Source organism: Ambystoma mexicanum, chromosome 4p (genome assembly GCF_040938575.1).
Source record: "Ambystoma mexicanum isolate Mex_15411 chromosome 4p, UKY_AmexF1_1, whole genome shotgun sequence".
Taxonomy (NCBI): domain Eukaryota; kingdom Metazoa; phylum Chordata; class Amphibia; order Caudata; family Ambystomatidae; genus Ambystoma; species Ambystoma mexicanum.
In genome coordinates, this window is record NC_090927.1 from 158,390,338 (window position 1) to 159,543,770 (window position 1,153,433).

The 1,153,433-nt window shown below is 46.3% G+C and overlaps 2 protein-coding genes across 9 annotated transcripts in view; one reads left to right on the top strand and one right to left on the bottom strand.

Annotated features, from left to right (window-relative positions):
- The first annotated feature begins 224,385 nt into the window (after positions 1–224,385).
- Positions 224,386–966,745, top strand: DRC1 (dynein regulatory complex subunit 1). The gene is made up of 17 exons (XM_069605601.1): positions 224,386–224,562; positions 261,998–262,085; positions 290,040–290,152; positions 370,787–370,970; positions 374,589–374,726; positions 494,744–494,830; positions 533,902–534,024; positions 534,258–534,397; positions 578,072–578,206; positions 596,280–596,512; positions 745,831–745,946; positions 807,260–807,349; positions 853,828–853,914; positions 854,466–854,602; positions 887,140–887,286; positions 939,692–939,794; positions 966,559–966,745. The coding sequence occupies exons 1-17, from the start codon at positions 224,441–224,443 to the stop codon at positions 966,619–966,621; spliced, it is 2,106 nt and encodes a 701-aa protein (XP_069461702.1). The 5' UTR covers positions 224,386–224,440; the 3' UTR covers positions 966,622–966,745.
- Positions 966,746–1,064,657: 97,912 nt separating this feature from the next.
- OTOF (otoferlin) overlaps positions 1,064,658–1,153,433 on the bottom strand; it is a 1,702,209-nt gene continuing 1,613,433 nt past the window's right edge. For 5 of the 8 annotated variants that reach the window (XM_069605602.1, XM_069605603.1, XM_069605609.1 and 2 more), the window contains 4 exons: positions 1,134,907–1,135,085; positions 1,132,481–1,132,581; positions 1,087,866–1,088,066; positions 1,070,599–1,070,733 (listed from right to left, as the gene is read on the bottom strand). In XM_069605602.1, the coding sequence (XP_069461703.1) occupies positions 1,087,886–1,088,066; positions 1,132,481–1,132,581; positions 1,134,907–1,135,085 (461 nt within the window). In that variant the 3' untranslated portion in view covers positions 1,070,599–1,070,733; positions 1,087,866–1,087,885. The other 3 variants (XM_069605607.1, XM_069605606.1, XM_069605604.1) reach the window with 3 other exon arrangements.

The window sequence follows — 1,153,433 nt, forward strand, 5'->3', positions numbered from 1 at the left end:
GGATTCCTATGATTTTCTTTTCACCTGGTAAGAGTGTGAGCCTTTTTCCCACTCTTACATGTGTTTTGCTGTGTGTATTTTCACTTTTTGTGTGATCTTGAGCACTGGAGCCTCACCTACTCCATGGCCTCCTATTTTTCATGCGTGTTACAGAGCACCTTCAGTGTAGTGACACAGGGTTGTCTTTTAGACTTCCCACTGACTCCATTTTTCTGGGGCTGACTACTGTTCCCCAGAAAAGGTAAAGTTCACATTAACTTTACTTTAGTCACTTTAAACTGCAGACCCAGTACACCCCATCTTACATGGAGTACTGGGAAGGATTAATTATTACCCTTTCTTTCTGTGTCTCTTGGAGCATTGTTTTGCTCCCTTTACATTAAGACTTGGCTTGTGGCAGTGGTAACTACCCTAACTTTTCTACCACGATTATTTTATATAAACTGACATTGTTTTATGCTATTATATAGGCCTCGAACATAAACCCGCTTAACCAAATACATTTTATTTTGGGTTCCGGCTGGGTTTGTTTGCCATTTCTTTTTGTTAAAGTCTTTCTTGTGTTTTTCTCTGCGCGCCAAACCGGGGAGGATTCCTTTGTTCGCCATCTTTTCACAGGCTTCTGCACAGAAGCCCTCCTTAAGGTGCCTGAAAGTCTAGGTAGGCAGGATGTGAGGGAGGGGTCTTTGGACCCCTGTCATGGGTTCCCTTGGTAACCCAAGTCGCACTCCTGTTTGATTGACTAAGGGGACTGTCCTCGCCAGGACAGTGAATGGGGGAAAACTGCATAAAAAGCAGGTCTCTGGGGCTGGAAAGGCAGAGTCGCCACTGGAACAAAAGACCCAACGAGGAACTGGAAGAAGAGGACCCCTACAACGACTGAACCACCCGGTGAAGTCCTGCTGCAGGTCCGAATCTTCAAAATCCGATGACAGAAGATCCTCCAGGAAACGTCTTCCCTTGAGCTTGTGGGACCAACCAGTTCGCCCAAACTGCAAGCCAGGGCCCCTCCTCTGGTCGAATTCGCTGTACAGAGCTACAGTGGGCCGGATCGCCAGGAAGGTCAGACCCTGCTGGGTTTTAAGGAGCAATCCTTTTATTCGTTGTTCTGCTCGGCTGCTGGTTTCTTCCCTGGGTGGCGCAGGACCCTCCAGCTTCCTACTTTGTGTCAGTCCGACAGTCGCTTCAGGAACCGCGAGCCTGCAGGAACTGCCAGGAACATCTGCCTCTGCTACAGCTCCCTCTCCGTTTGAAGGTACTGTGCAAATCCGGTGGCCCGCTTTGTTCAACCGCAGTAAAAGTGTTTTAAATCTTTTGCCAATCCGAGGGCTTGTCCTTCTCTTCACTTTGAACTAACTTTTCTACCAACCAACCTCGTCCGGAATCTGTGCCACAAACTTTACTGCAAACTACCCTGAACTGTGTGATCTTGAGCAAAAGACTTTTCACCCATTGACTTTGGCCCTAAGCCTTTTCTAGCTGATCTCCTCACTGAAGTTCCTCTTGTTCAATTGCCCCGAGTACTCACCTGTTGATTTGCCTAAATTTCTAATGACTTTGTCTTTACCTCCCTTTTAAATTGCTGGAGTGCCATTTTGCTCCAACTTCATTTTGTGAGCTTACCTTGTCTGGAATTTAAGGGAAGTGGTGTGGTGTATTTATGATTATGACTTATCTTGCTTATAATGGTGACATGCTGTCCTTTGTGTAACGTTTTGATACTGCTCACTTACTCTTGAGATAAGTCTGGCTGCTTTGCTACTGCTACCACTATAACTGTGTAGTACAGGCTTGTACCAAAGGTGAACTTGTACTGTCATGTGTAGTCTTAATTGTTTGTAGTGTTCCGAAAGGGTACTGCATATAATTCTGCCTAACACTGGTGCACAGCGGTGAGGATAAAAGTATAGTAATTACACTTAAAGTGCTGCTATTACCTTGGATCAACTAACCACAAAGCTAACATCACTAAAAAGCATCATTAATCATGTCTGATATGGAAAGCCACAGTCAGGAGACCCTCCTGAGTTACACTGCTGATTATTTAAGAAACATGTGTAAAGAAAGGAAAATCTCTGCCAAAGCCAAAAAAGATTGAATTAGTTGAAAAGTTGTTAAAGAATCAAAGTCTGGGGAGTGGGTCTGAAATACCTGACTCTCTAGCAAATGGGGAAAGTATTGAGGATGATGCTATGTCTGTTAATGATGTGTTGGAAGAGGTAGATGTCTCTTAATGTAGGCCTCCCTGGCCCCTTGCCTGCTCAGCAACCTCAGCCCTTGTCCACTGGGACCTCCACAGGTCCTACACTCAGCCCTGAATTCACTGCTCTAAACGTTTAAATGCTCAAACTGAACAAAAACACCAAGAACTTAAGCTCAGAGAAATGGAGTTGAATCATGAACTTGAAATGAAGAAATTCTCTCTTGAGAATGCTTCTCTCAGAGTCTTCTAGGTCTTCCAGTCCTAATAGAGCCTGTATGCCTAAAGAAATTGTGGGTATGTATGAGGTTAAGCTTGATATTTTGGATTGGTTGGCAATGTTTGAATATAACCATAGTATTCAAAACCTTACAGGGAATCAATTGCTTCCCTGGCTCTTCTCTAGTCTACCCACTGTTGCATCTGATGTGATGGAGTTGGGGGAGGAGGATAGGATGGATTATGAGTGTGTGAAGCTAGCTTTAATTGCTAGATTTGGGAAATACCCCTTCCCAGTACCTTAAGAAGTTTAGGACCCTCGAAAAGCATGATGGTACCCCTTGGGCTACCTGGGTATGTGAGTGTTTGAAACTGAGATGGAATGAGAAATCTTATGTTGTAGTCTATTTTTGATGTCTGATCTCCTGACAGCAGACAGCACTTGGCTGATTCTAAGGAGATTGATCCAAAGTTGCTAAGGCTGCTGACTTGTGGGATGCCAACAGGGCTACTCACAAGGATTCTGGGACTACTCAGAAAAAGGATGAGGGGAAACAGCCAAAGACAGACAGAGAGAATTCTAATACCTCCAATCCAAAAGAGGGCCACAAACAGCAACATAAGGATAAGCCACAAAGGGAACCAAATCAGGCTAGTGTACCATCTGGACCCAAACCAGATGGAGGTCAGAACAAACCCCCATTCATCAAAACATTTGGGAAATGTTATGTTTGTGGGTCAACTGACCATGTGAAAGGGGATCCCAGATGCAAGGGTAAACCGTCAGGGGTCCATACTGTCTTTTTAGCCTTCTCCCCAGAGGAAGAAGTACCTATGGCAAGTGGAAACTTTCACCTACTGGCCGAGGAACCCATGAGAGTCTCAGCTAGTGTTTCTTTAGTGTCATTGGGCTTGTGGGAACAACAGAATTTAGAGGTCTTCGAGTCCATCCCAGATAATACTGAAGAGTATTATAAAGATAGTGTTCTTGTGAATGGTCAGGAAGCCCCTGCCACCAGAGACACTTGTGCCAGCATAACTGTGGGGATGGATCATTTTTCAAGGTGGAGGATGTTGTTAAGGCACCCAAACGTCTCACCAAGTTAGCTGGAGGCCCTGTGCAAATGCTTCCCCAGTTACCAGCTCTCATCCAGTGTAATGATATGACTGTCAAGATACCCGTTAATGTGCAGAGTGAAGTGCCTGGGAGAGTCCTAGTTGTGTCAAGCACCCCCAGGCCTCTCAGTAAAAGGAAACATGAACTCACGAGGTCTGCAAGGGAGAGAACCCTGAGAGGCTCTCCAGAGGAGATGATAGAGGAAACTATCACTGCCACTCCACAGGAGTTTGCTCACTGCTATTTCTAGGAAGACAGCGGCAAAGGGAAAACCCAAGACCTCCAGGAAAAAGTCAGACAGCACCCCTGTGCTACCAACAAGGACATCACCAAGATTGTCCAAAGTCACACCTGTGACTTCTCCTCCTGCTGAGGAGAGTGTGAGGTGCAACCTTGTGTGGTTGAGCCAGCATATGAAAAGTCAGACCTCGAAGAACACACTATCTTAGTTGGAGATCTTGACCCTCTTGACCATCCTGAGCTGCAGTCTTTACTGGCAGAAGGTGGACCCAACAGGGCAGACGTGAGCAAGGGACAGAGAGAGTGCCCTACTCTTGAAGGTCTTCGACAACAGGCTGCTAACCAACTTGATGGTCAAGAAGTTGGGAAGCACAGGTTGAGCTGGGAAGATGACCTCTTCTACAGTGAACCAACTGAGTCTATCCCTGGAGACTGCAAAAGAAGGGAATAGTTTCTTACCTGTAACTCCATTTCTCCAGCATTGGTATCTTTCATGGATTCACATGCTTAGAATATTCCCTGTCGTCAGGCTGGGAACCCTCGGTACCTTTATAAAGACGTTTTCCATAGGACAAATTTCAACACTTCTGTGTCCTATCTGTCGTTTTGGGCCGCTTACGCATGCCCCAATAGGACGTAGCGGTATAAATGCCCTGCCCCCGCGGCTCCTTTCAGATTTTAACCCCCCAAAGTAGGATAGGGTATATATTGTTTGCATGTAGGGGAGGCCGGTGGGCGCATGTGAATCCATGAAAGATACCAATGCTGGAGAAATGGAGTTACAGGTAAGAAGCTATTCCCTTCTCCAGCATTGGATCTTTCGTGGATTCACATGCTTAGAATAGATCGTATAACAGTACTCCTGATTTTGGCGGTGTGAATGCAAACCAATAACATCCCAACCACATATTTTAATTTTTTTTTTTAAACTTCAGCGGTTACATGCTAGCTTCAAAAGAATAACAACCATAATATATTACGATATATATATATATATATATATATATATATATATATATATATATATATATATATATACATATACATACAGAGATTAAAGGACATTCCCCTGAACAGGGCTTACCTCACTGAAACAGATGACGTAGGACTGCTCGTCCCATCTGTACATCGTCTGCATGCTGCCGTTCGAGGCAATAATGGCGGGTAAATGTATGTAGCACCGACCAGCATTCCGCCTGACAGTTGTCTCCCATCGGAATCCTGGCCCACAACGCCACCGAAGATGCTTCCCCACTTTCGAGTGACAAAAGGCAATCGAGCTAGTCCTTGTTTTGAGATCGCCTTTACTTTTGTCGATGGTCCATAAGCCACAGCTGAGTACGATGAAGGTAAACTTTAGAGCTCTTTTTACGTCCAATATATGGAGAGCTTTCTCCGCGACCAATGAAGCAGTCGCGAAAGATTTAGGTAGTACAGTCGACGAATGTTTATGAAAGACAGTAGAAATTTTCGGTATGAAATGAGGGTTGGTTGCTAGCACCACCTTGTCCTTAAAGAATCTCAAGTATGGAGGATCTATGACTAATGTTTGTATCTCCGAGAGTCGTCGTGCTGAAGTGATAGCCACCAAAAAAGCCAACTTCCACGATATGAATTTCATAGATGAGGAAGCCATAGGTTCAAAGGGAGCTTTCATTAGTTCCGTCAACACTAGGTTAAGACTCCAGTTCGGAGAAAACTTTAATTGGTGGAAATGTGTGAAAAAAAACCTTTCATGAAGTGCTTTATCAGCCTATCACTAAACAATGGTAACAAATGCCTTCTCCGCGTGCATCTTTAAATGGCTGCCAGGTGAACCTTTAATCGATTAAAAAGATAACCCACTCTCCGCTAAATGCAGCAAATATGGCAGAAGCTGTTCCGGAGTTAAATTCAGGGGTTCTAACCCTGGCTGATCTTCACACCACATGCAGAATCTCCTCCACTTGCATGCATATGAAGTGTTCGTGGTCGGAGCTCGCGCGGCTTGCAAAATAACGGCAATCCGATGAAATAGTTAGGGTACCGAACTCCGAGAAGTCAGGAGCCATGCTGTCAGGTTGAGACTGTCCGGATCGTGATGCCACTGTTCCCTTGTCCTGTTGTAACGGTCTTCAAATGTTTGTCCGGGATGGCTCCCAAATACCTCTCGGATAAAATACAGAAAGCACTCATTAGGAGATGCTTGCGATCCAATAGTAACATTGCTTTGTTACAACCTCGCCAAATCCTCAAAAGAGCTGGAAGTACTGGAGGCATTCGAGTGATTTTGCACAATACACAAACCAATATAGATAGATAAATAGAATGGAATGGACACTCCAGTCATTTGGTGTCACCGTAAAACAGGTACATTTACTTTTAGCTGAATATCAAGAAAAATATAGTCACACATGGAGGAGGTAATACCTCGGCGCCACTTGTGCCAAGCCATTGTCTGGTTATTAGGTTCTTAGAACCCACCAATGCCAATAACCCGATCTTACCTAATTGCACATACCAGTTGTTATTCCCCCTTCATTCATATCCACATCACAGATTTCCCATGGTGGTTTTTCAAAATCACATTCAGCATTTAAATCACCAGCTACAATGATCCTTCCCCTCTCATTCTTCAGCATCCATTCGCTTATTAGACCAGAAACCTTCATTACAAAAACTTCAGGTGCAGATATGCATATTTGCCAGTAGATAATGATCAGTAACCTTATAACTCCCTCCCTTGAGCTAAGTTCTAGCCCCAAAGCTCCAAAATGGAGGCCCTCTAAATCAGTACCATCCAAACTCATGTTGTTCGTAGTAATTAGGCCCCCTGATGGCCTTCCCCCGGTTTTAGATTTAGCGAGCTGATCATATGTCCTATACCCATCTAATATAGGGGAGGATGACAGCCACGTCTCCTGTAAGCAAATAATGCTTGCTTCTCTTAGGTTCGCAAGGCAAACAGGGTTACTGAAAAGATGCTGATGGCCTCTGGTGTTCATTGATTTTAAAGATAACTTAATGTCTTTATTATCCCTGAAAGGGGTACCAACTCATTATGGGACCAATTTCTGCCACAGGGTGGAGATCACAGCGGCCCAGTCAATATCTTTGGCCGGATCCCCTCCAGAGTTAGTAATACCTACACACCTCCCCTTATCCTTCCAGTTAGTTGGAAACATTCCCACATTAGTCCGCTCTTTTTGGAGGGAGGGAAAATCATCATCCCTCGATGACCTTTGCTCAATTTCAAAACCATGTTCCACAGTATCTCTTTTTGTGCCAGGATACGCTCTCTAACCAGTGGGGAATCAAAGGCTATATAGCTTACATCGGAGCAGTGTCTGTCCTGAAAAGACACTCTAGAGATATCCTTAGAACTCACTAAGGCCAACGCTGGGATTTCAGCAAATATTGACAGAATATTTGGCCTATTTAGGCAGATCTTTTCTTCAGGGCCCAATAGGCTTCTTATTCTTATCCCCGGTCACTTTCTTAGTGGTCTTTGTCATATTCATTGTTTTCAATCTATTACCTCCAGGTTGTTCAACCTTCCCCTTTGGACCTATACTTGTGGCATACCCCCAATCAACATCAAAGGTCGAATCAGTGTCGTTTGCACTTCCTATGCAGACCTGGGGCCTTCCCTAATGATCAGACCAAGGTAGCCTTTGTATTGTCATTTCTCAGCAGCTGCGCTGCCGATTGGTCAGTTCCACTGGTTACTCAAGATGACCCGATTCTCCGTGATTTTCAAAGGTTTCAAGCAAGCATGGAAAGGCTATTTGCTCGACACTCTCAGGGACAGGCTCTGGATGACGAACTTCTATCCCTGCGAAAGGGCAACCAGGACCTCCTATCCTATATTGCAACCTTTAATAGACTAATTGTGGAAACGGGATGGCCAGAGGATAAAAGTCACGTTGTTTTATCGAGGCCTACGCGGAGAATTAAAGATGTCTTGGCTCAAGTTGTAAATCCGCCCCAAGAATGCACAGAGTATATAGACTTAGTGGTCCAATTGGATCACAGACTTCAAAACAGAAAAGCAGATCGGTCCAGGTTTGAGACCCGGGTGTTGGTCAAGACCCATGCTAATCCCAAGGGAGTTGATGTCTCTGAGCCTATGCAAATTGGAGGGGTTAAAGGACCCATAACTCAAAAGGAACGTGAAAGGAGGCAGCAGTTAAAATTATGTCTTTATTGTGGGAATTCTGGACACCTTCTACGAGATTGCCCGGCAAAACCGCCCCGAAAGGCGGTAGGAGCCGCTGATAAAAACCATGAAGACTCTGTTTCGGGAAACGACTCCGCCCGACAAGTGTAGGGGTCCGCTTGCCGAGCTTGAAAACTAACTCTCAGACCTCGCATTTCATTGTGCCAATGGTTCTCGTAGATCCAGAACAGCCTAAGCGGTTGCATGCAATAAAGGCATACATCGATAGTGGGGCTATTGGAAACTATGTGGATCGTGAATTGGTCTCTAGGATTAACCTCCCTCTCCGTCCTAAAACCAGCAAAGATGTCATCACCACAGTCGATGGAACTGAAATTGCCTCTGGACCGGTAACACATTCCACTACTGAGGTGACTCTTATTGGTCCCGATGGCCATCGGGAGGGTGTTGTGTTTGATGTGATCAAGGCTCCACAGTTTCAGGTTATTCTTGGAATCCCTTGGTTAGAGACACATAATCCTCGAATTGATTGGCAAGCTAAGAGAATAACCTTCCCGGATTGTACACAAACCTGCTACCCAGAAAACCTGAAGATTAATCTAGCATCTGTAACCTCTGCCTCCATGCAACTACCTCCGGAATACCAAGACTTTCAGGACGTCTTCCAAAAGGAACAGGCCAACACGTTACCTCCTCACAGATCGTACGATTGCCAAATCGATCTGGTACCCGGTGCACAACCCCCTTGTAGCAGGATTTATGCCCTTACCGAACCTGAGAACCTGCATTTGAGACAATATTTGGCTCAATACCTAGCTAATGGTTTTATTCGCCCGTCAAAGTCCCCGGCATCCTCGGCTTTGTTCTTCGTGCCCAAAAAAGAAGGCGACCTTAGAACTTGTATCGATTACCGCGCATTGAACCAGATAACGGTTAAAAACCGTTATCCTCTGCCTCTGATCCCTGAACTCCTTGACCAGGTGAAGGACGCTTGCATATACACCAAGTTAGATCTCCGGGGGGCTTATCATCTGGTACGAGTTAAAGAAGGCGACGAATGGAAAACTGCCTTCCGTACTAAATACGGATTATTCGAGTACCAGGTGATGCCTTTCGGATTGTGTAACGCGCCGGCTGCCTTCCAATACTTCATGAATGATGTCCTTCGGGAACTCATCGATGTTTGTGTTGTCGTATATATCGATGACATTCTGGTGTACTCCTCTTCGGAATCTGATCACAGAAAACACGTCAGGGCAGTACTTGAAAAACTGCGCCAACACAAACTATTTGCTAAATTGGAGAAATGTGTTTTCCATACCACAGAAGTCGAGTTTCTAGGTTTCATCCTGACACCCAAAGGAGTCCGAATGGACTCAAGAAAAGTGGATGCCATCCTCAAATGGCCATCACCTAGCTCTGTAAAAGGGGTTCAAAGCATGCTCGGCTTTGCCAATTTCTATTGCAGGTTTATCCCGGAATTATCACGCGTGGTACAACCCATTACTCCACTCTTGAGGAAAAATAAACATTTTGAATGGTCTGAAGAAGCCGAGGAGGCCATTCAGGATTTAAAAGCTAAGTTTAGCTCCGCACCTATATTGAAACACCCGCGTCCAGATCTCCCTTATGTCGTCGAGACTGACACATCCAGCCTAGCCATGGGAGCTGTCCTGTCCCAAAGAGATCCCGAAAGCAACCAACTGCATCCCGTAGCATTTTGGTCCAGAAAATTCTCGGCACCCGAGATTAATTATGCAATCACGGACAAAGAACTGTTAGCCATTAAGTCCGCTTTTAAAGCCTGGCGGCATTATCTGCTTGGCGCTCGACATACCATCACAGTGATCACTGATCACCGGAATTTACAGTATTTGAAAACCGCCAAGGCTCAGTCATCACGGCAGCTCCAATGGGCTTTGTTTTTCGCTGAATTTGATTTCGTGATTACCTATCGATCTGGCTGCAAGAATGGCAAAGCAGACGCCTTATCCCGAATTGGAATGGGAGAATCTGATACAAACTCAGAACCAGTACCAATAATTCCCGAACAGAGGATTCTAGGCATGACTTCGTTACAGACGCTTGAAGACATTCAAGCCAGAGTGAAACAACTCCTGGACCCTACAACCTTACAGGATTGGATTCAAAAGGGATCAGACTTTACCATAGATAATGGTTTACCTTATTTCCAAGGACGCTTATTCCTGCCACATAAGGAATTACACGAACTAGTTATTTCCGGTTATCATGATACATTAACAGAGGGACACCCCGGTATTGCCAAGACAGAGGAAAAGGTGAAACGACAATTTTGGTGGCCCTCTTGGCGAAAAGATGTTAAATCTTTTGTGATGTCCTGTGGTGTTTGCGCCCAAAAGAAAAGACCAGCCGGTCTCCTTCAACCTTTAGACATACCGCCAGCACCCTGGCACACCCTATCAATGGATTTTATTACGGACCTGCCTCCTTGTTCGGGGTACAATACTATTCTGGTAATTGTGGATTTGTTTTCCAAAATGGCCCACTTTATTCCTTTGAAAGGTTTACCTTTAGCTTCTGTCCTAGCCAAAGAATTCCTCGAAAATATTGTTCGGCTACATGGATTCCCATCTATACTAATCTCTGACCGGGGTAGCCAATTCATTTCCCACTTCTGGCGCAAATGTTGTCAAATGGCGCAGATCGACGTAAGATTATCGACCAGTCACCACCCTCAGACCGATGGTCAGACCGAGAGGACAAATCAGACCATTTAGCAGTACTTACGGTGTATGTTACAGCAATCTGAAAGCAACTGGAAAGACATTCTTTGGATAGCCGAATACGCATATAATAATTCGGTACACTCTGGAACTGGCCACAGTCCTTTTTATACTTTGTTTGGGCATCACCCTCGAACCTCAAACCTTGACTCACCTCAGAACCTCGGAATGCCTGCAGTAGAACATCTGCATTCTACAATTACCCAAGCCTTCAAAGAGGCAACTACGCATTTACAACAAGCCAAGAGAAAATACAAGGAGAATGCTGATCTACATCGGAGTGAAACACCTCCGTATCAGATTGGGGATCAAGTGTGGTTAGCTACCAGACATTTACCACTCAAAGGGCCTCGAACTTTTAACCCAAAATATCTGGGACCTTATTCTATTACAGCAATAATTAACCCAGTGGCTGTTAAACTTGATTTACCAGCTAGTATGCAAATTCACCCTGTTTTTCATGTGTCACTTCTGAAACCAGTGGTACCCGGAACCCGACTACTCAAACCTCCAGAACCTATTCTAATAGATGGGGAGCCCGAATTCGAAGTGAAGAACATTTTAGACTCAAAAATATTTAGGTCAAAACTGTTCTACCTAATTGATTGGAAGGGGTACGGGCCTCAGGAGAGGTCGTGGGAACCCAGCGACCATGTGCATACACCTCGATTAGTCAGGAAATTCCACCGACTCTTCCCAGACAAACCAAAACCTCCGGAGGGAACAACCTTGGGAGGGGCCTTGGGGGGGAGTGCTGTCATGATGCCCGCTCCCGGGGAGCCGGTTCAAGCCCTGCGTCCCCGAAAGCGGACATCCAGTCCCCAAGGAAGGACCCAGCAACCCCATATAGGGGCCCTTTGGACAGTGTCCTGGCGCCTATGGCGCCAGGCTCATAAAAGACATCAGTCCTGGCGCCATAGGCGCCAGGCTCATTATGGGAGTGCTTGGGTGCACTTACCTGATGCAGACCATGCTGCAGGATCCCGGCCTCCTTGAGGCCTGAAAGGAACTACTTTACCTGTGGGACTAATTTACCATCCGGGCGTGGTCGGGGAAGGATACATACCTGATTGGAGGAAGGATACATACCTGGAACTTCTTCCAAGGCTATTTAAACCCCACCCGAACAGTCACACGTGCTTCGCGTTGTTCTGCATCTAGCAGCTGGACGCTCACCGTGTCTGCTCCTGCATCCTGACTTCTGCCACGCCTGCCAGCATCCTGGGTCACCTGCAAAGGAAGAGAAGAAGAGAACAGAAGAAGGAAAAGTCCTTACCTGCTAAATCTGCATCCCGGAGACATCTCGCCGACAATCCTGAAAAGGAAGACTTTTATTTAAAAGCTCATCGCGTCGATCGCTGCAGCGCCGCATTCCACTCACCTTTACAGGGCGCCTCCATGTTCAGCAGCGATCATCCGGATTCGCAGTCACACCCCAGTGCCTAGGGAGAAAAAGACCAGAACAAAAGGCGAGAGAGAGATCGCCATGTTAAGACTTACCTGTTGATTCATTCCCTCTTCATTTCGGGTCCGCGCCGCATCCTGGCATTTCCAGACCCCGGCCCCTAAGGGGAAAAAGAGACATCAGCATTAATGAGCGAATGAAAAGACATTACCAAAAAACGCTCATTAAAGACTTACCTGATTTCTACAAGGATTTCACCTCTCATCTCGGGTCGGTGCCTGTTCCCCGGCATTCCGTACCCCGGCCCCTATGGGGAAAAGACACTAGCATTAGTACATTAATGCATGGACACAAGGGGAACCTCTTATCAAAAAACTTACCTGGAAGCCAAGCAAGTTTGGTTCTCACCAATCTGAAAATCCAGTGAAGTAACTGGATACCAATGCACCCCTGCATCAGAAGCAGGATGGAGAGCTCGTCCTTCCAGACCCTAAGGTGAGACGCTACGAGGAATCACAGAAGGGTTTCGAGGAGGGTGAGAGGGGAAGTGGGAGGCCGATTGCATTACCCCGCAGACAGTGAATCCCCCATTTTCGCCTACAGAAGGATACTTCTGCGAGCCAGACAAGCCAGATTTGGGGCCCCGGTCCAGTCCGTCTTCCGAACCCTGCACATCACCTTAGAAGAGGTCACAGCAGCGCAAACCAGGCCAGCGCCTCCGTGGGAGTCAGGTGAGCGTAACATTGTACTCACGAGCACAATTATTTGACCAGGTAACATCAGAATTCTGATATGCCTGGGAAATTGTCTGCCTGCTTCAGGGCATTATTCCGCAGCGACAGACAATCTTTGGAAGGTAGCCGTCCTGCACCACAGGAGGGGTCGCCGGCATGTACTATGTACTGTAAGAAAGGCTTTGATAGTATAGCATTTAATGATATTTGGCACAGACAGACCAGACATAACTCTAATCTTTGGTGGCCAATCAATGGTAGCTTTGAAATCCCTCGTATAGAATATCTAGAGTCTGTATTGGTAAAGAAAAAGGCTAGACCTGCAGCATTTGACGCATTGCACAGTTGAAAAACAGAAGCCTTGCAGCAACAAAAGAGAGAAACATATGCATCGACATATGACGAATGCCGAAAAGGCACTGTTATATGATCAAAATAAACAATTGGAATCAGTTAGGAACACGGACAGAGTGTTTCAATTAGGTATTCAGAAAATGTACCCTTCAAACGATTTTCATACGTCCGATGAATTGATTAACAAACTTTAACAAACAAAGGCCCGATGCCTCTGCGCCACCCCCGTACGTTCCTCCTCTTGGCGCTTTGCCCCTTCCTGTCGTTATTCCTCCTCCTATAGTTCCTCCGGTCCTCCCTGTTGTTCTTCCTGTTGTTCCTCCAGCCGTCGCTCCTTTGCCTGCCCCCTTGCCTCCACCTGTTGATATTCAGAATGTGCCTACTCTTCCTCTTCCAAGTGATTCCGCATCGCTTGTAGTAGACCAGGGAGCGGAATCAAGGGTTGTGACTCGTAATACTGTGTCCCCAGATAAAAAGAATGAATTGATTGCTTGGGCTAAACATTGTATGGAGAAGGGCGAACAAGCTGATGTTTTTTCCACACTCGAAAATTTAAAAAGTATTCCTGAGAAAAATGTTTTTATTGAAGGGTTAGGGATTCATTTGAGTATAATGTGGAATAGATTAAACAATGTAGATCTCCCACAAGGGTTACGGGATTTGAACACCTTAGCGTTGTCTAGAGATGCGGAGAAAGTATATGAGCATGTCAAGAGGATTTTTGTGTATAGAAAGGAATTAGAAGAGTTACAGAAGGAAGAAGCAGATGTTGATAGTTTAGGTACTATGTTCTTACAGAAACGTTTTTCTCCTCGCCGTGAATTGATAGGTGAGGAAGCGCGAATTTGTACAAAGGATGCGATAAGATGGATTTCGGATATGTCGATAACTCCAGATGAAGTATATGACACGTATGGTCAATATACGTTAGAAATGCAAAAGAAAGTGATACAGGTTATGGTAGAATACCTGCAGAATGAGTGTGTAAAAAGAAAGATTTGTTGTCCCGCAGAATTGTTGAGTGTTTATAAGAGAGCCTTTTCGATTGATACTTCTTCGACTGCCTTAGCGCTTGATTTGGCTCTGTTGCTTAGTAAGCGTTCGGAGCTACCTACTTCTCAGTTGCCTATGAGAGAAGTCCCTCCGACATTTGTCCCAAAAGTTGAGATTGCAGCCGATGCTGCACGAGGAATAGTCGCTGTGGACATTCCTGCACATTACGTATCACAGTTTGTTCACGTCCCGTTCTCGAGACAGGAAGTGAACACCATAAAGCAATCTATCCCTGATATAAGAAAGAATCCGATGGGGTTCTATAAAGAAATAGAGTCGGTCTTGCAATCATCGGTATTCACCTTAAGTGATATTGATTTATTATTTCCCGTACTCCTGCCAGTTGATTTGTGGAAACAGATTAGGACTGTAGATGATGTACCTGGATTAGGAGATACATGGGATAACATGGTTAGGCTCGACAGAGAAAGACCAGCTGGCGAGCGACCGCCTGAAGTGATATTAACTTTGCCTGATAGGATTATTGTCAAATTAAAAACTATAGTTCCTGAAAAAAGAATCATTTGGGACAAGCTTACGACCTGTGTCCAAGGAAAGTCTGAGGGTGCTACCGAGTTCTTCAATCGGTTTGAACAGGTATTTTCAGATTTCAGTGGACAAGACTTAGGCACAGAGTCAGGGAAAAGGCTGTTTGTCAACAAATTTGTATGTGGATTGCTGCCTGACATCCAGTTACAGATTATCAGGCCGATTCATGGAATTAATGTGCGCCGCAAATTCCGGCACAGAGGTGCCAAAACGTGCGATTTGCAGTAAAAGTGCGAAAATCGCAGTGCAACTGCGAAAATCGCAGGGAAACCAGCGCACATCGATTCATGGAAGTCCGTGCGCGAGAAAAATATTGGATGGGCGCTGAAAAAGTGCGCGGCGCACGCCGGCACACGTCATCTAACAGCGTGCGCCACGGCCGCTGCGAAATCGGACATAGCGCGGCGCACATTACAAAAGTAGGCGGAACACGGGGCGTAACACTCGGAATGGGGAACAACGCGTGAAAATATGGGCGTCATGGGGGAAGTACAGGAGGCAAGTGCGCGGAACGGCCACACGCTCGCCTACAACTCGTATTCATGGAATCAAATAGGGCAAACCAGCGCAGTTTGAACCAATACACCCGTTGTGAGAAAAAATATTCAATGCCTGGACATTGTTCATTTCGTGTATATCCATTTAATGCATGACGGTGTTCAGTGCCCAACTCCCAACATTCCATGTGTGCATGTCCACATGGACCCAGTGTGTCACTGACACATGTCTATTGTGAATCAGTGATTCGGGTACTGCATGGCCATCCTGTGCATCACGTACTGGCAGGGGTGCTGCTCCACCTTCGTCTCCATCCTCATCATCCTCACCCGGTGCATGCATGTCAATGTCAGGTGGCAGTGGTACATTTCTCCGGACGCACATGTTGTGCAGCATGACACAGGCCATGGGGATCTTTGCCATCTTCTGAGGCCTATAAAGGAGTGCTCCACCAGACCTGCGTAGGCAGCGGAACCGCAACTTCAACAGGCCAAAGGTCTGCTCAATCACAACACGGGTACGGGTGAAACCGATTTTACTCCTCTTCATGGCTGTTCTGCGGGTCCCGCACAGGGGTAAGTAGCCATGGCCTCAAGGGATATCCTCCATCACCTGCAAGCAAATACGAATAGGTTTGTGTCACTCTGAGCTGCCACATTCAGGAAGCGCAGTCATGCCCGCAGCTATTTGGTGTGGACATGCACATATCCCTGTACGTATGCACGAATGTCATCAAGATGCATACTATAATGCTATGAGGTGTGGTAGTCTGGATGGCGTTCAATAGATGAGGCAGGGTGAGATGATGCTTGCTGAGGCGAATGTACTGTGGTTCTATGACAAGACTCTCCTGCTCACAGCTTTCATGCAAACTAGCAATGCTACTTTGTCTTACAGCTTGTCGAAGGGTGATAGACAGGAAGATCATCTATCCCGAAGGAGTAGCTTTTACCATAGTGCAAAGAACTAAAACAAATACCATAGTGATCTCTTACCCATACTTTCCAAGCGTCAAAAAACTGCGTGGCGCAGTGCATCAAAACCTACGAGGCAGCCACAGCGCATCTTAGGCCGCCAGGCGTTAACAAGCTACTAATTGCGCATAGAAAGACCTATCATGCGATAGCTACAGCGACTATAGCCAAATGGGTAAGGGAAGTAATGCAGTGGGCTGACATCGATCTAACCTTGTTTGGAGTGGACTCAGTGCTCGGCGCGATGGCCTCCAGAGCGTTTGCAGCTGGCGTATCTCTACAAGATATAATGAAAGCAGCCGATTGGTCATCGGAGTACACGTTTAAAACGTTCTATTTTAAGCCTTTGTCAGACATGGCTAATAGGGTGGTGGCAAGCTTTGAAGAAGCATAATGCTCGCCTCCGTCTTGTCATAGAATAAAGATTGCCCATGCTACCTGCACTGGTCAATCTTGATTCTATTAAAGACAAGGAGGCGAGCATTATATCCCACCCAGCTGACTGCGAAAGATATGGATCATTGTATGTACCAAACATGTAAAAGTACTTTATTCTTGTGACAAGGTTTCGCATTCCCACCCTCACATCTGTATTGTATCTCTCCTAGGGGATGACCAGAAACCAGCATGAGCAAGCCTGCGACAGCACATCACAGAGTACCAGTTGTCCCGTTGGACCATAAGATGTTCAGAACCGGAGTTGGGGCGTTACCCTCCGAGGGAAGTTTAGAGTTGATTCAAAGAAACGGACACTACACTATTGCAGTCAAGAAAGAGGAAGGGACCCCAAAGGGGAGGTCTCTTATGAGGGATGCTGTCACTAGATTGGTGGAGAGAGCATAGTGTCGGGAGTACTAGGAAAGGGAGGCTCATGGGACTTGCAGTTCACAGTCACTAGCCTCAAAGACGGGAATTTAACCCTAAGCATTTTCCTTATCTGTGCAAACAGAAAACATGTTGGTTAAATGTTTAAGTTTTGAAGTGCTGTATGGTGGCAAATTACAAGAAAGAAAGCATAATGCTCGCCTCCTTGTCTTTAATAGAATCAAGACTGACCAGTGCAGGTAGCATGGGCAATCTTCATTGTACGACAATGTTTAGCCTCCCAATTATGCTGCGTATTCTACACTGTGCACGGTCACACTAGCCACATTGGCACAGTAGCGATCCTGTTTATTGATGCATTGCTTGACATACACATGGTGGTCAGGTCGTGCGTCTCACATGTGGTCATTGATATGCGTTGGTCCGATGTGTGCCAATGATGTGTCATGTTGGGGTTGGGAGGTGCAGGTCAGGTGTCATTAGCTCTGCGTGCATTCTCCAATCACCGTCAATTCCCACCCAGGTGGGGTATGCATCCCCCCCATTCCCACCCAGGTCGGGTATGCATCGCAACACATCCCTACCACAATGCACTGCCATGGCCCACTCAGACAACTCATCAAGCAGCCACATACCATCTGCACATTGATGGAGTGGTATTGCTTGCGATTGCGGTACACCGCCTCTACGGCACGGGGGACTATCAATTCTACATGGGTGCAGCCCAGGGCAGCGACACAATTGGGCATGCCTGCCAGTGCATGGAAGCCTACTTTGGTGTCGGCTATCTACTGGGCAGTCTGTGGTAGGGATATGTGGGTGCTAGCGTGCTTCAGGAGGGAATCCAGCACTTGGTTCAGCATGCGTGAAAATAGTGGTTGCGAAATGCCATGCAGCTGGCCCACTGTGTGCTGGTAGGTGCCTGTGGCCAGGAAGTGGAGCACAGACAGCACCTTTAGTAGCGGGGGGAATGGCAGTGCGTATTTCTATCAGGCTGTCAATGTCATTCTGTATCATGTCCACTATGGTGGTGATGGTGTCCCGGTCCAACCGGTACAGGGTGTGGATCTGGTCAGGGGTTAGATTGAATGGACTGGGTCTGATGCGAGGGATTGGCGGCTGCCTACGAGGAAATACTGGCTGCACTGGTGGTAATTGCTGGCCCAGTCTCACCCTCCTTCTCCTCCTGCGTCTCCTCTGTGCTGCTGTAGTTGTAGCAGTATAGGCATGTCCTCCAGCCGCATGAATGCAACAGCTAGTGGTAGCATTTTGGTGTAGGAAGGGGTGTGGTGTGTGGGTGTACTCCTTTTATAGTGGGCCAGGCTCCATTGAGTCCACCTGTGGTGATGTGCGCACCTGTGGCAGTTGGCTTGATTGCTGTTTACGGGTGGTCCTCGATGCCTGTATGGCCGTCATTGTGCAGCCCCTAATTACTGCCTTCGGGATGCCGGTATTTGCATGCCCGCGTGGGTTGTGATGTCCTCCAATTACCGGCATGCCGGTATATGCTCCCCGAAGGGGCGCATGTACGCGCCCATGCCTGTATGAGGGGGCACAGTAATGGCGGTGCCGGCGGGTTGTCGGGTCGGAATGCCCCGGACCTGTTAACGATGCCGCTATTACCATTCCGGCTTCCTTTTTTCATTACAGCCAATCTCGTAATGAGGCCCTGAAAGTGTCATGAAAGTGGTACTTGGACACCAACTGTATGGCAGCGGTGTCTTGCGTACTTCGTAACATCCTGCCTTGTTTATTGTTTTACTGCAAGTAATGTTATGTGTGGTGTAAATAACCTTCTTTGGCAAATTCGCCCGTATTTATAGAAGTCCAACCTGACTATAATAGCCGGTGCGATTGTTAATTCCAACCTTGATTACTGCAACAGCATGATGATGGGTACATCTAAGTCTAACATAAGCAAGCTACAGACTATCCGAAATGGAGCTGTTAGAGCAGTAAATGGTTTAAGAAAATACTCTAAGGTATCAGCAGAGAGGAGGAGTCTGCATTGGCTCCCAGTCAGAAAACAAATTAAATTTAAAAGTGCTGCAACTGTCTTCAAATGTTTGTCCGGGATGGCTCCCAAATACCTCTCGGATAAAATACAGATAGCACCCATTAGGAGATGCTAGCGATCCAATAATAACATTGATTTGTTTCAACCTCGCCAAATCCTCAAAAGAGCTGGCGGTACTTATTTCAGCTTTTGGGCTCCCAAGACCTGGAACTCGCTGCCGCTGCCGATAAAAAATTTGTGGATCCATCAGTATATTCAAAAAACAACTCAAGACATGGTTGTTCGATGGTGGTACTGAGTAACCCATGCTTCAAGCGTTTGGTCTTTGCTTACTGCATGCTTTATGTTCTCTGTGGCGTTCGTCCATGTGAGCGCTCTGAGGCCTTTGGGTGATTTTGCGCAATACAAAAACCAATATAGATAGATAGATAGAATGGACACTCCAGTCATTTGGTGTCACCGTAAAACAGGTACATTTGAATATCACGAAAAATATAGTCAAAGCATGGAGGAGGTAATACCTCTGTGCCACGTGTACCAGGCCGCTGTCTGGCTAAAAAGGTTCTTAGAACCCCCCAATGTCAATAACCCGATTTTACCTAATTCCACATACCATATTTTACCAATTTTCCTCTTAGTTGTTATTCCCCTTTCATTCATATCCACATCACACATTTCCCATGGTGGTTTTTCTAAATCACATTCAGCATTTAAATCACCAGCTACAATGATCCTTCCCCTCTCATTCTTCAGCATCCATTTGCTTATTAGACAAGAAACCTTCATTACAAAAACCTCAGGAGCAGATATGCCTATATGCCAGTAGATAATGATCAGTAACCTTATAACCTTGCGTTAAGTTCTAGCCACAAAGCTCCAAATGCGAGGCCCTCTAAAACAGTACCATCCAAACCCAAGTTGTTAGCAGTAATTAGGCCCCCTGATGGTCTTCCCCCGGTTTTAGATTTAGCGAGCTGATCATATATGTCCTATACCCATCTAATATAGGGGAGGAAGACCGCCACGTCGCCTATAAGCAAATAATGCTTGCCTCTCTTAGGTTCACAAGGCAAATAGGGTTACTGAAAAGATGCAAATGGCCTCTGGTGTTCATTGATTTTAAAGATAACTTAATGTCTTTATTACCCCCTGAAAGTGGGACCAATTTCTGCCACAGGGTGGAGATCAAAGCGGCCCTTTCAATATCTTTGGCCGGATCCCCTCCAGAGTTAATACCTACACACCCCCCTTATCCTTCCAGTTAGTTGGAGACATTCCCACATTAGTCTGTTCTTTTTGGAGGGAGGGAAAATAATCATCCCTCGATGACCTTTGCTCAATTTCAAAACCCATGTTCCACAGTATCTCTTTTTGTGTCAGGATAAGCTCTCTAACCAGTGGGGAATCAACGGTTATATAGCTTACATCAGAGCAGTTTATGTCCTGAAAAGACACTCTAGAGATATCCTTAGAACTCACTAAGGCCAACGCTGGGATTTCAGCAAATATTGACAGAATATTTGGCCTATTTAGGCAGATCTTTTCTTCAGGGCCCAATAGGCTTCTTATTATTATCAAGTTAGCTGAGTCCCCAGTCAGTTTCTTAGTGGTCCTTGTCAAATTCATTGTTTTCAATCTATTACCTCCAGGTTGTTCAACCTTCACCTTTTGTCCTATACTCGTGGCATTACCCCCAATCAACATCGAAGGTCTTTGAAGCCTATTTAACAGATCTTTTATACCCGAGGCAATGCTAGTGTCGAAACTGATATAATATTGTTTTGTCTCCATTGTAAATGTTGGCCTATGCCCAGTCGCTTTGCGAGGAAATCCGTATTGCAAGGTCGTGACCTTAAGTTAATCAAGCCTCCATTTTAGGTTAAAGCCACCAATTTAGTTTATCGTGCAATATCACCCTGTGGCCTAAAATGGCCGACCTGTGTTCTCTTGTTCTTACTTTAACCTCTTCAACCTCTGTAGGCGAGTTAATGTCCAACCTGCCTGCAGGCTACATGTTAGGGTCATGTAGACCTTGTCCTTTGTTGACCTTGGGATCAGGGGATTACTTGAATCAGCGATGTTAACCTACAAGTATACAAGAACGATAACGCTATTTAAACATGACATGCGAAACATCTGTTTGACCTGCATTGAAGCAAATGTGTAAAGAGTGTAAAGTTAAACCCAGAGAATAATAGTGTTTGTTAGTAAATGTATTAAGAAGTAAACCGCATGCACGAGATATGTAAATTAGGAATGAACCTGGCGCGAACCCTAGCCAAGTACATGATTAACCTGTAGGAGGCTGGACATCGTTCTGAAGAAACTGTATAAATACGCTGATGTCCAGCTAGAAATTCCTGTTCACTGCTCACATTGAACCTGCTGGTTGTCTCTGTGATGTACTGACGGCCAAATAGCTATTTGTGTACTTTGTTTTATAAACTGTTCAGTATTGCAATAAAGATTCTGGGAATCTTTACAAGCCTGTGTTGGTGTATTTCTCTCTGCATGGTGTAAAAGCCTTAATATTGTATTTTCTGATTCCACAGATGGCGCCCGAATAGAGACCCTCAACATCGACTTCGTCTCTTTGAAGGTTGGCTCGGCTATCGGACCGGGATCGGACGGTGCCAACAAAAAGGCCCCTCTGGACGAGAAGTGAATTCTTCGACAGAACAGCACGATCCGATCCCTGAACGGTGAGCTGTAGCCCGAGACAACGTCTTGACGAGGGTCCATATATCGAGGTGGGTAAATTTGCCGAAATCACTAGACACGTGGGTCCTTAGAATTGTCCTTAGTAACCCGATCGGGCCTCCCAGTCCTTTGGTCAGGTGAGTCGTGACCCGATTCTTAATTTAACCCTGACAATTTGAATTTGGCGCATTGTACTCACGAGCACAATTATTTGACCAGGTAACATCAGAATTCTGATATGCCTGGGAAATTGTCTGCCTGCTTCAGGGCATTATTCCGCAGCGACAGACAATCTTTGGAAGATAGCCGTCCCGCACCACAGGAGGGGTCGCCGGCATGTACTATGTACTGTAAGAAAGGCTTTGATAGTATAGCATTTAATGATATTTGGCACAGACAGACCAGACATAACTCTAATCTTTGGTGGCCAATCAATGGTAGCTTTGAAATCCCTCATATAGAATATCTGTCTGTATTGGTAAAGAAAAAGGCTACACCTGCAACATTTGACGCATTGCACAGTTGGAAAACAGAAGACGCGCACAGGGCCAAACAAGTACGCCACAAGAAAGAAGGCGGTAGCGTCCCTGCGCCTGAAATAAATGTGCGCCAAAATGTGTGCTAACAAAAAGCACCCATATACAGCTATGATGAATGGTCCATACAGTGGCCCTCTAGGACAAATGAGGTGCAAAGGGGTACCGACAAACACGGACACCCACTGTGTGAAAAATAGCGTGTGCGTGTATTACGGGGTTCGCGGGAAGTTCCACACACGATTGGTCTGGGCACGTGCATTCCGGAGTGCGTGTGAAGTTTCCCACGCGAATTAGTATTTCGGTGTGCGCGTGAAGTTCCACACGCAATTTCAGCAGGGTACGTGTACTCCGGGTGCGCGGCAAATTCCACACGCAAATCCAGCAGCCTATGTGTATTTTGGGGGTGCCGGGGAGTCCCTCACGTGAATTGGCCGTGTGGGTCCTCCCAGCTGTTCCCTCTATACCCTCCACGGCCCCTGCAGGCGGCCCACACCACAGGGGACTACCCTGCACCTCTGCACATGTCCCGCAGGCAGCCCATCCACCATGGCCATGCCCACCAGCCAACCCACGTGTCACCTTGCACTACTGCCCACCAACGCATGTCTCCCAGCACCCCCACCTCCCAGCATCCAGGGGCACCCTCCACCATGCCCCCACTCATGTCTCCCAGCACCCCCACCCTCCAGCACTGTAGGGCACCCTCCACCAGGCCCCCACTCCTGTCTCCCAGCACCCCCACCCCCCAGCACTGTAGGGCACCCTCCACCAGGCCCCCACTCCTGTCTCCCTGCACCCCAGCCCCCAGCACTGTAGGGCACCCTCCACCAGGCCCCCACTCCTGTCTCCCTGCACCCCCACCCCCCTGCATCCAGGGGCACCCTCTACCAGGCCCCCACTCATGTCCCCCTGCACCCACAGCATCCAGGGGCACCCTCCACCAGGCCCCCACTCCTGTCTCCCAGCACCCCCACCCCCCAGCACTGTAGGGCACCCTCCACCAGGCCCCCACTCCTGTCCCCCTGTACCCCCATCCCCTGCATCCAGGGGCACCCTCTACCAGGCCCCCACTCATGTCCCCCTGCACCCCCACCCCCCTGCATCCAGGGGCACCCTCAACCAGGCCGCCACTCCTGTCTCCCAGCACCCCCACCCCCCAGCACTGTAGGGCACCCTCCACCAGGCCCCCACTCCTGTCCCCCTGCACCCCCACCCCCCTGCAACCAGGGGCACCCTCCACCAGGCCCCCACTCATGTCCCTCTGCACCCCCACCCACCTGCATCCAGGGGCACCCTCCACCAGGCCCCCACTCCTGTCCCCTAGCACCCCCACCCCCTGCATCTAGGGGCACCCTCCAACCAGGCCCCCACTCCTGTCTCCCTGCACCCCCACCCCCCAGCACTGTAGGGCACTCTCCACCAGGCCCCCACTCCTGTCTCCCTGCACCCCCACCCCCCCGCACTGTAGGGCACCCTCCACCAGGCCCCCACTCATGTCCCCCTGTACTCCCACCCCCCTGCATCCAGGGGCACCCTCCACCAGGCCCCCACTCCTGTCTCCCAGCACCCCCACCCCCCTGCATCCAGGGGCACCCTCCACCAGGCCCCCACTCCTGTCTCCCTGCACCCCCACCCCCCAGCACTGTAGGGCACCCTCCACCAGGCCCCCACTCCTGTCTCCCAGCACCCCCACCCCTCAGCCATGCGATTTGCCTGGGTACGTGTATTTCAGGGGTGCGCGGGTAGTCTCACACGCGATTCCATCAGGGTACGTGTATTATGGGTCCGCGTGAACTTCCACACGCGATACCAGCAGGGTATGTGTATTACGGGGTTCGCGGGAAGTTCCACACGCGATTGCCCTGGGTACGTGTATTTCGGGGTGCGCTGGAAGTTTCACACGTGAATTTGCAGGGTACGTGTATTTCGGTGTGCGCGTGAAGTTCCACATGCGACTGGGCCTGTGAGAGTGGGGTACGTGTATTCCAGGGGTGGGCGGGAATATTTACTCGCGACTGGGCCTGGGAGAGCGTGTTACGTATATTCCTGGGGTGGGAGGGAAGATTTACACGGTCGCCTACAACGCTCCAAAAAATAAAAGGTCCAATCCTGAAACACGTACGCCAGCATGAAGAAGGCGCACGTCCCGCGCAGCATAAAAGAGTGCGCAAACAACAAACAAGCTCAGACGCCAGGATGAATATACCGTTCCTAGCAGCAGTGGCCGTGGGATACCGCAGGAGGAGGAGAAGGATAGTCAGGGCCAGAATCTTCACACCCAGAACCAGCCTATTTGGTATGCCCGATTACCATGTGTATGGGAGGTACAGGTTTCCACCACACATAATATTCGACCTGGTCAGTGAGTGGGAGGATGACCTCACATCACCCACCCTGTGCTCCCAAGCACTCAGCCCCCTGGAGAAGGTCCTCAATGTACTGCACTTCATTTCAGCGGACAAGTGCCATAGTGGGGCGGGGTGTCATAGGCCACGCAGTCACGATGCCTACACCAGGTGTTGGCCATCATCACTGCACGCCCATCAGTCCGCAGGCACATATACCTGCCCAGAACACCTGCAGAAAGGCAGGCTGTCAGCCAGGATTTCTACAGGGTGGCACAATTCCCCAAAGTGCTAGGTGCCATTGATTGCACCCATGTGGCTCTACGTCCCCCCAGGGCATCTATAGAAACCGCAAGCACTGGCATTCCATCAACGTCCAGGTAGTATGTGATGCCAAGGGAATCATCACCTCAGTATATGCCAACTATCCAGGGTCCACCCACGACAGCTTCATTTACAGGATGTCAACCCTAAACCGGGACATGGAAGCTGGGCGGCATGGCGATGCATGGCTGCTTGGTGAGTAGAAATGCCACAGCACACACATGCATGACAGATACAGAGTAATGCCAATACCCCACTAATGATCCCCATCACCACCTCCCCAGGGGACAGTGCCTACCCTCTGAGCACACACATGATGATGCCAATTCGGAACCCCATCACGCCTCCCGAGGTAAGATACAACACAGCCCATATTGCAACACGGGGCATAGTGGAGCGCACATTCGGAGTGCTCAAGTCACGCTTTGGCTCCCTTGACCGTTCTGGTCGGCAGCTGTTATACGCTCCCCCAGTAGTGTGCAGGATCATAGTGGCAGCATGTGTCCTGCACAATTTTGCCACACGCCGGGGCCTGGCTGTGGACATGGTGGTGCCCCCACATCCCCAACCACATGCACGCCCGCTGCGCATGGGAGGGGAAAGGGCACGGGGTGAGGCAGCCCGTACGCAGCTGGTGGCTAATTACATCACATAGAAAGCACACCCCTGTGGAGTGCACACAGCCCTGGCACATACCATCTGACAATCAATGATGACTCAATCTGACAATTCTGATGAATTAAGGGACAGTCAACTGTCAGAACCATAGCAGCCTGAGAAGTGTCACAATGTGTGCATCCCTACCTACACAAACACCACCAATGCAGTGTCATCAAAAGACACACTTCCATGCAGCAAAAATGAATACCCACTTGCAAAATACAACATGTCACCCAACCCCTCCCTGGCACGGCCACATAACACCATGGCATGTCATGCAATGTGAGAGCAAACAAATTAATCCCCACAACATGACCCAAGTGTCACTAACTACAGTGTCCCTAATGGAAACTGGTCACACATGAAATGCTCACAGTAATGCAGGACCAACAACACACATTACCAAATACTTACCAATAATACCAATCACCTACACAACCTCCAACCTACCATAAACATGACAGTACGTGTTAGCGCCACGCAAAAGTGTAGGTGGACTGCTTACAACATGGACTCCAGTTCCAAAGTAGACCGCCTTGTGAAGACATGAGAAATGGACCTGCAAATTAGGAGGATGAGATGGATGCAGAGGCACATATCAATACACCATGCAGTGTACAATACAACAACAATATGCACTAGGAATGTATACACAGTATTGACTACAGACTGCCCACACATCAAATGGGAGTCCACCCAGGAGGTCCGAGGACAGGGTGCACACCAAAACCCACCTGTGTGGATCTTGCGTAAAAAAAATACCTCCATGGGCTCATGGGCTGCACGGCTATCCTATTGTGGGAGAATCGCTGCTGTCGCTCTCCTCACCCTCTGCAGCTGCATCAGGAGGTGGTGGCACTATGGGAGGCAGCCCACGCAAAGCCCTAGTCTGGTCCTCCATGGCAGCAAGCATGCGGGTGTGGAAGGTCTGGTTCTGGAGGATAACTGTGCGGAGGTCCCCATGCAACAACTCACGGGATGCCCAGACCTCCTCTCTAGTTGCCTGCATCTCAGCTGAGAGCGTACGTGTGAGCCGCTCCAGCTGCTGTTCTGTCCTCGTGTTAGCTGAAGCCTGAAACTCAACCAGAGTTGCCCTGAGCTGACGGAGTTCCACCCTCAGGGCTTCCCTGTGGCCCTGGGACTCAATAGAAATGGCTTCCCGCAGAGTCTCCAGTGCCGCCCGCCTGTCCTTGTTGGACGCCAACATGTCCTCCCTGTGTGACTGGCTGATGGAGTCTGTTGCCTGCTGTAGTTGTTCAATTAGCCTTTCTTGGGGGACAATGGAAGTGGCCACCCTATCCATGGCCTGAGCCATCTTCTCAGTTGATGCTGCCTATTGGTTTGCCATACCGTATATGGATTGCTCCCATGCAGTATTGCCAGGTGGCGTATGGCCACCACGTCGGCGGGCACCACACCTGTCTGGGGCAAGGCGAACTGCGCCTTGCTGTGCCGGCACTGCCTGAGGCTGCAGGACTGCATTCCCCCTCTGATCTGCTGGCCCAGGAACAGGATCAGATGTAGCGGAGTGTGACCCTGCATCCGTAACCACCAAAGGCGGACCTACCAACACTGACATCCCCATTGAGGGTTCTACCCCTGGTGCAGGTGGGTTGGACAGTACAGAATCCCTCCCAGAAACACTTACCTGCGACGGCACATAGGTCTCATCATCCGAATCGACACCTGAATAGAGCTCGGGGGAGGTGCACCCAGAGACACCCCTTGAGATGACGGTCTGCAGCAAGTGTGGGTTCTCACCCACCACCACACCACGTCCCTCACTGGTGCCCGGTCGGGCCTGAGACCCCTCCTGGGTCTGCACCATCTCCACAACCCCAGCAGTATCAAGTGTGTCATCCCTTGCAAAGACATGAAAGAAAAGAAATGGGAACAGGTATTAGCACCATGGAACACAATTAGGGCTGAGAAGCAACAGAAACAGTACTTCATTGACACATGTCCCACATGGTGCGCAGAATGTATTGGATGAAGCACATGGGTGACCGAAACCACTCAGGCACACACCCCCTCACCTGGCACTCAATCAGAAGCACTCACACACACACCATGCACATGGATGACACACACATGCATGTGCACTCACCGGACAATGCCTCGTAATCTGGCAGGTCTCCCACGCCTTGGATCTGTTCATCCGTGACGTAGGTCCCAGCAACATATTCATGTGGAGTGAGTTCTATGTCCTCTGCCGGAGACCCACCTCCAGTCACTAGAATTGCGGCATGACTTGAGGCCAGCTTTTTCTTTGCCCTGCGCTTAAGGTCATTCCAGCACTTGTAGCAATCATTAGCTGTGCGCCTCACGAATCCAAGGGCACTTATGAGTTCCACAATGGTCTGCCAGTGTGCCTGACGTTGTGCAGGTGTGGTCTTGCATCCTGCAGTAATCACCATTTCGCTGTCATGTGCGGACACATACTCCACAAGTGCATCAAGTTCGGCCTGATTGAAGCTGGGCTTCCTTGGTGGGCCGGACTGTGTAGCCGTGTCTGGGGCATCAGCCTGTACTGGACGAGCACTCTTCCTCTTCCGCTTGGAAGGTGGTGGTGACGCCACTCTGGACACTAGGGGCAGGAGCCCCGGTGGACTGTGGACTAGGAGTGTGGGAATGAACACTCACCATGGGACTTGGTGGAGGCATTAGCTGAAGTGTGATGTAGTCAGGGGGAACGTCAGCAGGATGGACTAGGACTGACACTGTCCTGGCTGGGAGACTCAGAGCTGGGGTGGATGGAGCCGCAGCTGCCCCTGCAGCCTTCCCACCCTGCCTACTCGGGGCAGCAGATGACATAGCTGCCGCTGATCCACGTGGGCTGGTGACACCAACGTGCACCGCCACACGTGGCCTAGACCTGCTGACCTGGAAGTCATCCATGGAGTCACCCTGTGCCAGGTCTGGTGCCACAATGGGCTGGTCCAACAAGGGCTGAGCAGGGATGGTGTCAGCCACGTTACCCTCAACCAGGGGGGGGGGCATGGGTGTCCCTGACTGGTCACCCACACATGGGGGGCTAGGGGCACCCTGCAAGTCCTGGCCACGTCCCCTACCGTATCCACCACGGCCACCTCTTGTGGCTCGCCCACCTTTGCCACCCTTACCGCGTGCTCGCCTCCCAACCATGGCATGTTGTTGTGCGTATGCAGTAAACTATTGTCCTGGGCAATTGGGGGTCAAAGGGGTAGGGTACTAGATGGAATTCGTACCCTAGTGCTCTAGCAAGGCTGTATGTGACCCCTGGGGGAAGATGACAGGTCACGCAACGCACAGGCACCCTGAAAAAGGGAGATAATGTGCACGCAACCCCTCCTAGACCACGTGCGTGGAAAAAAAACCCTGCACTACGCTGTGGCACCCAGAAACACAAAAATGAACGTATGCGTGTCACACGCAGCCTAGACTGACCTCTGAAGGGGTAGGCAACACACGGGGCAAGCACAGATGTCAAATACGTGCGCGACTCACCATCTGCCAGGAAATATCGCGTGAAAAATATGCACGTGTGCGCATTGGCAACACCCCCGCCAAAAGAAGAATTGTACGCTGTCTGAGGAGACAGGACAACAGGAGAAGTGAACGCTGTTTGAGGAAACAGGCCCAGGAGAAAGACAAGAAGAGAAAAAGCTGTCAGAGGTAACAGGGAGTACGAACTTGGAACGCCGTGAAGTAAATCGTGTGTGAACCGACCAGAAGTAGAGATTTCACCCACTCGCTCTCCACGAAAAGCACGTACAAGGAAATGGCATTCTACACGTACCTTTTAAAGATGCCCACATGTCCAGCGTCACTTCCGCGTGTACGCGCTAAGGCCCCATCCTCCAATTACACGAGCTGACACTCTGATGTGCAGTCATTGGACGTGTAACATGCACCCGTGTACAGGGAAACGCCCACGCACGCACGTCACAGACGCGCATACGCGCTGGTGGCCTTTGGGCCAATGAATTCGCGTACGTGTGCTGACGCGCCTACGCGCTAAGGCCCTTTCCTCGAATTACACGCAGACGTGCTGGATTTTCACGTGCCAAATCACTCCGTATCAAGCTGGCCACACGTAAGCACACGGAAGACCACGCTCCTGCCCAGAAGGCCGAATTACTGCCCCCCAGTGCCCCGAGCACGCTCCCACCTGCCATCTGCTGCTGCCTGATTTCCTGCTGCCCACGTGCCCTGCCATTTGCTGCCTGCACATCAGCCAGGGGTGCTGTTGCTGTGACCACCCCTGCTGGAACCGAAGACCCCCGACTGGGATTCCATCGCTCCACAGACCAGCCCCAAGACCCAGTTGCCCACCCACTCCTGCCTCTGGGGTTGTCATGTCGGGCACTGCAACATCTGGCACCACTGACAACCCCCGGCCAGAGAGGCAGAGGGGCACCAGCTTCACTGCCACCGAAGTTGGTGTCCTGGTGGAGCAAGTCCTGGGGCAGTATGATGCCCTCTTCGGAAGTTTGCGCGCCGACAAGGAAGGACGGACTCGGATCTGGACGGACATCGTGACTGCCATCAACGCGGAGGGGGTGGCAGTCTGACTATTCCATCATGTCAAGAAGCGCTGGGAGGACTTCAGGTCCAGGACCCTCAACAAGGCCCGGCGCCTCTTGAAGGCAGCGGATGCTAAGGGGCGCCGGGGCCACTTGTCGGACGATCAGATGAGGGTCCTGGAACGCACATCCCCAGCGCTCCACGTCCAGGTCCTTGAGAGGCAGACCCGTCTGGAGTCGAGCGGTAAGTGTACATGCATCATGATGTGGTGATGTGCGAGTAGTGTGCAGGTTGCACATGTGTTTTTATGGGGCCAAGTATGGGGGGGTGTACAGGGCCGTGAGGCTAACACATGCGAGGGCAGTCATGTGTGAGACATGGATGGTGCTTGTGTGTATAGGCTTGCATGCCAAATGCAGTTGTGTGGGCACACATGTTTGGATGAATATGTATGTAAGTAGGCATGTTCGTGATGTCACACATGTATGTTGTTTTCAGCTGCATGTATCAGCACTGTGTACATGTGCATGTATTTGACAAGGGTGCAACAGTGATGCAACATGGATGCATGTGACAGCGGGATGTGGAAGCCTGATTGGCAGATGTGACATGGATGCCAATCTGAACACTGCAACAGTTGGCAGAGGTGTACACATGCATGCAAGTGTGGCGGTGTGTGTGCATGTGTAGTGCACTCCCTGTGTTGCATGTTATTTCTGGCTCACCTTTGCCTGCTCATGCTGTTGTATGTGTATGGATGGTGCTGGCTGTTGCGATATGGCTGTGGTATGGCTCATGTGTGCGAGTTGAAATGACATGTGTGTTGGCGATTGTGATGCCATGTCTGAGGTTTGCCAATGCCACTCATGTACAACTGTCATGTGTGTATGTGTCCATTGTACAGTGCCCTGATGCCTGTGTTTTATTTCTCCCCGTCTGCAGCGTCAACTGATGAAGAGGGCGGAGAAGGTGCTGTGGAGCACAGCGGCGGGGATCGCACCGCCAGCCGGAGACGCAAGGCCCAGCTCCCCTCCCAGGTTGTGATCTCGTCGGGGAGTGAGGAGTCCGGTGCCGCCTCCCAGGCCGCAGCTGCCGGGGGGAGGTCCAAGAGGCGGAGGTCGGAGTTGGACTCCTCGGCAGCAGAAGGGGCAGCTGGGACCCCACAGAGCCCAACGGGGGAAAATGGCACGGAGTCATCCAGGTTGGTGGGGGGTTTGGTGGAGGAGGAGGCCGTGCAAGCGACAGAGACGGGGTCTGGAGGTGGGGATTCCACTGGTGCTAGTGGTGCAGTGCAGGACCAGGGACAGGAGGCAGCACAGGCCGCCGCGGAGGTGCCTGTGTGCAATCCTGTCTCTGAGCCTGTCACTGCATCATCTTGCACCAGCAGGGATGCCTACGTCCAGACCCGTTTTCAGGCAGGGGATGAGCTCACAACAACTGGCCTTCCTGCGGACGTGGCTATCCAGGTACGGGTTGAGCCTGTCCTGACTGGTGTGGCGTTGCATCAACGGGCCATGCGAGGTGACCTGCAGTCTTTTCATGAGGAGACTGCACCTCATCTCGAATGGCTCGTTGACCGCGTCGGCCTACTTGGACAGGTCACCCAGGCCGGATTCCTCCGTTTGCTGCAGCTTGCTCCGACCCCCTCCTCAACTGAACACGCTATGCGCCAGTCGTCCTCCGTGCCATCTTCCCACCCATTTGTCACCTGGGTGCCCTGTGGAGCTGCCTCTGACGGTGCGGCCAGGCTGGTGGAGGAGGCATCCCTGCCACAGTCGGGAGTCGGACGTCCAGCAGGGGTGGCCACATCAACGACTGCACCCCAGCCGGTGGAGGTTGTGCAGGCAGCAGGAGCCAGGGCATGGGCAGAGGCACAGCAGCAGCAACGAGGTGGGAGCCATGATGGCTTGGGGCCTTCGACATCGGAGGGGCAGGCATCGGCCGGAGGGCAGGAGGACCCAGGACGGGAAGTGTCTTCCGTGTGGCAGCGGTTGGGCCACGCCATAGATGCAGAGCGGCAGCGGGCGGAAGAGGCACGGCTCACGATGGTCAGGGCGGAGAACTCCATGCGGAGGGCCCTGAGGCAGGCCGAGTGCCTCGACGCAATCCGCAGGGAGTTGGAGGTGAACATGTCGTCGGCCCTGTGGACCCTCGGGGCCATGGAGGAGGACCGCCTCTGGGACATTGAGCAGGAGTTTGATGATGCCCTGGCCCGGAACATCCCGAAGTGAGCTGTCAGACTAGCCCGCTGCCCTTGTAAATAGTTCTGTAGTTAGTGTTAGGTTTCCTTTGCTTTTTTATATTTTTTGGACCTTTTGGACAATGGGCCATATTTTTGTATATAGTTATTTTTTATTAGGTAGTCTTATTAGATAGGTTTCATTTCTTCTGTTGGGATCATGGACCCTGGATTGTTTATCTGTATATAGTTGACTGTTGGGATTTTTTTTTTTTCATTTTGATTTTACCCATGGAGCAATGGTTTTTGGTTTTAATTTTCCATTGGATTTACTTTTGTGAACTGTGACTTTGGACACCTTTCCTTTGGATTATGATTTGGATGCAATACTTGGGTGGGTGTTTGGCATGTGGAGGCTGCCCATAAGGGCCAGGGATCTAGATTGTGATGACGTGTTGGCTGGGGGACATGTGAGGGGGCCTGCTGGCAGATGTCCCTGACTGCTGGGGGGTGGGGGTGCTGGGAGACATGAGTGGGGCCTGGTGGAGGGTGCCCCACAGTGCTGGGGGCTGGGGGGTGCAGGGGGACATGAGTTGGACCTGAGTGGGGGCCTGCTGGCAGGTGCCCCTGACTGCTGGGGGGTGCAGGGGGACATGAGTTGGACATGAGTGGGGGCCTGGTGGAGGGTGCCCCACAGTGCTGGGGGTGAGGGTGCAGGGGGACAGGAGTGGGGGCCTGCTGGCAGGTGCCCCTGACTGGTGGGGGGGTGGGGGTGCAGGGAGACAGGAGTGGGGGCCTGGTGGAGGGTGCCCTGCACTGCTGGGGGGTGGGGGTGCAGGGAGACAGGAGTGGGGGCCTGGTGGAGGGTGCCTCACAGTGCTGGGGGGGTAGGGGTGCAGGGGGACAGGAGTGGGGGCCTGCTGGCAGGTGCCCCTGACTGGTGGGGGGTGGGGGTGCAGGGAGACAGGAGTGGGGGCCTGGTGGAGGGTGCCCTGCACTGCTGGGGGGTGGGGGTGCAGGGAGACAGGAGTGGGGGCCTGGTGGAGGGTGCCTCACAGTGCTGGGGGGTAGGGGTGCAGGGGGACAGGAGTGGGGGCCTGCTGGCAGGTGCCCCTGACTGGTGGGGGGTGCAGGGAGTCAGGAGTGGGGGCCTGGTGGAGGGTGCCCTGCACTGCTGGGGGGTGGGGGTGCAGGGAGACAGGAGTGGGGGCCTGGTGGAGGGTGCCCCACAGTGCTGGGGGGTGGGGGTGCAGGGATACATGAGTTGGACATGAGTGGGGGCCTGGTGGAGGGTGCCCCACAGTGCTGGGGGGTGGGGGTGCAGGGAGACAGGAGTGGGGGCCTGCTGGCAGGTGCCCCTGACTGGTGGGGGTGCAGGGAGACAGGAGTGGGGGCCTGGTGGAGGGTGCCCTGCACTGCTGGGGGGTGGGGGTGCAGGGAGACAGGAGTGGGGGCCTGCTGGCAGGTGCCCCTGACTGGTGGGGGTGCAGGGAGACAGGAGGGGGGCCTGGTGGAGGGTGCCCTGCACTGCTGGGGGGTGGGGGTGCAGGGAGACAGGAGTGGGGGCCTGGTGGAGGGTGCCTCACAGTGCTGGGGGATAGGGGTGCAGGGGGACAGGAGTGGGGTCTGCTGGCAGGTGCCCCTGACTGGTGGGGGGTGCAGGGAGTCAGGAGTGGGGGCCTGGTGGAGGGTGCCCTGCACTGCTGGGGGGTGGGGGTGCAGGGAGACAGGAGTGGGGGCCTGGTGGAGGGTGCCCCACAGTGCTGGGGGGTGGGGGTGCAGGGAGACATGAGTTGGACATGAGTGGGGGCCTGGTGGAGGGTGCCCCACAGTGCTGTGGGGTGGGGGTGCAGGGAGACAGGAGTGGGGGCCTGCTGGCAGGTGCCCCTGACTGGTGGGGGGTGGGGGTGCAGGGAGACAGGAGTGGGGGCCTGGTGGAGGTTGCCCTGCACTGCTGGGGGGTGGGGGTGCAGGGAGACAGGAGTGGGGGACTGCTGGCAGGTGCCCCTGACTGGTGGGGGGTGGGGGTGCAGGGAGACAGGAGGGGGGCCTGGTGGAGGGTGCCCTGCACTGCTGGGGGGTGGGGGTGCAGGGAGACAGGAGTGGGGGCCTGGTGGAGGGTGCCCCACAGTGCTGGGGGTGGGAGTGCAGGGAGACATGAGTTGGACATGAGTGGGGGTCTGGTGGAGGGTGCCCCACAGTGCTGGGGGGTGGGGGTGCAGGGAGACAGGAGTGGGGGCCTGCTGGCAGGTGCCCCTGACTGGTGGGGGGTGGGGGTGCAGGGAGACAGGAGTGGGGGCCTGGTGGAGGGTGCCCTGCACTGATGGGGGGTGGGGGTGCAGGGAGACAGGAGTGGGGGCCTGCTGTCAGGTGCCCCTGACTGGTGGGGGTGCAGGGAGACAGGAGTGGGGGCCTGGTGGAGGGTACCCTGCACTGCTGGGGGGTGGGGGTGCAGGGAGACAGGAGTGGGGGCCTGGTAGAGGGTGCCCCTGGATGCAGGGGGTGTGGGGGTGCAGGGGGACAGGAGTGGGGGCCTGGTGGAGGGTACCCCACAGTGCTGGGGGGTGGGGGTGCAGGGGGACATGAGTTGGACATGAGTGGGGGCCTGGTGGAGGGTGCCCCACAGTGCTGGGGGGTGGGGGTGCAGGGAGACATGAGTTGGACCTGAGTGGGGGCCTGCTGGCAGGTGCCCTGCACTGGTGGGGGTGCAGGGAGACAGGAGTGGGGGCCTGGTGGAGGGTGCCCTGCACGGCTGGGGGGTGGGGGTGCAGGGAGACAGGAGTTGGACATGAGTGGGGGCCTGGTGGAGGGTGCCCCACAGTGCTGGGGTGGGGGTGCAGGGGGACATGAGTTGGACATGAGTGGGGCCTGGTGGAGGGAGCCCTGCACTGCTGGGGGGTGGGGGTGCAGGGAGACATGTGTTGGACCTGAGTGGGGGCCTGCTGGCAGGTGCCCCTGCCTGGTGGGGGGTGGGGGTGCAGGGAGACAGGAGTGGGGGCCTGCTGGAGGGTGCCCCACAGTGCTGGGGGATGGGGGTGCTGGGAGACTTGCGTTGGTGGGCAGTGGTGCAAGGTGACATGTGGGTTGGCTGGGGGGGCATGGCCATGGTGGATGGGCTGCCTGCGGGACATGTGCGGGGTAGTCCCCTGTGGTGTGGGCCGCCTGCAGGGGCCGTGGAGGGTGTAGAGTGAACAGCTGGGAGGACCCACACGGCCGATTCACGTGTAGGACTCCACGGCACCCCCAGAATACACGTAGGCTGCTGGATTCGCGTGTGGAATTTCCTGCGCACCTTGGAATACACGTACCCTGCTGAAATCTCGTGTGAAACTTCATACGCACCCCGAAATACACGTATACAGGGCAATCGCGTGTGGAACTTCCCGCGCACCCTGAAATACACGTAACCAAGGCAATCGCGTGTGGAACTTCCCGCGCACCCCGAAATACACGTAACCAGGGCAATCGCGTGTGGAACTTCTCGCGCACCCGGAATACACGTACCCAGGGCAATCGCGTGTGGAACTTCACGCGAACCCCGTAATACACATACCCTGCTGATATCGCATGTGGAAGTTCACGCAGAACCATTATACACGTACCCTGATGAATTTGCATGTCAGACTACACGCGCACCCCTGGAATACACGTACCCAGGCGGATCGCACTGCTGGGGGAGTGGTAGACAGGAGTGGGGGCCTGGTGGAGGGTGCCCCTGGATGCTGGGGGGTGGGGTTGCAGGGAGACAGGAGTGGGGGCCTGGTAGAGTTTGCCCTGGGATGCTGGGGGGGTGGGGATGCTGGGGGGGTGGGGGTGCAGGGGGACATGAGTTGGACATGAGTGGGGCCTGGTGGAGGGTGCCCTGCACTGCGGGGGGGGGGGGGGTTGCTGGGAGACATGAGTGGGGGCCTGGTGGAGGGGGTGCAGGGAGACAGGAGTGGGGGCCTGGTGGAGGGGGTGCCCCTGGATGCTGGGGGTGCAGGGAGACAGGAGTGGGGGCCTGGTGGAGGGTGCCCCTGGATGCAGGGGGGTGGGGGTGCTGGGAGACAGAAGTGGGGGCCTGCTGGCAGGTGCCCCAGACTGGTGGGGGGTGGAGGTGCAGGGAGACAGGAGTGGGGGCCTGCTGGCAGGTGCCCCTGACTGGTGGGGGGTGGGGGTGCAGGGAGACAGGAGTGGGGGCCTGGTGGAGGGTGCCCTGCACTGCTGGGGGGTGGGGGTGTAGGGAGACAGGAGTGGGGGCCTGCTGGCAGGTGCCCCTGACTGGTGGGGGGTGGGGGTGCAGGGAGACATGAGTGGGGGCCTGGTGGAGGGTGCCCTGCACTGCTGGGGGGTGGGGGTGCAGGGAGACAGGAGTGGGGGCCTAGTGGAGGGTGCCCCTGGATGCGTGGGGGTGCAGGGGGACAGGAGTGGGGGCCTGGTGGAGGGTGCCCCACAGTGCTGGGGGGGTGGTGGTGGTGCAGGGGGACATGAGTTGGACCTGAGTGGGGGCCTGCTGGCAGGTGCCCCTGACTGGTGGGGGTGCAGGGAGACAGGAGTGGGGGCCTGGTGGAGGGTGCCCTGCACGGCTGGTGGGTGGGGGTGCAGGGAGACAGGAGTTGGACCTGAGTGGGGGTCTGCTGGCAGGTGCCCCTGACTGGTGGGGGTGCTGGGAGACATGAGTGGGGGCCTGGTGGAGGGTGCCCCACAGTGTTGGGGGGTGGGGGTGCAGGGGGACATGAGTTGGACATGAGTGGGGCCTGGTGCAGGGTGCCCTGCACTGCTGGGGGGGTGGGGGTGCAGGGAGACAGGAGTGCGGGCCTGCTGGCAGGTGCCCCTGACTGGTGGGGGTGCAGGGAGACAGGAGTGGGGGCCTGGTGGGAGGGGGCGGGGGTGCAGGGGGACATGAGTTGGACCTGAGTGGGGGCCATCTGGCAGGTCCCCCTGACTGGTGGGGGTGCAGGGTGCCCCACAGTGGTGGGGGTGCTGGGAGACTTGCGTTGGTGGGCAGTGGTGCAAGGTGACATGTGGGTTGTCTGGGGGGCATGGCCATGGTGGATGGGCTGCCTGCAGGACATGTGCAGGTAGTCCCCTGTGGTGTGGGCCGCCTGCAGGGGCCGTGGAGGGTGTAGAGTGAACAGCTGGGAGGAACCACACGGCCGATTCACGTGTAGGACTCCACGGCACCCCTGGAATACACGTAGGCTGCTGGATTCGCGTGTGGAATTTCCCATGCACCTTGTAATACACGTACCCTGCTGAAATCGCGTGTGAAACTTCACGCGCAATCAGAAATACACACACCACGGACAATCGCGTGTGGGATTTCCCACGCACCTTGGAAAACACGTACCCTGCTGAACTCGCGTGTGGAACTTCCCACGCACCCCGAAATACACGTACACAGGGCAATCGCGTGTGGAACTTCCCGCGCACCCCGAAATACACGTACCCAGGGCAATCGCGTGTGGAACTTCCCGCGCACCCCGAAATACACGTAACCAGGGCAATCGCGTGTGGAACTTCCCGCGCACCCCGAAATACATGTAACCAGGGCAATCGCGTGTGGAACTTCCCACGCACCCCGGAATACACGTACCCAGGGCAATCACGTGTAGAACTTCACGTGAACCCCGGAATACACGTACCCTGCTGATATCGCATGTGGAAGTTCACGCGGAACCATAATACACGTACCCTGATGATTTTGCGTGTCAGACTACACGTGCACTCCTGAAATACACGTACCCAGGCGGATCGCACTGCTGGGGAGTGGGGGAGTGGTAGACAGGAGTGGGGGCCTGGTGGAGGGTGCCCCTGGATGCTGGGGTGGTGGGGGTGCAGGGGGACATGAGTTGGACATGAGTGGGGCCTGGTGGAGGGTGCCCTCCACTGCGGGGGGGGGGTGCTGGGAGACATGAGTGGGGGCCTGGTGGAGAGTGCCCCTGGATGCAGGGCGGTGGGGGTGCAGGGAGACAGGAGTGGGGGCCTGGTGGAGGGGGTGCCCCTGGATGCTGGGGGGTGGGGGTGCAGGGAGACAGGAGTGTGGGCCTGGTGGAGGGTGCCCTGAACTGCGGGGGGGTGCTGGGAGACATGAGTGGGGGCCTGGTGGAGGGTGCCCCTGGATGCAGGGGGACATGAGTTGGACATGAGTGGGGCCTGGTGGAGGGTGCCCTGCACTGCGGGGGGAGGAGGTGCAGGGAGACAGGAGTGGGGGCCTGTTGGAGGGTGCCCCACAGTGCTGAGGGGTGAGGGTGCTGGGAGACATGCGTTGTTGATCAGTGGTGCAGGGTGACTTGTGGGTTGGCTGGGGGGCATGCCCATGGTGGATGGGCTGCCTGCGGGACATGAGCAGGGGTGTAGGGTAGTCCCCTGTGGTGTGGGCTCCCTGCAAGGGCCGTGGAGGGTGTAGAGGGAACACCTGGGAGGACCCACATGGACAATTCACGTGTAGTACTCCCAGCGCACTCTTGAAATACACGTGCCCTGATGGAATCGCGTGTGATACTTCCCGCGCACCCTGGAAATACACGTACCCTGCTGAATTTGCGTGTGATACTTACCGCGCACCCCTGGAATACACGTGCCCTAATGGATTCACGTGAATTACTTCACGCGCACCCCTGATGTACACGTACCCAGGACATTCGCGTGTGAAACTTTCCGCGAACCACTGAAATACACATTCCCCGCTTGGCGTTTGCTGTTTGGCAGGCAGCCCTGTGGACTGGTCCAGGGTTAGCGCAGACATTTGCGATGAATTGGGAATTTTTATGGCTTTTCCTTGCACGAGGGCGTTCTTGGGGGCGTAACTGGCGCTGCTGCAGGGTCGCTGCGCCACTCTGCGCCACGGCTGGTTTTGGAGGCTAAAATCCATGAATACACTGTGCGATGAAATGGATTTTTTCGCACGCGGCTGGCGCAGTGTATCGCACGGGGACACTGTGCGCCAGCCGCGTGCGCCACTTTTGTGCGTAATTCTATGAATTACCCTGTATGTCTTCTGAAAGCGCTTGGCAGGCGACTGCACATGGCTCAGTATTATGAAAACCGTGTGAATAACGAAAAGGAAAAACTTGAGAAAAAAAAGGGTGACCTGAAAACAAAAGTACTATTACAACAGATGGTTAGAAACCCTAGAGGGGGTAATCAATTGAGAGGTCAATACCTTCCACAGGGAAGTATGCCTCTGGCTCTGGTAACCATTAACCAGTTTGCCTATTGTCGACAGGAAGGTCACTGGCGCGCACAATGTCTGACCTTGCAGCAAAGGTCATTTGGGAACATGGGTAGACGATCCAGAGGTCGCCCAGGTGTAGGGGGCCCTGGCAGAGGTCAGTTTGCGCCAGAATCAAAGCAACCTTCTTCACAGAAGTTTCGAATGTGGATAATAGAAACATTTTTGATCATCCTTCTGCCGCATACCTCTCCGAAGAGCTTCTTTTTGATGACATTCTGTTTCGTTAGGATTGCCCGAAGCAGGATTTGGAACCAACGCCTATTCCCGTTCATCAGAAAGGTCCCTGCGTTGAGATGGCGGTGGGAAATAGGAAGCATCTATTTTTAGTAGATACGGGAGAACAAAAGTGTTCCATTGACCATTCAAGGGTTCCAAACATTCCCCTGTCAGGGCAGTCCAACGTTTCCGTAGGATTTTCAGGCACACCTGTAGTTTGTCCGGTCTCTTTGCCGGTACCAACAACACTGGGTCCCTTCACGGAGCAGTGTCCATTTCTACTTACTACAAACTGTGGGTAGAATTTGCTGGGGTTAAATTTGTTGAAGGAATTGAATGCGGTAATACATTGCTCCCCGGACGGAGTTCGGTTAACAATTTCACCTCAGCAATCACTCGCCTCTCAGTTTTTCACTCGACCTTTACCGCCAGAATTCAGTAACATTCCGGAATGCTTATGGGCAATTGATGATAATGATGTGGGCATTCTTCAAATTGAACCTGTTAAAATCATTCTGAAACATGGAGTAAAATTGCCTCGCATTCCACAATATAAGATCTCAGTTGAAGGCAAACAGGCTTTGAAATGTATAGTTTCTGATTTTGTACATCGTGGAGTAATTGAGGAAATTACAGGTAGTTTGTGTAACAGTCCGATTTTGCCAGTATACAAAAAAGGTGATAATGCGATTCCTTTTCGGTTTATAATTGATTTGCGTGCTATTAACAAAATTGTGGCTCCTCAATTTCCCATTGTACCTGATGTTACAATGATACTAACTATGATTCCGGCTTTTGCCACTCACTTTAGCGTTGTTGACCTCAAAAACACGTTTTTCAGTATTCCTATACACAAGGATAGTAGGTATTTGTTCGCGTTTACCCTAGGTGGACGCTCGTTCACATTTACTCGTGCACCACAAGGGTACACTCAGAGTCAAAGTATTTATAGTAGAGCATTAAAAGAGCAACTCGATACTCTCGAGTTGCCTACTACTTGCACGTTACTACAGTATGTAGATGATCTCCTCTTGGCTGCTGATTCTGAGAGTGCTTGTAAAGAAGGCACCATGTTGTTGCTTTGTCATCTAGCAAAACATGGCCACAAAGCTTCACTCAAAAAATTCCAATATTGTTGTCAGGAGGTCGCCTATTTAGGCTATCTCCTGTCAAAGGAGGGAAGAAGGTTGACACCTGAACGAATAAAAACTATTTCTGGCATGTCTGTCCCAAATACGCAGAAGGAAGTTAGAGCCCTGATAGGTATGGCTTCTTACTGTAGATTGTGGATACCTAAATTTTCGTTAACGATTAAACCAATGCTGGCTTTGACAGAAAAGGACATTTCTTTGCCATTGCCATGGACTTTGGAACACCAGACAGCATTTGATTTGCTCAAAACCGCGCTGTGTTCAGCACTAGTTTTAGGAACTCCAAATTATGAAAAGGCCTTTGTGTTGTATGTGCACGAACGTGATGGATGTGCTTTGGCTGTGTTAACGCAGGAACATGGAAGGAAGAAGGGCGTGCGGCTATTTCTCATCCGTCATTGATCCTGTTGCATGCGCTTTGCCGAGATGTTTGAGAGCTGTCGCTGCTGCTGCTGCGTCTGTAAAACAGAGCGAGGGAATGGTCCTGGGTCATGCGTTAACCCTAATGGTACCTCACTCTGTAGATATTTTATTGAATAGAACTCAAACGCAACACCTTACTTTCACACGATTGACAAGATACGAATTGATCTTGTTTGCTCCCCACATTCAAATTCAGAGGTGTTGTGTATTAAATCCGGCTGAACTTTTACCTGTCCCGCAAGATACTGATGGTGACGAAACGTCACACGATTGCCTTTACACTACAGAACAAGAGACTGAAGGTAGAATCGATTTGAAAGACAAGCCTTTGAATAGCCCACAAGGAGAGCTATTTTGTGATGGCTCTTGTTTCAAACTTCCGAATGGTACATCCACGGCTGCTTATGCTGTCACTACCTTAAGCACGATTGTGGAAACCAAAAGAATTATGCATAATTCCGCGCAGGCCGCAGAAATTATAGCATTAACTCGAGCTTGTGAACTTTCTGAAGGGCTTACAGTAAATATATTTACCGACAGTCAGTATGCCTTTGGGGTAGTTCACAACTTCGGTAGACTTTGGAAAGAACAAGGTTTTCTTGACCTCATATGGCACAAAAATACAGCACGGCACTTTAATAGTGCAATTACTTTCAGCGCTCGCACTCCCTGTTCAGTTAGCCATCGTAAAATGTACAGCACATCAAAAGGTTATATAGGAAAAGGGAATCCTTTCGCTGATCAGATAGCTAAACAAACTGCCACTGATTTTAGTTCAGAAATGTATGCTGTAAGGGAAATTGTAAATGTTTGCACTTTTGGTGAAAGTATCGATTCTGTAAAAGACATTCAAGGAGATGCTAATGTAGAAGAGACCAAGAAATGGGTCGAGGTTGCAGGGAGATTGGATGGTGATGGGTGGACAATGTTGAAGGAAAATGGTTAGTCCCTGACGCCTATATTACAGTGATGGTCATTATTGCCATGGTCCGACCCATGTCTGTGCGCGTAAATTGACTAAAATGTTACACAGTATATGGGCCAATGATAAAATGTTCAATATTGCGGAGCGCTTTGTCCAAGGGTGCATGGTCTGCTTGCAGCATAATGTAGGAAAAGGTACCTCGACTCCTAGAGGAAGTTTCGCTCCACCCTCTGTTCCGTTTGAGGTCATCCACTTTGATTTTATTGAGATGGAACGTTGCAACAATCTTAAATACGTGTTGGTTGTCATTTGTGCATTTAGCAAGTGGGTTGAGGCCTTCCCTGTTAGAGATGCAATGGAAATAACCACGGCAAAAACTCTGTTGAAAGTGTTCTTTCCTAGGTTCGGGCTGCCGAGAGTCATCTGGTCGGATAATGGGCCACACTTTATCGCTGCTGTAATCCTACAAATATGTGAAGGATTAAAGATTGATAAACGGTTCCATTCGGCCAGACATGCCCAAAGTGCCGGATTAGTGGAAAGGCATAACGGCATTATAAAGAACAAGCTCGCCAAGACGTGTGCTGGCACTAAGTTAAAATGGCCGGACGCCTTACCGATCGTGTTGCTGTTGATGAGAACAACCCCTCAAACTAAGACTGGGCTCTCTCCCTTTGAGGTGGTAATGGAGAGGCCTGCCAATATTTGGGGGATGCCAAAGAGTAGTTCATTGCGGGATATAGAGAATGTGCTTCTTTCAGATTACTGTAACCAGTTGACTAAAATCTATTTTCAATTAATCACCAGGTGCGAGAGGCATTACCTGTACGGTACGAGGGTCCCCGGTCACAGTCTACGACCAGGGGACTGGATCCTCATGAAAGTTTTCTAAAGGTCGTCTTGCCTTGCACCTCGGTGGAGGGGTCCCTACCAGGTCCTGCTAATCACCCAGACTGCGGTGCGGATAGCAGGGCGGAAGAACTGGATACATGCAACACACACCAAACGGATCCCGAAGCCCGTACCATACGATACAGAAGACACAGAATCCCTTTCCAATGCTGTAACCAACGTGCCCGAAACAGCAACAACCGACAAGAGAGTATCGGAGACCGTTCCAGAGTTCGTAAGGCCAGACAAAACGGCCATCTTGTCTCCGTACTCTCCAACAGTGGTACTTCCGGATCATCCATTTTCTGATCCCATTTCCGTTCACTTGCCACCTCCAGTGGGAAGTGACGACATATTGTTTTCTGATCCTTCAGCACCGGAAATTGTGAAATATAATTTACGTCCTAGAAGATAGAATGGCTGTGCGATTGAGGAAATCATTTGAGGGCTTGCCTTTTGGCCCGACTGTACGAAAGGATTCTGTTGGCTAAGGGTTGTGGGAAAGACATTAAGAAGACGCGTGACTGGAGTCGCCAGCAAACAAACAATTGGTGTTTTTTCGATTGAAGACTACGATGCCTGCACCCGCTACCGCTCGTACCGAACTTTTAGATAAATATGTGACTAGCAGAGACAATGATCAAGCGTGTAAGGGGACCCCGAAAATGTATTGTTGGCTTTTTGTAATAATAACTGGGTTTTTAGTAACTATTGGTTTTGGGTTATGGTACCTGGAGGAAGCAGATCCGCTAGAGGACTTTTTACCTGTTGAAAATGTATCTGTTTTACCCACGCCTTCCGTGCAATTGCATACCTTGTCGCCTAGAGATTCGTCGCATAGACGGAACTATCAGAATAATACTATTTTGTTAATAATGAATGCCACTCATGCAATTTTTAATAAGACCAACTGCTGGATCTGCTCGCATTTACCGCAACATGGGGATAAGGGGCTAGGTTTGTACATTCATCATTTACCTTTGACAACTGCTTGTTATGCTTCTCTTAGAGCACTATTCTTTGGCCGATGGAATGACAGCATCTCAGGGAACTTTGATGGTACAAATTTGAATAGTTTTGAAAAATGTGTTTTGATGCCCCTGGGATGCTCGCTTTTTGCAAATAGGAGTAAGCCAAACGTTGCTTCTGTTAGGCCCTCTGATAGATTGTCTCATCCTTTTCAGTCTTTGATCTCTTTCAAAATGGCTCCTCTAGCCAATAAGAATGCCACGCCTCCATCTTATTCTGTTAACCATAGCCCCGATTCAGTTTCCTTCTGCATACAGAGGAATGGAACACGGTCAATGGGTGATTTTAGAAGATGCGCCAACGTTGCAAATTTGACTAGTGAGAACAGACCTCTGTACGTAGGTGAACCTGTCTATTTCGTTTGCGGTAATGTGGCATTTCCATGGTTGTCCAGGGATTGGCAAGGAACTTGCTATTTAGGGATTCTATTACCTGGGGTATTTATTGCCAGTACTGCAGACATTTTGAAGACTCGTCCACGAAGAGATGTGAAGGGGGATACTCCAGCGCAAACTCTAGGAGACATCATGAAATCCTTTGTGCCATTTTTTGGGCAAATTATGAATTCAGAAGATATCAGGGGGCTAGCGAGAGTACTGGAGAGAACCATCAACCGGAACCACTGACATACTCTATAATATGACGTTAGAAGAGAAAGCGATAAGATTAGTAGCTCTTCAGAACCGGATGGCATTAGATGTCATTCTGGCGGAGCGTGGAGGAGTATGTAAATTGGTGGGGTCCGCTTGCTACGTTTACGCACCAGACTCCTCTCCAACGATCTTTAGGGCGATCCAAAATCTTCATGTTCTTAGTTCGGAAGTGCATGTTCCTGAGGGAAACTGGGAACTTAGTGCATGGTTTTGGGACCTCCTACGGTCGTGGGGATGGAAGTTGTTTTCGGCCCTGTTGATTATCTTGGGTAGTTTTCTGTTCCTTTGTTGATGTATACAGTGTCTCCCTGGTATATATTCGGTATTAGGGGGGTGTTGCAAGCAAACAACAAGTGTGTTAGAGCATAAAATATACGCCCCAGATAAGGTTTCCAAGGAGTACGTGTTGAAAGAAACTCTAGTGTCTGATCTAATGGCAATAGATATGTCTGATAATGATTCAGGGTGTATAGACGTTGAAATGTGGAGTTAGTCGCAAAGTGATTGAAGGTAGTTTAGCGGTTGGCATAGGCCAAAAGGAGGGTTTGTCGAAACTGATATAATATTGTTTTGTCTCCATTGTAAATGTTGGCCTATGCCCAGTCTCTTTGCGAGGGAATCCGTATTGCAAGGCCGTGACCTTAAGTTAATCAAGCCTCCATTTTAGGTTAAAGCCGCCATTTTAGTTTATCGTGCAATGTCACCCTGTGGCCTAAAATGGCCGACCTGTGTTCTCTTGTTCTTACTTTAACCTCTTCAACCTCTGTAGGCGAGTTAATGTCCAACCTGCCTGCAGGCTACATGTTAGGGTCATGTAGACCTTGTCCTTTGTTGACCTCGGGATCAGGGGATTACTTGAATCGCCGATGTTAACCTACAAGTATACAAGAACGATAACGCTATTTAAACATGACATGCGAAACATCTGTTTGACCTGCATTGAAGCAAATGTGTAAAGAGTGTAAAGTTAAACCCACAGAATAATAGTGTTTGTTAGTAAATGTATTAAGAAGTAAACCTCATGCACGAGATATGTAAATTAGGAATGAACCTGGCGCGAACCCTAGCCCAGTACATGATTAACTTGTAGGAGGCTGGACATCGTTATGAAGAAACTGTACAAATACGCTGATGTCCAGCTAGCAATTCCTGTTCATTGCTCACATTGAACCTGCTGGTGGTCTCTGTGATGTACTGATGGCCAAATAGCTATTTGTGTACTTTGTTTTATAAACTGTTCAGTATTGCAATAAAGATTCTGGGAATCTTTACAAGCCTGTGTTGGTGAATTTCTCTTTGCATGGTGTAAAAGCCTTAATATTGTATTTTCTGAATCCACACTAGGACACACAGTTGCTGGAGGGATATCTTGTACCTGAAGCTTACCACTACCATGGCCCCTTTCAGTCAACTCTCTCTCCATCTCTACATAGGGTGGTTTAGTTAGTTACAAAGAGGCCCCCTGAATAGGACCCCAAACCGAAGCAGGAGCAACTGGAATCCCCGGGATCCAGATAGGTGGCTTAGAGGGGTATATGGTCTTTGCGTCGAATGACATTAATCGAAATACCGAACCATCTAAAAAAAAAGCATTGAATGCCAAACCATCGACACACCATGAAAAAAAAGGAAACACCCAATCCATCGAAACTAATACATCGACAATTGAAATGTCATTATAAACAAAAACAAACCCTTTTTACATGTATGCAATTTACACGTTATGAGGGGGGAGTCCCAGTGCACAGTGAATACAGATGGGTTTCAGCCTATTGATTTTTTCAACCTTTTTGTTGATGATGGGTTCATTGCAGATGTGGTTCAGCAAACCAATTTATACGCTGCACGGTTCTTGAGGTCAAGGGGTCCCACTCTGAAACCCCAGTCCAGAGCTCAAGCATGGGTTCGCACAACCGATGTTGAAATGAGAATATTTTGGGGTCTCATTCTCTTCATAGGAATTTCACACAAGCCGTCCGTCTCGATGTACTGGTCTACTGTAGCTCCACTTTATTGCCCGTTTTTTGCAGATTCACTGAGTAGAAATCGCTTTCAAGAACTGCGCCGTATGTAGCACTTCACTGACAACTCGCCAACATTACCCAGAACTGACCCAAACTTTGATAGGCTCTTCAAACTCCAGCCATTTCTGGACCACTTCACTCACCGATTTGCAGAGGTGTATGTTCCTAGCCAGAACATATCCATCGATGAATCATTGGTGTTGTATAAGGTCGGCTTCTGTTCAGGCAATACATTCCAAGCAAGAGAGCATGATATGGGATCAAAATGTACATGTTGTGTGAAAGTACCACTGGGTATGTTTGCAGCATGAGAATCTACACTGGTAAAGACTCTACCCTAAACCCTCCGGGCTGCCCAGCCCATTTAGGGACAAGTGAGAAGATAGTTTGGGATCTTCTCGCACCATGGCTCCACAAGGGTCACCATTTGTATGTGGACAATTTCTACACAGGAATTCCACTGTTCAAGGAATTGTCCAATGTGGGCACACTAGCATGGGGGTACAATCCGCAGTAACCGCAAAGGCTTCACCAGACTGTGTGTAAGAAGTTGGACAAGGGAGAATGTATGGCATTGCGGCAGGATGAACTGTTGGCAGTGAAATTCTGTGACAAGAGGGATGTGTACATGCGAAGTACTACTATTCATGATGAAAGTACTTCAGCAGTCACTCTTCGTGAGCAGACTAGGCAAGTGCGGAAGCCCAACTGCATTCTGGACTACAACAAGTACATGGGTGGAGTAGACCAAAACGACCAAGTGCTTGAGTCATACCGTGCTGAACGCAAGTCGCGTTTCTGGCACAAAAAATTAGCCACACACATTGTGCATAAGGCAACATACAATGCTTATGTGGTGTACCGTGCAGCTACTCCACTAAACAACCTCTCCTTTTTGCACTTTGAATTAGCAATTGTTCAATCTTTGGCTATGGTTCATGTACAAATTCCCTCCTTTCCCGAGGCAGAAGATGTATCCAGATTGCAAGAGCGACACTTTGCTGATTATGTTCCTTCCACTACCGAAAATGTAAGGCGTGTACAAAACAAGGAAAGAGGAAGGATATTCGGGTGTACTGTCCGCAATGCCCTTCCCAGCCAGCCCTCTGCTTTCAGCCTTGTTTTCTTTTGTATCATGAACCTATTGCGAGATCGACTGATTTCTGAAAATGCCCAGCATTCCATGAAAGGGGCCCTTAGCCTCTGAATTCGTGCATATCTTATAAAGGAATGGCACTCCTGCTCCCTGCACTGGAGGTGTACCTTCAATGAATATGCAACAGGATATCAACCCATTTCACTTGATTTAGCTTGCCTTCCCGAGCATTGCTAGTCCTGCTTCCTCCACATGAGGTCTGCCTTGGAAAGGCAAACCAAAGCCCTAGCTTTGCCTTGAGGCCTGCCTACGAAATAAACATCAGTCTAGATCCCTCAGCTCAGCTCAAGGCATGACTTGCAAAGGAACGCGAATCAGGCTCCTTCCATTGGAGGCGTCTCTGCAAAATAATAATCGTTACGGATAACTGCACTCGAGTCGTGCCATGCACAAGAAAGGAATTCCATTGCGGATCATTCCCCTTTGGTGGGCTTTGGAAAGCAATGCTAGTCATGCTCCCTCCACTTGAGGCCTCCCTGGGAAAGGGACATCACCCCGGTACCTTTCACTTCAGGCCTGCCTCGTAAGGAAAAGTCAGTCTAGCTCCCGCTGCGCGAGGTGTGACATGCAAAGTAACGCAATGCATGTTCCTTCCAAATCAGGTGCATCTTGGAAAGGAATGCCACTCCAGCTCCCTCCACTTGAGGCGTGCCATGGAGAAGAAGGGAACACCACTCTGGTTGAGTACCCTTTGGTGTGCTTTGGCAAGCAGTGCTAGTCTTGCTCCCTCCACTTAAGGCCTGCCATGGAAAGGGGCACCACCCCGGTATCTTTCACTTCAGGTCTGCCTCAGATGGAAACGTCAGTCTAGCTCCTTCTGCGCGAGGTGTGCCTTGCAAAGTAAAGCAATTTAGGCTCCTTCCACTTCAGGCGCACCTTGGAACGGAATGCCACTCCACCCCCTCAACTTGAGGTGGGCCATGGAGAAGAAGGGTAGAGCACTCTGGGTCACTCCCCTTTGGGGTGTCTTGGCAAAGCACGCTAGTGCAGCTTGCTCCTGTTCGGGATTGCCGTAGAAAAAAACATCAAACATCAGGGAAGCACCCTCCCCTTCGGGCGTACATTGGAAAGGAACCCGAATCCGGCTCCTTCCACCTAACGTTTGGAATACAAAGAAATGCCAGTCCCGCTCCCTCTACTCGAGGGGTGCGTTGGGGGAAGACCAGTCAGGTTCCCTCCACTCAAGGGGTGTCTTTTGAGAATAGTACACGCCACTTTGGCTCCCTTCCTTGAGGTCTAAGTGTCAGGAAAGTGGTAATTGGACACCAACTGTATGGCAGCGGTGACTTGCGTACCTCGTAACATCCTGCCTTGTTTATTGTTTTACTGCAAGTAATGTTATGTGTGGTTTAAGTAACTGTCAGGTCTGAATGTATGTGAGAAGATAGGTAGTATGTCTGGGTGAGGCAACAACATTGATTAATTGTGAGAAGGGAATTCATAATTGGTTGTTGTACTTAACCTCCCTTTTACAGAGTGAGAATTCCCAAAGTCATCATGGAGGAAGTGAAGCCGCTCACTGATTGGTGGAATGAAGGGCCTCAGGGCAGAACTAACATTCTAAACTGCCTTTCATTGTTCATTAACTAGCAGGAAGGTCCTGCTTTTGTTAAGTTCCTGGTTTTAGGCCCGATTTGAAGTTTTTATGAGAAGATTTGGCAGAGAGATCCTTGAAATCTGCTTTCCAGTTGATCAAGGACTACTTGGGACAGGCAATTCTGTTAATCTGGTGGGAGCGCAGCGTTTGTTTCAAGTGGAAAGAGCATTACCTTTCCATCAATGTTCTTATCTTCATTAGGTATCTAGTGAGTTAGGTATTTAGGTTGCTGCAGAGAGTTTACTTCTTAAAGACATTGTTAAGTGTTAGTTTGCTGGAAATCAACTCTACTTACTAAGAAAGACATTCTGTAAAATACATGTTGAATGAATACTAAACCTGACATGTGAGCTGCATGCAAATAATCCTTGCAAGTAGAAGTCATGCTGGTTTACAGCAGTGTGGAAATGTGTGATTAACAAACTGTGAATGAAAGACAGTGCAAGAGCAACAGGGTTAATTTCTGCTGCAATACTTTCAAAGGGAAGTGAAAGACGCTATGTCCAGGGTTGATTCCAGGTATTGATCTGTTTATTAATGAGTTGAGATCTGGGTTTTGCTGGCTGTGCTTTCATTTACACGCAAGTCAGGAACATGTTGGAGTTGGAATGTCATGTAGTCACCTTTTGAGAGGATAAGGTGTTTTTCTGCAATTTGGAACTTAACTTCCCTTCAAAAGAATCCAAGTCTAATTGCAGGATACCCTAAGAACCCATCAGAATAACCAAAGTTACTTACAAGTGCAAATAACATCGTCCAAGTTGTTAATGGAGGGTTAACAGGTACTGATCCTATGAAGTAGTTTCGGATAATAGACTTTGAAGGTTATGCTGTTTTCTGATTAAATTAAACTTTTTCCTTCCATTCTGCAGATTCGTAGCCATTCAGAAGTTGGAATCTGTTGTTTTTTTATTTTCTCCACATCCCCTTTCCCTTGGAAGTGTTAGTTCTTCAGCTGGTAATTTAGACAGTTGTTGATCAAACAGCCCAAAGGGATCTGTGGGGTTCAGCAGCTCCCGCGGACAATAAAAGTCAGGACCGGACAGATGAAAGGCCATTTTTAATCCGCCTGAGCTGTTGAACCTAGCAGATATTAAGATAGAACATTTAGAAGGGGTGATTCATGAGTTGAGGGAAGAACTTAGGACTGCCCATCACTCAAAATTAAGTAAGAGGGTGGAGGAGTTGGGGGAGAAGATGTCACATGTGCAGGAGGTTCTGGGGGCTCAACATTCAGCTGAGACTGGAGATATTGTAAGGGAGATGCAGCCCTCTGTTTTAGCAGGTTCTCTGGAATTATAGCAGTATTCGCTAGAGTCAGGAGATACTGGAAGTGAAGCTCAACCCCCAGTTTTGATTAGAGAAGAACCGGAGACTAGGAGGGGTCCTACTGGAGGGCAGGTTTTGAATCCGGTCCCTATTCCTTTGGCACCTCCCGAACGTTTTACTGGAGAATCTAAGACATTTCAAGTTTTTCTAACCCAATGCGAACTGCATTTTCTTTGCTGGCCTGAGAGTCTTCAATCAGAAGTAGCCAAAGTGACTTTTGTATTGTCTCACTTAACGGGGAAAGCAGCTGCCTGGTCAGTTTTGTTGGTATCCCAGGAGAAACCCATTTTAAGAAAATGTAATCTATTCAAAGAGGAATTCAGGAAAATGTTTGGAAGGAGACTGATATCCCAGGAGGTGGATGGTGATTTACTCGAACTCAAGCAAGGAAGTAAGGAGTTGGTGAGTTATGTTACACAGTTCAGAGCTTTGGTTCTAGAAACAGGATGGCCGGAGGAAAAGAGAGCTTCCTTGTTTTATCGAGGGCTAAAAGATGAACTGAAAGATGCCTTGTCTGCTGTGGTAGACCGACCCACTTCCTGTGATGCCTTAATAGATTTGGTTATGCAGATAGATTATCGGTTGGGGGAAAGAAGGAATGAGCGCAGGAAGGTAGGGGTTGAGGTTAAGAATTGTGAACGTTTTGATAAACCTTGCAAGGAGGGAGTGAGTAAGGAAGAGAGGTTCGGCCGGCAGTCCAGATAGGTAGAGGGCGAGGGCTGTTATCTAAAGAAGAAAAGGACAGGAGAAAAGCTAATAATCTATGTTTATATTGTGGCTGAAGTGGTCATTTCTTAGGGAATTGTCCTTACACGCCCAAAAGAGGTCAATCCGGCAACAATCATTTTTAACAGGTGGCTAACACTCTTCAGGCTGCAGTCCCGCATATTACGATTAATGTATCTTTACACTTGAATGGAGAATTAAAAGGATCAGGACCGGCTATGATTGATTCAGGAGCTACTGGGAATTTTATTGATTGGGGGTTAGCGAAGTCATTGGAAATTCTTTTGGTTGAGAAACAAGTTGTGGAACAGGTGAGGGCAGTTGATGATTCTCAGTTGACTTCCGGTCCCCTATCACTCACAAGACAGTCCCTCTATTTATGTCTTTGATAAGGAATCATGGAGAGGTTATTGTTTTCGAACTCATTGATGCTCCTCAATTAAGAATTATTTTAGGAATGTCTTGGTTAACTTATGATAATCCTACAATTGATTGGAGTAGAATAATTTTGGACTTTCAATCTGACTTATGTAAAGAACATTGTTTTGGTTTTGTTCAAGAAATCTTGATTGAAAGTGATGATGGGGAACTAGTGGTAGCCTTGGCCGAAGGGTGTTTGGAAAGACATTCCATAGGAGCAATTATGGGTGTATAACCTGAGTGTTTTGAGGAGTATGTCAAGGTCTTTGATGAAGTTGAAGCAGGAGAGTTGCCTCCTCATAGGTCTTTTGACTGTGAAATCTATTTGGAGGATGGCACAATTTTACCCAGTAGCAGAGTGTATGCCTTGACTGAGAAGGAAAATGAGTACTTGAAGGAGTATATTGACGAAAATCAGAAGAAAGGATATATCAGGCATTCTCAGTCTCCAGCAGCCTCGCCACTTTTTTTCATTCCGAAGAAGGGAGGGAAATTGAAGGCTTGCATAGACTATTGATCTTTGAACAAGATTAAAGTTAAGAATCGTTATCCCCTACCTCTGATTCCAGAAATGTTGTACCGCATCCAAGGGTCTTCCATTTCAACCAAATTAGATTTAAGGGGGGCTTACCATTTAGTCAGGGTTAGGGAGGGGGACGAATGGAAAACAGCTTTTAAAACCCACTTTGGATTATTCCAATATCAGGTAATGCCATTTGGTTTATGCAATGCCCCGGCCGATTTACAATTTTTTATCAATGATGTACTCCGGGAATTCTTGGACCTTTTTGTCATTGTATGTATAGACGATATTTTGATCTTTTCTAGTGACCCGGAGCAACATCGGCATCATGTTAGTCAAGTTTTAAAGAAGCTGTTAGACAACAATCTTTTAGCAAGTTTAAAGAAAAGTCAGTTGCATACCGAAGTGGTGGAATTCTTGGGGTTTGTGATTTCCCCTCAGGGATTAGAGATGGACAACAAGAAAGTTCAGGCAGTAAAGGATTGGCCAAGTCCCACTAGAGTTAAAGACATTCAGAGTTTTTTGGGTTTTGCCAATTTCTAGAGGAGATTCATTAAAGACTTTTCCTTGATAATTTCACCAATCACTAAGCTTTTAAAGAAAGGAGTGAAGTTTCTCTGGAGCGAGGAAGCTGAAGAAGCCTTTAATACTCTGAAAGAAAGATTTATCTCCGATCCGATCCTGTTGCATCCTAATCCTGCTCGACTGTTTTTTGTTGAAGCCGATGCCTCCAACTTGGGGATGGGAGCCACTTGGTCCCAAAGACATGGTTACACGGGTCAATTGCATCCAGTCGCATACTTCTCAAGAAAATGTTCAATTGCTGAGTGTAACTATACTATAATGGACAAAGAATTACTGGCAATTAAAGCAGCATTTGAAGAATGGCGGCATTATTTGATGGGTGCTCGCCATACTGTTACTGTGTTGACAGATCATCTGAATCTGCTTTTTCTTAAGTCAGCAAGAACTCTGTCCCCAGACAATTGCGATGGTCCCTATTCTTTGCAGACTTTGATTTTGTGGTGACCTGTAGACCAGGAAAGTTGAACGAGAAAGCTGATGTACTTTCAAGGCAATTTCCAGGAAGTGAGAAGGAGTCAGAAATAAGCCATGAACCAGCAATTCCAAAGAAGCATTTTATTTCAGCAAACTCCTTTGAGGATGAAGATGTCCTAAAGCAAATTAAAAAGAGTTTGTTTTTAAATCAGATGGAGAATTGGGCACGCTTGGATCCTAGTAGATCTGTTTCTAAGGGATTACCGTATTTTGGTTCAACATTGTTTCTTCCAGATAGTAAACTTCAAAAGAAGATTTTGAAGGAGTGTCATGATTCAGCTTTGGCAGGCCATCCTGGGTATAGGAAAATGTTGGAACTGATTCAATGACATTTTTTGTGGGCGAGTATGAAAGAAGATACTTTGGAGTACGTAAAGACTTGCGAGATCTGTGCCAAAACAAAGAGTACTGCTGGGTAGCCTGTTGGTCTTCTTGAACCTCTACCAATTCCTCCTCTGCCATGGCATACAATTTCACTAGATTTTATTGTTGATCTGTCAAAGGATCAAGCTGTTCAACAATTTTAGTTGTGGTAGACTGTTTTTCTTAAGAGAGTCATTTTATACCCATGAAGGGGAGGTGACAGCTTCTAATTTGGCTCAAAGTTTTATTCAAGAGATTGTACGATTACATGGGTTACCCAGTCAAATTATATCTAACAGAGGGTCACAATTTATTTCTAAGTTCTGGAGGGAATTTTGTAAGAGTCTAGGTATGGAAGTTAAATTGACTACAGCTTATCATCCGGAAGCTAATGGGCAGGTGGAAAGAATAAACCAGGAATTGGAAAAATATTTGCAATGTTTTGTGAATGAGGAATCGACCTCTATGTCTCCATTTCTTTGTGGTAGGGGTTTTCATCCACGGTTCATAAGGATGATGAAGGTACGAACCCTGCTGTGAGTGAAAGACTAGAATCTGTTAAAAGGGGGTGGGTCAAGGCTACAGAAATGCTACAGAAGAGTAAGGTAGCTTACAAGAAATTTGCTGACAGAAAAAGAAGAGTGAGCCCTAGTTATGTGGAAGGAGATTTGGTGTGGCTTTCTACTAGGAATCTCAGAGTGAAAGGAAGAAATACATTTTGTCCCAAATTTGTTGGGCCTTTCGAGATCGAGAGGGTGATTGGACCAGTTTCAGTTAGACTGAAATTGCCTGTAGGTTTGAAGGCACATCCTGTTTTTCACATTAGTCTTTTGAAACAAGTGGTCAAGGGAACAAGGTTGGGTGTTATTCCCCAGTCTATAATTTTGGAGAAGAATTCAGAAGATTTTGAAGTAAGGAGGATCTTGGATTTGAGAAAAGTTAGGGGGAAATTGCAGTATCTCATTGATTGGGAGGGCTGTGGACCAGAGGAGAGAACCTGGGAGTTTGAATCTGACATACATGCTAAAAGGCTGTTTGCAACATTTCACAGAACGTTTCCTAATAAACCAGGCCCTGAGGTCAGGGCTTCAAGAGTGGGTACTGTCAGGTCTGTATGTATGTGAGAAGTAAGATAGGTAGTATGTCTGGGTTAGGTAAAAACATTGATTACATGTGAGAAGGGAATTCATAATTGGTTGTTGTACTTAACCTCCCTTTTACAGAGTGAGAATTCCCCAAGTCATCATGGAGGAAGTGAAGCTGCTCACTGATTGGTGGAATGAAGGGCCTCAGGGCAGAACTAACATTCTAAACTGCCTTTCATTGTTCATTAACTAGCAGGAAGGTCCTGCTTTAGTTAAGTTCCTGGTTTTAGGCCCAATTTGAAGTTTTTATGAGAAGATTTGACAGAGAGATCCTTGAAATCTGCCAATTCTGTTAATCTGGTGGGAGCGCAGCGTTTGTTTCAAGTGGAAAGAGCATTACCTTTCCATCAATGTTCTTATCTTCATTAGGTATCTAGTGAGTTAGGTATTTAATTTGCTGCAGAGAGTTTACTTCTTAAAGACATTGTCAAGTGTTAGTTTGCTGGAAATCAACTCGACTTACTAAGAAAGACATTCTGTAAAATACATGTTGAATGAATACTGAACCTGACATGTGAGCTGCATGCAAATAATCCTTGCAAGTAGAAGTCATGCTGGCTTACAGCAGTGCGGAAATGTGTGGTTTAAAAACTGTGAATGAAAGAAGGCATTCTTACCTGAATGTTTTTTTTTAAAGAAAGACAGTGCAAAAGCAACAGGGTTAATTGATACTTTAAGAACTCTGCTGCAATACTTTCAAAGGAAAGTGAAAGACGTTATGCCCAGGGTTGATTTCACGTATTGATCTGTTTATTCATGAGTTGAGATCTGGGTTTTTCTGGCTGTGCTTTCATTTACACGCAAGACAGGAACATTCATGCTGGCTTACAGCAGAGCGGAAATGTGTGGTTAAAAAACTGTTAATGAAAGAAGGCATTCTTACCTGCATGTTTTTTTTTTAAAGAAAGACAGTGCAAGAGCAACAGGGTTAATTGATACTTTAAGAACTCTGCTGCAATACTTTCAAAGGAAAGTGAAAGACGCTATGCCCAGGGTTTATTCCACGTATTGATCTGTTTATTCATGAGTTGAGATCTGGGTTTTTCTGGCTGTGCTTTCATTTACACGCAAGACAGGAACATGATGGAGTTGGAATGTCATGTAGTCACCTTTTGAGAGGATAAGGTGTTTTTCTGCAATTTGGAACTTAACTTCCCTTCAAAAGAATCCAAGTCTAATTGCATGATGGCCTAATAACTCATCAGAATATCCAAAGTTACTTACAAGTGCAAATAACATCCTCCAAGTTGTTAATGGAAGGTTAACAGGTACTGATCCTATGAAGTAGTTTTGGATAATAGCCTATGAAGGTTATGCTGTTTTCTGATTAACCTTTTTTCTTCCATTCTGCAGATTCGTAGCCATTCAGAAGTTGGAGTCTGTTGTTTATTATTTTCTCCACATCCCCTTTCCAATGGGAGTGTTAGTTCTTCAGCTGGTAATTTACACAGTTGTTGATTAAACAGTCTTGAATGATCTGTGGGGTTCTGCAGCACCCGCGGACAAGAAAAGTCAGCACCCGCGGACAAGAAAAGTCAGGACTGGACAGTAACCTTCTTTGGCAAATTCGCCCATATTTATACAAGTACAATTTAGCTATAATAGCCGGTGCGATTGTTAATTCCAAACTTGATTACTGCAACAGCCTGATGATGGGTACATCTAAGTCTAACATAAGCAAGCTACAGACTATCCAAAATGGAGCTGTTAGAGCAGTAAATCTTTTAAGCAAATACGCTAAGGTATCAGCAGAGGAGGAGTCTGCATTGGCTCCCAGTCGGTCAACAAATCAAATTTAAAAGTGCTGTAACTGTCTTCAAATGTTTGTCCAGGATGGCTCCCAAATACCTCTCAGATAAAATACAGAAAGCACCCATTCGGAGATGCTTGCGATCCAATAGTAACATTGATTTGTTACAACCTCGCCAAATCCTCAAAAGAGCTGGCAGTACTAATTTCAGCTTTTGGGCTCCCAAGACCTGGAACTCACTGCCACTGCCGATAAAAAATTGTGGATCCATCAGTATATTTAAAAAACTCAAGACAATGGTGATACTGAGTAACCCATGCCTCAAGCGTTTGGTCTTTGCTTACTGCCTGCTTTATGTTCTCTGTGGCGTTCGTCCATGTGAGTGCTCTGAGGCCTTCGGGTGTTTTTGCGCAATACAAAAACCAATATAGATAGAATGGAATGGACACGCCAGTCATTTGGTGTCACCGTAAAACAGGTACACTTACTTTTAGCTGAATATCAAGAAAAATATAGTCGAGCACAGAGGAAGTAATACCTTGGTGCCACGTGTGGCAGGCCGCTGTCTGGCTAAAAATGTTCTCAGAACCCACCAATGGCAATAACCCGATCTTACCAAATTCCACATACCAGATTTTACCAATTTTCCTCTTAGTTGTTATTCCCCCTTCATTCATATCCACATCACAGATTTCCCATGGTGGTTTTTCAAAATCACATTCAGCATTTAAATCACCAGCTACAATGATCCTTCCTCTCTCATTCTTCAGCATCCATTCGCTTATTAGAAACCTTCATTACAAAATCCTCAGGAGCAGATATGCCTATATGCCAGTAGATTTTAATGATCAGTAACCTTATAACTCCCTCCCTTGATCTAAGTTCTAGCCCCAAAGCTCCAAATGCGAGGCCCTCTAAAACAGTACCATCCAAACCCAAGTTGTTAGCAGTAATTAGGCCCCCTGATGGTCTTCCCCCAGTTTTAGATTTAGAGAGCTGATCATATGTCCCATACCCATCTAATATAGGGGAGGAAGATAGCCAGGTCTCCTATAAGCAAATAATGCTTGCCTCTCTTAGGTTCGCAAAGCAAACAGGGGTACTGAAAACAGACTGATGGCCTCTGGTGTTCATTGATTTTAAAGATAACTTACTGTCTTTATTACCCCCTGAAAGAGGTACCAACTCATTATGGGACCAATTTCTGCCACATGGTGGAGATCACAGCGGCCCTGTTCTGTTCTTTTTGGAAGGAGGGAAAATCATCGTCCCTCGATGACCTTTGCTCAATTTCAAAACCCATGTTCCACAGTATCTCTTTTTGTGCCAGGATAAGCTCTCTAACCAGTGGGGAATCAACGGTTATATAGCCAGCAGTGTCTGTCCTGAAAAGGCACTCTAGAGATATCCTTAGAACTCAATAAGGCCAACGCTGGGATTTCAGCAAATATTGACAGAATATTTGGCCTATTTAGGCAGATCTTTTCTTGAGGGCCCAATAGGCTTCTTATTCTTATCAAGTTAGCTGAGTCCCCAGTCACTTTCTTAGTGGTCTTTGTCAAAATCATTGTTTTCATATTACCTTCAGGTTGTTCAACCTTCCCCTTTTGACCTATACTCGTGGCATTACCCCCAATCAACATCGAAGGTCTTTGAAGCCTATTTAACAGATCTTTTATACCCAAGGCAATGGTAGGATACACAGGAGGGATATCTTGTACCTGAAGCTTACCCCTACCATGGCCCTTTCAGTCAACTCTCTCTCCATCTCTACATAGGGTGGTTTAGTTAGTTACGAATAGGCCCTCTCAATAGGACCCCAAACCGAAGCGGAGCAACTGGCATCCAGATAGGTGGCTTAGAGGGGTTTATGGTCTTTGCGTCAAATTACATTCATCGAAATACCGAACCATCTAAAGTGTCAGGCGCACTTCAAGGGTGGGCTGGCGGAAGCGTAATATGTGGCGCAGGACATCACAGCGTCCACGTGGCTCACATAGACACCTCAGCCCGGGCCATATGCATCGCTACAGACATGAGGAGAACTTCCTGGCTACGGGCTACCAAATTCAACCCGGATATCCCGGAAGCGCATATTGGACCTTCTATTTGAGGGTGGCGACCTTTTTCATTCCACCACCGATGAGGCGCTTCATAAGAAGAAAAACAGTTCCCAAACTGCAAAATCCAATCTATCCTCACGAAGACCATGCCCATAACCTACAGCCAGGTGCCCCAACTTTCTGACAAGAGGTGGGCCTACGCTGGGTTCTGGGGCTTCCAGGAGCGCAGGTCAAGACAGCCAGACCGGTCCCCAAGTAAGCACGACTCTTCTTTCAGTCCCCCTCCTCAGAGGGAAAGAAGTCATGACACTCCTCCTCAGAGGGAAAGAAGTCATGACACTCTCCTCCGGGTCCATGGGTCTCCAATGGAGGGAAGACTTGCCCTTCACGCGCAATATTGGTGCGCAAGGTTCATGGACCCCCGGATCCTATCAGCAGTGTCCACGGGGTACCGCCTACCTATCTCTCCCTCCTGTCTCCTCGACTCTGTTCCGCTCCACTCCCTCAGATTGGGCCAACCACTCTGTTGGACGAAATTCAATTGCTTGTAGAGAATCAGGCAGTGGAAGAAATCCCAGTCTCCCAGCGGGATATGGGCTTCTAACAGATTTTCTCCATACACAAGAAGAACCAGGCTGGCCTGAGAGTTGTGTTGGACTTTTCCACCTTAAACCCTTTCAATTCCTCTTCAAAAGTTCAAGATGGTTACCCCAGCACTTATAGCGGAGACACTGTGCAAGGGAGACTGGATGTGCTCCCTGGATCTGAAGGCTGCATGCCTACACGTCCCTATTAAGCAGTCTCATCGGTTCAGGATCATGGGCTTTCACTTCCAATACAAGGTTTCACCCTTTGGCCTCAATTCAGCTCCCAGGGTCTTTACCAGGCTCATGAACACAGTGGCAGCCCTTCTCAGGGCCCATAGTCACCATGTCTACTCATACCTAGACGAATGGATCATCAGGGCGAGATGTCCAGAGGTAGTCCAGTACAACGCCTCCGCCCTCATGAATACGCTACACGAATTGGGATTTTCCATCAACCTCAGGAAGTCCCAGCTGGAGCCTATTCAGAATCTGACGTTACTAGTCCTCACCTGGGATACATGCTCCAAGAGAGTTTTCCCCTCAGAGGACAAGATCGCAGCCATCAAGAGGGCTACGGGGCATTTTCTCAGCAGAGCTGTGACCTTGACATGGTGGTTCCAACACTTCTTGGGTATCATGGCGTCATTTCAACTGGCAGTGCTTTACACAAGGCTCAAAATTAGACACTTGGAGCTGCACTTCGCAGCCTCCTGGAGTCAGGAGAGGGGTTCCCAAGTGGAACTTATCAGCATCCCTCCCCATCTCCACCAGGACCTACCATGGTGGAGCACGGACTACAACCTGTGGATAGGCAGGCCCCTCAGGCAACCAGCAATGCAGGTAACCATCACCACATACTCTTTCTTGAAGGGCTGGGTAGCCACTCTGGACAGCCACAGTGTACACAGAGTTTGGTCTCTTCAGGAACAAGAGGCCCACATCAATTGGTTCGAGTTGAAGGTCATGTGGCTTGCTCTCAAAGCCTTCCTTCGATGATCAGTGGCAAAACGATCCTCATTCAAACGGACAACTCCAACAGCATGTATTACATCAACAAACTGGGTGGCACCAGGCCTCCTCCTCTTTGCACTTGGCAGTCGGCATTTGGGAGTGGGCTCTGGAGAACAACATGCACCTGAGGGCAATCCACCTCCCAGGGAAGTTCAACTTGGAGGCGGACAGGCTCAGCAGCCTGGGTGCGGACAACTACGAATGGCAGTTGAACAAACAAGTCCTTCAGCAGATCTTCAACAGATGGATCTCTTTGCCACCCGGTTCAACAGGAGGTGCCCTCAGTCCACGTCCTGGCAGGGACAGGGCCGGGGCTCTCTGGGTGATGTTATGCAGATACAATGGGCCAACTTGACCACGTATGCCTTGCTTGCCACTGCCCTGGTGCACAGGGTAATCTGCAAGATCAGGGAAGCCCGGCCCCTCTGTGTCATCCGATAGCTCTGTGGTCGTCCGTGAGGCCATGGTTCTCAGAAATACTCAGCCTGTCGGAACAAGCCCCGGTGCACCTTCCGCTGGGTCCAGCTCACCTACTCCCACAGCATGGAGGCTTGGTCATCCACCCCACCCCCAGAAGTTAACCCTTGTAGTGTGGTTCCTGAACAGGTCCCACTAATATATCTACATCTGTCACAGGCTAACCTAGACATTATGCAGGGCTCTAGGAGCAATGCTACCAGGAGCCAGTACAAAAGCAAGTGGACTAGGTTTTGCCACTGGCCTGCATCAAAGGAGTTTGATCCATTGACCTGCACTATGGACGATGTCGTAGCCTTCTCTGCACACCTTGCACACTCATGGGTCTACGTGGACACATGACGCACCGGAACTCGGAGGAGGAGGAGGTATCTTCTTCCTCTAATCCGGTGGTTAAAAGACATCTGACGGGCCTCACCAGACTATACCTGCCTATCAAGAAATCACACCCTGTGTGGGACCTTAGTGTGGCCTTGGGCGTACTGGCGCATAAACCTTTCGCACCCATGGAGTCCACGGACATCAGGCTGATCACCACTAAGATAGCCCTTAAGGTGGGCATTAAAAATGCACCATACTACTACTCGTTTCACCTGAAGGAGGAGATAGTGTTACCCATTTCTTCGTGGGACCTAAGGACGTCGCTCAGAGGGTTCTGCACTGTCTAGACGTCAGGTGTGCTCTAAAATTCTACCTAGACAGAACCAAGAGCTTCCACAAATCTGAGGCTCTCTTTGTCACCTTCGGTGGGTCAAGGCTAGGCTATCAAGCTTCCAAAGCCTCCATAGCACGATGGATGGTAGCAGCCATTAAGTTAGCTTAAGAGGGGCAGCACAAACTACTCCAGGCAAATACATGCCCATTCTATCAGGGGCTCTGGCTTTTCAGAGGAATGTTCCGTGGCAGGTCATCAGCAAGGCGGCTAAATGGTCCACGCCTTCTGCTTTTTGCAAGCACTCATGCTTGGATGCCAGCTTCAGGTCAGATGCGGCATTTGGTCAGGCAGTATTAAGGAACTGGTTTTCTTTAGGAGGATCAACGCACCACCCTGGGGCATGCAGTATGGAGTCCCACTTTCCTCTGGTGTTATTAGGCAAAGGTCATATTGTCAACGCGTCAAAGGGGACTGAGGAGTGGAGCAGGTGGCCGGAGTCCCAGGGCCACGCCTCCGGGCCACGCCTCTGCACGCCTCTAAATTTTTCTCATGCTAAAGTTTATGTCTCCCGTCCCTAAAGACCAAACACAAAAAAGACAAATGTTTTTGGTAGTTTTTGTGTTGGCTATAAAACATTGCAATATTACATATTCCCCAGCCCCCCCCCCGATCTCCCGCAATTAATGGCAGCAGAGAGTGCATACGTGAAAGCAAAAGAACAAGATCTAAAAAGAAAGAAAACTAAAGCAAGAGTAGCAGAGAATGTTGCTGTTGCTGAACGTGTTCAACAGAAAACTTATTTGAAAGAGTTTTAAAGAAGAGCAGAAATAGGTCTGAGGACGTTGGGGACAAGGTGCTTTTATTGAATGTCAGGAAGAAAAGTCACCAAGGAGGTCCTCAGGAACCTAAGTACCTGGGACCTTACATAATTAGGTCTTTTGAGGGAAAGAAAGTGTACTTAAAAACACATGAAGGACAGGACATGAGGAAAATGATTAGTATTAATCATTTAGAGCTGTTTAGAGACAATGTGACTCAGAAGGATAACACGATGAGGAAATGCAAGTGGCATTCAATATAAACGACAGCAAGAGAGCTGAGGAATTGCCGAGAAGAAAGGATGAGACAGAATCCTTGAAAATGGAGATTAGAACAACGGTAGAACATATAGGGGGTGAGTTTACATTTTCTAGGCCATTGCGGGTGCCAATACTGCGACAAACTGTTGCTGTTATTCTTTGGCCACCCAAAGGCAAAGTTTCACATACTTGTACAGAACTCCATGATGTGCAGAAAATGTTACTCATGGGAAAACACTTTGCAGTGAATCTTTTTTTATATACACAACATTTTGAATCTGCTGATATTTTGAATGTTCCTTAGTAAGCTAATACAAAACATGTAAACCTTTTACATTTCTGTTGTACGTTTTCAGACAAGCCTTCCAGCGCAACATCATTTTCACCTCGACTGGAAGCAATGGTTGGGCCATACAAGATCTACGACTGATCATTATACTTATTAAAAAACAGTGAATGGATTTCTGATGAGGTAGGTTGTTTGATTAAGCTTATTGGGCCTATAATAAATAGTCAACACATAACATCTCAGTGGTAGTGTACCGGGTGAACCATTATGCAAACATTGCTGACTGCATCTATCCCATAACTCCCACTGATGACAGAATTTGTTGAAAACTGAATTGCAGTCTCATGTACCACCTGAGATATTTTTTACAAGACGAAAGAGTTTTAAGCTTTTTGTGCACATCTGTATTTATTTGTGTGCAATATTTTCAAAGTGCAAGAAGGTATGAAATTGTGTTAATCTTTGTATAGGTTATCGATGCCTATTTGCATTTATTGATACAGAAAATCCAACCTACAGTAGAGTACGTACATTGCAAAAGATTTTGCATTGTAGGTTTATTGTAAGAAGATAGGTACATTCCTAAAAGTACAGTACGTAACTACTATTTTAGGAGTTGTCAGGGAGAGTAAGCTTGAATAATATGCGCACAACCCATCTTCAAAAGAAAAAGAATTAAACTATTTGCTCCCCGGGGTGCGATAATCTATCACCCCCTCATCGAGGGTGCATACATGGCCGGTAACAGGCATTCCTGTGCTCGAGGTGGTGGACTGCAAACATCGCAACCAACCATGTACACCCCCCCCCTTCTTGTGAAAAATGCCAGAAAGGTGGTGAGATTAAATGTTGATCCTGTCCTGCACAGCATAAAGGTAAAATCATGTAAAAGTAAAAAAAAAAGAAATAAGGGAGGAGAAGGAACAAAATAAGAAGAGAACAGTGAAGGAGGTGAGAATAAAGAAAATAGAAACAAATAATTATAGATGAAAAGAAGGAAGGAAAAGGAGGGAAAAATACTAAAAAGGAAGGGTAAAAAAAGGAAGAACGGCACAGAGATTATAAGTGAAGGAAAGAAAGGAAAAAACATCATAATCATACATTTTATGTAATCATTATGGCCTCAAAGAAGAATCAGAATAAAGAGACCCCCTATCATCACCTACTACTCTCAAAAGGCAAACAAGTGAATCGTCTACACCTAAAGAAGATGTAATAGATCCTGTAATACAAACTATTTTATCGGAGATAAGAGCCCTTAAACCCTTCATGGAGGATACCAATGCTAAATTGCAACAATTGGACAATAAGTGGAACGTCTTCAATGCAAGAATAAATGAAGTGGAGAGAAGGGTTGGAAGCGCAGAAGATATATCGAACAAAGTGACCAATTTAGAAATCACAGTTGCATCTCTAAAACAAGCTGAAAACCTTGAAAACAGGAATAGAAAAAACAATCTACGTATTATTGGCCTTCCGGAAGGAATTGAAAAGGATAACCCTATTGCCTTTGTACATGAGTTCTTATCTCAAATCTTAAGCCTACCAACATCTGTGCAGCTAAATATACAAAGAGCACATCGAATAGGACCTATTAGGGCATCTCGAAGCTCACAAGATTCACCAAGAACCCTCATACTTGCTCTTTTAGACTTGAGTCATGTGACCCTCATCATGGCTTCGGGTTAAAGAAATCAAACTTACTTGGGAAGAGAAAAAAGTTTTCATTACTCAAGACATGTCCAAAGAAACCGCTGCAGGAAGGAAAGAGCTCCTGACCTTCAGACCAGCCTTTAAACAACTGAATGCCAGATATGGCATCATCCACCCAGCCACATTAAAAGTCACTTCAAATGGCCGTACCTCATCTTTCCAAAACATAGGAGACTTAAGACAATTTATTCAATCTCATAAAATAAATTATATGGGTACATTAACTCCTATCACATGAAAATGGATGGATAACTTAATCAAGCTAATTGCTTTATCTCTGAATTCTCCACCAAATTGGGATGTGGGTGAGCCCCCTCCTTTTGGTTTTTTTCGGCTCCCCTCCCCCTATCACTTTTTCTTTAGACATGGATTTGTGTGGCTGGTTCCTGTTCGCCACCGTTCTGTTGAAATTATTGGACTAACTCTTTTTTTTATCAATTTTGATGTCTTCATCGTTTGTCTTACCCATTCCCTTGTTTCATTCCTTTCTTGTTTCCTTCACATTGTTAGGTACAAGTATTTTTTCACTTTAAAGTCACCACTCTTTTCAAATTACTGGTTTTATTTATGTATAATGATCTTTTTTTACTGTGATTGATGGCTCTGAATATTATATCTTGGAATGTTAAAGGATTACATAATCCCATTAAAAGACAGAAAGTACTCTCACACCTCAATAGATTAAAGCCCTCTATAGCTTGCATACAGGAATCACATTTATCCGCTGATGAACAGCTAAACTTTGGTGGGTCAGGTTTTTTCCAGTGTAGTGTGGCTAAAGAGGAAAAAAATTGTGTTTGACACTTATTAATAAAAATCTCAAATGTAAGATCATATCTACAGAATCGGATGGGCTATCCTGAAGATATTAATTGAATCTACAACGTATGAATGTATATGAACCTACCTCTACAGATCCATCCTTTTGGAAACAACTCAAAAATCATACACTACTTAGTAACCCCTTAATTTGATGGTGTGTGGAGATTGCAACCAAGTTGTTGACCCAGTTGTTGACCCCTTTTTAGATAGGAAATCCGAAGTGAGATATGCTAATACTACGTCCCATGCACAATTTAATAACCTCATATCTGGAACAGGCCTCACAGATGCTTGGCGTATCTTACCTTCTATTCTACACCCCACTACTCTTTTTCACGGCTTGATTATATTTTTATCGCCAATTCCATGGTTAGCCTCTTACTTGATGCCCAGATAGAACCTATTACAATATCTGACCTTGCTCCTGTGCACATTCACATTGCTATCCCAATTACCTCTCATAGCTCGTGCAGATGGAGATTCAATACTAGCCTATTAAAGGATGAATCTTTTACACAATGTATTATTCAACAACATAATAACTTCTGTGATAATAAATATCAGTACACTTCTATCCCCAATAATTGGGACTGTTATGAAGCGGTCCTTAGAGGTCATATTATATCTTTTGTAGCTAACAAGAAGAAAAACCTTAAACCTGAATGTGAATCCATTCTTAAACCCCTAGAAATACAATTCGCTCACACTAATTCTGGAGTCATTAGGGACATTTTGAAACTCAGATTCCAATACAATAAAATAATTACACAATATTCAAGTTCTCATCTGCTTAAGTACAAAGCTAAAATATATATATTTTCTAATAAAACCATTAAACAATCCTTCTTACCTTAAACTTAAGAAAGAGAGAACAAAAATTGTTGTCATTAAAGATCACTTGGCAAATAGAAAATTCTCCGATAAAGAAATTATGCAGGTTTTTCAAAAATTCTATTCCAATCTATATACTTCCGAAGCCCCTCCTAATAATCCCGTAATTAATAACTTCTTAGACAATATACCTCATAATTCATATCCCCAAACTGACCTCTCCTCACTTAACGTTCCAATAACTCCCCATGAAATCCATTTAGCCATTAAAAACCCTAAAAAAGGTAAGGCCCCTGGATCAGATGGTTTTCCCATTGATTTTATTGCTCATTTTTCAAATCTTATTCCTAAACTTAATAATTCTCATTTTACTTCAGACAATTTTGCTCAAGGCTCTTTTTCAGAAGCAATGCTAATAGTATATCCAAAACCTAATAAAAATCCTGTACTTCTGCAAAACTATCGTCCAATTTTCCTTATTAAAACAGATTGTACATTTTATGCTAAAATTCTCGCCAATCGACTTATTCCCTTCCTATCTAATCTTCTTAAGCAATACCAATTGGGATATGTAAAAGGTATCCTCTTCCCTTATTAGACTTTTTCTAGCTATCATTAAATCAAATGATCCCCTTGTAGCGATAGCTCTTGATGCTGAAAAAGCTTTCGATAGAGTGGAATGGGACTTTATGTTCCAAGCGCTCAAATGGCATGGTTTTGGTCCCCCTTTTCTATCTATAATTAAAGTTCTATATTCCAACCCCAATGCTGAAAAAGCTTTCGATAGAGTGGAATGGGACTTTATGTTCCAAGCGCTCAAATGGCATGGTTTTGGGCCCCCTTTTCGATCTATAATTAAAGTTCTATATTTCAACCCCAAAACTGCAGTTTATGTAAATGGTCAACTATCCTCCTTTTTCCCCTTATCCCCTTATCTAGAGGAAAATGTCAAGGCTGCCCACTTTCCCCTATTCTCTTTATTCTAGAATTAGAACCCTTTCTCAAAACCATAAGACAAAATGATAATATTCTGGGTACTTCATTTGACAATTTGCATATCAAAACAGTGGCTTATGCCGATGATGTACTTTCATTTAAAAGAAATCCTCAACAGAGTGCCCAACATTTACTTGATATCATAGCAAATTTTTCAGCTGCATCAGGCTACAAACTAAATACTGACAAATCGTAAATCCTTCCACTTAATATTCACTGCACCCTGTTTCATACTTGGGTTTAAATACTTAAGTATCCACATCTCAGCTTCCTTCAATAACATTTGCAAACATAACTCAGATAGTACGTTAGCTAGAGTTAAAGAACTAGTTTCCTCTTGGTCACCCCTGTACCTCTCTTGGTGGGGCTGACTGGAATCAACCAAGATGATGATTTCCCCCATTATACTCTATCTTCTCTAAAAGCTGCCTATTCCTCTTTCTCCTTCCTTCTTTCAATCCATAGATTCCTGCTTCACCAATTTCTTTTGGGGAAAAAAGAAACATAGAATATTGCTTTGTAAACTCAAAAGACACCGCTCCCAAGGAGGAGTAGGCTTCCCGGATTAAATAAAATATCATATAGCTTTTACTGCTAAGCAAACACAGTGGTGGTTTCCTCAAGATGAATCATCTAGGGTGCCTAGGTGGGTGTGCCTAGAGAGAGCTGTCCCTGGCTGATCTGGACCTTATTAAAGGAAAAAACAAATGTATTAAATACTTTTGTTTTCGTCAATCCATCTCTTCCCTTAAAACATTTTTGCTCCCACTCATAAATATACAATCCTCATTCATATCCCCATTCATTTGGTATAATCCCAAAATCGAAGGCAAATCCATTTTCTGGAAGCCGTGGCTCTCTAAAGGTATCACATTTTGTAATCAACTATTTAAATGTGGTACTCCCATTACATTTGATGAATTTACTGACACATTTCATATGCCCGGTTCTTCCTTGTCACATTTTTTGTTTGGTTATTGATGCAATTGTAGAACATTTTGAGACACAGATGTATATTTCAATAATCCTGATGCGTTAAGATTACTCCAAATGCTGAACTCTAATTCGATTGCTTCTATCTACTATAATATTCTATTAAGTACTCTAGTCACCCCAAGGATTGATTATCTTCACAACGACTGGAGAAGAGATTGTTTACTGCTGGATCATCGGTTTTGCTGGCCCCTCCAATGGCAAAGTATTTCTAAAATCACCACCTCTGCGAGTCTTATTCAAACTTTGTTCTTTTATCTTCACAGAGCCTTTATCACCCTTATATCCCTTTTCAAATGTGGCTTATCACCTAATGATAACTGCTGGAGTTGCTTACAAGTTCAAGGTTCTTTCAAACACATGTTCATAGAATGTCAATACGTTAAACCTTTTTGGAACTCTGTGTGGAACACTATCAAAAGTATTTTTAACCTTTCTATGGATTTCTGTTTTGACTTTCTTATAGAAGGTAGCTCCATGTTAAATAACAATTCTGTCAACTTGTTTGATCTATGCTTAATGGTAGCTATCCAAAATATTACTAGCAACTGGAAAAACCTAAACCAAATTCATTACAAATTCTGGTGGAATTCCATATGTAATAGTCATAGATTAGAGGGATGTAATGCATCCACACCTGACTTACAAGAGAGGCATCAGTTGAAATGGCAATCCTTCAATAATTATTTATCTGTGTATTCTCATCAGTATACTACGAAGTATTATCCTGTAATAAGTCTTGTTACATCTGTACCTTACTATTCCCGCCCTCCCCCCTTTCTTCCTCTTGTGTATGGTTTGTCCAGTTGTGTTGTGTACTGTTATATGTAATACCCAAAACTCAAAATTATTATCACAATTTGAAACTATATGTTATAAGGTTGCTTGGCCTACTTTAGCATTAATCCACACTTTATGTTGTTTACCTAGTTTTACATGTAATGCTATTCTTATATATGATGTTTCCAATAAAATCGTTAAACACAAAAAAGGTAAAATCATGTAATAACGATGGATTCTTCAACACAGTACTTTTTAACAATATTAATAGTAGAAGTAATTTGTATAGCTCAATGATCCCTTTAATAATATGGCCTCAACACGCTTGTGATGGGAATGCTCTTGGGGGACTATAGTCCAGGCAGATGGGGAGCAGGTGCAAGTGGGTCTAGGTCACATGGGCTAAATCCGTCCCACCCACCCGGTGCCTTCCTGGTTGCCGCTCTTTTCCCCCACTTAGCAAGCCCCACCCACCTTGTGCCTTCCTGGATGCTGCTCTTTTTCTCTACTTAAGGAGCCCTCCAGCCCCTTTTCCTTTGCAGAGGGGGAGCAGGTGGAAGTGGGTCTAGGTCACCTGGCCTAAGCACCACCTTTCTCTTAGCCCTGCCTCTTCCTTTCTGCTTTTAACTCTTAGATCAAGGGCATCTGAAGTGAAGGGCAGATGAAGAAAAGGGCAATTCCTGTTCAGACCAGGAGGACCCAGGACCTGAACCCCTGCTCAGACAGCAGGTAAGCATGCACCAACATGTGTTTACTCCTTCTGTCCCCACATGCCATCCCCATCCCCTCTGGTCCCCCCCCGTGATGTTCCCTTGTGCCTACTCCCTTCCCGCACACAGGTGTTGCCTGTTTTGCTTGTTTCTTCTACCCTACTCCTCCCCCCTCCCAGTCTACTCCTGCAGGAGTCTGTCCGGGTACATTCTGGTTTCACCATCACCGTCTTGTGGCCAATGCTGGATTTGACTCTTATGGACTTCATTGATTCACGGTGCGTCACCCTTCCTCAACTCTCACGCTGGACTTCCTTTGCATCTTGTACTCATGGTGGCCCAGAATCATGTTGGTCCCATCTTCATCTTGTATCCTGGCTTGCAACATTATGTGTTACTACTGACTTCTGTAATTGTATTCGCTCTCCCCTCTTGCTTCTCCATTCTTTTTGACTGCTTACTCTCTGTTCTCTCCTCCTCTTACTTTCTTCTATGCACTAATTCTATCAGAACTAGTATGATAGCAACCTCGCCTGTCTCCTTCCCCCCACCCCTTTGTCCCCCCCTAATCCCTCCAGCACTATCTGAGGCCTAGTACGAGAGTCGCTTGTTTAGTTCCTGCGCTCCCTTTCTGCACCCCTCTCCCCCACCTTTTGTTTTTCTCCGGCTCTACCAGAAATGTCATCAGGCCTAGTACGGTAGTCGCCTGTCTGTTTCCATTTCCTTCCCACTCTCCCCTCCCTTCATTATCTATATTTTAGCTCTTGCACTATCTGAAATGTTGTCAGGACGAGTATGATACTTAATTTCACATCCTTACTGTTCATGGCCTGTAAGAATGTCATTATATTTTCCCTTGTTCCCTCCCTTGCCTTGAAGCGCTTTGAAACACATTGTGTATAGGTGCTATATAAATAAACTATCATATCAAGGTAGGGGAAGTAGTGTGAAGGCTGGAGTGTGTGCGCATTTGGGCAGGATAAGGAGTTAGGATATGTGCTGATTGGAGAGGGATATGTGTGACAGCCAGAAGTGTCCAGTTACACTTATTTTAGTTGTAGGCCGCTGCTGCATTCAGTTGGAAGATGTGTTGTGCATTGTTTAAGCCTGGAGGAGTGTTATGTGCCCAGATAGACCTACAGACAGCCTAACCACATGGGACTTCTAGGTCTGATTCAGGGCACAGTGCCATACATCGTGGAACCAAGTACCTATTTGATGCGATAGGCAGGCTTTCCTAATCACGTTTCATGTGTGATATAATGACCACCCTAAGACTGTTAGGGACTATATACAGGATGCAGGAATGTGCAAGCCTGAGAGTGGGGGGCTTACTTCATTTAATAGGCAACATTTGCATGAGTTATCTTAATACAATTCAGCAAAGGTCTCTCAATAATATCTCAACAGAAAGAAAGAATCCTACACTTGTTGTGTTACCTGATTGATGAAATCTGCTGATTGCATTCATGTTTTTACCAAATGTAGGTTTCCAAAACCTGAAAAGGTGGGACGACCTACGTCTCATCGTCCGGAACATCATGACTGCTAACCGCAGGGAGGGCCTGGCAACAGGCGGCGGGGCCACTCTCCCACAAAACTGACAAGGTGGGAGGAGGCTTGTAGCAGCACCATTAGCATGGAGTCGATCGAGGGTTTTGGAGACATGGAGTTGGGAGTGCCGTCATCGGCAGATGGAGGCGAGTGTCCCCACAAACCACAAATAACCAAAGCATGACATAGCACAACTAATGTGATAGTGAAGTAAGGCAATGCATAGCCCATCATACACGCATTAACATATCCATGTCCAGATGGTGCCCCAAACACTCTTATTGATATGCATGCCAATCCCATAGCCAATAGACACTCGACACACAGCAAACAGCACATGTCACACATCACGCAAAACGCAATACAACGGTAGGCCACACAGCACACACTAGTGCTAAAATGTGAGTACCCGACGTATGCCAATATGGCCCTCCCCCTATTGCAAGCACCCTGTCCGCCATACCTACAAGTATGCAATGCATCAAATGGGAACAACTGAACACCACAAATGTATGAAGCATGCACGTACCACCATCACTGATGCCCTGCCTCTCTTGGTCCCCCACAGGCACGGATGCGGACAGTGACCGCCAGGAAGCTGCCGCACAGGCCACGACACCCGCCAAGGGATCCAGGCCCAGCCAAGAAGGCCCAAGACCATCAAACTCTCGGGCAATATCAACGCCGTGACTGCCACACAGAGCAGTACCACAAAAACAGGGCAGGACACAGGAGAGGCAAACCTCATCTGAGACACCACTACACTGGAGGCAGAGGCAAATGGCACACAGTCTGCTGCCCCCAGCTCAATCGGGGAGGTAGCTGCCTCAGCCCCCCACAGCGATGCAGAGGGCCACGTTGAAGACCAACCAGACATGGACGTTAACCTCCATAGGGAAGGCGCACATATACCAAGCCCCCAGCACACCACACAGGGCACCCCAGTCAGCACCCATGAAGACCAGCCCGGAGTACTGGGGAGTCCACATCTTTGGTCCCCGCCAGAGGACACCCCTCCATTGGCCCGCCCCGCAAGTGGCCCCTCCACCTCCACAGCCAACTGTGACATGGAGGCCTGGATGGCCAGGATGGAGGCCTGCCAGGATCAGATGATACAGCTGGTCAGGCAGTACGTTGCAGAGGGTGTATTGACCCGCAAGGAAATCCGTGAGACAAATGCTGCAAACATCGTGGCCATAACCAAAAACACAATGGCGATCCAAGAGAGTCTAGCAGCAGTGACGCAGGTCCTGGGCAGGATTGTCATTCACCTGCAGCAGCAGCGTCCTGCACCGTCAGATGCACAGGCAGGCACCTCCACCTCATCCAGCACACTTGCAAGCTCTGCTGAAACCAGCCCTGTCCGATTCACCAGGCGCAGCGCACGCCACTCAGACATGTAGCCCCCAGAACATAAGAGAGGCCGCCACTAGCAGGGCCACCCTTCATGTGCTGACTGCATTTTGATGAAACATTCATAGCACATCACGTGTGGGATGTTAATGGGGGTATGGGATTTTGGGGGGAGGGAGTATGGGGTGTCGGGGGTTTTGGGGAGAGGGTATGTGGTGTTGGGGGCAGCGGGTATGGTGTGGTGGGAGGGGGAGGATGTGTGTGAGGTGGAGGGTTCAACCACAATGATGTTATATTTTCAATACACCCGTTGTGTGCAAAATCATATCATGACTGGACATTGTTCATTTCGTGTGCGTTTATTCAATACATGACAGTGCACAGTGCCCAACTCCCCACACACCCTGTGTCCATGTGCACATGATCCCAGTGCCCAGTGTAGTACTAACACAGAACCATCAGCATCCCAGTGTTTCAGAAGAAATCATCAATCACTGATTGGCACACAGCACGGCCATCTTGTGCATCGCGAACTGGCACAGACCATGTTGATCTTTCCCACCTTCTCAGGCCCGTAAATCAGTGCTCCACCAGACCTTCTGAGGCAGCGGAATAGGGCCTTCAACAGGCCAAAGGTCTGCTCGATCACAACACAGGTACGGGTATGAGCCCAATTGTAGTCCTCTTCATGCCTGTTCTGCGGGTTCCGAACAGGGGTAAGGAGCCACGGCTTCAAGGGATAGCCAGCATCACCTGCCTGGGAGCACAATGAGGTATGTGTGAGTCAATTTCTGACATGACACCTGTACTTATCACTCTCATGCCTGCAGCTATTTGGTGTTGTCATGCACAAGTCCCTGGATGTCTGCACACATGTTCATTTGTCACAATGTGTACTGTACTATGGTCTGCAGGTGTGGATTGCGTTATCCAGATGATGCAGGGTGTTCACTTGCATGCTGTTGCAAATGTACTGTGGATGCCTACCACTGTATTTGACCTCATATAGGTGATGTATAGTACTCTGTTTGTATGTATTCCCACTAGCAGCATTGGCACAAGTTTCATCATGATTTGTAATTCCTCAGTTGGTATTTCCATGCTGGCATGCAGCACAACTGTGGTGGAGGGCCAGTGACAATCAGTGTATTCCCTTGTTGGGATTAATTTGTGGGCACTCATGGGTGCATGTCCTGTGTTGTGCTTTGCTGCAGTCATGTTTGTTACGCATACTCACTGCATGTTGCTGGATAGTGTTGCAAAGGGTACGCTCAGATGATGTGCAGTCGATGCATTGAGGGATGTGGCCTGACTGAAAGTCTGGCATATTGGCATTGGTGTGCAGCATTGATCTTTTGTATGACATTGATGTGTCATGTTCAGGTTGGGATGTTTTGGGCCACAGTGTTTTGCTGTATTGCCATTGTTCTGTCACCACACCAATCTCACCCAGGTGGAGTATGCATCCCCCCCAATCTCACCCAGGTGGAGTATGCATCCCCCCAATCTCACCCAGGTGGAGTATGCATCCCCCCATTACACTGTCATGGGCCTGTCAGGCGACTTACCAAGCAGCCAGGCACAACGTCCAGCAATTCGCTCCATGTAGCGGGGTAACGAGGTGTTCCGTAGCACCATTGCATCATGAGTAGATCCAGGAAATCGGGCACAACAATGTCTGATCATCTTGCTGGAGTCACATATCATCTGCACATTGATGGAGTGGTATAGCTTACGATTGCGGTACACCACCTCCATGGCATGAGGGAATACCAATTCAACATGGGTGCAATTGAGGGCACCAATGCAATTGGGCATGCTTGCCAGTGCATGGAAGCCAACTTTAGTGTCAATGAGCTCCTGGGCAGTCCGTGGTAGGGATATGTAGTTGCTTGCGTGCTTCAGGAGGGCATCCAGCACTTGGTTCAGCATGCGTGAAAAGAAAGGTTGTGATATGCCATGCAGCTGCCCCACTGTGTGCTGGTAGGTACCTGTGGTCAGGAAGTGGAGCACAGACACTACCTTCAGTGGAGGGGGGATGGCAGTGCGGATATCAATCAGGCTCACAATGTCGTCGTGTATCATGTCCACAATGGTGGTGATGGTGTCCCGATCGAAGCGGTACAGGGTGTGGATCTGCACAGGGGTTAGGTTGTATGGACTGGCTCTGATGCAAGGGATTGGTGGCTGCCTATGTGGTACCACTGGCTGTACTGGTGGAACTGGCTGGGCCTGTCTCACCACCCTCCTCCTCCTGCGTCTACTCTGTGGTGCCAATTGTTGGTGCTGGTGTAGCAATGCAGGCATGTCCTCCATCCCCAAGATTGCAACTGCAAGTGGGATCATCTTGGGGTGGGAAGGGGTGTGGTGTGTGGGTGTGCTCCTTTTGTGCTGGGACAGACTCCATTGCCTCCACCTGTGTTGTGTGCACCTGTGGCAGTTGGGAACACAGCAGATAACTATATACGGGTGATCCGCGATGCCTGTAATACCGGCATCATGGAGTCCCCATTTACAGCCTTCGGGATGCCGGTAGGTGCATGTCGCGTGACTTGTGATGTCCTCTTCTTAGCGGCGTCCCAGTATTGACGCCACGAAGGGCGTGTGTACGCGTGCATGCCGGTACGGAGGGGCACAGTTCAGGTAGTGGCGGTAATGCTGGGTGGTCGACTCGTAATGGCCCAGACCGGTAGTCGATGCCGGTATTACCATTCCACCTTCATTTTTGGCTTACCGCAAATCTGGTAATGAGGCCCACTGTGTACCGTGGCTTGGTTTTTTGCTTGTGGTATTGCCAACATACAGAAATGTCCACCACCAGCAGATAGGTGGATAAATACATGGATATTATTAGGAAAGCGTTTGTTAGTTTTGGAGGATTCACCTGGGTAAGGTACGATGAGTAGTTCAGGACAAGAATGGGGTTGGTCCAGAAGGCAGTGCGAGGAGATATTGATATGGACCTCCTATTGCAGTGAATGGATAGTTATTGTGGATGTGTTTTGCAAATAACCATGGTAACATCTTTTTTTGGCTCTCCTGAAGGTTGTTAATAAGACGCAGGATAATTGGAAGCAGTTTCTGATACCGATCCATTTTTCACTGAGAAGCAAGAAGCACAGCGCAACCAATTTCACACCATTCCAACTCATGTGTGGTGCAAGGCAGTGTTCCCATGTGGATTGCATGCAACATATGCAGTAAGGTGGATCATGTTGTGTGTGAAATTGAGCACTGCTTCCTGTGGTTGGTTCTGTGTCATATTACTGCATTTTAAAGACCAACACAAAAAAGACAATTTTTTCAGTCGTTTTTTTGTCGGTTTAATAATGCTGTCCCAAATTTGACCTAATACCCCTGTGGTTATATTGGAAGAAGACATCAAAATTGACTTCACAAACTAAAATGAAGTGGGCGTCATTCCTAAGCGAGTGCACAGTCAAAAAATGTTAGTAGGGCATCAGGGTTAAAGCATTGGTGTTGCATTTGTTGACTGTCAACCCTCTCTTCTCGGGTGCTACGCATCACCTTTTTACTTTACAGTGAAAGTTCCTTATAAGTTCAGTAGGGCAAGATTAGGCGCACAGAGGTAGTGCTCATGGCGGCACCAGGAGCACATATATTGGACTCATTGTACTATTGCTGCAGTGAGACAAGTGCAGCACATTTGCATTGATTGGGCTTCAGCGAGACTGCTGATTTCACTGTACCCCTCCGAAGCAGTGAGCCTAATCTGGCCCGTTGCATTGATGAGCCTTGACCTTTTTATCACCATTCTTAGCATGTCTTTATTACACTTAATTAACTATTGACAGAAAGTACAAAATAAGTTAGGTCTTTTGAGGGAAATAAAGTGTACTTAAAAACACTTGAAGGACAAGACATGAGGAAAATTATTAATACCCCAACCCACAACCACAAAACACTCAAGAGAGCAGCAACCTGATTATGCTCAATCTTGGAGCCTTGGCAACACAGCAAAGCCTCTGTCACTCTACTTGTCGCCCCTGCCCACTTACAGTCAGAAACGACAAACTAGCATCCTGGACTAAGCCCATGTCAGGTTCCTGAGTAGATAGATTTATAATAAAAAGCATTATTAATATTACATTCTTATTTTATTTATTTAATTTCAAGGTTTTATGTTTAGTAATTGTCCTTTTCATGTTTAGATTGGTTTGGGCCTTAATATTTATTTTCAGAGTGCAGGAGGGACCGCAAGCCAAGATGGAGGGCAGAGGCAGGAGGGTTGATTGGGTGGCAGAAAGACAATGGTCAAATCCTAACATTCTAAACTGCCTTTCATTTGTTAAACCTTCAGAGCAGGCCATGTTTTTGTTTCTCTCCTGAGTTTTTTGGCCTAGAATCTCTCAAGAAAATAATATTCTAAGAAACACATTTAATCTAAATCAAGATACAGTTCTCAAGAAGATTTCAGAACAGAAAAGATATTCAACTTCTGTCTTCAAAGCTAAGTATAATATAACTTGTAAAATACATTGTGCTGTCCATGTTAAAAAGATACATTTTAGTTCCTTTGCCTGTTTAAGACTTTTCTCCAGAAGTTATGAGGTTAATGACTCAATTAGTTCTAAAATTCAGAAGTTAAGGCTTACTACGTTTAATGTAAAAAGACAGCACGTGTATTTTTTCTAACGTTCTATGCTTACCATGGGCCTCATTAGGACCCTGGCGGAGAGGGTTTTACGCCAGCGTAGTGCATGGCGTACCTCTCCGCCATACTACGAGTTCCCGTAGCGCCATGGCGGCCTTTTCCGCCTGGTTTTACCAGGCGGAGAAAACCATGGCGCTACGGGACCTCGTTGTTAATTACGCCACCGTATTTTACGGTGGCGTAATTAACTCCTTCCCCACTCCCATTATACCCTATGGGGCAAAAATGGGAATGGGGAAGGGCAGAATGGGGATTGGGGATTTACCGCCCCGCCAAGGTCGGAATGGGGCGGTAAATCCGCCAACCCCCATGGCGCTATCGGCGGCTTTCCGCCATGCTTCGCGGTGCATTTAGCACCGCGAAATCCGCCTGGGTCGTAATGAGGCCCCATGTCAGTTACGTCGTGTGCGGATCCAGTGCGAGGACGGCTGCAGCGTCGCTCTTCGTGAATCCTCTAAAGTAGAGATTTCTTCTGCGGTAACTGTTTGCTTCGCGATCGAAAATGTGAGAGGGTGAGATTCCTTTCGGGCGCTCTTCCGGAAACAAGATAAGTGTTATTATCTTCGGTTTTCCTGATTGCGCGGGGAACGGAAAAAAGACTAAGACTCAGCACAAGCACATATTTATATTTGGAACAAATACAAGTGGTTTTAAGAAGAGTTGTTATTTTTTGAACATTTGGTGCAAGAAGGTTCTTCATTAATCTATTTGAACTCAAAACTACAGTGCCTAAAGATGCTCAAATGGCTAAAATATAGAAACTCATTCAGTTGTGACAGCTGAACAAGGAATGACAATTTGATTGAAGTTTTCTATTGCAAGCTACTAAACTGCTGGTATTAAGATTTCACATCTTTTAAAAATATCTTCAAAGGTCATTCTTTCTTACTCTAGTTTCCTGCACAGTTTACAAGTGTTAGGTATTGGATTCTAGAACTGTCAGCTCCAGGGATGGCTGCCTGAAGGCTGAGCTCCTGCACCTGCCCTGAAAGCCCTGCTCAACCATGGCTGATTCAATTGTTAAAGATCCTAAACAACCAGCAAAAAGGCAGAAGGGAGATGGCGACGGGGGTGAGATCCCAGATGAGAGTGCATAAAATATTGGATCTACTTACTAAGCTAACTTTGGATGTCAATGAGATCAAGGAAAAAATGATCAGGGCAGAAGAAATGTATGCTGAACTTTCTACCAATATTAGAAGTGTGGAGATCCACTTGAATGAAATGGATGGTACAGTAGAGAGGATGGAAAACCAAATTAAGGATTTGCAACTGAAGAATGAGAGGTTGTCCTTGAAAGTCTCAGAGCAAGACATTTTTTCAAGAAGTAATGTGCGGGTAGCTGGAATTCCTGAAGACATGGAGAAGGGGAAACCCATGGAGTTTGTGGAAAAAATGCTTATCGCCTTGCTCAAGCTTGATCCAAAGACAAATCTGGAGTTGGAAAGGGCACATAGGAGTTTGGGACCAGAAGCTAACTTGGACCAGCGGCCCAGGCATTTTGTAGTCAAATTCTTGAGATTTCCTATCAGAAAGGCTTGTGAGCTGAAAAACTTGTCATGGAACGGCCATAAAGTGATGGGATCTCAGCCATGATGTCATTGAGAAAAGGAGGGAATTTAATGCGGCAAAGGACAAGGCAAGGGCAAAAAACCTCAAATACTATATGGTTTACCCAGCCATTTTTCGTGTTGTCAAGGATGGAAGATTATTTTCCTTTAATGACAGCAAGAGCGCTGAGGCTTATTTGAGTGACTTAGATAATGAAAGTGATTTGGTACAACCCATGGAAGCTGTTGCCTCTACTTCCCAGAGATTGTTACCATTTAAAAAAAAGAGATGAGCGTGTTTGCATTGCATCTCTTTTTTTTAATTTATTTTTTTTAGTTTGATATTCTATGGTTTTTCTTGTTCAACTTTTAAAGTTACTTTCGTAATGTTGACATAAGGCTCTATTTAGTGTCTGCAGTGGTCCGTTAAAAACAGTTGAGGCTTTGTTTACATTCGGAATCTGCAAAGTGGCCATTAGAAGAAAGGTCCTATTGACGTCCATCACGCCACATCCAGATATGGAGATAATGAGGGGATGCTGAGTACGGACGTGCTGACAATGTCATGCCGTACTGGTAATTGCCGGAGGAGAAGACTTGAAAGGGGATCTGCAAACGGACAAAGAGGGTGTCGAAGGCGGCACTCAAGGTGAGAGGACTATGGAATGCCTGGATGTGATATTTATTTGACGTCAGGGACGACTCACGGACAATGTGGGGCTTTGAAAATCATTGCTGGGAATGAGTCTGGTGTACCGCATGGCCGTCTGTTTATTTATATATTCTGATTGATTTGCACGCAGCTGCATCCATTCTCCTTGTGACATGCAGCGGCAGAATGGATGAACAGCTGCTTGCACTTTCATTTTCCAGCTATTGTCTACGAGCAATTACCCATCCACCTCTTTGCAGAATGCATCCGAATTTGGCGCAAGTGAGCAGGAAGTGTCAAAGTCGCACTGGCGTAGCAGTCAATAGGTTCTAATAGGCATCACCTGCACAGAATGCAAAGATAGACAGCACCAAACAATGACTGAGCCATAAACACATTGCTGTGTTTTTAGACACACATCTTTTCCCTCTGATTCATCCTGTCTCCTATAAATCCAAATAGCCCGTGAAATATGGCATTGTTTGAAAACAAAGGGAGAGTGGGAAATAATTGCTGGGAATGTGTCTGGTGTACCGCATGGACGTCTGTTTATATTGATACTGCATTGGCCGCTACCAGTGGATGAGAAGGGTTGCGTACATGCTGTGTCTGGCATAGTTCAGAGGCATGACACAATACAGTGCACAGATTTGACAGTTTTGTTTGTAATTGGTGAAGAAGATGGATTGCATGGATTCATTAGGGATTGTTTTCAGAAACAGCCGAGTCACAGCATGTGACAGCATCAAGATTGGAGTGGTCCGAACAGGTTTCACACGGAAATCTCCATTGAGGGCAAGTAGGCCCTTGCAATACATTTGGAAATGCAACCACATGCAGTGACTTGGATCCAGTGGTAATGAGGTATTGCTGTTCTGAGCTGATAGAGGGAAAATCTGATGCTGCCCCTGGCAATGCCTTGGTATGCGCTTTGGGTGTCTTGCATGTGCCACTAGCGGATTCAACATCTTTTGGCTCCTGCCCAGAAGTTGCTTCCTTTGCCACAACCGGACGCTCTTGCAGAAGTCTTGTGCACTTGGTATTCTGTCTTTTTACTCTCCTCTCTTCTGTGCCTGACCTGGTTTGCTCATCCATACCACAATGGGTTGATATGGATACCATTTTAAGTACTATTCCATTTAATGGCGGGTTCTGCTTTTGTCATGGGTAGGGCACTGCTACTGTGCTGATGTGTGATGGTTGTTTTGCATTTACTTGCACTTCTATGCTTCTGTCAGTGTTGCAAGGGGAACCACGTTTATTTGTTGGCTTACTGTGCCGTCTTCTGGAATCTCCTCTGAGGATTGTGCAGATTTTGGGAGGGGGGTAAGGCATGGAGTGGATAGTATCTGTCTTTGCCTTTCAAAAAATAAAATAAAAAAAGGGGACAATAAAAAAACAATGATTGCAATTTCAGGCATTTTTCTTTTTGTGATTGCTTAAACTGGGTGTTTCCCTGGTTATTAGTGATACAATGTTTTTTTTTTTTGATTGTCATGTGTTTGATTATGGCTTTCCTCATAGTCTTGCTTGGCAATGCAACTATCACTGTGCTCTGTTGGTGGTGGGGGGGTAAAGGGGGGAGTGGCACCTACAGTGATTTGTCAATAGGTGTCAGGACAAAGGATGGAGGGATGTGGATAGCTGTAGCGATGCATAGAAGATGGATTATTGGTAGGGTGATACGTTGGTCTCCTTGATGTTGTTGAGCAGATGAGGGGGATACCCTGGTGGTTTTACGATTAGGAATGACTGGTTGATAACTGTTTTATGGGGAACTGTTCAGTTGATCTAGGTTACTTTACTTTGAAATTTATCTCTTAAACTGGAAAAAGGGGTAGGATTGATTATTGGTGTGTTTTATGTATTGTAGCGGTGGGTGCAGGCTTTGGGGTTATTTCAGTTCGAGAAGTAAGAATGTTTGTAAATATTGAAACTCAGTATCACCATACGATGTTGTTAGGTGTAATGTTAGATCTAATCTGTGTGTTTGAAAGTTGTGTTTATTTGTTCATGTTTGTGTGTATGGTGTTCGTAATTGTTGTTATCTTGTGGTCACAGGTACAACCCTTACTATTTGGATACCCCTTGAGTTCCGTGCAGTGGGTATTATTTCCTGGAGAGGGTTCTTTTTTGTTTTTTTATTTTGTTCTGGGTATACACAAGGTCTCATCATCCTGTAGCGAGCGAGGGGGGTGCTACCCAGGTTGTTGTGGGTATAGGGGAGTTGTTGCTACCCTTGTCCAAGAGAATCTTTTCTTGGATGTATTGAGGCATGTTCTTCTATTTTACTGTAAAATGATAATGGCTTTCTTCGTAGTCTGTAAAATGATAGTTCATGGACTGTATGGTTGGATGTATATCGGGTGCGACTGACATTGGAAATGGATGATTTGCGGGTACATTTGTGGAATGTTAAGGGGCTTAATATTCCGAGAAAGAGGAGGGAAGTAATGCACAGACTAAAGAGGGAAAGGATAGACATTGCCCTTGTACAGGAAACTCATTTGCTGGAAGATTCAAAAAAGATAAAAAATCTTTTTAAGAATACATGGTATACTAAATCTTTTATGAACTGTTATACTACCAAATCAAGGGGAGTAGGTATACTTTTGCGCAAGGGTCTACCCTTACAGTTGGAAAAAGTTGTAATGGATGAGGAGGGGAGAATAGTTCTAATTGATGTTAAGTATGAGGAGAAGCTAATTACGATAGGTTCAATTTATGGACCTTGTGCTAGTGGTAACCCTTTCTTTAAGAAACTATCTTTTTTTTTTACGGGAAATGAATGAGGAACACATAGTTTTAGGGGGCGACTTTAATTGTGTACTTAATGGTAAAATGGACCGTTCAGCACAATGTAGATTTACTGGTGATAGCGCAAGTAGGGCATTCAATGAGTTTTTGGAAAATCTACATTTGGTGGATGCTTGGAGTTTTTTCAATCCAAGGGAGAGGGAGTTCTCCTTTTATTCACCAGTGCATGATTCGTACTAACGGGTTGACTACTTCCTGATTTGCGATAGGTTGGCTGACAAGGTTCGTGATGTGATTATCAAGGAAAGAGGAATATCTGCTCATTCAGTATTGACGATGCAGATGTGTTTGGGTCAGGATAGTTTGGGGTTTTCCAAGTGGAGATTGAAGTCCTATAGGGAGTGATTGCTCCACTTCTAACGTTATGGTGTGGGACAGTTATAAGGCAACTATAAGGGGGAACTAATGAATATTACTTCCCGAGTGAGGAAGAAAGGAATGACTGTCCTGAAGAAATTGGAGGAAGAGTTGGAAGCGGCTCAGAAAAAAATATGCATTATCAAACAGTAATAGGGATAAGATTGTAGTAGGAAGATTGAGAGAAAGACTTAAACAGGAAATGGATATTCAACATGAGAAGGGTGTGTTTTTTTATGAGGCAAAGGTTTTGGGAACAGGGGGATAAGAATGGTAAACTATTGGCAAACATATTGCGTGGCCTCACGGAGAGTTCCTTTGTCCAAAGGTTGGAAGGTGAAAATGGAGAGTATAAAACTAGAAAAAGCGAGATATGTGAGGGCGTTAGGGGGTTTTATCACTCTTTATATCAAGAATAGCAATCTCCATCATTGGATACCATGAATTCCTTTTTTGATAAGATCGTTCTTCCAAAGTTGAATGAGGATCAGTCAGTAATGATGGATAACCCCATTACAGAAGAGGAATTATTGGTGGCATTTAAACAACTCAAAGGTAAATCGCCAGCCCTGAATGGTCTCCCTGTTGAATTTTACCAGGCATTGAGCAGAGTGTTAGTGTCATTCTTGTGTGAGTTATATAATGGTTTTCTGAGAGACGGCATAGTTTGTCCCACAATGAGAGAAGCATGTATTGTAGCTCCGAAACCAGGAAAATATTGTAAGAAGTGTGAAAATTACTGACCGGTTTCACTCTTGAATGAAGACCTTAAACTATACACAAGAATATTGACTAAAAGATTGGATTCTTGTATTGGTACGCTAATTAGTAGCTCTCAGGTTGGTTTTATGGGAGGTAGATATGGATACGATCACATTAGAACACTGATAGATATAATGGGATTGCCAAAAGAGAAAACCCGGGATTCCTTGTTAATTTTTATGAATGCAGAAAAGGCCTTTGATCGGGTTAATTGGTCTTTCTCCAGCATTGGATCTTTCATGGATTCACATGCTTAGAATATTCCCCGTCGACAGACTGGGAACCCTCGGTAAGCCTATATAGCCTTTTCCTATAGGAAAACTTTCGACACTTTAGTGTCCTATTTACGTCGTTTTGGGCCACGCACGCACGCACACCCTACCAAGACGTAGCGGTATAAATGCCCCACCCCCGCGGCTCTTTCCAGATTTCTACCGTCTCCAAAGTGGGAACACCTCGTGTATTTTTCTACTTGGTTAGGTTGCGCTCTTCTCCTGATGTCAGGAAAAGCACTTTCCCACCCGTGCGCTATGTGCGGCCTAAAGAAGGTCTACGAGGGAGATGCGCATATGGACTGCATCTACTGTCTGCACCCTCACCACTCGGCTGACGACTGCGACATTTGTAAGGGCTTCTCCCATAAGACCCTTAAGGATCGGAGTCGCAGACTTGTCGCATGGTTGAACGATGGAGCGGGGGCATACCCGCCTTCAGAGGTGGGCTCAACACGCAGCGTGGCCTCGGCGTCGAAATCTTCAGGGGCCCCGCGCCGCTCAACATCATCGGAGCCCCCGGTGAAGAAACCTAGACCGGTGGGCAAGGAGTCGTCGGAAGGCCGCTCCAAGGACTCGGCGTCGAAAGGTGCCTCTTCGTCCTCATCTTCGACGAGAAAAGATAAAGAAAAATCAAAATCCTCCTCAGGCGATCGACCTCGAGTCGAGAAAAAGAAAAATGCAGGTCGAGTTCAGAAAAGGCGGGAACAACGCATAAACCTGCACAACCACCACCGTCATCGACGGTTGGGCGGTCGTCAACGACTTCTCTGCCATTGACGCAGTTAACATCTACCGCACCTGCATTGCAGACGTCGACGACGACGCCGACAGGACCAACTATGGCCATCTCTAGGTTCACAAGAAGGAGGAACTCTACGCCTTTGTTTAGTGACAGATTAGTTAAACATTTCATGAGAGGTTTGTTTCAGACGTTTCCCCCGTTAAGCGTTTTCCACCAATGTGGAGCCTTAACTTGGTACTTGCAGGTTTGATGAAATCACCTTTTGAGCCAATGGCCATGGCGTCCATGAAGTTTCTATCTTGGAAAGTGGCTTTTCTAATAGCCATAACGTCGGCTAGACGAATCTCAGAGTTACAAGCATTGGTCATAGACCCTCCATATATCAGATTCTTCAAGGACAAGGTGATCTTGTCGACGAGTCCTCGTTTCATCCCGAAAGTTCCTACGATTTTTCATAAACACTCTACCATGGCCCTACCCACCTTCTTTGCAACACCATCGTTGGCACCGGAGAAGGTTCTGCATACCCTCGATGTCAAGAGGGCTCTAAAATTCTACCTGCATCATACCCAGCAACTTCGATCGACACAGCAGCTCTTCGTTGCGTATGGCCCTTCAGCAGAGGGTCTCGTCGACGATTGCTTTCTGTCACTCGCAAGCGGGAAAGCAGCTACATGGGCGTCCGAGAGCCCATTCGACCAGAGCGACCTCGTCGTCGACGGCATTATGGGCGGGGATCCCACTGGCAGACATTTGCAGAGTAGCGGCATGGTCAGTGCCCCATACATTCACCCGCCACTACTGCTTAGAACGACAGCATGCGGACGAAGTTCAAATGGGCCGAGCAGTCTTGCAGCATCTCTTTCAATAAGGTAAGCCCTTTCTCTTTTCGAGAGGGTTCTATGCTGGTTGGATATGTGTTTATACATGCAGATATGTATATATATATATATATATATATGTATATATATATGTATATATATATGATACGTATATGCTTTTAATTATATGCACGAACATGCGTATGTGGTTCCAATGCATGCTTTATGTATCCTGTTTTAACTTATGTATATTGCGGTATACAGTACGGTGACAGGTGGTTAATTTTGAATCTTTGTAATCATGGTTAATTTTCTTTGGTGAAATGGGGTGATTGCTCGATTGCAGTTACACCTCCTTCATTGTTTCACGTTCACTGCTGTGCATTCTATTCTAAGCATGTGAATCCATGAAAGATCCAATGCTGGAGAAGGGAATAGTTTCTGACCTGTAACTCCATTTCACCAGCATTGGTATCTTTCATGGATTCACATGCGCCCTCTGGCCTCCCCGAAATGCAATCTCCGCATTTTTTTCTGGTTTCACCCCGTTCCACTTGGAGGGGTCGAAATCTGGAAGGAGCCGCGGGGGCGGGGCATTTATACCGCTACGTCTTGGTAGGGCGTGCATGCGCGGCCCAAAACAACGTAAATAGGACACTAGTAAATAGGACACTAAAGTGTCGAAAGTTTTCCTATAGGAAAAGGCTATATAAGCTTACCGAGGGTTCCCAGTCTGTCGACGGGGAATATTCTAAGCATGTGAATCCATGAAAGATACCAATGCTGGAGAAATGGAGTTACAGGTAAGAAACTATTCCCTTCTTATATCATACCCTTAGGAAGATGGCGTTTGGAGACACGTTCATAAACACTATTAAGTCATTGAACTCTGGCATCAATGTGAGGGTCTGGGTGAATGGAGTTTTGTCTTCTTCGTTTTTTCTGTTTCGGGGGACCAGACAGGGGTGCCCTCTGTCACCATATCTGTTCAATTTTGCATTGGAACCACTCATTAGATACTTAACACAAGAACAGAGCCTCCATGGCTTTCGTTTTGGCGATAATGAAGTAAAGGTTTTATGTTATGCTGATGACAGGACTATTGTTCTGTCTAATCCGGCGGAAGGTTGTGACAGACTTAAGTGTGTCAGTTATAGGGGCCACAAGATCAATTGGGGTAAAACAGTGTTTTTTCCACTGGATGTTAGCCTACCACGAGATGTTTTGGGTTCCTGGGACTGTCGCTGGGAAGTGGGTGCGATGAAATATTTGGGTGTTTACATGGTCCATGACTTGAGGAGAATGGCTGGGTTCAATATATTGAGAATACTGGAAGTTATTAGAAGGGACATACTGAAATGGGGCCAGCTGAAGTTGGGATTATGGGCTAAAGTTAACGCCGTTAAAATGGTACTTTTGCCAAAAATTCTCTATATTATACAGTCCATCCCTTTGAAATTTACAAAAAAGGTGCTCTTCTCCATTGATAAGTTTTTCCAGGGATTCCTTGGGGGGGGGGGTAATAGACCAAAAGTGCCCAAATACATTTTGATGCGTCCTGTGAAGGAGGGAGGGTTTGGATATCCGAACCTGAAAAATTACTGCACTGGATATGTCCCGAAAAAAATCAACTTCTTATTTCTCTGGGGTTAATAATTATGTTCCTAATTGGCATATTATTGAGCATGCTCAATTTTCCCCTTATGCACTGAGTGAGGTGTACTCCATGTCTAAAATGCCTAATTTGAAGGTGAAGTTGCCTACTATAAGCGCTACTAGGGAGGCATTACAAAGTTTTATGCAAAATAATGGGGACAATATCTGGATGCACTATGACGTGTCTTTGTGGCATAATATGGGGTTACAAAGGTTGAATAAATCTTTATGCTGGAAAAGTTGGATCAGTAAGGGCATACTTAGGATTCGAGATGTGTGGAGAATGGTCGTATGATTCCGTTTGACCAGTTGAGAGTGACCTTTGGGATTGGGGGTAGGGTGCGGGAACGTTATAGGATTTTGAAAGCCCTTTTGATTGAAAGAACAGGAATGTTGGATGACTCAATGGCAGAAAGACCATCAATGGGTGAGATTGTTCGCTCTACCCCGTATACTGTGTCTACGTATACCAATATGATGCCACTGGATAGGTCGGTGGTGGAAGCTTGGGACAAGCTTCGTCTGGCTTGGATGGAAGACATTGTTATTCCTATGAAGGAATGGGAATACCTGATTTACATGGGGGTATGAGCAAAAATGCATTTGGGGTTACGGTACATCAGACAAAGGGTCCTTTGTAGATTGTATTGGACACCGTCTAGGATGGCGAGATTGGGTCTTTTGGAGACTGATTCTTGTTGGGGGTGTGGATGTGGCGGAGGTACTTTGTTCCATATGCTGTGGGTATGCTCCAGAGTGTCTGAATTTTGGTCTAATGTTTTGGATAGATTGGACATTGTGGTGGCAGAGCAGCTTCCACATACTTTCTCTTCAACAATTTTATTATCAAACGGAGGAAGGGGGAGTAGGGCCAGAGAACGAAAAGACTGGATCAATAGAGTTTTGGTTGTGGCGACAAAACAAATATTACGACAAATATTACGAGTCTGGAAGTCGAAAAAAAAACCAAAAGTGGAGGATTGGTTATTGGATGTCCAGACCCTGTCGCACTATAAGAAAGTTATGTTTTTGAAAAAGGTTAGGGAGGGTTATTGTTCCCGGCTTTGGGGGTCTTTTGATGAATTGTATGGTTGAAGGTATGGAACTATGTGTTAATTAGTCTGTTATTTAGGGGGTTGGTTATTGGTTATTTGGAGTTGTCTGTTGTGCACGTTCATGTTGTCTTGTCTTGTTTGTGGTGAGTCAAATGTTGGTAAACTGGGTATAGAATGGTACTTAGTGATTGCTGTTGATTTCTATATTTTCATTAGTCCAAATATGGTACCGTATGCATTTTGCAAATGTTATGAATTTTACTACCAGAATGTATTGTTGATTTTTTAAGATATTGTTATTGCTTGTTCATTGCGTGTTATTTAAAACAACAAATAATGTGGATAAAAAAAAGAAAAATAAATATATCTTCAAAGGTCATTCTTTCTTACTCTGGTTTCCTGCACAGTTTACAAGTGTTAGGTATTGGGTTTTAAGAGTGCCAGGAGACCATCATTTAAGAGCACATTCAAGAACTAAAAGTTATTTTCCTCTAAGCTATTGCAGAGGACATTCAGGTAGGATTGTTAGATGTAGTTTAATTTATATTTAGTCAGTTATAATAATATAAATATTAAATGCTTCATAATTCTCATTTATGCAGAGACCGGATGAAGACAGAGGATCCAGTGTCTGAGTTTATTTTCTCCAGCATTGGATCTTTCATGGATTCACATGCTTAGAATATTCCCCGTCGTCAGACTGGGAACCCTCGGTACACATATATAGTCGTTTCCTATAGGAAAAAACTTCAGACACTTGTGTGTCCTATCCACATCTACGTCCTCCCCGGGGACGTCCACGCATGCCCCATTGGACGTAATGGTATATAAGCCCCGCCGCCGCGGGTCCCGTCAGATTTCAACCGTCTCCAAAGATAGTGGGATCTCCTCGCGTAGTCTCTACTTTCTAGGCTATCGTTGAAATTACTCGCTGGGTTGACCGAACGAGCCTCTGAGGTTTTTTTGGTCTTACCAGAATGTCGGGCAAACCTTTGTTTCGCCCGTGCGGATTGAAGAAGGTTTACGAGGGGGACGGCCATCTAGATTGTATTTATTGCCTCCACCCTCACCATTCGGCTGGTGTCGTGGTTAAATGACGGGGCGGGAGCATACCCTCAGTCGGAGGTGGGCTCCGAGCGCAGCGTCGCCTCGACGAAAACATCGGGAGCCCCGCGCCGTTCAACCTCGGCGGAACCACCGGCGAAGAAGACTCGACCGGCGGAAAGAGATGTTCCACGAAGTCACTCTTCCAAGGAGTCTTCAAAAGAATCTTCAAAAAAGATATCATCATCATCGTCGAAAAAGCAAGGAAAGGAAAGGCCAAAATCCTCCTCGGGCGATCCTCATAGATCTGCCACAGAGAATCGGATAAACGCAGGGAGAGCACCGTTAAGGCGGGACCGCCTAAGCCACCTGCAGGCCCACCGTCGACGACGACGAACCAGTCAGTGTCCTCACTGCCGCTGACACAGTTGGTTTCCCCCGTCATCAACCCAATGACGACGACGGCGACGATGTCCTCGTCGACCGAAGTTCTGGCCTGGAGACCAGAAATTTTTGATCTGGGGTTGCCTGACACATTGCTGCAGGAACAGGCAGTGTCGATTTCCTCGAAAGAAGACGACGGTTTCAGGATTGCGGGCCCAGAGGACCTTGGCCTGCGAGCCAAGTCGCCATCAGGAGCAACCTGCTCTCAGGTCTTTACCCAACTTCCAAGCTCTCAATCGGCCCTGTCCATGGAGGTCCTGTCCTCCTTACACTCGCTGCTGAAATCGCTGGATGAAAGGCTTCCACCTGTACCGTCGACCCCCTCCGTCGATGAGCCCGGCCCATCACACCGTCCAACCAGAACGATAGGAGTTCCGGTGACTCCAGTAGTCCAGGAGGAGGGTGAGCTTTCAGACTCTTTATCTGACCGTGGGTCAGCCTCGGATATCTCCGTCTCCATCTAGGGATCCATCCTGGGTTTCGGATGTGGAACTGGAAACACCAAAGAGCCCCACTCACCCGTCACCACCGGACGATATTGGCGCTTTTCATTCAATGATGGAAAAGGCGTGCAAGGAGTTTGGCCTGGTCCAGCAGGAGGAGAAAAAGGACTGCTTTCTTTTCGACCATATGGGTAAGAATAGACGTTCAATATTCTCGATACCCATTTTAGATCATGTCTGGAAAGAAGGTGTTCAAACCATGCGTCACCCGTTTTCTGAACCTGCCGTCAAAGGCCGCATTGAAAAGAAATTTAAGGTGCCAGACTCTACCCCGAAGTGTCTCTCGGCCCAACCTACACCTGATTCAGTGGTGTCGGCAGCGGCGACGAGGAAAGCGAAGGCACAACATAAATGCTCTACCCCTCCGGATAATGAGGCAAGACGCAAGGACGTGTTTGGTAAGAAGGTTCTTTCCGTGGGTGCTGCAACTGTGAAAGCAGCCAACTCTCTGGCTATTGTGGCCAGGTACGACAGGGAGATGTGGCACAGGCTAGCCCCTATTCTGGACCACCTCCCGGAGGAACATAGAAGAACGGCGATGTCTCTGGTACGAGAAGGCGAAGAGGCGTCGAACCATGCTATTAACATAGCGGTGGACCTGGCAGATTCGGGCTTTAAACAGATAAACAACGGAGTTGTTCTAAGACGCCAGGCTTGGCTTAAGTGCACCAACTTCAGGCCCGAGGTGCAGTATAAAGTATTGGACATGCCCTTCGAAGGTGATCTTCTTTTCGGAGAAAAGGTGGACGAGGCCTTGAAGGGGATGAAGGAGGACTCGGATACGGCACGTTTGTTGGGTTCTCTTCAGAGTGGTAAACACTTTCGTTCCTTTAGAGGAGCATCTGGCAACTCAAGATTTTCTGCAACCAGGGATAGATCCTTTGGCAGATCGGCATACCCTTCCCAAGGATATAGGCGCGCCTCTCAAAACTCAAGCCGGCGCAGAAACTTCCAGTCATCCAAGAGACGACCGACATATTCGTCGTCGACGAGCAAACAGAAAGACCAGCAATGACGGAAAGCGCACCGTTCTGGGAGGAAGAGTGTCAAGCTGCGTCAAAGAATGGGAAAACATCACGACAGATCAGTGGGTGTTGGACACAGTGAGGTACGGACATTCTCTACTATTCAAATGCAAACCTCCAAAGTGTCCAACTATACCCCTACCCCAACCACATCTGGACAATTTGCTGCAGGAAGTAGCACTTATGTTACAGAAAGGTGCCATAGAGTTAGTCCCTGCATCGCAGAAAGGCCAAGGGGTATACTCTCGGTGTTTCGTGGTAAAAAAGCCGAACGGAAAATGGCGTCCCATTCTCGACCTACGCGACCTCAACGAGACCTTACAGAGCCAGAAATTCAAAATGCTCACGCTGCAGGAAGTAATCAGGTCTGTTCAAGTGGGAGATTTTTTGGCATCTCTAGATCTGCAGGACGCGTACTTCCACATCCCTATGTGTCAAAAACACAGGAAGTTTTTGAGGTTCATGGTAGGTCAGACACACTACCAATTCGCAGTGCTCCCGTTTGGTCTCAAATCCTCCCCAAGAACGTTCACAAAATGTTTGGCGCCCGTGGCAGCCTGGCTGAGAAAGGGCATCATGTATACCCGTACCTCGACGACTGGCTTGTGAGGGGATCCTCCTCGGCGTCGACCAACGACAGCGTACAGGCTACCTTACAGCTTCTGCAACGACTGGGGTTCGCAGTGAACTTCGAAAAGTCCTCTTTAAGGCCATCAAAGAACTTAAAGTTCTTGGGAGCTCAATTCGTAACCCAATCGGGAATAGTGAAGCCTTCCCTAGACAGAATGTCAAAGATCAATCGGCTGACGAGTCAACTACGTCTACATGGCACACTCTCAGTGAGAAAGTATGTGGCGATCCTAGGTTCCATGGCTTCCTGCATCCATCTAGTTTCCAACTGTCGATTGTTCATGAGGCCGCTTCAGGAATTCCTAGCGGACAGATGGAAGCAGTCCACGGGTCGGTGGTCGGACAGGCTAACCGTCGACGACGACAAAATCATCCGAGCCCTCCAATGGTGGAAAAGCGTTCACAACCCTGACAGAGGAGTTCCTCTACAAGAGCCCGAATTTCAGAATACCATCATCACGGACGCATCCCTGACGGGCTGGGGAGCACACATGGACAACCACCAAACCCAGGGCAGATGGTCTGCCACCGAATCACGCCTGCATATCAATGTACTGGAACTGAGGGCAGTGAGATGGGCCTTGAAATCATTCCTACCACATATCAAGGGGTCGAGAGTGAGAGTGCTGACAGACAACACGACAGCCATGTTCTACTTGATAAAACAAGGCGGCACGAGATCCAGGACCCTTTCTGTGGAGGCTCAAAAGGTATGGCATTGGGCTTTGAAACACAACATATCTATAGTGGCTCACCATCTCCCAGGAGTGAAGAACGTACAAGCAGATTCCCTGAGCAGGAGCATGGCTCAGATAAACGAGTGGGAGATGGACACCATTCAGCTGCAAAGAATCTTCAAAAGGTGGGGTCATCCCTCAGTCGATCTCTTCGCAACGAAAGAAAACAAGAAATGCGAGCAGTTCGCGAGCAGATGGCCTCAGAAAGGATTCTCATTTCCGTGGACAGACAAGTTCCTGTACGCCTTCCCTCCGTTTCCCCTTATACGGAGGACAATACAGTGGATTCGCAGATACAAATGCCGGGTCATTCTGGTGGCACCGTATTGGCCGAGACAACCGTGGTTTTCCGACCTACTACACCTGTCGTTGGAACAACCGATAACTTTCCAGAAAGTTACGAATCTCCTATCCAGGGACAAGGGAACGGTGTGGCATCACAATCCGGACAGCCTCAACCTGACGGCATGGCTCCTGACTTTGCAGAATTTGGCAATTTGAAAGTCTCGTCGGATTGCTGGAAAATTCTACAAGCGGCTAGAGCTCCATCTACTAACAAGTCATACATATGCAAGTGGCGAAGGTTCTGTATGTGGTGGCAAACACAGCACGAAATACGGCCTGGGGAAGTAACTCCTGAACAAATGTTACTGTATCTTCTGCACCTAGCAGAGAGTGGGCTATCCTCGTCATCCATCAAGGTGCACCTGGCGGCCATCTCAAGGTTCACGAGAAGGAGACATTCTGCACTGTTATTCAGCGACAGACTTGTGAAACATTTCATTAGGGGTCTCTTTAGAACTTTCCCCCCTACGAAGCGGTTCCCACCGTCGTGGAGTCTAAATGTGGTGTTGGCGGCTTTAATGAAACCTCCTTTCGAACCAATGTCCTCTTCATCCATGCAGTTCCTAACGTGGAAGCTGGCTTTTTTAATTGCCATTACGTCAGCTAGAAGAGTGTCTGAATTACAGGCATTAGTCATAGACCCTCCATATATGAGATTCTTTAAAGATAAAGTGATACTTTCAACTAATCCTACTTTCATCCCGAAAGAACCGACGGTCTATCACAAGCACTCGACCATTGCTCTACCTACTTTCTTTGCGACCCCGTCGTCGACGGCGGAAAAGGCTCTTCATACGCTCGATGTGAAAAGAGCGTTAAAGTTTTATCTGCAAAGAACGCAATAACTCAGAACTACCAGACAGCTGTTCATTGCATATGGTCCGTCGACGAGAGGAAGGGCAATTTCCAAGCAAGGACTGGCCCGATGGGTCGCGTCGGCAATTTCATTTAATCACTCTAAGGCCGGGAGACCCCTACAAGGGCACCCTAGAGCCCACTCCACGAGATCGACAGCCTCCTCCTCTGCGCTATGGGCAGGAATTCCTCTGACATACATCTGCCAGGCGGCGGCGTGGTCAGTCCCACACACGTTCACACGCCATTACTGCCTGGAAAGGGAGCATGCGGATGAAGTACAGATGGGGAGGGCAGTGCTGCGCCATCTTTTTCAATGAGGTAAGCCAAATGGTGAAACTGTTGTCTTTTACCTTGCTGATGTTTGGTTTTTTCCTTGATGTATCTCCTTTATATAAATATATTACTGCTTACGTGGAGATATATATATATATATATATATATATATATATATATATATATATTTGGACTGGGAGTGGTTTATTTTTGTAATGTATGTTGCATTGCATTCTCACCTCCTTCTTCTAGGATACTGCTATACAATCTATTCTAAGCATGTGAATCCATGAAAGATCCAATGCTGGAGAAGGGAGTAGTTTCTTACCTGTAACTCCATTTCTCCAGCGTTGGTATCTTTCATGGATTCACATGCGCCCACCAGCCTCCCCGGAATGCAATGTGCAGGATATGTGCATAAACAGGTTTCCCCCTTTCTTCTTTGGAGGGGTCGAAACCTGACGGGACCCGCGGGGGCGGGGCTTATATACCATTACGTCCTATGGGGCATGCGTGGACGTCCCCGGGGAGGACGTAGATGTGGATAGGACACACAAGTGTCGGAAGTTTTTTCCTATAGGAAACGACTATATATGTGTACCGAGGGTTTCCAGTCTGACGACGGGGAATATTCTAAGCATGTGAATCCAAGAAAGATACCAACGCTGGAGAAATGGAGTTACAGGTAAGAAACTACTCCCTTATCCCTTTTCCCCCTGGGGTGTCTCAAACTCAGCTGTTTAATTCGGTTATAGAGAGCGACATCTTAGTGGAACAGAGGAACTCAGCAGCTCCTGCGTTGGCCTGAAGACTGGTCATGACAGAATGAAAGGCCCAAGTAATTTACTTCACCTGAGCTCCTGAGACCACGTCCCAAGATTATTGTGGAAGCCTTGGGGGACATGATTAAGGAGTTGAGGGAGGAATTGAGGATGTCAATTAATGAGAATAAATCTACTCCTCGATTAGATAGACCTAGGTTGGAGTTTGTAAACAGGGACTTCAGGTCAAGGAATTCTGAGGTTTCAGGAAGGGTTAGAGGTCCCCTTTCTAAAGAGGAAAGGGAGAGGCGAAGGGCTAATAACCTGTCTTTATTGCGGGAGGAGTGGACATTTCCTTGGAAACTGCCCATACATCCTAAAGAAGGTTCATTCTTCTGATGGCAAGAATCATCAAGTTGCTAATACTCTTTAGGCGGCAATCCCACATATAACTAATGTATCCTTGATTTTTGTGGGCAGTGGTCCGGTGGTTACAGATTCAGGGGCCACTGGGAATTTTATAGATTGGGAAGTAGCAAGTTTAGGTATTCCTTTGGTGAAGAAGATTTTGTCTGAGAAGGTTAGCTCAGTGGATGGATCAGAATTAACTTCAGGACCAATTATTACACATGAAACATCCCCCTTGTTAATGATCATGGCAGTAATCATGGAGAGGAGTGGATTTTTGATATTATAGATGCACCACAATTAAAGATTATTTTAGGTATGCCTTGGCTTACGCAGCATAATCCTTTGATTGGGGAAGAAAAGTAATTGTGTTCAATTCCAATGTTTGTAAAGAACATTGTTTTGAATTCGTCACTTAATGGTATGCAGATTCCAGATGAAAAAAAAAAGTGAGACGTTTAGGGGAGGTAGGAGCTCTTTTACATTCTCAAACTATTGGAGCAGTAACGGGAGTTACACGATTGTTACAAGGAATTCAGTGATGTCTTTGATGAGGTGGTGGATGGTGGGCTTCCTCCTCATAGGCCATTTGATTGTAAAATTGAGCTTGAACCAGGAGCCAACTTACCTTGTAGCAGGGTTTATGCCTTTACTGAAAAGGAGAACGATTACCTAAAGGAGTATTCGAGTGGATTGTGTCCTCCAACGTATTCCTCATCTTAGATGTATTCCATCCAGCTTTGCTGCTCTTCAGAAATTTTTTCGGCAGAGGGCGCCGTGCATCGATGTTGTCGAGTCGATGGTCCCTCGAAGGCCTCCGTCGAGGGTGACGTCATCAGGTGTATAAGTAGCACGCACGGCGCCCGTTGGCCTCAGTTCCGTTTTTCTGCAGTTATGTTGCTTCGGACATTCGGCGCACCTCGAGTTCTGTCAAGAAATATAATATAACGAGAAGTAATTATGTCCTCGTCATCGATGCCGACCACGACCCCGAGATCCGGTTTTAAGAAATGCAAGTCGTGCGGCTCAAAAATGTCGATCACGGACCCACACTGCGAGTGTTTGTGGTGTCTCGGGAAGGCCACGACATAGAGGCCTGTTCGAAGTGTCAGGCGATGACGGGGAAGGCCTTGCGAGAAAGGAGAGGAAATCTACAGGTAGGTCGGCAGGATCGAAAAGCTTCTAGCATCGAGTCGAGACCCAATGGGGAAAAATCTCCTCGACGCGAAAGGCATCGATCTAGATCCCGAAGCGATTCTCATCGCTCGTCTTCGTCGAAAATGTCGAAGAAACAACACCATAGGTCTCCCTCCACCTCGTCGTCAGACGAGTCTCCGAAAATGAAATGCCCCACAAAACATTAGTCTACCGAGAGTGGGAAGCATTCAGGGTCAAAATGGAGGTGTTTGAGAAGGATAGCCGTCCGGGAGCATCATCGCTCTGACACTCGCGCGCCCTCGAGCCCGGGTGATCGTAAAAGGAAGGATAGGGAACCTTCCAGGACGCAGAGCGATAAACGCTCGAGTTGACCGCTCAAGGTCACCAACGCCGTCCGAGACCTATCGCACCTCGAAGCGGTCGAAGGCCGCCTCGACGCCCTCGAAGCAGACCCTGTCGATGACCACTATGTCATCGACGCCGTCAACGCCTTTATCGACGAAGACATCAAAACCTTTGGCGCCAAAGGCTCCAACCAAGCCAGGGCAGCCAGAAAAAGAGAAGGAGAAAACTACAAAACATGTATCTTCTTCAAAACCTGGTACTACACCTCTTCCTCCTCCTCTCCCAGAGAAGGGTTTCAAGCCTCTCCCTAGGAAGGAGTTTTTCAAATCCTTGACATCAATTTTTGAGGAACAGGAGAGATCTGAGGAGGTAGATGTACCTTTTGGACTGTAATATGGCACCCAAAATGTCCCAGAATGCTTGATATCAGAGGAAAGCAGAATGAGGGATTTGGTGGAGTCATTACATAATGCAAGTGGCATTGACACCTCTCCTGAGAACGACTTTGGTAGACCAGATCCAGGAGAGCATGCCAGTCCATCTTACTGTCAGTTAATGACCAAGTTGGTAATTACTTGGGATGGGCTAGACCACCAGCCCAATTCGTCCAGAACGATTTAACAGACATATTGGACCATGGTCCCACTGAAGACCCAGTACTACCTTTTCATGCAGCCTTACAAAACAGGGTGGCCAAGCATTGGGAAACTCCGGATTCTATTCCTCCGGTAAATAAATCCCTCGCATCAAAATACCGCCCAGCCAGTAGCGACCCCAGCTATCTGTCAAAACATCCAACTCCCGAGAGTTTGGTCATACAGGCAGCCACAGCGTCCAACAAACTTGCGTACCCGTCTATCCCGGGACGATAAGCGGGTGGATGGCTGGGCACGGAAGGTATTTTCAGCCGGGAGCATGGCATTAAAATCTGCCAACTCCACATGTGCCTTGGCAACATTTTCGTGCACTCTGTGGGAGTGCATCGCAATGGCAGCGGAGCACATACCAGAAGGGGAAGAAAGGGAAGGTTTCCTAGCCATCGTTAGAGATGAAAGGAGGCCATGCAGGAATCCCTTCAATCTGGATTGGACACTGCGGCTAGTGTAAGCAGGTCCATGGGCACTAGCACGGTAATGCGCATGTTAGCGTGGTTCGGAAGTCGAGTTTTGCACCGGTCGTACAGAACCACCTCCTGAACATGCCTTTTGACGGGTCTCACCTTTTTGGCAACAAGGCTAACGAGAGCCTTGAGAGGTTGCAGACCTCAAAAGCAGCGGCCAAATCTTTAGGAGCTGCTATTAGGCAACCTAAGACTTTTTGTGCGCAAGTGCAATCATGGAGGGGACGATCCTATCGTTATTACACCTCATACGGGAAGACGAGAGGAATGGCCAGTCAAAGGGGCCACACTCGTGGTGGACGAGGAAAACGTGCTATGCCAGCTCCAGCTGCAGCCTCTTTGCCATCAGCAGCTGCAACATCCGCCACAAAACCACTTTGAGGACTTGCACCACAAAACACCTGTAGGAGGAAGGCTGTCGCAGCATCTGCAAGAATGGCGAGCCATTACTTCAGATGTTTGGGCTCTAGAAATAATAGCCCAAGGCTATTGCCTTCCTTTTCTAAAGCAACCTCAAAGCAATCCACCAGGGAGACACCCGTTGAAACTTTCAAACTCGCTCCTACAGCAGGAAGTTCTAACCCTGCTGGAGAAAGGTGCTATAGAACCAGTACCTGCAGCGGAGAGGAACAAGGGTTGGTACTCCCCGTATTTTTTGATCCCCAAAAAGGACGGAGGACGAAACTTGAACAAGTTCCTCAGGAAGGACAAGTTCAAGATGGTTACCCTTTCTCAGATCCTCCAGCCCCTTCAGCGACCTCCAGGATGCTTATTTTCATGTGCCGATTCATCTCAAACACAGAAAATACCTGAGGTTCGTAGTTGGCGACTCACACTATCAGTTTCGAGTCCTGCCATTTGGCTTGACCTCCGCCCCGAGGGTCTTCACCAAGTTAATGGTAGTGGTGGCAGTGCACCTCAGGAGAGGGGGGATTCATGTCTACCCCTACCTGGACGATTGGTTGATCAGAGCGCGCTCTGCCGAGCAAGCACTGGATCATCTGAAAGTCACCTGTCACTTCCTCCACAAACTGGGCTTCTCCCTCAATTTAAAGGACACCACCCCAACAGCTTCAGTACATAGGAGCTGTATTAGACACATCCTTGGGAAAGAGCTCGCCTCCCAAGATGAGGGCTCAAGACATTCTTCAGATGGTTTCCAAATTCCAAAATGCCCAAAATCTCCAGGCTTACGACTTTTAAAGGTTGCTCGGCCTCATGGCATCCTGCATCTTTCTGGGGCCAGAGGCACGCTTGAGGATGAGATCCCTTCAATGGGCTCTAAAGACTCAGTGCCATTTAGGGTTGTAATGCCCCGGACTGGTTAATGATTCCGGTATTGCCATTCCGCCTTCCTTTTTTCATTACCTCCATTCTCGTAATGAGGCCCTATGACTTTGCGGTGACGCTTAAACCTGGAAATTTGAATGGGAAACTGGTGTCAGTTTCTGGGAAGTGAGTCCAAAGCAAGCAGTGAACCTTTACCTTAGATTGCAGCAACACTGAAGGTGGATGGCGTTTTGGAGGAGGTTCATAAATCTATGTCCCTGTCGCAGATGGAAGATTGGGCTCGTCAGGATCGGGCACGTAGTATTAAGGATGGGTTACCCTTCTTGGATAACAAACTTTATTTGCCAACAGTGAATTTGCGAGAGAGAGTCCTGAAGGGTTGTCATGACTCCGTTTTGTGTGGACATCCGGTTTTCGAAAATCCTTGGAGTTGGTGAGATGGAATTTTTGGTGGGACAGGATTCTGCGGGACACCTTGAAATTTGTGAAGACTTGTGCGATAGGTTAAGCCGTCGGGTTTGTTGGAGTCATTGCCTGTTTCGCTGCATCCGTGGCATACAATTTCTTTGGATTTTTATCATGGATGTTCATCAATCAAGGTGGTGGTCGATCTTCTTTCAAAGGAGGTGCATTTCATTCCTATAGAGGGAGAGGTTACCGCAGAATGTCTGGCTCATAATTTCTTGCAAGGAGTCATCAGGTTGCATGGTCTGGTAATTTCTGACAGAGGCAGTTTAAGAGACCTTTCTGTGGAAAACTGGGAATGGAGGTCAGTTTAACCTAAGGTTATCATCCAGGGACTAATGGACATGTGAAAAGAGTTAATCAGGAGCTAGAGAAATATCTTTGATGTTATCTTCTCTGAAACTCGGCTTGTAGCTAAGTTTCAGAGAACGTATTCTTGCAGATCTGGCCCTGGGTCAGGGGGCGTTAGAGGGGGTGAGGGGTGTACTGTCAAGGTCTGCTTTTATAGTCTTATGGTATGTGTGCTTGAGTGTAAATAGTTTCTTTCTATGTGGTTGGTTTGGCCTTAACCTTTCTATACAGAGTGTGGAAAATCTCCCAAATCAAGATGGAGGTGCTCATCAAGCATTTTGATTAGATAGAATAGACCAAAAGCAGATAATGGGCATTCTAAACTTCCTTCATCGTCTACAGCCCAGCTGAGAGGACATGTATCTTGGACCTCTCGAACTGTAGGCCCAACAGGGCTTTTGGTGGCTAGGAAGAAGCTGTAGCTGTTTTCAGGAAGTGCAGGAGGTGTTCGGATGACAGGAGGTGTCTTAACAGCTATCAATGAAGATAAGGAGCTAAGTGACTGAAGTTTTGGTTTAGTCATGAGAAAAGAAGGAAATGTTATTTATAAATTGTAAATATATTAGGTAACCAAATGGTAAAATTGCCTCTTTGAAAAGGTTAATGTTAAGCTTTAAATAAGTCTTGTTCATAATCTGTGGGTTCAGAGTTTGATTCTTTGCTTTACAAACATTGAGCTAGCGAGAGACAGACTGCTCTGTGCAACAGCAACGTTCGCATTCTGAGCGAGCGGCTGTCTCTCTGACGGTATTCCGGCCGTATAATGGGAAATGTTTCCAGGCAGCTTAAGTGTCTTTGTTTGTACGTGCCGGTGAAAAACCGAGCGTGTTGGAATTTTATAGCAACAATATTCACTGAACTTTAGTATGCAGATTCAGCGCACAAGGAAAAACGTATTAAATACAAACTGAACCTGCAAGTCCAGCATGCGAGGCGACACTGCTTGAGCGATCGAGAGATATTGTGCATGAACGCATTGACAGTCTTGAACATAGAGACTTCCAACGCGAGATCGCAGAGACACTCGCCATTAGCCCTAAAGACTTTTCTGTGCGAATGCGCAGTGACTTGTTAATTGCTATATATAGTGGCAAGGAAAGTCTGGGCAAGCAAGGGTAATGTCAAAGGAGAAACGGAAGCAGAAACTAGGCGCTGCTAGTTTGTGAGGAGGAGCTACAAAATGTTGGTGGCTGAACTTCACTTTGGGTTAATGATTGCAGCAGAATGACAGAATTTGTGCTAGTAGATTTATCAGCATGTACGAGGCATCTCTAAAGAAGGTTACAAAAAGGCAACAGCAATACATACAGTATCCTCTGGGCAATCAGAAGAGGAGTGTCAGGTATGCAAAATAGCAGTTGTGACTGGATTAAGGGTGGAGGACAAGTTTCCCCCGGGAGAGTACCGTGCTCAGCTGTAGTAAATCGGTTGAGTGCGCCAGTCTCTATGGGGACTGTCGGGGTTCAGCAGCTTCCGTGGACATGCTCAACTGGTCTCAGCCTGACAGCAACTCCTACACAGTGTAATTCAAGCACAGTGAGAAGGCAGGCTGGTGTCCAGCATATATAAAGACCTGCTCACAAGCAACACACGCAAGCTGACAACTCCAAAAGAAAGGTGGGAAAGAACACTAGTGTACAATTGCAGATGACGACTAGGCATACATACTGGGGAAGACACAAAAGGTTTCCTTGAACTCGAGACACAAGCTTATTCACTTTAACATCATCCACTTCGTTCAACAAGTGTATCACACACCTGCCAGGCTTTACAGACACCACCCAGCCACCTCAGAAGCCTGTGCGAGACGTGGCAAGTCCCCAGCGGGATTTCTCCACTTAGCTTGGGAATGCCCGCCAATTCGACAATTCTGGTGAAGAGTGATGGACAAGACCTCAGCGATGATTGGAGAACAACTGGTACAAAGCCCCAAAGTGTCATTGCTAGGGTACACACCAAGGACCTACAGCCCCAGGTGAGGAGACTGGCTGGTCTACTACTGGTACTTGCACGTAGACGCATTGCTATAACCTGGGGAAGAGGCCACCTTCCGACATTACAATTATGGCTTCAAGAAGTAGCGTGCTGTCATGACATGGAGTCGACCTTAATTAAAACTCTACCCATACACACAACACCTCCAGGCATATGGGGACCCTATATTAATCACTTATCAACATCATCAGACTAAACCTGCGTGAGAAGTTTTCATTTCCCTCTGCCCAATTCCGTAACTTTCTTCGCCCGCTGAATGTTGGTTGTTAAGTAACTGCATGGTTGATGACCTATTGTTCAGGACTCGGGGGGGGGGGATCTGTTATTGTTACTGTTAAAAAAAAAGTTTTGAAAAAATAAATAAATGAGCAGGTGGAAAGGGCAAGGAGTATCAGGACAGAGCAGGAACCCCTAGAATTTTGCCACCGGCGATGAAGTGCTCGCAAAGAACAGACATTCTCAAGGAAAGCTACCCGACATACGAGCCTGGCTCCTTGGACATGGTGGCGGTGCACAGATTCATGATAACAGCATCAGATGGGACTGCCTCTGTCACTCGCAATGCCAGTTTCTTCAAGAAAGTTGGAGAGGCTAGATCAGAGGTTTTGCAGAGACGGTACGCTAATGATGTGTGACAGACGCGAATGATATGCCCGACCAGGGCGGTGGCCCAGCTCGGGGGAGTTCAAGTGAGGAGGGCCCGATCCAGGAGGCGAGCAGTAGGCATCCCCAGAGGGTCGGGAGGGTGACTACCCTGAACCGGTGGGACCAGCCCATGGACTAGAGTGACTCATGTGAGTGGGGTGGTTGTGATTAAAGGGGTCATGTATTTACATGTAGTGTGTTGTTATATTCATGTGTGTAGTTGACTTTCTTCATTGGTTATGAAAAAGAAGGAGTGTGGTGCTGCCCCTTTAAGGGCACATGCACACTCTGCCGCGTGCAGTATAAATAAAGGGGACGTTCCCGGCCGCTGCAAAGCGACCAGGGAGCCTGAACCAAGCACAAGCGTGCGTGTGAGCTTTGTTTATGGGAGGGGGCTCACGGCACTCCGGATGCAACCAGAGACACATCACATCCCCTACCAGTCACCCAAATCCTCCCTTATGTAACTATGTAAATACCGGATCTAAACTGTACATATTATGCCTTTTGTACATATGTAACCTGTGTAACAATTGTAACATTTTCTCTGTAAGAAAGCGCACAGATGCCTTTGGGCTTGGCGCGCTATATAAGCGACACAATAACTAAATATGAATAATTTAAAGCTGTTTAGAGATGATGTGAATGAAAAGGATAGCACAGGTGCACACCATCAAGAAATGCAAGTGGCATTCAATACAAACGACAGCAAGAGAGCTGAGGAAATGCAGAGAAGGATGAGACAGAATCATTGAGAACAGAGATTAGAAAAACGGAAGAATATACAAGGGGTGAGTTTGCATTTTCTAAGTCATTGTGGTTGCCAATGCTGCTGCAAACTGTTGCTGTTATTCTGAAAACCTTTAACTTTGCAGTGAAACTTTTTTATAGACACAAATATTTTGAATGTGCTAATATTTTGAATGTTCCTTGGTAAGGTAAAACAAAACATGTAAACCTTTTACTTTCTGTTGTGCGTTTTCAGACAAGCCTTCCAGGGCAACATCATTTTCACCTCGACTAGAAGCAATGATTGGGCCATACAAGATCTACGACACATCATTATACTTATTAAAAAACCAGGAATGGATTTTTGAAGAGGTAGGTTGTTTCATTAAGCTTTTCTGTATTACTTGATTTTGTTTTAATTCATAAAAGGTATTGCAGTCCGAGGGCAGCACTACTTTAAAACTATTGAATTACGAAAATAACGAGGTTGAAAAACAGCAAATCGATAGGAATAACAAAGTGCCCAAAAAAATGAATATATGCACATTGGAAATCTAATATAAAAACATGGCTATTTAAACACGAGGGGCAATGGGAGGCAGCAGGCTTTAGACTTTATTAGGCAAAATGTAGGTTTCCAAAACCTGGGAACTAGTTGGGATTGATCTGCTTGGCCCCACCTCACACGTACACTTGAAGGCTATCGGTTCATCTTGACTGCCACCGATTATTATTCTAAATGGGTGTATACATATCCTTTGAGATCAAAATCTGCAGTGGAGGTAGCAAAAAAATCTCACTACCATGATATATGACCAAGGTTAGCCAGAAAGGATTGTTACTGATTAAGGGTCAGAATTTGTAAATCAGGTAATTAGTTTAAAAAACGGTTTGGTAGTAATAGATAAAAATAGTGTATCTTTCACTTAATGTTCTTTCTAGCTATTTAATGTGTGTCCCTTTGGATCGGTTTCAACAATGGTAGTCTGTACAATCCTAAGTAAATAGTAACATGGGAAAACAACATATTTGTGAAATAGGAGTCCAGGGCGCATTTACAAACAATATACATTTCTCCATTTGTGTTTTTTGTATATGATTAATAGATTTTATATCACAAACATCTGCAATATTTATGTGTTGCTCAATTTTGCACAGCTAAACCAAACATAGCACTTATCAATAACTATTCCATGGTCCCCTTTTTCCATTGCAGTTAAATATGGACTTATGTAAATGTCTAGGCATACAACGCAGCGTTGCAGCAGCCTATCACCCCCAGACCAATGTTTTGAATGAAAAAAGCAACCACAACATCAAAAAGTAATCTCAGGTCTATTTGAAATATGTTGTATACTCTCCATTGCTGTTTTGCACCCATTTGCCCGCAAGGAAGGCTAAAGAACATATCGCCCAGCGGTGGTCATGGGGTGACCCGGCGGGGTCCCAGTCCGGGGTGAGCACCTGTAATGCCGCCCTGTCAAAGCTCCAGCACGGGTGGGGGGGTCATGTCCCCGGCCTTGGGCAGCTCTCTCCCATTTGGGTTGACCGTCCCCAGGGAGGCCCAGCAGCGGTCCCAGGGAGGCCCAGCAGCGGTCCCAGGGAGGCCCAGCAGCGGTCCCAGGGAGGCCCAGCAGCGGTCCCAGTGGTTTAGCCTTTTCCCTTTGCGCCCAGGTAGTAACACCAACACATGTGAGGTACTGTTTTTCTCGGGACACCGGGGGAAGGTAGGACCTGTGTTGTTTTCTCTTGGTTGCGATAACGTTTGTATACATTTCCTACTGCGGTTTGTTACACAACCCTATTATTTCCCAAACTTGCTCTACATTTAGTCACTGCTTTATGCAGTGTAAGCTTTTGTAACCTGCACAGGTCACCTATCCTTCAAAAGGTCAGCCTGTGTTCTTTCAAAAAATGTATGCTTGGCATTCTTTACAACATTGGTTTTCCTTATTTTTAAATGTATAGTATGCCAGTGTAGATGGTCAGCATAAAAGTACTGTGTACCATGGCTTGGTTTTTTTGCCCGTGGTATTTCCAACATACCGAAATGTCCAAAAAAGGGCTCCGCACTGGGAGGAAAAACCCCCAGCAGTTAAGTGGATGAATACATGAATGTTATTAGGAAAGCGTTTGTTAGTTTTGGAGGATTCTCCTGCGTAAGGTACGATGAGGAGTTCAGGGCAAGAATGGGGTTGGTCTAGAAGGCAGTGTGAGGGCATATTGATATGGACCTCTGATTGCAGTGAATGGCTAGTTAATGTGACAGTGTTTCACACATTTTCTTCCAGTAATGGCCTGTCTAAACAACACCTGGGTCCTGATTCATGGATTAATATTGCCTTTGCCGCCCTGCGGTGTATTGCGCATATCATTGGATTCTTCAACTTCAAAAGAGTTATCCTGCCATAATCTAAAGCAGTGTATTGCACATACCATTGTATTCTTCAACTTCAATAGTTATCCAGCCATAACCTAAGTATTAATATTGCCATTGCAGCCCTGCGGTATATTGCGCATACCGTTGGATTTTCCAACTGCAATAGAGTCTGACAACCTGTATAGATTTATGTACATAGTGCCCCTGCACCATTGACCAGAGAATCAACACGCGACAAACCGTGGATACAATATATGATACATGTTTCACCTTGATTTCAGCACGCGGTTACTGCTGAAACACAATTTTATTGTCATCATTTATTTTCAATACACACATGTCAACTCTTTTAGCAGAAATTTTTGGCCCTTATGGCTTCTTACCAATTCAGCTGCCTCGCCTCACTGTACACTTTAATGGTTACCTTGGCCACCAGAGACGCTGTGTATCCCGTCGGCACACTCACGACATCATGCCACGTTGCGCTTCAGTACGTGGTTTTGATGACTACACTTCTATATACACACCACACGACCCGCGGCCGCATTCCTTTTGAAACTCGCAGTGGCTTGCCAAGTACAGATCGTGAGCATCTTCTAATTACGGTAAGCATATCCCCTACACTACTGATCGGCAGCATTACTGCAATACACTGGACTGTATAATTATGCCTGCATTCTTGTAACAGGCTAATGCTCAACTACAGCCATGAGGGACACGCCCTGCATCTGACTGCACATGCAGCATTACATCGTTACTCCATGACAATTTGACACAGTTCATCTGTTTGCAGAACATAATTGGAAACGCAATACAGAGGTAATGGAAACGCAATACAGAGGTAAGGGGTATGTTATGTCTCCTCGGCAAATCTATTGGATAATCAAAATAACAATCATTTGCTCACACAATTCGACCATCACCAGATATTTGGACACATGCTAATAATATTAAAAGCAACTCAGACAAAAAGAAACAAGGTGTATATTGGACTTCGAGAGTAAACAGCCCAATGGGCATACCACTGATGAGGAACTTTACACCTTTCTGGGTTGCTAAAAAAGACTGCCCACTAAATCAGCCCAATAAATACCAAGGGGATACAAAAAAGGAAAAATGATCGAGTTCATTGGCATAAAACACAAGAAATATTAGTCAAAAGGATTCTGCGGAGTGTCTAAAATCAGTTTGAAACCATTCCTATTACAACTTTTATAAGGTGTTGTTTGTATAACGAAAAAGAAAAGGACTTAGAAGAAATTCCTGTTATGTTTGAGTAGTAGATATATTTGTGCAGTTGTTTCAGTGTTTTTAACAATTTTGGGTTGGTAATTGATGTTTTTGCTTCTATTACACTCGTGGTGATTGGTAATAATTTTAACCTAAGGGCCGTGAGAGGTCTAAGAGGTGAGGTGAACATATTCCGGAATGAAGATGTGTTCGCCCCCGGCATGATGGCTAGTGTTTAATATTGACCAGAGATAGGCCCAGCTAAATTGTATAACGTTTTTAGGTCCAGACATTGGCCCTCATTACGACCCTGGCGGAGATCGTGGTGCAAAATGCACCATGGAGCACGGCGGAAAGCTGCCGATACCGCCATGGGGGTTGGCGGATTTACCGCCCCATTCCGACCTTGGCGGGGCGGTAAATCCCCAATCCCCAATTTTACCCTTCCCCATTCCCATTTTTGCCCCATAGGGTATAATGGGAGTGGGGAAGGAGTTAATTACGCCAACGTAAACTACGGTGGCGTAATGAACGACGAGGTCCCGTAGCGCCATGGTTTTTTCCGCCCGGAAAAAACGGGCGGAAAACTCACCATGGCGCTACGGGATCTCGTAGTAGGGCGGACGGGTCCGCCGCGAATAACGCTGGCGTAGACCCACTCCGCCAGGGTCGTAATGAGGGCCATTGAGTGTGGAAATTCTAAGGTGACCTGATATAAGCAAATCTATAAAAGTTCCCCACTTATGCCTTTTACAAAAATCAGGCAGGGTTTTTTACAGAGAAATGCTGCTATTGCACGTGTCACTTTAAATTGCAGAAGTGAAGGCTGCTAATGCACTAAGCACTTTATTAGTTAAAAAATGTGGGAAATGTATTTACAAATCAGATTTTAATATCATCTGTATCCATGTTTGCATATTCTTATTTGGTAACCTTGAACACAAGTTATTGTTCCTATTGCACTTGGCACTTTAATCTGAAGAGGGAAGGCAGAAACTGAAATGCACTAAGCATTCAATTGAAATGCATTTAGCATTCAAAGTATGCAAACATGGAGCAATATACCATATATGATACTATTTCAAAAGGTATACATAGCTGCTTGCACATGTCACTTTGATTCTTAACTCCACACTTTGCACTTTAGCCTATGGATGGGTAAATGACAACTGACAAACGGACTTGACAAGTCTGTGTTTAAACTAGATGTAACAGTACACGACCCATAATATATGGGGGCCTTTCTGTTGAAACTAGAATAAATGTGGGAATATTATTTCGGAGGAGGAGGAGGATATTAAGAAATACGTTCATTAGAACGCATAGAAAAATCAATCATAAAATGCAGCAAATTGCAAAGGAATAGTGGCACCACAGAGTGTTTAATGGTAAACCCAACCATTCAAAGATGTCCGTGATGGGAATGAAATGTTTGCGTGGAAGGGCGAAATTAGTCCTTTCACGATTTCTGCATTCTGTGTACCTCCTCCACTCCCTCTCTCCCCCCCTCCCTCCCTCCCCCCGCCTGCCTGTCTCTCTCACGTTTTAAATGGCTTGGTAACAATGAGGCTAATTGTTGTGAGCAAGCGGCGAGTTGGCCGCGAAACGCGTGAAGCCTCGATATGAGGAGTGGTTGCACTTGGGAGGACCTGTTTATATTTTGGTCTTTTTTGCTTTCCATTGTGAAATGCTTTTCCATGGATTTTTAAATACGACGTGATTTTGTTTCCCTGTGAAACTAAAGAACAGTTTTTGATATTGAAACAAGCGGTTTGGATTCCGACTTCTTTGTAATGGTGAGGGGTCACCAAGATACTATGGACAGTGCAGCTTGAATCCTCTACCCAACAAGTAGAAAAAACAACATATATATATATATACAGTGAAAAAACTTTGTTAAAGGGACGTTATGGTTAAGGTGCGCTACTACAAACCTATGAAATTCAGTGAAAAAACTTTGTTTAAGGGACGTTATGGTTCCAAGTAAAACCGAAAAACAATTCGGCAGTTATGGTAAGCTAAGCAACCATAAATCGCGCCGCCACCGTGCACTGCTAAGACTAACACCCAGGATATCAAAGATGACATCACAAATGTCACTGATGGCATCACTGATGACATCACATGTCTGGCTCACTATTTTATCTTTTGCTGACATATCTAGGCCACATGGTTTTCTTCAGTAACAGTCAGAAACTAAGAATTTTATTTTATTTGTAGACATATCCTTCTAGTAGGTTCTTACAGTAATTCCCTTAGAGTACAGTCACATCATATGAAACATATACATATGGGAAAACACAAGCTTGAAAGACAGCAATCCTTTTTGTGCATAAAGATAATCACTAGACTTATGAGCACTTTCTGATAGTTCTGTTGTTTTTTTTATCGCTGTACTTTCCCTGTATATGGTCATATTTGTATACATTGTACTCACACTACTTTCCTTAGGGTCCAATCACATCAAGTGACACATATACATAGGGTAAATAGCAGCTTTGAAACAGAGCAATCATTTATTTGCATGAAACTAATCAGTTAAGTTATGAATTGTTTCTGCTACTACTTGTGCTTTTTTGCTAACTTCACTTTCCCTGTATATACCCATATTGGTATGTGTTCTTGTGTCTTTGTGTTTTGTCTATAGTAATGCAATTATGTAATACATGGGTTTTATTAGCTACTTATTACATATTTCACAGTACACAAAAATCTGTTAAGAAAACAATTATCATTTCATTATTCAACATATTAACATTACGAATATCATAACTTCATCTTGTACGCTGCACACAATGTTATGTTTCTGTATGAGTAGCTTCGTATACTAGATAGAACCTCATAATAGGATGCTATTTATATCAATGCATCGTTCAATGCACTTATTAGGGTATATTTCTTGCAATGATTCTTGACACTTTTTTCGCAACTTAATAAGAATCTCTTCTACACATATTTCATGAGAAGTACATACACATGTGATGTCATCAGTGATGTCATCAATGACATTTGTGATGTCATCTTTGATGTCCTGGGTGTTAGTCTTAGCAGTGCACTGTGGCGGCGCGAGTTATGGTTGCTTAGCTTACCATAACTGCCGAATTTCAAGGGTTTTTCGGTTTTACTTGGAACCTTAACGTCCCTTTAACAAAGTTTTTTTCACTGAATTTCATAGGTTTTTAGTAGCGCACCTTAACCATAACGTCCATTTAACAAAGGTTTTTCACTGAATTTCATAGTTTTTTAGTAGCACAACTTAACAATAATGACTTTGACTTTATATACATGTCATATGGAACTGACTAGATCTCTTCTTATGAACTTGATGTCCGCGAACTTATTTAATGTTCGCGGACATGTTCGGAGAACAGTACCACCACCTAAAAACTCTGGGGTGGTATGTGTAATAGTTATATCATAACATAGGAACATTTAACAAATTCACAAAGCAGCACACATACAAAGTATATGTAGTAATACTTAAAAAATGTTACCCATATATGTAACACACTAACCATTCATGTAAATACAATATGTTTTAAAATGGAATATACCAAAAGAAGATAAAGTGGCTTCCACCATAATTACCACAGACGCTCCACAACCAACAGCAAGACCAGACGTATACACTACTGATTACATATCTCACCAGACATAGTAAGTGCACTTCTTTTTACTCATATATTTATAAACTTTCTATATTAGAAAAAAAAAACATTACTTTTTTGTTTTCTCACAGAAATGTGTAGTACTCTCGACTGGCTAGAGGAGCATTTCCCACGAGAGGAAATGTTAGAAAATAGTCCACCTAATGATACACACTTTACTATATAAACCAATTAATAAATATTATTTTGTATACATTTAACATATACATTTTTTTTTATTACAGACCATACAAAAATTCCAAGCATCTCACAACAACAATCAGAGGATATCACTCTACAGCAGATTCATCAAAAAATGGACGACATTATGCAAAATTTTATGGATTTGAAAAACTTTGTGGAAAATTATGTGAAACCCCCAACAGCACACCATTGTCCAACCTGCACTTCTCCCCCCTCACCCTATCCCACGCAGTTAACCCCAAACCCTGTCTATGGACCAAAGCGTTTCGATGAGATTTCCTTCCCTTCTTCACCTGATCCCAGTTATCTAGAAATCCCTAATTCTCCTGTTTTTGTTTCCGTTTCTGCCCCACCTTCCCAGTCATAAATGTATATATATATATATATATATATATATATATATATATATATATATATATATATATGAAATAAAGTTACTTTTCTTATATTGTGTTGTAATTACTTTCAGTTCCTTGTGATAAAACCAATTTAGGTGTCCACGGACACCGCAGTTGTTCGGAAATGTTGGTAAAGAAACGAAAATGTAACTGTCCTGAGGACACTACATCTGTCCGTAATGTTCTCATGCAAGTTCAAAATGTTCTAAGAACACTCGTAGTGTCCTGAAATGTTTGTAAAGAAACAAAAATTAAAGTGTTCTAAAGAACACTATATCTGTCCGTAATGTTCGCTATCAACTTAAAACTGTCCTAAGAACACAATTGGTGTCCTGAAATGTTCGTAAATAAACGTAAATGATGTGTCCTGAACAACAGTACAACTGTTCGTAGTGTTCGCTACCCAATTGAAAGTGTTCTAAGAACACAATTGGTGTCCTGAAATGTTCGTACATAAACTAAATTACACGTGTCCTGAAGAGCACTATATCTGTCCTTATTGTTCGCTACCAAGTTTAAACTGTTCTAAGAACACACGCGGTGTCCTGAAATGTTTGTTTCACGTGTGACGCACTTTTAATTACTTCAGAACCTGAACAGTGTCCGTAGGACATCAATGCGCATGCGCTAACCAATCTCCGAGCACTTGGTGTCCTGCGGACAGGCGCTTCCTTTGCAGACTAGTTCGCAAACAGATCATATGACCGCGCCCATGCTCATCGTGTGTCCTGAAATGCGGACACTGTTCGTGTCCCCGAACAATTTAAAAGTACATTTTCAGTTAATCCATAATATTTTTCAATAAAATCTCACCATGCCACAAGTCCCACATAGCAATCTTGAGTTTCTATATACCTTTTGAAATTTTCCAATCCTTTTTTTGTGTTTGATCTGTCCGCGCACAGTGCGCATGTGCGCATGTCCGCGGACCGCGCACAAGCACCCCTATAAAAGACCACGCCCAAGAGCTTATTCCCATTGTGTTTCTGGCTATTCTTCAGAACACAGTGATTTCTTCTGCCACCTGCAGACTACACCATCATCGACATGGCATCCTTGGCTGCTGAACTGCCACTTGGTGCTGCACCTGCTTCAGCACCACCACCACCACCTCCCCAAGGACCTAAAGAGGGGAACAGGACTGAGGATGCGGAGGAGGAAGAAGAGGATGATGAGAATGAGGTAGAGGAAATCCCTACTACCCGCACTAGGCTGGAGTCTTGGGTGTGGCGGTTATTTACCATTCATGGGAATGGTCCTAAGGCTCGTGCGAACCATGTTACCTGCAATGAGTGCACTCAGTCGCGGGAAGCACGGTAACTACAGCTTTGGGACCACTACTATGAAGCGACACCTGAGGTCATTTCACTCTGGGGCTATTCGCTGGGTTGTACCTTGCGAAGAACGTAGCAGGTTGATTTCCTCTACTTCATCCTCTGTTTCTAATCCTGTCACCACAAGGACCACCTCTGTGGGACAGCGTCTTTCTCAAGCTGCCTCACAGGCCATACAGAATGCTGATGACCCTTACCTTTCGAGGGTCACAGTTGTATGTATGTACTGTGACACAGTACTCTGCAGGGGGGAGCGACTTCGGAGTGCTTTTGAGACTATCGTCTCAGAGCACGAGAAGACCTGCTCACTACCCAAATAAAACCCACTCTACATCTCCCTCTCTCAGCTCGCCCTTTCTTATCCCTGTGGTTGGTGCCCCCCTTCTTTGCCCTCCTTTACCCTCCTCTCCTAGTGTGTCGCGTCTGAAAAACCAAAAAAAAATACAAAATTACAAAAATAAAAAAAATAAGGCTCTTTTCAGAGCCGCCTTTCCCAGTTAAAAAATAGAAGTGAAAATAAATGAAGCAGGGCTCTTTGTATTTTTTTAGAAGTCCGCGGACAGTTCGCGAACATTAAACAAATTGGGTTACTACTCCATCACAAACATTGTAATTTTCTCTGCAAAGAAGTGGTGGCTCTGAAAAGAGCCTTTGGGTGTTGTTTGTAAGTCAAAACTTGTAAATGCTTAACATCTACTTCAAAATCGTTGTTGTAATTCCAAAAAAGGTCGCAATGCATTTTGTAAATTTCTCAGAAAAATCTGATTGCCAGCATAAGTAAGATGGACTCCATCTCTGCGAAAAATGTATGTACTACAAAACATAATATTTTCATTGTGAAAAGAAGACATGCCAAAATCTCTTAGAAAGCCACAAACAGCCTTATTAACATTGCGCCTTGCTTTTTCCATTTGTGGACCAAATGAAGAAGAACGAAGCCACATTTGTCTCTGCGCGCGCAATCCGTGAAAATATCACTTGAGAATTAGGAAACATGTCCATAACCTTCCTCAGTCCTTCTTTCATAGCAAATTGCAAAAAAATTCCAGTCACATGTCCTAAACTGTTCCCTCCACAATGAATTACAATTATGTCTGGATGTTGCTCTGTCTCTCAAAGTAGCACAGAGAGGTAGCAAGTCCAACCACTTCATTCCACGTACTCCATGCCAGTGTACTTCCACATGTGGGAATCCAAGATCTACAGCTACTCCACAGCTTTCTGCATGCACCTTCAACAAATGTATCCACGAATCTCCTAAAACCCAAACAATCTGTTTTCTGAAACACACAGCCATAGCTATCTTTTGTTCTCTCAGCAAAAAGAGTATCTGAGAAAATCTCTCCTGGCACAACACACCCACCAAACTTTCCTGACCAATCCCTTTCAGTGCTTATTCTCATTTGCATGACTTCTGAACCCAAAAATCCCCGGATGTAACTCCCGATGTCCGGGAACTACCGCCATGTCCGCGGACATATCGTAACATGAACAGCCCTTCTACCATTTCCACTACACTCTCTCTGCCATTCCCTCATTGGATGTACCTCAAAAATCACATGACCATGCACCAATCACATTCAAGACCTCTACATCTAACTGCATCATCATAGATCAGCACTGCAAATGTACTCTGAATCTCTCTGAGTACAAGTGTCATATCATTGGCAAGCAGCATCTACCAGAAATACTGTACAAGTCTTTAAGATTTCTACTTGCAGCTCCATGCATATCCATATGCATGAACACAAACTTCAGGTATGCATATTTTCTGTATAGTAGATGACATAGCTCTCAACCATTTTTGTTTTACAGGCGGGTGAATTGTTTTTGGCGGGTGAGACGCCCATTGGAATGAATGGGAGTGCAGGAGGCTCTGCCCTTTACAAGGCGTGTGACACCCGCCAAAAGCGTGTGAGTTGAGAGCTATGGTAGATGAACACATTTTCAAACAGACTTTTACCTTGTAAAATCTGTAAAATGAATTTACTGTACTTTTTTCAATGTCCTAAAATCAACTATCACTTATACACCTTTATACTTTTTACTTTCTTTATACACACACACTCAAATCATGTTAAACTAACATTTTTTTAAATGAAATATATGGACTACATATATTCAAACAAAAATTGCATGCAAACACAATCTATGTTTAAACCTTTATAAAAATACTTATACAATTTCATATTTTTGTTATTTATTTAATTACTTTAAATTAGACATGACATTGAGGCGCTATTACCTAGAACAGTTTACTTACAGAAATAGCGGTATTCACTAATATATTATAAATTTCACAAGACATAGTAAAGATATTTTATTTTTGCTACAGTTAGTCATTCAATACAATTTGTTCATTAAGAACATATCATATGTACTGAACTGATGCAACATATCTTATATAAATAAATTAGTTTAATGGTTTTACAGAAGGCACTGAGGATGTCAATTAAAAAAATCAATATCTAAATTAAAAACAGTGATATATACAAACAAAGTTACTAATTTGAAGCTTTTACGGTTGCATTGAAGACCAGTTTCCTGAAAAGAAGCAGCCGAATTCGAAGAAGAAAGAAAAACTAAGAGGTTACCTGTTAATTTAAAAAAAAGTAAGTAAAATATCACCATAATATTTATATTATTAATCAAATATACTATAACATTAATACGAGCTAGTTTGGTTTCTTAAAATAGAGATTTTGTACCATTTTGTCCAAAAATTTCCATGTCTTAAACAGCGATTTACAACCAGAATGGCCCACAAATTTCTATATTTGGACACACAAATTAGCCAACTGAACCACTACAATTTTCATATTATAGAACAAACAACTGTTTTAGGGGCCGTTTTCATGGAACAAACGTGCGCCGAAAATCTTCGCGCAAGCAGGCGCAAGCGGAAAAAAACAGGCACACGCGCACGCGTGCGATCCATGGAAGTCCCTGCGCGTGTACACCCCAGGATGTGCGCCAAACCCGTGCATGGCGCACAAGTCACTGCAACATCCCGAAAGGCATGCGCGACGCGCACAGTGAAAGCGCACAACCTCGGCGCATACACCAGAAAGTGGCCGGGACACGGAGCGTAACGCGCGGAATGGGGAACAACACGCGAAAATAAGGGCGTAACTGGGGATGTACTGCAGGGAAGCAGACGAAACGCCCACACGCACTCGCACCACACGTATTCATGGAATCGAATAGGGCAAAGCCACGCACAGCCAAAGACACGCACAAGCCGAAACACGTCCGCCACACGAAGGCAGGCGGTAGCGTCCCTGCGCATTACAAAAGTGGCAACATACAGCAATTGGGCCTGTGCGAGCGGGCTACGTGTATTTCAGGGGTTCGCGTGAAGTTTCTCACGCGATCGCCCCTGGGGGAGCGGGCTACGTGTATTCCAGGGGTGCGCGTGAAGTTTTTCACGCGATCGGCCCTGGGGGAGCGGGCTACGTGTATTTCAGGGGTTCGCGTGAACTTTTTCACGCGATCGGGCTAAGTGTATTTCAGGGGTTCGCGTGAACTTTTTCACGCGATCGGCCCTGGGGGAGCGGGCTACGTGTATTTCAGGGGTGCGCGTGAACTTTTTCGCGTGATCGGCCCTGGGGGAGCGGGCTACGTGTATTTCAGGGGTGCGCGTGAACTTTTTCGCGCGATCGGCCCTGGGGGAGCGGGCTACGTGTATTTCAGCGGTGCGCTTGAAGTTTTTCACGCGATCGGCCCTGGGGGAGCGGGCTACGTGTATTTCAGGGGTTCGCGTCAAGTTTCTCACGCGATCGGGCCTGGGGGAGCGGGCTACGTGTATTTCAGGGGTTCGTGTGAACTTTTTCACGCAATCGGCCCTGGGGGAGCGGGCTACGTGTATTTCAGGGGTGCGCGTGAAGGGCTACGTGTATTTCAGGGGTTCGCGTGAAGTTTTTCACGCGCGCTGAAATGCCCATGCACGTCGGTACGCGTCACGTCAAAGGGGCGCTTGCGCTTGAGGGGCCTTCTGTCCAATGAAAATGCGTATGCGTGCAGACGCGCTTAGGGCCTTTCCTCGAATTACATGCTGACGTGCAGATTTTTCACGTGCCAAATCACTCCGTATCAAGCTGGCCACGCGTAAGCACACGGAAGGCCACGCGTAAGCACACGGAAGACCACGCTCCTGCCCAGAAGGCCGAACTACTGCCCCCCAGAGCCCCGAGCACGCTCCCACCTGCCATCTGCTGCTGCCTGACTGCTGCTGCCCACGTGCACTGCCATTTGCTGCCTGCACATCAGCCAGGGGTGCTGTTGCTGTGACCACCCCTGCTGGAACCGAAGACTCCCGACTGGGATTCCATCGCTCCACAGCCCAGCCCCAGGACCCAGTTGCCCACACACTCCTGCCTCTGGGGTTGTCATGTCGGGGCAAACACCATCTGTGACCACTGACAACCCCCGGCCAGAGAGGCAGAGGGGCACCAGCTTCAGTGCCACCGAAGTTGGTGTCCTGGTGGAGCAAGTCCTGGGGCAGTATGATGCCCTCTTCGGAAGTTCCCGCGCCGAGAAGGAAGGACAGACTCGGATCTGGACTGACATTGTGACTGCCATCAACGCGGAGGGGGTGGCAGTCCGCGACTTACAACATGTCAGGAAGCGCTGGGAGGACTTCAGGTCCAGGACCCTGAACAAGGCCCGGCGCCTCTTGAAGGCAGCGGATGCCAAGGGGCGCCGGGGCCACTTGTCGGAAGAACACAACGCATATCCCCAGCGCTCCACGTCCAGGTCCTTGAGAAGCAGACCCGTCTGGAGTCGAGCGGTGAGTGTACATGCATCCTGAAATTGAGCAGTGCGTGTGGTGATTATTCAGTAGTGTGCAGGTTGCACATCTGTTTGTATGGGGTCGAGTATGGGTGGGGGTGTACAGGGCCGTGGGGCTGACACATGCGAGGGCTGTAATGTGTGAGACATGGATGGTGCTTGTGTGTGTAGGCTTGCATGCCAAATGCAGTTGTGTGGGCACACATGTTTGGATGAATGTGTATGTAAGTAGACATGTCCGTGATGTCACGCATGTATTTTGTTTTCGGCTGCATGTATCAGCACTGTGTACATGTGCATGTGTGTGTATTTGACAAGGATGCAACAGTGATGCAACATGGATGCATGTGACAGCGATATGTGGAAGCCTGATTGGCAGATGTGACATGGATGCCCGTCTGATCAGTGCGACACTTGGCAGAGGTGTACACATGCATGTAAGTGTGGTGGTGTGTGTACATGTGTGGTGCACTTCCTGTGTTGCATGTGATGTCTGGCTCACCTTTGGCTGCTCATGCTGTTGTATGTGTATGGATGGTGGTGGCAGTTGCGATATGGCTGTGGTATGGCTCATGTGTGCGAGTTGTAATGACATGTGTGTTGGGGATTGTGATGACATGTCTGAGGTTTGCCAATGCCACTCATGTACAATTGTCATGTGTGTATGTGTCCATTGTACAGTGCCCTGATGCCTGTGTTTTGTTTCTCCCTGTCTGCAGCGTCAACTGATGAAGAGGGCGGAGAAGGTGCTGGGGAGCACAGCGGCGGGGATCCGACTGCCAGCCGGAGACGCAAGGCCCGGCTCCCCTCCCAGGTTGTCATCTCGTCGGGGAGTGAGGAGTCCGCTGCCGCGTCCCAGGCCGCAGCTGCCGGGGGGAGGTCCAAGAGGCGGAGGTTGGAGTTGGACTCCTCGGCAGCAGAAGGGGCAGCTGGGACCCCACAGGGCCCAAAAGGGGAAGATGGCACAGAGTCATCCAGGTTGGTGGGGGGTTTGGTGGAGGAGGAGGTTGTGCAAGCACCAGAGACGGGGTCTGGAGGTGGGGATCCCACTGGTGCTAGTGGTGCAGTGCAGGACAGGAGGCAGCACAGGCCGCCGCGGAGGTGCGTGTGTGCAATCCTGTCCCCGATCCTGTCCCTGCATCATCTTGCACCAGCAGGGATGCCTACGTCCAGACCCGTTTTCAGGCAGGGGATGAGCTCACGTCAACTGGCCTTCCCTCTGCCTGCGGACGTGGCTATCCAGGTCCGGGTTGAGCCTGTCCTGGCTGGTGTGGCGTTGCGTCAACGGGCCATGCGAGGTGACCTGCAGTCTTTTCATGGAGAGACTGCACGTCATCTTGAATGGCTCGTTGACCACGTCAGCCTGCTGGGACAGGTCACCCAGGCCAGATTCCTCCATCTGATGGGGCTTGCTCCGACCCCCTCCTCAACTGGACCCCCTACGCGCCAGTCGTCCTCTGTGCCATCTTCCCACCCATCAGTCACCTGGGTGCCCTGTGGAGCTGCCTCTGACAGTGCGGCCAGGCTGGCGGAGGAGGCATCCCTGCCACAGTCGGGAGTCGGACATCCAGCAGGGGTGGCCACATCTACGACTGCACCCCAGCCGGCGGAGGATGTGCAGGCAGCAGGAGGCAGTGCATGGGCAGAGGCACAGCAGCAGCAGCAACGTGGTGGGAGCCATGAAGGCTCGGGGCCTTCGACATCAGAGGGGCAGGCATCGGCCGGAGGGCAGGAGGACCCAGGACAGAGAGTGTCTTCCGTGTGGCAGCGGTTGGGCCACGCCATAGATGCGGAGCGGCAGCGGGCGGAAGAGGCACGGCTCACAATGGTCAGGGCGGAGAACTCCATGCGGAGGGCCCTGAGGCGGGCCGAGTGCCTCGAGGCAATCCGCAGGGGTTTGGAGGTGGAGACGTCGACGGCCCTGCGGACCCTCGGGGCCATGTAGGAGTACCGCCTCCAGGACATTGAGGAGGAGTTCGATGATGCCCTGGCCCGGAACATCCACAAGTGAGCCGTGAAACTAGCACGCTGCCCTTTTACATAGTTTCTAGGTAGTGTTAGGTTTCATTTTTGTTTTAATTTTATTTGGACCTTTCGGACATTGGCCACATTTTTGTATATAGTTTATTTTATTAGTTAGTGTAGTTAGATAGGTTTCCTTTATTTTGTTGGGATAATGGACCCTGGATTGTTCCCATGTACATAGTTGACAGTTGGATTGTATTTTTTTTTCTATTTTTAACCATGGAGCAATGGCTTTCTTTTTTATTTCCCATTGGATTTTGTTTTGTGGACATTGACTTTGGACATTACTTTGGATTTTTATTTTTGGTTTTGCTTTTTATGACGGACATGCTTCTTTTCATTTTTGTACATTCACGTTTGTTTCTTCATTTTTTATTTTATTGATGTTTCCTTTAATACATATTATTTTTGGTGAACTTCAATGTGTGGTATCTCATTGGTTTCATGCATTTTATGATATGTGTTTTGAGATTCACTGACACCCATTGGGTGTATGTGAGGGAAATGTGTTTGTTTCGGAACTTGCAATTGGTGTTCTGTGATGTAATTGCAAATTATGAGTGGGTGGATGCAATACTCGGGTGGGTGTTTTGCATTTGGAGGCTGACCATAGGAACCAGGGATCTAGATTGTGATGACATGTTGGCTGGGGAACATGAGTTGCACATGGGTGGGGGCCTGCTGGCAGGTGCCCCACAGTGCTGGGGGGTGGGGGTGGTGTGAGACATGGGTGGGGGCCTGGTGGAGGCTGCCCCTGCACTACTGGGGGGTGGGGGTGGTGGGAGACATGGGTGGGGCCTGCTGGCAGGTGCCCCACAGTGCTGGGGGGTGGGGGTGGTGGGGAACATGGTTGGACATGGGTGGGGGCCTGCTGGCAGGTGCCCCACAGTGCTGGGGGGTGGGGGTGGTGGGAGACATGGGTGGGGGCCTGGTGGAGGCTGCCCCTGGTGACTGGAGGGGTGGGGGTGGTGTGAGACATGGGCGGGGGCCTGGTGGAGGCTGCCCCTGCACTGCTGGGGGATGGGGGTGGTGGGGAACATGAGTTGGACATGGGTGGGGGCCTGCTGGCAGGCGCCCCACAGTGCTGGGGGGTGGGGGTGGTGTGAGACATGGGTGGGGGCCTGGTGGAGGCTGCCCCTGCACTGCTGGGGGGTGGGGGTGGTGAGAGACATGGGTGGGGCCTGGTGGTGGGTGCCCCTGCACTGCTGGGGGGTGGGGGTGGTGGGAGACATGGGCGGGGGCCTGGTGGAGGCTGCCCCTGTTGACTGGGGGGGGTAGGGGGGCGGGAGACATGGGTGAGGGCCTGGTGGAGGCTGCCCCTGCACTGCTGGGGGGTGGGGGTGGTGTGAGACATGGGTGGGGGCCTGGTGGAGGCTGCCCCTGCACTGCTGGGGGGTGGGGGTGGTGTGAGACATGGGTGGGGCCTGGTGGAGGCTGCCCCTGGTGACTGTGGGTGCAGGGGGGGACATGCGTTGGTGGGCAGTAGTGCAAATTGACATGTGGGTTGGCTGGGGGTCATGGCCATGGTGGATGGTGTGCCTGCAGGACATGTGCAGGGTAGGCCCCTGTGGTGTGAGCCACCTGCAGGGACCGTGGAGGGTGTAGAGGGAACACCTGGGAGGACCCACACGTGCAATTCACGTGTTGTGCTCCCCGCGCACCCCTGTAATACACGTACCCTGATGGAATCGCGTGTGGAAATTCCCACGCACCCCGCTGTAATCGCGTGTGTAACTTCCCCTGCACCCTGAAATACACGTACGCGCACCCCGACATACACGTACCCTGATGGAATCGCGTGTGGAACTTCCCGCGCACCCTGCTTGCACAGGCCCATTCGCGTGTGGAAATTCCCGCGCACCCCTGAAATACACGTACCATGATGTAATTGCGTGTGGAACTTCCCGCGCACCCCTGAAATACGCATACCCTGCTCGCACGGGGCCAATCACGTGAGGTACTTCCCGCGCACCCCAGTGATACACGTAGCCCGCTTGCTGTGCTGGTACAGGGTTAGCGCAGCCCTTTGCGCTGGATTGGGTATATTGATGGCTTTTCCCTGCGCGAGCGAGAGGCGTTCTTGGGGGCGTAACTGGCACTGCTGCAGGGTCGCTGCGCCACTGTGCGCCACGGCTGGTTTTGGTGGCTGGAATCCATGAATACGCTGTGCGCGGAGATTGATTTTAGCGCACGCGGCTGGCGCAGGGATTCGCACACTGAGCGCCAGCCTCGTGCGCCACTTGTGCGCTGAATTCTATGAATTACCCCCTTAATTGTATACATTAGATTTACTATTTGTACTTTTCCACACCACTAGGTTACTTTTTTTTTGTCATCTGAACCCCAGTTTAGTAACACAAATTCAAGAATACCTATCCCTACTAGTTTTAGTTCCCAATGCACAATCACACACCATTACATACATCTTTATCATCTTACTCAAACACTCATGCACACAGCACACATACATTCCAGAACACCCCAACCCATATCTTCTTTATTTTTTTCAACAGACCCTAAAGAATGCCTACCAAAAGACAACTCTGTAGAAAGCAACGCAAAATTAGAGCAAATGAAAATAAAGGTGTCCAACATAAGCATCCATCTCTAGCAGAATTTGTAAAAAAAGTTGAAACAAAACAGCTAATACAATCATTTAGTGAAACACAAGAAGTTTCAAGTACAACAACTTCGCTTCCTCTATCAAAATGTAAAACAAATATAGTGCAAAGTAAGCATACCAAGAAAAGTATTTTAGCCAAAATATACCGTCACAAAGTCCTTCAAAATCTTATAAAACAGGAGAGAAATCAGGTTCAAAGCTTAAAACCTATCGTAGGAAATTAATCTTAGAAGCATTGATGGACAGTGCAATTCTTCTCAAAAGAAATGTATTTATTTTACTGTTAAACAAAATGAAACCACTAACAAAACTAATAACTAAATTACAAAAAAGACTTCTCAATAAGCGAAATGTCAACAGAAAGAACTTCTTAAGTATCTGCGGAGGTGAATGGAATCACACTACGAGCACAGAACCATATTTTAATGAAGAAGCGTACAAACAAAAGCAAACGAACACAATTGCCATAAATAGCAGTGGTCGAGGTTATGAAAAAGTGAATAATACCATAATGGAACAAGAAGTACTCCTTACAAAAATATGCCCTGAAAACTTAGAATTACCCCTCCATTCAACTGAATCAGAACGTCTAGTATACAAATGGCCATGCACGTCAATGTGTAACATTCCCAAACAATGCTTCAAATCTTTACACAAATTCCTCAATAAATATGTAAAAAGCAAAGACAAAATCAAAATTAAATTACTGCAAAATATAGATACCTGTCCAGTGCGCAAGTACACAGGACTACAAGGACATTCATTGGCCTGCATTACAGGACCTACTTGTAAAACCACTTTCCATGATAGCAAAAGGATATCAACACATCATTCAACTATAAGAAATCTAGTCTATAAACTGTACTGCTTTAGCACTAGCAAAGTTAAATAACATCCTTCTACATGGTACAGCAAAAGACCTACTTGAAGAAATTCACTATATCCAGAAAAAATATTTTGGAAGTGAAAGCCATTTACAGAATGAAATATCTTTAAACCAATTAAGCAACAATTGTACACATGGCAACCTTTTGCTAAACACATACAAAAAAGAAATACTAAAATTTAAAAGTACATCAGCTGAAGTACCAAACCATGTATGTGTATGTTGCCGTAGAATTCTTTTATAAAAGTAACACAAAAACTGTGGACCTATCATACAAAATAGAAGACAATGAAGATTCTAAATGGTTTGAATTAGCTCTCTACCTTCTAGCAGAAAACAAATATGAAATAACTGAGCCCTTAATACTTTGCAGTTATTGCACTACAAAACTTGACAACAACCAAACTCCTTCACGTTCTATCACAAATAATTTGGAATTATACCCAGTACCAAAACCTCTACAACAACTTAATTTATACGAGAGCATCATAATTCAAACAGTACAGCCATTTCACGCAATAATACACCTTCAACCAAAAACAGCAAAATTACCTCCCTCTGAATTGGTAAAAGGCATTCGTGGAAAAGTAGTTTATTTACCATTAAATCTAAAAGGAAATGTGCATACTCTAGGAGTGCAACGTCCAATGCAGCAATCTTTAATTATATTAGTAAATGGAGTACCTACAAAAGACAAAAAAATATGGCAACAGCTGGTAGATTTATATAAAGTTAGACAAGCCTTCCAATATCTTAAAGAGATGAATATTACAAAGAAATTAATATTGAAGAAAACTTGAAAGATACAACTGAAATAATTCAAGAAACACAAGAAGCTGGTCAATTTGAGCTACTAGATCCTGCTACAATATCAAATACTTTAGACCATTATACAATTCATCCTTTGCACTGTAATGACACCGTACAAGATGTACTAGAAACTTACCAAATGCGTCAAACAAAAGGATCGCCAATCAGTATATGGGAAAAAAGTATAGAAGCACGTGCTTTTCCTCTACTCTTTCCTACTGGCAAAGGAGGAAGGTATGATGATAGACCTATTCAAATATCAGCTTCAGAATACCACTCATTACGGATGTATTCTGAAGATCCCAGATTTAGACAAAATGTGGAATACATATTCCACCTACTCTTTGAAAGTGAACTAGCAACTTTATGTTACGGAGTTGCACACATATTAAAATCAGGATCACACTTTCAAAATATGACAGCTACACAATTATTAGAGAAAGTGCAACAAAAGGATGAGGTTTTACAATCAAATATTACAAATCTATTAGCAAATATGCGTGGTGCTAAAGAGTACTGGTTTCGACGTCATGGAGATGTACGTTGTATGATCAGAAACCTTGGCCCACCCACTTGGTTTGTTACATTAAATTGTGCAGAATATGCATGGGAAGATTTACATGATTTCCTACGCATATCAAATAAAAACAAAACAAACATAGATATTCTAACACCTGGAGAACTTTGTTCTTTGGATCCTGTTAATGTTTCAAGATATTTTCACCATCGCTTCATTGCTATGCTACATTTTATTTGTAATAAAACTGTTCCTCCCCTTGGAGAAGTGCAACACTTCTTTTGGAGAAAAGAATACCAAGCCAGAGGAGCACCACATATCCACATGCTTTTATGGATTAAAGATGCTCCTAAATTTGGTCAAGACAGTGATGCCACTGTTTTACAGTTTATTGAAAAATATGTCACTTGTGAAATTCCATCAGAAGCCACAAATAGTGATCTTCGTGCACAAATTTTACAATTTCAAAGACACAAATGTGGAAAATATTGTCGTCCCAAATACAAAAACAAAGGCAAATACTACACCAAATGCCGATTTGGTTTCCCTAGACCAGTTCAAATACAGGTCAAGTAAACAACCTCATGTCTTCAGTTAGACATAGTGTTAAAGGAAAGTCACCTAAAAATACATATTACATAAAAAGAAAAGAAGAAAAATATATTAATGATTATAATGCAATCATTGCCCACTTATGGAATGCAAACATAGATGTGAAGTACATTGCAGACATTTCTACTGCAGTTGCACGATATGTCACAGCATACTTAACTAAAGCAGAAAAGACAGAGCTCCAAGACCTCTGGAATGACCTGTCATCAGATAAAACAGTATCTCAGAAATGATACAGCTTGGGCATAAAAATGCTCACCCATAGAGAATGTGGATCTTATGAAGCAGCTGATCGTTTAACTGGTACTTCATTGTATGGTAAATCTGAAAATATAGTATGGCTAAATCTTGGTCCAGCTAAATCTAGAAAAAGAGTTCTAAAATCATATGAAGATATAGAAACAATAGCCAAACATGATCCCGACAGCCAAGACATTTTAAAAAACAATTTATTGGGCACATACTACCCAAACAGAAGTAATACTTTGGAAAACATGTGTCTATACCAAATAGCCCAAAACTACACATACAAAAATAATATGAAACCTGATGAAAAAAAAGGTAAATATAGAGTGAAGGCAGCTTAGTTAAACTCACTAAACCAAATTTAATTAATCATATCAAATTGTCATTGAAGACTCCTCAACATAAAGAAGTATATTACATGTCCCTGCTACAACTATTCAAACCATGGAGAAAAGAAGAACAATTACTAGATAACTATGACTCATATGAGGATGCTTTCAAAGCAAATGAAAGCACTAGAACTGATGTAAACTTTACACAGTATAACACAATGTTGCACAATGAACAGCAACACGAAGAAGACCTCCAAGCCCAACTAGATAAGGATACTCCTGACAGTAGTCAACCTTCTGTAACAGGAAGCCAAGAACCACTGGGAGAACCACTAATAACAAATGAGCCAGAATTAGCTATGATAGAAGTAGAAAACACCATGTGTCAGTATGAAGATAAGGAAGACTTAACTATACTACAATCAAAACTAAACAATGAGCAAAGCAGCATTTTTCAAGAAGTAACAAAACAAATTGCACATGGTGTAAAACATGAAAATAAAGAATGTTCCTGCCATAATTATAACCCTATACTACTGTACGTCAGTGGTGCAGCTGGTTCTGGCAAAACATTCCTAATCAAAATCATTAGTAAGTTCCTTCAACAATTGACAAACAACAAACTGTCAGCTGTTGTCACTGCCCCCACAGGTTTAGCTGCCTACAACATAGGTGGTGTTACATTACACCGATTACTACTATTACCAGTAGAACACCAGAACAAATTAGACTATTACAAACTTTCTGCAGAAGCTGCAATGGAATTACGCAGAGTATTGAAACAAATGAAAATGCTACTAATAGATGAAGTGAGCATGGTCTCCAACCTGATGTTAGCTTTGATTCACCTCAGATTACAAGAAGTACTCAAAACAGACTATGAAGAGCTCTTTGCAGGAAAACACATTATTGTTTTTGGAGATCTGCTTCAATTAACACCAGTAAAAGGTGAACCTATTTTTAAAACATTAGGGCACAAACTCTGCCGTAAAACTGTTGGCAGCATTGGAAATGTCAACCTTTGGCAACATTTCCAAAACAGAGAATTAACAGAAAACATGCGTCAATCTGCAGATCTAACTTATGCCAACATTTTAAAAAGTTTGAGAGTTGGTATACTTTCTAAAGAAGCAGAAGCAACATTGACAACCCGGCACATTAATGCACTTTATGGCGATAATCCATGTGCTACAGATGTTATGGAACAATTAGCCCACAAAAATGTCAATTGTATGGCCTTAATGCCAACTCTTGAAAGCTGTTTCAAATTCAATGAAATCATGCTAAGTAAAGAAATGCAACCAATAATGGAAATTAGCGCCACAGACAAACTAGATGTACATGGTATGACACTACCCATGTGTGACCAAGCCACAAGACTAAATAATTTAGAAAAATCAATCTCAAACACAGCAGGCTTAGAAAAGATGTTAAAATGATCCTTAAATTGCAGAGTAATGCTTAAACGTAACCTTGACGTGGACCAAGGACTAGTTAATGGAGCACTGGGTACAGTTGTTGGCTTTCAAACATACTCACGTGACAACAAAATTCAGTTTGTCAATATACTCTTTGACAAACTTTCAGAAGTAAAACGGATAGGACGCTCAACAGCTAGATCCCTTCTCTTCAAAGATATGTATGTACGCAGAGAACAATTTTCTCTAACTCTTGCATACGCAGTCACGATTCATAAATCACAAGGTCTTACCCTAGACAAAGCAATGATAGATATTGGTAACACAGTCTTTAAAGAAGGCATGAGCTACGTAGCACTATCAAGCTTACGTACACTTGACGGTCTATTTCTAATCAACTTTGATGCAAGTAAAGTAAACGCTGATATTCCTTGCATTTTAGAATATAATAGACTTCGCTCACTATACACTCCCCATCTAAACACATATTCTGTTCCACAAAAACTAAAACGTTGTAAAAGAAAACTAAATCAAACAGAAATGCAACAGGATGTCACTGCAAATCCTCCAAAGAGAGTAAAAGAAACTAATACTTCAAGTACCACAAACAAAAAAGAATCAATTAGAGAAAGTAAACAAGGTACTTCTTTAAAGAAGGAAGACAAACTCCAAAAAAAGCAGTTAGATACAGAACTACCTGGACCATTTAAATTCTCAAATATAGTTGGTGTAAATTGCTATGCAAATGTAGCAATGAATATTCTATTTCAATTACCATCAATTGTTGACAACATTTACTTACACAGTACAGACCCATTGTGTTTGCAAATGTTAGAACTTCACAGAAATGCAGCAAACAATCCTGACAACACGTATAGTGTTTTTGGAATAAGACAATTGGACTACTGTGCTGGAATGGTGAAATTCACTATAAACACACAGGAAGATCCACAAGAATTTCTAATGTACTTACTACAAGTACTGGAAAACAAAAACATACCTATAAATGAAATCTTTCAGATTTCATACATGTGGAAACATACACGCACTCTCTGCAACAATGTGACACGAAGAAATCCCCAATGAACGCTTCATATATATATCAATACCAAATTGTGAATCCATTCCATTTCAGCAACTTGTACAAAATGCAAACCAAGGTAGATTATGCTCTACCTGCAATTCAGATAATCGCTCCACGTTAGTAATACAAACACATAGTAAATACGTAATACTAATGCTTCTACGTTACAATGCAGATGGTACCAAAAACAACTGCAAGCTGACTGGATTCACACATGGTCAAATATCACTTGGTAAGAAAACCTTCACAACAATAGGTATAATCTACCACGCAGGAGCCACAACCAATTCAGGGGACTACACTGCATATATAAAAAAGAAATGTGGATGGTTTGAATGTAATGATAGTACCATTACTCTAAAGCAGAGATTACCAGCAAATCTTACAAACGCTTATTTGATGTTCTTAAAACCAAAATTTGATAAATAAACTGTATTTAAACCTTTAAGTAAATTTGTGTTACAAAAATATAAACTGTTAGAATACTCCAAAAGCTATCTAACTGCTCAAAGATTCTACAACAACTAATCAGATAAATGAATACCACTAAATTAGACCAAAAAATACAGTTAGAATACGCCAGTTGGTATCTAACTGTCCCAAAATTATAAATTTGTGTTAAAATAATATAAACTGTTAGAATACTCCAAACAGCTCAAAGATTCTACAACAACTAATCAGATAAATGAATACCACTAAATTAGGCCAGAAAATACACAGTTAGAATACGCCAATTGGTATCTAACTGTCCCAAAATTTAACAGTATCCAAATAGATAAATCAAAACCACTAAAATATATTAAAAAAATAGACAGTTAGAATATGCCAATTGGTATCTAACAGCTCCAAAATGTTATAATATCAAAACAAATGAAGAATCTGTTACTGCTCCAAAAAAAATACAACAAAGCAAAGTATAAAGCATTAGCCAGAAACAACAAGTGAACACTGAAAACAAACAAACAAATAAACTGTAGCATAACAGAAAAAGGGTTTTTTTTAATCCAACATGGATTTTTTTTTCTCCCACAGACCCAATGATTTTAGCAACAAATACAGAAACTGAGCAAATTGCACAGTACTCTGATTTGTACTCTACTAAATATGAGGGTCGAAAAAAAATAAAAGTATATTGCTTATACAATGTAATAAATCATTACAAAATAGTAATACTAACATGCTTTTTTCTTTTATCACAGAAATGAAGAAGAAAAACATGGACTCCCATTACTAGACCAAACAGTAAGTATACAATAATAAGGACAACCATAGCAGCATATCACATCCATAGTATCTAATACCTTTGTTCCTTATACATTTGTTTTTCACCCAAAGTTATCCATAGAGTCAAACATTTTAACTATGATCTATGGGAAACTTTTAATGTCCGCGAACAATGTGAGTGTTCTTAGAACACTTTGAACTTGCCAGCGAACAATAAGGACACCGTTTTCAGGACACCCCCTACGAACATTTCAGAACAACGCGATAGTTCTTACAACACTTTCAAATTAACAACGAACAATACGGACAGCGTCCTAAGGACACCCCCTACGAACATTCCAGGACACCGGGAGTGTTCTTAGAAGAGTCTTCAGAACACCACCATCTTGTTTATTTGCGAACATTTCAGGACACCGCAAGTGTTCTTAGGACACATTCAACTTGACAAAGAACAATACGGACAGCGTCCTCAGGACACCCCCTACGAACACTCCCCGGACACCGCGAGTGTTCTTAGAAGCGTCTTCAGAACACCCCCATTTTGTTTATTTGCGAACATTTCAGGACACCGCGAGTGTTCATAGAACACATTCAACTTGACAGAGAACAATACGGACAGCGTCCTCAGAACAACCCCTACAAACATTTCAGGACACCGGGAGTGTTCTCAAAAACGTCTTCAGAACACCCCCATTTTGTTTATTTGCGAACATTTCAGGACACCGCAAGTGTTCTTAGAACACATTCAACTTGACAGAGAACAATACGGACAGCCTCCTCAGGACACCACCTACGACACTCCCCGGACACCGCGAGTGTTCTTAGAACAGTTTCACTTTGCTTGTGAACAAAACGGACACATATTGACTCCTTAGAACACCCCCTAGTCAGTTTATTTAGAACATTTCAGAACACCCGTGATGGCCGCAAACAAATCGAACACAAAAAGAACGTCTAACACATAAAAAACACAACTTTCATCCTATCTCATATACTCCCACCCTCCCCAAACACTCCTACACACCAACACACTCTACAAAATACACATTTTGAACAAAGTTTCACCGCGCTGTCCGGGGACGTCCGCGAATCCAAGATGGCAAGCGCTACCGAAAAATCTGACGCGCTTCACGCTCCACGCCGTCCAATCAGCGAACACTTTGCATGTCCGCGAACATCACGCAAGACGATTGGCCAATCAGGACACTTTCCGCTGAGCGAACAGGGAAGTGCCCTTGGAATCGTGAGGCGCACAGCTACTGAATGCTACAAGCGCTGGAATGACCTGAAGCGCAGGGCAAAGAATAAGCTGGCCTCAAGTCATGCCGCTACTCTAGTGACTGGAGGTGGGTCTCCAGCAGAGGAGATAGAACTCACTCCACATGAGCATGTTGCTGGGACCTACGTCACGGAGGAACAGATCCAAGGCGCGGGAGAACTGCCAGATTACGAGGCATTGTCCGGTGAGTGCACATGCATGTGTTTGGCATCCATGTGCATGGTGTGTGTGCTTCTGTTTGGGTGCCAGGTGAGGGTGTGTGTGCCTGAGTGGTTTGGGTCACCCATGTGCTTCATCCAATACATTCTGCGCACCAGCATTTGCGTATAGCAGTATCCCTTCTGCCAACAGTAGACATCTAGCCCAACACCACGCCAGTTGCCCTTGAAGTGTCATCTTGCCACAACATTGTTGCTTATTTTTCTGTTAATTCAGGCAGATTGTTTGCATTCCACCACTTTTACTAGGCATTTATCAGTCCTCTGGTCACATGTCTGGCATGGCTATGGTAAAGTGGAGTGACTTTGTTACCTGGATATCATATGTTCACACATGTCCCTGTGCAATTGGACCATTTGGGACTGCCAGCTCCAGGTGAAAATCAGACCTGTTTGATTTAGAAAAGCTATTACATGCGGGAACTGGACTGAATGAACAAGTGGTGCCCTCCTCCCCCTTCTTCACTTTATGGCTATGGTACAGGCCAATGTGTGATGCCACTGCTAGGCAGCATGCAGCAAATGTGTTGATCTTCCATCTTGGTGTCATCAATGTGTGCCATTTGCCTCCCCTTCATACGCAGTGACGGTGCATGCATGGGAGGGTTTTAGTCATGTGGGACATGCGTCAATCAAGTACTGGTTCTGTAGCTTCTCAGACCTAATTGTGTGCCATAGTGCTAATGCCTGTTTCCATTTCTTTTCTTTCATGTCTTTGCAGGGGATGACGCACTTGATACTGCTGGGGTTGTGGAGATGGTGCAGACCCAGGAGGGGTCTCGGGGCCGACCGACCACCAGTGAGGGACGTGGTGTGGTGGTGGGTGAGAACCCACAACTGCTGCAGGTCATGCTCTCAAGGGGTGTCTCTGTGTGCACCTCCCCCGAGCTGTATTCAGGTGTCGATTCGGATGATGAGACCTATGTGCCGTCGCAGGTGAGTGTTCCTGGGAGGGATTCTGTTCTGTCCGACCCACCTGCACCAGGGGTAGAACCCTCAATGGGGATGTCACTGTTGGCAGGTCCGTCTTTGGTGGTTAAGGATGCAGGGTCACACTCCGCAACATCTGATAGCAGATCAGAGGGGGAATGCAGACCTGCAGCCTCAGGCAGTGCCGGCACAACAAGGCGCAGTTCGCCTTGCCCCAGACAGGTGTGGTACCCGCCGACGTGGTGGCCGTACGCCACCTGGCAATACCTCATGGCAGCAATCCATATACGGTGTGGCAACCCAACAGGCAGCATCATCAGAGATGATGGCTCAGGCCATGGATAGGGTGGCCAATTGTCCCCCCAGAAAGGCTGATGGAGCGACTACAGCAGGCAACAGACTCCATCTGCCAGTCACACAGGGAGGACATGTTGGCGTCTGACAGGGACAGGCGGGCGGCACTGGGGACAATGCAGGAAGCCATTTTCATAGAGTCCCAGGGCCACAGGGAAGCCGTGAGGGTGGAGCTCCGTCACCTCAGGACAACTCTTGTTGAGCTTGGGGCTTCAACAAACACAAGGACAGAACAGCAGCTGGAGCGTCTCACACGTACGCTCTCAGCTGAGATGCAGGCAACTCGTGAGGAGGTCCAGTCATCCCGTGAGTTATTGCATGGGGACCTTCGCACGATTATCCTCCAGAACCAGACCTTCCAGACCCGCATGCTTGCGGCCATGGAGGACCACACTAGGGCTTTGCGTGGGCTGCCTCCCATAGTGCCACCACCCCCTGAGGCAGCTGCAGAGTCTGGGGAAAGCGACAGCAGTGATTCTCTCACAATAGGGTAGCCGTGAAGGCCATGAGCCCATGGAGGTGTTTTTTCCCCATAATCCGCATCCTGTCCTCGGACCTCCTGGGGGACCTCCCCCACACCCCCTGGCCCATACATGGCCATTTTTGATTTTTCTTGTTTGATTTTTGATTTTTCTTACAGTGTGTTGCCTTGTGTGGCTCCCGTGGGCATCCGCTGTATTGTCCTGAATTTGGGTTAGATGCTTGGGTTTGTGAGACACACACCCCTCCTGCTTCTCGTTTCCATGGGCTTGCAAACATTGACTTACACAGTGACGTTGGACTCCCATGACATGTCTGGGTAGTCTGTAGTCAATACTGTGTATACATTCATAGTGCATATTGTTGTTGTATTGTACACTGCATGGTGTATTGATATGTAACTCTGCATCCATGTCTTCCCCCTAATTTGCAGGTCCATTCCTCATGTCTTCACAAGGCCCTCTACTTTGGAGATGGAGTCCATGTTGTCAGCAGTGCACCGACACTTTTGCGTGGCGCCAACACTGTACAGTTGGAAGTGGTCGAAGTGCAGGCATTTTCAGGTGGTGAGACTACCAATTTTTTACATTCGTACTGTCATGTTAATGGTAGGTTTGAGGGTCAGTAGCTGATTAGTTTTGTTGCTAAATACCTGCTCATGTGTGTTGTTGGTCCTGCATTACTGTGAGCATTTCATGTGTCGCCAGTTAGCATTAGGGACACTGTACTCTGTGACACTTGTGTCATGTTGTGTTGTGTGGCGGTGCTGGGGAGGGGTTGTGTGACATGGCACTGTCCTCATGTTGCATTTTGCAAGTGGGTATACATTTTAGCTGCCTAGAAGTGTGTCTTTTAATGAAACTGCATTGGTGGTGTCTGTGTAGGTAGGGATGCACACATTGTAACACTTCCATGTGAACAATCTCAGGCTCATATGGTTCTGACAGTTGATTCTCCCTTCATTCTCCACGATCATTGTCAGGTCGAGTCATCATTGCTTATCAGATGGTATGTGCCAGGGCTGTGTGCACTCCACAGGGGTGTGATTTCTATGTGAAGTAATTAGCCACCAGCTGCGTACGGGCTGCTTCACCCCGTGCCCTTTCCCCTCCCATGCGCAGCGGGCGTGCATGTGGTTGGGGATGTGGGGGCACCACCATGTCCACAGCCAGGCCCCGGCGTGTTGCAACATTGTGCAGGACACATGCTGCCACTATGATCCTGCACACTACTGGGGGCGCATATAACAGCTGCCCGTCAGAACGGTCAAGGGAGCGAAAGCGTGACTTGAGCACTCCGAATGTGCGCTCCACTATCTCGGGAGGCGTGATGGGGTTCCGAATTGGCGTCATCATGTGGGTGCTCAGAGGGTAGGTACTGTCCCCTGGTGAGGACGTGATGGGTATCATTAGTGGGGTAGTGACATAACTCTGCATCTATCATGCATGCATGAGCAGTGGCATTCATACTCACCAAGCAGCCATGTATCGCCATGCCGCCCAGCTTCTAGGTCCCGGCTTAGGGTAGACATTCGGTAAATGAAGCTGTCGTGGGTGGACCCTGGATAGTTGGCATATACTGAGGTGATGATTCCCTTGGCATTACATACTACCTGCACGTTGATGGAATGCCAGTGCTTGCGGTTCCTATAGATGTGCTCAGATGCCCTGGGGGGACGTAGTGCCACATGGGTGCAGTCAATGGCACCTAGCACTTTGGGGAATTGTGCCACACCGTAGAAATCCAGGACGGCAGCCTGCCTTTCTGCAGGTGTTCTGGGCAGGTATATATGCCTGCAGACTGATGGGCGTGCAGTGATGATGTTCAAGACCTGGTGTAGGCAGCCTGACTGCGTGGCCTGTGACACCCCACCCACTATGGCGATCCAGTGGCCAAGAAGTGCAGTACATTAAGGACCTTCTCCAGGGTGCTGAGTGCTTGGGAGCACAGGGTGGGTGATGTGAGGTCATCCACCCTCTCACTCACAAGGTCCAGGATTATGTGAGGTGGAAACCTGTACCTCCCATACACCTGGTCATCAGGCAGCCTAAAAAGGCTGGTTCTGGGTGTGAAAATTCGGGCCCTCACTATCCTCCTCCTCTTCCTTTGGTAACCCACGGCCACTGCTGCTAGGAACGGTATATTCATCCTGGCGTCTGAGCTTGTTTGCGTGCACTTTTATGCTGCGCGGGTCGACGTACGCCTGCTTCCTGCTGGCATACGTATTTCCGGATTAGCACATTTTTTTGTGCGCATGCCTTAGCCCCGTTCAATTCCATGGATACGTGTTGTTGGAGAGCGTGTAAAACTTCCCGCGCCCCCCTGTAATACACGTACCCAAGCAAATCACGTGTGAGAATTCCCGCGCACCCCTGCAATACACGTACCCAGGCCAAATGCGTGTACGTGCACTTTCCTCCAATTACACGCGATGATACTCTGACGTGCAGTGTTTCCACGTGTGCTCTGTCATCACGTGCTATGAGGGAAACACCCACACGCGTCACGTCACAGACGCGCTTACGTGCTAAGGCCCTTTCCTCGAATTTCACGTTGACGTGCGGGATTTTCACATGCCAATTCACGCCGTATCAAGCTGAAGACCACGCTCCTGCCCAGAAGGCCGAATTACTGCCCCCCAGAGCCCCGAGCAGCCTCCCACTGCTGCATGCCTGCTGCCACCATGCCCTGCCATTTTGTGCCTGCACATCTGCCATCTGCAGGGGTCCAGTTGCTGTGTCCACCCCTGCTGGAACAGAAGACTCCCGACTGGTATACCATCGCTCCACAGCCCAGCCCCAGGACCCAGTTGCCCACCCACTCCTTCCTCTGGGGTTGCCATGTCGGGCACTGCAACATCTGGCACCAGTGGCAACCCCCGGCCAGAGTGGCAGAGGGGCACCAGCTTCACTGCCACCGAAGTTGGTGTCCTGGTGGAGCAAGTCCTGGGGCAGTATGATGCCCTCTTCGGATCGTCATGCGCCAACAAGGAAGGACGGAACAGGATCTGGGACGACTTGGTGATTGCCATCAACGCGGAGGGGGTGGCAACCCGCAACATCCAGAAAGTCAAGAAGCGCTGGGAGGACTTGAGGTCCAGGACCCTCTGGAAGGCCCGGTGCCTCATGGAGGGGGGCCGGGGCCGCATAAGTACCATCCAGCTGAGGTAGACCCAGCGATCCACGCCCAGATCCTTGCGAGGCAGACCCATCTGGAGTTGAGCGGTAAGAGGGCAAGCATGAGACAGGGCATGTTGCAGTGTGCTGGTTGCCTGATGCTTGCCTGTATGTGTGACGTAGGCCATGTACGCATGTATGTGTGCAGGGACATCATGGTCATGCATGTGAGACCAGTAATCTGTGAACCACACGGTTGGTGCATGTGTTTAAATGCAACATGGGGCGCCCTATGCGGATTGGACACATGAGAGCATGCCAGTCTCTGTTCCTGGACATGGGTGAGGGTGAGGGATGGGTGCTGATGCCATGTACATGTATGGTATCCATGTCTGTGTGTCTGACTGCGTGTCTGTGACTTGTGAATGCCATGGATGCATGACACATGTCTGTGACAATGTACGGATTCACAGATGCAGCCTAGTTATCCTTGTATCCACTGTGTATGGGGTGTACAAGGCCAGATGGATGAAACTACGGTGATGTGTGTGCATGTGATAGGCATGACCCATGATGCATATGAGTTCCATAACAACATTGTATTTTTGGAGAGTCCCTTGGACATGTATGCAAATGTCCATAGCATGTGCCATGCCTGTACTGACCCATGTGTTGTGGAGGGACATGATGGAAGTGATCTTTGACAGTGCCACTCATCTGCTATTGCTTCCTGTCTAGGGGACCATTGTACCCTGATGCTTGTGTTTTATGTCCCCCTCTACACAGCGGCAAGTGAATAAGAGGGCAGAGACGGCGCTGTGGAGCAAAGCGGCGGGGATGCCCCCACAGCTGCAGCGGAAGGGGTGGGTGAGCCACCACAGGGGCTTGCAACGGCGGAAGGCGGTGTGGAGCCATCCAGGTTGGTGGTTTCCACAGAGGAGGCCGCTACTGAGGCGCACATGGGCCTGGTGGGGGCATCCCTGCTGGTGCAAGTGGTGCAGTCCAGGGGCAGGGGCAGGAGGCAGCACAGGTTGCCGTGGAGGGGCCTGTGCATGTCACTGTCCCTGATACTGTGACTGCACCACCATGCACCAGCAGGGATGCCCCATCCCAGGTAGGGGGGGGGATGTCCATGTCATCTGACTCCCCTCCACCTGCGGACGAGGGGACCCCTGGCCGTATGGAGAAGATCCTGATTGGTGTCGCGTTGCGCACGAGTGTCATTCGTGATGACGTGCGTGCTTCCTGGGTGCTTCCTGGGGGGAGCACGCACGTCATCACGAAGAGCACCGTGCCAACGTGGCCCAGTTGGGAGCGGCCATGGTCGGGGGTTTCGTACATGTGTCGGCCACTCTGGGGACCCTCTCCTCCTCTGTGGAGGCTATGCGCCAGTCGTTCTCCATGCCGTCTTCCGGCCCAGATGCCACCAGGACCCCTGTGGACCTGCCCCGACCAACGAAGCCAACTCAGTGGGGATCCCATCCCTGCCACAGTCGGGAGTCGGAGGTCCAGCAGGGGTGGACACACCAGCAACTGGACCCCAGCACATGGAGGATGTGACGGCATCATCGGGCAGGGCACGTGCACGACGGCGTCGGTGGATTCCATCAGCCTGGATGCCGTCGTGCTGGCAGAGGCAGTTGCGTCGGAGGCAGCGGCAGGCTCGACATGGGAGGCATCATGGCTCGGGGCCAGCAACATCAGGGGAACAGATATCAGCCGGAGGGCAGGAGAACCCTGGAATGGGAGTGTCTTCCGTGTGGGAGCGGTTGGGCCAGAAGAGGAACGGCTCACAATGGTCAGGGCGGAGAACTCCATGCGGAGGGCACTGGGCCAGAAGAGGAACGGCTCACAATGGTCAGGGCGGAGAACTCCATGCGGAGGGCGCTAGGGGGGCTGAGTGCCTCAAGGGTATTCGCAGGGAGTTGGAGCTGGACACCGCATTATCCCTGCCAGACCTCGGGGCCAGGGAACATACCCGCCTCCAAGCCATTGAACAGGAGTTTGATGATGCCCTGGCCCATGACATCAACCAGTGAGCCGTCGGACTAGCCCGCCACCTTTGTATATAGTTATTTAGGTTTAGGTTTCATTTCTTTATTATTATGATTTGGAGTCCACGGACTTTGCTCCACTCTTTGTATATAGTTGTATTTAAGATGGGGTTCTTGGTAGGTTTCATTTGCTTTTGGGATAATGGACCCTTCAGACTTTTGTTTTCAATTTTCAGGACATGTATATACTTTCTTTTAGTCATATTCACATGGAGTAATGTTTTTTTATGCTTTCTATCTTTGGATTTCGTTCTATGGACTTTGGGGATCCACCACTTATATTTTTTCATGTTTTGGATTTCTTTTCTTGCTTCAAAAATTATTTCTTCATTTGCATGTGTGCTTTTCATTTTGACATTTGTCATACTTTTTAATACATTTCTTTATTCAACATTATTGGTGTGGTGTACAGTGATGATTTTGGTGCATGTCTCCATGAGCATTGGCACAGTCATGTGTTGCAACTGTGTGGCTCTGTAGGACATTTGCTGATGGGCATGCTGGTTCTTTTTAGACTATCATGGAATGGGTGATTTACTAGGGAGTGGGTGCAGTGGTTCGTTGGGTGTTTGCACTGGGGGGTGGAGGGGTGGGATTTGGGTTGGCATTAGGGCCAAGGGTCTGTATAGTCATGGCGTGGTGTTTGGGGGACATGTGTGGGGACCTGTTGGCAGGTGCCCCTGACTGCTGGGGGTGGGGGCCTGGGGGTGCAGGGGGTCATGCGTTGGTGATCAGTAGTGCAAGCTGACATGTGGCTTGGCTGGGGGGCATGCCCATGGTGGATGGGCTGCCTGCGGGACATGACCAGGGGTGCGGGGTAGTCCCCTGTGGTGTGGGCTGCCTGCAGGGGCCGTGGAGGGTGTAGAGGGGACACCTGGGAGGACCCACACTGCCAATTCACGTGTAGGACTCCCCGGCTAAAATTGCGTGTGGAAGTTCCCGTGCACCCCGAAATACATGTACCCTGCTAAAATTGCGTGTGGAAGTTCCCACGCACCCCGAAATACATGTACCCTGCTGAAATCGCATGTGGAAGTTCCCGCGCAACCTCGAAATACACGGAACCAGGCCAATCGCGTGTAAGACTTCACACGCACCCCTGAAATGCACGTACCCAGGCCAATCGCGTGTAGGACTTCCAGCACACCACTGAAATACACGTACCCAGGCCAATCGCGCGTAGGACTTCCCGCGAACCCCAGTAATACATGCTCCCCGCTCGGCGTTTGCTGCAGACCTTTGCGCTGGATTGAGGATTTTGATGGCTTTTCCTTGCGCTAGGAGCGTTCTTGGGGGCGTAACTGGCGCTGCTGCAGGGTCGCTGCGCCACTCTGCGCCACGGCTGGTGATGGATGTTGAAATCCATGAATACGCTGAGCGCGGAAATGTATTTTTCGCACGCGCACACTGTGCGCCAGCCGCGTGCGCCACTTGTGCGCTGAATTCTATGAATTACCCCCTATTTCTGTCCGTAATGTTCTCATGCAAGTTGAAACTGTTCTAAGAACACTCGCAGTGTCCTGAAATGTTCGTAAATAAACGAAAATGGAGGTGTCCTTAAGAACACTATGCCTGTTCGTAGTGTTCGCTAGCAAGTTGAAACTGTTCTAAGAACACTCGTGGTGTCCTGAATTGCTTGTAAATAAACAAAAATGGAGGTGTGCTGGGGACGCTATGTCTGTCTGTATTGTTCACAAGTAAGTTAAACTGTGCTAAGAACAAACGGCTGTCCGTAACTGTTTGTTTTACGTGTGACGCACTTTTTATTAGTTCAGGACCCGAACACTGTCCGTAGAACATCAACACGCATGCGCAAAAGCAATGTCTGTGCAATGTCTGTACATTGGGTGTCCTGCGGACGGCCGCTTCCTTAGCGAACATGCTCACGAAGCAATCATGTGACCGCGCCCACTGTTCGTGTCCCCGAACAGTTTAAAAGTGCATTTCCAAGTAATCCACAATATTTCTCATTAAAAACTCACCATACCACAAATCCCACATACTAATCCTAAGTTTCCACATAGTTTTTGTGACTTTTTGAACCTTTTTTGGTGTTCGATCTGTCTTGCGGATGGCGCGCATGTCCGCGAACCGTGTACAAGCACCCCTATAAAAGACCACGCCCTAGAGCTCATTCTCATTTTGCTGCATACTTTGCAGATTTTGAGATTTCCATCTCCAAGCCGATGACATCCATGGCTCCACTATTGCCACCTGGTGCTACATCTGCCTCAGCACCACCCCCAACCCCTCCACCACCACCATCTCCCCAAGGGCCTGAAGAGGGGAACAGGAGTGAGGATACAGAGGAGGAAGAAGAGGATGGCGAGAATGAGGTAGAGGAAATCCCTACTACCCGCCCTCGCGCGTGATTCTTGGGTGTGGCGGTTGTTTACCGTTCATGGAAATGGTCCTAAGGCTCGTGCGAACCGTGTCACCTGCAATGAGTGGTACTCAGTGGCGGGAGGCATGGTTCGCACAGCTTTGGGACCAATACCATGAAGCGACACCTCAACTCATTCCACACTGGGCCACCGGGATAGTTGGCATATACTGAGGTGATGATTCCCTTGGCATTACATACTACCTGCACGTTGATGGAATGCCAGTGATTGCGGTTCCTATAGATGTGCTCTGATGCCCTGGGGGGACGTAGAGCCACATGGGTGCAGTCGATGGCACCTAGCACTTTGGGGAATCGTGCCACACCGTAAAAATCCAGGGCGGCAGCATGCCTTTCTGCAGGTGTTCTGGGCAGGTATATGTGCCTGCGGAATGATGTGCCTGCGGAATGATGGGCATGCAGTGATGATGTTCAAGACCTGGTGTAGGCAGCGTGACTGGGTACCCACAATGGCACTTGTCCGCTGAAATGATCCAGTGGCTAAGAAGTGCAGTACATTGAGGACCTTCTCCAGGGGGCTGAGTGCTTGGGAGCACAGGGTGGGTGATGTGAGGTCATCCTCCCATTCACTCACCAGGTCCAGTATAATGTGTGGTGGAAACCTGTACCTCCCATGCACCTGGTCATCAGGCATCCCGAAAAGGCTGGTTCTGGGTGTGAATATTCTGGCTCTGACTATCCTCCTCCTCCTCCTTTGGTAGCCCACGCCCACTGCTGCTAGGAACGGTATGTTCATCCTGGGTCTGAGCTTGTTATTTTGTTAGCGCGCAAATTTATGCGTTGCGCGTGTTGTAGGCGGGCGAGCGCGTGTTGTAGGCGGGCGAGCGTGTGACCCGCGCACCCCTGAAATCCAGTACCCAGTCCAATAGCGTGTGGAAATTCCCGCACACCCCGGGATACAGGTGCGCTGACGTACTTGTATGTGTAAGTGCCCGCGCACCCCTGATATACACGTACATAGGCCAATCGCGTGTACGCGCACTTTTGTCCAATTACACGCGATGACACTCTGACGTGCAGTCTTTCCACGTGTGCTCTGTCATCACGTGCTGTGTGGGAAACACCCGTGCGGGTCACGTCACAGACGCGCTTACGCGCTGAGGGCCTTTGGTCCAATAGAATCGCGTATGCGTGCCGATGCGCTTACGCGCTAAGGGCCTTTCTTCGAATTTCACGCTGACGTGCAGACTTTTCACATGCCAAATCACTCCGTATCAAGCTGGCCACGCGTATGCACACGGAAGACCACGCTCCTGCCCAGAAGGCCGAACTACTGCCCCCCAGATCCCCGAGCACGCTCCCACCTGCCATCTGCTGCTGTCTGACTGCCTGCTGCCCACGTGCACTGCCATTTGCTGCCTGCACATCAGCCAGGGGTGCTGTTGCTGTGACCACCCCTGCTGGAACCGAAGACTCCCGACTGGGATTCCATCGCTCCACAGCCCAGCCCCAGGACCCAGTTGCCCACACACTCCTGCCTCTGGGGTTGTCATGTCGGGGCAAACACCATCTGTGACCACTGACAACCCCCGGCCAGAGAGGCAGAGGGGCACCAGCTTCAGTGCCACCGAAGTTGGTGTCCTGGTGGAGCAAGTCCTGGGGCAGTACGATGCCCTCTTCGGAAGTTCCTGCGCCGACAAGGAAGGACAGACTCGGATCTGGACTGACATCGTGACTGCCATCAACGCGGAGGGGGTGGCAGTCCGCGACTTACAACATGTCAGGAAGCGCTGGGAGGACTTCAGGTCCAGGACCCTGAACAAGGCCCGGCGCCTCTTGAAGGCAGCGGATGCCAAGGGGCGCCGGGGCCACTTGTCCGAAGAACAGATGAGGGTCCTGGAACGCATATCCCCAGCGCTCCACGTCCAGGTCCTAGAGAAGCAGACCCGTCTGGAGTCGAGCGGTGAGTGTACATGCATCCTGATTGTGAGCAGTGCATGTGGTGATTATTCGGTAGTGTGCAGGTTGCACATCTGTTTGTATGGGGTCGAGTATGGGTGGGGGTTTACAGGGCCGTGGGGCTGACACATGCGAGGGCTGTAATGTGTGAGACATGGATGGTGCTTGTGTGTGTAGGCTTGCATGCCAAATGCAGTTGTGTGTGCACACATGTTTGGATGAATGTGTATGTAAGTAGACATGTCCGTGATGTCACGCATGTATGTTGTTTTCGGCTGCATGTATGTGTATTTGACAAGGGTGCAACAGTGATGCAACATGGATGCATGTGACAGCGATATGTGGAAGCCTGATTGGCAGATGTGACATGGATGCCCGTCTGAACAGTGCGACACTTGGCAGAGGTGCACACATGCATGCAAGTGTGGTGGTGTGTGTACATGTGTGGTGCACTTCCTGTGTTGCATGTGATGTCTGGCTCACCTTTGGCTGCTCATGCTGTTGTATGTGTAGGGATGGTGGTGGCAGTTGCCATATGGCTGTGGTATGGCTCATGTGTGCGAGTTGCAATGACATGTGTGTTGGGGATTGTAATGACATGTCTGAGGTTTGCCAATGCCACTCATGTGCAACTGTCATGTGTGTATGTGTCCATTGTACAGTGCCCTGATGCCTGTGTTTTGTTTCTCCCTGTCTGCAGCGTCAACTGATGAAGAGGGCGGAGAAGGTGCTGGGGAGCACAGCGGCGGGGATCCCACCGCCAGCCGGAGACGCAAGGCCCGGCTCCCCTCCCGTGTTGTCATCTCGTCGGGGAGTGAGGAGTCCGGTGCCGCGTCCCAGGCCGCAGCTGCCGGGGGGAGGTCCAAGAGGCGGAGGTTGGAGTTGGACTCCTCGGCAGCAGAAGGGGCAGCTGGGACCCCACAGGGCCCAACAGGGGAAGATGGCACGGAGTCATCCAGGTTGGTGGGGGGTTTGGTGGAGGAGGGAGGCCGTGCAAGCACCAGAGACGGGGTCTGGAGGTGGGGATTCCCACTGGTGCTAGTGGTGGAGTGCCGTGCCGGTGTGCAATCCTGTCCCCGATCCTGTCCCTGCATCATCTTGCACCAGCAGGGATGCCTACGTCCAGACCCGTTGTTGATGAGCTCACGTCAACTGGCCTTCCTCTGCCTGCGGACGTGGCTATCCAGGTCCGGGTTGAGCCTGTCCTGGCTGGTGTGGCGTTGCGTCAACGGGCCATGCGAGGTGACCTGCAGTCTTTTCATGGAGAGACTGCACGTCATCTCGAATGGCTCGTTGACCACGTCAGCCTGCTGGGACAGGTCACCCAGACCGGATTCCTCCGTCTGATGGGGCTTGCTCCGACCCCCTCCTCAACTGGACCCGCTACGCGCCAGTCGTCCTCTGTGCCATCTTCCCACCCATCAGTCACCTGGGTGCCCTGTGGAGCTGCCTCTGACAGTGCGGCCAGGCTGGTGGAGGAGGCATCCCTGCCACAGTCGGGAGTCGGACGTCCAGCAGGGGTGGCCACATCAACAACTGCACCCCAGCCGGTGGAGGATGTGCAGTCAGCAGGAGACAGTGCACGGGCAGAGGCAGAGCAGCAACATGGTGGGAGCCATGAAGGCTCGGGGCCTTCGACATCGGAGGGGCAGGCATCGGCCGGAGGGCAGGAGGACCCAGGACAGAGAGTGTCTTCCGTGTGGCAGCGGTTGGGCCACGCCATAGGTGCGGAGCGGCGGCGGGCGGAAGAGGCGCGGCTCACAATGGTCAGGCCATGCGGAGGGCCCTGAGGCGGGCCGAGTGCCTCGAGGCAATCCGCAGGGGGTTGGAGGAGGACACGGCGTCGTCCCTGCGGACCCTCGGGGCCATGGAACTGGACCGCCTCCGGGACATCGAACAGGAGTTCGATGATGCCCTGGCCCCGAACACCACGGAGTGAGCCGCTGGTAGGTTTCCTTTGTTTGTTCTTATGATTTGGAGTCGACGGACACTGCTCCACTTTTTGTATATAGTTGCATTTTAGTTAGGTTTTTTTGTAGGTTTCCTTTGTTCAGTTGGGCTCATGGACCCTTGGAAGTTTTTTACATAGTTCTTAATTGGATTGATTTTATTTTTCATTTGACTTTGGACAACATTTTTTTGGATTAGGATTTGGTGTTTTTATTTTATGCGGACATGCAGCTTATTTTTTTCATTCCCATTGTAGTTTGTTTCATTTCTTTAGCATTCTTTCTTTTTTTCAATACAATTTTGTTTTCATACTTCACTGTGTGGTATCATCTCATTGGTTTCATGCATGTCATGTTGGGTGTTTTCCCATTCAATTGCAACCATTGTGTGTGACGGACATGGGTTCATTAGCTTCATGAACATTGGGGGTGTAACATGTAATTTCCATTTCCATGTGGGTGAATGGGTTACTTGGTAGGGCTTTTTGGCTGTGGAGGCTGACCATAACGCACATGATTGGGGATTGTGAGGACCTGGTGGAGGCTGCCCATGGTGGCCTGGTGGAGGCTGCCCCTGCACTGCTGGGGGGTGGGGGTGCTGGGAGACATGGGTGGGGGCCTGGTGGAGGGTGCCCCTGCACTGCTGGGGGGTGGGGGTGGTGGGAGACATGAGTGGGGGCCTGGTGGAGGGGCCCCTGGTGGCTGGGGGGTGGGGGTCTGGTGGAGGGTGCCCCTGGTGGCTGGGGGGTGGGAGACATGAGTGGGGGCCTGGTGGAGGGTGCCCCTGGTGGCTGGGGGTGGTGGGAGACATGGGTGGGGGCCTGGTGGAGGGTGCCCCTGCACTGCTGGGGGGTGGGGGTGGTGGGAGACATGAGTGGGGGCCTGGTGGAGGGTGCGGTGGGAGACATGGGTGGGGGTGGTGGGAGACATGAGTGGGGGCCTGGTGGAGGCTGCGGTGGGAGACATGAGTCGGGGCCTGGTGGAGTCGGGGCCTGGTGGGGGCTGCCCATGGGGGGTGGTGGGGGGTGGGAGACGAGTGGGAGACGAGTGGGGGCCTGGTGGAGGCTGCCCCTGCACTGCTGGGGGGTGGGGGTGGTGGGAAACATGAGTGGGGGCCTGGTGGAGGCTGCCCCTGCACTGCTGGGGGGTGGGGGGAGACATGAGTGGGGGCCTGGTGGAGGGTGCCCCTGCACTGCTGGGGGGTGGGGGGGTGGGAGACATGAGTCGGGGCCTGGTGGGGGCGGTGGGAGACATGAGTCGGGGCCTGGTGGAGGGTGCCCCTGCACTGCTGGGGGGTGGGGGTGGTGGGAGACATGAGTGGGGGCCTGGTGGAGGGTGCCGCTGCACTGCTGGGGGGTGGGGGTGGTGGGAGACATGAGTGGGGGCCTGGTGGAGGCTGCCCCTGCACTGCTGGGGGGTGGGGGTGGTGGGAGACATGAGTGGGGGCCTGGTGGAGTGGGGGCCTGGTGGAGGGTGCCCCTGGTGGCTGGGGGGTGGGGGTGGTGGGAGACATGAGTGGGGGCCTGGTGGAGGCTGCCCCTGCACTGCTGGGGGGAGACATGAGTGGGGGCCTGGTGGAGGCGGGAGACATGAGTGGGGGCCTGGTGGAGGCTGCCCCTGCACTGCTGGGGGGTGGGGGTGATGGGAGACATGAGTGGGGGCCTGGTGGTGCTGCCCCTGCACGGGTGGGGGCCTGGTGGTGGTGGGAGACATGAGTGGTGGCCTGGTGGAGGGTGCCCCTGGTGGCGGTGGGAGACATGAGTGGGGGCCTGGTGGAGGGTGCCCCTGGTGGCTGGGGGGTGGGGGTGGTGGGAGACATGAGTGGGGGCCTGGTGGAGGGTGCCCCTGGTAGCTGGGGGGTGGGGGTGGTGGGAGACATGAGTGGGGGCCTGGTGGAGGGTGCCCCTGGTGGCTGGGGGTGGTGGGAGACATGAGTGGGGGCCTGGTGGAGGTGGGAGACATGAGTGGGGGCCTGGAGGAGGCTGCCCCTGGTGGCTGGGGGATGGGGGTGGTGGAGGGTGCTGGGAGACATGAGTGGGGGCCTGGTGGAGTGGGGGCCTGGTGTGCCCCTGGTGGCTGGGGGGTGGTGGGAGACATGAGTGGGGGCCTGGTGGAGGGTGCCCCTGGTGGCTGGGGGGTGGGGGTGGTGGTAGACATGAGTGGGGGCCTGGTGGAGGGTGCGGGTGGTGGTAGACATGAGTGGGGGCCTGGTGGATGGGGGTGGTGGGAGACATGAGTGGGGGCCTGGTGGAGGGAGACGGTGGTGGTGGGAGACATGAGTGGGGGCCTGGTGGAGGCTGCCCCTGCACTGCTGGGGAGTGGGGGCCTGGTGGAGGCTGCCCCTGGTGGTAGACATGAGTGGGGGCCTGGTGGAGGCTGCCCCTGCACTGCTGGGGGGTGGGGGTGGTGGGAGACATGAGTGGTGGCCTGGTGGAGGCTGCCCCTGCACTGCTGGGGGGTGGGGGTGATAGGGGACATGAGTGGGGGCCTGGTGGGGGCTGGCCATGGTGGCTGGGGGGTGGGGGCGGCTGCCCCTGCACTGCTGGGGGGTGGGGGTGATAGGGGACATGAGTGGGGGCCTGGTGGAGGCTGCCCCTGCACTGCTGGGGGGTGGGGGTGGTGGGAGACATGAGTGGGGGCCTGGGGGGGTGCGATAGGGGACCTGGTGAGTGGGGGCCTGGTGGGGGCTGGCCGTGGTGGGTGGGGGTGGGAGACATGGGTGGGGGCTGCCCCTGCACTGCTGGGGGGTGGTGGGGGTGGGAGACATGAGTGGGGGCCTGGTGGAGGGTGCCCCTGCACTGCTGGGGGGGAGGGTGCCCCTGCACTGCTGGGGGGGAGGGTGCCCCTGCACTGCTGGGGGGTGGGGGCCTGGTGGAGGGTGCCCCTGCACTGCTGGGGGGGAGGGTGCCCCTGCACTGCTGGGGGGTGGGGGCCTGGTGGAGGGTGCGAGACATGAGTGGGGGCCTGGTGGAGGGTGGGGGTGGTGGGAGACATGAGTGGGGGCCTGGTGGAGGGTGCCCCTGGATGGTGGAGGGTGGGGGTGGTGGGAGACATGAGTGGGGGCCTGGTGGAGGGTGCCCCTGGATGGTGGGGGGTGTGGGAGACATGAGTGGGGGCCTGGTGGAGGGTGCCCCTGCACTGCTGGGGGGTGGGGGTGGTGTAGACATGAGTGGGGGCCTGGTGGAGGGTGCCCCTGCACTGCTGGGGGGTGGTGGGGGTGGGAGACATGAGTGGGGGCCTGGTGGAGGGTGCCCCTGCACTGCTGGGGTGGAGGGTGCCCCTGCACTGCTGGGGGGTGGGGTGGCGGGGGGGTGGGAGACATGAGTGGGGGCCTGGTGGAGGGTGGGGGTTGTGGGAGACATGAGTGGGGGCCTGGTGGAGGGTGCCCCTGGATGGTGGAGGGTGGGGGTGGTGGGAGACATGAGTGGGGGCCTGGTGGAGGGTGCCCCTGGATGGTGGGGGGTGTGGGAGACATGAGTGGGGGCCTGGTGGAGGGTGCCCCTGCACTGCTGGGGGGTGGGGGTGGTGTAGACATGAGTGGGGGCCTGGTGGAGGGTGCCCCTGCACTGCTGGGGTGTGGGGGTGGTGGGAGACATGAGTGGGGGCCTGGTGGAGGGTGCCCCTGCACTGCTGGGGGGTGGGGGCGGTGGGAGACATGAGTGGGGGCCTGGTGGAGGGTGCCGGCTGGGGGTGATGGGGGACATGAGTGGGGGCCGAGTGGGGGCTGGCCATGGTGGGTGGGGGTGGTGGGATAGACATGCATTGTTGATCAGTAGTGCAAGGTGACATGTGGGTTGGCTGGGGGGCATGCCCATGGTGGATGGGCTGCCTGTGGGACATGAGCAGGGGTGGAGGGTAGTCCCCTGTGGGACATGAGCAGGGGTGGAGGGTAGTCCCCTGTGGGACATGAGCAGGGGTGCAGGGTAGTCCCCCGTGGTGTGGGCTGCCTGCAGGGGCCGTGGGGGTTGTGGAGCGTACACCTGGGAGGACCCACACGGCCAATTCACGTGTAGTACTCCCCAGAACCCCTGAAATACACATACCCTGCTGAAATCGCGTGTGGAACTTCCCGCGCACCCCTGAAATACACGTACCCTGCTGAAATCGCGTGTGGAACTTCCCGCGCACCCCTGAAATACACGCACCCTGCTGAAATCCACGTACCCTGCTGAAATCGCGTGTGGAACTTCCCGCGCACCCCTGAAATACACGTACCCTGCCGAAATCGCGTGTGGAACTTCCCGCGCACCCCTGAAATACACGCACCCTGCTGAAATCCACGTACCCTGCTGAAATCGCGTGTGGAACTTCCCGCGCACCCCTGAAATACACGTACCCTGCCGAAATCGCGTGTGAGACTTCCCGCGCACCCCGGTATACACGCACACGTATTTTTTGTCAGCGGGTGTCCGTGTTTGTGGGTACCACTTTGCACGTCATTTGTCCTGGAGGGCCACAGTATAGGACATTCATCATGGCTGTATATAGGTGCTATTTGTTGGCGCACCTTTTGGCGCACATTTCTTCCAGGCGCAGAGACGCTACCGTCTGCTTTCTTGTGGCGGTCGTGTTTGTGCCTGTGCGCTGGTTTGAGCGTGCGCTTTTTTGCCCTATTCTATTCCATGAATACGTGTTGTAGGCGAGCATGTGGGCGTTCCGCGCACTTGTACCCTGTACTTCCCCCGTGACGCCCACGTTTTGGCAAGTTGTTCCCCATTCCGAGTGTTGCCCCGTGTTCTGCCTACTTTTGTTGCGTGCGCCGCGCTATGTGCGATTTTCGCTGTGACCTGGCGCACGCAGTTAGATGGCCTGTGCGCCGCGCACTTTTTTTTCGCGCACGGCCTTCCATGAATCGATGTGCGCTGCTTTTCTTGCGATTTTCGCACTTGCACTGCGATTTTCGCACTTGCACTGCGATTCGCACGTTTTTGCCCACTTGCGCCGCGCTAATTATTCCATGAATCGGCCTGCATGTGTCAGTATGTGCAATCTACAGAAGACTTTGCTGTACTAAAATCACAACTAAATAATGAGCAGCGCACCATTTTCCAAGAAGTAACAAAACAAATTGAACATGGTGTGCAACATGAAAGTAAAAATTGTATCTGCCAAGACTATAAACCTATACTGCTATATGTGAGTGGTCAAGCTGGTTCAGGCAAAACGTTCTTAATCAAAATCCTCAGCAAGTTCCTCCCACAATTGTCAGCTGTTGTAACTGCCCACACAGGTTTAGCTGCCTACAACATAGGCGGTGTCACTTTACACTGATTACTACTCCTTCCAGTACAACACCAAAACAAATTAGACTTTCCCCAGAAGCTGCAATGGAACTTCACAGAGTTTTCAAACAAATCAAAATGCTGCTAATAGATGGCTAAGCATGGTTTCCAATTTAATGTTAGCCTTCATTCACCTCAGATTACAAGGGGTACTGAAAACAGACTATGAAGAACTCTTTGGAGGAAAACACATTATAGTTTTCGGAGATGATCTTCAATTAACACCAGTGAAAGGTGCAACTATTTTTAAAACCTTAGGCCACAAACTATGCCGTAAAACTCTTGGCAGCATAGGAAATGTCAACCTTTGGCAACATTTCCAATACAGAGAATTAATTGAAAATATTCATCAGACTGCAGACCTCACATACGCCAACGTTTTAAAAAGTTGGTGTACTATCTCAAGAAACACAATCTGTATTAAAAACCAGGCACATCCATGCACTCTATGGCCATAACTCATGTGCTACTGATGTCATGGAACAATTAGCACACACAAATGTCAATTGCATCTCCTTGATGTCAACTCTTGCAAGCTGTAAACAATGTTAAAAAAGAAATGCAACCAATAGTTCAAATTTGCTCTACAGACAAACTAGATGTGCATGGTATGACACTACCCATGTGTCAACAAGCCACAACAAGGCTAAACACCTTAGAACACTATCTCTAACAGCTGGTTTGGAGAGTAATGCTTAAACGTAACCTTGGCGTGGACCAAGGACTAGTTAATGGAGCACTTGGTACAGTTGTTGGCTTTCAAACATACCCACGTGACAACATTCAGTTTGTCAAACTATCAGAAGTTAAAAGGATAGGACGCTCAACAGCCCACTTCATTCTTTTTAAAGACATGTATGTATGCAGAGAACAATTTTCTCTAACTCTAGCATACTCAGTCACCAATCACAAATCACAAGGTCTTACACTAGATATTGGTAGCACAGTCTTTAAAGAAGGCATGAGCTATGTAGCATTATCACGCTTACATACACTTGACAGACTATTTCTAATCAACTTTGATTCAAGTAAAGTAGACGCTGATATTCCTTGCATTCTAAAATACAATAGACTGTGTTCACTCTACACCCCCCATCTAAAAACCTATCCTGTTCCGCAAAAAGCTAAACGTAAAAGAAAACGACTTCATACTCAAACTATGCAGGATCTCACAGCAATTCCTCCAGAGAAAGTAAAAGAAGCTAATACTTCAAGGACCACAACCAAAGAAAAATCTACTGCTCAAATTAACTCAACTACCTCTTCAAAGAAACAACGTAATCTCCGAGCAAATGACTTTGACTTGGACACAGAACTGTCAGGTCCATTCACATTTTCAAATACAACTGGTGTAAATTTCTATGCAAATGTAGCAATCAATATTATATTCCAGTTGCCACCAATTATTGACATTTACTTACACAATACAGACCAATTGTGTTTGCAAATGTTAGTCCTTCACAGAAATGCAACCAACAATCCTGACAACACTTAGTGTTTCTGGAAAAACGCAGGAATTGGACTACTCTGCTGGAATGGTCAAATTCACTATAAACACACAAGAAGATCCAAAAGAATTTCTAATGTACTTACTAAAAGTACTAGAAAATAAAAACATACCTATAAATGAAATCTTCCAATTTCATACATGCACTTTGCAGCCATGTCGCACAAGAAGTTGTTCCTAATGAACGTTTTGTGTATGTATCCATACCTAACTGTGAATCCATTCCATTTCAGCAACTTGTACAAAATGCAAACCATGGCAGATTATGTACTACCTGCAATTCCGATAATCATTCCACCGTACAAATACAGACACATAGTAAATACTTAATAGTAATGCTTTTACGTTACAACGCAGATGGTACCAAAAACAACTTCAAGCTAACTGGATTCACGCATGATCAAGTATCACTTGGTAAGAAAACCTTCACAACAATAGATATAATCTACCACGCAGGAGCCACAACCAATGCAGGTCACTACACTGCATATATAAAAAGAATTGTGGATGGGTCAAATGTAATGATACTACCATTACTCTAAAACAGAGATTACCAGCAAATCTTGTAAACGCTTACTTAAAGATTGGGCGAAACAAAGTGAAACACCCGGTTATAGTCGTGACTCCAGTGGGCACACCCTGTCTACTAGGGAATGACACCCTGCGCGGGTTGTCCCCCCTAATAGACTGTTGTGAACAAGGTCCTCTGGATTCAGACTAATAGGCCAATAAAATTAAAGTGTCAACCATGTTAGTTTAAATGGCACATGCCACATGGTTGAACAAAAACCTGATCGTATTGAGTTTGATTTCCAGAGCAAATACCTGACTTGACAGTAATTGCTTTAGGACAAGAAACTGGTGATGGGAACTCCTCTCCATTCCTGAAAACCAACCCTCCTTCCAGTTTTTAGTGGCATTCCACACTGGAAGGAAATACTTTGACATTTTATACTGATTCACAATCTTACAATTCCAATTATATAGTCAAACGTGATGAAAAACCAGCTCAAAGTTTAGCTGATATTCAGAAAATTAGAGAACAGTTGTTCATCCCTGTTCAGTTAAATGAGGGGAATGAGTCTGGTTTCGCCCGAGTGAGCGTGAACAACGGTAACAGCTTCATCAGCAAAGTCATGTTCCGAAAGCTCCCGAAACATCCAGCCACTCCCACATTTAAATTAATCGATAAGTGGGAAATGGGCCTGGAAACTCCCAATTCGAAACATCTCCTGCCTAGCAGGTGTATGCTCAAAATGTTTCCATGGATCTAGGAAATGAACTGATAGGACCAATCCCCAATGACTGCTTCGACAATGATAGTGACAATGACTTACCACCAGACAGGATCTTCACCCGGCAAGGGGGGAATTGAGGAAGAGATGACCTGTGACATCAGGCAGGATGAGGTGATATTCCAGGTCCACAATGACTGCCTCTCCTACCTGAAACCCTCTGTCCAGGTCCATACTCTAACCAGATACCTCTCCACTCAGCTGGAGGAGGCCGCTGAGATAGCAAAACCAGAAGTCTTTCCAGGCTTCAGGCAAATAGTTGAAGAGCGGGTCAACCTAGCTGATGCCCGTGAGACTCCGGAGCAAAAGTTGAAACAGGTATTCTTAGGTTTTCAAGATCTCTTTGCGGTGGACTCGTACGACTGTGGTCGCACCGCAAACCATACAACAATTCCCACGGACCCTGGAATGACTCCTTTGTTTGTGAAGCAATATCGCTTGCCTCTCGTATCCATGGAGTCCCTGACGGAAATCATCAAAATCATAGAGTCCCGTGGGATAATCCGTCCAGTCCACAGCACCTTTAATAATGAGTGTCTGTGCAGACTTTAGGGAGCTAAATAAACGGGTCCACATGTCCCAATGGCCTCTCCCCTATATTGACCAGGGGCTGGCCCAGATCCAGGGGTCAAAGGTATACACTGCCATTGACCTGACAAATGGGTACTGGACCGTGCCCATCAGTAGGGAGGACCAATACAAGCTGGCCTTTACCTTCGGGGGGCAGCAGTACACCTGGACCCGGACTCCCTTTGGATACATAAACTCTGGCAACAAATTTAACATCTTCCTACACAAGGCTATGCCCGACTTGGGTGAAAGGGGTAACGTGGCCTATGTGGATGATGTCCTGATAAAAAAGCTCAACTGTGGAGGAACATGGAAATCCGTTATGTTCTGACCCAGTTGAGGGTTGCCGAGCAAAACTAATCTTCCAAAAGGCACAGTGGTGCAGGACCCGTGTTAACTTCTTGGGGCATGAGAAAACTCCTGAGGGTTTCTGTCCTCAGGAGAAGAAAGTGGAAGCACTCCTAAAACTAAAAGACCCCACAACTCTGTGTGAGCTAAGAAGCCTCCTTGGACTGACAAATTACAGTAGGAAGAGGATTACGCAGAGATCACAAGACCCCTGATCCAAAGGGGGGTCAAGTGGGAGTGCCGTCCAGGACAAGCTGAGGCAGTAAAGCAACTCAAAGGAAGCCTCTCACAAGCGCCTTTTCTAGCTTACCCTGTCAAAAACAAGGAGTTCTTCTTGGAGACAGGGTTCTCGAATACATGCTAAGCATGACAAGGTCAATAAAGTCATCTCCTATGCAAGCAAGACTTTATCCTCTGTGGAGGAAAAATATAACAATTGTTAGAAGGCACACCTGGCAACAGTGTGGGCATTGAAAAATTACCGCCCGTTTATCCGGGATGAACACATCATAGTGGAGACTCCACACCAGCCTCTGCAATATCTCCAAAGTGACAAAATCTGGGCCGGAAATGTGTGTAATTCCAGAATTATTTCCTGGATTCCGTCAATGCAAGGCTTTCCTGTGGAGGTCAGATATGGCCAAAACAAGAAGAGTCCCCTCGGGCGAGCTCTGGCTGACTTGCCTGATTGTGCCACAGATAACTGTCTCGAGGACTAAAGTTTTAAAACCCAGGACAACATGGAGGCGTACTTGAATTCCCAGCAGAAAGTCTATGAAGAGGACAAGTGCGAGGGAATGGCCACAGTTTATGTGGATGGGTGCTCCTACCATGTTGACAACGGGGAAAAGGAACTGATGGCCGGAGTTGGGAATGCCTGGGTGAATGATGCCCCGCAACCATCCGCTGGGTACAAAATCAGTCCCTGTAGTAGTCAGGTGGCAGAGTTGAGGGTAGTTCATCAGGCCATCCTCACTGCCGTCCAACACCAACTCCAAAAACTGGTCATAATCACCGACTCAGATTATGTCCGGAACGGGTTCGTGGAGCACCTGGTTAATTGGAAATTAACATAGCATGGAGTCATGCTATGTGCTAATAACAAACCTCTCAAACATGACAAGCTAATCCAAAATATTGTTGATCTGGTCACCTCCAGTGGGATGACCATCTATTGGAAGAAGATCAAGGGTCATTCCAGAATAGAGGGGCCAGACAAAAATGGAAGCAACCTAGCTGATCAGTTGGCCAAAACCAGAGCCCATCTAGGGCCTTGAGATCAAGTCCCTGTTGGGGGAAATCCAGGTCACTGCTGCTATCACTAGATCCCTATCACTAGGTCACAGACAAATGCTCACAATGTACTCTCAACTGCCCATTGGAGTAAGGGGACCCCAGATGCTGATTTAATCACGGCACAAAAAGGGGATTTGATTATTGGAAAATTGTATCACACATTGAGGACCTGGAGAACATTCCACTGACGGATACCAATTACGTTGGGAAAGAGGACCTGTTGATGAAATGTCCAAAAATGTTCCGTATCCAAGACGGTTTGTTGGTAAGGAGATCCAGACCTGGCTGTGACCAGTGGGTGGTTCCTACCTCATTCCGAAGCCTGATGCTAAGTCAAGCCCATGACGCGTATTCAAGCAAAGTAAGTTGATCCCCTTTCCCATCTATAGATTTGTAATAGTGCTCCTCCTTTAGTGAGTTGGGGCACAAACGTATTCCTACCTTGTCCTTGCTTAGACCGTCACACAGTATTGGGCAAGGGGATTAACGAGGAACTAATCACATTTCTGTGCATTTGTTAAGTCCGAGTCTGCTTATTGAAACAACTTCAGCCCAACGTATGGTAATATATATTTTATATGTAGATCAATAAAGTAAAGCAAAAAGAAGATCAAAAGCAGTCAAAGTGTATAGTGCAATAATCAAAGTATGAGGTGCAATAACAATTATTGACCGTGGCACATATATTCGGGTGGACAAAAAAATCACATTCAGCTTCTTGTGCTTAATTCCGTAGTCAAAGAAAGAAAAAACATATGTACAACCTCAAATTTCTGCAGTAACATATTTACAATAAATCCAATCAGAAAAAATGTGTGGGGATTCCACATAGTTCTGTGGAGCAATCCCCTGAGTCATTTTGGGTCTTGGATTTACAAGATTTCTTAATATTAGCCAACGTGTTCAAAAAGGATAAAGTAACACACTAATAGAAGAAAGAGTGGGAAATAATATGTCCATATTCATCTCCTGTATTTTTACTAGTTTGTTCACGTTTCGGTGTATGTATGTATATATAGTACAAAACACCTTCAGGGCGTCCAGTTGGTAGACCCTGTTTCAAATTAAAGAGAGAGAGAAGAAGTGTGAGAGTTTCCTCAAGTTATCAAATGCTAGTAATTCAGCATGTTCTGTGAGTGTAGGTGCTCAAGTTACCGGCTATGCTTCAAGGGTAGTCGGTAACAAAATCCCAAGTCCCTTCGGGGGTCCGAGTAGGTTAGGACACAGGTGCAAGGCAGTTCGCAGTGATGTGATGGGTTCAAACTGAAGATAGAGGTATTGCTTCCTTATATCGTGTGCCCATCCGTCAGTTTGGGTAGTGCTGCAGTCTAACGTAACAGCAGGGCGGGGAGAGAAAGGGGGAAGAGTTATGGTAGTATGAAACACTGACACATGTGGAGATTCCTGAGCTATGTGAGCGTGTCCATAAACATAAGGGTCAACTTGGTGAGCTGTCTCTGTTTGTAGACAGATCCTTTTCCTGTAGCCGATTTTCCGTCTTGTTGTTTGTCAGGATAAAGGGGTGAAAACGGCCTCTTCTCTGTTGGGAACTTCATCGCCAGGGACGGTGAAGCCCTGTCCCTTTGATTGCTGCAACGAAGCTTCGCACTATGGACCATAGAAGCCGCCAGCGTTCGCTCGCACAGTGCAGAGCAGGCGGACCGGCTGCGACTCACAGCGTGCTACAAAAACTCTGAGGTGTCCCGAGGGGCCCTCGGAGATCAGATAAGTGCTGAAGCCATTGCAGGGTTGGGGCTCATTATGTACTTGCTTTCACTCGCATTGGATTTGTGCTTAGCAATCACGGAAGGTCTGAATTGGTTGGTAACAGTTGGGTTGGTAACAGTTGGTTTGTTAATATGATGCGAGGACTTCACGGAGTGCTTATGTGGGCATAATCTCGCCTGTTTAAACTTCAAGGACATGAAGTTACGTGTTTGTGTATTGCAGCAAGCTTGCCTTACGGGCCATGTGTTTTGTCCTACATTTATGGGGAAATTTCCCTTGTCCTGTGTTCATCACGCCTGCTACTACATGTGAATGTTTGCTTCTCTATGTTTTCCATTAAGTCAAGTGCATACGTATTAAGGTGTGTCTTGGGTTATGCTACAGTATGTTCAGGTATTAAGAAACAGGAAAAACAGATAGGAAGGTTTTTTTCCCAGTGGTTCCTGTAAGAGGATTCAATTCATCACTACAGCTAAGTCAACGCCTAGTCTAGAATACTGAATGAAAACCCTTATTGATATATCTTTATGTCCAGTTCATGCGTTCTGGATGACTACCCCTATATAACACCCCTCTCTTGGAATCCCCCTGACCCCACTGAGCCAAGAAGTAGTTCTGTTTTGCAAGTTTAAAAGGTTTATTTGATAATTTAAACAATCGATATATATATCACACTTTATAATAATTAATAATTGAATATCACACTTAATCTGAGCAGTAATCAATAATGGATAGTCTGGCACCAGCACACTTGTGAATAGGAACAGAAGAATAAGGTGGTAGAGAATACTTTATATAAGTTCAGATGGATGTAATGTTGAATGAAAATGCAATACAGAAAATACTCAATATGATTTCAACAAAACAATGTAATCACTTTTCTCTGGCAATCCCCTCCCCCCTTTATGCAATGCAAGGAAATGGAAGGAAAGCACACAGTTTTCAGAAATGCAATCAAATGTAATTCAGTTCACCCCAGCAAGCTTAGACTACAGAAGTTTGAAACACAGGCCCAAAATGCTTTTATATGTGATAGCAATATATTGGAAAATGTGCTAAAATGATTTTAATTCCCTCTGGAGGTTCAGGTTGAGGATTAGTTGGTTTAAATTAGTTCAGGCTTACTTTAGCAATGTTCTAGGAATGATTGGCAGGTTAAACGAATTTTTGGCAAATGAAAGCAAGGAAGCTGCTGTTTTCACACGTGGAGAAATTTGCAAATCGCAGCAAATTCGCGAGTGCGTTTTTCGCGATTGCGGCATAAGTATAGCGAGTAGGAATGCGGTTCTAGGTTTGTTGAAAAGCCAAGATTCCTAGCTTTCAGAGGAAAGTTACTGCAAGTCTCCAAGACAAACGGTCACGGAGATATGAGCGATATGGTAAAGCTCGTTTTTCAGATTTGAAATTTTAAAAGTTCAAAGTGACAAGTTACAGCTTGCAACTAGAAAATGACAGGTGACAGCTTTGCAAATGACAGGTGAGTTAGGAGACAGTTCTGGTTAGATTAAAATAGATTGAATTATATTATTTTAACTAAGAGATTGGTTCTGCACAGTTCTGCTAGGTACTCACAATATATTTTTGAAATAAATGGGCCTCGCCACGGATCTGGTCAACAGGTTTTCTTCACTCGCCACGGACGGTTTCTGCGCACAGCGTCTGGGTCAGCTCTCTAGTTCTGCGAACAGCGGTCTGGGTCAGCTCTGCTCTGCCTCTGGTTCTGGATACTGCTCTGCTTTCTCTGGGTACAGCACTGCTTCTGGATCTTTCTGCACAGCTTTCTCTGGACCCTCTGCACGGCTCCTGGATGCTGCTATCGCTGTTAGGTTTGCTGGATGCTGAGGCCCACTGAGAAGAGTTCTCAGTTTGTGGGTTTAGGCCCTTGCTTTGAGTTCTGAATCAAGTTCTTTGGAGCTTTAACGTCTAGGTGTGGAATCTAGTATCTTCTGGATGTTGTGTGGTCCGGCAGAGCGCGTTGCAGCAAATGGAATTGAATGTCCCTGACTGTCTGCTTTTATGTGTTTTGAAAGTGGGTGGAGAGGCTAGCTTTCTAGGCCCTACCCCTCTCCACTTGTCATTGGCCACTTCATCCTCTTCCCCTTGATTGGGGGAATGAAATGAAGTGTCATCACAATGAGGTCTGTTTATGATACAGAGAACCCACCCCTGTCAAATTACACACAATCTATATTTTGACCCAAAAGACATATTTGCACAGGTACACATTTGTTTAAAATTACATGCACCCATCACATATCACAGGAGGTATACCCTGTCTAAATCTGCTCTTCCTGGGAGCTTGCATTCAGAAATGGCAACATTTGCACTTTTTAACTGGTTTTGCAATATCGGACATTAACCCAAATTTACACACATGTGCGCAAGGAGTATGGACCTTAATTGATGAAGTGTCAGATTTTTAACATGCATACATTTTAAGTAATACCCTCTTAACTGCTAGCTTGCCCCAGATCATACCACCGGTTCTAAAAACCTCTTAAAATGTGGGCAGAAAAATCACAAGAATTATGGTATCATTTAAATAATTTTCACAAGTCCGCTCTATGAATGATCCATCTTTTTAGAGTTATGTTCTGGCCCCAAAGGGGTGTGGTTTCCCCCCAGCACAAGGTTGAATTTCTGTTTTTTCCAGTTCTGCCAAGCTCAGAGACCCTGCCCCTCCCAGCTTCTGCCAAGAGGAAGCTGTTTTACGGTCCCCCCAATAAAGCATCTGCCTGGGTCCTGGAAGGCCCATTGTTCAAGAGGAAGCCATTTATGGCCTCCCCCCAATAAACCCTCTGCCTGGGTCCTATGTTTAGTCTCTAGCAGTCCCTTGGTAATTCAATCAGAGAAGTGTCATATCCCTTTTGGTGGGAACAGCAAAAGGCAGCTAGGCCTGGGAACACAGCTGTTGTGCAAGTCTCAACTCCTGTCGGGGATAGCTGGTGGGCAGAATTCAGTTCCTTAAGCCAGGCCCCAGCTAATGTCACTTTTAGTTACCCAGTTTTCTGCATTCAAATAAAACAAACCATTTTTACATATGCAGCTAGAATGCTGATTCTAAGTTTAAAACTATGACATTTAAACAATTGCAACCTATGTGACACTCAAAAGTAGGTCACTCATTTCTTTTAAACATTTAGATTTTTAGTGTCTTTCAGTCCAAATTTACTTAAACTGCTGAAATCCACAGCTCAGCCAGTCTTGTTATAAACCTTCAAGTCACTTCAGAATATAACTTTACATTGTATCCACCCCTCAGTAAGTCTTTCTTTGGCCTGCTTTGGGTTCATTTATTCAGTTTTACACACAAAAAAAAGTCTGGTGTTGTTTTAAAACGCCGGCTTTCTGATAGTGGTGAGTACTGGTAATGCACCCATTTTTGGGATTTAAGAAAATGAATTCCCCACAATTCTAGGTTGCTTTTGGCAATCAGCATTGCCATTCCCAATGGTTTCAGGCTACTGTGTGGGTAGTCCAATGGTGTTTTTAGGCAGTGCCCTTCTGTGCCCATAACATCGGCAAAATGGGTGGCAGCCTATTCTTCATGCACTTCCCTGGGCATTTTCTGGGAAGCTCTGGCCATCATGTTTTCAATGCCAGTACTGCACAGTTTTTGAGGTAGGGCTCGGATGCATGGGTTGAAACATCCCACATTCCCCCTACCTATCCAACTTAGGTTGCTCTGACCCTTTCTCCAGTTTTCCTAACTTCCCACACCCCATCCACAACCTCTCCCTAACTCCTCTTCCCCCCACTGGTTGCCACGTGGTGTCCTGTGGACTACTTCAGGCACCTGTGCCTACCACGGTGAGAGGGTCGAATTCATTCGGCTTCTGTGGTTCGGGGAGTGTCGATTCCTCTCCTCCCTCATTGCAAGTGTGTATTGACAACTGTGAAATAGAAGACAATGAAGACTCCAAAAGGTTCCAATTAGCTCTCTACCTTATAGCAGAAAACAAATACGAAGTTACTGACCCCTTATTACTTTGCAATTAATGGACTGCAAAACTTGACAACAAACAAACGCCGTCACGTGCTCCTAGGAAGGGGCATCTGACCCCAGGGAGGGATGCATGAGGTGAGGCCCCCCCCTATCTGCGCCCAGGGAGGGTTGCATGAGGTGGGGCCCTCCATTTTGGGTGGGGGGGAGGGGGGTTGAGGGCCACCCCCGGTGGGGGGGGGGTTGAGGGCCACCGAGGGCCACCCCCGGTGGGGGGGGGGGTTGAGGGCCACCGAGGGCCACCCCCGGTGGGGGGGGTTGAGGGCCACCCCCGGTGGGGGGGGTTGAGGGCCACCCCCGGTGGGGGGGGTTGAGGGCCACCCCCGGTGGGGGGGGGGTTGAGGGCCACCCCCGGTGGGGGGGGTTGAGGGCCACCCCCCGTTGCGGTACATCATGCGCTGCCCATTTAGGGTGGCCCTCAGCCCCCCCTAAAAAGCAGCCTGTGAATTTGTATTTTTTTTGTTTACCCAACTTTGCTTGGTGCAGATGGCCACATTAGTGTGGCTATCTGCCCCCAGGGTGCCCAAACCCTACTGCCCCATCTATTGGGGGTCCTGCCCGCCCCACCTTTTGGGGTGGCCCTCTCCCCCCTCACCCCAAATGGAGGTGGGGTGTACGTTTGGAGGAGGCCCAGGGAGGCCTGCATGAGGTGTGTCCCCCAGCCATTGGGGGTGGGGTGGGGGGGCACCCCAAAAGGTGGGGCAGTAGGGTTTGGGCACTCCGGCGCCAGATTGGCACACCAATGTGCCCCTGTGCACAAAGGGGAGTTGGGTTACCAAAGGAAAACAGTGAAATTGTTGGAAGGTTTTTTAGGGGGGGCGGTGGAGCACCCCAAAGGGTTGGGAAAGCTTCTAAAGGAATGGGGCGTTAACCCCCCCTGCCCACAATGGAGTGGGTGCCATGTCATGCAGCCCTCCCTGGGACCAGATATCTGCTCCTAGGAACGGACGCCTGAGCCCAGGGAGGAGTGCAGGACAGCCTTCCCCCTTATCTGCCCCTTGGGAGGGCTACATGAGATGGGCCCTCACGTTAGAAAATTCCACAGCGGTGTAGGGGGCCCCTCCGCCCCCACAAAAGGGCAGCCTGCCATTTTGAATTGGTGGGTTCTTCGTTTACTATACCTGCCTTGGCGTAGAGGGGCACATTGGTGTGCCAGTCTGGCGCCGGGGTGCCCAAAACGTACAGGCCAATGCAATAGGGGGGGCCAATATGGGTGGTCTGGTATTTGGGTGGGCTGACACAGATAATATATGTTTTGTTCTTCCTTTACAGGTCTTGAGCAGTTCAAGCTTCTCCCTTGTTATGTACGTATGAAATTTTGCTTATTCCAACATTTTATAGTGGGTGGAGGGCACGTTGGGGGTGAACAGGGCCTGTAGTGTTCTGTTGTGAAGGAAGTGGGTGCTCTGGGGAGGGATTGGGGTGGCCAGGAACACACTTGCCCGGGTTGCGGACAAAACGCCCCCCAGTGCAGCTGAACAGTGCTGTTTCCCTGGGAGGGAAGTTTGCCACTTAGCCATCTGTGCAATGTTTTTTTTGTGTGCTGGGGGTTGCCATACACCCATTGGTCTTAGGCCAGTTTGCTATCACTGTGCAGTCCAGCCTTCTGTGGAGGTAGATGACTGAGAAGTTTCATGTATGCGGTGGAAGGAGCTGAAAAATGTACAGATATATGCCAGACAGTTTGGATGTGTTATTGGTAGGCAAAGCACTGAATGTAAATCTTTTATGTTTCTGTTGCAGTTGCGGCTACTGAAAAGCTTATGCTGACTTATGTAAGTACCACATATATTACTTGGTAATGTGCGGGTGGAGGGTTACTGTGGTGGGAGAAACTGTGGCTGCAGTGTCAGTGGTATGGGTGAGAAAGGGTAGTAGGGCGGTTCGGGGGCCAGTGATGGGAGTGCCTTGCATGGAGAAAGGTGGCTGCTTTGCAGAAGGAAAAATTGGCCGACATAAGTAGCAGCTCCTTTTCAAAAATGTTGCCGGTAGTAATGCAGATGGTCATTTTGTTCTGAGCATGGTACGTGTACTTGATACAGAGAACACTACTTTTACTGCAACGATCACCATTTCTGTGGTCCTTTTCCAGCAGTCGTCCCAGTGAGCCCCGCCAGGCTCCCCATCCTTTTGCAGGGGGAAAAGCTGTGACGCAGGGTAGCTAGAGGGGCTAGAGGGGCTAGAGGGGCAGGAGGGGTGGGGGATGAAGTCATTGCCCTTGGGCGTCCATCTCCCAGATGGATATTTTGTCCCTCAAAAGCAGCAGTGGGTGCAGGGTGCCCCGGCATGGTCCCCATCCCGTCCTAGAGGGGAAAGCTGCAGTGCTGGCCAGGCAGAGATGTAGTGTGGTGGTGGTTGATGTGTGTGACCTTGGCTGCCTCTCTGCCTTGGTAGTTGAATGGCCCCAAGTTCACCAGTACTTTAGGAGCTGCGCCCCAATTTCTCACAATCAAAGTGTCCAAATTTGCATGCATGTGTAATGAATGGCGCACATTCTGTCAGAGGAACTATATTCGGGGAGGTTACAAAACACCCTTGCTGCACAGGTCATATCCTCTGTCAGACTAGTCACCCTGCCAAAGTGTAATGGTGTAGCATGTGGAAGTCACCTTACCACCGTGCAGTGCAGGCGGTGGGCCACAGGAGCAGACAACCTTTACTGATTACAATTGCCCCAGCAGAACTGTGTTATTGGCACAAGGTGACATACTGTCTTCCTCACCTCTTTGCCACCTCCTTCCCCTAAAACACAAGTGCCAATTACGTAATGACCTACTGTAAATTCACATGAGAGGGAGGTGCATGTCCGAATGGGTGAAGTGTGTGTCTGGGATTGTTACAAGAGCCATGTGTTCACACAATCATTCAGCTAGTTGGTAAACTGTATGTATAGGCATATTCATGGGGGTTCACTTGTTTCCATATCATAGTGACGATGAGGGTTGTGTAGATAATTGCCTACTCTTTCACCCAAAGGGCTGCACGATTTTCCGAGGGCCAACCACATCTGGCTCTCAAAGGGATGCCCTCCTGGTGCATTGGTTTGGGGTTAGGGGGAAGTGCTTTCATCAGCTCAGAGGAGCCATCAGCGATGTCCATGCAAAAGGAGCTGCAACCCCAACACCCTACAGTGGTGCACCTGGGAGGAAAAGATTTAGCGTCTGTGGGAGGGGAAGGGATACATGAGCTGCTAATGGAGGAACTGGAATGGATAGCACAGATGTTTCCAAACAGTGATGGTTTGGTGCCAGATTTCCGGGATTTATTTATTTTTATGTTTTTTCTGCAGGATGCCATATGCCCACTTGTCTTATTTCCATTTCCAATCCGTGTGCAGTCTAGCCTTCCGTAGTGGTAGATGACTGAGAAGTGTCATGGAACTGGTGGAAGGAAGTGAAAAATGTACAGATAGTTGCCAGACAGTTTGGATGTGTAATTGGTAGGCAAAGCATTGATTTTAATTCTTTTATGTTTCCTTTGCAGTTGCGGCTACTGAAAAGCTATTGCTGACTTATGTAAGTACAGCATTTATTACTTGGTAATGTGGGGGTGGAGGGTTACTGTGGTGGAAGGAATTGTGGCTGCATTGTCAGTGATAAGGGTGGGAAAGGGTAGTGGGGAGGGTCGGGGGCCAGTGATGGGTGTGCCTTGCATTGAGTAAGGCAGCTGCTTTGCAGAAGGAAAGGTTTGGCCGACAAGTAGCAGCAAATTGTAAAAAAAAAATTCCAGTAGTTATATAGATGGTCATTTTTTCTGAGCATGCTATGCACACTTGTTACAGAGCTCATTCCTTTCACTGCAAAGTTCACCATTTCTGTGGTCCAATTTCAGCAGTGGTCCCAGTGTGCCCTGTCAGGGTCCCCATCCTTTTGCAGGGGGAAAAACTGTAACGCAGGGTAGCTAGAGAGGGGGGTGTCATTGGCCTCGGGCGTCCGTCCTCCAAATTCAGCAGTGGGTGCAGGGTGCCCTGGCAGGGTCCAATCCCTTCCAGGAGAGGAAAGCTGTAGTGCTGACCAGGAAGCTATGTAGGGTAGTGGTGGGTGATGGGTGTGACCTTGGCCACCTCCGTTCCTTGGTAGTGAAGTGCCCCCAAGGTCACTAGTGGTCCTGGAGCTATGGCCGAAACACTCACATTGAAAGTGTCTGAAGGTGCACCCATTTGTGGTAAATGTGGCACATTCTGTCAGGGTACCTATATTCAGAGAGCGTACAAAGCACACTTCCTGTGGACTTCATATCCTCTGTGAGACTATTCACCCTGCCAAATTGTAACGATGTAGCATGTGCACGGTGGGCCACATGAGCAGACAACTTTTACTGATTACAATTGCGCCAGCACAACTGTGTTATTGGCACAAGGTGACATACTATCTTCTTCACCTCCTTCCCCTGAAAATAATGTGGCAATTATGTGTCGACCTACTGTTATCTCAAATGAGAGGTGGTTTCCGAATGGGTGAAGTGTGTGTCTGGGATTGTTACAAGAGTCATGTATTGGTGCAATTGTTGTGTAATGTGGTAAAATGTATGTGTAGCCATAATCATGGGGGTTTTCCTGTTTCCATTTCCTAGTGAGGATGAGGGTTGTGTGGATTTTCGGCCACTATATCCAAAGGGCTGCACGACTTTTCCGAGGGCAACCTACATCTGGGTCTGGAAGGGATGGCCTTGCAGTGCATTGGTTTGGGGTGGGGGGGGGGTGCGCCTTCACCAGCTCCGAGGAGCCATCATCGCTGCCCAAGCAAAAGGAAAGGCCCCCCCCCTGACCTTATAGTGGTTCACCTGGGAGGAAATGATTTTGCGTCTGTGGGACGGAAGGGGGTACGGGAGCAGCTCATGGCAGACCTTGAATGGATTGCACAGAGGTTTCCAAACACTGTGGTGGCCTGGTCCCAGATGATTCCCAGGATGGATTGGAGAACTCAAGGGAATAGAAGGGCCATCAACCGCTTGGTGTGGAAAATGAATGGCGAGTTCACTAGACTGACAGAGGGCAACACCAGAATACGGCATTCACCATGGCAATATCAAAGGTGCTGTGATGTTTCACAGAGATGGGGTGCACCTTTCCAAAACAGGCATGGAGCTGTTCATTGGAAACATAATGGATTTTGCCCAGACGCTATTTTAGGGGGAGTTTGCCCAGTGACTGATGGACACACTGGAAGATGTGAAAAGTGAATAGAAATGGTAGTAAGTATGTTGGCAGTGAGACTTCCACTTTCTAGCAATTGTTTGCATTCATGGCATGTCAAAGCATTCAGTATGTTTCTGCTACTTATTTCTTAGGTACCCATCACTACTTGCTTCAGCCTACATCAATTTGCTTGGCCTTGCAATAATTTTGTCCTTGTGAGCTTTCCCCTTACAATAGACACCCCTATATGAATGAGCAGGTGTTTTTGTCAAAAGTGTGCCAGCAGTTGCCCGGAAGGGCCAGCCGTGTACTTTATTTATCTTCCCTTTCTGCTTCTTCATTGCCTATGGCTTTTCAACTCACCCAATCACTAATACGTTGCATGGTTCCTTCTCACCTCGATTTCCCATCCACAAGCATCCCATGGAGGAGGGCATGGTGCAAAGCATGTTGGCTGTTTCTGAATAGGTAGTGTGGCTGAAATCCTCGTCCCCACGCTTGTATTTCTGTACAGTTTAGCGGAATAGTACATTGTCCATAGATTTTTTGTTCTCTTTCTTTTAGGTGCAGGTGTGTTGTAGCTGTCTACCCACTTGTAGGAAAGCAGTCAGCTGGTCCTTAGCATTTCACGTGAGTGTTTGCAAAGTACTACTCCGTTTATTGTAGCGTGCAGGGAGTACGTCATATTGCAGAGGGCTGCTACAGTTTGTGAGCAAAGTCTGGACCTTTTGGTGTACTTGTGTGGAGTAGGTTTGTGGCACTGAATACCACTTACTGTGCTACGTTCCATACTTTCAGAAGCACACATACTTCTTGTTTCAGTCTTTATCTGGTCTTTGGGCAGTGAAGGGTTCCATAGCGAAGGTACTCATGGCTTCTCGGCGATCAATGTCTGGTGCGGAGGCATTAGCTGCAGTGATGGAGTCTGGCTCAGAGCAAGGCACAGATTTGTACATGCATTCTGAAACAGATAGTGCTTCTGAGGGGCACGAGGGAAGTGATTGGGGAAGTGAGATGGCCATTGACGAAAGTCCCTCCTCCCACTCATCATCGTCATCATCTGATGATGAAGAGGAAGGAAGAGTGCGTCCACCTTTTCGCACACTTCCCACACGCAGGGGACCTGTAAGGGGGAGGGGACGTGCAAGACGGCCACGCAATGTGGCAGTTCCTGACATGACTCAAGAGTCGCTCTGGGTGCCTCCAGCAATGGCTCAGCCTGTTGTGCCCCCTTTCACTGGTATATCAGGGTGCACAGTGAATACAGAAGGGTTTCAGCCTATTGATTTTTTCAACCTTTTTGTTGATGATGGGTTCATTGCAGATGTGGTTGAGCAAACCAATTTATACGCTGCACAGTTCATGAGGTCTAGGGGTCCCACTCTGATAACCCCACTCCAGGGCACAAGCATGGGTACCCACAAACGATGTTGAAATGAGACAGTTTTGGGGTCTCATTTTGCTCATGGGAATTGGACACAAGAAGTCTTTCGCAATATACTGGACTACTGTAGCACCACTTTATTGCCCGTTTTTTTCAGCTACAATGAGCAGAAATCGCTTTCAAGCACTGCACCGTATGTTGCACTTCAATGACAACTCGGCAGCATTACCCAAAACGGACCCAAACTTTGATAGGCTGTTCAAACTTAAGCCATTTCTGGACCACTTCACTCACCGATTTGCAGAGGTGTATGTTCCTAGCCAGAACATATCCATTGATGAATCGTTGGTGTTGTTCAAAGGTCGCCTTGTATTCAGGCAATACATTCCTAGCAAGAGATCACGATATGGGATTAAAATGTACATGTTGTGTGAAAGTACCACTGGGTATGTCAGCAGCATGAGAGTCTATACCGGTAAAGACTCTACCCTAAACCCTCCGGGCTGCCCAGCCCATTTAGGGACAAGTGAGAAGATTGTTTGGGATCTTCTCACACCATGGCTCCACAAGGGACATCATTTGTATGTAGACAATTTCTACACCGGAATTCCACTGTTCAAGGAATTGTTCAATGTGGGCACACTGTTATGCGGTACAATCCGCAGTAACCGCAAAGGCTTCCCCAGACAACTTGTGTGTAAGAAGTTGGCCAAGGGACAATGTATGGCATTGCGGCAGGATGAATTGTTAGCAGTGAAATTCTGCGACAAAAGGGATGTGTACATGCTAAGTACTATTCATGATGAAAGTACTTCAGCTGTCCCTCTGCGCAGGCAGACTCAGCAAGTGTTGAAGCCCAATTGCATTCTGGATTACAACAAGTACATGGGTGGAGTAGACAAAAATGACCAAGTGCTTGAGTCATACCACGCTGAACGCAAGTCACGTTTCTGGTACAAAAAGTTAGCCACACACATTGTGCATATGGCAACGTACAATGCTTATGTGGTGTACCGTGCAGCTACTCCACAAAACAAGCTCTCCTTTTTGGATTTTGAATTAGAAATTGTTCAATCTCTGGCTAATGTTCATGTACAAATTCCCTCCTTTCCAGAGGTCGAAGATGTGGCCAGATTGCAAGAGCGACACTTTGGTGATTATGTTCCTCCCACTGCCACGAAGGCACAACCGTACCGAAAATGTAAGGTGTGTACAAAACAAGGAAAGAGGAAGGATACTCGGGTGTACTGTCCCCAATGCCCTTCCCAGCCTGCCCTCTGCTTTCAGCCTTGTTTCCTTTTGTATCATACAAAGGAAAATTATTGGGAGATCGACTGATTTCTGAAAATGCCCATCATTCCTTGAAAGGGACCCTTAGCCACTGAAATCGTGCATGTCTTGTAAAGGAATGGCACTCTTGCACCCTGCCCTGGAGGAGTACCTTCAATGAAAATGCAACAGGATGTCAACTCACTTCACTTGATTTAGCGTGCATTCACGAGCATCGCTAGTCCTGCTTCCTCCACTTGAGGCCTGCCTTGGAAAGGCAACCACAGCCGTAGCTTTCCCTTGAGGCCTGCCAAGAAAATGTACATCAGTCTAGATCCCTCAGCTCAAAGCGTGACTTGCAAAGGAACGCTAATCAGGCTCCTTCCATTGGAGGCGTGCCTACGAAATAGTAATCATTATGAGTCCCTGTACTTGAGCTGTGCCATGCGGGTCTTTCCCCTTTGGCGTGCTTTGGCAAGCAATGCTAGTCCTGCCCCCTCAACTTGAGGCCTGCCTGGGAAAGAGACATCACCCCCGGTACCTTTCACTTCAGGTCTGCCTCATAAGGAAAAGGCAGTCTAGCTCCCTCTGCGCGTGGTGTGCCTTGCAAAGTGACGCAATGCTTGTTTCTTCCAAAGCAGGCACATCTTGGAAAGAAATGCCACTCTAGCTCCCTCCACTTGAGGTGTGCCTTGGAGTAGGTGGGGACAGCACTCTGCTTTACTCCCCTTTGGTGTGCTTTGGCAAGCAATGCTAGTCCTGCCCCCTCCATTTGAGGCCTGCCTGGGAAAGAGACATCACCCCCGGTACCTTTCACTTCAGGTCTGCCTCATAAGGAAAAGGCAGTCTAGCTCCCTCTGCGCGTGGTGTGCCTTGCAAAGTGACGCAATGCTTGTTTCTTCCAAAGCAGGCACATCTTGGAAAGAAATGCCACTCTAGCTCCCTCCACTTGAGGTGTGCCTTGGAGTAGGTGGGGACAGCACTCTGCTTTACTCCCCTTTGGCGTGCTTTGGCAAGCAATGCTAGTCCTGCCCCCTCCACTTGAGGCCTGCCTGGGAAAGAGACATCACCCCCGGTACCTTTCACTTCAGGTCTGCCTCATAAGGAAAAGGCAGTCTAGCTCCCTCTGCGCGTGGTGTGCCTTGCAAAGTGACGCAATGCTTGTTTCTTCCAAAGCAGGCACATCTTGGAAAGAAATGCCACTCTAGCTCCCTCCACTTGAGGTGTGCCTTGGAGTAGGTGGGGACAGCACTCTGCTTTACTCCCCTTTGGTGTGCTTTGGCAAGCAATGCTAGTCCTGCCCCCTCCACTTGAGGCCTGCCTGGGAAAGAGACATCACCCCCGGTACCTTTCACTTAAGGTCTGCCTCATAAGGAAAAGGCAGTCTAGCTCCCTCTGCGCGTGGTGTGCCTTGCAAAGTAACGCAATGCTTGTTTCTTCCAAAGAAGGCGCATCTTGGAAAGGAATGCCACTCCACCGCCTCTAGTTGAGGCGGGCCATGGAGAAGAAGGGTGGAGCACTCTGGGTCACTCCCCTATGGGAGTGCAGCTTGCTCCTGTTCGGGATTGCCTTACAAAAAAAAAAACGTCTGGAAAACCCCATCCGCTTCCGGCGTACTTTGGACAGGAACCCAAATCTGGCTCCTTCCACCTAAGGTTTGGCAAGCAAAGAAAGGCCAGTCCCGCTCCATCTACTCAAGCCGTGCGTTGTGGAAGACCAGAACACCATTCAGGTTCCCTCCACTCAAGGGGTGTCTTTTCAAAATAGTACACGCCACTTTGGCTCCCTCCCTTGAGGTCTAAGTATCATGAAAGTGGTACTTGGACACCAACTATATGGCAGCGGTGTCTTGCGTACCTCGTAAGATCCTGCCTTGTTTATTGTTTTACTGCGAGTAATGTTATGTGTGGTGTAAGTGACACGTCTTCTGTAGGAATGAATTGGATATGATTGGTGTGTGAATTAGGTAAAGATACAAAGAACATGCAGATGCGATTTCTGTGAATGGACTTTTCCAGCACTGCCGAAATGATTGTCATGTTGCAGGATGGCTGTTTTGTGTGGGTACGGTGGAACATAAGAATGTTTGCCCATAGTTACTATGGGCATACTGAAAGCTGGTGTGGAAGATAGCGCCTGTAGGGCAGGGTAGCGAAGTCAGCCAGTATGCACTTGCTATCACTGTCCTGTAAGAGGATTCAATTCAGCACTACAGCCAAGTTAACGCCTAGTCTAGAATACTGAATGAAAACCCTTATTGATATATCTTTAGGTCCAGTTCATGCGTTCTGGATGACTACCCCTATATAACACCCCTCTCTTGGAATCCCCCTGACCCCACTGAGCCAAGAAGTAGTTCTGTTTTGCAAGTTTAAAAGGTTTATTTGATAATTTAAAATAGAAATATCACACTTTATAATAAATTAATACTTGAATAGCACCCTTAATCTGATATGTTAAAGATCAACAACGGAGAATCTGGCACTAGCACACTTCTTTAATCACTAATGAGTTGACATGAAATGGATAAGGTAGCACACTGGTAAATAGGAACAAAAGTATAATGTGGTAGAGGATGCTTTATGTAAGCTCAGGTGGATGCAATGTTGAATGAAAATGCAATACAGAAATACTCAATATGATTTCAACAAAACAATGTAATCACTTTTCTCTGGCAATCCCCCCCCCCCCCCCTTTATGCAATGCAAGGGAATGGGAGGAAAGCACGCAGTTCTCAAAAATGCAATCAATGTAATCAGTTCACCCCAGCAAGCTTAGACAACAGAAGTTTAAAACACAGATAGGAGTTTTGAAAACACAGGCAAATGCTTTGATAGGTGCTAGCAATGAATGAGAAATATGCTGGAAACGCTCTTAATTCCCTTTTAGAGGTTCAGGATGAGTGGTATCTAGTTAATATTAGTCCAGGCTCACACTAGCAATGATGCAGGGATAGTTAGCAGGTTAAACGAATTTCTGGCAAATGAAATCAGGCAGCAGCAGTTTTTTTACATGTGAAGAAAAGGGAAAGCCTGGGATCTCAGCTTCCAAATGAAAGTTATTGCAAGTCTCTAGCCCAAACGGTTGCGGAGATATGAGTAATTTAGTAAAGGTCGTTTTTGGTTTTGTAAATTTTAAACGCACACTTTTTCAAAATGACAAATTTTACTAGAAATGACAGGTGACAGATAGGAGGCAGTTCTACTTAGGTTAAATAGATTGAATTAGATGAATTTAAACTAAGAGATGTGTTCTGAGTTTTGCTAAGTACTCACAAGAGATTTTGAACAGGAAAGCGACTTGGTCACGATCTTCAGTCTGGTCAGGTCTTTCCGGATTCTGCTCACAGCGCCTGGTCTGGTCTCGGCTAGGCACAGCACTGCTTTCTCTCTGGTCTGGTCTCTGCTAGGCACAGCACTGCTTTCTCTCTGGTCTGGTCTCTGCTAGGCACAGCACTGCTTTCTCTCTGGTCTGGTCTCTGCTCTGGATAGATTGAAGTCTCTAGTTTGGCTTTCTGGAGTTTGATGGAGGTAAGTATGGATTTTTCCGGCAGGGCTTCCAGCGGCAGATGAAATTGAAATGTCTCTATGTGTCCTGACTCTCTGCTTTTATCTGTTTCTTGAGAATGGGTGTGTGTGTTGCATCACTAGACTTGCCCCTCTCATTCGTCATTGGTCAGGCTTCCATTCCTCCGCTTGATTGGCAAACTGAACTGTGAGTCAGATTGATGTCATTTTATGATCTCTTGAAACACCCTCCCTTATCATCTGTGCACCCAAATATATATATGATCAAAATCCATACTTCAGAGTTACACAGTTGTTTGAAATTACATATACATGGTGTGGCTGAATTTAGCCATGTCTATGTCCAAATCTGCTTTTCCTAGGAGCTTGCATTCAAAGAGTGTACATAATTGACTTTTTAACTGCTTTTTCAATTTCCGACATGGACCCAACTTTACATACATGTGTGCAGGGGGTAGGGACATTAACTGATGAAGTTTCAGATTTTTAACATGCACACATTTAGAGTAATATCCACTTTTCCGCTAAAACCCCCCTGAACATACCACCGGTTCCTACCACGTCTTAAACTGTGGGCAGAAAAATCACAAGAATTATGGTATCATTTATAAAATTTTCACATGTCCGCACTATGAATTATCCCCCTTTTTATAAAACCATATCCTTGCTGCAGGGGTGTGTCTTTTCAGGTCACATGGTACAGAAACCAGTCTTTCCAGTTTCTGCCAAGCCAGCTTGCTTCTCACAGGCAGTGCCCCTCCCAGCTTCTCCAGGAGGAAGCCACTTTTTACGACGTCTGTAATAAAAACCTTTGCCTGAGTGGAGAGGGCTTTGTTCACTCTCTGGCAGAGCACAGGAAATTCAATTATCAGATAGATGGCATATCCTTAGTATGGGCAGCAAAAGGAACATTGGCCTGGGAACATAGTTGTGACTCAAGTTTCACTCCTGATGGGATCCGTTGCTAGGCAAAATCAAGTTCCTTAAGCCAGACCTTCAGCTAACTTTTTGTTGCTTTTAAAATAACTTGTAATTTTACACATGCAGCTAGAATGCTGATTCTAAGTGCAAAACTATGACATTTCAACAGTTACAAAGGCATGTGACACCAAACATAGGTCACTCATTTAATTTAACATTTTCGATTTTGGTGGTTTTAAATCCAGTTGCAGTTAGGCTTAAGCTGCTGACTCCATAGCATTTTTGTTATAAGCATTGTTTTTGGGCTCTTCATTTCCCAGATTTTGTAGGCACACAAAACTCCATTCTGCCAAATGTCTGCTGGTGTTCAGTGAATATTTTGCACATGTTGCAAGGTTTGAAATAGGCATTTTGCTTGCCTTCAGAAAAACACACAGTGGGTTTTAAAACGCCGGCTTTTGGATAGTGGTGAGTACTGGTACTGCACCCATTTTTGGGATTTTCTTGGATTAATGCATTCTAAACAGGAATGGTTCTTACATGGTAGTAAATCCTTGCTTAACATTGTTTTGATGGGGCTCCTTACAGTAAGATGGTTATGTGGAACCCCACAAAAAGGGTTGAATCTTTAAAGTGGTCCAATGAGTCACGATTTCAGCAACTTTTTGACATCAGTAAAAGTGGATTTTGTTAACAAAGACCTTTCTTTACCCTGGTGGGTGGCAAGTTAGGTAACCATTTTGGTGTGCACGCAACTGCGCAGCTTTCCTGGATTTCGGCGCACATGTGGGTTTTCCGCCATCTTGAATTTCCTAAGCCCACAGCACCAAATGTTGTAGCAGGGTAGCTTAAACGTGGGTCAGGACACCCTACAAGCCCCCCCACGTGACTGCACTTTGAGTTTGGGTCGATGGGGAGTCGCGTGCCCAAGGGTTTTGACCCACGCACCGGTCTGTCCGCATAATCTTCTTCCTCTTCTGTAGATGGCACAGTTCAGCATCTTCTTCTCCATCCGGTCAGATCGATCAGTTCTCCTCGCCGGTCCTGATGGGAAGATTGGGCGGTACCCCGGGCCCGTTGTGTCTTTGCTCCCGGTCTCCGGATCGTCCTTCTTGGTCATCCTTCATGGTTTCATCTCTCCTAGGATGATAAAGGAAGAGCGGCAATATCTACTCATAGACGATTTTTTTTTTCCACCACTGTTGAGATAGTGGGGCAGCATATGCATTTCATCGTAACGAAATATTACATTCTTATTTTGAAAAAAAAAAAAAAACAGCATCACTAGAGACAGTTTCATGTAAATCACAATATTTTAGAGACTAGATGTGGTAGGTTTTATGATTGGAACTGAATTAGTCTGATACAGTACCCGCTAGGATTCCAGAGGATTCCTCCAGTTGTTGCAGAGTGTGCCTGGGATGGCAACATTTCAACTGGTTTATGTGGACCCACTTGTCTTCCCCCTCTGCCGAACCACCTTTGGGGATGCGGATCTTGTAGGCCACAGGGGAGATCTTATCGACGATCTCAAAGGGTCCCTTCCATGTAGGCAAAAATTTGCGCTGCTTGGCCTGGTTCCTTTGGAAGTTGTATAGATAGACCCGGTCTCCCACCTGATATTCCTTCCTGGAAGTTTTCAGGTCATAATGGGTCTTCATGCTATCAGTCGATCTTTCTAGATTCCGCTGAGCATAAGCAAAAGCATGTTGGAGGTGTTTCCTTAAATTCTCTACATACTCATGAGTAGTGGAGGCATTTATCAGTGTCTGCTCTTGGGTCCTGTAGAGCAAATGCTGCGGAAGCACCATCTTGCGCCCAGTCATCAACTCAAATGGTGACATTTTGGTTGCAGATGAAGGGGTAGATCTGATGGCCATTAGGACCAGAGGTAATCGGATATCCCAACTTGGCCCAGAATCTGCCACAAACTTCTTTAATATGCTCACAATTGTCCGGTTATATCTCTCTACTGCCCCAGAAGAAGCTGGTCTATAAGCAATATGCAGCTTTCTCTTGACCCCCAGTATCTCCCACATCTTTGTCATTACTTCACTGGTGAAGTGGCTACCTCTGTCTGACTCAATCCTTTGAGGTAGACCAAAACGGGAAAAGATGTGGTTAATCATCAAGGCCGCTGCAGTTTCTGCCTTGCAATTTGGGGCTGGGAGACATTCCACCCACTTGGTAAACAAGCATGTCACAGTCAACATGTACTTATTCCCCCTAGCCGAGCGAATCACAGGGCCTACAAAGTCGATTTGTAAATCTGACCATGGCAGTGTCATTCCCCTCTTTTGTAAAGGCGCCCGGTGCATCAGGGATGATGGCTGAAATTGTGCACACACAAGACACCCCTTCAAGTATTGGTCGAGGTCCTGCCCCATGTGTGGCCAGTATGCAACCTCTCTTAAGATTTCCAATGTTGTGTGAAACCCCCTGTGACCGGCAGTGGCCGCATCATGGGCGTGACTTAACATCAGGCTTCGGAATGAGGTAGGAACCACCCACTGATCGTGGCCAGCTTTGGATTTCCTTACCAACAAACCGTCTTGGATCCGGAACATTTTTGGACATTTCATCAACACTCTTAGGTCCTCTTTCCCAATGTAATCGGTATCCGTCAGGGGAAAGTTCTCAGGGTCCTCAAGGTGCTGGTAAAATTTACCAATCATTGGATCCCCCTTCTGAGCAGTAATCAAATCAGCATCAGGGGTCTCCTTACTCCATTGTGCAATTGAGAGGTCGTTGTGAGCATTTGTCTGGGACCTAGTGATGGCAGTGACCTGGATTTCCCCCAACAGGGACTCAATCTCAATTAGATCCCCTTGGATGGCCCCGGTTTTGGCCAGCTGATCAGCTAAGTCATTTCCAGTTTTGTCTGGTCCCTCTACTTTGGAATGACCCTTGATCTTCTTCCAATAGATGGTCATCCCATTCGAGGTGACCAGATCATCAATGTTTTGGATCAACTTCCCATGTTTCAAGGGTTTGTTGTTAGCACATACCATGCCTCTGGTCTTCCAATTAACCAGGTGCTCCACGAACCCGTTCCGTACATAATCCGAATCTGTGATTATGACCAGTTCGTGGAGTTGATGCTGGACAGCAGTGAGGATGGCCTGATGCACAGCCATCAATTCTGCCACCTGACTACTTCGGGGACCAATTTTGTATCCAGCGGAGGGTTCTGGGGACTCATTCACCCATGCATTCCCTACGCCGGCCACCAGTTCTTTCTCCCCGTTGTTGTCGACATGGTAAGAGCATCCATCCACATACACAGTGGGCATTCCCTCACACTTGTCTTCTTCAAAGACTTTGTGGGGGGAATTAAGGTATGCCTCCATGTTGTCCTTTATTTTTAGACTTTCGTCCTCGAGACAGTTTTCTCTGGCACAATCATGCAAGTCAGCCAGACCTTGCGCGAGGGGACTCTTCTTGTTTTGGCCATATCTGACCTCCACAGGAAAGCCTTGCATTGACAGAATCCAGGAAGTAATTCGGGAATTACTCACATTTCCGGCCCGGATTCTGTCACTTTGGAGATATTGCAGAGGCTGGTGTGGAGTCTCCACTATGATGTGTTCCCCCTGGATAAACGGGCGGTAATTCTTCAATGCCCACACCGTTGCCAGGAGTGCCTTCTCACAATCGTTGAATTTTTCCTCCACAGAGGCTAAAGTTTTGCTCGCATAGGAGATTACTTTATTGACCTTGTCATGCTTTTGATATAATACTGCCGTCAAGCACGTATTAGAGAACCCCGTCTCCAGGAAGAACTCCTTGTTTCTGACAGGGTAAGCTAGGCAAGGCGCTTGTGAGAGGCTTCTTTTGAGTTGTTTTACTGCCTCAGCTTGTTCTGGACCCCATTCCCACTTGACCCCCCCTTCAGGAGATGAATCAGGGGTCTAGTGATCTCTGCGTAGCCCTCAATGAACTTTCTGCTGTAATTAGTCAGTCCAAGGAGGCTCCTTAGTTCCCGCAGAGTTGTGGGGTCTTTCAGTTTCTGAAGTGCTTCCACTTTCTTTTCCTGGGGACCGAGACCCTGAGGAGTAATCTCATGCCCCAAGAAATTAACACGGGTTCTACACCACTGTGCTTTCTGAAAGGAAAGTTTTGCTCCGGCGGCCCTCAACTGTGTCAGAACATAACGGATCTCTGCTATGTGTTCCTCCACAGATGAACTTTTGATGAGGACATCATCTACATAAGCCAGGTTACCCCTCGTACCCAGGTCGGGCATGGCCTTATGTAGGAAAATATTGAACTCATTACCGGAGTTAAGGTATCCGAAGGGAGTCCGGGTCCATGTGTACTGCTGGCCCCCAAAGGTAAAAGCCAGTTTGTATTGGTCCTCCCTACTGACAGGCACAGTCCAGTATCCATTGGTCAGGTCTATTGCAGTGAATACCTGTGACCCCTGAATCTGGGCCAGCCCTTGGTCAATGTAGGGAAGAGGCCATCGGGAAGTATGGACCCGTTTGTTGAGCTCCCTGAGGTCAGCGCAGAGTCTCCACTGGCCGTTTGGCTTCAATATTCCCAGCACCGGATTATTGAAGGTGCTGTGGACTGGACGGATTATTCCCCGGGACTCAAGGTTCTTAATTATTTCAGTAAGGGACTCCATTGATGCGAGAGGCAAGCGATATTGCTTCACAAACACAGGAGTCATGCCAGGGTCCGTGGGGATTGTTGTTGTATGGATGTCAGTGCGACCACAGTCATATGAGTCTACCGCAAAGAGATCTTGGAAATCCAAGAAAACTTGTTTCAACTTTTGCTTTTGTTCCAGAGTCACACAGGCATCAGCTAGGTTGACTCTCTCTTCCACCATCTGCCTGAAACCTGGAAAGACTTCTGGTTTGGCTATCTCCGCGGCCTCCTCCAGCTGGGTGGAGAAGTCCCTGGTCAGAGTGCTGATTTGGACTGGAGGCTTCAGGTGGGAAAGGCAGCCCTCATGGACCTGGAAAATCACCTCATCCCTCCTGAAGTCACAGGTCACATCTTCCTTACCATAGGGGCAGGAAGTGTACACCAGGAAGTTCCCCCCATGCCGGGTGAAAATCCTGTCTGGTGTTGTATTGTCCTCACTGTCACTGTCAACACAGTCCTTGGGGATTGGTCCTAACAGTTCATTTACAAGATCAATGGAGAAATGTCGGTCATCCACCGCCATTCCAATAATGGTGCCTGCGGCTAGAGTAATACTCTTTAAGTCGCTGTTATCCACCTCTATTAGAATGGTGTCATGTTCTAGGTTGACTAATGGAGTTGGGTTTACCCCCAACCCTTGCTGTTGGAGAGAAGCATTTAGATGTATGTAAGCATCAGGGTTTTTCAACTCTTGTCCCCTTTTAACTTTCACTTCCAGGGAGAATTGTCGGGTCCTTTCTGGGATGGTGACTTCCTCTTTAACCTGAATTTCAACTGCATAAGGTAGCAATTGAGCTGACCTAAATGCTTTTTCTGGATCATCAAAGCCCATGGGATTATCCGCTAATCGGGACCAAGCTTTGAAGTTTATTAGGTCCAAACTAATGGCAAAGCGATTGAGAATGTCACTGCCTAAGTAAAAGGCGGCAGGGACGTCTCGCACGACCCAACAATTGTGGACTATGCTCTTGTTGCCAATGGAGATTTTGAGCATACACCTGCTTGGCAGGAGATGTTTGGAATTAGGTGCTTCCAGGTCCATTTCCCATTTGTCTATCAGTTTGAAGGTGGGAATGGCTGGATCTTTTGGGAGTTGGCGGAACATGGCTTCGCTGATGAAGCTCTTACCGTTGTTTACACACACTCGAGCGAGAACAGAGTCCTTCCCATCATTTAACTGAACAGGGATGAACAACTGCTCTTCAATTTGCTGAATATCAGCCAGGCTTTGAGCTGATTTCACATCTTTCTGGACTATAGGAGTGGGAGTTTCAGATTGTGGATTGGTATAGAATTTTAGAGTGTTTCCTTCCAGCGTGGAATACCACCTTAAACTGGAAGGAAGGTTGATTTTCAGAAATAGAGAGGACCCCCCATCACCAGTCTGTCGTCCTACTGCTATTACTGTCACGTCTGGAATCTGGTTGTTCTGGAAGTGAAATTCTACTTGGTCAGATTTTTGTTCAACCAGGTGGCATGTGCCGTTTAAACTAACATGGTTGACACTCTGTTTTAATTTTATGGGTCGGCTAGTCTGAGTCCAGAGGACCTTGTTTACGCAATCTATTAGGGGTGACAACCTTCTCAGGAGGTCATTCCCTAGTAAACAAGGGGTGCCCTCTGGGGTCACAACTATGACCGGGTGTTTCAACTTATGTCGCCCGATCTTAATGTCCAAGTCTGCCGTCCCCTCGACGGGAATTTCCTTCCCGTCAAAGTTCTGCAGTTGTCCAGGAAGAGAGGTGAGAGGAATTTGGTAATTCTCTCCCCTTCCTGCATTCAGTTCATCAAAGGCCCTTCTGGACAGAAGGGTAGCTTGAGATCCAGTGTCCACCAGTGCCGAGATTGTACCCTGCCCCTGTACTTGTACCGGGGCATAATATCTTCCCTCCTTCTCCTCAAGGGGGCACAGATAATGTACATTTTTGGACAACTGGTGGGCTAATTTTCTGGTTTTGGACATCGCTAGCGAGGAGATTTGGGCAGAATTCTGTGGAGAGTCTTGGGAATCTGAAAGAAAAAATTTGCAACTGGAGATCAGAGCCATTGTGGGTTCCCCTGGCTCCAGTTCTGGGCCGCCCCCCCCTTTTTGGAGGCAGTCCCCAGTATGGGTTTGAACCAGGGGATTTTCTTGCTGTTGGTTCTGGGATGAGATGGTGGGCGGCGGTAGCTCAGTCTCCACATCTCCCCAGTCTGGATTTGCATCCCTAGGGACCCATTTTTCTTTGGGAGGAGTTCCCCCCTCTCTGAAGGAGAAGATCCTTTTCCCAGGATCCTCTGAGGATCCCTCTCCCTCAAATTGGAAGATCTGTACCTCCTCCTCAAACTGAGTCTGTTTGGGTCTTTTGTTTCTCCTACCCCCCCCTCTGCTCCTTAGGAGGCAGACTTTCAGGGGCAAGAGATTTTGTTTCCGGTTCCTGGGTTTCCAGGGGCTGTTTACAAGTGAGGAAGGAAGCTTCCTCCAAGGCTTTACACCCCCCTTCCCCTTGTGCCTCCTCCCTGGGAACCGGTGAGTTATCGGGGTGCTGCCCCCGTCATTGTTCTGGAGCACCAGGTCCAGAGTTGGGTGCGTTCTGCGCCGGAAAACAGGGAACCCCATGCATTTCCCAAAAGAGGACACCCGTGGGAAAGCACAGAGGTCTGATTTGCGCGAAGGGGGCCAGAATTTATTACCCAGACACCCCCACAAAGTCCGAAATGTGGGGAAAAAAACGCATTTTCCGCACATTTCGCTCGACGCACCCATCGAAACACGCCCCCAACAACACATGGCCTACCGTCCCGCTTTCCCACAGGTGTCCCGATGAAAACGGTACCTCACATGTGTGGGTGCACCTACCTGGCCGCCAAGGGGAAAGCCTAAAACACTGCTATTTTTACCCACATTTCGGACTTTGAGGGGGGGGTCTGGGTAATAAATACTGGGGCGATGTGCGCAAATCATACCTCTGCGGATTCCCACGGGTGTCCTCTTTTCGGAAATGCATGGGGCTCCCTGTTTTCCTCGGTGGCTTGGACACCCGAGGCCCATATCTGTATGTTGTGCCGGTCGGCAGAATGGCTGAGATTCCCCTCTGCAAACAGACTGGGGGTTGCTTGCATTTTCGGCTTGCCCCTTGCCAGCCAGGTAGGTAGGTGCACCCACGCATGTGAGGTACCGTTTTCATCGGGACACCTGTGGCGGGACGGTAGGCCATGTGTTGTTGGGGGCGTGTTTCGATGGGTGCGTCAAGCGAAATGTGCGGAATTTCGGACTTTGCAGGGGTGTCTGGGTAAAAAAATCTGGGGCGATGTGCGCAAATCACACCTCTGCGGATTCCCATGGGTGTCCTCTTTTCGGAAATGCATGGGGCTCCCTGTTTTCCTTGGTGGCTTGGACACCCGAGGCCCATATCTGTATGTTGTGCCGGTCGGCAGAATGGCTGAGATTCCCCTCTGCAAACAGACTGGGGGTTGCTTGCGTTTTCGGCTTGCCCCTTGCCGGCCAGGTAGGTGCACCCACGCATGTGAGGTACCGTTTTCATCGGGACACCTGTGGGAACGCGGGACGGTAGGCCATGTGTTGTTGGGGACGTGTTTCGAAGGGTGCGTCGAGCGAAATGTGACGAAAAAGCGTTTTATTCCCCACATTTCGGACTTTGCAGTGGTGTCTGGATAAAAAAACTGGGGCGATGTGCGCAAATCACACCTCTGCGGATTCCCATGGGTGTCCTCTTTTCGGAAATGCATGGGGCTCCCTGTTTTCCTTGGTGGCTTGGACACCCGAGGCCCATATCTGTATGTTGTGCCGGTCGGCAGAATGGCTGAGATTCCCCTCTGCAAACAGACTGGGGGTTGCTTGCGTTTTCGGCTTGCCCCTTGCCAGCCAGGTAGGTGCACCCACGCATGTGAGGTACCGTTTTCATCGGGACACCTGTGGGAACGCGGGACGGTAGGCCATGTGTTGTTGGGGGCGTGTTTCGATGGGTGCGTCGAGCGAAATGTGCGGAAAAAGTGTTTTTTTCCCCACATTTCGGACTTTGCAGGGGTGTCTGGGTAAAATAATCTGGGGCGATGTGCGCAAATCACACCTCTGCGGATTCCCACGGGTGTCCTCTTTTCGGAAATGCATGGGGTTCCCTGTTTTCCTCGGTGGCTTGGACACCCAAGGCCCATATCTGTACGTTGTGCCGGTTGGCAGAATGTCTGAGATTTCCCTCTGAAAACAGACTTGGGGTTACTTGTGTTTTAGGCTTTCCCCTTGGCGGCCAGGTAGGTGCACCCACACATGTGAGGTACCTTTTTCATCGGGACACCTGTGGGAACGCGGGACAGTAGGCCATGTGTTGTTGGGGGCGTGTTTCGATGGGTGAGTCGAGCGAAATGTGAGGAAAATGCGTATTTTTTCCCACATTTCGGACTTTGCGGGGGTGTCTGGGTAATAAATCCTGGGGCAATTTGGACATATCATACCTCTGCGGATTCCCACAGGTGTCCTCTTTTTGGAAATGCATGGGGTTCCCTGTTTTCCTTGGTGGCTTGGACACCCGAGGCCCATATCTGTATGATGTGAGAGTGTGACATTTCCGGTGTGAAAACAGACTTGGGGTTACTTGTGTTTTAGGCTTTCCCCTTGGCGGCCAGGTAGGTGCACCCACACATGTGAGGTACCGTTTTCATCGGGACACCTGTGGGAACGCGGGACAGTAGGCCATGTGTTGTTGGGGGCGTGGCGTGTTTCGATGGGTGAGTCGAGCGAAATGTGAGGAAAATGCGTATTTTTTCCCACATTTCGGACTTTGCAGGGGTGTCTGGGTAATAAATTCTGGGGCAATTTGGGCATATCATACCTCTGCGGATTCCCACGGGTGTCCTCTTTTCGGAAATGCATGGGGTTCCCTGTTTTCCTCGGTGGCTTGGACACCCGAGGCCCATATCTGTACGTTGTGCCGGTCGGCAGAATGTCTGAGATTTCCCTCTGAAAACAGACTTGGGGTTACTTGTGTTTTAGGCTTTCCCCTTGGCGGCCAGGTAGGTGCACCCACACATGTGAGGTACCGTTTACTTGTGTTTTAGGCTTTCCCCTTGGCGGCCAGGTAGGTGCACCCACACATGTGAGGTACCGTTTTCATCGGGACACCTGTGGGAACGCGTGACGGTAGGCCATGTGTTGTTGGGGGCGTGTTTCGATGGGTGAGCCGAGCGAAATTTGCGGAAATTGCGTATTTTTTCCCACATTTCGGACTTTGCAGGGGTGTCTGGGTAATAAATTCTGGGGCAATTTGGGCATATCATACCTCTCCGGATTCCCACGGGTGTCCTCTTTTTGGAAATGCATGGGGTTCCCTGTTTTCCTCGGTGGCTTGGACACCCGAGGCCCATATCTGTACGTTGTGCCGGTTGGCAGAATGTCTGAGATTTCCCTCTGAAAACAGACTTGGGGTTACTTGTGTTTTAGGCTTTCCCCTTGGCGGCCAGGTAGGTGCACCCACACATGTGAGGTACCGTTTTCATCGGGACACCTGTGGGAACGCGTGACGGTAGGCCATGTGTTGTTGGGGGCGTGTTTCGATGGGTGAGCCGAGTGAAATTGCGGAAATTGCGTATTTTTTCCCACATTTCGGACTTTGCAGGGGTGTCTGGGTAATAAATTCTGGGGCAATTTGGGCATATCATACCTCTGCGGATTCCCACGGGTGTCCTCTTTTTGGAAATGCATGAGGTTCCCTGTTTTCCTCGGTGGCTTGGACACCCGAGGCCCATATCTGTACGTTGTGCCGGTTGGCAGAATGTCTGAGATTTCCCTCTGAAAACAGACTTGGGGTTACTTGTGTTTTAGGCTTTCCCCTTGGCGGCCAGGTAGGTGCACCCACACATGTGAGGTACCGTTTTCATCGGGACACCTGTGGGAACGCGGGACGGTAGGCCATGTGTTGTTGGGGGCGTGTTTCGATGGGTGAGTCGAGCGAAATGTGAGAAAAATGTGTATTTTTTCCCACATTTCGGACTTTGCGGGGGGGTCTGGGTAATAAATTCTGGGGCGATTTGGGCATATCATACCTCTGCGGCTTCCCACGGGTGTCCTCTTTTTGGAAATGCATGGGGTTCCCTGTTTTCCTTGGTGGCTTGGACACCCGAGGCCCATATCTGTATGATGTGAGAGTGTGACATTTCCGGTGTGAAAACAGACTTGGGGTTACTTGTGTTTTAGGCTTTCCCCTTGGCGGCCAGGTAGGTGCACCCACACATGTGAGGTACCGTTTTCATCGGGACACCTGTGGGAACGCGTGACGGTAGGCCATGTTTTGTTGGGGGCGTGTTTCGATGGGTGAGCCGAGCGAAATGTGCGGAAATTGCGTATTTTTCCCCACATTTCGGACTTTGCAGGGGTGTCTGGGTAAAGAAATCTGGGGCGATGTGCGCAAATCATACCTCTGCGGATTCCCACGGATGTCCTCTTTTCGGAAATGCATGGGGTTCCCCGTTTTCTTCGGTGGCTTGGACACCCGAGGCCCATATCTGTACGTTGTGCCGGTCGGCAGAATGTCTGAGATTTCCCTCTGAAAACAGACTTGGGGTTACTTGTGTTTTAGGCTTTCCCCTTGCCGGCCAGGTAGGTGAGCCCACACATGTGGGGTACCGTTTTCATCGGGACACCTGTGGGAATGCGGGACGGTAGGCCATGTGTTGTGTTTGTGTGGTTTTCATAACGTTTTGACCCATTTGCTGGAGCCCTTTGTCTCACAACCCTTTCTTTTCCCAAATGTGACCTACATTTAGTCGCTGCTTTAGCCACCATACACTTTTGTAACCTGCACAAGTCACCTACCCTTGAAAAGGTCTGCCTGTGCTCTTTCAAAAAATGTATGGCTGCCGTTCCTCACCACATTGGTTTTCCCAATTTACACATGCTAAGTGCGTCTGGTCAGGCCGTGAGCGTAAAACTCCTGTGTACCATGGCTCAGTGTTTGGCTTGTGGTATTGCTTGTTTTGTACAAACACTACAAAAATGGTATGCTCTCCTAACTGCAAGAGTCGGGGGAATGTAGCGGAGCATTGCTTTTCTCAGAATTCATAGAAGCCATTGCCGTACCAAGCCAACCATGTCCAACACATACCTTTTTTTTCAGTCATTTTCCCGCTTTTCCCCCATTCGATGGCAGTTTCCCCTGCCTAGTTGTTGCCTGACCTATGCAAATCACCCCTTCCTAAACTTGGAATTTTGTCTACTTTTCAGAAATATATGCCTTTCTGTCCTCCAATTTGGCTTTCCTGCCCTTTTCTTCCATTCCGTCCATGCATGTCCAATTGGCAAAAATCGCCTACCTCTCACAAAACGGTTGATAACCCCATCAAACTAATGTTTTTCCATTTCCACTCAACCTGTTCCTGAAAGCCAACACATTGGGGAACTCAGCACAGCAAACCATTTGTTCCTAGCTCTTACAAGGAAAAAACCACAGGCTTCTTTGTACATCATTTTATTGGCATTTTTTGAAAAACCCCAAAATTTTCGCACATTTTCCTTATTTTCTCTCACCCCCCTACAGCAACCTGGGATTCCTGGGTGGCGTTACGACCGCCTACATGTGGGAAAAAAAGGAGCCAAATTTGGCCGAGATATCTCATGTAACGAAAAAGTTACAAGCCATTGAATGGCCACATACCAAAATCACCAAAAAAGGCTCTGGCACTGGGGAGAAATACCCATGGCACTTAAAGGGTTAAAGCGTGTTGTCAGCCGGCTCGCATTTGCCACCGTAATCATTACATCTATGAAAAGCGTCTGAGTGATGATCTATCATGAGACTTCTACCTTGTGTGGAATGCTTCAGCACAGAATACGTGTCTCGCTGAGTCACAATTCTGTGTCAAACAACTTTGCTAAGTAGACGTGCAGTCATGCTCAAAGTGAGGCTGCGGTTACCACGGTAATGCCTCATGCAAGATGGTGGCCTGTCCGTGTGTTTTCCACCATCTTGGTTGGGGCGAATGTAAGCATGGATATCAATGTTACTTGTTCACCAGCTAATGCAGTTGTGTGTAGTATGACTGTGCTAGGTACAAATTGATTGTGTATTGTGCATACTTTAGTCGTTCACTTATTTGACCGTGTATGATTCTAGAAACGGTCTTACCTAAAAATATACTTCAAGTAAAAACAAAGAGAGTTCACTGTGACAGTCAAAACAAGGACAATAACAATTGCATTACATAACTAAATGCAAAATCATAACAATCGTAAACAATAAATCTCAAATAAAAAATAAATAATAAAAAAATAATACACTACTTTGACTTGGTCATTTGAGCAATGCTATGCAATGTGGCAAAACCTGCATAGGCAATGCACTGTTCGAATAAGAATAAAGATAGTAATAGTGATCAAAAACTGGAATAACAACCGCAGGATATCTTTCATCACAGTCATAATGCGCAACATGCGCCGGTGAGGTCAAACAAACCCCTTTTTTTTAAATTGTGTATTGAACCAATAAACTCATAAAAAACAGTACATAGAGAACCGTTAGTTACTTCGATCAACTCATAGGGAACAGTTCATAGAAAGCAATTCAAATCGAACTCTTCGTTCATTCCCCTGGGTGATAAGCTGTCCAGCCGATCTATCCAGTACGCCTTTCTTTGTTGGCGCCTCTTTAATTTATGTATAAACACACATGGCATCTGCCTAGCTGGAGAACTATTAATATCAGACACCACAGCAATGACTGGCTAGCATCACAGTTGACATTTAAGGTGCATTTATTATGGAAGAACACACAGGAAGTTGGGCAGTGCTCAGACATAGCCTAATAACAAGAAACTTAATAATGTAATGCTTAATGGTAAATATCAGTGTGTTGACTCTCTTTTTCCTCTCCCCCCCCCCCTTATTTGTTATGTTTACGTCTCTGTGTATGTAGGACCCTGTTGATTTTCTATGCGCTATAACATGTGATGTTTCTTGTTTTTGATTTTTTCTTGATATTGGTTTTGAATTATCATCTCTCTTACTTGATTGTCTAATTGTTACTGATATTAAATCTTTGGCTTTAATTTGTTTGATTAGATAGGCCCCGATGAAGGACTGTAGAGTCCGAAATGCATTGGCCATTTAGGGCTGTGCTGCCCATCAGAAAAGCTATTGTTTACAGTTACTTTAAATAAATCACCAAGTTCAAATAACTAATGATTCGTTGATGTGAATCCACAAAACATTATACTTTCTTTGAAACCCAAATGGGCCATTTTTGCCTAGGTCTTTCTTCTTTCAGTTCACTCAAAACGTGCTGACGCATGGTAGCATGATTTAGTGAGCTGCACCCCAAAACACAGTAGTATATTTATATACCTGAATTTGAAATAAGCAGCAACAAAGCGGTGCCCGCTCCAGTTTCTTGTGTCTCTCTCCTATGAAGACGCTTTCAAAGCAAATGAAAGCACTATAACAGACATAAACTTTACACGGTGTATTGCTCGCCCAGAGTGCACGGACAGTCATTAATCACCAGTGCAATTACAGAGCCAATACTTTAAACGCAGGTAGACGCAATAACTTGCAACCACACACACTCCTAGAAAATAATGAGCACTTATACGGCTATTTATTCAAAGCTTGGAAGCAACAAGTGATAACATATAAATAAATCACAGAAGAAACAGAGTTCAAAAGAAAATACATCACCGCGGGCGTAACTGGATCCCTCATCGGCTGGAAGACCCCAATGACAGCCAGGCCGAGAGCACAACAGCCCACAGGTATGCCAGACGAAAGCGTCCTCCCTCCGGCTGAGGTCTCACCTGATCGCTAAGGGATTCTGCATATATGCACTCCTCAAAAAGGGATGGCAATTTCTCGAACCGTCTGGCAACGCACTTGCGCATTGATGAGCAGCTGTTGGTTGCCAGCTGGGTCAACCGACAGTAACCTCAATGAGCAAAGTGCTTCCCTCCTCTAAAAACAAGCACCACGGAAACCAGTCCCATAACTCATATCAAGACATAACAAAGCTAGCTTTCCCAGCAGAAATGTCCTGGACTGCATACCAGGTTTGGAAAGCATATTTTTTTCAGCATTTTGAATCTAGCTCTCAGCAAAATGAGTACAGCTTTTCACTGCGGCATGAAGTAAATATCCATCATGGCTCTGAGTGCTCCCAGAATACACTGCGCACCAGCACCATGTTTTAGCTCAAGCATAACACACAGTAACAAACAATGTTGCACAATGAACAGCAACACGAAGAAGAACTCCAGGCCCAACTAGAAGTGGATACTCCCGACAGTAGTTAACCTTCTGTAACAGGAAGCCAAGAACCACAGAGGCAGAATTATCCATGACAGAAGTAGAAAACACCATGTACAAGCAACAGAAGACTTTTCTGTACTGAAATGACAGCTGAACACAGCTGAACAATGAACAGCATAGCTTTTTCCAAGTAACAAAACATATTAAACATGGTGTACAACAGGACAATAAAAACTGTACCTGCCAAGACTACAAACCTATACTGCTATACGTGAGTGTCCAAGCTTGTTCAGGAAAAACATTCTTAATCAAAATCATCAGCAAGTTCCTCCAACAATTGACAAACAACAAACTGTCAGCTGTTGTAACTGCCCCCACAGGTTTAGCTGCCTACAACATAGGCGGTGTCACTTTACACCGATTACTACTCCTTCCAGTAGAACACCAAAAAAATTAGACTATTACAAACTTTCTACAGAAGCTGCAATGGAACTACACAGAGTTTTGAAACATGAAAATGCTACTAATAGATGAGGTGAGCATTGTGTTGGCATTGATTCACCTCAGATTACAAGAGGTACTCAAAACAGACTACAAAGAGCTCTTTGGAGGAAAACACATTTCCATAACAATTCCACGCTTGGATATTTATCTTCCATAGCCCAGTGGCAGAGGAGCCGGTCTCTGAAACCGACGAAATATTAAAACTAAGTTGGGAATGCATTGAATACAACAACAAGCTATTATGATAGCTAATATAATGCAAATACAAGCAAACGCGTAGCGCAGTGTACCCCCAACATCAGGTATCCATGAAAATAACCAATCCCACCAATTCCCAGTATGATCTTGGAACACTTGAGAAATGAGATCCCTCAAACCTCGAATATGACTTTTAATGGATCGTGAATGGTCACTTAGATTGAAACAACAAATACCTTCAACTGCGTTACAACCTAAATTATGCTTCAGCAATAGATAATCAACAGCAGCTCTGTTTTGCAAACGTTGCTTTTCTAATAACTTTGCAATCAAGGAGTAACTCTTCTAATGCTTGAGAAGTATGATTAAGTCCTTTGACTACAAAACATGCTAATTTGATCAGAGATTTGTAACCCCCAGCAGCTAAACCCCAAACTCCCACTAATGAAAGGGTTAATGCTAGAACCTCAGCTTCTGATAGCAAATGCACATGTGAATCACAATCGGGGGATAGACCCACAGACTCAAAAGTTGACCTTTTGCCTCAGGATATCGCTGGGTGTAAAGGGAACATCATTAGTCCTAATCGAGTTAAGGCACATGGACCTCCGGAAATGTTAGCTGGAATATAAGTGTATGTGATGTTGCCACATGAAAAGAGCCATCCTTTTGGAAGTTTCACATGATTCAGATGACTGGCAGCTATCACTGTATGATTACAAGACATAGGGTTATTCACGCTGGTACATGTGCGTGGAACTCGCGAACACAATTGTTGCTCGAACACTGTGTGATTTTGCTGTTTGGTTAAATTAAGCTGTTGGCATTTGCCAAATTCTTTTGCATTGCATGTCATGTCATAAGGTAGCACATTATATTATAGGTTATAATACGTGTCAAATTTCTCCATTTGCGATCTGTTTCCTGGCAAAACCTGCAGTACTCATAGACGGAAAAAGATTGCCCGATATCGGAATCATGAACCAAAGAATCATTGTGCGCGACGCCGAAAATAGAAAATATGCTTTAGAACCGGTACTAGCGTCAGCACTGCTACTAAGCACGTAGTCAGTAAGGCTTCAGCATTGGGCACGTCAGTAAGTCAAAAGTGCGTAATGTTGAGCACCTGTTGTGCCAGGTATACCCACATATTCTCCGTTTGGGTGATTATGGGAGAATGTTTTCGCCGTCCTGCAGATGCCTCTCGCATGACTGGCATAAATGTTGTTTCCACTTGCGCCTGACGTGTTTGCCGCATTTCACGAATCCATGTCTTCGGTCTGGCTGGCTTTTCGACATCGGTATAAGGCTGCTTTTGGACATCATTACTCATCATTATCAATTACTCATCATTATCAGTTTCCCCTTGATCGCTGGCACAGATGTGACATTTTTCGTTGGTAGCAGCATGCCGTTCAACTCTCCCAAACGGAGTACATTTAGTCCCACAATTACACCAGCCAGACACAGGATCTACAAGGCAAACCCAGAAAAGAGATATCAGTGTTGTACATCACTCTCTCAGGTAACATTTGTCTGCGGGCACATATTGCCATTTCTTTCTACCAGGCTCCATTACTAAAACTACTTGGTCTTTGCCTGATGCAATGACATCTGTGGGCACTGGTGGACCACTTGGCCTTTCCACCCACACCTTCGCACCCAGTACCATAATGCCTGAAGAGACAAAACCACGATCCCCACGGGTAGTTAACACTGTAGGAGGTTCCCCCTTCTTAATCATGGACAACTTAACAGGGATAATAATCAATTGGGCCACCCGATCACCCTTGTGGATCGGTAACAATTGGTCCCCACTATTCATCAGGATGACTTTGATCTCGCCTTGGTAACTCCCAACACGAACTCCCTTCAATGCTAGGCCAGATTTAGGGGCAATCCATCCCATATGCTTTGGGGGAATTTGTACTCCAATCCCTGTTTCAATTACAACAATCCCTCTTGGGTCTAATCTGATTTCCTCATGGGAATGCAAGTGGAGTCGCCCGATAGGGAGCTAAAGAACCCAGGGTAATTTCCCAGTACAATAGGGTTTCTCTGACTGAATTGGGTTGAATCTGTAACGCAGGAGTCATTAGCCGCATCGAAGGCATTTCATGCTCATTCACAGGCCTTTTGTTTAGCACTTGCACCGCATCAAACACACGATCACGCCAGCCTGCCAAATTGCCATCTCCAGATTTGCGCAGCTGTTCTTTCAACAACCCATTTATTCGTTCAATCAGCCCTGAAGCGGCAGGGTAATAAGGCACATGGTAGAGCCACTCAATGCTCTTTTCCTGACAATATTCCTGTATTAATTTGCCTTTGAAGTGTGACCCATTGTCACTTTGAATCTGCAAAGGCACTCCGTAATGTAATATGATCTGATCTAACAACCTAATGGTGTTCAGTTGTGTGGCACGCTTGCACAGCAAAACCATCATATATCCTGAGTATGTATCCACAATAGTGCATGCATACTGACAACCTTTACTGATTGGCAGGGGACCGAAATAATCAATCTGCCAAATTTGACTTGGTAGTTTTCCTCTTCGCAATGTACCCCGAACAATCTGAGGGATAGGCCTGGCACGCTGGACATTGCAAAATGATCGTTTTCACTACCTCTAAAGGAATACTGATTCCTCGAGCTTTGTGCCCACCTGATAGTAGCCTTTTCTCCAAGGTGCCCACATTTCTGGTGAGCCCACTTGGCCAAACCCTCCAAATCGTCTTCCTTAGCCTCCGCATCCACAGATGAAATCTTGGTGTGTTCATCTGCAACAGAATTAAACCAACGTTCTAATGAGTCTGTGGCATAATGCGCGTCCACATGATACACAGTGACTTCACTTTGTGATAACATTTCTGCAATATCTTGCCACAGTTCCTTTCACCAAAACTGTTTTAAATGAATCTTCCACCCATTCTTTTGCCAGGTTGGCAACCTCACCGCCAACCCATTCGCCACTGACCATGAATCAGTATACACATGACATCGTCCAGGGGACACATGACATCGTCCAGGGCGTAAAGCTCTGAAAACTGACTGCTCTTCCCTTTCCCCGACGTTGTCAAAATCTTTTTAGTCTTGGGATTGTACGACACTGCTTTCCAGTATCGCTCAGTTCCCACATATCGGGCTGAGCCATCCGTGAACAAGGCATGCTCTGTCTGCTCCACGGTCAAATCGCCGTAAGGTACTACCCATTTCACGGGAGACTTGCGTTTTTCAGGCACTTCCGGTCGTATGTAATCTGAGGGCGGTATGTTGGCTACTTGCTCATGTAATTTCGCAACTCCACCCTTCCCTGATTTGGCTCTGTCTTGAATGTATCATTTCCATTTAATTATGCTGGCTTCTTGAGCATGTCCTTTTCTATGTGTTTTAGGAGAGCTCAGTACCCATTGCATAATTGGTATTTCTGGCCTCATCAATACATCATGGCCCACCGTCATTTGCTCGGTATCAGCAAGCGCCCAATAACATGCTAGCAACTGCTTCTCAAACGGAGTGTATGAGTTACCAGCATCGGGTAACTTACGACTCCAGAACCCCAATGGCACACGTTTCCTGTCCTGTTTCTGCCACACACTCCAGTTAGCATAATTGTCTTGTACAGACACATTCAATTCCACTTCGCCTTCCTTCAATGGCCATAAATCAAGCACCTGCTTTCGCCAAATCAAATGCTTTCTGCTGCTCTTCCCCCCACTGAAACTCATATTTCTTTCATGTCACTTTGTAGAGGGGGGCCAATACCTGCCCTAAATGGGGAATGTGCTGTCTCCAGAACCCAAACAGCCCTGTACAAGCTACAGAAGACTTTGCTGTACTGAAATGACAACTGAACAATGAACAGCATAGCCTTTTCCAAGTAACAAAACATATTAAACATGGTGTACAACAGGACAATAAAAACTGTACCTGCCAAGACTACAAACCTATACTGCTATACGCGAGTGGTCACGCTTGTTCAGGAAAAACATTCTTAATCAAAATCATCAGCAAGTTCCTCCAACAATTGACAAACAACAAACTGTCAGCTGTTGTAACTGCCCCGACAGGTTTAGCTGCCTACAACATAGGCGATGTCACTTTACACCGATGACTACTCCTTCCAGTAGAACACCCAAAAAATGTGACTATTACAAACTTTCTACAGAAGCTGCAATAGAACTATGCAGAGTTTTGAAACATATGAAAATGCTACTAATAGATGAGGTGAGCATGGTGTTGGCGTTGATTCACCTCAGATTACAAGAGGTACTCAAAACAGACTACAAAGAGCTCTTTGGAGGAAAAGACATTATTGTTTTCGGAGATCATCTTCAATTGACACCATTGAAAGGTGAACCTATTTTTAAAACCTTAGGGCACAAACTGCAGTGTAAAACTCTTGGCAGCATAGGAAATGTCAACCTTTGGCAACATTTCCAATACAGAGAACAGAAAACATGTGCCAGACTGCAGACCTCACATGCGCCAACATTTTAAAAAGTATTAGAGTTGGTGTACTATCTCAAGAAGCACAATCAATATTAAAAACCAGGCACATCCATGCACTCTATGGCCATAACTCATGTGCTATTGATGTCATGGAACAATTAGCACAAACAAATGTCAATTGTATGTCCTTGATGCCAACTCTTGCAAGCTGTTCAAAATTCAATGAAACAATGTTGAAAAATGAAATGCAACCAATAATTGAAATTTGCTCCACAGATAAACTGGGCGTACATGGTATGACACTACCCATGTGTCAACAAGCCACAACAAGGCTAAACTCCTTAGAAATCTCCAACACAGCTGGGTTGGAGAAAATATTAAAATTATCTTTAAACTGTAGAGTAATGCTTAAACATAACCTTGACGTGGTGCAAGGACTCGTTAATGGAGCAGTTGGTACAGTTGTTGGCTTTCAAACATACCCACGTGACATCAACATTCAGTTTGTCAATATTCTCTAAAAGGATAAGACGCTCAACAGCCCGCTTAATTCTTTTCAAAGACATGTATGTACGCAGAGAACAATTTTCACTAACTCGAGCATACGCAGTTACCATTCACAAATCACCCTAGATAAAGCATTGATAGATATTGGTAGTACAGTCTTTAAAGAAGGCATGAGCTATGTAGCACTATCACACTTAAGTACACTTGATGGGCTATTTCTAATCAACTTTGATGCAAGTAAAGTAAATGCTGATATTCCTTGCATTCTAGAATACAATAGACTGCGCTCACTCTACACCCCCATCTAAAAACCTATCCTGTTCCACAAAAAGCAAAATGTTGTAAAAGAAAACTACTTCAAACTCAAATGATACAGGATCTCCCTGCAATTCCTCCAGAGAAAGTAAAAGAAGCTAATACTTCATCAAATACCACAACCAAAGAAGAATCTACTGCTCAAAGTAACTCAACTACTTCTTCAAAGAAGCAACACACACTCCGAACAAATGACTTCAACACAGAACTGTCAGGTCCATTCAAATTTTGAAATACAACTGGTGCAAATTGCTACGCAAATGTAGCAATAAATATTCTATTCCAATTGCCACCAATTATTGATAACATTTACTTACACAGTACAGACCAATTGTGTTTACAAATATTAGTCCTTCATAGAAATGCAACCAACAATCCTGAAACATGGAATAAGACAAGAATTGGACTACTGTGCTGGAATGGTCAAATTCACTATAAACTCACAATATGATCCACAAGAATCTCTAATGTACTACAAGTACTGGAAAAATAAAACATATCTATAAATGAAATCTTGCAGATTTCATACATGTGGAAACATACATGCACAACTTCAACTTCAAAACTATGCAGTTAGAATATGCCAAATTTATCCAACTGCCCCAAGATTCTTCAACATATAGAAGATTAGCAAGAAACAAGGAATAAACAGTAAAACAATTAAATATATTGTACCACAACATAGAACCTTTTTTAAATCCAGCATTTATTTTTTTTCCCACAGACCCAATTATTTAGAAAACAAACACAGAAACTGAGCAAATTGCACAGTATACTGGTTTGAACTATAGTACTTGTAAAGTACCATGAGGGTAAAAAAAATACAGAAATGTCTATTATGCAATGCAATAACTCATTATGTACTACCTACACTAACATATGATCTTTTCTTTTATCACAGAGATTGAAAAAGAATGTCTGGTCCAATTACCCATGTCATGAAAAAAGTCAACCAGTAAGTATACAATAAATGGACTCACAAACACAGCTGCATCACACACCCATTCAAGCAAACATCTAACCATACACCACAATCCAAAATGTTTACATCCATGGGTATCTTATGCCGCAGTCCTTGTTACAAACTCTACAAATTAAACAGTACACAAACTTTTCGGGTGTGGATATTAGATGGGTGTTTGATTCTATGGGTGTGTTATGCTGCGGTGGTTATGGCCAGGGCCTAGAGTCTTAGGTGCCTGGCGGATGCACCCAAGACTCTAGGCCCTGGCCACAACCACCGCAGCATAACACACCCATGCTACCAAACATTTTGACTGTGGTATGTGGGCTACTTATAGTGGAAATTAATTACAATCAATGCTCTACTAACAACCCAAAACCAACATCATACTTAAGTAAAATAGCTAGTAGTATACTTATCATGTCCGCGGATCCAAGATGGCGGGCGCATCAAAACAATGTGACGCACCTCACACCTCACTCCAGCCAATCAACTAACACGTTGCATGTCTGAAGCCATGACGCAAGCCGATTAACCAATCGGTGTCCTGTCCACGGAGCGAACAGGGAAATGTGTCCGCGGAGCGGACATAGATCTCACACTTTTTTTGCCTTACGTTTTGGTCATTTAAAAAAAACTACTGGACGGATTTACACCAAATTAACAAAAGCATGCACACTTTTGGGACCAAAACGTTGCTGCTACCGCAAATTTGGAGGAAATCCGTCCAGCGATTTGGGCTGTAGACGTCAACGTTTTTTCCCATTACGTGTACAGGAAAAAAAAAGAAATTTTGGGACCCCCCTATAACTAGCAGCAAAGTTTTTTTACCATTACGTCTATAGGAAAAAAAGAAATGTTGGGACCCCCCTATAACTTTGCCCCCCCCCTGGACGAAACCTCACCAAATTTTGCAAATGAAGTTGGCATTCTGAGTGGGCCATATACCTTTTTTGCAAAGTTTGGTGAGGATTCATCCAGGGGGAGCGAAGTAATAAGCCACCCAAAAAGTGCTCTTCCTATGAAATGAGCAACTTAACCATAACTACATGGCCATGTAATAACTATGTACAATAAAGTTACCTGGAATCCATCTAGGCTCTGCAGCTGGTCAATTGGCGACGAGGAAAACCGGATGAAAAAGGAGCATGGAAAAGTGGAAGATGACTACTGCAACTGCATAGGGGGGAGGGGAGAAACAGCCCAAAAATGAATGACACCCACCGTTCCCTCATGTCCAAATTAAAAAACCATCCTGCCTAGCAAAATGACTAAGTAAGAAAAGAATTCCCTGGGAGGAAGGTCCCCATCCTAAATAAGGTGCCAAGGAATCCAACATCCCATAGAAAAATGTCTTGTCCAGTTATGGGATTGAGGACATTGTAAGCTTGGACAAAAGAAAAAAAAAAGAAACTTGATATTTCTGTTATGGGACTATGAAAAATTCAAGTCCAACTAAAGTATAAATGAATGTGATGCCTAGCCCCATTAACGGCATGTAATGGTCTTCACATTCAGGAAGAGTTCAAATAAAGATGTATTGAACTTAATGGTGCAGATGGCGCCAGTGCTCCATGTGTGCATGAGGAAGAAATGCAACGAATTCGGAAAATGCCCAGTGCGCCGTTTAATGTCAGTCTTTTCGGCTATTATAGACTGATTGGGGGCATAATTACAGCATGGATATCATTTTCAGTATGGAACTTGTCGCAATGACAAATGCTGCGTCAAGTGACAGTTGGTACTGGAGAAAAAGCAAGCTTCTACCTCTTCAGTGTCAAGGATAAAGTGAAGACGTGATTCAGAACGTCGATGTTCTACCTCTTCAGTGTCAAAGATAAAGTGAAGACGTGATTCAGAACGTCGATGGTGTTGGCAAAGGTTAGAATGCGGGTGAAGTAACCCTCTTATGAGCGTTTGTCTTTCCCCTGCACTATGAAATGTGTACTACAAGAGGAAAGTACCTTAACTTACGTGCAACTTGATCAGGAAGCAGTTAAAACACGTCACGTCAGAACAACGTTTGTTCATCCTGTGAGTTGAAGATGAGTACAATGGAGCAAAAGCAGTATTACTTTTGATGTTTATGTAATTTTTTTGGTCCGCACATCGTAAAGGTCACGTATGGCGAATGAAGAAACTTCTTGCACTTCAATGAGGAACTGTGCTCCATAATAGTAAGAGATGTCCCGCATAAAGGTTACAATTTATTAATTGGTGTTTAAGCACGCGATGGAAGCAGACAATGAGATCCTGTGTGGAAATTAAAACAATGATTGTCTTCAATGGGGAACTTTTGGAATATTTATTCTCATGGTCCAAATGAGTTGCAGGAATGAAGCAGGATTATTATTATGCGGTTCTTTTGGCAGTATAAATGAGATGACGAGACTAAGACATGAACAATGGCAACCAAATGCAAACTGTATGAGCCACTGAGCACTGGTGGTTAATCAGAAACTATGTTTATTTTATGTGGGAGAGTTAATATATTTATATATAATAAGTGTCATTGCTGCCTGTATTAAGGAATTGGTGAGTGGCCCTAATCAAGCCACCACATTTTGGAATGAATACAAAATTTAGGTGAGAATGCACCAGTTGAGTATTTTAAAGGAATTTTTTTTTTTAGTGAACTTTTGATGTAGGGAATGTTGTTTAATGAGGCAAATGTTTGGTATGATGCAAATGTTTAGAAATTGCAACTTGAATAATTTGAATTGTAATGTCATGTGAATGCAGTGTTGTGGGCCGTTGTCCCGTCATGTAATGTTACGTGTTGTGGCCTATTAATGGTTTATATAGGGAGAGTTTTGATGTTTTGAATTGCAAATATATAGGATGGCATTATGCTATGCAGTACCTAGCGCTTCATTTTTTTTGTTATGTTAGGGAGGTTTTTAAAGAAAAGTGTGGGAATTTTTGACCAAGGTATTGTGGTTTTGTGGGAAATTTTTAATAGCACTCGTTATGAGGGGCCACTAGGGAGCATCGAATTGCACCTAGTTTCGGTTACTGTGGGTTTTGGTTGCCTCAAATGGTTGTGGTTTGGGGCCGACTTACATAGTACTTTAATTTGAATTAGAACTATGTGGTGAAAGTTAGAGGAGTATTACATCCATAAAGGGATGTTGTGTTAGGAAATGTCAATGATAAAAGTTGTGAGGATGTGTTCCATAGGGACTAATATCTTAGAAAAGGTATATTTCAAGAGATTTTATGGTTTTGCGCAATATGAAATTATTAGATCTGTGTAAGGTGCCTTTGTATAGTTATATATGTGTATAGGTTGGCCATTAGTGTATTTTGGTAAAGCTTTGAATGTTATAGTTATATGGTGTGCTATGCTAATAATTTGGTACTGCCAGGAGTGCCTATTTGTTTCATGTGTGTGAGTGTTGTTGTGGAAGGAACTGGTATGCCTGGTGTTGTGAAACTGTGTTGTAAAACTGTGTGGTGATTGATGTATGGTATACTGATGCATGTGTTCTTTCCAGCCGGTCATCGGGGGTTTCACACTACTTTAGAAATCTTGCGAGAAGTTGCATACTGGCCTCACATGGGGCAGGACCTCGACAAATACTTGAAGTGGTGTCTTGTGTGTGCACTATTTCAGCCAACTTCACTCACACCGAGCTCCCCTCCAGAAGAGGGGGATAACACTGCCTTGGTCAGATTTACAAGTAGATTTCTTCAGGCCTGTGATTCGCTCCTCTAGGGGGAACAAGTACATGTTAACCGTAACATGCTTGTTTACCAAATGGGTGGAATGTCTGCCGGCCTCAAATTGCAAGGCAGCAACTGTCACAATCACACTTGAATTGAAAGGAAGAGAGATCGACACTCTCCCCCAAACCACGGAAGCCGAATGAACTCGACCCTCCCACCGTGGTTGGCACAGACACATGATATATAAAACAGGTTGCCATGTGGCAGCCAATGGGGGGAAGAGGGGTTAGGGAGAGGTTGTGGAATTTAGGAACACCGGAAAGAGGGTAAGGAACTCCTACTTTGGATGGGACAGGGGAAGCACCAGGAAAGAACCCTACTCTGTCCAACATGTAAAACTGTCCAACTTGTAACAAAATGAAATACCACCTACTCACTTCCTAACTTGCACACCTTAATACGTGTACTGGCCCCTGCTAGTTCACAAGAAAACACACAAGCAAGCAACATGATGAAAACAAACATCAGGAAAACGTCCAATAATGATCAGACAAGACACATGGCCCTTCGGGTAGCAAAGCAACATATAACAAATGATTTCCCCCTCCACTAGTTTACTGCACCAGCGAAGATTGGCTAACTTGGTTAACTTAATTCCCATGTATCATATAGAGTCTTTTGTCGGTGACTATTTCATTGCATTACTGATGCAGATTAACTATTGCTTGATACACACTGGGCTTCCCCAGCACAGCATTAAATGAGCGAACACACTGGGTTCCCCAACACCGCAGTACATGAGCGCACACACAGTGCTTTCCCAGAACAACATTCAAAGAGCGTTCGACGCTACTTATCTTAAGTCTGGGAGCCCTTCGGGACTTCCCAGACGAAATGTGACCCGCTGCAAATCACTCCCGACAATGTAAGCAATCACCATGCTTTTCCCAGTACTTATCTTTGGTCTGGGGAGCCCCACAGGACTTCCCAGACAATGATCGTAAAGCCGTGATCCTTATCTGCTCTCTCCTGCTCCTTCCGAAATGCGGCCATATGCAGTTCATGAAGTCCTGATTTCCATCGCCTCTCTCCACACGCGGCTTGCCTGCCTTTACTGCTGAATCACAATAAGCCACACCTGCACGCTGCTAGTTAATATGCTGTCCTTAATCCCAGACACCTGGCCAAGCACCCAGAGGATACTGGGAATTGTAGTTTCCAGTCCTCCCCAGCTTAAGAGGCATTTTTAAACACTCCCCGTCTTTGCCAGCCCTGAGTCCTGACAGCAACAGCAGCTGCCCTGATGATCAACCACATCTTCTCGCGTTTCAGCCTACCCCAAAGGATTGAGTCAGACCGAGGTAGTCACTTCACCAGCGAAGTGATGACAAAGATGTGGGAGATACTTGGGGTAAAAAGGAAACTTCACTTTGCATACTGTCCTCTAGTGGGGGAATTGAGAGGTACAATAAAACCATTGTGAGCATTCTAAAAAGGTTTGTGGCAGATTCTGGGCCGAGTTGGGACATTGATTACCCCTTGTCCTGATGGTCATCAGATCTACACCTTCTTCGGCGACCAAGATGTCTCCATTTGAGCTGATGACTGGGCGAAGGATGGTGCTACCTCAGCATCTGCTCCATAGAACACAAGAGCAGACCCTGATAAACGCCTCCACAACTCATGAGAATGTTGAGAATCTAAGAAAACACATGTGACTTAAAAACAACTAAAAAGGAATACCAAGTAGGAGACAGGGTCTACTTGTACAATTTCCAAAGGAACCAGACCAAAGAGCGTACATTTTACCAAGCTGGCGGGGTCTTTTTTAAATTGTATATAACATTTCACCTGTCGCCTAAATCTGCATCCCCAAAGGAGAACTGACAGAAGAGAACTGGGTCCATATTAATCAGTTAAAAAATGGTCACCCTAGGCACTCTTTGCATCTTACTGAAGAGCCATGAGAAAACCGAATAGAGGAGGCATCTGAAGCATGAGAATAAGAAAAAAGAATCAGAAGGGGTCAGATAGGTTTAGAGGTATAATTATTTAATAGGGGGTATTGTTCATCATTTGTCTTCATTGTATAAAATACTGTCATTATTGAATGCCTGTGTGTCCCACTGCTGTCCACCTTCTTGGAGCGCAGTTAGTGGGAAAATGTAGTAACCGATTTGTGTTGATTTCATAGACTCATACTGGTTCCGCCCATTCACTGACAAGGACTCCCATTCATTGACAAGGAAGACCTCCCCAGGGACCGGGAAAGGAAAGAACAAAGGAAAAGCCGGGGTGTCGCTCCACACTACGGGAGGATCGTGGAAGTACTGTTCCTTGATGATGGAAAGACTCCACCTGATGAACCCTGCTTTGCCCCATTGATGAATCCCACTTTCCCTCGACAAGGAATCTCAGAAGAGTCGTGAGGGGGTGGATTTGTGGGATATATTTACCCACTCAGCAGTACTTCCCCACATCAGCAAGCAGTACTTCCCCACATCAGCAAGCTGCACTTCAGCAGATCCAGCATTGCCTCACAACAAAAAAACAGCGTTTGCAACAACAAAAAAATGGCTGCACCACCTTGCCAAGCACATATTGGGCAGGATGGAACAAGGGTGCCCAAAAGAAGGGGCGTGAAAAAGCAGCGCTTCTTTGCTGCAAAGCCCAAAGTTCACATTTGAAAAAGGGAATATTTCACATTGGAAAGGAGGCTGCTCTGACGCTATTTTCATCTGTGTTTCATCAAACTACTTTTATTAATAGGGCCTTGCCATGTCCATCCATATGCACATTGTGCTTCAGCAGAAGTAAGCATGATCCCTGAATGACAGGCTCTGTGCCAGCCAAATCTGAGAAAATTAGCAAACGCTTTACTTCAGCTGCACGGAAAAACGCTTAAACTTTTGCTACAAAATGTCAAAAATCACTGCTTGAAAAGAAATGTTTGCTTTCTGTGCACATGTCAATATCATGGAGACCTTTGCCTTGTACAGACTGTTGTGTAAAAGAAGCTGGCCACAGCTACAGAACAGTATTGGTAAGTCAGATGGAAAAACCGAATTTGAAAGGGAAATTCTAGCAGCTGTCACCACATGTGTCAAAAATGCGCTTTTGCAAACCAAAGAAGAAAATGCCTGTTTTAAAAGTATTATGTTGAACAAAAACTTATCCTTGCCTAGCAATGTGAAAGGAGATTGTGCTGTGAAATACATGTATGAGATGGTTTTATTCAGCAGGTTGTTCTAATTCAGAGCAAAAATAAATAAAATATATTAAACTGCATTGGCAACCTGGGAGAAATCAGCCCAAAACAGGTTTCTGCTTGGGGGGGGATGCTAGCAACAGAAGGCCATTCACAGTAGATCCTAACACACAAGTGATAATTGCTACCTCCAGTCTCTTACAATGGAACGTCTGGGACACCAACCTGTGAAGTCATAAACCTTTAATCAAACTGGGAAACCCCCCCTTTACAATGGGCTGAACTGACAGTTGAGGGGTAGCTGAAGAGAAATAAATGGTTCCAGTGAAGGACAAAGGATGCCCATTTGTCTCCAAAGACTATTTTATAAATAAACCTTTAAGACTTTTATCTTTGCAACAGGACTTTACAGTTTAAATATGATTTTGGGTGCTTTCAAATAAGATATCTTGGCTGTCAATAGCATGTATGGGACACGAATGCCAGAAGAATGTGAATCATGGGTGAATGATGGAATGTCAAAAGTTAACAGAAATAGGCCCCATGATAGTATATACACGCACCTAAAGTTATAGAATTTTAGGCCGAATGTTTCACATTAAAATGAACAAAGATTATTAGAAGGGTGAAACTGACTGCAGAGTTGGACCAGCATGTTCTGCATAAAATAAGTAACCTGCTTATGCAATTTGCCTCACGATGGCTGTGGGATGGCTTTTTACTGCATAAAATGTAACCTCATAAACTGGGACTCCTCCTCGAAGAGGCGATTTACTTAGGCTGACCTATCAGAGTCTTGGAGGTAGGCCTCGATTAACTTAGGCTGACCTATCCGAGTCTTGGAGGTAGGCCTCGATTAACTTATGCTGACCTATCCGAGTCTTGGAGGTAGGCCTCACTCAGTTCTGCCCACCAATAATTCTGTGATGTCACCATGCTCTATATAAAGAGTGGTTGACAGAACTCTGGACACTTTTTTCTGAATTTCCTGCACCTGCGTTCCTGATCTTCTACATTCATCTTGCCAGACTCCAGATCACACTGCAAAGCCAAAGCATAGCTCATCCTATCCCAGCTAGGCTTAAGCATTGCTGACCATCCCAGCAAGGCCTCAATCCTGAAACCCCACTAAAAATCCCAATACCCAAAGGGAGAAGCTGTGGTATTCTTTTAGGAAGCAATCCTGAAACCAAACCGGCTTGCTGCCCACTAACTGCATCCAGCGGTACCTGTGCCATCCAGTGACCAAAATTGCCCATCTGTTTGCTGTAAGGCGTGCCCGCTGTGTTGGGGACCAGACTCAGTTGGCTGTTCCAAAATTCCAAACACAAGCGTGGAACCAGAGAAACAGTCTCCTCATCTTGACCCTTTTGTCTTTATTCCTCTCTCTAGGCAATCCTATCCCTACCCTTGTAACTTGTTAAAACTGTTAGAAAGTCAAGGACAGGACCCACAGAGAATTCTAAGTGCTAGTGCCATCTCTCTATTAATTCTGTCTTGTGTAGATCATAAGCCCTTTGTCATATTTTGAGTAATCAAACTAATTTCCACTTAAAATCTGGGGTGACAAGGTTGACTTTGCGAATCAACCTTGGATTTTACTGTGTCCCTCTTTAACAATATAGTCTCAATAATCTAGTTTAAGTAAAATGTGCCTTTCATTTTAAAACCGATTTTCTCTTTTTAACTGCTCTATTTTCCTAAAAACAAACCTCATTCTACCTTCCAAATACACCACATCTGCCCCTCCTTTCACCTCTATATTGTCCCTGTGATATATATCTATCCGCCAGCCCAAAAACCGCATTTGAATTCAGTGTTTTTCACACGTTTTTTAAAAGAAACGTGTTTTCATTTAAAACTGCTTCTGTGTAAAAATGCAACTTTCCAACATGTGAGTCGAGGGAATATTAAAGGGGGAAATCTTAAATTGGGTGCTATCTGTCCTAATTCAAAAAGTGCTCTTATTCGTTTGTGCTTTGGATATGTTCTACTAGTAGGTTAAACAAGTACATTGCTCCAATTTCCATTGCCATTATCACACCCACTGGTGATTGCTGCCCAATATTAAAATGAGTGATTTTTGTGAATTGTAAAAATAAATAAATATTGTATTTTCATCAACCGGCCGGGGGGTATTTGAACAAGGGGGTGTGAGACAGGTCGGAAATCGGCTCAATTTGAATTAATTGAAATTAAAGAAAAAGCATTCCTATTGCGCGCCACATTACAGGCTAAGACCAAGTGTCCTGGGGTCCAGTGTGTGATACCCGATTAGTATCGTTAACAGTGGGAAAGGGGGTGGGAAAGGGGATGAAAAAAGGGGTTGTGGGAGTGTGTCAGGAAGATTAGCGCTCCCCATATGGGGCAGTGTGCAAATGATTAAAAAAAATGAACAATGCAGTGTCAAACCGGAGCATAGGAGGAACTGTTGTGCTATCCGGCACACTTGGTAAAATGGGCACCCATGCCCCAAGAGGGTGGTCCGACATTGCCTGTCCTATGCCTGCACTCTACAGGAAAGAAAATAATACTAAATTAAAGCTCAGCCTGTGCTTCACGAAGTTTAACACGAGGCATTGGTCGATTGGTATTTTATTATGTGCCTATGCACAAGTGGTTCAAGCACAACAAGGCAAGGGAAGGGAAGGGGAACAAAGGGAGGACAAGACAACGATCTTACTAGGCCTCGTGTCCCTGAGATTGTGCAAGTGCACGGGCGAGAGTACAGGGAGAGGTGCCCCTCTCTCAGAGCAGGTGCCCCTCTCTCAGAGCAGCAGGGCCCTGAGTTAAGTGCAGGGAAGGCTGGGAATACAAAGGGAAATCCCAGCCCAGTAGTGCAATGCAGCAGTGCAAGTATGGCTAGGAGGCAAGTGCAGGGGGACTGGTTAGGGGGGCCTGGTGTCCTTTAAGACTAGGACAACCGGGCAGCCAGTCAGCAGACTGACGGAGCAGGATCAAGGGAAGGTTTACAGGGGAGAGGGAGCGACAAAGAAGAGGAGAAAAGGTAGGTCTTGAGCTTCTGAATTTAAGGAGGTCCGGCTTAATGCCGAGAGAGGCAGGGAGGCCATTCCAGAGGGAGGCACCTCCAGAGGAGAGTCCTACCCCCATACCCCCCACAGTGTGACAGAAGTAGACGAGGGAAGGGCTCTAGGAGGAAGGTACTTAGGAAGAGAGAGTTGAAGGTAGTAATGGCCACTGCCACAAAAAACCTTGTGGACGAGGGTCTTAAACTTGATCCTTGCAGCCACCGGGAGCCAGTGGAGGATTTGCAGGGCCAGAGAGATGCAGTCCCTGGGCTTGAGGCCAAGGCTAAATCTTGCGGTCCTATTTTGTTTGAGGTAAGAGTAGAGATAGGCAGATGGAGAAGGAGGCTGTTGCAGTAGCCCAGCCTAGAGGAGACAGTAAGCTTCTGGGGGAAGAACTGAAATAGGAAAAGCAAACTGTTGGGGGGTTTGGGGAAGAGAAGCTTGGGTCTGTGATCCATGCCCAAGCCCTCAACTACCTCCGCCGGAGAACAGGGAGCTGTGTAGCACTACTGATCGCGCTCAATATCGAAAGAAAATAACTGCAGGTGCACTCCCGAAACAGTTTAAGTGTACAGGCCCACAATTTCTGCTGGCGATGCCGATGTAAATGGAGCCCCAGTCAGGGAACATCCCTTCATAAGGAGACTCATTAAAAGGTATTTCATTAGGACACAGTCTCCCAAATATTCAACGCAGTGTTGCGCCTTTTTCTCTCCTGAAATAATGAACAATTGTCCAAGAAATCCCTGTCAGTATGCTTCTAGGTATCATCTCATATAAGTCTCAGACTCAAGAGCATTGGAGAAAAGAAGCTAGAGTTTTTCTCCCAAAGGAGTTACATTCCACATTACTAGAAGGACCAAGACTAAAATTACAACTTCATCCTATCCAGCTTATCCAGATAAAGCTAAACTCTGTGCTGTTAGGTGCCTCAGAGTGTTTGAGATAGTAATATCAGAGCTTAGCCCGAACAGGAAATCTTAATTATTAATAGGGCTCACGAAGCCGCATAAGGTGGTGTCATGCACTTCTTTGGCGAGATAGCTCAAATGGAGCAGGCAAGTAAAAACATTCCAAGCTTTTGGAGCACATTCGGCCAGATAGGTCACAGCCAGTAAAGCTTTCTTAGTGGGTGCCATGCTTGAAGATCTTATGAAAGCCGGACCCTCCGTTTTTAAAACATTCTACTTCAAGCCAATCTAGCAAAATTTGCTTTGTTAGTAGTAACTAAGCTTTAAACAAGCATAATAGGAGCCTCCGTTCTGGCCATAGAATACTGTTCTTCATATTAAAGTTCAGGAAATTCATGATTCTATTAAAGACACAGAGGCAAAATATTATTCTTCCACCCTAGCAAAACAGATATTGATGAATAACATGATCAATGAGTAAAGGATTGATATCTGTACGGAAACATGAGTTATTGGGTATGAGACGTACAATATGTCTATTGGAGAGGTACTTGCAAAAGTTATTTCTATCTCTTAATGTGAGTGTTTATGACATTGAGTAACCCACCCAATTTTTATCATGAGCCTGTTCTGCTTTCAGAGCGGAGGCAAAGTCAGCTTAACAGAGTTTAACTGGATTGGCGTGGGAAAGTCCATGGTGTTAGGGGAGTTTAAGAAAGTACATGACATTGAAAATGTCTGCATCAAATAAGGCAACACGATTTGCAGTTGGGAGACGTTTGATGACCTGAGTGGACTACGATTGGTGGAGAACGTCACATCTTTTCTTTTGGTTAAACTACTTATTTCTCCTTGGTTTTATTGGTAAATGTAGTGAAGTTCAAGTGTTTTTTTTAAATGAGGCTGAACATATAAAGCTTAAATTGGAAGGGTGCAGGGAAATTCATCCCCCCAGCACAGTGCCACCAGGCATCCACCTTGTACGCTGGGCCTGCTCTTGGCCCAGTATCTGCAGCTCACATTGGAGACACGATGCATAAGGCGACTGCTGCTTATTATTGGGTGCCACAATAGATTTTATTGAGAGCTTTGAATTGGTCAATGGGAGTGGAGGGCAGCGGATTTAGAATGTATCTTTTATCTTGGGAAAATGTTAACAAGTGTTGTAGATGATAAGGTTTTTAAATGTTGGAATGATAAATGTCATTTACTGTCGTAAAGTGACTGTTAGTTGAGGCAAACTGCCCTTGTTCACTATTCATACAAGAAATATATGTATAATGTACATACGTAAACTAAGAAATAAAATGTTGGCACGTGCAGCCGATAGTTGCAGGAAAAATAGACAAGTCCATCCCTGGGTATTCTAACAGGTAATGTTATGTTTCTTCCCTGCACTAAAGGTTTAGAAATAAGGGTGCTCATAGTGGGTGTAGCCCTCTACAGTTTAAAGCGTTTGTTACAGGTTCATATTTTCCCTGATTTTTATAACTATAGGCGCAGTCTTGCATTAAGGTTTATTTTACGGGTTCCTTTTTTAGTCACTCACACACCATCAATATAGTGCCATGCAACCTCAATGGCATGTCATCCAACGCTACCACTATTAGAATGGAAGAAAGAAAGCTAAGTGAGCGGCTACACATGTTTAAAGGTTAGGCGATTATAAATTCAAAGTGATTTTAAAGCACATAAATATTGAAATAGAAACCATTTGCAGCAAGGCATATTTTGAAAAAAAGCATTCTACCTATTGCACCATTACATACATACATACATGTAATGCATCACACTGAACTTTGTAGTTATAATAAATAAGCCATAATACATAACCAAGCAAATATTTTACTATGGGGATACCCAATTGCCAGGTGGATAGCTCAAACACTAATGCCTCACCTCAGACATGGGACCAGTATGCACTTAGCAAGTTCGAACCCTGCAGCAGGGAAAAACTCTGCCCTTTATCTACCCATGGTCGATAAATTGAGCACCACTAAATTTGGTAACAAAAACATATGTCATTATAGCGCTTAGAAGATGGAATCCAGCATAATGCAATATAAAAACACAAATTATCATGAAATTATGCAGTCGCTAATAACTAAACTATCACTTGTCCTGGATTCTTATAAGGATTTCCCAATTTTTTGTATTTCAAACAGTCAAACTATCTAAAAGCGCACTATTACGAGTTTGCGGGCACGAGCTTTGCGCCATGCCGGTAAGGGACCTAGCGCCATGCCGCAAAAGGCCCCGAAAAAACCCCTACCGGCATGAATCGCACCGTAGACAACACTACCGCCATAGACCAAAGCGGCATTAGCGGTGACCGTAAATAACGGTCACCGGTAAATTGCGGAACCGCAAATAGCGTCATCACACAGGAGCGGGTAGGAGCGCGGCGGCCATCTTTAAAAACACAATCCATTGCCAACGTCACCACACAGGACCCCTGGAACACTGTTGAAGTACCAGAAAGTCTTTAGTACCACCCAGGAATGCCCAAAGCACCAAAGAAGGGAGCTGCCCGCCTCCGAAAGGAGCGGTTCAGTCCAGATGAGCTACAAATGCTCGTGGACACCCTACACGAGCATGCTGGGACAGTGTTTAGCTGCGACATGAGGAGGGAAGCGGTGGTGAAGAAAAAAAAAATCTGGGCACTAGTATGCCAGAAGGTGAGCGCAGTGGGCAACACCCCCCCCGCACCGTAAAAGATTGCTGCAAAAGGTGGGATGACCTGCGGCTGAGGGTGCAGAGCATCCTTTCTGCGAACAGAAATCAGGCCTTGGAGACCAGAGGAGGAGCAAGTTCACCAATCAAACTCATGCCGTGGGAGGAGAAATGTGCGGGCATGATAGGGGCCGAATCCATTGAAGGGGTCGGAGAATTGGAGTGTGGCGCCCCGTCATCCGCTGATGGAGGTGAGTGTCCAAAGTAAATACTGCTAAGTCAAATGTGATGAAAGACACTGCTAACGTCTACCCAAAGAGTCACGCCATGGTCGGCCACACACACCCCCCTGTAAATAATGCCGAAGCAAGTGAGACCCAAGGCAGTGCCAGGTGGAAGGCCGTAAGGTACATGGCACATACCACGCAAAATTGATAATTCCATGAGGCACACAGGGTAGTTCATGTGAACAGTGTGCATGTTAGACAGCAAAGTACCTGGCAAACATGAGTGACACCGACATATGCATGCATTTACCACCCATGTAGGAATGACGTCCCGTTCCTTACACAAATGCCTATTACCCACAATTGTCTGAATGTGCTATGAATGTTGGCTATCCGAACATCACTCATGTCGTCCCTCTCTTCCACCCCCACAGGCACTGAGCATGAGAGTGAGGAGCAGGACAGCAACCGTCCCAGCACATCCAGGGACCAATGCAGGGGCCGCCATGTCCCAGCGACAAAGAACACTGGGACGTACACCGCCAGTACCAGCAAGGCCCGTGGAGGGTGCACCACACCCCCCTGCCCAACGCCACGGTCCGAAGAGTCCAGTGTGGCTGGGGAGGTGGAAGTTGAGGACAGCTCCAATGAAATCTGGGGAACTACTGAGGGGTCCGAAGAGTCCAGTGTGGCTGGGGAGGTGGAAGTTGAGGACAGCTCCAATGAAATCTGGGGAACTACTGAGGACACTTAAGTTGTGCACACCCCTGAAGAATTCTCAAACCCCCACGTATCCTTCAGTGACTATGGTGAGAACGACACAAGTATGGCCAAGGAGAGACACAGGGACATGGCAGCCCCGTGTAAAGTCCCGTTGAGGAAGCGACGGCAGGACATGTCAGCCCAATCCCCAGCAGGGCAACTGCTTCATCCGCCAGTGCACAGCGGGCTGACCAGCTCTCTGCCCTGATTACGGAATTCATGCAGGACAATCGCCAGGCCAGGGAGGAGTGGCGTGCTGATTTGGGGGCACTGGGCCAGTCCACAATGGGGAACACTAACCGCCTCTGCGAGGTGCTCGGCCGCATTACCGATGCATTGGAGGCTGCTCATCCTGGCCAACAGCCTCAGCATGAGGACACACTGTCCACGAGCAACTCCACCCAAACCAGCCCGCTCCGTCGGTCGCTCGCTCTGTGCGCAGCGCCGACGGGACATGCCTCCCCCTGGCTCCGGGAGCGCAGAGTGACAACACTGCCAGCCGCATGTGGGCTACGTGGACACTATGGGACTGGTGTGGGCTTGTTGTGGTGGGGTCAGGGGGTGTGGAGGGTTTGTTTTTCATGTTGATATTTTCACTATTAATACACCAGTTGTGTTACAAAGAAATAACCAGAGTGGACATTCATCATTGCGCTCATTGCGCATGTGTCATTTAATCTTGCACAGTGCATAGTGTACATATATCCCCACACCCAGTGCCCTATGTCCTAACATCATGTCATCCTCTGCTGACTTGTGTGTCTGAAATATTGTGCAATCGATGACTGCCGCACGGCATGTCCCTCCTGTGCATCGGCACCGTGATGATCATCAGGTGGTGGCAGGGGCACGTTCCGACGAATACACATATTGTGCAGCATTGCACATGCCATGGGTAATCTTGGCCACCTTCTCATGGCTGTAGAGGAGTGCCCCACCTGACCGGCTGAGGCAGCAAAATCGTGCCTTCAACAGGCCAAAGGTCTGCTCTATCACCACACGTGTACGGGTATGGGTATGGGAACAATTGTAGTCCTCGTTCTGTGGGTTTCGGACAGGGGTCATGAGCCACGGCTTCAAGGGATAGCCACCATCACCTGCATGGAATGAAGTTAAGTGTCCGCACATTCATGCAGGACAACTGTACTAGTCTCACATGGAAGCAGGTAATGTGCACCCACACGCACATATCCCTGGATGCATTGACCCCATTTCTGGCCCCGCTATGTGTCCTGTGCAATGGACTAATGGTGTGGGTTGCATTTTCAAGATGGGTCATGGTGTGCACTGACACATTGTTGCACGTGCATCGTATGTGCATACAACAGTGTTGGTGTAAAATCAGTGTTCTGTGGAATTGGGTAGCAGGGAGCGTTGGCTGTAGTCAGTTCTATATTGAGCATTCTGCACTGATCAGTTCCATGGTGACATGCAGCACTCCTATGGGTGTTCCAAACCAGTGACACACTGGTATCCCCGGTTGACTCAGTTCAATGCACGGCCAGGAATGACTGTCCCGTGTGGTGATATGCTGGAGACAGCAACATAGTGCAGGATGACCTTGCGGTGTGTGAGGGCCGCTGATGAGTGGTGCATGTTGTGGGATGTGGGCTGGTTACAGTGGTGCATGTTGTGGGATGTGGGCTGGTTACCTGTTAGTCATGTAGTTATAGGTGTCGGCAACACTTCATCACTATGGGATTTGGTTGTCATGTACCATTTAAGTTGCTTTGAGGCACAGTGTTCAGTGATGTGCACATCGTGCACTGCCGTCAACATTCCCATCTAGGTGGAGTATGCTTTCCCCCCCACCATTCCCACCCAGGTGTAGTATGCATCCCCCCCATTCCCACGCAGGTGGAGTATGCAGCCAGCCACCTCACAACGATGCACTGCCATGGCCATTCAGGCAACTCACCAAGCAGCCAGGCACGTCGTCCAGCATGTCGCTCCATGTAGCAGGGTAGCGTGGAGTTCCGCATCACCAAAGAGTAATGAGGTGATCCTGGATATCGGGCACAGCAATGTGTGATGATCTTGCTGGCGTTGCATACCATCTGAACATTGGTATTGCTTGCGGTTGCGATACACCACCTCCATGGCATGCGGACGTGGGTGCAGTCGAGGGCACCTACACAATTTGGCATGCCTGCCAGTGCATGGAAGGCAACTTTTGTATCAAATATCTCCTAGGGAGTCCGTGGTAGGGATAAGCATCTCCTGGGGAGTCCGTGGTAGGGATATGTATCTCCTGGGGGAGTCCGTGGTAGGGATATGTAGTCCTGTGTGCTTGAGGAGGGCATCCAGCACTTGGTTCAGTATCCGGGAAAATTAGGGTTGTGATATGCCATGCATGTGCCCCACTGTGTGCTGGTAGGTGCCTGTGGCAAGGAGTGGAGCACAGACACTACCTTCAGTAGAGGGGGGATGGCGGTGCGTATTTCTATGAGGCTCACTATGTCATTGTGTATCAGGTCCACTATGGTGGTGATGGTGTCACGGTCAAGCGGGTACAGGGTGTGAATCTGCTCAGGTGTTAGGTTGAAAGGGGTGGCTCTGATGCGAGGCTGCCTGCGTGGTAACGGTGGCTGCACTGGTGGGCAAGCTGGGCCTGTCTCACCCTCCTTCTCCGCCTGCGTCTCCTCTGTGGTGGCGGCTGTTGTTGTTGAGGCATTGCAAGCAGGGTCTCCAGCTCCAGTAATGCTACTACTATTATCATCATCTTGGTGTGGTGTGTGGGTGTGCTCCTTTTGTACTGGCCCTGACTCCATTGCCTCCACCTGTGGCTCTTGGAAACACTGCTCAGGGTTCTTAACACCTTGTCGGCGATGCCGGTATTTACTCCATACCGATATGCTCTTTTTCGGCCTTCAGGAGGCCGTTATTTGCATGTCCGCATCACTTGGGATCTTCTCCGGTTTACTGTGTCATGCGCGCCCTGACCGCTATTTACGGCATTGTACTTTACGGTGCCGTAAATAGCGGTCTGGTTGGTCAGAATGGCCCGTAGCGGTAAGCGATGCCAGTAATCATTTACCGGCATCGTTTTTCCCTTACCTCCAAGCTCAGAATGACCCCCAATGTATTGTGGGCCCAAGACCGAGCTATAAACCCATTTACCGAATTCTACAGATATTGGGCAATGTAAACGGCAAGGGACACTAGTGACAGTCTCTTTCACAACAGATGTGTCACTAGAAAAAGAAATCTGGTAGTTTAGTGACCTGTTGCATGCTTTGTGAACTAAAACATCTATAAAACATAACAGCATGCTATTTTCTAGAATTATTTGTTTTAAGGAATAATCCAGTGCTTTTTATATTGTTCTGATGGCAATAACTGCATTTTAACCGAATAAATTGTACTCCAACCCGGGAAAGAGAGGGAGCCTCGGTTACCATCGATTTCATTTTTGTGTCACCAGCCATGTCATCAGCAATAACAACGTTTGAGGTGATGAAGAGTAAAAGCAGTGACCACAATTTACTGTCCCTAACATGGGCGACTGACGGCTCAGAAAATAAAGACTAACTTGGACCTTGAATCGAATACTCAAGGAAATCGAGTAAGGTTAACTGCACGGAACATCCAAGAATTAACAACGAATTAGAGAGACGCTGCTGAAAACTGTCAAACATCAGACTATCAACCATTGCGGAGTATATATAATGTCCCTAAAAAAAAACTCAGTAGCAAACAAAATCGGAAAAAACATAACTTTGACAACATTTTGGTGGGAAAAAGACGCGAGTTGCGCAAAATCAAAAGACTGGCATCAAAACATAAGACTGAAAAAAACTTGAAATTCCTTTATGAAGAAACTATCAAGTACAAGAACTGGTTAAAGAACTACCGGATAACATTATACCAACAAGACTAGCTATGTTCAAGATGGTGAGTGGTCGCAACCCACGTGAATGTTGGTCCCTGATAAGATCAGCAGAACCCTGTTTGGAGGATACCATTGCAAACTGCGTAGGAGAAGCTGTATGGGTGGAGTATTTTAAAACCTTATTTCACTCGTTACCGAACAACACTACTTGAAGGGAGACAGAAATAGCTCTCCTTGGGACGACTTACATGATACAGCTGCCATTGAAGACGTGATACGTGGGCTAAAAACATCTAGAGCACCTGGCCCTGATGGGCTCACGAATATTGACTTGAATAAAAACCCGGCGCAGTGGTCATCCTTAGAATGGTCTTCAAAAGATGTTCGGAAACTAAGACAATATCATCGGTCCTAGACATCAGCGACAGTGGTGCCCATCTACAAGAAGGGGAGCAGAAGAAGACCCGAGAAACTACCGCCCAATCGCATTACTCGATGTGATCGGGATGGTTTTCGGGTCTCTTTTGTTAACTTGTTTTTTTAAATCTTGGGAAAATAGTGCACTAGTACCTCGATTAATATTATGCTCCTGAACATAATAAAGAGTACGATCTTGGAAGGGAGCCCTAGGGTCTTCCTCGCTTTCATCGACCTGGCTCAAGCTTTTGACCAGGTCGATTGGGGAAAACTTTAGACCTGGAACTGCCTGCCAATGACTCTAGAACCAATCAAAAACCCCATGCAGAATGCACTTTGGATGGAAACAAGCAAACTTACGTCGCAAGCCAGAGCAGTAGATAAAAAATTCAGAAGATTCTCCCTCTTACCAGTAATTCCATTTTACAAAACTAAGGTCATTCCAACGCTTACATATGGAGTGGATGCGATGCCGAATATTCCAAAGATCATCTGGAAGAAGCTAGAAGCTTACTTTTAGAGAAGTGTCCTGAACTTTCCAAAATCTACCCCAATGGCGTCAATCAGACGTGAACTAAGTTCACTGTCATTAGGGGCAATAATCGAGTGCAAAAGCGTGATGCTATTCAGGAAATCAATTCTGTCAAATCTACAATTTGCTAAATGCTGAGGCTAGTGAAGCTCGCTGCAAAATGCTGAACGCATGGGTAAACGGAAATAAACAAAAGTTGGAATCAGTACAATGTACAGTAGAAGTCCCGACCCAGAACCTGCAAAGGGTAAAAAAGAAACTGGAGCACATGGACTGGATCTTAACGCTAGAAACAGCGGCAAAGAATAAACTGACAGCTCACTTGCCGCCGTTCCAGAAAAAGCTAAACGAGACACAGGAATTCCTGAAAAAATTCCCAAACTAAAATTTTAGAAACGTGTTCCTCATGGCTCGACAACATTTATCAGACATAAATAAAATACGAGCTATCGGAGACCTCTCAAATTCGAACAAATGCAGATTTTGTAAGGACACGACTCAGATTAAAACAATAAGACACCTTCTTCTTGGATGTTCGGAAACGCAGAAAATTTGAAGATCTTATCTAAAACATTTATGTTCTCAATTTCTTCAAGACTCTTGGTGGCGCCGTCTTATCAGTGGGAAAAAAACATCATGGACAATAGCAACAGAGAAAATCCTTGAACAAATATGCAGAAAACAGAACACAGAAACGAACAGGGAGAAAAATGTTGACTTCCAGGAAATTTGAGAGCCCAGCATGACACTTCTTGTGTGCGTTTTCATCAGTCTTTATTTGTTCTCATACGTTTTTACTATGACATTTTTGAAAAGAAGAAAGCATTTAATCTTGTATAAATCACTTTGTGATTCAAACAAGTATAATAAAAAAAATAAACTGCATTTAATCGTGATTTACTATGAATGGGTGAACTAGTCTAATTAACATGTTTATACTTTTAGCTAAGTAACCATATCAGTCTTGAAGCAAAACATTTTTGTCAGAAAAGGGCACCTTTTCAAATGAAACTTCTACCATAGGTGAGGATTGAAATAGCAAAACTTATGATTTATGTAAATGTTTGGTTTATTTATTAATGGACTTACAACCCATGTTTAGCCCAATTTTGAGCACTAACAATTTTTGGCAGCTATACTGTCTTCCGTACAGTTATGTTAAAAGTGCAGATGATCACCCATTGGGTGCAGTTCATTAGAATCGGAGTCTACTAGATCCACTATCAGCAGGTCAGGAATCGGACCACATCTCAGCTTTTGTCTAGAAAAATGGGCGGATATGTGCTTGAGCAAAGCAGGGGTTCATAAGGGCTTTGGTCACATAACTGCCCATATTACCTGACATCAGGAAATAAAGCTTAATGCAGCATCTAAATTACGAATCTTGGAATTAATAACCTCTTTAAATTGGTTCTCAGCAACCGCTGAGAAGTCCCTTCTCACTTCCCAGCAATGAGATGACAAATTGATGAGACAGAGAAGCCGAAGGAGAAGAGGAAAAGTGATTATAGCTTGTTCTGATCGTCCCACAGACATTTTAAATTTTAAGTGTGCTTTTGCTAGATCCACCGCAGCCGTTGATGACCGCAATGAGACCAGAGACCAGAGAAGAAAAAAAACAGGCATCTTGAAGAGGGTGCTATGCTTGTTCGATGGTTAAAATGGAAATGTGAGCAACAGAGGCATCCTACGAGATGTGAGAATCAGCCTGGTATTTGGGCACATATATTGCTATTGTATTTTCCCTGCAGAAATATCATCATCTCACAGAGGCACGTTGTTTATACGTGGGTATAAGGACACAGACAGGCTCTGCTGGTTGGGGGGTGCTTGGGTGCTTGGGTGCTTTTGAGTTCAATTTCTTTCTCTTTTGGTTATTGTTGTGTTTGTGCATACAGTAACAAAAACAGACCATCAGTTTTCATCTGAGTGCCACATTTTGTCACACGTTGAGAGAAATGGTGTGCATTTCGGCAAAAGAAGCTATTAAAAAAAGAAAATGTATTTAAAATGTACCAACACTGTAAACTGCCTCTGATTTATTTCTAATGAGCAATTCCAACATATATTGTAGGAATAATAATATTTCACCTGACTTACTGAACAAAGCTCTTTTTCAACATCTAGAACAATAAATGACTTTCTGGCAGGAGGTTGTTATTCCAATATTGACCGTCCTTTATGCTTCCATTGTACGCTTTAAAAATTCACCTTTGAGGAAAACAAACCGCACCAATGAGGGTTTTGGTTAGGTTGCATAATAGAAAACAGGTAGAATTACATTCATGGTTATGACATGAGCCCTAATTGTAGGTTTTGAAAAAGGATTTCTGCATTAACAAAATAGACATTGAAATGCTATGTGGAATGTGACCACCAAGTGGACAGCAGTAATCATTACATTAAATGCAATTAAAGCAAATTATTGATTAAAAACAGGCATCCTAGGTACGTTGGCCAATATGAGTGGTACTCTGCCTTAAAGGTACTATCCAATACTAGTGGGCAAATAGATTCTGTTAAGGCCTGACATCTATGATAAGAGTGTTGTATGCCTTTTCACCAAGTACATAATACAGACTGGGCTTGGGGCCCATTTCATTTTTCATAACGCTCACCCGAACATTAAAGTGTTTGGAACCATGAAACATATGTACTTGCAAATGTCTGCAACATCTGTCACTCCACAGCGGTCCTGCTTTTGATTCCCTGGATACAATAGTTTCTCTGCCATATGCTGGGAGAGGCTCTCTGAGTTTAAAGGCATTATAGAATATCAACCCACATTACATGCCCACTTTCCAATGCACAGACATCCCTAAGGAAATATAGTGGATTGCTCTTTTTTATCCAAATGGGCAATCCAGCTCCTTTACAGCAAACTGCACAGGCCGAAGGTACATGAACTAATTGTGTGTAATAGTGCAGTTTTGCTTCTAAACCGCTGATCTACTCGTACTTTTGCAGGAATCCAATTACTCGAACCTATAGGCGATTTCAGTTTTTTAAAAATAATTATTAATGTGCAATATATTAACACACAATTACTATAAATGACAAGGAATTAATCAAATAAATGCACGCAATCTTCACCACATATACGATTGTGCACATTATTTGACATATTATTTACAATCATACTTTTATTCATGTCTATTTGATTTAGTTTGTTCCCAACTTTAATCCATAGCTTAAATACTGCAATTTAATAACAGTTGATTACTGTGCCAAGCACCAGATCCAGAATTAATCAGTTAAAACAGTCGCCTATCTATGTACAAACTTAATATTATACATCTAACTGGAATTAACGTATCACAATTTAGGAGCAGATGTCTGATGGTTTCCATGTTTTTTTCCTTACATATTTGAAAAATTCTCTTCTCCCGGTCTAAGCCCCTACGTGCACCCAAGACAGTTGGTTTCTTATTATAGTAATATCTACATCACAATCCATCTGTATTTCTATCTTTTTCAGGAAATTATTGACTAGATCACATAGCTCATTTACCACTTTTACTCACCTGTTGCTTAGATTAAGACCTATATAGGAGTGTCAGGTGTTTTACATGGTTTAACCTACAACATACATTTGTTTATTAATGCCTGTGTGCCAAGTGCTAAAATGCCCAACACCAGCGTTTAAACTGTACAGGGATGGAGTTTGGGATACCCAACAAGTATCACCATGTTTTGTATTCCATTTGTCTTGCCAGCCAATATAGTAGGTATTAACTCTGCCTGTACACCCACAAAAAGGTCTTTAACACCATAGCCACGCTATTGACTAACATAATTCTTTATAGTGTCAACATTAGTCAAAGCATTGGCTGGTTGAGTGGCCCTAAATGCTTCCCCATGGGTTCGTTTATGAAAAGAGCTGCCAGATAATTATATTAATCCACTGCAATTGCAGATGTTCTAAATACCAATTAATGCCTGGAATCATCATATTCCTAAAGTACATATTCTTTGATTTTCCCACATTTCATTCCAGACCAGTTTTTCTGGAATAGGTTTCAATGTCGTCCAATGTTCTTCTAAGGATGGCTAGTGTATAATCTAGGAGTACCAGGTCATCGGCATAGCACACCCAGCGCGCTGGTCTTGGAAGCAAGACCACGCAGAGCAACAGTGGTTCTCATTCCAGATCAGAGCACAGAAACCAAACTCAGGTACGGTATTAGGCACATTAAAAAATGTAATTACAAATACATTAAATAAGCTATCAACAGATTCTAAGGGTGAAGCCACCAGAGTGTGTAATCTCTATATGGCTAATATGTGCAAGTTGTTATGATTTAGTTATGTCAACTACCTGTGAATGACCTTCTCATAGGTTTATCCTTTCCTGCTGTGTTAAGTTAAAATAGAATGCATTTTCTGCAACTATACCACCATGCACATACCCCCGTGCCGACTAATCCCATTTACCCCCTCCAATTTTACTTCTCCTGAGCACATTCTGAAGGCACCTAGATGTCAATCGGAACACTACACAAATTAAGCTAATTCACTGTAAATACATAAAAAGTGCTTTAGTGCCACACACACATCCCCCGCACCCTAAAAAATATGAAATATTCTAAAAGGTGCATTAGATTCTCACTGTAAAAATATCAATGTCCTCTAGGGTGTTGCACTTTAAAAATCATCCTGTTTTTGCGACCATGGGCTACCACAAAGCAAACATTATAAATCCTGCTAGGAAACAATGTTATCACACTGTCATACTTTAACAGAGGATTATCCGATAAAATAAGTGGGTTAAGTGCTTGCAGCTGATGCGTGACCTGCACTTCACAGATTTTAATCCTGGCAGGACGAAACACAGCCTTTCATCCTACCAAGGTCGATAAATTAGTACAAATCAAAGTTTGCTTGCATAATAATAGTTTGTCTATAAAATAAATTCTCTTTATAGAGCTTTTGCAAAAGCACCATACAACAATTATCATCAATTCACAACACTGATCAAGAACGAACGATGGGTAAGTGCATACAATTTGCTGGTGATTTTACACTTTCTAAATTGGAATGAAGGTACATAATCTGTTCTCTGCGTTAACTAAAAAATGTATGCCTGCTTGCTAGCACTGTTTTTGTGGTAGAAGTATACCATTTTGTGTAATATTAATCTTTGTTTTAATAGGGAATAGTAAAACAGGATTTACTAGTGACTTGCTTGTTTCTAGGCGCTCCCAGTTTAGACAGATTTTGCCAAGAGTATTCAATTTCCAAAGTGAAAGAGTAATATTCCCAGGATCACTTTGTACAGCATTTCTCATTTTTAAGGAGGTTTTGCATTAAGTACTGTTTTGAAGACTGAAGTTGAGATTTAAAGGAAAAAACCCATTTTTCATTTTCACAGTATTTTACTTTTTTTTTTTTTTAGCCCACTTGACAGATGGTCCCAATCCCTATGTTCAGCTATATATTGAAATGGAAAGTAGTATTTGTGACCTAAAAAGTCAGAAACTGTGAATTTCCGGTATGAACGCCATACGTTCATAGTACAGACAAATATTAAAAATCTACTCCTGTAATGTCAGACAGATCAGGCTACATAAAGTAAGAAGTGATGCACAATGGCTCTGAATTTACAATAAGATGTCTGAAAGCAGCAGAGATGATATTGAATACGCGGTACAAGTTCCTGCTTTTGCGATGGGCGTCAAAATTATTCATGCAATAAACACCAGGCTACGTTATTCAATGGTGTTTTTGTCAATCGTTCGCACTGTTGCCTATCGAGTACCATTTCCTCTTTGAGTAAAACACCAATATTCCTTGTAACCCAACTCCAGTCCCCTACAGATGGTCCGATTTTGTCAGGCTTGTGTTCGATATTGGTAGACTGAAGAAATTAAACCTTGCAGCCCTACGTACTGGAGAAATTGCTCACAACCCCTCTTAATCATCTCCGACTTCAAGTAAATGAAGCATTTGACAACAGAATATATTTGATATGATATGGCATTTATAACGCGCCTATACACAAGTGTTTTAAGGTGCGACAAGGCAAGGGAGGGGGAACAGATAGAAGACAGACAGCAATCCTACTAGGCCAGGTGTCATTCAGAGCAGGCAAGTGCATGGGAAGGGGGAAAGTGCGAGGTCGGTCGGGGGAGTGCAGTACATGGGATAAAAGAATAAATAAGTAAAGTACGGCTAGCTGGTGGTAAGTGCAGACATCCATTTGAAATGAAGTGTACAATCCATTCCATCCCACCCCGACCACCAAAAAATAGCCCCAATTCTAAATCATTTGCACACAAAAAAAAAAAAAGTATCCCTATTTAACCTAAAAACAGCCAGAATTTCTAGGACCGCAAAGACTAGCCTTCCAGCACGCTCTTGTTCTGTGCAATGGCGAACTGCCCTCCACCCGGAAGCTCTAGAGGGCACGTGTCCACGCCCATTGAGCAAACGTGAATCCAACGCCTGCTAGCTGGAGCAGCGCCTGCGCGACACAGGTCAGAATTTTGTTATTTAAAATAATTATGAATTAGATATTTTAAACTGTGCCCATTTAGCATGTACGGCCTCTGCACTCAGTAAGTGGCACTGCAGCAGACACTGCGATAAATGGGAAGTTTCATAAATCTAAATAAATAATTCTGACCTATTGCACAGGCTCAGTGGCGCGTACCACCACAACGGAAATGTCTCTTCTGCTATCTGCAGGAGCCCTGCTACATTTAGATAGCGGAAATATTTAGATTAAGATGCTGCCTGAACATCATAGCTGTGACCGAAGACAGTATAAGTTCATGTGCAGTGTAGACACTTTTTCCTTTTCTCGTGTGTGGCAGTCACACAGATGTCTGAATATATCAGCTGTCGGGCAGCCAAAGACATTTGCTACTTTCATGGGGAGGCGCGCCTTCTGTGAGCAGCTCACACAGTACTAATAACGTTAGAAATAAGTGAGACATGGGCCTAATAGGGCTGTGTGGGGAAGGGGATTCAAATGGGGTTGGGAAATGAAAAGAACCTAGTAACTCACACACTACGTCCCCACATACTCTGGGGGATGCCGCGTTTTTCCTGTAATGTCAATAGTCAAATTCCAGTTTTTATCACAGTTATACAATACAGAATTAGATTTATTCTAACCCTGTTCCCAAACATACATATTTTAATATGGCTGTACAGTTTTGCTGCTGTAGGCTCTTGTCCCACTGAGTTGAGTCAAGTGCTGGTTATTTCAGCATTCACCGAAGAACCGCTTGTTCATTAGCAGAAAGAAACAATTATGATAAACGATAAATATGCCAGTAAATGCACCTCACTCTATGTGTGCAGGGTGGGCGGTGTACAAAAGGAGCCATTGCTGCTGGTCTCAGAAAGAGTATGGTGCTTCAATATATTGACGGCAATCAATCATTCGCACAGATTTTAGCACAGCATTCGGTCAGAAGTTTGGATCTTGTGTGAGCACTGGGCGATGAGGACCACTTTAAAAGTTTACCGAGGTCGATGGGCCTATGCTGAAATGCACATCGCTAACCTTTGTGGATTGTGGCAAACGTTTCCCTTCAATACAGAATAATCTTCAAACTACACAGAAAAATGCTGCTCAAAGATGCATTTTTCCATTCTGAATTATCTGTTGGGATTAAGGGGAGAGTACGCTGGCATCCACCCCTTTCCCCCGTGCAGTCGCAGTGGGTGCATGTGGGTTTCGTTTCTGTAAACTCTAGCTTCAGATGCTCGCTGATCTCACTCGCCAACGCGAATAACACGCAGGATACAGGAAGGCTAGTGAACACGTCTATCTTATTCCACACCATTCCAGACTAACTCCAGTGTTGCCAGGTCAATAGGAAAAAATAAGCTGAATGACCCCCTAAAACAAGCTGCCTCCCAACCAAAATAGCTGAAAAAACAAGCGCACCTCTAAAACACTGGATAGGTCTCAAAAGAAACACAGTAACGCAAATGTAAATTAAGATAACAGACAGTATGGTGGTAAATGTTAAACGGTATTTGTACAGTGCACCGTCACCAACGAAATTGGTCCCCAGGCGCTCAGGTGGATCTGCCAACGATAAGCCGGGATGGGTTAGTCGGTTGAAGAGGGAATAGGAAAGTGAGAAAATGTGCTGTTGGCAGTTTCAGTTCGGCTTTCATTGTGCACTTAGCTTTGGTGTGAATATCGGATCGGCGCAAGACCTTGTGTGCTGATGGTGCGGTTATATGCGTTTGTTGTTGCGGTGAAGTGTGTGCAGTTCTCTGTGCGAGAAGATGGTTGTGTGGATTTTCATGCAAGTTAGGTATGCATGAGATTTGAGCATTGGGTTAGTGGGTTATATGTCCTTGCTATCTAGATGTGATATGTGCTTATTTCCAAGTTCTTTCTAGATGTGGAGCGTGACTATCCCCACATTTCTATCTAGATGTGGCACTGGATAATATTCAGTCCTGTCTAGATTTTACTTAAGCTAATAATCACAATTCTACCTAAATGTGGCAGTGGCACTATTCACAGTCCAATCTAGAGGTGACGCAAGCTAATATTCTGAGTTATATCTAAACATGGCACTGGCTAACATACACAATCCTCTCTAGAAGTGATGCAGGCTAACATTCACGATTATATCCAAGTGTAGCACATTCACAATCCTGTCTAAATGTGACGGAGGAAAATAGTCACAATTTTCTCCAAATGTGGTAGTGGCCCTATTCACAATACTGTCTAGATGTGACAGGTGAATATTCACAGTCCCGTCTAGATGTGATGCATGCTAATATTCAAAATCCTGTCTAACTGTGGCAACGGGTAATATCCACAATCCTGTCTAGATGTACGCAGGCTATTCAAATTCTGTCTAAATGTGGCAGTGGCAATATTCACAATTCTGTCGAGATGCAAGGCAGGATGATATTAAAATTCTGTCTAAATGCGGCAATGGCCAATATTCACAACCCTGTCCAAATGTAGCACTGGCTAAACATACACAATCCTGTCCAGATGCGACGCAGGCCAATATTCACAATTCTCTCTAAAATGTGGCCGTGGCTAGCATTTACAAGTTGTGACGCAGGATAATATTCACAATATTGTCTAAATGTGCTACTGGCTAACATACACAATACTATCGAGATGCGCGGCAGGCTAATATTCACAATCCTGTCTAAAAAACAAAAATAACTTAAAATTGCATTTTATTTTCATAAAAATTAGTGTCAATTTTCATTTCTCATCTGAAGATCACTTCTAAAAGCACATCTTTGGCTAATCTGTTTATGGACTTCTCTTGCCTGGAAGCCACAACTATACCCATTTTTTGGTACAGTCATAGCCGCGAGCTCCCGTTCCTAACACAAAGAAAAAAGTAAACGCATCGCGGGGGCACTTTCAGCCTGTTTATTTAGTAAATCTCGCAACTTGCCCTCTCGTTCTCATTACAAAAGCCCCACCAGGTGACCCTGCCCCAAAACGGATCCCAACTACATTAAGTCTAGGCCGAAAGCTTTTTTCTACGGTAATGAACCATGGAGTAGTAGGGGTCTTTCAAGCCATCAGTGACAAATGATGTAGTTAAGAGCGCGCTGGGGTTATTAGAAAGCAATTGCTGACAAAAGCAACCAGCCCGAGCTTCAATTAAAGCAGAGAAAGGAGAGGCGTCAGCGGCGATGATAAGCGGACAAAACCCCGAACAAGCAAGCGACCTCAAAATGCTACATGCGACTTCAGGGAAGAGAAAAAAAACTCCCTTTCCCTCCGTCATATCCGTTTCTCTCCCCTAGCCCCCTCCCTAACCCAACGTCACTTCCCTCAACTTCTGGTCCAAAAATGAGCCGTCCCACATAACGATGTGGGAGAGCTCTCCCACGTCTTGCATCGTGACAGTTTCTGGCAAATATTCGTGCACGCGAGGGTTTTTGTCTGTAAGTGTGGGTGAGAATGAGAGAGAGTATGTTGTTTAGATGCACATGTGAATGAGAGGGTGTTTGGGGGTGCATGTGAATCAGTGAGTGTATATGCATGTTGTGATAGAGTGTATGCTTTAGGAATGCATGCACTTGCATGGGACCGGCAAGCAGACCTCTGGTTTTGGGTGGGTGACGACTACATTTTTTGCAAGGGCAATCAATCTGGATTTATTTAATGTGACGTAGCGTTTTTTTTCTGAGCATCAAAGGATAAAGCAAACATGATGATTGTTCATACGTGGCCCTACTGTCTACGTCATTGCTGTAGGCATGACATGTGTTCTTACTATGGCATGACATTATTTACTGGCAAAGCCAACGGCTATATTTTCATACGCGAGGATACAGCCATATATTGGCAGAAAATGCACGGACTTTTTTTTTATAGCATCACTACTGGTGAATGCAAACATGACTTTGTTCTTCAATGAGTATAGTGACATATGTTGATGCAGCTTATGTGAACCTATATGGGCAGAACCACTATGAAAATGTTTTCTTTTTTTTATATTGGCATATATTTTGGACAAAGGCATCATGAAAATGCACTTGTGTGGTGCTGGTGACTTGCATCTATTGGTTTTTTGTAATGGTTATGTTACAAAACCAATTGCAAACTGATACTTTTTACCCAATGTTTCACAGAAAGTTTGCTGTCAAATGCACCATTTTATCTGATTATTTAGAGACTTTTTTTAGCAGGAGAATCCCCACCAAACCCACCTTGTTTGTTCAGGCCCCCTCGCTACCCTCAGTTGCTACTGCATACTTGGGGGAAACCTTTACACCCCACCAATAAAAAAAATCACTGCCGCCACTGATTTGTGCTCACCAAACAAAATAGGCAGCCAACTTAGAGAGGGGCTGCATTAATGAAAGATAATAGTCCTGCAAATATTTTTTCTTTTGAAATGTCAACATTGACATCATTACTTCCCACTCAGAATCCGAATTTCAGTACCATCAAATGCCTTCTGGTGTGCTCTGCCATTGGGCCGTTTCGTTAATGGTCAACTATGTGCACTTAGTATTATAGTTAAAATGAAGGCGCTTTACCAAAGACGCTAGTGCAAAAACAATCACTCATGGAGCACTAGCTGAATTTGTTAGGTAAGTTGGTCACAGCAGAATTCACGGTCCGTAATGTGACTCACAGACACGTTATAAGTACTATTTCAAAATTGGTTTGGTCTTGTAAAAAGTTATAGACTGAATCCTCACAGATCATGAGTCCCTCTTCAGTTTCTATGTGGAAGTCCTCAAGTTGCCTAGCAACTATACATGCACTATTCAAACAGCTGCTAGTGGCACATAACTGGTAGTACAGAGAAGAAGGTGCAGCCATGAGTGGCGAAGTGCCCGAGGAGGAAGTGCACACTGGCCCCTCCACGGAGTCCGAGGACCAGCAGGAGAGGCTAATAGCAAGGCGCCTGCGCATCGCTGAGAGGGAGGAGGCCAAGAGGAGGTGGGTGCTGCTGCTAGCTTATTGACAGAAAGATCTGCTGGATAATCACATTAGCTTTTATATGCAGCGAGTCACTTTCCCCCACAACATTTAGTTGCCTATCAAAATCATCAACCTCCGTAGTAAAAAAAGTAATCAACTTTTTGGATTACTTATGGTTTGCTTTCCAGATCTTCATTTTTTGGGGGGAATTCATTCGGGATTTTTCTCTCTTAAATTTGAGGATTTCTTTAGGATTTTTAACAGCTTTTTTCTCAGTTAAAATAATTCTGTCATGTTAATTGCCAGCCACACATTTTTAATGGATTTATTGTGGATTGAAATATTGGGGAAAAAATGTCAACCTAGTTCCAACAGCTTTGTAGGAGTTGTTTTAAATTTTACTGTTGGCGAAACAATTATCCATTCAAGGGGCACATTTTTGTTGGATTTCCGTTAGATTTTACTTGTGAAAAAATGGTCAGCTGTCTTCAATTTAACTGGCGATCATTTAAAATCGAAAAATATATACCCATCTCGGATGCAGGTCCTTACTGTTAAACGACATTTCATGTTTGGGGTTTGCTGTTGTGCTAATTAGGTCATGATATGATGCTGTTTGCTGCTTAGTATTGTTATTTTAGGCAGGCACCTTGTCAAGCACTTTGTGGGTGTACGCTATGCTATGTTGTACCATGCTACAATAAGCAATATTGTTTTGCAAGGCCATTTCTGGTTATGCTCTGACATGCTATGTCATGGTTTGTTTCTGTGGTAGGGACCACTAGCTGTGGTTTGTTACGGAATCAGAATTGTATAGCAGAGTGGAACGTATTATTGTTCTACCTATGCAGGATCCACATCTGCAGCCAGATTCACTGGGATGGTTGCAATATCAATTTAACTCACACACACCACTTGCGCCTGGCTGAAGTTTACTTTTTGTGACTTGTCCCACAAGCATTCATCATAAACAGAACACAAAAGAGCACACAGCCCATCCCAATCTTGCATATAGTAATTCTTCACAGCTATAATGTTAAAACAGTACATTCTTCTCTTCTAATGCAGTTGTCTCCATTATTCATTGTAAGGCTCGGTAATGTAATACAATGTTAGAATATGGTCCTCCGGAATCACAGACCTTCTGCTCGGTCCTCCGAGGACATGACATTGGCAGTTCTGCACTTTACAAATGCCACATAACCTCAAAATCACATCACAACCAGATCCACATCAAACCTTCATCCCATCTACATGCACATAGCAAACAAAATCAAAACGCAAAAGACTTATGTATCCCAGTTCTGGCACAACCACAATCACATCACAAGTATTGGGTAGTGACTTTGGGAGCTGGGGACAGTGGGGTGGGGTGCTGGGTTGTGTTTGGGGTTGGAAGTGTGTTGTGGCAATTGAGTGGTGGGCTTGGTCAGATTTGGTACTGTAGTGAGATTGGCTGGGAACTGGAGTGAGGTGCAGTTATGAGTTTGGGTGGAGGGTTGGATAGTTCTGCAATTGGATGGCAGTGGGTGGCACTGCTTGCGTGACGCTGATTGGGTAGCTTGTGTGCTTGTTGAGTTGAAATGGTAATGGGTGCTGTTTTATAGTACTGCAGTGAGATTGAATGGTTGGGTGCTAGGCTAAGGGATGGTGGTGCTGTGGTGAAGTGCTTGCAAAAACGACAATTCAGATCAGAGCCTGAGACTTCCTGGGAACCCCAATGGTTTGACCGTTCTTTGGTGGGAAGTTGATTAAGTCCAAATCGCATGTAAAGTAATCGATATTTACTGCAGGGAAAACGGATCAGATATAGGGAAAGGTGTTTTCTTTTTCTCATCAATCTTGCATACTCAATATAGGACGAATATGCTTTAATAGCGTCCGTTGTCTACTGCCAATCCTGTCTAAAGGATTTCAGTTTCACCCCTCCAGGGCGATTTAATAGTTCCTCCTCTGAGGAACTAATAGATGAAATTATAGCCTGCATCCTTTGAACATATATATTAATGGACTCTGAGGACTTGTTCTTGGCCTCTTCTCGCAAATCGCAGTAATGCAAATTATCCACTGGCCAATAATTACGAAATTGTCTCCACATATAGCGAGCCTGTATGGATGTGAGGACCAGCTCATGACGGATAACTGCATTAGGAATAGATGGGGCCAATCTGAGGACATCCTTCCAGAGAAGCCCCTGGAGGACATTCAAATAATTACCCAGATCCAGGAGAGAAAGATCAAGCCCATAGGGTAAAACCGGCTGTAACTTGTTTTTTTTTTTAACAATTCGTTTTTATTAACTTTTCAACATCGAAAACAGACCCTTGTCATACATCTGATGTCTTTAACCTTTGCCCCCCCTCTCTCCCTCCCTGCCCTCCATCAGTGAACAGGGCCTGCATGTAGGCCATTCTCAGTTGCAGCGATCCCTCACATCCGCTCCTTCCACCTGCGCTTCTCAACTCCCTCCTCCTGCTCCCCCCCCACCTCCCCTTGAGCTACAGCATTAGAGTCTATCCCCTTCTTCAAGGAGGGCGTAAATCCAGATTTGGGTTCACTTTATCCCACATCTCATGCCAAACCGCGTAGCAAGGCTCCATACCTTCCCTACTTCTCAGCCTCTCACTCACATACACTTCGGCTCTCACCCATTTGTGCCAGCTCCTATGCCAGCCTCCCATCCTGGGGCCCTCTTGTGATTTCCAGGCCATCGCTATTGCCCTTTTAGCCAACATTAGGCCCAGCGCCACAACCCTGGCCGTTCCCCTCCCGCATCTGCCCTTTCCCACAGGAATCGGCCCAAGCAAGCAGTGTCTGATTGAAACCTGCACACAAATCCTAACTAAGGTAGCCAACTCTGAGCAGACGTCCCTCCAAAAACCTGTCACCCGCTCGCACCCCTACTACATATGCATGAAGGTGGCAACCTCCTTCCTGCACCGCCAACAGGTTAGGTCCACTCCCGCCACATTTTAGTTATCCTTACCGGCGTAACATATGCCCTCTGTACTATTTTGTACTGTATCCATTGAAATTAGGTGTTCTGCAACACCCGCTTCGTATATTCAAGGACCCCCACCCACACACTATCTGAAATCCGGCTCTTCTTCATGTGATAGTACCGTAAGGCAGGACGAATGGAAAATTCACACACTCTGGACAAAAGGCATTTCATATGAGAGATAAGAGGACAGAGCTTACACTTCAAAGAATCCCTCCACATAGCCAGTGAAGAGGCATTTGTTAGATTTTACCCCAAGTATCTAATAGAGGCAACACGCTCTATCCTCTCACCGCTTAGAGCCCAATTCATCACCTGGGGTTTATTGCTGCTTGAGAAGATGACTATTTTCGATTTGGAGCCATTGGCGTGAAGGTTGTTTTGCTTGCATATTGATAAAAGATGTCTAATTTTCTCTGCAGGCCAATTGGCGTGCAATCGAAAAAAATTAAATCATCTGCAAAAGCGAGCCAGTGCAACTTCAACTTACCTATCTTGGCAGGGTATACATTTTCCACCCGCCACAACTCATCAATGTCAGTCAAGTAAAGATTGAAAAGTGTGGGGGCCGAGATACAGCCCAGCTTAAGGCTAACCTGGGAGAGGATTGGTCTAGAAAGGGCTCCCTCCCGGGATATAAATATCCATATTGATGAGTCCCTGTTTAATAGAGTGATTAGCTGCACCAATTTGGGGGAAGGGGCTCTACATCTTAGCAATTTGAGCCAAAGGTTTTCTCATACTACGCAGTCAAAGGCAGAGGACATGTCCAAGGATGCCATATAGGCAGGACCTATGCAGCCATGTCTAACAGTGTGGGGTAAGTGCGCTGGCACAGTCGCATTCAAGGGTGTGCCCATATTCTGTCGAAACCCCACTTGATATTTTGACAGAATGTAAAATTTGCAAATAGCCAAGTTTGGATCTCTCAAGATGAGAATAGAGAAAACCTTGCTCATGGAGTCAGTTTAGGCAGTAGGTCTATAGTTGACTGGCAAACTCAGATCTCCCTTTTTATAGACCGGAATAACGATGGATTGGGACCATGAGGATGGAATAGTATTGGACTAAAAAATCAGATCAAATTGAGCCTTCAGAATGGGAATCCAAAGTGTAGGGGCCTTCTTTAAGACGAAAGATGAAATACCATCTGGGCCGTGGACCCTCGATGGTTTTAGTTTAGTAATTGCCCTTCCACATCCTCCTCTGTCCATGGCAGGAGCCAGAAATGATTTTACCTTTCAGGGGATCATATAATCCAGAAAAGCCGTGGGGCAGCTGAAACGTATCTCTACAAAATTCGACCATGTGCCTTCCGGAAATTGGACAATTCATAGAAGAGGGTGAGACGCCTACGGTCTTATTAATACTGACCCAAAACTCTGCTGTTTGCCTGCATCAAATGATTTAACATATTTTGATGGTCCTCCATAAACAAATCCATCTGAAGTGATTTGACCAAATTCCTGTAGCGTTGGCAGATTGCCTTTTTCTCTATCAGGTATGCAGTGGGTTGTAAACCTTTATCACATAGCCCTTTTATGTCCTTACATTTACGCCTCTCAGAGGCAGACATTTTTAAATAAAAACAATGGGGAAATGTATTGTTTTTACCCAGACATGTTGAGTGGTCTAAGGTAATTCGTTTTAGACAGATAGTAATGATTTCATTACATTTAGCAACCATTCTGCCACTAGAAGCACCAGGAGTTCAACTCAATCCGGAATCCTCTACATTCTCAACAACTGAGGTTACACGTTTCTGACACAATCTCTCATTCCACCTAATTCTAGTACGTCTCCCCTCAAAAGAAAGACAAGCGAGGCTGGGCAGCTGGTTGTATGTATCATGGCAGAAACCGAATTTGGAATATAGGGCCATATGGTCCCCAACATTTGGATCAAATGGTTTTAGAGGGCCACAGTTGATTGTTAGAGGATTGGACATATATATGTAGTCAATCTGCGAACTCTGGGAACCTCTATGGCATGTATACATAGGAAGATCACCCTTAGATACAAGCTGTAGCTGTGTAAACCCCCAATCTAGCAGAAATTGGTCCCACAACACTCCTCTGTTAACACTCTTGAGGGGAGATTGGATTTCAATCCTCTGCATTTAGATTGGAACCCTCCACACAGTTGGAGTTGATATCCCCTCCCAGAATAATGGGGTAAGCATGAACTTCAACCAACCAGCACTCAAACAACGATGTCCATGACAGGTGTACCGCTTGTAAATTTTGCATATCAGTATTACAGTGCAGATTTATTTTCAGTACCTCAGAATTCTTACTGGGAGACACAATCCCCACCGCCAAAAGAAAGTCAAGGGTATAGATCAGTTCTGTTGATGAATTTAGGGAATTGTCTATTTTAATTGCCAGTCCGCCACCCGTCGACCCATGTCTGCTCGGGTAGCTGGACTGGTATATGTCTGATAGCCCTGTAGATCACAGTGTGTGGTAGTCATATTTTCCTATACCCTAAATATCTCCTGAAATCCAAGGTACAGAAAAGTTTGTTCAAATTGACTAGGCCACAGGCGTTCAATGAAAGAACCTTAATTTTTGTAATGCTAGGATTGAGACGACTACTGTCGTAAACCAGCCAGGGACTTAATTACAAGTTCCACCCAGGACCAGACAGGTAGTGCCATATTAGATTCATAGGCCTGGCATGCTGACTTGTTATTACTAGAGTATGTTAACCCTATATTCGCCCCTTGTTAAGGAGTAGATAGAAAGGACTTGGGGTCATCTTCTGTCTTAATATCAACCGGGTCGTAGCCCAAGGATTTTAAGTTTGAGTGCTGATGCCAAGCCATCTTTGACACAATATCTGAATGAAAATAACACACCATATGATTATTGTTATTACGAGCGAGAGATATTAAGTAAATATCGTCTGAGTGAAGAAATCGGAGAGGACGGCATCGGTTGAAAAATGTCCAAAACTTTGGTTATATTCAAACTAAGTGAACCGTTTGACTGGGGGTTATTTTTCCACCCCACAATTTTAAACAACCACCCATCAGGTTGAACATTAACTGGACCATTGCACAGAATATTTTTTGGGTGCTTGGTAGACTGATTCCTCCACTCCGACTTCTAATAGAGACGCAAACACATTGTTGACAGTGGGTAAATAGTAACCCCTGCTGTGTGCAATTTAGAGACCAGGGGCTGTGCATTTATTGATGTAGTAGAAATAGTAGCACCATGCAGATATGAGGTCATTTTGGTTTGCTGACCCCTTGTTTGTCTCCAAATAGCAATTATTATTATTATTATTATTATTATTAGAGTCCGGGACAGGGAGGGAAGAAAGAGTTAACCGATCCCCCTCAGCAAAGATAGGTTTTGGGAAACATGGGTCTGTTCCAACTTCCACAGTGTTTCGAGGCTGTGTGACAATCCGGGGCCAATGGAATCACAACCTCCCTCCCAGCTTCTGTCCCACTCATAATTTGAATTTCCGAGCACAAAGCTCTATCAACATTATCTTGCGCTGCCAAATCTATATTAGCATCTGTCGAGGACAGTTGGTGTAGATAGTTGAATGAAGTATCACGCAGACTATTTTTGCATGTTTTTTGTTTTCTTTTTTTTATTGGCTACTTTCCCTCGACGACTTCCATGAGTTGTGGGACCTCCTGCTAGATGGACTGAATTGTTAACCAACCCAAGTGGCACAGCAAAAGCTGTTTCAGGTGAATCAAAAAGGGCCGGTGAAACCCCCAAACCGCCTGTAAATTTTACCAGGGGAGATGCAGAATTGGGGGTCTGAGAAATGAAGATAGGGGAAGCAGCACCCAGGTTACATTGACCAGAGGGTCTGTCATCTAGATCATTATAAATAAGCTGCACAATTATCCCGTTCTTAACCAGGTCGTTTAAATGTATGATATTCCCCTCCAAAGATGTTAACTCAAGAGCATTAGAAGAAACAATAGTTTTGATATTGTAGTAAAGTCTCAACATCGATTTCATGACCAAGTGGAGAGCGGAAATAGAAGCTGGACCCAAGGAGTCAACTTTGGGAAGTATATTGGACTGTCTTCTATCGATGTTCCTAGTCGTTAAATATTTGTGTGTCAATATGACTCGTAAATTTGACTTCTTGTGGGTACCCCTGTGTTCACAAAGGTCAACCCATGACACATCAATGCCAGACACAGAAGACTCTTCTACGTTAACAAGATTAGAGACCTCCATTTCCCGACACAATTTCAGGAAAGAGGCATCCAAGATAAGAAACTGGTTAAAAATTGGTGGTAAACTTTGATCTAACTAAACTGTCTTTACAACATTAGGCCGTAGATTGTCTATAGTCACATTCCTATGTAGTAAATAATCCAGGGCCATCATACTGCCACCAGTGATTCAATCCTCTGGGGCAGAAACCTGTACATAGGTAACCCCCTCAGTAATAGTGCCAGAGATGAGATGGCCAGGTGGAGGTTGCCCATTATTAAGGCTAGTTCCCGCATTAATAGAACAAAAAGGCATTTGAGTAATACCTTTAAGCGGAGCAACCTTGTTTGCCGTAGTCCCCATAAAGTCATTATTGCCACTGAGAGAATCACTCATGGGGTCAGCAATGCAAGATTTGCTTCGAAGGGCTGTCCCCATACTCCTAGTTACCACTCATTGCCGGAGACACCCCACAAAACAAACATGATCTGTTAATAGAGACAGAACCCATGATCCCACATTCCTACTGGGGAAGATATCTTTAACAGGCAACCAGCAACAATCCCAGAGATTTCAAGGTTAGATTTAAGGGGCAAAGGTGCCCAAGACATAAACGTCATAATAAATCAAGGGAGTAGGTTTTAAGTCAATGTCAGGGTCCGGACTCACATTCCCAACTCTCACAAGGGGTATTGAATGCTCAGCAATTTGGTGCAAAAAGTAGCCAAATAATGCACATAACACTAGAGGATATGGGCTATGGGGCTATTTCATACCCCCACACTCCCAAAATCCCCCAGGAATCATTAGATGCAGATTTCAGGGAGGCAGTTAGTAGCTAGGTTAAAGGAGAATATTCACCCAAGTAGGGTCGAGGCAACACCAGCTTTGCTTTCGAGCACACCAGCTACTCGTAACCTTGAACATCTGCTTGCTCACCACGCTTACTGGTGAAAATATGGCGGGTGTTGCTGTTGAGATAGGAGATGGGAGACCAGAAACAGTTCCTCACTATGCAAACGGGAACGGGCGCCGGGCACAAAACACAGTTCAGCATGAAGCACTCCTCATATGGCGGCTCAGAGTCTGCTACAGCCACCCTCACCGTGTTGGGAGATGAAACTATAGGAAAGAACCTCAATACATCTCAAACTACGTCCAAGCAACACTAAATGTCAAGCTGGACCCGTTCCTGTTTCTATTGGCCGCTTCCGATCATCTTTTCTCCTTCCCTTCCCCACTGATTTCTGGAGTTCTGGTTTAATTCCTAGTACGGAAAAGGGTGCATAGCTCCTAACCTCTTTATTCTTTCCATGTGTTTAGGGCAATGTTCTCTATATATTTTCTTTCAGAGGATTAAATCCCTGTCAACGTCAACTAATCTCCTTTAAAGAACAGAAGCTTACATTACTCCTTTGTTATAATGATCTATGAGTCCATCACGTATAAATTATAGGTAATCTTTACCTTCTTATTTCTTCTCCCAACAAATCTCAATGTATGTAGAGCATTGGAGTAGTTGTCCTACTTCTCTTAGTCTTCTTATCTCCTTGCCCAAAAAATGATACTGTCAAAAGACATAATTGTGCCAAATATTCATAATTATATTTTTTTGTTTTATATTATTCCCACATCAAAGCTTCAAAAGGTGTTAACATTGACTAAACCACTAGATATCTGGGCCCGTTTTAGGGCATATATGTTGTCTAGGACAGAGGAACCCTCGATCTCTGCAGGTACACTGGGTGTAACCCAGAGTGAGAGAATGTAAGGGAAGTATGTATTTTCAGGGCCAGCGGCCCCACCGGTCTTTGTCCTCTCGATACAATGGACTCTGGGACCTCTTATGGGCCCTCGGGGTAATGTATGCGATGTTATGCTGTGTAGATAATTGCTTTAACGATGACATTGTTCCCACAGGTCCACTCTCAAGTCACCTTCGTAATGTGGACTGTCTGCTGATAGGACTTATGTTTGTTTGTATAGAACTCTGCATCTGGCTTCAAACTGTACTCACAGGGCGGTGGAAGAGGTCACAGTGGTTGGGGTTATTCGGGCAATTGCCCCTGTTATGGTGCGAGTGTTGTTTGACTTCATCTAACATGCCAATAAAAAAGTTTTTTAAAAAAAGGTGTTAACATTCATATGCACCTATTTAGCAAAAGATGCTCTTTCTTTCTGTCAGTTGCTAATAAATATACAGACTAGTACTGAGGATATATCCCCATGACCTATTGGAATGGTTACTAGAGGTTCATCTTAGTTTCTTTAGTGTACATAGCTGATGTAATGTTTACAGCCACCGTTGTATGTTCATTGGGCTCTACAAGTCTTGTCTGGTCGCCTATACGTGCAACTCAGATAACTGGCAGTGGTCTAATAGCAACGGGTGGAAAAAACCTTTACGAGGGAGCCGCACATTTAAGTGCCATTCCAATGTCCATTACGGGACATTTAAACCTGTCTCATGCCGAACGTTAGTGTTCTGGCTGCATGTTACTTCCGCGTATGCTTCGAAATGCTTGTTAACCATACAAGACTGCCAATACTGCATCACATGTAACTATTCCCATTGCGTGTGTTAAAACATTTCTACTCATGTTTGTGCAAAACGATCCAGTAATGGCTTGTAGAAAACGCTTCAGAGCATAAAAACAGCGTCAGAACAAGTCACTGCCTTTTATGTGTTCATTCGGCATGCTTCCATTTTGAAGGACAATCAAAACAATCTCAAAGGGGCCCGCCATGTTGGAGCAGAGCCCATAATCTCTATTCTCTAATATGCCCTATGCCAGTCTCAAAATACTTTTTTGTCTCACACCTTTTAAAATCAAATTTTACTATGATGTTTTCTTATTTGATGGCAAAAAATCGATGGTTTGAAACAGAAATCTCTCTACTTAATACAGTATGATTTAATTTGTGTTTTTTAAAAAAATCGAGATTTTTTCAATTTCCTTATAACATTTGCAAGGTCCAATGAGAAATTACTCGATGCCCGAGCCCTTGCTTCAAGATGCTAAGATTAACTCAAAACCAGGTTCTCGTCGCAACAGCCGATGGTCATGTCTTAATCCTTGTCTGTGTTTTCATTAACACAGAAAAAGCATTTAGGCCGGAGATTAAAAGGCAGTAGCGAACTAACAACATATATTGTCCTGAATATAATGTATTCCACTATACTATATTTCAAGGGAAACCTAACACATTTTATATACACATGGAGCAGATGTATACAGAAATTGTAAAAAGGTTTGTAAAAGCCTTGCTCCCCTCTAACAACTTGGGTTACCCACATTTGAGGAACGGCTATTGTGGCATCCATCCTCAAGGTACAAATGCCATATTGTATTTGTCAAAACGTCTCTTAACTTATTGAAGAAAGGGTTATTTCCAATATGATATACTTTGAAAATGAATAGGATTGCTATACTCTGTTAATTCCAAATTTAGAGGACCATAACAATATTAATGTTCTCTACCCTGAGCGTATGCATATCCTGACACCAACTTGTAGTCTTACCACTCCTAGACTCACATATTTATTAATTTAGGAGCTGGCTCCCGCAGGGTACAACGTGAGCTGCAAATCTACCACGTTAAACTCCACAATGATATTTACAATATTGTTAAACAGTGTCCCGATTAAGGCCCTGTTAGCTATCAAAGGAGAAAGTCTAGGACAGACATATCTCGCATTAGGGGCTGAAACACAATGTGTCGACCTATAGTTTGACCAAATAGTCATACGAGTCAGTTGTCCTTTTCGTTTGATTGGGTTATTCCCTAAACTTGACACCTCTGTGTACAAAATACATCCGCTGTGGAGTAAAGGGCGCAGCTTTTTTCTGCTGTGCGGCTGGAGAACTGACTCTGCTGTCTCTGCCTGCTTACCTGACCTGGGAAGTTCTGCTCCGCTCCGATTCGCGTTAGTCTGACGGCTGGAGCCGTCAGCAGTTGAAGCGAGCGAGGTACCCAGAACTGCTTCCTGACTCGTCACGTGACTGGCGTCACATGACCCACTCTTGCCACTCCTCCAGGAAATCCTCATAAAAACTGCAAGCCGCGGCCCTTGTGGCGTGAAGCCCGCTGTGGAGTAAAGGGCGCGGCTGTTTTCTGCTGTGCGGCTGGAGAACTGACTCTGCTGTCTCTGCCTGCTTACCTGACCTGGGAAGTTCTGCTCCGCTCCGATTCGCGTTAGTCTGACGGCTGGAGCCGTCAGCAGTTGAAGCGAGTGAGGTACCCAGAACTGCTTCCTGACTCGTCACATGACATGACCCACTCTTGCCACTCCCCCAGGAAATCCTCATAAAAACTGCGAGCCGCGGCCCTTGTGGCGTGAAGCCCGCTGTGGAGTAAAGGGCGTGGCTGTTTTCTGCTGTTTGCGGCTGGGTGTGGCGGTAAGTGCTATTTTCCTTAACAGCAACTCTCTTACACGACTCAGTCGACCATTATTGTACTCTGTTGTGTGCGTGATCAACTACTAAATGGAACTCACTAAACCAAGCACCAGCCTTCAAGGCAAATTAGAAAAAACGGTTACTTTGGCAAACAAAAGCCAGATTCAAACTCTGATAAAAGGAAAGCAAATACTGAAATTAAACTCAAATCTGCAAGTAGATGTGATGACGGATACACACCGGCCCCAAGATCAGGCCCGAAATCCATTAGCAATTTCGCAAACTCCTGTACGCACATTGTCGTCAATACAGATAATACAGGCCCTTGAGCCTGATTCCCTTTTACCGCCAGTTCAATCAAATTATACACTCCCTCCTCACGCTCTTCCAACCTCTAATTTAAAATTGCCTTTACCTGTAAGTTCTACTGAACTTATACAAACAGAAACGGAAACGACTATCCAAGACAAGGCTGATAGATCAACAACTAAGAACCACCATGATCCTACATCTTTGCTCTTTATAAAACAATCATGCCGTACCATAGCACATCCTCATCAACCAGCTGAATCAGCTTGTAACCTAATTTTAGAGGATCCTTGCTACACACCAACCCTTAGGGAACGAGCAAAAACACCCAAACAACAATGGCAATCGACTTATTTACCAATTGATACGATCAATAGCGAGAAATCCAAACCACTTTCAGTTCGCATCGCGCGTCTTTCGCTCGATATAACCGAGATTGATGCGATTATGGATTCACAAGAGTAAATAGAAGAAGTTTTTGGAGAAACATTGAATCATACTCCAATTCCAAAAGTTAATACTTCAACACCTGCACCGAAAAGACCCTAGGTACCCATAAGAAATTCCTCAAAGTCCGCCCAAGAACTAATGGAGAACGATTCCTTTTCCTCTCATAAAATCTCTGAAGTATCCAACGACGCCCAGGAGCGACCGGAAAGACTTCCAACCACGATGTTAGATCTTCAAAACTCGCTAGTAGCTGTACTATCTGTAGCTATGATCCCTTTTCTAAAATTGCAAGAAGCAATGGTGGACTCAACTAAAGACCAAGCTACTCTACTAGCCATGATCATGACAAAGCAAACTCACCTAGAAAGCTTTATTGGAACCATTCAGGAACGACTAAATTATGAGGCAGAGGCATCGAGATCGTGGCAAAGCCGTCTGGCTGAAGTTGCGAGAATCGATCGTGCTGACAAACAAAACTTGATGGAGACTGTATATTCTATTACTAAAAAAATGCTGGACGAAAAAATCAAAAAGCAGTCGCAGGTGTTGCCCCAATCTATCTGGACAACAAAACAAACCCAAACTGTAACTAGTCCTGTCCAAACAGATGTCCTCAAAATAGATCAGTGGACCCAATATGAAATACAACCATTCAACAGTGGTACTTTAGAAACTATTCAAACAATGCTTATCTCTAATGCTGAACCGGCAATATGCACCCCGTTTGATATCTTTGATCTGACAAAACAAGGCCTAGTGGGAAAAGAACCTCACCCCAAATCAAATACAAAAAAACCCCCAAATAAAACCCAGACAGGCTCACGGGCATTCTTAAGGAAAATGCAATCCGTGCAAAAATCTTTGCAAGAGAACACAACCAAGAATGCACTAAAAACAACGGCAAAGCCCACAAACCCGGTAGCTGCTGTCACCACTACTCCAACTGATATTAGAGTGAACACGCCAAGTAAACGTGAAGACCAGCCACAGTCTGAACCATTAGATGCATTGTTGGCGGTAATCAATCAAGACACCTCTATTAAAGTGATCTCACCATCCCCAGACAGTGTGAGTGGTACTGAGGAGGAACCAAATCACAAGTACTCAAATCAGGAGAACTCCATCTCCTTGGATCCACAAGACGATGCATTTCTTGTCCTCGATGAATGTAAAGAATCATCTCTCGATCACTCAGATATGAGCTCCTCCACTCGGGACTCAAAGAACATTTCTTTGGAATATTCAGAGGTGTCAAACGACGAATCATGGCCTCATGCAGAAACGAAAAAGAAAACAAGCTATAATGTGACCTTACCACCCCAACCGGATCCACCATTAGTCAGACCAACTTTTCTTAACCCGACAAAAAGATCTTACGCTTTCAGAATATCTCTAGCCCCCATTTCGACAAATATCGACGAGCCTGTAACACTAAATAGAGCTAATGTCCTACGACTACTACAAGCTATCCCACAATTAGGTGACATCAACTTTCGAGACATTGATGTGATTCTCTTCCCTAACAAAGAACGAATGGAAGCAGTACAGATTGAATTTTATTGCGAAGAACTAATGTACCGCGTATTGTCCACTAAGCAGCAATTGGAAATTCTAGGGTTTGAAGCTGAAGAAATTATTGTGTTGAGTTTAATGGCTCGGAATAAATGTAGCAATAAACTCGCGAGGATCGATTCTTATTACTACAACAAAACGAATACACATAAAGAGGCACAAAATGCACAGATAAATCGTAACGACTTGCCCTTTATGTCAAGACATAATGGTAGTGAAAACTCTTTGACATACACAAATGAGGCTGTGAAGAAACGAGGGATATGGCGTGACCAAGATTGGAATTCTGACACCAATTCAAAATCCAATATGAGGCATGAACAACGGCCCCAGAACAAGAAAACCTACCTATAACAACCAACAGGAACTCCAACCCAGGTGAGCTCAGTCTCTCTATGCTCCTGGAATACTAGAGGCCATAAACACCTTCTCACTGAAGGCTCAATTAAGCTTACTGAAATTGATATAATATGCCTACAGGAAACTTGGTTAATAGAAGAGGTAGTCTGTGAAGGTTTTATAACCTTAATAAATCCCGCAATTACTTCACAACAAGGCCGACCGGCATCATGCATGTTGATCCTCGTAAAAATGACTCCTTCATGGATAATTATATCAAAGAAGAACATTCACCCTTGGGCACAATACATGACCATTCTCATACCGACTCCTAACAAAGATTTAGATCAGTGCACAAAAAACATCTGTGTTACCATCTTCAATATATATTGGAACCCGACTGCGATGAACGACAACAAGTTCCTTGATTCCATATATGACGAAATTGATAATATTGCCTCCTCTAACCATGGAGCAGAATTTATAATTACAGGGGATTTCAACATCCATTTATTCGATAAAGAAGGTCAAAAATTGGAGTCAAACGCATTATCAGCCAGAGCCAAAAAATGGGTTAAAGAACTATCCATCCGTAATATCTAATTAATTGAACCCACTGTGAACATCAAAGGAGTGCCTCTGCCGACATGGTCACGAGAAAATACGACATCTATCATCGACTACATCTTTACATCGGAAGGGATAAGAAACCTAATCACGTCTACTGCTAATGTTCCTCAGTCCACCAGTGATCACCACCAAATAGGAATCACATGGAACACAGTAAGAACAAAATACCCACGAATAACCTTGCCAGCTCTGGAGATTAATAATGGTCTTAATAAACTCTGTATCAAAAACTATCAAATACCTGGCATATTAACAACATTTAAAGAGTCCCTGCTCCAGGATCAAACAAAACTGAACTACAGTTGGATTCTCGAGAAATATTATCAACCAAGGTACAAGAAAAACAAATTTTAAAATTCACATAGACATCAATTTAACTCAGAAATCGCATTGAAGAAAAAATCTCTTCAAAAACAAATTAGGCTGCTAAAAAAAACGAAAAAACCTGATTTTGAAACTGAAATAAAAAAAGAAAAACAAAACTATTCAAATGCAATTAAAGCAATCAAGGCCCAAATGCAACAGAATGACGCCGAAGCAATACTAGCTGCACTCAAACAGAAAAATACGAGGCAATTATGGACGTTGCTGAACGATTCCTCCAAAGCAACTACCATGATCCAAGAAGTAGAAGCTCATGAATGGACAAAGCACTTTACAACACTCTATAACCCCAATCCTAATGACACATTAACTGACTCAATACAAAATGAGAGTTCTTGGAATCTCAATTGGGACGTAGAAGATGTAAGAAATACCATCATGGCTCTGAACCCCTCTCGAGCTCCGGGACCCGATGGATTATCAAATGCTATGCTCAAAGCAAGTCCAAACTAGTACTGAGGATATATCCCCATGACCTATTGGAATGGTTACTAGAGGTTCATCTTAGTTTCTTTAGTGTACATAGCTGATGTAATGTTTACAGCCACCGTTGTATGTTCATTGGGCTCTACAAGTCTTGTCTGGTCGCCTATACGTGCAACTCAGATAACTGGCAGTGGTCTAATAGCAACGGGTGGAAAAAACCTTTACGAGGGAGCCGCACATTTAAGTGCCATTCCAATGCCAAATGAATGGGCAGCCTTCTTCATTCTTCTTCTTCAACTCATCGAAAAAACGAAACAAATCCCTCGTAGTTGGACATTGGCTGTTTTGATCCCTATCTTCAAACCTGGCGATCGCAAAAGCCCTTCAAACTACAGACCCATAGCCCTGCTGGATCCCTTGGGGAAATAATTTGCGGGATATCTTGTAAAAAAACTCAACAACTGGGCTGAGGCGAATGCGAAGCAAGAAAAAAGGCAAACTGGTTTCGTCAAGAAAATCGGAACAAACGTCAATCTCCTGTTATTGAACTTGATCAAACACGAGGCAATAACCAAGAAACATCAAGTATATGCCATCTTTATAGATTTAAAGATGGCTTTTGATTCAGTGAACAGACCAAAGCTTTGTCCAAGCTTACCGCCTGGGGATGTCCAGCTTCTATTTTGAATCCGATCAAGCAGCTCTACTCAAATACTTCTGTCAGAGTCCGGCTAACCAACGACGGAATGGTAACCCCTCCCATTCACACTTCCAATGGTTTGAAACAAGGATGCCCATTGGCAGCCTGCCTTTATAATCTGTACACCCATGAATTTAGCGAAAAAATCCAGAATTCAGCGGCAAATCCTCCAAAAATTAACAACGAGTGTATACAGACACTAATATATGCTGATGATATTATTATTTTGGACAAAACTGTATCGGGTCTACAAAAATCTCTTGATAAAGCTCAAACATTCATGCTTGAAAATGACCTGGTAATTAACAGCAATAAAACCAAGACAATGAAACTCGCCTCGCGAAAAAACAATAAATCCCAACCTAATCTAAAAATATATCTAGAAAGAAACGAAATCGCTACAACCACGTCAATGAAATATTTGGGTGCAATGATTAATTCTTCCGCAAACGAACAAGAGTGGAAAAATCATATCGAGGGAAAAACCAGATCCCTGGCCAGACAAGGCTGTTTCTTTCATAGAAAATACGGAACATATTCTATAAAACCTACAATAGCCTTGTATAAACAAAAAGTAATTCCGATCCCGACGTATGCAACCGAGTCTCTGATCAACCAAGAAACTATACACTGGCCCAAGTATGAAGCATTGTTTTGGAGGAAAACTCTATCTCTCCCAAAGTCTTTCCCGATGGCAAGAATCTGTTATGAACTAGCTATTCAATCCATCAAATCAATAATTTTGTGGAAACAAATGGACCTCCTCAGGAAAATAATTCCCAAAGACAAGATTCCATCACTGGAAATCCTGAGAGAAAAAAAATCACCACTACACATTACAGCACTGACCAAATGGGCTTATGATATCAAAATGAAAATGCAAGCCGAAGATATCTCTGAAGAAATGTTGATCACAGACCACAATACGCAAAGCGTAAAATACAGAACAATGATTGGATCCAAACCATAGCTGATCAAAATAAATACAAAAGATATTTAAAATGTCAAACAGAAACAAGAGGTCTTCATGAATTGCCTGCTTATTTAAATCTCTTCCCGGATTGTAACATTCGTGATCCGTTTCTCCATTTCAGGTTTAACATCTTACCAACTCGAGAATATCATTCGATGATGGACAAGTCAAATAAAATAAGTCCTGATTGCCGCTTTTGTAAGGACACTAACTGCAAGGAAACTCTAATCCATTTGATTATGATCTGCCCGGCACTGAAGGATCAAAGATCTTTGCACAGAGATTACTTCGGGATATCGCATAAGCAATTAACAACTCAAGAAAGATGGGACAATTTGCTAAGAGGTCAAGATAAATGCGTAATTCTGACAATAATTAAATTTTGGTTCGAAATGACTAAGGAAAATTCAAAATGAATGAATGAATAGCAAATATTGATTGTTACTGATGCTCTCTTTCTATTTTTAGTAGTGTAATACAGAAATGAAAAGTTTGTAAAACCAAACAAAACATTTTAATAAAAAAAATTACTGCATAAGACTCAGAGTGAATCTTACCATATAGATACAGTGATCTGAGCAAACCTCTTAAGTACATTAAAGGTGTAACGTGTGTTTGGGTTGTATATTTACCCAAACCTTGTTGTTTGTGTTGTGGTACAAAAATAAAGCAACACTGTCACAATTGTATAGTAATCCCACAGTGTGATAAGGTTTTTTTTTAAAAACATGTTTTGGGGCATCCAAGCATTTTGGCAATAGAACGGCACCCGTGTTTCTTTTGTAATATGAACTGTTTGTATTAAAAGTTATGGAATATTAAACTGTTTTTTAACAGATAGGTGCAGTGGATTTCTTTAATCCTATCACATAACATAGCTCAAGATTATTAATATACGTGGAAAAGGGAAGGGTAGCCTGGTCTGGAGCTTAGTCAGGTTGCATGCTGAAGTGCCAGCGAGAAGAGAGTTGCAGTAGTCGAGGCGCGAGCCTACTTCCACTCTGGCAATGGTTAGGCGGTCTTGTGAGCAAAGGAAGGGTTTGATTGCATTCAAGAGTTTTATGGTGTAGGCGGCTGAGGAGGCAATTACATTAACTTGGTAGTTCATGCATAGGCTTGAGTCGAGGGAGACGCCAAGTGTTTTGACTGCTGACGAGACGGGAATGGTGCAGGCGTCAATCGTGAAGGCGCGGTAGGCTGGGTTGAGTTTGGCTAGGTAGGCCAGCAGACCTATGATCATGATCTCTGTCTTCTCATCATTGAGACAAAGTTGGTGAGTGACCATCCATTATTATTAAATGTTTTACATGTGTTTGTGTGAACAGAAAGAAAGGGATTGGTTTTAGGTACGATTGGTAAGGGAAGAAAGACAGCAGTATCCATCATTAGCTAATATGAATCTCTACAAATCAAACAAATTAAATTTATCAAATCTCCCAAATACTTAATTGCAATATTATACATAGCAGTATTGTTCCCATGCCACCTCTTTATCATTCTCACATGTTAGCATGGGTTATAACATAATTTATAACACGTCCTCTCCAACTTATTTCACTAAGTTGTTACACTAATTATTTATTTCTCATTATTCTTAAACCCCCAATGAGTTCACCCTCAGTGACATTACTTTACCTTTTACAAATAGTCCTCATCACCAAAGTGAAAGTCATTATAGTCCATATGGGTTTAGCTACTCACCACTCCCATGTTTAGACCTTTGTATATCACGTGTGTTATTTTGCAAGAGATGATTCTCGCAACCTTTATCAGGGATAGATCCCTCGATCCTGCAAGAAATGTCATTTTATTTTGTGTATCTCACAATTACTTAAAGCTAATCTCCATCTGTGTATTAACTCGCATACTACAGCTAACCTGTTTGAGTCCCACTCTTTTTGTTCTAAATGTTACTAAACACAATCCATAAACGGGGGATAAAAAACCCATGAAAAGACTGCCCACAATTTGATCAAATCAAGGTTCTTTTTACATGAGTAGATTAAATGCCATTTACTGTTTGCCTTTTCCTTTATGTCCCTGTGGGTAGTCAATCCCCCCACAATTATGCTTATATCTGCACCCTACAAATGCTTTGCTATGACTCGTTAACTGTATTCCAAATTTGAAGTCTGTTTCAGCGTTCCGCGTGCATTTTCTTGCCACTGGTGCCTTTTCAGATGGCTTAAATGTCTGTCTGCTCCTGATGACGTCACACGCAATTGTGTGTACCGTCCTCACGGTCCCCACGTTACCGCAGCCATATTTTGAGAAACCTCTCATTTTTCCCAACATTTGTAATGCCAAAGCATTATAAATACTGGCAAATGTCTCTGTTTACCTAACCTGCATCTTTCCCTGCAGATACTTTCCCTTTTACCTGTTGAAGTCCCTAAACACTGTTCCATTGTTAAATTGCATTTAGTTCCTTTGCTTCCTCTTATTGATTGTCTTAACCACGCCTATTGCTATGTCTAATCCACATGCTCCATCTAAGTTGATTAACCCCATCTATGAGGACACAAAGTTAATTTTTCATCATAAAGTTACTTGCTATTTAGTTTGGTTGCTATAGTGCCTTACTTGCAAGAAATACTTGCATAAATATATTTAATGTATTTTTATACCCCCATCCCTTATTTATTGTCTTGACTGCACCTACTGCTATGTCTATTGCCATGCTCCATCTAAGTTATTTAACACCATCTATGAGGGAAAGAAATGTTCATAATCATCACAAAGTTACTTGATGTTTGATTTGGTTGCTCTATAGCTTAAATTGCAAGAAAACCTTGCATAAATGTGTTTTTATACCTCCACCTTATACAAGTGGATCATAAAGTGTTGTATCTTTTTCAGAAAACCTCATTCCTTTTAAATCCACTCTCCACTGTCCCTGTTTGATTAAACAGCTCAATCTTACAATTTTACAATTTTAGTCCTACACCCCATACTCATACTAGCAGCACATAAATTATGGCATGTCTAACCTGTGTTAACATAGATTTGCTGCACTGCTCATCATTCCAATTGCCCCATCTTACCCCATTGGCTATGAATCCTGTGGAAATCCTCAATTATAGAAAAATAAATCTCATGATCCTTATTTAGGCCGAATTCAATTGCTTGCATTTTGCAGATGGTCCTGGCCTCCATCTGTCTCAGCAGGCCCTCCCTGTTTCCTTCTCCTTTGCTCAAAACAACGTTCTTCAAGCCAGCCAATAAATCTAAGTTACTGCTTGTTCTCTAGCTGATGTTCGGATTGCCAATGTTGCGCAGGGGGAATTTTGGTTCCTGACTCTCAATAGTAGCAAAATGCTCTTGCACTCTCGTCCTCAGTTCTCGTATTGTGCTGCCTACGTATATCTTCTTGCATACACATATTATAGCGTAAATAACAAATCTGGATCTGCAGTTTATTTTGTCTTGAATTTGAAATGTAGTGCCTCTGAAATAACAGAATTCTTGAGCGCTTGCACGTGCCACATTGTTCAAAACTGTTCCTCGCCGGCTGCAGCCATGTCATTACCGGTTCTTGGTTAACATTCAGTAAATATGAAGGGCTCCGTTTATTTTTCAAAGTTGGCGTCCTTTTGAAAATTAAAGTTGGCCTCTCTTTGATATTTTTGGTAAGGTCCTTTTCGAGATGTAGTAAATGCCAATGCCTCTGGAGTATGTTCCTAATCTTGTAATGATCCTTACAATATGTTGTTAAGAAATTGATCTTATAAGCATCCATAACTGTTTCCATTGTTCTTTGTTGTAAAAATTCCCTTCTTTCGATTTCTCATGCTTTCTTTTAAGCTTTCGTTAGTACCCCCCTCCCGAAACCTATCGGTTAGGAGGTCACATTCTTCCTCAAAGTTATGCATCTCCCTGCAGTTTCTCCTTGCTCTTATAAATTCTGTAGTTGGTATATTCTGTATTACATTCTGATGATGGCAGCTACTATCATACAGGTTGGAGTTTACTTATGCTGCTTTTCTGAAAGTTCGTGTCATGAGTTCCAGTCTGAACGTAAACTATATCGGTGAACAGCAATTCTTTCACAGGGTTTCTATACAGATGGTGGCGCTCGCATAGTGCCGCCATTCGTAAAGAAACCCTGTGAAATAATTGTGCCACCATCCGTAAAGAAAGCCAGTGGAAGAATTGCTGTTAGACCGTCGTGAGACAGGTTAGTTTTACCCTACTGATGTTACGTTCAGACTGGAACACATACTGCTTGATATTGAATGGATAAGCCATTTAGAGTTGAACACTCAATGATTAGAATCTACCACTGAATGTTATTATAAACCTAACAGATTGTAACCAAACTAATGGATGATGTATTATAATTTAGTACCTGGCAAGCGACAATGAGCTTGTTACAAGCAAGCTCATTGGCCCTCGCTGGGGTGTTACTTATTTAATTTTTTAATTTAATTTATTTGCATATGGCTTTAAAAAAAACCTTTACAAATTTGAACAACCAAAATTTAAACATGAAATCACAAAATACAGAATGAAAAAGAACATACAGATAAATAAGCAATTTCGTATACCAGATTAAACAGAATAAGGAGAAAAAAAAGGCCTTTACAAGTTAAATACCCAAAACTTAAAGAGATAAGGTTTCAAGATACAAAAAAAACATGGGTGAATCTAAATAGTTTCACATTCCAATCCAAGTAAAATTAAAGAAACAGTATTGAACAGAGAGACAGACTGAATACACACAAACTGAACATTAAATAATAATATCACCTTCAAAGCAAAATTTCAAACTGCATTATTTAAAAACATTCTAATAATTTAATATTTGGCTGCTATATCGTGCAAACTGTATCATAGCAGATGAAATAAAATCCTCCATGTACACTGTTCATCGATTCAAAATATCAAAGGTTTAAAAAATATACAGAATACTCATACAGTACAAAGTTCATAACTCTTAAAAAAAAAAGAATTTTTCGTGACTCTTAGACGTGACTAAATAACCCGCTTATATTACTGGTAACTTCAGAATTTGAGAGGTAATATCACTGCGGAAGAGCAGCCAAATTATATACACAGTTTATGATAAGTCACATTCATCTTTCAGGAATCTGATTACTGCCAATTGCAGCAGAACTTGCTTATCGAATAATATACATTTCTAGACTTGTTCTAAGTCCACATTGGATACATCTGACAGAAATCTAGAGAAATAAGACAATCTCCTAGATAGTAAAGCCGGGCACTCAAGCAGCAAATGTCTCAGCATTTCTTTCGACACATATTCATTACAATGTCTGCATATTATTGAAGAGCTCACTGGTTTTGTTCTTACAGCAATTATTTCTCCAGTGAGCATGACATTGAGTCTCAATCTTAAAAAACAATTTCTCCACCCTCGATTGGGAAAAAGGTACAAGTATGGTTCCATAGAACCCATATATTTATAGTATGAGACCATATGAGCATATAGCCTAAATTGGGTTAATTTCTGGACTGTCATTGCCCAATCAACATTTTGTAGAAGCTGTTTTACTTTTTTTGGGTTCACCATGAGTGTTGTCACAGATACACCTGCCCGACCCAACAATGTGTTGCAGATTTCCATCAATTTAAGTAAAAAAGTTGATTTCGGGCTGCCCTGCTTCAAGGGTACTGACAAATCATTATACAGATTGTTTTCTGTTTGAACAATTAGGTTCCGAAATAATTGAAGACATTTTCACTCCACAATACTTTTAAAGAATTGGAGTCCAAATTCGTAGCGAATAGCTACTATTGGGACACAGTTCGGTAAATAGGAAATAGATTTTCTGAGCAAAGTTGACTCTAGCCTGCTCACATCCAATTTACCCATAATGAATGGAATTTCACTGCCATAGAGTATTTTCGGTGTAGCTTTTAGTTTATAGAATCGTAAGAAAATCCTCCAAATCTCCGGTCCACTACTCGCACCTGAGTGATACATACTTTAACTTTTGAAAGATTTTAATATTTGAACACTATTTGCTTTAGCATTTACAAAAAAGCCCAAATAAATCATTGAATTTTTGATGGCTAATTTGGATTTGTCTAACTACCAACTTTTTGAGATTGAAGATCTTTTTCCGCTAAAGCATAGAATGTGTGATTTTGATGGATTTACCGATATGCCATTGTTTGCCATATAATTAGCAAATGCCCATAACAGATGCTGGAGTCCTACCGGTGATCTATCAAATAATAGGACGTTGTCAGCATAGGAACACCAGCAGAATTTCTTGCCTTAAAATTCGGTTGTATAAAGGCAACATTCTCAAGTCCCGGGCCTATATCAGAAGTATATAGATCATATAATGTCGGGGCGAAAATACACCCCTGTCGGAGTCCATTAGATGTCTTGATTGGTTCAGAAAGCCGACCGTCATTGCTCAAGCGAACTTGGATCATTGACTATTCGTGTAAATGGATTAAAGTATCCAGGATATCTTTCGGGAGTGCCAATAAGGCCAGCTTCTACCATAGAGTAATTAGATTCACTCGATCAAAGGCAAGAGACAAATCCATGCTAGCCAAATATACCGGAATCGCCCCCTTTTGCCAGCCCAATTCTTGCAGCAAGGAGATCAGCATTCCTCCTGCTAATGTGCCAATACCCTTTCTAAAGCCAAATTGAGATAAACCTTTTCACTAGTAGCCCATTGTTCAATCCTCTGGAGGAGAAGGCTTGCATATATCTTAGAGTCGGAGTCCAGTCGGGCTATAGGCTATAGGCCGGTAATTTGCAGGCATGGATCTGTCTCCCTTTTTGTAAATAGGGACAATGTAGCTCATGTTCCACAAGCTGGGGATGACCTTTGTTCTGCTTATATCTTCAAAAAGGAGAAAAGTAGAAAAAGGGCTTTCAACCATTTATCCTTATTACCCTTAAAGAGGGCATTTGAAAGTCCATTTGGGCCTGCTGCTCTAGAAGAGCTTGCCTTAGTTATCCTCTCTCTAATTTTTTCAATTGAGAAATTGCCAGACCATTGCAGTGTTTCCCTTTTGTGAGAATATTGTTGGCTAGGCTCACTGCTTGCATACAATTTCCTGAAATGTTCTATCCAGGTTTGTTCATTAATTGGATTAAGATTATGTGCTACCGGAGATTTGGAGGTTCTATTTATGAGCTGCCAAAAATGTTTTCTTTTTAGGGAGCTCAACATTTCCTCATCGTCCGCTTGTAGCATCAGAAATTTATGGTTTCTAATCCAATTTCTGTATATTTGTTTCACATATTTAATTCCCTGTATTCTCGAATTCTCTGGGAGTTCGAGCAAAAATATTTGTCTTACGGTGCGCCGTAATAAGGTCTTACTCACACGCACTAATGAGTCGTACTTATGTATGTGTTTGTGTGGCACCTGAATTTTGGATCTCTTTACCGATTTTTCGATGAGAGTTTTTACATAAGGGCCAAAGTGTTCATTTGTAAATCTAATTTTTTTTCTTCAAATGTAGTATTGTCATGGTCCTTGCAGAAGAGATCATTGCATGCATTTACATTGCCCGGGTGCCAGATAATCCTATTATTCCCTGTATTTAAGGTCAGATTACTTGCCACCTGCTTGAGAGAGGAACTTTTACTCGAAATATGCAAATTTAGTTCGAGTATCTTGTGGTCACTCATCAGTGTTGGGTGTAGTATGAAGCTCTCTATCATATTAAAGAGGTCAACTGATCCATATATGTAGTCAATTGGAGAAGATTTTTCACCTAATGTCCAGGTGATATAGGGGACATCTGGTCCCAGCAAATCATAAGTTGCTTTCAAGCCCCACGTTTTAAATACCATATTCCAACAGTAACAATCATTTTTTCTGTATGTCATGGCCCTATGTTTAGGTTCAGTTTTATCAGTGAGCTCAGCCTTTGTGTCCGGTGAAGTATCAAAAAATAATGCTGCTCCCTCCTTTGGTAGCAGCATATTTGTGTTCAGGTCCCCCATCAAAAGAATTTGCAGCCCTGAATATTTACTAAAACAATTCTCCATAATTACTTCAATTTCGGAGGTTACTTCGCATAGATTGGACCCTGGAGACCAGTATATGTTCCATATTAGCATATAAAATAAGATTCTCCACCTTTATTAGTGCCCCCAATACAGAGGGAGGAATTGAGAAAGTTTCAATCAGGGTGATGCCAATGCCAAGTTTAATTGCCAGGAGTAATCCCCCCTTTGGTCGGCCTAACTGACCTTTAGAAGCCAGGAGGTGGAGACACTCAAAGCCATCCATCTGAGCTTTGGTAGTCATCCACGTCTCTTGAATACATATAATGCTTTTAGTTCTTTATAGTTGACATAATTCGATAGATGAAAATAGATGAAAATAGATGAAAATTCCCTCGAGAATTCCATGACAATATTGCAAAGGCATTATCCTGATTTATGTCTGTTGTTTGAGATTTTGAAGCTGGAATATTGTGTCTCGAAGACTCAGAGCAAGCTATCTCCAGCTTGGATCTTGTTCTTCGAGGCTCGCTGAGTTTTTTTAATATTGTTACATTTCCCCCCATAGGTCCCGATCTAGCTGGTTCCTGTATATTTAAGCCCTCATTCTGAGGGCTGCCATCCCCGAAGATAAGTATGTCGAATCCTCTCCTATTGAACTGATCGAGTTCAAGTAGGACATTTCTAAATACCAGATTTGAGTAGAAGACTAGTCTTACATGGTCCAAGCAATGTGGATGGATAAAATGATGTCTTCCATGGTCAGATTGGCTAATGCTGGAATGTCGTTCAAAAGTTGCAAACTTCTGTTACGATTCATGGCGGGTTGAGCGCCGCAATCAAAAAGAGGACATATTGGAATGCTTGGGAGCTCAAGAGAGCATGGTTTTCTCCATTGAATGTGTTTGAGTTCCGTATCCATGTAATGTTTGGGAGAGCGTTCCTCTGTTTCTCCTTCGCAGGCTCCATCCACTGACACTTGGTTGGGCCTGGGCAAGGACTTAGTACCTGGATTATTCTCCAGGTGATTCGAGTATGGTCGAAGAGGGTTCAGGGACCTAGGTTCCCTTGAACGACTCGCGACTTCCTGTTGTATCGGATTAATGGCGGAATTCTGTGCTCCAATAGATGGAGGATCTTCCAATTCTTTGATGATTCTGCTCCTGATTGCCTCTTCCACCACTGTACTAATCAACAGCGCAATCTCCTCCTTACTCAGCATGCTTGTGCTTAATGGTAAGCACATGGGAACGAAAGCTTCTGAGATATTACCTGTCTTTAATGAGGGAACATCTGACTGCGGCAATTGGTTTAGTTCTATGGGTGGCACTATATCATTATTCAACTGAAATTCCTTTGCATCGGGATTCAGCACAGGATGCATATTGTTTCGGTTTTTGCCCTGCCCCATCTGGGGAGGCATGTTGTTGACGGGCAGTGGGATTTTTATACAGCATGGCACCTCCTGTGGGGCTGAATCATCCACAAAATTGGCAGTTCCGCTAGATATGGGGATTTCAGTCTCCAGCACAGTTCTATCTCTCAATGCTTCATCCACCACTGCCCCAACAGCTGAGCTATTTCGGATTTACTCATTGATATCCTTTCCGTGGGCCCCAAATCCGAGTTACTCACCATTCCGTGAGCCCCTGCGATATTGGCTTTCTTTAGTGGCCCCCCCCCCCTTTCTGTATTATTAGGTTCTGTCCACCCTGTACCAATGGATCCCCCTCTACCTGGAGCTCAGTTGTCGGTTGGTTCTGGCTTGGGTACTCGGGCTTACGTGAATTCGATTTCAAAAAGAGGCCATAGCTTTCTCTGTGTTCCATAGGTAGGGCCTCCATACCCTTTTCAGAGGATTTTTTTGTTTTTACCAGGTTTGGTTTTAGTTGGTGATGACTTGTGGGACATTTCATCAGAGAGGGAGTTAACTGGATTAGAGTATACACCCTCCCCTTGTTTATTTATCATATTTATGGGCTCTATTATTTATACATCAGAATCTGTACTTTGTATCTTCTCTTCTCTGATGAAATTTCTGCAAGTATTTTTAGATGTTTTATTTCTTCTATTGAAGAAGGATGAATTTCCTTTCCCTCTGTTTTTTTAAAATTTTTGATTCTTTTTATTCGTCGGATTCGGCACCCCATCCTTCTCCACAGATTGTTTACTCTTGGATAAGTATCCAGAGTCAGTTAATGTTTGTACATGCTGAGTCTGGATAGGGTCCACTCTTGAGTCATCCACTCTATCTGCTTCCTTATTTAGTGGAAATCCCATGGCTGCCAACTTTGTCACTAGCTTCGTGGGCAGAAGCTCCAAGGCATCCAAGCCCATCAAAATTCGTAGTTCCATGAGTTCAGTAGAGTGGGTTTTTAATTCCTGCAATATTGAATGGAGTAGCCCTCCCATTTCAGCGGGAGAGTCTGTCTGTGCATCGAATGTATTCAAAGGATCTAGCAGATGTAAGGACAGATCCCGCAGATCTCCTTCTGCTGAGAAGAAGTCTGGGGGCGTGTCTAGAAATGAAGTCTCTGGAATCATTACCATCTCCACTCTTGGTACAGTCCCAGTCAAACTGGCCTCGGATTCTTCCTCCTGTTGGATCTGTACTCAGCCCCCTAGACATATCATAGATGATTGTGCCACTGCCTCAGACTCCAACAGCAGAGAGTCACTTGGTTCAGGAGGAGATGGGGGGAGTGGCATATTCATAGCCATTCTTAGAGTATTTTTTACAGGGGTAAAAATCAGGGGCGCTGGACAAAATGTCGTCGTATAATCTTATCCCCTGAGCTGTACTGCTTCTGGTGGAGGGACCAGCTGCAGAGCCCCGAGTGTACACATATTCAATGCTGTTTCTCCGCATTGACATTCTGCTAGTAAACTCCCCCACGTGACCCTAAACTACAAGTCACTCGGGTCACTGCGACCAGTACACTTAAATGTAGAGAATGGTGTCTCTGGGGGTGGGGGGTTGATCCAGTCCGTCCAGTGTTCCCTAGCCACTCAGATCATGTTACACATCTTCAAATGTCAGAATACCACCTGATACATTATTATAATTGTTTATACAATGAGGGTCTTATACATACGTCTACAGGGATGAACACACGAGGCGTTGCGCTATGGACTGGAGAATATATCGAATGCACCCCAGAAGCAATCTCCCCACCGGACTGTCCTTCCGGCTCACAATCTTTTGCCCCCCCCTGTACCCTATACCCTTTGAGCGTTACTAGATTTCCGCCCGAGTTAGTAATCTATTAGCGTGGATATTAGACAAAGCCGACTGTTTCCGTACCCTTTGACTCCACAGTCTTGCCACTCTTACCAGGGCTTGACTATTCATTAGGGACACAGCCTGCCCCCACCAGCATTCACTTGGCACACACCCCGGCGTCTCCAACACACGCCAGTAATATGTACTCACCCTCTAGAATCCCATAAAAGTATACTATACTTTGGGCAATTTATGTAAACTGTAAGCTGCACACTGCACTGAACAGCGTACTTTCTGTACTTCCGTGTGCGCGTGGGTGCGCTACACACACTATTTTTGAAACTGAAAGGGGTGGTATCAGAGGCGTGATTAAGACCGCCGGCCCAATCATTTTGGAGCTGAAATCAAGGGAAAGGGGGGAGTTTTAGCACATACACTTTGAAATAAGTATGACACAATGATATGGCACAAAGCGTTATTGTTCCAATTTACAACGCTACAGTCACTTTCTATATTTACTTGAATCAGGCAACTTCCGTGTTGCCACGAAGGACGTCCGCTCCTTGCTGGTTCCGTTATGCGGATGAAAAGGTCCCTGAATGAAGAAAGTCTGTGACCAGCAGGCGAGTTCAGTAGCCTTTTCCCCAGCCAACAGCGTACTTTCTGTACTTTCATGTGCGCACGCGGGTGCGCTACACACACTATTTTTGAAAATGAAAGAGGCAGTATCAGAGGCGTGATTTAGACTGCCGGCCCAATCATTTTGGAGTTAAATCAGGCAACTTCCGTGTTGCCACGAAGGACATCCGCTCCTCGCTGGTTCCGTTATGCGGATGAAAAGGTCCCTGAATGAAGAAAGTCTGCGACCAGCAGGCGAGTTCAGTAGCCTTTTCCCCAGCCAAACGGGAATCCCTCTCCCCACAACATTCCTTTCCGGCAGGGGGGGTGGCAGCCACTCAGCCAATGAGGAGGCTCGGGACAGGGTAATCTCCAATCTGAGCCACCACATGGCTGGAGGCTGTTATCTTCCCCTGCCGACTCCCTCCCAAGTCCAAATAATTCCCTCCCTGCCCTCCCAACCCCACTTACCTTCTTTTCTGTCCATTTCGGGGGCGGACCGGCTGGGAACACTTCTGTCCCCAGTGCGTCCGCTCCTGTGCCGCGACAGGCCATCATGGAAAGGAAGAAGGGACAACACGTAGGCCCTTCTCTCCTTTCCATGTCGCCCATTTTTTTGTTTACATTTTTCACTATTTTCTGAATGGCCGCCAATGAAAGGAAGAAGGGGCTACATGTAGTCCCTTCTCCCTTTCAATGGCAGCCATTTTGTTTGTTTACTTTTTGACATTCATTTTCAATTGCCGCCATGGAACGGGAAAACAGACTTCATTTTCCCTTCCCTAGTGGCCATTTTATTTACTTATGTTTTTCTGTTCCGAAATGGCTGTGTGTTTCAGAACATTAAAAAATAACTTAGTACCACCGTCTTACGGACTGGGGTTCTAATAGCAATAGGCCCCTCGCAGGGGGGGCATTACCACTTCAGGTAATGCCCCAAGGCCTTTGTTACCTATGGGCCACGGGGCATTACCTGAAGTGGTAATGCCCCCGCTGCTCGGGGCCTATTGCTTAAATATACAACTGCAATTTACTGTTAAAATGCATGTCTACAACTGGCAGTAACTAACATGCCCTGTATTTGACTATCAGCCAACCTACAAATGGAAATCCCAAATTAAATGGCAAATTGTATTTGACTATAAACTGTATACAATTAGAACTTAATGCTTATGTGCCTTGAAAAAGCCCAAGAAGGGGCGAAACAGTAACACGTGCCTCCTAAAATGAGTAATGTTGGCACAATTTGTACGATAGTTATACTTGGAAAACAAATACATTTCTAAAAAAACAAATACAAGACTGAATTAACTAATTCAATCTAATTAAGGCTAGCCATACAGCCTAAACCCAGGTGCGTTTGGACTTGGCAAACCCCATTTAGCAATTTCATAGTTCGGCTGACTGGTGGGTATCAGTCAACGCCAAGCTACGCAGCCAGACAATACAAAATTAACTAACCCCAATAACTACTAATGCACAGAGGAAAGGCGTGCAACCCTTTACTCACCTCTTCACTGCCATCAGGCTGCGATGTAGGCATATGTTATTTGCAAGGATGTATTTTGAGCATGCAATTCGTAATCAACTTGACAGGGCCCCCCTTCTAGCATCCCACCACAACTCATCGACACTCTTAACCGTGGCAATATTCAGCCTTACTTGGTGTCACAATATAAAGCAACAAGACATGCACTGATTAGCATATTGTCAATTACAGACCACACTGCAATCATGCACTGCATTATTAATATTTTGGGAGAGACCGACAATGGTTAGAGCACTTTGTTGTTGAAACATCATTATGCCGGTATGCATGCAATGTTATGCTGTAATAATGTCATTGCTCATGCATTGATGTCAAAAATATCACACCATGTTTTTCCTTACTGTGCCTTGTATGCAATGATGTGCCTTGATAAACTATTTTACGCTCTGTAATGCTTACTCAAGTGACTATGCCGTGGCATGAATTCTGGTGCAAATTCTGTGATTAATTGCCTGGGTCTGCTTTATGATTACCCTCTGACACTTCAACTGCATCATGACTCAGGCTTGCATAGAAGCACAGTGTAATGCTGTCAGGCACTAGCAGCTAACATAGCCAACTAAACACTGTAAAGAAAATCAGTATTTGCATGCCGCCGGATCCCAATAAGGGATAGCTGGCTAGATCATTGTGAGTGCACTGTTATTATCTTCAAAACATAAGTGTCAAAGGTTTATCACTATGCCATGCCTTACTGAATGATAGTTAATCTGCAGTGGCAGGCTACGTACAATCTTTTAGAAACCCAGAACTATGCAACCTAACATACACAGACTGGTCAAAGTGCCTTGAGGCCATACCAATGTCAGATGAGTGTTCCTAGAGAACATGTAACATGACATATGAGCTGTTTGCCAATAATTGAAGTAATCATTTTGAGAAGGGGGACCAGTTGACTCCAGGTCCCCTGACACATAATTTGTAGTATTTGACTTTACATTTGTCAAACAAATACTTCCTGGGAGTTTAGCATTGGTTCGCCTGAAGAAATTGCACAAAAGGATGTAATACCAGTGGTTTGTAATATAAAGCCTATGTCTGGCAAAGTGGTCTCAGAAGGACGTAGATGTCCGGTAATCAGTACATATATGTCCACATGGCTCATTCAATTCGGGAGTTGCTAATCCAGTCCTGTTTTTACTTTGCATTCTGGGACTTGTAGACCTGAATCTACAATGGGAAAATCCAGAGCCACGTAATGACACAGGATATTTGTTCCCCGAATAGACGGGGGAATGCTGACATTTATGCCAATACTGCAGATGTGCTTGAGATTTTCCAGGCGGACAATCCAAGAAAGAATGTATCAAGTAGGATTCAGCTTTGGTCATAAGTGAACTCTCACCCCCAGGCATTGTGTCAGGTCATAAGCAAACTCTGTCATACCGCCTGCGCTGCGGAGGATGCAAAGCAGCATGAGCATGTTTCACCCAGCCAGCTGGGTCTGGTCCCAGACACCATCGCAGCTGCCACATGGAATGCACGCACGCAGTTTATATATCCCGAAATACACAGGATAGCAAAGTAACCCGAATTGTTGTGAGTTCTCTGTGACTATGATGTGGTGCTTTCAGTCAATTTGTGCTTTGCAGGAGTGAATAGGAGTCAATTCATAGTTCCCTGATATTGAGTGCCGTCCATTCACATCTGATAATCAGGCCAAATCCACAACAATATGTTTTTCTCTGCACAATAGGGGACTGTACTGTAGGGCACTGTAGCCAATGAAAAGGGCATATAAGGGCACAATTGTTACTTTCGCTGGCTGATACAACTATATTTTCATTTTTTTCAGCAAAATCTATGATAGTGTTTGCAGCAAAAAAGTGAATGCAAAACAAGGGTGTGCAACACACGAAACATACGAGGTCTAGAATGGGTTTCTTCGGTAGCTTGATGTTTCACCAACCAAACAAGACAGTGCTGACAATTGCTGCTATGTTAATCCCACAATCCTACATGCCTCATTCCATTTTGAATTTGGGAGATGCAAATTCAGTCTTTTTTTACTTTGTATTCTGGGACGTGTAGCCCTGTATTTCCCTATATCCAGTACTATAACTCTCAGAAAGAAAAATACAAAGGCAAAAAGGGGAATGTTTCTATGTATGCTCACAAATTAGAGTAGCACTGAAAGTATAAAAGGCCTGCAGACAAGAATTGATACTGGAGAACATACTATCCTAAACTTATCTGAATGTCCAAAACTTGAGCGGCTGCAGTAACTAATTAGAGCATGCAGGAACAGGATGGTGTAGATGTCAGCAAAGTGCGAACAAAAAAATAAACTTTGTTAGGATTTTCCCTCTCCAGGCCTTAGCCCTGCATTAAACCCCACAATCATTCTTCAAGAGTGTTCTGGGAAGCATTGTACACAGCCGTCTCCTCTGAAACACCCCAAGTTCGGGAGCTTGCTGCACACAAGGACATTGTTACAAGACAGTCACTATGGCTGCAATAACGAGAGGAGATGCAAGATGAAAACAAGTGATCATCACCAGGGTTACGGTGGCGCCTCCAGCAGAAAACTTCATCCTGTCATGGTGATCTCCACTTTCCACTTTGAAGAACAGTAGAGCAGGAAGGGTCAAACACTGCTCTCTTTTATCCGGCCACTCCAGTGGGTTACTAAAGCTTTTTGATTCTCGACTCAAAGCACACACTGCCTAAATTTAAAATATGGGCATTGCGTTAAACATACATGTCAATATTTTGAAATCCAAAAGTGAGGCTTAAATGCAGTCCTGGTTTAAACTTTGCATTCTGTGGCTTGTAGCCCTGGCTTGCCCCGTTATAAACTACAAGTCCCAGCATGAAAAGTTAAAACAAGGAATAATTCTGCTATGTATGGTGAAATGGAGCTGTAATGATTTTACAGCTCCGTTTAACGCTCTGCTCTGTTTTGAAGGAGTGACAATACGGAGGAGGGGCACAGAGCAGAAAAAAGATTTCCACTGTGCTTTCTTCCTCCATCAAGTCAGCATACATTATCCATTCCTTACAGTCGATGCTTGTCCAGCCCTGGTTAGTTTGGGTATTTTAACAGGACTTCAGTGAAGGACACACATAGTGCTTCTGATTCTAGTGGTTGAAGGCAGGACTGGTAAGACATAAAACTTGTTATTTGGTTTCAGTACCTGAGTAAAACCCTGAGCTTCTCCTACTTGGGAAATTCAAACATTTTCCCTTCTTCAAGTCCAAAACGCCTTCGATCATGGTCAAGGCTGCCTTAACCCCGCCGCTCCCCCTTTGAAGGCAGGCAGTCACTGTTGCTGCTGGAGGCAGATTATGTTAGATGAAAATGTTTTACATGACATATGGTGCAATTTCTGCTGTGCCCTGCTTGAGGACTTGCTGTGGTCCCCATTCAATGAGGTTCTGTCACAAAACATCCTGTGCACCCCATCCAGCCCTTGCTCCAATGCTTAGTGTTTGACTGCCTGCTGAGCTTGTCACTGTGTTTTTACACCTTGAGCATTTTATGCACCCTCTCCTCCAAATAATCCCCATATAGTCTGACATTTGAACCAGCACTGCAGAAAGGGCCTCCTTATCCAGATAGTTCTTCCTGGGTTCCTCCGTCTCTCCACTGTCCCTGTCAGACGAAGATGAAGAGCCCCCACTGGAAGAGGCGTAGGATGAGGGAAGCTAGAGCCCTTCTGGATTTCTGACGTTGTCATGCCTCCAACCGCAATGCTTTCTGACAAATGTGGACCAGCCATTTTTCCAATATTACGGATTCCCACAACTGTTTCTTCAGGGCCTGCCCCATCGCAGCAGAAGAGTAGGGTGAGACTCCTCAGACGTTTCAGGTGCCTCCTTTTGGAATGCATGTTTTCTGGAGCTTATGGCAGTGCAGGACCAACAGCAGAAACGGATCATGAACACTCTCCAGTGGCCAAACCACCTGTGCTGTCACCAAACACACATACCCAGCTGAATATTGGGCAATACGCCAGTCATGTGCACTAAAACACAGTAATCTACTGCAAAAGCTGGACCTGCCACCAAGATACAAAAGGATCTGTCAGATTCAGTCCAGATTGGCCGCAGACCACTCTCCCCACAGGGCCTACTGGACAGTCTTCCAATCCAGCTTATGCACCGTCAAGTATGCAGAGTGCCCCAGAGACATTAATCTCCCACACGCTACACCAGACCAGAGCAAGATGAAAAACAAATTGGCATCTCTACTGGGGAATTATTGCTAAGGCACAGGGCGAGCTCCCAAGACGACAACCTTACATTAGGCAACAGGCAGTAAAGGGCTCAGTTCCCAACCACCTACCTACCTGACTCCTGAGCAGGGGTGATTCCCCATTCTGGGCAGCAAGCATGGCAGACTCTTCACCCAGAGCTCAGCAGGGGTTGCAGTCAGAAGGGAGCCACACAATGTCCTCTCTCCTAAAGCCCAAATTTGAGAGAATCCCCTAGCATCAGGCAGCTCAGCTACTCACTAGAATTCCTGCCAGGGTGGCAGGAAACGTAAAACAAATGCATGATGGGAGATATGAGCGTTATGCTCTTGGAGGAAAAGGGTGGGACACATTGTTGATAAGGAAAAGGTCGAATTGGTTCCTGGTATGGAGGTTGGGACCTCAAAAGTAAGAGTACTGCAACAAGGAAGAGAAGCGTGGAGGAAACAGACCATTTCATCCAGCAAGCCACACTGCACCCATTAGTCATTCCTTGAAGTTCATCTCCAGTTCAGACCCAATGAACAATGCTTTGTTAGTACGCAAATAAGCTGAAGTAGTTTTTGTGGAGAAAACGGTGCCAATGCTACACTGTCATTGTTGCAGCAGGTAAATGATCTCCCTGAGCTGCCTTATTGGGATAGGGAAAAATAAAGAAAAGCTTTATAATAAGGATTTAAACCAATCGTGCAATAATATACAGATTCTAACCTGACTAACCCTTTTACATTTGAATATTTCTCTATTGGTAGATTTGACTACTGATTATTTGTATCACGTTTCACACAACCTTTTTCTAAATCGATTTTTCTCCCTTTCCTTGCAGTGTAATAGAGTAGACGTGCCTGCGTCTGTAAGGTAACACCTTTAGTTTGTTGGAGAAACAAATCTCACAAATCATTCTCAGATAGCAGCAGATTTAGAGACCGCTCTATTCTCTTTCAAGACCAGCACAAGAGCAATGTGTTCACTCTCGCAGGACAAACACTCAACAACCAGACCTCCACCTTGATAGGTCAAACATGCGTGACCTGCCAGGGGCAAAATTCTAGTATTACAATTTGGAAGGAGGCCTCCCTCCACTATCTAATTCATACAAATGGCAGACAAGCCCGTAATGGATGAAGATGTCCCTTACACAATCACTTGACTAGCTCCGTCCATAAAGATCATGTAGAATTATGACAAAAATCTCCATCTTCCTTGTGTGAATTTCTACAGTCCACATCGGAGAAGGGAAGGATTCCTACTGCGATGACGCCATAATGGCATGCTGTAATGAATAGTCTTAATATGTGGGTAAATGACGATATGGGGGGATATCTGAAAAGCTGCATCATCACATACTTCATATATACACATGTTTTTAATATTTTTCTTTTTATCCTAGTGGACATTGGGTAGGGAAGTCCCCATTTATTGGCTTGAGATATTGCCTGTCCTTGAGGGCTCCCTAAAGGGACATGTACTGTGGAACTGCTGAGGCAGCGTTTTCAGAGGCTCTCGGGGTAAGTGGTTGAAGGTCACCAAGCTGCCTTCTTTGGACCAGACCAGTCTGTAAGAATAGAGCCTTATCCTTCGCCAGAGGAATGTTAGTTGGCAGTGGCCCTACACCCCTCACCTAAGGAGGTGGAGACTGTCAGACCAGAGCAACCGACCTGGAAGTAGAGAGCGACGTGATGATGGGAGGCGAGATGGAAACAGAAGGTGGAAATGTATAATGCATGCTATTGTTATGTTTTGGGCGCTGGAGAGGTCAAACAGAAGTGACCTCTATTGCAAGGTTCCCTACCATGAGGGAATTGAGAGAATATAAGGAAATTGGAGGCGGGTTGGGTTGGGTTGGCTTAGGCGGTGAGCTAAGGTAAATGCTGTATGTTTAATTGGCTTGCAAGTTTGTAATAAATGGACGTTTCCTTCATGAGCGCAATGCCAGATTCGATCCAGCTGACATATTTATAGATCACCTACTTTGGCTTGAAGTCACTTCATATATCTTTGTTATTACAATAAAAGATTAATTACATTGTCCCAAGCAATTACTCTTGAGTACTCACTGTTTTGGTTCCAATTTACTCGTTTGTACAGTGATGTTAACCATGACTTGTCATGTTGTACCGTGTTCAAATTAAAATAATTTCACTCAAAAATTGAATTGACCAGTATGTGAAATATACATTGCTTTTGGTCTGTTCTAAGTAGGAAAAAAGAAATGATTGGGCATTCATACACATTCATGTGCATATCCAGTTGGTGATTACAGGATGTACACATAAATGGGATGATGCACTACTTGCCTAGATTAGCATTATTGTGTAGTGGGGGCAGTGGCATCTCTGCGCACGCTTAATTCCGCCCACATGGAATACCATGTGTCTTTGTGTTCGCCCAACTGAAGCACGCACATTTTCACTGATGCTGAAGGACTTCATTCACTGGTGCTAAAAAGGTTTTGTGAATCAACCGCAGGTATTGATTTATTTGCTGATACCACTCAAATGATGTAGTGTAAGTAAATTCCGACATATCATCCAAACAGGGAGGCTGCTGGAGAAGATCCCGATGCATGGAAAGAGGTAAAAGAAGACCCCAGACGAAGCCACAAGCAAGTAGAAGACAGCAGACAGGTCAGACATACTCTGTGTTTGGATTTGACTGGTTAATAGGGGACACATCACAGGTTTCTAAAAGCTTCAGGAATTTGTAAGGGTTAGTAATCAAGATGGTGAAGTACAGTCCTTCTAGGTTTGCATGAATGGAGGCAAAGTCTTAAGTGTGGGAATGGTGTTAGGTGTAATATTAATATAAGCAGCTCTTCCTCATGTTAATCTTCATCGATATTGATAAACAGTTAATAACACCGTGACATCTCGTAAAACCTTTTTAGTAATGGACAGAACAATCTTTCTTAACGTTAAACTATTCCATATTCATAATTACAAATATAAAGTTTGCCAATTTTTTTACTGTTTTTTACTTTTTCTTCACAAAACTGTAGAATAGGAAAACAGACACACACTGCAAACAAGAACCATGACGCTGTCACTTTAAGTCAGCCGGGATATGCTGGCACCGATTGTGCACTGTACTAACAGTTGAAACCAATTCTTTTTTTTTTATGGTGTTTAGTTTAAAGGATCTCATCCTCCTGATATTTCCTCTGAGTGCATCTCCTGATTTCACAGATTAGATGGGTGGGTTATATATATATTCTGCGATGATGCTCCTTATGTCTAACTTGGTTAGTAACTTTTCCTACTCCACCATTCTTTAGGCAGAATAGAAAGGTGTCTTGCTAGATCTAACTTATGTTTGGGTAAGATTCGGTTACCGTTGTTCATGCTCCAGGCAATGATTTCACTAACCTTTCTTGACGATCTTACTGCTTTCAAAAGAGCTACCTTCCCGGTGCAGATGTTATAAACATCCTTTACGCATTATACATATGCAACCCTTAGTTCTGTTCAGTGTCATGCCAGAGAGGAAGACTGGAGTGGTGGTGCTCTTAGATTTGTAGACCAATTACCCTTGTAGCTGGGTGCACACCTTGATTATTATAGTAATTACTAGTTTTTTAACAATGGGAGTGGGGTGCAAGGGAGAAAAACCAACCCTGACACTAGGTGGTATACAATAGTAAAGCACAGCAGATGTCCACAGTCTTGTGGAACACTCCCGTCCCTTGCACACCCTATAAATGTTGAATAGACAACCACATTTTTATAATGCTCAATAAAAAGATTCTATACACACTTCTCATTACCTGTGTGGTATCGCTTTTTTATATATATATATATATATATATATATATATATATATATATATATATATATATGTGTTCAAACAAAGATTCATAAAAAACAGCAAAGTATGTAAAACATACGGTATGCAATTTCTTAGTGTGCAATTTTTCAAAATATTCTTCTCAAAATGAAAATGTGATCTGTAAACATTTCATAAGTTAAAACCAATTCTCATCATTGTTCAACTTATGCTCAGTATCAACAATAGGTGTCAGATGTTATTTCTGCTCAACGCGTTTCGGGAATTCTTTCCCTTCTTCAGGAGCCCCTAAATCCTTTTTATTGTTATGCTTCTTTCATTTCTATAATTAATTAAATCAAAATCATATTTTAGTAAGTGTATTCATAGTTCCCAAATCATCAATGTATCTGCCATGTGTTAATCTATGATTAGTAATCACCTGGTTGATGTTCCATAAGTGTGAGTCTCAATCAAAATTAGAGTACGTTTCCATGCAGTCTGGTCTGGGCATGTGTTCCAACCTGTAGGTATGATAATACATACAGTACTCTTATGGGTCAGGATAAAAAATGTAGCCAAAAGAAGCTATTCACAATTAAAATAAGCTAGAAAATTCCCAGGAGAAAGTATTGTTTAGTACCTATCACGTGTAGTTCCATGTGTCAACCTTTTTGTATCAATGAATCCCTTTCAGCAATCTATAATGGTATAGCTGCGTTCTTCCGGTGTGGTCATGTCTTACCGAAAACATATAGATAAGAGTGGTGTCACTCACTAATCTGAATCCATTGCCATTAATAGTAACCAATGGGTATGTTATTATCCTTACATCATGTGCTATTTTGTAGGTATATCTTGTAGCACTTCTGGGCCAGAGCCTTTAACTATCCCCCAATCCTGCTGTTCTGGTAATGCCTTTGAGGCTATCCTAAGATTGAATGTAAATTTAGTGTATCAGCGGGACATCCAAATCAGTTTTGCGGGAGTGTTCCACAAGACTGTGAACATCTGCTGTGCTTTGCTCTTAGATTTGTACCCAGAACAGGTGTGGTAAGAAACCTGTAATAGAAATAGGGAGACAAGACTGTCCCAAGTAGAGATCCACTGAGAAGGCAACCTGTATTCTGGTAGTGCGATAGGCTCTCTGTCATGTTTTTTCTCTTCTCTGTGCTCTAAAGACGGGCAGTTCTAGGGGTAATGGGCGGAGGGAGGTTTCTGTTATTTCCCTTTGATGTGGCATGGCCGCTAGGTCCTTTATAGCAGCAGTACCTCTCTGGATGTTGGAGGTTCGTTTGGGTTGCTTGCTTGGTGGGTTTTCTTCCCCCTGCTTGACGAGCGCAGAGGTTCAGATGCAGCTGGGAGCGCAGGTAAAGTGGGCCTCTACTTTGTCTTATGTGCCAAATGTTGAGTGCATGGCTGAGGGGTGAGCTCCTTCCCAGAAGCAAGGCAGCTGCTTTTTTAACTTCTTTTTTGTTAAAATTATGGTAGGGTTTGAACAAATCAAATTCAGATCTATAAAGAACAAAAGACAAAGAAAAAATAGAAAGATAAGGAAAAACAGACAAAAGGTGCTATAAATAAGTACAACCTCACTTCTCACAGAAATCGATAAGATTAATAAAACAAACCAGATATAAGTGCAGTTGTTGTAGTCACCGTTTTGAGTGATATACTGTGTAGGAGTGTGTCTTCCTCCATCTGATACTCTCTCTAGAAGCTGTGCAGAGTGGACTACCTGGAGTCCTATCTTTTTCTCTTTGTTGCCAGCATGAGCCCAAGAAGAAGCAAAGGAGGCTTTAAAAGCTTACCACGGCGTGAAGTGCACCATTAAGTGCAGTCGGTGCAGGTGGACAGGGGACGAGTCTTTGGGGAAAGTGTGTATGTCAATATATCAACTTACACGCTTAAAAGCAAGGCTGCCCTTTTACATATGGGTGGGATTGACAGAGAAGGTAAAATTGATGGGGCGTCTAGTACACCTATACAGTCTCTTCCCCGGATGAGCCACAGCAAATCTCTTACCGCATTCCCGGAAGACAACGGGCCTCCAAAAATTACCCAAACCCTCATAAGACTAGTCACATGAGCCTTGTCACTCAGGTGGGGCCGGACTTGGGATCGGTTATTGTCATATGGAAGGTCGTTGCAGGAGTCGATTCTATCAGCGAAAGCTACCTGGATGCCAGGGAATCTAGAGCTTAATCCCCTTGTATTTTCAATGCAGTTGAATGATGGACATACTCTTTGGATAAGGAGGATTTAAATCCTGTTATAACCACACTCCAGCCATCTATCTCATCTAGTCCACTCATTGGAAAAATCACCAGAGCTTTTTAGAGCCACACCCTCCTCACAAGAGTTAGAAGAGAGTCTAGACTTCACCATAAATGAAGATGGTACTAACCAAATAAATCTTTTTCCACCTTTTACAGAAATACTATTACCAAGTGCACATAAAAACAACAAACAAGAGGTTTTACAGGCATACATAAGAAACATTTTTGAAATGGTTCAGGAGAAAGAAAATTAGCTAAAAGAACAACTGAGAGTTCTTTAAAAAAAAACCTAACAGAGAATTAGCAAAGAGCAAAAGCACTAAAGTAGACCTACAACTACTGGTTTAAGGGGCACAAAATCAAGCTCTGCCAATCTGATTGTGAATTAATGCTAAAAGCCCTAACAACAAATGATACTAAAGAAGATTTCTGGTCGCTGATGAATGAGGGCCGGAGGTTTCAGGAAAGTAAACACTTACATCCTATTCGTGAGCCCACTTAGGTAAAGTACTTAGCTGATCTATATGTGTTTTTGAGCGAGAGCGTACAAAGTCCATTGACCCAGAAATGCAACCCAGGCTGTGGGATGTCCAGGTGGATGCAGATGATATTGAATATTGTATTAGAAGGATTAACCCCTGCAGGGCTGCTGGCCCGGAGGGGCTGCCGAACTATGTTCTGAGAGGGGATATCAAACTATGGGTCTCCATACCTCTGTGCCAGTTTCAGAGCATTTTGAAAACATAAACAACAACTGAGCCCTGGAGGTCGGCCATCTGATTCATATATAAAAGAAGGGGGATAGAGCACACTCTAACTACTACCCTATGGCCCTCTTGGATATTGGAAGTAAGATTTTCTCTGCAGTTCTCTTGAGGATTCTTAATGTATAGGTGGAGCTCTCAGACAGATGCCACGTAAATCATGCTATTTTATAATAAGGGTCTGGAACCCAACTGCATGGCTTTCTGCTATCTCTTTTACTTTAAATTAGGAAAGCAGAGAAAGGGCACCTTTTACATTGTGTATATCAACCCTTCTTCAGCTTTTGAAAAAGTAAGTAGAACAATACTTTGAAGAAGGATGAAGGACTGGGATGCTCCTGATAGCATTTTGGAAATCCTAATTTCAATTCACACGAACATGAAGGTAAAGGTATGACTACATGGGAGTGGACCTATGGCAATAGGTACTAAACGTGGCCTTCAACAAGGTTGCGTCGTTACCCCTGCACATTTTAACATATACCTGTCAGACCTAGGGGATTCCATGACAAGTACAAGGGTGCCCCCCCCCCCTCGCATCAGACCACTTTCCTGGCCTACAGCACAGTCTGGTTGCTTTGGCCGAATATTTGCAGGACATGAACTTGAAATCACCCACAAATCCAAAATTATGATGTCCAACAAGAGGGATAAGACCAAGTTTACATGGAAGTTACATGGGGAGAAGATGGAGACTGTTGGGCAATATACCTACCTTCGGTTTACAATTTATAATCATCCACAGTTGGGTACACACCTGGATAAACCTAAAAGGAAATGTGGGATATTCATTGCCACAATTAAAAAAATGAATAATGGCTGTGGTCGCTTTTCCTTTTTACCTATTAACTACTATAAGGCAAACGTTAACCCTGTTCTGCTCTAGGTTGTAGAGCTATTGTTTACCATTAAAGAGTCGAAATTGCAAAACCTGGAGGGGTTCATTTGGCGTAGAGGTCTTGGCCTTCCAGCAATGATTTTAAGATATGAATTGGCCTGTATAATGAAATGGTGAACATGTATCATTGTACAGAAAAGTTGTTGACCCTCCCCAAACAAATAATTATTTACTCATTTGAACTTGACTATGAAGAAAAAAGCTTGTACTCACCTTATTAATTGGGTAAATGAATGTTACTGTCTCTTAACAAAAATATATCGTTAAAGGGAGACCCTTAAAGTGAAAAAAGCTTTTTGGGACTATGATTGGTGTGCTACTAGGGATGCCATGGATAAGTATGTCCTTTTAAGATTTCAGGCACTGCAGTAGAAATGTTTTAATTCAACATACATTAAGAAATGTCCATGTGCCAAACGGCGGTCTAACTTTCTTAAACTTAGATGGAATCTGCTCCTGACATTGGCGGTTCTGAGTGCTAAAACCAATAACATGAGAAAAGTTTGAATGTGTAGACTTTGTGCCGAGGGGGGAACAATTGAGACTCTGGAACATCTTTTGACAGAATATGCCAAAACCCTCTGTGATAGAAATAAATATTTTAAAGGATTTCTCCAGGGCACAAAAATGTATGTACATTCGCACTTTTGGCATAAGATACTGTGATGGGTCAGAAAAGAGAGACGGATGCGAAGTTGTAGTTTTCTCAACTTTTGACATATTTATTAAAATGGGATGGGATAAACGCCTATCTATCCCTATCCTAACCAGAATGTTTTTACATAGCAAACTAAAAGCTAAAGCAAGATGAGCTTGTGCCCAAATGTCTCACACTTAATACATAGAATCAAAGTGCATACAGTAAATAAGTCTGTTTTTAGTTTAACCAAAAATGTGCAAAGTTAAACCTAAATTTCCCATAAAGCAATCCTTGTGACCAGTGTCTGATTCCCTTCCCCTGGATCCATTCAGGAAGACCTTTTAAAGAGTTCTGTTTCAACAATGTTCTATTCAGTTCAATGAAAAATGTCTCTTTCATTCAACACTTCTTTCAAATGGATAAAGAAAATGTCTCTTTCAGAAAACACTTGTTTAAAACCAAAGCACCTGTTTCTTCCACAAAGTCTCCTTTCCAAGTTGTCAAAATGATTACTTAGATTGATGTCACAATCATCCTTTTCATAGAATAATTTTGTCAGGACAGCACAGCAAATGTCTCTTTCTCAAAGTATTCTTTCCAAGATGCTCCAAAATGATTATTTTGAATGATGTCACAACCATCCTTTCCATAGAATACTTTTGTCAGGACAGCGCAGCAAATGTATCTTGTTACACAGTAGTTTGTCTGGAAGATAAAGCATTGATAAAGTAAATAGAGTCTTTCACAATACTCTTTATAGCAACAATGTTTTCTCATCTTGAAAGCAACTGTTTCTTTCCTGGTTTACTCGCCTGCCAGGAATGACTTTCAACTTCATACAACTTTTTTCTCTCCTTTATAGTCTTTTGGCTGGTGGCAATGCAAGTTCCAGATTTCCCCAAACTGATACTCCATGTGAGGAGAATTGCACCTTTTTTGTCCTTCTATCTGTTCTTTATAGGCTCTTGGCTGGTGACAATGCAGGTTCCGGGTTTCCTCAAACTTATGTCCATGTGAGGGGAATTGCACCCTTTTTGCCCTTCTTTTCTACTTGGCCAGTATTCACAATTGTCTCTGAACTGTAATTGTCCCTTACGGAGTGCCCCAGGGTTACCTCTCTCTTTAGGTTGACTCGCCGGCTTCTTTCAGCATCTATGCAGTGTTTCACTGTGCTGCGGTGCAGTATCAATGCAAGTAGGACCTCGGTACATGGTCAGATCTTCTCTGGTCCCCCAGCACCGTTGGCAGTGCACCTGCGGCTGCCGTTGCTTACGCAGCACTTCCCGGGAGCTTGCCGGGCTCCACTGGGTCCTTGGTCTGCCGGAGTTATCCTCTGTCACTCTGGCGCACTTCTCCCTCTCAGCTGGGCTTCTTGCTCCACCTCAGCTTTCTTCCACGCTTCCGCTTCCCACAGCGCTCACTCTGCAGTACCCCGTGACATCTGCTCTGACTGAGGCCTCTGCCATGGTCTTCACTTCTGCCTCTGCTTCTGCTGCTCTTTCCGCCCTCTACACCTGTGGCTGAGTTTACAATTTAAATGTCCTGATCAGCTGATTGGAATAGAAACAACTAGACCACACAGTCTGCTTGGCATCACTATTGATCCTCATTAACTCTTTACTCCTCTTCCTCGCCCCAGTACCATACGCATTCTGGGCATTAAAGTTCATAATGTTTTTAGGTTTCCCAAAGTTCTTTTGTTTCAACTGTTGGTTAGACGAAATAGAAGATGTCATGTTAATATTATGTGAAATACAATTTCTTAGTTTCACTTTACTATAGGCCAACAGGGTTTCAGGGAAAATAGAAGATTTGGGTGTTAATGGAGTTACCACCGTCCCCTGATATGGGTCAGGATCAGGTAGCGGCTGCCTTCCCTTGACCATGTGAGGGGAGTCCACTACTGGGGCTTTAGTGATGATTTGACAGGATTCATCACAATACTGTGTGGAAATCAAGACTCCTTATCACTAGTCACCCTGAGATGCATTAATGAAATAGAACATTCTATTGAGGGAAACATTTTAAACTAATGTATCCTCATGGGTGAATGTCTATTTCTTTTGATAATCCTAATACTGTTATACTTTCTGTGATGATATTTTGTATGAGATGTTTAAAACAAAATACACAATTAAATAATAAAAAATTAAAAGTCAACAACTATATTAAACAACATCAGTGATTAAATATGTTTCTATCACAGATCTGACAGTGGCTAAAATTAATGACACTTGATTCTCCATTAGCATTTTTGACCAAAATCAAAAAGAGGGAATAGCATTCTTCACATCATGTATACAATTCTCAAAATATGTTATCCTTACCGTGTTAGTTTTAAGCAGATAGTCACGAAATGCTCCAAAATTTCAACTGTGCCCGTACGCGCTCCATGGAGTATTAGATCTAGCACCAACATTTTCATAAGTGGGTATCTAGTTCAGTGTGATGTGTAAGAAGATGTTTCTCCATTTTATACACAGACATTTAATAAGATAACTATTGAAAAGAGGACATAGGATGTCGGCGAAATCCCTGATTCTACTCCAGTCATCATTCCATAATGACATTTTGATTGCTTTAGGAGTTAAACATATGATTTTTTGTTTAGTTTAGGCCAGTCGGTATCAATTCACAGTTTACCACCCATTTATTCAATTCATTGCACCTTCTGTTACTCACAAGTACATTAACATTCGCATATATGGAATCCCGTGTTGGGTCGATGATCTTCCTATATAATGTTAAAAAATTCCATTTAACCAAGGCATATAGTGAAAGTAATCCAAACTGAAACTGCAGCACATTTATAGGCACACAGTTCGGTAGAGATAGTACTTTACGCCAAATCAACCCTTGCAATTTGTTCCAAATGTGCTCATCTTTTAGATGTAGGATCTCAGCGTGTATAATAAGCAGGGTACCACTTTAGCATTATAGAAATTGAGTGCAGGTAAAAGAATATTGACCATACTTCAGATTTCTTTTTAAAACTGTGCAGTTAACATAAGACACCTGGAACACAGCTTTATGTCATGCTGTTTGGATGGTTTGTCATAAATCACAAAACCCATATTCTCTAGCTGGTCCACCGTCTGCATCATCGCCTTATTTAAGTGCCAATACCCTATTCCTACTTCTTTCATCCCCTGGACTGCAGTAAACGTGTCTCAAAGGGCAGATGGGCTTTGTGTTTTTATTTTCTTCATTGGCAGTTGCGTTTCTTCAATTTTTTCAGATTGACATCACATGAACATACTACAGAAAAGCACGAGAATAATTGAACTGCAGGTTCCACATTTCCAAGTGGCTGCTCGTTGCTGATCACCTGCATTACTCACATTTGCCACCAACAAATACCAGTCCTCAAAATATTTGAACCATCTCCACCCATTTCTCCCTCCCAACAGTACCTTTTTGGCGAGGAAAGGGCGGTGGATAGCAATAAGAGTTTAGGACATCAGCCAACACACTACCCAGCGAGCCGTGATTAGCCGTATCATTGAGTAAAATGTCACAGATGCTCGCCAGGGAAACTTCCAAGTTAGAACAGCAGGGTTTCAATAATGATTCACTATTGTAAAACACTGCAAAGTGTGGTCTTCTTGCATGTATAATCTAGCGGCTAGAATGCCTGGAATGACTTCCGTTTTCTTTAAAAGTGAATTTTGGGTGGCTAAAAGTGGGCCCCAAGATGGCCGCCCGTTACAGGTCGATGCCAGTTGCGATATGGTAAATCCATCCATTTTTATCAAGGAAGGCAACCAGGTCTCCTGCAGCATTATTATATCGAAAATTCCCAATAAATAGGTCTTTGTTATATCATTTGTGAAACATTTGAAGCCCTGCGTATTCCAATTTAACAGTGACATACTTTGTAAGGTTGAAGCTCCACATTCTGTTCCCCCAGTTTCCTCATTACCTGGGCCAAGATTTCCGGGAACAAAGCCCATATATCACTCTACACTTTGGTGGGATAGGATTTGTCGAATCTATCTGATCACTGCTCCGCCCGTAATTCCGCTGGCGAAAATGTCGATAACTATTAGGGCGCAGCGCAGTGATCAGATAGACCACTGTGGCCCACATTCCCCTACCCCACTCCACCCCCTAGCCACTTAACTTAACGGCAGCACACACGAAAGTGTGCCGCCGACTTCCCCCAATCCCTGCAGCGTCAGTTCCCACCCACTTACATGGGTCAGCGCCGCAGTGTTCTTTTTTCTTTCTTTACACTTTCGTGTCCCCCGCTCTCCATTTAACGGAAGCTGGGGACACTCCTAAAACCCCCACCCCTATTGCCACGACTAAGAGGAGCCGGGGACGCCCCAGCAACCATGCTTGCCTTAGTCACAGTAGTGGGGGTTAGCATTTTTTAAATGCGCAAAGGTGCCGTTTTTGTACCAGGCGACCTTATGTGGTTGCAGTACTGGTACCATTCCGATTGGTCTAGACCCACCATCCACGTTCGGCCAAATCATCAGTATGACCCAAATTCATACGGCCCTGAGATAAGCCTTTCCTCCATCGCCCCATATTATCATTTTCGTCAGAAACCCTCCTTTTCTTATGTGGGAGTGATTGCGTGATGACATGCCCCATATTTGAGATTTGATCTGCTGCTTCCAGTAAAGCGTTTTCTTATTAATCTAGACTTTAGACTCACCTCTTCTACATTCCTGTGCTCTTAATATGGAAAATGCTCATAATAAATATCGTTTGAAGAAAAAAGATGAAGTGCAGGGATCTCTTGTAGCAACTGTAAAGTTGCACATCTTTTTTAAACAAAAATGTATTGTGTTTTTGGTTTGAAATCTAAACCTTTCACAATCCGTTTAATTAGTAATTCCAGTACATATCAATACAAAAACACATAAAATCCATAAAATGTTTGCATAATACATACATAGTTAAACCAACTAATACAAAATCAAATCATATTAAAAAGCAACATAAAATAACCCTAAAAAAGGAAAAAACAATAAAAACTTATACCAACAAGTAACCCAGGAACATCCTAACCAGTAGACCGTCACAGCCCCTATCCCCACTTCCTCAAGAATCTTTAACACTTCAGTAAGAAACCTGTTTAAGTCTAAAACCCACATAAGTTGAGCCCAAAATAATTCCTCCAATCCGCTGGTTCCTTCAGATACAAGAGCTTTGAATTTATGAATTCTAGTCGTAGTGAGTTTAGGACAAAAACAGAATGAGATGTTTGAGTTATTCCAGGGAAGGAGTACAATCTACAGTGCAAAGTGCGCACAAAATTGCCAATGTGCTCTAATGTTGGTAGTTGGTTCAAGCGAAAGTGAAAGTACATATTGCGAGCCCTACTGTAGGGAAAGAGATAGATGTATTTCGGTAGATTTTCTCTTTTCTGAGGAAATTTGGAGTTTTCTTTCTAGGTCTGATGCGATTCTAAAACGTCTATTGTGTCGGGGCAGTCTTTGGTAAATAATTGGTGTTTTGTTTTAACTGGTCGCGAAACACGTTCCTCCTCGGATGAGTGTATGTTCGTCAAGAGTTTGTTCATATTGTCCTTAAAAACATTTACCAAATCCAGGGATTGTGATGCTAACATTTCCCTTAAATCAATACACAGAATTTTTTGGTGGGCATAAAATCCTGGCATAACAGGCTGGTTGTCTCCAACAAACCGTACACAGCAGAGAAATCAACCCTAGTTCATGGCTAAGAATAGCATTTGGAATTGACCTAGACAAACCAAGGGTTTCCTTCCAAATAACACCCTGAAGGGTATTTAAATAATGGCCCAAGTCTATTATTGTCATGTTCAGTCCATATAGAATTACTGGTTCGACCTTAGCCAAGGAAGGAGCGAAAATATACACAGTTGATTATTGATTTTTTTGGCTGCGATATCAGTAGCTGAATGTTTGTTTTTAACAAGGCCTTCCAATCAGATATCGAGTCGCTGTTAGTCAGATTATATCCCAAATATCTGATAGAAGAGACCCGTTCCAGCCTTTGCTCGTCCACTTTCCAATACAAAACTTTAGGTTTAATTTTGGTGGTGAAGATGACAATTTCTGACTTATTTCCATTAACCAGGAGATTATTGTGTGTTGCATATGTGAAGAACAATTCAAGCTTGCACTCTAACCCGATCAGGGTCTTATAAAAAAAATACCATGTCATCAACAAATGCCAACCAGTTTACTTGAGGTGGCCTAGCTTAATCGGATAGGTATATTCAAGAGACCACAGGTGATCAATATCACTAATATACGCATTAAAGAAGCAGGGGCCAGGACACAACCCACCTGGGTCTTAATGGGTCCTGACACCGTACCCCACCTGGACCTTAATCGTGGTACCAGTATGGAAAATCGGCAACAATTGCACCATTCTCAACGGCCCACCCCACGTTAGCAGCTTGTTCCACAGAATATTACGATTGACTCTGTCAAAGGCACCGCTCATGCCTATTACAGAAGATGGGCCATAATGGTGGCATTTAGTGCTGTACCCATTGATGGTCGAAATCTCACTTGGAAACGTGAAATAATACTGAGATATGATATGATATGGCATTTATAACGCGCCGATACACAAGTGTTTCAAGGCGCTATGAGGCAAGGGAGGGGGAACAGAGGGAAGAAAGAGACAACGATCTTACTAGGCCAGGTGACATTGAAATCGCTGAAGGGGGAAGGGGAAAAGAGCGGGGGGAGGAGACAGTGCAGTACATGGGAACGACAGTAAAATAAATAGAATAATAAAGCAATAAAATAAAGTGCGGCCAGCTGGTGGCAAGTGCAAAGTTAAGTGCAGACATCAGGTTTCAAGTGCTGGTAAGGGCCTTTAGTGATACAGAAAAAACAGTCCAAGTGCGGGGGATGCCAGGGAGGCAGTGCAGGAGTTCAACTGGCGGGCGAGGGGACCTAGGCCCGAGATCAGAGGGTAGCCAGGTGACCAGTGCAGATTTAGTCAGGAGTTCAGCAGGGGAGAGGAGGAGAGAAAGCTGAAGCAAAGAGGTAGGTTTTGGGGTGCTTGCGGAACCGGAGGTGGTTCGTCTCATGTTTATCTACCACCAACTCGTTGCTTGGAGAAGCGACTGACGCTGAGGGAGTTGGAGGGGGGTGTGCGAAGAGCTTGAGAAGGAAGATATTTAGGGAGAGAGAATTGAAGGTATTGAGGCCTCTGGCCCCAGAAGGCCTTGTGGACAATGCAGAGAGTTTTGAACTTAATCCTCGACGCCACTGGGAGCCAGTGCAGAGATTTCCGTCCTGGAGAGATACGATCCCTGGGCTTGAGGCCAAGGACAAGTCTCGCAGTCCTGTTCTGGATGGGTTACAGAGGGCGGATAGTAGAAGCAGGCTGTTGCAGTAGTCCAGCTTAGAGAGAACCAGAGCTCTGGAGACAGTGAGCTTCTGGGGGAAGGAGAGGAAAGGAAGAATACCTCTGAGGAGGTGCAGCTGGTAGTCTGACTTTTTAGAGACATCGGAGATGTGAGGAGAGAAGGAGAGTGTGGAGTCGAAGATGATCACAAGGTTTATAGCCTCAAAGGTGGGAGCAGGAAGAGGGCCAAGAGAGGCCGGTCAGAGAGTGACAGCAAAGGAGGGAGCAGGTGTGTCGATGAGGAGAATCTCGGTTTTACTGGCATTAAGGCAGAGATCATTGGCAGCACACCACTCCTGGACAGCAGACAGACAGTCAGAGATGAGCGAAGGAGAAGAATTGGCGGAAGCTAGCCTGAAAATGAGTTGAGTATCATCCGCATAGCACTGAAAGTTAGGGCAGAGAGCAGCAATGCAGTGGGCAAGAAGTTGCAGGTATTGGTTGAACAGCCAGGGAGAGAGATTGGACCCGTAGGGAACACCACAGGTAGAGATAGAGGAGAGGAAGGACCCAAGTTGGACCTGGGAGGGTCTATCAGAGAGAAAAGAGGTGAGCCAAGCGAGGGCCTGATTGGTGATACCCAGGTTGAGACAGTTGTGCAGGATGGCATGGTTGACTGTGTCAAAGGCAGAAGAGAGATCAAGTAAAATTAAAACACACAAGGGGGAGATGGAATCGAGGTTGGAGAGCAGGTCTTCACAGATGTTCAGGAGAGCAGTTTCTGTGCTTCTGGCAGCTCTGAGGCCAGACTGATGGTCATGGAGACAACCAACAGATTCAGTGTGAAGGTTAAGCTGGGAGATGCATCAGCCAGCTGTTTAAGTCCTACAACAATAAGGATGAGAGAATGTTGCTTGTGCCATCTAGGAGAGCAATGGGCCTGTAGTTGTTAGGGTCATTAATATTCCATTTTTTAGTTTTGGCTATTAGGTGGTGCTGAAAGCACTACCTTTAAGCCGAAACTATTGCCATTAAAATAAGCGCTTTAACATAAGAGCTTCAAATAGGGGCTTTGAATGAAGGTGTCTAATGCTTTTCAATGCAGATGACATATGAGGATGGATTTGTGTTGTGTTGCTATGTGTCCCACCTATTTAACACCCATCTCCAAGTCAAATCTATATGATTTTCCTCCCACCCATCTCCACCTTAAGCCACACCCCTTTTTGCACTCTACCATGCTGAATTTGTCATCCACCATTTGAAATGTAGTTGTGTACAGTTTTATTTTGGTATATCACATTAGGATGTTACATTTTGATAAAAGTAACTTATAAAATTGCACCGTGTTTAACATTATTTTTTTAAATCATTGCTATCACATTTAATAGCCTAATTTCAATTCTTTTTTTACATTATTTTGTCTTCCTCTCCCTTTCCATTTCCACTCTCTTCTGGCACATGCTTGTTTTTAGTTTGCCCTACAGAGAGTACATTCTTTCTTACTTCCCAACTATTTTCCTACACCTTTGCTTCCTGCATAGATGCGTGCACCATTGTTCACTTCATGTTGCTTATGCACAGCGGCTCGTGCACAAAACGGTACGCAAATACATTAAATGGTGTAAACGCTGCTATGCCTGAGTTGCAGTGCCGACTGTAGGATTAAATCATAGCCACAGCATCCCACACTAGGCCCCTGTGCCCTGCATGTTGTAGTGCTTAGTTTCCACTTCCACTCGATTCCTCCCCTGCATTCGCCTCCAGCAACATGTCCCCCCTTGCCTTGCCCTCCACCCCCACCTGAAATAACATGCAGACTCTCATTGTGGGGGGGTAGGCCGCAGTTGCTTTATTAAGCAGGAGGTAGCTTACAGGTGTTCCGTTTAGGCAATGCAGCAGTAGGATTCTGCTCTGAGCTGAAAGCCCTTACACTGTCTAACTTGGCGGAGCAGCATCCGGTTTGGTGCGGAGCTGCCGCCCTCATACTTTACTAACTTTCAAACACTCCCCAGTTCGATCAACGGCTTTTCAGGTAGCCACCTCCCCATTAGTACTTTTCCCAGGTGTAGGATCGTTAAGCAGCTCTTTACCCCTGTCGCCTGACCACTCTCTGCTCCCTTGTTGGGCAGGTGTCCTGCGCTCTTCCCCTTTTCATTCACCCAAGCCCCTTGGTACCCGGACCCCCAGTTTCCATGTACCTACTGATTCCTTGCCCTGGAGTTCTGGAACTGTCTCGCCTCCTAACCCACTCCCCTGATGCCCTAACCTCTGCCTCTTTTACCCTGTCTCTTGGTCTCCTACACGTTCCCTGTTGCTTGTTATGACTTACCCTTTTACATGCCCCATTTTGGTTTCCTGTCCTCATTCCCCGTTGCACTTGCCCCCGTCCCGTTTCCCCTGGTGACTTCTCTTCCTTTCCCTTGGGGTTGGTTGCTTACTCCCCCTGCCCCGGATGTGGTTGCTTTCTCCCCCTCGTTCCCCGGGACAGTTGTCCTCTCCTATGTTTCCTTGCTTTCCCAGGTCTCTGAACCTCTCCCCCGTCCCTTGGGTTGTTCCTTCCTTTTGTATCCTCCTGTCTCCCTTGGCTTCCCTGCTCTCCCCCACTCTCCTCACGCTTTGCTCGACCCATGGTAACCGACCACTAGTCCTCTACTAACTCCCCAAGTTGCTGCACCGCGTATTCGTCCTTTTGGCCCCATACCCCTTTCCTGACTAACTGGATTACTGTGCGCCCTGTTACCTTGTCGCCTGCCAGCCCCGACCGCCAGTTGCCTTGTCCCGCCATTTCAGATCCTTGCACCTTTCCACCTCCTCTTCCACCCCGCCCCCCCTGCTCCACTTTCCCTGTGGCCTGCTGAGTTAAATACTCCGCCGCCGACAACCTCGGACTGCACAGTCCCTTGTGGTTTCTGACAGCCCTACCAGCCTGGATACACTATGTACCTCCACTGCGACATTCTGCTGTGGATTAGAAAATCATGACGTATTAAACATTTCAAATTTTTCACATTATATTTGGGTGGGCGGGCAGGAAAAATCCTTTCTACACCCAACTAGTCCAGGAAAATAGTGTGTTTGCTTGGGGTGTAGTGCTTATAAGCACCTTTTCTGGGGGTTGGGCTAACTTTCCTTCCCCCATGCCGCCCTTTTCGCTGCTTGGGTTTCCCTTCCCACGCCCACTTCCTTGTCCTCTGGCTTCGCCCAGTCTGCGTGGGGCTCCACAACAGGCCCAAGCTACAGGGCCATGGGGGAGACGGGGCCCAAGTGGGCCTGCCAGGTGATGCGGCTATTGGAGCGTCCTCACAGGCCTCCCTTCGCTCGGCGCGTTCCTTGGCTTTCTTGTCTGAAATATCACTGGTGGCAGGGAACAAGCTAATAGAACTGCCATTCAACATAAGTGCGATGCGCGTTTCCGAGCTCCTTTGTAAATAGTCTACAGCTCTGCGTAGGCACACAGTGGGAGAAGATTATGCATTCCACACGGAGCTTCTCTCCAGCTGCTTGGGATCAAAGTGAAACCGCGCACGCAGCACAATAAACCACACTAAAGGGCACTCTTTCACCTACCCCCTTAATAGGCTTGTTTATATTTTACAAGGAAGGCCAGCTCATCATCCGCTTTTAAAGAAATAAATAGACGTAACTGAATTAGATGTTTCTGTAGCATTTAAGAAGCTTGCTTTAGTTTGTGATTTAGCCCACTACTAATGAGCAAGCATTCAGTTCTGCAGACCTCAATAGTGGAGGGCTCTAATTGCCAGGCTTGATTAAGGCTAGGAGTGTAGCACTTGTCCCTTTATATCGTATCTGAGAGCCCACCCAACACACATCCCAGGTCACCAGCCAAACGATTGGCTGAGCGTGCAAAGGTAAAAAATGAACTCTTTATCGCCTAGTCAAGGTTGTATGCTTCTCCCCCCCCCCCCGTTTACCCCATTCCTTTACCTATTTTGATGTATGTATGTAACTCCTAGCTCAAGTGAGCCTTATATTTTGGTTTTACCTGCTACATAGGGCACATATAAGCGCGTGTGCACGCACATGTACATCATCTGGGTGCAGTAGCTTATTCTGAGTATTAACTACTCAGTCAACAGTATCCAAAACCCATATCTGAGCAACTGAATACAGTATAAACCATTTAGAACTGGGTGCCCCACTAGGATTCAGGCTTGTAATTGATTTTGGTTATGCACACATTTCTGCAGTAGAGTCGTTTAAAGCAAATCCACCTTGTAAGTATAAAACATTGCTTTTGCCAAAAACTCTAGGAAGAGCCGAATTGACACATGCTCCCGAGCAATTTGTGCCTTTCATTCGGTTGCCTTTCTCCACAGCACTAAAATGCCTTTGGGCAAATGTCTGTGCTTTGCAGATCACCCCCTAAAAATACAACTTCCAGTAGTCACCTGTTCCGAGGCTGCACTATTTGACTGTGCCCAATTATCTGCAGGCGCCCTCCGTGTAAAACTAGCATTCAAGACGACTCACCTTGCGCCTAGTTGCAAGGGGACAGGAAGTAATTCATTGAAAAACTTGCGCATCATGGTAGATTCACAACAAAGGTACTGACTTAAATCTGTTTGATTCAGAAAAGTTGCTAAAAGTAAGTGAGCTACTACTAACTTAATCCAGGTTTGCTCTCAGTACGTCAAATGCAAGCCTGTTCCTCATAGTAGACTCTTTCTGAATTGGTTGAAGTGTTTTCTTCTTGCCTCGCTTTGTACCTTAACCTTCCTATTATTCCAAGGGTTTGTGCGCTGCAACAAATGCAAAAATAAATAAATAAATGCATTCCTCTAAGATCTTTTCAGATGGCTTGGGTTTTCTAGTTTTGTGTGAAATGTTAATTTTGGGACCCTTTAGATGTTGACAATTTCACAACCCCCCTTTTGTCCGAGTAATGGTTCTTTTCAAACACACAGCGTGATGTTGTAAGGTGCTACCACACATCACAAGAGACCCTCTCAAATATAGTACATGAGGCATGATTATTAATGTGTATTGTTTAATGATCAGATTTAGCATTGATGTGCACCATGATGCAATATCTTAGCCCTTCATCAAATTTGCCAGTCCCTGAATAGAGTGAAGATTCTGTGTCGCTTACATAGAGAAGAATGCAAAATGCAATCGTGTTCACGTCTGTTTTCCAGAGGCAAATTCCAATGAACCATTCTAGTGGATTGGGCTGCAAACATGTTTTTATTTTCAGATCCTTTAAATGTTCAGTTATGGACTTCAGTGCTGTTCATCCATCCATTCCTCTAGATCTGGATTTCAGTCGGCATAAATCAGGATTTTACTATAAACCTGCCCTGGCTGGCTCTTCATTCATTCAAATTTTTGTTCAGATGCAGAGTAACTTCGTTCACTCGTTTGTGGGTGCAGATCCCCAATATGCGCTTTTGTGAATCAACAACTTGCACATTTGTTCAATTGCTCAAAAGATGTTTGCACATGCACATAAAGAGACATGTTCCTTTTCTGTTGTAACCAAGGTATTTAAGATTATCAGTAATGTATTCAATGTATTATAAGTATAATTATAATTGTTATTTTATAACGTGCATAATACCGAAGACCAGTTTCGAAGTGCAAGACGGGGATTCGAACCTGTGTTGCTATGCATTGTCTTGCTTCCAAGACAAACACGTTGCCCCTTCCTCGATAGATATATAACTTAAGGTGTCTTGTCATGTGTAGAGTGCATTTCGTGTTATTGGTTTTGGTGCTGTCCTTTTTTTCTTTGATTGCCTCTACCCATATCAGCAGTTATAAACGCCAAAACTAATGGCTTTTCCAATGATTGCTATATATAGGAATTATGATAGATTACAACCAAGTGTGGAGAAGGCAATGCAAGAGAAAGATTGATTTAAAGAGAATGACCAGTGTACTTCCCCATAGTGGAGGATCACTCTTAATTACTATGAGAGCTTAGCCATTGGGGACGGGTGCCCTAGAGGCCTTGGCCCTAGCAATAACCCACAATAGATCATCCTAATCCCATAGACCCTCAACCCCACTATCCCACTGCCTACCAAAGTCTCTTTCTCCGGACTTGGTCAGATAATATTACCTCCGGATCCGGAAGCAGCTCAAGACCTTCCTTTTCCCTTCAGCTTTCTCTCTTCCTCTCCCCTGCTGATGTACCTGACTGGTCCGCGCGCTGGTCTCCTTGATACCCTCTGAACTCTGGCCCAGTCTTCTGCTTGTCCAGTTGCCCTCGCACTGCCTCTGGGCTCCCCCAGCACTAGTCTGTTCCTGCAACCCTGCAGTCCCTTCTCACTGCACCCATGAGCTACCTGCTGGCTGCACTTATTGATTTACCTGCACTTTTCCCTTTCCCTCCCCCTCCAGCACTTCTCCCCTTATCTCTTCCCTGCACGTGCACGATCTGAATGACACAAGCCCTAGTAAGATCGTTGTTTTGTCCTCCATTTGTTTCCCAGTTCTTGTCGCGCCTAGAAACACGTGTGTACAGGCGCGTTATGAATGCCATATCATATCATATATGCATCTGGGCTTTGAGCATTTTAATGTAGTTCTTATGTCCCTGCAGAATCAACTTTCTTTTATAAGAAAACATTTTTGGGGAATAGTGTTCCTGTATCAGGTCTCTGAGCCATTTTCTCTTATGCTTTTCAGCATCCGCCCACCCTTACATCATACACATGTGGCGGTTTAACAAGCCCCTTCTGCCTGCCCTTACAGGTTAATTCTTTCAAACATTGCAAAACTGTTGTGTTAAATTGTTTTGTTGAAAAATGTTTATTGTGAGCTTCACCCAATAAACACTCATTTGTTATTATTATATTTAGGGCTTTAGTGAAGCCAGTAGTATTCCACTTGACTGTTAGGCCACCCCTGTCTGAGGAAACCATCGGCAAAGTCCGACAGAAATTGTGTAGCCCAATTGGATATTGTAGATTTAACTGCAAGTCTTTCATAGATAACTGGCTACACAGGGATTTTAATCCTTGTGATACGTATATATAATTAATATTTGAAGAGGCATCTTCCCTGTGCCAAGTGAAAGCGTTGGCCACAGACACACCACTTACCCCAGTGCACATCTACATACCCAAACGCTGTAGAAAGGTGTCCGATAGCACCCCCTGGGACCCCCAAGCTTTGGGATCTGAGGTTGCACACTTAGGTGCTGCAAAGACTTCATTCAATCTGGCAAACTCTGCACAATCCAATTAAAGTCTCCCCCTATAATAATAGAGGGGGGGTTGATGCTGATGTAACCAATCATTAATCATAACTCCCAGAGCCTATTGTAATGCGGAGCTCGATGATTGTGCAGGGTTGTAGTATACGTTTACAAAGAGGATTTCAGCATCCAATGTTTCAAGTTGTGCACTGATAACAAGCAAGCCTTCATGAGAGGTTTCAATTTATTGTGATTTAGCTTTGATGTTTAAATCAAAAGAGATTGCCAAACCACCCAAAGGGTGCCCCGAATTCCCTCTTGTAGCAGGATTGGTAAAAGTCTTGAAACCCCCCAAATCAAAGTGACCCATTGCCATTGTTTCTTGGAACATCAGTACATGTTTGTCTGTCAAAAAAGTAGAGGACTGTTAGGTCTTGATTATATTAACAAAACTACTAATATTCTAAGATGTTATATTCAGGTTTACGTCATTAAAGATGGTTTGGACCTGCCTTAGAATTGGCAAACATCCAACCAAGACCAATCCTGGGGAGTGTCTGATGTAGCTCTGTTGGAGATGGGACATTTATGGCCTGGCCCTGTTTGGTAGCTTCCAGGTGTTACTTCCTTCTGTTGCAAAGGGTTTGCTGCTACAAATGCTGCTATCTCCCCAATGGTGTTAAGATGATATAGATCATAGCCCAAAGTTCTTAATAATGGTTCTTGCTTAAGAACTAGACGGGCCACTATGTTAGAATAAAAGTTACAGACCAGTCGGTCCCCTTCCTGGTCTGGAAATGCCACATAATCAATATCACCTGTATGTAGGGTTCTCAAAGCTGGAATCGCCTGGACTATTTCTAAGAGCGTTCAAAGTTGAATGACCATTGATGTTACTGATGTTATCCCTGCCAATAGATCTACTAGAGTGCAAATTAGGAACAGTCAGTTCCGGAGCATAAGAATGAATAGGTCCAGATAAACCTCCACTAAATCCTTTGAATGGCATGGGAACTTGAGTAACTGACTCTTTGAACATTGTATCAGAAGTAGCTATCAAATCCATAGACAGTCTTACTGCTGTAATTTCTTCCTCCCCATCTCTTAGACACAGATGTGCCATTGCTTGAGAGTTGTAAAAAGGCAGTCATTTTTATTTGTCTTCCTTTATCAGCAAGCTGGCCCACTACAGGTAGGGCCCTTACAGCCGACTGCCCAGCAAATGAAGCTGTGATGATTTCCCGAGGCTCCTGAGTATTCAGGTCAATAACCTCACCTTCATTCGGCAAGGATCTCAAAGATTTAAGCGATGATTTCCTTTTATTCGGTTAGTTGCCTTTGCATATTTTGTCTTCTTCTTTTGCTGACAATTCTTCCTTTTGGCTTTAGTTTTTCAGTTGATTATAATGGGCGGGCTTGCTAAAATTGATGTAATACTAGTAGACCACCCTATATCCTCAACCGGCCCAGGCTTGACCCCAGGGCTGTCACACAGCACCAGAGATGCACTTAGACCTGAGTAACAATTCACCAGAGGGGTCAGACTTTTAGGTGTTAGACTGGCCGCCAAAGGGAGTTGCACTTCTACCCTTCCTTCCATCAATGTCCTCCTCTCCACATCGAATGACATGGAACCCATTGGGATGTTCAGATGGTTAGACTTTGCGACCACTGATTGGTCCACTAGTGTTTGAATTTTGTGGTCCACAGCTGAAAGTTTTAATGCATTGGGCCTCATTACGAGTGTGGCGGTCCGTAATTAAGGATACCAGTAGCAACGTACCGGCACCCATTCTGGATTGCCACGCTGCAAGTCTGCGGGTGGGTGCCGTTGTGCCCAGCAGATCTGACCTGCCGATCACAACTGCACCCGCCCGCAGAGTTTCACCGAAGCACCGGCACCGTTAGCCCCACAGTCTCATGTATTGATAGTAAAGTCAATGTGGGTAATGTTCTCTTAGGAGCAACATGCGCCACTGTCTTCCAAAATGTAGTGATTTTTGACTGTGTGTTAAGTTTGGATTTAGTGACAGTGCTCCCTTTACCGGACACTGCCAACTGTAATTCACTCACCGAAGACAAAGTCTCAATGGCCTGCGCTTCCTCAAATTCACTTAACAAGTCAGTCCTCATGGTACACGCACTTCTTAATGAAGCAGCAATGTTGATTAGAAGGTATTAGTCCTGTCAACCAGTGAAGTTTTCAGTTTACCCTCCTTTTCGTTTTTTTGCAAGATATACGTAGTAGTACTCAATAGATTGTCGGTCAAGAAGAACTACCTTTCATTGGCGAGTCTGAACCTGCTGATTTGTTCAAAGTTGTCTGCACGAGTTACACCAATATTGTGACTGTCCAATATTTATAAGTATCTGCAAAAATGTCGTAATTCTCTCAGTGTGCCAACTATCTACAATGATACCCGAGCTGGGTAATTTCCTTCTTTTTATAGAATTTTCTAATCATCAATGCCACAATTATTTCTTTTTGATTCATATGTTTTATTCATTCAGTTTTTTATCCAGTATTATTCTTATTCTCTACACGTGTTTCACCACTATTCTTATAGTGGATCATCAGGAGAGCATCTACATAAACCAAAACACCAAAAAATATAATGAAATAATAATCAAACTTGTAACCAAATCTTTTATAAATCTCCCATATAGTTTCTATGTTAAGTCCCAATAACACACCCTGTTTATTTTGTATTCAGTTTCCAGCTAAAAGAAAGTTTTTTTGAAATCAGGCACAGTGCATAAAGAACCTAAAAGGGAAAATAACATCAGTTGTTTTCACATCATTGGTGTATTGCACACCTAACATGCTATATGGAGCAATTTAACACATCATAATTGCCCTTTTCTAGGCTAGACTGGATGCTGAGTAAAGTGTAAGGGATCTACTATTTTATTTTAGTTCAGCTACTCTTACCTTTCTTAGAAGTGCCAAGGTGATCCGCTTGTCCCCCAGCGTGTGCCGCCATCTGCGATACACGCTGGAAGACAAGATGGTGGCCATTTATTTTCTTAGCATTCTGACATCATCTCGTTTTGATCTGCTATGACATCATCACGGCCACCGTCCGGTGGCCATCTTGGTTTGGCCGTCCGTGTGATTTATAGCTTAATTTTCTCTGCTTTCCTTTAAATGTGAATCCTATGCATGATCAAATCATCACGCATAGCATTCAGGCATTTTTCTCTTCATTTTTATTTATGGAATTTCTGTATTCCCTTAATGTAACTTGCCCTGATTGCTTACCCTATTTAATTGTTCTGACTTGAGTGTCGTGTAGACCGTTGAGACCTCCGTCCTCAAGTGACGCACAGGGGAACTAAAAGAAACCCGCTGTGCGACTTTTGGGGCCACAGGTGGGAAATGTTACTTCCCGGATCCACGGAACCTCTGGAACACCGATGCTGCTGTCAAAAAGAACGAGGTTAAGTACCAGGCAATTACAATATATCACATTAACCAAAGGATCTGAATAGTCTTACCTATCTGGTGTTAGGAAAACCCAGGAAACCTAGGAGGGAGGTTCGAGACTCAGATGAGGCGATCCCTAGAACAATAGGACCGCAGAAAAGCGTGGATGCAGGATAAGCCACCTGTAGAACTGAAGGCGTGACTTGAATCCAAAAAGGGAAATGGCGTAGGAGTTCAGCAAGGTACCAGGGGATGATCCAAAGGCAAGTCAGGGTCGTGTCCAAAATCCAGCAACAGGTAAACAGTTCCAAGCAAAGGTACAAAGGGTAATCCGAAGGAGTCCAAGATAGAGTTCCGAGATCAAGGTAAACAGTAAAGCAAAACGTAACGCCAAACAGGGTCTGAAGACAGCTGAGAAGCAATGAGTGTTCCGTGTCTCAAGCCTTATATACTGTGCGTTTCTGGGTCATGTGACGTCCACCAAGGTCACGTGAGGAACGGCACGCTGGATCACGTGATCGGCGTGGAGATGTAACGCCGCCCCTTCTGCTGTATGTTCTCCATGGCAACTGCCAGTGCAGGAAGGGTTGCAATCGAGCCCGTACACCATACCTGGTACGGAGTTTTCGATCCTTTGGGTAAACCGAATCACATGAGCCTCGAACCCTGGAGGGAGGTGTTGGGGAAATGTGAGCAGTGTTCTGGTGTGCAGTGGATCGGTGTGCAGAGGATCGCCTAACATTAATCCAAAATGACTTTAATCAAATTTGCATTTTTATTATCCATCCTTTTTGCAACTAATTAACATACCATTCAATTATTTTAGTTTAGATTGCACTATATTTGCTACGAGTCTTGGATGTGCCCTATGTACAGTTTTTTTCTGTTCTGTTTCAATAAACCAAAATTAGATTACATTCATTTTTAAAAATGTAAAGAAAGAAAATAATTCTATTTTCTTACCAATTTACAGATTACGATCAATTTACAGCCAATCGGACATCTCATTTTCACTGTTTAGGCCAGCTTGGCATGTGTCCATCACACAAATCCATTTCACCTCTCTTCGTCTTAACAGTTGTTCTCATGTTTCCTCCTCGTGGTGGCATATTCAACTTTTCTAGTGCCAAAAAAGTTATGTTGTTTTTAATTGGTGAAAAATTGGATTTTTTCTATCTTTATATTTTGAAAAGTGAATGTAATCTAAGAGCACATTGAGAATATTTTTTCTTTCGGTATCCCTTACATGCTCCCATCCTTGTACCCTTTTCCTCACGTGTCCCTCCTCACATTCAGATAATCTATGGATAGTGTTCTATTTTAAGTACTTGGAATGGGAATGAGAAGACAAATGCTAAGCGTATGTCCACTGATATTGGGCAGTATCTGAGAATCAGTTCACATCCATTTTCAAATCGAGCATTGAGGAAAGAGGCACACAGCCAAAAGGATAGCTCAGCACGGTGAAGGACTCTTGCTGAGATCTATACCACTACACCTCTTTGTGGGGCATGCACCCCCTTTTTTCTCCTAAAAGTGATGTATATTATTTTTGCAAAGCTCTTCCTAGTAAGATTTCAGATAAATGGTGAATTCTTTTAGCATTTGGATCTAACCTATGCAAGATGGCCACTGAGTAAGTAGCTTCCCACTGATGCTCTGATGATTGAAGAAAAACATTACATTTTTACATATATTCCCTCCCTCCTGCCAACCAAGCTAATATTATCCATCTCACATAGGGATTAACTTAATGTTTTAATAGGACACTTTCATTACAACTATGATTGGAATACTGTAACACTGACATATGCAACACGCTTCGACCCATGATTAATGTTTAAAAAATAAATTGACACATAAGCAATTGCCAATACAGCACCCTTCAACATACCCTCAAGCCATGCGTTCACTCCCACTCTTATCTCTGCTGTTACTCAGCACATTCTTCTACCTCCCCCCTCATCTTCTACCTCCCCCCTCATCCTCAACTTACACATTTACCTCCCTCTGCCCAACACAAAAAGAAATCGTCTTAATTTCGGCCTAGGTCCCTTCCCCTTGCCAGGTGGGTTTGGGGTTGAGGTTGTAAGAGTGGTAGACCTACAGGCTGGTGTGAAAAACCAGACAGTGTTTCACTGCCTAGAGCCCTGGGATCCCTTACTCGGGTGACCTGGGCACGGACATCGCTTTTCGATTCAGACCCTTAGGGTAGACAAGTGTGGGAGGATCACCTGGGTGAGGGGTCCTCGGGGACTGGGGGAGGAACGCCTGATGGTGAGACATGGTATCCCCCTTTCCATATACCTCTGTCCCATCCTATTTTATAAGCTATTCCAACATCCCAGATCCCCAACCTTTCCTACACAAACACTTGAGCCGAGGAAGAGGAGGTCTGAGGCTGAAAGGAATACCTCCCATGCAATACATTGGACATGTCCCACTAATAAGATCAGGTACATACACCTGGTACCTATTAGCTCTCCCCACAGGATTAAAAGGTGGAACACTGAGACACACTCGGAGCAAGGCGATGCACAAGAAGGAGCAGTTCTTCCAGGGCGATGGCGAACCAGGCGGAGCAGAGCGACACGTCGAGGGACGGAACTGAGGTACCGAGAAACCTTGGACACTCCGGCAAGAGGGCCTTGAAGGTTGCGCAAGGAAGCCCAGCCAGGGAGAAGAGACAAACCTCTTTTGTTTTTCAAGGATACCAGCCATCCTCCTGGGTGTATGGCAGAGTTGGGGAGGTGCAGCAGCAGTTGTGGTATCAGCCTTGACTTCAGGATCAAAGCAGCGAAAGACTTAAATGAATTAACACAGCCAGTGAATTGATGAAAGCAATGAAAGTCTGGTCTGGGTTAAATGAAACTTGATGGCAACTGTATCCAACGAATAAAAGTTTGCCTTGTGCCGATACGACGTGAGAGAAAGCAAAGCATTGTAAAGAACTGTAAATTAAAGATACAAAGTAACAGAGTAGTCCGGCAAAAGAAGATTGCCCAATCGAAAGTCTCTGTCAAATGTCTGATGCCTTAGAAGGGATGGGAAGAGAAAGAAACTAAGATGCAAGATTTGACCTGTTGTTAAATTTTATCCCTGCAGAGGGAAACCTGGATGTGAGAGTTGACTTTGAACTGTTAAGTTTGATCCCAGCAGAGGGAAACTTATATGTGAGAGATATCTTTGAACTATGAAATAAGTACTATACTCAAAACTACATTTTCCAAGAGGCCTTGGTGTAGGAGAGAAAAAGTGACGTTTGAGGAAAGAAGGTCGAAGTGGTCATTCCAAGGTAAGAGCAAAAGCCTTGCAGTTTTTGAAAGTCTTCGACTGCGGAAAGAAAGTGAAAGGAGCCTTGAGCCCCACAGAGGGAAGCCTATGAAGGTGTGATTGAAGCTTCGGGGAGGGAACCACCACAAATTGTGATTGAAAGGTTTGAGCCCGGCAGAGGGAAATCTGTACTGAATTGTGGTAACTAGAAGGAAACAACCCTTTGTTGAACTGTGTTACAAGCTAAAAGGTGACATGGGCTGGAGTGAGAGAAAGCCGAGAGGTCCAGCGGATAAACTAGTGACTTTTCATGGAAGGCCAAGTGGGCCCTGGTCCACGAAACAAACTGCATCCTTGTGCCCAGAGCCAGAGTCTGTCGCAAGGTCCAAGTGTGCAACCTTACCCTGTGCTACTAAACGTGGGGAAGGGAGTTTACTCAGCCATACTGACGATTCTTTTGAACACTGATTTTTCCTTTTTGCATTACACATTCCCTTTACACATTTATTGTATTAGAAAGAGGGCAGTCATTAGGTTTATTAGTATAGGCCATTTTATTTTCAATTAGTACTGACTAGGACTGTATTTTCTTTTTGTTTGATGGCCGACAATACGCCCATCTTAGGTTTAGGGCAAGATAGGAGTTTTCCAACCCCTTTTAATCCATCAGTAAAGGTTTTGAAGCTTGCAGCGCTTGTGTCAGTGTCTGCTTGTGATACCGTGCCTCCCTCATAGTGGACTTCTGGAGACCCATTGATCCGTGGTGTTGACAGAATTGGATTTTGTTGGGTCAGCAGTGACCAAGGAATGTAATTGGACTAGTGTCCTCTCCATACGGCCAAAAATCCCAGGCATCAGTGCAAAGCCCAGGGTTATTGCCTTGGTGCTCTTTACTCTGCTGGCTTTGGAGGGGAATAGCACCTACTATGCCGCTCAGTTTGCCACAGAGCTGTGACGTGTTGTCCTGCCTTTGGCCTTCCAGATGTCTCTGAGAACAAGTTTGCTGTTGTAGTAAGCCCGCCAGAATGTATGATTTCTTATTTCCTCCTTCATCTTTTATTTTTACAGATATTGGATAGGCTGGTCAGGGATGGCACACAGTTGGTGACCAATGTCCAGGTAGCTGTGGATGGAAGAGAGGCCCAGCGGAGAGCTGTAGAAGAGGAGCTGAAGCGGCAAAGGTAGAAGATGACATATACATACCTTTGCCTAATGTGTCACGCACTAAGCATCTCTCTCTCTCTCTCTCTCTCTCTCTCTCTCTCTCTCTCTCTTTCTCTCTCTCTCTCTCTCTCTCTCTCTTCCTCTCTCTCTCTCTGTGGGTGTATACTGTCGTTTTGCTGAGGTTTATTTTTTTTTCAGATGGATTTGTTTACACCAAAGGTCCATCAAAAAAACTCGACCTATATAGGGGGGATAAAAGGGGTTGAGGTAGGTTATAAAATATAGGGAATGAGGAATTTGGGGGGAACGTCCCAATAGAAAATAAAAATCAATGAGTTTGTTCAATGGAATTTTGATAGAAGAAATTCCATTAAAAAAAAAAAGTCGTGCATTCTTGCTAGCGCCAACCCAGCCATTTCAGATAGCAGCTAAACTACAGAAAACACTGCTTGATGGCTGAGGTGGACGCAGTGCCGAGTTTTTTAAGTTTAAAAGTAGAATAAGAGCAGCAGCTACAGATTTATCCCATTGGATGGGAGCTGTCTGGTATTTGAATCCCTACATTTTGATTTGATTTGATTTATTATATTTATAGAGCGCTTTACACCAAGGCGCTGTACAATGGAACAACAAAATACAAAGAACCAATAACATTTAACAATGGGAGCAAATTTACATCTTGAATCATTCAACAAAACAGTGTAAAGAGCAATTAACTGAGGGGGGTGGAAAAGGGGAGAGGGAGGACGTGGGGGGGAGTAGGAGTAGGACAGTGCAAGGGAAATGGAAGAGGAAGAGAGAGGAGTAGGAGAGGGGGAGAGAGGAATAGGGTGAGAGGGGAAGTTTTCAAGTAGGAGAATGGAGGAGGAGGGATTTAAGGGAAGTGCGAAATGAGGGGAAGGTCGTGGAAGAGCGGATTGTGAGAGGGAGTGAGTTCCAGTGTAAAGGTGCAAGGAGCTGGAATGAGCGGAAACTGGAGGAAGCGCAGGGGGAAGGGGGAACAGCGAGGAGGAAATGGTCAGCGGAGCGCTGGGAGAAGGATGGGGAGTAGAAGAAGAGAAGGGAGGAGAGATAAGGAGGAGCAAGATCATGGAGGGATTTGAAGACAAGGCAAAGAAAGTAGAATTTAAGCTGTGAGTGGAAAGGTAGCCAACCAAGGTAAGAGAGCGAGGAAGAGATGGAGTCACGAGAGGTAAGGAGACAGAGGGTATGGACAGCAGAGTGGTAAAACATTGCATCGTTAACCCCTATTTAGTGCACAACACCACGTGAAGAGCATACCATTCCCTAGGTATTGCTTGCTATCGTGCTACCCAAATAACAGGCAATTGAGGTGCTTCTGAGTTGATTGTCATCTCCACTTAGCCAATGGTAAATGCAGATTCACATTTGCAAGGTGCTCTATGAATATTGCTATTTCACGTTGCATTGATTGGAATTACCTGTTTAGAAGTAACACTGCTTCCTTGTTCTGTATTTCATTCGGACTGTGTTTTTGTTGCCTGTCCTCTTTCTCTCTCTCAGAGTGGGTGGCCTCTGCCTCACTCTGAGCCCCTCCACGGCATCATATGTGTCTTCTGAGCCCCTCCACGGCATCATATGTATCGATGCTATCACCAGCGCAGAGGACGGCCGCAGCGGGCACACTGGCTCTGCGTCAAAACTGCGCTTAAGGCAAGGCCATCTGTGCCCGTCCGTGCTAAGGGAGTGCGGGGGAGTCATACTGGCTGTTTAGATCGCCAACTTTTACTTTCATTAGCGCCTGCTGCCACTATTTAGCAACTGGGCCTTGGGGTAGCTTCACATGCACCCTCGACACTAAAAGCTGAAACACTCCGCTGCGGTTTGCTCAAAACCAGGTCACTTGTCGCTCATGCTTTTGACTGCCATGATTTGATGGCCTCCTCCCAACTATATCTCCTATTTCTAACTGAGACTTGGTTGAGGGAGTCTTCTGGACCCTCAGTTGTCCAAGCTCTCCGCCCCAATTATAGTTTGGCACATGCTGACCGTCTCTCCACCCATCCGGGTAGCGGTTTAAGTATCATGTATAAATCTTCCTACAAAGTGAAGTGGTCTGTTCAACCCCAGTACATTCACTAAAGATGGAATGCTTCCTTGCTTGCATTTCCATCTCCCCTGTCTAATTTTGTTTCTGCCCTCCAGATTAATCATCCTACTCTCTGGGTGGTAAGTGATTTTAATCTTCCTGCTAATTCCACCAACACCTGTTAGGTGGCAGGTTTTCTATCTTTGATGATGGATCTTGGGCTCCCTCAATTGGTCCATGAACCCACTCACCAGCTAGGCAATATACTGGATTTTATCTGTGCTCCTGAGTCGCTGATCACTGTTTCTTCTTTACATCCGGTACTATGGTCTGATCCTTTTTTGATCCCTTTTTCCATCTCTTTGCCAGGCCCAGTTTTGCAATCTTCCAAACCAGCTAGCTACAAACAGAATTGTCCCAATGTAGAATCCTCTGCATTGTCAGCTTCTCTCCTTTCTTATTGTATACAACATAATCCTTGTACTCTAGCTGCTGTGGATGATTCTTTCCTAACTGTGGCCAATTTACTGGCAGCTGCTAGCCTCTGTAGGGAAAGAACCCATGTGTCTGAACCCTGGTTCTCTTCAGAATTCAGAGCTTTAAAACTTAGATGCCGTCAGGCTGAAAGGAACTGGCGCGTAGCCTATACGTCCGCTGACAGAGTGGAATTTCCTCTTGCCTTGTCAATATACCAAGAGGCAATTCTGGCTGCTAAAAAATCATTTTTTAGTGATAAAATCAAAAATACTGTTAATAGGCCAAAAAGCACTATTTGAACTAGTTCAATCGCTTTCCACACCCGGGGAAGCGGGCACTTCTATTGAACCTTCACAAGTTCTTTGTGACTGCCTTTGTTCCTTTTTCCACTCTAAAATTGAAGCCATTCTCTAGGAAATATTGAAGAAAACTCTAGTAGGAGTGCCTCTGTTCAGGCAGCCTCCGAACATCCAGCTCCTAATGCCGCTTGGCTATCCTTCCCTGTTTTCTCTGAGCAAGACATTACCACAGCCATTCATAGCCTTAAATCAGCTTCGCCTGGCGATTATATACCGTTGTCTTTGCTCAAAGATATTTCTGGAGATCTCATCTCACATATCACTACAGCAGTGACTCTGTCATTTCAAGAAGGGTCCATCCCCAGCACATTGAAGCATGCCGGGGTACTACCTCTTTTGAAGAAGCCCTCTCTAGACCCTGGCGTGCTCGCCAATTACCGGCCCATTTCTCTCCTTCCTGCCTTGATGAAGGTCTTGGAAACTCTTGTCTCTCCTCTTCTGTCTTCCTTTTTGGAAAACTCTCAGTTTTTAGATACATTTCTATCCGGTTTTCGGCCGGGGAGAAGAACCGAATCAGTACTTAACTCTGTACTAGCCGATTTAACCCGCCTAGTTGATCAGGGTGTGGTAGGAGCGTTTCTCCTGTTGGACTTGTCGGCAGCGTTCGACACTGTAGATCATTCCATTCTGATCTCCCGTATGTGGAGCGCTGGCCTTGGCGGCCAAGTGCTGAGCTGGTTCACTGCCTTCCTTGCTGACCGGTCTAAATTTGTCTTTATGCCTCAGTTCTGTTCAAAGTCGATTACTTTGTTCTGTGATGTCCCACAGGGATCCATCCTGTCTCCAATTCTGTTCAATATCTATATTCGTATACTTCTGCTTCTCATTTTGTCACATGGTTTTCGTTTTTATTCTTATGTGGATGATACGCAGATCCTGGTCTGCCTTGATCTCTCGTGCCCTGAAACTGCCCTTCAGCTCAGAAGCTGTCTTGAGGATCTATACGCTTGGATAGCTAATAACTTGCTGAAACTCAATGGCAGCAAGAATGAAGACCTGGTGGTAGGCACGACCAGTCCACTTTCCTTCTGGACCCCAGAGTTTTGGCCAGTCTCTCTCGGCACGTTCCCTCTTCCATTCCCTTCGGTGAGAAATATGGGGATGAAGTTTTGAGCTTCCCTCTCTATGACAGAGCAGATTGGTGCAGTCTGTAAATCCGGACATGTTAAACTGCGCACCTTGAGGAAGGTTCTCCCTTTTATCCCTTGCAGTCTTCACGCCCCCGTGGTAGCTGCAGTCGTTCTCAGTACAGCAAATTATTGTAATTCGCTGTACTATGGCCAACTACAACATTTGATAAATCGTATCCAATTATTACAGAATGCGGCAACCAGAGCAATCCTGCGCCCCCCTCCTCGAGCACATATGTCACCAATTCTGAGACAGCTGCACTGGCTTCCAATTGAGAAGCGGATTCTGTTTGAATCAATGTGCCTCGTACATCGAGCCTTCTACAAGTCTGGAGCTGAGTATCTTCAGGAAAAATGTGTCCACTATGTTCCTTCTCGCCCTCTCCGTTCTCAGACAGCTCTGCTATTATCAGTACCTCTTTTTCGATGTTCACGTATTGGTGGCTGTGCCTTCTCGGTAGTAGCCGCAAGGGCTTGGAATCAGCTGCCCTGGGCTTTTCGTGCTATAACCAACTATCTGGCCTTTCGACCCTTCTTTTTTAAGCGGTCTATCTGCAATTACTGCTTCACCTTAACTGCTCTAGCGCCAAGAGGCCCTCGGGCGTATGTGCGCTGTGTAAATACACATAACATAACAATATGAAAAGTGCCTCTGCTTATTGGATTACCCACAATAGGACCAGACCCATATCTCCTGCAGTATTGTATTGTATTTGTCATTTATATAGCGCCTTTCACCATTGCTGTAGTCTCAATGTGCTGTTAGTGGGTACACCCTTGGAGGACCGAAGTCCAGAATGTTGGAGGTCAAGGAGTAAAATTAGGATGTGTGTGTGCCTTTGGCCAAATTGGACTTAGCAGGGCTGGCCAGGCTCCGGTAGAGTGCAACCCATGCAATCAGGCATGTGTTGGGTGCTGAGAGGAGTCAGGAGATGGCTTGAGAGCAATAGGCTCGCTATGTGTCCAACGTGCCCACATTTGTCATAGGTCTGCTCTGCATTCTCATATCAGAGGTGTTGAGGCGAAGTCTGGTGTGAGTAGGCAGAGAGTTATATGAACAGCTCAACCCAATTTTGTCATAGTCCTTGCTGTATTCTGATGTGTCGAGTAGCCATGCCCCCGGCCAGTGTTCACCAGAGTGGTGCGTTATACAGACTTGCTGGAGATCGGTGGTGATTCGTTGTTTGTGCACCCACTCAGGTAATTGGCTTCTTCTGTCGAGCAGTTAGAGACAGTCTATGCTCCAACTATTTGCAACAAGAGGGGCAGAGGTTGTATTTCCAGGTTCTTCTGGTGGATAATGTATCGAGTCTACCCCGCTATCGAGTGTATAACTGAACCTTTCAGTTGTTACCTTCACCGTGGATGGCCCATCCTGTAGTTCATACATGCGCCATACCTGCCCAACCCCCCTCTTCCTTCCAGAGGCGTTCCAGGGCAGGTTTGTGATTGTCCTTTTGAAGTAATGCATGGTGGACCCCACCTGGCCTACTTGAATGGGATATGGGCATTGTACACGTTCTCCCCTGCCAATTCCCCAGCAGTGCATCCCAATCTGTTGGATTGCAATGGTGGTGATTGTATGATATGATATGATATGATATGATATGGCATTTATAACGCGCCTATACACAAGTCAGTCTTTCAAGGCGCGACGAGGCAAGGGAGGGGAAACAGAGGGAAGACAGACAGCAATTCTACTAGGCCAGGTGACATTGAGAGTGTGCAAGTGCAGGGGAGGGGAGTAGGGGAAAGAGCAGTGGCAAAGGGGAGGGGGCAGTGCAATACATAGAATGACAGTAAAATAAACAAAGACAGTAAATAAAAAGTGCAGCCAGCAGGTGGCAACTGCAAGGGTAAGTGCAGACATCAGGTGTCAAGTGCTAGTAGGGGCTGTAGGGATACAGAAACAGTCCCCGAGTGCAGGGTTGCTAGGGGGGCAGTGCAGATGTGCAACTGGCGGGGAGGGACCTGGGTCCCAGATCAGAGTGGCCAGGTAACCAGTGCAGATCAGCAGGGGAGAGGAGGAGAGAAAGCTGAAGCAAAGAGGAAGATCTTGAGGTGCTTCCGGAACCAGAGATGGTTCTCCTCAAGTTTCAGAGAGGCTGGGAGGCTGTTCCAGAGGGAGGCCCCGGCAAAAGGAAGAGATCTACCACCAACTCACTGCTTGGAGAAGCGACTAACCCTGAGGGAGTTGGAGGCGGATGAGCGAAGAGCTCGGGAAGGAAGATATTTAGGAAGAGAGAGTTGAAGGTATTGAAATCCCGGGCCCCGGAAGGCCTTGTGGACAATGCAGAGGGGTTTGAACTTGATCCTCGCCGCCACTGGGAGCCAGTGCAGAGACTTCAGTCCTGGAGAGATACCATCCCTGGGCTTGAGGCCAAGGACAAGTCTTGCAGTCCTGTTTTGGATGAGTTGCAGGGGGCGGAGAGTAGAGGCAGGCAGATTTAGAAAGAGGCTGTTGCAGTAGTCCAGCCTAGAGAGAACCAGATTTATGGAGACAGTGAGCTTCTGGGGGTAGGAGAGGAAAGGAAGAATACCTCTGAGGAGGAGCAGCTGATAGTGTGACTTCTTAGATATGTCCGAGATGTGAAGAGAGAAGGAAAGTGTGGAGTCGAAGATGACACAGGTATTTTTATCCTCACAGGTAGGAGCAGGAAGAGGGCCAAGAGAGGCTGGCCAGAGAGTGACAGGAAAGGAGAGAGCAGTAGTGCCGATGAGGAGAATCTCTGTCTTACTGGCATTAAGGCAGAGATCATTGGCGGCACACCACTCCTGGATGGCAGGCAGAGAGTCAGAGATGAGACAAGGAGAAGGGGTAGCTGAAGGAAGCCTGAAAATGAGCTGAGTGTCGTCCGCATAGCACTGAAAGTTGGGGCAGAGAGTGGCTATGAGGTGGGCAAGAAGTGCCAGGTATTGGTTGAACAGCCAGGGAGAGAGTTTAGACCGCTGGGGAACACCACAGGTAGAGAAAGAGATAGAGGAGAGGAAGGAACCAAGTTGGACCTGGTAGGGTCAATCGGAAAGGAAGGAGGTCATCCAAGCCAGGGCCTGATCGGTGATACCCAGGTTATCACAGAGAGGGTTAAGCAGGATGGCATGGTTGACCGTGTCAAAGGCAGAAGAGAGATCGAGTAAGATGAGGACTCAGGGGGTGTTGGAATTGAGGTTGGAGAGCAGGTCTTCACGGATGTTCAGGAGAGCAGTTTTGTGCTTCTGGCAGGTCTGAGGCCAGACTGATGGTCATGGAGACAGCCAACAGATTCAGAGTGAAGATTAAGCTGGGAGATGGCCAGTCTTTCCAGGAGTTTGTCCAGAAAAGGATTGATGGATATTGGACGATAGTTAGCCAGGCAGGAAGGGTCAGCAGAGGGTTTCTTAAGAAGAGGGCGCACAAGTAAGTGCTTTAGGGGGTGGCGAAAGAGTGGTTGCAGAAATCAGCCAGAGCAGGAGCCAGTGTTTCAATGTGGTCCTTGATGGTTTTGGAGGAGCAGGGGGGAACCTGTTTTGACAAGACTTTCATAGATCTGACTTGTCTAGAAACCTTGTCAGACTAGAAAAGGGGAAAGGCAGAGAAGGGGGGAGGAGAGGTGGCCGAAGAAGGGCCACAGGAAGAGCAGGGAGTAGACGGAGGAGGAGGAGATGAAGAGAGAGAAGACAGGATGTCCTGAGTTTTAGAGATGAAATGAGAAGCCAGGGCCGTGCAGAGGGTCTGGGAGGGGACAGGAGAGGTAGAGACTGCAGCAGGATTGGCCAGCTCCTTGCAGATTTTAAAGGGTTGTGAACAATGAATGAGTGATGAGGATTGAGGGGAGGAATATGACTGAAGCCTGAGGAGGAAGAATGAGACGGTTGAGCAGGATGGCATGGTTGACCATGTCAAAGGCAGAAGAGAGATCGAGTAAGATGAGGACACAGGTGGTTTTGGAATTGAGGTTGGAGAGCAGGTCTTCACTGATGTTCAGGAGAGCTGTTTCTGTGCGTCTGGCAGCTCCGAGGCCAGGCTGATGGTCATGGAGACAGCCAACAGATTCAGAGTGAAGATTAAGCTGGGAGATGGCCAGTTTTTCCAGGAGTTTGCCCAGGAAAGGATTAATGGAGATTGGACGATAGTTAGCCGGGTAGGAAGGGTCGGCAGAGGGTTTCTTAAGAAGAGGTTGCACAAGGGAGAGCTTCAGGGGGTGGTGAAAGAGTGGTTGCAGAAATCAGAAATTGATGGTTTTGGAGGAGCAGGGGTGAACCTGTTTTGACAAGACTTTCATAGATCGGACTTGTATAGAAACCTCGTCAGACTAGAAAAGGGGAAAGGCAGAGAAGGAGGGAGGAGAGGTGGCCGAAGAAGGGCCACAGGAAGAGCAGGGAGTAGACGGAGGAGGAGGAGATGAAGAGAGAGAAGACAGGATGTCCTGATTTTTAGAGATTTAGTGAGAAGCCAGGGCCGTGCAGAGGGCCTCGGAGGGGACAGGAGAGGTAGAGACTGCGGCAGGATTGGTCAGCTCCTTGCAGATTTTAAAGAGTTTGGCCGAGTTGTTAGATGCCGCAGAGACTCAGGCTTTGATGTGGGCACTCTTCTTGGTGTGGACAGAGAGCCGGTATTGCCTTTGGAGCAGGCGGAAGGCCAGTTTGTCAGAGGATGTACAAGAAGCACGCCATTTCCTCTCAGCCACCCTACACTTGCATTTAAGGGTGACGAGGTCTGAGTCGTACCAGGAGTTGCACTTGGCTTTGGGCTTCAAGCAGATCCTCATGAGAGGGGCAAGAACATCAGGAGTATCAGATATAGCATAGCGAAGCATGGAAAGGGCTGTGTCTGGGTGTGAGACAGCCAAGGGGTGGGCGGGGGGGGACAAAGTGGCAGCGAAAGCCTCAACTGACGCACGCTTCATGGGGTCGGAAAACCGAGAAGGTAGGTGGCAGCTCTGGGGTTAGCTTGGCCTGAGGGGTAGAGAGGGTCACAGTCTACTGTGGGTGCACTTTGCCTGTTTTACCATACATGCATGGTGCAGTGATTCACGAATCCTGTGTTATTTCATACATATTATATTATAATTGGTTATTTATAACGCGCTTAATACCCAGAGGTTTCTAAGCGCAGACCCGGGAATCAAACCTGTGTTGCTCTGAGTCTGGTCAGGGCCAATGTGAATGCAGCCGGTGAGGCCAGGTTCTGAGAGGACAGGGTTGCCGTGAATGCAGCCAGCGCCATCTGGTACTGAGTGTTTCTGAGTTTGGAACGAGACTGGAGGGTTTTGGGGGGGTTTCAGGATAATGCAGTAAATAGCCAGATGTTTTAAGGACTTTTTTGAAGGAGATGTGCAGCGGAAAGTCCTGTTTGAAAGTAAGAACACACCATGTGCACTGGAAAACCAGTATTGTGATTGGAGTCCTTTATTTTTTAACTCAATAATAATAATAAACTCAACAATTTATGTATATCTTGCCTGGCAACATATGTACAGGTATATTTGGATCCAATTCATAACTAGCTATGATCATTTGGGAAAGGAGGTCTCCAGAAATATACTTTTTAATTACATTTTTTTAGTTTTGTTACACATTCATTTATTTAATGAAAATCACAAGGAAAAACAATGCATATTTTAAACAGAAATGCCTGCAAAAAAATATAAAATTGATTAAACAGAGCGGAAGACTGGTGTCCTTTACAATGGGTGAGAGACTGTGGATTATGGACCAGATCTTTCAGGGGAGTTCAAACATAAACCAGGGATGAAAAACAACAGGGAAGGACATAGGGTATAGTGAAGGAAATGCTTAACTAGGGCGAAGGTGAGTCGCGGAAGTCGGGTAGGTATTAACATGGAGGGGTTGGGAGAGGGGAAGCAGTGAGACGAGGCCGGGTAGTGTGCTAGGAAAGTGGCTTTTCAGAAAGGAGGAGGGTTTAAGTTTGGATTTAAATAGTGCTAAGCTTGCAGTAGTGCGACGCGAGTGGGAGAACATTCCAGAGTAGAAGAGCAAGGAGGGTGGAAATGAGAGGGAGCATAGGGGGCTTGAGAGGTGGCAATGAGGTGAGCAGAAAATGATCATAGGGAGCGAGGAGGAGAGTAAGGAGTGAGATGGGCCCATAGGTAGGATTGAGTGAGTCCGTTTATAGTTTTGAAGTTGATGAGAATAGGTTTGCACTTTGCCCTCTGTTTCATTGATAACCAGCCAATTTGGTGGTGAGGTGGGGGGTAAAGCTGGGAAGACTGAAGAGTGTGCGTACTGCAAAGTTGAAGACTTTGTTCAGAGGTGAGAAAGCATAGTTGGGAAGGCCATAGTGGAGTCTGACACAGAAGTCAAATTGAGAAAGGACTAAGGATGAGATTAGCTGTTTGGAAGTAACAAAGGAAAGGCGATGACACTGATGTTACGGAGGTTGATGGGTCAAAGACGGCCCCTATGTTGCGAATAGGGATGGTCGTAGAAGAAAAGAAGAGGGGAGAAAAAGAGAGAGTTTCTCAGTGAGTTGCCATCCAATATTTGATGGCGGAGAGACAGAGATTTTAGATCACAGCTCATCAGATAAGAAGGAACCAGTGTAGAGTTGATAAGAGAAGCCAAAAGGGAACCAAAAGCAGAACTATACAGAGTGAAGAGAAGAGGATCCACGGCATATCCATTGGGAACACTAACAGTAAGAGAGGTGGGTGAGGGTGTTCCAGGACAACTGCAAGTGTATTGGGGCAAGATGAGAAGCAAGCCAAGCTGGAGTCTTGTCTCTTATGCCAAGGAGAGATTGTGTTGAGAGAAGGTCAAATTAGGTGATAGTATCGAAGGCAGCAGAAAGGTTAAGAAGAATAAGAATAGAAGAAAGGTTTGCATGACGGGCAGAAGAGATGTGGTTGCTGACATTGTGTAGAGCTGTTTCGATATCGGGTAGAGGCGAGAACTCCGATTGAAGAGGATCCCTGAGGTTGTGTGTAAAAACCACTCACTCAATCAAATATTTTGTACTAGCGAGGTAGAAGAGACACACAATATAAGCTCGCAGGACACTTGAATCTAGACCAGGTTTCTTAAGGAGAGGGATGACAGACGATGACTTTTAAGATGCTGGAAAAGTGGCATTGTCAAGACAGGAGTTGAAGAATGGATCAATATTGGGAGCTATGAGTTTTACTAAGTGGGGGGATAGAGGGTTGATGCTGGCAAGAAAGGGTTGGCCCTGTGGGGAAGGGGAAGAATCTTGTCAGGGTTTGTGGGGAGTAAAGGATGACATACTGGCGGAAGAGGAATGTTCTACATTTTCAGGGCAAATTAGGTAGCAAGATCGTTGGAAAAAAGAGTAGAGGAGATGGGGGAGGGTTTAGGAGGAGAGAGAATTGAGTTGACAGAGTTTTGGAGGCGCTTAGGTTGAGAGGATTGAGACAAATGAGAGAGAGATAAAAGTTGCATTTGGCTGTTTTAAGAACACAGGAGTAGCTTTGAAGAGAAGTGAGGTAAAAGTGGAGATAGGAGGGGTGTCTAGACATTTGCCAAGTGCACAGTTTTTTCCTGGTTTTCAAGGTGCGCAAGGGAGGTGTGATGCATGGTCATGGAGGGGAGGGTTTAGGAGTGAATGTATTGAGAGGAAATTGAGAGAAGGGAGCATTAAGCGTGGCGTTAAAGTTAGTGAAGGCATCATCAGTGGAGGGAAAGGTGGATTTAGCATAGGAGGAGAGATAGTGGTGTAGGTCAAATAGGGAGTTTGAAGGAGGAAAACCTGCTTTTGGTAATATTAATGGTAGGTGGAGGGAGAGAATAGGAAGTAAGAATGGAGACTGAGGGAACAATAATAGAGTGTTCAGAGGGAAAGGAGCAGTGGAGATATTAGAGGCAGAGAGTATAGAGGAGATGAAAATAAGGTCAAGGGAGTTTCCTTTAGAGTGTGTGAGCAGGGAGTGGACAGAGGATAGTGAGAAGTTAGAGAGAAGATAGTTAAAGTCAGTGGGGAGGGAGGGGTGGTTAAAGTCACCAATGAATATGAGGATAGCGATCATGGGGAAAGGAGTCAATTAAGTGGAAGAGGTGATCAATGAATTGATCCGCAGAATCGGGTGGCCGATATAGCAAGATAATATGAATGCATTAGGAGGCAGTAATTGGAGAGATAGTGTATTTGAGGGAGAAATAGCAAGAGATAGGGAAGTGGGATATATGAGGTTAAAAGAGAATGAGAAAGAAGAAAGTCAGCGGTAAAGGACATTTTATTGACATACTGTGCATTCCAGAGATCAATAGAAAGTGAGTGAAATATAGAAGTATGATGATACAGAGTCTGGGAAGTAGAGAGAAGGTGGGGGTAGATGTGTGGAGAAGAACTAGTTACTTACCAACTGTAACGTTCTTTCGATTGGATGTTCCTCCCACGTATTCCTCATTTTAGATAATCCTTACCTTCAGCTTGCTGCTTCGGGAAAAAAATGTTCTTCTTCCACTAGAGGGCGCTCCCCTCCAGGCCGCGGCGTTGATGTCCCTCGGCGGCATCCGTCGAGCACCGACGTCATCCACTGTATAAGAGCCTCGAGCACGCCCGTTGGCTTCAGTTCTGTTTATTCGTATATTATAGTCCATGGATTTTAATTGGTTAATGGCATGCCTCTTTTGACCCAAGCCTTAAAAGAGTTTAGAGTGTAATTCACGTAAACTGTACTGTGGGGTTGGTTGGGAGGGTCAATGAGGAATACGTGGGAGGAACATCCAATCGAAAGAACGTTACAGTTGGTAAGTAACTTGTTCTTCGAATGGAGTGTGTCCTCCTACGTATTCCTCATCTTAGAAAGACTCCCAAAGCAGTTTTGTCTCGGAGGTGGGAGTACAGTATCGTTTTTTAAATTTTTTTTTATCGTGTACAGAATGGAGTACAGATTTAGCAAACAGACTTCCTTGAGAAGAAGTCGAGGCCAAAGCATAATGTTTTATAAAGGTGTGCATGGATGACCATGTCGCTGCTGCACAAATATCTTGTACAGGGACAGCGCTTTTTAGTGCTGTTGAAGTTGCCGTGCCCCTGGTTGAATGAGCTCTCAGACCATCAGGTGGTTCTTTGCCAGCCAATCTGTAACATTCTGTTACGACTAAGATTATCCCGCTGGATAATGTTTGTTTAGTTACCGGAAGACCCAGTTTGCGTCCAGTATACCCCACAAAAAGTTGATCACACTGATGAATTTTTGCCAATCTTGAGATGTAAAAACTAAGAGCTCTTCTGGGATCTAGTCTATGCAGCAAGCTACTCTTCCTTGCTTGCATGAGGAGGAGGGTAAAAAGTAGGTAAAGTTATTTTCTGTGAAAGATGAAAATCCGAAACAATTTTTGGTAAAAAAGAAGGTTTAACCCTAAGAACTACTTTGTCCTTGTTCTTATAAAAGATGGTGTGAGGAGGACCACTCGAAAGCGCCTGCAACTCACTTACCCTGCGGGCTGTTGTCAGTGCTACAAGAAGTATTGTTTTCAAAGTAAGGAGCCTTAGTGGACAAGAATGTAAAGGCTCAAATGGAATACATGTGAGAAATTTCAGCACCAAGTTCAGATCCCACACTGGAGCCTGGAAAGGTAATGGTGGAAACACATTGTTTAAACCTTTTAAGAATTGAATTATTAAGGGTATCTTGAAGTAAGATTCTTCTTCTGAAGAGCGCTAAAAGATGGATAGCGCTGCAAAGTATCCCTTTATCGTCCCAACCTGGAGCCCCAGATTAGCTAAATGCAATAGAAAAGATAAAATTGTGGGGATATTACATTGAAATGGGGCCACATTCTTTTCTGTTCACCAGTTACTGAACTTGTTCCAATGACACTGATACAGAGATTTGGTTGCTGGCCTTCTGGCCGAAAGCAAAATCTCCATCACGTCATCCGGAAGATCCCAATCCCTGTATCTCAGCCTTTCAGAAGCCATGCATGAAGGTTGAGTGTGTTGACCTCTGGATGGAGAACATGACCTTCCTGTCGCGAGAGAAGATCCTCTCTTCTTGGAAGATGTATTGGAGGGCAGATGGACATGTCCAGAAGGTCCGGGTACCACGTTCTCCTGGCCCAATCCGAGGCAATTAGGTTAATGGTTTTCCCAAACTTTCTCAACCTCCTGATTACTTGAGGGATCAGAGGGAATGGAGGGAACGCATACAGAAGTGGAAACTCCCATTCCACCACGAACGCATCCCCTAGATCTCCTCTCGGGGGGGAAATAACGTTGAGCAGTACAGTTCGCACTTCTGGTTGGCCCCGGTCGCGAACAGATCCACTTGAGGGGTTCCCCAAAGGGTGAAGATCTCTTGTATGACTTCCTGAGCTATCTCCCACTCGTGAGAGACTGTGCTCTGCCAGCTCAGAGCACCCGGTGTTGTGTTTTGCTCTCCGGCTAGATGAATTGCCGATAGAGAGATCCTTGTATTGCCCAGAACCAGAGTTGCATCACCTCTGTGAACAGCAGCAGTGACCCCACTCCTCCTCTTTTGTTTAGGAAATACATGGCCACTGTGTTGTCCGTCATTATCAGAACATTCTTTCCCCATACAGAGGGCAGGAAGGCCTTCAGCGCTAGTCTGATTGCCCTCAACTCCAAAAGATTGATATGTAGTTTGGACTCCGATGGAGACCAACGCCCGCTGATTGTCAGATTGTTGGTATGGGCTCCCCACCCCGTGAGTGAGGCATCCGCCACTACTGTTATCTCTGGCAATGGCTGCCAAAAAGATTCTCCTCTGAGGATATGATGTCTGCAAGCCCACCATTGTAGATCCTGTGCTACTTTGGTTGGAACCTGTAACAGATCTGACATTTCCCCTGAGAATTGGGACCATTGAGTTCTGAGAGCCCATTGAAGAGATCTCATTCTCAATCTGGCTTCTGGCACCAGAAAAATGCAGGATGCCATCAGACCGAGCAACCTGAGAAAGTCGAAGGCCGGAAGATACTGGGCATTCTGGAATTTTGTTACCATCTGCAGAATGTGGTGAGCTCTCTCTTCGGGAGGTGAGGCTTTGCCCGAGCAGGTATCCAGGACTGCTCCTATAAACTGGAGTTTCTGTGATGGTATCATATTTGACTTTTTTAAATTCAGAGAAAACCCTAGTTTGTGAAGGAAGTGACAAGTCTTGAACAGATGATCCAGGGCTTGTTCTGGAGAACGTGCTCTGATCATCCAATCGTCCAGATAGGGGTAGACATGAATCCCCCCTCTCCTGAGACTCGCTGCCACCACCGCCATCAACTTGGTGAAAACTCTTGGGGCGGAGGTTAACCAGAATGGCAGAACCCGAAACTGAAAATGAGAATTGCCAATCGCAAACCTCAGGTACTTTCTGTGCTTGAGATGGATTGGCACATGAAAGTAATTCATGCCTGGGCACTGGAAACAGTAGCCCAAGGTTACTGTCTCCCCTTCCAAAAAAAGGCCTCAGAATCATCCACCGGGAGTCAACTCCATCAAAATTCCGGATCCGCTCCTGTTGCAGGAAATTTTAACCCTGCTAGAGAAAGGTGCCATAGAACCGGTACCTGTAGCGGAGAGGAACAGGGGTTGGTACTCCCCAAATTTTCTCATCCCAAAAAAGGACGGAGGACTGAGACCCATCTTGGACTTGAGAAACTTGAACAAGTTCCTAAGGAAGGACAAGATCAAGATGGTCACACTTTCTCAGATCCTTCAGGCTCTCCAACTCCAAGATTGGTTGGTATCATTGGACCTTCAGGATGCTTACTTTCATGTGCCAATCCATCCAAAGCACAGAAAGTACCTGAGGTTCGCGATTGGCAATTCTCATTATCAGTTTCGAGTTCTGCCATTCGGTTGACCTCCGCCCCGAGGGTTTTCACCAAACTGTTGGCGGTTGTGGCAGCAAGTCTCAGAAGAGGAGGTATTCACATATATCCCTACCTGGACGACTGGTTGATCAGAGCAAGTTCGTCAGAACAAGCTCAAGAACATCTGTCGATCACCTGCCACTTCCTCCACAAACTGGGCTTCTCCCTCAATTTCAAGAAGTCCCACATGATACCATCCCAGAAACTCCAATTTATCGCAGCAGTCTTGGACACTTCATCGGGAAAAGCCTCGCCTCCCGAAGTGAGAGCTCTCCACATCCAGCAGATGGTAACGAAGTTTCAGAATGCCCAACATCTACCGGCCTTCGATTTTCTCAGGTTGCTCGGCCTCATGGCATCCTGCATTTTCCTAGTACCAGAGGCCAGGTTGAGAATGAGATCCCTTCAATGGGCTCTCAGCGCTCAGTGGTCCCAGTTCTCAGGGAATATGTCGGATCTTCTGCAAGTCCCGAGCGCAGTTGCTCAGGATCTTCTATGGTGGGCTTGCAACAACAACATTCTCAGGGGAGAGTCCTTTTGGCAACCATGGCCGGAGATAGCGGTAGTGACGGACGCCTCACTCACGGGGTGGGGAGCACACACCAACGATCTGACAATCAGCGGTCGTTGGTCTCCATCGGAGTCCAAACTACATATCAACCTGTTGGAGCTGAGGGCAATCAGACTAGCTCTGAAGGCCTTTCTGCCCTCTGTACAGGGAAAGAATGTCCTGATAATGACCGACAATACAGTGGCCATGTACTATCTCAACAAGAGAGGAGGTGTAGGGTCACTGCCACTGTGCAGAGAAGCAATGCAGCTCTGGTCCTGGGCAATACGAGAAGGAATCTCTCTGTCGGCAATTCACCTAGCCGGAGAGAAGAATACGGCGGCAGACGCTCTGAGCAGGCAGAGCACGGTCTCTCACGAGTGGGCGCTCGCTCAGGAAGTCCTTCTGGAGATCTTCGCCCTTTGGGGAACCCCTCAAGTGGATCTGTTTGCCACCGTGATCAACCGGAAGTGCGATCAGTACTGCTCAAGGGAATTTCCTCAAAGAGGAGCTCTGGGAGACGCATTCGTAGTGGAGTGGAAGTTTCCACTGCTGTACGCGTTTCCCCCAGTCCCTGTGATTTCTCAAGTAATCAGGAGGTTGAGAAAGTTCAGGAAAACCATGATCCTAATTGCCCCGGATTGGGCCAGGAGAACGTGGTACCCGGACCTTCTAGACATGTCCATCTGCCCTCCAATAGGTCTTCCGCAAAGAGAGGATCTTCTCTCGCAAGAGGAAGGTCGGGTTCTCCATCCAGAGGTCAAGACACTCAACCTTCACGCATGTTTTCTGAGAGGTTGAGATACAAGGATTGGGAACTTCCGGATGACGTAATGGAAATCTTGCTTTCGGCCAGAAGACCAGCAACAAAGTCTTTGTACCGATGTCACTGGAATAGGTTTAGTAACTGGTGCAAAGACAAGGATGTGGACCCTTTTTAGTGTGGCACCCCAATGGTGCTTTCTTTCCTATTACATCTAGCCAATCTGGGGATCCAGATAGGAACAATCAAAGGATACCTTGCTGCGCTGTCCATTTTCAAGCGCTCCTCGGAAGAGGTTTCATATTTCAAAATACCGTTAATAATTCAATTCTTAAAGGGGCTTACTAATGTATACCCTCCAATACCTTTTCATGTACCAACTTGGGACTTAAATTTAGTATTAAAATTCTTGACTTGCATACCCTTTGAGCCTCTGCACACATGTCCACTGAGGCTTCTGACTCTAAAAACTGTCCTCCTTGTGGCCCTATCATCAGCCCGCAGGGTTAGCGAACTTCAGGCTCTCTCATGCAAACCACCATATACTATTTTTTATAAACCTTCGTTCTTGTCAAAAGTAGTCTCGGACTTCCATTTGTCACAAAAAATAGTACTACCAACTTTTTATCCTCCTCATCTGGGCAAGGAAGAGGAGAAATTACACAGACTAGATCCCAAGAGGGCTCTTAGTTTTTACATCTCAAGGATGGCTAAATTGAGACAAGATGACCAACTATTTGTGGTTATACTGGTCATAAATTAGGCTTATCTGTAACAAAACAGACCATTTCCCGCTGGATCATATTAGCCATAGTTGAATGCTACAGATTAGCGGGGAAAAGAACCACCAGATGGGCTTCATGCCCATTCTACAAGGGGAATGGCTACTTCTGCGGCTCTAAAGAGGGGAATTCCGGCAGAAGATATTTGTGCAGCTGCAACCTGGAAAACCATGCATACTTTTGTTAAACATTATTGTTTGGACACTGCCTCCTCTAACGAGGGTTTATTTGCAAAGGCAGTTCTGCATTCTGTCCGCGAAAACTGAAATTAGTATTCCCACCTCCAAAAATTGATACTGCTATGGGTGCCTATCACAAGATGAGGAATACGTGGGAGGACACAATCCATTCGAAGAACAAGTTACTTACCAACTGTAACTTTCTTTCGACTGGATGTTCCTCCCACGTATTCCTCATCGACCCTCCCATCCTACCCCACAGTACAGTTTACGTTTTCTTACAATCTCCTCTCACGAAGAATGTATCGGTCATGAGACACGCCTGGGTGTTCCTCCTATATATATATATTTCATCGAAAAAACAGAATTGAAGCAACAGGCGTGGCTCGAGGTATTTATACCATCGGTGACGTCGACAGAGTACGGAGTACGTCGAGGGACAATCGATGCCACGACTTCGAGCACAGCGCCCTCTGCCGAGAATTTTTTTTGCCGAAGCAGCGAAGCTGGAGATAACAAATTATCACAAGATGAGGAATACGTGGGAGGAACATCCAGTCGAAAGAACGTTACAGTTGGTAAGTAACTTGTTCTTCTCTGTAAGGCAATATGAAAGGGTAGAATGGGGTCTTGTTGGGGTGATCCAGATAATATATCCGTCATGTCATCATTTTAACAGACTGGTGAACTCCTACCCCACCCCATAAATTCTGTAACCCTGCTCATGAGTTTTCTATAACCCATATCAACCTGTTCTGATGGGTCTGGTTTGTCAAATTCGTACTCTGGAGAAGTGTCCAGGCCACTTGCTGTTTGCAAAGATTCTTGCAGTTCTTGAATTCTTGATTGAGGGTTAATTAACTCCTCTGGAACAGATCTTGTGCCAAGTTTAACAAAGGTGACTTCTTCCTCTTCCGATGAATCTCCCTCATAGATGGATGACATGGTTCTGAAAAAATCATGTCGACTCTCAGGTTGAAAAACCTTTTCTGGTAATGTAGGTTTTTCCCTTATTAAAGGTTTGGGCGTCGACGAAAACGTTGATGGCGCTGATGTCTTAACCACATCCTTCGACGTTGTTGAGGGAACATTCAACGACCTCGATGTAATCGTCGAGGGAGCTGTGGAAACTGTCGAAGGAGCTTTCGAGGTTATCAAGCGTGAACTTGACGTAGCTTCCTTCGAGGCAGTTGTTGACTCGAGGACCTTCAAAGTCTTCGATGTCGACTTCGGTGGCGTATGCTTTTTCAACGCCATTTTGTTTCCCTCTACCTTCAATTTATGCACCAAAGGATCTTTTTTATGAGGTGATCGAGAAGAGTCTCTCGATGACGCTCTCGACGTCTTTTTATCAGTTTTCCTTGTTTTGGACCTTCCTCTGTCACTTTTTTTATAGACAGGAGCATGGTCTTCTTTAGCTTTTTTTGAGGGGGTCTGGGCCGCAATCTCAAATTTTCTTTGCATTGCATGGAAACTCGAAAAGCTTCCCATTTACTCAGAGAGTCATGCTTTGATGGACATGCTATAACCTCCTCCAAAGATGTCGAGGAGGATGAGGGAGATCGATGCCGTCTTTTCTTAGCCTTTTTGGATGACGAAGAAGACTTTCTTGATCTACTCCTCGATCGATATTTTTTATGATACTTTTTCGAAGACTCAGCCGAGTCTTTCTTTTTTAAAGTGGACTTCGATAAACCCTCCCCCATCGCTAGTTTACCTCTATGCTCTTTTAAGGCCTTGTGGGTCATCGACTGGCACGAACCACAGTCTTCAGTTCGGTGGTCGGGACCGAGGCACCAAAGACAATTCTTGTGTGGATCCGTCAGGGACATTTTCTTTCACATTTTAGGCATTTTTTAAAGCCTGTCTTCAGTGTTCGAAGAGGACGACATAGCTTTTTTTAACAAAAGACTGAAGCGCCGTTTAACTCGATCCGAAGCGAAGCCAACGGAAGTTAGGGTTGGATGATTTGTGGGTAGAGAGAGTATTTGAGTGAGGGAGTGGCATTGGGGAAATGAGATAATTGGAACGGCAAGAGAGGTGAATTGGTTCTAAGCAGAGGAGAGTCAAAAGAGAAGTAGTAGGGAAAGGAAAGGAATAGATCGCAAGAGCAGTTCATGATGAACGCAGGGGTGAGAAAGAGACGCTAATGCTACTTCCAGATAAGTTGCAGGATTGACCATAGCAACAGCTCATGGACAATGAGGCTGGAGGAAAGACTTTTCTGCGTTGCCCAGGGCTTGGGTCGCCCCAATGACAATGAGTGAGGTAGTGGAAGTGTTGAGATGGGAGGCAGGACTACTAGTCTGGAGATATGTAGCATGGAAGGCAGGGAGATGAAGTCCTGGGCCGGCCACCCTGTTTTTGTCTTGAAGGTGGTGCAGGCCGAATGGAGGATGTAGCACTCAGGAGCCAGCATAGGCAAGTGGGGGAGCAAGAAAGCCAAGGGGCAGAGTGGGAAGAGCCTCATCTCAGGGATGGTGGGAGGTAATTGGGTCCCACGATGTGCTCATTGGTGTGGCCAATGACGGTGATGGGAGGTGGGACCACCAGTCTGGAGCTACATACCAGGGCAGGCCAGGCCAGAGAGCAAGCCCTGTTCGCAGCTTGAAGGTGGTGCATGTTGGTCAACAAAGCGGGCCAGATGGAGGATGCTGCGCTCAGGGTCCAACAGAAGACAGTAGGAGAGCAAGGCCGCCGAGGGACAGATTGATTAGAGCCTCATCTCAGGGCTGGTGGTAGGAGGCTGTAGAAGCTCCTATTTGCTTTCCTTGTCAAGAGGCACCGCCATTACAGAGTGTATCTCTTACAGGTCCATACAGCCTTTTTTGTTCACTTCTTAACCAGCAAAATGGAAAAATGCATTCTGAGTCTGTGAAATTACTTGGGGCTTACACACATCCTGCACAACACTAAGGGGGAGGTGATGGGGATACACAAAGCTGCTCTAGGTGGTGCTGAGGTTCTGACAAACCCTTTAAAGGAACCAGAGGACCAGGCTGCAAGGTCTAGAACTGTGTTTTTCATTTTCCAATTCTTTATTAATTATTAGTGTGTGTGCATACTATAACAAATGCACAGATTCAGCGGCCCTACCAACCAATAAGTGACCAGCAAGCACATTTAAACATTGCCTTGGTGCTTATAGATTAAACAGATTTTAGTTTTTCATCTGAGCACAGCAATTTCAAGAAGGAAGCACATTTGGAGAAAGAACTTAGTGTATTCTTAGCAAAAGAAGCTATTGAAATAATGAAAACTATTTAATTGTACGAACACTGTAAATTGACTCTTTTAAAAATGTTACAATGTTCCTTATTAATGATAGCTTCAGTATACATTATAGTCGTGATAACAGTATTTTCTCACTGACCAAACATTATAAAAACCTAGAATAACCATGTACATGATTTTCTGATAGGTTATAATTTCACGATTGGAACTCTGATACACCACTATTATACTCTTTCAAGATACTCTTATGAGAAAGGGAAAGTGAACAAATATTACCATTGAGGGTTCCTAGCTGCTTTAGCTCAAATCAAAGAGCATTTTGAACAGATGAATGACAACAGATTTTAATGTTTGACAATGTTGGAATAAATAAGCACGGTTGTAAGGCTGAGATATGACACACGTGTCAATAGCTAAGTATGTTTCAGCCAAAGTTAGTTTTAGTCAGTATTCTGACAAGGAATGGGTTGGTCTAAATGCCTATAGCGACTAGCGGGATATCTAGAAGTCTTAAGGTTGCTCCTGAAGCAAATAGTGTCAAGAATGGGATAACAGAAAGTGGGGCTTTCACTGAGTGTTCCACACATCTCGGATGAAGGTCCAAATAATAAAGTTCTTAACCTAAACTTAATAAGTTTGTGTTCCTACAGGGATATTGTAATTTACAAAGTATTGTCCAATGAAGTGGGCAACAGAAAGCTCAGAATCCTAATTTTAGCAAGTTCTTAGCCTCTCGGCTACCCTAAACTATAACCAAAATGTTCCAAAGAGTGGCCAACAAATGAGTTCAGATATCCTTCTCTCAATTTCCCAACCCTACTTTAAAAATAAAACGGAAACGTTCTGCTGGGAAGGTTCTTCGATGTAGTTACTCATAGTCTGGACCCGACTTTGGGCTCTCCTAAGGTTCGGGATTCTCAGGCCAAGCTTCTCAGAATTCACCTCATGTGTAGCATTCACTTTAGTTGTCTCCCAGACCTTGAACTTCTCGTTATTCACTTCTTGGTTTCTCAGCATTCATCGCTTATCTCTACCAGACATTGGGCTCTCAGCGTTAATTTTAGATCTTTCCTAGACCTTCAGATTCCTCAATAATGACTTCTGAAGCAATTGTTATTCTTAACAGGCAAAATAAACAGGATCACTCTACACCAGAGTGACCTATTCTCCGTGCACACTCTTGTGCATGTAACCATGCAAATTAAAACTTACTTTTCAATTGTGATGTACTCTTCAATAGTCAGGACTTTTTGTATTTGTTTTTTTAATATTTAAAAAAAAAGTGAATTACCAAAAACGGAATTTATATCTTACTCACAATTAATTTAGCATTGCAGATTGTTGTGTACATAAATTCATTGCTTACATAAACACAAAATATACTTTCAAGGGATCAAATTTTCCCAGTGTGATTCTTTACACATGCATACAAAATGGGACGGTAAGGTTAGCCACTCAAATTAACATAATTAGTCCACTTTGTCCTATTTCCTGTCTTTTACAGATGGGGTAGTCCAAATGTGTGGCTTTGTTTCTTTCAATTTGATTGCCTTTGTGTTGATTTTTAATGCACAACGCGTTTCGGGCTCTTCTAGCCCTTCATCAGGGGCGACTTATTCACAAGTTCCAATAAATCAATTTCTGTAATTTAAGTAGAAAAGGGTTCTAGTAAGTATCATTGTTCACTCAGTATTTCAGAATACTCATTACGTGTTTCTCAAAAATGTAGATTGAAAGTACCTCTGACCTTCAGTTTCACTGATACAAAAGTCCAGTGTTCTTCCAAACACCTTCCACACTTGGCCGGTAGATTTTTAATGATTTGTTTTTCTTTGGCGTGCAACGAACAGTCTCTTTGTTAGATCTGTTGAGAAAACAATAGGAGATTGTTTTCACTCCATACAGTCTTTTTGGGGCGTTTTGATGCGGGTTATGCACCGGGATCAGTCGCTTGAGAAGAAGCGCTGGGTTCCAGTGTCATAACCCTGATTGATAACATGTTCTGGAAGAGTAGATGTTAATGCGCATTTAAATCATGTGCTCACCTTTGTTCTAGAGTTCCAGTGTCATGCGCATTCCCGTTGCTGTACCGGGTTCGCCGTCTGTGTTGAATCAGACCGCTCACCGATCTTTTGCTCGTCTCGTTTTACTTCTCTCCTACTCCGGCGTCCGCCGCTTGATATTTCCGTATGTGTGGAGCATTCCACTGTGACTGCGCGTTCCCGTTCCCTTTGGTTGTTATGGTAACAGTTTTGTTGGGGAACTAGATGAGGTGACTTATTACTCGTATTCCATGGGCGCCATTTTAACATTTCCTTGCTGGTTGTGTGATCCTATTGAGATCTTCAATCTTTCTTCATTTGTTCAGTTGTTATAAAAAACAGCTTAAATCCCAATCAGCATTCATGCCGTTGGGTTGCATAGAATTCAATTTTTCAATCCAGTAAGTTTCCCTTTGCAGCAACATTTTATTAAGATTGCCTCCCCTTCTTGGGGTTTTCACCTGTTCCAGGATGATGAACCTCATCTGAGCGATGTTGTGTCTCTCTTCTTTAAAATGTTGCGTAACTGGCGATTTGATGGCCCCTGTGCTTATGTTCGACTTATGTTCAGCCCATCTTGTTTTAGCTTTTCTCGTTGTCATCCCGACATAATATATCCCACACGGGCATCTTATGCCGTATATTACATTTTTCGGGAGCATGTGGCCGAATGTTGAAGATTTATCTTATATCCCTTGTGGAGATGAGTGATTATGTTGCCTTTGATTAAATTGTTACAGTTGTTGCAATTGTAACAAGGAATCGTCCCTTTGTGGTCTTTCTGTATTTCCCTTGCTGCTGAAAAGTCTGCTTTTATTAACTGATCTTTAATCGATCTCCCTTTGTTGTAGGCAAAGAGTGGAGGTTCATGGAATAATCTTTTCATTACGGGATCCAATGTAAGAGTCGTCCAGTTTTTTTTAATGATTTTTTTCATTTTCGGACTTTGTTGTGAAAAGGTGGTGACATATACCAAATTTTCTCCTTTGTCCTTGGGTTTGTGATCTAGAGCTTCTTTTCTGCTGATTTTGCTGACTTTTTCTGCACTTGTGGTTATGTTTTCCGATTGGTAGCCTCTTTTCTCGAATTTTTGTTTCAAAACTTGTGATTTTTTGTTGTATTCACCTTCTTCAGAGATGATTCTTCTGTATCTTAAAAATTGGCTGAATGGTATGCTTTCTACTGGTTTTTTTGGGTGAAAGCTGCTAGCATGCAGTATGCTGTTTCTGTCTTTTTCTTTCATGTATATGGTGGACTCCAATTTCCCACTTTTCTTATATATTTGAACATCTAGAAATTCTATCGTTTCTTTGCTTGTTTTCGATGTTAGTTTGATCCTTGGTGCCATCTGGTTCAGATGTTGAAAGAAGATTCCGAGTTCTTCGTGTGTGCCTCTCCAAATCCCAAATATGTCATCTAAAAATCTGTAGATGCATTTCAGTTGTTGAGTCCATCTTAAATCATTAAAGATGTTGGTTTCTTCCAGGTAGGCCATGTATGTTGTTGCGCTACTGGGGGCCATCGCTGCTCCCATCGATGTTCCGGATGTTTGTATAAAGTATTTTTCTTCAAACATGAAGAAGTTATTCTGTAATACAATCTTCAACAATTTAAGGATGAACAGTTTATCAGCTTTACAATCAGAATCAGGTTTCAGAAGTAGCCATTCCATGGCTTCTAGCCCTCCTTCATGGTTGATGTTCGTGTACAGGCTTACGACGTCCATAGTAAACAGGATATCTTGCTCTTCATTTATTTCAATTGAATTTTGTTTGTTCAAAAAATCATTAGTGTCTTTTATGTAGGTTTTGAATTTGCGAGTTAGAGGTTGAATTGCTCGGTCTTTGTATTGCGCTAATGGTTCCAACACACTGTTGTTGGCTGCAATGATAGGTCTCCCTGGCGGATTGATCAAGTTCTTGTGCACTTTCGGTAGTATGTATATGATTGGAATAGATGGATGTGCATTCATCAAGAAGCTCTTTGTGCGGTGGCTTATCAGTTCATCAGTTTCTACTTCATCCAGTATAGTTTTAATTAATTTCTGAACTTTCTCTGTCGGGTCTTCGTGAATTTGCAGATAGGTGTCCTCATCTGCTAATTGTCTTTCCACTTCTTTCTTATAATGTTCAGAGTTCATCATCTCTAGGGCTCCTCCCTTATCTGCTGGTTTAAATATTATTTTCGGATTTTGCCACAATTTTTTTAGAACCTGTTGTTCTCTTTTTGTGAAATTAGTTCTGCATGTTCTTCGGTAATTAAGTTTTTCCAGATCTTTTAAAACTTGTTTCTGAAACACCTCAGTCACTGGATTGTGTATTGGAGGCATAAATGTGCTCTTTGGTTTCATTTGAAGGTATTTGCAGTCCTCTTTGGGTATTCCCCACTCACAAGTGTCAAAGAACAATTTCAATTTCATTTTGCGTGTTAATTTGAAAAAATCTATTTTTTCTTTTAGAAGAGAACTGTTATGGTAAGGAACAAATGAGATGCCTTTTTGTAGTGTTTTTCTTCGAACTTACTCAGTCTGTGGTCCGAGATATTTATAACTAATTTTTCTTTGGTGGGAAGTTCACTTTCCGGGATGGGTTTTTTCTTCTTGCCTCTTCTAGTTTTGCTCTGTCTAAAAAAGATGCAATATTTTCCAATGGTGATTTCTTTGTTTTAGATGTTGATGGTATTTGCTCTTCTCTTTCTGTAGGTATTTGTTGTTCTTGTTCTGGTATTTCTGATTCAGCACTTGAGGCTTCAGAAGAAGCACTGCCCGTAGTTGGCGCTTTTTTATTGAAAGGTGTTCTCCTGTTTCTGGAGTTGTCTTTTTGTTGATAATATTCTTTCCAGGAATAGACTATGTCCAGTTTATAATCCAAAGTATCTCTTCTGAATTTTCTGATTTTTTTAGCCTCAATTTCCTTCTTGTATCCGTCTAGTTTTCTATTTGTTTCTTCTAATATGGTCACTAGTTCTTCCTTTGTGCTTAACTTAGATAATGCTTCTTTCAATTTCTCTAAGTCTAATTCAATATTAATTAGAGATTTTGATAGTTCCTCTATAGTTAAAAGGATCAAGTCTAACAAACACTTATTGAGGATGTATCTCCACCTTTTAACGAAGTCTGGGTTCTCTTTACACAAGGTTGGTTCCAAGTCTATTCTAAGACCACGTGGAATTTGTTGCGCTTTAAAGTATTGGGCTAATGTTGTGGCGTGAAGTTTCTGACTTATCTCCCTTCTTATGAGTCGCTCCAATTGATGTATCGCTGCAATAAATAGACCGAGCAATTCAACCTCTAACTCGCAAATTCAAAACCTACATAAAAGACAATAATGATTTTTTGAACAAGATAAATTAAATTAAAATAAATGAAGAGCAAGATATCTTGTTTACTATGGACGTCGTAAGCATGTACACGCACATTACCCATGAAGGAGGGCTAGAAGCCATGGAATGGCTACTTCTGAAACCTGATTCTGATTGTAAAGCTGATAAACTGTTCATCCTTAAATTGTTGAATATTGTATTACAGAATAACTTCTTCATGTTTGAAGAAAAATACTTTATACAAACATCCGGAACATCGATGGGAGCCGTGATGGCCCCTAGTTACGCAACAACATACATGGCCTACCTGGAAAAACCAACATCTTTAATGATTTAAGATGGACTCAACAAGTGAAATGCATCTACAGATTTATAGATGACATATTTGGGATTTGGAGAGGCACACACGAAGAACTCGGAATCTTCTTTCAACATCTGAACCAGATGGCACCAAGGATCAAACTAACATCAAAAACAAGCAACGAAACGATAGAATTTCTAGATGTACAAATATATAAGAAAAGAGGAAAATTGGAGACCACCATATACACGAAAGAAACAGACAGGAACAGCATACTGCATGCCAGCAGCTTTCACCCAAAGAAAACAGTAGAAAGCATACCATTCAGCCAATTTTTAAGATACAGAAGAATTATCTCTGAAGAAGGTGAATACAACAAAAAATCACAAGTTTTGAAACAAATTCGAGAAAAGAGGCTACCAATCGGAAAACATAACCACAAGTGCAGAAAAAGTCAGCAAAATCAGCAGAAAAGAAGCTCTAGATCACAAACCCAAGGACAAAGGAGACAATTTGGTATATGTCACCACTTTTTCACAACAAAGTACGACGATCAAAAAAATCATTAAAAAAAACTGGACAACTCTTACATTGGATCCCGTAATGAAAAGACTATTCCATGAACCTCCATTCTTTGCCTACAACAAAGGGAGATTGATTAAAGATCAGTTAATAAAAGCAAACTTTTCAGCAGCAAGGGAAATACAGAAAGACCACAAAGGGACGATTCCTTGTTACAATTGCAACAACTGTAACAATTTAATCAAAGGCAACATAATCACTCATCCCCACAAGGGATATAAGATAAATCTTCAACATTCGGCCACATGCGACTCGAAAAATGTAATCTACGGCATAAGATGCCCGTGTGGGATATATTATGTCGGGATGACAACGAGGAAAGCTAAAACAAGATGGGCTGAACATAAGTCGAACATAAGAACAAGGGCCATCAAATCGCCAATTACGCAACATTTTAAAGAAGACAGACACAACATCCCTCAGATGAGGTTCATCATCCTGGAACAGGTGAAAACCCCAAGAAGGGGAGGCAACCTAAATAAAATGTTGCTGCAAAGGGAAACTTACTGGATTGAAAAATTGAATTCTATGCAACCGAACGGCATGAATGCTGATTGGGATTTAAGCTGTTTTTATAACAACTGAACAAATGAAGAAAGATTGAAGATCTCAATAGGATCACACAACCAGCAAGGAAATGTTAAAATGGCGCCCATGGAATATGAGTAATAAGTCACCTCATCTAGTTCCCCCACAAAACTGTTACCATAACAACCAAAGGGAACGGGAACGCAGAGTCACAGTGGAACGCTCCACACATACGGAAGCATCAAGCGCCGGACGCCGGAGTAGGAGAGAAGTAAAACGAGACGAGCGAAAGATCGGTGAGCGGTCTGATTCAACACACACGGCGACCCCTTTACAGCAACGGGAATGCGCACAACACTGGAACTCTAGAACGAAGGTGAGCACATGATTTAAATGTGCATTAACATCTACTCTTCCAGAACATGTTATCAATCAGGGTTATGACACTGGGACCCAGCGCTTCTTCTCAAGCGACTGATCCCGGTGCATAACCCACATCAAAACGCCCCAAAAAGACTGTATGGAGTGAAAGAAGGCAGGGAGATGAAGTCCTGGGCCGGCCACCCTGTTTTTGTCTTGAAGGTGGTGCAGGCCGAATGGAGGATGTAGCACTCAGGAGCCAGCATAGGCAAGTGGGGGAGCAAGAAAGCCAAGGGGCAGAGTGGGAAGAGCCTCATCTCAGGGATGGTGGGAGGTAATTGGGTCCCACAATGTGCTCATTGGTGTGGCCAATGACGGTGATGGGAGGTGGGACCACCAGTCTGGAGCTACAAACCAGGGCAGGCCAGGGAGCAAGCCCTGTTCGCAGCTTGAAGGTGGTGCATGTTGGTCAAGAAAGCGGGCCAGATGGAGGATGCTGCGCTCAGAGTCCAACAGAAGCCAGTAGGAGAGCAAGGCCGCCGAGGGACAGATTGATTAGAGCCTCATCTCAGGGCTGGTGTAGGAGGCTGTAGAAGCTCCTATTTGCTTTCCTTGTCAAGAGGCACCGCCATTACAGAGTGTATCTCTTACAGGTCCATACAGCCTTTTTTGTTCACTTCTTAACCAGCAAAATGGAAAAATGCATTCTGAGTCTGTGAAATTACTTGGGGCTTACACACATCCTGCACAACACTAAGTGGGAGGTGATGGGGATACACAAAGCTGCTCTAGGTGGTGCTGAGGTTCTGACAAACCCTTTAAAGGAACCAGAGGACCAGGCTGCAAGGTCTAGAACTGTGTTTTTCATTTTCCAATTCTTTATTAATTATTAGTGTGTGTGCATAGTATAACAAATGCACGGATTCAGCGGCCCTACCAACCATTAAGTGACCAGCAAGCACATTTAAACATTGCCTTGGTGCTTATAGATTAAACAGATTTTAGTTTTTCATCTGAGCACAGCAATTTCATGAAGGAAGCACATTTGGAGAAAGAACTTAGTGTATTCTTAGCAAAAGAAGCTATTGAAATAATGAAAACTATTTAATTGTACGAACACTGTAAATTGACTCTTTTAAAAATGTTACAATGTTCCTTATTAATGATAGCTTCAGTATACATTATAGTCATGATAACAGTATTTTCTCACTGACCAAACATTATAAAAACCTAGAATAACCATGTACATTATTTTCTGATAGGTTATAATTTCACGATTGGCACTCTGATACACCACTATTATACTCTTTCAAGATACTCTTATGAGAAAGGGAAAGTGAACAAATATTACCATTGAGGGTTCCTAGCTGCTTTAGCTCAAATCAAAGAGCATTGAGCATTTTGAACAGATGAATGACAACAGATTTTAATGTTTGACAATGTTGGAATAAATAAGCACGGTTGTAAGGCTGAGATATGACACACGTGTCAATAGCTAAGTATGTTTCAGCCAAAGTTAGTTTTAGTCAGTATTCTAACAAGGAATGGGTTGGTCTAAATGCCTATAGCAACTAGCGGGATGTCTAGAAGTCTTAAGGTTGCTCCTGAAGCAAATAGTGTCAAGAATGGGATAACAGAAAGTGGGGCTTTCACTGAGTGTTCCACACATCTCGGATGAAGGTCCAAATAATAAAGTTCTTAACCTAAACTTAATAAGTTTGTGTTCCTGCAGGGATATTGTAATTTACAAAGTATTGTCCAATGAAGTGGGCAACAGAAAGCTCAGAATCCTAATTTTAGCAAGTTCTTAGCCTCTCGGCTACCCTAAACTATAACCAAAATGTTCCAAAGAGTGGCCAACAAATGAATTCAGATATCCTTCTCTCAATTTCCCAACCCTACTTTAAAAATAAAACGGAAAAGTTCTGCTGGGAAGGTTCTTCGATGTAGTTACTCATAGTCTGGACCCCACTTTGGGCTCTCCTAAGGTTCGGGATTCTCAGGCCAAACTTCTCAGAATTCACCTCATGTATAGCATTCACTTTAGTTGTCTCCCAGACCTTGAACATCTCGTTATTCACTTCTTGGTTTCTCAGCATTCATCGCTTATCTCTACCAGACATTGGGCTCCCAGCGTTAATTTTAGATCTTTCCTAGACCTTCAGATTCCTCAATAATGACTTCTGAAGCAATTGTTACTCTTAACAGGCAAAATAAACAGGGTCACTCTACACCAGAGTGACCTATTCTCCGTGCACACTCTTGTGCATGTAACCATGCAAATTAAAACTTACTTTTCAATTGTGATGTACTCTTCAATAGTCAGGACTTTTTGTATTCGTTTTTTAATATTTCAAAATAAAGTGAATTACCAAAACGGAATTTATATCTTACTCACAATTAATTTAGCATTGCAGATTGTTGTGTACATAAATTCATTGCTTACATAAACACAAAATATACTTTCAAGGGATCAAATTTTCCCAGTGTGATTCTTTACACATGCATACAAAATGGGACGGTAAGGTTAGCCACTCAAATTAACATAATTAGTCCACAATGTCCTATTTCCTGTCTTTTACAGATGGGGTAGTCCAAATGTGTGGCTTCGTTTCTTTCAATTTGATTGCCTTTGTGTTGATTTTTAATGCACAACGCGTTTCGGGCTCTTCTAGCCCTTCATCAGGTGCGACTTATTCACAAGTTCCAATAAATCAATTTCTGTAATTTAAGTAGAAAAGGGTTCTAGTAAGTATCATTGTTCACTCAGTATTTCAGAATACTCATAACGTGTTTCTCAAAAATGTAGATTGAAAGTACCTCTGACCTTCAGTTTCACTGATACAAAAATCCAGTGTTCTTCCAAACACCTTCCACACTTGGCCGGTAGATTTTTAATGATTTGTTTTTCTTTGGCGTGCAACGAACAGTCTCTTTGTTAGATCTGTTGAGAAAACAATAGGAGATTGTTTTCACTCCATACAGTCTTTTTGGGGCGTTTTGATGCGGGTTATGCACCGGGATCAGTCACTTGAGAAGAAGCGCTGGGTCCCAGTGTCATAACCCTGATTGATAACATGTTCTGGAAGAGTAGATGTTAATGTGCATTTAAATCATGTGCTCACCTTTGTTCTAGAGTTCCAGTGTCGTGCGCATTCCCGTTGCTGTACCGGGTTCGCCGTCTGTGTTGAATCAGACCGCTCACCGATCTTTCGCTCGTGTCGTTTTACTTCTCTCCTACTCCGGCGTCCGCCGCTTGATATTTCCGTATGTGTGGAGCGTTCCACTGTGACTGCGCGTTCCCTTTGGTTGTTATGGTAACAGTTTTGTTGGGGAACTAGATGAGGTGACTTATTACTCGTATTCCATGGGCGCCATTTTAACATTTCCTTGCTGGTTGTGTGATCCTATTTAGATCTTCAATCTTTCTTCATTTGTTCAGTTGTTATAAAAAACAGCTTAAATCCCAATCAGCATTCATGCCGTTGGGTTGCATAGAATTCAATTTTTCAATCCAGTAAGTTTCCCTTTGCAGCAACATTTTATTAAGGTTGCCTCCCCTTCTTGGGGTTTTCACCTGTTCCAGGATGATGAACCTCATCTGAGCGATGTTGTGTCTCTCTTCTTTAAAATGTTGCGTAACTGGCGATTTGATGGCCCCTGTGCTTATGTTCGACTTATGTTCAGCCCATCTTGTTTTAGCTTTTCTCGTTGTCATCCCGACATAATATATCCCACACGGGCATCTTATGCCGTATATTACATTTTTCGGGAGCATGTGGCCGAATGTTGAAGATTTATCTTATATCCCTTGTGGAGATGAGTGATTATGTTGCCTTTGATTAAATTGTTACAGTTGTTGCAATTGTAACAAGGAATCGTCCCTTTGTGGTCTTTCTGTATTTCCCTTGCTGCTGAAAAGTCTGCTTTTATTAACTGATCTTTAATCGATCTCCCTTTGTTGTAGGCAAAGAGTGGAGGTTCATGGAATAATCTTTTCATTACGGGATCCAATGTAAGAGTCGTCCAGTTTTTTTTAATGATTTTTTTCATTTTCGGACTTTGTTGTGAAAAGGTGGTGACATATACCAAATTTTCTCCTTTGTCCTTGGGTTTGTGATCTAGAGCTTCTTTTCTGCTGATTTTGCTGACTTTTTCTGCACTTGTGGTTATGTTTTCCGATTGGTAGCCTCTTTTCTCGAATTTTTGTTTCAAAACCTGTGATTTTTTGTTGTATTCACCTTCTTCAGAGATGATTCTTCTGTATCTTAAAAATTGGCTGAATGGTATGCTTTCTACTGTTTTTTTGGGTGAAAGCTGCTGGCATGCAGTATGCTGTTTCCGTCTGTTTCTTTCATGTATATGGTGGACTCCAATTTCCCACTTTTCTTATATATTTGAACATCTAGAAATTCTATCGTTTCTTTGCTTGTTTTTGATGTTAGTTTGATCCTTGGTGCCATCTGGTTCAGATGTTGAAAGAAGATTCCGAGTTCTTCGTGTGTGCCTCTCCAAATCCTAAATATGTCATCTAAAAATCTGTAGATGCATTTCAGTTGTTGAGTCCATCTTAAATCATTAAAGATGTTGGTTTCTTCCAGGTAGGCCATGTATGTTGTTGCGCTACTGGGGGCCATCGCGGCTCCCATCGATGTTCAGGATGTTTGTATAAAGTATTTTTCTTCAAACATGAAGAAGTTATTCTGTAATACAATCTTCAACAATTTAAGGATGAACAGTTTATCAGCTTTACAATCAGAATCAGGTTTCAGAAGTAGCCATTCGATGGCTTCTAGCCCTCCTTCATGGGTGATGTTCGTGTACAGGCTTAGGACGTCCATAGTAAACAGGATATCTTGCTCTTCATTTATTTCAATTGAATTTTGTTTGTTCAAAAAATCATTAGTGTCTTTTATGTAGGTTTTGAATTTGCGAGTTAGAGGTTGAATTGCTCGGTCTTTGTATTGCGCTAATGGTTCCAACACACTGTTGTTGGCTGCAATGATAGGTCTCCCTGGCGGATTGGTCAAGTTCTTGTGCACTTTCGGTAGTATGTATATGATTGGAATAGATGGATGTGCATTCATCAAGAAGCTCTTTGTGCGGTGGCTTATCAGTTCATCAGCTTCTACTTCATCCAGTATAGTTTTAATTAATTTCTGAACTTTCTCTGTCGGGTCTTCGTGAATTTGCAGATAGGTGTCCTCATCTGCTAATTGTCTTTCCACTTCTTTCTTATAATGTTCAGAGTTCATCATCTCTAGGGCTCCTCCCTTATCTGCTGGTTTAAATATTATTTTCGGATTTTGCCACAATTTTTTTAGAACCTGTTGTTCTCTTTTTGTGAAATTAGTTCTGCATGTTCTTCGGTAATTAAGTTTTTCCAGATCTTTTAAAACTTGTTTCTGAAACACCTCAATCACTGGATTGTGTATTGGAGGCATAAATGTGCTCTTTGGTTTCATTTCAAGGTATTTGCAGTCCTCTTTGGGTATTCCCCACTCACAAGTGTCAAAGAACAATTTCAATTTCATTTTGTGTGTTAATTTGAAAAAATCAATTTTTTCTTTTAGAAGAGAACTGTTATGGTAAGGAACAAATGAGATGCCTTTTTGTAGTGTTTTTTCTTCGAACTTACTCAGTCTGTGGTCCGAGATATTTATAACTAATTTTTCTTTGGTGGGAAGTTCACTTTCCGGGATGGGTTTTTTCTTCTTGCCTCTTCTAGTTTTGCTCTGTCTAAAAAAGATGCAATATTTTCCAATGGTGATTTCTTTGTTTTAGATGTTGATGGTATTTGCTCTTCTCTTTCTGTAGGTATTTGTTGTTCTTGTTCTGGTATTTCTGATTCAGCACTTGAGGCTTCAGAAGAAGCACTGCCCATAGTTGGCGCTTTTTTATTGAAAGGTGTTCTCCTGTTTCTGGAGTTGTCTTTTTGTTGATAATATTCTTTCCAGGAATAGACTATGTCCAGTTTATAATCCAAAGTATCTCTTCTGAATTTTCTAACTCGCAAATTCAAAACCTACATAAAAGACAATAATGATTTTTTGAACAAACTAAATTCAATTGAAATAAATGAAGAGCAAGATATCTTGTTTACTATGGACGTCGTAAGCATGTACACGAACATTACCCATGAAGGAGGGCTAGAAGCCATGGAATGGCTGCTTCTGAAACCTGATTCTGATTGTAAAGCTGATAAACTGTTTATCCTTAAATTGTTGAAGATTGTATTACAGAATAACCTCTTCATGTTTGAAGAAAAATACTTTATACAAACATCCGGAACATCGATGGGAGCCGTGATGGCCCCCAGTTACGCAACAACATACATGGCCTACCTGGAAAAAACCAACATCTTTAATGATTTAAGATGGACTCAACAAGTGAAATGCATCTACAGATTTATAGATGACATATTTGGGATTTGGAGAGGCACACACGAAGAACTCGGAATCTTCTTTCAACATCTGAACCAGATGGCACCAAGGATCAAACTAACATCAAAAACAAGCAAAGAAACGATAGAATTTCTAGATGTACAAATATATAAGAAAAGAGGGAAATTGGAGACCACCATATACACGAAAGAAACAGACAGGAACAGCATACTGCATGCCAGCAGCTTTCACCCAAAGAAAACAGTAGAAAGCATACCATTCAGCCAATTTTTAAGATACAGAAGAATTATCTCTGAAGAAGGTGAATACAACAAAAAATCACAAGTTTTGAAACAAATTCGAGAAAAGAGGCTACCAAGCAGAAAACATAACCACAAGTGCAGAAAAAGTCAGCAAAATCAGCAGAAAAGAAGCTCTAGATCACAAACCCAAGGACAAAGGAGACAATTTGGTATATGTCACCACCTTTTCACAACAAAGTCCGACGATCAAAAAAATCATTAAAAAAACTGGACAACTCTTACATTGGATCCCGTAATGAAAAGACTATTCCATGCACCTCCATTCTTTGCATACAACAAAGGGAGATCGATTAAAGATCAGTTAATAAAAGCAAACTTTTCAGCAGCAAGGGAAATACAGAAAGACTACAAAGGGACGATTCCTTGTTACAATTGCAACAACTGTAACAATTTAATCAAAGGCAACATAATCACTCATCCCCACAAGGGATATAAGATAAATCTTCAACATTCGGCCACATGCGACTCGAAAAATGTAATCTACGGCATAAGATGCCCGTGTGGGATATATTATGTCGGGATGACAACGAGGAAAGCTAAAACAAGATGGGCTGAACATAAGTCGAACATAAGAACAAGGGCCATCAAATCGCCAATTACGCAACATTTTAAAGAAGAGAGACACAACATCGCTCAGATGAGGTTCATCATCCTGGAACAGGTGAAAACCCCAAGAAGGGGAGGCAACCTAAATAAAATGTTGCTGCAAAGGGAAACTTACTGGATTGAAAAATTGAATTCTATGCAACCGAACGGCATGAATGCTGATTGGGATTTAAGCTGTTTTTATAACAACTGAACAAATGAAGAAAGATTGAAGATCTCAATAGGATCACACAACCAGCAAGGAAATGTTAAAATGGCGCCCATGGAATATGAGTAATAAGTCACCTCATCTAGTTCCCCCACAAAACTGTTACCATAACAACCAAAGGGAACGGGAACGCAGAGTCACAGTGGAACGCTCCACACATACGGAAGCATCAAGCGCCGGACGCCGGAGTAGGAGAGAAGTAAAACGAGACGAGCGAAAGATCGGTGAGCGGTCTGATTCAACACAGACGGCGACCCCTTTACAGCAACGGGAATGCGCACAACACTGGAACTCTAGAACGAAGGTGAGCACATGATTTAAATGTGCATTAACATCTACTCTTCCAGAACATGTTATCAATCAGGGTTATGACACTGGGACCCAGCGCTTCTTCTCAAGCGACTGATCCCGGTGCATAACCCACATCAAAACGCCCCAAAAAGACTGTATGGAGTGAAAACAATCTCCTATTGTTTTCTCAACAGATCTAACAGAGAGACTGTTTGTTGCACGCCAAAGAAAAACAAATCATTAAAAATCTACCGGCCAAGTGTGGAAGGTGTTTGGAAGAACACTGGATTTTTGTATCAGTGAAACTGAAGGTCAGAGGTACTTTCAATCTACATTCTTGAGAAACACGTAATGAGTATACTGAAACACTGAGTGAACAATGATACTTACTAGAACCCTTTTCTACTTAAATTACAGAAATTGATTTATTGGAACTTGTGAATAAGTCGCACCTGATGAAGGGCTAGAAGAGCCCGAAACGCGTTGTGCATTAAAAATCAACACAAAGGCAATCAAATTGAAAGAACGAAGCCACACATTTGGACTACCCCATCTGTAAAAGACAGGGAATAGGAAATTGTGGACTAATTATGTTAATTTGAGTGGCTAACCTTACCTTCACATTTTGTATGCATGTGTAAAGAATCACACTGGGAACATTTGATCCTTTGAAAGTATATTTTGTGTTTATGTAAGCAATGAATTTATGTACACAACAATCTGCAATGCTAAATTAATTGCGAGTAAGATATAAATTCCGTTTTTGGTAATTCACTTTATTTTGAAATATTAAAAAAACTAATACAAAAAGTCCTGACTATTGAAGAGTACATCACAATTGAAAAGTAAGTTTTAATTTGCATGGTTACATGCACAAGAGTGTGCACGGAGAATAGGTCACTCTGGTGTAGAGTGACCCTGTTTATTTTGCCTGTTCAGATTGGATTCTGTAGCCAGAATCAATCTCTGTTAGCACTTGAGTTTGTATTTAGTAATTGTATAACTTCCTTGAGCATTTAACGCAAACTAGATTGAAACAGGAGTGCTCCTCTACACCCATATTTCCGCAATGGTTATTCTTCCCATCTTCTTCATTTAGGGTCTTTTTCAGGTCAACCATATTATATTCCTCCTGCTAGGGGTCTCTCCTCTGGTAAATATTGAGGAAATATTTGTCTTTAGGATTCCTTATGATTCTTCAAAACCATGGGTGTCTCTGCATTGTCTTCAGTTATCTCCAGGACCTTGAGTTTCTCAGAATTCAATTCTAGTTTCTCCTAGATCTTGTGCTTTCCGCTTGAGCATTCGTCACTCTGCCCCCTGATCTTGGGTTCGCCACATTCAGTTTGCCTCTCCTAGACCTTGGGGTTCTCAGCATTCACAATAGGTTGCACCTATTCTTATGTTTCTCAGCATTTGTTTCTGAAGCAATGGGTATTTCGTTCTTCCTATCACAAGTCTAGGCGGATAGTACAGGGCAGAGGCTATCTCTCACTGTATGCAAGTAGATTAAGGGAGATTCCGGAGACAATGTTAGCATGAAACAGATTAAAGGTACATACCAAGTTGTTAGTTGAAACAGGTATTCACAGGAACTGCAGGAGCAGGCTGTAAACAAAGAGACAGAGAAAAGGCAAAGACAAGCAAGTACACTGGGCAACACGGATTGATCAGAAATAAGAGCGTACTGGAATATGATAAGGGGTCTCCAGGGATTAAGGAAAGCCCTTGGGATAGGTACCAGCAGATTACTCTTAACAACAGTCATACAGCAACGTCATGACTTGGGCGTGCCGAGGAAACTGTTGTACTCCGTGCAAGGGTAAAACTGAAAGACCATATGCTGAGGCAGATACGACTTCAACGGACTAGGTGAAGGCAACAGAAGTCTTCCCTTATCCGATCTGAACGGAGACCAGCCCAGGGTCGCACTGTAAAATGGATTCAAGTGGAGACACCACAGTGGACCAAGATGTATACAAGTAGAAAGCAGCGTTGAAAGAAATAACCAGGTACAGGATAGAATATCAGAAGCTAGAACAAGCAGGTTGCAAGGTAAGGAGCCAGAGGAACAGGGCAGAAGGCAGAGGAGTGTGGCAAGGCTGCCAGGCAGGGAAGCCCAGACGAGAAGGGCAGAAGGCAGCAGAGTGCGGCAAAGCCGTCAGGCTGGAGCCCAGAGGGGCAGGGCGGAAGGCAGCGGAGTGCGGCAGAGCCGTCAGGTGGGAGCCCAGAGGAGCAGGGCAGAAGGTACCGGTGGGAGCCCTGAGGAGCAGGGCGGAAGGCAGCAGAGTACGGCAGAGCCGTCAGGTGGGAGCCCAGAGGAGCAGGGCAGAAGGCAGCAGAGTACGGCAGAGCCGTCAGGTGGGAGCCCAGAGGAGCAGGGCGGAAGGCAGAAGAGTACAGCAGAGCCGTCAGGTGGGAGCCCAGAAGAGCAGGGCGGAAGGCAGAAGAGTACAGCAGAGCCGTCAGGTGGGAGCCCAGAAGAGCAGGGCGGAAGGCAGCAGAGTGCGGCAGAGCCGCCAGGTGGGAGCCCAAAGGAGCAGGGTGGTAGGCAGCGAAGTGTGTCAAATCTGCCAGGTGGGAGCCCAGAGGAGCAGGGCGGAAGGCAACGGAGTGTGGCAGAGCAGTCAGGTGGGAGCCCAGAGGAGCAGGGCAGAAAGCTGCAGCAGACTGGAAAGGGAGCTGCAAGCATCAACAGCAACAGGAATACCTAATCCCCCACACTAGCGTGAGATGGGGGTTTAGATTCTATTAAAGACAAGGAGGCGAATATTATGCATTAGCTTTCTTTACTCTGACATACATAGCAGCAAAGAAATACAAATTTTATAAAACTTTCCAGAAAATTTTGTATCACATTTATAAATGTCCCATTCCAAGATGGCGGACAGGTCATGCCCCCCTGGTAACCAATGGGCATGCAGCCAAGTACAAAAATGTCCCTTTCTCCAATAACAACTGCTCTTTCTGATGCTGTCCTATAAGATATTTTACTGCCGCCATCCTTCACACAACTCCATGAACGATGAATCCATGCACCAGGCACACTTGAAGCTTTTCCATAGAACCAGAACCGATCTTCTTAAAGCAGGATCCCTCACCCGAAATCTGAAACAACCAGAACACAATTAGGGTGGGTGGGTGCAATAATATTCGCCTCCTTGTCTTTAATAGAATCTAAACCCCCATCTCACGCTAGTGTGGGGGATTAGGTATTCTATGGCAAGACAGGAGGCTCCTATTATGCAAGTTCAAAGTCCTTGCAGAACATTAACCACTACGTGAGCAATGCGTTTATGATAAAACGTTTTGAAAGTTGACTCACTTGACCAATCAGCTGCTTTAAGGATCTGTTCCAGGCTGCCGCCCAAAAAGGCGGCCTTAGGGGCCATAGCACCCCTAACAGAATGGGGACCAAAAGAGGAAGTGTCCACTCCCACCTCCCGCATAACCCATTTAACCCATCTGGCTAAAGTGGAAGGGGATACCGGTTTATGGGGTTTCCTATAGGAAATCAACAGCTGAGAGGTATTAGGAGGTCGCAGATTTACAGTTTTTAACTCAAAACATTTTAAACATGCAACAACACACAATTTATTGTTTTCAGGGAAGGCAGGACAAGAAATTGAAGAAGTCATACACTTTGTTCTTCGTGAGACAAAAAAGCTAACTCCCTGAGGGGTAAACATTTTGTTATCCACATCTAAAGCTCTGATATCTGACACTCTCTTAATAGACACCAGGCACAACAGCATTGCTAACTTGGAAAAAAGTTGTTGTAAAGACAGATCTTCATTAGGGGCCCAGGCTCCCAAGAGATCCAATACTAAATTAACATCCCAAAGAACGGAATACTTAGGCTTTGGAAGGATTTTAATACGAATAGACTTGAGAGCTCTACGAACCAAGAAGTGTCTACCCACTGGTTCCCTTTTAACCAACAGCTGACCTGCTGAGATAGCAGACCTGAAGCCATTAATGGTTCTGTAAGCTTTCCCTTCTTTAAATAAACCCACTAAGAAATTAACCACCTCTACAGGAGGGGCAGTAATGGAATTGAGGTGCCTAACCACACACCAGCTAGTCCAGCGGTTCCAACTTGGTAGAGGGGGCCCAAGAGTCTCTGATGACTGACATAGAGTCCTGCGAAAGGCCTCAGAAGCACCAGGAAGCGCTGAAATCTTCCACGCCATAAGGGAGAGGTGCCCCTGAAGGACCAACTCGTGAGGAAAACCTCCCGGGTTCGTTAATAACTGAGGATGAAAGGGAAGAAGACGAGGAATGTCTACTGAGAGCTCGAGGAGAGCCGGAAACCATATCTGGGACGGCCAAAAGGGGGTTAGAATCACCAACATGACCTCTTGCCTGCGTACTTGGACCAATACTCTGGCTATCATTGCAAAGGGAGGGAAGGCGTACAGCCACTGACCTGACCAATCCTGAAGAAAGGCATCGGTAGCAAGAGCGCCTGGATCTGGTCTCCCACTGAAGAACCTGGGCACCTGACAATTTAGCCTTGAGGCAAACAGATCTACTGTAAACGGACCCCAAAGGGATTCTATCTTGGCAAAGAGGTTCCTGTCTAACATCCAGTCGCTCTTGTCTTGGAGGTGTCGGGAGTTCCAATCCGCCACCTCGTTGCTGATGCCCGGAAGGTACTCTGCCCTTAACACAATATTGCGGTCCAGACACAAATACCAAAACTGCTTCGCCAGATCCGCTAGGACCTTGGACCTGGTTCACCCCAGATGATTGACATATCTCACTGCTGAGACATTGTCCATGCGTAGGAGCACACAACAATTCCCCTGATCCTTGAGGAAACTGCGGACTGCAAAAGATCCCACTAACAATTCCAGACAATTGATATGGAGTTCCCTCTCTTCCTCTGACCATTTTCCCCCCGTGGAGACCTGACCTAGTCAGGCTCCCCAACCTGCCCTGCTGCATCGGACTCCAGAACTACATCCGGGGAGGGACCAAAAATTGCTTTCCCATTCCAGGCCTCCATGTGTCTGAGCCACCAAAGGAGTTCTAACCTGGCTTCCGAGGACAGCTCCACCATCTGAGAGTAAGAGAGACATCTGCGCAGATGTCGAGCATTCAGACGCTGCAACGCTCTGTAATGAAGAGGGGCTGGGAAAATTGCTTGGATGGACGCAGACAACATTCCCACTATCCTGGCTAATAACCTGAGAGAGATTTTGTCCCTCTTGAGGATACCCCGGATCTCCTTCTTTATCTTGGTCAGCCTGCTGACTGGGAGGAGAAGGATGCAATCTTTTGAATCTATATCAAAGCCTAGAAACTAGATACATTGCGTAGGCTGCAATATGGATTTTTTGACATTTATCACAAACCCCAGGCTCTGAAGAAGAGTTACCGTAAACTCCAGTTGAGAGAGCAAAACCTGAGAGTTCTGGGCTAACAGGAGCATGTCGTCTAGATATATAATTATCCTTATCCCCTTGGACCTGAGAAGAGCCATCACAGGCCTCATCAACTTGGTGAAGCACCATGGGGCCGAGTACAGGCCGAACGGGAGGGATGCAAATTGCCAAACCCGACCCCCCCCACTGAAACTGGAGGAACTCCTGGTGTGGAGGGAACACGGGAACCACTAAGTAAGCATCCTTGAGGTCCAGCTTGACCATCCAATCTGCCGGATGGAGGGTGTCCCTGAGAAGGTGAATTCCTTCCATCTTGAAGTGGTGGTAAACCACAAAGGAATTGAGGTCTTTCAAATTTATCACTGGACGGAACCCCTGATCCGGTTTTAGGACTAGAAATATGGTACTCCGAAACTGGGATGCCCTGTAAGAGGCTGGTACCACCGCTCCCTTGGAGATAAGGTCCTTGACCTCCACATCTATTAGTGACTGCTTTACTCTGTCCAGAACCAAAGGGGCGGGAACCGACAACTGGCCAGGAGGGGAATAAAACTCTATGTGATAACCTTGGACTGTCTGCAACACTCAGGGGTCCGATCTGAGGGATTTCCACTGTGGGAGAAACCTGACCAGCCTGCCTCCTATACCTTTGAGGGAAAAAACATTTAACACCCGGGAAAATACCTGATGCTCCTCTGGACCTCCTGGTACCTCTGCCACCACGTCCTCTCCAAATCGTATTTTGTTGCGGGAAGAATTGGGTGTATGTACCTCAAGCAGAGGATGAATTTTGGGCGCCTCGTGAGGCAAACTGACGGGGGCGGGAATGGCCCTGGGAAAAGCAGCCGGAAGAGCGGGCTCTAACTCGTCCGGCCCTGGGGAAAACCTTTTGCGTGAAGACTTTCTTTATATTGGCTTGGGCCTTATCCAAGGCCGTAAACGTATGGACATACGCAGACAGATCTTTGAGAAAACTCTCGCCAAACAAATTCCCCTGAGCGGAAGGGCCCGCTTCCCTCTCTGACATATCCGCCAGCTTTGAGTCCAGTCTCATTAGCAGAGACTTGCACCTTTCCTTAGATATAGCCGCATTGGCATTGCCGAGCAGGCAGACAGTTCTCTGTATCCAACCCCTTAACATGTTTACATCGACAGGGGAATTGGAGGCCGCCGCCTCTTCAGCCATCGCAAAAATCTGAGTCACAGGACCCAGAACATCTAAGAGCTGGTCCTGACAGCTGCGCCAGGCCTTGTCTACCCCCTTCCTGGGGTCTTTGCCTTTCTGAGTCAAGAACACTGCCATCGGCTGATCAATATCAGGAGTACACGCCACCTTGTCCTGCAGGACTGGCCTAGGGCATTCCGATCATAACTTGCTCCTGTCCCCTTTAGGCAGCGTACGCCTGACCCAATACTCTAGGAACGAGGCAATCTCTTGAGAGGGTTGCCACTCTGCTGATCTGGGATGCAAAATGAGGGCAGGATCAAAAAAGGGAACCCCATTAATGTCCAAAACAGGACCTTCCTGTGTGGGAACAGGAGCAACTTTCCTCTTACGCCTCTTAGGGGGCGAATCAGAGTCCTCAGAAGAATCTGAGGAGGAAACAGGAATAGGGGATACCTGCGCGGGGAGCTGTGCATAAGAAGGCCAAGGGGTTGAGGAAAGGGGCTTAGAATCATCCCGCTTGCGCTTTTGGGCCCTATCAGGGGAAGAGTCAGGGGAAGTGACTGGGCGAGGACTGAGTTGTCCTGAAATATGTTTCGTTTTCCTAGAACACTTTTTTGGGGCTTGGGGCTCTACAGAGGGACCAGCACCTTGAGGAGGGTTAAAATCCACTATGCGATTAATTAGCCTGTCAAAAGCTGAAGCCAGCGTGTTATTAAGGCCAGACAAGGCTGAATCAATGGATGACTGGATAGCTAGCGCAACTGAAGGATGTTGATTCGCCTGGTCCCCCACATTATCTGTTTTGTTAGAAGTCCGTACTTGGGTACTGGCATCCGCTAAAGTAGGGACCATATTATTATTACCCATGCCAGATCTATCCATTATAGGTCACCACAGAAGTATGTAAAACTTCCAATTCAGAAAGCCGAGCAGGCTGTGTGCTACAGCACCCCCAAAGCACTGAGCAGAATCAACAATAAACTGCACACAACCCCCCTGGGTGTGGAAACTGGTGACAGCCGAGCAGGCTTAAAATACACCCGAGCAGGGTGAAAACGGAGTGGAGACAGCCGAGCAGGCTGACTAAAAGGGCACTAGGAAACAGAAAGAACCACTCCTTTAAGTTTTTATTTCAATGGGTGATGCACCACTCCCAACCGGGGAAAAGCAAACAGACAGGCCTAGCCTGCGTGTTCCCCTTAAACAATACGCGAGCAGCGTATCACAATAAACACAAGGAACGCGTGTGAATTCGAATGCAAACTGAACATAAATTGGCGTGACGCGTGTCGGCAAGAAGCTAAGCTTCTTTAAATCAACCGCATGCGTCACGGCCCGGCTACAAAAGGAGCGCGAACGCTCTGGAAGGGCCGCTTAAGAAAAACAAAAACGCTCTCCTGAGGGAAATCTCTTCACGCGTCGCTGCCTGTGACCTTTTGAAAGGGCAGGCGACGAGTGAAACAAATCAATTGAACACTGCGCAAACGCCTTTCCAAGTGACAAGAACTAAAAGGATACAATGAACAAGACGCGCTCCACACGGAGCGGCGTCACAATGTAACACTGCCTACCCGAGGTCAGCGTTCAAGCACAAACGCAGTTTAAGCAACTTTACAATTCTAAAATGAAATGACAGTTGCTACCGGCAATGATATAAATACCAAGTTGTAATAAACTAAATAAAGTAGCACTAAAAGAACACTCTCTACACCATATACTGCACAGTTAAGGCAAGAACTAGAGAGAAATAACTTAGCTGTGTTAGTCAGCAGCAAAGAAAGAGGATTTGTTATTGGAGAAAGGGACATTTATGGACTTGGCTGCATGCCCATTGGTTACCAGGGGGGCATGACCTGTCCGCCATCTTGGAATGGGACATTTATAAATGTGTTTTGATGAAGTTGTGTTACAAAATTTTCTGGAAAGTTTTATAAAATTTGTATTTCTTTGCTGCTGTGTATGTCAGAGTAAAGAAAGCTAATGCATAATAGGAGCCTCCTGTCTTGTCATAGAATCAAAGGCCAAAAGAGGATTTCCAGGAAAGGTCAAACACTGGTAACAGGAGCACCACCACGAACTCCCAGTGGAAGCAGATGACTGACCACTGCTTCTGTTCAAAGTGAGCTTATAAAGGCCCTCCCAGACAGCAGGCCAGCAGGGTGGAGCTGATTGCAGACTCTGGCTGCTGTGTTAAATTAAGCCCAGCCCTGGCTTCGGGAGCCTGCAGCAGTAGCAGCAGTGGTTTCTAATCAAGTGCTCTCCATCTCTCTGCAGCCTAGCCTGCAGTAGCTTGGAACAGGTGAATGCAATCAGGCCCTCTGCAGCTCTTAGTAGCTTGCTGCAAACAAATGTATTTAGTATTCCTCCTCCAGTCCGTGCCTTTTGGACAACATACATGTCCCAGAATGCATCTACTGTTTTAACCCAAAAGCCGGAATGGAACATGCAATTAGATTAGTCCAAAACTGCAGCGGTAAAACAAGGAAATAAAGGAAGAGGCGCATGTAGCGGTGCTGGGTGGCAGGCGAGCAGGATCTTAACAGTATGCCCCCCTCACAGGACCCCTCCTGGTGCCCCAAAAGAAGGCATAGTCCATTGTGTCTTTCGGGGAGTAGAAAGAGTAAGGGTTGAAGCACTAAAGTCGAAATCAATGCGCAGGTAAAGGTTTTATACTCCTTCAGTGTAGTACTCTGATCAGAAAATGTAAAAGGATGATTGTTCTTCACAACCCTACCAAACGACTCGCAAGGTACATCAGTATGTAAGGTGGGTGTGCAGGAAAACAGAATTGTAGACTAAAGCTCTTTAGAGGATACAGCAATAGAGGCTGGCACAGACACAGGAATTGCTGGTTTCAGGTTGTTCTTTGGATGCAGCGGTTGTGAATGTGATTCAGAATGCAAAGAAAATGTTTTACCTTCAGATGGCTGTGGCATAACTGAACTATCTTGGTGACTTTCAGAAAGGGTAGGTTTATTCTTTGTCACAGAGAGCTGGTATTCTGATGGCATTACTATTCCAATAGGTAGACTTTGGCATTGAGCAGTGGATACCACACTCATGTAATTGATTACAGGGTCGGGGTGTTCAAGTACTTGGGAAGGAGATACTGCTGAGTGCAAGGCTAGCGGAGGCTTGATCAAAATCCTTTCACTAACAGGGAGTGCATGTATCTCGTTCCACTGGTTTAAATGTTCAAACAGCATAACACTAACAATGGTACTGATCATAAGGTCTTGAAACACTAAATCCATTACTGAATCTCCCTTTTCACTGAAGGATATGTTTATGCATTCAAGGTAATCCTCATTCATCTCTTGTGGTTTTATTTCTGTTATGGGCATTTGGATTACTTCAGGTGATGAAGTGGACACCGGGATAAGAATGGATGCACAGTCTTGAGTCAGGTCACAGGCATGAGCAAGCGTGGAAACACAGTCTTTGAAAAAGAGGGGTGTTGGATTGACAATTGTTTTGGATACTGCAGTAATTGTGGGGTTGTAAACACTAGAAAGGTCAATTGCTTTGCTGTCTGTGTGCAAGGCAGTGCTGGATACTGGTGTTGGAACCAAGGAAGGAGTTTGGGCAGTGGACAGCATTGGAGTTAGACTAGGGTTAGGCTCCTGGAAAAGGTCTTGTACCGAGTCTGCAGAAGTGTCAGAAAAGATAGCAGAGGTAGACTCAGCAGGAGACAGAAGAGGCCTTTCAAAGGAGTCACCCAGTGAGGTACAGGAGGACAGGTCTTCACCAAATAGATTGTAGTTTGTGGAAACCTGGCTGGCATTTTGAACAGAAAGAGAAGAGCACTCCAAGTTAACCTGCAACTGGTAAGCATATTCCTGCTTCAGTCTTTCTATTTGCTCCAACGTTCTTTCTTTTGACTTACGCAACTCATTAGGAACCCAAATGTCATCAATAATTAGAGAGATAATGTCTGGTTCAGGGTGACATGGGTTATCTGAAGATGAAATGTATCCCTCTCTTACGTTTAGATCGTACAGTATGGCATAGTCATCATTTAAATCCATATATTGCCTCTTTAGAGCAAATAGCTGTTTCTGGATATTTTCCAAATCAAAGACGTCCTCGGGGGATTTAGCTGGTCTTTTTTTAACATAATGTTTATTGGCAGAAGGCTCAGGATCTGCTGTTATCTTGGCATAAGACTCTAAGGTTTCAGAGTAGATCTGTGGAACAGAAACAAGTCTAGAGGCATGAGTGGCATTGTTGCGACTACAAGCTTGTTTGTCAGGATAATGTATAGCACCAACATAAAGCGTCTTGGAATCTTGCTTCATGATGTCAGCCCTAACACACTGAATAGTGACAGGGCAATACTTGACAGGTTCACTGGAACAGTACACAGTAGGAAGACCTTTCACAGAGGTATACGTTGGAGCCTCCCAACCAGTCCTTGTCTTGGAGGGGCATGCCAAGGACTGAGTCAAACACCTATTTTCTTCCTGTAACTGTTCTGCGGTCATCAAGTCGGGATTAGCAGAAAACACAGAGTGCCATCCCGGAGTACTGGGTTTGGCAGAAATATGTGAAAAATATTTGGCACGGAGATACCCATTCTCTTTGAGGACGGTAGCTTCATTATGGGTAAAAGTCTCAAGTAACTGGGTGCTGGCGGTTTGCTTGGAGGATGTAGGGGTACACCAAGGGTTTATGTTTTTCTTCAGAGGCATCGTGGATCGAACAAACATTGTCCCAAGAATCAAAATGTTCGTTTTGGTCAGTCAATCTATCAAAAGTCTAGGCGGAGAGTACAGGGCAGAGGCTATCTCTCACTGTATGCAAGTAGATTAAGGGAGATTCCAGAGACAATGTTAGCATAAAACAGATTAAAGGTACATACCAAGTTGTTAGTTGAAAAAGGTATTCACAGGATCTGCAGGAGCAGGCTGTAAACAAAGGGACAGAGAAAGGGCAAAGACAAGCAAGTACACTGGGCAACACGGATTGATCAGAAATAAGGGCGTACTGGAATATGATAAGGGGTCTCCAGGGATTAAGGAAAGCCCTTGGGATAGGTACCAGCAGATGACTCTTAACAACAGTCATACAGCAACGTCATGACTTGGGCGTGCCGAGGAAACGAACTGTTGTACTCAGTGCAAGGGTAAAACTGAAAGACCATATACTAAAGCAGGTAAGACTTCAACGGACTAGGTGAAGGCAACAGAAGTATTCCCTTATCTGATCTGAACGGAGACCAACCCAGGGTCGCACTGTAAAACGGATTCAAGTGGAGACACCACACAGTGGACCAAGATGTATACAAGTAGAAAGCAGCGTTGAAAGAAATAACCAAGTAGAGGACAGGATAGAATATCAGAAGCTAGAACAGGCAGGTTGCAAGGCAAGGAGCCCAGAGGAACATGGCAGAAGGCAGCAGAGTGCAGCAGAGCCGTCAGGTGGGAGCCCAGAGGAGCAGGGCAGAAGGTACAGGTGGGAGCCCAGAGGAGCAGGGCGGAAGGCAGCAGAGTGTGCCAGAGCCGCCAGGTGGGAGCCCAGAGAAGCAGGGCAGAAGGCAGCGGAGTGTGGCGGAGCCGTCTGGTGGGAGCCCAGAGGAGCGGGGCGGAAGGCGGCAGAGTACGGCAGAGCCGTCAGGTGGGAGCCCAGAGGAGCAGGGCGGAAGGCAGCGGAGTGCGGCAGAGCTGCCAGATGGGAGCCCAAAGGAGCAGGGCGGGAGGCAGCTGAGTGCGGTAGAGCCTCCAGGTGGGAGCCCAGACGAGCAGGGCAGAAGGCTGCAGCAGATTGGAGAGGGTGCTGAAAGTATCAACAGAAAAAGGAATCAAAGGCCAAAAGTGGATTTCCAGGAAAGGTCAAAAACTGGTAACAGGTGCACCAGCAAGAACTCCCAGTGGAAGCAGATGACTGACCACTGCTTCTGTTCAAAGTGAGCTTATAAAGGCCCTCCCAGCCAGCAGGCCAGCAGGGTGGAGCTGATTGCAGACTCTGGCAGCTGTGTTTAATTAAGCCCAGCCCTGGCTTCAGTAGCCTGCAGCAGTAGCAGCAGTGGTTTCTAATCAAGTGCTCTCCAGCTCTCTGCAGCCTAGCCTGCAGTAGCTTGGAACAGGTGAATGCAATCAGGCCCTCTGCAGCTCTTAGTAGCTTGCTGCAAACAAATGACACCAGAATAGCGCCTTGTCTTGTAACTCTTTTGTTGGTAAATACAATCTCTTCTGATGATACGGCAACCCCTGTCGTATAATGCGTGCCGGATGACTGTTCCGCCACTGTACCATCTGTCTTGATGTTAACGCTTTCTTCACTAAGTCTGTGACTTGTGTGGTAATGGCCCCAACAATTTTATCTGGTGATATAACAGTTTTGACTTCCCCTACTGGATGTTCCAAATTGTGTTGTCTAGAAAGTGCATCTGCCTTCCCATTTTTGTTACCTGGTCTAAAAGTAACCACAAAATCAAATTCATTAAAGAATTGAGACCATCGCAATTGTCTTGGACTAAGTGTGTGTGCTGTCTTGAAATATTGCAAATTTTTGTAGTCGGTTACCACCACCACCTGGTGTCTAGCACCCAACAAGTAGTGTTGCCACTCAAGGAATGCTGCTCGAATCGCCAACAACTCCTTATCAGTTATAGAATAATTTTGTTCACACCCTGACAGCTTTCTGGAATAAAATGCAACCGGGTGCCAAGTTTCTTTTTCATCTTTCTGTGACAAAATAGCTCCCATTGCCACATTGCTAGCATCTGTCTCAACTTGAAATACTCTCTCCGTGTTCGGATGTTGTAACACAGGAGCAGTAGTGAAGGCTACTTTCCACTTCTGAAAGGCGTTTTCCTCTTCCTCACTCCAAGTAAATTTCACTGCCTTTTTTAACAAATGCGTGATGGGAGTGACTATGTTAGAGAAATTGCTGATAAATCGCCTATAAAAGTTGGCAAAGCCTAGAAAGGATTGGATATCTTTGATGCATTGTGGCGAAGGCCAGTCTCTCACTGCCTGAACTTTCTTAGGGTCCATCACAATACCTGTATTTGTCAAAATAAATCCTACAAATTCCACTTGTGTTACATTAAAGGCACATTTCTCCACTTTGACACATAATTGACAATCCTGTAAGCGTTGCAATACTGTTTTTACATGTCGCACATGCTGCTCTGGGGATTCAGAATAAATCAAGATATCGTCTATATAAACAATAACAAAAACACCAATGAATTCCTGTAAAATTTCTCGCATAAAGAACTGAAAGGCAACTGGGGCATTACATAAACCAAAAGGCATTACAAGGTATTCAAACAAACCAAACTTAGTTCTAAAAGCCGTCTTCCACTCATCCCCCTCCTTTACCCGTATCAAATGATAAGCTCCTCTCAAATCCAACTTAGTGTAAATCTTAGCGGACCTCACTTGGTCCAACAAAACTGAAATCAATGGCAAGGGAAATCTATTCTTGATAGTTACCTTATTTAAAACTCGGTAGTCAATACAAGTACGTAAAGTTCCTTTTTTTTTTGGGAACAAAAAATAAAGGTGAGAAGACCGGAGAGGTGGAATACCTAATGAATCCCTTGGACAACATTTCATCTAAATATTATCTCAAATACTGATTTTCCTTTTCTGTAAGGGCATAAATTCTGCTGCAAGGTAATTTCGCTCCTTCCTCCAACTCTATTACACAATCATACGGTCTATGCGGAGGTAATTGCTCAGCCAGTCCCTTGTCAAACACCTCACTAAACTCTCTGTATGGTGCAGGAATTTCCTCCGACACTGCTCCCACAATTTGATCTTCGGATCTCTTTTCAACTAACTATGTCACTGGTTCTGTGTCTGAAAAGATATGCTCTTGACATTGCTCCTCCTCAAACCTCACTGTCCGTCTTACCCAATCTATTCTGGGGTTATGACGCACCAACCAGGATATTCCCAAAATTAATCCAAATTGAGGGGCTGCTATCAAATCAAACAAAACTTCCTCCCTATGCCCCTGTCCACAAATCATTTCCAATGTGGCTGTCTGCTTCCTTATAAGGCCTGGTACCAAAGGAGACCCATCCACTGACTGTACTCCTTCCGCCTTGCTTTTGTCACACAGAGGCAATTCTAACTGTTCCGCCAAAGTAATATCCACAAAATTACCAGTAGCCCCTGAATCCACCATAGCCAGAACCTCCTGTTTTGTCAGATCAAAACATAATGTCACCAATATATATAAGTGGGAAGTCTTACCCCCCACTGTGTTTGCAACCCATCTGGGAACTTGATCTCCATGGGGCCTGTCACCTATGTTCCCCTTAAGGCCGGCCCATCTCTTTTCCCGCTTCCTTGGTCATTTTTCACACTGTTCCCACTTTTCTGTGGAGTATTGGGGCATGTACGTATGAAATGTCCTGCTTGCCCACAATAAAGACACAGTTTATTCACCTTTCGTTGTTCTTTCTCTGCTGCTGACAAGGGTCCTCTTACACTACCAATCTGCATTGGTTCCACTTCACTTGTCCTTCCTCCTATACTTCTGTATAATCGCACAAAAGGGCCCATTTCCGGTTTCTTTTTATCACCTTTCCTTTCATTCAGGCAATGATCCAATCTAAGAGCTAAATCAATCATAGCCGTGCAAGTGGTGGGTTGTGGTTCCACTTGAGCAATGGCATCCTTCAGTTCCTCACGTAATCCCTGATAGAATAACACCGTCTGTTTTGCCACCGGCCACTCGGTCTCAATGACCAACCTGTTAAACTTGGTAACACATGTGACTAAATCCCGACCTCCCTGTCTTAATCCCAACAGTTGATTTTGAGATAATGACACCTCTCTGCAATCAAATAGCCTGCCAAATTCTCCTAAAAACCCATCCCAATTATATAAGGGATCATCCTTCTGTACCAACGGCATTGCCCATGCAGCCGCATCTCCTGTCAGATATGAAATTACAAATGGCGTCCTAGCCTGAATAGATCTGAATGCAGTAGGTTTACACAAAAAATGAAGACGGCATTGGGTCAGGAATGTCATATACTTTCTAGGATCACCAGCAAAACGTTCTGGTGCTGCTAACGGGACACTACTGGAGGGTTGGACAATAACCGTGGGATTCTGACTCTGGGACCCCCTAGCCACATTGGCTCCTTCCAACGGTGTCCGCTGAGCTACCAGACCCTGTACCTGGGCGCTTAATGTATCCGAATCCTGTTTTGCTTGTACTAACTCTACCTGAATATCCTGAAGTGCCTTGAGCACATCTGCCAAGGCCGGAGCGGTCACCTCCATTTGGCTCGGGAGGTTGTAAGTATCCCAATTTGGGGGTGGCTTATGTCAAAAACACCATAGGGGAGGAAAGTATCGACACTCTCCCCCGAACCTCAGAAGCCAAATGAAGTCGACCCTCCACCTGTGGTTGGCACAGATACCTGATATTCAAAACACAGGATACCACGTGGCAGCCAATGGGGCAAAGAAGGTTAGGGAGAGGTTGTGGACGGGGATTGGGAGATTAAGGAAAACCGGATAGAGGGTTAGGAAAAAACCTACAGCGGATAGGATGTGGGAAGTAACAGGGAAAAACCCTACACTGTCTAATATGATAAACCATGAAACATAACACACACATAGATCACCAAATATGCCCCCTTAATACAGGCTGAATAAGGACCTTAGATAGTGTGATTGTTCTCCCTAATAGCCTCTTCATACAGGCACATGTAGTTATTACTAGGACATGGAATACATATAAGCAAGCATGAATGAAACAAACTCAGGGGCTATGACTGCTCAACATGAAGAACATGACACATGGCCCCTTTTGGGCAAGCAAAAGCAACATAAACACTCATAAAACATGTAGGACAAAAGGTGTGATTTTCAACACCCACATAGAATGAACTCCAACACATATATATATATTGAGGTAGCAGGCCCCTAATGATAAACTGTATGTTGTACAGCGTGCCCGCTGATTGCCTCCATAGTGTCAAACATTCAGTAATTCCCAGACCTGGTCTAATCAAGAGCTCAACCCATATCATATGCTCAAAGAAGGCCTGCAAACATTGCCCTACGTTAATTCACGATAAGCAACAAAAGCATTGAGCACTTATTTGAGCGTCTGGGAGACTCGCAAGCCGTTCCAGACGAGAAACGAGGACGCCTTGATGGAAATGAGAGCGACCCCGCTCGCAATGTCCGTGCCGGGAGAAGAGCGGAGCTTTAATGAAGTAGCGCGAGTCTTCTTGCTTCATGTGCTTAGCCGCGCGTACTTTCTAGGACCGCATAGCTATCCATGTGCTGCCAAGATTCCTGAATCCTGCTGTAAACGTGCGCTGGACCGCACGAACCTCCGGCATGGCTTTGCCTCGTGGAAACAATAAGCCACACCTGCCGTGCACCGTTGGCCCTTGATAAGCTGTTGTTAATTACAGACAGCTGGTCAACGCACACGGCAAGGACTACGATATGACAAAGGACTGCTGGGAAATGTAGTTTTTCCAGTCCAGGTACCAATACTAAGCTCTTTACAGCTTTAAACACCTCTTTCGCCTTCACCATCCCATATTCCTGACAACGTCTTATCTCGGCCAAAATGACCACCCGAAATTAAGTTCAAAGGATTCAAAATAGTTGGCAGTCGGCTTTTTGTGAGAACTTCCTTCTCCCCATGGTAAAGAATCCCTCCTTCTGCTCAATATGGTTTAGCTGTTTGTCTGAACTGAGACTTTACACGTTTCTTTGGCGGTAGATAGAGAAAAAAAACCTGGGGGTACTTTTGTTGTGTTTCAGTGTAGAATCTCACAAGCTGGTCATACAGTCTTCTATTGTTGAGAACTACATTTTTAATAATTTGAAAAATAATTAATTTAATATACAAGTGGGTGTAATGAGACAACCTTTTAAGATCTTCTCTTATGTAAAGCGTACATTGTTGAACTGTATACATATGGTGTTCACAGACTTGTAGCTAAGTTAACCTCAGTTAAAGGGAAGAGGAAATGTCTTTAAACTCTTAAATTACCTTTTATCAAAATTTGAATTTACGATTCCGTGACTTCTGACAACACTTCAATGGAATTGCATGTGTATTCGACTTCACTGCACCTTCACTTCTTTGTTGGATATCGGCAGAAGTTCGTTGTCGGCCTGGAAGGGTATGGTCTGGCCCAGTCTATTTTAAACCCCCGGGTATACTTTGGACTAGGACATTTTACCCGGATATGTTATGGCCTAGGCTACATTATACCCAGGTATATTATGGGCTAGGCTACATTATACCTGAGTATATTATGGCCTAGGATAGATAATACATGGGTATATTATAGCTAGGGTTTCCTGTTTTAGGGGTTTATTATTTTTTACTTCCGGGGGTGTGTTTCCAGTGTTTTCAAATTTTTTCGCAATCAGTGTTTTGCCGGTCCCCCCTTTAAAAAAATGCGGATAACAGTTATTTCCAGTGTAAACACAGATTTTATTTTATTGTTTAATTGCGTGCATAGGTAGGCAACACATCATAATCAGACCGAATCTGAGAAAATAAGGGCTTGGGCGCAGAAATAAGTGCTCGGGCTGAGTCCTGGCAAACACCCCCATAAATTAAGGACTGCTGGTTCCGCTATGCCATATTCTCTGTTGCCTCCAAAATGGAGGCTGGTAACTATGTGCTGTAATGTTTGTAAGGGAGGATTGGTCCAAAAGACCCCCCCCCCTCCCCTGCATCCTCTCCCCCGGTGAGGTCCATGGCTCGTCAGGGGTCACCCCTACCACCAGGGCCCAGGTGGTGGATGGGCCACTGGCTGAAGACATTGACCAATCCCGCTGAATTTAGCTAGGCCTCGGAAACCATTTTGTCTAATATAGGTGGTTTGAGCCCTGTGCATCGCAGCGCGGCCCCCACCCTTGGAGAGTTTCAATTATCCCTGTGGCCACAGCTCTCTGGCAGATCCGCTGAGAGCCCGTTCCCACGAACAGACGGACATGAGCTAGTGTTAGATACCAACACTGTAACATTTCACCTTCCGCAGTGTATCGCTGTTTCCAGCATGACCCGGCCAGCAGGGCCTCGGTTGAAAAGAACTGTACAAAGGTCCCCTGACAAAAGCAGAGTCCCCAAATACTAATGAGCAAACCACCTGTGATGGAAGCGTTCTCTCCACAACCTCTCTGACTAAAAAACCTGTAAAATGTATAAAAATGGCAGAATGGGTGCTCATATGACATTAGGGATGAAGCACCCACATCCCTGTAGCTATGCGCAAATAGTACAAGCATCCCGGGGGTTTTTCATGTTGTGTGTTATCGAGAAGACTGCACCCCACGGTCCCGCGCCAAAACTGAACTAATGCTGCTAGAGTGCAAAGGAAGACAAATGCAACCATATTGAGGGCTCATGTAAGGGGTGCACGAAAATGCACCATATGTGTGTCCAAGCCCACTATGTGCCACTGCCGTCAGTCTCATTGGCGGGTTGTTCCTGCGTGCTCCACCAACCTTACTACTACCTCACTTACCGCGCATGTATAAGCATATAACAAAATGTTGTAGTCGTTAAAAACGTAGTGTACAAGTAATATGCTCAAATTGGCCATATGGATGGCACTAGCAATGTCAAAACGTGAGCTTTGGAAAGACTCAATGAGTATTGTATATTATATGAATGTTTATGTCTCGTCCACCTAAAATCTGCAACACACGAGGAAAATACCTTTGTGAGCACATGCAAGGCCATTCTCCCTTCCTCCCAGAGAAGCCTGTCAGACGAAAAAGCAGAGGCCTGTGCCGCGCTGCTCCACCTCCCCCAACTCGGCTGGAGCCGCTTCAAGCATTCACATCCCCCCCCGCAGTACCCAAGGCCACGACCTGCCACCTGAATTATTTACAACCCAGCAGTAAAACCCGGCCTTAAAACACAGATCCAAAGGCGCCCTTTTTTAGGCTCCACGACCCACCGGCTCACCTTAGGTTAATGGCCCCTGTAAAATTAGGACACCCAATATTATGGCAACATTACAGGAACACATCCATAATGACTTCTAACAAGGCATGATAGCACGGACCGCCTGTCCCATGCCCCGAGACCCAACCCCACGACCTATGATACCTGGTCAACAGGACGATGGTAACCATGTATTGATGAATCGCCAACAGACCCCACTCTAGGTGCATTCCTCCTGTGTTGCATTACCCTGTAGAATAACCTATTAGAAGATTTACCAGGGAAGATAATATTGCAAGGTTGAATGACTGCGGTGTGCGTGGCCCTAGGGCAGAAAGTCAGGAAAGACATTCATCTCTGACACTGGTCACAGTTGGCACAACAACACCGTCCGGATGAGCCCAGCTGACCTGCCAGGCCCAGCCCAACCCACGAGGATAACCAGTGACGTCCTCCAGCCGCGGCAAACCACATCGCAGCAGCACCTATAGCTAGTCGTCGCCACCCAATCCCCACGAACTTGTGCCCCCTATAGTATGTAGGTTCTTATGACGTTTTTTGTAAATATATACGCCAGTCTTTGCTATTGTCAGACAGAGCGCTCTCAGAGTTTGCAGAGTTCTTTGCATGCCCTATCCTGATCGATAAACTCCCATTTACGCTCACCCACACTTTGTCTTGGCCTTATTCCCATCCTGGGAGAGTCCATTATTGTCTCTCATTGTGGGGAGGATCGTGCTATCTGGGGGACGCTCGCCTTCAGTGGTGACCCCGAAAGCGTGATTATTATTTTTCTCCTAACATATATATATATCCCTACAGTCCCCTTTGGCACGAAAATCTCCGGTCGAAAAGGGATACGCATGGTGCGCCGGTTCCGGAAGGCTGCCCGCCAACGGCGACCGGTACGCTCAGAAGTGCGCACTCAACAGAGAGAGGGTACGGGATCCCGGTTGAAAAATCCCCTTTGAGTGCCGCTCGCCGGGGCTGACCGTTGAGCATACGGCAACACTGCCTGGACGGACCCAGTTTCGGAGACTCTCGGTTCAAGACGGGCACGTGAGTATTGAGTGTGAGCGACCATAAAGGGAGTAGGGGAGGAAATATAGGACAGGGAACGAGGCTGGTTGAAAGGGGGGCACTTTGGGTCTACTAAGGACCATCCTAAACTTTCTTTGCTTTTTCTTTGCATATGGCCATTAGGATTAAGAAGAGAACAGAGATAAAGAGACGGGAACCTAGCTCCGCGAGGGGGTGGAAGGCGGTGCCGCATAGTGCTATCTTGACTAGTACTGGGAATATATGAAGAAGTGGAAAATGAGATAAAGGTGTCTGGTAAAGGAAGACATGGAGAATACATTAGTGACTGCTATTATTTCTATTCTTCTCTCTGGGTTTACGGGGAAATAAAGTGGGTTAGTACAAACAAAGATATAATCTAAGTAGAAAGACAATTTTACATCAAAATTAGGAGACAAATATATATCAGAGTAAGACGGACAGGGACAGCTGGCAAGGGAGGAAAGGGAGGACAAACTGAGCTGTGAATAGAGTGCTGCCTATGGGTGTGTAAGCATCGTATGTGTCAGAACATATTTGTTATAATGAGTGTGTAAAGGTGGTCAGAAATGCATAATTATGGTATGGTCATGGTAAGTGTGACCAGAAGAAATATCACAAAGAAGAGAGTAATGTGGTGAAGTGAGTGTTTACTTTTCTGATTTGTTGGGTAACATTGTCGAAATTATTGATGGTTTGCTCTTGTACGTGCCCCCTAAAGTGTATAGAATAGAGGCTGTGCGCAGCCATTCTCATACTGTACAGGTGGCGGGAAAACACGCAGGTCCCCACGTTTAGTAGGACATAAATACGTGAACTCATATGGTGATACATTTATATTGAGATATATATATATATATAGAGATACATCAGTATCGAGCAAGTACGAAGTATGGGGGCAGAAACACCCCTATCACATATTTGTAAGAGTCTACCTGGGTACGCAGAACGGATTAAGAAATATCATGACCAGTGGATCACAGGGTTGAAGGGGGAAGGATTACCTCAGATATGGGCCGAAGGGGGATCGTTTGACAAGAGTGTCCTAGATATGGTAGCTACGTGCATTTGTTTGAAATACAAGGGGAAGCAGCTACACAATAGGAGAGAAATATTAGACCTATGGAGACTGTTCGAAGAAATACCCCCGCATAAGATAAGGGAATTAGATACTGATCTACCATCTACCACTGACAATCCACTAATGATACCAAAGGATGACAAGGTATTGCCAGACGAGGAGCCACCGATAGAGGTAACTAGGTTGTACCCAATACTAAATAAGCCAGTGCCCGCAGAGGGATAGAGTGACCCAACTTATGTACCCCCAACGACAACCACTACCACTCAAGGGCCAACAGCACCCCCACCATATGAGAGTCATAGGGAGCGAGAGCAGGTAAGTACACCAAGGGTGGACATAGAGAAATTAACAGGAGACCTAGAATCCAGGCTCTCTATAGCCAAAGACAAGCTCACGAGAATAAAAAGCATATGTGAGCGGACTGCAATCAATACCGCTAGATCAGAGCTTGTATCAAGAGCGCAGAGTGAGAATAGAATATTTGAAGAAGGGTGGAAAAAAGGAGAGATACTGTTTAGGATACAGGAAGAACCGACACGAATAATTGAACTAGAGGGAAGAGAGGGGTGTACCGATGATGAGGTAAGGACCACAGGAGGCAGAGAAGAGCTACTGTGTGATATAGGAGATGATTTAGAAGAAAGTGAAAGGCTAAGTATGGCAATGGGAGGGGGAAGCAAGGGGTTGGATGGCGCATGCTCAATGAGAACGATGGATGATGAGTGGACAGGGCGACTAAGGAACAGGTTGGGAAAAATGGCATCGTTAGGAAAATCAGGAATGAAGGTGAGTACAGATACAACGACGAAGGGAAAGTTACAACTCCCACTAATACACAGGGGAGGAGGGAGGCCGAATAACATACCCTGGGCTCAGATGGATAAAGCCAATTTGTTAAAGTTATTGCCCCCGCTATCAGGAGGGGCAAGCAAGTGGATATATGCCTTTGAGAAACACACAGCCGGGGTACATCTAGCAATAGGCGACGTGAAGAGTTTGCTAGTATCAGCAGTTGGGGATCAGGCTGACAGAGTATGGGTAAAAGCTGGCTTCCCGGGAGTAACGTTAGACTGCGATCGCCATGATGGGGCCTCGTTTAATACAGTGCGTGCCAGGGTGTGGGATGCTTTACGGGAAACGTTTCCAGATACACCAGATTTGCAGTCAGTAATGCAATGTACAATGAACGACGGGGAAGATGCTATGGATTACATTTTTCGGGTCCAAGAGATGTGGAGAGCAGAAACGGGTACGCCCTGGTATCAATCGACATCACTATTCTACTTTATAATAAAGGGGGGCTCCCAAAAGAGGTGCAAAAGGCACTTGACAAAATAGCAGGCATAGAAGCAAAAGGATGGCCCGAAATTCAGAGTATAATAGTTCACCACTGCAAACGAATAAAAGAGAGGCAAAAGGAGGTGGCGCAGAGAAGACTGGCAGACGAGGCGAAACTAGTACAAACAAAGCTGGTGAAGGTCGCCGCAGCAGTAGCCGCGCTCCCACACAACAGGGAGGGAGATGAGGAGGAGGAGGGGCTGGTAGCAATACAGGGGAGGATGGCAACAAATTGGGCAGGAGCGGGGCAACGGCAGTGGAACGAACAGGAGCAGAGTGGAGGTCCGCAGTGGTAAGAGTGGGCCCCTCGAGGGGGACGTGTTGGGTTCAGGGGTCAAAGAGGGGGTGGACAAGGGTATGGGGGAATGGGAGGAAACGGATGGCAGGGTCCCAGAGGTGCGCAAGGAAGTTGTTGGAACTGCGGGAGGTGGGGGCACTTTTCAAGAGAGTGCAGGAGCAGACCAAGCAACGGGTATCCCGAGGTAGAACACTATGGCCATCCTCATCCGGGGAGCCCATACGGTCTCCCAATGGGACAACAACAAAGAGACCCAGGGCAGGGGTACCCTGAACAACGGCAGGGACACTAATACAGAACGCAGAATCACCCGCAGAACAATGACACTATGCACTGCACCCCAGGCAATCCTTTCGCGACAACAGCAAATGGAGCCCCAGCACCAGCCCCCTATAGTGGTCTATCAGTAGTTTCAGGGAGTGTGTTCAACCAGGGGGGAGCTATGAGACACCCCGCATAGGACAGCCCACAGAGAACACTTGCGTGTCCTGTTATATCTACAACCTACGATGCAGCAGAGGAACCATTGGTAGGGGCGCAGATAGGAGACAAGCAGTTCATATTCATGGTGGATTCGGGAGCGGAGAAATCATGTATTAGGGAGGGCCGGTTTCCGTTATCTAACCGGAAGTTAGAGACGCAGGGGTTCTCTGGGGCTGTAATTGAAGTTCCTTACACAGAAGCTTTGGATGTGACAGTGGGGGGTAAAACTGTAAAAACGCCCTTACTGTATTATGAACATTCACCAATAAACTTGCGAGGGAGGGACCTTCTTAGCAAACTCAACATGACAATATCATTCACAGAAAGAGGAATAGTGTGTTCAACACCAGGAATATGCCCATTAGGTGTAATGCTGGTAGTACAGGCTCAAACAACTGCTCCGGAAATACGTGGCCTGCGAGTGGACGAAAGAACGTTCATTGAAGGTTTGAAAACACTGGCCCAAGTAGTTCCTGAGCTAAAAAAGCTGGATTGGAGAATACCCGCGGAATTCATCTTCCACCCAATAGTGCGCCCAGACATAGCACTAGGGTCAGTGGTATCATTAGACTTGCATGCTGTACAGGTATCAGCAAAAAGGATTGCAGTAATTGGGATGGACATAGATGGATCTGAATGGCGCACTGTACTGTGCATCAACGCCAATTTCGCCTTATGGGACTTATCTGATGAGGATCTCTTCTCTGATTCAGACAATGATGGCTAAATAATAATGGAAATAGCAATGCCCTGTGACATTTTGATTCAGGCTAGAGAAATTCCCGTCCAGTTGATGGCAGTGGTGGGAACACCACCATCATTTTTTGATGATGATATGCGACTGGTGCCAAACAATTTGTGGACAACAGGCCCCCATGATGTGGGGTTGTTGCATGGAGTGACACCAGTGGTAATAAAGCTCAAAAAAGGGGCGATTCTTCCCCGAGTGAAACAATATCCATTGTCCCGCGAGGCTGAGGAAGGGATAAAAGAGACAATAACTGCATTGCTAGCACAGGGGATAATAGTGCGTTCAAACTCCCCATGTAACACATGTATCTACCCGATCAAAAAAGCAAAGGGAGGGGCTTGGAGGATGATCCAGGATTTACGCCCCCTAAATGATATCATACAAAAAGAGTTCCCTTTGGTCCCGAACCCTGCTTCAATATTATGCAGTATCCCAAAAACGGCATCACATTTCACACTGGTCGATTTGAAAAACGCATTCTTTTCCATCCCCTTGGCAGAAGAAAGCAGATACCTGGCAGCATTCACATTAGGGGGAAAGAGATACGAACATTACAGACTACCACAGGGATACTGTGAGAGCCCAAGCATATTCAACCGCATACTACACGAAGACCTGGGTAATTTATCAGTTGAAAGCACAATCATTCAGTACGTAGACGATTTGCTCGTCTGCGCGCAAAATGAAAGAACATGCAGAAAAGACTCAGTAACACTCCTGTCGCTGCTGGCGAATAAGGGGTACAAGGTGGACAAGGAAAAGCTACAATACTGTCAGGAGGAGGTCCTGTACTTGGGGCAGCTGATATCAAAAGACGGAAAAAGAATAATCCCTGACAGGGTAGAAGCAATAAGATCAGTAAGAGAACCCACAACAGTAAAAGAGATGCAGAAATTCTTGGGAATGTGTAACTATTTTAGAGCATGGATATTAGATTATGCAGCCTACACCAGACCATTACTGCAAGCACTCAAGGAGGCACAACAAGAAAACAGGAAAATAGAATGGTCAGACGAGATGAGTGACTCATTCAAGTCACTAAAAGAGTTGATTTCGAGTGCTCCAGTACTCGCCAATCCTCATTATGAACGCGAATTTTACCTGTTCTCACATTGCAAGAGACACTCATGACATCTGTACTGACACAAAAGACTTCCCTAGGACACAAACCGTTGGCTTACTATAGGGGCACTTTGGATGCGGTGATGCAAGGACATTTCGCGTGCGAGCAATCACTCGCTGCCGCCGCGTTCGCAATTGAGAAAAGTGCCACAATAGTAATGGGATGCCCTGTCACATTGTTTGTGGAACACTCATGATTTGCAATACTTGAGAGATCAAAGAGTACACTGACCACACAGCGAGCAACTGCCTATGAAATAATATTGTCCAGAGCCAATATCCATGTGGTACGATGCAGGACAGTGAATCCGGCAACATTCATTACAGAAGCATGCACACTGGAGGACATGCAGGAACACGATTGTGCGACTTACACAGGGGAAGGAGGGGAGGACACAGTGGTGCGCGAGAATGCCCTGAGCGAGGGGGAGGTGTACTTTGTGGATGGGTCGGAATCGATTGACATGGACACGGGAGAGAAACATGTAGGATTGGCAGTGGTGAGATTAGAAGAAGGTGAGTATGAGACACTAGTGCAGTATCGCTTTCCATCACATTTCTCAGCACAGGCAGCAGAACTCATTGCCCTAATAGAAGCATTACATGCAGCTAAAGGTTGTGCAGTACCAATATACACAGATTCAGCTTACATGGCGACAACAGCACATGGAGGTCTGGCAAGATGGGGGCTGAGGGGGTTTCAGAGAGCAGATGGGACCCCAGTGCAACATGCAGAGTTACTGAAGGAGTTGATTGAGGCCCTAAAAGATCCAACAGTGGTAGCGATAGTGAAGTGCCAAGCTCATACGTCGAACACAGATGTTGTGTCTTTGGGGAACGCGGCAGCGGACGCTGCTGCCAAGGAAGCCTCATACTTTACAAAACATGAAACAGGTGAGTACATGCTACAGCACAAGACAAACGAAGAGCTCCCAGAAGGATACAATGCGATGCCCATATCACAAATACTAGAGCTGCAGGAAGGAGCAAGTGGTGATGAAAAAATGATGTGGGTAAAACGAGGGTGCAGCCAATCAGCAACAGACTTACTATGGCGACAAAATAACTCAGGAAAAGTGGTAATGCCAGTAAAGCTATTAGAAATAGCGTTTCAGCAATTACACTTTCCAGCACACAACACCAAACAACACATTGCAGCAGAAATACAAGAGGACTGGTTTGTGCCCTGTCTCCAGGAGCACATATCAAGATTGACAATGGAATGCACAATGTGCCAGATATACAACTCTGGAATGACGTTACGTACACTCAGGGGAACAATTCCAAAACCAATAGGGCCATTCAGAGAACTGCAAATTGACTACGCGGATATGGGGGAAAGATGTAATGGGGCACGCTACATGATTGTGGTTGTATGCCCATTCTCGAGATGGGTGGAAGCAGGCCCATGTGCACGACCTGATGCTAAAAGCGCTGCAAAGTTCCTAGTAAGGGAAGTATTTCCGCGCTGGGGAATTTGTGACATAATTCGCTCAGACAACGGCACTCACTTCGTGAACGAGCTCTTCAAAGAAGTGACGACATTATTGGGAATAAAACATAAATTGTGCTCGATTTATCATCCTCAAAGTAATGGCGTGGTAGAAAAGATGAACGGACTGTTAAAAGGAAGATTGTCCACATTGTGCTTCTCATTAAAGAAAACTGGATTTACTGTTTGCCCCTTGCGCTGTTTGAGCTGAGGAATCAGCCAAGCAAGGACCACCATTTGTCCCCGCACGAAATCGTGACAGGGAGACGAATGCACACAGCACACTCCCCACTGCGCCAACACTCAGACGCGCACAGAAGCGCCGCAATATTGGGAGATGAGTTCACAGAATATCTGAAAAAGCTAACCAGGGCAGCGCGCGCAATATCAAAGCAGCTCTCACCACCATTCACAAGGGAAGAAGGGAACACCACGGAGTCCCTTACGGAACCTGAAACACCGGTACAACTGAAGCCGGGAGAGTTCATTTATGTCCGGAGCTTTGTGCGCCGGTGGAATGCGCCACGGTTCCACGGACCATATGAAGTGGTATTTTGTACCCCTACGGCTGTAAAAGTGAAGGGGCTCAAATATTGGGTACATTTGACGGATGTGCGAAAGGCATATAATAGTGTGCAGGAAGAGGTGGATGAGGGGGCACAGACCACAGCAAACAATACTAATGAAAAAAAAATGAGTGAACATGAACATGTGAGTGGACGAAATGTACATGACTGATAAAATTGTTAACAAGAACCATTATATTTGAGGTTATCTATAAAGATGAAAAGATTGAAAAAAAAATGGATTTATGTGTAAATAATAATGTGACGAATGTGTATAGTGTCTGCCACCTTCTCTGTACATCCCAACCCCACTCCCCTACCCAATTCCATTCCCCTTCCATGATATCTTGGCACTGGTAGTGCCAACAAAATGTTTACATGCATGCACTTAATGCACTTTTATATCTCAAACAGGAACTACCATGGCAACTAACGGGCAGCCTGCAACGGATAGATTTATTAGATATAGATAATTTTTAGCTGAGAGATGTAGATATTCGTATGAGTGTGGATTGTCTGTATGCATTACATTATTTTTTACAATTATGTTTGGCCTGGTTACGTATTGGTTCATAGCGTTCATCTCTATTGAGATGAACGAGGGGGGAGGGATTAACGGGACTAATGTGACAAATGAAACAGCAATTGTAAATACTAAAGAAGGTGATTTTTTGGTATGGGATGGAACTAAACTAGTATGGGGATATTACACGACACCATCCAATATTGCTATCTCGCAAAATGAAGGTCTGCAGGGAAAAATGCAAAACAGCACAATTCCCCGTCAAAAGTATCTAATTACAATGCCCGCAGTCTAAATGATCGTAACCCCTCTGCTATATCCTGGTTATATAACACCTCCACCAGCCAGCCCGCTCCCGTAACCAAAAACACACTGCTAGATAGCATAAAGAAAGAGAATGAAGAAATGACAGCGAGATATGAAATATTATATGATGATTGGGCAAAGGGGGCGAGAGGGAGAAAGGGGGGCCCACATTGTCCATTGCCCATGAAGCTGGGAAATACCTTAGAAAAAGAAATAACAGGTGGAAAAGGGAGGCGGGGAGGAGGAAGTATGATGAGTATTATGGGTTAGGATTAGACAAAATGGAAGACCCACAACACCCCCACCAGACAAATAAATGGTATGCGGACATGAGTGCAACGGCTAAGCAAACAACAAATGAGAGCTGTTATGTCTGCTCCCTCATTCCCCATGCTTCAGGTACACCCAAAGTATTGTTACCCAAAGAGTTGCCTATTGTCGATGCCCAGTGTCTCCTTCATCTCACGTTGTGCAGAATTAAGAACACCTACCAGGCACATGAGGTAACTTTCAGAATGCTGCAGAACGAGAAGACCTGTTATCCAAAGGCAGTAGGAGTGGTATGTCTGGAGGAGCCATTTTTTATAATAAAGGGGACACTTTTTTCAGACAACAAGTGGAAGGACGAAGAAATAATGTGCAAGGCTGAATCACTGAGGGGTGTGGCACTAGAGAAACTGCAATGGATAGAAGAAACATGCACACCAGTATGGAAGGAACACATCTCAAAATTGACTTGGGTAACGGCCATTGAAAAACCCTTCAAGCTGCAGAAGGAAATAAACTATGAACTGTGTTTAAAGGGATATGGGAGAACCACCATGGGGGCAAACAAGAACTGTAACAAGACCCTCACCATCCCAGATATGAGAAAAGGGACAGCGGCCCTAATGGACACCTATTGGGTCTGTGGCAACCAGGCGTACCTACACCTCCCACAATCATGGGGTGGCAGCTGCTCATTGGCCACCCTACACTCCGCACTAATGGTAATCCTGGAAAGCCACATTGATGGGAGCAAGAAGACGTGAGGAAACACCCAACAGAGTGCGGCCCAGCCAACTACAGAGTCACAAGTATATGTCCTGTCTTCCGGGAACAAGGAAGGGGTGCTGTCCCGAAACAAACGCTCATCGAACTACATATCAAAAGCATCATCGGAACTGCTGGCACAGATCCCGGATAGATATCGATTATTTAGCTCTGCAGAAACGTTCTTCGCCTCACTCATCCCAAGCACCCAAATGCAAAGTGGCTCCAAATCACACGTTGGGAGCTGATCCAGCTGGCAAATGATACTGAAGAAGGATTTAACGTAATAAAAGTGGAACTGCGGGCACTACGGCTAATGACCATGCAAAACAGGTATGTCTTGGACCTGTTGACAGCGATGGACGGAGGTGTTTGCCGAAAAATTGGAAGTGCCTGCTGCACTTTCGTACCTTCCGAAGACGCAGGCAACGGCTCCCTGTTCCATGTGATCGAAGCAGTACATAACCTAGGAGAAAGAATGAGAATGGAAGGTGGAGCAGAAGAAAGCACGTGGTTCGACAATATCTTCTCCTGGGTTCCATCGTGGCTGGGAATGACTGTGAAATTCTTGATGCCGGCTGTAGTGTTCCTCCTTTTTATTTTTTGCCTGTGCCAGGTGGGTCTTCGATGTTGTGCTAACGCAGTGCCGAATGGTGCAATGATGATGGTGACAATGGGCAACGCCCGCGGTACAATACAAACTATGCAGGAAGTACAGGTACAAACAGGAACAGATGACACGCCGAGATATCAGATAGTGCCTAGGTACCACGACAAGGATATAGTAGATAAATTGTGGCATACTACCATTAAAGAGCCCCGTATACTGGAATGGTGCAAGGAGGTGTGGGTGGACTTGGAAGGGGAGAGCGGGTGTATATACCTAACTTGCACCCCAGATGAATATGCTAGGAGAGGTGAGAGCCTGCGAGGGGTGTGCAGAGCGTGGATGCCCATAAAAGGCACACCTGCATGGGATGATGCAATAATTGACGAGGAAGAGTGCAGGAGATTGGAGGATTTAAAGAATTTGTTACTTAAGTAACGAAAGGGGGGAAATGTAAGGGAGGATTGGTCCAAAAGACCCCCCCTCCCCTGCATCCTTTCCCCCGGTGAGGTCCATGGCTCGTCAGGGGTCCCCCGTACCACCAGGGCCCAGGTGGTGGATGGGCCACTGGCTGAAGACATTGACCAAACCCGCTGAATTTAGCTAGGCCTCGGAAACCATTTTGTCTAATATAGATGGTTTGAGCCCTGTGCACCGCAGCACGGCCCCCACCCTTGGAGAGTTTCAATTATCCCTGTGGCCACAGCTCTCTGGCAGATCCGCAGAGAGCCCGTTCCCACGAACAGACGGACATGAGCTAGTGTTAGATACCAACACTGTAACATTTCACCTTCCGCAGTGTATCGCTGTTTCCAGCATGACCGGGCCAGCAGGGCCTGGGTAGAAAAGAACTGTACAAAGGTCCCCTGACAAAAGCAGAGTCCCCAAATACTAATGAGCAAACCACCTGTGATGGAAGCGTTCTCTCCACAACCTCTCTGACTAAAAAACCTGTAAAATGTATAAAAATGGCAGAATGGGTGCTCATATGACATTAAGGATGAAGCACCCACATCCCTGTAGCTATGCGCAAATAGTACAAGCGTCCCGGGGGTTTTTCATGTTATGTGTGTTATCGAGAAGACTGCACCCCACGGTCCCGCGCCAAAACTGAACTAATGCTGCTAGAGTGCAAAGGAAGACAAATGCAACCATATTGAGGGCTCATGTAAGGGGTGCACGAAAATGCACCATATGTGTGTCCAAGCCCACTATGTGCCACTGCCGTCAGTCTCATTGGCGGGTTGTTACTGCGTGCTCCACCAACCTTACTACTATCTCACTTACCGCGCATGTATAAGCATATAACAAAATGTTGTAGTCGTTAAAAACGTAGTGTACAAGTAATGTGCTCAAATTGGCCATATGGATGGCACTAGCAATGTCAAAACGTGAGCTTTGGAAAGACTCAATGAGTATTGTATATTATATGAATGTTTATGTCTCGTCCACCTAAAATCTGCAACGCACAAGGAAAATACCTTTGTGAGCACATGCAAGGCCATTCCCCCTTCCTCCCAGAGAAGCCTGCCAGACGAAAAAGCAGAGGCCTGTGCCACGCTGCTCCACCTCCCCCAACTCGGCTGGAGCCGCTTCAAGCATTCACATTCCCCCCGCATTACCCAAGGCCACGACCTGCCACCTGAATTATTTACAACCCAGCAGTAAACCCCGGCCTTAAAACACAGATCCAAAGGCGCTCTTTTTTAGGCTCCACGACCCACCGGCTCACCTTAGGTTAATGGCCCCTGTAAAATTAGGACACCCAATATTATGGCAACATTACAGGAACACATCCATAATGACTTCTAACAAGGCATGATAACACTGACCGCCTGTCCCATGCCCCGAGACCCAACCCCACGACCTATGATACCCGGTCAGCAGGACGATGGTAACCATGTATTGATGAATCGCCAACAGACCCCACTCTAGGTGCATTCCTCCTGTGTTGCATTACCCTGTAGAATAACCTATTGGAAGATTTACCAGGGAAGATAATATTCCAAGGTTGAATGACTGCGGTGTGCGTGGCCCTAGGGCAGAAAGTCAGGAAAGACATTCATCTCTGACACTGGTCACAGTTGGCACAATAACACCGTCCGGATGAGCCTAGCTGACCTGCCAGGCCCAGCCCAACCCACGAGGGTAACCAGTGATGTCCTCCAGCCGCGGCAAACCACATCGCAGCAGCACGTCGTCGCCACCCAATCCCCACGAACTTGTGCCCCCTATAGTATGTAGGTTCTTATGACGTTTTTTGTAAATATATACGCCTGTCTTTGCTATTGTCAGACAGAGCGCTCTCAGAGTTTGCAGAGTTCTTTGCATGCCCTCTTCTGATTGATAAACTCCCATTTACGCTCACCCGCACTCTGTCTTGGCCTTATTCCCATCCTGAGAGAGTCCATTATTGTCTCTCATTGTGGGGAGGATCGTGCTATCTGGGGGACGCTCGCCTTCATGTTTCATTCAGTATTATCTGCAGTGAGTTTTCCCCATCCGGGCCTCCATTTACCATGGAGTCCTAATCTGCAGATGTTACATACTGCTATTCAAATTCCATGTTTTTCTGCATAACTCCAAACTCTAAACAGGGACAAAATAACACACGCCTACAAAGTTGTATTGCGAAATGTCAAGTCATCTCCAAAACCATTGAAAGACAACACTCTAACTTTATAAAAAGTATTTCTGACAATATTTCAATATTTGTTATCATAGGTCGCCACCAGTAACTTTCCCTTGTTCAATGCTATTTTTCAGACAATGCCAACTTCATCTTCATTGTTTATGTAAAGGTCTCCACGCTCTAAAAAATCATGCAGCGCACATGTACTTTGTATAGCGCAAGGGCTATTGGTGTATGACCCACAATACACATATTGTATTCGGTCAAGGGGCATGCACAGGTTTTTCTTTTGCATTGTTTTTATTGCCTGTGCCGCGGGTTTGATTGCAGCGTCTGTGTATGGATACTCTGCCTTGAGACGGTCCAGAGCCAACCCGCGGGCTCGTGCCAATGCTTTGGTAGAAGAGGGTTTATGGGCTTTCTGAGTGTGGGAGGTGTCTTTCTTTGTCCCCTGGCACTTGCTCGGCACGCATTACTGTATTTCGTGGCACACGATGGAGCACCATGTGTTGGAAGGGAAGGGAAAATTGCAAGCGTTTGGATTTATCTGTTTTGCTTCTCCACGTTGCTGTTTGCATAGGGCATTCTGATCGTGTTTTTACAGCAATTTGCCGAATGGTTGGTTTATGTTGGCAAAGTTACCTTGTTATGCGAAATTAATGTAATAGATTTTGCATGGGGAATTGGGAGCACACGGGAAGGTGCTTACTCATGCATTGTGTGAGCACGATATATAAACACAAGTGGCAGCGTGTAAATGCATCTAAATACACCTGAAAGAGATGGTGCTTTGTAATCATTGTTTCAGCAATTGAGTTGTTTGCACAACAGCAGCACATTCTCTGCTGATTTGAATAATACACACGCTCATAGTACCAGCTGCACAATGGACGGGTAATTGAAACATAGTTTGAAGCTCTCATTTGCTAGCAGGGTGGTAACACTCTCAGGTTTTTTCATACCGAGTACCTTTTTGTTCATGCCTAAAGAAAATAGAAAATGAAAAAACGCATTTTCTTTGCAAAGCATGTCTGGCTATAGCACTAAGAGGTGGATCACGTGGGCTTCATATCCTAAAACCCATTCAAATGCATTCACTGTACGTGTGTATTGGTGTTGTGGCATATCAGACTTCAAAAACATGAACCCATTGTTGAAGTCTTTTTTTCCAGATTGATTGAGCTAGATTATTCTGCCATTCAGTCACGTGTTGAATGTTTTGAAATGTTTGCATTGTCACACACTCCATCTGTACCCAGAAGAGGCAGAGGAAAAAGAAAGATTGCTTTTGTTTGTCGTGTTCGTGTTTTGACTAGGCAGTCAATTCCACCTTCTGCCGGAAGGTGGCAATAGTGGATAATCATTTGACACTTCAACAATATCAGTTTCAAAAGACAACGCTGAAGCAGAGCTGCGAGGATAGCTCATTGGCAAGAGTAATAGGGGTTCGAATCACGCACCAGCCGCACTTTGCAATTATTTAGTTTATTAAATAATTTATTAAATACCCGGGTTTATCGGAGTTCCCCGAGGAACATAATAACTTAACAGGTGGGTGGAAATTGGATTTTTCCGGTTGTTCTCGAAAACCGGAATCCCTAATTATACCCTAAGCTAGATTATACCCGGGTATATTATAGCCTAGGCTAGATTATACCCAGGTACATTATGGGCTAGGCTAGATTATACCTGGGTATATTATGGCCTAGGATAGATTATACCCGGGTACATGTTGGCCTAGGCTAGATAATACATGGGTATATTATAGCCTAGGCTAGATTATTACCTAGGCTAGATTATACCCAGGTATGTTATGGCCTAGACTAGATTATACCCGGGTATATTATAGCCTAGGCTATATTATACATGGGTTTATTATGGCCTAGGCTAGATTATACCCGGGTATATTATGGCCTATACTAGATTATACCCGGGTATATTCCAGCCTAGGCTAGATTATACCAGGGTATATTATGGCCTAGGCTAGATTATACCCGGGTATATTATGGCCTAGTCTAGATTATCCCCAGGTATATTATGGACTAGGCTAGATTATACCCTGGTATATTATGGCAGAGGTTCAGATAGGGCATATTCTGGCCTGGAGGGGTATGGACTTTTCCAGTCTATTTTATAGTTTGGACTAGGACATTTTATCCCCGGGTATACTCTGTCCTGGGCCAAAGCATACCCAGGTTTAATCTGACCATGGGTTATTTTGGCCTGCTACACCGGCCCAAGTCTGAGACGGCACAGAGGATGTTCCAAAGGAAGGCACCTGCAGAGGAGAGAGATCTACCCCCCACTCTCTGTCTAGAGAAGCTTCTGAACCACAGTGAGTTGGAGGTAGCAGAGCGAAGGGCTCTAGAAGGAACGTATTTCGGCAGAGAGGGTTGGATGCAGTGTGAGCCCTGGCCCCAGAAAGCCTTGTGGACAATGCAGAGGGTCCTGAACTTGATCCTTGCAGCCAACGAGAGCCAGTGGAGAGATTTCATGGCTGGAGTGATACAGTCTGTGGGCTTGAGGCCAAGGATAAGTCTTGCAGTCCTATTCTGGATTAGTTGTAGAGAGCGGAGAGTAGAGGCAGGTAGATTGAGAAAGAGGCTGTTGCACTAGTCAAGCCTGGAGAGAACCAGGGCTCTGGAGACAGAGAGCTTCTAGGAGAAAGTGAGAAAGAAAAGGTAGAATACTTCTGAGGAGGTACAGCTGGAAGCAGGCCTTTTTGACAAGGTCTATGATGTGAGGAGTGAAGAAGAGAGTGAAGTCGAAGATGAGCCCAAGGTTTTTTGCCTCACAGGAAGGCAAGGGTAGAGGGCCCAAGGAGGGCGGCCAGAGTGAGAGAGGGAAAGCAGGAGCAGGGGGCATTTGTGTCAGTCTTTGGATTCACATGTCAATTTTGTTTGCCCAAACAGGTCTTCACATCCACCTAATTTGTTCTTTCGACGCGGGATATTCACATGATTTCGCTCATCTGTTCCTCCTCCATCTTCATATGTGGCTCATAATGTTGCCACCAGCTTGTAATCTTCTCGGTGCCTGCTTGAGCATTAGCGTCCTGCAGCTGCTGCAAAGTCCTCTTTGCCATAAGATATATTGGGACAGAAGTTCACTTTTCAAAAACATTGTTTTTCATCACACAGGCTTCCTTCAAATTCCAGAGTTTAGTAAAAGAGAATGTTTTGTCTTTTACTTAAAATTGGCACTCAACTGAATTTTGAAATGAATAATTGTCTTCTGATTTTCCATTTTTGCAGTAATTCCACACAGCACGAGCAACTATTATTTTGCCCCAGAAAAAGATCCCACACAATTTGAAGGGATTGAAATATGTTGGGCAGGGCTAGGTCTGTTTACTATGACGATGTGTCAGGCCCGTAAGGTAATGTTAGACCCCAATGGAAAATTCACAATATTCTATGTGAAAAAAAACATTCCTTTTGGTTTTGTATGTTATGTGGTGTAAATGTCATTTGTAGTGCAAATTGTCATTTGTGTATAATTTTATAGTTTATGTATGTCAAACTGGATAATGCATATCCCTCACTGTGAGTGCTCCACCCATACTAGGAAGGCCAAATTCAGTTAGGATGTATTCAGCCGGTGTGTTTTTTTTATTTCTTTTTAAAATTAATATACGCAATGTCCCCAACAATAACTGCACAGCGTAGCATTTCATCAATCATTAATACAGTATAACAGTTTCTCTGAAGCTGATGCACTTGCGCCAGGGAAGGCCGCTGGGAAAAGCTTCTAGTCTGTTTGTGCCCGTCCAGGCCCTGGAGAGCACAGAGTTTCTTTCTATGCACCACCGGCCACGGCCCATGCCGTTGATATTCATATTTATCCCCTGATTCATGGAATTATTTGCGCGTAAAACGCAGTTTTGCGCACTATTCTACCCGAAAATCCCCATACCTCAAACAGAGATTTTCGGGCAGAATGGCGTGCATTTCTGCGTTTACGCGCAGATAATTCCATGAATCAGGCTGTTTATTTCTATCGCGCTCGTACACAAGAGTTTCAGAGCGTGACAAGGCAAGGGAGGGGAACAGGGGAGAGAACAAAACAACGATCTTACTAGGCCCAGTGACATTGAGAACGTGCAAGTGCATGGGAGAGGGGGAGGGGGGAAAGTCCATGGAAGGGGGGAGAAGTGGAAAGTGCGAAGCAAAGGAGAAACAGATTAATAGTAATAAATAAATAAATAATAAAGACAACAAACTGTGGTAGTAGAGCCAGCAATTGGCAAATGCTAGGTTTAAGGCAGGGGACAGGGTAGGTCTGATAAGTGCAGGAAGAAAAGGGGGGGGCTGTATGGGTACAGATACAGACCCCAGTGCAATGGGTGGCCCGGAGGCAGTGCATGAGGGTGGCAGGGTGAGCAGGTACCTGGGCCCTGAGGACACAGGGTGGCTAGGTGCACAGTGCCAAGAGAGAACAGATCAGCAGAGGAGAGGGGGAGCAAAGTCAGAAGAAAAAGAGGAAGGTCTTGAGGTGCTTCCAGAACCGGAGATGGTTCTCCTCAAGTTTTAGAGTGGCAGAGAGGCTGTTCCAGAGGGAGGCCCCAGCCGAAGACAGAGATTTACCCCCAGCTCGTTTCTTTGAAAAACGATGACCCTGAGGGAGTTAGAGGTAGAGGAATGAAGAGCTTGAGAGGGGATGTATTTGCGGAGGGATAGCTGAAGGTCTTTTGGACCCAGGCCCCAGAAAGCCTTGTGGACAATGCAGAGGGTTTTGAATTTAATCCTTGCATCCACTGGGAGCCAATGGAGAGATTTCAGAGCTGGAGAGATATGATCCCAGGGCTTGAGGCCAAGGACAAGTCTCGCAATCCTGTTCTGAATTAGTTGCAGAGGGCAGAGAGTAGAGGCAGGTAGATTTAGAAAGAGGCTGTTACAATAGTGCAACCTAAAGAGAACGAGAGCATGGGAGACCATGAGCTTCTGGGGGAAGGAGAGGAAAGGCAGAGCACCTCTGAGGAGGTGCAGTAGGAAGTTTGACTTTTTAGAGACATCAGAGATGTGGGCAGAGAAGGAAAGTGTGGAGTCACAGATGACCCCGAGGCTCTTAGCCTCGCAGGTGGGGGTAGGAGGAGGGCCAAGGGAGGCCGGCCAGAGAGTGAGGGGAAAGGATGGTGAAGGTCTCTGTCTTGCTGCCATTCAGACAAAGATCATTGGCGGCACACCAGGCAACATGTACAAATTCTGCTGGGGTAGCCGCACATTGAACACATTCTTCTGGGGTGTAAGGAAAAAATCTATGCAATGACATGGGAGTATAATATAATTGGTGGAGGTATTTAAAATTAATCAATTTAAAACTGCCATTAAGAGCTACCTTCCTTGTTTGTGCACAGCAGTATTTGCACACATCATGTGTAGGGTTTCTCACATTTCTTCTGGGATGCTTACGCCCATCCCACTCGGGTTCCCTGTTTTTTGCTATAAACAATGACCAAAGTCCTAACATCTGGCCCTTCTATCAGTCCGTCTAAAATAGGGGCCACCTCTGGCTCATTCTGACAACTTGGGAATAGACTTTTCAGAGACTCCCTCTACCTAAAATGTAAAAACAACTCCACAGGTAAAACGTCTCCCTTAGCACGCAATCATTCCACAGTCAGAAACTGCCCCTCCAGGAAGAGGTCCCGAAAATTAGAAATGCCTAACCTCTTCATACAGTGAACAAATCCGCGTTTGCTAGTCAATGGTAGACCCAGAATGTGAATAATCAGAAGCTTAGGGGCATAGAGGACCTCTTCTTCTCAATACGAACCCATGATCTGCAGGTCAACTCCACAATTTTACCCACCGTAATTGATCTATTGGGAGTTTTCAGTATAACCGCATGTAACAGGTACAGTGCTGCAAGGGCCCTTTCAATTTCCACATGCCTCATGTCCACAGCCTCCCCAAACCATTAAACCAGGAACCCGGCTTGACCTGCCTCATACTACGCTTCAAAATCAGGTAGCGCTAGCCCTCCGATCTATCTAAGGGTACAACTAACTTCTCCCACGACATACCTGGCTGTTTGCCCGCACAAAGGAACCGGGACATCTCTGATTGCACCTCCCAACAATATGACTTAGGCAGCACTAATGGTACATTTAAAAACACATAAAGAAATCGAGTTAGCAGAACCATCTTTACCAGTAAGACCCTTCCGTAGAGGTTAAGACGTGAAACCCAAACCCATCATTAAACTGCCCCATACAATCAGTGAGTGTAAACATTACTGACTTAGTTACATTAACTTTCAAGTCCGTGAAATCCCCAAAGCCCAAAACCTCCACCATGATTGGTCCTAGATTAATCTGCGGGTCCTTGACATAGAGCACCATGTCATCCGCAAAGAGCAAAACCACCAATTTTTGCTTGTACAACTGTACCCCTCCGTGTATATGCTGATCTCTAAGCAGTTCGACCAGCGGCTCAGTTGCCAAGGCGAAGTGCAAGGGTGAAAGAGGACAGCCCTACCTCGTGCCTCTTTTCAACGGGATGATCAACTTGAGCTGGCCGTTCACTCTGATTCTTGCCCTAGGCAAGGTATACAACAATGAGACCATGGAGACACGTTCCTCTCCCATCCCCATCCTACGTTGGCAGTGGCAGAAATCAGTATTGGGGGTAGGGCAAACCAGGGGCAAAATACAACATGGTGGGGTGGAGTGATGGCAATCCAAATAAGGGTCAACAGGCCAAACTGGTTTACGTATACCTATATTTTACCAATCTGGTTAAAAAAAGTGTTATTAAGCATGTACAGAGTAGGTTTATTGCAATAAAAGTTTTGCATCAAGTTAATATACATCCTAAAAAGTTAACTCATGTTTAACAGTTGCAAAAATGCTCTTGCAGTCAGCAAGAGACTACATCATTCCCAGCACAGCTTCAATTAATGTGTAGTTCGAGGTGACATTCAGCAGAAGAGATATCACTTCCAGCTCAGCTTTAAATAATAGCTTGTCAAAAATAGTCAATTTAACAGAAGAGATATCCAACATACCTCATTTTCAAAAGATGAAATATCACATAAAGGCACCATGTACTGGGGAAAATGGAGGCAACCGCCCCCTTGGTTCTTTAGCAATGGTTGCAGAAATCTCTGTGCCCCCATAGAATTCTTCACTTTTCAGCATTTGGCTGTACACCCCAGAGACGGCTGATGCATTTTTTAATTAGAGGGGCATAAATATTTCCTCTAAATATGCCAGTGTGACGGAGTGTAGCGAGGGAGCCCAAACCAATTAAGAGGTGTTGGGGTGGGGGCATCCTACCCAGAGAATTGTTTTTAAATAATGGCTTAAGATGGTACACCTTAAGTCACCAACAGTGCAGAGGAACACTTTGCCAAAACACATTTTCAGGTTCTTTTTAACCACAATATATGCCACTATAAAAACATTTTCATGCTCGCTGTGCCCATACATTTCCATGCTGGCTGCACCAATATATGCCAATAGTCCCATTTAAGCACACATTCATGTTTGCATTACGCATAATGCCATTAATAATATTATAAGAAATCAGGGCCACGCTTGTTCTGCCAAAATATGGCAGTATCCCCACCTAAGAACATACTCCAGTTGGCTTTACCATTCAAAATGCCCTGCCACAATATACAAATATGTCCACACTGTGTCTGCATTAAAATGCCATTCTAGCTATATAATAAAACGTATCATGCTTGCTTTATCAAAGATGCCCAATACAAAATATCATGCCACAGTAAGAAATGGCTGGACTGGCTGCACCAAAATGCCAGTCTAGCCACTTAATAATGAACAGGGGTTTATCCTGGATACCTCGCAATTCGTTTGATGTTTCAAAAAGTGGATTTGCCACACTATTTTAAGGTCAGTTTCAAGTGCAATTTTTATTTGTAATTAATTGTTTCATGTGGACACATAGCCCCAATTGTGGTCAGCTGACACGTGTTTCGACCGCATGGGATGGGTCTTTATCAAGGCAGGTGGTTTGAGGTGGATGCCCCAGGTGGGGTTGGGTGGTGAGAACGCGGTCAGTCCAGTGGATGACGGCTGTTCTTGAAGTATGCCCTTGATATTGTCAATGTAGTCGCGTACAGCGCCTTGGTCCGTTGTTAACACTTATCATGCTTTGCTTTATCAAAGATGCCCAATATGAAATATCATGTCACAGTAAGAAATGGCTAGACTAGCTGTACCAAAATGCCAATCTAGCTACACAGTAGCACTTATCATGCTTGCTTTATCAAAGATGCCCAATAACACATGGCATACCACAATAAGAAATGGCTAGACTGGCTGCATCAAAATGCCAGTTTAGCTACATAATAACACTTATCATGCTTGCTTTATCATAGATGCCCAGTAAAAAATGCCATGCCTGCCCTCTGGTTCCCCCAGCACCTCTGTTTGCACACAAGGTGTTGGGGCCCACAGAGTAGGCATGATATTTTTTACTAGGCATCTATCATAGATGGCCAGTAAAAAAAATACCATGACCCTCACACGGGGAGCTGATTTGGGCTGATAGACAACCCCCCTCCCGCCAAAATAAGCTCCACGTACAAACAAACATGCACACACAACCTTCACACGCAGCATGCAGTCGCTTATTCACACACACACACCCATCATCATACACTCACTCATTACACTCAGCACAAGCATACACATATACATATTTAAATTAACATACCTTCTGCCCTGGCCCTGATGTTCCCTTCCAATGCCCCAGCCTCCGCGTAGCATGAACAGGAAGCATAGAGTTTTTCCTGGCTTGTGCACATTCACGCAAGAGCTGGAGCGCTGATGACGAAGTGGCCCACTCTGTTTGTATGTGCTAGGAGGCACAATAGCGCTTCCCATCGCACATACAAACATGCAGTTCCTCAGCTAGCATCCCCAATGGGCCATGGAATGTTGGGGAAGCAAAATACCCCCGGCTTTGCATGGCTCACTGCATAGGCAAAGCTGGGGAACAGAACTGTCAAACGGAAACCACGTATTCCTTTAACAGTTCAAGCCAGCCGATGAGCGCTTCCTCAGCTGCAAATAGCAGTTGAGTGGGTGTTCAGTGTTTACACTGGGCTGGCTCCTTGGCTCCTCCATAATGTGTGAGGGTGCCTGTGGATCGATGCCCCTCACCCATTATGGAGAAGTTGCTACTAGTACAGAGTATATGCAGCCTTATAGATGTATCAGCCACTTTTACTCCTTAAAAATAGACAAATACTCCCAAAAAATAAAAATAGGGAGTAAAAATACTCCCAACAAAAATTAGGAAACAGACACTTAGTACCTTGTGCCCCTGCTTTCCCCAACATTGATATATTTGCACCAGTAGTGCACATAGTACCACAGAAAGAAACTTCTTCAAATCAGGCAGTAGTAACAGAAAACATTTAACTTTTAATGTGCATGAATAACTAGGTGCAAAGAAATAATTATTACAAAATCATTTGTGTTTTTACTCGCTTATAAAATACACCGATTAGGAATTGGACTTCCATTTTAACTCCCTAAAAAATAATGAAACTACCAACTTTAAAAAATAGGGAGTAAAATACTCCCACATCCAAATCTCATCTGGAGCACTGCTTATATAAATCTGTGCACAGGGGGAGTGTAGCTGGAGAGTACATGCTGTTGACATTGAAATCATGTACCTGAACTGCAATGTTGTTAATGCAGCGATTTTTAACACATTAAGGCATCCATAGACATGTCCTACAATAGAAGGCTACATAGGTAACACAGCAGGTTGAGTGACTGTTGCTAAGATGTTATATATTTAAAATTGGCTTTAAATCTTATGACTTTTTGCAATTCCTTTCTTTTTTTAAAAAACATGTGTTTGGCCAGACTGGGGATGGGTTTGGGGTGGTAGTTTGCTTATATTCAGGGTGAGGGTGGGGACATATTTGCCCACATAGTGAAAATAAAAAGCTGGCACCCTGGAACCCAGTTTAATTTCCTAATAACTGCTGTCAGCACAATAGAAGCATTTATTTGAGATTAAGCAGGTTGACAAGCATATGACAGTTTTAGAAATACATCCTGTGATAAAAGGTCTGACAAAATAATAAACACATTTTAAAGAAAACTAGTGAATGTAAGTTTAAGAGCATGTTTCATTTTCTAAACGTATTTTTAGTTTTTTCTAGACAAAAGTAAGATGAACATTTGGAAAACAAAAGTGTGCCTAGCATGCAGATAGCCTGCTTTTAACAGTGATGGCTCCCATCCCATTGATATTCATGGCCTGTTGATTCCCGTGGTGTCCCTTTCTGGTCAGTTGAAAGAACTCAGGCTAAGCAAAGGAATCCTGCAAACAGGCGAATGACGGCTGAGCGAAGGCGCACCTTTAAGACTCCTGGAAAGAGTTCTTTACCAGAGGAGGGGCAGGCCACCAATTAGGGGGGCAAAGCAGCCAATAGTGTGGGGGGGGGGGCATCTGCCCCTTATGCCCTCCTCTATGGATGCCTATGTATATAGGACAGTGAAAAGGAGGGGCCCTTTTTAGCATCCAATACTGTTGGTACAATAGATTCCTCCTGGCGAACCACAGACATAAAACCAAACATCCGCCTCAATCCATAAGAAGTAGAGCATCCCGGAACAAACCTCGATTGATCCGATTGTACACATCTGTGCATCAGGGGTGCTAATATCACGACCAGTAATTTGGACAGGATCTTGGTGTACAAGTTAATAAGAGAGATAGGAAGAACATTCATCCGTCTCTTTCCCTGGCTTCACATTACTGCAACTGCCGCCACCCGCATGGACTCCCTTAACTAGTCCAAGGCGAGCATGTTGCCCCTGAGCTATCCTTCGGCATAAAGCCTGTTGGTGCACCTCTAATAGATGGAATGCTAGTCTGGACTCCAAATGCTTATAAATTCAGCCCTAAAGCCACCCGGCCCTTGGGCCTTCCAGAACGATAGCACTTTAATCACTTGAAGGATTTCTTGTCCGTAATGGGTCAACATAGCCATTCCCTATCCCCCTCAGCAAATCCAATAAAGCCCACTTGATCGAGGAACCCGTTGAGCTCAGGTGGCGGCACCCGAGTGTGTGAAGAATACAACCTGATATAAAATGCACAGAATTCCCAAACAATATCCCTATCTGCATACTGCGGTTCCCCATGTTCACTTTTCACAGACAAAATATGCGCCCTCTGTGTGTTGGCTTTAGCAGCCCATGCAAGCATTCTCCCAGGTCGCTGACCCTCCTCGTATCATCTGATCACAGCTCTCCCCAACAAATACTTCACTTCTCTCTGAGCTACCTCCTTAAATCTGTCTAGTTCTCCTCTTAGCTCCTTCTGTCCAGTGGACTCCCCCGTAGTGTCTACAGCTTCCAGCAAGGCTGCTGCGCCCCTCACTATCTGCCAGATCTTTCCGGATTTGTTTTTAATAACCCAGACTCCTTCGAAATGCAATGTATGACAAAAGACCCCATTTGCAGTTGGTGGAAAGGTCTCCTAGAAAAATAAGGCACACATCTAATTTGCCCAAATTCTGTACGAAAGTTGCCTATTGACTGAGTATGTTCATGTGTTGCTAGGAGCACTAGCCTTTCAGGTTAGCCCTCCTATACACTGCTTTTATTTCTGACTGTATTAGTTTTATCTCTTAATGGCAGGTTTGAGAAACTGAGCAGCGAAGCCCAGGCAAGCTTGGACGCATTTGAGGACATCACCAACAAATGGATTGTTGCCAAGAGCAAGGAGATTCCTCAGGATATTTGGGAAGTGCTGATCGCACAGCAGCAAGATTGTGTCCAGCTAATTGAGGAGAAGAATAAGCTCATCACTGAACTGCAGGAGGTAAGATCCCTTAACGCGGTCTTTTGCATGCGCTAGCAGCAAATGCTGCTGGTTTAAGAGCACATAGAATCTTTTCAAAGTATTATTTTCAATATATGTTTCAAGCACTGTGTGATTCTTTAATAATGATTTGACAGCAAGGTTGCTCTTTGTAAAGTCAGTCTGAACGGACATTTCCTTTCTCTGTTGCCCTGCTCTCCCTCATTCCCAACTGGTTGGGACACCTGCATCTGCAGGCGGGACGGAATGAAACTACCTCCTAAAGATAGCAGCCCCTTTAAGAACTTTATTAAGTTATGGGACTCTTTCACGTGCTTGCGTCCTCCACGCACCAGTCCCACCCTTTACACCCACGTCACCAACCGCCACACCTATTTCCTGTTTTTTAAGCCTACTGAGTGGGACGGGATTTCTGCACTCTGTGACAACCCAGTCCTTTGGGGCATTACTTTTTGGCTATCGACTTCCTTCTTTACTTGGATTGGTTTGTTGTTATTTTATTTTAGCATTGTGCCTCGCTCTGTCGCATGAAGTTTTACCACAGGATTCGAGCAATGCATCCGTTGTAGGAAGCAATTCATCAAGTCTACGTCCAATGCCTGGGGAGTTCATGTGTATTTTGCATGGGAATTCACCCAAGGTCTTTTCAAAGTCTTCTTTGAATTTCACAGCTGGGACCATTACCAAAGGCGACCAAGGACTCCGTAAGGACCAGAATGGATGAGTACATTGATAAGAGAGAGACCGTACCGGCAGGTTGGGTATGTGTTTCAGCAGCGGCCCTCGGTACCCAGGTGAAGACTGCCACCCCAACTCTGGGATCTTCACAGGACTGTTTAGGGGGACACCCCAGGTGTTTATATTTTTGACTACCTCTAGGTGGGAAACAGTTAGTACCTCTTGGTGGGTGTCAAGAATCAAGGCCAATATCGTTGTGTAGTGCTGGAGGGGCGCTAACCACGGACTCGAAGCACAAGGTCGCTGAAGAATTCTTCCCACTATTGTAACCCTCTGTTGTGAAAATAAGACAGCCAGAAGGATAAAGTAGTTGGAAGATGGGACACAGACCCACGACACACCGGCTGTGGAAGCAAAGACAAAGAATTAGTGCTTGCTGGTGATGTGGCAAAACCCCAACAGTGAACAGAAGAAGTAGACCAACCTCGCTATGAAGAGGAATACATTTGCATAGGGCCTGGCAATGCAGTGGATAGGTGACAGACGTCCCATTACCTTCCCACAACTGGATACTATCTAAGGGGAAAGAAACCCCACTTTAAGCTGAGGAATACAGGGTAATGTTACTGATTGCAGTGTCTACACAATACAATTAACCAGTCTTACCGGAGAAGAGTCCGCTGGGGGCTGAATATCCGAAGTTCAGCAGAGCCGAGATCTAGAAGTAAATATCCGAGAAGTGAATTCTGACTAACCACCTGTTCCAATGGCACGAGGACGCCAAGATGGATGCAGCACAAACTGGAAGCGTCTCCAGTCCGTGTGCTGTACGGGTGTAGAATTCCAGCAAACAGTGTTCCCGGGATAACTGGAATGCCACAATGTCGATTCAGTTTCCCAAAGGCCCCCCCTGATAGTATGTTTCTCCAGTACATTAGTAATTCGAGTTTGCCAGGCCACTCTCTGGCCTTTACAACTAACATTCTCTTTGTCAGATTCAGGTACAACAGTGAGGCACTGTTGGGAGATTAGCTTAGTATTCATCCTGGTGGAAGCACATTTGGCCTTAGAAATTGCCCGTGTTCAAGAGTTTCTCTAAAGTATTAACATATGCTTTTTCACCTTAAGTTACCAAATCTATTTTTACTGTGTATAATTGAAGATGTGTGCATATTTATGTTTATGTTTATTTACTTGCATTGCGCGGGAGCCCGCAGGCATCAGGGCACAAACACAGAACAAAAAAGGCACAAAGGATACTATTGTGTACTATTTAGACAAACAATAGTGTTTTAATACTTTTCCTAAAAGTAATGTTGTTTGCTTCTTGGTGCATTTCAACAGGGAGTGTTTTCCACATCACCCCTGCCTGTGAGGCAAAAGATCGCCCATTACCTCCGACCCTTTTGTATCTTGGGTGAGTTAAGCGCATAGAGTCTTTAGAACAAGTGACTTTACCAATACGTCCCAGGACTAATCTGTATTGAGGTGCTTTTCCATAAATAAATGTGTGTACAATTGTATTAAGTTTAAAACATATTCTAGCAATCATTGGGAGCCAATTAAGCTCCCTCCTATATTTAGATATTGGGTCTCGTCTTGTGGTGCTCGTGATAATACGGACTGCATCATTCTGGAGTGTCTTACAATAATCCTGCCTAGGCATAACAACGGCTCATACTAATGTTGCGCAATTTGCTGCTGACACATACGGCTTCACCACACTGAGCATCCTCCGGTGGTATTGGGCTTTCGGGACCACATTGTTTACATGTGTTTCGAAATACAGTGATGACTCCAGGGTCACTCCCAAGGTCTTTACCTTGGGGGCAACTTTGATGCAATATCCTTCTATGACAAAGCCTTCATACAGCTCTGTAGGTTTGGCTCGTGCCTGTGTCGATCCAAAGATCAAAAGCTCAATTTTATTAGCATAGAGGCAGAGGCCATTCGTTATCATCCAGATTTGAATGGCCTTGTATACTTTCTCTATGTTCTCCAGGTCTTTCTTGTAGACCCCACTCTATAATGCACTGAGGGTCATCTGCATAGTTAGAGAAATGCACCCCCAATGCGTCCAAAGCGTTGCATACGGTGCAACAGAAAATGTTGAATAAGACCGGGGAGAGACATGCCCCCTGCGGTACCCCACACTTAATTAGTTCAAAATCAGAACATGCCTCTCCCCAAACTATTCTCGACCATCTGTCAGCGGGGAAAGACCTAGTCCACTCTATAGCTCCACTAGAGCACCCACCCTGATCTGCAAGCGTGTGTACATTGGAGATGAATTCCTCAAGTAACTGTCCCAGATGTGGCGCTTCTCAAGCTAATTTCTTACACATTTCCTGGAGTGGCCTGCCATACATTGTGGCTCATGGTGAAGTAGAACTTCTGTCACCATGGGCCTATTGCTGATTGAAATGTGTTTGCTAGGCTGTTTGAAGACTGTCGATAAACCAGTGTATAGGTTGTTGGTATGGCTTGTTTGGTAGCCAGAATACACCAAAACATAGCAAAGACTTTGCTAAAACATCCTGCAGCGACTGTGAAAGGATGGATGCAGGACCGCATGAAATGTCACAAGCTAGAACAGTAATTTAGTGAAATGTATTGTGCTGGCTAAGGAACCAAAACAATTGCTCATGTTGCTTTGCAGATGTTACTTTGAAATCATTGCTCTCTACATAATTTCAATTCGACGTACTGATTTATTACAACTATAGCTTTTGTGGTTGGGAAGAATGAAGTTTGTACTACCAACTGCCAAGACCTCTTCTACCTCGGTATCCTTTATTTCCCTTCTTTACACTTTGATGTAATGTTGTCTGTTATTTGTTCTACTTAAAACAAATGCAAATCATTTTAGATATAATTTCTTTGTAAAGATGTAAGGTGCCACATGTAATGCTCTATTATGGCTCATCCTGTACCGTTTAGGGTCTGAGGGTGAAAGATGACCAATATGTAATCGATTTGAAGAACCAAGCCGACGATACAGACTTGCTAATTGAGAGGATGGAGGAGCAGATCAGAAACTTGACAAAGACCTACTGTGATGAGCTTTTGCAGATTGAGGTACTATTGGATTTGGAAAGCAAAAAATGTGGACATTTGTGCCGTATTTCTTTCTCTGTCACCTGTGAGGTAGTGGTAAAATGGTTACCATTACACATTCATCCGCCGGTGCATACCCATGATTGTAAAGTATAACTCTAGTCTCTTGAGAATTTTAAAAGCCACTGTAATGTCATAAGGGCTTATTGGCCCATTGTTCATCCCATATTTGCACCAAGCGTTGTTTTATTCAAAACCTGAGTGCAATATTACCCCTACGCCCCGTCCTCTTTCCTTCATACCTTTAGGACCACCCATCCATAGGATGATGGAACCAGAGCCATTTCCCAGCAGAAAATAATACTTGCATGTAATTAAAATAATCCTTGCATTTAATTTAACTGTGAAGTCGTACACAGGGCATACACACCAATGCATCTGCTCTGTTCCCAGGACCCAACCACGCCTTAGTCATTTTCTCTGCAGCAAATGGACAAAGAGGTTCAAGCTTGTGGGGGGACTTTCAGGACTTATTTTTGTTTCTTTTTCATCAGCCTTTTGATTCTTTTTCTCCTTTAACTTCTTTTTACCTCGGGTGCCTAGCCTCAGAGCAGTCTCGTTCCATCCTTGTTTGCCAGGTAAAGGCAGATTGAGTGCAGCCTCAGCTGTGATCGGCAGGTTTTTGTAGCAGATCCACACTCCTTCGGGAGTTTTCAGTCCCAATCGCCACAGTTTGAGTCTTCCTTTATAGAGGCTAAATCTTGTCTGGATCGTGAAGTACCCCTCTCAGGTCCTAAATTAGGTTTTGCAACGTATCAGCCTTACAGGCTCTGCTAAAGATGAACCACCATCCAGGTCCAAATAACCATAAACTCTCAGGTCCCTATCTCATGCAGATTGCATCCCCAAAATGGCAGACAATCCCAATGAGCAGAACAGTGCACCCGCCATTTCCTCTACTCTGATGCAGGTGCTTGCAAGACCTTTTTGTGCGATAAGGTGGGCTGGTGTCTATGCCACTGTAGCCTCAGATCCCTTTTCACCATTGATGCAGTGCTCTATTCTAACACCATAACTCTATGCCCAGCTTTGGATCTGCCTCAAGTATCCTCTCCGTTCATATATTTCATATATTCGGACTCATTGCTGTCTGGCTCATGTAACCCTTCCTGGTCAGCGTCAGGCTCATCCTCAACCACCTCTGGCAGAGGATCGATTATTAGCCAATTTCCAGGTGATAATCCCAATGACCCTCTATGAAGGCATATTTTCAAGACAATATCAGGAAGATGCTTCCACTGTCCTCACCCCTTACTCTGGCCTTTCAGGAGGCTTTGGTCCACTCCAGTGGTGTCGGCTGGTACCTACTCCCTATTTTATTTTTATTTAGATATTTATACTACGCACAATGGACCCGAAGGCGTAATGGCGCATACAGACAAACGAGGCAAAAATACAACATGAAACATAAAACATAAAGCAGAGTAAAGTACAGCCTAACAACCAGGTAAACCCAAAAGAAATGCTAATCGTCCCAATACTGAGGCAGTGCACTTAGCGGATCAAAAAGCATGAACAAGAAACCTTCCAATCTAACAGAGCACTGAAAGTATTAATTTACAGTTTGAGCATGTGAAATATTTTCACATGCTAAAATAGTGTGGTAACGTACTGAACCCACTATGACACAGTCACTATTTGATAGAGAGCACCAATCTCTCAAGTCAGTTCGGTGTATCACCTTCAAATCAGACAATCTGACAACCCTTGGTCCTGTTTGTTGTCGTAGCCATGGTATTAGTAAATATTGATTATTGACCTCTAATGTATATATTTCACTTCTGCTTGAGATGAAGACCGGTAGCCAGTGATTTTAACAGCACACGCCCTGAGGCCTATGGCACGCTACACAAATTAAATAGTAATAATAATAATAACTAATGCATTTTTGATGAATAAAAAAGAACGCAAAAATACAGAATTTTTAAAAAAAGGGCCTGTCCCTGTAGTTCAATCAAATGCGTAATTGGTAAGGCAATGTATGGAGTAGGCAACAGGTTCAGTGTTAGGTGTGAACAGGGGATATTCTGCCACTTGAGGCACCGGAAGGTATGCTGCGGTTTTTGCCACTGCTTCAGCAGTGGTGTTACTGTGTGAGACCTCATCTGTGTTGTTCGTGTGAGCGGTGCGTTTTACGACTGCCACTACAAATGGCTGGGAAAGTGCATGGATAAGCTTGTCTAACAATGCAGCATGTTGCCCGGAAGATCCGTCCGCCCTCCTGAATCCCCTTCTCTTCCACCGCGCAAGACCTGCATGTACTGTGGTGGTAACAGGATGCTGAGTCATAGTAAATGATCATCTGACACCCTTGGGACGCTTGCAGTCCTTCAATAAATCACTGAATCTAGGATACCACTGTAATAGGCCAATGGCTTGTGGCCCATGGAGCTTTTCTACGTCAGTACCGCAGTCATCAGCTGTCCGTTAGAATGGGAGAATAGGTAGAACTCTTGCTTGTAGTCTGGAGTTGCTAACACTGGTGCACTTGACATGACCTCCTTGAGAGCATTGAAATTGGTACACATCTCTGTTCATATTAATTTGCTGTCGCCCTTCTGAGTCCCAAAAATATTTGCATTTATTTCACTGTTTTGTGCTGTGAGGTGGCAGGGACAGAGGCGGCGCGATCATTTATTCTTTTGCCATTGACAGAAATTAAGTGACCCAAGTAGAGCTCCTCCTGGAGGCAATACTGTAATTTTGCCTTCTGAACCTTTTACCCCTTGCGGGACAGAAGTTATAGGAGTGTTATGGAGTCCTGTCTGCACTGGTGATAGTACTAGGCATATGAATATTACCCAAATCAGCATTTTGTTGAAAATGCTGGGGGACTTGCAGTACCCTTGAGGCAATCTCATGTGTTCAAAGCGAATCCCTGCATGTGTAAATGCAGTGAGGTACTGTGAGTCGGGGTGCAGAGGAACAGAGAAAACAGCGTTTTTAAGATCTACCACAGTAAAGTGGGTTGCCTCTTTGGGGATGTTGCAGAGTATTGTTGCAGGGTTCGGGACCACTGGAAATTCTGCTCGTATAATATCATTAAGAGGGCACAAATCTTCCAACGCCACCCTTTTGCCTTTTTTATCGGGTAGATTGCTGTTTTGCATGGGGAAGTAGAAGGTACAATTACCCCCTGATTTAGTAATACAACAATAGTGTCACGATTCCTGCCCCCAGCCCCCGGCATATCAGGCTGGAGCCAGGTCACGGCCACCTAGTCGGCCCCTAAGGGCCTCTCCATCTCCCCAGACACCTACTTGGACTCAGACTTGGCGCCTTTGGCACCAAGCTCACACACAGTCCTGAGATCCACTTAGTATTGGACTTGCAATGTATTATGGGGCAATACATGCCCTCATGTAATTCAGTTCCTTGAACTGAATGAGCAGTCTAGTCTTTCGGGTGTGGCTAAGCCCAGGGATACCTGGGATACCTACAGACTATTTAAACCACACCCGGCCTGAGAAACATGCTTTGCGTTTCTCTGCACCTGCAGCGTGACACTCACCGTGCTCGGATCTCCTGAAGAGGCCCACTTCTTTCTTCAGCGCCAGCGCACCTGCAAGAATAAGAACTTTGTTGCCAATACTCACCTCGAAGAGCATCCAACTTCTGTCCAGCTCTTCCCAGTCTTGCGGATTCCTACGGCAGAGTCATCTCCATCTCGGCACGCCGCGCCCTACCAAAGGGGAGAAGACAGAAGAAGAGACGTTAGTAAGCATTCTGCAATACTTAGCTCTCTCGAACTGAACTCCCGTCGATCGGACAACTTCTGCTCCGGAGCATCCCTCCGATCTGAAAAAGGGGAAAAGACACATCAGGTTAGCGCAAAACATTTAAGAGGCGCCGCACATCACGCTTTCTCACCGCAGCTCATCTCAGCTCGCTTCCATGCTGAGTTACTGCGGCACCTAAAAGGACACAGAAAAGACGAACATTGATTAGTGCTAAGGAAGCCAGTAAGCATCACGCTCCACATTCCTACTTACTTCAGCTGGCCATCACCATCCTCAAGACCTTCATCACCTAAGGAAAGAAAGACACAGTATTAAAGGGACTAGAGCCATCAGAACTTTTGTAAGACTCATTCCAATTACCGGTCGGGCCGAATCCGCAGCAAGCCCCGTCCACCGGGCCCGTGCCAGTGAAGCAACTAGGCACCCTCCAGCCCGCATCACCCAACGCACCCCTGCATCCAAGGCAGGACGGAGAGCGCCCCACATTAAAAAACAAGGTGAGGAGATGTCCGGGGGAAGGTTGGGAGACAGGGAAGAAAAGGGGGGCCAGACAAGCAAGACCAATAGGGAATTGACCTCTGATAATACTGTGTTTCAGGCCCAGTGCTTGGTTGAGCAAGTCCAGGGAAGGGTTCGAAGTGGTCGGAAGTCCGGACCGGCTGAGTGGTGTCCCCGTGGATATCAGGTGAGCATTACAGAACGCAAAGCCTCACACCAAAAATCCACCTGGGCGTCATGGAAACGTCAGAAACCGACCAGTTAGCCCAAATGTTGGGACAGTTACGCTCTGAAGTACACGCAGCCCGGCAGGAGACCAACACCCTGAGGAGGGAGTTGATAGTTGCTAAGGAACGAACAGATGACCTAAGCCGACAACTTCTCCAGTCAAAAGCGGGACATGTACCATTGCCGGGAAACGTGCCTACAATTCCAGTGCCATCAGCCAGCCCTGTTCAGATAACCCTTCCTGGGGCAGTTCCTTTGGTGCCACCGGAGCGATTCATTGGGGATCCTAAGAAATATGCCACTTTTATGAACCAGTGCTGTCTGCACTTCCTTTGCAGGCCCGGGGCCTTTCCAAATGACCAATCACGGGTTGCATTTGTGCTATCTTATTTGAGCGGAAGTGCTGCAGACTGGTCAGTACCATTTGTGACTCAAGACGATCCTCTGTTACGCGATTTCAGGGGTTTTCAGCAGGAAATGGAAAACTTTTTGCCCGTCGTACTTATGGACAGGCTCTAGACAACAAACTTCTATCCCTGCGTCAAGGGAACCAAGACCTATTGACATACATCGCCACGTTCAATAGACCTATGGTTGAAGCTGAATGGCCTGCAGAGAAGATAACCATGTTATTTCATAGGGGTATGCGGGGAGAGCTAAAGGATGTCCCGGCACAAGTAGTGGACCCCCCCCTCAGGATTGTGCAGAATTTGTTAACCTGGTGGTTCAGCTAGATCAAAGATTGCAAGACCGAAGAGCAGATCGGATCAGACCCGACTCTCGCCCTATTTATGTGCGTTCAAGGGACAATGTTTCTCGATCAACAGAAGGCTCAGGGGAACCAATGCAGATTGGAGGCGTCAGGTCACCCTTGACTAAGGCGGAAAGAGATAGGAGGAGGCAACAGCAATTATGTTTGTACTGTGGAAAATCGGGTCACTTTCTAAAGGAGTGCCCAGTGAAGCCACCGAGAAGGATAGTAGGAGCTACGGACAAGGAAGACCCCACCAAAGAGTCGGAAAACTGCCCAGCCCGGCAAGTGTAGGGGTCCACTTGACGAGCGAAGAAAATGGACTACAGACCTCCCATTTTGCACTACCTGTGATCCTGATCGATCACCAACAACCATCGCGGATGCACGCAGCAAGAGCGTACATAGACAGTGGAGCTGTTGGGAATTACATAGACCAAGATCTCGCAGCAAAGATGAGACTTCCTTTATGTCCAAAGTTAACCACAGACACTGTAACCACAGTCGATGGCACGGAAATAGCCTCCGGTCCAGTATCCCAATGCACTGCAACATTAACCCTTCTGTGCCAGGATGGGCATCAAGAATCTATCGCTTTCGACCTCATCAAGGCACCTCAGTTTCAACTGATCTTAGGGATGCCCTGGTTGGTAGCTCATAATCCCCGAATAAATTGGCGAGCAAAGGAGCTGGCCTTCTCCGAGACCTGTGCTCAAACGTGTTATCGTCAAGAGAAACAATCAATCGACGCCAGAACCTCTACGCTGTGAACAGTGGCGGCCGGGACCCTACCAAGAGAGTACCAGGATTTTCAAGACGTGTTTCAGAAGGAACAAGCTAATACCCTACCCCCACACAGACCATACGATTGCCAGATTGACCTGATACCCGGCGCCCAGATCCCTTGTGGACAAATCGACGCTCTCACAGAACCAGAAAACCAGCACCTGAAGTCCTATCTCGACCAATACCTGGCAAACGGGTTCATCCGTCCCTCGAAGTCCCCGGCGGCCAGTCCTCTGTTCTTCGCACCGAAAAAGGAAGGGGACCTAAGAACGTGCATCAACTATTGTGCATTGGACCAGATTACCGTCAAAAACTGTTACCCACTGCCATTGATTCCTCAACTGCTTGACCAAGTCAAAGATGCCCAAATCTACACAAAACTAGATCTAAGAGGAGCATATCACCATGTCTGAGTTAAAAAGGGCGACGAATGGAAAACCGCCTTTCGCACCAAGTATGGCCTGTACGAATATCAAGTATTGCCCTTTGCCCTTTGCAACGCGCCAGCTGCATTTCAATATTTCATGAACGATGTTTTAAGGGAATTAATTTATGTCTGTGCTTTAGTATACATTGACAACATCGTAGTGTACTCCGTATCAAAACAAGACCACGTCAAACACGTTCGATCCGTACTGACAAAACTCCGCCAGCATCAGCTCTATGCCAAGCTTGAAAAGTGTTCATTCCATGTTTCCGAGGTGGAGTTCCTTGGTTTCAGTCTTAGTCCGAAGGGTATCCGTATGGATGTACACAAAGTAGTTGCGATCCTAAACTGGGCATCACCAAACTCGTTCAAGGGGGTACAGAGCATGTTAGGTTTCGCAAACTTCTACCGCCGGTTCATCCCGGAACTCTCACAGATAGTACATCCCATCACATCGTTACTAAAAAAGAGCAATACAAAATTTCAATGGACAGAGGAAGCAGAAAGAGCTTTCCAGGAACTTAAGACTCAATTCACTTTGGCCCCAATTCTATGTCATCCTCGCCCAGAACTCCCATACGTGGTGGAAACGGACGCATCAAACATGGCCATGGGAGCCGTCCTCTCGCAAAAGGATCCTGAAACGGGTCAGTTACACCCGGTTGCCTTCTGGTCACGTAAATTTACACCCCCCGAGCTCAATTACGCCATCACAGATAAAGAGCTCCTAGCCATCAAGTCTACCTTTAAGGCCTGGCACCATTACCTTCTAGTTGCGAGACACACCATCACTGTCATAACAGATCACCGAAATCTGCAGTATCTAAAAACTGCTAAAGCGCAATCTTCACGACAGTTACTTTGGGCCCTATTCTTCGCTGAATATGACTACGAGATTACATTTTGACCTGGAGTCAAAAACGGGAAGGCCGATGCCCTTTCCCGTATGGGTATTGAAGAACAGGACTACAAACCACCGGACCCGATACCTATTATCCCATGTGATAAACTCCTGGGAATTACAGCAAGCATCACTCAGAAAGAACTGCACGAAAAAATCCAAAACTTGATGAGTCCTAAACAATCACAAGAGTGGTGCACACAAGGGGAACATTACACGATAAGGGACCAGTTGCCCTACTTCAGAAACCGCTTGTGCTTACCAAATCAGGAACTACGAGAACAAGTCATGTCCAGCTATCATGATTCCTTAATCGAAGGCCAACGGGGGATCGCAAAAACTTTAGCCGAAGTAAAACAGAATTATTGGTGGCCCACGTGGCGTAAAGACATTGTTCAATTTATCCGATCTTGTGGAGTATGCGCTATTAACAAATCATCCAAACAGAAACCGGCAGGACTCTTGCAACCGTTGGATATCCCACCAGCACCCTGGCACACGTTATCCCTCGACTTTATTACTGACTTACCATCCAGTCAGGGATTCAACACCATTCTAGTAGTTGTCGACTGTTTTCAAAAATGGCACACTTCATCCCTCTAAAGGGGCTCCCAAACGCTTCCACTCTAGCAAAAGTATTTCTGGAATGCATCGTATGGCTCCATGGTTTCCCCTCGGTACTGGTTTCGGATCGTGGTACTCAGTTCGTGTCCAATTTCTGGAGGAAGTGCTGCTCTTTGGCTCACATTGACATCCAACTATCCACTAGTCACCATCCCCCAACGGATGGTCAAACTGAGCAAACGAATCAGACGCTCAAACAGTATCTACGCTGTATGCTCCATCAAGCTGAGGAGAGCTGGTCAGATATATTGTGGATTGCTGAATATGCCTATAATAACTCCCTACACACCAGTACTGGGCAAACACCCTTCTATACCATATATGGTTGACACCCCCGCACTTGGGAGTTAGACTCCCCTACGACCTTAGAAATGCCAGCAATTAAAACCCTACATACAACCATTTCACAAACCTTCAAAAGGGCAGCAGAACACCTACTCCGAGCTAAGGATCGTCAGAAGAAATTTGCAGACCAACACCGAATCAAAGCCCCTAACTACCAAGTGGGAGACAAAGTCTGGCTGGCATCCAAGCATGTACCCATTAAAGGGACCCAAACCTTCCGTCCAAGATACCTAGGCCCATACACTATCACCTCTGTGATAAATCCAGTGGCTGTCAAACTAGCCTTACCAGCTAATATGCTAATTCATCCTGTGTTCCACGTGTCTCTCTTAAAGCCTGTTCAACCTGGGACCCGTGTGAAACCAGCACCGAAGCTAATAGAGATCGCAGGAGAGCCAGAATTCGAGGTCAAGGACATCCTGGATTCCAAGTATGTCAGATCCAAACTATACTATCTAGTGGATTGGAAAGGGTACGGTTCCCAGGACAGAACATGGGAACCCTGTGAATACATCCACGCACCTCGTCTGCTTAGGAGGTTCCACCAAAACCACCCAAACAAGCCGGGACCTGAGGGGAAAGCCACCTTGAGAGGGGCCTTGGGGGGGAGTGCTGTCACGATTCCTGCCCCCAGCCCACGGCATATCAGGCTGGAGCCAGGTCACGGCCACCTAGTCGGCCCCTAAGGGCCTCTCCATCTCCCCAGACACCTACTTGGACTCAGACTTGGCGCCTTTGGCACCAAGCTCACACACAGTCCTGAGATCCACTTAGTATTGGACTTAGCAATGTATTATGGGGCAATGGATGCCCCCATGTAATTCAGTTCCTTGAACTGAAGGAGCGATCTAGTCTTTCGGGTGTGGCTCAGCCCAGGGATACCTGGGATACCTACAGACTATTTAAACCACACCCGGCCTGAGAAACATGCTTTGCGTTTCTCTGCACCTGCAGCCTGACACTCACCGTGCTCGGATCTCCTGAAGAGGTCCACTTCTTTATTCAGCGCCAGCGCACCTGCAAGAATAAGAACTTTGTTGCCAATACTCACCTCGAAGAGCATCCAACTTCTGTCCAGCTCTTCCAAGTCTTGCAGATTCCTACGGCAGAGTCATCTCCATCTTGGCACGCCGCGCCCTACCAAAGGGGAGAAGAATAGAAGAAAAGACGTTAGTAAGCATTCTGCAATACTTAGCTCTCTCGAATTTGCAAATAGAGTTTAATCCTTACCTGAACTCCCATCGATCGGACAACTTCTGCTCCGGAGCATCCCGCAGATTTGAAAAAGGGGAAAAGACACATCAGGTTAGCGCAAAACATTTAAGAGGCGCCGCGCATCACGCTTTCTTACCGCAGCTCATCTCCTCAGCTCGCTTCCATGCTGGGTTACTGCGGCAACTAAAAGGACACAGAAAAGACGAACATTGGTTAGTGCTAAGGAAGCCAATAAGCATCACGCTCCGCATTCCTACTTACTTCAGCAGCGCATCACCATCCTCAAGACCTTCCTCACCTAAGGAAAAAAAGACACAGTATTAAAGGGACTAGAGCCATCAGAACTTTTGTAAGACTCATTCCAATTACCGGTCGGGCCGAAGCCACAGCAAGCCCTGTCCGCCGGGCCCGTGCCAGTGAAGCAACTAGGCACCCTCCAGCCCGCATCACCCAACGCACCCCTGCATCGAAGGCAGGACGGAGAGCGCGCCACATCAAAAAACAAGGTGAGGAGAGGTCCGGGGGAAGGTTGGGACCCAGGGAAGGAAAGTGGGGCCAGACAAGCAAGACCAATAGGGAATTGACCTCTGAAAATACTGTGTTTCAGGCACAGTGCTTGGTTGAGCAAGTCCAGGGAAGGGTTCGAAGTGGTCGGAAGTCCGGACCGGCTGAGTGGCGTCCCCGTGGATATCAGGTGAGCGTTACAAATAGTACCTCTTATCCCTTCCTCCACCTCCCTTGACATGGGGTGCTGTCTAACCAGAGGCAGCAACGCTTCTGGCTTGAGGGTTATTCGAACTGCAGTCATCCCTTGTAAGAGCGCACCATCGTCCACAGTCTATGAGGGACCTGTTCTAAGTCTGTGTCAGTGAAGGGAGGGGTGGGGCTACAAGGGCCATCAATAGACACAGCACTTTTTGGATACTGCACCATAATGTCACAGGGAATAGAAATTGCCAGCACAATCGCAACATTGTCTGGTCAATCTTCAAACCACTCTGTGTCTGTTACTTCTTTGAGGGGCATTGTAAGGTCAATATGCAACACTGTGCGCCACTCGCATCCATCCGAGTCTGTTCCAATTACAACAGTCCATTTAGCTGATACCACCAGATCTAGGGACAATACTGTTCCTGCCACCAGTTCAGGGGACACCACAGGTTGGAAAATAAAGTCTGACAGTACTCACCTACAGTCTTTGCCAATTTGGGGCACTGCTTTGAGAAGCACTGTTATGCCGTACACAAAGAAGTCAGGTTTCACATGGAGATTGGGAACCACAGCATCTCCTCCCAGTGCATGTACGATAATCACTGCTATAATAACACATATGCCCGGAGTGGCGCACACTACCCCTACATCTGTGAAACAAATAGTCATATTCAATTTCCTCAATAGGTCTCGCCCCAATACATTTATTGGGGTGCTCTCAGAATATAACAAAGGTGCACGCCACTTTTCCTCCTATTTAGATGTTAGTTTCTTTTATATATGGAACTGTGGCGACAGCCCCAGAGAAGCCCTGCGTGTCAAGAGTTTCACCTGATAGTGGGAATTTTCCCCTCACTGATGCATGATACCGTGGCACCTGTGTAAACAATGAAGATGAATTGCTTGTTACCTATCTCAGCACCCACCAAGGGTTACTCGTCAGGGACAGGACAAGGCATGCAAGAGTTCTCTGTGGGCTGTCCTAGTCAGGATATGTATTTGTACCATGGAACGTGAAGGGGTTGTTTCACACCACGCTCACCCCTTGGTAGGCTACGACAGAGCCGTTTGGCACTGCCTTGGTCATTGGCATGCTACTCCCATACATGGCTTTCTGCTGGGACATGGTTGTGTCATTTGTGGGTGTTGCACTTGTGCACCTGGGCTTGTCGTGGTAGTTGAGTGTAGGCCTGGTGTATCTCGTAGGGTATGGAGGTTGGCAGCTGTGGTTGGGGCAGGGGCGGCAGATATTAGTTGTTATACAGATTCTATCCCTCCCCCTGCCTGCTTCTAGATTCCCTTGCAAAATGCCCCATTTCCTACAGATCCAGCATTGCGAGGGACCCTTACCTGCTCCCCGAAGTCCCATCCCTTCAAATCCTCCTCTCCCCCCTCTGAACCCGCCCCTCCCGTGCTTCTGACTTCCTTGCTGCCATTCTGAGTAGGGATGCTGGGGTGCACCTCCCCACTGTCATTGACCTTCTCTTGGCCAAAACGCTGCTATTCTAACATCTGCAGGTGTCAGGGTTTGCTCTGCTACCTCCAATCGTCAAGTGCTATCTTTGCCAATTTCTTGTGCACTAGTGTCACTTCCTCCGCCTGCAGCCATTGAGCTGTTTCCTTTTCTCACTGTTTTGCAATGATGTATGATGATAGTTTGTATCTTGGCCCACCCCTTCACTTCAATGCCACAATTTTTTCTAGTGCCTTCTGAACTACTTCTTTTGGCAAACCCCTTTCAATAACAAAGTAGAAAAGAGAAACTGATTGGTCCCACTGGTCCCCCGTCTCTGCACGCAACATCTCCTGAACCTTAATAATGTATTGGCCAGGGTCCTCTTCATCACCTATGGTGTACTGCATTATAGACTGCAGATCTGGAATGTTGGGGTACGTCTGCCGTAGCGTGTCCCACACCTGAGCTCTGATATTATTGAAAGGCGCACCATCATGTGCGTAATCATCTAGTTTTACTCCAGGATATCCTGCTTTGACCCACACGTCTCCAGCTTGGTCCCCCCCTATTGCGACAAGCACATTTTTTATATCCTCCACAGCTAAGGGAATCCCAGCTGTCTGTTTTTTGAAAGCATAGATCCACTTCCCCACCCCGGAAGTATGGGGCGCGAGCAGCTTAATCAAATTATTCCTGTCCGACCTTACAGTCCCATACCCTTTGCTTCCTGCTGGTCCGTCACTGCCTCCCTCCTTCTCGATATACACATCCTTGATTGCTGAAATGTCTAACCTGAACAAAATATCTCCTGCTCTCCATTCATCTAACCCATTCCCCTTCTTCACTCTTTCGTCCTGGCCTGCCCTCAATCGAGCAAATGACACCTGTGTAGCCTCCAATGCTTCTTCTAACTCCTTCTGTATCTTGCTGTCTTGGGGCAGGATAGCCCTCAGTGTTCGTATGTAGGGAGGTGTGGCAGTCACCGGGGTGGGTCCGTACGTCGGGTTGGTATACCAAGTGGCTGGGCAAGTGGTAAGTGGGTAGAGCCCTGTGCGTGGGGGCCCATTCCCATGTTCCCATGTTGCCACAGACATTGCATCTAGGGCGGCCTCTTCAGCACACTGAGTCCCACCCCCATCCGGGTCCTCCCCATCCTCTCATCTTCCACAGTTCCAATACCTCTTATCTCTTTTGGGGTTGTTTACCTTTATACTTAGCAGCTAAGAATGTACTCATGTGGTCCAGTATTCCTCTACTATGTGTACCCTGCTCTAGCCACGAGCGTGGCAACCCCCCTAACTGTTGGTTGGTGGGACCCTACACATAGGTCACCTGCTCCATAGGGGATGCCAGGCCATTGGTCCCAGCCCCGTCCGTCCATCTTCCTCCACGTGAGCGATGTTGACTTTGTCATTGGTCAGCAGACAGCCAAATAACAATTATATCACTAACTTAAAAAATCTATCTCTATGTAATAGTGCACCTGGTACGAACAGAGGCCCAGGGGTAAAGCCGAGTTAACTCTAACTCACACACTTCACTCGCTTCCAGACAGGCCGGCATTCCTCCAAGGTCTGCCACCCACGTTCTGGGCTATAATTTCATCCCTTCCTGCACCTCGCAGCCCAAATCACGTGACCTGGAAGTGAAGGCAGGAAGGCCATGCTTTCTGATCTTTTGATCGATCGGGGGCCAGCAGGTTTATGGTCAGTGGTCTGGAGTTATCTGGTACATCGGACTTCTGGGGTACCAAAGCCAGGGCACTTGGGTGCTATAATTTAGGATTGGGACTGGTGGGGGTTGGAGGCCTGTGCCTTCCTTTTGATGTGATTGCGCTGTTCACAGGCACTCAGCTCTCCTTTTGTGGCCTTACAGGGCACATTCTTCCCAGGGCACGAAGGTTGGCAACATTTTAGGGCAATGAAGGGTTTTATGGGTCTGTGTGTGGCTCTGGCCTTTCTCATCAGTGTCTGGGATACAAACTATTCCTTGGCTTATGTACGTGACCCAGACCGGAAGTGCTGACTGCTGCGCTACGAGCAAGTTGTATGCCACAATATGGCTGCTAGTATCTAAGATGTCGCTATTCCCGCATGTACCCTACACCTACAGAATGCGCAATAATATGGTTGTGTAGAAGCCTGTAAGGGCACCCCTTCTCTCCTGCTCTCTGGCATTACCGATGACAGCTTTTGCCTTATCCTAAAGCGTCTTGGGTTGCAAGAGGATTGTGTCCCCTTCCCAACATTGCTCTGCCCTGTAGGAGCTATCGCTCTGGTCTCTTTTTCTCCTGTGCATGTGTATGCTAGTAACAGCGACTCTTTCTCTCACTCCGTCTCTCCATTTCTCTCTCTTTCTCAAGGGTTTGTTTGTTCTTATCTGGCTGTTCATGGGACTCTTCTTTTCTGTAATTCATTTGCGTGTTCCTCCGTATTTCTGAAATTACAAGAAGGTACTCTGCCAGCATTTTGATGCAATTCAGTACTGCACAGAAAGAGACTGTCACTTGAGGGGGGCAGGAAGTGGGTCAATTGCCAACGTCTTTGTCAGGGCTAGGAATGGCTCTCTGTTTCTCCCCGGTAGGACTCACACCCTTGGCTGAGAGGGGTTCCTGTGGCTCTCCACCTTGCAGTTTCCGATGGCCCTCAGGTACGCTTGGTAAGCCTTCTCAGGGAGAGTGTGTCTGGCTCCAGTGGCCCCACTACCACCATCCCATTCTCTACTCCTCCTGATCCCCAGGTCCTGATAGACCCTCACTCCCAGTGGTCGAAGTGTACCAAAAGAAGTAGTGGAGCTATGTTCCCTGCTGGACTGCTCTCGCTCCCCACAAACCCCATCACACGCCCCTTCCCACACACAATACACACGCCCAGACACTTACACCTGCTGTTTAAAGGAACGTTCAGTGTAGTGCACTGAAAGTGCAAGTTTCAACTTCTTCCTACACTTTTATTCTAAAACTAAACCATTCCGGAATGGTTTCTTTTTAAAATAAAAGTATATGAGCTGTAAAAGGTAATTTAAAAAAGTAGAGGAGCACCGCTCCCGACAGCTCCCGCTCACTTCGACCACTGCTCACTCCACAGTTGCAGTAGACACTGACAAGCGGGATGATGGCAAAACTGTGGAGGAAGATCTCCCTTCTTCGACTTGGGAATGCTATGAAAGTATTGGTTGTTTCCTGGAGTTTTTGGATATCGCAGTTCCAGAAGCTTTGCAGGATGATCCAGGGGTACTGTCTGTGGTATTAGCAACCTGAACCGCTGAGTACACGGGCATACTCTTCCAGAAAGATGTACTGATAGAGGATCAGAAGCTCTGACAAAAGCCCCATTCATAGTTGGGTAATAGAAGGGTGGATGCCAGGTATAGTCCTTTGCCATCTGAAAGGAGATGCTTTGTTTTTGCATCCTCAGCCCTAGGTTCCGTTGATAGTGTTGGCTGCCATGATTTACTCGATCATCATAATCCGGGGCATTCTCCAGTCCTGTGCAAAGAGGACAAACTATTGGAGTACAGAGGCAGGAGGTTGTGCCAAACCATAGCACCACACTTGCATTATGGCAATCCAAACTATCTTTTGGTCATAGGAAACCAGCAACTTTGAAAAAGGTTGACAGAGTTTAAGCAGTTTGTGCGCCAGGATGAGAGACTATTTCACAGCTCTCTTTGAAGCATGTCAGATGGCTCGGGATTGGCTTCAATCGCTGCTTGGGGGATGTTAATTGGAGTGGGTGTCGGGCATATAAGGGTGACTAAATGTAATGCTGATGGTATAATGGACTTGTCGTACGATAGCACAGATTTATTCAATTCAGCAACTGACAAAGTGTAAGAAAAAGGACATTACCCAAATGGCAAGGTCAATTGCAATCCTTGTGAAAACAAATGCAAAAGCTCTTTCTATCCTTGCTGGAGAATGGCAGGTTCAGAACTCATGAGCATAGGTCGAGCCAGTCAATCATGTTCCCCTCTTTCCTCAGGCAGAGGTAGCAGCAGTCCACCCTGAGGTATTCTTTCAAGGCTTTCCATCCTCTGGATTTCTGCACCAAATCTAAGGCCAAGCATTGATGAGCTGGTTTGCCCCATGTGACTGTGGTGCAGTAGATGCAGAAGTTGTTGGAACCCAAGGCAGTGTAAGAGATTTCTCTGGCAATGCATAGCAGGCTTTTTTTCTAGGTTATTCCTGATGCTGAAACCCAACCACCCAGGTGTGGCAGGAAGAAACAATGTATGTTATGATTTGACATGAAGAAATGTATTGATGCTTTAAGAATTAAGCCACTATTAATGTTGCTATATTAGTTTAGGCTATGCCAACGTAACTCTGCCTTCGTCTGGCTAGGTGTTAGACTCCATCTGTGAAATTTTTGCATTCGAAATGTACTTCCGCTTAGCACTCTTAAGTGAAAATATTTAACTTTTAATACTCCGACACTGCACAGGGAGGTTGTTTTTTTTATGTATTCCCACTTATAACTGCGCCGGCTAATACTGGCTGAAAATGAGATACGTCATAGTAAATCTTTTATAATAACCCCAGCAGAAGCGAAAGAGTTATAGTACTGCACTGAAGTTCTTATGAAAAGGCAGAAACTTAGAGAGCCCTCCTGCGGGATGACTTCATGAGTGTGTAAGTCCACACACTCTCATTGGTTTCAATGTGTTTGAATGCCTATAAGAACTGCTGCAATTTGGGAGGGGCACATTTGAGTTGTATGTTGTTCATGATATGATATGATAAGATTGGTTATTTATAACGCGCTTAATACCCGGAGGTTTCTAAGTGCGGACCCAGGGATCGAACCTGTGTTGCTCCGTGTCGTCTTGCTTCCAAGGTGAGCACGTTGCCGCTTAGCTATCCTCCCGAGACTAACCTGTCTGTCATATGCTGGTCCGGAACGGTCCATAGGAGCTGCTGATCCCCTCAAACCCACAATATTGTCACACACTCAACTAACCTTAAAAGAACAGCAAACACAGAACACCCCTGAGGGAAAGGGGAAGTGGACAAAATAAAAAATCAGATTCTAGGCTTCTATTCTGAAAAGAATCTCTACGGGTGAGAAAGAAGAAATTGAATGTAAGGTTAGTTCCCACATTCATACACACAGTACCTAAATTATCCTCTGCCAATGCCCAGAGGATTGTTTTACTTACATTTACACAAGTCTCTTGAAACTTCTGAATGTACAGTTTCTTGCCAAATTTGAACTCTTGTTGTGTTGTGCTTGCTCACATTAACGTTTTATTACAAAAATTACAAACCTTTTCCTTAAACATTGTATGGACCTCATCACGAGTTGGGCGTTAATCGGGCGCTAAATTCGCCAAGCAGAATTTGCGTTATCCCAAGGATTCGTGGCGCAAGGAGCTCTGCATCACAAGTATGCAGGCACATGCACACAGCCCCGGCGGTAACGCTAATTGCGCCCAATGTAAACAGCCCTGGAAATTGGTCTACTGCCCCAAAAAAAACAGTGTAAATAGTGCTACCGCCACCAGTGCCATCAGCTCGCGGTATTAGCGTGTGCTAATAGCGCCGATGGGAAACGCGTCACCACCGGAACTGGAAAGACTGCGGTGGCCATCTTGGAAATCACAATCCATTTAAAATCTGAGCCCCTGGCAGCCATCCACACTTCATGAACATCAAAAATGTCACAGAAGAGGGCAAGGGGCAAGGCAGCCCAAGATCGTCTCCGGAAACCTAAGTTTATGGAGGCAGAATTGAATGTACTGGATGAGTGGCCCACCATGCAAAGCTGTATGGGGCAAGGCAAAAAAAGACCTCCTCCTAGTGGCGCAACCAGATCTGGATGGGTGTGAGCTAGAAGGTGTCGGCAGTCGGCCACGTCCCCTGGGACTGTGAAGACTGTCGAAAAGATGGAATGACCTGCGGGTCGGAGAATATTGGCGCAGCATCGCACAACCAGCATGGCCACAGGGGGAGTTTCACCACCACAGCTCGACTTGATGCCCTAGGAGAAATGCTGCAGCACTGTGATCGACATGGAGCGGATAGAGGGAGTTGGAGGAGCCGAGGCTGGCACTGGAACCCAGGAAGAAGGTGAATCAAACCCCCCCTTCAAAATGCAATGACAACAGATCGCCACAGCATCCTCCAGTGGAAATAGCCATGAGCGGGGCATTGTGACTGGGGGCAGGGCATGGTAGCCACCACATGGGCCTACGGCAGTACCCATGGGCCAGTGCACCTAGCCACCCCTGTGAGGCAGAGCAGTGGGGATGGCAGCCAAAAGACACTTTCAAGCGCCATGCACCACACAGCCATGGCTGGGGCATAGCAGTGCCCCATTGGTGGCTGGCAGTGACAAGTACAAGCACCTTCCCCCCAATTACCATGTGCAACAGTCCAGCTAAACATGGGGATCAGGAGTCTGCGAGTCAAGCAACGGCTATGCCAGCAATATACCCCTGCCATGCCACCAGAGCAAATTCACATCCCCAAGTGCCCTGCCCAGCATGTGGCCCCATCTCTGCCAATACTGTACCAGATGAAAGCAGGCCAGGCCAGTGCATGAGTCCAACAGCACTGTGCCACATCCCTCAACCTGTAATGACTGCCATACACACCAAAAAACATGACAGAATGGGTCCTAACGCCATCCCCTGTGTCCCCTACAGGCACATAGGCATCACTTGAGGCATCAGGGGAAAAGGATGTAGCGGGGCCATCAACACGTGAGTCCTCCCATGCCATCACCAGCACCCCACAAAGGGGACATCAGTCAAACACCCAGGCGCAAGACACACCTCACCACTCCCCACTGCAGCAGGGGTGCATGCACTGCCCAAGGCCAGCCCGCCATGGGCACACCAGTGGCTAGCATCAAGACCACCCTGCCTTACAGTGAGGACACAGCCACAATTACCGGTACCCAGTAGGAGGGAGGAGCGAGCAGCCCGTGCAGAGATGGCCAGCATGCTGCTGTGGCCCGACACAAGTCCACAGACAATGCCAGCCATCACACACCCTACCCGAGACCCAGTTCAGGAGACCAAGCGCAGCCCAAGGCCAAAGGGTGAGGCACAGCGCTGATGCACACACCCCCCATAGCCAGATACAGACACTAGTTCCTATGGGTCCCCAGCCTAAAGGCCCACCAGGCAACGTCCCAGCACCCCACCTCAGCCGACTCTTGCCTTGGGTGCTGTATTGGACCATCTACATGCCATGAAGGCAAGCCAGCGCCACATGGAGGGCCTTGCCACTGCCCAGAGCAAGCATGTTCAGGCCATAAATCGAGCCATCAAAGCGGCCACAAAGAGGATTGGCCCGAGACAATGCGCGTACCAGGGCTGTAGTGGGAAGCATGCACAGCCTCCCTTACTGGGTTTTTGCCAGAGGGTGTGGGAGCTTTGTGAGGGTCTTGCTCGCGTCGCTGAGCAGATGAAGGAAAGTAATGCCCTCCACCGCCAGCAGCTGCAGATGGCAGCCTCAATAGCCTCATCCTCCACCACCCCCACAGAGGAATCCCAACAGGGAACTCCTAGGCGGAGGTCCCAGTTCCAGCTGTGCTCACACCCCCCGGATTTTGGTGCTCAGGTAAAGAGGGCAAGGCCTTCATTACCGCCATGCGTACTGATGGCCTGAGTGTTCTCCATATGGACACGTCATTGGGTGGGGGAGGGGGATAGTGTGCTTGGGTGTTGGTGGTGGGTGGGTGTCTGGGGGGATAGTGTGCTGGGGTGTTGTGGGGTTTGGGGGGATAGTGTACTGGGGTGTTGGTGTGTGGGCACAGCAGGGATAGTGTGCTGGGGTGTTGGTGGTGGGAGGCTATGGGGATATAAAAAGTCAAATTAAAGGCTGTTGAACTCAAAGAAATGCAAGGACATTCATGATTGTGTACTTGTGCTCTTTATTCAACATGTGCAGGTTGTGTACTGGGTCAGGTCGCTGTGCTAAAAGTAATTGTTTATCAGTGCCTGTGGGGCCAGTCTCCCTTGCCTCACTTCATCCCTGCGCTTGTCTGCTCTGGCTCCGGTCACATGGTCATCTTCTTCATCTTCCCCTGGGTGTTGCCTGTCAGTGTCGGGGGTAGGGGCACATTCCTCCTGATGAAAATGTTGGGGAGCATTGCACACACCAATACAATTTTCCATACTTTGTCTGGTACATATATTAGGGCCCCTCCTGTGCGATCTAGTTCCCAGAATCGTCCCTTTAGTAGTCCGAAGGTGCATTCTATGCATATGTGTCTCTGGCTGTGGGCATGTTTGTAGGCGTGATCATGTGCTGTTTGTGGGTCACGCACAGGGGTAATCAGCCACGTCAGCTGCAGATATCCGGAGTCACCCTCATGGGTTGGAATACCGACATCAGTCATTTGGCTCATGCATGGGTCTGCAGTCTCAATGTATTTGGCCATTGTGAGCTGTGGGCGATCTTGTGTGCATCCAGACCATGCAATGTGTATGTGTGTGCATCCTTTGTATATTATGCCATGTATTAATTTTCCTGTACATGCGCCCTGTGTTTTTGTGGCGGCTGTTCTGTGGCGTGTGATGGTTGATTGCCCATGGGAAGAGGGCTGTGGCATAGGTGGACATGCTTTTGGGTGCTGCTTTGTGGATTCGCGCTGCAGCACATTTAAGGTTCATTGGGATTGATGTTGTCCGATGTGCCTTATGTTGGGAGCAGTGTGTGTCCATCACCATGTGTGTGTCCAGGTGTGGTAGACGTGTGTATGCACCGTTGGATGCCCACAGTCGATCGTGCAGGTGCTGCATGTGTGACTATCCCCTCCACCTTTTTTACTTGTGCTCTGACATGCATAGGTGGCCGGGTGTGTACTTACCTGATATCCAGGTCCGTTGTCCTCTGTGCCTCTCATGTATCCTGGCAATGTGCTGTTGCATAGGACCATGAAGTCGTAGGTGGATCCAGTGTAGTGGACACAGCAGTGGGTAATGATAAGGTCAGGGCCACAGACCACCTGCACGTTCATAGAGTGATAGTGTTTGCATTCCTGTAGACTGCCTCATGGGCCTGTGGCACCCCCAACACAACATGGCTGCTATCACTTTGGGCGGTTGTGCGGTGGCATGAAAGCGTGCCTTCATGTCATTCACCTGGGCCTGGGTGTTGGGCAGCGCGATGTGCTGGTTGACATGGCGCAGAAGGGCATCCAGCACCTGAATAAGGGCTGCGCCGAATGCTCACTGCATCAGCCATGCATCATGGCCATGGAGTGCTAGAAAGTGCCCGTCCCAAGGAACTGCAGGACTGCCACCAAGTTCACCAGTGGGGGCACGTCTGTGCGGATGCTTACCCTGCTCCCAATTTCTTCATGTATTGAGGCCAGGAGATCAGTTATGGTTTCCCTGTCCAGGCAGTACTCAGTTACCAACTGGGTGTCACTGAGGGCCCAGGGTGATGGCCTGACCCTGGGGATGGGTGGTGCTCCCCTTGCTGGAGCTGCTCTCCACCTCCTCCTCCTCATTCCAACCCCGTACTCCCTGTGCCATGGCCTGCTTGTCCTGCATCAGAAAGGCCAGGCGTAGCCGCCTGTCCCAGCTTGCATCAAATAATGGCAGCATGGTGTTGCAGTATTTGGGGCCTGGGTGTGTCTTATGTAACCCTCTGGTGTGCGTTGTGTTCACCTGTGGCTTGATTTCTGGCACCTGGGTTCATTTACCTCCAGCTGGAGGCTGGAAATAATTCTCAGCTGTATTAGCGCTGGTTTTTGGCACTAGTACTGCCGAGAATACACTTGTGATACGGCTGTAAGTTTGCTTTGTGTTGTCGGAGCTATTATCGCCAGCTGTAATAGCAGCGGTACGTTTTGGGTCCAGCGGTATTTGCGCCTACTCGTGATCCGGCGATGCGGTATTGGTGGTGCTAATACCGTTACCACCATATTTAAGGGCTACCGCCCAACTCGTGATGAGGTATGTGTTAACAAACAAGGGTCTCATCACGAGTTGGGCTGTAGCCCTTAAATGCTGCAGTAACGGTATTACCGTTGCATTTAACTGCTGGCCCTACTACAAGTTGATCACTAAATGTATTGTTTCACCGCCAGTTTTTTTCTGGAGGTGGAAATCTCACCCTGTTTTCGGCAGTATTACCGCCGACTGTATTAGCACGCCTTATTAGCACCAAAAATGCCCCATTGGATCCAATGGACCCAATAGGGAATGGGATTTAACTAATGTTATTACAGTTGGGCGGTATTACAGGCAGGATACCTCCCAACTCGTGATGAGGCCGAACAGCTGTTATCTTCTTTTCAATTGGCTTTGCAAATGCTTGTGCAGGTGATTATACTGTATGCTCACTAGTGCAGTGTTCATAAAACATATTTTGTCACTGCCAACCTGTGCCTTAAATGAGTCCCTTTTCAGGTTTCAGTCTTCAAGAGAACTGTCCCCGTGCATAAGCGCTGCCACAGGCTAAACAAACAATCTCCAGGCCTTTAGCAGAGTCACTGCGCTGCATTGCGCTTTGTGATTAGTCTCCAGGGATGAGGAATTGTCACTGTGCCTGAAATAGTTGGTCCTCATTACGAGTTAGGCGGAAATTCGGCAATAAATCCATCAAATAATTGCCCTAAGGAATTACTGTTACCGCCACTTGGCTAGGCGGAATTTCCGCTTGATTACAAGTGGTGGTGGCGGTGTAATTCCCCATTTATTTTGGGTCCATTTGACCCAATAAGGCTTTTTTTGCAGAATTATCGCGGCAGAATTACCGCTGCAATAGTTTTGCCAATTGTGCAGATTTTACAGTGTTGAATGGGAAGATTTACCTCTGGGGTTTTAACCCAACCTCATAATTTGGCATAGTGGTAAAATTGGCAGTAACTCAGTTACTACCAATGTTACCGCTTACTGCAAAACTCGAAATGAGGCTGAATGTCTTCTTAACTATAAACGGTCACTGCGCTGCCCGCGCTGGTTATAGTCTTAGTGTTTGACGAGCTCCAAGCACATGCAAAAGAAAAAAGATATGCGCGTCTTCAGAAACCAAGTTATTTCTTCTCCAATGTAGAAAACCAGAGTTTCCTGGTTACCACAGAAACCATATGAGGAAGGCAAGCCCCTTTTCGAGTATATCCGTTCTCATGAGAGAAATGGTTTTCTTAAACAAACGAAGTATCGCGTTTCAGTTATAACACACGAGAAAGCTCAAACAAAAGAGTTTTCCAATCCTGTGCAAATAGATCCAGTGTATTTTTAAAATGTCACAATATTTACAAATGTAAGCAAAAATCATGATTCCTGCTGCTTCGCAGCTTTGGATTTCTTTTATTCCTGTGCTGACAAGTTATCTGCAGATTTTCTTCCAGTATTACTTCTTACACATATGATTCTATTCTTTATGAAGTTGTGATTTTATGTATTAAGTTAATGGATGTATTTATATTATTTGTGTTAAATTCAGATTTTGGACTATATCATAATAAAATCATTATTATTATTACTTCTTGGCAGAAAATAGGCCCAGTTTTCAGGAGCTCTCAAATGCGGACCTTCACTGCTGGGCATATGACAATGAAAGCCAGTATGTTCTCCAACTGACCAGAAGCCTTTCCCCAACCAATCACGCCGCAGGGTCGACCTCCATCTTGGCTTGGGAAAGTTCCCACACTCTGAATGACCTGCATTAAGGCTAAAACAAACCACTCTCAAATTAAATGAATACATTAATAAAAATGAGCTCTAGGAGATGGTTAACACAAACACAAGCCAATCATATGTGAAGCCCAACACATTGAACCTGACAGTACTGCCTCTCTAAAGCCATGTCTCAGGGCTTGGCTTACTGGGATGTCTCCTGTGGAATTTTGCAACCAACTGTGGGACATGAACATCAGAAGCTGCCTTCCAGGACCGCTCCTCAGACCCATAACCCTTCCAATCAATGAAATACTAAACCCGTCCTCTAATCTTTTTGGAATCAAGAATGTTTTTTACCTCAAATTCCTCCGAAGCACCCTCTAACAAGATTGAAGCAGGTGGAGTTCCCAGGCTAGTTCCCTTACAAAAATGTTTAAGCAGACTCACATGAAAGATAGGGTGAACCTTTAAACTGGGGGGCAGTTTCAATCTAACTGCCACCGGATTGATAACCTTCTCAACTTCAAAGGGACCTACACATCGGGGACTGAATTTATTTTTACCCTTGATTCTAAGATGTCTCGTAGATAACCACAACTAAATCCCCAATCTTATACCTGGACCTGTCCTACGCTTCCTATCTGCAGACCTCTTATAGTTAGCCTTTCTCCGTAGTATAGCCGTAGGATATAGCCTTCTCAAGATTTGAACTCATAACCTGCAGCCTATCCTCATCCCCTGGACTCTCTGACTCCCTCTTAACCTCCTCAAATAGAAATCGCGGATGAAAACCTTGACCACAAAAGGACGGGGGCATAGATGTAGAGTCCTTCCCACAGTTGTTATAAGCAGATTCTGCCAAGCAGATCAGGTCAACCCAATCATCACTAGCCTGTAGGTAACACCAAACATATTTTTCCAATTCCTGAATGATCCTCTCTACTTGTCCATTGGACTTTGGATGTTAACCGGAAGTCAGTTTCACCTCCATCCCCAACTCTTTACAAAAAGCTCTCCAGAATTTAGAGACAAATTGCGACCCTCTGTCAGAAATATGATATGATATGATATTTTATTTGTATCGTGCTCATTACACAGGTGTTTCAGAGCGCAACTAGGCAAGGGAGGGGAAACAAGGGAGAACACAAACAATAACGATCTTACTAGGCCCATTGACATTGAGAACGCGCAAGTACATGGGATGGGGAAAAGGGAAAACGTGCATGGAAGGGGGAGAGTGGAAAGTGCACAGCAGAGGAGAGTAGATAAATAAATGATAAATACAAATAAAAAAATAGAAAGGAGGCAATAAACAGTGATAGTGCAGCCAGAATGTGGCAAGTGCTGTGTTTATGGCGAAAGACTGGGTAAGTCTGATAAGTGCAGAAAAGAAGAAAATGGGGTGGGGGGCTGTATCGGTACAGATACAGTCCATCCAGTGCAAGGGGTGGCCGGGAGGCAATGCAGGAGGGTGGCAGGGTGAGCAGGTACCTGGACCCAGAGGAAAGAGGATGGCCAGGTGCACAGTGCCAAGAGAGAGCGGGTCAGCAGGGGAGAGGGGGAGAGAAGGCAGAAACAAAGAGGAAGTTCTTTAGGTGCTTCCGGAACCGGAGATGGTTCTCCTCAAGTTTTAGAGTGGCAGGGAGTCTGTTCCAGAGGGAGGCCCCAGCCGTAGATAGAGATCTACCCCCGGCTCGTTTCTTTGAAAAACGATTAACCCGGAGGGAGTTAAAGGTAGAGGAGCGAAGAGCTCGAGAGGGGAGGTATTTGCGGAGGGATAGCTGAAGATATTTTGGACCCAGGCCCCAGAAAGCCTTGTGGACAATGCAGAGGGTTTTGAATTTAATCATTGCATCCACCCGGAGCCAATGGAGAGATTTCAGAGCTGGAGAGATACGATCCCAGGGCTTGAGGCCAAGGACAAGTCTCGCGGTCCTGTTCTGGATAAGTTGCAGAGGGCGGAGAGTAGAGGCAGGTAGATTTAGAAAGAGGCTGTTACAATAGTCCAACTTAGAGAGAACCAGAGCTTGAGAGACAGTGAGCTTCTGAGGGAAGGAGAGGAAAGGCAAAGTACCTCTGAGGAGGTGCAGTAGGAAGTTTGACTTTTTAGAGACCTCAGAGACATGGGCGGAGAAGGAACGTGTGGAGTCAAAGATGACCCCAAGGTTCTTAGCCTCGCAGGTAGGGGTAGGAGGCGGGCCAAGGGAGGCAGGCCAGAGAGTGAGTGAAAAGGATGGAGATGATGTGCCAATGAGGAGGATCTCAGTCTTGCTGGCATTCAGACAAAGATCATTGGTGGCACACCAATCTTGAATGGCAATTAGGCAATCAGAGATGAGAGAGGGAGAGGAGGTGGCCGAGGGCAGCCGGAAAATGAGTTGAGTGTCGTCAGCATAGCACTGGAAATTTGAGCAGAAAATGGCAATGCAGTGGGCAAGAGTTGCCAGGTATTGGTTGAAAAGCCAGGGTGAGAGGTTAGAACCCTGGGAAACTCTGCAGGTAGAGAGGAAGATAGATGATAGGAAGGACCCGAGTTGGACCTGGGAGGGTCGATCAGAGAGAAAAGAGGTCAGCCAGGCCAGAGCCTGATCAGTGATACCCAGGTTATCACGGAGCCAGTTGAGCAGGATGGTGTTGTTGACCGTGTCAAAGGCAGAAGAGAGATCAAGAAGGATGAAGACAGAGGGAATGTTAGAGTCCAGGTTGGAGAGAAGATCTTCACGGGAGTTTAGGAGAGCAGTTTCTGTGCTTTTGGCCACTCTGAAGCCAGACTGGTGGTCATGAAGACAGCCAACAGAATCTGAATGAAGGTTAAGTTGAGAGATGGCCAGCTTTTCCAGGAGTTTGCCCAGAAAGGGGGTAATGGAAATTGGGCGATAGTTAGCCAGACAGGAAGGATCAGCTGTGGGTTTCTTGAGAAGAGGATGCACAAGGGAGTGCTTCAGAATGGAGGGAAAGGGTCCTGAGGCAAAGGAGTGGTTGCAAAAATCGGCAAGGGCTGGAGCAAGGGTGTCAATGTGGTCCTTGATGGTTTTAGAGGAACAGGGATGAACCTGTTTTGACGAGGCTTTCATAGATCGGACTTGTCTAGCGACCTCGTCAGGGGAGAAAATAGAAAAGGAAGAGAATGACGGTGGGGGGTGGTTAAAGGGGGGTCTGCAAGCACAGACTGAGGGGCAATAGGAGGGGCAAGGGAGGAGAGGGTGGACAGGATGTCCTGGGTTTTTGAGATAAAGTGCGAGGCAAGGGCATTGCAGAGAGCCTGGCAGGCAAGAGGAGTGGTGGAGACTGCCGCAGGGTTGGCAAGCTCCTTGCAAATTCTAAAGAGTTCGGCTGAATTGTTAGATGCCGCAGAGACACAGGCTTGAATATGGGCTCTCTTCTTAGTGCGGACAGAGAGTCGGTATTGCCTTTGGAGCAGGCGACAGGCCAGATTGTCAGAGGATGAGCAAGAAGCCCTCCGTTTCCTCTAAGCCGCCCTACACTTTCGTTTAAGTGTAGCTAGGTCAGAGTCATACCAGGAGTTGCACTTGGCTTTGGGCTTCAAACGAATCCTCATGACAGGGGCAAGAGCATCAAGAGTGTCAGAGACAGAAGAGTAGAGAAGGGACAGGGTTGTGTCTGGGTGAGAGTCAGCCAGAGGAGGGGGGAGAGAGTTAAGGGGGCCAGTCAAGTTTTCATAACAATCCCAGGTTTGTACGCCGCCGTTGCAAGCCTCATCTTCCCGCTGTGCAGGGATTTATCCTGGAAATTTGATCACATGTATTTTATCCAAACTACAATTCCCGAACCATAAGACATTTACGCTACATGTTCATGGGATTCCTGCAGTGAATTTTAGATTAAGGTGCATTTTGCCTAACATCACTTGTCATTTTCGAACTTGTTCTCATTGCTATGGGAGCTATAAAACCTGGGATTGTTTTGAAAACTTGACTGGCCTTGAGGACGACCGAGTGTTGGTCGAAACACATGTCGGCTGTTCTGAATTTCAATTAAAACATGTACTACAGAATGGGTTGCTGACTCTGTATATGAAATGAACTTGTATTAATTTCAATCTGTGCGACTAACTATTAGCGTAGAGCGCTGTCACCATAAGACCCTGTCATGATTCCTGCCCCTCATGTCCCCAGCCCTCCAACATGTCAGGCTGGAGTCAGGCCACAATCACCTACATGGCCCTCAAGGGCCTCTCCATCCCTCCAAAGACCCACTTGGAGTCAGACTTGGCGCTTGTGGCACCAGACTCACTCACTCCCATAGGATAACATTGGGGATTGGACTTGTAGTGCATTGATGGGGACAAGATGGATGCCCCCACATATTTCAGTTCCCAGAACTGCATGTGCAGTCTAGTCTTTTGGGTGTGGTTCAGCCCAGAGACACCTGGGATACCCAGAAACTATTTAAGCCACGCCCAGGCTGAGAAACATGCTTTCTGTTTTCTGCACCTGCAGCGTGACACCGTGTTCGGATCGGTCTCCAGTAGGGCTGCATCTTTCTTCTGCGCTCAGCTCCTGCAAGAACAAGAACACTTTTAGGAACAGCCTTACCTTGCGGCGCTTCTGCCCATCATTCATCGCTTCTTCTGCTCTGCGGGCATCTTCAGCGGTGTCATTCCCATTACGGCACGCCACTTTCTAAGGAAAAGGGAAAAGAACAGAAAAAAGGCATTAGTAAGCATTCAGCAAATCTTTGCTTATTTTTAAAGACTGTACGAGCTTCAAACGCTTACCTGAATCCCAGCCGCTCTGGGGGAACTCTGTCTCCGGAACTTCTCATCCATCTGCAATAGGGAAAAGACACTCCAGGTTAGCGTGGAAACATCTAGAGGCGCAGCATACCGCGCTTACTCACCGCATTTCTTCTTCATAACCGGCATCCACGCTGAAAACGTCGCGGCACCTAAAAGACACAGAAAAATAACTCCATTCAATACAAATACGAAAGGGTCGCATCGCGCATCGCACTCTCACTCACCTTCAGCGCTACTCATCTCAGCAGCACGTTGCCATCCCCGGATGCCAGCCATCATCTAAGGAAGGAAAGGAACGAAGTTAGAGAACTGGTCAAAAGATTCATTATACTTAGCTGTCGGACTCATGCCAGTGAAGTAACTAGGCAGCAACGAGCCCGCATCAATCAACGCGCCCCTGCGCTGAAAGCAGGACGTAGAGCACACTTTCCAATAAAACAAGATGAGCTGTGGATCAACGGGAAGGGTTGGACCCTGGGGAAGAAGGGGTTCAAGCACACAGAGACAATAGGGAGTTAAACTCTACCAATCCTGTGTTTCAGGCCCAGTCTCCAGTCGAGTAGACTCCACAGAAGGGTTTGCGGTCGTAAGAGGTCAGAACAGGCTGAGTGACGTCCCCGTGGATACCAGGTGAGCGTTACAGACCCTACCCCCCTTAACTCTTACCTAGCATTATCTAGGCATTAAGGGTGGCCTTTTGGGTCACTTGGGACTGCGCAGCCTCCCATCCACTATTTTACTTAAGGCACTACACCGCCTACCAATCAAGGATCGTACCCATACATATTTCTTGTTCTCTGTCAGAGATAACCTCACTTGGCAAACCATGCAATCTGACAACTACCTGTAAAAGACTTTGAGCCAAGCGGTGTGCTTTACCTCCCCCTTGATTGGGAAAAGGGTCCTTCTTAGTAAGGGCGTACACCTTGCTACAGGGTTAAATTGCTACAAGTTCTAAATCAATCTTACAGTAATCTGAGGTGGGAGTTCTCCGGCTATCTTCTCATTGAGGACATCCCAAATATCCTTATAACAATCTAGCAGCTCTCCAAGCACAGCACGTATAGCGTAAACTAGACCCCCCTCCTCAGCCAAACACTTAGCCGCCAAATCTTCCCTTGCTAAGGACATACTTATGGGTTGATCCTCAAAACAATGTTTTACACAGAAATCTGACTGAAACTCCACTACCCGCCTGCGCCAATCTATCAGGGGATTATGATGTGTAAGCCAGGGCATACCAAGAATGATTTTTAACTGGGGTGCATCGATTAACTCAACAGATAGCTCATCCCTGTGGCTACCTGTAAAAACCTTGGTCAAGGGCGTTGTCTCATGAGTGATGGGACCAGAGGTAAATGAAGAACAATCCACAGCCCGTACCTGCTCCACTACCTCCTTTTGAATCAAAGGAATGCCCGCCCGGGGACTTTGCCACCCCCATATCAATAATCATCGCACCAGAACCTTTCAAAGAAGATTCAAAATAGAAGGATATTTTTACCGTAATATGAGTAACTGCTGCCTGTAAAGTATTGGCAACCTGTTGCACCTTTGCCACTGGAGTCTGGAAACAAGTTGGGGTGTTTGGCCAATTTCCTACCACAATATAAACACAAAATATTTTGACAGTGCCTATCTGTCATGATGCCCGCTCCCGGGGAGCCGGTTCAAGCCCGGCGTCCCCGAAAGCGGACATCCAGTCCCCAAGGAAGGACCCAGCAATCCCATATAGGGGCCCTTTGGACAGTGTCCTGGCGCCTATGGCGCCAGACTCATAAAAGACATCAGTCCTGGCGCCATAGGCGCCAGGCTCATTATGGGAATGCTTGGGTGCACTTACCTGATGCAGACCATGCTGCAGGATCCCGGCCTCCTTGAGGCCTGAAAGGAACTTCTTTACCTGTGGGACTAATTTACCATCCGGACGTGGTCGGGGAAGGATACATACCTGATTGGAGGAAGGATACATGCCTGGAACTTCTTCCAAGGCTATTTAAACCCCACCGGAACAGCCACATGTGCTTCGCGTTGTTCTGCATCTAGCAGCTGGACGCTCACCGTGTCTGCTCCTGCATCCTGACTTCTGCCACGCCTGCCAGCATCCTGGATCACCTGCAAAGGAAGAGAAGAAGAGAACAGAAGAAGGAAAAGTCCTTACCTGCTAAATCCGCATCCCGGAGACATCTCGCCGACAATCCTGAAAAGGAAGACTTTAATTTAAAAGCTCATTGCGTCGATCGCTGCAGCGCCGCATTCCACTCACCTTTACAGGGCGCCTCCATGTTCAGCAGCGATCATCCGGATTCGCAGTCATGCCCCAGCGCCTAGGGAGAAAAAGACCAGAACAAAAGGTGAGAGAGAGAAGGGAATAAGGAAAGCTAAATCTCCATGTTAAGACTTATCTGTTGATTCATTCCCTCTTCATTTCGGGTCCGCGCCGCATCCTGGCATTTCCGGACCCCGGCCTCTAAGGGGAAAAAAAGACATCCGCGTTAATGAGCGAATGAAAAGACATTACCAAAAAACGCTCATTAAAGACTTACCTGATTTCTACAAGGATTTCACCTCTCATCTCGGGTCGGTGCCTGTTCCCCGGCATTCCGTACCCCGGCCCCTATGGGGAAAAAGACACTAGCATTAGTACATTAATGCATGGACACAAGGGGAACCTCTTATCAAAAAACTTACCTGGAAGCCAAGCAAGTTTGGTTCTCACCAATCTGAAAATCCAGTGAAGTAACTGGATACCAACGCGCCCCTGCATCAGAAGCAGGATGGAGAGCTCGTCGTTCCAGACCCTAAGGTGAGACGCTACGAGAAATCACAGAAGGGTTTCGAGGAGGGTGAGAGGGGAAAGTGGGAGGCCGATTGCATTACCCCGCAGACAGTTAATCCCCTATTTTCGCCTACAGAAGGATACTTCTGCGAGCCAGACAAGCCAGATTTTGGGGCCCGGTCCAGTCCGTCTTCCGAACCCTGCGCATCACCTTAGAAGAGGTCACAGCAGCGCAAACCCGGCCAGCGCCTACGTGGGAGTCAGGTGAGCGTAACACTATCATTCTCTTCTTTGGAAAGTGGCCCCCTCATTCTCATAACGTAGTGTGAACCCGGGACTTAAGCTCTCTGTTGAGAAATTATTGCCTTGGTCAATTGCCTCTAGGGGTAATCTTGCCATCCACATGAACTCTTCTCCTATCAGCTTTCCTTTCACTCCAGCGAAAATCTAGTTGAATCACTAAATCAATCAGGCCTCACAAGAGGTGGGGCGATCTACTATCCCAGATAAGGCATCCTTTAACTCCTCCCTCAACCCCCTGTAAAAAGAGACGCCCTCTTCTTCTCTGTCCAATGACTTTCAAGAATCAGGGACTTGAATTGAGTAAATTAAGAGACCACGTTAAGGCTGCCCTGCTTCAACTCCAAAGGTTCTCCATCAACCTCAAGCGACACCTGACGTCTGTCAAATATCTTACGAAATTCCTCATAAAAGAGTCTACAATTACTGATTGCAGCATGCTGCTGACTAACTAATATCCCTGCCCAACTTGCCGCCTCCCCAGACATGTATGACAAAGTGAGGGTTACTTTTGCAGCCTTGGATTGGAAAACCTCTAGACGACTAACAAAGTGTAACTCACATTCAGTCAGGACGGTCTAAGATTTCTTGGGATCTTCCCCATAATGCTCCGGTGGAGCCAAAGGCAAAGGCATTCAGTTCCTCCCTTATCAGCATCCAGGTGCCTTTCTTCATCTTCCCTGATCAGTAGTGCAGGGTCCTGTCCCTCTGTAATTCCTGAACTTCCTAACCACAAACCTGATACCTCCTGATGGATATGTGTAACCTTATAACTTAGTTCCTCAACATATATGTGTAACTTTTTAACTTAGTTCCTCAACATTTTTGTTTAAGTTAACGTTTTCCCTGTGAGCTACCTTCAATTCCTCCCTTAACTAGCTAATCATCTCACCTAACACGTCCATTACGGTCTTTGCAGGGTTCAAAACAGCTCCGACGGACTCAAATATTCTTTGAACTTTCCTACTGTCATGCGCTGGTCCAGAGCCGCTGAACCCCTCACACCCACAAGAACTAACTTTGAAAGAACAGCTGAGCGCTGAACACCCAAGAGGGAAAGGGGAAGTGGATAAAATTAAAAATCCAGGCTTCTATTCTCAAAAGATTCTGTAGGGGCGAGAAAGAAGAAATAGCATGCAAGGTTAGTTCCCACATTTTAAATAAACCAAAGGAAGGTCAATAAGGGGTTGTTACTACTAGTATCCTCATCAATCCCTACGGTGGGCCTCAAACAAATAATTGGCCTCTCAATCATCACCTATTTCATATATAAAACCAATAATCTCAGTTTTATTGCATAGTGAAAATATTACACTCTACACACAATAATCACATACAAATACTACAATTCATACATAAAACCTAACATCAGAACAAATATGTATAACAATATTATACAAAACACATCAAAACTTCATCCCCAGTATCGCAGTGACCTGGTTCACAAAAGGTGTGATTCGACTGTACACATGTATCATGCTATGTTTCACTAGCCCAACTTGTACAAGTTTCTGTCCTATATGGCTTGAATCCACCGGACTTTCATCAGGGGCAAAGTGTGTGTATCACAAGATGACTTGCGGTAGAATCCAACTTTCTATCTCCCTGGTCTTTCTGAGGATACCTACAGGAATAAGACACACATTTAGTACATTCTAATGGTCTTGTAACTAGATCGGACATATTGAACCCTTACCTCCAGGGTTTTACGGGTATACTGAAAAATAAGATACCTGGGTGGTATTGCTGAATAAACTTCTGCTGACCACCTGCCGCCATAAGTGTTGCCACTTGCTGTCTTCCTGATTTCGGAAGTAAAAGTTAATCTTCCTTTCACTATCCTTAAAAATAAAAACAACTTTACTAGTTGTGAATTCATAACTAACCATCATCTCTATGTCTCTGATTCAAACTGCACTCTTACCTCAAAAATAGGGGAGGAGAGATCTTTCACTTATTCTGGACAAGGTCTCTCAGAAGCATGGGGATACTTGTTATAAATAAGAATAAAGCACAAACATTGATATTGTGTCATTCCTATGGACCTTAATCTTAAGGTGATTTGTTGACTTATTGGCAGGAGGCGCTTACTGGGGGAGCATTCCCATGAGCAGTGCATCAAGCTCACTCTCAAACGTGGTGCTCCATCTTGTCTGAATACCAGCTGAAACAAAACAGAAAATGCCAAATCGATACTTTAGTGTCCCTTATAACCGAAAACAGAATACAGAAGTCCCCATTATTATAACACCATTGCACTTACTTGGTCCAGGCAATCATGTTCTCCTCTATCCCACTATTCTGTGTTGGTGACCCTATAAACACAGGTTGCACTGCACCTATAAAGGATCCCATTATTAAATCCCAGCTGTGCCGGATCAAAGACACTCACAGATTGCTGTTTTCAATATAACACCAGTAGTCTCCTCAAGTTGATTTCTCACCAGTTCAAAGGACCTCCGGCTCTCCCTGTGCTCGCGTCTGCTATCCTGTGGCAAACACATGGCCGCCGCTATAAATAATAGGTTGTGATGCCATCGCACAACATGGTGATATCATTGCGTAACACAGTGATGTCATCAGCGTCATGTTGCCGTGCAGATAAGTATTTGTTATTTGTTTATTTATAAAGTGCCTTATGCCAAAGCGCTGTACATGGAACAACAAAACATAAAACATGAACAAAATAACAGTGAAGCAATTACAATATGAATCGATCAAGCAATAAAACAGTGAGAAGAGCAATTAACTGAGAGGGATAGTGAGGAAGGGGAGAGGGACAGGGAAGGGGGGGAGTGGAAGAAGAGGGAAGGAGGAGGAAGGGGGAGGGTGGAGGAGGGAAGGTAGGAGAAGGGAGGGGAGAAAGTTGGGGAAAAGAGTGAGGAGGGGGGGAAGTAGAAGGGGGAAGGGGTTTCAAGGCAGAGAATGGAGAAGGAGAGATTGAAGGGAAGTGCAGAATGAAGTGAAGGTGTGAGAAGAACGGATATCAAGAGGAATGGAGTTCCAGTGTAGAGATGCTAAGAGTTGGAAGGAGTGAAAACGGGAGGAGGCACAGGGGGTGGGGGTGAAGTGAGGAGGAAATGGTCAACGGAACAAAGGGAACGGGAGGGGGAGTAGAAGGAGAGAAGGGAGGAGAGATAAGGGAGGGCAAGACCATGGAGAGATTTGAAGACAAGGCAGAGAAATTGGAATTTAAGTTGGGAGTGGAAGGGAAGCCAGCCAAGGTAGGAGAGAGAGGTAGAGATGGAGTCACAGGAGGTGAGGAGACAGAGGGTGCGAACAGCAGAGTGGTAGATGGATTTAAGAGGGGTGAGGTGAGAAGTATGAAGTCCAAAGAGCAAGGAAGAGCAGTAGAAGAGGCAGGAGAAGATAAGGGAGGAGATTAAGAGTTTAGTGGCGTGGAAAGTGAGAGAGGGACGGATTTTGCGAATGTTGAAGAGGTGGAAACGACAGGTGCGGGAGGTGAGAGAGATGTGCTGGGAAAAGGAGAGAGAGGAGTTGAAGAGGACGCCTAAGTTACGAGCGAGATGGGAAGGTTGGAGGGAGGGAAGTATATGAAAGGTGTAGGAGAGGGAGGTGGAAGAGAGTTAGAGGGAAAGAATAGCACTTCTTCCTTGTCTGTATTGAGAGAGAGAAAGCGAGAAGAAATCCAGTTCTTAATGGCAGTAAGGTAGGAAGAGAGTTGTCGTTGGATGTCAGTAGAGAAGGAGGAGAAAGAGAGGAAGAGTTGAGTGTCGTCAGCGTAGAAGTGGTGGGAGATGCCAAACGAGGAGATAATGGGAGCAATGAGGGAGGTGTATAGAGAGAAGAGGAAAGGGCCTAGTACAGAGCCTTGGGGCATGCCATATTCAAGAGGATAGTTGGGAGAGGACCGGCCACCCCAGTAGACAGTGTAGGAGCGGGATGAGAGGTAGGAGGATAACCATTTGAGTACGGTGCCTTTGAGCCAAAGGAGGAGAGAGTATAAAGGAGAAGAGGGTGATTGACAGTGTCAAAGGCTGCAGAGAGATCAAGGATAATAAGGATAGAGGATTGTTTGGCATGGCGAGCAGTAAGAAGAGAGTTAAGAATAGAAGTGAGAGCAGTTTCAGTTGAGTGTTTAGGATGAAAGCCTGATTGGAAGGGTGGTAAGGGAGAGGAATTAGTGACAAAGGATGAAAGTTGAGAGTAGGCAAGGCGTTCGAGAAGTTTGGAGAGGAATGGGAGAAGAGAGATAGGTCTGAAATTAGAGGTGATACGAGGGTCAGCAGAAGGTTTCTTAAGAATGGGGATGATAGTGGCTTGTTTAAAGGCAGTGGGAAAGGTAGCTGAAGAGAGACAGATGTTGTAGGGGATAAGAAGAGGGTAAATCTTAGGGATGAGAATGGAAGGGAGAGGGTCAGTAGGGGCAGACGTTGGGTGGGCTTTGGATAAGAGGGTGGAAACTTCAGATGGGGAAACGGGAGAGAAGATGGACAAGCAGGAAAGGGGAGGGGAGGGAGGAGAAGAAGGGAGATCAGAGGGAGGAGTGTGTATTTTTTGCCGAAGGGAAACAATTTTAGAGGAGAAGAAGTTAGCAAAGTCAGAGGGAGAGAGAGAAGAATTGGAGGAGGGATTAGGAGTAGGGGGAGAGAGGAGTCGAGAGAGAGTTTGGAAGATACGGCGGGGATGAGTGGCTTGAGATTGAAGTACATTAGAGTAGTAGGAGGATTTAGCTGAGGTTAGACAAGAGTCGTAGATGGTGTGATAAGAGAAGTAGGAGGTTTTGTTAGAAAGCGAGGGAGTTTTGAACCATAGTCTCTCGAGACGTCTGAGTAGGTGCCTCATAGAGAGGAGTTGAGGAGTGAGCCAAGGTTGAGAGGGTTTCCTGATTGGGCAGAGAAAGTAAGGGGATAGAGTTGATCAAGGGAGGATGAAATAGCAGAGGAAAGGGAGGAAAGAGCATCATTCGCCGATAATGAGGAAAAGTCATGGAGAGATGGAAGAAGAGAAGAGCAGGTGTCAATAAAGACGAGGGGGTCAAAGTTGCGCAAGTCTCGCCGTGAGTAAATTGGAGGGGAGGGGTTGGGAAGGGAGGAGTGCGGGAGAGGAGAAGGACAAAAGGAGAGTAATGCATGATCAGAGAGATAGACAGGAAGGGTACAGACAGGGGAAGGGGAGTAGGAAGAGTTGAAGATGGGGTCAAGGGTGGAGCCAGAGGAGTGAGTGGGAGAGGAGGGGAGAGGGGAAAGGAGGTGGGCATCAAGGATAGAGAAAAGGAGGGAGGATTGAGGGGGAGAAGGAAGATGAAGATTAAAATCGCCAAGCACAGATGGAGGAGAGGGGGAAGGAGAGATGAGCGAGAGGAGGTGATCCAGGTCTTCGTAGAATGAGGAGAGAGGGCCAGGGGGTCGGTAGATAATGAAAGCAAGCGTCCCCAAACAGCACGATCCTCCCCGCAATGAGAGACAATGAAGGACTCTCCCAAAATGGGAATAAGGCCAAGACAGAGTGCGGGTGAGCATAAATGGGAGTTTATCAATCAGAATTGGGCATGCAAAGAACTCTGCAAACTCCGAGAGCGCTCTGTCTGACAATCGCAAAGACAGGCGTATATATTTACAAAAAACGTCATCAAAAACCTACATACTATAGGGGGCACAAGTTCATTGGGATTGGGTGGCGACGACTAACTATAGGTGCTGCTGCGGCGTGGTTGGTCTTGGCTGAAGGACGTCATTGGTCACCCTCGTGGGTTGGGCTGGGCCTGGCAGGTCGGCTTGAGTTCATCCGGGCGGTGTTGGTGTGCCAATGCTGCCTGTGGCAGAGATGAATGCCTTTTCTGACTTACTTGCCCTCGGCCATGCACACCGCAGTCATTCAGTCATTTACAGTGTTATTCTCTTTAGTAAATCTTCCAATAGGTTATTTTATAGGTTAATGCAACACAGGAGGAATGCACCTTGTGAGGGGTCTGGAGGTAATATATCGAGGCCTGGTTACCCGTGTCCTGTTGACCGGGGCCATAGGTCGAGGGGCTAAGCTTCGGGGCCTGGGGCGGGTGGTACAGGTCTTTCTGTCTTGTTAGAAGTGGTTATGGATGTTTCGCTGTGTGTTGTCAAAGTGTTGGGTGTCCTGATTGCACAGGGCCATAAGTCTGAGACAGTCCGGTGGGTTGTGGGGTTTACGAGGGGGCGCTTGAGTTTAGACAAAGGTTTACTGCTGTGCTGTAAATAATGCAGGTGGCTGGCCGCGGCCTTGGGTGCTGCAGTGGGGCTACAACTCTTTGAAGCGGCTCCAGTCGGGTCGGGGGAGGCGTGATAGCGCAGAGCGGGCCTCTGTTCTCATGTCTTGGCAGCCTTCGCAGGGTGGGAGGGGGATACATCGAGACCTTGTACGCATTCACAAAGGTATCTCCCTCGTGTGTTGCTGAATATAGGTAAAGACATAGTAAATCTTTGAATACTTTCTATAATACTTATTTAAAATCACTTCAAAACATGCATTTAACCTTTGCTGGATGCGTCTCGATTATACCCAGTCCGAGCACCATATTTGTACATTATATTCTAGCAGCTACAGTGTTTTAGTTACATGCATATACATTCGCAGTAAATGAGGTAGTAGTTAGATCAGTGGAGTACATAGAAAACGACCCGCCACTGTACGTGACGGTGGTGGCACATAAGGGGCTTAGACATACACACATGATAAGTGCATTCTCGCGCATCCTTTACATGAGTTCATAGTATAGTTGCATTCGCTTTCTCGTGTACTCTAGCAGCATTAGCTTTAGTTATGGCGCAAAACCATGGGAGGTAGGCTGCCCAGTGATACACGCAACAAACAGATCCCTGGAGCGTTCCTTTATTATTAGCATCCACCTGCAATGGTGTGAGCTCGCCATTGCTTATATCATGGGAGCATGCTCTCTTATTTTAATACATTCTACAGGCGTTTGTAATATAGGAGATTTTGTGGAAGAAAGCATACTTCGCAAGAGGTCTTGACATTTATATATACATATATATAAAGACTGTCTGCCATCAGATGACCATTTTGCCGTTCTTCTCATTGTTCAGGCCTGCTGGCCGGGTCATGCTGATAGTGATAGTACACTGCGGGAGGTGAACTGTTACAATGTTAGCGTATTGCGCTAGCTCATGTCCGTCTTGTTCGTGGGAACGTGCTCGCAGCGGATCTGCCAGGGTGCTGCGGCAACAGGGATGTTCTCCAAGGGTGGGGGCCGCGCTACAGTGCGCTGAGCTCACACCATCTTTACCGGGCAAAGAATGGTTTCTGGGCCTAGCTAAATTTGTGTGGCAATCAATACATGTGGGCACTCGATATGTGTGGGCAATGTCTCCAGTGGGTGAGCCCTCCACCACCTGGGCCCGGGTGGCATGAGGGAACGCCCAATGGGCCATAGCCCTCACCTGGGGAAGAAACGCAGGCGAGAGGGGTCTCCTGGACCAGTCCTCCCCTACATTTCCCCCCTTTCGTTACTTAAGTAACGAATTCTTTAAATCCTCTATCCTCCTACATTCTGCTTCGTTCATCACTGCCTCATCCCATGCAGGAGTTCCTTTGATAGGCATCCATGCTCTGCACACCCCCCTTAAGCTCTCACCTCTCCTGGCGTATTCATCTGGAGTACACGTGAGATATATACACCCACCATCTCCCTCCAAATCTACCCAAACTTCCTCGTACCATTCTAGTATGCGGGGCTCTTTGATGGTGGTGTGCCACAGCTTATCTACAATATCCTTGTCGTGGTACATGGGCACCAGTTGGTACCTGGGTGTGTTGTCTACCCCTGTTTGTACTTGTGCTTCTTGCATCGTTTTTATTGTACCGTGTGAGTTGCCCATTGTCACCATCATCATTGCACCATTTGGTACTGCGTTAGCACAGACTCGAAGACCCACCTGGCACAGGCAGAAAATCAAAAGGAGGAACACCACAGCTGGCATCAAAAATTTCACTGTTGTTCCAAGCCATGAGGGGACCCAGGAGAAGATGTTATCGAACCATGTACTATCTTCTGCTCCGCCTTCCATCTTCATTTTTTCTCCTAGGTTGTGGACTGCTTCGATCACATGGGACAGGGAGCCGTTCTCTGCGTCTTCAGAAGGTACGAAAGTGCAGCAGGCACTTCCTATTTTTCGGCAAACACCGCCGTCCATCGCCGTCAACAGGTCCAGGACATACCTGTTTTGCATGGTCATCAGTCGCAAGGCTCTTAGTTCGACTTTTATTATGTTAAAACCTTCTTCAGTGTCGTTTGCCAGCTGAATTAATTCCCAACGGGTTATCTGGAGCCATTTTGCGTTAGCCCTTGCTTGGACACTTGATACGAGCGAGGCAAAAAATGTTTCTGCTGAGCTGAATAATCGATATTTGTCTGGGATCTGAGCCAATAGTTCTGATGATGCCTGTGAGATGTAATTTCATGCTCGTCTGTGACGGGTTAACACCTCTCCCTTGCTTCCGGAAGACAGGACATAGATTTGTGACTCTGAAGTTGGTTGGGCCACACTCTGCTGCATGCGCTCCTGTGTCCTTTTGTTCCCATCGATGTGGCTTTCTGGTATTACCATTAGAGCTGAGTGCAGAGTGGCCATTGAGCAGCTGCCACTCCACGACGGGGGGAGGTGTAGGTATGCCTGGTTGCCACATACCCAGTACGTGTCCATAAGGGCCGCAGTCCCTTTTCTTAGGTCTGGGATAGTGAGGGTTTTGTTGCACTTCTTGTTCGTCCCCATGGACGTTCTCCCCTCTCCTTTGAAACATAGTTCATAGTCTATTTCACTCTGCAGCTTGAAAGGCTTTTCGATGGGCGTAACCCAGGTTAGTTTTGAAATGTGTTCCTTCCATACGGGTGTGCACGTTTCTTCTATCCATTGCAATTTCTCCGGTGCCACACCCCTCAGTGCTTCAGCTTTACACATTACTTCTTCGTTCTTCCACTTGTTATCAGAAAAAAGTGTCCCTTCGATTGCAAAAAATGGTTCTTTCAGACATACAACCCCTGACGGTTTTGGGTAGCACGTTTTCTCGTTCTGCAGCATTTGAAAAGTCACTTCATGTGCCTGGAAGGTGTTCTTAATTCTGCACAACGTGAGATGAAGGAGACATTGGGCATCTATAATCGGCAACTCTTTGGGTAACAGTACTTTGGGTGTACCTGATGCGTGAGGGATGAGGGAGCAAACATAACAGCTCTCGTTGGTTGTTTGTTTAGCTGTGGCACTCATGTCTGCATACCACTTATTTGTTTGGTGGGGGTGTCGTGGGTCTTCCATCTTATCTAGACCTAGCCCATAGTACTCATCATACTTCCTCCTCCCTCTTCCGTCTGTTATTATTGTTCCTTTGGCGTTTCCCAACCTCCTGAACGAAGGGCAAAACAGACCCCCCTTTCCCCTTCCCGCCCCCCTTCACCCAGTCATCATATAGTATTTCATGTGTTGCTTTCATTCTTTGATTGTCTATGGCCATGGGGGCAGGTTGGCTGGTGGGGGTATTATACAACCAGGATATAGCAGAGGGGTTTCGGTCGTTTAAGCTGTGAGCATTGTAATTAGGCATCTCAGGTGGGGACAGTGTGTTATTTTGCCTTTTACCCTTTGACCCTCCATCTTGATCTTGTGAGATGACAACATTGGATGACGTAGTATAGTAGCCCCACACAAGTTTAGTTCCGTCCCATATCAAAAAATCACCTTCCCTTGTAGTTGCATTGACACTTGCAGTTGTATTGGTCCCAGTAGTTGTGTTGCTCCCTCCCCCCTCGTTCATCTCGATAGAGATGAACGCTATGGACCAGTATGTAACCAGACCAAACATTAATGTAAAAAACAATATAATGCACGCAGATAGTCCACATTCATACGAATATATGCATTTCACAGTTAACCACTCTCTAATTCTAGTAAATCTATCCGTTGCAGGCCGCCCGTTAGATGCCATGGAAGCTCCTGTTTTAAGATATAAAAGTGCATTGAGTGCATACATGTAAACATTTTGTTAGCACCATCAGTGCCAATATACATGTGACGGGGAATGGAAAGGGGTGGGGAGACGGGGAGGGGTATTCACAGACAAGGGTGTATACAAGCTATAATTTGGCATTCCATTAACTATACATATATATATATATTCATATATACACTCAACCAGGTAAAAGTTAATATCTTTATCAGTTGTGCATTTATTCAAGTTTAGTACCAACACATACACATAAGTTCATATTCAGTCATTCTGCTCGGTTGCATCGTTTGCTGTTGTCTGTGCCTCCCCATCTACCTCCTCTTGTACGTTGCTATATGCTTTCCGTACGTCGGTCAAGTGCACCCAGTACCTCAATCCCTTGACCTTCACTGCCGTGGGCGTACAAAATATTACTTCGTATGGGCCATGGAATCGTGGTGCATTCCACCGACGCACAAAGCTTCTGACATAAATCCAGTCGCCTGGCAGTAGCTGTAGCTGTTGCCCTGGCTCCGTGACAGCGCCTGTTACATTTCCCTCTTCTCTAGTGAAGGGTGGGGAGAGTTGCTTTGATATCACGCGCGCTGCCCTTGTCAATTTCTTTAAATAATCTGTGAACTCATCTCCCAATATCGCGGCGCTTCTGTGAGCGTCTGAGTGTTCGCGCAGTGGCGAGTGTGCTGTGTTCATCCGTCTCCCAGTCACGATCTCGTGCGGGGACAAATGGTGGTCTTTGCTTGGCTGATTTCGTAACTCAAATAGCGCAAGCGGTAGGCAGTAAATCCAATTCTTCTTTAATGAGAAGCATAGTTTTGATAGCCTGCCCTTCAACAGTCCGTTCATCTTTGCCACTACGCCATTACTTTGAGGATGATAAATTGAACATAATTTGTGTTTTATTCCCAATAGTGTAGTGACTTCCTTAAAAAGCTCATTCACAAAATGAGTGCCGTTGTCTGAGCGAATCACGTCACAAATTCCCCAGCGTGGGAATACTTCTCTTACTAGGAACTTGGCGGCGCTCTTGGCATCCGGTCGTGCGCAAGGTCCTGCTTCCACCCACCTTGAAAATGGGCACACAACCACGATCATGTACCGTGCGCCATTACACCTTTCCCCCATGTCTGCGTAATCTATATGCAGTTCCTTGAATGGGCCAATGGGTTTAGGAATTGTTCCCCGTAGAGTGCGTAATGTCATCCCTGAATTGTATATTTGGCATGTTGTACATTCCATTGCCAATCGAGACACATGCTCCTGGAGACAGGGCACGAACCATTCTTCCTGTATTTCTGCTGCGATGTGTTGTTTGGTGTTATGTGCAGGGAAGTGTAGCTGTTGAAATGCAATTTCTAATAGCTGTATTGGCATTACCACTTTCCCCGAGTTATTTTGCCGCCACAGCAGGTCTGTTCCTGACTTGCTGCACCCTCGCTTTGTCCACAATAGTTTTTCCTCTGCACTGGCTCCTTCCTGCAATTCTATTATTTGTGGTATGGGCATCATATTATATCCCTCTGGGGGCTCTTCGTTTGTCTTGTCCTTAAGCATGTATTCACCTGTGTCATTTTTCTGAAAATAGGAAGCCTCCTTGGCGGCAGCGTCCGCTGCCGCGTTCCCTAAAGACACAACATCTGTGTTGGATGTATGTGCTTGGCACTTTACTATTGCTACTGCTGTAGGGTTTTGCAGGGCCTCAATTAACTCTTTCAACAATTCTGCATGCTGTACTGGTGTTCCGTCTGCCCGCCTAAATCCCCTACGCCCCCATCTTGCCAGTCCTCCATGTACTGTCGTTGTCATGTAAGCTGAGTCTGTGTATATCGTCACTGCACAACCCTTTGCTGCATGTAGTGCTTCTATGAGCGCAATCAGTTCTGCTGCCTGTGCGGAGTAATGTGATGGGAGGCGGTATTGTACCAGTGTTTCATACTCACCGTCTTCTAACCTCACCACTGCCATGCCAACGTGTTTTTCTCCCGTGTCCACGTCAATTGATGCGGACCCATCCACAAAGTACACTTCCCCCTCGCTTAGAGCGTTCTCACACACCACTGTCTCCTCCCCTATTTCTCCTGTGTAGGTTGCGCAATCGTGGTTCTGCATGTCTTCGAGCGTGCACGCTTCTGTAATGAATGTGGCGGGGTTCACTGTCTTGCATCTCACTATATGGAGGTTGGCACTGGACAGTATAATCTCGTAGGCGGTCGCCCGCTGTGTGGTCAGTGTGCTTTTTGATCTCTCGAGTATTGCAAATAATGAATGTTCCACAAACAATGTCACAGGGCAGCCCATTACTATTGTGGCACTTTTTTCAATCGCGAATGCGGCTGCAGCGAGTGATTGCTCGCACGCGAAATGGCCCTGCATCACGGCATCTAAAGTGCCACTATAGTAAGCCAATGGCTTATGTCCTAAGGACGTTTTTTGTGTCAGGACTGCTGTCATCAGTGTTTCTTTGCAGTGTGAGAATAGGTAAAACTCGCGTCCATAATCAGGGTTTGCGAGTACTGGGGCGCTTGAAATCAAATCTTTTAATGTCTGGAAAGAGGAACTCATCTCTTCCGTCCATTCCATCTTCCTGTTCTCCTGTTGGGCCACCTTTAATGCTTGTAATAGGGGCCTGGTGTATGCCGCATAATCTAATATCCATGCTCGGCAGTAATTGCACATTCCCAAAAATTTCTGCATGTCTTTTACTGTTGTGGGTTCTCTTACTGATCTTATGGCTTCTACCCTGTCTGGTATTATTCTTTTCCCATCTCTTGAAATCAGCTGTCCTAGGTACAGGACCTCTGTCAGACAGTATTGTAGCTTTCCCTTGTCCACTTTGTACCCCTTGTTGGCCAGCAAAGTCAGTAATGTTATGGAATCTGTTCTGCATGTCTCTTCGTTTCGTGCGCAGACTAGTAAATCGTCTACGTACTGAATAATGGTGCTCTCAACTGATAGGTTTCCTAGGTCTTCATGTAATACGCGGTTGAAGATGCTTGGGCTCTCGCAGTAACCTTGTGGTAATCTGCAATGTTCATATCTTTTACCCCCCAGTGTGAAGGCGGTAAGGTATCTACTCTCTTCAGCTAGGGGTATAGAGAAAAATGCGTTTTTCAAATCTACTACTGTGAAATGTGATGCCTCTTTCGGGATGCTGCATAGTATTGATGCAGGGTTCGGGACTAGAGGGAACTCCTTCTGAATTACATCATTGAGGGGGCGTAAGTCCTGTATCATCCTCCAAGACCCCCCTTTTGCTTTTTTGATTGGATAAATACAAGTGTTACATGGGGAGTTTGAAGGCACTATTATCCCTTGTGCTAGTAGGGCATTTATTGTCTCTTTTATCCCTTCTTCAGCTTCACGAGACAAAGGATACTGTTTAACTCATGGTAAAATTGCTCCTTGCTTTAGCTTTATTACCACAGGCTGTACTCCATGCAACAGTCCCACATCATGGGGGCCTGTTGTCCATAAGTTGTTTGGTACGAACCTCATGTCATCATCAGAAAAGGACGGTGGTGCTCCTACCACTGTCATCAATTGGACGGGGGTCTCCCTTGCTTGTATTAAAATGTCACAGGGCATCGCTATTTCCATTACTATCCCACCATCCCCTTCCGTGTCTGAAAAGAGATCCTCATCTGTTACCTCTCGTAGGGCGATGTTGGCGTTTGTGCACAGCACTGTGCGCCACTCACACCCTTCCTCGTCCACTCCAATCACAGCGATTCTCTTTGCTGACACTTGCACAGCGTGCAAGTCTAATGATACCACTGATCCTGGTGCTGTGTTGGGGCATACTATGGGGCGGAAGAGGAACTCCGCCGGAATCCTCCAGTCCATGCTTCTCAGCTCGGGAATTATGAGGGCCAGAGTCTTCAGCCCTTTGATAAACATTTCCTCATTTTGTGGCAGCCCTCGTATTTCCTGCGTGGTTGTGTAGGCTTGCACTACCAACATCGCACGCAAGGGGCATATCCCGGGTGTGGAACACACTATCCCTCTCTCGGTAAATGATATGGTCATGTTGAGTTTACTCAGGAGATCCCTCCCTAGCAAGTTAATTGGGGAATGTTCGTAATACAATAAGGGTGCCTTCACAGTCTTACCCCCCACTGTTACATCCAAAGCTTCTGTGTAAGGAACTTCAACTACAGCCCCAGAGAACCCCTGCGTCTCTAACTTCTTGTTAGATAACGGGAATCGGCCCTCCCTGATACATGATTTCTCCGCTCCCGAATCAACCATGAATATAAACTGCTTGTCTCCTATCTGCGCCCCTACCAATGGTTCCTCAGCTGCATTGTAGGTGGTGGATAGAACTGGACACGCAAGTGTTCTCTGTGGGCTGTCCTATGCGGGGTATCTCGTCGCCCCTCCCTCACTAAAGACATTCCCTGAAACTACTGACATGCCGCTGTAAGGTGCTGGCGCGGGGGCCCCGTTTGCTGTTGTCGCGAAAGGGTTACCTGGCGTGTATTGCATACTGTCATTGTTTTGGGGGTGGTTCTGTGTCCTATACTGGTGTCCCTGTTGCTGGCCCGTGGTACCCTGGCCGGGGTTTCTTAGTTGCTGCTGTCCCATTGGGAGACCATATGGGCTTCCCGGGTGTGGATGACCATAATTCTCCTCCTCTTGGAACCCACTGTTTTGTCTACTTCTGCACTCCCTGGAGTAATGTCCCCATCGTCCACAGTTCTAGCAACTCCCCTGGGGGCCTCTGGGACCCTGCCATCCATTTCCTCCCATTCCCCCATACCCTTGTCCGCCTCCTCTCCGGCCCCTGTACCCACCTCGTCCCCCTCGAGGGGTCCACTCTTGCCACTGCGGACTTCCACCTTGCTCGTGCTCAGTCCACTGCCGCTGTGCTGTTCCTGCCCAATTAGTTGCCACCCTTCCTTGGAGTGCTATCAGCCCCTCCTCCTCATCATCTCCCTCTCTACTGTGTGGGAGCGCGGCTACTGCTGCTGCAACCTTCACTAGCTTTGACTGTACTAACTTCGCCTCGTCTGCCAATCTTTTCTGCGCCACCTCCTTCTCCCTCTCCTTTATTCGTTTACAATGGTGTACTATTATGCTCTGAATTTCTGGCCATCCCTTTGCTTCAATACCTGCTATCTTGTCAAGCGCCTTCTGCACTTCCTTTGGGAGCCCTCTCTTTATAATAAAATAAAATAAAGATGTCGATTGATACCAGGGCGTGCCCGTTTCTGCTCTCCACATCTCTTGGACCCGAAAAATGTAATCCATAGCCTCCTCCCCGTCATTCATTGTACACTGCATCACTGACTGTAAGTCCGGTGTGTCTGGGAATGTTTCGCGTAAGGCATCCCACACCCTGGCACGCACTGTGTTAAAGGATGCCCCATCATGGCGGTCACAGTCTAACGTTACTCCCGGGAAACCGGCCTTAACCCATACCCTTTCAGCCTGATCGCCCACTGCTGATACAAGTAGACTTTTTACATCTCCTATGGCTACGGGTACCCCGGCAGTATGTTTCTCAAAGGCATATATCCACTTACTTGCCCCCCCTGACAACGGGGGCAATAGCTTTAATAAATTGGCTTTATCCATCTGCGCCCATGGGATATAGTTAGGCCTCCCTCCTCCCCTGTGTATCAACGGGAGCTGTAGCCTTCCCTTTGTCGTTCCGTCCGGACCCGTTTTGGCTGCTGATGTTCCCAGTGATGCCATTTTTCCCACTCTGTTCCTTAGTCGCCCCGTCCACTCATCATCCAGGGTTCTCAGTGAACACGTACCTTCCTCCCCCTCGCTTCCCCCTCCCATCGCCATACTCAACCTGTCGCTTTCTTCTACTTCGTCCCTTATATCACACAGCAATTCCTCTCTAATTCCCCCAAGCCTTTCTTCGCTTACAACATCTCCCTCTCTGGGCCCTACTTCTATTATTCGAGTTGGTTCTTCCTCAATTCTGAACAGAATCTCGCCCTTTTTCCACCCCTCTTCGGGCTTTCTATTTTCACCTGGCGCTCCGGACGTACGCCCTGATCTAGTTGCATCTAGTGCTGTTCGGTCGCATATGTCTTTTATCCTCGAGAGCTCATTCTTTGCTATCGTCAGTCTTGATTCTAAATCATCTGTGAGCTTCTCTATATCTACCCTTTGTGCGCCTGCCTGGGCTCGCTCCCTCGTGCTTTCATATGGCGGAGGTGCCGTGGGCCGGTGGGGTGTAGCATCTTTAGGGGGAGGTATGTAAGCGGGGTCACTGTACCCCTCTGCGGGCACAGGCTTCTTTATTATCGGGTACAAACTTATTACCTCTACTGGTGGCGTTACACTTGAGCCTTCTTTGACATCTCTTTGTATTAGTAATGGATTGTCTGTGGTGGACGGGAGATCAGCATTTAGTGCTGGTGTCTTAGGCGGTGGTATTTCTTCAAATAACCTCCAAAGATCCAATATTTCCCTCCTATTTTGCAGCTGCTTTCCTTTGTATTTTAGAAAAATGCATGTGGCCACCGTATCCAGGACACTTTTATCAAATGACCCTCCCTCGGGCCAAATCTGAGGTAACCCCTCCCCCTTTAGCTCGGTCACCCATTGGTCGTGATATTTTTTAATCCGCTCCACGTATCCCGGGAGATTCTTACAAATATGTGATAAGGGTGTTTCAGCCCCCATCTCTGTGCCCTCCTAATGCTGGTGTGTCTCAGTGTGTTTGCAACTACAATGTAAATGTAGTATCAATATTATTCTTTATATTTTACTTCACATTCAATGTTGGGTCCCTTTGGGCTCTTCCCCTCCCTGACTGCACAATACAAAAATGGCCGTACACAATGTCTATTCTGTTCTCTTTGAGGGGCACATACAAGAGCAACCCATCCTTTATTGTGACAATGTCAACCTGGAAATCAAAAAGGTACTCACTCACTTCACTATATCGACGTTGTCTGAAGAGGGACAAAAAAAAGAAATTTTTTTTCCGACCACACTTATCATAACCATTTAACTATTATGCATTTATAACCGCTCACACATTCACAACATCAAAATCTCTTCTATCACATACGAGGTGCACACACCTCTTGGCACCATTCACCATTCAAGCTGCCCTCCCTTTCCTCCCTAGCCGGCTGTCCCTGTTCGTCTTATTTGAATATCTAGATGCGTATATATATATGTAGATATTAACCTGTTTTTCCCCCCTTCTAATAGGACTCTTTTTCTCTTACTGTCTCCCTAAGTTTGTGCTAATCACAGTTCTTTATTCTCCCCCCCCTACCCTTAAGAAAGGAAAAAAGTAATAGCGGTCACTAATGTACTCTCAGTGTCCCCTTTTGCTGAACACTTTTATTTTATACTCCACTTCTTCATATATTCCCAGTACTAGTCAAGATAGCACTATGCGGCGCCGCCTTCCACCCCCTTTCGGAGCTAGGTTCCCGTCACTTTTATCTCTTATTCACCTCTTAATCCTAATGGCCATATGCAAAGAAAAAGCAAGGAAAATTTAAGATGATCCTTAGTAGATCTGCGTACCCCCTCTTCGTTTCCTGTCCTACACTTCACTCCCCGCTCCCTTTAAGATCGCTCGCACTCAGTACTCACGTGCCCGTCTTGAACCGATAGTCTCCGAAACTGGGTCCGTCCAGGCAGTGTCGCCGTCAGCTCAACAGTCAGCCCCGGCTCCGGCGAGCGGTACTCAAAGGGGATTTTTCAACCGGGATCCCGTACCCCCTCTCTATTGAGTGCGCACTTCTTAGTGTACCGGTCGCCGTTGGCGGGCAGCCTCCCGGAGCCGGCTCACCGTGCGTATCCCTTTTCGACCGGAGATTCTCGTGCCACAAGGGGACGGTTATAAGGAGTTAGGAAGAAATAAAAATCACGCTATCGGGGTCACCACTGAAAGCAAGCGTCCCCAAACAGCACGATCCTCCCCGCAATGAGAGACAATGAAGGACTCTCCCAAAATGGGAATAAGGCCAAGACAGAGTGCGGGTGAGCGTAAATGGGAGTTTATCAATCAGAATTGGGCATGCAAAGAACTCTGCAAACTCCGAGAGCGCTCTGTCTGACAATCGCAAAGACAGGCGTATATATTTACAAAAAACGTCATCAAAAACCTACATACTATAGGGGGCACAAGTTCATTGGGATTGGGTGGCGACGACTAACTATAGGTGCTGCTGCGGCGTGGTTGGTCTTGGCTGAAGGACGTCATTGGTCACCCTCGTGGGTTGGGCTGGGCCTGGCAGGTCGGCTTGAGTTCATCCGGGCGGTGTTGGTGTGCCAATGCTGCCTGTGGCAGAGATGAATGCCTTTTCTGACTTACTTGCCCTCGGCCATGCACACCGCAGTCATTCAGTCATTTACAGTGTTATTCTCTTTAGTAAATCTTCCAATAGGTTATTTTATAGGTTAATGCAACACAGGAGGAATGCACCTTGTGAGGGGTCTGGAGGTAATATATCGAGGCCTGGTTACCCGTGTCCTGTTGACCGGGGCCATAGGTCGAGGGGCTAAGCTTCGGGGCCTGGGGCGGGTGGTACAGGTCTTTCTGTCTTGTTAGAAGTGGTTATGGATGTTTCGCTGTGTGTTGTCAAAGTGTTGGGTGTCCTGATTGCACAGGGCCATAAGTCTGAGACAGTCCGGTGGGTTGTGGGGTTTACGAGGGGGCGCTTGAGTTTAGACAAAGGTTTACTGCTGTGCTGTAAATAATGCAGGTGGCTGGCCGCGGCCTTGGGTGCTGCAGTGGGGCTACAACTCTTTGAAGCGGCTCCAGTCGGGTCGGGGGAGGCGTGATAGCGCAGAGCGGGCCTCTGTTCTCATGTCTTGGCAGCCTTCGCAGGGTGGGAGAGGGATACATCGAGACCTTGTACGCATTCACAAAGGTATCTCCCTCGTGTGTTGCTGAATATAGGTAAAGACATAGTAAATCTTTGAATACTTTCTATAATACTTATTTAAAATCACTTCAAAACATGCATTTAACCTTTGCTGGATGCGTCTCGATTATACCCAGTCCGAGCACCATATTTGTACATTATATTCTAGCAGCTACAGTGTTTTAGTTACATGCATATACATTCGCAGTAAATGAGGTAGTAGTTAGATCAGTGGAGTACATAGAAAACGACCCGCCACTGTACGTGACGGTGGTGGCACATAAGGGGCTTAGACATACACACATGATAAGTGCATTCTCGCGCATCCTTTACATGAGTTCATAGTATAGTTGCATTCGCTTTCTCGTGTACTCTAGCAGCATTAGCTTTAGTTATGGCGCAAAACCATGGGAGGTAGGCTGCCCAGTGATACACGCAACAAACAGATCCCTGGAGCGTTCCTTTATTATTAGCATCCACCTGCAATGGTGTGAGCTCGCCATTGCTTATATCATGGGAGCATGCTCTCTTATTTTAATACATTCTACAGGCGTTTGTAATATAGGAGATTTTGTGGAAGAAAGCATACTTCGCAAGAGGTCTTGACATTTATATATACATATATATAAAGACTGTCTGCCATCAGATGACCATTTTGCCGTTCTTCTCATTGTTCAGGCCTGCTGGCCGGGTCATGCTGATAGTGATAGTACACTGCGGGAGGTGAACTGTTACAATGTTAGCGTATTGCGCTAGCTCATGTCCGTCTTGTTCGTGGGAACGTGCTCGCAGCGGATCTGCCAGGGTGCTGCGGCAACAGGGATGTTCTCCAAGGGTGGGGGCCGCGCTACAGTGCGCTGAGCTCACACCATCTTTACCGGGCAAAGAATGGTTTCTGGGCCTAGCTAAATTTGTGTGGCAATCAATACATGTGGGCACTCGATACGTGTGGGCAATGTCTCCAGTGGGTGAGCCCTCCACCACCTGGGCCCGGGTGGCATGAGGGAACGCCCAATGGGCCATAGCCCTCACCTGGGGAAGAAACGCAGGCGAGAGGGGTCTCCTGGACCAGTCCTCCCCTACAATAATCAGGAGAGAGATAGGGTAGGGAGAGGAGAAAGATGTGTAGAGGAATTCAAAGGAAGGGAAAGAAGGGAGAGATGGAGAGGAGGAGGAGGAGATGAACTTGGGGTGGAAGAGGAGACCAACTCCTCCACCACGGCCGGTAGTGCGGGGGGTATCAGAAAAGGAGGAGGAGGGCGTGGTTAAGGAAGCAGGGACAGAAGTGTTGTGGGTGGGGGGATCCAGGTTTCAGTTAGGCATAGAAAGTGGAGGTTGAGGCGAAAGAATAGGTCAAGAACTGCTGCGGTTTTGTTGCAGATGGATCTGGCGTTCCAGAGTGCCATGTTCATGTGAATGGAATGATGGGCGGTAGGGGGGTAAAGAAGATTAGGGCGGTGAGATAGTGAAGGAATGCGGCAAGAGGAGTGGTGGGGGGATAAGAGAGAGGACTGGGCATTAGGAGGGAAAAGGAGAGGAGGAGGGAAAAGAGAAGGTGGGAGTGGTGAGGGGGGAGAAAGGGCGGCGAAAAGAAGGTTTGGAGGGTTGCATAACAGGGTTAAGAAGTAGGATGAGCTAGGAGGGGGAGTGGCTGAGGAGGCTTGATATGTAGAGGACAGAGACCAATCAAGTAGTAACATGATGGGATAGTAAATAGAGGGCTGGGTAGAGGTATCAGGGCAGTGTAGAGGCCGCAGAAGAAGGATGGGGTAATTAAGGAAAATGGGCAGGAACGGTAATATTGAACAGTTGCTCTCTCTACTGAAAGGAGGGGATCATAGAATCATGGGAAGGAGGGGCAGGTGGTTACAGATGCGGCGGGAAGGTGACAGTAAAGGAATTGAGACAGTAAAGTAAATTAACCAAGAAAATGTGGGCACAGGTGAGGAACAAGGACAATCGAGAAGCATGGGCTGATCCTGCAGCGTTCCGTGGGTGGGCTGTAGGAAGCTGGCTGAGTCCGCAATGTTCTGATGGAGAACAGGTGCAGAAGAGGAGAGGGTTGCAGTCTGTGGGGAGCAGCTGCAGCTAGGATTTTGTACAGGTACACAGGCAGGAATACAAGCAGCCCCACCAGAGTCTAGAGAGACAGTGTAGAGAGAGGATGATCCAGAGATAGAGCGGAGGGAGTCTAGGCAATCCACACTCTAGAGACCTTGAACAGTCACGCATGTCTCCGACGGATGAGGACCGCCAGTAGGCACCAAGGATGGACACAGGTACTCAGAAACAGAAGTGCAGTTGAGGACGCACCACATTGAATGTGGACCACAGGCGAGGGTGGAGTCGAGAAGGTGGCACCCCGTGTGGATTCAATTCAGTGGTGAGGTTGGCGCAAGGTCGAGTAAAGGCGTTAAGGAGAGCACACTGGTGGTCGGAGGAGCTGGGTAGATGTCAGTTGCAGTCGACAGATGACTGCTACAGCTAGTAATGTGGACTCTCCAGCATACACAGACTTATGATAGCAGGGTAGAATGCAGGTATCAGTTATGACTCACTGTGGGTCCACGGAGCGCCGGAGGAGTCAGGCTGCCGCTGGTGGGTGATGTCAGCTGAAGGTGGCTGGATGTCGGCCGATGGTTAAAGCACAGGTGGTGGACTCTCCTGTACAGGCAGTCTGCAAGTCCTCGGAGTGCCAGAGGAGACAGGCTGCTGCTGGTGGACGATGTCGGCAGAAGGTGGCCGGTGATGACCAACACCAAGATGGAGGATCCCCAGCAGACACAACCCTGTGGCAAGGCAGGGACCGAACTACAGTTCAAGCACCAGGACAGTCCCGCCACAGGCCCACCGTGTGCTGGAGGAGCCAGGCAGACACCGGCAGGTGTAGGCAGTGGAGTCCTCACCCAGGTGAGGGGGTCACTGGCGGCGCGGAGAAAGATGGTGGCGGACCCGCCACAGGACCACCGAGCGCCAGAGGAGTCAGGCAGACACCGGCAGGTGTAGGCAGTGGAGTCCGCACCCAGGTGAGGGGGTCACTGGCGGCGCAGAGAAAGATGGTGGTGGACCCGCCACAGGCCCACCGAGCGCCGGAGGAGTCAGGCAGACACCGGCAGGTGTAAGCAGAGGAGTCCGCACCCAGATGAGGGGGTCACTGGCGGCGCAGAGAAAGATGGAGGCGGACCCGCCACAGGCCCACCGAGTGCCGGAGGAGTCAGGCAAACACCGGCAGGTGTAAGCAGAGGAGTCCGCACCCAGATGATGGGGTCGCTGGCGGCGCGGAGGAATCAAGATGGTGGTGGCGGACAGCCACAGCCCAGTCAGGACTCGGGATGAAGACAGCCGGGGATAACGAGGAGGGATCCAGTCAGACGTGAGCCAGCCAAGATGAGTGATGTCGCAGGTCCAGGGCTGCTGCAGGCGCTGGGAGGCATCCGGAGGTGAACAGTGCACAGCGCTGTCCGGATCGATCGCAACGCGGGAAGCACGGGAAGAATCACTGCAGAGCCGGGCAGTAGATTGAGCAGGTGCAGTCCTCTCCAGGAGCCGAGGCTGCAGCAGCCGAAAGCGGGCCCGATTCAGGCCGAAGACGCAGCCGGAGGGACCCCAGGAGCAGGGTAGCAGGAACGGACAAATGTAGGTAGCAGAATTGCTGTTAATATTACTTTATTTCAAGAAAGATTCAGCCTGAGTCGAGGAGACGCCGGCACAGGCAGCCGAGCTTCTGCGCCCCCTGGTGGCTGTTATAAGTAAACACCCCTTTGCGGTTGTCAACCAAGGAATAGGAAATCCTAGAGTATGTTTTACTCAAACAATGAGAAAAATCAAGCAGAATGAAGATATACATTGGATAACTATCATATGTGCCTATTGTGAGCGATGAACATTGTGTCTTTTAGTTTTATAGTTTTATCTGGTGTGATGAATAGAGTGTATTTGTCCCTTCTCTCCAAGGGGGACCTTCCCCATTTGAGGCTAGGGAGGTGAGCCTGCTCCGCAAGACCCTCCATAGGGGACTGGGCCAGGCGACCTCACTGGGAGAGACGTCCCCTCAGTGGACATGGATTCCCGTTCTTGTTATGCTATGTTGATTTATACTGGGTACCGCTACCACACAGGGGCAGTCTCCAAGAGCTCACGTGGCTCTGCAAGAGAAGAGGGCTAGGTGTGTTAGTGGGGATAGGACAGGTTCAGAACCAGGAGAAACTGGCGTCTGTGAACATTGTCTTGCATGTGGAAGTTGGTTCGGGATGCCCCCCTGTGTTGTACCCGTAGAGGTAGGACTCAGTCCCTCGGATGTGTGATAGTGTTGGGTGTGTTTGTCGAGCAATGTTAGGTAGGGTTTTGTGGTCGTGCGCACTAGTTAGTTGTATCCATAAGGGGTCCAGATTCGTGGATGGCTGTTAGGTGTATTGAATACATTGTGTTGGTGTGCATTTGTCTAGTGTTGATGGATTCATGGACTATGTGCAATGGTATTCCCTCTAGTTTTGTTTCCACAGAGTTGGTAGGATGCAAACATTAGATTGGTTCTTTTTGTGTCTATGTGTAGTGTGGCTAGCCCCTAGCCATGTATAGTGGCGATGGCTATGTTGGAGGAGCAGAAAGGGGGGAAAGTGGGTTAGTTAGTCTGTCCGTTTGATGATGCCTCTGGCATAAGTCCTTGGTTACCGCTCAATGGTATCTTCCAAGGTTCTTGGTTGTGGTTCGTCTGCCAATCTCGCCTCCTCTCCAGGCCTGGAGGCTGATTTCCCCTATTTGTTTGGTGGTAGGGAGTTGGTTGTGCCTAGTGTGTTTGTGGTTACTCGCCCGGGTTAGTCTTGGCAGTTGGGTGTGGACCTGTTTTACGGTCGGCTGCTGAATGCAGAAGTGGAGCTCGACCGGGTGGCTCTGGTTGTGTGGCTGGGCAAGTTAGGATGATGCTTAGGTTTAAATTCTTTACCTGTCTGAGTTTTTCTTAGTGCATAAATTGCAAATGGGTGATATAATAATGATATGATATGGCATTTATAACGCGCCTGTACACAAGTTTTTCTAGGCACGTCAAGACAAGAAGGGGGAAACAGAGTGGGGATAAAAACAATGATTTTACTAGTTCTTGTGTCTTCACATTGCGCAAGTACAGGGAAGTGGAAGAGGAGAAGTGATGAGGAGAAGTGCAGGTGACTCAATAAGTGCAGCCAGTGGGTGGCTCATAGATGCAGAGACAAGGAACTGTAGGGTTGCAGATACAAACCATAAGTGATAGGGGAGCCTAGAGGCAGTGCATGGGCAACTGGACATGCAGGAGCCTGGGCCCGAGTTCAGAGGGTAGCCAGGTAACCAGTATGTGGAGCGGTCAGTACATCAGCAGGGGAGAGGAAGAGAGAAAGCGGAAGCGAAAAGGAAGCTCTTGAGTTGCTTAACTTAAACTTAATCCTTGCCGCCACAGGGAGCCAGTGAGGAGATTTCAGAGCTGGAGAGATACAACACCTAGGCTTGAGGCCAAGGACAAGTCTTGCAATCCTGTTCTGGATAAGTTGCAGAGGTCGGACAGTAGAGGCATGCAGATTTAGAAAGAGGCTGTTGTAGTAGTTCAGCCTAGAGAGTGTGATGCTGGAAATGCATCGGAGGGACAGGGCCTCCGTATCCTTGTCCTTTACTGCTTTGTATCGTGTGTTCTGTTGTGTTTTCTGCGCAGGAGTTCATGTGGGACTCCTGGCGGTGCAGCTCTCTTTCTTTTGGTTTGGTGAACAGACCTGTGGGATACCCTTGTGGCACCCATGGGTGGGGTACAACCCTGTACCCCTAGTGTATGTTTCTGGGCACCTGTGGGTGGCCCACAGAGCAGGGTATGGGCTGGTGACAGCTCCATGCTGAATTTGACAGGTGCGCGGAGTATCCTCCATTTTGGGATACCCCAGCCCTGCCATTGGGATCAGTTGATCCCTGATGGAAAACAAGATGGCCCCGGTGGCCTCTTGCTTTCTATTACCCATTACCTTGTTTTCCCAAAGTCCCGGGAAGCCCTGACTCTGTCCCTTCCCCCTGACTGGCTGTTGGATGGAAGTGCCATATATGGTGTTGTTGTGAAGGCCCAGTCAGACTAGCTGGAGCCTTCCCGGTGATGTATGTTGTGGGTACCTCCTGTGGGTGGGACCTGTGTGAATAGAGTGTGTGACGAATATGCATTCTGTGTTGTGGGTGTCTAGTATCTGTTGGTTGACACAATGACTGAGACAACCCTGCCCGAAGCCGGTATGAATGCAGCTTGGAGTGTTGAATGGCTCGGTACTTGTCCCAATACACATTACTTGTTGTGAGTGTCTGGAGAGAAGTGAATGGCCTGAATACCTCGTGTGCCTGATTGGCTGCCTGCCTGCATGAATGCCCGTAGTCGTGATTGGATGCTTGAGTGTGACCCAGCAGAATGAATGGGAGATCAACAGTATATCTGGGGACCTCTCACTGCTAGGAATCGTGTTCAGAAGCTGAAGTCTCCACTACGACGAGTAACTGGATTAACTGACGCTTGACCTTGAAGCCCTGCTGGACGAGAAGAATTGCTGTTGCTCTCCTTCACAATCTGAAAGCTGTTGTGCCTCCAAGGACTGACCCAGAGAGGACCTGGTAAGGCGCCCTCTTCCCGAGCTACGAGGGACCATCGTGCACAGCTGATCTTTGCCAACGCTCCCTGGTAGACAGACCTACGACAGGCTGCCGACCCGATACGGGGACTGATGCGGAACTCCAAGGAGAAGCACCCGGACTGTTGTCCACCACTGTCGACGACCGCCGTCGCCGACCGGAGCCGCCGTGCTCCCGTTTGCCTAAGAACTTCAATTGATCATCGGACGCTCTCGTCTGCACCGCTGGAGAAGGCCCGGCCGTCGACGCGCCGAGGAGTATCCACCGGTGGGTTTCCCGCCACCTAAAAACCGCAGAGACGCCGACGACTCGACGCCCTTGCTGGGCCACAGTTCTTCATCATCTCTTTGCGGTCCAGATCTATTGTCACCGAGGTGCCCTGCACGCCTCTTCCTTGCAGGACGCCAACGCTCTGTCGTCGACGAGCACCGCTAGGAAGGAAGCTGCCACTTCCTTGCCGTAGTTCACCCTGTTCACCGCCAGACGTTCGACGACCCGTGACTCCCGCCTTAAAGGGAAGGCACTCAAGAAGGGCCGTCGATTCCCCGACACCGAACGCCAAGTTCCTCGACACCTCTCGACGATTCGTGGCTCCCGCCTGAAAGGGAGGCACTCAAGAAGGATCGGTCGGTGCATCTTCGGAGAACTCTACTCCACCAGGTACATTGGGGGGGGTAAAACCTTAATAGGAAGAAGTAAGACTATCGGACAATATATGGACTGGGCTTGTGCTATATATCTTTATTTACAGGTTGCCCAGGTGGGGGGATCTCCACACAGAACTGCGCCTAGAGGTAGGGGCCAGTGTTCTGCCTATTGTTTCAACCATCTTGCGTTCCTTCCTATCTCTATTGCTGGTTTACTCGTTATTGATCTGTGTGACATTTTAACCGTACAGTTGATGCACTTTAATGAGACTCGATAACATTAGTGGTACCACTCTAGACGTGTATATATTTATAATTATTGACTTCCAAGTACAAAGTGCGTTATTGCGATCGTGTACATACCTTTGAATATTAATTATATAAAGACTGTGTTTTCAGTAATACAGTGTGTGGACATTCCTTTGTGGGGGTTCGGGGACTACACTGTACTTAAGAACCAGCCCGCAATCACCTCCTGAGAAGCTAGGCCTTGATTGCTCGTCCATTGCTACCACAATAGAGAATCTTGGCTGGGGTCCTCTGTGCCTCTCCTCTACCATATAGAGAGCGGAAGTACAGACACCCCCCACCGGTCTTTACACTGGTGGCAGCGGTGGGATGCTTATGGTTTTAAGACTCAGTGTATAACCGTTCCACTTACAAAATATCCGCACTTTATTAAATTAAGGGTTGGGTGTGTACAAAATAACTGCATTACAAGCAATGGAGTCTATTGCGAATGGTAAATTGACTCGGATGAGCTTAGAAGCTCTCCAGAGTGCTTGTGAAGCCAGGGAGTTAGACTTTGTGGATAAGACTAGGGCTGAGCTGATAGCTGCCCTGGTGGACTACCAGACCGATGGTGAAACTCTTGATGAGGGGGGGAATGCAACCAATGAGGACTCTGCCCCTGGGGTTTCTACTGAATCTGTTTCTGGGAATGCCGCCATTCCTGCTGCCTCCTTTCCGAACCCCAGCAATACCTTGGAGCTTGAGTTATTAAGGATGAAATTGGCCATTGAATATCGCAAGTTGGAGATAGATGCTGAGCTTAAGAAGGAGGAGTTGGCTCAACAAGTGGAGCTCAAGAATAGGGATCTTGAACTCAAGAATAGGGATCTTGAACTCAAAGACAAGGACACTGAATGTCAGAGAATCCAGCTAGAGAAAGCTCGAGTGGAGACTTCAGCGAAACCCAGTGAGAGTGTCAGGTCCCCAGCCACTAAATTTATGAAGGATTTGGTTGGTGTGTTTTCGGAGGGTTCTGATATCCTCCAATGGATTGAAGCGTTTGAAATGGCTTGTGCAATTCATGATGTTGACAAAAGAGATTGGGCTAAGTGTTTGCTAAGCAGAGTGCCTCAAACTGGATATGACTGTATTCTGAAGCTGAGTGTGGAAGAACGGGGTCAGTATGAGTGTATGAAATCTGCTTTGATTGCCAAGTTTGGCAAGACACCTACCCAATACCTTAAAAGGTTCAGGGATTTTAAGAAACGAGAGAATGTGTCTTGGATTGACTGGGTGAGTGCTGCGCACATGAATATGATGGGGTGGATTGATGGTTACAAGGTGAAAACTTTTGTTGAATTGTCCCACCTGTTGTTTTTTGAGCATTTTTCTGAAGCCTGTTCACCGGAGCTGCGTCAGTATGTTGCTGACCAGAACATTTTGGATCCCTTTAAGCTGGCTAGGTTGGCTGACAAGTGGGTCTGCCACCGGGTGTCCCCTAAGGACTCCAGTGGGAAGGACAAGGACAAAGAGAAGGGGGCCTCTCAGAAAGCTGAGGAGTCCCAAAAGCAGTCACAGTCGAATAAACCTAAACCCTCCTCTCCTAAGACCCAAACATCTAGTGGGGATAAGTCATCTGTGGGTGGGAATAAGAGTAGTGGTCCACCTGCTGCAAAGCAGGCTCCCGGTGGTTCCAGTACCGTACCCCGCACTCCCGGCACTTGTTGGGACTGTGGGGCTCTGGATCACAAAAGGGGTGACTCCAAGTGTAAAGGTAAGGCACTCGGAGTACAGGCTGTCAGCCTGACCTACCCTTACCCCATGTCTGAGGTGGAGGCCACCGTCCTCCCCTCCTCTACTGGGATCACTTTTCGTGCTCCCGTAGGGATTTCCTTAGTGTCCATTGGGGCCTGGGACCAGTACGTGGAAGTACTGGCGACTATCCCACAGAACACCCGTAGATTTTTGAGAAGTGTCCTCCTGAATGGCCAGCCTTCTACTGGTTTGAGAGACACTGGGGCAAGCATGACAGTGGTGGACAGGACCCTGCTCAAGCCAGAGGACTATGTAGATGCTCCTCTGAGAACCACCAGGTTAGCTGGTGGGCCTCCCAAATTATCGCCTGTAGCCCGAGTCACACTCGTAATTGGAGACAAGACAGCAAAGCTTCCTGTCCTGGTTCAGGACAACGTCCCTGCTAACATTCTGTTAGGCAACGATCTAGCCGAGTTGGGATTGATCGCGGATGGTCTGCCCATGACTGCTGCTGCGGTCACTAGTTCGCAGGTGACACCGGGTCTGGCTGTGAGTCAGGTACCCGAGCCGAAGGCACGGCCTAAGGCACGACAAAGGAAGAGCAAGAAGGCCACCTCTGTGGAGGGAGCCCCTTCTCTTGCTGCTGTTCCTACAGCACCCATTGGGATCCATGCTCCGGACGGGCTGGGTCCAGTGGTAAACCCCGTCTAAACTCCTGTGGGAGAAGAGCCAGAAGACTCTCCTGTGGGAGAGGTTCTCAACCCGGAGGATCATCCCGATCTTCAATGCTTGTTAGCTGAAGGGAGATCCTCCCGGGCAGACTTCTGCAAAGGACAGAGAGAGTGTCCCTCTCTCTCTCGAGGGTCTGAGGAAACAGGCCCTGTCCCAGGCACACGGAGAAGTACCTAGGACGTTCCGGATTTATTGGGAGGGTGAGCTCCTTGTTAGTGAGCCCACTAAGCCTGAACCTGGTGCCCTTAAGAGGTTGGTGGTACCCCAGGTTTACAGGCCCTTCCTACTGCAGTTGGCGCATGAGGTGCCCTTGGCTGGTCATCTTGGTACCAAGAAGACTAAGCAGAGGCTCTCTGCCCATTTCTACTGGCCCCGGATGGGAGTAGAAGTGCAGTCCCACTGCAGGACCTGCCCAACTTGGCAGTTGTCTGGCAAGACTGGAGGCAGTGTCATTGCCCCACTGCAGCCATTGCCAGTGGTTGGCACACCATTTGAGAGTGTGGGCATCGACATAGTCTGTCCCCTTGACCCTCCCACGTCAGGTGGACATCGGTTCATCCTGGTTTTGGCAGATCATGCCACCAGGTACCCTGAGGCTATACCCCTTCGGACTGTTACTGCCAAGGTGGTTGCCCGGGCCCTCCTGGGCATTTTCACCCGCATTGGGTTCCCCAAAGAGGTTGTCTCTGACCGAGGATCCAACTTCATGTCTAGTTACATGAAAACCATGTGGAAAGAATGCGGGGTAACCTACAAGTTCTCCACTTCTTACCACCCCCAGACCAATGGTCTGGTTGAGAGATTTAATACAACTCTCAAGGGCATGCTAGGTGCTTTGGAAGAGCCCCTAAGGAGGAAATGGGATCTCCTCCTGCCATGCCTGCTGTTTGCTTACCGAGAGGTACCTCAAGAGGGTGTTGGTTTCAGCCCCTTTGAGTTGCTCTTTGGGCATCCCGTGAGGGGGCCCATCGCCTTGATCAGAGAAGGTTTGGAAGCCACCCCTCCCGGTCCCGCCAAGCAAGTGGGGGACTATGTGTTAAGCCTCAGACGGAGGATGACACAGATGATGGGACAAGCAACGGCGAATCTCAAGGCCAGCCAGGAATTGAACAAATACTGGCATGACCTGAAAGCATCGCAAGTGGATTGGACTCCGGGACAGGAGGTCCTCGTGATGGAGCCTACCAAGCCTCAGGCATTGGCAGATAAATGGACTGGACCCTTCCAGATAGTCTCCAAGATGGACGAGGTCAATTATCTGGTTGACATGGGAATCCCAGGGGTAGCCCCTCAGGTATTCCATGTTAATAGGCTCAAGCCGTTCCACAGGCGAGCAGAAGTCTCATGTCTCTTGCTGGCTTCAGAGCAAGAAGAGGATGAGAGTGAGCCCCTTCCTGATTTGCTGCATAGCAACCCTCAGGATGGCTCAGTGGAGGGAGTACAGCTCTCTCCAGATTTGACAACCGAGCAGCAGAGGGCCTGCAGGACTTTGCTCCAGCAGTATGCCTCTCTGTTTTCGCTGACGCTGGTGTCAAGCTCGTGCTTACACCGTGGTGTAAGCACGAGATTGACACTGGTGACAGCGTGCCTGTCAAGAGCAGGAGCTACCGAATGTCAGATAAGGTTAAGAACCACATCCAGGCTGAGGTCGCCAAGATGTTGGATCTGGGTGTTATTGAACCCTCAACCAGTCCCTGGTCCAGTTCAGTGGTCCTTGTCCCCAAGGCAAGTTCCCAGGCCGGTACCAAGGATTGGAGGTTCTGTGTGGACTACAGAGGAGTCAATGCCGTCACCAAAACTGACGCGCACCCATTGCCCAGGGCTGATGAGCTCGTGGACACCATAGGTGCTGCCAAATTTGTGAGCACCTTTGACCTCACCTCAGGCTATTGGCAAATAGCTCTGACCGACCATGCCAAGGAAAAGACGGCGTTCTCCACCCCAGAGGGACTCTACCAGTTTAGGGTCATGCCTTTTTGGTTGAAGAATGCCCCTGCCACCTTCCAGAGATTGGTCAATCATGCTCTCAGTGGGCTGGAAGCCTTTTGTGTGGCTTATTTAGACGACATTGCCGTCTACAGTTCCACTTGGGAAGAGCACTTGACACATCTTTGTAGAGTGTTGCAGGCCTTGAAAAGGGCTAACCTCACTATCAAGGCCACCAAGTGCCAGATAGCTCAGGGGAAAGTCACGTATCTTGGTCATGAGGTAGGAGGGGGTCAAATCCAACCTCTCCTCAGTAAGGTACAGGATGTACAGGACTGGGAGACTCCCACTACTCAAACCCAAGTGAGATCCTTTTTGGGTCTCACTGGGTACTATCGCAATTTCATGGCGGACTATGGAACCATAGCTGCACCACTGACAGCTCTGACTTCACCCAAGCAGCCTAGGAAGGTCAATTGGACTGAAGACTGTCAGAGGGCCTTTAAAGGCTTGAAAGAAAGTCTGTGTCGGCCACCCGCGTTGTGTGCGCCTGACTACAGCCGACCCTTTATCGTCCAGACGGATGCCTGCAACACCGGAATTGGAGCTGTCTTGTCCCAGTTAGATGACAGAGGGAGAGAACATCCTATCATATTCATCAGTAGACAACTCAAGGGTAGAGAACTTAGGTGGGCTACTGTTGAAAAGGAATGTTTTAGTATAGTTTGGAGCCTTAGGCGTTTTAGGCCCTACCTTACGGGGTCTACCTTCAAGGTCCAAACAGATCATAAGCCCCTAAAGTGGCTTATGCAGAGGAAGGGTGAAAACCCGAAACTGCTCAGGTGGTCCATTAGCCTGCAAGGGCTAGACTTCACCATAGAGCACAGACCAGGGAGGAGTCACGATAATGCAGATGGCCTTTCCAGAAGGTATGTTGACCGTCTGGATGAGGGTGTCTATCCCGTGGGAGATTAGGCACCCTCCACCTCAGTCTGGGGGGGGCGACTATGATGCTGGAAATGCATCGGAGGGACAGGGTCTCCGTATCCTTGTCCTTTACTGCTTTGTATTGTGTGTTCTGTCGTGTTTTCCGTGCAGGAGTTCATGTGGGACTCCTGGCGGTGCAGCTCTCTTTCTTTTGGTTTGGTGAACGGACCCATAGGATACCCTTATGGCACCCATGGGTGGGGGTACAACCCTTTGCCCCTAGTGTATGTTTTTGGGCACCTGTGGGTGGCCCAAAGAGCAGGGTATGGGCTGGTGGCAGCTCCATGCTGAATTTGACAGGTGCGCGGAGTATCCTCCATTTTGGGATACCCCAGCCCTGCCATTGGGATCAGTTGATCCCTGATGGAAAACAAGATGGCCCCGGTGGCCTCTTGCTTTCTATTACCCATTACCTTGTTTTCCCAAAGTCCCGGGAAGCCCTGACTCTGTCCCTTCCCCCTGACTGGCTGTTGGATGGAAGTGCCATATATGGTGTTGTTGTGAAGGCCCAGTCAGACTAGCTGGAGCCTTCCCGGTGATGTATGTTGTGGGTACCTTCTGTGGGTGGGACCTGTGTGAATAGAGTGTGTGACGAATATGCATTCTGTATTGTGGGTGTCTAGTATCTGGTGGTTGACACAATGACTGAGACAACCCTGCCCGAAGCTGGTATGAATGCAGCTTGGAGTGTTGAATGGCTCGGTACTTGTCCCAATACACACAACTTGTTGTGAGTGTCTGGAGAGAAGTGAATGGCCTGAATACCTTGTGTGCCTGATTGGCTGCCTGCATGAATGCCCGTAGTCGTGATTGGATGCTTGAGTGTGACCCAGCGGAATGAATGGGAGACCAACAGTATATCTGGGGACCTCTCACTGCTAGGAATCGTGTTCAGAAGCCGAAGTCTCCACTACGACGAGTAACTGGATTAACTGACGCTTGACCTTGAAGCCCTGCTGGACGAGAAGAATTGCTGTTGCTCTCCTTCACAATCTGAAAACTGTTGTGCCTCCAAGGACTGACCCAGAGAGGACCTGGTAAGGCGCCCTCTTCCCGAGCTACGAGGGACCATCGTGCACAGCTGATCTTTGCCAAAGCTCCCTGGTAGACAGACCTACGACAGGCTGCCGACCCGATACGGGGACTGCTGCGGAATTCCAAGGAGAAGCACCCAGACTGTTGTCCACTACTGTCGACGACCGCCGTCGCCGACCGGAGCCGCCGTGCTCCCATTTGCCTAAGAACTTCAATTGATCATCGGACGCTCTCGTCTGCATCGCCATCCGCTTGTCTCCCGCTGGAGAAGGCCCGGCCGTCGACGTGCCGAGGAGTATCCACCGGTGGGTTTCCCGCCACCTAAAGACCGCAGAGACGCCGACGACTCGACGCCCTTGCTGGGCCACAGTTCTTCATCATCTCTTTGCAGTCCAGAACTATTGTCACCGAGGTGCCCTGCACGCGACTTCCTTGCAGGACGCCAACGCTCTGTCGTCGACGAGCACCGCTAGGAAGGAAGCTGCCACTTCCTTGCCGTAGTTCTCCCTGTTCACCGCTGGACGTTCGACGACCCGTGACTCCCGCCTTAAAGGGAGGGCACTTAAGAAGGGCCGTCGATTCCCCGACACCGAACGCCAAGTTTCCCGACACCTCTCGACGATCCGTGGCTCCCGCCTGAAAGGGAGGCACTCAAGAAGGATCGGTCGGTGCATCGTCGGAGAACTCTACTCCACCAGGTACATTGGGGGGGGGGGGGGTAAAACCTTAATAGTAAGAGGTAAGACTATTGGACAATATATGGACTGGGCTTGTGCTATATATCTTTATTTACAGGTTGCCCAGGTGGGGGGATCTCCACACACAACTGCGCCTAGAGGTAGGGGCCAGTGTTCTGCCTATTGTTTCAACCATCTTGCGTTCCTTCCTATCTATATTGCTGGTTTAATCGTTATTGATCTGTGTGACATTTTAACCGTACAGTTGATGCACTTTAATGAGACTCGATAACAATAGTGGTACCACTCTAGACGTGTATATATTTATCATTATTGACTTCCAAGTACAAAGTGCGTTATTGTGATCGTGTACATACCTTTGAATATTAATTATATAAAGACTGTGTTTTCAGTAATACAGTGTGTGGACATTCCTTTGTGGGGGTTCGGGGACTACACTGTACTTAAGAACCAACCCGCATCATCTCCTGAGAAGCCAGGCCTTGATTGCTCGTCCATTGCTACCACAATAGAGAATCTTGGCTGGGGTCCTCTGTGCCTCTCCTCTACCATATAGAGAGCGGAAGTACAGACACCCCCCATAGGTCTTTACAGAGAGGACCAGAGCTCTGGAGACAGTGGGCTTCTAAGGAAAAGTGAGGAAAGGAAGAATATCTCTAAGGAGGTGCAGCTGATAGTTTGACTTCTTAGAGACGTCAGAGATGTGAGCAGAGAAGGAGAGGGTGGAGTCGAAGATGACACCAAGGTTCTTAGCCAGTTAGGAAGAGGAAGATGGTGCAGAGTGGGCGGCCAGAGAGAGAGGAAAGGAGGGAGCTGGTGTTCCGATAAGGAGGATGTCAGTCCTACTGGCATTAAGGCAGAGATCATTGGCAGCACACCATTGCTGAATTGCGGCCCGACAGTCTGGTATGAGAGAAGGGGAAGCCTTAAACAGAGCTGGCTGTCATCCACATAACACTGAAAGTTGGAGCAGAAAGTAGCAATGCAGTGGGCAAGAGGTGCCAGGTATTGGTTGAAAAGCGAGGGAGAAAGGTTAGACCCCTGAGGAACACTACATGTAGAGAGAGCTATAAAAGGGAGAAAGTCCCCAGTTAGCACGGAGAGGGTCGGTTAGTGAGAAAGGAGGTCAGCCAGGCCAGGGCCTGATGAGTGATACCCAGGATATCACTGAGGCGATTGAGCAGGACGGCATGTTTTTTAAAAAAAAGACTTTATTTAACTTGCACAGGAATATTACAGTACAGCATACATGTGATAATTGGGCAAGAAAGCATGGTACGGTGTAGCAGAAAGCATCTTTTAGCATGTACTTTCATTTATATGGTGATATTCTTGTTGCAGCCTCCCCTTCTTCCACCTCCACCCTTTGTCGCGCTAAGTATTGCTGAAAGCCACTCCAAATGTCTCTTGAGCGACCCGTCAGCGTCATCAGACCTACATATACTTCTTCTTTATTATTCGCCCATATCCTATCACAGAGCCAGTTATGATAAATGGGTGCCTCTCTAATCTTCCATCGCTTTAATACAGATCTTTCTGCTAGTACCAGACTAAGATTTACCAGTCTGTGTTGCTGTGTATTTCACCGGCTCATATACCCCAATATGCATATCGGGGGCTCACACACTATATGCTGTTCCACCATCTCTTCAAATGCCTGCCAAACCTCATCCCAGTATTCTAATAATGCTTGACATGCCCACACCATACGTACTATATTTGCATCAGACATCCCGCATCTGGAACACAGCCCTCCCTTTGTAGGGCACATCTTCTTGAGGCGCGCCGGGGTGAGTAGTGTTCTATTCAAAATGTTCAAGTGTATTAGTCTGTGCCTGCAGTTCAGTGATATTTTCCTGGTCAATTTACATATCTGTATCCAGTGTACATCCGTGAATGTGATATCCAGGTCCCATTCTCAATCACCCCTAATATCAGTGGTTTGCACTCCGCAGGTCATCTGCGCTAGTTTACACAGTGCTGAGGCCGACTTTCTCCCCCCATCTAGGGCCATTAATAAATTGAGGCACATGTGCGATACCGGTTCCCTTGGATATTCAGACCATAACGATGCCACTGCTGAGCGGATCCGGCAATACTGGAGTTTCTGAAGCGGTGTGTCCCCCACATGTGCCTTGATCAATCCCATGTCACAAATTCCCCCTCATGAAATAAGTCTCCCCAGGTCAATATTCCTGCCCTGCGCTAGTGCATTGCCAGTAGTTTATCCTTTGCTGGACCTAGGAAGGGCGCTCCCCAGATCGGTATAGCTCGATTATTTAATACAGTATTCTTGGGGGGCTTAACCAACCTAGTCCATGCCTCTTGTGTTACTGTTACTGGGTCCAGCTGATTAGTGTTACATCGTATTCCCGCAGCCAGAATGTGCATCAAAACCGACGGCGCTGCCACCTGCCTTTCCAGTTCAATGTATGATATGTGCAGCCCTCCCTCAACTCAGTACACCGCTTAGTATGCTTGGGTAGCAAGGTAGTACAGCTCATAGACAGGCGCCGACAGCGCCCCAACTTCATACGGCAACGTGAGGCGTCTCCAGCTGATCCATACCTGTGCCTTCCATACAAATGTGGAGCACGCTCTTGCCACTGTGGAAAAGAAGGATCTACCCGGCCATAGCAGTACATTGCTAAATAAATAGAACAACTGAATAGTAATTTTTATCAGCGCAACCCGTCTCATCAACTAAATGGGGAGATGGTTCCACCTCTCCAATTTTGCACACATCTTGGTGACCAAGGAGTCATAGTTTAGGGACTTTACAAGTGAGGATGGTCTGGTGATCTCAACTCCCAGGTATTTTATATGTGAATATGTTCATTTTAACCCAAACACGTTTCCTGGCTCTGTGGTGGCGTCTGATAGTGGAAAGGCCTCCATCTTATTGCTATTCAAGTGTAGGCCAGAATATTTCCCGAACTCGCGAACCGCAATCAATATCCTCTGCAGATATTTCCCAGGGTCCCTTACATACATAAGTATATCTTCTATATATATGGTTATAAGTGCCCGCATGGGTGTTTCATGCCCGCATGAGATCTGCCAAGGGTTCTATGACAATGCAAATAGCAGGGGTGACAATGGCAACTCTGCCTGGTACCTCCCTCAAGTGTTATTATCGGAGAGAGGACCCCATTCACGCTCACCATGGCATATGGCTGCGTGTATAGCATCCTTACCCACTTTATAAAATGTGGCTCGAACCCGTTATTGTGCAAGACCCTGAATAGAAACAGCCAGTACACCGTGGCAAACGCTTTCTGCATATCCAAAGACACTGCCAACACCTCAAACATCTTGCGGCCTCTGCACCATCACATTGTACATCCAGCGAATGTTGGATGCTGTTGATCTTCCCAATGCAAACCCAGCCTGGTCTTCATGCACCATGTAGGGCATTAGCGGGGTAAGCCTAGATGCCAGAATGTTTGCAAATACTTTTGCATCAGTGTTTATTAGGAATAGCGGACGATACAACCTGCAGTCGTCAGGAGGTTTACCCCGTTTCAACAGCAGACTAATGACCGCCTCACGCAGCTAACACACCTCAGCCCCATAGAATGGATCCGCCGATTTGCTGCTCCACCCACTCCCTGGAACCCATGCACATTGAAAGACAGAAACCTGCGACTCGGCTCTCGGTTTATAATCCCCAAGACACTCGCCAAAAGACACTCCCCTCATCCCACGCACAATCAAGCTAACACTGCTCAAATTTTGAACATCACCCAAACAGCCCGCTTGAGCACCTCTGAACAGCCACTGATCAAGGGCGCCCTCATCAATGCCCGCTCCCTGTCGCTCATGCACTAGATATCGCAGACTTCATCTTTGTCAACAACCTGCACTTCCTGGCTATCACTGAAACCTGGCTGCACCACGCAGCAGGCCCAGCTCTATCCCTTGCCATCCCAGTAGGTTATTCAATACTAAGGAAAGACCGGGACATAGGTAAAGGAGGAGGAGTAGCCTTCATCGCCAAAACATCCCTTGGCCTTAGATTAACCCCACCGCCTAGCTTCCGGTCTGCAGAACTTCTGTCAGCCAAGCTCCAACTCTCTGCTACACAAACCGTAATATTACACCTCCTCTTCAGACCCCCAGGCCCCATCACCACATTTGAGGAAGAGATATATGACCTCTTGATCACCAACACCAAAACAGGATCTCAAATTATCCTTCTTGGCGACCTCAACCTCGGTCTCGGCGACCCAAACGATGCCAATGCGCTCTCCCTGGAAAGCACCATCTCCCAACTAGGGTTGAATCTCAGAATCACAGACCCTACCCACAACAGAGGCAGGGCCCTGGACTGGCTAGCGGATCTCAACTGCTCTACGACCATCACAAAAAACGAGCAAACTGCATGGTCTGACCACCACGCCATCTCCTTCTCCATCCAAGGGAAATCACAACCAAACATTCCAACCCCCATCATCCCTCAAACCCTCACCAGAAATAACCCCAACATTACCTTACAAAACCTCCGCCCACTCATAGACAACATCCTTACCCCTACAAACTACGTCAACCTATATGCGGAGAAACTTGCTGACCTATACAACAAAACGTTAGAATCAGCAGTAGACACTATCGCTCCACTCAAACTCACCAAAGCCAAACCCACATGAACAAATGGTTCACACCAGAGCTAAAAATCCTCCGAAACTGCAAACGAGCCGCAGAAGCTACCTGGAGAAAAACACCCAACCTTTCCAGCAAAACACAACTCGCGATAGCAGCCACCACCTACAAAACTGCCATCCTCAAGGCCAAAAAAGAGACATATGACAGCAGAATTGAGAGCGCCAAATCCAAAACAAAAGAGCTTTTCAATATCCTCAGGGAACTCGAATTCCGCCTCACACTGGCAGAAACCTGCATAAAAGATGCAGACTGGTGTGAGAGGATTCAAAAAGCCGTAGAAGACAAAATCACCATGTTACAATCCAAAATCGAACAGAAAAAGCTTAGCCTATCCAAAAAACAAACCATCCACCGTCCACCACTCCCAAAACACCCACCTGCCCCCCCTTCTCCTTCTCACCAGTATCCACTAAAGAAGTAGAAAGCATCATTAAGGGACTCAAACCCTCCAGATGCCAAGGGGACTCATGCCCAGCTCCCATCATCCAGGAAGGTGCCAACATTCTGGCCCCTTTCATAACAGCCCTTATCAATGCATCCTTCAAATCAAGCTCAGTGCCTGGGTCATGCCACTACTAAAAAAACTTAATCTGGACCCCAATAACCCAACCAACTACAGACCAATCACCACCGTTCCCTACATCCTAAAGTTCCTAGACAGAGTGGCCTACCTGCAAATACAGAAGCACCTGGAGGACAACAACCTCCTGGGTCTCAGACAATCCGGCTTCAGACCAAGGCACGGAACAGAGTCAGCCCTACTGGACCTAAAAATCCAGATGGACAAGGCAAAGGACAAGGGTAATGTAGCCATTCTCTTACTGCTAGATCTATCAGCAGCCTTCGACCTCGTCGACCATCAGATCCTCACGGAACATCTGATGACCTCAGCGGCCTTCTCTAACCAGGCGACTGCCTGGATCCAGTCCTTCCTAGCCAACCGAACCACTCGGGTCTTCTCCCCCGGGGACCTCAGCACTCCCTGTCCCCATCACCTGTGGCGTCCCTCAAGGCTCGTGCGTCTCGCCGACCCTATACAATATCTTCACTAAGCTATTGTTTGACCACCTAGATAACCTGGGTGTCACATACACAAACTATGCTGACGATACCCAGGTTCTCATCACCCTATCAGGGTGCTACGATGAGGACTCCACCAGAATCAACAATCTATATTTGGAGATCCAAGCCTGGATGGCAGAGCACGGTCTATGCCTCAACAACGAGAAAACTGAGCTCCTTCTTGTCGGCTCCCAACCACGGCTAAACAAACTAGACCCCCGTTACGCGTCCATCAACATAGACGGTAACCTAATCACAGTAGCCAAAGAAATTAAAACCCTTGGGGTTTATCTAGACTCTACTCTCTCGCTCAAAAGACAGGTAAATGCCTCTTCCACAGCTTACACAAATAAGCTTATCAACACCTGCAAACCTTTCCTATCTCCCTCCAGTTGCATTAATCTAGCCAGAGCGCTAATGCTCTCAAAAATTGACTACTGCATTACACTCTTTCTCGGCATGTCAGAACGCAACCTGAACAAACTACAGGTGCTTCAAAATAATGCCCTCAGAGCCGCCCTCAGTATCCCACGACACGCCCACATCTCCAGCATCAGGCAAGATGCTCACTGGCTCCCTGTACGAGACAGAATCACTCTCAGATCCCTCGTCATTGTCCATAAATGCCGCTCCAATGATGCACCCAAATACCTGGCAGACAAGTTCCACAATCACACATCAACTAGACCAACCAGAACGCCATACTCACATTGCCTTTCCGTTCCCAAGTTCTCCCTAAAAAAAGCAGGTGGCTCCGGCTTCCCGGTCCTAGCTGCCAAACTATGGAACGCTATGCCGCTAACCCTCAGAACAGAACCCTCCTTTTGGACTTTTAGAGCCAAAACTAAAACATGGCTTTCCAACAAAAACTCTGCTTAATGTACTTCTTCTCCGCATGTCCTTGTCGACCATCTTGTAACCTGGTCTACCACACGTATTGTTGTTATTTCACAGTCTGTATTGTACATTTTTGCCATGTTGTAACTGTATCTAAGTGTCCGGCGCCCGGTTAACCCAGGGTTCAGCGCGCGGTACAAATAAAGAAAGTAAACTAAACTAAACTAAACTAAACTATGAATTCCTTATATAACTCTGCCCCAAGCCCATCTGACCCTGGGGCCTTCCCACCTGGGAGGTCTCTAACCACTTTCTTAATTTCGCTCAGCGTTATCGGCTCTACCAGCGCATTGCGCGCCTCTGCCGACAACAGTGTTGTGGGTATTTTAGCTAAATATTCATCTATCTCGGCAGTTGTGGCATCATTCTGGGGAGAGTATAGATTTCTATAGAAGTTATTAAATGCCTAATTCACCTCATCCACTTCATTAGCTACCCTGCCATCCGACCTGATTATTGGGATATTGGTGCTGCCCTTCTCAGTTTGCACAGTCTGCACCAATAATATCCCAGGCCTTTCCTGTTCCTCATAGCGGCGCGCTGCTGCTGGCCTATCGAAATATCGAAATTCCCTATCTGCCACATCCCGATATTTATCTAGGTGTGCCTTTATATCTTCGTTAATTCGTGGCGATGGTTGACTGGTGCTCTGCGCTTCCAATCATGCCAGAGCCTCCTCACCTCTCTTTAGCTCCCAATTTAACAGCCAGGTGATGTCAGCCATAAATCAATGCGAGAGTACATACCATGCACCGATTAATAAACCGTGAAAGCGCATTGTGTGCTGGTGAGTGCGTGCCACACATCCCTCAGCCCCAGGTCCTCTATGTATGTGTGTATAGTACACGTTGCGTTTGTCAGAGACCTGGTTGCCGTAGACGTGCAATCAAGCTGTACATCTAGTATTGTATTAAAATCACCTCCTCAAATTACAAGCGCTATAGGGTACCTAGCACATCTTTGAAATAGAGCGTCATAAAATGCAGGGACATCAACATTGGGTCCATAGACATTCAACTTCAGCACTCCCCAGTTTCCTATGGAAAAATACAAACCTACTGCAGTCATCGCACTCTGTTGCAAAGTGGGTGAATGGCAATGAACGGTGCACTAAAATCATGACGCCCCCGTGCTCTTGAAGAGTAAGTCGTATAGTAACATTGATCTCCCCACCCCAGAGCCATCTTGCGTGCCTGGTGTTCAAGCAAGTGTGTTTCTTGCAAAAATAGTAGTTTAACCCCCAGCCTATTGACATATACAACATTACATGCTGCATCTTTATTAGGATCGCCAAGCCCCGGAAATTCCAGCTAAGGAATTTTACATTAGTTGGGTAATTCCCTGCCTTCGGCCTTCATATGCAACTGGCTGTTCCACTGGGTTCCAGCACGCCAGATCATTAAATTCGACCCTTACCCTGTGCAGTTTTTTAACAATTGTGTCCCAACTCCCTGATCCCCTCCACCCCCTCCCTCATAGTGCACCAAAAGTCGACTATGCTTGTCCCTACCCCCTTGTCGCCCCTACCCTACCCTGCCCAACAGTAACATGCACCCGCATTGGGGAAGACTGCAATCGTGGTGAGTGGAGATCCTCTCTCTATTAGTATGTTGCCTTGACAAATGTCTTAAAACGAACCAGAACTAGACAAGTATTACCATTTACACATCCAGATTGCATAACCACGGGTGAGACATTTGGATACTTTTAGATGTTATGTTTAGATGTTACTTTGCCCCCGGGGTTTGTCCTTTTGGAAGCGGGATATTAGCCTCTACAAATAAAGCAGCTTCCTCAGGGAATGTGAGGAAATAGGTCTTGTTGTTGAATTGTAGTCGCAGTCGGGCAGGGTAAAACATGGCATAGGGTATTCCCCTTTCCCTGAGGATCTTCTTCACTCCAACAAAAGTACATCTCTCTTGTTGTACCACCAGCGTGTAATCAGGGAAAAAACAGACTACACTCAAACCCTTCCTCAATTCCTGTTTCTCTCGCACAGCCTTCAGAACCAGGTCTCTGCCTCCATAGTTCATAAAGCATGCGATTATTGGCCTGGGGTATCCCCCTGGTCTTGGCCTTGCCATCAACAACTTATGCGCTTGTTCCACTGCAAACATCTGGGACCAGCCAGGATCCCCCAGTAGTTCCTTAAGCAGTTCCTCAACTGCCATTTCCAGTGGTCCCTTCAAGGCATCTTCCGGCACTCCAATAATTCAGACGTTGTTCCGTCTCAATCTAGCCTCCAAATCCTTGCACTTTAACTTGATGCTGCCCAAATCCTTAGCCATGGTCTTTACCATTCCCTGCATTGCCGTTATGGCATCCTCCGCCGTTCTTATCCTCGTCTCATCACCAGCCTCCATGCAGTAAACTGTCCCGCTCGCAGTGGCCACATGGATTTCTTCTCCCTGGTCACACAGTCTGGTCTCCTCCAGTTCATCTTGGGGCCAGTGGCACACAAGGACGCAACATTGGTATGCACGTCACCTGGAGCTGGGCCTCCGTTGTGTTGTTGTTGTAGAGGGCAGTCAGGCAATGCAAATAAAAGCGGGGGAGGGAGCCCACAGGAGCGGACTACGTTTCACTCAGTTCCAAATGTCAGTGCAATATTGTTCCGGAGTCTATAAACTCTGTGTCGGCATCCCAGCAGGTGAACCCGGGGCATCTCAATAATGTTCCCCAATTCAGCTGCCGGCTCCGGCACCCACAGACCTTCGCCCGTGGTCACTGTGTCCCTTCATGAGCCCTCCCTCGGTCCGTGGAACACACAATGCAGTTCAGGGAGCGGGGCTCCCTAACAGCTTACTGCAGCACAGGATGGGCTCAGATGAAGTGTCGGGTGGATTCTCTCTCTGCGCCCTCCACACACACACCGTGCAGAAATCTTCCGCAGCCAGGCATCAGATCTTCCGCAAGCTTCTTTCCCTCACGTAGCAGGCGGGGCCACCAGCAGTGCAGGCACCGCGTCTCAGCCAGGCCACGCGATCAGGCCCGCATCTGTTCACAGCTCTGTAACACGGCAGGAGCCAATATTTCAAATTCTGAACTGGGCATCATATGCCCACAACTTTCCAGCAGCTTTCCTCAAATTTGTCAAGCACACCACTTTAAATGTCATAAGTGTGCCGGGGATCTCCTCACATCCACAGAGCTCACACGTATGCTACCATCTTGGTAGTGGTGCAACAGCGCCCACTCAGGATGGCATGCTTATCATGGCCACAGGCCCCAGAACACAAAAACCAAACCATCTAGTGATGGGGCAATGGGTCACTTGACTCACTATGTCCCTTTGGAGCCCATAAACACAAGGGCCCTGGCTGGACTCAGTCCTGGCGCCTTTGGCGCCAGGCTCATATAGAGATGTGAGCAGGAACACTTTATTTAAGTTCAGGAGTGCTTTCACTTTATTTCAGTGCAGGAGTGCTTTTATTTTACAAGAACTTTCCAGGAGCTGAAAGCCTTTATTCCAGAGAACATCCTCATGTGCTTGCTCATTGGGTGTGGCAGGGTGTGGCAGGCAGGCTGAACCTGAAGGGCGTAGTTTCAGAAGGTCAAGCCTGGTGTTAGGAAAGATTCTCTGTACTGCACCTTTCCTTCCATCTTTATGGAACCCCCAAACTTTTTGCTTTTATTTTTCAATCTGACCTGTACTTTTTGCAGTAGCCTCACTGTACTGGCCTTTGCTCACATGTTATGGGGAAACTGATATGTGCTTAAGGCTATCAGTACTGGGAAACGGTGTTTCCCTTAGTCTTGTGACTATGTTGCTACTTGTGGTTACTTTTGTATCAGATGTGGTAACTTTTTATCATTGCATACAGCAGCTTACACTGCAGTGCAATGGCGTTCATTTTTGTTTTGCCCTAGACTAACACTCAAAGGATTTTTTGGTTACTCTAGAGGTGCTTAAAAGATGGGCCGGTGGCAGCAGTGACTTTTTCCCACTTTTTGGGGAATTTCGTTTTAGCTTAACCACGCTTACCGCGTTTGGCTACTTACTGTGGCTACTGCTGAAACATGGCCGTGCCACGAGGTTTTTCGCCCATTCTTTTTGCATCTTGTGTTTAGCCTTCTTCCTGGCCTCGGAGGCCAGAAAGATCCTTATAAGGACTTCCAGTGCCCGGGAAAGTAGGAGGTTTTGGCGGGCTACTGGAGGGCTTTGTGTGTTTGCAGGCAGGATGTAGTCTGTCCCTAATACACATCCTGGTTTCTGTGTGTCTGAGTGGTATGCATGAGTGTTCCTGTCATGACCTCTGCTTCCAAAAGGTCAGGGTTTTCCCAACTCCCTTGGAAGCAGATCCATAACCCAGGTTCCGAGTGCCAACCAGTCCCAATTGGGACCTTTTGGACCCAGTCCTGGCGCCAGTGGCACCAGGCTCATAAATATGCCCAGTCCCAGCGCTGGAAGCGCCGGGCTCATAATGCTTGGGTGGACTTACCTTCAGCAGACCATGCTGCTTACTTGCCTGCCAGTTGAGCCTCTGATCCTCTTCTGTTTGGAACTACTTTTCCTGTTGGGTGGGGCTGGAGCCACTCCCTAGATTCAGAACACTGGAACTCTTCTGGAAGGCAGGAACTCTTTTCTTACCAGGACTCTTTTCTTACTTAGGCGTGGCTGTGGAAGGAGACACCTAAGCACTACAGGAGGCTATTTAAACCACACCCGGTGGATGAATCTTGCTTTGCGTTATTCTGCAACCTCTGCAGCAGAACGCTCATCGTGTCTTCTGCATCCGGTCCTGGGCCTAAGGAAAAAGGCTTACCATCCTGAATCCAGTCTTCAGCAACACCTATAAAGACAAGAAAGAACAGGTTAGCATTCCGGCATCTGAAAGGCAAAGGCTTACCTACTCTTAGTGTGCTCCGGAGGTCTTCACACTGCATTCTGGCATCTGAAAGACAAAAGTTTACCAACTCTTCGCACGCTCCGGAGGCCTTCAGCGCTGCATCCCGCATCTGAAAGACAAAACAAGGTGCGTTTAAAGACATTGGGGAACTTTAATACTCACGTGCCATTACTCCTTTCCACATCTAATCCAGTGGGTATTCCGGCACCCTGCAGCCGCTCCGAACTCGTACCTGCAAAATAAAAAGACAGTTAGAGCGCATAGTGAAGCAGGCAACAAGCGCTTACTTACGTGCTTCCAGGCGCTTCTATTCATCACACGGGCTCCATCTTCAACTCACTTCAGCCCGTCATCCGCCATCGCCGGAACCCTGCAAAACAAGAGACATCATTACTAAAGACTTTAAAGACATTTGAATGACTCGAAACTTACCGTTCGTGCAGTAAACGACGGACAGCAGTCCTCTGAAGTCAAGAGGCCTGCGCTACCTATCCAGTGAAGAAACTGGTTACAGCACCCTGCCCCGAGGCAGATGGAGAGCTCGGCATTCACTTACCTAAGGTGAGAGCGTTAACCTTTGGGGGTCTACAGGAGAGGAGAAGAGGAAAGAGATAGGGACACCCCAATAACCCCAGTTCATTAACCCCATATTTTCTATCTGCAGACATCTTACTCTACACGTCAGGCATACAGTGCACAGAGGTCCAGCCCAAAGAGCCAACCGGGTGCTACACATCACCTTTGAAGATACAGTAGTCGCCCAGTCAAGACCGGCGCCTCTGCGAGAATCAGGTGAGCGTTACAGAACGCAAAGACTACCGCAAAACTCTCGCCCAGGCGCTATGGAAACCTCGGATACTGACCCCCTAGCCGGTTACTTGGGGAACTAAGGGCAGAAGTGCATGCAGCTCGTCAGGAAACGAATGCTCTAAGAAGGGAACTAATTATTTCCAAGGAGAGAACAGACAATCTTGCTAGACAAGTGCTACAGTCACAAGCCGGTCAGACCCCGTTACCCGCAGCAGGGGCAAATCTTCCTTCAACATCCTCTATGAATCCAGTGCAGATCAACCTACCTGGGAATGTACCTCTGGCTCCGCCCGAACGATTTTCTGGTGACCCAAAGAGGTTTGCAGTATTTATCAATCAGTGCCGGTTGCACTTCTTATGCCGGCCAGCAGCCTTTCCAACTGATCAAGCAAAAGTAGCTTTTGTACTTTCGTACCTTAGTGGCAATGCGGCAGACTGGTCGATCCCTCTAGTTAATCAAGATGATCCGGTTCTCCATGATTTTCAAGCCTTTCAGCTTAGTATGGAAAAACTGTTCGCAAGACATTCACAGGGGCAGGCCTTGGACAATGAGCTTCTTTCGTTGCGACAGGGTAATCACGACCTTTTGGCTTATATTGCATCTTTCAATAGACTAATAGTGGAAACTCAATGGCCTGAGGACAAAAGGATTACGCTGTTTTATAGAGGTCTACGTGGAGAGCTCAAAGACGTTTTAGCCCAAGTAGTGAATCCCCCACAAGACTGTTCGGATTATATAGACTTGGTCGTTCAAATAGATCACAGGCTGCAGAACAGGAAGGCCGATCGTTCCAAGTTTGATGCTCGAGTATTTTCCAAACCGCCAACTCCTTCCAAAGGAGTACACTCCGGGGAACCCATGCAAATAGGGGGTCTGAAAGGTCCTCTAACACAAAGGGAGCGGGAAAGGAGGAAACAGTTGCAATTATGCCTATATTGCGGAAACTCAGGGCACTTTCTTCGAGACTGTCCGGTGAAACCTGCCAAGAAGGCAGTAGGAGCTGCAGTTACCAAAGTTACAAACTCTGAGCAGGGAAACGACCTCGCCCGACAAGAATAGAGGTCCTCTTGCCGAGCGTGAAAACCAGTTCCGTGACCTCGCATTTCGTGATACCTATGGTCCTCATTAGCCCTGATAATCCGGATCGATTACATGCAATTGAAGCTTACGTCGACAGCGGTGCCATCGGTAATTATGTGGATCATGAAATGGTTTTGAGGATGAATCTAACTCTTTGTCCCAAGGCTGTAAAGGACGTCATTACTACGGTGGATGGTACGGAGATAGCCTCCGGGCCAGTAACGCATACCACTCAAGAGGTGACGCTAGTAAGTCAAGATGGACACCATGAGAAGATCGTGTTCGATGTGATCAAGGCCCCTCAGTTTCAGATTATTCTAGGAATACCTTGGTTAGAGAAACACAATCCTCTGATCGATTGGCGAGCAAGAACGGTCCAGTTTCCAGAATGTGTCTCTACTTGTCACCCTCCACCTGGTGTTGCACTGGCCGCAATTTCTTCAGAGACTCCCCAGTTACCTCCCGAATACCTAGAATACCAAGATGTTTTCCGGAAGGATCAGGCTAACTCTCTACCTCCTCATAGGTCTTATGACTGCCAGATAGACCTGATACCTGGATCTACTCCTCCTTGTAGTAGAATTTATGCCCTCACCGAGCCTGAGAACCTTCACCTTCGACAATACCTGGATCAATACCTGGCAAATGGGTTTATTCGTCCTTCCAAGTCCCCTGCTTCTTCAGCTTTGTTCTTCGTTCCAAAAAAGGAAGGAGACCTTAGAACTTGTATCGATTATCGCTCCCTGAACCAGATCACCGTTAAGAATAGATATCCGTTACCTTTGATCCCTGAACTCCTGGACCAAGTCAGAAAAGCATGCATATATACAAAGCTGGATCTTAGAGGAGCTTACCACTTGGTACGAGTAAAAGAGGGCGATGAATGGAAGACGGCCTTCCGCACCAAGTATGGGCTATTTGAATATCAGGTCATGCCCTTCGGACTTTGCAATGCCCCGGCCGCCTTTCAATATTTTATGAACGATGTCCTCAGAGAGCTCATAGATGTATGTGTTGTTGTTTACATTGATGACATCCTCGTTTATTCTTCATCGGAATCTGAACATCGGAAACACGTGAAAATGGTCCTCGAAAGATTGCGTCAACACAAACTTTTCGCTAAGTTGGAAAAATGTGTTTTCAACGTGACTGAAGTTGAATTCTTGGGATTCATATTATCACCTGGCGGAGTGCGTATGGATTCAAAGAAGGTCGATGCAGTTCTCAAATGGCCATCACCATCCTCCGTAAAAGGTGTGCAAAGCATGTTAGGCTTCGCTAACTTTTACCGCAGGTTTATCCCCGAATTCTCTCGAATAGTCCAGCCCATCACTGCCTTGTTAAAGAAAAACAAACGTTTTGAATGGTCTACCGAGGCGGAACAAGCTTTCCAGGATTTGAAGACTAAATTTATCTCTGCACCAATCTTAAAACACCCTCGCCCCGAACTCCCCTACATCGTGGAAACTGATGCTTCAAGCCTTGCCATGGGGGCAGTTCTATCACAAAAGGACCCGGTAACCAATCAGTTGCATCCCGTGGCATTTTGGTCCCGCAAATTCTCGCCTCCTGAAATCAATTACACGATTACTGACAAGGAACTTCTGGCTATCAAGTCTGCCTTTAAGGCTTGGCGGCATTATCTGCTGGGGGCCCGACACACCGTTACTGTGATTACGGATCACCGAAACCTGCAATATTTGAAGACCGCAAAAGCCCAATCCTCTAGACAACTCCGTTGGGCATTATTCTTTGCCGAGTTTGACTTCATAATTACCTATCGACCTGGTACAAAGAACGGTAAAGCCGATGCCCTTTCTCGGATGGGAGTGGAAGAACACTTGGTCAACCCTAAACCTGTACCAATCATTCCCGAACAAAGAATTCTGGGTGTAATCGCCACAGAATCCATAGAGGAAGTTAAGGATAAAGCCAGGCAACTTGTAACTTCAGCAGACATACAGAATTGGCATCTGCAGGGAAAGGACTTTGCAGTAAAGGACAACTTATTGTATTTCCAAGAACGATTATACCTACCCAGCACAGATTTACAGAAAAAAGTAATCTCTTGTTATCACGACTCTTTAATGGAAGGTCATCCCGGTATAGCCAAGACCTCAGAAAAGATCAAGCGCTACTTCTGGTGGCCGTCTTGGAAAAAAGATATCAGAGACTTTATAATGTCCTGTGGAGTATGCGCCCAAAACAAGAGTCAAAAGGAAAGACCAGCAGGCCTCTTACGCCCTATTGACAACCCACCTCGCCCTTGGCATACGCTTTCTATGGACTTCATCTCCGATCTACCTCCATGCTCCGGATACAATACGATTCTAGTAATCGTGGACTTATTCTCCAAGATGGCGCATTTCATTCCGCTCAAAGGCTTGCCAACAGCAGCAACTCTGGCCCGAGAATTTCTCGAAAACATCGTCCGACTGCACGGTTTTCCTTCGGTTCTAATTTCGGATCGAGGTAGTCAATTTATTTCTCATTTTTGGCGAAGTTGCTGTCGGTCGGCTCAAATTGATGTGAGACTATCGACCAGTCACCACCCTCAGACCGACGGACAAACCGAGAGGACCAATCAAACTCTGGAACAGTATTTACGCTGCATGCTGCAACAAACTGAAAAAACTTGGAAAGATATCCTTTGGATAGCCGAGTATGCCTACAATAACTCTGTCCATTCGGGAACTGGGAAAACCCCGTTTTTTCTTTTGTACGGCAGTCACCCTCGAACCTCGGAGTTGGATCCCCTCCAAGATCTTGAAACACCAGCAGTAGACTACCTGCATTCTACAATCACCCAAGCCTTTAAGGAAGCTGTTTCTCACCTTCAAAGGGCTAAAGAACAATACAAGAAAGGAGCAGATCAACATCGGAAGGAAGCCCCTCACTATCAAGTAGGGGATCAAGTCTGGTTATCCACCAAATATCTATCTCTAAAAGGGCCACGCACATTCAACCCAAGATACCTTGGTCCCTATTCCATCACTACCATAGTAAACCCAGTAGCGGTCAAGTTGGACTTGCCCCCGCACATGAAGATACATCCGGTCTTCCACGTCTCTCTATTAAAACCCGTGCAACCTCAAACCCGACTAACCAAATCTCCAAAACCTATCCTAGTGGATGGAGAACTCGAGTTTGAAGTCAAAAGCATTCTGGACTCCAAGATCTCCAAATCTAAACTATTCTACCTAATTGACTGGAAAGGCTACGGCCCCCAAGAGAGATCCTGGGAACCTGCTGAATATGTCCACGCTCCTCGCCTAATCAAAAGATTTCACCGAACATTTCCTGACAAGCCAAAACCCCCGGAGAAGCCCGGTTTGGGAGGGGCCTTGAGGGGGGGTACTGTCATGACCTCTGCTTCCAAAAGGTCAGGGTTTTCCCAACTCCCTTGGAAGCAGATCCATAACCCAGGTTCCGAGTGCCAACCAGTCCCAATTGGGACCTTTTGGACCCAGTCCTGGCGCCAGTGGCACCAGGCTCATAAATATGCCCAGTCCCAGCGCTGGAAGCGCCGGGCTCATAATGCTTGGGTGGACTTACCTTCAGCAGACCATGCTGCTTACTTGCCTGCCAGTTGAGCCTCTGATCCTCTTCTGTTTGGAACTACTTTTCCTGTTGGGTGGGGCTGGAGCCACTCCCTAGATTCAGAACACTGGAACTCTTCTGGAAGGCAGGAACTCTTTTCTTACCAGGACTCTTTTCTTACTTAGGCGTGGCTGTGGAAGGAGACACCTAAGCACTACAGGAGGCTATTTAAACCACACCCGGTGGATGAATCTTGCTTTGCGTTATTCTGCAACCTCTGCAGCAGAACGCTCATCGTGTCTTCTGCATCCGGTCCTGGGCCTAAGGAAAAAGGCTTACCATCCTGAATCCAGTCTTCAGCAACACCTATAAAGACAAGAAAGAACAGGTTAGCATTCCGGCATCTGAAAGGCAAAGGCTTACCTACTCTTAGTGCGCTCCGGAGGTCTTCACACTGCATTCTGGCATCTGAAAGACAAAAGTTTACCAACTCTTCGCACGCTCCGGAGGCCTTCGGCGCTGCATCCCGCATCTGAAAGACAAAACAAGGTGCGTTTAAAGACATTGGGGAACTTTAATACTCACGTGCCATTACTCCTTTCCACATCTAATCCAGTGGGTATTCCGGCACCCTGCAGCCGCTCCGAACTCGTACCTGCAAAATAAAAAGACAGTTAGAGCGCATAGTGAAGCAGGCAACAAGCGCTTACTTACGTGCTTCCAGGCGCTTCTATTCATCACACGGGCTCCATCTTCAACTCACTTCAGCCCGTCATCCGCCATCGCCGGAACCCTGCAAAACAAGAGACATCATTACTAAAGACTTTAAAGACATTTGAATGACTCGAAACTTACCGTTCGTGCAGTAAACGACGGACAGCAGTCCTCTGAAGTCAAGAGGCCTGCGCTACCTATCCAGTGAAGAAACTGGTTACAGCACCCTGCCCCGAGGCAGATGGAGAGCTCGGCATTCACTTACCTAAGGTGAGAGCGTTAACCTTTGGGGGTCTACAGGAGAGGAGAAGAGGAAAGAGATAGGGACACCCCAATAACCCCAGTTCATTAACCCCATATTTTCTATCTGCAGACATCTTACTCTACACGTCAGGCATACAGTGCACAGAGGCCCAGCCCAAAGAGCCAACCGGGTGCTACACATCACCTTTGAAGATACAGTAGTCGCCCAGTCAAGACCGGCGCCTCTGCGAGAATCAGGTGAGCGTTACAGTTCCCGCCAGTGGTCCTGATTGGACCACTGTGGGGTGTGTGTGTGGGCTAGTTCTGCCATTGGCTAGTGGGAGTTTCGACTCCTACCTGGCTTTTACCATAAGAAGAGGGCCCCTGCATGCATTTCTCAGAGATCCTGGAAGAACCTGAAGGAGCCAAGAATCCGTCCAGCTGAGAAGACCCGCAAATAAACCTAAAACCTGTCTGAAGGAGGCCTGGCAACCAACTTCTGCTTCAGTCCTGGTGGAGCCCTGTCTGTCTTGTGATCTCCAGTAGGCTTGCGAAGGGGCTACGACCCCAGGAGTGGAGGGACCATCCATTCCCGAAGCCTACTCGGTGCCCAGCACAGAAAATGCCTTTGGAAGTGCCCGGGAATCGTCCTGTGGCTGACCAGCTTCGTTTTTGGGTTACCGTGTTATCTTCGTTGCCATTCCGAGGTACCGACTGCAACGACACCCTCTGCGAAATGTCGGTGTCCTAGCACCAAGCAGACCAGAGAAAGACCGGAAAGTCCGACTGCATCGCTGTGCGCGGCGTGCACGGTCCGAAACCTTCTGACCCACCTCCAGTCCCGAGAAGGGTGCTGCATCGTTTGTTTCTGCATTTCTCCATCAAAAGTCCTTGCACCAGCAAAAGATCTTAACCGGAGAATCACTCGAACCTGCAACCCGTGAAAATCGAGGACTGCGGAATTCGGCAGGAAAAGCAAGCCAGGACACCCTTCCTTTGTTCTGGAAAGACTTGGGAAGATTCGTAGTGAGGGGGGTAAGTTACTGAGCTTTTAACATACCCCTGCACTCCCATTATAAGTCAATGGACTTAAAATAACCTTTATTCTAACACTATTGGCTTTGCCATTACTTGCCTTGGCAAGACTTCTGACTGTTGGGGGTAATTTTGGGCACTTGTCTATATTGAACCCTGACTCTAAGAATCCATCACTAGACCCCAGAGACCCTACCTACATTTCTTCCTGCATCCCAAGTTCTGTGTAATTGTATCCTGAACAATAGGGCACAAGGCCCCCAGACAATTTAGGGTTGGACAATATTAGTTAGGGATCGTCTCTGAAGACGTTTTTGTGTGTGATACTCACCTATTCATTCCCTTGCAGGAGTATTTTGATTTGTATTATGCACTTGAACCTGTGACTGTATATATGTATTTTAGTTTGATGGTATTGGTTGATAGGTCTACCTGCTTGTATTAATTTTTCTTGTAGTGTGTTTGGCCATAATTAAATAATTGTATTTGTATACATCCTGTCTAAGTGTAATTTGTGACTCCAATTGTGTGATCTCATTGTAGACCCTTCACACTCTCACCCCTCTGAAGAACTTAGCCTAGACCGCCTGCCTCTGCTACCTTAAACTGGTTTGGCTACAGCTTCCCAGAGTTGGCCCTGTCACAATATAGGTTGCCCTTCTATACATCTGTCCACTAGGCCAGAGTATAGAAAATCAGTCTTAACACCTGGCGCCAAAGGCACCAAGACTGGGTCCAACTGGACCCTCTATGTTGTGGAGTCTGTGGTTCTTGCCCAGTGGCCATGACATTCACTGCCTGGGCAGCTCGTGGAAACCATTGCGTAACCACAAAAACACAACGCAAGGACATTGTTTAACATCTGCAGCATATTAGGAGATAGCGCTGAACAGTACCATAAAGAGCAGGACATTACTGTAAGCACTGAACACTATCCCAAAGCGCCAGACATTATTGGAGCGCAGCGCAGGACATTACAGAGCACTGGTCACCATTACAAAGCGTTGGACATTAAAGCTCACCACAGCAGGAACCTCACTTAACGGCATCCAGTGAGCCGTGGCTGGACTGGTCCACCTCTCGCAGTGAAGCAACTGGGAGACAGATGCCAACAGGAATACTACTCCTGCTCCTGCCCTAAGAGTTCCAAGGTGAGCACCTGCCCATACAGCCTGCCAGTCATGTACTCTGGGGAGGGCAGGGAGGTGGGGGGACAGTTCAGACCCAGTAGCTTACCTTTGTTTTGTTACTTAGCTGTAGATCCGTCCATCCAGAGGGTTCCACTTTAGAAGTATCCACACTAAGGACCCCAAAGCACTCCCAACTTAACCATACCTGGGCAATTGCCATCCGCAGACTGGTTGGGTAATGAGCGGGTTGGAACCCCATAGCCACGATCCAGGACCAACCATCTGGCGAACCGGACCAGGCACTCCTGCAGGGCACCAGAGGTAAGCGTTACAGGTTGGCCTGAGGGCCCTGAACCAAGACAGTGCCATTTAAATAGACATTAATGATGGTCTTGGAGGAGTGGTAGGCGGCGAGGAGGGCCTCCCACCGGGTGCCACCATTAATGGGAGAAAAGGAAAAAAGGAACGAGAACAAAGACCATATGGGGGGTCCATTGCCCTGGAGAGGGAACGACAAAGAGGATGTTGGTAAGGGTCTATCTAGAGGAAGCACTGGTGTAGGTATCAGGAGACCAGGATGTCCTTTTTGAGCTTCTTCCTGCCAGACTTAGTGAGAGGGATAGGATAGTAGAAAAATAGTTAGAGAAGATAGATGAGACAGAGAGCAGCATAGAGGGTGTAGGGAGGAGGAGGGGTGGGAGCCCAAGCAGGGGACGGGGATGGCAGGGATGGCGCTGGAGAGAATGCAGGTCGAGGGGGAACACAAAAGGATGGGGGCATACAATGGTCAAGAAACAACGGACCAGAGAAATCAGATGCAATACATAGTCAACAGCAAAGTACAGCGTACAATAGGGAACCTAGAAGAAAAAGGATGCAGAGCCAACAACAAAACACAGAGCGCAGCAGGGGGCCTAGAAGGGAAGAAGGACAGAGCACAGCAGGGGACCTTGAATGGAAGACGCCGGCAGTGTAGTGTGTTGCCAAGAACAGTGGGCAACAGCACAGTATCAGAGTAAAGGGGAACAGAACAGTATCAGAGCAAAGGGGAACAGCACAAAATCAGAGCAAAGGAGGGTGCACAAAGTCAATCATAGAAGGAACCTAGAAGTGAGAATGTACACAACAGGAAAGCAGGCAATGCAATGTAAGTCAACAACCGTGGAGCAACAAAAACGTCAAGAACAGTACACAATAGATCAAAGGAGGAAGGGAGCAAAGATGAGAGGGGAGGGGAGGGGCAGCGGGGAATGTGTGGGCCTAAGATGCGAGGGAGCGCAGCGACTAAGAGAAGGAGGGGTACACGCGTCCAAGTAGAGAGGAAACGCACATGGCCTAATTTATATTTGAAATTACAAAATAAATTCTCATTGTGAAAATAATTCAGTGGTGCAGAAAATGTACTAACCAGTTTTTATAAAAGGTTAATCAGTGAGTCACCAACCCAAAAAGATAAATGGACAAAGAGAGGGGTAATCAGTTTTTCTGGGCCTGGGTCTGGATCAGATGCAGGCAATTTGCATCTCAAAGTCAGTATCTTTTGCTTCAAATGGGTAGATGCCACATCGCTTTGTTTTGTGGAGGGGTGGGACCCTGGCACTTCCATAATGGCTGTTAGCTGCAGTTATCCCACAAATTACTGGGCAAGATTGAGTGAGTAGGAGTGCGCAAATAGCAAAGCGAGCGAGTCACAAGTCACTAGACACAAAGCACAGGTTCCTCACCTGAACAGAGCCACCTCCCTAGATGGATATGGGGATACAGTTCATGGCAGCACCCCCTCTCCTCCTGCGCGCGACAATCACACTGTGGAAGCACAACCCTACGCCCTTGGTGCCCGCGAGCTTCGGCCTTGGCAGGTTGAATAGTGGTCTTTATTGGTGGTGGGGGCGTTCGCTAGCCCTCAGCAGCAAACGGAGGCCTTCCTTGTCCAAATTTGCAGCAAAAACAGGACGCAACACCCCACCCTTGGTCCCCGGAGTCTTCCGCCCTGGCAGGGTGAACAGTGGTCCTTATTGGAGGTGGGTGTGTGGCCTAGCCCACAGCAGCATACAGAGGCCATCCTGGGCCAAAATCGCTGCAAAAATGGGATGCAACACCTCCTCCTTTGGTCCCTGCGTATATCATTAAAGAGACAATAACACCGAAGAGCATTGTGGAAGAGTTACAAGTGCTTATCAAGCAGATATCCAGAGACTATTACAGAAAATTGTTTTAGGAACCATCTGGAGTGAATGAGAGATTTAAAAAAAACAGAAAATAAAGAAGACTAGGGCTGAAAGACACTCTCTTGGCCTCGTTTGAGTTGGTTGTATTAGTGGTAGAGTCAGGTAGAGTTAGGGTTGGACTAAGAACCTTTCTACATTAGGATTTCCTGACAACTGACAAGACCTTTAGTTCCTTTACATAGGCAGGTAAATACCTCTAACAGTAGGGAAAGATAGGGCTTATTTATTTAATTTCATTAAAAGCAAGTCAAAATGTTCTTAACGTGTCCGACACCTCCTTTCAACATGCAATACTGGCAAGAACTGAAAGGTTTTGCTCTTCTTTGTATCTCTGTATCCTCTACAGTTGTTCTACACATGGGCCGCTGGCTTTATGGGGAGTATTGTTCGCCGGATAAACGTCTGCCTTTTTGAGAGTTACAAATGTCAGAACAAAAACATTTCTTGCTTGTTCATTTCCGGTCGTCCTACCCATATGACGTAGTATTCGCATTTGGTGATTCCCTCCATCAAACATCATCAGTTACTGCCTCGTAACTGATCCCCAAATGACCTCTTCTGCAGTTTTCAGGTGAGACCGAGCGTCGCCCTCATGTGACATGTCACTTACACCGCACTGAGCTTGCCTTTGCGCTGAATAGGGATCACCGTCGCATCCATGCAGCAGTCTGTTATATCTGAGCTCTTCCAACCAATATTGGCTCCTTGCAGCTTGGCCACGTCATAGCATCAATCATGGATGTGGGGCTATCCCATCAAGTACATGTACACGTTCAGTGCTCCTAAGAAAACACAAAATATTAGCGGCATCGACAGATTATGGGACTCGCACCCAAAGATCCATTCTTTTCGTGATAACGACCACACCCCCAATATTTTATTTGTCATTGAAACGCATTAAAACAGTTCTATTTCAGTAATCTTGGCCCTTAAGTGAGACTTTGATTGTTTGCTTGTTTGTTTAGTGTATTTATTATGTATAATTAATGTTCATTGCTTTGACCTAAAAGCACTTTATTATTTATTATGTCGAAAATCTGTATCAAGATTGGAAACATTTGTTTTGTATGTACATGGAGCATTTTATCGTGTCTCTTTCTGCAGCAGTACCAACATGAGAAGAAAACAATGACGGTGGCCATTATTATTTAGATTTATATAAATTGCCCCATACATTGATTCTATTGCCTAAATAATTGGGTGAGCATACAAATGATATTTTTCGGGGTGCAAAGAGTGGATGTTCTAGGCACATTCTTCTCTGCTTAAAATGCCTCTTGTAAAACATACATTTCCTTGTGTATATCCTCAGTTCCTTGTATCTGTTTTAGTGAGTTCATTCAGTTCTCATTCTGATCCACATGTCTCGGTTTTTCTCTGGATCACTCGCAATGTAGAAATTGGGCTCCTTGGGATATCTCAGACGTCCCGGTGGATCCACCTTTCCCATCGGCAGCCTGCCCACAGAGCAGATAGAAATCTGTAGGCCGGGCCAACACTCTTTTGACAGGCCCATGGGTGAAGAAAGAACACTGTGCAATCTTGATCTCAGCCATTATCACTCTGTCACCTTCTTGAACCTTTGCAACCTGATCTTCATGCATTTGGATCTTACATGTATGACGTGCTGATGATACAGAGGTACCCCAGCCCTGATACGATCTTCCAGGTTTTTTTTGATGTGGGTTCCTTAGCATGTTTTTCTTTTCATTATGCATTTATTTATTTAAATACAGGAGGAAAAATGCTCTTTTGATCACATTGATGGTAATCAGTGAGCAGTGAGCTTCTTACAATGGGGTGAGTCTGATGGACATTCTGACCAGGTTTCGGAGGGGAGTTAATGGAACATTCAATGGGGACAATACATAAGTGGACCTTTAAGGGTGTAGAAGAGACCAACACAGTGGTGGCATGTTGATTGCTACACACTTTTATTCAAGGAATAAAGGTTGGGAACATGCCTCTCTGTCCCTAAAACTAAAAAGGGAGTTCCCGTCCTCAAAGGAATCATATGGGTCAGTCAGGATGTCAACTAAAATAAGTCCACTGTTGTGTTAAAAACCCTACTTCTAGCCCTCAAACTGATAGCTCACACTAAGGTGCAAGGGGATATGCTTCTTCTCAATGGCTGCAAAGCAAAGTTCCCAAAATGTGTTGTGCACAAAACAACTTCCAAAACAGATACACAACCTTATTCTGACAAGTTGTCAGCTTCTTACAACACCAAGAGAAACTTCCTCTTGTCCCGGCTTTCTGCATTGTTCATAGTTGACCCCACGGTATTTGTCTCCCTTCTTCTGGGCTTTTCCAATGTCTTTTATGTCTTTTCCTCAGTCAAATGTCTCTACTACACACAATTCAAGGGGCATGCTTCCCATCCCCTTGTTTCATTCCAGCCTCTCCCCTAATCCCCCTGGTGTCCTTTTCTCCTCCAGTGTAGGTATGGGGATATATATTATTAACACTTTGTTCTTGGGGGTACTTTGGTTTCTTTCCACTTTCTTTTGTTTGCCTTCCCAGCCTTCTTGGTATACTATTCTGCTAGGCAGTGGGACCATGAAGAGGGGTTTTCCTCTTCACATTGGTGCGAGCCCCAGGCTCATCTCAGCTTCAATCTCAAGGGTACTGTTTTCCTTCACCTTTCTTATGCTTGCGCTAACAGTAAGCCTGGTTTACTATCCTGCCAGGTAATGGGTCCAGTGGGATTAATGTTCACACAAACGTCCTTTAAAGTTACCAAGAAGGATAAACCCAGTGTGTTAAGGGCCCTTAGTGACGTTATTAATTCATGTGTGTGGTTTGGTGTGGTATTCCTGTTTAATGCAACCTAGAGGCCGGTCTGTTTGAGGGACATTAGTATAGAAGAAAATAATACCTAACCTTCACACGTGAGACTCGTCCATAGGCAGCCATCTCTGTGTGGCGGTCCAGTCCAATACTGCAATCTGTTTGCATGGTGAAGTCAATGAAGCAAGTTAAGAGCGGCAGTAAAGCAAGCACCCATTAATCCTTTTGGACATCTGCCAAGACTAGTGCCATATCTGTTGTTTACATATCTCATTGGTTTTGCCGGCAACGGGTTTGAGGATAGGCCGTGGAGAAAGGAATGAAGGGTAGCAGAGGTTTGCACCATCTTTTATCCCACAATATTTGCTGGTTAGTACAGTGCGCAGTTCCACTGGGGATGAGGAGCTGATCACTGGGTTTTCGTCCAGACCATGGAGCTAGAAGGAGATACCACCATAACGGGTCATTACAGGAAACACCATTACTGGAGACTTTTGCTGCTAAATTTGTCTGCTGCCTTTGACTTGGTGGACCACCAAATTCTGTGCCAACACCTAGACTCCTCAGCCAACTTTTCCCCAGGTGCCGTTGCCTGCATCTCCTCCTTCTTATCAGAGACATCTAAGAGAGTGTTCTCTGCTAATGCTGCTGCCACGGCTGGTCCAATCACGTGTGGCGTCCCGCAAGGCTCATTTATCTTCCCCACACTCTACAACAGATTCACAAAACCCCTATTCGACCTGCTGGACGACAAAGCCATATCCTTGTCCACTCACTGAAAATTATTCCACTGAGACTAATAGCTTGCACTCAGTCTACTACACCATCTAGGCCTGGATGGTCTCACACCTTCTTTGCCTCAATGATGAAAAGACAGAACTTCTACTGTTGGGCTTCCCCACCTCTCTAAACAAGCTCATCCATGCATACCAATCCTTTACCATCCACGGCATCATCATTAAGGTCTCCAGCAACTTCAAGGCCTTAATGCCACACTGCCCTTATCAAGTCAGGTCAACACAATTGCTTCCTCTGAAGCTCACACCTTCAAGCTCATTAACTCCTTTAGGCCCTTCTTATCAACTGAGAGCTGCCTCACCATTCTGAAAGCCCTCATAGGCTTGAGATTGGATTACTACAATGCCCTGTTTGCAGGAACTTCACTGCGCACCATCAACAAACTGCTAGACATTCAAAATAATGCCCTCAACATACCGAAGAGCAAACATATCTAAGCTGCAAGAAGAAGCGCTCATTGGCTACCCATCTGCGAGTGCATCATCTTTAAATCACCAGCTATCACACATAAATGCCTATCAAATATGGCACTGAGGTACCTATCCCACAAATTTACCAAAGCTCAATCCTACAGACGCACCTGCTCCCTGTACTCGCACCAACTCGCCATCCCAAGATTCAGGAGAATGAAATCTGAGGGGGTGGGGATGCAGCTTCCCGGTCATCACCACTAAGAACTGGAACTCCTTACTGCTGTCACTGGGATCTGAACAATCCTACTGAGCTTTCCGGAAACATCTCAAGACTCTTCTCTTTTCCCCAAACGTGCCCCTTGTCTGACCTCGTTGTGAGGCCCAAGATTCTCTTCTACAAGTATTTTCTGCTACGCTTTCTTATGTAACCAGCGCCTTGATGCCTGCAGGCTTAGTGAGCTTAATAAATGCAAAAATAAATAAATACATAAAATAAATACCATTTAAGGGTTTTCCTTGATGGGTTCTAAACATAACAATGTAGGTTTCGGTTATGGGTACAGAGGTACAGTCATTAATATTGGAGCCTATATAGAGGGTTAAAGGAGATCTAAAAGCAGAGGGTAACATGCATATTCCTCAGGCATGCAATTTGGCAATTGCTACTGACTTCGTAGGAGTGGTTTTAAAGGTTACTACCCTATGTGTGGGTATTGGTGCTATCCGTAGTATGTGAAAGGGGAAGAATAAAAGACAATGAATCCCCTGTCCATTAATTATCTGCTCATTGCATGTTACAAGCGAGTTTCCCAGGAAAAATCTGCACGGAGGCATATTCTGCATAGTGGCTCACCAAATCGTACAGGAAAGTCTAAAGTCTGTTTGCATGGGAAATGTTCCTGCATGCATGACTGCATGACTGGGTCCAAGAGCCCACTATAGTAGGCTAAGGGCTTGTGTTTCTGAGATGATTTTTGTGTAAGTACTGCTGTCATCACCCGTTGATTTGCGTGTGAAAACATAGAACTGTTTGTTGGAATCTGATGTTGTTAATACCGGGTTATTGCTGTTGCCATTTTTAAGTCATCAACGCATTCTGTCATCTCGTACAGGAAAGGCTTTCCAGGGTAAAGCTGTTCTCCCGCAGGGGGATTTGCACCCGTGGCAACAGCCCTTTTCATACAGGGGCAGAGGTTAGTGTTGTCATAAAACCACTGCTCTCAGGTTACCTGCCAAAAAATGCAAACTTTGAGTGTCTCAATCACAACGTGTGTTCCGTTTTGGTGTTCTTTTCCCTCTCTTCCTTTCCAGCGTCTATGTGTACTATTATCAGTTGTTTGTGTGTGTGAGGCAGCTACCAAAGGGATATGGTTTAACAGTTTAAACGGCATTAGGTTGGAGGGATTTGTAACATAGAGATGAAATTCTAGGAGTTGGGGTGTTTTTAGGAATGTAATGCTAAATGTTTTAATCACCTGATATTTATATATTTATTAATTTTATTAATCAAAGTGGTATTCATGATGGTCACCCCTTGATGTAGGAGATGATCTCTCATGAACTGATTGTAAAGGGCTAGTCGTTGTATGCTGTTTGAATGTTTAAAATGATGCTAACTTATGAATATGGTTGTTAGGCCTTAACACGCAGCCCCAAGGATGACTACGGGAGACCAAGATCGTTTCAACCTTCCCTTTATTACGCCTCCTTACAACTGCCCTTCTCCTGCCCCTCCCCTTCCTCCCTCATCCCTGGCCCATCCCCTTTAAAGGAGCACTCTCCATTGTAACACCTCCCCCTTGCTTAACATAAACGTTCCTGATTCACATCTGTTCTAGGCGTAGGGGCTTCCTCATGACTCGCTGTGGGTGGCCAGTGATTCGCAAGTCTCCTATGACCTCTCCGCCTGCAGTGCTTCACTCGCTTCTTCACTTCCTAGTTCCTCTGTATCGGCTGCCGGTTCTTCTCTTGGTTCTGATTCCTCCAGGTATTGCTTGCTGAAGAAAGAGGCATTCTGTGTTATGTTGCCCTGGTCACCTGCCGCAGTTACCATTGGTCTTCTCACTTCCGTCACTAGAAGAGGCTCTGGATTGTATCGTGGGTCAGTCTTCTTTTGTTGTCTTTGCTGTACTTGAGCGGTTGCTCCAATTGGGAATTGATGTTCCTTTGCTCTTGTCTTTCAATCTGCCTACTCTTTGACCTTCCTTTTCTTTTCCGCATCTCTTTCCCGAATTTCAGCATCCTGTTCCGGTGTGTAGTCTTCCACTTGGGGAATGCGGGTCCGCGGTCTGTACTTTATCATGAGTTCAAGTGTTTTGTACGTCCTGTTGTCTCATGTGGGGTATTTCTGTAGCTGCTCAGCATCTGGCATATTGCTTGGGGCAGCAACATCTGGTCCATGATGGCCTTTTGCCGAGTTTGTTTGATGGTGGACATAAACCTTTCCACCATACCATTGGCCTAAGTGGTGTGATTTTCTGATGGTGGAACACTAGATGGATGGCAAGTTTCCAGAAGTCCTGTCCTTGGAAGGGTGGGCCGTTATCTGTCTTTACCATGGTGGGCCGTTGAACAGTTCATCAATCACGCCAGCCACGTGGTGGAATGTTGTGGACTGTATGTCTTTTATCAGGGGAAACTGAGAGTAGGGGGCACTATTTGTAATGGGCACAGGGGGTTGCTTGACGCTGCTTTCTGGCAGGGCAAGCAGTGGGTTAGGGTGTCTTCAACAATGGTGTCCATGTACGGGAACCACACTTGGTTTCGTAATATTTTCTTAGTATTCTCAACCCCTCAGTGGCCCTCATGAGCTATTGTCATGAGCGCTTTCCTGTGTCCTTTGGTGACTACTAACTGGTTGCTTCGTAGCATTATCCCTTGGTCCGTTGTGGCGAGTTCTCTCTGTATCTTTGCTATCATTTCCAGGTCTTTCTTGTTCACTTCACCTCCCGTGAATGTTTCCTTGTCAAGATATTTCCACTTATTCCCGTTGGTGTGGTGCACGGCTGCTCATATGGAAGGGTCCAATCTGCTTTTGGCAGCGAATGCTTCCGTGGTAATGGTGGGGGGGGGGGGCATTGAGGAACAGGTATGAAATATAGTCTTCCGCCTCCTACATCATGGAGTCCTCTGGTTTTCCTTCCGGGTGGCGGGACAGGTAGTCTGTCGGGTTGGCACCACCCTCCGGTTTGTGGTTGATTCATGTTTGTGGATAGTCATACTGCAGGAGTCTAATGCCCCACCTTTCGATGGTCTAGTTTTGAGAAGTGGGTAGCTTGGTTGAGCCTCACCAGCATATCTTCGATGTTGGGCCCTGGGTGCCTTTCCCTCTGAATGGCAGTGTTTGGTATGCGCATGTCCACACAGAGGCGCAGGTGTTGGTTGTCCTTTGGGACAACAACTAGGGGAGACACCCATGGTGTGGGGCCGTCCACCCTCTTGATAATGTCATTCTGTAAGAATAGTTGTAGTTCGTGGGTCACCTGGGCCTGCAGGTGAAATCCGACACTGCAAGGGTCTTGGGGTACTTGTGTGATGTTTGGGTCTATGTGGAGGGTTATCACTGTGTCCTTCAGCATGCCCACCCCTTCGAATACCTTTGTGAATAGGTCATTGAGTTCTTCAATGTTTAGTGCGTGGCAGGAGATTGAGCGTAGGATTTGCAATCCAGGTTGCAGTCCCTGGATGACTTCTGATTCTTCATAATGGATGTCAATCAGGGCGAGGGCTCTGGCAGTCTGGTAACTGAGAAGGCATCGTCCTGTAGCAGGGCTGTGGATAACATGCATGGTGGTGGGCACTCGGCGACCCCTGTGGATCAGGTCACATTGCATCTGCTATGGCCTGGTGGAGCGTCTCGCTCATGACGTTGACTGTCGCTCCAGTGTCCACGATAAACTGGTTGTGGAGGCAGCAAATTTGGATGGCTACTTTGGGTGCAGTGCTGTCGTCTGAGGTGACACTAATGAGTCTGACATATTCTTTGCTGTATCTATCCTGGGTGTAGTAGTGGTTGTCGCCTTGGGCAGCCACTCCACTCGGTGGTGGGTTCTCGTATGGGTCTTGGGCGTAGTATGGGGCGGGGTGCATATTTACTTTGTAGCCTTGAGTGAGTCCTTGGTCGACATTATATCCTGCCACCGGGCTATGTGGGTAGTCCTACGCATTGGAGTACCGTGTTAGCAGGTCCATGTTCAGGTCCTCCATGGCTCTTATCACTCCTGACTGGTCTGGTGTCGTTGGCAAGTTCCCTTCCTAGAGCGTCCTCAGGGCGTCCCTCTCATGGACCGTTCTATTGGTAGGTCCTTTCGTCTGTTCAAATCTTCTGGTCGGGCCAGACAGTGATGATGGTCGATATGCAGTGAGTGTGGGGGATTTTTCCCTGCACATTGACTGAAAGTGATTCTCTTGGCCACACCTCATGCATATTTGTCCTGTGGCTGGACATTGGCCCCTGTGGGGGAATTCAAATACGCACCTGTAGCATTCCCTCTCTCCTTGAGGTCATTGGTGTGGACTTCAGGGCCCCTGTCTTCCTGGCGGTCCTGGGTTCTGAGTATATCCTGGAGAACCGGCCGCAATGGCTGCAATTGTGTCTCTCTTCTATGGGTTTTCAATGGCAGTCGCCTGTGTGCCGAAACACGTTCATATATTCTTGCTAGGTCCATTATTTCTTGTAGGGACAGGGATTTCTTTAGTAGGTGTTTTCCAAATAGTGAGGGGGTACATCCTTCAACTATCCTCAGTCTTATTGCTTTGTCGTTGTTGAAATAAGCAAAGTCGCAGTAGGTGATTTTCCTCTGGAGCCTGATGACAAATTGTCCTACGGTCTTGTGTGGCAGTTGTGTGCATTGATTAAATGCATATCGTTCGTAGTCTTTGTTGGGAAGTACTATTAATTTTCTGCTGACAGCAGCGGCCAGGTGCTGATAGGTGGTTTTTTCTTGTGAGGGATTTTTTTTTATGATCTCTTTGATCTCTTTTCCTGCAAAGTATGCAAAGATGTCTATTTTTGTTGGTGAGTCCTGGTCCCCTATGGCTCTCATGAAGTCCTAAAACTCCTCCATCCACTCTCTTTGGCCTTGGTCATGATGTGGATGTAGTGTGAATGGGTTAGGCCATCTCAGGAAAGTTGCCCTGGAGAAGGGTCCTGTGCCTGCCGTGGCCGGGTCATCTACTCCTGCGCCCGCAGCTTGTTGCGCCACATATGCCGTATTGCATATCTCTCGTATTGCCTACTTCCTCTGTTGCAGGCGTTTCTGGTGTTGGCGCGTGGTGCTAGTGTTTGTACTAGTCCTTCTCCTGCTCTTGGCTTTCCCTTGTGTCTGCACTCGCTTGATTATTCTTTGTTGTGGACTGCTTGCTCACTGTTCCCTATGCTTGTCTCCCTGATGGCGTTGGGTGGTGGCCACTTGTTCTCACTGTAGATGTGGGTGGTCGCGCTCTGCTTAATGGTGTTTTATTATTTTCTTCATGAGTGTGCTGAGTATGAAGTACTTCTTATTGGGGCTGTCCCCTACACTTCTGTTCTTACCAGCCGTCTTGCTCGTCCATCCGGTGCTGGATCCTCCACACCTTCCATTGCTTCTGCTGGTTGCCTGTGGGCTTTGCAGGTGCACGCACGGTGCGCTCTCGTCCTCTTCCCAGCCATCACGCTCTTCTTCCTGGCGGCTGTGCAATGTTGTCACTCCATAAGTCGGTTCCTTCCTCATGTGCCGGGTCCTCCGCATCCTCTGCTGGGCTCTCCTCACCTCGAGTCGGCTCCTCCTCACAATGTCGGGTCCTCCACACACTGTGCTGGGTTCTCCTCACTGGAGTTGGCTCCTCCTCACACGCCGGGTCCTCTGCACCATCTGCTGGGCTCTGCTCACCACGAGTCGGCTCCTCCTTACGTGTCGGGTCCTCTGCACCCTCTGCTGGGCTCTCCACACCCACCGGTCTTCATCTGCTGCACCTTCAGGATCTGCTGGATTAGCAGCGGTTTCCTTCTCATGCTCTTTTTTCAATGTGCAGTGATGTCCTGCAGCGTGAGGAAGTCTCAGTCCTCGTCACCAATTGTAAGGCCTCAACACGCAGCCCCAAGGATGACTATGGGAGAGCAAGATCGTTTCAACCTTCCCTTTATTACGACTCCTTACAACTGCCCTTCCGTTGCCCCTCCCCTTTCTCCCTCCTCCCGCTTCCCTCATCCCTGGTCCATCACTCTTAAAGGAGCCCTCTCTCCTTCTCCATTGTAACACTGTTTAATATTTATTTCTATAAGTGATACCCTGGCACAGGGCTGCTGCAATTCATGTTGCATTGCTATTATTGCTCTTTGTTTGTGGTCTGAGAATAATTAAAGTATAACCTGTTCTTACCTGGAAACAGGGGGAACTGCTTTTTTTCTGAAGTGCACTGATGAACTGTCTAGTAGTAATAACCAGGTTCTGCATATTTTACTTACATTCTAGTCATTTATTGAGGTGACTGTCGTCTAATACTAGATGTTGTATTGATTAATTTGTGTCGATACCAGGGTTTTGTTCTAATCCATTTCTGTACTGTGACAAATCTAGCAACACCCTCACTGATTCTCTGGGCGGAAGCTTCTCCTGCGTGGCCAGGGAAAGGCAGAAGCTACCTGAATCTGACCCTGGGGGTGGCTATGTGCAGCAGCACCACATAGGCGGAGACAAACTCCAGGGAGGCCAGACAATACTTAAGCAATATGACCCGAGCGGCGGGGGCATTACCGACTCAGGTAATGCCCCGGGGCCCATAGTTATAGGCCCGAGCGAAGCGAGGGCCTTAACGAAGGCCCCGGGGCATTACCAGAGTTGGTAATGCCCCCGCCGCGAGGGTTATATTGCTATTAGTATCCCGGCCCGCAATATTTGCGTGACCGGAGTACTAAAAGCAATTTTTTTCTGTCCCGAAACGCTGCAGCGTTTCGGGACAGAAAAAAAGAAACGGCCAAGAAAATGGCCGCCGCCATGGAAACGGAAAACGGAGTCCGTTTTCCCTTTCCATGGCGGTCATCGGGAGCGGACGCGCTGGGAACACATGTGTTCCCAGCGCGTCCGCTCCCAAAAAAGGATCAAGAAAAAGGTAAGTGGGGTTGGGAGGAAAAAAAAAAAAAAAAAAAAAAGTACCTGCGTCCCCGGCGGGGGACGAGGAAAGCCCAAGCCGTGTGGAGGCGCGGAGCGGGGATGGCCCCGCTCCGAGTCTCCACACGGCTGGAGACTTCCCTCGTCCCCCGCCGGGGACGCAAAAAAGGATCAAGAAAAAGGTAAGCGGGGTTGGGAGGGTGGGGGGGGAAAAAAAAAGAAAAAAAAACGTACCTGCGTCCCCAGCGGGGGACGAGGAAAGCCCCCAGCCGTGTGGAGGCACGGAGTGGGGATGGCCCCGCTCCGAGTCTCCACACGGCTGGAGACTTCCCTCGTCCCCCGCCGGGGACGCAGAAACAAGAGGGTAAATTGGGGGGGCGGGTGGGAGGGAGGAGAGGGAAGGGAGAAAAAAAAATACTTACCCGAGTCCCCGGCGGGGGGCGAAGGCAGCCTCTCAGCCGCGGGGAGGCCCCGCTTCGAGCCTCCCCATAGGCTGAGGGGTTGCCACGCCCCTCGCCAGGGAAAAAGGCCGTGGAATCCCAACGGAGGGATTCCCGGCCGGGTATGGACCTGGCGAGAGCCAATCAGAATGCTTGTTTCATTCTGATTGTCTCTCGCCGGGGTACTAATAGATAAAACAAAACCTTCAGTTGTAACTCCTACAAACAGCCAAGGACTTATGCTACACTCCTACATGGCTTATTTTAATATAGATACAGAATTCCCAGGCTTTTCTAGCCAACAACATGCACCCCTCCCTTTTCTTCTGAGACGAGGAAGAGGGATGGAGTAATGAGGATGACCATACACAGTAACCCAATGCTGCATTCTAGTCATTGGCAAATGCTAAGTAAGACCGGGACATTTAAAATTGACACAGCTGTACAGGCCGGGAGAGAGAGACAGGGACTGCAACTGCATCTGACTTGTTCTGAAGCTGTTTGGGACACCAGAGGCAGACGGACTGCAGAATGCAGTGCAGAAGCCGATGAATACGGCGTGCAGCGAAGCCAACCCGGGAGAAGTTTGCTGCTTGCCTGTCACAGGCAGCTGGAGCTGCCAAGCACAAGATGAATACAAGCGGGAACAAAGCGGCTCACGGGACACTCTGCCGGTCAGCAGGCAAAAAGCAAAGAGGACGGAGAAATGTGCCAAACACCAAAGACGTCATCAAACGCCAATAAGCCCAGGGCGAGTGCATGGGTTACCGGGGTGCTTCAGGGCGAATACCACGTACCGCACACAACGCGAGAGAGCCCAAATGAAGGAACTAACGACACCCAGAATGTAATACAGCATCCCATTTACTTACATGCAACTACCCTGCAGGTCGCTCAGGATTCTGTCTGTGGCCAGGTTGGAGGAACTGCTTGCTCTTAGATTTGATAACGAAACAAGTAAACCAACTTCAACAGGGTGCAACAAACAAGTTTTATTGGTACAGAGATCTGAGCACAAAGCAATAGCTCATGGAGAAACCCAACCCGGCCCTAAAAACATGGATGTTATATCTCTTCTGATGATTGTCGGGAGGTCCTCGTTCTTGCCTCCTTCTGATGGATCTCTTTCCACTCGGAAGTTGTAATTCATTTCATCAGTGACCAATCCGTCTGAAAGTTACTTCTCTGTCATGAAGGGGTGCTTTCATGTGCATGCCTTCTAACATCAGCTCAGTTGGACAGCAGAGGGAGATACATCAAAAGCTCATATATTATATTTTTCAGAAACCTTTCAAACTTTTTTTTTGTATTTGTTTAGTTGTTAAACACAACTTTTCAAATGGTATAGTCACAAAAAAAAGAAAAACATTTGTAATACACAATTCATACACATTTTCATACAAATTTCATAAATAAACATGATGAAGTTTTAAAACTAACAAAAACAGATAACACATTATCCCATTAAAGCAAGTTGAGATTAACCAAAACAAATACCACATTAATCTCTTAAAATATTAAAATGCACAACTGAAAGCAGGTAATTACAAAAAATGCAATTTCGAATCTTCTGTGGCCCATTTGGCATCACTTACTGTCATCAATTCTATCATTGCTTTTCAGTTCTTGAATCAGGCATTATTGCTTCAAGAAAGTGGACTATTGCCACTTTTACCGCCAATCTTGGGCATGAAAAAAGTAGTTGCCAAATTTCATCAAAGTTTAACTGAGTTTTCAAGATTAATACATGCTGGGAATTTTTGGGGCGGATTGAGAATAAACCAGTACATGCTACCACAACATATTGTAAGGATTCAGACTCTTGCTCATCCGGGCAATAACACCAATTCCTTTGATTTTTAGGAATTAATTTCCTCCTAAATAGTATGTCTCGAGTGGGCCACAGGTTAAACCTGAAGCACATGTATTGGCTTCTAATATGTGGTGATGGATATTTAATAAGATATTCTGCCATTATCATGTATCTTTTTTCCCCAAGAAGAGCTACATCAAAGTCCTTATAACGTTCACAAGCTATTAGATTATGTATCCAATCTGATTGGAAGAGTTTAATTTTAGCTCAACCGGGGTTATTAATTAGTAGCTCCAAATCTATGGAAGCCTCCGCCATAGCATTAAACATGATTTTACATCAATTGCTGGAAAATGTGGTGGTATTTGCCAAAAGATGTTGGGCTACTGTGCCCAAGATATTGGACATGTGTGCTCCCAGTAAACATTTATGAAGTAACGTGCACCTCTTCTACAAAACTTGGTAATATAGGGACAATGATCCCATATCGTAGCGTATCATGGGTAGCGGAGTACATTTGGGTAGGTGCAAGACTTGTTTCCAAAATTTGGCCTCCGGCTTATCCCATTCCTCTCGCTTCTCCGGAGAAAAAGCTTCCATGTCATAAATCAATATTGGTGTTACTTTCATTTGAAAAAATGTAAGTACATGTTTAAATTAGTATTTACCAAATTTATATGCCAGTAATTTAGCTTGCGAAATTAAGGCCTGTAGCTTACATTGCAATTCTCGCTTATGAGCCTCTAGGTTGTTACAGTTTGAAAGTATGATCCCTAGATATTTATATTGAGATACCACTATTAGATCTGTGTTTTATAACCTCCATCAATATGGGTGTTTCCTACGATTTGTTCTATTCTTACACACTACCACCTGTGATTTGGTGATGTTTATTACCATATTATTTTCTTGGACATATTTATCAAGAGCGTACAACATGTTTTGTAAACCAATCGGAGTCTGGGATAAAATCACCAGATCATCCGCATATAGAAGATGTCTTATTTTCTGATGTCCTAATTTAGGCGCATCACAGATGGTATTGACAAAGATTTCACCCATGTCAAATATGAAGAAATTGAACAAAAATGATGCTAGTGTGCACCCCTGTTTCAGGCCCCTCTCGGTCATTATTGGGGCAGACAGGGTGCCCTTGTATGTCAATCGCACTTGCATAGTTGTTTTCGAGTGAAGTAGCTTAACTAGTGCTAATATAGATGGTGGACAGTTATGTTTTTTTAGTTTATTATATAACATGACCCGATCAATTGAGTCGAACACTGCCCGAAAGTCTATAAACGCTAAATATAGTGTTTTTCCTTGGGCAGCGTACTGATTTTTAATCATGTTCAGACATAATATATTTGGGACAGACCCCATTCCTGTGACAAAACCCGACTGGAATGGATCCTTTAAGTGGTTCTCAGTGATCCATACATTTAATTCTTTTAGCAATAATCTGCCATAGATCATACCCGGGACATCTAGCAATGAGATGGGTGGTAGCTACTAGGGGACTGGCAATCTCCCGTCTTAAAAATTGGGAATGTTATTGAATGTGTCCAACTTTTTGGTAGAGCTTGGGCTACATTTATGGCAGAGAATATCTTGAAAAGTATAGAGGCCCATAAGTCGGGATACGATTTTAACATATGATTCGACAACCCATCAGGGCCCAATGCCCTTGAATTACTTGCTGTTTTAATAAGACATAAAAGGTCATCTTGATCAAAGTTAAGATTGAATGTTTTTATGAATTTTATGGAGTCTAGACTTACACTGCCCTCCGGCACAGAATACAGGTGAGTGAAGTATTGTATCCAACTTTGTTCATTCACCGCATTAGATTGCATGGTGATCTGTGAGCCCACTACAACCTGGTTGATTATTGTCCACATTTTGATCTTCTCTCCCCATTTCATTGCTAAGATGTTGTGATCACTTAGCTTAGAGTCTCACACTTCAGAGTCCAGCACAGATGGTAACAAATTATCATTCACATAAATGTAATCAATTACAGACTGGAGATGACCTCTTTTCCATGACGAATGGGGGGGCATATCTGATCTAAACATACCATTTAACATGTGACGGTTACAGTACTTGGTAAATATATTCCATCGATGAATTCTTGCCTTATTTCCTTGTGCCTTTTCATCACAACAATTTATATTCAAGTCACTGGCTATTATTAAGCAGGTCACAGTGGGCTCAAGCTCAACCAAATCCAATTACATGGTTAGGTCTCTATAGAATACGTCATCCGCTATTGCAATAGAATTCCAATAAATATTCAAAATGGCGTACCCAGAGTTTTGAATCATTACCTTCACCATTATCATATGGTTATTTGGCATTGCTCACAATTCAGATGACGTTTCTTTCATAGTTTTAATAGCGATTAGCAGACCAGTTGAGGGTCTGCCAGACAGAGGTTTGTGTGCAGGATTGAGGTATATGTCATGATTATCCCATACTGGAGGTGAGCCACATTCCTTGAAGTAATACCATGTCCACTGCCTCCTGTTAGGCAGAAACCTGTGCAGTTCCCTTTGGGAACACTGCAAAAGATTTAGGACTACAGGTGTTAGCAGTAAACCCACTTGGTAGTAGTCTGTACCACCCAGATTTACCTGGTAGCTGTGGCTGAGCAGTCAGACCTCCCTCAAGAAGAGTCAGGCAGTATGCAAAGTATACACAATAGGCACTCAGACACAATAGCACAAGCAAACACTGATCAGAGCTTTGGTATCAAGGTATATAATTATTTATTTAAAAACACACGGATTGAAACACTCCAGCACTATAATTGTAAATCACTCTCAACACAGTTACTATTATTTTATATACATCCCTTATTCCTTATCAGACAAGTCTTAGTTAACACCACTTATTTCCAGACAGAGGTGAGCGCTTAACTATAGATAGCACTCCAATAAGTTAACGAAAAAGGGAGGGAAAAAGGCAGAATGTAGGAAAATACACCACACTAATACTTAGGAACTCTTAAGCAAGGCAGGAAAGTCAAAAGTTACTTGTGAGCCAAAGTCCATAGGCCGGGCCCACTCTTGGAGAGAGCAGGGCACAAATGTACCCAAGATCACACAATGACAACAGGCTTAAAAAGGCTTGCAGGGAGTTTCAGAAAGGTTTTAGTTAGGCTCAGAAAAGTTTAGCCAGGGTGTCCCAGGCTAACCCAGGTTCGAAAGCCGGGGGCTAAATCTACCCCGTACAGTCGGTTGAAAGGGAAGCCAGGCGGAACACGGTACCTTATGTGGAAAGGATCCTCCAGCGGGGGCAGTTGTTCCTGGCAGCGGGTGCAAGTTGCAGCATCGTCCAGAAGAAGAGAAGATCTCAACGTAGAGGAAAGATGAAGGTCGTTGCACTGCCAGGGAAGAAACCAGCCGCTGAGTTTTCCGGTTAAAGGTACTACCCTTTGATTCGTGATAGGGGTGAAACGTGGTATCCCAGTTGCCGGGGTGCTTGGCACAGGCAAGGCGGCCACGAGATGCTCCAGGAAGCGAAAAAGGAAGCAGACTGGTTATTCCCTCCAGTCGAAGGAAGAAGACTCTCCGGGCTGGAGATCTCCTCTGTCGTTGGGAAAAGTGGTGAGACTGTTCAGCAGGGCTCCATCGGTGGTGTCATCGTAGCAGGTCGGCTCAGCTTCTCCCTCGTCGGATTCTTAGGTCCTGTGGCGACTTCTAAAGTTCCAGTCCCCAAAGCCCTGCTTTTATGCAAAAAACCCCCATTCACTCAGCCTAGCTGTCACTCAAACATGCTAAGTGGTGAGCCGGCCGGCACACCACTTGGGCCAATCAGGACGGAGTGCGACTTGAGTTGCCTAGGCAACTCAGTCCAGGGTGCCTAAATCCCCCTCCACCCCTCCTAAGTACCCCAGACAGAGTGGCACCACTTTGGAGGTCTTCTGTGGAGAAGCCCACCAAAAAGTGGAACAAAGGGCTCAACTTGGGTTGGAGTCACAGAAGCGAACACAAACGCCATTTTAGAACCGAGTTCTGGCAAAAAATACCAACCCGGAGAATTAATATTAAATAAATAAACCGGCGGTATGTTCGAGGCTATAGGAATTAAATAATTAAAGTTGGTAGCCTCGAACAATGGCAAATCCCATAGACATATATTTGCGGTCGAATATAAAAAGTAGTATCCACTGCCACCAGCCAAAACTCGATCAGGGTGGACGGAGACGTGCCCCCTCGACTAACAGACCCCGGGGCAATCGAATTGCCCCGGCCAGTACATCCACAATATGATGGTTTGTACTGGTTCTGTTCAGAATTTGAGTCTAGTAAAGTCAATGGTGACTTTACATGCCCTGGGAGACAGTAGTCAGTCCCAGGGTCTGGAGTCTATACTGGGGGGTCACTATGACACCCCTGTGTTACTGCACTGAGAGTGCTGTGTAACACACATCACAAAAACACATGAAGCCCTATGGAGTAAAAGACCCCATAGCCCATTAAACACATCTAGAGTCAAAGAAACACACTCAAATCATGCCCAAGAGTGAGGGTAAAAGAGTCTCACTCTTGGCAGGAGAAAAAAATAAACCCCAAAAATCCAGCAAAGCTGCTGGGGGACTCACTAGGTTAGGAAATTCAGCCTAATCCGAGAATTCTCCCTAACACCCCCAAATTGCTTCAATCATTGTTGAGCAGATGGCAGAAGCCTCTTGTGTTCCAGCTCAGCAATGAGATCTCACTTTTCTGACTTATTATGTCTACTTTTTGGTGCCCTTGGTTACATTTGCATTGACATAGGTTAGTTTTTGGTTGTGACAATTTACCCTTCACACTCTGGGGCGTCCTCGCCTTTTGATGCATCTTATGCTTCATGTCCAAGGGGGGACTTGGAACTGGCATTGGATCTACCTTTAAATCAAAACCCATCTCATGTAGAGTCTATCTAGCTGACCAAATTACATTTTGGACGACTCGTGAGTTTAACCAAAGTCTGACCGAGTTAAGATTCCCATCACGAGTGAACTCCACACACTCGTTGTCAGATGAAATGATATCCTCCAACTGTGCAACGTCAGAAAAGATGGCCATGACCGACCTCCTATTGAGATCATATTGCACAGATGGAGGCGGCCGGCAAGCTAATGTTAAGGAATGCATTGCCAAGCGTCTACACTCAGATGTGGTTGAGGATGCCGGTGGGACACTTTTGTCCATCCTGCCACCCTCACGAGGTGCAGAGGGTTTGTATGTGCATTCAATGTTTCTTAAAGCTTTTTCGATTCTTTACAGTACTTCTACTGTCATATTTGCACAATGGCTGTTTGGCCCACTACTCCCTGATTTAACTTCCTGGTCTTTCCTTGTGACTGCAGACGGCTCGATTGTCGCTTGCAGAGGTACTGGCAACGGGTTGTGAATATGTGTGGCCACCTGAGACCCCCCTTCTTCTGTACAACTTATTGATTTAGTTAGGGTATTCTGAGATGTACCCCTTAAAACAGCTTGACTGTGCAGAGCAGAACTTTTGCAGGATACTTCAGCCGCAGAGGACTGTACATTTGCCCTGCCTAAACTTATAAGGTCTGACATCACTTGACCGGCCATATAGGCGTCGACGGCCTTCCGTATCTCCAGCCTGTGATTGGTAATTGCTGCTTCATCTCTTTCAAGCGCTAGCTGAATGTTTGCCGCTTGGGAGCTTTCGACTAACTTAGAAACCCCCATTTGTGAGCAGTTCTCTGGGTTTCTATTATTCACCGCTTGCACTAAGGCATCTAAGGGGGCATAGTCTAATTTCTCCAAACCATAATTTGCCAGACAGCCATTGTTCTTAAGTAGCAGTTGCTGCTTGCATTTTTTTTTAATTGCCTCTGAAGCAATTGTCACGCTCTTCTGTGGCAAATTAATCGCCTTGAAGAACTGCTTGGATTTAGAACCCACTGAACTTTTCACTGCTTTTTGATTTTTTGGTAATTTGCCAGGCGGGGTATTTTCTTTTTGTTCATTGTCCCATTCTTCCTTCTTCGAAAATGGTATAAGCCACTTTCGGAGCATTAGGATGGGCCAGGCAAGGTGTGTAGCCCCTGCTAACTCCTCTACAATCGATGGAGTCTGTACAGTTACCGAAAAGAAAATTGGTTGGGAGGCACTATGAACTATAAGTAAAATTCACTATAGGTAAATTACCCCTCTGGGTCTTGGGTGCTATGGATGATTTAAGTATATAGTACTTCAGGTGCAGCAGGGAGAAGCTCAAGGCCACTCGAGGTTCAAAGTACTGAAGAACAAGACACACACCGACCGTTGCCAGCCGGTAACCCTGTGCTGCACTCCTAACGGGAACTAGTCCCAAGTGGTAATTCTGCCTTGCAGAGACTAAAGACTCCCACGTGGGAATATTTGTTCAACAAGGGTCAATCTCAACAGTCTTCAAAGTGGTGTAATTGACTCTATCTAATGTTCAAATAGCAAACAGGGTACTTTCAGACCAAAAACCTGAGATCACATATGGCAATGCACTTTGTGGAAGCGAGAAATTCAATTGCCCAATTGAAATGTATGATTTTAGAACAAGTCAAACTAGGTCAGAGAGGGGGAGATGTACAAAAGAGACTACTCCAGAGGGAGATTATTTGGATTGACCTATTGGATTGCCTCAGCCCAAGGGGCATGAATTGTAAATTTGACTTAATGTGTTTTCTCTAATATATTCCATGTCGATCCTGTTCTTTGTGTGCTTTTAACAGTGTTTTTTACAGTGTAATGCCTATAAATAGCTTGTTGATATAGCATACGTCTGAACAAGAGTGTGTAATACTATTGATCCTCAATATACAGCAGTTAGTGTGTAGGGCTTTCATGTTGATCCCTGTATAAACAACTCAAGGGTTTGATTCAGGCTGTGATCCTGCAGAATGTGAACTGGTTTGGCACCAGGAGCCTTTAATTTTACTTTTATTGAATAACTTTGTTACATGATTGGCCTGCTGTCTGATGATGGAATGTGACTTTCAAGCAACTGTATAACTAATTCAAGAATGTGAACGGCAAATCAGCCGAGAGTCCAGTTGAATCCTCTAGCAGATTCGAATACTGATTACTGCAAAGTCCATAACCCAAGGTGCATTGGAGAGTTGAGATTTACGAAACTAACTAACCAAATAATTGTTGACAACCACTTGACAACCAGAATGACAGTTTATCAGGGTGCGATGCTGGCGGATGCCTTAGCATCGCCCCCCCGGTGTTAACTGTTACTCATTTGTAATCAATACCTCCCCACCTAGCACTTCCACTAGACTTTGTCTAGCAGATCTAATTGCCTCATCACACTATAGGGGGTTATTAGTAACTAAGACACGCTTACCCGAAAGTTGTTCGGCACACATGCACTTTCCCCTCCAGATCAGGGATGGTATGTGAATATACTGCATGAGAATGACAACACGGCGCATGCCCCACGCGCGCCCATAGCAACAGTAGCTGTGGCACGCACGCGCTGCACCGTGTTTGCACTCAGTATATGCCTCATGAGTTTGGCCGCTACATGCAGCTTGTGGTTGGACCAACTAGAGGGTTAGACAATGCATGACCCAGTTGGACCATAGCAAAATGATCAAATAGAGACACGATCACTTCAGGCATTACGATCGCGCCCGTGATACGGTGTCCTTGTAATGGGCGGCTTCGTTTGGCGTCCCGTGGACAATTCTTTTCCAAGTAAGTTACAAGGAAATGCAGGCATTGACCGATAGTCTATGATCACGATCGTTGAACTGATTCACTTTAGCCTCTGTGTGTAACTACCACTGATTCGTAAATAGCGGTTAATAACCCACACTAAAGCTACAGACTCACACAACCTTCTGGCTTGGGAGCGTATGAATTAATATTACCCCTTTTTTCTCCATGCCTCCAGTTGCTCATTATTGGAGCCACAGCCCGATACTGCCATTGCACCCGGCGAGGCATTTGGGTCTTCCGACCGGGTGAGTCATTATGAATTACATTAACAGCACTCTAGGGCATGACTCTGCACCCAGGATCTAAGACTTATAAACTACATGCTGTGTCACCTTAATCACACAGGTGACCATGAATCATCTCTGCTTATCAAGAAAAGCAGGTTAGTGTATCTCCATTCATGAGGGTTACCTTTCGGGTTTCTTAAACTTATATAAATCTAATGAGTGTATCCTTATACATTGTAGGAATCCCAACCGAAATTTGTTGAAACTAAAACACGTCCTGCCCTGAAGATGGATTTCCAATAATCCGAAACGCGTTGGCACTGATTACTCAATAAGAGTGTCATTAGGAAAACTGCAGAGCTAATGTAATTGCTCAGAAGCAGGGAAACACAAAGGTGCAACTACCCTGTATATGAATTGCCTTATCGGCTTAGCTGAGATAAAGTGTACTTTAATTTTGTTCTCTACCACACACGGTTTGTTTAGAGCGTTGTTTTAGCTCAATTGAAACTTCATCCTTTGTTTTTGAATGATAAATTGACTTGTATGAACTAATCTGTGAATCAAATTTGTTTTTTGCACACTTCTAAGGCATTAGTGTGGTGTAAATTAATTCTGTTTATGTGACGATAAAACTACAATCGGGTCTGTTTTATGTCTGTTTGCTTTCAGCCAGATTGATTCTTGTTTGTAGGCTCACAGCTAGACAGAGCCAAAAGTACCCTGTTTGCTATTTGGACATTAGATAAAGTCAATTACACCACTTTGAAGACTGTTGAGATTGACCCTTGTTGAACAAAGATTCCCACATGGGAGTCTTTAGTCTCTGCAAGGCAGAATTACCACTTGGGACTAGTTCCCGTTAGGAGTGCAGCACAGGGTTACCGGCTGGCAACGGTCGGTGTGTGTCTTGTTCATATGAACAGTTACCCCCATATCATAAATTACATTATCAATACACAAAATCACGGGGATCGATCTTTTGAGCTTATCTAGAGACTGCAAGTCACCGTCACCATTGTTACTTTTGAAGCTGGCAGAGTGGAAGATCTGTTGCTCAGTAACTGCCCCGCATTATCTTGCCAGATTCTCATATTCTCCAACAGCCCTGCCTGATTCCTTAAATTGGCCTCTATAGTTCCATATAGTTTGCCTTAAAGTTGTAAGGCCAGATTCATGGCCTGAAGTGTAACCTCAAGCCACTTATCATGTTGTGAACTACCATTTGGCTCTTTTGTTTTTACTGACGGAGCTTGAGCTCTTCTAGGTGTTGGATGGATGAATGAAATGCTTAATGTAGAGCTGAAGTGTGTGACATCCGGGGTAACAAACATCACCGGAGAATTGGACAGATTGTCCGGCAAAGTTTGTGCTGAAAAAAACGGTGTCCTCAGGGTTCAAATCAATGACTGCCACATCGGTGTTAGGACTTTCTACAACTGTTGTTTTGGGAGGCTTTGCAGTCAAGGGAAGTGCATTTAGCATAATGCTGTTGGTTAGCGATTCAGCTCCCGTAATGGTATTTGGATCAGATGAGGAGTCTAAGTTAGTGATTGGGGCGGCACAAGAAGGATTGTTGCCCTGCGGCACATGTGAGTCCTGAGCCACTTTTAGCTAATTTTTTGTTGAAGTTTGAGGGGGCGGACGGTTCGTTTCTTTGACCGGCATTGGTCCTCCCACCCCCAACACCGGACCCATACCTATAGTATTTTTGTCACGGGCATCTTTCCAAAATGCTTGAATGTCTTTGCATTTGCCTGTTTTCGGGGAAAGTACTGACTTTTTTAGAAGAGTTCCGCATATGCGGCGTAGAGCATACCATACTGAAAGGTGCATTGTCGTGCGACGGAGGTTACAAGCACCCTCTCTCCCCGCACCGATCTGTTGCCTATCGATAACGGCATGTCCGTTTTCAAGGTGCGTGGCTGCATGTTGCCCTAGAGGGACAAGCGGAAAGTACCACAAAGACTCCACTGCCTCGACACCGCGACAAGCGCGGCAAAGAGGCCAAGAGGTACTTCGCAGGCACTTCCGCTTGGTGCGCGTGCGCTCGTGCACACGCACAGATGACTATAAGCACTCCCAGAAGAGGGGGCGTGGCTTCAGTTGATAATGCTGTGTAATTGCCCAAAACAGCGTTTCACAGTATTAGAAGTACATTCCACAATCACAATGGTAAGTTTCTGAGAAATCCGTGAGCATGCGAGGCCAAGAGGTACTTCGCAGGTACTTCCGCTTGGTGCCTAACTACAATGTCTTAAAGTAAATTGTCTCCCTGCTTGTCTACTTGTGGTAGCTTTAAAAACACTATCCCAATTGTTTTCTTATTCTGGGCATTCGGCCAGTGGCCTTGCTCAGGACACTCTTAGCCACATTTAAGCCCATTATGTTGCATTTCTTTGTCTGGGAACCCCTCCACTGGCTTTTTCCAAGCTTCCTCAAATGTGTATGTCATGTGACCTAGTATTGTGGATCCCTAAAAGTGGGCTACCAGCCGCTATGAAACTTGTGCCAATACATTATTTATTGTATCTCATGTTCTGTACGTCTAGCAAGTTGGGCAAAATGTATATCACCCAGAATACAATGCGACAGCTTCTGAATCTACCCATTACATTATGTCCTAATTGGATCGTGTCTTCATAAATCATATATTAACCTGGTTAATAACAACAGCTGTAATTTCAGTGCTTATGAGTGGGAGGAATCCAGCATGAAGCAATAAATAAGAATACAAATTCAACACAAAATGTCATTATTATCGCTGACAGAGAAAGGAAGTGTGCAATATATTGTTCAAGAGCAGTATTTTTGCAAACTCTATTGCAAAGAACGTAATTTAGGTCTAGTATTTGGTGAGTAGTATTTAAAAAGCTAAACATGCAGTGTTCATCCATTCAGTCTGAAGTTGGTTCTTCCTGTATTCTGCAGATATATGGGGCTAGAGGAATCTGACCTCACAAAAATAGAGATCTTTGTATGTCGTTATACGGACAACTGTTTTACGAAGGCCAGGACTTACTACAACTAAAAAGTACTCTAACATCTGGGACTCTTGGTAACTGGGTCAAGTCAACTGCCATGCGAGGATAGAGATTATACTTCTTAAAAGCAGTGTTTCACAGTAATATTGCAAATGTTTTTTTTTCCTTTGGATACACTCATTTGTACTTGTATGCACCAGGAGTGTCTTTTTCTTTTAACCAGATTGTGCCCCTCAACCAGAACAATTCTACCACGATGTGAATCGATGCCACAGTACCTAATGAGTGACAGCACATGCTTCATCTCTAGGAGAGCCTTGATGATCAGTGATGCCAAAGCAGAGGGATTTGCAAACTATAATGGCACAACCTTGGCTGCTGTCTTTCAGTGCCAGAAAAGAAAATTCTAAGGTGAATGTTGTTCAAACAGGAGGCTGTTTTATTGCCAGTGAGAGCAAAAACCTTTTTGTGTTGGTCCGGAACTCTCACGTGATCTGTCTAGTGGGTCTATCCATTCAGTTTCAAGTCAGTTCTTCCTCTGTTCCCCAAATATATGGCAATAGTGGCAGTTGCCCTCATGAAACTAGAGATCTCTGTGCATCGTTATTGCGGACAACTGTTTTCTGAAGACCAGCTCTTGTCTTGTCAAAAGTACTCTAACATCTGGGACTCTTGGTAATGCTAGTAGAGATTACATTTCTTAAAAGCAGTATTTCACACTGTCTGAAATGTATTTTCTTTGGAGACACTGACATAAGCATCAGGTGTCTCATTTTCTTCTAACCACGTTGTGCCCTTTAACCACAACAATTCCTTCACTCTGTAAAATCAATAGACTGCAAATGTTTTTTCTCTTGGAGTGCCTTGAAGATCAGTGATGCAGAAGTGCAGGGGATTGGAAATGCTAATTATGCTACCATTGGCCACTTTATTTCGATGCCAGAAGAAGTATATTCTAAGGTGGGTGGTTTCGTAACAGAAAGCTCTTCTCTTGGCTGTGACAGCCAAAGCCTTCCTGTGCGGGACTAGGTCTCACATGGGTCGTCTAATGATTAAGTTACATTGTTGCAGTAGTATGTGATGAATTGTCCATAATCCCAAAAAACAAAACCATGAGTTACTATGAAACCAGCATTTTATCCACATTCTTGCTCCAAGATATAGCAGCCATGTGATGGATTCCACAATCAAAGATCACCTGATAAAATCCTAAATGGCCACCCTTGTTAATATACCCTGACCTTTACTTATCATGTGATGTGCCAGAAATCTGAGCATAATGGAAAGGGTGCATGGCTACAAGTCCAAAAACCAATATAATTAAAAAAAGGAGTGAATATCCATACCAATCATGGTTCAAGATAGGGATATAAGAAGGCAGTGAGTGGAACCTGCAGCCGGATGAGCAAGCATTGAGCTGCTGTGCTGAAAGGATGATGTAGAGAGCCTTTGAGTCCCACCACCTGGCTGTCATGTAGAGATGCCGGTTCTAGAAGAACCTCTTGAGAAGCCTGAGATGATAACTAAAACCTGGGAGGGGATTGAAGCATTTTAAATTCCACCGAGAACCTAAGTAGTGTAAAAAATCGTCTAGAGCCTAGGTGATTTGGTAAGCTGATAACTGTATATGTTTGGTACTCCTGAGAAGTTACACCAGCCCCTTAGGCAGACCCAAACACTCTGCACAAGCGCTTGTAATTGTTCCTTTAAAGGAATGAAGTTGAAGTCTTCTGATTTCACCAGCGGGTGTTTAGATAAATGTCTTTCTTTGGGACAGCTGCCAGACCAATTATTTGGTCGAGAGTCAGGATAGCATAGCCCACACGGATCCCACAGATATAAAGTCATGCTTGTAGAACAAGATTAGTGAGCATAAACCCAGCACATTTATTGATCAATGCTCAAAACAAACAAACCTTATTCTCCCACTAGGATTGCAGAAAATTTACAAAGTTACCTTTTCCCTCCCACTAGGATTGCAGAAATGTTCCCTGTGATAAAAGTTGTCTCTGAACTTTCCTTACTTATCAAAGGTTTTCCTGATTCATTATACACACGCTGGTGGGATGGAGGGACCCAGTTCAACACAGACAATGTCAGGAGGGGGAAGGAGAAAATCCAAGATGATAGGAGACCTTGATATAACTTCTGGGAAAACTCCTTTAGCCCACAGGAACATAGACACATGGTCAAATTCCAGACAAGCCTAGACTACACTATACAGGTGCAATCCCTGTACCTAAGCACCGCTCAAGGTGAAAAGAGACCAGACTCTATAAGACAGTCTGCTCAATAGAAGGGTGTTGTATATTGGAAAAAGAGCTGAGGAAGGTGTTTGGAGGGTCTATTACTGAGCAAGAGGTATATTGATTGATGAGCTGGGAGGAGCCTAAGCTCAATAACAAAGAACCTCTGACATCTTGAAATGACTTTGTCAGTCACTGTGCTTAGTGACTGTTTCTTACCCCCCCCCCCAACCTTGGCTTGTTTATGTTTTCTGTTGTCTGTTTAAGTGAGTGCCCTCAGACCTCTGGGTTAGTGTTGCGCTATATAAGAATTTATTTAGTTAGTTAATTAGATAAATGGAGGGAGGATGTTATGTTAGAAGAGGGGAGGTCACCATCTGGATATAGTCATATTGAAGGATTGTCAGCAGGAAGGGAGCATCTGGGTAGAGCTTTGAAGCAGTTGGAGAGAGTTATTGAGGAGATTTAAAGACGAGAAGTATTACTTTAATAATGGCTTTATTAAGAACGTATTAAATATGGAGGTACTTAGGAAGAACTCATGCTGCATATATTTTGCTAGCATAGATCCTTCTGGAGCCTTTGATAAAGTAAGTTGTGCATTGTTATGGCTGGGGTAGAACATATGGCCTACATAAATTGATTATTCTTTTGCATTCAGATACTTTGTTTCAAGTCAGTTTAAATTCAAAAGATTGCCTCATGAATCCAGTCTAGACTTTAAGAGGTTCAGGTGTAGGGTGTATTTTGGCCTAGTGCCTTTAACATATATCTTCTAGGTGAGGTGTCGAATACTACACATGCATTCCCCCCAAAATTGGGGAATATATCTTTCCAATGGTTGGCATGTGCCGAGGACTTGATATTTTTGGACCAGAGCCCAATTTTACTACAGAGGTTGTTACATCCTCTTCAAGATTATGTACATAAAAATGACCTTGTTATTAATATTTACAAAACTATTTCCTACTTTTTGTAGTCATTTATAAATCAAAATTTTAATTGGCATAAGTTGGTTTTGCTGAAGGAATTTACTTATTTGGGCTACCTCATTAAGAATTGACCAAATAAATCAATGTTGTCTACGTATTTACCAATGAACGTTTATTTTGTCTACGTATTTACTAATGAAAATGTTTCCACTTATTGCGCGGATGAAGAAGATCAAGTCTAGTTATTGTAAATTCTCACTTCTAACATTAATTCAATTTTTATGTAAGGGCTGCTATCCCTCGAAGGGATTGTATTCTGCAGATATTTGGGACTTTATGGTAAACTCTTACAACCCTCGAACAACACGATTTATGAAGATATGAATGTACAGTTGTGTATTCATTAGAGACTTTAAGTTTTATTGTGAGTCTATAAAGGAATAGTTGAATGTCAGAACCTCCAGTTTTTTGGAGAATACGTTATGTATAAAACAAATTATGGACATTTGATTAGATATGCACAATTATGAAAATGTCGAAATGTAGGCTGTTCTCAGATTTTGTCAGCAGAGGAGAGAAATGTGGTACTGTTCCCAACTATATAGTAAGAGTTACATGCCCTAAAGCAAGAATACAAAGCAAATAAGAATAGGTGCCCCACTGAACAGGCAGCAGAGTGGGCAATAGTGATACAGAAGACACAATGAAAAACTGCTGCTACGTGTTGATTTCAGTTTGGTTATTCATTTAGAACCTAATCGCATCAACATAAAATCAAACTATGATTCAATCAATTGGTAATTGCATCCACATAAATCATACATAACCCTCAAATGAATGTGCACAATGGAGCATAAATAGTAATTTAACAACATTTCAAAGCAGAACATGTACATTATTGCTCATTTGATAAACATAAACCTCAACATCAACAAATAAATGGGTGCACTACAGTTCACTTGTGTGTAGCAAGCAATATTACAAGGTAAGTAGTAATCTTAAAGAGAAAAAACTATGCAAAAGCAAGTTATGAACTTTGAAGAAACAAGACAGTAGAAGGCACCCAGTGATGATAGTGTGCAAGACCAAAGCTGATGATGGAGGAAGCAGAAAATAAAGGAAATAAGGAAATAAGGAAAAGTATTAGAAATACAAAATTCCATATAAAATTGTAGTCAACAGTTGATTGATCAAAAAAGTCATTTCACAAAGAGTTCCCTTATTTAGGAGACAGTATCTTGAAATTCTACAGATAAAAGAGCCGACAGTTGGAGCTGACTAAATGTCAAATGATGCTGCCTGTCGGGATGGGAGATGAAATAACGGTGGTAAATCACACATGTTACAGTTATATTTGAACTGTTGGAAGCTAAGTTGCTTCTGTTTTCTTTTTACAATACAAGTACTTCCTTGGTATCAAAGAGAATTTTTAAGAACCTTGGACGTGGACACCAAAAGTGTTGACCTGATATCAAACTGAAATCAACATGTGGCAGCAGTTTTTTTCTTGTGTCTAAAGCAAGAATACATCATATTAGATTCAGATTTCTCCTACCCTGGAACTTTTGGAACCGAGACACAGGATACCTGTTTACAAGCTGATTTGTAGGTTATGTTTAGCTATAAATATACCTGAAGCATCTAGTTTTACAGTGTAGTGCCCTGCAACAAGAATATTAAAAAAGTTGTCCAAACCTTGGTTCTCTCGAACCTTACCTTTCTTAGACAGCATTTAAGATCAACAGAACGAAAATGGAGAACGTTCTGCCATTATGGACAAATTGGCTTTGAGTAAGCCAAATCCAATTTTCTACATGAGAAAATTAAGAGCGCACAGAACCATTCAAGAGAACTCTTCTCAATCGTTACAAACCTTTATCACCCAAATTGTGCCTCTTGCTCCGTAGAACATTCTGTTGAGCAGGCTAATACATTCAACACCTTTTTTCAGAAAAAATAGAAGGCATTCAGGAAAAAAACTATTTTACATTTGCAGAAAGTGCCAGATCAAGAATCCTTAAATTGGAGAAATATCAATAATAATAATAATTTTGCATTTATATAGCGCTATGAACCATCAGGATATCTGAGCACTGCTTATTATTTATTACCCACAGTGTGTAGTGCTCATTTATCAACCTCGGAAGGATGAAAGGCTGAGTTTGGCCCTGCTGGGATTCGAACCTCCGTTAGCAAGCTCTGCACGGATGTCAAAGTGAGTGCTCTACTCGCTGTGCCACTTGACTGGCAATGTACCTCACCTTTTGATTTCATTCCTGTTTCAGAGGATGTCATACCGTCCCTACTGGGAATACTTAAGCCTGCTAATGACTCTCTTTTTACGTTGCCAGCTTGCACTGCAAGATTTCCCCTTTCATGACACAGATTGTCAACAAATCACTTCAGCATTGAAAAACTATTTTTACGCCCTTACTGAAGAAATCTAACCTCACCCAGACAACCTTCAGAATTACTGCCCTGTTGCCATTTCACCCTGGCCTCGAAACATTCTGGAGAAGGTGGTTACTATTCAATTACAGGATTATGTTGAAAGGGGGTTTTGGGCAACATTTGGAACTGACACAGCTTTATTAGCTGTCTTCAACCTTTTGCAGGTCGCTGATCAGGGGGAACTGTCACTTATGGTAATTTTAGACCTATCGGTAACTTTTGCTACATAGACTACGAAACCTTAATAAGCCATTTCAGAGAAGTAGGAAATGCATCAGAGCATCCCATCAAATGGTTTAAATTATTTGTCAGATCAGATTTAGCAGATGAGATTGGGGGATATGTTTTAGATCCTTTACGTTTGAGCTGCGGAGTGCCCCAGGGGTTGTTACTATATACTCTGCTATTTAACTTATATCTTCGTCCAATAATGGACATTATTAGAAGTCATAAGGTGAATTTTCACTCTTACATAGATGACATTTAGGTGTTCTTTAAAATTGGCAATGTGGAGAAATCGTGTCTTATGGCCAAGCAGTGTTTAGATTGAGTATGTAACCGGATGTCGTCCAATTGGCTTCAGCTTGATCAAAGTTAGACGGAAATAGCACTGTGTGGCCCTAAACATCTTCTTTCCACTGAGAAGCACCCTTACTCACCATGCTTCTTTGGCACTGAATTAAACTTTGCCATCAATATTAAAAACCTTAAATGCATTTGGCAGGACCGTATAGTGCGAAGCTCAGGTAGAGGCCAAGAATGAAATACTACTCACTGCACCTACTACGTCAAGCTATTTCATTTGTTCCAAACAACAATCAAGCAGTAGTAGTAGGTGCCTTAGTGAATTCACAATTGGATCACTGCAACACCCTCGTAGCAGGGATTCCCCTCAAGAAATGCCATTGGCTTCAAAAAGCACAAAATGCTGGAGTCAGATTGATTTTTAGAGTAAGTCCTCTTCGATTTTGCCATCTAGGATCGAACTGACTCCAAGATTCAGTGCTTGGTATACAAGTGTCTGAATAACCTTGTGCCAGCATACCTGATGGACAACATTTGTAGATATGAACCTGTCACGATGCTTCGGTGAAGGGACAAAATGCTTCTGACAGTTCCATCCTCTGCTTGTGTTTTCAGAGGAGATCACAGATTTGCAGTATATGGACCCAGATTATGGAATATCCCTCCGTTGGAAATTAGGGCATGTGAATCCTTCCTTCAATTCCGTAAAGCTCTAAAAAATTACTTATTTAAATAAAAGGATTTTGAGATCTAATAGGGCTTCCTGCCCCAAGGTTGGTCTGCTCCTGATGTCTGATTCATTTGTCTGTTTTTAACACCAGCACCTAAATATGGTCTAGTCCGCCAAGTGCGCATTATAAATACCGCAAGTCAAACAATTTAGGCTTGACTGTTTTTGCCAATTGGTACATTGCCTGACTTTTCTGTTGTTACAAACTTTATGCCACTGTTTGAGAGGAGGATCTCAGATGTCTCTGATTCTAGCTTTGATTATATTTGTAAAACAAACATTCAAATTAATAGGTCCTATTGCATTGAAATTTTGTTTTAATTTGTTTAATGTGCTATATTTATAGGTCTATTTTACTTTGTATATTTGGATCAAATATATAAATATGAATTGCAAAGGATTAATTTGTGTCATATATTCTTATATATTTTTTCTATGAAATGTGTATTTTTGAAAGGTTATATAAGCGCACCACAATAAAAAGAGAGACAATTATTACCTTCTGGAGAAAGTTGGAATGAGAGTTGTATTACCATCTGGAGGAAGAACTTAAGCGTTATTGGGGACATTGGAAGGAGAGACTTATTACCATCTGGAGAGACTCATATTGAGGAGGTTAGAAGGAGAGTCATTGAGAGCCATTGAGAAGGTTGGAGTGAGAGGGAGCCATTACCATCTTCGGAGTAAGACAGAGAAAGGCTAGAGAGGAAGATGGAGTTGCACAACCTGAGAATGAGGGAGGCGAACAAGCACCGCGACTAGTTAGCAAGACCAGAGAAGTTCCAGCTGGCATGTCGGTCAGGACAGACTACAGGGGCAGGAGGAGGAACACAATGGTGCAACCTCTAGAAGTGGAGTGCCTGTATACCAGACACTACACTAGGGAGGGGATTAGGTGGCAGAATCTTACCCAAGCTTGGCCCTTAACTCTTAGGAAGTCGAACTCCCAAGGCAATACATATCGGGCTGGAGGAAACCCTGAAGCTGCACTGTGTGGGCTTTGGAGGGCTTGTGCTACATTTTCCACAAAGGTGGATTCGGGAACCCCCAACACCTGCAACTCAAAGACAAAGACAAGAGTATTGATATGGACTTACAACTACAGGGGTACGGGCCAATTCCTTGGTACTGTTGTTAGAGACCCACTTTGTTTGATCTTTGCCCACCCCATTAAGTCTCATCTCTCTTATTTAGTTTTCTACAAGCCGGGGTAGAGCTACTGAACACTCAAAAGGACATTGACCCTGTGGACCCTATAGTCAGTTTGAGTTGATTATTTTCCCCTCATGCCGCATACCCAAACCATATGGCTTTTAATTTTGATTATATAATAAACCACTTCTTAGCAATACAAAGAAATCATTGTTTTATGTCTTCTGTCCACTCTTGGCCATATCTATGATACCACATTGATGGAAAAACAGTTCATGTAGTAGATCAAGCCAGGACAATTGTTATAGACCAAATACTGCAGCATTACAAAGGATTCTGAATCCCCACCGCGAACATACTTCGCTGTGCCATGAGGGCCACAATTCATTGGAAATATCAGTATATATTCCATCTTCAATGGATCAGCTACCAGTTCCTGATTTCCACTTAGCAGTCGGGCAAATGTAATTGAGTTTCCTCTTCCTTACTTTCATTAAAGGTTTTTTTTCTGCAAATGTTTCTAGTTTGATAGCCTTCTATGATGTTTACGTCTGAGATACACTTCTGCACTGGTACAGTAGTCAATCAATCCTTATGTTTGTCTGAATATTGTTTCTTTTATGATATTTTAACACTGCATTAAATGCACTGTCTTTTTAAAGAATCCCCGTTTCCTATGGGGAATCTGGACTCTGCTACCAGACTCATGCTTGGTTGAAATGTTGAGAAAGCGTTTATACATGTAGCTGGGAAATACACATGCTTCTAGTAGTACTGAATGAGTTGAAGCAGAAGAAAAAAGTAAAAAGACAGACAGACATGAATTTTTGACATTGTGTTTCTTGTTTTCTTTTTTGCAGAAAGCATTTGAATTGGAACGGCGAGAACTAATGGCTGCAAACAAAATTAAGTGGGAAAAGGGAATGCAAACCCGCAGGGATCAAGAGGTAATGTAAATGCACAGGATACTAGCACACATCAGGGCTGATTCGAGAGTAAATAATGCCACGGGTGCAAATGGCGGCTGGAAGGGCTTTCGACTACTCCTGTACCTTACCACACACTGAACATTCTTGGTTATTTGCAAAGAAATCTATGCGCGCACTAGGCATTTTGCTCACGTGCTAATTGAGAATGCAAGGCATGGGGATTTTTAAAAAAGGAGTACCCCCCCCCTTCAGAGTTTGGGAGGTCAAATGTGAAAATACTGATATTGCACATACATTGCTAAATGTGTTGTTCAACAATGGGGCAATCCTGCTACAAGAAAAAATCATGAGTGGTTATTGCTGGTTTGCCAAAGGAAACTGAATCAGGTAATGGTCAGCACAAAAGGACGCCTGAAAGTAATAAGGTTTTTTCCCCCTTTTTGTTTTTTTGGCGCATGTGGTGGTGCTAGCGCCACCTATCTGGCAAAGCATTGCTAGCATAAGAAGCACAGGTGTTCAGAAGCAGGATCTGGTTGGCATGGTGACTGGAAATGCTAAGGCATGAATTTGCTGAATCAGAACATTTTATTTTCGGTGCCCATTGTTGGCCATTTAAACCAATGCATGGGTGCTTTACAATGATTCTTCCAATCAGGAGTCTTGTTTGAAAGCACATGCTTTCATCCTGTACTGGTGTAGTGATCCCTCCTTTGCCTGCTCATCCACAAGGCAAGTGGGGGCTCCCTGAACCAGGTAAGTCACAAAGCAGGAACTGCAGGGCCCCTGCTTCTGCTAACAACCCCACATTTCTGCAGTCCGGGCATGAACATCGTTTTGAACAGGTGTTTTTGGACATTTTTGCTAAGGGAAAGTAAACCCGAATTCCCTTAGAGAAATCTCCAAAAACGTGTATAAACCCACAACAATAATGAGAGGGGCAGTCCAGGTATCAATATCATTTTTAACAGGTGTTTTGGGGTAATTTCCCTTAGAAAGAGGTCCACAATACACATGCAAAACCACAACATTGGTGAGAGGGGGTTACTATTCGACACCAGGAATGGAAGAAGACCTCGAAGCAGCAGCATGTAAAGGCAAGTAAAATATAAACTTTTGTATGTATGCACGTTGTACAAAAATAAAAACAATGGGCCGCATTGCAAGTATGCCGGTCCGGAAATAGGGGTGCTGGTTGCTCCATACCGGCACCTTTTCCCAGACCGGCATACTCAGAGTTGCGATGCTGCTTACACCCTCACCGCAAGTGACCTACCGTATTCGGCAGCACCGTGAACGGAATCTGAGGAATAACGTGTCGGCCGTGCCTGAGACACTGGTATGTCGGTAGTATGTGCACATTCCCAGTACTACGTAGATGGAAACACCGGCATGAAAGTGGCGGTAGCAGTGTGAGGACCGCGCCGGAAACACCAGCATCACAAACCAGACATTAAACAGTATCAGGTGTGCAGAAACAGGCCACAGGTGGCCCAAATCAGCCCAGGTGGCCACCATGATCACTGCAAAAGCACAAAAGGACCACTCCCAACAGTACCATGCGTGCAGCAGCAGTAGCAGTAATAGAGCTGGAGTCCCAGCATGCAGGGATACAACTTGAAGAGGCAGAGGAGGCGGCGGATGTGCAGGAGGAGAAGGAGGGCCATCATGACCATGCAAAATACCAATAGCCAGCAGGTTGCACCCCGCATCATCCACCCATACCATGAATAAGGGCCACACCCTTCTACCTCAGCCAAACCCAGATCCACACCATGTACAGGCTAGGGAGGGACACCATCACATCCATAGTGGACCTGATCCACGATGACCTTGTCAGCCTCAACCATATCCATACTGCCTTCCCCTCAAGGTAGTGTCTGTGCTACACTTCCTTGCCACAGGCCCATACCAACACACTGTGGGTGAACTGCATGGGCTATCCCAACCATGTTTTTCACGGGTCCTCTTTCAGGTCATTGATGCCCTCCTGCGGCACGTGTGTGATCAGATAGGCCTACCCAGAACACCTAAGCAGGGTCAATGCCACGAAAATAGCATTCTATGCTCTTGCCGGCATTCCCAATGTGATTGGTGCATTGGACTGCACACATGTGGAGCTGGTGTCTAGACATGCCTTTGAGGCAGTGTACAGGAACTGTAAACTATACCACTCCCTCAATGTGCAGATGGTGTGTAATGCACACCACCTCATCACTCATTGCTGTGCAAGATTTCCTGGATCAACCCACGATTCCATGGTGCAGAGGAACTCCACGCTGCCTGGGTACATGGCACGTCACGGTGGAGCGCATACCTGGCTGTTGGGTGAGTGTAATGATCAAAGCATGTGCTCTGCGGAATTGGAGGGGGGAGGGCATAATACACCCTAGCGTACCTGCCATTTGGGTAAGTGTAATGATCAAAGCATGTGCACTGTGGAATTGTGTGGGGTCACAACTATCTGCAGTGCATGTGTGCAATGCAATGTCCGACACATGAATAGCATGCCTGAGTTGACACACTCACCTGTGTCAAATGGACAGTTGGAGCATGCACATGCATAATAACACCAAAGCTGGACTGCAACATAAAAAGCACCAAAGGTACCAGAATGCATCACACCAATGTCCCAAATCCCTGCAAAAACACACTGGGCACAATCAACACCTCCTGCAGCACAGGCTCATCATTAAAATGCACCACAAAGCACCTGTGACTAGAATGGCAATAAAATAGATGGACTTATCAATGGATAGGTGATAAGACCATCATAGGACATGCAAATCGAAACAAAATCAGAACACACATTAGTCTGATTTGCATGCGTCGTAGTGAAAGGGTCATAGGTCAAGGTGGGTGTGAATGGGCCATGGAAAAATGACAGAAAAACACCCATCTACCACGCATAGTGATGAAGATTATTGGCTGTTAGGCAATCATTAGGCTGCCATCGCCTTCCCAATCCAATCAATTCCTACTATGGTACCCCTCTGTCTATACATCCACATCCATCATTTTGCCAGATTCATCGATCCTTGTCAACTGCTACCATGGAGCACATCATGTTCATGAAAATGCAAGTATGCCTTCACGCTTGTACTCCATCTCTAATAAATAGCAAATATTTTGTTCACGTAAAGAAACGTTATTACCTGTGACAGCTCTGCCTACCAGGTCTATGGCCCCAGCAGGGTCTGACCTGTCGGGCCCACCAGCTGTGTCAGGCAGATTTCTATTTTGCAAGCCCAGAAACAAGACACCTGGTAATGCCACCAGCACACTTACACCCGGACAAGTAACATTTTCTGTTTGCCCATGTCATTACATTGACTTTGATGAATGCAGACAGAAATCCATAATATTACCCTGTTTCTATGCAAAACTGTCCATACAATGCATAGACATCAATTTCCACTGACAATGCTCATGTTACCATGCTCATCTATGACATATGCTACATCTTCTGCAATATGCATGTAATAATTTGCATTATTGAGGGAACAATATACAGACTGTACCAACATGATACAGGCCCCACAATGTATTTTCCCACTTTCTGTCCCTCACGTGCAGTTGATGCTGGATACCCCTTGATGCCATGGCTGATGGCGTGCGTGAGGCAACTACAGAACCAGCACGAGCAGGTATACAACCGTGCTTACATCAGGACACGTTGTTCGATTGAGCAGACATTTGGCATGTTAAAGACAAGGTTCCGCTGCCTGAGCAGATGGGGGGGCACTGATGTACAGCCCTGTGAAGGTGGGCAAGATAGTCCTGACCTGTGCCATGTTGCCCAACATGTGTGTCAGGCGCAACATACCACTGCCCCGGACATGGACATGCACCTACCTGATGCAGAGGATGAGAACGACAGCGATGAGGAAGGGCCATTAGCACATCGCAGGTATGCCGTGGATGGCCGTGAGGCACGCAATGCACTGATTATCCACTATTTATGAGCACGTCATACGAGCCCGTGGCCTAGGACAGCTAACACACTCAGCACTGCACAGGAAATAAATCACTCAGCCACACTAAAAACTAATGTCCAGTCATGATTTCAATGGAACACCAAGTGTAATGTATATAATTGAATGAATAACAAATGTGGAACTACAGCAACTTCCAAAACTATCCCTGTCCACGCCCCCTCCCCAACTATCCCTCCCCACTACCCCTTCCCAACTATCACTGCCCACTGCCCCTCTCCAACTATCTCTCCACAACTCCTGTCATGTTGTACAAGTAGTCCTAGCAGAAGACACATACAGGGCACATGACTGTTGTGGGCCTATTTGCGTCCCCTTTTGCTAACTGGCGTGCAACTTTGTCGGTGGACAGGTGCATCAAACGTCGTCTTGGGCTGCTGGGCACAGAACTTGCAGGGGTGGAACTTGTGTATGGTGTGTGGGCCTGCTCAGTGGGCTGTCTGTCGAGGAAGCCCTGAAGGCACACAGGGCCATCTTAAGCACTTCTGGGGCCTGGGGCACAGCCATCTTTTACCCCCCCTCCACCAAACCAAAGGTATTGAAAGATCAGAATATCTGGTCATGCTCACCTCATCACAATCACTAACCATACCCATAGTTTGATATGGTGCCTATGAGTGCTCATAATTTGTCAACAACAGAATAGGGTAGCCTCAGCACCATGCCATACAATTTCCCGACTTGTGCTATTTATGGTTGGTGAACATTGGAACCTGACTTCTCTAGTTTAGGCAGCCTTGTTGCGCCCACCTCCAAGGTGGGGGCCCGGGCAAGTGCCCATTTTGCCCTCCCATAAAGATGTCTTTGAAGGCACATTCCCATTGTCTCTGCAATGGAGGATATGACACTATTGGCCTTGCGTACCCTCCTGGCCATCTAGACAATGGCAGTTGTGCAATGTCTAAGGGCATGTGCATTCGGCGCCCAGTGGCCTGGACACTCTCCCGCATCAACTGCACCTCCTGGAGGCTCTGCTGCACTAGGGCAGTTAAGGCATCCTGGCGTTCCACGATGCACCACAGTCTGCCATCCATTTCCCTGACACTGGGGAAGGGTGCGCGTTGTGGGCTCATTAGGTCCATGGGGCTGTACACTAATGGCTCATAGCTGCTGTGGTCGCTGGTCTCCCCTGTGTCCACTACGTCATTATCAGTTATGTCCTCTGCACGTGATAGACAGGCACGTGCATGTGGCTGCTCTGCTGGTGGTCATGGTACTACAGCAGATGGGGCTGGCGGGATGGGCGCAGCTGTGCGAACAGTGATGGTAGGTGCTGCCGGGATGGGCGCAGCTGTGCTGACAGTGACGGTAGGTGCTGTCGGGATGGGCGTAGCTGTGCTGACAGTGATGGTAGGTGCTGCCAGGATGGTCGCAGCTGTGCTGACTTTGGCAGTTGTGCCAGTGGAGGCTGTTGTGTCCTGGGTGATGGTGGTGGTATGTGGTGTCCTGTGTCAGCGCCGGCTGGTTCCCCTTGAGGTGCTTGCCTGGGCCACTTCATTGTCAGATGATGTGCCTGAGGGAGTCAGAAAGGCAGGTTGTCGGTGAACAGTGTGGATTGATGAAGCAGAGATACATGCATTATGTTGGTCGTGGCTATGCTGTGTCGGGGACATGTCGTGGTACATGGCATGGTGCACACATGCCTGTGTTATGCATACTGAGCGGAAGGATGTGTGATGTTTGTACATGGTAGAGTAATGCTCTGGGGATACTGTCGTGGTGTACTACCAATCGCTGTGCACAGTGTTATGGGAGGGGAATTCACGCTGTGGGATGTTGTGGTCGGGAGGGTCGTGGTATGGATGGAGTCACCATGGGCTTCCTGCCTGTACCAGTTACGAGACAGTTGTGCATACTTTTACTGCTCAGGGATCAGACTGGCTGTGACGAGGGGGTCACATTTTGCCTTTGTGTGCAATGGTGGTCATTTGTGGGTGGAGATGGGGCTTAGCACTGCTGTGATTTTGTGCCAGGAGATCACAGCAGGCACACATGCAGTATGCTGTGGCAGAGTGATGTGTGTCTGTGTGGGAGCAGATGCATGTTCAGTTGGCAGTACAGGGTGCCAGTGCTGTGTTCTCCGTGTATTACTGGGATGGGTCATATTTTGGTGGCCAGGGTGTATGTCTATGGATGCACCCAGTCTGCTGTTCTATTGAGGTGTGGGGGCATGAAGGGTGTTGTGGAGGATGAAATGACCATTTCTGTGATAGGTTGGTACACTGGTGGGTGCAGGGTGGTGAGAGAGGTTGATATTACATTGGGGTTATGGTTACGTGTACTCACCAGCCCCTTCGGGTGTCCCGGCTCCGGCCTCCGCAGCACCAACCCCTTCCATAGAATCTAGGTGCAGCACACTGCTGCACGTCTCCTCGCCGGCTTCAGGCGTATTGGGGATTGGCTCATGCCACCTGTGGCCATGCCCAGTCTCTGCTTGGCCTGAGAGGAGGTTGTGTACCCTCATGTGCAGGTCATCCCATTGCTTGTGGCAGTCTCGCATTGTGCGGGGCGTTGTGCCGATAGCCGACACCTTCTGGGCCACCTCCTCCCAGATGCACTTCTTGCGCAGCTGGGTTTGCCTGCGCTGGTCCTTGCTGAAGAGCTCAGCGGCATGGTGGACAATGGTGTCCGCTAGCATGTTCAGCTCATGCTCAGAGAAGCGTGGCTTCCGCTTGGGGGTCTCATAGGCTCTAGATGACATGCTGACAGTGGAGGGTGGATGTTGCATGTGCTTCGAGGATTGCAATGGATTGTGTTTTTATAATGGCTGCCGTCCGATTTCCTATTCCGGCGATCACTTTGTGTCTGGTCACGGTAATTCCGGGACCGCTGTTACCCGAGCCAGTGGATCCAGGACCGTGATGCTGGATTCAGAGGCACCGGCACCGAGGATGATGGTGTTGCAGTTTTTGGATATTTTGATGGTGTTTCCGTGATGTCGGTGCTGCCATTTCCGGCATGCCAGAAAGCATCTGCTAGTCTCTATGGATGGCCGGAGGCCAAAAACAAAGAATGTGGGGCAGTAAAGAGCAAGAGAGTAAAACCACCACCATCACACTCTCACATTTTCAGGACTCAAATAAATATACAAAGTCAACAAAGACATGGGTCCTGAGATGTCAGAGATTGTTGGAACAAAATAGTAACTTGCCTGGAAATACTCTGAATATTTCAAACATGCTAAATATAAATAATGCTGATGTGGTCGCAGTGCCCAGTGCAGGACTATCAGAGATGAATGTGGACACCCACAGCTGCAGCAGTCATGTACAGAAGAAGAACAGAATCTAAGCAGGAGTAAATCCCCAGCCATGGAAACAGGAACAATGGATGGGGAGACATAGAGAGAACCCAGCATCAGGCAGAAGACTTGCCGGCAGGGAGTCCAGTCAGACATGTAACTGGCCATTTGATTACCACTCCATCCCATAGGTCGATCTTAGAGATATTGGAGCATTCGATCAACCAGCTCTAAACAGAAAACTGCCAAGAGAGTCTGAGTCCTCACCCTCCCCCATAGTGCATCCCCCCATCCCCCAGCAGGAGAGATTGGCCTGATTGAGCTTCACAGCAGTGCTGCAGAAAAAACGACTTCCTCTAGAGACGCAATTACAAGGTATTCATCTTTACTAAAGATGAATGTGCAGAAATTGTAGAGCGTCACATCAAAGCGTAATTCTCTCCCTCTCTGCCTACGTGCCACTGAGGCCTATCTTCCCTTTCGACAGGCCCTGAAGACTTTTCTCCTCTAACACTCTGCTCCACCTAGTCTGTTTGTACACTTATGCGGTTATAGCGCCATGATGCCCTCGGGCGACCGATGCACTTTATAAATATTATTACGATAAGTTATAAATATTGTTAGGGGCAGAACAGTGAGGCCTTCAGTCCCATCTTCAACTCAACTTCAGCACTCAAACAAAACCTCCCCGAACACTGTGATCACTCTCAACAGGCCCCACGGGAGGTGTGTGAGGGCCAGGCATCTTGACTGCCCTATATTTGAAAACATCACACATGGACACCTGCACGCACACATACACACAAACACACACACACACACACACACACACACACACATTCTTATTCGCCCACTGGCTCCCTCACTCATTTGCTTACACATGCCAAATATCTAAGTATAGAGGGAACTGAAAAGACAAATCTAGAGTTTGCAAATTAATATCAGGTCTTTTAAATTATTTTGATATGGTGAAACATAAACACTGACTTGTTGGTAATAATTAAAAACTAATCTATGTGATCACTGCGCCACCCATAATGTCGGCTATTAAATTGCTGACTCCCATTATGGCGTGGCGCAGTGATCACATAGATCATTGAGCCCTGCATCCCCATGCCCGTTTCCCGCCCCCCTTTCCACGTACCTTTTCGGCGGCACACAGTGAAGTGTGCCGCCATCTCTCTTCAGACCCTGCAGCGTCAGTTCCTCCCACTTGCGTGGGTCGAAACTGACGCCGCAGTGACCTTTTTTCTTTTTTTTAAAACTTCTTATCTCCTGCTTACCATAACGGTAATTGGGGGACACACCTGCCACCCCTGACCTGCTTGGGCTCAGTAATGGGAGTCGGGATTCTGTGCGCACTGAAGGTTGCAGTAACTGCAGGGGCGCACTACTGCAGGCAACATTTTTGTATGTTTCATTAAAAACAACTACAAACATCTGTTCTATTTAGTTATTACATCGCCATCTATTTTGTGCAAAACAGGACTTAAGTATTTCTATTCAGAACACCAGCAGATACAGCACAGTTGAATAAAATGATTTTCCCAGGTTCACCCACTTTAGTTAAATGGTGAAGACCAGTCTGCAGCTCACGCACTTGGCTACATCTCTTCTCTGGTCTATTTAGTAGAAATGTGTGTTAACGATTGACTTTCAAGAATGAAAAAGATTGTTTATAAGGATGACTTGAAAAGTACACACATCATAATAAAGCAAGTTGATACACGCTTACAGAAATATGTTGATACGGTGAGATAAGCACAAATCAAGAAAATCTGACCTTTCAGTATGTTTCCATTTAGATAAGGGCACCTATTCGGCCTTACCATTTGGCCAGTGTTTAGATCTGCGTTTGTGCCTCATGGATGGATATCCCAAAAGTGGATTATGGTCTAGGAGCACAGTAATCACTACACTGATGAACTTGTATATATATTGTTAAAACCAGAATCTCATACTGACACCATGCCCTCTGTGTCATGCAAACTATTGTGTTGTATATTATATTATATTGTATATAATGAGCATTTAAAGTGTTAACAAGAGCATGTGTTATACACACCACAATCTGTTGATTCTCTGCATAAACACAACCTCACCAGAATACTTACACGCATAACAATCTTATTTTCTGTGCATATCTCCAATGTGACCTCAAGTTGATACAAGTCAGATCTTTTCCTTTATATGGTAGTCTAATGCCTCTTTTTTATTTGTTTACTTCGCTTTTTATTAGCATTTGTTAAGGGAACAGAACAGTGTTGTTTTTGAACTTACAAACCACGTCATTATCACAGTCTTAGCTCCCCTGCACACTCCCAGCATCACTTCACAAATCCCTTTCCCTCTGTGTTCTAGTACCCCAATAACCCCCTACGCCCTCCAAACCTCCTCTCTAAAGTTTGTCCAATAGTGCAGAAACTCATTTACCTATGTCTCAGAGGAGTTGTCCTTTTTAATATCTTTACTGTCCTGCATCGGCTCTCTCCGAGGCCCCCACCTCTCCCACACCTCCACTGCTCAGTTGTCTATGTGACCCACTGGGTTCTCCTCTTTGAGCCCCCATTTCAGCAGTAGGGCACACCACTCTGCAAAGAACTCACTCAGCCTGTCGTGCACTGTCGCCGTCAGCTTCTCCATTACCATCATGCTATGTACCTTCCCTTCCCAAACTTCATTTTTTCCAGCTATGTGCTATGGCCAGTCTCCCTGCTCTCAAAATTGCTTCCCACATACTAGGGAGCCTATATTCCTTCCTGTCTCTTGCTGGGACCCCCAAGAGCATTTGCAAGGGGTCTAAGCGTATGACTCCCGTGACCTCCACCATCCAGCTCAGCACCTCCATCCAGAACACCTGCACCTTGGGGCACCGCCACCACAAATGGGCCAGAGATCCCCTCTGCCCACATCCCCTCTGCCCACATTGGAGAGGCTCCCTCGAACATCCCTATGCCATCCCATCAACATCTTGAAGTTATACTCCACCATGGAGGTGAACAATCCGCCCTGAAAGGCCACCTTGTAGATTTGCGCCCTAAGCTCCACCAGGATCTCCTCCCACACAAGGTCCACCAAATACCCCTGGAATGTCTGCCTCCCCTCCAGGCTGGCCTTGTTCATGGCTTTATATAGTCTAGACAAGATACCCCTTCTTGTGGTGGAGACGTCTACGACCTTCTCAACGGTAATAAGCCCTCTTGCTACTAAGTCTCCCCACTTTGGATCTGTTACTAGGTCCTTGATGTGGCGGTACTGAAACACTGAAAACACATCCTTTCCCAGTGCTTCTCGGATAGTCTCCAGATCCCGAAAAGCGCAGTCTTTAAACAGTTGTCCCACCCTTCTTAGTCCCCTCTATGACCATTTCTGAGAGCAGGGTAGCCCCTGACGTCTGAAGTGAAATGGGGGTCCCACACCTAGGACATTGGGGAAGGCCGCATCAGAAAACTACGGTTACCCTTGTTTTCGCACCAGATGTACCAAAAACAAGGTGGGGTGAGACCTGAGGCCCCAGGTGAGGACCAGAGGTAATCTCTCACCTTCAGTGAGTGAGCTGCTAAGTCCTCCAGATAGGTACAGTAGGTCCCCAGATTGTGCATCATATGCTCGAGCATCACCCTCAGCTGTGCCCGCCTTGTAGTACAGTCGTATGTCGGGGAACCTGAAGGCAAGCGTCCCCAACCAGCACGATCCTCCCCGCAATGAGAGACAATGAAGGACTCTCCCAAGTTGGGAATAAAGCCAAGACAGAGTGCGGGTGAGCTTAAATGGGAGTTTATCAATCAGAATAGGGCATGCAAAGAACTCTGCAAACTCCGAGAGCGCTCTGTCTGACAATAGCAAAGACAGGCGTATATATTTACAAAACACGTCATCAGAACCTACATACTATAAGGGGCACAAGTTCAATGGGATTGGGTGGTGATGACTAGCTATAGGCGCTGCTACGATGTGGTTGGACTTGGCTGGAGGACGTCACTGGTCAGCCTCGTGGGTTTGGCTGGGCCTGGCGGGTCGGCTGAGTTCATCCGGGCGGTGTTGTTGTGCCATTGTGGCCAGTGTCAGAGATGAATGTCTTTTCCTGACTTATTTGCCCTAGGCCATGCACACCGCAGTGATTCAGTTATTGCAATATTATCTTCTTTAGTAAATCTTTCAATAGGTTATTCTACAGGTTAATGCAACACAGGAGGAATGCACCTTGTGAGGGGTCTGATGGTCATTCATCAGTGAATGGTTACCAGTGTCCTGTTGACCGGTGCCATAGGTCGAGGGGCTAAGTCTCAGGGCATGGGACGGGCGGTACATGCCTCTCTGTCTTGTTAGAAGTCGTTATGAATGGGCTGCAGTATGTTGCCACAGTATTGGGTATCCTAATTGCACAGGGCCATAAGTCTAAGGTGATCCGGTGGGTTGTGGGGTTTAAGAGGGGGCGCCTTTGGATTTGTGTATTCAGGCAGAGGTTTACTGCTATGCTGTAAATAATGCAGGTGGCGGGCCATGGCCTTGGGTGCTGCAGAGGGGACTACAAATCTTTGAAGCGGCTCCAGCCTGGTTGGGGGAGGTGGAGCAGCGCGGCGCGGGCCTCTGCTCTCTTGTTTGGCAGTCTTTGCATGGTGGGAGGGGGAATGGCCTTGCACATATTCACAAAGGTATCTTCCTCGTGTGTTGCTGACTTTAGGTACAAACATTTGAACACTCTATAATACTCATTTGGATCACTCGAAAGCTTACATTTCAACTTTGCTAAATGTCTCTCAAATATAGCCAGTCTGAGCACCTTATTTGTACACTATGTTTTAACAACTACAGCATTTAGTTATATGCATATACATTTGCAGTAAGTGAGGTAGTAGTGTGGTTGGTGGAGCACAAAGAAAGAGACCCGCCACCGTGCGTGGCGGTAGTGGCACATAAGGGCTTAGACATACACACATGACGGGTGCATTCTCGCGCGTCCTTCACATGAGCCCTATGTATGATTACACTTGTCTTCCCTTGTACTCTAGCAGCATTAATTCGGTTATGGCGCGGGACCGTGGAGTGTAAGCTTTTCAATGATACATATAACGAATAGTCCCCCGGAACGCTTTTTACTATTTGCACACAACTGCAGGGGTGTGGGTCCTTCATTGCTGGTGTCATGTGAACATGCGTTCTACCATAATTACACATTTTTACAGGTTTCTTTAATAGAAGGAGTTTTGTGAAGAGAATGCGCGTATTACAAGTAGTTTTGGCATTAGTATTTGGGGACTTTTCTGCTTTCATCCGATGACCATTTTACAGTTCTCTCCATCACCCAGGCCTCGCTGGCCGGGTCATGCTGGGAGCAGTGATACACTGCGGAAGGTGAAATGTTACAGTGTTAGTATCTTACGCTAGCTCATGTCCGTCTTGTTCGTGGGAACGGGCTCACAGCGGATCTGCCAGGGCGCTGCGGCAACAGGGATAATTGAAACTCTCCGAGGGTGGGGGCCGCACTACAGTGCGCTGAGCTCACACCATCTTTATTAGACAAAATGGTTTCTGAGGCCTAGCTAAATTCAATACGTGTGGGCAATGTCTTCAGCAGGTGAGCCCTCCACCACCTGGGCTCTGGTGGTATGAGGGGATGCCCAATGAGCCATGGCCCTCACCTGGGGAAGGGATGTAGGCAAGGGGGGTCTCTTGGACCAACCCTCCCCTATATTTCCCCCCTTTCGTTACTTAAGTAACGAATTCTTTAACTCATTCAATCTCCTACACTCTTCTTCGTCAATAATTGCGTCATCCCATGCTGGTGTACCTTTTATGGGCATCCATGCTCTGCACAACCCCCTTAAGCTCTCACCCCTCCTACATATTCATCTGGGGTACAGGTCAGGTATATACATCTGCTCTCTCCTTCCAAGTCTACCCACACCTCCTGGTACCATTCTAGTATACGAGGCTCTCTGATGGTGGTATGCCACAATTTGTCTACGATATCCTTGTCATGATACCTGGGCACTAGCTGATACCTGGGTGTGTCATCAGTTCCTGTTTGTACCTGCACTTCCTGCATAGTTTGTATTGTACCACGGGTGTTGCCCATTGTCACCATCATCATTGCACCATTAGGTACTGCGTTAGCACAACATCGAAGACCCACCTGGCACAGGCAAAAAATAAAGAGGAGGAACACCACAGCTGGCATCAAAAATTTCACAGTCATTCCCAGCCATGAGGGAACCCAGGAGAAGATATTGTCGAACCATGTGCTGTCTTCTGCTCCACCTTCCATTTTCATCCTTTCGCCTAGGTTGTGTACTGCTTCGATCACATGGGACAGGGAGCCGTTTTCTGCATCTTCAGAAGGTACGAAAGTGCAGCAGGCACTTCCGATTTTTCGGCAAACACCTCCATCCATCGCCGTCAACAGGTCCAAGACATACCTGTTTTGCATGGTCATTAGCCGTAAAGCTCTTAGTTCCACTTTTATTACGTTGAACCCTTCTTCAGTGTCATTTGCCAGCTGGATCAGCTCCCAGCGTGTTATCTGGAGCCATTTTGCGTTTGCTCTGGCTTGGATACTTGGGATCAGTGAGGCAAAGAATGTTTCTGCTGAGCTGAATAATCGATATCTGTCTGGGAATCTGTGCCAGCAACTCCGATGATGCCTTTGATATGTAGTTTGATGCTCGTCTGTTTCGGGACAGCACCTCTTCCTTGCTCCCGGAAGACAAGACATAGATTTGTGACTCTGCAGTCGGCTGGGCCTCGCTCTGTTGGGTGTTTTCTCGTGTTCTTTTACTCCCATCAATGTGGCTTTCTGGTATTACCATTAGGGCTGAGTGCAGAGTGGCCATTGAGCAGCTGCCACTCCATGACTGGGGGAGGTGCAGGTATGCCTGGTTGCCGCATACCCAATAGGTGTCCATCAGGGCCGCTGTCCCTTTTCTCAGATCTGGGATGGTGAGGGTCTTGTTACAGTTCTTGTTTGTCCCCATGGAGGTTTTCCCCTCTCCTTTAAAACATAGTTCATAGTCTATTTCGTTCTGCAGTTTGAAGGGTTTTTCAATGGCTGTTACCCAAGTTAGTTTTGAAATGTGTTCCTTCCATACTGGTGTGCACGTTTCTTCTATCCATTGCAATTTCTCTGGTGCCCACCCCTCAGTGCTTCAGCTTTACACATTACTTCTTCATCCTTCCACTTGTTGTCCGAAAAAAAGTGTCCCTTGTATCACAAAAAATGGTTCCTCCAGACATACCACTCCTACCGTCTTTGGGTAGCAAGTTTTCTCGTTCTGCAGCATTCTAAAAGTAACTTCATGTGCCTGGAAGGTGTTCTTAATCCTGCATAACGTGAGATGAAGGAGACATTGGGCATCTACAATAGGCAACTCTTTGGGTAACAATACCTTGGGTGTGCCTGAAGCATGGGGAATGAGGGAGCAGACATAGCAGCTCTCGTTTGTTGTTTGTTTAGCTGTTGCACTCATATCCGCATACCATTTATTCGTCTGGTGGGGGTGTCGTGGGTCTTCCACTTTATCTAGTCCTAACCCATAGTATTCATCATATTTCCTCCTCCCTGCTTCCCTTTTTCGTCTGTTATTCTTTTTCCTCATGTACTTCCCAGCCTCCTGGGCGATGGACAAAATGGGCCCCCCTTTCTCATTCCCGCCCCCCTTTGCCCAGTCATCATATAATATTTCGTGTGTTGCTCTCATCCTTTCCTTTTCTTCCTTGACGTTATCTGTCAGTGTGTTTTTTACTATGGGGGCAGGTTGGCTGGTGGGGGTGTTATACAACCACGATATGGCAGACGGGTTTCGGTCATTTAAGCTGCGAGCATTGTAATTAGATATCTTTGGCGGAGACACTGTGTTATTTTGCATTTCACCTTGTAGCCCTTCATTTTTTGAGATGACAGCATTGGATGGTGTGGTATAATAACCCCATACAAGTTTAGTTCCGTCCCATACCAAAAAGTCACCTTCCTTAGTATTTACATTCGTGGTTGCATTAATTACAGTAGTGCTGTTAATCCCTCCCCCCTCCTTCATCTCGATAGAGATGAACGCTATGAACCAATATGTAACCAGGCCAAACATTATTGTAAAAAACAATGTAATACACACAGATAATCCACACTCATACGAATATCTGCATCTCTCAGTTAACCACTCTCTAAATCTAGTAAATCTACCCGTTGCAGGCTGCCCGTTAGAGGCCATGGTAGCTCCTGTTTGAGATATAAAAGTGCATTAAGTGCATGAATGTAAACATTTTGTTGGCACTACCAGTGCCAGTATATATTGACAGGGAATGGAAGCGGGTAGGGTTGCAGGGATGGGGATGCACAGACAAGGGTGTAAACACTTCATAATTTTATCATATCATTAGTTACATATACATTCACAAGTGGAAAACATTTTTTTTTTTTGTAATATAAAAATGCAAGTTTACTTGTCAGCCATTTTTTCATTCATCTGTATTACTGTCACACACACACAAGTTCATATTCAGACATTCTGCTCAGTTGCATTGTTTGCTGTTGTCTGTGCCTCCTCATCCACCTCTTCCTGCACATTACTATATGCCATTCGTACGTCTGTCAAATGCACCCAATACTTCAGGCCCTTTACTTTAACTGCTGTGGGCGTGCAAAACACTACTTCGTATGGGCCATGGAACCGTGGTGCATTCCACCGACGCACAAAACTCCTGACATATATGAATTCACCCGGCATCAGCTGTAGCTGTGGTTCAGGTTCAGTAACAGACCCTGTTGTGTTTCCTTCCTCTCGCGTGAATGGTGGAGAGAGCTGCTTTGATATTGCGCGCGCTGCCCTTGTCAATTTCTTCAATAGTCTGTGAACTTGTCTCCCAATATCGCTGCGCTTCTGTGTGCATCTGAGTGTTCGCGCAGTGGGGAGTGTGCTGTGTGCATTCGTCACGATCTCGTGCGGGGACAAATGGTGGTCCTTGCTTGGCTGATTTCTCAGCTCAAATAGCGCAAGGGGCAGACAGTAAATCCAGTTCTTTTTTAATGAAAAGCATAGTTTTGATAACCTCCCTTTTAACAGTCCGTTCATCTTTTCCACTACGCCATTACTTTGAGGATGATCAATCAAGCATAATTTATGCTTTATTCCCAACAATGTAGTTACTTCCTTGAAGAGCTCGTTTACAAAGTGAGTGCCGTTGTCCGAGCGAATCACGTCACAAATTCCCCAGCACGGGAACACTTCCCTCACTAAGAACTTTGCAGCGCTTTTGGCATCATGTCGTGCACATGGGCCTGCTTCTACCCACCTTGAGAATGGGCATACAACCACGATCATGTAACGTGCCCCATTACACCTTTCTCCCATGTCCGCGTAGTCGATATGTAGCTCTCTGAATGGCCCAATGGGTTTTGGAATTGTTCCCCGGAGCGTACGTAATGTCATTCCTGAATTGTATATCTGACATGTTGTGCATTCCAGTGTTAATCGAGATATGTGCTCCTGGAGACAGGGCACGAACCATTCTTCCTGTATCTCTGCTGCAATGTGTTGTTTCGTATTGTGTGCAGGGAAGTGTAGTTGTTGAAACGCAATTTCCAATAACTTTACTGGCATTACCACTTTTCCCGAGTTATTTTGTCGCCACAGTAAGTCTGTTGCCGATTTGCTACACCCTCGTTTTGTCCACATCAATTTTTCATCTGCACTAGCTCCTTCCTGTAATTCTAGTATTTGTGATATAGGCATCATATTGTAGCCTTCTGGGAGCTCTTCGTTTATCTTGTGCTGCAGCATGTACTCACCTGCTTCATATTTCTGAAAGTAGGAGGCTTCCTTGGCGGCAGCGTCTGCTGCCGCGTTTCCCAAAGACACAACATCTGTGTTGGATGTATGTGCTTGGCACTTCACTATTGCTACCGCTGTGGGATCTTGTAGGGCCTCAATCAACTCCTTCAGCAATTCTACATGCTGCACTGGAGTTCCATCTGCTCGTCGAAACCCCCTCCGCCCCCATCTTGCTAGACCCCCATGTACTGTTGTCGTCATGTACGCTGAGTCTGTGTATATTGTCACTGCACAACCTTTAGCTGCATGTAGTGCTTCTATGAGTGCAATCAGTTCTGCTGCTTGTGCGGAGTAATGTGATGGGAGGAGGTATTGCACTAGTGTCTCATACTCACCGTCTTCTAATCTCACCACTGCCATAACCACATGTTTCTCTCCCGTGTCCATGTCAATTGATGCTGACCCGTCTACGAAGTACACTTCCCCTCGCTCAGAGCATTCTCACACACCACTGTGTCCTCCCCTCTTTCTCCTGTGTAAGTTGCACAATCGTGTTCCTGCATGTCCTCTAGTGTGCACGCTTCTGTAATGAATGTTGCTGGGTTCACTGTCTTGCATCTTACCACATGGATATTGGCGCTGGACAATATTATCTCATAGGCGGTTGCCCGCTGTGTTGTCAGTGTGCTTTTTGACCTCTTAAGTATCGCAAATAATGAATGTTCCACAAACAATGTCACAGGGCATCCCATTACTATTGTGGCACTTTTCTCGATTGCGAACGCGGCTGCAGCGAGTGATTGCTTGCACGCGAAATGTCCTTGCATCACAGCATCTAAAGTGCCACTATAGTAAGCCAAAGGCTTGTGTCCTAGGGACGTCTTCTGTGTCAGTACAGCTGTCATGAGTGTTCCCTTGCAGTGTGAGAATAGGTAAAACTCGCATCCATAATCAGGATTTGCGAGTACTGGAGCGCTTGAAATTAACTCTTTTAATGATTTAAAGGAGGCGCTCATTTCTTCTGACCATTCTATTTTTTTGTTCTCCTGTTGTGCCTCCTTGAGCGCTTGTAGTAGGGGTCTGGTGTATGCTGCATAATCTAATATCCATGCTCGGCAATAGTTGCACATTCCCAGGAATTTCTGCATGTCTTTCACCGTTGTGGGTTCTCCTACTGATCTTATTGCTTCTATCCGGTCGGGGATTATTCTTTTTCCATCTTTTGATATTAGCTGTCCCAGGTATAGAACCTCTGTCAGACAGTATTGTAGCTTTCCCTTGTCTACTTTGTACCCCTTATTGGCCAATAGAGTCAGGAGTGTTATTGAATCTTTTCTACATGTCTCTTCGTCTTGTGCACAGACGAGTAAATCGTCTACGTACTGAATTATTGTACTCTCAACTGATAGGTTTCCTAAGTCTTCATGTAATATGCGATTGAATATGCTCGGGCTCTCACAGTATCCCTGCGGTAATCTGCAATGTTCATATCTCTTTCCCCCTAGTGTGAATGCTGTCAGGTATGTATATGCGATTGAATATGCTCGGGCTCTCACAGTATCCCTGCGGTAATCTGCAATGTTCATATCTCTTTCCCCCTAGTGTGAATGCTGTCAGGTATCTACTCTCTTCAGCCAGGGGGTTCGAGAAAAATGCGTTTTTCAAATCGACCTCCGTGAAATGTGATGCCGTTTTTGGGATGCTGCAAAGTATTGATGCAGGGTTCGGGACCAAAGGGAACTCTTTCTGAATTACATCATTTAGGGGGCGTAAATCCTGTATCATTCTCCAAGACCCTCCCTTTGCTTTTTTGATTGAATAAATACATGTGTTACATGGGGAGTTCGAAGGCACTATTATCCCTCGCGCTAGTAGTGCATTTATTGTCTCTTTTATCCCTTCTTCAGCTTCACGGGACAATGGATACTGTTTCACTCGGGGTAGAATTGCTCCTTGTTTCAGTTTTATTATCACAGGTTGTACTCCATGCAACAGCCCTACATCATGGGGGCCTGTTGTCCACAAATTATTTGGTACGAGCCTCATGTTATCATCAAAGAATGACGGCGGTGTTCCTACCACTGCCATCAGCTGAACGGGGATTTCCCTGGCTTGAATCAAAATGTCACAGGGCATCGCTATTTCCATTACTATTTCACCATCCCCCTCTGCATCTGAGAAGAGATCCTCATCTGTTAAGTCTCTTAGGGCGATATTGGCATTTGTACACAGTACTGTACGCCACTCACATCCTTCCATATCTATTCCAATCACAGAAATCCTTTTCGCTGATATCTGTACAGCATGCAAATCTAATGATACCACTGATCCTGGTGCTGTGTCAGGGCACACTATTGGGCGGAAGAGGAACTCCGCTGGAATCCTCCAATCCATTCTTCTCAGCTCTGGAATTATGAGGGCCAATGTCTTTAGCCCTTCAATAAACATTTCCTCGTTTTCCGGCAAACCTCGTATTTCTTGTGGGGTTGGGTGAGCCTGTACTACCAACATTACACGTAATGGGCATATTCCGGGTGTTGAACACACTATACCTCTCTCAGTGAAGGATATGGTCATGTTGAGTTTACTCAGGAGATCCCTCCCTAATAAATTTATTGGTGAGTGTTCATAATACAGTAAGGGTGTCTTTACAGTTTTGCCCCCCACTGTTACATCCAATGCTTCTGTGTAAGGAACTTCAATTACAGCCCCAGAGAACCCCTGCGTCTCTAACTTCCGTTTAGATAACGGGAACCGGCCCTCTCTAATGCATGATTTCTCCGCTCCCGAATCCACCATGAATATGAACTGCTTGTCTCCTATCTGCGCCCCTACCAATGGTTCCTCTGATGCATCGTAGGTGGTAGATAGAACTGGACACGCAAGTGTTCTCTGTGGGCTGTCCTATGCGGGGTGTCTCATTGCCCCTCCCTGATTGAAGACGCTCCCTGAAACCACTGACACGCCACTATAGGGGGCTGGTGCGGGGGCCCCATTTGCTGTTGTCGCAAAAGGGTTGCCTGGCATGTACTGCATATTGTCATTGTTTTGTGGGTGGTTCTGTGTTCTATACTGATGCCCCTGTTGTTGCTCATTGTGCCCCTGGCCTGGGCTTCTTTGTTGTTGTTGTCCCGGATGGGGATGGCCATAATGTTCTGCCTCTTGGAACCCGTTGTTGAGTCTGCTTCTGCACTCCCTAGAGTAATGTCCCCATCTTCCGCAGTTCCAACAACTCCCTTGTGCACCTCTAGGACCCTGCCATCCATTTCCTCCCATTCCCCCGTACCCCGGTCCACCTCCTCTTCGGCCCCTGTACCCACCTCGTCCCCCTCGAGGGGCCCACTCTTGCCACTGCGGACCTCTGCCTTGCTCCTGCTCGTTCCACTGCCGCTGTCCTGCTCCAGCCCAATTAGTTGCCATCCTTCCTTGTATTGCTACCAGCCCCTCCTCCTCCTCCTCATCTCCCTCCCTGCTGTGTGGGAGTGCGGCTACTGCTGCTGCGACCTTCACCAACTTTGTCTGCACTAGTTTCGCTTCGTCTGCCAATCTTTTCTGCGCCACCTCCTTCTCCCTTTCTTTTATTCTCTTACAGTGGTGCACTATTATGCTTTGAATCTCAGGCCATCCTTTCGCTTCAATACCTGCTATCTTGTCGAGCGCCTTTTGCACCTCTTTTGGGAGCCCTCTTTTTATAATGAAGTAAAATAAAGATGTCGATTGATACCAGGGCGTACCCGTTTCTGCTCTCCACATCTCTTGGACCCGAAAAATGTAATCCATAGCATCTTCCCCGTCATTCATTGTACACTGCATTACTGACTGTAAGTCTGGTGTATCTGGAAAAGTTTCCCGCAAGGCATCCCACACCCTCGCACGCACTGTGTTAAAGGAGGCCCCATCATGGCGGTCGCACTCTAATGTTACTCCCGGGAACCCAGCCTTGACCCACACTCTATCAGCCTGATCTCCCACTGCTGATACAAGCAAGCTCTTCACATCTCCTATTGCTAGGGGTACCCTGGCAGTGTGTTTCTCAAATGCGTATATCCACTTGCTCGCCCCTCCCGATAACGGGGGCAATAACTTTAATAAATTGGCCTTATCCATCTGAGCCCACGGGATGTAATTCGGCCTCCCTCCTCCCCTATGTATCAGCGGGAGCTGTAACTTTCCTTTCATCGTGGTATCTGTACCCGTTTTGGCTGCTGATGTTCCCAATGATGCCATTTTCCCCACCCTGTTTCTCAATCGCCCCGTCCACTCATCATCCAGTGTTCTCATTGAACATGCACCATCTAACCCTTCACTTCCCCCTCCCAGTGCCATGCTCAACCTGTCGCTTTCCTCCAAATCGTCCCTTATATCACATAGTAGTTCTTCCCTGTCCCCTATAGGCCTTTCTTCATTGTCAGTACATCCCTCTCTTGTCCCTAGTTCAATTATTCGTGTTGGTTCTTCTTGAATTCTGAATAGTATCTCACCTTTTTTCCACCCGTCTTCAAGTGTTCTACTCTCGCTCGGCGCTCTAGACGTGTGCTCTGATCTCGCTGCATTAAGTGCTGTTCGCTCACATATGCCTTTTATCCTCGAGAGCTCATCTTTGGCTATTGAGAGTCTTGACTCCAGATCGTCTGTTAGCTTTTCTATGTCCACCCTTTGTGTACTTACCTGGGCTCGCTCCCTAGTACTCTCGTATGGCGGGGATGCCGTTGGCCTTTGGGGTGTAGTAGTTGTCGGGGGAGGCACATAAGTGGGGTCGCTGTACCCCTCTGCGGGCACAGGCTTGTTCAATATCGGGTACAAACTTATTACCTCTATTGGTGGCTCTGCATTTGGCAATTCTTTAGCATCTTTCTGTATCATTAGTAGATTGTCAGTGGTAGATGGTAGGTCAGGATTTAATTCTGGTGCTTTAGGCGGTGGTATCTCTTCAAACAACCTCCAGAGATCTAATATTTCTCTCCTATTATGCAACTGCTTCCCCTTGTATTTCAAACAAATGCATGTGGCTACCATATCCAGGACACTTTTGTCAAATGACCCCCCCTCGGGCCATATCTGGGGCAACCCCTCTCCCTTCAACTCTGTGATCCATTGGTCTTGATATTTCTTAATTCGCTCCGCGTACCCCGGTAGGTTCTTACAAATATGTGATAAGGGTGTTTCTGCCCCCATACTTTGTGCCCTCCTGGTACTTGTGTGTCTCTGTGTATCTCAAAATTACAATGTAAACGTATCACCATGTGAGTCCTCGTCTTCTATGTCTCATTCAATAATGGGCGCCTTTGTGTTCCTCCCCCTGCCTGCACACCACAAGAATGGCTGTACGCAGTCTCTATTCTATTCTCTTTGGGGGGCACATACGAGAGCAAACCATCAGTGATCTCGACAATGTTAACCCAGAAATCTAAAAGGTACACACTCACTTCACCTTATTATTTTTGTCTTCATGAAGCTTTGTCCAGCCACACTTACCATGACCATTCAATGGCTATACATTTATGACCATTTTTACACACCCACAGAACCAAATTATCTCCTGACGCATACGATGTGCACACACCTCTCTGTAACACTCTATTCACAATTCAATTTGCCCTCCCTTTCCTCCCTGGCCGGCTGTCCCTGTCCGTCTTATTCAGATATATGTATGCACATATATATATTTATAGGTTTGATCTTCACTCTTACAGTAGAACTCTCTGTCTCTTACTCTATCTCTATGGTTTTGTACTAATCTCACTTTTATTTTTCCCCCAACCCTAAAGAAAAGAATAGAAAGAATAGCAGTCACTAATATATTCTCCGTGTCCCCCTTTGCCAGACACTTTTATCTTATTGTTCACTTCTTCATATATTCCCAGTACTACTCAAGATAGCACTATGCGGCGCCGCCTTCCACCCCCTCTCGGAGCTAGGTTACCGTCACTTTTGTCTCTTATTCACCTCTTAATCCTAATGGCCATATGCAAAGAAAAAGCAAAGAAAGTCTAAGATGGTCCTTAGTAGACCTACGTGCCCCCCTTTCTACCCTTCCTCGTTCCCTGTCCTAAATTTCCTCCTCCACTCCCTTTATGATCGCTCGCACTCAATACTCACGTGCCCGTCTTGAACCGATAGTCTCCGAAACTGGGTCCGTCCAGGCAGTGTTGCCATCCGCTCAACAGTCAGCCCCGGCTCCGGCGAGCGGTACTCAAAGGGGATTTTTCAACCAGGATCCCGTACCCTCTCTCTGTTGAGTGCGCACCTCTGAGCGTACCGGTCGCCGTTGGCGGGCAGCCTCCCGGAGCCGGCGCACCGTGCGTATCCCTTTTCGACCGGAGATTTTCGTGCCAAAAGGGGACGGTACTGATAGGTTAGGAAAAAAATAATAATAATCACGCTTTCGGGGTCACCACTGAAGGCAAGCGTCCCCAACCAGCACGATCCTCCCCGCAATGAGAGACAATGAAGGACTCTCCCAAGTTGGGAATAAAGCCAAGACAGAGTGCGGGTGAGCTTAAATGGGAGTTTATCAATCAGAATAGGGCATGCAAAGAACTCTGCAAACTCCGAGAGCGCTCTGTCTGACAATAGCAAAGACAGGCGTATATATTTACAAAACATGTCATCAGAACCTACATACTATAAGGGGCACAAGTTCAATGGGATTGGGTGGTGATGACTAGCTATAGGCGCTGCTGCGATGTGGTTGGCCTTGGCTGGAGGACGTCACTGGTCAGCCTCGTGGGTTGGGCTGGGCCTGGCGGGTCGGCTGAGTTCATCCGGGCGGTGTTGTTGTGCCATTGTGGCCAGTGTCAGAGATGAATGTCTTTTCCTGACTTATTTGCCCTAGGCCATGCACACCGCAGTCATTCAGTTATTGCAATATTATCTTCTTTAGTAAATCTTTCAATAGGTTATTCTACAGGTTAATGCAACACAGGAGGAATGCACTTTGTGAGGGGTCTGATGGTCATTCATCAGTGCATGGTTACCAGTGTCCTGTTGACCGGTACCATAGGTCGAGGGGCTAAGTCTCAGGGCATGGGACGGGCGGTACATGCCTCTCTGTCTTGTTAGAAGTCGTTATGAATGGGCTGCTGTATGTTGCCACAGTATTGGGTATCCTAATTGCACAGGGCCATAAGTCTAAGGTGATCCGGTGGGTTGTTGGGTTTAAGAGGGGGCGCCTTTGGATTTGTGTATTCAGGCAGAGGTTTACTGCTATGCTGTAAATAATGCAGGTGGCGGGCCGTGGCCTTGGGTGCTGCAGAGGGGACTACACATTTTTGAAGCGGCTCCAGCCTGGTTGGGGGAGGTGGAGCAGCGCGGCGCGGGCCTCTGCTCTCTTGTTTGGCAGTCTTCGCAGGGTGGGAGGGGGAATGGCCTTGCACATATTCACAAAGGTATCTTCCTCGTGTGTTGCTGACTTTAGGTACAAACATTTGAACACTCTATAATACTCATTTGGATCACTCGAAAGCATACATTTCAACTTTGCTAAATGTCTCTCAAATATAGCCAGTCTGAGCACCTTATTTGTACACTATGTTTTAACAACTACAGCATCTAGTTATATGCATATGCATTTGCAGTAAGTGAGGTAGTAGTGTGGTTGGTGGGGCACAAAGAAAGAGACCCGCCACTGTGCGTGGCCGTAGTGGCACATAAGGGCTTAGACATACACACATGACAGGTGCATTCTCGCGCGTCCTTCACATGAGCCCTCTGTATGATTACACTTGTCTTCCCTTGTACTCTAGCAGCATTAATTAGGTTATGGCGCGGGACCGTCGAGTGTAAGCTTTTCAATGATACATATAACGAATAGTCCCCCGGAACGCTTTTTATTATTTGCACACAACTGCAGGGGTGTGGGTCCTTCATTGCTGGTGTCATGTGAACATGCGTTCTACCATAATTACACATTTTTACAGGTTTCTTTAATAGAAGAAGTTTTGTGAAGAGAATGCGCGTATTACAAGTAGTTTTGGCATTAGTATTTGGGGACTTTTCTGCTTTCATCCGATGACCATTTTACAGTTCTCTCCATAACCCAGGCCTCGCTGGCCGGATCATGCTGGGAGCAGTGATACACTGCGGAAGGTGAAATGTTACAGTGTTAGTATCTTACGCTAGCTCATGTCCGTCTTGTTCGTGGGAACGGGCTCACAGCGGATCTGCCAGGGCGCTGCGGCAACAGGGATAATTGAAACTCTCCGAGGGTGGGGGCCGCGCTACAGTGCGCTGAGCTCACACCATCTTTATTTGACAAAATGGTTTCTGAGGCCTAGCTAAATTCAATACGTGGTGGCAATGTCTTCAGCAGGTGAGCCCTCCACCACCTGGGCCCTGGTGGTATGAGGGGACGCCCAATGAGACATGGCCCTCTCCTGGGGAAGGGATGTAGGCAAGGGGGGTCTCTTGGACCAACCCTCCCCTACAAACCCAAATCCTCCCCTATCCCTCAGAAGCATCAGAGTCACCATTTTCACTCTCGGTGTGTTATAACCCCAGATATATCTACATAGCTGTCCTGTGACTTCTAGAAAGAACCTCTTTGGGAGCTGTTTTGGGTTGACTGTAAACAAGTATAGCAGTCGGGGAGAACATTCCTTTTAATAGATGTCATTCGACTGTACCACATCAGAATAAGGGGGTCCCACCTTTTCAGGTCTGCCATCAGTCGTGTGCGGAATGGGTCATAGTTGGCCGAAATCATCTCCCCAAAGTCTCTAGTCACTTAGATGCCCAAGTACATTATGCCCCTGTCGTCCACTCTCATGCCCTGGTATCGTTTCTTGGAATCGAGAAGGGGCTGGGCTTAAGAATCGGCATAATGCATGATTTCCCTACATTAATTTTTAGCCCAGAGAGGTTGCCATGTTCCGTAATATGCTTCATGAGCGCCGGAAGTGAGTGCTGGACATTGGTAAGGTATCTCAATATATCATCAGCAAGAACCGATAGCTTTCACTTGATCTTCCCACCGCTTATGCCCCTGATCTGCTCATTGGAACGGATCGCAATCGCCAGCGGCTCCATTGTTAAGTCATAAAGTAGCAGGGAGAGGGGGCACCCCTATCTCGTTCCTCTGGTCAGAGCAAAGACCTGCGAGAGACCCCCATTGACACCAACTCTGGCCCTGGGCTTATTAAAGAGCTCCTCTCCCCATCTCAGGAAGTTTGGGCCGAATCCAATCTTCTCAAGGACCTTCACCATGAAGGGCCATTCGACTCTGTCGAAGGCCTTCTCAGAATCTAGCGACACCAAGAAAGTGTCCAAGTCGCCAGCCTGTGCACCATGGATCAAATTCATAGTCTTTTGAATGTTGTCAGAGCCCTGTCTCCCTTTTATGAAGCCCTCCTGGTCTCCATGTACAAATTTTTGTATTTTCCCCTCTAGTCTAGTTCCCATGATTTTCGCCAGAATCTTCATGTCACTGTTAAGAAGGGAAATGGGTCTGTAAGAGGAGCACATACTTGGGTCCTTCCCCCCTTTTGGAATAGCACAGCCTCCCCCTGTAGACATGCGTTTTACACCTTCACTAAGCATGCGGCCAACAGTGTCCTGTACAGCTTATAAAATTGGATGGTAAAGCCACCTTCCCCCGGGGCTGTCCTTGCCTTCATACCCTTAATGGCCATCAAGACTTCTTCCACACTTATAGGGCGCTCAAGGTCCTCCCTTCCATCTTGTGGAAGCCCTGGGACGAGTAGAGCCCTCAGCAAAGCATCTATTTGTGACTCCTCCCCCTTCCGCTCCGACATGTAGAGGTTGCTATAGAACTTTGCAAATTCACTACCAATAGCCTTGGGGTCGAAGACAGATCCACCCTCCTCTGCCCTTATAGCCCCTATCATTCTCCTCTTCCTCTCTTCCCTCAATGTCAATGCGAGGATCTTGTCCGCTTTATGTCATGATCTCTGCTTCCAAAAGGTCAGGGTTTTCCCAACTCCCTTGGAAGCAGATCCATAACCCAGGTTCCGAGTGCCAACCAGTCCCAATTGGGACCTTTTGGACCCAGTCCTGGCGCCAGTGGCACCAGGCTCATAAATATGCCCAGTCCCAGCGCTGGAAGCGCCGGGCTCATAATGCTTGGGTGGACTTACCTTCAGCAGACCATGCTGCTTACTTGCCTGCCAGTTGAGCCTCTGATCCTCTTCTGTTTGGAACTACTTTTCCTGTTGGGTGGGGCTGGAGCCACTCCCTAGATTCAGAACACTGGAACTCTTCTGGAAGGCAGGAACTCTTTTCTTACCAGGAACTCTTTTCTTACTTAGGCGTGGCTGTGGAAGGAGACACCTAAGCACTACAGGAGGCTATTTAAACCACACCCGGTGGATGAATCTTGCTTTGCGTTATTCTGCAACCTCTGCAGCAGAACGCTCATCGTGTCTTCTGCATCCGGTCCTGGGCCTAAGGAAAAAGGCTTACCATCCTGAATCCAGTCTTCAGCAACACCTATAAAGACAAGAAAGAACAGGTTAGCATTCCGGCATCTGAAAGGCAAAGGCTTACCATCCTGAATCCAGTCTTCAGCAACACCTATAAAGACAAGAAAGAACAGGTTAGCATTCCGGCATCTGAAAGGCAAGTTTACCAACTCTTCGCACGCTCCGGAGGCCTTCGGCGCTGCATCCCGCATCTGAAAGACAAAACAAGGTGCGTTTAAAGACATTGGGGAACTTTAATACTCACGTGCCATTACTCCTTTCCACATCTAATCCAGTGGGTATTCCGGCACCCTGCAGCCGCTCCGAACTCGTACCTGCAAAATAAAAAGACAGTTAGAGCGCATAGTGAAGCAGGCAACATGCGCTTACTTACGTGCTTCCAGGCGCTTCTATTCATCACACGGGCTCCATCTTCAACTCACTTCAGCCCGTCATCCGCCATCGCCGGAACCCTGCAAAACAAGAGACATCATTACTAAAGACTTTAAAGACATTTGAATGATTCGAAACTTACCGTTCGTGCAGTAAACGACGGACAGCAGTCCTCTGAAGTCAAGAGGCCTGCGCTACCTATCCAGTGAAGAAACTGGTTACAGCACCCTGCCCCGAGGCAGATGGAGAGCTCGGCATTCACTTACCTAAGGTGAGAGCATTAACCTTTGGGGGTCTACAGGAGAGGAGAAGAGGAAAGAGATAGGGACACCCCAATAACCCCAGTTCATTAACCCCATATTTTCTATCTGCAGACATCTTACTCTACACGTCAGGCATACAGTGCACAGAGGTCCAGCCCAAAGAGCCAACCGGGTGCTACACATCACCTTTGAAGATACAGTAGTCGCCCAGTCAAGACCGGCGCCTCTGCGAGAATCAGGTGAGCGTTACAGAACGCAAAGCCTACCGCAAAACTCTCGCCCAGGCGCTATGGAAACCTCGGATACTGACCCCCTAGCCCGGTTACTTGGGGAACTAAGGGCAGAAGTGCATGCAGCTCGTCAGGAAACGAATGCTCTAAGAAGGGAACTAATTATTTCCAAGGAGAGAACAGACAATCTTGCTAGACAAGTGCTACAGTCACAAGCCGGACAGACCCCGTTACCCGCATCAGGGGCAAATCTTCCTTCAACATCCTCTATGAATCCAGTGCAGATCAACCTACCTGGGAATGTACCTCTGGCTCCGCCCGAACGATTTTCTGGTGACCCAAAGAGGTTTGCAGTATTTATCAATCAGTGCCGGTTGCACTTCTTATGCCGGCCAGCAGCCTTTCCAACTGATCAAGCAAAAGTAGCTTTTGTACTTTCGTACCTTAGTGGCAATGCGGCAGACTGGTCGATCCCTCTAGTTAATCAAGATGATCCGGTTCTCCATGATTTTCAAGCCTTTCAGCTTAGTATGGAAAAACTGTTCGCAAGACATTCACAGGGGCAGGCCTTGGACAATGAGCTTCTTTCGTTGCAACAGGGTAATCAAGACCTTTTGGCTTATATTGCATCTTTCAATAGACTAATAGTGGAAACTCAATGGCCTGAGGACAAAAGGATTACGCTGTTTTATAGAGGTCTACGTGGACAGCTCAAAGACGTTTTAGCCCAAGTAGTGAATCCCCCACAAGACTGTTCGGATTATATAGACTTGGTCGTTCAAATAGATCACAGGCTGCAGAACAGGAAGGCCGATCGTTCCAAGTTTGATGCTCGAGTATTTTCCAAACCGCCAACTCCTTCCAAAGGAGTAGACTCCGGGGAACCCATGCAAATAGGGGGTCTGAAAGGTCCTCTAACACAAAGGGAGCGGGAAAGGAGGAAACAGTTGCAATTATGCCTATATTGCGGAAACTCAGGGCACTTTCTTCGAGACTGTCCGGTGAAACCTGCCAAGAAGGCAGTAGGAGCTGCAGTTACCAAAGTTACAAACTCTGAGCAGGGAAACGACCTCGCTCGACAAGAATAGAGGTCCTCTTGCCGAGCGTGAAAACCAGTTCCGTGACCTCGCATTTCGTGATACCTATGGTCCTCATTAGCCCTGATAATCCGGATCGATTACATGCAATTGAAGCTTACGTCGACAGCGGTGCCATCGGCAATTATGTGGATCATGAAATGGTTTTGAGGATGAATCTAACTCTTTGTCCCAAGGCTGTAAAGGACGTCATTACTACGGTGGATGGTACGGAGATAGCCTCCGGGCCAGTAACGCATACCACTCAAGAGGTGACGCTAGTAAGTCAAGATGGACACCATGAGAAGATCGTGTTCGATGTGATCAAGGCCCCTCAGTTTCAGATTATTCTAGGAATACCTTGGTTAGAGAAACACAATCCTCTGATCGATTGGCGAGCAAGAACGGTCCAGTTTCCAGAATGTGTCTCTACTTGTCACCCTCCACCTGGTGTTGCACTGGCCGCAATTTCTTCAGAGACTCCCCAGTTACCTCCCGAATACCTAGAATACCAAGATGTTTTCCGGAAGGATCAGGCTAACTCTCTACCTCCTCATAGGTCTTATGACTGCCAGATAGACCTGATACCTGGATCTACTCCTCCTTGTAGTAGAATTTATGCCCTCACCGAGCCTGAGAACCTTCACCTTCGACAATACCTGGATCAATACCTGGCAAATGGGTTTATTCGTCCTTCCAAGTCCCCTGCTTCTTCAGCTTTGTTCTTTGTTCCAAAAAAGGAAGGAGACCTTAGAACTTGTATCGATTATCGCTCCCTGAACCAGATCACCGTTAAGAATAGATATCCGTTACCTTTGATCCCTGAACTCCTGGACCAAGTCAGAAAAGCATGCATATATACAAAGCTGGATCTTAGAGGAGCTTACCACTTGGTACGAGTAAAAGAGGGCGATGAATGGAAGACGGCCTTCCGCACCAAGTATGGGCTATTTGAATATCAGGTCATGCCCTTCGGACTTTGCAATGCCCCGGCCGCCTTTCAATATTTTATGAACGATGTCCTCAGAGAGCTCATAGATGTATGTGTTGTTGTTTACATTGACGACATCCTCGTTTATTCTTCATCGGAATCTGAACATCGGAAACACGTGAAAATGGTCCTCGAAAGATTGCGTCAACACAAACTTTTCGCTAAGTTGGAAAAATGTGTTTTCAACGTGACTGAAGTTGAATTCTTGGGATTCATATTATCACCTGGCGGAGTGCGTATGGATTCAAAGAAGGTCGATGCAGTTCTCAAATGGCCATCACCATCCTCCGTAAAAGGTGTGCAAAGCATGTTAGGCTTCGCTAACTTTTATCGCAGGTTTATCCCCGAATTCTCTCGAATAGTCCAGCCCATCACTGCCTTGTTAAAGAAAAACAAACGTTTTGAATGGTCTACCGAGGCGGAACAAGCTTTCCAGGATTTGAAGACTAAATTTATCTCTGCACCAATCTTAAAACACCCTCGCCCCGAACTCCCCTACATCGTGGAAACTGATGCTTCAAGCCTTGCCATGGGGGCAGTTCTATCAACAAAGGACCCGGTAACCAATCAGTTGCATCCCGTGGCATTTTGGTCCCGCAAATTCTCGCCTCCTGAAATCAATTACACGATTAATGACAAGGAACTTCTGGCTATCAAGTCTGCCTTTAAGGCTTGGCGGCATTATCTGCTGGGGGCCCGACACACCGTTACTGTGATTACGGATCACCGAAACCTGCAATATTTGAAGACCGCAAAAGCCCAATCCTCTAGACAACTCCGTTGGGCATTATTCTTTGCCGAGTTTGACTTCATAATTACCTATCGACCTGGTACAAAGAACGGTAAAGCCGATGCCCTTTCTCGGATGGGAGTGGAAGAACACTTGGTCAACCCTAAACCTGTACCAATCATTCCCGAACAAAGAATTCTGGGTGTAATCGCCACAGAATCCATAGAGGAAGTTAAGGATAAAGCCAGGCAACTTGTAACTCCAGCAGACATACAGAATTGGCATCTGCAGGGAAAGGACTTTGCAGTAAAGGACAACTTATTGTATTTCCAAGAACGATTATACCTACCCAGCACAGATTTACAGAAAAAAGTAATCTCTTGTTATCACGACTCTTTAATGGAAGGTCATCCCGGTATAGCCAAGACCTCAGAAAAGATCAAGCGCTACTTCTGGTGGCCGTCTTGGAAAAAAGATATCAGAGACTTTATAATGTCCTGTGGAGTATGCGCCCAAAACAAGAGTCAAAAGGAAAGACCAGCAGGCCTCTTACGCCCTATTGACATCCCACCTCGCCCTTGGCATACGCTTTCTATGGACTTCATCACCGATCTACCTCCATGCTCCGGATACAATACGATTCTAGTAATCGTGGACTTATTCTCCAAGATGGCGCATTTCATTCCGCTCAAAGGCTTGCCAACAGCAGCAACTCTGGCCCGAGAATTTCTCGAAAACATCGTCCGACTGCACGGTTTTCCTTCGGTTCTAATTTCGGATCGAGGTAGTCAATTTATTTCTCATTTTTGGCGAAGTTGCTGTCGGTCGGCTCAAATTGATGTGAGACTATCGACCAGTCACCACCCTCAGACCGACGGACAAACCGAGAGGACCAATCAAACTCTGGAACAGTATTTACGCTGCATGCTGCAACAAACTGAAAAAACTTGGAAAGATATCCTTTGGATAGCCGAGTATGCCTACAATAACTCTGTCCATTCGGGAACTGGGAAAACCCCGTTTTTTCTTTTGTACGGCAGTCACCCTCGAACCTCGGAGTTGGATCCCCTCCAAGATCTTGAAACACCAGCAGTAGACTACCTGCATTCTACAATCACCCAAGCCTTTAAGGAAGCTGTTTCTCACCTTCAAAGGGCTAAAGAACAATACAAGAAAGGAGCAGATCAACATCGGAAGGAAGCCCATCACTATCAAGTAGGGGATCAAGTCTGGTTATCCACCAAATATCTATCTCTAAAAGGGCCACGCACATTCAACCCAAGATACCTTGGTCCCTATTCCATCACTACCATAGTAAACCCAGTAGCGGTCAAGTTGGACTTGCCCCCGCACATGAAGATACATCCGGTCTTCCACGTCTCTCTATTAAAACCCGTGCAACCTCAAACCCGACTAACCAAATCTCCAAAACCTATCCTAGTGGATGGAGAACTCGAGTTTGAAGTCAAAAGCATTCTGGACTCCAAGATCTCCAAATATAAACTATTCTACCTAATTGACTGGAAAGGCTACGGCCCCCAAGAGAGATCCTGGGAACCTGCTGAATATGTCCACGCTCCTCGCCTAATCAAAAGATTTCACCGAACATTTCCTGACAAGCCAAAACCCCCGGAGAAGCCCGGTTTGGGAGGGGCCTTGAGGGGGGGTACTGTCATGATCTCTGCTTCCAAAAGGTCAGGGTTTTCCCAACTCCCTTGGAAGCAGATCCATAACCCAGGTTCCGAGTGCCAACCAGTCCCAATTGGGACCTTTTGGACCCAGTCCTGGCGCCAGTGGCACCAGGCTCATAAATATGCCCAGTCCCAGCGCTGGAAGCGCCGGGCTCATAATGCTTGGGTGGACTTACCTTCAGCAGACCATGCTACTTACTTGCCTGCCAGTTGAGCCTCTGATCCTCTTCTGTTTGGAACTACTTTTCCTGTTGGGTGGGGCTGGAGCCACTCCCTAGATTCAGAACACTGGAACTCTTCTGGAAGGCAGGAACTCTTTTCTTACCAGGAACTCTTTTCTTACTTAGGCGTGGCTGTGGAAGGAGACACCTAAGCACTACAGGAGGCTATTTAAACCACACCCGGTGGATGAATCTTGCTTTGCGTTATTCTGCAACCTCTGCAGCAGAACGCTCATCGTGTCTTCTGCATCCGGTCCTGGGCCTAAGGAAAAAGGCTTACCATCCTGAATCCAGTCTTCAGCAACACCTATAAAGACAAGAAAGAACAGGTTAGCATTCCGGCATCTGAAAGGCAAAGGCTTACCATCCTGAATCCAGTCTTCAGCAACACCTATAAAGACAAGAAAGCCCGTGCAGGTTAGCATTCCGGCATCTGAAAGGCAAGTTTACCAACTCTTCGCACGCTCCGGAGGCCTTCGGCGCTGCATCCCGCATCTGAAAGACAAAACAAGGTGCGTTTAAAGACATTGGGGAACTTTAATACTCACGTGCCATTACTCCTTTCCACATCTAATCCAGTGGGTATTCCGGCACCCTGCAGCCGCTCCGAACTCGTACCTGCAAAATAAAAAGACAGTTAGAGCGCATAGTGAAGCAGGCAACATGCGCTTACTTACGTGCTTCCAGGCGCTTCTATTCATCACACGGGCTCCATCTTCAACTCACTTCAGCCCGTCATCCGCCATCGCCGGAACCCTGCAAAACAAGAGACATCATTACTAAAGACTTTAAAGACATTTGAATGACTCGAAACTTACCGTTCGTGCAGTAAACGACGGACTGCAGTCCTCTGAAGTCAAGAGGCCTGCGCTACCTATCCAGTGAAGAAACTGGTTACAGCACCCTGCCCCGAGGCAGATGGAGAGCTCGGCATTCACTTACCTAAGGTGAGAGCGTTAACCTTTGGGGGTCTACAGGAGAGGAGAAGAGGAAAGAGATAGGGACACCCCAATAACCCCAGTTCATTAACCCCATATTTTCTATCTGCAGACATCTTACTCTACACGTCAGGCATACAGTGCACAGAGGTCCAGCCCAAAGAGCCAACCGGGTGCTACACATCACCTTTGAAGATACGGTAGTCGCCCAGTCAAGACCGGCGCCTCTGCGAGAATCAGGTGAGCGTTACACTTTATCCCCCTTCTCATGGTATTTCAGTTTCAGGAACCGAAGCTTCTTCTCCGTGTCTTGGGTCATAATGGCTTTCAACTGAGGATTATAGAGCTGGAGATCCTTTGCTTCTAGCAGAGAGATATAGTTTCCCCAGCCACCCCCCGGCTGTAGCTGCGCTATTTTATGCCGTAGTATGCTTTCCTTCTTTTGCCTCTCTTTTTTCTTTTTGTAGCCTATCCTGATCTACACCCCCCATAAGTATTACTTAATTCCCACAAGTAGCTCTTGTTGCGCCTCCCTATCTTTTAGTAAGAAATCGTTACACCTCCAGTCACCTCCCGAGTCCCCCCAATCTGTGTCGAGCGATAATCTATCCATATCGTGATCAGACCATGGGATTGGGGTGACCGGAGACTCCAGCAACTGCGTTTTCATGGTTGCATTGACCATGATTAGGTCAATGTGAGATAATGAACTGTGGACCGCCGAGTAAAAAGTTAATTGCCTGTCCCCTTCCAGGGTGGGCGACAGGGAATCAACCAGGCCCAAAACCTCATTTATTTGTCTAAAGTGTTCCAAATTCCGTGCCCTTCCCCTCATCGCCAGTCCCATCCCTATCCTCCTGCGATGGTTCTCCGGGTCTAGCACCATATTGAAGTCCCCTCCAACCATCAACCGACTCTCCGTCATCCCAATCAACTTGTTCCGGACCCCCTCCCAGAAATCACCTTGAGCCACATTTGGAGCGTAGATCGAGCCCAGTGTGAGGCGGATGTTACGCCACAGACCCTTCACAAACACAAATCTTCCAGTGGCTTCAGCGAAGACCGATTCCACAACAACATGAGCACTTCTCCCACCTCCCGGGATCGCAGTCAGGGCACCTTTGCCCGATGCCAAAGCATTTCCTGAAGGCATCTAATTTTGCCTGCTGGATTTCACAGAGCACCATCAACCTCTTATTTGGTGAGTTGAGGCCTCGCGTGTTGAGTGAGCCAACGCTCATCTCACCCGATCCAGACATTACTCCGCTGTCGGACCACCACATGACTCCCCCTCCCCCAAGACATTTCCCTTGCTAGGGTCTCCATCTCCGGAGCCCGTGCAACCTTTAACAAACCTTGACACCTTGTTCTCTGAACTTTGCACAACAGACCCAACTCCCCCTTTCCCTTCCCGCCCCCTCGCCCCCTTGGCATCCAACCCCACCCAGATTTGTCACCTTAGACGGGATCAAATCACCAGTGGTCCTCCAAAGCCTCAGACCCGCTATTAATCATGCACTTTTCCCTGAGCTCCCCCTCTCAAAATGCCTCCAATCACCTCCCTCCCCCCTTATCGTCACTTCTCCTCTTTTTCTCTGCCAACAACCTGCCCCACAGGCCACACCACTCTTTCCTTACATAGCAAAGCGACCCAGAGACACCCGTCTTCTAATTACTCATCGGTTTCCCCTTCCCCCTGCGGGAGTATTGAGCTTTCTAAACCTCTGTGACTTGGGGATCTTCTGTCTGTCGTTTAGTTGGCTATTGCTGCATGCTCCTTCCATTACTTCGCCCGGCCCCTTGGGAGGGGCTGAGAGTCCCCCATGAGTTCAGTGATCGTCCTTTGAATGTCATCTTCCGTTATCAGTCTGTAGGAGCAGCCCTCATGCTCAAAGGATATTGAAAAAGGGAAACCCCATCGGCATCTCACCCCATTGTCAGTGAGCCATTTCGTCAGGGGTCCACATTGCTTCCTTCTAACCAATGTAAAAGCTGACAGATCCTGGTAGATAGCCACCCTTGCGGACCCATAGGTCACTGGTCCCGCCTTTCCTACCTTCTCAAGTATCCTTACCTTTTCAGGGAAGTTGTGGAACCTCGCCAACACCGTTCTCCACCCCCCCCGTTCCACCTCCTGCTCTGTGCGCTCGGTCTATCGTGGGCTCATCAATTGCATCTGAGCCGAACAGGATTCTCAGTACCTCCATGATCGACCTCTTTATATCCCCCTCGGTTAACCCCTTTCTTTCCGGAAACCAAAGAAACAGAGGTTGTTACTTTGCTCCCTGTTTACAAAGTCGTCCATTTTTAATTTCACTTTGTTCTCTCTCCTTTCCAGTTCCCAGAGCCTCATGTCCATCCGTGTTTCCAGTGTATCAAGTGAAGTTTGATTGTTCTCCAGTCTTTGAACCCTCTCATCGATGGAGTCTATTCTCTTGTCCATATTGTCTAGCCTGAGGCCCAGTGCTGAGGGCATTCCCCTTATTTCCTCCATCAGTGCGGCTATGTCTTTCTTGGTGTACACTGAGTCCTCCTCCATTGCACTGGCCTGGGTGGGCAAGGTCTGGGGGGCACTGGCTGCAGGAGTTTATAATTGGAACTTCTCAAGACATTTCTCCAACTCATTTATCTTCAGGCTCTCAGCGCTATCAGTTGTCTCCTCAGTGGCCGGCCCGTCCCTCTCTTTCCTGGTCCAATGTTCTGTTTAGTTGCTGCACAGTTCTGTTCCTGGCCCCCTCACACCCTGCTTCATTCGGACGGGTGGGCTAAGTCTAGGGAGGACCAGTCTGGACCTTTCGCTCCTTTCTACAGTCGGTCCCCCTCTGCTGTCTCCCCGAAGCTCAGTGGTTCTCTCTCCGGGGTCCTTTTTGTGGGTATTTCTCCCCCTTGCTGCCTGCCACTCAAGCGTTCTCCCTTCCTCGTCACCCGGCATGCTTCTGTGGCAAATTCCGGGTGGGTTGTGGCATAGTGGGCACATGCCCCTCTTTCAACGGAGGCGGCCCTCACCTCACCAACTATGTCCTGCCCTGATCTCACCTATCCCCGGCGTCGTCTTTTCTTTTTAGGGGGGTGCAGGGCTGTGCCGCTCCCAACTTCCAAGCCGTATGTGCCCTAGACGGCTGCCCCAGGTCCCGAATTCCCCTGGGCCCTTTACACTGTGCTCAGTGGTGGCCCTTCACCTCTTCTCGTCCTCCTCCTCTTACCCTGTTCACCAGTCTTCTATCTCCTGGGACGGAGTGGTACAGGGGGGTCCTCCAATCCCACCTCGCTCTGGGTCTCACATGTGCACTCTCCTGTCCTTCCGGCCTACAAGAGTAGCTTGATCTCCTTACTTATATGCCACTCTCCTCATAGGGTTCGTGTGGTCTCTTCCGGGGGTCCCCGTTCCGCTTCGTTCACTTTTTGTCTCCTCTGGTGTTGTCCCTGACACCTCTGGACAGGTTGTGGCCCCTTGTTTCAGCTTCGGCAGTGTTTTCTCAGGTTGGAAGTCTAAGTCCAGGGAGGTGCGGCCTTGTTTACTGCCCACATGGATTTTTGCGTCTATTGGGCGGGTAGGCTAAGACCCCTCGGGGTGAGGGCCAGGTTCTTTCCTCCTGTGTGGTCGCTAGTTGTCCCCCAATGTCCTCTGGAGGCTCTGTGTTGCTGCTTCAGGGCTCTTTATTTGTGCTTTTCCTTCCCCTCTAATCTTCTGTGTGGACACAGGTTCTCACCAACCCCAGATACAAGCCTTCCATTGGCCTAGGTGGAGTAGCAAGGAGGGCACACACCCATCTTGATGTCGAGGGGGCCCACACCTCACCACCCGTTCCCCCTGCTGTTGTTGTGGGCTCTGGCGCCCTCTCCTCCCCCTCAGGGCTTTGGGGCCTTTCTCAGGCGGCCCCCTCCCTGAGCCTACCTCCACTTGGTCCTCTCCATGGCAGCAGGACAAGTCTAGGTCTGCTCTGCACTCACCTCCCCACCGGGGGGGTGGGGGTGGGCCCGTGAGCCCACCAACTTCCTCTGCTCACTGCCTCTCCTTCCGCTCACCAGGTCTTCGAGGGGTCGCAGCGGGGGCCCCGTGTCCTACCCCACCGTCAGCTAGGCCGGTACCTCTTCACGGGCTATGGTCCTCCCGGGGCTCACTCCTTTCCCCAAAGCGTGCGGGGCATGTGGGCAGGCGCTCCCTCATCCCTGCCTGTGTGGCACCTGGCGGTCCCCCCGGTCCTCTTGCTGGGGCTGCCTTGGCTGCGTGCCCCCTGGCTCGTCGCACTCACCATCCATTTACAGAGCTGGGGGACACCAAAGCGATGCAACGTCTCCTCCAGGGCATAGCGTACTTACGGTGTGATCCGGGGCCTGGGCCCTCTCCTCTGGGAGCCGCCTGAGTCTCCTGCTCTGTGTATGCGACCTGCAGCCGATTCCTAAGTTTCGCCTCCACACAGCTAACTTTGCCATTCTGACACCAATTCTCAGCAAACTTGGGGCGGAGGTCCCCCAGGCCAACAGGAGCGAGTGCCAATCCTGTTATCAGCTCCTGATGGGGCACAAGGGGGGTGCTCAGTTACCCTTTCTGACTCTGGGCTCGGGAGCAGGCATAGCGGCTATCTGTCTGCCATGCGCTCCCTGGTGGCCAATCCGTCTAATTCCACTTTAAATCTTTAAGTGGTTGCAGATAGGACTGTCCACTGTATAGATTGTCTTTGCACATGTACATTATCTACTGCACTAGGGTACAAACTAAAACATTTTAAAATATAGTAATGATTATGAAATTTAAAAAGGCACTTCAATGAATGCGATGTTCATACACCATAGGTCAATAGTCCTTTTTAAAAGAAACGAAATTAAAAAATGATTTAGAAAGACCGCTCTGTGACCGGTGTTGGGCGAGGCAGTCTGGGTTTTTGCTTTTTGCAGGCAGCCCAAAATTGGGCAAAAAAATCAGTCTTTTTGTTGGGCGACCTACAAGAAGCAAAATGATCACATAGAACCTTTTAATATTTACGACAAGTTTTAATGATGCCAGACGTTTAGCACAATGCTCGATGTTTCTCGACCTTCTTTCACTCTGACCTGGCTCGGCAAACGTTGTCAATCACTGTACTGCAAGTATGTGGAAATTCTCTTTGTCTGAATCACCTATTGTTCACCCCTCCTGTCAGCTGGAGTACCTTTTGAGTCGCATGAAGAAAATGGAGGAGTATGAGCAGCAACTGAAGCAGGTGTATGCGGAGGATGCTGAGGACTACAGCATCATTAAGATTAGACTAGAGACGGATGTGCAGGTTTGTGAATATGAAGATGTCATGGGTCAGTGGCGTGTCCTGAAGGAGAGGGGAGATTGTTTTTACCTTATACACAATTGATTTGCAAGTTTAGACGTGTTCTTGAACAGCTTGATGAAGGCTGTGTTCAATCCATATCAATAAGAATGGTGGGGTGAAGGTGCTCTTTTGAACTTATGCAATATATATATATATGCTAATATGAATCACTAAGCAATGACTTTGTATAACAGATACTGGAACAGCAGCTTCAGCAAATGAAAGCGGTGTACCAGCTGAACCAGGAGAAGCTGGACTACAACTTCCAAGTGCTCAAAAAACGAGATGAGGAAAATGGCTACACCAAATCCCAGCAAAAGAGGAAGATCACCCGGTAATATCCCTGTTTCCCAAATGCTGCCTCCTGATTGAGGAATTCACTGTTTCCTGAGAAAGAGCAAGGTATGCTCTGACATTCAGACCCACATTCCTGGGCAATCTCCCACAGGGGAAAAGGTCAGAGCAGTTTATGCACAGCACAAAAGATTGTTTCAGAAGTTAACCAATGGATATGTGAATCGGGGGATTCTCTCCCCACAGTATATCTCAAATCTTTTTTCACATGTTTATAGCTGTGTCTAAGGTGTGATTCAGCATGTGCTCAAGGCCCCCTCCTAAATATTGACTCTTGCTTCTATCATGCCTTTTCTTAACTCGAGGAGACTTGTTGTTTGCAGCAGAACATACTTGAGTACTATGATAAAGGTTCAATGAGGTCCGACTCTTCTTGGATGTAGGGTAAGTCCTTTTATTTTGCATTTAGGAAGACAACTGCAGTATGACCTCTCTCATTGAGATCTGCCTCCGACTGTCCACACCTTCCAATTCCACTCCTCTCCTCCAACCAGTAACATTCTAACTGAAATTATAGACCACAGTGTGCTCCTACTAATAAGAACTAAATGCAACTTCTCTTGTATAACTGTATAACAAGTACCACCTATTATTTATTTTCCCTTATACTTTTGTTTACATGTTGAGTCTTTTCTAGATGCACATACTTGGAAGTTTACATCCTGTAAGGATGCACATCTATAAAAAAAACACCAGTACTGGATCTGCAGTTACAGGCTCCTAACTCTGGCTTCTCTACATGTCTGATGACTTCCCCACACTGTGGGCTTGTTGATCTAGGTGGGTTCCCAATACAGGCAAGAGGGTTCTATGTTACTTTACCAATGGTTGTTTTTTCAATGGTATTTTTGCGGCCAAAAATCCATCAAAAAAACTCATTTAAATGTTTTGGGTATCGGCCCAAGCCCCAAATTTCCCTATATTGTTACACCAAACCCAAGCCCCTACGAAGCCCTTTTATACCCTTACCCAGCCCATTCATTGTGTTTTTCCGATGGATTTTTGGCGGCAAAAATTCAATCGAAAAAATGATGGTCGGTAAAGTGACATAGAACCCACTTGCCTGCCTCATTTTCCTCCCAAGGGCATGGCTTTCCCTTAACTGCTCAATCAATGCTCCAGTTCACGAGTGGAGTAAATGTAAGCAGCCCTGTTGTTTTGCCTGTATTGGGAACCCACTAAAAAACGACAGTCGGCAAAAGGACGCTATACGGGCAAGAGAAGGGCAAAGTAATTAGCACTTGAATTCATGAAATGTGAACACAGCAGTATAGTTTGTAGGAACTGTACGAAATGACCGAAAAAAAGATCTGATTTTACAAAAAGTCTGAAAAATGCTACCAACAAAGGTTCGAACACCAAACGTTCGAACCTTTGGTGGCATGCATTTTAGGTTAATAAAAAATAAAAAAGACTCCAGGGCTGCGGGGGTGTCCCCCGCAAAACACCCCACTCACTATACTTTAGAGTATAGTGAGCAGGCGTTGCGGGGGAAAACCCTGCGGCACTGGTTCCCGATCACAGAAGTGAAAGGGAACTGGTGCCGCAGGGACACAGCGCGTCTTCAAAGGTAAGTACCGTGGGGGTACGTTGGGGGTGTGGATGAGGATGTGGGTGTGTTGTGGGTGGGGGTGTGGGTTTGTAGGGATTTTTAATGTATGTTCGCATGGGAAATGTACAAACCTTTTGTGGTTCGTACATTTCTCATGCAAATTGTTCCATCGCAGACTTTTCCGGGACGGAAAAATCACGCAGATCCTAGTTTGTATACTTTACATCTGTTAAAGGTAGGTAAATATTGTATTTGCAGTTATTTGTAAGGTCAGTTGTAGAAAGTTCCAAGTCCTAAAGTTAAATAATTATCTCCCACACACTAGTGTTATGGTCAAATATGTGGTCAGAAGTGGTTTAACTGGACTTAAGTGTTTCCTTACAAAGAGAAAGTGGGGCTTAACCGGGCTTGCTGCAGTTAGTAACCATTGGGTATATAATATACCCACTGCCTGCTCAGCGATAAATGCAGGATTATCTCAGGATGCAGGTTTAGTAGCTTAGGCGGTATGTGATTGGGTGAGCATCCAACTGTGAGGATGCTGCTCCGGGCCTAACTGGTGTGAAGGACATCCACGGTCAGGATTCTTTGCCCTTTTTCAGACGACTGAGAAACTGTCAAACACTCATGTCCTTTGTGGTTGATGCTCGTCTTGGAGGAACTGCCAAATGCTAGGGTACTTTGAGGTTTAGGGATTTGTAGGGTTTTCTGACCTACCGTGTCAGGTGCATCATTCCAGTTCTTATTGGGTTGTCATTTTGAGGATTTCAGAGGTTTTGTGGTTTTATAGTTTCCTAATCAGCAGCTGATGGTATCATTGCTCTGAACGAGCAGCCAGTGGTCACAAAGATAGCCCACTAAAGCTGGGTTTCATTACTGACTGGTCTGCTCGCTAGAGGCACACCTTTGTTGTCAGAATAGTGCAAGAGAACCTCAACAATGATGAAAAAGGTAAAGAGACTCTTAGAAGATTGTAGGCTTCACAGGAGGGTGGTACTAGTCAGGTTATAAATCAACATAGTCAGCCATTGGTCCAATGTCCTCTGTCAGCTGCCAATGAGGTAAGGCCGGACCTGCAGGAACAATGTCAATGACATCATGTCTGCAGTCTGATCAGTGCTTCATCATCAGCTGGGTCATAGAAGCTTGCCATTTTCAGCAGGGTATTCTCACATCCAGTCTTCTGGTCAGCAGCTTCTTACAGTTTCCAATAAGGGTTCTGAGGGTTATATTCATTCAAACATTTTGGGGTCCTGTGAGGAGTCAGAAATGAGAGGCGGACACAAAATTATGTTGCTCTCAAAGTCAGGCATTTTATTAAACAGAAATGGGTTGGAAAACGCCTCTCTAGCCCTATTCTCAAAGAGGAATTTCCCTAGCTAGACAACTAAAACTAAAGATCTGTCTGTGTCAAGTAGTCTGTCACTTAAAAACCGTCCTTGTGTCCAAAACATTCTAAGCTGACCCTCACACTGGAACTAAAACAACAAAAAGGTGCAAGGAAATGTTGTTGACTTGATATTAGCAACAAATGTTCACAACCAAAAATATACAGATAACTCCAACAAAAATGGTTTCCAAGGAATTACCCTATGGGTCCAGAGGGTGGTTCCCTTTTGCTGGATTTTTAGGTAGGATGGCAAAAGTGTCTCTTTATCCTACAGTTCCTTTGTGTCAAAAAGGGTTTCTTTATCCAACAGTTCCCTTGTGTCAAAGTCCTGTTCAAACAATACATGCATGCCATAACAGTCTTTTTCGGAGTGCCTGGTATACTCCCCTGCCAGGATTCCTTCTATGGGTTTTTTCAGATTCCTGGTATACTCCCGTGCCAGGTATTGTCCCACAATGTAAACATCTTTAGACAACTTCAGGTGCCTGATGTATTTGCCTGGTATGACTTCTTTCATGGGCTTCTCAGATCCCCTGGTATATTCCCCTGCCAGGTATCTTCCCACAAAGTCAAAATAGTTACCCTTGTAACTTTTGTGGATTGCCTGGTGTATTCCCCTGCCAGGACTTCTTATTTGTTTCATTGTTCTTTTCACTATATCACTGTAGCATATACCCTGAGGTGCTCGGTATACATTTGCCTATGGTAACACTTGCTTCACTTTTTCCCCACATTGGTATCTCATGTTTCTGTACTTGCTTGGGGATTGTTGCTGCAGTTTATCTTGTTTGCTTTAAACTGTTCTTCTTATTGGGGTTTGCCCCCGTACCTTGCCTTGACTGTATTCAAACGAGCTTTGTGCCTTTCTGTCATTTGCAACTTCATACAGTTTAAACATTTGCTGGAGTGTGCTTTGGAACACCCCGGGGTCACCCACTGCTCTATGCAGACTCACCGGGTCTTCTTTGCATCCCCGAACTTGCTTGCGCTTCCACTGTGTTGTCCCTTCACCGCTGGGAAGGTGCAGACGCTCTGTCAGCATCCTACGCAGCTCTGCGATCAACCGCTGGCTTTCCTGAACTGGAGAGCGCTGTTTGCTTGGGCGGTCATATTCCCTGGAGTTTCAGCGCAGCCTCCAGCCTCTCCATGGCTTTCTTCCCCCCGCGCCTTCTTTCATGTCTCGCCACACCGATCCAGACATCTTGCTGTCGGGTTCCTTGTCTCCTCTTGCACAGCTATCTCTCGCACTGCCTCGGCCATTTTTAAATGGCCTGCTCACTTTAGGTCCAGAAAAACAATTAGCCTGTACATTACGCTTCAGGTTTCCCTTGAGTTGCATAAACTCCTTACTCCTCTTCATCGTCTCAGTACCTGAAGGTTTATGGGAGTTGAAGTCCATAGATGTTCCTGGAATTCTTGAATGTGGTTGTTCAAATGTCTCACATAAAGACATCCAAAACAGAAGATGTAGCACTGTATTTTAAAGAGAGATTTGGACTATTTCAAGTTCAGAGGAAATGTCTGATTTGGTCCAGCATGTGGATCAATTGGTCTTAGCATCTCCTTTGCTAGAAACTTGTCAGCAGGATTCCCTGTAATTCTTAACTGCGCTCGCTCTGAAGGCATATAAAACATCCAAAGAAAAGCTCAAATTTTGTAATTCCCCAGTTCATTACATGGGGCATGACATCACTGTGGAAGAGAGACATCCTCCAAGTCCCTAAACCAATTACCTGCAAACAGATGAAAGGGTTCCTGTGAAAGGCTAGTTACTGCAAAAACTGATCATGGATTACACAATTCAACGTTGTCACATAGACTATCTTTTGATAGTCTTCACATTCAACTCTATCTATATATATATATATATATATATATATATATATATATATATATATATATATATATATATGTATATATATATATCCTAATTTGCCAGAGGACCCTGTGCACCATCTGAGTCTCCTGCCTGCAAACCAAACCTCCCTGCGCCTACAACATCATGCACTCTGCCTGCAAAAATAGAAGCTATCTGGAGCACTGTGATTGATTCTCAGAGAAAATAGTGACTGTCTAGAGGTTTGTTTTCATTCTTTTTCTTGGCTATTTGTTGCTTTGACAGAGGACCCTGTACACCATCCGAAGGCCCTACCTGCAAAACAAAGCTCCCTGTGCCTACAATATCCATGATTCTGCCTGCAAGAATGGAAGTCATCTGGAGCACTGTGAGTGGCTCCAAGAGGGTCATAAGTCAGACAGCCTCCCCTATTCAGTCTCCCCTGGATGTCCAGCCTGGGCATCTGCGGCTAAAGGGCAAACGCAGCAAAGGGCAACTCCATGGTTGGGCCTGGAATGAGTTTAGGGCCAGAATCCCTGTCCAAGCCAGGACTTCGCTGAGCACCCCCTTCAACTGACTTCTGCTTCTATGCATAGGGATCCTTTCACCCATTGGCTACCCTTTCACTGCGCTGCGTCTGTTACCTTACAGTACCAATGAACAATGCTGTTTCGGCTGCCTGTAGACTCCTTTAGGCAAACTTGGAACTTAGACCTACTTCTTCACAGCCAAACATCCAGCCCTTCCCTTTCCACTGACCCACCTTCCCTCTCTCTATTGGACTGCACAACTTTCTTCCTTGTTTTCACGTGCCTTTCTTCTACTCTTCATTGTACATCTTGACTTTGCTCCATTCCTCCTTCTACTCACTCTTCTCCATCCTTTCTCTGATAGCCTCCAGCCATAACTTGTTCTAACTTTTGTATCAGTCTCCAGTCTCCACATGTTCCCCCTTCCCACCTGTACCCATACTCCTCAAATAAGACGCTTCTTTTCTCCCAGGATCTCCAACATCACCTATCCGGTCCGATAGCACAGCGAGTAGAGCGCTCGCTTTGACATTCGTGCAGAGCCTTCTGAGGCAGGCTCGAATCCTGGCAAGGCTAAACTCAGCCTTTCATCCTTCCGAGGTCGATAAATGAGCACCACACACCGTGGGTAATGATAAGCAGCGCTCAGATACCTGAGGGTTTGTTGTGCTATATAAATGCTAAATAATATTAGTACCCGGCGAGGGCGCAATCAGAATGAAAGAGCCATTCTGATTGGCCCTCGATGAGTTGTTACCAGGCCGGGAATCCCTCTGTCGGGATTCCACAGCCTTTGTCTCCGGCACGGGGGGGGCGTGGCAGCCCCTCAGCCAATGAGGAGGCTCGAAGCAGGGCCATCCCTGCTCCGAGCCTCCCCCAGGCTGAGAGGCTACCTTCGCCCCCTGCCGGGGACAGAGGTAAGGCTTTTTTTTCCTTCCCTCCCACCTCCCACCTCCCTAGCCTCCCCACCCCACTTACCTTCTATTCCTTGGTCCCCAGCGGGGGATGATGAAAGCCTCCAGCCGTGTGAAGACTCGGAGTGGGCCATCCCCGCTCCCTGGAGACTTCCATCGTCCCCCGCCGGGGACCCAGGTAGGTTTTCTTTTTTCTTTTTTTTTCCCTTTCCCCTCCCTTCTGCCCTCCCAAACCCACTTACCTTCTTTTTTTTCTGGAGCAGACGTGCTGGAAACGCTTCTGTTTCCAGCGCGTCCACTTCCGATGGCCGACATGGAAAGGGAAAACGGACTCCGTTTTCCCTTTCCATGGCGGCCATTTTCTTTGACGTCTTTGACGTCTTTGACGGCTGCAGCGTTTCGGGAACAAAAATAAAGCTTTTAGTGACCCAGTCACGCAGTTTTTGCGGGCCGGGGTACTAATAGCTATATGCCCCTCACGGTGGGGGCATTACCGACTCTGGTAATGCTCCGGGGCCTTCGTTAATGCCCTCGCTTCGCTCGGGGCCTATAACTATGGGCCCCGGGGCATTACCTGAATCGGTAATGCCCCCGCCGCTCGGGACATATTGCTTAAATAATAATAATAATAATAGTACCCCTCACTTACCATACAACACTTGCTCCTCTCCTCTTCCCTAACTTCTATCACTCTTTCAGTCGGACTTGGGAAAGCACAATCCCTCAGCAACAAGTCTTCCTACATCACTGACCACTTTGAATCTTATCAATTCTTTACTTCTTGCTATCACAGAAACCTGAATCTCCCCCTCACAATTGGCCACCTGTCCACACTGACACTGATACCTTCTTCCACTCTTCCCGACCTTTTGGGAAAGGCAGTGATGCGGGTTTCCTTATCAATAAGGCTCTCAACCCTACCGCTCTGCCCTGTATGACATCACCTCTTCCTCTTTTGAATATGCCACTGTTCATCTCCACCTCCTAGACCTTTCACTGTTCAGGCTATTGAACTCTGGTCTTCTCAACTTCTTCTTCCCTGATCTGAAACTTCTCCTTGAGTCACTTCTCACAAACATCCCCATTGTCTGTTGAATGACTTTACCATCCCAAAGCCATCTGCAGCCAAGTGCCTTCAACTTATCTTCCTCCTCTCTGGCCACTTCCTCCAAGACCAGCCTCCCCACTCTTGATCTTGTCTTTTTTGCCACTTTGCTCTCCTGCACCGACCTCTGCATTGACCCCTCTCCCTATGATCACTCCATTGTTCACATTAACATCACAGCCCCTCCACCCTCTAACCCTCCGCTCCTCTCTTCAATGACTAAGTGGAATTTCATGCAGGACCCTTGCCCCTTACCTTGTTGATGTGAAGGCTTCTCTCCTATCTCTTTTCTCTATTCATACCTCTTCTATTGACTGTGCTTTCTCTGATTTTCACTTTACACTTATGACTCAATTTGACCAACACAATCCTGATTGCCCATTCACACCATCCCGTCCACGTCCTCAGCCTTGGATCACCTATGAAATTCAGATCCTCAAAACACATGCTCTGTGACCTACGACGCTGGGGCAAATAACAGACACCTACCCTATTCCTTGCATACAGAAATTCCTTTGCTGGCCTAACCTCTGCAATGGACTATGCCAAATCCTCCTACTTCACAAACGTAATCTCCCACTACAATTATTGCTCCCATTTCCCAAACCAATATGCATCACCTCCTTACTTTCTGCTAAGGCTTGGTTATCTACCTTTCCTCTAAAATCTTAAAAATTTTGGACACCTTTTCCCCCCAATCCTCCTTCTGTACATCACCTCACCCCTCTACCTCTTCTACTCCCAACTACATCTCCCCTACCTCTCCTATTGAATTAGCACTCTTCCTTCGAAGTGCCAACCCATCTTCCACTCATACCGACCCTGATGCCCCCAAAATGGTCAAAAACCTAGTCTCATTCACTTGCCCAAAGCTCTCTGAGCTCTTTAACGTCTCTATCTCCACTGGACTCTTCCCTCCCCCCTTCGAATCTGCAGCTGTCTTACCCCTATTGAAGAAACCCTCTGAGGACCCAAACATCCCAGCAAACTCTTGCCCAGTTTCTCCCCTTCACCATTATATTATTCAAAAGTCTTGAGTGGGTGGTCTTTGAGATCTGCTTCAATCTGGCTCCCATGGTGAACATTAGACCAAGACTGCACTGTCTGCATGTCTTAAACTTTCTCTCTAATGCTCACCACTCCAACCTGTCTTCTTTTCTCATCCTTTTCAACCTTTCTGCCTCTGTCTACCATTCGTAACTCCTCTTCACTCTCCCGGTCCTTGGGTTTTGCAATTTATTTATTCATTTAATTTCTTATAAGGTGCTGTATGCCCGTAGGCCTCAGAGTGCTCAATTATGCTCTTGTCTGGTTTGCCTACCACCTGGTCCTTTAAATTCTCTTGGAACTCACAAACTTATGACCGGAGCGGGTGTCTGCCAAGGTTCAGTCCTCTGACCTCTCATCTTCACCCACTATAACTCTGCCCTAGGAAAACCTATCTAATCCTTTGGTTTTCACAATCACTTTTCTGCTGATGACACTCAAATATTTTTTTCCTTTCACTACTTCTCTCCAGCCATCTTGAAATGGATAACAAACTATCTCACTGCAATTCGTCACTGGATGGCTGTCCACTTTCTCAAGCTTTACTCTGCAAAAACAGAAGTCACCTTTCTACTGGCTTTCAATGCCATCCATAACCTTCTTTCCTCTATCTCTTTCCCATCTGACCTTCTTCCTCTCTCTCAAGAATCACAATCCTGGGATCCTCTTTGATCGGGAGCTCCAACTGCAACAATTCATCACTACCACTGCCTCTGCTGCTCGTATTAATGTCCTCAACATTCAGAAAACCCATAATTTTCTTACTAACCATTCTACCAAAACTCTGTCCATTCTCGTGCTCAGCAAACTTGACTACTGCTCAAGCCTACTCCTTGGCCGCCTTCTCTACCCCTTCATTCCTCTAGACAGAGTCCTCAACTTTGCTACCCACACTATCTACTACCTAGCCAGATCTTCCCCGTCATCTACCTACCGACAACATGCTAGTTTGCTCTCCGTGCACAACCACTTTCTTTTCAATGTCCTTTTCCTAGTCTACAATGCTACCAATCGTTTTGCTCCTCAGTACGTCTGATTTGTATCAAGGTTTATTCACTATCTTATACCCTCCAACCCTCCCCTGCACTCAACCTCACTATCCCATGCTCTCCCTGCGGCTCCTCTCACTTCTGCTCTTTCTCCCAATTCACGCTGCTCCACTAGATCCCTGCCCCATAATATATATATATATATAATATATATATATATATATATATATATATATATTATATTTATATTCTGTTTGTTTTGTCCCTGGTACATGACCCACTTTTAACACCCTCTTTCTGCTGCGTCCCCTCCTCTTTCCCCCATAATTATGGGTGTCTATCCTATGGATGAGAACAAAGTTCTTTTTGTGCAGCACAAAAAGAGTAATTCCCCTTTAAAGGATTTGTGTTGCATGGTAAGGTGTGGCAACATGGACGCGGCTAGCCTCTCTGACCTCGCCCACCGCAATCATCCGTCAGTCCTTTTCCCTGCTTCCATTAGAAAGGACACTGAGCACAGTGCATGGTGCCTTTTTTTACTGTGCACGTCATTTCCCCAACAAATGTCTTACCTCGGCTTCCCGGCAACATCTGTTGGTCTTTTCATGATGGGTATAATGGGTTTTATGGCTTGTTCACCTTGAGCAGGACTTTCTTAAATTCTGGAAGCTCCTCAAGACTTTCCTCTTTACTTCCTCTTTCCCTTCTTTCCTCCTCTGTTAATCCCACAGTTGCTGTGATTGGTGTCCGGGACCCTTATGCATCCTCAGGGACTGCTGACCTCCCACACCCAATCGGCCCAGCACCTGTCTATCCTGAGCACTTGCCTTGGCACTCCCTCTGCCCTGAAGGTTTGCACTTACTCCTTACATGGCTCCTGGTCATGTAGCATTCAACAGCCCTAGCACTTCATCTGTGGCTCACCCTTGAGCTCAGACTCCCCAGCACTAACCCCCTCTACCCTCTTCCTTGCTGCACTTGCACATTCTGAATACTCACAAGGCATAGTAGGTTCGTCCTTTCTTCCTTTTCCCCAACTGTTGTAATTAAATATTGTGTTTTGTATTGTATGTCACTCCCTTGTTCCCTCCCCTCGCTCTGTGGGCGCTTTGAAATGGTATTTTGTTTGCTGTATAAGCACCTAACAAGCAAACTATAAATGAACCCAGAGGTAGGGGAATATAAAAGAGGATCAAGTCTCATGCAAAGTAGCCAGGGATGAATTGAGAGACTGTAAAAGGATCTTAAGTACAGACACGCGTGTGAGAGACCATCTCAAAACTAGCTGTAAGCAGCATAACCTTAAAGAGATCATCAAGCCCGGAAGTGTTTTACAAGAGCTCATGGAGTAGATATCCAGAGTTTACCAAAGAAGGTTGTACAAAGAAACTCAAGTGTAAGAGAGACATTCCCATACAGAGATTATTAGAAAATAGGAGAAGCCCAGGAGAAGAAAGACATAATTTAAGTTGTTAAACTTGTAGTAGGGTCAGGTAGGGGCAGGTACAGTTAGGTTTGGACCAAGGACATTTTACTTTGGGACTTCCTGGCGACAGACAGGCACCCTTAGTTTCTTTTGATAGGCAAGGTGATCCCACTAGCAATGATATGATATGGTATGATAGTTTATTTATATAGCGCATATACACAATGGGGGTCATTCCGAGGTTGGAGGTAAGGGAAAAACGATGCCGGTAAAGGATTACCGGCATCGCTTACCGTTATGGGCTATTCTGACCAACCAGAGCGCTAATTACGGCATCGTACTTTACGATGCCGTAAATAGCCGTCTAGCCGCGTGCGCGCGACACACCATGGCGGCATTAGCGGCATGCCGTAAACCGGAGTTGACCACAAGTAATGGGGACATGCAAATAACGGCCTCCTGAAGGCCGAAAAAAAGAGCTTACCGGCATGGTGTAAATACCGGCATCGCCGACAAGGTGTAAAGAAACCTGAGCAGTGTTTTGAAGTGCCACAGGTGCACACAATCAGCACAGGTGGAGGCAATGAAGTGAGGGCCAGTACAAAAGAAGCACACCCACACACCACACCCCCTCCCACACCAAGATGATACCAATAGTAGTAGCATTACTGGAGCTGGAGGCCCTGCTTGCAATGCTTCAACAACAACAATAACAGCTTCCACCACAGAGGAGACGCAGGAGGAGAAGGAGGGTGAGACAGGCCCAGCATGCCCCACCAGTGCAGCCACCGTTACCACGCCGGCCGGCCCCAATCCCTCGCATCAGAGCCACCCCCTTCAACCTAACACCTGAGCAGATCCACACCCCGTACCGGCTTGACCGGAACACCATCACCACCATAGTGGACCTGATACACGATGACATATAGAGCCTCATAGAAATGCGCACCGCCATCCCCCCTCTACTGAAGGTAGTGTCTGTGCTCCACTTCCTTGCCACAGGCACCTACCAGCACACAGTGGGGCACATGCATGGCATATCACAACCCTTATTTTCCCGGATACTGAACCAAGTGCTGGATGCCCTACTCAAGCACACAAGACACTACAAATCCCTACCACGGACTCCCCAGGAGATATTCGATACAAAGGTTTCCTTCCATGTACTGGCAGGCATGCCAAATTGTGTAGGTGCCGTCGACTGCACCCACGTGGAGTTGGTGGTCCCACATGCCATGGAGGTGGCGTATCACAACCGCAAGCAATACCACTCCATCAATGTGCAGATGGTATGCAACGCCAGCAAGATTATCACACATTGCTGTGCCCGATATCCAGGATCAACTCATGACTCTTTGGTACTGCGGAACTCCACGCTACCACTCTACATGGTGCGACATGCTGGACGACGTGCCTGGCTGCTGGGTGAGTTGCCTGACTGGGCCATGGCAGTGCATTGTGGTTGTGAGTTGGGTGGCTGCATACTCCACCTGGGTGGGAAGGGGGGGAAGCATACTCCACCTCGGTGGGAAGGAGAGGGGAAGCATACTCCACCTGGGTGGGAAGTGGGGGGAAGCATACGCCACGTGGGTGGGAACGGGGGGAAGCATACTCCACCTGGGTGGGAATGTTGACGTCAGTGCACGATGTGCACATCACCGAACACAGTGCCCCAAAGCAACTGAAATGGTACATGACAACCAAATCCCATGGTGATGAAGTAAGGCCAACACCCATCACTACATGACAAACAGGTAACCAGCCCACATCCCAGAACACATGCACAACTCATCACCGGCCCTCACACACCGTAAGGTCATCCAGCACTCTGCACTGCTTATGTGCTATGTTGCTGACTGCCGCATTACACCACACAGGACAGTTATCCCTGGCCGTGCATTGAACTGAGTCGACCTGGAACACCACAGTATGTCACTGGTTAGGCACACCCATAGGAGTGCTGCATGTCACGATGGAACTGATCAGTGCGGAATGCCCAATATAGAACTGACTACAGGTAACGCTCCTTACTACCAAATTCCACAGAACACTACTCATCACTCGTTTCACACCAAGACTGCTGTATGCATATACAGTGCACGCGCAAAAAGACGTCAGTGCACACCATGGCCTATCTTGAAGATGAAACCCACACCATAAGTCCATAGCTCAGGGCACCTAGCGGGGCCAGAAATGGGGTCAATGGATCCAGGGACATGTGCATGTGCGCACAAATTACCTTCATCCATGTGAGACTAGTACAGTTGTCCTACATGATTGTGCAATCACTTACCTTTATTCCACTCTCATGCAGGTGATTGTGGCTATCCCTTATAGCCGTGGCTCCTGACCCCTGTCCGAAACCCACAGACCAGGCACGAGGAGGACTACAATCGTTCCCATACCGGTACATGTGTGGTGATAGAGCAGACCTTTGGCCTGTTGAAGGCACGATTTTGCTGCCTCAGCCGGTCGGGTGGGGCTCTCGTCTACAGCCATGAGAAGGTGGCCAAGATCACCATGGCATGTGTAATGCCCCTGCCCCCTGACATGGAACTGCTACCACCTGATGATGATGAAGGGGAGGAGGAAGATGTGGCAGGACATCATCACGGTGCCGATGCACAGGAGGGACGTGCCGTGCGGCAGTCTTTGGTTGCACAATATTTCTGACCCAGCAGAGGATGACATATTGTTAGGACATAGGGCACTGGGTGTGGGGATACATGTACACTATGCAATGTGCAAGAATAAATGAGACATGCGCAATAATGAATGTCCACTCTGGTAATTTCTTTGATGCACAACCGGTGTAAGGAATTTTAAAATATCAATGTGAAAAAAAACCTCCACCACCCTCGCCCCCCTCCCCCTCCCACCACAACTCCCCAACACACCCTCACCCCCTCCCCCTCCCACCACTACAACCCTACAATAGTCCCAAAGGGTCCACGTAGCCCACATATGGCTGGCAGTAATGTCACTCTGCGCTCCCGGAGCCAGGGGGAGGCATGTCCCGGCGGCGCAGCGCACGGAGCGACCGAAGGAGTGGGCTGGTCTGGGTAGAGTTGCTCATTGAAGGTGTGTCCTCATGCTGAGGCTGTTGGCCAGGATGAGCAGCCTCATGAGCATCGTTTATGCAGCCGATCACCTCGCAGAGCCGATTGGTGCTTTCTGTTATGGACTGGCCCAGTGCCCTCAATTCAGAACGCCACTTCTCCCTGGCCTGCCGATTGTCCTGCACAAATTCTGTAATCAGGGCTGTGAGCCGGTCAGCCCGCTGTGCATCGGTGGATGGTGCAGTGGCCCTGCTGGGGATCGGGTTGACATGTCCTGCCGGCGCTTCCTCAAGGGAACTGAACACAGGACTGCCATGTCCCAGTGTTGGTCCTTGGCCAGACTGCTCCTGTGTGTCGGTCTCACCCGAGTCACTAAAGGATACCTAGAGGTTTGCGTAGGCTTCAGGGGTGTGCACGACTTCCACTTTGTCGTCCTCTGTCGCTTCCCAGATGGCATTGGGGCTGTCCTCAACTTTGAGGGGGGCCGTGGCTGCCACCTCCCCAGCCACACTGGACTCCTGTTGGGCCCTGAAAGGTAAGTGGACTGAACGTTAGGGAGATATGTTGCCTATGCGGACCCCAAGTTCAAAAGTGCCGGTCCCTATGGGGGATGAGAGGGTGGTGAGTCCTCTAGGATGTGATGTCCTGAGTGGTCGTGCAAGGCATGTCCAGTGAAGGTTGGTGTGGGGAGGCTGCTATAGGGACCGGCACTTTTGAACTTGGTGTGGGGAGGCTGCTAACCTCCCCACACCAACCTTCACTGGACATGCCTTGCACGACCATCACATCCTAGAGGACTCACCACCCCCTCATCCCCCATAGGGACCGGCACTTTTGAACTTGGGGTCCGCATAGGCAACATATCTCCCTAACGTTCAATCCGCTTACCTTTCAGGGCCCAACAGGAGCCAGGTCTGCCAACAGGACAGCACCAACTTAGTACCAGGACCCCACAGGGGGCTCAAGAACTTTGACAATAGGTAAGAGGCTTTCATCCTCGCAAATCCAAAACTTGCCCTCACCCTCAACCACTTCCTCGCTAACCTTTTCTGTTCTCTCTCCTCTTTCCCCCTACCTTTTATGATTATGTCATTACATTGAATATATGTAACATAATATTTATGTAATTATGAATCACGTGCAACAACCAACTCACTTCACTCAAACACCACTATTTGTGCACCAATTTAATCTATGTCGCAAAATTCACCCATGTCACAAATGTCACGAACCACATGATTTTTGAATATTCTTCAGCCTTGATAAAGACCCTTCGGGTCGGAACACGTGTCGGCTGACAAACAAGGCGCACAATTGCCCTGAGTGTAATTTACACTTATCATTGTAATGTGAGAAACAATCCAACACCATTACCAATAAAAGCAAAACTTGTATCGCACTAACAAAGTGTCAACAAGATTATTCAAACTATTGAAGCAAGATAGCCAGGAGAAAACTTCCATTATCTTCATACATGGCTACGATAGCACATTCAGACAATTGTGGCTAATCTGCATTTGTGTAGGGAACGGCACGTCATTCCATACTTGGGTGTTAAATGCATGCATATGTCGGTGTCACTCATTTTGGCCACGTACTGTGCTGTCTAAAATGCACACTGTTTACATCAACTACCCTGTGTGCCTCATGGAATGGGCAACTTTGTGTGGAATGTGTCATATACGTTACGGCCTTGCACCTGGCACTGGCTTGGGTCTCACTTGCTTCGGCATGATTTACTGGGGTGGGGGGGGGTGGCCGACCATGCCGTGACTCCTTGGCCAGACCTTAGCAGTGACTTTCATGACTTTTGCGTTAGCAGTATTTACTTTGGACACTCATCTCCATCAGCGGATGACGTCGCACCACACTCCATTTCCCTGACCCCTTCGATGGATTCGGCCCCTATCATGGGCGCACATGTCTCCTCCCACGGCATGAGTTTGATTGGCGAACTTGGGCCTCCTCCGGTCTCCAAGGCCTGGTTTCTGTTTGCAGAGAGGATGCTCCGCACCCTCAGCCGCAGGTCGTCCCACCTTTTGCGGCAGTCCTTTATGGTGCGGGGGGTGTTGCCCACAGCGCTCACCTTCTGGCATACTAGTGCCCAGATTTCTTTTTTTTAAGCACTGCCTCCCTGAGCATGTTGCTGCTGAAAACAGTCCCAGCATGCCCGTGGAGGGTATCCACAAGCATTTGCAGCTCATCTGGGCTGAACTGCTCCTTTAGGAGGCATGCAGCTCCCCTCTTTGGGGCTTTGGGCATTCCTGGTTGGTAGCAGTTTCCGGTAGGTCACCAGTGTGCCAGGGGTCCTGTCTGGTGAGGATGGCAATGGATTGTGTTTTTAAAGATGGCCGCCGTGCTCCTTCCCGTTCCTGTGCGATGACGTTATTTTCGGTTCCGCAATTTAACGGTGACCGTAATTAACGGTCACTGCTATTTACGGTCACCGCTAATGCCGTGTTGACCTATGGCAGTAGTGTTATCTACGGTGCGGTCCATGCTGGTAGGGGGGTTTTCGGGTCCTTTTGCAGCATGCCGCTACATCCGTTACCAGCATGGCGCAAAGTTTGTGCCCGCGTACTCGTAATGGTGCGCTTTTAGCGGTCTATTGCCAGCACGAACACGCTATTTGCGCCATGCTGGTAAAGGATGGTACTTACCTCCAAACTGGGAATGAGGGCCAATGTGTTTCAAAGCGCTTCAAGGCAAGGGAAGGGAAAATACAATGACATTCTTACAGGCCATGAACAGTAAGGATGTGAAATTAACTATCGTACTCGGCCTGACGATATTTCAGATAGTGCAAGAGATAAGACATAGGGCCTCATTACGACTTTGGAGGTAGCCATAGCGCTATTAGCGCCATGGCTGCCTCCAAAATCGTGTCCGGGTTCCCTGAAGGAGGAATTACCGGGCCATTCCGAGTTCGGAGGGCCCGGTAATTCCTCCTTCAGGGAACCCGGGCCCGGTCCTTCCCCATTCGAGCCCCCATAGGGCTCAATGGGAATGGGGAGGAAGCTAACAACGGGCCCGTCAATTACGGGCCCGTTGTTAGCTCTCTGGTTCCCTCGAAGAACCCGCTGTGGACATCTGGAAAAGCCAGACGTCCAGAGCGGGTCCCGTGAGGGAACCTCGTAATAGTACGGAGTGGGTTTAACGGCGCCGGCACCATTACCGGCGCCGTTAAACCCATTCCGCACTACTCGTGATGAGGCCCATAGATAAGGAAGGGAGGGGGAGAGTAGGAAGGAAATGGAAACAGACAGGCGACTACCGTACTAGGCCTGACGACATTTCTGGTAGAACCGGAGCAGAACAAGAGGTGAGGGAGAGGGGTGCAGAAAGGTAGGGGAGGAAGAAAACAAGCGACTATCATACTAGGCCTGACGACATTTCAGATAGTGCTGGGGGGGCGGGGAGGAAAATACCAGTAAGGTGAGGGGGGAGGAGACAGACGAGGTTGCTATCATAGGTCCAGGGACAATTCTGATAGAGTAAGTGCGTAGAAGAAAGTAAGGGGAGGAGATAGGAAAAGAGAGAAGGGAAAGGAGGAGAGAACAGAGAGTTAGCAGTGAAAAGAGTGGAGAAGCAAGAGGGGAGAGTGAATGCAATTGCAGAAGTCAGTAGTAACACATAATGTTGCAAGCCAGGATACAAGATCATGATGGGAATAGCATGATTCAGGGCCACCATGAGTACAAGATGCAAAGGAAGTCCAGCATGAGAGTTGAGAAAGGGTGACGCACCATGAATGAATGAAGTCCATAAAAGTCAAATCCAGCATTGGCCACAAGACGGTGATGGTGAAACCAGAATTTATCAGGACAGACTCATGCAGAAGTACGCTTGAGGGGGGTCAGGAGGGAGCAGGGTAGAAGAATCAAGCAAAACAGGCAACACCTATGTGCGAGAATGGTGGGGGCACAAGGGAACATCAGGGGGGGACCAGAGGGGGTGGGGATGGCCTGTGGGGACAGAGGGAGTAACACATGTTTGTGCATGCTTACCTGCTGTCTGAGCAGGGGGTCGGGCCCTGGGCCCTCCTGGTCCGAACAGGTCCAAACAGGAATTGCCCTTTTCTTCGTCTGCCCTTCGCTAGAGACGCCCGGGCGAGAGACGCCCGTGATCTAATAGTTAAGAGAAGGAAGGAAGAGGCAGGGCTAAGAAGGTGGGTGGTGCTTAGGCTAGGTGACCTAGATCCACTTGCACCTGCTCCCCATCTGCAAACGAAAAGAGGCTGGAGGGCTCCTTAAGTAGTGAAAAAGAGCAGCAAGCAGGAAGGCAACAGGTGGGTGGGGCTTGCTAAGTGGTGAAAAAGAGCAGCAAGCAGGAAGGCACCAGGTGGACGGGGCTTGCTAAGTGGTGAAAAAGAGTGGCAGGCAGGAAGGCACCAGGTGGGTGGGGCTTAGGCCAGATGACCTAGATCCATTTGCACCTGCTCCCCACAATAGGGAAAGTTAGGCATCTATATATATATATATATATATATATATATATATATATATATATATAACACGTACTTATGTTTCCGGAATCAGCTGATGCAACTTATCACTGTAACGTTGCCCTCTGCTGTCCAAAAGGGGAAGTGCGCCTCTGTGTGCCCTTCCACTTCAACAACAGCTATCATTTAACAAGTAGAATGAGCACAGTTCTACACAGTCACCTTCACTTTCCACTATCGCAAACATCTATAATAATTACAAGTTACTTCAATCCACCCACTCTTCTCTTCACACAGGGCATGTCGGTTCCAGAGTGTCAATGAACAGTTAATTACTGGCTCAACGCGTCAGTCTCTAAAGACAGAAACGCTGTAGGACGAATGCCTACTCATGAGCTAAAAATGAAAGTAGGCGCTTGAATTATGCTACTATGCAATCTTACGGCATCACAGGGGCTCTGCAATGGAACAAGGTTGACAATTACGTGTCTACAAAGATGCATCATAGAGGCCCGTGTAATCGATGGATTAAATTCAGATACTGTTGTTACACCGCGCATACCTCTCATTCCATCTGATACAAATATACCTTCAAATTCAAAAGAAGACTGCTCCCTATAGGTTTTGCATTTTCAATGGCAATGAATAAGTCACAGGGACCTACGCCACCTTCCTGGAAGCAATCGGTGGTAATCCTGATATTTAAGAAGGGTAACAGAAGTGACGCTATGAATTACTGACCAATATTGACCTTTAATAGATGCTAGAATGGTGTATGTTATGCTGGGAACAGCTCATTTCATATCATTTCATAAAATAGAGTTCAAAATGTCCTTAATATGTCTGAATCTGTCGATCTAGAAAAATAGACACCCCTCGATCATAAGGCTATGTATTATGTTGGCCGAAGACCAACCGTCTCATGCATCTAGCCATGAATAAGTCACAGGGACCTACGCCACCTTCCTGGAAGCAATCAGTGGTAATCCTGATATTTAAGAAGGGTAACAGAAGTGATGCTATGAATTACTGACCAATATTGACCTTTAATAGATGCTAGAATGGTGTATGTTATGCTGGGAACAGCTCATTTCATATCATCTCATAAAATAGAGTTCAAAATGTCCTTAATGTGTCTGAATCTGTCGATCTAGAAAATAGACACCCCTCGATCATAAGGCTATGTATTATGTTGGCCGAAGACCAACCGTCTCATGCATCTAGTATTAAAAATAGATAGCCATAAGCTTGACTGAGGTGCAGCCATTTTGAAGCAACTGAAATCACCATTTTGTTTTCTCTCTAACATTTGCTTTTTGCCTCATGTAAAACTGCTTTGCTGAAATGTTATTCTGCTTCACTGGTGCACTATGCAAGGCCGCGAGTGGCATGTTGCAACATAATGCAGTAACTCAGACAGAAATGTCCGGTCCCCTCCCTCCCATATCCTTGGAGAGCGAGCAACAAGGCATTTTAATCCGTACAGCAGGTGCCAGCTAGTCTCAGTAAGCACAGTAGAAACGCTGGAGCAAACATTAAATGACTTGAATTATGTTCTTCTGTGCGGCCCCCCTTCTCTGAGCCCGGTACAGCCCTGGAGAGCAAGTTGACCGCCCGGCACACAAATAGCAACTAGGAGATAGCAAGGCCAGGAATGTGTCTCTCCCTACGCACAGCTTGCTTGCAGAAAACATAAGCTGTGTCTGTGGGCTTATAAAATTGCAAGCTGTTACACAATGAATGTTTGAGGGTGTCAAACTCGTCACCATTGTCAATCATCATGCCTAGTTGAAAGGAAATGCAATAGGTGCGGTATAAGTTGTGACACTACTGATTACTACATGCTCACTAGATGCTTGGTTTGTATATATGTAACTGTTGTATGAATTTCGCTCTCTTGCGTCCCCCGAGGTCTGATAGACACACGTTGCGGGGCGTGGGACCAGTTGGCCAACTGAGACTGTTTGCTTTGCAATAAATCCTAGATTTTGGGAATACAACCTCGTGTCTGGTGTATCAGTTCGTGTGTGGTGATTGTGCCTTGTTTCCACAAACAAGGGTCCCTCAGGGGCCCCTTCAAGTCCTTCTTCTGACCGGCCACAAGAGAAATTGTGGAGAAGATTCAGAGGGGCGACGTTGAAGCCCCATCCCTCTGCCCACTACCCTTCCCTCACTTGCCACAACCCTTGTATCCCCAACTTCTCTACACACGCCACTACCCTTCTACACCCTATCTTTTCCTCATCCGACTTCACCATCGTTGTATTCCTCATACGCCACTATCCTTGTAGTCCCTGCCTTTCTCTTACTGTGAGGGGTCAGAAATGCGAGGCAGTAAACTAGATAAAGGTTTTTCACAAGTAGCCATTTTATTAAATAATAAGAGTATGATAAACGCCTTGCTTTCCCTAACCTAAAGAGGGCTTCCCTGCCTATCAATCTAAGTCTAAAGGAAAACACTCTAATTAAAGGAATCTGTCCCTCACATTTACACATAAACAAACTCAAAAAGGTATTATATGGCCAGTCAAGTTCAGCAAAATAACAGTTATATTCAAACATTACATTTGTAATCATATATCCTTGTACCCACGGTTGGATCCCCTTCCCAGGTTTATAGTAGCATTTTCCAAATAAAAGTAAAAACAGAAAGTTATTTTTAGTAGCCAAGCACTGCTCTGAACACAACACAAAGTTCTTCTCGCTCCAAAAGTGTTTCACTTTACAGATGGATTGTGTTAAGATTGAACATGATTCATCGCTCTTAAAAATTATTGTCCGACTAGGGGGCGCAGGACAAGATGGCTGCTTGAACGCACAGCTCCCGCTCCCTCCAGCAATATCATGAGGAAATAGAGCATCTGTACGCGGGGAAAAACTTGGACGAATGCCCCAGTGGAAAACACACTCTCTTGTGCTTCATTGCATTTGAGTACGGTGTCAGAGGTACACAGAAAAGCAGCGGAAGGACGGAGGCCGTAGAGGAATAACCACTACAAGTTCTGAAGTGAGTGGAGTGGGAAGGACAGCGGGACCCCAGGCTGGACACAGCGTTTACCGGTGTTGCCCCCCCTGCGGTGCCACATTGCACCCGCGGGTCAGACACCTGCGGCTATATGAACGCAGTGCCCATATCCTCCGAAAAGCATAGTGCGGAGATTCGCCTGAAAAAGACGTCGCCGGATCGGGATGCGCCAGCAATGACACCTGCCACGGAGAGGCGAGAAGAGGCAATGGAGAACATCCGGCGAGGGGTGGACGTTCTGCCCCGCAGCAGAGATTCGTCAGTGATCATGGAGAAGGAGGGCAGACTGGGAGAACGAACAGAGGAGCAGTGCAGTGAATCATCCGAAAGCCAGGTACGCTAAGGCCATTGAAGACACAGGCCCTCATTACAACCTTGGCGGAGGACCATGGTGCTATTAGCACCATGGTCCATGCCGCTAAGGTTACGATTCCGCCATGGTGGATGGCGGAATTACCGCCCCATTACAAGGTGAGTGGGGCGGTAATTCCCCATTCACCAATGGCCCCTTCCCCATTCCCATTTTTGCCCCATAGGGCCTAATGGGAATGGGGAAGGCGATAATTACGGCACCGTAAATTACGGTTGCCGTAATTATCGCCAAGGTCCCTTAGCGGGTTGGTTTTTAGCGCCTGCAAAAAGCAGGTGTTAAAGTCACCATCCTGCTAAGGGACCTTGTAATCAGGCGGTAAGTGTTTAACGGCACCGACGCTCTTTACGGCGCCGTTAAACACTTACGGCCTGGCTTGTAATGAGGGCCACAGTGCCCAGAGTTTGAGCGTGCCACTGCTAGGAGGAGACTGGGAAAAGTGGTGAGGGGCCCAGAGAGAGTTGGGAAGCCAGATACAACTGAGGACTGCCCCAGGGGCAGGCAGGAGGTGGAAAGGGGAGCGCACAGTGTGGGAGAGAGGGGAGAACAGATCAAACAGCCCTCTCCTTAACTCTGAGAAACCCGGAGTGGTGGGCTGACCCCCCCCCCCACCGCTAGGGAGACCTACTACGAATCGGGGACCGGGGGATGAGGTGAAAACAAGGGGAATCGACTCGACCCAGACTCAAGTGCAAATACTCCACCAGAACTGGGTGAAAAGAGCACACAGGGTGCGTCCCCTCTGCCCACGAACCACCCCAGGTGGTTGAACGGTGCAACGGGCTTGAGACCTAGAAAGAGACTGGGGATATATTCCATTGCTGGGGCATCTAGAGAAGGAACCTGTAGAGGGAGCAAAGACACCTGCTGGGGGAAATAGAGGTTTGAGACAACTGGGTGAAGCCGGCTGCCCACCCCAGCCCCCACTCTCCAGGGGAAGGAGGCCATGTAAATGGGACGGTGGTGAATGAACTGAAAACCAATGCCCACAAGCCTTTAAGACGAGAGCGGGCAAAGCAGAATAGGCTCCCCATGCCCCGGTAGTAGAGGAATCTAGGGAAATATTGGGACAGCAGCTCCCCAGAACACCTGTGGAACAAGGTGCTTAACCCAGTACTGGTGACTAGGCAACGCACGTAACGCAGTCATAAGAGAAGGCCCACTACGGAAGGGGCCCCTGCTGGCAAATTAGAACCCACAAGGACACGCTGCTGTTGGGTGCAGCCAGTGCTGAGTGAACAAGATAACTGAGTTAGTGTTTCCGTAGATAACTGACCACAGAAGGTGGAGAAAGAATAAAGAAGCCAAAGGCAACATAAGGAAGATAAGACCCTGTGCATACCTAAACAAGAACGGAACGGTATATGGCTTGGCAGGCTCTGTAACGAGAGAAAACAAGGGACGTCTCCCAGAGGGCATAGGCAAACAAAAGAAGAAAGACCCAAAAGAACAAATGGCAACGGGAATAGACCTCTCCACCAAAGAGGACATTGGACACATCCTAGCGGAGATAAAGGCCGTTAGAGGGGATATACAGGCGTCATTGGCAGACTTGACAGGCAGAGTAACCACAATGGAAGGCAAAATCGAAGGGCTTGAAAACAACCAATTTAATGCTGACATGGTGGAAATGCGTCTGGACGCAAGTATGACAGAATTAGATCTCAGATAGGAGGAGATGAGGCTCAATATCGATGACCTAGAAAATAGGGAGAGACGTAACAACATAAGGATTTTCGGCCTGAAAGAATCGTACATAGAGACCCCACGTCAGGTCAAAGACAAAGTGCATGCACTAATACACCAACTCTTTGAAACGGAAGGGGGCAAGACGGTGCAACTCGAGAGGGCGCACAGAGGAGGACGACCATATGGGAACAGCCCTGTCTCCATGGTGGCCAGATTCTTAAGCTATAAGGACAGACTGGAGGTCCTAAATAGGGCGAAGCAACAACAAGAGATTGAATTTGAAGGCTCCAAGGTTTCCATATATCAGGATCTCTCAAATCTCACACTAGCGCGGAGAAGAGGCTGCAGGCCACTCACAACATGGCTACCCCTTATCGCTGGAGTTTGAAGCTGAAGGAATGGAGTACAGACTGACATTGGTGGAGGAGGCGGAACCGGCACTGAGACACCTCACATCGGACACTGAATCTCAGCCAAGAGGCCTGCATGGCTCTCAGGACCCTCCTACAGATGGGGCATGAGACAGACATGCACCGTGCCCACAAAGAAGGAGGAGAGGACAGATGGGGCGGAAGTTCATGAGACTTAATGGACCCTCACCGCGAAAAGTACCAGCGCTGCAAGAACAGCAAACAGAACAACTCAGTAGAGATGGGTAGGTGCACCGTTATAAGTTAGACCATAAGGCCTGGGCAGATTCTCGGGAAGAATCAGAGAATTGCTGGAGGGAGAAAGTACCAATCCCTCTATAGTGGCCCCCCGTGAGAGAGAGGGGGCGTCTCCTATGTTTATGTTCAAAACTTTAAGTTGGGGATTTTGTTAGTTAATACTGTTAAGTAGAAAGTTGGGTAGTGTTTCTGGCTCTAGATTGGTAAATACTGGGTATTTTGAGCACAACCCTCTGATGAAAGGAAACAGAACTTAAGGGGGCATCAACAATGGGTCAAAAGGAGATACGTGCAAAGGGGAATACCTGTGATGGAGAAAGGTGAAGCTGCTAGTGGTCTGAAGGTGGGCACACTTAATGTAAAAGGACTGAACTCCCCTACTAAGAGGTCCCTAGTTGTAAGGGAATTTCGGAAAGCTTCCCTGGCCGTTCTATTCTTAGAAGAAAAGCAGTTAATACGGGGGAAGAGCAGGCACTAAGAGGATGAGGAATAGCACAGGCCCACTGGGCATAGGGAGATGCCAAAAAAGGAGGAGTGGGCATAATACTCCACAGGCACTGTCGAGTTCAGAATTCTGAAGTCTCAAACTTACTAGAGGGAAGACTGCTAATATTGGAGGGTACATTGGAGGGAGTTAAGCTATTATTGGCAGCAGTATATGCCCCAAACCAGGGACAAGAAAGGTTCCTGGGGAAAGAGTTGGAAAAATACAGGAACAGGCGGCGGACTTATACATCATCGGTGGAGACCTTAACTCTTGGGCAAATGAGAGCTGGGATAGGAAGGTAAAGGAAGGGTACACAGACAGGGGGATGGATAAATGGGGACACCTAGGGTTAGCATTGGACCAAGGAGGCCTATTAGATGTATGGAGCTTAAAGGCATGGTCTAGTAAAAAATGTTATTTAAAAAATAGATAGGCAACATAAAAAAGAAACTCGGGGCTGGAGGAAAAACCGCAGTTTAAAAACGTTGGATTTATGTTTGCGGTCGCTTTTGAAGCGACCGCAAACATAAATACAACGTTTTTAAAGCTGCGGTTTTATTTCTAAGTTTTCCGGGCTCCTCCAGCCCGGAAAACGTAGAAAAAAAACCGCAGCTAGTGCTTATTTTTTTTAAAAATAAATAGCACTTACCGAGATTCAGCTGCAGCTTTCCTTCTCTGGTCTCCGGTCCCCGTCCTCCGCGTACAGCACTAATGAAGGGAAAGCCACCCAGCGGTAGCTTTTGTTTACTACAGCTGGCTGGCTTTTCCTTCATTAGTGCCGCAAAAGCAAAAGCCAGAACAGGAGGGCATCCATTTCACAAAATGGATGCGGCCATGTGCTTGCTTTTGCGAATTTTGAGCTTGAATAGCTCAAAATTTTACATAGGAAGTTTTAAAAAAGAGAATGCTAGTATTTTTTTTTTTTATGTTGCCTATCTATTTTTTAAATAACATTTATTACTAGACCATGCCTTTAATGCACCATATGGGGAAGGGGTACACATTCTTTTCAACACCATCCCAAAACATACACGAGGATCGACTACCTCCTTATAAACAAGGACCAGGGCTCAAGGGTTACGGATAGCAGTATTAGACCTGTCGGGTGGTCTGACAATGACATGGTGACAGTGACCCTGGACATCGAGGGACTCCACAGAGCCAGGAGCTCATGGCGATGTAATGATTCGCTCTTGAATGACCCCATTTTCTCTGATCGCCTGGTCAAAGAGATAACTGAATATTTTGAGTTTAATGACACTGGGGAGGAGAGCGTGGAGATGGTTTGGGATGCGGGGAAAGCCACCTGGAGAGGTCTGTTGATGAGTGAGGGGGTGTGGAGGAAGAAGGAGAGGGGCCTGGTGGAAGATAGACTCCGTAGAGAAATGGTGGAAAGGGAAGGGAGGATGCATGCTGCAAAGGATGACATAGAGGAGCTAAGAGAACAGGTGATGGCCAAAAGGTTGGAGCTAAAGGTGATGGGCATGGGAGAAACCCTATGGAAATTGAGATACTTGAAGCAGAAATACTATGAGAAGTGAAATAGGGCTGATGCACTTCTCGCTGCTACACTCAGGGCCCAGAGAGCGGAACGGTGGGTAACAAAACTGGGAGACCCGGGGGAGGGGAAGGGAGACCAGCAGGACCCGATCAATATAGCTGAGAGATTTGCTTAATATTACGAAACGCTGTATGCGACCAAAGCTCAAGGCACAACGGAGGAGGTCGGAGAATATTTAAGAGGGATACACATGACCAAATTCATACCACCAGAGATAGAGCACTTATAGAGCCCGATCACAGCTGAGGAGGTCCAAGATGCAATATCACGCCTCCTGAATGGGAAGGCCCCAGGGGAGGATGGCTATATCATAGGGTTTTACAAAAAACATGCAGGAGTCCTAACACAACACATGGTAAAGTTATGTAATCACATCCTAGACACTGGTAAAGCCCCTGCAACATTTAGTAAGGCTTTGATATCGGTTATTCCAAAGGAAGGGAGGGATCCGACCCATTGTTCCTCATACCGCCAAATCTCACTCTTAAACGTAGATGAGAAGATATTTACGAGAATCCTGGCAACGAGATTTGGGGAAAAGTTACCCCACATATTACATCTTGATCAAATGGGCTTCGTAGTGGGCAGGCAAGGCCCAGATGCAATTAGCAAGACGCTGGACCTAATGGAACATATTGGGGGCAGCCCAGGGAACAAGCGCTGTTAAGCCTAGATGCCGAAAAGGCCTTTGATAGGGTGTAGTGGGGCTTCCTCTTTGCAATTCTGTGCAAAATAGGGGTAGGGGACAGAATGTGCAGGGCAAATGGGGCTATCTATTCGGAACCAACAGATAGAGTCATGGTTAATTGGACTAGATCAAGGGAGTTCTATTTGAAAAGAGGAATTAGGCAGGCATGCCCCTTCTCGCCCCTACTCTTTGCCACGGTGATGGAACCACTGGGGGAAAGGATAAGGAAAGATGACCTGATAAGGGGATTGAGGTGGGAGAGTAAAAGTATAAAGTAAGCATGTACGCAGATGATATTCTTCTGTCTAGGCACAGAGGAACAGCTTAGCAGATGGTCCAACCTGGGGATACCAGTGGAAAGTGATAGCATACGGTACCTAGGGGTGCAAATACTGAGGTAACTAGGTAAACTGTTTGAGTGCAACTTCCCCCCACTCCTGCACAAGCTTTCTGAAGATCTAGAGAAATGGTCGATCTCCTGGCTGGGACGGCTAAATGCATTGAAAATGGTACTTCTTCCCAAAGTGTTATATTTGTACCAGGCACTCCCGATAGAAATCCCAGAGAAACACTTTGCAGAATTAAAAAAGAAAATGCTAAAATTTTGGTGGCAGGGGAAAAATGAAAGGGTAACCTACAAGCTGCTGATTCAACCCAAAGAGAAAGGAGGGATGGGGCTGCCAGAGATGCAAACTTACTATAGGGTGGCTCAATTTAAAGATATGGTCCCACATTTGCGCATGGATAACGACAAACAGTGGGTGAAGATAGAGACATTTCTCTTCCGCCTGGGCACAGTGGGGGAATGGCTCTGGGCCCCGCTCAAAGCAATTGCAAGTAGAGTCCATACACACAGGATTTTGGGCCTGTTGTGGAGGTTATGGGTGGTCAGAAAGGAGATGGAAAGGGTACCGAGGTAGCCATCACCATTGAGCCATATATGGGCCCCCCTATACAGGATAACATACCAGACCATGAGAGTTTCCAAGATTGGTTCATGGTGGGGTTGGAGAGAGTGGGACTGGTCTTAAAGAGAGATAAATACATAGACATAGCGGACCTGCAAATAGCCCTCGGGATAGGGAACATCTCAGTCTTTAAATATCTGCAATTAAAGGGAGTACTAATGGCAGAGGCATGGAAGATGGAACTCCAGAGGGACCTGACACATACGGAAAGGGTATTGGATAGAGCGAGGGGCACTAGGGGTCTCATTTCAAGAATGTATCAAGCGCTGCTGGAAGCTAAAGGGGAGGACGTGACCGCTCTTAAGATGAGATGGGATAGGGACCTGTGGAGGAGATGCACATGGATCATTGGAGGAAGTTATGCCTAAATGCCCATTGCACGCCAGTGCCTTGTCAATATAAACAGCATGGTCTCAAGCTACTGTACATATCGCATGTGGGACACAGCGAGAATAGGGAAAATGTTCCCGGGGGCGGATCCCCACTGCTGGAGGAAATGCGGACAAATAGCTGACTACTGGCACATGTGGTAGGGTTGTGAGAAGGTGCAAACATTTTGGAAGAAGGTACTAAGGTGGATAAAGGGCTTGGAGGGAGTAGAAAGAGGTATGGACCCCCTACTGGTCTTATTTGGGATGGAAACATCCAAAAATGTGTGGATGAGGCTCCCACATATGCCACACTACCTTTTACTAGCAGCTAGGGCATGCCTAGCAGGGGGATGAAAAAGAGAGAGACTCCCAAGCGAGACAGAATGGGCATCTAAGGCACTGGGCCTGTACAGGATGGAGGAACTGACCAGGCAACTGACAGGCAATTACATAATCGAGGCCCGACAAGAGCTATGGAATGGTCATCTTTCCTGGAAAAATACAACCCAGAAAACCTGCAGGAGATTGAGGTGAAGGAGGAGATGGGGATACTAGTGGACTGAGGGGATGAGGGGGCGTCTGTCCCATCACCCACATGGGTGACTGGAACACAGCGCTACAGGAGAGTCAAATGAAGACCTGAGAGAGGCATAATACTGAATATAATTATCATGTTACCACCGAGAACCGGATATCATAGAATGCACCCATAAGGACAGGACCAAATGACCCAGAGTGATCTACGATGTGATTGCCTTGGAGCCTCCTGAGAACATTTTGGGTTAGGAAGGGGGGGTGGGGCTTGAACAGTTTAGGGTAAGGGATTGTAACGCTCACCTGATTCCCACGGAGGCGCTGATCCCGGCTGGGCTGCTATCGTTTCTTCAATTGAGAAGCGTAGAGCTCGGACGACTCTCAGGACTGGGCTTCCTCTTATCGAATGTCTGACTTGCAGGGTAAGTTTTCTGCAGGTGGAAGAAAAAGGGTTAATCACCGTTTGATGGGATTCCTTCTCCCACCAATCGCCAGTTTCTCCCACAGCCTAGCTTTCTACTTGTCTCGGCGAGCTCTCACCTTAGGCGTATAAATGCTGAGCTCTCCATCCTGCGTCTGGTGCAGGGGTGCGTGGATTCCAGTTACGTCACTGGATGAGTTCAGTGTTGAGGCTCAAGTCTTTTGCGGCCTTAGTTGTGGCACTGGTGCTGGGATGCCGAAGAGCGATGCCGCCGTTACTGCACGAGCGGATGCCTGTAAGTATACTGTAGTCGTTAGGCTTTAAAAGATGGGCACCTCAATAATGTCCCTTTTCCTTTTTTTCAGGCCTCGGGATGCTGTGGGCGTAGTTTTCCGTTGCCGCTGCACGTGCCGATGCACGTAAGTATAATGTTCGTTGGCCGCTTTTAATGGCACCTCTAATAATGTCCTTTTTCTAGTTTTCAGGTGCCGGGATGCTGCAGGCTTTATATCCGTTGCCACTGCACGTGCCGATGCACGTAAGTATAATGATCGTTGGCCGCTTTTAATGGCACCTCTAATAATGTCCTTTTTCTAGTTTTCAGGTGCCGGGATGCTGCGGTTGATGCGGCCGCTTCTGCGCGTGCAAAGACTGGTAAGTTAAGATGAATGCGACTGCCTTCACCCGAACCCCTTTTTAATTATGTCCTTTGCCTTTCAGGTGCAGAGAAGCTGCCGAAGAGAAGGCCGCGGTTAGCTCCGTTGCAATCACAGATGGATCAGGTAAGCGGGCGCGGCTGCGAGCGAGTTGCACTTTTCTAACCTTATGTTTATTCTTTGCAGGTTTTGCCGGTGACTGGATTCCGGGATCTGGTAAGTATTGTTGTGTCTTTCTTCATCCACAGGTTGCTGCGCGGAAGCTGAAGATGACTCTGGACCTGGAATGCAGGAGCCGACTCGGTGAGCGTCCTGCTGCTGCTGCAGAATAACGCGAAGCACGTGTTTTCCATCGGGCGTGGTTTAAATAGCAGAGAAGTGCTTCCAGTGTGTGTTCTTCCACCGGTTCCACCCAGGTAAGAAAAGAGTTCCTGAATGGAGGGAATAGTTCCTCCCAGCCCTGATGGCTGGGGACTTCAACCAGACTGGATTGTTCTGGGTAAATATGCAGCATGGTCTGCCTCAGGTAAGTCCACCCAAGCATTATTACACTGTTTATCAATATGAGCCCGGCGCCTATGGCGCCGGGACTGAAACCCTTCATGAGCCTGGCGCCAAAGGCGCCAGGACACGGTCCAAGGGGCCCCTGTAGGGGTCTGCTGGGTCCGGAGTAGTGGAAGACGGGTCTGCTTCCGAGGGCGCTGGGCCAGTCCTGGCCCCTCGGGAGTAGCGCCCATGACAGCACCCCCCCTCAAGGCCCCTCCCAAACTTGTCCTCCCCGGGGGTTTTGGTTTATCGGGAAAGGTTCGGTGACATTTCTGGACTAGACGAGGAGCATGGATGTGGTCATAGGGTTCCCATGACCTTTCCTGAGGGTCGTAGCCTTTCCAGTCGATTAGGTAGAATAGCTTCGATCTGATGATTTTAGAGTCCAAAATGTCTTTTACTTCAAATTCGGGCTCCCCATTCACTTGAATGGGCTCTGGAGGATTGGTCAATCTGGTTCCAGGTTGCATGGGTTTCAAAAGAGATACGTGAAATACAGGATGTATTCTCATATGGGTTGGCAATTCTAATTTAACGGCCACTGGATTAATTATGGCCGTAATTGGATATGGTCCCAGGTATTTGGGGTTGAAGGTGCGAGGCCCTTTAAGCGATAAATGTTTGGTGGACAGCCAGACTTGATCCCCAACCTGGTATTGAGGGGCATTGCTTCGGTGTTGATCTGCTCCTTTTTTGTACCTCTCTTTAGCTTGTTGTAGATGTGCAGTCGCTTCCTTAAAAGCTTGGGTAATAACGGTGTGCAATTGATCCACAGCGGGTGTTCCAAGATCTTGAGGTGGATCAAGGTTGGAGGTTCGAGGATGAATCCCATACAAGATGTAGAAGGGACTCTTCCCGGTACCCGAATGAACTGAATTGTTGTAAGCATATTCAGCTATCCAAAGGATGTCCTTCCAGTTACTCTCCGACTGTTGTAGCATGCATCGTAAATATTGCTCGAGAGTCTGGTTTGTTCTCTCGGTTAGCCCGTCGGTCTGGGGATGATGGCTGGTCGAAAGTCTTACATCGATTTGAGCTAATCAACAACAGCTATGCCAAAAGTGGGAAATAAACTGGCTCCCCCTATCTGAGATTAGTACTGACGGGAAGCCATGTAGCCGGACGATGTTTTCAAGAAATACTTTGGCTAGGACTGATGCTGAAGGTAAGCCTTTTAGCGGAATGAAGTGGGCCATTTTAGAAAACAGGTCCACAATAACAAGAATAGTGTTGTACCCGGAACAGGAGGGTAAGTCTGTGATGAAGTCCATGGAAAGGGTATACCAGGGACACGGTGGGATGTCTAATTGTTGCAGAAGACCAGCCGGCCTCTTCTTCTGACCCTTGTTTTGAGCGCACACACCGCAGGACATCACGAATTCCTTTATGTCTTTTCTCCACGAAGGCCACCAGAAGTGTCTCTTCACCTTTTCTGTGGTTTTGGCAATGCCAGGGTGACCCTCAATTAATGAATCATGATAGCAGGAGATTACCTGTCTTTGTAAATCGGCGTGTGGTAGGAACAATCGTCCTTGGAAATAAGGCAAGTCATTGCTTACGGTGAAATCTTTTCCTTTTTGACCACCAGTTCAGTAAGTCTGGTGAGGTTACAAGTTGTTTAGTTTTTTCTTCAATATCCTCAATGGATTGTGAAGAAATCAGACCCACGATCCTTTGTTCAGGAAATATTGGTACAGGTTCTGGATTGGCAACGTTATCTCCCATTCCACCTCGGGAAAGAGCATCCGCTTTGCCGTTCTTGTTGCCGGGGCGATAAGTGATCACGAAGTCAAATTCAGCAAAGAATAGAGCCCAGCGAAGCTGTCTGGAGGATTGAGCCTTGGCGGTTTTCAGATACTGCAGATTTCGATGATCGGTGATCACTGTGACGGTGTGTCTGGCCCCGAGGAGATAATGCCGCCATGCCTTAAAGGCTGATTTAATCGCTATAAGCTCTTTGTCTGTGATGGTGTAGTTGATCTCAGGCGCCGAGAACTTCCGAGACCAGAATGCCACAGGATGCAGTTGGTTAGTCTCTGGATCTCTTTGTGATAGGACTGCTCCCATTGCTAAGCTGGAGGCGTCGGTTTCAACGATGTAAGGGAGGTCCGGGCGTGGGGGTTTCAGTATTGGCGCCAAGGGGAATTTAGCCTTTAGCTCTTGGAAGGCTTGTTCTGCTTCTGCGGACCATTCAAAGTGTTTATTTTTTCTTAAGAGGGCGGTGATGGGTTGTACCACTCGTGAAAACTCTGGAATAAATCTACGGTAAAAATTGGCAAAGCCTAGCATGCTTTGAACGCCTTTCACGGAAGTAGGAGACGGCCATTTGAGGATAGCGTCTACTTTTCTCGAGTCCATGTGGACTCCTTTGGGTGTCAGAATAAATCCCAAAAATTCGACCTCAGTGACATGAAAAACACATTTTTCGAGCTTGGCAAAAAGTTTATGTTGGCGAAGTTTTTCAAGGACCGCCCTAACATGATTTCGATGGTCAGCTTCTGAAAATGAGTACACAAGAATGTCATCTATGTAGACGACAACGCAGACATCAATGAGCTCTCTGAGGACATCATTCATAAAATATTGGAAGGCGGCCGGTGCATTGCATAGTCCAAAGGGCATCACTTGGTATTCAAATAGCCCATACTTAGTGCGAAAGGCTGTCTTCCATTCATCTCCTTCCTTGACCCGTACCAAGTGATAAGCTCCCCGGAGATCAAGCTTAGTATAAATACAGACGTTTTTTACCTGGTCAAGGAGTTCCGGGATCACAGGTAAGGGGTACCGGTTTTTTACTGTTATCTGGTTCAGAGCACGATAATCTATACAGGTTCTGAGGTCACCTTCTTTTTTTGGTACGAAGAACAGAGCCGAGGATGCAGGGGACTTCGACGGACGGATAAAGCCATTGGCCAGGTACTGGCCTAAATACTGTCGCAGATGAAGGTTCTCAGGCTCGGTAATGGCGTAAATCCTACTGCAAGGGGGAGTTGCACCAGGTAGCAAATCTATCTGACAATCTTATGATCTGTGGGGTGGCAAGGTGTTAGCCTGTTCCTTTTGAAAAACATCTTGGAACTCTCGATACTCTAGAGGTAATTGTGGACCATCAGCCGTTACTGACGCTAGGCCAATGTTGGGTCGTGGATAACAAGTTGGTGTGCACTCTGGGAACTTTATCGTCTTTGCTCGCCAATCAATCTGAGGATTGTGTTTCTCCAACCAAGGAATCCCTAGAATTACTTGGAATTGAGGAGCCTTTATCACGTCAAACACAATTACCTCCTGATGCCCGTCTTGGCCTAGTATCGTCACTTCAGTAGTGGTATGGGTCACTGGTCCGAAGGCGATTTCCGTCCCATCCACCGTGGTAATGACGTCTTTAACCACCTTTGGACAAAGAGGTAAGTTCATCCTGGAAGCCAATTCGCGGTCCACATAATTTCCAACTGCTCCGCTATCAATGTATGCCTTAATTGCATGCAAACGATCCGGTTGCTCTGGGTTTACGAGGACCATTGGCATTATGAAGTGCGAGGTCAAAGAACTGGTTTTTATGCTCGGCAAGCGGACCTCTACACTTGTCGGGCGAGGTTGTTTCCCGGCTCAGGCTTTTCAGAACTCTTATCAGAAGCTCCCACTGTCTTCTTAGGTGGTTTCACCGGGCAATCTCGAAGAAAATGTCCTGAATTTCCACAATAGAGACATAGTTGCATTTGTCGTCTCCTGTCGCGTTCTTTCTGGGTTAGGGGACCCTTTACAACCCCAATTTGCATAGGTTCGACGGCTTCAACTCCTTTGGTGTGACTTTGAGGCTTAGGGAACACTCGTGTTTCAAACCTTGATCGATCCGCCTTTCTGTTTTGTAGTCTGTGATCCAATTGGACCACCAAATCAATGTACTCTGAACAATCCTGAGGAGGATTCACTACCTGGGCAAGGACGTCTTTGAGTTCGCCACGCAAACCCCTGTGAAAAAGCATGATTCTTTTGTCCTCAGGCCATCTGGTTTCCACGATTAGCCTATTGAATGATGCAATGTAGGCCAAAAGATCTTGATTGCCCTGTCGTAGGGAAAGGAGTTTGTTGTCCAGGGCCTGCCCCTGGGAATGCCTTGCAAAAAGTCTTTCCATATTTGCCTGGAAGGTCGGGAAATCACGAAGGATCGGGTCATCCTGTGTAACCAGAGGGATCGACCAATCAGCGGCACTGCCGCAAAGATACGAAAGCACAAAGGCTACCTTAGTCTGGTCAGTCGGAAAGGCTGCAGGTCTACAAAGAAAGTGCAATCGGCATTGATTTATAAACACCGCAAACCTTTTAGGGTCACCAGAGAAGCGTTCAGGCGGTGCCAATGGCACATTTCCGGGTAGGTTGATTTGAACAGGATTGGCTGAAGCCGCTGGAATATAGCTCCCTCCTGAATTAGGTAGCGGGGTTTGCCCCGCTTGTGTCTGTAATAACTGTCTGGCGAGATCATCAGTTCGTTCTTTTGATATTATCAATTCCCTCCTAAGGGCATTCGTTTCCTGGCGGGCAGCATGAACTTCAGCTCTTAATTCCCCTAATAACTGGGCCAGTTGGTCTGTGTCGGAAGTTTCCATAGCGCCTGGGTACCGAGGTTATTGGCGGCTTCGCATTCTGTAACGCTCACCTGATTCCCACGGAGGCGCTGATCCCGGCTGGGCTGCTATCGTTTCTTCAATTGAGAAGCGTAGAGCTCGGACGACTCTCAGGACTGGGCTTCCTCTTATCGAATGTCTGACTTGCAGGGTAAGTTTTCTGCAGGTAGAAGAAAAAGGGTTAATCACCGTTTGATGGGATTCCTTCTCTCACCAATCGCCAGTTTCTCCCACAGCCTAGCTTTCTACTTGTCTCGGCGAGCTCTCACCTTAGGCGTATAAATGCTGAGCTCTCCATCCTGAGTCTGGTGCAGGGGTGCGTGGATTCCAGTTACGTCACTGGATGAGTTCAGTGTTGAGGCTCAAGTCTTTTGCGGCCTTAGTTGTGGCACTGGTGCTGGGATGCCGAAGAGCGATGCCGCCGTTACTGCACGAGCGGATGCCTGTAAGTATACTGTAATCTTTAGGCTTTAAAAGATGGGCACCTCAATAATGTCCCTTTTCCTTTGTTTCAGGCCTCGGGATGCTGTGGGCGTAGTTTTCCGTTGCCGCTGCACGTGCCGATTCACGTAAGTATAATTTTCGTTGGCCGCTTTTAATGGCACCTCTAATAATGTCCTTTTTCTAGTTTTCAGGTGCCGGGATGCTGCGGGCTTTATACCCGTTGCCACTGCACGTGCCGATGCACGTAAGTATAATGATCGTTGGCCGCTTTTAATGGCACCTCTAATAATGTCCTTTTTCTAGTTTTCAGGTGCCAGGATGCTGCGGTTGATGCGGCCGCTTCTGCGCGTGCAAAAACTGGTAAGTTAAGATGAATGCGACTGCCTTCACCCGAACCCCTTTTTAATTATGTCCTTTGCCTTTCAGGTGCAGAGAAGCTGCCGAAGAGAAGGCCGCGGTTAGCTCCGTTGCAATCACGGATGGATCAGGTAAGCGGGCGCGGCTGCGAGCGAGTTGCACTTTTCTAACCTTATGTTTATTCTTTGCAGGTTTTGCCGGTGACTGGATTCCGGGATCTGGTAAGTATTGTTCTGTGTCTTTCTTCATCCACAGGTTGCTGCGCGGAAGCTGAAGATGACTCTGGACCTGGATTGCAGGAGCCGACTCGGTGAGCGTCCTGCTGCTGCTGCAGAATAACGCGAAGCACGTGTTTTCCATCGGGCGTGGTTTAAATTACAGAGAAGTGCTTCCAGTGTGTGTTCTTCCACCGGTTCCACCCAGGTAAGAAAAGAGTTCCTGAATGGAGGGAATAGTTCCTCCCAGCCCTGATGGCTGGGGACTTCAACCAGACTGGATTGTTCTGGGTAAATATGCAGCATGGTCTGCCTCAGGTAAGTCCACCCAAGCATTATTACACTGTTTATCAATATGAGCCCGGCGCCTATGGCGCCGGGACTGAAACCCTTCATGAGCCTGGCGCCAAAGGCGCCAGGACACGGTCCAAAGGGCCCCTGTAGGGGTCTGCTGGGTCCGGAGTAGTGAAAGACGGGTCTGCTTCCGAGGGCGCTGGGCCAGTCCTGGCCCCTCGGGAGTAGCGCCCATGACAGGGATGAAAATTCAGTAAAATTACTTGGTGTTTTATGGTATGGTAATGTTCGCAGGAAATCTGTGTGGAATTGTAATTGCACATGTACCAATAAAATTTGAATTTGAAAAAAAAAAATATTGTCCAAAGTTTCGACAAAACCACAAAGAGTTTGTCTTCACACCTTTAGTCAATATTTCAAAACAACCTGTTTTCTTTGAAAAACAAATACTTCCACAATTCCTCTTCATCATCAACAATGTTTTGTCAGGATGGTTTTGCCATTGTTCATCATAACACATTAATGGACTTGTCACTATCTTTACAACGCAATGCAGTACTTCAATGTCTTTTTCCTGGTCCACTAACCTGCCAGGACTATCACTAATGATCCCTTTCCTGGTATACTCACCTGCCAGAACAAAGAAACTCCTAACACTACTACAAGTACTCTGTGGTAAGGCGTGCTTCAAACTTTAGAAAAGTCTTTGGCCCTCATTACGACCCAGGCGGTAAGGGGTTTACGCCGGCGTAAACTTCTCCGACCCCTACCGCCTGAGTACGAGTTCCCTCAGCGCCATGGCGGATTTAACACCTGCTTTTAGCAGGTGTTCAAATCCATGGCGCTAAGGGACCTCGTTGTTAATTACACCACCGGAATTTACGGTGGCGTAATTAACGCCTTCCCCACTCCCATTATGCCCTATGGGGCAAAAATGGGAATGGGGATTGGGGACTTAACGCCCCGCCAAGGTCGGAATGGGGCGGTAAGTCCGCCAACCACCATGGCGGAGTTGGCAGTTTAGCGCCATGGACCATGGTGCCAATAGCACCATGGTTCTCCGCCAAGGTCGTAATGAGGGCCTTTGTCTTTCAACAAGATTGAAATTCACAACTTCTTCTGTGATGATACAATACACGTTGGCACTGTTTGTTTCACTGATCTGTTTGCCACATACAATGCATGTTATGTTCCTCTCCTCCCTGATACTCTCTACAAGGAGAGCTTCTATCCTGTCACTTTTGATTTCCTACTTTCACACCAAGTAATTGCTGGCAATGTCTCTTTGTTATAATTGCCCTTCTTTGGCTTAGGCAATGCTGGTGGTTGTCTTTGTCAAATATTGCCTCCTCTTTACTTTGGCAATGATAGTCACAGTTTTTCTTAAATATTGCCCCCGCTTTACTTTGGTAGTCATAGTTGTAGCCTTTTTTCTCCCGCTTTCTTTCAAAATGAGTATAATGCCAACATGACTTTCTTTCATAAGTTCGGTATTCAAAATCTTTGCAAGCAGTCAGTGGTCGACTACAGAGGACCCCAGGGTTACCTAACAAAGGCCAACTCGCTGGTCTCTGCTTGCCCGCTCGATCTGCTGCTGCTACACCTTCTGCTTCTTCTGTCAGTTTCTGAACTTCTGACAGCTCCGGTTGTATACCTGCGGCCTGTGCCATTCGGGAAAGGAGCCTGTCTTGCTCCTCGTGCAATCCAGAGCTCGCCAGCCACTGGAACAGGACACAACACTGCTCCCCGCTGCCCAAACTCTGCTCCTCAGATTTCCAACTTCAAAGACCCTCTCAGGACAATAATCCGCTTCAAATACAGCAGTGGTTCCCTAAGGTCCCGCTCAGGTGTTGGCCATTAGGACCACTAGACTGCATACTGCAGTTCTTTACCTCTGAGCTCCTCTTCCTCATCCCAGTAATTAGAGCATTATGAGACTTAAAGTCCCTAATTTTCTGGTTCCTTTTTGTATCCAAGATTTCAAGTCTAACATTATTTAATTCACTCTGTATATTGAATACATCTTTAGGGGAGGATTTTAGAGGATGTAATTGTTGGTTCTTGATTTCATATCTCAAACCTAATGGGGAATAATAATGATCAGAAACCATGGTATTAATGTTCTGATCTTTATGTATATTATTCCCATGTTGATCATAAAGGTTTTCACTACTAACAATTTGAGTATATTTTGGAAGGGATGCCTTACTCTGACAACAAGCCAACAGGTATTCCGGCATTATAGAAATATCATCCTCTTAATATATATATATAACAGAGTCACCCTATCCCCTTGGTGGCCTTCTGCGGCTGCCTTCCCCTGGCCACCTTGGAGAACAATTTAGGCAGGAATACTGTGACGCCTCCGCGGGATTCATCAAATTATCTACATGCACCCTTGCGGTCCCTGCCTTCTCACCCCTGCCTATTCCGGTCCCATTGGTTCCTTTGGCACCACTGACTTTTGCCCCCTTCTCATTTGATACCCTCTGTGCCGAGCGGCCCACACTGTGGCTCAGAGGAAGAGGAGAGTTAATCCTCTGATTGCGCACTGAAAATAATTTCAGCAGAGGATGACCAGGTGTTATTCATATATGTGTGTACTTCCAAGACAATATGCCATATATGCTTTTCATATATGTGATCACTTTTGAGAAGTATGAGCAGTGGTTCAAGAGAGTGAACATTGATGGATCAAACATCAAGTCAGGCCTTCCTGTTCTTCTGAGAACAACCATATTCTCCTGTGTGCACACAGGTTTCGAGGGTGACCACACCCCACTTTGTAAGGGAAATTCTTGTGGATGCAAAGGTGAAAACCATAACCCCGAATATGGCCCCTTCCAGACCTGCCACTCCCCTTCCCACCCTGTGAACCTGCCCCCCCCCCCCTATTTTGTGAGAAACACAAATGTGTCTCACCCATTGGTCCCCGGTGATCTGTCATCCAGGTGGCTAGGACATGGCCATAGCTTTAAGATCCAGTTCCTGGGGGTGCACTAGTGTGGGAGGATCACCTGGGTGAGGGGTCTTTGGGGAGTGGTAGTGGGACACCGGATGATGAGACGCGGTATCCCCTTCCCTCTAAAACCATTACCCCATCCTACCCGGTAGGATATTTAGTAACTCTACCACCCCCCCCCCCTTGTACAACCGAAACACTTTCTCACAGACGGGTCGCTCTAAGGTAAAACAGACTACCACCGAGCTGTGTACCTGACATGTCCCAATACTATGGTCAGACAAGGTCAGGCAATTATCGACAATCACTCACACCTGACTTCCATTACACTTCCCCACATGGATAAAAGGTGGAGCAAGAGAGCACACTTGGAGTGAAGCAAAACACATGAGGAAAACAGCCGTTCCAAGATGGCAGTTTAAAGAGAGGAGAAAGACGGCGAAACAGAAGGGGGTTTCAAGGAGGGAAGTTCCCTTGACCTTTTCAGCAAGGAACCGTTACTTTCACAAAACCTTGAGAACAGAAAGCGAAAGACCAGGAAACCAGGCTGGAGAATCCTGGATTGTGTGTCGCAGGTACCCAGGGCCCTCCCGTCCCAGTAATCAAGGTGTGGAGAATCTCCAGCCACCGTGGTACTGTGCTTGGCTCCAAGGACAACGCTGCTTTAGTGAAAGTAAAACACCTGGTGAGTTGGGGAGACCGATACAAGACCGGTCTGTGTTGAAGCCAAGGTTGCAAGCAGCAACATTGTATTGGCGAATGCTGGAACGAACATTGTTAAAATGTGTGTGATAATAGACACAAATTAAGTTAAACTGCTGATGAGTGATTGAACTTTAAAGCAAGCTACAATACCTTTGATGGAGTGGTCCGGCAATGCGTGGGTACTCAATCGAAGGTCTCTGTAAGGTACCCAGCTCAGCAGTGTTAAAAGTAGATAAAAGTAGGTCCAAGCCTGGCGGAGGGAGATCAATTGAAAGAGAACAAATAAATTTGAATCGAAGGGATCCTGCGACGGGTTAAATCATGCGCACAGTGAAAAGTCTTCAATTTCGATAAAGTAGAGAAAGTTTGGAATATTATATGGATTTGGACCGAGCCTATCAGATGGAGATCAATTGAAAGCTTTGGGTTAAAGTGGGTCAGAGCCTGGCGGAGGGGGGTGCGGGGTGACTCGAGAATCACCCAAGAAGTTTTGCATGAGAATACTGAGGAGAAAGTATCTTTTGAATGTTTGTTTGTTGCATCAGGCCTTCTCAAGTAAGAGACTTCGAATGGCAAAGAGACGTTGACATTGAAGGCCCTTATACTGAGATTTGAACTGCATCCTTGTGCTAGAGAAGCCAGAGACTGTGCTAAGCTTGGGTGTGCCACCTTGTCCTGTGCTGAAACCATGGGGAAGGGTTGAATATCCTGACATATCATTTCTTGAAAATGTTTCTTTTGCATAACATTGTTTCCCACACTATTTGTATTTAGAAGTAAGGATTGGCAACATGTTTATTAGTATAGGCCCTTTTGTTTTGACAAGACACCTCTAGGACTGCATTATTTTTATTTCATGGTCGTAGCTTGCTTGCATCTTTAGATTTAGGTTTAGATAGGCGTTTTTCAAACCCAATTGAAGTTCAATAAACACCCTTGAACTGTGGTCACTTGTGTCTGTCTTACTGTTTGATACCATGCCTTCCTTACAGTGCCTTATATACCGATGCTCTCCTTGGCTCCTGGCACTAGTGGTACCATCAACTGTCCTCCATCTACCCTACTCACTGATTTTTCCTTTGGCCCCCAGCACAAATGACTGCCTTCATATTTCCCCATGCACCACTCAATTCTCCTCTTCCTCACTGTCACCACCAGCGGAGCTGTGGCCGTGAAGAGGTAAATAAGGAGCAATATAGTTTTCGTTATTACTATACTACTTAGCAACCTTCATTGGTTCTCATTACGAGATTGGTGGTAATTCGGCAATACATCTGACAAATTACCAGTAAACTTGTTTATCATAACTGCCACTCAATCCTGTCGATTTACCACAGAACTATGAGTGGTTGAAGGGCGTTGTTAATCCCAATTTTTGGAGTCCATAGGATTTTAGCAGAATTACTGCCTACAGTAGTGCTGCTGATTTTTTACATTAATGATGCGGGAGGTAAATCCTCCAATGCAAGGTCAAACTCAGGATTCAGCAGAGTGGTAAAAACTGCAGTAACTGCATTACCAGCAAAAAAGTGCAGATACTGGGGGAAAACCTAAAAAAACAAACAAATGCCAAATAATTTGGCAGTGAAAAAAAAAACAATACTCGAAATGTCGCAGAAGGGGACCGAGGGTTGCCGGGGTTTCCCTCGCTCCCCTTCTTTGACATTAAGGGAATTCTGGTGTGTTCCCCGCTTCCATAACAAGGAGAGAGGGGGACAAAGAAAGATTTGTTTTTTAAAAAGTGGAACTTGTGTCACAGGGATGGAGCCGTGGCCATGCAGAGGTAAATAAGGAGCAAGAGGTACGTTTTTAAGGGTAGGGGTGTGGGGGGATAGTGGGCAGGGGTCTTATACATGATTATTTCTATACCGTCATGTTGAATTTGTGATTTTTTGATTCAGTTTTTTTCGTATACGAATTAATCACATACATCCTCTTTTCTCTACTACCATCTCTGTCTGTCATTAACTATTCATTTCTTCCACCTCTTCCTGATATTTATTTATTTATTACATTTGTATAGCGCACAAACAGCCCATGGGCATCGAGGCGCTGTTGCTTGCAGGGAGCTTAGTTACAGGGTGGGTACAGCTGGGAAATGCATTTAAACGTTTGTACAATGATACATTAGGGTGCATAGTTGATAACAGTACAAATTAATACATTTGAGATTAGTCAGGCTAGGCTGTTGATTGTGGCACATATTATGTGAAGAGCACAGTTTTCATGGCCTTGCGGAATGCTATGAGGGATGCCTTGCCTCAGAGGGTTGGCGGTAGGGCATTCCAGTGTGTGGCTGCGAGGCAGGGGAATCTAGAGCCCCCTGCGCTAGTTCTTTTTACCAGGGCACACAAAGCATGTTGGCGTAGAGTGTTCTAGTTGGTCTTGTGGAGGTCGAGGAGTGTATCCTTTGTGATATAACCACATTCTCCTTATTTCCATCTTTTCCTGATGTTATCACTTTCCCATTTAGGTCTTCACTCAGCCGCTTTCTGTCCCTCTCAACCCTGGACTCTCCTGCATCATGCCAACCTCTCCTTCTAGCAATCTTCTTTCCTCACTAACTGCCAACAAACGAACTGCCTAACTAACAAACTGTCTTCCCCACAACTTGAGTACCCCCAGCTCTTCCAGCTACCTCCATGACTAGCATGGGATGCTTGGGGGTACAGCATTACCCTCCTCCCCTTGGCTATGCTTTGTATGAGGGAATGCACATGTGTCAGTGATCTATTGAAGGATTCTGATTGGTTGCGTGTGACTGCCTCAGATGTGTTTAGTAAATTTACGTGGGCTAGGCCAAGTTCAGAGAAAGGCTGGCCGCCATTTTGGAATTTAAAAAAATGTACTGAAGGTCTGCTGTACCCCTCGTCGAGTTGTCCATCTAGTAAGTACATCGAACACGTTTTTCTTTCTGTTCTTGGGGCTGGTATTTTCCCGTCCTCTCCACACTCTTGGCGTACAATCTATATAGTATGAATGATCAGTGAAAGCATAGAGGAGCGAGTAGCCAGTGGAAGGGTCTTCAGTTTGCAGACACGCAGCCTTCTTTAACTGTACTTGTCCTATCAAATTGTGGGTTTCAGGGACGGAAGTGGGTGCCGGTTGTGTCAGCACTGTTTTTGGCTTGCGGGGGAAGTTCTTACAGCCTGTTTTCATCTGTTCACGCCTCCGGAGCCGGAGGCCTCTACCACACCACTGTTTATAGATATTGGGAGCTTCAGCTCGCTACGAATTGACTTAACAGAATTAAGAATTGGGTAAAGAATTGGGTAAAGGAGGGGAAGAGGTCAGTTCTTGCTTGCCAGTACTAGGCATTATGGATACATCTTGTCTTTTACTATCCCAGCCTTGAACGGAATTTATATAAAGTCTAGTGGCTTTAGGGATCAGTTTGTTTTGGCTCTTTGCTTGGGAAGAGGTTACTTGAGGGTGTCTGGGTTATTTTCTAGCAGGGTGATTGTGTGGGCTGACTGGTATCTTTGGGATGGGGGTTTCAAAAGGGGACTACATGCAACTGTCCCCCGCCAAGTGAACTAAAGCTATGAGTAACTCATGGGACCTCCCCACAACACCCCCACACCTCAATCTACTAGCTTTAGCTTGATGAGGCAGACAGCCCCATGAGTTATGGCCAGGATGCCTACGAAAAGGCAAGCGACCGTGTTACACTACATATCATGTTTGAATTTAGTCCATAACGTAACATAACAGATAATATAATGAGCAGCAATTTCTCAAACCTTTGCTATTTATTTATTTGTGTTATTTTCTGCAGCATACAGGATGTACTGAATAAATTAACCAGTAAATTGGAGAAACAAAAAATACGTTACAGCGAGGGAAACGAGAGATTGACAGTTGACTATAAAAGGCTGATTGAGCAGTATACGCTACTGCAGAAGAAAATCAGGTAGGCTGTCTCACTCCAAAAATCCTAAATCTGTGGATGTGTGAATCATACATGATGTGTTGGCAAATATGTTCAAGCTGCACAAGAAAAAGAAAATAATTGATCTGAATCTTATTGTTGTATGCCCCCAACATTTTGGCCTACTGTAAACAATGCAATATTTCTTCCTGTAAACCTTTACTATTCAGGAGAAGTGTACGTAGAAGTAACTGAAAGAGCTCTTTGATAAATTAAACATAAAGAAGGGTTGGATTACAGAAGGAAGGTGATTGTGCAAACCCAGTATTAGATCCTGATGAGGAGCTCACCATGCTCTTTCAAATGGGTTTACATCAGACAGTAAATATGCAAATCTCTGTTATACGACTCCAGAGCTGACTAACATCTGCTTTATTTCATTTTCAAAAATCAGACAGTAAATATATGATATGATATAATATGTCATTTATAACGTGCCTATACTCAAGTGTTTGAAGTTGCGACAAGGGAAGGGAGGGGAAATAGAGGGAGGACAAACAATTAATGATCTTACTAGGCCTAGTGACATTCAGATCACGCAAGTGCAGGGGAGCAGGGAGGGGAGAAGTGCCGTGGTGAGGGGAGGATGGACAAGTGCAGCACAAGCAAAACAGGTAAACAACAAGTAGTGCAGCCAGCAGGTGGCAAGTGCGAGTGTTAGGAGTGCAGAAAACAAGTGTCTGATAAACGCAGGAGAGGGGACTGTAGGGTTACAGATACAGACCACAAGTGCAGGGGGTGCCAAAAGGCAGTGCGGGTGTGCAGCTGGACAGGCAGGGCAGGGAGCTGGGCCCAAGTTCAGAGGGTTGCCAGGAGATCAGCAAGGGAGAGGAAGAGAAAAGGCAGAAGCAAAGAGGAAGGCCTTGAGGTGCTTCCGGAACCGGAGATGTTTCTGCTCAGGTTTCAGACAGACAGGCAGGCTGTTCCAGAGGGAGGCACCAGCCGAAGAAAGAGATTGGCTCCCAACTCGTTGCTTGGAGATGTGACTGACCCTTAAGGAGTTGGAAGTGGAGGAGCGAAGAGCTCGAGTAGGAAGATTTTTCGGTCGAGAGAGTTGGAGGTATCGTGGACCCAGGCCCCAGAAAGCCTTGTGGACGATGCAGAGGGTCTTGAACTTGCTCCTTGCTGCCACTGGGAGCCAATGAAGAGATTTCAGTGCTGGAGAGATACCATCCCTGGGCTTGAGGCCAAGGACAAGTCTTGCAGTCCTGTTCTGGATGAGTTGTAGAGGACGGAGAGTAGAGGCAGGTAGATTTAGAAAGAGGCTGTTGCAGTAGTCCAACCTAGAGAAAACCAGAGCTCTGGAGACAGTGAGCTTCTGGGGGAAAGTGAGGAAGGGAGGAATACCTCTGAGGAGGTGCAGCTGGTAGTTTGACTTCTTAAAGACGTCAGAGATGTGAAGAGAGAAGGAGAGTGTGGAGTCGAAGATGCCACCAAGGTTCTTAGCCTCACAGATAGGAGTAGGAAGAGGGCCCAGAGTGGGCCGTCAAAGAGTGAGAGGAAAGGAAGGTGCTAGTTAGCCCATGAGGAGGATCTCCATCTTACTAGCATTAAGGTAGAGTTCATGGGCGGCACACCACTCCTGGATTGCGGACAGACAATTGGGATCAGAGAGGGAGTAGAGGCGACTGAGGGGAACCTGAAAGCGAGCTGCATGTCATCCGCATAGCACTGAAAGTTTGAGAAGAGAGCAGCTTTGCGGTGGGCAAGAGGTGCCAGGTATTGGTTGAACATCCAAGGAGAAAGATTAGACCCCTGGGGAACACCACAGGTAGAGAGAGAGAGAGATAGTGGAGAGGACGGACCCAAGTTGGACCTGGGATAGTCGGGCAGAGAGAAAGGAGGTCAGCCAGGCCATGGCCTGATCAGTGATACCCAGGTTATCACAGAGTCGGTTGACAGTGAAGAGGGATGAGCAAATTTACCCCCTCCTCCCCCTCCTATAAGGTACATGACACGGAAGAAAGCCAGGTGATACTGTGAACGCCAATACTATTTCGGACCAATTCCTAGTGCTCCAACGTTCGGTACCCTCTCAGCCAGCCGTAGAGGCCAGGTGCAATCCAAGTCTACCCCAGGATGGATGAGAAGCCCCAAGCTGCAACCAAAGAGACCTCAATTGACAGTATTGACTAAAGCGCAGAGAAGCCTCATCTCTGACATTGTTAGAGACACCACGATTTAGCAGTGTTAGATATGAAGTACACGTGCCATCCGCACATCAGGACACAAACACACAACCGAATACATGAACAACACGAGCGTACAGTTCTATAGATAGACAGATACATATACATACTGTCATTGCTTTATTATTTTGTCATTAGCTGAACGCAGCAACGCAGAAACCGCAAGATGCAAAAGATCCTGAGTAAACCTTGCAGGTGCTTATATGCAAATAAACTTATGGAACTGAAGGAGCACCTATGGGACCTGGCAGAGCCAAGTGTGACTAACCTATGGAGAATATAGAATATCATGGAAGCATGGACACTGTAGGAACCGCATAATGGTTCAGGAAAATTACAACAGGCCACAAGCATCTCAGCAAGAGCTGAGGTGAATTCAGGTTAGACATGGGCAAACGTGTGGGACAGGACCTGCTGCCAAGGCCACCAAATACAAATGACATTCCATTTCCTGAACAACAGTAACACTAGCTGCAATAAATATGAATAATTCTTCATAATTCAGAGCTGCAGAGCTCCAAATCATGGTCTCTGAACACGTGACTCGGCCGACTCAGACAATGGACAGAAACTAGCGCTGGGAAAGGGAGTCGATCTCACACCACCAGACAGAAGCTTGCAACAAAGATGCTACAATGTGAGACAAGTGTTGCATGAGATGTACGAGCACTCTCATAGTCTAAGGTGGTACACACAAGTTACAGTGCAGACACATAGGGCCTCATTACGAGGTGGGCGGTAAGGGTTAATGGGCACCCTTAGCGCCCTATTCCGAAGTCCCTTAGCGGGAGCAGCTAAGGGACCAGGGAGCTAATAACGGGCCCGCTACTAGCGGGCCCGTTATTAGCTCCATCCCCATTCCCATTGAGCCCTATGGGGGCTCGAATGGGAATGAGGAATGGTTCTCGGAATGGGGACTTACCGGGTCCTCCAAGGTTGGAATGATCCGGTAAGTCCCTATTTCGCCGACCCGGACCCGGAATGCGGTAAGGGGGTAGCCATGGTGCTAATAGCACCATGGCTACCGCCTACCTCGTAATGAGGCCCATAGTCATTCTCATTTCCTTGAGAAGGTACACTGAGAACCTTTGCGGATCCCAGGCCTGGGGAGGTCACCTCTAGCCAATCACAGTTCAGAATCCTAGGGGTGGGTAGGAACGGGCAAGAACCAATGGTAAAACACTCACACTGCAACATTGTAAGAGATAGCAATTTTGGGATGAACCAGGCCATCCACCTGACATGCGAGCACCAGTAGAATAACTAATATAGATGATTATATAGGTTATTAGGCTCCTGACGACCAATCCAGTAGTGCAATAGGTTTTCTGGAGAGGGGCCCAAGTTGTGACGTCACTATGATGCAACTGTTAGGCAGAAACCCGTGCAGCTCTCTTAGGGACCACTGCAAAAGATTTAAGACTACAGGTGTTTGGCAGTAAACCCACTTGGTAGCAGCCTGTACCACACAGATTCACTTGGTAGCTGTGGCTGAGCAGTCAGACTTCCCTCAAGAAGAGTTAGGCAGTATACAGAGCATACAAAATAGGTACAGAAATACAGTAGTACAAGCAAACACTGACCAGTGCTTGAGTGTAAAAGTATATAATTATTTATTTAACACACACTTAGAAAACACACTTGCACTAAATTGATAAGATAAGTTCAAAACAAAATCACTATTATCATATGTACATCCCTGATTACTTGTTGGGCAAGTCTTAGTTAACACCACTTATTTCCAGACAGAGGTGAGCGCTTAACGTTCGATGGCACTCCAACAAGTTAAATAAAAAGGGAGGGAAAAGCAGAATTATGGAAGCATACACACTAAACACTTTTTAAAGAACCACAGCAAGTTCGGAAGGCACAGTCTACTGATGAACAAGGAAGTTTAGGTGCCAGGCCCACTTTCAAGGGAGCCAGGCGGAAGATGCCCAAGATCAGACAGTTACACAGAGTCTTCGAAGTTTGTGGAGGTAGTTCAGAAAAGGTTTAGTTCAGTGCAGAAAAATTTGCTAAGGTGTCCCAGGCTAACCCGGGTTCGAGAGACGAGGATTTAATAAACCCTGTTCAATCGGTTGCAAGGGAAGCCAGGCGGAACACGGTACCTTAAATGGAGAGGATCCTCCAGCGGGGGCAGTTGATCCTGGCAGCGGGTGCAAGTCGCAGCATCGTCCAGAGGAAGAGAAGATCTCATCGTGGAGGAAAGATGAAGGTCGTTGCACTGCCAGGGAAGAAACCAGCCGCGGAGTTCTCCGGTACAAAGGTACTACCCTTTCGGTTTGCGGTAGTGTTGAAAACGTGGTATCCCGGTTGCCGGGGTGCTTGGCACAGGCAAGGCGGCCACGAGATGCTCCAGGAAGCCGAAAAGAAGGTGGACTGGTTATCCCAACCAGTCGAAGGAAGAAGACTCTCCGGGCTAGAGATCTTCTCTGTCGTTGGGAAAAGTGGTGAGACGGTTCAGCAGGGCTCCACCGGTGGTGTCGTCGTTGCAGGCCGGCTCAGCTTCTCCCTCCTCGGATTCTTAGGTCCTGTGGCGACTTCTCAAGTTCCAGTCCCCAAAGCCCTGCTTTTATGCAGCACACCCCCATTCACTCAGCTTAGCTGTCAATCAAACATGCTAAGTGGTGAGCCAGCCGGCTCACCACTTGGGCCAATCACACAAGAGTGCGACTTGAGTTACCAAAGTAACTCAGTCCAGGGTGACTAAACCCCCTCCCACACCCCCTGTGGTACCCAGACAGAGTGGCACCACTTTTGGAGGCTTCTGTGGAGAAGCCCGCCAAAAAAGTGGAACAAAGGGCTCGACTTGGGTTGGAGTCACAGAAGAGAACACAAACACCATTTTAGAATCGAGTTCTGGCAAAGAAATACCAACCAGTGAATTAATATTAAATAAATAAACCGGCGGTATGTTCGAAGCTATAAGAATTAAATAATTAAAGTTGGTAGCCTCGAACAATGGGAAAAACCCATAGAGATATATTCGCGGTCGAATATAAAAAGTAGTATCCACTGCCACCAGCCAAAACTCGATCAGGGGGGACGGAGACGTGCCCCCTCGAACAACAGACCCCGGGGCAATCGAATTGCCCCGACCAGTATGTCCACAATATGATGGTTTGTACTGGTTTCTGTTCATAATTTGGGACTAGTAAAGCCAATGGTGACTTTACATGCCCTGGGAGACAGTAGTCAGTCCCAGGGTATGGAGTCTATGTTGGGGGGTCGCTACGACACCCCTGGGTTACGGCACGGAGGGTGCTGTGTAACCCACATCAAAAAAACACATGAGACCCTATGGAGTAAAAGACCCCATAGTCCATAAAACACATGGGAAGTTAAAGGAACACCTCAAATCATGTCTAAGAGTGGGAGCAAAAAGAATCTCACTCTTAGCAGGAGAGAAAAAATTAAACCCCAAAAATCCAGCAAAGCTGCTGGGGGACTCACTAGGTTTGGGAAATTAGCCTTACAGAGAATTCTCCCTAACAGCAACTGTAAGCCAAAACTGGCCTGCGAGCCAAGAGACGGTGAGTGGTCCACGGATTTCTTCTATCCTTGTTCTGATTCCTGTTGGTTTGGCTGTAATAAACCACAGTTTGAACTTGCTGTCTCACTGGGTCTACGTTCCTTTTTGGGGGAAGGTGTTGGGCCTTCCAAGAGGCAGCAAACTTCTAGTGGCCCTATACTCTACCTGGAAGTCTGTCCCAACAACAGTATCAAAAGCAGAAGAGAGATTGAGGAGAATGAGGACAAAGGGATGGTTAGTGTCAAGGTTTGAGAACAGGTCTTCACAGATGTTCAGGAGAGCAGTTCCCGTGCTTCTGGCCGCTCTGAAGCCAGACTGATGGTCTTAGAGAAAACTAACAGATTCACTGTGAAGGTTAAGCTGAGATATAACCAGCTTTTCCAAGAGTTTGCCCAGAAAAGCATTAATGGAGGTCGGGCGATAGTTAGCCGGACAGGAGTGGTCGGCTGAGGGTTTCTTAAGAAGAGGGTGCACAAGGGAGTGCTTCAGGGGGGAAGGGAAGGTACCATTGGTGAAAGAGCGATTGCAGAAGTCGGCCAAGGCTGGAGCGAGGGTGTCAATATGGTCCTTGATGGTTTTGGATGAACAGGGAAGAACCTGTTTTGACGAGATTTCATGGATCGGACTTGTCTAGAAACCTTGCCAGGGCTGGACAAAGGAAAGGAAGAGAAGGAAGGAGGAGAGGCGGCCACAGGAAGACGAGAGGTAGAGGAAAGAGTAGAGGAAGAACGTGCCGACGAAGAGAGGGAAGGTAGGATGTCCATGGTTTCAGAGATAAAATGTGAAGCCAAGGCCGTGCAGAGGACCTGGGAAGGAACATGAGAGGTAGCGACTGCAGCAGGATTGGCCAGCTCCTTGCAGATTTTAAAGAGTTTGGCCGAGTTGTTAGATGCTGCAGGGATGCAGGCTTCAATGTGAGCTCTCTTCTTAGTGCGGAAAGAGAGTCAGTAATGCCTTTGGAGCAGGCGGCAGGCCAGTTTGTCAGAGGGTGCACAAGATTTCCTCTCAGCCACCCTACACTTGCATTTAAGGATGACAAGGTCTGAGTCGTACCAAGAGTTGCACTTGGCTTTGGGCTTCAAGTGGATCCTCATAACAGGAGCAAGTACATCAAGAGTGTCAGAGATAGAAGAATGGAGGTTGGAAAGGTATGTGTCAGGATGTGAGTCAACGGGAGGTGCATGAGGGGGAGAGAAAGTGGTGGTGAAAGCCTCAGCTGACACACGCTTCATGGGTCAGATGACCGAGAAGGTGGGTGGCAGTGCAGGGGGTGGCTCGGCCTGAGGAGCAGGAGAAAGTGTTCACTCCAGGAGAAAGAAGTGGTGAGAGGGTTAGAGAGAGGGAGGTCTGAGGAGATCAGAACATCCAAGGTGTGCCCGGCAGAGTGAGTCGGGCCAGAGGGAAGAATAGAGAGAGAAAGAGAATCACAGAGGTTACGAAAGAGTCCAGAGGAAGGACAGGAAGCATCCAGTTGGATGTTAAGGTCTCCGAGGAGGAGAGTTGAGTGGTAGAGGCAAGGGGGTAGGAGGAGATGTCTGCCCACTTGCCAGGCATTCGGTAGATAGTATCCACAGTGAGAGAGTGGCCAGGAGAGAGAGAAAGAGCCTGCAGACCGGGTATTTAAAGGAGGAGTAGACCTGCATAGGAATGATAGAGTCAGGGATCCACTCTGGGAAGATCAAGGCTATACCCCCCACTGGGACGGTTGGATCTGGGTGCTGAGAGGTCTAGTTCTTCCAGGAGACAGCAGATGTCGGAGCAGTGTTTGACAGCTGAGTGAGATTTGAGGGTGGCCATGTGGAGAAGGTTGCCACCCTTGAAAGACTTCAGTGGAGGTGTACATATCACAGTTACGCCCTGCGGAAGTGAAGGATCCCAGTGGTGGGCAGAGGAGGAAGGAGGAAGGAGGAGAGGGTAATGTAGCTAAGGAGGAGGATGTAGATGCCAGAGAGGTGGTGGAGGAGGGAGGCAACAGGGTAGCCAGAGAAGAAGTAGAGGGAGGCAAAGAGGTGGCAGAGGGTGGAGGCAGAGGAGCCGGAGAAAGGAAAGGATAGAATATAGCATAGATACACCCACCCCTCGTCCTCTCCGCTCTCAATCCCAAGTTTTTCTTTCTGTTTCTAATCCCCCTTGCGCTCAGTCCTGTTTCTGCTCCTTTGAGCTTTGGCTCCTAAACTCTGGAACACTCTTCCATTACACATTTGATTTATCTTTTCTTATTCTCCCTTTTGCACTACTGTAAAATCCCATCTTCTTGCCTCTGTACCTTAATTTCCCTGCTTTTGGTTGGAATTTTGTTTGATGCATTGATTGTTTGTACCGCCTTTTATAACGTATGTGCCGCGGTTGGCCTTATAAATAGAAAATAATACACATAAATGATTGTATTGTTGTAAGGGTGTTTTGAGAGTGGAGACCTAGCTTCAGAAAGCAGCAGAGGACTTTACAAGTCATCGGAGGAAGTACAAAGTGAGGGAAGAAGATTGCAATGGATCAATACAAGGGAGTTAACACCAGGGTAGGGCGAGACCAGGAAATTTGGCAGGAAGGACTCTACAAGCAACCAGGGGAGGATACCAGGGAATCAGATCTATTTACATTTTGGTGCGAAGTAGAGAAAGTGAGGATCTATGTGTTAAAGATGAGCAATACTTTCCTGAAAGGGAGAAACGAGGGGTGAGTCTGTTGTTGAGAGGGAGGATTGTCCAAAGTCTCAGGGCATAGACAGGGAAGGCCTGTCTTCTGGTTCTTCCTTCCTGCACCGGTGTTAGGCAAGATTGTATGTAATAACCCTGTGGGGGACTACACCAGCCTTGTCCTCTTGGCAGTAGGTATCCTAAATGTTGGAATAGGCCCGTACTGCACAAGTTGGTAGAGTTGCTGAACAGCCAGGCTTATCTCAAGAAGGGTCAATAAGAGATGTAGAGGTGCAACATAGAGATTCACAGTGACAAGTATTCAAATAACCCTTACTCAAGGTTTCTTATTAAAATAATTATTTAATAATTTAAGTCAGTTTTAAAATGAGCCTTCTTTAGAAAAGGCAATATGCAACAATAAAATACACTTAAAAAATGCACTCCTTCAGTTTCAGTTAAGTAAGTAGATACCCTGTTGGGCTGTCAGCCAGACACATTTCCTACACCCTGAGGTGACTTCAATAGCTAGGACACTGTGGAGATTAATATATCACTTTAACAGTTAATGCAATACTGGAGTTGTGGACAAAGGGAAAGGCTAGGGAATTAAATAAATATTAACAAGTTCTCTGCACAGGTAGGTACTTTACAATTCCCCAATGAAGTATAGGTTAACCCTTTCCCAGCAATTCAAGCAATTTATGTACCACCTATGAGGGACAGTAAAACACAAAGGGCCTCATTACGAGAGTGGCGGAATGGGTTAACGGGTGCCGCAAAAGGATGCGGACCCGTTAACACCATTCTGCCACATTACGAGGTCCCCTCGCGGGACCCGCTCTGCACGTCTGGTTTCACCAGACGTGCAGAGCGGGTCCCGCGAGGGGAAGAGGGAGCTAACAACGGGCCGGTCGTAATCGGCCCGTTGTTAGCTCCCTCCCCCATTCCAATTCAGCCTTATGGGGAAGGTCCAGGCCCGGGTTCCTGGAGGGAGGAATCACTGGGCCCTCCGAACTCGGAATGGCCCAGTAATTCCCCATTCTGGGAACCCGGACCCGATTTTGGCAGCAGCCATGCCGCCAATAGCGACATGGCTGCCGCCAAAATCGTAATGAGGGTCAAAGTCAATGGGTCAGAAGAGTCTGCAGGGAGCCAGGACAGCCAATGTCAATTGAACAAAGTCTAGGGGAGCTGAGGCCCTTCTGGTAGATAGCACAAAAGTCATGCACAATGTTATAAAAGAGAGTTTTTTAAAAAAGAATCACGGTTGGGCCACAAGCTGCAAGGCTTGTTAAAAAGCAAAGATGAAGCAACTCTGCAAAAGGCAGCTTATGCAAGTCTCCAGTGAGAACAAGCAAGCTACAGGCAACAAGAGGTAACTACCCCTGGTTAGACAGTACCTTAGGTCTGAAGAAAACTGTCAATATCTTGATCTTCATTAAACTCAAACCGGGCATTTAGGTCCCCACACAGGATAACATACGGGCCCCCCATTTCTCACGGGGATAAATCACCCGGTCTGGTAAGTTGTTTAATGATTTAATTATCGCGTTACAGTATAAATTGGAAATTGCAACAATTTTTGATTCTTTATGTGCCCCAACCGGGATCTTGCCAACTACTGTTTGCATGTAGTTGTTTGGGTTGGAAGATTCAAGCAATTCAAAACCCCAACAGTTCTTGATTGCAATTAGCAAGCCTGATGTAGGTCTTCCTTTTACACCTTTGTGAGCTGGATTCAGGTAGACATTTTATCCCTCTATATTTGGCGTGCTCCTCAACCAAGTCTCTTGAAAATATATGATATTGTGTCTCTTGATCGATAAATCGTCACAATACAGGAGATGGGAGAACCCCCCCCCCCCCGTGTGTTCCAGCTCGCGAGCATTAAGGGCTGCTTGTTACAGAGTGGCAGAGTCTATGCATGATTCAATTCTGTAGCTAGTAATCCAACAAGCCATTTCCAGTGTTCTTCAGATCCAGTTTCAGTTTTCCCAGATAACACACTAATCAAGGTTGCTGGAGTATCTTCTTGTCCTCTTCCTCGGGTTCCCCCACTGGATCTGGTTCCTGATTGAGCCCTCTTTTTATCGCTTCTTCCTCTATTCTGGTCAACTGGTTCTAGCTTGTTGTTAGCTACTTCTTGTGTCTTTAAAAGCACTTTGCCCAATTTGTTATATCAAAGCCCATAGGTCTCAGTTGTCGGGCTGTATCCAATAATAGTTGTTTAACAATGTGGCTGGCTAGGTGAATTATCACCCTATTGGTTCGGTCCTCTTCAAGGAATTCTACAATGACCAGATCTTTTGTTGTTAATAATCTTAGGGCTGGGAGGTCATGAAACAATCTAATGACGTTTGTCCTGTTGAGAATCAGACCGTCCTCTGAAGCAATTATTCTTTCCAAAATTAATTGTAGACCCAGTTCATGATGCTCTCTAATGTCACCCATTGGAGTAAGATTTCTGTTGTTTATTGTTGGAGTTTCCCAATGTGCTTCATTTGTCTTTCCAATTTCTTTGCGTTTAACAATTCTAAGGGGAAATATTACATAGCCTTCATTTATTGATGAGTCAGTTCTTATGCTCTTTTTCTGCCAGGTGCCCGCTGTCTCAATAGTTGTTTGCTTGCATTTGGCCAGTGCCTTTATTGTCATACTTAGTTGCCTCCTTCTTTGCCTCCTTGTTTTAATGTTGTTGATCTTCTTTCTTGAACTGTTAACTCCTCTTGCTCCTCGTAGGTTTGTACCTGGGGCCTTTGCAAATTCCTGTATTACAGTCTGTATTTTCAGACTGTGATTCTGTGAGTTGGTCCTGCCCGTCCTCCAAGTTAATGATTTTAGGGGCGCACTCCTGGGAATTGATCCTCGGCACCCCTCCTGCTTCAATGATAGCCACTACGTTATCTTTCCTTTTTCCGTTTGCGGTCCTTGGATCTTTCTACATATTGAATTGTTCCCGGGTCTTGGCCTTGTCGATCTCTTGTTCACTTTCTGATGACTCCGGGTCGTAAGTTGAACTTTCATTCCCAATACTACTTCCCTCTTCCTCATCTGATCCTGAGATTGAATATGTTGATAGGTTTATCAAATCTGCTGTTGTGATTTCTTCATTTTCATCTTCAGGCTCATTAATCCCAACTACCAAAGGCGTTGCTTTCACCTCATGAAAGATACTCTTCATCTTCTTCTTTAGTACGATTTCTGACTCAAGTGTCTTGTTGCACTCCATTTTTGGCAGGGTGATGTTTTGAATAAAGCTCTTACTACTATTTGACTTTGCATTCCTAAGTGAAGGTAATTTATTTGTCTTTTTCATTTGTGCTGGCTTGCTTCCGAGCCCACTTTGTTTACTCCTTGTCATGTTATCCTATTGCTGAGGGTTGGTTAAGGTCTTGTTATACTTTGGTTCGCTTTTTGGAATATCTCGCAGATTTATTTAGGTGGTCCTTATTTTCCACTGAGCACCTTAATCATCCTTCCTCTTCCATTGGTGGATGAGGTTTGCATGAGCTCAGTGGTTCTTTTGTTGGATTTGGTTCCTCTACATTCTCAATGATCACGATTTGTTCTTGTATATCAGTTTGTAATCTGTAGCATGGGGGCAGCTGTAGTTGGTTGCTTTAATCCACTCCCCTCAAAGGATCTATGAATTCTATGAGCTTGTTTTTACTTGATTATAGGATCGAGAATCGTATGCAATAGAGAGGCTACTGTAGACGTACTAGTGTCTAGATCATGTTGTATACCTGAGAGAAATCCTTCAATGTAGACCATGTTTGAGCGTAGCATAGCCAAAACCGTAGTCTGGTCTTTTAACTGTTCTCCCATCTGTTTGTGGAGTCTCATGAAAGGTGCCAAGACTGTTGTCAATGTTGAAACTACCACGAAATCTGCATCTTTAACCTTTCCTCCTGGGGAGTTATGCTCTTGGTTATCTAGAATAGTTTTATCCATCTGAGTTGCTTTTGTAGCATCTGATGGATTGTTCAGTTGTTGCCCTTTCTCCATGGCCGGAGCGGTTTTTGTTGAGTCTTGACATAATTGAGGGTGAGTATCAGGATATCCAAAATTTTCGTTCCCTAGATCATATCCTTGTTTTGGAGAGTTTGTCATGGTCGCAGAATTCCCTTTTTGGCAGCCGTCTTGTGTGTCAATCTCACATCTCCTGAAACTCGTTGTACTGCCTCATCCTCCAGTTCAACTGTCAGTGAGGTTTCTGACAGAAGATGATCTGGGACTTCTTTGTCAAAAACCTCATCAAGATCCGCAGTTGTTCTTGGCACCTCCAGTCTGTCACATCCATGCGCTTGGTAGGAAAACGCCTTCCCTGTCTTATACCCTTGTGGAATTAGGCCCATTGGTTTCCAGATGTTGGGTCTTGTCGGTTGTAGTATATTATGATTGTTTCTCCTGCAATGATTACTTCTTTGTGGTTTCTCCCGTTGTTTCCATCGCTGATGCCGAGGTTGTAGCCGTAAAACTCCCATGCAAGCTAGAGAAGTTATTATTTTGGTTGCAGGTCTGTTTAACTTTAGCAGGGAGATACAGCACATTGGCAGGTAATTTGGCCAGTAGCAATTTCACTCCACTACCTCTGATATTTCCATTTTCATTCATGACTATGGGTGATAACAATAATTGCGACTCTTCATTTGTTGTTTCGTCTTGGTTCGCATGGTTTATCGGCATCAAGGGAGCCAAACACTTTTCTCGGTTTATCCCTTCTGGTACTTCCAATATTTCTATATGCAGGATGTTGGGGGCTGCCGACTGCCTATTTTTAACCTACTCTCGCCAGCTGGGTTCCCCTCTTGTGGCTTTAGAATCTCTAAAGTCTCCCAATTGCATTTTTCACCATAAGATGCCATGTCCATGTTCATATTAATGACAGGATTTTCATTTTTCAAAATGGTAATGCATGATTCTGTACGAGACGTCACATCCACAACTACGTCAAGCGGAGGAGGAGGATGTTTAGAGGGAGGCAGGTGGAACCTTTCATCTGACAGCTGGCGTGGGCGTTTAAGTTCTATGCTGGTTTTCTCTCGGGGGGGGGAGGTAGCTACTGTTTTAGTTCTTTCCCCTTCAGGGTCACGTGCAGCCCCACCTTGAAGACGCACAACGCTTGCCTCGCGTCTTGGAATGGGATCCCTGTTATTTTCGTACTCGGTGTTGCATGGCTGCTCAGAAATAAGACCAGTCATGCCTCCATCCTCCTCACTGTCGGTCACCGCATCAACCATAAACAGCGGGTGATCCGGTAATCCGTTGAATATAATCTGAATATAATCTGAGTATAATCTGAGCCGGGTAATGATCAATCTGCCTCAATCTACTACAGTCTGCAATGCTGCTGCTGTGCTACTACAGTCTGCTGTGCTGCCGCTGCTAAGCTACACAGATCTGTTTCCACTTCCTCCTCTTAGGGCAGCAGTAACAGCAGTAACAGGTAGAGTGACTATGCTCTAATATGATGGTACTGTGTCCCCTCCTCTATTTATCCTCTATTGATCCTCTATTAATCTCTCATGCGTGCGGGTCAATGGCAAAAACCCACAGTCCCTGCTCGCAATCCTATGACCACAGTCCCCCTTTTGCCCTCCCCTGCCCCTCCTGCCTATGGACCAGAAGCACCGTAGCACCGGGGGCAGCCGGGGAAGTGAGCACTGAGGGTCTGCTCTACGGACCACACCAGTGTTTTTAAACACTGGCGCTGAGCACACTTGACACACAGCGCTGCGCATACACCAGCGCGCACTAAGGTGATCGCTGTGTGCCCCCACTGCGCCCTCACCTCACCTCGCTCCCGGGCTCAGAATCCTGGCAGCAGCTGCCTTGGAGGGTCTCGGGAGATCGGGATCGGGGGTCGGGGATCTCAATTCAATTCCGGATTTGGCAAGGAGTTTTCTCTTCCACGCTTGCTTCCTTCACTCGTTTGCTTCCTCGTTTGCTTCCTCGTGCTAGAGAAAAGGCCCTAGAGAAGCTGGTCCCGGAACAAGCACAGACCAAACAATCGAGTGTCAAGGTATCTCGGATCGGGCACTGGACTGGGCTGATCTCCTTCCTCAATGACTGTCTCTTCCAGGTTATCCTTTCTCCTCTCCCACCTCTATCTCTACCTGCGACGTTCCCCAGGGTTCCAACCTTTCTCCCTGGTTATTTAACATCTATCTTGCTCGGCTGGCACCTCTAATTTCCACCTTCTCCCCTTACTTCCATTGTTATGCAGATGAGACACAACTCTTCTTCAAACTTCCCCCTGATCCTCTCCTTACTTTCTCCATCATTCCTGACTGCCTATCTGCCATCCAGTCCTGGTGTGCTTCCAATGATCTCTGCCTCAATGCCAGCAAGACTGTGATCCTTCCCATTGGGACTCCTGCTCCCTCTTTCTTACCCTCACTCTGAAACCAAGAGACTCCTCCCTCTCATTCCTCTCTCACATCCAGGACATTGCCAAGAAAGCCCACTTTCAATTCCACCTCCTTAAAGGAATCCTTCCTTTCCTCACTTTCCCACAGAAGCTCAATATCTCTAGAGCTCTGGTACTCTCTAGGCTAGACTGCTGCAACAGCCTCTTCCTTAATCTACCCTCTTCCTCTCGATGACCCCTCCAGCTAATCCATAATATGGCTGCAAGACTCATTTGGCCTCAAGCCCAGGGACCGCATCTCTCCAGCCCTAAAATCTTTCCACTGGCTACCGGTTGCTGCAAGGATCAAATTCAAATCCCCCTGCATCATCCATAAGGCTGCCTGGGGCCAGGGACCACACTATCTACAACTGGCTCTCACCATATTCTCTCCCCCCCCCAGATCTTTACGTTCATCCAGCACCAACTCTCTGTGTGTCAAGCGCTTCTCTAATCAGCAAGCTGGTGGCTGATCTCTTTCCTCGGCTGGCTCCCTCCTATGGAACAGCCTCCCCCTTCCTCTTCGTCTTGAGCCAGATCTCCTCAAATTCCGGAAGCTCTTCAAGATTTTCCTCTTCACTTCCTCCTTCCCTACCTCACTCCTTTGCTAATCCCCACAGTCACTGAGATTGGTGACCAGGGCCCTCGTGTGTCCAGATAGGTCCTGGCCTCCCGTCCCCAGTCGCCTTCAGCCAACGCCTTAGCCCCTGCTGGCCTGTGCTATCACAGGACTTCACTTATTTATTGGGAGTTGACCACTCTTACCAAGTGATCTCTTCCAGTCACTTAACAGCCGCTTGGAACTTACTCCCTAGCACTTCCCTCCGTGGCACTCATAGCGTTTACCCCGCTGCCCCTCATCCCTTCTCTCTCTCTCTGTGCACTTCCACGTTCTGAATGCTCACAAGGCCTAGTGGGATTGCCTCTCTCTTTCATTGTTATATTTGCCTTTCATTCCCATATTCCCTCCCCGTTGCCCTGTGAGTGCTTTGAAACATACTTTACTTGATGTATAAGCACCCTACAATAAATAAATGGCTTAATGTGATATGGACTTGTTGTCCTTAAAAGCCTTTCCAATGGCTATAATGGCCACCAGGAGAGTAAGCCAACTTCAAGCTCTTTCCTTGTAATAGTTATATATGGGTTTCCAAAGGCACAAGGTGATCCTTCGTACAGTGACATCTTGATCCCTTGAGCCATTAACAACTGCAAAAGGAGACCATTCTCCATATCTATTAGATCGGACCTCATGATTCCTTGGCTGAGGAAACCGTCCATTATCTGGATGTCTAGTTGGTCTTCAAATTTAACCTAGAGAGAAAAAAACATTTGGAACTACAGATAATTTCTTTGTTACTCATTGTAGTTTTGACAACAGAGACAACGCAAGCTATGTGGCTTTGCTAAATGGTTTCTTTCCTCAGTATCCAAATCTTAATTTGATATGCCATGTTCTAACCGGACCAGAACAGGGTGAAAAGAACATGACTTATCATGATTGGCGACCTTCTCTAGGGGTTGGCTGGTATGTGTCCCATCCTAAAGCTTTTAAACTGGCGGCTATCCTTTTAGAGATGTTTTCTATGCTTGCCTGTGGTGAAGCTATTTCCAACTAGTTGGGAACGAGGGAGGGCAAGCGCGAAGAGAAACAGAATTTCCATGTAGGCTGTTTTTTTGCTTATTCAGTCCCTTCTATACCCCTTTTAAGCATTACACTTTGCTACCTGTGCGCTAGATTTTTCATTGGCAGGTACGGATGGTCTTAAATTGTGATTGATGTAAAACATTTCCAAAGCGGAAAGCAATATGACCATTATTTCAATCAAGCACTTTTGTTTGTGCACAATCAAGTATGTGTATATGTTTCAGTTAATCCTTTGATGTTCTAATTCTAGTCCAGTAAGGCAACAAATACTCAGTCTTGACGCCATTATGCGTGTTGAAGACCGTGGCATTTATCTATCTAGGAATACGCGGCCCGCAGCATTGTAATTAAATGTCTATAATTCACATTTGACCAGTGAGTGTACTTCATGCCTCCCACCATGAATAAAACTGCCACATTCTACCAAAAACAATTGTGAACCTTGTATTTTCATCTCTCATTAAAGCTACTCTGCTGTGAGCAAAATCAAATCAAATGTGTAATGAGGGTTGAATTATTGTGTTGTTGAAGTGCTACTATTTTTGTATCGTGAACATGCAATAAACAGGCTGGTAATGTTTTCAGAAGATAATATCAGTAAAAGAGTCATCCAAAAACAAGAGAAAACCTGGTGCAGGTCCAAGACCTCAGCTGACCTAACCGGACATAAAGAGCTCTGGACTTTCTGCAACCTCCCATAGAAACATGGGTGCCTGGTACATACTTTAGACTCATTCTCCTCTACAACAACACAGCACACCCCCACACTCAGACCTGGCTTTCTGCTATAAACCTAGAGGTCAATAACTCCTGATTCACAGTACAGTTTCTTGTGCTTCCCACCTTGATGGTAGAAATGCCCTACTCGTAGGCCAACCTACCACCACTCTGGCACCAATGATAAGTGTCCTCTATCCCGCAGCCCGCATCATCAAAGGCCCCTGCATATTTGACCACATCATGCCTAAACACATACAACTCATATTTGAACCCTGCAAGCATGCATCACCTTAGAGATCAGCTGCATCATTTACAAAACGGTCCCCTTTTGATGCTTCCTCCTACCTAGCTGACACCATCTCTAGTGGCCAATGATCCACAAGACGCCGGGTCCTGGCTAGGCCAGAGCTCCCGAAATTCAGAAAAGAAAACAGAAAGAGGCATTCTCAATCTGTATCCCCAGGCTGTGGACCATCATGTACCCCTCAGTGTTTGACTTGTTGCCATCCTCATCAATTCAGAAAGGAGCTCAAGACCCTTTTGTTCAAGGAACACCTTCTTCCACACCGTAGACCACCAGATCGCACATGTTGGCCCACATCATCCTTAATTACTACTTTGGTTACCTAATTGTATGCAACACACCCCTCTTGTAACTTGAGCAGCGTTACCTGCACTAGCATTAACCCATTGTTCTGCCGCCCTTTGCTGCTTCTCAACTTTAGGTCTTTGCTCAGTATACACTCAAAGTAACATTTTGATAAATGTTCTTTTATCATTAGACCAATAAAAATAAAGTTGCGTGTGAGATCATTAGAGTTGTAGTTAAGTAGACTCTATTGTGGGTTAAAGTAAGATTATCTGTTGTATATGTGGCTGCCACAATTATCAGCTTATGATTTTCCATTCTAGGCATTTTGCATCAGTTGATTCACAGAAATATAATGGCATATGGCTAATGAATGAGGAGGAAATGAAGGAATTGGTCAAAAAAGTCCTGGAAGCCGATCGCATAATTAATGAGCAACAGTTGGGTTTGCCGTGGTCTCCACCTGATCTTTGGTTTATGGAGAACATTGGTCCACTTTCACAAAAGCAAAAGAAAAAGTCTGCCACTCAACTGGCAGCAGAAGTGATTTTAGTAGGTAAGCAGATATGCCTTCTTGAACCATTAGTTTCTTTAAGCATCTGCAGCAAATATAGGTTTCATTTTTGCTACAAATGTAAAGCACATTTCAATGATGAAATCCAGCTATATCCCAATATCGAGAAAGTGTTGCTCTATCAATAAAGTTTTGCTCTATCAATAAAGTATGCGCATATTGCCCTGTATATCTGACCTTCTATTGTGCAATGCACTTCAAAGGGATCAGACAACAGTGTGAAAGTATCACCCATTTCCTTTATATTGCCTTGTGTGTCGCTTAGCCATTCATGTTTGGTTACCTGATACAACTTTGTCTCTCCTCTGTCTTCTTCCCATTTCTTTTCCTCCCGTCGACAATTATGATTTCAATGCTCTACCCAATTTCAGTTTGACATAACATAACATTAGTAATTGGTTCCTTTGTCTACTAACGGACAGAGATTTCTCACAAAAATGTTAGACCCATTGCTACCAACATTTGTATGGTATTTCCCAACCGTACCATGTGTTCGCCTGGGTTTTTGGTATAGTCGTTGCTGGTATATTGAAACTGCAGGTGAATTCGCTGTGGAATTATCACCAGTTATTTAGACCCAAGCAGTGAATTTGCTTCACACACATTTGTTCATATGTATCCCACAAGATGGGGCAAACATCCAAATATCCCCCAGTGTTAAACTGGGTTATTGATCCATTTTTCCAAAACACTGTTTACAAGGAAAAAAGACTGGCTACAGCTCACATACATTTTTTATCACGCAGTGTACCACCTAATTCAATAATATTAATAAAACACCACAGTATTTTTGAAAACCATGTTTTTTAATGTCTTCAAGGTAAGAATTATACCCACAACACTGATGGGTGTGTGCTTTTGAATCAATCTTACTCAGTATGTGGGTCCTAAGCCTGCTGGGCATAGAGACCCTGGCTGCTCCTCCCTGATGACGCCCAGTGAGGATGAAACATGTCGGGGTTGTTTGTGGGCTTGTGGTGAAGGAATGTGACCAAGCAATTTGGGCTGGACTCCCCCTTTTAGGTTTGGACCAAGTTTCATTTGCATATCGTCTTCCCTCTTTCTGTAATGGTTTAAACATTATTATAGCAAATGAAATTACTTTATGATAATTTACTATGTTGCAATTACTTCAAATTCTTTTCTTTTATGGGGGTTCCCCCATGCCCACTCTTCCCCCTACACTAACGCTCCTACCCTCACACACCTTATAACCTGTAACCCTCAAATACATCAACACAATTACTTCTTCAAGAAGTAATTACAACAAAGTAAAATACCTCAAAGTAATTCACTTCATTAGAACAACGGCATACCCTGTAATGGCGTGGCAAGCTGATGAACAATGGTCAGGAGGGTTAGCCGAGCAATGTCATAGGTCAAGATTATTTTAAAAAAAAGTAAAAACAGACACTGTGAGATATGAACTTAACATTCAATGTCTCGAAGTTGTAGTAACTATTATTGTACAACACAAAATCCATTAACCGCACTAAATATAAAAGACCAAAAATCTTTTCTTTAAATCAACTGTTAGGCAGAATCATATGCAGTACCCTTTGGGAACACAACACACATTTAAGACTACAAGTGATAGTACAAGTTCACCTTTGGTACAAGCCTGTACTACACAGTAAAGTGGTAGTGATGGCTGAGCAGCCAGACTTATCTCAAGAGTAAAGTGAGCAGTATCAGAAGTTACACAAAGGACAGCAGATTACTATGGTTCAAGCAAACACTGACTCAAGGTTTCTGAGTAAAAGAATATACATTTATTTACACATCATTTGTAAAACAATTCACTAAATTAAAGCAGCAGAAAAACACCCAATGAATTCTGGAAAAGTTAAGCTCCAAATGAAGTGTGAGCAAAATGGCACTCCAGCAATTTAAAAGGGAGGGAAAGACAAGGTTATACAAAATTAAGCAGCACCAACAAGTAAGTAAGCAGGGCAATCTAGAAAAGGCTACTACGGTGAGGAAATCAAATCAAGAGGCCTGGGCCAAAGTTAATGGTTCAGAGTCTTTGCAGAGGATAACACAGTTCAGAGTAGCTCGCAGTTAAGTCTTTGCCAAAGGTTCGAAACGAAGTTGGTCGGAAGAAAAGTTACTTAAAAGAGTAGAGAAGGACAAGCCCTCGGATTGGCGAAAGATTTCAAACACTTTCACAGCGGTTGGACGGAACGAACAACCGCGTTTGAACAGTACCTTAAATGAAGAAGAATGCTGTAGCTGAGTCAGAAGTTCCTGGCAGGTCCTGTAGGCTCACGGTTCCTGGAGTGACTGTCGGACTGACACAAAGTAGGAAGACTGGAAGGTCCTGGACTGACCAGGGAAGAAATCAGCAGCAGAGCAAAGCAACAAATAAAAGGTGCGCTCCTTAAAACCCAAGCAGGGTCCGATCCTCCTGGCTATCCGGTTCACTGTAGCTGTGCACAGCACATTCGACCAGAGGAGGGAGGCCTGGCTTGCAGTTTGGCAAACTGGTTGGTCCCACCAGCTCAAGGGGAGAAGATTCCTTGCAGATCTTCCCTGTCGTCGAAGTTTGGAGATTCGGACCCGCAGCAGGGCTTCACCGGGAGGCTGAGTCGTGGTAGAGGTCCTCTTCTGTCAGCTTCTCTTCGGTTCTCTCGATCCAGTGGCGACTCTGCCTTCCTAGTCCCAGAGACCTGCTTTTTATGCAGTTTTCCCCCATTCACACAGCCTGGCTGTCAATCACACAGCAGGGTGGCTGTCCTGGCGGGACAGTCAACAGAGACAATCCTACAGAGTGCGACATGGGTCTCCAAGGAGACCCTGTGCAGGGAGTCACAAACCCCTCCCTCACATCCTGTCCCCCTCATACATTCAGGCGCCTAAGGAGGGCTTCTGTGCAGAAGCCTGCCAAAGGACCGCAAACAAAGGAACCAAACCTGGTTTGGCACGCAGAGTAAAAGACGAGAAAGACCTTTACAAAAAGAAATGGCGAATAAACCCAGCCAGAACCAAATAAAAGTAAATGGGGTCCAGCAGATTTAAGTTTGAGGCTACTAACTTAGCCTAAAACATTACCAGGGCTATTTAAATAAACCGCGGTAGGAAAAATAGGGTAGATACCACTGCCACCAGCCAAATCTTAAAGAAAGGGGAACGAAATAACGTTCCATGAGAGACAGACAAAAAGGGATAACTATTAACCCTTTCTAGAACTCTATGTAAGATAGTTTGTACTGGGTCTGTGAATTTAAAAAGACTAATAAAGTCAATGGTAAGTTTAAATGTTCTGGGAGACAGTAGTCAGTCCCAGAAAATTGAGTTTGAAGTGGGAAGTCCGAAAAAGACAACCCTGTGTCACTGCACTGAGGGTGCTGTATAACACAGAGTAAAAAGATGATGCCTATGGAGTAGGTGAGGCTCCACAGTCTATGAACACAAAAATGTTAAACACACACAGTAAAACACATGTAAGAGTGGGAAAAAAGGCTCACACTCTTACCAGGTGAAAAAAATTAATCCTAGAAATCCAGCAAAGCTGCTGAGGGACTCAGTAGGTAAGGGAAATTAGCCATTCTGGAGAATTCTCCTTAACATCAACAACATACATTATTTCTTCAAGTGTGATTGTAGACAAAAAAAGCAAAAGCTTGGGAAGGGAAAAAAATTGTATGTCAATCCATCCTTGCAGTTGAGACATATTAATGCAGCCATGGTACAATCAATCTTTAATATCCTAAATTCGGAAAACCTATAGACATTCTCAGAGTTTCCCCCACAGGAAGAGGGTGATAAGTTAGCTTTCTGGATTTCAGAAGGGAGAGAAGCTGCTCTACAAAATGTACAAGTTGTAAAGGATTTCACTGATACCGTATCAAGCGCCATGAATGGGGCATTCTGTATGTGCCAACAGGCATTATTGTCAGCTATGTCATTAAACCAAGACATGCAAGACAAAGTGCTAGATTTTCCTTTTGTTGGTAAAACTTTGTTGGATCTGTCAACTGATGATATACTACAGAAATGCAAAGCAGCGTGACGGCAGCAAAGTCTTTGAGTTCCAGCTCAGTAAGACAACCATACAATTAGAATTCTAGAGCCTTCAAATCATGAACAACGGTTAATAGTAAGGCAAATTCCTCTGCAACTGAGCCTTAATATTCCTGAATGAAAAAAAGGAGATACAGGCTGAAGGTGTCGGGGGTAACTCCCTCATCATCCACAGCACAAGTTCAAAAGTCTGTTTGACTTCCGTCCGGGGATTTATGAACCATCTGCTCCGATCTACATCAAGGAGCATACATCCCCGGTACCAGCAAGGATTGCGAACATTCCTACATCAGTGGGAGAACATCACTCAAGAGGATTGGGTCTTGAATGTCACCCGTTTAGGCTATTCCTTTGCCCGTCCTGCTACTCCATCATCCTCACCGTCAAAGCTCCAAAAGTCATCACCGGATATGCTCAAAGAGATTAAAAAATGTCTCTTTGGGAACTATAGAATTGGTCCAAAAAAAGAAAAAGGTCAGGGATTCTGTTTTGGATATTTCATAATCCCAAAAAAGAATGGTGGAATAAGACCAATTTTGGATCTATAAGATCTGAACCAATTTCTCCAAGTGGAGACACTTTGAATGGTACTGGATTAAATTCGGAAATCTCTGGACTGGCGGAACATATTGGGAAAAATATTGGTAGGATTTCCATTCCTACATCCTCAATCCCAAATCGTGGGGATGATGGATTCATCAGAGTATGGTTGGGGAGCCCACTTTTGTCATTTGACAACACACAGCCTTTGGTCAAGAGCCAAAAGATCATATAAAGGAAAGCAATGCTTGAAAAAAGGGTGTCAACCACTGATACTAGTAAGGAAGCAATTGAAGGGTTCATCCGTGACCCGTTAATTCCTCAGTTCAACTTTCATCCAATTTAAGAATGCAAACTGATAAAAAGTATTGAGCATATGAAACCATCACAGTGTAGAGGAGACGCTTGTTCCTCTATGATAATAAAAACATGTCCACTGCGGCTCATCAAAGCAGTTTGTACTTTTATAAATGCTTCTCTGAAGGAAGGTAGTGTACCAGATGAGTTAAAAGCAACTATGGTCACCCCCATCCTAAAACAAACGTGATTGGCAATGGACAATCCACTTAATTTCCGACCCATTTCCAACACGCCTTTCCTACTCAAGATCTTGGATAGAGTGGTTTATGGTCAACTTGCAGAACATTTGGATCTTTATCCCATCCTCCATCCAAATCAGTTGGGTTTTAGGAAGAAATATGGGACGGAAACCTCTCTTCTGGAGTTGAAAACTAAATTAATGGGGGAAATGGATAGAAGTGGTCTGTCCCTGATTATCTCATTAGATCAATCAGCGGCATTAGATTTAATTGAACACTCAATCCTTATTCCAAGGCTACAGGAGGTGGCTAATCTCTCTGACTCAGCAGCTATGTGGATCGCTTCATTTTTAGAGCATAGAACAAGTAGAGTCTGCTCAGCTACTGCCGAAGCTACCCCACTTTCAGTTCTTTATGGGGTACCACAAGGGGCAAGCTTGTCCCCATGTCCGTACAATGTGATTTGTTCATGGCCCCTTTCTTCTTTATGTTAGAGGAGGAGGGGGTTGTGTTTTCCAACTATGCAGACGACACCCAGTGTGAACTTAACGGGACATCATAAAAATGATGAGTCGGAGGTTAACAGAGTATTCGTTCTGATCGAAAAGTGGATGCTTGATAACTTCCTAGCACTGAATCGCAGTAAGACAGAGCTGCTGAGGCGATCAATAATTTAAATCAAGCCTATAGCGCATTCAAACTGGGAGATGACGTTATTGCTCCTTTATCAAAAACTAAAATACTAGGAGTAATACTGGATCTGACACTAAGCATTAAAGCTCATGTTTCATCTGTGGTGGCGGGGGTAGTTTATTACATCAAATTGTTGGCTCACTTGCGGCCCATGATCTCGCAAGAAAGCGCTGAGACAATAGCTAGGGCAATAATCGGTGCTAAGTTGGACTATTGTTGCAGTCTCCTGCTGGGCATCAGTCAATGAGAATTGCATAGACTACAAGTTGCCCAGAATTGGGCGGTCAGAGTAGTACTCAGTCTCCCCAGGCATAGTCACGTAACTAAGGCCAGACGCTCTTTGCACTGACTTCCTATTGAAGCCAGGATTAACTTTAGAGTGCTAGTTATAGTCTTTAAATGCCAGCTCCAAATAATGCCAGCGTATTTACAACAGCACATAAAAGAAAAGTGTAACCAAAGACCTCTGAGATCAGCTTTCTTAAATCTGATCACACAGCCAAGATGTAAGACAGCAAAGGCGGAAAAGGGAGCATTCAATGTGAAGGCCCCTTCTCTGTGGAACAATCTTCCTATAAGTTTGAGGAGCCACTCCTCCCTCCTCTTTTTTAAGAAGGAATTGAAGACCCTCTTGTTCGCTTGACATCCTTAAAACATTTGGATTCTTCAGATGGCGCCGTCTTCATACTGGGGATCTCAGAAAATCTCCTTTAAGGCTTCCTGGACCTCTCGTTTTATGGTTGTTTCTTTGGTGTTGTTTTGTCCGTCTCTGTAGTCTGCGCCTTTATGCCTGAGGGTCAATAGTGCGCATAACAAATGTAATGTAATGTAATGTAAACGTATTGGAGCTAAGAGCAATTTTCTATGTGCTAAAATCACCTTCATTCCAGGGGAAGTTGGTAAAGGTTTTTACTGACAATACTACCACAATGATTTACATAAACAAGTGGGGTCGGGGGGTCGATCCCGTCCACTTTGTCTCTTAGCGGAACTGATATGGTATTGGGCAATGGAAAAAACACCTTTTCCTGATAGCTTCCCATCTAGAGGGAAAGAAAAGTGTCTTGGCAGTTTGAGGAGCCAGGAATGAGGTGCAAACACCAGGGATTCATGGTTTTGGTCTAATACTTTTAATAAATAAAATGGGGTTGGGAAATGTCTCTCTGTCCCTGCCCTAAGAGGTGTTTCCCTACCTGAATCCAAAACTAAGGGTCGATCAACAGTCAAAATGTCCAAAGCAAAATGTCCAGTGTACAAAGTGCTATTCTGGCCCACATATTCTAAAAATCAACTGAAAGGTGAAAAGGGAAAATTACTTTGGTCTTTAGTAGTGTATAAATGCTTAAAATGGAAAATGTGTAACTCTAACACAAAAGTTCCAGAAGGATAGAGTTCCTTATTCCAGAAGTGTTTTCCCCCATGATGATATATGGCCTTGAAGCGCTTGTACATTCTGATTTGAATTGGCAGTAGGTTATCGAGGGGAAATTTTGCCGGAGGATCTTAGGTCTTCCGGCCTGTATACCTATGGCTCTCATAAGGCTTGAGCTAAGGCTAATTTCCCTAAAGACATTAGTTCTGAAGAAGGGGGCTGGGCTCTATCTAAAAATGACCTGTGGATCAGAAAATGCACTACTTGCTGCAGTTTATCAGGAAAGTAGTAAAGAAAGCACTACCAGTTCATTGATAAGCCATATGGAAATATTCTTGACTGATATATGTTGGTCACGTCGAGGTGGATATTTCTCAGAGGCAATGCAGAAAGCTTTGGGGAGACAGGTAGACCTATGGGATTGGTTGGAGAATTTTCACCACCCGTAGAGGTTAAAAAAAGTATCAATTCGTACAGCTTAGGCTCTATACCAGTGATGGCAAACCTTTTTGAGCCCAAGTGCCCAAACTGCAAACCAAAACGACTTATTTTTTTCAAAGTGCCAACACTGCAATTAAACCTGAATAACGAGGTTTTAGTTTAGAAAAAACAATTCATAGTTTTTCAAACTAATTAACAGCTTTTGTTTAAAAAGAAAAAACACAATAACAGAGCTTTCCATTAAACATTTGTTTTTTATTGAAAAAAACAAAAAAATCAAACAACTGTACACGTGCATGTCTTTTTTTTAAAGATGCCTTTTGTGGGCACAATTAATGTGATTTTTGCTGTTGTATGCATGCTGATAACTTGTCAAACCTTGGCTCATGCTCTGTTAGTTTAAGAGCAACATATACAGCACTGAGTTCATCTGTTAGTTTATTTCTGGCATCACATTTGATATAATTCAATGCTGAAAACAGCTGCTCACAAGCATAGGATGACCCAAACAAAGAAAGAAAAGCAATCCCAAGTGTTTTCATTGACTTAAAATTATTTGGCGGAGAATTCCACACTTTAAGGATTTCATTTTCCGAACTAGCAACTGTGCTGTCCTCTGTTATCCCTTCACACTCCATCTTCTCAAGTGTTGCACGCAGGTCATAGAATTTATTTTTCCAGATAGAGCTTTCTTGGAATTCCAGAAGCTCCATTTCAAGATTTTCTAAATCTAACCAGTGTAAGCAGGAAAGATCAAGTTCTTCACATTTGGCTTTATCTGGAGACGTAAGAAAACACAGGGTTGTCTCCATCTTACGGAACTGTCAAAATCTTTTACTAAAATTCTCCTTTGCAACTACTATAATGCTAGAAAATTCCTTGTAGATTTCATGATGGTTTGGATTGTCTGTAAATGTTGTAGAATTTTCCAAATGCATTTTTAGATTTGGAAAATATTTCAGCTGCCCACTTTCAAGGTCTCTTTCAAAAACCTGCAGTTTACTCTCAAATGTTCTGATATCAGAAAACATCCTTTCTGCTATTTTCCCTAAACCTTGCAGTTTTTTGTTCAGTACGTTGAAGTGTATTGTAAAATCAGTAAAAAACATGAGGTTGGTGAGCCAGGTCATATCAGTGAGCTGTGGATATTCCTGCCCCTTTTCATTCATAAACAGCCTAATTTCATCCAAGCAGGCTACAAATCTCTCCAAGACCCTTCCTCTGCTTCGCCGCCGTACATTATTCTGCATAAGTAAAGCATTATACTGTGCCTGTACCTCATCAAGAAGTGCTTAAAACTTTCGACAATTAAGAGCACAAGCCATGATGTAATTCACCATTTTTGTGACATCCTTGAGAATATCGTCTAATTTTTTGCTGCTTTCCTTCGCACAAAGAGCTTCTTGATGTATAATACAATGAAATTGAATGACTGGATGCTTTGCTTCTTTAACAAAAAACTGTATGAAACCAGATGTTACCCCCACCATGGAAGGTGCCCCATCACTAGTAACTGAAACCACTTTTTCTGGCCTTATGTCTTGTGACAAAAAAGCCTCCATCACAGCATTGTAGATATCTATCCCTTGTGTTCTTCCAGGCAAAGACACTAGTTTCAGAATTACTGCTAGCCTTGCATGATTATTTATATCTGTGCTTTCATCCAACCACATGGAGTAACAGGCTGCCTTTTGTAAGTCAGTGGTGAGCTGCTGACTAACATCACTTGCCATACGCAGGACTCTATCTTTAACAGTATTTCTGCTAAGTGGCATTTCAGAGATTCGTTGCTTAATTTTGTCCTTGTTTGGGAAATCATGAAAAAGGGAATTACTCACAGCCAACATGGCCGTTTTGATAAAATCGCCATCAGAGAGGGGCTTCCCATGTTTTGCTATGCACAGTGAAATTTCAAAGCTGGCAGTTGCCAGATAATTTGTTTTAGAAAGATAGTTGCAAAAACTACGATACTGGCAGTGATATTTCCTTAATTTCCCATCAAGAAACTCTTTTCTTTCAGCTTTACCAAGTTCCGCAACACTTTTATGGTTGGTATTGAAGGCAAGCGTCCCCAGCCAGCACGATCCTCCCCACAATGAGAGACAATGAAGGACTCTCCCAAATCGGGAATAAGGCCAAGACAGAGTGCGGGTGAGGTTAAATGGGAGTTTATCAATGAGAATATGGCATGCAAAGAACTCTGCAAACTCCGAGAGCGCTCTGTCTGACAATAGCAAAGACAGGCGTATATATTTACAAAAAACGTCATAAGAACCTACACACTATAGGGGGCACAAGTTCGATGGGATTGGGTGGAGATGACTAACTATAGGTGCTGCTGTGATGCGGTTGGCTTTGGCTGGAAGACGTCACTGGTCATCCTCGTGGGTTGGGCTGGGCCTGGCAGGTTGGCTGAGTACATCCGGGCGGTGTTGTTGTGCCATCGCGGCCAGTGTCAGAGATGAATGTCTTTTCCTGACTTATTTGCCCTAGGCCATGCACACCGCAGTCATTCAGTCATTTCAATATTATCTTCTTTAGTAAATCTTCCAATAGGTTACTCTACAGGTTAATGCAACACAGGAGGAATGTACCTTGTGAGGGGTCTGGCGGTAATACGTCAGGATATGGTTACCAGTGTCCTGTTGACCGGGGCCATAGGTCGAGGTGCTAAGCTTCAGGGCCTGGGACGGGCGGTACAGGTCTTTCTGTCTTGTTAGAAGTTGTTATAGATGTGCCGCTGTGTGTTGTCAAAGTGTTGGGTGTCCTGATTGCACAGGGCCATAGGTCTAAGATGATCCGGTGGGTTATGGGGTTTACGAGGGGGCGCCTTTGGAAGTGTGTGTTCAGGCAGAGGTTTACTGCTGTGCTGTAAATAATGCAGGTGGCGGGCCGTGGCCTTGGGTGCTGCAGAGGGGGCTACAAATCTTTGAAGCGGCTCCAGTCTGGTTGGGGGAGGCGGAGTAGCGCAGCGCGGGCCTCTGCTCTCATGTCTTGGCAGCCTTCGCAGGGTGGGAGGGGGAATGGCCTTGCACGTATTTCACAAAGGTATCTCCCTCGTGTGTTGCCGATTTTAGGTAAAAACATCACAAACATTTGAACACTCTATAATACTTATTCAAATCATTTTGAAACATGCATTTAAACTTTGCTGGATGTGTCTCGATTATACCCAGTCTGAGCACCTTATTCATACACTATGTTTTAACAACTACAGTATTTAGTTATATGCATATACATTTGCAGTAAGTGAGGTAGTATTAGGGTTGGTGGAGTACATAGAAAGTAACCCGCCACGGTACGTGGCAGGTGTGGCACATGAGGGGCTTAGACATACACGTGTGACGAGTGCATTCTCGCACACTCTTCACATGTGCCCTTGGTATGGTTACATTCGTTTTCTTGTGTACCCTAGCAGCATAAGTTCAGTTGTGGCGCGGGACCGCGGGGCGTGGGGCTTTAAATGATACTTATGAAGAATAATCCCCCGGAAATGCCTTTATCATTTGCACACCCCTGCAGGGGTGTGGGTCCTTCACGGCTGGTGTCATGTACGATAATTACACAATTTCACAGGTTTCTTTAGTAAGAGTGGTTGTATGGAGAGGATACATGTGTTAAAAGTGGTTTCTTACATTCATATTTGGGTACCTGTCTGCTTTCAGCAGATAACCATTCTACAGATCTTCCCATCGCCCAGGCCTTGCTGACCGGGTCATTGTGGGAGCAGTGATACACTGCGGAAGGTGAACTGTTACAATGTTAATGTATTACGCTAGATCATGCCCGTCTTGTTCGTGGGAACGGGCTTGCAGCGGATCTACCATGGTGCTGCGGAGACAGGGAGGACTGAAACTTTCCGAAGGTGGGGGCCGCGCTACAGCGCGCTGAGCTCACACCATCTTTAGCAGACAAAAAATGGTTTCTGAGGCCTAGCTAAATTTAATACGTGCGGGCAATGTCTTCAGCAGGTGAGCCATCCACCACCTGGGCCCTGGTGGTAAGGAGGGGACGCCCGATGAGCCATGGCCCTCACCTGGGGTGGAGATGCAGGCCAGGGGGGGGTCCCTTGGACCACCCCTCCCCTACATTTCCCCCCTTTTGTTACTTAAGTAACGAATACTTTAAGTCCTCCAACCTCCTACATTCTTCTTCGTCCATCACTGCCTCATCCCATGCAGGTGTGCCTTTTATGGGCATCCATGCTCTGCACACCCCTCGTAAGCTTTCCCCTCTTCTGGCATACTCATCTGGGGTGCAAGTCAGGTAGATACATCCGCCATCTCCCGCCAAATCTACCCACACCTCCTGGTACCATTCTAATACACGGGGCTCTCTAATGGTGGTGTGCCACGCTTTATCTATGATATCTTTGTCGTGATAGATAGGCACTAGCTGATATCTTGGTGTGTCATCTGCTCCTGTTTGCACCTGCACTTCCTGCATGTTTTGTATTGTCCCACGAGTGTTGCCCATTGTCACCATCATCATTGCACCATTAGGTACTGCGTTAGCACAACATCGAAGGCCCACCTGGCACAGGCAAAAAATTAAAAGGAGGAACACCACAGCTGGCATCAAAAATTTCACAGTTGTTCCAAGCCATGAGGGGACCCAGGAGAAGAAGTTATCGAACCATGTACTGTCTTCTGCTCCACCTTCCATTTTCATTTTTTCTCCTAGGTTGTGGACTGCCTCGATCACATGGGACAGGGAGCCATTTTCTGCGTCTTCAGAAGGTACGAAAGTGCAGCAGGCACTTCCTATTTTTCGGCAAACACCTCTATCCATTGCCGTCAACAGGTCCAGGACATACCTGTTTTGCATGGTCATCAGTCGTAAAGCCCTTAGTTCCACTTTTATTACGTTGAACCCTTCTTCAGTGTCGTTCGCCAGCTGAATCGGTTCCCAGCGTGTTATCTGGAGCCATTTTGCATTTGCTCTTGCTTGGACACTTGAGACCAGTGAGGCAAAGAATGTTTCTGCTGAGCTGAATAATCGATATTTATCTGGGATCTGAGCCAATAGTTCTGATGATTCCTTTGATATGTAGTTTGATGCACGTCTGTTACGGGTCAGCACTTCTCCCTTGCTTCCGGAAGATAGGACGTACATTTGTGTCTCCGCAGTTGGCTGGGCTGCACTCTGTTGCAGGCGTTCCTGTGTCTTTTTGCTCCCGTCGATGTGGCTCTCCGATATTACCATTAGGGCTGAGTGCAGAGTGGCCATTGAGCAGCTGCCACTCCATGGCGGGGGGAGGTGTAGGTATGCCTGGTTGCCGCATACCCAGTACGTGTCCATAAGGGCCGCTGTCCCTTTTCTCAGATCTGGGATGGTGAGGGTCTTGTTACAGTTCTTGTTTGTTCCCATGGAGGTCTTCCCCTCTCCTTTAAAACATAGTTCATAGTCTATTTCGCTCTGTAGTTTGAAAGGTTTTTCAATGGCGGTTACCCAAGTTAGTTTTGAAATGTGTTCTTTCCATACTGGTGTGCATGTTTCTTCTATCCACTGCAATTTCTCTGGTGCCACACCGCTCAGTGCTTCCGCCTTGCACATTACTTCTTCATCCTTCCACTTGTTATCAGAAAAAAGTGTCCCTTGTATTACAAAAAACGGTTCTTTCAAACATACCACCCCTGCCGTCTTTGGATAGCACGTTTTCTCGTTCTGCAGCATTTGAAAAGTAACTTCGTGTGCCTGGAAGGTGTTCTTAATCCTGCATAACGTGAGATGAAGGAGACATTGGGCCTCTATAATTGGCAACTCTTTGGGTAACAATACTTTGGGTGTACCTGAAGCGTGAGGAATGAGGGAGCAGACATAGCAGCTCTCATTTGTTGTTTGTTTAGTTGTGGCACTCATATCTGCATACCATTTATTTGTTTGGTGGGGGTGTCGTGGGTCTTCCATCTTATCTAGACCTAGCCCATAGTACTCATCATACTTTTTCCTCCCTGCTTCCCTCTTCCGTCTGTTGTTCTTGTTCCTCATGTACTTCCCAACTTCCTGGGCGAGGGATAGAATAGACCCCCCTTTCCCATTCCCGCCCCCCGTCGCCCATGCATCCTATAATATTTCGTGTATTGCTAGCAGCTTTTCTTTTTCGTCCCTGACGTTATCTTGCAGGTCATTTTTTAGGGTGGGGGCAGGTTGGCTGGTGGGGGTGTTATACAACCATGATATGGCAGACGGGCTTCGGTCATTTAAACTGCGAGCATTATACTTATACATCACTGGTGGAGATACTGTGTTGTTTTGCGTTCCACCCTGTGGCTCTTTCTTTTCTGATATGACAGCATTGGATGGTGTGGTGCGAAATCCCCATACAAGTTTAGCTCCGTCCCATACCAGAAAATCACCTTCCCTTACAGTGACACTTGCAGTTACAATGATCCTAGTGGTGCTGTTAATCCCAGTGCTGTTAATCCCTCCCCCCTCGTTCATCTCGATAGAGATGAACGCTATAAACCAATATGTAACCAGACCAAACATTAGCATAAAAAACATCGTAATGCATACAGATAATCCGCACTCATACGAATATCTACATCTCTCATTTAATAATTCTCTCATTCTACTAATTCTATCCGTTGCAGGCTGCCTGTTAGATGCCATGGTAGTTCCTGTTTGAGATATAAAAGTGCATTAAGTGCATGCATGTAAACGTTTTGTTGGCACCATTAGTGCCAATATATATATTGACGGGGAATGGGAGCGGGTAGGGTTGCGGGGAAGGGTATTCATAGACAAGGGTGTAAACATGTCATAATTCGATCACTTCATTAATTACATATAAGTCAAAAAAAAAAACATTTTTTTTTTCTTTCCCAGTGGTATATAAGAAGAGAATGCAGCAATACTTCATCAGTCACTTTCCCATTCACGTGCATTGCTGACGCACAAACACAAGTTAACATTCAGACATTCTGTTCAGTTCAATTGGTTGCTGTTGTCTGTGCCTCCTCATCTGCCTCATCTTGCACATTATTATAAGTTCTTCGCATGTCTGTCAAGTCTATCCAGTATCTCAAGCCCTTCACTTTTACAGCTGTGGGCGTGCAGAACACTACCTCGTATGGGCCGTGGAACCGTGGTGCATTCCATCGACGCACAAAACTCCTGACATAAATTAGTTCGCCCGGCATTAGCTGTAGCTGTTGCTCAGGCTCTGTGACAGACCCTGTTATGTTTCCCTCCTCTCTACTGAAGGGTGGGGAGAGCTGCTTTGATATTGCGCGCGCTGCCCTTGTTAATTTTTTCAAATAGTCCGTGAATTCTTCTCCCAATATCGCGGCGCTCCTGTGTGCATCTGAGTGTTCGCGCAGTGGGGAGTGTGCTGTGTGCATTCGTCTCCCAGTCACGATTTCGTGCGGGGACAAATGGTGATCTTTACTTGGCTGATTTCTCAGTTCAAATAGCGCAAGGGGCATACAGTATATCCAATTTTTCTTCAATGAAAAGCATAGTTTTGATAACCTGCCCTTTAACAGTCCGTTCATCTTTTCCACTACGCCATTGCTTTGAGGGTGATAAATCGAACACAATTTATGTTTTATTCCCAATAATGTAGTGACTTCCTAGAAAAGTTCATTCACAAAATGAGTGCCGTTGTCTGAGCGAATCACGTCACAAATTCCCCAGCGCGGGAACACTTCCCTCACTAGGAACTTGGCAGCGCTTTTAGCATCAGGTAGCGCACATGGTCCAGCTTCCACCCACCTTGAGAATGGGCACACAACCACGATCATGTACCGTGCGCCATTACACCTTTCCCCCATGTCTGCGTAATCAATATGCAGTTCTCTGAATGGGCCAGTGGGTTTAGGAATTGTTCCCCGGAGTGTGCGTAGTGTCATTCCTGAATTGTAGATCTGACATGTTGTGCATTCCATTGCTAATCGAGATACGTGCTCCTGGAGACAGGGCACGAACCATTCTTCCTGTATTTCTGCTGCAATGTGCTGTTTGGTATTATGTGCGGGGAAGTGTAGTTGTTGAAACGCAATTTCTAGTAACTGGATGGGCATCACCACTTTCCCTGAGTTATTTTGCCGCCACAGCAAGTCTGTTCCCGACCTGCTGCACCCTCGTTTGGTCCACATCAATTTTTCGTCTGCGCTAGCTCCTTCCTGCAATTCTAGTATTTGTGATATGGGCATCATGTTGTACCCTTCTGGGGGCTCTTCGGTTGTCTTATGCCACAGCATGTATTCACCTGCGTCATATTTCTGAAAATAGGAAGCCTCCTTGGCGGCAGCGTCCGCTGCCGCGTTCCCCAAAGACACAACGTCTGTGTTGGATGTATGTGCCTGGCACTTTACTATTGCTACTGCAGTAGGGTTTTGTAGGGCCTCAATTAACTCTTTCAACAACTCTGCATGCTGTACTGGTGTTCCGTCTGCCCGTCGAAACCCCCTACGCCCCCATCTTGCTAGTCCTCCATGTACTGTCGTTGTCATGTAAGCTGAGTCTGTGTATATTGTCACTGCGCAACCTTTTGCTGCATGTAGTGCTTCTATGAGCGCAATCAGTTCTGCTGCCTGTGCGGAGTAGTGTGATGGGAGGCGGTACTGCACTAGTGTTTCATACTCACCGTCTTCTAGCCTCACCACTGCCATGCCGACATGTTTTTCTCCCGTGTCTACGTCAATCGATGCAGACCCATCCACGAAGTACACTTCCCCCTCGCTCAGAGCATTCTCACACACCACTGTGTCCTCCCCTCTTTCTCCTGTGTAGGTCGCGCAATCGTGGTCCTGCATGTCCTCTAGTGTGCATGCTTCTGTAATGAATGTGGCGGGGTTCACTCTCTTGCATCTCACCACATGGATGTTGGCGCTAGACAATATAATCTCGTAGGCTGTCGCCCGCTGTGTTGTCAGTGTGCTTTTTGACCTCTCAAGTATTGCAAATAATGAATGTTCCACAAACAATGTCACAGGGCAACCCATTACTATTGTGGCACTTTTCTCAATCGCGAACGCGGCTGCAGCGAGTGATTGCTCGCACGCGAAATGACCTTGCATCACGGCATCCAAAGTACCACTATAGTAAGCCAATGGCTTGTGTCCTAGGGACGTCTTTTGTGTCAGTACTTGTCATGATCTCTGCTTCCAAAAGGTCAGGGTTTTCCCAACTCCCTTGGAAGCAGATTCATAACCCAGGTTCCGAGTGCCAACCAGTCCCAATTGGGACCTTTTGGACCCAGTCCTGGCGCCAGTGGCACCAGGCTCATAAATATGCCCAGTCCCAGCGCTGGAAGCGCCAGGCTCATAATGCTTGGGTGGACTTACCTGCAGCAGACCATGCTGCTTACTTGCCTGCCAGTTGAGCCTCTGATCCTCTTCTGTTTGGAACTACTTTTCCTGTTGGGTGGGGCAGGAGCCACTCCCTAGGTTCAGAACACTGGAACTCTTCTGGAAAGCAGGAACTCTTTTCTTACCTAGGCGTGGCTGTGGAAGGAGACACCTAAGCACTACAGGAGGCTATTTAAACCACACCCGATGGATGAATCTTGCTTTGCATTATTCTGCATCCTCTGCAGCAGAACGCTCATCGTGTCTTCTGCATCTGATCCTGGGCCTAAGGAAAAAGGCTTACCATCCTGAATCCAGTCTTCAGCAACACCTATAAAGACAAGAAAGAACAGGTTAGCATTACGGTCTTCAGTGACAGCTCTTCACTTACCTGGGCCATCGGCTGTCACCAACGCCTCGCGCTGCATTCTGAAAGACAAAGGCTTACCTACTCTTCGTGCGCTCCGGAGGTCTTCACACTGCATTCCGGCATCTGAAAGACAAAAGCTTACCAACTCTTCGCACGCTCCGGAGAACTTCGGCGCTGCATCCCGCATCTGAAAGACAAAACAAGGTGCGTTTATAGACATTGGGGAACTTTAATACTCACGTGCCATTACTCCTTTCCACATCTAACCCAGTGGGTATTCCGGCACCCTGCAGCCGCTCCGAACTTGTACCTGCAAAATAAAAAGACAGTTAGAGCGCATCGTGAAGCAGGCAACAAGCGCTTACTTACGTGCTTCCAGGCGCTTCTATTCATCACACGGGCTCCATCTTCAACTCACTTCAGCCCGTCATCCACCATCGCCGGAACCCTGCAAAACAAGAGACATCATTACTAAAGACTTTAAAGACATTAGAATTACTCGAAACTTACCGTTCGTGCAGTAAACGACGGACAGCAGTCCTCTGAAGTCAAGAGGCCTGCTCCCCTTATCCAGTGAAGAAACTGGTTACAGCACCCTGCCCCGAGGCAGATGGAGAGCACGGCGTTCACTTACCTAAGGTGAGAGCGTTAACCTTCGGGGTTCTACAGGAGAAGAGAAAGGGAAGAAGAGAGAGACATTCAATAACCCAGTTCATTAATCCCATATTTTCTATCTGCAGACATCTTACCCTTCGAGTCAAACATACAGTGCACAGAGGTCCAGCCCAAAGAGCCAGCCGTGTGTTACACATCACCTTTGAAGATATGGTATACGCTCAGTCAAGACCGGCGCCTCTACGGGAATCAGGTGAGCGTTACAGAATGCAAAGCCTACCACAAAACTCCCGTCCAGGCGCTATGGAAACCTCGGATACCGACCAACTAGCCCAGTTACTTGGGGAACTAAGGGCAGAAGTGCATGCAGCCCGTCAGGAAACTAACGCTCTAAGAAGGGAACTGATTATTTCCAAGGAGCGAACAGATGATCTCGCTAGACAATTGCTACAGTCACAAGCCGGACAGACCCCGTTACCCGCATCTGGGGGAAATCTTCCTTCTACATCCTCTATGAATCCAGTGCAGATCAACCTACCTGGGAATGTACCTCTGGCTCCGCCCGATTGATTTTCTGGTGACCCAAAGAGGTTTGCAGTATTTATCAATCAGTGCCGGTTGCATTTCTTATGCCGGCCAGCAGCCTTTCCAACTGATCAAGCTAAAGTAGCTTTCGTGCTTTTGTACCTTAGTGGCAATGCGGCAGACTGGTCGATCCCTCTAGTAAATCAAGATGATCCGGTCCTCCATGATTTTCAAGCTTTTCAGCTCAGTATGGAAAAACTGTTCGCAAGACATTCACAGGGGCAGGCCTTGGACAATGAGCTTCTTTCGTTGCGACAAGGTAATCAAGACCTTTTGGCTTATATTGCGTCTTTCAACAGACTGATAGTGGAAACTCAATGGCCTGAGGACAAAAGGATTACGCTGTTTTATAGAGGTCTACGTGGAGAGCTCAAAGATGTGTTAGCCCAAGTAGTGAATCCCCCACAAGATTGTTCGGACTATATAGACTTAGTCGTTCAAATAGATCACAGACTGCAGAACAGGAAGGCCGATCGTTCCAAGTTTGATGCTCGAGTATTTTCCAAACTGCCAACTCCTTCCAAAGGAGTAGACTCCGGGGAACCCATGCAAATAGGGGGTCTGAAAGGTCCTCTAACACAAAAGGAGCGGGAAAGGAGAAAACAGTTGCAATTATGCCTCTATTGCGGAAACTCAGGGCACTTTCTTCGAGACTGTCCGGTGAAACCTGCTAAGAAGGCAGTAGGAGCTGCAGTTACCAAAGTTACAAACTCTGAGCAGGGAAACGACCTCGCCCGACAAGAATAGAGGTCCTCTTGCCGAGCGTGAAAACCAGTTCCGTGACCTTGCATTTCGTGATACCTATGGTCCTCATTAGCCCCGATAATCCGGATCGATTACATGCAATTGAAGCTTACGTCGACAGCGGTGCCATCGGCAATTATGTGGATCATGAAATGGTTTTGAGGATGAATCTAACTCTTTGTCCCAAGGCTGTAAAGGACGTCATTACTACGGTGGATGGTACGGAGATAGCCTCCGGGCCAGTAACGCATACCACTCAAGAAGTGACGCTAATAAGTCAAGATGGACACCATGAGAAGATCGTGTTCGATGTGATCAAGGCCCCTCAGTTTCAGATTATTCTAGGAATACCTTGGTTAGAGAAACACAATCCTCTGATCGATTGGCGAGCAAGAACGGTCCAGTTTCCAGAATGTGTCTCTACTTGTCACCCTCCACCTGGTGTTGCACTGGCAGCAATTTCTTCAGAGACTCCCCAGTTACCTCCCGAATACCTAGAATACCAAGATGTTTTCCGGAAGGATCAGGCTAACTCTCTACCTCCTCATAGGTCTTATGACTGCCAGATAGACCTGATACCTGGATCTACTCCTCCTTGTAGTAGAATTTATGCCCTCACCGAGCCTGAGAACCTTCACCTTCGACAATACCTGGATCAATACCTGGCAAATGGGTTTATTCGTCCTTCCAAGTCCCCTGCTTCTTCAGCTTTGTTCTTCGTTCCAAAAAAGGAAGGAGACCTTAGAACTTGTATAGATTATCGCTCCCTGAGCCAGATCACCGTTAAGAATAGATATCCGTTACCTTTGATCCCTGAACTCCTGGACCAAGTCAGAAAAGCATGCATATATACAAAGCTGGATTTTAGAGGAGCTTACCACTTGGTACGAGTAAAAGAGGGCGATGAATGGAAGACGGCCTTCCGCACCAAGTATGGGCTATTTGAATATCAGGTCATGCCCTTCGGACTTTGCAGTGCCCCGGCCGCCTTTCAATATTTTATGAACGATGTCCTCAGAGAGCTCATAGATGTGTGTGTTGTTGTTTACATTGACGACATCCTCGTTTATTCTTCATCGGAATCTGAACATCGGAAACACGTGAAAATGGTCCTCGAAAGATTGCGTCAACACAAACTTTTCGCTAAGTTGGAAAAATGTGTTTTCAACGTGACTGAAGTTGAATTCTTGGGATTCATATTATCACCTGGTGGAGTGCGTATGGATTCAAAGAAGGTCGATGCAGTTCTCAAATGGCCATCACCATCCTCCGTAAAAGGTGTGCAAAGCATGTTAGGCTTCGCTAACTTTTACCGCAGGTTTATCCCCGAATTCTCTCGAATAGTCCAGCCCATCACTGCCTTGTTAAAGAAAAACAAACGTTTTGAATGGTCTACCGAGGCGGAACAAGCTTTCCAGGATTTGAAGACTAAATTTATCTCTGCACCAATCTTAAAACACCCTCGCCCCGAACTCCCCTACATCGTGGAAACTGATGCTTCAAGCCTTGCCATGGGGGCAGTTCTATCACAAAAGGACCCGGTAACCAATCAGTTGCATCCCGTGGCATTTTGGTCCCGCAAATTCTCGCCTCCTGAAATCAATTACATGATTACTGACAAGGAACTTCTGGCTATCAAGTCTGCCTTTAAGGCTTGGCGGCATTATCTGCTGGGGGCCCGACACACCGTTACTGTGATTACGGATCACCGAAACCTGCAATATTTAAAAAACGCAAAAGCCCAATCCTCTAGACAACTCCGTTGGGCATTATTCTTTGCCGAGTTTGACTTCATAATTACCTATCGACCTGGTACAAAAAACGGTAAAGCTGATGCCCTTTCTCGGATGGGAGTGGAAGAACACTTGATCAACCCTAAACCTGTACCAACCATTCCCGAACAAAGAATTCTGGGTGTAATCGCCACACAATCCATAGAGGAAGTTAAGGATAAAGCCAGGCAACTTGTAACTCCAGCAGACATACAGAATTGGCATCTGCAAGGAAAGGACTTTGCAGTAAAGGACAACTTATTGTATTTCCAAGAACGATTATACCTACCCAGCACAGATTTACAGAAAGAAGTAATCTCTTGTTATCACGATTCTTTAATGGAAGGACATCCCGGTATAGCCAAGACCTCAGAAAAGATCAAGCGCTACTTCTGGTGGCCGTCTTGGAAAAAAGATATCAGAGACTTTATAATGTCCTGTGGAGTATGCGCCCAAAACGAAAGTCAAAAGGAAAGACCAGCAGGCCTCTTACGCCCTATTGACATCCCACCTCGCCCTTGGCATACGCTTTCTATGGACTTCATCACCGATCTACCTCCATGCTCCGGATACAATACGATTCTAGTAATCGTGGACTTATTCTCCAAGATGGCGCATTTCATTCCGCTCAAAGGCTTGCCAACAGCAGCAACTCTGGCCCGAGAATTTCTCGAAAACATCGTCCGACTGCACGGTTTTCCTTCGGTTCTAATTTCGGATCGAGGTAGTCAATTTATTTCTCATTTTTGGCGAAGTTGCTGTCGGTCGGCTCAAATTGATGTGAGATTATCGACCAGCCACCACCCTCAGACCGACGGACAAACCGAGAGGACCAATCAAACTCTGGAACAGTATTTACGCTGCATGCTGCAACAAACTGAAAAAACTTGGAAAGACATCCTTTGGATAGCCGAATATGCCTACAATAACTCTGTCCATTCGGGAACTGGGAAAACCCTGTTTTTTCTTTTGTACGGCAGTCACCCTCGAACCTCGGAGTTGGATCCCCTCCAAGATCTTGAAACACCAGCAGTAGACTACCTGCATTCTACAATCACCCAAGCCTTTAAGGAAGCTGTTTCTCACCTTCAAAGGGCTAAAGAACAATACAAGAAAGGAGCAGATCAACATCGGAAGGAAGCCCCTCAATATCGAGTAGGGGATCAAGTCTGGTTATCCACCAAATATCTACCTCTAAAAGGGCCACGCACATTCAACCCAAGATACCTTGGTCCCTATTCCATCACTACCATAGTAAACCCAGTAGCGGTCAAGTTGGACTTGCCCCCGCACATGAAGATACATCCGGTCTTCCACGTCTCTCTATTAAAACCCGTGCAACCTCAAACCCGACTAACTAAATCTCCAAAACCTATCTTAGTTGATGGGGAACTCGAGTTTGAAGTCAAAAGCATTCTGGACTCCAAGATCTCCAAATCTAAACTATTTTACCTAATTGACTGGAAAGGCTACGGCCCCCAAGAGAGATCCTGGGAACCTGCTGAATATGTCCACGCTCCTCGCCTAATCAAAAGATTTCACCGAACATTTCCTGACAAGCCAAAACCCCCGGAGAAGCCCGGTTTGGGAGGGGCCTTGAGGGGGGGTACTGTCATGATCTCTGCTTCCAAAAGGTCAGGGTTTTCCCAACTCCCTTGGAAGCAGATTCATAACCCAGGTTCCGAGTGCCAACCAGTCCCAATTGGGACCTTTTGGACCCAGTCCTGGCGCCAGTGGCACCAGGCTCATAAATATGCCCAGTCCCAGCGCTGGAAGCGCTGGACTCATAATGCTTGGGTGGACTTACCTGCAGCAGACCATGCTGCTTACTTGCCTGCCAGTTGAGCCTCTGATCCTCTTCTGTTTGGAACTACTTTTCCTGTTGGGTGGGGCAGGAGCCACTCCCTAGGTTCAGAACACTGGAACTCTTCTGGAAAGCAGGAACTCTTTTCTTACCTAGGCGTGGCTGTGGAAGGAGACACCTAAGCACTACAGGAGGCTATTTAAACCACACCCGATGGATGAATCTTGCTTTGCATTATTCTGCATCCTCTGTAGCAGAACGCTCATCGTGTCTTCTGCATCTGATCCTGGGCCTAAGGAAAAAGGCTTACCATCCTGAATCCAGTCTTCAGCAACACCTATAAAGACAAGAAAGAACAGGTTAGCATTACGGTCTTCAGTGACAGCTCTTCACTTACCTGGGCCATCGGCTGTCACCAACGCCTCGCGCTGCATTCTGAAAGACAAAGGCTTACCTACTCTTCGTGCGCTCCGGAGGTCTTCACACTGCATTCCGGCATCTGAAAGACAAAAGCTTACCAACTCTTCGCACGCTCCGGAGACCTTCGGCGCTGCATCCCGCATCTGAAAGACAAAACAAGGTGCGTTTATAGACATTGGGGAACTTTAATACTCACGTGCCATTACTCCTTTCCACATCTAACCCAGTGGGTATTCTGGCACCCTGCAACCGCTCCGAACTTGTACCTGCAAAATAAAAAGACAGTTAGAGCGCATCGTGAAGCAGGCAACAAGCGCTTACTTACGTGCTTCCAGGCGCTTCTATTCATCACACGGGCTCCATCTTCAACTCACTTCAGCCCGTCATCCACCATCGCCGGAACCCTGCAAAACAAGAGACATCATTACTAAAGACTTTAAAGACATTAGAATTACTCGAAACTTACCGTTCGTGCAGTAAACGACGGACAGCAGTCTTCTGAAGTCAAGAGGCCTGCTCCCCTTATCCAGTGAAGAAACTGGTTACAGCACCCTGCCCCGAGGCAGATGGAGAGCACGGCGTTCACTTACCTAAGGTGAGAGCGTTAACCTTCGGGGTTCTACAGGAGAAGAGAAAGGGAAGAAGAGAGAGACATTCAATAACCCAGTTCATTAATCCCATATTTTCTATCTGCAGACATCTTACCCTTCGAGTCAAACATACAGTGCACAGAGGTCCAGCCCAAAGAGCCAGCCGTGTGTTACACATCACCTTTGAAGATATGGTATACGCTCAGTCAAGACCGGCGCCTCTACGGGAATCAGGTGAGCGTTACAGTACTGCTGTCATGAGTGTTCCCTTGCAGTGTGAGAATAGGTAAAATTCGCGTCCATAATCAGGGTTTGCTAGAACTGGAGCGCTTGAAATTAGCTCTTTTAATTATTGAAATGATGTGCTCATTTCTTCTGACCATTCTATTTTTTTGTTCTCCTGTTGTGCTTCCTTGAGTGCTTGTAGGAGGGGTCTCGTGTATGCTGCATAGTGTAATATCCATGCGCGGCAATAATTGCACATCCCCAAGAATTTCTGCATGTCTTTCACTGTTGCGGGTTCTCCTACTGATCTTATTGCTTCTACCCTGTCGGGAATTATTCTTTTTCCATCTTTTGATATGAGCTGTCCCAGGTATAAGACCTCAGTCAGGCAGTACTGTAGCTTCTCCTTGTCTACCTTGTATCCCTTGTTGGCCAGTAAAGTCAGGAGCGTTGTTAAATCTTTTCTACATGTTGCTTCGTCTTGTGCACACACTAATAAATCGTCTACATACTGAATAATCGTACTCTCAACTGATAGGTTTCCCAAGTCTTCATGCAATATGCGGTTGAATATGCTCGGGCTCTCACAGTATCCCTGTGGTAGTCTGCAGTGTTCATACCTCTTCCCCCCTAGTGTGAATGCTGTAAGGTATCTACTCTCTTCAGCAAGGGGTATTGAGAAAAATGCATTTTTCAAATCCACTACTGTGAAATGTGATGCCGTCTTCGGAATGCTGCATAATATGGATGCAGGGTTCGGGACCAAAGGGAACTCTTTCTGAATTACATCGTTTAGGGGGCGTAAGTCCTGTATCATCCTCCAAGACCCTCCTTTTGCTTTTTTAATTGGATAAATGCATGTGTTACATGGGGAGTTTGAAGGCACTTTTATCCCTTGTGCTAGTCGTGCATTTATTGTCTCTTTTATCCCTTCTTCAGCTTCACGGGACAATGGATACTGTTTAACTCGGGGTAAAATTGCTCCTTGCTTTAGTTTTATTACCACAGGTTGTACTCCGTGCAACAGCCCGACATCATGGGGGCCTGTTGTCCACAAATTATTTGGTACGAGTCTCATGTCGTCATCAAAAAATGACGGTGGTGCTCCCACCACTGCCATCAATTGGACGGGTGTTTCCCTGGCTTGAATCAAAATGTCACAGGGCATCGCTATTTCCATTACTATCTCACCATCCCCTTCTGTGTCTGAAAAGAGATCCTCATCTGTTATCTCTCGTAGGGCGATGTTGGCATTTGTACACAGCACTGTACGCCACTCGCATCCCTCCCTATCCATTCCAATTGCAGCGATCCTTTTCGCCGACACCTGTACAGCATGCAAGTCCAATGATACCACTGACCCTGGTGCTGTGTCGGGACACGCTATGGGGCGGAAGAGGAACTCCGCTGGGATCCTCCAGTCCATTCTTCTTAGTTCTGGAATTATGTGGGCCAAAGTCTTTAGCCCTTCAATAAACATTTCCTCATTTTCCGGCAGCCCTCGTACCTCCTGTGTGGTTGTGTAAGCTTGCACTACCAACATCGCACGCAAGGGGCATATCCCGGGTGTAGAACACACTATTCCTCTCTCAGTAAATGATATGGTCATGTTAAGTTTACTCAGGAGATCCCTCCCTAATAAATTTATTGGTGAGTGTTCATAATACAGTAAGGGTGTCTTTACAGTTTTACCCCCTACTGTTACATCCAATGCTTCTGTGTAAGGAACTTCAATTACAGCCCCAGAGAACCCCTGCGTCTCTAACTTCCAGTTAGATAACGGGAACCGGCCCTCTCTGATACATGATTTTTCCGCTCCCGAATCAACCATGAATATGAACTGCTTGTCTCCTATCTGCGCCCCTACCAATGGTTCCTCTGCGGCATTGTAGGTTGTAGACAGAACTGGACATGCAAGTGTTCTCTGTGGGCTGTCCTATGCGGGGTGTCTCATTGCTCCCCCCTGATTAAAGACACTTCCTGAAACCACTGACATGCCGTTGTAAGGTGCTGGTACGGGGGCCCCGTTTGCTGTTGTCATGAAGGGGTTGCCTGGCGCATACTGCATATTGTCATTGTTTTGGGGGTGGTTGTGCGTTCTATACTGGTGCCCCTGTTGCTGCTCAGCATCACCTCGGCCTGGGTTTCTCAGCTGTTGTTGTCCCATTGGAAGACCATATGGGCTCCCCGGGTGGGGGTGGCCATACTTTTCTACCTCTTGGAACCCATTGTTGGGTCTAGCTCTGCACTCCCTAGAGTAATGCCCCCACCGTCCGCAGTTCCAGCAACTCCCTTGTACGCCTCTAGGGCCCTGCCATCCATTTCCTCCCATTCCCCCATACCCCTGTCCACCTCCTCTTCGGCCCCTGTACCCATCTCGTCCCCCTCGAGGGGTCCACTCTTGCCACTGCGGACCTCCGCCTTGCTCCTGTTCATTCCACTGCCGCTGTCCTGCTCCAACCCAATTAGTTGCCACCCTTCCTTGTATTGCTATCAGCCCCTCCTCCTCGTCATCTCCCTCCCTGCTGTGTGGGAGCGCGGCTACTGCTGCTGCAACCTTCACCAACTTTGTCTGTACTAACTTTACCTCGTCTGCCAATCTTTTCTGCGCTGCCTCCTTCTCCCTCTCCTTTATTCGCTTACAATGGTGTACTATTATGCTCTGAATCTCAGGCCATCCCTTTGCTTCAATACCTGCTATTTTGTCGAGCGCCTTTTGCACTTCTTTGGGGAGCCCTCTTTTTATAATGAAGTAAAATAAAGATGTCGATTGATACCAGGGCGTGCCCGTTTCTGCTCTCCACATCTCTTGGACCCGGAAAATGTAATCCATAGCCTCCTCCCCGTCATTCATTGTACACTGCATCACTGACTGTAAGTCTGGCGTATCTGGGAATGTTTCACGTAAGGCATCCCACACCCTGGCACGCACTGTGCTAAAGGAGGCCCCATCATGGCGGTCACAGTCTAATGTTACTCCCGGGAAACCGGCCTTGACCCATACTCTCTCAGCCTGATCCCCCACTGCTGATACAAGCAAGCTCTTCACATCTCCTATTGCTAGGGGTACCCCAGCAGTGTGTTTCTCAAAGGCATATATCCACTTACTTGCCCCTCCTGATAACGGGGGCAATAGCTTTAATAAATTGGCTTTATCCATTTGAGCCCATGGGATATAGTTAGGCCTCCCTCCTCCCCTGTGTATCAACGGGAGCTGTAGCCTTCCTTTTGTCGTTGCATCCGGACCCGTTTTGGCTGCTGAGGTCCCCAGTGATGCCATTTTCCCCACTCTGTTCCTTAATCGCCCCGTCCACTCATCATCCAGGGTTCTCATTGAACATGTACCATCCCCCCCTTCGCTTCCCCCTCCCATTGCCATGCTCAACCTGTCGCTTTCTTCTAACTCGTGCCTTATATCACATAGTAATTCCTCTCTGTCCCCCATAGGCCTGTCTTCATTGTCAATATCTCCCTCTCGTGTCCCTATTTCGATTATTCGTGTCGGTTCTTCTTCAATTCTGAACAGTATCTCACCTTTTTTCCACCCCTCTTCAGGTTTTCTATTCTCACCTGGCGCTCTAGACGTGTGCCCTGATCTAGCCGCATTAAATGATGTTTGTCCACACATGTCTTTTATCCTCGAGAGCTCATCTTTTGCTATTGAGAGTCTTGACTGTAAATCATCTGTGAGTTTCTCTATGTCCACCCTTTGTGTACTTGCCTGGCCTCGCTCTCTTGTACTTTCATATGGTGGGGGTGCCGTGGGCCGGCGGGGTGTAGTAGTTGTCGGGGGAGGCACATATGTGGGGTAACTGTATCCTTCTGCGGGCACAGGCTTGTTTAATATTGGGTACAAACTTATTACCTCTACTGGTGGCGCTACACTTGACAATTCTTTAACATCTTTCTGTATCATTAGTGGATTGTCTGTGGTGGACGGGAGATCAGGATTTAATGCTGCTGTTTTAGGCGGTGGTATCTCTTCAAATAACCTCCAGAGATCTAATACTTCTCTCCTATTTTGCAACTGCTTCCCCTTGTACTTCAAACAAATGCATGTGGCCACCATATCCAGAACACTTTTATCAAATGACCCTCCCTCGGGCCATATCTGGGGTAACCCGTCTCCCTTCAACTCGGTTATCCATTGGTCGTGATATTTCTTAATCCGCTCCGCGTACCCTGGTAGATTCTTACAAATATGTGATAAGGGTGTTTCGGCCCCCATCCCTGTGCCCTCCTAGTACTTGTGTGTTTCTGTGTGTCTGCAAATACAATGTAGGTGTATTATCAATATTATTTTTCGTTTTCTACTTCACAATCAATAACGGGCTCCTTTGTGCTCTTCCCCTTGTCTGCGCAATACAAAACTGGCTGTACACAGTTTCTATTCTATTCTCTTTGGGGGGCACATACAAGAGCAAACCATCATTTATTTTGACAATATCAACCCGGAAATCAAAAAGGTACCCACTCACTTCACTGTGTCATTTTTGTCTTCAAAAGTTCTATCCGGTCACACTTACCATGACCATTTAACTACTATACATTCATAGCCGTTTTACACATTCACAACATCAACTTGTCTTCTGACACATACGAGGTGCACACACCTCTTGGTAACACTCTATTCACAATTCACGCCGTCCTCCCTTTCCTCCCTAGCCGGCTGTCCCTGATATATGGATGCGCATATATATATATATAGGTCTGCTCTTCCCTCTTCTAGTAGGACTCTTACTTTTTCCTTAAGTTTGTGTTAATCTCACTTTTTATTTTCCCCCTAACCCTAAAGAAAAGAAAAGAAAGAAGTAATAGCGGTCACTAATATATTCTCAGTGCCCCCTTTTGCTGAACACTTTTATCTTATAATCCACTTCTTCATATATTCCCAGTACTAGTCAAGATAGCACTATGCGGCGCCGCCTTCCATCCCCTTTCGGAGCTAGGTTCCCGTCACTTTTATCTCTTATTCACCTCTTAATCCTAATGGCCATAAGCAAAGAAAAAGCAAGGAAAATTTTAGGATGATCCTTAGTAGATCTGCGTACCCCCTCTTCGTTCCCTGTCCTACACTTCTTCCCCCACTCCCTTTACAATCGCTCGCACTCAGTACTCACGTGTCCGTCTTGAACCGATAGTCTCCGAAACTGGGTCCGTCCAGGCAGTGTCGCCGTCAGCTCAACAGTCAGCCCCGGCTCCGGCGAGCGGTACTCAAAGGGGATTTTTCAACCGGGATCCCGTACCCTCTCTCTTTTGAGTGCGCACTTCTTAGTGTACCGGTCGCCGTTGGCGGGCAGCCTCCCGGAGCCGGCTCACCGTGCGTATCCCTTTTCGACCGGAGATTCTCGTGCCAAAAGGGGACGGTAATGTTAGGTCGGGAAAGAATAAATAATAATAATAATAATAATAATCACGCTTTCGGGGTCACCACTGAAGGCAAGCGTCCCCAGCCAGCACGATCCTCCCCACAATGAGAGACAATGAAGGACTCTCCCAAATCGGGAATAAGGCCAAGACAGAGTGCGGGTGAGGTTAAATGGGAGTTTATCAATGAGAATATGGCATGCAAAGAACTCTGCAAACTCCGAGAGCGCTCTGTCTGACAATAGCAAAGACAGGCGTATATATTTACAAAAAACGTCATAAGAACCTACACACTATAGGGGGCACAAGTTCGATGGGATTGGGTGGCGATGACTAACTATAGGTGCTGCTGTGATGCAGTTGGCTTTGGCTGGAAGACGTCACTGGTCATCCTTGTGGGTTAGGCTGGACCTGGCAGGTTGGCTGAGTTCATCCGGGCGGTGTTGCTGTGCCATCGCGGCCAGTGTCAGAGATGAATGTCTTTTCCTGACTTATTTGCCCTAGGCCATGCACACCGCAGTCATTCAGTCATTTCAATATTATCTTCTTTAGTAAATCTTCCAATAGGTTATTCTACAGGTTAATGCAACACAGGAGGAATGTACCTTGTGAGGGGTCTGGCGGTAATACGTCAGGACATGGTTACCAGTGTCCTGTTGACCGGGGCCATAGGTCGAGGTGCTAAGCTTCAGGGCCTGGGACGGGCGGTACAGGTCTTTCTGTCTTGTTAGAAGTTGTTATAGATGTGCCGTTGTGTGTTGTCAAAGTGTTGGGTGTCCTGATTGCACAGGGCCATAGGTCTAAGATGATCCGGTGGGTTATGGGGTTTACGAGGGTGCGCCTTTGGAAGTGTGTGTTCAGGCAGAGGTTTACTGCTGTGCTGTAAATAATGCAGGTGGCGGGCCTTGGCCTTGGGTGCTGCAGAGGGGGCTACAAATCTTTGAAGCGGCTCCAGTCTGGTTGGGGGAGGCGGAGTAGCGCAGCGCGGGCCTCTGCTCTCATGTCTTGGCAGCCTTTGCAGGGTGGGAGGGGGAATGGCCTTGCACGTATTTCACAAAGGTATCTCCCTCGTGTGTTGCCGATTTTAGGTAAAAACATCACAAACATTTGAACACTCTATAATACTTATTCAAATCATTTTGAAACATGCATTTAAACTTTGCTGGATGTGTCTCGATTATACCCAGTCTGAGCACCTTATTCATAAACTATGTTTTAACAACTACAGTATTTAGTTATATGCATATACATTTGCAGTAAGTGAGGTAGTATTAGGGTTGGTGGAGTACATAGAAAGTAACCCGCCACGGTACGTGGCAGGTGTGGCACATGAGGCCCTTAGACATACACGTGTGACGAGTGCATTCTCGCACACTCTTCACATGTGCCCTTGGTATGGTTACATTCGTTTTCTTGTGTACCCTAGCAGCATAAGTTCAGTTGTGGCGCGGGACCGCGGGGCGTGGGGCTTTCAATGATACTTATGAAGAATAATCCCCCGGAAATGCCTTTATCATTTGCACACCCCTGCAGGGGTGTGGGTCCTTCACGGCTGGTGTCATGTACGATAATTACACAATTTCACAGGTTTCTTTAGTAAGAGTGGTTGTATGGAGAGGATACATGTGTTAAAAGTGGTTTCTTACATTCATATTTGGGTACCTGTCTGCTTTCAGCAGATAACCATTCTACAGATCTTCCCATCGCCCAGGTCTTGCTGACCGGGTCATTGTGGGAGCAGTGATACACTGCGGAAGGTGAACTGTTACAATGTTAATGTATTACGCTAGATCAGGCCCGTCTTGTTCGTGGGAACGGGCTTGCAGCGGATCTACCATGCGGAGACAGGGAGGACTGAAACTTTCCGAAGGTGGGGGCCGCGCTACAGCGCGCTGAGCTCACACCATCTTTAGCAGACAAAAAATGGTTTCTGAGGCCTAGCTAAATTTAATACGTGCGGGCAATGTCTTCAGCAGGTGAGCCATCCACCACCTGGGCCCTGGTGGTAAGGAGGGGACGCCCGATGAGCCATGGCCCTCACCTGGGGTGGAGATGCAGGCCAGGGGGGGTCCCTTGGACCACCCCTCCCCTACAGTATCAAAATGACGTCTGACACTTGATGTGCGAGATACCACACTTTCACTACACAGAACACATAACGCTTTCCCATTGCGTTCAATCACTCCAAATGACTGTGTCCAGGCCTCTTGGAATGATCTTCCACTATCTGTTTTTAATTTTGCCTTCTTTGATGTACTCATTTTTGGGTGTTCAAGTCTACAAAAAACACAAAAATGTTAAAATAAAGACGGATGAAGCACCCAATACAAATCTATCCCTAGCTACCTATACCAAAAATATTATTGCAACATTTCACAAAAAAGGTACATAATAATGGCGGCAGTATGTGCTACAAGCACATTTTGAGTCGTTTGGGCGGTGGATGGGCAGCAGATGCCGGCGGGCTTGTCTTGTGTTCCGATGCTGGCATTGCAGTAGCATTCGGAGTGCGGGCGACTGCCCATTGCCATGCTTATCCCCAACCCTGTTCTTGCCGCTTCCTGCCCAAACCACCTTCTCATGGGAACTCTTTGAGCTCTCTTTAATCAAGCCTTACCATCAAACCTTGCACTCGACGTGCGTGCTTTTGTTTTTTCAAAGCAGGCACAAAGTGTTATAGAAATAGGGACGCTTTAGAGCGGTAAATACCAGGCACCGAAAAACAAACCACTCTCTTCGTGGGACTGTCCAAATTTCAGACATGTAAAAGTAGCCATTATTAAGAAAAAGTGGAGGCGGGCAGGTGAAGTAAGCGCTGCTATTCTTATGTATTAGTTTGGTACCGTGGTCATGCAAAGAGTATTTTCCACAGATATAATTTGAGAGCATAGTGTGAAGTACTGGTCAGCTCGCAATTTCAAGTGCTTGTTTACATTCCCCACCATGGAGTGGCCGAGGTGGAGTCTGGCGGTCCATCACTAACCTAAGATGGACGGGCTGGGCGTTAGGTGTGGCACACATGTATTCTGCCAATGAAAGCAGACCAAGCGAGCTAAGGGTAAGTAACGCCCCAATACCTGTCATACTTCACCATCCACTTCCAGACCAAATCCAAAATGCAGAAGCGACCGACAACCAGGAATGACACAGGGGACCACAACACGGGAAATCATACACACGCAAAAAAATAAAAAGAATGTAACAATAAAAACGTGATTCGTATTTTGGGCAACTAGTTTGATAGTCCACCAGCAAGCACTTTGGATAAATAAACAATATGCATGTTTTCTTGTAAAAGCACACTGGTGGCACTGAAGCCCTCAGCTAACCACAGGCCCCATGCTTGCACAAGTTGTGTGATCCTGTGCTATTTACAAACACATTTTCCAATGGGAAAACCCAGTTGAAACAAGCTTGCTTCAAGGCGCCCTCACCACAAAACCAGAAGAATTTGACATGCCCGACTATGTATATCAGTGCTTTGTGGGGTGTTGGTCATTCCACCACTGCAAGTCTTCTTTTTAAGTTAAACCCCATTCAGAGTGTAAAACTCCATGTATGTGCTATGGGACCACTGGGGACCCATAAGGGGCCTGGCTGCCCACCAGAGAAACAACGCCCCCTACTTCAGAGAACATGCCCAACTGCCCACTTGTATTTAGCACACATCCCTCTAGGGGTGGTGGATACAAACTCTGGGGTGACATGGGGAAATGAGCTTGCAACACGGATGTTCACAGCTGGAAAACACTGCACACTATGTCCCGTTTCCTGCCTAAACCACCTTCTCATGGGAACTATTTGAGCTCTCTTTAATCAAGCCTTACCATGAAACCTTGCACTCGACGTGCGTGCTTTTGTTTTTTCAAAGCAGGCACAAAGTTTTATAGAAACAGGGACGCTTTAGAGCGGTAAATACCAGGCACCGAAAAACAATCCACTCTCTTTGTGGGACTGTCCAAATTTCAGACATGTAAAAGTAGCCATTATTAAGAAAAAGTGGAGGCGGGCAGGTGAAGTAAGCGCTGCTATTCTTATGTATTAGTTTGGTACCGTGGTCATGCAAAGAGTATTTTCCACAGATATAATTTGAGAGCATCGTGTGAAGTACTGGTCAGCTCGCAATTTCAAGTGCTTGTTTACATTCCCCACCATGGAGTGGCCGAGGTGGAGTCTGGCGGTCCATCACTAACCTAAGATGGACGGGCTGGGCGTTAGGTGTGGCACACATGTATTCTGCCAATGAAAGCAGACCAAGCGAGCTAAGGGTAAGTAACGCCCCAATACCTGTCATACTTCACCATCCACTTCCAGACCAAATCCAAAATGCAGAAGCGACCGACAACCAGGAATGACACAGGGGACCACAACACGGGAAATCATACACACGCAAAAAAATAAAAAGAATGTAACAATAAAAACGTGATTCGTATTTTGGGCAACTAGTTTGATAGTCCACCAGCAAGCACTTTGGATAAATAAACAATATGCATGTTTTCTTGTAAAAGCACACTGGTGGCACTGAAGCCCTCAGCTAACCACATCCAATGGGAAAACCCAGTTGAAACAAGCTTGCTTCAAAGTGCCCTCACCACAAAACCAGAAGAATTTGACATGCCCGACTATGTATATCAGTGCTTTGTGGGGGTGTTGGTCATTCCACCACTGCAAGTCTTCTTTTTAAGTTAAACCCCATTCAGAGTGTAAAACTCCATGTATGTGCTAAGGGACCACTGGGGACCCATAAGGGGCCTGGCTGCCCACCAGAGAAACAACGCCCCCTACTTCAGAGAACATGCCCAACTGCCCACTTGTATTTAGCACACATCCCTCTAGGGGTGGTGGATACAAACTCTGGGGTGACATGGGGAAACAAGCTTGCAACACGGATGTTCACAGCTGGAAAACACTGCACACTATGTCCCGCTAGCGCCCTTTCCAGCGTTCATTGATAATTGGAACCACGTTTGGTGACATACAGTAACCGCACCCCACCCCCATACATGTGAATGGAAGAGCCTGCATGCACTCAACTTGACGATCTGCCCGCCGACTGTCTCTGCTTGCCAGTCTTGTGCTTCCACTGCCTTTCAGCCCTTTCTGCACTCTCTAATTCCAGTCTCTGCGTCTTCTCCCCTAAATGTCTCTGTTTTTTCTGTTTGCGCAGTCTCTGATGTCTACACTCTGCAGCCTCTGCTCTCCAATCGTCGTCGCCACGGTCTCCAGCTTCCAGGTCTCTTCAGTCACGTGCCGATCGTAGTTTGCAGACTCTGCCCCTTTTTGCATTAAAGGCCTCTATAGTTTCCAGGTTTGCAGTCTATGCCTGTGGACTGCAGCTCTGCACCCGGGAGGATCTGGCTCTGTGGTCTCTTGTGTATTTTCCTGTGGACAGATTTCTCCCAACTCAGCCTTTCCTCGATCCTCCTCTCTCCGAACCCTGACCTCTCCTTCCTCACAAACTTTCACCGCCTCCTCCTCGGGTCCTCTCTGTTGGTGTCCTTCCCTCCCCCTCTTCGTCGTGTGCTCCCTGTTCAGTCTGATCAACTCTCTCTCTTTCTATATCCCTCTCTCTCCTACTAGTCTGCCGAAAGCCCCCTCTCTCTGAAGCTTACTGAGCGGAGCCGACGGGCATGGACCATGGGCCATGGCCCCAACGTTACCTTTGCAAGTGAAGTGTTACTTTTTTACAAAACATGTTTTTAAAAAAAGTAACACTTCACTTGCAAAGTTCACCTAGCTGGCGCCATGGTGTCTCGCGCTGACTCGCTGCCTGCAGGCCCTGCAGCCAGCCCTGAGTCAGCACTGGACACCATGGCACACTATTAAACCGGCCCAGGCGTGGGCTTCAAACCGGCCCCTCGCCCACCTCCAAGTGTTTTCGGATCGGCCACGGGCCGAAAAGCTGATGGGCCAATCCAACGCTGGTTCTCCCCAGAGAACTGTGGAAGATGTAGTCCGCGGGAGCCGACGCCGTGACTACAGTGTATGACTGTAGTCACGGCGTGCCCACAGAGACGGCTTGGCGTGCCGGCAGCAGCACGCGTGCCTCACGTTCGCCATCACTGCTCTATACATTTAAGAAGCCTCAGAAATACCTGAACCTATGTCCATTCAAGAGGCTTAGAAGGTTCATCCTCTTATTGAGACTGGAGCAGCTCCCCACTAAGGCGACAACAGGGTTGACGGACAAGATCCCGATGGAACAGCGATTTTGTTGTCTATGCAATGTCCATGAAATTCCAGAGATGGCCAAACACCTGCTGACCGAATGTCATGCTATGGCCAACGTAATTAAACATTATGTTGGTAACTTAGTACACAATTGGGAAACTATTGGGGAGATGTCCTTTAACTGCACTCTATAACATCTGGTTGAAGGTAGAAGTCAAATTGGGTATATCACTATAATGGCCTGGGGCATAGCCATTATATGTGTATGCTGATAGGAGGCATTTGAAACATCTCTTGACTTAGCTCCTACTAAACTTATGATGATATCATTTAAAATGAAAAGGAGTGATAAATACAGCTAAAGTTAGCAAAAGGATCCTAAGTGGCTGTTTGACGGTGTGTCCTAAAAAAGAAGTTTGATGGTAATTATGAAATATGTTGCTTAAATTGTGAGATGGAAAATGAAGTTTTTAAGTTTCTGCCTTTTGTTTGGTATAATGTGTTTTATCGACATATTAGTATAGTTTATATCTTTATATTTTTTTATATGTATTTTTTTTATGTTGTTATGTGTAAAGTTTATTATGTAACTAAACCACATTAAATAAATTATTATTATTATTCCAGAGGATGGTTCCCTTCCCCTGGATTTCTCTTCACTCTGTTTTATATTCAAGAATATCAGTTCCTTGAGTTTCTTTTGATCAACAACAAAACTGTTACACAAAACAACTTGGCTTTTATTCTTTATCTTGTTAGGATGCCTGGTGTACTCTCCTGCCAGCTTTTCAATCCCCTTGATCAGCACAGCCCTTTGCTAGTCCTGATAAATCCTTCTCAAGACCTCTTTAGGTAATGTATTTCATATACACTATTCACCTTGTCCTTGCCTGGTGCGCTTCCCGACCAAGGCTTTATCCTAAAACCACACTTGCAACTACCTGCTATACTATTCTGCCAGGACCCTTTTATTTATTTATTTATTTATTTATTTATTTATTTATTTACTGCATTTATTACTCGCCCAGACCCATGGGTATCACGGCGAGGTTACAGACAACTTAGTTAAAACAGTTATTGAAGAGTGCCAATCGGGCACAATATAAATATATACAAACAAAGCATACAAGATAAACATTAAATGAAGGGCTTCAGTTAGAGAGAGATACAGTCATTTTCCCTGAGGCATGGAATGGGGTCTTAGACTTAGTTAAATAGCCAAGTTTTCAGGGATTTCTTAAAGCCTGAGAACGTTTGCTAATTTTTGATGAGGAGGGGAAGAGTGTTCCAATATGTGGGGGCTAGGTATTGGAAACTGCTGCCTCCTGCATTGGTTATTTTGTAGCGGGGGATAGATAGGAGTAGTTGGCTGTTAGATCTGAGGGACCTCTTTGATACTTTTCTGGTGATGGCGTGGTTGAGGTAGATGGGGGCACTCGAGTGGATGCATTTGAACGTGAAGCACAGGGTTTTGAAAGTGACTCTAGCTTTGATGTTGAGCCAGTGGTTGTCTCTTCTGATATTTGAAATGTGATCTGACTTTCTTATTCCAAGGGCCGTGCGAAGGGCTTTATTTTGAATGAGCTGGAGTTTATTTAGGTTGGCTTTTGAGGTACCCAGAAAGAGTACATTGCAGTAGTCAAGCCTGGATAAAATTAATGCTCTTGCCAATGTGATACAGTTGGTGGGTGTCAAGAATTGGCGACTGAGAGCAATAAGTTGGGCGGTGTAGGAGGTAGAGGAAGAGAGGGCGTTAATGTGCTTGGTCATGGTGAGGTTGGAATCTTCGTAGACCCCTAGTGTTTTTACTTGTTTGAGCACTGTTATCTTGGTGCCATCAATATTGATGGATGAGTAATCGGCATGTAACGCTGCTATTTTGGACTGGGAGCCAACAATGAGAATCTCAGTCTTCTCATCATTGAGACAGAGACTATTTAGTGTCATCCAATTTTGGATTATGGCATATATTTTGTTAATGGTGTCAGTGTCTTGAGTGTAATCTCCCGATAGGGGGATGAGGATCTGGGTGTCATCTGCAAAGGCATGTAGATGACACCCATATCGTCTAATGCTGAGAAAATGAGTTTAGTATACGCGTTGTATAATGTTGGTGAGAGACAGGAACCTTGGGGGACCCCAACAGGTACTGTGATGGGGTTGGCGGATTCTTTACCTATGGAGACCCTGGAGGTGCGGTCAGCAAGAAAGGATTTGATCCAGGTGGTAGCTTCGGTGGAGAAGTTAAAGTCTTTATCTAGTGTGGAACACAGTTTATTATGGTCTACTAGGTCAAACGCTCCGGAGAGATTGAGTAGGAGGAGGATGCAGAGTTTCCCTGAGTCTCTGATGGCATCCATCTGGATTTTTAAGTCCAGGAGCGCCGTTTCTGTACTATGGTTGGGGCGGAAGCCAGATTGCCTCGTGCCAAGGAGATGGTTTTGTTCGAAGTGAGCTTGAACTTGGTTGTATGCTGGTTTATCCAATATTTTTCAGAGAAATGGGACGGTTGTTATTGGCCTGTAATTGGTGGGCACAGTAGGGTCTAGAGTGGGTTTTTACAAGAGGGGGGTGACCCAGGCTTCTTTAACACTAGCTGGTACTAGGTTAGTGTTAAAAGAAGCATTCACAAAGTTGGTGATAATGGGCGTGAGAGTGTGGGCACAGGATTTAACTACTGATGCTGGGACGGAATCACCTTTGCAATTAGAAGCTTTGAGTTTGGCTATGGTGTCAAATACTACATTTTGGGAAACTGGTGAAAAGTGGAATGGGGAGCTGGTGAACTCCTGATGTGGCCGGGTTAAATTAAGAAAGGCAGGTTTGTTGGCTAGTGATTGTTTTTTGGATGTGATTATTTTTTGGAGTAGTTCTATTTTGGCTGCTAGTGCGTCTTGAATAGTGGTACACCACTCCTTGCTGGGGATGGTTGGGTTTATGGCTGGGGTTGGGTTTTCCAATTCTTTTAGAATGGCAAATAATTCTTTGGTATCTGAGGTAGCATTGCTAATCCTATTATTATACGCATTAGATTTGTGAGTAATAATGGCTGTTTTATAGGTTTTATTTATCTCTTGGTAGGCTTTTTCTGCCTCTGCAGTAGGATGCTTTCTGTAAGCATGTTCACACGCACGTTTGGTTCTTCTAAGGGCGATAAGTTCATCATTGAACCAGAAGCACGATCGTTTGTCTGAACCTTTTGTCTTGGTGGTGAGCGCTGCTATAGCATTAATTGTTGCAGTGAGGCAGTTGTGATATGTGTCTGTTAGGAGACAGGGGTTGTCACTGGTGATCGAGGTAGAGTCTAGGATTTTGGAAAGAAGAGGCGTTAAGTTTTCTGGCGTGAGTTTGCGGGCGTTTCTAGTTTTATAAGTATTGATAGTTTTAGGTTTCTTTTGTGTGGGTTCGGTGGGATTGATTGTAAATGCAATGTTATGATGATCAGTCCAAGTAAGAGGGGAGATGGCATTAATGGTTATGAGTGTATTAAGGGAAAGGATCCAGTCAAGGGTCCTACCTTCGATATGTCTGGGTGCATTCACTAGTTGGCTGAAACCCATATCCTTCAGGGAGGAGTGAAGTGATTCTGCTTTGGCATCTTGGCTGTCATTAGAACCTAGATTGAGGTCTCCCAAAATAATGCATTTTGTGTTAGGTTTTATGAGTGGAGCTAATAGCAAGGGAATTTTGGTTTCTGGGTGGTTGTTAGGGGTGGGTGCTCTGTAAATTACTATTAGGTTAATCGTTGTTTTTTCATTTATGGGAAATTCTATGAGTAATGTTTCATATCCTTCAATACTTTCAATGGGACAAGATCTAAGCTGTAGTTTAGTCTTAACTATTATTGCAGCACCACCTCCTTGTGAGTGGGTCCTATTGGTTCTAAGTATGCTTGATGGAGCCAGGACTCTGTGACTACTAGTAGGTCGAGCTGGGATTCCATAATGAGGTTGAGAATTTCTACAGCATGCGCCCCTAGGGAGCGGGCATTTATAAGGGCTCCTTTAAAGGTGGTTGGCAGTTGATTAGGGGTGTCCGGAGCTGGTTTGGAAGTAGTGTTAGGTTTCTGGCTGGGAGCATGGTTTTGATGAGGGGGAAGTACTGTGGGCATAGTTGGTTTGGGAAGTGTGTGTTCATATTTAGCTATGCTAGGGCGGATGAAGGTTCGAGACCTTAAGCGGATGCGCCTTGCTGCACCTGTCAAGGGGTGAGAGAGTTTTTCAGTAGTGACGTAGTGACTCTCTGCAATGGGCAATACGTGTGAGATTGGATCGGGGCTGTTAGCATGATCGTTAGTATTCGGGACGGTCATAGGGGTATAACTAGTGATGTTTAGGAATGGTGGTGTAATGGGAAGGAACGGGGTAGGACATGGGATAGGGTGTTGCCAGGGGCATGCAAGTTTGCTAAGGCCATTATTATGGGGCCAGTAATGGTTGCCCAAACAGGGTGTGTGGTTGGGAAGAATGCAGAACTGGAACATGATGAGGGGGAACCAGTTTGGCATGTTGGATTGGTGTTGGGGCGAGCGAGGCCAATCGATGCTGGTCGTGCAAAGGTAAGGACTTGGGTGGTGACTCCTACTACACTTTAGTTGGTCGGGTGCATAAGTTAGGCACAAGTATATTGTTGCAAGCAGATTAATAGGCAAACGTGGGACAGCCGTGCTAGGTACTCTAGGCTTTCTGGGCTAGTAACATATGTGCAAGTGGCTCTGGGTTTGCAGGGAGCAAACAAGGTTTAAGACAGACAATGGTTAGTGCATAGTCGGTATGATCAAACTGTGATAATAACATAACAGCATGAGGCACAGTACAGTAGCAGACATAGGTTGAAGCATATGTACAGTGCAGGATCAAATAAGTTAGCATCAAAAATGGAATTAGTACAACACCCTGGTATTAGGTATATCGGTGCTCTTAGGCCTTCTGGGTTGGCATTTATCAATGGGACACAATAGTATGCTTGCAGTGTGGGGGGCTATAAAACAATAGTGAGCAGCATAAATCAAATATATGTATAAAGTTTCACATGATGGGGCGTGGCTTAGCGGCCGATGTAGTGAGACGCACTGCAGAGGAGCTCTGGAGCGATCCTGACAAAATCAGATAAAAACTAGCATAAATTGGTTCCAGAAGACCGCCAAAGTCTCCCCGCAGAGACAGGAACACCTGCTGCCCAACCGGCGAAGCCCCCGGAGGAAACCGGGCGGTGGGAAAAGGAGATAGACCGCCGGAGGGGAATCGCCCTGCGAGATCAAAATGGCGGACGCGCGAGCTGTGGGAGGACTCCGGCCGCGTAATACAGAATGAACCGGTGAATCCACAGGAGAGGAACACATCACGCGCATAACAAAAAGTGCGGGGTAGACCTGAGCCTGAGTCAACCCCGCGACGGAGATCGGCGCGGCCGGTGGAAGTGGGACGTGGAGGTGGGAAGGCCCCTGACACGGTGAGGCGACATACGCAGCAGGCACGGGAAGGCCCAAACCCGAATCGACACCCACGAGGGCCTAACGAATACACCCGCCGGAAGAGTGCAATAAACCCAATATAAGGAGAGACCCGTAAAACACCGGGAGCAGGGCGGGGGAAAAGCAGGGGCTACGGCACGTGGAGCGCAGCCAAGACCGATACCGGCGACGCAGGCAGAGGGCAGCTCCCCCGCGATGCTGTACAAGAAAGCGGAGGGGAAAACCAAGCAAGTAAGCATGGAGACGTCGGCGGACAAAGCAGCAGCCGCGGATGACACGTCACGCCCAGTGGAACCCGCCAACGAAGGCACGATACTGGATGCAATCGCCTCCATGAAAGAAAGGGCACACAGAGCCCTGACTGGAAGACCCCAACCGGGTGCCCCCCCGAGAGCGATGATTGCTAGGATCATGAACTACAAAGACAGGGAGAAAATACTAGCGTTCTCAAGGGGGGGGGATCATCAGGAACTCTTCCAAGATCACAATGTATCCGGACTATACGGCCATGGTACAGAGGCAACGAGCACAGTTCGGCCCAACAAAAGAACGCCTCAGGACCGCGGGGGTGAGATACATGCTCCTGTTCCCCGCTAAAATGAAGGTGATACACCAAAGCAAAACATGTTTTTTCGACTCCACTGAAGAAGCCCACAGCTGGATGGACTCACAAGGCTTCCCCCAGCTGAGGCAGAGAAACGCTAATAATCCTGGAAATAGACCCCGATGAGGAGTAACAAAGGCAACCTGGAACAAGAAAATAAGCATTACGTAAGTTAAATGTAGCTAGCCGTAAGCATGGAGGAGCAATCGGCCCCACTTTAGCTGCATTGGCTGAGAGAAGCAGCGCCCCCGAGAAGAATGAACTATCAGTTTGGATGTCAGTTTTAAGGCATCACGCTGCGGCGAGTCTGCGCCCATTACAAGAGCATGGCGAGAGACGCGGCGGAGCCCGAGCAGGGGGAGGGTGGCTGGGCGTTAGTTTTTCAGTTTTTGTTGAAGTTATGGACGTTGAATGGAGTGAATAGGCAGTACAAGGCACAAACTACGGAAGGACTATTGTAGAGAACACAGAAATAATACAGACAATAAGCGACCGGAGCAACATGGGACAGGACCCATATGGCTGCAGCAGCCGCTGCATCGAGGGGCGTAGATCCGCGACGAGGACACCGAGGGAGATGGGCACGAGAGGAATAAAGCCCAGTGTGCAAGGACATGGCAGTGGAACACGGAAGCCAAGCAAACAAAGGAGATCATGGAACCGGATGAACTGACGATAGCCACCTGGAATGTGAGAGGACTCAATGCGTATGTAAAGAGACTTAGGGTTTATGCCTGGCTTACCCGGATGAAAATCAAGATAGCGATGTTGGAGGAGACACACCTCACAAGAGACAGGCAGGCCAAGGTGGACAAGAAATGGGGAGGACAGATTTACAGCGCCACATATTCAAGTTACGCACGAGGTGTACTAATATGGATTGCACCGGGGGTCCCATTCCAGCTACTCAAGCAGGAGACCGACACAGAAGGACGGCTGGTATTGGTGCACGGCATGCTAGAAAATAAGGAGGTATGCCTGGTCAACACCTACACACCGAATACTGATGCAACGGACTTCTTCAGGAAGCTAGCGCCCAAGTTAGCGCAATATAGGGAGGCGACGTTCATCTGGGCCGGTGACTTCAACTGCACCTTGAATCCCCTCCTCGACAGATCTGATAATAAATACAAGAAGCCGGTGCCTCCAGCCAAAGAACTGTGTGGGATCCTGGACCAGCTACAGCTAGAAGACGTATGGAGGCAGGTACACGGGGAAGGGCGGTGTTATACACACTACAGCGCACCACATGGAACATTTACACATATAGACTACATATTCGCGGGCAGGGAATCACTACAAGATATCACAGGAATCACCATTAAAGCATGCACGCTCTCTGATCATGCCCCAGTAGTGGCGACATGGGCACACACCAATAGGAAAGCCCCTATCCCAACGTGGCGACTTCGAGCAGAGGCCCTGAGGGAGGGTGAGTTTGAGGAACACCTCCGCGAGGTGATCGATGATTACTTTGAGCAAAACGAGGGCAGTGTTGAGAGTGGTGCCATATTATGGGACGCATTCAAGGTGGTAATAAGGGGAGTTGCAATAGGCAAAACAGGAGGATTGACGGGGCGGCCATGAGGGAATTGAATGAACTAGAGAGGGTGATTGAATTGAGAGAACAACGAGCGGGATTAGAGGGGGAGGAACCTGGAGAGCTGATAGAGCTGCGGACTAAATGTATGTTACTCTGGGAAAAACTAGGGAGGCTAAACTATGGGAGGTACCTACAGCGGTTACACGCGGAAGGGTATAAACCTAGCAGGGTCCTGGCCTGGCTTACCAGACTAGAGAATAAAAAAGATCACATAACGGTGTTAGAAGATCCAACGGGGCAGAGATCAGGGACCAAGGGCACATTAACGCAATGTTTGTGCGTTTTTATGAGCAACTGTACGCCCCGAATCCGGAAATGGACCAGGAGGACATAACAGATGCACTGGTAGAAGTAGGGTTGCCAAGGCTGGAGGAAGAACAGGCCCAGCTGCTGGATGCACCCCTCACGGTGGAAGAAATAGAGATGGTGATCGCAGAGCTTCCCACCGGCAAAACCCCGGGCCCGGATGGGCTTCCGGGGGAATTCTACAAGACGTACAAGAGCGCCATTGCCCCGAAATAGCTTGAGACATTCCAAGACGCATACGAGACCATGCGTCTCCCGACAAGCCTGTCGGAATCGATAATTGTCCCGATTCTCAAACCAGGGAAGCCCCCCAGGAAATGCACCTCCTATAGGCCAATATCCCTTATTAATCAGGATGCCAAAATATTAACGGCGGTCCTGGCCAACCGCTTAAAACAGGTAATATCTGCGCTGATCCACTCGGACCAAACGGGCTACGTTCCGGGAAGGAACACGTCCTGGAACCTCCGCAGACTTCACCATGTGATAGATGAGACAAATCGACTGCCAGACGAGAGTGTAATAGTGTCTTTGGACGCTGTCAAAGCTTTCGATTCTGTGCGTTGGGAATGGCTGATGGGTGTACTCGCCCACTTCGGTATCGGGGAGGGGTACCTCCAGTGGATCAGGTTACTATATAGGGAACCCAGAGCAAGGGTGAAAACGGGGCGATTCATTTCCGAGGAGTGGAAGATACACAGGGGAACCAAGCAGGGGTGCCTGCTATCGCCAATATTATATGTCCTGGCTCTAGAGCCATTCGCGGTATTCCTTAGAGCAGAATATAGAGATACCGGACTGGACATGGATGGGGTGCTCCACCAAATCTCGCTATACGTGGACGATATGCTCCTATTCGTACGCAAGCCAACCACTAACCTGCCCTGCCTCCTGGAGGCGATCGGGGCGTACACTAGGCTTTCGCGCATAGCGATTAATAAAGAGAAGTCCCTCCTCTTCCCCTTGGCAGGACTGAAACACGCCCCCCCATTGTTTTCCGGACCTGGGTCTGACGTGGGCGCCCCGCACCTTAAAATATTTGGGTATAGGGATACATCATAATACCGTTGATACCCATGCATCCAACACGCTCGTCGCTCTAGATAGAACGCAGCGGTCAATGACTTTCTGGGGGACAATACCACTGGGAATGATGGGAAGAGCAGCCTGCCTGAAAATGGTGGTGCTGCCCCGCCCACTATACTTCCTCATGAACATCCCATACAACATACCCAGAGCCTTTTTCACCAAACTAAATACAATAGCGCGTTCATTCCTATGGGGGGGAGGGAGAAATAGGATCGCAATAAGGACCCTGCAGAAGGACTATGAAGAGGAGGGTATCAGACTACCAGACTTTGAGAAGTACTATTTAACGGGGCAGCTGCAATTTGCAGTAAAATGGCTGGGGGAAGACGAAACAATAGACACTCACATTTTCCAACCTGCATTGAAACAGTATTACCTAAGGGAAATACTATGGCTTGATAGACCCCGGCTCAGAACCCTGCCGAACATGAACATCGCAGTGGACTTATGGAAAAGAGTGTGGAAACTCCAAGGGGTAAAGGATCCGCAGTCAACGCAAATCCCACTAGCGGGTCTCTTGGGGGGGAACACAAATACATTAGCAACATACCGAGCACACTGGGAAGCTAAAGGAGTAGCACAAATTGGAGACCTGAGAAGGGAGGGAAGGTGGGCGGACTTCCACGTAATGGTAGATGAATACGAAGTACATATGGGTCAATTCATCCTATATAACGGCATGCTGAGAAACATCATGGGAAGATGGCCAGACTGGGAAGACCAGGATGAGGAAACAGCATTAGATGTATGGTATGACATTGCAGAGGGAACGCACACGACCTCTAGGTTGTACGAACAGCTATTGAAGGCCAAGGACCCACAGGAACAACACACGAGGCAGCGTTGGGAGGAGGAGTTGGGGAGGCCCCTCAGCGATCAAGAATGGACTAGGGCCTTACGATACCCAAAAAAGGTATCCAGAAATGCAAGGTTTAGGCAGGCGCAGCTATACGTAACGCATAGAGCGTATCTCACACCCAAGAAGATGAATAAAGTCCATACAGGGGCTCAGAGCGGGTGCCCCCGCTGCTCGTCGGATGAAGCGGACATGGTACACATGTTCTGGTCCTGCCCAGTTATACAGGAGTTCTGGGACGGGATCAGACTCTAGATAGCGGGAAGTGGACTTCGAATCCAGGCGGAACATCCCGAAAAGTACCTACTGGGCCTCTTCTCGAGAGGGGGTAAGCATGATACACATTTGGCAAAGATGAAAGATTTGATAAGTATACTGGGCAAGAGACGGATAGCAATGGCATGGAAGTCAAAGGAGGGCCCGCGTGTGGAGGCATGGTGGTCAGACCTTCAGAAGTGGGCGCAGGCAGAGACAGTGGTGTGGGCTAGAGCAGTGATAAGAGGGGAAGGTGAAACTGCGCACAAGTTGTCTGCATGGAACACACTAATACAAGACCTATTTGGCCACCCGGAGGAAGGAAGCTCTGAAGATCCCCTGGAAATAGAGGATCCGTAGGTGAAATAGTAAGGCCAGCACGAAGCCCAAGAATAGAACATTGTGCGTACCAGACCTGGTGCTCGACTCCACGGGAGGTCCAGACCGAACTGATATGGTCGCTGGGGAAACTATGAAACCACAATGGAAAGACAAGATCTGCATGAAGTGCCAATAAGCCATCTATGTTAAAGTTGTTTGTATGTTATGTGTTTGTAGTTGTTCAAAAAAACAATAAAGAAATTAAAAAAAAAAAGTTTCACATGATAGAGTACCTAAACTTGAGGTGCATAACTGGCCTCGCAAGGTGTGGGTTACATACACGCATTAGAGGGGAGGTTCCTATTAGAGCCGGAGGATCATCTAAAATTGGGTGGGGCGGGGGCAATAGTAAACCGTTCAGTGCATGGAAAACTGAGAAGTTAGATGGCGGTATTGCGCATGGGCCATGAAGCGTACTTAGGACGTCTATATGCACACACTTGCAACTGCCTGGTTTTTTCTCATGTGGGATCTGCGCACACTTCCAAACTTGATAGGCTCTTATATTTGCTTTATTTTGTATTGCACCTGCCTAGTATACTAGCCTTCCAGGGCGTCTCTTATATGTGTATTGCATACACTCACAAACTTGAAAGTCTCTTGCATTTGTTCCGTTCTCCCTTTTAAAACAATGCTCACTTGTTTATTCTCTTTCTTGTTCTTCATTAACAATTATTCGGGTTTGGCATGGCTGCCAATACGCCCTGGTGTCACTGCTTCCCTTGGGTGCACTCACTGGCTCTTGCTGGCATATTCTGTTTCTCCTGCAGCAAAACACTGACGGTCGTTCGGCATTTCCTTCCTTCTCACCACCTCTATTTCTTGGCTTCTTTGCCTCTCGCAGTTCCTGCTAGGCTCTTCTGAGTTATGTTGGGCTTCGGTAAGGCGAAGGCTGCCGTCCAACACCTGCAAATGCCCAGACGCCCGCTGTTGACTTCTGGCATTCCCATAGCATGTTCTCACTCACGGTCAGCTTCTCTTTTCCTAGTCCTTGAGCCGGTCGGCTCCACAGAACACACTCCAGCCCCATACTCTCTTGATTCATGCAGAGAGGAGCAGCTTTCTCCTGCGAGGACCACGACTCAGTCCATGGCTTTGCCTGTTTACATTTCCTGCCTGTAGGTATGCGCTTGCAAAAACTAGAGTGCAGCTTGTGCTCTTGGCCTCCATTGATCTGTATTTCTTGACTCATCTTCTTTGTCACAGTCTTGTATTCATGGTAATGGAAGTCCATTCTTGACGATGTGCATGTAAAGTCTGGGTAAGTGTTCTCAGTGTTCTTTAAGGGCAAGTCAGCGCTGGGTGATTTGTAGGTAGAGTCTGAGAGGTGTTTTCATGAGTCTTAAAAGGCAAGTCGGATTTTGACAGCTTGCATGCAGATCTTCTGAATAGGTTTTCAGCACCCTTCCTGGGTGGATGAGGGGAGGTATGACAATGTGCCATTAAGGCATTGTCTATTGATGGGGTATCCACAAAAGAATAAGGGGGATACCATGGTTATTTTGTCGCCATAGTAAGTCTGTTGCCGATTGGCTGCACCCTCTTTTTTCCCACACCATCTTTTCATCACAACTGGTCCCTTCTTGCAGCTCTAGTATTTGTGATATGGGCATGGCATTGTATCCTTCTGGAAGCTCTTCGCTCGTCTTGTGCTGTTATAGGTACTCACCTGCTCCATGTCTTTCAAAATATGAAGCTTCCTTGGCAGCAGCGTCTGCTGCCGCGTTCCCCAAAGATACAACGTCTGTGTTTGACGTATGTGCTTGGCACTTCACTATTGCTACCACTGTTGGATCTCAATCAATTCTTTCAGTAGTTCTGCATGTTGCACTGGGGTCCCATCTGCCCTTCGAAACACCCTCCGCCCCCACCGGGCTAGACCTGCGTGTACTGTCGTCGTCATGTAGGCGGAATCTGTGTATATTGTTACTTCACATCCTTTAGCTGCATGTAATGCTTCTATTAGGGCAATAAGTTCTGCTGCTTGTGCTGAGAAATGTGATAGAAGGCGATACTGTACTAGTACTTCATACTCACCTTCTTCTAGCCTCACTACTGCCAATCCCACATGTTTCTCTCCTGTGTCCATGTCAATCGACGCTGACCCATCCACAAAGTACACCTCCCCCTCGCTCAGGGCATTTTCGCACACCACCGTGCCCTCCCCTGGTTCTCCTGTGTAAGTTGCACAATTGTGTTCTTGCATGTCCTCTAGTGTGCATGGTTCTGTGATGAATGTTGCCGGGTTTACTGTCCTGCACCGTACCACGTGAATATTGGCGCTGGACTATATTATTTCATAGGCGGTTGCTCGCTGTGTGGTCAGTGTGCTTTTTGATCTTTCAAGTATCGCAAATAATGAGTATTCCACGAACAACGTGACAGGGTACCCCATTACTATTGTGGCACTTTTCTCAACGGCGAACGCGGTGGCGGCGAGAGATTGCTCGCACGCGAAGTGGCCTTGCATCACCGCATCCAATGTGCCACTATAGTAAGCCAATGGTTTGTGTCCTAGGGAAGTCTTTTGTGTCAGTACAGCTGTCATAAGGGTTCCCTTACAATGTGAGAACAAGTAAAATTCGCGCTCATAATCAGGATTGGCGAGTACTGGAGCACTCGAAATCAGCTCTTTTAGTGACTTAAACGAGTCACTCATCTCTTCTGACCACTCTATTTTCCTGTTCTCTTGCTGGGCCTCCTTGAGTGCTTGCAGTCATGGCCTGGTGTAGGCTGCATAATCTAATATCCATGCTCTACAATAGTTACACATTCCCAAGAATTTCTGCATCTCCTTCACTGTTGTGGGTTCTCTCACTGACCTTTTTGCTTCCACTCTGTCAGGGATTATTCTTTTCCTGTCTCTTGATATCAGCTGTCCCAGGTACAGCACCTCTGTCTGACAGTATTGTAGCTTTCCCTTGTCCACCTTGTACCCTTTATTCGCCAGCAACGTCAAAAGTATTACTGAGTCTTTCCTACACATCTCTTCACTCTGTGCGCAGACGAGCAGATCGTCCACGTACTGAATGATCGTGCTTTCAACTGATAAATTACCCAGGTCTTCGTGTAGTATGCGGTTGAATATGCTTGGACTTTCACAGTATCCCTGAGGTAATCTGCAATGCTCGTATCTCTTTCCCCCTAATGTGAATGCTGTCAGGTATCTGCTCTCTTCTGCCAAGGGGATGGAGAAGAATGCATTTTTCAAATCAACCACTGTGAAATGTGATGCCGTTTTTGGGATGCTGCATAATATTGAAGCAGGGTTCGGAACTAAAGGGAACTCTTACTCTATGACGTCATTTAGGGGGCGTAAATCCTGGATCATCCTCCAAGCCCCTCCCTTTGCTTTTTTGATCGGGTAGATACAGGTGTTACATGGGGAGTTTGAAGGCGCTATTATCCCCTGTGCTAACAATGCATTTATTGTCTCTTTTATCCCTTCCTCAGCTTCGCAGGACAATGGATATTGTTTCACTCGGGGCAAAATTGCCCCTTGTTTTTGAGCTTTATTACCACTGGTGTCACTCCATGCAACAAACCTACATGATGGGGGCCTGTTGTCCACAAATTGTTTGGCACCAGTCGCATGTCATCGTCAAAAAAGGACGGTGGCATTCCCACCACTGCCATCAACTGGACGGGAATTTGTCTAGTCTGAATCAAAATGTCACAGGGCATTGCTATTTCCATTATTATCTCGCCATCATTTTCCGCATCAGAAAAGAGATCCTCATCAGATAAGTCGCATAGGGCAATATTAGCGTTGATGCACAGTACAGTGCGCCATTCACACCCATCTATGTCCATCCCAATCACAGCAATCCTCTTTGCTGACCCCTGGACAGCATGCAGGTCTAAGGATACCACTGACCCTGGTGCTATGTCTGGGCGCACTGTTGGGCGGAAGATGAATTCTGCGGGTATTTTCCACTCCAACTTTTTTAGCTAGGGGACTACTTGGGCCAGCGTTTTTAAGCCTTCGATGAACATTCTCTCGTCCACTGGCATGCCACGTATTTCCGGTGCCGTTGTCCGAGCCTGCACTACCAGCATTACACGTAATGGGCATATTCCTGGTGTCGAGCACACTATCCCTCTTTCTGTAAATGATATTGTCATGTTAAGCTTACTAAGAAGGTCCCTTCCGAGCAGGTTTATTGGCGATTGTTCATAATACAGTAAGGGTGTCTTTACCGTTTTACACCCCACTGTCACATCCAAATCTTTTGTATAAGGAACTTCAATTACAGCCCCAGAGAACCCCTGCGTCTCTAACTTCCGGTTAAATAACGGAAACCGGCCCTCGCGAATACATGATTTCTCCGCTCCCGAATCCACCATGAATATGAACTGCTTGTCTCCTATCTGCGCCCCTACCAATGGTTCCTCCGCTGCTTCGTAGGTTGTAGATAGAACAGGACACGCAAGTGTTCTCTGTGGGCTGTCCTATGCTGGTTGTCTCATTGTCCCCCCCTGGTTGAACACACTTCCTGAAACTACTGACACACCACTATAGGGGGCTGGTGCTGGGGCTCCATTTGCATTTGTTGCAAAAGGGTTGCCTGGGGTGTTGTGCATAGTGTTGTTGTTTTGTGGGTGGCTCTGTGTTCTGTAGTGATGCACTTGCCTTTGCTCTGGGTACCCCTGTTCATGTTCCCTTTGTTGTTGCCCCATTGGGAGACCATATGGGCTTCCCGGGTGAGGGTTGCCATAGTGTTCTATCTCTGGAAATCCGTTGTTTGTTCTACTCCTGCACTCTCTGGAAAAGTGCCCCCACCTCCCGCAGTTCCAACAGCTTCCCTGCGCACCTCTGGGACCTTGCCATCTATTTCCTCCCATTTCCCCGTACCCTTGTCCACCCCCTCTTCAACCCCTGTACCCACCTTGTCCCCCTCGAGGGGCCCACTCTTGCACTGCGGACCTCTACTCTGCTCCTGCTCGTTCCACTGTCGTTGCCCTACTCCTTCCCAATTCGTTGCCATCCCCCCCTGTATTGCTACCAGCCCCTCCTCCTCCTCTTCTCCCTCCCTGTTGTGTGGGAGCGCGGCTACTGCTGCAGCGACCTTCACCAGCTTCGTTTGTACTAATTTTGCCTCGTCTGCCAATCTTTTCTGCTCTATCTCCTTTTCCCTCTCTTTTATTCGTTTACAGTGGTGGACTATTATGCTCTATATTTCGGGCCATCCTTTTGCTTCAATACCTGCGATTTTGTCAAGTGCTTTTTGTACTTCTTTAGGGAGCCCCCTCTTTATTATGAAGTAGAATAATGATGTTGGTTGATACCAGGGCATGCCCATTTCTGCTCTCCACATCTCCTGGACCCGAAAAATGTAATCCATAGCATCTTCCCCATCATTCATTGTACATTGCATTACTGACTGCAAATCTGGGGTGTCTGGGAACTTCTCTCTTAAGGCGTCCCACACCCTGGCACGTACTGTGTTAAAAGAGGCGCCATCATGGCGATCGCAGTCTAAAGTTACTCGCGGGAAGCCAGCCTTTACCCATACTCTGTCAGCTTGATCCCCGACTGATGGTACTAGCAGACTCTTCACATCGCCTATTGCTAGAGGTACCCCGGCTGTGTGTTTCTCGAATGCATATATCCACTTGCTTGCCCCTCCTGATAGCGGGGGCAATAACTTTAACAAATTGGCCTTTTCCATCTGAGCCCAAGGTATGTAATTTGGCCTCTCTCCTCCCCTGTGTATTAGTGGGAGTTGTAACCTCCCCTTTGTTGTCTTATCTGCACTCACCTTCATTCCGTTTTTTCCCAGTGGTGCCATTTTCCCCAACCTATTCCTTAGTTGTCCTGCCCACTCTTCTTCCATGGTTCTCCCTGAACATGCGCCATCCAACCCCACACTTCCTCCTCCCATTGCCATGCTTAGTCTTTCACTTTCCTCTAAGTCTTCTCCTATATCACACAATAGCTCCTCTCTACCTCCTGTAGTCCTTGTCTCATCGTCAGTGCGCTCCTCCCTCCCCTCTAGTTCAATTATTCGGGCCGTTTCTTCTTGTATCCTAAACAATATTTCCCCCTTCTTCCACCCCTCCTCAATGGTTTTATTCTCACTCTGCGCTCTTGATGTGGGCTCTGACCTAGCAGAATTAATCGCAGTCTGTTCACATATACCTTTTATCCTCGAGAGCTCATCTTTTGCTATAGAGAGCCTGGACTCTAGGGCCATATTTGGGGTAATCCTTCCCCCTTCAGCTCTGTGATCCACTGATCTTGATATTTCTTAATGCGTTCAGCGTACCCAGGTAGATTCTTACAAATATGTGATAATGGTGTTTCTGCCCCCATAGTTCGTGGTTGCTCGATACTGATGTATATTTATATATATCTTTATAAAGATGTATCACCAGATGTATCTAAGTATTTGTGTATTACTGCGCGTGGGGACCTGCGTGTGTTTCCGCCACCTGTACAATATAAGAATGGCCGCGCACAGCCTCTATTTTGTACACTTTAGGGGGCACATACAAAAGCAAACCACCCTTCGTACACCATCAATATCTTCAGCAACTTTACTCAAAGAATCGAAAAGAAACAGTCACTTTACGCATTGCGCTCTTCCTTGTAAAATTTCTTCTGGTCACACTTACCATAACCACACCATAATTATGCACTTATGACCACCTTTACACATTCATCGTGAAAAATATGTTCTGGCACATACGATGCTTACACACCCATAGGCAACACTCTATTCATAGCTCAATTTGTAATCCCTTTCCTCCCATGCTAGCTGTCCCTTTCCGTCTTAATCTGATATGAATTTGTCTTGTAGTTTTGATATAAACTCGTCTTTCTACTTAGATTACCTTTTTTTTTTTTGTACTAAACCTGTTTTTTCCCCGTAAACCCAGAGAGAAGAATAGAAAGAATAGCAGTCACTAATGTATTCACCGTGTCTTCCTTTACCAGACACCTTTATCTCATTTTCCACTTCTTCATATATTCCCAGTACTAGTCAAGATAGCACTATGCGGCGCCGCCTTCTACCCCCTTGCGGAGCTAGGTTCCCGTCTCTTTATCTCTTTTCACCTCTTGATCCTAATGGCCATATGCAAAGAAAAAGTAAAGAAAGTCTAGAGTGGTTCTTAGTAGTCCCAAAGTGTCCCCTTTCAACCAGCCTCGTTCCCTGTCCTATTTTTCCTCCCCTACTCCCTTTATGGTCGCTCGCACTTAATACTCACATGCCCATCTTGAACCGAGAGTCTCCGAAACTGGGTCCGTCCAGGCAGTGCTGCCGTACGCTCAACGGTCAGCCCCGGCTCCGGCGAGCGGTACTCAAAGGGGATTTTTCAACCGGGATCCCGTACCCTCTCTCTGTTGAGTGCGCACTTCTGAGCGTACCGGTCGCTGTTGGCAGGCAGCCTTCCGGAGCCGGCGCACCGTGCGTATCCCTTTTCGACCGGAGATTTTCGTGCCAAAGGGGACGGTAGGGATATATATATTAAGAGAAAATAATCATCACTCTGTCGGGGTCACCACTGAAGGCGAGCGTCCTCCAGATAGCACGATCCTCCCCTCAATGAGAGAGAATAATGGACTCTCCCAAGATGGGAATAAGGCTAAGACAAAGTGCGGGTGAGCTTAAATGGGAGTTTATCAATCAGGATAGGGCATGCAAAGGACTCTGCAAACTCCGAGAGCGCTCTGTCTGACAATAGCAAAGACAGGCGTATATATTTACAAAAAGCATCATAAGAACCTACATCTATAGGGGGCACAAGTTCGTGGGGATTGGGTGGCGACGACTAACTATAGGTGCTGCTGCGATGTGGTTTGCCGTGGTCGGTGGACGTCACTGGTTACCCTCGTGGGCTGGGCTGGGCCGGGCAGGTCAGCTGGGCTCATCCAGACGGTGTTGTTGTGCCAGCCGTGACCAGTGTCAGTGATGAACGTCTTCCCTGGCTTTCTGCCCTAAGGCCACGCACACCGCAGTCATTCAACATTGCAATATTATCTTCCCCGATAAATCTTCCAATAGGTTATTTTACAGGTTAATGCAACACAGGAGGAATGCACCTAGAGTGGGGTCTTTTGGTGATATATCAATACATGGTTACCATCGTCCTGTTGACCGGGTATCATAGGTCGCGCGGTTGGGTCTCAGGGCAAGGGACGGGCTGTCCGAGTTATCATGTCTCGTTAGAAGTCATTATGAATGTGTTCCTGTAGTGTTGCTATAATATTGGGTGTCCTAATTTTACAGGGGCCATTAACCTAAGGTGAGCCGGAGGGTCGTGGAGCCTAAGAAAGGGCGCCTTCGGATCTGTGTTTAAGGCCGGGGTTTACTGCTGGGTTGTAAATAATTCAGGTGGCAGGCCGTGGCCTTGGCTGCTGCGGGGGAATGTGAATGTTTGAAGCGGCTCCAGCCGAATTGGGGGAGGTGGATCAGAGCAGCACAGGCCTCTGCTTTTTCGTCTGGCAGGCTTCAATGGGGAGGAAGGGGGAATGGCCTTGGATATGCTCACAAAGGTATTTTCCTCGTGTGTTGCAGGTTTAAGTGGAAGAGGCATAAACATTCATATAATATACAATACTCATTGAGTCTTTTCAAAGCTTATGTTTTCTACATTGTTAGTGCCTTTCACATGGCCATTTCAAATGCGTTACCTATATGCTAAGTATTTAACAACCACAACATTTTGTTACATTTCTATACATGTGCGGTAAGCGAGGTAGTAATAAGCTTGGTGGAGCACACAGGAACAACCCGCTAATAAGACTGATGGCAGTGACACATGGTGAGCTTGGACATACATATTGTGCATTTTCGTGCACCACTTACATGAGCTCCCAATAGGGCTGTATTTGTCTTCCTTTGCACTCTAGCAGCATTAGTTCAGTTATGGCATGGGACCTTGGGATGCAGTATTCTCGGCGAAACATATAACATGAAAACACCGGGACACTTTTACCATTTGCGCATAGCCACGGGGATGTGGATACTTCACACTGAATCTCATATAAGCACACATTCTGCCATCCTCATGGGGGTTTCATGTTTTTAGTCAGAAAGGTCATGGAGAGAAATGTTTCATCACAGGTAGTTTGCTCATTAGTATTTTGGGGCTCTGCTTTTGTCAGGGGACCATTTTGCAGTTCTTTTCCACCCCGGCCCTGCTGGCCGGGTCATACTGGGAACAGCGATACACTGCGGAAGGTTACAGTGTTGGCATCTAACACTAGCTCATGTCCGTCTGTTCATGGGAACGGGCTCTCAGCGGATCTGCCAGGGAGCTGTGACCACAGGGACAAGTGAGACTCTCCAGGGGTGGGGGCCGCGCTGTGGTGCACAAGGCTCAAACCATTTTGATTTCACAAAATGGTTTCCAGGGCCTAGCTAAATGCAGCATGTTTGGTCAATGTCTTCAGCCAGTGGTCCACCTGCCACCTGGGCCCTGGTGGCAGGGGGAACCCCCGACGAGCCATGGACTTCACAAGGGGGAGGGACTGTAGGGGAGGGGGGTCTCTTGGACCAATCCTCCCATACACATGTCTTGACCAATGATGCCATGATACTGTCCTGCAGGCTGTCTCCCCCCATATGATCCTCTCTCATATAGCCTGCCCCAGACTTATGATCAGTTAGCAGCTGCTGTCCCCTGGCCACATGGGGAGAGGTCGCCCCAGGAAGGAGTGATGACACCATTGGATACATCACAGCAGACAATTTGAGCAGGTTAGAGTCTGTGCCACATGAATGGGAACTAAAACAGTCTGTTGTGAAGACTTTGTTCCAGGAATGGGGTCCCCCAGCAGTGGATTTGTTCACAACCCAGTACAATGCTCTATGTCCCCTATACGCATCAAGAGACGGTCAGGGAAATCATTCTTTGGGAGATGCGATCCAATTGGAGCGGTCAAAGAAAATACTTTATGCTTTTCCTCCGCTTCCCCTCATTCACAAGACATTAATGAAATTCAAATCGACACAGAACTCTACAATGATCTTGGTAGTTCTGTTCTGGCCAGGTCAGGTTTAGTTCACAAATCTTATGGATCTAGCAAAAATCCTGGCATTGGATCTTCCAGTGATGAAAGACATCTTGACTCATAGAAGGGTAAGGTGCCTTCACCCCTCCACCCAATTAATGAACTTGAAAGCGTAGTTCCTGTAGAACTAGCATTCGCGCAGTTACATTAATCTGAGCAAAATCTTAAGGTCATGATGGCCGCCAGGAAAGTATCCATAAGGAAACAATCCAAAAGCAAATGGTTATGTTTTGTTATTGGTCTTTGGATCACAAATAAAATCCATTGAATACATCTATAGACAATGTTATGCCCTTTGTCATTTTTAGCTTCAACAGGAATGAAACTAGACACTTGCAAAAATTATCTCTCTACAATAGGTTCCTATTTAAATAGAGAACAAAGATATTTCTCTTTATCAGACAAGGCAATTCATCAGCATTTTGATGGGCGACTCAGATTATACCATCCTATTTGCAATCCTCCACCTCAGTGGGATCTACATTTTGTTTTAGCAGTATTAATGCACAAACCATTTGAACCAATGGCCACTTGTGAAAGTGACCTTTTAATATGGAAAACTGCCTTCCTGGTTGCCATTACATCAGCAAGAAGGGTAGGAGAAATCCAAGCCCTGCCCTCAAAGGAACCTTATCTGATTTTTCAAAGAGATAAGGTTGTCCTACGTGCAACGCCTTTTTCATTTGAACCAAGAGATCTTCCTACCAATCTTCCATCCCAGACCAGATTCTTCACCTGCTTAAGAGGCCTTACACAACCCTGGCTGTATTCTATTTAGAAAGAACCAAATGACTCAGGAAATCAGAACAACTCTTTGTTACATATGGTCAGCTTTCACCTGGTTATAAAGCAGCTAAAGCATTCATTGCTAGGTGGGTTGTTACGTGTATTGAAAAAGCTTATGACTTCAAGGGAATCTCGGCCCTCAGAGACTTCCGGCTCTTTCCACAAGAGCCAAGGCGCATCAGTAGCCTTCATTAGGCCATCCCTATCACAAAAATTTTTTTAGGGCTGCTACTTGGGCTACCTCTCTTGCATTTTGCAAACATTACTCTTTAGGTGCATCATCAAGGAGGGATGCCACATTTCGTTAAAAGGTGCTTTGCAGTCTATTTGCTTGAATCTCGAGTATATGCTGTCTCCTACGCCCTTACTATTATTAAGGCTTTTTAGAACGGTTCCAACCAGTTGGGATGGAGGGGGAGCAGAACGACAGAAAAATGAAATATTACCTACATGGTCATTCAGGTTATCTTAGTCATTGCACTCCCTCCTTCACAACACCCACCCAACCATCCCCAGTAAAGCATTTACCTGATCACAACCGCCAGTAGGCAAAGAGAGAAAAAACTTAAGGGAACTGGGTGTGTTGGTTGGTGACTTAGGGGTGGAGGAAGGGACTGGAGCACGGAGGGACACGCACGCATTAAATAGTCCCAAATCTTTTATAGATTTAAAATGCCAGCCATCTTTTGATGCAGGCATTTCAGTAGTGAACGAGAGCAAGGACTAAGAGAACCTTAATCAGCAGGAAGAACATTTTTCATATATGCCTTATGTGCTTACCCGACTGTCCCCCTATAGGCTACCGTTCCCCGATGGCAGTACGTAGCCCAATTTTAAATGCACCATCACTTTAGCTTTAAATTTCAATCTATGCCCTCCCCGTTGCTCACTCCCTCAGTTTGACGTAAGCAGGGCAGGTGAATGGTTGAAGGTCCTAGGTAGAATATGACATCTCTGTTCATTACCCATGAGCGGATGTGACAGCCATTTGTTGATTCTTGAGTACCAGTCATGCCCCGACTAGTAATATTTGTACGTTTTGGTTGCTCTCGTTAGTCATTCCAAACACCTTCCATTTTACAGGTTTCACAAAGTGCCTCCAGTACTTTAGCAGCAGGGCCCATAGGTCTAACTGTGCTAGTGGATCCACTTTACAGGCAAGACTTTTCTGCCTTTCATGGCCCCTGTATTATTATGCCTCCTGCTTTTGAAGAAAAACTTGCAAACCATCTATTTTTGCCCCATTGCCGACCAAATGATCTAAAGGGACCTTTGCCGAGATGTGCTTGGAAGATTTCTGGAGGCAACCAAAGGGTGAAACTAAAGGGTATATTGTGTTATTTAACGTATGCCAGGATCCTTCTGCATATTCTAGGTGATTGTATTAGCATTTTCCTGATACATTTTTATTTCAAGGATGCTCTTTGAGGCTTTAGCCATCATAATTTAGTTGCAGGGCATCCCTGACTCTGTTACCTTCCCTCTTGTTGTGCCCCATGGCTATTCCTGAGTTCCTTTCATTATTCACCTTCCCATAGACCACAGCATTGACAGAGATACACTTCTTGAATGGTTCTCTTACCCACCCCCACCCGCACTGGTAACATTTCCAACCACCAATGACATAAACCCCACCCATATCATTATTCACAACATTTCCTTCTACATAGTGGATTTATTCTAGCTAAATCCCTGCGTACGGTATCAGGTAATATTATCCCCATATATATGGTCGCCGTAAATAATATCGCCGGGAAAAGGTCGCAGCGATATTATATGGGTGACCATATATATGGGGACAGGGGCAAAATTTTTTTTTACAAAAAATAAAAGTTTGGGGTTTGCAGGGGTGTCCCCCGCATGTTCCATGCAATAATGTCGCCACAAAAAACGGCCATTTTCGGCGATATTTTTGCATGGTGAGATTTTTGTGGCGACATTATTACATGGAAGCCCACGTACATATTTGCTCTCATGGGGTGAGAAACAATGTGGAAGAAAAAATGTATTTTGCGTGTTTACGCAAGCTCAGTCTCGGTACAGTGTTTTGTTTACTGCTTCACTGCTTTTTGTGGCTAATGTTTGTTCTTGATGCAGCAGTCGTCTGGCTTCAGCCCCGATAGGACCTGGTCAGGTTGTTGGGGGTCATTTATTTGAAAATATCTCTTCTAAGTATTTGGCTACTTCCATTGATCTGTTGAAAAATATTGCTTCATATTGATGTATAATTTTCAACCGAGACAAGAATAGCATCTGGTATTTAATTCTGTAGTCCTGCCTCCTAATATCCTGATATGTTGTCTTTGCTGCTTGCACTGTCGTGCTAATGTAGGTAAACGTGGTGATTGGAGATACTTTTGATTTGTAGGGCGCCTTTGTCCCTGGCCGCCTTCAAAATTAGGTCACGATCCCTATTGTTGAGTATGCAAGCTATGATGAGGGGGTGGGAGGCATACCAGGTGCTGGCCAATCTCCAGGTGCTCTGTGGACTCTTTCGACCATGATGTGGCTGCATAGAACTGGGTTTCCTAGTATCCTAGACATATGCTATCAAAGGAAAAGGTAAGTTGTGTCAGGAAGGCCTACAATGTGGATATTATTTCTCCTTAAACTTTATTGAAGTTCTCCATATTTAATATTGATGTCCTCCATATCCCTTTTCATGTCAGCCAATTCCTTTTCCAATTTGTGTACATCCTCTGTTTCCCCAATGTGTTTTTCAGCTTCTGCCCTATGACCACACAGCTGCGCAGTTTTGTGTTGTGAGTCCTCTACTTTTTCAAAGTGTCCTTCTTGGTGTCTAGGGTGTTGAGGGTATATTTCATCTCTAGCTTTAATGCCCACACATCTAGTGCTTGTTACTCAACCTGCGTGGCCATGTTGTAGTGTGCCTGGCCATGTTGTAGTGTGTCTGGCCATGTTGCAGCGTGTCTTTCGGCCAATGGCTTCCCTCGCTATCTCTCTCAGCGGTCTCACTACTGCGTTTTCATTTAGTTTGCCTTGCTTATTTTGCTTCTTATGAGATTGTGGCATATCAGTGTCGTTGTGCAGTGTGTACTTTGTATGGAGTGTATGCAGTTGGTCTGTGCCACTTCTCTGCTATCGGTTTGTAGGGTTCCAGTTGTGGTGGGAACTAACTTTATTTTATGACTCTTTCTCTACCTCAAAACAAGGGGTTACGGTATCAAGTGGGCACCACTTGCACTCACTAATGCTGTTTCCCACCCCAATAGCTGACGTTTCTGTGCTTGAATGGGTACAGTCTACATACTGGGGAATTATTTGCTTTGTTAAACATGCTCATTATGTAAGTAGCTTGTAGATGCCTTGGGGCCGGTTGGCTAATTTCACTTTTATCCCCGTTTTCGTCTCTTTACCAGGCCAGTTCACTTCCGCCGTCCCTGTGATTATCCTTGTGCAGCCACCATGTCTTCATCGATAATGGCTGTTGCCAGCCCCTGTACCTAGTCAGCTGTCCCTTAGAAGATCTCATCTCACCTGCCTTCGAGGTCAGTTTTTCCAGAGCCGCAACTCCCTGGTCAAACTGTTAGTCCGCCTCAGGCAGGGGAGTCGCAGCATTATTCTGAATTCATCGGTAGAGCTGCTATTCCTATGGCCCCAGGTCCAGGACCTTGTGTAGATTATGTCACCCATGGCAGTTTGCCTTTCACCCGATCGGGACCAGCTCTGCCCAGTGCTTTCACTACGTTTTCTGTGCCCAGGTCAGATTGGGAGCTCTTCCGCTTTGTTTCTCTGGCCAGCAGTGCCTGAGCTTAACCAGCGTTTGCACCATTGTTAGCTGCCACACCATCCTATTACTGTGCATCGTATAATGCAAGATATTTGTCTATCGCCGCACAGAGCTACAAGATTACATCACAATCTTGTGAGCGGTGCTCAAGAGATAATCTGTTATAACAGGAACTGTAGTAAATGTGAAATATACATACACCACATTTACTTTACCTTTGTTCCACTGCCTCCTATCTTCAGTGATCAATGCATCCTGGAACACACACACCACCCTCTGTGGCTCCCAAAACCTTCTAGTTATTTTGGGAATATTGCTTCTTTTGGGAACATTGCCGTGCATCTGCCCCCATACTTTATCTCCCATAGTAACATCTTTCTCATCACAACATTTAAATCAGTAAGGCCTGTCCTTCCTCTTCCTAGCCTTCTCATTGACCTTGCGACTCAAACCTTCACAATCCCAAACAACATACTTTGCCTGCTCCATCCATGATAATGTGCTGGGTTTCTCCACCTCAGCACTTCAAAAGGAATTACGCTGGTAGTTACATAGTTAGGCAGCCTATACATCATGACGTTCCACTTGACATCTTCCTCTCATTCCTTTCCTGCACTGGCAGCCATCCTTACACATCCCATTAAGTTCCTCTTACTACTTCCCTGTTGGTTTTGGGATGGCATAAGGATGTTTTGACATGGTGTACCACAATTTGCTGTAGAAAGTCTTCCAGGGTGCGAGAATTTAGGTATATTCCATTGTCTGTAAGCAGCTTGATTGGAAATCCTTCTCTTTAGAAAACCACATCTTGAAATGGGTCACATCTTCATTCACCGCCCGTCACAACCCATTTGGAGTAGAGATCCATTAATACCAAATAAACATCTACCTCCTTTGTGATCCATGAAAAGACCCTAGAACATCTAATGCCAAAAACGCCTCTGGCATACTAGATAATTCAATGGGCCTTAGGGGCTGCACCTGCGGCTTCAGAACTTTATCACTCTCTCTACAGCTCTCATATTTATTCACTAATCTCTCTACATCAGTGTCTACACCGGCCACCAATAGTCTCCACAAACCCTTCCCTTGGTCTTCGTCATCCGTAGATAACCATCATGGCTGGAGTCAAGTAGTCTACTCGCTTCTAACCTGCCTCTGTCCCTCACTTCCTCAGCCTCCATTCTAGACCTTCACCCATCACAAGCACAGCTGGCCGTACCGCCTACATGCACTTGAAAATGTCCAATATTGGTTGTCTTTAATCTCTGTATGTCCACTTATGTATTATCCCTGGTGACTGTTCCATTTACCCCTCTCCACAACCTGTTCAGAATGTCCCTCAAACTCACCCCATTGCAAGAAGCTCACTGCTTCCCGTCAAATTTGATTTCTTATCTACTATATGCTCTTTTTTTATCAAAAGAGCATTGTTCCTCCTGTATATAAATACATAAAATACTCCTGATTCCTAGGGGCGGAATTACTTTGCTTTCTCTGCAGATGAATGCTGCCTCTATGAACAGCTTAATCATGAACCTTATAAAACTCAAAGTGTCATTTACGTCAGTGTCTCTCCATCCCCCTTTCAATTGCACACTTTACCCTCTTCAGCACTTCATCCCCATTCAACACTATATGTCACACCTACTCACTCACTACTCTACCACATACCAAAAACACGTATTCCTCCCCGCCTCCAATCTCATGTACCTCATATTCTACCTTCTTATGGTGTGTCCTCTTTACCCTGGACAGAAAATTAGCTATCACATTTTCCCTTCCTAAAATAGACTCTACTAGCATTTTATTTCTTTGTAGGGAAGTGACCCATCTCAACATTCTGCATGAAATACCTTTGAGTCCTTTATTCATAAAAAGTGCCCACCAATGGTTTATAATCTGTCCTCACAGTGAACCCAAAGTAAAGATTTATACGTGTTCACCACCCACACTAGACTGAGGGCAGTGGTCGAAATGGGCGGGAGCGGTTGGAAGCGGTGCTCCCCTACATTTTTATATTACATTTTACTATTCCTATACTTTTATTTTAAAAAGAAACTGTTCCGCAATGGTTTTGTTTAAAATAAAAAGTGTAGGTAGAAGTTAAAACGTGCCCTTTCAGTGGACTACGCTGAACATTCCCTTACACAGCAGTTGCATGTGTTTGGGGGTTTGTTTTGTGTGTGTGAGGGGGTGTGTTGATGGGGTTTGTGGGACATGGGGACAGGCCAGCAGGGAATATAGTTCATTTACTTCTTTTCGTACACTTTGACCACTGTCTGAGGGCCTATTTCTACATTACAGAATAGTTTGCTTCTGCCGCTTTTAATGTACGGGAAGCAAACATTACCCCCAAAGCTGTATCACTGGCACCAGTCATCACTACACACTCCCATGCCTTGTTAAAGTAAGCCAGCACACGTGCTTTCGAATAGCTCTCTAAACTCACTATTGCATTGTCCCGTCGATTATTATGCTATATGGTTCATCCTTCTTTCAAAGTCTTCAAACATTTTTACATCAGTCAACAAAATGTGGCACAGACATTGAATAATATTCCACTAAACAGAGAAACGACATTGCCGATTCCTAGCTATACGTAAACCCTCAATCACCACAACCAAACTCTTTTTCGGTTGATCCCCTCCCTTGCTAAACCTTTGTTCCAGGTAATCTATTGAGTCCAATACAAACCTGCAGTTTTCCTTTTTTAAAGTCAGGCCCAACTCCTTTAGTGTTCATAGAACATGTTCCAATCTACTATCATGTTCCCATTTTGTTCTCCCTACAATCAGAATATCACTCTGAAAACATGACAGTCCATCATACTTTGCAACAATGTCAATGTGTGCATTATTCTCTGGAACACTGCAGCTGTAGATACTGAATCAAACTGCATTCTTTTCAATTGAAATGTTCCCTCCGTAGTGATGAATGGGGTGACGACTCTTGACTTCGGATGGAATTGTACCTGTTGAGAAGTACAACATGCTAAAAGTTTTTCGTGTCTCCTGCAAAACTCCCCACTATTTGCCCTTAGATCCACGCACACTTTTGATTCTTTCCAGTGGGCTTGTGTACCACCACAATCGATGGAACCCACTCTGAGACCTCTGCCAACTCAATTATTCTTTGCTCCTTTCACCTCTTCATCCCGTTATCCAGCTCTTCGCACATTACATTGGTTACCAGTTTCATCTAGAATCAAATTCAAGGTGTACACTAGAGTTCAAGGCTCTCCAGGCGATAGGCCCAACAATAGGGACATTTCTGACCCGGGAAGCCACCAGCACTGAGTTATCCTTCATTTTGATCTTGTGATGGTAGCCCCACAGGTAACCTAATTCACCTGTAACACCTCTGCATAATTATCTTGAACTTTCCCATCACCATCACCTTCCAGTGCAGCTTCAGACCCCAGAATACTTGTATCAATTATAACCCCCCATATCCCTGTTCCTACCACTCCAGGAGACTCCCTCATACTTAAGTTACATAGACTAGTATTTCAGCATATTTTTATTTTACACTCCAGGTTCGCATGGAAGCATCCTACCATTTCCATGTGAATTCCCACAAAAGCATATGTGTTTATGCCTGGCTTCTCTAGCCGGTTCCCATAGTACTGGAACTTATCAGTTTATGATCTCCAGTCAATAATGGTGTATTTCCACCCAGAATCAATCAACATTGGGACTACAATCCCATTTACTCAGCATGCGGTTTCTCTACCCTTTTATGCTTGTGTCTCGCATTTCACACTGAAAACACCACTTCTTCATTCTCATCACTCACACCCTCTCCTTCCATGGCTATTGAGAACTCTCAGAGCTTGCCTTTCGGTGCGCCTGTGAAATTACTGCAGAGTTCCCTTTTTCTACACACTTCATACATTCTACCCACCGCCCCCTAGTAGGGCACATTGGCGAGCTGGCAGAATAGAAGATGCATCCTCTCCATCCCCCCACTCTTCATTGATTCTGTGCATTGCATCCCATTTCTCTCTCATTATCACTCACAATACACCCCCAGGCCGGCGGGCATGGTGGTGCTCTTTCGTTCATCATTTTTGTACCATCCGTATCTTGACTTTTGTACATTTTTACCCTTTAACTATGGCACATTCCTTCCGTTCAGCTAACTCTTCTGTCTTGTCCAGTTCTTTTGCACAGTGCATGATGTGTTCCATTTCCTGTTGTTGCTATGTCTATAACCTCCTCTAGGCTCCGGTCAACTTTCTCCCAAATCTCTTCTCAATTTTTTTGTTGCTAGACTTTCAACATGAACTGATCATGTATGTGTTCATCATATGAGTTTACAAAGTTGCTTTTGTTTTCTAAGTCTATAAGGCATATAAAAAATGTTCTATTAACTCTCCACGCCTTTATTCTCGCATCCCAAAGTAGTGTCTCTCAAATCCAATATTAACCCTGTACTCTACATCCGTTTCCTGGAGGACTATCTTGTCGGAATTTGTTGTCCTGCCTCCCCCAGCTTCCTCCTCTTTGCCACGCACATTGGGTCTGTAATCTGACTGACTCTTCAATATGCATCTCCTCTCAAATCCCACACAGCGCATCAACAATGCCCTCTTTTTACACTGTACGTGGGACTGTGGCTTGCTATGACATAGTCCTTGAAAGTCTTCTTTACATGTGTCTCATTTACTGGCTCACCAGTTGATGGCAGAAACTGCGATGGAAGGTTACTCCTCTTTACCTGAACACTTGCCCAGATTACAAAAGGGAGGCTGCTCTTGCCCCTTCCAAAATATATTCCCCTCTGCACGTTGCACAACTATGTTTTTTTATTTACTCTGTACAGTTACAGCTGACTTGCATACTCTCCCTTTGTATTTATTTAGGACGGATTTGTGAATTTGTACCATTATTAACTGCCGTGTGTACTTTCCCTTACTTGGTCACGTTAAATACGGTTTATGACTTTATCTTAACAAACATGTGTTCATGCACTACAACCATGGTGCTTGTTCAGTTAAGTCTTCAATTGCTGTCCACAGAGGAGCCCATCTATGAAAGACATTTCAGCGCCTCACTCAGCTTGTCCTCTGGCAACCCTACTCAATGTTGCTGCCAGCCCAATCTTACCTTTGCCGAGGGCTTGACCTCAGTTGACACTGAGGAAGCGGGCCCGTTTATAATCTGCTTGGTGTTCCGCCCACCGTTTGGCTGAGGTTAGGAGCTGCGTTCTACCCACTTACAGGTCAGCGTCTTTTCCCTTTGTATGCAGTGTCGAGGGAAGCCATAGTTGTTTTTTACGCTCTGCTCTTAGGCATATTAACTTTCATCAACTCATGCTACAGTCACCCATACTTCTTGTTCGGTGTCCCCCTTCTCCTCTTACCCGACGTTTGATGGTGGCAGCTCATGGGCCCCGCTGCGGTCACTAACCCTTGTCGCCAGTATTGTGGGTTAGCCGTGGCAAACAGTAGGCAAGCTCTTGCTTTATTATTCCAAATTACAGGTTACTCCACATGTTTTACATTGATTGAGATTGGATTACTCAAATCATTTCTTATTATACCATTGCTTTTGGAATAGTTTTTACTGCTATTTGCATTAGCAGCGTTGTTATTATCTCAATAGTGAGTTGGCGAGAACCTGCATTGATCTACAATGTTTTCTATGCATTAACTGGATTCTTAGGCACTAGCACTAAGTGGAAACTACATTTCCCATTTAGCCGCCTTTTGCAGGTGCTTTTCGCCAAAGTCATTTTCTTGCAACATAACGCTCAACAAGGTTGCTTTCGAACAAATCTGATAAGTATGCCACATGTTTTTAACTTGATTGAGAGTGGATCATTTTAGAGGTTTAAATTGTTACTGAAATGATTTAGTATTGTTTCAGTGCTTTTAGAATAGTTAATACTACTATGTGGATTAGAAACATTGTTGATATCACAATAGTGAGTTAGCGAGATTGTACACTGCATTCTGTTGCAGTGTTTTCTGTGCATTAACTGGATTGTTAGTGTAAACACTGGAAGGTGGTATCTGTACGTATGCCTTCTTTGTTGGAGTTTCTTGGCTTTTAATCGATGGGGCCCCCTTTGGAAGAAGGAGTCGCTGGTGGTCGAGGTGAAGAGAAAAGAAGGAACCAAGCAGTGTCTGACAGGCAGCACTTTCGGTCTTCGCAGTGGTCTCCGTTGTCGGGTCGTTACTCGAGCTGCAGATGTCCCATGAAGGTAAAACTTACTGTGGACCCTGACTAGGCCTGGATGAAGAAGATATGATCATTAGGAGCCTTGGATGCCTCCCGGTGGCAATGGGTGCAGTGGCAGAAGTAGGTCTTTGGTTTTAGGATTTCGTGATTTACTGTCTTTTTGTTCTTCGGTACTGCAGCCACAGCTTGAACCTCTGGATGGCTTCTGGCAGATTCAAATCGACCACTGGACTGGACTGGACTGCAGGCCCTCACCAAGTCTGGATTCTCATGACGTCTTCTTTGATTTTTGGTGGTAGAAAACCCACTGGCGGACCCTTATCGTCACACAGCGACCCTAGGAAAAAGTGGTCAGATGTCATGTCAGAAATGTCCCTTGAAGGGTTCTTCAGTCAAATGGACCTTTCGCAGCTCCGCATATCAAGCAGAACTATGCCAGTGTACCCCCTCTTTTGGGCGATACGCAGCAATCTGGCTTCCAGTGGTGACAAGAACTCCTCCGGACCCTGGCGACACAACTGGACTTCTTTGGATCAAGATGTCTAGGCAGGCACTCCTCTTCTAGACTCACATAGAGCCCCTCTCCGGATGGCAGGCACACAGTACTGGCTTCCAGAGTACTTTGGACGAAGAAGAGCAGCAGGTGCACAATGGTCCCTCATAGCTCGGGAAGCGGTTGCATATCCAGGTCCTCTCTTGCTTTTGCCCTTGGGTCAACTCATCAGTCTTCAGAGTGAAAGCGAGCGTCCCCAAACAGCACGATCCTCCCCGCAATGAGAGACAATGAAGGACTCTCCCAAAACTGGGAATAAGGCCAAGACAGAGTGCGGGTGAGCGTAAATGGGAGTTTATCAATCAGAATAGGGCATGCAAAGAACTCTGCAAACTCCGAGAGCGCTCTGTCTGACAATAGCAAAGACAGGCGTATATATTTACAAGAAACGTCATCAAAACCTACATACTATAGGGGGCACAAGTTCATTGGGATTGGGTGGCGACGACTAACTATAGGTGCTGCTGTGGCGTGGTTGGTCTTGACTGGAGGACGTCACTGGTCAGCCTCGTGGGTTGGGCTGGGCCTGGCAGGTCGGCTTGAGTTCATCCGGGCGGTGTTGGTGTGCCAATGCGGCCTGTGGCAGAGATGAATGCCTTTCCTGACTTACTTGCCCTCGGCCATGCACACCGCAGTCATTCAGTCATTTACTGTGTTATTTTCTTTAGTAAATCTTCCAATAGGTTATTTTATAGGTTAATGCAACACAGGAGGAATGCACCTTGTGAGGGGTCTGGAGGTAATATATCGAGGCCTGGTTACCCGTGTCCTGTTGACCGGGGCCATAGGTCGAGGGGCTAAGCTTCGGGGCCTGGGACGGGCGGCACAGGTCTTCCTGTCTTGTTAGAAGTTGTTATGGATGTTCCGCTGCGTGTTGTCAAAGTGTTGGGTGTCCTGATTGCACAGGGCCATCTAAGATGGTCCGGTGGGTTGTGGGGTTTACGAGGGTGCGCGTGAGTTTAGACAAAGGTTTACTGCTGTGCTGTAAATAATGCAGGTGGCTGGCCGCGGCCTTGGGTGCTGCAGTGGGGGCTACAAATCTTTGAATTGGCTCCAGTCTGGTCGGGGGAGGTGGGATAGCGCAGCGCGGGCCTCTGTTCTCATGTCTTGGCAGCCTTCGCAGGGTGGGAGGGGGAATGGCCTTGTACGCATTCACAAAGGTATCTCCCTCGTGTGTTGCCGAATGTAGGTAAAGACATCACAAACATTTAAACACCTTCTATAATACTTATTCAAAATCACTTTAAAACATGCATTTAAACTTTGCTGGATGTGTCTCGATTATACCCAGTCCGAGCACCATATTTGTACATTATGTTCTAGCAGCTACAGTATTTTAGTTACATGCATATACATTCGCAGTAAATGAGGTAGTAGTTGGGTCGGTGGAGTACGTAGAAAACGACCCGCCACTGTACGTGACGGTGGTAGCACATAAGGGGCTTAGACATACACACATGATAAGTGCATTCCCGCGCATCCTTTACATGAGTTCATAGTATAGTTGCATTCGCTTTCTCGTGTACTCTAGCAGCATTAGCTTAGTTATGGCGCAAAACCATGGGAGGTAGGTTGTCCAGTGATACACGCAACAAACAGATCCCTGGAGCGTTCCTTGATTATTAGCATCCACCTGCAATGGTGTGAGCTCGCCATTGCTTATATAATGGGAGCGTGCTCTCTCATTTTAATACATTCTACAGGCGTTTATAATATAAGAGATTTTGTGGAAGAAAGCATACTTTGCAAGTGGTCTTGACATTAATATATACATATGTATAAAGACTGCCTGCCATCAGATGACCATTTTACTGTTCTTCTCATTGTTCAGGCCTGCTGGCCGGGTCATGCTGATAGTGATAATACACTGCGGGAGGTGAACTGTTACAGTGTCAGCGTATTGCGCTAGCTCATGTCCGTCTTGTTCGTGGGAACGTGCTCGCAGCGGATCTGCCAGGGTGCTGTGGCAACAGGGAGGTGACTCTCCAAGGGTGGGGGCCGCGCTACAGTGCGCTGAGCTCACACCATCTTTACCGGACAAAAAATGGTTTCTGGGCCTAGCTAAATTTGTGTGGCAATCAATACGGGTGGGCACTCGATACGTGTGGGTAATGTCTTCAGCGGGTGAGCCCTCCACCACCTGGGCCCGGGTGGTACGAGGGAACGCCCAATGAGCCATAGCCCTCACCTGGGGAGAAAACGCAGGCGAGAGGGGTCTCCTGGACCAGTCCTCCCCTACATTTCCCCCCTTTCGTTACTTAAGTAACGAATTCTTTAGCTCTTCTATCCTCCTACATTCTGCTTCGTCCATAACCGCCTCATCCCATGCAGGAGTTCCTTTGATAGGCATCCATGCTCTACACACCCCCCTTAAGCTCTCACCTCTCCTGGCGTATTCAATGGGGTACACGTGAGATATATACACCCACCATCTCCTTCCAAATCTACCCACACTTCCTCGTACCATTCTAGTATGCGGGGCTCTTTGATGGTGGTGTGCCACAGCTTATCTACAATATCCTTGTCGTGATACATGGGCACCAGTTGGTACCTGGGTGTGTTATCTATCCCTGTTTGTATTTGTGCTTCTTGCATCGTTTTTATTGTACCGTGTGAGTTGCCCATTGTCACCATCATCATTGCACCATTTGGTACTGCGTTAGCACAGACTCGAAGACCCACCTGGCACAGGCAGAAAATCAAAAGGAGGAACACCACAGCTGGCATCAAAAATTTCACAGTTGTTCCAAGCCATGAGGGGACCCAGGAGAAGATGTTATCGAACCATGTACTATCTTCTGCTCCGCCTTCCATCTTCATTTTTTCTCCTAGGTTATGGACTGCTTCGATCACATGGGACAGGGAGCCGTTCTCTGCGTCTTCAGAAGGTACGAAAGTGCAGCAGGCACTTCCTATTTTTCGGCAAACACCGCCGTCCATCGCCGTCAACAGGTCCAGGACATACCTGTTTTGCATGGTCATCAGTCGCAAGGCTCTTAGTTCGACCTTTATTATGTTAAAACCTTCTTCAGTGTCGTTTGCCAGCTGAATTAATTCCCACCGGGTTATCTGGAGCCATTTTGCGTTAGCCCTTGCTTGGACGCTTGATACGAGCGAGGCAAAAAATGTTTCTGCTGAGCTGAATAATCGATATTTGTCTGGGATCTGAGCCAATAGTTCTGACGATGCCTGTGATATGTAATTTGATGCTCGTCTGTGACGGGTTAGCACCTCTCCCTTGCTTCCGGAAGACAGGACATACATTTGTGATTCTGCAGTTGGTTGAGCCACACTCTGTTGCGTGCGTTCCTGTGTCCTTTTGCTTCCATCGATGTGGCTTTCTGGTATCACCATTAGAGCTGAGTGCAGAGTGGCCATTGAGCAGCTGCCACTCCATGACGGGGGGAGGTGTAGGTATGCCTGGTTGCCACATACCCAGTACGTGTCCATAAGGGCCGCAGTCCCTTTTCTTAGATCTGGGATGGTGAGGGTTTTGTTGCACTTCTTGTTCGTCCCCATGGACGTTCTCCCTTCTCCTTCGAAACATAGTTCATAGTCTATTTCACTCTGCAGCTTGAAAGGCTTTTCGATGGGCGTGACCCAAGTTAACTTTGAAATGTGTTCCTTCCATACGGGTGTGCACGTTTCTTCTATCCATTGCAACTTCACCGGTGCCACACCCCTCAGTGCTTCAGCTTTACACATCACTTCTTCGTTCTTCCACTTGTTGTCAGAAAAAAGTGTCCCTTCAATTACAAAAAATGGTTCCTTTAGACATACCACCCCTGCCGGTTTTGGGTAGCACGTTTTCTCGTTCTGTAGCATTTGAGAATTCACTTCATGTGCCTGGAAGGTGTTCTTAATCCTGCATAACGTGAGATGAAGGAGACATTGGGCATCTATGATTGGCAACTCTTTGGGTAACAATACTTTGGGTGTACCTGATGCGTGGGGAATGAGGGAGCAGACATAACAGCTCTCGTTTGTTGTTTGTTTAGCTGTGGCACTCATATCTGCATACCACTTATTTGTTTGGTGGGGGTGTCGTGGGTCTTCCATCTTATCTAGACCTAGCCCATAGTACTCATCATACTTCCCCCTCCCTGCTTCCCTCTTCCGTCTGTTATTCTTGTTCCTTTGGCGCTTCCCAGCCTCCTGAACGAAGGGCAAAACAGACCCCCCTTTCCCCTTCCCGCCCCCCTTCACCCAGTCATCATATAATATTTCATGTGTTGCTTTCATTCTTTGATTGTCTATGGCCATGGGGGCAGGTTGGCTGGTGGGGGTGTTATACAACCAGGATTTGGCAGAGGGGTTTCGGGCGTTTAAGCTGTGAGCATTGTAATTAGACATCTCGGGTGGGGACAGTGTGTTATTTTGCCTTTTACCCTTTGGCCCTCCATCTTGTGAGATGACAACATTGGATGGTGTAGTATAGTGGCCCCACACAAGTTTAGTTCCGTCCCATACCAAAAAATCACCTTCCCTTGTATTGGTATTGACACTTGCAGTTGTATTGATCCCAGTAGTTGTGTTGTTCCCTCCCCCCTCGTTCATCTCGATAGAGATGAACGCTATGAACCAGTATGTAACCAGACCAAACATCAATGTAAAAAACAATATAATGCACACAGATAGTCCACATTCATACGAGTATATGCATTTCTCAGTTAACCACTCTCTAATTCTAGTAAATCTATCCGTTGCAGGCTGCCCGTTAGATGCCATGGAAGCTCCTGTTTAAGATATAAAAGTGCATTGAGTGCATACATGTAAACATTTTGCTAGCACCATCAGTGCCAATATACATGTGACGGGGAATGGGTGCGGGTGGGGGTACGGGGAGGGGTATTCACAGACAAGGGTGTATACAAGCTTATAGTTTGGCATTCCATTAAATATATATATATACACACTCAACAAGATAAAAGATAAAAAAAATTCTCCTTTTTTTTCCGTATCTTTATCAGTTATTCATTTATTCAAGTTCAGTACCAACACATACACACAAGTTCATATTCAGTCATTCTGCTCAGTTGCATCGTTGGCTGTTGTCTGTGCCTCCTCATCTACCTCCTCTTGTACGTTGCTATATGCCTTCCGTACATCGGTCAAGTGCACCCAGTACCTCAAACCCTTGACCTTTACTGCCGTGGGCGTGCAAAATATTACTTCGTATGGGCCATGGAATCGTGGTGCATTCCACCGACGCACAAAGCTTCTGACATAAATCCAGTCGCCTGGCATTAGCTGTAGCTGTTGGCCTGGCTCCGTGACAGCCCCTGTTACATTTCCCTCTTCTCTAGTGGAGGGTGGGGAGAGTTGCTTTGATATCACGCGCGCTGCCCTTGTCAATTTCTTTAAATAATCTGTGAATTCATCTCCCAATATCGCGGCGCTTCTGTGGGCGTCTGAGTGTTCGCGCAGTGGCGAGTGTGCTGTGTTCATCCGTCTCCCAGTCACGATCTCGTGCGGGGACAAATGGTGGTCTTTGCGTGGCTGATTTCTTAATTCAAATAGCGCAAGGGGTAGGCAGTAAATCCAATTATTCTTTAATGAGAAGCATAGTTTTGATAACCTGCCCTTCAACAGTCCGTTCATCTTTTCCACTACGCCATTACTTTGAGGATGATAAATTGAACATAATTTATGTTTGATTCCCAATAATGTAGTGACTTCCTTAAAAATCTCATTTACAAAATGAGTGCCGTTGTCTGAGCGAATCACGTCACAAATTCCCCAGCGCGGGAACACTTCCCTTACTAGGAACTTGGCGGCGCTCTTGGCATCAGGTCGTGCGCAGGGTCCCGCTTCCACCCACCTCGAAAATGGGCACACAACCACGATCATGTACCGTGCGCCATTACACCTTTCCCCCATGTCTGCGTAATCTATATGTAGTTCTTTGAATGGGCCAATGGGTTTAGGAATTGTTCCCCGGAGAGTGCGTAATGTCATTCCTGAATTGTATATTTGGCATGTTGTGCATTCCATTGCCAATCGAGACACATGCTCCTGGAGACAGGGCACGAACCATTCTTCCTGTATTTCTGCTGCGATGTGCTGTTTGGTGTTATGTGCAGGGAAGTGTAGCTGTTGAAATGCAACCTCTAATAGCTGTATTGGCATTACTACTTTCCCCGAGTTATTTTGCCGCCACAGCAGGTCTGTTCCTGACTTGCTGCACCCTCGTTTTGTCCACATTAATTTTTCCTCTGCACTGGCTCCTTCTTGCAATTCTATTATTTGTGGTATGGGCATCATATTATATCCTTCTGGGGGCTCTTCGTTAGTCTTGTGCTTAAGCATGTATTCACCTGTGTCATTTTTCTGAAAATAGGAAGCCTCCTTGGCGGCAGCGTCCGCTGCCGCGTTCCCTAAAGACACAACATCTGTGTTGGATGTATGTGCTTGGCACTTTACTATTGCTACTGCTGTAGGGTTTTGCAGGGCCTCAATTAACTCTTTCAACAATTCTGCATGCTGTACTGGGGTTCCGTCTGCCCGCCTAAATCCCCTACGCCCCCATCTTGCTAGGCCTCCATGTACTGTAGTTGTCATGTAAGCTGAGTCTGTGTATATTGTCACTGCACAACCCTTTGCTGCATGTAGTGCTTCTATGAGCGCAATCAGTTCTGCTGCCTGTGCGGAGTAATGTGATGGGAGGCGGTATTGTACCAGTGTTTCATACTCACCGTCTTCTAACCTCACTACTGCCATGCCAACGTGTTTTTCTCCCGTGTCCACGTCAATTGATGCAGACCCATCCACAAAGTACACTTCCCCTTCGCTTAGAGCGTTCTCACACACCACTGTGTCCTCCCCTCTTTCTCCTGTGTAGGTCGCACAATCGTGGTTCTGCATGTCCTCTAGTGTACACGCTTCTGTAATGAATGTGGCGGGGTTCACTGTCTTGCATCTCACTATATGGATGTTGGCGCTGGACAATATAATCTCGTAGGCTGTCGCCCGCTGTGTGGTCAGTGTGCTTTTTGATCTCTCTAGTATTGCAAATAATGAATGTTCCACAAACAATGTCACCGGACAACCCAATACTATTGTGGCACTTTTCTCAATCGCGAACGCGGCTGCAGCGAGTGATTGCTCACACGCAAAATGGCCCTGCATCACGGCATCTAAAGTACCACTATAGTAAGCCAATGGCTTGTGTCCTAAGGACGTTTTTTGCATCAGTACTGCTGTCATGAGTGTTTCTTTGCAGTGTGAGAATAGGTAAAATTTGCGTCCATAATCAGGGTTTGCGAGTACTGGGGCGCTTGAAATCAAATCTTTTAATGTTTGGAACGAGGAGCTCATCTCTTCCGTCCATTCCATCTTACTGTTCTCCTGTTGGGCCACCTTTAATGCTTGTAATAGGGGCCTGGTGTATGCCGCATAATCTAATATCCATGCTCGGCAGTAATTGCACATTCCCAGGAATTTTTGCATGTCTTTTACGGTTGTGGGTTCTCCTACTGATCTTATGGCTTCTACTCTGTCTGGTATTATTCTTTTCCCATCTTTTGAAATCAGCTATCCCAGGTATAGGACCTCTGTCAGACAGTATTGTAACTTGCCCTTGTCCACTTTGTACCCCTTGTTGGCCAGCAAAGTCAGTAATGTTGTGGAATCTGCTCTGCATTTCTCCTCGTTTTGTGCGCATACTAGTAAATCGTCTACGTACTGAATAATGGTGCTCTCAACTGATAGGTTTCCTAGGTCTTCATGTAATACGCGGTTGAAGATGCTCGGGCTCTCACAGTATCCCTGTGGTAGTCTGCAATGTTCATATCTTTTACCCCCCAGTGTGAAGGCGGTAAGGTATCTACTCTCTTCAGCCAGGGGTATAGAGAAAAATGCGTTCTTCAAGTCTACTACTGTGAAGTGTGATGCCTCTTTCGGGATGCTGCATAGTATTGATGCAGGGTTCGGGACTAGAGGGAACTCCTTCTGAATTACATCATTGAGGGGGCGTAAGTCCTGTATCATCCTCCAAGACCCCCCTTTTGCTTTTTTGATTGGATAAATACAGGTGTTACATGGGGAGTTTGAAGGCACTATTATCCCTTGTGCTAGTAGGGCATGTATTGTCTCTTTTATCCCTTCTTCAGCTTCACGAGACAAAGGATACTGTTTAACTCGCAGTAAAATTGCTCCTTGCTTTAGTTTTATTACCACAGGTTGTACTCCGTGCAACAGTCCCACATCATGGGGGCCTGTTGTCCATAAGTTGTTTGGTACGAGCCTCATGTCGTCATCAAAAAATGACGGTGGTGCTCCTACCACTGTCATCAATTGGACGGGGGTCTCCCTTGCTTGTATTAAAATATCACAAGGCATCGCTATTTCCATTACTATCTCACCATCCCCTTCCGTGTCTGAAAAGAGATCCTCATCTGTTACCTCTCGTAGGGCGATGTTGGCGTTTGTGCACAGCACTGTGCGCCACTCACACCCTTCCTCGTCCACTCCAATCACAGCGATCCTTTTTGCTGACACTTGTACAGCGTGCAAGTCTAATGATACCACTAATCCTGGTGCTGTGTTGGGACACACTATGGGGCGGAAGAGGAACTTTGCCGGAATCCTCCAGTCCATACCTCCCAGCTCGGGAACTATGAGGGCCAGACTCTTTAGCCCTTTGATAAACAATTCCTCATTTTGTGGCAGCCCTCGTATTTCCTGTGTGGTTGTGTAGGCTTGCACTACCAACATCGCACGCAAGGGGCATATCCCAGGTGTAGAACACACTATTCCTCTCTCGGTAAATGATATGGTCATGTTGAGTTTACTCAGAAGATCCCTCCCTAGTAAGTTTATTGGGGAATGTTCGTAATACAATAAGGGTGCCCTCACAGTCTTACCCCCCACTGTTACATCCAAAGCTTCTGTGTAAGGAACTTCAATTACAGCCCCAGAGAACCCCTGCGTCTCTAACTTCCTGTTAGATAACGGGAATCGGCCCTCTCTGACACATGATTTCTCCGCTCCCGAATCAACCATGAATATAAACTGCTTGTCTCCTATCTGCGCCCCTACCAATAGTTCTTCTGCTGCATTGTAGGTGGTAGATAGAACTGGACACGCAAGTGTTCTCTGTGGGCTGTCCTATGCGGGGTATCTCATCGCCCCTCCCTCATTAAAAACACTCCCTGAAACCACTGACATGCCACTGTAAGGTGCTGGTGCGGGGGCCCCGTTTGCTGTTGTCGCGAAAGGGTTACCTGGTGTGTATTGCATACCGTCATTGTTTTGTGGGTGGTTCTGTGTCCTATACTGGGGTCCCTGTTGCTGGCCCATGGTACCCTGGCCGGGGTTTCTTGGTTGCTGTTGTCCCATCGGGAGACCATATGGGCTCCCTGGGTGCGGATGGCCATAATTCTCCTCCTCCTGGAACCCATTGTTTTGTCTGCTTCTGCACTCCCTGGAGTAATGCCCCCATCGTCCACAGTTCCAGCAACTCCCCTGGGGGCCCCTGGGACCCTGCCATCCATTTCCTCCCATTCCCCCGTACCCTTGTCCGCCTCCTCTCCGGCCCCTGTGCCCACCTCGTCCCCCTCGAGGGGTCCACTCTTGCCACTGCGGACCTCCACCTTGCTCCTGCTCAGTCCACTGCCGCTGTGCTGTTCCCGCCCAATTAGTTGCCACCCTTCCTTGGAGTGCTATCAGCCCCTCCTCCTCATCATCTCCCTCCCTACTGTGTGGGAGCGCGGCTACTGCTGCTGCAACCTTCACTAACTTTGTCTGTACTAACTTCGCCTCGTCTGCCAATCTTTTCTGTGCCACCTCCTTCTCCCTCTCCTTGATTCTTTTACAATGGTGTACTATTATGCTCTGAATTTCTGGCCATCCCTTTGCTTCAATACCTGCTATCTTGTCGAGCGCCTTCTGCACTTCCTTCGGGAGCCCTCTCTTTATAATAAAATAAAACAAAGATGTCGATTGATACCAGGGCGGCCCCTTTCTGCTCTCCACATCTCTTGGACCCGAAAAATGTAATCCATAGCCTCCTCCCAGTCATTCATTGTACACTGCATCACTGACTGTAAGTCCGGTGTGTCTGGGAATGTGTCGCGTAAGGCATCCCACACCCTAGCACGCACTGTATTAAAGGAGGCCCCATCATGGCGGTCACAGTCTAGCGTTACTCCCGGGAAACCGGCCTTAACCCATACCCTTTCGGCCTGATCACCCACTGCTGATACGAGCAGACTTTTCACATCTCCTATGGCTAGGGGTACCCCAGCAGTATGTTTCTCGAAGACATATATCCACTTACTTGCCCCTCCTGACAACGGGGGCAATAGCTTTAATAGATTGGCTTTGTCCATCTGTGCCCATGGGATATAGTTAGGCCTCCCTCCTCCCCTGTGTATCAACGGGAGCTGCAGCCTTCCTTTTGTCGTTGCAACCGGACCCGTTTTGGCTGCTGATGTTCCCAGTGATGCCATTTTCCCCACTCTGTTCCTTAGTCGCCCTGTCCACTCATCATCCAGGGTTCTCATTGAACATGTACCTTCCTCCCCCTCGCTTCCCCCCCCCATCGCCATACTCAACCTGTCGCTTTCTTCTAACTCGTCCCTTATATCACACAGCAATTCCTCTCTAATTCCCCCAAGCCTTTCTTCGTTTACAACATCTCCCTCTCGGGGCCCTACTTCTATTATTCGCGTTGGTTCTTCCTCAATTCTGAACAGGATCTCGCCCTTTTTCCACCCCTCTTCGGGCTTTCTATGTTCACCTGGTGCTCTGGACGTACGCCCTGATCTAGTTGCATCTAGTGCTGTTCGTTCGCATATGTCTTTTATCCTTGAGAGCTCATCTTTTGCTATTGACAGTCTTGATTCTAAATCATCTGTGAGCTTCTCTATATCTACCCTTGGTGTGCCTGCCTGGGTTCGCTCCCTCGTGCTTTCATATGGCGGAGGTACCGTGGGCCGGTGGGGTGTAGTATCTTTCGGGGGAGGTATGTAAGTGGGGTCACTGTACCCCTCTGCGGGCACAGGCTTCTTTAATATCGGGTACAAACTTATTACCTCTACTGGTGGCGCTACACTTGACACTTCTTTGACATCTCTCTGTATTAGTAGTGGATTGTCTGTGGTGGACGGGAGATCAGGATTTAAGGCTGGTGTTTTAGGCGGTGGTATCTCTTCAAATAACCTCCAAAGATCTAATATTTCCCTTCTATTCTGCAGCTGCTTTCCTTTATATTTTAGAAAAATGCATGTGGCCACCGTATCCAGAACACTTTTATCAAACGATCCTCCCTCGGGCCAAATCTGAGGTAACCCCTCCCCCTTTAGCTCGGTCACCCATTGGTCGTGATATTTTTTAATCCGTTCCACGTATCCCGGGAGATTCTTACAAATATGCGATAAGGGTGTCTCAGCCCCCATCTCTGTGCCCTCCTAGTGCTGGTGTGTCTCCGTGTGTTTGCAACTACAATGTAAATGTAGTATCAGTATTATTATTATTATTTTTTTTTTATATTTTACTTCACATTCAATGTTGGGTCCCTTTGCGCTCTCCCCCTCCCTGACTGCACTATACAAAGCTGGCCGTACACAATGTCTATTCCGTTCTCTTTGGGGGGGCACATACAAGAGCAACCCAACCTTTATTTTGACAATGTCGACCTGGAAATCGAAAAGGTACTCACTCACTTCACTATATTGACGTTGTCTTAGAAGGGAAAAAGAAAAAAAAACTTTTATCCGACCACACTTACCATGACCATTTAATTATTACACATTTATAACCGCTTCACACATTCACAACATCAAAATGTCTTCTAGCACATACGAGGTGCACACACCTCTTGGCACCACTCAATTCACCATTCAAGCTGCCCTCCCTTTCCTCCCTAGCCGGCTGTCCCTGTTCGTCTTATTTGAATATCTGGATGCGCATATATATATATATATATTAGCCTGCTCTTCCCCCTTCTAATAGGACTCTTCTTCTCTTACTGTCTCCCTAAGTTTGTGCTAATCACATTTCATCATTCTCCCCTTACCCTTAAAGAAAAGAAAGGAAAGAAGTAATAGCGGTCACTAATGTACTCTCAGTGTCCCCTTTTGCTGAACACTTTTATTTTATATTCCACTTCTTCATATATTCCCAGTACTAGTCAAGATAGCACTATGCAGCGCCGCCTTCCACCCCCTTTCGGAGCTAGGTTCCCGTCACTTTTATCTCTTATTCACCTCTTGATCCTAATGGCCATATGCAAAGAAAAAGCAAGGAAAATTTAAGATGATCTTTAGTAGATCTGCGTACCCCCCCTTCTCGTTATCTATCTTACACTTCTTTCCCCGCTCCCTTTAGAATCGCTCGCACTCAGTACTCACGTGCTGTCTTGAACCGATAGTCTCCGAAACTGGGTCCGTCCAGGCAGTGTCGCCGTTAGCTCAACAGTCAGCCCCGGCTCCGGCGAGCGGTACTCAAAGGGGATTTTTCAACCGGGATCCCGTACCCCCTCTCTATTGAGTGCGCACTTCTTAGTGTACCGGTCGCCGTTGGCGGGCAGCCTCCCGGAGCCGGCTCACCGTGCGTATCCCTTTTCGACCGGAGATTCTCGTGCCAAAAGGAGACGGTGATAAGGAGTTAGGAAGAAATAAAAATCACGCTATCGGGGTCACCACTGAAAGTGAGCGTCCCCAAACAGCACGATCCTCCCCGCAATGAGAGACAATGAAGGACTCTCCCAAAACTGGGAATAAGGCCAAGACAGAGTGCGGGTGAGCGTAAATGGGAGTTTATCAATCAGAATAGGGCATGCAAAGAACTCTGCAAACTCCGAGAGCGCTCTGTCTGACAATAGCAAAGACAGGCGTATATATTTACAAGAAACGTCATCAAAACCTACATACTATAGGGGGCAAAAGTTCATTGGGATTGGGTGGCGACGACTAACTATAGGTGCTGCTGTGGCGTGGTTGGTCTTGACTGGAGGACGTCACTGGTCAGCCTCGTGGGTTGGGCTGGGCCTGGCAGGTCGGCTTGAGTTCATCCGGGCGGTGTTGGTGTGCCAATGCGGCCTGTGGCAGAGATGAATGCCTTTCCTGACTTACTTGCCCTCGGCCATGCACACCGCAGTCATTCAGTCATTTACTGTGTTATTTTCTTTAGTAAATCTTCCAATAGGTTATTTTATAGGTTAATGCAACACAGGAGGAATGCACCTTGTGAGGGGTCTGGAGGTAATATATCGAGGCCTGGTTACCCGTGTCCTGTTGACCGGGGCCATAGGTCGAGGGGCTAAGCTTCGGGGCCTGGGACGGGCGGCACAGGTCTTCCTGTCTTGTTAGAAGTTGTTATGGATGTTCCGCTGCGTGTTGTCAAAGTGTTGGGTGTCCTGATTGCACAGGGCCATCTAAGATGGTCCGGTGGGTTGTGGGGTTTACGAGGGGGCGCGTGAGTTTAGACAAAGGTTTACTGCTGTGCTGTAAATAATGCAGGTGGCTGGCCGCGGCCTTGGGTGCTGCAGTGGGGGCTACAAATCTTTGAATTGGCTCCAGTCTGGTCGGGGGAGGTGGGATAGCGCAGCGCGGGCCTCTGTTCTCATGTCTTGGCAGCCTTCGCAGGGTGGGAGGGGGAATGGCCTTGTACGCATTCACAAAGGTATCTCCCTCGTGTGTTGCCGAATGTAGGTAAAGACATCACAAACATTTAAACACCTTCTATAATACTTATTCAAAATCACTTTAAAACATGCATTTAAACTTTGCTGGATGTGTCTCGATTATACCCAGTCCGAGCACCATATTTGTACATTATGTTCTAGCAGCTACAGTATTTTAGTTACATGCATATACATTCGCAGTAAATGAGGTAGTAGTTGGGTCGGTGGAGTACGTAGAAAACGACCCGCCACTGTACGTGACGGTGGTAGCACATAAGGGGCTTAGACATACACACATGATAAGTGCATTCCCGCGCATCCTTTACATGAGTTCATAGTATAGTTGCATTCGCTTTCTCGTGTACTCTAGCAGCATTAGCTTAGTTATGGCGCAAAACCATGGGAGGTAGGTTGTCCAGTGATACACGCAACAAACAGATCCCTGGAGCGTTCCTTGATTATTAGCATCCACCTGCAATGGTGTGAGCTCGCCATTGCTTATATAATGGGAGCGTGCTCTCTCATTTTAATACATTCTACAGGCGTTTATAATATAAGAGATTTTGTGGAAGAAAGCATACTTTGCAAGTGGTCTTGACATTAATATATACATATGTATAAAGACTGCCTGCCATCAGATGACCATTTTACTGTTCTTCTCATTGTTCAGGCCTGCTAGCCGGGTCATGCTGATAGTGATAATACACTGCGGGAGGTGAACTGTTACAGTGTCAGCGTATTGCGCTAGCTCATGTCCGTCTTGTTCGTGGGAACGTGCTCGCAGCGGATCTGCCAGGGTGCTGTGGCAACAGGGAGGTGACTCTCCAAGGGTGGGGGCCGCGCTACAGTGCGCTGAGCTCACACCATCTTTACCGGACAAAAAATGGTTTCTGGGCCTAGCTAAATTTGTATGGCAATCAATACGGGTGGGCACTCGATACGTGTGGGTAATGTCTTCAGCGGGTGAGCCCTCCACCACCTGGGCCCGGGTGGTACGAGGGAACGCCCAATGAGCCACCCAACAGCGAGTCAGGGAGGTCCCAGCTCTCAACGAGATAATGAGTCCACCAGAACCCTTAGACCAGTCCTCCCAACAATCTTTAGAATACAACTGCTAAAATGACCAGGCCGGAGGGGAAAGGGAAAGTGGATAAAATAACCTTGAACATTCAGCAACCTGCAAAATGAATACATCTTATGTTACGTTACTCTTCCATTCTGCAGTCCATTAAATATTATTTTCCACCTTCTCTTAGTTACCTGACTACCTCCACCCCATGCTGGGAGGTATTCTTAAAGAAATGTGTGTGAATCAAAAGCTCTATTTGTTAATGTTGATATTCCAGAATTAAGTCTTTTCATAGAAGTGTTTTGTAAAAGAATGACTCTTGAACATTGATGCAGTCCTTAGAACCCTTTTACTGCTAACAGTCTTAATGTTTCAGTCTCTCTTAGCTGAAAGAGGCCCTCCGACGTGATGGAGAGTTCATGGCGGACTGCATAAACTCTTGTCAGTAACCCCTGGGTAGGCTTCGTGCGGTTGTGGTTGTGTTGCAGGAATAAATCCCACTCTCCTGACAGCACTGCGTTTTTAGTGAGATCACAGCATGGGTCTTGCAGCTAGCCTTTGGTTTCATGATGTGGACTACCTGGCAGATATGGTGTTAGGTTTCTGTGGACTCCAGTGTTTCCTCTGCCATGGCAGGCCGTGGATGTTACGAGAGAATATCTGCAGAATATCTGCAGGGTTGTTCGCCATGACTTGGTGGCCGAGATCAATCTTGTATTGTTGCAGGTGGAGGAGCCATTCCTCTGTCCGCACTGGCGGGTGAGACGCAGAACCAGTAGAAATTGTGATTAGCGGATTCTGGTCTGTGTATGTTGTGAATATTTAACCATACAGATATAAATGGAAATGATGGCATCCCCAGAGGATTGCAATGGCTTCCTTCTCGGTGTGTGATTACCTCTGCTCGGGGGTGGTTGGTGGTGTGTGAGTCCCCTGGATGCATATGCGATGGGTTTAGCTGCACCGGCATGGGATTTTAAGACTAGTACTGCTCCCAACCCTGGCGGGCTTGCATCCACGGATAGTTCTATCTGCAGTTCAGTGTTGTAATAAGCCATCATGGTTTCAGAGTCCTTGATGGTCTGGAATGCTTCTTGACACCTGTTGGCCCACTGCCTGTAACGCTTACCTTGTATCCACAGGGACGCCTCTCGACTGGTCTAGGACACTTCTGGGTTCACTGCACCTTCCCCGGACTTCGTTCTGCCAGAAATCAGTTCTAGAAGATAGGAGGGTGATTTTAGCGACTTCACCTTCTCTCCAGAGACCCACCTCCCTGCGTTCTCCTTGCGGTTTTCCCTTGGGACTTCGCTCACCTTGATTTTCGTAATGTCGCGCTCTCCGTCCTGCCGTGCTGGGCAGGGGCGTGTCGTTGGCTTGATCCGCCGAGTTACTTCACTGGCGATTGTCCAGACAGGCTGCGACTCCACCTTTCAGGTAAGTCTTTAGTGTTTTTTGAGTAATGTCTATATTGATGAATGCCTCAATAACCTTCTCCTCTTGTCTTGTAGAGGCTGATGGAGAGAGCTGAGGCTGCCGGTTGAGTTCGACAAGGTAAGGATGCACTAGATGTGGCCCAGAAAGCTTCCTTGCAAGTCGGCTGACCTGTGCTGTTGTTCTTCACAGGTCGCGGAGAATCCCTGGAAACGGCGATGTATTGGGACCAAACGCTGAATATGATGTTCAGAATGGCGGAGGCCTTCCAGGAGAGATGGTAAGTATCTTCTGATTCTTGCCTCTATTGTCCTAAAGATGTAGCAGGAGATCGATGGAAAAGTTCCCGAAGGCCCCGACTGGATGGTGGAGCTGGAGCTGAACAGGTAAGGATAGTGGTGTTCTTTAGAGTTGTTTGCCTGTGCAGGCCAGGATGCTGAGCAGGACCCGGTGAACGGCACGCTGCAAAAGCAGAATAACGCGAAGCGTGTGCCTTGAGTCGGGCGTGGTTTAAATACCCAGCAGGTATCCCAGGTGCCTTTGGGGCGGACCCTGCCCTAAAACTAGACTGCTTGTTGCAGTTCCCCGATAATCCTTGTGGAGGCAGCCATGTTCACCCATTGTCCATTGGAACCCATACTTGCCAAGTGAACCTCATGCCAACGGTGCCAGGATTGCGTTCAAGGCACCCGCAACGGGCTGGCGTGGGCCTTTCTGGCCTTGTAACAGTACAGAGGCGGGGCCATGGTGCCCAAGACCCATAGTCTAGGTTCAAGGTCGTGACACTGCCACAGTGTATAAACCTTGGTCAAATCTCGCAAGGGTTCCAAGAGTGTGGCTAGGTTATTGATGAAACAGGCACAGTATGTCACCTTTCTTCAGTGGGTGTTGTAGGGGGTGATGCTGCCTTTATGTCTGCCACTTTGAGAACGTCTCCCAATACTCCACTACTGTTAAAAGGTTATTCAAAGAAAGACAGTTCCTATGTAGGGTGAGTCGTGCATCGTCCAAACGGTGCAAAACTGTTGCTAGCCATGAATGTTTGTTCTTCCTTGTTATCTGCGAATATGAGGATGCCATTACTAACATTGAGGACCCGGGGAGGCACTGCAGGACTGTCTGGATGGCGTGTTGAAAAAACCTTGGCTGTGGAGGAGATGGAGAAGTTCACCGCTTCTACCTCCTCAATCCAAGGTGGGGTGAAAAAGTAGTTATGTAGCAGGAGTCCTTGTGGAGCTTTAACTGGTGGTAGTGTAAGAAACCAGAGGGTGTTTCATCCACTAGTCTCCGGGGATCTCTCTCTCAGGTCGCTAGGGTACTGCCATCGCCTTTGGTTCCAGACCGTGGGGGTGGACCAATGTGGGAAGAACACCTGGCTGAGGGGTCTTCAGTGAGTGGGGGTGAGACAAAGTATTCTCCCCTTTTCTGTTCATCTACCCCATTCTATTTTGTAGGATTTTTCGAAGTTCCAAATCCCCCCCCTTTTACACAAACACTGGGCCAAGGAAGAGGGTGACTGAGAGTAACCAGACAAACTCTCTCACATCGTACTGGACATGTCCCGTTAATCGGGTCAGGCAAAGTAAGGCACTTTACAATACTTGCATACACCTAATACCAGTTAGCTCTCCTCAGACGAATTAAAAACAACACCTAAAGGCACACTCTGAGCAAGGCGTAACACAAGTACGAGCAGAATCTCCAGGACAAAGGCACATCTACTGGAGCAGAGCAACGGACCAAGGGACGAGAGCAGTGGGGCGAAAACCTCAAGGGTTCCCTACTGGAGGTCCCTGCCTCCGACAGCCTGCGAAAGACACATGGAGAAGGCCAGATCCCACAAGTGAAGATTGCATTGTGTTTGAAGGACAACAGCGGCCCTTCCAGGTGAACAGCAGAGTTGGGGTGGCGAGGCCAAACCTGTGGTACTAGCCTTGACTCGTGAATTTGAAATAGAAAAGCAAGTAAGAAGTGTACATAGCCGGTGAGGTAGCAAGCAACCGGAGAGACCGGGACAAAGGCACACCTACTGGAGCAGAGCAACGGACCAAAGGACCAAAGAACCACACACATTCGAAAGTCTTCGACATCTGAAAGGGGTCCAAACCTGATTGAGGCAGACCCAAAGAACAAGAAGCTTGGGGAAGGGAGCTCCTTGCAAGTTTGTGTTGAACTGTGGTGTGAGAGGTCTGAGACCGGCAGAGGGGCACTTTTGTAAACTTTACGTTATAATACAATTTACAATAATACAAGTCAAGAAAGAGACTTTAATGTGGAAGGCCAGGCAGGCCTCAACTCATGGTTTGGAACTGCTTAGAGTGTTAGAAACCGAGCCAGCGTGTGTTATCCTGCCTACAAGGACAGCCTTACTCCGTGAGGTTTAACGTGAGGAGAAGAGCTGGTTCAACTATCTTTATTCTTTTGAACACTGACTTCTCCTTTGCATACATTTCTCCTTTTCTACACTTTTTTGTACAAGAGGTAGGGCAGGCATTAGGTTTTGTAGAATAGGCAATTTTGATTTACGGACTCCACTAGGTCTTTTTTGTGTATCGTTTGATGGTCAAGACTACTCCCATCTTAATTATAGGGCAAAATAAAAGTTTCTACAACCCCAAAATTTGGGATACTCCTCAATTGAGACAAATTGGGGGACCCTAAAATTCCAGAACCTTAGTCCCAGAGCCCCTGACCCCTCTACTGCTACATAAAGACTTGGGCTTTGATATCTGTAGCAGCAGAGAAGCCACTATCCTCCCTGGGAAAAGAAGGATAATTCCCACAGACTTAGTCCTGATACCCCCTGCGGGTTGTTATATAAGATGGCCCCAAAATCTGGCCTAGCCTGGAAGTTTGGTCCGGATGTCCTAGCAGGTGTCATAGATCCAAACTTTCGGGGAGACATAAAGGTTCTCCTACAGAACCATGGTAAAACTCCATTTGAAATACACTGTGGGCCCAAAATTGCACAGGGAATTCTTGAGAAGGCTCTATTTCCCCGTTTTAAGGAAGAAAGTGAACCAGAGGAAACTGAGAGAGGTAGCTTAGGCTGTGGAGAGGCTGATGAAACACCTATCGCAAAGGCAAAAAGGGAAGACGAACCTTCCTGATCTAGCCTCTGTGAAATGACCCAGCATTCGCAGAGGCGTTCTTACAAGTGATTGAGGATTTAGAAGGACCAGAGAAAGGGGGACCCATTTTCTTTCTGAAACAGAGACAAAAGAGCAAATAGGTCACCACCAACTTCTGGGACCATACCACGGTTTAACAAGGTGAGACCGCGCTCAGATGTACTTCGAGCAACGGATTTATTACTGTGCCAGCAATAACTTTCACTTTTGACAAGACCATATTTAGTAGCAAGAACTATGCCAAAATCTATGAGATCCTAGGGAATTATCAGGACAAAAGTAAAATTACGCAAATTTTGAAAATACTTACAGGATAGAAAAGACTACAGAGAAGATCACGTGTACACTTTTCAAGCCAACTTTGACGATATTGCAAGAAAATCAAGGGAAGCACTCCCAACTCATCACCAGGTGTTAGGGAGAATTCTCTCTTTAGTCTGAATTTCCTAACCTAGTGATTTCTCCAGCAGTTTTGCTGGATTTCTGGAGTTTGTTTTTTTCTCCTGCCAAGAGTGAGACTCTTTTTCTCCCACCCTTGGACATGATTTATGGTGTTCCTTTGACTGTTAATGTGTTTTATGGGCTATGGGGTCCTTTACTCCATGGGGTCTCATGTGTTTTTACTATGTGTGTTACACAGCACCCTCCGTGCAGTAACATAGGGGTGTCATAGTGACACCCCACCATAGACTCCATACCCTGGGACTGCCTACTGTCTCCCATTGTATGTAAAGTCACCATTGGCTTTACTAGTCCCAAATTATTAACAGAAACCAGTACAAACCATCATATTGTGGACGTACTGGTCGGGGCAATTCGATTGCCCCGGGGTCTGTTAGTCGAGGGGGCACGTCTCCGTCCCCCCTGATCAAGTTTTGGCTGGTGGCAGTGGAAACTACTTTTTATATTCGACCGCGAATATTTTCCTATGGGATTTTCTACATTGTTCGAGGCTACCAACTTTAATTATTTAATTCTCATAGCCTCGAACATACCGCCGGTTTATTTAATTAATATTAATTCTCCGCTTGGTATTTTTTGCCAAGACTCGATTCTAAAATGCCGTTTGTGTTCTCTTCTGTGACTCCAACCCAAGTTGAGCCCTTTGTTCCACTTTTTGGCGGGCTTCTCCACAGAAGCCTCCAAAAGTGGTGCCACTCTGTCTGGATACCACAGGGGGTGTGGGAGGGGGTTTAGGCACCCTGGACTGAGTTACCTTGGTAACTCAAGTCGCACTCTTGTGTGATTGGCCCAAGTGGTGAGCCGGCCGGGTCACCATTTAGCATGTTTGAGTGACAGCTAGGCTGAGTGAATAGGGGTTTTCTGCATAAAAGTAGGGCTTTGGGGACTGGAACTTCAGAAGTCGCCACAGGACCTGAGAATCCGACGAGGGAGAAGCTGAGCCGACCTACCACGACGACACCACCGTTGGAGGCCTGCAGAACCGACTCACCACTTCCCGACGACAGAGAAGATCGCCCGGCTGGAGAGGCTTCTTCCCCTGACTGGTGGGCACAACCACTTTACCTTTCCTTCTTCGCACCCCAGCCCGGTTTGTGGTCGAACTGCCCGTGCCAAGCACCCCGGCGGCTGGATAGCCACTCACCACTGAACCGCGAATCACCGGACGGCTCCTTGTACCTGAGAAACTCCGCGGCTGGTTTCTTTCCTGGCAGTGCAACGGACTCCTGTCTTCCTCCACGACGAGATCCTCTCTTCCCCCGGACGAAACACCGACTTGCATCCGCTGCCAGGAACAACTGCCCCCGCTGGAGCGTTCTCACCACTTTAAGGTACCGTGTCCGCCAGGCCTCCCTTTCTAAAGATTGCAACAAGGTAATAATAACTCCTTAACCTTCTGGACTGGGCTGGCCGCCTTGACCCTCTAACTGGTCCCTTTCTCTGTTCCAACTCCTTTTTGAATCATTACAAGACTTTTTGTGCACTGCAACCGTGTGACCTTGGACACATTTCGTTTTGATCCTCTTAAAGCGGATCCGGCCTACTGACTCTGAATTCACAGTTTTACTTTGCCTTCCTCTCTCGTTATGTTCTTGTAAAAGTGTTGGGATCTGTTTCAATTTGTTCTCTGCTTTTCTCTCCCTTTTTAAAACAAACTATTAGAGTGCCATCTACGTTAAGCGCTCACCGCTGTCTGAAAATAAGTGGGGCTTTACTTAAGACTTGTCTAGTATTCTTTTAAGGGAGTGTATATCTTTTAGTGACCGTGTTTTTGAATTGCTTACTATTAGTGCCTGTGTGTTTTTCTAGATGTGGTTTTAAATAAATAATTATATCTTTTACACCAAGCCCTGGTCAGTGTTTACTTGATCTATTGTGTGCTCTTGACCTATTGTGAATACTCTGTATACTGCCTAACTCTTCTTGAGGGAAGTCTGACTGCTCAGCCACAGCTACCAAGTGAATCTGTGTGGGACATACTGCTACCAAGTGGGTTTACTGCCAAACACCTGTAGTCCTAAATCTTTTGCAGTGGTCCCAAAGGGAACTGCACATGTTTCTGCCTAACACCAGGCAGCTTGGATGTAGACTCCGATGGAGACAGCAACACCAACACATGTGCTTCAGGCTCAAGATTCGACAAAGCCCAACCAGAAGGGAGTATTTTTTTAGACCAGATAAGAAGGTACCAGAAAGGCACACAACAAAGTATAAAACAAGTAAGATTTCATGTACCGTCAACACAAGGTATCTACATGGACCACCACATATGTGGCAGGAGGGGGAGGGGTGGCAAGAGGAAGCACGGATGGGGGAAGAGGGCTAACAGGAATACTCACCAGATCAGGATCAAATAAGCAATCAGGGATGTGACTGCAAACAACCTAGTCATTAACTTATCGGATAGAACATTTCCAAAAATTGAAGAACAAGCCCTAAACAAGGGGTTATCCTTTGCACCTACCACAGGTACCAGTTATACAGACTTCAAGTAGACTTATTCAAATTTATTATAAAACTTAAACTGAAGAGGTTCTTCTTAACACAAGTCAAAACATAAACACCAAAAGCTTTGCAGGATCCCCCAAGTCTGTTCTCAATAGGGAACATTGAGGACACGCATTTGCTAATGTCACTAGATTTGGAATTGGAGATCTCACAGGAGGACATCTGTTTGGAACTGAGTGTGCCCGCAAAACATCTTCCCATATCGGGAATTAAAGTAAAATCTAAACTCACTGCTCAGCTGGCCAATGACAATATGCTAGAGACTTTTTATCAAGCCGTCACGAATGACATATACTCCCACCTGACCAGAGTGGGAGCCAAGACTAGAGCGAGGGACAATCTGTCGAGAGGAAAAATCAGCACTGCTAAGCTTGAGTAATGACAAGAACCTGGTGAAAAAAGAAACGGATAAAGGAGGTAACGTGGTAGTCATGAACATGAGGATCTACCTGAACATGGCCAAGGCACCCTTGGAGACTCCAGGATGTTACAGGAAACGAATTACAAACCCTACCAAATCCATTGTACCGAAATTGCAATCTCTGATACAAGAACGGCATGGTAGGGGGTTACGGACGGATGAAGAGAAGAAATACCTCAGTATTAACAACCCGACCATACCCACAATGTACTTCTTGCCCAAGATACATATAAACATTACAACATTACCTGAGGTGAGACCTATCATGAGCGGTCTAGGCTGGACTACAGAGGGCTTGGCTAAATACATAGACAATATGATAAACAAATGTGTACCAATTCTACCATCGTATATCAGGGATAGTACACATGTCCTACAGTTACTGTCATACCTAGAATGGCAGGAGGATTACCAACTGGCTACAATGGATGTTACACCCTTATATATATCGATCAGCCACAGTCTAGCTATTAGAGTTATTGACAGCATATACCATGGCCACTCAGCATCTTACAGACAACATGTGCAGATGCTCAAGGACTTCTTACGATTTACCCTAAAGAACAATATATTTATATTTGCAGTTACATTCTACACCCAAATTAAAGGCATGGCAATGGGGGCAAAGTATTCTCAGTTATTAGCCAATCTGGTTATGGCTGACTACGAGCAGTCACACTTTGCAATTACAAATGTGCTAACAATATCATAATATGGAGGGGCTACATTGACGATGTTCTAATTATTTGGCAATCTGGTAGAACAGGATTGATTGAATGTATGAATTATTTAAATGACAACAACAACGGCATCCAATTGACTGGCCACTGTGACAAATCACAGATTGACTTCCTGGATCTTCATATCTACATATCAGAAAGTAAAATCCAGACTAAAACATTTCGGAAGAAAACAGAGGCTAACTCAACACTACATGCAGGCAGCTGTCGTCGCAGAACTACTGTAAACAATATACCTATGGGAGAGTTCCATAAGGCACGTCGCAATTGCAGTGAGGAAGATACTTTTAACAAGGAATGCCAACTATTAACCAGAAGGTTTCAGGGGAGGGGATATAGAACTGATGTAATCAATAAAGCACAAACCAAAATCAGAGGAAGAAACAGAATGGGCATGCTACTACCCAAGAAGAGATCAAATCACGAATGGAGCAACATATGATATGATATGATAGTTTATTTATGTAGCGCCTATACACAATGTGTTTCAAAGCGCTTCAAGGCAAGGGAGGGAACAAGGGAAAATACAATGACATTCTTACTGGCCATGAACAGTAAGGATGTGAAATTGACTATCGTAGTCGTCCTGGCAAAATTTCAGATAGTGCAAGCGCTGAGACATAGATAAGGAAGGGAGGGAGAGAGTGGGAAGAAATGGAAACAGACAGGCGACTACAGTACTAGGCCTGATGACATTTCTGGTAGAGCCGGAGAAAAACATAAGGTGAAGGAGAGGGATGCAGAAAGGTAGGGAAGGAACAAAACAAGCGACTACCATACTAGGCCTGACGACATTTCAGATAGTGCTGGAGGGCGGGGGAGAGGGGGAGGAGACAGATGAAGATGCTATCATGCTAGATCCAGGGACAATTCTGATAGAGTAAGTGCATAGAAGAAAGTAAGGGGAGGAGGGTAGGAGATAGGAAAAGGGAGAGCAGGAGAGAATAGAGAGTAAGCAGTTAAAAGAGTGGAGAAGCAAGAGGGAAGAGCGAATACAATTGTAGAAGTCGGTGGTAACACATCATGTTGCAAGCCATGATACAAGATGAAGATGGGAACAGCATGATTCATGGCTACCATGAGTAGAAGATGCAAAGGAAGTCCAGCATGAGAGTTGAGAAAGGGTGACGCACCGTGAATCAATTAAGTCCATACAAGTCAATCCAGCATTGGCCACAAGACAGTGATGGTGAAACCAGAATGTATCAGGACAGACAGACTCCTGCAGAAGTAGCTTGGAGGGGAGAGAGAGGGAGTAGGGTAGAAGAATCAAGCAAAACAGGCAACACTTGTGTGCAGGAAGGGGGGGCACAAGGGAACATAGACATTATTACAAAGTATTCTAAAGATGCACACACTCTACACAGGATAATACATAGACACTGGAATATTCTACATATGGAATCAGACTAATACCCATATTTGAGTGAAAAAAACTAAATTTGTTTAAACTAGGGCACCCACACTTAGAAACAAGCTCTACCCATCATTTTTGGAGGATAACAGTACAAGTGGCAGCGACTGGCTCAAACCAACAGTAGGATTTTTTAAATGTGGCACATGTAGCATGCGCAGGCATGCACATCCAGACTGCAAGGAATACATTGATATGGGTGGCAGAACGATCAAGATTAAGGAATGTATCAACTGCAGGAATAGCTATGTGGTGTATGCTATCATCTGCGTCTGCAAGAAGATATATGCCGGCAGCACAATCAGGCAATTACACATAAGAATCAGGGAACATATGGCTAGCCTGTCTAATCAAGACCACTCGCAAGCCACTGGCAGGTGAACCATCAGATGGCAGACAAGAAGGACTTAAAATGCATAGGCCTAATGAGGGCTCAATTAGGCACACGAGGTAGGGACCTGAGACTCAAACTACGGCAAATGGAAACAGACATTCACTCACAGTCGTCACAATCCAAATGGATCCTGTACTAAGGAGTTGAAGGCATAAAAGGCCCCATCATTTTATGGGTACCCTGTGTGGAAGACACTCCCCTGGGAGCCAGTTCCTATTGATTAGGGTTGAGAACTACTACCTCAAGTTTCAACAGTGGGACCAAAAGAAATTGAACCTAAGATATGACGGGACACATACCCTCTACCCACCACTATTAAAGAAAATGATACAGTTGAGGTTAAGCTGGGAAGTGTGGAAACAGCTTCAGCAACATTTAGGGTTGCGTTGTCATTTGAATGGGTAAAGAAACAGTGACAACATTCAGGGACGCTCTGGAAACTACATTGGAGAGAACAGTGGAATTGATCCCCTGCCACCCTTAAGATACACATTTTCTGCCCCTGAGGAATGTCCGGCATGGTTCAGCCACAAAGGACAGAAACATATATAAGTCGTGCACAGACAATCAGAGTGTGGGAACTGGGAGTAATAAACCAACACTATGAAATATCATAAAGTCTTAAGGAGAAACAAAGCGATGGATATCCCCTATCCCATGGACCAGGGGAACTATATGTAACACAAGAACAGAACAGGAAGTCGCACGGATTATTACAACAATTTTTCAATAAATAATTGACTCAGGTAGGTGTGGGGGTGATAAGAGGCTCAGTCAGATAAACAATTGAATCAACATATTGTATAGGTTATGCAAAAATCACAGTAGAATAAAATAATTTCATCCACACAATAACATCTTAAAATGAATATAAATGTACTTAGTTATCAAAATAATTTCTAGAACAAATCGAAAAACTACCTATGAGACACTGCGAAATATAATTAATTGCCCACTGTATATCTAGAACAGTGTGTGATAGTAAGTGTAAAGGTATTGTCAAAAAGTGCTTATGTGCCAATCACGTACACAAGGTATCAATTTTGTACTAACTAGAGCATTAATTATCACACCATCAGATGTTGTTTACTGATTAATGTATATATTTTTAACAAATAATTTCTGTCTGAAATAGCAGGTTGCTGCACCGGTGATTTGATGTATTATTAAATAAAATTGACAAATATTATTGTATGTAACATCAGTTTGATCCTTTGATATCGACCTATATTTGTTTCAAGGTTGTGTTTCAGAGCGTCATGAGAACTAGATAGGGTACATATTTAAATTGCATTTTGAGACCTTCATTTGGTATCCAACAACATGTACGGGCAATTATTAACAGTGACGTCAATTACCCGATGGCTAAACATTTCGCAGAATGCCATGACAAGAATATGGGAAGCTTTGGGTTTTTTGGCATTCACAGAATTGAGACAGGACCCAGAGGAGGAGATAAAGAAAAAATCCTGAGACAAACAGAGACTCGTTGCATATTGGACTTTGAGAGTAAATTTCCAAATGGACACAACATAGACGAGGAACTCTACACATTCTTAGGCCAATGATTGATAGCTGTCTAAATCCCCTCTCTCTTTCTCTTTTCCATGCTCCCCCGTTTCTTTTCTTTTCTCTTCTTTTCTTTTCTCTTTCTTTTTTTAAAGGAAAGCCAGAATAATCCATCCTTAATCCATAGATGTTGAGTCCAAAAGAATACTGTAATATGCTCATTTTTTATCCGTGTGATAAGTTTTAGTATTGTAATCAATCTCTTTTTTAACATTGTTTTTAACATTGTTTCCACATTGTTTTTTAACTTGTTAATATGCACTTTTTACTCACCAGGTGATTGTCTTTTTAGATTAGATGTTTACACATGTGTTATACTTGATTCCGTTTCCGAATCAAAGTCTGATTTTAAATATGCAGTGTAGAGCAGTTGTGATAGCCGCCGAGTGGTATGCTTAGGAGACCATTCGGCTGGAACTAGAATCAATAGAGGAATGCTTTAGTTTGATGACCTGTGCACTTTCCACTTTATAACTACTGATGCACTTTACTATATGCCTTCTGTATTATGCACTTTAAAGTGACCGATGCACCCTACGGTGATTAATGTACATTATTGTATGTCTTTTGCACTATGCACTTCACAGTGATCAATGCACTTTATTGTATGATTATATATCCAGCAGTAAATTGTGTATTCTTTTCAGGTATGACATCATGAAGCGTATGTTTGAAATACAATACATGTATTTCAGCTGTGCAGCCATTGTATTTTGCATGTAGAATTCCAGGCATGATCGTACCGAAGTATCAAGCTGTCCTTATTGCACAATGCCGATCACTGTCGCCAATGCGCATAATGCACTTCATGTCAGGGACCCACCAGGTAGCTGGTATGGAAACATTGTGCTGTGGTCCGCTCTCCTTTGCTATGAGCAGAAATGCTTTAAAAAACCTGAATTGATCAGGAGACAGAAGCCTAATTCATGGACAAGCATAGCCGTTCTAACAATAAGGACTAAATCCATCTCACGATTGGCGCACTATGCCAAAAAGTTGTGATCCATTTGTAAAACAATGGAGATCTATCTGTCTGTCCTGCGCAATTGTCATGGAAATAATTAAGATGTAAAGATTTATGTAATGCATTCAAGTATATATTCGGCATTGAAGGACTCCGTCAGGGTGCGCTCACTAACGGCGGCAGGGTGTGGTGGATAAATGGTGTAACATATACACAAGGCACTACTTGACAGTTTACTAATAATTATCAAGAGTATGGACTGTTTCAAGTAGATCAGTCGGGATTACCATTCCCATTCCTTTTATCATTTGTCTGGTTTTTCCAGGCAAAGATGGCCACCACTGTTTTGCCGCATGGAGAGTGTACCTACCGATGGAGTCCTTCTTCCATTTCGGTGAAACTGCTCTACACCATGTTTATAACTCACTGGTTGTATGGGGACCCGTTGTTGTGATCCAGCGGCGAGTAGAGCCACGAAACGCGTTAACGTTCCCAACGCGCCCTTTTATTATGCACTTTGGAAGTGCCACATTTTGATGGCCTTTTAACTTTTGTGCCATCTTGCAAGGCACTAATAAAGACGTGTATTTTACCACTATTTTTGGTGTCCGGATCCCTTTACTCTATGGATGTGAAGAGTGCTACTCACCCTGCCTGATCATCAGTGCCCAGAAGATATATATATATATATATATATATATATATATATATATATATATATATATATATATATATATATACACCCACTAAGTAGGAAGGTCTAACACCCTACAGTGGAGCGTGCATGTGTGAGAATAGTAACAAAATATCCTCTACCAGTAGGATTCCTTTTTCGACTTAGACTGCACCAGCTTTTACCAGAGCTGATAGGAACCTGGTCACTATATACTTAAGACCCTCGACACATTATAAAGAATAAACATCTATCTAAATATGCTCAGTTAATAAAAAAATATAAAATAGCAACATACCCCACAATTTTATACAGCACTGATTCTAAATCAATCATCTGTAATCAGAAGTCAAATAATAGTTTGAAACAATTATCCCCCCCAAAAAAATCAACCTCATCAAACGCAACTTCACTTTGCAATGCACATTATTAAATCCCATTACCTACCATAAATTAGATATGGAAGCTTCCAAGATCATTGTGGGCCTGCAATTGCCTCAATCCTCCCTGTAGGATACTCTATCTTGAATTCAAACAGAAATGGAGCCAGAGGTGGAGGAGTAGCTATTGTCTACAACTCAACACTGGTGCTACAGGCAGTATCATGCCAGAATATTCAAGGCTGTAAAATTCTGTTTACTAAAATACACCTAATAAAATCCACTTTTGCTCACTGCTTGATTATATGTCATCCACCCAATTTAAAATCTGACTTTACTTATAATCTACTCAAATTAATCCTTACAATGGTCCGATCCAAAGGACAATTTATAATTATGGGTGACCTTCATCTTGGATTCAAGGACCCAATGGATACCACAGCATCCCATCTATGGTCAATTCTGGAAGCATTAGAGTTTGACCAAGCTGTGCACAGCACAACCCACATAAAAGGTTGTATATTAAATTGGGTTATATATAGAAACGTTGAATCAGAGAATGTTAGATTTTTCACACAGCAATGGTCTGATCATATTCGAATGTGTTTTGACATATTATTCTCTAATCCACTTATTAGAAAACACACAAAAGAAATCTTGTGTAGAAATTCATGCTACCTTACCAAAGATAATCACATCGTTATACAGTGTTTATATTGAATCCTTTATATAGAATGGCCATACATTGAATGTTTTATAATGAAAACTTTTATAATGAATGCATTTAGGGGAGGGGTAAAGGGTTAAATATTTTTTTGAAACGGTTGGGGTGGTTTTTCAGGGGTGTGAAGGGGGAGTTTGGGGGGACTCCCCCCCCCCCCCCCCCCCCCCCCCAAAAGTGCCCTCACTATAACATTTTTCATTATAAAATATTCAGTATATGATCTTTCAATATAAAAGTTTTTGGTATAAAGACATGTAACCAATCACATCATTAGTTTGCAACAAGGTATCAAAATCAATTAATTAGAACTTACCTTTAAAAGTCCTTTGCCAAGCACTATCATCTCAAAATGAATGCGATAATTAAAGAGAAAGCACTGCAATTCAGCAAAACAATGAAGCTAGGTATCAGGTAGAATACATGGCACCGTGCCCATTAAAGATTTAACAAAACCAACATTAGAGCTTTTGAAAGAAAGTGGAGGAAAACCCCTTCTCCAGGCACTGACTTGGTTTTGAAACAGATACGCTTAGAGTACGAACATGCTATTGTTGAAGCCAAACAAACATATTGTGAAAATCAAATTAAAAGTGCTGAATGTACCCCAAAAAAGCTTTTTCATATTCTGCAACATTATAGCATGTAGAATTTCTGCTCATAAGTCTTCTGAATGGTGTGACTTGCTGGCAGTAGCATTTCAAAATAAAATAACGAACATGAAAAGTTCAATAGCCAAGAAACTAGGAGACTGTAGTTCCAAATATGATTACACTACTATTCCTAATGAAATAGTAAATAATTATCTTCCAACATTTCACTTTGTTCCTGTTACTATAGGGCAGGTAACATACGTATTGTTCTATGAACCTTGCCAGTTGTCTGGAGGATCCATGTCGATCTTTAATTTTATTACAAACTTCATCAATAGCTAATTTGTGGAAGGCCACATTCCAGAGGACCTTAAAAGAATGTTGATCACACCTTTACTTAAGAAGGAAACATTAGGCCCCATCCTACCATCCAATTTCAAACTGTTCACTCCTCTTGAAAGGTTTGGACAAAGTTGCCACCAAAAGAGCACTTGGAACAAAACCAATTTCTTGGGGACTTTCAATCAGGATTTTGTCCAGGGAGGAGCACTGAAACTGCACTCATCGACATACCCCAAGAAGACCCCAAGAAGACCCGCTTCTTGAGATCATGGATCAGGACTCTAGAGCCCGGGCCATGTTATTAGATTTATCGGCTGCTTTCGACGGCCTGGATCCCTCTATCCTCCTATCCAGGTTGAAAAATGTTGCAAACATCTCAGACATAGCTCCCAAATGGATCAGATCATTTTTAAAAGACTGGTTTGTCAAAGGAAAATGGATGCACATAAGTCGAAAGAACATCTCATTTACTACGGTATATAACAGGGCGCTTGCTAATCCCACTATTGTTCAATGGCTTTTTGAAACCACTTCATGACTGGCTAATATCCTAGCAAGTCACCTTTCAGAACTACATGGACGACACTCAACTGATCTTCCATCTGCATACAGATAGACTCCAAAAAAAGTCTCCTGATATCATGCAACATTGTTTTAGCCTTAATGCATCAAAACAAAATGTCTGAGTATGGTGTGCAGTCATTTTTTCGAAAACATAATGTTCAAAGAAAAATATGTCGAAAAAAATATCAAAAAAAAAAAGTCGAATTCTTTTTTTTAATTATATATTTATTTTGGGGTCCGGGAATTTAAAAAAAAAGGGGTAAAATAAAAAAGAAAATAGAAAAAAGGAGGGTTGGGGGGGAACCCCCCATTTGGAAAAAAAAAGTATTGAAAAAGAAATCCGACTTTTTTTTTTTTCGACATTTTTTTGTGAGAAAAATGATTTTCGACATTTTTGTTTTCGAATAAATGACTAGGAACCACCAAGTACATCTTTGATTCCCAAACCACTGACCACTTAGATGAACAATGTCCAGATAAGGTAAATATCAAATACAATCATTTGTAAGAAATCTGGTAGTCTATTTTGATGCTCAATTAACAATGAATGAACATGATAAGAAAACAATCAGCGCCGCAAACATTCATTTAATGATTCTTAAAAAATTAGGCAGTTCATTTAAGAATGGCACGCGGCTGCTATAGCTCGAGCGGTCATCAGTTCCTGGATAGACTATGGCATTGCACTGTTATTAGGAACACCCAAGTATGTATTAAATCGGTCCAGGTAATCCAAAATACAACCACTGGGGTGGAAACAAGTGCGCTGCAAAGAATGCATATATCTCCCGTTGTCAGGAAATTACATTGGCTTTCGTTACATCTAGAATCGGATTAAAAGCACCCACGCTAGTGTCCAAGGCCCTTCAGGAGATAGGCCCAAAATATCTAGGCCCAAAATATCTTCAACGTAAATGTACGCTCTATTCTCCTTCCCGTGCTCTCAGATCTTTACAAGCTTTGTTTTCAACTGCCATCAGAAGTGAGCGATCCAGAGCAACGGGGAGGTCTTTCTAAACTCTGGCCATTAAAATTTGCAATGTGCTTTTACAGGATCTCACAAAGATAAAAAACCTTTCTTTTTATGTACATTCTGACAGGGTCGCTCACATACCACTGAATTATATCGATTAGATACCATTGGCCGTAGGTGCTCTAAAAACAACACGTACTAGAAAGAGCCAAGGGTTGTCCCCTTATTCTCGATTCCTCCCTTTCTCCAACCACCTCCTTTAGACTCTCCTACTTCCTTCAAGAATCTCATACAGAGGTTCTACAGAGACCCCGGGGAAATCACTCTGCTAACAAAAGGGAGGGCATCACTTAGAAGTTCCCTGAGGGAGCTACATAGAAAAGGCCACAGCCGTTTGGTTTCCTCCAAGATTTGAACAGACCTAGGAAGTAGCGGCTACCATGCTTTAGGATGCGTTGGAGACATTCTAGGATCTAGGGACACTTTGGCTCGGGTGGAAGAGAACCCACATGGTGGTTGAGAGAGCTGTAGGTATCCGCTTAATTTAAGCTGTCCCAGGTTTTCCAGACTAGTTGTTTCAAAAGTTTAATAACGCTCTGTAAAACTACTGCCACTAAGGGCACTTACGGAAATCTGTTAAATTAACCTCTTTTTTTGTTAAAATGTCTGTAGTTAACAGGGCTCTGTGTATATGGGATATTACCCCCTTACGGGAACTGGGTTGCTGGCTATTACAGCTCAAAGGCACACGTATGTCAGCTCTCTTTAAGAAAAGGTTTGTATTAAAGTGCACCTGCTCTGCACATATCAATATACCTATAAAAAAGATATAGGCCATCATTACGAGCATGGCGGTCTGGGAAGTATGGTACCGGTAAGCATGCCGGTACTGTACTTCCCGGTCCATACTACGGGCTCTGCTCGCGCGAACCATTTCACTCGCCAGGTTTTTCCTGGCAGGTGTAACGGCACCCGCGAGCAGAGCACGTCGGATGCACCGGCACAACTCTGAATGTGCCGGTGCATCCGACATCCCCATCCCCATTCAGCCTATCGGGCTGAATGGGGATGGGGAGGCCCTTGATTCCGGCACCCGAAAATGGGCAATTACCGGGTCCGCCTAACTCGGCATGACCCGGTTCTTGCCCATTCACGGGTGTCAGAAAAAATGCAACTCCGGCGGCAGCTGTGCCGTTTTTAATGGCACGGCTACCGCCAGAGTTGTAATGAGGGCATAGAATTTGTATTGTACTTTAGGCTGAACTTCAAATTCCTATTCCCTAGTTTTAATCATTCAGTAAGAGCGAACAATTCAAAAATAATGCCTCTCCAGATCATTATAATGTCATCTATATATCCCTGCTGAACATGTACAGGTTCTTCAAAGGAATTGTTATTGTATCTTCAAAGTATGCCAAAAGAGCTATCGCCGTCCTATTAATGTACATACACGGCACCCTTGTTTTTTCCTTAAGGGCATACATTAACTTTACATTATTTGTTCAGTACCTGAAGTGAAGTTTGTCTTTTGTCCATGCAGTCTCTAACTATCGAAGCTTCATCTTGAGGTATGCTTGTGTACAGAGCTGTTATATCTAAAGTTACTGATATATCTTTGGAATTGTCAATCTCAAACTCAGGGTCACGTTGGCTAGCTCTGACTTGACCAGGCAAGGTAAGAAAAGGTTTTGATTCTTTCAATTACTTAGGAGAAGGTTGCGGTCTGCTTCCCCTTATTGCTACTATCAGTCATAATGCTGACACTGCTTTATCAGTCCTAATAACCAGTGATTCTTCACCCATTTACACAATAATAATATTGATAACAATATCTTTGTTTTTTCTAATGCTTTGCGGAGGAGTCATCCCGCTTAGTAGGGCTGTCCAGCAATAGGTCTTATTTATTACCCAATTTTATAGTACTTAATTTGTCCATTTTTGAAGGCTAAAGGAATAGGTTAGTCTTTTTAGCATTTGAAGCAGTGTCCTGCTTACCAAATACAGATATCACAAATCTATCTGTCAAGTTATTTGGCTTCCCAACTTAGTCTCACAGCACCATTACTCCACCAGTAAAGAGCCTGCTCAAAGGAATACATCTTTAAAGACGGCAGAGGCCATGCTGTCAATCATAGAAAATACTCATAGGAGGATTGCACAGAGTAACTGAAAAAGCAAAGTTTTTTCCAGAATATACACCTGGAGTCCAGGAAATCTGCATGCACCTCCTCTGCACAAAGAAAAGGAAGTTGAACAACACACATTTCATATCTAGGGTGGTTTGTCCAGCTGGTCTTGTGACAAGGGAGTAGGCTGCTGGTCACGTGCCACTGAGGTTCTCCACCCACCTCCAGTTTTTGCGCCTTCCAAGCTGCTACTTAAAGACTGTAAGCAAGCTCCAGGCAGACAGCACTGAGTAGGCTTCTGGTCACGTGACCAGGCCATCCACTCAGTTGCTCAGCTCACCTCCAATTTTCGCGCCTCCCAAGTCACTACTAAAGGACTGTAGGTCAGCTCCAGGCAGACAGCTTTGAGTAGGCTGCTGGTCACGTGACCAGGCCATGCCACTCAGCTGCTCCGCCCACCTCCAGTTTTCACAACTTTCAAGTCTCTACCTAAGGAGTGTAGGCCATCTCCAGGCAGACAGCATTGAGTAGGCTGCTGGTCACGTGACCAGGCCATGCCACTCAGCTGCTCCGCCCACCTCCAGTTTTCACAACTTTCAAGTCTCTACCTAAGGAGTGTAGGCCATCTCCAGGCAGACAGCATTGAGGAGGCTGCTGATCACGTGACCAGGCCCTGCCATTCAGTTGCTCGGCCGACCACCAATTTATTCAGTTCTCCTTAGGCGTCCTCATTTCTGGCGTCCTCAGCAAAGGACGTGCAAAGACAAGGACCTCACCTGTTTGTGCCTTCTTAGGCCCGATACAGCCAAGGGCCTGACCCGCTAGCCTGCATTTCACTTACAAACTAATTGCTACTACTGCTACTCACCAAAAGACAATACCATGTTTCTCCTCCCTCTACAGCTGTAAGGAACTCATGGTGGCAACAGTAAAGACAGACACAAGTGATCACAGCTCAAGGGTGTTTATTGTACGATTAATGCAGGGTGGAAAAACGCCTAACTTAAATCTAAGATGGGAGCAAGCGTCGACCATCAAATGAAAAATAAGGCAGTCCTAGTGTTGTTGTGTCAAAATAAAAGGGTCTGTATTAAGAAAAACCTATTGCTAATTCCTTACAACTAATTACAGAAAGAGTGTGGGATAAGGTATCAAAATAAAGGAAACAGTGTTCAAATAATAAGTCAGGATGTGATTGCCTTGGAGTCTCCCTTCCCAACATTTTTTAACACGGGTCAAGGTGGGAGCACACGCTCAAGCCTTCCGAGCACGAGCTAACAGATCCGTATCAGCTTTCGGGTTCTTCGATGGTTAAGTCTCTCGCCTTCGAGGCCTGATGTTCTCAACAAACAAACACAAATGTTCTGTTTTACGAACACGTTGAGTGATGGCTTTACGTCTGGGTTCCCCTCTTCTGAGCGCACACCCCTCAGTAATTGTATTCAACAAATTCACAAGACACTTCCCTTCTCAGTGAACTTTGGGTGATAGCTTTCCACCCCTGGATCTCCCTCGGCCGGTCTTGGATCCCAAATGACAAGGGGGGCACTTCTCTTCCCCTTATCTTGCAATACTTCTTGCTTTCACAAATCTTAATGTCTTTTTAAACAGGTTTTCAGGCTTTGCCCCTCATTGTCGGTTGCCATCTGCCGAGTTCACTCTCACCGACTTTTCCGAAATGCAGTTCATGTACTAACTTTCACCATGCGGGATTCACTTTCCTTAGCTTTCGCAATCATCAAAGACTTTCGACGGTACGGAGGATTTTACAAGACCTCTGTATGACCACTTTGACCTTTCTTTGGCTTTTCCCAAGGCCTTCTGGTTACGCTAGTCTTTATTGTTGGGTAATCGCCCAGAGGTTTCTGAGTGAGCACCCACGTGGTGCCGGTTTCCTCTGTTGCTGGTTTTCTCCCTCCTTCATTACTAGTATCGCTTGCTTTTCAAAGTTCAATTTAGCCTTTGCTACTTTTCGTTCAACATAGTTCGGTTTCTTATCAACACTCCCCTAGTCTCACTGGCTGTGATGAACCACTTGGCTTTCTTCCTGTTTGGAGTTAAGGTTGAGAGACGGAGACAAGCGTCTTTACCCAGCTTGGTAATCAGAAAAGGAGGGTCTTGTGTACCATTGACATCTATGCAACACATGTTGGCTATTGTTTGCAGATTTATCATTCCCTTGCAGTGGTTCCACAGGCCTTGGTCGCAAAGGGCAAGATCGACTCTCTCCTTGTCTTTCTCCTCCTCTTGAACTGTCGTGCTGAGTTAGCTCTTACGTTGTGCGGACTGCTTTGCTCCTATTGTGCTCTTATGCTCTGTCTTTTATCCCTGTGAGGAAGACTGTAATGAAAGAGGCTTCTAGGCTCTTTAAGATTTCTTCATATAAGTTTATTCCATCTTTCTTGTTACAGTTCCACATGAAAGACACATAGGACATTAGCTGGGACAACACCGGCTCCCATCACCCAGGCAGGCCAGCTGTAACTGCCACTACACAGAACACTCACTCAGAACATTCCATCATCCACTCATAAATATTCCACATGACATCACAAGCTACCTCACATCAGACAGGAACAACATACCACACCTCCCTCCTTTACCAAACCATACATGCACAAAACAAGTCACCTACCAGCACAACACAACACAACTACCACCTTCCAAAATATATGCACGTATAACACTCAACTGGCAGACGAACACTTCCACGGCCAAAACCCAACTATCAAAACATCACACCATGACGAACCACATTCCATGAACCAATCACAAAGATACTGTCATCCATGTGCCTGTTCCTGCCACAAACAGGCAACTGGGCTCTCACCCCAGGACCTGGCCAACCCTGAAACTGGGCTACTTCACCTACGTTCCGACACCACCACAGAGCTGCTTCACCTCCTATCACCTGCTCCCGCCTCCAACAACGCGGGTATCCAGGCTGCCACCCTGGAACTCCAGCAGGCCTCTAGACTGCCAATCTAGAGCTCCCTGAGGCCTCAATGCCTCCAAGAAGACAAGCACAACTTCACTCCAACAGGGATTCACAAAGTGGAAACACACAACATCACTGAGAACACAAACACCCATGGACTCGACACCATACACGTTACACCAGACCACATTGTACAAACCTTCCAAACACATTGGGAGCAGTGGCTGCGCACTCCCAATGCCAACATCAACGACTGGTAAAAACTCAACGATATTATTCGCAAGGATGGTATCCTCACACAAGTCGAACTGTTGAACCCATAGATAAAACGAAATCCACAAAAAATGCCACAAGTAACATAGAAAACAATTTACTCATCATCTCAGGACACACCACACCCGATACCAACGGGTCATTACCAGGCGTCCCCAGCTACTCCTTTAACACCAGCTACCTACTGTCCTATGTGATGAGAAGGATACAAACTCTAGAGGAGGCGCTACCTTCCTTACAGAACAATCTCATCGCTATTCAACCTTTACCAGAATCAGGTAACCACTATGAACCAGACCGATACCCAAACATGAAATTAGAAAATCCTAACATCCTTCATGAAAGAGCTGAGGCGCTACCTCATTCTAGAACAACCGCATGGGTGTTCAACTTTTACCACGACAGGTAACTAATTAAAGCAAACCAAAACAATGTAAGGAAAACTCTATCCCCCACTGACATTACCCAAACAACCCAAACCATGCATTTCACACTGCAGCACTTCCATGCTGAATGTGAGTCTTTGTATGCAGTGTCGAGGGAAGCCATAGTTGTTTTTTACGCTCTGCTCTTAGGCATATTAACTTTCATCAACTCATGCTACAGTCACCCATACTTCTTGTTCGGTGTCCCCCTTCTCCTCTTACCCGACGTTTGATGGTGGCAGCTCATGGGCCCCGCTGCGGTCACTAACCCTTGTCGCCAGTATTGTGGGTTAGCCGTGGCAAACAGTAGGCAAGCTCTTGCTTTATTATTCCAAATTACAGGTTACTCCACATGTTTTACATTGATTGAGATTGGATTACTCAAATCATTTCTTATTATACCATTGCTTTTGGAATAGTTTTTACTGCTATTTGCATTAGCAGCGTTGTTATTATCTCAATAGTGAGTTGGCGAGAACCTGCATTGATCTACAATGTTTTCTATGCATTAACTGGATTCTTAGGCACTAGCACTAAGTGGAAACTACATTTCCCATTTAGCCGCCTTTTGCAGGTGCTTTTCGCCAAAGTCATTTTCTTGCAACATAACGCTCAACAAGGTTGCTTTCGAACAAATCTGATAAGTATGCCACATGTTTTTAACTTGATTGAGAGTGGATCATTTTAGAGGTTTAAATTGTTACTGAAATGATTTAGTATTGTTTCAGTGCTTTTAGAATAGTTAATACTACTATGTGGATTAGAAACATTGTTGATATCACAATAGTGAGTTAGCGAGATTGTACACTGCATTCTGTTGCAGTGTTTTCTGTGCATTAACTGGATTGTTAGTGTAAACACTGGAAGGTGGTATCTGTACGTATGCCTTCTTTGTTGGAGTTTCTTGGCTTTTAATCGATGGGGCCCCCTTTGGAAGAAGGAGTCGCTGGTGGTCGAGGTGAAGAGAAAAGAAGGAACCAAGCAGTGTCTGACAGGCAGCACTTTCGGTCTTCGCAGTGGTCTCCGTTGTCGGGTCGTTACTCGAGCTGCAGATGTCCCATGAAGGTAAAACTTACTGTGGACCCTGACTAGGCTTGGATGAAGAAGATATGATCATTAGGAGCCTTGGATGCCTCCCGGTGGCAATGGGTGCAGTGGCAGAAGTAGGTCTTTGGTTTTAGGATTTCGTGATTTACTGTCTTTTTGTTCTTCGGTACTGCAGCCACAGCTTGAACCTCTGGATGGCTTCTGGCAGATTCAAATCGACCACTGGACTGGACTGGACTGCAGGCCCTCACCAAGTCTGGATTCTCATGACGTCTTCTTTGATTTTTGGTGGTAGAAAACCCACTGGCGGACCCTTATCGTCACACAGCGACCCTAGGAAAAAGTGGTCAGATGTCATGTCAGAAATGTCCCTTGAAGGGTTCTTCAGTCAAATGGACCTTTCGCAGCTCCGCATATCAAGCAGAACTATGCCAGTGTACCCCCTCTTTTGGGCGATACGCAGCAATCTGGCTTCCAGTGGTGACAAGAACTCCTCCGGACCCTGGCAACACAACTGGACTTCTTTGGATCAAGATGTCTAGGCAGGCACTCCTCTTCTAGACTCACATAGAGCCCCTCTCCGGATGGCAGGCACACAGTACTGGCTTCCAGAGTACTTTGGACGAAGAAGAGCAGCAGGTGCACAATGGTCCCTCATAGCTCGGGAAGCGGTTGCATATCCAGGTCCTCTCTTGCTTTTGCCCTTGGGTCAACTCATCAGTCTTCAGAGTGAAAGCGAGCGTCCCCAAACAGCACGATCCTCCCCGCAATGAGAGACAATGAAGGACTCTCCCAAAACTGGGAATAAGGCCAAGACAGAGTGCGGGTGAGCGTAAATGGGAGTTTATCAATCAGAATAGGGCATGCAAAGAACTCTGCAAACTCCGAGAGCGCTCTGTCTGACAATAGCAAAGACAGGCGTATATATTTACAAGAAACGTCATCAAAACCTACATACTATAGGGGGCACAAGTTCATTGGGATTGGGTGGCGACGACTAACTATAGGTGCTGCTGTGGCGTGGTTGGTCTTGACTGGAGGACGTCACTGGTCAGCCTCGTGGGTTGGGCTGGGCCTGGCAGGTCGGCTTGAGTTCATCCGGGCGGTGTTGGTGTGCCAATGCGGCCTGTGGCAGAGATGAATGCCTTTCCTGACTTACTTGCCCTCGGCCATGCACACCGCAGTCATTCAGTCATTTACTGTGTTATTTTCTTTAGTAAATCTTCCAATAGGTTATTTTATAGGTTAATGCAACACAGGAGGAATGCACCTTGTGAGGGGTCTGGAGGTAATATATCGAGGCCTGGTTACCCGTGTCCTGTTGACCGGGGCCATAGGTCGAGGGGCTAAGCTTCGGGGCCTGGGACGGGCGGCACAGGTCTTCCTGTCTTGTTAGAAGTTGTTATGGATGTTCCGCTGCGTGTTGTCAAAGTGTTGGGTGTCCTGATTGCACAGGGCCATCTAAGATGGTCCGGTGGGTTGTGGGGTTTACGAGGGTGCGCGTGAGTTTAGACAAAGGTTTACTGCTGTGCTGTAAATAATGCAGGTGGCTGGCCGCGGCCTTGGGTGCTGCAGTGGGGGCTACAAATCTTTGAATTGGCTCCAGTCTGGTCGGGGGAGGTGGGATAGCGCAGCGCGGGCCTCTGTTCTCATGTCTTGGCAGCCTTCGCAGGGTGGGAGGGGGAATGGCCTTGTACGCATTCACAAAGGTATCTCCCTCGTGTGTTGCCGAATGTAGGTAAAGACATCACAAACATTTAAACACCTTCTATAATACTTATTCAAAATCACTTTAAAACATGCATTTAAACTTTGCTGGATGTGTCTCGATTATACCCAGTCCGAGCACCATATTTGTACATTATGTTCTAGCAGCTACAGTATTTTAGTTACATGCATATACATTCGCAGTAAATGAGGTAGTAGTTGGGTCGGTGGAGTACGTAGAAAACGACCCGCCACTGTACGTGACGGTGGTAGCACATAAGGGGCTTAGACATACACACATGATAAGTGCATTCCCGCGCATCCTTTACATGAGTTCATAGTATAGTTGCATTCGCTTTCTCGTGTACTCTAGCAGCATTAGCTTAGTTATGGCGCAAAACCATGGGAGGTAGGTTGTCCAGTGATACACGCAACAAACAGATCCCTGGAGCGTTCCTTGATTATTAGCATCCACCTGCAATGGTGTGAGCTCGCCATTGCTTATATAATGGGAGCGTGCTCTCTCATTTTAATACATTCTACAGGCGTTTATAATATAAGAGATTTTGTGGAAGAAAGCATACTTTGCAAGTGGTCTTGACATTAATATATACATATGTATAAAGACTGCCTGCCATCAGATGACCATTTTACTGTTCTTCTCATTGTTCAGGCCTGCTGGCCGGGTCATGCTGATAGTGATAATACACTGCGGGAGGTGAACTGTTACAGTGTCAGCGTATTGCGCTAGCTCATGTCCGTCTTGTTCGTGGGAACGTGCTCGCATCGGATCTGCCAGGGTGCTGTGGCAACAGGGAGGTGACTCTCCAAGGGTGGGGGCCGCGCTACAGTGCGCTGAGCTCACACCATCTTTACCGGACAAAAAATGGTTTCTGGGCCTAGCTAAATTTGTGTGGCAATCAATACGGGTGGGCACTCGATACGTGTGGGTAATGTCTTCAGCGGGTGAGCCCTCCACCACCTGGGCCCGGGTGGTACGAGGGAACGCCCAATGAGCCATAGCCCTCACCTGGGGAGAAAACACAGGCGAGAGGGGTCTCCTGGACCAGTCCTCCCCTACATTTCCCCTCTTTCGTTACTTAAGTAACAAATTCTTTAGCTCTTCTATCCTCCTACATTCTGCTTCGTCCATAACCGCCTCATCCCATGCAGGAGTTCCTTTGATAGGCATCCATGCTCTACACACCCCCCTTAAGCTCTCACCTCTCCTGGCGTATTCAATGGGGTACACGTGAGATATATACACCCACCATCTCCTTCCAAATCTACCCACACTTCCTCGTACCATTATAGTATGCGGGGCTCTTTGATGGTGGTGTGCCACAGCTTATCTACAATATCCTTGTCGTGATACATGGGCACCAGTTGGTACCTGGGTGTGTTATCTATCCCTGTTTGTATTTGTGCTTCTTGCATCGTTTTTATTGTACCGTGTGAGTTGCCCATTGTCACCATCATCATTGCACCATTTGGTACTGCGTTAGCACAGACTCGAAGACCCACCTGGCACAGGCAGAAAATCAAAAGGAGGAACACCACAGCTGGCATCAAAAATTTCACAGTTGTTCCAAGCCATGAGGGGACCCAGGAGAAGATGTTATCGAACCATGTACTATCTTCTGCTCCGCCTTCCATCTTCATTTTTTCTCCTAGGTTATGGACTGCTTCGATCACATGGGACAGGGAGCCGTTCTCTGCGTCTTCAGAAGGTACGAAAGTGCAGCAGGCACTTCCTATTTTTCGGCAAACACCGCCGTCCATCGCCGTCAACAGGTCCAGGACATACCTGTTTTGCATGGTCATCAGTCGCAAGGCTCTTAGTTCGACCTTTATTATGTTAAAACCTTCTTCAGTGTCGTTTGCCAGCTGAATTAATTCCCACCGGGTTATCTGGAGCCATTTTGCGTTAGCCCTTGCTTGGACGCTTGATACGAGCGAGGCAAAAAATGTTTCTGCTGAGCTGAATAATCGATATTTGTCTGGGATCTGAGCCAATAGTTCTGACGATGCCTGTGATATGTAATTTGATGCTCGTCTGTGACGGGTTAGCACCTCTCCCTTGCTTCCGGAAGACAGGACATACATTTGTGATTCTGCAGTTGGTTGAGCCACACTCTGTTGCGTGCGTTCCTGTGTCCTTTTGCTTCCATCGATGTGGCTTTCTGGTATCACCATTAGAGCTGAGTGCAGAGTGGCCATTGAGCAGCTGCCACTCCATGACGGGGGGAGGTGTAGGTATGCCTGGTTGCCACATACCCAGTACGTGTCCATAAGGGCCGCAGTCCCTTTTCTTAGATCTGGGATGGTGAGGGTTTTGTTGCACTTCTTGTTCGTCCCCATGGACGTTCTCCCTTCTCCTTCGAAACATAGTTCATAGTCTATTTCACGCTGCAGCTTGAAAGGCTTTTCGATGGGCGTGACCCAAGTTAACTTTGAAATGTGTTCCTTCCATACGGGTGTGCACGTTTCTTCTATCCATTGCAACTTCACCGGTGCCACACCCCTCAGTGCTTCAGCTTTACACATCACTTCTTCGTTCTTCCACTTGTTGTCAGAAAAAAGTGTCCCTTCAATTACAAAAAATGGTTCCTTTAGACATACCACCCCTGCCGGTTTTGGGTAGCACGTTTTCTCGTTCTGTAGCATTTGAGAATTCACTTCATGTGCCTGGAAGGTGTTCTTAATCCTGCATAACGTGAGATGAAGGAGACATTGGGCATCTATGATTGGCAACTCTTTGGGTAACAATACTTTGGGTGTACCTGATGCGTGGGGAATGAGGGAGCAGACATAACAGCTCTCGTTTGTTGTTTGTTTAGCTGTGGCACTCATATCTGCATACCACTTATTTGTTTGGTGGGGGTGTCGTGGGTCTTCCATCTTATCTAGACCTAGCCCATAGTACTCATCATACTTCCCCCTCCCTGCTTCCCTCTTCCGTCTGTTATTCTTGTTCCTTTGGCGCTTCCCAGCCTCCTGAACGAAGGGCAAAACAGACCCCCCTTTCCCCTTCCCGCCCCCCTTCACCCAGTCATCATATAATATTTCATGTGTTGCTTTCATTCTTTGATTGTCTATGGCCATGGGGGCAGGTTGGCTGGTGGGGGTGTTATACAACCAGGATTTGGCAGAGGGGTTTCGGGCGTTTAAGCTGTGAGCATTGTAATTAGACATCTCGGGTGGGGACAGTGTGTTATTTTGCCTTTTACCCTTTGGCCCTCCATCTTGTGAGATGACAACATTGGATGGTGTAGTATAGTGGCCCCACACAAGTTTAGTTCCGTCCCATACCAAAAAATCACCTTCCCTTGTATTGGTATTGACACTTGCAGTTGTATTGATCCCAGTAGTTGTGTTGTTCCCTCCCCCCTCGTTCATCTCGATAGAGATGAACGCTATGAACCAGTATGTAACCAGACCAAACATCAATGTAAAAAACAATATAATGCACACAGATAGTCCACATTCATACGAGTATATGCATTTCTCAGTTAACCACTCTCTAATTCTAGTAAATCTATCCGTTGCAGGCTGCCCGTTAGATGCCATGGAAGCTCCTGTTTAAGATATAAAAGTGCATTGAGTGCATACATGTAAACATTTTGCTAGCACCATCAGTGCCAATATACATGTGACGGGGAATGGGTGCGGGTGGGGGTACGGGGAGGGGTATTCACAGACAAGGGTGTATACAAGCTTATAGTTTGGCATTCCATTAAATATATATATATACACACTCAACAAGATAAAAGATAAAAAAAATTCTCCTTTTTTTTCCGTATCTTTATCAGTTATTCATTTATTCAAGTTCAGTACCAACACATACACACAAGTTCATATTCAGTCATTCTGCTCAGTTGCATCGTTGGCTGTTGTCTGTGCCTCCTCATCTACCTCCTCTTGTACGTTGCTATATGCCTTCCGTACATCGGTCAAGTGCACCCAGTACCTCAAACCCTTGACCTTTACTGCCGTGGGCGTGCAAAATATTACTTCGTATGGGCCATGGAATCGTGGTGCATTCCACCGACGCACAAAGCTTCTGACATAAATCCAGTCGCCTGGCATTAGCTGTAGCTGTTGGCCTGGCTCCGTGACAGCCCCTGTTACATTTCCCTCTTCTCTAGTGGAGGGTGGGGAGAGTTGCTTTGATATCACGCGCGCTGCCCTTGTCAATTTCTTTAAATAATCTGTGAATTCATCTCCCAATATCGCGGCGCTTCTGTGGGCGTCTGAGTGTTCGCGCAGTGGCGAGTGTGCTGTGTTCATCCGTCTCCCAGTCACGATCTCGTGCGGGGACAAATGGTGGTCTTTGCTTGGCTGATTTCTTAATTCAAATAGCGCAAGGGGTAGGCAGTAAATCCAATTATTCTTTAATGAGAAGCATAGTTTTGATAACCTGCCCTTCAACAGTCCGTTCATCTTTTCCACTACGCCATTACTTTGAGGATGATAAATTGAACATAATTTATGTTTGATTCCCAATAATGTAGTGACTTCCTTAAAAATCTCATTTACAAAATGAGTGCCGTTGTCTGAGCGAATCATGTCACAAATTCCCCAGCGCGGGAACACTTCCCTTACTAGGAACTTGGCGGCGCTCTTGGCATCAGGTCGTGCGCAGGGTCCCGCTTCCACCCACCTCGAAAATGGGCACACAACCACGATCATGTACCGTGCGCCATTACACCTTTCCCCCATGTCTGCGTAATCTATATGTAGTTCTTTGAATGGGCCAATGGGTTTAGGAATTGTTCCCCGGAGAGTGCGTAATGTCATTCCTGAATTGTATATTTGGCATGTTGTGCATTCCATTGCCAATCGAGACACATGCTCCTGGAGACAGGGCACAAACCATTCTTCCTGTATTTCTGCTGCGATGTGCTGTTTGGTGTTATGTGCAGGGAAGTGTAGCTGTTGAAATGCAACCTCTAATAGCTGTATTGGCATTACTACTTTCCCCGAGTTATTTTGCCGCCACAGCAGGTCTGTTCCTGACTTGCTGCACCCTCGTTTTGTCCACATTAATTTTTCCTCTGCACTGGCTCCTTCTTGCAATTCTATTATTTGTGGTATGGGCATCATATTATATCCTTCTGGGGGCTCTTCGTTAGTCTTGTGCTTAAGCATGTATTCACCTGTGTCATTTTTTCTGAAAATAGGAAGCCTCCTTGGCGGCAGCGTCCGCTGCCGCGTTCCCTAAAGACACAACATCTGTGTTGGATGTATGTGCTTGGCACTTTACTATTGCTACTGCTGTAGGGTTTTGCAGGGCCTCAATTAACTCTTTCAACAATTCTGCATGCTGTACTGGGGTTCCGTCTGCCCGCCTAAATCCCCTACGCCCCCATCTTGCTAGGCCTCCATGTACTGTAGTTGTCATGTAAGCTGAGTCTGTGTATATTGTCACTGCACAACCCTTTGCTGCATGTAGTGCTTCTATGAGCGCAATCAGTTCTGCTGCCTGTGCGGAGTAATGTGATGGGAGGCGGTATTGTACCAGTGTTTCATACTCACCGTCTTCTAACCTCACTACTGCCATGCCAACGTGTTTTTCTCCCGTGTCCACGTCAATTGATGCAGACCCATCCACAAAGTACACTTCCCCTTCGCTTAGAGCGTTCTCACACACCACTGTGTCCTCCCCTCTTTCTCCTGTGTAGGTCGCACAATCGTGGTTCTGCATGTCCTCTAGTGTACACGCTTCTGTAATGAATGTGGCGGGGTTCACTGTCTTGCATCTCACTATATGGATGTTGGCGCTGGACAATATAATCTCGTAGGCTGTCGCCCGCTGTGTGGTCAGTGTGCTTTTTGATCTCTCTAGTATTGCAAATAATGAATGTTCCACAAACAATGTCACCGGACAACCCAATACTATTGTGGCACTTTTCTCAATCGCGAACTCGGCTGCAGCGAGTGATTGCTCACACGCGAAATGGCCCTGCATCACGGCATCTAAAGTACCACTATAGTAAGCCAATGGCTTGTGTCCTAAGGACGTTTTTTGCATCAGTACTGCTGTCATGAGTGTTTCTTTGCAGTGTGAGAATAGGTAAAATTCGCGTCCATAATCAGGGTTTGCGAGTACTGGGGCGCTTGAAATCAAATCTTTTAATGTTTGGAACGAGGAGCTTATCTCTTCCGTCCATTCCATCTTACTGTTCTCCTGTTGGGCCACCTTTAATGCTTGTAATAGGGGCCTGGTGTATGCCGCATAATCTAATATCCATGCTCGGCAGTAATTGCACATTCCCAGGAATTTTTGCATGTCTTTTACGGTTGTGGGTTCTCCTACTGATCTTATGGCTTCTACTCTGTCTGGTATTATTCTTTTCCCATCTTTTGAAATCAGCTATCCCAGGTATAGGACCTCTGTCAGACAGTATTGTAACTTGCCCTTGTCCACTTTGTACCCCTTGTTGGCCAGCAAAGTCAGTAATGTTGTGGAATCTGCTCTGCATTTCTCCTCGTTTTGTGCGCATACTAGTAAATCGTCTACGTACTGAATAATGGTGCTCTCAACTGATAGGTTTCCTAGGTCTTCATGTAATACGCGGTTGAAGATGCTCGGGCTCTCACAGTATCCCTGTGGTAGTCTGCAATGTTCATATCTTTTACCCCCCAGTGTGAAGGCGGTAAGGTATCTACTCTCTTCAGCCAGGGGTATAGAGAAAAATGCGTTCTTCAAGTCTACTACTGTGAAGTGTGATGCCTCTTTCGGGATGCTGCATAGTATTGATGCAGGGTTCGGGACTAGAGGGAACTCCTTCTGAATTACATCATTGAGGGGGCGTAAGTCCTGTATCATCCTCCAAGACCCCCCTTTTGCTTTTTTGATTGGATAAATACAGGTGTTACATGGGGAGTTTGAAGGCACTATTATCCCTTGTGCTAGTAGGGCATTTATTGTCTCTTTTATCCCTTCTTCAGCTTCACGAGACAAAGGATACTGTTTAACTCGCGGTAAAATTGCTCCTTGCTTTAGTTTTATTACCACAGGTTGTACTCCATGCAACAGTCCCACATCATGGGGGCCTGTTGTCCATAAGTTGTTTGGTACGAGCCTCATGTCGTCATCAAAAAATGACGGTGGTGCTCCTACCACTGTCATCAATTGGACGGGGGTCTCCCTTGCTTGTATTAAAATATCACAAGGCATCGCTATTTCCATTACTATCTCACCATCCCCTTCCGTGTCTGAAAAGAGATCCTCATCTGTTACCTCTCGTAGGGCGATGTTGGCGTTTGTGCACAGCACTGTGCGCCACTCACACCCTTCCTCGTCCACTCCAATCACAGCGATCCTTTTTGCTGACACTTGTACAGCGTGCAAGTCTAATGATACCACTAATCCTGGTGCTGTGTTGGGACACACTATGGGGCGGAAGAGGAACTCTGCCGGAATCCTCCAGTCCATACCTCCCAGCTCGGGAACTATGAGGGCCAGACTCTTTAGCCCTTTGATAAACAATTCCTCATTTTGTGGCAGCCCTCGTATTTCCTGTGTGGTTGTGTAGGCTTGCACTACCAACATCGCACGCAAGGGGCATATCCCAGGTGTAGAACACACTATTCCTCTCTCGGTAAATGATATGGTCATGTTGAGTTTACTCAGAAGATCCCTCCCTAGTAAGTTTATTGGGGAATGTTCGTAATACAATAAGGGTGCCTTCACAGTCTTACCCCCCACTGTTACATCCAAAGCTTCTGTGTAAGGAACTTCAATTACAGCCCCAGAGAACCCCTGCGTCTCTAACTTCCTGTTAGATAACGGGAATCGGCCCTCTCTGACACATGATTTCTCCGCTCCCGAATCAACCATGAATATAAACTGCTTGTCTCCTATCTGCGCCCCTACCAATAGTTCTTCTGCTGCATTGTAGGTGGTAGATAGAACTGGACACGCAAGTGTTCTCTGTGGGCTGTCCTATGCGGGGTATCTCATCGCCCCTCCCTCATTAAAAACACTCCCTGAAACCACTGACATGCCACTGTAAGGTGCTGGTGCGGGGGCCCCGTTTGCTGTTGTCGCGAAAGGGTTACCTGGTGTGTATTGCATACCGTCATTGTTTTGTGGGTGGTTCTGTGTCCTATACTGGGGTCCCTGTTGCTGGCCCATGGTACCCTGGCCGGGGTTTCTTGGTTGCTGTTGTCCCATCGGGAGACCATATGGGCTCCCTGGGTGCGGATGGCCATAATTCTCCTCCTCCTGGAACCCATTGTTTTGTCTGCTTCTGCACTCCCTGGAGTAATGCCCCCATCGTCCACAGTTCCAGCAACTCCCCTGGGGGCCCCTGGGACCCTGCCATCCATTTCCTCCCATTCCCCCGTACCCTTGTCCGCCTCCTCTCCGGCCCCTGTGCCCACCTCGTCCCCCTCGAGGGGTCCACTCTTGCCACTGCGGACCTCCACCTTGCTCCTGCTCAGTCCACTGCCGCTGTGCTGTTCCCGCCCAATTAGTTGCCACCCTTCCTTGGAGTGCTATCAGCCCCTCCTCCTCATCATCTCCCTCCCTACTGTGTGGGAGCGCGGCTACTGCTGCTGCAACCTTCACTAACTTTGTCTGTACTAACTTCGCCTCGTCTGCCAATCTTTTCTGTGCCACCTCCTTCTCCCTCTCCTTGATTCTTTTACAATGGTGTACTATTATGCTCTGAATTTCTGGCCATCCCTTTGCTTCAATACCTGCTATCTTGTCGAGCGCCTTCTGCACTTCCTTCGGGAGCCCTCTCTTTATAATAAAATAAAACAAAGATGTCGATTGATACCAGGGCGTGCCCGTTTCTGCTCTCCACATCTCTTGGACCCGAAAAATGTAATCCATAGCCTCCTCCCCGTCATTCATTGTACACTGCATCACTGACTGTAAGTCCGGTGTGTCTGGGAATGTGTCGCGTAAGGCATCCCACACCCTAGCACGCACTGTATTAAAGGAGGCCCCATCATGGCGGTCACACTCCCGGGAAACCGGCCTTAACCCATACCCTTTCGGCCTGATCACCCACTGCTGATACGAGCAGACTTTTCACATCTCCTATGGCTAGGGGTACCCCAGCAGTATGTTTCTCGAAGGCATATATCCACTTACTTGCCCCTCCTGACAACGGGGGCAATAGCTTTAATAGATTGGCTTTGTCCATCTGTGCCCATGGGATATAGTTAGGCCTCCCTCCTCCCCTGTGTATCAACGGGAGCTGCAGCCTTCCTTTTGTCGTTGCAACCGGACCCGTTTTGGCTGCTGATGTTCCCAGTGATGCCATTTTCCCCACTCTGTTCCTTAGTCGCCCTGTCCACTCATCATCCAGGGTTCTCATTGAACATGTACCTTCCTCCCCCTCGCTTCCCCCCCCCATCGCCATACTCAACCTGTCGCTTTCTTCTAACTCGTCCCTTATATCACACAGCAATTCCTCTCTAATTCCCCCAAGCCTTTCTTCGTTTACAACATCTCCCTCTCGGGGCCCTACTTCTATTATTCGCGTTGGTTCTTCCTCAATTCTGAACAGGATCTCGCCCTTTTTCCACCCCTCTTCGGGCTTTCTATGTTCACCTGGTGCTCTGGACGTACGCCCTGATCTAGTTGCATCTAGTGCTGTTCGTTCGCATATGTCTTTTATCCTTGAGAGCTCATCTTTTGCTATTGACAGTCTTGATTCTAAATCATCTGTGAGCTTCTCTATATCTACCCTTGGTGTGCCTGCCTGGGTTCGCTCCCTCGTGCTTTCATATGGCGGAGGTACCGTGGGCCGGTGGGGTGTAGTATCTTTCGGGGGAGGTATGTAAGTGGGGTCACTGTACCCCTCTGCGGGCACAGGCTTCTTTAATATCGGGTACAAACTTATTACCTCTACTGGTGGCGCTACACTTGACACTTCTTTGACATCTCTCTGTATTAGTAGTGGATTGTCTGTGGTGGACGGGAGATCAGGATTTAAGGCTGGTGTTTTAGGCGGTGGTATCTCTTCAAATAACCTCCAAAGATCTAATATTTCCCTTCTATTCTGCAGCTGCTTTCCTTTATATTTTAGAAAAATGCATGTGGCCACCGTATCCAGAACACTTTTATCAAACGATCCTCCCTCGGGCCAAATCTGAGGTAACCCCTCCCCCTTTAGCTCGGTCACCCATTGGTCGTGATATTTTTTAATCCGTTCCACGTATCCCGGGAGATTCTTACAAATATGCGATAAGGGTGTCTCAGCCCCCATCTCTGTGCCCTCCTAGTGCTGGTGTGTCTCCGTGTGTTTGCAACTACAATGTAAATGTAGTATCAGTATTATTATTATTATTTTTTTTTTATATTTTACTTCACATTCAATGTTGGGTCCCTTTGCGCTCTCCCCCTCCCTGACTGCACTATACAAAGCTGGCCGTACACAATGTCTATTCCGTTCTCTTTGGGGGGGCACATACAAGAGCAACCCAACCTTTATTTTGACAATGTCGACCTGGAAATCGAAAAGGTACTCACTCACTTCACTATATTGACGTTGTCTTAGAAGGGAAAAAGAAAAAAAAACTTTTATCCGACCACACTTACCATGACCATTTAATTATTACACATTTATAACCGCTTCACACATTCACAACATCAAAATGTCTTCTAGCACATACGAGGTGCACACACCTCTTGGCACCACTCAATTCAACATTCAAGCTGCCCTCCCTTTCCTCCCTAGCCGGCTGTCCCTGTTCGTCTTATTTGAATATCTGGATGCGCATATATATATATATATTAGCCTGCTCTTCCCCCTTCTAATAGGACTCTTCTTCTCTTACTGTCTCCCTAAGTTTGTGCTAATCACATTTCATCATTCTCCCCTTACCCTTAAAGAAAAGAAAGGAAAGAAGTAATAGCGGTCACTAATGTACTCTCAGTGTCCCCTTTTGCTGAACACTTTTATTTTATATTCCACTTCTTCATATATTCCCAGTACTAGTCAAGATAGCACTATGCGGCGCCGCCTTCCACCCCCTTTCGGAGCTAGGTTCCCGTCACTTTTATCTCTTATTCACCTCTTGATCCTAATGGCCATATGCAAAGAAAAAGCAAGGAAAATTTAAGATGATCTTTAGTAGATCTGCGTACCCCCCCTTCTCGTTATCTATCTTACACTTCTTTCCCCGCTCCCTTTAGAATCGCTCGCACTCAGTACTCACGTGCTGTCTTGAACCGATAGTCTCCGAAACTGGGTCCGTCCAGGCAGTGTCGCCGTCAGCTCAACAGTCAGCCCCGGCTCCGGCGAGCGGTACTCAAAGGGGATTTTTCAACCGGGATCCCGTACCCCCTCTCTATTGAGTGCGCACTTCTTAGTGTACCGGTCGCCGTTGGCGGGCAGCCTCCCGGAGCCGGCTCACCGTGCGTATCCCTTTTCGACCGGAGATTCTCGTGCCAAAAGGAGACGGTGATAAGGAGTTAGGAAGAAATAAAAATCACGCTATCGGGGTCACCACTGAAAGCGAGCGTCCCCAAACAGCACGATCCTCCCCGCAATGAGAGACAATGAAGGACTCTCCCAAAACTGGGAATAAGGCCAAGACAGAGTGCGGGTGAGCGTAAATGGGAGTTTATCAATCAGAATAGGGCATGCAAAGAACTCTGCAAACTCCGAGAGCGCTCTGTCTGACAATAGCAAAGACAGGCGTATATATTTACAAGAAACGTCATCAAAACCTACATACTATAGGGGGCACAAGTTCATTGGGATTGGGTGGCGACGACTAACTATAGGTGCTGCTGTGGCGTGGTTGGTCTTGACTGGAGGACGTCACTGGTCAGCCTCGTGGGTTGGGCTGGGCCTGGCAGGTCGGCTTGAGTTCATCCGGGCGGTGTTGGTGTGCCAATGCGGCCTGTGGCAGAGATGAATGCCTTTCCTGACTTACTTGCCCTCGGCCATGCACACCGCAGTCATTCAGTCATTTACTGTGTTATTTTCTTTAGTAAATCTTCCAATAGGTTATTTTATAGGTTAATGCAACACAGGAGGAATGCACCTTGTGAGGGGTCTGGAGGTAATATATCGAGGCCTGGTTACCCGTGTCCTGTTGACCGGGGCCATAGGTCGAGGGGCTAAGCTTCGGGGCCTGGGACGGGCGGCACAGGTCTTCCTGTCTTGTTAGAAGTTGTTATGGATGTTCCGCTGCGTGTTGTCAAAGTGTTGGGTGTCCTGATTGCACAGGGCCATCTAAGATGGTCCGGTGGGTTGTGGGGTTTACGAGGGGGCGCGTGAGTTTAGACAAAGGTTTACTGCTGTGCTGTAAATAATGCAGGTGGCTGGCCGCGGCCTTGGGTGCTGCAGTGGGGGCTACAAATCTTTGAATTGGCTCCAGTCTGGTCGGGGGAGGTGGGATAGCGCAGCGCGGGCCTCTGTTCTCATGTCTTGGCAGCCTTCGCAGGGTGGGAGGGGGAATGGCCTTGTACGCATTCACAAAGGTATCTCCCTCGTGTGTTGCCGAATGTAGGTAAAGACATCACAAACATTTAAACACCTTCTATAATACTTATTCAAAATCACTTTAAAACATGCATTTAAACTTTGCTGGATGTGTCTCGATTATACCCAGTCCGAGCACCATATTTGTACATTATGTTCTAGCAGCTACAGTATTTTAGTTACATGCATATACATTCGCAGTAAATGAGGTAGTAGTTGGGTCGGTGGAGTACGTAGAAAACGACCCGCCACTGTACGTGACGGTGGTAGCACATAAGGGGCTTAGACATACACACATGATAAGTGCATTCCCGCGCATCCTTTACATGAGTTCATAGTATAGTTGCATTCGCTTTCTCGTGTACTCTAGCAGCATTAGCTTAGTTATGGCGCAAAACCATGGGAGGTAGGTTGTCCAGTGATACACGCAACAAACAGATCCCTGGAGCGTTCCTTTATTATTAGCATCCACCTGCAATGGTGTGAGCTCGCCATTGCTTATATAATGGGAGCGTGCTCTCTCATTTTAATACATTCTACAGGCGTTTATAATATAAGAGATTTTGTGGAAGAAAGCATACTTTGCAAGTGGTCTTGACATTAATATATACATATGTATAAAGACTGCCTGCCATCAGATGACCATTTTACTGTTCTTCTCATTGTTCAGGCCTGCTAGCCGGGTCATGCTGATAGTGATAATACACTGCGGGAGGTGAACTGTTACAGTGTCAGCGTATTGCGCTAGCTCATGTCCGTCTTGTTCGTGGGAACGTGCTCGCAGCGGATCTGCCAGGGTGCTGTGGCAACAGGGAGGTGACTCTCCAAGGGTGGGGGCCGCGCTACAGTGCGCTGAGCTCACACCATCTTTACCGGACAAAAAATGGTTTCTGGGCCTAGCTAAATTTGTATGGCAATCAATACGGGTGGGCACTCGATACGTGTGGGTAATGTCTTCAGCGGGTGAGCCCTCCACCACCTGGGCCCGGGTGGTACGAGGGAACGCCCAATGAGCCACCCAACAGCGAGTCAGGGAGGTCCCAGCTCTCAACGAGATAATGAGTCCACCAGACCCCTTAGACCAGTCCTCCCAACAATCTTTAGAATACAACTGCTAAAATGACCAGGCCGGAGGGGAAAGGGAAAGTGGATAAAATAACCTTGAACATTCAGCAACCTGCAAAATGAATACATCTTATGTTACGTTACTCTTCCATTCTGCAGTCCATTAAATATTATTTTCCACCTTCTCTTAGTTACCTGACTACCTCCACCCCATGCTGGGAGGTATTCTTAAAGAAATGTGTGTGAATCAAAAGCTCTATTTGTTAATGTTGATATTCCAGAATTAAGTCTTTTCATAGAAGTGTTTTGTAAAAGAATGACTCTTGAACATTGATGCAGTCCTTAGAACCCTTTTACTGCTAACAGTCTTAATGTTTCAGTCTCTCTTAGCTGAAAGAGGCCCTCCGACGTGATGGAGAGTTCATGGCGGACTGCATAAACTCTTGTCAGTAACCCCTGGGTAGGCTTCGTGCGGTTGTGGTTGTGTTGCAGGAATAAATCCCACTCTCCTGACAGCACTGCGTTTTTAGTGAGATCACAGCATGGGTCTTGCAGCTAGCCTTTGGTTTCATGATGTGGACTACCTGGCAGATATGGTGTTAGGTTTCTGTGGACTCCAGTGTTTCCTCTGCCATGGCAGGCCGTGGATGTTACGAGAGAATATCTGCAGAATATCTGCAGGGTTGTTCGCCATGACTTGGTGGCCGAGATCAATCTTGTATTGTTGCAGGTGGAGGAGCCATTCCTCTGTCCGCACTGGCGGGTGAGACGCAGAACCAGTAGAAATTGTGATTAGCGGATTCTGGTCTGTGTATGTTGTGAATATTTAACCATACAGATATAAATGGAAATGATGGCATCCCCAGAGGATTGCAATGGCTTCCTTCTCGGTGTGTGATTACCTCTGCTCGGGGGTGGTTGGTGGTGTGTGAGTCCCCTGGATGCATATGCGATGGGTTTAGCTGCACCGGCATGGGATTTTAAGACTAGTACTGCTCCCAACCCTGGCGGGCTTGCATCCACGGATAGTTCTATCTGCAGTTCAGTGTTGTAATAAGCCATCATGGTTTCAGAGTCCTTGATGGTCTGGAATGCTTCTTGACACCTGTTGGCCCACTGCCTGTAACGCTTACCTTGTATCCACAGGGACGCCTCTCGACTGGTCTAGGACACTTCTGGGTTCACTGCACCTTCCCCGGACTTCGTTCTGCCAGAAATCAGTTCTAGAAGATAGGAGGGTGATTTTAGCGACTTCACCTTCTCTCCAGAGACCCACCTCCCTGCGTTCTCCTTGCGGTTTTCCCTTGGGACTTCGCTCACCTTGATTTTCGTAATGTCGCGCTCTCCGTCCTGCCGTGCTGGGCAGGGGCGTGTCGTTGGCTTGATCCGCCGAGTTACTTCACTGGCGATTGTCCAGACAGGCTGCGACTCCACCTTTCAGGTAAGTCTTTAGTGTTTTTTGAGTAATGTCTATATTGATGAATGCCTCAATAACCTTCTCCTCTTGTCTTGTAGAGGCTGATGGAGAGAGCTGAGGCTGCCGGTTGAGTTCGACAAGGTAAGGATGCACTAGATGTGGCCCAGAAAGCTTCCTTGCAAGTCGGCTGACCTGTGCTGTTGTTCTTCACAGGTCGCGGAGAATCCCTGGAAACGGCGATGTATTGGGACCAAACGCTGAATATGATGTTCAGAATGGCGGAGGCCTTCCAGGAGAGATGGTAAGTATCTTCTGATTCTTGCCTCTATTGTCCTAAAGATGTAGCAGGAGATCGATGGAAAAGTTCCCGAAGGCCCCGACTGGATGGTGGAGCTGGAGCTGAACAGGTAAGGATAGTGGTGTTCTTTAGAGTTGTTTGCCTGTGCAGGCCAGGATGCTGAGCAGGACCCGGTGAACGGCACGCTGCAAAAGCAGAATAACGCGAAGCGTGTGCCTTGAGTCGGGCGTGGTTTAAATACCCAGCAGGTATCCCAGGTGCCTTTGGGGCGGACCCTGCCCTAAAACTAGACTGCTTGTTGCAGTTCCCCGATAATCCTTGTGGAGGCAGCCATGTTCACCCATTGTCCATTGGAACCCATACTTGCCAAGTGAACCTGATGCCAACGGTGCCAGGATTGCGTTCAAGGCACCCGCAACGGGCTGGCGTGGGCCTTTCTGGCCTTGTAACAGTACAGAGGCGGGGCCATGGTGCCCAAGACCCATAGTCTAGGTTCAAGGTCGTGACACTGCCACAGTGTATAAACCTTGGTCAAATCTCGCAAGGGTTCCAAGAGTGTGGCTAGGTTATTGATGAAACAGGCACAGTATGTCACCTTTCTTCAGTGGGTGTTGTAGGGGGTGATGCTGCCTTTATGTCTGCCACTTTGAGAACGTCTCCCAATACTCCACTACTGTTAAAAGGTTATTCAAAGAAAGACAGTTCCTATGTAGGGTGAGTCGTGCATCGTCCAAACGGTGCAAAACTGTTGCTAGCCATGAATGTTTGTTCTTCCTTGTTATCTGCGAATATGAGGATGCCATTACTAACATTGAGGACCCGGGGAGGCACTGCAGGACTGTCTGGATGGCGTGTTGAAAAAACCTTGGCTGTGGAGGAGATGGAGAAGTTCACCGCTTCTACCTCCTCAATCCAAGGTGGGGTGAAAAAGTAGTTATGTAGCAGGAGTCCTTGTGGAGCTTTAACTGGTGGTAGTGTAAGAAACCAGAGGGTGTTTCATCCACTAGTCTCCGGGGATCTCTCTCTCAGGTCGCTAGGGTACTGCCATCGCCTTTGGTTCCAGACCGTGGGGGTGGACCAATGTGGGAAGAACACCTGGCTGAGGGGTCTTCAGTGAGTGGGGGTGAGACAAAGTATTCTCCCCTTTTCTGTTCATCTACCCCATTCTATTTTGTAGGATTTTTCGAAGTTCCAAATCCCCCCCCTTTTACACAAACACTGGGCCAAGGAAGAGGGTGACTGAGAGTAACCAGACAAACTCTCTCACATCGTACTGGACATGTCCCGTTAATCGGGTCAGGCAAAGTAAGGCACTTTACAATACTTGCATACACCTAATACCAGTTAGCTCTCCTCAGACGAATTAAAAACAACACCTAAAGGCACACTCTGAGCAAGGCGTAACACAAGTACGAGCAGAATCTCCAGGACAAAGGCACATCTACTGGAGCAGAGCAACGGACCAAGGGACGAGAGCAGTGGGGCGAAAACCTCAAGGGTTCCCTACTGGAGGTCCCTGCCTCCGACAGCCTGCGAAAGACACATGGAGAAGGCCAGATCCCACAAGTGAAGATTGCATTGTGTTTGAAGGACAACAGCGGCCCTTCCAGGTGAACAGCAGAGTTGGGGTGGCGAGGCCAAACCTGTGGTACTAGCCTTGACTCGTGAATTTGAAATAGAAAAGCAAGTAAGAAGTGTACATAGCCGGTGAGGTAGCAAGCAACCGGAGAGACCGGGACAAAGGCACACCTACTGGAGCAGAGCAACGGACCAAAGGACCAAAGAACCACACACATTCGAAAGTCTTCGACATCTGAAAGGGGTCCAAACCTGATTGAGGCAGACCCAAAGAACAAGAAGCTTGGGGAAGGGAGCTCCTTGCAAGTTTGTGTTGAACTGTGGTGTGAGAGGTCTGAGACCGGCAGAGGGGCACTTTTGTAAACTTTACGTTATAATACAATTTACAATAATACAAGTCAAGAAAGAGACTTTAATGTGGAAGGCCAGGCAGGCCTCAACTCATGGTTTGGAACTGCTTAGAGTGTTAGAAACCGAGCCAGCGTGTGTTATCCTGCCTACAAGGACAGCCTTACTCCGTGAGGTTTAACGTGAGGAGAAGAGCTGGTTCAACTATCTTTATTCTTTTGAACACTGACTTCTCCTTTGCATACATTTCTCCTTTTCTACACTTTTTTGTACAAGAGGTAGGGCAGGCATTAGGTTTTGTAGAATAGGCAATTTTGATTTACGGACTCCACTAGGTCTTTTTTGTGTATCGTTTGATGGTCAAGACTACTCCCATCTTAATTATAGGGCAAAATAAAAGTTTCTACAACCCCAACATTTGGGATACTCCTCAATTGAGACAAATTGGGGGACCCTAAAATTCCAGAACCTTAGTCCCAGAGCCCCTGACCCCTCTACTGCTACATAAAGACTTGGGCTTTGATATCTGTAGCAGCAGAGAAGCCACTATCCTCCCTGGGAAAAGAAGGATAATTCCCACAGACTTAGTCCTGATACCCCCTGCGGGTTGTTATATAAGATGGCCCCAAAATCTGGCCTAGCCTGGAAGTTTGGTCCGGATGTCCTAGCAGGTGTCATAGATCCAAACTTTCGGGGAGACATAAAGGTTCTCCTACAGAACCATGGTAAAACTCCATTTGAAATACACTGTGGGCCCAAAATTGCACAGGGAATTCTTTAGAAGGCTCTATTTCCCCGTTTTAAGGAAGAAAGTGAACCAGAGGAAACTGAGAGAGGTAGCTTAGGCTGTGGAGAGGCTGATGAAACACCTATCGCAAAGGCAAAAAGGGAAGACGAACCTTCCTGATCTAGCCTCTGTGAAATGACCCAGCATTCGCAGAGGCGTTCTTACAAGTGATTGAGGATTTAGAAGGACCAGAGAAAGGGGGACCCATTTTCTTTCTGAAACAGAGACAAAAGAGCAAATAGGTCACCACCAACTTCTGGGACCATACCACGGTTTAACAAGGTGAGACCGCGCTCAGATGTACATCGAGCAACGGATTTATTACTGTGCCAGCAATAACTTTCACTTTTGACAAGACCATATTTAGTAGCAAGAACTATGCCAAAATCTATGAGATCCTAGGGAATCATCAGGACAAAAGTAAAATTACGCAAATTTTGAAAATACTTACAGGATAGAAAAGACTACAGAGAAGATCACGTGTACACTTTTCAAGCCAACTTTGACGATATTGCAAGAAAATCAAGGGAAGCACTCCCAACTCATCACCAGGTGTTAGGGAGAATTCTCTCTTTAGTCTGAATTTCCTAACCTAGTGATTTCTCCAGCAGTTTTGCTGGATTTCTGGAGTTTGTTTTTTTCTCCTGCCAAGAGTGAGGCTCTTTTTCTCCCACCCTTGGACATGATTTATGGTGTTCCTTTGACTGTTAATGTGTTTTATGGGCTATGGGGTCCTTTACTCCATGGGGTCTCATGTGTTTTTACTATGTGTGTTACACAGCACCCTCCGTGCAGTAACATAGGGGTGTCATAGTGACACCCCACCATAGACTCCATACCCTGGGACTGCCTACTGTCTCCCAGTGTATGTAAAGTCACCATTGGCTTTACTAGTCCCAAATTATTAACAGAAACCAGTACAAACCATCATATTGTGGACGTACTGGTCGGGGCAATTCGATTGCCCCGGGGTCTGTTAGTCGAGGGGGCACGTCTCCGTCCCCCCTGATCAAGTTTTGGCTGGTGGCAGTGGAAACTACTTTTTATATTCGACCGCGAATATTTTCCTATGGGATTTTCTACATTGTTCGAGGCTACCAACTTTAATTATTTAATTCTCATAGCCTCGAACATACCGCCGGTTTATTTAATTAATATTAATTCTCCGCTTGGTATTTTTTGCCAAGACTCGATTCTAAAATGCCGTTTGTGTTCTCTTCTGTGACTCCAACCCAAGTTGAGCCCTTTGTTCCACTTTTTGGCGGGCTTCTCCACAGAAGCCTCCAAAAGTGGTGCCACTCTGTCTGGATACCACAGGGGGTGTGGGAGGGGGTTTAGGCACCCTGGACTGAGTTACCTTGGTAACTCAAGTCGCACTCTTGTGTGATTGGCCCAAGTGGTGAGCCGGCCGGGTCACCATTTAGCATGTTTGAGTGACAGCTAGGCTGAGTGAATAGGGGTTTTCTGCATAAAAGTAGGGCTTTGGGGACTGGAACTTCAGAAGTCGCCACAGGACCTGAGAATCCGACGAGGGAGAAGCTGAGCCGACCTACCACGACGACACCACCGTTGGAGGCCTGCAGAACCGACTCACCACTTCCCGACGACAAAGAAGATCGCCCGGCTGGAGAGGCTTCTTCCCCTGACTGGTGGGCACAACCACTTTACCTTTCCTTCTTCGCACCCCAGCCCGGTTTGTGGTCGAACTGCCCGTGCCAAGCACCCCGGCGGCTGGATAGCCACTCACCACTGAACCGCGAATCACCGGACGGCTCCTTGTACCTGAGAAACTCCGCGGCTGGTTTCTTTCCTGGCAGTGCAACGGACTCCTGTCTTCCTCCACGACGAGATCCTCTCTTCCCCCGGACGAAACACCGACTTGCATCCGCTGCCAGGAACAACTGCCCCCGCTGGAGCGTTCTCACCACTTTAAGGTACCGTGTCCGCCAGGCCTCCCTTTCTAAAGATTGCAACAAGGTAATAATAACTCCTTAACCTTCTGGACTGGGCTGGCCGCCTTGACCCTCTAACTGGTCCCTTTCTCTGTTCCAACTCCTTTTTGAATCATTACAAGACTTTTTGTGCACTGCAACCGTGTGACCTTGGACACATTTCGTTTTGATCCTCTTAAAGCGGATCCGGCCTACTGACTCTGAATTCACAGTTTTACTTTGCCTTCCTCTCTCGTTATGTTCTTGTAAAAGTGTTGGGATCTGTTTCAATTTGTTCTCTGCTTTTCTCTCCCTTTTTAAAACAAACTATTAGAGTGCCATCTACGTTAAGCGCTCACCGCTGTCTGAAAATAAGTGGGGCTTTACTTAAGACTTGTCTAGTATTCTTTTAAGGGAGTGTATATCTTTTAGTGACCGTGTTTTTGAATTGCTTACTATTAGTGCCTGTGTGTTTTTCTAGATGTGGTTTTAAATAAATAATTATATCTTTTACACCAAGCCCTGGTCAGTGTTTACTTGATCTATTGTGTGCTCTTGACCTATTGTGAATACTCTGTATACTGCCTAACTCTTCTTGAGGGAAGTCTGACTGCTCAGCCACAGCTACCAAGTGAATCTGTGTGGGACATACTGCTACCAAGTGGGTTTACTGCCAAACACCTGTAGTCCTAAATCTTTTGCAGTGGTCCCAAAGGGAACTGCACATGTTTCTGCCTAACACCAGGCAGCTTGGATGTAGACTCCGATGGAGACAGCAACACCAACACATGTGCTTCAGGCTCAAGATTCGACAAAGCCCAACCAGAAGGGAGTATTTTTTTAGACCAGATAAGAAGGTACCAGAAAGGCACACAACAAAGTATAAAACAAGTAAGATTTCAGGTACCGTCAACACAAGGTATCTACATGGACCACCACATATGTGGCAGGAGGGGGAGGGGTGGCAAGAGGAAGCACGGATGGGGGAAGAGGGCTAACAGGAATACTCACCAGATCAGGATCAAATAAGCAATCAGGGATGTGACTGCAAACAACCTAGTCATTAACTTATCGGATAGAACATTTCCAAAAATTGAAGAACAAGCCCTAAACAAGGGGTTATCCTTTGCACCTACCACAGGTACCAGTTATACAGACTTCAAGTAGACTTATTCAAATTTATTATAAAACTTAAACTGAAGAGGTTCTTCTTAACACAAGTCAAAACATAAACACCAAAAGCTTTGCAGGATCCCCCAAGTCTGTTCTCAATAGGGAACATTGAGGACACGCATTTGCTAATGTCACTAGATTTGGAATTGGAGATCTCACAGGAGGACATCTGTTTGGAACTGAGTGTGCCCGCAAAACATCTTCCCATATCGGGAATTAAAGTAAAATCTAAACTCACTGCTCAGCTGGCCAATGACAATATGCTAGAGACTTTTTATCAAGCCGTCACGAATGACATATACTCCCACCTGACCAGAGTGGGAGCCAAGACTAGAGCGAGGGACAATCTGTCGAGAGGAAAAATCAGCACTGCTAAGCTTGAGTAATGACAAGAACCTGGTGAAAAAAGAAACGGATAAAGGAGGTAACGTGGTAGTCATGAACTTGAGGATCTACCTGAACATGGCCAAGGCACCCTTGGAGACTCCAGGATGTTACAGGAAACGAATTACAAACCCTACCAAATCCATTGTACCGAAATTGCAATCTCTGATACAAGAACGGCATGGTAGGGGGTTACGGACGGATGAAGAGAAGAAATACCTCAGTATTAACAACCCGACCATACCCACAATGTACTTCTTGCCCAAGATACATATAAACATTACAACATTACCTGAGGTGAGACCTATCATGAGCGGTCTAGGCTGGACTACAGAGGGCTTGGCTAAATACATAGACAATATGATAAACAAATGTGTACCAATTCTACCATCGTATATCAGGGATAGTACACATGTCCTACAGTTACTGTCATACCTAGAATGGCAGGAGGATTACCAACTGGCTACAATGGATGTTACACCCTTATATATATCGATCAGCCACAGTCTAGCTATTAGAGTTATTGACAGCATATACCATGGCCACTCAGCATCTTACAGACAACATGTGCAGATGCTCAAGGACTTCTTACGATTTACCCTAAAGAACAATATATTTATATTTGCAGTTACATTCTACACCCAAATTAAAGGCATGGCAATGGGGGCAAAGTATTCTCAGTTATTAGCCAATCTGGTTATGGCTGACTACGAGCAGTCACACTTTGCAATTACAAATGTGCTAACAATATCATAATATGGAGGGGCTACATTGACGATGTTCTAATTATTTGGCAATCTGGTAGAACAGGATTGATTGAATGTATGAATTATTTAAATGACAACAACAACGGCATCCAATTGACTGGCCACTGTGACAAATCACAGATTGACTTCCTGGATCTTCATATCTACATATCAGAAAGTAAAATCCAGACTAAAACATTTCGGAAGAAAACAGAGGCTAACTCAACACTACATGCAGGCAGCTGTCGTCGCAGAACTACTGTAAACAATATACCTATGGGAGAGTTCCATAAGGCACGTCGCAATTGCAGTGAGGAAGATACTTTTAACAAGGAATGCCAACTATTAACCAGAAGGTTTCAGGGGAGGGGATATAGAACTGATGTAATCAATAAAGCACAAACCAAAATCAGAGGAAGAAACAGAATGGGCATGCTACTACCCAAGAAGAGATCAAATCACGAATGGAGCAACATATGATATGATATGATAGTTTATTTATGTAGCGCCTATACACAATGTGTTTCAAAGCGCTTCAAGGCAAGGGAGGGAACAAGGGAAAATACAATGACATTCTTACTGGCCATGAACAGTAAGGATGTGAAATTGACTATCGTAGTCGTCCTGGCAAAATTTCAGATAGTGCAAGCGCTGAGACATAGATAAGGAAGGGAGGGAGAGAGTGGGAAGAAATGGAAACAGACAGGCGACTACAGTACTAGGCCTGATGACATTTCTGGTAGAGCCGGAGAAAAACATAAGGTGAAGGAGAGGGATGCAGAAAGGTAGGGAAGGAACAAAACAAGCGACTACCATACTAGGCCTGACGACATTTCAGATAGTGCTGGAGGGCGGGGGAGAGGGGGAGGAGACAGATGAAGATGCTATCATGCTAGATCCAGGGACAATTCTGATAGAGTAAGTGCATAGAAGAAAGTAAGGGGAGGAGGGTAGGAGATAGGAAAAGGGAGAGCAGGAGAGAATAGAGAGTAAGCAGTTAAAAGAGTGGAGAAGCAAGAGGGAAGAGCGAATACAATTGTAGAAGTCGGTGGTAACACATCATGTTGCAAGCCATGATACAAGATGAAGATGGGAACAGCATGATTCATGGCTACCATGAGTAGAAGATGCAAAGGAAGTCCAGCATGAGAGTTGAGAAAGGGTGACGCACCGTGAATCAATTAAGTCCATACAAGTCAATCCAGCATTGGCCACAAGACAGTGATGGTGAAACCAGAATGTATCAGGACAGACAGACTCCTGCAGAAGTAGCTTGGAGGGGAGAGAGAGGGAGTAGGGTAGAAGAATCAAGCAAAACAGGCAACACTTGTGTGCAGGAAGGGGGGGCACAAGGGAACATAGACATTATTACAAAGTATTCTAAAGATGCACACACTCTACACAGGATAATACATAGACACTGGAATATTCTACATATGGAATCAGACTAATACCCATATTTGAGTGAAAAAAACTAAATTTGTTTAAACTAGGGCACCCACACTTAGAAACAAGCTCTACCCATCATTTTTGGAGGATAACAGTACAAGTGGCAGCGACTGGCTCAAACCAACAGTAGGATTTTTTAAATGTGGCACATGTAGCATGCGCAGGCATGCACATCCAGACTGCAAGGAATACATTGATATGGGTGGCAGAACGATCAAGATTAAGGAATGTATCAACTGCAGGAATAGCTATGTGGTGTATGCTATCATCTGCGTCTGCAAGAAGATATATGCCGGCAGCACAATCAGGCAATTACACATAAGAATCAGGGAACATATGGCTAGCCTGTCTAATCAAGACCACTCGCAAGCCACTGGCAGGTGAACCATCAGATGGCAGACAAGAAGGACTTAAAATGCATAGGCCTAATGAGGGCTCAATTAGGCACACGAGGTAGGGACCTGAGACTCAAACTACGGCAAATGGAAACAGACATTCACTCACAGTCGTCACAATCCAAATGGATCCTGTACTAAGGAGTTGAAGGCATAAAAGGCCCCATCATTTTATGGGTACCCTGTGTGGAAGACACTCCCCTGGGAGCCAGTTCCTATTGATTAGGGTTGAGAACTACTACCTCAAGTTTCAACAGTGGGACCAAAAGAAATTGAACCTAAGATATGACGGGACACATACCCTCTACCCACCACTATTAAAGAAAATGATACAGTTGAGGTTAAGCTGGGAAGTGTGGAAACAGCTTCAGCAACATTTAGGGTTGCGTTGTCATTTGAATGGGTAAAGAAACAGTGACAACATTCAGGGACGCTCTGGAAACTACATTGGAGAGAACAGTGGAATTGATCCCCTGCCACCCTTAAGATACACATTTTCTGCCCCTGAGGAATGTCCGGCATGGTTCAGCCACAAAGGACAGAAACATATATAAGTCGTGCACAGACAATCAGAGTGTGAGAACTGGGAGTAATAAACCAACACTATGAAATATCATAAAGTCTTAAGGAGAAACAAAGCGATGGATATCCCCTATCCCATGGACCAGGGGAACTATATGTAACACAAGAACAGAACAGGAAGTCGCACGGATTATTACAACAATTTTTCAATAAATAATTGACTCAGGTAGGTGTGGGGGTGATAAGAGGCTCAGTCAGATAAACAATTGAATCAACATATTGTATAGGTTATGCAAAAATCACAGTAGAATAAAATAATTTCATCCACACAATAACATCTTAAAATGAATATAAATGTACTTAGTTATCAAAATAATTTCTAGAACAAATCGAAAAACTACCTATGAGACACTGCGAAATATAATTAATTGCCCACTGTATATCTAGAACAGTGTGTGATAGTAAGTGTAAAGGTATTGTCAAAAAGTGCTTATGTGCCAATCACGTACACAAGGTATCAATTTTGTACTAACTAGAGCATTAATTATCACACCATCAGATGTTGTTTACTGATTAATGTATATATTTTTAACAAATAATTTCTGTCTGAAATAGCAGGTTGCTGCACCGGTGATTTGATGTATTATTAAATAAAATTGACAAATATTATTGTATGTAACATCAGTTTGATCCTTTGATATCGACCTATATTTGTTTCAAGGTTGTGTTTCAGAGCGTCATGAGAACTAGATAGGGTACATATTTAAATTGCATTTTGAGACCTTCATTTGGTATCCAACAACATGTACGGGCAATTATTAACAGTGACGTCAATTACCCGATGGCTAAACATTTCGCAGAATGCCATGACAAGAATATGGGAAGCTTTGGGTTTTTTGGCATTCACAGAATTGAGACAGGACCCAGAGGAGGAGATAAAGAAAAAATCCTGAGACAAACAGAGACTCGTTGCATATTGGACTTTGAGAGTAAATTTCCAAATGGACACAACATAGACGAGGAACTCTACACATTCTTAGGCCAATGATTGATAGCTGTCTAAATCCCCTCTCTCTTTCTCTTTTCCATGCTCCCCCGTTTCTTTTCTTTTCTCTTCTTTTCTTTTCTCTTTCTTTTTTTAAAGGAAAGCCAGAATAATCCATCCTTAATCCATAGATGTTGAGTCCAAAAGAATACTGTAATATGCTCATTTTTTATCCGTGTGATAAGTTTTAGTATTGTAATCAATCTCTTTTTTAACATTGTTTTTAACATTGTTTCCACATTGTTTTTTAACTTGTTAATATGCACTTTTTACTCACCAGGTGATTGTCTTTTTAGATTAGATGTTTACACATGTGTTATACTTGATTCCGTTTCCGAATCAAAGTCTGATTTTAAATATGCAGTGTAGAGCAGTTGTGATAGCCGCCGAGTGGTATGCTTAGGAGACCATTCGGCTGGAACTAGAATCAATAGAGGAATGCTTTAGTTTGATGACCTGTGCACTTTCCACTTTATAACTACTGATGCACTTTACTATATGCCTTCTGTATTATGCACTTTAAAGTGACCGATGCACCCTACGGTGATTAATGTACATTATTGTATGTCTTTTGCACTATGCACTTCACAGTGATCAATGCACTTTATTGTATGATTATATATCCAGCAGTAAATTGTGTATTCTTTTCAGGTATGACATCATGAAGCGTATGTTTGAAATACAATACATGTATTTCAGCTGTGCAGCCATTGTATTTTGCATGTAGAATTCCAGGCATGATCGTACCGAAGTATCAAGCTGTCCTTATTGCACAATGCCGATCACTGTCGCCAATGCGCATAATGCACTTCATGTCAGGGACCCACCAGGTAGCTGGTATGGAAACATTGTGCTGTGGTCCGCTCTCCTTTGCTATGAGCAGAAATGCTTTAAAAAACCTGAATTGATCAGGAGACAGAAGCCTAATTCATGGACAAGCATAGCCGTTCTAACAATAAGGACTAAATCCATCTCACGATTGGCGCACTATGCCAAAAAGTTGTGATCCATTTGTAAAACAATGGAGATCTATCTGTCTGTCCTGCGCAATTGTCATGGAAATAATTAAGATGTAAAGATTTATGTAATGCATTCAAGTATATATTCGGCATTGAAGGACTCCGTCAGGGTGCGCTCACTAACGGCGGCAGGGTATGGTGGATAAATGGTGTAACATATACACAAGGCACTACTTGACAGTTTACTAATAATTATCAAGAGTATGGACTGTTTCAAGTAGATCAGTCGGGATTACCATTCCCATTCCTTTTATCATTTGTCTGGTTTTTCCAGGCAAAGATGGCCACCACTGTTTTGCCGCATGGAGAGTGTACCTACCGATGGAGTCCTTCTTCCATTTCGGTGAAACTGCTCTACACCATGTTTATAACTCACTGGTTGTATGGGGACCCGTTGTTGTGATCCAGCGGCGAGTAGAGCCACGAAACGCGTTAACGTTCCCAACGCGCCCTTTTATTATGCACTTTGGAAGTGCCACATTTTGATGGCCTTTTAACTTTTGTGCCATCTTGCAAGGCACTAATAAAGACGTGTATTTTACCACTATTTTTGGTGTCCGGATCCCTTTACTCTATGGATGTGAAGAGTGCTACTCACCCTGCCTGATCATCAGTGCCCAGAAGATATATATATATATATATATATATATATATATATATATATACACCCACTAAGTAGGAAGGTCTAACACCCTACAGTGGAGCGTGCATGTGTGAGAATAGTAACAAAATATCCTCTACCAGTAGGATTCCTTTTTCGACTTAGACTGCACCAGCTTTTACCAGAGCTGATAGGAACCTGGTCACTATATACTTAAGACCCTCGACACATTATAAAGAATAAACATCTATCTAAATATGCTCAGTTAATAAAAAAATATAAAATAGCAACATACCCCACAATTTTATACAGCACTGATTCTAAATCAATCATCTGTAATCAGAAGTCAAATAATAGTTTGAAACAATTATCCCCCCCAAAAAAATCAACCTCATCAAACGCAACTTCACTTTGCAATGCACATTATTAAATCCCATTACCTACCATAAATTAGATATGGAAGCTTCCAAGATCATTGTGGGCCTGCAATTGCCTCAATCCTCCCTGTAGGATACTCTATCTTGAATTCAAACAGAAATGGAGCCAGAGGTGGAGGAGTAGCTATTGTCTACAACTCAACACTGGTGCTACAGGCAGTATCATGCCAGAATATTCAAGGCTGTAAAATTCTGTTTACTAAAATACACCTAATAAAATCCACTTTTGCTCACTGCTTGATTATATGTCATCCACCCAATTTAAAATCTGACTTTACTTATAATCTACTCAAATTAATCCTTACAATGGTCCGATCCAAAGGACAATTTATAATTATGGGTGACCTTCATCTTGGATTCAAGGACCCAATGGATACCACAGCATCCCATCTATGGTCAATTCTGGAAGCATTAGAGTTTGAGCAAGCTGTGCACAGCACAACCCACATAAAAGGTTGTATATTAAATTGGGTTATATATAGAAACGTTGAATCAGAGAATGTTAGATTTTTCACACAGCAATGGTCTGATCATATTCGAATGTGTTTTGACATATTATTCTCTAATCCACTTATTAGAAAACACACAAAAGAAATCTTGTGTAGAAATTCATGCTACCTTACCAAAGATAATCACATCGTTATACAGTGTTTATATTGAATCCTTTATATAGAATGGCCATACATTGAATCTTTTATAATGAAAACTTTTATAATGAATGCATTTAGGGGAGGGGTAAAGGGTTAAATATTTTTTTGAAACGGTTGGGGTGGTTTTTCAGGGGTGTGAAGGGGGAGTTTGGGGGGACTCCCCCCCCCCCCCCCCCAAAAGTGCCCTCACTATAACATTTTTCATTATAAAATATTCAGTATATGATCTTTCAATATAAAAGTTTTTGGTATAAAGACATGTAACCAATCACATCATTAGTTTGCAACAAGGTATCAAAATCAATTAATTAGAACTTACCTTTAAAAGTCCTTTGCCAAGCACTATCATCTCAAAATGAATGCGATAATTAAAGAGAAAGCACTGCAATTCAGCAAAACAATGAAGCTAGGTATCAGGTAGAATACATGGCACCGTGCCCATTAAAGATTTAACAAAACCAACATTAGAGCTTTTGAAAGAAAGTGGAGGAAAACCCCTTCTCCAGGCACTGACTTGGTTTTGAAACAGATACGCTTAGAGTACGAACATGCTATTGTTGAAGCCAAACAAACATATTGTGAAAATCAAATTAAAAGTGCTGAATGTACCCCAAAAAAGCTTTTTCATATTCTGCAACATTATAGCATGTAGAATTTCTGCTCATAAGTCTTCTGAATGGTGTGACTTGCTGGCAGTAGCATTTCAAAATAAAATAACGAACATGAAAAGTTCAATAGCCAAGAAACTAGGAGACTGTAGTTCCAAATATGATTACACTACTATTCCTAATGAAATAGTAAATAATTATCTTCCAACATTTCACTTTGTTCCTGTTACTATAGGGCAGGTAACATACGTATTGTTCTATGAACCTTGCCAGTTGTCTGGAGGATCCATGTCGATCTTTAATTTTATTACAAACTTCATCAATAGCTAATTTGTGGAAGGCCACATTCCAGAGGACCTTAAAAGAATGTTGATCACACCTTTACTTAAGAAGGAAACATTAGGCCCCATCCTACCATCCAATTTCAAACTGTTCACTCCTCTTGAAAGGTTTGGACAAAGTTGCCACCAAAAGAGCACTTGGAACAAAACCAATTTCTTGGGGACTTTCAATCAGGATTTTGTCCAGGGAGGAGCACTGAAACTGCACTCATCGACATACCCCAAGAAGACCCCAAGAAGACCCGCTTCTTGAGATCATGGATCAGGACTCTAGAGCCCGGGCCATGTTATTAGATTTATCGGCTGCTTTCGACGGCCTGGATCCCTCTATCCTCCTATCCAGGTTGAAAAATGTTGCAAACATCTCAGACATAGCTCCCAAATGGATCAGATCATTTTTAAAAGACTGGTTTGTCAAAGGAAAATGGATGCACATAAGTCGAAAGAACATCTCATTTACTACGGTATATAACAGGGCGCTTGCTAATCCCACTATTGTTCAATGGCTTTTTGAAACCACTTCATGACTGGCTAATATCCTAGCAAGTCACCTTTCAGAACTACATGGACGACACTCAACTGATCTTCCATCTGCATACAGATAGACTCCAAAAAAAGTCTCCTGATATCATGCAACATTGTTTTAGCCTTAATGCATCAAAACAAAATGTCTGAGTATGGTGTTCAGTCATTTTTTCGAAAACATAATGTTCAAAGAAAAATATGTCGAAAAAAATATCAAAAAAAAAAAGTCGAATTCTTTTTTTTTATTATATATTTATTTTGGGGTCCGGGAATTTAAAAAAAAAGGGGTAAAATAAAAAAGAAAATAGAAAAAAGGAGGGTTGGGGGGGAACCCCCCATTTGGAAAAAAAAAAGTATTGAAAAAGAAATCCGACTTTTTTTTTTTTCGACATTTCTTTGTGAGAAAAATGATTTTCGACATTTTTGTTTTCGAATAAATGACTAGGAACCACCAAGTACATCTTTGATTCCCAAACCACTGACCACTTAGATGAACAATGTCCAGATAAGGTAAATATCAAATACAATCATTTGTAAGAAATCTGGTAGTCTATTTTGATGCTCAATTAACAATGAATGAACATGATAAGAAAACAATCAGCGCCGCAAACATTCATTTAATGATTCTTAAAAAATTAGGCAGTTCATTTAAGAATGGCACGCGGCTGCTATAGCTCGAGCGGTCATCAGTTCCTGGATAGACTATGGCATTGCACTATTAGGAACACCCAAGTATGTATTAAATCGGTCCAGGTAATCCAAAATACAACCACTGGGGTGGAAACAAGTGCGCTGCAAAGAATGCATATATCTCCCGTTGTCAGGAAATTACATTGGCTTTCGTTACATCTAGAATCGGATTAAAAGCACCCACGCTAGTGTCCAAGGCCCTTCAGGAGATAGGCCCAAAATATCTAGGCCCAAAATATCTTCAACGTAAATGTACGCTCTATTCTCCTTCCCGTGCTCTCAGATCTTTACAAGCTTTGTTTTCAACTGCCATCAGAAGTGAGCGATCCAGAGCAACAGGGAGGTCTTTCTAAACTCTGGCCATTAAAATTTGCAATGTGCTTTTACAGGATCTCACAAAGATAAAAAACCTTTCTTTTTATGTACATTCTGACAGGGTCGCTCACATACCACTGAATTATATCGATTAGATACCATTGGCCGTAGGTGCTCTAAAAACAACACGTAATAGAAAGAGCCAAGGGTTGTCCCCTTATTCTCGATTCCTCCCTTTCTCCAACCACCTCCTTTAGACTCTCCTACTTCCTTCAAGAATCTCATACAGAGGTTCTACAGAGACCCCGGGGAAATCACTCTGCTAACAAAAGGGAGGGCATCACTTAGAAGTTCCCTGAGGGAGCTACATAGAAAAGGCCACAGCCGTTTGGTTTCCTCCAAGATTTGAACAGACCTAGGAAGTAGCGGCTACCATGCTTTAGGATGCGTTGGAGACATTCTAGGATCTAGGGACACTTTGGCTCGGGTGGAAGAGAACCCACATGGTGGTTGAGAGAGCTGTAGGTATCCGCTTAATTTAAGCTGTCCCAGGTTTTCCAGACTAGTTGTTTCAAAAGTTTAATAACGCTCTGTAAAACTACTGCCACTAAGGGCACTTACGGAAATCTGTTAAATTAACCTCTTTTTTTGTTAAAATGTCTGTAGTTAACAGGGCTCTGTGTATATGGGATATTACCCCCTTACGGGAACTGGGTTGCTGGCTATTACAGCTCAAAGGCACACGTATGTCAGCTCTCTTTAAGAAAAGGTTTGTATTAAAGTGCACCTGCTCTGCACATATCAATATACCTATAAAAAAGATATAGGCCATCATTACGAGCATGGCGGTCTGGGAAGTATGGTACCGGTAAGCATGCCGGTACTGTACTTCCCGGTCCATACTACGGGCTCTGCTCGCGCGAACCATTTCACTCGCCAGGTTTTTCCTGGCAGGTGTAACGGCACCCGCGAGCAGAGCACGTCGGATGCACCGGCACAACTCTGAATGTGCCGGTGCATCCGACATCCCCATCCCCATTCAGCCTATCGGGCTGAATGGGGATGGGGAGGCCCTTGATTCCGGCACCCGAAAATGGGCAATTACCGGGTCCGCCTAACTCGGCATGACCCGGTTCTTGCCCATTCACGGGTGTCAGAAAAAATGCAACTCCGGCGGCAGCTGTGCCGTTTTTAATGGCACGGCTACCGCCAGAGTTGTAATGAGGGCATAGAATTTGTATTGTACTTTAGGCTGAACTTCAAATTCCTATTCCCTAGTTTTAATCATTCAGTAAGAGCGAACAATTCAAAAATAATGCCTCTCCAGATCATTATAATGTCATCTATATATCCCTGCTGAACATGTACAGGTTCTTCAAAGGAATTGTTATTGTATCTTCAAAGTATGCCAAAAGAGCTATCGCCGTCCTATTAATGTACATACACGGCACCCTTGTTTTTTCCTTAAGGGCATACATTAACTTTACATTATTTGTTCAGTACCTGAAGTGAAGTTTGTCTTTTGTCCATGCAGTCTCTAACTATCGAAGCTTCATCTTGAGGTATGCTTGTGTACAGAGCTGTTATATCTAAAGTTACTGATATATCTTTGGAATTGTCAATCTCAAACTCAGGGTCACGTTGGCTAGCTCTGACTTGACCAGGCAAGGTAAGAAAAGGTTTTGATTCTTTCAATTACTTAGGAGAAGGTTGCGGTCTGCTTCCCCTTATTGCTACTATCAGTCATAATGCTGACACTGCTTTATCAGTCCTAATAACCAGTGATTCTTCACCCATTTACACAATAATAATATTGATAACAATATCTTTGTTTTTTCTAATGCTTTGCGGAGGAGTCATCCCGCTTAGTAGGGCTGTCCAGCAATAGGTCTTATTTATTACCCAATTTTATAGTACTTAATTTGTCCATTTTTGAAGGCTAAAGGAATAGGTTAGTCTTTTTAGCATTTGAAGCAGTGTCCTGCTTACCAAATACAGATATCACCAATCTATCTGGCAAGTTATTTGGCTTCCCAACTTAGTCTCACAGCACCATTACTCCACCAGTAAAGAGCCTGCTCAAAGGAATACATCCTTAAAGACGGCAGAGGCCATGCTGTCAATCATAGAAAATACTCATAGGAGGATTGCACAGAGTAACTGAAAAAGCAAAGTTTTTTCCAGAATATACACCTGGAGTCCAGGAAATCTGCATGCACCTCCTCTGCACAAAGAAAAGGAAGTTGAACAACACACATTTCATATCTAGGGTGGTTTGTCCAGCTGGTCTTGTGACAAGGGAGTAGGCTGCTGGTCACGTGCCACTGAGGTTCTCCACCCACCTCCAGTTTTTGCGCCTTCCAAGCTGCTACTTAAAGACTGTAAGCAAGCTCCAGGCAGACAGCACTGAGTAGGCTGCTGGTCACGTGACCAGGCCATCCACTCAGTTGCTCAGCTCACCTCCAATTTTCGCGCCTCCCAAGTCACTACTAAAGGACTGTAGGTCAGCTCCAGGCAGACAGCTTTGAGTAGGCTGCTGGTCACGTGACCAGGCCATGCCACTCAGCTGCTCCGCCCACCTCCAGTTTTCACAACTTTCAAGTCTCTACCTAAGGAGTGTAGGCCATCTCCAGGCAGACAGCATTGAGTAGGCTGCTGGTCACGTGACCAGGCCATGCCACTCAGCTGCTCCGCCCACCTCCAGTTTTCACAACTTTCAAGTCTCTACCTAAGGAGTGTAGGCCATCTCCAGGCAGACAGCATTGAGGAGGCTGCTGATCACGTGACCAGGCCCTGCCATTCAGTTGCTCGGCCGACCACCAATTTATTCAGTTCTCCTTAGGCGTCCTCATTTCTGGCGTCCTCAGCAAAGGACGTGCAAAGACAAGGACCTCACCTGTTTGTGCCTTCTTAGGCCCGATACAGCCAAGGGCCTGACCCGCTAGCCTGCATTTCACTTACAAACTAATTGCTACTACTGCTACTCACCAAAAGACAATACCATGTTTCTCCTCCCTCTACAGCTGTAAGGAACTCATGGTGGCAACAGTAAAGACAGACACAAGTGATCACAGCTCAAGGGTGTTTATTGTACGATTAATGCAGGGTGGAAAAACGCCTAACTTAAATCTAAGATGGGAGCAAGCGTCGACCATCAAATGAAAAATAAGGCAGTCCTAGTGTTGTTGTGTCAAAATAAAAGGGTCTGTATTAAGAAAAACCTATTGCTAATTCCTTACAACTAATTACAGAAAGAGTGTGGGATAAGGTATCAAAATAAAGGAAACAGTGTTCAAATAATAAGTCAGGATGTGATTGCCTTGGAGTCTCCCTTCCCAACATTTTTTAACACGGGTCAAGGTGGGAGCACACGCTCAAGCCTTCCGAGCACGAGCTAACAGATCCGTATCAGCTTTCGGGTTCTTCGATGGTTAAGTCTCTCGCCTTCGAGGCCTGATGTTCTCAACAAACAAACACAAATGTTCTGTTTTACGAACACGTTGAGTGATGGCTTTACGTCTGGGTTCCCCTCTTCTGAGCGCACACCCCTCAGTAATTGTATTCAACAAATTCACAAGACACTTCCCTTCTCAGTGAACTTTGGGTGATAGCTTTCCACCCCTGGATCTCCCTCGGCCGGTCTTGGATCCCAAATGACAAGGGGGGCACTTCTCTTCCCCTTATCTTGCAATACTTCTTGCTTTCACAAATCTTAATGTCTTTTTAAACAGGTTTTCAGGCTTTGCCCCTCATTGTCGGTTGCCATCTGCCGAGTTCACTCTCACCGACTTTTCCGAAATGCAGTTCATGTACTAACTTTCACCATGCGGGATTCACTTTCCTTAGCTTTCGCAATCATCAAAGACTTTCGACGGTACGGAGGATTTTACAAGACCTCTGTATGACCACTTTGACCTTTCTTTGGCTTTTCCCAAGGCCTTCTGGTTACGCTAGTCTTTATTGTTGGGTAATCGCCCAGAGGTTTCTGAGTGAGCACCCACGTGGTGCCGGTTTCCTCTGTTGCTGGTTTTCTCCCTCCTTCATTACTAGTATCGCTTGCTTTTCAAAGTTCAATTTAGCCTTTGCTACTTTTCGTTCGACATAGTTCGGTTTCTTATCAACACTCCCCTAGTCTCACTGGCTGTGATGAACCACTTGGCTTTCTTCCTGTTTGGAGTTAAGGTTGAGAGACGGAGACAAGCGTCTTTACCCAGCTTGGTAATCAGAAAAGGAGGGTCTTGTGTACCATTGACATCTATGCAACACATGTTGGCTATTGTTTGCAGATTTATCATTCCCTTGCAGTGGTTCCACAGGCCTTGGTCGCAAAGGGCAAGATCGACTCTCTCCTTGTCTTTCTCCTCCTCTTGAACTGTCGTGCTGAGTTAGCTCTTACGTTGTGCGGACTGCTTTGCTCCTATTGTGCTCTTATGCTCTGTCTTTTATCCCTGTGAGGAAGACTGTAATGAAAGAGGCTTCTAGGCTCTTTAAGATTTCTTCATATAAGTTTATTCCATCTTTCTTGTTACAGTTCCACATGAAAGACACATAGGACATTAGCTGGGACAACACCGGCTCCCATCACCCAGGCAGGCCAGCTGTAACTGCCACTACACAGAACACTCACTCAGAACATTCCATCATCCACTCATAAATATTCCACATGACATCACAAGCTACCTCACATCAGACAGGAACAACATACCACACCTCCCTCCTTTACCAAACCATACATGCACAAAACAAGTCACCTACCAGCACAACACAACACAACTACCACCTTCCAAAATATATGCACGTATAACACTCAACTGGCAGACGAACACTTCCACGGCCAAAACCCAACTATCAAAACATCACACCATGACGAACCACATTCCATGAACCAATCACAAAGATACTGTCATCCATGTGCCTGTTCCTGCCACAAACAGGCAACTGGGCTCTCACCCCAGGACCTGGCCAACCCTGAAACTGGGCTACTTCACCTACGTTCCGACACCACCACAGAGCTGCTTCACCTCCTATCACCTGCTCCCGCCTCCAACAACGCGGGTATCCAGGCTGCCACCCTGGAACTCCAGCAGGCCTCTAGACTGCCAATCTAGAGCTCCCTGAGGCCTCAATGCCTCCAAGAAGACAAGCACAACTTCACTCCAACAGGGATTCACAAAGTGGAAACACACAACATCACTGAGAACACAAACACCCATGGACTCGACACCATACACGTTACACCAGACCACATTGTACAAACCTTCCAAACACATTGGGAGCAGTGGCTGCGCACTCCCAATGCCAACATCAACGACTGGTAAAAACTCAACGATATTATTCGCAAGGATGGTATCCTCACACAAGTCGAACTGTTGAACCCATAGATAAAACGAAATCCACAAAAAATGCCACAAGTAACATAGAAAACAATTTACTCATCATCTCAGGACACACCACACCCGATACCAACGGGTCATTACCAGGCGTCCCCAGCTACTCCTTTAACACCAGCTACCTACTGTCCTATGTGATGAGAAGGATACAAACTCTAGAGGAGGCGCTACCTTCCTTACAGAACAATCTCATCGCTATTCAACCTTTACCAGAATCAGGTAACCACTATGAACCAGACCGATACCCAAACATGAAATTAGAAAATCCTAACATCCTTCATGAAAGAGCTGAGGCGCTACCTCATTCTAGAACAACCGCATGGGTGTTCAACTTTTACCACGACAGGTAACTACCTAAAGCAAACCAAAACAATGTAAGGAAAACTCTATCCCCCACTGACATTACCCAAACAACCCAAACCATGCATTTCACACTGCAACACTTCCATGCTGAATGTGAGTCAGATTCATAACATGCATTCCAAAATCATAGAATGCTGCAACCATATGCTGTAAACAATACACAAACTGCATTGAAAACATTTGCGTTGTAAACATTTGAATACCATAACCATGTTGCTCGTAGAAAGTAAAATCCCCAAAACTAACACTTTTATGAACTTAAACGTCCATAGCCATTTTTAAGCTCTAAAGCGAACCTATGAGTCCATAGCCACTTATACAGGCTCTAATGACATGTGCAATATAGCTGAAAATCCTCAAAATGATTAAAGCTATCACACACATACACATACCACCCATCATACCTAATAGCAACGATTTATGCACATTAGTGTCCATGTGCCATGGTGCTTGGCACTGGAAACTTGCAATTCCTCAAAAAGAATTATACTAAAACCCTAACACACCACATATTTCTATAAGCATGAACTTTTCTCCATCCTCGCGGTACACACATGTCCACAAACTCACAGTGCACGCGGATACTCACCATCCTACATATGCAAAATACCCAATCCATTTTAAATGGGAAAATTAAGGTCCCAAATCTCCCAACATTATTTACCTACTCCAATTCCACACTTGCTGTTTACCCATGCCACACACCAAACACACCGTCTGAACATAGCATTCTTAACTGCTGTTAAATACAATGCTTCTTAATTTATCACGTGGCATATACATTCACATAAAGCAACTTTTGCTCCTCCTGACCCATTACTTAACAGAACATTTCGTCTTCTTAGCAACACAACGTTTAGCAAAACTATGCAGAATACTTTTCTGTAAAAATCTGGTTCTTGGAGCCTGATAAGGCTCACTTAACTGACACCCTATTAAAAGTCACCTTGTCCCTTGGCCGCTTCCATACGCTTCACTAGCTGAAGCGGAGCGTCATGCTTTCACCAACATTACACAGCAGTGCTGGAGATGCTCTAATCAGAACACCTCGTTCGCTGGCCGCTTCCATACGTTTGACTAGCTGAAGCAGAGAAGCATCGGCTCACTGTAGAGCAGCTTTCTCTTTCAGTGCGGAGTTTACAATCCTTCCAGACATGAACATGTGGCGTAATCACGTTACGTGCATCAAACCAAGTCCTTTACTCGAATAAAAAGAAAACAACATCATAGAGCTATGGGTGCAGATTCCATTCGTAGAATGTCAGAAGCAAAGTTCAATTTCTTTGCCAATCCCCCTTGCACTTTGTATGACGTTATCAGTCATAACTGGCAAGGGAGACACTACTGTGCTCAGCCGTGACCGATCAACTCCAATCTCTTCCACACGTTGGCGACCTCTTAACACTCAAAAGGGGACATCTGGGCCATCACACAGGACAGTACACTTCACTAGCTGAAGAGGACAGTACAAGACCGCTTCTGTACACCATTTCTTCGCCTTTCCGCCCGTATTATAAAATGTTTACAAGACTGCTTCTGTCTCTCACGGGCATGCACCAATCCTTCACATTTCCGCCCGTATCATAAAATATTTAGTCTGCATCCATAAGTCTCACGCACGTTCTCCATCTTACGGGCACCACCAGCAAACGGGTGGGCCCACGTCCTCCTTTTTCCAGATAGCCGCTACAATCCCAATAAGCGGCAAGACCCAGCACTTCCAATTACTATGGGGTCACGCACAAAGGGCTAGGGACTGCCTTGTACTTATTACAATACTGGGCCCAGTTTCTGCATTGCTCTACTGCCCAAACTCTCTCTCCAGCCCCCTATGATGCAGTCCATAGAGAGGCCCTTTCCCTCCTTCCCTGCGCTTTGGGTGATGGGACTTACGGTTGCTGGGGGGTGGTGTTGTCCTTGTCCAGTAGCTTGTCCTTCCTGCACCCCCCTCAGCAGGGTCCTTCAGTCCTTCAGCTTGTGGCTCATAGGTTACCAAAGACCGACTCGTCGCCAATGTAATGAAGGAGGCTTTCAGGCCAATGTAATGAAGGAGGCTTTCAGGCTCTTTAAGATTTCTTTATATAAGTTTATTCCATCTTTCTTGTTACAGTTCCACATGAAAGACACATAGGACATTAGCTGGGACAACACCGGCTCCCATCACCCAGGCAGGCCAGACAGGCACAACACAACAAAGACAAAGGGCCGTCAGGGGTGCATGATTCTGGTCTATTGCCTGACTTTGCCTGACCCTGGTATTGGGACACGTCAGGTAAACGGCCCCAGTGTTAGTCCGTTGTCTTTTCTGTTGTGCGAAAGTGTTCGTGTGGAAAAAGGGGGGGGCCTTTTTGGAATATCCTACATGGTAGGTTAGGGAAAAAGGTGTTGAAAGAAGAAGTAGGATACTGTATCTCGCCTGTCGATGTCCCACTCCCACTCCCCAAAGACCCCCCATCCAGGTGATCCTCCCTCACTGGTCCACCCCAGGAACTGGATCCAATAGCGATGGCTGTGTCCGGGCCACGTGGTTGATAGAGCCCCAGGGACTAGCTAGGAAGACACCTTCAGGTTTCTCACACAGCCCATCCCCACTCTCACTAGGGTCTGACTGGCCAGATTCCCCAGCTAACCTAGTGAACCTCATCAATGTGGCCTTTGCCCCCATCCAACAACTATGGACCAAATAAACACGCCCTGTCATGTTGATCAATGCTCGCTCAGCAATCGCTCACGCTGCAGAGATCGCTGACCTCATCTCATACATCTCATACAGCAATCTTGATGCCCTGTTCATCACTAAAACGTGGTTTACCCCATCTTCCCCACATTATTTTGATGTCCTCCAACCCCCAGGACTACTGCATCCAACATACCGACTGGCCAGGAAAGGCAGGAGGGAGAGTGGCAATCGTCCACAGGATCAATTGGCCATGCTCCATCATCCCTTCTCCCAAAACAAGCTAATTTAAAGCACCCACCTGCCGGTGCCCTCTATCGCACAAGGAATCCATCACCTCCCACCTCATCTACAGACCTCCTCACAGGAGTGTCTCTTCCATTGTAGACATCTCCAACTTACTCTCCTCTGACAAATTAGCACATTCAAATAATGTCTTTCTCTGTGATTTTATGTTTATGTTTATGTTTATTTTATTTATATAGCGCTTTACGCCAAAGCGCTGTACATTATAACAACAAGAATACAATAACAGTAGAAGCAAATACAAGATATGAGTCAAACCATCAATACAGCAACTAGAACAATTAGCCAGCAGCCAGCATTTTAAGGTCCCATAGCCACAGGCTGACGTTCAAACTCGAAGCGTGCTTTTTAGACTGACCACTTCAAAGTACCTTAAAGAAACTGTGCTCTCCCTGACGCATAGAAAAGGCAACAACCTAGACTAAGGGCCTCATTACACGGATGGCGGTAAGGGTTTACCGGTACCAGTAAGGGTACCAGTGCTGGTAAACCCTTACCGCCTTACTACAAGGTCCCTTTGCGGCTCCCGACCTTAACGGCTGGTCTGTACCACCGTACCGTAATTACCGCCTTCCCCATTCCTATTGAGCCCTATGGGGGCAGAAATGGGAATGGGGAGGTGCCATGGTGAATGGGGAATTACCGCCCCCACACACCTTGGAATAGGGCGGTAATTCCGCCATTCACCAGGGTCGCGGAGGATTGGGAGGAGAATGCCCAAGAGAGGGGCCCTAATTGCCCACAAACCCACTTTCCCTCAGTGTTCATGGGGTGTTTCGACTCTCAGCCCATTTCCCCCTCCCCAGTTCCAATAAGTACTGGGACGAGGAAGAGGTGATCGGGACCAATGAAGATTGCCCATCAACCTAACCTAGGGCTGCAAAGGGAGGCCTACCATCTAACACCTTTGAATTGTCCCACTAATAGAGTCAGGCAAGGTCAGGCACATTTCCTCAATTGCGCAAATCTGACTCCAATTGACTTTCACCTGCAATCTAAAAAGGGTGGCTCTGCCAGAGTAAGAGAGCAAGCTGGGAATGTTGACTGGACCAGCAAAATGCTTCAGGAAGAGGAGCCCAGAAGAATCGGTGGAGTGCGGGATGCTGAGACACTGCAACTGAGAAAGACAGTAAAGAAACAGAGGGGAGGAAGCCGGATAGCCAAGAGAGGGTGCAAGAGGCACATAAGTAAGAAAATGAAGGTGCAAGAGAGCACAGAGAAAAGCAAAAAGAAGTGTGCAAGAGGCACAGGAAGGTGAAAATTAAGGAGAAGTGTGCAAGAGGCACGGAAAGGTGGAAAGAATGTGCAAGTGTGCACGATAGAAAAAGAAGGTGTGCAGGAGCACAGTAAAGAGGAAAAAGGACAGAGTAGAAGTGGCAGAGAAGAAGAAGAAGGTGCCATAGAATAGGAAAGGGGTTAGAGGTCAGAGTGGTCGCACCTGGGAGGAGCAAAGAACCCAGCGTTCTCAAAGTCTCTGATACTACCCTCATGAAAGAACTGTACAGTGAAAGGTACATCCTGACAAGAGGATCTATGTGAATTTAACTCTGCATGTTTGGGACAAATCTATGAATAAACTTTAGGAAACGTCTATGCAAAATTTAAATGCTAAGAGGTCAAAAGGATATGTTTCTATCTCGTGTGAAAGTTAGATTTGCAGAACGCTGTGTACAAGCTCTTCATTCCCCAGTGTAGCTCCTGGTCACTGGTTAATGCTGGATACCCAGAAGCTTGTTTTAGCTCCTGCTTATCCACTCTTAATTTCAAGCCTTGTATTTGGTGTATAGATATTGTCATAAAACAATAATCTCTTCTTCACTCACAACATATCCACCATTTCTTACATTTCTTTAGAAGAGAGCCAGACTTGTGACGAGGACGCAGAAGTAGAAGAAGATAGTGGAGTTGGGCCTCATCATTTGTCATCAAAAACTGTAAAGCAGATCCTGGGCCTTGTAAGCGATGAGTCGGTGAGTTACCCCTTTCAACACAAGTCTGCTGTGTAATAATTGTATGACATGTAGGCTTCTATAATATGCATTTTAAGGTTACCAACCATTCTTCTGTTAAATGGTATGATAACTAGTAAAATTTTAGTTGAGACAAGAAAACTTCACAAATTTGCATAGTTCATTCTTAGGTGATAAGAACTTACTTGGAAGGCAGGTTGACCCCATCAGGAACAGCAGCAACCTAAGCTAACTGTCTGAGTGAAGTGGGGGCACTTTACACGAGCTTGGCAGTGCCGTTGCCGTTGGGGCTGACATACTCACTGGCTTCATTCACCAATGACACTCCAACTCCAATGTAATGTCCTTGAGTTGGATGTCTCCCTCATGAAAGGAAAACAATCACAAAAAATGGCACCATGTAAACAATAATATGGCGCTGGAAATTGAGGGCCTTTTCTTTTTCCAGGGTGATGGTGGAAGAGGCTGGCTCTTTGGAGGAAGGTCAGGTATGCATGAAGCTTCGTTAAATTAAATGCCATTGTGTAGCAGGGCTACTGGGACTGTTGAAGGTGTCAAAGTGGAAGGCAGTAGGCTGAGCTTGCAAGGGGCAGGCATTTTACTGGTGAGCACCCTGATTGGCTAGGACAATTGACATGTGCTAATCTACAAGTCCAATTAATGGACGCTTAGTCATAGTCAGAAAAGCTTCACATTCCAATCTATAATGTGTCTCTGTGACCTCAGTATGGAACACCTACCTATTACACAAACATTAAGGGGCAACCCAACACATTCAGTGATCTATCAGATATAGGATTTATAAGCAAAATGAACAAGGGATCAGGTAGAATTATTCCAGGCTTATTATTTGCTAGCTTAGCTTAAATTTCCTGAAGGGATGCACTAATCTACTGACATAATTCATAGTTAAATCAATGTAAAAGTAAACTAACTGATATATAGATTGTTTTCAGTGCAACACAATGCACATGGAACTGGAATGACCAAAGGAGACCATCACCTGCTCCCTAAAGCAGGCTTGGACGTGGCACATGAAGGAATTCCTAGGCTCCTCAGCCTATCCCTTGCCTATTTTGGTTTAATCTTCCCATAACCTGGGGAAATTAATCTTTGTAGAATTGGGGTAAAATTCAGGACTCCCCATAAACTTGGGATTCCCAGAAGGTAACTGAAACATAGTTTGTAGCATGCTCAGCCACTGTGGTGCTTTACAAGAGGAGATGGCTGCAGCTCTGGCAATCAGCGGATCTGCTCCTGCGGGCGACCGTGGGGCTCTAAACTGGATCAGCAAAGCCTGGTTTGAGCAGTGCTGGCAATCATTGGGTGACCTTCCTGCACCCACTCTGGAAGGAACTGGAACGGAGGACACTCCATTCAATGATCTGAGATCTTAATGTTTTTGGGGAAAGTGAACAAATCCTCTTATGTTGTGTTATCTTGAAATAAAACTATGAGATCAATTCTCCTCTTATAAATCCACATATATGTTCTACTCCCGATGTTCTGACTGCATTTAACTGAAGTCAGGTCTGTCTATTGGCCATACTCTGTTTAAATAAGCAAAGCAGGGCAGATTCCTAGACTTCCCCCACCACATCCTGCCCTCATGGCCGGAACCTCCCATGCCACATACTGTAACTCCACCTTACCTCATTTGTTATCCTTAATGATACGTACAGTGCTCTGTAGCTTTCTAGCTAGGTCTGTGCTATGCAAATCCCCAAATACAGATATGAGAAGGGCAGGAGCCGGCCACGTTGTTGGTGGCTGAAACTGTTTTATACATCTTTATAGGCCCTGCATGTCTCCCAGTTTCCAATAGACTTGGTTCAACGAATCAAGCCAATCATTATTATTAAATCACCATCCTGTTAATGAAAACCGTGTACTTTACAAATCACATTTTCTCCTCTAAGAAGATTTCCAAGGAACTTGTTCCCAGAAGTCAAAACTAATTGTACCCTATCCACAAGTTGGTGATTAAACTGCAAGATTCGAAACGACAAAAGTTGACAATATTAATGCTGAAATCCTTAGGAAATCCTTGGCGCAAGATGCAGATGCTGTTTTTCTGCTGGAAAAATAATATATATAGATTCATCTTCGAGATCATCTCATTATGCTTGCATGCTGAACATAGCTCATTACAGTCTAAGGCCAAAACATTGGGTTCTTCATGGAAACCCTGTTAATTGAATGCAGCCACACACATCACTCCTTTCATTATTAGGTATCTATTAGTAATTAGGGCTCATTGCAAGTTTGCTGATATCCTTTAAAAGTGCTGGTATTACTGTGTACCAGTACTTTACACGACCGGCTTATTATGTGTAACACGGAACCCATTTGCCGGATTTACCGGCGCTGGTAACACCACTCACAGAATTACCAGCGCCGGTAACACAGGTAATGCAAATACCAGCAATACCTGAAACATGTACCGGTAATACCAGCAGAACTGTATTGCTGGCACCTGATGAGCATGGACTTACCGGTAATGCAGGCAGATATTTGCTGGTATTACCAGCATATCCATGCCAGCGAAACCACCACCTCAAAGCTGCCGGTACATGGTCCCAGGTGGAGGACACAAAGCCACAGGTGCACCCAATGCACACAGGAACAGTACTAAAGGGCCGCACCCACCCCAAAAACACTCCCCAACACAACCATGCTGCCACACATTGTCGCTGCCATGGACCTGGAGGCGCTGCATGCTGATGTGCAGCTGATTGTGCTGGAGCAGCAGCAGCAGTGGCGACAGGAGGCCTGGGACAGAAGGAGGAGGCGGATGATGATAGGAGTAGAGGGGATGCCAGTGGCGAGGCGGAGGCGTGCTCTGATCCCTCGCACAAGGGCCACACCCTGGGCCCACACAGACAGCCAGATACACTCCCTGTACTGCCTAGGCAGGGAGACGAATCATGACCTCCTGACCTTCATCCAGGATGACATTCGGAGCAGCATCGGCATCAGGACAGCCATGTCACCTCTGTTGAAGCTGGTGTCGGTCCTGCACTTCCTGGCTACTGGTACGTTCCAGCACTCTGTGATCCAGCTGTATGGCATTTCGCAGCCTGCCTTCTCCAGAGTGCTGGTGCAGGTACTGGAGGCCCTCCTGAACCATGCGGGCCAGCACATCATCCTCCCAACCACCCAGGCACACCAAGGCACGTATTGGACTGCACGCATATATTGGACTGCACGCATGTAGAGCTGGTACCACCACCCCCCCCAATGCCTCCGAGGAGGTCTCCAGGAACCGGAAGCAGCACCATTCCCTCAATGTCCAGGTGACCTGTGACACCGACCTGACCACCATGTACTGCTGTGCCCGGTTGCCAGGGTCAACTCACGACTCCATGGTCCTGCGGAACAGCACACTGCCGGCTTACATGGCGCGTCACAGAGGACAAAGGACCTGGATGTTGGGTGAGTACATGTACATTTACACTTACACTGCAGCATGGGTAACAGGCAATGGGGGGAAGGAATCCAACAAATGCATGTCTGGCAAGCACCCTGCCCATGCAGGGTGAACCAACGCACGCCTCAATTGACAGGTCACAACACACAGGAGTAGCATATGACTGGCGATGTAGAAGTCACTGACCAGGCCATTGCAAACCCAAAAGGACATTCACATGGAATGCACTACAGATACCAGAATGCAAAACTTCCAATTCCCCCCCCCAAAGCAAGTGAATCAGTTGACTGTGCCACCTGGTGCCATGAGATCTATGTCCTGGTGAGACATAGCCCATGCATGCACAGACTGACCATTGAGAGTCCGCTATCACAAGCAACACCACTGCCGAGCATCATTATTCACACATGTAAATGCCAATGTCAATGGGTCTTGTACCACACACTGTTGCCACTTGCGTAGTCTCTTGGCTCTCTGGTGGGTCTGCAATGGAAGTAGTGTTGGGGCAGATTGTAAGTGGGATTGAGAGGGAGTAGAGCAAGAAGACTTTGATGTGCTGTTGGCAGCCTCAGTGTCGCTGAACTGGTCACTGAGAGTTGGGGCCTTCTGTGCTTGGTAGCCGTTATGTGGTGTTAATGCTTAAATGTGTATGGGTTGTTCTCATTGCAGGTGTTGTGAAGTGTGTGCAGTCAGTTGTGCGATAGAGGCATGGTGGTTTTCAGTTCAGACTATGAGGATGCGTATGCAGACTGATGAGTCCTCACTATGGTCAGTTAGTGGTAATACATTTCCTACCCCAGCAATCCTTCCAAGTGTGACCCACCCTTGAACAAACCATCTAAGTGTGATAGATTTCCTGCCGCCAACAATCCATCTCAGGGAGCAGAACCCAGCATGATATAGATGAAACACAGGGCCTATCTCAGGGGAAGAAGGGAACATAATGCTCAGCTATACCAGTTGCATGATGTTACTAATCGACACAGACAGGTGTAAGACATGGCGAATTGACAAAGGTCTGCTAAATGCAAGATAAGGCTAACCTTGTGTCTTTACCCCTGGCAAGTGACTCTGGATACCCGCTGCTTCCGTGGCTGATGACCCCTCTGAGGGATCCCAAGATGCAGGAGGGAATGGCATACAACGGGGCGCATTTGAGGACCAGGGAGACTATCGAGCAGAGCTTTGGGCTCTTGAAGGCACGTTTCAGATGCCACACTGGTCTGGGTTGCACTCATGTACAGGCCAGAGAAGGTCAGGCAGATAGTCCTGGCCTGTGCAATGTTGCATAATATCTTCGTCAGACACAACATACCCCTGCCCCCAGACCTGGACATTCCTCCACCAGAGGAGGAGGATGATGCAGTTCCAGCTAGGCCAAGGCATATGCGCATGGAAGCCAGGGATGGGCACATGGCACATCAATAACTCATTGATAACTTCTTTCACTGTGCACTTCCCTTGCACCTTACTGCATATGATGCACACACACAATAAATACTTGCACCAAAACAAGGAATGTCCACTCATTGCTTTAAGTGAAAACTAGTATGTATTGAAAAACAAATTCAGACTACACCATGCGCCCCCTTCCCCGCACACCCTGTCCGCGCCCCATCCCCCTCCCCACAGACCGTGTCCCCAAACCCCATTCCCTCTCACACACCCTGTCCCCACCAACATCTTCCTCCTCCCCACACACTCTGTCCCCACACTTCCCTCCCCCCCACACACCCCAAACACCCAAAAGCCCCAGTGTCAAACACAGAAGTGTCACTTTTTAGGCCTCTTGGCAACGGGGCCTTTGGATGGCCCAGGTTTGGTTGTTAGCCGCTGGGAGCGGTGCCTCGGGCTGCCCTGCTGCGAACACCCTGGGGTGATCGCAGCTGAGGGTGATTCAGATGCCTGGGCTTCAAGTGCTCCTGGGTGATCTGCAGGGTGTGGGTGAGGGAATCAGCCATTGCTGACACCCACTCATTCCTTCAGTGACCCTTTGAGCCAGCATGATGAGGGCTGCAATGGTGCATCTCAGGACCGGTGCGGTACTGCAGCTGCTGGCTCAAATGCACTCCCGCATGAGACGGAATTTGTCCAGCTGATGCTGAACGATGTCGCCCATTGCCCCGTGTCAGTTCTCCATGTTACGAATCTGTGCATCCATGTCCCGGATGTTGGGCATGGTTGAAGGAGGGGGGCTGTGCAGGATGGCCGGGCTAAATGACGGTGTCAGGTAGGGGTGTGCTTGTCCTCATCATCCTCATCTTCCTACTCTTCCTCCTCCTCGCCGTACCTGCCACTATAGGTGAGTGGCTGGTGTGGCATTGGTCGTGTGTAGGGCACAGAAGGGACGGTGGAGTTACTGGAGAAGCGTGTTATCTGTCTGGCAACTGGCAGTGGTGGTTGCTGCTGTGCAGCCGTCGCGACAGGTTGAAGTGGTTGGGCTGCAGGTGTTGATTAGGCTGCAGGTGTTGGTTGGGCTGCAGGTGTTGGTAGGGCTACAGGAGGTGATTGGGCAGCAGGTGTTGGTTGGGGTGCAGGAGGTGGTTGAGCTGCAGGAGGTGTTGGGCTGCAGGTGTTGGTTGGGCTGCAGAAGGTCATCGGGCTGCAGGAGGTGGTAGTAGTGTGGCCTTCCTGCCTGCACGTGCCCGTCCTGAAGAGGTACCAGACGTATCATGGTATGTGTCCTGCGACCTGCGATGGTCATGCTGTCTGTTGGGTCTGTTTGGTCCAATATGTGCTTCAGCACGGTTGGGGGTGTGGGGAGTTTACATTGACTGTTTGTCTGCCAAGGTGGCTACGGTGCTTGTGTATGGCTACCTCTGGCCGCAACCCCTGGCATGTGTGTGTGGTTTGCCCATTTGCTGAGACCGACACGTGTGGGAGCTGTTCCCTTTTTCCCTGCCTGGGGATGCATTTATTTTGACACAAAATTGACATTTACATGGGGTTTGTTGTAATGTTGGGGTGGTCAGTAAGGGTCCTCACGAGCGTGAGGGGTTCATGTTGTGTGCACCATATTGATGACTGGGGGTGCGGCGAACTGGGCTCGGTGTTGCAATTTCTTATGTATCGAGTGTAGTTAATAAGGGATGGGATATGTTACTTTTAGTGTTACTTTGATTAGAACTGATACATATTAGAGTCGCACGCAGAAAGATTTATTTATTTTTAAATTTGTGTATTGGCATTTTTCAACAATATCAATCACATAACATTCAAAAGTGCTGTGCACATATATGGTTGCAATGCATTTTTAACTTAACATTAAACATTATCGTAAACAACAACAACTGTCTCCATGTTATGTTCCTACAATTTCGTACCTTCCATACTGGGGGTGGGTAGAGGGGGTAGTTAGACGGTCCAAGAAGGGGGGTTGGTGGTGTCCTCAGAAGGCCAGCTTTATCCTCAGTGGCCTCGCCCGTGTCGTTTCCGTTTATACTACGAGTATGCTTAGCCTGAGGCCTTTAGTTCATGGGGGTTTATCGTCAGAGGGGTGGGACATATGTCTGGTGAGTTCTCTCAATGCCTCTAGCTCCCTGCTAGATTCAAAGGTCGATCTAGCGACGCAATCCTCCCAAGCCTTGGTCTCGGCCTGCACCCACCGCTTGCTTCACTGAGCCATATTTTGTATTGTGGTCCCGCTGGTTTTTGCCAGGACATGGCAATGGTTCTTTTGGCCAGTATGCATACCAAGTCCATGGGCCTCATTACACGGAAGGCGGTATGGGTTTACCAGTACTGGTAAGGGTACCGGTACCGGTAAACCCTTACCGCCTTACTACGAGGTCCCTTTGCGGGTCCTCCCTTAATGCCTGGTTTTTACAGGCGTTAAGTACGGGACCCGCAAAGGGACCTTGGCGCTAATTACGGTACCGCAATCTGCGGTACCGTAATTAGCACCTTCACCATTAACATGGAGCCCTATGGGGCTGACTGGCAATGGTGAAGGGGCAATGGTGGATGGCGGAATTAGCGCACCCACACACCTTGGAATATGGCGCTAATTCCGCCATCCACCAAGGCGGACCCGGTAAGGTACCGGCGGCAGCCATGGCGCTAATAGCGCCATGGTTTACCGCCTTCCGTGTAATGAGGCCCCATGAGTCGTACCGCGTGTTTACGCTTGGCCAATCTGGGGTAAGTTCCTAATAGGCACTCCTCTGGTGTCCATTTGTATCTGGTCATGCCTGCTTTTTCGCACGTCTGTTTTACTTTGCCCCACAGCAAGCTGCCTTGGGGTATTCCCACAACATATGTATCAGATCAGGCTTTTCCCCCTTACACCAGGTGCAGTTCTGTTGAGCTTGCTTGTTAAATTTGGCTATTCGGTGTGGGGTCAAGTAAGTTCGGTGCAGTACATTCATCTGTATCTGTCTGAATCTGTGGTTTCTTGAGACTTCTTTGGGGAATGTGAGCGCCCTGCTCCACTCCACCTCCGTCATTTCTCTGCCTATGTCCCTTTCCCATTTGATTTTCATTTCCATACTCCGGGGGTTGGGTATGTCGCTTAGATGGCCATATATTTGTGATATTGGTCTGCTGCCCTCCCCCAGGTTGTATAGCATCATTAAGAGTGGGTCTGTGTCCGGTTCTTCAGGCCACGTGTCCCACTTGCGTCGTGCAGTGGTGCGAACCCTTTGATACCATAGGAACTGGCCTGGGTGGATGCCTTCTGTTTCTTGTAGTGATGCAAACTCTTTGAAGGTGCCTTCTTCGTAGAGATCTCCCCAGGTGTAGACCCCTTGTCTTTCCAATAATCTAATTTGTTTCAGATCTGTGGCCGTTTTACAGAGGTCTGCGAGCAGTGGTACTTCTGGTGCATAGGAGTTCTGTGAATGGGTGAGCATCTTCGTTCTATGCCATATCTTTTTCCCAAGGGTGGCTAGGGGGGGTGCGTTTCCCAGTAGTTGTAAGGGTATCCAGATCAGTTCTTTCAGTTGGTATGGGAGGACCATAGCCTGCAACAGGGGGGTTTCAGATTTGGGCTCATCGGCTAGCCATTTGGTCACAAAGCTTAGCTGGGCTGCAAGGTAGTATTTTTCCAGGTTAGGAAGCTGGATTCCTCCCTGACTATATGGTAGGGCTAATGTCGACAGCGCCAGTCTGTGTCTGTTTTTCCCCCACAGGAACTCTTTTATTAATGTCTCAAGCAATCGGAAGAAGGGTTTGTTAATGTAGTAATGCACATTCTGGAACCTGTACAAGAACCTTGGCAGTACAATCATCTTGACTATTGAGGCCCGTCCCATCATGGACAAGGGAAGTTTCGCCCAGAAGTTCATTGATTTCCGCAGGACTGGGAGTGCTGCTTTTGTGTTGTGCTTGTGCATCAGTGCGGGGGTGTGCATTATTTGGATTCCGAGAACGGAATGAGGTGGTCTGCCATCTTATCCCTACTGCTGGAAGTGTCTCTAAGTCCTCATGTCTCATGGCTGCTCGGGGAAACAGGCAGGATTTTGACTTACTGAATTGGATTCCTGACACCTTGGAGTAATTATCCAAAACATCTAGTATGGTGGGCACATTGTGTTGTGGGTTTCTGACATGTATTAGTACGTCATCTGCGTAAAGTGAGATGACGCGGTCTATTCCTCCCAGCCTTATACCAGCATCGAAAAATGACTTTCTAAAGTAAATGGCCAAGGGCTCCAGTCCCAATATGTACAGCATTGGGGACAGTGGACATCCCTGCCTAGTCCCCCTTTGTATGTCCCAGGCCTCCGACACGTTTTTCCCAGATTTCACCCTAGCTCTAGGCTTAGCGTATACTATTGTGATCCATCTAATGAACCCCGGTCCAAAGCCAAATTCCTTGAGTACAGCCACCAGCCACTCCCAATATATGGAATCGAATGCCTTTATGGCTTCTAGGGAAAGTAGTGCATACGGGTCCCCATCATTGTCGGTGTGTGCTTTGATGTGTTGCAGCCTGCGCAAGTTCATTGATGTGTTGCGGCAGGGTATAAAACTGCACTGGTCAGTGTGTATTATGTCTCCTATGATTCTGGATAGCCGCTTAGCTAATATTGTAGTTAAGATTTTTACGTCATAATTAAGCATCGCTCGTGGGCAATAGGAGTCACACCGGTCCGCCGGTTTGTTGGGCTTTAGGATCGGGACCACCAGTGTTTCTCTCATGCTCTCAGGTAGTATCCCTCTCTCGTATGCTTCCTGGTATATCTCATGTAAAAGGGGCATCAGGGAGGGCTCATAAGCTTTATAAAATTCTGGGGGCAATCCATCGGTGCCAGGTGCCTTGCATGTGGTCATGGACCTAATAGCCTCCGTTATGTCTTCTGGTGTGATGTCTGTTTCTAGTGTGTTGGCCTGTTCCGGGGACATCTTGGGGAGCTCTATCTCGTCCAGTGTGTCCATTACCTGTTCCTGGGAAACCTGTTCATTATGGGAATATAGGCGTTGGTAGAAGCTTTTGAAGGTGTTATTTATGTCCTGCTGTATGTGATGCGTGTTCCATTCCTCGTCCTGCAGTGTGGTGGTAGAGTGTCTGGGATGTTCCTTTTGGCAGAGCCAGGCCAGTAGCCTGCCTGGTCTGTCCGCCTCTACATGTGCTCTGTTCGTTTTGGCTGTGTAGTCAAACTTTTTTAGCCTGCTCCAAGCGGTTGCATTCTTCTCCCTGAGTTTCTGAAGTTCAATTTCTCTCTGCTGGGTGCCTGTGGGGGCGGCTTCTAGCCTTTCAATCTCCTTCTCCACCTGTTCTAGTTCCCTCCTTAGTGTTTTCCTGATTCCCCCGGCCTTTGCAATGATTTCCCTTCTTATCACTGTTTTTAGGGCGTCCCATTCTGTGCTTCGGTGTTCCACGCTGCCCGTGTTAGCTTCTATGTGGTTGTCTAGAGACTCTTGTAGTTCCTCTCTAAAGGCTGGGTCCTTCAGGGCATCTATGGGCATTTTCCACATGGGGATCGGGGGTCTAGGGCCACTGTGGTTCCATGTCACTAAAAGTGGGGAGTGGTCAGAAATGGTTCTCCCTAGGTACTGTGCTTCCCCACTTGGGGTAAATGTTCCCTGCCTATAAGGACGTAATCTAGCCTTGTGTGTAGATTATGCAGGGTCGAGTAGTATGAGTAGCCTCTCGTTTCCGGGTGTGTTTCTCGCCATGCATCTGCCAGGTCCAGTCTGTCTATCATTGTGGCCAGTGCTGTTGTTGCTGCTGATGGGCCTTTCGGATTGAGTATGGACCTATCCAGTGTTGGGTTATGTATACAATTGAGATCTCCCCCCCAAATGAACAGGCCACTTCTATGTTGCGTAATCATGGGATACAATGAGTTCAAGTGGGCCGGTAAGTTGTTGTTGGGGAAATAGGAGTTCATGATGCATAATTCCGTCTGTTCTATGTGTCCCCATAGCATTACGTATCTGCCTTCCGCGTCTATCTCTGATTTGGTCAGGCGGAATGGGAGCTGTGGGTGTATCCAAGTGTAAACTCCTCTTGCATATTTGGAGTAGGTGGTGCCAAATCCCTGTACCCCCCAGTGAGTATGGAGTTTAGCCACAGAGTCTGCCGTGCAATGGGTCTCCTGTAGCAGGGCTATCATCACCCCTTTCCTGCGTAAGTAGGCCTTGATTCTGTTTCTGCGAAGGTATGTTCTCAGACCCCTCACATTCCATGTCATTATTTTGATTGCTGTTGTGGTCATGGTGGTTCAAAAGGGTTGTTGCATTTGCCTTGCTTCCCCCTCTGCTTCGCTTGTGATAGCAGCTCTGGTGTTGAGGGCCTCCCCTGTGTGAGGGTCAAAGCCCAGGTCCCCCCCGTCCTCCATCCAGTTCCCTCCCTCCCCCCCGGTCCATCTGGAGACTTACCAACTATAGTGACGTTCATTCCAAGGGATTGTGTCCTCCGACGTATTCCTTATCTTTGATATTACGTTTCCAGCTTGCTGGCCTCTGAAATTTTTTCTGTAGAGGGCGCTGCGCGTCGACGTCCGCCGAGTCGATGTCCCTCGACGGCCACCGTATCGGCGCCGACGTCATCATGCCCATAAATAGCCACGCGCTGCATCCGTTGCTCAATTCTGTTTTTCCGCGCTTCGTGGGGCCTCGGAATGTCGTTGCTCAGTTCAGTCATGATAACGAACTATATCTACTCGAATACACCTTCTCGTTCTCAATGGCTTCTTCATCGGAACCGACGACGCTGCGATCCGGCTTCAAGAAATGTCGAGACTGCGGTAAAAAAATGTCGATAACGGATCCACACAGGATCTGCTTGTGGTGCTTGGGATCCGAGCACCATTGTTCGGAGTGTGAGGACTGCATGTCCATGACGGCGAAAGCCTTGAAGGAGCGCAAGGGGAAGCTCGAGAGAGGTAAGTCAGTCAAAACCTCCTCGAAGGTTTCTTCGGCTGAGTCGAGGCATTCGTCTCCTCGCCGTCGAAAACATTCCCATTCTAGATCTCGAAGTAGCTCCCACCATTCGTCGAGATCAAGACACTCAAAAAAGAGACGTTGAAGATCTCCTTCCTCGTCGTCTTCTGTGTCCCCAGAAAGGGTCTCCTGTCCCACTAAACACAGTTCTCAAGCTGAGTGGGAGGAATTCAGAAAGAAAATGTTAAGCGTCTTCGAGAACGCGGCCTCGACCCCCTCGAAGACAGCTGAGGGGGATACCCCGGGTGAAAAAACCAAAAAATCAAAACGCTGTGAGTCGCAGCACCCAGCGAAACATTCCACCCGAGAGCGCCACCAGCCATCGGGTAAGAAGGCACCATCTTCGACGCCGTCGTCGAAGATTCCTTCGACGCACGGATCAGCGCCATCAACGCCGTTGTCGAAGGGTTCCTCGACGCATCGGTCGATCGGCTTGAGGCCATCGTCGACGCCGACATCGACGCCGATGAAAGAGAAGACCAAGGCTACTCCACAGCCAACGGTGATTCCAAAGGCCTCCGGCACGACGCTGAGACCGTCGTCGATGCCCTCGAGTAGGATCCGGATCCTCTCGAGTTCTTCGAGACCCCTTCCAGTTTTTTCGACGCCGTTCTTGGCGCCTTCGAAGCCTGTCACATCGGCGTCGACGACATCAACGTTTTCTCACCCAATAATTACGAGTTTGGCTCCTTCTGCCTTAGAGATGGGTTTTACACCATTTCAGAGGTCAGAGTACCCTGGACTATCTTCAATTTATGAAGAGGGGGAAGATTCTGACCAGGAAACATTTGAGTTACAGAGGACCACACTGCCTATTTCAGAGGATTTCACCTCTGAGGAAAGAAGGCTGAAGGACCTACAGGAGTCACTACATGAGGCAAGTGGGCTGGACACTTCCCCAGAAGTGAAATTTGTTAAACCAGACCCAGGGGAACATGCCAAAACACCCTATAGAACCCTGATGGCAAGAATTATTGAATTTATGGGCTGGTCTGCGCTTTCACCTGTTTTTCAACAGATTGACCTAACAGACATATTAGACAAATGTCCACAGGAGGACCCTGTGGTCCCCTTCCATGCAGCCTTACAAAGGAAAATTACATCTAATTGGGAAACTCCTGAAGTTATCCCTGCGGTCAATAAAAGATTGTCAGCCAAGTATAGGGTAGCGGCTGCTGACCCTGAATACTTATCAAAACACCCGACTCCAGAGAGCATTGTGGTTCAAGCGGCAACTTCATCTAGCAGTAGGACCGCTTACCCTACTGTCCCACAGGATAGAGATGACAAGAGGTACGATTCTATGGCGAAGAAAGTCTTCTCTGCTTGTAGTATGGCATTGAAGTCCATCAACGCCACCTGTACGCTCGCCAGGTTCAGTCACACACTATGGGAGTGTGCTTCATCAGCGGCTGACTTGCATACCCGAAGGAGAGGAAAAGGAAGCCTTCCTTAACATTATTAAAGATGGCAAAGATGCCATGTGCGAATCACTTCAAACTGGCATGAGATTCCGCTGACTGTATCAGCAGGGCCATGGCGGCAAGTACAACAATCCGCAGGCATGCGTGGTTGCGAAAGTCTGGCTTTGCTCCAGATGTACAGGCCAGACTTTTGAAGATGCCCTTTGACGGCTCTTCACTGTTCGGGAAAAAGGCTGATGACAGTCTGGAAAAGTTGCAGACTTCTAAAGCAGCAGCAAAATCTTTAGGAGCTGCTATGCGCCAAACTCCTTTTCGCCCCTCAGGAACCTCTGGGAGAGGAAAGTCCTTTCGCTATTATTCCGCATTCGGGAAAGGCAGAGGACAGCCGGCTCAAAGAGGCCAAAGGAGATCCATCCGAGGTGGACGGGTCAAAAATACTAAGGCCGCAGCAGCAGCAGGTGCCTCTTTACCCTCGGCATCTGCATCAGCCGCCCCCAAACCACTCTGAGGCCTTCCCACACAATACACCTGTAGGGGGCAGGTTAACTCACCATCTGACGGAATGGCAGGCTATAACGTCAGATGCTTGGGCATTGGAGACAGTTGCCCAGGGTTACTGCCTACCCTTTCTACACATTCCGCAGAGTCATCCACTGGGGAACAGCTCTCTAAAAGTTCCAGATCCGCTCCTCTTGCAGGAAATTATAGACCTGCTAGAGAAAGGTGCCATAGAACCGGGACCTGTAGCGGACAGGAACAAGGGCTGGTACTCCCCCTACTTTCTCATACCAAAGAAGGACGGAGGACTGAGACCCATCCTGGACTTAAGAGAATTGAACAAGTTCCTCAGGAAGGACAAGTTCAAGATGGTAACTCTCTCTGAGATCCTTCAGGCCCTCCAGCTCCAGGACTGGCTGGTATCTCTGGACCTTCAGGATGCTTATTTCCATGTGCCAATCCATCTCAAACACAGGAAATACCTGAGGTTCGCAATTGGCGACTCTCATTATCAATTTCGAGTTCTGCCATTTGGGCTGACCTCTGCCCCGAGGGTCTTCACCAAGCTGATGTCGGTAGTGGCGGCGAGTCTAAGGAGGGAAGGGATCCATGTCTACCCCTACCTGGACGATTGGCTGATCAGGGCTGTATCTTCGGAAAAGGCCCAGGCCCAGCTAGATTATGTCTGCCACTTCCTTCACAAACTGGGCTTCTCCCTCAATTTAATGAAGTCACAGATGATACCATCACAGAGACTCCAGTTCATTGGAGCGGTCCTGGACACTTCCCTGGGAAAAGCCTCGCCACCAGAGGTGAGGGCTCAGGATATTCTACAGATGGTCACCAAGTTTCAAAATGCCCAACGTCTCCCAGCCTTCGACTTTTTGAGGTTGCTAGGCCTCATGGCATCCTGCATCTTCCTCGTGCCAGAGGCTCGCCTGAGAATGAGATCTCTTCAGTGGGCACTGAGAAGTCAGTGGTCGCAATTCTCAGGGAGAATGACAGACCTCCCTCGGATTCCGGACAAGGTAGTCCACGACCTTCAATGGTGGGCCTATCCAGAGAACATCTTGAAAGGAGAACTGTTTTGGCAACCATGGCCGGAGATAACAGTAGTCACAGACGCCTCACTCACGGGGTGGGGAGCCCATGCCAACGATTTGACCATCAGCGGTCATTGGTTTCCATCGGAGTCCAGACTACACATCAACCTATTGGAGCTGAGAGCGATCAGACTAGCGCTGAGAGCTTTCCTGCCATCAGTACAGGGGAGAAATGTCCTGATAATGACGGACAACACGGTGGCCATGCACTACCTCAACAAGAGAGGAGGCGTAGGATCACTGCCACTGTGCAGAGAGGCGATGCAGCTCTGGTTTTGGGCAATCCAAGAAGGAATCTCTCTATCGGCAGTCCACCTAGCCGGAGAGAAGAACTTGACAGCGGACGCTCTGAGCAGGCAGAGCACAGTCTCCCATGAGTGGGAGCTAGCTCAGGAAGTCCTTCAAGAAATCTTCGCCCTTTGGGGAACCCCTCAGGTGGATCTGTTCGCCACAAGCACCAACAGGAAGTGCGATCTGTTCTGTTCAAGGTTATTTCCCCCGAGAGGAGCTCTAGGGGATGCTTTCGTAGTGGACTGGGAGTTTCCACTCTAAGTGTTCCCACCAGTTCCTGTTATTCCTCAAATAATCAGGAGGTTGAGAAGATTCCGGAAAACCATGATCCTAATTGCCCCAGATTGGGCCAGGAGAACGTGGTACCCGGACCTTCTAGACATGTCCATCTGTCCTCCAATCCGTCTTCCACTCAAAGAGAATCTTCTCTCGCAGAAGGGAGGTCAGGTTCTCCATCCAGACACCAGAACCCTCAACCTTCACGGTTGGCTTCTGAAAGGGTGAGGTCAAGGATTGGGATCTCCCTGATGATGTCATGGAGGTGTTGCTTTCGGCCAGAAGGCCAGCAACAAAGTCTTTATACCGCTGCCGTTGGAACAGATTCTGCAGCTGGTGTAGGGAAGAGAATATCAACCCGTTTTCATGTGGTACACCAACGGTGTTATCGTTTCTACTCTACTTGGCAAACTCAGGCCTTCAAGTTGGCACTGTAAAAGGCTATCTCGCAGCGCTTTCTATCTTCAAGCGCACTGCAGAGGAACCATCGTATTTCAAACTTCCTTTAGTGGTACAATTTCTCACAGGATTAACTAATGTTTATCCTCCAAAACCATTCCAGGTTCCCTTATGGGACTTAAATTTAGTCTTAAACTTCCTAATGGGCACTCCATTCGAACCACTTCACTCTTGTGCGCTAAGATTTCTCACGCTTAAAACTGTCCTATTGGTAGCACTAACATCTGCTAGGAGGGTGAGCGAGCTACAAGCTCTCTCCTGTAAACCCCCACATACAATCTTCCACAAGGACAAAGTTGTCCTACAGGTGAAGCCTAATTTCCTCCCAAAGGTGGTTTCTGAATTTCATATTACTCAGAAAATTACCTTACCTTCGTTCTACCCTCCTCCCCATCCGGGGAAAGAGGAGGAAAGGCTACATAGGCTGGACCCAAGGCGAGCTCTCAGCTTTTACATCAGCAGAATTGCTAGGATCAGGCAAGCAGACCAACTGTTTGTAGGATACTCAGGTCACAAGTTGGGACTACCCATAACAAAACAAACCATCTCCAGGTGGATTATTTTGGCCATTCTGGAATGTTGCAAACTGGCAGGGAAAGAGCCACCCCAAAATCTCAGGGCTCATTCAACCAGGGGTGTCGCAGCCTCTTCGGCTCTCCAAAGAGGGGTACCGGTCCGAGACATATGTGCGGCTGCCACATGGCCGTCCGCACATACATTCACAAAATTTTACAATCTGGATTCCTCCACTACTCAAGAGACCAGATTTGGCAAGGCTGTATTACATTCGGTCCATCCCTAAAGGGATACTTAACATTCTCACTCCCACCTCCAATTACATGCCACTGCTATGGGAGTCTATCAAAGATAAGGAATATGTCGGAGGACACAATCCCTTTGAAGAACAAGTTACTTCTTACCTTGTAACGTTCTTTCGACGGGATGTTCCTCCAACGTATTCCTTATCACCCCTCCCAACCATCCCCGCAGTGATACTTCCCTTGTGGTTGCAGTTTACGCTCCTTCAAGGTCATTAACCAATTCAGGCATGACTTTTCTTATGCTACAAAACGGAACTGAGCAACGGACGCAGCGTGTGGCTATTTATGGGCATGATGACGTCAGCGCCGATACGGTGGCCGTCGAGGGACATCGACTCGGCGGACGTCAACGCGCAGCGCCCTCTACAGAAAAAATTTCACAGGCCAGCAAGCTGTAAACATAATATCAAAGATAAGGAATACGTCAGAGGAACATCCCGTCGAAAGAACATTACAAGGTAAGAAGTAACTTGTTCTTCTGATGAATGAGAACAACAAACTGTGCAACCTTGAACTGCCCCCAGCAGTTGCTTCTAACTTGCAGCGCTCAGGGGCTCCCGAGCCTTTTGGGCCTTTCCAGGCCTCCCGGTGCGGGTTGTGTGTTGGCGGTCTGCTTCCACGTTTCCTGAAGGGGTGTGTTGACGTCATCGGCGCTCGTGTGAGCCAGTGCGTTCCTGCCCGATGTTGCTTTCGTATACTGTGGTTGTTAGTGCGGTGCCGCGTTTTTTTTTCTTTGTTGTGTGAGCATCTTTCGCTTCCTGTTGCTTTTGATTGTTCAGTGGCCTGTGATCTCCCTCGTTGCCCTTCATTGTCTTCTGCAAGATTGTTGTGCTCGAGCCACATATTCGCTGCCGCAGGCGTTTCTAGAAAGATAGCTTTTCCTTTGTGTATTACTTTGAGGCGTGAAGGGTACATTAGCATGTACTTGAGGTTGAGCTCCCGTAGTCTTGCTTTCACTAGGATGAATGAGTTCCTTGCCCTTTGCACTACGGGAGTATAGTCCGGATACATGACTATTTTGGCGTCCTGTCTCTTAATTTCCCCTCCTTCTCTCGAGAATCGCAATATTGTCTCTCTGTCGCGGAAATTTAGGACTTTTGCAATTATTGGGCGCGGGTGTGAGCCCGGTGGGGGTCTCTTTTGCAGGGATCTGTGGGCTTGCTCTATCGAGAATCCCTGGGTCAGGTTGCTGGCCCCGATTTCCTGTTGTAACATGGTCTCAATGAATTCTGTAGGGTCCAGACCCTCCATTCCCTCTGGGACCCCCAGGATTCGGATGTTGTTGCGGCGGGCTCGCCCTTCCGCATCTTCCGACCTCGCTTCCAGCCGTGCTACCTTTAGTTCCAGGTCTTGGACCTTAGTTTTGAGATCCATTGTGCTTTCCACATTGTCCTGTAGGGCGGCCTCTGCTGTAGTCACTCTCTGTGTGGTTGCGAGCATCCTGCCTTATCAGCTGTATGTCCGATTTTACTTTGTCTGTTTTTGTTTTCGATAGAGCTACGTAACGCTGCTATGGCCTGCAGTACCTGCGCATTCGTAGGTTCTCCTTCCTGGGTCGGTAGCTCCTCCGTAGCCCTAGCCTCATGCTGTGGTTTGGGTCTGACGGTTGTGTAGGAGTCCATCGTTGCGTTTTTCGGTTTGCCCTTGGGGGGTGACATCTCCTATCTCTTGGCACTCAGTCCGCCCCCTCATGTCCGTGTTGCTCACCCTTCCGTCGGTTGTGGCCCCGGCAGCTGTCATTTCAGTGTCCGGTGTGTAGGTCCTCAGTTATGCGTGCCCGGGGCGGTGTTATTCTGGGTTAGCGGCAATCGATTTTACTTTCTGTAGCTAGGGCAGTTTTGGCATCGGCCGCTTGCTGTCTCGGCCCTTTGTTGCTGTGGGCCTGGGATGTGCCACCCCTGATGGGGTTCGACTTTCACAGTGTCTTGCCCCCTGCGGTGACTCTTTCTTTCTGCTCCCTGGTGGTGGGTGTTATGCCTGTGCCTTCCTGTTCCCAGGCCTTCGCATCGTTAGTGTCGCCGGGCCGCCTTTTGGACGGTGGTCATGGTCTTGGGGTTTAGGGCGTGGGCTGCCGGTGCTCATGCGGCATGCAGGTTAGTGCACGCTTGGGGCCTGCCTTTTGCCCGTACGCTGTTGTTGCAGCACCCCCCCCAGCCTCTCCGGACTGTGCCCGGGTCTCTCCGTCTCTTCGCTCTGCTAGGCTCCCCGTCTCCCGGTAGGATGCGGCCGCGCTCAGCCCCACCGTTTTGTGTTGGGCTGCAGTCCCTGTGGCCCGTTCTGGTGCTTCTGTAGATCCGTCGGGCCCGTCGTCCCAGTGGGATTCTTCTTCCAGCCCGCTCCGGGCGTTTCCAGCACCGGTTCTCTCCCCGTGCCTCGTCAGCAGGGGCCCCGCTGGGCGACGTCTGTTCTCAGCGGCCACTCACCGCTGTCGCCTTCTTCCGCCTCTAGGTTTCGCGCCCCTCGAAGCCGTCTCCGGTTTGGCCCCTAATGTGTCCCTCGGTGGTCGGTGGTGCCTCTCAGGGAGCCCTCGTTGGGTAAGTTGAGGGTAGCCGCCTGCACTCCCTTCCCCCCGCGGGCTGTTTGCTCCACGTCGCTGCAATCTACAGCGGAGCCTCGGGCGCTGCCATCTTGCGGGTCAGGGGGGGGGGGCTATGCTTTGCTTTCTCCAACCGGCTGCTCCGGTTGTCCGATTTTTCATGGGAACAGCACCGGGTGTTGGGAAACGGTTCCTTCCTGTGATGCTGTAGTTTTCATGGCCGTTCGTCGAGTATTTATCGAACCATTCGGTCTGTATCAGGATCCCGGGCAGGAGCGCTGGCGAGTCTCGTCCTTACGCCATGCGCACCGGCCACGCCCCCCCTCGCACGCAGAAAGATAACATGTTAAAACCACCAAATGAAATATAAACGCAATTCAGACATAATGTACTATGGAGTACCCGGAAGAGTTTTTTTTTTCTAATATGCATGTGAGAAAGCGGGCATGTACTGCAAGAATCCACTGTAACGGAAAGATGGTATATACCAGACATGCATGCACACTGAGAAAACTTATCAAGGGGATTTATGAATCTACATGTAGTGAGCTTTTTATAAACAGATTAAAACACGGCAGTCAGGGGTTGACTTTCAGAAACTGGTTGTGCAGATTTTCAAAGGCCAGAGGATGGGTGAATAAGTAAAACGTCCTTAGTAATGGTTAACTCAGCTGAAGGAGCTGGCCATAGTTTTTATGGTCTGAAAAGTATCACAGATAGCAGATGTAATGTCCTGAATGCATGTAAGCTTGACAGAGGAGTAATGAGTCATCCAGTAGAAGGTCAGCCGACGAAAAGGACGCAGTGGTTTATGGCTTAACAGTTCCACAATGAACAGATGTAATCTTGCCCTTTGCATTGATGACACGCAGAGGGGTTTGGCCATTTGCTTGGGCCGGCAATAAAGATGGGATAAGATGGCACCCGGAGCCGTGGTGTCCAGTGATCAATTGTTTTCTCAGGGTGGAACTAGAGGACATACGGGCTGGAGTGCTAGTTGCATAAATTAGAAAGACTAAAGTGAAGCCAGCAAACTAGTCCGGATGAGATAGTAATCAGTAGTTCAAAGAGATCCTGTTTAATCAACTTTTCCTCATGTTGCTAAGATATCCGTGCGGCCCATCTGCAATCACACTTAAGGGTAAAAGGCTTTAGGCCAGTTTTTTACTAGTAATGAATTATGTTTGAATGTGAATGGTTCATTATGTCACAATGTCACGACCTAAGAAGTAAAGTTCCCAGATAGGGGAACACCAGTCCCCTGCACACTATCCAGTGGCCCATAGAGCCAAACAATTAATAAAAACATGTTGCCCAAGACTTTGTTGCAACAAATAATAGGTTTAAGGCCAAATATGACACTTAGGAGAATGAAATTCAAACAATATATACTCTATAACATTGATCATTTAACAACAAATGTATTTATTTGTGTCGGCCAACGCATTACGAGTTACAAACTCTTCATCAGGGTACTTCTCGTAATTCTTCAAGTGATCATAATTCACTTAACATGGATTTATATTCTTACAACCACTATCCATATCATTCATGATTATTTTCATTTAAAATTAACAATTTTACCAAATATGTAATGTTGAAGATTACCTTCTGTGTCTCATGTTCCAACTTGTGATAGATGTTTAACATATTCAGAAGTGTTCATCAATCTGTCCAATAACTTATTATAGATGACTATAGTCATCTACTAGCTTAGATATTGATATATCTAGACATAGTATACAGGACTACCAATACACTGTTAAATCGATTAAGAGTTTGTAACTCGAAACGCGCTGGGCCACACCAATCCTCATTAAACCTGGAAATAGGTTATTATAGATGGCTATAGTCATCTACTAGCTAGGATATTGATATATCTAAACATAGTATACAGGACTACCAATACGCTGTTAAATCGATGAAGAGTTTGTAACTCGAACCGCGCTGGGCCACACCATTCCTCTTCAATCCTGACAATAAGTTATTATATATGACTATAGTCATCTACTTACTTAGATATTGATATATCTAGACATAGTATACAGGACTACCAATACGCTGATAAATCGATGAAGACTTTGTAACTTGAAACACGCTGGGCCACACCAATCCTCATCAGTCTTGGAAATAAGTTTTATAGATGACTATAGTCATCTACTAACTTAGATATTGATATATCTAGACATAGTATACAGGACTACCAATACACTGTACGCTGTTAAATCGATGAAGAGTTTGTAACTCAAAACGCGTTGGGTCACACCACTAAACACATTTGTTGTTAAATTATCAATGTTATAGAGTATATATATTGTTTGAATACAATTCTCCTAAGTGTCATTTCAACCTTAAACCTATTATTTCTTGCAACACAATCTTGAACAATTTTTTCATTAATTGTTTGGCTCCATGGGCCACTAGATACTGTGCAGGGGACAGGGCTGTTTTTTCTCCCCCACACCTCAAGTTTGAATACCTTATTGCATAAGATCTTTTGAAGAAAATGAGTACATTTTGATACAAGGGATTAGCAAGGTGTGCATGTAAGATCTCACCAGGCATGATGTCACGACCAATCCCCAGCAAAGGGGGACTTCAAATATGATCTGAAGAGTAGTAAAGATTGTCGATGACCAATGAGCAGGAGAGAAATGGAAAAAGATGTAACTTCTTTGTATATGTTTTGTCCAATCATGTGTGAGGGGTGGGTTGTAATAAAGTATCTGGGAGTGTTTTAAGTTTCAGCAATGTATAAAATGTATCAACTGATGTGGTTTGTTGAGACTTGGGTTAGTTTGGTCCTGCCGTACCACCTAACTGCTCCCCGGACAATTGTACAATAAACTTGCTTTACGTAGAAAACGTGCACTCGTTCTTCAGGTGGTGGACCCGGTTTGGGCTGAGGTAATTAGGGGTCTGCTCCCACAGTACTTACCACCATCACCTTTGGTCCCAGGGGTGGTCTCTGCTGCCCTGACTCCCTCGATGCCCATTTCTGCCTTCTCTCCCCCACTCCCCTGCTGAATTCCTGGCTGATACTGCACTGGTTACCTGGCCACCCTCCTGATCTCGGGCCAGGCTCTGCCAGTTGCACACCTGCACTCCCTGGCAACCCCTGCACCTAAGGACTGTTTTCTGCATCCCTTACAGTCTCCCCACAAGCACTTATGTTTGCACTTACCTTGCACTTGACACCTTTCTGGACGTTTTTACTATCTTATTTATTCTACTATCCCATGTACTGCACTTTCCCCTCTCCCTTCAGCCTTGCACTTTTCCCTTTCCCCCTTCCCATGCACTTGCGCGATCTGAATGACACCTGGCCTAGTAGGATCGTTGTTTGTCTTTCCTTGTTCCCCCTCCCTTGCCTCATTGCGCCTTGAAACTCTTATGTATAGGCGCGTTATAAATGTCATATCATATCATATTTCCAGCCCCCTTTTCTCTGTCTCTATCATCATACATTTTGTTTTGTTCATGTGCATAAAATTGTGTTATATATATAGTCAATGTCTGGTTTTGAAAAAGGCCAGGGGCCAAAACACGTGTTAACCAAAGGGCATACTAATGATTAAACAACCTTAGTGGCGCAATTTGTGTGGTGGCAATTCATTTCATTTTGGACGCAATACACAGCGATTTGCCCCTTGGAGAATATGTAAGACCTTTTTTTGGGTAAGTTAGATATATCTAACATTTATTATTTTTCATTATTACACTAGGATTACCCATATTGTCATTTGCCTACCATATACCAACCAACAGTAACAGTAACCAAGGGGTATTTTTACAATACTGCATAGGTTCCACTGGAGGCACACCATCTGCATATGGATCTTTGCAAATAACCAGATTATTGAACATCACACTTACCACGACTGATGGTAAGTGTATCCTACACTGCAATTTGATTTTTTGCTCATACACTATTGATTCACCAATAGATAGGCCGCACTAGTTTATCTCTCCCTGCTTTTTAGAGAGACAACTCTTTTTAATTGAATACTCCACAGACAGGTGAGAGCTGGAGATTTCCAGGTTAAGGAAAGTGCATTCCCACCCCACAAGATGTGAGGTGAGTATAGTGTGAAGTTAGTTCGGAGCAACATACTTATACAACGTTAGATATCAACAACAAGAGGGGATCCCTTACTGAGGCACGACTATATCATCTCCTTAGGTTGACACATGGGGACTATGATAAATTATGTTTCATGGAATTTTACATAACACTTGGTCCACACAACATTGTGGACAATTTGAAGGTGCAGATTGGGAAGAGAAAATGTTTTATTGTTTTTCTGTTGTATTTCATATCACATGATTTGTAAGTTCATCGTTGCACCTATTTGTTATAGAAAGTTTTGATGGATGACAAGTTTTTCTTTTGATATGCTTTCTCTTGATATGTTAGAATGCTGATACTTTTTGACCTACAATTTATAAATACTGGTAATAAGTGAATATGTCATATTTCATTATGCAAATTTGATATAATTGAAGATGACTTGTATGGAATATTTACAATGTTTTTGATCATTTGAGGATCACACTATTGTTTGAAGACCCCTGATGAAGAGAAGTTTTCTCGAAACGCGTTGGGTCACCACATGAATAAAAATATATGTTTTATGATAAAACCAATTCTCAAAAGAATGTGTATATATATACATATATATAATATTTAAACATAGAAGGAATAGGCAGCTTAATCTGCAACTCTATTTAGGACAAACCAGAGTACCCTTACTTTAATTAAAACCAATCTTGCAGAGACTTCTCAATCTTTTGGCTTTTTACAAGCTTTTGATAGAGTGCAGGAAACAGGAGTTCTCTATCCTTTGGGAACCCTTCTTTTGATTCCATGTTGCTAGTTGATCCATGTGCCATGGTCAGTATTGTCTCCCCCCACACCTTGAATCACAATATGTCATAATTATTATTCTTTCCAAACTATATGTTTGTTACGCTCACCTGGTTCCCACAGGGGTGTTGATCGGACCCGGACAGCTGCGGTCTCCACCAACGTGATGCATAGTGAAGAGATGACAGTCTGGACTTGCCCGCCTAAACTTGTCTGCTGGACTCGTAGAAGTATTCTCCTGCAAGTGGAGAAAGGGTTTTAACCACCTGTGGACTTTAATAATGGCCCCCCCAACTGTTCTCATTCTCCCCACTAATCACCTCCGATATCCCCTCTTGGTAACCTCACCTAATGTTTTTAAATGATGAGCTCTCCATCCTGCATGGCATGCAGGGGCGTGTAGATACCATTTACTTCACTGGTTTGAAGGTACTGGAGGAGTTCCGGAGGAATATTGACTCCAGTGTCTATAAAGTTCAAAGAGTTCAATATGTCCGATGTTCACTCTCGTTCCATTCCCTCGTTAGGTTGCAGCTGGGTCCAAAAGAATATTGCCTGGAGGCGTTCAGGTAAGAGTTTGTATTACCAAACACTGTCTGGTAAAAGTTGCATGAATTTAACTTGCTGTTTTCTCTCCCTTTATAGGTGCGGCATAGAAAGATGCAGCGAATTAAAGGATAATACCTCAGGTGGTAAAGCAGGTAAGCCTATGGTGGCAAAGACATTGTCTTTGTCGGTTTTCTCGGCTCACCTTGTTATTCCTTTTGTTTTCCCCCCAGGTGCTGGGTTTCGGCGAAGAAAATGATGAAGGCAGCGCCGAGTTGAAAGATGCGGTGGACTGGTGAGTATAACGAGGCGCTGCTGCTGGCAAAGTGACGCGTGCTGAAATAATGTCCTTTCCAGGCTCGGAGATGTGCTTGGTCCGGAATCAGGTAAGGAATCAAATAATGTCTGTGATCTAACCTCTTCTCCTTTCTTTTCCTTTTGTCTAGGAGCTCCGGATTTGAGGCGGGCGTGGCAGAAGACTGGATGCTGACTTGCAGACACAGTGAGCGTTACTCTGCTGGATGCAGAATAACACGAAGCATGAGCTGCTGTTCGGGCGTGGTTTAAATAGCCTGCAAAGTAGTCCCAGGTAAGAAGTTCCCCAGAACTACACCCAAGTAAAAAATAGTCCCTGTAATAAAATAGTCCCATCCAGGCCTCACGTTGGCTTGGACTCATTTGGCGCCAGGACTAAATCCAAACAGCCCCCAGCCGGGGCTGTTGGGGTTTTAATGAGTATCTGGATACCTGCTCCCAGGGCTGATGGACTCGATCCGGATGCCCGGGGGTAGGCATCATGACAATGTTATTTAGAACCACACTTTTTAAGGACTGCATTGTGTCACCACATCTCCTGATTTTTCAGTCATGTTGGAGCAATTAATTCTCTTCATATCAACAACTTTTATCTTCTCTCCAAATTGGGATGGATATATAGGTTTTATGTTTGTCCACCCTAATCCACTCTCCATCCCTTTTATCTTTACATATGTATCATTGTATGGAAAATTTGTCTCGATCGCCATCTTAAAGTTGCCCACTTCCCTTCGAATTGGCCTCTCGTAGTGCAGGATGCTAAATGACTGAGACATTTTGTATCATGTGGAGACATTTCTCTTGCAATAAATGTTCTTGATGCATTCATGGCATATGGTATTAAGGAACAGGCATAGCAACTTTCTTATGGCGTTCTCTCTCCCGCCTCTTTCATGTGCTGATACCATAAATGATTTGGCAAATGAGCCAATTTATCTAAATATGAGTTAATACTTTCATTATCTTCTCCAGCACCTCTCTTCATTTGGGGAAAAAGGTTTTTTAATATCAGAACGTAATGGGGTTCTTGGTTTCTTAATCTGGAAAATAGAAATAATGGGACTGGTGGGGGATGTCTTATTTCCTGATTACTCGCTGCTTATATTTGTGAATGCCAATGTTATAAGGAGAATAGTCAAAATCCGAATGCCACAAAATATTCCACAAATGATTCTACATTTGGTTCATTGTTTTCTTAGAGCTACAACTCTCATATCTTGGAACATTTCCATTGTCACCACTTTATTTCTAATATTTATCAGTTTGTACCATTTTAACTGTAAGTCATACATTTGTAACAAGAACTGCAAAATGATTGCCAACACAATTCTCAAAACGATGAAGGCATTTTTTGGATCCACAAAAAAAATAGCATTATGTTCGTATTTCTTCTTATTAAAGCTGGATAAGACTGAAGTATGTAAGAGAAAATAGCAAGTAAGAATGTATGGACGATCAGCAACATAACAGCTCAAATATATTTTTCCCTCTTTGTTTATTTCATAGTTTTCTCTATTCCAGTGTAGAGAAGATATTTCAAAATTACTGCAGCTGAATCAATCCATAAATCAATTCTAATTTAAGCATTTTTTGTTTTATTTATCCAAATTTTTGATCATTGATCTTGTGGTCATCCTTTGCCATTCTTCTCTTGCTTTGCTGTGGGGACTTGCTGCACTAGAAAGGCTTTCCTCACTTTAAAGGCTTGCTTCACCGGAAACGGGTGCAGGAGAGGTCAATGTTGCTTCACTTTTATAAGGTTTGACATTGAGCAGGTGGATCCAAGCCCTTTTCCCTTTCAATTTAACAGTGGTAGAGCTTATATCCTCCACCTCACATGGGCCTTCAAATCGAGGGGTACTACAGTTACGTACAAATTTGCACACTAAGCTTTGGTCCCCTATATATACTGGAAATGCCTTTAATGCATTTCCCAAATTGTTATGCAATTTGTCCTCTTTGTTTACATTTGATCCCTCCTGTTGACGCTTGATCTGTTGAGAAATAAAAGAAATACTTTGAGTCATCGTTTTTAAATAATCATGCATTTTGACACTCCCCACATCTTGAAAAGACCATGGGACCAAAATCTTTGCAACACATGCAGCATCAGGATGCATGCACAGACCTGCCTCAATCCATCTGGAAAAGGGAAAAACTACAACTATCATGTATCAATAGCAATTACATGTTTACAACATTTTCACATAGTCTATGTGCAAATGTTGGAAGGGGCCGTTAAGTCTGGGTGTTACTCCTCTCACTGTTTGCCAGTTGTGCTCTGCTGTACATATTTGGTACATAATACAGTTTACAATGAACTGTGCCACATGCTCACTGAGGTTCGGTACGAGCCAGTCTTCTGCTATAGTAACATCTAGACTCTCTCGAGTCACATGCGTGGGACTGTGAAGTTGCTCCAATGCTACTGCAAATAAAGCTAGAGGCATAACTGTCTTTCCTGTGCTATTCTGCCTCCAAATTTCCTCAGTGGGGAATAACGATCCCTGCTTTTTCCATAGCTCCTTTTCATCCTGTGATGCTTCGTCGTTGTATCTCAAGTAACTGCACAATGGTCATCATATTAAATCCTTCTTTTACCAACATGCATCGCCCTTTCGATTTCTTCAAATCCTTTAACCCATCTTCACGCATAGTTGAATAATATGCAGCATGTTTGGCCTCTATGTCTGCCTCTTCGTTCCCGCAAGAGATTGTCTGTTCTTTTTTAATGCACTGCGCATTTCACGATGGCTATGGTTGCTGGAAAGCTCAAGGCTCCAATGGGCCTCATTCCGAGTAGGGCGGTAAGTATGGGCGATTACCGGCATGGCGTAAAGAGCGTTTCCGTGCTGGCACAAGACCGTAAAAATCGGCCTATTCCGACTTAGCGAGAACGCGCTTTGCGCCATGCCGGTAATGCACCTCAGCGCCATGCCGTAAAAGGGCCCCAAAAGCCCTTATCGGCTACAAGCGCACCGTCCCCACTATTTATGATCACCGTTAAAAAACAGAACCGGAAAAAACGTCATCGCACAGGAACGGGAAGGAGCACGGCGGCCATCTTTAAAATCATAATCCATTGCCATCCTCTCCATACAGGACCCGGAGGCATATAGTGATCAGAGAAATAGGCATTGGAGACCAGCATCATGCCCAAAGCATTAAAAAAGGGTGCTGCACGCATAAGAAAGGAGTGCTTTACCCAGGATGAGCACCAGGTACTGGTCGACACTCTGCACGAACATACAGACACTGTATTCAGCAGTGATATGCGGAGGCCCACCGTTGTCAGGAAGAAAGAGATCTGGGCCTTGGTGGCACAGAGGGTGAGCGCTGTGGGAAACACCCCCCGCACCACCAAGGACTGCAGGAAACGTTGGGATGACCTCCGTCTCAGGGTGCAGTCCATCCTCTCGGCAAACCGAAGTCAGGCCCTGGAGACAGGAGGAGGGCCAGGTTCCCCCATCAAAATGATGCTTTGGGAGGAAACGTGTGCGGCCATGATGGGCACAGAAGCCATAGAAGGTGTTGGAGAAATGGAGTGCGGTGCAGCGTCATCCGCTGATGGAGGTGAGTGTCATGAGTCAAGACAGAACATGCATTCCTAACGTAAGTCACTGCCAAGGGCTGGGCAAGGTGTCACGTCATGGTTGGGCAACCCCCCCCAATGAAGTCATGCTGTAAAAAGTGGGACCCAGGATGATGTCAGGTGCAAGGCTGTAACCCATATGGGCCATACCACACAAAGAGGCTGAATCTGTGAGGCACACGGGGCAGTGATTGTAAACATTGTGAATGTGAGTCATCACAGTACTCCGCCAACATGAGTGACCCAGACATCTGCATGCATTGACCATCCAAGCCCAGATCACTGTCCCACTCACCACCCAAATGTCAACAAACCGCTGCAATCCCATTGTGATACCATAGGCATGTAGAAATGCTGACCCCCAAATCATTGCTCATGCCGTCTCTCTCTTCCCCCCAAAGGCAGCGAGCATGACAGCGAGGACCAGGAAAGCACCCGGGCCAGTACCTCCAGGGGCAGAGTCAGGAGCCGCCACATACCTGCAAGCAGGAAGACAACACAAGCAAAACCACCTGCTCCAGCAACCCCCATGGAGGGTGCACAACCCCCACCCGCACCCCTACCCATGCCTGCAGTGCCGCTGGACACATGTCCCACGCTGCACTCTGAGGAGTCCAGTGTGGCTGGTGAGAATGCAGCCATGTGCCTCCTCGATGTGCCAGACAGCCCCACATGAATATCGGGAGCCAACGTGGAGGACATCAATGACATTGGCCATACCCCTGACACACCATCATACAGCCAGGTGGCACACAGCGACTCCGGGGAGAGTGATACCTCAGGGATCACAGGGCAAGGAGTACAACCTGCCTGTCCTGTATCCACTTCCCCTGCAGAATCTCCGGGAAGGCCTGCAGGCCCAATACCAAGCCTGCCAAGCACATCGGCCACATCGGCCATGGATGTAATGCGCTCCCAGCATCTCACAGGCCTCATTGAGGAGTTCATCAGGGACAATCGCGAATCAAGGGTGGAGTGGCGCAATGACCTTCAGGCTGTGGGCGAGGTGATCACAGTGAGCACAAACCGGCCCTGCGACATCCTTGGCCGGATCGCAGATGCCCTGGAAGCAGCACACCCCACACCACAGCCCCAGCGGGAGGACCCACCTTCACAAAGCTCCTCCACCCAAACCAGCCCGGTCCGACGTTCACTGCGTACATTGCACCGCCACGACATGGATCCCCCTGGCTCTGGTTGTGCACATTGACCATGCCGGCACACACATGTGGCCTATATTGTCCTAATTGAACTATTGTGGGGTTGTTGTGGGGGGAGGTGGAGGGGTGTGAGGGTGTGTGTGGGAGTCGGCGGGGGTGTCGGAGGGGGGTGAGGGTGTGTGTGGGAGTTGAGGGGGATGGTGGGAGGGTGTGTGTGGGAGTTGGGGGGGAGTGGGGTGAGGGTGTGTGTGGGAGTTGGGGGGGAGCTGGAGGGGGGTGGTGGTGGAGGTTTTGTTGTACACGTTAGAACTTTATTATTCAATACACCGGTTGATCATCCAAAAAAAACAGAGTGGACATTGATCATTGTGCATGTGTCTTTTAATGTTCCACAGTGCATGGTGTACATGTATCCCCACACCCAGTGCCTGATGTCCTGTCATCCTCACACCCTCAGCTGACTAGTGAGTCAGAAATATTGTCCGATCAATGATTGCCACACGGCACGTCCCTCCTGTGCATCGGCACGTGATGCTGTCCTGCCATTCCTTCCTCCTCCCCCTCATCATCATCTGGTGGTAGCAGTTCCACGTCAGGGGGCATTGGTACGTTCCGACGGATGCACATGTTGTGCAGCATTACACATGACATGGTGATCTTGGACACCTTCTCGTGGCTTAGATGAGTGCCCCACCCGACCGGCTGAGGCAACGAAATCGGGCCTTCAACAGGCCAAAGGTCTGCTCTATCACCACCCGTGTAAGGGTATGGGATCTCTTGTAGTTCTCCTCGTGCCTGTTCTGTGGGTTGCGGACCGGGGTCATGAGCCATATCTTGAAAGGGTAGCCAGCATCACCTGCATGAGAGTGGAATGAAGGTAAGTGTTTGTAAATTCATGGTGGAGAACTGTACTAGTCTTACATGGCAGCAGGTGATTACTGGCCATACACACATGTCCCAGGATGCATTCACCCCATTACTGGCCCAGCTATGTGTCCAGTGCAATGGAATGATGGAGGGGGTAGCTTCTTCATGATGGGTTATGGTGTGCACTCACGTCTTGTTGCATGTGCATCGTATATGCATGCAGCAGTGTTGGACTGCATTCATTGATGTGTTGTGTGAGTTTTGGTGACGAGGGGGTTGGCTGTAGTTAGTAGCATACTCATCATTCTGCACTGATATGTGCCATGGTGACTTGCAGCAATCCTATGGGTGTGCAGGACCAGTCACACGCTGTGGGATCCCTGTTAGACTCACTTCTATGCACTTCCAGGGATGACTGTCCTGTGCGGTGAGATGCAGGAGTCTGCGACATGGTGCTATTGCACTGCATGGTGCAGGATGCCCTTATGGTGTGTAAGGGCTGCCGATGAGTGGTGCATGTGTTGTGGTATTCGGGCAGGTTTCCTGTTAGTCATGTTGTGTTAGGTGTCGGCTCTAAATCATCACTGTGTGGTTAGGTAGTCATGTGCCGTGTCACTTGCCTTGGGGCACACTGTTCTGTGAGGTGCACATCGTGCACTGGCGTGAACATTCCCACCCAGGTGGAGTAGGCATCTCCCCCCGCCCTTTCCCACCCAGGTGCAGTAGGCATCTCCCTCCCCCTTTCCCACCCAGGTGCAGTAGGCATCCCCTCCCCCCCTTTCCCACCCAGGTGAAGTAGGCAGCCAACATACTCACAGCCCCAATGCACTGCCATGGCCTATTCAGGTTACTCACCAAGCAGCCAGGCACGTTGTCCGGCATGTCGCTCCATGTAGCGTGGTAGTGTGGAGTTCCAGAGTCATGAGTTGATCCGGGGTATCGGGCATTGCAATGTGTGATGGCTTTACTGGCATTACACACCACCTGGACGTTGATGGAGTGGTATTGCTTGCGGTTGCGATACGGCACCTCCATGGCATGCGGGGCCACCAATTCAACGTGGGTGTAGTCGAGGGCACATATGCAATTTGGCATGCCTGCCAGTGCATGGAAGGCAACTTTTGTATCATATATCTCCTGGGGAGTCCGGGGTAGGGATATGTAGTCCCTTGTGTGGTTGAGGAGGGCATCCAGCACTTGGTTGAGTATCCGGGAAAATATGGGCTGTGAAATGCCATGCATGTATCCCACTGTATGCTGGTAGGTGCCTGTGGCAAGGAAGTGGAGAACAGACACTACCTTCAGTAGAGGGGGGATGGCAGTGCTGATTTCTATGAGGCTCACTATATCGTCATGTATCAGGTCCACTATGGTGGTAATGGTGTCCTAGTCAAGCCAGTACAGGGTGTGGATCTGCTCTGGTGTGAGGTTAAAGGGGGTGGCTCTGATGCGGGGGATTGGGGGCTGGCGGCGTGGTAATGTTGGCTGCACCGGTAGGGCATGCTGGGCCTGTCTCACCCTCCTTCTCCTCCTGTGTATCCTCTGTGGTGGGGGCTGTGGTTGTTGTTGTTGCTGTTGTTGTAGTTGCTGCCTTGCAAGCAGGGCCTGCAGCTCCAGGAATGCTGCTACAATTGGTATCATCTTGGTGTGGGAGGGGGTGTGGTGTGTGGGTGTGCTCTTTTTGTGCTGTGCTAGACTCCATTGCCTCCACCTGTGCTGATTGAGTGCACCTGTCCCTCTTTGAAACACTGCTCATGGTTCTTAACACCTTCTCGGCGATGTCGTTATTTACTCCATGCCGGTAAGGTACTTCGCGGCCTTGTGGAGGCCGTTTTTTGCATGTCTGCATTTCTTGGGATCAGCTCTGGTTTACGCCATGCCGCTAATTTCGGCATGGAGTGTCGGGCGCGCGCCACTAGACCGCTATTTACGACCTCGTACTTTACGGCGCCGTAAATAACGGTCTGGTAGGGCAGAATAGTCCGTAACGGGAAACGATGCCGGTAATCCTTTTCCGGCATCGTTTTCCTCTTACCTCCTAACTCGGAATGACCCCCAATGAGTTTATCTAATAGCCTTGCATGTTGCACTGGAGTGCCGTCTGCACGGACAAAGCCCCACCTCTTCCAATGTACTAGGACTGCATGTACTGTTGACATCACATAGGCGGAGTCATAGTACACTGTCAGTTCCTCACCGTCAAAGCTTCGCAGAGCATGAATAAGTGCAGCTAATTCTGCAGCCTGTGCTGAATAGATTTACTGCAATCATCTGCTCTTCAATACTTCAAAGGTGCCCTCTCTGTTCACCCTTACTACTGCCAATCCCGAATGTCGCACCCTGGTTTGTTGGTCAATTAACCATCAATGAAAACCACTGCCCCTCTTGCTAGAGAATTCTCTCTAATGTGTGGAATATCATTATACACTCAGTGTAAGTGACACAGTCATGCACATCCTCATCTTCTTCGACTGGTTTAGTTATGAACGTTGCTGGATTCACTATACTACACCTTACAATTTTAATCGCATGGTTTGAGATAATGACTTCATACCCGATACTCTTTGGGTGATCAACGTCCTCTTGGGCTTCTCTAAAAATGCAAATAATGCATGCTCTGCAAATAGAGTTGCAGAGCATCCCATTGTTATACTTGAAGCATTTTCTATGGCAAATGCAGCTGCCGCCAAAGAGTTCTCATAAGGATAGTGTCCTTTCATAACTGGATCTAAGATCCCACTGTAATAAGCTAATGGTTTATGACCATGTCCTAATGTCGTCTTCTGTGAAAGGACTGCTGCCATGACCTCTCCATTTGAATGGGAAAATAAGTCAAATTCTTCACTATAATTTGTAATCCCTAATACAGGAGCTGTGCTGATCGCATTTTATGATTAATTAAATCCTCCAGTCATGTCTTCTGTCCTCACCAATTTAGTTTTAGCCACCTGTTCTTCTTTAAGCAGTTTTAAAAGTGGTAGAATATATTTAATGTAGTCTAAGACCCAAGTCCTGCAGTAATTGCATAGACCTACAAATTGCTGCATTTGTCTCACCGTGTTTGGCTGCACGGTTCTCAAAATAGCTTCTGCTCTTTCAGGTGTAACTCTTTTCCCTTCATGTGAGATTAACTGTCCTATGTATAACACTTCCTCTTGAAAATACTGTAATTTTTTTTTCTTTGTCTACTTTGTACCCCTTCTCGTAAGTATTGTCATAAATTTGACAGAGTCTTTTCTGCATCTCTCTTCTGTCTCACTACACACTAAAATGTCATCTATGCATTGAATAATGGTGGTTTTGTGCTCAACATCTTCATCTGAAGGACTCTGTTGAAGATGGAAGGGGCATCACAGTACCCCTGAGATAATCTAGTATGTTTCAAGCAAATTGTTCGATATGAGAAGGAAGTAAAATCCTATGAGTCTTTGTTTAAGGGAATTGAGAAAAATGCATTTTTCAAATCGACAACAGTAAAATACCTGGCTGCTCACAGGATATTGCATTATATTCTTGCCGGGTTTGGAACTAAAAAAAGCTCTGCTTCGACTATATGGTTCAAAGGGCAAAATCCTGGATAAATCTCCACAATACCTCCTTCGATTTCTTAATAGGGTACACAGCTCTGTTGCACAGCAAATCTGATGGTACCAGAATGCCTTGTTTCATTAGTGCGGATATAGTTTCGAATATCCCCTCATCCGCTGCTCTGGACATCGGGTGCTGTTTTTCACGTGGCAAAATAACTCCTGGTTTAATCTACATTTTCACTACTCCTAGACCCTTCAATAGGCCCAGGTCATATGGACATGTGGTCCATAAGATACTTGCCACTTTTTCCATGTCTTCCTGAAAAAATGGGGGTTTCATTTTTACCAACGCCATTATCTGTGGTACCTCTATGCTCTTACTTTAATTCAGTAAGTGAGACTTATAAAGAATACTAATTTGTCATCTGAATAGTCATCCCTTAATAGTTCCTCATCGGTCAAGTCTGTTAGTCTATATCCTTCATTGAGGGATATCACTGTTCTCTATCCTCTTCCCTCATCATTTGTCAGATGAAGAATCATCCTTTCTTCTCTTAACACTGCTGCTTCTAATTCCAAGGGAATAACTTGCCCTTCCTCATCATTCATGGGAATTTTTGGCCTAATTTTCTTTTTATCGAGCATCCTTATTATTTTACCAGTTAATTTAGGTAACCATGTTAGTAAAACGTGCAATCCTTATAAGAATACTTCATTGTCTAGAGGGACTCCCTGTAAAGCTTTCCTTCCTGCAAAAACCTGTTTAAATTCCCTCATATTTATATCATGTATCCCCAGGGTTGTACACAATATACCTTCATCAGCAAAAGATATTGCCATGTTAAGTTTTGTCATTAGATCACGTCCTAATATATTCACTGGTGTCTGTTTAGAATATAGCAGTGGCATAGGCATGTCGTGTTGCCCTATAGAAATAGGTAATTTGTCTGTAAATGGAACTAAAGTTGTCACCTCAGTAAATCCCTGAGCATTCATGGCATTGATATGATATGATAGGTTATTTATAACACACTTAATACACAGGGGTTTCTAAGAGCGGACCTGGGGATCGAGCCTGTGTTGCTCTGTGTCGTCTTGCTTGCTATCATCCCGAGACAATGTCTGACATTGAACATTTTCCATCACGGACCCAAGAAATGAGTACGTCTTGCCTCCTATGGTCACCTTAACCCTTGGTTCCTCTTGGGGGTCTGTTGTTACAGATAGTACTGAACACATAAGGTCATGTTTCTTTGTTTGTTTTTATTATTTATAATGCGCGAGCGTACCCGGGGGTATCAGGGTGCAGCCTTTACACGAATATTCGAAACTTAGTTACAGTACACAGAATATACATAATACAAGAATAAAGTACACCAGTGTTATATACAAATCAGTAATAGGCCAGCAGGCCATTATATACAGGTAATTATATACAGGTAAATGGGAGGCACACAGGTAGGTAAGCAAGAGGGCACAATTGGTTTCAGTATGTGCAGGGGCGCTAGGCGCTTCAACGTCTATTGGGTCTCACGTTACAGCCATGAAATTACAAGTGAGCGGAAATTCTGGTAGGGCATGTCAATTCTAAGGTTTGGAGGCAGGGAGTTCCACAACAAAGCAGCTTTTACTGGGAGGCTCTTGCCCCCTATGGTGGCCCGTTTGTAATGGGGAACAGATAGACGGTTTCTGTATGCGGTTCTGGTGGGTCTTAGTGATGACTGTCGGTGGAATCTGTTGATCAGGTAAGTTGGGGCAGCATTGTTCAAGGACTTATGAATGAGTGATGCCGTTTTTAAAAGGATTTTATCTTTGGTGGCTAGCCAATTGTTCTGTTGGCTGAGATTTGTAATGTGTTCCCTTCTGGAAATGCCCAAAGCTGCTCTTAAGGCATTGTTCTGAAGGGTTTGCAATTTGCTAGTGGTAGCCTTGGTAGATCCCAGATAAAGGGCATTGCAGTAGTCAAGGCGAGACAAAATAAGAGCTCTGGCGAGTGGCAGGCAACTAGAGTCCGACAGGAAAGGTTTGGCTGCGCGGATTAATTTGCATGTGTGGGCCGTGGAGGATGCAAGGGAGCTCACTTGTCTTTTGAAGGAGAAATTGGAGTCTAGGTAGAATCCCAGTGTTTTGACCGCCTGTCCAACTTTGATGTTGTTTCCGTCAATCGTGAAGGAATTGTAGGCCAGGCCAAGTTTCTTTATATTGAGTGTGGTACCCAGGATAATGAGTTCTGTTTTATCATCATTCAGGCATAGTCCATGAGTGGCCATCCATGCCTGGATGATGATATACACCCTATTTAACAAGGCCAAATCCTTTCCATAATCTCCAGAAAGCGGAAGGAGGATCCGAGTATCATCTGCATAATTAGTGTAGGTGATACCGAGATGATCCAAATCATCGAAAAGGGGCTTGGTAAATATGTTGTAGAGTGTGGGGGAGACACAGGAGCCCTGGGGATTGCCGCAGGTGATAGGTATGGGGTCTGCTGTGGCCATGGGAGAGAAGACCCTCATGGTCCTACCGTTAAGGAAGGATGTGATCCATGTGATGGCCTCTGTTGAGAAGTGAGCTGCAGTATGGAGATTTTAGCATCATGCTGTGGGCTGTCCTATTGTAGGTATAAATTCATCCCCGTGCCTCTGAAAGGCTTTTCTCCAACCACAGTCACGCTCCCTAGTTTGGGTTTGACCACCTGTGCAGCTCCCGTTTCCATCTGCCATTGTGATACACCTGCCTGTTGCATTGGGATATATTGTATCTGTTGAGAAGGTGCCAGTTGCATTTGCATGGGTTCTTGCTGTTGCTGCCCCTGTAATGATTGCGTTTCCATTGGTACTTGTTGGAATTGCTGCGGTTGTGACCTTTGGGTCTGCATTAGTGCTTGCTGAAACTGTTGTGGTTGCGGCGCGTATGCCTGATTTCACTTGTGATCTTGGCCATAATATCCTTGTGAATCTGTGCTATATTGTGGAGCATATCCCATCCCCCCTCTTGGAGATTGCCAATTCTGCTGTGGCATGGCTGCTCTACTTCTACATACTCTAGCCATGTGCTCCAATTTTCCTCATTTCAAACCTATTAATGATTGACCACCATTAAATCTTTCACTTCCTTGAGGGATTTGAAATCCTACTTGTCCTACTCCTTGAGGCCCATTATATCTGCCTCTCTGCCCATCATTATTCCCACTTTGATCTTGGGCATTGACTATATTATTTTGCTGTGGGAACTGTAATAATTGTGCAGTGCTTCCCTCATTGCTTGTCAACAGTGCTCCCTCTATGGCATACTTTGATAACTTTTTCTGCACCAACTTCTCCACTTCTTGCTTTCTACACTCAACTTTTTTCTTACCTTTTTCTTTTAGTATTCTGCAATAATGCACGACTGCCAATTGTATCTCTGGCCATGGCTTTGCTTCCATTCCCACCTGTTTCTTAGACTTTGGTGTTCCCCAAGGCTCTGTGCTTGGCCTTTTCCTCTTCTCACTTTATACCTCCTTTCTCGCCCCAATCATCTCTTCCTTTGGTATCTCTTACCATTTATACGCCGATGACACCCAGCTCTTCCTCTCCTTCTCTTCCTTCACTCCTGGCATCCACCTCAAACTCTCTTCCTGTCTAACTGCTATAAAAACGGGATGTCCTCCCACTTTCTCACCCTAAACACTGATAAAACGGAAGTCTTATTCCTTCCTGCCAACACCCTTCCTCCCCTCTCTCCCCCTCCTTTTATCCTCTTTCCCCCTGCTTATCCCCCCATTTCTGCCTCTGCCTGCAATCTAGGCCTCTACTTCGACTCCAACCTCTCCTTTACTCACCATATCTCTCTTACCTCCCGATCTTGTCGCTACCACCTCTACAATGTTTGCAAAATCCGATCCTCCCTCACCTTCCACGTCACCAAACTCTTAATCTCTTCCCTTATCTTTTCTCATCTATTGTACTGTTCTGCTCTCCTTTTTGGCCTCCCTGCCTCTCATCTTCTTTCCATCCTGAAATCCCTCTACCACTGTGCAATCCACACTCTCTGCTCCCTCTCTCTTCATGGCTCCATCTCCTCTTTGCTTTCCTCTCTTGGTTGGCTTTCCTTTCACTCTCAACTTAAATCCAACTTCCTCTGTCTTGATTTTAAATCTCTTCATGATCTTGCCCCTCCCTACCTTTCCTCCCTCCTCTCTTTCTACTCTCCCTTTCGCCCCTCCGTTCTGCCGACCACTTCCTTCTCACTGTTCTACCCTCACCTTGTACCACTTCCGATCCTTTCAGTTTCTTGCCCCTCTACATTGGAACTGTCTCCTCTTACTCTTTCTGCTCCTCCTTAAAATCCCACCTTCTTCATCCCACCTCCTGACAGTTCCTTACTACTTCTCTCTTGCTTTTCCCCTATCCAGGTTTTTAATCTAATGATCTCGGCAAATTGTTCTGCATACTGTTCTTGATTATTTGACTCAAGTCTTGTACTTATTGCTTCTAATGTATTCTTGTTATACAAAAGAATACAAATACAAAATGCCTCTGTACAGATTCTGGCATTCCATTCCATTAATATATATAATGCTACAATGTTATCTCACGGTTAATGCGTCTCTGCACTCCATTTTTCTTGAATATCCTGAATAAAAGCCATGGGGTCTTAATCCTCCCTCATCTTCCTAGTTAATATTGCCCCAATCTGGATATTGTACTCTAAGCGCTCACTATAGGTCTGCTCTACAATTATTGAATGGCGCTCCATCATGCAATGTATTTTGTGCAGTTACTTTTGGGTACCCTGCTCTTTTCCAAATGTCATCAGATCTTTCCCCTAGAATGGCTAACAATAGGCCTTTTATATCGCCTATAACTGTCATGATGCCTACCCCCGGGCATCAGGACCAAGGCCCTCAACTCCGGGAGCAGACATCCAGACATTTGTTTAAACCTCAGCAGCCCCGGCTAGGGGCTGTCTGGGTTTAGTCCTGGCGCCTTAGGCGCCAGGCTCATCATAGAAACCAGTCCTGGCGCCATAGGCGCTAGGCTCATAGACTTTACTTACCTGATGCAGACCATGCTGCAAAAGAGTCCAAGCCTACATGAGGCCTGGATGGGACTATTTTGTTACAGCGACTATTTTTTACTCGGGCGTGGCTCTAGGGAACTTCTTACCTGGAACTGAAGGCTATTTAAACCACACTCGAACAGCAGCACATGCTTCGCGTTATTCTGCATCCAGCAGCGTGACGCTCACCGTGCCTGCAGCCAGCATCCAGTCTTCTGCCACGCCCGCGTGCCTGCAGCCAGCATCCAGTCTTCTGCCACGCCCGCCTCGAATCCGGAGCTGCTAGAATAGAGAAGAAGAAAAGGACAAGGTCAGAAAACGAACTTATTTCAAATTCCTCACCTAATTCCAGAACCATTTCATCTCCGGACCTGGAAAGTACATCAGTCCTGCATGCGTCGCTTTGCCAGCTCCAGCACAGCGCCATACTCACCAGTTCTTTCAGCATCTTTCGATCTGGCACTGTCTCCATAATTTCTTCGCCGTAATCCGGCACCTAGGGGACACAAGAAAAAACAAGGTGAGCCAAGGGAATCAACAAATACAACCTCTTACCATCATAGACTTACCACCAGCGGTATTATTCTCTCCACATTTTCATATGCCGCATCTTTAAAGAGGGAGAAAAACAACACGTTAACGCATGCAATAGTTACCGGACAGCGTTGGGTAACACAGACTCTTACCTGAACGTCAGCAGCAGCTACAAGACCTTCTTCTCACGAACTCAGTTGCAACTTAAGGAAGGAAGGGGACAAGAGTGAACATCGGGCACATTGAACTCTTTGAACTTGATACTTACCAATCCCGCCAGGGACTTCAGAGTCAATACTTACCGGAACTCTCCCAACGCCTTCAAACCAGTGAAGTAACTGGTATCTACGCGCCCCTGCGAGACACGCAGGATGGAGAGCTCATCTTTTACGAACATAAGGTGAGATTACTAAGGGGATATCGGAGGTGATTAGTCGGGGAGAGCAAGAACAGTTGGGAGGCCATCACTAAAACCCACAGGTGGTTAATCCCTGTCTCCACTTGCAGGAAAATACTTCTTCGGGTCCAGCAGACAAGACTAGGCGGGCCAGTCCAGACAGTCATCTCTGCACTACGCATCACGTTGAAGGAGACCGCAGCTGTCCGGGTCCGATCGACACCCCTGTGGGGTCCAGGTGAGCGTAACAATAACTAACATCATTCCTAACACCCTTTTCTCTAATTCCTTAATCCGTTTTTCTGCATCGGAAGTCAAACTAGGCTGTGTGCATTTTAAATTATCCTTATCCATCTGGGGCCATGGTATATATTGTGGTTGACCCCCATCTTTCTCTAATAGTGGGAGTTGTGAAAACCCTGATCCTTTATCATACCTACCCTTTCTCCTTGTCTTTCAGGCAGCATTATCATTGCCTGCTTGTTTTCTCCCTGGCAGTGACCTTAGTCAGCTCACAAAGGCCGGGCACACCTCCCCTTTACTGTGCAATCGTACTTGTGGTTGTTCAGTATATGGTATTGGTTCTGGTGTTTTTCTTATAGGGTCCTCTAGATCTAACCATTTTAACCCTTTATCTACGCTTGATTCTCTTGAAAATCCATATGCTCCTTCTTCTCAAGTCTCCTTATTTTGTTTCCTCTCCGTGTCTGACATCATTATACCCCAACTCGTATGGCTAGTGTCCTCTTCTGCATACTCAAGATCTACCCCACTTAAGGATATAGTCCTATGCTGCTTTATTCTGACATCATCTAAACTTCTGCCTGTTCCCCTAAAAGATGCTCCTCGTTTGCCCTCTTGAGTTCTGTACCCTTCCTTATCCCTTATGTGTCTATATAGTCTCTCCATTCTTGTTCCTATGCTTTATGTATCTTCTTCTCTCCATGTTGGCATATCTAATGGTCCTCGCCATCCCTAATGGGACGGTTGCGATCCTCTCTCATCTTCGGTTTGCTCTCTTGGGTTTCAATGGGTATTATGCTTCTATGGCATAAATATTCAATCTCATCATCTTTAAATCCCCTGTTTTTGTTCATTTATTCCTCCCTTCTCCTTACTTCCCTTGATTCCTCTTCCTCTCTGCTTCTTTGTAACCTATGTGCTTTCACTCTTTGGGCTTCTACTACTTCTTGTTTCTCCTCTTCTAACATCTCCGTGTCCCTTTTCGCTCATGCTTCCTTCGTTCTTCCCTTTGTTTGCATTCCTTGTCTATCTCCTGTTTATATAACCCCTCTTCTTCCTTCTCCTTTGCTTTTTTGTCTTGTTCTACCCTTTCCTCTCTTTCTCGAACTCTACCAATACCTTTGTCATCTAAATTGAGTAATGTTTGTCCTTCCATCCATTCATTCTGTACTATTGTTGTACCCTTAGGTGTATATATTATTCTCCTGTGTTTCTCTGCCTCTTCTTCTTCCTATATCTGTTTATTCTGTCTATCCTTCTTCTCATCCCGCTGTTTACTTTCATGCGTGTCTGTATACATTTGCGTTCTCTAATTTTGCTCTGTTCTTCTGTCTCTTGACTAGTATAGGCAGGGGGTTTGTATGATGGATTAACATACCACACTGCTGCTTTCAATTCCTTTAAAGGGTAAAACCCCTCCTCTTTATTCTAGATGTCTTATTTCTTTGAAGGGTAAAGAGGAGCTGAAGGTGTTACATCTTCCCCTTTATGCTGACTAAGCATCCATGCCTTATAGACTGCATCCTCCTTCTCATTCTGATACATTGTCCAAAGTCTCTTCTCTATTGCCAGTCTCTTCTCTAGCTTGTGGCATGCAAATATGTCATCAAATTACGTAATGCTATATTTGATAATGAACCTCCTGGAGGCCAGGGCATAAATCTCTTATTGACCGTGCCCTTAATCCATTCGGGCCGGTACTGCATAATCTTGGCTGTATATCTTGGCAGTGTCCTGCATAGGTGTGTGAGATGTGTCTTCTCCATTACGACAAGCCGATTCAGGCAGTCAATACTTACCCACATTTTTTTCTTACTTCCAAATTAATTTGTTTCAATATTTTTACGTAGGCACCATCAATCGCCACTTGTATTCCTAAACATCTGGATATTTCCCCTGTATTTGTTTATTATGTTTGAAAACAAAATGTATTCAATGTTATTTTTCGAACTCCTTTGTTTGTACTTTCCGTAAATTGCATATCGTTCTTGTTTTTTTAGTATCTTTAGTCTGTCTTCTTTACTTCCATTTTGGTTTTGTCTAATTCTAGCTTTTTTGATCGATGTCGATTCTTAGCCAAAAAATTAAGGAAAAAAAACAGTGTTTTATTTATTTATTTATCTTGTACTAGTCTTTCTTTGTTTTCGCTGCTCGTTTTAAGCACATTGTCCCTCATTACAACTGTGCCGGTCCGGAAACAAACGTGGTTTCCAGACCGGCAAAGTACAAGTCTGCCTGCCGGAGCCGCTGTGCCCGGCATGTCTGACCCTGCCGGGCACAGCAACCAGGGTAAGCAGACTTTCACAGAAGCACCGGCACCGTTAACGGTGCTGGTGCTTCCGTGTTCCCCACTCCCATAGAGTCCTATTGCAATCTATGGGAATGGGGAACAACATTTTAGCAGCACCTGATTTCCTGGAACGCCAGGGTTGTAATGCCCCAGTGTTTCCGGAAAGCCAGGCACCAGCAAAATCTAAAAGTCTGGCAGCAACCTGTCGTTTTAATGGCCGCTTCCCGCCGGAATTGTAATGAGGCCCATTATCTTTTATACAATCATATTATACCCTTTATATATGTGCACTTTTCATATATCTATATATACCACTTCCTTAGTGGGTGTAGTCTCCTCTCTTTTTATTTACCCCCCTCTGTCAGTAGGAATACTTAATGTTCTGCTTTGGAACTATAGTGGGTGCCCTTTCCATGTCTCTTGAGCCTGTCAATTCAGGGTATCCTTATCTCTTTTTCCTTATATAATCCCCAAAAATCCAGTTACTTTCTATACTTGGACATAATTTCAATCCCTCCCCTCATATGCTTTTACCAACTGCATTGGTCTACTTACGTCTGGTCCTCAGCTTGATTCCCCCGGCATCGACTCTCCCGTAATCAACCAGATCACCTTTCCTCCGTGGGATACCTGTGGGGACAGAACAGGAATTTCTTCAAAGGGGGACCTGCCGACCATATATCAGTCACGTGACTTTAGTTTTAGCGCACCTCTCACCGCAGGGAACTCCGCGCTCATCTGGATTATGGCAGGAGTCGTCGATTTTCCAGGAACCTAGGTCTGTGTAAAGCAGAGCGAATAAACACTCATCAATTCGACTTATGCCAGATCACACTATCTTTTCATTTAGTTCTAGCTTTTATAATACTAGATGTGTCATCTATGACGTCATCCTACGTGGCAAACTTCAAAAACCTATTGATGGGTGGGATTGGATCAGGGGAGCATCTCTACATATTGAAAATGTTTGTGTTAGTCCCTCATTGGTGGTCACTTTTCTGTGAGACACACCCTGAGCGCCTTCTAAACACATGGTGTAAGGTATTCGTCACAGCGGAAAATGTGGCAGCGGACTAATATTTAACATTGTATGAAAAAGTGCATGGCTGGCTATTCTAATTGGTTGGCAATCCAAATCCAACCTTGGAAATTCAGCTTGTTAGCAGAACGTACATAGAAACGAAATCCAGGTGGTTGGAGATACGTCAACTCTTCCTTTGTTTCCCAATTAGGCCACCCTATCTCATCGGTAGGCCTCATGCCTGTGTCTTCTCTTTGAAGGTTGACCTTGCCAGTCTGCACAGTCTCGGGACATTCAAGGGAGTGTATGTCATCACTTTCTTAGCTCCAGGCCTAATGAATAGCCCTTGTTTGTGAGCTCTTCTTCACATGTTGCAAGACCATGAATTTGTCCATATTAACAGTGCTTTTAACCTTATTTGATTCAGCTTTTGCTGGATGCGGTTCTCCATTTGGCCTTTAGAGACTTGCTTACTCTATCCCATATTGACTGTATGCCTTTTAATCATCCAATATTTGGCATCAGTAAATTTTTGTGTTCTTCCTCACCTTTAGGGAATATGTCCTTGCACATGGTGTGCTCGTAGACTCCCTTTGTGCTTTTTCTTCATCTCTCAAAATAGCATCCTTGGTTTAAAGCCAATCTACTCCCCTATTTCGCAGTGAAAACAGCTTCTTCATCGTCTTTCCATATTAAGCTCTGGGCTCATATTTTGAGGTAACTGGGTTGATTGACATGAGCCATCCTCCATCTTGTTCTGATGGTAGTCCTAAACCTTGAAAATATACCTCTCATAAGCAAATTTTTATGTATTCTTTCTACCTTGCGTTTCAGCGTATATACAGTTATCGACCAGGGTGCCACTTCATTCTTCTTAGTATTTGTAAATACTGCATCATGGAGTACATGTTTCTCTTACTGCTTCAGTTACATCGTAATTCTTAAGTTTCGTCATATCGTTTCAGCATAGGGTCATATATCTTCTTTTGGACAATCTTTTGCTGTTAAAAGACTTTGTTTAACGTACATCCATGTCGCGCACCCTTTTATTGATGGCTGCTTTTCGACAACTCGGCAAAGGACATCCTTCTTGGTAGGTTTCCTACACTGTTGCAACGTGAGGGTATCTTCTGAATGGCTGCCTGAGTGCATATCATTTTTCATACAGTCAACGTGGTATGGATATGTTACATAAACTTGTACATGATTTCCCTATTGTAGCTCCTCGTCTGTTACTCCAATAGGGTGGGGGTGGGGCTGGCGGTGCGAGGTTGTCTAGGAAGGATGCATCCACTTGCTCCTCTACAACTATCACCCATCCAAAGTTGGCACTCATTTATGGATCTTGGAAGGATGAAAGGCTGAGTTGGCCTTGCTGGGTTTCGACCATGCGACCCGCTGAGCTATTTTACCGGCTAGTTGATGTCACATTCAAAGGTAATTGAACTGGTGGAACCCATTCATCGTAGGCATATTGTTATATCTGATAATACTACACAGCACCATGTGATCAATCAGAGAAAATTCCCCCCAAAAACCTGGCCGGGGACCCTTCTCATGTGGCCACGGTAAGGCAGGCACTTTCTTATCCTGACCCGGGTGTTGTGTTCTGCAGGGGGATCACATAAGAGGGGAAGCAGGTCAGGAGGAATGGGAAACCCCCTTGTTCAACTTCCCCCAAGACCCCAAACCTCTAATGGCATATTGTAAAATAGAAAAAGTTAGAAAAACAGATTTTTGCATTAGTCCCATAATTCTTGAAGTACTGGGAAGAAGAAGAGGGCTGAAGAGGAACAAAACTGCAAAGTGCAGCTTCTTAATTGGAATGACACACACCTCAGGGAGACTGGGAGACTGAAAAGGCCTGTCACAACTTGGGTTTTGTTACAAAGCACACTGAGACTCAAGGATAGTAGTTATTTTATTTCTCAACGGATTCTTATAATAAGTCCAGCATTTGGGTTTATGGGCAGTGGTTACTGCACCCCTGTCCGGTGTCCCAGTTCTCTTATGGTGGTCCGTTACTTGTAAGGTTCCGGTCTTGACTTTCCCGGTTATGAACAGCTCCTGCAGTGGCGGCATCCCGGTTAAGATTCCCCCCTTTTTGCTCCACCCCAACCCCGGTTCTCTTCGGCAGGCTCACCTGCTCCCTCATGGGCGGCATTCCGCGTCTTTTCGGCAGGCTCACCTGCTCCCTCGTGGGCAGCATTCCATGCAACAAGGGCCCTCTGACTTCCCCACATCCCCTGCAGTCTTCGGCAGGCTCACCTGCTGCCTCGTTGGCAGCGTTCCACATGGCATTCCTGGTATTCCGCTGTTGCCTCTACGTTCGCTCCCGTTGGTCCTCGACTACCATTATTTCCGGGCTGGCTAATAAGCCGAGACAAACACCTCTTCTGGCCAGTCACCTGTGAAATAAACGGTATTAGGGTTTCGCAGACCTGTTTTGTTGTAATGCTCTGTAGTGGAAATACTTCTTGGTATCTGGTAGCATAGTCCACTATTACCAATACATATTTAAGCCCTCTACTGGAGCGATCAAGTGGCCCCACAATGTCCATTCCTATACTTTGCCAGGGTATGGTAATCAGTGGGATTGTCTGCAGCAGAGCTTTCGGGATGTTAGCTCTGTTCTTTTTCTGACACTCATCACATAGTTGACAGAACCTTTGCATCTGTCCATACACTCTGGACCAGAAGAACTGTGCCAGGATTTTCTGTAACGGTTTCTCAGCTCCTAAGTGGCCTTCTCCAACTTTGCACATGCACGACTTCCAGTACCGTAGACTGAAACCTGCTAGAGACCATTAGCTGTTTATGGGGTTCCTCCCCTGGTTGCTTTGCCACCCGATAGTATAGACCCTTCTCTTGTATAAAGTGTGGCCCTTTACCTCTGTTCCCTTCGCTTGCTGCAACTCGTGCATTTCTTAACGTGGCGTCCACTTCCTGCACCATCCGATAGGTGTCCCCTCGCTCGTCTATCTTCCAATCGACAGCAACAGGCATCAAAACCTGCTGCTGCCACTTTTTCTGCAGGGCCGTTTCTCTGCCCTGTTTTTGGGGCTGCGTCCGTCCGGCGGCGTGATTTCTTCTCTCTGGAAGGGAGCACTAGTCAACCAATTTTATTTGATGCTCTGTATGAGTTTAGGCATTAGTGCCACGTCCGACCCCACCACTAGAGGCTCCGGGAGCACAGGTAGCATTGCAGCCTTAACTTTCAAGTTCTCCCTGTTACTTCCCACCACCTACCAGTTGGGCGCTGACTGCTATTTGTAGGCTTCTGGAGTTCAGCAGGGTGTTGGGGAGAATTCTCCAGCATGAATATTTTCCCTTATCTACTGAGTCCCTCAGCAGCTTCGCTGGATTTCTAGGATTTATCTTTTTCACCTGGTAAGAGTGTGAGCCTTTTTTCCACTCTTACATGTGTTTTGCTGTGTGTGTTTTCACTGTTTGTGTGATCTTGAGCACTGGAGCCTCACCTACTCCATGGCCTCATATTTTTTATGTGTTACACAGCACCTTCAGTGCAGTGACTCCGGGTTGTCTTTGAGACTTCCCACCGACTCCATTTTCTGGGGCTGACTACTGTCCCCCAGAAAAGGGTAAAGTTGCCATTAACTTTACCTTAGTCACTTTAAACCACAGACCCAGTACACCCCATCTTACATGGAGTATTGCAAAGGGTTAACTCTTATCCCTTTTTGTCTGTGCCTCTGGAGCATTGTTTCGCTCCCTTTACATTAAGACTTGGCTGGTGGCAGTGGTATCTACCCTAACTTTTCTACCGCGATTATTTTATATATACGTGGTATTGTTTTAGGCTATTATATTAGCCTCGAACATTAACCCGCTTGACCAAATACATTTTATTTTGGCTCCGGCTGGGTTTATTCGCCATTTCTTTTTGTTAAAGTTTTTCTCGTGTTTTTCTCTGCGCGCCAAACAGGGCATGACTTCTTTGTTCGCTGTCTTTTCGCGGGCTTCTGGCACCTGAAAGTCTAGGTTGGCAGGATGTGAGTGAGGGATCTTCGAACCCCTGCCATGGGTTCCCTTGGTAACCCAAGTCGCACTCCTGTTTGGTTGGCTGAGGGGAATATCCTTGCCAGGACAGCCACCCTGCTGTGTGATTGACAGCCAGGCTGTATGAATGGGGCATAACTGCATAAAAAGCAGGTCTGTGGGACTGGAAAGGAAGAGTTGCCACTGGAACAAAAGAACCAACGAGGAACTGGCAGAAGAGGACTCCTACAACGACTGAACCGCCGATGAAGCGCTTCTGCATGTCCGAATCTTCAGAATCTGACGGCAGAGAAGATCCTCCAGGAAACTTCTTCCCTTGAGCTGGTGGGACCAACCAGTTCGCCCAAACTACAAGCCAGGGCCCCTCCTCTGGTCGAATTCGCTATACAGAGCTACAGTGGGCCGGATAGCCAGGAAGGTCAGACCCTGATTGGGTTTTAAGGAGTGCACCTTTTAATTTGTTGCTTTGCTCTGCTGCTGGTTTCTTCCTTGGGTAGTGCAAGACCCTCCGGTCTTCCTACTTCTTGTCAGTCTGACAGTCGCTTCATGAACCGTGAGCCTGCAGGAACTACCAGGAACGTCCGCCTCTGTAACGCTCACCTGATTCCCGTAGAGGCGCCGGTCTTGACTGGGCGTATACCGTATCTTCAAAGGTGATGTGTAACACACGGCTGGCTCTTTGGGCTGGACCTCTGTGCACTGTATGTCTGGCTCGAAGGGTAAGATGTCTGCAGATAGAAAATGTGGGATTAATGAACTGGGTTATTGAATGTCTCTCTCTTCTTCCCTTTCTCTTCTCCTGTAGAACCCCAAAGGTTAACGCTCTCACCTTAGGTAAGTGAACGCCGTGCTCTCCATCTGCCTCGAGGCAGGGTGCTGTAACCAGTTTCTTCACTGGATAAGGGGAGCAGGCCTCTTGACTTCAGAGGACTGCTGTCCGTCGTTTAATGCACGAACGGTAAGTTTCGAGTAATTCTAATGTCTTTAAAGTCTTTAGTAATGAAGTCTCTTGTTTTGCAGGGTTCCGGCGATGGCGGATGGCGGGCTGAAGTGAGTTGAAGATGGAGCCCGTGTAATGAATAGAAGCGCCTGGAAGCACGTAAGTAAGCGCTTGCTGCCTGCTTCACGATGCGCTCTAACTGTCTTTTTATTTTGCAGGTACAAGTTCGGGGCGGCTGCAGGGTGCCGGAATACCCACTGGGTTAGATGTGGAAAGGAGTAATGGCACGTGAGTATTAAAGTTCCCCAATGTCTTTAAACGCACCTTGTTTTGTCTTTCAGATGCGGGATGCAGCGCCGAAGGCCTCCGGAGCGTGCGAAGAGTTGGTAAGCTTTTGTCTTTCAGATGCCGGAATGCAGAGTGAAGACCTCCGGAGCGCACGAAGAGTAGGTAAGCCTTTGTCTTTCAGATGCCGGAATGCAGCGCGAGGCGTTGGTGACAGCCGATGGACCAGGTAACTGAAGAGCTGTCACTGAAGACCGTAATGCTAACCTGTTCTTTCTTGTCTTTATAGGTGTTGCTGAAGACTGGATTCAGAATGGTAAGCCTTTTTCCTTAGGCCCAGGATCAGATGCAGAAGACACGATGAGCGTTCTGCTGCTGAGGATGCAGAATAACGCAAAGCAAGATTCATCCATCGGGTGTGGTTTAAATAGCCTCCTGTAGTGCTTAGGTGTCTCCTTCCACAGCCACGCCTAGGTAAGAAAAGAGCTCCTGCTTTCCAGAAGAGTTCCAGTGTTCTGAATCTAGGGAGTGGCTCCTGCCCCACCCAACAGGAAAAGTAGTTCCAAACAGAAGAGGATCAGAGACTCAACTGGCAGGCAAGTAAGCAGCATGGTCTGCTGCAGGTAAGTCCACCCAAGCATTATGAGCCCGGCGCTTCCAGCGCTGGGACTGGGCATATTTATGAGCCTGGTGCCACTGGCGCCAGGACTGGGTCCAAAAGGTCCCAATAGGGACTGGTTGGCACTCGGAACCTGGATTATGGATCTGCTTCCAAGGGAGTTGGGAAAACCCTGACCTTTTGGAAGCAGAGATCATGACAGTACCCCCCCTCAAGGCCCCTCCCAAACCGGGCTTCTCCGGGGGTTTTGGCTTGTCAGGAAATGTTCGGTGAAATCTTTTGATTAGGCGAGGAGCGTGGACATATTCAGCAGGTTCCCAGGATCTCTCTTGGGGGCCGTAGCCTTTCCAGTCAATTAGGTAGAATAGTTTAGATTTGGAGATCTTGGAGTCCAGAATGCTTTTGACTTCAAACTCGAGTTCTCCATCAACTAGGATAGGTTTTGGAGATTTGGTTAGTCGGGTTTGAGGTTGCACGGGTTTTAATAGAGAGACGTGGAAGACCGGATGTATCTTCATGTGCGGGGGCAAGTCCAACTTGACCGCTACTGGGTTTACTATGGTAGTGATGGAATAGGGACCAAGGTATCTTGGGTTGAATGTGCGTGGCCCTTTTAGAGGTAGATATTTGGTGGATAACCAGACTTGATCCCCTACTTGATATTGAGGGGCTTCCTTCCGATGTTGATCTGCTCCTTTCTTGTATTGTTCTTTAGCCCTTTGAAGGTGAGAAACAGCTTCCTTAAAGGCTTGGGTGATTGTAGAATGCAGGTAGTCTACTGCTGGTGTTTCAAGATCTTGGAGGGGATCCAACTCCGAGTTTCGAGGGTGACTGCCATACAAAAGAAAAAACGGGGTTTTCCCAGTTCCCGAATGGACAGAGTTATTGTAGGCATATTCGGCTATCCAAAGGATGTCTTTCCAAGTTTTTTCAGTTTGTTGCAGCATGCAGCGTAAATACTGTTCCAGAGTTTGATTGGTCCTCTCGGTTTGTCCGTCGGTCTGAGGGTGGTGACTGGTCGATAGTCTCACATCAATTTGAGCCGACCGACAGCAACTTCGCCAAAAATGAGAAATAAATTGACTACCTCGATCCGAAATTAGAACCGAAGGAAAACCGTGCAGTCGGACGATGTTTTCGAGAAATTCTCGGGCCAGAGTTGCTGCTGTTGGCAAGCCTTTGAGCGGAATGAAATGCGCCATCTTGGAGAATAAGTCCACGATTACTAGAATCGTATTGTATCCGGAGCATGGAGGTAGATCGGTGATGAAGTCCATAGAAAGCGTATGCCAAGGGCGAGGTGGGATGTCAATAGGGCGTAAGAGGCCTGCTGGTCTTTCCTTTTGACTCTTGTTTTGGGCGCATACTCCACAGGACATTATAAAGTCTCTGATATCTTTTTTCCAAGACGGCCACCAGAAGTAGCGCTTGATCTTTTCTGAGGTCTTGGCCATACCGGGATGTCCTTCCATTAAATAATCGTGATAACAAGAGATTACTTTTTTCTGTAAATCTGTGCTGGGTAGGTATAATCGTTCTTGGAAATACAATAAGTTGTCCTTTACTGCAAAGTCCTTTCCCTGCAGATGCCAATTCTGTATGTCTGCTGGAGTTACAAGTTGCCTGGCTTTATCCTTAACTTCCTCTATGGATTCTGTGGCGATTACACCCAGAATTCTTTGTTCGGGAATGATTGGTACAGGTTTAGGGTTGATTAAGTGTTCTTCCACTCCCATCCGAGAAAGGGCATCAGCTTTACCGTTTTTTGTACCAGGTCGATAGGTAATTATGAAGTCAAACTCGGCAAAGAATAATGCCCAACGGAGTTGTCTAGAGGATTGGGCTTTTGCGGTTTTCAAATATTGCAGGTTTCGGTGATCCGTAATCACAGTAACGGTGTGTCGGGCCCCCAGCAGATAATGCCGCCAAGCCTTAAAGGCAGACTTGATAGCCAGAAGTTCCTTGTCAGTAATCGTGTAATTGATTTCAGGAGGCGAGAATTTGCGGGACCAAAATGCCACGGGATGCAACTGATTGGTTACCGGGTCCTTTTGTGATAGAACTGCCCCCATGGCAAGGCTTGAAGCATCAGTTTCCACGATGTAGGGGAGTTCGGGGCGAGGGTGTTTTAAGATTGGTGCAGAGATAAATTTAGTCTTCAAATCCTGAAAAGCTTGTTCCGCCTCGGTAGACTATTCAAAACGTTTGTTTTTCTTTAACAAGGCAGTGATGGGCTGGACTATTCGAGAGAATTCGGGGATAAACCTGCGGTAAAAGTTAGCGAAGCCTAACATGCTTTGCACACCTTTTACGGAGGATGGTGATGGCCATTTGAGAACTGCATCGACCTTCTTTGAATCCATACGCACTCCGCCAGGTGATAATATGAATCCCAAGAATTCAACTTCAGTCACGTTGAAAACACATTTTTCCAACTTAGCGAAAAGTTTGTGTTGACGCAATCTTTCGAGGACCATTTTCACGTGTTTCCGATGTTCAGATTCCGATGAAGAATAAACGAGGATGTCGTCAATGTAAACAACAACACACACATCTATGAGCTCTCTGAGGACATCGTTCATAAAATATTGAAAGGCGGCCGGGGCATTACAAAGTCCGAAGGGCATGACCTGATATTCAAATAGCCCATACTTGGTGCGGAAGGCCGTCTTCCATTCATCGCCCTCCTTTACTCGTACCAAGTGGTAAGCTCCTCTAAGATCCAGCTTTGTATATATGCATGCTTTTCTGACTTGGTCCAGGAGTTCAGGGATCAAAGGTAACGGATATCTATTCTTAACGGTGATCTGGTTCAGGGAGCGATAATCTATACAAGTTCTAAGGTCTCCTTCCTTTTTTGGAACGAAGAACAAAGCTGAAGAAGCAGGGGACTTGGAAGGACGAATAAACCCATTTGCCAGGTATTGATCCAGGTATTGTCGAAGGTGAAGGTTCTCAGGCTCGGTGAGGGCATAAATTCTACTACAAGGAGGAGTAGATCCAGGTATCAGGTCGATCTGGCAGTCATAAGACCTATGAGGAGGTAGAGAGTTAGCCTGATCCTTCCGGAAAACATCTTGGTATTCTAGGTATTCGGGAGGTAACTGGGGAGTCTCTGAAGAAATTGCTGCCAGTGCAACACCAGGTGGAGGGTGACAAGTAGAGACACATTCTGGAAACTGGACCGTTCTTGCTCGCCAATCGATCAGAGGATTGTGTTTCTCTAACCAAGGTATTCCTATTATAATCTGAAACTGAGGGGCCTTGATCACATCGAACACGATCTTCTCATGGTGGCCATCTTGACTTACTAGCGTCACTTCTTGAGTGGTATGCGTTACTGGCCCGGAGGCTATCTCCGTACCATCCACTGTAGTAATGACGTCCTTTACAGCCTTGGGACAAAGAGTTAGATTCATCCTCAAAACCATTTCATGATCCACATAATTGCCGATGGCACCGCTGTCGACGTAAGCTTCAATTGCATGTAATCGATCCGGATTATCAGGGCTAATGAGGACCATAGGTATCACGAAATGCAAGGTCACGGAACTGGTTTTCACGCTCGGCAAGAGGACCTCTATTCTTGTCGGGCGAGGTCGTTTCCCTGCTCAGAGTTTGTAACTTTGGTAACTGCAGCTCCTACTGCCTTCTTGGCAGGTTTCACCGGACAGTCTCGAAGAAAGTGCCCTGAGTTTCCGCAATAGAGGCATAATTGCAACTGTTTTCTCCTTTCCCGCTCCTTTTGTGTTAGAGGACCTTTCAGACCCCCTATTTGCATGGGTTCCCCGGAGTCTACTCCTTTGGAAGGAGTTGGCGGTTTGGAAAATACTCGAGCAACAAACTTGGAACGATCGGCCTTCCTGTTCTGCAGTCTGTGATCTATTTGAACGACTAAGTCTATATAGTCCGAACAATCTTGTGGGGGATTCACTACTTGGGCTAACACATCTTTGAGCTCTCCGCGTAGACCTCTATAAAACAGCGTAATCCTTTTGTCCTCAGGCCAGTGAGTTTCCACTATCAGTCTGTTGAAAGACGTCTTGATTACCTTGTCGCAACGAAAGAAGCTCATTGTCCAAGGCCTGCCCCTGTGAATGCCTTGCGAACAGTTTTTCCATACTGAGCTGAAAAGCTTGAAAATCATGGAGGACCGGATCATCTTGATTTACTAGAGGGATCGACCAGTCTGCCGCATTGCCACTAAGGTACGAAAACACGAAAGCTACTTTAGCTTGATCAGTTGGAAAGGCTGCTGGCCGGCATAAGAAATGCAACCGGCACTGATTGATAAATACTGCAAACCTCTTTGGGTCACCAGAAAATCGTTCGGGTGGAGCCAGAGGTACATTCCCAGGTAGGTTGATCTGCACTGGATTCATAGAGGATGTAGAAGGAAGATTTCCCCCAGATGCGGGTAACGGGGTCTGTCCGGCTTGTGACTGTAGCAATTGTCTAGCGAGATCATCTGTTCGCTCCTTGGAAATAATCAGTTCCCTTCTTAGAGCGTTCGTTTCCTGACGGGCTGCATGCACTTCAGCCCTTAGTTCCCCAAGTAACTGGGCTAGCTGGTCGGTATCCGAGGTTTCCATAGCGCCTGGACGGGAGTTTTGTGGTAGGCTTTGCGTTCTGTAATGCTCACCTGATTCCCGTAGAGGCGCCGGTCTTGACTGAGCGTATACCGTATCTTCAAAGGTGATGTGTAACACACGGCTGGCTCTTTGGGCTGGACCTCTGTGCACTGTATGTCTGGCTCGAAGGGTAAGATGTCTGCAGATAGAAAATGTGGGATTAATGAACTGGGTTATTGAATGTCTCTCTCTTCTTCCCTTTCTCTTCTCCTGTAGAACCCCAAAGGTTAACGCTCTCACCTTAGGTAAGTGAACGCCGTGCTCTCCATCTGCCTCGAGGCAGGGTGCTGTAACCAGTTTCTTCACTGGATAAGGGGAGCAGGCCTCTTGACTTCAGAGGACTGCTGTCTGTCGTTTAATGCACGAACGGTAAGTTTCGAGTAATTCTAATGTCTTTAAAGTCTTTAGTAATGAAGTCTCTTGTTTTGCAGGGTTCCGGCGATGGCGGATGGCGGGCTGAAGTGAGTTGAAGATGGAGCCTGTGTAATGAATAGAAGCGCCTGGAAGCACGTAAGTAAGCGCTTGCTGCCTGCTTCACGATGCGCTCTAACTGTCTTTTTATTTTGCAGGTACAAGTTCGGGGCGGCTGCAGGGTGCCGGAATACCCACTGGGTTAGATGTGGAAAGGAGTAATGGCACGTGAGTATTAAAGTTCCCCAATGTCTTTAAACGCACCTTGTTTTGTCTTTCAGATGCGGGATGCAGCGCCGAAGGCCTCCGGAGCGTGCGAAGAGTTGGTAAGCTTTTGTCTTTCAGATGCCGGAATGCAGAGTGAAGACCTCCGGAGCGCACGAAGAGTAGGTAAGCCTTTGTCTTTCAGATGCCGGAATGCAGCGCGAGGCGTTGGTGACAGCCGATGGACCAGGTAACTGAAGAGCTGTCACTGAAGACCGTAATGCTAACCTGTTCTTTCTTGTCTTTATAGGTGTTGCTGAAGACTGGATTCAGAATGGTAAGCCTTTTTCCTTAGGCCCAGGATCAGATGCAGAAGACACGATGAGCGTTCTGCTGCTGAGGATGCAGAATAACGCAAAGCAAGATTCATCCATCGGGTGTGGTTTAAATAGCCTCCTGTAGTGCTTAGGTGTCTCCTTCCACAGCCACGCCTAGGTAAGAAAAGAGTTCCTGCTTTCCAGAAGAGTTCCAGTGTTCTGAATCTAGGGAGTGGCTCCTGCCCCACCCAACAGGAAAAGTAGTTCCAAACAGAAGAGGATCAGAGACTCAACTGGCAGGCAAGTAAGCAGCATGGTCTGCTGCAGGTAAGTCCACCCAAGCATTATGAGCCCGGCGCTTCCAGCGCTGGGACTGGGCATATTTATGAGCCTGGTGCCACTGGCGCCAGGACTGGGTCCAAAAGGTCCCAATAGGGACTGGTTGGCACTCGGAACCTGGGTTATGGATCAGCTTCCAAGGGAGTTGGGAAAACCCTGACCTTTTGGAAGCAGAGATCATGACATTCTCTGCTACAGCTCCCTCTCCATTTTAAGGTACTGTGCAAATCCGGTTGTCCGTTTCCTTCAACCGCGGTGAAAGTGTTTTGAAATCTTTCTCCAATCTGAGGGCTTGTCCTTCTCTTTTCTTTGAACTAACGTTTGTATCAACCAATCTCGTCCGGAAACCGTGCCACAAACTTTACCGCAAACTACCCTGAACTATGTGATCTTGAGCAAAAGACTTTTGACCCATTGACTTTGGCCCTAAGCCTTTTCTACCCGATTCTATCTCTGTAGTTCCCCTTGTTCAATTGCCCTGAGTACTTACCTGTTGGGTTGACTTAATTTCTAATAACTTTGTTTTTCCCTCCCTTTTAAATTGCTGGAGTGCCATTTTTCTCCCACTTCATTTTGTGAGCTTAACTTGTCTGCAATTTAAGGGAAGTGGTGTGGTGTATTAAAAGTGTGAATTCTTAGACTGCTTATAATAGTGTACTGTTATACAACTGAAGAGTGAAATAAATGTATATTCTTTTACTTGAAAACCTTGAGTCAGTGTTTGCCGGAATCATAGTAATTGCTGTCCTTTGTGTAACTATTTCATACTGCTCACTTACTCTTGACATAAGTCTGGCTGCTCCGCTACTGTTACCACTATAACTGTGTAGTACAGGCTTGTACCAAAGTTTAAATTGTACTGTCACTTGTAGTCTTAATTGTGTGTGGTGTTCCCAAAGGGTACTGCATTTAATTCTGCCTAACACATGGCTCTCGTGGGGATTCCTTCCACTTCAGCCTCACAGGCATAGGGGTATTGTGGTATGTGGAGCAGGCCTTGTTCTCCATTGCAGGACTGAGCCTGTGGTGCATCAAATAGCCTGATATCCATGGGCTCAAATTTATTCCTTTTTTGGCAATGCCGGGCAATATGGCCCTATTCTCCACATTCGTAAAATTGTGGGCTTCATGGAGATTACACATTTGTTCGGCCCGGTATTTCCCCTTCAGTCTCTGGTTTTTGAGATGCCGTGGTTATTCCTCCTCCTCAACCCAGTCGAATAAAAGGGTTGAAGGGGCCACCCACCATTCTATTAGGTGAAACATACAACAGCACTCTTACCTGCCCAGCCTTCTGGTATGCTGCGGCTTCTGCCAGGCTCGGACTGTGATGTTGTTTCACCTACTTTTGCACCGGGGTGTGCAAGGCTTCCACAAACTGTTCTAGTATGATTCTCTCTACAATTTCGTGGGTAGTGGTAGTGGCTGGCTGGAGCCATTTGTCTGCCAAAAACTTTACTCTGAGTTATAGCTGTTGTGGCGTCTCTTGGGATGACAACTTTGTATCCCGGAACTTTACCCGGTAGGTTTTTTCATCGTGCCCCAGCCTTTCCAGGATGCCCTTCTTCATATCAATGTAGGCCATCTCTCCACTGGGATTGGCTGCTTGGAGAGCGCTCTGCATTTCCCCTGTCATCAAGTGGGCCTCATAGTTACTCCATCGTTCTTGCAGCTATTGCGCGTTCCTGGCCACCCTCTCAAAGTTCACAAATAAATGCACCAGGTTCTCTCCTGGTACATACTTCTGTAACACTGTGGTCGGTACCTAAGCCTGCCTTCTGGCAGTCGTGGCCTTTGCTAGTTGCGCTTTCTGTACCTGCAGTGCCTGTTGAAACGTTAGCCTGTCGGCTTGGGCCTGCTGACTATGAATTTGTAGTGCATGCTGAAGTTGCTGTTGCCCTTCCGTCAGTGCTTTTACCAGTCCCTCCATGTCATTCTCTCCTCGATCCCACCGCTGCCACCACTTGTCACAATTTGGGTTTTGTTACAAAGCACACTGAGACGCAAGTATAGTTGTATGTGGTTATTTATTTTATTTCTCAATGGATACTTATTATTATACCAGCATTTGGGTATAGGGGAAGTGGTTACTTCACCCCTGCCCGGTGTCCCAGTTCTCCTATGATGTTCCGCTACTTGTAAGGTTTTGGTCTCAACTGTCCCGGTTATGGAAAACTGCCCCGGTTTTAGCGTTTCGCTTATGTGTCCCCCCCTTTTTCCTCCACCCAAACCCTTCGGCTCACGTGCTCCCTCTTGGGCGGCATTCCACGTCTCATTAGCAGGCTCACCTGCTTCCTCGTGGGTGGCGTTCAACGTGACACTCCTGATATTCCGCTGCCACCTCTGCGTTCGCTCCCGTCGGCCCTCTCCTACCATTCTTTCCAGGCTGGCTAATAAGCCGAGACAAATGCCTCTTCTGGCCCAGAATCTGGTGTCTCCTCTGTCCCTCGTGGCATGACTTCCCCCTCCTGGTGGACCTCTTCCTCCTTTTAAAGAAAAAAGGCAGCGCCAATTCACTAGGCCAACTCCGCCTCTCTCCGTATCCGCACCATCGTTCACACCTGACAGTCCTTCACTCTCGTAATTGTCGCTCACACCCTGATTAACTCATTCCTGTCCTGCGTGTCGCAGACTGTGCACCCTCGGTTTTCACTGTCCCCTCCTTACAAGGCCCCTTCAGGTGCAGGCCAAGAGAGAGAAGAAGGAGCAGTAGCTGTAGGTGGAGGAGTTGTGAACTCTCCACGTTGTGGCAGAAGCAGATACTGGAGGAGGAAGAAGACGCCGGACCCACTGTTGAGCCTCGAGCAGTAGCCGGTCCTGAAAGGGTCTTTGCCTCCAGAAACATTTATTGCAGAGGCTGCTAAGCGGGAAGCGAAAGTTTGGAAAGCTTTCCTTTCCCCAAGGCTATCTCTAGTAGCAGGCAATCACCAGAGGGCCTCTGGAGCAAAGGAAGCTCTGTGTGCAATCGCGAGGAGCCATTGAAGCAAAGGACCTTTGAGCAGCGAGAGAAACAGACGTGCAAGCCTTATACAGTGAGTTCAACAAGTGATTGCAACACCGGAGCGCTCCGTGACCACTCGCATGCTATGTGTTTTCATATTGGAAAGCAATCGGGTATGTGGGAACATAAGCCAGAAGGCAATTTTGAATAAACTGACCAGAAGGCAATTTTGAATAAACTGACAGAAAACAGAGAGAACATTATTATTTAAGATCAAAGGAAGAGGTGGCTTATATGAATACTGATACCTATATCATATTTGGGCTTTCCGCGCACATAAAAACCCAAAAGCAACTAATTAAAGAACAGTTTTGGATACACACAAATGTGTTACTAAATCAGCTGTGTCGTATTGATTTTAAATATGGTAAATATTCACTGATTCCTGTACTAAAGCTATGTGAAGGGAAGATTGTTCTCAAACTCCTGTGATGGATCCAGTTGATAGATTTTAGGATTCTGGATTATCTACCCGTTCTTGAGGGACTCGTGTGGAGGAGGATTCTTCGGGTTCCGAATAGTGTGCCTAGTGTGGCTATTAGATCTGAGCTCAGAATTTCCTCCTTGAGAGCTAGGGCTTGTTGGAGCGTTTCGGAACAGGTAAAAAATGCTTTTAGTGCCCTGCTCTTACGGGCTGCAGTACTAATAACAATAAGCCCCTTGCAGAGGGGGGCATGGCCACTTCAGGTAATGCCGTGGGGCCTTGATTAAGGGCCTCGCTTCAGTCGGGCCTGTAACTATGAGCCCTGAGGCATTAGCTGACGTGGTAAAGAATCCCCTGCTCGGGGCTTGTTGCTTAAGTAAAATGACATCTTTTGAAAAACCTTCAAAATGTTGTCTGCCTCACATTTCTGACCGCTCACAACTACCTAATGTGGTCAAAACATCCCCACAAGTGCTGTTGTTAACCAGAGCCAAATTTAACTGTATCCCTCTGAGTGCACTAACAGCTGTGTGGTTAGTTTTCCAAACCAAAGCTCCTGTTTACTTATTGGTGCTCATGTTGTAAATTTGTCACACCTAGCAGCCTTTTTCTGCTCTGCATATGACCATATTAGAGTGACAACATTGGTACTCCTTTTGAGATAAAGGGGGTTTATACAATGTCAAGTTGCCACTACAATTTAATTTAAAGCGTCCCACAATACAAACATCAATGCACGCCGGTAACCGATCTAAAAGCAGTACATTACTATTTTATGATGTTTGGAAGTGTGCCTCACTGTATTGGCCATGTGACTGAGTGGTTCAGTAAACCAAAGTTAATTTGTCTAAACTTTGGCTGCTTCTTGTAAGTTGTACGACCTGATCTTCCCAACGCATTTTGCTCTTTCCAAAGTGTCCCAAGCTTAACCTTCGAGTTAAGGGGAAGCTCTGTCATAGAGAGGGGATACTGTTGTATCTGCTGCTCTTGATGCGCACGCAATGGCGTGTCAACTCTCTATATTGGAATGCCATCGCGTTAGGGGGCAACTTGACATCTACTGAAGGTGGTCACCCCTTTGGTAAGATGGACTTTGTTAACATATCTTAGGCATGCAGTGAAAAGCAGAAAATCTATTATGGACACTCTGCATTTATTTTTCTTTTTATGAAAGACTTTTGGGTTTTAAACAGTTATATTATCATATATTATAAGTTATATCAGAGGTGCAGGAGCCACTAGAATGCTAGAATAGAGGGTTTCAGGAGGGTGGTACATTAGGTCAGGACTTGGGAGCTAGAATTTGTTCTGTAATAAAGTCGGCCTCATTACGAGTTTGCCTGTAGAACCGGCGGTTTATCAGCAAACTCGCCTTACCGTTACCGGCGCCCGATATCCCGGTGTTACTGGGATATTACAGGTGCCGTCAACAGCAGTAAGTTCCCATTCCATGGTGTCCCATAGGACTCTGTGGAATGGGTTTGCCCCAATCACTGGTAGTACTGGTGCCAGTGATTGGGGCAATTCTTTGCTGGTAGGGGCCTGAACTCCCAGCAGGCCAGGCCTGCCGGGAGTTCACGGCACCTACCAGCAAACTCGGAGTGAGCCGGCCCAGTAAAAATGACGGATCCGGTATTACCAGCCTTTTTTCTGCATTTTTACCGGACTGGCACACTCCTAATGAGGCGATTAGATCAAGTTCCTTAGCCTCATTTCTGGCCTACAAGTACTTGGGGTCCTACACTTTTCCTCTATTGTAATGTCCTCCAGGGAATGAGAAAGAGCATTTCTCTCATGCATGGTGATGGGGTTCAGTGACTCTCACTCTACCTCCTCCAGCTGCTACATCAAAGAGTGGGTGCTGGCCCCCATAGACATCCCAGCCACATCACCCAGCCCAAACTATTGAACTTCTACATATGGGTCAACAACCAAGTACAGCATTTCTCTGTGGCAAAACAGGAAGGGCAGGTCTGTCAGGTTAACAGCAGTAGGTGGCATTCTTTGTTGCGTACAACTAGCAGTTTCTACTTTTTACTTTGTAAAATCAAACTTTGAAGCTATATAATAAAATGTTGACATTTTAGTTGTGCATTCAGTTCATATCAAAATGATTTGTAGAATGTGTTTATTGTATGTACCCACTGTTAGCTGACTGAAGCTATTCCTCTTTGATGAAGACAATGAGGCGGTAGTGCCTCTGGTATTGATGGCTATATGGTACAGAGGAGATATGGCCTTGGAGTTCTGGTGAGAGCGTTTCTTATGGGGGGACTGTTTTCCACAGGGCTTATGGCACATACTGGCTAGGAAATAATGGTATGTTGTTCCAAGGATAAGGTCTGTTTGTACAGGTAAATTCATTGATATTGCAATTATTTTTACGGAATGGTCGCAACGTGAAGCACTTTAAGAATTTTTAAGTCATGTGGATAAAATAGACATTGGTAAACTGCATGTACCAACCGCAGTTTTCTTTTCTTCTACTCAGGGCTTTCTTGTTGAGGGCAGGCTGCTGACACTCCTAGAGCCATTGGAGAAAAACGACCACTCGCTGATTAAGTTGGATGCAATCTTTGCGGTAAGTTATTATTCTTGTCTGCCTCAGTTTTGTGAGCACATGGACAAGCTGTCCAGATGAACTATAAGTACTATATGTAAGGGATAACGCCCACCTTGAAAAAATGCTTATGTTTTCAATGAACCTTGAGCAAATTGACACTCCAAGTTCACCAATTCAAGGGCACAATGTTCTGGTTCAGCAAAGACTGCCCCTGTTCTTTGTGAGCAGGCACCCGCCCTACCGACTTGTGCCACTAGTGGATCATCTCTCCCTAGCTTTCTCTTGCAGTAGTGTGCTAAGCCAGATCAGAAATACATGCTAAGCCTAGCAAACTATTCCCTCATGAATGGTAACATCACACTGCTGTGAAAGAGACAATCTAACTTGATTGTGGTCACCTTTTCAATCCATCCTAATAAGCCACACTCACCTGCCAAAACCTTCCAAACTATCTTACCTTGTTCTTTCAATCATGAGAGTGCCGGTGCGGTAATGACATGCTGGTATTTCTGCATACCAGCACGTTACCGCTCCGACACACTCCAAATTTGACGTTTAGGTGGTAGATTTAGCTACAGCTCTGAGCTAGAAGTATATCCGCTACCCTACCAGCAAAGAACTGACGGTTTTACTGCCAAATCCCCCAATGGTGTCCTATGGGACTCCATGGAATGGGGATTTACTGGCGTATCCGCCACTTGCAATCTGCCGGTATTTCCGGCAGACCTAGTGGCAGAAACGGTATTACAGTTTGCCGGTATCCCACCTGTAATACCGGTAGGATACTGGCACACATGTAATGAGGTCCAAGGTCCCATACAGTGCTAACCTTAGCTCCTCAGTTTAGATCCAATCAGCCCACCACTACTGAGAAAATGCGTTAAAGCACCTTCAGCATTTTCAGACCACTTACATCTGAAGTCCTCAAGATTGTGATCACAATGAAGGCTTCTGAACGGATCCCCCATACCTCGTCAAGTTGGCTTATCAATTACAGTGCTTGCCAACAGTTCCTTTGCCCATGGGGTGATACCCACTGAGCCCTGGTGCTTCATCATCTCCCTGATACGGAAAAAACCTCAGCCCACACTAGTATATTATCCAGCTACCACTGATCATCAGTGAACTCTTCATGGGGAAACTGCTAGAGAAAGTTACAGCCCAACAACTGCCATAATACACTTAATTTGACTCTCTTTTAGACCATAGACAGTCTGGTTTCCATCCTGGTGAAAGCTCTGAATTCACCCTGGTTTCACAAGAAAGAAGTATTTGTGTCTGCCATTCCTTGTTTGTTTGACATCAGTGGCTTTCAATGCTGTCCACCATCAAGTGCTTTTTTAAAAGACTGCAAAAGTAATTTGGCATCACAGGCTTGAAATGGATCCCCCCCTTCCTTCGAAGCAGAAGCGTCACGGTTAGATGTGGCACTTTCCACTCCTTACTCTTCATTGTCTGATCAGGTGTCTCCCAAGTCTCAGTCATCCAATTGGTGTCATCAGCTTTTTGAAATCCAGCAGTTTTTATTTTCAGCCAATCGGCATCAGGAACCTCTTTCGTCAATGCTTTTACCCTAATCTATAAGTGATGCTGGCCATACTCACCCTGTCGTCATGTTGTTTCTCATTTTATCATACCCTGCATTGCACTTACTAAACAGTCGTTTCTTTTTTTTTAAACATATTTTTATTAAGTTTTAGTGCAAAATCATGACATTTAATAGAAACAAAACACAATTAGAACGTTATTAACTCCTCCCCCTCCCCTGACCGAGCAGGTCTCCATCCATACCAGTCTTCTCTAGGAGGTCTGTTCACTTTCACGTAAATAAGTCCAGTATCCTTATTGTATGTGGGCACCATTGTTCTTTATAGTCTGTTTGCAGATATTCCAGTACTACTCCCCAATCATTTCTAAATTTCCCATGAGCGCCTTGCATGTTGTATGTTAATAGTTCCATAGTCAAATGTGTACATACCCTTCGTGTCCAATCCATCACCTGTGGAGGGGATTTCTGTTTCCAGTTGCAAGCAATTTCCACCCATGTTCCTATCAAAAGACCCATAAAGTTTATCTTCTGTGTGTTGCATAGCGATTTATCCCCGGGATCCCAAAAGCCCCCTAGCCATATTTCTTCTCCCAAAAGTTCTGTCCCAGGGAACATTTGACTTTTGACCTCTCCCCAGTATGGGCGTATGTTTGGGCATTCCCACCAAATGTGTCGCCAGTCTCCCATTCCTCCACATTCCCTCCAGCACTCACCTGGGGAGTTTGCATACATCGAGTTCAATCTCTCCGGGGTATAATGCCATTGCAGCATTATCTTCACCCACATTTCTCTTGTCTGAATGGCTCTCGTTAATTTTGGGATCAGGCTCCATGTGTATTCCCATCGTTCCCTGGGGAGTATATGGCCTAGAGTTTTCTCCCATTTCTTCATGTAATGCCATGTAGTTGGTTCCTTCTGTGCGTTTAGAAACTTGTATGTGTTAGAAACAAACTTGCGGGTACCTGTGTGAGTCATTATATAGTTCTCAAAGGGGGTCAGCTCCCTAGACAAGGCTTCTTTCATGCATGGGGTGCTCAGCCAGTGGTGTAACTGCTCGTTATTATATCGGTCTGTTACGGATAAGTTCAATAGAGCTTTACAGTTCTCGAAAGACCTTATCTGTTGATCGTGTAGCATATCTCCCACCAACCTGCATCCCGCTTCTTTCCATTTGCGGAAGGTTCCTTTTTCCGTTCCCGGGGGGAATTCTGGATTATCGAATAAGGGCATGAACGGTGTGGGGTCCTTAACAGTCGGTTCTTGTAACTAGTTTACTGTAAAGCAACTGTGAGATGCCCACATCCCAATACAATTTAATTTAAAGCGTCCCGCAATACAAACATCAATGCACGCCGGTAACCGATCTAAATGCCGTATATTACCATATTATGATGTTTGGAAGTGTGCCTCACTGTATTGGCCATGTGACTGAGTGGTTCAAGCTTAACCTTCGAGTTTAGGGGAAGCTCTGTCATAGTTGTATCTGCTGCTCTTGATGCGCACGCAATGGCATGTCAACTCTCTATATTGGAATGCCATCGCGTGCATACACCTTTTGACAGTTCACAGGTGGGACCAACAGTTCCTCATTATCGACTTGGCTTTCTTGGTGACAATACCTGTATGGGTCTTTTACCTGAATAAAACGTGTTACATACCTTATCTTGGGTCTGCACCTCTTCCCTAACCCCATATTTTATTGGTGACTGTTACAAGTTGCTGGTGTGCCCCTACGGCCCTGTGAGCCCCCCCACTCCCAGCGTACAGAGCACACGAGACACAATGCTCGCTGACCGGGCTCCACGGTCACACTAGCGATTTTTAGCACGCCCTGTTTATTACATGCACATGTGGCGGAGTTCTGTCACTCTGCTGCACCACATTCCTCCCCTTTCATAACAAACAAAACAAAAGGAGGCACACATAGATACATTAAGACATTTCAGTACACACATAACAACACCCCTTTATTTGCTTCCCTCCCAGAACCACAAGTCTCTGCTCTGCCCGTGGGCTGGGCCCACCAGTTCAGGGGTCCAACACATAGTCACTGAGATGGGCAGGCTTCCTCCTCCCTAACCTCTGGGGATACCGCCTGCCTGCCTCCTGGATTCGGCCATCCTCACCTGCGTCCCCTCGACCTAGGGGACTCGGCGGATGGGTCAGTCCACCGCCCTCATCCGGTATCTTGACACAATCTCTTTGCAGGGTCACCTCCAGCCTGGTCTCACCCTTCACCCACCTTCTTGAAAAAATTGGCATTTCGGGTAACAGTGGCAGTCCCGTCAGATGCAGTCAAATGTCCAACACTTCCAAAACCATTGATATCGCTCTATGGAATGCAAGATCTCTCTGTAATAAAACAATTGCTGTTCTAGATCTGTTCTTTCGTCTGAACCTTCACTTCCTCTGTATCACTGAAACCTGGTCCCCCCATAATACTTCTGTCCCAGCATCTCTCACATCCTCCTCCTCTTCCTTTGCCCACGTTCCCTAACCCACGGGATGTGGAGGTGGAATTGGTCTTCTTTTCCACCCCAAATGCCTCTCAACTCCCTGCTCCCTTCCTCTTCCTGTTTTTTCTTCTTTCGAATTTATGTACAAAATTTTCAACTCTGTGCATGCTATATCCTTTTTCATTAGTTGTCGTCCACCTGGCCCTCTCGGGTCCTTCTATGAGGATATCGACCACCTCCTTAGCCTCATCTCCCCCTGTCCCACACATCTTTCCTCCATGTGCCGCCTCCTCAGATGCCTTGAACGACGGTGGCTCAAACACTGCTCTCTTTCTAACCAATCCTTCTACTTCTCTTACCACATCCTTTACGATAACTGCCTCAATTCCGCCAAACGTGCTTACTTTTCAGATCTTGTTCACTCTCAATCTTCTCACCCCTACTGAATCTTTCAAACCTTAACTGGTCTTCTCTCTCCTCCTACCCCTGACTATTCTATTGCCTCTCCTCTCTCTGCCACTGATCTTGCTAATTTATTTCCCTCTAAGGTCCACACTCTATGCCAAAACATTCTCTGCTCCCCCTCTTACTCTCGCTCTTCCCCTTCTCCCACTACTCCATCCACCACCATGTCCTCCTTTACCCCTGTCACTCAATCTGAGTTTTCTCTTCTTCTATCTAAAACTCACCCTACCTCTGCTCCCTCTGACCCCCTCCCAACCTCTCTCATTCCCAAAATCTACCCTCTCCTCATACCTTATCTTACCTCATTCTTCAACACCTGTCTGGCTGCCTCTACCTATCCCTCTACCTTCAAACATGCAACCATCATCCCTATCCTAAAAAGCCCTCTGCTGAATCCCATCTGGCCTCTAACCTTCGACCCATCTATCTCCTGCCTTGTTTATAAACAACTTTCTGCCTTCATCTCCAGCCTCTCTATCCTCCCCACTACTCAATCTGGTTTTCGCCCTAACCACTCCACTGAAACTGCTCTCACCTCTGTTCTCAAATCCCTTCCTCCTGCTCGCTACTCTAAACACTCATCGATTCTCATTCTTCTTGACCTCTCTGCAGCCTTTGATACTGTTGATCACCCTCTACATTTTAACTCTCTCTCTTCCTTTGGCCTCAAAGACTCCATCCTCAACTGGTTTACTTCTTACCTTTCCAGTCGCATCTTTGCAGTTTCATGGAGAGGTAACACCTCCCCCACCTACTCACTAAACTACGGTGTCCCACAAGGATCCGTACTAGGTCCTTTTCTTTTCTCGCTTTACACCTCTCTCCTAGTTCCTATTATTTCTTCCTTTGGTATCTCTCACCACTTCTATGCTGATGATACCCAGCTATTGCTCTCCTTCTCTTCCTTTACTCCTGACATCATCTCAAACTCTCCTCCTGCCTTTCTGCTATCAAATCCTGGATGTCCTCTCATTTTCTCACCTTAAACACGGACAAAACTGAAGTCTTATTCTTTCCTGCTAGCACCCTCCCCGCACCCTCCCCACCCCCTTCCATCCTCTTTCCTCCTTCCACATTACCCATCTCCCTCGACGCCCGCAATCTTGGCCTTCACTTTGACTCCAACCTCTCCTTCTCACACCACATCTCCCTCACCTCCCATGCCTGTCGCTTCCAGCTCTATAATATCCGCAAAATCTGACCCTTCCTCACCTTTCATGCTACTAAACTCCTTATTTCCTCTATTATCTTCTCTAGACTTTTCTATTGCTCTGCTCTCCTCTTCGGTCTCCCTTCCTCCCATCTAACCCCTCTTAAATCCATTTACCACTCTGCTTTCCTCTCTCTCTGCACACTCTCCCCTCATGACTCCATCTCTGCCTCACTCATTTCACTAGGCTGGCTCTCCTTTCACTCCCAACTCAAATTTAACTTCCTCTGTCTCGTCTTGAAATCTCTCTATGGTCTTGCTCAACCTTATCTTTCCTCCCTCCTCTCTTTCTATACTCCCTCTCGCCCACTTTGCTCCGCTGATCATTTCCTACTCATGTTCCACATTCACCCTGTGCTCCATCCCGCTTCCGTTCCTTGCAACTTCTTGCTCCTTTTCATTGGAATCGTCTACCTCCCTCTATCCGCTCCTCCACCACATACTCCTCCTTTAGATCCTACCTAAAGTCCTACCTTCTTCAAACTCCAACCTAATACCTCTCTCCTTACCCTTTCACATCTACCTTACAGCATTATTCGCTTACTCTCTTCAATGTAAATTGTTCTTTATATTGTTATTGGTTATCTGATTCATGTTTTGCTATTTAATGCTCATATTGTACTTTCTGTTTCTCATGTAAAGTGCCTTGGATTAAAGCGCTATATAAAATTGAATAAATACAAATACAGTCACCATCGAGCCATGCACCGCTACCACGTCCATGGGACCAGACTCATAAGTCAGTGAGATCTTGCCCTGTGGATGCCGGTTCTTCACTAGCACTTCATCACCAGGAATCAGCTGCTGGGGTCGGAGTCCTCTTCTGACATTCTCTCCCTCTGTCCTTAGTCTCCTTTCGAGCTCCACTGAGCATCATCAACAACAGCTGGTTCTCGCTCCTTCAATTAAGGTATTAACCCTCTCGGACACCCGCGAAACATTGCTTGCCCTGGTGCCACTCCTGTCGATGCATGAGGGGTGGCCCTATACTCCCTCAGGAACTGGTACAGCGTCCGTTGCCGGCAGTGACCCTGGCCTTGAGCGATGCGGAACACCTTGTTAAGAGTCCTCATGAATCTCTCGGCTTCGCCGTTTGATCGGGCCAGACAGGTGTAATTTTCCTGTGGATACGTGCTTCCATCTGCCAATCCTGAAAAAACACTGACGATTCCTACGGTTCGACTTTCTTGGCCCACATTTCCGATTGAAGGTTCTCCCGGTCTGACACAGATCTACGCTCAGGGTCTTCACAAAATGTCTGGCTCACCCAAAGAGGCAGGGCATTCATGTTTCCCCTTACCTGGACAACTGATTGATTCACTCTGTCACCAAGCAGGATTGAAGAGAGGCTATGTGCACCATAGTAGGCCTGCTGCACAGGCTGTGTTTCTCAGTAACTGCAGAGAAGTCCACATTCTCACCAATGCACAAGATAAACCTCCAGGGCACCCTATTCCACATGGTTGAAGGCCTAGTAAGGCAGTCCGAGCCACATGTGCAGTTGTTGCAGTTACTGGCTACCCAGTTCAGGCAAGAACGTGTGGTGACTGTCATGAAGTAGAAGGGGCTTCTGGGTCTGATGTCCTCATGTTTGCCATTGATCCTATTCTGTGGGCTGCAGATGTGCCCGATGCTGGAGCAGCTGGATCTGCTGTAGCATCAGCTTGACGGGAGCTGGGAGGAATTTATCTGTGTGAACGGGGTGATAACGAAGGGCCCTTTTCAGTCTTTATTATGATCCTTTCCCATTTTTATTGAGATACTGATTTGTGAGCTGGCAGTCATAAGTATGTACATGTAGGGAACCAGGATTTAGCAGCTATCTGTGTGTCAACAACACCTGTACCATCTTTTTTTTCCAGCAATGGATCAAAAATGCAAGGCTTAGCAAATGTTCCAAGAAATGATGTACATGCTTGATGCTACACCCCCTTTTTTGTGTATGTGTTTGTGACATACTTCTTATACAAATGGCCAATATTCTTTATACTTCATACCTCCATGTGGACCTTCTCAATGTGCCTTTGTCTCCTTTCTTTGGCATTGGCTCTTTCCTGGGCCTCTCGGGATTCGGCATTCCCAGAAACCTGGACACATGCTATGGCATCAGGGAAAGCCTCAGGTGGCGCAATACCTGTTGTGGCATGCCGCACTGTCCAGTATGCCATAAGGAATGATGTCAGGACCTCCTCCAGGTGCTGTTCCTCATCCTGAGTAATGCAGAATGTCTTGTTGAGCGTTCGCATGAAGCGCTCCACATCTCCGTTGGCCCTGGTCCAGGCGTGATGCACCGGTGATTGACCCTATAGAAATGAAATAATTGTGCAAACGCCTCACCCTGAAGGGGCAGCCCATTGTCCGACCTGACCAACGCTGAGATCCCATGGGCCACAGACAACTCCTTCAGAACAGGAATTACGGCTCCAGAAGCCGTGGATTCAACCATACGCTTCATTGGGTAACATGAGAACTTGTCTATGACAACTAAGAAATGTCTTGACTACTGCACCATGCCAAAGTCCAGTCTGAGAGTGCACCATGGCACCATTGCTCTGGAGACACAATGGGAGGTTCTTTGGCCATTGGCCTGGCCTCTTAGCACCACACACAGCGGCAGAGGGAATCATCCACATTGGCTTCAACATCCAGGAACCACAATTTGTCCCCAAGGCGTGCCCTTTGCTGGCAACTTGGTGGACCACATGCCCAGGTTCAACACCAATCAACAGCTCCCTCTTACCTTCTATAGGCCTTAAAGAAAAGATTGATCCTCCGGCATTCTGTGTTGTATAGTGGATAGCAATGCTTTCCACTGGCCTGAAAGCAACTGAACCAGGAAATCCTGGAGGCAGTCATCTCGATGGATGGCCTCCAAAATGTCAGTTAGGGAAATGGACTTCAGGACAGCGGCCCTTGTGATCATGCCCATGAACCCTTCTGCCTCATCCTCATTCTCACCACTGTCAGTTGTCGCTGTAGGCGGTGCCGCGAAAAGTACCCGGCCAGGTTCTCAGCTCCGGCTCTGATGAGGAGGATCATTTCATATTCTTGAAGTTGTAGTAGCCATTGCTCAAGCCTGATGGGAGGGTGATGTGCTGACCCCAGCATGGAAGGGATTAGCGGTTCCTGGTCTGTGAAGATGGTCCCCGGGTCCCCATAAATTGATTTATTTTATTTATTTGCATTTATAGAGCACACAGAGCTGCCCTGAGGCATCGTGGCGCTGTACCAGAAGGCTTGAGCTTAACATACAAAGGCTTGAGCTTACATAGGTAGGATGAAACAGTAGGTAGCATTAGTACAGTGACAAGTGGTAAGGGACCGAGTGGTCCAAGCGTTTATGCTTGCTGTGGTTACAGTGCAAGCTTAACTGTACATGTTGGTTAGAGACAATTAGCAGAATAGAAAGGTTTTTAGGTTTTTGCGAAAGGAGGTGTATGTTTTTTCATTCCTTAGTGATGTTGGCAGGGCATTCCAATTTTTGGGAGCGAGGTGTTGGAAGCTAGACCCTCCTGCTCTAATTCTTTTGAACGTGGAGACATAGATCTGGTTGGCGAGGTGTGCTCTGGTGGGTCTCTTGGAGGTGTTAGGGGTGATTCTTTCCGAAAGGTAGGGTAGGGCATCTGAAGTAAGGCATCTGTGTGTGATGGCCATGGCTTTGAAGAGAATGCGTTCTTTTACCGGTAGCCAATGGGCATATGTCCTAGCTTGAGAGATGTGCTCCCTTTTGGGAAGGGTCAGCGCTGCCCGGAGTGCGTTGTTTTGCGTGATTTGAAGTTTTTTTAGGTTGTTGACAGAGTTGCCTTGAAAAAGGGCATTACAATAGTCCAATTTGGTACCTATTGTGGCTCTGGAGATGGATAGGCAGTTTTTGGTGGAGAGAAACGGCTTGACTGCGTTGATCACCTTGGTGGTCTTGGTGGTGAGTGCTGAGGAGGAGGCTATAGCATTGATCTGGCGGGACATGGATAGTGTGGCATCTAGGTGCACACCTAGGGTTTTGACAGTCTTGGAGACTGTGATGATGGTGTTATCGATGTTAAAGGATTTGTATTGTGGGGGGAGTTTGTTGAGAGTTTCGCTGGTCCCTACTATGAGGATCTCAGTTTTATCCCCGTTTAAGCAGAGGCCGTTTGCAGCCATCCAGGTTTGGATGGCTGTGTAGATTTTGGTTAGTGCTGTCACATCTTCTTCATATGTCCCAGTTAGTGGGAGTAGTACCTGCGTGTCGTCCGCGTAGTTGGTGTACGCTATGTTACGACTGTCGAGATCATTGAAGAGTGGGAGGGTAAATATGTTGTAGAATGTAGGGGCGGTGCAGGAGCCCTGGGGGACTCTGCAGTGGATGATGGTAGGGGTTGCCGAGGCAGTGTCCGAGAAGACCTTCATGAGTCTACCATTTAGAAATGAGGCCACCCAGGTGATAGCTTCTGGGGAGAAGTGCGCTTCATTTTTTAGGTGCATGCCTAGGATATCGTGGTTGACAAGGTCAAAGGCGGCGGACAGATCCAATAGGAGAAGGAGTGCTGGTTTGCCTTTGTCCATGATGTCACCAAGTTGTATTTTTAAGTCGAGTAGGGCTGATTCTGTCCCGTGACCTGGTCGGAATCCTGACTGTCTTTTGCCTAGGATAAGATTGGTTTCAAGATAGTCTTGAATTTGCATGTTGGCAAATTTATCCAAGATCTAAAGCAAGAAGGGCACGGTGGTGATGGGCCTGTAGTTATTGGCAACTTCTGGGTCAAGGGTAGGTTTCTTTAGAAGGGGGCGTACCCAGGCTTCTTTTAGATTGTCTGGAACTGTGTTGGAGTTGAAGGAGGCATTAATGAAGGATTTGAGAAAGGGGGCGTGTGTTTCAGTGCAATCTTTAATGAGACTGGCTGGACACAGGTCTCCTTTGCAGTTGGATGGTTTAATCTTGTTCATTATGTCAATGACCTCCTGTTCTGTTACTTCCCTGAATTTGAAGGGGGCTAAGGGGGCTTTGGCTGGAGGGGGCACAGGGCTGGGGGTGTGCAAGTGGTCGGCAGTGGTAGTGGATTCGAGGTGCTGTGATAGATTTTTGTGGTGCTCCTTAATTTTAACTTGTAGGAATTCGATTTTGTTCAATAGGGCAGATTGTATAGAGTTGCACCAGGTTTGGTCTTTAACAATATCTTGTGATTTGGCTGCTGGTGTGGTGAGTTCTTTGAAAATGGCGAAGAGTTCTTTGGATTCTGAGCTTGAGTTAGCAATTCTTTCATTGTAGGAAGCTGACTTGGCTAGGATTATGGCTTTTTTGTATTGGGAGGTGATTTTTTTATAGGAGGATAGGTTGTCTGGGGAGGGTGATTTTTGTCAGGTGTTCAGAGCTTTTCTTTTTTGAGAGCAGAGTTCTTTAAGTTCAGGGGAGAACCAGGTGTTTGAGTGCTTCACTGTTTTAGCTTTTTTATTCTGTAATGGGGCAATAGTGTCTATAGCAGAGCTTATGGTAGTCTTATAGATATCTGCTAACACTGACGGGTCGGTGGATTTAAGGTCTGTAGTGAGGGGGTAGAGGTGTGGAGTGATCTTATCTTTGGTACATCTTGCCAAGGCTGGGGGGGTAGGGTTGGGCTTATTGGGTTTGGATGCGGCTGGGATGAAGAAGTGAATGATGTGGTGGTCTGACCAGGGGGTAGACGTGATGGAGCTAATATCGATGTGGCAGTTGTGGTCTGCTACCCAATCAAGGATGCGACCTTTGTTATGTGTGGGTGAGGCTATCTTTTGGTCAAAGCCTAGTTCTTTTAGGGCTAGTGAGAGGGATTTGGCTGACTTATCCTTTTTGTCGTTGTAGCCTAGGGTAAGGTCACCTAGAAGGATACTTTTGGAGGTGAGTTTAAGGTTTTCTGATAAGCGATGTAGGAGGTTCTCGTGGAATTCCAGTAGTGGGCCAGGTGGGCGGTAAACGAGGTTGATGGTGATGGTGGAGTTGGGGGAGAGGGGGATTTTTATAGCAAGGGAGTCTGTGGTGTCACCCAAGTTGGATGGAATTTGTCTGGCCTCTAAATGATCTTTCAGGATGAGTGCTACCCCGCTCCTACTGACGAGAGGCGGTCTTGCCTAATGATGGAGTAGCCCTGTGGGATGGCAAGGTTGAGGGCTGGCCCTGCGGTGCTATGAAGCCAGGTCTCCGTGATGGCTAGGATGTCAAGTTCCAGGTTGATGAGGAGTTCGTGAATTTCAGTGGCATGAGCAGGAATGGATCTGGCGTTAATGAGGGCACACTGTAGGTTGTGTGAGATCTCGGAAGAGGAGGGGGTGGTGTTGTGTGGTGTCGATGAGGCGGGGTTGGGGTGCGCCAGGACAGGTGTGGGAGGGGAGGGTTTGGCCGTGAAGGTGGACGTTTCTGTGGTTTTGCGTGAGTTGGGAGGTGCTAGGTGGGTGGTGTTCGGGTGTCTGGAGCGGAGTCCCAGGAGTTGGTTCCTGATGTTGGTGGGTCTGGTGTATGATGTAGTGCTGGGTGGAAGATCGGTGGCAATAAGTCCGGACGCTAGGAGCGGCAAACACAGCTAGGTGCAGAGGGCAGCAATCAGCGGCAGTTTAGGCAGTATAGTGCAGCAAAGCAGTGGCAATCACAGAGGTAAGCATTTTAGGCTAAATATCACTAAGGGTTCAACCATGAATACAAGCTGGAAGGGCTGTAAACACGACTATGAGCATACTTCTTAGACACCTAGATTTGAGATAAGCATTTTAGGCTAAATACCACTAAGGGTGCAACCATGAACACAAGCTGGAAGGGCTGTAAACACGACTATGAGCATAATTCTTAGACCACCTAGATTCGAGATACGCATTTTAGGCTAGATATCACTGTGGATGCGGCCATGAGCAAGGCTATAATACAGAACAAGCGACATGGACACAGGCTAAGAGTCCTGTACGAGCGACCAGTTAGGCGAGTAGTGGGTCACCTAGGATCTTAGACAGAGCAGTTGGATAGGCAATGAGCATAGACAGACGTGTACTGAGGCATAGGCAGGTATGGTGCAGTCTGAGGAGCGGTGCCAGCTGGTACCAGGTTAATTACACTACCAGCAAAGCGAGCTCAACAGAAATGCTTAAGTGTTATTGCTAGCAATAGTTCGTGAGTGCCACCAGGCCAATTTCTCCTGCACGGAGCGACAGTGAAAAACCTCATGAAACTTTGGCCCGAGATTGAGACCTTCAATACTGGGCACGAGGCTATTGAGAACCTGCTGAGCATGGCAGAAGGCGGTCACGAAACCTTGCGGCTCTATGAGATCATGCTCAACTGTGCCTCGCAACACGAACTTAAAAGCAAGGCAAAATGGGAATAAGAACTCGACACTTCGTTCGGAGACTAAGAGTGGGAGACCATAACATATTACCACAAAATGGTATCCAGGAACACCCGGTTCCAACTCATTCAATTCTACATCATCCATAGGGCTTACCTCACTCCGGACGTCATCTCCAGATTCAGTAGCACGGGCGCTGTGCCTTGCCCTAAATGCTGTGAACTCTCAGCTGGAATGTCTCACATGTTCTGGGGTTGCCCGGCCATACACGCCTTCTGGACCCTAATCAACGAGAAAGCAGCTGAAGCAAACATTATATTAGACGTACAATCACCCAAGGCGTGCATTTTGGGCTCATACCCTAGGAGCAAGAAGAACAGGCCCCTGATCAGGCTTAAGGACCTAATGTACATTTTGGCTAAAAGACGGATCGCGATGGCCTGGAAGAGCCCCGCAGCCCCCAGCATTACGACTTGGTGGGCGGACCTACAAAGATGGTCCGCAGCTGAAACACGGCATGGGAACTGGCGCAGCGACAACAAAGCACGGACACCTCTGATGACCTATTACAATGGGTGGCCCTCACTACGTCACTGTTCTATAGCATTGAAGACAGCTCCTCCGGAGAGGACTCGGACAGCCAGCATTGAACCCCGTCGTATTCGAACTGCAGCCCACTGTGTTGTATTGTTTCATTGGAAAATAAAAATAAAATAAAAAAAAAAAACTACAGGAATCAAGCCAGTCAGCTGTGCGGCGGCCGCAAATCGAATTCGCTTCTGTGTCGGGATGGCGGCGGCCATCTTGGAATGGGGCCACACACGTGGAAATGAAGCCCAGTTGGGAGATATGTGGGGCGTCTTTGCCTTCACGCTGCAATTCCGTGTGGCGGGCAGAATCAAAGGCAGGTCATCGAGTGGATGGTGTCTGCATTACTTGTGAAGATTACTCGGAAGGCATATGAAAAATGCTGCCGGGTGGTGCCTGGATGCAGCTGGGAGCTGGGCGTCTCTCGGTTGGATCGGGTGATGGGGAGGCCCTGCTCCTGCAGGGGGTGCGAGCTCCTGCTCGAGCACCTACCAGGAAATGTGTAGATATATAGGTGCAAGTGCCTACACCCTCAAAGGACAGCAAGTGCCACTCTTTCAATCTGCATTATGTGTCCATGAGGACCTAGCTGGCAAAGCACTGGGTGCCTAGCCCCTTGAGGGCTCACCTGTAGGAACACTGCCCTAAGTCCCAAGGGCTTGCATCAACCACCAGTTCAGTAGCATTGGACGGGTTGAAGCAGGTCATCAAGGTTTCAGCCGCAAGGTCTGCTTTTGTGGTGATACATTTATCATGTTGTCCATGACCCCACTGTCAGACTTGATCCTTCTTGGTGAGGACCCGAGGAGTTCTGTCAACATGGTCAAAATGGGGATGAAGCAGCCCCAAAGGTTCACCATCCCCAAAAAGCTCTCACCTCCGATGGGGAGACCGATGGGGAGACTGATGGTGACCTCGCTCTTGAAATACAAAGCTGAAGAAATCCACACCCACTGCAGAAAACCACACTTTCTCCTGTTGAGCATCAGCCCATGCTGAGTGATACTCTGAAGCACTGCAGCCAGTCTCAACATGTTGTCCTTGTGTGATGCTTCAAATATTAATACATCAGCCCTCATGTTCAGGACATAGAGAGCCCCACAAACACACCCTTGATCATGTTCTGGAACACCTCAGCAGTGTAGGACACCCAGGGCTGATCCGCTTATAGTAAAATGAGATGAAAACATAATTATGATACCACAATGTACATGCAGAGGAACCTGGTGGTATCCCGCCTTTTAGATCAATGGTCGAGAAGATCTTGACTCCTTCCAAATCCACCTGGGTGTCATCAAGTGTGGGAGTGGGAAGCCACACCCTGCAAATGGCTCTGTTGGGGACCACAATTGAGCACACGCAGGGCATGGGGCCATCCACCCATTCTATTATGCCTGTCTGCTCCAGTTTTAAGAGTTCCTTTTCTGTCATCTAGCTGCCATGATGCCTACCCCCGGGGACCCAGACCAAGTCCAGCAACCCCGGAAGCAGGCATCAAGTTATCCCAAGCAAGCCCAACAACCCCTGCTAGGGGCTATTTGGGTGCAGTCCTGGCATCTATGGCGCCAGGCTCATATGGAGAGTCAGTCCTGGCGCCATAGGCGCCAGGCTCATAGATTAAAACTTACCTGATGCAGACCATGCTGCAAGAGCTTCAAGCCAAAAGAGGCTTGGAAGGGACTACTTTATCTAGGGACTATTTTTTACTCGGGTCGGGCTGGGGAGGAATACTCACCTGGGACTACTTTGGAGGATATTTAAACCACGCCCGAAGAGCAGCACACGCTTTGCGTTATTTTGCATCCAGCAGCGTAACGCTCACCGTGCCTGCAAGTCTGCATCCAGTCTTCTGCCACGCCCGCCTCGAGTCTGGAGCTCCTAGAAAACGGGAGAAAGAAGGAGAAAAGGTTAGAACAAGAGCAATACCTTTGATCCTTACCTGAATTCCTGATCCATCGCGCCTTCGAGCTGGAAGAAAGAAGTTATTTTAAGCGCGTCGCCTCGCCTGCTGCAGCGCCGCGCTGAACTCACCGGCCTTCGCAGCATCTTCACATTCCACTGCATCCTCCTGCATGTCCCGCTGCACTCCGGCACCTAAGGGGAAGACAAGAACAGCAAGGTGAGCCAAGGGAATACACAGAGGCAATATTAGTTACCCCCCATAGACTTACCTGATTTTACCACCGGGGGTATTAATCCTCTTCACGGGTCGGCGCAGCTTCCACTGCATCTTCGCCGAATCCCGGCCCTTAAGGGGAAACAAAGGACAGCAAGGTGAAACAAAGGGAAAAATAAGGGGAAACCTCCTCACCACAATAGACTTACCTGATTTTACCACCGGAGGCATTATTCCCCCGAGACATATTTTCTCTCAGTGCCTGAATACGGGAAAAAGCAACAGGTCACATATTCACATTATTTTATCTAACTGTGTTGGATAATACAAATCCTTACCTGAACATTACCGGTTACCACGAGGAATTCTTCACTAAGGTCAAGCTGCAACCTGCGAATCGGACAAGAGTGAAAGTCAGACATTTGAACTCTTACGAACTGCATACTTACGGCGTCTTGCCGGGAATCTCAGAGTCAATATTGTTCTGGAACTCACCAATTCCTTCGAGCCAGTGAAGCAACTGGTTATCTACGCGCCCCTGCGCTCAATGCAGGATAGAGAGCTCATCTTTCCAAACCATCAGGTGAGAATATAAGAAGGGACATCAAAAGTGATCAGTGGGGAGAACAGCGGGAGTGGGGGTGGGGGGTTAACGCTCAACTCCACTGGTGGTTAATTCCTTTTCTCGATTTGCAGAAGAATATTCCTACGGGCCAAGCAAACAAAGCTAGGTGGGCCAGTCCAGTCCGTCATCTCGGCACTACGCATCACATTGGTGGAGACCGCAGCTGTCCAGTTCAGATCGACGCCCCTGTGGGAGCCAGGTGAGCGTAACACTAGCACAGATGGAACGGCATCCTGCGGTAGTACTGTCCCACCGGGTGCACTGACTTGTCCACATGCAGCCTCACCTCATTACCTTTTAGGCTTCCCACTCATTCAAAGGGCAATGGAAACTCATTCAAAAGGCAGCCATTGTCCGTCTGATACACCTGGAAAGCAAAATGCACCAGACTCAGGTCCTCTGCTGTGGAGCAGCTAAGGAGAGTGTCTGTAACAGCGTGTGTCATGTAAATTGTGGCAGGGACAGACACTTGGTCGTGCACTACATTGGTGCCGAACACACCCTCCAGCGATAGAACCGACAAACCACCATAGGTGAAGATACGTATCCTAGGGAAGGCCAATTTTGGGGCCACATGCAGCCGGCTGAATTGCAATGGGTGCATACCATCCACTGAGTCCCCTGTGTCGATGAGGGTTTCATTAATTTGGACAAAATGGACACAGATCAGCAAGGTTGTTGGCGTGTGCCCTGGGCCGCCAGGCAGATGGCCCAGATGAAGAAAACCTGCCACCCCTTCCAGCCTAGACAGCACTGACCTCTAGGCATCATCCAGGGTCGCCAATTGACATTGGTGGACGTGGCGCTGTTGCCGCGGGCGCCTGGGCTGCGCAATCGGCCACGGAGCATGGCACAGCCTGGCAAAATTATTGGGCTTGCCACAGTGGCCACATGTTGGGCCTGTCGCCAAGCATTCTTGATCATTCAGCAGCATGCCCCTACCTTGCCTTCTGATTCTTCCTACTTAATAATAATAATTTGTTTTTGTATATGTTTATGTTATGTTATGTTTATTGTGTTTATATAGCGCTTTACACCAAAGCGCTTTACATTATAGCGACAAGGATACAATAGAAAACAGTAGAAGCAATTACAAAATATGAATCAAACCAGTAATACAGTAAGTAGAACAATTTGCCAGTGAAGATAAACAAGGGAGGAGGGGGTGGAGAAGGGGAAGAAAGTGGGAAACAGGAAGAGGAATAGGCTGAAGATGAGAGAGGAGGAGAGGGGACTTAAGAGCAACGGAGCAGGGAGAGAGGTAAGAAGAGGAGCGTAAAAGGGGGGAGAGCGGAAGGTCGAAGGAGGGGATAGGAGTATATAGCGTTTTAATCTAAAGTGCTTAACATAGGACATATTTACATACATCACTATTATCACTCAATTGATATTGGTACTCATTTATCGACCTCGGAAGGATGAAATGACGAGTTGGCTTTGCTGGGATTTGAACAATGAGCTGTCTACGTACGCCCAGACTTGGGCGCTTCCTTCATGTGCGCCGCTCGCAAGGCCGACAGCTTGTGTGTTCTGCCCAGATGGAGGCTTTGTTGTAATGGAGTGTCAGGTTCTTTCAGAATTTAGTGCTGTGGCACCGAGGATGCACAGTGCTGAATGATCTGTGCCTTTATCTCGTCTGTCCCATCATTCAACCAACAGGACACTGCTAGACATTGAAGGGGACCATGATAGGAATTAAGAGATTCTGACAAATCCTGATGGGCCTGACGCAACCGATACCTCTAATAGTCGATGTCAACCATGGGGCAAAAGTAGGCTTGCTGTGACTCCTTCGCTTCCTCATACGAGTCATCCCTCGGCTGATGAGTTTTGAATATCTGATGTACCTCACTTCCCGCATAAAACAATAGCATAGCCTTCATAGCTCTGTCATCAGTCTCTCGAGACGTTTTGAAAAACATCTCTAACCTCTCCAACCACGTGCCCCACTGGGTGCCCAGTTTCACTGGGGCAGCAGTGACGCCAAACTCAGGCACAGGGTTCCTTGCAAAACCTCAATGGTGTCCCCCAGGCTTGGGATCTGGATGGCTGCTGTGCAGGTGAGAGCCTGAAGAAGGTGTCCTAGTTGTCGAAAGCACCTCGTCATCCACATCTCCCATGTCCATGGCTTGTAACCAGCCTCAAGACAACAGGAGACACACACTGTTTAGATCACGATCACCCGATCAGGCAAGTAGGCTGGGATCACCCTGCAAACCTTCCTTGGCTCTTTGGCCACACGGGCCAGGGGAGACACACAGGCAGTAGTCACACAGCGACATACTGTAGGGGTCACAGTTGCCAAGCAGGGGCTCTTCCATATGAAACATCGGGAGGGCTGCAAGGCAGTGGCCCTGCTATCATAAAGGCCCTCTACCTGGAAGGCCGCGCTGGCGCAGCGTAGAAGGAGCACACAGCAGACAGGAGTCTGGTGGAATTGACTGACAAGCGGGAAACCGCTTGTCCCTTTTACTATGATGACCACATGTTGCACGCACACGTGACAACGCACAAGCCCTCAGCAGGGACACATTAGTTCTTAAAGGGGAAGCACACCAAACTCCTCCTTTTTCATAACAAATGAAACAAAGACAAGTACCACTGGACATTAAATAAATGAACAGTCACAAACAGAAATACTTGGACCAAGAATCATAAGACCAAGTAATGACCACATACATTGGGACTCAGAACGTAGCAATCACAAAACATACTGAGCAAGCTGTACAAATATTGAGGGTCCGGGTTGAGGGACTACTGATTGGTGGTTCCACCTTATTCAGAGGGAAACTTTATTCACCATGCTAGAACGCAAACCTCAACCACCGGCTGACACCATTGTCAGCTGCTGGCACCATATAGAGCCTGCCGACAATCTGCAGGAGCACAGCTCCGCATACATACCCTTACTGAGACCACTTTAAGCATTTAAATAACATGCAGGCTCACAGCATCAAAATACATTTTTACTGAGTCCTCTTTAAGCATTTGCAGGGCTGCAGGAAAACCAGTTAAAACTTGCACTAGTATCAGTCCAAGACAGTTGACAGCACAATACTGGGGTCGGCAAAGCCACACCTGGGTGCACCAGGGGCTACATCGGCCTAGTCCATTGATGGTGGGGCAAAACAGTGACAAAGCACTGGTGGCAGGGTGTCTGGGGCCATTTATTACACTCCCCCCAGGCTAGGTTTGTTGGCATGACACTGCCGACAGCGGAGGGCGACACAAGCTAAGGACAAAGCTTGGACGAAGGGTCCAAAATAAGGACTGGCCCCATGAAGACAACAGTGATTGTATCATTGTGAGTTGTGAACTTTGTAATCTTCCTGCTTTTTTGAGCCGTTCTAAGACTCTACAGAACTGTTCCTTCGGCTCTAAGATTAAGATTGTTCTCTGATGACGTGTTTAAGACTGAATAATGGAAATTATATTTAGCTTCTGTTACTTTCCTTTAGTTTAAGTGGCCTTTATGTGTAGTATGTTTATGTCTCATTTTTCTATTTGTTTGTATGTGTGTGTGTTAATGTGTGACTCAATGCCTGCAGGCTTTGGTGTGGTATAAATTAATGTAAAAATGTAAATTTAAAAAGAAAGGGAAGCACTCACACTGATCTGCAACCCACATTTGCTTTGGGCATGGGCTAGTTCAGTTCTTCCATTCCCTTTTTCAAAACTCCTGTGGCAGAGCACAAACCACTTTTTCCCCAATACCCCACAGAGTCAGTGAAAGTCACTGCCACTTGGCCCGGGCATGCTTTGAGGACGCTGAATGGCATGGCAAGTGCAGGCGCGCACTGCCGGCGGTGTCGGGCCCGCTTCTGTAAAGGAAAGTGCAGACCTCCACTTAAAGTCATTTTCTTTTCCCCATTGCTCCAAACCGGAGCAGACACTGTTCACCGCTCAGTAACCCGGATTCCTCAGGGAGGGCTTACCTCCCAAAGTCACCAACCAATGCAGACAGCCACGCGACATCTATTCTCCATTTTTATTCCATTGCTCCGATGTGGAGCATTTTCCCATTCACTGTTGGTTTGCCTGGGAGTCTATGGCGGCTGCCGGCACAGGGAACTTCAGGCTGGCAGCCGGGCCGCACCTTCTTTCACACAGCTCAGATCTGGAGCGCACAGAATGGAGCCCTCCCAATGCCCCGGCACTGCAGATAGCAGATACGTAATGCCGCCGGCATTCTGCACCCAGCGTGGGAGTCACACTTACTTAGGTGCAGCAGACAGTAACCCTGGCACCTCTTTTTCTCGCCGCCATCAGCTCCTACGAAGGAGCACTTGTCGGCCCGGTAACCCCAGGGCCATCACCTTCTTGAGCTCCAACACAGAGCACTGCAGTCTACAGAACATTTGCCTGGCAGGAACAGCCGGCTCTTCAGCTTGTTTCTTCTTATTTCAGACACCGATCACGAGCAGGCAGCCGGGCAGCTACAGCAGCCACGCGGGGCTCCAGACCCCTGTCGCCAATATTGTGCCTGGCTCGGCGGCACCAGACCAGATACACAGTTGTTGGGGGCACCCAGCAAGACAGTTTATGCTGTGGCCACACAGCCTCCAGACAACAGGTGAGACACCCTGTTGAGTTTGGGATCAGCCGGTCAGACAAGTAGGCTGGGATCACCCAGCAAACCGCCCCTGGCTCCGTGGGCACACGGGCCAGGAGAGACACACATAGGAGACAGAGTTGCGACGCAGGGGCTCTGCCATATGAGAGACTCGACTCTTACAAGACCTCTTAAAAGCACTGACTAATAAAGATCCAAAACGTCATATGAAGAATGGACATCTTATTTTTCACGATACCAAGAAGTGGCTAAGAGGCAGCAGACACATAAGACGGAAGAAATGAAAGATCAATAGAAATTAGAGGAAAGGTTAACAGGTCATAATAGATTATGTAAGAGCTATCTATTCTTCCACTGTACATGGCTGCAACTACTCTCCCGTCTAAGGATATTTTAGAAATTGTGAATTTTCCTCCTCCAAATCAGCCCCGATCCTAGCCTTCTTTTATTTATTTTATTTATTTGACTTCTTATCTAGCGCTGCATGCCCGTGGGCCTCAGGGCGCACAAACAAATGAACAAGACGAGACAAAAAGACATAAAGAGAGTCATTCAGATGTCAGAGGACGCAAAGATGGACGAGCATTAGTCTGGACTAAGGTTAAAGATGTGTGTTTTAATGGCTTTCTTGAATGAGGTGAGATTGTTAATTAGGTGCATAGGGGCAGGAAGAGAATTCCAGAGAAGTGGTGCCTGAACGTCAAAGCTGGTTCCGCCAAAGCGGGCCAATTTAAATCTAAAGCAGTCGGTTGTTGGCCAACAGACTGCGAGACTTCATTGATAACTCCTTTGTCCAGAGGGTCCAGAGGGTGGAAAATGGAGGGGGGGATATAAAGTTAGGAAAGAAGAGATATGTGAATGTTTTAGGAAGTTTTACACATCACTATACAAGGAAGACCAATTCCTGACACCTGAGAGTATGAATGGGGTCTTTGAGAAAATTACCATGCCAAGGTTGTCTTGTGACCAAGCAGCAGCCGTTGAACGGCCCATTAGGGAGGAGGAAATACTGACTGCCATTGGCCAACTCAACATGGGTAAATCACCAGGCCTAGACAGACTGGGCACTGGGTCCTGAGTTAACACATTTTTATGTAGGCAATACAATTATTTTAAGACCAATGGGGTAATGTGTCCAACGATGAAAGAGGCTTCATTTTAGTGATCCCGAAACCGGGTATAAAAAATGCAAAAATGATAGACCAATAGCGTTGTTAAATGTTGATCTCAAAATATTCACCAGAATAATGACTAATCAGTTAGAAAGGTGCATTGGAAGTCTGATAAGTCGATCCCAAGTTGGCTTTATGCGTGGCAGGTATGGTTATGACCACATTAGGGCGATTATAGATATAATGGGACTCCCAAAGGAGAAGGTTAAGAATGCACGTCTAGTTTTCAGGGACGCAGAGAAGGCCTTCGTCCGAGTTAATTGGGTCTTCTTGGATTACACACTCAGAAAGATGGGTTTTGGGGACACTTTCCTGAGAGACAGTAGAACGCTGAACTTTTCCATTAGTGCTCAAGTTTGGGTCAATTGCGTTCTGTCTTCTCCCTTCCTCTTGACAAGGGGTACCAGACAGAGCTGCAGTTGTCACCAAACCTTTTCAACTTTGCAATAGAACCGTTGATTGCATACACAAGGCAAGAGCAAAGTCTTCAGGGACTCAAATTTGGGGATAGTGAAATAAAAATTCTGTGTTATGCAGATGATATGATTATCATATTGTCTAATCCACGGGAAGGGAGCAAAAAGCTAAAATGCATGTTTGGGGAAATGGGACTATTATCTGGTCATAAGATCAACTGGGAAAAGACAGTGGTGTACCCTCTAGACATCGCCCAACCAAGGGGTGACATATGCTCATGGAACTGTCAGTGGAAGACGGGAACAATGAAGTATTTAGGAGTCTACCTGGTTTGCGATCTCAGAAAGTTGGTGGAACTTAATGTTTAAACAATTATAGAGGTAATCCGGAGGGATATACTAAAATGGGGCTGATTAACAATGGGGCTCTGGGCAATAGTCATTGCCATCAAAGTACATCTTAATGCGATCTGAGCAGGAATGGGGTTTCAGACATCCTAATCTGACAAATTATTACAGAGGGTTTGTTCTGAAAAAGTCAGTGTTTTATTTCCCCCGAAATACACAGTGACATGCCCTATTGGCGGATTATTGAGAGAGAACAATTTTCGCCGTATGCTTTGTGCGTTATGTACACAATGTAGAAGATGCCGAACTCTACCGTAAGATTACCCACAATGGGAACTACTAGAGGGGCCCTACAAGATATTATGTCCGCCAGGGGGGAAAACATCTGGATTCACTGCTTTGCATATCTATGGCATAATGTAGGACTGCAAACAAGACCTTACGCTGGCAGAGGTGGGTCAAAAGAGGCATTCTCAGAATAAGAGATGTGTGGGAAGGTGATCAAATGTCTTCATTCGAATGACTTGGAGAAACTTTAGGGCTAGGGGTAAGAGAACATAAACGTTACAGGGACTTAAAGTGTCTTCTAGCTGAACGGCAAAGAATGCTAGGTAGCCACATGCGAGAGAGACCCACAGCCTGCAATGTCATCCGTTCTTTTCCATGCACAGTGTCGATGTACATGAAATTGATGCCAATGGACAACTCACATGTGGAAGCATGGGAGAAACTACATCAGGCTTGGGTGGAAGAACTAGGTATGGATATTTCTAATGAGGAATGGGACAGTCTGCTGCGTTTAGGCACACAGTCAAAGATGGATCTGGGCCAGAGGTATCGAAGGTAAATAATCCATTGTAGACTATACTGAACCCCTGCACGGATGGCCAGGCTAGGGTTGGCCGATGATGACACCTGTTGGGGCTGTGGTCTTAATGGGGGCACCTTACTACATATGCTATGGGCATACCCAAGGGTGGCTAACTTCTGGAGTGAAGTCTTAAGTAGATTAGACTTTGTGCTGGGAAACACACTTCCAAGAACATTTTACTCGACAATTCTATTATCAAACAAAGGGAGAGGGGAAATGGCCAATATGAGTAAACAATGGATAAACTGAGTACTTGTAATAGCGGCAAAACAAATATTAAAAGTGTGCAAGTCAAGGGAAAAGCCAGATGTGGAAGATTGGTTGGCAGATGTGCATACTTTATCTGACTATGAAAAAGTAATGCTAAAGAAACAAAAACAAGAGGAATATTATTTTAAAATTTGGGGATCGTTCAACTAGTTATATAGCTAATGTTGATTTACTGAGTACATAAATGATTGAATGCAATAAGAGGGAGATTACTGGAATTTTCTGTTCAGTGTTGTGTGTTGAAGTTTTTCAGTGAAGTATTGTCCGATGTTGTTAAATGTCTGAGATACTGTTGTAAAATAGAGGTTTGTAGTAGTAAGTTTGGATTGGACATATAGTTTTTAGTAATACTGGAATTAGATATTTGAATACTGTATATATTTTATTATTCAAATGCATACCTCTGATATTATATGTTTGTGTTGCCTTTTTTTTCTTAACTTATATATATTTCAAATGCCAAATAAAGAGGATAAAATAAAAAGTATTGGTTGGGGGAGCCAAGGATGACTGAAGATTTCTGGTATGGATATTAAGCTTGGCACGATCAGATAGCGATGCTGGACATGAATGAGATATTTATGAGCCAGTGTCAGGATTTTATGTGTAATCCTTTGTTTAATAGGAAGCCAATGTAAGGCTTTCCTTGACAAAGAGACATGTGCCCGACGAGAGAGCTCAAAGGTCACTCGTACCGCGTTATTCTGAGTAACTTGCAAAGCTCGAATGTTAAGTGTGGTAGTACCGGCCAGCAGGCTGTTTCAGTAATAAAGCCTGGAATTGATCAAAGCAGTAGACAACACGGCACATGGTGATGAAAGGGCGAATGTAGTGTATACGTTTAGTAATGAGACTGCAAGTAGAGTGGTTATGTGACCATCTTTACCGAAAAGTGGAAGAGGGGGGCACATCATTATGTTTAAAGGTTTCTAGAACGGACAGGGAAGAATTTGTTGAAAAAAATGTATTTGTTGAAAAAACTTCAGGTGCAAGAGGGCAAATGTCTCAAGGCCACTTGGGACAAACAAGAACAAAGTAGAACAAACCGGATGTTGGCACACAGTGACCCTATGATGCACTCCTTGGGGGGCAAAGAGTGCAAGAGGTTTTAATGTGGTCTCTCGTGTGGTCTTTCATGTGGGTCACCTAATGTGGAGGAACCCAAACTTGGATCCATAAATTCCACAATATTTTTTTCTCTCTATTGAGAAACATACTTTTGTTTGATTATAGAGTGAGTTGGTCAGATATCATTAATAACAGTTTGAAGGGGAGATGGGAGGTTGGTATCGGAATAAACTGGTCCCCTGCGCAACCGTTCGTCTGAGGTTAGGGTTTAGCCTGCGGCCTCGCACATGGTTTGTCTGGGACCCAAACACCAAGGTTCCAGGGAGGTTTACAAGTTCTGGATGGGGTGACAAACCTTGTTAGTTGTGGGCGCTGGTAGGAAGTTGATGGTCCAATACTGTCGATAATTATTGTGAATAATTATTGTGAATAATTATCGACAGTATTTGACCATCAACTTCCTACCAGTGCCCACAACTAACAAGGTTTGTCACCCCACCCAGATATCATTAATAACAGTTATAAAACATCACAAAATAATTGAAAGACAATAATTCAGTATTAGTTTTCATTGAGCAGTAACCTCATTTATCTCATCAAAATCGAGAGGGTAATAATATAACAAATCAAACAGGTTGGCTAAATTTCTAAGTTCAAAGCCATTGTGTACATAATCCTGTTTTCATACACAGGTACAATAGAACATATCAAATCAAAACTCGGTTCCACTGTCAACAGCCTTGTGTTTACAACATTCACACAAGGGACAGTGGTTGGATACCACTACATTCAAGTCAAATCCAAAATAGCTCCTTTCAGATTTAGATGTGGCTAACGCATTTCGGATTCCAAACAATTCATCTTCAGGGCAGGAGCTATTTGTTCCTATTGAGTAGGTGCGTTTCTTACGTAGGTACCTAAAAGGTTATAGAGAATGGCGACTCAGTGTTGACAACTATAAGGGTAGTATGTATAACTAGATCGATTTCAAATAAAATGTACTGACCTTCACAGTCATTCAGTGGTGACATGAGAAGTGTCATGCCTATTGGTAAAGAAGTTAACTTAACGTAAGTTACATGAGTAATACCAAGTATGTTTTGTAGTATTCATGAATCGGTAACAAATATAAATTATGATGTCCATGAGTAGAAAGAAATTAGGACGCACGCAGCTGTGAGAATGGTCGTGACGCGAGCCGGGCCGTGATACTAGAGCGGTCATAAGGAAACTCTATTAGCTAGTTAGAAGAGAGAACGTCAGGATTACTATTGGCATGTAAAGCACGAGAAGTAAATACATGGTGTTGTATCCTAGCTGCAGGGTAAATCTCAAGGTACTCAGAGTCCCCATCTAGGAGACGTGTGCATATGATTGATAAGTCGCGCCTGTTCCTGGTAATTAAATATGGTGGTACTGCTAAATACAGCTTGCTTACGGCCTAACTATTAGGGTGAAAATAACAGTGCTCTGTACCCGTAGCCTACAGTCAGGCACATCTGTAATGTTGGTCGCCTACATAGTGTATTACTCGGTTAGTCAACTATGTTAATACCATCTCACACTGTGCGTTGGAGAGAGGTGTAAATAATATCAGGATATCCCACTTTACTCGTAGCTAGAAGGTAAACCGCGAATAGAACATAGTACATAAAAATCTTACAGAGAAGTGTAGAGGGAGATCCAAGCCGACTGCCTATGGACGCGAGGCTCGGGTCTCACAATGTTTGTACCATCGCCAAGGCACCCACGCTCATGCACGTAGGCGCCACGACGACAGTATCCCATCTTGTGGTGGAAAAACACTGCCTATGGTTACCAAGGTGATCGTAGCTACGTGCGCTTACCGCCGGCACCCTCGCAATAGCGGTAAATACCTGTGTCTGAGCGTCGCATGGGGAGTAGGATTGGTATAGCATACATTGGCGTCAGGGGGTTAGGGGGTTTGTGTCAACAGGATCTGCTCGATCTGGACAGACGAGTAAATATAATGAAGATAAATAGGATACTCTACGTGGGTATGAAGTAAAAATCTGTGAAACTCAAGTAGGACACACAGAGTGGTGAAGACGACAATAAAAGTGAAGCACTCACTAAGCAAAGTGCTTACACAGTGTTTTAGCTTGACATGATAGCCAGCAAAATCCTTAGTGGGAGAGCCAAAAGCCCTACGTAATCGGGTATGGCATCACACATGTAATGAGTCACAGGAGAAGTTTAAATAGTGATGGTGTTTGAGTAGGCAAAGGGGCACATCCACAGAACAAAGTTCCGCGGGGTGCCCCCTTTCTGCTCATTCTGTATAGGCACGGGGGTGGGTGGGCAACTATGCGGCAAAATCCGTGGGATGCCCCATTCCCACCTGACAGACAGAATGGTATCTAGGTAGTGTTTGCATGATATCGGGGCCCAAGTCCCAATCCGCTGCAATTGGTGTTCGGTGCAAAATGTATATCATCATCACATAGCCGTATTCCAGTCACCTACTTAAATCAACATGTATATGGAAGTGCCAGTGTGTCATTTCCCTCGGGAACATATCCCATTCACAATCTAAATTGGACTAGCCACATCAAGATTCACTGGAGATTACAGACACAAATTGCGGCATAAGCAATCACAAGAAAAGGCTCATTAACACTTGTTCGCCATCTAAATTTGACAAGCAGCATCATGTTTCACAGATAATTAAGGATACACTAATGGCAGCCTAGCCCACCATAGCCAGTATGGCATGACTGCCATGTAAACCGTGGGGCATATACAGTATCTACAATATAATCAAAGTACAATAAGTTGATATGTAGCCCCAGTCCTTCTTTACACAATGCACATCAGGTCAAAGTCATTGTTCATTCCTCTCGGGCTGAGTGAGTCGAGTAAAGGCAATTAAGAAGCTAGCCAATTGTAACCCCTATTGACAAAGAGAGGAGGAGGCAATAGTTTATAAAGACCCAAACAAGCATTGTCTAAGTCAAAGAAGAGCAAGTGTGATAAAAAGCCATGATCAGCATTTGGTTGATGTAAGTGTGGGAAAACAAGGTGGCAGAGGAGCTGCCCTCCTGATAGAATGAATTCAGGAGGAGAGGAGCATAATCTGCATTGCATGTGGCAACCACAAGGGCGGAACAAACAATACCAATGCATTTCATGTCCTACCAGAAGAAGTATTCACTGCTGATGTTGTTGAAAGTCAAAATACTTTACTAAATTGTTTAAAGTTAACTTTATCACAGAAGTACTTGTGGTAGTGTTAGGAGCTTTAGGTCCTGGCAGGCGAGTATACAAGGGCAAGGGACTTTATAGTAATATACCTGGCAGGTTAGTGGACCAGTTAGAAGTTGTTGAAATACTGTGTTGTGGTTAAAGACTGTAAAGAAGAAGAAGTGGCAAGGCCATTAAAATATCTTGCCAATTATTGTGAAATCACCCTGACAAAACATTGCTGTTGCTAAAGATGAAGTGTGGAAGTGTTTTCATTTCCTAAGAAGAAGTTGTTTTGAACTCTTTGCTACACGTGGAGAGACGAAGAGTTGTCCTTTCTTTTGGACTGTTTGAAAGTCTAAGTGAGAGACTTTTGGAGCAAGAAGAACCATTGTTATATCTCATTACGGCCGCTGGTCATGGTTGCGCTGTGGCTGAATTCGATATGCTGGTGCGTTATGTTATTCCAACATGGCTGCCGGTAAACGCCGGTCCTGTACAGCAAGTCTGCCTGCTCCTGCTTGTGGAAGGACTCTGCCCATCTGTGATCATGCAAAGTATTATATTCCGCCTGTTCCTGTGTGCCGGCGCGTCGATACTCTTGTACTAGACGTTCTGTAAGTTTTGCTTCCTAGGGAAACTAACCTTCCTGTCACTTGTGTTTCTTCTATGCTTACCTTTCTCTCCTGTTACAGATCAGCCAACTCTGCGGTTACGTCCGCTACTGGTTCTCGTACTTACCCACTGTTCCGTCACATTTCCCCGTACCGTGTCTCCAACACGGAAGTCAAACTACAGCTTTCCTTCATCTTTGACTCGAGGGGACGTAAGAACACGGAAGGGATAATTCTCAGGGTTCGCATCTTTCTCAGCCAAGACAATACAGAAGAGCTAACCCATCTGTCTCTACAGGGATTTCGCGAATGGAGCTTCGCCCCTTCTGCTGACAACCACGCTGTCAGTGCGGAAACACAAATCTTCTGCGACACGAGTAGCCCAGTAAGTCTATCAGGGAGGGAAACTTCCTCTTTCTTACTCTTCCTCTGCTTCTATAAAACTCGCCATTCTTTGGAAAGAAGTCCAGATCCACATACGCCTCTGCTGCCGACTGATTAAGGACTTACATAAATATAGATTCAGGTGCAATCCAGTTCCTCTCTTCATATTGTGTCCCATATCCTCTCCACATCCATACTTACCCTTTTCCTTATTTCCGACAGAAGGTAGCATCATCTCTGCCTTTGGAACAGTCCATTCCAGTAATCTCCAGTCTGTGGGTCAGAATATCGAAGAGCTGCCACAACCTTGGCTCTCAAACTCCGGCAGAAGGTTTTTTTTCCCCCAAAGGGTTTCCCTGGGGATTTTGCTCCTATCTGATTCGTGTCTGAATCAGGCAGAGGGCTGTAAAGTCCACAGGGGGTTTTCCTGTCATCAAGGAATTGCAATCTGCTCAGGTTAGTGGCAAACTTCATATTCTCAACCTAACATGTTACAGATAGTGACGCCCACAAGCAGTCGCCCTGGGACAGCAGATACAGCAGCTCATGACTGCCATGCAATCCTTGTCTCATGAGGTACAAAACCTCAAGCAGGAAAATACCCATTTTAGACAACAGATAGCACGGGTCAATCCCAAATTACCTCCCTCCTCATTACTCACCGGCAAGTATGATGGTAGTCCACACAAACTCAAAGAGGATTTGGACAGTTGTACTGTACAGTTCACATTTAAGGTGCTGCCCTGGCATGGGCTACCCCTTTAGTCATTATGGGTAATGGTATCCTAGACTCGTATCCAGCATTCGTCAATAGCCTTAAATTGATGTTTAGTCGTCAGGAGATATCTATCTCATCTGAAGAAAGACTCCTTGATCTAAGACAAGGCAACCAAGACATCATGACTTATGTCACAAGATTTAAGCAACTTTCTTCGGAAACTGTGTGGCCCGACAATGCCTTATTGACCCTGTTGCGCAGGGGATTAACTGAGGAACTAAAAGATGAGGTTTCTAGGGTTCCCAGACCGGCTAACTTAGCCGACATGATCACGGTAACAATGAAAATAGATTATCGTCTTCAGGAACGTCAAATGGAACGAAGAAAGGGATGAACATCTAGAACCCGCTCCGAAAACCCTTACATTTTGCTGAAACCAGTCCTTACAGATTAACCGATGCAACTGGGAGCAGCAAGGGGTTCACTCACGAACGAAGAACGAGACCTTAGATGAATACAAGCTCTATGCATTTACTGTGGCTCATCCACCCATATTGTCAGAGACTGTCCTGTGGCTCCCCCAAGACACTCTGAAAGAAAGAAGTCGGGAACGTCTATAGCCCAGCCGTAAGGGGCCCGCAACCCGGGTGTGTCCGGAGGGTTCCTCAGACTTGCCTTTATTCACACAGATTGCTGGTGTCCCAGAAAACACCATGGTTATCATCCTCCTACATTTTACCTTTGACGATCAGGAAATCCAGAACGTCCCAGCCCTTGTTGATTGCGGAGCGGCCGGCAATTTCTTAGATGTTCAATGGGCCGCAAGTAAAGGAATCAGAAGAATACCAAATACCGTATCCATACCCATTCAGGGAATGGATGGTAGCCCTTTGGTTTCTGGGCCTCTTGTTTGTGGAATTTCCTCACATACAGAGGTGCTGTGTTTTGATCAGATCAAGGCAGCTCACTTTGCCATCATCCTTGGCCTATCATGGTTGCGTTTACACAACCCATACATTAACTGGACAGCAGGAACTTTATTTCTGGGATCAGAGTATTGAGTTACTAAATGTCTGGCCAACCATTCAGTTGGTGTCCATACCTCTCCTTCAGACCCTCCTACAGAAGGGGTTACTATGGTCAGCTATGTGAGCAACATCCCGGATTGTTAGAATCAGTTTGCCCAGGTATTCTCCACTCCACAATATTCTTTGCTTCCTCCACATCGCCGGGACGACTGTCATATTGAACTACTACCCGACCAACCCATTCCGTTTGGACGGATGTATGTGTTATCCCAGAAAGAAAAGTCAGTTCTCAAGGAATATCTACGGACAAATCTACAGAACGGGCTTATAGCAGAGTCTACCTCACCAGCAGGAGCCTCTCTATTCTTTATCCCTACAAAGGATACTGAGGAGCTTTGCCCCTGCATCGACTACAGGGGATTGACAAAATTACTGTGGCAGACAAATATCCCATGCCGTTAATCCCAATCTTGGAGGCTGTTTCCGGCGCAACCATCTATATGAAATTAGACCGCAGAGGAGCTTACCACCTCATTCGTATAGACCCTGGAGACAAATGGAAAAAAGCTTTTCGAACACCCTTTGGGCATTTAGAGTTCCTATGTGATGCCCTTCGGCCTTTCTAATGCTCAGCGATTTTCCAACGCTTTATGGATCATGTGTTTTTGCAGATGTGTTATGGTGTTTGAGTCAAGTACAATACTTACTTCCTTGATTTCATGTTAGACAGCGGATGTTCTCCCAATCCATGATGGTGAACTTCCTGCTCAGTAACAATTGGCTATAGATTTGTACAGGCTATTGTGATGCAGTTTGGAACCTCTGGAGAGGTCCTAAACTGCCTTTCATTCAAGATCAGCCAAGAAATGGTCACAGCGCTTAATAGCTCCAGAGTTACCAAAGAAAGCTACAGAACAGAAGATATATCTTTTCAAAGTAATCAACAGGATCTGCCAAAGAAAATCTAAGATAAGTGACAGAGAGAAAAAAGAATCTAAATTGTGCATAGAAAATGTTTTGAACTTAGAAGAAACTATTGACAAGCTGCATGCTCAGTGTAAACCTATTTCTACTTAAGGAAGTCAGAGACTTTATCTTTCAAAGTAAAGAAGAACTGTTTGTAAGTTTAAAGTTGTTAATTGTTACAAATCTAAGTTGTTTTTTTTTAAACGCTTGTGCATCAGTTGCAAAAGTGTTTGTTTGAACTTCAGCTGTAGCGCGCGGATAAAGTAGACAAGCGTTTCGTTTGTCAATACACGTTGGGTGCGAGTGTCCCCCGCATTAGAGGAAAGTACCTAGCGGCGTGCCCTGCGTGCCGGCTCTGTTGAAGGAGTTGCGTCGGGCGTATTCAGTAAATTGGTGGCGTAGTAAGAAAGGAGTGATGCTTCCGGTCGATGCGTGGTACACTATAACCAGCTGAGGTAACAGCTGTTTCAGGACGCGTTAAGTGTGCGTCGATCGGAGAGGAGAGCGGGTTTTGGAAGCTTTTCTTTTCCTGGCAAGTTAGTTACTGGTACACGTGAGTGTGCGTGCAGGTTTCTTGGGTTACAAGGTACGTGCGAGTGCTAACAGTAAAGACTGTGTGTGTGTGCCTATTGGAAATTGTTTAAAATAAGGAGGCAAGTGTGAAAAAAAGCATGGACAAACTAAAGCTAACTAGCAACGTTACAAGAAATTTAAAGGGCAGCAAGAGAGAGAGTAAGCATTGAAGTTACTGAGAAACAAATTTAGTGAGCGACAATATGAAGTAATCAAGTGGCTAGCAAGTTAAGGGCAAGAGTTTTTGAACTACAGTTCAATAAAAAACAAAAATAAAGACAGCATTAGGATTCAGTAAAGAGGACAGAGAAGGTTTCTCCAAGCACAACAGGAATTGGAATTCAGGAAACAGCATAGAAGATAGCGGGTGTCTCCCAGTAGATAAAAGAATGCAATCACTAAGACTATAGCAGCACAGCAGAATAGAGACAGATTGTGAATGGCAGCAAAACCAGAATCCTCAAGTATTTAAAGGCCTCTGAGCTTAAAGCAGAGGTAGTCAGGTAATTGAAGGGTCAATAATGGGAAAATAGCAAATTCAGTGTAGATGTACTTTTCTGAATGTTAATGTGGAATGTGTTGTTTGCAGGTTCTCCAGAGTTCCGAGAGTTAAGGAGATTGGAGGAATCCTGACTTTTTCTTATTTTCTCCACTTCCACCTTTCCCCAGATCTGTCGAGCAGTTGTGCATTTCACTGCTGGGAGGACTGGTTTGGAGGATTGGGTGGGCTATTGTCTGCTCCTGCAGGAACAACAGCGTTGGGACCTGATAGAATGAAAGGCCCACATTAAAAAAACCTGCCCGAGCAGAGATGGAGTCTGAGGCATAGGTGTCATTGGACTCTCTAGCAAAGATGTTAGCTGGGATGAGAGAGGAAATGAAGGCGTCTAGGAGAGAGACAATAGAGTTAAGTGTTAGGTTAAAAGTATTAAGCCTGTTGGTGTGACGAACATTTCTTGCCCTCCACAGAGTTCCCGGTGTTATGATGCGAAAGAGAGTGTTTACCAGGAAGAACCCTCCGAGACTTCCTGCCACAGTCTAGTGTTTCCTTTCCCAGGTCGGTTTGAGACTCCGCCCACATCTGGAACGGCATATCCAGGAGGCGTATCCTTCGGGTTGCTACTCTCGTAGGAGTATGCCCACGCTCTGTGAGTTCGTCTAGGGATTACAATCTAGGTTACTCCTGATTACTCATATTCTTGTCCTAACTAGTTCCTCATGTTCCTTCCGTTCTACTACAGATCTGCCAATCCGATTACAGACCGAGGCCTCCTTCAGTTTGTTTACAAATCTCCATTCGGTTCAGCCCCCGAGAGCCGCACCGAGACGCCGCGGTAAGCGTCAGACTCCTCCCCTTTAAGTTACGTGCAGCCTAGGAATAGCGATCATTCTCCTTGTTTGGCTATTATCTGCTTTCTATTTTGTAGAATCGGACAGCAGTCCCATTTTCCACACGTGCTCTCCGTTCATCGCATTACACGAACGCACACCTCTTGTGTGCAGGAACGAATCCCGATCCTCGGTAGGAAGTCTCCTTTTACATACGGCATCAAGTAGTAGGTTTCTGGCGTCCGGCCATTTATATAATTATTTCTGGCTTCCTCTTCTATTTCTAGTTTTCCTTTCCAGTTCCAGCTCAAACCTTTCTCTGACTTCACCTTCAAGACTCATTACTCAAAAACTGCTTACCGGGGTAAGGAAAAGAAGGAAGGGGGAAAGTTTCCTATAGAAGAGAGTAGAGAGAACCACAACCTTCATAGTCTTCTGCTCTCTTTTTGTACAGCTGATATCCAGCCCCAGTGCAAACTCTCTATCTAAGGACAGAAGTGATCATCCGCTTACATTCTGATCTTCGGTCCTGATCCCAAGAAGAAGACGTTCAGGATTTCAGGAACTCCAGCAGCTCTTCTCAGGGTTTTCTCCCTTCGGGGTTTCCCTGGGACTCTCACTGTGCCCGAGCCCTGTGCTGGGGCTCAGAGGGAGGCTTGGGTAGATCCCTTTTAGCCACGGCAACGACTAGGAAGACATCAATTCCTGCAGAAGTCATCCTGACGACAGTTATTGGAATACCGGTAGGTGGTTTGTGTGCTGTTTCTAACACTTTGGGTGAAAGGCTGAAATCCTAGCATAACATGCGTAAGGAAGGTGTGGAGGAGGAAAGTCTGAGTGGCTCAGGATGGAGTCTGGATAGGGAACCGCCAGTGCTTTCTCCTGAAGTAGAACCTGGAAGGGTGGAGGGAACTAGAAGCAAGGAGAAGTTAAGAGGGGGTGTACCAGCAATTTCGGTGATTACAACCTCTTTGGCTCCACCCGAGCGGTTCTCAGGTGATCAACAGAAGTTTAAATTGTTTTAATGCAATGTGAATTACATTTTATGTGTAGACTAGAGTCTTTCCCCAGTGAAAAAGCAAAGATGGTATTTTTGATCACTTACCTGTAAGGTGAGGCAGCAGCATCGTCAGTGCCTTTGGTTGGAGCAGGGGCTGGGGAATTAGAGAGTTGGCACCATTTAAGGATGAATTCAGCAAGATGTTTGACAGGAGAACATTGACTCAGAGTGTAGATAATGAGTTGTTGGACTTGAAACAAGTTAACAGAGATTTATCAATCTAGCACTAGTATTGGAGAGTGTTTGGCCTGAGCAAAAGAGGTATTCTATAGGGGGTTACGGGAAGAGTTAAAGGACGCCTTGTCAACTGTTCAGGAGAGACCAGTGTCGAGTAAGGAGTTAATTAGCTTAGTTTTGAAATTAGACGTAAGATTGAATGAGAGACGCCAGGAACGTAGGAGGACAGGCCCAGAGGGAAGGCTTTGGGTTCGTAGTGAGAGACCTGGAGGGGATATAGCTCAAAAGGAAGTTAAGGCCCTGGTGAGGGTAAGACATTTTAGACCTCCCTTAACCAAGGAAGAGAAGGACAAAAGACGGAGGGAGAATCTTTGTCTATGCTGTGGGGATAGTGGCCACTTTGTTGGTAATTGCCCTAGAACCCCTCTGAGATTTCAAATGTCAGCTGGAAGATGTCAGATGGTGGCGAACACAATTCAAGCGTCGGTACCGCACATTGCAATTAACGTATCCTTATATTAGAGGGGTGCATTGAAGTATGGGTTCCCTTGTGTGCTTGATGCTTGATTCTGGGGCGACAGAATATTTTATTGATAAGACCATTGCTATTTGGTTAGGAGTGCCACTGGTGGATAAGGAGGTTCCTGAACAGGTTAGGGCTGTGGATGGAAATTAGCTTACCTCTGGTCTTATTACAAAAACCACAGACTTTTTGGGGTTGAAAGTTTCTGAAGGATATTGGGAATAGATTATGTTGGAGTTAATTGATGCACCTCAATTACAGATAATTTTGGTCATATGGTTGACTTTGTAAAACCCTTTGATTGACTGGGCTAAGAGAACAGTGGACTTTAGATAAGAGTTTTGCCAGGAAGATTGTGTAAGAGCTAGGGAGGCGAGTGATTCCAGAAAGGGTGAGAGTTTGGGAGAGGTTTTGGTGGATGGCTTGGCAGAGGAGCATGTGATTGGTGCGGTAGGTAGGACATTGCCGTAGTCCTATCAGGAGTTTGAGGACGTTTTTAGTGAACAAGAGGCAAAGGAACTACCACTGCATCGCCCTTATGATAGCAAGATTGATTTAGAAGATGGGACGCCAATTCCTTGTGGCCATATTTATGCTCTGACAGAGACAGAAAACAAACATCTGAAGGAATATTTGCATGAAAACTTAGAGAAAGGGTTTATTTATCACTCTCAATCTCCAGGGGCATCGCCATTATTTTTCGTGCCCAAGAAGGACAAAAGCTTAAGGACCTGCATCGACTACAGAGCTATAAATAAGATTACGATCAAGAATCGCTAGCCACTTCTGCTAATTTCTGTAATGTTAGATACCTTTCAAGGGGCTAAGATATTTTCTAGACTGGATTTACGTGGAGCCTATCATTTGGTAAGGATCAGAGAAGGTGATGAATGGAAGATGGCGTTCCGAACTCGATTTGGTCTGTTTGAATACCAGGTAATTCCGTTCGGCCTTTGTAATGCGCCAGCGGCGTTTCAATATTTCATCAACGAGGTTTTGAGAGAATATCTTGATGTTTTCATAATATTTTATGTTGATAACATTTTGATATTCTCCCGTGAGGAGCAGCAGGATCAAGAGCATGTTCGAAATGTTGATGAAGTTAAGAGAGAATCATCTTTTCGCTAAGCTGGAAAACAGTCAATTTCACACGACAAAGGTGGAGTTCCTGGGGTTTGTAATCTCCCCAGCTGGACTGGAGATGGACACTGGTAAGATTAAAGCGGTTTTGGATTGGCCAACGTCCTCCTGTGTGAAAGATGTGCAAAGTTTCATTGGGTTTGCTAATTCCCATCGCAGGTTCATTCAAGACTTCTCGTCAGTGGAGGCTCCAATCACACGTTTATTGAAGAAAGGTGTTACATTTTGTTGGGAGAAAGAAGTGGAGGAGGCTTTCTTGTTCATGAAGAGCAAGTTTACCACTGGACCAATACTTTTGCATCCGGATGTAGAACAATACTTTTTTTTGTATAAGCAAATGCTTCGGATGTGGCTTTTGGAGCGGGGCTTTCGCAAAGACATCCAACTTCAGGTCAGTTACATCCAGTAGCCTTCTTTTCCAAGAAGTTTTCAAATGCAGAAAGAAATTACACCATCTCGGACTAGAAGCTTCTGGCAATTAAGGCTGCGTTTGGAGAATGGAGGCATTACTTACTTGGTGCTCAACACAAAGTAACCGTACTTACAGATCATCGGAATTTTACCTTTTTATGCTCTACCGCGTCAGCTAAGATGGCCTCTCTTTTTCGCTGAGTTTGATTTTGTGATTACTTTCAAAACCAGGCCCCCAGAACGGAAAGGCTGATGCTTTGTCCCGGTGTAATCCGGGAAGTCTTAAAGAAGATCTGTTGACTCCAGGGCCGTTATTAAAGGAATCGAATTTTGTGGTGGCAGAGATACAAAAAGGATTGAGTATGAGTGCACAGGTGCAGAAAGAAATGACTGCAGAGCAGATGAGTGGATGGGCAAGTGCAGATCCGGCAAGAGTGATTAAAGATGGTTTGCCATTGATGGATGCAAAGTTATTTTTGCCAACAGTAGAATTGAGGGAGGAGGCTCTTTGTCAGGGCCATGATTCTCCATTAGCAGGAAATCCAGGGTTCAGAAAAACTTTAGAACTTGTACGCAGAGAGTTTTGGTGGGATGGCATGCGTAAGGATGTGTTGAATTATGTAAAGAGGTGTGAGGTGTGTGCGAGAGCTAAAATCAGAGACCGGCAGATTTATTGACTCCTTTGCCCATCCCTCCACGTCCCTGGCACACTATCTCTTTGGATTACATTGTAGAAGTACCTGTCAATCAGGGTTACACTACTATTTTAGTGGTGGTTGATGTTCTTTCTAAGGCCAGTTATTTCATTCCCATGAAGGGTTCTGCAACAGCAACTAATTTAGTGAAAGCATTCCTGCAACATGTAGTTAGGTTACATGGTCTCCCTACACAGGCAATTTCCGATCATGGGTCCCAGTTTGTGTCCAAATTCTGGCGGGCGTTTTGTAAAGAATTAAAAATTTAGGTAAACTTAACCACGAGTTTCCATCCAGAAGCCAATGGTCAGACTGAGAGGGTGAACCAGGAGCTTGAGAAATATCTGCGTTGTTATCTAACATCAGATAAGCGTTGGGTTGATTTGATTTGGCTTGCAGAGTTCTGTTATAACAATACATCAAAAGATTCAACGACAATGTCTCCTTTTTACTTAAATGAAGGGTTTCATCCTAGATTTCTTAGAGAAATCAACTTTGAGGAGGTAGAGGTTCAGGATGTAGAAAACAAATTGAGGGCAATGGTTGGAAATGTTAAAAGGGCGGTTGAGGCTCTGCATTCGCCACAGTTGGTAAAGAGATTTAATTTACGTTATCCTAGGAAACCAGGCCCTGGGGCAGGGCATTGAGGATGGGCATACTGTCAGGTTCCAGGGTTTTGGGGGTCTTTTTCTGCTGTTATGGGTGGTGTTTGAGACAAGTACAATACTTACTTCCTTGATTTCATGTTAGACAGCTGATGTTATCCCAATCCATGATGGTGAACTTCCTGCTCAGTAACAATTGGTTATAGATTTCTACAGGCTATTGTGATGCAGGTTGGAACCTCTGGAGAGGTTCTAAACTGCCTTTCATTCAAGATCAGTCAAGAAGTGGTCACAGCGCTTAATAGCTCCAGAGTTACCAGATAAAACTACAGAACAGAAGATCTATCCTTTCAAAATAATCAACAGGATCTGCCAAAGAAAATCTAAGATAAGTGACAGAGAGAAAAAAGAATCTAAATTGTGCATAGAAAATGTTTTGATCCTATAAGAAACTATTAACAAGCTGCATGCTCAGTGTAAACCTATTTCTACTTAAGGAAGTAAGAGACTTTATCTTTCAAAGTAAAGAATAACTGTTCGTAAGTTTAATGTTGTTAATTGTTACAAATCTAAGTTTTTTTTTTAAACGCGCGTGCCTCAGTTGCAAAAGTGTTTGTTTGAACTTGTGCTGTTGCGCGGGAGGATAAGGTAGACAAGCGTTTACGCGTCGGGTCCGAGTGCGCCCAGCATTAGAGGAAGCTACCTAGCGGTGTGCCCTGCTTGCTGGCTCTGTTGAAGGAGTTGCGTTGGGCGTATTCAGTAAATTGGTGTTGTAGTAAGAAAGGAGTGAAGCGTCGGGTCGATACGCGGTATGCTATAACCAGCTGAGGTAACAGCTGTTTCAGGACATGTTAAGTGTGCATCGATCAGAGAGGAGAACGGGTTTCAGAAGCTTTTCTTTTCCCGGCAAGTTAGTTACTGGTACACGTGAGTGCACACACAAGTTTTTTGGGTTACAAGGTACGCACGAGTGCTAACAGTAAGGACTTTGTGTGTGCCAATTGGAAATTGTTTAAAATATGAAAGGAGGCAACTGTGAAAAAATCTACTCAATGTGTCTCTCAGAAGGTTGAAGGAGTGGGATCCTTCAGCCTTGCCACCAAGGCACGATATCACATCCGAAGGGGCATTACAAGTGCCTTTGCCCAAAGCCACATGGCAAACTAACTCCAGAGAGTCCCAGGAGACCCTGAAGTACAAAGCAGTCGCCCACTGGACTAATAGTGGTTACTGTTTAGAATCTAGATAGTAACTGGAGCAGAATATGGCACAGGCCCCCCATGGTGATAACCTCACGTGGAAACCAAAGTGTGAGGTACACACAGAGGGAAAAAAGAAGTTCCCAAAGAAGAACATGCGCAAACCATGGTGTGTTAAGCAAAGTCATAAGAAGCCAAAGATTACTTTCCCACTTGCGCAGAATGCCACGGATGCCCAAACACTCTCCGAAAGGATTTCAAGAAGGCAGTGACATATATAAGGACAAAGCCCGAACATGTGGGAGACACCACTTCATTACGTAATGCAGTTAATTCAGAGAAGCAGATTTGACTTTTTTCTGGGGGAAACATGGCTTCTGAGCCAATCCAGTCATGAGACAGATCTGCAACAGTCCCAGCCTATCCCCTGGGCAGAGACAGACCAGTGTGGCACTAAAAGTTAGAAAGTGCTAGTCCAAGAAGGAAGAGGAGACATAATACTGGAAGGACACCACCAAGCTTCCATTGGATCCCTAGATACAGGGGGAAAGTACTAACTTGGTAGCAGTAGTACATGTCTTGGTAACCTTATATCAGCTGCTGTGGAGTGAGGTAGCCAGCACAGAGATCTAGCCTACAATAGGGAAAGTCCAATGAAGGAATTCCAATAGAGGAGGGTCTTCAAGCAAAGCAGAGAATCTAGAAAGCAGCCTGAACATCAAGGGCCTCTAAATCCATACCAGAACTGTGACCCCTGTGAAGATGGTCATATAATCTTACTTGTCTGAAAAGGACCATTAATGAGGGACTGGGTAAGAAATACTCATTGATGCTAAGTTTTAAGATGGGAACCCCTAAGGTCTGGTAGAGATGTCATCTGAATGCTAAGAAACTCAATGCCTGTGAGAGACCAAAAGTGAATGCTGAGAAACCCAAGGTCTAAGAGGGACCTACATTCAATACTGGGAAGCTCAATGACTGGCAGAGACCTAAAGGTTAAGAGGTGAGGCAAATACTCAGAAAAAAACCTTAAAAAACCCTGAAAAGCCCAGGAGAGGTCTTGAGAGGCATTGTGAAAGTATGAAGGCCCGGGAGGGTCCAGACTGTGAGCAAGCCTGAAAGCTCCTTCTCAAGGAAACCTTTCTATTTTGTTGTGCTAGAGTCGAGTAGGACATTTGATAGTAGGTTTTCTGAACTCTTTTGTTGGCCATGCTTTGGAATATTTGACTTATAGCTCAGGGTATACAGAAGGATTAGGACTAGTTCAATTGGAACCTTCTATTGGCCATTTCTGGACATTGTGGTGTAGAGAAGGGTATACCTGGAGGGATTAGGACACTTAAGATTCGTTTAGGAAATTTATTATTATGAACACTCATCATTGTAGATGTTGAACACCTGTAGAAAGACCTTTTGTGTTGTCCATCCTGACACTGTTTGTTTTAGGAAAGCCCTTATAATTTGTATGTATTTCCCTAGTCTCTATACGCATTTGTCCAAAATCAGTCTCAAATAGAATACTGAATACTATGTTCTTTTAAACTACATTCAGGTGTTGTCGTGTGTGCCATTGCTTGACCTTACCACATGCGTTGGTGACATGTTGGTGGATGGCGGATGGCTCACGGGAGAAGCATGTACGAAGATCTGACATGCTTTAACATTACAGCTTGCTTTTTGAGCAGTTTTGCTGACCTGCCTGTGGAGCGTGGGCCATCGCAAACAGAACAAAGTGAAAGCATGATGACAGAGAAGCAGGAATTGATGTACTACTGGCTGTACTACCCAAGAGGGTTTAACTGTGGATGAAGATCTCATTATGAAGAAGGAAAAGTTACTTCCAGTGTTCACCATAGACTACGTTATCATTATTCATAACCAGCACTCCAGCCCTCTCCACCTTGCAGAGAGTGGTCTTTCTCAACTGAATAGATCTGTGGGGGAGAACTGTTGAAGTGCATGCTGAAAAAGTTGCAGGGGGTTCATTGCCTATTGCATCCTTATAGGGTTAACTTTATGTTATTCGGAAACCTCTCATTGTTGACATTTGTTTTGTGATGCCACTGGACCCATGAAAATATTTTAGCAAGTAGGAATAGTGATAAAGATGTCCCTGTTAGACAGCTATTACTACAGGTAAGTAACTGTTCCTTTAAAATATCAGTTATGGGCAGCTGCTATTAGATGGATTGTAAGCAAAACAGTGTTGTTGGTTTCAATATGTCGCAAAGCCGAGAAGGATCAATACAAGCCAACATAGAAGTTAGGGGTTAAAACAAACACATTTATTAGGGAATGTTACACAAGAGGGAGCACAAAGGAAAACTCATCGACCCATACAACCACATGGCGATACTTCAAGGAGGCAACAGAGGTATGTGAAGGTGAGAGAAAGTGGAGAGGGGAGGACAGAGGTGTAAGGGAATTCGCATTTGGCATGAAACAGGTGTGGTTTTTTGAGAAGGGAGATGAGGATGGAATGTGGGCCTTAGAGCCAGGACCATGATTACATGATACGTTGGCAGGGGATCTGTCATAAATCATATTGTACTAAAAATGGCTATGGAGCGATTTGGGCCTTGTTCTTAGCTAGGTGGGGCTTCTATCAGTTAAATGCACTGTTCAAGAAACCAAAAAGCTGAAAACAACTTGGTTTGGAATGGGATCGGAATCCACTATAGATTATATTTACATGGTGAATATCGGCATCCAAGAAATAAGTTGTTTTGTGGTGTCCACTTCAGTTTTGTCCTTTAAGGAGGAGCAGGTTAGGGACCAATCAGATTGTGTCAACTTGGTTGCGAATTGTTCTGGCAGTAGAGTGACTCAGTTTCCCAGAAATAACACACAAGTCAATAAATCAATATTGTTGTGTTGGGACAATATTGATGACTTTGAGAAAGATCATATTTGCACTCCGGGAGAATTTTCCAACACGTTATTAATGCTTAAACAACTACTAAGTCGGTTTCATACTGGAACAAGTGTGGTTTTGTGTATAAAAAATTCTTAAATATGACCAAGAAATCAGTGTCATAAAACACCTATTCAGAAGTAATGGGAGGAAAGTTAAAAAAAAGCAACAGGTAATTTTGACTCTAGGCAGATTGTGATTAGATCACTAAAGAACAAATACAAATCCTGGTTGAAAAATCATAAGATTTTGGGTCACATTAAAACCAACCAGGATTTGTTCTCAGACATAATTAGGAGCAATTCCAGGTCGATTTGGTGGAGGCTAAATTTCAAACAGACTGATCAGGTGGGAAAGCAATCCACTACCATAGCAGAAAATGTTTCGGCTCTTGTAAGATGTAATTGTATGGGAAACATGAATGATGCAATCTGGAATCTGGATTTTGATAAAGATCAAACCATATACATAATTAACAAACTCAGAAATTCAAGGGCTTGTGGGGCGGATGGAGTCATGAATAGCCCTATGAAATCGGACCCAACACTTTGGTCTGAAATCCTATTCCGACTGTTTACTCAGATTGTAAAGTTGGGTAAAATTCCTGCCTCATGAAGCACAGCTATCATAATGCCCATCTTTAAAAGAGTGGTGAGAATGGACCCACTGAGTTATCGCCCTATCTCCCTTGGAGATGTCTCCTCGAAGATCTTTTCTACTCTCCTTTTGAGAGAAATCAACATATGGATAAAGGCAGAGAAGATTATAAGCCCTTTGCAAATGGGCTATCATAAATTAGTGAGCACAGTGCTAAGTGGGTTTATGTTATCAACATGTCTTGCACAGGCAGGCAGAAAGACTGGGATGACCCTGTATGTTGCAGTATTGGATCTCTCTGCACCATTCAATAATGTAGACCGTGACATCCTATGGAGCAAATTGGCGCAACTGGGAATGCAGCAGGGTTTAGTTAGGATGTTATCGCTACTCAATGACAAAAATAGTGTCAAAATAAGATTAAATGCACAGAGAGCTCTATCGAGAGATATACCAACTAATAAAGGAGTGTGACAAGGCTGCGTAGTAGCACCAAACCTTTTTAATCTGTGTATTTCTGATCTTTGGACTCGAATCAATGAGTGAAATATGTACTCTCCTAGATGTGGGGGTCTCAGTGTCAGTTGCTTGGCTTATTCAGACTACCTTATTCTCCTGGACTTTATGCCCGCTGGTCTACAGGAAGCATTAGGTGGTGTTTCCAATTGCTTAAAAGATAACAATTTAATACTCAATTCCATTAAGTCCAAGATTTGTATTTTGTATTTTATTAAATTTATATAGCGCTTTAATCCAAAGTGCTTTACAAGAGGAACAAGCATAAAACAGAGCAAGCATTATATAACAATTGAATTAGACTAGAAAACAGTACAAGGAACAATTTAGATTATTGAAGATGTTAAGGGTGAGTGGTGAGGGACTAGAGTGAGAAACGGAGTAGAAGTTTTAGGGAAGTGAAAGAAAGAGATAAGAATTTAGAGAAGTTCGAAAGGTAGGAAAGGAGGGAGAAGAGCGGAAGGAGACAGGGAGGTGAGTCCATTGGAAAGGAACGAGTAATTGAAAACAGCGGAAGCGGGAGGGGGCACAGGGTAGAGGAGGAGAAGCAAGTAGAAAGAGGTCAGTGGAGCACAGTGAGCGCTTAGGAGGTTTGGGGGGTGAATGAAAGATAACATTTTAGAGAAGTGCGAAAGGTAGGATAGGAGGGAGAAGAGCGGATGGGGAGAGGGAGGCGGTTCCAGTGGAAAGGAGCGAGTAATTGGAAAGAGCGAAAGCGGGAAGAGGCACAGAGTGGAGGAGGAGAATCGAGTAGGAAAAGGTCAGCGGAGTGTAGAGAACAAGAGGGAGTGTAGAAATAGAGAAGAGAGGATAGGTAGGGAGGTGTAAGACCGAAGAGAGATTTGTAGACAAGACAGAGGAAGTTGAATTTGAGTTGGGAGTGGAAAGAAAGCGAGCCTAGTGAGGTAAGAGAAGAGGAGATGGAGTCAGAAGGTGAGAGAAGGCAGAGGGAGTGGACAGCAGAATGGTAGACAGATTTGAAGGAGGAGAGGTGAGTGCTATGAGAGGTAAGATTACGGGTGTATCTGACAAAAGGTTCAAAAAGAGTTATGCCTGGAAAGTTAACAGTATCAGAGTTCTGGAAAGAGATAGTTTCAACTATCTGGGGTTTCTATTCTGAAATAAGAATGTATTCGAACAGACAAAGAGACTAGAGGAAAGATTGAGAATTTGTACCTCTGTGATCAGAATAATTCATAGGCGGTTTTGTGCTTATTCTTTAATACACTTCCTTGAATTCTTTAGATTAAAAGTGACCCCAATGGATCTTCATGGAATCGCGATAATGTCCCTGAATAGCAGAAAAATCTTGGACATATTAGAGGGTCATGTCATAAAGGAAGCCCTTTTTATACCAAAGTTTGTTCCAATTAAATCTGTCGAACAGAGGAATTTGGTATTACTCACCATTTAAAAAAATGGCACAAATGAGTACAGTAAAGGTTTTAAAAAGAGGTGTCTAAATTTTATGGCGATTATGGACATAGAGGAAATGGTCTCTCAGTCTGTCCTCAAAAACACCATTAAGAAGTGGGACTAAATCTTGGATATGGCTAATTTACAGAGACTGAAAAGATATAATACACAAAGTCTGCTCTATGTTCCCCGTTTAAATTTAAGACCATATCTTAAATCTACATTTAATTGTTTGCCTATGTTAGAAATTGTAGGACCCCAGTTCAATATACCTCATGAATTAAGAATTTGCAGACTTTGCACATAACACAGCACTGAATCACCTTTTCATTAGGTGATAGAATGCACAGCACTGACCATACATTTTAAGTCTCATGTACACTCAGTTGAGTGTGTGGATGGAATTTCCCCTTGGAACCGACTGATGACGAGTGGTCGGGTGTCTCTGCTTCTAGCTCTTGTTAATTTTTTTAAATAGCTTTTGTCGCACTTTCACGTGTGACAACTCAGCTTGAAGATCTCTTAAGAGATGTTTCATGAATTGATGAAAGTTTTCAGTTTTAGATGATTGATATCTATGTGTTTTAATAAGTGATATTAGTGTGTGTTTTAAAAATTGGTTGTAATGAATATTTTTGATTAAGACTATGAACTTGGGAATTGTTTGTTTTAATCACCGCAATTATATATTTGTCAAATCTGAATTGTATTTGTGTAAAATGTATTATGTGGATAATGTTGCATAAGGTATTGTTTTTACCAAATATGCAGCAATACAAATGAAAAAAAAAGAAGAAATAAAACATGGGAGAAGGCATCCTGACCCAGCCTACAGAGAAACCCTGCTGGAAAGCCTCCTGGCGGAAGCTTTGTGGCTTATCCCAGTACCCGCTAGCCCTAGCGTCTGCTGTTATCCAGGCATAATGTGCAGACAAATATGATCATTGCAATGTCTGACCAGATGAAAGTGTTTATGGCCACCATTTGTTTTGATCATATGATGAGAATTAAAGAAATTTACATGTGCTGAATAAATTCTTGTTAACCCACTGTATAACTGATATAATTGTTCATGCACTAATGTAAAGTGTTTTCATGTCACACGGGAGGATAGCGAATTAGCAGCGAGAGATATAGAGTGCAGATCTATTTTGCCCAGAGAGGCCCTGAGAATCCCCAGTTAATAATTTGAAATGAGATCTGAATGTGCCTTTTCTGCGACTTGTATACTTTTGTGTGCCAGAAAATCATGTTAAAGGATAATACAATAATGACTTAAAGCTGGTTGTTGAAAATAGTGCTCAAATGCCATTCTTTCTTAGCATGGAATCAACATATTTACCATCAGAAGGAGGTCATGCCTACTCTGATATGTTGCACTAATTGCTTCAATACCCTTTCTGCATCCCTCTAGGCCATGGGAGTAGATAGTGAGGATGATCTGTATGAGCTTGTGGACTTCTTTATCAAGTATCGAACTGAGCATGTACAATCAGATGAGGTAAGAAAAGCAATACATAACAATATATAGCAATCTGTTACTATAGAAGTACATTAAATAAGCCACCAGGACACTACAGCACATGCAAAATATTTATGTTCCCAAACCTTCGTTTTTTTCTGTGTTTTTATAAAGTTGTTATGTCTACGAAATTGAAACTGGTCTGAGGTAGACACCGCTGGATAAGCTTGTGCAATCTGGAATTGATGCACATCAGTGTCATAGCCAAGTGATAAACTCATGCAAATTGCTGTGTTATGTATCAAGTGCTCCCTTTAATGAGTTCAAGAGATCATCCATCCTGCAAACAGTATAGATATAAATACTGCAAACTCCAAATGTGTTGATACATAGATGAATGAGGAGTATTATAGCTATACCAAACCGGGAAACAATTTCCCATTAGTGCCTGAGCACCTATTTATCCCTCTAAGAAAATGTACATGGATTTCCCATTTGAATGAACATTTATCTGGTGCTACATACAGGTAGCCCATAGTATGTTAAATATCCCTTATGTCTGACTCTGTAATAATTGTGGATTTCTATAGGGTGAAGAATTATTGAAAGAAACTATTGAAGAAGTAAATGAATGTAAATTTGTCGAGTCAAGCTCCAATGACCTCATCCACCCAAACGATGTGCTGCGTGCTCTTCGGGATTTTGTCAAGGACTACAGGATGCCAAGGTTAGGCAAGAACTTTCAGAAAGGATGACTTGGTCAAAAGGTTGACACACTGCTTTCCTAGACTCGATGCAAGGGTGATAGACACATTTCCCAGAATAAGAGTCAAAGTGGTTTAAACCCCAACCCATCTGAGTTATTAGAATGAATTAATTCAATTGGGAAAAAAGAGGACAAATGTCTGAAAACTGTACTTTAAAAACTGTGCAATGTCCCTTTGAAACTTTTACAACAGAGAATTGTTTTTAAAATACTTATAATTCTGTATTATTTCTTTACCAGGGAAAGGCGTGTGTCAGCTAGTCTGCTACAAAAAATAAGTAGGTCCTGAATCTGCAAAACTCACTACTGTAGAATAAAAACCTCTGCAATCTACAATTCAAATCACAATGTTGTCTTTCAACATAACATTCAGACATCCATTTTAAGCACTGCACGACATTGATATACATTGAATTTACATGTTCAAAACCAGTGGTACGCCGCATATTCGAATGGATATGTTTTCTCTGCAGAGTCCTTATCTTTGTAATGTCCAGGTTCCAGGCTTGCACCTAGAACATTTTAATTCATGCTTTCAAGGCACCGGGTAACTTTGTCTTTTCTCTAGGTCTATGTGGAATAACTTTTTTATCCATTAGCTAATGCCTTTTATTTAACTTTTGCAAGGGCTATAACCTTCTAAAGCACGTATGGCTGTAAACGCAAACTTGTTATTTGTAACAACGGTATCTTGCTAGTTGTATGTTTATGTTTCAAAAATCATTATTTGTACATCCGTCTCATTCCCCTCATTGTGATACCAGAGCACACATGCCGTGTTCAACCCCTTTTAGTCCCTGAATTTTACCATTTACTCAGAGGCAGTGTAAACCTAACCGATCAGTCCCGATCAGCAGAGCTCTGCCCCAGAAGTTGACTTGAGCTTCTTTTTCCATCCATTTCTTAAAAGAGCCCCCATAGAGGTCATATGTCCCTAATATTGGGTCTTGCATAGAATCAGATATATTGAATAATTCCACAGCTCAGGCTGGGAATCCCCGGAATTATAAAATTAGCATACAGTATAAATAATAATGTATAATGGATACTATCTTCTATCCTGTTTCTTTTTTTCCTTAAAAGTTTCCTGCCGCTGGGATATTGGAACGTTTTAAAAATCATGTTTGCAGGGTGCTGGGAGGACCCTTGTGACACCCACTGGAAGTGACGCCATATCATGTATTAATGATGCTGGCCACCCAAAGCCCAAGATTTCCTTTTTCCGGTGACACATGTTGCAGGATTTTGGGACCAGTTTGGAGCCTTGGACTCTAATGGTAACAACACCTTTGTCTTTATGTTTAACTTTTTTTAGTTTTGGTTCTTTTTATTAGCTACTATAAAAATGCTCTGAAATGAGTAGGAGGGCTTGCAGGTTTAAGGCCTGTGCCAAGTGCTTGTGGATGATGTCGAAGCAGACATCCATAAACGATACGTGCCAGGTCTATTCTTTATTCATCATGCAACAAACTTGTCAATGAGCAACCGCTTTGGTCCTACACTCGCCAGCGGCAGTACTAATCAGCCCTTACTTCTAAAGACTGAGCCTAGGGAGCGAGTGAGCGGGCAGCCTATCTTAAGCCACCCATTTACTTATTAATCTGTTGGTACCCTACCGAAAGCAGTTTAGTGAGTAAATACACTCAATTGACAGTTAAAATCCTTGTCCAAAGGTATTCGCTTTTTTTTCTTAATGCATCCCTGGACATGTCACATTTATTAAAAACTGATATCATAGAAATATCCTAAAAGTTGGGAGCCTATTCTTTTATATCCACCCCACAACTAAGACGTGTGGCTGTATTAGTGTTGTTGTATGCCAACATGTTTCAGCCTCAATAAATAAAACTATTAAGTGTCTTACAAAAGCCAAAAAGATATCTCACCTCTTGCTGAACATGATATAGACTCCTGGGATGTAGACTTTGAAGGATTGTAAAGGCTACAGTCAATTCAGAGTTTTATGCCTGCATGTTCACGAAATCAGTGCTCCTGTTCAGCAAAGAAAGAATCTTCTGGCATTTGGAGACTCACAGAAAGGCCATTCTTCATGGTCTTTGACATCATTCAAGAGCATGCACTGCTACTGTTGGTTATGATGTCGCTTAAAGGGAATTAAAGTTGTAAGGAATAACCACTAACAGATCCCAGAGGATGAGACATTTTTATCTGTGTTCCCAGTTTCTTTGAGTCCAAACCGTATGGCCTCTACTTTTTGTGTATGGGTGTTCCTTATGACAATAAGTACTGTGGTGCTTGTCGCAGCCTGACTTTTAGGGCCAAGTTCTCCATGGTGCATACAATGTATATTTCCCAATACAAGAAGACTAGTCTGCCCCTGAACTTGCACATGGATTCAGAGGAACCTGAGTGTCTTGTCCAGAGCACTCGTAACAGAGGTAGTCTGCCCGGAATTGTTCAGCTGAGTCCAACCATGAGATGCTCCCAAAAAGATTGCAATTTGGGAGTGGTTTATTGTCTTTTAAACATAAACATTGTCGTCATAAGATGGGGCCTGTGTCACTTCCAGAGCAGGTTGTGCTGAATCAGTGTTGGAGAGACCGAGCAATTAAGTTACAAGGTGATAGAGGGCTCTGGGGGCACCATCTTGCCATCAATGGTGGTTATAAGAGGGTAAGGGACTTCTTCAGAATCAAGTTTCTTTAGTTAATGCACTAAAGCAGTAGCTCTTTGCCATTCCGCGTTGTGTGTTCTGCATCAGGGATCCGGACAGCGGGAGTTGTAGGGTTCATTGGCACCAAAAGCATTGTAAGCTCCAGATGCACCAGCAGATGAAATGGAAGCTGTGTTAAAAAAAAAACCTTCACATGGAGATTCTTGAGATTCTTCCGACTCCACATGGTAGAGGATGTTGGACGCATGTGTGTTGGACGCATGTGTGTAGATCAGGGTGCTGGACTGAGACCTGGGCAGGTATCACAGTAGATGCTGACAATGCAGTGGAGGCCCTGTGGTTACCAATTGGAGAATCCAAATATGGCAGTACATATGTGATGTGATCGTGTTCTACTGGATTGTGCAGGTGTGATCTATCATTCCATGCCAAAATGAAATGATCAGACATGAGAAGAAGTTGGTCGAGAGAGGAGGAGGATGCAGCTATACCTACTATAACTGAAAGAAATAAACCATTGATTATACAACTCACAGAGGTCTGTGGGCATTTATGATAAGCCTTATCCATACAATAATAAGAAAGTGTAGAAGTAGGCCACGTCACCCGATTATTATAACATAGCTAGATGGGAAGACCATTTTTCAAGAACCAGAGCGGTTTGGGAATGACATCCCATAGAAGGATTTACAGGATGCAAATCGGTTGGACAGTTTCCTATTCAGCATTGATCTAATGAGACAATTGGTCTTGACATCAAATTGAAAGACACTTCGAGGCCAAGTGATCAAGGCAAAGCCACTGATGCTTTGCAGAAGGAGCCTAAGGAGGACCAATGCATGCCATCTGGAGAATGTAGCAAAGATCTGATTATGGGCATCTGCGAACAAGTTTTAGTCCCAGCTCTCAACAGGAATATACAGGCCGGTGAGTGGTGATCCATTTAGCATTAAACCTAGATCGCTGAGAATTTCATGGAGGGATGGGTTATTTTGCATCCTATCGGTTAGAGGGTATCGGGAAGGGCATGGTCTCTGATTCAGCATCGCTTTTTGGTACTGGTTGTTAGGTTGCCTCCTCAAATGGACCTAAGGGAACTTCCATTGTCCGTTCTCTCCAGGCGCATGCTCTTGTGAATAACCACTTGGTGGAAATGCAAGAGGTTACAAGCAAAAATCACTCTAAAGACTGCAAGGTCTCCAGGTAAGTGGAGTCCAGCTTCCTTCATTTAGAGGTTGAGTCTAATTCCCTCCAGGGTCCTGGTACCACTATGTCGGCACCAGCAGTTCCTAAGCCTCTCTATGTTCTGCCTACAGAATATTATCTAATTATGAAAATAGACAACAAGGGAGAATAGAAACAAAGAAAGAAAAGAAAAAGGTAATAGCAGAAAATAACTTCCCATTCAGTGACGGGCTGAACCAATTAGCTTGAATATGTTCCTCTCTACTGCCAGGAAGGACCACATCTGATCTCCAGGCACGCACGCTGACATCTCCGACCTGATTGAGATCCCAGAGAGAGCCGTGATAATGGACTTGATTGCATGCACCATAAACACTTCCTTCTAGCATTTTCTGAGAGAAATATAATATTTTCAGGATTGGGGCAACAGAACCCTCTTCTGTCTTTGCAGACCCTTATTGTCTCACTGTTCCCAGTGATAAAACGAACAACTTGTCAGACCGAGCTTTCTTTGCAGGAGAATACATTCTCCAGCCTTAGTTAGGAAAATATCTGACTTACATAACAATTGGAGTTCTATGCAATCCAATGTGTCAATTAGCTGCTGATTACCCCCTATACCCTCCGTCCCTGGTACCTCAGTGAGCACCAACACCTGCCGCCAACAGAACACCTGCGACCTGGATTCCAGAGGCCGCCAGAAGGATCACCAGCTTGTTGCCTGTCTCTGACCTGCCCAACTCCATCTTTGGGTCAGACAGGGACAGGAATCTGCCTCCCTGGAGTGAGTGACCACGACTTTTGTCTGTTGCAGAGGCTGTGCAATTTAAATGTCTGTGGGAAAGGTCTATGCATCTTTTCTACATCCACCATCCCCAATGCATCAGCAAAGGCCTGGATTCCAGTGGCTGCCTGGCGGGCCTCCATATTGGTGCCTGGCCCTGTCCTGCCCAAATCCATCTGTAGGTCTTGCAGAGACAGGATTGGGTCTCCTGGTGCATGTGACCACTCTGTTTGCCTATTGCTAAGCCTCAAATATTTAAATCTCTGGGCAAAAGGCCTCTACACCTTTTCTACAAGCTCTACCCCCAGTGTCTCAGCGATGGCCAAGACCTGCCCTGCTCCGAAGGCCGCTGCCTAGATTGCAGAGGCTGCCTGATGGGCCTCCATTTTGTTATCTGTCCCTGTCCTGCCCAACTCCATCTGCGGGTCAGGCAGTGACAGGATTGGGCACTCTAAAACACCCTTTGTCGCTTGATCTCTGAGGGAAATACCTCTGCGTCTTTACTACATCCACTGTTACCAGTGGCTCAGTGACGGGCAAGACCTATCACCCACCAAATATGTGCAGTCCGGATTCCAGAGGCTGCATTAGGGGCTCCATCTAGCTTGTTTCCTGCCCATGTCCTGTACTGCCCAATCTCTGTGAGGGTCAGGCAGGGACAGGAATGGCCCTCCTGGAACACATGATCTTCTGTTTAGCCTGCCCAGGCATCCCACTGCTTGGCATCTCAGAGAAGTCCAGCACAGACAAAAGTAGATCCTGTTTGAACTTTTTTCAGACCTGTTAAAACCAGACTCTCTCTCCTCTTCCCACAAGTGAGGGTACAATTTCATGGGATCATGGGATCGTCAAAATATACTAACAGATGTTAGTATATTTTGACGAATCCCATGATGTCATCACTGCTTCCGAAGGGGGAACCCCTACCCATGAGGCCAAGGTGGTGAGGCAAGTACCCTATAGTCCCCCTGGGGGTGGATCTCATGGGGGGGAAGAACCCCTTTGGGACCAGTGACAACCATATCGGGAGAACGTGGTATTCCCATCCCACACATAACCCTGGTGCTCCTTTCCACAGTTACCCCAGTTTTCCTCTCTCTCCTTATTACTCATCACATGCACCCTCAGACCCTATCTACTTTAAGTTAAGTACTGAGATGGGGAAGAGTACTAGTGAGTTGCCATCTCAATACTCACCTAGTACTGAGACGAGAGAATGCAGATCAATACCAAGTACGCATTGGAACCACGTTCACCAGTCTAGTGGTTCATGAACAGTGAGATAAAAAAAACTCTGAAGGACTTGATAATTTTTCAAGACCTCCCAGGAGGAAACACTAGAGCAGAGACGAGCCCGTCATGCAGACAGGCGCTAACCGAACGCTGTGCATGAGGAGAGAGAGTCTGCAGCTGGTCCAGGATGGGAGGACCGCGCGGCAAAGAAGCGGACCAAGACTCCAGGCAACTGGGGGACAGCGAAAGCACACCAGCACGCCCTCCCCGAGCAGGAAAAACCTGCAGAGCTGTGTTAGGCAGAATTATATGCAGTACCCTTTGGGAACACCACACACAATTAAGACTACAAGTGTAAGTACAAATTCACCTTTGGTACAAGTCTGTACTACACAGTAAAGTGGTAGCGATGGCTGAGCAGCCAGACTTATCTCAAGAGTAAGTGAGCAGTATCAATAGTTATACAAAGGACAGCAATTACTATGATTCAAACAAACACTGACTCAAGGTTTCTGAGTAAAAGAATATACATTTATTTACACATCAGTTGTATAACATTTCACTAAAGTAAAGCAGTTGAAAAATCACACTCTTAATCACTACACCACACCCAATAGATTCTGGACAAGTTAGGTTCAAAATGAAGAAAGACAAAGTTAGGCAGAAATCTAGTAACACCAACAAATAAGTAAGCAGGGCAAATTAGAAAAAGGAACTACAGTGAGGAAATCAGATTCAAACAGGGACTGGCCCAAAGTCAATGGATCAGAGTCTTTTGCTCAAGATCACACAGTTCAGGGTAGTTTGCGGTTAAGTCTTTGCCAAGAGTTCAGGATGAAGTTGGTCGGCAGAAAAGTTAGTATGAAGAATGGAGAAGGACAAGCCCTCGGATTGGCAAAAGGTTTCACGCACTTTCGCCGCGGTTGGACGAAACGAACAACCGGATTTGAACAATACCATAAATGAAGAAGAAGGCTGGAGCTGAGGTGGAAGTTCCTGGCAGGTCCTGCAGGCTCACAGTTCCTGAAGCGACTGTCGAACTGACACAAAGTAGGAAGACTGGAGGGTCCTGCACTGCCCAGGAAGAAACCAGCAGCAGAGCAAAGCAACAAATAAAAGGTGCGCTCCTTAAAATGCAAGCAGGGTCCGTTCCTCCTGGCTATCCGGTTCACTGTAGCTCTGTACAGCAAATTCGACCAGAGAAGGGATCCTTGCTTGGAGTTTGGGTGAACTGGGTGGTCCCACCAGCTCAAGGGGAGAAGATTCTTTGCAGATCTTCCCTGTCGTTGGAGTATGAAGATTCGGACCTGCAGCAGGGCTTTACCGGGCGGTTCAGTCGTTGTAGGGGTCCTCTTCTGTCAGCTTGGTTCTCTCGTTCCAGTGGCGACTCTGTCTTTCCAGACCCAGAGACCTGTTTTCTATGCAAGTTTCCCCCACTCACACAGCCTGGCTGTCAATCACACAGCAGGGTGGCTGTGCCGCCGGGACAGTCACCCCAGCCAATCAGATCAGAGAGCGACATGGGTCTCCAAGGAGACCCTATGCTGGCAGTCCTAAACCCATCCCTCACATCATGTCCCCCCCAGACATACAGGTGCCTAAGGACGGCTTCTGTGCAGAAGCCCGCGAAAGGACGGCGAACAAAGGAACAAAGGAACCAAACCTGGTTTGGCGCGCAGAGTGAAACACGAGAAGTACTTTTACAAAAAGAAATGGCGACTAAACGCAGCCGGAACCGTATAAAAACGTATATGGTCTAGCGGGTTTAAGTTCGAGGCTACCAAGATAGCCTAAAACAATACCAGGGTTATTTAAGATAACCTCAGTGGGAAAAATAGGGTAGTTACCACTGCCACCAGCCAAGTCATAATGAAAAGGGGGCAAAACAATGCTCCAAGCAAAACAGACAGAAAGTTGTAAGTATTAACCCTTTCCAAAACTCTATGTAAGATAGTTTGTATTTGGTCTGTGAGTTCTAAAAGAGACCAATAAAGTCAATGGCAACTTTATATTTTCTGAGAGACAGTAGTCAGTCTCAGAAAATGGAGTCTGAAGGTGCTGTGTAACACAGAGTAAATAGATGATACCTATGGAGTAGGTGAGGCTCCACAGTCTATGAACACCAGAAAATGTTAAACATACACAGCAAAACACATGTAAGAGTGGGGAAAAAAGTCTCACACTCCTACCAGGTGAAATAAGTAAACCCCAGAAATCCAGCAAACCTGCTGACGGACTCAGTAGGTAAGGGAAATTTGCCATTCTGGAGAATTCTCCCTAACACTCGCCCCCACCCAGACTAAGGGACAGGAGGATTTAATCCACTCCTGGATGAATCTCTACCTCTAGTCGGTTAAAAACATCCCAGAGAGACCATCAGCCTTTTGGTGGTGACATCCTGCTCTGTGCTCAATGGTGAAATCAAACCCTTGCAGGCAGATTGACCGTCTTAGAAGTTTTGGGTCCTTTCCTTTCATTTGCATTAACCATCTCAAGGGTTGGTGGTCTGCCTGAATCACAAAAGTAGATTCATACAAGTGTGGTCTAAACGTCTTCAGAGACCACACAATGGCAAAACATTCACGCTCTATGGTTGCCCACCTTGTTTCTGGTTCCTTCAGTTTCCTACTGATGAAGCAGATGGGGTGCTCCCTACCTTTCTCATCCAGTTGACTAAGGCCTGCACCTATACCTGCATTGGAGGCATCTGTCTGCACTGCACAATGAAGGGTTGGTGATAATCAGAAGCTCTTAGGACTGGAGCTTGAAAAAGGGCTTTCTCCAGGTTTTCAAAGGCTTGAGTGCACTCTTCATTCCATCTAACCTTTTTAGGGAATCTTGGAGAGGGGATCACATTCAAGGGAGAAGCTATGGTCCCATAGTCATCTATGAAATTCCTGTAGTACCCAGTGAGACCTAGGAAAGCTCTCACTTGGGTTTGAGTAGTAGGGGTGGCCCAGTTTTGTACAGCTTGTACTTTGCTAGGCAATGGCCTTATTTCACCTCCTCCTACCTCATGACCAAGGTAGACCACTTTACTCTGACCAATTTGACATTGGCTTGCCTTTATGGTCAGATGGGCCTGCTCAAGAGCATGCAAAACATATCCTAAGTGATCAATATGTTCTTTCCATGTAGGGCTGAACACTGCAATGTCATCCAAGTATGCCATGCAAAAGTCCAACATCCCATTCAGAACTTGATTGACCATCCTTTGGAATGTAGCAGGTGCATTCTTTAGTCTAAAGGGCATAACCTTAAACTGGTAGAGTCCTGCTGTGGTTAAGAATGCAGTTTTCTCCTTGGCATGGTCTGTCAGGGCTATTTGCCAATAGCCTGATGTCAGATCAAATGTACTGAGGTACTTGGCTGAACCAAGTCTATCCACCAGTTCATCTGTCCTTGGCAAAGGATGGGCATCAGTCTTTGTGACTGCATTGAGAGCTCTATTGTCCACACAGAATCTCAATTCCGTGGATCCTGCCTTTGCTACTAGAACAACTGGACTAGACCATGGGCTTGTAGAGGGCTCTTTAATCCCGAGATCAACTATTTTATTGACCTCTCCTTTGATGTGGGATCTCACATGTTCTGACATTCTGTAACCTCTGCTTTTCACAGGTAAACATTCACCAGTGAGTATATCATGCTGGCACCAAGGTGTCAGGCCTGGTGAAAGTGAAAAGAGGGAGGCAAATTGATTTAACAGAACTTTGCACTCCTCCTGTTGTTCAGATGTCAGTTGAGAAGAGAGATTGACTCCTTCAATTTTCTCATCCAAAGGTTAGCCTCTGAGGATGTCAGGTAGAGGTTCACTCTCCTCCTCGTCTTGAGCTGAAGCTAGAAGCAAAGTTCCCACTTCTGGTCTCGGGACATATGCCTTCAAATGGTTGGTGTGAAAGACTCTGGGAGCCTCCTTAGGCCTGCCTAAGTCCACCAAATAGTTCACCTCCCCAGGTTTGCCCACAACCTTGTCCTGCAAGGCCCTCTGTCTTGTTGGCACCATAACTAATACAAGCTGGTCTTGAGTAAACTCAACCATTCTGGTCTTCTGGTCATGCCAATGTTTGACCAGAGCCTGACCTGCTTTGAAGTTATCACTTGCTTCTGCCATCATGTGCGACATTCTCCATCGTAGACCTATCACATAGTCAGTCACTCTGACTTGCTTGGGGGAAGGAACACTCTCCAACCACCTCCTTATTCAGGGCCCATGGACTGCTGACTGGATGGCCATAGAGAAGTTCAAAGGGACTTAAACCAACTCCCTCCTGAGGGACTTCTCTGTAAGCAAAGAGAAGGCATGGCAGTAGAAGGTCCCACTGTCTTTTAAAGGGTTCCTCTAAAGCACCTGGCATGCTGTTCACAGTTTGATTAAACCTCTATACCAGTCCATTTGTCTGTGGATGCTAGGCTGTAGAGAACTTGTAAGTGACACCACAGTTTTTCCACATGGCTTGTATGTAGTGGGACATAAAATTGGATCCCCTGTCGGATATCACTTCCTTAGGAAACCCTACTCTGGTAAAAATACCAAGTAGAGCCTTAGCCACAGCCTGAGTTGTAACAGTCCTCATAGGTATTGCTTCTGGGTATCTTGTAGCATGGTCTACTACAACCAGGATAAACCTGTTCCCTGAAGATGTGGGAGGGTCAAGGGGACCAACAATGTCGATTCCCACCCTCTCAAAAGGAACTCCCACCACTGGGAGGGGCACCAGGGGTGCCACATTCTTGGCTCCACTCTTCCCAGAGGTTTGGCAAGTGTGACAGCTCCTATAGAATTTGTCAACTTCTGAACCCATCTTAGGCAGTAGAAGTATAAGGGAAGCCTTTCCTTGGTCTTTTTGAAACTCAAGTGACCAGCCAAAGGTATCTCATGGGCTAACTGTAGGAACTGGAGTCTACAATTCTTTTTCAGTCCCCAGGGATAGACTCAGTCGGTTCACTGTAAAAGAGGCAATCTTCCCAGCTTAACCTATGCTTTCTAACTTCTTGCCCATCAACTTGGTTAGCAGCCTGTTGTCGAAGATCTTCGAGAGTAGGACACTCTCTTTGTCCTCTGCTGAAGTCTGCCCTGTTGGGTCCACCTTCTGCCAGTAAAGACTGCAGCTCAGGATGGTCAACAGGGTCAAGATATTCAATCAAAACAGTGTCTTCCTCCAGATCTGGATCAACCACACATGGTTGTACCTCACACTCTGCCTCAGCAGGTGGAGGAGTCACAGGTGTGACTTTGGACAATCTTGGGGATGCCCTTGTGGGTAGCACAGGGGTGCTATCTGCCTTTTTCCTTTAGGTCTTGAGTTTCCCCTTTGCCTCTTTTTTTCCCCAGAAATAGCAGTGAGCAACTCACGTGCAGTGGGACTGATAGTTTCCTCTATCAACTCCTCTGGAGAGCCTCCTAAGGTCCTCTCCCTTGCAGGCCTAGTGAGCTCCTGTTTCCTTTTACTGGAAGGTCTGGGGGTGCTGGACACAACTCCAAGAGTTTTCAGGTCAGTACCCAACAGTACTCTCCCAGGCACGTCACTCTGCACACTGACAGGTATCTTGACAGACATAACATTACACTTGATGAGAGCGGGTTACTGGGGAAGCATTTGCACAGGGCCTCCAGCTAACTTGGTGAGGCATTTGGATGCCCTAGCAACATCCCCCACCTTGAAAAATGATTCATCCACCACAGTTATGCTGGCTCCAGTGTCTCTGATGGCAGGAGTTTCCTGGCCATTCATAAGAACACTATCTTTATAATACTCATTAGTATTATCTGGGATGGAATTATAGACATCTAAATTCTGTTGTTCCCACAAGCCCAGGGACACTAAAGAAAGACTAGCTGAGACTCTCATGGGTTCATCAGCCAGTAGGTGAAAGTTTCCACTTGTCATAGGTACTTCTTCCTCTGGGGAAAAGGCTAAGGAGACAGTGTGGACCCCTGAAGGTTTACCCTTACATCTGAGTTCCCCTTTCACATGGTCAGTTGACCCACAAACATAACATTTCCCAAATGTCTTGATGAATGGGTGTTTGTTCTGACCTCCATCTGGTTTGGGTCCAAATGGTGTACTAGCCTGATTCGGTTTCCCTTGGGGTTTACCCTTATGTTATTGTTTGTGGTCCTCTTTTGGATTGGAGGTATTAGAATTCTCCTTGTTATCTTTCTTTGGCTGCTTTCCCTCATCCTTCTTCTGAGTTGCCCCAGAATCCTTGTGAGTAGCCCTGTTGGTAACCCACAAGTCAGCAGCCTTAGCTAACATCTTGGGATGTATCTCTTTGAATCAGCCAAGTTCTGTCTGAGCTCAGGAGAGCAGGCATCATAAATTGACTCCAACATTACAAGATTTCTCATACCTTCATAAGTGTTCGCTCTGTAACCCTTAACCCCCAACCATCTAAGTTTTTCAAACATTCACATACCCAGGTAGCCCAGGGGGTACCATCATGCTTTTTGAGGGTCCTAACCTTCTTACGGTACTGGGACGGGGACTTCCCAAATCTTGCAATTAAAGCTAAATTCACACACTCATAATCCATTTTATCCACCACCCCCAATTCCATCACAACATCAGATACAACAGTGGGGAGCCTAGAGAAGAGCCAGGGAAGCAACTGATTCCCTGTAAGACCTTGAATCCCACGGTTATATTCAAACATTGCCAACCTATCCAAAATATCAAGCTTAACCTCATACATATGCACAATTTCTTTAGGCATACGGGGTCTCTTAGGACTGGAAGACCTAGAAGACTCTGGGAGAGAAGGATTTTCAATAGACAACCTTTTCATTTCTAAGGCATGGTTCATCTCCATTTCTCTGAGCTTAGGTTCTTGATGCTTTTGTTCAGTTTGAGCATTTAAACGTTTAAATTCCAATTCAAGCCTCATCTTTTCTAGAGCAATGAATTCAGCACTGAGTGTAGGACCTGTAGGGTCCCAGTGGACAAAGGTTGAGGTTGATGAGCAGGTAAGGAGGCAGTGAGGCCTACATTATGAGACATATCTACTTCCTCTAACTCATCAATAAAGACACATTATCATCCTCATTAGTTTCCACATTTGTTGAGGGGTCAGGTATTTAAGACCCACCCTCCAGACTTTGTTTCTCTAACAACCTTTCAATCAATTCAGACTTTTTGCCTTTAACAGAGAGATTCCTTTCTCTACACAGATTTTTCAGATAATACACAGTGTAGCTAAAGAGGGTCTCCTGACTGAAGCTTTCCATATCAGACATTATTAATATTAATTTTTAGTGATGTTTAGCCTTGTGGCTAGTTGATCCAATGTAATAGCAGCACTACTTGATCCTCACCGCTGTACACCAGTGTTAGGCAGAATTATATGCAGTATCCTTTGGGAACACCACACACAATTAAGACTACAAGTGACAGTACAAATTCACCTTTGGTACAAGCCTGTACTACACAGTAAAGTGGTAGTGATGGTTGAGCAGCCAGACTTATCTCAAGAGTAAGTGAGCAGTATCAATAGCTAAGCCCGGCGCGCTAAGGGCATCGTTTTGGTGGAGTAAATCATCTGTTAAGCTGTTTGGCTGCTTGCTGTGAGCTTGCACGGAACCTTACCCAGTTGGCTGCCAATAACGTTTGATACAAAGTACAACGAGGAGGCCCCTGATAAAATGAAGTCAGTTCCTGCCATCATGGATCTACAAGAAACGGGCTTGCAAACCCTTTTGCAGGTAAAGCAAAGATTCATATCCCTCTCAGGGGTAAATGGGAGCCCGGAGCCTATACTGAAAACAGCAACGTTAAAACAGAGCCGTTTACCCTTTTGTACAAAAAAGCGAAAGAGTTTATCATTGGGAGCTAGCCAGATGGACACAGAAATGACAAATCAACTGGCGTTGGCGGGAAAGGTCGTCAATTTGCTGTTGGTCCCTAACTCGCCTGAGCTACCCATGGCTTGTACCATCCCTACGGTAATAGAAATCTCAAAACAATCCCCCTCAGTACCTATAATACCTGAGTCGGCCGTAGAAGACACTTGCCAGGAGGAAGCGGCTGAATAAATAGTCAGTGAATCAAATGTAATTCTAATAAGAGACGATCCTATCCCAGTGAAAGAGTCTGAAGGTCGACCAATGAAGCCTAGCTTATTGTCAGCAAACATACTTGGAAAAGCTCTAAATAATCAGAGAACAGTCACTGAAGGTGAGGCCATGGAGACAAGATCAGAATCTGGGGCGAGGGAGAATCTGCATAGCCCGGATTCAACCATGGCTAGCCCTAGCGAAGAGCAGCACCCCCCTAATAAGAATGATGGTGACTGAACTGGAAATTCAAAATCGACCATACCCTCCCAAGATGGGGAATGGGCCTCCCTACACGAACACCCACCTGAGGTGACAACAGATTCGAGATCAAAAGAAATGCTAAAGCTAGCTATACAAGAACTCGTTACGGAAAGTCCGACAACCGAACATCAACCATTAGATGTATCATGGGAACATGGAGGTCAATGGGACGCGATAGATTTGGGGCAAATGGAAGAAGCCCTACAGGTGTCCACCATCCTGAGAAAAAAGACACAACATACTGCCCTCAGAGAGACAGCCCGAGGACCACTTGATATCTTTCAACCTTATAGGGAAGATTATGCAAGCTACTGTCTCTTGGGAAAAAGAAATCAAGATTGTACTCGAATTGAGGAAGCTCTAACAACTGCAAAGCCTCCTAATGAAATAAATAAAACAGGTCATACCCTTGTGTATGACGGAGACTATGCCAGGACCCAATTGGAGAGGACGACTTCTTTAGGAAAAAGTATTACCAAGGAAATCTCAGACCCAATACCTGCGAATCTGAGTAATTCAAGTCTTGCAAATAAAATCATGCAAGACTTAAATATACTGACGGGAAAAATAGAGACAGAGAAAAGAAAGAGTTTTTGCCTGATAAATGAGAAAATGGCAGCTTTGGACAAAGAACAAGCAGCAGGGAGATCCTTTCTGCCCGAGGATTCGATTACATCATCGATTAAGTGGCAAGAAAATAAAACTGCAACAAAAGAGACCCAAACACTAATCTCCGAGGAGAGAAACATACTCTTACCAGGCGATACCGTGAAAGATTTAACTCCAAAAGGAGCAGCTGGTGAGGAACAGACAGCAAGGCCTATGACCAGCTCTTTAACCTCAGAAGACGCCTATATGCGCTCAAGAGAATCAGGAAATGATCAAATCCTAAATCCTACGAACAATAACTGAAGCCTGTAAACTTGGAAGAGAAAAGGATATGGAGCATATCGAAAAAGTGATCATGGCTTCATTAAATATTACATTGGCCCCCTTCTTAAAATTATATGAGGCAATTAAAGACTCTGTACAAGAGGTGACTAATAGCAATATCCAGATAAAAGAGACACACGTCCTAATGGAGTCCTCTCTGCAGAGTACAAGTGTACGAATAAACAAGGAAGCAGAACTAACCCAACTTTGGCAGAGTCGCCTCAGCGATCTAGCAAGAAGAGATGCAACCGACAAATCCCTGCTGATGGAAGCAGTCTTAGAGGACTGCAAATGGATGAGAAGTGTCCATAAACAGAGGAACGATGGAGAGCTGTCAGAAACAAAACTCAAAGAAGGGAAAGGTCCAATGAAATTGAAACAGGGCGCGAATGCCCTCTCCAAACAAAAGGCGTCACAATTGGACAATGTGATTCTGATCCCCTCTGGGAAAAAGGGAATGGGGAGCGCAAATAACCAGTCGACCTTAACCCAACCAGAACGATCTTCCCTTGCGATCTTTGCAGGGGCCACGCCTAAAGATCATGTCCAGCCAAAGGAAAAAGAGGCAATAAGAAAACCGAACGAAAAGGGAAAAAAATCTAAAAATGAAGCCCTCAAGCGCAAAGTCAATGGATCAAGGGCATTTCTGAGGAATTTAAGAACGCCACCGAGAAGAGAAAATATTCAGTGTGTAAAGAAGCCTAGAAGAGAACTGATGATGAGTGAGCTAGACTATATTGAGGTGAGCGAGATAAAAGATCCCGAAAATGCGATAACAGAAGAGAAATGGGATGATCAGGAACAGCCAGAAAATCTGAGTGATTTAATTGAGCTGATGGATAATAACAGTGACAAAGAAGATTGGGAAAGTATCAGTCTATCAGAATGGCAAACTATAGACAACTGGGATACCACAGATACAATCTCAAATTCTAAGGATCATAAGAAATTGAAGCCTCAACGAGAGACTGACCCGAAAAACATCGGGAATCCAGGAAGAAGATCGGAGCCATTGATAAGAGTACTTGACACAGAAAAGGAACCTGTCAAATTCAGAACCCTTGAACAAAAAATAAAAAAACAGGACAACAAAGGGATGAAATAACGAAAGAGACAGGATAGCCCCAGTCCAAAAACAAAAAACGACACAAAAGATAATAAGCATATCAAAGCTAAGAAAAGTGAAGTGTTGCCTCTACCACCTCCAAAGAAATCCATTCTATTTAAAGGGTGCTATCTGAAACTAGAAACCGCAGCAAATGGACCCAAAAGGGTGGTACTAAATAGGAGCTACGTGATGGAGCGCTGCAATCAAGTTTCGCAACTTCATACGATATCAATTGAAGATATAAAAATAGTTGAATTCCCAAAGGAACAGAGGATGGACCAAGTCATTCTACATCTGTCTTCCAATAAGACAAAACAGAAATTCCTGGTGGCGAGTGACACCCTAAAAAAAGGGGGATTTCGGTTGGAGGATCTGGACGATGACTTTAGGCAAAAGGAAGAAAAATCAGCAACAGAACAAAGAAAAGAAGTGAAAGACGTGATTCCAGTATATAACAAAGACAAAGCGACAGAAAAAAAGCATACAAAAATTAAATCAGTTGCTGAGACACCAATGGAAAAGGTCGAAAAAGGAAAAGAAGGGGGGAAAATCAAAAAAGAAACCCTGCAACAACCAAAAAAAGCTATGAGGCAATGAAAACCTTGAGGTTCACAGTGGACAATTCGGAAAACCCAAAGAGGATAAAAAGTAAGCCAAATAAAGTGGACAACAACGAAAAGGATTGGTCATGGATGGCAAATGCCTTGATCTCTAAGAAGAAACAATAGAGTAAGGAGAGACAGCAGAAGCCGGTCCTCTGTGCCTCATTGAACACTAGAGGATTTAAACATCTGCTCTCTAAAGATAGTTCTTTTTTGGCCAAATATGATCTCATTTCAATTCAAGAATCATGGCTACGAGAACCTCCAACGTGTGAGGGCAATGAAGTGTACATAAACCCGGCCAGAAAGGGACCAAAGGGAAGACCATTTGGAGGCCTCATGATACTAAAGAAACTGGATAGTCCACTAAAAGTGTTAGAACACCACACACCGAATCCGCACGTGCAAATACTCAAAATAAGACTTGAAGCAGATGACATGAAAACTGCGATACAAATGATTCTGATAAATACCTATTGGAGTGAAAATATGACAGGACCAGTGAGCTACTTAAAATCAATTATGAACATAATTGATAAATCCATGTCGGAGGAGAAAGATCAGCTGATACTATTAAATGGTGACCTAAACATCAAATTTCTGGACAAAGAGGGTAAAATTAAAGAAATTGAACATCTACTAGGAAAGGAAAAAACATGGATGAAGGAAATGAGAATTCGTGAGATGAAGATGTTAAACGGCCAGACAAAAGGAGTGGAAAATCAGGAGCATGTCTTGACTACTGTTTTGTTGGAGGAAACACGTTGGAGTGGATAAATTCCTTCACAATAATTAAACAAACAAGTAGTGACCACTGTTTGCCAGCCATTGAACTCGCCTGGGAAATAAGGTCTACTATAGCGAGTGAAAGATCAATGGAAACTGAGGTTTTAGGGGGAAGAAACCGATTGAGACTAAAAAAACAGATAACCTCAAAATTGGTGCAGAGTTATAAAGATGCAATAACCATAGATGAGGAGGTGGTCGAATATAAATGGCTACTGGAAGCCTACGAGGTCAAGTATGACCCTATCAAAAGTAAGCAAATAAAAAAAAAAACATGCGTATGATGAACAGCTAGTGGCTAGGCGAAAACAATATAGAGCAGAGCTCAGATGTATAAAAAAGGATAATCGTATAGAGAAACCTGAACTACTGAAGAAGTGTCGCCTAAACTATAAAAATTGGCTGCGTGCAACTCGTCATCTAAGAATGCAAAGGGATGCAGAGAAAATGTTAGCCGCAATATCAACGAATAATGCTAGAAGTACATGGGACTTACTTAACAACAGGGAACGTAACCAATCGGCTATAGGAATTAACCAAATCTCAGAGGAAAATTGGTTCCAACACTATACTGCACTATATGAAGGAGAAACCCAGGGACAAATCATAAAGGAGAGGCCCGACAACACACCATGGGCACTGGAATTTGATAGAGATGACATTGTAATTCTAATTAAGAAACTCAGTACTTCCAGAGCAGCAGGCCCAGATGGTATCTCCAACAAGCTGCTGAAAGAAAATTGTGAGGACTGGGCTGATCTAATATATACTCTATTCCAACAAATTAAAAAAGCTAGACAAATACCAACCACGTGGACGGAGGCTTACATCGTACCGATCTACAAGAAGGGAGATCGGGGAAACCCCAGGAATTACAGGCCAATAGCGCTCCTAGATTCAATTGGCAAGCTATTTGCATCACTTCAATTAAGGGATCTAAATAAAATGGGCCACCTAGGCTAAAATCTTGGATTAAAGGCAAACAGCCTTCGTTAGTGGGGTAGGTACCGCTCTGAATTTGTTTTTGATTAACCTGCTGAAGGCCAAGACTTTCGCAGGAAAAAAAAACTCTATTTAACTTTCATCGACCTCGAACAAGCTTTCGATGGAATAAATAGAGAACGTCTGTGGTGAAAATTGAAGATGTGGGGATGTCCAAAGGACCTGTTGGAAGCCATCCAAGCCCTATATACTGATACCTCAATCAAGGTCCAAATTACAGGAAACGGAGGGCTATCTAGGAAGATTAAAACCTCCAGGGGAATTAAACAGGGATGTGCATTAGCTCCCTTCCTCTTTGTATTGTATATGGCCGACATGAAGACTACCCAAGAGCAGATTTGTGCATTCCCGCCTAAGGTAAACGGAAGAGAGATACCGTGGATGTTATATGCGGATGACGCGGTATTCGTAGACCAGACGCCAATAGGCCTGCAAAGACAGATTGAGTCATTCAATAAATATCTAAAAGATAACAGCATGAAGATCAACATTAAGAAATCTATGATCCTAACCATGAGATCTGGCAAGGGAAGAAAATCTGTAGAAAAATCTCAGACGTGGTCTCTAGAAAATGAAAAACTGAAGGAAGTGGAAACCACAATGTATCTTGGGATAATGATAAATAGAAATTGTAACGAACAAGCACATTATACATTGATTCGGGAAAAACTAACGGCACTGACAAATCAAGGAATCTGCTTACATCGCAGGTATGGCAAATTTTCCCTAGCTCCAATAGTAAACTTTTTCAAGCAAAACGTGGTGGCGGTCATCACGTATGGTGCTGAAGCACTCTTAGCCTTGAGATGGGGAGTCTGGAACATATGTGAGGCCTACTTTTGGCGAAAGATCCTGCGCCTTCCGACATCGCTACCGGTGGTGCTCATAAGAACAGAGCTCAGGCTTCAGTCTGTGGCTTCAATTGCTCTTTGGAAAACTCTATCCTTGTATAGAAAGTGTATCCTCGACAACCCATCCAAGCCGTTTGAAATCTTAATGCAGAGGGAAGTACCAAATGAGGATACTATGATTTGAAATTGGAAAAGAAGATGCAAAGCTAGCTTGAAACAGGCAAACCTTTCGGAAGACACCCTAAAGGAAAACCCAGATAAAGCCAAAAGATCCATCCGGGAAAAGGACTGGGAGGAAACACAGGAGCAAAGATTGAAAAGAAATCAATGTCATAATATTGTCTGGGGAAAAAAAGGTTTGAATATGCTACCACGCTACCACCCTACCTGCTGAAATTCCCCTCTCACCATTACCGAGATCTGTTGATGCACTGCAGACTTAACATCTGGCACTGCAGAGAGGTAAAATGGAAAAGAAGGCAAATTGAAAAATCAACTGCATACTGTAGATTCTGCAAAACTAAAGACCAACCAGAAACTATCAGACATGTAATGTTATCCTGCCCGGCCTTGAAATCGAAAAGGGAGAACTACTTGGGTAATTACACGAGCAACATCACTGAGGAGACGGAAGAAGAATAGTGGGAACGACTCTTGACCGTTGATAAGGTCGGCAGAACCCTTGACGCATTAAAATTTGTTGAACTATTAAACTTGGACCAGGAGGAAGAGGATATTGGACTTAGAGATAATTCTAATTCTAAGGAGGCAAACTAGATCTACTTAAATAGCTATTTAAATAACTCCTTCATTAACTACCTCTGGCCAATTGATGGGACAAGGTGCAGTTGAGGGAACAAACTATGGATATGGTTCTACTGAATGAAAATGAACTAAATAATAGAGTAATGAACTAATGTTTAAGGTTTAAATATGTTTAACCAATAAAACAAAAACAAAAAAAAATCAATAGTTACACAAAGGACAGAAATTACTATGATTCAAACAAACACTGACTCAAGGTTTCTGAGTAAAAGAATATACATTTATTTACACATCAGTTGTATAACCTCTAACCTCTAACTCCCTCAGGGTCAGTCGTTTTTCAAAGAAACGAGCTGGGGGTAGATCTTTGTCTTCGGCTGGGGTCTCCCTCTGGAAAAGCCTCACTGCCACTCTAAAACTTGAGGAGAACCATCTTCGGTTCCGGAAGCACCTCAAAACCTTACTCTTTGCTTCTGCCTTCTCCTCTCCTCTCCCCTGTTGATTCTACTCTCCCTCGGCACCATACACCTGGCCACCCTCTGTCCTCTGGGCCCAGGTACCTGCTCATCTTGCCACCCTCACGAACTGCCTCCGGGCCACCCCCTGCACTGGGCTCTGTATCTGTACCCATACAGCCCTCCCCTTTTCTTCCTGCACTTTCAGACCTACATGGCCTGCTGCCATAAACGCAGCACTTGTCACTTGCTGGCTGCACTCCCATTGTTTGTTGCCGTTTTATTTATTATTTGATTATTATTTTTGTTTTTTTCCTTCTCGCTCCGCACTCTCATTTTGTTCCCTCTACCCTGCACTTTCACCTTCTCAATGTCACTGGGCCTAGTAAGATCGTTGTTTTTGTTCTCCCTTGTTCCCCTCCCTTGCCTTGTCGTGCTCTGAAACACTTGTGTATGAGCACGATAGAAATAAAATATCAATATCAATATCAATAACATTTCACCAAAGTACAGCAGTGGAAAAATCACACTCTCAATACACTACACCACACCCAATAGATTCTGGACAAGGTAGGCTCAAAATGAAGTGTGAGCAAAATGGCACTCCAGCAATTTAAAAGGGAGAAAGGGAGGGAAAGACAAAGTTAGGCAGAAATTGAGTAACACCAACAAGTAAGTAAGCAGGGCAATCTAGAAAAAGGAACTACAGTGAGGAAATCAGATTCAAACAGGGCCTGGCCCAAAGTCAATGGGCCAGAGTCTGGTGCTCAAGATCACACAGTTCAGGGTAGTTCGCGATTAAGTATTTGTCAAGAGTTCCGGATGAAGTTGGTCGGCAGAAAAGTTAGTTTAAAGAATGGAGAAGGACAAGCCCTCGGAATGGCAAAAGGTTTTACGCACTTTTGCCACAGTTGGACGAAACGAAAAACCGGATTTGAACAGTACATTAAATGAAGAAGAAGCTGAGGCAGACGTTCCTGGCAGGTCCTGCAGGCTCACAGTTCCTGAAGCCACTGTCGGACTGACATGAAGTAGGAAGACTGGAGGGTCCTGCACTTCCCAGGGAAGAAACCAGCAGCAGAGCAAAGCAACAAATAAAAGGGGCGCTCCTTAAAACGCAAGCAGGGTCTGTTCCTCCTGGCTATCCGGTTCACTGTAGCTCTGTACAGCAAATTCGACCAGAGAAGGGATCCTTGCTTGGAGTTTGGGTGAACTGGTTGGTCCCACCATCTCAAGGGGAGAAGATCTTTGCAGATCTTCCCTGTTGTTGGCGTATGAAGATTCAGACATGCAGCAGGGCTTCACCGGGCGGTTCAGTCGTTGTAGGGGTCCTCTTCTGTCAGCTTGGCTCTCTCATTCCAGTGGCGACTCTGCCTTTCCAGACCCAGAGACCTGCTTTTTATGCAATTTCCCCCCACTCACACAGCCTGGCTGTCAATCACACAGCAGGGTGGCTACCAGCCAAGTCTTAATGAAAAGGGAGCGAAACAATGCTCCAAGAAAGACAGACGAAAACGGATAAATATTAACCCTTTCCAGAATTCTATGTAAGATAGTTTGTACTGGTTCTGTGAGTTTTAAAAGAGACTAATAAAGTCAATGGCAACTTTATATGTTCTGAGAGACAGTAGTCAGTCTCAGAAAATGGAGTCGGAGTTGGGAAGCCAAAAAGACAACCCTGTGTCACTGCACTGAAGGTGCTGTGTAACACACAGTAAAAAGATGATGCCTATGGAGTAGATGAGGCTCCACAGTCTATGAACACAATAACATTTTAAACACACACAGCAAAACACATGGGAAAAAAGGCTCACACTCTTACCAGGTGAACAAAATAAACCCCAGAAATCCAGCAAAGCTGCTGAGGGACTCAGTAAGTAAGAGCAATTAGCCATTCTGGAGAATTCTCCCTAACAAGCTGATGCAGGGGGAAGGAAGCTCTGGACAGTTATCAGAGTACCGCGAGTGAGCCCAGCTGCTTTGAGGGAGCCAGCACTTGCGTAAAACATAACACAAGGTATGCAGGAAGCTGCAGGGGCTCAGAAACCTCAAGGAGGTTGTTACAAAAGCTGGAAAGTCGAGTATGGGACTTGCACCCAAATCATACATGGACTTGTACAAAGGCTTGACAGGAGAGTGAACCAAGTCTACAGCTTGGAGAGAGCATCTAGGCCACGCTTGTTCATTGCAACACTTGGTGAGAGGGAACCATGTCTGCACTCAGGGTTCAGGGACCCATACAGCTTGGAGAGAGCATCCAGGCAATGCTTCGTCATTACAACACTTGGTGAGATGGAACCATATCTGCACCCAGGGGTCAGGGACCCACACAGCTTGGAGAGGGAATCCAGGCAATGCTTCTTTAGTGCAACACTTAGTGAGGGGCAACCAGGTCTGCACCCAAGGGTCTGGGACCTCTACGGCTTGGAGAGAGCATCCAGGCAACACTTCGTCAGTGCAACACTTTGTGAGGGGGAACCAGGTCTGCACCCAAGCGTCATGGACCCATACAGCTTGGAGAGAGTATCCAGGCAACGGTTCGTCAGTGCAACACTTTGTGAGGGGGAACCAGGTCTGCACCCAAGCGTCATGGACCCATACAGCTTGGAGAGAGCATACAGGCAACGGTTTTGGAGAACAGCACTTGGTGAGGTGGAACCTCACAAATTCTCTAAATATGTAATCACAATCAGAAAATTGGCCATATGCTCTGAGAAAGTTACTTAATTAAAGCCATTTTGACTCAGTGTATTTTTGTTATGCTTGTCCCTCCATTTTTCCAAGCTCCTTGCCCACATCCCTCCATCTCCCCATCCTCCCTGGACACTAATTCCTCTCACCCTTCTGTTTGCCTTTGCTCTATACTATCAATCCAGTCTACTGCCTGCTTCTCTGTTCCCTTCTGGAAATGTCTGTGTACTTTCTTACCTCCCAGTGGCCATTTCTGGGTTATTCCTAAACTGCTCTGCCATGTGTTTCCCAGCACTTTGTACTAAAACGCCCCAAAGAAATCTATTCAGGAAAATTAAACTGAAATGCAGCCCTCGCCTCCTGATTGTGGTCTCATTCATAGATGCCGATTTGAGAAAGATGGTCAGAGACATCCTTCTCTTATTCACTGACCCTGCGGCTGTGGAAAGCCATAAGTGAAACACTTTATCCTCTGTGGATTATAACGGTGTGAATGGGGGCATGCAATGGTACATTCTAAATGACTCCAGACAACATCTTAAACCTGATATCAATACATATGAAATACCATCATTATGGCACAATGCTGTCATAAAAACCTCCTCATATTTGCTCCTCTCTTCTATTTCTTCCTGCAGATCTCCTATATCTCAAAATCAACCTCCCCACTCCACTTTGGAGTGGCCTTCCCCGCTCCTTATCACCTGGCACCCCTACAGTGGCCCGTCCTTCCCTCCTGATGGCTTTACTCCCTGCACCTATCCCAGAATGTCCCCTTAAACAAGGTTGCCTCCAATCGACCCCCACCCTAAATTACATCCTTCTTCTTCCACCCTCTTTGAGGCTGACACCTCGCTCTACTAGTCCCTACTAGAATGCTCTCATTGTTCACTCGGCAAGCAAGCATGCTGTTAACATCCCCAATTTAATGTTGAATGCGGGCATAGGTTTTCTTGCTTGAAGAGTAACCTGCCCTTTGGATAACTGCACAACACTGCTCCTAAGGGGTGTAAGATTCAGGTGTGTAATAGAGCAAACAAACCTGGTGGGTGGGGGGTTTTAGCTCTGATTTAACCAGCCTCTCTCAAACCACTCTGAGCCGCACAAGGATAGTCTCCTCTTTTGAAAACTAGGTCTGCAATGTCAGGTGGACTCCTCCACCTATCTGACCATCATTACTATATACAACCGTCCAGGGGATACATCACTCTTTCAAAAGGAGAGACCTGACTTTATTTGAAGCATTCAAACTGAGGGACAAGGGACGAGAGTGAAGGTTAGAGAAACTCTGAAGTTCCCCGCAGGAGGTTGTTGCCTCTGGGAAGCCGTGAAGGAGATGCGTAGAAAGCCAAATTGCAGGCCAGAAGAAGCCTGCATTGTGTTTCAAGGAAACTAGCGGCCCTCCCGGGTTAACGACAGAGTTGGGGAAGCACGGCCAAGATATCAACCTTGACTCGTGAATCAAAGCCGCAGAGACAAGAAAGGAACGCCCACAACCAGTGAGTTAGTGAAAGACATGAAAGGCCGGTTGTGTCAAGGAAAGATTGAATCCACAACAGTGTATCTCACAATTGAAGGATGAGCAAATGCTGATGAGACGCGAAAAAAATTAAAGCAGTGATGAACGTTTATGTTGCCGATAACTGTGAAGCCAGTAATACAGAGTGGTCAAGATTAACCCAGATGAAAGGGGAAGTTGAAAGGTGATTGCTTGAAGAGGAAGATTTCTTTGAACTTTTCTGGTTGTGGTATGGGACTACCAGTAGCAAGAGACATTGGGACAAATAACATTAAGGGAGAGCTGAAGTGAAAGTCGAAGTGGTCCTGCAGAGGTCTGTGGTAAAAGCCTTGCACATTCGAAAATCTTCGAAATCAGTGAAAGTTCAGAGCCCGACTGAGGGAGACCTAGAATATGAAATAAGTTAGGGGAATGGAACCCCTAACAAATGTGAATAAAGCTTGGTGAAGGGAGTCCCTGTAAGTGCTGTGATTACGAGGTCCTAGCCCGGCTGAGGGAGATCTACATTGAATCAGGTACCTTTTGGTTGAAAGGTCCCTGCCTGGCTGAGGGAGACCTACATGCACTATTGATGCCTTCAGAGGTCCCAGTCTGACAGTGGGAGACCTACGTGAACTTTTGTTGAACTGTAAAAGAACGTTTGGAAAGCTGGAATAAGTAACTTTAACGTGGAAGGCGAAGCAGGACTCGACCCACGTTTTGAAGTGCCTTTTTTTGATAACCTGGGCCAGAGTGTGTCACCCTGTTTACGGGGGCCACCTTACTCTGTGCTGTCCAATGTGGTGAGGAGAGCTGACTCAGCCACCTTGATTCTTTATGTTGTAGCACTGACTTTCCTTTGCATACACACTCCCCTTTTCACACTTTATGTAAGAGATAGGCTAGGCATGAGGTTTTGTTAGTATAGGCCATTTTGATTTGACATAGACTTACTAGGACTGTGTTATCTTTATTATTTGATGGTAGAGACTACTCCCATCATAGCTTTAGGGCAACATAGGATGTTTTCCAAACCCCAAGATTCTAAGAAAGGTTTTGAAACTTGTAACTTTTGTGTTAGCGTCATACTTGTGTTACCTCCCTTACAGACCTCAGAAACTTTCAATCGCCCTTGCACAGCACCAGTTAGTGCCATTAACACTACCTGCACCACCTGGGAGACTTTTAACATTCACCGGAATTCATGGCCCTGGCAGTTTATTTTTGGAGGCCACGGACAGCAGCATTTTGAACTAAGCCAGGAGTCTTGGACTCCATTGATCCCAAATGTTAGGATTTCTCTACTGTTTTGCTTGTTTATTTAATTTAACTGGGTGGGGTACTTAAAGACCTACGGAGCCATCATCAAATCAGGTGTCCCTGATTCCAGAATTGTTGCCTCAGAGTTCTGTACCTGACCTAATTGCCCCCTGGAACACTGACTGTTCATTGCCAGAGTAGCAACAGTGAAGTCTTCCAATTTAGTGTGAGCAGTGGTTACGACTGGGAGCACGTACCTCTTAGATCTCAATGGCAGAGATTTTGGGTTGATGACGGGGTTGGAATCAGTTAACAGAGCATTGCTGTTTCTTTATGGGGGGCCGTACCTACTACACAATTAGAGGCCAGGAATTGGGATCCAACATATACCGCCTCCAGGTCGATACAATGCAGCAGGTGATCGTCACCAGCCCTCCTGAACACCCTCCTTGCTGGCCCCAATTGTGTGAATCCTACAAAACCCCATTCCTGTTGCAGTATAAAAGTTCTTGGGGTTGCAGACTTTACCTGTACATTATGTAAACAATAGTTTATATAGTAGGCTACTTCCAAGTAATATGAAAGGCTCCTTTGATGCAATCAGACTGTAATCATTTTTTTTAGATCTCAGTCTAATGACTGGCTTATGGAACATGCAAGATCAAATGTACATTTTAGAACCATCTTTTTAAAAAAATATGGGTAGATTTGGTAATTCATCCGGATGAGTTTCTCTGTGGGCCAACGTTTACCCAGTCCAGCCATTCGCATATATTCACTCACTGCATAAGCCCATTAAAAAGAGCCAGGGAAATTATGGCAGACAGTGTGCAGAAAATGTCTTACCTCAGTGTAGGGCTGCAGTAAAATGAGAAATCTTAACTGCATGTGGGCTGGTAGATACGTCTCCTGCCATGAGTGTGGTGTCTGGTGTAGAGATCATGTCAGGCTCCTGTCTCCTGTTGCTGGTGTGAGCATTAAAGCAGAGTAGGAACACTGGCGTAACAGGGGCCCCCGCAGCCCCCGCGGTGCGGGGGGGCCTGCGGTGTGGGGGGCCCCACCAGCACATGGCTGGGAGGGGGCCCCAGTAAAAAAAAAAAAAAAAAAAAAATTTCTAAAAAAAAAAAAAGTTTCTTTTGAAATTCACTCTGCATTCATAAAGAACATTTCTGTAACAGAAATAATTTCTTTATGAAGGCAGAGTGACTACAAAAAGAAACTTTCTTTTTGAAGTCTGAGGGCCCCCGTACCCCATGACATGGAAGACCCTAGGCTGGAGGCCTCCATGTCATGGGGTGGGATGGGGGGTGGGGAACCCTATGCCTTCAAAAAGAAATTGTTTGTTTTTGAAGCCACTCAGCCATCATAAAGAAATTATTTTGATTATGGTTCGGTCCTTAACTGAAATAATTTCTTAATGAAGTTATAGTGACTTAAAAAAGAAACAATGGGGCTCATTCTGACCATGCCGGCCCGGAAACAACGGTGCTGGTAAGCTTACAGGCACTGTTTTTTCCGGACCGGCATATTACAGGTCTGCCTGGTGGGGCTGCCGTGCCCGACAGGTCTGACCCTGCCAGACACAGCAGCCACGGTAGGCAGACCTGACACGGAAGCACCGGCACCGTTAACAATGGTGCAGGTGCTTCTGTGTCCCCATTCCCGTGGAGTCTGTGGTTTAACGAAATTACCGGCACCTGATTTCCCAGCCGCCGGACTTGAAATAGCACGGTGGCACCGGGAAGTCAGGCCATAGTAATTTTTTATGGGTCTGGCGGCAACCCGCCGGTAGCACCGGCACGGTTACCGCTGGACCCGTAATGAGCCCCAATTTCTTTTTTAAGTAATAGGGCCCCCCCTCAACTCCATGAGGTGTGCGTGTATGAGCCTATGGTGAAAGGGTGCACACATAAATGTATAGGTGGCTACCTGTGTGAGTGTATGGTGAAAGGGTGCACACTTAAATGTGTGGATGACTGGGTGTGTATAAGGTGAATGGTGTGTGTGCTTGTGTACAGGGGCACAAGAAAACCTTCATTTCGGGGGGGCTAACCCTTCAGATGTTGGGAGAGGCGCTAACTTCACATGCGGTGGGGAGGGGGAAACTTATTTGTGTGGGCGCATCCAAATTATTTACGCATTTTAATGAGACTATTCTAGTGCAGATTCAATGTTACAAGCAGTTAGCTCTCTCCTATAAGTCTCCTGTTCCCTCTCTACCCTTCCAATCACTCCCCTGGCATGCAAGTACTAAACCCACATCACGATTTCAATCGCCTAAACAATGTGGAATTTGAATGCAGGTACTAACAGTGAAATGCTTTACGTTGGTAATTGCTGGGTTCTTGTTAACAGCAAAAACCAGGTGCCGTTTAAAATCTGTGTCCTGTTCGGTCTGGCTACTGCTCTAAAGGTTAGCCAAGTTGAGTCAATATAGCCCAAAATGTCAGGGGGGGTAGTGCTGAAGCCCAGTCAACTCAATGGTGTTGCGCTACTACTTGTGTTTAATGCATTGCTTACTCCTAGCCCTATTCTTCCTCGTCCCAGTACTTATATACGAGGCAGTACGTGTGTTCGAGGCACTCTGCCTCATACAAAAGTACTGGGAAGAGGTAGAGGTACATGGAGGTAATGCCTGATTTAGCTACCTGTAATCTTCATCACTCCTAGTCCCACTGTTCCTCATCCCAGTACTTACCTATGAGGCAAGGAGCCTCATACGAAAGCTCTGGGACAAGGAAGAGGGACGCAGAGGTAATTCTGGGCCAAGGAGCTGATTGTGGAGGTTGGGGTGGTGGGTGGGAGGGAGAGTGGATGTGTGGGGGGGCAGGATTGTGTGATAAATCATAATGGTTGTCCATGTCCAGGCTAAGCAGGCATGATATGTGGTATTAGTGGCTAGAGAGGCATTTTGATTTAGCCAGTCTAGTCATTCCTCAGTTTGGTATGACTTTCTTTTAACTGGACATTTCTGATAAAGTAGTCCTGCTAACTTTAATTACCTGGCTAGATTGGCATTTGGGTGCTGCCAGTCTAGCCATTTCTTACTGCGGCATTGTATATTTTTCTGGGCATCTGTGATAAAATGATATGATGTGATTGAAGTCATTTATAATGCGCCTGTACACAAGTGTACACAAGGGAGGGATGATAGAGGGAGAACAAGACAAACAATCTCACTAGGCATTGTGTCATTGTGAGAACGAGAAGTGCAAGGGAAAAGGGAGCAGGGAAGTGCAAGTGAGAGGGGAGGGGAAAACAGGGCAGCAATGCTCTCAGTAAGTGCAGCCAGGGCAGAGAAGCTATTGGTTGTGCAAGGAGAACAATGGACTGCAGGGTTACAGTTACAGCCCCTAAGTGCATGGTAGGCCCAGAGGCAGTGCAAGGGTGACCAATCAAGAAAGAGCCTGGACTCAGAGAGACTCTGAGGGTAGCCAAGCAGCCAGTCAGTACAGCAGACATGTAGGTCAGGTAGGTCAGCAGGGGGGGAGAGAGAGCAAAAGCAGCAGAGAAGAGGAAAGCTTTTAGCTGCTTCCGAAACTTCAGGTTGTCCACCTCAAGTTTGAGAGGGGCAGGGAGGCCATTCCAGTTGGAGGCACCAGCAGAGGAGAGAGGTCTACCCCCACTCTCTGCCTGGAGAAATGTCTAAGCCTTAGAGAGTTGGAGGTAGTTGAGTGAAGGGTTAGAGAAAGAAGGTTTTTTGGAAGAGGGCATTGGATTTAGTGTTGGCACTGGCCCCAGAAAGCCTTGTGGGCAATGCAAAGGTTCTTGAACTTGATCCTTGCAGCCAGTGGAGAGATTTCAGGGCTGGAGAAATACAATCCCAGGGCTTGAGGCCACGGCTAAGTCTTGCAGTCCTGTTCTGGATTATTTGCATATGAAGGAGACTAAAGGAAGACAGATTGAGAAAGTGGCTGTTGCAGTAGTCCAGCTTAGAGACAGGGAGCTTCTGGTGGAGAGTGAGAAAGGGAAGAGTCCCTTTGAGGAGGAGCAGCTGGTAGTGGGACTTCTTGGTGATGTCCGAGATGTTAGGAGAGAAAGAGAGTGTGGCGTTGAAGATGACACCAAGGTTTTTTGCCTCGCAGGAAGGCAAAGGAAGGGGGCCCAAGGTGGTCTGCTATAGTGAGAGAGGAAACACAGTGGCAAGGGTCCCAATGAGAAGGATCTCTGTCTTACTGGCATTAAGGCAGAGATTGTTGGAGGCGCACCAATCCTGAATCGTGGATAGACAGTCAGGAATGAGCAAGAGAGGAGAGGCGGATGAGGGAAGCCTGAAGGAAAGCTGAGTCATCCGCACAACACTGAAAGTTAGAGGATAAGGTAGAGATCAGGGAGGCCAAAGTGGCCAAGTAGAGGTTGAAAAACCAGCGTGAGAGGATAGAGCCCTGGGGAATGCCACAGGTAGAGAGAGGTGGCGGAGACAATGGGACCACGATCGACCTGGGAGCGGAGTGGCGGTCCAAGTGGAAGTAGGTCACTCACTCTAGGGTCTGATCTGTGATGCCCAGGTTCTCACAGAGTCGATTGATCAGGATGGCGATGTTGACCCTGTCGAAAGCAGAGGAAAGATGAAGGATGAGAATAGAAGGAATGCTGGAATCAAGGTTAGAGAGCAGCACAGGTGTTAAGGAGAGCAGTTTCCATGCCTCTGGTAGCTCTGAAGCCAGACTGATGGTCATGGAGACAACCAACAGATTCAGTGTGGAGAGTAAGCTGGGAGATGGCAAGCTTTTCCAAGAGTTTGCTCAGGAAAGGTGGAGAATGAGCGATAGTTTTCCAGCAGGTAGGATCAGCAGACTGCTTCTTGAGGAGTGGGTGCACAAGGGAGTGCTCAAAGGGAGAGGGAACATTGCAGTGGCGAAAGAGTGATTACAGAAATCGGCCAAGGCTGGAGCGAGGGTGTCAATATGGGCTTTGATGGTTCTGGAGGAGCAGCGGAGCACCTGTTTGGACGACACTTTCATAGATCGGACTTGTCTAGAAACCTCGTCAGGTGTTGTCAGAGAGAAAGAGGAAAAAGGAGGAGGAGAGAAGAGATGGCCAAAATGGGCCGAGAGAGGAAGAGGACATAGAGGACAGGATGTCCTGAGATTTAGCAGAGAAATGAGAGGCCAGAGCTGTACAGAGGCCATGGGAGGGAACAGAAGAGGTATAGACCACAACAGGATTGACCAGTTCCTTGCAGATTTTAAAGAGTTTGGCCGTGCTGTTCGAGGCCATGGAGACACATGCTTTATTGTGTGCTCTCTTCTTGATGAGTGTTATTGCTTTGACTGGCATTTTGCTGAAAACAGTCTAGGTATGTCTAAATGTGGCCTGGCATTCTGTACTATAATGTTATTACGTGTTTACACTGGTCTACATTGTGCAGCCAGTTGGAAGCATTAATGTTCCTGTGCACTGTTGGTGACTTGCATGTATTGGATTGTGTTACCCTACAAAACAATTGCAAACACTCTGGCTTTATAGCCAATTTATCTCAGAAAGTGTGCTGTATATTGCATTAAAACACATATTTATATCTTTTTCCTAGTGCAGTGTGCGGCATGCCCCTTCAGCAGCACGTTCATGCGTATTGTGCAAGCGTGACAGTCTAGGCCGGCCCAGAGTGTGGCGCAACCCGTGATTTGTTGCCGAGTTGGGGGGCCCCCTCAGCATGGCTCGCAGGGGGGCCCCCACATTTTGTGTTACGCCACTGAGTAGGAATGCAGGCTTCATAAAACATGTTGCGAGAGAAAGAGCGAAATAAGAAAGGAGGTTTTCTGCAAAATGCAGCCAGGTCCACATCACAGGGAACGGAAAAGAGATAATGCTAGGCCACATGTTAAAATGGGGAGAGTCACCTGAGGTTGTGAGGAGAAAAGAGGTAAACATTGAGCAATTGTAAGGGATGCAGTGGGAAGGTCCTCTTTCGGTGTACGCATAGAAGGAATGTTAAAGTGGATAGTACTAAATGTAATAGAGGTAGCATGAAGGGGGAGATGTGAGAGGGTTCTACAAAAACATGAGAAAACAATCTGTTCCTTGCATCCCTGGATCAATCAAATACCACAGCTTATTCATTATATTGTTTAACAAAACATGACTTTATTTTTTAGGAAGTTCTTTTATGCGCTACATGCATTCATTGTCACTTTAGAGCCTTAGTAGTTTGTAAACAGATGCATTTAAGTTACTTAATTGTATTATGGCTCCCCGTTCTGCTTTCTCAATGAAGGATGTAGTCATATAACTACAGACATTTTCATGTACAGCCTGATCTACTGCCGTTCTTGTGGCTACAGCCTACAGGTTGGTGTACTGGAGTATGTTGATATCTAAATATAGTCTTAGTGTTGTTAGGGTGAGATAATACGATGATAGGCTCCATTTCTTTTACCTTTTTCCAACTAGTGAAAAACCATCATATTCAACAGAGGCACAAGTGGAGGTGCCGGATTGCAGTGCAGATGCAGAATTTTGGAAAACAACGACAGAAGTGATTCCTGAACACAGGCTAACTGAATGGGACACATTGGAAACAGCATTATTCAAATACCAGTAAGTATACTGAGGAGTCTGACCATATTTTTTTACCATTCGCAAAGTAATTAAATAGCTTAAATTGCCAAGGCTTTTTGGCAGTTTCTGAAAGCGGACAGAAAGCTTTTACAATTTACTAAAAATGGCTGTTCCTTATTAATGAGAGCATAATTATTCTTAGGCTATAGTCCCCTTTTTAGTTTGGACTATTAGGTGTTGCTTGCGTTCAATACTCCAGTGTATTCATTGTTTTCTATCCCATGTTTCCTCCCTGTTGCCCTGTGGGTGCTACTTTGAAACACAATTTACTTGCTGTACACGCGCCTAACAAATGCACAATAAATAAATAAATAAATTCATGTGTACATAGGGAAAAGGGCTTCTGCCAAGCGGCACACATGAATGACATTTGCTAATCCCTATGGCTAATCCCACCCATTCCTGCCCATTTTGGGAACTCTTTGAGCTCTGAGCTCTTCCATGGAGGCAGCCATCTTGGATGATTGTCTCTAAGGAAGCCCTCTGGAAACAAGCTGAAACTAGTGTCCATCTTTGAATGGGAAAGATACCATGCATCTTCTAAATAAAATGATAAGTTTTCAGGCAAGTACTGCATTTTTTCCATTTATATATATAGAGCAGATTTCAAATATATGTCATACCATTTTCCCAGTATTGTTGTCTTTGTTGTCTACTTTGCTGTGTCTATTTATGACTCTGTGTGCACATTAATAAAACCCATATTTTTTAAATATTATGATGATTGTATAATGGTGCATGGGATTGCAGAGATGAGTATTTGCTGGTTTGGAAGTCAAGTTTATCGTCTTGTGTTGGGCGCTATATTGTTTAGAAACTGCCATGAGAACGTCATCGAGTTGCAACATAGAAAAGGGGTTGTCTTGTAACCTCTCGGCCATCTTAGAGAGTATGTACCAAACATGCATTTTGACAATAGATTGACGGAACAGCCTTTAACAAATTCTACAATCCCAGTTTTAATAAAATAAAGACATATCTTAATGTATTTCTATTCTCAAGGCGAATTACAGACATACAAATTGAAACTGTAAGTCATTCTACAATGTCTGTGAAGTAACAGCAGTAGTATACACGTTGTTCTGTAACTTGTGATTACAAGCTGATAGATTTTTTTAATGGAACGCTTTCCATTGCAAGTAAACAAGGTGATTTGACTGTGCGCACATAGCAAATGGCACTCACAAGATGAAATGCTGTCTTGGCCCAGAAGCACTTATCGGTAGCACAGTTCTCTCTGCACTGAGATGTCCTGGAAAAGTCACATTAGGACTGAGCTCCAAAGGAGGGACAGAAATCAGAAAGAGGGCTACAAAGGACTGCTGGAGACATGTAACGCCCCCTCATTTACCGTAATATGGCGCTGACTGGGGAATACTGGGAAATTAGGAGTTGCTTGAGACATAAGATTATTTATGTATTATAGGGGCAGGCTGCCCTCATAATATGACTATACTGAAGCAAGTTGGAATCAAGGCACTGCTGGAAAAGTGAAGCCCTCATCCTTAGGCAGGTGACGGAGGTATAGGAATATCGGGGGATATTAGAGACGTTAACCAACTGTTTCAGAGTACTGAAATGAATTGTGCTAATCATATATTCTGATTGGAATGCTGCTCCTTGAGCCTGCCCATCACCTGATTCACCTTCCTTCCTCTTACATGTACTTATTCATTTTGTGGGGGTTATTAATTTCGGGGATCGCTGCGGTTTGTACTGGCTCTGAAACTCACTTGTTGCATGCATTCTGTGAGTAGGAAGGGAGGGTGCAGAAGGGGGGGTGCAGGGAATGGGGGTGAGGAACAAAAAGCCAGAGCTGCCTGTTGTCAACACACGCCTGCCTACTTAACGCACAGTCTGTGAAGGCCATCAAGAGACTATGTTTCTCTCCAGTTTGCCTTTTTGGATGCCCATAGCGGCTGCTGGTTGCCAGAAGGAATGGCAGAGGCACGGCACCTGCATATAGAGAACTTTGATGCTCCAAAATGTGGAAATATGACAAAAAGGTGCGATGTGCTTTGCTTGCCAGGTTGTCATTAATAGTATAGTTGCCAGGTGGTCTGTTAGACATCTGGAGCCGGATCTATCATTTCAATGAAACACAGTTTGCATTATGGGACTCGTTAATGTTAATGTTAAAGGTATTTATATAGCGCACCGTCACCAACAGAGTTGGTCCCCAGGCGCTCTGGCGGATCTGTACACAAGAAGGAGGGCGGCTACAGTTAGTCGGTTGGGGGGTGAGTAGGAGAGTGGGAGAAGTGGTGTGCTGTTGGCGGCTTCAGTTCAGTATACACTGTGTGCTGAGCTTTTGGTGCAAGTATCGGACTGGGCGAGACCTCGAGTGCTGTGGGTGCTGTTTATGTGTTGTTTGTTTGTTTGTTGTTGATTTGTGGTGACTGTATTGCACTACAAATCTTAAAATGCAAATTGATGCCAGTTAAAATCCAGGGCCAGCTCATGGGGTCACGTATGAGGCTGCTTGGCAGGTGAGGTATATGTCTTAATTTGATGCTATTTTGTGACAGCAACTGGCTGTACTAACATTGCTCTATTGCTGCACACCGGTTGCAAATTTGACTTGTGTTGTTTTTTAGGTTTAAAGGCTATAACTATAGTTAATACCAGTTTTTAAATTCTCCCCATAATATCCAGTGACTTCTTTCCTGGCCCTTATGCCCATACAAACAGACCCATAATCATAACTCAAAACCTTGCTTACTTATGCAAAATAAGCATTCATAGCACACATACATCGGTCTTTCTTTGTCGTGAAACACGTTTGTGTGCGGATTTGTAAGCCTGCATGATAAATCGGTACTGGCACTTGTTATTCATCTCACCAACAGGGCAAGGATTGGCTGGGCATGCTTCCATTTCTTACCCGTAGTCTTTATTACTCCTACTCCTCCTCGGCACAGTACTTACATATTAGGTACCTACCTCCAATCTAGGACCCCTCTTTTTAAGCCCCTAGTCTTCCCTAGGGTTATAAACCCCAGAATCCCACAGTTACCCATCAGACTATGGGCCCTTTCATCCACCCATGGATGGTAGAGGCAGGACATAAGTAGTGTGTCGAGGAAGATCAGACCTAAGAGTAATGAAGATTACCGCTATGTAATTAACACATTATCTCTACACTGCTCTTCCTGTCCCTCAGTGCTGCTTTACTCACGTATGATGCGTACTAAAGCTATTGATGTAAGGGGACTATGGATAAGATCTGCCTCTGCTCCACCATTCACCACTGTTTCCTTGACACCTTTTTCTGACATGCCTCCAAATAAACCCATCACTTCTGCAATGCCACATATTGCTTGCATGGTATTCTCCGCTAATATGAACCCCCCTCACAGCTACGTTTGGCCCAATTCTGCAGGCTCAGCCCTTCAGTTTCAATGCGCCCATTTCCAGGTGTTGCTCTGAAAACTCTCCCCATGGATATCAAAACACTGGGATGTGCCTGCTCACCACTAATGTAAAGAGGTAAGCAATATCTTAAACATATAAGCAAATAAAGTATTTGACAAAAATATCAGGGCTGCCAATAACTAAGGTCCAAAAGAGCAAAGGGCCTAGATAGACACATTACAATTGAGGTCACACTATATATCTAGTGTGGCAATTGTTTCATCCAATCCATACATCCCGAGAAAGGCTTATTGAGACAATAAGATGCCAATGCTAAGAATGTATTTACTCGAACGATAATGTGGGCAAATAACAATTCACCAAAAAGGTTCGAAATCTTATGAATACAATTCTTGAAGTATGTAATAAAGTCTTAATAACAACAGCTGTTATTGTGACTTGCACAAACGGTGGCTTGGCTGCAACCCCTAAGCCTTAAACCACTGTATATCAGTAGTTTTGATGATTATATGATATGATGATATGTCATTTATAACGTGCCTGTACACAAGTGTGTCTAGGCGTGACAAGACAAGGGGGGAAGACAGAGGGAGGACAAAACAAACGATCTTACTAGGCCTGGTGTCATTCAGATCGTGCAAATGCGACAGCGCAAAAGTGCAGGGGGAAGTGAGAGGGAAGGGGAAGTGCAATCAGAGCAGCAATTCTCTGAGTGAGTGCAGCCAGGGCAGTGCGGCTCTGGGTCAGTGCAAGGAGGCAGGGAGCTGTAGAGGTTTCAGTAATAGCCCCCAAGTGCGCGGTAGGCTTAGAGGTAGTGCAGGGGAGACTAATCATGGAGGACCCTAGTACCCAGTGAGGCTCTGAGGGGACCAGGCAATCAGTCAGCACAGCAGGCAGGTATGTCAGCAGGGGAGGGAGAGAGAGAAAGCAGAGGAGAAAGGGAAGGTCTTGAGCAGCTTTCAGAACTTCAGGTGGTCTGGCTCAAGATTGAGAGGGACAGAGAGGCCATTCCAGAGGGAGACACCTGCAGAGGAGAAAGATCTACCCGCCACTGTCTGCCTGGAGAAGCGTCTGACCCGCAGAGAGTTGGAGGTAGCTGAGCAAAGGGCTCAGAAAGAAGGTATTTCGGAAGACAGAGTTGGATATAGTGTGGCCTCAGCCCCAGAAAGCGTTGTGGACAATGCAGAGAGCCAGTGGAGATATTTCTGTGCTGGAGAGATACCGTCCCTAGGCTTGAGGCCAAGGATAAGTCTTTCAGTCTTGTTCTGGATTAGTTAAAGAGGGCAGAGAGTAGAGGAAGGCAGATTGAGAAAGAGGCTGTTGCAGTAGTCCAGCATAGAAAGAACCAGAAAGAACCCAGAAGCTCACTGTCTGGAGACAGTGAGCTTCTGGGCCTTCTTGGCAAGGTCTGTGGTGTGAGGAGAGAAGGAGAGAGTGGATTCGAAGATGACACCAAGGTTTTTTGCCTCACAGGAAGGTGAAGGAAAGAGTGAGAGAGGGAAAGCAGGAGCAGGGTCCCAATGAGAAGGATCTCTGTCTTGCTGGCATTAAGGCAGAGATCGTTGGAGGCGCGCCAGTCCTGAATCACAGAAGACTAGAGAAGGGTGACCCTGAAAGAGAGCTGAGTGTCATCTGTATAACATTGAAAGTTAGAGGAGAAGGTAGAGTGCAGGTGGGCAAAGGGGCCAAGTAGGCATTGAAGAGCTAGCGTGAGAGGATAGAGCCCTGGGGACCACCACATGGGGCGAGAGAGGTGGTGGAGAAAAAGAACCCAAGTTGGACCTGGGAGGGCTGGTCCAGGAGGAAGAAGGTCCACTCCAGGGCCTGATCCGTGATGCCCAGGTTCTCGCAGTGTCGATTGATCAGGATGGCGTGATTGACATGGTCAAAAGCAGAGGAAAGGTCAAGGGGGATGAGGCCAGAAGAAAGGCTGGAATCAAGATTATAGAGTAGATCTTCACAGGTGTTCAGGAGAGCAGTTTCCATGCCTCTGGCTGCTCTGAAGCTAGACTGATGGTCATGGAGACAACCAACAGATTTGGTGTGGAGTGTAAGCTGGGAGATGGCCAGCTTTTCCACCAGAAGTTTGCCCAGGAAAGGAATGATAGAGATCCGTTGATAGTTTTCCAGACAGGTAGGGTCGGCAGATGGAGAGAGGGGACGGATCCAGTGGCGACAGAATGATTGCAGAAATCTGCCTAGGCTGGAGCGAGGGTGTCAGTGTGGTCCTTGATGGTTCTGGAGGAGCAGGAGAGCACCTGTTTGGATGACACTTTCAAGGATCAGACTTGAGAGAAAGAGGAGAAAGGAGGAGAGAGGGGATGCAGCTAGAGGGGGGCCGGAAGAGGGAGAGGAAGAGGAGAGCGAGGACAGGATGTCTTGGGTGAAGTGGGAAGCCAGAGCCATACAGAGGACCGGGCAGGGAACAGGAAAGGTAGAGACTGCAGAAGGATTGGCCAGCTCCTTGAAGATTTTAAAGAGTTTGGACGTGTTGTTAGAGGACACAGAGACACAGGCTTGAATGTGGACTCTCCTCTTGACAGATCAGAGAGTCTGTATTTACTTTGCAGCAAATGGCAGGCCAGCTTGTCATAGGATGCGCCCAAAGCCCCCACTTCCTCTCAGCCACCCTGCACTTGCGTTTCAGGGCAGCGAGGTGTGTTTTGTGGCCATCGTCATTCACTTTTTAGTGTGGGTACAAGGTATCACTTGCGACACCTAAAAGCCAAAATGATTGCATTAGAGTACAGATAGGCAGGACTGGCATATGAGGCGGGACAGAGATCCTGTAGGTGGTGTTCGGTTATTTTCCCACCCATTGACTTCCTATGGACATGCTAATTCCATTCCCATTCAGCTCCTGCCACTCCCCGCCCACAACACCTCCTCATGGGAACTCTTTGAACTTGCTTTAATAAAGCTTTACCATCAAACGTTGCACTCCAAGTGCTTGTCAGTGTTTTTTCAAAGCACTCTTCTAAGAGTTAATTGGATTGAAAACCCACTACTGGTGTAATAAAAATGTCATAACCATGTCTGTCTTCAGCTACTCGATTTATAAGCACTCTGCGTGTCCTTCACTGAAGACCTTTTTCAAAACAAACTAAAACTGTTGGCATTGCCAATGCTTGTTGTGAATTGCTAGTACATTTTTAAAAGAGAACGTCAAATCCTTGAAGCACAGGAGGTGATATGATATGATATGTGATAGGTTATTTATAACGCGCTTAAAACCCACAGGTTTCTAAGCGAGGACCCGGGGATCGAACCTGTGGTGTTCCATGTCTACTTGCTTCCAAGGTGATACGTTGCCCCTGGGCTATCCTCCCGAGAGGTGCACTGTGTAGATCCATCTTGGTATCAAAGATGGAGAGTAGACTTGCATTGTTTTCCTTTGCACCAACAGTTTTGCATACCTGGTAATCCTGCCCATCCTACACAGTGGGTTCCAAAACTCAGTGATCCTTTCTGTCTTCCCTCCCTAACCTCTAGAGCAGAGATCTGCATCTTCTGGCTCTTCCTATGCTTTTGACTAGAACTACTATGATCAATCAACTATGCTAGCAAGGGCTGATGGGAATTGTAGTCCAAATCATCCAGAAACCAAAGTTTGAAGACTCCTGCTTTAGATGTGTGCTTGGCAGACTGGCCCTCATCCTCACTGCCATACTGTCACTACTGCTAATAAATTACCAACTAATAGTGTTTCTGACCAGTACCTTATGAGCCTGTAAAACAACTTCAAGAGAAAATGCTGACAAGAAACATGACATCTGGGAAGAGAGGTGGAGCTTGAAAGATGCCACAGAGTGTTACACCATATGCAGAGGCGGGCAATGTTAGAGAGAATAAATGAAGAACTGGGTTTGCTAACCTGAGTGAGCGGGTAGAGGTTCTTCATTATGTCCGATACTGGGGAAGTCAGCAACAGCCAGGAGGGTTAGAGGAAAATCCAACTGCATGAACATTGAGACGCAGAGTCAAGCCATGCATGCAGCTGTGCTAGAAGGAAGGAGAAAGCAGTCTAGGGGGATACATGACAAGACCGAACCAGAGCTAAGGGACACGTAGTTGCGGGTATAGCGGACACAGAGTGGGCTGCATAATGAGGCTCATGCTGGGTGAGGAGTTGAAGCTGGACTGCAAAGTTAGAGGCCCTTCAGAGACAGAACATGTACAGAGGAAACCAAAAGAGGGAAATAGACAATATGCATCCCAGGGCTGCAGAACGAAGAACCCAGAGAATCTGGTCCAGTGTGAAATGATGAGTGAGGAAAGTAGAGAACTGACAGGAGAAGGTAAGTCAAGTCCAACTACCTCTCAGTTGTAAGTCATGCCGTTCGGAAACTGAAAGACAATTGCCTTGTGACGAGAGAAGTCCAATTTCCTAGGTTTAACGTGAAGTAAATCTTGGAGTTCAGAAACAGAAAAACAATTGCATTATGGGGAGGGGGACCCCAGCAATCTGGTATTACAGAAGGAATGGCCATGTGGTGTGGAAACCCATTTCTCTTAATGGAGTCTTATGTGAGTTTCCCTTTTTTACTTCTTTTTCTTGTGCCCAAAAGCAGGGGAAGACACCCTTTGCATCCTTTTCTATATGCCTAACGTCAACTCAAGATCTATCTATTTGCATTAAAAAACAAGAGCAACATTTGTTAAAAATGTGACCAGTTTACATTCAACCAAAGCACATAAACCCCTCTGTCAGCGAGGTTGTGCAGGCTGAAAGGAGGAAGTTGACGTCCTATTGCATTAGGAGAAGCAAAGATGATCTTCCCCGAATCCTTGAAGGCGGTGAAGCAAATTCTGAAATGAGGAAAGACAAAGACAGACAGTGGAAATTATCAAGCAGATAACCAACACATCTAAGAGAGAGGTTGTGCACAGCAGGTCGAGGAACCCAAATAGCATCTGAAGTGTACGAATTGAAGTCTAAATTCTTGTACATTGAAGAGAGAAGATTATTATGACAAGAAATTGGGGAACTACTGTAGAGTAAAAGCGAACAGCAAAGCTCAGATCCCAGAAGAACCACACAGTAAATTGAACCAACTAAATAAACCAAGCAAAAAAAAAGAGGAGACTCTTACCAGAAAGTATAACTACTGTGAACAATCACCAAGCCAGCGAAACACTCCAAGACCAAGGCCACTGTCAAATATTTAAAGAAACTATAACCACTGTGGACAAACGCTAAGCTAGCCAATACTCCAAACCAAGTGACCATGACATTTTAAAATATCTAAAATATACTTTTGGTCTAACGTCTTCATTTACGAATACTAGATCTGATTGGCACCAGTCTTACTATTAAATCTGCTACTAATCATAATGTTACTACTGTCCCCATCATTGGAACTTCATTATTTATCATTACATATGTACATACATACATACGTACATCTTATTGCACAATAGAGATTCTGGAACTTTGTGTGTAACAAGAGAACACTCTGTGAAACTAAGTCATTTAAATGTAAACCCTTGTTTATCCTTACTTTCCTCATTTTTAATACTTAACCCAGAATAATAAGAGATCAACAAACAGAGTATTGTTTCTGGAATGCATTTATTCTTTTGGACCAAACGTAGCAGGTACATGTGGAAATTAATGTAAATGTCTCTTTACACAAAGGAGACAATTGTCACTTATAAAAGCAATCTTCATAGAGCTCCCACAATGTACTGCAATTACAGTTTCACTTTAATGAATACTATAATGTTGTGTGAGGCAACGCCTTAGCACAGGCTATGATTTTAGCTACTTTTCTTCTCATGGATTGTTTTTGTATTTCTCTGGTAATTCCACTTCACTGAATTCTTATTTCATAGTGGAAGGTTTGCTGAGAAACTCTTGTTTCTTTGTTAGACAACACCTTCTTCTATCTCTTCTGCCTGATCTTCCTTTTCTTTAACAATACCTGCTCTGGTTAACAAGTCACTAAATAGAAACATAAAACAGGACAAGCATGAGGTGTTTGTGGACTATAAATAGAAGAGAGTGACATTGCTCTGTGTGTCAGAGATTCACCCATTAGAGACTCTGCGTGCTGCCTTGTCCAAGACCATTCATTCCGCTTAGGCCTGCCTCACCAGCTGAATCTAGCAGTCATGATTGGTCTGAATGTTCTTTTTTGGTGTCCTGCAGAACAAGCTTCTCCCCACCTTTTTAATATATACACTTTAATAAGTGTATGGATGGCAGAATGTAACCTGAGCATATCCACTTTGGTCGTACATTTCTTTGCAAAATGTGAGACTCGCCAGAACAAAATTCTACACTACCCATGGTCTTTTTTGTTCCAGAAATCATAGATATAGATTTGAATGCCTTCAATTCTCTAGCCAGAAAACACCCAATGAGAGGAAAACTCAGTTTGAGATTCTGTTTGTCAAATGTGTTCATAGTTACTCCTTTGTCCAATCCCCTTTCCTCCATATGTATGAGATATCCTCCATTTTGGGGACATAACCGGAGCATCATGAAAAGCATCCTTCTTGTATAGAAGAAATAATACCAGGATGAATCCTTTGCCACACCCTGAGCAGCATTTTCCTCTCACACGTGTGCCCAAACATCAGTTGTTTATTAGCGTGGATGCGGCAGAGTATCAAAGAGCAGCTGCAAGTTTCTGTCTTTGTGCCTAAAACTTTTTTTCTTTATCCAACACTTTTTAAGCCCTGTACATTCGTGTTCAAGAGATGTATTTCATGTGAAGGGCTCTTCGACCTCTAGGACCCACACTCTATTTGTGTCTTGCGTGTGTTGTGCTGTTCCTTCTTGTGACACTCTCTTTAAGCAGGCTCATTAAATGGGAAGAACTCTGCCAGATCCCAGCTTGCCTGACTAGCAGGCGTTGATGCACCCCACAGCCCCCCACTGAGGGTTCTGTCTGCAACCACTTGATTCTCAACTTCACAGTAAACCTACCATGAGGGGAAAGAGGAAGTGTGCAAAATAACAAATGCCAGTTCCAGATTTGCTCGAGTCCATTCACTTAGCTTCTTCAACTGGATATCTGAAAAACAGGCACAATTCTAGTTAGCCTAATTCCTACTGTCATAGTTGTATATTCTTTAATCCACTGTGCAGTTTGAGGGAGAAGTATGATGGCTTCTTCCCGTTCTTCCCACGTCCCTCTTAACATGTCTAGGACATCTCTTGGATCGCGTCTATAGTGGATGTCGAATGGGGAGAACCTCAGGGAAGCTTGGGGAGCCTTCCTGGTGGCCAATAATGCCCACGGCCTCTACCAATTTCTTCAAAGCACTTTTTAAGGTCTTATTGAAATGTTCAACTAACCCGTCAGTCTGGGGGTGATAGACGGAGACCCTCAAAGTTTTAATTTGTAGAATCACACGCATTTGAGAAGTGCATGATAAGTGCTGTTGGCTGTCCTGCTGCGTCCTGCTGCTCTCCTCCACATCTTTGACAAGTAATCTTTGAGAGGAGAACAAGGAAGACCACCCATTTTCCCACAAGCCCCTATAAAACACTGTCTCACGTGCATTTGTGCGCACGGATTTGAGAAGTGCATGATACGTGCTGTTGGGTGTCCTGCTCTGTCCTGCTGCTCTCCTCCACGTCTTTGTCACAATATCTTTGAGAGGAGAACAAGGAAGCCCCGGACATTTTCCCAAAAGCCCGTATAAAGCACTGGCTCATGTGCATTGGCGTGCGCGCTTTGAGAAGTGCATGATAAGTGCTGTTGGCTGTCCTGCTGCTCTCCTCCACGTCTTTGTAAAGATATCTTTGGTATGGACTCTTAGGTGGATTTTCATGAACTGCCTTCAACAATATTACTCCTGCTTGTACCCACACCATTTAGCAATATCATTTGGCTAAAAATATCCTTTTATTTCTATTTTAGAGAGGAGAACAAGGAAGCCCCTCCCATTTTCCCACAAGCCCCTATAAAGCACTGGCTCGCATTCATTTGCGCGCATGCTTTTGAGAAGGGCATAATAAGTACTTTTGGCTGTTTGCTGGCTTGTGGGTGAGATGGAGATCCCGAATGTATATGTTTGTTTTGTGTTAAATATTGGATCTTGCATTGTGAAAGTTTTCATCCATCTGCATTTACTTCATGACTCATATATCTGCCGCCTATACTTTAACATCGGGCATGCCTCCAATAAAAACTGGCAACGCATTTTTAAATGAATTGGAAATCACTCCTAAACGAACAACGCGCACAGTGAAATTACTGAAAAATGGGAACTTAGTTAACCGAGCGCACTCAATTTCTCTGACAACTGACATCTGCAAATTTTGCTCTACTTCTATCACAGACCTATAATCATCCCAACAGTCCTGAGCTTGGAACCTCTTACCGCAAATGAAGTAAACGAACAAAGAGAAACCTGTGCGTTGCAGAACGTTGATCTCTGCACGCCTCTTGACCTGGGACTTTTCGTTGTTCATCGTCATATTGTTAGTTTTGACATAAATAGCGCAGCTATCTAGCCGTCTCTGCAGACCTATTTGAGTCTTATCCATTATGACAAGGTCGTCGGCATAGATCAGCCATGGAGAAGAATAAGGAGCAGCAAGTTGACATTCGTGCCTACCCGCTTGACAAACCCAGTTTGTCAGGAGTCCCCTCTCTGGGACAGTTTCATCCAAGTGGTTAAATTCTTAAGCAGCATTTCTGCAAAAAGCTTCCCCAAGGGGTCTAATAAGGCAATGGGTCTGTAATTTGTTGGCAGTGATCTCTCACCTTGTTTGTGGATGGGAATCTTTGAGTGGTACAAGCTGCCCCAAGAGATTCTGTTTGAGTTCAATAATTGGTTGACTTACTTTCCTGAAGGCGGGTTCTGCAAATAGAGTCAAAAAGTACGGCTGCCACGTTGCTTCGAATAGCTCTGAAATTAGCATTGTTGCCTGATTTGATTTCCCGTTTAAGAGGGACCATAATATTGCAGAATTACGGTTCCTTAGCGCTCGGAGCATATGTTCAGTGTCAAGTTGATACCGGACCTATTTGGACATCAATAAACAGTTTTTATATTTTTGGTTGATCTTTCTTCTCTTAATCCCCCGGTGGTCTGCGGGTAGCTGGAGCGTTTCCTTTAGCTCATTCCGCTTCTGCTTTCTCTTTGCAACAAGATCATGGTGGTATGTATGATTAAAATTGGCATTCATCGATGGGGGGATCCTCTTCACACGTCTAAATGGAGTGAGAGTCATATCGTAATCCAATAGTGTTGGGCCACTTCCCAAATTTATGAGAAATGTTATTCGAGTAGGATTGTGCATTTTGTGTATTAATCCACAATCTGGTAAAACCATTATCTAATCCCAGGGGGGGGGTAGCATGATCAGCAGTCTTCTTTCTTGTTCAGTGTTCCAGGAGAGTTTTAAGATCTTATGATCACTTTTCAAGGTTTTCGTAATTTGGAGCGAGTCTAAGTCAGGTAGTGAGACCGAAGTGAATATTTAATCCAGTAATGCTTCCGACGGTCCTTTCTGCCAGGTCGGGGTAGGAGAGATATCACCTTGCAGCTGCCCATTGATGGGTACGATACAGTGGAATTTCAACTCTTTTAGCCAAACAATCGCCTTCAAAGGGAGGTCTTTTTCCATTACCAAAGAAATTGTTGAAAACTTTCAGATTAATCCTCAGACATATAGTGATCATGATCTTCTGTTACTAACCTGGGCAGGGGCAACATCACTTCATTCCCTGAATGATCACAGCGTCAAAGATATTGCAGTATCGAATGCTAAAAATAGAATCAAGTGGACACACCGCACCTATTGCAGAAGCTCAATATGCAGCTCACATACCCTTCAAATATTCTTTGGCTTCAGACAATTTATTCAGAGGGCTTGTACGTCGCGGCAATACAGATATTCAAAACCAAGCGGGTTGGACTTACCTTTTCACATACTTATCATCTTCATGTGTATGATAAGGAACTTGTAATTAGAAGAACAGACTATGGATGCTTCAATTCATGCCTTGAGCAGGTTACTCCTAGAGATAAAGAACATGAAGCTAAACTCAGCCAAATGCAGATATAAAAACTGGATCAGATCTAGAAAAGCTCAAATGCTACAGAACGATGCTCAGGACATGTTAAGAGCCCTTACATCCAAAAGCTTGGCTCTGATATGGGGCTTATCAAACAATGTAACTAATAGCAGCCAGATGTCTATCCGAATAAATGCAGTGTCACAGGAAGCCCTGGAAAACCTTTTAAAAACGACATACGCAGGAATCCCCGTGACTAACCACCCTGAAGGAATTATCTAGAACAGGCATCGCAACATCAACTTTGATGTCAAGAATATAGTCCTCCAAATACGTAGACTAAGCACATTGAGGGCACCAGGCCCTGATGGACTTTCAAACGCAACTCTAAACTTGCACCCAGAAGCATGGGGCGAGATATTATTCACCATCTTTAATCAAGTCGTCTGCTCCCGCCAGATCCTACCCTCTTGGCAAAAATCAGTTATAGTGCCTATATACAAGAAAGGAGATCATCAAGATCATAGTAACTATAGACCAGTGGCACTTTTAGGCATTCCTGGAAAGCTATTTGCTAGATTGGTGCTAAGAGAATTTAATCAATGGACCAGTGTAGCAAATCTGCAGGATCCTAATCAAACAGGTTTTATGCCAGGTCTGGCAAAGGCTGCAAATCTCCAGACATTGCATTTCATCAAATTGCACGAAGCACAGATGAAACAAGCAGTGGACCTGCCTTTTATAGACTTCCAGGCAGCATTTGACTCAATAGCGAGAGATTTACTGAGTAAAAACTATTAAAAGCAGATTGTCCAATCCACCTGCAACACTGGATACATCAATTCCATTCAAACACACTTGTTCAGATTCGTCTTGCATTAGATGGTACATTATCTGCCCCAATCACCACCTATAGGGGGTTGAAGCAGGGATGAATTTTGGCATCAGCCCTTTTCAATGTTTTCATTTCGGACATAAAGCACTGACTTAATAATATTCTCTCAGACTCCCCTAAACTCCGCTCCGACTCAATCCCCTGGTTGTTTTATGCCGACGACCTTTTGTTGTTGGCTAAAACTCCCAGGGGTCTTCAATTGTTGCTCTTCCAGTTAGTAACCAATGTTGAAATGAACATGCTAAAGATAAACCAGTCTAAATCTAAAGTTCTAATACTTGGGAAGAAACAAGGTACGAAGAGAACCACATTCAAATGGCAACTAGAGGGGAAAATACTGCAAGTCGTTGATGAATAAACACCAACAACCACATGTCAGACCAGCCTTACCTCCAAGACATGCAGAGCAAAATGAAAACAGTGACTGCACAAGCTTGCATACTACTAGCAAAATATGAGACGTTTTCCTTATTACAAGTGCTCATCTTCTATAAACAGAAGGTGGTACCGACCATCATCTATGGTGCTGAAACTAGGACATTGCGCTCAGAAAGTTTCTGGCTACGCTTAGAGGCTTGTTTCTGGAAACACATATTAAATCTCCCTCAGAGTGTTTCAATGTGTGCCTTGAGACATGAACTAGGGCTATTTTCCATGAATATACTATATATGTGGAGAATGTGTTTAGTTTAGTTTGTTTATTTGTTGAGCGCGCCAAGCCATGGCCATCTGGTCGCTATACTTCCAAGTTCCAATATATATACAACATGGCATACAATATACATCACAGGAATTATGAACATAAGAGTTACACTCATTCTATAGAAAGTGTCTACTACCTCAGAAGGAAGGGACATTGATGAACTCGCTATCCACATATATAAATACTACACCGCATAAGATAATGAATGCATGGAAGGCGAAAGTACAAGATATCATGAGTATGACTGATATTAGTGAAGAACTGCTAAAAACGGACCCAGTCAAAGCTAAAAGGAAAATGTGGCAAATGGACTGGATAAACACAAGGGAACGATGTATTACATGAATGTTGCTCCAAGAACATACTATTTTGCCCAAAAAACGGAATGGTTGGACTGCGATCTTGCTAAATTTCCAGCTCCTAAATATAGAGATTGATACTTGAGATTCAGGTTAAACTTGTGGCATCCTAAAGACGTATTAGCACAGTGTAAAATCTTGATTAAGGAAAAAACATCTGTAGATTGTGTAAGAAATTTGACCAACCAGAGACCATCAGGCATTTACTTACTGGCTGTGTGAACTTGGTAACAAAGCACCAAATGTATGTTTAACATTTTTTGGGGGATAACTATATGTTGACACCTGAAATACTGTGTAGTCTCCTTTTCAATTCCCAACAAATGTCTCTGAAACTAGCAATTGTAAATTACATGGATTCCCTAAAACTGAAGGCGAAATTCAAGGTTCCTGAAAACGAGAGGTTCAGATACACCCAACCTAGGCACTGGCTCTCAAACAGGAGCATGAAGAATCTGGGAAGCAGAGACCTAACAGCCCTGGAACAGACCCTCACATCGCCCCCCCTAAGGGCAAGATCGCCACCCTCTATAAGATCCTAGACAGAGCCGACCCAACTCACAAGGAACCATACATGCTCAAATGGGAGAGAGACATTGGGAAACCCATTGAGCCGGAGAATGGGACCAGATCTGGACTAGAGCAAATAGAAGCTCAAAATGTGTGTCCAATAAGGAGGGGGCATTCAAGGTATGCTACAGGTGGTACCGAACCCCTGAATCTCTCAATAAATGCAACCCGGCGATCCCATCAACGTGCTGGAGAGGCTGCCTGGACAAAGGCACATTATACCATCTGCTCTGGACATGCCCCAAGGCGACGCAATTTTGGAAAGCAGTATTAGAACAAATCAATAGGATCACGGGATTAGCAATCCTATGGGACCCAGGGATCGTACTGCTCGGAGCAAGCGGCGAGGGCCAATTCCCTCGATCAGGCCACAGAGCAGAACTTTGCTCCCACCTGCTGACTGCGGCCAAGATTTCAGTGGCAAGGCTCTGGAAAAACCCAGAGGGACCGTCGGTCCAAATGTGGTGGACTAAATGTTGGGACATAATAGCGGCGGAAAAAATCACTGCCCTCAGGTTTGGGAACAGAGACAAATTCTTCCATACTTGGTCTCCCTTCTTGGATTACGCACAAACATACCCTGGCCTGGCCCGACAGCCGCCCTCCCTACGCTGGATGGATAAATATGACTGAAATGAAACACAGAAGAGCAGCCGGGTACACCCAGCTGGGCAGGTCAGCCCCTGCTAGCAAAATAGAGTCGGAACAGAGATAGCCTTGAACTAAGGGATGCCTTCTCCCCTCCTCCAGCAGGTTCCTGAAGCAAGATCCACCTCCAGGAGTTCGGATTCCGACGAGGGGCACCGAGAGGTTCACCCCCACAAAACTTCGACCTCCCCATGCAGCTAGACCTTCCTCACTGACCTACTGTTATTGTTTATGTTTTATGTCTGTTTTGTTGATTTGTGTTCTTAAGCGAGTCTGTACCGATTGAAATACCTTAATTGCACATGACATAATGTACAACTTGCTTGTTTCAAAAACCAATAAAAACATGTTTGGAAAAAAAACAACTGATATAGACCAATTCAAAGTGTTCAAAAGGAATGAATAAAGATTGTTTGACATCTCTTATGAAACCAAAGGTTTAGGCAAAGAATCCCCATGTCAAGTCCTGCAATGGGTATGCGTAGAGAATGCTGCTTAAGAATGATGAGCGTGTAGTCATAGGCAGTAGCATAAGTGTTGTGTGACAAATAATTTAGATTTATAATTCATTTCTTTGACTTTGAGAGTGTTATTGGTAATCCTTATCCCTAGCAATTCAGAGAATAGGAACTTCCCCAGGCCAAGACGGTGGAAGGGGTCCTGGGAGATATAAAGGATATGAATGGAACAGTCTAACATTCTAAACTGCCTTTCATTGAACACTGTTCGACCTGTTTAGTTAGGCTCCAATAAAAAGGGCCTAAAACCTTACTTGGTGAAAAGATGTTCTCGGGAGAAGGAGGAGCTGTTTTCATGGAGCAGGAACAAAAGGAGAAAACTGGCAGGAGCGGTGTCTTGGAAAAGCTAACTCTAGATTAATTAACAAAGTTATACCTTTAGTCTTCTAAGTAAATTAAGAAGAGTTGGTCTCCTAGAGGTCAGCGTCTATGGAACAATATCCTAAATGTATAATATATTAGTGTTATTTAAAAACTGTTGTTACGACGCACATTACAAATTGTAATTTTTCGGCTCCTTTCTTAACAAGACTTTTAGAGGAAAGTACCTCAGCTCAGTTTGTTACATCTTCGGTACTCCAGCAACCTGGCTGCTCGTGTTTACAGAGTCTCGCACCACCGTAGACACGCCAGAACTCTTGCTTGGGATAAATGTAAGTAATTCAAAGGAAGCGGTTCTGAGAACAGTACTTCAGACGCGGGCAGCGCAGTGAACATTAGCTGTGATTTAGGCGTGGGTAGCACAGTGACAGTTTATGTGACTCTAAAGACATTTAGACAAGAAGATAAGGCACAGGAGCACGTTGACGCTTGCCAGCATTTTATATATAAACTTTTCAAGACACTTTTTCTGCAAACTGCAAACAAAAGGAGCTATAATACCATTCCATGTGTGAAACCATTGTATTAAGAGTGTAAACACATATTTATAAAAAAAACCTCACTCTATTTTGTGGGTTTAAGGGAACTGAGCACATTAGAGGAGTCAATCTACAACAGTTGGACCCTTTGTTTTTAGGGCAAACCTGAAGCATAACTTCCCACACTGTGAATCCCAAATGTCCTCTGGGCTGGCAGAAGAAGAACCTCAGGTAATAAATGTATCTTGTTGAGAAAATTGTGAGATTTAGGGAAGTGATAAGAACATGTTGACTTGATTTATAACGCACACAGGACAGACTCAAACGTATAATGGCGCAGCTGGAATCACTGATTGAAAGACAAGAGAAGTGTGCACACAAAAAGTCCCTTAAAGATTATGAACAGAAAAGAGCTCTCCATCTCACTTATTTAAACAGGAAGGCCTTGAAGGCCTTTTGAAACTGATAAACTGTATCGGAGGCTCTAATCTCTTTCGGGATGCCATTCCACAGCCTGGGGCCAAAGACTACAAACTGTTTGTCTCTCCTAGAGACTGATACTGACGACTGAACAGTCAGCAACAGCTGGTCCTTTGATCATTTCGTCCTCATTGGCTGATGACGACAAATTGTATTGCTCAAATACTCCGGGGCTGGGCCATTTAGGCATTTAAAGATCAGACACGCTACCTTAAATTTGATGCAATCTTCCACTGTCCGTCCAGTGTAAGGTTCAGAGGAGATGGGTACATGCGCTGATCTACCTAAACGGCCAACCAGTCTAACGGCCGCATTCTGGGCTTTGCTTTTTGGAGCCTGTACAGGTGCTTGGCCGGAATGCCCATCAATAGGCTATTACAAAAGTCCAGATGGGCACTTGTCATGGCACCCACCCCCATCGCATGATCCTCCCCTGGGATAAATGGCAAAACTTGCTGTAGCGTTCGCAACGAGTACAAAATAGCCTGCACTTTAATGCCAACCTGCGCTTCCCTTTCCGAAGTTGTCTTCCCAAAAGCAGCTCAAGTTTTTGATCTTAGAGGCAAACGTCAGTTCTACACCGAGAATACTAGAGACTAAATATTCCTTGGCAGTCATGATAAAATCCTTGAGTCCAAACAATGCAAACTCCATTTTGGATGCATTCAGTTGGAGCTGGGTTTAGGACTTCCATTCACTTACTTCTTCGAGGCACTGCTCCACCTTAAGGAAGGTATCCTCAATGTTTCCAGTTTTAATGAAGATCTGCCTATCGTCAGCATAGGAATCATAATTCACCCATGGCTCTTCAAGATCTCCATCAATGGTCTCAAGTACAAATTGACCCTTGATCCAAATTGGGTTTCTTTAGCAGTTGTCATGATCCCTACACCTGACCCCCACTGGCAAGTCAGCCTGCCAGGTAGGTCCAGGTTTTGGGGTTCCATTATGGCCTTAAAGGCTTTAAAATCTCACCAAAACTCTCTTGGAGTCAGTCCTGGTGCCTTTGGCACCAGGCTCATAATCACTATGGAGAACACCTTTAGGTTGGAACTACTTTCTTGGGGGCTTCAGTCAACATGGAGGCACTCACATAGCTCAGTTCCTAAGAAATGAGCTATGTGGTATAGTGTTTAGGGTGTGGCTGGCCTGGGACTACTTTACTTGGACTACTTTACCTGAAGACTATTTAAACCACACCCAAACAGCAGAACACGCTTCGCGTTATTCTGCTGTTTGCAGTGTAATGCTCACCGTGTCCAATTGGATCTCCAGTATTCTTTGATGCCAGCTATTCTTGGAACCGCGTGCCTGCAGAGAGAAAAAGAACATTGTTATTGGAATCCTATCTGTGAGTAGCATCCTGTCTTCAGCCCATCGTCAGCTCCTGATTCTGCTTACCTGGAGACATTCGATCCAGCGAACTCCATCATCTGGGCACTGCATGCTTCCCGGAACGCAGCAACCTGAAAAGGGGAGAGAGAAGAACAACATTAGTGAGCGCATACTCACGGTTCCACACTAACAACAAAAATCACAAGATTCTTACCGGATTAGTCGGCTCTTGTTCAGCATCATTCTGGAACATCACTGCAACCGGCGAAGAGCACCGTGGCCTACGAAGGAAGGGGAAAGACACAGGTTAGCATATACAAGGCAAAACAGCGCCGCGCATCGCGCATTACTTACCAGACAGCATCGCACACAGCGCGCCTTCATTTACCGGCTCGTGCTCTGCTCCAACCCACACGAAAATGCCAAAATCTCTTTGCACACCTAAAGAGAGGAAATAAGACATCAATAACAATAAGAGGAAGGAAGGAAAGAACATAATAGAATACAAAGACAGTAAAGCAGCAAGACCTACCTAAAAGACACTCAAAAGGGTGCGCACCAGTGAAGCAACTTGGTCGCTCATGCCCACACGAGACTATGCACCCCTGCCATGAAGAGCAGGACGGCGAGCATGCCCTCGAAGGAATTAAGGTGAGGAGAGGGTTAAGGGAAGGTTTTGAATCCAAGGGAGGTGGGAAGACACCCTACCAGAGACAGTTAAGTCTTGAATCCAGCTCTCCTGTATTTCAGGCTCATCTTCCATCGGAGGCACTACCCAGGGATCGGGGAAAGGGTTTGAGGTGCATATCATCCAACCAGGGCTGAGTGGCATCCCTGTGGATACCAGGTGAGCGTATCAGCAGTGGAGTAATGATGGCGTTCTTTAACTTCTGCAGAGAAATCTCTTGGGCCTGGCGCCTAGCTGCATAAGCAGGTAGGGGAAATAGGGAGTCATTTGTGGATTTGAGGGCTATGATAAGCGATTGCTCATAGTCCTCCGACACTGGCTTGAAATCAAATAAAACATCCATGTCCCCTAGCTCAGCCTGCGTTTGATACGATAAAGTCCCTTGTCCAGGGCAACTTAATGTAGCATGACATGGTAGTGCAGCCTGTAGCTTAAGTTGAATTTTCTCTTTGAAGAATGTGTTAAAAATGTTGGCCTTTGCTCGAGAAGGCTCAATTGATAACACAATACAACTCGGTTGGCAAAACCTGGATACCACTGCAAACAGTTCCCTATACTGGTTCTTTGCTGCACGTATTTCTTCGTGTAAAGAAGGCTTCTTAGCCTTAAAAATTTTGTATCTAATTATGTTGTATCTAATTATTTACTTACCTTTCTTTCTCTTCCCTGCAGATCTCACACACGCCCTTGTGTGGTCTCAGGGGTTTGGCAGCTTCGCATACCATTCAAGATCTTCCTGTGACAGCCCACCCATGATAGAAAAAGGATCAAGTGTTTTAGGATCTTCTGAGATGTATTGTTCGTGCGGCATAGTCAAGAATTACTAAATGTATCTGTTCCCAAGTTTAGATGGTTAAATGATCCTACTATATCCAGCCATATTCTGTAAAAGGGGACTTCAATTAGAGGCAATGGTTGTAATAGAGCTGGAGGAGGATTTGACAAAGAGAACATGTAGCAAATATATTCTTAACGTCTGCATATAACCCTGGCCAATAAAACCTGCCTGTGTTTTTGCCATCCCCAAATGTCACGAAGTTAAGTGAGCATTTGCAATTTCGAGGACTACTCTTCGATGATTTCTTGGGACCAATATTTGGATTTGAGGGGTTCCCTCATTGGTTGCATCTCCCCGATAGAACAATGCCTGTTTTAAAAAAAAAAGAAGGGACCATCTCTACTTCTGCCTTCCTCCTCGGGAGCTACTTTGAGGAAGGCTTCAACCAGAATGAGGTCATTGCATTGGGTGAACACGATATTGCGAATTATCTCAGGCTCACCTTCTTCCATGTGGGGCTTTGGTGTTTCTACTTTAGGGAGCAAATCTTGATTAGCTCCACCAAAGTCTTTAGTTACACTTTGTGACAGTTCTTGCTCTTGGATTTCTTCGGGTTTGGGAATCAGGCATTTTCTAAAATCCCCTGGGTGATTTTTCTCCCCTGCCTTCACATGGCAACAATGTTTTCCATTGTTCCGAAGTAGAACTTTGACATCATCCCGGTAATCTGGGTCCACCACCCCAACCATTACATCCAGACCGTGTTTCCAAGCGAAGCATGACTTGGACACCAATCAGATGTATGCACCCTTGTGGGGTGCTAAGACTAAGTTGGATTGAGCAGGCTTTCTCTAGGCTCTATTGGAACATTGCGGCTACTGGAGAAGTCAAACCCTATGCACTCGCTGGTGGCCACTGAGGGGTTTGAGACCCAGTTACTAAGCTTGGAAAATGTCACGGTTCCACAGTTAGTATCACTTAGATCAGATCCCACTCTGACACCATATTTAAAGGTGCAGAAGAAGGAATCGGACACAAAGGTGGCATATTTGGGGCTATAGAGTGTTAATAGGAAAATAAAGCAAGATAAACCCTATCCCTCTCTATTTCTAAGAAGGGTTTACCTGCTTCAACTAATGATCTATGGTGACTGTCAGGATGTCTGCTAAAGTAAAAATGTCCACCATCCTGTGCCCAGAAAAACTTACTTCTGGCCCTTACACTATAAACTAATAAATAAAGCAGCAGTGTGCTGATCCCAGGAGAATGACTTCCTTCTCCTGGGTTATTCTCAAAGTTCTGTGAAATGTCTCCTTGGTAGGTCAGGAAAATGCCTCCCTTCTCCTGATGTTCAGTTTCAAACAACCTGGAGGAGACACTCTCTTCCCCAGTTAACAAAGTTCCAAAAAAGTTCCAAATAATACTTCTGGTGGGACGATTCCCTTCTCCGTGTCACAAAGTTCCAAATAATACACAATGTTCCCTTGTTAGGCCAGGAGAATACCTTCCTTCTCCTGCCATTCAGTCGCAGTCTCGAATTATCCCCAGGCGTGTTGGTCCTTCCTCCTGGTCCACATTAACAGGAGAACAACTCCCTTCTCCTGGCAGTTATGACACAATCTCTTATAACCAGGGCAAATGTCTCGCTACCCCTGGTTTTTCTCCTCATGTAGGTTTCACAATTACAACACCCAACTCTTGAGTGTTGTGATAGTCCGTTGACAGTGGTTTTCAAATGGATTGTGTCCTCCCACGTATTTCTCATCATTCATATCCGTAATTCAGCAGCGTAGCTGCTTCGAAAAAATTAAATCTTGGTAGAGGGTGCTATGCTGATGTTGTGGCGTCGATGTCCCTCGAAGGCTGCCGTGGAGTGTCGACATCATCAGCAGTATAAATAGCTTGTGCAGCGCCCCTTGGCTTCAGTTCCGTTTTTCCGAAAGCTTTTGCTTCCAGTACTAACACCGCGCTTTGTTTTTTTGTCGAAAAGTGTCTTCATCTTCAACCCCTAGACCCCAAAGTCAGGATTTAAGAATTGTTACGACTGCGGGTCGAAGATGTCAATAACCGATCCTCACTGTGTCTGCCTGTGGTGTCTCAGTTCCGGGCACCGTATTGATGACTGCAGATCTTGTCAGTCCGTGACAGAAAAAGATCTCCGGGAACGCAGAAGTAAACTGGCGGTGGGGAGGGAGGCTTAGAAGTCTGCTTCGAGTCTGGGGGTTCTAGAAACTCCACTCAGCGTAAACAATCGAAAAGGTCCCGGTCGAGGAGTTGATTGAGGCAGTCTTCGTCTTCTTCGAAGGCGAAGAAGAGATGCCATAAGTCTCCCTCTTCTTCATCGGATTCCTCTACGAAGGTAATCGGGTGCCCGACTAGGTCAGTTTCCCCCACATAAATGGGATGCCTTTAGAGTGGAAATGATGCAGATTTTTGAGAATACGGCCTCCACCCCCTCAAAAGAGAACACAAGAGCCATGCCCCGGTCGCTCCTTCGGACGACTCAGGGAAGTCAAAGACTACTTCGTCAAAGCCGAGTAGTAAGTCTACTTCAGAACAAGGCGTCTAAGGTATCGACTCGGGAATCGAGTCTATCTCTGATATCGTCAAAAAAGCTTAAATCATCAAGGCCTTCGACGATTTTGTCGACGCCATCAGCGCTAAGTGCTTCGATGCTAAAATCGAGGGCGATTCCTAGTAAATCGACCACTTTTTCGAAGCCGTCTTCAACACCGTCGATGGAATGTTCAATCCCATCGAAGCCCATACCGGTTCAGGAAAAAACCTTTAAGCCTGTACCGAAAAAAATACTTTTTTAAGTCGATGTCCTCCATTTATGAAGAGGAAATTGCTTCTGATGAGGAGACTTCATCATGTGGGGTGCAGTTTGGCACTTGAAATGTACCTGAAGAGGTCGATGACCCAGAGTCAAGGATGAACACCTCTGTGACTCCCTCCAGTCTGCTAGTGGACTTGACACTTCACCAGAGCTGGAGTTTGGCAGGCCTGACCCGTCAGAGCATGATGATTCAGGTTACAGAAACCTTATGAACAGAGTCACAGAGTATATGGGGTGGAGTAGGGCTTCCCCATCATATGAGCAGGATGACATGACGGACATCCTGCACCAGGGACCTCAGAAGGACCCAATCTTACCCTTCCATAAGGCCCTCCAGAGGAAGGTTGTGGCCAATTGGGATGCTCCAGAATATGGGCCTGCTGTGAAAAGGAACTTCTCTAAGAAGTATAGACCCTCTAACAGCGATCCAGACTATCTCACCAAACATCCTACACCTGAGAGTTTAGTAGTCCAGGCTGCTACTTCAACCAAACAATCTGCCTATCCCTCTATCCCCCCGGACAAGACGAGACAAGAGTTCCTGCTGATTGACCCAAGTCGCCGCCATCTTGGATGATAAAGAATTCCGTGAGGATGTCGTCTCCTCCACTGTTGCCAGAGAGATCAAGCGCTGGCTGAGGTCCTGAAAGTATGCCCCCTCCGAGGAGACAAGGGTCCCAGTTTCCACAGATGTAATCTGTGAAACCTTTGTAGGAGCCTAGGAGCATGCACCGCAGAACCAGGTTCCCAAGCACGGTCTGAGGGTCCATAACCTTTCCAGTCCAACAAGTATTGTAATTCACCCTGATGGTACCTGGAATAGCATATGGTCTTGACTTCGTACTGGGGCCCAGAGGTGGTGTCGATCAGAGCTGGAGGTCTGCAATCGGTCCTGTGAAATGGATCAGGAACATGTGGCTTTAACTGAGAAATGTGAAAAACTGGATGTATCCTTGACCAGCAAACAGGCAATTGAAGTTTGAAGGCTACAGGACCCACAAGTTGACAGGTTTTGAAAGGACCAGAAAAGTGCGGGGCCAGTTTGGATGGAACTAAATGGCTTGGTAGATGACGAGATGAAAGCCATACAAGATCACCAATTGCAAATGCAGGTGTTTGAAGTCGTCTTTGCTCAGCTTGCTGGCAGTTCTAGCATCAGTTAATGTTTGTAGGGCTGTGTCATGGCCTGTTTGTATCTTGTCTATCAGTTGGTTTACAGACAGAGCTCTAGTGTCAGCTGAGTTAATGGTAGGGACTGTAACGCTCACCTGGCTCCCACGGAGGCGCTGGTCTGGGTTGCTGTGGCCTCTTCAAGCGTGATGCGCAGAATTCGGACCACCGATTGAACAGGACCCCCAAATCTTGCTTGTCTGGCCCGTAGGAATATCCTTCTGCAGATGAGAAAGGGGATTAACTGTCTGCTGAATAATGTGCTTGCTCCCCCCTTTCCCCCTTCGTTCTCCTCTGACTTCCTCCAAAACCCCCGGTTTAAGCTCACCTTATGGTTTGAAAGGATGAACTCTCCATCCTGCTTCTGGTGCAGGGGCGCGTGTTCGTCCAGTTACTTCACTGGTTTTCGGAATGGCGCTGGCAAATCCACTTGACTTTACTGAGCGATATGCCGTAAGTATGAAGATGCAAAAGTTCAAGTGTGAGCCTCCTTTTATGTTGTCTTTTTCTGTCTTTTATTTCAGGTGCAGAACAAAGGCGATGCGTTGAGGGGTTAAATTGCCGGGGTAAAATCAGGTGGGTCAGTGATGAGGGCGACCCCTCTAAATGTCTTTATAATTCCCCAGTAATGTCTTTTGTCCTTTCCCCATAGGGGCCGGGGTGCAGTACCTGCCAGAGAAGTGGCGCCAACCCGAGATGTGGAATGGCTCACCAAGAATAGCCGGTAAGTAAAATGGCTGAAAATCCGGCTTTCCTCTTGTGTTCCCTTGCTCACCTTTTGTCTCTTCTTCTCTCCCTTAGGTGCGGTGCAGAGATGTGGCGACCGGCACTGAGAGCCGCGATGGAGCCGGGCGGCGTCTCGGGAACAGGTGAGTGAAGCGCGCGCTGCAGCGAGCAACGCAGTGCTTTTAAATGGAAGTCTTCCTTCAGGAATGCTGGCGTGAAGATTCCGGATGCAGGTAAGAAGGTTGAAATAGTTCTTCGTTTTCACCTTTCTCTTCTCTTATTCCCTTACAGGTGTTCCAGGTTCGAGGCGGGCGTGGCTGGAGTCCAGGTGCAGGAGCAGACACGGTGAGCGTTCAGCTGCTGGGATGCAGAACAACGCGAAGCACGTGTGGCTGTCCGGGTGTGGCTTAAATAGCCTTGGAAGAAGTTCCAGGTGAGTATTCTTCCACAGCCCCACCCAAGTAACAAAATAGTTCCTTCAGAAAAATAGTCCCTCCTAAGCCTCATTTGGCTTGGTTCTTCATGCAGCATGGTCTGCATCAGGTGAGTGTGCAGCATGGTCTGCTTCAGGTAAGTGCACCAAACACTTCCCTTTATGAGCCTGGCGCCTATGGCGCCAGGACTGATGTCGAACATGAGCCTGGCGCCAACGGCGCCAGGACAGAGTCCAAAGAGCCCCTATAAAGGGCCGCTGGGCTTTTACCCGGGGGCGTGATGCCTGCTCCCGGGGGTGCTGGGCCTGGCCTGGTGCTCCGGGGGTAGGCATCATGACAGGGACGTAAGTAGGATGGAAGCCATAGGTACATAAGAAAGGGGTGACTCCAATAGAGGTATGCATAGAATTGTTATAAACAAACTGGGCACATGGGAGTAATTCAGCTCAATTGTCACAGGAAGCCGTGGTGAAACATCTGAGGTACTGCTCAAGGGACTGGTTTATCCTCTCTGTCTGGCCGTTGGATTGTGGATGGTATTTAGTACAGGGGGGTAGGCCTGTCCTCAAACATTTATACTACAGTGGTTTATCGTAGTAATAATTCTAACACATCTCCATATTATGGTTAATACATCTACATAAGTATGCATCATTGGAGGAAAGTACAAATCCAAATTCTGGAAAAACAAATGCAGTATCCTTTATTACTTAGGCCGCATGTTTAAGCACTGATAATTCAATGTAGATAATGGAAAATTTAAACATAGAAGAATAAATAAAGAATAAACCTTGTCACCAGCTCGGTGAGTTTTGTAAAAAGAGGACACATGTGTTACAAATATTTAGTGCATATTTAAATAGCATTACATGTCTAGTGGTGACAGGAGGTCACTGAATTTAGCCTGTTGTAGTCCATAGAGTGCAGAATTCTAAAGTGACTTTTTAGCAATGGACCAACGTTTCAACAGAAAGGCACATTTGCAAAGTTAGTATAGTGTGTTACCTCCACACTCCTATACTGATGCTGTGCTGTATTGCCTGTGTACAGTGTTGCAAAGTATTACATCATATTTGCCCACCTAGTGATGTGTTGTCACAGTCACAACCAACATTTGCACAGCACAATGCTCATAGTTTAAAGAAACCTAAAAATAGGGTCTGCTAAGAGGCGACATCAACATGAAGGTGGTAGTGAAGATTCAGGTCATCGGTCTGAAAGGTGTAGGGGCAGGACACAATGACGTAGGACGTTTTGGCTGTAAGAAGGTGGCAGCCTTCTTCTGGGGCCAAGTTAAGCAGGTCTCCCTATGATTAAAAACAATATAAAAGTATATTGTTGGATGTTCCAACAATATACCGATATTACGATATTCAACCTCTCAGGTACACCACTCTCCACAGAAGAAATCTCCCTCCTGGCGAAAGGCCTATCCTTTGTACCAACGAACACCACTGACTGGTTTAAATTGGATGGAGAACTCTACACTTTTCTTCGTACTATCAGAAGAAACATTTTCTTCAAGGACAAAGACGGTCCCTTGGAAATAGAGGACACAGAGGACACAGGACTCAGACCTAAAAGTGATTTCTACCCAAGAGACAGTGACATCCCCTCTATGTTTCTTGCATTTGAAAAATGCCTCAGACAAGAAATCAAAAAACTCAAATCCACAAAATATCATCAGAGAAACAACTTAATGATTGGGGAACACAAAGCCCTCAAAACCTTGTCCAACAACTCAGACATCGTAATCAAAATGGCAGATAAAGGAGGAGGTATTGTTATACAAAGCAGAGAACAATACACGTTGATGGTCATGACCCTATTGAATGAAGACAACAATTATAAAAAACTCAAAAAAGATCCTACCAACATGTTGAAATCCAAAATACAAGAAATGACGAAATTTGCAGCTGAAAGAAACTGGATTACAGACAAAGAAGAGGCTTTCCTCAACACCACCCTGCCTAAAATTCACAAGAATATGACCTCACCTCCAGGGAGACCCATCGTCTCAGGTTGCGGCTCCATACTAGAACCTCAAATGTATCGACTTTTTTCTCAAACCACTATGCCAGAACACACCGACATATCTTAAGGACACCATGAGGACCATCACCATTTTTGAAAAACAGCCTTTTGACCCCACCAATGAAGAAATAGTCGCTATGGATATCAAGAGCCTGTACACCAGTATCCCCCAGGAACAAGCGGTGGAATGTATCAGACAACACCTAGCCCTACACATGACCCAGAGGAGAGTTCCGGCCAATTTCATATCAGAACTGTTGGACTTCGCTGTCACCAATAATTACTTTTCATTTAATGACATTTTTTACCAACAGACTTGCGGCACCGCTATGGGCGCGGCATTCGCACCCAGCCTAGCCATAATTTCCATGGCAGAATATGAGAAGACCTTTATACTCAGTGATGCCAACCCATTCCACAACAACATCCGCCTCTGGCATCGATATATCGATGATGTCATCTTTATCTGGCATGGAAATAAACAAGAACTGGACAACTTCTTAAACTGGACCAACAACCAAACTCAAGAAATTCAATTCACGATGAGCCACAACAATGAGAAATTCAACTTCTTAGATCTTAACATACTGGCCTCGGACGGCAAATTGACATGCTCCATCTTTAAAAAGGAGACAGACCGCAACACTACACTGCACTACAGGAGTAACCATCCTAAAAGTCTCCGGGATAATCTGCCCTATGGGCAATTCCTAAGAATCAGGCGTAACTGCACGGACACCAAGGACTTCAAAACGCATGCGTCAGAACTTCAACATAAACTCGAAGACAGAGGATACCCCAAAAAAACTACTTAAGGATACCAAGAAAAGAGCACTCTATACACCAAGAGAAGTATTATTTGTCCCAAAGGCCCGCAACAAAGACCCTATGTCTTGTGTGACCACCTTTAACGCCAACACATCCAAACTCAGAGGGATCATCAAAAAACTCTGGCCTATCGTCCAGCTGAGCTTGCCAGAAGAACCTTTACCCAGAATGGCCCTTAAGAGATCCAAAAATCTTAAAGATCGCTTGACCCATGCTAGAAACAAACGCAAGGACTCAAGATCCACTTTGTGGAATATGCTGGAGATCCACAGACACCATCCCTGTGGAAGTTGTTCAGTTTACAGCCAAACCAAAAAATTACGATCTTTTCTTATAGATGACAAAGAATGGGAAATTCGCCATTTTTCAAATTGTAAGACATCCAATGTCATTTATCTTATTGAATGCCCCTGCCATCTAAGATACATAGGCCAAACATCTAAGCCAGTGAACAAAAGAATAGGGGAACACAAGTCAAGAATAAGATGTAAAACACACAATGCGCCCCTGGTCTCTCATTTCCTTGAGTTCCAACACAACTGTGACTCCTTTAAATGGTGGGTAGTAGACAAAGTGACTGATTGTTCCAATGCCCCCAATGCCTTGAACTTCAAAGAAGCTTGGTGGATATTCAAGTTACAAACCACCTCAAAGGGTCTCAATAAGCTCACACCATTTGAATATCTGTAAATGTTCATTTACGCCCTTTCCAGTTGTTCACCCTCCAGTCCATGGATTCCACCACATAGAATTACTGCCGGCTAGATCATTGTTTGCCCCCCGGATACCCAGGTAACGCCCCACAGCCCCCCAGAGCTCCCAACCTGTAAGCCCACACCCGCCCACCCAGCAGTGAGAGGCACCCGTTCCTGGAGGCCCTCCACATCATCACTTGCTTTTATCTGATGTGACATAGGCATCTGGGCTGCTGGCTTGCTCCCACACGCCTCTTTACACCAAGCATGTATTACAGCCGTAGATACCCCCAGCTGCGTTCACTATTCCTTTCACAGCTGCGCTCCGCTCCTGGAGTGTATTTATTATAATTTTTTTGCACAATTTCTCTTGCCACTCAGGCATCCAGCCCCTCTACGTGCCTAATTAGTGGTGCCACATACTTAGCATCGGGTTCATGTCATCCCAAGCTGCCTTGTTTAGACTGCGCTCCGATCCGCGTCTATGTTTCCTTGGAGACCCGGCATCATCGTGCGTGCACATACGCGAGGCACAGATACTACTTCTGAACGCGTGCGCACTACATATGCCTAATACAGCTCTCCCCCATTCGAACGCGAGCTCCATTACTGTGCGGACACATCGCGCGCGGCCCATTCATAGACTCGAGGTGAGTCCACCCCAACCTGGCAAGGGCTCCCTTGCTTCCAGCCCTACATCCCTCTCCTAGCCAGTAACCAGCACTTATAGGTATTTGTCTCCACTTCCCACTCTGCAGTATCTGACTCCGAGCTCCCATACCTCCAGACAGGAACTTATCTCCTGCTACCGAGACTCTAAGCTCACTGAGGGAATTCTGCAGTACTACGTCCTGCTTTCCATAAGCTTCAAGGTACCCTCAGTCAGTCTCTCTCACCACAGAACCACAGTCAGGCACTCCAGCCACATATGACTAAATTCACTGTGTGTGTATTTACAGATCACCTCACAGTGAATATCCTGCATCCTTCAGAAAGCGGGACACCGAACATTTAACCATGAGAGTTCTACCTATCAGCTCATGAACCTAATTCGCCAAATACAAGGTTACTGTCTGGGACCGGAGGGACACCCCCTACTGTAGCCTCTCACAGGCTTTTTAAACATTCACAATAATGGTCCACTTCCTGGAACATCCAACAATATACTTTTATATTGTTTTTACTCATAGGGAGACCTGCTTAACCTGGCCCCAGAAGAAGGCTGCCACCCTCTTACAGCCAAAACGTCCTACGTCATCGTGTCCTGCCCCTACACCTTTCAGACCGATGACCTGAATCTTCACTACCACCTTCATGTTGATGTCGCCTCTTAGCAGACCCTATTTTTAGGTTTCTTTAAACTATAAGCATTGTGCTGTGCAAATGTTGGTTGTGACTGTGACAACACATCACTAGGTGGGCAAATATGATGTAATACTTTGCAACACTGTACACAGGCAATACAACACAGCATCAGTATAGGAGTGTGGAGGTAACACACTATACTAACTTTGCAAATGTGCCTTTCTTTTGAAACGTTGGTACATTGCTAAAAAGTCACTTTAGAATTCTGCACTGTATGGACTACAACAGGCTAAATTCAGTGACATCCTGTCACCACTGGACATGTAATGCTATTTAAATATGCACTCAATATTTGTAACACATGTGTCCTCTTTTTACAAAACTCACTGAGCTGGTAACAAGGTTTATTCTTTATTTATTCTTCTATGTTTAAATTTTCCATTATCTACATTGAATTATCAATGCTTAAACATGCGGCCTAAGTAATAAAGGATACTGCATTTGTTTTTCCAGAATTTGGATTTGTACTTTCCTCCAATGATGCATACTTATGTAGATGTATTAACCATAATATGGACATGTGTTAGAATTATTACTACGATAAACCACTGTAGTACAAATGTTTGAGGACAGGACTACTCCCCTGTACTAAATATCAATCCAGCCTTTACGTCCTGCCCGACCACAGCTATCCCTTAGGTTACAAAGGATTGTGGATGGTACCCAGAAGACACAGCTCTCCGAATACCAGGTTTTTGTCACAATAGCTTCCAAAATGTAGAGGTGTACTGGGGCCCTCGATCCGATAGGCTAGCACTTGCCAATCTATGGAGGCAAAAGATGGTTTGTAGAAAGATTTCAGCCATCTGTTGAGCAGATGGTATTCGATGGAGAGCGACAAAGTGAGCCATCTTGGTGAACAAATCTATAGTCACCATGATTGTAGTCTGGTTCTTTGAGAGGGGTAGCTCGACTATGAAGCCGGTACTGATGTGTTGCCATGGACGTGAAGGCAAGTAAGGCTGGGTTAATTTTCCTAAAGGCAACCTATGAGGGGTCTTGCCTTGTTGACAGATGACGCAGGCAGATACATAGTCTCGGACTTCATTGTGGAGGTTGAGCCTCCAGAAGTATCTTTTGATGTTCTCCAGGTTTATGCAGACTCCACGATGACCTGCTGTCTTAGCATCATGACACATGTGCAATAACTCTTGTTGTAATTAAGAGGTGGGTATGTAAAGGTTCTTCCCCTGAAATAGCAGTCCTTTTTCCTCAGACAATCCATAATGCTCGATGATGAGGCATATAGCTGGATCTTGAAGTATTGTGGCCTTTCTTACACGTTATTGAAATGTAGTTAAAGAAAAGAGAAAAGAAGTGTTCGGCGGTAGCCTTTCCCATTGGAAGGAGACTCCTGCACCAGAATCCATACGGGATAGAGTATCTGCCATTTGGTTCTCGATACCGGGTAGAAATGTAACTAGCAAATCATATTGGAAAAAGAAATACGCCCTGCAAGCCTGTCTGCTGTTCTGACATTCTTGCTTTTGTAGCACCTTCAGGTTGCATTGGTCCGTTTTTATGGTTACCTGATGTCTAGAACTCAGAAGAAGATGCTGCCACTCCGTAAAGGCCTTCTTTATAGCTAAGAGCTCTTTCTCCAAGACTGTATAGTTCTGTTCTGGCGTGTACAACGTCTTAGACATATAGGCAATTGGATGCTCGCAGTCGTCCACGCATAGTTGTTTGAGAACAGCACCAACAGCAGCATTAGATGCATCTTTTTCCAAAATAAGTGGTTGGTCTTGGTCCGGAAGACGAAGAGTGCAAGCTCACATGAAATGTTCCTTGAGATCTTCAAAGGCCTTCCTAGCTGCGTCATCCCATAAGAAACAGGGTAGGATTTTCAAGGAAAAGTTGGGGATACATTTCCTATAGAAATTAGCAAACCTCAAAAACTTGTTATCCTTTACAGAACTGGGTTCTTTCCAGTGTAGAATGGCTTCAACCTTGGATGGATCCATTGAAGTCCCTCCTGCAGATAAAACAAATCCTTGGTAAGTTACCAAAGATTGGTGGAAAGTACACTTTCCAGTTTGGCATATAAATGGTTCTTAAGCAGGCATGAAAGAACTTCAGTTACATGGATTCGATGTTCTTGCGGGTTGTTGGAGAAATTCAGGATGTCATCAAGGCATAGGACTGCAGAGTGTAACATGAGGTCTGAGAAAAGATGATCCATGAACCGTTGAAAAACGGCAGGGGCATTGGCCAATCCAAAGGACATTACGCAGTATTCGTAGTGGCCGAGTGGAAACCAGCATTCCGCACTTCTTTCGGCCACTGCAAAGTCATTGCCATTTTACACTCGTCGCACTATGAATTCGGAGGAGATGATGTGCACCTCTAAAGTCCGATTTTGTGAACATTGAGGCCCCTCAGACATAATCTAGGATGTCAGAGATCAAGGGAAGCAGATACTTGTCTATCACAGAGATCTTATTTAAGCCTCTATAATCGATACATGGCCATAGTTCAACCGTTAATGAAGAACATTGAGGCTCCGGAAGGGGACTTTGACTCGGTTATCAATCCGTTTTGTAGATTGGGTTGGAGGTAGGATCGTAAGTCTTGCTTTTCAGGTTCGCATAAGGCATACATTCCACCAAAAGGGATTTGCATGCCGGGAATAAGATCTTTGGAACAATTCTCATTCATTTGAGGAGGTAGGTCCTTGTATTCCTCTTGCAAGAAAACATGATGATAGTCTTGGTATTCTTTGGGTAACTTCTGTAGTGGAGATACCGACTTGTTCTCTTGTTTTTTCGAGTTGTGTGTGAAAACCGATAGCTCCTTTGTACAGACAATGCAACAGTCAACATTCTGAACTTAAGAGCATGGTCCAGTTCACAAAAGGGTTGTGTAGCCGAAACCACGGAAGGCCCAGTATGATCGGGTAATGAGCTGCTCTTATTAAGTCGAACCAGATGGTTTCATTGTGTGTGAAGAAAGACACATTAAGAGCTCAGAGGTTTGTTCCTTGATAGGACCCAAAGACAACGGAGAACCATCAACCCCTTCCATAGGGATGGGGACTGAAGTAGGTTTGCGGGTAATACAGTGTTCCTTGGCCCAACGGTTATCAAGAAAATTGCCCGCTGCTCCACAATCGATGAGAGCAGGAACATCAGATATGACTGTGTTACGTATCTGTAAGTCTACTTTCAGAACCAACATGGAGGATGTGTAGTGTGGGAACATACAAACCCTCCCGAGCCGTGGTTCCCCTTACGGGCTGGGTTTGGCATTTCCTGCCTGTTTAGGTGGGGCTATTGGACATTCCTTCAACAAATGTGTGTTCTACCCACATGACATGCAGAGACCACATGTGTTCTGTTCTTCTGGTGACAAGGGTCCGCTGGCTAGGCTGATTTGCATGGGCTCCTCCTCTAAAGGTTGACGAGTACTGGGACTGAAGGCTTCTGAGGTCCTCGAAATGCGATTATTGCGTTTCTCGGACTGTCATTCTTGCTGACGGAAATCCAACTGTAGTATCAAGGCTATAATTTCTTTCAAGTTAGGGGGTCTTGGCACACGTGACAGCTCGTCTTTCAGTTCTTCTGATAATCCCTGTCAAAAAAGCATAATTATAGCATCATCAGGCCATGCTGTCTCCGCAGCCAACTGTTTGAAGGTGGTGATGTAGGATAACACATCCAAAGAGCCTCGTTTTATCTCCAAGAGATACTTCTATACAGAGATAGTCAATTTTTGTAGACCAAACATGTCCTGAATACTGTTAGCAAAAGCAGGGTAGGAATCCAAAATGTAATTATTGTTTACTACTAAAGGGGTTGCCCAAGCTCAGGCACTTCCTGCCAAGTTGGACACCATAAAACTAACCTTGGAAAGTTCAGTCAGAAAAAAGAACGGTTTTAAAGTAAACTGGACTACACAGGATTAAAAAAACTCTTTAAGTTTCTTGTGATTGCCATCAAATTTTCCCGCTATCAATGCTGTTGGAGGTATTTCAGACCGAGATGGAGTAGCTGTGACCATTTGGCGTACCGTAGCGTTTTCATTCTTCAAGTGTTGGACCTCCTGGGTGAGAGCTTGAAGGGCCGCTTACACAAAAACAGTGCAAATGGTTAAACTCATATGTTTTAGAGAATATACTTTGTGACCAGGATTGAACTCCCTTGTCCTGGATCAATTCATGAATACACTTATATAAGTTCTGTTTCGACAAAGTTTTGTTCAGTTCAACAAAAAATGTCTCCTCCATTCACTATGTCTTTTCCCTGTGGCAAGATAAATGTGTTTTCCACAAATGCGTGTTCAAAGGCCAATTTAATAGTTCTCCTTCACAGTTTCGTTCCTTATAAGGCAAATGTTTTCCTCCACACAATGGCTTTCTCAGGCTTCAAAATAATTCTTAACACATCACAGTTCGATTGTGTTTTTCAGGATAACACAACCACTACCTTTGGAGATGCCACAGCTTGCCAAAATGATATACTTCTCAATGATTCTTAACAACATCTTTTTACCAAAACCACATTTCTTCAGTTCAGCAGTTTCTTTCCTGGTCTACTTGCCTGCCAGGACTAACTCAAAATGGTCCCTTTCCTGGTTCACTCTCCTGCCAGGAAGAAAACTCCTATCATTACAGTTGGTTTCTTTAGTGGCCCTCTGGGTTACATGTTTCCCCAAGTTGACATCTCATGACATGGAGGATTGCGCCCTTTTTGCATTTCTGGTCCTTCTGGATAACCTCTTGGTTGCTGGCAATGCGGGTTACATGTTTCCCCAATTTAACCTCATAACATGGAGAATTGCGCCCTTCTTGCACTCACTTCTTTCAAATATTCTCTAGGCTGTTGGCAATGCAGGTTACAGGTTTCCCCAGTTTGACTTCTCATAAATGGAGAATTGTGCCCTTTTCACCTTTTTATATTTTGCCAATTCAAGGGTTTCGTTAGGCATTTGTTTAATTCTCTTGGCCTCCCTCTCCTTCTGTTCATTTGCTCGTGGACTCCCATTACCTAATTGCGAGAGCTGTAAATGCTACAAAGTGCCCCGCAGCCCTGTGTCTCTTCTGAGGCTCACTGGTTACTGTTGGTCGCTTTGGCGGCCTTCTAATGTGCTGTGCGGCATTGAAGCTCTTTTCTTCAGCGTCTCGGCATCCAGTTCTCTCGCCGTATGGGTCTCTCTCTCTGGGAGGCTCTGCTGCTCCGTTCTCAGTAACCAGGGCACTCCCGGTCTCCCGTATTCCTTGTGGACACCGTCATGGCTGCATCTACGCCTCTTCACACCTGCAGCTCTGCACAGGTTCCAACCCCAAGCCGCAGCTTGGAAGAGTGAAGTCTCTTCTGCTCCTTCTTCTTCCACACAACTGTGTTCCATCCTCAAATATAAAGGTCCCGCTCAGGTGCTTTGCATCCAAACAACTTGACCGTGCATTTTCTTCAATGACATTCTTAATCCTCATTGACTCGTGGTCCTTCTTCCTCGTCCCAGTATCACAGGCATTATGGATCTTGAAGTCCATAATACGTTTGAGCCTTTTATGTCCATTCATTTTTATTTGAGCGCCAGGTGACCCCCTTGGTGGTGATAGTGGGTGTTACAAATGATCCATACACATTAACATTTGACTGTTGAACTGGATTTTATTATAGTAAGGAGATGTTAAATGCATAGCAGTTACATTGATTTCCTCTACCTTGCAATATACCATCAATGCTTCATGGAGAATGGGGGAATCATGAGTTAAAAAGGTCACCAATTCCCCTTAAGTCTCCTTCCATGTCATCCAGTGTCAGGATCAGGTAGCACCCCTGGCCACATGAGCGGGGGCCACCTTGGTGGTGATAGTGGGTGTTACAAATGATCCATACACATTAACATTTGACTGTTGAACTGGATTTTATTATAGTAAGGAGATGTTAAATGCATAGCAGTTACATTGATTTCCTCTACCTTGCAATATACCATCAATGCTTCATGGAGAATGGGGGAATCATGAGTTAAAAAGGTCACCAATTCCCCTTAAGTCTCCTTCCATGTCATCCAGTGTCAGGATCAGGTAGCACCCCTGGCCACATGAGCGGGGGCCCATATCGGGGTCTTAGTGATAATCTCACTAGATTCATCACAGTAACCAGAATCACAATAAATAAATAAATAAATACAAAATAAAATAATTGCTTGCCATATTCGGAAACTGCAACATCTGAAGACAACCGAGCCTCAAAGTTTCTTGCAGCAAATCTCACTACATTGCACCTCAAACAAATAGCTAAGGGTCCCACTGACATAGCTGGGCACACCAAAGATGTAATTTTCTGAAATTAAAATGTCTTTGTCGTCCTCCTCTACATCCTTCTCAACTGCTTGGACAGCCTGCTTCGTAGGCGGGTTGGAAAAAAGCTGTTGCTTTTAGAAACGTGCAAACTTTTGGAAAACTTTCATCTGCGTGTGTCCCTCCACACGCAGACCCCCACCATCCAACTCCATGTCACCAACTGCCACGCCTAGTTCCTGCTTGTACTCCTAGATGGCAGGTCGGTATTTGCTGTGCTCCGTGACACACTTGTTTTTTCTGGGTGTTGCTTCTAGCTGTTCACTCCTTTTTCAATTTTGATTGGTGTTTTTCTTCCTTAAGATGAGGTGCCTTCCTCTGATGCATATGCTGTATGCTACGGGCTTCAAACAAGGCATCTAGTGTAGGAAGCAGTGCTTGGAGGTTGATCCTCATCATACCTTAATCCGGTGCCTGGGAATCCATAATCTGGTGACTGACTGTGTGCAGTAGCTGCCTACTTTCCATTTAAGATCTGGGACCAGTACCAAAGGTGATCAAAGGTGATCAAAGACTTTGTCAAGACCAGGAAGGAGACCAACGTTGGCAAGAGGGAGACCATTCCTGCAGATGAGGGATGTGTTTTGGTACACGCCACCTGTACCGAGGTGAAGACTGCTTCAGAATTGATGGAAGCAGAGTCAGTAAATCTTTTCTGTGATATACCAGGGGTGAAGGGCCATCCCCCTCTCCAGCAGCAGTGTTGGACAAAAATGCAAAAGCCTGGGAAATTCAGGGGAAGAATTCATATATAAATGCGTAAATGCATTCCTGCAATTAAGGCAAGTTAATGCTGCAACTGCTAACAAGCTTTGATATTTTAAATTGGGAAAATCTGGAGTGATTCATAGAATTCCTGCCACAGGAGGTAGTAGAGGAGTTTGACCTTTGGGTCTCAGCAGGCAGAGAAGCTGCACTGCAACAGCTTCAGGTAAAAAGAGACATGACTGATACGATGGCAAGAGCCATGAACAGTGAAGTCTGCATGTCAGCTACTACCCTTCATCAGGACATTCAGCAGAAGGTACTGAATTTGCATTTGATGGTAAAACAATAGTTGATCGTCCAGTGTCAGGGTGCTTACCCTCAATGTGTACAGGGACTTAATTCTCCAAATAAGCATATGTTGGTTTTGCAAAAGCTCTATCGCTTTACTCCAGGAGACTCATCTATGTCCACCCGATGTTAATAGGTTGCAAAACAGGCTCTTCCCCATTCAATATGTGGCCTCTAGTGGCTCTAAGATGGGTAGTAACAGGATATTATTTGCCTTTCGTGGAACTGGAGGTGAAACGTGATCCAGGAGGAAGGTTTCTGCGGTTGAAGGCCTGCTTTTTTTGTGCCTGTTTTCTATAGTCTATCTTTACGCTCCAAATGAAAGGCAGAATGTGTTCCTTGCTGATTATTTTGGCTGGGATGGTTCTCTTTATTCAAGGTGAAGTGATCATTTGGGGGGGATTTCAACTTGGGGCCTGATCCTGATTTAGATAAGTCCCATTCCACCTCATTGACTGACCGCTGATATACCCTAGCTATACGGAAGCTATTTAGGGAAATTAACCTAGATGATCTTAGAGACTACTGCATGACTGGGAGCGTGATTATTCACACTTCTCACATGTATGTAGGACCTTCGAGAATTGATCTCCTCCTGACCTCTCCCGCATTTGTGTCCCACATCCCAGAGGTACATATTACCACCTCTATTATGCCCCAGTTGAACTGGAATTGCTTGTGCATAGACTTTCCTCTATCCGTAGACTGCCCTGTAAACTCTATGACCCAGTAATACTGATGTTGGAATCCCTGATGCAACTGTGTGGGACGCTATGAAGGCTGATATTAGGGCAGCATTTATAGCTCACACTGCAGCATATATTACGAGACATAGAACTCTTCAGGATGTCCCTAAGGGAGAGGTTTGCAATGTGGATGCGAGCCTGAAGCGGTCTGCCTCTGTAAAAGCCATGAGACAATTACGTTTGGCAAGGAACAATCTAAAGGCTCATTCGGCTTGCTCACTGTTCAGACGATTGTTAGCACCAAACAGTCTTATTATGCCAAGGATAATAAGGCAAATACTTGGTTTGAAAATTGAAGGCCATGCAGACTAGAAATACTATTACAGGGATGGCAGAAGAGGATGGGATGATCAATATTCGGAACAAGGCAAAGTCGAGATAGTTGAAAGGTATTTAGCAGCAGAAGAAATCTCACTCCCACGGCAACCCCCTATTATCGGTTGGCAAAACTCTCTAAGGTCACGGCTGATGACCGGAAGAAATATGCCAATGCCAAAGAACAGGAGTTACAGGTAAGTAACGTATTCCTTCTTGCATAAACATTATCTTTGCCTGTTGCCGGTCAAAATAGGCCTGAACCTTCCTAGCAAACAGCCTCACCATGGCTATTAACATTCCCAGACTCTGTCTTCAGAACAATCACAATATCTTTTGCTATGGGAATTTTACAAACAAACAACAACTAAACCCAAAATAACTTCTTCTCCGATTGCAGTCATCAAGAGTCCTCTGCCCCCACCCTCAATGTCTCCCCAACTAGCAGTGTATCCCCAAACATGCAATGCAACAGCTGCTAACGCCTAGGGGTATCAAGCGAGCCAGACTCACTGGCTCCGACCAGAGGCGATGGCAAAAACAGCTGATCAACCACATAGGCATGAATATGGCCTAATATGTTATATGCCTTCAAAGGGTTAATGTGCACTGGCGGCAGAAAGTGAACAGTTCGACACAATAAACCAGCAGAAAGTGTGTACAGTAACTCCTACAGCATCAACTTCTCATTGGGGTGCCCTCGTCTGGGCTTCCGTCCTTAAGGCAGAGGGCAGCGACTCTAGGAAAGAATAAGCCTCTTCAGGCTTCCCAAAGAAATGTGTTTTGTTGTCATATACCACCCGGAGCCCTGATGGGAATAGCATAGCACACTTCATGCCTTTGTCTCCGAGTCTTTGTTTGGCTGAGAGAAAAGTCTGCCCAACTTTTTGGGTGGGCATGGTTAAGTCAGGGTAGAAGGAGATTCGGGCCTCTTAATATCATTGATCCACCAACTCTTTTGCCCGGCCCAGAATCGTGTCCCTGTCACGGTAGTTGAACAGAAGTACTATCACAGATCTGGGGTTTTGGCTATGCTTTGCGCCAGGTCAGAGAGATATGTGGGCTCTGTGATGAATCGCGGGATGACGTGGCGTCTCCCCATAGGGTAACCCATCCTTGTGAGGCTGGGAGAGGAACCCGCTACGCAATATTTCCCCTAGTGATGGCGGTAAGCGGGACCTCACAGGCAGAGACTCTCGTCTTGGGGTCAAGAACTCCCGTTCCGACAAGGAACTCCCTGAACCCCTTTTATATGAGCCCCTCATACCATCAGGAGTCCCAAAGAATCACCCTGAACAAGTTACTGTTTGCTATTGTGACATCAATCACAAACTTGAAGTCAAAAAGACTGACAAGATGAACGTAGAGACTGTCAAATGGTTGAAAGCCAACCATACCTGGAAGAGGAAGATTGAGAGAGTAATGGAAAGTACTTGTGCGGAAAAAAGGACCACAGTCCTATGATGGGGAGGACCCAGGAAACTCAAGTTAAAATGGAAGAAGGACTAGCATACAAACAACATGAAGCCTGGGAGTTTCGAAGGAGCAAGAGGGAAGAAGCTGCTGAAACCCAGAGGTCCTAAATTGATAGGATTCGGCAAGCCGACCAGAAAATGAAGTTTAGAGATGACGAAAAGCCGTGCCGTGCAGACCTGGGATAGGAAGAAGCAGTGGCATAACCCAGGAGCGATGGACTGTGCATTAATGGTTCTGTGGTGCTCCCAGAACGAGCACAAGAAAGGGGTGAATGCCAGAGACTTTAACACTCCAGGAGGGATCCTAACCCACTAGGAAGAACCAGTGTCGCCAGCCCGTAGTGAAGAAGGTAACTTGAGCGGCGGAAGACCTGGGAGGGGGGGAAGAGGGATACAGATACTCATCCTATTCGCCCCATCCAAGGGATAAAAGTTAAAGCAAGTGAAGAACTCTTAGAAACCAAATCTACTTGTCCCAGTGAACAGGCAAATAAAGTGAATGGAAAAATCACCATCTGAATAAGAAATATAGAGGATCACACCATCTAAACTTAAGTGAAGAAAGTAGCAAGGAGACACTGCCAGTTGTCATTAAGGATAAGGGTCAAAACCCTGATTTGATAAGCCCAGTGATTTTTGTCCCAGAAGAAAAGGGGTTAGCCCGGAGGTGGAAGAGCCCCCTTTCAGAACTGAAAGAACTGATTCGGGAAGTCACCAAGAAATATTTAAGAATAGCTTACTAAAGCTGAGAAGGCTTGTCCGGGAGAAGGGAGTCATTCTCCTAGACCATTTGGGTAGTTTTGCTTAGTGCTATAGTTAGCAGACATTAACTTTTGAACGGAAGACAGACTATTGCTTTGGACTACACTATTGAAGAGAGCACCCTAGTTAGTTTTGTGTTAGGTAGGACAAACCTTTAAAATAGGGACAGGAAGGCCTTTTCTCATCATTTAAATTCTTATCCTTTAAATAAAGCAATACATATTTAAAATGTTACCATGTTGTCAGTCTCCTTCTCTTGACCTACCACAGCTCTCTCTACAGGAAATGAGGAGACAAGGCAGCGGTCTGCTAAATCTCTCTAGTAAAGATCTCCATGAACGCCTCCATGTTGGTAGATGAGAGACTTCAGCAGTCCAACAACTCTCACCTTATTCCTCTGGGACCTTGCTTCCAAGTCCTTGCTTCTAGCATGAACCTCTTTCATTTCCAATTGCAGCTTGTGTAGATCATGCTTTGTACTCACATCACCATCCTCAAAGTAACTGATCATGGACTCGCCTTCGGTCATGCGGCCACTCTCCTTGTCGATTCCATGCTGCATTAGATCTACCTTGCACACCAAGCTGGGGAGTTTAGTGTTCACAGAGTTAAAGCCCGCCTTCATCTGCATCATAATCAAGCATATGTCAGCTAAAATGGCTTCAGATAATCCCTAATACGGCGAGAGAACTGGATGCCGAGACGCTGTCAAAGTTCAGTTGGCCCTGATGTTTGTTGCCCTTTGCCATAGGCACCGCAGTAGGCATTCAGGCAAGTCCTGTGCCATGTAAAAGCTTGCAAAAAAAGGAGACCAGGTAGTAACACAGGGGTGCCAGGCCACTGTCCCACCCTGCAGCAGAAGAGTCAGGCAACCTCCTCCACCCCCCCTGCACCCACCAACACTGGCCTGGGGCCACCTCAGCCCAATCTCAGCACCAGCTTCTCCTGAGTAAAAAAATAAATAAAGGGTAGGGGATACCTCTCAACCAGGCCCTGCCCCGGCCAGGGCATCACAGCCCAGCACCAAGGTAGGTCCACGAGGAAGTTGGCGCCCGCTCGGGTCAGGCAAAAGAGATCTGGGCACGATCTACTCACGTGTCAACATTCCATCCCTCAATGTCTCCAGTGCAGCTACAGGGTGCCAGGCAACCCAAGCTCACACTGGCCTAGGGCAAACATGACTCCAAGTCTCTCCTCCTCATTCGTTGGGGCTATGTGCACTGGCCTTCATCTCCCAATCATGGCAGAGTAACCTCTGAGATCATAGTCCCGCCAGGTCTCACTGCACTCACACAGTGCGCCTGCGGGCCTTTCTGCTCCAGGGAGGGTGCCAGAGCTGCTACTCTCCCACAGCCAGGGGTTGAGGGGAGGGAAAGGCAGGCTCCAGTAGATCCTGTGCTGATAGCGCAGCTTCTGGACTTCAGTGGAGGCATTCCTTCCTCCATGGCAGGCTCAGAGCACCGGGCCATCTCAGCCCCGGAGAATGAGGGCCATCTCGGCACGTTGAACTGAATGTAGGTCAGCCGATCCTACACCACTGGTCCAGCCACTGGTCTCTAACTGAGGCAGGCCTCCCTTTGTGGCAGGCCCAGAGCACCCGGGCCAACATCGGCACAGCCACTGACCTCTGCAATCTTTTTTTTTTTAAATCAAACTTTATTGGCCTTCGGTTTATGAATGAAAACTCAAAGTGGCAGTTATGCATTGCTGATCACCCCCAACCATAAAACATCCCCCCACCCCAAGCCATGGATCTTTCCAATTTAACAACGGGCTCCCTGTATTTTTTCTCTACTCCAAATCAGGGTTTTCCTTCCGGTTACACTAGAACTTTAGACACACAACCCTCTCTTCTCCCAAATCCCCGACCCAGGCGACATGCCCTCCAAGCGTGTCATCCTATTTGAAAGCTTTCTCTGATCATTCCCACCATCTCTCATCATCCAATCTCACTGAGCCAGGCGTCCATGTTTCTCAAAGAACAGGAGCCACAGTCCCTCAATGTTGGACCTGGACTCGTCAAAGAGGTGGGTCAGATATTCCATATCGTAAATCGCACACACTTTGTTGATCCATGCCTTCTCCCCTGGCATTCGTAGACTATTTCACCATTGGGCCAAATAACATCTCGCTGCCACCAACATAATTTGAAACATATGGCTCCACACCTCTCCCGATTCCCCCTGTGTGTTCACACCGAAGAGAACAAGCCACGGGGAGAGGTCCCTCAGGATCCATCAATCCCCCTTATGCAGGACAGGACCTCACTCCAATATACCTGCACCGTAGGGCACATCCACCACATATGTATATAGTCCCCCTTTTCATTGCGACACTTCCAGCAGTGGGGTGTGGGGGTCATTTCCCTTCTGCATCCGAGCTATCCTCATTGGGGGATAAAGCCACCTGTGCAATAATTTTAGGGCCTGGTGCCTATACTGAAGCAATGTGGTAGAGTGATTGGCCTGTCTACACATGTGAGTCCACATTATATCCTCAATTTCCCTGCCCAGGTCCTGTCCCCACCTCGTTTTTGCAGGGGGGGGGTCCCTCAGGGCTGCTAGAAGGAGCAATTTATACAATCTAGCTATCAGACCCTTGGACCCCTTCTGAATGATCAGTAACTTCTCGAACTCCGTTAACCCCCTCCTGAGATTTTCCCCCATCTGTCCTCGTCAGGGCACCCTTCAGTTGCAGGAAGCAGAAGGGCGATAAGTTCTTCAGACCCGAGTCCTCCTCCAGCTCCTGCAGGGTCAAAAAGACTCTCCCATCCCACAGCTGTCCTGCCCTGCTGAGCCCCGCCTCGTACCAAGATTGAAACGCCAGTGGCTCCTCAATCCCGTTCCTAAGTGGGTGGGCCCAAAGACAGCTCAGTGGTGATGACCATGTTATTAGCCACTTATTGTCCTCGCCCTCTTTCCAAACAGACCACAGAACCTCCAGGCCCGGGTGTGACAAGACTCCTTTCGGAATACGGGTTTGAGACACCCACAACCACTCATCCAGCATGACCGGGGCCAGTACCTCATTATCCATTGCAACCCATTGCTTTTCCGATCCTGGGAGAAAATAGCCTACCAAAAACCTCAACTGGGATGTCATATAGTATTTTGCTAGGTCTGGGAGTCCCACACCACCCTCCTCTTTTGGCCTCGTTATTATCTCATAAGAGATCATATGGTTCTTCCCTGCCCAGAGAAACCCTAACATAGTTCTCTTAACCTCCATCAAAAAAGAGCTGGGCACCTGTATCGGTAGCATCTAGAACAGAAACAGGAACTTGGGGAGAACTACCATCTTTCTAGAGTTCAGACGTGCCATCCAAGCCAGCCCCACCCCTGCCCATCTCTCCATGTCCCGATTTACTGCCGATCAGAGGGGGGAAAAATTGCTAGCGAAGAGATTCCTCTGGCTTTGTGTCACCTGGATCCAACCCCCCTGCTATAAATGCCACTGATTTCCCCAGATTAACCTTGAAACCTGAAAATTCCCCATACCGCTCCAAACTTTGCAACACGTGCAGGATCGATTGGGGCGGCCTGGTGACGTAGAGTAGTGCATCATCCGCAAACAAACTTATCTTGCAAAGTGTCCCTCCCACCTTAAGACCGCTAATCTCTTTGTTACTCCGGATCGATACCGCCCATGGTTCCATCACTAGCGCGTATATGAGCAGGGTTAGGGTACATCCCTGACACGTTCACCTCCCTAATCGGAAGGGTTCTGATTCGTTCCCATTGACTACCACTCTCGCCAAGGGTTTTGAATACAATACCTACATTCATCCCCTCCATCTTGGGCCCATCCCCAAAGTAAAAAAAAACCTCCCCCATAAAGCCCAGCTAGCCCGATCAAATGCCTTCACGTCCAAGGATAGTAATAGAGCGCCCTCTTCCCGAACAGGCTGTGTACTCAACACGTGGAGAGTTTTCCGCATACTATCTGCGCCTTGTCTGTTGAGCACAAACTGCACCTGGTCTGGGTGAATCAGTCATGGGAGATAGCTCTCCAAACACAACGCCAAGACCCTGGCAAAGACCTTCGCGTCCACATTTAGAAGGGATATGGGCCTGTACGAAGCACACCCTTTAGGGTCCTTCCCTGATTTTGGCATCACTGCAATCAGTGCCTGAAGAAACGTAGATGGTATTGTGTCTTGCCCTATTATTAAATTAAACAACTTGGCTAGCGGTTTTGCCAACAGGGTCTGGTATTGCTTGTAGAAGTCGACTGTGAAGCCGTCTTCCCCCAGTGCCTTCCCTATCTTCAACCTTTTAATGGAATCCCCAACCTCTTCCCCAGTTATCTCTACCTCCAGTGCCTCTCTCTCTCTCCGTCTATAAGCCTAGGGATGTTTAGCCCGGCTAGGTATTGCTGTATGTCTTCCACCGACTCATCCTTCTCTCTAGTATATAGGTCTTTGTAGAAGCTTGCAAAACAATTGTTATATCTGTCCCACCTTTCCACAGCCGTCCCTCTGCATCTCTAATGCCTTCAACCCTCCTATTTCCCCTGGTACCTCTCGTCCTATTTGCCAACAGGGTCCCCACCATGTCCCCCTCTCGTAGTACTGTTGCCTGGTGTATCTCATCCTCTTATCAACCTCTCCAATCAGGTCTGTGTGGAGTGCCTGTCTTTTATCCCCCATTTCTCCCAGAAGGGACTCCCTGTCTGTTTCACTCTGATTCAGCTGTGCCCACATAGTTTTCAGTTCTTCTCGCAACCTCCCCTCAATTAATCATCTTTCACATTTCCTACGGGAACCCTCTGCAATGAGCAGGCCCCAGAAAGTGGCCTTGGCCGCCTCCCACACCGTCGCCATGCCCGTCTCCATGTTATGATTAATCTCAAAGTAGGCCTCTATCTCTTTCCTCAAGAACTCCCTCAACACTTGATCCCTCATCAGAGTGTTGTTACACCTCCACCTATAACTCTGTGCGGCCTTCGGTACCCGCCAATCTACTACCACAAGTTCATGGTCTGACTATGTAATGGCCTCCACCCTTGGGACACTGACCTCTCCTTCCCCTTCCCCCAGTATCAGCAGGAGGTCAATTCTCGTGTATGATTGATACAGGGGAGAAAAAAAGGTGTAACCCCCCCCGGTCCTGGCCACGATCTACACCACACGTCCACCCAGAAGTACTCCTGCAAAAGATCTCTCAGGGCTAGATTGTCCTTTGCCCCTCTCCTAACCCCAACACCCTTTAATGACCACCAGTCCAGGTTGGTGTCCATTATCAAATGAAAGTCCACACCCAGGATCATGGTGCCTTTTGCCCACTCATCCATCACCCTGAATATCCTACAAAGAAATCCCACCTAGCCCTGATTGGGTGCATAGAGGGTAGCCAATGTGATTCGCCGTCCCTCGCATGTGCCCTTAATTCCCAGGAAGCTACCCCCAAAGCCTCCCCTGGATTCGACCTCTGCCAAAGGAAACGCTTTACCCAGGAGTATACCCACTCCTTCCTTTTTTGGGGATTTGTCCGAAGCCCAAAAGTTCCTTCCTATCTCCTTGCCTTTTATTGGTGATTCCGCTCCCCGATGGTAGTGTCTCTCTTGCAAGAATAGAGCCACCAACTTCTGCTTGCGGAACATGTTACTGGTAAGGATTCATTTGTTTGGACAATTCAAACCCTTGACGTTCAGCATACCAATCCGACTCTCAACCATGATCCCTATTCACCCATGACACCGCCCGAGCCCCACTAAGCCCGAGACCACCCCCATATTAAGGATCCATGGCAGACTATGTCCCTTCCCACGATTCCCACCATCGCCACCCCCTTCTCCCAACTCCCCCCCTTTCCCCTAGATTGAGGCGTCCGTCTCCATCTCCCAGCATGGCTGTCCTGGGTATCCTGTCAAACAGGTCTATTGCTTCCTCACATGTGGGCCACTCTGGGGGGCTGATAGAGCCTAATTGGTGCCAAGGGGTGGGCCCCAATCCCCTCCCCTCAACCCTCCGTGCCCCCATTCTCAACCACACACAACCAACTCTCAAAACATTGTACAAAAACCAACGGGGCAGCCCACACAAATGGAGCCGCGCCAACCCCTCCCCATAACGGCGACCAGTATCCAGGTCGCATGGGCCTCAGAACCAACCTCAAACCGCCAGGCCTTCAAGCTACTCAATGACCACACAGCCAGCGTGCGGATGAACAGCACCATTCGCACGCCCCCCTACTTCCCCTCTGGTGTCCCCCTTCTGGGGAGGAGGAGTGTTCAGCCTCTTGAACTTCGGAACACCCTTAGCCCTTTGCGTTCTTCAGGCTGCTTCCGGGCATCTGGGTCTTCGGGCAGGGTCTAGCCCCCTACCCCCTCGCTCCAACGAGGGGCCTGCCTGGCTGCCGACCAAGTCCTCCGTCCATAACCCTCTGTATGTTCTCTTCGGCCACCAGATGGTGTCTCTCCCACTCCCACTCAAAGACCAGGGCGAATGGATAGCCCAGCGATACTTAACTCCCTTCTCCTGCAACCACCTGGTGAGAACCCCACACTTTTTCTTTCTCAGCAGTGTATGGGCGGAGTGGTCCTAGAAAATGGCCACTTTTGAGTCTCCATATTGTATTTCCTTCAGGCCTTTTGCTTTTTCCAGAATCCTCACCTTGTCTCTGTAGTAGTGCATGCGGGCAAGTACTGTTCGAGGTCCCCTTGCTCCGCCGCCTGCCCGGTGGACTCTGTCGATCGTAACCCCCTCGCCAGCATCTGCCCCAAGGACTATCTTTATTATGTCCTGCACCTTATGTTCTAGGCCAAAAGGGTCTCACCCTCTACCTCTAACAGTCCGAAGAAGCGAAGGTTGGTCCTTTTTTCCTGGTTCTCAATGTCATTCACCTTGAGGCGGAGCTCCTCTTCCCGATGCTCCATTTCCATGAAGCGCGCCTTCTTCTGTGTCTCCAGTAGCTCAGTGGATGTCTGGTTGGCCTCGACCCCTTACATTCTATCTTCCAATGTAGTCACTTTGGCGGAGAGGTCAGCCAATCGTGTCCCCATGTCCGTTCTCATCCCTCGTATTTCCTCAAGGATAGTCTGTTTTTATGGAGCTGAGCTCCTCTGGGATCATGGAGACACTTCCGGGTTCCATCACTGTGTCCTCTGCCTGAAACTGGAACTTTGCTAGAGCCCCCTTCCAGCTCATGGGTTGCCCGACCTCCCGTCTAACTGTCTTCAGTGGGATTCTGCTAGTCCAAAGGAGCATCTCCCGGCGGTGGGGCCCAGGCCCATCAGTGGCGCAGCCCCTTTCTCGTGAATGCAAGGGGGAGAGCGGGGGCACAACCAGGGGGGTCCCACAACCTAGGCGGGTTGTCTCCTGGACCTTAAACTCTGTCCGGGTATGCCCCCAGTGATGTTTTACCCCCAGGCGAGCGAGGGCTTAGTCCCAGCTACCTCTCAATAGTCCCTGCAGCAGCTGCCGTCCCTTGGGGTTTGGGGAGCCCCTCCTCGTGGGGATCGATACTCTGTTGTTGCCGGGCTTGGTCCTGCCCCTTGCACACTCCTCCAACTGTCCACCTTTTGCTGCTGAGAACTACATTGGCCCTGACCTTCCTCCGTGGGTCCAGGGTTCTGGCCTCCTCGTTTGGTGTGCTGTGCGACTACCTCGTGGTCCACCCCAGGAGTTCCATCCCCTCAAATCGACCCCTGCTTTTGTATACAGATGGAGAAGGTGTCGCTAGCGCAAAGTGCCTCCCTGCAGGTTTACATTTTGTCTCAGACTTGGCCCAATGAAATTTGAGCCAGAATGTCACTGTGAAAATTGAGCGCTCTTCCACGCAATGTTAAGCACTGGGGAACCAGCACATCCACTGCTCCTCCACGGTGCCTTGACTTACCCCCTCTCATCAGAACCTTAAAGCAAAGGGTCTAAAATCACATTGAACGTTTGGGCACCAGTCTATTTCACCTCCCGAGATCAAGGGCTATAAGGCGCCCAGAGTTGTGCCCATCCAGACACCACCTATGTTGTCCCAGCCTGGTAAGCCCATGAGCCGTATATTGGGCCTCACTGCACCTACACCATGTCCACCCCAGCCAGGCCCTCACATGGACAATGAGGGGGAGAGGGGCTTGCCTCTCCTCCCCAGGTCAATGCTGTCTCACTGCACCTGGATCAGGCTCCATGCCCCCGCGATGAGGGTCGCAGCACTGTGTCTTTTCGCCACTGGGGGGTGGGCGGTTACATCCCTGCCTCCTCACCAGCAGCTGTTGGAAAAATTGAAGACCACCCACCTGCCTTTGACCCACATACCACATCCTATAAGGTAGGGTGTGGCTAAATGACTGTATATCTTAGATATAATTACCTTGATAAAAAAAATGTAATCAAGAAAAACATTTTAATATGGAAAGAAATGCAAAAAATAAAAAGACAAAAGAATTCATATAAACAATGAAAATAAAAAAATCCAAGGGAAATAAAAAAATATATTAAAAAAATGTGATCAAAAAGAAAATTAAAAGGGGCAAGGCATTATGACCTACGGTCAAAACCTTGGGAGTACCTGTCAATTTGACAAAAGGTATCCCTATATACCACTCCTAGCATTAGCATTTGAAGTCGCTAGTGCGGCTGTCCTTTGGTTGATCCATACCGCTTCTGTATCATTGAGTAACATTAACCAAGTAACACTAACATTTTCCCTTAGATCTTTATGAACATTGTGATGAATCCCAGGGTATCACCACTGCTTCCATGGGGGTGAGCTCTTTCCTATGAGGCCAGGGAGGTGAGATCACTACCCGATAGTCCCCCTGAAGGTGGTACTCGGCTGGTGGATCTCATGGGGAGGGAACTCCTCTTGGGGCCAGTGATGATAATCTTGGGAGAATGCGGTATACACCCCTCCATTTTTGTCCCCTTTTACCTCTCACTCCACTCAGTGCACTGTGGACCCCCACCCGTCTGCATATCTGCATATCTCTGTAGGGTAGAAGACCCCATCCATACAGATGGTACTGGGACGGGGAAGAGTGAGGCTTACCCAGATGGATTTCACACAACCACTGACACCAAGAATAACAGGCAAGGAGGCAAAAGCCAGCAGCGGAACCAAAATATGCTGTACAGTCAACTAGAGTAAGTCCTAGCAATAGAACAGGAAGAAGGGCGGTGTACCTTGTCAGATCCTACTTGGAGGATCCCAGAGCCAGCTGGAGGCTCGCTGCAGAGAACAGGAAAGGCTAATGGAGCCTTGCCGAACACATGCTATGTTCCCCATTGTCCATGTTGGAGAATCGGACCACACGTCGGGCCGATAAGCACACGCAGAAAGGGACCAGACCTGGGAACATTGTAAGGACACACAGCGATAATGGAAGAAAAGCAGAAGCCTGTGGCAGGAAGAAGCAGTCCTGCGAAGCCACCCGAGCAAGCCAGTAACCCCACAAAAGGTACTTGGGTTACCGTAGCGGGTGGTGGAGATAGAAGAGAACGAAGGAGGCAGTTTGGGAAGGCTGAAGAACCAGTACTTGGGAAAAACAAATAGACAGTTACATGAAAAACAGTGCTTGGCAGGTTAGTGAACCAGGCCTGATGCGAGATAAACCAGAGTGAGGGGTCTGGGACCCATACAAAGTCAGGGAAGCCCCACAAGTGCAGCACACAATGGTCTGGGCCTCATACCAAGTTGGCCAAGCTCTGCAAGAGCAGCACATAGGGGTCAAGGACACATACACATCCAAAGAAGCACGCAATCAAGGGGTTGGGGCCCACAGCAAGTCGTTGAGGTCCAGAGACAAGATAGAAGGGTCTGGGACCCACACAAAAGAGAGAGAAGCTACACAGCAAGTTGGGGAGATCCTGCAGCAACTCAGAGGGGCCAGGGACCCACATAGCAGAGAAAGAGAGGTGCAAGAAGTGAAGATATGGGGTTGAGGACCCACTGCCAAAAGAAGGGGCATTTTCTGGAATAATAAGATTTACATTCAAGTCTGGCTGGATAGTGAACCGGACTTGCTGCTACATTTATGAACTGGAGAATTAATAGTTTAAGAGTCCCTCCTGATACTTGGGGAACTGTGTGTTTTTGTGTATGTTTGGAGGAGCATCCAACATCAAGAACGTTTAAGTTAAAGAACCACTTGTGTTTTCTCTTCAAGAAGACACACAGTTTTCCCTTAGTTAGTCTAGAGTTTAATGGACCAAAATAGGTCTGACACAGGACGGTGGACGTTTTACTTTATTGTACATCCTGACAGTATCCTTAGTGTTTTTGTTGAGGTAGGGCAACCCCTCGTAGAAATTGGGCAAGATAGGTTTTCCTTTTCTTTACTTTTATATATAAATAAAAGTCTTTGCCAACAAATATGCCACCATTGTGTCAGACTCGTACCTCTGCACCCATACAACATTTTAGAATGCATAAGTCCCTCTTTGAAAATGATATTGTTATGATATTGAAAATGATATTGAACTCTTGCTTGCTCATTTTATTTCTGAAGTGGAGTCTTGGTGGCCAGATCACAGCTGCTGAAGGAGACAGCATTTCTCAGACAACAGAACTCAGAGCTTCAGCTTCTGCTTCACCAGTATCTCAACTCTAAGGTGGGAACACAGAAATTATTTTTCTTGTTTAGTATTTTTCTCACTCTCGTTGGCCTGATTCATAGCCCTTACAGTAGTGCCGCTAGTAGTGGACTTGCTCTTGCCATCTAGCACCTACACGAGGAGCTCTACTCAAGCTACTGGAAAAATCCATGGTCAGGACAATATTGATATGTGTTGTGTTGATTTAAAAAGGGGTGATGGTTACAACCGCCTAATCATGAAATCCTAAGAACAGAAAGCAAAGAGAAAGACACAGGTGGCACAGTTAAAACACACTGGGCCTCATCACGAGTTGGGCAGTATCCCAGTCGTGTTACCGGCCACCCGTCCAGATCACGGGTTGGGCGGTAAACGTAATTCCCTTGGGGAATTTTTGCCGCAATTACCGCTGCAATTACCACCAGCAGTATTACCGTGCAGTAATTGTGCCAAAAATCTGAAATTTTCCACCACATTTTTCCCCCAGCTTTGAGCTTAGAGCATTTACCCCCAGCTCGCAGCTGGGGGTAAATTCTGCCATACTCGTGTTTGGGCAGACCCTTAAATGCAGCGATAATAGCGTTACCGCTGTATTTAAGGGTTACCGCCCAACTTGTGATGAGGCCCACAGTATTATTTTGAGGAAAAAAAAGAATGTTTGGTGAACCTGGCTCTTTGCACCCCTGAAAACGTAGTGCTAAAGGACTACACTGGGGCTTTGACCTTGAAGCTGTCCATTTGGAAAAACGTAGTGCCAAAGAGCGCTTAAATCTGAAATTGTGCATTCTGGGATGCATAGTGCCAAAGAAATGCACAGAGACTGTGAACCAAAGACAATGCTTTAAGGGAACCCCGGTAAGAAAGACATTAAGATTGGGAACCTGAAGAATTGCAACTGGAGCAGGATGAGTTAGACTAAGGGCTACAATAGTTACAGAAGCATAACGCTCATCCTGAAAGCATAAAACTCATCTAGCAACCTTTATTGTAATGCATTCTTTACAACAAATAAACCCCCTGCAATACATACATATAAATACATACAACGGTCAAGTGGTATCATTCTTCAGAAGACCGCCTCCACTAGTTCCCAGTGAAATCCAGAGTCTCACTTAAAACCCCCTGCCTGGTCTACAAAGCACCGACCTGCTCATTCTTTGCTAAATACCAAAGAAAGTTTCCTGGCACTCCTTTGTCTCAACAGACCCCCATTTTTGCCTGACTTTTGTATTTTTTCAAATGTTAATTTATTTAGTTGATTCGCCTGACACTTCTACTACAGAGCACAAATACAGAGAGCTGAGGCAGCCTATTGTCATTGTGTATTTACCAAGTATCATTGATTATGTTGGTGTTGGGGAGCAAGTGTTGGGGGTGGGGGGCGAAATGCCTTGGTACATTAGAAAAGGCACATTAGTTGTCAGTGGGGCCTACATAAATATAGTGAATAACATATACATGACTGCAATTAATGTATGTACAATTAGTTAGCATTGGGAAGGCCTGGCAGAGTGCTTGGTAGGAGGATAATCAGGATAAAGAACGCCCCGTCACTGGCTAGGAGGTGGAGCGTCACCTGCACTTAAATACGTCCACTGACTGAAATGCATTGAGGCCAAGGATTGAGCCAGGGGGTCAGTGCAGTGGTGAGGGGTCAATAGAGAGAATGAGTGGAAGCAGGAGGCAACGTAATGGAGGTGTAAGAGGATTCAATTCAACACTACAGCTAAGTCAACGCCTAGTCTATAATACTGAATGAAAACCCTTATTGATATATCTTTAGGTCCAGTTCATGCGTTCTGGATGACTACCCCTATATAACACCCCTCTCTTGGAATCCCCCTGACCCCACTGAGCCAAGAAGTAGTTCTGTTTTGCAAGTTTAAAAGGTTTATTTGATAATTTAAACAATAGATATATATATGACACCTTATAATAAATTAATAATGGAATAGCACACTTAATCTGATATGATAAAGATCAACAACGGAGAATCTGGCACTAGCACACTTCTTATAATCACTAATGAGTTGACATGAAATGGATAAGGTAGCACACTGGTAAATAGGAACAAAAGAAGAAGGTGGTACAAAATGCTTTATGGAGTTCAAATGGATGCAAGGTTGAATGAATGAAATGCAGTATAGAAATACTCAATATGATTTCAACAAAACAATGTAATCACTTTTCTCTGGCAATTCCCTCCCCCCCCCTTGATGCAAGGCAAGGAAATGGAAGGAAACACACAGTTCTCAGAAATGCAATCAAATGTAATCAGTTCAATCCCCCCCAAGCTTAGACAACAGAAGTTTAAAACACAGATAGGAGTTTTGAAAACACGGGCCCAAATGCTTTGATATGTGCTAGCAATGGATGAGAAATATGCTGGAAATGTTTTTAATTCCCTTTCAGAGGTTCAGGGTGAGTGGTATCTAGTTAATATTAGTCCAGGCTCACACTAGCAATGATGCAGGGATAGTTAGCAGGTCAAACGAATTTCTGGCAAATGGAAAGCAAACAGCAGCAGTTTTTACATGTGAAGAAATTGCAAATCGCGGTAAAATTCGCGGATGCGTGTTCCGCGATTGCGGTAAAACTATAAGGGGTAGGAATGCGGTTCTTGGTGCGATTCAAAGCTACGATTCTAAGCTATCAGAGGAAAGTTACTGCAAGTCTCTAGCCCAAACGGTTGCGGAGATATGACCGATTTACTAGAGGTCGTTTTTTGGTTTTTGCAAATTTCAAAAGCTCAAAATGACAAGTGCAGCTTGCAACTAGAAATGACAGGTGACAGCTAGGAGGCAGTTCTACTTAGGTTAAATAGATTGAATTAGATGAATTTAAACTAAGAGATATTTTGCACATATTGCAATGTTTGAAAATAGGCATTTTGACTTGCCTTCAGGGACACAGAGTGGTTTTAAAACGCCGGCTTTTGGATAGTGGTGAGTACTGGTACTGCACCCATTTTTGGGATTTAAGAAATGAATTCCCAACAATTCTAGGTTGCATTTGGCAATCAGCATTGCCATTCCCAATGGTTTCAGACTACTGTGCGGGTAGTCCAATGGTGGTTTTAGGCAGTGTCCTTCTGTGCCCATAACATCGGCAAAAATGGGTGGCAGCCTATTCTTCCTGCATTTCCCTGTGCATTTTCTGGGAAGCTCTGGCCATCATGATGTTTTCATGTCAGTACTGCACAGTTTTGAGGTAGGGCTAGGATGCATGGGTAAATACATCCCACAAGCCCCCCTCTTGCGATGGCCATTCGGTTTCACTGATGGGACTCGCAAGATCTGGGATGTTTCCTCCTCTTCTTCCAATAGATGGCACAGTTCAGCATCTTTTCCTCCATCCGGTACTGATCGATCAGTTCTCCTCGCCGGTCCTGATGGGAATATTGGGCGGTCCACTGGGCCCATTGGATCTTCGTTCCCGGTCTCCGTATCATCCTCCTTGGCCCGTCTTCAGGTTTTCTTTCTCCTAGGATGACAAAGGAAAAGCGGCAATACCTACTCATAGACGTTTTTCCACCACCGTTGAGATAGTGGGGCAGCATATGCATTTCATCATCACGAAACATTACATTCTTATTTTGAAAAAAAAAACAGTATAACTAAGAGACAGTTTCATGCAAATCACAATATTTTAGAGACTAGATGTGGTATGTTTTATGATTGGAACTGAATTAGTCTGAGACAGTACCCGCTAGGATTCCAGAGGATTCCTCCAGTTGTTGCAGAGTGTGCCTGGGATGGCAACATTTCAACTGGTTTATGTGGACCCACTTGTCTTCCCCCTCTGCCGAACCGCCTTTGGGGATGCGGATCTTGTAGGCCACAGGGGAGATCTTATCGACGATCTCAAAGGGTCCCTTCCATGTAGGCAAAAATTTGCGCTGCTTGGCCTGGTTCCTTTGGAAGTTGTATAGATAGACCCGGTCTCCCACCTGATATTCCTTCCTGGAAGTTTTCAGGTCATAATGGGTCTTCATGCTATCAGCTGATCTTTCTAGATTCCGCTGAGCGTAAGCAAAAGCATGTTGAAGGTGTTTCCTTAAATTCTCCACATACTCATGAGTAGTGGAGGCATTTATCAGTGTCTGCTCTTGGGTCCTGTAGAGCAAATGCTGAGGAAGCACCATCTTGCGCCCAGTCATCAACTCAAATGGTGACATTTTGGTTGCAGATGAAGGGGTAGATCTGATGGCCATTAGGACCAGAGGTAATCGGATATCCCAACTTGGCCCAGAATCTGCCACAAACTTCTTTAATATGCTCACAATTGTCCGGTTATATCTCTCTACTGCCCCAGAAGAAGCTGGTCTATAAGCAATATGCAGCTTTCTCTTGACCCCCAGTATCTCCCACATCTTTGTCATTACTTCACTGGTGAAGTGGCTACCTCTGTCTGACTCAATCCTTTGAGGTAGACCAAAACGGGAAAAGATGTGGTTAATCATCAAGGCAGCTGCCGTTTCTGCCTTGCAGTTTGGGGCTGGGAGACATTCCACCCACTTGGTAAACAAGCATGTCACGGTCAACATGTACTTATTCCCCCTAGCCGAGCGAATCACAGGGCCCACAAAGTCGATTTGTAAATCTGACCATGGCAGTGTCATTCCCCTCTTTTGTAAAGGCGCCCGGTGCGTGAGGGATGATGGCTGAAATTGTGCACACACAAGACACCCCTTCAAGTATTGGTCGAGGTCCTGCCCCATGTGTGGCCAGTATGCAACCTCTCTTAAGATTTCCAATGTTGTGTGAAACCCCCTATGACCGGCGGTGGCCGCATCATGGGCGTGACTTAACATCAGGCTTCGGAATGAGGTAGGAACCACCCACTGATCGTGGCCAGCTTTGGATTTCCTTACCAGCAAACCGTCTTGGATCCGGAACATTTTTGGACATTTCATCAACACTCTTAGGTCCTCTTTCCCAATGTAATCGGTATCCGTCAGGGGAAAGTTCTCAGGGTCCTCAAGGTGCTGGTAAAATTTACCGATAATTGGATCCCCCTTCTGAGCAGTAATCAAATCATCATCAGGGGTCTCCTTACTCCATTGTGCAATTGAAAGGTCGTTGTGAGCATTTGTCTGGGACCTAGTGATAGCAGTGACCTGGATTTCCCCCAACAGGGACTCAATCTCAATTAGATCCCCTTGGATGGCCCCGGTTTTGGCCAGCTGATCAGCTAAGTCATTTCCAGTTTTGTCTGGTCCCTCTACTTTGGAATGACCCTTGATCTTTTTCCAGTAGATGGTCATCCCATTCGATGTGACCAGATCATCAATGTTTTGGATCAACTTCCCATGTTTCAAGGGTTTGTTGTTAGCACATAACATGCCTCTGGTTTTCCAATTAACCAGGTGCTCCACGAACCCGTTCCGTACATAATCCGAATCTGTGATTATGACCAGTTCGTGGAGTTGATGCTGGACAGCAGTGAGGATGGCCTGATGCACAGCCATCAATTCTGCCACCTGACTACTTCGGGGACCAATTTTGTATCCAGCGGAGGGTTCTGGGGACTCATTCACCCATGCATTCCCTACGCCGGCCACCAGTTCTTTCTCCCCGTTGTTGTCAACATGGTAAGAGCATCCATCCACATACACAGTGGGCATTCCCTCACACTTGTCTTCTTCAAAGACTTTGTGTGGGGAATTAAGGTATGCCTCCATGTTGTCCTTGATTTTCAGACTTTCGTCCTCGAGACAGTTTTCTCTGGCACAATCATGCAAGTCAGCCAGACCTTGCGCGAGGGGACTCTTCTTGTTTTGGCCATATCGGACCTCCACAGGAAAGCCTTGCATTGACAGAATCCAGGAAGTAATTCGGGAATTACTCAAATTTCCGGCCCGGATTCTGTCACTTTGGAGATATTGCAGAGGCTGGTGTGGAGTCTCCACTATGATGTGTTCCCCCTGGATAAACGGGCGGTAATTCTTCAATGCCCACACCGTTGCCAGGAGTGCCTTCTCACAATCGTTGAATTTTTCCTCCACAGAGGATAAAGTTTTGCTCGCATAGGAGATTACTTTATTGACCTTGTCATGCTTTTGGTATAATACTGCCGTCAAGCACGTATTAGAGAACCCTGTCTCCAGGAAGAACTCCTTGTTTCTGACAGGGTAAGCTAGGCAAGGCGCTTGTGAGAGGCTTCTCTTGAGTTGTCTTACTGCCTCGGCTTGTTCTGGACCCCATTCCCACTTGACCCCCCCCTTCAGGAGATGAATCAGGGGTCTGGTGATCTCTGCGTAGCCCTCAATGAACTTTCTGCTGTAATTAGTCAGTCCAAGGAGGCTCCTTAGTTCCCGCAGAGTTGTGGGGTCTTTCAGTTTCTGAAGTGCTTCCACTTTCTTTTCCTGGGGACAGAGACCCTGAGGAGTAATCTCATGCCCCAAGAAATTAACACGGGTTCTACACCACTGTGCTTTCTGAAAGGAAAGTTTTGCTCCGGCGGCCCTCAACTGTGTCAGAACATAACGGATCTCCGCTATGTGTTCCTCCACAGATGAACTTTTGATGAGGACATCATCTACATAAGCCAGGTTACCCCTCGCACCCAGGTCGGGCATGGCCTTATGTAGGAAAATGTTGAATTCATTGCCGGAGTTGAGGTATCCGAAGGGAGTCCGGGTCCATGTGTACTGCTGGCCCCCAAAGGTAAAAGCCAGCTTGTATTGGTCCTCCCTACTGACAGGCACAGTCCAGTATCCATTGGTCAGGTCTATTGCAGTGAATACCTGTGACCCCTGGATCTGGGCCAGCCCTTGGTCAATGTAGGGCAGAGGCCATCGGGAAGTATGGACCCGTTTGTTGAGCTCCCTAAGGTCGGCGCAGAGTCTCCACTGGCCGTTTGGCTTCAATATTCCCAGCACCGGATTATTGAAGGTGCTGTGGACTGGACGGATTATTCCCCGGGACTCAAGGTTCTTAATTATTTCCGTAAGGGACTCCATTGATGCGAGAGGCAAGCGATATTGCTTCACAAACACTGGAGTCATGCCAGGGTCCGTGGGGATTGTTGTGGTGTGGATGTCGGTGCGACCACAGTCATATGAGTCTACCGCAAAGAGATCTTGGAAATCCAAGAAAACTTGTTTCAACTTTTGCCTTTGTTCCAGAGTCACACAGGCATCAGCTAGGTTGACTCTCTCTTCCACCATCTGCCTGAAGCCTGGAAAGACTTCTGGTATGGCTATCTCAGCGGCCTCCTCCAGCTGGGTGGAGAAGTCCCTGGTCAGAGTGCTGATTTGGACTGGAGGCTTCAGGTGGGAAAGGCAGCCCTCATGGACCTGGAAAATCACCTCATCCCTCCTGAAATCACAAGTCACATCTTCCTTACCATAGGGGCAGGAAGTGTACACCAGGAAGTTCCCCCCATGCCGGGTAAAAATCCTGTCTGGTGTTGTATTGTCATGACTGTCACTGTCAAAGCAGTCCTTGGGGATTGGTCCTAACAGTTCATTTACTAAGCCGATGGAAAAATGTCGGTCATCAACCGCCATTCCAATAATGGTGCCTGCGGCTAGAGTAATACTCTTTAAGTCGCTGTTATCCACCTCTATTGGAATGGTGTCATGTTCTATGTTGACTAATGGAGTTGGGTTTACCCCCAACCCTTGCTGTTGGAGAGAAGCATTTAGATGTATGTAAGCATCAGGGTTTTTCAACTCTTGTCCCCTTTTAACTTTCACTTCCAGGGAGAATTGTCGGGTCCTTTCTGGGATGGTGACTTCCTCTTTGATCTGAATTTCAACTGCATAAGGTAGCAATTGAGCTGACCTAAATGCCTTTTCTGGATCATCAAAGCCCATGGGATTATCCGCTAATCGGGACCAAGCTTTGAAGTTTATTAGGTCCAAACTAATGGCAAAGCGATTGAGAATGTCACTGCCTAAGTAAAAGGCGGCAGTGACGTCTCGCACGACCCAACAATTATGGACTATGCTCTTGTTGCCAATGGAGATTTTGAGCATACACCTGCTTGGCAGGAGATGTTTGGAATTAGGTGCTTCCAGGTCCGTTTCCCATTTGTCTATCAGTTTGACGGCGGGAATGGCTGGATCTTTTGGGAGTTGGCGGAACATGGCTTCGCTGATGAAGCTCTTACCGTTGTTCACACACACTCGAGCGAGAACAGAGTCCTTCCCATCATTTAACTGAACAGGGATGAACAACTGCTCTCCAATTTGCTGAATATCAGCCAGGCTCTGAGCTGATTTCACATCTTTCTGGACTATAGGAGTGGGAGTTTCAGATTGTGGATTGGTATAAAATTTCAAAGTGTTTCCTTCCAGCGTGGAATACCACTTTAGACTGGAAGGAAGGTTGATTTTCAGAAATAGAGAGGACCCCCCATCACCAGTCTGTTGTCCTACTGCTATTACTGTCACGTCTGGAATTTGGTTATTCTGGAAGTGAAATTCTACTTGGTCAGATTTTTGTTCAACCATGTGGCAGGTGCCGTTTAAACTAACATGGTTGACACTCTGTTTTAATTTTATTGGTCGGCTAGTCTGGGTCCAGAGGACCTTGTTTACACAATCTATTAGGGGTGACAACCTTCTCAGGAGGTCATTCCCTAGTAAACAAGGGGTGCCCTCTGGGGTCACAACTATGACCGGGTGTTTCAACTTATGTCGCCCAATTTTAATGTCCAAATCTGCCGTCCCCTCGACGGGAATTTCCTTCCCGTCAAAGTTCTGTAGTTGTCCAGGAAGAGAGGTGAGAGGAATTTGGTAATTCTCTCCCCTTCCTGCATTCAGTTCGTCAAAGGCCCTTCTGGACAGAAGGGTAGCTTGAGATCCCGTGTCCACCAGTGCCGAGATTGTACCCTGCCCCTGTACTTGTACCGGGGCATAATATCTTCCCTCCTTCTCCTCAAGGGGGCACAGATAATGTACATTTTTGGACAACTGGTGGGCTAACTTTCTGGTTTTGGACATCGCTAGCGAAGAGATTTGGTCAGAATTCTGTGGAGAGCCTTGGGAATCTGAAAGAAAAATTTGGCAACTGGAGATCAGAGCCATTGTGGGTTCCCCTGGCTCCGGTTCTGGGCCACCCCCCCCCTTTTGGAGGCAGTCACCAGGATGGGTTTGAACCAGGGGATTTTCTTGCTGTTGGTTCTGGGATGAGATGGTGGGCGGCGGTAGCTCAGTCTCCACATCTCCCCAGTCTGGATTTGCATCCCTAGGGACCCATTTTTCTTTGGGAGGAGTTCCCCCCTCTCTGAAGGGGAAGATCCTTTTCCCAGGATCCTCTGAGGATCCCTCTCCCTCAAATTGGAAGATCTGTACCTCCTCCTCAAACTGAGTCTGTTTGGGTCTTTTGTTTCTCCTACCCCCCCTCTGCTCCTTAGGAGGCAGACTTTCAGGGGCCAGAGATTTTGTTTCCGGTTCCTGGGTTTCCAGGGGCTGTTTACAAGTGAGGAAGGAAGCTTCCTCCAAGGCTTTACACCCCCCTTCCCTTTGTGCCTCCTCCCTGGGAACCGGTGAGTTATCGGGGTGCTGCCCCCGTCATTGTTCTGGAGCACCAGGTCCAGAGTTGGGTGCGTTCTGCGCCGGCACGCCCATCTGAGGGTTCTGCTGAGCCCTCAGTATGTGACCCAGATCCCGCGCCATGTTTTGAACCTGGCGCTCTAACTGGGAAACCCGCTCAGGTTGATACGGGGCCCTGTTTTCTCCCCTGGGCTGATCCCGGGAAGGGTAGCTGTCCCTTCTTTGGTAGTACCCCTGGTTGGGAAGATTTGGGTACCCCTCCACCCTTGGCCTCCCCTCTCCCGGATTCAGTGGTCTGGGCTCAGGGAATTGGGGAAAGAAGGATGGATGGTTTTGGGGCTGAAAGTCGGGAGGATATCTGGGGAAAAAGTTCTGCCCAGGGTTTGGTAATTTTCTGCCCTCCTGTGGGAAGTTTGGAGGGGAGTTCCCTGGGTTAGGTGCTTGGCTGGATCCCCCCCCTTGGGCTGGAGGAGTCCACACATAACCCAGGATGGGTCTGTTTCCCTTGTAACGGGGACTTACATAATCAGGAGAGCGAGGGACCCCATTTGTGGGGCTGCCTCCCTGGCTCCCTGTCTGTGACTGGCCCGAGGACCTTCTGGGCCTAGCATTATTAGGTGCAGGTAGGTTTTTAGGCCCCCCCATCTCCAAATCTAAAACGGGGGTGACCTTTACCTCTGCCACCTTGGCAGCAGCAGGGGAGGTGTTGGCTTTGGGGTTTTTCTGGGCATTGCTTTTATTTTCTATGGGCTTCTGCACCTCATAGATCCGGGTAGCCTGTTCAATGACCCAGTCTAAAGATCTTTTCTCATGAAAATCCCTCACAAGCTGGGTCATGATATATTTGGGCAAGGCATGGAAAAACGTATTTATAAACTCTCTACTATCTGTGCGCACCCTTCTTGTGGTCTGTGCAAAAGCACGCTTTAACTCCTGCACAAATTCTTGTGGGGCCTGATCCTCCCCACATTGCAAATTGTAGGCTGCCTTGCGAGCCTCTTGAGGATTTCTGTGAACAGAAAAATGTTTCAGGATGGCCGCCTTATAGGTGGACCATCTTAAATGATTTTGGTCCTCCAGCCCCGCAAAGAAACTGGAGTATTCCGGGGAGAAGGTCCACTTTACATATTGAATGCAGCTTTGGCTGTCCTTCAAATGGAAAGTCTCCATCATTTGTTCAAACAACTCTAAGTGCTCCCAAACAGAATACTTAGCGTTCTTATGGTAAGGCGTGATGACGCTCCTGATTGCCTTAATCTGCTTTAAGGGGTCCTTAAGCAAGGCCCTTTTTGCCTTATTGGCCTTTTTGGTTCGGGTAACCCTTGTCCATTCTTCCTCGGACTCAGAGGCACTGCTCCCAGAGGTTCCCATCTGTTCTTCCAGGTTTTCCCGAATTCTGCGAGCCTGAGAATGGCTGGCAGAATGTGGGGACCTGGTCTCCTGTGTCCTGCGCAGTTCAGAGGAGTCTTCAGATTCCTCCTTGCTGCCAGGATTTGATGGGTACCCCCTCCACTGACCTAACTGGGCAGAGGTTTTCAGGATGCCCTTAATGGGCCTACTCTCCTGGGGTTCCCCATTGAACTGTACTGTACTTGGGTGCCCATACCCGGATGCCCACCCCTCCATTCCTGAGTGGTACTGGCCTATGAGCCCCATACTTTTAGCTGGATAGTAATCTGCCATCCCTGTGGCCCTGTGCTCATGTGCACCAGGGGACATGGGGGTGGCAGAGTCCAGGGACTGAGAGGTATGAGGGCCTCTGGTACTAGGGCTCCTGAGGTTATGCTCCGGAGTTTCCATTTCCCAGCGAACCTCATCTCTATCCGCCCCTGCTCCCTGTTGCAATGCAAGAGCCTGCATTTGTGCCTTCAGTTCCTCTGTTAAGGCCTTACTCGACTCTATCAGTTTCTCCTGCATCGCTACCTGTTGCTGGAGCCTATCATTGTGTTGACAGAGGGCCTCATTCTCCCTCTGTGCTTCCTGGTTGGTCCTGGAGAACTGGGCCAGTCTTTGCTGCAGGAGGTTTACCTCCTGGGCAATGTCCCTATTGGCCTGCTCCTTTCTTGCTAGAGCATCTTCCACCCTTCTGGTGTGCTCTACCAAGTTCTGGTTTTCTTTTTGGAGATCACCCAGCCCCTGGAGGGCCAGGTGATTTTCTTCCATTTTTCTTTTTAAATGGCAGACTTCCTGGCCTAAGGCGTCTCTTTCCTGACTAAGAGCCTGCATCTGCGCCGCCAGGTCGTCCCTTTGCCTTTGGAAGGCGCCGGCTTTCTGGCGCTCCTGATCAAACTCTGCCTGGGTATCCAGGTCTTTCAAAATTAGTTTGTTGCTCTCCTCTTTCTCTCTGTCTAGTTGGATTTGCAGGGTGGCTACCTGCTCTGTGCATGCCCTGTTGAAATTGATCTGTTGCTCCAGCTTTTTCTGGTTCTGCAGTAAGGAGTCCAAACTGTCTTGGTGCTCCTTCTGCAGGGCCAGAAATCGGGTATCCTGGTCTGTCTTTTCCTGTTGTAGGATGCCCATATCCTCTTTTATTTTAATGATATATTGCCTACTATCATTTTCTGCCTCCTGGCTCCTCTGCAGCCTCTGCTCAGAAGAGTCCAGATCAGATTGGGCCTTCTGTAATGCCATCTGTTGCCTATTTGCCAGATTTTGGCTTTCAGCACATCTATCCTGCATGTCTCCCATATATAGGTACAGGTATGCTGCTATCCTGGCAATCTTATTGTGTTCCTCTTTGGCTTTAGGAGCCATATATAGTTCACTCAGGGCCACATGTAAGGGACCCTGATCTCTATATATATCTGACCCTGTTTCAGTGACCTGTTGTGTGATGGCCTGCAACCACACATCCTGGCCCTGTTCGGTCCATTCACCTCTCACAAATAGCTTATGCAAGAGGTGCTCTCTGGCTATTTTCATGTCTACTAAGGTCGTCATTCTAGAGATTGGTCTCTGTCCTGACTTACAGAAGTTTGTATTTTATTTTTGCAGAACAGAACTTTTCTTGGAGTGTCCCTTTTGAGGAATGCTTCACAGCGTAATGCAGCGTGGTGATCCGACCGGATGTATGTATCCCGTCAGTTAGCACACTGTATTAAGCTGCACAAGTGGTAAATCTAACCCAACGTCTCAGCTCGAGCCCCCAATTTGTAAGAGGATTCAATTCAACACTACAGCTAAGTCAACGCCTAGTCTATAATACTGAATGAAAACCCTTATTGATATATCTTTAGGTCCAGTTCATGCGTTCTGGATGACTACCCCTATATAACACCCCTCTCTTGGAATCCCCCTGACCCCACTGAGCCAAGAAGTAGTTCTGTTTTGCAAGTTTAAAAGGTTTATTTGATAATTTAAACAATAGATATATATATGACACCTTATAATAAATTAATAATGGAATAGCACACTTAATCTGATATGATAAAGATCAACAACGGAGAATCTGGCACTAGCACACTTCTTATAATCACTAATGAGTTGACATGAAATGGATAAGGTAGCACACTGGTAAATAGGAACAAAAGAAGAAGGTGGTACAAAATGCTTTATGGAGTTCAAATGGATGCAAGGTTGAATGAATGAAATGCAGTATAGAAATACTCAATATGATTTCAACAAAACAATGTAATCACTTTTCTCTGGCAATTCCCCCCCCCCCTTGATGCAAGGCAAGGAAATGGAAGGAAACACACAGTTCTCAGAAATGCAATCAAATGTAATCAGTTCAATCCCCCCCAAGCTTAGACAACAGAAGTTTAAAACACAGATAGGAGTTTTGAAAACACAGGCCCAAATGCTTTGATATGTGCTAGCAATGGATGAGAAATATGCTGGAAATGTTTTTAATTCCCTTTCAGAGGTTCAGGGTGAGTGGTATCTAGTTAATATTAGTCCAGGCTCCCACTAGCAATGATGCAGGGATAGTTAGCAGGTCAAACGAATTTCTGGCAAATGGAAAGCAAACAGCAGCAGTTTTTACATGTGAAGAAATTGCAAATCGCGGTAAAATTTGCGGATGCGTGTTCCGCGATTGCGGTAAAACTATAAGGGGTAGGAATGCGGTTCTTGGTGCGATTCAAAGCTACGATTCTAAGCTATCAGAGGAAAGTTACTGCAAGTCTCTAGCCCAAACGGTTGCGGAGATATGACCGATTTACTAGAGGTCGTTTTTGGTTTTTGCAAATTTCAAAAGCTCAAAATGACAAGTGCAGCTTGCAACTAGAAATGACAGGTGACAGCTAGGAGGCAGTTCTACTTAGGTTAAATAGATTGAATTAGATGAATTTAAACTAAGAGATTGGTTCTACACAGTTCTGCTGGTGTTCAGTAAATATTTTGCACATATTGCAATGTTTGAAAATAGGCATTTTGACTTGCCTTCAGGGACACAGAGTGGTTTTAAAACGCCGGCTTTTGGATAGTGGTGAGTACTGGTACTGCACCCATTTTTGGGATTTAAGAAATGAATTCCCAACAATTCTAGGTTGCATTTGGCAATCAGCATTGCCATTCCCAATGGTTTCAGACTACTGTGCGGGTAGTCCAATGGTGGTTTTAGGCAGTGTCCTTCTGTGCCCATAACATCGGCAAAAATGGGTGGCAGCCTATTCTTCCTGCATTTCCCTGTGCATTTTCTGGGAAGCTCTGGCCATCATGATGTTTTCATGTCAGTACTGCACAGTTTTGAGGTAGGGCTAGGATGCATGGGTAAATACATCCCACAGAGGGCAGAGGAGAAAATGGCTGTTGATAGTTGACAGTAGGAAAGCCCAAGTGGGTGATCTGGTAGTGGGGGACTAGGCAATGGATAGATTTAAAGACACGAAGTACAAATTTGAAGAGGGAGCGATTTTGCATTGAGAACCACTCCGCATGGTGGCTGTAGGTCAATGTGGGCGAGGGTGTAGGTAAATTGTAGAGGGTGCGTGTGGCAAAGTTGAGAACGTTTTTGAGGGGAGCAAATGAGTATTGTGTGATGCACTCAAGCTGTAGTCACGTTTGCTAAAGAGCAGCATGGAAATTACAGTTTTGCAGAGTTATGGGTGAGGTGTGACCATATTTTCCTGATATTTAGAAGATTGATCCGGGCAGGAGTGTCAGTGTCAGTAATTAAGTGTTTTAGTTTAAGTTCACTAACAAAGAGGACCACACGTTTGCTAGCCCTGGGTGATTGAGTGTTAACATCAGGCAGTACTGTGCCATATAGTAATGGATGGTGGAGAGGCACCTGGACATGGGCTGATAGGTGCCAGGGGAGAAGGAAGTGAATTTACCCAGCGAGGAGGAAAAAAGAGCGAAAAGGAGAGGGCTCAAGACTGATCCTTGCCAGCTACCCATGGCGTTGGAGTTCACATACATGGAAAAGATACAGTCTGAGAGTTGACCAGTCCCCCAATTGAGTACAATATCTTTAAAGTCTAGGATGATAGAGAGTTTAAAGGTAGCAGGGAAGATCCACAGTGTCAAAGGTGGCAAAAGAATAGAGTACAATCATGATGGAAAAGAGGTGGGACTAGTGACCAGTGGTAAGAAAGTTGGAATCATGGGCGTGAGCAGTTTCTGTGGGATTTTGGCTGTGAAACCCAGATTAGAAAGGATCACCTTGAGGGAATTGATAATGTGGTATTAAAGACCACTCTCTCAAGGATTTTGGAGTGGTGGGTCAGAAGACAGATAGATCTGCAGAAGGAGGGATTAATGGGGTCGGCAGGGTTTATTTAAAGATGGGTATGACCATGGTCCCCTAGAGGAAGGGTGGGAAGATGCCAGTTGATAGAGAGAAATTGAAGCGGGAGGAGAGGTGAGAGCAGACAATGGGATCAAGCATTTGAAAATGTTGTGGTGTGAATTAATCAATAGGAACACAGCGTGGGCTAGTGGAGAGCATAGGATGGGATAGTGAAGTGGGACATAAGAAAGAGTAGGTGTTAAAGGAGTATAGGTTGGAGGGGATGATCTGAGGGAAAAGAACATTTGTTACAAGAGTTATGGATCAATAAAGATCTCACTGATACTACATCCAAAGCCTTTAACTTCCTGGTTTCTAAATGTAGGCATGCCTACATTAAGACCTCTTCCCTTCATACAAGGTAAAGGGATGGATATCCCATTGGATGGGAAACCTTTGTTTTCTCCATCCAAAGATGATGTTCTTCAAACCTGTAAAACAGAATTTATTTGTATTTGTATTTGTTTATTTATAACGCGCAAACCCACAGGCCCAGGGGCATCAGGGCGCAATTTGTACAAGGTTGCAAGAAAAGAACATACAGGGATATAAATTACAATAAAAGTGTGTCAAAACAGCAAAAAACAAACTTAATAATTACAAATATTACACAGGGTACAGTATCCCTAGGCTCAGCAGAGGAAGTATCCCTGAGGTAGTTGGGAGGGTAGCAGCCCGGAAATCATGTAAGGGAACAGGCGGGCTGGGTAAGTAGGACAAATGTCTGACACAACTATTGCTGGTCAAAGAGCCAGGATTTGGTTTTATTCTTGAAGGTGTTGAAGGAGTCTTCAGCTCTGATGGCAGCGGGGAGGGTATTCCAAAGTTTGGAGGCTAGGACAGGGAAGCTGGTGCCTCCGGCTTTTTGGAGCTTAAACCTGGGGATAGTAAGGCAGTTAGTCTGGGCAGTTCTTAGTGGACGGGCAGTGGAGTGGCGCGAAAGCCGACTGCAGAGATAGATCGGAGCCTTGTTGGCTAGGCATTTGTGCGTGAGGGCAAGCGTTTTTAGGGAAATTCTCTGCTTCACGGGTAACCACTTAAGGCTAGTTCTGGCTTCTGAGATGTGGTGGTTACGAGGGATGTTCAGGGCTGCTCGAATTGCATTGTTCTGGGTGGTTTGGAGTTTGGATAGGTTTTCTTGGCTAGTGCCTAAATATAGAGCACTGCAGTAATCTATTTTTGCCATGATAAGTGTTCTCGCTAGTGTGACGCTATTGTGGGTGGTGAGGAAAGGTCTACAGGCTGAAATGAGTTTGCACGTGTAGGCGGAGGTGGACCTGACTGCATTAGTTTGTCTTGACAAGGATAAGGTGGAATCTAGGTAAAAGCCTAGTGTTTTGGTGTCTTTCGAGACTTGTATGGAGTTGCCGTCTATGATGAATGACTGATAGGATGGCTCAAGTTTGCTAAGGCGTTGTGAAGTACCCAGGATAAGTAGCTCCGTCTTATCGTCATTCAGACATAGCTGGTGCTGGGCCATCCAGGCTTGGATGACCAAGTAGACGTCATTGAGGGCCTTGGTGTCAGCAAGATAATCACCAGAAATGGGAATGAGTATCTGGGTGTCGTCCGCATAGTTGGTGTAGGAGACACCCAGATAATCAAGCACATCAAAGAGTGGTTTCGTGAAGATATTGTAAAGAGTAGGTGACACGCAAGAACCCTGAGGAACACCGCAATGAATAGGGGAGGGAGCTGCGGCAGCGGAGGGTGCAAAGACCCTCATAGATCTGTTGCTCAGGAAGGATTTGATCCAGGCCGCTGCGGAGGGAGAGAAGTTGGCAGCAGAGTGGAGGTGCCTGCAAAGGATCTGGTGGTTAACCAAATCAAATGCGGCGGAGAGGTCGAGGAGTAATAGCATTGCTAATTTGCCCTTGTCCTTCAGGACTTCGATCTGGGTTTTTAGGTCTAGTAAAGCCGTTTCGGTCCCATGTCTGGGCCGAAATCCGGATTGTCGTAGACCTAACAGATTGTTAGATTCAAGGTAGTTTTGGATCTGCAGATAAGCTGCCCGGTCCAGTATCTTCAGCAGAAATGGTACTGTAGTGATGGGTCGGAAGTTCGTGGGTATGCTTGGGTCAAGGGACGGATTTTTTAGTAGCGGGATCACCCAGGCGTCTTTAAGGTTGTCCGGGACAATACCTGTTTCAAAGGATGAGTTAATGAAGGTTGTAATGAATGGGGCTAGGTCATGGGCGGAGTCCTTAATGATGGGGGCTGGGCACGGGTCACCTTGGCAGTTGGAAGGTTTCATCCTGAGGATGATGCTTTCTACTTCGGTGACAGTGAGCGGTGCGAAGGTGAAAGGTTTGATGTTGGCAGAGTTGGAGAAGTTGGGCCTAGTGGGGGAGAATGAGCGGTTGTCCCGCCTCAGGCAGTCCTGTTTTTCATTTATTTTAGATTGGAGCGTAGAGATTTTGTTTAGAAGGGCTGCTTGAATGTTAGCACACCATTTGCTGTCTTTCGTGCAAGTGTCTGGCGGGGAGACTGGGGTTTCGAGCTCTTTTAGGACTCTAAAGAGTTCCTTGGAATTAGAGTCGGCTTGCATGATACGATTATTAAGCGATTCTTTTTTAGCAGTGATGATGGCGTCTTTATAAGTGAGGGAGGCGAGAAGGAAGCCGTCTTTATGCTCATCAGAAGGGTGGCTTTTCCAACGGTTTTCCGCGCAGCGTTTGGCTTTGCGGAGGATTCTTAGCTGTGGAGTGAACCATGAGTTGAGATGTGCTCGTGGTTTAGCCTTCCTGGTTTTAATTGGTGCTATGGTGTCAATGGCCGTGAGCATCGTTTGGTTGTAGATGTCTGCTAGGGAGGTGGGATCAGAACAGGCGTTGGTCGCCGCATTAAGAGAGGGGAGTAGCAGTGGGAGGAGTTGTTCTCTTGTTATAATCGCAAAATCTCCTAGCGCTGTTTCTACACCCACTAAATCTTAGTTTCAACTCTCCAATCCCTTCAAGGAGTTTAAAACAAGACTAGCAGCAGAAAGGTGAAGTCTTCCCGCTCCACTTCCTCTGGTCTTTCCAAAAAGAAGAATAGATTCTGCACAAATCAAAGGCAGAGTGTCCTCTGCCAGCAATCAGGACTCCAAAGTTGATTTCACTCCGAATTGGGGTGCATTTTCTTCCATTTCAAATCAGGCACCATGCATCCCCAGTGGGAGGGTGGATTTCCTTCTTTTAAAAAGTATAATTGAGCATCACACAAGATCCTTGGGTACTCTCAATCATCAAAAAGGGGATGTTTTTAAACATCCCAACTTTACCACCATCGTCGCCTCAAAAATCTTCTCTGCTGCTCACACTGAAGATTCAAGTTCTTCTACCCAGACACATGGAATTTGTTCCCGGAGAACAAACAAAAGGGGTATGGGTTTCTACTCTCGATACTTCATAGTGTTGAACAAAATGTGGGTGGGGGAGGTGTCAGGCCACTTCTAGACCTCTCAGACCTTAAGGATTTCCTTCACTTACCTTGCCCATGATGACTCTGACTCAGATCTTGGAGGACCTCCAAGTAGGGGACTGTTTAACATCTGTGGATATTCAGGATGACTATTTCCACAACATAATGAAAAAGGAACAATTCTTAGATAGATTGGGGTTGTTCCATGCAAAGGCCAAGAAATATTCTGTCACAAGATGATATATATGTGTCAAGGCTATTTGGCGTGAGTTGTCAACATTAGAAACACCGAATACATGACAACCTCTTCAGAGTCACTGATGATTTTGGGTTAGTAGTATTGTGCAGAAAATTGTATGAATTAAAACTAAACGTTATATTCACTGTACAGTATGCAGTTGGTAATCTATGTTAGGCTGTTTATCATCCTTGATTAATAACAGTTAGCATTTGCGAAGTATATCCCAATATTATCAACTACTTGGATGTACAGTTTGCATTAATCATGTCAGAAGACTGTAATTTATATACATTGGGGCCAATGCCCATTTGGTTATTAATCCTGGATAGCGTGGAGTAAGATCCTAGAAATGGTTTCAGTGATAGGACTGTTGTCCAAAATGTTCAGTCTGAATTGGAATGGTATTCCTGGATGGCCTTTTGCAAGATCCTGGAGAAAACTTAGATGAGGGGGCAGTTGTCCATTAGCTTCCTCGTGAATAGTAACAGTTCTCCTGATCAGGAGTAGTGGGTTCCACTAACTGGTTTCTCGATGGCGGTGTATCAGACAGACCTCTCCCTCTTACAGTGGTCAGGGCACAATCCTGTTCACCAAACTCACAGCTTGGAAGTACCCTGGAGTGGCTTCTCTGCATACATTTCTTGGATTTGAAGACCATTTCTCTGAGCCTCTAGTCATTCCTCCCTCTTATCCAGGGTCAAGCGGTACAGTTGTTCACAGACAACACCATGGCTATGTCCTAGACGAACAAGCAGAGGGGGAACGAAATCCCTGTTTCTATGCCTCCTACCTTGCCAGCTTTGGGAGTGGTGCCTCCTGAACCACACTTTCCCTGTCACATCCTATGAAGATGGGGAGAGGAACGTGGAATCTGACTCCCTGAACAGACTCTTTCATGGCAAGCACAAGTGAGAGTTGAACAAGTCTGACATCTTTGCATTTTTCCGAAAATGGGGATTACCAATGGAGGATTTGTTTGTGATGGAGGGCAGCTGTCTGTGCGGGGAGTATGCCTCTCTTTAGGGGTTGTTCTTCATTCCACAGGAAGTGCCTTCACTCTAGATTGGTTGGGGAGGAGTCTTTCTGTGTTGCCTCCCTTTGCTCTACCTTGCCATACTTTACGCTCCTTCATGGAGGATCGTCATTGCTGCCTGCATTTAGTGATACCTTACTGGCCCTGGCAGACGTGGTTATCAGACTTCCTTCTGCTTTCCAAGGGACTATTTCAGCTTCTCATCAAGTCTGAAGACCTCCTAATACCACAGTGGAGGGGTGGTACTTCAGCCTTGCCTTCCATAGCGGAACTTGATTGTCTGGTTCCTGAGGACATAGTATTCTGTCATGTATGCAGTAAGGAAGGTCTCCACAAGGAAGCAATACAAAAGCAAGTGGCTCATGTTTTTCCACTCAGCTTTATCTAAAGAGATTATTCCTCTTATGGCTTCATTGGACAATCTTTTGTCATATAAGACCTCTATAGCAAATTCTAGAATCCAATTTCAGTCCTAAAGACATTACCTTTCTGCCATTGCAGCTTACCTTAATTCCCCAAAGGGAACTTTCCCTCTGAAGAATGATATTGTAAAAATACATTTTATGCAACGTCTTCATCTTTACCCTCTGCTCAGAGAACCAGTTCCTATATGGGACCTCAACGTGGTTTTGGTGGCCATTCTGCATAAACCAATTGAACCTTGGGCCTCTTGTGACTTGGACCCTATTACGTGGACAGCTTCCTTTTTTAGTGCCATTACTTCTACAAGAACAGTAAGCAAGCTTTAGGCTCTCTCATAGGAAGACCCTCATATAAGGCAAGGGGCCTCATTACAACTATGCCGGTCTGGAAACAACAGTGCCTGTAAACTTACCAGCACCGTTGTTTCTGGCCCTGCACACTACAAGTCTGCCTGCCAGAGCCGCTGTGCCCGGCAAGTCTGACCCTGCGGGGGATAGTGGCTATGGTAGGTGCTGGTACTTCCGTGGTCCCCACTCCCTTAGAGTCGTATGTGACTCTATGGGAATGGGGCACAACATTTTACCGGCACCTGATTTCCCGTACCGGCAGGGTTGGAATCCCCCTGGTGTTACTGGCAAGCCAGGCGTCGGTAAAATTTACAAGTCCGGCACTGTTAATAACGGTGCAGGTGCTTCTGTGACGGTCTGCCTACCGTGGCCGCTGTCCTGGCAGGGTCAGACCTGTTGGGCACAGCCACTCCAGCAGGCAGACCTGTACTGTGACGGTCCGGAAACAACAGTGTCGGTAAGATTACTGGCACTATTGTTTCCGTACCGGCACAGTTGTAATACGGTCCTGTGCCTCCTTTTGTTCCTAAGGTACTATTGGATTTTCACTTGAATCCGGAGATTGTTTTGGCGGTCTTCCACCCAAGGCTTCACACGTCCTCAGCAGAGGAGATTCTGGAAAATCTCAACGTTGCAAGTACTTTAAAAATTCCACTTGGAGAGAACTAAGTCTTTCAGGAAATCTAACATCTTGTTTTTTTTACTTACAGCATTCTTTCCATCTAGGAACCTGGAAGCTAAACATCCCATTTCAAGGTGGATAATCTCTTGCATCTCTAAAGCTTTCCAGCTTTTTGTTCTTCAGATTCCTGAAAGGATTTGTGTTAATTCGACTAAGGCAGCATGGGTGGCCTTCAAGAAGCATGTCCACCTCACAGACATCTCAGTGGGGCAGCCATCAGGGACGCTCCTCATGCTTTTCTCAAGCACTAATCTTTGGATGCATCTTCGAGAAGAGATGCCTTCTTCGTCAGCAAGTGTAGTGCAACCTCTACTTGAAACCTAGCTCTGAATATGCTGTCTCCTCTATCAATTCATAGATCTCTACAATGTGGTTCCCCAACCAGTTGGGAAGGAGTGAGAGCAGGGCGATGGAGCACGGATAAACTACCTTCTTGAAGATTCCAGCACTCCTAGACCTTGCTCTCCCTCCTTCACAACTCCCTCCCAGCTATCCTTCTTTAAGCATATGCAATGTTGCAACATCCTTGGCAGAGAAAACAGTGGAACTGAGAGTTGTGGATTGATGACACACGGGTTGTGGCGGGGCCGGGCTTTCATAGGGTAATCTCTTAAAGTGACAGCATCCTCTTTTGGAAAGGATTGTACCCACCCTGCATAGAGTTCAGGCTTTCCCAACCAATTGTGAATGAGGGAGAGCAAGGACTAGGAGTATCAGACTCACTGTGAAGGCAATTCTATGAAATCCTGCGGGCCACATAAAATGCTGAAATATGATGCTCAAGCAAAACTCATACCTGGTTCAAGAAGCCCTCGTGCAACTATTCTCCATCATTCTACTATCTGGGCCCTTCCATGGACCATACCGTTACCTTGCAGTCAATGATGAGCAAATATGCAAAGAACAAAAAAAAAGAAGGGAAATATTTGCTTGCTTTATATATTTCGGAAAAGTGTTTGATTTGGTCTGGCATACAGCGCTAAAACTTAAATTCCTGTAGGCTGGCATAGCTGAAGATATATGACCTAGTAAACTCCATGTGCAACTCTATCAGCTGCAAGGTAAAGATTAACAATATGCTACCTGGGACCTTTAAACAGGAACGAGCAGTGAGACAAGGGTGCCACATCAGTCCCACTCTTTCCAATCTATGTATCATTAGCCATCCTACGTTGCTAGAGTCATCCCTGGACACAGGTCTGAGAATGGAAGGTTCCGAAATAAAAAGCCTGCTATTTTTAGATGACCTGGTCATACTGGCCCCCACCAAGGAGGGACTTCGATACTGTCTTATCCTACTCTGAGAATACTGCAAGACCTTGGCCTCAGAGGTGTACCTAAGAAAGACCACTATTGCTTAATGACACAGATGTTGAGCACATTCTAGACTTTGTTTACTGATGTAAGAAAAAGCATTGTCTGCCACCAAGATACAACTAGCATACTTCAATCCACAAGTAAAATGAATGCTAACATATTTTGACTGTGTTTGTAGGGTTCAACACTATGAAAAGAGTATTCAGAATCAAGCAAATCTCCCACAGAAATATTGCACCCCAGCTCTGAAAACAGACACATTGGGCCTCATTACACGGACGGCGGTAACTTTACCGATTCCACCTTGGTTAATGGGGGAATTACCCCCCATTCCAAGGTTGCAGGGGCGGTAATTCCCCATTCACCAAGGCCCTTCCCCATTCCCATTTGAGCCCCCATAGGGCTCAATGGGAATGGGGAAGGAGCAAATAACGGTACCGCTATTAGCGGTACCGTTATTTGCCCTGAAGTCCTTCAGCGGGTCCTTTCCTTAACGTGTGGTCTGGCCACACGTTAAGGACGGGACCCGCTGAGGGACCTCGTAGTATGGCGCTAAGGGATTACCGGCACCGGTACCGGTAATCCCTTAGCGCCATCCGTGTAATGAGGCCCATTGTGTACCTAGAAGGTACCTAAATCATGGGTGCAAAGCAAAACTAAGGAGATTTCCAAAGCAAGTTTTTAAATTCTGGTGCCATCTTAAGAGCGTAACTCCAACCCTCCAGTAACAGGCACTGCAAGACCACACAGTAAATACCTCAAAATAAGCTTTTCAATGTCACAGAACTTCATTTAGCAGCAGTTAACTACAGTTCGACAGCATAGGAAATCAAAGAGGGGAGGGGAAATTGTCTAAAAGTACGACCGGTAGGCCTTAAAGAAGTAATACACAGTGTTCTGAAGAGCAGCACTAGCATTGCACAACAAGCTCGAAAGCTGCAGATCACTGAGGCCAAACTTTAAACTTTCAAATTACCTAATTTTAGTTTTTAAAAACCAGAAGCACAGGCGAACACCAAATACAGTCTGAGTGACAACAAGCTGGAAACAAAGGCTGGCCGACACATCTGAATCAAGAGGCTGTCAAGGTGACTTAGAACCAGAGAATGAGATATGCTTTCTCCGGCTCTGTCCTGCATACAAAGACTTTCCAGGCACTTATTTCACCACATTTTGCTAGAATAAGAAAGCATTTTTTAGGTAAAACTGAACAAGAACAGCTCCTATTAATCCTCAGACAACCACCAGAATGAGCAGAGAGAACAGCTAAATATGTCTTTACGTGCCACCAGAGAAGACCAGGGAAGTCCATGTGCATATAACAATTTTGACTTTTAGAAAGAAAAAAAAATATTCCCACTGAAGATAACTTAACATTTATACAGCTCATGTATTTACTTTGACAACATTTGTCTAAGTAGGCAATGCCAATTAAGTACCTTGCATTGTATTGCATTGTAGTAATCATTAGGCCAACACCACCATCCAGTTGCATTAGTTGTGAGCAGTGGGGGAAGGTAGCAACTTCTGTGTAGAAGACAGAGTTGCAATGTGGAAATTGAGAATCCTCATTTGTTAACAACCATCACAGTCTTTAGTGTATCGGAATCATAGTGGCCATTGAGAGAGAGGACAGTTATTGCACGGCTAATGGGCGTTCCAGACCCTGAAATTAGTTCTATTGGAGAGCAAGTGAGTAGAGAGTGGGCGTGTGAAGTCCCTTTAGGGAGACAAGTTGGTTAAATGAGGTTTGAGCAGATAGCTGTGGGGTGAGAGAAATGGCCAGATGATGTTTAGGAGGGAGAGAGAGAGAGAGAGAGAGTGAAGGGGAGAAGGTAGCCGAGAAAGGGAAGATCATGTGCTGTGGAATGGTTTGTGGAGATATGCCAACGCCCAAGAGCGAGGGAGCGAGAGAAGACTCAGAAGAAGAAATAGAATGTTGGGAAGCTGTCACGACCCTCGCCCAAAACCCCCTCTGGCAAACCCATTGGCCAGGTGGAGTCAGGACTCGGGCCTCTAGATCCTGGCATCCTCTTCAAAAGCCCTCATGGGGCCAGTCCTGCGCCCATGGTGCCAGGCTCATACACCATGAAAAGCAATGTGCTTGGGAACTACTTTATTGTATTGTCAGCCAACATGGAGGCATTCACATAGCTTGGTTCCTAAGAACCAAGTTATGCGGTCTAGTGTTTTGGGTGTGGTAGCCTAGGGACTACTTTACCTGGACTATTTTGTTGGGGCTATTTAAACCACACCCGAGCAAGACAACACGCTTCGTGTTACTTTGCAGCTTGCACCGTGACGCTCACCGTGTCCAGCTATTCCCTCGAACCTCGGAGAAGCAGAACCTGCAAGGAGACAAAAGGATCATCATTAGCAGTAGCATCTTACCTGCAGTCTTCATCTTTACACTCTTGCAGCTGCTGAGAACAGCTTCCTCGAATCTGCACGCCTCCCGGACAGAACGACCTGAAAGAGGAAGATAGAGGCAACATTAAAGAAAGCAGTAGAGACATTTACAAATTACGAACTGCTCAAAAGGATTACCTGACTGGTTACCTCTTGGCTGGCACCACTCCGTACATTCCACTCGTGCTGAAGAACACCGCGACCTACAAGGAAGGAAAACACAGGTTAGCAAATGCAAGACTTTGCAGCGCTGCGCATAGCGCTTACTTACCGCATCATGGCGCTCTTAATGCACCATCATTTACCAGCGGGGCTCAACCGAGCCAGTTCGCCGCGCTGAAGCTGTGCATACCTAAGGGAGAAAAAAGAAACATTTTAAACAAAGAAAGGCATGCAGGATAGCAACAAAACTAAAGAACAGCAATAAGACCTACCTGAACAATAACAAACGGGCCGGCGTCAGTGAAGTAACTGGACCGCACTCTCCCATGAAAGACAACGCGCCCCTGAAAAGAAGGGCAGGACGGAGAGCACGCCTAATTCTACCACAAGGTGAGGAGAGGGCACCAGAGGGACTGAAATCATTCGGCGGTGGAGGGAGGATACTTACCCCAGTCAGTCAGTCTTGAACACAGTCCTTCTGTATTTTCAGGCAGAACCTTCCCCGCAGACCACATCAGGGCAAAGCTGAGAAGTATACCAGCGAGTAACCCGGCTGGGTGGCGCCCCTGTGGATACCAGGTGAGCGTAACAGAAGCATGATAAGCAGATAGATAGTATTGGTCTGGAAGGTGAGGGTGATTTTGATTTGATTTTGATATTCAGTTATGGAATAGTAAGCTAAGAAAAAATTCAGCCGATGATGTTTATGCCATTGAAATTAACCGGAAGACCGCGTGAGAACAGCACCTATTTAAACAAATAGGTCTTTACACCTGTTCTAAAGATTGATAGGGAGTTTGCTCTTCTTAGGTTCAGTGGAAGACTATTCCACAGTCTTGGCCCTGCAACTGGTGCAGTGTGGGTGTAACATCCTTGAATCCCATGCTCTGATGCTTTATGGCCATGTATAAGTGAACCTAAGCTCAGTAGCATTGGGTAAAACATAAATTATGCAAAACCTAAGAAAGAACTCTGGAAAAATGTATTTTAATTAGAAATGATCTTTTATAGTCAAAGTACCTAATGAATGGACCACCTGCTAAGCAAAATGTATAGGTACAAAAATAGTAAATAAATTAGAAAACATTAAAGGAGCAATGCACATTGGCAAGCAAGGGTACATCTGTTGACAGTGCAGGGGTCAGTGAGTAAATGATGTCAATCATTTTTCTAAGGTGCGCATTTCTACCTGCCTACTTTTCATGAGAACTGCTAACAATGATCTGTTGATACCCCAACAATGTCTTCATGGTTTTTAACCTGTCCCATCACATCAGGGTGACCATTTCCAGTTCTTGATTTGTATCCAACAGCACTCTCCGTCCTGGAGCTTATAGGTCTATAATTAGAAAGAGAAATGCTAAAATACAGCATTCAAAGGGCTGTTTCCTAAAATGCAGAACTGGATAAAGGTAACTTGGAGGATTTGGGGCCTGGGTTTCAACTGTTTACCTTCCCAGAACAAAATGCAAATGACGTGAAAATGACTGTTCAGCTATTAACATTTTTCTTTTATTCTTTTTTCAGATCAATTCTGAATTAGAGGTTCCTCCTTCCCAGGTGCTTCAGATTGATTATTGTGAAACCTAACGTGCAGCTGCCACTAACTGTCCAGAGTTCCTCATTATCTATTTAAAAACCTGTGAAATGTGAAATGGGCGTTGAACCTTGTATGCTTGAATTGTATACAAATAAAACCTATTTATTGAATGAGTTCAATTCTAGCATGTTATTTCTTCAATCAAAGGAAAATCAGGATTTCGGACCAAACCAGCTCTCTTGTGGCCAAGTTAACTACACCTTCACTGAGTAGGTAACCTGGGATTACACAGGCCGTCCTGTTAGGTAAAACTCCACTTACTGCTATTGTATTGCTATATTTGGAACAACCCAACTTTTTGCTTTTGTTTCAGACTCCTGTCCTGACTTTCTGCCAGTGGAGCACAGCCTCCAGCTGTACTGCACTGGGCGTTCCATCATCATTATGGGGAAACTGACTTGTCCTGCAGGCACTTTGTTGCCACTTTTGGAAAGTGTATTTCAGTGTGCAAAGTAAATTTTCTTACCTTGCACTGTGGCCCTTCAGTTTTTGGACCCTAGACATCCATTAAGGATTTTTTGGTAACTGGACAAGCCACCTAGGTGTATACTGGTAGCAGCAGAATCTTTTTTTATGTATTTTTACATTTCTTTACAGAGGCATACCGTGCTTACCGTGTTTGGCTCGTGACACTGACTGGTGTCCATCACACAAATCTCTCCCATATGAATTCCTCTCTCCTCCATTCCACCCTCCTTAAAAGGTATGCGAGACCAGAACAAATCGGCCAGGCTTCCTTACGTCTCATACAGTACTTGGCTGTAACTCCGCTTCTGGCTGAGTTTTTAGAATTTGTAGAAAGTTTATTAGAGCAAACAGTGCTGCTCTATTGAGTCCTTCAAAGAGAACTTGCCACCACTCTTCAGTGCTCCTTGTGCGGTGAAGGTTGATCACGGGGGCAAAGCAACGGCCCCTTTGCTGTTCCAGAGCCTGGCAAGACATAGTCAGATGTTTCAAAGTTTCCTTGGCCTCGTTACAAAATCGATAGTTCAAGTTGAAGTTAGCTTGTTTGGACCTGATTCCCATACGATCTCTAGTCGGAAAAGCATTTAGTCTGAAACGCACATATAGTGCCCTTGCATGCTGGTTCGGGAGGCGCATTAGGTTATTGGCATGTTGGTCGTATGCTTTAGCCTCACCTGGTACTTCAAGCATTGCTGAAGAGCGGGCTCTTCGATCACAGGTTTGGATCCAGTCCAGTTTCCACAGTTTCTTCTTGGCAGCCTCCGGATTGTCCAATAACAAAGAGCAAGTGATGTCATATTCTTCAAGTAAGTCTTGCGACAGCCGGTTCCATTTTGCAAGAATGGTATTTGCATTTTCCAAGTCCGGCCTATGCAGGATGCCAAATTGGGGTACCAGACCCATCATTATTGTTTTACGATATAGACTTAGCAGATTCCATGCAACTCTGGCGTGCATCGAAATCAGCCCCAATTCATAACGTATACAAATAGTTGATGTGCCCTTTGGTCATTTCAGCACACGTGACCAAAAGATGTTTTCTAATGTGTTCCAGAGTTCATGCGAGGACCCAAATGCATTTTCCCCTCCATATATCAGAATGGGAACCACTTTCTGTTGGTAAAACAAGATAATTGGTTTTAATGAGAATTTCCCGTATCTGTTGTTAATCAAGGATGCTTGGGATGCTAACTGAAGACACTTGTTTTTAGCTACTTCAACCCAAGGAGCATCGTTTCGGCTCGCACTTATTCTCATGCCCAAATATGTCGAGTATTTTACGAGCTGGATCTTGTCATTGGCAATGTACCAGGATGGTTTCTTGTCCCTGCCACACGAACCTTGTAGGTTTTCTAGGATCAGAATTTCGCATTTTTGGTTGTTAATAGACAATCCGTTTGCTGTTATATAAGCATCTATTAGGGTCATTTTGCGTTGCAACCCAACAGGGGTCTGATCTATCAATACAAGGTCGTCGGCATATACCAGGTAGTCAATGGGTGCACCGTGTATTTTTGGGGGAAACATGTTTGCACCAAGGAAGATTTCTTGTATGTCTGATATGAACAGATTAAAGATAGTTGCAGCCAAAGGACACCCCTGCTTTACACCTTTATATGTGTTTATTTTAGTAGACAGCAAGTCTGGCATATCAAGCCGAATCCTGATGGAAGTTTCCGTGTGCAATTCACGAATTGCACTGGGTAGACTTGTGGGACAGCCCCATTTGGCTAGTTTTTTCCACAGCAACTCTCTATTTATACTGTCAAATGCCTGCGAAAGATCTATCATCGCTAGGTACAGCTTGGTGTTGAGTCTGATTGTTTCCATCTTCAAGATGTTCAGTATAAGTAGATTCAGGCCACAGCCAACACCCTTTACAAAACCTGCTTGCCTGGGGTCTATGTGATTAGGGTCTTTAGCCCATTTCAAAAGTTTTCGTTGGAGCAGTGTTGCATATATTTTCCCCAGAACGTCAAGAAGCGCTATGGGTCTGTAGTTTTTCAGGTTCGAGCGATCCCCCTTCTTGAATATTGGCACCACAACGGCGCACTTCCAAGAACTAGGGGTTGCACAATTCTGAACAATCCACTTGAATAAAGTGAAACAGAAGTCTGCCCATAGATCCGGATTGCGCTTGATCTTGTGATTTGTTAAGCCGCCCGGACCCGGGGCTCTGGATTCTCGCACGCTTTTGATTATCAGGAGGATGTCTATTCTCTCGAACTCCAGGTCCCATTCTGTTGTAATTGAAGGCACACAAGTTGGCATTGGAGCTCCTTTGCTGAACAGAGCTGAGCAGTGCTCTACCCATGCTTCTTCGGTCACTGCAGTGGCCTGGATGGCATATTGCGGCGCTAGGTTACTGTTTATTAGTTTCCAAAATTGAGCTGATTTCTTTCCCTCTATTTTAGATAACATATTCTCGGCGTCATTTTGTAACATTATCGCTGCGTGAGACTTAAGCCAGTTCTTATAGTTTTGTTTAAGTGTCCTTATTCTTTGTTTTGTGTTTTCATTCATAGGCCCCTTAATCTTCCTTATTTCTTGTCTCATGAGTCTTTTCCGTTGCAAAACGTAGACATCAAATTTATGTTTTGGTATTAATTCGACGTGACTTAAGTTATGTTTGCGTTCTGCAAAGTTCGACAGCAGATGTTGATTTGCAAGGCCTTCTGTGTTTCTCAAGAAGTCAGCTGTTATCTCCTCTACTTCAGTGTCAAGGAGGTTTAAGCGGATCCTACTAGACCCGGTGCCGACGGCATGTGGCCAGCAAGCACTTACATGTTTGTTCTGGTTTTCAAGGGTGAGCTGCACCATTTCGTGGTCGCTATGCGACATTTCAATTACGTCTAAGTGCAGTACTCTCTTATGAATGTTTTTGCTAACAAATATGTAGTCTAGGACTGAGTTTTGCTTTAATCTTCTCCAAGTGGGCTTGGCTGGAATATCTCCCACCGTGTTCCCATTCAATATATGCATTCCTCGAGCTTTCATTTCTGTGCACCAATGTGTTGCTTTGGGCACCAGGTGTTTTTCCTCGTTTAGGCATATGAGATTTAAGTCTCTAAATAGTATCAGGTCGGGCAGCTGTATCTTTTCAAGTAACCCATCAATCACTGCTGATACTCTGTCTGCGAACCCTTTAGCTTCTTTTGCTTGATGGTTCCAATAGGCGTTAATAATGCATAGCTTATTGGTCTTGAGATTCGCAGATTGTGAGGCACATATTGTAGTTAGCTGGATATAAGGTGACAAATTGAAGGATTCAATTATCCTGAACCCCGAAGCCTTTCTAACTGCCGTCAGTATGCCAGCCATTGGTCTTCCCTTAGGCTGGCATATCGCAGGGTTGCATGCAATTTCGAATCCTTCAAGTAGCGGAGTTTCACTTAGCCATGTTTCTCGTAGGCAAATGAGATCCAGATTTTTTGCCCATGGGGTATTAAACAGGTGGCGAAACCCTCGAGTGTTCCACGAGGCCAATGTGCTGATGCTTTATGGCTCCACATCCTGGCGTTAGGTGTTTGACACCTTATTTATGGAGGCTGCAAGCCAAGACCAGTCGGACACACTATGTGGAGAATTGGAAGCTGGCGAACCATTGGTTGTTGGCGTTGGTAGATCCGCGTTCCCCTGATTGTAATCCTTATTGGTTTATCTTTGAGAGGCAACGCCACACACTCCGCAGACATGGGGAGAGCGATGTTGGAGCCTTTGTCATTGCAGCTACTGACCTTGATTCTAGCTCTTGATGTCGTTCACAATTAGTCTCGGGCTCAGTTGTAGAGTTATTATCTCTTTTTGTAGTAGGCAGCCAAACACTAGGATCTGCCCTTGTTATGTCGAACCCTAATGACATCAGCACAGGACCTGCATCTAGTAGTGCGTCAGCAATCAGTTTCGACTGCAAGTGTAAGATTACAGCATCGTTTTTCTTTTCATTGAAAAATTCGACAATTGTAAGGTCCTCGGAGGCAACTGCTCTCAGACTTGGAATCAAGTGGCATAGCCAAATTACATTGTGGCGGTTTAGAATTAAGTCATCCGAGGATACAATACGTTCCAGTAAGAGGCGATGTAGACCTTGCTGGAGTTTGCTCCTTGAAGTTCCCATCTTTTTCTCTCCAGAGCAGATGCTTCTTTTAGCGTGATCTTGTCTGTTCTGATGCTCTTTAGAGTTACGGGTCGATGCAGACACATTGCTTTCGGAGTTGTTGGCCCAAGACGGGCCCATTAGACGAGGGATCGTGGGGTCATTAGTCTCGGCCAGTGAGACCTTGCTGTCCTGTTTAAGAACTAGATTACCGGGTCCTTGTGCTACACGTAAGTTGTTGAATTTTTCTTCGACCAGTTTACGTTTTTCAGCCAAGGTTAAAAACTGTAAGCGGTGGTCTGCATTTCCGTAAAGACGGGCACACGGAGGTTCGATCAGTTGGCAGACTCTCATAGGACTTCTTTTGTCGTTGACTTGCTTAGGTCCTGCAGGTGTTGGACACATTGCAGGGGTGATTGGTTTCAAGACAATGTCTGGGACCAGAGTGATTGCCGGTTGTTGGTTCTGCTGTGGCTTGATCGGTAGCAAGACTTGTCTCGACGTTGCCTCTGTTTGTGTATCAGGCACCGCGACATCCAGCACTATGGGCAAAGGCATCTGTCCAGATAGAACCTTCTTCGCTGTACCAGACTCGGAGGGGTTCACAGAGTGAACCGCAGTAACTGCTGGCGCCTGTGCCGGCAGACAAGGCACTTGCGACATAGTTGCGTTAGTGGCGTTACAGGGTGTCTCTACGTCCTCGTAGGTCGAAACATTCAACAGCGAGTCAGAGACATCGCTAATGCACATATGGGCGGCTTCCAAGTCTATTGGTAACTCTTTAGAAGCGTTAGCCGACTGCTTGCTTTCTATTGGTTTACTTTTTGATGGCAGGCCGTTTACTGTGACATTCACAGTTTTGAGGTTGCGTAGGAATTTTCGTGAGTTTGTGGCTGCTCTCTTCGCTTTCCATGCTGGTAAGTTTTTTGTTTTCTTACCGGGACCACTTAAAGCATTTTCATCACTTTTATTTGTTTTATGTATGTCAGATGGAATCTTGAAGATGTCATATATCACAGCCTACGGCTCGGCAGCATCCAACCTTACTCTAGGGGGAACCACAGGCACCGTCTCCTGGCAAGAATTGCTTGCAGATGTTGATGGAGTTTGAGGGTTTCGTAAAGCTAGGTTAGACGCATCTTGGGCCTCTATTACTGCTTTCTCAAAGCCACTTGTTACTGCGGGGGCAAGGATCCGTTTCCGGGAAAGTGGCAGCCAGACTGTACTCGACACTGCCGGTTGAATCAACTGACCCTACCTGTACCAATGGAGCTACTGCTGTTAGCTGTAGGCCAGGTGTACATTCCGTGAAGTCCAGATTTTTTTTTGACAATGTCAATGGTACCATGAGTGGCGGGATGTTGGATGGCTTGCTGTGTTCTGGTCTGGAACACGGCCGATGAGTGTCTAGAACTGAAACCAGAATATAGCTCTGACAATTAAGAGCGGTTGACGAACCATTCAGTGTGGAGTCTTTTTAAAATATATACAAAGCTTCTTTTGCAACCTCAGCCAGCAGTTTTTTAGCAATCTTACCGTTTTTTACGTTGTCCAACAAAGCTGCAAACGTTACATCTTCTTGTTCAGCTCTTCTAGTACCGCCTTACAGCGAAGGGAGTCTTGATCAATTTTACACACATTGGTTGTCAACGTGTGTACTGCAGACGCCATTTCTTTCATGTTGTCGTTTAGGTGCTCATACATTTTTAGGAACGGTGCAATGGACATACTCATGGATGACATAATCAGAGCCTGTAGATCTTGAGGGGATTGAGCGATTCTTGGTGCGGCATGCTCAAACTCTCCATGGCGCGCATTTCTTTTTTTGCGAGATGCCCGGCGTCTGATCTTAGGAAGTGGTCGTTCCATAAGAGAAGAGTCAGAGGACACTTTCTCTAACTCGTCCTCATTTGCTGACACAGATAATTCACTCCCGCTTTGTTTGCATTGCAACGCTTCCATTGAGTTAGTTGCATTCAATCGGTTGTTCTGATGTGAACTTTTCGGTTTTTTGTTTTGGGAGCATCTAAGACTAGGTGAGATGCTTTCATCCAGTCTTCAGCATTTGACAAGGCAGCGGACACTGTGCAGTTTCTGTGGTACAGAGATAGGCGAAGACGCCTTTTCGACGAGAGGCACCCTGGACAGCGGGTTGGTGGTCAATAGGCTGTCCGGCGTTATTCGTATGTCACGTTTCCGCGTTCTTTGTTTGTTAATGCGAGTAAGGTCAGCAAGCAGTTTGTTCACAACCTCAAGTGATTTTTTGCGGTCCATGCCAACTCCACCAGCGTTGACCAGAGCGGTTCATGTTCCCTTGACATTTGCGTCCAAGGCGCATCTTCTGGATTTGTATGCTGACCTATCTCGCAGTCGTCTGTGCATTTAAAGACCACGTCATCATCTTCGCAGTTAGAGCCGCAATTGGAGGCACAGTAAAACTCTGTTAAGTGTGGCTTTACCTACGGATCCTATTGTGGATACTGTACTGAAAAAGCGGCTGTGAGGTAATTCTCCGCCGGAAGTTGATCTTGAATCAGGATTTTTGGACGTACAGTTGAAGCCGTTGCATCCAGCCACACAATGAGTTGGGCCCAGATGACTGGACACGGTGGACCTTTGGCTCGTAACAGTCACTGTCGCGGGAGAGATTTCCGCATCGGTTGCAATACTATCCGTGGAACCTTGACTGAGTTCTGCCAGAGGCGTTGCGTTGCTAGTACTGAGGTCCGCCACCACGTCACTCACAGAACTCCCGCTCCCCCCTGTAAAGATCAATCCAACCAGTGCACGATCCGTGGGCACATCCTTACTAACAGCCGGAGGGGGCAAGGGGCAGAGGTCTAGTGCAGGGTGATTGGGAGATACATTTTCAGTACTATTACCATCGTTATTGCCAGGTGGACTTCCCATACCAGCCTTCATACAACAAGGGGTAACACTTGACATTAGATCACAAAGTTTTGTGTCACTTACTTGGGATTCCTCTGAGAGTTCCATGATATCTGAAGGAAGTGCCGGCTCATTTGTAAGGACACAGTCCAGGCCGGTAGAGCAGTCGTGGATAGGAAGAGTTGCGCACACTGGAGTCGCTGATTTCGGTGAGGCATTTTCCATCTCCAGACGCTGTTGAGCACGTGTTTTGGCGGAAAGAACAACTTTCATTGCCGCATAGACGAAAGCAGCCCCCTCGAGCTTCCTTGAACTTCCTTGGACTCCTTCGACTCAACACCGACTCCGCGCCCGCTCCGCGGGGGAATAGAGTCTTTCAGTGCACGCAGGTACGCCCACAGGGTAGAGACAGTGTAGACAGACTGCAGAACTACGCACCAGTAACTCCTTCGACTCAACACCGACTCTGCCACAAGGTCTTTTGTCTTCTCCTTTGGCCATTTTGTCCGTTAGCCTTCCTCCTCGTCTTTGTGACCCGGAGAGTCCTTATCTGGGCATGCACTCACCTGCATGTCATGTCTGTGGGTAACCAGGAAGTGGGCTGAGACTGTCTGGTCCCAATCCACACTACGAGTGCCAGGATGTCTGGTGTGCATGAGAGTATGAGAGCCACAGTGGTCCCTGAGTGGACCACTGCTGGCGTGCATGAGTGGGGCAGATCTCCTCATTTTCTTTATTTTTTTAATTGTATATGGTTATAAAATAACCTTTCACAATCAACAAGTTCAATTTACCACAAAACGCATATAAAAACATAAACAATTTTGCATCAAGTCAAATTAATTAACAATGAACTGATTTCCAGAACATTAAAAGGTCATTGAAACAGGTATACTTTTCTCTTGATGTAACCAATTAAAACATTATTACCAATTATACCTGTTCTAAAGATTGATAGGGAGTTTGCTCTTCTTAGGTTCAGTGGAAGACTATTCCACAGTCTTGGCCCTGCAACTGGTGCAGTGTGGAGGAAGCAGACTGAGGGTGTAACATCCTTGAATCCCATGCTCTGATGCTTTATGGCCATGTATAAGTGAACCTAAGCTCAGTAGCATTGGGTGTTAGGCAGATATTAGGAACAGCACACAACACAATACTTTAGAAGCACTCAGCAAGGCAGGAAAATCAAAGTCTAGTTGTGAGCAAAAAGTTCAGAGGCCAGGCTCCCTCTTGGAGAGAGTAGAACACCAATGCGCCCAAGATCACACAGTTTAAAAGGCTTGGGAAGTCTTGCAGAGAGTTTAAAAAGGAATCAGTTCAGCTCAGAAAAGTTCAGTTAGCCAGCCTAGGCCCAACCCAAGTGGTAAATTGAGGATTTACGAGACACCCCACACAGACCGTTGCGAGGGAGGCCAGGCGGACACAGTACCTTGAAAGTGGAGAGAATCCTTCAGCAGGGGTAGTTGTTCCTGGCAGAGGATGCAAGTCGCGGCGTCGTCCAGAGGAAGAGAAGATTTCGACGTGGAGGAAAGCTGAAGGTCGTTGCACTGCCAGGGAAGAAACCAGCTGCGGAGTTCTCCGGTAAAAAGGTACTACCCTTTTATTCGCGGCAGTGGAAAAACGTGGTATCCCGGTTGCCGGGGTGCTTGGCACAGGCAAGGCGGCCACGAGATGATCCGGGAAGGCGAAAAGGCTGGCAAACTGGTTATCCCCACCAGTCAAAGGAAGAAGACTCTATGGGATGAAGATCTCCTCTGTCGTTGGAAGAAGTGGTGAGTCTGTTCAGCAGGGCTCCACCGGTGGTGTCGTTGTTGCAGGTCGGCTCAGCTTCTCATTCTTTGAAATCTTTGGTCCTGTGGCGACGTCTGAAGTCCCATTCCCCAAAGCCCTGCTTTTATGCAGAAAACCCCCATTCATCAGTCCTAGCTGTCACTCAAACATGCTAAGTAGTGAGCCGGGCGGGCGCCGGGCGGCGCACCTCTGGGCCAATCACACAAGAGTGTGACTTGAGTTGCCGAGGCAACTCAGTCCAGGGTGCCTAAACCCCCTCCTACACCCCCTGTGGTACCCAGACAGAGTGGCACCCCTTTTGGAGGCTTCTGTGGAGAAGCCCGCCAAAAAGTGGAACAAAGGGCCCGACCTGGGTTGGAGTCACAGAAGCAAACACAAATGCCATTTTGGAACCGAGTTCTGGCAAAAAATACCAACCGGTGCATTAATATTAAATAAATAAACCGGCGGTATGTTTGAGGCTATGTTAAAAAGTATTAGCCTCGAACAATGGGAAAATCCCATAGGAATATATTTGCGGTTGAATATAAAAAGTAGTATCCACTGCCACCAGCCAAAACTCGCTCAGGGGGGACTGGACAGTGCCCCCTCGCACAACAGACCCAGGGGCAATCGAAATGCCCCTACCAGTACGCCCACAATATGATAGTTTGTACTGGTTCTGTTCACAATTTAGGACTAGTAAAGCCAATGGGGACTTTACATGCCCTGGGAGACAGTAGTCAGTCCAGGGTACAGAGTCTATGTTTGGGGGTCACTATGACACCCCTGTGTTACGGCACGGAGGGTGCTGTGTAACACACATATCAAAAACACATGAAGCCCTATGGAGTAAAAGACCCCATAGCCCATAAAACACATTAAAAAGTCAAAGGATATCTCAAATCATGTCTAAGAGTGGGTGAAAAAGAGTCTCACTCTTAGCAGGAGAAAAAAATAAACCCCAAAAATCCAGCAAAGCTGCTGGGGACTCACTAGGTTTGGGAAATTAGCCTTAACAGAGAATTCTCCCTAACACTCGCCCCCCCAGACTAAGGGACAGGAGGATTTAATACACTCCTGGATGAATCTCATACCTCTAGTCGATGACATACATCCTAGAGGGACCATCAGCATTTTGGTGGTGACACCCTGACCTGTGCTCAATGGTGAAATCAAACCCTTGCAGGCAGATTGACAATCTCAGTAGTTTTGGGTTTTCCCCCTTCATTTGCATCAACCATCTCAAGGGTTGGTGGCCAGTCTGAATGACAAAAGTAGAACCATACAAGTATGGCCTAAACGTCTTCAGTGCCCACACAATAGCAGAACATTCTCTTTCAATTGTTGCCCACCTTGTCTCAGGATCCTTCAGCTTTCTGCTGATGAAGCAAATGGGGTGCTCCCTACCTTTCTCATCCAGTTGGCTAAGGACTGCACCTACACCTACATTAGAAGCATCTGTCTGCACAATGAAAGTTTGGTGATAGTCAGGAGCTCTCAAGACCGGTGCTTGGCATAGAGCTTTCTTCAGGTTTTCAAAGGCCTGATTGCACTCCTCATTCCATTTGACCTTCTTAGGGAATGTTGGAGAGGAGGTTAAATTCAGTGGAGAAGCTATGGTCCCATAGTTCTCTATGAAATTACTGTAATACCCAGTGAGGCCTAGGAAGGCTCTCACCTGGGTATGAGTAGTAGGTGTTGTCCAATTTTGCACAGCTTCAATCTTACTGAGCAAAGGCCTTATTTCTCCACCTCCTAACTCATGCCCAAGGTAGACCACCTTACTCTGACCAATCTGGCATTTACTTGCCTTTATGGTCAGATTGGCCTGTCCAGGAGCCTGCAAAACATGTCCTATGTGGTTAACATGCTCTTCCCAGGATTGCTGAATACTGCAGTGTCATCCAAGTATGCCATGCAGAAGTCCTCCTTCCCAGCCAGAACCTGATTTACCATCCTTTGGAATATTGCAGGTGCATTTTTCAATCCAAAAGGCATAACCTTAAATTGGTATAAGCCAACTGGGGTAGAAAATGCAGTTTTCTCCTTGGCATGGTCAGCAAATAGCCTCACATAAGGTCAAATGTGCTGAGGAACTTGGCGGAACCAAGTCTATCCGCCAACTCATCTGTCCTTGGCAAAGGGTGGGCATCAGTCTTGGTGACTGCATTAAGAGCACTATAATCCACACAGATCCTGCCTTTGGTACTAACACAACTGGGCTAGACCACGGACTAGTAGAGGGCTCTATTACCCTGAGATCAAGCATCTTCTTGACCTCCCCTTTGATGTGGGTCCTTACATTTTCTGACATTTGGTATCCTCTGCTTTTGACTGGCAGTCAGTCCCCAGTGAGTATATCATGCTGGCCCCAAGGGGTCAAGCCTGGTGAAAGTGAGAACAGAGAGGCAAACTGATTTAACATAGATTTGCACTCTTTTTGTTGCTCAGTTGTCAGATTTGAAGAGAGATTTACTCCTTCAATCTTTTCATCCAAGCCTCTGAGGAGATCAGGGAGAGCTTGACTCTCTTCTTCCTCTTCTGTTGAAGCTAGAAGCAAGGCCCCTACTTCAGGCCTGGAGACATACGCCTTTAGTCTGTTGGTGTCGAAGACTCTGGGAGCCTCCTTGGGATTGCTCAAGTCCACCAGATAGTTCACCTCTCCAAGTTTACCCACAACCTTAAAGGGTCCCATCCATTTATCTTGCAAGGCCCTCTGCCTTGTTGGGATCATAACTACAACTAGCTGGTCTTGAGTGATCTCAACCATGTTAGCCTTTTGGTCATGCCAGTGCTTGACCAAAGCTTGCCCAGCTTTCAGGTTATCACTAGCTTCTGCCATCATGTGTGACATTCTCCTCCGGAGACCTATCACATAGTCAGTCACTCTGACTGGCTTGGGGGAAGGAGCACTCTCCAACCCCTCCTTAATCAGGGCCAATGGACCTCTGACTTGATGACCATAAAGAAGTTCAAAGGGAGAATAACCTACTCCCTCGTGAGGGACTTCTCTATAAGCAAAGAGAAGGCATGGCAATAGAAGGTCCCACTTTCTTTTAAGGGGATCTTCTATAGCACCTATCATGCTCTTCATGGTTCTGTTGAACCTTTCTACCAACCCGTTTGTCTGAGGGTGGTAGGCGGTAGAGAACTTGTAAGTAACCACAGGTTTTCCACATGGCGTTCATGTAGTGGGACATAAAATTTGACCCCCTGTCAGAGATTACTTCCTTAGGAAACCCAACCCTGGTAAAAATACCAAGGAGGGCCTTAGCCACAGCCTGAGCTGTAACAGTCCTCATAGGAATTGCCTCAGGGTACCTAGTAGCATGGTCTACTACAACAAGGATAAACCTGTTGCCTGAGGAGGATGGGGGATCAAAGGGACCAACAATGTCAATCCCTACCCTCTCAAATGGGACTCCCACAACTGGGAGAGGCACTAAAGGTGCCGCATTTCTGGAACCAACCTTACCAGAAGTTTGGCAGGTGTGGCAGCTCTTGCAAAACTTATCTACCTCAGCCCCTATCTTTGGCCAATAAAAGTAGAGTGAGAGCCTTTCCTTGGTCTTCTTAAAACTCAAGTGACCAGCCAAAGGAATCTCATGGGCCAGTTGCAAGAAATGTTGTCTATTTTCTTGAGGTACTACAAGCCGCTTGTAGTCTCCAGGTGCCGACTCAGTCTGTTCACTGTAGAAGAGGCCATCTTCCCAGTGCAACCTATACTTCCCAGGCTCTTGCCCATCAGCCTGAGAAGCTGCCTGTTGGCGAAGACCTTCCAGAGTTGGACATTCTCTCTGTCCCTTACTGAAGTCTGCCCTGTTGGGTCCACCTTCTGCCAGTAAAGACTGCAGCTCAGGATGGTCAACAGGATCCAGATCTCCAATGAGTTCTTGGCCTTCCACTAGCTCCTCTTGAGAGTATAGCTCAACCACACAGGGTTTTACCTCCCTCTCAGCCTCAGCTGGAAGGGGAGTTACAGGTGTAACTTTGGACAACATAGGGGAAGTCCTGTTGGAAGCACTGGAGTGCTTGCTGCTGGCTGTTTCCTAGAAGTCTTGGGGTTTCCCCTTTGCTTCTTGTTGTTCAGAGATAGCAAGTTGTAACTCCAGTGGAGTATGAGTGATATCCTGCTTCATCATCTCCTTGGGAATACCTCTCATGGTTCTCTCCCTTGCAGGTCTGGTGAGCTCCTGTAACCTTTTACTAAGAGGTCTGGGGGTATTTGACACAACGCCAAGAGTCTTCAGGTCATTACCCAACAGAACCCTTCCTGGTACCTCACTTTGTATGCTGACAGGTATCTTCACAGTCATGTCATTACACTGGATGAGAACTGGTAATTGGGGAAGATTCTGCACAGGCCGTCCAGCTAACTTGGTGAGGCGTTTGGGTGCCTTAGTAACATCCTCAGCCTGATAAAAAGATTTATCCACCACAGTCATGCTGGCTCCAGTGTCCCTAATGGCAGGTGTCTCCTGACCATTCACCTGGACACTGTCTTTATAATACTCTTTATTATTATCTGGGATAGAGTTATAGACATCTAAATTCTGTTGTTCCCACAGACCCAGAGACAGTAAAGAAACACTGGCTGAGACTCCAATGGGGTCATCAGCCAGTAGTAGAAAGTTTCCACTTGCCATTTGTACTTCCTCCTCTGGAGCGAAGGCTAAGGAGACAAGCTGGACCCCTGAAGGGTTACCCTTACATCTGGGATCTCCTTTCACATGGTCAGGCGTGCTACAAACATAGCATTTACCAAATGCTTTCTGGAATGGTGGCTTGCTCTGACCACCTTCTGGTTTACCACCAGAAGGTACACTACTCTGATTTGGTTTCCCTTGTGGCTAGCCCTTATTGTTTTGTTTGGGACCCTCTTTGGGATTGGAATTATTAGAATTCTCTTTGGAGTCCTTTTTTGGCTGTTTCCCCCCCATCCTTTTTCTGAGTTACCCTAGAGTCCTTGTGAGTAGCCCTGTTGGCAACCAACAAGTCAGCAGCCGTAGCTAGTTTTCTGGAATCTAATTCCTTTGAATCAGCCAAGTGCTGTCTGAGCTCAGGAGAGCAGGCATCATAAATTGACTCCAACATCACAAGATTCTTCATTCCCTCATAAGTGTTCACCTTGTATCCCTTAATCCATCCCTCTAAATTCTTCAAACTTTCACTCACCCAGGTAGCCCAAGGGGTACCATCATGCTTTTTGAGGGTCCTAAACCTCTTACGGTACTGGGAAGGGGTCTTCCCAAATCTAGCTATCAAAGCTAGCTTCACACATTCATAATCCTTCCTATCCTCTTCCCCCAACTCCATTACCGCATCATTTGCAACAGGGGGGAGCCTAGAGAACAACCAGGTAAGTAAAGCATTACCTGTGATGTCCTGGAGCCCATCATTATACTCAAACAGACTCAACCAATCCAACACATCCAACTTAGGCTCATACATACCCACCAACTCCTTAGGCATCCGGGGTCTTTTGGGACTGGAACTCCTAGAGGATTCGGAGAGAGAAGCACTTTCCACAGACAATTTTTTCATTTCTAGCTCATGGTTGAGCTCCATTTCTCTGAGCCTTAGTTCTTGGTGCCGTTGTTCTGTTTGAGCACTAATTCTTTTGAATTCTAATTCAAGCTTCATTTTTCTAGTTCCATATATTGGGGATTAAGTGTGGGACCTGGTAAAGGTCCAGTAGGTACAGCTGGCATGGCAGTTAGAGGCCCAGGGGAGACAACTATATCATCTTCACCCTCCTCTTCTGCTTCTGACTCAAAGTTCTCAATACTAGCATCAACATTAATATCATTGCTGTTATCTACATTTGCTGGAGTGGTAGGTTCCCCTGAACCACCATCCAGACTTTGGTTTGCTAACAACCTTTCTATTAGCTCCATTTTCTTGCCTTTAGTCAGGAGATTCTTATGCTTATAGAAAACTCTTAAACAATCAGCAGTTTTTGTAGCAAGGGACTCTTGACTATAACTTTCCATAGTTGACAGGTTTAGAAAATAACTTTTTTAGTTCAAAACTTGTGGTTAGTTGCACTAAGGTATCTATAAGCACTCTAAAATGTATACTCAATACAAATCCCACCGCTGTACACCAGTGTTAGGCAGAAATTCCGAACAGCACACAACACAATACTTTAGAAGAACTCAGCAAGGCAGGAAAGTCAAAGTCTACTTGTGAGCAAAAAGTTCAGAGGCCAGGCTCCCTCATGGAGAGAGTAGAACACCAATGCGCCCAAGATCACACAGTTTAAAAGGCTTGGAAAGTCTTGCAGAGAGTTTAAAAAGGAATCAGTTCAGCTCAGAAAAGTTCAGTTAGCCAGCCTACGGCCAACCCAAGTGGTAAATTGAGGATTTACGAGACACCCCACCCAGACCGTTGCGAGGGAGGCCAGGCGGACACAGTACCTTGAAAGTGGAGAGAATCCTCCATTGGGGGCAGTTGTTCCTGGCAGTGGATGCAAGTCACGGCGTCGTCCAGAGGAAGATCTCGACGTGGAGGAAAGCTGAAGGTCGTTGCACTGCCAGGGAAGAAACCAGCCGCGGAGTTCTCTGGTAAAAAAGGTACTACCCTTTTATTCGCGGTAGTGGAAAAACGTGCTATTCCGGTTGCCGGGGTGCTTGGCACAGGCAAGGCAGCCACGAGATGATCCGGGAATGCGAAAAGGCAGGCAAACTGGTTATCCCCCCCAGTCAAAGGAAGAAGACTCTTCGGGATGAAGATCTCCTCTGTCGTTGGAAGAAGTGGTGAGTCTGTTCAGCAGGGCTCCACCGGTGGTGTCATCGTTGCAGGTCGGCTCAGCTTCTCCCTCTTCAGATTCTTTGGTCCTGTGGCGACGTCTGAAGTCCCAGTCCCCAAAGCCCTGCTTTTATGCAGAAAACCCCCATTCATCAGTCCTAGCTGTCACTCAAACATGCTAAGTGGTGAGCCGGGAGGCTCACCACTGGGCCAATCACATAAGAGTGCGACTTGAGGTGCCTAAACCCCCTCCCGCACCCCCTGTGGTACCCAGACAGAGTGGCACCACTTTTGGAGGCTTCTGTGGAGAAGCCCACCAAAAAGTGGAACAAAGGGCTCGACTTGGGTTGGAGTCACAGAAGTAAACACAAACGCCATTTTGGAACCGAGTTCTGGCAAAAAATACCAACCGGTGAATTAATATTAAATAAATAAACCGGCGGTATGTTTGAGGCTATGTTAAAAAGTATTAGCCTCGAACAATGGGAAAATCCCATAGGAATATATTCGCGGTTGAATATAAAAAGTAGTATCCACTGCCACCAGCCAAAACTCGCTCAGGAGGACTGGACAGTGCCCCCTCGCACAACAGACCCAGGGGCAATCAAATTGCCCCTACCAGTACGCCCACAATATGATGGTTTGTACTGGTTCTGTTCACAATTTAGGACTAGTAAAGCCAATGGTGACTTTACATGCCCTGGGAGACAGTAGTCAGTCCTAGGGTACGGAGTCTATGTTTGGGGGTCACTATGACACCCCTGTGTTACGGCACGGAGGGTGCTGTGTAACACACATATCAAAAACACATGAAGCCCTATGGAGTAAAAGACCCCATAGCCCATAAAACACATTACAAAGTCAAAGGATATCTCAAATCATGTCTAAGAGTGGGAGAAAAAGAGTCTCACTCTTAGCAGGAGAAAAAAATAAACCCAAAACATCCAGCAAAGCGCCTGGGGGACTCACTAGGTTTGGGAAATTAGCCTTAACAGAGAATTCTCCCTAACACTGGGTAAAACATAAATTATGCAAAACCTAAGAAAGAACTCTGTAAAAATGTATTTTAATTAGAAATGATCTTTTATAGTCAAAGCACCTAATGTATGGACCACCATCTAAGCAAAATGTATAGGTACAAAAATAGTACATAAATTAGAAAACATTAAAGGAGCAATGCACATTAGCAAGCAAGGGTACATCTGTTGACAGTGCAGGGGTCAGTGATTAAATGATGTCAATAATTTTTCTAAGATGCACATTTCTACCTGCCTACTTTTCATGGGAACTGCTAACAATGATCTGTTGATACCCCAACAATGTCTTCATGGTTTTTAACCTGTCCCATCACATCAGGGTGACCATTTCCAGTTTTGATTTGTATCCAACAGCACTCTCCATCCTGGAGCTTATAGGTCTATAATTAGAAAGAGAAATGCTAAGATACAGCATTCAAAGGGCTGTTTCCTAAAAAGCAGAACTGGATAAAGGTAACTTGGAAGACTTGGGGCCTGGGTTTCAACTGTTTACCTTCCCAGAACAAAATGCAAACGACGTGAAAATGACTGTTCAGCTATTAACATTTTTCTTTTATTCTTTTTTCAGATCAATTCTGAATTAGAGGTTCCTCCATCCCAGGTGCTTCAGATTGATTATTGTGAAACCTAACGTGCAGCTGCCACTAACTGTCCAGAGTTCCTCATTATCTATTTAAAAACCTGTGAAATGTGAAATGGGCGTTGAACCTAGTATGCTTGAATTGTATTCATTCAATAACCTATTTATTGAATGAGTTCAATTCTAGCATCTTATTTCTTCAATCAAAGGAAAATCAGGGTTTCGGACCAAACCAGCTCTCTTGTGGCCAAGTTAAATACACCTTCACTGAGTAGGTAACCTGGGATTACACCGGCCATTCTGTTAGGTAAAACTTCATTTACTGCTATTGTATTGCTATATTTGGGACAACCCAACTTTTTGCTTTTGTTTCAGACTCCTGCCCTGACTTTCTGCCAGTGGAGCACAGCCTCTGGCTGTACTGCACTGGGCGTTTTTTGGCAAGTGTATTTCAGTGTGCAAAGTGTACCTTGCACCCTAGACATCCCTTAAGGATTATTTGGTAACTGGACAAGCCACCTAGGTGTATACTGGTGGCAGCAGAATCTTTTTAATGCATTTTTACATTTCTTTACAGAGCCATGCCGCGCTTACCGTGTTTGGCTCGTGACACTGACTGGTGTCCATCATGGCTGTGCCACAAGGTCTTTTGTCTTCTCCTTTGGCCATTTTGTCCGTTAGCCTTCCTCCTCCTCTTTTTGACCCGGAGAGTCCTTATCTGGGCATGCACTCACCTGCATGTCATGTCTGTGGGTAACCAGGAAGTGGGCTGGGACTGTCTGGTTCCAATCCACACTATGGGTGCCAGGATGTCTGGTGTGCATGAGAGCATGAGAGCCACAGTGGTCCCTGAGTGGACCACTGCTGGCGTGCATGAGTGGGGCAGATCTCCTCATTTTCTTTATTTTTTTAATTATATGGTTATAAAATAACCTTTCACAATCAACAAGTTCAATTTACCACAAAACGCATATAAAAACATAAACTTGTTTGCATCAATTCAAATTAATAAACAATGAACTGATTTCCAGAACCTTAAGAGGTCGTTGAAACAGGTATACTTTTCTCTTGCTGTAACCAATTAAAAAATTATTAGAAAGCCTAAAGAAAAACGAAAAAGAAGGAGAGGAAGTGGAGGAAAAAGGAAAGGAAGAAGAAGAAATAGAAAACGAGAAAAAGGGGAACTATAGGAGGAGGGACCAAACAAATTATGGGGCTGGATAGAATTAAACCTTCCAAATGTTTGAGTCATTAGTTTTGCCAATTACTAAGATGCAAGCTGACCCTTCTTATCAAGGGCTTAAAGCCCCAGCGTACAGCTCTCAAGCATTTGTATCATTGGCACTCACTGGACTTTGCGATATGAGGAGGTCGCCTGAGTGCAGACCTGCAGCTCACCCATAGGTCCGAATCGACCTATACACGGAGCCAAGTATCCAGAGGAGCGAAGCAGATCCAAGGACTATCTGGAACTGCACAGAGAAGGTTTGGCACCCTGAGCCAGCTGTTGTCCCAGTAGAACCCTGCTTTGCGCTTAATCTACGAAGACCTGCAAAGGTGCTTCAACCCCTTGGAGTGGTGGAACCAATCACTCTTGACGCCTCCTTGGTGCCCTCCAAACAATCCTTCTCAGAAGTGTCCCTGGGCCTGCCAGTGGACTGACCAGCTTGTACCTTGACACCTATGCTGGCGCCTTGTCTTATCGAGTTTTGGGGGAACCCTAGTTCGCACTGCAGAGTTTCTTCTTGCTGAATCTCATCGTCCCTTCTGGTTTGGGCCACGCGAGAGAAGCGTGCATCAGTCCGCTACACTTGGGTGCCCCTGCATCACTGTGCGACAGTGACGGTTTCTGCTGGGGACTTTCCTGCCTTTCTTCAAGTGTTTTGAGACCAGCTGCATCAGTGCTTTCTTTGTCCTGCATTTGTGACAAGAGATCTAGTTCCATTGTAAACCAGACCTGCATCCGCACCCGCAGCACCTGTGCACTTTGAAGCGCTACCAAGGAGGGGATTTCGTAGTTCAGGCAACCTTCTTCAAACCTGCCAAGTTTGACCCTGGAGTGAGCTACGGGTGGTGAGTAATCATACCACTTATTGGTGGCCTCTAGTTCAGCCAAACCCTTTTTACGCACGAAGAATCCCTATAGCCGTCCGAAAGTTGGGGATAGCTTTGTTCTCTACACCAGATCCGCCTCTGATTCTCGGATCTGAATTCTCCACACTGCAGTGTCCTCATCCATATTTTCACCCGCCTTGAAGTTTGTACTTTGTCGCTTTACGCATCGCCAAGCACTTTTACGCACAGACATACCATTGAGCACAAGACTCCAATCTTGGTATGGCTGGACTTCTTAAGTTAGGGATATCCATTTCTGGAGTTGCATTGTGATAATGTTTGTTTGCTTTCCATCCTCACAGGTTTTGGCAGGTGTCCGCACTTTACTGCACTGACTGAAAAGTGACTGTATATATTTGGCATAGTGTGTGTTTAAGTAGTATTATTACTGTGTTTTCCAATGTTCTGCGCCTAATACATTGTGTATTTCTGATATATTACTGTCTAAGGGTAATTCTTGTAGTCCTACTGTGTATGCTCATCCAAGATCTCACATCACCCCCACTACTCCTGAGACCTACCCTTGGCTGCTCTCTTAGCTACCTTGAATTGTCCTGGCTCACTTCACAGAAGTGTTCCCTGTTTCACTAAAAAGGGTGGTCTCCTGAACATCTGTTCACCAGAGCAGAGTTCATAAATCCATTGTAACTCATCCAAACAGAGGTGGGGGCCTATCCCAAGCATGTTTTACTGCCTGAAGTTCCTACTGCTCAACTTGGTGAACTGGTTTTCAACTCAAAGAAACACATCTGTAAAAGTGCTACGTGTCAACTAGAGGCCCCCTCCCGCCCATCGAGTATGTTGTGGCATGGATTCAAAGATTTTGCAGACTAAAAAATACAATTTTACGGCAGACAATTTCATTTTTGGTTGCATTTGTGCGACAATTACATTCACAGAAATGTCTTACGTTTACATTCTTTAAGGACAAATTTAATATTTGCATTAGAAAGAGCTAAACATTGAAACAGCTTTGTTTTAAATTAACATTGAGTAATTATTAACCCCAGCCCGAGCAAATACCAGTTCCTCATATCCTGCTTTCCTCCTATGCCCTTAATAGATGCAAGGCATCCTGCCTCCCTCCCACACAAGACAGACCATAACCAATAACTGGTGCCCTGTTTCTCCCCATCCAACCCCAACCCCAACCAACCCTTGCCAGACATCCTGCCTCCCAATACTACCCCAAAAGCCAACTTACCTCTTGACACATCCTCATTTGAACAATGTTATTCTACTATGGGCTAATGTTCAATCTTCCAGCAAGCTGCAAGCCTTCTGTAGATGTCAAAAACATTACTCACCATCCACTTCAATGGAATTACACTCCAAAAACATTGCATTTTACCCTCTTGGAGACTCAAAAGATTGGATGTTATGCCCATCATTAATGAAGACTGTCCATGACACACCAGAAAAGACTCCATACCTGCTGTTATGCCTTCCACTCATTCACCAAACACAGCCCATACCTGTCATCCTTCTTCCCCTCTTCAACCCCTCTCCCCCAAAAATAATATCCAAATCCAGCGTCTTGCCACTCCAATGCTCTCACATTTCAAAATACCATGTGTAAGTATATCATCTAGTCCAGGTTGTATTACTTTTTTTGTTTTGGCTTTATCTTTTATTCCTCCTATTTTAAAGGCGGCACTATAATTCTCAGATTGCATCAAAAACAAGCACTTGATGATCCACTTGCCCAAGGAAATTCTCAACATGCAGAAAACAAGTACAGCTGATTTTATGCTGTTTGTGTGCAAACCAAAATTTTGTTTTTTAACACATAATTTAACTACAAAAAAGTATGCTCTTTTTGGTTTTAGCACATATTGGCAAATCATTAGCCCAACAGCATTCCAACAAGTGAGAGTGAGAAGGGAAGGGGTGTTGTGAATACAGAATAGCAACTAGCAATCCTTGTGGTATGAACTGGCTAAACCACAGATTGTTTCATGGTTTTCTGCCATATGAACCAATGAGGGCTTCTATAACATTTGCTCCAATGAGGAGCATCGTACGTTACATGGTTTTTCGGCATATAAACCAATGAGGGCTTCTGTAAGAAAATGTGCTCCATTCATGAGCACTATACGATGCGCGTGCCAAGCTTTTCATTTCCGAGGCGCGCATGACTTGCTTTCTGTCCCGTTAAGCACCGGGACCTGGGGACGCTGCATAGAGCACTTCCTAAAGACAGCTGCTTTTTCTTCCTGTGTCTCCGGTTGTGCTTCTGGCACTCATTCTTATGCTCCCCATTCCTACTACTAACACAATCCCCATCCTCCTCCAGGGTCCGAGCAGCATCATGTGCCTCCAAGAACAACATCTTTTTTCAAACTTTTCCCTAAATTCGAACTCTAAACAGATACTTCTGTGCTGTGCTGTGTGCCTGTGTGGAAGCTTCGCTGACTGCAGCCAAGGATTTCTACTATGCTGGAGAAGTTTTTTTTGAATCGCGCTGAGAAAGATTTTGCTGCATTAATAACTACATTGAACAAACTATCTCTCAAAGCCCATTGGTGCTGGGGAAAGTCGCCAGTAGCCATGGGATGTGTCGTAGGTAAGAAGGAGGAGACAGACCAGTTATTGTCATTTCAAGGATTCTTTATTCAAACAATACGTGGACAAAGCCAGGAGAATGATTGCCTTCTCCTGGGTAGGCTTCTTCACCTTTAGTACACACTCCTGACATACTGCTTAGCTATCTCATGAAGTAACTGATGCAGTTCTTGTAGGGGACTTTTTTTAGTCCTATTTCCCCTGTTTTCTCCTTTGGCAGGCGTTTCCTCCTCAGCTTGGTTAGCTCTGAAAAGCCTAGAAAATGTCTCTCTTAAGTGTCTCTAAAAGTCTATCATTTCCTGGTTCAATCAGGGAGACTGAATTCCTCTTGGTATGATCTATGTTTCTATATCTTTCTACTTCCTGGCATACAAGACAGTTGTCATCATGTTCCTCCTCATTCGATTCACTGTCTTTCCCCTTGCTTTTATTGTTGTAGTCCCTAACGTACTTGTAAGGTTCTATTTTCACTGCAACAAATAGGATGGGTTTCAAGAGTAGGCTGAGTTTTAATCACTCTTCTTAACTTTGAACCACTTACTGGGATGTGTAGGATGAATCCCAGACTCTGTATCACTCTTCTCCAGCATGGGGTCTTTTTGCATGGTTTCACATGCTATGAATATTCCCTGTAGTCAGGCTGGGAATCCTCAGTAAAATAAAGCAGTTTAGCTTTAAGCTACAAATTGCATAGTCACTTGTATAGACTATTGCTGTAACTTTGGATCATACTGCCCCAACCAATTATACTCATCCTCCTTAGCTGCACCCTTGGTGGCCATCTTAAGATTTGTACTGCCCGCTCTCACGTTGGGAGACCTCGAGTTTCGCTCCTCAAATTTCTCTATGTTTTTTTTTGCCTATTTTTGATACATTTTTATTTCAAATTTCTTCAGTCCATCACTGCTGTGACTTGTCGGCAGCAAGGATCCGTTGCTGGTCTCGATGCCACCGTCCATTGTATTGTTACATCGACTGACACCGCAGACCGATTTTTGGGCATAGTTTGCGTGCCATTTTGGAGGCCGAGAAGAAGAGCCTCTTCAAGGCCTCTTCCAGATGCAGAAAGAAGAGCGTTTTCATTGAGGACCGCCACCAGAAGTGCATTTACCGCCTGGACCCGGACCATGATGTGGCGGGATGTCCCATCTGTCAGTCCTTCGCCTCGAAGACGGAAAAGATTGCCATTGAAGATTGGGTTCATGGCTGCAGGAAGGTAAGGCCTCTGACTCAGTATCTGTGAGCAGTCATGCCTCTGCTAGGGCTGACAGGCCCAAAAATCGTACTCCATCTGGTAAGAAGTTGTGGTCCTTTGAGGATGCTGTGAAGAATCCTACACATCTTTCACTGAAATCCTGCCTAACGTTTATGTTTATGTTTATTGAATTTTTATAGTGCTTTAAGCCAAAGCGCTTTACAATATAACAACAGGTACAAAGTGAGAGAAGCATATTTACAAACATGAACAGACCATTAGAACAATAAGCAGAACTATTTACAAGGGGGGGCGAGGGTGGGAGGAGGATAGAGGAGGGGGTAGGTGATGGGAGTTACGGTATATGATTTGAGGTAGGGGGAGAGGGAGGGATGGGGGAGTGGAAGGGAAGGGGGAGTGGTCTGGTGTCCTCATTGACCTTAAGTAGTATTTGTTACCAAGTTAAGGTCAGGGGGAAGGGGAGAGGAAGGAGGGAAAGGAGGGGGCAAGGGTAGGAATGGAGGGGTAGGGAAGGGAAGTCAGGGGGGGAGTGAAGGAGATGGGCTTTCAGTAAGTGGCGGAAGGATGAGTAGGTAGGGGTGGAGCAGATGAAGAGCGGGAGGGAGTTCCAGTGTAGGGGGGCCAAGAGTTGGAAGGAGCGGAAGCATGAGGAGGCACATGGGGCTGGGGGTACAGTGAGGAGGTAGAGGTTTGCTGAGCGGAGAGAGCGGGGGTGTAAAATGAGAGGAGGGAGGAAAGGAAGGAGGGCGCCAGGTCATGGAGAGATTTGTAGACAAGACAGAGGAATTGAAATTTCAGTTGTGAGAGGAAGGAAAGCCAGCCAAGTTGAGAGAGAGAAGTAGAAATAGAGTCTCGAGGGCCGAGTAGACATAAAGTACAGATAGAGGAGTGGTAGATGGATTTTAGGGGAGTTAGGTGAGAGACAGGGAGTCCAAAGAGGCGAGAGGAGCAGTAGAAGAGGCGGGAGAAAATAAGGGAGGAGATTAGGAGTTTGGAAGCATGGAATGTGAGAGAGGAGCGGATCTTTCGGATGTTATAGAGGTGGTGGCGACAGGCTCGAGAGGTTAGAGAGATGTTGTTGGAGAAGGAGAGAGAGGAGTCGAGGTGGAGGCCGAGATTGCGGGCATGGGAAGATATGGGGAGGTTGGAAGGTGGAAAGTGGATAAAGGGAGGAGGAGAAGGGTAGAGAGTGTTAGGAGGGAAGAAACGCACCTCAGTTTTGTCAGTATTGAGGGAAAGAAAGTGGGATAACGTCTTCTCCGAAGAAGCCAGGGGAAGGCAGCCGCTTCCTAATCCCAACGTTGGGGTGGTGTACTGCGGGAGGATCACCTGGGCAGAGATAAAGCACAGGGTGGTGAAGAGATTCCCCCAGATGAGACACAGTATTTTTGCTCTGACTGGAAGATTCTTACCACTGTACCTAAAGAGGTTATGGCTTATTGTCGTTTTAATGTCTCTCAGCCTAATATGAGATCTATGGTTGTGAACCCTAAGGTTAGAAAATCAGAACAAGCTATACCAAAAGAAAGATCCTTTTTGGTATCCCAGACTAAACACCTTTCTCAAACCCAAGGGTACAGTGTAAAGGAGTATGGAAATGTTGTCTTCACTAAACAATCTTCCTCTGTAATAGCTAATTCTCATAATCCATCTGTTAAAAACCTTAAGGGAATAAAATCTACCCTGACAAATAATGTAGAAGTTGAAAAACCTTACTTTGTTGGAAGAAACTACAAGTCCCAGAATCCTAGAGGTACTGAGACGAGGAAGAGGGCTGAAGAGGCATGTAGATGTTGTGGTCATGCAATTAAGCCTAGTAACCATTGAAGTAGTCAGGCAATTAAGGCTAATAGCCCACACCTGAAGACAATTGAACCTGTGAGGCATAAAAGGCCCCCTCTGGAAAGGAGGAGTAGAAGGAGCTGGAACGAGAGCTGGAAGGCTGGCTGCAGTAGCAGAGAGAAGCACAAGGCTGGCAAATCACAAAAAAGTGGAAGAATTTAAGGGACCCCGGAGCGTGGAGACAGCAGATTTCACCTGCAAGCTATGAGAGAGTCCTGTTCTCCCAAACTCTTAAGTGCAGAGGCTGCACAATGGAAGATGTGCAGGGGGTGGAGTTTTCCCCATGTGAGCCTTGTTGCTTTGATTGCAGAGCAGTGGAAGTGCAGGCGACTAAGACCAGAAGCAGAAGGCAAGCCAGGGATTTTGGGAGAAAAGGGAACTACCAAATTAAGTGCACAGACCGGAGACACCCGTGCTGGAGAAGTGTGCGGGTCCCCAGCGAGCCAGAAGTAGTAGAAGAAGCAGAGGAAGTTGGGAAAGCAGTGCAACCTGCACAACCAGTGTCATTGAAGCCAGTGAGTGAAGCACAGCGTACGAATACACTGCGCGAGCCTTGCCAGTAACTGTAGCCAGCTCCTAACAGACTTGCGTGTTGTGAAATGTGAGTAAAAGTTTTTCATTGTATCAGAAGTCTTACTAACAATGGAACTGTAGCACTTGCATATAATGTTGAAGATCACTATTTGTGGGAGAAGCTAACGTACTTGAAAACCATTGTTGATGTATCTGAAGACTTGCTGTATAACGGAGTGCTCACGGGTCATTAATGAATACAAGGGAATGCTTCCTAAACCATTACTGAATACCAAACATTGTCCATATATAACTTACAAAGGAAGTCAGAATCTCATCCTTTACCATTACATGGGAATATCATTCATTACTTGACTTTAAGCCTTAAAAACTACTTGAAGGAGAGGTTGTGCGTGCCTAATTGTGTTTTCACTTGAGACACTGAACTCTATACTGTATCCAGAAGTGACATTTGTTCTATTTCAAAGAAGTAAAGAGTCTAAAGCCTTGGAGAGAAGAACACGCATTACGCCAATCCAAGAGGCATCCCCTTTGAACATTAAAACCATATTTCCAAGAGCCATCTAACTGCAAAGTGAAGTTGTTAACAGTCAAGTGGCATAAGAAACAAGTATGTCATTGTTACCTGAAGCTGAGACAGTGGCATATAAGCTTCTGTGTAATTACTTGGGCTGATGACTGGCAAAAAGGTGTCAGCAACGCTGGGGAAGACGAACCAAATGCTTATGAAGACTATTTTGAAGTAAAATACAACCTGTGGTGCAAAGGACTGCTGAAGCTACGAAGGAGAGAGTCTTATAGGCGAAGCAGGTTGTTATTGTAGAAGTAAGATAGACGGAAGAGACAAAGACGCTGCCCCTTTTAAGAAACCCATTAAAAAGAAGAGTGCCTTGCCTACCAGAAGAGGTTGAATTGTCTTCTGACCAAAAACTTTTTTAATAATTCAACAATACTGAGTAGTGGTAGTAGTACTTGAACTGTGGTGGTTTATTAAGTTGTCAGCAGATGTCACATTGAAGTGGTTTGAAGCAGTAACGTACTGTGGGACTAAGGTGACTGTGCTCATAGTATCAACAGTACAAGTGTGGTTGTTGGAAATAGAAGTAGCAGCACAGAGAAAGCATCCTGACAAATATACCAAATGTAAAGTTGTAACTGAAGAAGTGTTAAAGAATTGTGTATTACTGATATTTGGAGAATATTACACTTTCCTTTGAACTGTGGCAGATCATTTTGAAGAAGAGATGATTTATCATCATAACCAGGATTACCATTGATGTTATTTCTTTTCTGGAAGTTGGAAGGGGAACGTTTCATCCAGGAACAAAATAGTTAATGTTGAACTTTTTCTTTGACTTTGAATTTTCAAAAACTGGTTCAAAACCTCTCTTTTCTCTGGTTGAACATTTTGGAGTTGACTTTGAATCCTGGGGAAGGGACTTTACCCAGGACAGGAGAAGGCCATTCAGATATTGGCCCTCATTAGGACTCCGGCGCTAAACCATGGTGCTATTAGCACCATGGTCCATGCCGGAGTCCGCCATGGCGGAATGGGGAATTACCACCCCATTCCGAGGTTGGTGGGGTGGTAATTCCCCATGCCGCCATGGCCCTTCCCCATTCCCATTTTTGCCCCATAGGGCTCAATGGGAATGGGGAAGGCGCTAATTACGGTACCGCAAATTGCGGTACCGTAATTAGCACCAAGTTCCCTTTGCGGGTCCCTACTTTAACGGCTGGTAAAACCAGCCGTTAAGGTCGGGTTCCGCAAAGGGATCTCGTAATTAGGCGCTAAGTGTTTAACAGCGCCGCAGCCTTTTACGGCGCCGTTAAACACTTAGCGCCTTGGTAATAATGAGGCCCATTGTGTTGATATTGTTTATGATGTATGTTACTTTATAATTTCCATGGTATGTTTGTTGTTTAGTGGCAGGGCCAGTTTACCCATACAAGAGAATGTTCACTTAGTCTGCAGAATAGATAGGGAATTCCTCTGTAGAGTAGGCCAACAAGGTATTTTCTTTATATAATTTCTTTAATAAAATGGCCTATTTTGAGAAATATAGAGCAGTTGCCGCCTCACATTACATTCCCCTCACAACGCTTCCTTAAAAGGTGAAGTCGTTGCATGCTCCGACTTACTCATCGATGATCATTGCGGCCTTGGCGTCTCAGTGATCTGGGTCGGTGACAGGCTTGAAGGGAGCCACGTCTTCGGAGGGCCAGAGATCGTCCGCTCCATCGCCACGTTGATGAATAATTGTTCATCGTCATCGGCTGCGTTATCGTCGACGACCCTGAAGACCTCCTTGTCAACGACACCAAGACCATTGTCGAAATCATCATCATCATCGACGAAGACTCTGTCGAAGACACCGTCCGCCAGGCCAGAAGTACTGGTTTTTGTCACGTTGAGAGGCTCGTCGACAACTGCAGGCACCATTTCAACGGTCACAATGGCTATCTCAAGGATAGCATTGCTTCCAAGTCCGCTGTCAGTCCCAGGCGCGTCTGGTATGGCCACACTAACGTCTTCAGTTGCGCCTGTGCTAGGCAACTTTCCAAAGAGTTCCAGCAGAGAGAGGGGGGTGCCTCCAGATCTCTCTTTTCTATATAAGCCCACATGGACCCCTCAACTACCTACCACCCATGTGGGACTTCCCAGGGTCGTATCTCCAACCTCTGTCTCTGCTCCTGCCATCCTGTCGGAGGAGGAAGAAGAGGCTCACAACCTATGGAGGGTGGTATTGGCTTGCTTCCAGAGCTGGACCTGCAGCCTGCAAAACCACTTCATTCTGCTCTCCCTATGAGCCCCTGGCCTCATGCAACATTATTGACACCTCAGGCTCCGAGAGATCCATTGCCAAGACTACTGCCTGGGACTCCTGACCCACCTGTGGTCCCGGGCCTGGCTACTGTGGCCAGCCCTCCAAGGCCGTTTCGGCCCCACCTCCTCCAGTGCCTGCGACCTTGCAGCCCCCTCCTGTTGCACGTCCCTCTATTGTGGGGGAGTGGCTTCTCACAGGAACAGTCAGTGGTACGGACACTAACCCGAATTCAGATGGTTCCCAGGGTACGGATGAGTTTGAGGACTATGTCCCTGCATACATTGAGCTGCCAGATGTAGACCTGCCATCTAGGGACTTCCCCTCAACCCACAGATGAAGTGGTGTCTTTCCAGGCGATGATATCCCGAGTGGCCAATCTCTTTGACCTGGTTCCAGAAGAAAAGAAGGAGGAGGGATTCCTTTTCCAGCGCTGTGAATCCTCCAGCAAGACCGTGGCCTCAGTTCAGCTTCTGGATGATGTCTTGTAGGACAGATTGCTGGTGATGCAGAATCTCTTTCCCGCGCCTACAAAGAAGGAGAGGCTGGAGGAAAAATATAGGGGTCCTAGATGCCTCAGAGGCCATCCAACACCAGACTCAGTAGTCTCAGCTGCGGCAGGGAAGAGGTTATCTAATCATTCATCCTATTTCTCAGTCGCGCATGACCTAGAGAGGAGGAAGCTGGATACGGCTGGCAAGCGCATAACCACCACTGCGGTGTCTACTGTTAAAGCCGCCAATACCCTAGCCATCCTGGCTCGATACGACAGGGAGCTATGGTACAAGTTGGGACCCATCCTCGATTTTATACCAGAGGACAAGAAAGTGGAAGCCATGGGCAGCTTTCTGGAGGGAAAAGTAGCATCTGACCATGCAATCACAGTCACCCTTCATATTGCTGACTCCGGTTTCTGACAGAGGGGCAACAGGGTTGCTCTATGCCATCAGGGGTGGCTGAAGGACACATATTTCAAGCAAGACATCCAGGCCAAGGTGGTCGACATGCCTTTTAACGCGGACAACCTTTTTGGGAAAACATTTCACAATTGTCTTCTTGCCATTAAGACTGAAACGTATCCGGCACACTCTCTGGGCATCCTGCAACAGAGGAGGCAAACCTATCGCTTCCAGAATGAGAAGGTCTCCTAAACCTCTAAGGTCTTCAGCCCTTCCCACTATCAACTCTCATCCTCCATTGCTGAGGAGGCATATAGAGGCCGCTCCCAGGCACATAGGGTAGGTACCCAGCATCGTCTGAAAAACACCAGGGTGCAGATACTGAAGGAAGCCTGACCAGACCCAGCCACTGAGTCAGCACCCTAGTGGGAGGCCGAATATCTCAATTTGTCGACATGTGGCTCACCATCTCCACAGACATATGGGTGCTCAAAGTCATGAAGCAGGGTCAATCACTGGAGTTCCAAGACAAGTGCCCCGGCATTCCTCCCGTTGCGTGACAAGAACAGCACGGAGCCCAACTCGTCCAGGAAGTTCAGCCATGCTGCTGCAAGGAGCAATAGAACCGGTGCCTCTGCACCTCTGGTGCTCCGGAGTATGTTCCAGATACTTTCTGGTTTGCAAGAAGTCAGGTGGGTGGAGGCCCATCCTGGACTTGCTTTGTCTCAAAAAATTCCAGAAGTCCCAGAAGTTCAGGATGGTCACGTTGCAGCACATGCTCAGCCAACTGGAGGAGAGAGATTTCCTGGCGACGCTAGATCTGGGGGATGCATATTTTAGCATCCCCATTCACCCAAAACATCTGAAGGTTCTAAGGTTTGTCGTCCAGGAAAGACCTTACCAGTTCAAGGCATTGCCCTTTGGCCTCAAATCAGCCCTGAGGGTGTTCACCAAATGCCTAGCCCCAATGGTGGCATTGCGTCGTCGGAAGGTGGTGTATGTCTGCCCCTGCATGGACGAATCGCTGGTCAGGTCTCATTTTATCGCTGAGGTGGCGCAACATAGAGCTCAGGTGGTCCAGACTCTAACCTCTCTGGAATTCTCCATAAACTATCCCAAATCCTGCATTTTACCATCCCAAGATGATAATTGGTTATTTATAACGTGCTTCATACTGAAGAGGTTTCTAAGCGCCGACCTAGGATTCAAACCGGTGTTGCTCTGCGTCGTCTTGCTTCCAAGACGAGCACGTTACCACTGAGCTATACTACCCTCTGTTCTTGGGGTTCAACTTAACACTGCCTCGTGCCTGGCGGCCCCATTGGAGAAAAGGATACGTGTCATCCTTGGGAAGGCCCAAAGGCTGTCCTTCATCAGAGTGGCGATGGTCCGACCCATCAAATCCCTGTTGGGGAGGATGTCCTTGTGCACCCATCTTTTCCCTCATTATAGGCTGCAAATGAGACTCCTTCAAGAGTTTCCTGGACGCCAGGTGGAAGTAGATCTCTGGCTCATAGAAAAACAGGATTCAAGCCCTGCACTGGTGGTCCATTCGACCCTCACATCTCTCAGGGAGCTCCCTTCAGAACCCCTGTGCATCATGAGACCATCACGACCGACGCCTCACTGAAACATTGGGGTGCACACATGGGCCAACTATATGCCAGAGGCCTATGGCGCTCAGAGGAGAAGGTGTTGCATATCAACGTTCTGGAACTATGGGCAGTTTTTTGGGCCCTTAAGACTTTCAAGCCTCAGCTCTTGAGAAAGGTGGTCAGGGTCTTCATGGACAACACAACCACCATGTATTACATCACAAAGCAGAGTGGTATGAGGTCACCCGTCCTTTCTCTGGAGGCACAGGACCTGAGGCGCTGGACCATCGCTCACCAGAAGTTTCTAGTCCCGTTCCCACCTGGCAGGCTTTCAAAACACCATTGCAGACTCACTCAGCAGGGAGCTGCGGTCCTGCCACGACTGGGAGCTCCAGCAAGCTCAAACCTCTCAGAGCTTCAGCAAATGTGGCCAGCTTCAGATCCACCTGTTTGTGACTGCAACCAATTCCAAGTGCCAGTAGCTTGCCAGCAGGTATCCTCAATCTGTGTGATGCCTTCTTGTTCCTTTGAGAGGGCCTATTCCTGTATGCATTCCCGCCAATTCTGCTGCTCCTACGTGTGATCAACACACTCAAACTATCCCGCCGCAAGAAGATCTTCATTGCACCAGCGTGGCCCAAACAGACCGTGTGCCCCAACTATTTTCACCTGTCGGAGGGCCCGGCCATCAAGCTGAACCCTCTTCCGGTATCCCAAGAAGGAGGGGCAATCCTGCACCACGATCCAGCCTCCCTGAACCTGTTGGACTGGCCCCTGCAGCCTTTGAATTTAAGCATTTCTCGCTACCGATGGAATGCAAGAAGATTCTCACCAAAGCCAGGGCTCCGTCTACACTTGCATGATACAAACACAAGTGGAAGTGCTTTACAGTGTGGTGCCAGTCACAGATGATTTCTCCACAGCGTGTTACAGTGCCGCAACTTCTGCCTTACCTGCTCTCACTGGCTAAGGCTGGCCTTGCCCATTCTTTCATCAAGGTGCACTTAGCTGCAATATCCCGGTACACCCAGGCTCCTCGAAAGCTCTCCCTGTGGTCTCACAGGCCCGTGAATGAGTTCCTCAAGGGCCTTTTCAGAATATTCCCTCCGGTGAAGGCTCCTGCCCCGGCATGGGAGTTGAATATGGTCCTGGCCAAACTGATGGGTGCTCCGTTTGAGTCTATGCATCGAACATCTTGGAAGTTCCTCTCGTGGAAGACCACCTTCCTAGTGGCTATCACCTCGGCCAGGTGTGTTGGTGAAATCCAGGCTCTGTCCTTTCAGCCTACATATTTGTCTTTCCACCGATCCAAGGTAGTTTTACAAACTCGTCTGTCATTTAAGCCAAAGATCTGTCTGACTTTCAATTAAACAAAACTTTGGATTTACCAGTTTTCTTTGCAGACCCTTTCGATGTCTGCTGAAAGGTCCTTGTATTCACTGGAAGTATGTCATACCTTGAAATTCTATGTGGCACGCACTAAAGATTTTCAAATACTGCTCAGCTTTTCATCAAATTTAGACCTGTGGGTCATGGGAAGGCCCTGTGTAAAGAGGCCATCTTCAGATGGCTCTCCAGCTGCATCATGCATTGCTATCAGCTGGCCAACATGTTTATTTTAAACCAAGGCAGGATGAATAAAATACAACATTGCAAAATATATCACATAATTTTCCGACAATCCCCTTTAGCTCGTACCCTCTCCCCGCCCCCCTCTGGCCCCAGGCCCTCCTCACCCCGGACCTCCCGCTCCGCGGACCCGCCCACCATGCATCCCCCTCAGGAGTCCTCTTCGTCCTGCAGGGCCCACCAAGTATTGATAGGTTTATAGGTCAGGACGGGGAATTTCTGATTTTACTCCAGTACTGGGGCCCAGATGTCCTGGAAGCGGTGAAGGACTCCCGCCCTTGCCGTGGTTACCTTTTCCATGATCAATATGTCCCATAGTTTCCCCCATCACGGAGCCATACAGGGGCCGTCTGGGGATTTCCAGAAGTGGGCCAGCACAGTTTTGCCTGCTAGGAGACATTGGGTTAGTAGTTTCGCTCTGTTTCCGGAGCGCGGGTAGACCCCGGGGATTGAGACCCCCAGCAGGACGGGATCAGGTTCCAACGGGGATCAGGTTCCAACGGGAGTTGCTCCAGTTCCACCCATCTGGGGTGGGCCATGATTGTTTTCCAAGCATGGATGTGTGCCAGTTGCGCTGCCACCCTATAAGCCTGAAGAACGGGGACCCCCAACCCACCCTGTCTAGAGCTGCCTACCAGATTCTGGTTTTTGCCCCTCCATATAAACTTTAGCATTTTCCTCTGCAAGTCTTGAAGGGCTGGTGCAGGGACGGCTACTGCGAGGGAGGAGCAGGCATAGAGGAATCTCGGGAGCAGGTTCATTTTAGCGGCCGTAATGCGTCCCATCAATGAGATTTCCTGTATTGTCCAACGCTTCAGATCCCCTTCCAGTTCCCAAAACAGTCTAGGGAAGTTGGCCTGGTATGTGTCTTTTGGGTTTGCCGTGATGTGAACTCCCAGGTAAGGAATGGTCTGCCTCTTCCATGTGATTGGGCACATCCTGGTTAGCGCCTCCCGTTCCTCCCGAGGGAGGCCGATGCCCAAGGCTACTGATTTGGAGAAGTTGACTGCAAAGCCTGTGACCTCCCCAAAGCTAGCTATTTCCGCTAGGGCGTGCTTTACTGAAGAGCTGGCCTCTGAGAGCGTAAGCAGAACGTCGTCAGCATATAGCGCAATTTTGTGCTGGGATGGGCCGACCTGGGGACCCTTGATGAGATTGTTCAGCCTTATTCTCTGGGCAAAATGTTCCATAGTCAGCACGAAGAGTAAGGGCGACAGAGGACAACCTTGTCTTGTCCCACAGGTCATAGGGATCGGGGTTGATAGAGATCCGTTGATCCTTAGGAGGGTTTTTGGGGTTTTGTAGTTACGACCCTGGCACTCCCTGATTGAAGGAGACCGGTACAGCTCCGGCCCCCTTCAATCCGGGAGCGCTGATTACAAGCTTCCCATTGCGGGACCTGGATCTCACGCCTGGTAAAACCAGGCGTGCTTTCCAGGTCCCACAAGGGGAAGAGGGAGGCAATAACGGGCCAGATGTAATCTGCCCGTTATTACCTCCCTCCCTATTCCCATTGAGCCCTATGGGGGCTCAAATGGGAAAGGGTTCCTGCATGGAGGACTTACTGGGTCCTCCTATCTCGGAGTAACCGGTAAATCCCCATTGCAGGAGCCCGGTAAGCCATGGAGCTAATAGCTACCTCCGTTCTCGTAAAGAGGCCCTATGTAATCTTGGTTTCAATCGTCTTCTTCCTGGTATTATTGGTCCCAGACCATGGAGTCATCACTATTGTTCCTTGATTACTATATAAATATCTTGTTTTTCAAGTGAAATCTGGAGTTGTATGTCACAGTAACAAACAGTGGTTTGGTTTGTTGGTGTCACCGTCTTCTGAAAGGAAAGGGCTTTAGGACGTTCCTCTGCGGAATGGGATTCCGTGTCCCTTAGGGGGGTCTCTCCCTGTGAGTTCCCGCCTACCACCACCCCTATGGGGGTCATTGCATAGCGGGCTCACCTCCCTGGCTGCACAAGGAAAGGCTCCCCCTTAGGGAGAAGTGACTGAATTCCATGATTCATCAGAGGGGTTGGAGGCTCTGATTACTGCACCCATCGTAACACCCAGCACCCTTCTTTATACTCACCCATCCCATCCACCCAACCTCACCCCTCTGCGCAACTAAACTTCTCTATCACCACCACATTTCAAACAACCCCACCCCTGTCTAAGTAACCCACCCACCCCACCTCATCACTCTCTACTCACAGCCTCCCTGCTAAACCCTCACTGCTTCCACCAACCTATCCTTCCCCTACCTTCCTACCTGTTCTATCAACTGTCCTGCCCCAACAACCCTAAATCTCCCTTCATTAACCTCGCATCTGAGCTCACCTTTCTCAAACCCATGCACTTTAACTCTCCCTGTGTTTCACCCATTCCTATTTCACCCCTCTCTGACTTCACCAACCCTATCTAACCCCACTTACCCCTTACTTTCTCTGTCAAAATCTCTATACCCTATCCCTCTCTACCCCAGCCTTCCCATCTCTACCCCACCCCCACAACCTACACCCATTCCCCCTCACCCCTCATTACGCCCACCCTTCTTCCCTCACCCATGTTATCCTTATCCACTCTCATCCCCACTATTCCCCCATTCTATAGTCAACCCTTCTCTTCTCCATCCACTCTCTCTTCTCTTTTCTATACTCACCTACCCTACCTCTCCTCTCTCGGCCTGTACTCACACTACCCAACACCATCTTATCCTCACACCATTTCCTCCACTCAACCTACCACACCCTTCTCTAGCTCCACCTACTTTACAAGCGCCTTTCTCTACTTCACTCATCTCTCCTCTCTACCGCCACCACCCTCCCTCACTGACTCTAACCCTACCCCTCTTAACCAACATATACCCTCACCGCCACTATAAACCACCCAAACACACCCCACTCTACCTTTACCCTACTTACCATACCACAATGCACTCTACCTCACCAATACTATCTCGCCCATGCTACCTCAACCAACTCAACCATCCTACACCCACCCTAGCACCCCTCTATAGCCACCCTACATACCCACTCTATCCATCCTACCTCACTCAGTGTACCTGCACCCACCACACTTCACCTCACTCTACCCTATTCATGCACCCTAGTTCATTTTTTTCACACTCAAAATACCTCACCCTACCTTACTCCCACCCACTCTGCCACATCCCATTATACCCTATTCCCACTCTGCACCACCTATTCATCCAACCTCACTCCATTGTACCCCAATTTCTGACCCTATGCCTTCCCACTCTACTCCTTCCATTCCACCTTACCTCATTATCACTCTACAGAACCTCATTCCCATTCTACCCCATCCAGCCTACATCACACCACTCTACTCTAACACACCCCACTCTACCCAGCTCATCTGACCTAACCCCACTCTACCCCCTCTACCCTCACACACCCTACCACATCCCTCTCTATGCCAATCCTTCCTCAAGTCACTCTAGACCCCATCATGCCACATCGGCTTCACATTTCCTGCTGTACCTCACCCCTTCTGTCCCCACCTACCCACCCTTACCCCTCCCTTGCCCACCTACTTTTCCGATATCCCAGCCAACCTGATCAATATCAGTTTACTATACTCTGGAAATAGCGCCACAGGCCGCTTTGGAATGGGGGTGGCGAAAACACATCATCATTTCTTGTTAATATGGGAGTAAGGCAAGGCTGCATCCTGGCTCTGCTTCTTTTTAACTTGTATATCCAAGAAAGTATTGATGCATTGTTGAAGGGGTGTCAGGATTGCCCTAAAATGGCCCTAAACAAATATCCGGCATTATTCTATGCGGATGATGCTGTGTTGGTGGCAAGCCCCCCTCAAGGTCTGGAGATATCCATGGCAATCATTTTAGTTAAATGTAAAGAGCTATACCTAAAATTGAATACTGATAAGTCTAAGGTACTGTTGTTCAAGCCTAGGTTTACAAAACACACACCAGTGGTGCTTAAGGTGGAAGAAGTACAGCTCACCCAAGTAAAATTCTTTGATTACCTTGGAGTGAGATTCCAAGAAACGGAAGGGTAGGTTGAGCAGGTGGGCTGCTCAGTTTGCACAATGGAGAAACTCAGTGCCTCAATTAAGTAATTCCATGCAAAACACAGGGGAGGCGCCATTTCCCCGGATATGAATTTACATGAAAAGCAGGCCCTACCTGGTATTTTATGGGGCAGAATTATAGGGACACGCCAACGTATATCACAAAAGGGGAAAAAGCACAAAGGCATCAAGGGGACAAATGAGCAGGACAACTAATACACAAAGGTGAGTCGCCTGGATGAACCACTCTAATTTTGTAATTCATTGTGGCATAGGCTTATCTAGATCCATAAAATGGCACACACAAGATCACAAAAAAGTGAATTATTTCTTTAATAGGCCTTAAGGTCCTATAATGAAACACATGGAAAAAACAAATCTCAAAACATATTATCTGTATGAAAATATTATTTGCAGATAAAACACATACTTTTTTGTGTACTCAATATTACAAACAATAGATCCCCGCTGGGGACCTAACCAACAAAACCTAATCTTGCATATTAACAAATTAGTAATGCAAATGAATACATATGTACAAATTTATGAACAAAATTCTCAACAAAAACCCAAAAGAACAAGTCTTGTTTGTTATAAATCAGTCACAGAGGTGTTGTGAGAACACGAAAATGGCCAGAGGCCAAGCTTGGTCTACTTCGTCAGTCCATCGGCTTAATTCTAAACTTCTGACCCTCTCTGGCTGCTACGTAAAAAGATCAATATATGCCAGTACCTCATGTATAGTACACAAAAAAGAAGAAAAAACTAAATTTTTTCTCAAACCAAATACACATCCCAGGTCATGAACCCTCTCTCGGGTGGAAAGGCTAATACAATCACATATATTACTTTACAACCCAAAAGACAGCAATGGCTGTCCAATTGTATATCCAAATGTATATCACAAAAGGGGGAAAAAGCTCAAAAGCATGAAGGGGACAAATGAGCAGGACAACTAATACACAAAGGGGGGTCCCCTGGATGAACCAACATATACACCTTCATAAAAAGTGAACGCGCCTTTCTAAAAAAACTGGTCTCTCTCCCTAAGAGCGCTCCTTCCTCCTTAGTACTTTCCGAATTCAATGTCAATTCCGTGGCTTCTCAGTTTAAACTTAAACCAGTTCTTTTATGGCTTAGGATTTGGAAACAGGAAATGCTGGAAAGGTGGAGAGGTGCACTGACCCACCTCATGGCACAAGATGGTGGGAAATCCATACCTTGGCTTTGTCATATAAAGAAATCGCTTTACGAAGCAGGGGCGCTAACCTCTGGGTTAACCCAGAATGCCAGCTGCCGGGCACCAAGAAAAGAATTAAAGATGCATTAGTCAAAGGTGCCCAGCATCAGCTGCTATGTGATGCTATGAAACTCAAACTGTGACCTGCATACCTCAAGGTTAGCCATCTTGGTCCTAAGGCCTATCTGGACTATATATCTCCATCATATGAAATGACTTTATACATACGAGTAAGGTTAGGTATTTTTCCAGTGGCCGCCTTTACTCAATCATGGAACCCAGCAAATGTTGATCCATGTCCATTGTGTGGGATGGCACCTGAATCCATGTAACACATCATGCTGCTATGCGCTAAAACAAATCCTGTAATGCTTGTATACCTGAGACCCGTGTTGAGGGCGGTTGGGATCACAGACACTGAAGCAACAATGATCCTTGTGTGCCAGAGTGTTGATCCTTTGGTGGTGTAGGGGTCTTCCCGTTACATCCATAGGGCTTGGCTGCATAGGGAGAAATATTTGAACCCAAGCCTAAAGTAAGCCTCACACTCATTTTCTTTTATCTCTGTGCTGGTGAGCATGGCTCATTTTGGCAGTGAGCCCTCAAGTCATTGTGTATGGTAAAAGATAAGGAAGTCTTCACTGAACTAACTTTGATAGATCTGGTTATTGCTTTAGAAGAGGTTGCGAGCTAGGCTTTCCTCTCAGGCCCCAAATGTAAGCTGTTGTATAATATGTATTTACTGCGATAAATTGTTTGCATTTCATGTTTTAATAATGGTTTAATTTTATGTCTGTAATTGTTGTTTGTACTTAAAGGCTCAACATTGAATAAAAGTTTGTTGACTGATATCCTTCTCTACTCGATCTCCACTTCCCACCTGTCCAACCCATTCAATTATTAACAGGCATCTCTAACCCTGTAGGTGGATAGAACACTTAACCCATTTCACTATCCCTTTACCCGAATCTATCTTCACCCCATTTTCAACCCACCATACCTAATCCCTCCCTGTCGCCACCCAGCCCACATTACCACTCCCTGTCCCGACCTATCCTTCCATGCCCCTCTTTTTCCCAATACCTCACTGCTCTCTGCCCCACCTACTCTCCACACACTCGTCTACCCATCCTACCTCCCCATCCTACCTCCACCCATGCTAGCTCACCACACTCTGCCACCATCCATCCATCCACTCTACCTCAACTCACTCTACTTCTACCCGCCTCACCCTATTCCACTCTACCCTATTTCCTCTCCACCCATTCCCTCTCCACTACCACCATACTTAACCTATTTCTTGCCGCCCTATCATACCCCTCCTTTACCCACCTACTCTACCTCACTCTTATCCTGCCCAACCTCATCCCTCTGTTCCCACCCATCCATCTTCACCCCTCTCTGTCCTCACCTACCATATCCCCCCTCTTTATCCCCAATCTCTCATCTTCTCTGCCCACCTTCACTACCCACATCCCTCTCTACCCTGTCTACCCCTCCCACCTCCAACTCTCTGATCCTACCCACCTAATTCCTCTCACAGCCCACCTCAATCATCTTTAGCATCACCCCATTCTATCTGACTCGCCCACCCTGCATACATCCACTCTACCATACACCCCAATGTACACAACCCTCCTTGCATCACCCCACACTACCCCATCCTCCATGCCTCACCCTTCTTTGCCCCACCCTATCCCCCTCTGTTCCCACCTACCAACCTGACCTCTCTACCACCAACATGTTGTGTTTACAAATGCATTTTTTTCTTCGAAAAAGCATAACATAGATATGGGCTGAACAAAATTACTCTATTCTAACTTATTCTAACTAATACTGTTTACAAATTGCTTTTCAAAGCAAATTATCTCACTGCATTGCCATTATACACACATACCCATACTATTAGCATTATTATTAAAATAAAGTAACAGGATTCCAAGATCACTGGCGAGTGAGGATGTGCAGTTCTCAGCTCTGCTCCAGGCCGAGTAAGCAAGCCATGCATCCATTCCTCGGAGGCGGGCTGGGCGAGAGAAACACCCTGGACCCACGTTAGCTGCTAGCGTACCCCTCCACATCAGAAGGGGAACCCCCATAGACTTGCAGACGTGAAGGAGGCGGCAGCATGTGGAACCAGCAAAAGTAACGATGAGCGCAACACGGGCATGGCAGCCAGAGGAGTGGCGGTGAGCTCGGACGAGGCCCTGAATCCAACTCCAGTGCTGAAGGGGTGTAGTAGAGATCCTGGCAGCGCAGGGGCGATTGACTGAAAAATGCCCTCATGAAAGGTAGGCTGCCATGCAGGGGGCGCATAAGATCTGGGGCTGGGATCGAGTAGGATTGTAGATATTGCCTGCTAGGGCCGGACAGTTGGGAGGCAGCTGGAGGATCCAATGGCCAGGTGGCGCCGCCAGAGAACTCAAAACAGAGTAGGAAGGAAGATAGAACAGAAAGTAAATCATGCAGCAATAAAATAGACTCTCCCCCAGTGAGTGAAGGCTGCAGGATGGTGAGGGCCCCAGAAGAAACACATAGGGTCACAAAAGCGAGGCTGATCTCCACAGGAGTTGGCATGGAGACGATACCCGGTTGGTGTGAAAGTGTTGAAAGGGAGAAGGAACACTGGAGGAAAGAGAGCATTAAGGGACCGGTGGGCATTTCGTATAGCCAATAAATAAGCAAAGGAAGCTGGGAAGTTGGGGAGAGGCCCACCTATGGTACGGGCAGCTGCCCCCTGTTACGAGCAGTCGAGGAACATACATAGATGGGATGGCACCACCCAGATGCCAAAACCTAAAGAGAAGGGCTCCCTGGCCAGAAGAAGGCAACCCCAAATAGCTCAGGAACGACAGCTGGAGACTGTTGTAAGCAGCGTGTGAGGGTACAGCAGGGGCTGAAAAAAGGGGCGTCGAGGAGGAGAAAGGGATGCCCTAGAAAGAATGGCGATGGCTCTTACCAAGGAAAATCTTACAGAATGCCTCAACGACATGAAAGGGACAATTACGAATAGTTTCCTTGAGGAGTTTACTGTGTTGCAGGATAAACTGATGAACTCCCTGACTGAAGTCAAAGGAGAAGTGAAGGCACTGGGGGAGAGGGTTGACATGACTGAACAGGGCTTTCTGGAGATGTCGGATGAGGTACGACAGAACAGTGAGTTGATAGAAAAGTTGGCCAGGGTCTCACATAACTTGGAACTGCAGGCGTAGGAACTGGAGAACCGCTCACGCCGGTCTAAAATTCGGGTGAAAAGCTTAAGCGAGCCAATACTGGATACAGATTTAAAGAATACGATCCAACAATTTTTTGGGAATTTGTTGATGGACATACAGCCGGAAGATATTGGAATTGGAATTGAGAGAGTGCATAGAGTGGGGCCAAAGAGAAGGGAACTTGTATGTACTGGGCCTCTCCTTGTCTGCTTTCGTCGTTGCCCGCAACATGGATGCCTGCAGGCAGCATTTCTCAATCATCTGCCTTACCAGTTCTTGCATCTAGTAAGGAGTGCTGCCTTGTGTTGGGCCCTTTCACGCCCTTGCCTACACCGGCGAGTGCTCGGCCTTTCCTCTTTCAGCATCCATCTTGCTACGTTCCTTCATAGTTCGCTGCACCAGTTTTTGTTCATTACAATAAGGAGTGTCTTTCCTTGGCCTTGAGTTGGGCCCTCTTACCCCGTTGCCAGCACCTGCGTGTGCTGGGCTTTCCTTTGTGCAGCCTTCTTTTTCTCTGAACGTGGTGGCATTTCTTTCTCCACCGTCCACAGCACCAGTACTCTCATGCATTATAAAAAGGAGTCTCACTTGACCCTTTTTGGCCTTACCTCTCCCAAGCCGCACCAGTGTGTTTTGGGCTTTTCCTTTCACTGCAACTTTACTCTACTGTAGCCACTCCGAGACCTGTTTTGCTTTTCCTGGCACATTCCTCTCTTCCTTGTTCTAATTGATCACTACCCCAATAATGTTTCTTAATGTATTCCATGCATTGGTCATCTCTGTCAAAGCTCTCTGTCTCCTCCTTGAGGCATTCACCGGAGAAGATACCTAGCCGCCTAAAGGTATTATTGACTGATGTACTGTTACGCTCAACTGGTCTCTGCGGGGACGTTGGGGCACGGTTGGAGACCTCCCTGGATTTGGCTTCCCTGGATCTTGCTTTACCCCCAGCTGCTGCGATTTGGTCTGGTCAGGTTGCTGGCAATGCCCTTGGGGGAAGGTAAGAGGAAGTGAGAATGCTGTGACTGAATTGCGATCCCCCTCGAACCCCTCATGCCAGAATGAGATGCGCAAGCATTTTTCCATAGGCTCTCACCTGCTATTTTGCAAAGATGAGCTCTCCGTCCTGCTTCTCTTCAGCAAGGGCGCTATAGACGGACCCAGTTGCTTTACTGGCCCGTATGCGTAATGGCCCAGACCGGCTTCGACCAATCCTCATGGGAGGTGAGTGTTGATAACAATGATTATTGTCCGTATGCTTCTGTAAACTCTTTCCCAATGATCATTGTCCTGTTACGCTCACCTGGTCTCTGCGGGGGCGTTGGGGCACGGTTGGAGTCCTCCCTCGTCTTGGCTCCCCAGTATTGGCTGTCTTCCCCAGCTGCTGCGGAGTATGCAGTTCTGGATGCTGGAATTGCCCCTGGGAGGAGATGTGAGGCAATGAGAATGGCGTGGATGTGTTACAAATTCCCTCTACCCTTTGTGCCAAAACTTAGTGCTCAAGAGGTTTCCCATGCAAGCTCACCTGTTATTTTGTAATGCTGAGCTCTCCGTCCTGCTTCCATCAGCAGGGGCGTGTAGAGTGGGCCTAGTTGCTTCACTGGCCCACGAACGTGGTGATCCAGACCAACTGCGACCAATCCACTTGGAAGGTAAGTCTTTGGTTATGGTTATTGTTCGTTTATAATAATGTCTTTGGCTATGAGTCTTTTGCCTTGATGGTAAGTAATAATAATTTGTGCAATGTCTCTTCTCTTCCCAATAGGTGTGAAGATGGTAGATCGGAAGGGTGGAGCGGATCCGGGGATTCCCTTGAGGATGATGGGACTCCCAAAGTCAAAAGGTAAGCTGGCCGTTATAATGGAATTCAAGACTCAGGTATGGTGCGGCCAAGTGTTCGTTATTGATAAGATTTCTAACCTGTTGTGTGTCTTTCCCCTTGCAGGAACGGTCTGACGGCGTGGAGCAGAGACTGGATGCTCGAAGGCCGTTCCGCGGCTCCGGATGAAGATACCGTGAAGATGAGGAGAAGAAGCGAAGCTCCTGCGTCGCTGAAAGTCCGGATCGGGTGAGGAAAGGCTCCGACTCCGATGGCGATGGAATGCAGGTAGGATGCACGCACAGCGATGGAGCGGCTGGAATCAGGTAAGATGCACCTTCAGCGATGGAGCAGCTGGAATCGGGTAAGGTGCGCCTTCAGCGATGGAGCGGCTGGAATCAGGTAAGGAGCGCCTTCAGCGATGGAGTTGCAGAATTCGGGTAAGACGGTCCTCAGAGATGAAGCAACATGAATCAAGGTGAGGAACAGCGGTAAGCATCATGCTGCAAAGCAAAATAATGTAAAGCAAGGGCATGTGGTTGGGCTGGCTTTATATAGGCTGGCTCTGGCCCCTCCCTTTGGCCCCACCTTGTGGCTCCACCTTGCCCCTCCCAAAGACTCTGGCACGTGCCTCCCAATGATGTTTTATGGCCACGCCTGGCCCTGATGCACGTGCCTTAGGCACAGGGTGTGCAAAGCACACCTTTCTATGAGCCTGGCACCAGAGGCACCAGGACTGGGTCCATTTGGACCCTGGGGTGATGAAGGCCTGTGCCCTTGCCCAATGGCCATGACATGTCTGTATCCTTAATAATGTCTTTCTTTTCCGCAATAGGTGTTGAAGATGGCTCCGCTGAGTCGTGTTGCTGACAGTGTGCCCACGTGGTGTCAGAAAAGAATGGAGCAGACCCCACTAGAAGGTAAGTAGGGTTTCCAAATAAAATGCAAGGCTTAGGTGTTGCGCGGCCAAGCGTTAAATGTTTATGCGGTTTCTAACCATGTGCTGTCTTTATTTTTGCAGGGATGGACTGGCGTCGTAAAATGGAGAACGGCTATCCGGGAAGCTGTTCGCGGCTGCGAGATGGAAGAACCGCGAGGATGCCTGACGAGAAGAAGACTTCTGCGTGAATGAAGACTCCGACAGGTGAGGAAGAGGCGCTCAACAGAAGATGGATTCGAGGAGACAGGTAAGGTGCATGCTGGAGATACTGGCGTGAAGCTAGTAGCACTTCAAGCGGTGGTATGGCTGGCTTCAGGTAAGGTACACGCTGCGGATGCCGGATCGAGGTTGGATGCGCTCCGGGCGATGGTATAGCTGGTTCCAGGTAAGGTGCGCGTTGAAGATGTACAGCTGGAATCAGGTAGGTGCGCGCCGAAGATGTGAAGCTGGAATCAGGTAGGTGAGCGCCAAAGATGTGAAGCTGGAATCAGGTAGGTGCGCGCCAAAGATGTGAAGCTGGAATCAGAAGATGCAGAGCTGGAGATAGGTCAGAGCTTCAGACGGTGATAAACGTTACGCTGCATACAGCAGATTAACGCGAAGCCTCAACATGTGGGTGGGGCCGGCTTAAATAGTCTAGCCCTAGCCACTCCCCTTTAGCTCCGCCTTGTGGCCCCACCTCACCACTCCCATAGATGATTGTACGTGCCTTCCAATGCTTTCTAATGTCCACGCCCGGCCTGGATACACATGCCTTGGACCCAAAGTGTGCAGCGCACACTTTCTTATGAGCCTGGCGCCATTTGGACCCTTTGCAAGGAGGAAATAAGGGCCCTTGGTTAGTGGCCATGACAGCACTCCCCCCTCAAGGCTCCTCTCATGGGTGTTCTTCCTCCTGGCCCTGGTTTGGTGGGATTGTCTCTATGGAATTGTTTCACTAATTGTGGAGCATGGACAAACTCAACGGGTCCATAACCTTGCCAATCGACCAAGTAGTATAGTTTTGGTCGTACTACCTTGGAGGCCAAAATGTTCTTAACTTCATATTCTGGTTCCCCCTCTATGATCTCTGTCTCAGGTGGTGTCGAAATCCGAGTATCAGGTTTCATTGGTTTTAGAAGGGAAACATGGAACATCGGATGAATCCGCATGTTGACTGGTAACTCCAATTTCATGGCAGGTGGATTGATGATGGCTTTGATGGGGTACGGCCCGAGATATCTTGGACGAAAGGCCCGCGGTCCCTTCAATAGAATGTTTTTGGACACCAACCAAACTTTATCCCCAACTTGATACTGCGGGGCTTCCTTCCTGTGTCTGTCCGCAAACTTTTTTTGTTGTTCCTTGGCTCAGTTTAAATTTTCGGTAGCTCCTTTAAGCGACTGGGTGATGATGTTATGTAAGGAAGTGATTGCAGGCATTTCTAATTCCTCCAGTGGAACAAAGGAAGATGTCCTAGGATGCCGACCATTCATTGTGTAGAATGGTTTCTGTCCGGTGCTGGTATGAATAGAGTTATTGTAAGCGAATTCTGTTAGCCAGAGAATGTTTTTCCAGGATCCTTCTGTCTGCTGCAACATACATCTCAGGTATTGCTCGAGAGTCTGGGTGGTCCTTTCCGTTTCACCATCGGTTTGGGGATGGTGACTTGTCGACAACCGTAGGTCGATTTGGGCAATCTTACAACATCTCTTCCAGAAGGCTGAGATGAATTGCGTTCCTCGGTCTGAAACTAATACGGATGGAAAACCGTGTAATCTGACAATCTGTTCCAAGAATACCGTGGCCAGAGTAGAAGCAGTGGGAAGTCCTTTTAGAGGAATAAAATGTGCCATTTCTGAAAATAGATTCACTACGACCAGGATTGGGTTAAACTCTTCACAGGGTGGTAGATCGGTAATGAAGTCTATAGATGTGTATGCCATGGTGCTGGAGGTACTGTTAATGGACGCAATAATCCTGCAGGATGTGACTTCTGGGATTTAAGTTGTGCGCAAACTCTGCAGGTTGTAATAATCTGGGTAACATCCTTTCTCCAGGTGGGCCACCAATAGTTCTTTTGGATCTTTGCCCGAGTCTTTGCTATTCCTAGATGTACTTCCACTAATGACTTGTGGTAGTTGGATATTATTTTGTTTTGCATTTCCTTGTCTTGGACATACAGTCTTCCTTGAAAATAGGGTAAGTTGTCTTTGATGGAGTACTGATCTCCTTTACTCAACAATTCCTGTTGGGCTGATTGATCCATTTGAGATTGTAGATCAGCCTTCACGTCTTCCCAGCAGGCGCTTGTAGCAATCTGAGTCTGAATCCATACTTCAGGAATAATGGCTACTGGTTCTGATGGAGAGAAGGCATCTTTGTCCTCTCCCATGCGTGATAAGGCGTCTGCTTTACCGTTTTGTACACCTGGTCCGTACGTTATGATGAAATCATATTCGGCAAAGAAGAGGGCCCAGCGAAGCTGACGCGAAGATTGAGCCTTAGGAGCGATTTCACGTCCTGAGGTTCTTTCCTCTAACCTCATTTCCTCCTTCCGTGAGTGTGTTGTGCTGTTGCTGCGTCCCTGTGTCTCCTGCTCGCTTTCACCCACTTCTGTTGCCTCTGCTCGGGGGCAGGGGGGCCCGTGGGACCAGGGAACCTGACCAGAGCTTGGAGCTCAGAAGGGAGCATGCAGGGAGGACCGTTGGCACAAGCAGGGGGAACACCAGGCACGGGTAAGGCAAGCCCTAATTGTGGTATTTAGTCCACTGCACACTACACTCGGACCAAACTTTTTATAAGTATAGGGGAGTCACCTGGCATATTTAGCACTAAGGCATCTGCTTCTAGTGGCCATACCTCTTTCTATTATTTACATCGCTTACTTTGAAGCTCGACTGTGACTATGGGGCTAGGCCCTTTGAGCAGTCGAGCAAACTATAACATTGCTGGTAAATCTGAAATTTTAGCTGCTGAGCTACAGCCAAATTGCTATTGCTAACCATCAGCCTTAAGACTGGGACCCCACAGATACCTCCCTTACGGATAGGGTAAAGAGGGACTACCGCCTTGGTAAAAATAATCTCAAAGGCTACCTTCTGAAACAACCAATTGATTGACTGCGCCTGTTTAACCGTGCGTTTATATGCCGTTCTACAGGCAAGGACCTCAATCGAATTATAATCTCCGCAAACGTAATAATAACTTCCCAGACAACGGAACAAACAGTGCAATGGCCAAAGCGAAACTAAAAAGAAAAGAACCTCTAGCGAAAGGGGCCATCACAGACTTTTTTCCTCCAAATGTTCTCCCCGAAGAAAACTCCACTGCTATGGAAGAAGAGGATCCAGTGAATAACCCCACGGTGGCACCACATGAAATCACTAACTATGATGACATAGACAATAACTCACTTCTAGATCTCTGCCTGTCAATGCAGCGGGCTATGACCCCAGCACACCCACGACAGTCAGGCAACAACACACAGAACCCTCCACCAAGTGCCCCATTACCTTAGAGGGATCAGGCCGAAAGACTATCCATATCTCCTAATTTAGCCCCGTTTCAGGAGCCTTCTGTCCTTGGAACCAATAGCGAATCCAGTCGAGTCTCCACTTCAAATACACCGGTCCTGGCTGAATTGCAATCCTCAGTGGCCTCCTTGCAGTTTGCCCTTAAAATTCTCCTGAAACTGTGTGTGGAGACTACTCTCACTTTTGCAGCAAAAGAAGGAGCCAAAGTCATCTCTGGGGTAGAAGAAAATCTGATCCCTAGGTCCACGGACAGTGACACTGCACAGCCTCCTACAGATCCAATACCTGTATCTGAACCTTCAGATGAGTCAGAAGTACACTTTTCATGCAAACAAAGAAGATTGGCTAGAAGTGCAGCCATGAAAATAAATAAATAAATAAATTAAAAAAAATGAAGAAAAAGCTGTGCGTGATAGCTTTATAGACTTTCGAGCAGCTTTTGACACAGTCCCCCGTGACAAACTCTGGTCAAAATTAAAACTATTGGGATGTCCTGATGAACTTCTCTATTATTTAAGAGCCTTACATCGACACACTACGGCTAAACTCAAGCTGGACTCCCAAGGCCATATGACCACTCCAGTTTTACAAAATTGCGGAGTAAAACAAGGCTGTGTCACAGCTCCTTTTCTATACAATGTATTTACATACGATCTTCCCATAGCGGTATCTGCAGTGCACAACTGCCCTCCACGGATAGGATCCTAGCACTGTTCAGTGCTCGCTTATGCAGATGATCTGATCATCATGGACCACACATTTAGTGGCCTTTCAAGATCGGCCACTGCGCTCTGGGATTATGCCCATAAAAACGATCTGGCTATCAACAGTGATAAAACCCAACTAATGGTATTCTCAGCAAAAAAATTCGCCAGACCAAAGTTAGTTATGCAGGGGATAGAGATAAAATACATCCCCATATACAAATAACTTGGGGTGGAGGTTGATATTATAGGAGAATATCCTACCTGCATACAAAAGTGAATCACCAGAGCTGCACAACTAACAGCATTAATACATCGCTTTGCAATTAAAAATTGATGTTACACTATGTGGGGCGTACACCAGTTGTATCTGCAGATACTGGTTCCTATGGTTACCTATGGACTGGAGGCGCTTTTAAACATCAATTTAGGCTGGCTCCAAGTCATAGAGGGCGAATTCTGGAGGCGGAGCAAATTCTGGAGGCGGATATTGGGCCTCCCTCAATGTATTCCAATGGCAATCCTAAGATTGGAATTGGGGATAACTTCCCTGAAGGCCACTGTACTTAAAAGAAGAGCTGATATCTATTTGAAGATGACTAACCAACCATTGAACTCCCTGCTAAGTTCATTACATCAGGACATTTCAAGGGAGACTACTCTCTACCATCTAAAAACTCATATGGAAAACCTATACAAGTTGATTGGCTGGATTCCTGCACTGAGGAGCACACTCGACGCAACAAAGAAGGCTCTTCCCAAACGAATAGATCTATGGGACTGGCTCGAGAATTACGATCATCTGAGTAAACTTACAAAGTATCAATTTGTAAAGTATAAACTATATACCTACTTGAAACCACAGCTGTACTTCAATTTGAGCCCTTCTAGTAAACTTAGACGTTTCCTTCTGTTGCTGCGTCGTGACAGTTTACCGGTGCTAGCAAATAAGTGGATAGACAACCATCTACTGCCACACGAAAGATATTGTCGTATGTGCAAGAACATTTCCACTAACGAAACAGCTATACACCTTCTAACAGCCTGCCCGTCAATGCTTAAAACTTACGAACTATGCTATGGGAAAGTGGTTCATAATTTGGATCACATAGAGGCCCCATGGTTTTGGTATCACAGCTTAAATTCGACCTCTATAAAAACTCACATAGCTATCTACAGTATATGGCTGAGCATTGAGAAATCTCTGGGCATCACCATCAAGCCCAAACAATAACTCAATTTCATCATAGCTTATTGGGCCAGCAGGATATGTCCCCTATCGCATGATTTGTGGAGATCATTATCTTCTCGAGGACCATTGGTTTACGCTACGTGATCCTGTGAAACTAAATGAAGATATTTACAACATCACTGACTGAGGGAAGGCTTTGGCCTCTGAAAATGAAATGAAATGAAGTACACTTTTGCATGACGCATTGTATAAAATCTTTAACGGTAGTCACTGCCTTATGCTTTATGCTCTCCGACACAGTAGCACCATACTGTTTTTGTCACTGTTATGTAGAATGATTTTTTATCCTTCTCTACCGCCGGAAATCTCATGATCAGAATAATTAATTTTCAAATTTCTTTTTTTGTATTAATTTTAATTTCAAGTGAGGTTTTAGTCTTCCCATTTTTATCTGGTATTTTTCTGCTCGGTTTTATTTTTCTATTTCTATCCATAAATGTGTAAAGTTTATATTTAAACTGTTTTCACATTATTAAATAAATCAAATTAGCAGTTTTAAAATATTGCAGATTCCTGTGGTCTGTGATAACAGTGACCGTGTGTCTTGCCCCTAAGAGATAGTGTCTCCAGGTCTTTAGGGCCCCTTTAATTGCTAACAATTCCTTGTCAATGATTGCGTAGCTCTTTTCTGGTGCTGAGAATTGTTCTTGGGTGTGGGTAGTGCATTCCAGGATTTGGCAGCAATGTATGGGAAGCCTAAGCTACCGGCTTTAGCTCTATTGATACGTGGGATGTGGAGTTGTTTAGTGTATTGTGTCCTGGTGGGACGTATAGAGGTGGATTTGGAGATAGTCTCAGATAGGTATGAAGGTGCAGAGAGAGTGAGGCATTTGTGTGTGAGGGTGAGGATTTTGAATTTGATACGCTCTTTGACCGGGAGCCAATGAGCTGATTGTCTGGCCAGGGAGATATGCTCCCTTCCTGGGATGCTTAGGGTGGCACAGAGAGCATTGTTCTGCATCACTTGCAGTCTGTTTAGGTTTTTTGCTGATGTGCCTGCTAGAAGGACATTGCAATAGTCTAGTTTGGCTCCAATGGTTGCTCTAGCTATTGATAGGCAGTTGGGTTTGGATAGGTATGGTTTTATGGCGTTTATTAGTTTGGTGGTATGCGCAGAGGAGGACGTGATAGCGCTGACCTGTCTGGTCATGGTTAGTGAGGAGTCTAAGCATACTCCCAGCATCTTGATGGCTGTAGATACGGGGATAATGGAGTTGTCAATGGTAAAGTTGGCGTACAATTTATCGAGCTTGGCTAGGGTGTTCTTTTGGCCTAGTATCATGATTTCTGTCTTGTCCCCATTGAAGAAGAGGCCATTAACCGCCATCGACACCTGGATGGGGGAGTAGATCGTACGGAGTGTCTTGGCATCTTCGTTGTATGATCCAGAGAGAGGTAGAAGTACTTGTGTATCGTCAGCATACTTTGTGCACGGAATACCAAGTGAGTCAAGCTTGTGGAAGAGAGGCTTTGTGAACAAGTTGTATAAAGTGGGTGCTGTGCAAGATCCCTGAGGGACTCCACAGTGGATTGTGGTGGGTGTAGCATTTGCCATATCCAAGAAGACTTTCATGGCTCTTCCTTCGAGGGAGGAGGTAGCCCAGAGAGCTACTTCTTTAGAAAAGTTAGCTGAATGTCTAAGGTGTGATGTGAGAGTCTTGTGGTCAACCAGATCAAAGGCGGCTGAGAGATCTAAGAGAAGCAGCAGGGCTGGCTTGCCTTTGTCCATGATTTGGGTGATCTGATTCTTTAGATCCACCAGAGCTGTTTCAGTGCTGTGTCATTTCCGGAAACCAGATTGCCTGGTCCCTAAAATGGAGTGGGTTTCCAGAAAGAGTTGGATTTGGCTATGAGCGGCTTTGTCCAGTAATTTCAGGAGGAATGGCACCGTGATTATCAGTCTGTAGTTATTAGGTTGTAGAGGGTCCAGAGTCGGTGTTATTAGGAGAGGGCGGACCCAGGCCTCTTTGAGGCTGTCAGGGATAATGCCTGATTTGAAAGATGCATTAATGAATGCCGTGAAGAGCGGTGCGAAACGGTCTGCGCAATCCTAGATGAGCTTCGGTGGGCAAATGTCCCCTTTACATGGGGAGGGTTTGAGGTTTTTGAGTAGGCTTATAACTTCTTGTTCAGTGATGTCCCTGAAAGAGAAATTAGGTTTGGTAGAGTTGGTTGAGGCGGGAGTAGAATTGGTAGGTTTGGACCCCTCTGCGATGGTAGGGCTTTGCAGTGGTCCTTGATTTTCTTTTGGAGGAGGTCAATTTCGTGTAACATTGCAGATTGGATACTAGTACACCATGCTTTGTCTTTAACTATTTCATCAGGTGTGTTGGGTGGGGAGATGAGCTCATTGAAGATGGAGAAAATTTCTTTAGAGTGCGATTTAGCATTGGAGATGCGTGTGTTGAAAGTGTTAGCTTTGGCTGTGGTGATGGCTGCTTTGTATTGGAGGGAGACTGAGTCAAACTCGTTTTTGGCACTGTCACTTGGATTGGTTTGCCAATTTTTCAGTGCTACTCTTTTGCACAAGCGCAATGACTTCAGTGAACCATGAGTTGGAGTGTAGTGATTTCTTTTCTTTTTTTGCATTCAAGTGGTGCTATCTCGTTAATTGCTTTAGTGATAACATCCTTGTAAATGTCTGCTAGGGTGTTGGGGTCTTTGGCGAAGTGGGGTGCTAGTTCAGGGATATTGAGGTAAGGGCACAGGTTGTCCTCGTTTAGCTTCTTGGAGCTTCTCACTTGCGCTGCGGTAGCAGGGGTGAGAGTTTTGTGGATTTTTGGCGATGGGTATAGTGAATTTGATACAGTTGTGATCGGTCCAAGGCAGGGTGGTGTTAGAGGTGATAGTAGAGAGGCAGTTATGGTCCGCGATCCAATCTGGGATGCAGCCTTTGGAGGGTGTGGGACTTAATGATTTAGGATTCACCCAAAAAGTATTAAGTCCCTTACTGAAGGTATCAGCAGGTTTGTCTTTCTCATCATTGAATCCTAAATTGAGGTCTCCTAATAGGAGGGTCTTGGTGGAGCTTTTGATGTTATTACTGAGTATGTGGATGAGGTGTTCCTGAGAGTATAGGGGGAGCCTGGGGGGCGGTACAATACGTGAATGTTGATGGTGCTGTTAGGGTACAGCGTAAGTTTAGCAGATAGAATGTCAGAGTTGCTGGTCCAGGTGTGACTGATAGGTAAGGTGCGCACTGCGGATGCTGGATTGAGGTTGGATGCGCTCCGGGCGATGGTATAGATGGTATAACTGGTTCCAGGTAAGGTGCGCGTTGAAGATGTACAGCTGAAATAAATAGTCTAGCCCTAGCCATTCCCTTTTAGCTCCGGCTTGTGGCCCACCTCACCACTCCCATAGATGATTGCACGTGCCTTCCAATGCGTTCTAAGGGTCACGCCTGGCCTGGGTACATGTGCCTTGGACCCAAAGTGTGCAGATCACACTTTCTTATGAGCCTGGCGCCAAAGGCACCAGGACAGGGTCCATTTGGGCCCTTTGGAAGGATGAAATGAGGGCCCTTGGTTAGAGGCCATGACATGCACCTAATGCCTTCACCCACTGCATCCTTCTTCTGTCCTGGTGGAACTAGGGCCTGACTGACTGTGGGCCCGGAAGAGCACTGAAATTGATATTGTTCTGCTGCTTGCCTATGTCATCTGTCAGCTACTAGGCCACCACCTGGTGAGTTCTTTGTGCTTGTGCAGCACCCTGCTTTCCTTCCATTACTATGATTCCATCACTCCATCTCTCCCTCTATCCGTAGCGCTACCCATCTCACCTGTCTATTCTAACTACTACTATATCACCTATCCTACCTTTCTTTCGAAGCCTGGAAGGAAAAAGTTCAAAAAGAATCTCCTGGTCTCCAAACCAGGCCTGCCCATCACGGACACCTACATCTACGCTTCCTCCAAGCAGACTGTCACCGACATCCACTTTGTTGCTCCTTCCCTGGATGTATGGACTCCACTGTCCTTTCTCCTTTCTCCTCTTCTCCAATTAATGGAAGCACCAGTTGGGAAGTACTCTTGGCAGGTTTCTCATCCTCTAGGTGCATCGTTAATGTCTATCCCAATGGGACTGTCATGGCCCATGGCTCTCAGCCCAATCTTCTCCTTCTGGACAGGCGTCTTCCGTCCCTCCTCAACTTCCTCCCTTCTCCAGTCTCTCCTCCAGCAGCCTCCCCTCTGCTCCTTCTCCACTCCCATGTGCGTACCAGATCCCTGTACCCCCCACCCTCCTCGGAAAACATTCATAGGTGGTAACCAGGTCCACCCTGCAACCCTCAACTCTTGCTCAGCCGTCAAACACGCTTCTGATATATGATAGACTTTGACCTTGATTTTCTCACCTTCACTGAGACGTGGTTCACTGCTTTTGACACACTCTTGACTGAGGTTACAAGATCCTCTCCAAACCCAGGCCTAACCGGTCTGGAGGCGGAATGGCCTTGATCTTCCCAGACTGGATCCCTGCCACTATCATTCCCACTCAATCCTACTCCTCCTATGAATGCCTTGTCTGCAGGCTCAGTGTCTCTCCAACCCTTTTGTTGACTCTTGCCACCATCTACAGGACCCCTGGTCCAGTCAACCTCTTCCTGTCTGAGTGGTCTGACCTCACCTCTTCCCTTCTTGCCTCCACCTCCAAACATCTCCTCCTTGGTGACTTCAATATTCACCTTGACTCCTCTGAGCCCTCTAGAATGTTCTTTCACTCAGCATTCACCCCCTCCCCCCAGACTGACGCATTCTGTGCCCAACATACCTTGGATGCTCTCATCTCATCAGACATTCCTATCTCAAACCTTCTCACTTCTCCTCTCTCCTGGCCTGACCAGTTCCTCCTATCTGCTCATCTGGATCACTTAAGTCCCCCTACTAATCCTCTGACAGCACTGTCTGTCTCCTTCTCCGTCATCTGACCGATGAAGCGAGTGTCAGTTGCTGCCTTTGGTATGACCTTCATTCCCTCTCCCACTCCTGCCATGGACGCCCACATCAGCTCTGCCCTTGTTAATTTTCACCTTTCTATCACCAACACCCTTGATATCCTAGCCCCTCTCATGGAGGAGACTCATACGAATGAAGCTTGCCTCCAAGCGTAACACCTGGTATGATTCTAACCTAGCCTTTCTGAAATGCAAATGTAGAGTGTCTTAGCGGAGGTAGCAGGCTTCAGATGCTTCCTTTGACAAACTGGACTGTTGCCTGCTCCAAAGGCAATACAGACTCTCCATTCACTTGAATGAAGAAGAGGGCTCACATCCTATCCCGCATCTCTGGGGCTACTAATAATTCTGGCAAACTATTCAAAATCTGAAAGGAACTCGCCAATCCTTAGGCAGTCTCCACTTCCATCCATGTCCCTTTGTACTTATCTGGCCTTCCATTCCCTCTCTAAAACCCAGGTAGTTCTGTCCTCACTCTCCTCTATCCCCTTCCCTTCCCCCTCCCCAACTGACATCCCTCTCTTGCCTTGATTCCCCTCTTCCCTACCTCTTTCCTCCTTCTCTCCCATAGCACCAGATGAGGTTTCTAGACTAGTCCTCTCTAAGAAAGCCTCCTCCAACAAGTGCTCCCCTGCTCCTCTAGAACTATTAAGGATATTAAGGACAATATCACCTCCCTTGTGCCTTCCCTGGCTGATTTATGCAACGACTCCTTTGCCACTGGCTCCTTCCCTCAACCTCTCAAGCACTCCCTTGTGTATGCCCTCCTTAAAAGACCTACTCAGACCTCTCCTGCCCTGCTAATTATCATCCTATCGCCACTGCCCCTTTCCTGGGCAAACTCCTTGCTTGCCATTGCTCAACTGACCCAACATTCTGATTCTGTAAACTGTCTCCACAACCACCAGTCTTGCTTCAGAGCTGCCAGAGGCCCGGAAACTGCTCTACTGAACATTGTGATGACCTGCTCTCTAATCTTGACTCTAACTCTCCTTCCGTTCTTATCCACCTTGATCTTTCCTCCGCCCTTGATACCGTCAACCATGCTGCCCTGATAAATCAGCTCCTTGACACCCCTGGCATCATGGGTCTGGCTCTGGACTGGTTGACCCCCTTCCTCTCCAACAGGCCCTTTTCTCTCCCATATCACACTCTCCACCTGCGGCGACCCAGAAGGATCTTTCCTCTCGTTGTGGCTTTTGAATATCTACCTTGCCCACTTGGCCCTCCTTATCTCGTCTTTCTCTCCTCACTTCCAGTGTTATGCAGATGACACTCAGCTCTCCTTCAAACGTTCCTCTCCTTCCTCCTCTTCCTCCTCTCTCATCCCTTACTGTTTGTCTGCCCTTCAGTCATGGTGTGCTGCCAATGACTTCTGCCGTTATGCTAATAATATTGAGATCCTTTCCATTGGGACCTCAGCTCCCACCATCCCTCCTTCCCTCCTTCCCTCTGGCTGCCCTCTATGGGCTGCATCCCATCATCCTACTGTGAGGCAAAAAACCTTGGTCTCATCTTTGACTCCTCTCTCTCCTTCTCCCCTCACATCGAGGGCCTTGCCAAGAAGGTCCACTACCAGCTACACCTCCTCAGATGTAGTCTCCTTTTCCTCACTTTCCCCAGAAACTCAATGGGCCTCATTACGGGTCGGGCGGTCCGGAATTAACAGTGGCGGTAAACCCGCCACCACTGTTAATTCCGGACTGCCCGATCCCGAGTCCTGCAGGCGGGAGGTGATCTTCCCGCCAGGTCTGACCTGGCGGGTTGAACACCTCCCGCCTGCAGGCGGACGTGGAAACACCAGCACCATCACGAGATGGTTGGTGGCGGTGTTTCCACTTCCCCATTCCCATTGAGTCCTATAGGACTCAATGGGAATGGGGATTAAAACCATTCCGCCTCCGTGACTCCCGGGACACCGGGGCTGTAATACCCTGGTAATTCCCTGAGTCACGGAGGCGGAATGGTAATACGAATCCGGCGGTAACCAGGCGGTTTTACTGCCGCGGTTACCGCCGGACTCGTAATGAGGCCCAATGTCTCCAGAGCTCTGGTCCTCTCTAGGCTTGACTATTGTAACTATTGTAATACATACAAGGGTATTCAACCAGCGGTATACCCATGATACCCATTGATGTCCAATAGTAAGCCCAATAGGTGCTCAGAGGTAGTAGTTTCTCTTGAACTAAAGCACAGTGACCCAACTTTCTGCAGAGCCTTGCTTCGGGTATAGCGCTATTATCTGATGCAAAGCCTGACACACCCCAGGTGGGAATTTACATAACCTTTGGTGTGGAGGTTAAGTGCTGGCATGCAGGGTATGATGTAACTTATGACACCACCCATGCTACCTCACTGTACTCTACCCTATACAGCCTGTCTCATCCCACACTACACCCTATCTGACCCCACTCCACTCCCAACCATTCAACAACATGCTATGTTTGCTACTTCCCTAGCCTCTTTACTTCAACCCACTCTGCCCTCCCACTCTCTATCCTTATCTTTTCTACCTTACATCTGCCAGCCCACCTACCCTACCTTGCCCCTGCCTACCTGTACCCACCAACCCTAACTAACTCCTGCCTACCCCCACACACCCACACACTATAGCGCCCCATTCCTACTGCCACCAACCCTACCTTGCCCATGCCTATACCTGTCCACTATAACTCATTCCTGCTACCTGCCACCTGGGCTCATAATTGACCCAGTCACCCTAGTTCTTCCTGGAATCACCATGCTCACTTTAAATGTTCCAGACATCTGCAAAGTAATGTTTGCTAAAGCTAACGTTAGTCAATGACATAGTAAAACGAATTCCATACACAGCAATGATAAGTCTTTCTTCTAATGTATCCCTTCCTGCTACAGATTCCTCATCTATGATATCCATATCCCAGTGCAGCTGTTCTCTGGAAACTTCTCTGCCGCCCCGGGGTGCTGTGCATCTCCGCATCTGTTCTGTCTGATGCCTTTACGTGCCCCGTACCGCTAAAGACATTGGGGCCAGTACAAGTAGCGGCACCGCGCCCCATGACCTCAGTTGTTTTTTAAGCACACTTCAACAAACTGAGGTTCAGGACAACAATGTCGTCCGCATAACCCATCCATAATACGACCATGTCACCTAACTTTGGCGGGAGAGCTGTAGAGTCATATAGTAAAACGAATTCCATACACAGCAATGATAAGTCTTTCTTCTAATGTATCCCTTCCTGCTACAGATTCCTCATCTATGATATCCATATCCCAGTGCAGCTGTTCTCTGGAAACTTCTCTGCCGCCCCGGGGTGCTGTGCAGCTCCGCCTCTGTTCCGTCTGATGACTTTACGTGCCCCGTACTGCTAAAGACATTGGGGCCAGTACAGGTAGCGACACCGCGCCCCATGACCTCAGTTGTTTTTTAAGCACACTTCAACAAACTGCAACAAACATGTGTTACTCTTTACATTTGCTTTGTCGACTACGTGGGTGCGTTTCACACATAAATTGTCAGAAATGATGGTACAAATTGCAACAGTGGTGTTTAGATCATTCAATTTTACACCTTATCAAAATATTATATTCAGAAACTTCTTCTTCACTAAGATTAAATCAAGAAGGCAATGTTTTCTCCCCAGAGGTTGCTCAGAAATTTAGGCAATGGGACAGCTCCCCCTTCAACTCTGCCCTGGGTCTTAAATTGGGGCACAGCTACCCCTTTTCCTCTGCCCTGGGTCTTACACTGGGGCACATCGCCATCTCTTCTTCACCCTCATTATCTACAGGGGCAAAACTCTCCCCTCTTCTTCGTCCTGGGTGATGGAACTTACTTGTGGGGGCAGTGGTTCCTCCAGCTTCTTTTCTGCACCCGCCACAGCGGACTGGTCACCTTTATCTTCTCTTTTCCCACGTAGGTTCCTTTCCTTGAAGAAAGACCAACTCGTCGCCAGTGAAACAAAGTGACTTAGGCTTGCAGGTGAGTTCCAGTTACTTTATTATAGAATACTCAGGTCCCATTAGTTTAGCTTAGTATGAACAGTTACTAGGAACAGACACTGACTCCCATCACCCAGGTAGGGGCTCTCCAACTCCCTAGGCTTAGAGCCCTCATCACAAGCATTCCCTCACTCACACCATAACATTCAATCTTACATCACATGCTTCTACATTCACCTCTAAGCACAATACAACAATTGTATGTGTTTTTATTTATATATGTAATTAGTTAATTTTAATGTTTTTTATATTTATTTATTTATGTGTCATACAGTTAAAGAAATAACTTTTAACACAGACATCATAACATCTGATTAAGTCAAGTCCTCCTCCACTAACGGAACAAATAGATAAAATCAACACATTCAATCTGCTAAAATTCGAAGTATGCCATGTACATCTCTCCACAACCTAGTGTGAAAGACAATCAGTTCCTCATGGGAGCCAGACATAAAGAGTCCCCATAGGGCAGCAGGGGAGTGATGGAGATCCAAACCGGATGCCCTAAGGACCCTTCTACGCAGCACAACCAATGCACCGCAGTTTGTCAAGAGATGTTGTAGTTTCCACCTCGCCATTACCGCAATGCCGGCAACATTTGTCCATCCCCTGGAATTTTGGACCATCGGCCAACGACTTCAAAGTTGTTTACTGCATTGAATTTAATAATCCCACACGATAGAATTCCCCACAAAATTGCAGAAGTAGGTGGGCCCCTTTTGTCTTTGAATTATGTACAGGAAGAAGCCGGCTGCGTTAGATTTAGTAGTCAAAGTAACAACCATTTGCTCTCGTTTGAAAGAGAGCAGTTTCCCTCTCATTGCAGTTTTAAATTGGTGAGCGCTTGACATTAACATACCATCCCAATTGCTCCCAACCCATTGATCAACCATGGTCAGTATCTTACCAAAAGTTGGCTTCTTCATGTAAACAGCTTTAGAAGCAAAAGCATTAAACAGAATCCTCATCAGGGTGTTAGCCTGAGCATGTGCAAGTTTCCAAAAGATCATAAAGCTGCTGAGCACAATGCATTCAGGGGTCATAATGAGATCAAATTCCAGGGTGATCTACTCAGCTGGAACAAATGAGGGCAACCTTAACAAATGTTTTAAAAGATCAATCTCAAGCTTAGCGATTAGTTCCAGAATGCCCGAGCCTCAGAACTCTGCTGCGTAACACAAGATTGGCACAACCTTGTCAGAAAGCTGCTCGAGCAATATCTCCACTGAGTAGCCTCCACCACGTGATGCAAAGGAGCATTGAGCCCCCACAATTCGAGCCGTGTACACCTTGAGACCACACAGATGGGACAGCCCTTTGGGGCTTGATTCGAAATCAACACCCAAATAAACATACTGGAACACAACCTCGATTGCTGCACCATTCATGTTCCACCCTACTCTGACCGCATGTCTGTGAGATGTTTCAAAAACCAAAATCTTAGTTTTGTTGATGTTTACCCTTAGGGAATTCAGAACTGAATAGGAGTTTAGGTTGTCCAGTAAGCATTGGAGGCCAACAGGCCTGAGGTTCAGGACAACGATGTCGTCCGCATAACCCATCCATAATACGACCATGTCACCTAACTTTGGCGGGAGAGCTGTAGAGTCCACCAGCGTGAGGCCCATGTCAGAAAGATAGAGATTAAAAAGGATTGGGGACAGAAGACTGCCCTGCTTCAGACCCACTTCCATTGAAATCCAGGCAGAGGTCCCACCCTCTTCCTCGAGCCTTATTTTAACCCGTGTATTGGTATGGAGCAATACAATCATCCTCCGTAGACCGAGTGGAATCCCCCAGCCCTCCGGCTACCCCGAGAGCCTAGCTCGATCCACTGTGGCAGCGCTGTAATCCACAAACCCTACATATATTTGTTGATTGGGGGAACACCCATGCCTGTTCCACTATAGTTGAGAGTGCTAAAATTTGAACCGATGTAAAGCATTACTTCCTGTTAGGAAAGATTTCGTAATTGTAGGTAATTTTCCTTCCATGTGGCAACCCCTAAACTTTTTGCTGTTGTTTTTCACCTTGTTCTTGACTTTGCCAGAGAAGTGCAGCCTTCTGCCGCACTCCTCTGGGCTTTCGCTCCTTTCTTACGGGGAAACTGACATGCCCTTAAGACAGTCAGTACCGGGGAACACTGTTTCCCGTAGTTTCTTTTATCATGTTGCGGCTTTCGTGCAACATGACACAAGAGGGCACTGTAAGCTAAGTTACAGCTCTCTTGGGTCTCTAGCCTTCTACAGGCCCTAGATACTCGTTTAGGATTGTATCTGATCGGTGCAAGTGATTCAGGGACGGGAATGGTGGCAGCGATCGTTTCTTGTGTTTTGAGCTCCTTTTGGCGTTCTAAGCGCGTTTCTCGCGCTTATCCCAAAATGGTGGCCTGGCTCCCAAAATGGCCAGACCACGAGGCTCCTTTGTCCTGTCCGCTGACCGTCTTGCTCCCTTCACCTTCCCCAGGTCGAGCCGACCCGGGGCCTTCCTTATTTGGGCATGTACTTTCCCGCGAAACACGGATGCTTTCGCGGGCTTCTACACGTCTTGTGTGTGCCTCCAGGATGTGGGCTGGGATGTCTGGTCCCAATACACATCCTGGGTGCCAGAGAGTCTAGGGTGGTGTGAATGCCTGGGACCACCGTGGTCCGTGATTGGTCCACGAATGGTGTGAGTGTTGATGAGCGGATCTCCCATTGGGTCCCCTCCGTTTTGGCGCGAAGGGAACCGTGGATAAGAGGGGGCTGGAAACACCACTACCATGTCGATCTCCTGAGTTCTCACGAACGAAGGAATACAGGAGCCAAGTATCCTGCAACCAAGAGGCTGGACCGAGGAATCGCTGGTGACCCGCTGAAGGACTTCTCCTCTGCACTGCTGTCGCCTTGTGAAACCCTTTTCACCTTTGATCGAACCAGAAGGCCTGTACTGGTACTTCGACCCTTGGAATAGCGGGAGCAGCTATTCTCGGCATCTTCACCATCTCCTGCCAGTAAGCCTTCGGAAGCAGCTCTGGGCCATCCAGCTGACTGACCAGCTTACACGGGAGTCTTGCTCTGTAACCGCCGCCAGGTTGTGTAGTATTTCGAGTCCTTGTCACTCTCACACGCTTCGTACACTTGGCGTTCCCAGGTCTGAAGTGAGTAGTGTACATTTGGCTCAGATACACACGGCCGCTCCGTTGCCCTGCTGTGGTAACAAACTGTGTGGGTTTCTTCGATTGGGACGTCTTTTTACTCAACATGACGACGAGGCGTTCCCTGCTCTTCTGAACCTGCCAGCTACTGAAACGGACGCGGAGAAGCCTGGGTCTGCTTGCATCGGGGACCGGTGAGTAGCATAGCTAGGATCTGGTCGCCCTCCTGCAGGAGCCCATTGCTTTTCCCCGCTGGGTCAAACAGCACCCTTTCCCGTACTCGCGCTCTGCTTCTGCCCACTGTGGAGGCTGCGCTTGAGTCGCGGAACTTGTTCTTCTTCTTTTGTGCACTAAACTGAACTGCCTGATTTCCCTCGAAGAGCTTCTCCTTTTGCCCGTTGGCACCAGCGCGTGCAGGTACTTTTGAGCACAAGGCTCCACTCTTCGCAGGGCTCGGACTTCCATCTAGTTAGGTGCCTCTGAAGGTGAACTGGGTCTAAGCATTATTTCGCACTGCCTGTTTTCCCTCCCTTTTAAGTGGACTACACATTTCGTGCATATAACGCTTGAGACTTGTTGTATTTGTATATATATTGTGTTGATATGGTATGTGTTGGATTACTATCATTATATTGTGATTTTCTCGCTACGGTCATTGTTTTAAAGGCCTTGAAATAAATGTGTATATATTTTTAATATAACAACTGGTGGGAGTAGTTTGTAAGTGATCTTGCTTTGTGTGCTCATTGCGGGCTTTCAGTCACCCTCACCCCTCTTGAGACCTAGTCTTGACCGCCGCGATCGCTACCTTGATTAGTCTGGCTCGTCCAGAGGTTACCCTGTTCCAAGTAATTAGGTTGGCCTTCTGAACTTCTGCGCCACCATGACAGAGTTCAGAAATCCGTCTTAACACTTCCTAAAGCCGGACTGATTCCAGGGTATGATGTTATTCTCTTCTGCCCATGCAGTCAGCTCGTCCAGTAGAATCCATGCAAATACCTTGCACAAGACATCCAGCATGGCCAGAAGACGATAATTATGAGGATCAGTTTGATCAGCCTTCTTATGCACAGGGACTAAGATGCTATCCTGCCGAGAGCAGGGAACCACCTGAGTAACAGCAATACAGCTAAAAAGCTGATGCAGAACCCTTGCCCATAGGGCGACATCTGCCTTAATAACAAGATTACAAAGTTCATCTGGCTCCGGGGCTCTTGAATATTTACTGGCCCCAATATCCCCTGTAAACTCCTGTACACTTTTCTCAAACATCCAGTTGCCTAGATCCCTAGGGACAATAGGCAAATTCTGCATAGAATGTCCCAAATTGGGGATAGTGCAATCTGCCCTGATGTCCCACAGGTTCACCGTTTTGAAAGGTTAAATGAGGACTTCTTTCGATTTATAGGGTGGAAAGCTGATTGGGACTATGGTACCGATGCTCTGTTAAAACTGTTCTCTAATAGGGCAGTAAAATGGGATTGGATCATTGATCAGTAAAAAGTAGCTACATGCGCTTTCTTTCTACCTTTGCACAAATTACCTTTATATTTAAGAAACCACAACAATGTATCCACACTTTCCCATCTCTTGCAATGTGAAGACTGTTCTTACTGCTAGGATTCAACAGGCTGAACGTCCTGGCTAATACTGATGCCTCGCATGGTATTTTGAAGAGTATTCAAACATGTAGGCTGTGCCTGGATCCTGATCACGTTGAATCCATTGGACATGCGACAACGCCTGCCCAGCTATGCATAGGACGTATCTTCTTTATTATTGTAGACATGTGGAGAAAATAGAAATAAGAAGTGAACAATTCTGGCTGAGATGCATATAAGGTTTTAGACTGGGTATGTCCATAGCAATTGTAAAAGTTTGGGAAGTGGTGGCTGCTAGGTTAGCCAGAAGGGGAGTATGTAACCTGTGATTGTGTTCATTAATTTGGAACATTGTATGCTAATTGGCGCCTGTATATGTTGTATATGGCTGTACTTTTATTTCTTTTATTGATTTTACATGTGTTTTTATTTTTTATATGTAATGTAATTGGTTAATATTAATGTATTTTGAATATGTGTGAAAGGTTTTATAACTATAACACAGAAAAACATTGTTTTGGGATTTTGTCCCTGTGTCTGTGGGTAAGTGGCTTTATAAATCCTCCATCTCCCTATTGCTATCGGTTTGCATGTCTAACAGGCCACTTCCTGGACGGCATAGCACACACTCTACAAGGGCCATTTCTTCCACCACTGCCTTCCTGTTCAGTATCCCACTGTTGGATATCTGTAGGGCGGTTACATGGAGGTCTGTACACACCTTCACAAGGTTCTACTGTGCCGACAGGAATTCCACAGACTGCAGGGTCAGCCAAGGTTTGCTTTGCCGTATGTTCGCATAGGGGGAGCTTTTTTCTGTACGTGAGGCTATTTCCTCTGCCCCTTTTGCCTATGTGTATACTGCTTTATACTCTATTCAAGCAGCATGCTAATCTATGAAAGATCCAATGCTGAAGAAAGGAATAAGTTACTTAAGTGCAACTCCTGCTGTCCGGCATTGGTATCTTTCATAGTTTCACATGCAGTCCCCCTGCCTACCACGCAAGTGGCTTTTCTTGGCTCATACTGGTACTTTCACGTGCGCTATGCAAATCTGTGAATGGCCTCCAGGGATGGAACCAAGGGAGACTCTGCCAATTGGCTATGGGACAAGATGACCCAAAACGGCTCTAACAGAACACAAAAGTGACTGCCGTCTTTCAAATGCATATGAAGGTGCTTTATTGGTACTGAAGATTCCCAGCCTGATGACTGGGAATATTCAAACAGCATGTGAATCTATGAAAGATACAAATGCTGGAGAACAGGCGTTACAGGTAAGTAACTGATTCCTTCTGCATCGTATGACAGGTTTAAAGTTTCTGCCGATAAGAAACTTCTTACAAAGTCATGGTGATAAATTACACATTTTGGGGGCGTGTAAAGTGTATTTGATAAAAGTATTACAGGGTAGAGGAGTAATTTCTTATTTTCCAACCTTGTCAAGAGTCACCACTGAATACAAAATAGAACCTCCCGTCTGCTATACAAATTGTTGAGGCCATGAAGTTCTTTTTCTAGTTTGCGCATTAAGTTTCCTTAGAAGCAAATCATAAGATTCAGCAGTTCAAGATCATTTGAGGGTGGCTTAATTGTCCCATGAAGTTCAATGAGTAGAGGAATACAAATATATTCTTCTGCACAAGAGGTAAATATACTGCCATTTTGTGGGAAGTAGCGTTTGATAAATTGGCACGTTTCACTGAAATGTCATTATATCCGTTATTAACTCCCCTCGGCAGGTGCAGGAGCCAGTCAGGTTGCTCCAAACCCGTGCTGAATCTACTTGTTACAAGGCGGTGGGGGAGTCCCTGGCCCCTATCGTAGTGCTCCGTGAGCCCCGGGCCACCTCCCTCTGTAATGAGAGACTCAGAGGCAGAGTTCTTTGCTTGGGCTCCCCAGTCGCGAATGACGCAGCTGAGAACGCCCCCTTTATTAATAGTGCATTCGGCCAATTCCTTGAAAGAGCCCTGAGTACTTGTCCAGGAGTGTTTGTATGTCTTCCACATACACGGAGTATGTAAAGCACACCAGTCCCAGTGCTTCCACCGCCGCACAGCTCAGTAAGGTGTTGGAACTGACTGGGGTGACAAAGAACCGGGCCTTGATTTCAGAACTTCCATGCCCCACCCACAAATGCACCATCCAGGGGAATAGGATGTGATCCCCCAAATGTGAAGATGCGCGCTTTCGGGGTTGACAGTCTAGGAGGCAAGGGCATGGCATCATAATCATAATGCTGACGGGCCATAACGTTTACCGAGGTCCCCGTGTCCACCAGCACCAACACCAGAGAGTCATTTACAGCAACGATGCATCTTGGCTGTCTTCGGCCCTTGGACTGGAGGGCGTCAATGCTAGAAACAAAGAAGATGTTCTCCTCTTCCTCATCCCTGTGTTGGGCAGTTTCCTCCCCTTGATCTACTTGGGCAACGTTGGGCAACTTGAGACTGTCGGAAGAACCCAGACCGGACTGGGCCCCTCGGGACCATCACTGGCATGGCCGCTCTGCATACCCTCGCAAAATGGTCCATCACCCCACACCATCCACAGGGTCTCACCGCAGCTGGGCATTCCCCGGGGTGGGACAGGTCGTACCCGCACTTATGACACGCCTCACCTGGCTTTCCGCCCCTGTCACAGAAGTTCCCAGGCAGTCTTTGGGCACCCCGGCCCACCGCACACACTTCTTCTGACTTGGCTGTGCGGGACCCTGCCGCCATCCGTGATGCAAGTACCTCCGAAATCTCCTGGCAGCGGCCCAGCTCCAGGATGCAGGGAAGGGTGATGCCAGAGCCCCCTTGGATCAGTTGGTTCCTAATCATGTCATCAGTGTTGTCCCAAGCACAGGCCACAGAAAGCCTCCTGAGGTGACCATGAAATGTGTCGAGGGTCTCGTCCGCCTTATGCTTGGTGGAGAGCATTACAAACCTCTCTTAGTCCGCATTGGCCAAGGGAAGGAAGTAGTTCTGAAGGGCTACTTTTGCTGCCGCATAGGTGTTATTCGCTGGCTGAAGAGAGTCAAAGATCTCATGGACCGCTGGGCCGGCAGCATACAGCAGCGTGGCCAGCTTGCTGTCGTCGCTGGTTTCCATGGTAGCCCGAAAGTACATGTCCAGGCGATCAACCCATCTCCTCCACCTGTGCCCCAGGCTGGATGGGGGGGCCTGACACATCAAATTCGGAAATGGGTGGTAGCGCCGCCGGAGCCCCCATCTGGGCCATTGCTGGAGGTTGTGGTGGTGGGTTTACTTGTCCTTGTGGAACAGCCTGGGCCCCGTCCTGACTGGCCTGGTCATTCATGGGTTCAAGCGCACAAGCACCCCTTCTTCATGCACAGGGGCCACAACTCACCCAGCCAGCTTGATCTTCACCTTCCCCACCAGGATCACTGGCCTCCAGGCCACCTTGATCTTCAAAAACGCCCACCAGCCTTCTTCCAGTGCGCACACGTACTCACCAGCCTCCAGCCGTAGTGTTGGTCCAGTGGCCAGCTGCTGGTGTCCAGTGAATGAGGATTGTCCAAAAATTGAGTCAGTGACAAGCCTAGGTTAAGAGACACAGAATAGCAGGCCTCCCTCCCAGGGTTTACACTTCACTCAGTAAAAGTGTCCAAAATAATCACAAAAAGATGAGAAAAATTGGCATCTGCATGTAGGGACAGCAGTCAGCTGTCAAATGCTCCAAAAATTGTGCCTGGATGGCACTCAGAGGCCTCACCGGAGCTCTGGGAAGCTCCAAGTATCAGGGGACAAAATGGCCGCCGCCGCGTGGGATACCCTTCCCCCTGAATATGAAACGAGATGATTTCTCCCTTGTTCAGTGAAAAATGTGAATAAATGAATTCACCGCAGGGACCGGGCATAGTGTGCTCTTCGTCGCCACTGTTACAAGGCGGTGGGGGAGTCCCTGGTCCCCATCGTAGCGCTCCGTGAGCCCCGGGCTGCCTCCCTCCGTAATGAGAGACTCGGAGACGGAGTTCTTTGCTCAGGCTCCCCGGTCGCGAATGACGCGGCCGGGAATGCCCTCTTTATTAATAGTGCAGGTGGCGGCGTGCAACGTCACGCTGCCGCGTGTGTTCCCTTAAAGGGGACAGCACCACACTACTGATGGAAGTCCGGTTTCGGAGCAACCCAAGTGCTCTCTGCACCTGCCCTCCACCGGCACTACCGTTTTTCCCTCTTCTCCTGCCTCCCACCGCCAAATCTAGCCCCTCTACACCCCCACACCATCAAACTTATCTTCAATGGGCTCCTCTGCCCGGATCCTCAGTCTGCTCTGCTCAGTCAGCTTGTCTTCCTGGTAAGCCATGGAAATGAAAGAGGGGCTGCGAGTGGAGCCCTGACTTCCATTTCCATAGCAATCCTGACTCTCCCTGGCCGAATGAAGCAGCGCAGACTTTTTCCATCCTTTTTGCTGTTAGCTCCTGGAGGGTTTGCCTTGGGGTGCTATTAGCAATAATCCTGCGTTCTGCGGGTTACACCAGCCCGTAATAGCACCAGGGCACCGAGTTACAGCGTTCCCTTTGCTCAGGCCTTTAACTTGGGCGCTGGGCCATTACCGGGTGGTGTAGCCCGCAGAACTGGAGATTATTGCTTATGTAGACAACCTGAAGCTGTGAGTGGAACCTCAGTGGGAGAGATTTACATATGAATCGGTTGTGTGAGGCATGGAAGGAAGAAGAGCCATCTTCACTTTTGCTGTGGTATAATGAACTACTTGAACAGTTTAGTTAACAAAGGAGGGGGCCGAGTTGTCAGCATTGTGATCTTATATTCAAATACATCTGGAGTCCCTCGCCTGTATGTCTAGAGGACTTATGATTTTGTTGGACTCTGCATACTACAGTAGCTAGCACCTTACATACCTGAACATCTTCTTTAATGATGTGTGCATGGATGATTCTCTTACTGATGAATAAAATTAAAAGCACAGGCAGTTTCGATGCATGATGCTGTTTTGTACAGTAAACGCAAACATTTTCAGAGCAATTTAGTCTTTTTGATACGAGTTTGTTGACTGCTGCATCAGGTCCATATCCTCCTGTTCTCTATATTTTATTGTCCATGTGCTTCTTCTCTTTATTTCTCCCTTTCTTCTCAAGGATCTCACTCCAAGGACGTCCTTCCTTCCTCGGGTCGCTCTTTCTGTTGAACCCCTCATCGTTTTTTTTCCCTGTGGCATTCCCTTTCCTCTCCATCATCTTCAAATTTGTATTTCATATAAAATAATGCATGAAAAACAGTTCTATAATAGAAAAACACGTATGTACAAGTGTGTATTAAACACAGGATTAATCCTCACAATTAAATGAGACGAAGAATCTGTCATTCTGTTGATTTCATGTATTGTTACCAATAAAAAATGAAAATGTGCAAATTCAGCATATGTGCCAAGCTATTATGCAAGTCTATGCAAAAAAGACGAGCATACTCCTCCTTGGCACTTAAGTGGTTAAAACGATGTAGAAAAGTGGCAACACACATATTAAAACATTCAGAATACTACCAGATTAAACAAAATCCCCATATATTTGCTCTCTTTTATTTCATGGCTGCTAGAATACTTGACCTGTTTCCTTTTGTGCCAGTTCATCTTCCTCCTTGCTTAGTTTCCCTAACTCTAAATTCATTGGTCGATAAACTTCATCCTCTGTGTCCACAAATACCCGTTCTTGCTTGCCTGCCTCTCTTGTCTGCCTAACCTGGGGTCTTCTTCTGAGCCATATCCTGGATTTCTAGTTTGTTGATCTCTCTTGAGTCTTCTCAGGTGTTCTTCTGGTATTAGCATAATTGACCTAAAAACATTTGATTGAATTTTTGGGAACTTTATTTTGGTCCAATTTAATTAAATATATATGTGTGGGTGGGTAAGGGTATATGTTAGGTTGAGGGGAAGCAGGGAGGTTGCGGGCGTCTCAGAAAAAAAGGTCAAATAAATTCAATCAAATGTGATTAGGTCAAATGTTTTAGGTCATATAGACCCACACCGTTTGAGGTTGGTAGATGGAGGGACCTTCGAAACTTCAGGAGACCATGTGCTACAGACATGTGAGTACCTGCCTGCATTATAGCTATCACAACAGACGCATTTTGGGGGTTTGACATTTCCCACAAGATGTTTAATTTGCATGCAAAACTTAAAAAGGCACTTAGTTTCTGCCATTAAACACTATTACAAACACTCAAAATGTTCCAGAAAAGATAACTGCGACACAGGCGATGACTTGATTGACCCAGGCTGACACACAGTGGCCAAAAAGGAATAAATATTTCAAATTCAGATTTCATTCTTTCACAGGAATCATCTTCCCTTCTAACTCATATCTGCTCTTTAGAAATGGTGTAATGGAAATGATGTTGCTTTCTTCTTTTCGAATGTGTATAATTAGAGTTAAGTTAACTTTCCTATAGGCATCATGTTTGATTATGGAAAAGTTATATTTTCCACAGATCTCATGTGCGATAATCATGAAACGGACCCCACAGAGACAGTGGGCCTCATTCCGAGTATGGAGGTAGCCAGGCCCCTTTTAGAGGCATGGCTACCTCCATACGGGTACCAGGTCTGGGTTCCTTGAATTGGGAAATACCAGGCCATTCCGACCTTGGAGGGCCTGGGATTTCCACATTCAAGGAACCCGGACCGATACATCCCCATTTCCATTTCAGCCCCCATAGGGCTCAATAGGAATGGGGAGGATGCGATCAACGGGCCGGTTTATGACGGGCCCGTTGTTAGCATCCTGGTCTGTTCACGGGACCCGCAAGAAGACCTCGTAATGAGGCGCTAGAGGGTTAGCGGGGCCGGCAGCTCTACCGGCGCTGTTAACCTTCTACCGCCAGGGTCGTGATGAGGCCCAGTGTGTACTTGCAATCAGGTTGAGGTCCCCACAGAGATGGTGTGTGATTACAATGATGGTAAGATCCCCATAGAGATGGTGTGTTATTAGGACTATACTCAAGCCCCCACAGAGACAGTGGGCCTCATTACAGGTCTGGTGGTAACCCTGCCGGTGATACCAGCAGGTTGCCGCCGGACCCGTAAAGAATTACCAGCGCCTGACTTCACGGTAACACCAGGGTATTACAACCCTGGCGGCCGCAAAGTCAGGCGCCGGTAATCCTGTTAATCCCCATTCCCATGGATGGGAGTGCGGACCACGGAAGCAACGGCACCATTAATTACGGTGCCGGTACTTCTGTGACGGTTTGCCTACCATGACCGCTATGTCCGGCAGGGTTTGCCCTGTCGGGCACAGCGACTCCGGCAGGCAAACCATTAGTATGCTGCTCCGGAAACAACAGTGCCCATTGTTTCTGGACCTGCATGCTTATAATGAGGCCCAGTGTGTAATTATGGTGCTGTTAAGTACTTGCGCATTAGCCTCTATATAAATCTAAATATAATACAATTAATACAAATAGAAAATATGGTCCCCACAGATATGGCAAGTGATTTTGATAAAACTAAAGCCCCCACTGAGATGGTGTGTGATTACAATGATGATAAGGTCCCCATAGAGATGGTGTCTGATTAGGAGTATGCTCAAGTCCCCACAGAGACAGTGTGCAATTATGATGATGTTAAGCACTCAGGCATTAGCCACTATAGAAATCTAGATAAAACACTAAACATTTACAAATACAAAATAAGATCCCCACAGATATGGTAAGAGATTATGATAACACTTATGTCCCCACAGAGATGGTGTGTGATTACAATGATGACAAGGTCCCCATCGAGATGGTGTCTGATTAGGAGTATGCTCAAGTCCCCACAGAGACAGTTGGCCTCATTACGACCCAGGCGGTAAGTTACCGCCTGGGTCGTACCTTTACCACCATGGCGTAAACTACGTTTACGCTATGGTGGTTGGCGGATTTACCGCCCCATTCCGAGGTTGGAGGGGCGGTAAGTCCCCAATCCCCATTTACCCTTCCCCATTCCCATTTTTGCCCCATAGGGCATAATGGGAGTGGGGAAGGCGTTAATTACGCCACCGTAAATTACGGTGGCGTAATTAACAACAAGGTCCCTTAGCGCCATGGATTTTAACACTTGCTAAAAGCAGGTGTTAAATCCTCCATGGCGCTAAGGGACCTCGGAATCAGGCGGTAAGGGTCGGCGCTGTTTACGCTGCCGTAAACCCCTTACCGCCTGGGTCGTAATGAGGCCCAGTGTGTAATTATGATGATGTTAAGCACTCAGGCATTAGCCACTATAGAAATCTAGATAAAACACTAAACACTTACAATTAGAAAATAAGATCCCCACAGATGTGGCAAGTGATTATGATAACACTGAAGTTCCCACAGAGAAGGTGTGTGATTACAATGATGGTAAGATCCCTATAGAGATGGTGTGTGATTACAGTGATGATGAGGTCCCCATAGAGATGGTGTGTGATTATGACGATACTAAAGTCCCCACAGAGACAGTGTGTAATTATGATGCTGCTAAACGCTTGGGTATTAGTCGCTATATGAATCTAAACATAATACAAAAAATACAAATACAAAATATGGTTCCCACAGATATGGCAAGTGATTATGATAACACTAAAGTCCCCATAGAGACAGTGGGGGTCATTACGACCTAGGCGGTAGCCATGGAGCTGTTAGCTCCATGGCTGCCTCCCATACTGTGTCCATGTCCAGTGTTGTTCAATGGGGGCTTAACGGTGTAGTCCGACCCTGGCGGGACCGTTAAGTTCCCATTGAACAAACCATTCCCCATTCCCAATTGAGCCCCGATAGGGCAGATATGCCATGTGATTATGATAACACTAAAGTCCCCACAGAGATGTTGTGTAAATTCTAAGATGTTGAGGACCCCACAGAGATGTTATGCGATAATGATAACACTAAAGTCCCCACAGAGAGGGTGTATGATAAGAATCTTTTTAAAGTTCGTCCAGGGGCCACACATAGGTCAACAAATAACTGGAAAGGAAACATTTAGTATTCAACTCCTCAATGGTTGTCCTAATAAATCATTAGACCTTCCCCATCTAAAATGATGTACCCCTCCTCCTACCACCTTAAACTACACACACATATTCTACCCCAAACATGGCAGCCTTGTGTCTATTAATACAAAATTAACCTGATGCAGACTTGCCAAAGCACTCATCTCTATTTATTCGACTCAACCCCTAAGGCAGTGGAAAATCAAGTATCACAGTGCTGTCATTTAATGGATTGTGGGCTCTTCCATCTGGATAAATGAGAAATCCAAGTGCCAGTGTCACAAACTACACAGATGCATCCTGGCATTGAGGACTCAGACACTGCCTCTAGCCTTCACACATCAACAATGCTGGTTTTGCATATGATTCCCCCTCTAACCCACTAAGACCCCAACCCCACCAGTTTTCTAGAAAGAGTGCATGCAATAAAACCACGAAAATGCAAAAGGTTCACTATGGAAGACCAAGTTTCAGTTCATGTATGGAGTGTGAAAATCATGTTGAAGTCCCTTAGAGATGGTATGTGATTATAACGGCTTTAGGGTCCTCACAGAGATTGTGTGTGATGAGCAAGTGGAAGGAGTTAATCTCTGTTCCAGTCTCACATTTGACCAGCAGGGTGAGTGCAAGTTACTGTTAAATCAGTTTGCCTCCCTGTTCTTACTTTCACCAGGCTTGACCCCTTGAGGCCAGCATGATATACTGACTGGTGACTGTTTGCCTGTCAAAAGCAGGGGGTACCCCCCCCCCATAGGACATAGAGAAGGGAGAGACATATATTAGAGACAAAGGAAGGCTGAAGGAGAAATGAGGCAAGGAGGTTAAAGTGGAAAGGAAAAGTAACAGCTCAAGGAGGGCAAAAGCAGTTGGTGGAGACCAAAGTTTCTAAAGGTATTGCAGCATCAGCAAAATCAATGGGTCCTAAAGATGGGGGGGGGATGTTGGGGTGGACCAAGGGAGAAGCCAGTGGGGTCTGTGTTGGAGAGGGACCTACATGCCAGTGATAATGTAGTTGAGAGGCTGACATTCCAGGGCCTAAAGTCTGGCAGGGCCCAAGCCTGCAGACCACTGATCAGAACAGTAATAGGCTAGACCTGAGCCATACTCAGATCTTCTGTGAAGTACACTAACACTAAACTCTTGCCATCTAGAAGAAAGACTGAGACAAGAAAAAGTGAACAGACTACCCGAGAGCCCTACTCTGGTGAGTTTGGCAAGCCCACGAACGAAACAAAAGAAGACTACCTTAGCAGTCCAGGGCTGGTGATGGGTAACCCAGAGCATCCCAAGGTACCTAAGACGGATAGCTGGCTAGAGGCTACCCTTCTAGCTAAAGAACAAGCCAGTGTGAGACTCTTATGTGAGACCAACAGTAAGGGACAGGAGCTGCTTCCAGTTACCAAACCCATGGAGGGAATGCCCTTGCCACAGGGTTATAATAACAGAAATCAACCCACTGGCAACAGGACAACCTTGATACCCGAGGACCATCCGTTATTATCAATACACCAATGGTTGCCAAGAGTCAGACTCTGAAGCTAGTAGAGCACATAACACCATGATGACGTCTTGAACCAAGTACCCCTAAGGATCAAGATACTTGGTTTGTGGAGTGTCAGAGTCTAAGGAATCCAGACTCTAGGATCTGTGTGGGATTGTGTTTCATGGTCAAGGTCAGAGTCGGCAATCGTGACCACAAACTGTTGTAGGATTCTAATTCAGGAGACCACCCTGAAACAGACGGATCTTGCACCCTCTGAATATCACCAACCAACACCCTGAGTTCCTATTTGTTGTCTAGCCGTGGCCCAAGAATAGCTATTGCTGCATGACGTCTGAGGTTCTGGGCATTCCGGTTACTCTGTCACTTATTTTGAATAGAATTGACTTTCCTCGTATCTACCATGCACATCGCTATTCCACATGCTCCATACAACCAGTTTAAATCAGTGCCTTACTTGCAGGATGCAGTTCTTGGCAGTTGAACCCCAGCATGTGTGTGCCAAGTGCCACTCATTGTCTGTTCAATGGAGGTTCCTGCGTCCTCCAATCAATAGTCAGTGAAGTATGCGCTTCAGCTTCGTCTATTGGTACCAGGGTGAGGTCACTACCCCCACTTTCAGGCTCTTCAGAGAACATTTAGGAGAGGAGATTAATGTGTGAAAGCATCATTACCTCTTGGTGGGAAAGTGAAAGTGCTTCTTGGTGGTAGCACAGCCAGTGGTAGCACAATCATTTCCCTTTTTACCATACAAGTTCTCTAGAAATACCTGTAGCGGCGGCTCTTACCGAGACACGCTGGCAAAGCATTGGGCTTGATAAGGGCTTGGTCAAACCATCAGCAACTGTTGTATTGGTATCTGTAAATAACTCAGATTAGGAACTGCCTCTGCCCCTGGGGACCAAAGATGTCTGCTTGTAGTGATTATTAGAGGCTTGTAAATGGGCGATTGCCCACAACTCCTCCTCTCCTTTCAGTCCTTCTTGTGTTGTGTTATCAGGAGTACATAGCGATCAAACCCTCCAACCCACGCATTCACTCTGTAGAGTGAGTTCTGATTCATATTTGCCAAGACCATTTGGCATTCACCTGTATCTCATGCAAACTATGACCTTCAGAGTGAACCCCATTTAGGGATGTTGCCACCTCCTGCAGGCATCATAGGTGCTGTTCACAACCCTAGCCTTCCCTTTCTGGCTGGACCACAGTTAGAGGATAAAAGAGCTTATCTTTCCCATGAGCAGCTGCAATCTACGCTGCATTCTGCAGGAATGCACAGCATGTGCTGCCATTTCCTTCCTGCCTGAATTCAAAATGGTGGATGGACACTTTAAGCGTTTTGCTGCTTCTGTCCCAGGGCTAATGAATAGCAATTATCAATATGTAAAGCTATGGAAAAGCATGAAAACATCTGGGACAGAGGCAAGGAAACGGGGAATAACCAGTCACAATGTGGGGAAGGAGGACAGCCAGGGAATAAATCAGAATCAGCGGCATTAGTGGATAATCACATTAATCAACAGCACTATCAAAGAGTTTCATTGATAGCAGTAATTCTCTAGGTGGTACCAGTGGAAAGGAGTAAGCCTCAAAATCCCAAATCCTTGCCTCAGGCCAAGGAAAAGAAGAAGGACTCTCGTTGTGGGATTATCTCTGAAGTCTCAGAAATGGAACCTTTCATCTTGCAAAACTAGAAACAAATAGAAATCATTGGTACCAAAACCACTGGTACCGGTAGCTAAATCGGTGACTCAATCTATTGAATCCTTAAAAGTAATCTGGGGTTTGAATGAATTTGCCCCAATTTAATATGTTACATTTTTCTGAGTAGCGTTTGGCACCTCAGTCAGGCCTCAAAACTCTGTTTTGCTCCTCATTCTTTATGTGAGAATGTGAGGTGCCCTTCCCAGTGAGACCACAAGCCACTCCATTGTTATTAATGACGCATGTACATGGTCTTAGACATGTAGTTTTTGATATTTACAACAAACTTTAAATCTTAAACTTTTAGGATTCCAGTGACAACTGATTCGCTGTCCTCCCACCCAGGCAGTGCCTCATAAAACCAACTGTGCCCTCAGACGATGCTCAAGCTATTACCATGTCATTGCATCCATTATTGCATTTATAAGTCAAAAGACTTGTAGACAAAATGAATCCTCAGGCTGAGGTTCCACAAATTATGAAACTTTGAGATCAGAGGAGGTGACCGAAGACACAGACACTGACTGAGACAAGCCAATTGTATCTTTGGCTAAACTATGCAGCGGAACTCTTTCCAGTGCCATGCAAGCTGTAAGCTGATTATCAGATGACACTAGTTGGAGAAGCATCCTTCACAACATTCAAAACTCCCATCATCTATAGAGAGTCCGGTTATTGAACAATCTCTTATTGCTTGGCCAGAAAAACACTAAATCTTTTGTATCAAATCAATTCATCCAGGGTCTCGCAGAGCTCAACATCTTTAATTGGCAGAACCCACCTAGGGTTACTGATTTCCTTCCACATGATAATGTGGATGAATACACCTGCTAGATTCTTGAATGCATGGAGGCAGCTATTCATCAATTGCAGTTGAATAAAGATATGATGGACACTGCAGCAAGAGCCATAACTGGGAAGGTCTGCACAAGAATGTATGCCTAACTACTGAATTCTTTCATGTACCAACAATGCCAAGATAGGTTCCTTCACTTCCCATCTAATGGGAAATCATTGCTTGACCCTTCTAACAATGGATGCCTTACAGAAATGCAAAGCAAGTGTATGATGGCAGTGAAGTCACTCAATGCCATCTCCACTGAACCAGTTTAATTTGTTTACTACCCTCTGGCTTATAAACCACTTAAACGGTATCAATATACTGCTACCACCAAGCTTTATCATGTAAGAAACAAAAAGTGCAAGTTCAGACCCAAGTCCAAAAACAAAGATAGCCACTATCACAGGTACCACTCGCGATTTCAGGAAACCTGATTGACTAGAGCAACACAATGTATGTACAATGTCCAATAATCAATAAAGAACATGCATCCCGGTTGCAGAAGGAGATTACCAATTTATAAATCAATGGGAGAAAACTGCTTAGCATCGACAGTGTCTAAAGATCATCAGAGAGGATTAGTCCCTCACTCTTTCTGTTAATCATTGGGTGTTCCTGTAGTAAATGCTCAAATGTATCTCCACTTCTCCTACAAGACATTTGTAAGGAACCGGGAGTAGAACTCGGACATAAGGGCATTGTGGTGGTTGGCAAAGACTTTTATTAACATAAGAAGAGGGTTTGAGAAAGTCCTATCTCGCTCTAACCCTAGGAAGGGTTTCCCCGCCTCAACAAAACTAAAGGATGTCGGTGTCAGAATGACCAAAGTAAAGTTCTCCATCATGTGTCCAAATCCTGACCTGACGCGTACACGGTCATCTCAAGATAAAATGAATAGTGAAATAGTCTTTCAACTGGTCGTCTGCAGCTCTTTGCCAAAGTTCCAACATAAAGTTCCAAAACGTGCAAAGGGAAATACACAACCAAAGTTCCACAAAGCTTGAGAGATGATTCCCTTGCCGTAAGTTTCTCGGGCTCTTTACAGTTCACAGTTTCAAAGGGGATGGATCTTCCCTTGATCTCCTTCTTACTTTCACAATTCACAATGCCAAGAAGTTATTTCTCTTCTCTTTACTCCTCAGATTTTTCCAACAATACCAGAGGGAAAGACTACCAAGAGGCTGCCTTTCCTCTCGGCAAAACACAATTTCTTATTCCTAAGGGAATGCCTCCCTTCCCATGGTCAGAATATTCCCAGTACCAAGAGTTTGGCTTCCTTCTCTTGGCCAAACACACACTTCAGTAACTAGGGCAATGACTCCCTTCCCCTGATCCCAATGCTCACAATACCAAGAGGCTGCCTTTATTCTCTTGGCAAACACAATTGCCTTCCCCTAGACACAATGTTCAAGTTCCAGCTCCAGGGCGAATGACTCCCTTCCCCTGGATTTCACACACTCAAGAGGATGACTCTCTCCTCTTGATCTCCTCAGTTTATATGTAGATTATTGGCAAGCAGGGGAGTGAGTCCTAGACCCTCCTCTGTCAGTCTTGCACACTCTCCCTGTTCGCTTCCAAACACTTGTCTTAACACAATTGGTTGTGGGTCCAGACTTGCAATCAGTTTTACTGGTGTACTCTCCTGCCTGGACTTTCTCAACTTGCTCACTTGTATTTGGGCGCGGGTCCCATGAGGGTTGTCTCCGCCCAAATGGTCCTCCTTCAGACAGTCACCCCAGGGTCAAGATCAGGTAACCGCTGCCTTTCCCTGGCCTTTCTCGCACTACCCCCTGGCAACCCTTGCACCTGCATCTGTATCTGTAATCCTACAGTCCCCTTACTTACCTGCACTTATCAGACACCCCCTGCCTGCACTTTAAACCTTGCACTTGCCACCCTGCAGGCTGCACTACCAGTTGTTATTGTCCATATCCCTTGCTCAGCACTTTCCACCCCTCCCCTCTCCCTTGCCCTTCCCCTTCCTTCTCCCCTGCACTTGCGCGTTCTCAATGTCACTGGGCCTGGGCCAAAGGATCGTTGTTTTGTCCTCCCTTTTTCCCCTCCCTTGCCTCGGCGCACTCTGAAACACGTGTGTATGAGCGCGATACAAATAAAATATCATATCATATCAAATGGGGAGAGAGTTTCCTCAGAGAGGCAGTGATGACTGCCAGATTCATCACACATAGGAAACCTGTTCTTGATGGGATCTATAGATGTAGTCCCAGAAAATGAAAAAGGTCTGAGATTGTTCACCCAATAGTTCATTGTCCCAAAGAAAATATTTGGTAACCAATTTTCAATCTCAAAGAACTGCACCAAATTCTGCATGCAGAAACCTTAAATGTAGCCTTCAATTCTGCATCAGATTCGAATGGACCTACAGGTGGGAGATTGGATTGTGTCAATATATGCACACAGACACCTATATCCATATCTCTAAAAGAATGTTGTTAATTTCTGGGAATCATAGCACAAGTGCACGTTTCTCTTTCATCCCCAAATGAGCACCAGGATCTTTCAACAAGCTTCTTGCCACTCCAGAACACATATCTCTATTGATATTTGGACAACTGGTTGATTAAGGATCCATAACCATTTGAAATATCTGTCTTCAAATTAGGTTTCTTATAAATTGTCCAAAACCTTGACTTGCTTCTTCCCAACAAATGCAGTTTATTGGAGCAGTATTGGACACCACAGTGAGCTGGCCATGGCCCTGCAGCAGACCATCTGTCAATTTCAGAAGTAGGAGAAAGGTGGCATCACTCTGGTGGTCTCAGAGATGGTTGGGCCTGAGGCCCTTATTCCTTTATCTCAGTTCACAAGCAAGGCTAATAAAGAGAGCCCTACAACGCCATCAGAGTCCTCAGTTGGAATGAGCTTGCAGACCCTCAAGCCAAACCGGCCCCCATTATAGCCAAGTTCAGGAACCTCTGCCTGTGGTGAGGTAACTCAGCCAGAAAATCTAAGGAAAGGATTTCCTTTCCAACCTCAGGTTTCAACGACAACAGATTCATTACAATATGGTTGAGAGACTCAAAGGTTTTAGTTGTATTACCTGCAGACAAAGGATTGCTGAGGGCAAAAAAGATCACATTATGTCTCATTATGAAAAAATGTGTACATGCTCTCCACAGCCACATTTTTCCTGGCAGAGAAGATACAATTTGATGAACAGATTCCTACACACTGTGCATAAATGGTTAATAAACCAATCAGTCGTGAACATGATTGGCAACATATGGGGCAGTCCATAATTGGTCTTCTTTGGAACATAGCACGATTCTCCATTCCCCTAATATGATTGCCGAATGGGAGTGAGGCAACGTTCGCTAGGAGATGTTAATCCACATAGATTGGTTTTACAATACTGCATATTCCTTCCTTTCTCCTCTGCTATTTCACAAAACTATACTAAAAATCAATGTCACTGTTCGAAAATGATTTTGACTCCTCCATTTTAGTCTAGCACGCCCCATCTCTCACTATAATTGCTAAAATGTTAAGGGCCTAGTACTTGAGAAGTTAACTATTGCCCATCTTGAACTTTCCTCAAAAAATATATAAATCATGACCGCTATTAGGAAATGGACTACAAAGAAACAGTACAGAATCAAATGACTGAGGATCTGTCTCATGGATCTTGTCTTCAGTTAGACCCGCTGTCTGTAGCAGCTGTGGCATGGTCAATTAAAGGATTTATGTTATTTTAGGCAACGTAAATCATTGGCGATCACTCCCTCTCTTGCAATGGGGACATAAAGCACCCAGGGTGCAGCTGTTCTTTTGGTGCCATTGGCAGGTACCTAGAATTGCCTCATTGTGTCACTGGTTCTCAAGCTTCGATGTGCCCTCCCCCTGATCCTCCTCACCTGGATCTTCCATGGAGCTTTCAGAGGCTTCCGTCTTCTTTGTCCTGCAAGATTATTTTGGTTCCTCTCCCTTGCAATCCTTCATTCTCTCGAAGAGGTAAGGATGTGCTCCCCCAGAGGTCACCCTGACTGGGAGAGGGAGCTCCAGTCAAGAGGGACCACAGGGAGCACACCCCTGAAAGCCTTGCAGCTGGAGAAAACCCTGATTGCAGTCCAAGTTTCAGAAGGAATGGATCTCTATCTCGTGGGTCGCAGATGTGTTACACAGGAATTGCTTTCCTTGATGTCCTTGCTCCCTTGCCAGCAAACACTCCAGGCTACAAGGTGCGCCGAGCGGTCTGTTAGGATTGCAGGTAAGGTGGGAAGATGGTGATCGCCAAGTAAGCAGGAGTAAAAGGCAGTAAGACGAGATGGGAGTGTACTGCTTCGTATCCCAAAGTGAACACCCATGATACTGAAGGTATGCAGAGATCGAGAAGAGAAAGAGAGAGCACTACCCCTGAGAAGTCATGGACACAGTGAACTGACCTGCAATGAAGAGAACTCCCACACTACCAGAATGTATGCAGAGTTCAAGAAGGGAGAGAGATAGAGAGACAGCATGGCACCTGGGAAGCCACAGAGGGAGAGTAGATGGCACGAAGCAGAGGAAAAAGTCATGCCAGAGGAAAGGTAAGCACAAGGACAGAGAGTAATACTTAGCGTATAACCCGGAGAAATCACTGGGGTTGCAACGTGCCGATCTGTGCCCCAGTTACAACTAAATAACATGCGGTGGCCATCTTGGAAAGAAACACTAGACCGCGTCTAGAATAACGTGGAAAACATGATGGCCAACAAGTGGAGCCGCCATTGATTCCAGCATTTCCAAGGGTGAAGCATGACAGTATGATCCCTCTTCCTCTGGGTGTCGCTGATGAAACAATCTGATCAATCAAGGAGCCTGGAGTGACTTTAGGTTCCCAAGTCCTCTCAGCCTTAGTGTATCCCTTCCAATGCACAAGAGATTGGAGAGCACCTCATCTGTACCAGGAGTCGATGAGTCTCGAGACTTCATATTCTTCGGGTTCTGGAGGTTTAGGTCCTCTGAGACTTGGGATCTTGCATCCATACAGGTCTATAAGGTATTCCTTTAGTAGAGAAGAGTGAAATATCGGGTGTATTCTTCTCAAGCTAGGTGGCAAATGAAGGTGGAATGCTACAGGATTAATCTTAGCAGTTATGGTAACTACTGCTTTTTTTTTTAAAAGGTCTGAGATATCTGGGGGTGAACTTTCCTGAGTGAACCCACCTACGATGGAATTTGGTGGGAAGCCAAACCTTCGTCCCTAGATCCCAAGAAGGATTCTTACATCTTTTGTCAGCCTGGATCTTGTAGCTCTTCCTACTGTTCTCTAAGGACAGAAGTGCAGTTCTTTGGGTCTGTTTGAGATTGGACAAGAAGATGGTCGATCACCGGGGTCTTGGTGGATGTGGATGTGGTATTGTAATGGGAAGATGCTGAGGGTTATACCCATAGGTTCAAAAGAAGGGGCTCATCCCTATGGCCAAGTGTTTGGTATTGTTATATGCAAATTCTTCCATCGGGAGGTACTCTGCCCAGCCGTCTTGTTCTTGATTGCAGAAACAGCGCAAGTATTGCTCGAGGGTGGAGTTTAGCCACTCGGTCTGGCCATTGCTCTGCAGGTCGTATCCGGAGGATAATGCCCTTTGTATTCCTTGCAGTTTGCATAGAGAAGACCAGAAAGACGAGGTAAATTGCGAACCTCGATCCGACACTATAGTGCAGTAAATACCATGCAGTCGGACTATGTCCATGAAGAGGTGGTGGCTGTCTCAAGAGCAGTAGGGAGACCACGGAGAAGGGAAAATGGGCGAGTTTGCTGAAGGTGTCCACTGTGACCATAATGGCAGTATTACCCCGTGAGGGAGGGAGTTCCACTATAAAGTCAGTAGACACATGATCGCACTGTCTGGTAGGTAGGTTTTCCTGTTGGAGTAATCCGACCGGTCTGGAGGTGGATGTCACGACCCTCGCCCAAAAACCCCTCTGGCAAACTCATTGGCCAAGTGGAGTCAGGACTCGGGCCTCTAGAGCCTGGCATTTTCTTCAAAAGCCCTCATGGGGCCAGTCCTGCGCCTATGGTGCCAGGCTCATACACCATGAAAAACAATGTGCTTGGGAACTACTTTATTGTATTGCCAGCCAACATGGACGCATCCACATAGCTTGGTTCCTAAGACCCAAGCTATGCGGTCTAGTGTTTTGGGTGTGGTTTAAATAACCCCAACAAAATAGTCCAGGTAAAGTAGTCCCTAGGCTACCACACCCAAAACACTAGACCGCATAGGTTGGTTCTTACGAACAGGGGTTATTTAAACCACATCCGAGCAAGACAACATGCTTCGCATTACTTTGCAGCTTGCAACGTGACGCTCACTGTGTCCAGCTATTCCCTCAAACCTCAGAGAAGCAGAACCTGCAAGGAGACAAAAGGAACATCATTAGCAGCAGCATTTTACCTGCAGTCTTCATCTTTAAACACTTGCGGCTACTGAGAACAGCTTCCTCGAATCTGCACACCTCCCGGACAGAACAACCTGAAAGAGGAAGATAGAGGCAACATCAAAGAAAGCAGTAGAGACATTTACAAATTACGAACTGCTCAAAAGGCTTACCTGGCTGGTCGCCTCTCGGCTGGCACCACTCCGGATATTCCACTCGCGCTGAAGAACACCGCGACCTACAAGGAAGGAAAACACAGGTTAGCAAAGGCAAGACTTCGCAGCGCTGTGCATAGCGCTTACTTACCGCATCATAGCGCTCTTAATGCGCCATCACTTCCCAGCAGGGGCTCAACCAAGCCAGTTCACCGTGCTGAAGCTCTGCATACCTAAGGGAGAAAAAAGAGACATTTTAAACAAAGAAAGGCATGCAGGATAGCAAGAAAACTAAAGAACAGCTATAAGACCTACCTGAACAATAGCAAACGGGCCGGTGTCAGTGAAGTAACTGGACCGCACTCACCCATTAAAGACAACGCGACCCTGCAAAGAAGGCAGGACGGAGAGCACTCCTAATTCTACCATAAGGTGAGGAGAGGGCGCCAGAGGGACTGAAATCATACGTGGGGCGGAGGGAGGATACTTACCCCAGTCGGTCAGTCTTGAACACAGTCCTCCTGTATTTTCAGGCAGAACCTTCCCCGCAGACCACATCAGGGCAAAGCTGAGAAGCATACCAGCGAGTAACCCGGCTGGGTGGCGTCCCTGTGGATACCAGGTGAGCGTAACAGTGGAGTACTTGTTGGTGGCACAGACAGGACAAGTTGCCACATATGGCTAGACATCCTTGATGAGCGTCGGCCACCAAAATCTTCTAGATACCAGATCTAGCGTAGCCTTCTGCCCCTTGTGACCTTTTGCTGGTAGATCATGACACCACGAGATGGCTTGCGTCTGGAACTTGTTGGAGGGCAAGAATAATGCCTGGTTCCGAAAGTATAGCCCATCGATCTTTTGCAAAAGAGGAGTAATAGAAGTCTTCTGGGAACCAAGTCTCACGTCTTGGAGAAAAGTGTTAACAGTGGCTAGGAACATTTTGCCTGACAATAACCTCTTGTGGCACTGGAATTCTCCTGCTTTTACTTCATGGCTGCATGACAAAGCATCGTACAAGGTGTTCCTGCCTGGAAGGTATGTAATATCAAAATCGAACTGCAAGAAAAAGTATGCCCAGCGGGCATGACGGGAATTCTTGCATTCCATTTGATGGAGAATCCGCAGGTTGCTATGGTCAGTGCGTACCAGAAACGGATGTGCTGCTCATTTTAGTAAGTGTCTCCATTCTTCACAGGCTCAGAGGATGGCTATTAGCTCCTTCTCTAATACAGAATAGTTTTGTTCACTAGGTGTGAGAGTCCGAGAATAGTAAGACACTGGATGTTCCAAGCCGTCCTGAGAAGCCTGTAACAATGCTGCTTCCAGTCCTCCTTCAGAAGCATTGGTCTCTGCAATCAAGGGTTGTTTTTTGTTGGGTTGGATAAGTATGGGAGCTGTGGTGACGGCTGACTTTAAGGTATGGAAGCAATGTCCACTTCTTTATTCCAATCAAACTTGACTCCTTTTTTCAGGAGTGAGGTGATGGGCAGGACCACCTCTGAGAACCGGGGAATGAAACGCCTGTAAAAGTTGGCTAAGCCCAGGAAACGTTGGATGTCCTTGACGTTCCGGGGTTCTTGGCCAGTGCAAGACCGCCTTGATCTTCTTCGGATCCATTTGGACTCCTTCACTGGAGAGAATGAACCCAAGTTAAGAGGATACTTCAAAGCAGCATTTTTCAGGCTTGGCAAGCAACTAATGGTGGTTTAGATGACATAAACTTTGTGGACATGTTTCCTGTGTTCTGGCAGTGTAGTGGAGAATACCAGGATGTAGTCAAGATAGACAATTACGAAGGCATACAGCATATCTGCCGATCCCTTGTCCATGAACCGCTGGGGCATTCACAAGACCGAATGGCATTACGTGGTAGTCATAGTGTTCCAGCGTTGTTCTGAAGGCGGTCTTCCATTCTTCCCCTTCTTAATCCGTAAAAGGTGATAGGCCCCCCTGGAGGTCCACTTTGGTGAATATTGAGGAGCTTTGAACTGCCTCCAACACATCATTAATGAAAGGCCTGGGATATCTGTCACGTACTGTGAGACGTTTGAGGCTTTTTTCAGGATAAAAAATAGAGATGCTCCTGCCGAAGATCGTGATTCACGGAGTAGGCTGTTTGCAGATTAGCTTCCAAATACTCCTCGAGGGCCCTCCTTTCGGGCAAAAATAGAGGATACATACAACTGAAAAGCACTGAAACCTCCGGTAACAAATCAATGGCATAGTCCTCGGTTCTGTGTGGCAGCAGAGTGCGAGGAAGCGGATCTTCAAAGACCTCAGCGAATTCCTGATGGTGTGAAGGAATAGACCATACTACAGATGTGGATAAAGAGATCTTCAATTCTTCTTGTTGTGCTTGAACCTGTTGAGTGAAGCAATGTTGACTGCAGTACAGGGAATTAAACTGAATGGTGTTCGCTGTCCAGTTGATCTCGGGATTATGTTGGCGCAGCCATGGCATGCCCAGTATCCCCGGAAAGTGGGTTGCGTGGATAACATCAAACACCAGTTTCTCTTGATGAGAGAATAATGACATCTTGATGAGGTCGGTTTCCAGAACGATTGGTTCTGAGGTTAACGGGGAGCTGTCTACCCCTTCCACTGGGATGGGTTTCAGCTTTTCATGCAGAGGGATGTTGTGATCCTTGGCCCACTCAATGTCGATAAAGTTGTCTGCTGCCCCGCAGTCAAGCATGGCAAGTACCTCCAGAAGAGGCAGGGAATTAACCTGCAGTTTGACCTGAAAAACCATTAGTCTGTTATTGACAACTTGTTGGGTGTTGTTACAGGGTTTTGAGTTATCACCCAACGATCCTATCCCTGTTTAGGGTCGGAGTAGAGCGTTTCCCGATCCGTGCGGCAGAACCTCGGGGCAGTTTCTTAGTAGATGTTAGGAAGAACCGCAGTACATACAGAGCCCTTGCTCTCTGCGTCTCTTCTGTTCTTTTGGCATCAAAGGCCCTCGTTCCATGCCGATCTGCATGGGCTTCTCTCCAAGTGGTCTTTCCAGTGAGAGGGGAGGATTGGCTGTAGGCGGCTGGTAGGACTTGGCTCTTTTTCTCTCTTGTCTGCGTTCCGATAGACGGAACTCGATCTGTAAGTCATTAGGTCCTGAAACGTAGCGGGTCTTGCCACTCTGGCCAACTCATCCTTAATGTCCTCGTGGAGTCCTCGCCTAAAAAAGGTTTGCTGGGCGGAATCTGGCCATCCTGCATCAACAGATAGCCTTTGAAAGGCGGAGACGTAGTACTGAACATCTTGAGTTCCTTGTTAGAGGTCCAGCATGGCTTTGTAGGAAGAGTATTGTACCTCTGGCCTGTCGAATCTCGCCTTGAACAGCTGTGTGAACAAGGCATAATCGTTCATGGCTGGATCAGTACAGGTTATTAACGGGGTGGCCAAAGCCAGGGCATTCCCGACCAAATTAGATATGAGGAAGCCGACCCTGGCCCGATCTAGTTCATAGGCCCTTGGATGAAAAGTAAAGTATACCAGGCAGGCATCTAAGAACTCCTTTAGGTGTTTTGGGTTTCCGTCATATTTACCAAAGGGGAAAGTCAAAAGCGGCAAGTCTCCTCTGCTGTCTTCGCGGACTGCTATCTGCTGCCATAAAGCTACATTCTCTGCCCGAAGGGACTGTACTTCCACAGTCAAGCCTTGGAAAGCCGTCACCAGTTCCTGATACTGTTCCAAAGATGCCATGGGAATTGTTTGACATTGCAAGCTCTCAAGCTTCGATATGTCCTCCCCCTGATCCTCCTCACCTGGATCTTCCGTGGAGCTTTCAGAGGCTTCCGTCTTCTTCCTGTGAGATTTCTTTGGTTCCTCTCCCTTGCGATCCCTCTTTCTCTCGAAGAGGTAAGGACGTGATCCCCCAGAGTCCACCCTGACTGGGAGAGGGAGCTCCAAACAAGAGGGACCCCACGAAGCACAACCCCTGTCAGGGAAAAAGTCTTGCAGCTGGAAAAAACCCTGATTGCAGTCCAAGTTTCAGAAGGAATGGATCTGTATCTCGTGGGTAGAAGGTGTGTTCCACCAGGAATTGCTTTCCTTGATGTCCTTGCTCCCTTGCCAGAAAACACCCCAGACTACAAGGTGCGCCGAGCAGTCTGTCAGAATTGCAGGTAAGGTGGGAAGATGGTGATCGCCAAGTAAGCAGGAGCAAAAGGCAGTAAGACAAGATGGGAGTGTACTGCTTCGTATCCCAAAGTGAACACCCACGATACTGAAGGTATATAGAGATCGAGAAGAGAGAGAGAGCGTGACCTCCGAGAAGCCACAGAGACAGTGTACTGACCTGAAATGAAGAGAAATCCCACGCTAACTCTAGGTATGCAGAGTATGAGAAAGGAGAGAGATAGAGAGACGGCGCTGCACCTGGGAAGCCACGGAGCATCCGTGACTGCCTGAGGGAGAGTAGACAGCACAGAGCAGAGGAAAAGGTCACGCCAGAGGAAAGGTAAGCACAAGGAGGACAGAGAGTAATACTTAGCGTATAACCCAGAGAAATCAATGGGGTTGCAACGCGCCGATCAGCGCACCAGTTACAACTAAATAACAAGCAGCAGCCATCTTGGAAAGAAACACTAGACCGCGCCTAGAGTCACCTAGGGCGAAGCATGACACTGGTGCTGGTGTTCACCTTTTATCTACTCGCTACATTTGTTGGGCTATGGTAGCCCTTTTCTTTCTCTCCCCCTGAGTAATCTCCGTTTGTAACTCTCATGGCTGTTATTTTGGTGTTTCTCCATCTCTCTCAAAGTCCAACACTCTTGGCCATTTTTGGCCCCCATATTGCTTCACTGCTAAATCTCTCTTCTTAATGCTTTTTTTTACAATGGCGCTTCTGTAACGCTCACCTTGTATCCACAGGGATGCCTCTGGACTGGTTTGGGACACCTCTGGCCTCTTTGCACCTTCCCCAGACTTTGTTCTGCCAGGAATCAGTTCTAGAAGATAGGAGGGGGGGGGTTAGCGACTTCTCCTTCTCTCCCGCAGCCCACCTCCCAGTTTTCCCTTGCGGTTTCCCCTTGGGGCTTTGCTCACCTTGATTTGTGTAATGTCGCACTCTCTGTCCTGCCGTACTAGGCAGGGGCGCATTGTTGTTGGCTTGATCCGCCGAGTTACTTCACTGGCGTTTGCGTGGAGTCCAGACCGGCTCTGACTCTACCTTTCAGGTAAGTCTTTTTAGTGTTTTTTGAATAAAGTCTATATTGATGAATGTCCAAGTAACCTTCTTCTCTTGTCTTGCAGAGACTAATGGAGATTGCAGAGGCCGACAGCTGAGTTCGAGAAGGTAAGGATGCGCTAGATGCAGCGATGAACGTGTCCTTGCAAGTTGACTGACCTGTGCTTTGTTTCTTTGCAGGTCGCAGAGAATTCCTGGAAGCGACAATGTATTGGGAGAGAACGCCAAAGGTGATGTTCGGAATGGCAGAGGCCTTCCAGGTGAGATGGTAAGTAGCTTTTAATTCTTGCCTCTTTCATCCTGAAGATGTAGCTGGGGACCGATGGAAGAGTCCTCAAAGGCTCCTACTGGATGGAAGAGCTGGAGCTGAGCAGTTAAGGATAGCGATGTTCTTCCAAGTTGTTCGCCCGAGCAGGCCAGGATACAGAGCAGGACCCGGTGAACGTCACGCTGCTAAAGCAGAATAACGCAAAGCGTGTGCCTCGGGTTGGGCGTGGTTTAAATACCCAGCAGGTATCCCAGGTGCCTTTGGGGCGGACCCCGCCCTGAAGCTAGCCTGCTTGTTGCAGTTTCCCGATAATCCTTGTCGGGGCAGCCATGTTCACCCATTGTCCATTGGAAACCATACTTGCCAAGTGAACCTGGTGCCAGCGGCACCAGTATTGCGTCCAAGGCACCTGCAACGGGCTAGTGTGAGTCTTTTTGGCCTTGGGACAGTACTGAGGCGGGGCCATGGTGCCCAAGACCCATAGTCTGGGTTCGAGGTTGTGACATCTCCTCACTGATGTTCTATCCTCTACCTACCCTCCTTTAGTTTCTAGCCCTCTCTCATGTTCCCTTTGTAATCTGTTTTTATGTCCCACATCATTTTACCTTGTCTTATTTACCAACTCTTAAGTCCACTTCTGATGATGATCCCACGTCCCTACTAAACCTTATTCACTATCTGCAGTTGTGTGTCCCTGCCTATTACTCTCTTAATTCCTATTTATTTATTCTGCTACATTAATCTTTAAGTTTCTTTTATATTTTCCAGCAATCTTTGTTAGTCTATGTTAGGGCGAAATCTCATAAATGTACTAATTTCCCTTAGAGACCCCCAGCAACTTTGCTGGATTTTGGGGACTTGCTTTTTTTACCTGGAAAGAGTGTGAGCCTTTTCTCCCACTCTTTCATGTATTTTGATGTGTGTTTTACTTTTGTGTTCTTTGGATATGGAGCTTTAGACAACTCCATAGGCATCATCTTTTTCTTGTGTGTCACACAGCACCCTCAGTGGCACAGGGATGGGTTTCAGACTTCCCAAGGTTTAAAAACCTTTTCTGGGACTGACTACTGTCTCCCAGTGAATGTAAAGTTAAATTGACTTTGCTAGTCTTTTTAAATTGCTAGACCCAGCACACACTGCCTTACAGCAGAGTGCTGGAGGGAATACCTAGTATTTCCTATGCCTAGAAAACTCATGTAGCACTCAAATGCTACCCTTTTGGATGGTGGCAGTGGTATTACTATGATGTTGCCGACCGTGACCCGTTTAAATGCTCCGGTAGCTAAAATCCACCGAAGCCATGTTTTTCAAGATGGTGTCTGAGCCCCCTCTGTAAAAACAGGTTCCAACCAACTTTTGTCGACATTTCTTTTTTGGAAAGGTCCTTCTAGTGTTGGTCTCTGCGCGCCAAAACAGGTTTGGTCCCTCTGTTCCTTTGACTTTGGTGGGCTTCAGCACTGAAGCCGCCCTCTGGCGCCTGAGTGTTTGGGGTGGACAGGATGTGAGGGAGGTGCCCGAAACTCCCTGTGCTTAGTCTCCTAGGAGACCTGAATGCACTCTGGCGTGATTGGCTGGCTGACTGTCCGGCAAGGACAGCCACCCTGCTGGGTGAGTGGCAGCTAGGCTGGAATGAATGGGAGCAAACTGTTTAAAAGCAGGTCTCTGGTACTTGTAAGGCAGAGTCGACCACTGGAACGAAAGAACCGAAGACGAGCTGAAGGAAGACGACTGCTGCAACTCCTGGACCGTTGGTTTGCCCAGTGAAGTCCTGCTGCAGGTCCGAATAGCCTGAAACTCCCTCGACATAGAAGCCCCTTCAAGGACAACTTCTTCCCTTGAGCTGGTGGGAACAACCAACTTGCAAGCCACCTGGAAACCATGTCCATACCGGTCGAATTTTCTTCAGAGTGCTGTTGAAAACCAGATAGCAAGTGAGAAGGATACCAGCTTGTGGACTTTAAGGCACTCACACCTTAAACCGACGTTTTGCCAAGCTTGTGGATCCATCCCCGTGCAGTACAGGAACCTCCCGACGTCCTCCCTCTTGTCCCCACCACTGAGGCCCAGGAACAGCGAGATCTGCAGGAACTGCCGGGAACAATTGCCTCAGCTACAGCTTTTCTTCATTACAAAGGTACTGTGCAAACGCGGTTGAGAAATCCTCTCTGCCACAGTGAAAGTTCGTGAAACTTGGGTGTCTTGTTCGCTCCTAATCTGACATATAACTCTTTTTCATGCAAACTACTTCTAAGAACATTGGCAAAGACTGAACCGTTTACTACGAGATCTCTGCTATCCTATCCAAGACACTGATCCATTGATTTTGGTCCAGGCCTATTGAATTGCCTCTTGTAGTGAACTGAAACTATTTGCTCTTCCTAAAGAAAGTATTTGTGTTTCATTCTTATAACCTGTGTCTTTTAGCCCCCATTTAATGTTACTGAAGTGCCATTTTGCTCCCACTTCAGGGGAGCCTAACTTGTTCAGAAACATATTGGTTTGGTACTGGAGTGTATTATAGTGTGACATTGAGCTAGTGTAATGTTTTCTAAATGACTGTGTAAATAAATTAATATTGTTTTACCAAGAAATCTTGAGTGTTTGTTTGAACCACTATGATTGCAAGTCCTTTGTGTAACACCTTGTACTGCTCACATCCCTCTCGAGATAAGCCTGGCTGCTCAGCCCTGCTATCACACAACTGTGTAGTACAGACATATACCAAAGGTGAGATTGTGCTTACATCTGTAGTCTAAATTGTGTGTAGTGTTCCCAAAGGGTACTGCATGTAATTCTGCCTAACACTGGTGGCAAGCGGTGAGGATAAAGTATAGTTACATTGAGAGTGCTGCTCTTACTGTTGTTCAAATAACCCTCACAAGGCTAAGCACCACTAGAAAAGCAATCGTTTTATCTTGCCTGATATGGATAACTACAGACAGGAGGCCCTAGTCATTTTAACAGATCATCAACTAAAGGAAATGTGTAAAACTAGGAGCCTCACTGTTAAAGGCAAAAACAATGAATTGATAGCCTAACAGTCTATTTTTCCTGTATTCTCTTACAAAAACCGATGCTGTTCATCTTTCACAGTTTTAATCACAGTATTCAAAATTGTGACCTCTTCGTCTTGTTTCCAGATGTTAAGTATTCCGAGCACCCCCTTCAGAGATGGGCTTCTGAGGTTCTTCTAGTAGCTATTGCTGATGTCCGCCGTAAGATCATGGTGGGATTGTAAATTCTCATGCCTTGAAAGGATGACATGATATGGCATTTATAACGTGCCTATACATAAGTGTTTCAAGGCGCGACGAGGCAAGGGAGGGAAACAGAAGGAAGACAGAGACAACGATCTTACTAGGCCAGGTGACATTGAGATTGCGCAAGTGCAGGGGAGGTGGGGAAGGGGATAGTGCGAGGGGAAGTTCAGTACATAGGATAAACAGTAAAATAATAGAACAATAAATAGGAGCAGTAAATAAGAAGTGTGTCCAGCTGGTGGCAGGTGCAAGGGTAAGTGCAGGCATTAGGTGTCAAGTGCCGGTAGTGGGCTGTAGGGATACAGAACCAGCCCCAGAGTGCAAGGGTTGCCAGGGGAGCAGTGCAGGTGCCCAACTGGCGGGGAGGGGACCTGTGCCCGAGAACATAGGGTAGCCAGGTGACCAATGCAGTTTCAGTTTCAGCTAGGAGTTCAGCAGGGGGGAGGAGGAGAGAAAACAGAGGCAAAGAGGAAGGTCTTAAGGTGCTTCCGGAAACAGAGATGGTTCTCCTCAATATCCAGAGAGGCAGGAAGGCTGTTCCAGAGGGAGGCCCCAGCTGAGGAAAGAGATCTACTACCAACTTGTTGCTTGGAGAAGCGACTGACCCTGAGGAAGTTGGAGGCAGATGAGCGAAGAGCCTGAGAAGGAAGATATTTAGGAAGAGAGAGTTGAAAGTATTGTGGCCCTGGGCCCCAGAAGGCCTTGTGGACGATGCATAGGGTTTTGAACTTAATCCTCGCAGCCACTGGGAGCCAGTGCAGAGATTTCAGTCCTGGAGAGATACGATCCTTGGGCTTGAGGCCAAGGACAAGTCTTGCAGTCGTGGTCTGGATGAGTTGCAGAGGGCGGAGAGTAGAGGCAGGCAGATTTAGAAAGAGGCTGTTGCAGTAGTCCAGCCTAGAGAGAACCAGAGCTCTGGAGACAGTGAGCTTCTGGGGGAAGGAGAGGAATGGAAGAATACCTCTGAGGAGGTGCAGCTGGTAGTGTGACTTCTTAGAGACATCAGAGATGTGAGGAGAGAAGGAGAGTGTGGAGTCGAAGATGACCCTGAGGTTTTTAGCCTCACAGGTGGGAGCAGGAAGAGGGCCAAGAGAGGCCGGCCAGAGAGAGACAGGAAAGGAGGGAGCGGGTGTGCCGATGAGGAGAATCTCAGTCTTACTAGCATTAAGGCAGAGATCATCGGCGACACACCACTCCAGGATAGCAGACATAGGCGTCTGGTATTCGCTTTACCCAAATGAGGACATAACTCTTCTCTGGTGCATCTTCATTTGCCAAACCTAAGACCCAGGAAGAGTGGGGGGGAGAGGGAGGGGTGACCATTGGCTCCAAAAACTCTCTTTACCCCTCAAGTGTTTGGAATGTGGTGTGGTATTTAGTAAAAGGCAAAGAGGAACGCCTGGTCTTGTGCAGTTTTAGTCTGTTAGTGGGACTGAAGTGTTGGGATTCTCCATTTGTATTTCCGGTGTTGGAGGGAAATGCATATGCCCCTCAAAGGCAGTGTCGTTCGTACTTGGCTTCCTTGCTTATGGTCCCTTATTACTGAAATGTTCATGAGCTGCTGTGGGTCATACTGGTTGTTAACGGCCTGCCAGGTTACAGCCCAAGCAAAGTGAGAGCCAGTTGCCAATGGTAGCAGTGCCGTTAATAGCTTGTATGGCCTACTCTCAGATCATTGTCTCCATTAGCACTTCAATACAATTAGAAGATGTTTTCGCAGAGTGGTTCATTACAGGAGCATAAACCTGTTTGCCATCGAAAAATAAACTACAGAAAACGATGTATCCTGCTTCATCTATGCACCCCTACCAGTTGCCAATTAAAGTTAAAGTCATCTCCTGCAAGACGTCACATAGAATGCCTTACAAATCACCCATATTTGTGTACTTTCTTTAATCAGCCACTTGCTACTTTCGTTTAACACAGTTCGGTTTCTTATCAGCTCTCCCCTCGACTTACCGGCTGTGATGAACCGCTTGGCTTCTCTTATCTCTGGAGACAAGGCCGGCACCATGGTGCCAAGCATCTCTCCACAGCTTGGTTGTCAGCGGAGGAGGACCCTGTGTATCGTTGACAACTGCTGCATCACATGCTGGCTATTGTTCGCGGTCTTACGATTCCTTCTGCAGAGGTTTCACGGGCCTTGGTTGGAAAGGGCAAGGTCACTTCTCGACTTGTCATTCTCTCGATTCGTGCCGTCTTTCTCCTCCTCTTGAACTGCCATGCTGAGTTAGCTCTCTCATCGTGCGGTCTGCCTTGCTCGTATTGTGCTCTCGTGCTCCATCTTTTATCTCTGTGGGGAAGGGAAAGGGCTGTAGGGGGTGTGTGATTCCAGTCAATTGCCTCACTTTGCCTGACCCTTGTGTTGGGTCATGTCAGGTGAAGGGTGCTGGCGTTTGTCCGTCGTCTTTCATTGTGTGCGAAAGTATTTGTGTCGGAAAGGGGGGTAGAGTGCTAGAGTATTCTATGGGGTAGGTTGGGGAAGAGGTGTCATAAAAAGGGGGATAACGCATCTCACACTTGGGTGTCCCATTTACATACCCTTGCCCTATCGGAGGAGGATATGCCTGTTCTTTGCCAGGTCCTATTTTGTTAATACCTAGAAGAGAACAGGGACGAGAGATGACCATGAATTCTCGCATATTGCACTGGTAGGTTTTGGTCGTTATAGGAGGAGGTGGAGTGGTTTTACTGGTCTCTCTACAATAACCTAGGAAGTGGAATTTAAGGTCCATGTTGGTTTTTATGGGTTCAGAATTTTCCCAATCCCATATTGGAGCGTTTTGGGAGTAATAGTTTGCCTGCCAAGATCTCTGCAGCAGAAAATCCCCACAAGAAGGTGGAGTCTCCTGTAAAAGAGTAGAGAAGGTGGCGAAGTCCCTACCTAGAATAATTTCTAATTTCTGGACTGATGGCTGATGGCACTTCCCATGAATCACCCCTGATTTCAATACATACAGGTATCTTAGGGTACACTTCATTGTTTCCGTGTACACATGTGACTCTGACTAGGGCTGCATCATCTAGATCTTTTATTGAAACCGGCTTGTATAGCCGTTTGTTTACTCCCTGAGTGAATTAAGGCCCATACTTGCCTCCCGTTTTGCCAAGCCTTTTCATAAGAAAAATTAGTTGGAGTTTGAAATAAACAGATGCTAAAGTTTTCTAGCTCTTCCTCTGGTTCTTCCCATTCTTCTCCCTTTAAACACCCTATTTCCATAGGTTCATCCTTTATATTCTTCGGACAGTGGGGTTCATTCCGAGGTTGGAGGTAAGGAATTACCGGCACCGGTAAGGGTGCCGATGCCGGTAATCCCTTACCTCTGTATTCCGAGGTCCCTTTGGGGGTCCTTCCTTACCTCCTGCTTTTAGCAGGAGTAAAGTACGGGACCCGCAAAGGTACTTCGGAGGTAATTACGGTACTGTAATTTACGGTGCCGTAATTACCTCCTTCCTCATTCCCATTGAGCCCTATGGGGCAAAAATGGGAATGGGGAAGGGCAAAAGGTGAATGGGGAATTACCGGTCCCTCCAACCGTGGAATGGACCGGTAATTACTCCATTCACCATGCCGGATTCGGGACGGTTTCGGAGGCAACCATGGAGCTAATTACTCCATGGTTAGCTCCAAACCCGGAATGAGGCCCAGTGTCTGGCTCAGTGTCCTGTTTCTCTACGGGAGAAGCAGACTGGAGGTGGTGTTTTGCCCGTTTTTATATCCTCTCTGCTACCTTCATCTTTAGTTTTCGAGTCAATCTTCCTGATCTCTACTCTCTCTCGTGTCAAGCTTTCTTTACTTCAGAACGACCCCCCTGGTTTATGTACTCCCTGAATTGGAGGTCAGTGATCCTTCTGTTCCTCCCATCGATGGACTGAGTGGAAATGTTTAGCTGCATCTGAATGGTTTTGTGCAGTTTCTATAGCTATAGCTAGGGTAGGTCGATTTAACTGCATAACGGCTTTTTGCAAAAAAGGAGATAAGGAGTTAGTGAACAGTTTCAGGGTGATCATTTCAGTCAGTTCTTCTAAGGATTTGTCACTAATCCAGAGGGCCACTGTGTTTTTGACACATTCACCCATTTCTAAGGGGGTTTCTCCACTATGGGCCACTATGTTTTTGACGCGTTCACCCATTTCCAAGGGGTTTTCTTCTTGGTTCAATCTAATAGCTCTCAATTTCTGCCGATAAAAATTGCAGGTTTGTCCCACTCTTTTAAGTAGCTTGTCTTTTATGGATCGAAAGGTGGCTAAATGGGAAAGATTAAGTAGTTGATAGGAGGTTTGTAGGTTCTCTTCCCATCCTAGTTGTTCAGCTAGGTGTTCGAAGTTTGAAAACATAATCCCAAATCTTCGCCTTCAAGATAGTGTTGAAGCACCCCTGTGGTAGCGAGGGCCTGGCTTGCAGTTCAACTAGTTTAGCTAAATTTTCTTGACGTCTAATCTCAGTCTGCATCTGATGGGTTGCTAACTGGGTGATGACATTGCCTAAGTCGGCCATTCCTTCCAGTGGTGTAAGGGTCCCTTCTGTAGATTGTTCTGAATCAGAAAGGACAAAGCTTTCAATTCCGTCGGATAAGGTCTCGAAATCGTCCGACTCTTCCGACTCTAAGTCTGTCGAAGTAGGGGGCTGCAGTAGATTGATCCCTAAACCAGATGGTCCTGCAATAGATAATGACGGCAGACCAACAAACAAAGGTTCAGAAGGAGGGGGTTTCAGAGCACTAGGTCTGATGAAGGAAAAAACGGGTTGAATGTTTAGAATTATCGGGTCCCACGATTGTATGTGGTAATGAGAGAGAGGAATGGTAGCTAGCAATACTTGGGTCTTAAAGAACAGATCCTGTTGACCAGGTGGGACACCCAATTGAGAGAACAACACCTCCACTTGGGTCTTAAAGAACAGATCTTGTTGACCAGGTGGGACACCCAATTGAGAGAACAACACCTCCACTTGGGTCTTAAAGAACAGATCTTGTTGACCAGGTGGGACACCCAATTGAGAGAACAACACCTCCTTCAGTGTGGATACACGATCCGTATCAAGGAGATCATCTATCTTATTTTCCCCTTCTGGTGGTAGCACAATTATTAGCATGGGTTTCAGTTTTAATCAATTGAATCCTATCCCACTGGTTCACCCCCAGGAACTGGATCCAATAGCGATGGCCGTGTCCTGGCCACCTGGATGACAGATCCCTGGGGACTAGTCAGGGAGACACCTTCAGGCTTCTCACAGTAGCCTGGTTGTTTGCTTTTCTTACTCTTTCTCTTAGTCACTACACCCCTTGCTTCCATCTCCCCTCATCCTTTGAAGCCATCCTTTGTAGAAAAAGGATGGCTTCCAGTGTGTTAGTCCTCTCACTGTTAGCAAAATGCTTTATGTCATATGTTTAATCCCTATAGATGGAAAAATGTGATTTAAAATTTGGCCCCATTTTTCCAAATTTTCTTCGGCTGAGAACTCGAAACCCCTACTTGGGGTTGGCTGTGTTTGCTACATTTGCCTGCTTGGTGTAACATGGGGCAACTTGGAAAAACATTTCTAGGGACACTTTTGGTTCCCTGGATGCCAGTTCACACCTGGATTCATTCTAGTTAAACAGTACAGACATCCATCAATTACTCTCATCCATTTCCCTTTGCAGGTTTTTTTGGTTCAACACTGTTTGTTCCATTGAAAGAGGGATCCATCAGAGTATTTTCTTCTTTAGTCTGATGTGACCGTGGCAGTTTTGGGGAAATTGAGCCAGAAATCCTGAAGAAAAAAAACATTGTTAAAAACTACAGAGATACAAAGCTGTGAGTACAGATAAGTGTCACCAGCCTAGTCTTCAGTAATGTATTTTCTCCAGGGATTTTCTTAGTACACCAGTAGTACAAAACTCCTTCTGAAGAGACATGAATATGACTTTTCTTCTAATTGCTTGTAATGAATTAAACAAAGAGGGTAAGCATTGGACAGGACACCCTTGCGGACCCGACAGTATCTGTAGGGTTATTTATGAAGGTGTTTATGGAAGTAAGGATTGGCAGCCTCTCTGTGGTGCTCCATCCTTCCCTATTCCAAAACACTTTGGTCCTCATTTTTTTATGTCTCCAAAGTGGTGTACAGGAGTGTAAACCATGGGTAAAAGGTCTACACATGATTGACCATACATGGGGATTTTCAAGTTTTTCAAAGGCGGTCCAGAAGCATGGGATTAACATTCTCTCCACCATAACCTATTTCACCTGTCAACAACACACGCATTTCTACCAGAATCTGATTCTCATGATAGTTCTCTAAGACTCCATGTAAATATCTCAGGCCATGCACGTACATGGCAGGAGGCTGTTAACATTCGTACCATGGAAAGGTGTAAACTGACACATAAACCTTGGTCCAGACATGTTTACTTTCCACTTGTGTACACCCTTGTCTGAAAAGAATCCAAATTGCACATACGAGCACTGGAACACAAGTAAGTGCAAAGGGTTGCTGGTGTTTTGTGCAATCAGCACACACGTGAACATGAAGGATTGTGTAGTTGGAAACCTGTTTTGAAGAGTATGTTAACACTTTGGTACTATGTATAAACACTCTGGTTTAATGTTTTTACAAATTAACTTCCATGTCGAATTTGTTAGCAAGATCGCTCTAAGTGCCAAGGACGAGTATGCCCGTCCTTTTTGCATAGACTTGCATAATAGCCTGGCACTTAAGGGGTTTAGTTGAGAAGTCGTCAGTCAGACAACCCTTGGTGTTCATTTTCGATGGTGACTTGAAATCTGTTGTAAAACCTATCCGTGTATTTATTTATTTATTTATTGTATTTGTTGACAGTGCCCAAACCCGTAAGTATCACAGCGGTGGTACATTGCTGAACAAGACAAAACAGAAATAAGGTACATAAGCATGATAGTAAATGCTGTGGATAGTCAGGTAGTGGGGATACCCCAGTTTCAGGTTAGTCATATTTGTCAAACAGCCAGGTTTTGAGCCGTTTTCTGAAGGTGAGGTAGGATGGCTGCTCTTGGAGGTGGAGAGATTGGGCATTCCACAGGGTGGGGGGCAATGACTGTGAAGCAAGTGCCGATTTAGATACAGTATGATGTATAATGCATCATATGTCTGTCTAGCCGATAGCCCTATCTCTACCGGCCAGTGACAATCAGCTTTTCATTAAGCACCCCAGGAAGAGTGTAGAGTATCAAAGCCATGAAAATCAAGGTGATGCAGCCCAGAAGCAGCCAGAAGAAATGCCATCGGTAGTGCCGCCATATCAGGATGCCGACGATGCGCAGCGGGCTCAGCATCCATGAGAGACTGCCACTGGGACGACTGGGTTGGGTCATTTTGGTTTATTGTTAGAGACAAAGAAATCCAGCGGAATCAAAAAACAAACAGAAAAAAAAGAGAAAACACAATATTATTGCTCACATGATAAAACTTACAAATACGGGTTCTTTTACATAGTCTACAGCTTAAAATTAGTGCAAATGGGAAGATTTGTATTTACCTCCAACAACAACAAAATTGTAGCAAGAAACTGAAATGTATAAATAAATAAATAAATACATAAATAAAACAAAACAAAAAAAGAAAAATTGTACATAAACAAATCAAACATTGATACTGGTGCTATGGAAGATACACACCAAACGCAAACAGATCTACATGCCCTATGGTAGGGGCTTCCATAAAGCTGAGTGGCTCTTTGATCAACAGATATGCCTTTGATTACCCATAGCAACAAAGCATCTGTGCATTGGTCCTAGCTTCTTGGATTCCCCAGTGAGATTAAAGAACACATCACAGTACATTTTAAGGACCAACTTTGTACATCCATCTATACCAAACACTACGTGCCATGTGCATGCTCCAGTGGTGGGAAGATGAGATAGGATGTCGTAGCATGAGACACTCAGGCCGCTGGATTGTTGACAACGCATTAGAATTTTTGATGAGCTCATTCTAGGTACTGGATTGTACTGGCAATGTGTGATGGGTTCTCGCTCTTGTCAGGAATCCCGACCATGCGGGTGTCTATCAGGCACAAGAGTACCATGCATCACTGTGTGATGGCCTCTCTCCAGTGAACAGGATAGTGAAAATGATGCGCTCTGTCTAGAGAGGATACTGCGTGTCACTTTGTGTGGAGCTCTTTGCAGTGGTTGGCGACAATGATAACTTGTGACTGGTTGGAGAAATGCCCTGTAGTGGTTACAGGTCTGAAGAGGATGCCATTATTTGGTGACCTGCCACCACTAACAAAATCAAGACAACACTGTATGATGAACACCCTCTTCTGATTTGTCACACAAGTAGGACATTAATCAGTGATTAGATCTCTTGGTCTGCTGGATGGCTTTCATAGGATCTTAATGGACGATCAGCCTGCACTAGTGGCTAGCTTATGGTGTCACTGTATGATAAGCACCCTTACGGGGTGGAACGTGGGATGGAGCCTCTATAGTGTAGGAAGTACCTAAGCATATAAAATGTATCATCAATTCTTTTTTGGAGTCTTAAAAAAAGGAATCAGTATGAGGCAACCATGGACTAAGGTCTGGCATACGCTGTGGAACGGTTTAAAGATCCTGTTACTACCTCACAATTAATCTAATTGCCTACCCGAAGCGGCCATAGGATTTGCCTGTGGTAGGATTTTCTGGCTAATTTACAATGGTCATAGGTGACAGCGAATTATAAATTATGTTACAAAGTCTTGGAGGCATGAATGTACCGCTAAACATATGTCTTCAACTGGGTAATCATAGTCCATAGTTGTTCGGATAAGAGATTGCTTTTTTATAAATATTATAGTACATTTATTCTTTTCAATAGGTACTGTTGTGAGTGTAAGATAGCATCTTGTGGCAACAAACAAGGGGGAAGTCGAAACATTTTTACTAGAGTGTTATTATGAGTAACACCTGTTTCAGGAGAGATTGCAGAAACCACCCTTAAAGAACAGAGTTGATAGACTTAGGACAGATGTAAAGTGATCAGCAGAAAACATCTGGATTTTAAGTGTGGCCTAAATTAACCTGCTGTATAACATCTCGGTATCTGATCAGATTCAGAAGAGACATCTTCGAAGTTTATCACAAGATATCCCTTTTGAAGGAATATCACGTAAACAGCAGATATCAAATGTGCACAGTGTAATACAATTAGCTGAAAGGTTGGTTTCAAAGTGGCGATCGTAGAAGTGGAACTTTATGAGTGTTTTGAAGCATGTAATGGGGCTTCTCAATAGTATTCAGTATGCTGTAGTCAGGATCAGTATTCGGAATTCAGATATGACATTGAGCGAGGGCACCCTTTGCCCCATATGAAGCTGAATGGTTGCTTGGGCACACAGTGATCAAACTCTAGCAGCTGAAGGTTATCTTTGATAAAAAAGTTGGTACCTTACCAGATGAAATCCAAATTCAATATTTTCGATAGTTATTTAAGAGCCTTCTCCACATACCTTTTTTGGATATATTCTACTTATGGATTGACATTGCTCTATCTCTGGGAAATGAGTGCAATATTTTGCTGTTCAATGGTGTGCATAATTTATGCAAGATGAATGGCTGAACAATGTTGATTTATTATTAATACTGATTTATCTATCCTACTTCTTCCCTGCCTTTTTTCGCACACAAGCCCATCTACTGTATTTCTACATCCAACTTTATAGTAAAGAGATTCCTGGTAATATGGTCCCCCAAAATAGCTGTACTTGGGCCAGCCATAGCAAATGAGCAATCAAAGCTTGGCTGGCACTAATATCTGAAGGCCCTCCTGTAAAATGAAGGAAATGCCTGCAGTGACAGTTTCTCAAAGCTGCTCAAATGTAGGTTGATTGCACATGCCCACTCTGGTATCTTGTTACTGATATTTAAATGTAAGAAATTTGATAATGATATCACTTACATTTAAATAGTGGGCCAACAGAATAGTGGGGTTATTTTTGCTAACACCTCAACAGCCGAACAACTGAAACATTTCTGGTTTGTCCCAAACACCCTTGATTTGAAGCCATCCTTTTGGTTGATCCGATTGCTAAGAACTTACCCTTTCCTTGGTCACACCTAGTATAAGGTACTATTCAGATATCCATCAAAACATGATACAGCCTTTGTTTACATAACAGAGACCATAGGAACATGGTAATATATGAATCCAGGCGATTTATCTATAAACGGAGGTCTAAAGTCCCACTTCTGGGGCCAAAGTTAGACATCCTTCCTCTTATGTGGTGGCTGACATTGACAAAGTTACTTTTTTATGGAAAAATGTATACACTATATAACATTTTTTAAATCGCATTGCTCTATTTGAATGAACTCTTCAAGCAGAGCAGTTTGCACCCATATCTCTGCTCCAAACAATATTACCCATTGATCTGTGTGGTAGTTCTTGTAGGGTTGGCCATGATTTTTAATCCCTACATTGAACCAGTGGCAGATTGAACTACGCTGATGATATCCAGCTGTATTTCAAGGAGTTAAAGATTGAGAGGTTGACATCCTCAAGGTTAGCTTTATCACCACACATCTCAGTTAGCTATGAATTTCATGTAATGTAATCTTCTAAAAAAATAGCTCTTTCCCTCGGCAACCTATCAATAGTTGTCTATTCTAAATTGTTGACCATTAAACCTACAATTGTTTAATCACCAAAATATCTTGGATTGTTCTTCATCCCCTGTTAAGGAGCACAATGCAGAACAAATCGTAACTATGCATAACAGATTTCATTTAATGAAAGGAATTAAGTCAAGATATTGCTCCAGAAATGTCCTCAGTGATAGATGAGGCACAGGAGATATCAGACCTAGGTGTGAGCATCTCTCCTATGATCAGTTCCACTCATTAAAGCATCTCTTCACGATAGAGAATGCCTAGGGACAGGAGTGGGGATATCACATCATAGTTTTACATTTTTTAGTTCCCGACTGACACTAAAGGGCGTATTTACTTTAAGGACAATTGTGTGGTTTTGAAATCTTGGTTCTTACATAATAAACTAGATCTTCTTCAGGTACATTGCTTCCCTCAGGTGTAGCCAAGATCATGACACATTAAATCTTGCTTAACTATTCCCGAGTGCTAGTCCTTCAAGTTTCCCACATTTCAGTTGGCTTACCCATGTTACTGCAGCAGATCCATAGTGAGAGACCCCTCATTATCTCTGAAGGTTCGCTTTGGTAGATCTTTTTTTCATATTAAGAAATATTTCAAGCTTTGAACACGAACAGTACTCTTCTCTTTCAGAAAATTACTCATGACTCATCAATTCAAATTATTGAATAATGTTTTATCCGTGATAGCTTCCTGCTGTTAAATCATTACTCTGATGCTGGACTTTTAATTAGACATGTCAGTGTTCAGGACATGAAGTTTTCATTTTGATTGGAATTTATGTGTCTACACTTAATCATTGTCTTATCTTCAAGAGCACTAGGTTGTGTCCCAGTAATGTTTGCACTTTCCTAAATCACTCAATATATGATTACGTAATACATTATTTTGATCTTTTGGAAGTACCTGCTGGGTCTGGAAGACGCATCATTACATTTTTGCAAACACAGGTAGGAAAGCGATTCCATGTGCCATAGGAAGCAGTACAGATCCAGTGAGGACACGGATGAGATGTGAACTGATGGCCAGTGTATATGAAATGCATCTCTGCCGGCTATTTCGCAAACTAGAAGTCATCCACGGTCATGGAAATAAGGGAGGGATATACCATTGTCCCCCGATTGATCATGCATGAGATATGGGTGCGGAATGAATAGAAACTCAATGTGGGTGCAAGTTACCCCGGTTTGCATGATGTGTGACAGGGTAATATAACTTGGCCAGTTTAGGAGCAGGATATGATGCGGGTGGCTAATGTGATGTCAATCCATTGGTACATACACCTAGCCTCATGTTGGCAGAGATTCCTTGGTTTACGGTTTACTTCTGAAGGATGTGTTTATACATTTGTTGCTTTCGTATTGCACGGTTGTTGTGATTGCAGTTATGTTTGGCTCAGCACCAGCAAACACATTGACCTCATGCCAGTCTCTGTGAGATTCACTCCTCCTATCTAGAGGTATGCACACTCTTCGAATGGAATAGAAATTGAAATGGAACGCATGGATACACAAATATTACAGCATCAATAGGTGAACAGATAACAGGTACGCTATCTGATAACCTCTGCTGCAAGATCAATGTTTGAACCCATGAACATTTTCAAAGCTCCATTTAAAATGTTGCCGTTCCTTCCCTTTCCCCTCCCTCAACCTGTCGCAACTCCCTTCAGGTTATGAAAAGAAATCCACAAGAAATTCAAACAAAGAGAGGTAAATGTTCATAAAACCCGTAGGAGAGCTTTACAGGCTGGAATGGAAGAGTCAGTGGTGTGGGCCGGGCCCAAGTGAGTCCGTTGTGCTGGTATCTTCTCTTTTCGCTCACGCTCCCAGCAGCTTCTTGACCATGTAACCAGGCATGCTGTACAGGAAAAGCGCCACCATGGCCAATAGCAGCAAAGCCAGCACAATCTTAATGATGAGCCACCTGTAGCGCGTACAGATGAGGTACTTGATGGACTTAAGCGGGTTGAGGAACCAGATGAAGGAGGTGTCGGGCCGACTGTCCAGAGCAGCATGATGAAAATGACAAGGGAAGGCAGGAACAAAGCAAAAAGAGAGGCGTAGGAGAAAGAAGAGCAGATGAAAAGGGACATGTTAATTGTTAGTAGAGTTAATATTTGCAGGATTGTTTTAAAGACAATATTAGTGCATGCTAGACTGGAATGGTTAAAGGGCATAGGTGGCAACAAAATACAGTGGTGTCTCCTCCTCAAACTCCCCACCTCCAAACTGTAAGAGGTTACAATTGCTTGTATTCACAGTGTACTCCCACCTATAGGCTTCTATTGTTCTAATGGAATAGTCTTTATGATCCCTAGTTAGTCACTTTGAAATCGATCCCATCACCGAAAGTTGACTTGTGAACTTGTCCAACTCTTCAAAGAATAAATAAAGAGCTTGCCTTCACCTCTAAAGATGCCATCAGCGACGACTCTTGGCAGCCACCAAAGACACCAATAGTACTGGTTGCCATTTCTAAACATTCCAACTAATCGCTTTATCACTCGAGCAAAGATACCACCAATTACATATGCAAACCATCAAATACACCACCAACATTTACTCATCAGCATATACCAGCAACGTTTACTACCCACCAAAGATATCACCAATAACATTTACTTACCACTGACAATACGACCAATAACATTTCTTTACCCCAAACAAACAAATAATTACTGTTTTTCCTAATCCAAGATATCTCTACTGACTTGTGCCAAACAGCGTTGATACCATTTATTCCAACACCAAGTCTATTTCTCAACGACTCTTGCTTACTCTGCATTTTCCACTAAAACAAGTCAACTCAAGTACCCTGTGAACATTTCCTAAGAAAAGTAAACCCACTAATCAAATATTGCCATAACAAGCTCCTGTGGAATTCACCTCACCCCCCAAGATCCTCCTGAAATATTTCTTTACTGCTCAATGTTCCCACAAGCCGCTGTTCTCTATTTAAGATGATCCCTGAAAGTGTCTTCACTGGCCAGTTATAATATGAAACAAGCCCCTTATTTAGGGTCACTCTTATTCAAGGTTCTTCTCATCTAAAATATTGCTTACTTTTTTCGCTTACTGCAAAAACATCACATCCTCTAGAATTGCTTTTGTTTAATCCAAATTCTCTTCTCCAAGAATATTAACAGTGAATCTCAGAAGCAATGCATGAATGCCCTCACTGTGATGGAAAAGCCTCATATGCAAAATGATGATGCCTTCCTCCTTGCAATAATCCATAACAGCACTGCTGCACCGAGGGCAAATGCTATCCCCAGAATAAACAAGATGTGTGCTCTGGTTCTGCTATTAGATGACCTCCCTGTAGCAGAGTATCTTCATCGACTTCTAGCAAGAACACGATCTTAAAATAGACCTTGCCCTGGCCCCACTCACATTAGAATCACCCCAGAGAAGTGCTCCAGGAAGAAAGATATCTCATTATTTCTGTGAAGGTAAGCATTGGAGAATAAAAAAGTACATTTCCCATATATTGTATATCGCATATATTGCTAGTAATCACATGCTATGCTATTCATAATACAAATGAAGTTCATTCACATGCATCAAGCACAGTTTCATATTTACATTGTTATGATGTGGTTATAACCTATCAGTTTTGCCATTACGGGCTGGAATGGGGCACTGAACGTGTACAGGGCTGGGATGGTAAGCAATCAGATCCTGTGGCTATTGAAGAATACTTTAATCCTGATCTGCATTCATCTCCCAGGCATCCCTGTCTGTGCAAAGGTGGTTGTTCACGTTCAAGCATTTCCTGGCAGCCTGACCCCAGGGATTCTCACCGGACGACACATGTATTAAACACTTTGCCAGTGGATCCCCCATACTGCTATCTATTCACTCCCCACCATCCATAATGGTTACCGGGTCAAATTCAATATTTTCCCAATCAACTCAATGACACAGAGCCATGTTTTAGCTTTTGTATGATGTTTTCGGTGTTGCCAGGTCTCACCATCATATTGCCCGTTGCAACCCTCATTTGCAATGAATGAACGTGGGATAGTATGCTCATGGTAGTGATATCACATGGCAGGTGCTGTTATTAAGCACACGCGTTGCTTTTATATGCCCAGGCACACACACTCATGGTATTTGCTCTGCAGATTATGTATCTTTGAAATACCAAAGTTGTCATTTTGGGCCCTTCGAACATGTGTCCTACTCTGACGGCAAGACAGAGGCACCTCTGAGTTCACGATGTGCTGCACAGTGTCAACCAACACCAGCTGGACTTGATGGAACTCTAAGGAATAACACATCCAACCGGGACATCATTTCACCAAAATGCCTGGGGTAGCGGAACAGACATTGCATGGCTCTTGACCTCTGATGACATCACAGGAAGTGATGTCATTTGACCCCACCCTCAAGTGATATCACCGGAAGCGATGGAACACAACCTTTTATCCCTTGACAAAACAGGAAGTTGCATCACAGGATTGTTCCTAAGTACACTACGAAATATATGGTTACGAAATAACTATAATGTGATATACATTTCATACAAGAATGGATCGCCATATGTATCATTAAGATCAGTGTGTATAGGCCCATATCACCAAATGACGGTGAATGCAAGCAGACGTCCATGACCAAATGATAATGATGTGTTATAATATAGCACTTACACATAAGAGCTTTATATAAAAAAAAATATACACCTGATATCATCCAACCTTTGTCGGTAGGTACTCATTTATCAACCTCAGAAGGATGAAAGGCTGAGTTGAGGCGTTTAAGAACAGACTAAATCAGTGACTCACCCACAGAAGTGTGCCTGAAATAAGCCTTTAATGAGTTTAGCAATTATTGTATAGAATTCCAGAAAGACAAATTATGTGTTATTCATATTCATTATTATTTAGGGTCACTGATGTAAGTGTTAAACTTGTGGAACCCTTGTTTTTTTTAAGAGGCCTGAACAAGAAAGACAGTCACTCCATAAGCAAAGAGCCACATGGCGCTGGCCACAGCCCAGAAGGTTGTATTTAAAAAAAAAAAAAGGTTTTCTTTTCGTCTTTTTAGGGATAGCAAGGGAGGCCACAGGGGTCTTTTATAATGCTAGCAGACAGGGATATCAGGACATTATTAGGGAGGGAGTCCTTGGACCACACCAGTCCACAGTTTCAAATTTTGTTATTATTTTACGATGTTTTAATTTGATCAATTTTTCAAAACATATACAACGACTTTGGATTCAAACCCTGCTCGTTATCTTAACGAAGGACACCCATGTTGGTTTATGTGGTATGTGGGGACCTTCATGACAGAAAATACTGTTGGAATGTTACACCTTGACCTTTAATCCCAGGAACCCAAGGTTGAGAATAATGTACATAGCATCATCCAGTGAGGCAAGCCATTCTTAAACCCGGAGGAGAGTAACTAATAAAGAATGAAGAATGAGCTGGTACTTTCTTTGCATTCCAATGAGAATGACTGCAAATGGTAATCCTTTGCAGTGCTGGTGTCCGAGAAGCAGTTAAAATGCAGGAGCAAGTCCAGCCATTACAGATCTTACCATGGAGGATCCACAGTCAGTAGCACTGAGTAAAGATATGCAGTCTGCCCAGAATGAAATACTCTCTGTGTTTCAGGAACTGAAAAAGCAGCTAGTGCAAACCTCCCGTGCACACACTACATAATGTGCATCTGAGGTACTGATACTGTCATGCTAGGTGGTGCTGAATGTTGCCAGAGAGCCGCATGACAACACATGAGGACATCATTGAGTGTCCTCCAGAGGGCCCTTCATGAAAGAGCCCTCTGTAGGTGACTTTGTCAACTGCTGGGCTGGAGTCAGAGCCGTAATAGGCAGAAGGCAGTCTGGGTCCAGAACCATAAGCCGAGCTAAGGAAAGCCAGGCTGTGCGCCATGGATGCTGAGGAGGTTTAGCATTCGCAAATTTCTCAATCATTGGATCTTTCATAGATTCACATGTCTCAAGCATTGGATCTTTCATAGATTCACATGCTTAGTATATTCCCTGTTGAAATGCTGCGAATCCTCGGTTACACACTTCCTACTTTTACTGAAGGAAAAAAGAGGTGTGTTTTGTAGTCTATCCTCCTCGTTATGGGTACTTTTGGTCCCAACCAGTGGGACGTGGAGTGGTAAGCCCCTCCCTTAGTGCCATTTTCAGATTCTAACTGCACGTCATGCTGAGAGGGGTCCTCGCACCTTTCCCACCAAGTCTTCACCGAAGGTCCCATTGACAAGGCACTCAGCGATGACAGAATCCCACCGCTCATTAACGGCGGAATTGAAGGACCTACCTCTTCCAGTGGTCTTGCCTGGCATCACAGAGGAGGAAATGCAACCCACCTCACCGGCCATATCACCAATAACATACCACATATGATATTGGAAGAGATATTATGACACCATATCGATTCTGATTTTCAGGCGCCAACTTTCTCAGAGTTCGACAAGCAAGTCATTCTGAAGGTGGACTTACTCACTAGAGCAGCTGACCGCAAACAACCAACACCTCAGCCTCAAGCTCCACAGAGGCCGCCACCATCACCTCAGTTTCCACTGATACCACGAATGGCAGCTCCACCTCCACAAATGCCTGCCCCAGAAAAGCCCCTAATGCACCCACAGATGCTCCTGCCAGTGCAAGTTCTATCATGCCTACAGAGCTTACAGCCTCAGCTCAGTATGAGACTACTACTACCAACACCTCCTCTAAGCAAGAGGCAAGGCCACTGCAGGAGGCTCTGCCGCAGAAACATAGATAACTCTCGCCTCTACTAAGAGGAGCTTCACCAACAAGGAGGTCAAAGTCTCCTCAGCGACACAAGCAGAAAGTGGTAACCAGATGTACACCACCAACACCCCCAAACAAATCACTGGTACGCCATCAAAGGCATTCCCCACCCATAGCTGAAGATCAAGAGGAGTGTGAGTTACCGTATATGGATGAAGATTCACGGGACCCAGCCTCCTCGATTTCGTCTTCATTTAAGGGCGATGACTGGGATATGGATGATTCCCCCACAGAGTACTCACCAGACGGGCCTACGAAGTAATCACCACCAGACGAAATGGGGGCATTTCATGCAATGATTACAAAAGCATGTCAAGCGTTTGGCCTTACACTGACTAGGGAAAGAAGGACTGCTTCCTGTTTGATCACATGAATAAACACAGGTGAGCAATAGTCTCCATCCTCATCCTTAATCATGTCTGGGAGGAAGGCCTATGAACCATGAAACACCCATTCACAGAACCGGCCTTATAAGGGAGGCTCGAGAAGAAATTAAAAACTCCAGGAGCCACACCGAAATACTTGACCTCACAACACACTCCTGATTCAGTAGTCTCTGCGGCTGTAGGGAGTGAAGTGAATTTGCAGTCTCCCAAAAGCTAATTTCCTCCAGAGAATGAAGAAAGGAAACTGGATGCATTTGGGAAACAAGTGCGGGCCATTGGGCCTCCCATTGTAAAGGCAGCTAATGCCCTTACCGTCACGTCAAGGTATGACAGGGAAATGTGGCACAGAATGACCCTGCTCCTGGCACACTTGCCGGATTAGAAAAGGAACAAAGCCCTCGACCATCCTGAAAGAAGGGGAAAACATCAACATAGCGGAGTAGATGTAGCTGAAACTGTTTTAAAACAAACAGGGAATGGAGCAGTACTCCGAGGCCAAGACTGGCTCTGCTGTACAGATTTCTGCCAGGAAGTACAAAGTAAAGCCATAGATACGTCTTTTCGAAGGAGATAACTTGTTTGGTACAAAGATCGATGAAGCCTTGAAGGCGATGATGCCGGACACAGACACAATAAGATCATTGACAACCCTGCACGCAGAAAGGCTATTCGTCCCTTGAGGGGTGTAGCAGGCAGAACCACCTCCTTGTCCTCCACAAGCAGAGGATGATCTTACAATAGAAGCTCCTACTACTCGCAAGGATCCAAACGGAATGTTTAACGGTGCCGGATGTCTAAAGACTACAAACCAGCGTAAAGACGCAGGGGCCCTTCCCTTCACAGAGAGGGAGGCAAGCCAAAACACAAGCATGACTCACCACAGAGGGAGCAGGGGCTACAAGTAGGGGACAATGTCACAAACTACATCACTGAATCGAGCATGATCACAACAGACAGATGGGTCCTAGACGTCATCCAACAAGCTGCTGTTTGGTCTGACTTCGGCAGAAACGTGATGACAACGACAGTTGTGCATCCTGAGCTTGTCCGGTGTTTCTGTACCTCCATGATTGCCTGGGAAAGTTAAGAGGCTGTGAACTTTCAGCATTCAGAGAGACCATGGCTTTACTGCAAAGAACTGGATTCTCTTTCAGTTCCACGCAGTCAAAGCTACTCCTGCTCTCGTACATTTTGTTTTTATGGTTCAGTGTTGAACATTGCACAGATTAAGATGTTTCTGCTGCGGGTAAGATTCCCCGCTATGCTAATAACAGCACCATTGCTTCAAGTCTGTCCCAAAAGGTTGCACTTGTGCAAGGTGTAACACCAGACGGATCAGTGGATAATTCAAGTACCAGGGAACTTTAATCAAATACCTATTGCAATAATGATTTAGACCATTGAAATGAGAGGAAGATTTTATGGGCAAATATTCTTCACGTAAAAAGGTGAAGGGCCACAAAACCTTACCACTGATAGGGTGCACATGGTATAACTCTGGGTAACGCGTATACCAAAGTTCATCAATGTGGTGAGGGTCTTGGGAGACAGTCCAAAACATCTGTAGAGGAATAGGTTGCAGAGTCCTCACTTTTTTAGTTTGGGCTGAAAGCCAAGGTGGCTAAAATATTCCTATGTAGTGTCCAGATTTTTCTCTAAGGATACAGAGTAGTTACATTTCCTCTTTCCTTCCTGCAGAGGATTCATCCAATCAGGGTTTTGCCTGACTCTAACATGACATCGTCAGATACACTCAGGCTGGATGAATATACCTGTCACTCCATTCATAACACTGCATCTGGTCCCTCCTCTTTCTCCAGGCCCCATTACTAGAATACATGCTATTTCCCGCAATATAACCTGCTACCTTATGGGCCACTTTGGCTACCTTTTATCTTTGAGGAGATACCCTATGTGCTCCCACTCAGGAGGTGGACACAGGGTAAAGGTATGTACTCGGGATGTAAGGCTTGGAGAAGTTGGGTAGAACATGCATATTGACTATGAAACCGAGCAGGCTTTACTGCAGCATCAAAGCTCCCAGTGCCGACTCCTGCTGGTTCAGGGCAACCTTACAGCACGTGAGCATCAACCCATGACCTCATGACAGAGCCATTTAAGCAATGGGGGTGGAATCTTTTTGTTTCTGGAGCAGTGCATCTCAGTGCATAGGCAATCACAGTGTAGAATTTGGTAGGGAATTTATTTATTTACTGAAGAAGCTGTAATCTGCTCTTTTCAACAGAGTGGGAATAAGGTGGTGTCCACATCTGAACATTTCTAGCATTACATGCTTACTTTTAGAGAGTGTTGTGTGTGTGTGTGCGTGTGCACGGTTCTCAAATTGCTTCATGTCGGATGGACTGGCTCATTCAGTCTTGGTTTTTGCGCTGCATCCTGGTCCTCCTGGAAGCCCGGCCCATTTAACCCTACACTGATGAGAACTCAAGTGAAGTAGCCCATGTAGGCATTCTGCTATCCACTGGGGTGATGCATGAACCCTGATTCAAAAGCCCAACCTGTTCACCACCATAACTACATTTCCTGTCTCTGGAAATTAGGGGTGTGGTGTTGCATACTGCTTAACAAGAGGTACCCGTACATGGAAATGTAGAAGGAATTAGGTGACAATGGTGGTAATGGGATGCTGACATTCCAATTTTACCCCGTATACGCTGGGTAGGAAGCACGGGTTGAGATGGTGGAAGTGAAAAGGGGACTATGGGGACATCCCTGTAAAAAAAGGAGGGCTGCTGCTGCAGTATTTTTACCCACTGGCATTCAAGCACCAGTACACTCACATAACCTTAATGTTTTATGTTTTTAGTAACTGTTGCTTTTCTAAATGTGTTATGTACAAAGTCAGTGATCGCTATATATATATTAGAAGAAAAAAAATAACCTTACTATGAGGGATTGCCATCTTCTGAGGGGGTAGAAGCACTGTTTTTTTTATTTTCATTAAACTAATACAATTACACAGGTAATTTCATCTCAGGAAGGGAAATCTGCTAATCAGATTCCTTTTTTACAAGCTCCATGCCAGAAGTATATTGTGCACCTGAGCACCGATGCATCAGTAGCCTGTTCTGAAGTGCTTGCTCTCCAGTGGGGCAGAACAGGTTCCGAGGTCACAGGTGCACATTTGACAGCTGCAGTAACTGCCAAGCCTCAGCAGCGCATGGTCTGCATATAAGATATGGCGCCACACATTTCCAAATAGTACATGACTACGAAAATGCTATCCTGGTGGTACGTTAAACTGTAAATATAAGCCATACCTGGCTTTGAGTTATGGAGGCTGGCACCTCTCATAATTATCTAAGCCACATCAATTTGATATCACACATGTGTCAGCCCGATGAGCCCTTTTCAGCGGTGGAAAGGCTATGTGTATTGCCCCCAGCCAGGCAGTCTTGGGTGGCCCCAGCAGTATATTAGCCCTGGGAGTTCTCTCTTTTTGTTCCTTCGTGAGGGCAGGTAACACCCTCCCCAAAGAGACAGCAACTCCACAGGAAGCTGTCTTGGGAACAGGATTCATAGGGCACACCCATTAACAAACGAATAGCCTCACACCAGGGCGCTACATACCAAAATACTTTTGAGTATATTGAGACGGGAAGGGGATGGGGTTAGTGTAGACAGAGGAAGCTACTAACATCTGGAGGAAGGATCCACCATCTTGTTTGTCTCTGCCTTTATCTTTCCTTCCTGTCCCCTCCCCTTCCTTTATCACAAAGCACTTTGGGTGTGATGTTAGAAGGTAAAGGCCACTTGTTTCAAGAGCAGGGATTAGACCCTTAATGCAGGCTTGCTTTTGTCCAATCACCTGCAGACTCTTGCCTTTAAGACAAAGGGCCTCCCACTACTTCTTTGATTCACTCTTGACCATGAACCTGAGGAAGAGTACATTGGCCCACTGTTGGGGAAGCAGTCCTTCCCAAAGACCTCCACTGGAAGTGAAGACTGAGTATTCCAGGAAGAGACAAACTGCACTCCTTAACCATCCCCAGGGTACAATCTGGGTGACCTCTCCTGGAGAAAAACCTGCATCTCTGTCAGCCACAAAAGTGCCCGGGACCTCACCTTGTTGAAGGACCCTTGCAGTTGTGTTCACGCATTCCACGTGTTTGGGAGCCTGAGAACAAAAACTAATCTAATCCTTGAATCCCTGGATTGGGATTCATAGCAGCCTGAGAGTCAAGACAACCAGGATCCCTGTGTTTTCGGCGTTGAACCTATTTGAATCTGTCATATCCTGGGTATCTGGAGAGATAGGCGGCAAGCAGAAACAACGCAGGACCCAGGATGATATGAAAGGATAGTCTTTTATTGTTGCAGGTTGCAAGGTAAGTGGTGATGAAGGAGAGTGGGGTATTAGCATCCAGCAGGTATGAACTCCCACCCTGAATCCCCTCCAACCATCACTCCTAAAATCTAGAGAGCCCCAGATTCCATGTTCCATTAGGTGTATTCCTCTAAAACATTCCAACTCATGCACCCAACACAGAATAGCCCAAGTACACACAAGAACCACAGAACCGTGAGTCAAACTTTTTGGACCGGTTGGAACCAACAAGACCCTCTGACGCTGCATTTGGCACATGCCTGATCTGCAAACTGCTGTGTTGCATCTTTCAAACCAGTTCACCGCCACAACACACTAGCTTAGCATGTCATTGCCTTGGCTCAAATAAGAAGCCATCGCTGGACCCACATTATTCGAACCGCTTTTGGAACCACCAGCATCTTTGTTGCCAATCTTAATCGACAATCGACCATAACGTGGGGGACTCATCGAACCGCAACATTCGAACACTGCACTAAATCACCCACCCCACTCGAACTGCACATCCTGTCACCAGCATTGTTGGCATCTAACTGACTGTCTAAGTGAACCTTGTGGCCCTCACAATCCACCATTCATTGAGCATCTCTTTGAACCGCAGCAAGCTTCAGCTCAAGGCCGTCACATGCCTCGGCGAGCCTGTCACCTGTTTGGCTCAAAACATCTGCTTATTGCCAGACCCTGCTCCAACCACTGGGAGCATCGAGTCACCCATCGACCTGATCCAGTGATTACCAAACCACTGGAAAATGTTTGACATTTCGTCGAACCGCACCTCGGATCACAAGCCTAACAGCTTCTTGCCATCACCGGACCGTGACTCCAACAGCTGCAGTGTCACATGCCGATTCTTCCCAGCAGTTACTGTGTATCCACCCAAACCTAATCTTTGAACCAACCCGACAGGCGTGCACATTACCAAGAAGCCGGGTTAGATGCTGCAAACAGCCAAGAACCACAAAAAGGTATTACTGACTATAAACTGCCACCATGGTCTGGTTTTGGGCCCCTGAGACTGCTTGGTCACTGAAAACACTTTTGCAACTGAACATATCCTTTTTCTAAACATTGGGGGTCATTACAAGCTTGCCGGTCCGGGATCTACAGTACTGGTAAGCTTGCCGGGACTGTAGTTCCCGGACCGGCAAACTACGAGGTCTGCTCGCGGGTGCCATTGCAGCCTCCAGGTCTGACCTGGTGGCCTTACCGACACCCGCCAGCAGAGCATGTCGGATGCACCGGCACCGTTGATAAGTGCATCTGGCTTCCCCATTCCCATTGAGCCCTAAAGGGCTCAATGGGAATGGGGAAGAATATTTTCCGGTGCCCAAGAATGAGCAAATACCAGGTCCGGCAAGGCCGTAATGACCCGTTAATTGCCCATTCCTGGGTGTCAAAAATAAATAAATACCGGTGGCAGCTGTGGCTACCGCCAGCCTTCTAATGAGGCCCATTGTGTTTTTTGCTTGCCTGTCTCCCATGTGTCATTACCCAGAGTGCTGCAGCTTGCTATCTATTGCATATTCTCTGTTCTTTCCACAGGGGTGGGTTTTATGTTGAGGTTTTTCTGCTTAGTTATTTTTGCAGATGGTGTGCCTCATTAAATAACATATGATATGAAATGATATGATATTAATTACACACATGTACACAAGTGTTTCTAGGTGCCACAAGACAAGGGAGGGGAGACAGGGGGGGACAAGACAAACGATCCTACTAGACCTTGTGAATTTGGGATCGTGCAAGTGCGACAGCGATAAGTGCAGGGGGAAGGGAGAGAGGAAAGTGCAGGGCAAAGGTAGGCGGAGCTGCGATCAGGGCTGAATGGCTCTGAGTAAGTGCTGCTAGAGTAGTGCGGCTGTGGGTAAGTGCAAGGAAGCAGGGGGGCTGTAGGGGCTACAGTTACAGCCCCTAAATGCGCGGTAGGCCAGGAGGCAGTGCAAGGAAGACTGGTCATGGAGGAGCCTGGTATCCAGTGAGACTCTGAGGGCACCAGGCACCAGTCGGCACCACAGACAGTTAGGTTAGCAAGGAAGCAACAGAGATAAGGCAGAAGAGAAATGTTGGGTCTTGAGTCGCTTTCCGGAACTTCAGGTGGTCCGGCACAAGTTTGAGAGGGGTTTTGTTCCTCCAAAACTATCAAGGACCACATTGACTCCTTGGCTCCTGCCCTTGCTGACTTCTGCAATCACTCCTTCGCCTCTGGAGTATTCCCATCCCCTCTCAAGCACTCCCTTGTGCACCCTCTTCTTAAGAAACCCTCTTCCGACCCTTCCTGCCCAGCTAACTATCGCCCAATCTCTATCACTCCCTTCCTGGGCAAGCTCCTGGAGAAACTGGCCATCTCCCAGCTTAATCTCCATGCTGAATGTGTTGGTAGTCTTCATGACCATCAGTCTGGCTTCAGAGCTGCCAGAAGCACGGAAACTGCTCTCCTGAACATCCGTGAGGACCTGCTCTCGAACCTTGACTCTAACATTCCATGTGTTCTCATTTTGCTTGATCTCTCTTCTGCCTTTGATACTGTCAACCATACCATCCTGCTCAACCGTCTCCGTGATAACCTCAGTATCACTGGTCAGGCTCTGGCGTGGCTGACCTCTTTCCTCTCAAATCGACCCTCCCAGGTCCAACTGGGGTCTTTCCTTTCTGACATCTTCTTCTCTACCTGTAGTGTCCCCCAGGGATCTAACCTCTCTCCCTGGCTGTTCAACCAGTATCTGGCACTTCTCGCCCACCACATCGCCGCTCTCTGCCCCTACTTTCAGTGCTATTCGGATGATACCCAGCTCATTTTCAGGCTACCCTCGGCCTCCTCTTCTCCTTCCCTCATCTCTGACTGTCTTTCTGCTATCCAGGAATGGTGTGCCACCAACGACCTCTGCCTTAATGCCATTAAGACTGAGATTCTACTCATCGGCACTCCCACTCCCTCCTTCCCTGCTGCTCTCTGGCCGGCCTCTCTGGGCCCTCTTCCTGCTCCTACCTGCAAGGCAAAAAACCTTGGAGTCATCTTCGACTCCACACTCTCCTTCTCTCCTCACATATCCGACGTATCTAAGAAGTCACACTACCAGCTACACCTCCTCAGAGGTATCCTTCCTTTCCTCTCCTTCCCCCAGAAGCTCACTGTCTCTAGAGCCCTGGTTCTCTCTAAGCTTGACTACTGTAACAGCCTCCATCTAAATCTGCCCGCCTCTACTCTCCGCCCTTTGCAACTCATACAGAACAGGACTGCAAGACTTGTCCTTGGCCTCAAGCCCAGGGACCGTATCTCTCCAGGACTGAAATCACTACACTGGCTCCCAGTGACTGCGAGGATCAAGTTCAAAACCCTCTGCATTGTCCACAAGGGCGTCTGGGACCTTGGGCCAAAATACCTTCAACCCTCTCTTCCTAAATATCTTCCTTCTCGAGCTCTTCGCTCATCCGCCTCCAACTCCCTCAGGGTCAGCCGCTTCTCCAAACAACGAGTTGGGGGCAGATCTCTTTCCACTGCAGGGGCCTCCCTCTGGAACAGCCTTCCGGCCTTCCTGCCTCCCTGAAACTTGAGGAGAACCACCTCCGGTTCCGGAAGCACCTCAAAACCTTCCTCTTTGCCTCCGCTTTCTCTCCCCCTCTCCCCTGCTAATACTACTGAAACTGCACTGAATCTGCAACTGGGCCATTCACCGTTCTCGGCCCAGCCACACTCCCCTGCACTGCCTCCACGGCAACCCCTGCACTACGGGACTGTGTCTGTATCCATACAGCCCCCCTTCCCAGCACTTGTCTGCACTTACCTCGCACTTGCCACCAGCTGCCCCTTGTTATTTATCCTGTATGCTGTATGCTAATAACCCTGAACTGCACTTTCCCCTCTCCCTTTCCCCCATGCACTTTTCCCTTCCCCTCTACCCTTGCACTTGCGCGATCTGAATGACACCTGGCCTAGTAAGATTGTTGTCTGTCTCCCCTTGTCCCCCCCCCGCCTCGTCGCGCCTTGAAACACTTGTGTATAGGCGCGTTACAAATGCCTTATCCTATCCTATCCTATCCTATCAAGGAGGCCATTCCAGGGTGAGGTACCTGCAGAGGAGAGAGATCTAACCCTCACTCTCTGCTTGGAGAAGCATCTGACCCTAAGAAAGTTAGAGGTAGTTGAGCAAAGGGCTCTAGAAGGAAGGTATTTAGGCAGAGAGAGTTCGATATAGTGAGGGTCCCGGTCCCAGAAAGCCTTGTGGATGGTGGAGAGGGTCTTGAACTTCATCCTTGCTGCAACCGGGAGCCAGTGGAGAGATTTCAGGGCAGGAGAGATGCAGTCCCTGGGCTTGAGGCCAAGGATAAGTCTCGCAGTGCTGTTTTCGATTAGCTGCAGGGGGCATAGAGTAGAGTTAGAAAGATTGAGAAAGAGTTTGTTGCAGTAGTCCAGCCTGGAGAGCATCAGGGCTCCGGAGACAGTGAGCTTCTGGGTGAATGTGAGAAAATGTAGAATACCTCTGAGGAGGTACAGCTGGAAGTGGGCCTTCTTGGCAAGGTCTGTGATGTGAGAAGAGAAGGAGAGAGTTGAGTCAAAGATGACACCAAGGTGTTTTGCCTCACAGGATGGCAAGGAAAGAGGGCTCAAGGAGGTCAGCCAGAGTGAGAGAGGGAAAGCGGGAGCAGGGTCCTAATGAGAAGGATCTCAGTCTTACTGGCATTTAGGCAGAGATTGTTGGAAGCGGACCAAGCCTGAATTGCGGATAGACATTCAGGAATGAGCGAGGAAGGAGAGGAGGCTGAGGGAAGCCTGAAAGAGAGCAGTGCCTCATCCGTATAGCACTGAAAGTTAGAAGAGAAGGTGGATATCAGATCGGCCAGAGAGGCCAGATAGACACTGAAACGCCAGGTTGAGAGGATAGAGCGCTGAGGGACACCACAAGTGGAGAGCGATGTGGTGGACAGAAAGGACCCAAGTTGGAACTGGGAGGGTTGATCCAGAAGGAAGGAGGTCAGCCACGCCTTGGCCTGATCTGTGATGCCCAGGTTCTCATGGAGTTGATTGATCAGGTTGGCATGATTGACCTATCAAAAGCAGATGAAAGGTCAAGGATGATGAGGACGGATGGAGAGCTGAAATCAAGATTAGAGAGCAGATCTTCACTGGTGTTCAGGAGAGCAGTTTCCATGCCTCTGGCTGCTTTGAAGGTAGACTGATGGTCATGGAGACTACGAACATATTTAGTGTGAAAAGTATGCTGGGAGATGGCCAGATTTTCCAGGAGTTTGCCCAGGAAAGGAGTGGTAGAAATTGGGTGATAGTTTGCCTGGCAGGAAGGATCGGCAGAAGGCTTTTTGTGAAGAGGGTGCACAAGGGAGTGCTTGAGGAGAGAGGGGAAAGATCCAGTCGCAAAAGAATAACAGAAATCGGCCAAGGCTGGTGCAAAGGTGGAAACGTGGTCCTCATTAGATCCGGAGGAGTAGGTAAGCATCTGTTTCGACGACACTTTCATAGATCGGACTTGTCTGGAAACATCGTCAGGTGTTGTCAGAGTGAAGGAGGAGAATGGAAGATGAGAGAGAGACCATTTATTGGACATTCTTTTTATTTTGGACTTTAATACTTTGCCGTTTGGGTTGCTTCTGAATCTATATGAGTCAGAATTATGGAGTGGTGTGAACTTCACTACTTTATTACCAATTGAAAACAAGTTCTTAAAGGGTACAGTACCCCTGCACATGAAGTAGGGCTGTAGGACATAGAACAGGTAGCAAAATTGGACCCACTGCTATAATGGGTAAATCTCTGGAGTTCACAATTGTTACCATTATACAGGGAGGTACTGAAGGATGTCCTATTCCAGGAAGGTGGACAAACAGGGAAATGGTGCCACTATGTAAAAACAGCACTTTGCCGCATCCGATGCAAGGATCTCCGGTATGGTCCTGAAACCATGAATAACACCTCCCAGGGTCTAGCGAACATAATGTACAAGCTGGCTGAGGAAGAGACTATAGAGACTAGGCTTATGAACTCACAAACCTTTAATTTATATTGGAACAGGGATGCCACAGGAGGTGCCAAATGGTATTTAGATGTCTTAAGACTGAAATAAGCAGGTACACTTTATATTAAATTCAAAATGAGGTTCTTCCCCTAGCCGAATTAAGGAATCACTGTTACCCTAACATTTCTAAGAAATTCCACTGCGAGAATGCAGCAATTCCAAACGTTTTTCATTTTTCTTGCTCTGTGAGTCTTATTGAAGCTTAACAAAATCTTATATGATCTCTATATTTTTTAAGCCTAGAATTAGGGTTTGCAGAGAGGCGTTGACATGCTGCTATCGAACAAAGAATCATAGTATATGCAGAGACCACATTTCTGTTTAGAGCTTGGCCAATAAGGCAGCAAGCTTTGTCCCCCAGCCATATGACATTTTAACCAAGGCTGCTATAGATGAAGAAACGATTGGCCAGGTCTTAAAAGATATTTTATGATGACTCATTATAAGCTCTTTTGACGTATTTTCTATCTTTCTAGTTATTTTAAAAAAAACTTCATTAATTGTATCTAATTTTTTTGTGGTTAGCCAAGCGATATTCCAAAAAGTGTCACTTAATGAAATCTCATTTATTAATTGAAGGGGTGTATGTATCTATAATTACATCTCTTTGATGGCGTTTTGTCAAATAAAGTATTTTGATTGATTGACTGATATATTTTTACAGACCATTGATTGGACCTCCCTTTAGCTTGTACTGTTATGCTATGATGTTTGGGTTGCTACTGAATCACATTCACACCCCTCTTGAGAATTTAGCCTTCCTTCGGCCCACGCTACCACAAAAGGCAAAGGAGGTGTGTCTGTTCACAGTGCCTGTTTTTACTTTTCTGATTGGGTTCACTCTTGGTTTGTAGAAGTGTGAGGGATGAGTAGTTGCTTTAGCTTCCACCCACTCTTGTACTCCTGTAGGGCAGAAGTCAATTCATCACACTCATTTACTTGGTGTGCAGAGTTTTGCATATGTGGGGCGGGAAAGGTTTGAACGCCATCAAGTCGGATCTGCATGTCATCTTTCTGTGCAAAGTCAATTGGGTGATAGTAGTTCTGTTACACATTTTGTAAACCGCTGGCGCACTCTGCAAGGAATTGTTTTGACCATTACATAATAGCAGATAAGTCATTATAGACTCATCTTTGATTACTAACTGAATCCCTATTGAGGTAGAAGGTAGATCCGGGGATCCATGCAAAACATGCATGTGTATTGAAACAAGTGAAACTCTAAAGTGCATTATTTTGAGGGTTATTGAACTTTCCCCTCTGCTCTTCAATGCATGTGTTACTAGCGTAAACAATGAAAGCTGAAGTCCTTAGCGTGGTTCCTCTGCTCACAGTGTCTACAAAAACACAGACAGATACATGCGCATGCACGCACTCACACACACACACACACACACACCCTTTACTCCATATCTTCCTTGCCTTAAGAAGAAAGTATGAACATAACCATGACCTGATTGTAGACTTGCGTGTAAGACTCATACAATATAAATTCAACACCCAATATCGCGGTATTGTGAGTGTTTCAACCATGGAGGGATAGAAAGGACATATGAGGAAAGAGAAGGACAGTACCATCAGTGGACCACTGACGCTCAGGCTCCCAGGATCTTCTTCACCAGGTAGCCTGGCATTGAGTAAAGGAAGAGGCCGACCATGAGCAGGAGGAGGATGAGAAGGAGGATTTTCAGGATCAGCCAGCGGTAAGTGTGCCAGATGAAGTAGCGGATGGACTTTAGAGGGTTCAGAAACCAAATGAAGCTGGTATCCGGCCGACTTGGAAAGCAGAGAAAAGGGGGATGATAGCAGGGGTGAGAAAGGGGAAAGGTGAAAAGAGAAGAACGACAGAAAAGGAGAAAGGAAACAAAATGTGAATGGAAATAAAAGTGATAGAATAATTTCAAAACAGAATCAAAGCCCTATGTGCTCCCTCTTAAAAGGGTCATTCACTTTTCAAAATCACAAAGTTAATTTGAAAATATCCCAATAGAATGAAGCCCGAACACCATATGTACTGCCTCGTTCCTAAGGTTTATGCCAATGTGCTATGGTTGGAAACCCCTGTGTCAGCCAAGATGTAAACTAATGTGGCACTTCAGAACACTTTCACATTGTACTTGCTTTTTAAAGCATGCATGTCCACACTACATGAGATAGCAGCAGTAGCCAGCTAGTTTTCCATTCACGCCCTGGGTTTTCTCAGTGTATACCGTCTCCTCATTGCAATTCTCTGCTCAGAGTGTTTTATGGTTCTATGTAATTTCATCAAGGAGAAATCATCTAATACGATTTTGTAGAATTTTCTTTTTCTTTTATTCAATTTGGCCAAAATGTATGCGGGGGAGACCCCGCCCGCAGTCTCCGTCCACATCGCCCACCTTAATCATTACCTTTATCCACCCCCCACACATATTTGTGGTCAAATTTGTTAAAATAATGTGATGAATTCGAATTCAACAAATTCTCCTGCGATGAAACCTCCCTATCCCTTTTTTACTGTCTCAATTGTATTGCAAGGATCTGTAGACAGTGTTAGTGTGTTCTGACGCCTACTTCAGTTAGTATTTATGTAATTGTCAATGCTCCAAAGTACTTTGGTACTAAGGTTGATCAGTTTATGGCTTATTTAACAGCACTTGTTAATGAGGTGTATTATTTTCCCCTCTTAAATACTTATTGATTTGTAACATGGCTCCCTGCTGAACATTAATTTCATTACATTTCAAGATTGTGGGTGATCCTCTGAACAGTTTGTAGTTATTGATCTATTTTGTTGCTTTATACATCACTGCATGCATAAGGAAGTGCTTCAGAGGGCTAGGGTAGAAAAAAGTTTAACTTACTTACCTGTAAGTGTTGTTCTCCAGCATGGGAATCGCATGGATTAAAAAACTCATGAATATTCCCTGTTGTCAGGGTGGGAATCCTCTGTAAAAGAAAAAACAGTTTCAATTTGACTTTAATACTGCATTTCTTCTCTAAGCCAATCACTGTCCTATGGGTCAGACTGCCCCCAACCAATGATAGTCCTCTCCCTGAACCCCACCTCTGGCAGCCATCTTCAGATTTGGTAAGCATGTAAAGTGGCAGTATGACCAAGAGCCACCTCAGAGAGACCGGAGGGAGGGTTCGCATGCAAATCCATGCCAGACCCACGCTGGAGAACAATAGTTACAGGTAAGTAACTTAAACCTTCTCCAGCATGGGGTCTGGCATGGATTCACAGGGTCATGAATAACGATTACACAGCAGTACATATACACAACTACGGGAGATGGCAAGGCTCAGCAGAAGCAATAACACTCACCTCTGGAACAGACTCACCTCAAACGAATAAGTTGAGTAGCACTGCTTGGCTGACTCGGGACTCCTCCCTTGAATCCCTGTCGACGCACTAGAATTTCATGAAGGTGTGCGTGGACCCCCTCATAGCAGCCCTACAGATGTCGAGAAGGAGCACACCAGAGAGAAATGCTGTCATTGCTGCAATGGCTCTGGTGGAATGGGCTATCAGCCGGCCACAAAGAGGTTTGTATCCAGCCATTGACAGGGCATGATGCAGCCGGAGAGCCACCTGGAGATGGAAGCCTTCGACAAGGCCTTTCTGTGATTCGCAGGACCAAAACTGACGAACAGCTGAGACATCTGCCAACATTTCTTGGTGCGTGCCACTTAAAACTTCAGGGCATGAGCCACGTTCAGTGAATGCAAGGCCCTCTCCACCGGAGATGACTGATTCAGGAAGAAGACGGGTAACACCAAATGCTTATTGAGATGGAACTCCGACTGCACCTTCGTCATAAAGGTGGGGTGCATATGCAGTACTACCGTTGAAGCATGAAGGACAGATACGGCTTTTTGAATGACAGTGCCTGGATCTGCCTGACCCATCTGGCTGAGGTGATCGCCACGAGTCACAGCGTCTTCCATGATAGGAGCTTGAGGGGAGCCTGATGCATCGGTTTGAAAGGCCCCACCATGCGTTTAGTCAAAACCACATTCAGTTCCCGAGCCGGAGAAGGATTCTTCACCAGTGGGAAAGTCCCTTGAGGAACTATTTGACAAGTCTGTGAGACCATAGAGAAGGCTTACTCGGAGCCCTGGCGTAGCACGATATGGCAGTCAAGTGCACATTGATAAGGCATGAACCAGACCAGCCTTGGCCAAAGAAATCACGTATGGTAGTAGCTGCAGGGCTGTGACACGCATAGGGATTATCTTCTGAGCCTGGCACCACATGGAGAAACGCTGTAGCAAGTCAACGTTGAAGAGGCCCTGGCCTTGGCGAGGATGTCCTTACACTACACTTACACTAGGGCTACAGGAGCCAAGCCCTGAGGTTCAGCGACACTGGTTTATGGTGCAGAATCGCTCCTCTCTCTCTGAAAATAAGGCCCGCCAGTCGTGGCATCTTAATGGATGTAGCCGTCGACAGATATAGCATGTCTGGATACCAGACCTGTCACTTCCACGCCGAAGCGATGAGTATCATCTTGCAGTGACACACTGCATGAGTGTGCTGATCACTCGTAGTAGCAGTGGCAATCGAGGAAAAGTATATAGGAACAGTCTGTGGGAACCTGCTGTTGAATTTCTGACACTTGGAATTCTCAGCCGTTACAAAGCCCCCATTCGTGGAAGAGATGATCCACCTGGACCTGGAGAAGTGCCCACTCGTAGCAAGAATGCAGTTCCCTGCTAAGCAAGTCTGCGGTTTATAGTGATAATGTCGAAACACATTTTGTCGAAAGTCAAAATGGCGAAAACATAAAGTCAAAAAAAAATTTGGAATGTCTTTTTTTCTTTGTTTTTTGTTCCAAATGGGGGGGTTGAGGGGGGCTGGGGGCCCACCCTAATGTTTTTTTTCTGTTTTAACCTTTTTTTTTACTTGCGGAACCCAAAAAAAACATGTAAATAAAAAAATAAAGCATTCGAAAACATTTTTTTCGACATTATGTTTTCGACATTTTTGTAACTCGATCAAATGTTTTTGACATTATAACTGGCTACCCAAGTCTGCAATGGTGTTCTTGATGCCCACTAGGTGGAAAGGGATGAGAAAGATGCCCTGATGAATGGCCCAGTGCCAAAGATCCTGGGCCTCTCTGGAGAGGACTGGAGAGTGCGTCCCGCCCGGCTTCCATATGTAGAACATGGTGGTTGTGTAGTCCATAACGATCCTCACCACCTTGCCCCTCATCGACGGCAGGAAGAGCTTGAGGTCCCAAAAAACGGCCCAGAGATCCAGGACGTTGATGTGAAGGGTCTTTTCTTCTGGCAGCCAGAGGCCTCTGGCGTGCAATTGTCTGCTATGAGCTCCCCACCCTTCCAGGGAAGCATCCGTGGTGACTGTCTCCTGGTAAGGAGAGACTTGGGATAAGGTGACAGCGAACAGCCACCACTGTATTGCTCGTCGGAACTCCTCGTTGGGGGTGATTTTGTCCATCCAGTATCCCGAGACTTGCAGCCATCTCACATCCAGAAATTCCTGAAGAGGCCTCATCCATAACCTGCAGAGGGGGACAAGGTTGATGCAGGAGGAAATCATGCCCAACAGCGACTTGACAGCTTGCACCATAGCCAACTGTACCAACGAAATGCGTTGCACCTTTCCCCGGATGGCTGCCATGCTCTCCTCCAAGGGAGTCGCTAGGGAAGCTACTGTGTTGAGCCGTGCCCCCAGAAACAGTGTTCTGCGATGGCTCCAAGCAGGACTTTGGATAATTTATGGCAAATCCTATATCTGACAGCAGATGGACAGTCCTTGTTGTGTGCTGGCTCGCCAGAGCATGGAAGTGGGATCGGATTAGCCAATCATCCAGGTACGGGTAAACGTGGATGCCTTTGGGATGAAGATGTGCCGCCACCGGAGCCAGGCCATTCATGAAGACCCTTGTGCCGATTTCAAGCCGACGGAAAGTGCCCCGAGCTAATAGTGCCATCCCTGAACCATGAACCATTGGATCTTGCAGTGCTTCCAATGGATGGGGATGCAGAAGCATGCATCTTCCAGGTCCAAGATGCCAGTAAGTCACCTATCTCCAGTTGGCCAAGCACGTGCTGCAACATGACCATCCTGAACTTCTGGGACTTGTTGAGGCACTGCAGGTCCAGGATTGGCCTCCACCTCCCCTGTCTTCTTTCAGACCAGAAAGTATCTGAAGTACACCCCAGAGCCCCGTAGGTGTTGAAAAATGGGTTCTATGGCCCCATTTTTTCACATAGCTTGGATCACCTGCAATAGCTGTGCCACGTGTTGCTCTTGACGTGTTACAGGTGGAATACGGCAACACCTGTGCTGGAACTCCAAGGTATACTCCTATCTGAGAGCATCCAGCGCCCATCGGTCCGTGGTGATGGTCTTCCATAGGATGACAACCTCGTCAGCCAGCCTCCCACTGGGGTGCATGAGTTGGAGCCCAAGTCCATCGCCTGTTCAGGTCTGTTTAGACACTGGGACCCTGCCCTGCGGGTGGCCTCTGCGCTGTCCTCTGCTGCTGTCTGTGTGGGAGCATCCTCTGTACACCTCCTGCATTTTGGAATGTGAAGGCTCCAGATAAGGTGTGATGTAGCCTTTGGGGGACCTTCTAGGTTTACCCCTTGCAAAGCGAAAGGACGACCAACTTTAGTTCATGGTACCCAGAAAACTTGGCGTCTCTGTGTCTGTCTTGATGAGTTGAAAAGACTCGTCGACAGCCTTGCCAAACAGGTTCTCCCTGTCGAATGGCATGTCCAACACATTTGACTGAACGTCCGGCCTGAAGTTGGTAGCTTTCAGCCATCCCTGCCGATGAAGAGACACTCCATTCCCCATCTGACAGCATCCGGTGTTAGCGACGTCCACTGCCACTGTAATGGCGTGGTCCGAGGCCACTTCCCCCTCTTGGCACAGCTCCAGAGCTTCCACCTTCTTGTAGTCAGGGAGGAAGTCAAGGATTTGGCCCAGCTTGTACTAGAGTTCCCAGTCGTAGCGGGACAAAATAGGCAGCACATTTTGCGGCTTTAATTGTGCTGGAAGCTGTATAAATGAGTCTCTTCACCATAGCGTCCAGTTTCTTTCCCTCCAGGTCGGGGAGCACCGAGGATGAGGACAATGGGTTCGCAGAGCAGTTCCTGGCTGTGGCTAAGACCACAAAGGCTGGCATTTTTTCTCAAGTCTGTCACACTTGGGCGGGGTGGTACTCAGGTTCTTCAGGACTGCTAGATATCCTTCAGTAAAGAAACGGACATGCTGGTCCTCCATCTGGACTCACACCTTTGATATAGGAACTCCTCCTTCTTCGTCTCCTCAGGCACCAGCTGAAAGAGCTTGGTGGTGCTGGCTTTGCCCTGGGCCAGCAGGGTCCTTTGACGTGAACTTGTGCGGCCTTGGAGGACTTGCAGTCAGAGCAGGACAGGTGTGGGAGGCATCGTCTGCTGAATTTCTGTTACAAGTGTGTGCAGCGTGGTCAGAATGTCCCACAAAATGTCTCTTGACTGAGGTGTCGCAGAAATGAGATCCAGAGGTTCCGGGCTGATATGCCTCATCTGAACTGGCAGCCGGTAAGGCTTGGCTTGGGGTGAAACACCTCCCTGGCCACCTTCATGGTCTGAGTAGCAGGCCTCTTGCAGGTCATCACCCTCTGCTGAGCTAGTGTATATGTGTCTCGGGACACTTGGCTCCGATCCCATCTATGTATCCCTTCTAGGGAATGTCAGGGTTCCACTCCTTCCCCTGGGTGTAACGGGGGAAGAGGCTTCTGTCCCCTTTCCGAGGGGCTTCATCATACCCGTGGCAGTAACCTTCTGCCATGCCAGCAATGTCACCCGTGCCGTAGCTTCTGCCATGACCGTGGGCACCACCTTTGCATTCTGCCCTCCCTTCAACAAAGTAGTGGTCGTCGAAGATGCCGTCGAGACCGTCGGAGCGGTAACAAAAGTCGTCATTGAGGTGGCCATTGATGACGCAGTTCTTGTTGTCCTGGCTGCATGCAAAGTCAATGGAGCTGGAGAAGGGCCCACCTTGGACCTTTCCTTCATTGCCTTCTCTGTCGACGATATGCATAGATTCGAAGGGGTCAAGGATTTCCTCTTTGAGTGCGTGACTCTTGCTGGTAGGCTCACCGTGGATCTGGTCAGTGATGGTGATCTTGCCCTTCCTGTTTCAGGAACAGCAACAGCGGTGAATCCAGTGTGATCCGTCGTCTGAGGCCTTGCCTTCTTTTGGACCCCCGCAGGTGGGGTGTCCTCAAAGGACCACAACCTCTTAGCTGAGGGAGTACGATCGTGGGACCGTCCGGCCCTTTTGGAAGCCTGATCATGCCCAGTTGCTGAGTCAGGTGCCTTACCCGACTTCAACCATGCCGCCAACCTGCTGTAATAACCTTTCTTGGTCTTCTTCGAAAACCCACGGCAATCCTTACATCCCTCCATATCATGGTCCGGATGCAGGCAGTGAAGACATTTGCAGTGTCCATCCTCCACGAAAAATGTTAGAGTCCACATTTCGCACAGAGTTTCAAGAGGCATCTCCTCTCCTCGGTCTTGGTGAAAGGCGCGAAGTAGGCCCAAGCCTGGGCCTTTCTGATGAAGATCCTTGGTGAAGCTTGATCTTCACCGACAACGGGTCCCTGCTGCCGGTAGTCCACCTCCGGTCGAGCAATGAATTTAAAATCGGTCAAAAAACTCAAAATTTTATCTCAAAAATTTGAAATTTAAAGAAAAAAAGCTTGCAGAGCACTAAGAGTACTCACAACACTGAAGCGTGTAGTAAAAATCTGAAGATGGCCCCCAGTGGTGGAGTTTAGGGAGAGGACTGTCATTGGTTGGGGCAGTATGACCCAAAGGACAGTGATTGGTTTAGAGAAGTGAACGTTTTTTTCTTTTACCAAAGATTCCCAGCCTGAGGACGCGGAATATTCACGAGCATGTGAATCCATGCCAGACCCCATGCTGGAGAATGTAGAGATCAGTAAATATCTGCCCATCCTGGAAGAGAGACTGAATGGTATGGTAAGCCGATGCAGGGTGTAGGTATCATTCACCTTGCAGTCAAATTCTTAATAGTTTGTCATTACAGAGGTATGTGCTAGAGGTTGATGTAAGGGTTTAAAATGTAGAGACCTAGAATCATTTGTAAATTGTCAGTGCTTGTTGAAGGCCCTGGTGTTGTAGACTTTCCTGTAGGGAGTTTGGGCGTGTCAACATATTGTTGGCGGAGCTCTCTGGATAAGCGTTTGCATTCACGTTATTGTCCGGTCGTACAGAATAGCTTCTTCGTAAGAGGATTCTTTAAAATGCTTTCCTTCACTGAAGGTGGTTTGGGGAGCCAATTCTATAGCTGTGAGTCGGGTAATACAGCATTAAACCACCTCTGCATAATTGAGTTTCAGACACAAAGCAGTCCTATTGTGGCCGACCTTAGGTTCCTGAAGGGTTCACAGGATTTAATTTGCTTGCAGAGGTAGCTGGAACTGACATGCCACATGAATCAGTGAACTGTCTGCAGGGTTTAAAAGAACATCCTTTGTTCAATGGGGAGCCAGTAGAGGGCTTTCAGGCTTGTTGTGATGTGGTCCGTTCTTTTGAGGCCCAAGGCCACCCGTAATGCTACTAGTTGATGGTGATTTTAGTGTGCTTTTTATGGTGCAAAAATGCAGTGCTCCAGTTTCATTGGAGTCAAGACTTGTGTTACTTTGCAGGAAAGGAAAGAAAATTCGGGATATTAACATGAACCTGATTAGTGGAGGTCTGCATCAAACAGTACCCGTAAGGTTGTGGCTCGGCATATATTGGTGGCATGATAGTTTGTTGGTGGCCCCAGAGATGAAAATTATAATTTACACGCTACTCCTGTTCAGGCATGGTCACCTCTCACTCCCCCAATTTTTACAGTTCTTGCAGTTGTCCTGTGATCTTATGGTGTGTCTATATGGATCATAATCTTAATGTCACCCCCATGAAGGTGGAATGGGGTAGTTGAAAGATTCTACTAGAGTTGAAAGATAAATTCGAGTTGATGCTAGGAAGCCATCTTGTGGAGATTTGCATCAGAATTCCGAATGCAAAGGGCTCAGTCTTGAGTCTTAAAGTTTAAGGTTCTTGACCAACACATGGGGTTGAAGCGGGAATGGGAACCACAGAGAAGTGAGCTGAAGGTACAGCCTCTGCCTCTTGAGCCTGGCAATATAGTCCACAGCTATACATGATCCCCGAAAAGTACAGGGTGAAGTCATCACGTTGTTTTTGGGCACAGAAAAACATATACCTGGTACCATTGCCCAATTGCGGTGATATCAGTGCACTTGGCCTATACCTTTAGTACAATCTGCCCAAAGATTGATCAGATTAATGTTGTGATGGGAAAGGTAACCCCTTTATCCAACCTCCCGTCCACAGTCTGGAGCCCTCTTAGACATAGGCCGGGTTGTTGGGGCAAGAACAACATTAATAACATGGGTTGGGTAGTGGCATTTGTTCCCGCCTTCGCTAACAGTGCCCTTGTTGCATAACTATGGGCTTCAAATGTGCTAAGGGAAGCTCTTTGTTTGCTTTTGAACTAGCCGATTCTTCTCGGAAAAAGCAAAACTTCCTTTACTTTCAGATGCCAACATGGTTCAGATCCCGTTCACGTCTGATCACAGCGAGGTCAGCAGAATTGAACTATCGTGTATGGTGGACACAGGAAGCCATTATCACAAACAGATGTTCAATGCTACATCCTGCTGCTATAACATCTCTCCAGTAGCATATGGCCGCCATATTTCACTGGCCTGATACCACAGCATGAGAATACAGAATGGTGTGTTCCTCTCGTGGTCTTTGGTGATATAAAGAGTTAAGGAGGGTGATGATGAATAGAAGTGCCAGCCATATTGTTCTTTGGCCCTGGTTACCTACAGTTCCCACATGACTCTCTTATGTCTACCCTGTGCTGCTGGCTCGTGGGGACTGCACATGGGGTGGAAAGGAGACACCATGGAGGCCATACACAACATTAAATGTAATCCAGGCACCTAAACAACTAAACAACAGATTTAATTTCACCTAAATGTTCTGAATTACCTTGATCTTCACTCGCGCCCTCTAGCTCATTTCACTCCTGTTTCTTACCAAACTACATACACCTTGAACGGGGGGGGGGGGGTGATACTGATATCTGTGAGAACAAAAACTTGAATTAGAAGATCAAATCAGAGATACACGCTCTCCTGAGCGAAGACTGTGAAAATACTGCTTCAGTGGTGGATCAAAGTATTTGCTGTACTCCTGAGAAAACCATCTGAGATTAAAGAATCCAAGCCAGGATATGTACAGGCAGGAGCCAGGACCCAAGTCTGTCCATGTACTTCTTGGCAGTTTTTTTTAGCTTTATTGCTTATGGGTCGCCAGTCCCTTCCCTGTGATTAATATTTCTAAAAAGTGTGGGCACTTGAAGAAGATAGAATTGAAAGTATGTTTAAGAAGGAGCCTTGACATGTAACTCTGTTAATGGATAATTAGTAAAACATACCCTATTCTAGCAGTAAAATGTGCGCTTGGGATACCTGAGTGCCAGGACCATTGATGAACACAGTAGCTGCACGGCATGCGTTTGCGTGAATAACTGAAGTCGGTAGATGTGGCAGGCTTCTTCATGCACATGTTAGGTTATGATATGATATGATATGATATGGCATTTGTAACGCGCCTATACACAATTGTTTCAAGGCACGACGAGGCAGGGAGGGGGGAACAAGGGGAGACAGACAAACGATCCTACCAGGCCAGGTGTCATTCAGATCGCGCAAGTGCATGGGTAGAGGGGACGGGAAAAAGTGCAAGGGGGAAAGGGAGAGGGGAAAGTGCAGTACAAAGTGATTAGTAAAATACAAGATTAATAGTAAGGGCCAGCTGGCGGCAAGTGCAGTATAAGTGCAGACAAGTGCTGGGAAGGGGGGCTGTAGGGATACAGAGACAGTCCCGCAGTGCAGGGGTTGCCAGGGAGGCAGTGCAGGGGAGAGTGGCTGGGCCAAGGACCGAGATTGGTGAGTGGCCCAGTTGCTGATTCAGTGCAGGTTCAGTGATTTAGCAGGGGAGAGGGTGAGCGAAAGCAGAAGCAAAGAGGAAGGTTTTGAGGTGCTTCCGGAACCGGAGATGGTTCTCCTCAAGTTTCAGGGAGGCAGGAAAGCTGTTCCAGAGGGAGGCCCCTGCTGCGGAGGGAGATCTCCCCCCAACTCGTTGCTTGGAGAAGCGGCTGACCCTGAGGGAGTTGGAGGCGGATGAGCGAAGAGCTTGAGAAGGAAGATATTTAGGAAGAGAGAGTTGAAGGTATTTTGGCCCAAGGCCCCAGAAGGCCTTGTGGACAATGCAGAGGGTTTTGAACTTTATCCTCGCAGCCACAGGGAGCCAGTGTAGCGATTTCAGTCCTGGAGAGATACGGTCCCTGGGCTTGAGGCCAAGGACAAGTCTCGCAGGCCTGTTCTGGATGATTTGCAGCGGGCGGAGAGTAGAGGCAGGCAGATTTAGATAGAGGCTGTTACAGTAGTCCAGCTTTGAGAGAACCAGGGCTCTGGAGACAGTGAGCTTCTGGGGGAAGGAGAGGAAAGGAAGGATACCTCTGAGGAGGTGCAGCTGGTAGTGTGACTTCTTAGAAACGTCAGAAATGTGAGGAGAGAAGGAGAGTGTGGAGTCGAAGATGACCCTGAGGTTTTTTGCCTTGCAGGTAGGAGCAGGAAGAGGGCCAAGTGAGGCCGGCCAGAGAGCTGCAGGGAAGGAGGGAGTGGGTGTGCCGATGAGTAGATGGTAAGTTAGACGGGAAATTTAGAAAATATTATGTGGTATGCCAAATAGATTATGTGGCACAAAGGGAGAAGCTTGCAACACTGATGTCATGGCCCATTGACTTGGCCATCACCACTTGGGCAGAAAAACCTGCTAAACAAAAGATGTTACCCTCAACATGAGAAGCACTACAGTCATAATTCCTATATTCAACATACGCTCCTTGACATTGCCACAAACGTTATGTTATATAAATGCCACCAGGCACCAGGGATGAAATTCTGGGGTCCCAGTGGGGATCTATCTTTTTTAAACAACAACATAAGAGTACCCAACTGAAGCTATCCTTGTGCCTATCCCTTCACTATAATTTGCCCTGATGTGACCCCCCTCTGGGGACCTGCTCAGCCTGCCTGTCCCACTCGAAAAAGAGCCCAACTGAAAACCTGTAAAATGGACAGTCCAAACGGGGCCCCCTACAGCCCTTTGCATTGACACTAGGATACTTATAGGGCTTTATAGCCCTTGGGGGACCTCTCTGCCTGGACTGGGAGTGCAGGGAGTCCACGAGTCCCATCAACCTGAAAGTCCAAGAGCAGGCGGAATCCTGTTTCACCCGAGACGCCTTGTCATTTTTTGATGCCCTTCGAGCCTACACAGTTCCCAGGGTTGTTGCTTTTGGCACTTCACACAAACTTCAAACCACTCGCTGTATTTTGAGCCATCCAGACGCTGTCTTTACCCATTGCCACAAGCCATCTCGAGCAACCAACATCATGCTCAACCTTCGGGGGAGCAACTGACTGGAGAGCCAACATGAATTGCTGGAAGACATCAAACTCTTCATTGCAAATGAGGACTCCATCGGGTAGAAGTCCTCTTCTCGCCGCCAACTTGAGCACTGCTTGGAACACTGAAAGACATCTTCTCACTATCTCGAAGGACGACTCGACACTTGGGGAGCCTGCACCATAGACCTAATTCAATGCTGACGGCCAGTGGAAATCCATTGAGGAAGACCGTCTCCACATCAACATGACCGCAACTAAAGCACCAAGAAGTCAGTTTCAATGTTGTTCAGCCTTCCAAGACAAGAATAAGGTACTGTTAAGAGACCCTGTCTCCCTGGTCCACTTTTTAGGACCCTCGTGACTCTAGTCCATTTTATTCTTCAAAGACATATCCCTTTTGAAAAGTGACATTGTAGCAATTTCTTGCCTGAAGACCATAACATACATGTTTTCATTTTTCTGTTTCCCTTTACAGGCATGGTTTTCTGCTAGTGATTTTAGTGAGTTGATTGCATTTTTATCATTTTAATTACAGAATACATATATTTCTAAAGAAACTTGATTGGGCATTCTTTTATTTTATAGTCTTTGCCCTATTGTCATTTTGGACGCTACTATTATCACCTCACACCCCACCTCAGCCCACTTTACAGCAAAAGGCAAACGCTATGTACTTGCTGGCGTGTGTCTGTTTTACATATATGATTATATATCGTCTATTGGGTGCGTGGGACTGAGTAGGTGCTGCTCCTTCCTGTAGACCTGCATAGCAGTAGACATTACATCTCAGCCTACTTGCCTTCTCTTCTTCACCCTCCTGTGTGGGGCTCTTGTCCTTTACAATAAACCTATCTGCCTTCTACCACTTCTCTTACCTCTACTCTTCATGGACGATGATGGAATTTGCGGCCACCATGCCATCTTGCAGCTTCGTGCACCAAAAAAGGGATGCAGAGCTACCAACCATGGGGAAGGTTAAGGCTCATTCGACATGTAAGATCGACGCTCATATTTGATGGTGAGAGTGTTGTGCTTGAGCTTTCGGCTTCTTCGCTTCAACCAAGATTTCCAGATTGCCTCGAGGGCAGCCGCACGTGTGACCTCCCGTGGAAAAGCCTTTGCAACCTCTAAACCCATTCAAGTCTGCGGCTATGTCGTGCGCCCTAGAAGCCTTTGTGTGTGCCGTTTCACTCGTGCCCCAAAGTCACAGGGCTGCAGAAACATCTGTGCAAGACAGGGTGACTTACACCAAGAGTTGTTGCACATGCAAGTACCAAAACTTGTAACATTTCTCTTGGGCAAGGAAATAAAAACAGGAAAGAATGCGAACTAAATCAAGCACTCAGTCACACGCTGAAGATAAAAAATAAAAGAAAGGAATGCACAAGAAGAAGTGGTCCTATAAGTCTTTCTCTGGAGTTGACACTTCTGTCATAGTTTGTTGTATTATTAATTAATTTTAGTTTTCAGTTTCACAATTTGACAATTTGTGTCATTCCATTGCTGCCAGATGCCATGGAGGCTTCGATTTAAATTCCAGCAGCTTTCCTGTCCAGCACGGGACATCCAATCATTCCCTTGAAACACTGGAAAAATACTCACAGCACTTACATGATTGCAAAAGGCAGCAAAAGGTTTGACACATAGTGGAAGCAGGCCACTCCCTGGCATGCTTCACATTGACAGCCTGAGAATTTACTAGACCCTCCCTCCCATGCTGAGAGGGGACAGCGATGGTGATGCCCATAGCATGTTCTAAGCCACCGAAATCATGACGCGGGAATAGGTCAGTTTAAAAAATAGGGCCTCATTTCACTCAGGCGGTAGCCGTGCCGGTAAATGAGACTACTGCAGCAGCGGTTCCGTAACCACACAGACCAAAGAGAAAGAAAGCAGGAATACGCGCTGAACGTGTGCAGGACCGATGTTGTGATGTTACCTTTCACTTCATTCCACCCGGAGTGAGGAATGTTTTGTTTCCCCACGTTCCACCAGGAACGCAACCCGCATTCTCCCAACCGCCCTCCTCACCTCCGGGGGCCGTATAATAAAGCTCCCTTCCCAAACTCAGTCAGCCTCAGTATCTTTTATTACAACCGACAGCGACCTTGGACCCCGAGAAGAACCAGTAGCACTCCCCGGTCAAGAGACGGTTAACAGGAGTTGCGGGAAAGCTAGGTGGGGTCCAGGGAGCCCAAGATCCAAGTATTCCTCAGAAGTGATCTCCCTCGTCACAGTACGTCACAGTAGAGATACTCAGAGAACCAAGAGTCAAGTATTCTTCGGGAGTGTTCTCCCTCGTCACAGTGGTGATATGGAAAGCCATACATTTCAAGAGTGCCTCAAGGGTGAACTCCCCCATTGCATTGGGAAACCCAACACATGTGAAAGATATCAAAAGGAACTGTCAGGGAGTAACATCCCCAATAAAGAAGATATAAAAAGTCCTTAACAAAGTCTCATCAATAAGAAGAGTTTCTAAAACCTTAACTCTGTTGTTTGTAAACCCTTGGGAAGAAGTAAAGAGAATTCTAAACTAAAGATTTGTTCAAAGAAGCATCAACAAACGGTCTTCAAAACACTTCCAGACCAAGAGAAGGGAGCCATTCTCTTGGTCTAAGTGCATTGGTAAATCAGACCCTGTTGCAAGAGACTGCTGTTAACTCAGTTTAAGAATGGATTGTTTCACCAGGGGAAGGGAGCCATTTTCCTGGTGGCTCTGATAAGAAGTTAACTGAATCCTTTTTGGTCTATTTCTTAGTTGTAGGGATAGAGTAGTTGGTTTGGACAGAGGATGGTATTTTGGTTTTTGGCTGACATCCAGATTGGTACCTGAGTTATTCTGTCTTGAGGTAGGGAAAACCCCTCTAAAAATAGTGTCATGAACCGTTTGCTTGCGTCCATTCTGGACTTCGTGGTCCCTGACCCATAGAGGACTGAATGCAGTGATCCTCCCAACATGGCCGCTTGATGCAGAACTCAGCTTGCCAGTCTTTGCGCGCCACGCTCAACGTTCTACTAAACAGACACACCCCGCGGCTCTGCGCGTCTCAATGCTACCGCTCGCTGTAGTTGGATGTGTGTTGCCGGAGTTCGCTCGGGGCTTTCTTCTGAATCCTTTTTCCTGGTTCCTTGAATCCTCCTCCTTTCCTTTCCTTCCCTCAAACTTACCTCTGAGCTTCTTCCGGGATCTTCGCCTGCGCTCGGGTCACGGCGTTCCGTGCCTCCGAGCTCAGACATTGTTCCTTCCTGGTTCCCGTCCAGGACATTTGAACGTATCCTGGAGTTGGATTACTATCCTCACGCTGGAAACCGAAGACCAGCTCACGGGTTTATACAAATCCCGGACCGTGCAAAAGAAATCACCAAAGAAGGTCGCAAGCAATCAGGAAAAACAGGTGAGAAGGGGAGAGACTTGTAACAAATAGGGAGAGGCAGGTTATTTTCTTTATTTAAATACAAGTCTATAGCCAAAATGATAACACTGTGTCAGCTGCCTTACTCCATCATGTCAAAGTGTGCTAAGGCCATTTACAAATCTGAAAGCTGCAAATTTGTGCTGAAACAAAATACAGATGCAAGGTACTGTAAGGCTGCAGAAGGGGGAAATGACACACAGGTGGCATGGTTGTTGGCATAAACATTTAGTATACCAGAAATAAAGAGATAATCTATCCCTCCCTAACTGTAAGAGGGTTTCCCTACCTCAACTAAAAATACAAAGGATTCGGTCAGGATGTCAGTGTAAATTAAGGGTCCACATTCCTGTGCCACAACTCTACTTCTGTCCCTTACACTTATAACTACACTGAAGAGGTAATGGCGCCCTTCTTCTGAACAACGGATCACAGTTCAAACTGTTAGTTGGGATTTTTACCAGAGGTAATAACTCCCTTCCCCAGGTCTCAATCAAACAAAGCAAAGTTCCAGGTTGTAATGGTAAAAGTTCTGAGTTCAAACTGAAAAGGTAAAGTTCCAGTTCAAACATCAACATTCCTTATTGCCCATAGTTGTTTTTTCACAATTGGGGTTCCTGGAGAATGCCTCCTTTCTACAGGTATCTGGCACTTAGTTGGTTTCCCTATACAAACCAAAGGGGCATGACTCTCTTCCCCTGGCCTCTCTTCTCACTTGGTTACACGATTTCCCAATGCCAGTAGAATGACTCTCTTTCCCTGGCCTTTTCTCAGGTTAACTTCACTGTTCACAACACCAGGGGGAACGTCTCCCTTCCCCTGGCCTTTTTTCAGGTTAATTTCACAGTTCACAACAACAGGGGCAATGTTTCCCTTCCCCTGGCCTCTTTGTATGATTTGTACACTTTTCCCCATTATAGATTTGGCTTCCAGTCTTGTGGGTGTGGGTCCCAGACCTGTAGGATTATCTGCTGGTAGTGTGGCAGACTTGGTTCACTAACCTGAAAGGCACTGCGACAATGGATATAACTGATTAACTTTCCTTTTTGTGGGTGCAGGTCCCAGACCCGTACTGCTTCACATATTACTTTTCCACAGTCTTTTGCCCGGGCTATTTTCTCAGCCCTTCTTCCCAGGGTATCTCCACCCTTCTTATATGGACCCTTACCCTCTCTTCTGTCCCCCCCGGCTAGCCCGTGTTGGCCCCTACCTTCAGGGAGCGTAGCCATGGGCTCCGGTCAATCCTGGGACTAGTCTTTGGTGGCGTGCTTTAGGCCTACTTTGTTCCAGCTATGGCGACTCTTCAGCTGTTGGTTCACTCTGAGCCTCTTTACCGATTTGAACCGCTCAGTCCCTCTTCCTCCATCAGGTAAGTTAGCTGCTTTCCAGTGGGGAGAAGGGTCTTTCTGCTTTTGTCCCTCAAGAGATGCTTCACCTTCTCGCGTCCCGGCCCACCTTGCTTCTCTCTGCCGCTCCGCCGATTTGCTTGTGGCTGCTCCATGGAGGCTGAACTCCTCTTGTTCTCCAGCTTCTATTTTGAATGTGACTTGACCAATAGGAATTCGGTAACCACTTGCATGTTCACTAGGGGTTCCAAGAGTGCTCTTCATGCTTCTGGTTTGCCTTCTCATCTCAGTACCTGTCCTATAGTCCTCCATTTAGTAGACTAGACTGCTCCTTATCCCAGTATTTATAGTATATTTCACCCTTGTGTTGACTAGAGTCTTCCTTGTCCCGGTACTTTTGATTTTGGGTCCATGACACATGTACATGGGGTTAAAAGGCAAGGGTGGGGTAGGTGAGGGGGATTGGAGTGGAGGATACCATGTTCTCCCTGGATAGTCGTCCCAGCTCCCACAGGGGGTTCCGTCCCCATGAGATCCTCCAGCTGAGTACCACCCCCAGGGGGACTATTGGGTATCAGCCTCACTTCCCTGGCCGCATGGGGAGGGAATCCCCCTTTGGGGAGAAGTGAGGATGTCCTGGGATTCATCACAGTACGCATGAGTGGGTACCCATAGTTAGTGTGGAGCGCCGGTACCGAAGATAGGCAGAAGTACATGTGCTTTGTATGTGATAACCATGATCACTTAGCATTGAGATCCTGCTATTATGCTTAAACTCTGACTTGCAGGAAGTGTGGTCAGAGAGGTCGTGTGTGTGTGTGTCATGGCTGTGCTAGAGAAATCAGCCTAGTGGGGGCAGAGAAGCAAATGGGGACAGATGAAATTAATGATTTCGGGATTGCCACAATAGATGATGAAGATGTGGAGGATGTGAAATCCCAATGGTGCACCACCTACATGGACATGGAGCCAGTGCAAATGATGGCGAACTTTGGCCCACGCTACACTGTGGTGAGCGTTCATACGTGGGTGGAAATGAGAAGGAATGTAGAAGAGTTAAGCAAACTCATAATTTATATATGTATTTATTTTAGCATTTATATAGCGCAACAAAGCCATATACATCAGACACATCAACCCCCAATGCCGCTGAGATACTAAAATATGCATGATTCGATTCTGCAGTGGGAATATTGAATTAAAGGAAAGGAAGGTCCAGGGCAAGATGTATGTAGAATGCAAGGGTGCTGCCTTGCTAGGTTGGTGCCACAAGAAATGCTTGGGCATTATGTTAGCTCCCAATACCCCCCACACCAGTCATGCAGGTCGAGGGAGAAGTATGGAATGACAATCCAAAGTTTCCAATTAAATCATTGAGAAACTCAAGCAGCATAAGATCACATTATAATGGGGAGAAGTGAGAGGGGCAGTGCTAGCAGCAAACAAGTGCGCCCTGTGCCTCTCATGCTATAAAAGCCCTTTCAAGAGCATTTCAAAACAGAACTGCATAAACTTTGTGCCAATGACATAATCGAGAAAGTCAAGTCCATTTGCTTTCCCTGGACTTCAAATTCTCAACCAGAGGATCAGGGTGGATAGGTATCTGAGATGTTAGCCCTATTGGCGGGCACCAAATATTCTTCCATTATCGACTGGACCAGTGCATATCAACAAATAAGTAAAGTCCCCTTAACTCCTTCATTATTGTCGGCAGCGTTTTACTTTAAGCGCGTGCCCTTCGGCCCGGCCTCTGCATCTGTAGTTTTCCAGTGAGTTGTGGGGTATTATTCAGGAATCAGTATAACATCTGTTATATTATTGACGGAATCCAATTTTTTCCAGGATTCTAGTGCAGCATGATAAGTTTTGTATAAGCTAAGAAAGGCTGGACAAACCATAAAAAAAGACAAGTGCAAGTTTAGCGTCCAAGCGGTAATGTAGCTTGGACATGGATTTTGCGTGGTAGGCTTCCACCCAAAGTGGGTCTGGTAAACCATTGTTTAAATACCTGTATCAGGTGACAAGGGCAGTCTACAATCTTTACTAGGGTTAGCAGAATCTTGGTCTAAATTTGTGAAGCCATTTTCCCCAAAAACCGAACATCTCTAAGGGACTTGTTAAAGAAATATAATTAATATGTGTATTCAAAGGTGTGTAGGGATGCCTTCTCAACAACCAAAAATGACTTAGCGCAAGCAACCGCACTGGGCACACTGATCCTTCGTGACTCTACTGTGTTAAATATTAATGGAAGTAATGTAGGCCTAGTTGAGCCCTCACGTGATGGCCATGAAACCCCTGTGGTGTTTACATTCATTGTTTGTGTGCCACCCACAGAAAGTAACTATTTGACAAACAGATAAAGAAGAGATAGCATGTAGGTGGGCAGTCAAACACTTCAAGTTCTTCCTCTTGACATATCAATCGTGATTAAGACAGACCACAAGCTGTTGGTACATGCTCCTGTCCACCTCGCTACGGATAAGCTGGTGGGCTTTGGTGTTAAAAGAATACAATTTGAAACTAGTGTACATGCCTGACCCTGAGAGTATTGTTGCCAACTGCCTTTCATGCCTTCCCCTAAACCTCAGTGCTGAAGAAGAGATGAGCCCCTGGGCTGTAACTGCCCATGGAGCCATCTGTGCCACCATGGACCACTCTGAGTGGTGCAACGAGACCCAGGCACAATTATGGACTGACAAAAGTGAGGGAGTGGCTGTACAATAAAGGAGGAGGTATGGCTAGCTGGAGAATTGATGTTCCATGTGGAAATGGATATACTGCCCTTGACATGGTCAACCATGCCATCCTGCTCAACCGTCTCCATGACAACCTGGGGATCACTGATCAGGCCCTGGCTTGGCTGAACTCCTTCCTCTCTGGCCGACCCTCCCAGGTCCAACTTGGGTCCTTCCTCTCCTCTCTATCTCTATCTGTGGTGTCCCCCAAGGGTCTAACCTCTCTCCCTGGCTATTCAACCAATACCTGTCACTTCCGGCCCACCGCATTGCCACTGTGTGCCCCAACTTTCAGTGCTATGTGGATGACAGCTCATTTTCAGGCTCCCTCAGCCACCTCTTCTCCTTCTCTCATCTCTGACTGTCTGTCCGCCATCCAGGAGTGGTGGCCACCAATGATCTCTGCCTTAATGCCGGTAAGACCGAGATTCTCCTCATCGGCACACCGGTTCCCTCCTTTCCTGTCACTCTCTGCCGGGCTCCCTTGGCCCTCTTCCTGCTCCCACCTGTGAGGCTAAAAACCTCGGGGTCATCTTCGACTCCACACTTTCCTTCTCTCCTTACATCTCTGACGTCTCTAAGAAGTCACACTACCAGCAGCTGCACCTCCTCAGAGGTATTCTTCCTTTCTTCTCCTTCCCCCAGAAGCTCACAGTCTCCAGAGCTCTGGTTCTCTCTAGGCTGGACTACTGCAACAGCCTCTTTCTAAATCTGCCTGCCTCTACTATCCGCCCTCTGCAACTTATCCAAAACAGGGCTGTGAGACTTGTCCTTGGCCTCAAGCCCAGGGATTGTATCTCTCCAGGACTGAAATCTCTGCACTGGCTCCCAGTGGCGGCGAGGAGTAAGTTCAAAACATTGTCCACAAGGCCTTCTGGGGCCTGGGGCCTCAAAACCTTCAACTCTCTCTTCCTAAATATTTTCCTTCTCGGGCTCTTCGTTCATCTGCCTCCAACTCCTTCAGGGTCAATCGCTTCTCCAAGCAGCGAGTTGGTGGTAGATCTCTTTCTTCTGCTGGGGCCTCCCTCTGGAATAGTCTCCCTGCCTTTCTGAAACTTGATGAGAAACATCTCCGGTTCTGGAAGCACCTCAAGACCTTCCTCTTTGCTTCTGCTTTCTCTCTTCCTGTCCCCTGAGGATCTCCTGGCTGAATCCGAAACTGCACTGGCTACCTGGCTACCCTCTGATCTCGGGCCCAGGTCCCCTCCCCACCAGCTGCACACCTGCACTGCCCCCCTGTTACCCCCTGCACTTGGGGACTGTTTCTGTATCCCTACAGCCCCTCCTAGCTCTTGACACCGATGTCTGCACTTACCCTTGCACTTGCCACCAGCTGGCTGCACTTTTATTTATTATTTATGGTCTTATTTATTTTACTGTTGTCCTATGTACTGCACTGCCGCCCTTCCCCCTACACTTTTCCCCTTCCCCCCTCCCCTGCACTTGTGCGATCTCAATTTTACCTGGCCTAGTAGGATCACTGTCTCTGTCTTCCCTCTGTTTCCCCTGCCTTGCCTCGTCGCGCCTTGAAACACTTGCATATAGGTGCATTATAAATGCCATATCATATCATACCATAACACCTGCCCAATCATAATTGACATGGCCCATGCTGGTCATGCAGGTACAAACATGACCAAGCACCTGGTCCAGGAGTAGTACTGGAAGCCAGGTATGGAGCAACAGTTTAAGGAAGCAGTCATGCACTGCTTGCCCTGTGCACAGAGTGACAAGATGCATGTGAGCATAGAGCCAACCCTCTTGCGACCTGGGCAAGTACTGGTGGTGCAGTGATCCAAGTGTGTGTTAGACATTATAGGAAGCATACCCAGAATAGGACCAGAGAAGACATTTTTGTTTATGATGATGGATTAGTAGTCAAAATGGCTCGTAGTAGCATGGGCCAGGGACGTCACGACTTCCAGTGCGCTGACATTTCTGGATGGGATCTTCGATGAGGAAGCTTCCCTGCAACTCTAGTTACAGACAACGGGTTCCAGCTTAAATCAAGTCATGTGCATGAGTTTCAAAACCACACTGGTGTGTGCCTTGAGACAACAGCTCTGTGTTACTTCAGAAAAAAAGTGTTAGTGGAGAGATTCAGGTATAAGATTGAGACCAAGGCACACTTACGAAGGACAAGTTATAGGCATATGGCACAACACCACACTTTTCCACTGGTATCACACCCTTTTCAGCCTTGAAGTGCCGCCAACTGAAGTGCTAGTTAGCCCCTGAATGGTTGGGCATGGTGGGACCTATGCAAGTTTCCCTCAAATGGGGTGACTGGGCCAGAGTAAAAACTCTGAGGTTGGTGATTGCTTGCCTGTCTGCCAGGAAAAGGGATCAAATGGCCCAGGGGTCTGTGGTGGAACACGAGGATGAAAAACAAATTAAGCTTGAATCAGCTTGTCATGTGTCACGTGAGAGAGTACAGTATGAGGGAGGCCAGACCTGAAACAGAGGCCAGCTTGTATGCCACACATAGCATGCCACAGAACCTTGGTAATGGTAATACTAGCCTGAATGTAGACAGGGTTGCATCCCACAGCTACGGTCAACAATGGTCTAGGGTGCAAACATCCAGCTACAACCGACCCAGACAATGACCACTTCCTTCTAGATGACAGCTAGTGCAGCATGAGGCATTCTCATCCAGCCACGCATTGTCACCTCAAACCCCTAGCTGTTATGTCATGTTAAGTTGATTGACACCACACACCACTGCCATTTTCATGGTCTCCAGGCGCTCACATGACTCTGTAAGCTAAAGTGGGTTGGTGGGGTGTGCTTTTGTTTTGTGCATTGGCTTGTTGTGTCCAGAAGGTTGCCGTTTGAGTTCTTTGGTGTCCGAGGTCATTGGTTTCGTAGTTTGGCTAGAGAGTTATGTGCGATTTGAGTGTTTTGTTGTGTTGTTTCACTAGCCCTTTGGTCATGTGTGGTAGGTGAGAGGTGTGGGGGGAGAGTGGTAGAGAGAAGAGGGATGGTTAGTGTTTTTTGAGTGGTCTCTGTGTATTGTGTAGCTACATTGTTTGTTTCTGCTAGTATTTATCCTGTGTTTTCATTGTTCCGGGGCTTGTGTGTAGAAGCAGGCATTGTATGAGGTTGGAGCGGTCCGCTCATGGGGGTGGCTGTTGTATAGTTACTCTATGTTTATCTCAGTGAATTGAATAGCCAGGTTTTTAGTAGAAGAACAATGGTCTGCAGGGTTGCCCATAGCGATGGCAGAGGTTAGGATGAATTCCAAACCTTCCAGCAACCCCCCCTTTTGTTTTGCTATAGTCACCTTGAGTGGGATAGGTATGCCCAAACATGGGTCCCGTACCTGCTGAGCCTAGAGAACCAAGCTACTCCTCACTGATGAGGCCCAACAAAGCCAAAACATGTTTGGGGATGCTTGTGGTCTCGTGCACAAGGGATGTGACCAAGCAGTTCGGGCTGGACTGCCCCTTTTCGGGATGGGAGCAAGCCTTATTATCTGGTATTTCCCCTTTTGTAATGCCTTGGCAGGCGAAGAACGATGGTCTGGTGTGTTGCCCAGAGCAATGCCAGAGGTTAAGAATTATTCTAAACCTTCCATTCATCACCCCTTTTGCTTTGCTATTAATTAAGCCGTACAGTCTCCCTTGCTGTTGTTGTGAGTGGGGCTCTTTTCCTCCTCATTGTTTCTGGTGTCTTCTCCCTGTCGCACTCAGGTATTCTTGTTAGAACGCCTATCACCAGAGCTGGAGTGTCCAGAATTGTAATCTGGATGTGTATACATGTTTCCCCTTTCACCTAAATCTGTTAATCATGGGGCTATTAAGAGACTCAGGTATGAAGGCATTAAAGTGGGACCTTCAGAACAGGTTTCTCAGGATAGGGCTAGTGGGCTATCAATGCCAGGCGATAGTCGTCTGGCAGAAGTCTTGGCTAGAAGCGCCCGAAGAAAACAGCGGCTCTAAAAGGAGAGACGGCAGGAAATTATTGAATGATGAACACTGTTCCCTCATGGATACTCTGACTATTAGCCTTGACCTGAGAAAAGATGACGAGACCCCAACGGCTCATCAACGTGATCCACTAGGTTTACTTGAAGTTTCCCAAATGGACTCAGGTTTACCTGAGATGGGTATCCCAGAAACCCAAACCGGAAGGATTGATTGTCTATCACTAGCAGTGAGCAAGGCAATGCAATCTCCCTCAAAGAGTATGGACAATGTCATTGCAGAGGCTCTTGTAAACTCCCATATTAGAGAGGAGGGAATGTATGTTGACGGAAAATGGCAGGCCATCAAGTAGTAGATTATTTGGGACCTGGACAAGTACAAGATCGTTATCGATTTCCATACTTGGGTAGACTCCTTCGAGAAGGTAATACCACATTTAGATAGGTTGGACTGAGGTTGTCAAACAGACCACTGTACAATACAGGCAGCTCCTAGTATGGTGGAAATAAGCTGTCAGACCGACCTGAAGGCAACCAGTAGCCCAACAACTGCTCATGATGAAATTATTAAAGGTCAAACAGAGCTGCTGGGCTTATCCTCGAGCTCAGCTCTGCTGTCAGGACCTGCAGTTTCTGCCTGTAGTGTCACCCTTAATCATCTACATTTTCCGGTACCCTTGATCCCTTTAAATAAACAAGTCAGCTCCCCCTCTTCGAGGAGAGACATTTGTATTAAAAAGGCTTTAATGCCAGAGATTATGGATCCCGGCTTAAGAGGACTTGTTTCGGATAAAAAAAACATAGCTATTACGAATGTGAACAAGCCAGAAATACCTGAGCTGAGAGAAGCCCTCTGGAATAAAGTCCTAGCCTGGTTGCAGTCTAGAGTTGTGGGGGGGGCTGCACCAGAATCCAGGATCTTAGATTTCATCGGAGGGTTCAAATCAAGGATTGGTGCTCGGCAAATAATACAGACTGCATTGTCATTGGTTGTGGTTGCAGCAATCTTCCGTTCGTTCCAAGCCACTGCAATAAACTGGGCAGTATTTCACCCACCACAAGCCTAAGAATTATAATTGATTGATCTGATTTAATCTTGTTATTTTTTGCTTTTAAATTACCCTATATTAGTTCAACTTAGTTCTTGTTTGTCTTTTTACTCTGTTTTTTTATCCTAGTGAGGTGTTATGTTTGTTTATTTCTTTGTGTTTGTTTTAGAGCTCTGAGACCTTTGGATGAGTTGGCGCTTTATACAAAAATAAAATAATAGTAATACTAATAATAATATCTTGAAGATGAGTTCTGCATAGTTCTAAGCTTTCAGTCCATGGGTTGGAATGAGCTTCATTGAAGAGGAGAGGGGAGGGGCTTGATCCTTGTGGTACGCTGCAGGTGATATTTTTTGTGTTCAATGTAAATGGTGGTAGGTTGGTTCTTTCGGTTCAGCTTGTGAGGAACTATTTCATCCATTGTAGTGCAGAGTTTTGAATGTCAGATTGTTCCAGTCTTTTGCTTAGAGTTGAGTGTTTGATCATATCGAAAGAAGCTGATATGTCCAATATTATGAGGGCACATTGGGTGTTATTATTTGCGTTATCTGTTATCTCTTCCTCTCCCCTGCTGATCTCCTTTCTGATACTGTGCTGGTCAACTGGCTACAATCTGATTTCGAGCTTAGGTCCTTGCCCTCCCAGTTGCACACCCGCACTGCCTCATGGAAACCCCGGCACTTGGGTCTGTATCTGCAACCCTACAGTCCCCTTACTTGCACTTAATGGACACCTGCTGTCTGCACTTAACCCTTGCACTTGCCACTTGCTGGCCACACTACTTGTTGTTTTTGATCCCTTGTACGGCACTCGCCCTTCCTCCCCTGCCCCTGGCACTTTTCCCTTCCCTCTCCCCTGCACTTGCACAATCTGAATGTCACTAGGCCTAGTAAGATCGTTGCCTTTGTCTTCCCTATGTTCCCCTCCCTTGCCTCGTCACGCCTTGAAACACTTGTGTATAGGCGCATTATAAATGGCATATCATATCATATGGAGAGGAGTCCTGATTTGGTTCCTCTCATTGGTCTGAAAACAACCTGGTATTGTTCAAGTATTCCGTTGCTTTCTACATGATTAAGTAGTTCTTTATACATGTGGCTCTCCAAGAATTTCACTGGGAACGGAAGGGTAGGTGTCATTGACACTGTGTATTTCAAAGATTTTGTTATGGATTGATTTGGGTTAAGGGGAGGCGTGTGGGGTAACTGACGATATGAATTGCTGGAACTTTAATTACTTTCATGCATCTAGAATGTTAGGGTTTTCTAGGAGGTCAGTTGGTGGTTGCCCAGAGACTGTGTAGACCTGCTTGCTTTCTCTCACTCTCCCTCCTGCATGGGGGTCTTCTACTCCTCAATAAACCTACATGCCTTCTTACATGGCTCTTGCCTTGTCATTACACCTGGCTTGAGTTGTTCCTGTTTCCATCCATCAGCACACTTCAGTGGAATCCGTGGTGGCACTGGCACTAACAGCATGATTCAAGACCACTGTCTGCCCTATGACCACTATTAATCTGTAAAACCATAGTAAGATAATGACTCTCGGCTATCGTCTTCCACTGACAGACTTCAACAAGAAATGTGAACAACCAAAAGCACTCGCCACCATCATCAAACGTTGATATTTATTGAGTGACGTACAAGATGATACAACCTACATCATCCCACAGAACTACTGCTCCCACACTCTCAATCAACCACCAGTACGCCTATGGACACCCTTGTCTCCAGAGTCCACCAGTCCCTAACCACTCCCTTCCCTACCACATACTGCAACACCGCCTGGACAAGAAATCACAAGCCATTGCAGAATGAACCTGCTCTTCAGTACTTAGATCACTGGTGACCTTCCACCATCTCCTCTTCAAAGTTCCTTGTACAAGTCAGAGCAATATACTCAATTATTATTTTTGAGATCCTAAGTGGCACATTTTTGTAAAGCCCAGATCACCTGACTGTGCTGTCAAGACATTGGGGATGCACCAATTCCTAATTCCCATTAAAGATGAAACATATACTGGGAAGACAAGGGCGCTCATTCTAAGTTTTCCGGTCTGGAAAAAAGTGCCGGTAACAATGGTTTCTGGCACCTTTTCCGGACCGGCAAACTACAAGACTGCCAGTCTGGGCTGTGAACTACCAGCAGGCCTCACCTACCAGTAGTTATGGCCCCTAACGGCAGATTTTTCACTGAAGCACTGGTACTTCAGGGTTCCCATTCCCGTGGCATCTTACAGGAGGCCACAGGAATTTACCATTCCGCCACCGCCCATAATATCGCGTTATTACTGGGATATCAGGCGGCGGAAACGGTAATGCGAGTCTGCCGGTAACCCGCTGGTGCAGACTCATAACGAGGGCAAAGATGTCTAGAATGAGATGAAACCACTAGTCTTTGCTCAATAGTTAGAAGACTATAAGGCTAAGGCCCTCGCAGGAAGTAATAATAATCTTCCATTGATGTAGCACTTTTGACAAAGCACTTTATAGGGGCCAAGTTCATATACAGTTTTCACCTAACCGAACGCAAGAGTTGGCATTTCCAGGATCCAAACCTGTGACCTGCAGATGATACACAGATCCCAGCAGTGAGTGAGCCCTTGACCCGCTGAGCTAACATACTGGTTGTAGGAAAAATCCTTACCCCAAGCATCGCCCTGACTTACTATCTAGAGCCACTTTTGACCTAAAAAGTCTGGCCTTTTCCTGCAGGTATGACTATTCCCTTAAGTGTGGGTATAGTCTGGGCGGAACCCCTCTGTTTACGAAGCTCTGTCTCCCGGGGCATGTAAAATGGCCGGCTTAACACAATGGTGTTTTACAAAGGGGTTACCGACTGGTACCTTAGGGGCTTGGGAGGCTGACATACACATTAAGGTGTTGGGCAGGAGAATGACGTAACTATGTTCAAGGCATTATGCACTGTATGAGAGCATTTACCAGATGACACACCTACAGTACAGATTTGTGAGCCTTGCAATGATGTGGAATGACTCTTGAGGAGATGTTTGGTAAGAGGCAGAGTTCCCAATCTGCCAGCCCCCAAAGCTAAAGCGTTAGGGCGATCAGAGTTACCTGCTTCTTCATGTTGCAACCTTCTGTTGGATTAGATACCTGGTAGCACAAACTATCCAGCCAATGGTTAGAGCCGGAAGAACACATCAGGAAAGGAGCCCTGGCTGATGTCTTTGCAGTGAGTGTATTGGCGTATAGTTTAACGTATCTTCATCGCAAGACTTGGCCTCTTCAAATTCACTCACCTCGAAATGAGCCCCAAACGCATATCTCAGTAAAGTACTTCTCCAAACACCATCGGAGGCTTCTGATGGACATAGACCACTCTCTACGCAGTAAACATTCCTCGGCTGTTAGAAGAAATCTCTAATGCTTGATGCTCACTCCCCAGGAGCCTCTGCCATGTAAGCAATGGGCAGGTAAACACTAAAAACGGACTACAATGATCTGCCCCCATCTTAAATGAAACCTCCTATCTTAAAGTACCAGCTAATTACAGGTCGGGACTTTGTATGTGATAACCATGATCACTTAGCATTGAGATCCTGCTATTATGCTTAAACTCTGACTTGCAGGAAGTGTGGTCAGAGAGGTCGTGTGTGTGTGTGTCATGGCTGTGCTAGAGAAATCAGCCTAGTGGGGGCAGAGAAGCAAATGGGGACAGATGAAATTAATGATTTCGGGATTGCCACAATAGGTGATGAAGATGTGGAGGATGTGAAATCCCAATGGTGCACCACCTACATGGACATGGAGCCAGTGCAAATGATGGCGAACTTTGGCCCACGCTACACTGTGGTGAGCGTTCATACGTGGGTGGAAATGAGAAGGAATGTAGAAGAGTTAAGCAAACTCATAATTTATATATGTATTTATTTTAGCATTTATATAGCGCAACAAAGCCATAGGCATCAGACACATCAACCCCCAATGCCGCTGAGATACTAAAATATGCATGATTCGATTCTGCAGTGGGAATATTGAATTAAAGGAAAGGAAGGTCCAGGGCAAGATGTATGTAGAATGCAAGGGTGCTGCCTTGCTAGGTTGGTGCCACAAGAAATGCTTGGGCATTATGTTAGCTCCCAATACCCCCCACACCAGTCATGCAGGTCGAGGGAGAAGTATGGAATGACAATCCAAAGTTTCCAATTAAATCATTGAGAAACTCAAGCAGCATAAGATCACATTATAATGGGGAGAAGTGAGAGGGGCAGTGCTAGCAGCAAACAAGTGCGCCCTGTGCCTCTCATGCTATAAAAGCCCTTTCAAGAGCATTTCAAAACAGAACTGCATAAACTTTGTGCCAATGACATAATCGAGAAAGTCAAGTCCATTTGCTTTCCCTGGACTTCAAATTCTCAACCAGAGGATCAGGGTGGATAGGTATCTGAGATGTTAGCCCTATTGGCGGGCACCAAATATTCTTCCAATATCGACTGGACCAGTGCATATCACCAAATAAGTAAAGTCCCCTTAACTCCTTCATTATTGTCGGCAGCGTTTTACTTTAAGCGCGTGCCCTTCGGCCCGGCCTCTGCATCTGTAGTTTTCCAGTGAGTTGTGGGGTATTATTCAGGAATCAGTATAACATCTGTTATATTATTGACGGAATCCAATTTTTTCCAGGATTCTAGTGCAGCATGATAAGTTTTGTATAAGCTAAGAAAGGCTGGACAAACCATAAAAAAAGACAAGTGCAAGTTTAGCGTCCAAGCGGTAATGTAGCTTGGACATGGATTTTGCGTGGTGTTGGGGGTCTCTGGGTGCCCCCAATGCGTGCCCGCGAGCCCCTCCACCCACAGACTCCACACGGACACGTCTGTGTGCTTCGGGCTCCCCGGTCGCTCTAACGCGGCCGGGAACGCCCCGTTTATTTAAGGCGCACGCGGCGACGTGCAACGTCACGCCGCCGCGTGCGTATCCCCTCACGGGGCAACGCCACACTCCTCCTTTTTCCGGGAGGAACAATAACAAACAGACACGTCAAAACATAGCACTGCACACAATGTCACTTGCGAACTTACAAGGCCCATGCCCCCTTTTATTATCAGCCTCCCAGGTCCCCTTCACTCCGGAACACAGTCAATCGGCCCCAGCACGTAGTCTCCGAGGTAGGCAGGTCTCCCTCGCCCAGCCCTCTGGGGGTACCTCCCACCTACCTCAGCCGCCGGACTCCCCGCTGCTCCAGTGCCTCGTTCTGGTGACCCCACGAGTTCCCCCCGGGGGGTATCTTCATCCGGGAGGACAGTCTCATCCGGGTCAGGCGGGAGTTCAGTTCGAGAGTCCCCCAGTTTCTTGAAGAAACTCACATTTCGAGTGACGGCCGACTTCCCGTCCGAGGCCGTTACCATCGATCCCTTTACTGCCACTACGTCCAGCGGCTCGGGTTCATATGGGAGCGAGAGCTTTCCGTGGGGATGCCGATTCCTGATCAGCACTTCGTCGCCCGGTTCCAGCCGCTGCGGACGAAGACCCCGCCGTATGTTTTCTTGATGTGTCCTTGCCTGTCGCTCCGCTTCCACCCGTTGGTCATCTATTACGCCGGGTACCTTTTCCTGTACCTCCGGGAGGAGACCTCGGGGGCACCTTCGGAATAGTGCTTCAGCCGGGGCTACCCCAGTCGATGCGTGTGGGGTGGTGCGGTACACTCTTAGAAACTGGTATAGCGCCCGCTGGAGAGGCTGGCCTTGTCCCTGGGCTATCCGGAACGTTTTGTTTAATGTCCTCATCAGCCTCTCGGCATCCCTGTTCGCGCGGGGCCACAGCGGGGACACCTTCCGGTGGGCCACTCCACAGCTCTCGAGAAACTCCGAGAACCTCGCGCTCTGGAATGGGGACCCATTATCCGAGCACAGGGTCACTGGAAACCCATGGGTGGCAAAGATTTTCTCCACAGCGCCGACCACGTGCTCAAATGCCACCGACTCGACGAATTCCACCTCCGGGTATCGCGAGTATTCATCGACGATGGCTAGGAAGTGAGTACCCACGGCCGTGGATCCGAAGTCCGCATGTACGACCTCCCACGGGCGGGTCCCCCGTGGCATTACTTCAATTTCAGGCTCCCGCTGTACTGGGGAGGCCGCCTGGCACCATACACAGGCCGCTACAAAGTCGTCCACTTTTCTTTCCAGCTCGGGAAACCACACCTTCAGCCTCAATCTCGCCTTCGTTTTGGCGGCCCCTTGGTGTCCCTGGTGTGCCAGGTTGATGACTTCGTGGACCTTGGAGCCCGGCACCACCAGGCGATCGCCCCGCAGCAGCAGGCCCGACTCCGTGAAGGACAGTTCGTCCTTCACCTTCCAGAGTTGCTCGAGGGTAACTTTAGCCTCTTGAGTGCGCCCTGCCACCAACTCCAGCACGGCCTTCCAGGACCCCGACTGCATCGAGCTCCTCAGGATGCGGAAGCATTCGTCGTTGGCCGCAGCACTCTCCAGCTCGGGTAGCGGCATTGCATTGGGGGTGGCGCTCTCGACCACCATGCTGACGTGATCATCGGCTTCCTCCGCACACGACTCTTGTGCGGGTCCGCCCCTGCCCACCGGATGCCTGGACAGGTAGTCAGCCGCATTGTTGGCCCCCGGCCGGTAGATTAGGGTGACGCCATATTCCAGGAGGGCCAGCATCCATCGCTCGATCCTGGCTGGTGGTTTGGAAGAGGATCCGGCCATAATCGGAATCAGTGGTTTATGGTCTGTTACCACTGTCACGGGTCTCCCCAGCACATAGAGCCGAAAATGCCGACAGCCCCACAGAACCGCCAGGGCCTCCCGTTCAATCTGTGAGTATCTCTGTTCGGTCTCGGAGAGGGCCTTGCTCGCGTATGCCACGGGCCTCATTCCCCCATCTTTGCCCACCTGGGTGAGGACCGCCCCGAGGCCAAACGGGCTGGCGTCCACAACAATCTCCGACTCCAGGGCGGGGTCAAAGAAAGCCACTGTGTCATCTGCTGTCAGGGCACCCTTGATGTCCTCGAATGCCGACTGTTCTAACGGGCCCCACTGCCAGATGGTATCCTTTTTCGTCAGGGCCCTCAGAGGTTCCGACCTCGAGGCGAGATTCTTGATGAAACGCCCACAGTACGTCACCATTCCCAGGAAGCTCCGCACCTCTGATGCCGACTCAGGGGGGCGTGCCGTCTTGATGTATTGGACCTTCTGGGGTCAGGAGATACCCCGCCCTCCTTGAAGATGAAACCAAAGAACTCAATGGTCGGGCGGAGGAACTCACACTTGTCCTTGTGGAGGGTGAGCCCCAGCGACTGCAGCCTTTCGAGGGTCTTGGCTAGGCGTTTCAAATGGTCAGGTTCAGTCCTAGCAAAGACCAGAATGTCGTCGCTAATGTTTAGGACGCCCTCCAGGTCTGCGAGAGCGCCACGGATTAAGTTCTGAAACACCTCGGCTGCAGACGACACTCCGAAGCTCAGCCGCTTGTATCTATAGAGTCCCCTGTGGGTGGTAAAAGTCGTGATGTAACGGGACTCTGGGTGGAGAACAACTTGGTGATACCCAGCTCGTAAGTCCAACTTCGAGAAAAACCGGGCCCCTTGCACTTCAGCAATGATGTCATCGATCGTCGGGGTCAGGTGTCGTTCTCTCCTGATGGCCTTATTGGGCAGCCGCATGTCCACACAGATTCGGACGGAGTCCGGTTGTTTAGGTTTCCTCGCCACTACGATGGGGGATACCCATGGTGTGGGGCCCTCCACCTTTTCAATTACGTCCAAGTTCACCAGGTTATCGAGTTCCCTGTCCACCTGGTCCCTTAGATGAAATGGGATCCGCCTGTGCTTCAGGGCTATGGGCTGTACCGACTCGTCAATGTGGAGCCTCACGGGGTCACCGTTCATCCTCCCAATCCCTTTGAAGATGTCAGCATACTTGTCCAGCAGGTCGTTCATGTCCTCCAAGTATACTGAATAGGCGAAGCTGACTATGCCAAGGGCCTCCGCTGCCGCACAGCTAAGCAGGGTGTTGCTGCTCACCGGAGTCACATAGAAACGGGCCCTGATCTTCGACCCGTCATGTTCCACCTTGGCGACAAACGCCCCGTCAAGTGGCAGGGGCTCACGCCCACCAAATGCGAAGATGCGGGCTCTTGGCGTCGCCAGCCTCGGGGGTGGGTTGAGCGCAGCATAGTGTCCTCTCGCCATTACATTGACAGAGGCCCCCGTGTCGACTAACACCGGGACCGGCGAGCAGTTTACCTCTACGACACATCTCGGCTGTCTTCTGCTCCTCCCCTTGAGGACCTCCATGCTGGAGACGAAGAAGATGTTCTCCTCATCCTCCTCCTCCACTTCTTCCGCCAGCGCCTCCTCGGGTTCCGCTTGTTCCACCTGAGCTACATTCGGCGGGCGGTATTGCCGCGGGGCCCATAGACGAGGCTGTCCTCTCGGAATAAGTACAGGCAGGGTCGCCCTGCACACCCTCGAGAAGTGGTCAGGCACCCCACAGCGTCCACAGATCTTTCCTTTTGCCATGCACTCCGATGAGTGGGGGAGGTCATAGCCGCACTTCTGGCACGACTCCACCGGCTTCCCCGCTCTGTCTCTGGGAGGTACACCGGGTTTTCGCACCCCTCTGCCGCCCCGCCAGACAGCGCACACCTCCTCCGGTCTCGCCGCGCGGGATCCGGCCTCCATCTTGTTGGCACGAGCCTCCGCCACCTCATGGCACCTCCCGAGCTCCAGGATTCTGGGCAGAGTGAGTCCGGGCTCTCTTAGGACTTGTCGCCTCAGCTTGCCAGATGAGCATGCCTGGATCAGCATGGTCCTTATCATGTCCTCCGCATCCCCCCACGCACACCCTTGTGACAGGCGGCGCAGGCGGCCATAGAAGGTGTCAAGCGTCTCATCCTCCTTCTGTTTGGCCGACAGCATGACGAACCTTTCAAAGTCCACGTTGGCAAGGGGGATGAAATGCGCGAGGAGGGCGGCTTTGGCTTGATCATAGGAGTTATCCGTTGGAGTTAATGATTCAAAGATCTCCTGCACGGTCGCTCCTGCGGAATACAGCATCGTGGCCACCCTGCTGTCATTGTCCGTGACCTGGGCGGCCCGAAAGTACATGTCTAGCCGTCCGATCCATCTCCTCCATCGAGGCCCCAGGCTGGATGGGGGGCCCATAGCATCAAACTCCGGAATAGGCTGTAGGGCCGCTTGCGCCCTGGCTTGGGCCATGGCCAGGGGTGGTGGTTGAATCGGAGGGGGAGCGGCACCAACCGGGCGCGCAGGCAGTCCAGACGTCGTAGGACGCGGGGTTAGCTGTGGGGGGTCCTGCTGAAACAGGTCTGCTAGGCCTTCATCCTGCGAATCTTCCGAGGCCGTGGCAGTCGCACCCTCCAGGGCACCGGGATCACTCACAGGCGCAAGCGCACAGGCACCCTCGTTCCAATCCTGAGGGCCGCAACTTACACTTCTCCCCACACTGCCACCACCCACGTGATGATGAAAGGGTTAAAGGAGAGTACCTCGAGGCGCCTTGTGTCCACGTGGGCCGCAGAAGCGGGAGCGTCATCCCCCACGTGATGATGATGAGGGGGTTGAAGAGGGTCCTGAAGAGGATCCGTGGATAAATGTTCCCAAAAATTGAGCTTTGAAAAGGAATGGGCTGAGAAGGCCCAGCCACCTCAGTCCATCTTCCAGCTACAGCACGACGTCATCGTCTGAAAAATAGCCAAAATATCAAAATTCTGGCATGGGCCTGCGGGTTGTACTGCCCGCAGTCAGTAAATCCAAAAATTAGGCTTGGATGGCCTTCCTACTCCAAACCGGAGCTTTCGGAAGATCCTCCACCTCGTGCGCAAGATGGCCGCCAGCCGCGTGTGGTCCGCGGCCTCAGCGTGATGCGAAACATCTGCGGATGTTTCCTTCGTTGAAGAAAAAAATTGTCCGGGATCGCGCTCACCGCCGGGCCCGGGCATCCGACACTCGTCGCCACTGTTGGGGGTCTCTGGGTGCCCTCAATGCGTGCCCGCGAGCCCCTCCACCCACAGACTCCACACGGACACGTCTGTGTGCTTCGGGCTCCCCGGTCGCTCTAACGCGGCCGGGAACGCCCCGTTTATTTAAGGCGCACGCGGCGACGTGCAACGTCACGCCGCCGCGTGCGTATCCCCTCACGGGGCAACGCCACACGTGGTAGGCTTCCACCCAAAGTGGGTCTGGTAAACCATTGTTTAAATACCTGTATCAGGTGACAAGGGCAGTCTACAATCTTTACTAGGGTTAGCAGAATCTTGGTCTAAATTTGTGAAGCCATTTTCCCCAAAAACCGAACATCTCTAAGGGACTTGTTAAAGAAATATAATTAATATGTGTATTCAAAGGTGTGTAGGGATGCCTTCTCAACAACCAAAAATGACTTAGCGCAAGCAACCGCACTGGGCACACTGATCCTTCGTGACTCTACTGTGTTAAATATTAATGGAAGTAATGTAGGCCTAGTTGAGCCCTCACGTGATGGCCATGAAACCCCTGTGGTGTTTACATTCATTGTTTGTGTGCCACCCGCAGAAAGTAACTATTTGACAAACAGATAAAGAAGAGCTAGCATGTAGGTGGGCAGTCAAACACTTCAAGTTCTTCCTCTTGACATATCAATCGTGATTAAGACAGACTACAAGCTGTTGGTACATGCTCCTGTCCACCTCGCTACGGATAAGCTGGTGGGCTTTGGTGTTAAAAGAATACAATTTGAAACTAGTGTACATGCCTGACCCTGAGAGTATTGTTGCCAACTGCCTTTCATGCCTTCCCCTAAACCTCAGTGCTGAAGAAGAGATGAGCCCCTGGGCTGTAACTGCCCATGGAGCCATCTGTGCCACCATGGACCACTCTGAGTGGTGCAACGAGACCCAGGCACAATTATGGACCGACAAAAGTGAGCGAGTGGCTGTACAATAAAGGAGGAGGTATGGCTAGCTGGAGAATTGATGTTCCATGTGGAAATGGATATACTGCCCTTGACATGGTCAACCATGCCATCCTGCTCAACCGTCTCCATGACAACCTGGGGATCACTGATCAGGCCCTGGCTTGGCTGAACTCCTTCCTCTCTGGCCGACCCTCCCAGGTCCAACTTGGGTCCTTCCTCTCCTCTCTCTCTATCTCTATCTGTGGTGTCCCCCAAGGGTCTAACCTCTCTCGCTGGCTATTCAACCAATATCTGTCACTTCCGGCCCACTGCATTGCCACTGTGTGCCCCAACTTTCAGTGCTATGTGGATGACAGCTCATTTTCAGGCTCCCTCAGCCACCTCTTCTCCTTCTCTCATCTCTGACTGTCTGTCCGCCATCCAGGAGTGGTGGCCACCAATGATCTCTGCCTTAATGCCGGTAAGACCGAGATTCTCCTCATCGGCACACCGGTTCCCTCCTTTCCTGTCACTCTCTGCCGGGCTCCCTTGGCCCTCTTCCTGCTCCCACCTGTGAGGCTAAAAACCTCGGGGTCATCTTCGACTCCACAATTTCCTTCTCTCCTTACATCTCTGACGTCTCTAAGAAGTCACACTACCAGCAGCTGCACCTCCTCAGAGGTATTCTTTCTTTCTTCTCCTTCCCCCAGAAGCTCACAGTCTCCAGAGCTCTGGTTCTCTCTAGGCTGGACTACTGCAACAGCCTCTTTCTAAATCTGCCTGCCTCTACTATCCGCCCTCTGCAACTTATCCAAAACAGGGCTGTGAGACTTGTCCTTGGCCTCAAGCCCAGGGATTGTATCTCTCCAGGACTGAAATCTCTGCACTGGCTCCCAGTGGCGGCGAGGAGTAAGTTCAAAACATTGTCCACAAGGCCTTCTGGGGCCTGGGGCCTCAATACCTTCAACTCTCTCTTCCTAAATATTTTCCTTCTCGGGCTCTTCGTTCATCTGCCTCCAACTCCTTCAGGGTCAATCGCTTCTCCAAGCAGCGAGTTGGTGGTAGATCTCTTTCTTCTGCTGGGGCCTCCCTCTGGAATAGTCGCCCTGCCTTTCTGAAACTTGATGAGAAACATCTCCGGTTCTGGAAGCACCTCAAGACCTTCCTCTTTGCTTCTGCTTTCTCTCTTCCTGTCCCCTGAGGATCTCCTGGCTGAATCCGAAACTGCACTGGCTACCTGGCTACCCTCTGATCTCGGGCCCAGGTCCCCTCCCCACCAGCTGCACACCTGCACTGCCCCCCTGCTACCCCCTGCACTTGGGGACTGTTTCTGTATCCCTACAGCCCCTCCTAGCTCTTGACACCGATGTCTGCACTTACCCTTGCACTTGCCACCAGCTGGCTGCACTTTTATTTATTATTTATGGTCTTATTTATTTTACTGTTGTCCTATGTACTGCACTGCCGCCCTTCCCCCTACACTTTTCCCCTTCCCCCCTCCCCTGCACTTGTGCGATCTCAATTTTACCTGGCCTAGTAGGATCACTGTCTCTGTCTTCCCTCTGTTTCCCCTGCCTTGCCTCGTCGCGCCTTGAAACACTTGCATATAGGTGCATTATAAATGCCATATCATATCATACCATAACACCTGTCCAATCATAATTGACATGGCCCATGCTGGTCATGCAGGTACAAACATGACCAAGCACCTGGTCCAGGAGTAGTACTGGAAGCCAGGTATGGAGCAACAGTTTAAGGAAGCAGTCATGCACTGCTTGCCCTGTGCACAGAGTGACAAGATGCATGTGAGCATAGAGCCAACCCTCTTGCGACCTGGGCAAGTACTGGTGGTGCAGTGATCCAAGTGTGTGTTAGACATTATAGGAAGCATACCCAGAATAGGACCAGAGAAGACATTTTTGTTTATGATGATGGATTAGTAGTCAAAATGGCTCGTAGTAGCATGGGCCAGGGACGTCACGACTTCCAGTGCGCTGACATTTCTGGATGGGATCTTCGATGAGGAAGCTTCCCTGCAACTCTAGTTACAGACAACGGGTTCCATCTTAAATCAAGTCATGTGCATGAGTTTCAAAACCACACTGGTGTGTGCCTTGAGACAACAGCTCTGTGTTACTTCAGAAAAAAAGTGTTAGTGGAGAGATTCAGGTATAAGATTGAGACCAAGGCACACTTACGAAGGACAAGTTATAGGCATATGGCACAACACCACACTTTTCCACTGGTATCACACCCTTTTCAGCCTTGAAGTGCCGCCAACTGAAGTGCTAGTTAGCCCCTGAATGGTTGGGCATGGTGGGACCTATGCAAGTTTCCCTCAAATGGGATCAAATGGCCCAGGGGTCTGTGGTGGAACACGAGGATGAAAAACAAATGAAGCTTGAATCAGCTTGTCATGTGTCACGTGAGAGAGTACAGTATGAGGGAGGCCAGACCTGAAACAGAGGCCAGCTTGTATGCCACACATAGCATGCCACAGAACCTTGGTAATGGTAATACTAGCCTGAATGTAGACAGGGTTGCATCCCACAGCTACGGTCGACAATGGTCTAGGGTGCAAACATCCAGCTACAACCGACCCAGACAATGACCACTTCCTTCTAGATGACAGCTAGTGCAGCATGAGGCATTCTCATCCAGCCACGCACTGTCACCTCAAACCCCTAGCTGTTATGTCATGTTAAGTTGATTGACAACACACACCACTGCCATTTTCATGGTCTCCAGGCGCTCACATGACTCTGTAAGGTAAAGTGGGTTGGTGGGGTGTGCTTTTGTTTTGTGCATTGGCTTGTTGTGTCCAGAAGGTTGCCGTTTGAGTTCTTTGGTGTCCGAGGTCATTGGTTTCGTAGTTTGGCTAGAGAGTTATGTGCGATTTGAGTGTTTTGGTGTGTTGTTTCACTAGCCCTTTGGTCATGTGTGGTAGGTGAGAGGTGTGGGGGGAGAGTGGTAGAGAGAAGAGGGATGGTTAGTGTTTTTTGAGTGGTCTCTGTGTATTGTGTAGCTACATTGTTTGTTTCTGCTAGTATTTATCCTGTGTTTTCATTGTTCCGGGGCTTGTGTGTAGAAGCAGGCATTGTATGAGGTTGGAGCGGTCCGCTCATGGGGGTGGCTGTTGTATAGTTACTCTATGTTTATCTCAGTGAATTGAATAGCCAGGTTTTTAGTAGAAGAACAATGGTCTGCAGGGTTGCCCATAGCGATGGCAGAGGTTAGGATGAATTCCAAACCTTCCAGCAACCCCCCCTTTTGTTTTGCTATAGTCACCTTGAGTGGGATAGGTATGCCCAAACATGGGTCCCGTACCTGCTGAGCCTAGAGAACCAAGCTACTCCTCACTGATGAGGCCCAACAAAGCCAAAACATGTTTGGGGATGCTTGTGGTCTCGTGCACAAGGGATGTGACCAAGCAGTTCGGGCTGGACTGCCCCTTTTTGGGATGGGAGCAAGCCTTATTATCTGGTATTTCCCCTTTTGTAATGCCTTGGCAGGCGAAGAACGATGGTCTGGTGTGTTGCCCAGAGCAATGCCAGAGGTTAAGAATTATTCTAAACCTTCCATCCATCACCCCTTTTGCTTTGCTATTAATTAAGCCGTACAGTCCCCCTTGTTGTTGTTGTGAGTGGGGCTCTTTTCCTCCTCATTGTTTCTGGTGTCTTCTCCCTGTCGCACTCAGGTATTCTTGTTAGAACGCCTATCACCAGAGCTGGAGTGTCCAGAATTGTAATCTGGATGTGTAGACATGTTTCCCCTTTCACCTAAATCTGTTAATCATGGGGCTATTAAGAGACTCAGGTATGAAGGCATTAAAGTGGGACCTTCAGAACAGGTTTCTCAGGATAGGGCTAGTGGGCTATCAATGCCAGGCGATAGTCGTCTGGCAGAAGTCTTGGCTAGAAGCGCCCGAAGAAAACAGCGGCTCCAAAAGGAGAGACGGCAGGAAATTATTGAATGATGAACACTGTTCCCTCATAGATACTCTGACTATTAGCCTTGACCTGAGAAAAGATGACGAGACCCCAACGGCTCATCAACGTGATCCACTAGGTTTACTTGAGGTTTCCCAAATGGACTCAAGTTTACCTGAGATGGGTATCCCAGAAACCCAAACTGGAAGGATTGATTGTCTATCACTAGCAGTGAGCAAGGCAATGCAATCCCCCTCAAAGAGTATGGACAATGTCATTGCAGAGGCTCTTGTAAACTCCCATATTAGAGAGGAGGGAATGTATGTTGACGGAAAATGGCAGGCCATCAAGTAGTAGATTATTTGGGACCTGGACAAGTATAAGATCGTTATCGATTTCCATACTTGGGTAGACTCCTTCGAGAAGGTAATACCACATTTAGATAGGTTGGACTGAGGTTGTCAAACAGACCACTGTACAATACAGGCAGCTCCTAGTATGGTGGAAATAAGCTGTCAGACCGACCTGAAGGCAACCAGTAGCCCAACAACTGCTCATGATGAAATTATTAAAGGTCAAACAGAGCTGCTGGGCTTATCCTCGAGCTCAGCTCTGCTGTCAGGACCTGCAGTTTCTGCCTGTAGTGTCACCCTTAATCATCTACATTTTCCGGTACCCTTGATCCCTTTAAATAATCAAGTCAGCGCCCCCTCTTCGAGGAGAGACATTTGTATTAAAAAGGCTTTAATGCCAGAGATTATGGATCCCGGCTTAAGAGGACTTGTTTCGGATAAAAAAAAACATAGCTATTACGAATGTGAACAAGCCAGAAATACCTGAGCTGAGAGAAGCCCTCTGGAATAAAGTCCTAGCCTGGTTGCAGTCTAGAGTTGGGGGGGGCTGCACCAGAATCCAGGATCTTAGATTTCATCAGAGGGTTCAAATCAAGGATTGGTGCTCGGCAAATAATACAGACTGCATTGTCATTGGTTGTGGTTGCAGCAATCTTCCGTTCGTTCCAAGCCACTGCAATAAACTGGGCAGTATTTCACCCACCACAAGCCTAAGAATTATAATTGATTGATCTGATTTAATCTTGTTATTTTTTGCTTTTAAATTACCCTATATTAGTTCAACTTAGTTCTTGTTTGTCTTTTTACTCTGTTTTTTTATCCTAGTGAGGTGTTATGTTTGTTTATTTCTTTGTGTTTGTTTTAGAGCTCTGAGACCTTTGGATGAGTTGGCGCTTTATAAAAAATAAAATAATAGTAATACTAATAATAATATCTTGAAGATGAGTTCTGCATAGTTCTAAGCTTTCAGTCCATGGGTTGGAATGAGCTTCATTGAAGAGGAGAGGGGAGAGGCTTGATCCTTGTGGTACGCTGCAGGTGATATTTTTTGTGTTCAATGTAAATGGTGGTAGGTTGGTTCTTTCGGTTCAGCTTGTGAGGAACTATTTCATCCATTGTAGTGCAGAGTTTTGAATGTCAGATTGTTCCAGTCTTTTGCTTAGAGTTGAGTGTTTGATCATATCGAAAGAAGCTGATATGTCCAATATTATGAGGGCACATTGGGTGTTATTATTTGCGTTATCTGTTATCTCTTCCTCTCCCCTGCTGATCTCCTTTCTGATACTGTGCTGGTCAACTGGCTACAATCTGATTTCGAGCTTAGGTCCTTGCCCTCCCAGTTGCACACCCGCACTGCCTCATGGAAACCCCGGCACTTGGGTCTGTATCTGCAACCCTACAGTCCCCTTAATTGCACTTAATGGACACCTGCTGTCTGCACTTAACCCTTGCACTTGCCACTTGCTGGCCACACTACTTGTTGTTTTTGATCCCTTGTACGGCACTCGCCCTTCCTCCCCTGCCCCTGGCACTTTTCCCTTCCCTCTCCCCTGCACTTGCACAATCTGAATGTCACTAGGCCTAGTAAGATCGTTGCCTTTGTCTTCCCTATGTTCCCCTCCCTTGCCTCGTCACGCCTTGAAACACTTGTGTATAGGCGCATTATAAATGGCATATCATATCATATGGAGAGGAGTCCTGATTTGGTTCCTCTCATTGGTCTGAAAACAACCTGGTATTGTTCAAGTATTCCGTTGCTTTCTACATGATTAAGTAGTTCTTTATACATGTGGCTCTCCAAGTATTTCACTGGGAACGGAAGGGTAGGTGTCATTGACACTGTGTATTTCAAAGATTTTGTTATGGATTGATTTGGGTAAAGGGGAGGCGTGTGGGGTAACTGACGATATGATTTGCTAGAACTTTAATTACTTTCATGCATCTAGAATGTTAGGGTTTTCTAGGAGGTCAGTTGGTGGTTGCCCAGAGACTGTGTAGACCTGCTTGCTTTCTCTCACTCTCCCTCCTGCATGGGGGTCTTCTACTCCTCAATAAACCTACATGCCTTCTTACATGGCTCTTGCCTTGTCATTACACCTGGCTTGAGTTGTTCCTGTTTCCATCCATCAGCACACTTCAGTGGAATCCGTGGTGGCACTGGCACTAACAGCATGATTCAAGACCACTGTCTGCCCTATGACCACTATTAATCTGTAAAACCATAGTAAGATAATGACTCTCGGCTATCGTCTTCCACTGACAGACTTCAACAAGAAATGTGAACAACCAAAAGCACTCGCCACCATCATCAAACGTTGATATTTATTGAGTGACGTACAAGATGATACAACCTACATCATCCCACAGAACTACTGCTCCCACACTCTCAATCAACCACCAGTACGCCTATGGACACCCTTGTCTCCAGAGTCCACCAGTCCCTAACCACTCCCTTCCCTACCACATACTGCAACACCGCCTGGACAAGAAATCACAAGCCATTGCAGAATGAACCTGCTCTTCAGTACTTAGATCACTGGTGACCTTCCACCATCTCCTCTTCAAAGTTCCTTGTACAAGTCAGAGCAATATACTCAATTATTATTTTTGAGATCCTAAGTGGCACATTTTTGTAAAGCCCAGATCACCTGACTGTGCTGTCAAGACATTGGGGATGCACCAATTCCTAATTCCCATTAAAGATGAAACATATACTGGGAAGACAAGGGCGCTCATTCTAAGTTTTCCGGTCTGGAAAAAAGTGCCGGTAACAATGGTTTCTGGCACCTTTTCCGGACCGGCAAACTACAAGACTGCCAGTCTGGGCTGTGAACTACCAGCAGGCCTCACCTACCAGTAGTTATGGCCCCTAACGGCAGATTTTTCACTGAAGCACTGGTACTTCAGGGTTCCCATTCCCGTGGCATCTTACAGGAGGCCACAGGAATTTACCATTCCGCCACCGCCCATAATATCGCGTTATTACTGGGATATCAGGCGGCGGAAACGGTAATGCGAGTCTGCCGGTAACCCGCTGGTGCAGACTCATAACGAGGGCAAAGATGTCTAGAATGAGATGAAACCACTAGTCTTTGCTCAATAGTTAGAAGACTACAAGGCTAAGGCCCTCGCAGGAAGTAATAATAATCTTCCATTGATGTAGCACTTTTGACAAAGCACTTTATAGGGGCCAAGTTCATATACAGTTTTCACCTAACCGAACGCAAGAGTTGGCATTTCCAGGATCCAAACCTGTGACCTGCAGATGATACACAGATCCCAGCAGTGAGTGAGCCCTTGACCCGCTGAGCTAACATACTGGTTGTAGGAAAAATCCTTACCCCAAGCATCGCCCTGACTTACTATCTAGAGCCACTTTTGACCTAAAAAGTCTGGCCTTTTCCTGCAGGTATGACTATTCCCTTAAGTGTGGGTATAGTCTGGGCGGAACCCCTCTGTTTACGAAGCTCTGTCTCCCGGGGCATGTAAAATGGCCGGCTTAACACAATGGTGTTTTACAAAGGGGTTACCGACTGGTACCTTAGGGGCTTGGGAGGCTGACATACACATTAAGGTGTTGGGCAGGAGAATGACGTAACTATGTTCAAGGCATTATGCACTGTATGAGAGCATTTACCAGATGACACACCTACAGTACAGATTTGTGAGCCTTACAATGATGTGGAATGACTCTTGAGGAGATGTTTGGTAAGAAGCAGAGTTCCCAATCTGCCAGCCCCCAAAGCTAAAGCGTTAGGGCGATCAGAGTTACCTGCTTCTTCATGTTGCAACCTTCTGTTGGATTAGATACCTGGTAGCACAAACTATCCAGCCAATGGTTAGAGCCGGAAGAACACATCAGGAAAGGAGCCCTGGCTGATGTCTTTGCAGTGAGTGTATTGGCGTATAGTTTAACGTATCTTCATCGCAAGACTTGGCCTCTTCAAATTCACTCACCTCGAAATGAGCCCCAAACGCATATCTCAGTAAAGTACTTCTCCAAACACCATCGGAGGCTTCTGATGGACATAGACCACTCTCTACGCAGTAAACATTCCTCGGCTGTTAGAAGAAATCTCTAATGCTTGATGCTCACTCCCCAGGAGCCTCTGCCATGTAAGCAATGGGCAGGTAAACACTAAAAACGGACTACAATGATCTGCCCCCATCTTAAATGAAACCTCCTATCTTAAAGTACCAGCTAATTACAGGTCGGGACTGTATGGAATATTTAGGCCATAGAGTTCATAAAATATACTGCGTCAGATAAATAATCCATATTTACCCTATGCAGCAGTTTCTGTGCCGTAAATATCCCATGAAAACCAACCCTGTAATAACATGGTATTTTTAAATATGGGGTGTATCTAAACTACCACTGGTTTTTGCCATTGCCACTATAAGGCCCGTGATGTACTGTGAGTGTGTTAAAGAAAGGTAAAAAACATATTTTTAATTAAAATATTAAGGACATGTTACACACATAATCATTTGTGGTATTTATGTCAACCAGTTGTTGTTTTTACCTAACACAAACACACACGTGTTTTGTACATTTTTAACTTGATTAATGAATACTTTTTTGAGCTCCTTTGTTTCAAACTCTAGGCACACACCATGGGCTAACAGCATTTTCGGCTGTCTTTTCAGTCAATAACGGTTGTGAATTGACCTGTTCTCCATAACTGGCCCTCTGTTCACTCGCGATCGATTATATCAAAACAGTCGCTAACAACCATTACTGACTCCAAATACAGTCAATAATGCTAAATGAATACAGCACTTAAAAGTGGTAGGAATCCAGCATGAAGTCCTCTAAGCACACAAACCCCATTATTTTGTCACAGTTGAATTGCACATTTGGTGCTAATAAATTGCTATTGCTTTGATGATTATGAAGAAATCAGTTGTGACTGAGGGTTCTTCCACAGTAGGGATAAGCCAGAGGTGGGCAGGCGGGCATGGGTGCTGGTGCTACTTTGACATGCAGCTACCGGTTAGGAGGAGGGAGGGGGGTACTTACTTTGGCTTTTCCAGTGGGTCTGGCTCATTCCTCCCGAGGCCTGCGGGGCATTTCTCTGCTTCCTCCGCAGTCAGCAGGTGCAGCTCTGCCTCCACTTTACCCTGCGGGGGCAGAAAGATTCTTTGTCATCAGATTTCCTGTGATAAAGGGGTCAAAAGCATAGGATCGGCAATAGGGATGAAGAGAGCCATTCTCTTTCTGGCTCCCACAGCCTTCATGGGGCTGTATCTTAGCTTATATTTTATTTGGGCACACATCTGCTCTTAAAATGTTCTGTACTTAACTCCAAAAATGATCCCCTCCTCTTATAATTCACCCAGAGAGGTCTGCAACAATTTGCTCTCCAGATGTTTCGGACTATTAGTCCCATGATCCCTTTGCATTGAGTATGCTGGCGAAGGCTGGTGAGAGTTGTAGTTCTAAACATCAGTATCCAAAAGTTGCAGATGCCTGTCCTACAGATTTACTCTCCCAATGTTATGTCCTAGAGCAGTGGCCCTCTGTGTCTTCAGCTCCACAATACCCTTCAGTGCACTACATTGGACTAATGTCTTCATTCTAAACTACATCTCTCCGATGCATAGGCCTTAATTCACAAAGATTTGCACTGGAGTAAATGAGGAGATGCTCAGATCTCTTCATCGGATTCACAAAGCCTACAATGGGAGTAAATCTGGAGATTCCTGGAGCATCTTTAAGATGCTCACCGCTTGCACATGGGATTCACAAAGATGAGCTCAAGGGCATCTCAGAGAGAAAATCTGAGCTGCCCAAGGGGATATCCTCATTAACTCCAGTGCAAATCTTTGTAGATCCAGGTCAGCCATTCCGAATGGAAATGAACCTGCTTAGTTTTTTCAATGTTGAATGTTTCCTTGTTTCTTTGATTTTGTCCTCTACATACTCCATTGCTTCCCAGGAGAATTCTTGGGTTCACACCATTATTACGCTCCAGAATCAGGCCTTTTCGATTGATCTGTTCTCACCATCCTACCACTAACTTGCATGGTGGGTCACCTAATGAATCTGCATGCATACATTTATAAAGATAAAGATGCCCTTGTGTTAAAGGAACTATATGAGTGGCCGTTCTGGGGCTGGACGATGGCACACAATCCTATCAGCCAACCGCGTCAAAGCCAACCCCCTCTTCTAGAGATAAAACATTTACAGCTCACCCTTTAGCAATACTTTTGGCCAGTAAGTACCTCTAAAATATTCATTTTGAATAGGGGCACCCTAGAACCATTTGTTTTCTCATTTTAACCCTCATCCAATTACTGAATTGGATGAGGAATGGGCACCAGTGTCGTTTTTGATCCCCAATTGACTGAAATAGGGAGGCTTATTTTAATGTGTATATGCCCTTAAAGCATTTGCATGTTTCTTGTATGCCCTTCTTTACTGTTCTGTCTGCCCTCATTAAGGCACTAACACTGCCATTGCTCTAAATCCCACTATCTCTCTGGGGAGGTGGCCTCTTGAACTATAAATGTTAGTGTGGAGTCAAAAATAAAGCAACAGTGGATTCCTACTGCCTCCACCAAGGACCAAGACACATCTCCGTCCAATCCAAAAGGTGGGTGCTCCTAAGATCAAGCACCTACTCAGGCCAGCTCCTAGCTACCATTGCCAGGTGGGCCCTGTAATGGCAATAGCATTAGTGGGACACTGCCATAGCATTATCTGAAATTGTGTTATTGTTTGGTGAACACTGATTTAGTACTTGTTTTAGCTGGACACTGGCACAGTAATATTGTTGGCTGAACCCTGGCATAGTACTAGCATTTGCTAGACACTAGAATTGTGTTACGGTTGGAGAACACTGGCATAGTACTATTGTTAGATGAACACTGGCAGAGTACAAGCGTTCACTAGACACTAGCATAGTATTATTGTGGGCTGAACACTGGTATAGTACTCACATTAGCTGGACACTGGCGTAGTACGAGCATTCGCAAGACTATGGCATAGTTGTATGCATAGCCGGACACTGGCATTGAACTCGTTTTCGCTAGACACTGGCATAGTATTATTGTTGGTTGAACACTGGTATAGTAGTACTGCTAGTTGATCACTAGTACATAACTATCGTTGTTCTACCTAGACACAGCAAATGCCTTCTGGCTGATGTTTATTTTAATAGGTATTTGCATGTATAGTTAACACAAGTAAGTCCTCAACTAGAAGTTCTAGCCAAGAAGAGGTATATTGGGGCAAAAGCTGATTAAAACTTTCAAGTTTCTACATGTTTTAAATCAATTACTGTTGCCCCCCAAATTAAATTTCTGCAAGTATACTTCTCAGATGCTGTGATTTTGGCATAACAAGAAAAAAAGTACAATGCATATGTGGAAACCACAGTATAATAAACACACCTGTCCTAACCGGGAACCTAGTGAAACGGTAATGGCGGGAGATCTTACCGTGAGCTCCAGCTCATCGTTCTCGTTTCTGGCTACGAAAGGCCACCAGCCCTTCACTCTCTTCTGTTTGAAGATGGAGACCGTTGGCAATTCCACTTCACTTGTTAGCATCTCGATGGAGCACTGCTTCGCCGTCTTCGCCCCTCGAGGGAACCGGTTTAAGTCTAGTTCGATTGCACCTGTAGGAAGAGGCATACTGACATATTTAGCAAGGGGGTGAAAGGAGTTCATGACTTGGCGGTCTGAGATTAAATTAATAGTAAGGCCCACAGGTTTCAGGAGTAAAGGTCCTCCTACTTACATACTAGTGGTGTAACAAATGGCCCCAACTTGATTGTTATCTCCAGTTAGCACAATCATCTGGTCTCATTCCTTTTTAACAAACCCAATTGTGCGGTAGGGTGCTCCTTTGCACAGAGCTCTCTGATGTGGAATTCTCTGCTAGAGAACTGGTGCCTACTTAAAGTCCTGAACGTTTCTGCAGAAAAAAGGGAGGGGTACTGCCTGTCTAAAATTCTTTTCAATTGCAACTCATTCAAATGCAGGTTTAGTCAAATATATGGCAAACAGGCAGCATACTATTTCACTGCCATGTAATGCGCTGCTGTGTGAACTAGACACTCAGTATAGTTAAGGTAGGTCAGTTTTGCATATTGCTGACACTATTTTAAATTTTTTGTACATCAACATAAGCATAAATGAACACCGTAAGCAAAGACAAGAGGGGGTTCACAGATCACAGTGCAAGTTGTCCCATGGTTGAGGAGGTACAGATAATTACAATGTTGCCTCAGCAGTGTGAATTAATTAAACAAGAAAGAACATTCCCAAAGGCATTAATTCATGCAGATTGGCCATACATTGTAAAACATTGTAAATGCATACAAAGCAGAATAACAGGTGTCAGAATGGAGGGGCAGTGCACATATGTACACCTCATATTGAGAAACAGATACTGTATAATAGTGTCTTTGACTGACACTAAAGCTTTGTATAGTTTTTGGTTTTTGTGTGTCCTCCTAGTAACGGTATAGCCAATATAATTCGTCTAGGAGACTGGACCTTGGGGAGGTCTACTAGAGCCAGGCTAAAGGGTGACCTTGTTAAGGGTCGACGTCAGGAAGTTGAATCAAAGACCCCAAGCGAGGTTGAACAAAAGGCCAGCAAATGGTGCCAGGGTTCACAGACATTTCGGCATATGTGGTTAAAGAAAGAGCAGAGGGGAAGGTAAGTAAAACAAAGGAGCAATCTGTGAAGTATTCAAATGAGTACTTATAACTACATGAGTGACAAAGAAGTATGTACACAGACTTAAATAATTGGTAAAATAATGTGTAGAAAACACACTTCTGTTCTTGCACTGACCTTAACAGTGGTGGCAACAGGTGTGGTTGTCTTCTGGTTTAGTGAATGAATTGGGGGTAGGGGGAAGCCATTGTAGAGAAACTGTTACAGGTCCTTCTAGCCCAACGTTAGGAGTGTGGCACTACAAAGTAAGAGAGAGAATGGTGCCTAGCTAAGCAACGTGAGGGTTTAAAGGAAAAAAAATGAAAAAAGTTGGCTGGCTATATGCTGGCACAGTTGTGTAACTATTGTCAAGGTGTGTATATTGTGTACCTTGATGTCCATTGTTAAGTGCAAGCCGAGAATAGGCTGGCCGTTGTCATTCCAGGGGGTGGAATGCTGGGCTTGAGCAGCACTGGAAGCAGACAGCAACGCTCTGCTGAAAAGCAAGAATAGTACTGTTTTAATCTACAGAGGAATCCGTGCTGGCTGGGGCAGAGTGCACGTTGCAGTATATGTAAAAGGGGCAAAATGGCCACTCATGAAGCATCACGGGCTCACCTGTGGGCAGGAAAGGGGCGTTGAGTACGGCCCGGTGTGCTGTGAGGAGGCGCAGCTTCCCCGGTGTGTGATCGCTGTAAAAATGAAAGTGGACGCTGGTAGTGCTGTATCGCGTATGTGACTGCGCATGTGCGGGAGAGTAAAGACTTCTCCTTGGCGCATCCGCAGTCACAGGGACACGTAGGCATGAACATCTCAGACAGAGAATAATATCGAGACATGTCCAGACACCCGAGCGCGGGTGCTGCCGTGGGTGCAGTGATCTACATATGTAAGGTGCGTGCAGATGAGCATGTGGGTGTCTCCACATAAAAATAAAGTAAAAAATACAATTAAAATAAAAGTAAAAATGCAGTGGCTGTGTCCGTCAATGCAGTCCCCTAGTATGGACACTGATTTGGCCTGAAACTAGGTGTCTGCATATAAGCTAGAGACTATCAGGCCCCAGGACATTGACCCCCTGGCAGGAGGGGGCAGCGGGAAAGTCTGTCTAAGGTGGTACCACCCGAAGATGAGGCCCTACGTGGCAGTAGGAGGACGAGTGGCAAAAGGAATAGGAGATAATCTACCTAGATGTAGGGCTGCAGGGAATAGGGCCCTGATGTCTGCATACTCGACAGACCGATGGGAGATAGAGTTGCCCAGGTGGCTGGCCGAGGTGTAGGACCGATATAGAGAGGTGGTGGTTCAGGTGTAGGGGCCAACTGGATGTGCCGCGTTAAGTCAGAGTGTTATCGATTTCAATTTAAACATCCACCAGGCTTCTTTAAAGTTGAGTGAGTTGGCCAAGTTGTTCATGTATGTGACTTTGTCCACTATTCACCATAGAAAGTTGTCTGGTCCATGGTGGAATTCTACATAGTGGGGTACCAGTGGTGCAGTAATGTTTTTACACCGGATTCTAGATCTATGTTCAATGATTCTTTTGTGGATGGGTCTGGAGGTTTGTCCCACATATCCAAGGCCACAGGGGCATTCAATTATGTATATAACATTTGAAGATTTGCAATTGGAAAAGTGACGCAATTGCCAGTCCTTGCTGCCTATGGGGAATGAGGTCATTTTGCGAGTGAATTTACATGCAGTACAGCTCCCACACGGGTGGTGGTCTACGATCTCTCTAAGTTTCCAAAGAGAGGATCGTGTGCTGGTTTTGCTTACTCTGGCATGTGTCAATATGTCCTTTAAAGTCTTGGATCTCTTGAGAGCCATTCTAGGCAGAGGTTCATCAGGTAGGCTCAGTTGGACAAGAGGCCAACATTTCTTTATGGTCCCTTTGAGTTTGGTTGTGTTCGGACAAAAAGTAGTGACACAGGTAATGTTCTCTCCAGATGGGTCCCTATCTTTGATGGTAAATAAGGATCTCTAGGGGTAAATCTAGCACTTCTTTGTCACTCAGGGGGTCAATGTCCTGATAGTCTCTAGTTTATATGCAGACACCTAGTCTCAGGCCAAATCTGTGTCCGTAGTAGGGGACTGCACTGACGGACACGGCAACTGCATTTTAACTTTTATTTTTATTTTATTTTTTACTTGTTTTTTAATGTGGAGACACCCCCGTGCTCCTCTGCACGCACCTTACATATGTAGATCAGTGCACCCACGGCAGCACGCGCTCGGGTGCCTGGACATGTCTCGATATTATTCTCTGTCTGAGATGTTCATGCCTACGTGTCCCTGTGACTGCACATGCACCAAGGAGAAGCCTTTACTCTCCCGCACATGCGCAGTCACATACGCGATACAGCTCTACCAGCGTCCACTTTCATTTTTACAGCGGTCGCACACCGGGGAAGCTGCACCTCCTCACAGCACACCGGGCCGTACTCAACGCCCCTTTCCTGCCCATAGGTGAGCTTGTGATGCTGCATGAGTGGCCATTTGGCCCCTTTTACCATATAGAGCAACGTGCACTCTGCCCCAGCCAGCACGGATTCCTCTGTAGATTAAAACAGTACTATTCTTGCTTTTCAGCAGAATGTTGCTGTCTGCTTTCAGTGCTGCTCAAGCCCAGCATTCCACCCCCTGGAATGACAACGGCCAGCCTATTCTCGGCTCGCAATTAACAATGGACATCAAGGTACACAATATACACACCTTGACAATAGTTACACAACTGTGCCAGCACATAGCCAGCCAATTTTTTTCATTTTTTTTTTTTCCTTTAAACGCCCACGTTGCTTACCTAGGCACCATTCTCTCTCTTACTTTGTAATGCCACACTCCTAACGTTGGGCTAGAAGGACCTGTAGCAGTTTCTCTACAATGGCTTCCCTCTACCCCCAATTCATTCACTAAGCCAGAAGGCAACCACACCTGTTGCTACCACTGTTAAGGTCAGTGCAAGAACTGAAGTGTGTTTTCTAGACATTATTTTACCCATTCTTTAAGCCTGTGTACATACTTCTTTGTCACTGATGTAGTTATAAGTACTCATTTGAATACTTCACACATTGCTCCTTTGTTTTACTTACCTTCCCCTCCGCTTCTTGCAGGAGACTCTGCGCCTTGGCTCCAGAAGAAGGCTCTTTAACCACATATGCCGAAACGTCTGTGAACCCTGGCACCATTTGCTGCCCTTTTGTTCCACCCCGCTTGGGGTCTTTGATCCAACTTCCTGATGTCAACCCATAACAAGGTCACCCTTTAGCCTGGCTCTAGTAGACCTCCCCAAGGTCCAGTCTCCTAGACGAATTATATTGACTATACCTTTACTAGGAGGACACACAAAAACCAAAAACTATACAAAGCTTTAGTGTTAGTCAAAGACACTATTATAAAGTATCTGTTTCTCAATATGAGGTGTACATATGTGCACAGCCCCTCCATTCTGACACGTTATTCTGCTTTGTATGCATTTACAATGTTTTACAATGTATGGCCAATCTGCATGAATTAATGCCTTTTGGGAATTTTCTTTCCTGTTTAATTAATTCACACTGCTGAGGCAACATTGTAATTATCTGTACCTCCTCAACCATGGTACAACTTGCACTGTGATCTGTGAACCCCCTCTTGTCTTTGCTTACGGTGTTCACAGTTTTTTATGCTTATGTTTATGTACAAAAAATGTAAAATAGTGTCAGCAATATGCAAAACTGACCTATATTAACTATACTGAGTGTCTAGTTGTACTTCACGCAGCATCGCATTACATGGTAGTGAAATAGTATGCTGCCTGTTTTCCATATATTTGACTAAACCTGCATTTGAATGAGTTGCAATTGAAAAGAATTTTAGACAGGGAAGACCCCTTCCTGTTCAACCTTTGTTAGCCCATAGTCCTGACCCTGTTTTGGGCTCTCCCTCCAGTTACCTCAGAAAGGTTCTGCAAGCACCTGAAAATCCCTAACAACATTTAAACATGTAATGAGGCAAATTAGGATGGATACAGCCTAATTCTCCAGCTCTTCATAAATGAGCAGCCTTTAGCAGGTGGGTGCTACATGTGAACCCGCGGGGAAATGATACATCACATACCAGCATATTTTATTATGTGAAGGTCAAATGTCAGCACATCCAAGCAGAACTGCATTTGAATGGCTTCAAGATATGGCAGTGTTCTTAGCATCCATCCACAGTCCTGCTGGGGTTGGGTTTTAACAGACGGAACCCAGCCCCTTATTATTCTGAGTTGAAGTGAGTACTGAGAACTGGGGGAGGGGGCTAGAGCACTAGAATATACAAATCACTGCACTGATCATGTTGTTTGGGAGTGGGTCCTGCTGCGGGTGAAGGGTTATAGGGAGACGCTGCTCTTACGTTTCAGTGAAGTACAAGTGGTGTGTTTGTAAGAACCCTGTTCACCCAGGAGCTGGAGTACTAATCCAAGCTTGAAGGGCTCCAAGCCTGAGGAGCCTCAGCACAGAGATGTGCTTTGGCTGACTTCTGCAATCACCTCTTCGCCACTGGAGTCTTCCCTTCTCCCCTGAAGAACTCTCTTGTGCACCCTCTTCTTAAGAAACCTTCAGCCGACCCCTCTTTCCCAGCTAACTACCACCCAATCTCCATCACTCCTTTCCTGGGCAAACTCCTGGAAAAGCTGGCCATCTCCCTGCTTAATCGTCCCACTGAATCGGTTGGTTGTCTCCATAAACATCAGTCTGGCTTCAGAGCTGCCATAAGCACGGAAACTGCTCTCCTGACCATCTGTGAAGACCTGCTCTCCAACCTTGATACCAATACCCCCTGTGTCCTCATCTTACTTGATCTCTCTTCTGCCTTTGACACGGTCAACCATGCCATCCCGCTCTACCGTCTCTGTGATAACCTGGGTATCACCGATCAGGCCCGGGCTTGGCTGACCTCTTTCCTCTCCGATCGACCCTCCAAGGTCCAACTTGGGTCTTTCCTCTCCTCTATCTCTATCTGTTGTGTTCGCCAGGGGTCTAATCTCTCTTCCTGGCTGTTCAACCAATACCTGGCACTCCTTGCCCACTGCATTACCACTCTCTGCCCCAATTTTCAGTGCTATGCGGATGACACCCAGCTCATTTTCAGGCTCCCTTCCTCATCTCCTTCTCTCATCTCTTACTGTCTGTCCATTATCCAGGAGTGGTGTGCTGCCAATGATCCATGCCTTAATGCCAGTAAAACTTAGATTCTCCTCATCGGGCACACCTGCTCCCTCCTTTCCTGTTGCTCTCTGCCAGCCTCTATTGCCCCTCTTCCTGCTACCACCTGTTAGGCTAAAAACCTTGGGGTCATCTTCGACGCCGAACTCTCCTTCTCTCCTCACATCTCTGACGTCTCTAAGAAGTCACACTACCAGATGCACCTCCTCAGAGGTATCCTTCCTTTCCTCTCCTTCCCCCAGAATCTCACTGTCTCCAGAGCTCTGGTTCTCTCCAGGCTGGACTACTGCAACAGCCTTTTTCTAAATCTGCCTGATTCTACTCTCCGCCCTCTGCAACTCATCCAGAACAGGACTGCAAGACTTGTCCTTGGCCTCAAGCCCAGGGATCGTATCTCTTCAGGACTGAAATCTCTGCACTAGCTCCCAGTGGCTGCGAGGATTAAGTTCAAAACCCTCTGCATTGTTCACAAGGCCTTCGTGGGTCTGGGGCCTGGGGCCTCAATACCTTCAACTCTCTCTTCCTGAATATCTTCCTTTTTGAGCTCTTCGCTCATCTGCCTCCAATTCCCTTAAGGTCAGTCGCTTCTCCAAGCAACGAGTTGGTGGTCGATCTCTATCTTTGGCTGGTGCCTCCTTAAAACTTGGGGAGAACCATCTCTGGTTCCGGAAGCACCTCAAGACCTTCCTCTTTGCTTATGCTTTCTCTCCTCCTCTTCCCTGCTGAACTCCTGACTGAAACTGCATTGGTCACCTGGCTACCCTCTGATCTCGGGCCCGGGTCCTCTCCCCCGCCAGTTGCACACCTGCACTGCCTCCCAGGCAACCCCTGCACTTGGGGGATGTTTCTGTATCACCACAGTCCCCTACCAGCTCTCAACACCAGGTGTCTGCATTTACCCCTGCACTTGCCACAAGCTGGATGCACTTTTGCCTATTGTTTTTTACTGTTGATCCTATGTTTTGCACTGTCTCCTCCCCCCTTTCCCCCTGCACTTTTCCCCTTCCCCGTCCCCTGCACTTGCGCGATCTCAATGTCACCTGGCCTAGTAAGATCGTTGTCTTTGTCTTCCCTCTGTTCCCCCTCCCTTCCATGGTCGCTTCTTGAAACACTTGTGTATAGGCGCGTTATAAATGCCATATCATATCATATCATATCATATCATATCATATCATGACAATCGTTCGAAAGACCTTGACCAAGAGCTTCCTTCCATAATCTATCTCCCCAAGATCAACACACACGCCTTGAAAAAGACCTATATTGGGCCGAAACATGTGTCGGCTCTAAGCGTGTAATAAATCACTGGTATAGCCACAAAACAAGGGACAAGATTTCTCATTGCTCGCTTGAAAATCCATTTTAAGTCATAAGCTATCAGATTAGTACTCCAGCGCCTGGGTGAACGGGGTTCTTACAAAGGAACCAGTTTCAGTGAGTAGTAGTGAGCTTGTTTATACAACACCTATTGTCGAAGCCCATAGAGATACTTAGGTTTGTTGTGTGTACATTTAATACATCGATTATTTATAACTGTTATAAATATTTGTACTATTATTGTGATAGCTATGTCATGACTGAGTGGGTCAACAGAGTACTAAGAACCAAGGAAAAGGTTCACAGTAGATCACATTTTTACACCAAAGCAGAACTTGAGGCTATAGTACATCCACTTGACTTGTCCTAGCTGCCTTAGGATTAAAGTTCTTAGTCCTTCCCTACCCACCGAAGGGGGCCTGTCTTCTTGGGAGCAAACAACTACTGGCAGTCGCTGGGGTTAACAGTGTCAATACTCCACTGCTTGGCTTATCATAGAGACAGTACTAGCATTGTGGTGGGCATTTCCGGTTGTAATGGTGGTGTTTGGTAGTTCTTGAATACCTGGCACCACCACCCATCCTACTCTGGGTCCTCTGTATGGGGTTCTTGGCTCTCTCAGAATCGCTGTAAGCACAGCATTATCAGACTTCCTCAGCCTTCAGGCTGCCATGGCACCCCAGCCTCCTCTTCCACCACTTCAAGAGTTTCAACAGAGACATGGACCTCGGCCAGGACTCTCTTTCTCTATCCCTGTCTCTTGTATTGCTTCTCCTGCTGTCTGATATTCCCCTCTACCTCCTTTCTGTTTCTCCACCTATACCTTCTCGTGAATCGCCCTCCACTCCTTTCTCTCCCTCTCCCTTGACTTTCTGCCACACTGTGGGAACCCCTCCATTGCTCTCCACCGATGTCTCCATTACACCTCCTCATGTCTCCCTTCACTATTTCTGTTCTTGTTTCTCTTTCCTCTACCTCCCCCATTCTTCTCTTCAGTCTGCTCTCATCTCTTCCTCCTACACTGGCTCTCTTTTCTCTCTTACCTCCTCTGCTTCTCTTGCTCTTGTCCTTTGCTCCTTGCTGCGTCTCCACAGTTTTCCCTGCACCTCTACATCCGTACTCCTGAATCCCACACGGCCACTTGGCTTCACTATCTTTATATTTGTAGTGTACTTACTGAGTATATATTACATCAGTACGTGCATTGGACCGGACTTCGGGATAGGAGCTTGGACTCTATACTCTCCGGCCTAACTACTGATCTTATCACTGTAACTTAATAAAGCAAGTTCTTTGTCTACCTACCTGCATCCTGACTGTTCCTGCTCCGCGTGTTTCACTTACCTGAAGTCCCAGAATGCATCTTTGAATATTACAATATCCCTGTGGGGAGGTTGGGCCTGTGACATTGAAGTGTCTAGGTGTCTTCGGTTGTCCATGCCATAGGAACGTATCTTGCGATTAGGCGTCATCATTATGAACTAAAGATTCCCAGGTGCCGGCAATGGTCTAGCAGCTTAGGCTGCTGCATCACTAGCCATGTAAATTAAATTGAACACGACCAAATAGTCTGTTGTATGGGTTTGTTCGCAATCAGGAGGGTCTACAACCATGCTTTAGCTCACTGTGCCTTTCACAGAGGAGAAATATCCATTTGCATCTCAGTCCGGGCCCACCCTCAAGGACAGTCCAGCACTAAAATGCTGGCCAGTTCTACCCTTTGTGTTCGTTTTTAGTCCATCATTGTGGATTCAGCAGCTTCCTGCGAATGTCTCTCCTACTTTGCATCCATGTAAGATGTCCTCATTATGATCTGGGTGGGATCTCAAAAGCTGAAGTGAGCAGGACTTGCAGTTCCCTTTGCCTGCAGTACTCATGCACCCCTGTGTCAGCAGACCAGACTTCCTCACACGTATGGCACGCGTGCTGGGGTCAGTGGTGGGGGTCTGTGAGCAGCGAGGCCTTTCTCCCTATTCCCTTCCCTCTGGGGTTTGGGGTCTGCCAGTGTGTTTTAGAAACCAGAGGGCTTGTTAGACGTGAGAATAGGGATGGACTGGGAAACCTGGGGGATCTTCCACGCACATCTTCTGGGGTCTGCATTGTGGAGCAGGTACTGGCTGCCAGACCCATACTTCACCCCAGTGCCATCATATATCCTCATGCATGGGACTGCGTCTCAGCTGCAATAACATGGGAATAGCCTATTGGTGTTACTTTAATGTCACTGCCCCACAAAGTCTGGGAGGGTAACCATGCAAACAAATGCTAGAAAGCAGATGTGTCCTTCTTATCCATAACACCTGTGCCCACACACCCTGCACGCCCCACCCTACCTGAGACTCAGTGATCTGCCCCCCACGGTCTCCTCCCCTGGTTTCTTGTAGATCCCTTGATGCCAATTGCCCACCCTACCCTCCCCTCTTAGCTCCTCACTCCCTTTTTCTCTGCTTCCCTCACTGTGTTTTCCCCCCTGTGATTGTAAAGCGCTCCGTGGCTTCCCGACACTAGGACTTTGCACAACATATACCCTAATAATAATTATAATAATATGTGGTGCAAGTGCTGACTTTATTCTTGAGGCCCTCTTTATCCTCTGGGGTGTTCGCCTGCTTGGAATCATTCCCCACTGAAGTAATAGGCATAGTTTATCTACAAGCTGAGCTGTTCACTCCTCCACTGCTCTCTGGGACTGAGGAAAGGTGATCACAGTTGTTGCTAGTAGGAGCTTCCAGCAGTGTGGTACTCACAATATGGTAATAAACATCAAAGTAGACTTTAAACATGGAGTACATTTAAAACTTGAATCCAAGATATCCAAGCACAGGCTTTATATTGGGGGTGGTCTGAAAGGGACGAATGTTCTACCGCTCTGAGGTGAAACAGACCCACTCGGACCAATTACTCTCAGGTGTTAGTAACAGGCTTCAAGGGAACCCCAACATGGGGCAATCTTGCTTACTCAGACAGCCGCCATCACCACAAGGCCACGCAAAAGTCAAAACCTGTGATATGCAATCCTGCACCCCATATGAAAAGCTTAGCACTAAAGCCATGGGTAGTGGGCTCTGTGTAGCTCCTCTTCAGATGTAGCCTGTGAGTATAGCTTAACTGGAGCACTGGATCTCATATGTGCTACTTCAATGAAGTGCACCTAAGCAGAGATGCACAGTGGCATCATATGTAAAATAAAGACGTGCTTCTGCACATGTGTGACCGACTGTGGCCTATGCAAGGGAACAGGGGGTTCTGTGGTAACTCCTTTGCATGTTCTCAATAGGCTTTACCTGTGTAACGCTAGTACTGAGCCTGCCATGCCCTGTGCATCGACTGGATGAGAAGACATGGTTGAATGCACATGTGTGTAAAATACATCTCTGTATTGGAGTTGGATTGGCCAGTAGAGCCTGGGGCAGGTCCTTCCACTGTCATCTCATGCCATGTCATCCTAGTCTCCATGTCTGTGTGAAACTCAGGCCATGTCTGTGCTGAGGACATACAAACCACTGAGTTCATGCACTCCTTCAGAAGACTGGTTCGGTGTATCCTGAACCTGCTGTGTGACTCAGAAACCAATGTACATTTGGCTTCCAAACTTCCAATCCTTCGTACCCCTGGTTCCATGGCATGGTTTCCAAACTCCCAATCCTTTGTGCCTCTGGTATGATTTCCAAACTCCCAATCCTTCGTACCCCTGGTTCCATGGCATGTTTACCAAACCCCCAATCCTTTGTACACATGGTTTCATGGTATGATTTCCAAACTCCCAATCCTTTGTACCCCTGGTTCCATAGCATGGTTTCCAAACTCCCAATCCTTTGTACCCCTGGTTCCATGGCATGGTTTCCAAACTCCCAATCCTTCGTACCCTTGGTTCCATGGCAGGGTTTCCAAACCCCCAATCCTTTGTACCCCTGGTTCCATGGCATGGTTTCCAAACTCCCAATCCTTCGTGCCCGTGGTTCCATGGCATTGTTGGCCCGCTACCTGCGGGGTTACCAGGCGCGCCCACCAGCGTGCGGAATGATACGCGGGAGACAGAGGTGCTACTAACCTTCGTTAATGATAACTCGGCGGCAACTGCCGTAACCCCGGTCCCGCCCCTCCCCTTGACGTCACGTCCGGGACATCAATATTCTGGCCGCAACGGCAGCCCACCCACACAACAATGTGGGCTATGCAACATCTCTCCCCCCTTTTTAGGATGCAAGTCCCACAGCTTTCCTCACCCCATCTCCTCGATGAGTCGAGTTGGCTTCATATGGCTCCTCTGGGGACGCCTCGACCTGCTCGGGGTTAGTCGTTCCTTGGCAGGCGGCGGTGTGCCTGTTTCGCCTCCTGAGTCTTCCCCATCTCCTTGATAGGCTTCTTCTCGTGGATGGTCATCCTCGCTGTCTCGGTCCATCGTCCATTGACCTCCTGGGCCCGGTGTGACGCGTTTGAATTGCGAGCTGTTTCTAGTCACTACCGAACTGTCATTTCTTTGTGCGGTGACCATAGTGGCTTTCTTATGGGTTATGAGAAGAGGGGTGGACGCGAACGTGGCTTCTTCCTTTCGGCTTTTTGGTTGTCTGTGCCACACTTCGTCACCTGGCTGCATTATGCTTTCGCGGGCTCTTCTTTTCCTTTCTGTGACTTCCTTAGACATTGCTTTCCTCGCGGTGTCGGTATCTTTCGCCACTTGTTCCAGCGGCGTCAGTTCTTGCGGCCTTGGATCTTTCGCTAGCCTCGTGGTGATCGGCCTCCGGAATAGCAGGTCTGCTGGGCATATTCCTGTCGTACTGTGTGGCGTGTGCCAGTATTCCCTGAGTAGCTGGTTGAGAGCCTGCTCGAAGGGCTTGTTTTGCACGTGTGCGATTTGTAGGGTTCTCTTGATGCTGGCCATGAACCTTTCGACCATGCCGTTGGACTGGGGCCATCAGGGGGTTATTCGTCAGTGTTGAAATCCCATGTATTTCGCAAATTTCTGGAAGTCATGGCTTACGAATGTGGGACCATTGTCCGACTTTATGACCTTTGGGATGTCGTATGCTGAGAGCATTCTGTCAAGTGCCGGGATGACACTCGATGTCGCACTGCTTTCCACTATCTGGACATCCGGGTATCTCGAGTGTTCGTCCATGAGTACGACGACGTGAGTCCCATTGCTTAGAGGTCCAAACAGGTCTACCGCTAGCTCTTCCCACCCCTTGCTCGGCAATGGTGATGTCTGTAGGGGGTTCGGGTGAGGTGGCGGTGCCACTTGGGCGCAGACGTGGCAGTTTCCTATGATGGTCTCTACCAGACGGTCGAGCTGCGGAAACCAGGCTTTCTGACGAAGGAGGCGTTTCGTGGCGACTACGCCTCGATGTCCTTCATGGGCCACATGTACTACCCTCTCCCGGAGAGTTCTCGGATGACGACTTTGCAGCCCTTTAGTAGTACATCTCTACTACCGTCAGTTCCTCCCGGACTTGGTCAAGCCACTTGACCTCCTCTCGTGTTGTCTCTGACTCTCCCCTCGCTTCTTGTCTCATGAGGGCCATCTTGTCCTCTTGTAGGCAGTGTCTCACGATTCTGAGTGCGGGGTCCGCCTCTGACTGTGCTGATAGTTCTGCCCAGCCTACTGGCATCGGTTGTAGGTGGTGTATGATGTTGTTAATGTACGCGTCTGCTATGGATGGCTGGGACGCCGTCGTAGTTTTTGGATGGCGGGAGAGGTAATCTGCGGGGTTTTCCTCCTTCCCGGGTCGGTGTTGTATTGCGAATCTGTAGTCCTGTAGACGCAGACCCCATAGGGCTATTCTCAGTGGCATCCTGGCTTTCGGGCTTCCGTATATGGTGAGTAGTGCCTGGTGGTCTGTGATGATGGTAAATTCCTTGCCGAATAAAAGGAGATGGAAATATTCGCAAGCCCAGACGACTGCCAAGCTTTCCTTTTCCGCCTGAGAGTATGCCTGCTCTGTGGTTGTCAGGCTTCTGCTGGCATATGCCACTATGTGTGTGTTGTGTGGTTCCTTGGGGTCCTTCTGCGTTAGTATGGCGCCGAGTCCCACGGGACTGGCATCCACGATGAGTTCGGTGTTGCGGCTGGCATCGAAGTACGCCATGTCTTCAGCCTGCGATATAGCTTTCCGTATGGCTTCGAACGCCTCTTGACAATCTTTCGACCTTATGAACGGAGCGTCCTTGCGTGTGAGTAGGCGCAGAAGGTTGCTGACAGTGGCATAGTCTTTTAGATATCTGGAGCAGTAGCTTGCTAGGCCCAAAAACAACCTCAAGTCCGTGGTGTTGATGGGGGGTGTGGCTGAGTTGAGCGCCTCGACTTTCTCCGGATCGGGTCTCATTCCTTTGTCCGAGAAAATGTGTCCGAAGAATCTCAGAGAACCTTTTGAGAACTCACACTTTGATTTGTTTAGTGTCAAACCTGCTTCGTCCAGAGCCTGGCACACACTGTGGAGAGCTATGTCATGTTCTTCCTGCGACTTGCCGTAGACTAGGACGTCGTCTGAATAGTTCAAACAGTTCGGGACGTGTCTGATAACCTTGTGAATTTCCTCCTGGAAAATTTCGGCGGCGGAGGAAATGCCAAAACAGAGTCTTTTGTACTGAAACAGACCAAGATGGGTGACAAATGTGGTGATGTAGCGGGATTCAGGCACTATCTCGATCTGGTGATAACCTTTCGTGAGGTCCAATTTCGAGAAGATCCTTGCACCGTGCAGTAGATGGATCATGTCAGTGATCCTGGGTGCCTGGTGCCTCTCTCTTTCAATGGCGGTGTTATCCCTGCGCATGTCTTCACATAGACGTATGGATCCATCCGGTGACTTCTTGGGGACGGGGACGATGGGGGATACCCATGGTGTGGGACCCGACACAGGTTCAATAACATTCATTTTGATGAATTTATCAAGTTCTTCTTCCATTTGCCTCTGAAGGTTGAAGGGGATCCCTCGATAGTGCTGGGCAACAGGTTTGATATGAGGGTTTATGTGAAGACGGACCTTCCCGTTTCTCAGCTTGCCTAACCCGGTGAAGAGTTTTGGGAATGATTGTTCGATTGCGTCCGGTTTGGCGAAATATTTATGCGCCATCAGCTGTTACAGGACGTGCACCAGTCCCATGTCTACTGCGGTACGGAAGCTTAGTATGCATCCGCTGTTAGCTTCCGTTTTCAGAATGTGTAGATGGACTTTTGCTGTGTGTTCCTTATGAATGCACCATGCTGTGATCATGCCTCGGCACGGCAGAGGAGTCGTAGAGCCATAGGGATATATGTTTACCGTGGCTTTCCTGATTTTGGGTTGCCGGGCCAGGGATTCGTATGCTTGTTCGCTAATGATGTTGACCGTCGTGCCAGTGTCTATCAGGAACTTTAATGGAGTGTCATTTACCTGCAACGTTAGTTTGGGACTGTGTTGGGTGGCTGCAGTGTTGTCTTTCAAAGCCCACACGTATCCTTTCCTTCTTTGATCTTCTTCTGAGGACGGACTGTCGCTGCTGCTGGGTGAGCGAGTTTCAACGTACCTCACAAATCGTCTTCTGTGTGAGCGTCTCTTGTCTTCCGACGAGCGTCTGTCCTCACGCGTGTATCGGCTCTTGCGGTTGCCGTCCTCTTTTCTGGAGGGTCTCCTTTCACTGTCCCCTAGAGACCTGGGTGGGCTCTGGCGACTGTATCGGCACCTGTCTTGATTTCGGTGCTTGGTGGGCGTGTATGTCGGCGCGTTCTTACACATGGCTCTATAGTGATCCATTCCTCCGCATGCGGCGCACTTTTGTCCTATGGCGGGGCATTCTCCTATGTGTGGGTACTCATATCCGCATTTAAAGCATGTGGCTTCGGGACGTTTGTTTCCTTGGTTGGGGTGTGCATACAGTTTGTTGACTGAATCAGTATTTTCACTAGGCTGTTGTATGGATACTTTTCCAAGACTGTCCAGTTGGGAGTCAACGGCCGCTTCCATGCGCGCCAGTGCTAGTATTTCCTCCAGGGATCTTTGTTTCTGTAATAGTTGCTTGCGAAATGGTTGTGAGAGGCATCCTGCAATTACTTGAGACCTGAGAGCCTCCTCATTAGAGTATTTATGGAATTCTCAATGTTTTAGTTTAATGCGAAGACGCATTACGAAATCGTCTATTGACTCACCCTTTTCTTGTCTGGTCGTGTGAAACATGTGTCGTTCATAGTCGACGTTGGTGTGCGGGGCAAAGTAGTCAGATAGTTTGGCATGCAGTCCCCATATGTAACCGTGTCCACATTTAGTAATTCCCCTGCAATGTCTCTTGCTGCTGGACCCGCGGCCATGAATAATGTGTTTTTCAGTCTTGTATCATCGGTTAGCCCTATGGCACCGGTGTAGAACTTAAAGTCCCGGAGCCATATGGTCCATCGAGGTCCTAGATTCGATGTATCACGAATTTCAAACGGGTTTGGCATTTGCATGACCTGGGATGCACCTCCCTCGCTTTGCGCGTGTTGGTTGTTCACTTGTGCTGCATCTATGCCTGATGATGCTGGTGCCGCCGTTCCCGCCCCATCCGAGGATGAGGCTGGGGTGCTCGCCGTGTCCGACATGACGGCTGGACGAGGTTGCTTGCTTGTGTGCAGGCACGTGCGGGGTGTGGCTTTTGTGCCTGGCGCCCGAGGTTTGTATTCACCTCACACGTGGGGCGACTTGCCTCTGTGCAGGCACATGGGGTGTGCAATACTGGCGTCTGGCGCCCGAGGTTTATGATTACCTCTGCGCACTTGGGGCGACTTGCCTGTGTGGGCGCTGTTCTACAGGAGCACTCGGCACCTTTCTTCCGCTGCCTGCCGCGTCGCCCTGGGGAGTGAGCGTTCTACTCCCGCTGACGGGTTGTGGGCGGGGAGCTGCGGGGTCCCTTTTGGGGGCTCTGTGTTTCCCCGCTGCCTCCTCCGTGTGCGGGCGCCGTCTTCGCTCATCCGGGCGCTTTTGCCAGGGCGTGGTGTCACACGGGAGACAGGGTAATGCATCCACTGCTGGGGGTTGTGTCCGAGGTGCGCCGATGCGCTGCACTGCTCAACTGCAGGCCTCGGCATGACTTGCTAGGGCCCGTGCCCGCTCGTCAACATTGTTGGTACGCTACCTGCGGGGTTACCAGGCGCGCCCACCAGCGCGCGGAATGATACGCGGGAGACAGAGGTGCTAGGAATCTTCTTTAATGATAACTTGGCGGCAACTGCCGTAACCCCGGTCCCGCCCCTCCCCTTCCCTTGACGTCACGTCCGGACGTCAATGTCCTGGCCTCAACAGCGGCCCGCCCACACAACGATGTGGGCTATCCGACAGGCATGGATTCCAAATTTTCCATTCCTTCGTACCCCTGGCTCATGGCACGGATACACCTGTACCATGGGAGTCACAAGGCTGCACTGGGTTCCACTTTCAGTGGATGGAGCCACTGAAGCTGACCACAAAACCCTTTTTTTTCCACACAAACGTTTACTGCATGTATGCATTTGTATAAAAAGTGCTCTCGAGTGACAACATGGTGAGATATTGCGGAACTATACAACGCCTAAAAATAAATAAGAAGATTATAAAATAATCTTGCATAAGAGTATAAGTGTTAGTTCAGTTTGGTGTGAACTGGAGGCTTGGGTTCCATTTTGTGGCATCTAATCCAGTGGCACATACCGGTTTCTGGCAGCCAGCCCAATGTTAAATGTACATGTCTACATGTTGTGTAAATTAAACTGCATTTGGGGCTCTTTTTATCACTTCCAGAGGACCTCTCTGCAGTTATTGTACCTCTAGGTTTTGAGAAAATATAGGTGTTTTTATCAATAGTGGTGGTACTTGCAATCATGCACAGTTATACCCATTTTGAAATGTGTTTCATTGTAAAAGACCATTTTGTGATTAAGTGTGTCTAGAAATTCTGCAGAGTGGCCTAGAAGGAGGAGGAATCACCCATAAGCCTTGCAGAGAGCCCATCAGACTCTTAGAAGTAAGGTGGTTCCTTCACAGCCAGCAGTCGATCCTATTGTAAATAGCTATTAACTGGAGATGATATAGACCAACCATCCCGGCAACGTGACTGACACCATGACTGCTACACATCCTGATCCTGCCATACTTCTCCCCTTGAATTTACTAAAGTCCAGATGCAGTGGCCTGCAACCTTTGGCTCTCCAGATGGTTTGGACTACGACTCCCATCATTCATAGCCAGCAGTCAAAAGGTGAGGTATCATGGGAGTTGTAGTCCAACACATCTGGGCCCTAATTTACAGAGGATTTTTCAGTGGGATTGGACCATTATAAAAAGGCGTCTGCAAATCAGGTTCCTGCTGTGCAGACCTCTGAGATAAACAAACTACAATCTGTGAATGCAGCATTAGGCTATTTACCAAAGACTTGCACACAAAGTCTAATTACATTTGGAAGCAATGTAACTTTGTTTATTCATGGCATGCCAGGTATCTTTCAGACCCACCTGCAAATCCACAAGCCCACAGTGTGTGGTGCTCTCTGGAGGCACTACAAGTGTTAACTGTGTCTATGCCTTTCTGCCCGGGTGCTCTAACAGCCAAATGCCCCCACGCGTGCCCTTTGATATGCAATTTCATCTGTTCCTGGTTGTCCTTCATTCCTGTTTGGAGCCTGCACAGTCTCTATCTCAAAACATTTATCAGAATAAGGCACCAAAACCACTGCTTTTCCTTACCCCCAAAAGCAACTCCAGTCCACAAACCACAATTCCTCCAAATCCCTTCTTAGGTGTAACCTTCACGCACAACGTGAAAAATAGATGCGTGAAGGTCATTAGGTACTTGACTAAGATGCTC

What these genes read in the sequence shown, in the direction of transcription:
- DRC1 (XM_069605601.1), top strand. Translation starts at nt 224,441, where the DNA reads ATGAGTGGCGAAGTGCCCGAGGAGGAAGTGCACACTGGCCCCTCCACG. An exon ending in AGGGAGGAGGCCAAGAGGAG is followed by an intron (nt 224,563 to 261,997) that starts GTGGGTGCTGCT and finishes TCATCCAAACAG; the next exon opens with GGAGGCTGCTGGAGAAGATC. An exon ending in AAACCCGCAGGGATCAAGAG is followed by an intron (nt 494,831 to 533,901) that starts GTAATGTAAATG and finishes CCCTCCTGTCAG; the next exon opens with CTGGAGTACCTTTTGAGTCG.